The sequence below is a fragment of the Dreissena polymorpha genome, chromosome 3, assembly GCF_020536995.1.
Source record: "Dreissena polymorpha isolate Duluth1 chromosome 3, UMN_Dpol_1.0, whole genome shotgun sequence".
Classification (NCBI taxonomy): Eukaryota; Metazoa; Mollusca; class Bivalvia; order Myida; family Dreissenidae; genus Dreissena; species Dreissena polymorpha.
In genome coordinates this window covers 53414279-54567711 of record NC_068357.1, presented here as the reverse complement: position 1 = coordinate 54567711, position 1153433 = coordinate 53414279, and the positions used below count along the sequence as shown (strand labels likewise).

Genomic DNA, 1153433 nt, shown 5'->3' with positions numbered 1-1153433 from the left:
ACATGAAACAATACCAAACCAAATACCATTGCCGCTAAGTATAAAAATGTATAAATGGCTTACTACTTTATAAATTATGCAGATGTGTATACAGCTTAGTCTGTTGCCAATCACGTTGATTACATCATGCTTTTATGTGTATCACTATATTTTTCCTATTGTGTGTCATCTTATATCAAACATGTCAAATGAATGAATAAAATAAGGTCAATCAATTTCAAACTAAAGTGTGTATTTCTCGACCATTTTAAGAATATTAACTTTTTTAGTTCACAAGATGACTGTTTTTTTTAAATTCAAGGAATATGACAAGAATATTTAACAAAACTGTTTAAAAAATCACATGATCTAAAAATATATAAAAACCCACAGCTTACTGTTGCGCGGGTACTGGACTGATCCTCCAAGGTCCCAGAGGAGAGGTTACTAGGGAGCCCCATGAACTCTGACCCTGTGTATGACCCCACTGTGAACTCTGTGATACCCTGGGCTATGGCCCGCTGCTGGTCTTGTAAGTGCTGAACACGCGTCTTGGTCTGTAATCATTTCAATATTTTGAAAGAGCTGAACTAGCGTGTTTGTTTGATATCCTTGGAATATTTTGTAAGTGCTCAACATGCATGTGCAGTTTGCACAGGCTAATCAGAAAAACGCTTTCCCTTAAACTGGTTTTTCGATAATAAAAAAATCCTTTAAATAAAAAAACACCATGTTAACTGCACAGGCTTATCAGGGATGATACTTTCTGCTTTAATGGAATTTTTCAGGTAAAGTTAGTCTTTTGGAACCAAAAATCCAGTGAAAAGGTAAAGTGGAAGCCTGCTCAGGCTAATCTGGAATGACACTTTATGTGAATGTATTCAGCCCCATTTTCCAAGAGCGCGGCTCATTTAAATATTGTTTGCTTGTTCATTTCAATCTTTTGCCACAATCAACATAATTTAAGTCATATAACAGTAATCAGTTAACTTACACATTTCATTGGCAAACTGATTAACAATATCAAGTTCTTATGCCAGTAATAATTGTCTTACACCATTGGTAAAAGGATGTAGAAATAATTACATGACTAAATCCTAAACATGCAACGGATCCGTGCTGGGAATCGAGTTTTTGATCTGAGCTTTACCATCTCATCATTCCATTAACCCTTAACCAATTGGATACGTATTCTGGCGCATGTGTAGTCCCAAAGCAAATTAAGTTAATTAAAGACCTTTCTTACTATATTCAAGTTTTTAAGGCTTCATTCCTAACACTTAGTTACATATGAGCAGCAAACAGTATAAAACCTGAACAGACTATGAGTTACTCGCAGGCTGTTCTGGTTTTATGCTGTTTGCACATAGCCATTTTCACTTTGCTTATGGGTGGTAAAGGGTTAAACGTTACTACATACCTGGTTCACCTGCAGTGTGACATCTTTCTGAGACTTGGTCAGCAGCTCCAGCTGTGTTTTCCCGGACTCCACTTTCTGTTCCAGAGTGTTCTCCTCCTCTCGAAGCTTCTGTAGCTCTATGCGCAATTTGTTCAACTCCTCGTCTTGTTCCTGAAACCAGAAATACAAACAATATTTGGGAAAAGGGTTGGATTATTGGGCCTGTGAAAGTAGTAGCAAATGGCGGGGTGTCTGTAGAAACTTTCATTTAGTGACACAATTGTATAACAATCTTGTTGCTCAACAACTTTTTTATCAGAGTTCTGTAAAACTGGGCTTAATGCATGTGCGTAAAGTGTCGTCCAAGATTAGCCTGTGCAGTCCGCATAAGCTAATCAGGGACAACACTTTCTGTTTGATTTTTGTTTATAAATGTCTATAAGTCCCTGGTCTGTGCTCACTGCACAGGCTAATCAGGGAAGTCACTTTTAACACGTGCATTTTGCCCTGTGTTCCAAGAATGGGGCTCAAAGTTGAGGTGATTGCAGAAAATGTATTTCACACTCATGAAAGTATTAACTTTCCTGATCACTGGTGACTTTAACAGAATATTCTACCCAAACCAATAAATAACTTCATTTTTTGTCTTTAATCTAAAACAATAACAAACTTTGAACACATTGCAATTTGGAAACCTAAGTACAAGATATATACGTACAGTACTGGTATGTAAGGGTCAACATGAAGTATAAATGTTTTTTTTATACAAAAAATGCATGGATATCTTTTTAACTAATCATCAGCTTACCATTGCTGACTTCTGTTGATTCTGTAATTGACTTTTTATGTTATTTATCTGAAATATAGAAATTATTAATCATGTTATGTATTAAAAACACTAATTTAGCATATACAATTATTTTTTCAGAGAATAACAAATGGTAAAAGCAAATTATACAAAACAAGACTATTGCCAAGCAATATATGTCCCCTATTGGCTCCACCATTGTCAGAAATATATATTTGTTTTAATATGTTTCCATAGCAACCAGAATTTTTGACATAAGAACAAAATGAAATGACGTGCATAATGCCCTTGAGAAAAGTGTGACAGACACACGGACTCACAGACTGGTGTACTGACGAACACACAGAGCGCAAACCATAAGTCCCCTCCGGTGAAACCGGTAGGGGACAATAAAAGCTGTTTTGAAATACAACCATAAACTCTTGATGAAACAAACAACAATGGACATGAGTCATGCCAAAATGCGTCTAATGCAAGGCAAGTGTAGCTAAAACCCAGCCTAATTAGGAGCTACCCTATCCAAAAAAGCATTTTTGCTCAACTTTAGGACTGGTACCAGAACTGGTCAAATTGGGCAAAATTTCTTCGTATTCATCAAAATTGGGAAATTAATTAATAATGCTGAACACTTTATAAATATGTACTAATAGTAACTCGCATATTAACATCAAAGTGGTGAGGGTTTTCCTGCAAAAGCCAGTCTTTCCTATTTACATTTAACAATGAATTCATTCAATTAAAAACTCTTTTAATTAACTGAAGCTGGAGTGTATCAACTTTTACTGTCAAAATCGGGACTCAGGGCCTCAGGTTCAGCAAGACAACCTGTCTCTGACTAAACCAGGTCCCTAGGGTGTACTCTTCCACGATAAAATCGTGGCCAGTTATTAAAAGACTGATGATAGCAATCACTAATGATCTTCATGGAAATTGTGCAGTTCATGCTTAATACATGTATTGTCAAAACGTTTATTATGACACGTAAAGCATTTCAACACATTATTATTTAATAAATTACACACAGCTGTAAATGTTTTGTTGCATTCTCAAATTATCATAATTAAATTTTTAACCCGATACACACTTCCCAATTGTAATGTTAACGTGACGTTAATAAATTCTAGCTTCAAATAAACCGTGCTCATGTATTTGGTATTGATCCTTTGTCCCAATAAAAACGTGTTAACATTATGCTGCATCTTATAAACAACGTGACGTCATCCTCATGAAAAGCAGGTGTATATTGATTTTCGTATTAAAACTATGTAGCTAGAGTACTTTGAAATCTTTTAATTTCTGTTTAAAATTGTGTTGTTCATTTTTACAAAATTAAATCTCGAATGATTTGGATTGGACATTCCCTCTAAATTAATTTTGAATCAAACATGCTATATCTTTATCGTTACGGTCTTTTAGAGGGGTCATTATGAAAAGAGTTATTGAACTGCATACAATACTGATTAAACAGAAAATCCGGACCAAATAAGATTAAGTGTCGGGTGTTGTAAAAACACACTTAGCAGTTATACAGTGCTATTGAGTAGTTTGCGATGTTTGGACAAAAGGGATTAACATGTGCCCATGCATCTCTTTGCAGATTTAAGTGGGAATTTTTAATAGAATTGGGAATTTTTTATTTTAAAATTCCGAAAAAGAGTCTGATTGGAAATGGAGCCATTTTATGATACCAATTTTATATAGAGGACAAACTCAGGATAAGACCACCAAACGATGCATGACTTTATAGCGGACAGTTTATAGCTTGGTAGGAGCTAACCTGGCCACATATGGCCATACATGCCAGAATTTTTCAGGTCCAAATCGGGACTTTCCATAAAAAATTGTCGGGACATTTACCAAAAAGCGGGACACCTAAAACGATCAATAATTCCACCTTTTCTATAAACTCAACAGTCAGTATATTACTTACAAAAACTCTAAATTTCTGCCCAATCTTGACGATAAATATGTGTTCAGATTTCGTGAACACAGACGTTTTCTATTTTCCGGAAGTAAACACACTCCATAAATTAAAATGAGGGGTATCCCCATATGCCTCGATTTGACATCCAATTGGTACAGGGATATCCCCTTGAATATATGTAAATCGCGTGACACGATGTGAGTGCATCGAGCACTGTTCTTATTCAACCACTCGTAAATTGAATCTAAATTTAGATTGATGCAATATGTACAAACTATTTTCTGAAAATCAGTCGAAAACGAAAGGTAATTTGTGAGAAACATCAATGTATATTGGTCATCATTCAATTTGTTTGATGTACAAAATCGGTGTTTTGATACGATTTATAACCTTAGCTTGTATAATACACAGGATAAAAGTATCGTTGGACTTGATTGGGCCATGAAATAAAAACGCAGGTGGCGTTAATTTCTGTACTATACATCTTTCGATAGCAATTAGCGACCCCTATCATAAAAACACCATGGTGTGAATGCTGATTAAAATCAATAAGTTGCCAATAAATCTCTGATAAGGTGTCAAAAACAGCACTGGTGCACTCGAGTACGGTAGTAGAAGTGGGTTGTTAATTGGGGGCAATAAAGGGATTAGCGATGATAAGTTTTAGCCAGAAAGAGCTCGAAGAGCGAATTTTATTGGGAACTTATAGACCTTATATTGTTTTTTAACGAATGTCGGGACAAATCGTCTCATATCGGGACGCCGGGACAAAGGGCCAAAAAGCGGGACTGTCCCGCCGAGATCAGGACATCAGGCATGTATGCATATGGCATAAGACCCATTTTCACATGATGAGGGTCAATTATACAACTGAATTTTACCAGCCTCTGTTCTTCTTCACATTTCTGTTTTATTTCTCGTACACTGGTTTCCAAATTAATTTTCTGAAAAGAAAAGATATTTTAATGGTTATTTTATACATGCATTACGCTAAGGATTTGAAATGTAGGAAATGTATCATAGGAGAAGATCTCAGGTCTCAGGTCAAACTCAGTATATTATACTGCTGCATTCAAAACATCAGTTGGAAAGCTAGACATTTGTTTATTTGAGCAAGAGGGAAAATCTATGCCTGTTGTACAAAATGGACCCTACAGTATGCTATATGTTTTTGCATGGTTATAGAACTTGACCTCCATTTCAAGAGAACCAAAATAGCTGTTGTTGCAGTTTGTGTATAAACTAAGGGCAGTAACTCTGAATGGCCAGGCATGATTTGACTTATTAATTATCAAATTGGCATCATTTATGTCAATATACATTTCCAGAAAGTTTGGTGAAGATTTGATGGAAACTGTACGCTATACCCTTTTCCACTAAGAAGCAAAGTGAAAATGGCTATGTGCAAACAGCATAAAACCAGGACAGCCTGCGAGTCACTCACAGTTTGTTCAGGTTTTAGGCTGTTTGCTGCTCATCAGTATCTAAGGGTTGGAAAAGAAGCCTTAAAAATGTAAATCTTGTAAGAAGTCTTAAATTACGTCAAAATACGTATCTAAGTGGTAAAGGGTTAAAAGAGCAAAACACTGACACCCATTCATCAGCCAGCCATTACACCAAGGTAGTTTCCATTCAATAGACAGGTGTTTAAAAAGAAAAGATATGCTGAAAATATAATTCTTGATCTTCGTAACTTAAAATTGTAACAAAAAATAAATGCAACTGTTAATTTTTGTTAACTAACCTAAAAGGGCTTATTGACATGGTCCCCTGACAGAGCTCCAGATAAGGGTCGTATTTTCGTAATTACAAATTATTTTCAAGTCCGTTAGTATTTATATTAAAATCTTGTCGTACCATTAAGAATTAAAAAATCAAGTTACGAATATTATGTTTACATCGGTTCGTATCAATTTTTATTGAGTTCTTTTCGCGTATTAAAGATCTTTTCGGTGCTTATATAAAATGGTTATCGGGTTTGTTTAACAAAGCGCATTTTTTCCAATAAAAGCGGTGTGTACAGTCTATCTGTCAAAAAAACAATGGCGGTGCCCAGAGAGCGTCCTAAAAAACTGCAAAGCGTGCAAAACACACTTTTAACATATTGTAAGCAAAGTGAGCCGAAGTTGAATGTTAAGAAAGACATCATAGAAAAGATCTTATACAATGCTGTATGTTCAGTTGCCGAAACAGTCAGAAAAGCTTAAAAAAACTCGACATGACGGGTCCAAACTTAAACAAAAAAACATTGAACGAGTGGAAGGGACAATTCCCGTGGCCAATCTTTGAAAAGATTGAAGGGAAGACCCGTTTTAATTGTGAAATATGTAAAAATTCATCGAAGGCATGCAATCTAAGCACAGTTTGGGCATATGAAGGTATTTGAAAAATAAAATTGTATAATACTGAATAGACACTGTTGAACTCGTTTAAATTAAGTTGCTAGTATGTTTATTTTAATTTTTTGCATGAAAATAACCATTATTATTTATTTTTAGGTCATTTAGAAAAGTTAAGAATTACTTTCCAAAACTTAGTAGTAACGTTAAGAATAAAATTTCAGAGTTAAGAATTATTTTTGAAAATCTTGTAGTAACGTTAAGAATTTCACAAAACCTTATCTGGAGCTCTGCCTGACTTCCACAACACCACATCACAACCAACTCACCATTGATAGTAATGAATAGTTGCCTTACATCCCTGGTCAAATAGATTTAGGCAAGCGCAAGTAAATTTCAAAGGTTGATAGTCTGGCCAGGCAAATAGCTTTAAAGAAAAGCTTGCGACAGTTCCCTCTTTTTTGTTTGTTTGTTTTTAAAGCACAAAGATTGCGACTTATAAAAGTGCATAATGTATTTAGCCATGACAGCAAAGTTATATTATGGTGTGATTTTGCTTTGTTGAAAGTAGGTATCAGATACTTACAATGTGCACTTAGTTCTGGTCTCCTTACTCTTTTGCCGGGCAACAAAAGGACTTGATAGTTACCTGTCTATGCAAATTACTCTTAAAAGTTAGTTTATATTCTAACTCACCCTATCCTCAAGGTCATCTAATACTTTCTGGGCCTCTATCTTTTGTGACTCGAGCTGGTGTAGGGTGCCAGTAATGTTGTTCAGCTCCTTCTCCAACATCTGCACCTCAACTTGACACAGCCGGATGTCTGCCGTCTGCTGCTGCTGCTCCGCCTCCAGCTTCAGCTTCTCCCTGTAACCATGGTAACCATTTTTAAACAAATATTTTAATTGTAGCATTAAAATTGGCAATCAAATTAGAATTTTCCACCTACTGTGCTTTTTTGTTAAGAAGAGACCACCTCAACATGAAAAAAATACCATAAAAGATAAACGTTTTCACGCAGGTTACCTTCTGGGAAGACACTTTACGCACATGCAGTAAGCACAAATTTCCGAGAATACCACTCATTTGCAAACAGGGAGTATAATTGTGACATGAAAATAGTGAATCAGACTTGCTAAGGTGTTAAAATATGTGGTGGGTGGAAAAATATATAGTTTGAAATTTTAATATCATGTGATATTAGGCACACAATGTCAATATGGTATAAAGGCAAATAACTGCTCGTTTAGCATTTTCGCATGCGATAACAGAGTATGATTATACAAGGTATCACGTTATATTCCATATAATCAATTTATTATGCCACTTTCAACACAAATTGCTTTAACCCTTTCCCACTCAGAAGCAAAGTGAAAATGGCCATGTGCAAACAACATAAAACCAGAACAGCCTGCAAGTAACTCGCAGTCTGTTCAGGTTGTATGCTGTTTGCTACTCATTAGTATCTAAGGGTTGAGAATGAAGCCTTTAAAATTTGAATCTAGTTAGAAAGGTCTTTAATTAACAAGGGCTGTTTGTAAAACATGCATGCCCTCCATATGGGCTGTCAGTTGTAGTGGCAGCCATTGTGTGAATCCGTTTTCTGTCACTGTGACCTTGACCTTTGACCTATTGACCTGAAAATCAAAAGGGGTCATCTGCCAGTCATGATCAATGTACCTATGAAGTTTCATTATCCTAGGCCTAATTATTCTTGAGTTATCATCAGGAAACCATTTTACTATTTCAAGTCACTGTGGCCTTGACCTTTGACCTAGTGACCTGAAAATTGGTAGAGGTCATCTGCCAGTCATGATCAATGAACATATGAATTTTCATGATCCTAGGCATAAGCATTCTTGAGTTATCATCTGGAAACCATTTTACTGTTTCGAATCACTGTGACCTTGACAATTGACCTAGTGACCTGAAAATCAATAGGGGTCATCTGCCAGTCATGATCAATGTACTTATGAAGTTTCATGATCCAAGGCGTAAGTGTTCTTGAGTTATCATCCGGAAACCATTTTACTGGTTCGAGTCACAGTGACCTTGACCTTTGACCTAGTGAACTGAAAATCAATAGCTGTCATCTGCGAGTCATGATCAATGTACCTATGAAGTTTCATGATCCTAGGCGTAAGCGCTCTTGAGTTATCATCCGGAAACCATCTGGTGGACCGACGGACTGACCGACTGACGGACCTACCGACCGACATGAGCAAAACAATATACCCCCTCTTCTTCGAAGGGGGGCATAAAAAAGCTTTCTAAAGGACAACAAATTCCACAAAATTCATATCTAAGTGGTAAAGGGTTAAATCTCGGGCCTCAATAAATATAGTTTTCAAAGTTTAATGGGCAAGAATGTCTATTCACAACGCACAGAGAAAAACAACTATGTCACAGACATTGATTCTCTCACAATGCATGATTGGACACGGGGTAATCAACTTTATATTCTACAGTTGACTTAAGGACAAAACTGAACGCAGTCAAAATTAATTCCAAAAGGAGCATCTACACATTCAGCCTTGAAATTATTAGAAAATCCAACTAGCAGTAAGAGGAGTTGAACAAACACAATTTTAAAACTATAGAGCCATGCTCTGTGAAAAAGGGGTTAAATTAGTGTGCGTAAAGTCTCGTCCCAGATTAGCCTGTGCAGTCCGCACAGGCTAATCAGGGAGGACACTTTCCGCTATCATGATACTTTTCGTGTCAAGCAAGTCTCTTCTAAGCAAAAATCAAGTTTTTGCGGAAAGAGTCGTCGCTGATTACTCTGTGCAACACTTTACGCACATGCTTTTAACCCCTTTTTCACAGACAGCACTTTCTGCTTTCATGAAATTCTTCATTTAGATTTTTTCTAAAAGAAAATCCAGTGCATGCGGAAGGTGTGATTCCTGATGAGCCTGTGCCGACACTTTACGCAAATGCATTAAGCCCAGTTTTCCCAGAATGTGGCTTAAATTTGCCACTTAAAACTGATGCATCAGGGGATGTGATTTCAGACACTTTTGCTAACAAATGCGCTCTTGAATGAGAAATTATTAACCAAAACCACTTACAAACGTTACAAACCTGTACATTATATAAAATTAAACATTAAAAAAAGTGGCAATAATTTTTTTGAAATTCTGAGAACTTGTTTTTGCACTTATTTACATTTGATACAATTAGAATTGCAACAACCCTATTCCATGTTTTTGTATTGTGATTCAAACTATCAAAAACAGACCTCAACTTGTTGTTTATATGTAAATTGTCAAGAGATACAAGTAACTAGCAGAAGATAGTTTATTGCACCTACAGAATAATTGAGAAGGAAATATGGTCTATTATTATTATTAAATCATAGTTAGTTAATTTATTATTATTATGATTATTAGCTCACTGACCACAGAATAAAACACCTGGATATTGGCACCCAATAATGAAATAAAAGATATCTAACTTAATTGGGTTGATTATTTAACAGTTGAATGCTTATATCTCCTTGGTGTTGACTTGGAATTAAAAATTTATTAACAGCGTAAGGCAAGAAATTCAACAGCCAACCTGAACCATTGAACCAGTACAGGTTTATTGGGTTATTCATATTTTATTATTTTTTAGTGGCATCCATCTGTAACCTAAAGATGGGTTTTGTTGTACCATTGTGGAACCTAATAACTCTCGGCCCATGACTAGTGTATGAATTATTAAAGTATGATTGTCGGGCAAGTGCGGTAATTCGAGGTGATGGTGAAAAAATTAGATTAAAACATGACACCAATGGAGCCAGAAATCATCCGCACTGATCTAGCATCAATCTAGAATTAAACCCAAGAATTGGGCATTGAATAATGGTGAAGATAGCGGGCTGGTCACTTCTGAAATGGAGTTAATAAAATCTTACCAATCAAGTGTTTTAAATTGTTTTTTTGCATGACAGGTAAAATTGATTTTAGAGTGATTTTGATTGTATGGTGTTTATATGGATACTAATGAGTAAACTTCGCAGCCTTAAAGTGGTTAGGTAAAAAGCAAATTATTTCTCTGAAAAAAGTGCTTTTTTTCAATTGAGGAAAATACAAAAAAATAAAAAAAACTCAATGAAAATGGTCATTTCAGATATTGCAAAAAATTGCTAGTCAGAATACCTTAAGTTGTTCAACAAAAACTCAAAGTAGAGAGAACCTTATTTTGACTAATGTTGAATATCAGATGCAAATACAAATTACACTTTTAATTATTTGAGACTTTTTAAAAAAAAACTAAAAAGAAAAGAACCATCTGAAAACTAACAAACTGTGTCAATGTGCAAGTGATAACATGATAAGGGATGTGAGAAATACACAAGGGAAAAAGTCGTCAAACTTTATTGCAACAAATAAGAAAGCCACGTCCAGACACAAGCCGTTAGTCAAAGTCACCAAAGATGAAGGAAGTATTCAATTCCTCAGGGTTCAACTACGAGCTACCGGACACAAATGCTACATCTGTAAACTCGACAGGCATTATACTGGATGTATCTGACTCCACCAAAGTTAAGGTGAGACTGTTAATCCAGTTAATACACACATATATATATATATATATATATATATATATATATATATATATGCCACTCTCTGGTAAACCAAGCTTCATGCATGTGCATTAAGTGTTGTCTCAGATGAGTCTGTTCAGCCCCTGTAGCCTGTACAACACATTGGATTTTTATTTACCGGTAATCGTCCCTTTAAAATGATTATCTTTCCTTAATGAAATTCCAGTCTAAGCCCGGCGGACTCCACAGGCCTATCTGGGACAACACGTTACGCACACGCATTAAGTCCTGTTTGCTCAATGCAAGACTTATATTCTTTGTAATGTTATACTTCCTACACAAATTATAAAATTTGTATTGCCAAAAAAATTCCAATTACTACAACCCCTTTTCAACTGTTAGGTACAATGTGTAATGCTTTGTTGTTGGTTTATTTGTGTGTTTTTTTATAAACTCTTTAAAGAAAAAAAAAATTGCCAAACTAAAAGTAAAAATATTTTGTAAATGATCGGATACAGGGACAACACTTAAGCAAATGATTAACTTTATCGATCATAACTAAAATATGACACAAGTCAAGTTTATGAAATATGACTCAACCAGGATAACAGTTCATTGTGTTCAATCAAAGTCCATCAAAAAACTTTCTACAAGACTATTTTTGTGAGTATACAGCCTAAAAGTTACTTGTTTAATTTGTGGATGGTCTGCTGGAAAAGATATGGTAACTCAGACAAAGTCATAACAATATCGTTACTACCTCTTACAAAAATAAGAAATGACAAAAGTTTAATCGAGTATCAATAACTCAGATACTGGAACACATTGAAAAATTACCTCCACAACTCATGTAGATTTTCAAACATCAAATATCCCTTTCCCACTCAGAAGCAAAATGAAAATGGCTTTGTGAAAACAGCATAAAACCAGAACAGCCTGCGAGTGACTTGCAGTCTGTCTTACTCGCAGTCTGTTCACATTTTATGATGTTTGCTGCTCATCAGTATCTAAGGGTTTGAAATGAAGCCTTTAAAACTTGAATCTAGTAAGAAAGGTCTGCAATAAAATTTAACTTTCAAAGGGACTACAAATCCGTCAAAATACATATCTTAGTGGTAAATGGTTATAAGACTGTCTAAAAGGGGCAAATTGTTTGCGGTAAGCTTTGAACTGATTAAGGAATTTAAGCTAAAAATATTCCGTTACATATAAATAGATTTATCATACATCTAAATGCTATGATAGAAGGAAACTCTAGGTGTAATGTAAACTTGTGCTTTACAAGCCGTCCTGCCTTTACACTGCTTCTACATGTACATTGGCAGCCATCTTTTTTGCTTTGGTGAAACAAGAATTTAAGTTTGAGCAAAACCTACTGTGTGCTATTTGAGTGCGTAACAGGTAGAATGCTGATTTATTTTGAATTGAAGCAGATAGCAATATTTTGTCTTGTTACTCTGATTTTCCAAAGATATGTTGAGTACTATTTCACATGACGTAAGCGGAAAAAAATCAATAATAAATTTTGATATTACTACACAAGGGTGAGATTTATTTACTTTTACACTTAAACGCAAACATTTTGATTGTTTCAAAAAATGATTTTTTTATAAATATTGTAGGATAAATAGAAAACTATAATAGAAAAATATTTGTATTTGAATATGTATGTTGCTGACTTATAATCATTACTTGAATGGTTTAACATTTTTCACTTTTCAGTGCAATGGATGCCTCAATATCTTGAAAACTTTGGTAACTGAAACATTTCTGTAAACAACTTTGAAACTAAATTCTAACTGAATTTGTACTGAATGAGTCTTATGAAATATAAAATATATAAATGTTATATAGATAAAAATTAAACCCAAGACCTAATTGGCTTTTATTCAAGATTTTTCAAATATTTAAAGGTATTGTGCATTGTTACTGATAAAGGAGGATGTGTTGATAATCCTCAAATAACATTTTCAATATGATGTGAAGTTTCAACTATTATTCTCCTTCCGATGCTTTTATTTTCAGAGTCCATGTAGTGCACACTTTCCTGTATGAAATGCTCCAATTTTTAAAGGACAAAATTTGACTGACAATTCTGGAATACCACCCATGAATGCTAGTGTGTCTGATGCTATCTGAACAGAATAGATTCATAAAATAAAGGCACAAATGAGCATCATTCTGAGAATGTGGGATTAATGCATATGCATAAAATGTCATACCAGATAAGCCTGTGCAGTCCACACAGGCTTATCAGGTTAAAGACTCATTTATAAGACTCGCAAAGAATTTAGAGATACTTTTTATATGGATTAAATTCTTTGGAACGTCTCATCGGGGAAAAGTCAAAAATGTGTTGGAAACCAGAAAGTTTAAATTTTCATCAATTTGCGCAAAATTGCAAAATAACATTACCGACTCATTCAGTTTTAGTTCAGAAGTCCATTTTTACCTCAAATATCGTCAAATTGAAGTTAGAAAGGCATAAATTCTTCAGTCAAACTTCTGCTTAAATCGCAAAACAATCACTGACCTGTAGCCATGACATGAAACTGATTTAAATATGAACCAATCAGAAGAAGGTATTACGGTGTAACATGTACGCGTAATTTTATTTAACATGAGCATTTAACACCGACTTTAACCTAACTAGATTAAGTATGCTAATCTTTGTCGATTTAATAAGCATATGTTCAAAACAGATATGGTGCAGTTTCTATTCACTCTTCTTTGTTTCAGCAAGTTTTTATGCATGTCTTTTTCGCACCACTGTCTGTGTTGTTTTATGTACTTACATTCTACGTGACATAGGACGGTATACTGTATGATCTGTATCAATATTATTTATTTACAGTATAAAAATAAAAGATGTAATTTATTTCAGAACTTTGTAATTGTCACTTTAGAGAAAAAAAAACTATGCTAAATTAATCCAGAAAAGTATAATAACATCGGTTTTATTATGTAATGCTCTGCACCACAACAGACGAACGCAAACTGTATTTTATGCTGTTTATTCTTCCGCATTTTAACCAGATGCTTTACATCGAGGTCGTGTTATCGATTTATATCTACACAGCGAGCGAATCGAGAGATATTGAAAAATTGAATAGTAGTTGGATTTAAATTGATCAGGCGTGCAAAATTCAATGTGTCATTACATAATTTTTACAGAACATTTTCGAAAAATGAATTATCTACACAGGTATGTAAATATTATTGCAATCCGTTGATATCAAGTGTCTTATATCGGGCCTTGAATGTTGCGCACAAAATCCTTGCGCAACAATATAGACAAAGAAGGAAAAATTCCCACCATTAATCAAATGGTTCAGCCGTTGGACGCTACAAATATTACCAATATAAAAAGTAGCTTAATATTTGAGAGCGTCAACAAGTTGGACTAATCAGGTAAAACACTTTCGGCCTTAAATGGATTTTCATTTAGAAAATCCTCTTGTAACAAGAGGGCCTGAAAGGCCCAAAGTCGCTCACCTGCGATAACAAGATATTATTGGGAAAAATCTTCTGACTAAGTTTCATCGAGATCGGAAAATAAATGTGGCCTCTAGAGTGTTAACAAGATTTTACTATTGCCATATAAGGAAAAATGCCCGCCCCCTGGCAGCCATGTTTTTCAACCAATTGGCATCATTTTTGAACTCGTCCAAGATATTATAGGGATGAATCTTCTGACCAAGTTTCATGAAGATAGGACAGTAAACGTGGCCTCTAGAGTGTGAACAAGATTTTACTATAGCCATATAAGGAAAAATGCCCAGCCCCTTGGAAGCCATGTTTTTCAAGCAAACATAATTATTTTTTAAGTCATTCAAGATATCATTGAGACCAATCTTCTGATCAATTTTCACGAAGATTGGACAATCAATGTGGTCTCTAGAGTGTTAACAAGGTTTTACTATAGCCATATATAGCCATATAAGGAAAAATGCCCCACCCCTGGTGGCCATGTTTTTCAAGCAACCAAAACCATTTTCAAACTTATCCAAGATATCATTGGGATAAATCTTTTGACCAAGTTTCATGATGAGTGTTTTTCAAGCAAACGCTACCATTTTCGAACTCATCCACGATATCTATAAGACAAATCTTCTGACCAAGTTTCATGAAGATCGGAAAATAAATGTGGCCTCTAGAGTGTTAACAAGGTTTTACTATAGCCATATAAGGAAAAATGCCCCGCCCCCTAACAGCCATGTTTTTCAACCAACCGGCATCATATTCGAACTTGTCCAAGATATTATTGGGATAAATCATCTGACCAAGTTTCATGAAGATAGGACAATAATGTTGCCTCTAGAGTGTTAACAAGATTTTACTATAGCCATATAAGGAAAAAGGACCTTCCCCTTGGCAGCCATGTTTTTCAAGCAAGGATTACCATTTTTGAACTCATCCAAGATATCATTGGGGCAAATCTTCTGAGCATGCTTCGTGAAGATCGAAAAATAGATGTGGCCTCTAGAGTGTTAACAACGTTTTACTAAAGCCATATAAGGAAAAATGCACCGCCCCCTGGCGGCCATGTTTTTCAACCAACCCGCATCATTTTTGAACTCGTCCAAGATATTATTGGGATGAATCTTCTGACCAAGTTTCATGAAGGTCAGACAATAAATGTGGCCTCTAGAGTGTCAACAAGATTATACTATAGCCAAATATAGCCATATAAGGAAAAATGCCCCGCCCCTTGGCAGCCATGTTTTTCAAGCATTGAGACCAACCTTATGACTAAATTTCGTGAAGATTGGACATTAAATGTGGCCTCTAGGAGTTAACCAGGCAAATGTTGACACCGCACAACAGACGACACACGACGGACAAAAGGCGATCACAAAAGTTCACCATGAGCACGTTGTGCTCAGGCGAGCTACAACAATTCCATAAAAGCTGAAAGTGTCGCTTCTGACTAGCCCATGTGGACCACACAGACTAATATGGGGTGACACTTTATGCACAAGCATTAAGCCCAGTTTTCCCAGAGCTAGTCTCAAATAAAGACAAAAATTTTAACATCAGGATTTTCTGTTTGTCTTTATTAATATTACCCCTGCAAGGCCTGCATCTAACTAATGTTGTTTATTCTCCATAGAGCAATACCATTGACTACATATTTAAACGTTTGTTGTTTAAATCTCGATAGAACGGCACCATCGACTACTGGAGTTACAGCCTGATTTTCTTACTCACATGCATCAATTTGAGTTTTCCCAGAACAACATCAATTAATAAAATCCTGATTTTCTTAGTTTAATTTTTTGACATTGCCCCATGCACTTAAAGTTAGTTGTTTGATTCACCCCAGAGCGGCACCATCGACTACTGGAGTTACGGCCTCATTTCCTTCACGAGCACGAACATCTACCTCCTGATCTTCGTCTCCATCAGCATCTCCATCTTCATCATCACGAGCATTATCCGCCACCGCCATCAGAGGAACAAGGTAGTTAAGATTTTGTCGGGAATTTGAGGTTTGTTTTGAGTCATCATATCTTTTCAAGCAATAGATCCTCATCTTCAATAAGTAACACCATATACTTACAGCAATTTATTTTTTCCTAATTGGGAAAAGTACCAGTACCAGTCCATTTGGGAAAAATTTGCGCGAAAAACCCTGAAATTGGGAAAAATCGCGTGGTGAAGTTTTTACATTTTGAAAATTGGAGTATCTGACGTTTTGCTCCGAAATTCATTAAAAATTGATGCCGTTTTGCTCCGAAATTCATTAAAAATTGATAACTAAGTGTTGTCAAGTTGCCAATATTATATTTACATAGGTTCAAGCCATAGAGCTGCATAGGGAAACCAAATGTTGCATTTTTTTTATAAAAAAAAACAACATAATATAAAAAAAACCTTCAATTAGGAATTTTATGACAGCAATTGGAAATTTCGTCGTTTTTTTCCCAATTAGGAAAGTGCCGTTTTCCATTACTTTATAAAGAAGAAAAAAAATCTCTGACTTACAAAAAAATTAAAATACATTTACAGTGTAGTCTCAAATTTTATTTATTTCTTTGAATTTAAAGGATCAGCAGAAAGAGACAGAGTATCTACGATACTTCTACTCCGTAATGCCACACAGTCAGATCTACGGCAACTTGAGCAAGTTGTTCGAAAACGAGGAAAAGAGCATACCTAACAAGACGAGAAATAGAATGCTAATGGAAAGACAGCAGCAAAGTTTTGCGAGCAGAATTATGCATGCTATGTATAAGAGGTATCCGTACAACCCTTACGTGGTAAGAGAAATGGAAGATGAGGAGATGGACGAAGTTGAAATGGAAACAGTATTTGAGGAGATGGACGAAGTTGAAATGGAAACAGTATTTGAACTCGATGATGAGCTTGCTAAAACCAGAAGTAATTCGGAACTGCAAGTTCCAGAGAGGAAGAAGACTGTGCAGTGGTGCAAATACAGCTTTCAGAACATGTCAACTCCTATCTAACAGGGCCATAAAGTGGATTCTATTTGGTGGATAATGACGGGATAAACTTTTCAATTTATTAAAGGAATAGTGGTCTTCTGTTAATAAATGTGCTGCAAGAGCTGGTTTTACAACTGAGAGATTTGCATGTGAATGTATTATAATTCACTTGAAACAATCTATGCAAAGTGTATTTGGGCTTTTTAATAATATTTGACATTGTTTATATTGTAAATACTTTCTCAACGAATTAATTATGCACATTTAGATAAAACCAACAATATACTGAATTTGGTGTAGTGACTGAAAGCCAAACACAGTCTTGGTAGCATTATTGATGTTGTCTGTGTGAAAGCTCACCTTTTACACAACAAAACATACACACAGAAGTTCTTGCTTCAAAGCCATATGTTTTTCTTCCAAATTTATTTCATTCTATTTTTTTCATAAATTGCAAATTTGATGAACACGTATCTTAAATTGATAACATACTGAATGTATTACAATCTAGCAAATCCATACTTTCTGCTAATTTATAAAACTGCTATGAAGCATTTTAATACAGGGGTATTTCTGCTATGTAAAAAAGGCCATAAAACAGACCCGATCCCAAAGCAAACAGACCCTATCCCAAACCGAAATTTAAAAAAATGCCCAATTTCCACATTTAAAAAAAAAGAGTATCTTATGAGTTATGATTATTAGACTCTATATCTCAATTTTATTTTTTAAACAACCAACAAAATATACAGCCATAATTTATCAGATTTGTATCCAAAATGGCCAGGAAAAGACCTGTTGTGTCAATATTTGTTGATAAAATAATCCCAATTTGGTCCTTAATGTCGATAAAAACTTCCCAAATTTGCCACTTTTGTCGATTAAAAAATCCCAATTTGACCAGACTCCTTTTCCCGAAATGGCTGGAAAAAAACCTGTAATAAAACAATAATCAGACATTGTCTCCACCTGATCTTGCATCATTTTGTTGTTACTGGCACAAAGTATGGAGCAAAAGATGCACATTTTCATTCTGAAAAGCATTCAAGCCTCACTCTACGAAAAGGGGGTTTGATGCATGTGCGTAAAATGTCTTCCCAGATTAGCCTGTGCAGTCTGCACAGGCTTATCAGGAACGACACTTTCCGCTTTTATGATATTTTTCGTTTAAAGAAAGTCCCTTCTTAGCAAAAATCCAGTTAAGGCGGAAAGTGTTGTCACTAAATAAGGTTGTGTGGACTGCACAGGCTAATCTGGGATGACACTTTACGCATATGCTTTAAAGCCCCTGTTCACAGAGTGCAGCTCATTTATATTGGTTCATTTATATTACTTGCATCTTATTGTAAGCAATGAAGTTCCACACTGTTTAATGCCCACATTATGCAACAACAATAAAGCACCATTTCATTCAGAAGCCAGTTCATGTGATGCTTCATAGTTTTTACTTGCTTTTAACCCTTTACCACTTTGATAGGTATTTTGATGCACTTGTGGTCCCTTTGAAAGTTAAATTTATTTAAAGACCTAACTTACTTGATTCAAGTTTTAAAGGCTTCACTTTAAACCATAAGAAACGGATGAGCAGCAAACAGCATAAAACCTGAACAGACTGCGAGTTACTTGCAGGCTGTTTTGGTTTTATGCTGGTTGCAAAAGCCATTTTCACTTCGCTTCTGTTGGGGGGAAAGGGTTAACTGCTAATTACCTTTTCATACTTCAAAGTTTTGACTTGCTTAATAACTTCTAACGCTCCAAAAGTTTTTACTTGCTCAACCATTTCCCACTCAAAAGCAAAATAAAACAAGAAGTCACTCGCAGGCTGTTCAGGTTTATTGATGTTTGCTGCTTATCAGTATCTTAGGGTTGGAAATGAAGTCTTTAAAACTTTAAATCTATAATTTAACTCAATTTTCTTACATGTCAAAATGTGTTACTATGCTGCAAAGAGTTAATACCTGTTATTGCTAAAAAAAGTTCTGAGAAAACTGCATGTGCGTAGAGTGTCATCCCAGATTAGCCTGTGAAGTTCGCACAGGCTACTCAGGGACGACCCTCTCCGCCTAAACTTTATTTTCAGTAAAAAGGGACTTCCTTGAAACTAAAAATACCATAAAAGCGGAAAGTGTCGTCCCTGATTAGCCAGTGCAGACTGCACAGGCTAATCTGGGATGAAATTTTAGGCACATGCATTAAGCCCAGTTTTCTAAGAACAAGGCTCAAATTACCATATTTTGTTGATGTTATTTGCTGTCTTTGACAACAAATGTCTGTTAAACATAAACTAGATTGAAAGATAAATGGCTGCTTCAATTTACACAAAGTTATGCTTTGTCAATATGACAAAAGAATACATTCACACCTTTTATATACTTCATCAATATCAAAACAATAGGTGTACCAATACATATTGGAAAACGCTTTCAGCAATTTTTAATTATTCATAAGTAACAATAATTTTCATGAATAAAAACTAAAATGCATGCATGAGAAGTTGAAAATGTGCGACAGAGCTTGTTGAACAAACACTGAATTATTTACAGACCAGATAAAAGGAGTTATGTCATATATAACCCTTTCCCACTCAGAAGCAAATTGATAATGGCTATGTGCAAACAGCATAAAACCAGAACAGCCTGCGAGTTAACACATAAAAGAAGATAATTATTAATCCTTTACCACTCAGATACGTATTTTACACTGCGCAACTAAAGGAGAAGACTCCTCTATTGACACCAACATTGAATTGATTTAAATGGCCAGTTTTCAAAAACGTTCCCATTTGCCGACAATTGCCAATGGCAGCTGGAGCCCTGCCTATCACTTTTATATAAATTATTCTGCTTCAAGGACACAAGTTCAAATCTTTGAATAAAAATAAGAAAAATATCCCGAAATTCCTTCTTCTTCCCAAAAATGTCAAACATTTGCTTTTATAAAAATTTATCATCAATATTTTCCAGACCTTGCATTTAATAATACATGTGTCCTGTCTATAAATAGAAATGTTCAAGTGTTTAAGGCCAAATTTGACTTTTGACCTCTTCGAATGACTTTGAACTTTTCAGGAATGGAGACCAACGCACAACATTGTCTTATGGTAGTTTAAATTTGCTCAGACTTATTTCAAAATCCATCAGTATATGGCAAAGTAATTTCTTAGTCAGGAATTTCACACAGACATACAGATGATCATAAAGAATGCCAGAAGGACAGTGTAACTTCCATATGACATATTCTGCAAGGGGGGGGGGGGGTACAAATGAAAGTTGTTTGTATTTAGTGGCATGCATTTAGCATGCATTATGGAGAAAAAAATATTTTTTTATTAGGTGTCCTGTCATGCCCCTGTGACCTTGACCTTTGAACAGTTGGCCTCAAAGTTGACAAGGGTCTTCCTTTCCCTACTAAGTACGGTAACAGGCATTGAAATTTTGTTGATTAGAAGTCAAAGTGTTTTATAAAATATTGTGTGAATAGCAAATTGTTTACAGACCACTGACAGACCAAGAGATGCAAAGCTAAATAATAAGACTTCTATGAATGGGAGGCAGAATTACAAGCAGAGGCAGTGCAAATTTTGTAAGTGCATCCAACTTACATGCCCCAATGGCATAACTGATATGAGCCTTTCTCTAGAAAACAGGGCTTATTCAATGTGCATAAAACAAATTTTTAAAATAAAATTCATTTTAATTATTAAATACTTACCTGTTATCGTATGCTTATACTTTCCAAGGGGGAATAACTCATCCGGAATTTAAACTGGGAATCCGCCACCTCAATACCGTAATACAGGCCAGGTTAAACATAGTGAAATGCAACCTAGCCAAAAATCGGTAACCAATCCTCAATATTCTTTCAATATATATACAAAAATATTAATCGAATAGCGGGGTGGGAGGTGGGACTTACCGATAACAGCTAAGTATTTAATAATTAAAATGAATTTTATTTTAAAAATTTGTTTTAATGTCATAAATACTGACCTGTTATCGTATGCTGATTTTGCAGCTGCGGTTGGAAGGTTCGTATATATTTTCCCAACACAGTAGAACCCATAAACAGGGTTATCAGCAAATGATAGCAAAACCCTCAACAAGGGTTATCAAGTAATCTTCCTTAAAACGGTATTAATTATGACTTCTCGGACAGAGTAATATGTCTAAGTCGTACAGAAGACACTACCGTTAGTGAAACCACAACAAGCCCAAACATATACAAATTGTATTGTTGGCACTTCAGAAAACGAAGATAAAAAGATGACAAAGGTGGTCGGATTCCTCCAGAAAACAGCTTAGAGCACGTCAAAAAGTGGGGTGTGATTAATATATGCCCACAAAACAGACAGAGCTCTTAATTCATGCGGTCAGATCCTAAAAAGGAATGAATCCTTAGATAGGATAAGAGTAACTTTCCTTAGTCGAGGTCTAACCCCGAGAAATAGAAGCCGCAGACACATCTCCCCCCCCCTTTTTTGGGAAATAAAGAGTGTCTTTTGAGAACCTCGAATGGACTTCCGACTAACACTGCTGAGATAGAACTTCAAAGCTCTGATTGCCCATAGAAGTTTATCATCATCTTCATGACTACCAGTTTAAGAAAAACTTGGAAACTTGAAGGTAGAAGCCATATAGAGGACTTGATATTAAGCAAGGAATCGTGGCTGACCTAACAAATTGAAAACGACATTAGATCCAACTGGAATTGGTCGTATTCAACAGAAAAAGCATGAATTTCACTTCTCCGTATGGTAAAAGCCATAATAAGAAGGAAAACCGTCTTAAAATTATATTGGAACTATTAATAAGCCTGATGAAAAAGGTTCATAGGAAGCTCATTAAGCATCCCAACATGTAACACAAGTCAAAACCGCTTAAGAAGGTAAAGGAACGAAAAACATAGTGTTGACGTTCCATAGTTTGGATCAGTTCCAAAATATATGAAAGCATAATCTCTATCCTTTGATGAAGAAAAGAACAAATTTCTTATCATCAAGAAAAATATGAGTAAAACCTCTATGTATCTAGCAGAGTGATTAAGGTAATAACTATGCTCTGGAATACCCAGTCAAAAATGAATTTCTATAGAACCTTTATACAGTTCTGATGGAATTATCCTTGCACAAGTAACAAGGATTGAAAATCTAACAGAAAAACATTCTTCTGTAGAGATAACTAAAAGTAAATAATGGCCAGACATGTAGTGGCACATGTTTGGATCAGTAAAAATATGTCTCTCTGAGATATGATATTTGACCTGTGAAGAAGTTTCCTGAAAATAAGTGTACAGGAGACTTAAAAGGTCGTAGAACCATAATCCCATGGTTCATTAAGTATATTGCATGAAATTATGGCAAAAACTCAGTTATTGCAAAAACTCACCAAGAAGGCAAGATATTCCAGTTTATGTCAATGGACGAATGTATAACAATCGCACACCCTGCTGGATCGATCACTGTGAACTGCATTATTTACGTTGTTCAGCATACCGGTATATACTGCGATCTAAGATCACATAACGCTAATTACTAGCGTTTGATGATAAACAACATTCTTCGATATACTATGCAAACTCACTGCCGCGCATGCGCAATTACATTATTTGAACCCAACGGAAAAATAATACGAAAGAAAGAACTACAGGACAAAACATCCAACAGGCTGTTGAGACGACCTGGTATGAGTAAGACGATAGAGAAAATTTGTAGTTCTTGCAAAGAACGAATAAGTTCCTGATTTCCAGTTACAAGGAGTGATAATATGATCACCTCCGTGTCTGTAAGTAAACCACGACCGATGTGTGATAGTTGAAACCATCACAAAGGAATCGTGAAAATGTGTTGTAAATGAAAAACAGCTAAAAAGAATTTTCGCTTTTCAAGATGTAGATGTGCAGGTGATATTCATTAGGATACCACATAATTGAGAAAATCAAGATACCTTGTTCTATGTGATCGTCCATAACCTTCTCTGCTCACATCTGTATAAGATGTAAGGAAGGTTGTGGTAGAATAAACTATATTCTTGCCAAGATAATCTTCTAGTCTAGACACCACTGAATAGTGGTAAATAATGACAAAAAGATGGAAATCTGTGTCATTGAATAATCCCGAGATTAATACAATTAACTTAAAAATAAAGCTGAAACGGACGTAAGAAAAGATGTCTCAGCAGAAAGACCGGTGAACGGACCGGTAAATACCAACCGGTGACAGGAACCATTTGTCAAGGATGTGTGGGCAAAGAAACCACGGCAAGCCGAACTTTCCCACTCCAAACACACTTGAAAATTGGTAGAATAGGAGTGTGTTTAACACTTATAAGTTTATGACCTATCTACAGAATATAGCCTCTTCTTGAACCAATAACAGGCGCCTTTAAAATCCTGGATAATACAGGTTGTGAAGTCATTGATTTGCGAAGTACGGAAATATGATTGACAATGGTACCTCCGGAATCGGAGGTGTGATGGCAGAAAAAGGTGAAAACCCTAGGAGTAACCTTAAGGGGGTCCACGCTTGCCGGTAGAATGCATGGAAGTCTTAAATTCTGACTTAATTAATCCATTTACTTCAAGACTCCTAACCGGGACGAATTCCGAAAGGAATACGACCAGTTATAGGAAGACGGCCTGTTATGGCCAGAAGTGTAATAGAAGAATAACTTTAAGATGAGGTCCCTCCAGATCCTAGGATCTAAGATCTGAGTTCAATAGCTCCCAAGCCATCTACAAGACTGTAGCCGCTATGCGGTCAATCTGATAGGCAATCCTATGTATCAGAACTCTTGTTGATTCCAGTAGCTTGAAAATATGCACTGTCATAGGAGCAATAGAAAAGCAGAAGTCGATACAAAATGTCGTCTTGCTAATCCTGCTAGCGTCATTAATGTGTCCCAACTGTTCCGTGACACTGACTGCAAAGTCTGTAGCCGACAGGTAAAGGCGGTTAAAACAATTCATCCTTCGGGTCTCGAACATAAATTAAAAGAGGTCAAATAGTAATGTTCGACCTCAATGCTAGTCTCCGAGCCCACTTCAACCGATCTATCTGCAAGACCAGAAGTCTGCATGTAGCCGGTTGAGATAGAAGTACAAATAACAGATATAGCATGATTTGGTAACCGTCGCCAGTAGAACATCAGTATTGAAAAACACAAAAAGTCATGTAGATTGTTGAATCCATAAAATATAGTATTCAATACAATCATAGCCAGGGGTATACAACTAGGTAATGTAGACGATACCCGTGATACTAAAAATTGACTGATGAAAAGACTGTGGAATACCGGTAATTGGTAACTGGTGACCGAACCGGACCGGTCAATGACCGGTAACTGTAGCCAGGTGAACGGACCAGTCATAATATGACCGGTGACGTTACCAGTTAAAGACCGAAAAATGGTGGAATCCATATGGTCTGATATCAATGTCAAGCACTGCTCGGAAAAGAAGATCGTGCCAAAAATCCAATCCGATGGCGATGAGACATCACTTATTCTGACCGGTGATCAGTGATATGACCGATGAATGGTGACCGATGTCCGGTGATCGGGATCGGTATAATATAACTGCGTCAGAATGGAAATATCTGGTGCATAAGAATGACCATCCACGAAGTCATCTGATAATGTTAACCGGAAAACAACGGTAGATTATCAGTATTAATAGGCATAAGTGTCCTTGTAGTCGTAGTGGAGAAAAGAACAGCTTATCCCGAAGCCTGAAAGTTAAACGAACTAGTGTTCGCATACAACTACGGCTCGGTGACTGCAACATGTGTGGATGCCATAAGAAAAACCATCACACGTGGAATGGAGACATGATATTCCTAAAGGAATAAAATGGAGAACGTCGATATGACCAGTAGGTTCATAAACGCCTACGTGAGAAGTGGCGACATCCATATAATTGCGATGCCGAAATATTGTTCGGCTACGCTGGAAATATTGTCTTCTACAATATTGTCTCCGTGAGCATTGACGTGATCGCTTACGAGCGTTTCAACGCCGAGAACTGCTCAATGAAGGAGAGGTATGTTCGATAACTATCCTGTTGTGCTCAATGAAGTCCGCTGATGTCTACGTGAAGGTTGACGACGTCCTCGTTTCCTGCGATGTCGAGATCTGGATCGGCCGAGATGTGGATCGGCTGCGATGAGACCGAGATCTTCTAGAATAACGTCTCCGTGAGTGACGACGTGATCGCTTACGAGAGCCGCGACGATGAGAACTGCTCGACGAAGAAGAGCGTGTGCGATGTCTAATCCTTGATGAAGACGATGTATTCGACGACAAATAGGAGAATAATTCAATGAAGAAGACCGAGTTCTTCTTCTTGACCGGTGACTGGTGTTATCAGTGGCAGGCCTAACTGATGACTGTTGACCGGACCGGTGATCAATGACCGGACCGGTGACCGGACCGGACTGGTGACATGACCGGACCGGTGACATGACCGGTGACCGGACCGGTGATCAATGACCGGACCGGACCGGTGACGGTGAGATGACCGGTGACCGGACCGTCGACATGACCGGTGAACGGACCAGTGACCCGAACGGACCTGTGACCGGACCGGACCAGTGATCAATGACCGGACCGGACCGGTGACATGACCGGTGACCTGACCTGACCGGACTGGTGACATGACCGGTGACCGGACCAGTGACATGACCGGACCGGTGATCAATGACCGGACCGGACCGGTGACATGACCGGTGACCGGACCGGCCGGTCAGACGTCGATCAATGGTCCGTGATCAACGTCCCCGGTGACGTACCGGTCATATCATGACCAGTGTTGTCACCGGATAATGACCGTATGGCAGATGCCAAATGGTCCGGCATTGGTCGATGTCCTTGACCAATGCCATCGGGCAAAGACCAGCTGACGGGTGTCGCCATATGGTCTGATGTTGACCGACTGTCTAAGAGACTTAGCATAGTACGGTCGCCATCGTGCCCGATACCCGGTGACTGATACTGCAACTATCATCCATGATCTGCGAAGTCACCGGGTATTTATCCACTCTTGTTTCTGTGACCATCATGTAGTCGAATATATGAAAAACAAGAGCAAAGCATATTCAACCATAAACTGGTCACAGACCAGATTATCATACGGCACATAAAATCATTATTTGACCATAATGAAAATTATAATAATACTGCCGTAGATCGTAAATTAAACAAAAGTTTAATTCAAAACAGATGAAAAATAAAATGACGATCAATTAGATTGTCATACGGAACGTTAAAATCATTATTGCACACAATGGCAAATGATAAACAATCTGTCAATAGAAGAACACGCTTTGCACGATCTCGTAACACATTAGATGAACATGCTTTGCACATTCTAGCAATGTATTAGAAGAGAACGTTTTGCACGTGGTCGTTCGCGCCTGAAAACACCCAGCATGGTAGAAATAAACCATTGTTCGATAAAAACAAGCATGGCTTACCTTTTACAAATGAAACAAAATCCATTAAATCCACACAAATTAATCCGAATGAGAAATAAAAAGATAAATAACACAATTTATCTATTCAAAACCCCAATCAACCAAGTGAAAAACACTATTTTAATTCAGAGCCGTAAAAGACACGTATACACCTGGTTGATCCAGAAAGAATATTGAGGATTGGTAAGCGATTTTTGGCTAGGTTGCATTGAACTATGTTTAACCTGGCCTGTATTACGGTATTGAGGTGGCGGATTCCCAGTTTAAATTCCGGATGAGTTATTCCCCCTTGGAAAGTATAAGCATACGATAACAGGTCAGTATTTATGACATTAAAATGTTGTCGCGTATTAGCCTGTGTGGACATCAGAGACGGCAGTACAGCTAAAATGGATTTTCCCTAAGAAGACACTTCTTTTACATGAAAAATACCATAAAAGCTGAAAATGTCTTCACTTATTGAACAGGCTAATCTGGGACGATTCTTGACACACATGCATTAACCCTTTCCCACTCAGAAGCAAGTGAAAATGGCTATGTGCAAACAGCATAAACCAGAACAGCCTGTGCGAGTAACTTGCAGTCTGTTCAGGTTTATACTGTTTACTGCTCAGCAGTATCTTAAGATTGGAAATGAAGTCTTTAAAACTTGATTCTAGTAAGAAAGGTCTTACATTAAATATACCTTTCTGAGGGACTTCAAAGGCGTCAAAATACATATCTTAGTGGTATAGGGTTAATCCTCATTTTCACAAAAAGCATCTCAAATATTTATCATTGATTTTTTTTACATAGAACTCAAGCCGCAGAGGATGCCAACTCACCGTTTGATGTCGTCAATCTCTTTCTGTATGTTATCCAGCTCCTTGATTGCAGAGAAATCAGCCACATGTCCATAGGGTCCCGCACTGGTACCACCATCCTAGCAATCAATAAAACAATTGACATGACGCCTTATCAGTGATCGCTCCACCCACTTAATCACGTGGCTCAGCGGGAAGAAAACCTAGACAAGCTAACACCAAAATGGCTTCGTTGCCTATAGACTGCATATAGATTTACGCGATATTCCGAATGATTTTATGGACTTGTTTAACACCATATTACACTTGTCAAGGGGTTGATGCCATTTAGTTATTCTGCAAATGCAAAAAATATACGATTAAAAAGAAAATCGGCTATTTATAACGGGTAAATCGGTACATTAAACACGCTCTCAAACGCTTGCGCGCTTACCGAAATCGAACCCGTTATTACGTGTAATGGTTGTATTTGCAATAAATTAACACTTCACCGGTATTTACTCGTGTTATTAACAAAATTATTACTGAAACATTCCCCCTACCCGTGTATTTGACACGAAATAGAGCTTTATAACTGGGAATTCGGTGAAGTTTTACGCGCTTTCTGACGCCGGGTGGGTACCTCAATCCCACATGTTATTGCGTATAAAAGTGATATTAATCATATTAAACATTGCTTATGGGACATTTATCAATCACTATAATTTAAAGCGCAAAAACAACACAGTAAGTTTGGACATTGTCTGATATAAAATTAGCGTTTTACGAAATGGAATATGGTCAGACTATTATAAATTAATAAGGCTACCAATATCAGACGCTCGCGCAGGTACCGACTTCCCCGAAGTTACCGCATTTATTGGTTAACTAATATCAGTAATAATAACTCTTTTACAATAGCATTGATCGATACGTCTTTATTAAAATAATAACAAAATGGTTTTCACTTGTTTCTGACACACACAGAAACGCGATTTTTAACGGGAATTTCATAAAGTTACACGAATCGGGTACCAAAATTCTCAATTATTTTACATGCACACGTGACATAATACATACTTAATAATGCTTAGTTATTGCTTATATGACATTTCAAGTTTGTGAAATACATTTATGTTCTTTAAAGGGGATCTCGGTAATTCTTGAAGCTTCCACTCGCTCTTGTCAAGACCGCATTGCCGCGTTGGAAATGGTATAAATTAAATTCATCTAACTTATCTTTCTGGATACCAAATGTCAGAGTTGCATTAACCCTTTTACACCGTTTTTGCCATATTTCATTTCCGTTTTTTAATCCGAACAAAATAAATGAAACTCGTTTAAAAAATGAGATCTATTGCATTCGAGCTCCTAGTGTGGATTAAAAGCGTTTATTGGTGACACCTCATGAGTGCGAATGTGTAGATACCGTTAATAAGATAATATATCACATGTCACCTTCAAATAACATGTATGATGTCAATTAAGTGCATTACTATCAGAGTAATAAAACACAACATGAATTAGGCTTCATGCTGGGTTTTATTTCTCTTTAAGTAATGCAGATGAACCTCGCTTCTGACCTAGTAACTGATAAAACTATTTTAAAAAAGTGAAATATTATGTGATAATCAGATCGATAACATAAACTATTTAAATCTTCTAGTATATCCGATAAAAATATATTATAATTGTCTTTGACAGTGTTGACGTTCAGTTGTTCGTGGTGACGACCGCATGTATTTATACATCTCTTACACTTCTCAAGATCTCTTTTCGGCTTTGGAAACGATATAAATTAAATGTCACCAACTAATCTTTCAGGATATCGATTGTCCAAGTTACATAATCCCCATTGACACCGTTTAACCATTTTTAATCGTTTTTTTTAAGAGGAAAACAAAAGAAACTCGTTGGAATATAGGTGAACATAAACATGTAGCTTATCTAGAAAATGGCGGACAGGTCGTTGCTAACGAGTGCGCCCGATTAATCGATCGCTGATTGCTGGATCAATTCTAGTGGGCGGAGCGATCATAGATAAGGCGTCATGTCAATTACAGTCAGTCAACCAGTTTAGAATCACCCGGCAAAAAACTTTAATTCTTTTGACCACAATACTTTCTTTCGGGATTTAGTGTCAATGTGAGAAGAGGTAAAAATAAAGGGTAAAATTTATTTTGTATGATAACAGGTTAGGCCAGATGCATATACAGTTTTTTGTCAAAAATAGCCAATTAAAGTTCACCCTCCGGAAAATTATTAAAAATCACTCAACTTACAGAATTAGTTTTTCAAAACATTGTCATGGCATTTGTTTTCAATCAGCAAAAAGTTTATTTGAAAATAAACACATATGCACATTTCAAAATGTAACTAATTCAATCAGTTCCGGTTAACTTTTTGCCGCATTTATCCCCCCTGTAAGCATAATACAAAAGCTTTCTTGCTAATTGTTATTGGTAATTTATTCCTTTACCTTATGTATACCTTAGACACTTATCATTTTGTTTTTATTGGGGTATAATGGAAAATTAAAAACAAATTAATCGGAACTGCTGATTATTCGGAACTGGTTGACAAACTGTATCAATCACATGGTTTTGTGAGTGTTTTGCTGTTATTTATTACTTTTTCAAAAGGTACATGGCAGTCCAAACGAAAAAACAAGCAACCAAAAGAAAGCCATATCCACCACTGTGAACCATTTGACTTCAAATCTTGAGTTCAATCTTGACCTACAGCCAGTGTGAACATAAGTTTGCATATCCTCAAGTATTATTACTAAGCTTCAAACGTATAGCATTGTTTTCTAAGTTTTAATGGTCAGCCAGTGCCCAAAGGACAAAGGTGAGCTATATTCAACACTGTTATCTATTTGACCTTCAAGTGAAACCTTCACCTACGGCCAGTATCCAAATGAAAGTCGTATCCTCGACGGTGATCGTTTTGACCTTCTAATGAGACCTTCTAATTAATGACTTCTGAACAAGATGTTTATATCAATTTCCTGAACATTTGACCCAAGTTTCATGGCAATTGTTAAAAGATTTAGGAGAAATGGGGCACATACAAAAATGTTAGAGACATAAATAGAGTCTCAAATATATAACAGTAGTTTTATTATGTTTTTGTGTGCTGTTAATAATGTCTATTTTAATGTAATAAGGCAGTCTAAATCAAAGCCATATTCCCTACAGTACACCATTTGACTTCAAATGAGACCTTGAACTTCAGCCAGCATCCACATGAAAGCCACATCTTTTACAGTGATCTATCCCTTTCCCCCAAAAGAAGCAAAGTAAAAATGGCTTGTGCAATCAGCATAAAACCAGAACAGCCTGCGAGTAACTCGCAGTCTGTTGTGGTTTTATGCTGTTTGCTTGTCAGTAATTAAGCATTTAAAACTTGTATTTAGTAAGAAAGGTATATAATTAAACTCAACTTTCTAAGGGTCTACAAATACGTAAAACTATGTATCTAAGACTTAAAGGGCTATTTGACCTTCAAGTAAGACCTTAACCTACAGCCAGATGTATGATTCATGACTTCTGAACAAGAAATTCATCTCAATTTCCTTAACATTTGAGCCTAGTTTAATGAATGTTTGCAATGTTCTTGGACAAACCTTGCACATCAATTATACATAATCTTATATTAAAAGTAATGAATTGAGACGCAAAATATTATGGTGTTCAGTGGATAACGAAGCAGTGAAATACTCCAAAGTTTTGAAACACCTAAAACAATATGCATAAATAAAAGCTACAGCAAACACTGAAGCAAAATGCAAATACATATTCATCTGAATGAGACTGCAGTTTTTCAAAATGACTTTTTCATGGACACCTACATTCTTGGATTTCTCATTTTGAAAGAAAATGATAAATTTGTGGCGGTCATTTTCACAAAATTAACACAAATTTTTACCGAAACACCAAAGGTTGCCGTGTCCAGTGGTACAGCCCCAGGCCTCAGGCTGGGGGGCACGAGGTCAGGGGTCAACTGGGGGGGCGGGTCAATGCCCTTCATCTTCTGCTGTACCAGGTGCATGGCCAGGGCGAACTGCTCTGAAGTAAGTTTCCCCATCCCTTTCATGTCACACAGGCTCCTGTGGAAAAGCAAATATGTAAATGAGCCGCATTCTGAGAAAACTGGGGCGTAATGCATATGTGTAAAGTGTTTACCCAGAATAGCCTGCGCAGTCAGCACAGGCTTATAGGGGCTGACACTTTCCGCATTAAGTTGATTTCTGCTAAGTATACGTACATTACAATGTAAAAATTTCCTAATTAAGATTTAGAGGCAAACAATTTCAAATATTCAGTATGCAAAGGTTTGTGAAAGCCCTTTGTCTGTATAAGGCTGAGTTCAAGCTAAATGTTGTAAGTGAATGTTTCATTTATGTATCAAATTGAACCGCGTGAAGCACAAATATTCATAAGGTATACATGCTACTAATTATCATTCAGTTTTAGAAAGTAGAGTTATTATTTTACTTCAATAACCACAAATTATTAGATCTAACTAGACACAAGTTACTCCAGATTTTCATCCATGCTCTTTAAATTATGGAAAAAAACAAAAACACCGATCTCTTAATGATACATGTTGAAAGCAGCTGCATTTCCAACAGTCCCACTTTAAGCTGTAAGCATGTGGCTTAATTAATTTCCTCAACACAATGTGATCAGAAAATTTAAATGTCTGTAAACACATCCCAAACTTGGTAGGAGACCAACATCGACTGTTACATTCTAAATACCTAGCCTGAGGCCCTTGCGGGATCTGAGATTTTTTAATTATTTGGGAAATGCATATAGAGAAAACAAGTTACCCTCAAGTTGGCACAAATTTTGACCTCACGGAGCAAGTTTTGAACAAAATTGGTAAAAGATCACAATGTGATTTTATAGGCTACATAAACAACCTCTGAGCTTTGTGGTTTCAAAGATTTTTTTTAAGTTTTCACTACATACACATCAGGAAAACAAGTGACCACTAAGGTGGGGCCAATTTTAAAGTACTTGTTTTTACCAAATTTGGTAGAGGACCACAATACAATGCTACACACCAAATATTAAAATTCTGATATTGCATTTGCATATAAGAAGATTTTTAAAGTATTTTACTGTTTAAGTCTATATATATCATGTGACCCCTGGGGAATGATTTGAACACATTGGTAGAGCACAACTGGACAATGTTACAAACCAAATAGTATAGCCTAACCCTTGTGGTTAAAGAGAAGAGTTTTGGAATTTCATATCATCATCTTTTAGATCTGAGGACGTTTATATGTGATAGTCTAGAACTGTTTCACTACTTTGAAAGAGGGTCACCCAAGGATCATTTCTACAAAGTTTCTGTCCATGCTTTGAGGAGGAGAAAACATAAGATGTGTTAATGCACACATTGGACAACGAGATCATGGTATTGTTAAAACTCCCCATGACTATACTTAGGTGAGCAAAAAATAACATCAACCGTGATCCTTTTTACCTTCTAATGAGATCTTCTAATTAATGACCTCTGAACAAGATGTTTATATCAATTTCCTGAACATTTGACCCAAGTTTCATGTCAATTGTTTAAAGATTTAGGAGAAATGAGGCACAAACAAAAAATGTTAGAGACATAAGTAGAGCCTTAAATATATCACAGTAGTTTTATTATGTTTTTGTGTGCTGTTAATAATGTCTATGTTAATTTAATAAGGCAGTCAAAATCAAAGTCATATCCCCTACTGTACACCATTTGACTTCAAATCAGACCTTGAACTACAGCCAGCGTCCAAATGAAACCCATATCCCTTACAGTGATCTATTTGACCTGAACCTACAGCCAGATGTGTGATTCATGACTTCTGAACAAGAGGTTCATCTCAATTTCCTTAACATTTGTGAGCCTAGTTTAATGAAAATTGTTCAAAGGATAAAAGAGAACTGAGCCAAACGTGAACATATTGGAGACAGAAATTGAGCCTCAAATATTGTTTTAAATTTGATTTCTTTTACATATATTGAAGTTGTTTGCAATGTTCTTGGATAAACCTTGCATATCAATTTATACATAATCTTATATTAAAGTAATGTATTGGGACGCAAAACATTATGGTGTTAAGGACAGGAATAGCAGAGGAATACTCCAAACTTGCAGGCTCTTCTGGTTTAATGCTGATTGCAAAGCCATTGTCACTTTACTTCTGAGAGGAAAGAATTTACCCACCAAATATGAGCAAGGACGTTGTTATGCAGCCCGCTCTGAAGAAAGAGGTACTTAATCTTGATTATATTAAAATGTATGCATATTGACTTGTATACACAAATTATTTACACGTTTTCCACCCACCAAATATGAGCAAGGACATTGTTATGCAGGCCGCTCTGAAGGAATATGTCCCTGATCTCCTGTCCCGAGACATATCCATCCATGTCTAGGTCAGCCTTGCGGAACATGGCGTCGTAGTTCAGCTTGTCTGCTGGAGTTACTACCCAGGGGACACTCAGGCCCTGCAAAAATATCCATCTATGAGCATCACTTTGGGAAAACTAAGCGTTAAGTGTATTCCCAGATTAGCCTGAGCAAACAGCGCGTGCTTATCCAGGACATTAATTTACGCTTAAATGTTGTTGTTTTTTAAAGAAAATCCAGTCTAGGCGCAAAGTGTAGTACCTGATAAGCCTGTGTGACCGCACAATCTAATCTGAGATGACACTTTTCGCACATGCATTAAGACCCATTTTCCTAGAACGAGGCTCATATGTATGATTTAACAAGAAAGTAAACATGGCCATGCAGTTTGTCCCACCACCCAGGGAACATTCTGACCCTGTAGAATAGTGTCCATATATGTGTGTCTGAACACAAAGGTATTCAAACATCTTGCAAAAAGAAATAGATTTAGTGCCTGAATTTATTGTTTATGACTAATTTGCAAGATGAATGCTAGATGAATGCTAGATGAATGCTAGATGAATGCTAGATGAATGCTAGATGAATGCTAGATGAATGCTAAAAAGTCACTTCCTAGTTCAGCTTGTCTGCTGGATTCACCCCATCCAGGGAAAACTGAGAACCTGTCGATTGTCCATTATGTGAACAAAATATCCATAATGAATAAATTCAGGCATTAAAGACTGTTTCTGTTGTCAATCAGGTAATCACATATTATATTTTTTGTTTTTTATGAAATACTTTGAGAAGATGGTTGGTGATGAAGGACATCATTATATATCATAGAAAAAAAAGCCCATGTACAGATATAGATGTATTTTTGAAAAGATATTAAGGTATTTTAAAAAACTAAATCTTTATCTTTACATTGACTTTCATTTTAATATCAAAGGTAATTTTATACTTTTTCAACAAAATGCGAGCTAAACTAACATACAATCAATGCCAAACATTTGCAAAGAAGTTTTAAATCTGATTTTGCTGGAACACGTGGAGCAGGCTCAGAAGATGAAGGACTGCATGAATTTATGAACAAGAGGGCCATGATGGCCCTGAATCGCTCACCTGACTAACCTTGCTACATCAACTTAAATTCTATCAGACCCATATACAATCCCAAGAAAGATTTCATTAATTAATACATTCTGACAAAATTTCATTAAGATGTGATGAAAACTGTGACCTCTTTCATCTACACAAGGTTTTACTAGTATTGGCCTGGTGACCTAATTTTTGACCCCAGATGACCCATATACGATCCAAAAGCAGATATTATCAAGATAAACATTCTGACCATACTTCTTTAAGATCAAATGAAAACTATGACCTCTATTGTCTATACAAGGTTGTTCTATGATTTGACCTAGTGACCTTGTTTTTGACCCCAGATGACCCAAATACAATCCCAACCCAGATTTCATCAAGATAAACATTCTGACCAAATTTGATAAATATAGGATGAAAACTGTGACCTCTATTGTCTACACAAGGTTTTTCTATTATTTGACCTAGTGACCTAGTTTTTGACCTAGTGACCTAGTTTTTGACCCCAGATGACCCAAACACAATCCCAACCCAGATTTCATCAAGATAAACATTCTGACCAAATTTAATAAAGATTGGATGAAAACTGTGACCTCTACTGTCTTCACAAACAAATTGTTGACGGACGCACGCACACACGCACAACAGACGCCGGACATCACACGGTCACATAAGCTCACCATGTCACTTTGTGACAGGTGAGCTAAAAATGTGTTCATTTTTTTTTTAAAAGAATTTCTGGTGGAAATTTTTTGCAGTCATTTGTTCTCCAAATTTAATGCGCAAAAAACTCCAAAAAACTGGATATCTAATCTAATTTAATTACAGTTTTAATATAATCATAATAAAAATAATATTATTATTATTGATTTATTTTATTATTACTATTATTATTATTAATTTTCTTATTATTATAAACCTCCTACCCTCATGGCTGGGGAGTCAGACCTCTGTGTGGGTGGTTGTCCACCCATAACGGGCCCAATGTGGCTCGGCAGTACAGGCACAGCCCCCGCTAGAGGGGCCCCACCCTTCCTTTTAGAGGGGGGTATGAGCCCAGGGGTCAAGGCCATGGGAACGGGCTCCTTCGCCATGCCCTTGTGTACCAAATGCATTGCCTGAAAATTAAACGAGTCTCACTCATTGTATATAATTGAGCATCGCTAATTGCTAATATTTATTACTATTTATTGTGCAACCATATAAAATGCTCATGAACATAAATAACAGAGGGGGTAATCACGTGATAGACAAGATAGCGACGTTCATGCCGAGGCAGGTATTTTTAGAAGTTTTATATCATTTATTATTTGTATTTATTGTTTAAATGCCGCTCACTTTCCAGCCATATCAGCAAGAAAGTTACTGGTGTTTATTTCGTGTTTATTCGCGCTTTATCTCAACATTACTCGCTGCCAAATTGCTTAGCGGGATGACCTAATTAAAGCTCCACTAAGAAAATCTGCGTGGAGTAAAGTTGAGATATAAAGCGAAGTTTACTACAAACTAAATGCTAGTCACATGTTTACTGATATGGCTGGAAAGTGAGCATCATTTGAAAATTACACAAAAGTGATAAAGGGTATAAAATGGTGAAAACAACTGTCTCGGCATGGACGTCGCCATCTTGACTATCACTTGATTACCCCCTCTGAATAAGATCTCACACAAAATAGCTGGTTATTTTCCAACTTAAGTATTTATAGCGATTACTTAAACCATGTTTACATTTTAGCTTCACTCTGGGAAAATTGGGCTTACCGGTAATGCTGGTGCGTAAAGTGAAGTGCCAGATATTGAGATAAGCTTGTGCAGTCAATGCTGGTGCGTAAAGTGAAGTGCCAGATATTGAGATAAGCTTGTGTAGTCTGCACAGGCTAATAAGGCACAAAACCTTTTGCTTGTATGGTACCTTTGTTAGGTTGAAAGTTTTGTCCCTGATTAGCCTGCAAAGGCTAAACTGGAACAAAACTTAAGTGAATGCATTAAGCCCCATCTATTTGAGGTTGAGGCTAAAATGTATACATTGTCAAAGTATTTGCTATTTAACTCAATTTAAAAAATAACCAGCTTTTTTTTTAAATGAAGACATTTTATATGGTTACATAATCAAAACTAAAAATTGTATACAAGTAATCAATACACGTTTTGAGATTATTGTTATGCTTCACAAACACCTGAAAAATCTTATAAGGCCAAAGTGAGCAGCTTATAGCGGAATGTTATGCTTTACAAGTACATAATATTAAAGTCAACCCTTGACAAGAAAATAATATGAAGCATTCAGAGGTAATACAACTGAAGACATTTTTGATGGTTTCAATATTTCTCTCCATAACTAAAACAAGGCATGATGTTTAAATCTGTTTTGGACAAAATTACCTTTACCTTTGATTAAGGTGTGACACAGTATTACCACATAGTTAACATTTTTGGTGAACAGCAAACTTTAAACCATTGATTTATATGTATTTCCATGACCTTTGACACAGGGAAAAGGTCTCAACAAGGCCGAATCACATATGAAGTATCAAGCCAATCGGCCAATTGGTTGAAAAGTTATTTATCAGAAACAATATTCACACTTATTGTGACAGTGACCTTAACCTTTGACCTAGTGACCCCAATTTCAATAGGGGTCACCTACTGTCCAAGGCCAATGCACATAAGAAGTATCAAGCCAATCGGTCAATTCTTTGACCAGTTATTTATTGGAAACAATATAAATACTTATTGTTACAGTGACCTTGACTTTTGACCTAATGACCTCAATTTCAATAGGGGTCATTCACCGCCTTAGGCCAATGCACATGTGAAGTATTAAGCAAATCGGAAAATGTGTTGACGAGTTATTGATCCAAAACAAACTGGTCTTCCGACAAACAGACCAACCGACAGACAGACCGACCAACATCCAGCAAAACAATATACCCCCGCTTCTTTGAAGGGGGGCATATTACATGGAGTTCGGATAAGACGTTTTTTGGCCTATCTTTTTCTTTGATCTCAAAGTATGACATTGGCATTTGATTTAGTAAGACGTGTTTTACGCCTAAAATGCTCTCTCCTAATGTTGTTTATTTTTGAAGCTATTTAACAGGGGTGGCGAAATCTCAAAAAACTATACTTGTCCACGGACAACCATTTAGGAAATTTTACTTGCCCGTTGCTGAACTACACTTGTCCGTTAATGTTTATATAAATTATAAACGCATTTATTGATTAATGTTAAATAATGTGGAATATTTCAAAATGAGTATGATTTGCTTGTTTTGTTTATAATTGTATTTCAATGGTACATTCATTATAGCAGTATATTATAAACAATATAAAGACTTTCTCAAACTTTAAATCTTGCGCAGCTAGTGTTATTAAAACATGTGCTGAACATAAGTACATTGTAATCTTAACAAATTAAACTAGTCCAATATGTGGACCTCATCAGACTGAGGCTCCGCTACTGGTAGCAATTTGATTATATAAACTGGTAACCATTGAAAATCGGTTAGCCAAGTTTCTTGAAAAGTTCTGGTGCGTTTACTTAGAACATATCTTTTATCATAATCTTTCTTAGTTTTTTGGAAGGTGGGCTGCTCAAAGCTTCGGGTTTCTGCTCCGTTGTTGAAGATTAAAAAAAAAGTTTCAGCTTTACCATTAAAGTCGCCTTAAATAACAAGGTAGACTGTGTTTTGATTATCTTAGATTGATACTTTTTATTTCCGTCTGATTGTAAAAATAAAGAAACCAGTCTGTACACTGTCTAACAGTCGGGCCGAATGTTGAAAATGCGGCATGCTCCTGGTCTCATATAGAATAAGGGAGATCACTGCGCAGGAAAGTGCACGTATTTTAGCTTGATTACTCCGCAAATAGCACTGACAATGCAATCGCGTGTCAACATCCGGTTTTGTAAAACTTAATTACGGCTTTAATACAATGTATTTTTGTATACCTGGACGCGACTTTTAAAAAACTTGTTGTCCACGGACAACTTAATTGAAAAAAGTCAGTTGCCCAGACAAGCAAATGTACGACTCGGGCAACTCGGACATTTGATTTCGCCACCCCTGTTTAATAAATGACAAAATTGCAGTCTACACAAGCTGATTTATGGACATATTGGATCTTTGTGTGACCTTGACCTTTGAGGTTGGGAGACTTTTGTAAAACATGACATCCAGTTGTAAACAACGTGTAGTCTCATAATGGTGAACATTCGGTGTATGTCATTTTTAAATTTCACAATGAATTACAAAATAACATTCCTGCAAAGCTTGGAGGCACAAACACACACACATGCAGGCTGGACAAATATAAATTTCAACAGCAAGCTGAAACTTTGAGAGCCGTACCAGAGCAAACTCATCTCTATCTAGGTATCCATCCTTGTCGATATCACTGAGTTCCCAGATCCTGCCTAGTACGTCCACGGGCAGGTTTGACTTCATCAGCACCTGGACAATCAACAACAAGCTTAATGCATGTGCATAAAGTGTTGTCTTTGATAAGTCTGTGCATTCTGCACAGGCTTATCAGGGACAACACATTCCAATTTTACCAAAATTGAAGTACATCCACAAGGAGGTTTGACTTCCTCAGTACCTGGGAAAGCAAACAATAATCAAGGTCCAAGATAAACTATATGATAACAAAACTGTCCCAAGATAGTGCCCTTGACTATTCTTCTTATAATTATTACCATTATTAGAAATCTTCTTAATAGATATAAGCTTTGTCCTGGGAAAACTGGACTTAATGCATGTGCATAAAATGACCTCCCACATAAGCCTGTGCAGTCTGCTTAAACTGGATATTGGTAACACCTGCATTAAGACAAGTTATCCCAGAACGAGGCTCAAGGTTCCATATATCTTCTATGATAACAAAAGCTTTCCCAAGACACTGCTCTTGACTATTCTTCTGCTTTATAATATAAAGTACCAGTGTTTTCATCATTCAAAATCAGATACGCTAATCGGACCCATTTCCAATGGTAAAAAAGCATATATTTTTCCTAAATGGGAGCTAAAAAATCCGCCATGGAAGGTTTAAAAAAATATAAAAAAATTAAATCTCAATACTTTTTTCATCTCCCATCCATACCATATTAGTTCAATCTTAGTAAAATATACTACTGAAAAAACACGAATTTTGAGAACTCAATTTTGAAGCATTTTTTCGCCAAACATCAACAACACTTATTTCCCAATTTTAGTCAAAACACAGCACATTTTCCAATCCAAAGGGACCCGATGCCCAAAATGGTGGAATAACACATTGCGTACATTTTCTGTCTGTCATCTGATATCATGACCACAAATTCATACTTGAAGGTGAATATATGTAGTAGCTTTAGAGTATATGCAAGCTTGAAGCTGAAAATCAATTAAAACCATATAAAGATATTTGAATTTAAACTATTTACCCATTAATTTAGTTCAATTTAATAAAGTTTGAAAGCAAATTCAACCCACAAAATAATGAAACTCCAATAACCTTGATCCCAAAGACATGTGTGAAAATATTGTAAAAATGAAACTCCAGAAACATTATCAAGAGAGAATTTCTTATTAATCAACGCTTTTTTTTTATTTAAGTCACCTGACCTGTATTACCTATACTGTACAAGACAATACATAAAACATGAATGTAAATCATTGAGGGTTTAAACAATTAGAACCATTCCCCAAACATCACCATTGGCTCAGAATTAAACATTAATATACAAGGGAAAATACTAATTAACCTCAAACAATTGTTATTCAAATTGAAAAGCAATAAAAACAAGAGCTGTCAGAAGACAGCGCGCTCAACTTTTCGAGTGCTTGACAGTATAATTGGGAAATTGTTCATATTCAATAAGGTCAAGGTAATATAGTCATATTCTAACTGGAAGAGGACCATAATTGAAACATATTGATCGCTTATGTTTTAAAGAAGTGGTACATTAAAGACGATTCTGAGTTCAGGTATATTTTCCACAATCTATTCAACATTTGTAAAGACATAAAACAAACTAATAAGATTATATTTCGAGTTTGATAGCAATAGCTTGGGTGTGATGGTTTGACGGTCTTTCAAAAAAAAAATAATAATAATAAATATCTGTTTTTTATTTTACCATGTTTAAATTTTTTTTATCTTTTTGTGTGTGGGGATGGAGAGGGGAAATAATGTGGGTGTGTGGTCATTTATTAGATGATATTATTTAAAAAAGGGAGAAAAAAAAAATCGGAGGCGGGGGGGATTCTGGGGTGGGGCCTGGGGGATGGTTTGGGTGGAGTCCATTGTGGTATGTCAGTTAAGTGTTGTAAGTGTTGTAAGAGCTGTGTTCGGGAAACACAATGGCCCCTACTGCGCCGCTTTGAAGCCATATATTTGACCTTTCACCTTGAAGGATGACTTTGACCTTGACCTTTCACCACTCAAAATGTGCAGCTTTATGAGATACCCATGCATGCCAAATATCGAGTTGCTATCTTCAATATTGCAGAATTTGACCTTTGACCTTGACCTTTGACCTTGAAGGATGACCTTTACCTTTCACCACTCAATATGTGCAGCTCCATGAGATACGCATGCATGCCAAATATTGAGTTGCTATCTTCTATATTGCAAAATTTGACCTTTGACCTTGACCTTTGACCTTGACCTTTGCCCTTGAAGGATGACCTTAACCTTTCACCACTTAAGTTTTTTGTGCGTAAAGTTTTGTCTAAGACCAGGGACAACACTTTCCACTTTAACCATAATATAAGGTACGTCTACATGGAGGTTTGACTTCCTCAGTACCTGGGAAAGCAAACAATAATCAAGGTCCAAGATAAACTATATAATAACAAAACTGTCCCAAGATAGTGCCCTTGACTATTCTTCTTATAATTATTACCATTATTAGAAATCTAAATCTTCTTAATAGATATAAGCCTTGTTCTGGGAAAACTGCCCTTTATGTATGTGCATAAAGTGTCCTTCCAGATAAGTCTGCTTAAACTGGGTTTTGGTAAGAAGAAACTCCCATTATACAATAATTCAATAAGAGCAGAAAGTGTCGTCTGTGATAAGCCCTTGTGGACTAATCACACGGCTAATCAGGCTTATCAAGGATTACATTTAATACGCTTGCGTTAAGCTATGTTTTCCCAGAATGATGCTTCAGTAATTATCCCTTAACCCCTTAGATACTTATTTTTACGCATTTGAAGTCCCTTAGAAATTAAATTTAATTAAAGACCTTTCTTACTAGATTCATGATTCATTTCCAACCCTTAGATACTGATGAGCAGCAAACAGCATAAAACCTGAACAGACTGCAAGTGACTCCCAGGCTGTTCTGGTTTTATGCTGTTTAGTTTAAACCTATTTATTTTAGCTCGATTGCATCGAAAGCCTAAGGCTTATATAAACGCTCTCGAGTCCGTTTCCTGGGCCTAGAACCAGTACTTGGTGTCTTTGGGAGAGATCCAAAGAACGCTCCCACGGTGGGGATCGAACCCGTGACCTCCTGGTCCCTAGGCGGACACCATATCCATTACCCCACGGCGACCTATGCTGTTTGCATATAGCCATGCTTCTGAATGGACAAGGGGTAACCTTTACCACAGCATTATGCACACACTGTCACCTACATTTGGCTGACATTTGGGCAAGTAGTACAGCTCAGACTATTTGGTGAATAGTCAAGCTAAAAGTGAAAAATATGTTTTAAGGCTGGAATAACTTGCAAATATCAGGCCCAATATATGATGTTATTCTTTTCAATGTTACTTTGTTCACTCAAAACTCGTTTTTCGTTTAAGTCCGTCTTATTACAAGTGGATATTATAAGGAAACAAAAAAGCTCACCATGAGCACATTGTGAGCTTAAAAGTATTTGATGATTTGGCTTACATTTTTAATAGATGATAAATCTATTTCAATGTTAAGGGAAATATTTGTACTTTAAAATAAAAAAATCACCATTTTATAACGGGATCTTAATTTATAAATATGAGTCTCGCTCCGGAAAAAAGGGCTTAAAGCATGCGTGTTAAGTGACACTTTCAATCTTGACTAGACTTTTGTTGAAAAGAGATTTCCTTTAAATGAAAAAATACTTTATAGCGGAAAGTGTCGTCCCTGATTTGCATGTGCAGACTGTACTGGCTAATCTGAGACAACACTTTACACACATGCATTAAGCCCTGTTTTCCCATGTCCACTGATGATGTTACTGACCTCTCTCACACGGTCCCCGGCCAGGAGGTTGTTTACAGGTTTGAGACCGTCAAACACTTGATCATACTTGGATTTCTCTGTACTCTGAAGTAGGCATTAGTAAAGTGTTTGATGTCGCTAAATACAAATGAGCACTAAAAGGCATTGCAAGAAAAAAACGTAAACTAAAATACATTGTGATTCCAGTTACAAAAAAAGGAAGAGAAAACACACAGGTTTTCTTTTAATACAAGTGTGTCGCTCAACAGAAATATGTTAGTCTTGTTTAAAACTGAGCCTAATCATTTTCAAACTACGAGATATTATTATGACATTAGTTTTCACCCTTTCCCCCACAAGAAGCAAAGTGAAAATGGCGTTTGCAACCATCATACAACCAAAACAGCCTGTGAGTAACTCGCAGTCTGTTTTGGCTTTATGCTGTTTGCTTCTCATCAGTAACTAAGGATTAGAAATGAAGCCTTTAAACCTTGAATTTAGTAAGAAAGGTATTTAATTAAATGTTACTTTCTATGGATGTGTCAAAATACGTATCTAAGTGGTAAAGGGTTAATCAAGTGAAATGCTGATTGAGGAACAAATGGAAATTCCAGAGTATTTGCAACCTTTTTTAGAGACAAACAAGGAAAAGTGCCCTTCCCATTGATCCATATTTTTCTAATTAGTAAAATCCTGAGCCAAGAAAAATAATCATAGTTATGTGGCCAAGATTAGTGACTTACAAACAGACATTAGTTTGGTTAAATTCTACTATATACATACAAGATATGACTACCAGGTAATTATATCATAACAATGTACAACTATTAGAATAACTCTGGGAGCTGGTTTCCTTCCTAATTATAGGATTTTCTAATAAAAAAAAATCATGAGTTTTTACTTAAATCAGACCTTACAGTAGGATATATTTTATACTACTCACCCTTTTCTTTCGCAAGAAGGGGGCAAAAATGCCAGTAATAATGCTAAACGTCTCAATAATGAAGCCATAGACCTTATCCGCATGAGATATTAAACCTTTCCCAAATTTTAATGTGGTTGTTATGCCAAAGTATATGAAAATAAATTACAGATTTTTTTTTTCAAGTTTTAATGCCTTTATTTCAAACTCTAAGATACTTATTAGCAGCAAACGGCATAAAACCTGAACAGGTTGCGAGTAAGTTCAGTAACGCGCTGGCTGGTCTGGATCTATGCTGGTTGCATATAGCAATGTTCACTTTGCTTTTGAGTGGCAAAGGGATAAAAGCCAGTGTGCCTACCCCTATAAGCCATGGTACCCCAGCAGCTGCATCGCCTTCTGGTGCTATTTCAACTGGACCCTGCAATGAACATGATACAATTTGATTGAAAACATACATATGAGCCTCCTTCTGGGACAGTGGGGTTTAATGCATGTGCGTAAAGTGTTGTCCCAGATTAGCCTGTGCAGTCTGCACCAGCTTATCAGGGACGGCACATTCCGCCTTAAGTTGGATTTTCATTCAGAGGAGACTTCCTTAAAACAAAAATTTTCATAAAAGCAGAAAGTTTCTTCCCTGATAAGCCTGTGTGAACTACACAGGCTAATTTAGGACCACACTTAATGCACATGTGTGCATAAAACCCTGTTATCCAAGAGCCCAGCTCAATTTCATTTAAACAAGGGACAAAATTGTCACAAAACCAGGTTTTCATTGTGAAAAAAAATCTGATAAAGGGAGACAACTCAAACTGAACTTTTGAAATGAACAAACAAAATTAACCCCCTTTGTAAGTTTGTTTTAAAATAAATCTATTTTTAGTCGTGGCGACCTTGACATTGGAGATATTGACGTGATTCTTTCGTGCGACACACCGTCCCATGATGGTGAACAAATGTGCCAAATGATTTTAAAATCTCATAATGAATGACATAGTTATAGCCCAGACAAGCTCATTTATGGCTATTTTTTACCTTTGAACTCAAAGTGTGACCTTGACCTTGGAGATATTGACGTAATTTTTTCGCGCGACACACCGTCTAATGATGGTTAACAAATGTGCAAAATGATTTTAAAATCTCACAATGAACGACAAAGTTATGGCCCGGACAAGCTTGTTCCGCCCGCCCGCCAGCCCGCCAGCCAGCCCGCCCGCATTCGCCAATCTAATAACCAGTTTTTTCCTTCGGAAAACCTGGTTAATAATACATTCATTGACTTACTTCTTGCATAACTTTTTTGCTTTTACCTATACACAAAACATAGTACTTTCTTTCTGACATGAAAGAATTTTTCAGCACTAGAAATTTTCATAATTGGAATTTCAGATCAAAGTTCAAGAAACACAAATCTTATCGAGTAATGTTGCTGTTACTTAAACAAGAGCAAATAACTCTTAAAACTTTCATTATAAGACTTTTTCTGATTCAGTATGATGGAGCAACATCACGAAAACAAACATGCCAACAAAAATTATTGAGTATTGTTCAGGGAAAACTGGGCTTTATGCACATTTCATGAAGTGTCATCCCAGATAAGCCTGCGCAGTTTGCCCAGGCTAACCAGGGAAGACAGTTGCACTTTCCTATTTCATTGATTTTTTTTGTTTACAGTAGCTCTCTTCTAAATAAAAATCAAGTGTAGTCAAAAAGTGTCGTCCAAGATAATCCAGTGCAGGCTAATCAGGGACGACACTTTCAGCAGATGCATTGAACCCAGTTTATCCAGAGGGACGACACTTTCAGCAGATGCATTGAACCCAGTTTATCCAGAGGGACGACACTTTCAGCAGATGCATTGAACCCAGTTTATCCAGAGGGACGACACTTTCAGCAGATGCATTGAACCCAGTTTATCCAGAGGGACGACACTTTCAGCAGATGCATTGAACCCAGTTTATCCAGAGGGACGACACTTTCAGCAGATGCATTGAACCCAGTTTACCCAGAGGGACGACACTTTCAGCAGATGCATTGAACCCAGTTTACCCAGAGGGACGACACTTTCAGCAGATGCATTGAACCCAGTTTATCCAGAGGGACGACACTTTCAGCAGATGCATTGAACCCAGTTTACCCAGAGGGACGACACTTTCAGCAGATGCATTGAACCCAGGTTACCCAGAGGGACGACACTTTCAGCAGATGCATTGAACCCAGTTTATCCAGAGGGACGACACTTTCAGCAGATGCATTGAACCCAGTTTATCCAGAGTGTGGCACAATTTCACAGATATTTCTTTACCAAGTTAGGTTGTGGTGTCTCAGAGGTCAGTTTGTTGATGGCAGGATCAAGTCCGTTCTGGGCCATGGATATCAGCTTCAAGGCGACAAAAAATCCTGGTTTCTCCAAGTAGCCTTTCCCGCTCGGGTCTGATAGGTCCCAGATCTGTGTGAGGAGATAGGAAATGATCAGCAACTAACATAAATGGGTACAGTCTATGATTTATTATTTGAAGTACATATTTGTATGAGTTTTTTATATGTGAAACAATATGAAATGATAAGTAACTTACATAAATGAGTGCAGTCTATGGTTAATTATTTCAAGTACCTATTTGTATGGGTTGTTTTTATTGACACTATTATAGGCGTAACATATTTCTTGTATGTATGGGTCTCGCTCTGGGAAAACAGGGCTTAATGCATGCTCATCAAATTCCCACACAAACTAATCAGAGACAAAAATGTCTTGTTTAATTAAAGTTTTAGTTAAAAAGTCTCTTCTTAACAAAAATTTTATTTATGCATAAAGTGTTGTCCAAAATTAGCCCGTGCTGCATGTTATTAATACTAAATTAAACATGTGACCCCTGGGGTGTAACAGCTATGTTTCCCTGGGGCTTGATTTTAACAAACTTTGTCAAGGACCACTATGAAATGATACATAGCGATTTGAATTAATATTCGCTTATATCTCGACTTTTCTCCCTACAAATTTTCTAAGTAGGAGCTACAATTGTGAGATCCCCCTTATTTCGTAGCTAGTAAAATAGTGATATATAGCAAATACTAATATGAAATAAACGCTTATCACTTTCTTACTGATATGGCTGGAAAGTGAGTGTCATTTAAAACACAAACAAGCCAATTCATTGAATAAACATTCCGGCAAAAAATATATTTTGTGACAGAAAAACAGGACTGAGAGACGGACAACGCAAATTCTTTATCCCTCCGCCTTTCACAGGGGATAATAAAAGAAATAAAGGGTGTAAACAGAAAAAAAAACAAGAGATGTGTTTGTCAGAAACACAATGCCCCCTACTGCGCCGATTTTTTTTCTAATTTTTTGGCTATATCCTTAAAAAAAATATTTCTTCCCTAGTAAAAATGATCTGTCCCTTTAAAGCTTGTTACTTCACTTTAATATTTTTTTGACCTTTGACCTTGAAGGATGACCTTGACCTTTCACTACTCAAAATGCACAGCTCTATGAGATACACATGCCTGCCAAATATCAAGTTGCTATCTTCAATATTGCAAAGGTTATGGGCAATATTAAAGTTTTGAGACGGATGCACTGCTATATGCCACCCTACCGGGGGCATAAAAACAGTCTCGGCATGGATGTTGCCATCTTGACCGTCATGTGACTTTTGAGTTGATAAAATTATTTGACCTAGTTAATCAAATATAACAAGCAAATTCGTAGAATTGATATCCCCCGCAACATATGCTTTGTTTGAGGATGGGTGCAAATCGGACGGATGAACAAACTGACAGATTTTTTCAAGATACAAAGGGCCATAACTCTGGTTTTAGCAGATGGTGTACAATGCCATTTGGCGTGAATCATCCTCTTATGCATATATATATACTCATACGAAGTTTCAATAAAATACGCCAAAGCACTTCCAAGATATGGCTCCGGACACAAAAGTGACGGACGAACGGACAGCCGGACAGACAGCCGGACAACGCCAAAACAGTATCCCTCCACCTCTGGCGCGGGAAATATACTCATACCAAGTTTCAATGAAATCCGCCAAAGCACTTCCAAGATATGGCTCTGGACACAAAAGTGCCTATAGTAAAAAGCATTTTTTCAAGATACAAAGGGCCATAACTCTGTTTTTAACAGATGGTATACAATGCCATTTGGCGTGCATCATCCTCTTATGCATATATATACTCATACCAAGTTTCAATGAAATCCGCTAAAGCACTTCCAAGATATGGCTCCGGACACAAAAGTGCCTATAGATAAAAGCATTTTTTCAAGATACAAAGGGCCATAACTCTGTTTTTAACATATGGTGTACAATGCCATTTGGCGTGCATCATCCTCTTATGCATATATATATACTCAAACCAAGTTTCAATGAAATCCGCTAAAGCACTTCCAAGATATGGCTCCGGACACAAAAATGCCTATAGTAAAAAGCATTTTTTCAAGATATAAAGGGCCATTACTCTGTTTTTAACAGATGGTGTACAATGCCATAAGGCGTGCATCATCCTCTTATGCATATATATACTCATACCAAGTTTCAATGAAATCCGCCAAAGCACTTCCAAAATATGGCTCCGGACACAAAAGTGCCGGACGGACGGACGGACAGACGGACAACGCAAAAAACAATATCTTTCCGCCTCTGGCGGGGGATAACAAACCTCAAATTAATATGTTTGAAATCTATAAACAACTAAAACAAACTTTCAATCGCTCAAAATGGAATTGCCATATCCAGTAACTTTTGGGTGCAGATCAAATATTCACATCCTTCAGTATTTTAATATGTTCATCTTCTACAATAAGTTAAAAAATATATCAACAAGAGGGCCAAGATTGCCCTAGTTCACTCACCTGAGAGGAGTCGGTTCATTCAATCTTTACCTAATGTCAAACTTGACCTAGATATTGACCAGACAAACATCCTGGTCAAGTTTCATCATTATTGAACCAAAACTCTGGCGTAGGGAGTGTTTTTTTTTTTGTAAGATTTGAAATGGTGACCTATATTTTGAGTTGACCCCCCTCATCAAACTTTGCTTACAAGGATTTTGTATAATATAATGAAAATTTTGACAATCTAAGGGCAATTATTATGGCATTAATTATGTGATTTTGCTTATCATCAAACTTGACTGAGATTTTTCAGCAACTTTGATAAAGAATGCTTGAGAAATGCGAATGCTAGAGTGTTTACAAACCAATGTGGACGAATGGACAGCAGACAATGACCAATCCTAAAACCTCACCTGAGCAATCAGGTGAGCTAAAAAGTGTGTTTCACCGATCTGAGCCATTTTCCAACTTGCCCAAGAAATCAATAAAACCAATGTATTGACTAAGTTTCACGATGATTAGGCAAAATATGTGACTTCTGTAGTGTTCGATCACAAGGTTTCTCTCTATATATAGTCACATAAGGAAAACTACCCCACCCCCCTGACAGCCATGTTTATTGACCTATCGGGACCATTTGCAAACTCATCTGAGATATATATAAAACCAATCTTTTCACCAAGTTTCATGATGATTGGGCAAAAAATGTGACTTCTTGAGTGTTCACAAGCTTTTTTTTACTATAAAACAAGGGCTGTTTGTAAAACATGCATACCTCCCATATGGGCTGTCAGTTGTTGTGGCAGCCATTGTGTGAATAGGTTTTTTGGCACTGTGACCTTGACCTTTGACCTAGTGACCTGAGAGTCAATAGGGGTCATCTGCGAGTCATGATCAATGTACCTATGAAGTTTCATGATCCTAGGCGTAAGTGTTCTTGAGTTATCATCCGGAACCATTTTTCTAAGTTGAGTCACCTTGACCTTTGACCTAGCGACCTGAAAATCATTAGGGGTCATCTGCGAGTCATGATCAATGTACCTATGAAGTTTCATGATCCTAGGCATAAGTGTTCTTGAGTTATCATCCGGAAACCATTTTGCTATTTCGGGTCACCGTGACCATGACCTTTGACCTAGTGACCTGAAAATCAATAGGGGTCATCTGCCAGTCATTATCAATGTACCTATAAAGTTTCATGATCCTAGGCATAAGCGTTCTTGAGTTATCATCTGGAAACAATTTTACTATTTCGGGTCACCGTGACCTTTGACCAAGTGACCTGAAAATCAATAGGGGTCATCTGCGAGTCATGATCAATGTACCTATTTAGTTTCATTATCCTAGGCATAAGCGTTTTTGAAATATCATCAGGAAACCATTTTACTATTTTGGGTCACCGTGACCTTGACCTAGTGACCTAGTGACCTCAAAATCTATAGGGGTCATCTGCGTGTCATGATCAATGTACCTATGAAGTTTCATGATTCTAGGCATAAGCGTTCTTGAGTAATCATCCGGAAACCATTTTACTATTTCGGTTACACCGTGACCTTGACCTTTGACCTATTGACCTCAAAATCAATAGGGGTCATCTGCGAGTCATGATCAATGTACCTATGAAGTTTCATGATCCTAGGCCTAAGCGTTCTTGAGTTATCATCCGGAAACCATCTGGTGGATGGACATACGGACATACAGACTGACATGAGCAAAACAATATACCCCCTCTTCTTCGAAGGGGGGCATAAATATAAGAAAACTCCCCCCCCTCCCCCCGGCAGCCATGTTATTCAACTGACCGGAACCATTTTCCAACTCAACTCTTGTATCAAGGAAACAAATGTTCTGACCACATTTCATGAAAATTGGGCAAAACATGTGACTTCTAGAGTGTTCACATGTTTTCACTATATACATATAGAGAAAAATGCCCCGCCCACTGGCGGCCATGTTTTTTCACCGATCTGGACCATTTTTGAACTCGTCCGACATATCAATTAAACCAATGTTTTGATTAACTTTCATGATGATGGGCAAAAAATGGGGCTTATAAAGGTTTCTCTTTAGCCATTTAAGGAAAACTGCCCAGCCCACTGGCGGCCATGTTTTTCAACGGACCAGAACCACTTTTGAACTCAACCAACATATCATTAAGACAGACATTAAGACAAAGTTACATGAAGATTGGGCATTAAATGTGACTTCTACAGTGTTTACAAGCTTTTTCTCTTTTTTTTGACCTCGTGACCTAGTTTTTGACCCAGCATGACCCAGTTTCGAACTCGATTGAGATATCATTGGGACCAAGTTTCATGAAGATCTGACAATAAATGTGGCCTCTAGAGTGTTTACGAACAAATGTGAACGGACGGACAACGGACAAGGACCAGTCACAAAAGCTCAACTGAGCAAACAGGTGAGCTAAAAACAAGAGCTGTCACCATAGGATGACATATGCCCCCTATAAACGCTTTTATAGAAGTTATAGTAGTTCTGGCTACCATAACTTTAAATGTCGCTTTTTATGATTTTTGACAGGCGCGACTTTATAGTTATGGACCAACCCCCATTAGAAGTCAACCAGAAATTCCCAAAAAGTTGACAGTTAACAAAGATCTGCCCAAAACAGCTTTTAAATGCAGTTATTTGCCCAAATCAACCACTTGATCGGAAAGATTGACATTTTTCACATTTAACTGATATATTCTTTCACAAAATACTATCTTAAACATTTAAAATGTATCTATTCTGCTCTTACATATCGAGAAAAACAGCGATGTGACAGACTTTCTTGAAATGCGAATCTCCCGAGATTTCATGGGCATATGATGTTATTTCTATTTTTAGTAACATACCATGTGCTCAAGTGTTTTCAAATTCAGAATGACATTTTCCGGTATTTTAGATTATTCTGGCTTGTTTTGTAAACAAATTGTAGTGTAAATACAAACTCAAGATAAATAGTATTTACAACTACCTGATTCACACTGAAATCAGTCTTATAATCCACCAAAAGTAAGTTGTAAATCTCAAATAATAGATTTCAGAAAACGAAAGTAATGTTTACAATTTCAGCAAAAAATGTCAAGGTCGATCCGAAAGTATCCAAATTAAAACTCGTCATGTGACAAAGCAACAATGGCGTCAAAATTGTGAATTTCAGACTGATGAGAGTTATTTTCATCTATTGTAAGATGCATTTGAAACATTTGAACCTTAAAATATTCCCCGATGCAGCAATTTATATTCATTCACCAATATACATAGAAATGTATCCAAAAAAATGAGCTTTCTTTGATTTATAGCGTGACATAAATATGTTACGGCTTTGGTTGACTTTCGATATGGGGTTGGCTTCAGGTATGTCAATACTATATAAACTGTATGCTGAAGTTTCTTTAGCTAAAGTTATAGAATTTTTCGAAACCTAAACGCGAACCCTAAGTTCAAGGTCAAGGTCACAGGGGTTAATAATTTTGTGCGTATGAAAAGGCCTTGTCCATATACACCTGCATATTAAATATGAAGGTTATATCTCAAGGGACATAGAAGTTATGAGCATTTTTCGAAACCTAAACTTAGATTTCGAAACCTAAACGCGGACCCTAAGTTCAAGGTCAAGGTCACAAGGGTACAAAATTTTGTGCGTATGGAAAGGCCTTGTCCATATACACATGCATACCAAATATGAAGGTTATATCTCAAGGGACATAGAAGTGACGGAAAGACGGACAGACAGACAGGCGGACAGTCCGATCACTATATGCTCCCTTTGAGAGGGGGCATAAAAACATCCAACCTCGAAAAACAATTAACACATAAATGACACAACTACACGGTATTATTATGAAAACATTAATAATCAAAGGGGAGTAACGACTGTAAACTTAAATGCAATATTCAGAAGAGTTGTCTCACATGTTACATGACCTAAATTCATGCTAGTTTACAAACCTTTTTACTATATAAATATAAGGAAAACTGCCACCTCCCCCAGGCAACCATGTTTTTCAACGGACCGGAACCATTTTCAAACTTAACTCACATATCTAGGAAACAAACGTTCTGACAAAATTTCATGAAAATTGGGCCAAAAAAGTGACTTCTAGAGTGTTGACATGTTTTCACTATATACATATAGAGAAAAATGCTCCGCCCACTGGTGGCCATGTTTTTTCACCGATCTGGACCATTTTCGAACTCGTCTGAGATATCAATAAAACCAATGTTTTGACCAAATTTCATGATGATTGAGCAAAAATTGTGACTTCCAGAGTTTTTACAAGGTTTCTCTATAGCCAAATAAGGAAAACTGCCCCGCCCACTGGCGGCCATGTTTTTAAACGGACCGGAACCACTTTTGAACTCAAAGAACATATCATTAAGACAAACATTTTGACAAAGTTAGATGAAGATTGGGCATGAAATGTGATTTCTACAGTGTTTACAAGTTTTTTTCTTTTTTTTTAACCTAGTGACCTAGTTTTTGACCCGGCACGACCCAGTTTCGAACTCGACCGAGATTTCATTGAAACGAAGGTTTTGACCAATTTTCATGAAGATCGGACAATAAATGTGGCCTCTAGAATGTTTACGAACAAATGTTAACGGACGGACAGACGACAGACAAAGACCGGTCACAAAAGTTCACCTGAGCAATCAGGTGAGCTAAAAAGATATTTCATGATGGTTTGGATAGGATTATAAACATTCTAGCTGTCATTATAAATTAATAATCAACATAAACTATTTTATAATCATCGCTATGTATAACTCTTTGTGCAATAATTATTCTTATTTCAGGCAATTTAAATTGAAACCAGTTGTTATACAGGAGACATGCTATCTGCCCATGGTGAATGCTTATGTCATGTCATTCTTAAATTACATGTTAATTGCTTAATCAACTGTCAAAACAACCACCAACAAACATCTGCATTGACTCACATTCACCAAACCAAGATTGTGACAGCTATGTCTAGAAACCATTGTGACAGCTATGTCTTGCTATCATTGTGACAGCTATGTCGAGCTACCATTGTGACAGCTATGTCTTGCTACCATTGTGACAGCTATGTTGAGTTACCATTGTGACAGCTATGTCTTGCTATCATTGTCACAGTTATTTTTTAGCAACTATTATGACAGCTTTGTCTAGCTACCATTGTGGCAGCTATGTAGAGCTACAATTGTAACAGCTATGTAGAGCTACCATTGTGACAGCTATGTCTAGCTACCATTGTAACAGCTATGTCTAGCTACCATTGTCAGAGCTAAGTCTAGCTACAATTGTGACAGCTATGTTGAGCTACCATTTAAACAGCTATGTCTAGCTACCATTGTGACAGCTAAGTCTAGCAACAATTGTGACAGCTATGTTTAGCTGCCATTTTAACAGCTACGTCTCGCTTCCATTGTGACAGCTGTGTTTAGCTACCATTATAACAGCTATGTCTAGCTACCATTTTAACACCTAGGTTGAGCTACCATTGTGACAGCTATGTCTAGCTACCATTTTAACAGCTACGTCTAGCTACCATTTTAACAGTTATGTCTAGCTACCATTTTAACAGTTATGTCTAGCTACCATCGTGAGAGCTATGTGACAGCTGTGTCGAGCTACCATTGTTACAGCTATGTCAGACTACCATTGTGACAGATATGGTCTAGCAACCATTTGACAGCTATATCCAGCTATCCTTGTGACAGTTATGTCTTGCAACCATTTTGACAGCTATGTCTCGCTACCATTGTGAGAGCCATGTTGAACTACCATTGTTACAGCTATGTTGAGCTACCATTGTGACATATATGTTGAGGTACCATTGTGAGAGCCATGTCCAGCTACAATTGTTACAGTCATGTTGAGCTACCATTGTGAGAGCTATGTCTAGCTACCAATACGACAGCTATGTTAAGCTACCATTGTGACAGTTATGTAGAGCGAACTGCAAGTGGACTAAACAAGAGATGTGTTTGTCAGAAACACAATGCCCCCTAATGTGCCGCTTTTTTTTATCTTTGACCTTGAAGGATGACCTTGACCTTTCACCACTCAAAATGTGCAGTTCCATGAGATACACATGCATGCCAAATATGAAGTTGCTATGTTCAATATTTCAAAAGTTTTTGAAAAATTTTACTTTAATATTAAAGTTTTGGTGTTGTTGTTTTTTACCTTTGACCTTCAAGGATGACCTTGACCTTTCACCACTCAAAATGTGCAGCTCCATGAGATACACATGCATGCCAAATATGAAGTTGCTATGTTAAATATTTCAAAAGTTATTGCAAAACTTTACTGTAATATTAAAGTTTTGGGACAGAATGACAGACAGACAGGCCAAAAACAATATACCCCCGATCTATCGATCTGGGGGCATAAAAACAAACCACTCATAATTAAAAACAATGTATAACAGATACGTACTTGTGACAACACATTGTCTTTCAATCCAGATTTTTTCATAAAATTTGCAGCATCTAGGGCTCCTACGCTGCCAGTGTTATTAGGATCAGCCTATAAAATAATAATCATAAGTTATTTCTGTAAAGTCATTTATATTTGATTTGTCGGCACAAAATTTTAATATAAAGAAAACAACATTCTGTGGACACGTATATTTCTGATTTTGAAAAGGCAGATTTGTATTCATGAAATCAACAAAAATAAATGTCCCATGAATAATAATGTTTCAGATTTTATGATAACATTTTATAAAGCATTTCACTCTCCTGTAGTTTTTCATAATAATTATAAAACTATTGACTTTTAAAACAGGTCAACTCATTTACATTGCTAGGAATATTCTCAATGAGTGAAATATAACAATGATAGAATTAAAAGTTGTACATGGAATTTTTCCCAAGTAAAACATTCAACTTACATATTAAAATATCCACTTCTTACAATATCTTACTGTATTTGGTTTGTTGGGAAAATGTTGTGTTTTTTTCAATCAATTGTATTTGTTCAATGAAGTGTCACTGTCAGAATGTGCACTTACATTTAAATAATCATCAATACAATGTCAAATAAAGCATTTTACAACACCAGGATTGAACAACTTTTATCACGTGACCTCAAAAGTCAACGCCGGTTGAAGAAACAGCCTGTGATCTTGCACATTAAGGTAAGTTTTGTTGCTTTTTCATATGATTGTAATTTCAGTTTAAAACAAGAGCTGTCAGAGGACAGCGTGCTCAACTATTCAAGTGCTTGACAGTATAACATAAGCAATCATGGGAAAATTGTTCATATTCAATAATTAAATAGACGATCTTTCAAAAATAAAAAAATAAAATTTATTTTTGGGGGTGGGTAGGGGGGTGGGGGGGGGGTGAGAGGGGGGTATAATGTGAGGTGTGGAAATTTATTAGATGATGTTTAAAAAAAAATGGGGGGTACGGGGGTGGGGGTGAGAGGGGGTATAATGTGGGGTGTGGTCATTACTAAGATGATGTTTAAAAAAAAAGTTTTTTTTCAGGGGTGGGGGGGGGGAGGTAGGGGGGAGGTGAGAGGGGGGTATAATGTGGAGTGTGGTAATTTATTTGATGTTTAAAAAAAAAATTGGGGGGGGGTTGGGGGGGAGGGATTCTAGTAGGGGCGTGGGGTATTGTTTGGGTGGAATCCATTGTGCTATTCAGGTAAGTGTTGTTTTGTCAAAGTAATAATAAAATGTGATCATAAATAAAGAAGTAATGGCAATTTAAGCAAAATGTTCAATTATCTAAGTGTAAAAGGGGCCATAATTATGTCAAAATGCTTGATACAGTGGTCTGCTCTTGTTTATAGGTTGGGGTCATGTTGGCAAACAAGTATGCAACATATAAAAGCAATATGTCAAAGGGTATAGGAAATATTTGGGGTAGTACGCAAACTTTGACATAGATTTATCAATAATATGCATATTCTAAGTATAAAAGGTACAATAATTATTACAAAATGCTTGATAGAGTTGTCTGCTCTTGTTTATAGGTTGGGGTAATGTTGGTAAACAAGTATGCAAAATATAAAAGCAATATGTCAAGGGACAATGAAAATAAATGGGGTAGTACACAAAAGTTTAACATTTGCTGCATATTCTAAGTGGAAAAGGGGCCATAATTATGACAAAATACTTGATAGAGTTGTCTGCTCTTGTTTATAGGTTGGGGTCATGTTGGTAAACAAGTTTGCAAAATATGAAAGCAATATGTCAAGGGACAAAGAAAATATTTGGAGTAGAACGAAAACTTTAACATTTGCACGCAGACGCCCGGGTGAGTAGGATAGCTCCACTATATATATTTCATATATAATAGTCGCGCTAAAAAGCGATAGCCTATGACACAGTATACTAAATAAACTTTAATTTGATATGATTAGATTGCCTTTACTGTTTCCACTTTCCAAAAACACTTCGACACAAAATTCTGAAATGCTATGCAAACGCTTTTTGTGTATGTGGTGTTGATGATTTTCTTAAATAATATTGATTTAACAACTGAATTATTACAATTTTACTCTTCATTTCAATATGTTAAATAACATTTATGACAACAAGAGGGCCTGAAAGGCCCAAAGTCGCTCACCTGAGATAACAAGATATTATTGGGACAAATCTTCTGACCAAGTTTCACGAAGATCGGAAAATAAATGTGGCCTCTAGAGTGTTAACAAGGTTTTACTATAGCCATATAAGAAAAATGCCCTGCCCCCTGGCAGCCATGTTTTTCAACCAACCAGCATCATTTTTGAACTCATCCAAGATATTATCGGGATGAATCTTCTGACCAAGTTTCATGAAGATCGGACAGTAAATGTGGCCTCAATAGTGTTAACAAGATTTTACCATAGCCATATAAGGAAAAATGCCCCGCCCCTTGGAAGCCATGTTTTTCAAGCAAACATAATTATTTTTTAACTCATCCAAGATATCATTGAGACCAATCTTCTGACAACATTTCATGAAGATTGGACAATAAATGTGGCCTCTAGAGTGTTAACAATGTTTTACTATAGCCATATAGAGCCATATAAGGAAAAATGCCCCGCCCCTGGTGGCCATGTTTTTAAAGCAACCAACACCATTTTCGAACTCATCCAAGATATTAATGGGATGAATCTTCTGACCAAGTTTCATGAAGATCAGACAATAAATGTGGCCTCTAGAGTGTTAACAAGATTTTACTATAGCCATATATAGCCATATAAGGAAAAATGCCCCGCCCCTTGGCAGCCATGTTTTTCATCAACCGTAACCATTTTCAAACTCATCCAAGATATCATTGATTGATTGAAACCAATTTTCTGACCAAATTTCATGAAGATTGGACAATAAATGCTGCCTCTAGAGAGTGAACATGGCAAATGTTGACGTCGCACAACGGACAACGCACGACGGACAACGGACGACGGACAAAAGGCGATCACAAAAGCTCACCATGAGCACGTTGTGCTCAGGTGAGCTAAAAATTGCTCAGGTGAGCTAAAAATAGCGGTGAAATTTGAAAAAGATCTTATTATTTTATGTTGTTTTGTTTTGCAAACGCAGGTTGGTATTTCGTGTGCAATTGGAAATGGCAAACGCAGATTGCGAGTACATTAAAAGGATAATGAAACGCACACTGTACACATGTTTGGAAGTCTTCAAAATGATGTTAAGGTTAATAATACTAAAACATTAACTATACAGAACAATATGTGAATACGGAACTTCAATTGACGACATTTGAACAGAGCGGGATTATGCTAATCAACATATTTATCAGAAGCATGATTTCAACATTATCACATAACCATTCCTCGTTGATTTTTTTGTTCATGTTTGCTTGTCACCAAGGAAGTCTTGTAGGCGACACATCTAAACAGCAAGCAGTTAACGGTTGTCATCATTTTATACCGCATTATAATCTTATGCGTAGTCTCAAAGTAGCAGTATATTTCGTAGCGGTTGCTGCCTATATAAGGATTGGATGCAAAGCTCTGCCACAACAAAGCGTCATTTCTGTTGACTTTATACACAAGAATCCATAAATTTAACTAGTCTGAAATCGACATTTTAGGATTTATCATACAGATAATTGTTTTTATCCGTGATAAATGAAATTCTTACGAAAAATTGGCGGAGTTCTTTCTTTTCGTTTTCCACAAAACATCGTCTTCTTTCAAAGTTGATTTTTGTCCGTCAAAATACTAATGGAGTTATTTTTACAAAGATTGTGTTGCATACAATTGCATGCAATTCTTATGCCTTTTGGTGTTGTCATTCAAACTTTAAAAACATTTTAGAAATATATTTTAACAAATGGTAATTGTTTAATTACAGAAACATGACGCTCGTGTGTGAAATTTGTGGGAAGACATTCAAATTGGAGTCGGGGTTAAAGCTTCAAGATAAGCGCCAAAGAGGGACTGGACGATTTGCCTGTTGTGGAAAAATATTTTACACAGCACAGGCGTTCAAACAGACACAGGTGTGTATTTTTCAAGTACTACGCTAGGTTCTGTCGGTTTAAAAATCAAAATGCAATTCAACATAGGTCACTGTATTCTTAGCGAAAGTATGTTTTTGATAATCTTGTTACAAATCACTATTTGAAATGTTTTGTATAGTGTTTTTGAAATAAGCCGGCTTAAAAATAACAAATTATTACTAGTTTCGTGCATGTTGGTGTGATCATTATAGTGTATATTTTTTAACGACCATAACAGTCCAGATACAATTTCAATGCACATTGTCACTGAAAAATTGGAAATTACACGGCATAAATCCAGAATGTACGCGTACCGTTACTTCACGTATACGTAATTGGCCCATTACAAATATGTTTTAATGCTTATATTGGATTTTGTAATTCGGAAATACGCGTTTACACGCCATATCTGGAGCGCGTCTGATTGATCATTTTGTTTAGTTCCATATTATTATGGATACTATTCTGTGTATATCTTTCTGTATTAAATGATTATTCAACAGTTCCTTTTTTTTTATTAGATGCAGCATTCATGGTGTTGAAAAGTCATTCCCCTGTGAAAAATGCGGCAAAAGGTTTTCAACAAAAGATGACCTGAATCGTCAAGTCCGGAGGGAGGTAGCTGCAGTGCAATTTACCTGTTCAATTTGCAATGCAACACTCCGATATAAAATTGACATTTAGTCCCACCTTGACACCCACAATTGAGAGAAAAACTTTGCATGTGATATGTGTGAAAAAAGGTACAGGCTCCGCAGTAGTCTATCAAAGCACAGATCTGCAAAGCACCGGGCCAAGTCATCTGTTAAATGACGATGGTATTACCAAGAATTATTTTTTAACTCTCCTGGCATATTTCTAACCAATGTGCCGTGATTATTTTCTTGATTAGTGGTAATACAGACTGTAAAACAATTATATATAGTATTACGCATGATTTTGCATCCGAAACATTGTGTTATATATCGTCTATCTTGTGTTGTTTTGTTTGGTATTCCTGTTTTTTTTATGATTATTGTTGTTATATTTATTATTCTGATTTTAATTGATTATGATAATGGTTGATCTCATACAAATTAATGTGTTCATTAATGCTCATATGTGATTACTGTTGATCTCAACCAATTAATTGTGATTTACATGTATATTGATTTTCTGTGATTATTGTTTATCTTATTAAAATCATTGTAATTTATGTTGATTATCTTTGATTATTGTTGATCTCACCCAATCCTTTGGAATATACATTTGTAATCAGCGGATTTGTGTTTATCTAATTCGAATCAATATGCTTAAAATATATTTTCGATGAAGCATCTTTGTTTCATTGGAATTATTGTGCGAATTGTCAACAATTACATTTAAATCTGTACTACCTTCTCAAGTTGCACATAGACCAGTTTTATGTTTTGTGCATAAGTCATTCGTTTCTTTTAGAATTGTGGCTGTCGATCTGATTATTACGTGTTTTATTGCGATACCGGATATTCTTTGCAGCAATAAAACAATTAACCTGCAGATTTTTGGCCTATGCCACTATCTCAACCAACCTGCGTTTGTCATAATCCAGCTTCACAAAACTGTGTTTGCTCAACCAACCTGCGTTTGTATATTTTTGAAATAGCAAGAACTGATCAAATAAAATATTAAAACGACAATTTTTATCTCAAATACAATAAATAAACAAAACTAAGAATCATGTGCTCTCGTTTTTCAACCAATATGATTTATTCGTGAATCGAAAGTAAACAAATATAAAATCAAACTGCGTTTGCATTGAAAATCTAAATTTTATGTTGAAGTATTCTTAGAAACTGCAAAGCTTCGAAACAATTGCAATGCGTCTTAATATGCGAAAAGGTATGTAGCATGTCATAGGCTTTGTATTTTTTACATATTCTCTATAAAAAGATGAAATATACCTTACAGAGCGGGACTACTGATGCAATTGAACATCCTGCGATGACTTTTGTGGTCACGTGACAAAAGTTGTACATCCCTGGTGTACAATAGTATTTCAAAATAGCAAAATATGTTGATATAAAAGAAATTATGAATAAAGCTGTTCTCAAAAGGAAATTCAAATAAAACAGCCACATCATACCTGTCTGTAGTAAGCTTCAAAGACTGGACCATGCTTCCCTACAATCTGTAATGAAACATTCATGTCAAAAGCATAAATATTAATTTTAATCCAACACTGAGTGTAAGTGGGACTGAATAATTTACTAATACTGCCTTTTTTCTTTTTTTATACAAGGGTTTCGCTGTTGATCATAATTGTTGCAATTTGAAACAATTTATCGTAAGTGGCGACAATGTTTTCAAGGTGGTGAATTTCATTACTGACACCATCATTGTAGTCTGTGCTTATATTACAAGAAATTTGGTCTGGAACATAACTGGAGTTTATTAAGTCATCAGATTGCGTACAAACAAGCCACAAGGTCATTATTTGTTATCAGATCACTACCGTAATTACTCTATGTTTTCGGACACTCTAAGTTTTCGGACACCCCTTTTTTTAGCAAAAAAAAATATTTTTCATGACTTAATTTTCGGACACACGAGTTTTCGTCCATAATTAATGCCTCTAAGTTTTCGGACAGTATATTTTACAGCGTTATTTTACCAAATTTCTGTCCTGTTTTCGATATCTCATGACACTTCGATCAAGGGGTTTTACAACCAGATTGACATCTTAAAACATGGCAGGTGCATGCCTGAGGGCAACGGACCATTACATTTGCGTTATTGGGTAAATAACCTTGTAAGCTGGTATTAAACAATGGTTTCGCCCGATAGTATAATAAGCGTTATGACAATTACCATGGGTAGTGCCAATTAACAGTTCAATTATCTACCTAAATTGTACCAACCCTTCTCAGTAAAATAACTGTGACAAATACTAAACGCTTCAAAGTGTGGTGCACCCTAGTGCAAGTTTTACGAACAATGGAAGGAGTTAGACAACAATAATCGGAAATGACCAAACAAAGAATTCATAGTTTGCTTTTTTAATGCGTTAATTACAGGTTCATACTAGCAAGTATCGGTACATCGCATGCTCATCTTTGAACTCGTTGGTCAAAGTACAACCTTGCAGTAACTTTCTGTCAAATAAATAAAGCATTTAAAATTATTTAAAATGCAGTGCAAAAATATATAACTGTAATTTATACTATACGGCGTGGTATTTTACAAGCGCATGCTATTACCGGTAGTCGTTGATACACTTGACGCTTTTTTCGGATACTTAAATTTTCGACTTTAAGTTTTCGGACACCTGTATTTTGTGAATATTTTTTGTATCTAAGTTTTCGGACAAAAAAAAAATATATTATTTATAAGTGTCCGAAAACATAGAGCAATTACGGTACTTGCTCCTTTGTTCCAGATGAGCAGGGTTCGACATTAACTTTTTTTACAGCCAGACCATCGGACCAACTCCTCTTAAAATGTACTAGCCCTAATCTGATGTCTACTAGACCATAAATGACATAGCAAATTCACAGAATTGTGTCGTGTAACTGTTTAATCAGGTTTTATCAGAAAATACAACATGTATTTAGTGAACACAAGAAAGTTATTTTGATGCAGAGTAAAAAATAAAATAAAACTATTTAACAACATAAATTGTTCGTTGTAATTTCACTGTTTATCACCAGTTAAACAAATGATGTCTGTACAGCAGGTGACATTTATTAAACGTTATCAAATTCTGGCCTCCTTGACCGCTGTGCTCCACAGCTCCAATGCCCTTTTCCATCATAATCTGTGTCAGTTTTACCGTCGGATTCTTCTTTATTAACTTATTTGTCGGACGAAAATCCAATCTTGAACAAAGTCACTCTTTAAATTACATTCTCTTGTCTTCTACGCCAAGATGTTTACATTGACGATACCGATTTTCGATAGAAGTCGTAAAAACATGATGTAAAGTTCTACGACACTGCAGAAAATCAATAACTATTTTAATGCTGGAACCGAATTTTGAAGGTCTTTGAAAACAGTTTGGATCCACATGAGACGCCACAAAATGTGGCGTCTCATCTGGATCCAAACTGTTTGCTATTCTAATAGTATTCTTTGAAAAAAAAATGAAGAAAATGCTAATTTTAGAAATTCAGCAGACAACATTTTAGCAGACTACAAATTTACCAGCACGCAAAGGGTTAATATTCATGACAACTATACCAATGGAAACAAGCTATTTCTGCGGGATCTCTCCTTCGCGTCTAAAAATAGCGATGAATCATGTGAATGCTCCGCGTTTATTTATATACGCTAGTTTTGTTCTGATGTAAATAATGGATACAATAGTTCTTTTACACATTAAGAGAAAAAGGTTTTCGGTTAGTTATAGTTATATGAATCAGTATAGATTTTGTATGTACGACCAGTCGGACAAGCTAGCCCACAGTTTTACTAGCCCGACCACCGATCTTACTAGACAATGTCTGTCGGACGTGCCTTAGTGTCGAACCCTGATGAGAGTGATATCCTGTGAAAGATTATCTTTACCCTAACAGCATCTGTTTCAAGCTTGGTTGGTCACAAACACATTTAGTTAAAACCAAAATCAGAACTAGTAATTTTTAATCTTCTGGATTCATTGATAATGATTTGTTGAAAAATTGCGATTTTAAATTCAAAATTATTATGAAAATAAAAGAATAAAGCATAATTTTGTAATGTCAAAATGTGTTTTTCTTTAATTTCAAAACGAGGCTAAAATTCAGCATGGTAAAAATTATTTGTTTTTGGATTTGATTCCTGAACTTTAAAACACTGTCTTCTGAAAGGAAGCCAGTGTGCGAAATTCACACTAGCCTGAAGGGTTTTGGCTAGTGAAAATCCATTGGGGCAAGTGGGACTTAAAAAATTTAAACAGTTGGGCTGATAATAATTTTACTATTTATATATGGGTATAAGAATTTGGGCGATTCCATTAAAATCTGTATTTCGCACACTGGGTAGCATTTGTAAAATATAAATAAATTAAAATTGTATTTATTAATAATAATAATAGTTTTACTTAGTTTTTTAAACAAGTCTCTATTTAGTCTATACATAAGTAAACATAATATGCCCCAACCTTATTTCATTCAGGAAATTTATTGATGACATTTCTCAAGCTGAACTTGGAAAAGTGAGTTTCAAACAAAAAACATCAAATAACTTATTTATCAAATCGACCAGGAACTAACAATAAAGCAAAGTCTATAAATTTAAATAGCATAACATGGCACACTCATCACTTTGACATTGATAAATTCATTTTGTTTATGTTTAAAGTTAGCAAGAGAATAAATTATGAGGATTGTATGACTTCCGGTCGAAATTTATCAAGCTTACGTATCTATCGCATGGGCGTTCACGTTTTGGTGACGTTTTTGTGAGATACAATATATACTTTGATCATATGCAAAAGTCAAACCTTGCGTTTTTAATATTAAATTTAATTTGTGATAAAAAGTGTTTTGCAACCTGTGGGAGCGGTGGAAAAGACGCCATTTTGGATATTTGTGTTTTTAAAAATTTAATGTTTATGTAAAAAGCAAACCTAGAATATGTAGCTAAATGACCTTCTCAGGCGTACCTTCAACTGTGTGAGTCATGTAGACCTGAAAGAAAAACCGTGAACCCTCTGCGGACCAACAGCACAAACACAAAATGAATTAAGCAACGTAATTATTAAAATAATAATTTACAATACATTCTTATTACGGATAAATCCTCATGTCTGACTAAATAATCATGTATTAGCTAATTTCTAAGTCAAAACAAAATATAGGTAATATATTTTTACAATTTAAAGATTAGAGTAATATGATTATAGGTGCTACCTAATTTACGGGCAAAAGCTTTTTAAGTTTTTTTGATAACTATGTATTTTTAGCTCATCTATTTTTTGAAAAAAAAAATATGAGCTATTGTCATCACCTTGGCGTCTGCGTCGGTGTTGGCGTCCGGTTAAGTTTTGCGTTTAGGTCCACTTTTCTCAGAAAGTATCAATGCTATTGCATTCAAACTTGGTACACTTACTTACTATCATGAGGGGACTGGGCAGGCAAAGTTAGATAACTCTGGCGTGCATTTTACTGAATTATGTGCCCTTTTTATACTTAGAAAATTGAAAATTTTGGTTAAGTTTTGCGTTTAGGTCCACTTTTTTCAGAAAGTATCAATGCTATTGCATTCAAACTTGGTACACTTACTTACTATCATGAGGGGACTGGGCAGGCAAAGTTAGATAACTCTGGCGTGCATTTTGACAGAATTATGTGCACTTTTTATACTTAGAAAATTGAAAATTTTGGTTAAGTTTTGTGTTTAGGTCCATTTTATTCCTACAGTATCAAAGCTATTGCTTTCATACTTGCAACACTTACTAAATATCATAAGGGGACTGTGCAGGCAAAGTAATGTAACTCTGACTGGCATTTTGACAGAATTATGTGCCCTTTTTATACTTAGAAAATTGAAAATTTGGTTATGTTTTGTGTTTAGGTCCACTTTATTCCTACAGTATCAACACTTATTAACTATCGTAAGGGGACTGTGCAGGCAAAGTTATGTTACTCTGACTGGCATTTGGACGGAATTATGGGCCCTTTATACTTAGAAAATTGAAAATTTGGTTAAGTTTTGTGTTTTGGTCCACTTTACCCCTAAAGTATCATAGATATTGCTTTCATACTTGGAACACTCGCAAACTATCATAAGGGTACAGTAAAAGGACAAGTTGCATAACTCTGGATGTCATTTTTACGGAATTATGGCCCTTTTTTTACTTAGTAACTTTGAATATATGGTTAAATTTTGTGTTTCGATCCACTTTACTTCTTAAGTATCAAGGCTATTGCTTTCAAACTTCAAATACTTTCATGCTATCATGAGGTTACTGTACCTGGCAAGTTGAATTTTACCTTGACCTTTGAATGACCTTGACTCTCAAGGTCAAATTATTAAATTTTGCTAAAATTGCCATAACTTCTTTATTTATGATTAGATTTGATTGATACTTTGACAAAACTACTCTTACCTGACATACCACAATAGACTCCACCCAAACCATCGCCCGTGCCCCCCCTTCCCCCCCGAATCCCCCCTATTTTTTTTTAATATCATCTCACAACCACCACACCCTCACACTATACCCCCCACACCCCCCTCCCCAAATTATTTTTTTAAACGGTTAAAAAACAAAACTATTTATTTTGATTATTTTATGTTTGAAATACCGTCCAACCATCGCACCCAAGAATCCCCCCCACCCCCACTTTTTTTTAAGATCATCTCACAAATTACCACCACGCTCTCACACTATACCCCCCCCCACCTCACCCCCCCCCAATTTTTTTTTAAACGGTTAAAAAACACAAATATTTATTTTTATTATTTTATGTTTGAAATACCGTCCAACCATCGCACCCAAGAATCCCCCCCCCACCCCCCCACCCCCCCCCCTTCCCAATTTATTTTTTTCCCTTTTTTGGCATTTTTGGAAGATAATGTAATAAATGTCCACACCCCCACACAATGCACCCCTCTTCACTCCACCACTCCCTCCTTTGTGATTGAAAATGAGAGTCCCTTCACCATTAAATAGAAAATAGATGAGCGGTCTGCACCCGCAAGGCGGTGCTCTTGTTAATAAATATATTGACATGATTGTGTTCAAAATATTATAATTGTTGCAATAATTAAGTAATGCATCCAAAAAAATCAATCTTAAAACAAGTTACATGTTCCAAGCTTAAAGATCTAGCATCTTATATTTTTTGTTTTCTAGCCAACAGGAATTTATAGCTGGTTCGGTGGCTGTGGTATAGTAGATGGGATGTCTGCTAACTGGCTTAGTCACTGGGAGGTCTCTGTATCGATCTCTTAAGTGGGAGCATTCTTTAGATAACCCTAAAGACATACTATGGCGTACCATTTGGGTTGAAAGTCAAGAAGACCTACAAGTTAAAAAGAGAAATGTTCGTCAAAGTACAATAATTGTACGTCGCCATAAATATAAAATACACTTCGAAGTATATATTTGTACGTCAAAGTACAATTTGTACTTCAACATACATGTTTGTACTTCAACGTACACATTTTTTGAACAGCCAATCAAAACACTAGTCTCTTGAGCCGCTTTTCCTTCAGATTTATTCATAATAAATGTTTAAAATCTATTTTTTAATTGAGGACAAAATGAATAAAAATATCAGAATGGCAAAACAAAACACATAGAAGTTTCAAGTATTTAATGCATTGAAATAGATTATATACAAATTTGAAGAAGATTCAATTGTTACCTTTGTAAAATTAAAATTATTCAGCATATTGTGAGTATTTATTGATCATGCGGGGCGGAGTATCACGACCGTCCAGTGCATTACTGTGTAGGAAATTCCCAACGGTAACCAAACAGTTACCAAGCATTAACGGGATAAATAATGTATTATAACCTCTCCGTTGGTCGTATTTTGTGATAACCATAACTTGCATACATGTAAGTCAGAGGTTACACGCCAGGTCAATAAATACGCACAATATCTATGAGTTAGCGGTCGATAGTCGCATAATTTGGTATAAATTATAATAATAATAATGTTTAATAAATACGCACAATATCTATGAGTCAGCGGTCGATAGTCACATAATTTGGTATAAATAACAATAATACTTATGTTCAATGTCAAATATCTCTAAAAGCAACAGATGTAAGGTGTCTTCTGATTGGCTAACACTCAAGGGTCGGTGAAAACTGTACGTCGAAGTACATTTCTCGTTCTACCTAGTAGGTCTTGTAGACTTTCGACGTCATGGTACGTCATATAGACACCAAGTACTGGTCCTACCCAGGAACCAGTTTGTTTCATCAAATGTCTCAATTCAACTTGACAGCTTGCTAAAGCAGTTGCATTTAGCATACAGTACATGTGATGTGTCAAATCAATTTTGATTGACAAATTTGACAGGATTTTTTTAATCCAATAAGTTTTAGACTGCCAAATAACACACACTACGTATTGAAAGCCATACCTGGAGCTTTCGTCTGTATACCACTGACTTCATCAGAAGAATGATTTCTACTGTTGGGAAATGTTAACACCACTAATTGTCTTCTTATTTATTATCAATGTATAATTATGTGTAACAGCATAACAACATACTTGTTTCGCAATTAAAATATTTAATAAATACAGGTATCTTGCAGGTTTCTAATTTTCTTTCGCAAACTATTGTTGAATAGTTTAAATTGTGTCGCCACTAAAAAACTAGCCATTTTGTAGCAATTCTAAAATCACAGTCTAAACTGCATACACTTAGCTCTATAGTTTCAATTTGAATGCAAATATTAGAATGCATCATGTTATATCATCCATATTTTTTTATTTAAACATTCAAATAACACATAATACAATACATATATAAAAAGATATGTGGTATTGTGTGGATATACAAAACACTTCACATCATTTATTTGCACATTAAATAATAGTTACAAAATAAGTAAAACTCATCAACCTACATTTCAAGAATATTTACGTATATGAAATTACAAAGTGGTGTTATTGTATTACCTTTTACAAAATTAACACTGCTGGTTTTGCACTAGCCATAAAACATTTATCACGGATTAGCAAGTAACAACCAATTTATTAATTACACAATAGAACGGAAATCATATTAATTGCATTATGCATTTACTAAACAAGCTATTTGCTACTGTTTAGAATTACACTATCTTACTAAAAATGATCACAGGTACTTAGTGCTTTTACATACTTGTGGTAAGTTTTGTATTACTAGTTTGACAATAATCGGCAGACACTTGTCGATATACAGACAAAATTTGCATGGAAACTTTTCATATTTTTTCAGCATAATTGCCTTCAAATTGTTAATTTAACAACCTTTTGACATTGTTTGCACATCTGATCTTATTATACCATAGCTGATTTTTGTTTATAGATAGACATATATAGACTTTTCAAAGTTCTATAAAAGTTCACACATGTTCCATCCAAGTAAACAAACAGAACCAATAAAGATCACCACAGATAATAACTGTATTTATAGCTTGGAAATTTTGATAGTTCGGGAATCCCTCCTTTGTTGATTTCTGTAAACCAAAACTGTCAGTTTTGCTGGATAGAATGGCTTGTATAATGCCCAGCTCTTGCCTTGGCAGAACAGCTTCTAAAAACGGAAAACCAACAAATATCTTAAAATTTGATCAATAATGCAGACAATTTATAAATGTCTTGTTTTTTGTTGATTTCGAATCTGGAAGATTTTTTACGTAAGATTGTGGTACGAAAATTCCAACGGTATCGGAATTTGTGGTTTTAGGCCTAAACTATTTATAGTGATATGTAACCTTTCGGGATATCGGTAAAGTGCGAGCAGACGAGGTGTAAATACTTTAAAAATTAAAGCTAAACGACTAAAAAGTAAGATCTGAATATCTTAAAAATTGTGAATAAATGTATTTCTGGTGGATAACAACGACAACTTACCAGAATATTGCTCATGATCAAACGTAAAACTTCTTTCTGAGAGCGAATGGAAAATGCGTCACAAATTCTGATACATAAACAGTAGGGTGTCGTTATTGAAATACCGCGAGAATACTGGAAGAATAGAGATGCAAACTAAAGTTTTTAAAACAAATAATTTTTAAACAAGCGTTTGTGATTTGTCAGGATAATAATTACAATAAGATATCGAAAAGATCAAAGCAAATAAATTCGACAGAAATCTGAGATTCGGCAATATATTAAAGACGGGTTATGTTCCCCTAAATTGTGTTAGGTGAAGACTGTTACTATATGTAGTGAACCAGTCTTCGGCTTACACCCACTGAAGAAGAGCATTCAGGGGAGATAATTTAGTAATGACCTAATTCTGGAACGGTTGCGAAGAAAAACAAATAATGCGAGACTATTTAGTGCGATTCGCTACACAATTATGATGTGATTGATATAACTTTTTCTGAGGTATGTATTTACATGTGATTTAGCATATGTCAAAGTGTTTTTGATTTGTTCAAGTTCATAAATAGCATCGCGAAAATATATGTCGCGTGGCAAATTTTTTTGAGACATATCCATATGTGGTATTCTTATGTAATTTTATGTCTAAATTCCCATATGTATGAACGGTCAACACCCGCTTCGCGGGCTTTTGCCCGTATAATATAACCGGCCATCGCCTCAATTAATACTTCTCCGTTGTATTATTAAGATCGGATAGTGCAATACCAGAGACGGCATATTCAAGAGATCATTTGGGACTCATCATCATCATCATCATCATCATCATCATCATCATCATCATCATCATCATCATCATCATCATCATCATCATCATCAATCATCTTCATCATAATCATCAATCCCTGACAGGTCTGGCCGTTGGGGAGGTGGGGCAAATGAGTTACGACGATACTGAAATCCACCTCAAGGATTCTGGTATGTTGCATGCTTCTAAGAAAAAAAATCATCCACGAGAAGAGATCTCCTCTTTTCACATTGTCCATACACTTTTTCTTCTGACGGCCTCGACAGCGACCTCCCGCTAGCGTACCCTGGACAAAGTCTTTCACAGAGAGTCGTGCCTGGCGAGGTGCCCAAACCAAGCCAGCTTGCTTAGTTTGACGGTCGTCAATCGTGGCTCTTGTGAACCAACAAGTGTTGAAGTCATGTTCCGGACGTATTCGTTGTTCATGTGCTCCGGGTAGGACATGTGGAGTAGTCTTCGCTGACAACTGTGTTCAAATATCTGTATCATGCGTTCTGTGTCCAGGTGAAGTGTCCAGGTCTCGCAGCTGTACAATACAATGGAAACTACAAGGGACTTGGAGCTTGTTCATTAAATGTTCAGTCTAGCCATCGCTACGGTCACCAGGGTAATTCTTATCCAGACCTTAGCGGTACTGGTACCATCCTTGGAGAGGGTTGCTCTAAAGTATTTAAGGCTGGTCACTAATAAATACAGCTTCTCGCCGTTAACAGTGATGTATGCACTGGTGTTGGTCGTGCTGTTCACCATGATCTACGACTTCTCAGTGCTGGAAACAGTTCATCTAGTATGCTCCTGTTCTTTCATAGTCTGTTGGCGATGTCTTGAAATTCTCTGCTGTTGCCACACATGAGGTCAATGTCATCAACGAATCTTAAGCAGACGATGTTTCCGATAGAGATAGAGATGTTGCGGTAATGGAGAGTCTCCTGCATTATCTTCTCAAGGAAAAGGGTAAACTGGACGGGAGAGAGTAGACATCCTTAACAGATTTCCACTAATGTCATGAATAATCCCCGTCTGTCCATTTAGAAGTAATACGCTTATTGCGTTTCCTTAAAGGTTTTGGACGACTTGCACCAGCCATTCGTCAATGAAGTCCTCTCATAACGTGCTATTGGCCATCATAGCACACGTGATTGTAAGCTTTCTTAAAGTCGATGATGTTGTGAAAGAGCTCACGTTTGTGTTGCAATATAAAGAAGTGAAACTCCAGCTGCTGGAGCAGTATTGAATTTTCATTAAAAACAATTAGTTGGTCCTTTATTTAAGGCAAGTGACCGATTGCCCAAACAGTACAAAACAGCACAATACAGCACAATACAAACCAACATAAACACAAAATATGAATAAAGCTGGGGTCACCGCCTTGGAACGGTCAATGCAAAGCATTGGGGGTTTAAACCTGGTTATAGAGCGCTCAACCTCACACTTTGCCCAGCAATATTCATAATACATTTAAGTGTAAATAACATTTAACGTCATAGCATTGTAACTCAAATTAAACAATAATAAAAGGGAATTAAAACGCATTCAATTTAATTACTATTTAATTACTCAATTGCATTGAAGATACAAGAGTAACAGAATTACAACTTTTTGACGAACGATCAAATAAAACTATTAACAATTGTCAACTACATTCCTTCTTTATAGAAAAGATTTGAGAATATAGAATCATAGAGTTAATATCTCAGATAATCATCGCGCAAATACAGGAAGAAGCAGCAATAATGGGTGTAAAAATACCATATTACATAGCTTGGTTGTTTGTGTGACTGCTAAACAAATTAAAAATAATTAAATCGAACAAGAAACGCCTATCAAAGAGAAAATATAAATAAAATGGAACGTTATAAACCCAATGACCTATGCATGTAGATTACAACTGGGAAAGTCGGTCGTATGACGTCACAAAAATCCATAATGACATAATGACGTGAACAAATTCCAAGGGCAGTACTAAATAAAAATATTAATGGGGCTGTGCTACTAATAAAACAAATTTAGGTGATTTAATATATTAAGAAGCAAATGAATAAAAATGGTAATTCCATTAAAGCGACATTATTGGAATTAAACAGTATATAGGTGTTTTGACAACTGAAGACAGAAATGATTTGATGTTCGATTTGAGTCCAAATGTAGTTTACATGCAGATTTGTTCATACGACACAATGACACAATTTTATTCAACAGTGAAAAATGCCTATAATGTAGTATTCATGCAGATTTGTTCATACGACACAATGACACAATTTTATTCAACAGTGAAAAATGCCTATAATATCACTAATGATTCCAAATTTTAAGGGAAGAAAGATATAGTGAATCGAAAACCATCAAACACGTGTTTTTAAGTACATAAGCATCGTATCCTTTTGATAAAAACAAATTAATTAAATTGAAAAGTTTAATATGAACATTTGGTTTAACATATTTTAATTTGCGGACACGCTTCAAAACATCTCCGTAAAATGATGGATGGGAGATTCCATTATTTAAATGCCATTTTAAAGAAACATTATATTTTGAAATTAAATCACCATACTTAGAGTAAAATCTAGCAAATTTATTTCTTAGGTTATGATACAAAAAGATTTGTTTTAGCAATTTTTTAGTTAATATTAGATTACGATCATTAAAATCTTTAATACACGAACATGCTCTGGCATAACGTACCAACTGCGAAATGTAAATACCATAGGAAGGTCCTTTAGGGATGTTGCCATCTAGAAACGGAAAATTCACAATTTCAAAGTTAAAATCGTCCCGTTTGTCGTATAAACTAGTTTTGATCAAATTATTATTAATAGTTAAATGTAAGTCTAAATACGCAGCGTCTGTATTGGATATACACGATCTATTTAAGACTAGTTCTTTTGGGTAGATTTTGTGAATATATTGTTCAAATAATGGATTCTCTAAATTAAGTATGTCATCAATGTACCTACTAGTAAGGTTAAAACAATTAATCAAATCTACTTGCTTAGTTTTAGATAATTCTAACATAAATTTGCTTTCATAGTAAATTTCTAAGGTTTTTATTTTGAATGAAATTAAGGTCCCCAGTAATAACATGTCCAACTGGACCATATATATATTTAGAACTAGTACAGTCACATAATGTAGGACAATTTCTTATTACATTTATATCTTAGTAAATAGAATTATAATTAAAAACGATACTTCTTACAGGTTTACTATATTTGTAGCAAATAAGTGGTGATTCAGTATTGCGGAAATAAGGGGGAATCAACCGACGTACATTTTTATCATTGAATATTTTAGGAAGGTCAATTAAATCAAGACCTTTGTTACAAAACTCAATTTTGATACGATTTCTAGTTTTGTTAAGTACATTTTCAATAAAAGGTTTAAGATAGTAGTCAGTGAAAGATTCAATAATACAAGCACATTCATATAGAGGGTTAGATTGAAGTAAAGTAAGTTTACATTCCTTATCAATATGCGCCAACGAAGAAACAGAAAGAGAGCAAAGTGCACTTAGTAATTTATGTTTACCCCCATTTTGTAATACTGTGTAGCAATCATTTAAAGAAAGCAGACGTTTAAATTTACGCCTTAAGTTACCATTTTTCCTAATGCCATGTGAACGTTTATTTCTTAGACGTTTACTAAACAGAGAAAATGAATTAAACGATTTATTTTTAGAAATTGTTCCAACATATAGAATATTATCATTTAATCCAAGTGGGTAAGCTGATTGCAAACGTTTAATCCATTCAAATTCTGACATGCACCTTGCTTTTAATTGGCACTGACTTGAAGTACTATTATTAAAAATAAGTTGCTCCACAGGTTGAATTGAAATATTTGTTACGCTATGACCTGTTTTATTAAAGTGCTGGTAAATGAAGTTATAAATTTTATTGTTATTTTTAATTTTAAAAAAATGTTCCCTAAAACGTGTTTTAAGTGATCTACCCGTCTGCCCAACGTATTGCGCACCACAACAGGGTACGTTTCAAGTAATAACATAAACCACATGCATAGAATTTCATGAGACGTCGGATTTAATATTAACTGAAAATTTGCGGTTATTAACCGATGAAAGAATAAAAGAGGACATATTTAAAAACTTGCAACATAAACACTTCCTGGAGTTGCACTTATTTATTGTAGGATACCGATTACACGGAGCTAAATTACGCTGCGAACTAGAACCCAGCCGCATTGTACCTCCAATGAAAGATGTTCGAAGTAAACTTAATTTGACTGTAGGTTTAGAAAAAAAGTAATTGTCTATAATTTAACGGCAAATGAATACTACGTGTAATCGGAATTCTCAATGGTGAAAGAACAACTTTCGGGTTTTTTGTAATCAATCTGTCCATAGGTTATTTATTTGGCGAAACCACCAATCTTATAATCACATTAATACACATTGCAAGTAGCGATGTTGTTCCCTTTGTCTTCAACTTCATCGATGGATTAGCTCCAGTAGCTAACTTGTCGCATCCATCCTGGAGACTGGCAGTGGAGTCCGCGGACTTTGTTATTACGGGCCCGACCGATCCGACATGGTGTCCCGTTGTTTTGTTCTTGTCTTAGGGCAATCTTGGTCGTGCCTCTCCAATGGTAAGTATATTATTTTTAATATATTATAAATTATGTATATTTATAAGGAAGATAATAATTGTGTAGCACAAGTCAATGTATAACCTGCATTTTAATATAATATCCATTGGCTTTTTTGTGGTAATTCTGTCATTGACTCAATGTGCAATTACACAAGGCCGATGCAATATTTTTTATTTCCAATCTTAATCATTCGTTGCTACGATTCTCGTTGATCACTCAATACAAATGTTTTATTTTAATATAAATTTACTGACTACGCTTGCAGTTTCCAGGACAGTTTAGTTGGTTTAGTTTGTATACTGAAAAGTATGTAAATTGATATTAATTTAATTAAAATTTCATATTGCAACATTTTTGTTCTGTTTGTAAAAGTATTGCCATTGTCTTTGTATAGATTTTTTCATCAAGTGACAATATTGGTACGTCTACTATTTGAAACGGGAGACTTGAAGGTGAGTCTAGTATAAAGCATTATCAATATGGTTAGTTATAAAAATTACATTTAATATAATATTTTTTGTTAATGACTTAATAATTTGCAGTCAATTTACATCGTGACACAATAATCAAAGTTCTTAAAAAGTTAAAATTCAAAGACAATTAAAGCACGTTTAATTAGGTATAAAGTCCTTTGATTGTATCGGTGCGGTTATTAGTTCGACTGTTTCAATCCCTAATGCTTTGCAGTGACCGTTCCAAGAAAATGACCTCGGTTTTATTCTCTCTATTTTATCTTTGTCTACAGTAACAGTTTGATAAATGGCCAGTTTTCGAAAATGACGTCATGTTCTTATACGATTTATAACATCCTGGTGCAGCTGGATTGATTTGTGACGAAGCCATTAAAAACCTCTTTTAGGGTTTACGCATGTCCCCGTTGAAAAGTGAATTCGTCATATCAATGATATTTATTATATTGTCCACTGGTAACAACATATAAAACTAAACGCGCCTTAAATATTGGTAATGTTTACGTCATCGTACGCGTAACGCCGAAGGAATGGTTATAATCCTACATCTGTGATTTTTTTATGTGAATTTAATCAAAAGTAAGATTCTAGTTGAAACGAAAACGTGTTAATCAAGTTCATTTTAAATGTTTTTATATAAAATTTACATAATAATAATACAAATATCCATATGAATTGAACATTTCTGTCAACACATTTTCGTTTTACATTCAAACCATTAGATTGTACATTTCGTAGAAAAAAGTAGTTGTTGCGGATTCTAATAACTCTACCATATTATTAATAACATAATTATAAACAGCAACAAGAGAAAAATAAATTTTCGTTAAGATGACAAACCAGCGAAATGCTGCCTTGTTGTAATTGTTTCGTTTATCTAAAATGCTTTTGGCGTCATATGCCAAGCAAAAAAAGCACTCGATGTTTCAAAAATATAGGCTGCGAAGCAAACGGACACTGCGTGCGCAATACAATTATAAATGTTTGCATTTCACTTCAGGATTTTAAGGTGCGGTTAGTCCGACGAACATGGGACCAATTCGTTTTGGCTATATCGTTAATTTGTTTGATTTTCAATGTGCAATGAGTGTTTATTATAGTCAAACATTGACCGGTCTTTTTCCCGATGCTTTACACATTAAAGCACATGAATAACTTTTTAAAGTTAATCATGCGTCTTAAAGATGAGGTTCATAATGTGTCTACATAGATTTTTTGTGATGAAAGTGATTATCTAATGTAAGCAGTAAAACTTTTTTGAAGTGTTTGCTAAAAATGCATGTGTGACATCTTTCGTATTTGTTTTACGTGCCATACATTACCATCTTCATCGTTGTATTGTCACAGTGCGTTCGATATGTTTCCCTGTCAAATGATTATTCATATTTATATAAAAGGTAAATCGTCAATATATTGTGTTTATATTATATGGATTGTTTTACTGATTTTCTGTATTAGCGAGAGACAGCAACACCCATTAGTTTTTACTACCCGACACACACATCACAAGCATCATGAAAAAATTTGACCAGGGCTTTTACTTTTAAATGAGGTAATTAATCTGTATTACTGCTTTTAATTGAATTCTAAATGTTCTGTGTTGATGCTATAAGACGGATTGAAATAAAAAAAATTGGTACAGGCTCTTGTTTCAACGATTGCGTAATGATTGAAACAATGACTGCAATAAAATCTTTTACTCAGTTACATTTAAATAATTGGCATGGTATCAACAAAATACACCATTCACTGACAACTCAAACATGCTGGAACACTGCGTGTGTGTTTTACATTAAAACTGTGTGATGCACATTACATCGAGACATTAACTCAATAACCCACCTTCACAGGAAACTAATGTTAACAAATATAGTTTAGTTAACGGATTTTGACGCGGTTTATTTGTTTGCAATACCTGCTTTAAAGTCATGGATATATTGATTTGAATTTTGAACAAACGTTTAAAGCAAACAGTGCAACGCTACATTCGTCGTATGCTGTGTGCTGTTATTTGCTTTCGATAACTGTTTGAAACATATCGCATGCGAATTTGATAACACCCCAATACATTCTAAATATTAAGATGAAAAAGTCAATACGTATTTGTCTTACGCCATGATAAATTAATGAACAAACTAATCTATCAGTAACAAACTTCGGTATTCACCGATACGATATACAGTTTTCAAATAACGTTCTGTTCAATAGATCTTTTGCATAGGCTCTGAAACAAATGACTACTCGTGATATATAAAGAGATGAATTCTGCATAAGTAGTGCTGGCATTGCTCAGTCCTGTTTCTTAAGGGACGATATCAGTATCGGAGGAGGAGGATTACAATTTGCAAGCGAGACACGCGGGGAATCAAAAGGTAACCATGTTTGTTCTAACTACTTCTCAATTTCTCTGATGTTCAATTATACTATCCGATAAAAATATATTGTTTTATTGAATGATTAATAATCCCCGTATCCGTGTTTCACCGTAGCGGGCGAGCGGTTTGTCCTCTGTTCGTCTGTCCGTCTATCTGTGCGTCCTTACACAAAGTGGACATTTTGATGCAACTACTTATAAACTGTTAAGTCAGGATTATGCAAATCATTAATTAACGCCAAAGGGAAGGTTACAGTAACAAAAAGCATGTAATACTAATTGTAATAATTCACAAAGTACATAAGATATGACGACGAAGGTGGATATGTTTTAAACACATATACATAAAGGTTCGTAACCTGTCGGTCTGTAAAGCTATCACTCTTTTCGTCAGTTCGACCGTGTTCCCATCCGCAAAACGGAATAACATAAAAGTTGTGATATAATTACAAAATATATTGCTAACTATTTTATTAATATGGGGTTGGATGGTAGGTGAAATACCCATGTGTTAGTAAATAACATATAAAACCTTCTAATAATTTGTTTGTACGATCTTGTGCGACTTGTTTATGGTTTAAACCACAGCAGACGGCAATATTCAACCATTATATAAATGACCAAACAAATGTTTAAATAGTAATGTATAAAAATAATTTACGCAAAAACGATGATGAAAAATAATTCCGCTGTATATTATACATGTTAAACGATTGTAACTGCCTAAACTTGCGAAGTTAAAGATCAGAAAAGCGTCCAATATATATGCTCTAAATGATGTAGTGTTGTTATATCAATTTAAAACTGGCAATAATAGTTTTTAAATTTCCAATACATATATAATTTATACTCGATGTTTTACTCATTTAGTACATAAATAATGTGTTACATCGTATAGCACTGAAAATGATCTTTTAGAGACAAAACTAGAAGTAGAGGAATATATTGTGCTGCAATGGAGCAATATCTACTATATCTTTTATACAAAGTTCTGTTAACTATTTCATTAACATCTTCCATGTGACATTCTCACATCCTCACTAAACCATGTTGTATTTCATTTCTTTTTAAATAGATCTTTCTTCGAAATGATGTATATTTTGTATTAATTGAAACGCATGCTGTAAATGCATAAGTATGCTTATGACGATGAGCTGTTTAAGTCTTAAGTCAAAATAAACTATTCTGTTCGTTCTGTTAATATTACTTCATGTTGTTTTTTGTTCATGGCGCACGACTGTCTTGCAGATTGAAACTGTCAGAATAAACATCCTCAGTGTCATGTTACAAATAAAAAAATGTAATAACGAACGCCCACTCTTTATGGCAACGAGCACAACAAATGTGGTTTATTTAATATACCCCCTTGATGTGCGTTTCAGCGTTTCACATGCAAATGTTGTGGTTGCCAGGAATTCCATGTATTGCGAAGTTTACCACCCACAGTGGTGGCCTGCAAAAAAACACATTCATGCACATAAATAATAAATGATTAAGTAGGGCTCTCACATCGCTTAGATAAATGGAAGAAAGCTGATAACATATATTTAACTAACATCACTGTTTATACAGCTCATTAGAATTGCAATAGTGTCGGAATGTTCATTTTCAATCCGTCTTAAAGACAGTCAAGTGCTTACGTGAGTAATTATGCAATATTTACACGGAATCTACGCACTTTACATTTATAAACTGCTAGTCTTTGATATAATACGAAGTCTGTTACAATTTTAGCGGCAGTCAATATTTGTATACGGTTCAATATTATATTTGTTATCTTTTAAATCAATGATCGAATACCAAGAGCCATCATTAGATTTTAAGTGACTTTTATCATCTTTGAAGTGCATTTTACTTGGTGACAGAAAAATTTTCCCAATTTTATCATCTTTTTTATTTGATAAAGCACGAAAAATATATATTTTCAAGTACTCAACAAATTAATTTATATATAATTATCGGATTATCTGAACAACCATATATCACTTAACTAAAAGCCTTGTTTGGACCTTGATGACATTTTCTACACGTGTTTATGTCATAATGCTACAACATATCCAGGCAACGCATGTAGCAATATATTGTCAACTTCCTTATTTTTCAAACAAATGTAAGGTTATAGCGAGCGAGTTTTACGTTTGGTCGCATTTAATAATACATTGTTACCCATGTATCAAATAGCACAAAGTGTTGAAACAAAAATTAATAAGCTTTATAGATAATCATGACTTTTCATTATGCAGGGAAGGCTATGATTTTTTACGCATAATCTATGCACGAAAGTCGTCTATTTTTCATGCTAATAATGCGTTATAATCCTGACAGTTAAGTTCATACGGCGATGAAAGATAAAAAAAAACGTTTCGATTATTTAAAAAAATGCTTTATGCTGCAAGTGCCTGGAACCGTTCGTGTCTTAAATGCCACTATATTTTTATGTTACATTTGTCCGAAAATTGGGTTTAACTCCTATGAAATTCCTTACCTCTAGCTCTACCAAATTTAAAGCACGTATTATGGTAAAAAGTAAACTATTACAGGGCCTTTGTCAACTAAGAACTTTATTGTATTTATTTTTTATATGAAACAGCGATGGTTTGATAGAAGTAATACAGTTGCTATATAAAATTAGCTAAATATTAGTTGGTACTGACCGCATGACTAATTAGTATGTATAAGTAAAAAATAGCAATCAGCGATAAAAAAAACCTGTTGCTATCATATTTGGTAAAAAAATCACATACAAACTTTGGTTACATAAAAAACTTGTTATATCATATATTCTCACTTCGAAATGTAAACATAAAAAGGTCCGTACAATTTTGATCTTATTACCGGTATATTAAATTTAAAAAAAAATACTTTGAACCGATATTAAGTACCAGAATTTAAATATGATTTTAACGAAATTTCCCTCATTCATGCCCTTTTTGATGCAAAATACCATGTAAGTTTACGCAAGGAAAGCATTTTAAAATGTTATATTATCAATATAATTCTGATATTTTCAGCATGAAGGAATCTGCAACACATCGTAAAAGAACAAAATCTGAAGCCGACAGCCACAAAGGCGGTGAAATTAAGGACAGTCAGAAAACAAAAAGCGGTACACAGTCACAGCACAGCAGCCAACATGGCGGCCAACATGGCGGTGCCCATCACAAGGGAGACCACTCTCATAAGAGCGAAACTGCTCGACAAAGAAAGGTTAGCCGAGTTGAGCACGGTCACCATATGGAATACGACGGAGACCATCACCCATCCCACGGCTACCGCCAGCGAACAAACACGATGATGTCAAGGGAAGGTCACTCAACCCACCACGCAAGCGATAGGCGAAGTGTTGGCACAACGGAAGGAACGCCTGCTATAATTTACTACGAGAATACTTACAAACTGACGCCCGACTTTAAGATCCAAGAGAGTAAAATCAAAGACATTATCAAGAATGTTTTAGCGGAACAGATCACAGAAAAGAATTACGATGCAAGCCATTGTGGTTCCAAGTGCAAGTTGATAAGTGAAATCATGAAAGAACGAGTGAAGAAATTAGAGCTGCCGAGATTCAAAATAGTTTGTATGGCAACGATTGGTCAGCTGTTCGACCAGTCTATGTTGGTGACGTCACGATGTCTGTGGGACCAACGCTTTGATAACGTAGTAAGCGCAGAGCTGAGGAAGGGGGATATTGTTGCTGTTGGAATGGTGTTTGCCGTGTACGCCGAATAAAATACATATATTTTGCTATTAAAGACACTAAATATCCGCTGTGATTAAGAAATACGCAGTTGCAGCTTTTGAATATGCTTTTGCATACACCGCATGGCCTTGTATTGTTGTCAATAATAGTGTTAATTATTTCGTATGAGTAACATATCGGGGTGGTGTTTTGTTTATTAAATACTTGAATAAAACGGCAATTGTTTTGGCTGTACCTGTCGCAAGCTCTTATACACGATCAAGAACTTGTTCAAAGGAATGCCACATAAAATCATAATATAGAATGTAAATCAAAGTATCTGCATACTAGCAGATTTGCATATTTTGACAATTTTCAGGATAGCGGACAAAGATCACGTCTGTCCTGCCTTCTTTTTGACAAATATTAACCTGGTATAGTTCTTTATGCATGAATATTTTAAGATAGCGCTACCATGAAAGTTTCCTTATTGTAAGCGATTTAAAACGATATATGCGTATTTTTCAAAATATTTAGTTACAGCCTCAACAAACTACTGCAAAACATGCAAAAACAACGCCAAATGCAAATACTAGTAGAGGAAGCAACCCAAGCTTGTAATTTAAAATAATGTTACTCACATGGGCCTGATATACGTTGTCGAGCTTTAATATTTTTAGCAGTAATATTGTCTGCAAATAAAATTGCTCTAATTTTGCAAGTTTATGGAACGCAAGCTTACATTGAAACAATGGTTGAATGATCTATCCCAGGCAAAGGTTACAACACACGTACTAAATAGCTACGTCCTTTTAAATATACAATGATGATTAATTGAGATTTCGAATTGTGAGAAGAAAATCCCTCGCCTTCAACAAAATGTATGTTAAGTTTTTAAGATATCCTACCGACCACAGGCGGTATGTTTTGATGTTTAAGGTAGATAAACCTGTAATTCATTTCTCAAAAATCGCTTTAAATTGAAAGTTCTTAATTTCATCAATTTAATAGTTAACCAATCTTACATAAATGTTGCTTTATATTATTAATGCAGTAATAAATATTTTTAAATTAATTAAATAACGTTTATTTTAAATTTTAAGTTTTATCACATCAATATAACTTGGTTTGCCCGCCCCTAGCACGGAATACTGCTGAAATCATCCACGATTTTGCGGTCAGCAAGTTTTAAATGTGTTAGCACTAGTCCTTGCCAGGGGCCGGCATACCATATTGAAATTTGTACACAATTCAAATAAAATGGAAACTTTATTTCCAATGTTTTATTTTGTTCTACATTTTTTCAAATCTTACATTTCTAGATGTTAAATGAATAATAAAAATATTTTATATGAAGCGATTTTTGCGAATATTCATAATCGGGATTATAGCTCGTAACAGAGACGTAGATAACTGTTATCTAAGTCTCTGCTCGTAATCACCAACAATTCACATTTGTGGTCAGTAATATATCGTGAAAAGTAACTGACAGGGAAGATGGGTGATGAGTTTCCTACCATAATACGAAAATTTAATTAATTATTATTTCACACGTAAAATCCTTTGTGCGTTATAACTTTTTTAAGTGCATATAGTAGATATGCACCTAATCGCGCATCGAGTTAGGCGCTTTTAAATTTCAAATTTCTCAAAAGCAGCTTATGGTATACACTTGTTTGGACCATTTTATACAGAATTGCATTGAAATCATTTACGCAATACGCTCTGACACGTTTAGACATGTGCGTTGTAGTTCCCTTGTTCTACACGTGCATTTGGAAGTATGTAAATAGTATTAATTGTATTTTGCTTTTTTTATCGAAAACACATACTAGTTGTATATTTTATTAAAGCACACATATATGTTCAATTATTTGATCAAAAGCGTTGTCGTACAATTTGACGATGTCAGTGTGGTCGATATAAAAAAGCAGACATGATTGTTAAACACACATTTCACACATAACAACTACTTGCTCTGCGATCAAAATAAATCGACCCAACAATTATAAAACAATGTTCTTACAAGTTGCACATGCGTATTACGAAACGACCTTCTGGGCATTTGTGAATTTGGCGATCTACTACAAACATTCTGGTAGAACTTGTACCATACGATCATACGCTTCTTTTGCGTGCAGATGGTAGTCAAAGTGTAAACGCAAAAAGAAGTGATACGGCTGCGGTTCTAACGTTGTGCATACACTTATAGACTTTTCTATCACAACACTCACTTGTAGACGTTTCTAGCGCAACACTTTTCAAACTAGAATAGCTCAGTTATGAGTAAAGATCTTTATCTAAAATTTTGCATGTGAAAATTGGCTGCATTTTATGCAAGCAAGCGATGAAATCATTCATCCGTGACAATCGGACGCTTTAGCATGTCGGGTAGATAGCCTGCAACTTGCCAATGCGGGGTATTTGCGCGCCTCAATTTTCACACGAGCCATACTGTTTGCTTTTTTGATAAATGGTATGTTTTCCTTGTGTAAAATCCCACCTTAAATTATGAAATTGACATAAATTCATTATTACCAGTATATCGCGTTTCACTATTCAAACCCTACCCCGCGTGCCCAAGCGTTTGATCGTCAAGAATGAATGATTTTATTATAAGCTCGCGCGAAATATAATCAAGTGATCACGTGTAGAATTTTAAATAAAAGTCTTAACTCATAAATAAGATATTCAAGTTTGAAACGTGTTGCGTAAGAAAAGTCTCCAAGTGTAGTTGCATAACACATACAATACTTTTTTATGACGGAGTTCTTAATTAACTGTTTTTGTGGTTCATTTTAGAGTGGTATAGCTCATTAAGTGATAATTAATCGAATCGTGGAGCAATCCAAATAGCTTATTTTATGAGATTTTTTTAAGCTTATTTTTTTACAAACTCCGATAAAATATAATGTAGAAATAATGAGAAAAGACTGTTAAATTTTGCGTTAAAAAGTGCGATTGAGTTTCTACGAGCAAGATTAATGCACATTTTGGTTGATTAAAATTTATATAATTGCTAACATTTATAAATGTTTCATTTACACATCCTCTAAAATCGAGCATAACTATAAAACTTTTTGCTTATTTTATGTACAAGTCAAAATGTTGAAAATATTCATAAAACTAAATAACTTTTTGCGTGTGCATATTTCACAGTTTGTGAGGTCCTTCCGCGCCAGAGGCTTCATCATGGAGGAAACGTGGTGTGGCCAAGCACTGCTTCCTACATGAGGCAGCTGTGCTTTTAAGCGAGAGTTCAATGTCTATTGTTAATTCATAGCCATTTCTGCTAAGAAACAACTCATCGAAATTTGCATGTCTCCTTAGCGCAGTTTTGTTAACATTTCGATGAAAAAAATCTATCAATAAACAGTGTATTGATATATGTCTGGATCAAACGTTCAAGTCATAATGATATTCGCCTTACCCGTTCAAATGTTTAGTGAACGTTTACAAAATTTCAGAATTTGAAAATGAATGTGACAGTTCAAATATAAATGCGATAATAAATAGCAACTAAAGGTATATTTCAATTAGGTAATGAGACTGGCTGTGACGTTAAATCCCGCCAGTCAAATAAATCCGCAAGACAAAAGTGATGAGTATACGGTTGTTTTATCAGTAACGTGTAATAGATAGGCATTTATTGCTGATTATCTTACGATATCAGTTCTTTGCGCTGTCTGTTCGGTTCTGTTGTAATACCTCTAATGAGTATATCTTCAAAACGCATTATTAAGATAATTATCTTATACTGATCGCTTAAAGGCAATAATGAATAATAATCGAGAAAAATATGTGATTCGTTTACTACTGCAGCTGCCAGATGTACTGATAATGTAATAGTATAACTAGAATGTACATAGAAAGAATGTGTTGTTTGCCATTTTGGATACATTTACTTTCAAAACCAACGAACATAAGACACACATAAACCAGTTTTTTTTGCAGCGACATGAAGTTGAAGTATACGTTCTAGAATCTTATAATAAATAATAAGGTGTTCAGATTAATTGCTGGATTTAGTTTAACTATACACTTGCCTTGGACATTTATAACTTTCAGGCACACACAGTCTTGGTTAACAGGACCATCATGCTATTCGTCCATAAGAATAAGGCATATTTAAAGGATGCCAAAATGGAATCTGAAACATAAAATTTATGCATCAATCGTTGTCCTGAAATTTTAAACGAATAATGAAAATGTGTTATTTCACCCCGACCTACTACTGTACCACTAAAGAATCAAATTCGGCTGAAAACCCATCGAAAGACAATTACTTGAGTGCAAATACACCAAATATAATTTAGGTAACATATCCTACATTATCTGACAAAAAATACATTTTGATACATACTGTATTCACCGACGTTGATTATTTTCGTTATTGCGCAAGAAGAATAAATGTTTACGTTTAACCGGAAGTCATCAGTTGGTTATGCCGAAATGAATTATGGGTTACTGGAATTCAGGGTTGAAAAGGTGTCCAGTCATAACACCCTCTGGACGTTACACCCCTGGTCTTTTCACCCTCTAAGCATGGACATTACACCCACCAAGATATTGATTAGATTAGAAAGGTGTAATCAACTTATGAACCACTAATTGGATTTGTCATGTAAGATGACACTGATGAGATTAATGGTTGCTCAAATTATTTAATTGAGCAGCCATTATTTAAAACATTATTTTTTTTTTCACCAGAATGACTGTAACAATATGCATCTAAACATAAATACTTTTTTTCAAGAATATAGACAGAAAAAACTTGAAGAAATAAAAATAAAGATAAATAAAATAAATATTTAGAATAAACAAAACACAATCTTAATTCATATACATTTTTTTTTATTTCACCATAATGAAATAATAAGCATCTAAATCATAAATAATTTTTTCAAGAATATACAGACAGAAAAAACTTTGAAAACAAAATAAAATAATGATAAATAAAATAATTATTTAGAATAAACAAAACACAATCTTAATTCATATACATTTATTTTTATTTCATAAAGATGCAATATTCTTTAGAATTCATAAAATCAAACAACAACATCTTCAAATTAATTTTAATAATAATGGTGTGAACAAACTCCTTTAATTTTAGGTGTTATTATTACACTTTGATAATTAACAAATTATTTGAAAAGATCAAAGAACAATGTTTTTCACCCCCAAAAATTGTTATTTCCTAATTAACACTGCACATCAATAAGACAGACAAACAAACAATAAAAAACACTTGGACAGACCCCCATTGGACACCCATTAAAGCAGGAACATCATTAATCAAGTGAAGTGTGCCCCATGGTAGGTGTGATCACACCTTAGTAACCTTATCAATTATGTTTACATCTTGGTGGGTGTAATGTCCAGGCTTAGAGGGTGTAAAGACTAGGGGTGTAACGTCCAGGGGGTGTAACGACTGGAAATCGTTGAAAAAAGTCGTAAAAACTGATTTAGGTTTTTTTGTGTGAAAGGACGGGAATTAGTTTTATTCAAGAATCGTTATTTTTAGATGACATGTGATCTGTGGTAAACAAGAAGATGGCTGCAGAAGACGCTGCTATTCAACAATATGTTTTAAAAGTCGGATCCGTATTGGCCGTCGTTGGACTCCTATGGTATTATAGACGAATGATTCAACAAAAGCTGTTCGCATGGTTCATGAATAAAATCACGAAAAGGACCAATCGGGCATTCTACAAATACAAAAAAAAGGTTTTTGCTAGTGTACACAATTATCAACAAGCCAAAAACAGGGATCTCAGCATTCTAGAAGTTGGCGCTGGTTCGGCAGCCAATCTACAGTTCTTTCCAGTGAATACAGAACTGACGTGCCTAGATCCCAATACAAACTTCGTTGGATACATAAAAAGCAACTTGGAAAAATGTAATAAAGTTGTATCAGCGGAGATTGTGCAGGGTTATGCAGAAGATATGCCATTCAAAAGCGATACATTTGATGTTGTAGTCAGCACATTGGTTCTGTGCTCAGTCAAAGACGTGGAAAAGTCACTGAGGGAAATAAAACGCGTATTGAAACCAGTAAGTAGTTTACCTAGATCTAAGGTCTTTGTTAGTCCATATAAACGGACTGCCAGAGCTTTTGATATTTTTTGCTATGGCGGCTCTGGCAGTCCATATGCACCCCTTCATAAACATGGGTGCAGTTCAGCACAGAGAATCCGTGCGCTTCACTTAACAGATGTCGTTCGAGACAAATTGAGGAAAATAATGAATAAACTATATAAACATGTTAAATTTACCTGAATGGCAACCTACGGATGTTATCCTTTGCATGCACCCTATAAAAACACGACGATGTTTCAACACACTTTTCTCGCTGACATGTTCATGTTTAAATTTGAAACAGTGTATTCTGTATCGAATAACACATCGTTATCGACTTTGTAGGCTCCAACACATAACCCGACGTGCAAAATATTGGTGTATTGCGACCTAACCAATATTAGGTCATTTTTCCAATATGGCTGATACAGCTTACGAAAGCAAAACTAAGTCAATAAAAAGCAGTTTTTTATTGTTTTAATGGTACCATTCGTATGAGTTTGTGGTTTACACAGGTAAACGTTGATAAGATCTTGCAGTTTCAGTGTTCCTTAACCATAGCATTGTTGATTAAATTTTGCACCCATGGGCAAGAGCCGGCGCATTGCAACTATCAGCTAACCATTGGGTTATAAAGCTGAGAGTTTAATTATTGCAACTAAGGTTTTTGTATCCTAAATGAAAATTGTACATGTGCATGATTTAAGCAAATCTGCATTTACCAGTCGGGCAGTCATGCATAAAAGTGCATGATCATGCAAAAAATAATTCATGCATTAAAAACTTACAACAAATAATATAGTAGACATAGAACCAATCATAGTCTATATATTATATATCATATATGATTTTTGTGTGTGCCGGATCCCTATGGAACCAATAAGGCGTAAACTCAAAAATGGTTTGGTTTTTGGTAACCTGACAGACTATAGTTTAACTGCCGACTCAAGTTTTTGATGTGAGAAAATCAAGATCTGTTTTTTACAAAAACTTCATGCAACAGACAGTTGTGATTATTTTTTAAATTGCATATACTATAAACGGTAACCCCAATTTACTTTTATTATTAAATTAAGTGTCGTTCTGATTTTAGCACCATCCTTGCGCATTACAATCACACTGATTTAGTACAAACAAGAAATATCTTTAAAAAAGATATACAGCGTTCATTGTGGTTGTGGTTGATGAAAGATAAAGAGTAATATCAATGAGACAGCAAAGCCTTTTTCTGCGCAGTTCTTAGCAGCATCACATGCAAATCAATTACGCTGCCCCAGATTTCGTGACTTACTTCGCATTATTTAATAGATATTATTGACCATATATCTATAGATATAGAACAGAAATACACAAGAAGAATGGAAATTAAATGAAAATATACGAGTTGATGGCCACACACGAATCAACCGTACATATTTGAAATATTAATACGCGCGTTCTTTGAACAGACATGTTGTATTGGTTTTTCGGAATAGTTATTTGATTTGATTGTTAATAGTAACGTGAATCATCGCGCTCATGCTTAATAAATTGGTCGCTATGGTGGAATAATTCTTATCAAATTTATCAAAACTAGTACCTATCATGGAATTATTGAAAAAAATCCTTAATTGACACACCAAAATTATATCGCCGAATATCTGGAATAAAGATATTTCTGACCATGTTCACTGGGTTAACGTGATAGAGTTTATATAATGAGTCTTGTACTGACCGCGAACTGAACTTTATACCTTGCGAGATGGAATGCAATGCATTAAAGTGAGGTCACGATTCCACTGCTTTAACGAAGGTTTGTTTAAAGCTTTATACTTTTATACCTGGATACCTGGACTGTTGGGCCTAAATTTAGCTATGCTGTAGTGGCCCCTCTGATAAATGGTCTCTTCTTTAGAATCTCTCTCTGATAATTACTATTTTGTTAAAACTTCTCTAGAGTGCCCTTAGTAAATTTAATTGTTAATTTATCTTAAATTACAGACGGGTTAAACTTCTTAATGTTCCATTTGTCAGAATTTAGCGACGATTTAAATTGATTAACACTTGTGGCAGCTATTGTTGATTCTTCCAAACTGTTCCAGTAATGAATTGATCTTTGACTAAAGGTGTTGAGTCTTACATTACTTTTGGAATTCTTGCCTCTTAGTTTCAAGTGATGACCACGAAGATTATCCTCAGCCAGATCGAACAATTTTTCCCAGTTTAAATCATCCAGCTTATGTAAAGAATTGAAAATTTGGATCATATCCGCCCTGTCCCTTCTGTACTCAAGTGTGACAAGTCCCAACTTTCGAAGTCTCTGGTCGTATGGTAGATGTGCCACCAATGGCACTAGTTTAGTTGCTCTTCTTTGAACATCTTCAATTAACTTTATATGTTTTTTTAGGTGTGGGGACCAAACACAAGATCCGTATTCTAAGGTTGGCCTGATTAAAGCCTTATAAAGAGGCAGAAACATTTCTTCATCAAGACACTCAAAGGATCTATGTACTAAGCCAAGAGTTCGCTGTGCTTTATTCGTAATGTTTGTAATGTGTTGGTTAAATCTTAGCCGCTTGTCAAAAGTCACACCTAAATCTTTCTCATTTGTGACTGCTTCAATGGCTGTATAATTTCCGTCTGGGTCTCTCACGGAATAGCGAAAGTCACTATTTGAACTTCCAAGGTGAAAAACTTTGCATTTCTTTGCATTAAATGTTAATTTCCATTTATCACTCCAGTCACTTAAGTTGTCTAGGCCAGATTGAAGATTATAACACTCCTCATTTGTTGTTACTGGTGAAAAAAGCTTTGTGTCATCAGCAAAAATCTTAACAATTCCTGATACTATGTCAGGTAAGTCATTGATAAAACACAGAAAAAGTATCTGTCCGATTACACTGCCCTGAGGGACTCTGCTAACTACATCTGTCCATGATGATAAAGTAGATCCTATACAAACACACTACGTTCTTCTAGACAAGAAATCCCTAATCCAATTCAGGACTATTCCTCGAATACCCAACTTGTGTAATTTATGAATCAAATGCCCGTGTGAAACGCGATCAAAGGTTTTGGCAAAGTCCAGCTAAATGACGTCTATTGGTACACCTTTGTCTAAGGATTCTGTCCAATTATCAAGAATCTCTAATAACTGAATAGAGCATGACCTTCCTGATCTGAACCCGTATTGTGCGTCAGAAAATATCTTGTTGTCATTCATATGCTTAACGAGTTTATCCCGGACAAGACGTTCGCATAATTTACACACCACAGAAGTTAGGCTAACTGGGCAGTAGTTTGCTGGCTCTTTCTTACTTCCATTTTTAAAAATGGGAGAAACAATGGCTTTCCTCCAATCCTCGGGAATAACTCCTTCACTCAACGTCTGATTAAATAAAATTAATAGTGGTTTTACTAGTTCCTTCTTAGTTTCGTAGAGAACCTGAGGGTGAATAAAGTCCGGACCAGGTGATTTCTCTGGGTTAAGTGAATTCAAGGCTTTTAACACATCCTCCTCAGACAACAAAATATTCTCTAGTAAATTCCGATTTTCATGTTGAACAATATCAATATGGTCATTTCCTGCATTATCTGGTCCAACAAAGACACTGCTGAAGAAGCAATTTAATGTTTCTGCCATATCAAAATCTGTCTTAGCTTCAGTATTATCCTCCCTTACCAACACGCCAATGGAATCCTTTGTTTTTCTCTTAGAATTAACATATCGTCAAAAGGATTTGCTGCTCTTATTTACTTCATTTGCAATTTTTTTCTCATAACTTCTTTTGGAACGTTTCACAATATTAGCACATTCTTGTCTACACTCAGCATATTTCAAGTAACTATCATGTGAACGTGAAAACTCATATTTTTTCCAGGAGCTCCTTTTCTTGCTAATTGCTAATCTTGCAGTTCTATCCAACCACAATGGTGAATTCACTTGTTTTGAGTTTGACTTTTTCTCAGGAATAAACTTTGATGAGATTTCCAGCAAGGTTGACTTAAAAACAGCCCACATATCGTTAATATTCTTCTCATAAAATAAACAATCCCAATCTAACAAACTTAATTCTGTTTTCATGCCCTCGTAGTCCTCTTTAAAATACTGGCGTCTGACTAATTCCTCACCTAGTTCAGCAACATATAATTTCAAATTACAGCTAACTATAGAATGATCACTTTTCCCCAATGGCGGGTTTATTTCAATTGAATCTTCATCTACCATAGCTTCCTCATTAGTGAAAAGTAAATCAAGGCAACTTGGCAATTGTCCATCCCTAAAGCGTGTACTTCCTTTCACATGTTGAAACAGAAAATTATCCAAAAAACAGTCAAAGAATTTGTGTCCATCTGAACCAATAGCATAATCACATGTTGGTATTGACCTGTTTGTTTTCAGTGTTTGGAAAACGAATTAACATACCATATTTTGGTCAAAACGAATATAAGGATAGGGAACAACAATATTTATATGATCTAAAATATACATGTACGTGATCAAAGAATGCAATACGGTAGTAATAACTAAATATTTAAAAACAGCATTTAAGTACAAAAGCTATGGCGCTGACAATCTTCTAAATGTAAAGAGGCACACACAAACTGTATTGATGTCGTGAGTTGAGTGTTAAACTGTTCTATCCCTCAAGCCTTTTTATAAGAGATAAAGTAGATTTATGCTGAACACACATATAACATCATTACAAAGACATGGTCATGTTTCCAATGTTCTGGTGGTATGCTCAAATCAGCCAATTTAATAAATGAAGTGTATTCATTCGGATCCAGCCGCGGGAAATTTTATTTGAATTTTATTGGACACTTATAAAGGTCATGTAACATGTAAGGTGAAAATCTGGCTTAGACAGCTACGCCCAAAAAATAAAACTGACTCTCTGAACATCTTAGGCTTACTGTTGCTCGATTGGTTATTGTCGGCTCAGGAACTACTTACATGTAAATGTACAGCGGGTACTCTTATGTGTACTTAAATGATCCCCCGGGTACGGAAAATATACTGAAACGTACATGTATGAGCCTTACTATTACATCAGCACTGGCATTCTCAACCAGGCACTACAAGTCCATTAAGACCATGGAAGCTAGTCAAAATGGCGCCAGGTCAAAACGTCCCCTAGTCTAAACGGCCCAATTTTGGTCATGCAGCCCCAATATTGATATTTCTTTTTGGTCAAAACGGCTCCAATCTATAAATTATATGAAAGAACTCTGTACAATATTTTATTTTTATGCCCCCGGTAGGGTGGCATATAGCAGTTGAACTGTCCGTCAGTTAGTATGTCAGTATGTGTGTATGTCAGTATGTCAGTATGTGTGAATGTCAGTCTGTCCGACCGTCCAAAAAAACCTTTAACATTGACCATAACTTTTTCACTATTGAAGATAGCAACTTGATATTTGGCATGCATGTGTATCTCATGGAGCTTAACATTTTGAGTGGTGAAAGGTGAAGGTCCAGGGTTTTTTTTGGCCCGATTTTATAGCCGAAATTCGGCTATGTTCCCAATCCCAAAAAGTATACTTTTATTCCCAAAATGTGGCCAAAAATTCCCAATCTCCAATTTTTTGTTTTTTAGAAAGAAGTCTCTAATGCGTCTTTTATCTCAATTTTAATTCAATTACATCTAACAGAGTATTTTATGATTTTGTTCTTTTAATTTGAATGATTATAAAGAGTTATATCAAATTTAGTATTTCCCTAATCAGTGGACTTTTCGTGTGGAAAAAAAAGGCCAACGAATTTATTTTCCCAATTTCATGAAAATGCCGATAAAATTCCTAATTCCATAGCCATGGGCTATCTTCCCAAAAAGTGGGAAAAAAAACCTGAAGTTTGAAATCAAATTTTGTTAAATGAGTTTTTGAAAAAACAGGATTCCAAGCATATTTGCAGTATTTTGGTCATTCATTATTTGCAAAGACATTGTGGATCTGCAGGATAGTTAAATTAAATTTCACTTTATGTTATTCAACCACTAGGGACATAAATGTACACAATATTTTAGTTCTATGGTCAATTTAACTCTTGTCTAAAGAAAAAAAGTAATATAATTATTTAAAAACTACCTGTGAATCCGTTTATTTTAAGTCATTACCAGAAACAATCCTTTTTTTGTTTTGGCCTAGCCGAATCTTAGGAGCATCATGACACACAGTAAAAATAAAACAAAATTCAGTCTGGTCAGCCAAGATTTTTTTTTGGCCCGATTTTATAGCCGAAATTCGGCTATGTTCCCAATCCCAAAAAGCATACTTTTTTCCCAAAATGTGGCCAAAAATTCCCAAATAAAAATAATTTTTTTTTTTTTTTTTTTTTTTTTTTTTTTAGAAAGAAGTGTCTAATGCGTATTTTATCTCAATTTTATTTCAATTACAACTAACAAAGTATTATATGATTTTGTTCTTTTAATTTGAATGATTATAAAGAGTTATGTAGAATTTAGTATTTCCCTAATCAGTGGACTTTTCGTGTGGAAAAAAAAGGCTAATGAATTTATTTTCCCAATTTCATGAAAATGCCGATAAAATTCCCAATTCCAAAGCCATGGGCTATCTTCCCAAAAAGTGAAAAAAAAAACTTTCAGCTGGTTTATGTCACATTACACTAGTGTGTACATGTATTAGTAATACTAATAGTAATAAAAGTAATAATAATATTAGTAATAATATTAATAGTAATACTAATCGTAATAATAGTAATAGTAATACTAGTAATAATAGTAATACTAATAGTATTAATAGTAAAAGTAATATTAGTAATACTAATAGTAATAATAGTAATGCTGATAGTAATATTAGTAATACTTATAGTAATAAAAATACATGTAATATTTGGCACGCACAGGTGAAAATATTGCAGCAGCATTTGCATTTCGAATTTAGCTGGCTTCTTGTTAAGGGCGGAAACTGCAGCGAGTTGTTTCGTTTTGATAACAATATCTTAATGAAAACTCGCATTATTAGTCTTCAGAGTAGAAACTTTCACAGGTGTTTTTTTTTCGAAGTTCTGTACATTTTGGCCGTGTTGAAAAATGTTCTGATCTGTTTAAAAACATAGCAGCCATGTGGCTGTTGTCCTTACATTGCTATAGTGAAATCTTTTAACACGCTAAACATCACATCTTTGGCCAAAGCAGTAAGAAACTTGCTTAGAAAATTTGTTCTTGTAATGTTTTAGCAGATTTTGAAAATAGCTCTGAACTAGTAACTTACTAATACATGTAGATTAGTACTTTGCAGTTGTAACTGCATGAACATCTTGATCATTTTCATGATTGCTCTTTTTTAAAAGTTGAAGTATTTTATGTACACAGTATCTTCCAATGGATAAATCAGTAAAAATATAAAATACCAATTGTTTTGTAGTTCTTTAATGTATTAGGTGTATGCATTACAAACTATGCTATTCTGAGGTGTGGGCATTAGAAATGTCACTATTTTTAGGTCTGTTGTGGTATTCCAGAAACATCTTAAGTCATTTCTTAAATATTTTCACTTAAGTTCACAATAACAATGTTTTATAATTCTTTGTCACATAAGCAAACACGTGTGTTGTTGATTTTGCTTAAATAACTTTGTCATAATGATGTTATTTTAATATAAATCCTGATGCGAAACTACATGTATTGCAGTACAAACTGAAACACTTGAGAAAATTTCCCGATTTAAGGATGCTTCTGGAATACCACCCCAGTGCATAAGAAGCAGTGCTATATTTAAAAAAAGTGCTGTTGAGAATATGTTCTATGTATTTACAGGGAGGAATGTTTGTATTCTTGGAGCATGTGGCTGACCAACCAAAGACGTTTATCTGGTATTCACAAAGATTCATGAATCCACTGCACCGAACATTTGCGGACGGATGTGAAACAATGAGAAATACTGATCAGGTGATTGCAAATGCTGGTTTCAAGAAAGTAAACATTGACAATTTCAAGGCAAAAGGATTGCCATTTTGGTTAAGACCATGCATTGTTGGAACTGCAAGCAAGTTAGATCATTCAACTTGAGTGTTGCATTATGGTATATTCCATTAGTTTCCTGAGAGTTATGAAGTCTTTTAATGAAATTTTTTCCAAACAAGCATTTTTTATCTTTAAATTTTATGCATTTTCTTTTTAAGCAACCCTTTATATCGAAATGTAACACATGTTTAATTTTAGACAAGCATTTTAATTTATTTAGATTTTTAATTTTCTTTACTTTTATCATATATGTAAAAAAAGGATTTATTTTTAAGGCAAATTATATATTATAAATTACATTTTTAAGTTTTTAATGTGTGAACATTACATTTTAGTTTTGCTTTTTAAAAGTTATCTTTAAAAAAAACATTTAGGTATGAAGATTTTTAATGTAAATAGATTTTAAATTATTAAATGTTTACTTGATTTGTATTTGATGTCTATTTTAACTTTTCGTTATTCAATGTTATCATAATAGTTTTATTTAAGACATATTTATCATTGTAATTATTGAAAGTGTTTTTGTACATGTACAGAAATATTAATAATTTGTAAGATATTAAAGGGGCCTTTTCACGTTTGGGTAAATTGACAAAATTGAAAAAAGTTGTTTAAGATTCACAAATTTTCTTTGCAGTTATGATATTTGTGAGGAAACAGTTATACAGAACATTCATCATGCTCGAAAATAGCCATTATATGCATCTTTTGACAATTTAAAAACCCGAAAATTATAAGCGATGCAACGCGAAAATATTTAATAATTTGGAGAGTTCTGTTGTTGTCGTTATATTTTGTGGATTGCTTACATTAAGTATAAAATACATCTGTGATTGTATCCGGATGGATGGCCGAGTGGTCTAAGTGGTTGACTCTTTACTCCAGGACTCCAGCAGTCATTGGTTAGAGCCGATGAGGATTATCTTTTTTTTCTTTTTTTAATTTTATTCTTGACTTTTTTAATGGAGCTTTTTCTATCAAATGTTTACATTTGTCAAAATAAAGCATTTAATGACAAACTTCAAAACATGCAAAAAACTGTGAAAAAGCCCCTTGAATATATTTGTAAATTAATTTCCATTTAATAGCAAGTTTTGTCTGCATGTATTAAAAAGGGTTTACAAGTTTTTTTAGCTCCACTGGCAAAAGGCCAGCGAGGCTTATGTCATGGTCCTGTGTCCGTCATGTGTGCGTCAGTGCGTCCGTGCGTTAACTTTTTCTTTAAACATCTTCTCCTAAACTACTGGTCCAATTCTGATGAAATTTCTCAGGAATGTTCATGTGGTGAACCTCTTTCAAATTTGTTCAAATTATGCCCCTGGGGTCAAATTTGACCTTGCCCCGGGGGGTCATAAAATTGAAAATTTTCTTATATAAGGTCTATTTTGTGCAAACTTTATAAATCTTCTTGTCCATAATCACTGGGCCTAGGGCTACCAAATTTAGTATGTAGTGACATCTTATAGTCCTCTACCAAGTTTGTTCAAATTATGCCCCTGGGGTCAAATTTGACCCTGCCCTGGGGGGTCAAAAAATTGAAAATTTGCTTATATAAGGCCTATTTTGTGCAAACTTTAAAAATCTTCTTGTCCATAACCACAGACAATCCGAAACTCCGTCGGACCTACGGACATGTCCGACATAAAAAGTCAAGGGCCGATCGAAATTCTTAACTCGTCGGCCCGGAATGTCCGATAAAATATTTTCAGGTTTTTACAATGAAAATCAAGTTATTTATAGAACATCGGCGGACTTTGCCGAACATGAAATACCATTGTATTCGCCGATAAGTTAACCCGCTTTTGATTGGTTCAAAATCATCTCGGCGAAAATCGCCCGTGTTCGAAGCTGAATTTTTTTCCGGAATTAAACAAACAAGTAACGGTGGTTCCCTGCACTTTTGCGATGAGTAAATGGGGGAATGCGTAAAGCCGGGATCGATTCGTTTAACCTTCGTTCGACACGTTTTTTCGACCGAGTTAAGTTCGCGACTTTTTACAGAAGACCAAACAAGTGCTAGGCGTTACCTTTCAACAGAGACGCACGGAGTTCAACGGCAATTATTAATAATCAGGTGATTTAGTTTTCATTTTTCTTATTTTGTATATTGCATTTTATCCGTAATGTGGAAATTTTTAAATATTTCAAAACCTGAAAGTCCTAAAAGGCATGCAGACGACGATTTGCAAGCGCCCACTAGCAAGTGGAAAAAGTATGAGGATAAGCGCCCCCCTCGTAAATTTGTTGAATCGTGGAAGACAGGCAGACCATGGTTGTCATATAGTCCAGAAACTGGTAAAATGACATGCAAGGTCTGTCTGGATTATTATGGGGTGGGTGGGGGATCGAACCATGTTAACTTAAAAAATATGAACACATTTGTTACAGGTAGTACAAATCTTAAAATTGATCAGTGGCTGGTAAGTTCACTACATGGACTGAATAAACTGTTTTGCTAACAATATACTATTTATCTGAACTGACAAATGACTCTTTATTGAACTGCTGTTGGTAATTTGTTTCTTATTTTCTACCTCCAGACCACAGGTGGTTAGCGTGTGGCTATGCTATTAATTAGTGAAAACATCATTTTGAATGATAAATAATCATATTATAACGAAAAATTAACTTTTCTGAAAAAAAATATTTAACTATCAAATATATATATAACAAGGTATGCAACTCAAAATCAGCCCAAAACGGGGTGCATCGCTTTGAACAGCCATATCTTCATCAATTTTGCAGCGATTTTCACGATCTCGGTCTTATTCAACGCAGAAATGAATTTCCTTTCTGGAAATGTATATGTCTTGCAATATTTTTACAAATGTTGGGTCAACTTTTAAGAAATAACACGATACACAACACGCATGACCCAGTTGACAGTGATCATGTATTCTTTATGAATGAAATCTCCAGTTGTAAAGACACACCTCCGCATTGGACCAATGAAATCACTCGTATGTTTAAAATGTCAGTTAGTTGAAATGTATGTAAACAAAGGTTTCAAACGGCGCTGGACAGTTAGTTTTGATGCAGAATGTAACGACAAGAACGGTAATAATGTTTTTTCATACGTTTTATTGAATTATGGTATCGAACTACATGAACTTTATAGGGAAGTTGCCCTTTACTCCGTGAAGATTTCAGTCTTAAAGACAGCATGATCACTGTCAACTGGGTCATGCGTGTTGTGTATCGTGTTATTTCTTAAAAGTTGACCCAGCATTTGTAAAAATATTGCAAGACATATACATTTCCAGAAAGGAAATTCATTTCTGCGTTGAATAAGACCGAAATCGTGAAAATCGGTGCAAAATTGATGGAGATATTGCTGTTCAAAGCGATGCACCCCGTTTTGGGCTGATTTTGAGTTGCATACCTTGTTATATATATATTTGATAGTGAAATATTTTTTTTCAGAAAAGTTAATTTTTCGTTATAATATGATTATTTATCATTCAAAATGATGTTTTCACTAATTAATATCATAGCCACACGCTAACCACCTGTGCTCCAGACTGCCTCTATCAAACCTCGTGGAGGGAGAAGAATGAACTATTGTAGGTCCAAAAATGTCAGCATGATAAGTGATGAAACAGTGGAACATGTTGAGGATGAGGAAACAAGTACAGGTAGGATATCTGTTTGTAGTGATTTTATTGAATATTTCACATGTACTCATAATCATTACTTACCAGTCTTGCATTGACAAATTTATTTTATAATCCCTAAACAAATTTGTAGTACATTTTATCTTTTTTTTCCTCAGCACATACCACCACTAACGAGCCAGAGCCTGGGTTGATGATAGATGAGGATGATGAAGATGAAGCTGAGGACGATGACATACACCTTTTAAATAAATATGACACTGACAGTGATTATTGCAGCGACTTTCAGGCTGAGGAATTTAACATTGAAAGAATAATGTGCTTCTCCAAACAATATGATTTAGATTAACATGATAACATGATAATAAAAACACTGTGTCTGTATTTCTAACTGTTACTTTTTTGTCTCAGTTTTTAGCCGGATTTTTTTCGAAAAAATCTCGGCTTATAGATTGATGTTGTCGGGCGGGCGGGCGGGGTGGCGGAGTGCTCGAAAATGTTAAAGTTCTTATTTCATGGTATAACTTTGGTATGCTTGGACCTAGAGTCTTCAAACTTGACATGAAGGTTGGCCAGGATTAACAGATGACCACTGGTCATTTCAAGGTCATTCATTTGAAGGTCAAGGTCACTGTGACCTTCAATATAAAAAATGTTAAAGTTGTTATAACTTTGGTATGCTTGGACCTAGAGTCTTGAAACTTGACATGAAGGTTGGCCATAACTAGTTAGTAACCACTGGTCATTTCAAGGTCATTCATTTGAAGGTCAAGGTCACTGTGACCTTGAATGTAAAAATGTTAAAGTTCTTATTTCATGGTATAACTTTGGTATGCTTGGACCTAGAGTCTTCAAACTTGACATGAAGGTTGGCCAGGATTAACAGATGACCACTGGTCATTTCAAGGTCATTCATTTGAAGGTGAAGGTCACTGTGACCTTCAATATAAAAATGTTAAAGTTGTTATAACTTTGGTATGCTTGGACCTAGAGTCTTGAAACTTGACATGAAGGTTGGCCAGAACTAGTAAGTAACCACTGGACATTTCAAGGTCATTCATTTGAAGGTCAAGGTCACTGTGACCTTGAATGTAAAAATGTTAAAGTTGTTATAACTTTGGTATGCTTGGACCTAGAGTCTTGAAACTTGACATGAACGTTGGCCAGAACTAGTAAGTAACCACTGGACATTTCAAGGTCATTCATTTGAAGGTCAAGGTCACTGTGACCTTGAATGTAAAAATGTTAAAGTTCTTATTTCATGTTATAACTTTGGTATGCTTGTACCTAGAGTCTTCAAACTTGTAATAAAGATTGGCCAGTACTAGAAGATGACCACTGGTCATTTCAATGTCATTCATTTAAAGGTCAAGGTCACTGTGACCTTAAATGTTAAAATGTTAAAATTGTTATAACTTTGGTATGCTTGGACATAGAGTCTTCAAACTTGACATGAAGGTTTGCAAGCACACTTAGATGACCACTGGTCATTTCAAGGTCATTCATTCTAAGGTCAAGGTCACTGTGACCTTGAATGTAAAAATGTTAAAGTTCTTATAACTTTGGTAGGTAAAAATGTTAAAGTTCTTATTCCATGTTATAACTTTGGTATGCTTGTACCTAGAGTCTTCAAACTTGACATAAAGGTTGGCCAGTACTAGAAGATCACCACTGCTCATTTCAATGTCATTCATTTGAAGGTCAAGGTCACTGTGACCTTCAATGTTAAAATGTTAAAATTGTTATAACTTTGGTATGCTTGGACCTAGAATCTCAAACTTGACGTAAAGGTTTACATTTGATAATGAAATTGATGGAAACTTCAAACAATATGTTACTAATTTGCTAATAAAAAAATTGAGATCAAACTTGCCTAATTGTCAATGCAAGTTCATATTTGTGACCTTAAATGTTATTGTTGTTCATGTATATGCATGCATTCAAAACATAACACAAGGTTTGCTCATGCCTTGAAAAGTACTTACATTTCATTTTGACCTTTGAACAATATTTCAGTAATTTAAGTATTGCATTGACAAAAACACGAAAGGTACTTTCCTGTCATTTAAATCAAAAATCCGGCTTCAATGCGGTCATCTCCGACCGCGGAACTCTTGTTTATTAATTTTACTAATTTTCTTTGGTCTGACAGAATAACCTAAGGTCTGACAGAAAACTCTGACCAGTCAGACCAAATGTCTGACAGGAGGCTGTTGAGTTTCGGGAAGTCTGTAACCATTGGGCCTAGGGCTACCAAATTTGCTATGTAGTGACATTTATAGTCCTCTACCAAGTTTGTTCAAATTATGCCCTGGGGTCAAATTTGACCCTGCCCGGGGGGTTTAAAAAAATTGAAAATTTGCTTATATAAGGCCTATTTTGTGCAAACTTTAAAAATCTTCTTGTATTGAATAATTAGAATAGCAATTTTAAAAAAAGATACATTTGTGTTCTTTGTCTCTTTCCCTCCAAGTTTAGTTGTAAACAGAATGATTGGCTTCGTCCTGGAGGGCGGCGACTAGTATATAATGCATTTTTTTTGCTTATGGGAGGAGACGTTATTTTACGGATCAATTTAAATATTTTTATGCCCCCCTTCGAAGAAGAGGGGTATATTGCTTTGCTCATGTCGGTCTGTCGTAGGTCCGTCCACCAGGTGGTTTCCGGATGATAACTTAAGAACGCTTGGGCCTAGGATCATGAAACTTCATAGGTTCATTGATCATGACTCGCAGATGACCCCTATTGATTTTGAGGTCACTAGGTCAAAGGTCAAGGTGACCCGAAATAGTAAAATGGGTCCTGTCGGTAGGTCCGTCCACCAGGTGGTTTCCGGATAACTCAAAAACACTTGGGCCTAGGATCATGAAACTTCATAGGTACATTGATCATGACTCGAAGATGACCCCTATTGATTTTGAGGTCACTAGGTCAAAGGTCACGTTGACCCGAAATAGTAAAATGGTTTCCGGATGATAACTCAAGAACGCTTAGGCCTAGGATCATGAAACTTGATAGGTAGATTGATCATGACTCGCAGATGACCCCTATTGATTTTCAGGTCACTAGGTCAAATATCAAGGTCACAGTGACCCAAAATAGTAAAATGGTTTACGGATGATAACTCAAGAACGCGTCACTAGGTCAAAGGTCAAGGTCACAGTGACCCGAAATAGTAAAATGGTTTCCGGATGATAACTCAAGAACGCTTAGGCCTAGGATCATGAAACTTGATAGGTAGAATGATCATGACTCGCAGATGACCCCTATTGATTTTCAGGTCAAAGGTCAAGGTCACAGTGACCGAAATAGTAAAATGGTTTCCGGATGATAACTCAAGAACGCTTATGCCTAGGATCATGAAACTTCGTAGGTAGATTGATCATGGCTGGCAGATGACCCCTATTGATTTCAGGTCACTAGGTCAAAGGTCAAGGTCACTGTGACCCGAAATAGTAAAATGGTGTCCGGTTTGATAACTCAAGAACGCTTATGCCTAGGATCATGAAACTTCATAGGTACATTGATCATGACTCGCAGATGACCCCTTTTGATTTTCAGGTCACTAGGTCAAAGGTCAAGGTCATGATGACCCGAAATAGTAAAATGGTTTCCGTATGATAACTCAAGAACGCTTATGCCTAGGATCATGAAACTTCATTGATATATTAATCATGACTCGCAGTTGACCCCTATTGATTTTCAGGTCACTATATCAAAGGTCAAGGTCACGTTGACCTGAAATAGTAAAATGGTTTCCGGATGATAACTCAAGAACGCTTATGCCTAGGATCATGAAACTTCATAGGTACATTGATCATGACTCGCAGTTGACCCCTATTGATTTCAGGTCACTATATCAAAGGTCAAGGTCACGGTGACGTGAAATAGTAAAATGGTTTCCAGATGATAACTCAAGAACACTAATGGCTACGATCATGAAACTTCATATGTACATTGATCATGACTCGCAGATGACCCCTTTTGATTTTGAGGTCACTAGGTCAAAGGTCATGGTGACCCGAAATAGTAAAATGGTTTCCGGATGATAACTCAAAAACGCTTATGCCTAGGATCATGAAACTTCATAGGTACATTGATCATGACTCGCAGATGACCCCTATTGATTTTCAGGTCACTAGGTCAAAGGTCAAGGTCACGTTGACCCGAAATAGTAAAATGGTTTCCGGATGATAACTCAAGAACGCTTAGGCCTAGGATCATGAAACTTGATAGGTAGATTGATCATGACTCGCAGATGACTCCTATTGATTTTCAGGTCACTAGGTCAAAGATCAAGGTCACAGTGACCCAAAATATTAAAATGGTTTACGGATGATAACTCAAGAACGCGTCACTAGGTCAAAGGTCAAGGTCACAGTGACCCGAAATAGTAAAATGGTTTCCGGATGATAACTCAAGAACGCTTAGGCCTAGGATCATGAAACTTGATAGGTAGAATGATCATGACTCGCAGATGACCCCTATTGATTTTCAGGTCAAAGGTCAAGGTCACAGTGACCCGAAATAGTAAAATGGTTTCCCGGATGATAACTCAAGAACGCTTATGCTAGGATCATGAAACTTCGTAGGTAGATTGATCATGGCTGGCAGATGACCCCTATTGATTTTCAGGTCACTAGGTCAAAGGTCAAGGTCACTGTGACCCGAAATAGTAAAATGGTGTCCGGTTTATAACTTAAGAACGCTTATGCCTAGGAACATGAAACTTCATAGGTACATTGATCATGACTCGCAGATGACCCCTTTTGATTTTCAGGTCACTAGGTCAAAGGTCAAGGTCACGATGACCCGAAATAGTAAAATGGTTTCCGTATGATAACTCAAGAACGCTTTTGCCTAGGATCATGAAACTTCATTGATATATTAATCATGACGCGCAGTTGACCCCTATTGATTTTCAGGTCACTATATCAAAGGTCAAGGTCACGTTGACCTGAAATAGTAAAATGGTTTCTGGATGATAACTCAAGAACGCTTATGCCTAGGATCATGAAACTTCATAGGTACATTGATCATAACTCGCAGTTGACCCCTATTGATTTTCAGGTCACTATATCAAAGGTCAAGGTCACGGTGACCTGAAATAGTAAAATGGTTTCCGGATGATAACTCAAGAACACTAATGGCTACGATCATGAAACTTCATATGTACATTGATCATGACTGGCAGATGACCCCTATTGATTTTGAGGTCACAAGGTCAAAGGTCATGGTGACCCGAAATAGTAAAATGGTTTCCGGATGATAACTCAAAAACGCCTATGCCTAGGATCATGAAACTTCATAGGTACATTGATCATGAATCGCAGATGACCCCTATTGATTTTTCAGGTCACTAGGTCAAAGGTCAAGGTCACGGTGACCCGAAATAGTAAAATGGTTTCCGGATGATAACTCAAGAACGCTTATGCCTAGGATCATGAAACTTGATAGGTAGATTGATCATGACTCGCAGTTGACCCCTATTGATTTTCAGGTCACTATATCAAAGGTCAAGGTCACGGTGCCCTGAAATAGTAAAATGGTTTCCAGATGATAACTCAAGAACGCTTATGCCTAGGATCATGAAACTTCATAGGTACATTGATCATGACTCGCAGTTGACCCCTATTGATTTTCAGGTCACTATATCAAAGGTCAAGGTCACGGTGACCTGATATAGTAAAATGGTTTCCGGATGATAACTCAAGAACGCATAATGGCTACGATCATCAAACTTCATATGTACATTGATCATGACTCGCAGATGACCCCTATCGATTTTGAGGTCACTAGGTCAAAGGTCAAGGTCATGGTGACCCGAAATAGTAAAATGGTTTCCGGATGATAACTCAAGAACGCTTAGGGGCCTAGGATCATGAAACTTCATAGGTACATTGATCATGACTGGCAGATGACCCCTATCGATTTTGAGGTCACTAGGTCAAAGGTCAAGTTCACGGTGATCCGAAATAGTAAAATGGTTTCCGGATGATAACTCAAGAACGCTTATGGCTAGGATCATGAAACTTCATAGGTACATTGATCATGACTGGCAGATGACCCCTATTGATTTTCAGGTCATTAGGTCAAAGGTCAAGGTCAAAGTGACAAAAAACATATTCACACTATGGCTGTCACTACAAACGGAGAGCCCATATGGGGGCATGCATGTTTTACAAACAGCCCTTGTTGTTTTAAGAATATCTTGCATAGTGGTGATTTTTTGTGTAAATTAGTGTAAATAAGTACTACTGCATTTGTGCCTATTACATTTATTACAACATTTTTTGCCAATAATGCAAAGCTAATTGTTTTAATTAATAACTGATCCACAACTGATCACAGGGGAAAGATCACAGGGACTGGGCAAATACGCGAAACTTTCTGGTTTTGTATAAAAACAAATGATGTTTTACATAAAAAATTAACATAATCAAAATATATTTATTTTGTGATTTTTCTAATTTGCTTCTTAAGTGGAGAATCAATGTAGTACGATATTTGACGACCTATCGCGCAAGCAAGTTTATTGGCAGGCGTAGTGGTACAAAAACGTATAATGTATTAGTTTATTAATAGACATATAATAACGATCGCTATACACAACTTCACCAAATAGCAGTACATAAGTGAATGTCAGCCGGAAAAGCTCAGTTGGGAGAGCGTTAGACTTAAGTTGTTTATGCAACAGTCATCTAAAGGCCCCCCGGTTCAATCCCGGGTTCCGGCACGAACGGAACAGTTTGGCGGCTGACAATTTTTTCAGTCAGGTTAATAAATACAATAAAGCGTTATTTTTATGTAGACATTTTAAAATCCATTTTACTACAATTGGACATTTTTATTAAAATTAATGGATGCAACGTGGTGACAACGTTAATTAAAATTTCTTACCGGGTACATCACTTAAATATCTTATAAAATACACGTGTTTTTATATTAACAAATAAATGCAAACAACACATCTATTATCCATGTATTTTTAAGGTTGTCTATCATAGGCCTATCCCTACCAAATATAGAGCGCGAAGCGCGACACGTATGTCCTCTACCAAGTTTGTTCAAATTATGCCCCTGGGGTCAAATTTGACCCTGCCCTGGGGGGTCAAAAAATTGAAAATTTGCTTATATAAGGCCTATTTTGTGCAAACTTTAAAAATCTTCTTGTCCATAACCATTGGGCCTAGGGCTACCAAATTTGCTATGTAGTGACATCTTATAGTCCTCTACCAAGTTTGTTCAAATTATGCCATTGGGGTCAAATTTGACCCTGCCCCGGGGGGGTTAAAAAATTGAAAATTTGCTTATATAAGGCCTATTTTGTGCAAACTTTAAAAATCTTCTTGTCCATTAACCAATGGGCCTAGGGCTACCAAATTTGCTATGTAGTGACATCTTATAGTCCTCTACCAAGTTTGTTCAAATTATGTCCCTGGGGTCAAATTTGACCCTGCCCCGGGGGATTAAAAATTGAAAATTTGCTTATATAAGGCCTATTTTGTGCAAACTTTAAAAATCTTCTTGTCCATAACCATTGGGCCTAGGGCTACCAAATTTGCTATGTAGTGACTTCTTATAGTCCTCTACCAAGTCTGTTCAAATTATGCCCAAGGGGTTAAATTTGACCTTGCCCCGGGGGGTCAAAAAATTAAACATTTGTTATATAGGGCCTATTTTGTGCAAACTTTAAAAATCTTTTTGTCCATAACCATTGGGCCTAGGGCTACCAAATTTGCTATGAAGTGACATCTAATAGTCCTCTACCAAGTTTGTTCAAATTATGCCCCTTGGGTCAAATTTGACCCTGCCCTGGGGGGTCAAAAAATCGAAAATTTGCTTATGTAAGGCCTATTTTGTGCAAACTTTAAAAATCTTCTTGTCCATAAACGTATGGCATAGGGCTAGGGCTACCAAATTTGCTATGTAATGACATCTTATAGTCCTCTACCAAGTTTGTTCAAATTAAGCCCCTGGGATCAAATTTGACCGTTCCCCAGGGGTCACAAAATTGAACATATGCTTATATTGGGCCCATTTTGTGCAAACTATAAAAATCTTCTTGTCCATAACCATTGGGCCTATTTCTACCAAATTCGGTAGGTAGTGACATATAATAGTTCTCTACTTAGTTTGTTCAAATTATGCCCCTGGGAACAAATTTGACCTTGCCCCAGGAGTCACAAAAATGAACATATGCTTAAATAAGGCCTATTGTGTGCAGACTTTAAAAATCTTCTTGTTCTTAATTATAGAGCCTAGGGCTAATAAATTTGGTATGTAGTGATATCTTATAGTCCTCGACCAAATTTGTTCAAATTATTCCCCTGGGCTCAAATTTGACCCAGCCCCGGGGGTCACAAAACTGAACATATGACGTTTACCTGTGGAGATTACTGTGGCCGTTTGGCTGTGACCAACAACATCAACATCTTGTAAACATGAGATAAAACCCTGTCATTAAGGTCCATTTTAGGTCAGATGGTGACTGCTTACAAAGGCATTGAAGTAAGAACATGTGTTATGAATGTTTTTCTTACAAACTGAAAAAAGTCTGGTTTTATTTAAATATGTCAAAAGTGACCATATATCCGGATGAAAATATTTTGGATGACATGTTAATTTCATGTCTTTTTTGTAGAGTTTAAACCAGTTTAATGATATATTATTGATTTTAAAAACACAACTTCCATGAACATAATTATTTCAAGAAAAGTCAATATATGATACTGCACGGTAAACTCAAACTTTGTATCCAAGAGAAGGTGTTGAAATTAATGAAGTGCAATGTTCTTAACTATCGTATATGCTGCTTTTTAATAACTAATGATTCATTGTTCCATTTGTGAATCGTGACTCATGAATTGTGGATATGATTGTCAATTGCTCAACAATCCATATATATTTCTGACCATTTTATAATTTTCTTAATATCAGTTATGAAATGATCTTAGGAGTCAAATGTATTACTTAATTAAATACATTTATAAATATAAAGAAATAATCTTTAGATTATCATAATATTCTCAGGCCTGTTGGTCTTAGGGATGTGTGGTTTGATGAGCAATTTCTCCTTTTATCACAATTATTTCTACCTTACCTGATCATTTCCTTCATATTCCATTTTAATTTAATTAAAGTCTGCAACCTCTTTCAAATTGGGAAAGTCCAAAATGTGTAGTTTGGTAAAGGGTTAAGGCATTTTGATTCCTGTGGGTCTTGTGAATCTGTTTCAAATCAAATGCGTAGATTTGATCTTCAGCATCTAAAAATATGTGAAATAGAAAGAACGACAATATCTTTTGGAGAGATAAATGTACCTACGTTATAAGCAAAGGACCTGTGCAACAATTCCCGGGCTTTTAAGTCTGTTTAGTTAACACGGTAGTAACTTTTTCCATATATAAAAATGCTCCCCCTTCCAACTTTAAACCCCCAATGAGACGAGGGATAGAAAGAGAAAGTCACTTGCTTGAGTACATTTCAACCCATGCGCATTGCACGTTTTTTTCGCAAAGAAAAAACAGTGGAGCGATACAGGGCCATCATGGCCCTCTTGTTTTGTAATCCTCTATAAACAAAAAAACACATACTATTTGAATTTGTCTGGGTTGTAGACAACAGTGATTGGGGCATTGTCTGGTCTGGGGACTTGTCTGGGGATTGATAATAGCTGATAACAATAGTGACAGTTTTGGATAAATACTAGATGGGTAAAATCAATAGGGATTGTGCTGATCTGTTCTTGTTTTCAGTATGAAAGTATTAGTGAAACATCAAGAGAATAATGGCAAGTTGATTTAAGTGAGATTTAATTATTTGGTTGCATAACATTTTGGAGGCAGCCCTATAAGTTTGAACAATACAAAAACTAATATTTAATAATATATTAATTTTGTATGCAGTGCATTTGATATAATACCATTAGTTAAAATATATTTTCTATTTTGTTTAAGTTGCACATGTAATATGATGTATATATTTGATATCATCTTGTAATTATTATTGTGATTTTCAATGTAGATTTGCAAATTATTGTATGGGGGGAATATTTCAAGTTGTTAGTTATTATTGTTAGATTATTATTAGTTAATGAATATCATCCGGTGATTTTCAGTAAGTGATCATGCAAGCTGTAGACATGTCTCAAGGGACCAGTATATTTCTTACCTTAGAACATGTAAATATTACAGAGTCATTGTGATCATTTATATTTGAAGTAAAACCCAAATTGTTTCAATAAAAGAACGAAGTGTAGGTTATGTCCATGTAGGTGTACACGATCTCTTAGATATGCGATAGTTAAAACATTACTTAAAATCATATTGGTAAGAGGGAGCGCAGTGAAATAAATTCTTAGTTGATAAAGTTTTTTACTTTATTTGTTCTGACTTGCTTAGAACATAACCTACATTTTGATTGGTTGGGCATATATAGATTGCTTAAGAGAGTAAGATTTCCAAATATGGTAATTTTAACAACAGCTTGTAAGAAATCACTGTTAAAAACAACCAATCAAAAGCCAAAAGTAGCATGAGTTAAGTCCATGCCAACTTACGTTTAAGCTTTGCAAGTGAACGGGTGCAATCCTGATATTTTATTGCATTAATGTAGGTTATTTTGAATTATTTATGCATACGATACTCTTTCAAACAAAGGTTCCTGACACAGTTCAACCATCAGTAAATGTTGGACTTTTAAAAGCACAATTTAACCAGGTCGGTAAGATGGCAGGTTGCCTTTGTGTAGTGGTGATGGAGTCTGCCTAGCAACCGGGGGGTCAAGGGTTCGATCCCATCCATGTGAAGGTTCTTTAGATCTCATCACAAAGACACCAAGTAGTGGTTCTTTTCCCAGTAAACAGACTCCAGAGCATTTCAAATAAGCTTAAGGCTTTCTATGCAATCCAGCTAAAATAAATAGGTATAAGCTAAAATCTTACCAGTATCTTATGTGATACCATTGTTAAACTTTTAGTCATTTTATTTAGTAAATTTATTACAATCAATACAAATTCTTAGGTCATCAGATTTAAATAATAATTTTTGGTAAAAACATTGGAAGAGTGCAGCTGTGAGTTGTTGTTATAATATATTAATTTACACACGACATTGTATTATATGAAGTGGGGCTACAACAACAATCTAATTGAATAAACTGAGGGTTTTTTCAACAATGCACTTTAGGCAGTTTTATCTGTTGCATTTATTATTTTTGGCAAATTATAAAAAGATGCTTGCATACATGTATATTACTGCTACAGATAAATTGATTTTACCATAAACTGCATGCTTAAGTGGATTTTACTTTTAAATACTGCTAAAAAAATGAAACCTTGTCAATGTGTGAATGAACAAAGTTACAAAATAGAGAAAAATTTATTTTAAAAAATGTATTAAATGTAAATGTGTATAAAGTTCTTATTTGAGCTGACATATATGCCTTAAGTATTAATTACCATAAATTATTAGTATTCATGCCAATTGAGTCAATAAGAAGTGTTTTACTAAATTGCTGTTGTGTTATCTGGTAACTCATGAAACACATGCACATACGGAATATGGTTAAGTATGTATGTTTAAAGCAATATTTGGAGCTTGTTTTGCTATGAGTATTTACAAAGGTTAAGTGTTGTTGTTGCAAAATTATATAATGGTTACAAATCATTGTAAGAAATGATTTTGTGTATTCAATTTTTATTGCATTGTACTACCGGTGAATTGTATTGTGACTTGTTTAAGTAAAAACTCTCTTCAAGTAAAATCATATTTACAAAAATAGTGATTCCTTGTATTGAATAATTAGAATAGCAATTTTAAAAAAAGATACATTTGTGTTCTTTGTCTCTTTCCCTCCAAGTTTAGTTGTAAACAGAATGATTGGCTTCGTCCTGGAGGGCGGCGACTAGTATATAATGCATTTTTTTTTGCTTATGGGAGGAGACGTTATTTTACGGATCAATTTAAATATTTTTATGCCCCCCTTCGAAGAAGAGGGGGTATATTGCTTTGCTCATGTCGGTCTGTCGGTAGGTCCGTCCACCAGGTGGTTTCCGGATGATAACTTAAGAACGCTTGGGCCTAGGATCATGAAACTTCATAGGTTCATTGATCATGACTCGCAGATGACCCCTATTGATTTTGAGGTCACTAGGTCAAAGGTCAAGGTGACCCGAAATAGTAAAATGGGTCTGTCGGTAGGTCCGTCCACCAGGTGGTTTCCGGATAACTCAAAAACACTTGGGCCTAGGATCATGAAACTTCATAGGTACATTGATCATGACTCGAAGATGACCCCTATTGATTTTGAGGTCACTAGGTCAAAGGTCACGTTGACCCGAAATAGTAAAATGGTTTCCGGATGATAACTCAAGAACGCTTAGGCCTAGGATCATGAAACTTGATAGGTAGATTGATCATGACTCGCAGATGACCCCTATTGATTTTCAGGTCACTAGGTCAAATATCAAGGTCACAGTGACCCAAAATAGTAAAATGGTTTACGGATGATAACTCAAGAACGCGTCACTAGGTCAAAGGTCAAGGTCACAGTGACCCGAAATAGTAAAATGGTTTCCGGATGATAACTCAAGAACGCTTAGGCCTAGGATCATGAAACTTGATAGGTAGAATGATCATGACTCGCAGATGACCCCTATTGATTTTCAGGTCAAAGGTCAAGGTCACAGTGACCCGAAATAGTAAAATGGTTTCCGGATGATAACTCAAGAACGCTTATGCCTAGGATCATGAAACTTCGTAGGTAGATTGATCATGGCTGGCAGATGACCCCTATTGATTTTCAGGTCACTAGGTCAAAGGTCAAGGTCACTGTGACCCGAAATAGTAAAATGGTGTCCGGTTGATAACTCAAGAACGCTTATGCCTAGGATCATGAAACTTCATAGGTACATTGATCATGACTCGCAGATGACCCCTTTTGATTTTCAGGTCACTAGGTCAAAGGTCAAGGTCATGATGACCCGAAATAGTAAAATGGTTTCCGTATGATAACTCAAGAACGCTTATGCCTAGGATCATGAAACTTCATTGATATATTAATCATGACTCGCAGTTGACCCCTATTGATTTTCAGGTCACTATATCAAAGGTCAAGGTCACGTTGACCTGAAATAGTAAAATGGTTTCCGGATGATAACTCAAGAACGCTTATGCCTAGGATCATGAAACTTCATAGGTACATTGATCATGACTCGCAGTTGACCCCTATTGATTTTCAGGTCACTATATCAAAGGTCAAGGTCACGGTGACGTGAAATAGTAAAATGGTTTCCAGATGATAACTCAAGAACACTAATGGCTACGATCATGAAACTTCATATGTACATTGATCATGACTCGCAGATGACCCCTTTTGATTTTGAGGTCACTAGGTCAAAGGTCATGGTGACCCGAAATAGTAAAATGGTTTCCGGATGATAACTCAAAAACGCTTATGCCTAGGATCATGAAACTTCATAGGTACATTGATCATGACTCGCAGATGACCCCTATTGATTTTCAGGTCACTAGGTCAAAGGTCAAGGTCACGTTGACCCGAAATAGTAAAATGGTTTCCGGATGATAACTCAAGAACGCTTAGGCCTAGGATCATGAAACTTGATAGGTAGATTGATCATGACTCGCAGATGACTCCTATTGATTTTCAGGTCACTAGGTCAAAGATCAAGGTCACAGTGACCCAAAATATTAAAATGGTTTACGGATGATAACTCAAGAACGCGTCACTAGGTCAAAGGTCAAGGTCACAGTGACCCGAAATAGTAAAATGGTTTCCGGATGATAACTCAAGAACGCTTAGGCCTAGGATCATGAAACTTGATAGGTAGAATGATCATGACTCGCAGATGACCCCTATTGATTTTCAGGTCAAAGGTCAAGGTCACAGTGACCCGAAATAGTAAAATGGTTTCCGGATGATAACTCAAGAACGCTTATGCCTAGGATCATGAAACTTCGTAGGTAGATTGATCATGGCTGGCAGATGACCCCTATTGATTTTCAGGTCACTAGGTCAAAGGTCAAGGTCACTGTGACCCGAAATAGTAAAATGGTGTCCGGTTTATAACTTAAGAACGCTTATGCCTAGGAACATGAAACTTCATAGGTACATTGATCATGACTCGCAGATGACCCCTTTTGATTTTCAGGTCACTAGGTCAAAGGTCAAGGTCACGATGACCCGAAATAGTAAAATGGTTTCCGTATGATAACTCAAGAACGCTTTTGCCTAGGATCATGAAACTTCATTGATATATTAATCATGACGCGCAGTTGACCCCTATTGATTTTCAGGTCACTATATCAAAGGTCAAGGTCACGTTGACCTGAAATAGTAAAATGGTTTCTGGATGATAACTCAAGAACGCTTATGCCTAGGATCATGAAACTTCATAGGTACATTGATCATAACTCGCAGTTGACCCCTATTGATTTTCAGGTCACTATATCAAAGGTCAAGGTCACGGTGACCTGAAATAGTAAAATGGTTTCCGGATGATAACTCAAGAACACTAATGGCTACGATCATGAAACTTCATATGTACATTGATCATGACTGGCAGATGACCCCTATTGATTTTGAGGTCACAAGGTCAAAGGTCATGGTGACCCGAAATAGTAAAATGGTTTCCGGATGATAACTCAAAAACGCCTATGCCTAGGATCATGAAACTTCATAGGTACATTGATCATGAATCGCAGATGACCCCTATTGATTTTCAGGTCACTAGGTCAAAGGTCAAGGTCACGGTGACCCGAAATAGTAAAATGGTTTCCGGATGATAACTCAAGAACGCTTATGCCTAGGATCATGAAACTTGATAGGTAGATTGATCATGACTCGCAGTTGACCCCTATTGATTTTCAGGTCACTATATCAAAGGTCAAGGTCACGGTGCCCTGAAATAGTAAAATGGTTTCCAGATGATAACTCAAGAACGCTTATGCCTAGGATCATGAAACTTCATAGGTACATTGATCATGACTCGCAGTTGACCCCTATTGATTTTCAGGTCACTATATCAAAGGTCAAGGTCACGGTGACCTGATATAGTAAAATGGTTTCCGGATGATAACTCAAGAACGCTAATGGCTACGATCATCAAACTTCATATGTACATTGATCATGACTCGCAGATGACCCCTATCGATTTTGAGGTCACTAGGTCAAAGGTCAAGGTCATGGTGACCCGAAATAGTAAAATGGTTTCCGGATGATAACTCAAGAACGCTTAGGCCTAGGATCATGAAACTTCATAGGTACATTGATCATGACTGGCAGATGACCCCTATCGATTTTGAGGTCACTAGGTCAAAGGTCAAGTTCACGGTGATCCGAAATAGTAAAATGGTTTCCGGATGATAACTCAAGAACGCTTATGGCTAGGATCATGAAACTTCATAGGTACATTGATCATGACTGGCAGATGACCCCTATTGATTTTCAGGTCATTAGGTCAAAGGTCAAGGTCAAAGTGACAAAAAACATATTCACACTATGGCTGTCACTACAACGGAGAGCCCATATGGGGGCATGCATGTTTTACAAACAGCCCTTGTTGTTTTAAGAATATCTTGCATAGTGGTGATTTTTTGTGTAAATTAGTGTAAATAAGTACTGCATTTGTGCCTATTACATTTATTACAACATTTTTTGCCAATAATGCAAAGCTAATTGTTTTAATTAATAACTGATCCACAACTGATCACAGGGGAAAGATCACAGGGACTGGGCAAATACGCGAAACTTTCTGGTTTTGTATAAAAACAAATGATGTTTTACATAAAAAATTAACATAATCAAAATATATTTATTTTGTGATTTTTCTAATTTGCTTCTTAAGTGGAGAATCAATGTAGTACGATATTTGACGACCTATCGCGCAAGCAAGTTTATTGGCAGGCGTAGTGGTACAAAAACGTATAATGTATTAGTTTATTAATAGACATATAATAACGATCGCTATACACAACTTCACCAAATAGCAGTACATAAGTGAATGTCAGCCGGAAAAGCTCAGTTGGGAGAGCGTTAGACTTAAGTTGTTTATGCAACAGTCATCTAAAGGCCCCCCGGTTCAATCCCGGGTTCCGGCACGAACGGAACAGTTTGGCGGCTGACAATTTTTTCAGTCAGGTTAATAAATACAATAAAGCGTTATTTTTATGTAGACATTTTAAAATCCATTTTACTACAATTGGACATTTTTATTAAAATTAATGGATGCAACGTGGTGACAACGTTAATTAAAATTTCTTACCGGGTACATCACTTAAATATCTTATAAAAATACACGTGTTTTTATATTAACAAATAAATGCAAACAACACATCTATTATCCATGTATTTTTAAGGTTGTCTATCATAGGCCTATCCCTACCAAATATAGAGCGCGAAGCGCGACACGTATGTCCTCTACCAAGTTTGTTCAAATTATGCCCCTGGGGTCAAATTTGACCCTGCCCTGGGGGGTCAAAAAATTGAAAATTTGCTTATATAAGGCCTATTTTGTGCAAACTTTAAAAATCTTCTTGTCCATAACCATTGGGCCTAGGGCTACCAAATTTGCTATGTAGTGACATCTTATAGTCCTCTACCAAGTTTGTTCAAATTATGCCATTGGGGTCAAATTTGACCCTGCCCCGGGGGGGTTAAAAAATTGAAAATTTGCTTATATAAGGCCTATTTTGTGCAAACTTTAAAAATCTTCTTGTCCATTACCAATGGGCCTAGGGCTACCAAATTTGCTATGTAGTGACATCTTATAGTCCTCTACCAAGTTTGTTCAAATTATGTCCCTGGGGTCAAATTTGACCCTGCCCCGGGGGATTAAAAATTGAAAATTTGCTTATATAAGGCCTATTTTGTGCAAACTTTAAAAATCTTCTTGTCCATAACCATTGGGCCTAGGGCTACCAAATTTGCTATGTAGTGACTTCTTATAGTCCTCTACCAAGTCTGTTCAAATTATGCCCAAGGGGTTAAATTTGACCTTGCCCCGGGGGGTCAAAAAATTAAACATTTGTTATATAGGGCCTATTTTGTGCAAACTTTAAAAATCTTTTTTTCCATAACCATTGGGCCTAGGGCTACCAAATTTGCTATGAAGTGACATCTAATAGTCCTCTACCAAGTTTGTTCAAATTATGCCCCTTGGGTCAAATTTGACCCTGCCCTGGGGGGTCAAAAAATCGAAAATTTGCTTATGTAAGGCCTATTTTGTGCAAACTTTAAAAATCTTCTTGTCCATAAACGTATGGCATAGGGCTAGGGCTACCAAATTTGCTATGTAATGACATCTTATAGTCCTCTACCAAGTTTGTTCAAATTAAGCCCCTGGGATCAAATTTGACCGTTCCCCAGGGGTCACAAAATTGAACATATGCTTATATTGGGCCCATTTTGTGCAAACTATAAAAATCTTCTTGTCCATAACCATTGGGCCTATTTCTACCAAATTCGGTAGGTAGTGACATATAATAGTTCTCTACTTAGTTTGTTCAAATTATGCCCCTGGGAACAAATTTGACCTTGCCCCAGGAGTCACAAAAATGAACATATGCTTAAATAAGGCCTATTGTGTGCAGACTTTAAAAATCTTCTTGTTCTTAATTATAGAGCCTAGGGCTAATAAATTTGGTATGTAGTGATATCTTATAGTCCTCGACCAAATTTGTTCAAATTATTCCCCTGGGCTCAAATTTGACCCAGCCCCGGGGGTCACAAAACTGAACATATGACGTTTACCTGTGGAGATTACTGTGGCCGTTTGGCTGTGACCAACAACATCAACATCTTGTAAACATGAGATAAAACCCTGTCATTAAGGTCCATTTTAGGTCAGATGGTGACTGCTTACAAAGGCATTGAAGTAAGAACATGTGTTATGAATGTTTTTCTTACAAACTGAAAAAAGTCTGGTTTTATTTAAATATGTCAAAAGTGACCATATATCCGGATGAAAATATTTTGGATGACATGTTAATTTCATGTCTTTTTTGTAGAGTTTAAACCAGTTTAATGATATATTATTGATTTTAAAAACACAACTTCCATGAACATAATTATTTCAAGAAAAGTCAATATATGATACTGCACGGTAAACTCAAACTTTGTATCCAAGAGAAGGTGTTGAAATTAATGAAGTGCAATGTTCTTAACTATCGTATATGCTGCTTTTTAATAACTAATGATTCATTGTTCCATTTGTGAATCGTGACTCATGAATTGTGGATATGATTGTCAATTGCTCAACAATCCATATATATTTCTGACCATTTTATAATTTTCTTAATATCAGTTATGAAATGATCTTAGGAGTCAAATGTATTACTTAATTAAATACATTTATAAATATAAAGAAATAATCTTTAGATTATCATAATATTCTCAGGCCTGTTGGTCTTAGGGATGTGTGGTTTGATGAGCAATTTCTCCTTTTATCACAATTATTTCTACCTTACCTGATCATTTCCTTCATATTCCATTTTAATTTAATTGAGGTCTGCAACCTCTTTCAAATTGGGAAAGTCCAAAATGTGTAGTTTGGTAAAGGGTTAAGGCATTTTGATTCCTGTGGGTCTTGTGAATCTGTTTCAAATCAAATGCGTAGATTTGATCTTCAGCATCTAAAAATATGTGAAATAGAAAGAACGACAATATCTTTTGGAGAGATAAATGTACCTACGTTATAAGCAAAGGACCTGTGCAACAATTCCCGGGCTTTTAAGTCTGTTTAGTTAACACGGTAGTAACTTTTTCCATATATAAAAATGCTCCCCCTTCCAACTTTAAACCCCCAATGAGACGAGGGATAGAAAGAGAAAGTCACTTGCTTGAGTACATTTCAACCCATGCGCATTGCACGTTTTTTTCGCAAAGAAAAAACAGTGGAGCGATACAGGGCCATCATGGCCCTCTTGTTTTGTAATCCTCTATAAACAAAAAAACACATACTATTTGAATTTGTCTGGGTTGTAGACAAGAGTGATTGGGGCATTGTCTGGTCTGGGGACTTGTCTGGGGATTGATAATAGCTGATAACAATAGTGACAGTTTTGGATAAATACTAGATGGGTAAAATCAATAGGGATTGTGCTGATCTGTTCTTGTTTTCAGTATGAAAGTATTAGTGAAACATCAAGAGAATAATGGCAAGTTGATTTAAGTGAGATTTAATTATTTGGTTGCATAACATTTTGGAGGCAGCCCTACAAGTTTGAACAATACAAAAACTAATATTTAATAATATATTAATTTTGTATGCAGTGCATTTGATATAATACCATTAGTTAAAATATATTTTCTATTTTGTTTAAGTTGCACATGTAATATGATGTATATATTTGATATCATCTTGTAATTATTATTGTGATTTTCAATGTAGATTTGCAAATTATTGTATGGGGGGAATATTTCAAGTTGTTAGTTATTATTGTTAGATTATTATTAGTTAATGAATATCATCCGGTGATTTTCAGTAAGTGATCATGCAAGCTGTAGACATGTCTCAAGGGACCAGTATATTTCTTACCTTAGAACATGTAAATATTACAGAGTCATTGTGATCATTTATATTTGAAGTAAAACCCAAATTGTTTCAATAAAAGAACGAAGTGTAGGTTATGTCCATGTAGGTGTACACGATCTCTTAGATATGCGATAGTTAAAACATTACTTAAAATCATATTGGTAAGAGGGAGCGCAGTGAAATAAATTCTTAGTTGATAAAGTTTTTTACTTTATTTGTTCTGACTTGCTTAGAACATAACCTACATTTTGATTGGTTGGGCATATATAGATTGCTTAAGAGAGTAAGATTTCCAAATATGGTAATTTTAACAACAGCTTGTAAGAAATCACTGTTAAAAACAACCAATCAAAAGCCAAAAGTAGCATGAGTTAAGTCCATGCCAACTTACGTTTAAGCTTTGCAAGTGAACGGGTGCAATCCTGATATTTTATTGCATTAATGTAGGTTATTTTGAACTATTTATGCATACGATACTCTTTCAAACAAAGGTTCCTGACACAGTTCAACCATCAGTAAATGTTGGACTTTTAAAAGCACAATTTAACCAGGTCGGTAAGATGGCAGGTTGCCTTTGTGTAGTGGTGATGGAGTCTGCCTAGCAACCGGGGGGTCAAGGGTTCGATCCCATCCATGGGAAGGTTCTTTAGATCTCATCACAAAGACACCAAGTAGTGGTTCTTTTCCCAGTAAACAGACTCCAGAGCATTTCAAATAAGCTTAAGGCTTTCTATGCAATCCAGCTAAAATAAATAGGTATAAGCTAAAATCTTACCAGTATTTTATGTGATACCATTGTTAAACTTTTAGTCATTTTATTTAGTAAATTTATTACAATCAATACAAATTCTTAGGTCATCAGATTTAAATAATAATTTTTGGTAAAAACATTGGAAGAGTGCAGCTGTGAGTTGTTGTTATAATATATTAATTTACACACGACATTGTATTATATGAAGTGGGGCTACAACAACAATCTAATTGAATAAACTGAGGGTTTTTTCAACAATGCACTTTAGGCAGTTTTATCTGTTGCATTTATTATTTTTGGCAAATTATAAAAAGATGCTTGCATACATGTATATTACTGCTACAGATAAATTGATTTTACCATAAACTGCATGCTTAAGTGGATTTTACTTTTAAATACTGCTAAAAAAATGAAACCTTGTCAATGTGTGAATGAACAAAGTTACAAAATAGAGTAAAATTTATTTTAAAAAATGTATTAAATGTAAATGTGTATAAAGTTCTTATTTGAGCTGACATATATGCCTTAAGTATTAATTACCATAAATTATTAGTATTCATGCCAATTGAGTCAATAAGAAGTGTTTTACTAAATTGCTGTTGTGTTATCTGGTAACTCATGAAACACATGCACATACGGAATATGGTTAAGTATGTATGTTTAAAGCAATATTTGGAGCTTGTTTTGCTATGAGTATTTACAAAGGTTAAGTGTTGTTGTTGCAAAATTATATAATGGTTACAAATCATTGTAAGAAATGATTTTGTGTATTCAATTTTTATTGCATTGTACTACCGGTGAATTGTATTGTGACTTGTTTAAGTGAAAACTCTCTTCAAGTAAAATCATATTTACAAAAATAGTGATTCCTTGTATTGAATAATTAGAATAGCAATTTAAAAAAAAGATACATTTGTGTTCTTTGTCTCTTTCCCTCCAAGTTTAGTTGTAAACAGAATGATTGGCTTCGTCCTGGAGGGCGGCGACTAGTATGTAATGCATTTTTTTTTGCTTATGGGAGGAGACGTTATTTTACGGATCAATTTAAATATTTTTATGCCCCCCTTCGAAGAAGAGGGGGTATATTGCTTTGCTCATGTCGGTCTGTCGGTAGGTCCGTCCACCAGGTGGTTTCCGGATGATAACTCAAGAACGCTTGGGCCTAGGATCATGAAACTTCATACGTACATTGATCATGACTCGCAGATGACCCCTATTGATTTTGAGGTCACTAGGTCAAAGGTCAAGGTGACCCGAAATAGTAAAATGGGTCTGTCGGTAGGTCCGTCCACCAGGTGGTTTCCGGATAACTCAAAAACACTTGGGCCTAGGATCATGAAACTTCATAGGTACATTGATCATGACTCGAAGATGACCCCTATTGATTTTGAGGTCACTAGGTCAAAGGTCACGTTGACCCGAAATAGTAAAATGGTTTCCGTATGATAACTCAAGAACGCTTAGGCCTAGGATCATGAAACTTGATAGGTAGATTGATCATGACTCGCAGATGACCCCTATTGATTTTCAGGTCACTAGGTCAAATATCAAGGTCACAGTGACCCAAAATAGTAAAATGGTTTACGGATGATAACTCAAGAACGCGTCACTAGGTCAAAGGTCAAGGTCACAGTGACCCGAAATAGTAAAATGGTTTCCGGATAATAACTCAAGAACGCTTAGGCCTAGGATCATGAAACTTGATAGGTAGATTGATTATGACTCGCAGATGACCCCTATTGATTTTCAGGTCACTAGGTCAAATATCAAGGTCACAGTGACCCAAAATAGTAAAATGGTTTACGGATGATAACTCAAGAACGCGTCACTAGGTCAAAGGTCAATGTCACAGTGACCCGAAATAGTAAAATGGTTTCCGGATAATAACTCAAGAACGCTTAGGCCTAGGATCATGAAACTTGATAGGTAGAATGATCATGACTCGCAGATGACCCCTATTGATTTTCAGGTCAAAGGTCAAGGTCACAGTGACCCGAAATAGTAAAATGGTTTCCGGATGATAACTCAAGAACGCTTATGCCTAGGATCATGAAACTTCGTAGGTAGATTGATCATGGCTGGCAGATGACCCCTATTGATTTTCAGGTTACTAGGTCAAAGGTCAAGGTCACTGTGACCCGAAATAGTAAAATGGTGTCCGGTTGATAACTCATTAACGCTTATGCCTAGGATCATGAAACTTCAATAGGTACATTGATCATGACTCGCAGATGACCCCTTTTGATTTTCAGGTCACTAGGTCAAAGGTCAAGGTCACGATGACCCGAAATAGTAAAATGGTTTCCGTATGATAACTCAAGAACGCTTATGCCTAGGATCATGAAACTTCATTGATATATTAATCATGACTAGCAGTTGACCCCTATTGATTTTCAGGTCACTATATCAAAGGTCAAGGTCACGTTGACCTGAAATAGTAAAATGGTTTCCGGATGATAACTCAAGAACGCTTATGCCTAGGATCATGAAACTTCATAGGTACATTGATCATGACTCGCAGTTGACCCCTATTGATTTTCAGGTCACTATATCAAAGGTCAAGGTCACGGTGACCTGAAATAGTAAAATGGTTTCCAGATGATAACTCAAGAACACTAATGGCTACGATCATGAAACTTCATATGTACATTGATCATGACTCGCAGATGACCCCTATTGATTTTGAGGTCACTAGGTCAAAGGTCATGGTGACCCGAAATAGTAAAATGGTTTCCGGATGATAACTCAAAAACGCTTATGCCTAGGATCATGAAACTTCATAGGTACATTGATCATGACTCGCAGATGACCCCTATTGATTTTCAGGTCACTAGGTCAAAGGTCAAGGTCACGTTGACCCGAAATAGTAAAATGGTTTCCGGATGATAACTCAAGAACGCTTAGGCCTAGGATCATGAAACTTGATAGGTAGATTGATCATGACTCGCAGATGACCCCTATTGATTTTCAGGTCACTAGGTCAAAGATCAAGGTCACAGTGACCCAAAATAGTAAAATGGTTTACGGATGATAACTCAAGAACGCGTCACTAGGTCAAAGGTCAAGGTCACAGTGACCCGAAATAGTAAAATGGTTTCCGGATGATAACTCAAGAACGCTTAGGCCTAGGATCATGAAACTTGATAGGTAGAATGATCATGACTCGCAGATGACCCCTATTGATTTTCAGGTCAAAGGTCAAGGTCACAGTGACCCGAAATAGTAAAATGGTTTCCGGATGATAACTCAAGAACGCTTATGCCTAGGATCATGAAACTTCGTAGGTACATTGATCATGACTCGCAGATGACCCCTTTTGATTTTCAGGTCACTAGGTCAAAGGTCAAGGTCACGATGACCCGAAATAGTAAAATGGTTTCCGTATGATAACTCAAGAACGCTTTTGCCTAGGATCATGAAACTTCATTGATATATTAATCATGACTCGCAGTTGACCCCTATTGATTTTCAGGTCACTACATCAAAGGTCAAGGTCACGTTGACCTGAAATAGTAAAATGGTTTCTGGATGATAACTCAAGAACGCTTATGCCTAGGATCATGAAACTTCATAGGTACATTGATCATGACTCGCAGTTGACCCCTATTGATTTTCAGGTCACTATATCAAAGATCAAGGTCACGGTGACCTGAAATAGTAAAATGGTTTCCGGATGATAACTCAAGAACACTAATGGCTACGATCATGAAACTTCATATGTACATTGATCATGACTGGCAGATGACCCCTATTGATTTTGAGGTCACAAGGTCAAAGGTCATGGTGACCCGAAATAGTAAAATGGTTTCTGGATAACTCAAAAACGCTTATGCCTAGGATCATGAAACTTCATAGGTACATTGATCATGACTCGCAGATGACCCCTATTGATTTTCAGGTCACTAGGTCAAAGGTCAAGGTCACGGTGACCCGAAATAGTAAAATGGTTTCCGGATGATAACTCAAGAACGCTTATGCCTAGGATCATGAAACTTGATAGGTAGATTGATCATGACTCGCAGTTGACCCCTATTGATTTTCAGGTCACTATATCAAAGGTCAAGGTCACGGTGCCCTGAAATAGTAAAATGGTTTCCAGATGATAACTCAAGAACGCTTATGCCTAGGATCATGAAACTTCATAGGTACATTGATCATGACTCGCAGTTGACCCCTATTGATTTTCAGGTCACTATATCAAAGGTCAAGGTCACGGTGACCTGATATAGTAAAATGGTTTCCGGATGATAACTCAAGAACGCTAATGGCTACGATCATGAAACTTCATATGTACATTGATCATGACTCGCAGATGACCCCTATTGATTTTGAGGTCACTAGGTCAAAGGTCAAGGTCATGGTGACCCGAAATAGTAAAATGGTTTCCGGATGATAACTCAAGAACGCTTAGGCCTAGGATCATGAAACTTCATAGGTACATTGATCATGACTGGCAGATAACCCCTATCGATTTTGAGGTCACTAGGTCAAAGGTCAAGTTCACGGTGATCCGAAATAGTAAAATGGTTTCCGGATGATAACTCAAGAACACTTATGGCTAGGATCATGAAACTTCATAGGTACATTGATCATGACTGGCAGATGACCCCTATTGATTTTCAGGTCATTAGGTCAAAGGTCAAGGTAAAAGTGACAAAAAACATATTCACACTATGGCTGTCACTACAACGGAGAGCCCATATGGGGGGCATGCATGTTTTACAAACAGCCCTTGTTGTTTTAAGAATATCTTGCATAGTGGTGATTTTTTGTGTAAATTAGTGTAAATAAGTACTGCATTTGTGCCTATTACATTTATTACAACATTTTTTGCCAATAATGCAAAGCTAATTGTTTTAATTAATAACTGATCCACAACTGATCACAGGGGAAAGATCACAGGGACTGGGCAAATACGCGAAACTTTCTGGTTTTGTATAAAAACAAATGATGTTTTACATAAAAAATTAACATAATCAAAATATATTTATTTTGTGATTTTTCTAATTTGCTTCTTAAGTGGAGAATCAATGTAGTACGATATTTGACGACCTATCGCGCAAGCAAGTTTATTGGCAGGCGTAGTGGTACAAAAACGTATAATGTATTAGTTTATTAATAGACATATAATAACGATCGCTATACACAACTTCACCAAATAGCAGTACATAAGTGAATGTCAGCCGGAATAGCTCAGTTGGGAGAGCGTTAGACTTAAGTTGTTTATGCAACAGTCATCTAAAGGCCCCCCGGTTCAATCCCGGGTTCCGGCACGAACGGAACAGTTTGGCGGCTGACAATTTTTTCAGTCAGGTTAATAAATACAATAAAGCGTTATTTTTATGTAGACATTTTAAAATCCATTTTACTACAATTGGACATTTTTATTAAAATTAATGGATGCAACGTGGTGACAACGTTAATTAAAATTTCTTACCGGGTACATCACTTAAATATCTTATAAAAATACACGTGTTTTTATATTAACAAATAAATGCAAACAACACATCTATTATCCATGTATTTTTATGGTTGTCTATCATAGGCCTATCCCTACCAAATATAGAGCGCGAAGCGCGACACGTATTATTGATTGTAACAATGAGTTGCGATAAAGGAAGCAGCCGCTTATCAAGGAGGAGCTTTGTCCCAGCAACCCGTTTCCCTAGAGTCATGCACTCCTTGTAGTTTTTTTTTAAGAACCACATATAGAGCGCGAAGCGCAACATGTATTACTATCCAGGTGGTATGGGCCCTTTAGCATTATCCGACCATTACGCCCATAGTTATCTTCCTTAGAAGTTGAGAAATTTTGAAATCCTTGTTCGAAGTCCAAAATTTTCATCCGATTGTTCCCAAACTTTCACATGTTTTTTTTTATCAATGAGGACCCAACCCAAACTTTATATGATCAATATCGGTCCATAAGTCCAGAATTATGTCTCTTTGAATTTAAAAATAAGAGTGAAAAACTGCTTGGTTAGGTGATTCTGTCAACATTTTTCATCAGATTCTTTCCAAACTTACAGTGTCTTCATATCAATGAGCATTTTTACCTCATTTAAAATGAGAAACATCGGGGACAATAAGTCCAGAATTTTTTCTATTAAATTTGACAAAATGAACAATTTCCACTTGTTTAAAAGATTTCACAACTTTCGTCTGAATCTTTCCAAACTTGTTAAGTGTTTTTATATCAGTATTACTCGAACCCTATTGAAAATGATGAATATCGGAGCAATAAATCTATTATAATCTTTTACTGAATTTCAAAGTATTGTGAAATGCAGCTTCTTTATACAATTTACAGTTTTCCTTCAAATTTTTTTCAAACTTTTACATTGTTTTTATATCAATGAGTACTCAACCCCTATCGTAAATGAGCAACGTAAGAATAAGTTCAGAATCATCTCCCCTTGAAGTTGAAAAAAAATATGAAATTACGCTAACAAGATGAAGCAGATTTTTCAAAACCTACACAGTTCTGTTCCATTTATGAAAACTGCACACGGATGAGTAAAAAAGAAAACCAATGTAAATAAAATGAACTATGAAATATTTGGGGGTTACAACACAAAATCATAGATAATGGTTATTTGGGAGTTATAACACAACATCATAAATAATGGTTATTTGGGGATTATAGCACAAAATCATAGATAATGGTTATACCAGTATCTTTTTCTATTTTGTTTTAAATAATCGGCCAATATATTAATATTTACAGTAGAAAAAAAAAAGTTCCATGTAACTTCATTGAGTGCCTTTTACACTGAAATTCCCGACGCCCTTTGATGCTTTGCATCAATACTTATCTTGGCCATATATTTTAAGCATATTGGCATGTGCATTAACTTCTAAAGGCATGGCAGAACCCTTCTGTAATTGACCCCCCCCCCAAAAAAACAACACGGTAGTGCATAAGTCATTGGATCATGAGGGCCTGAATCGCTCTACTGGCTGGAATCAATAGGGCTCAAGCCCTTGATAGTATGAACAATCTGAGTAAGTTTTAAACTAACAGACCCAAAATGGGAAATTCATCGCATAAACAAGAAGAAACGTAAAATTTAAACTTCAAATGGCTCCTTTTCAACAATAAGTTGGGACAAATTTTCTTCACTCTCAATGGTATTCTGACCCTTGATGATATAAAACATCTGTTGAAGTTTCAAAAGGATAGAACTTTATATGTAAACAAACAAGAAATGTGTTTGTCGGAAACACTATGTCCCCTTCTGCGCCGCTTGGATTTTTTTTACCTTTGACCTTAAAGGATGACCTTGACCTTTCACCACTCAAAATGTGCAGCTCCATGAGATACACATGCATGCCAAATATGAAGTTGCTATCTTCAATATTGCAAAACTTATGGTAAATTTTTTTTCTCAAATTCAAGGGGAGATAATTCTGGACTTATAACTCCGATATTGCTCATTTTCAATAGGGTTTGACTCATCATTCAGATAAAGACACTGTGCAAGTTGGGAAATGATTGGATGAAAACTGTGGACTTAATTGCGTAAACAAGCCTTATTTCACAATTTTCTCAAATTCAAGGGAAGATAATTCTGGACTTTTTACTCTGATGTAACCCATTTTCAATAGGGTTTGAGTCCTCATTAATATCAACACACTGAACAAGTTTGAAAAGAATCGGATGAAAAATGTGGACTTTATCGGATAACACAAGAGAAAGTCTAACGCACACACACACAGACAGACGGACACCATGCCATCCCATAAGCTCTTCTGGCCTATGGCCTGTAGAGCTAAAAATGAGGGGTTGCATTTATTGTTAAATTGTTTACCGTATTTAAAATTAACAATTTTGTTAAGTACTCAAATATTTTTAGAATCCCAATAATAACAAATATTTTTTTCTTGAATTTTACCGGTTATACTGATAGTACTAATAATAATATATAATTAAAAGTAGTTGTTGATGAAGTAGTTGCAGTAGTATAGTAGTAGAAGTAGTACCGGTAAACAAATAATCATACAAATTAATTTGTTTTCCAAGTCTTGTATTGTATAACAATAGAAATATCATTTATTGCCACTGTAAAATGTCTAGCCCTTCCAGGACTTGCCTGCTCAGTGTTTTGAACTGCCAAAAAATGTCTAATATTTACATGTGATCTATTTTCTAATCTGACAAATATATTTTTTGTTATTTGCTGCAGTGTATTGATTATCAGCTAATTAGGTCTGCTAGACTGCTACCACAGCTGCAGTGCATTGATTATCAGCTAATTAGGGGTCCACTACACTGCTTCCTCCACAGCTGCAGTGTATTGATTATCAGCTAATTAGGGTCCGCTACACTGCTTCCACAGCTGCAGTGTATTGATTATCAGCTAATTAGGGTCCACTACACTGCTTCAACAGCTGCAGTGTATTGATGATCAGCTAATTAGGGTCCACTACACTGCTTCCCACAGCTGCAGGTGTATTGATTATCAGCTAATTAGGGTCCCGCTACACTGCTTCCAACAGCTGCAGTGTATTGATTATCAGCTGATTAGGGGTCCACTACACTGCTTCCACAGCTGCAGTGTATTGATTATCAGCTAATTAGGGTCCGCTACAACTGCTTCCCCACAGCTGCCAGTGTATTAATTATCAGCTTATTGGGTCCGCTACAACACACTGCTTCCACAGCTGCAGTGTATTGATTATAAGCTGATTAGGGTCCACTATACTGCTTCCCTCAGCTGCAGTGTATTGATTATCAGCTTATTGGGGTCCGCTACACTGCTTCCACAGCTGCAGTGTATTGATATCAGCTAATTAGGGCCCACTACACTGCTTCCACAGCTGCAGCTGTATTGATTATCAGCTAATTAGGGTCCGCTACACTGCTTCAACAGCTGCAGTGTATTGATTATCAGCTAATTAGGGTCCACTACACTGCTTCCACAGCTGCAGTGTATTGATTATCAGCTGATAGGGTCCCACTACACTGCTCCACAGCTGCAGTGTATTGATTATCAGCTAATTAGGGTCCACTATACTGCTTCCACAGCTGCAGTGTATTGATTATCAGCTTATCTGGGTCCACTACACTTCTTCCACAGCTGCAGTGTATTGATTATTAGCTTATTGGGGTCCACTACACTGCTTCCACAGCTGCAGTGTATTGATTATCAGCTGATTAGGGTCCCCTACACTGCTACCCACAGCTGCAGGCTGGGGTGGGGACGGTGGTGGGTAAAAAGATAAGGCCTTAAAAACAAGCCTTTTCGCTGATTTAGCGAGTCAAAGTAATTTGCTATTAAAGTAAAAGCTGTTTTAACAGAAAATTACATGTGCCTGATGTTACAAATATTATCCCTACCTCATATTGAAATACAGACATACTGCATCGATTGGCTGAAGTGACTTGACCATTTTTTTACAGCCATTTGAACCATACTTTAGAAAGCTTCAATTGTTTTGTTATTTGAGTCAGAACCTCAGAACCTCATTCACTTAGATATATAACGTCCTTCAATCTACTGGTCTATATGTGGGCCATGCATTGTTCACCTAGAGCTATAATTGATGGTGTATTTACCCTACATACTGCTCTGACACAGATGTAGAGCTAGGGTTTGACAATAAGTTGTGTTTATATATCTTAGAACATTGATGTCAAAGTGTGAACTTAACCTTTGACCCTCTCCCACTCAGAAGCAAATGGAAAATATATTTTTTATGTAATAAAATATCTTATGATTATAAAAACTTGCAATAACAAACAAAAACAATATTTATCACAGCTGCAAAAACATGTTTAAAAAAAAAGCTTACATGCAAAGGACTGGTTTGCAGATTTAAAAACTAATAATTTGCAAACTTTTCTTAATAATTTCAATATAACAAAACTTTAGAAACAGTGTTTTGGAAGAAAAATAAAAAATGCCTTTGAGTATTAAAGCTTTCAAAGTGTGTAAGGTTCACATTCATGTATAGGAATTATTTGGTTTTTCTTTGTTTACTGCTTACCTTTTTTTAAGCAGTTAGGTTTTAAACTTAGTTACTTGTTATGGTGTGTTGGCAAATGAAATGCCATAAGCAAGTCCCTTCAAATCAATTATACTGTGTAGATAAAAACACAAACAGTAACAACTTAATGTTTAAACTTACTCCTGTATGTTTTGTATAGACAGGAAAACTATTTCATCAACATGAATGAACACAGAATATAGAAACAATACAAAAATGTTAAGGACATAGTTGTTGACTCTTATTATGGCACATGTTTGTGTTAAGAGACTTCTTTACTTCATAAAATATTTCTGTATTGAGTTATTCTTTTCAAAATATTATGAAACCTCTTTTATCCATATTACTTCAACTAAAAGACAGAACAATTTTTATAATACAAATACATGTACATTGGAAACTAAACACAACAATAAATACTGTACAATTAAAATAACAAAAAATATACACTAAAACGTAGTGTTTTTTTTATAAAATGAAACAACAGACACAAAATAATACATTTCTCAAAACAAGAGCTGTCACCATAGGATGACTTATGCCCCCTATAAACGCTTGATAGAAGTAATGAGCTTTTTTCGAAACCTAAATGCAAATTTCAAAACCTAAACACGGACCCTAAGTTCAAGGTCACAGGGGTCAACATTTTTGTGCGTATGGAAAGGCCTTGTCCATATACACATGCATACCAAATATGAAGGTTATATCTCAAGGGACATAGAAGTAATGAGCATTTTTCGAAACCTAAACACAGATTTCGAAACCTAAACGCGGACCCTAAGTTTAACTTCAAGGTCACAGGGGTCAAAATGTTTGTGCGTATGGAAAGGCCTTGTCCATTTACACATGCATACCAAATATGAAGGTTATATCTCAAGGGATATAGAAGTTATGAGCATTTTATGAAACCTAAATGCAAAGTGTGACAGACAGACGGACGGACAGTCTGATCACTATATGCCCTCCTACCGGGGGCATAAAAAATACTGTGCAATTAAGATAAACAAAAAATATACACTAAAATCTAGTGTGTGTTTTTTTTTATAATGGAACAACAGACACAAAATAATACATTTCTCAAACAAGCATGCCTATTTTATTTCAAACATTTAAGTCCAACAAGAGCTTTTCGAATTCCAACCCACTATCCACCAGGGCCTGATAACTTTAAACTTTAATGTCCAGTTAAGTTAATTATCTGTTAAAACTTCAGACCACAATACAATAAATATTAAAAGGCAATATTTTCATTACACAAATACACAAATTTGTTGAACAAACAAATTTGTTTACAATAAGAACACAGCCAATTCTTAACAATTAAGTCAAATAAAAAAAAATTATCAAAAAATTAATGGCTATAAATATAACTGTCAGTTAAAATTTTGGGCAACTATACACCAGGTCTCATGGGTGACGTGGCATTTCCAACAGTTTGGACACAATCTGCTTAGGTAAAGGCAACTGCTGCAATTTTGTGCCAGGAACATGGCTCATAATTATCCACTTGCAAAGCCTGAAGAGGGATATATCGACAGGGAGTTGCCAAATCCTCGCCTTTCCATCGCTGGAAGCAGTCGCCAACTGTTCCCCAGTCGAGGAAAAAGACAGCCTCATGATGGAGGGAAAACTGGAATTTTTCACTGTAAGATCAGGCACATGGAAATTCATGTCAATTTGAAACACCATCTGTGCATCGTTAGTAGATAGCAAATAAATATTGAAGTCCCTTGTTCCCACGGCAATAGAAGTACCTTGCGGATGAAAAGCTAGAGAGTCAATATCGTCTTTTCCGAGGACTTCAGACTGAAGAAAAGTCTCTTTTGAGGAAACATTCAGAAAATACACTTTTCTGTCCTTGCAACCGACTGCTAGGATATCATGGCATGACCTTGGATCGTAATCAAACGTCCCAGACCAACTGGGGTATGCGTTAGCTGGAAGAATGTCGGCTGCGATATCTACAACAATTTCAAGATTCTTGCTAAGTACGAAAACGTATTCGATATTTGAGCACACTGTTATATATTCACTATCTGGTGACCACTTACACTCCACGTGTTCGTTGAAGCTATGACCTTTGAACCCCTGGATGTGGCGAGACAGCGGGAGATCGATATCGTGAAAGGTCAACCCCTTGTCCACTCTGGAAATGATAATTTCAAAGGATTTCGATACAGAAAGGAGTATAGCAAGGTACTTCCCGTTGGGTGAGAAGGCACAAAATTTGTAGTTGCAGTTACGAATATCTTTATGCTTTATGAAGACATCTTCATGGTTTGTTGTCTGAATCTTCACTGCCTCTGGTCCAATGTAGCCAACATACTCACCAGACAGATGCATCTGAATGTTGGGGAAGTTGGGCATACTGCTCTCTGGGAAAACAACAGCCGCTGGAAAATAAACAGCAGCCACTAGACAATAAACAGCAGCCACTAGTAAATAAACATCAGCCACTAGAAAATAAACAACAGCCACTCGTTTGGCATACTGGTTTCCGGGAAATCAACAGCCGCTGGAGAATAAACAACAGCCACTACACAATAAACAACAGCCACTTGAAAATAAACAACAGCAACTAGAAAATAAACTAGTGACCTCAAAATCAATAGGGGTCATCTGCTAGTCATGATCAATGTACCTATGAAGTTTCATGATCGTAGCCATTAGCGTTCTTGAGTTATCATCCGGAAACCATTTTACTATTTCAGGTCACCGTGACCTTGACCTTTGATATAGTGACCTGAAAATCAATAGGGGTCAACTGCGAGTCATGATCAATGTACCTATGAAGTTTCATGATCCTAGGCATAAGCGTTCTTGAGTTATCATCCGGAAACCATTTTACTATTTCGGGTCACCGTGACCTTGACCTTTGACCTAGTGACCTCAAAATCAATAGGGGTCATCTGCGAGTCATGATCAATGTACCTATGAAGTTTCATGATCCTAGGCCTAAGCATTCTTGAGTTATCATCGGGAAACTATTTTACTATTTCGGGTCACTGTGACCTTGACCTTTGACCTAGTGACCTGAAAATCGATAGGGGTCAACTGAAAGTCATGATCGATCTACCTATGAAGTTTCATGATCCTAGGCCTAAGCGTTCTTGAGTTATCATCCGGAAACCATTTTACTATTTTGGGTCACTGTGACCTCTACCTTTGACCTAGTGACCTCAAAATCAATAGGGGTCATCTGCAAGTCATGATCAATGTACCTATGAAGTTTCATGATCCTAGCCCCAAGCGTTCTTGAGTTATCATCCGGAAACCACCTGGTGGACGGACCGACCGACAGACCGACCGACAGACCGACATGTGCAAAGCAATATGGCCCCTCTTCTTTGAAGGGGGGCATAATAACATCCACTTGTTTGGCATACTGGTTTCCAGGGAAACAACAGCTGCTGGAAAATTAACAACAGCCACTAGAAAATAAACAACAGCCACTCATTGAGCATACTGGTCTCCAGGAAAACAACGGCCGCTGGAAAATAAACAACAGCCACTTGAAAATAAATAGCTGTCACTAGAACAAGAGATGTGTTAGTCAGAAACACAATGCCCCCTACTGCCCCGCTTTGATTTTTTATTTTTTTTTTATCATTTGGCAGGTACAGATAATCCCTTTAAAGCTTATTACTTCCCTTGGATTTGTTTTTTTTACCTTTGACCTTGAAGGATGACCTTAACCTTTCACCACTCAAAATGTGCAGCTCCATGAGATACACATGCATGCCAAATATGAAGTTGCTATCTTCAATATTGCAAAAGTTATGGCAAAATGTTAAAGTTGGAGCAAACAAACCAACAAACCAACCAACAGACAGGGCATAAACAATATATGCACTTTAGTGGAGGGGGACATAACTAGAGCTGTCAGAGGACAGCGTGCTCGACTATTCGAGTGCTTGACAGTTTAACGTAAGCCATCATGGGGAAATTGTTCATATTCAATAATTTATTAGACGATCTTTCAAAAATAAAAAAAAAGGAAACAATTTTTTTTTTGGGGGGGGGGGGGTTGAGAGGGGGTATAATGTAATGTGGGGTGGGGTCATTTATTAGAAAAATAAAAAAAAGGGGAAAAAAAATTGGGGGGGGGGGGTATAATGTGGGGTGGGGTAATTTATTAGATGGTGTTGAAAAAAAAATTGGGAGGGGGTTGGGGGGGGGTAGGGGGGTGAGAGGGGGGTATATTGTGGGGTGGGGTAATTTATTAGATGATGTTAAAAAAATTGGGGGGGAGGTTGGGGGGTAGGGGGTGAGAGGGGGGTATAATGTGGGGTGTGGTAATTTATTAGATGATGTTTAAAAAAAAAACAAGATTTCTTTGAGAAATACAATGCCCCCCAGTAAGCAAAATATGAAGTTGCTATGTAGTTTATCTGGGTTGCCACCCACCTGATGAAATAAAATTCCCTGACTTTTCACTGACTTGTCCTGACCAATAGACATGGTAGAATAAGTGGTGGTGGTGGTGGTGGTGGTGGTGGTGGTGGTGGTGGTGGTGGTGGTGGTGGTGGTGGTGGTGGTGGTGGTGGTGAGTAGTAGTAGTAGCAGCAGTAGCAGCAGCAGTATGAGATTTTGAATGAATTAAAGGGAGGCAAATCTGTAATAAAACGAACATGCATAAACCGTAGTTGTTTCCCTTGTTTGAACCATGCTAAATCCTTATAAATTTATAATGCCTATTTCCAGTAACTGTGACCTTCATCTGTGACCTTGACCTTTGACCTAGTGACCTCAAAATCAATAGGGGTCATCTGCGAGTCATGATCAATGTACCTATGAAGTTTCATGATCCTAGGCCCAAGTGTTCTTGAGTTATCATCCGGAAACCACCTGGTGGACCGACAGACTGACAGACATGTGCAAAGAAATATACCCCCTCTTCTTTGAAGGGGGGCATGAAAATTGGGGGTAGGGGGGAGGTTGTGGGGGGAGGGATTCTGGGTAGGGGCGTGGGGTATTGTTTGGGTGGAATCCATTGTGGTATTCAGGTAAGTGTTGTTTTGTCAAAGTAATAATTAAATAAAATGTGATAATAAATAAAGAAGTTATGGCAATTTAAGCAAAATGTTCAATTATCTAAATGTAAAAGGGGCCATAATTATGTCAAAATGCTTGATACAGTGGTCTGCTCTTGTTTATAGGTTGGGGTCATGTTGGTTAACAAGTATGCAAAATATAAAAGCAATATGTCAAAGAATATAGGAAATATTTGGGGTAGTACGCAAAGTTAAACATAGATTTATCAATAATATGCATATTCTAAGTATAAAAGGGGCAATAAATCTGTCAAAATGCTTGATACAGTTATATGCTCATGTTTATAGGTTGGGGTCATGATTGTTAACAAGTATGCAAAATATGAAAGCAATATGTCAAGGGACATTGAAAATATTTGGGGTAGTACGAAAACTTTAACATTTGCAAGAAACGGAACAGAAACGCCGACGCCGGGGTGAGTAGGATAGCTCCACTATATATATTTCATATATAATAGTCGAGCTAAAAATAACTGATTGATAAATTTCTACATAAATACAATAACATTGTGAATACTGGTACATGTCCAAGTATAAATTTAAACTATGGCTCAACAGCATTGAACAGAAATGTATTGCTGCATTCTTGGAAAACTGGACTAAATACATGATTGTTAAGTGCCTTCCAAGATTACCCTGTGCAATCTGCATAGGCTAATCAGGGACAACTATGTCCACCTTATTTGTATTTTCATTAAAAACAGATTTTTTTTTTAATCCATAGAAGCGGAGAGCGTTGTTCCTGATTAACCTGATCAGACTGCATAGACTAATCTAGGATGACAATTTTCACACATGCATTAATCCTAGTTGTTAAAGAGTAAGGTTCAAATAAATGAAAACAATGGCCCTATAGCATCGATCAGATACATTGAATAAAACTGAATTCCCATGTACAAGGCTGAGTAATAAAATTCTACATAAATTTAACAAAAACATGGATACTTGTACATGTTCTGGTATAAATGAAAATAGCTAAAAATAAAAATATTTGAATTCCCATACAGGCCTTCATGAGGTCCAGCTTCATGACTCTACCAGGGCGGACATGCTTGACAGAGTTCCATGCATGCATCGTCCGGGGATCGTATGCCCCGCCAGTCAGGAATAATGTGTTGTCATCGTTGGGCAGGAACTGAGCATCACACCACCAGTACACATTGTTGGGAGACACTTTAGTGTTTAGCCCTACACAAAGTTTGGCACACTTTTACATCATTTATAATCGTCGGCATGAATTTTTTATTTTTTGGGGAAACAAAAATTCACGGCTTGTTTATTTTGGAAAAAAAGAGGAATTTGCGTCATTTTCCCATGTGTTTTTGTGTCATATTTGTGGATCGGTCAACTCATAAAATCAACGCAAATTAACGTCCCAGGAATAATTATGATTTTACATGTCACTAGTTGTATCAGAATTTTATAAGGAAAATATACAGACTGATATATTCAAGGTGTTCTAAATAGAAAATGTTCTGTAATTCACTGAGTTATTTTCACTTACATTGAATACAATGCAGGGCTTGATAATAAACAACATGGGACTAAATCCAATTGTCTAGTCGGGCCCATATAAGCAAACCGATTCTTAGACTTACGCATAGAGAATAGACTTAGACTCAATTAAACAAGCAAATTCGTTGAATTGATATCCCCCCGCCAATATATTTCTCGACACAAAAAGTTGTCTGGATGGATGGACAATGCCAACGTGCATCATCCTCTTATCAATATATATACTCCTACCAAGTTTCAATGAAATCCGTAAAAGCACTACCAAGATATGGCTCCGGACACACACAAAAAGCATTGTTTCAAGATACAAAGGGCCATATCTCCTTTATTATCCGATGGCGAACAATGACATTTGGCATGCATCATCCTCTTATCCATATATACTCATACCAAGTTTCAATGAAATCAGCCAAAGCACTTCCAAGATATGGCTCCTGTCACAAAAAAGCCTTTTTTTCAAGATACACAGATGGTGTACAATGCCATTTGGCGTGCATCATCCTCTTATCCATATATATACTCATACCAAGTTTCAATGAAATCCACCAAAGCACTTCCAAGATATGGCTCCGGACACAAAAGTGCCGGACGGACAGACGGACAACGCCAAAACAATACCCCTTTATGGCGGGGGATAAAAACCATGGAGTTTGCATACAATCGTATATACAAGCTTAAAACAGTGCATATATCATCAAAATATCATTCTTAACTTTTTTTTTATTATTAATGTTAACTGCCATGCTAGATTTGACTTTTTGGAATTTTTAACACATCGCAGTTTAACGAATATTCTTCATTTTTAATAATCAGTTGGTGAATAGGGGCCTTGGCAATGTTACTAAAGTAAAAAATTTACGTATCGTCAAATGATTATTTGTTTTTAATAAATCAGTCCATTTATTTTTGTATGGCACATGTGCTTAAAGTACTGTTTGTACTTCACAATTAAATAAAAGTGTGTTAATACATTTGATAAGGGCAGTTTTTGAAACATATTGCTGTTCTTACCAAAATAAATTAATCATCAGGAAAGAACAGAGCTAATTTCTCAGCAATTAATAAATTACCCCAGACTTTAAGACAAATATAAAAGTCAATAAGGGAATCAGGGATAACACTTAAGCACATGCATTAATCCAAGTTTTTCCAAGAGCGAGACACAACTGAACTTAGAATGCAACACTAGTGCTCTCACTGAACTTACAACAATTCATCGGATATGTCATAGTCTCCAGGACTAAGTCGCCAGCAGGTTTGATGAGGTGGCTGGGGAACTTGCGGTGTTTTGTGTTGGGTATGCACCTCCCAACATCACCCTCAATGTGTGTGTGGAACTGAATCCGCATTGCCAGACCCATCTTGGAACAGCTGATGGTTCAAGTGCGATACATAACCTGAAATTTGATAAATATTTATGTCATAAAAGAAAATGAGCCTTGTTCTGGGGAAAACTGAGCTTAATGGATGTGCATAAATGTGTCTTGTTCTGATAAAACTGGGCATAATACATGTGCGTAAAGTGTCGTCCCAGATTAGCCTGTGCAGTCCGCACAGGCTAATCAGGGACGACACTTTCCGCCTAAACTTGATTTTCGGTAAGGAGGGACTTTCTTGAAACTAAAAATACCATAAAAGCGGAAAGTGTCGTCCCTGATTTGCCTGTGAGGACTGCACAGGCTTATCTGGGACGACACTTTACGCACATGAATTAAGCCCAGTTTTCTCAAAACAAGACATAAATTGTTGTCCCTGATTAGCCTGTGTGGTTTACACATGCTTATCTTGAACAACACTTCTTGCTGCATCCGTTTGTTGAACATTTATTTTCATTATAATTGATAACAGGTGTAAATGATGAGTACTTGATATAAAAAATTTTAATTGTTGGTTTGCTTGTAAAATATTGCTTTTGATAATGATTGAATAAAGGATATTAATTAAACAGCATTATTGCTTTACAATCTGTTGCCAATTTATGAAGTCATGTCAGTTGTGTACCAAATGTATAATTGTTTTAAATTATTTCTAAATGCAAAACAACTCACAGAAATGTTATTGACATTATTAATACAGTCAGCAAACTGTGGCAAAATATATAACAAGAGCACCGCATAATGGGTGCCACTCTCGGCTGCGGGTGCATTTTTTAAGAAATGAAAGCTTGTCAGAATTTCTGGGGGTTTTTTTTAGCGGTCACAGTGACCTTGACCTATGACCTAGTGATCCAAATATGGGTGTGGCGTGTAGAACTCATCAAGGTGCAGCTACGTACAAAGTTTCAAATTTGTAGGTGGAAGCATTTTGATTTTAGAGCCAATGTTCAAAACCTTAACAAAATGTTAAGGTTTTAGCACGACGCGGACGGCAGACATGACGACGGACACGACACGACGAGCTGGCTATGACAATACCTCGGGTTTACTCCGAAAATAGCCGAGCTAAAAATTATGTATATGGTTGTGTGTGTGTGTGTGTGGCAATTCTGTATTGTATTGTTAAGACATGTATATTCCTTATTGTTAACCATTTAAAGTTATCCAAATATATGAAATAGTAAAAAGTTTATAGTTTGCTTTATTTCAAAGCTGTCTTATATCACATTGACCACATACCTGAAGAAAAAGACAAAAGAAACATTTTTAAATGGAAATAACTTTAATAAAGACAATACAATACTGTAATAAACAACATCCCATAGCTATAAAGAGTATCAACCAAATATTTACAATGATTTATTCAAATTAAAAATTGGGCTGAAAAAGTCTGGTACTTTGGCCATATGAGCCTGAAATTTGGGCCCAATGAGCCTGAAACAAAGGAGGCCCAAAAATCTTGGTGCTGAAAGAGCAGACAACCGAACACCAGAGGTAAATATTATCTACATTACCAAGCAAGTCATTTTCCTTCTCTTTATTATTTATTGGCAAGATAATTATAGTAAACCGTTAAGTGTTAAATCTATGTAGAGAAGATCATTTAATGAATACCATGTCCAGGGGTGTAGATAACCTCCAAACATTGGGGAGTCGGTCCAGTTTCTGTACTGGGAACATAAAGGGGTTTGTTTGAGAGTGTTGTCCTCTCCCGTGGTTCCGAAAAAATTTACAATTACAATTAACATGGTGCGTTTTGGGGGAACTTTCATGTTGATATAAATGCTCGATCTTTGTCAACCCAGAAATATCAACAGTTATTTTTTCTTTCCAAAAACTTGTGCTAATTTAAACATAAAATAAAGTAAATGTTTGTGTATTTTAATGACAGGAAGACTGTAATAAATAACCACACGAAAATACACAACAAACAATCCAATATGACATAATTAGTAAAGAATATATCCACATTTCCGAGCACTATTAAAATACTGAGCTGTGATGAATAAATATGATTAAATTAAGTTAAATAAACAAAAATTAGGGCATAATTCATTTTTTAAAGTCCTAAGAACAATATCCACGCCAAATTATTTGTTGATTGAAGACACAATTTATCATGCACTGTTCGCGTATGTTAATGCCAAGTGTAGTAGTGTCACATTCTATGAAAACTTCCCAAATATAGTTAACCGCGAATCTTTCCCACTGACAAACTCATTGGCAACATCTAACAAGTCCATTGCGTCGGTAGCACACCTGTGCACGTGGAGCGTCATGAGGTGGGTGAGTCTCTCCTGTGTCATAGACGTCCGGAGGTACGTCTTCAGGCTTCTCAGGGCGGAGAAGGACCTTTGCTGGTGGCGTTGGTGGCGGACATTACCAGGACGTGGCGGGAGGACGCGCATCACCTCCGAGAAAGAGGCGAGATTCAGAAGGCAAGACGCGGAATGAATGTGAAAATGTCCGTGATGGTCTTGACCTCCTTGTCCCGTACGGCGACCTGGTACGTCTCCAGTTGAGTGGTGAGCGCCTACTCGTTAAAGTCGTCCCTGTAGAAGTCCAAAACGCTCTGCAGATGAGAGGGTAGTCTGTGACCACCACGGGCGCAGCACACCAGAAGGTCTTGGAGGGATCTGTATGTCTTCAGGGCTTTTTTTCCTTCTTTGGGACCTGCCGAAATACGGCCCTTTCCCCTCGGATTTTTTTCCCCTCAGCAGGTTAATTTTTCCCCCAACTTCCTTTTTTTCCCCCCCCCCCCCAAATGTTTTTTTTTTTTAAACTTTAAATTCATAAGTTAACCTGATCCGATGTAGAAAATACAAAATATTGCAAAATAAAATTATCTGTTGCCTTTAATTTGTTTTAAAAACAGCAAAATATGTTTAATTGATTATTTAAGACTTTCCTTATTTTCCCCAAAATCCGGCATTTCGCATGTTTTTTCCCCCAAAATCCTGCATTTCGCGCGATTTTTTCACCCTCAAAAAAGGACCAGGCCCTTTCCCCAAAATCAGATAAAAACCCCTGGTCTTGTAGCCTGGCTGAACGAATCTGTCCTTGATATACGCGATCACCAAATTGAATGCTTCGAAGTAGACCTTGCGGTACCAATCACGTGCTGTGGCTGGATACTCGTAGGCCCCAATCCCTACATCATAGCGTTTTGTCACCTTGCGTCGCCTGGGAACCACTGGCTCTCCTACGTCGACGTCATCGAGCTGGCTGTTGACGTCAACCAAAAACTTGTCAAAGGCATCGTCTGAGCGCTTGCTGGTCAATGTTTCCACTGTCATTGAAGCAACCCTCTGATGCGGACATGTCCTTCTATTGTAGGGTGCGGCTCAAGTTGTCTGTATGTCGCAGGATGATGTGACCCAGGTGGACACCAAAGAAGAGGTCGAAGCTCTCCATCTGGGACCGCACTGCCTACTATCCTGGAACGGATATCCAAGTCGTTGGTCTGCTCGTAGCAGGTGTCCCACAAGGTCTGTAACACAGTGTAGTTGTCAATGACACTTCGCAGGCTTGCTGCACGCACTGTCCATCTTGTGGGGCACAGTACACGAAACCCAGGGATATCGGGGCTCATCTCCTCCTTCAGGGTCTGTAAGGTACTGTCCCTCTTTGGTGAATACTTCATCAGTTTGGAGACTTCATGCACCGTATCCATGGTGTTGCGCAAGACCTTGCACTGACGTACACAGTCCCCAACAGCCAGATTGAGCGCATGTCCGTAGCAGTGCGTGACCACAGCTCGCATCTCCTTGGCTAAGATGTTGTTCGCCACACCACACTTCGCTCCGGTCATGTTGCTGGCCCCGTCATAACACTGCCCTCTGCACTGGCTCAAAGATAGGTTCATTCTTAGAAGAGTGTCTTCTATGACCGATGTCAGTGTAGTGGCGTCAATGGAATGTACTCGGTGAAACCCAACAAAGTCCTCGTGCACATTTAAGTCCTTGTCCACGTGTCTGAAGACTAACACCACTTGTTCTTGGTTGGACTTGTCTGTTGTCTCGTCAGCCATGATCGTGAAGAACTTGTTTGTCTTGATGTCGCTGGCCACTTTACCAAGGATGCACAGTGCCATGAGCTGGAGTACTTCATTCTGGATTTCAGGGGCGACAAACTTGTCCTGCTTCCGTTCCAGCCACCAAGGAGAGAGCCGTCCGTCTCCCCGTGGTGTTGTAGCAGCTGCATGAAGTTTCCTTCATCGTCAGTCATGCCCACGTTACGCAATGCCCTGGCGTGCGAGGAACCGTATGCTGCGTAGGATTTGCAGCAGCTGCTTCCGGTTCTAGGCCTTCTCCTTAGCATGCCCCACTTACAGCGTCTCTCCCACATCACGTGTAGTGGAAGGAAGTGTCACCAGTCGCTGGACCGCCTCCTTGTGGCAATCGCTGCTGTCGCGCTTCCGGAACTTCACGGGACCCTGTTTCCGGTTGGAGAAGCCGTCACTGATGAAGCTGCCGTCCACCTTCGTGTTGCCAATCTTGCCCATCTTCTTGGCAGCCATGCAGAGATGGCAGAACGCAAGGTCCCGGCTCTGAAAAGAATAACATTGTTAATGTAATAAATTGTGTGTTAAATATTAATCATAATAATAAGAAAACATTATTAAGCAACAATACAAGTAATATTTGAATGTTTTATTTTTTCTAAATTTCGTTTGTATTTAGATTGATGTTAGGTTCATAAAAGGTAAGAACAGTCGCAAATTAAAATTTAATAATAATATACATACCTCATCATAGTGGAGCCATGAGAACGAATCAAACCAACTAGATTTGAATGAACGGTGTTCTGGCTGTTTCTTCTCGAACGTACGCTTAGGAAAAGCGAAATTTCGAGGCTGATTAGGAATACTCATTTTGAAAATTACATGTATGATATTGTTTCAATGATTTCTAATCAAATAATAAAGGTTCTACTTAGAGAACAAACATATTTTCAATCAAACTAATGTTTTTCATGCATATATCTACTTTAAAGCGATCAATTAAAATTAAAGAAAAGCCTGTTCTTAATCAAAACACCGACAGTGCAATTACAGAAAAGAACAATAAAACAAATAACGCAATGACATTTCCCTGGGCCCCTGGTTTATGACAGCTAACAAGGGATATTGACACATCACTAATGGCTACCTCGGAGCAGACGGAGAGGGGACACATGGCTTCTGCACTGACGGCGCGTGATTACAAAAATACTGGTTTTGGGGAGGCGATTTTGGGGGATTTCACGTTTTATTTATATAACGACGACTAGCCGAAATATTGGGGAGGCGGCCGCCTCCCCTGCCTCCCCATTAACTACGCCCTAGCATGTCACATGAATGGTGAATGATAACTTCTGTTTTGTTCAATCCTGGGAGTGACATGGCTAAATGAAATAAGGCTTAGGGCTTGTTACACTATTATATAGTATTATCATATGAAGTATACTAGCTAAAGAAACTTCAGCGTACAGTTCATATAGTATTGACAGACCTGTTTAAAGTCGCGCCAGTCAAAAATCATAAAAAGCGACATTTAAAGTTATGGTAGCCAGAACTAGAAGTATACTATTAAGTTTTAGGAAAAGTATATTATCTAGCGTGAAAAACACAGTTGAGCTGAATGAAAACATATGATTTTCGGCGATTATTTTGAAAACTTTGTCTGCCCCAGTCATTGACAAAAGAAAAAGTTAAAACATCAATCAATTATTATGTAAAAACTATCTCGTTGAGTGACCCGAATCGACGCTGCCCTAATTCGACGCATTTTTGTTTTGCCTCTGTTTGATACATCAATCGTAACACTTCGTCCATCTCCGATTTCTCCGTAAAGAGTATTCCTTATGCAATAAAAAGCCGGTTGGATCCAGAGTGTTGATACATAAGCGACATCCGTTGACGTCATACAATAGCACATGGTAATCTACGCACAATTTACTATAGTTATTGTTTATTATGTGGAAAATAGCGGGTTAAAAGGTTAGATATGGTTGATCGGTTTGCAATTGATGGATTTTTATGTATTTTACATAATGCAAAACTTTTGAACACTTTACACCCAATTGTCTTTGTTAATAAGACCGTGGAATAATGCATCGGTTTCGTCTGCAAAAGTTCACTATTTCATTCATAAGTCACGTGACTGCCATTTGACAAAACATCGTATAAATAGATTTATTTTCACTATGAAAAAGGTGTACGCGTAAACTTTGATTTGAAGTCCGGATATGTTTTTGGTTTTTATGCTGTAATGCAATTTTAACTATATGTAGCAAGTGTTTATGTTGGTAATTGCATATTATGTTTATTACTAACTTTCATTTAATTAATTATAAGTGCAGGTTCCACAAAAGAAGTACAGGTTATATTCACATATTTTCCATGAACACAGCTTATGACAGGGTTGCTGACACAGACCCCTACTAAAATCACTGCAGAAGTATGACATCACACAATTAAAAATCTTAATTGATTTAATTAATTTCAGTTTCATATTACTTTTACAGCAATTACAAATTTAAGTACAACAACCATGAGTTAATATTTTATGCATTCAGTCTCCACAGGAGTGATTTTTACATTGAAATCATGTAACCAATCAGATGCGTCGTTTTAGGGCACTCTCAACAGATATGGCCGCCGTTACATAGACTTGGGTCATTTCGTTTTTCAACGAATTTTTGTTCATAACACAATCAATTGAATTTAAAATGTGTAAATAAAAGGTACACTGTGTAATGAAATAACAAAAATTATTACATAAATCCCTATATTGAGCAACAAAACTTCAACAAACTGCTTGTATGCGTCGAAATTGGGCACTCGAGGATAAAATGCTTTCCATAAATCTCATTACATTTATTAACTATATTTAATGGTTGACTTTTACTTTCATAATTTTAAAATGCTCTTCAATATTTTTTTATTAACACACAATATTTGTAAATTTTAGTTAAGGTAAGACGTTAAATTAAAATAATGTTTCACTTACCTTTTTCTCACCTGAAACCTATTAAAGGTAGGTTAGCTTTTAGGTAAGATTACACTAATCACTATGTATCCTTTTGCAATCGTGATACATCGTCTATCTCCGGACTCCTCCGTAAGATAGGCATTAAATCGTCTGCTGATCCAGGGTGATCCCTATGATGAAGGGATCAACGCACTCTGGACCCAAACGGCTTTTTATTGCATAAACCATGCAATCCACTCTTTACGGAGACTCCGGAGATGGACGAAGTGTTACGATTAGCAGCAGACGATTTATTCAATACGGACAATTCCGGAGATAATCGATGTTCCACGATTGATGAATGCATTGCATTTTATATTTCATTTTCTCTGTTAGACCGACTGCACCCATGCCTTTTGTGGTTAAATCCTGTATCATATGTGTGTGTGCAATATTTTGGTGCATTTCACTTGATTCTAATTAAGTTGCAAGGTAGACATTTGGGGTGCGTTTAAATTATAAATGAAGAACTGTACTTAATGCCTCCGTCACAAATTATCCGGTCGCCGGCCGATGTGTCCGATCTCAAGAGAGATCGGGAAGACTGGACACGTCGGAGCTGTCCGTCGTCCGATGAGTAACACTCATTAAGACATCTGTCAAACATAGAGACCGATCACCGTTCGATCAGCGGACGACTTGTTTTTCCGATCATCGGGCTGGCGCCTGGTCGATGATCGCACGGTCACCGGGTCAATTTTAGCATCGGGCGGCGTGCGGATTAATTTTAATTATCACTTAAAATTTTACCCGATGTCGGGCCCGGGAAGGAATCGAGTTGAGATCGAAAAAAATATCGGGCGATCAAACGCACGGTTATCGCCCGGCGATCGCCCGACATCGGATTCGTTGTACGTGTATCTTGACGAGCTCCGTCCGGCGTCCGTCAGTCATCGTTCGGAGGCGCTCCGGCAATCAGACGGTCACCGGCCGATGTATATGTCCCTGGGAAATACCTTGACTTTAGCCGATACACGTACAATGAATCCGATGTCGGGCGATCGCCGGGCGATAACCTAAATACCGAACACACTTCATTTCAGTAATGTTACGTTCCTGGTATACATGAAACATATTGGAACTACCAATGACACAGCGTCCACGAATTGTCATTGTATCGTGACAACATTCCTCCAACTACTGCAGTGTTGCGCTTGCAATATCTATTACTTTGGATGGCACCGAACGAACCAAATAGAGTTATTGAGTGCACGAAAATGATTTTGAAAAGAAACATATAAATACACTTATATACGTCAAACAAATGCTCATGATTACGATCATAATCTTTTCCGGAAAAGCTTACAAGGAATTCACAAGTGCTCGGGGTTCACATTCTCTCGTTTAAGTAATAAAAGCTCTGTATATAAATATAATGTAAAATTTCACCATGACTACACGGAGTCAAACGTTATTTACGGTTGAAGTAAAACTGGTTGCCGCTGTTTGATCCTCCACGGACGGTTCCAGGCGAGCCTATATTGGGAGGGGGGTCGTGCGGGCGGGCCTGGGGGACAGTGGGGTTATAGTACACTGACATCATAACAATGACGGTCATTCATTCATTCATTGAATTAGACCTACACACTGAAGAACCTCAAAACAAACACATCCATGTTTTTTTCCTTGTAAATTCGCGTGACTCACTAGCTAGTGTACTGCCCTCCATTTGGTATTTACGGTATACCACGATCGCACCATTCAAATGTTTGTTTGTTTATGTTTTGACTGTAAATAATCTTGTTATTATATAATTACACCTTGTAACAACATTGTCTTATATGAAAACGTGCTATTTGAGACGAATGCTAGTAACTACAGGGTTTTTTTTTACTAAGAAAGTGACGCCGATATTCGGCGTCTTCCCCTACCAGAATTTTTCCCCTCAAAATACAATTTTCCCCACCAAAAATATCATTTTTCACCAAAATATAATATTTTCTCTTAAAGAAATGTTTATTTTTCCTTTGGGCATTCGACAATTATCCAATTTGCACCATGTACAACGATCTTTCTCTCTCTCTCCAGACGAACACAAAAAATCTGAGAATCCCAGTTATTCTTAATATAGCTCTTAACTTACGTCATGTAAACTGGGCAACTAATCGTTATAATCATGTGACTATTTAACTGGATACCGGTCTTGCGCGAGAAGGGTGTTTCATCAATATAGACAATAAATTACCGGAAACCAGTCGAATTTTCATCCGGGCTATGTGCAAGCCAAGATATAAACGTGAAAACAGAAAAAAATGTCTCACAATTGGCGTTCTTACACAAACAAAATAAAACAATCGGACTCGGAAGATACTGAACGCATCGAGGCATTTTTTAAGAAAGAGTCATCGAAAACCGTTATAACCCAGCAGGATTCTGAGGTAATCAACATCGAACATTGTGAAAGTGAAAGTAGACAATCGGCAGTTGCCGCTCCTTTCCCTTCCAATACTGTAGCAGATCAAGATCGTCAACCCATTCATCATGAAATTGAAATCACAAAATTGACATCGTCACCCGGCCCCAGTACAGAAATATAGTTGAAAACATTTCCCATAATTAGATCTACACCTGCAACTTAATTAAGGACTTTGACTTTAATACGTGTTAAATGTGTTTAAGAAAAAAAAAGTACAGAGACAAGCCTCTTTTGATGAGTTATAGACATTGAAATGAACAGTTTTTATTTTTTCCCCTAATATGTCTCTTTCGCACTCTTTTTTCCCCTTTCACCCATCGTCCAGCGTCTTCCCCTTTCTCTAAAAAAAACCCCTGAACTATATAAGCAGATATCAATTCGCGTTGATGGTAAAAATACCGCTTATGTAAAAGATGTGTCTGCACGAATACCATGCGGACATGAAATGTTTTCGATACAAATCGTGCAGCAAATACAAGTAAGCCTGCTCGTCGAACGATCGCCACACGCCAATGGGTGTACACTTGGGGACTTTTCTAACGCATCACTTTTAAAACTTGAATATTTCAGGTATGAGTGAAGATATTGATTTACAATTGTACATACGATCATTTGACTAAATTCTATGCAAGCTCACGATAAAATCACTCATCCGTGACGATTAAACGCTTCAGCAGATTTCCAGTCCTTACACCCACTGGACGTTACACCCTCTAAGCCTGGACATTACACCTCCCAAGATGTAAACATAATTGATTAGGTTATTAAGGTGTGATCACACCTACCATGGGGCACACTTCACTTGATTAATGATGTTCCTGCTGTAATGTGTGTCCAATGGGGGTCTGTCCAAGTTTTTTTTATTGTTTGTTTGTCTGTCTTATTGATGTGCAGTTTTAATTAGGAAATAACAATTTTTTGGTGTGAAAAACATTGTTCTTTGATCTTTTCAAAAATTGGTTAATTGTTCATGGCAAAAGAATATCAAACCATCAAAGGTAACAAAGTTAATAAGACAAATACTCAATGCAAATTGTTTTTACTCATTGTCCCAATATATACCAAAACAATTTTAGAGAATATCATACTTTAGGTATACACTTTTACTATGTCAAAATGCCCCCAAAACAAAAATTTTGGTGTATTGATTCAAATTGTAAAAATAAACTGTTAATAGTTCTGATTTTGCTGTTTCATGTGATAATCGTGGATTATGGCGGCATATTAAATGTGGTGATACCGTTAAGTCATTTTCTTCTTCCTATTATAAACATTGTAGATCTATATAATTTGAGCTCCATGACATCATGCGATTTTGGACCTTCGGGCATTTTCCGTTGTTATCAAATGGTCTTGTAACTTATAAATAATTTAAAACACCAACTTGGTTTAAGCTTATTAGCTGCGCCATTCTTGACCAATTTATTTTTGTAAATACTCATTTATAAACTTTTACCTACACTTAAACAATATTTTTGTAGTTGGGCACATTTAAAAAAAATGGCTCATTTTTTAGAACTACTTAGAATTTTTCATTCTGGCTTAAATCTGGAATAGTTAAATTTCAGTTAATGTCTCTTAATGGTGTTTAAAATGTGTCCAATTATTTTTCTAAAAATATGCAAGAATGAACAAGTTATTGCAATAAATGTGGATAAATATGTCAGGAGTGTAAGAAAAAAAAGTGTGGCATGATAACTTTTTAGTATCATAATTTAAATAAGCTTGCTGACTTCTTTGAAAAAATGCATATTCTTTATTTATTTTATCAAAATTTAAAGCCAAAAATTGTTTCTTGTAAAGGTAAATACTACTACATGTTAAAAAAATATAAATAATATTGGCTCAGATCGAACCTCAGTTCAGGAACCTCGCGCAGCGTGCCAACACAGAACCTCTGAAGAAACTGATCAATTACATTGACTCAACCTGGATTCAGTCTTTGACCTTCCCAATACAGAGTTGGTGTATTTACGGGTTACACATCAGAACCAACAACGATGTGGAAGGATTTCACACACGTTTGAATGGCGTTTCTGGTGGTAGATCACTGACATTCTACAAACTTGTTCCTGCACTCAGAAAACAAGCACTGGAGGCTGAGTTGGACATTGACCAGCTGGTTGATAATGGTGTTGGCAGACGGAAAAGAAACCAGTATAGGGAATCTGACCGAAAGATTTTTGATGCCTGGGGTAAGTATGAGGCCAAAGAGCTCACTACATCGGGACTCTTGAGATTAGTGAGTAGGTTGTACGGTGCGGCTGAATATAAAGTCTAGAAATTGTATAGAATTGTAAAATTCAAAGTGAAATGGGATTTCTTGGCAATATTATTTTAGTTTTTTTAATCAATCATAATTTGTATTTTATTTCAAAGTTATTTCTGTCTGTATATTCCTGAAAAAAGTATAAATGTCATCAGTGTCATCTTACATGACAAATCCAATTAGTGGTTCATTAGTTGATTACACCTTTCTAATCTAATCAATATCTTGGGAGGTGTAACGTCCAGGCTTAGAGGGTGTAAAGACCAGGGGTGTAACGTCCAGGGGGTGTAACGACTGGACACCCTTTAGCACGTGGGGTAGGTGTGGTTCCATATATTTTCACATGGAAATGTTGAAACGCGATTTAATTCAAGTTTATTTCAATTTAATTATCGTAGGTGGGTTCTTAAACAAGGAAAACATAAAATTAACTTACAAAACAATATAACTGGTATGAATATTCAGGAGCGCAATCGCGCACTTTAGCGCAATCGCGCACTTTGCATTTTACAGGCTACCTTTCCCACTTGCTAAAGCTTCCGATCGTCACGGATGAATGATTTTATCGTTAGCTTACACATATTGTAGTCAAATGATCACATGTGCAATTTAAAATAAAAATATTTACTCGTTACTGAGATATTTAAGTTTTAAAAGTGTTGCGTTAGAAATATCACCAAGTGTAGTAAAAGGCGATATACATGTTATTCCAATTTAATTTCAATTTTGAAATTCTAGGTTTTTACACAAGAAAAACATAACATTAATTAAAGAAAAACCATATGAATATTTAGGAGCGAAACGGCTCAAACGGCATCTTGCCAGCCGGTCAGTTATTAAGACGTGCATGATGCGGCGTCTCATCAGGGTCTGCGCTGTTTGCTTAAAAGAATTTCTGTATGAAATATTCTAAATATAGAAATAAATATACTAGACATCCCTAATTTTAAATAAATTGATCCAATTTAGTAGAAATTGATCCAATTTAGAAGGATGGGAGAGTCCACTAGGCATAAATGGCTTAAAGGAATGTTTACTTACTGTGAAACCATTATTATTCGTCAGACATTAATTTTCGTTTTTTTCGTCCTTCGACCGATGGACAAATTCAAGATCCTAACGAACAATCATGTCACATATTTGAAACAAATAAGACTGAATTACCGTAGGCATGAGGCATTTAAATCCAGCGTAATCCACGCATATACACAGGGCTCGACATTAACACTCGCACACTCGCAAAATGCGAGTAAAAAAAGATTGCAAGGTAAGTTATAAGCCACTAGTATTTTTTGCAAGTAAAGAAATAGTGAAAAAAAACACAAGTTATATTGCTTAATGCGTTCGACGGCAAGAACGCTAAACCGTAGGTCAATTTTTTGAACGTCCGAATACACTCAAGTTAAATCCGGTTTTGACACAAAGGGATATACATTATACGGTGTACTGACAACTGACATTTCCTGTAAAACGCGAATGCAATAAGGCTGTATCGAATGCGTCGACTTCGTTTAGGTAGAAAAGTGTTGATTAGCGCTAATTGTTAACAACTTTATTACCCAGTGTGTGTATTGTGTTTTGAGGGGTGTTGCAGATTATACAGCCAACACGCGGCGAATCCGGATTAAAGACAATACTATTAAACGCAATTAAAATATGACGATGTGTGATCAACACCTGACTGAAATATAATCTGCGCTTTTATTACAAATTAATAAAGAACATATGGATTTGTGTTTGTTTTTTTGGTTTGGTTGGATCAAATATTTACGATGCAAAACGCTTGAAACTTTAATGAAATATGACCAAAATAATTTGCTTACGCTAATTATAACCCATAATGTTCGCACCTTCTCTAATTGGCGCCGATAAAGGTAAGATTGTTATCAGTTTGACCGTGAGTGTAATGGAAAAAACTAATTGGCAATTGGCTTCGTTGTTTAAAACACTAACGGTTATTCAGTCCCACTTATCCGCTAATCATAACAAAGAACGTGTCAATGACATAAAATAATAAGGGACAGTTACTATCACCTGAAATAACAGACTTGTAAATTGGCATATGACAAACAAGGCCCACCTCCTGCAAGTGACTACCAAATGTCACCCCTCTTTCCCCAGCACGATTTTTCGCAACCGCGTATTACATGTATTACAAACATTACAAACAAAGCGGACGCTTTTTTTTAACCAGAAATGGACGAATTTAAGTGCTGACGAAATAGTCATTTTTTTAAAGGACGAAATTTCGTGCTGACGAAAATAAATGGTTTACTAGTAGTTATCAATAAAAAACGAATAACACACGCTTTATGATCATTATTGGTGATTATCCATATGCGAACCGATATGTTTTATGTCAGGGGTATTATTTATTATTTTTTTTTATGACTCATTTTGCCAAACTGTAAACATTTCTTTAAAGGGATACAGACGACTTATAAATGTGTCACATTAATCAATATCATTTCAAACAACTTAAAGAGTTAGACAAATAGAAACGGGGTCCGTAGAAAGGTTTATTACCATTACTTTAATGCGAATAAGTTGTTTAACGATAATTTAAAAAAAAATCTGGTGGAACATGGCACACTAGCGTGCCGACTGGATGCGTGATGAAAATGGTACTGGTATGCAGTACCCAAAGCGTTGTTATGAATGGGCGACAAAGATCTGCTTGGTGTCAACTACGAATCTGTGATATTCTAGTGCCCTCCATTGCACCTACGTATGTAATACGTCTAAATGCACCGACGTTTGTAATGCGTCTAATAGCCCGCCATGATTGAGTACTCTAACCAACAATAGTCATGTCCACGCATGCGAATTTTAGATCAGCTGACGGTCTGGATATGCCAAACACTTTGTATTTTTGCGAAAATCTAAAAAATTATAGAGTACGTAGGTCGGACAAACTTTTTATTTTGCGTTAACTTTTTTACCATACACAACTCTTCCCCAATTTGAAAATGTTGTTCATCCAAAGACAGAAATCTCACAATTCGAGTTTCTAAATATCTATCTTCATATTAAAAAGCTTAATTTGCGATTTATCAAAACTAATTGAACACTCGACCTTACAATAAAGGTTAGGGTCGACAACAAAAAATAATGTCAGTCGGTTTAGGCATGTTAGATCTTTATGTGAGCATGGAACGACCACTCTGCTGGAAAAAAAACCCAGATAATATGTTGAGAGCTACCTTTGTGGACAGTCATATCTTTTCGCCTCAAACGCGCAGTTCGCAAAATAACTTTGCATAATGCGAGTGACGTGATTTTTATTTGGTATTACGGAAGTCTGTGCAGCCTGACCTTGAAAACATTATCAATCTGAACGCATCGGCCAGTGGGCTACACCACACCGTCGATCGCCGTTATGGCGGAATTGTCCGAGGAGTCCCGATTGAAACATCTCAACGCAATTATTACAATGTGAAAATAATCGCACGCCTAACTCGTGCCAGTCTTGGCGGGAAATCTCATCAAACATGTTAACTTCCTACTTGGACCCCGATATGAAAAGTGTTTACGGAGTCTAACGTTGTTTTCAAGGGAAGTACTATCCTATAACTAATCTTTCGAGATGTTTATGAATTAAAGAACGATTTATTTACTTAATTATCACTCTAATGCCCAGTAAAAGTAGATAAAGCAAATAATTGAATGCAAGTGGTTTCCTGTGTTAAATAGTTTCCTTTATTCGCTTCAAAATCTCCACATAAACGTTACATACATAATTTCCTATCAACTTGGATAAGTAGTCAAAGTAACTTTCTAATCAGTCAGACTTTTTTCATTGAATGTAATGCAGTGTAGTTCAGTATGATCATTCGGTGTAGTATAGTATGATCATGTGGTGTAGAACAGTATGATCATTCAAATATAGTCCAGTATGATCATGCGGTGTAGTTCAGTTTGATCATGTGGTATAGTTATGTGGTTATCTCCGCCATCTGTCCGTCCGTCCATCCGAAAACTTTAACATTGGCCATAAACTTTTGCTATATTGAAGATAGAAACTTGATATTTGGCATGCATGTTTATCTCATGGAGCTGCACATTTTGAGTGGTGAAGGTCACGGTCAAGGTCATCCTTCAAGGTCAGAGTTCAAAAAGACAAATCCAAGGGAAGTAATAAGCTTTAAAGGGAGATAATTTATATTTATCATTTGGCAGGTACAGATCATTTTTACAAGGGAAGTAACATTTTTAAAAGGGATATAATAAAATAAAATAAAAATCAAAGCGGCGCAGTAGGGGGCATTGTGTTTCTGACTAACACATCTCTTGTTTGTACATGGCATTGTCATGGGTGATTAGAGACCGTTTTTTTTTGTTAGGAAAAGATCTGCAAATTGATCACGTTGGTTTGCTAGTACGCTTGGACTGGGTTTGTAACACTTGAGCTTAAATGTTGAGTCATACAGGCAAGCTGGTCCAACAACTGATGAAAGCTAATGTTCAGCCCTGATCATTATGATGGTTCAGTGTAGTTTTGATGTTGGACTGTTTGGAGACCAATATCTCTAAACGTATAGCTTTTAAAGTTTACATTTTCCCGACCATACATTTACCCAGAAAAAAAATATTCATGGCAATTAAATCTTTAGGATCTTATTTCTTTTTTTTTTAGAGGTCAGTGGGTTTTTTAATTCATGTTATAGTATTTGTTAGCCAACAAACCCATAAAATTTGCCCAATGTTAGTAGAACCAAGTTTTTTAGCTCCACTGGCCAGTAGCCAGCGGGGCTTATGTCATGGTCCTGTGTCCGTCGTGCGTGCGTTAACTTTTCCTTAAAACATCTCCTTAACTACTGGTCCTATTCTGATGAAATTTCTCAGGAATGTTCCTGGGGTGAACCTCTTTCAAATTTGTTCAAATTATGCCCCTGGGGTCAAATTTGACCCTGCCTGGGGGTCACAAAAATGAAAATTTGCTTATATAAGGCCTATTTTGTTAAAACTTTCAAAATCTTCTCGTCCATAACCATTGGGCCTAGGGCTATCAAATTTGGTATGTAGAGACATCTTATAGTCTTCTACCAAATTTCTTCAAAGTATGCCCCTGTGGTCAAATTTGACTCTGCCCCGGGGGTCACAAAATTGAACATATGCTTATATTAGGCCTATTTTGTGAAAACTTTCAAAATTTTCTCGTCCATAACCATTGGGCCTAGGGCTATCAAATTTGGTATGTAGAGACATCTAATTGTCCTCTACCAAATTTCTTCAAATTATGCCCCTGGGGTCAAATTTGACCCTGCCCCGGGGGTCACAAAATTGAACATATGCTTATATAAGGCCTATTTTGTGAAAAAAAATAAAATCGTCCATAACCATTGGGCCTAGGGCTATCAAATTTGTTAGGTAGAGACATCAAATAGTCCTCTACCAAATTTCTTCAAATTATACTCCTGGGGTCAAATTCACCCTGCCCCAAGGGTCACAAAATTGAACATATGCTTATATAAGTCCTATTTTGTGAAAACTTTCAAAATTTTCTCGTCCATAACCATTGGGCCTAGGGCTATCAAATTTGGTATGTAGAGACATCTAATAGTCCTCTACCAAATTTCTTCAAATTATGCCCCTGGGGTCAAATTTGACCCTGCCCCAGGGGTCACAAAATTGAACATATGCTTATATAAGGCCTATTTTGTGAAAACAAGGTCTATCAAATTTGGTATGTTATCTTATAGTCCTCTACCAAATTTCTTCAAATTATGCCCCTGGGGTCAAATTTGACCCTGCCCCAGGGGTCACAAAATTGAACATATGCTTATATAAGGCCTATTTTGTGAAAACAAGGTCTATCAAATTTGGTATGTTATCTTATAGTCCTCTACCAAATTTCTTCAAATTATGCCCCTGGGGTCAAATTTGACCCTGCTCCGGAGGTAACAAAATTGAACATATGCTTATATTAGGCCTATTTTGTGAAAACTTTCAAAATTTTCTTGTCCATAACCATTGGGCCTAGGTCTATCAAATTTGGTATGTAGAGACATCTAAAAGTCCTCTACCAAATTTCTTCAAATTATGCCCCTGGGGTCAAATTTGACCCTGCCCCGGGGGTCACAAAATTGAACATATGCTTATATAAGGCCTATTTTGTGAAAACTCAAAATTTTCTTGTCCATAACCATTGGGTCTAGGTCTATCAAATTTGGTATGTAGAGACATCTAAAAGTCCTGTACCAAATTTCTTCAAATATGCCCCTGGGGTCAAATTTGACCCTGCCCCGGGGTCACAAAATTGAACATATACTTATATAAGGCCTATTTTGTGAAAACTTTCAAAATTGTCTTGTCCATAATCATTGGGCCTAGGGCTAATAAATTTGGTATGAAGAGACATCTAATAGTCCTATACCAAATTTCTTCAAATTATGCCCCTGGGGTCAAATTTGACCCTGCCCCGGGGTCACAAAATTGAACATATGCTAATGTAGGGTCTATTTTGTGAAAACTTAACAACACTTCTTGTCCATAACCATTGGACCTAGGGCTATCAAATTTGGTATGTAGTGACATCTTATAGTCCTTTACAAAGTTTTTTCAAATTATGCCCCTGGGGTCAAGTTTGACCCTGCCCCGAGGGTCACAAAATTGAACATATGCTTATATAAGGCCTATTTTGTGAAAACTTTCAAAATATTCTTGACCATAACTGTATGGCATAGGGCTACCAAATTTGGTATGTAGTGACATGTAATAGTTCTCGTCTTAGTTTGTTCAAATTATGCCCCTGGGGTCAAATTTTAAACTGCCAGGGGGTCACAAAATTGAATATATGCTTATAAAGTGCTTATTTTGTGAAAACTTTAAAAACTTCTTGTCCATAAACATTGGGCCTAGGGCTACCAAATTTGGTATGTAGTGACATCTTATAGTCCTCTACCAAGTTTGCTCAAATAATGCCCCTGGGGTCAAGTTTAACCCTGCCCAGAGGGTCACAAAATTGATAAAATGCTTATATTAGGCCTATTGTGTGAAAACTTAAAAAATCTTCTGTCCATAACTGTATGGCATAGGGCTACCATTTTTGGTATGTAGTGACGTGTAATAGTTCTCTTCTTAGTTTGTTCAAATTATGCCCCTGTGGTCAAATTTGAAACTGCCCCGGGGGTCACAAAATTGAATATATGCTTATAAAGGGCTTATTTTGTGAAAACTTTAAATCTTTTTTTCCATAACCATTGGGTCTAGGGCTACCAAATTTGGTATGTAGTGACATCTTATAGTCCTCTACCAAGTTTGTTCAAATTATGTCCCTGGGGTAAATTTGACCCTGCCCTGGGGGTCACAAAATTGAACATACTCTCATATAAGGATTATTTTGTGAAAACTTTAAAAAGCTTCTTGTCAATAAACATTGGGCCTAGGGCTACCAAATTTGGTATGTAGTGAAATCTTATAGTTCTCTACCAAGTTTGTTCAAATTATGCCCCTGGGGTCAAATTTGACCATGTCCAGGGGGGTCATAAAATTGAACATATGCTTATATAAGGTCTATTTTGTGAAAACTTCAAAAAAATTCTTGTCCATAACCATCCAGCCTAGGGCTATCAAATTTGGTATGTAGTAACATCTTATAGTCCTCTACCAAATTTGTTCAAATTTTATCCCTGGGGTCAAATTTGAACCTACCCCGGGGTCACAAAATTGAACATATGCTTATATAATGCCTTTTTTGTGAAAACTTTAAAAAAATCTTGTCCATAACCATTAGGCCTAGGGCTACACAATTTGGTATGAAGTGACATTGTATAGTCCTCCAATTAGTTTGTTCAAATTATGCCCCTAGAGTCAAATTTGACCCTGCCCTGGGGGCCACAAAATCGATTTTATGCTTATATAGTGCCTATTTTGATAATACTTTAAAAATCTTCTTGTCCTTAATCATAAGGCACAGGGGTACCAAATTTGGTATGTAGATACATCTAATAGTTCTCTACCAAGTTTGTTCAAATTATGCCATTGGGTCAAATTTGATCCTGCCCGGAGGGTCACAAAACTGAACATACGCTTATATGGGGCCTATTTTGTGAAGAACTTAAAATCTTCTTGTCAATAACCGTTGGGCCTAGGGCTACCAAATTTGGTATGTAGTGACATCTAATAAACCTCTACTAAATTTGTTCAAATACTGCCTCTTGGGTCAGCTTTGACCCTGCCCTGGGGGTCACAAAATTGAATAAACGCTTATAAAGCGCCTTTTTTGTAAAATCTTTAAAAATCTTCTTGTCGAAAACAATTCAGACTATGGCTACCAAATTTGGTATGCAGTAACATCTGTTAGTCCTCTACCAAGTTTGTTCAAATAATGCCCTTTGGGTCAAATTTGACCCTGACCCGTGGGTCACAAAATTGAACATTATATACGCTTATATCTTGCTTATTTTGTGAAAACTTTAAAAATATTCTTGTCCTTAACTCTAGGACCAAGGGCTACCATATTTTGTATGTACATGTAGTGAGATATAGTATTCCTCTACAAAGGTTGCTCAAGTTATGCCCCTGGGGTTAAATTTGACCAAGCCCAGGGGGTCAAAAAAGTGTACATGTGCTTAAATAGGGCCTATATTTAAGTATTTGCACATGCAGAGAATATTTGTTCCAGCCTTTTTTTTGACGATGCTGGAACAGCAGCGTCCAAGGTTTGATAACCAGTAAAAAAAATCTTCACAATGGCGCCCTATGTTAAAGACCGAGCCAGTCCGATTGAGATAACTCGATTTTTCAGTTACTTCCCTTGGCATTCGCCACTTCGTAGGAGATTGCTCGATGATTTTCATTGATAACATTCTCCTAGCAGAGTTGTCGTTCGTGTTGATAAAGGTAAATATTAATAGAACAGCATATCCTGGGGAAACAGATTCAATAAGTGTATCAGAACGTTAATTTCAAATTAGTAATTTTACATCCATTTTATTTTTATGGACCAATGAAACAACTATATATTTTCTCTATTTTGTTTGATATTTGTTCTCGATTTAGTAAATAAATTGCGAATAAAAACATGTAAAATTAACTTTTTACGTGATCACAAAACTAAAGAATGCGAATGATTTCGAACCTGCAAATTGTAAACGCTGCACTGCTGTGATATATATAGATAAAACAACATTTCTTTGCGTAATTGTCCGTCCCGTTAGCGCAGTGGTAAGGACGTTCGTTTTTTCACCTTTACGACACCGGTTCGATTCCTGCTCCCGGCGCAATGTTATATTTTGTAAATTTTGTGGTCACCATTCCTGACAGTTGTTTTTTTCCGGAAAATCTCACCCATCCCCCCCCGCAGCATTTGACCATATAAAAATTAAAAAGTATTTCAGTACAAAACAAATAGCTGGAAATTGCAGCTATCATTCAAAATTCGTCCCAACTTTCGTCAATCTAATCTTATTAGGTAGGAGTGCTGGACACACTCCGGGTCCCAACATTATGCAGCCTCAGCGCGGAGGTAACTCATTACCTTGGAAAAACACAAATACGTAACTCATTACATTGGAAAAACCTAAATACACACACTGGGTGCAGCCTAGGCGCTTATAGACTCAAACAAGGCAACAAACTCAAGTGCGGGCACAATCATTTAAAATTTACATATTGAATACGATATTCTAACAGAAATTACACAACCACCTAAGTGTACATACCATGTTTGCTATTTCGTTCGATTGTTAGATTTCAGCATATACATTATAAGGTCATTTCGCTATTAGTTAACTTATCCATATGTTCGTGGGCGAACTCGGATAGTCAAGTGCTCATACGATTGAGCTCACATGGTCCGGCTAAGTGCTCATACCTACTTTCGAGAATCATCACGAATGTATTGCCATACTTAATGAACAAGAATGTGACCCGCCTCCCAGTTTCGCTCAATGGGTCAAGTTACCCACGGGTACTACTTCCCCGTACCCCTAAACTTTTTTTCGTACCAAAAATGTTTCGTACGCAAATTTTTTTCGTACCACATTTTTTTTCGTACCCAAAATTTTCCTACCCAAATTTTTTATCGTACCCAAATGTTCGTATCAACATACACAATTGTGGTGATATAGATAAACTTAAATTGATGTTTTATATCCATCCTCTTCAAAAGCATCTTCACACCAGTACTGCCAGTAATTTGATTCAGCAGTGGAGTGATATAGGATCATCATGGCCCTCTTTTATACATTTTTAAATCCAAAGGACTCTAAAAAGAGTGAAAAAATACAACCGCACTGTGACTGGCTGGCAACCCATATTTGTTAGTTTGTCTCTCTACCCTGATAAAAAGTTGTGAAGCACACTGTTCATACATTTATCTTGCAATTTAAAAATACCGTACCAAAAATTACCACCATTAAGTACCACAAAGGACCACCATCATAAGATAATGTGTCGCTTGTAACAGTCTCTTCTGCCTACCTCATATGAACTGTGCTCTGTGAAAAGGGAGTTAAATGCATGTGCAGAAAGTAAACTTCGCTTTTATTGTGTTTTTATGCCCCCGGTAGGATGGCATAAAGCAGCTGAACTGTCCGTCAGTCTGTCTGTCTGTCTGTCTGTCCGAAAACTTTAACATTGGCCATAACTTTTGCAATATTGAAGATAGCAACTTGATATTTGGCATGCATGTGTATCTCACAAAGCTGCACATTTTAAGTGATGAAAGGTCAAGGTCATCCTTCAAGGTCAAAAGTAAAAAAATACAATCCAATGGAAGTATTAACCTTTAAAAGGGAGATCATTTCTAAACCTGCCAAATGATATATTGAAATTTTATTTCAAAGTGGCGCAATAGAGGGCATTGTGTTTCTGACAAACACATCTCTTGTTTGTTTAAAGTATCTTCTTAGCAAAAATCCAGTTTAGGCAGAAAGTGTCGTCTCTGATTAGCCTGTGGGGACTGCACAGGCAAATCTGGGACGACACTTAACGCACATGCGATGAACCCCTTTTTCATAGAGAGCGGCCCATATACTTTAAACAAGCAGCGATCCACTTATTTCTGTGTGGTTTGCCCTTGAACCTGGCCATAGTCATGGCAGCTATGCCTGTGACATTGTTGTGTGGCAGTAATTTTTTCACCATTTTGGGAATGGGGCCATGATTGGATTCAGAAAACTTGCATATTTTGGCTGAAATTGGGAAATTAGTGTTGATGTCTTTTTTCCTATAAATACTTTTAAAATATTAATTGAAATGATTTTCATAGACATACCAAGGTTTAATTTATAGACCTTTGGGAGATGATTTAAAGGTTGAGATTTTTTAATCTGAAAAATTGAACTGTCCGTCCGTCCGTTTGTCCGAAAACTTTAACATTGGCCATAACTATTGCAATATTGAAGATAGCAACTTGACATTTGGCATGCATTGTTGAAAGGTCAAGGTCATCCTTCAAGGTCAAAGGTCAAAAAAACGAATCCAAGGGAAGTTACATGCTTTAAAGAGAAATAATTTCAATTTATCATTTGGCAGGTACAAATCATTTTTACAAGGGAAGTAATGTTTTTAAAAGGATATAAAATAAAAAAAATTAATCAAAGCGGCCCAGTAGGGGGGAATTGTGTTTCTGATAAACACATCTCTTGTAATTTATATTATACTGTTTCAGTCCAGCACATTTTCCCTAAGTGCTCGAAATGTGCAATTCTTCAAAGGAAGTCTGAGAGTTTAACATGCCAAGAAACACGCTTGCAACTAAAGGCCCGGTCACATCGCCAGAACTTTGCTGGAGCGTTCCTTGAACGGCATGAAGAGGGGCCGAATTTCGACAATGCTCGTCACCGCGCACAAAATGGGGAAAAAGTCGAAAACACGGGTGTTGCCAAAGCGGTGCACCGCTGAAGCCAGCGTGGGTTTAGCGTTGGTTTAACGGTAGCGAGCGTTGGTTTAGCGGTGACGCAAGCGTTGATAGTCCGGCGTTCTGCGCATGCGCGCGTCGGCTCGGCGGGAGTTTAAAGTTGGTAAAGCGGCAAACCGCTTCTGACTACGGAACTGAACGGATCGCTGTGATAGACGTTCTGATAATTTTTGATAGAAGTCGATAGTTGAAGTTCATCATGCCACGTAGACAAAAGAAGTGGAAGGCTGAAGATGGAGAGACAGCAGCCTCCAAGAAGATCATTACTGAGCAGGCAGCTGAACCAATGGAGTCAGGTAAATAAAGGTAGCCCACTAGTTGTGTCAAGAAATATTCAACAACTGTGAAAAAAAACTGTTATGATTTTTACTTCAACATTTTTGATTTATAATTCATTTGTTATATTTTGCAGAGACCAGTAATGCCACACCAGAATCCACTGCTAGCACAGCCACTGTTAACACAGCCACTGCTGCAAAAGCCCAGGGCAGCGACAGCTATTGATGAAGGTAATCGCCAATAGAAATATTAAATACAGTGATGATAATAATAATTATAATAATAATAATAATAATAATAATAACCATAATTTTTCAATCACTTTGACATTGTTTATGTAATATTCATTTGTTATATTTTGAAGAGACCAGTAATGCCACACCAGAATCCACTGTTAGCACACCCACTGCTAACACAGCCACAGCCACTGCTACACAACCCAGGCAGGGGCAGCTGCTGATGAAGGTAATCACCAATGAAAATGTATGAAATGTAGTGATAACGATAATAATGATAATAATAATCTTACAATTACGTTGACCTTGCTTATTTATTATTCATTTGTTATTTTTTGCAGACTCTGATGACGAGCCCGAGAAGGCGCTGACACAGGACCAGCCTGACAATGAGATAATACCACCCGGTGATGACCAACATGAGGAGGGCCGTGCTACTGCTGGTGCTGAAGGTAATGATAATGTGATAATATGCAATGAAAAATCAATACAAATTGATCTAAATAATGAATGTTTCATTTATACATTTATTATTTCTATTCAACTGTTATATTTTTCAGACTCTGAACCGGACGATGGCCTCAAGGCCCTCCTGCTCTACAATGACACTCAGGAGCAACTCATCGAGTGGGTCCGGGAGCACGAACTTTTGTGGAGGAAGGGGGCCACCGATTACAAGGATACAAAGAAGAAGACGGAACTTTGGACCAGGAAGGCAAGAGAGCTGAACATTGAGGAGGGAGCTGAAGTTCTCAGGACATGGTGGAAGTCAGTCCGGAACCTCTACGCTAAGCTTATCTGCAAGAAGTCTTGCCAGGCTGCAGCGAACTTGACGGACAGAGAACTGTTTATCCAGAGGAACTGCGCCTGCCTGCACAAGGAGGTCAAGCCCAGGAAAGGCCAGCCACTTAGAAACATACTTCTCACACAGGAAACTTTAGCAAACCAGCCTCCAAAAGCCCAGCCCTCGGCGTCGACCAGCATCTCTCGCCAGCCTTCCCACGACGTCGAGGAACATGAAAAAGACGAGGGTTCCCTCTCACTCATTGAAACTTAAGCGGCACTCATGAGGTCCCAGGGCACCCCACCTCCACTAGCTCTCTCCTCCACCACCACCAGACCACGCCGTGCCGCCACCAGAGCCGAGCCTGAAGACGCCCCTGCGATGCTGGAGATGAGAGATAGTATGAAGGCTACCAACGCCCTCCTGGAGAGACTGGTTCAAGTCCAGGAGATCAGCCATGCATGACAGCCCTTCATCACGTACATGTCCCAGTTTCTCCAACAACTACATGAGGCCCAGTACCAGCTCACAGTAGAGAGAATGACAGCCATCCTCCACGAGATGCAGCGATCCATCCCCCACCCCATCCCTCCAGCTCAACCACCTCCAGCATCAGTACCTTTACCCACACTCACCTTCTTCCAGCAGCGGCCGCATTGCTACCAGCCCCAGACCCAGGCTATTTTTTAGAGTCTACCTCTTTGACTAAAATTATTAAAAAGACAGCTTACTACAGGCTTAACGACTTACAATACCCCATAGTACTGAAATCATTGAAAACAATAGAGCATTTGCTCCTTATTGGAGCAAATGTTTTATTTATTTCAATGGCTTCAGAAATTGAAATTTTTAGAGGTGCGGAAAGGCGCTACTGGGGCTAAATGGATTAAACAAAAAGTGCTTTTATTAATGTAATATGACATCAATAATGAATCGTATCACAAGTTACTTTATTATTAAATCTCATAACTTTCAAACAAACACAAGTACAATTTGTTCATTGCATGTCCAAAACCGGGGCACCATAAACGTTTGAGTTCCTTTAACAATGACAAATAACATTTACAACAAAGTAATCAATATATTACATGTATATGGACAATGCACAAGTGTATCCTCAGTGTTGTGCGCAGTGTTCAGTTGATAGCCACCATTCTTTCCTGCCAGTCCACTGATCCTGTAGGGGAGTTGCACCAATGCTTGAGTAGATTACGCTGCCTCTTCCTATGGAACGCCATTACTGACTTCATATGACTGTTGTCGTTGTTTGCAGTGCATTAATCATTATTTTCATTGGAATATACATTATGCTTTGTGCAATTTTCTTTACGTTGGGTACATTCGTCATTGTATGCAGTAGTTAAAGCATTACGAGAAGTAGTTAAAACATTATGTTCTGTCCAAACTTCTTGGCGTTCTGTACAATCAACATTATGTGTAGTAGTTTTATCATTATGCGTTGTGCAAACGTCTTTACGTTCGGTACATTCGTAACTACGTGCAGGAGTTACATCAGTATGTGCAGTAGTAACAACATTACGTGCTGTGCAAACTTCTTTCCGTTCTATACATTCGTCATGACTCGTAATGTGTAGTAGTTTTAGCATTATTCGCTGTGCAAACGTCTTTACGTTCGGTACATTCGTCATTACGTGCAGCAGTTACATCATTAAGTGCAGTAGTAACAACATTACGTGCTGTGCAAACTTCTTCCCGTTCGGTACATTCGTCACGAATTTACCGAACGTTAAGACGTTTGCACAGCGCATAACGATAAAACTAATACACATAATGACGAATGAACCGAACGGAAAGAAATTTGCACAGCACGTAATGTTGTTACTACTGCACATAATGATGTAACTGCTGCACTTAATGACGAATGTACCGAACGTAAAGACGTTTGCACAGCGCATAATGATAAAACTACAGAACATAATGTTGAATGTACCGAACGTAAAGAAATTTGCACAGCACGTCATGTTGTTACTACTGCACATAATGATGTAACTGCTGCACGTAATGACGAATGTACCGAACGTAAAGACGTTTGCACAGTGCATAATGATAAAACTACTACACATAATGACGAATGTACCGAACGGAAAGAAGTTTGCACCGCACGTAATGTTGTTACTACTGCACTTAATGATGTTACTGCTGCACGTAATGGCGAATGTACCGAACGTTAAGACGTTTGCACAGCGCATAATGATAAAAATACTACACATAATGTTTAATGTATAGAACGTCAAGAAGCTTGGACAGAACATGATGTTGTTACTACTTCGCGTAATGCTTTAACTGCTGCATACAATGACGAATGTACCGAACGTAAAGAAAATTGCACAAAACATAATGTATATTCCACTGAAAATAATGATTAATGTACTGCAAACATTCATATGAAGTCAGTAATGGCGTTCCATATCTTCCCATTACGCAAGGCTGTGTTTGGGCCTTGCACGACGAAAGTGTCCTCCAAGTTCCGTCCTTCTCTCCATGCCCCATGCTGCAGGTTGCCATCTGGTTGTGCACGGCCCAGAAGTATGTTCTGGAGCACTGGATAGCGGGTACGCATCAGGTTGTGGAGGATGCAGCAAGCTTCCACAATGGTTCTGACAGTTTCATGGTGATGTTGCATGGTGGTGAGCAGAATCTGGAACCTGTTGGCCAGGATGCCGAATGCGCTCTCCACGACCCGTCTTGCCCTGGACAGCCGATAGTTGAAGATGCGCTCTTCATGGATGAGCTTTCTGGTGTTGTACGGCTTCATGAGGTAGGTCCGCAGTGAGAAGGCGTCATTTCCGATGATGAAGTAAGGCACATTCTGATTGTCATTGGGTAGGGGGTCTGGCTGAGGAAAGGCATGAGTCCTGTTCTTGTCCAGCCCAAGATGGAGATCACTTTCATTGTAGATCTGACCGTCTGAGGATGAGCCATTGCCTGAGACGTCAATGTAGGTGAACTTGTAGTCAGCATCCACCATGGCAAACAGGATCACGCTGTAAAAGCCTTTGTAGTTGTAGAATTCTGAGCAAGAGTTAGGAGGAGCTTTACAGGCCACGTGCTTGCCATCAATGGCACCAACTGTGTGGGGAAAGTTCCATCTCTGGTACTATTTGTCAGCCAGGTCTTTCCATCCTTGTTCAGTTGTTGGGCAAAACAACAATTCAGCTGTGTACTCCTCAATGATGGCCTTTACCACCTCTCTAACCACCACACTGATGGTGTTGTGGGGAAACCTCCAGGCGTATTGCATGTTTCTGTAGGTGTTACCAGAGGCCAGGTGCCGTAGGGTGATTGCCACTTTGAGACCAGGTTCCAGGCTTGGTCGGTAATTGGTGTCTAGTTTGGTCAATCGGGGGGTCAGCCTCTGTACAACTTCATCAAACATGGCTGGTGGCATCCTCATAAAGTGATGGAAGGCTCGTGGATCCTCATTCCTCAGTTCCACCATCAGCTTGTGATACAGCCCATGTTCAGGCCTTCTCAGTATCCACTGTCTGACCCACACAACTATATCTATCCTTCTTCTCTCTCTTCTCCTTCTGTCAACAGCTTGTTGCAATCTGAGGAGGTTCTGATTCTGCTGCTGGACTAGTGCACCAATCACAACAAGTCTCACAGGATCCATGGTAGAACACTTTTACTGTAACTGAGCAAATTAAAATAAGGTCTGCACTTAACGGTAGCTCGATTTTAAATGGACTCCTGACTCATTTCTCCCCGTACTTGTAGACAAATTCTTGTCCCGCTCCAACCCCTCAATACCAACGCCAAACCAAAGTTCATCACTGCAATGGATCGCTACTTCAACGCCCGACACCGTTCCAGCAATTCCGTGTCCGTTCGAAAAACGCTTACAACCGCTCCACCAAACTTTGTGCAATGTTTAATCACCGCCCGGGCAAAGCTGGCGAAGCAGCGGTTGTCCTGCATTCAAGATTTCTGCGTTGGCCTTGCGGACCCAAACGTCCACGAACTTGCGTATAGCGGTGCCAAACTTTGACTGAGCGTTGTGGAACGGCCTGTCAATAAACTAACAATTAATAAAAAAACTGGTGTTTTAATTTTTCAGCCAAAAGTGATCTACCACATTTTATTGGAAGGCAATCAAAGGAAATGTTCTGTATAGAAGCAGGGGTTGGAAAGTTCTTTTGTGAGTTTTAAAACTGATAGGCATTAAGTGCGAGTACATTTTATAATCAAAATACTGACAGTACTGGTTTGACGATGCTTTTGAAGAGGATTCATATAAAAGAATCTATTTAAGTTGATCTACATCACTACAATTGTGTATGTTGTTACGAACATTTTGGGTATGAAAAAAATGGATACGAAAATTTTGGGTAAAAAAATTATGCGAAAACAATTTGGGTACGAAAACAGATTTGGTTACGAAAACAAAATTGGATAGGCAAACAAAATGGGTACGAAAATTTTTTGGGTACGAGCAAAAATTTGGGTACGAAAAAAAATTAGGTACGAAAAATGTTGGGTACGAAAAAAAATGGGGGTACGGGGAAGTAGTACCCGTGGGAGACTTGATCCATTCAGTGAAAGTGGGAGGCGAGTTACATTCTCGATCAAATATAACAATAAATATCTGTAAAAAGATATTGGACGTGTATTTTCTGTACCACTTATCTTTAAAAAAAACGTTCTGTTGCAGTAAAACGTTTGTGGGTTATAACATTACGTTTCAGCATATAAATTCAAAACTTGATATACTCTTTAATTACACCATGCTCTTTAATTTCACATGTATATCATACCAAACTTTATATTTCGTTGTTCCTAAGTTAATGATGCTATGTGTATGGACGTGATTTCACGTGCCCATGTGCATGAACATATCATTTTTCTCTTTTGATTGTTTTTTTCTCTAATTCAATAAGCTTAGGCATGTTTGTTCGTTAAGTACGGCAATACTTTCATGATTATTCCCGAAAGTAGGTTTGAGCACATAGTCGTAAGAGCACTTGAATACGTGAGTTCGCCCATGAATACATGGTAAGGTAAACTAAATTTCCGCGATATGACCTAATATGTGTTTAAAACAGCAAACAATATCAAACATAGTATGTGCACTGATGTGGCTCTGAAGTTTCTGTATGAAAAGTTTATTAAATATGCAAAATGAGAAAGCATTCAAGAGAGCGAGTTTCACAGATGTAACACGGCTATTATGCTGTTTATATACCATAGTCGCTACAACGTTTACAAATGGTAGGTTCGAAATAATTCGTTTTCTTTACACTCATGATCGCGTTGAAAGTTAATTATACATGTTTTAATTCGCAATTTATTTACTAAATCACGACAAATGTCAAATACAATACAGAAAATGCATAGTTGTTTTATTGATCTATAAACATATAATGGATTGAATATAACTGATTTAAAATTAACGTTTTCAAAACTAGTATTAAATCTTTTTCTCAGAATATGCTGTCATATTTTAAGCTGAGCTTCCTATACCTTTATCAATGATAATCAGCGAGGTATGCCGATTAGAAAAATCAAGCTATCTCAATCGGACTGGCTCGGTCTTTTACATAGGTCGCCATTGTGAAGAATTTTTTCATGGTATGATAACTTAGACGAGCTGCTTCGCAGCATCGTCAAAAACAATTAACTGCTTATTTTTCCCAAAGTCTGTACAAAGTTTGCTTTGAGACTTTATTTTTTTTATCATTCTTGAAATGAATAGGATTCAACACATTTCATTCTAAGAAATAGTACATTTTATTAATGAAAAGCAACACAAACACCTTTTGTTTTTTTTCAAAAAATAATTTAAAATGCTCATGATGTCATTATTCAAAGGTCAAATTTCATAAAAGATAGGCACTTCCGCAAAAATACAATGTCTTAGCCATTGTTTAAATATAATTTATTTTGATTTATATATAACAAAAGAAACTTTGTGAAGTTAAAAAAGTTGTTAGAAATAACTATTTTTGTGAAATTCAATTAAGTGTTCATTTCTACTGTAAGAGGTCTTTCACACCGTTATGCGCATCCGTTTTTCAAAAATTATTTAACAAAATTTTCCTCCCCTATGACTTCACCTTAATCACACCCCTGTATGTTGTATGTATTAAACATATAATTCTCTGATATTTTAGGATATGATCTGATATGTGAACCCATTCACAACTTATTTCAGCTCATTTGAAAATTACTGTGTAATTGTCCCCTACCGGTGAAACTGGAGGGGACTTATGTTTTGCTCTCCGTCTGTTTGTCTGTCAGTCCGTCACTCTTTTCTGGACCCTGTGATAACTTTTTAAGTTCTTCATATTTTTTCATGAAACTTGAAACATGGATAGATGGCAATATGGAGATTATGCACATCATTTAATTTTGTTCCTAGGTCAAGAATTCTGGCAGCTACACTTAATATTTGATGTATATTTTAACTATCTGACTTTTGTAAGTAACTATATACTTTCTTTGTTGAAGAATGAAACAAATATTGCTCTTCCTCCAAGTAGCTACACTTTATGTAATATGGTTTATAGTCTATTGGGACTCTGAAGTTTTTGTTTTTATTGCTCTAAAATGTGTCTTAATAAATTGTACTGTACCTGGTTGTAAATCATTTCCAAGATGGTTTAATTTGTGCAAAAGATGATTTGACCCTTGTTGTGCAAAAATGGATCTTATGCAAAATGCAGCCACAGCAGTCTGGTCATCCCTGCATGCCCAAAGGGGACAGCGTAGCACCTTGCCAGACTCACGATTGTGTAGGCTTGTCTTATGCTTCACTGGCAGCATATGTCATGACATCCATTTTTGCATGACGCAGGTCATACGGTGTTCAGGTTATGGTTGTTAAGTTTTGTATTTTTAATTGGGTACTATGTCTGCCTTTGTCCAACCAGGCAACATAGAGCATAATTTTATGAAGGTTTTGAAATATGTGAATTCTTGTTCATAAAAATAGAAAAAAATATTATTGCTTACCATTGGTTAACAATTACTGTTTGTTTTGTCCATGTGTTGTAAATACTGTATGTTTACAAAGATTTTAACAATATTTGGAGTATTTTTTTTAAGTTCAACATAATCGTTCATATTTTAAAATATTGCCGTGAAAGGTGAGGTTGGAGAATACTGTGGCACTTTTGTTCACTGCTTGTGTTCAAGAAATAGGTGTACTGTTGTCGGCTATTTAAAGTTTCTTTGAGTTATTCCATTCCTATTACATTCCTATTAATTGTCTTTACTTTGTGAGTTGCTCTGATGAAAGTTTTTATTATGTTATTGAATACAAAGCCTTTAACAAATATATGTAACACATTTGTTAGGCAGGGTTATATCCAGTCTGGAATAGATTTATCCATTTCAAACCTTGTGTTAATGTTTCAATTTTGAATTAATGTTCAACTATGAAACTTGCCATCTTTTATTTTTGTTGATTTAGGAATTTTCAAAGTGTATATAGAGTGTGTGTGTCATATACTCAGTATAACATAATATATTTATTCATCTTAACATTATATTCATATATATTAAACATCACGTTTTACTTGTTCCCATTCAGAAATACTTAAATGTTTGTGTACAACACATCTGTTTGGGTAGCAAACACTTTCATTATGATTTCCTTTGAGAGAAGTGGGGGTATATTGATTTGCACCTATCAGTAGGTCAGTCAGATTCAAATTGGTATGATGGATGCTTGGATGAAAAGAAAGATACCGATAATTTGTGAGTTCAAAGGTCAACGTAACAAGGAATTGTCACATTATATTTTGTTCTGGAATTTATATTAAGAATGCCTTGACTTAAGATCACACCAATTGGTACAGTGATTATTTCTGAGAAAGGGAATATTTAGAGGACATCAGCGAAGAGCTCAATGTCTCCATAAAACTTGTTGGCAGTATTTTAAAAATGCTTTGACATATGATCATGCAATTTGCTATAGTGGCTATATGGAAGCAACAGAAGACACATTCTTAGTTTGAAGTAACCAGGTCAAAGATAAAGGTCATATAAGCTTTATGAAGAAATTGGTTTCTTCATCATCATCTAAATTGATATGCTAGTTACTTTGAAGGAAAAGGTGACCCCTATTGAAATAGAGGTCAAAGGTCAAGGTCACAAGGGCTTGTATTAGCTGCACAATAGGTGCGAAATCTTTGACCTTGACTCATGCAGATTGCTTAAGTGGTTATTTGGATGAAAAGTAAGACACCTTTTAAGATTTAGTTCATCCAGTGAAAGGTCAAGGTCACAGGGGCTAACATCATGACATTGGTTTATGCAAAATGTTAAGAGAATTCTTAGGATAATACTAATTAGGATGATGGGGGAGCATACATATTTTATAAACATCTCTTAGTTCCAGTTCTCTTGTTTTCTCTTGATAGCCTTGCTATGGTAGACACAGACATCAGGTTGTCAGTGTAGTCTTGTTGAAATCCAGAAATGTGTCGTCAGTTTAGGGTTGATGTGCTGTCACTTGTGTGAGTGCATTCCAACCCTGCTGTTGGTACTTGTGATTGGGTGCTTTATCACCACAAAGGCTAAATTCATGATAATCAATTTCAATACTCTACTTTTTCTTATTTCTTGAAAATTTTAACGTTTTTACGTATTTCTTTTACAAATAAAGGAAAGTTGTGATTTTGATTTTTTGATTGCAGGATCTCTTTTCTTCCTCTTTCATGATTTATGCTTTCATTTGTGTTAAAAATGTTTACATTCGTATATGTTTGCATTCTAAAATTGATACTTGTTGGCGTGAAATATGTCAGAAATGTTTCCAATTGGTACTTCAATATTCTGTGCTTTAAGATCTTGTATTTGTTTATGTTTTCTGTTAATGAAGGTAATCTTAAAGGGAATACGCATAATGTTACTCTAATTTGTATTTGTATATTGTGTTGAGAATGTGTAGTGTATTTTTTTAAATGTATGTATTATCATAGTTACTTGTTTGGATTTTATTATAGTTTTTGTTTCTTCAAGTTTAATTAATATGTGATGACTGGATTTTAATTTTCTTACTTGAATGGGATTGTTCAGATAGACTTAAACATACAGTATGACATGTATGCAATATGTCTTATGCATAAAGTACATCCTTCACTAGATCTTGTTTCTTTTTATTTGGTCAATTTGTTCATTTCATGCTTGAATTTATTTCATAGTGTGATATTTAATAAATAACATATTCTTTCAGCTTTCAAGGGGCATATCAATGGTAGTTACCCTAAATATAAAACACCTCATTTAACTTTGCACATTTCCACTGCTTAGTATTTATAAATTTATATGCAAATTTATCTTTTTACAATCAATTTAAATAAAATTGTTAAAAAAACATACATTCAATATCCCACAAATATTAGGGCATTGTAGGGTAGTGAATTTGATGTTTACTTAGTCACGGGTTTGATCCTCTTGTGGAACGCTCTTTAGATCACGAAAGACACCTAGTACTGGTTCTACCCAGGAAGAGACATGAGAGCGTTTAATGAGCCTTAGGCTTTCAATACAATCAAGCTAAAATAAGTAGTTTTTTTACTGTAAAATATTTGTTCAATATACTTTGCTTGTGGAATTTGAACTTATGCCTACAAAAATCTAATCTAATTTTTATAGCACTTCAGAATCCCTTAAAATAGTGTGCACATGTATAGCGGTACTCAATGTGCATTTCATTCAATATGATTTTTCTACAATTATTGGTGCTAGGCATGGGGAAAGTGTCACTGGGAAAATATTATGTAAGTAAAAACATATTTTATTGGTCGTTTATAAAGTATAAGGCCTCTCTGTAAAGCAGCCATTCATTATTCATTCAATTATTAAAATAAAATACCGTATTATCCATTGATATGCCCCTAGAACACTTTTTAAGTATTTAATTGCAGTAAAATGTAATTTTTCATATATCATTCCTGGTACTCCTGATTTGTGTGATTCTTATTGGGTGCCGTATTAAGAGTTCATTGTTTGAATTGATTGATATACACAGTTGTCATTAAATTTCTATAATTATCTTTACTGTTTAACTATATTCTTGTGATAAAATACTTTATTTTTTAAGTATTAACTTTGTAAAATCATATATTTCTAATACATATCTTGTTATGGAAAATATCAAATGTCCATTCTGCATTCTCAGGTCTGCTCTTTTGACATTTCATTTTAATATTTTACCTTCGTGTAACTAACATAGTGTTACAAAGTTTAAAATGGTTTTACTGTTAACAAAATAACCAAAAAACTATGATTGTTTTAATTTATAGTGTAATTTGATTATACCAATTTAACATACATATTAAGTGTACATAACAAATATATATATTCTGATTAAAAAATCTATTTTGTCTGCCATATATTACATGTATTCATTTGTATTTTACTGTATGTATGCATGCATTGTTAGTCTGGTGTTGATTATCATGGTTTCTGCTTTGCTGTTTTCATGATTTTAATGACTCAGAAATATTTAATTTCATAACGTTTCAGCATTTTTGTCCCCTACCGGTTTCACCAGAGGGGACTTAAGGTTTGCGCTTTGTGTGTCTGTGAGTCTGTCTGTCTGTCTGTCACACTTTTCTGGATCCTGCGATAACTTTAAAAGTTCTTGTAACTTGCAACATGGATAGATGGCAATATGGACATTATGCACTCCGTTTCATTTTGTTCCTACGTCAAAAATTGTGGTTGCTATGCAACCAAAAAAAATAAAATCTGAAAATGGTGGAATTTCTGACAATGGTGGAGCCGGTAGGGGGCCATATTGCTTGACAATAGCCTTGTTATTGAAATGTTTGAAGATTCTTGCTACACAGAAGATTCAATCATTCTTTCCATATTCAGGAGTTTTTTCATTTTGTTGTGCATGCAAAAGTAATTTTGCCAAATGAACATTGCGAAAATAAATGTTTATAAATTTTTCTAAGATTCAAGAAAAAGGTATCACATTATGATTTCAAATTACAATTAATACATTTTTATTTTCCATATATTGCCAAGTGCCTATATTATAGAAATCATATTGATGAAATATGCAAAAAGAAAAATCTTAATTGCAAAACATATCAAGATGATATACATATTGTAGATTTAGCATATGTGTACGTATTTATATGATGGGTACCAGTTATACCTGACACCACTGTACTATAGTTTCCTATCAATATAAGTGGCTTTTCCAATATTATTAGACATAATCACAGTTTAACATAGGGTCCTGGAAAACCATCTCCATATGGGCTGAATCCTAGGAAAACTGGGCCTTATGCATTTGCATAGAGTATCGTCCCAGATTAGGCTGTGCAGTCTGGACAAGCTAATGAGGTTACCCTACCCGTCTAGACTTTGTTAGAGACTTTCTCAAAAATCGAAATTTCATTGAAGCTGAAAGTTGTGTCCCTCATTAGCCCGTGTGGACTGCACAGGCTACTCTGAGACACAACACTATGCACATACATTAAGCCCAGTTTTCATTAGTCACATTGACCATGTCTTGTCACAACCAAACTCTTGTAGGGCTCCTTAGGAGAGTCTTATGGACTGCTAAATGTGTTGTATTTAACTGAATTCCTTTATCCTTATCTTTCATATTTAATACTGCACTAAGAGTAATAGTCAGGAAAAAGTGATAACATTTGTTTCCTTATTTTACAATATCTTGACTTAATTATTTTTATAACAACACATAAGATGACTATTTCAGTGCATTATAAGAAGTTTAGTTGAGATCTCTCTAAGGAGCTTTACAACTCACAAATGAAACATTATGTGCACAGAAAAATTGTTATTCAATAAAGTGATTGCATAATCTCAAAAAAAAAAGAATTCTGGTTGCTATGGCAATAAATAAAAAATAATAATCTGACAATGGTGGAGTTACACCGGCAGGGGACAATATTGCTTGGCAATCTCTTGTTTATAATGTTAGAAATTAATGTTAAATAACTATTTAAGCTGTTCAAATTTAGCAAGTGTAGCTTATTCTATATAATGCACTTTTCAGTGATAACTGACACATATTTCACCAATTTAAATTATTTGAAATTTTACAGAGATGTTTTTATTATAGTATTGACTTAAAAATTAATGTTTAATATTTTTCAGGCAATAAACAGCGTTATTAAAGCCGTTCATAACTGGAGTGATCAGCCATGGAGATGGTCTCTTTGCATCATTTTTGGACATCTTGCAATTCTGACATGATCCCAATTTAACCATCAATGTCAGTCGGAAGACATTGGAAAACATTGCTGTAAGAAAGGTATGTTAGCAGGACCCTCGATCTGCATTTTTACAGCCGAATATTGGCCCCCCATTAAAAAGGTATACTTTTTCTCCCTATTAAAAAAAAAGAAAAAAATCACACGCAAAACCCGTAATGCTGAACAAATATTGTAAGTTTTGTTTAACCTCATTGATACGGCTGTAGATGGGAAATACATGTATTACGTTTTACGCAAATGCATGATTTTAACATCTACACTGTTTCTTGTTGATAAGATTTCTCATAAAGCAAATTCATACGAAAAAAAGCTTACTAAAAACGATTTCTTCATGCGAAACAAATTATATAATCTCTTCAAAAAAACTCCATTAGCCTTTTTTTTATTCGCGTAATAAATACCAAAAAGACACACAGGCATCTGCCGAAATAATTAAAGAAGATCTTCTTTTTAGAAAGAGTGCTGTATCGGAAGAAGAAGAAATTTTATTCCTCATTCTATATTTTAACAGTTTTAACAATTATTAATTTTGTTTCAGGGATTTTTACCTCCAGTGTTATATATCCAGCTATACAATTGCTCACGAGAAAACAAAAATAAATATGTTATGGCATTCTGTGAAGCTTTGGTTCGTTTGAACATCTTTAATGAGGTTAGACCATATTTTATTTTTTTAAATGTTTATATTTTTAGCTTAACTGAGCACAACGTGCTAATGGTGAGCTTTTGTGATCGCCTGTTGTCCATCGTCCGTTGTCCGTCGTGCGTAGTGCGATGTCAACATTTGCCTTGTTCACTCTCTAGAGGCCTCATTTATTGTCCAATCTTCAAGAAATTTGGTCAGAAGATTGGTTTCAATAATATCATGGATGAGTTCTAAAATGGTTACGTTTGCTTGGAAAAACATGGCTGCCAAGGGGCGGTGCATTTTTCCTTATATGGCTATATATGGCTATATATGGCTATAGCAAAATCTTGTTAACACTCTAGAGGCCACATTTATTGTCCGATCCTCATAAAACTTGGAAAGAAGATTCATCTCAATGATATCTTAGACGAGTTTGAAAATGATGTCCGTTGGTTGAAAAACATGGCCACCAGGGGGCGGGGCATTTTTCCTGATATGGCTATAGTAAAACCTTGTTAACACTCTAGAGACCACATTTATTTTCCGATCTTCATGAAACTTGCTCAGATGATTTGTCCCAATGATATCTTGGATGAGTTTTAAAATGGTAACCTTGGCTTGAAAAACATGGCTGCCAAGGGGCGGGGCATTTTTCCTTATATGGCTAAATATGGCTATAGCAAAATCTTGTTAACACTCTAGAGGCCACATTTATTGTCCGATCCTCATAAAACTTGGTCAGAAGATTCATCCCAATGATATCTTGGACGAGTTCGAAAATGATGTCCGTTGGTTGAAAAACATGGCCACCAGGGGGCGGGGTATTTTTCCTTATATGGCTAAAGTCAAACCTTGTTAACACTCTAGAGGCCACATTTATTTTCCGATCTTCATGAAACTTGCTCACAAGATTTGTCCCAATGATGTCTTGGATGAGTTCAAAAATGGTAGCCTTGGCTTGAAAAACATGGCTGCCAAGGGGCGGGGCATTTTTCCTTATATGGCTTTAGTAAAATCTTGTTAACTTTCTAGTTTGCTCAATCTTCATGAAATTTGGTCAGAACATTGGTTTCCTGTGTAGTAAAGTTTGGTTATATAATGTCAATATTATGTGACATTAACTGTGTTATGTAATTTTTCATAACAAATAATTTTCATAGTTAACATAACTGTTTTAAGCATTAACACTTATGATACGCCTTTCAACTAAGAGATAACTGAAAGAAAGACATTATGTACATGATTTTGCAGTATTTATGCAGTATTTATCTCCCTTGTTTAACCTGGTTCAGTAATCTATTTTTAGTTCTGCTCTGGAATTTGGGAAGATATTGATCATTAATCATGAACTGTTCTGAGGAAAAATTGACTACTCTGCCATTGATCTCTTCTAAACTGTATATAAGCTGTTTGGGCTGATTTAAACACCTTGATGCTTTCTTGAAAAGTTAACAGCTCTTTAAAAAGGTTGGAGTTTTGAAATAATTAAACTCTAAATTATTTTTAACACCAGCATCTAGACATTTTGGCATTATTTTCTAAATTATTCTTATTATTTAGATTATTTTTATTTGGCATTTTCTACATTAGAAAGACTCTATTCTATTTCAATAACTGTAGTAAATTTTTCTTATTATGCCATTTGATTCACTGAAGTTTCCTAATCTCCATAAATATTGTTCTTTAGATTAAATTAGACCCTATTTGTAAATTAGATTTTTGAAGCACTTTCTAGACTAACAGTAACTTATATTTATATCAGTTTTCTGTTGACAGATTTTGAACTTCTTTTTACATTCATTAAGGTATTTGCTGTATGTTGTTCATTTTTGTAACAATACTTAGATTCTTTAGACTCGGCTTGTACCTGTTCTTAATTTTCTGTCATTGTTCTTCATTTTCCGAGTTCTTGGAATAAAAATTAGTTATTTTTGTTAAAGCTGCCTTGGTTTTCACTTATAAATAAAGTCTTTGAGTGTATTTATGCGTCCCTGACTAAACGCTTTTAGTTAATTGAATTACAACCAGTCAGTATATTCATCCTGACCGGAAATAAGAGTTTGTCAAATAAATATTTCCGCATTACATAAGTGCTTACAAAGTTAAATATCGGTAAAAAACATGGCCGCTAGGGGGGGGGGTCTTTTTCCTTATATTTTTCATAGTAAAAAATCTTGTGAACACTCTACGTCACATGTTTTGCCTAATCATCATGAAATTTTGTCAAAACATTAGTTATGTGGATGTCTCGGACGAGTTTGAAAATGGTCGTGATCAGTGAAAAAACATGGCTGCCAGGGAGTGGGGCAATTTTCTTTATATGTATATAGTGACAACATGTGAACAGTCTAGAAGACACTTTTTTTCCCAATCTTCATGAAATTTGGACATATCTTGGAAGAGTTAAAAAAAGGTTCAAGTCTGTTAAAAAACATGGCCGTCAAGGGGCCATTTGTTGTTCATTCTTCATGATACTTGGTTAGAACATTTGTTCCATTGATATCTTGGGCTGCAAAGAACAGGTCATTTCTTTTTATCTCAGGTGAGCGACTTTGGGCCTTTCAGGCCCTCTTGTTATTTTTTCATATCACAACATCAATAAATCGTATTTTTTTTATTATGCCCCCCTTCGAAGAAGAGAGGTTAAATTGTTTTGCACATGTCGGTCTGTCCGTCCGTCGGTCGGTCTGTCGGTCCATCCACCAGATGGTTTCCGGATGATAACTCAAGAACGCTTAGGCCTAGGATCATGAAACTTCAAAGGTACATTGATCACGACTGGCAGATGACCCCTATTGATTGTCAGGTCACTAGGTCAGAGGTCAAGGTCACAGTGACTCAAAATAGTAAAATGGTTTCCGGATGAAACTCAAGAATGCTTATGCCTAGGATCATGAAAGTAAATAGGTACATTGATCATGACTAGCAAATGACACCTATTGATTTTCAGGTCACTAGGTCAAAGGTCAAGGTCACAGTGACTCGAAACAGTAAGTAAAATGGTCTCCGGCTGATAACTCAAGAATTATTACGCCTAGGATCATGAAACTTCATTAGTACAATGAACATGACTGGCAGATGACCCCTATTGATTTTCAGGTCACTAGGTCAAAGGTCAAGGTCACAGTGACTCGAAACTGTAAAATGGTTTCCGGATGATTACTCAAGAATGCTTACGCCTAGGATCATGAAACTTCATAGGTACATTGATAATGACTGACAGATGATTCCTATTGATTTTCAGTTCACTAGGTCAAAGGTCAAGGTCACAGTGACTCGAAATAGTAAAATGGTTTCCCGATGATAACTCAAGAACGCTTGCGCCTAGGATCATGAAATTTCATAGGTATATTGATCATAACTGGCAGATGACCCCTGTTCATTTTCAGGTCACTAGGTCAAGGGTCAAGGTCACAGTAACTCTAAACAGTAGAATGGTTTCCTGATGATAACTCAAGAATAATTAGGCCTAGGATCATGAACTTCATAGGTACACTGATCATGACTGGCAGATGACCCCTATTGATTTTCAGGTCACTAGGTCAAAGGTCAAGGTCACAGTGACAAAAAACTTATTTACACGATCCCATATGGGGGGCATGCATGTTTTACAAACAGCCCTTGTTTATGCAAGGAAATTAAAGGGTCTTGTTCAGGGATGTTGAAAGTTACAATTTTCCAACATTAAAGGGGCCTTTTTACAGATTTTGGCAAGTTTTGAAGTTTGTCATTAAATATAAACATTAAATTTTAAAAGCTCCAGTAAATAATCAAAAATAAAATTTAAAAAAGGAAAAAAAAAGTAGCCCGCAGCAGGGCTAGAACCAGTGACCCCGGAATCCTGAAGTAAAATCGCATTAGCCAACTGAGCTATCCTGCCAAGCATACATAAGTATTTTATAACTTTTATAAGCAATCTTCGTAGTTTCACAAATTTAAACGACAACAACAGAACTCTCCAAATTATTCAATCGTTTTGCGTTGCAACGCTTTATAATTTTTAGATTTTTAAATCGTCAAAAGATGCATTTAATGGCCGTATTAGACCATGGCAAATGTTCAGTAATACTGTTTCCTCACAAATGTCATAACTAAACCGAAAATTTGCGAATCTGAAACAACTTTTTACAATTTTGTCAATTTACCAAACCGTGAAAAGATCCCTTTAAGTCAAAGATGAAAGAGCATTCAATTAGGAGCAAAATACAAGAAATGACGAACACTCGTGCTGAAAATACAGCTTGGTTTATGAATAATTCTCATTTGCAAGAAATAAAATTATAAAGCATTGCAAACGCAAAACACTTGAATATTTTGAAACAATTCTGTTGTTTGAACCATTCAATAATCAATTATGTTGAAACATGGATTTCATACATAAAGTATAAGACATAGGCTAGATATGACAGTCAGGATGGCCAGGTGGTTAAGGCAAAATCCCTTTTATCCAAAGGTCACTTGTTTGTGCTGTGGAATCGAAAATTATATTTGATTTATTATAGGTCAGCTATGAAATGTGTAATAATGTGCACTTTTGTAACTTTAAGGCCCACATTTCATTCCTCTACGTAGGCCATACCAATGAAGACCTAGATTCGGCATTCAGCAAAATATCTGAAAAATTGCAAAAGAATGATGCGGAAACAATCCCAGATATAATTAATCTTGTCAGTGGCATGGAAAAGATTAATTATATTTTGGACGTTAAAAAATGGTTGCTTCAAGATATGAATTAAATTGTAGGAATCGGTGAACCTTTGCATTTTAAAATAAGTCGCAGTGGAAAGAACATTCTTGTACAGTTCAAAGGCCAACAGCACACTCAACGGAAAGTTCTTGGGGGAAGTACTGTTAAACCAAACTTCAATAAAATCAAAGAAAAAAAGATCTACTTTCGAAACTATTTTAAATATTAAAAACTTGTTTAATGAAAAAATAGTTTTGAATGGTGTGTTCAATTTTTGGACAAGATTGAAAAGAACCAGCAACGGAAGGATAAGTTTGGATGACACAGCTCCCCAGGCAACCAATGATACAAAAATGAAAATGAATGTGGATTGTCTGGATCCTATAACACATACCATGCCGGACAAAGAAACTTCAGAACCACAGGTTGGTTTCAAATTGTTTGTATGCCTCCACTTTATGAGACTATGATGGGCGTGATGAAGATTTGCCCTTGTCCTTCTGTCACTCCTTCCTTCTGTCCCAAGTTTTTCTGGCACGCTTAACTCATAAAAGTATTTGTGCTAGAGGAATGAAACTTTGCAACCATATTAACCATCATTGGAGCATACTAACCTACATATTTCTGTTTGGATAATAAGAGTTAAAATAGATTGATTTACCTTTCTTGTGTTGCCCATAACTCAAAAAGTATTGCTGACGTAGTGTGGAAACTTAACAAACATATTAACCAGCATGTGAACTTGTGAACCTCAATATTTTCATTCATAGTGGAGTGTGTGGGCCTCTTTGTTCAACAGACACATTTTTACTTTTTTGCAATACCTTCTTTTACATTTTAATGATAAGTAGTTGGGATAATTCTTATCATATGTTTCAAGAATTTTACAATCATTACCTTACTCGGATGCATGTATTTTTACATTATTGGCAATATTTGTAATGTTGGTTTCTGTGCTTTTAGACGTCATGTGAACGGATAAAAAAAATAAAATCGTCAAAGAAATTGGCTGTGAAAAAAAGCATTGGAAAAGGAGGATAGCCACGAAAAGGACATCAAAAGCTAAGGAATATTAAATTAGGTAAGTCCTGCAGTATGCTTCTATGCATAACTACGGTTGATTGTTTTGCTTATATTTCTTTTATCTCATTAGCTCATCTATTTTTTGAAAAAAAATTATGAGCTATTGTCATCACCTTGGCGTCGGCATCGGCGTCGGCGTCCGGGTAAGTTTTGCGTTTAGGTCCACTTTTCTCAGAAAGTATCAATGCTATTGCATTCAAACTTGGTACACTTACTAACTATCATGAGGGGACTGGGCAGGCAAAGTTAGATAACTCTGGCGTGCATTTTGACAGAATTATGTGCCCTTTTTTTACTTAGAAAATTGAAAATTTTTGTTAAGTTTTGTGTTTAGGTCCGTTTTATTCCTTAAGTATCAAAGCTATTGCTTTCATACTTGCAACACTTACTAACTATCATAAGGGAACTGTGCAGGCAAAGTTATGTAACTCTGACTGGCATTTTGACAGAATTATGTGCCCTTTTTATACTTAGAAAATTGAAAATTTGGTTAAGTTTTGTGTTTAGGTCCTCTTTATTTCTACAGTATCAAAGCTATTGCTTTCATACTTGCAACACTTATTAACTATCATAAGGGGACTGTGCAGGCAAAGTTATGTAACTTTGACTGGCATTTGGACGGAATTATGGGCCCTTTATACTTAGAAAATTGAAAATTTGGTTAAGTTTTGTGTTTTGGTCAACTTTACCCCTAAAGTATCATAGATATTGCTTTCATACTTGGAACACTCGCAAACTATCATAAGGGGACAGTAAAAGGACAAGTTGCAGAACTCTGGTTGTCATTTGTACGGAATTATGGCCCTTTTTTGACTTAGTAATATTGAATATATGGTTAAATTTTGTGTTTCGATCCACTTTACTTCTAAAGTATCAAGGCTATTGCTTTCAAACTTAAAATACTTTCATGCTATCATGAGGTTACTGTACCTGGTAAGTTGAATTTTACCTTGACCTTTGAATGACCTTGATTAGATTTGATTGATACTTTGACAAAACAACCCTTACCTGACATACCACAATAGACTCCACCCAAACCATCCCACACGCCATCCCCCCTCCCCCCCTGAATCCCCCCCCCATTTTTTTTTAAGATCATCTCACAAATGACCACACCCTCACACTATACCCCCCCCCCACCACCCCACACCCCCCAATTTTTTTTAAACGGTTAAAAAACACAAATATTTATTTTTATTATTTTATTTTTGAAATACCGTCCAACCATCGCATCCAAGAATCCCCACCCCCCCCCCCACCCCTCCCTCCATTTTTTTTGCATTTTTTTCGCATTTTTGGAAGATAATATAATAAATGACCACACCCCCACACTATACATCCCGCTTCACTCCACCCCTCCCTCCTTTGTGATTGAAATTGAGAGTCCCTTCACCTTTAAAAAGAAAATAGATGAGCGGTCTGCACCCGCAAGGCGGTGCTCTTGTTTAAATAATAAAGATCAATGTGTTATGCCCCCAAAGTCAGATACATAGTCTCAGCGTCTGTCTATGGTTTGGTGTATGCGTGGGAATATTCTATTTGTCCCAATTACCAGAAGATGTGTGTGGTGCAGTAACTTATTGAACCTAAATTAATGATGTTTTTCAAATGATTGAAAAATAAAGTAGAAGGCTTACTTCTGCCATTCAGCTTAGGCTTACTCTCTACATGATGACTATGTTTGTCAAGGTTACAATTCAAATGCAAATGTCATTAATGTATTTCTGCTTTTCAACTTTTTATGCCACCAGATCAAATGATCGGGGTATATTGTTTTTGGTCTGTCTGTCTGAATGTCTGTTTGTCTGCCCGTCATTGTATGTGTGTGTCTGTCCCAAAACTTTAACCTTTGCTCATAAAATGAAAAGTCTTGGTTCTATGTTCTTTAAACTTCATGCATCTCATTGAGATCTACAATCAAACATGGTTTGAGGTCTCTAGGTCAAAGGTCAAGGTCAATGTGACCTTTACATTCAAGATATAACCTTGTTTCTAAAATAGCTGCTGTGCGGCTTCAAAGCGCAGTAGGGGGCATTTTGTTCCACAAACACAGCTCTGGTTTAAACCTTTAATTGGGAATTATAGGTCCCATTTGGGAAAATATATACTGTTTTCCATTGAGAATAGGTCCCCTAACAGTCCACAAATTTGAACAAAAAAAACAACAGCGTAGGGTTTATTTTTAGTCGGGTTGTGACGTAGCTCTTTTAAAATATTCCACCAATGTTTTGCCAGTAATGACCATGTTTATAGACATTGTCGAAGTCTTGATCTGCTGGTAAGGACTGTATACCAATCAGTTCCCTTTTCATGATCTTTTATTGTTACAATTTTAGCAATTCTTTCATACATAGTTGAAGTATCAAGCATGCTGTAACATCCTGAACTGGATACATGCCATAGACCTTGTATTTGTTTGTCTTCTTCCATTCAAGGATATATAAACTTGGAATGAAATAAGCCTGTTTCAAAATAAATAAGTGCAGAGCCTGCAAGCTAATTGTGCTCATTTTGATCACCGTGCAGTCAGTGTGTGAGCTGTCCAAACACTGATGACACTATGTCACTGATAACATGTGATGATGGTTCAGGCACTTTGTTCTGATGTTGCATGTTTTCAGCAACTTCAGTTATTAAGATTGTAAAGTATCAATTATCCTTCTAAAAGTTTTGTAAAAATACTTGCTCAACGAGTTGCTAAATTCTCAGTGTAACATATTCATTCAAAATGGAATTGTGAATATGGAAAAATGAATAACTGGTCTTTAAATTTAATTATGAATTAAATTTAGCATTTAAATGCCAATACAAATATCAATGCACAAGTTATAGTTAAAGGAAAGCAAAATAATGTTAAACAAATAGTAATATTTTTGGTAATTCTATAAAATGAGTGTTGTTTCTTGGACTATGAAGCAAATCAAACTTTGTCCAAATTTTACTCGACTATTATATATGAAATATATATATATGGAGCTATCCTACTCATCCCGGCGTTAGCGTTCCCGTTAGCGTTAGCGTGCAAATGTTAAAGTTTGCGTACTACCCAAAATATTTTCTATGTCCTTTGACATTTTGCTTTTATATTTTGCATACTTCTTAACTCTTTGCATGCTGGGAAATTTGTCGTCTGCTAAAATGTCGTCTGCTGAATTTCTAAAATAAGCATTTTCTTCGATTTTGTTTCAAAGAATACTATCAGAATAGCACACAGTTTGGATCCTGATGAGACGCCACGTTCTGTGGCGTCTCATCTGGATCCAAACTGTTTGCAAAGGCCTTCAAAATTCGGTTCCAGCCCTTAAAGGGTTAACATGACCCCAATCTATAAACAAGAGCAAACAACTGTATCAAGCATTTTGACAGAATTATGGCCCTTTTATACTTAAAATATGCATATTATTGATGAATCTATGTTAAAGTTTGCGTACCACCTCAAATATTTTCTATGTCCTTTGACATATTTGCTTTCATATTTTGCATACTTCTATACCAACATGATCCCAATGTATAAACAAGAGCAGACAACAATATCAAGCATTTTGACAGAATTATGGTCTCTTTTATACTTAGATAATTGAACATTTTGCTTAAATTGCCATAACTTCTTTATTTACGATCACATTTGATTCATACTTTGACAAAACAACACTTACCTGACATACATTCCCAATTATTTTTTTGCCTATAAACACTTTAAAATTATTAATTAAAATGATTTGCATAAATGTACTAAGGTTTAATTTATAGAGCTTGATGGGCCTCCTGAACTTTAGGTTGAGATTTATTAATCTGAAAAAATAATTTCTATGCTCCCCCCAAAAATTGTTTGGGGGAGCATATAGTCGCCGCTTCGTCTGTCCGTTCGTCCGTCCTTTCACAATTTTTGTTCGGGCTGTTTCTCAGCAATTAATGACCGGAATTCAATCAAACTTCATGGGAAGCTTCACTACCAAGAGGAAATGTGCATATTATCAGCCGGTTCTGGTCGGATGATTTTTCACAGAGTTATGGCCCTTTGAATTTTTCCATTAACTGTACATATAGTGCAATTCTTGTCCGGGCTATTTCTCGGCAACTAATGACCGGAATTCAATGAAACTTTATAAGAAGCTTCACTACCAAAAGGAGATGTGCATATTATCAGCCAGTTTTGGTCGGATGATTTTTCACAGAGTTATGGCCCTTTGAAATGTTCCATTAACTGTACATAAAGTGCAATTCTTGTCCGGGCTATTTCTCAGCAACTAATGACTGGAATTCAATGAAACTTTATGGGAAGCTTCACTACCAAGAGGAGATGTGCATATTATCAGTTCTCCTTGGATGAGTTATGGCCCTTTAAAATTTTCCATTGTACATATAGTGCAATTTTTGTCCGAGCTATTTCTCAGCAACTTATTACGGGAATTCAATGAAACTTTATTGGAAGCTTCACTATAAACAGGGGATGTGCATATTATCAGCTGGTTATGGTCGGATGATTTTTCACCGAGTTATGGCCCTTTGAAATTTTCTATTAACTGTACATAAAGTGCAATTCTTGTCCGGGCTATTTCTCCCCAACTACTGACTGGAATTCAATGAAGCTTTATGGGAAGCATAACTACCTTGAGGAGATGCGCATGTTATTTGTGGGTTCTGGTTAGATGATTTATTTAGAGAGTTATGTCCCTTTTACATTTTTAAGTTGCTAAACCATCCATCGTATTATTTTGTCCAAAGTTATGCCCCTCAAAACTTTGGGTAGCATCATCCGTCTCCGACGATTTCTTGTTGTTTTTTAAACCTTCAATTGGGAATTTTGAGTCCCATTTGGGAAAAATATATACTTTTTTCAATTGGAAATAGGTCCGCTTACAGACCACAAATTTGAACACACAAAAAAACAGCGTAGGATTTCTTTTTAGTCGGGTTGTGGCGTAGCTCTTTTAAAATATTCCATTAATGTTTTGCCAGGAAAAGCCATGTTTAAAGACATTGTCGAAGTCTTGATCCGCTGGTAAGGACTGTATATACCAATCAGTTCTCTTTTCATGATCTTTTATTGTTACAATTTTAGCAATTCTTTCATACATAGTTGAAGTAAGCATGCTGTAACATCCTGAACTGGATACATGCAATAGACCTTGTATTTGTTTGTCTTCTTCCATTCAAGGTTAAATAAAACTTAGAATGAAATAAGCCTGGTTCAAAATAAATAAGTGCAGAGCTTGCAAGCTAATTGTACTAATTTTGATCACCGTGCAGTCGGTGTGTGAGCTGTCCAACAACTGATGACTCTATGTCACTGATAACATGTGATGGTAAAGCTTTTTGCTCTGATGTTGGATATTCTCAGTTATTTCAGTTATTAATTAAGATTGTTTAGTATCAATGGTCCTTCTAAAAGCAGCGTGCTAAATTCTCTGTTTAACAGATTTATGCAACAAAGAATTGTGAATATGGGAACATGAATAACTGGTCTTTAAATTTAATTATGAATTAAATTTAGCCATTTAATGCCAATACAAATGTCAATGCATAAGTTATAGTTAAAGGAAAGCAAAATAATTTAAACAAATAGTAATATTTTTGGTAATTCTGTAAAGTAAGTGTGGTTTCTTGGACTATGAAGCAAATCAAAGTTTGACAATTTGTTTTTATATCTATACAATTCCCATGTTTATCAAATGATTCATTCCACTTTACTGATTGTACTTAGATAACTTAATATTGTATTACACTGGTATAATGTATTGCCTATTAATAATTTTTCATGATATGCTTAAGCGTGTTTGCCATGATTAAATTCTAGGTGTTTTTGATGTTCCATGAGAAAAACCAAAAAAATGAGCAAACATACTTAATATAGATATTGCATGCATAGCTATTGAAAAGATTATACAAATTCAACATAAACTAGAAATGGCGCGGCAGAGGCCGATGCGTATTCCCACGCCGCATGTTTGACCCAGGGGCACCCCATGGTTGGTAATGGGTCCATGCATAGTTGAGATTGACCGTATTGTCATAAGAAAAGTTCAGTATCAATTAGAAGTGAATCAGTGTAGAAATGAAGAAATTATAGTAAAAGACAATTTTGGGTGGGTGTGGCCTTTCATGGGCGGGGCGCACCAGGGTTGGTAAAGGTGCCATACATAGTTGAGATTGACCGCATTGTCATAAGAGATGTTCAGTATTAATTTGAAGTAAATCGGTGTAGAAATGAAGAAATTATAGTAAAAGGCAATTTTGGGTGGGCGTGGCCTTTGTGGGCGGGGCGCCCCAGGGTTGGTTATCGCGCCATGCATAGTTGAGATTGACTGTATTGTCATAAAAGAGGTTCAGTATCAATTTGAAGTGAATCGGTGTAAAATGAAGATAATATAGTAAAAGGCAATTTTGGGTGGGCGTGGCCTATGTGGGCGGGGCGCCCCAGGGTTGGTTATGGGGCCATGCATAGTTGAGATTAACTGTATTGTCATAAGAGAGGTTCAGTATGAATTTGAAGTGAATCGGTGTAGAAATGAAGAAATTATAGTAAAAGGCAATTTTGCGTGGGCGTGGCCTATGTGGGTGTGGCCTATTATGGGCGGGGCGCCCCAGGGTTGGTAATGGGGCCATACATAGTTGAGATTGACCGTATGGTCATAAGAGAAGTTCAGTATCAATTAGAAGTGAATCGGTGTAGAAATGAAGAAATTATAGTAAAAGACAATTTTGGGTGGGTGTGGCCTATTATGGGCGGGGCGCCCCAGGGTGGGTAATGGGGCCTTACATAGTTGAGATTGACCGTATTTTCATAAGAGATGTTCAGTATCAATTTGAAGTAAATCGGTGTAGAAATGAAGAAAATATAGTAAAAGGCAATTTTGGGTGGGCGTGGCCTATGTGGGCGGGGCGCCCCAGGGCTGGTTATGGCGCCATGCATAGTTGAGATTGACCGTATTGTCATAAAAGAGGTTCAGTATCAATTTGAAGTGAATCTGTGTAGAAATGAAGAAATTATAGTTAAAGGCAATTTGGGTGGGCGTGGCCTATATGGACGGTGCTCCAGGATTGGTAATGGGGCCATGCATAGTTGAGATTAACTGTATTGTCAAAAGAGAGGTTCAGTATGAATTTGAAGTGAATCGGTGTAGAAATGAAGAAATTATAGTAAAAGGCAATTTTGCGTGGGCGTGGCCTATGTGGGCGTGGCCTATGTGGGTTGGACACCCCAGGGTTGGTAATGGGGCCATGCATAGCTGAGATTGACCGTATTGTCATAAGAGAGGTTCAGTATCAATTTGAAGTGAATCTGTGTAGAAATGAAGAAATTATAGTAAATGGCAATTTCGGTAGGCGTGGCCTATTTGGGCGGGATGCTCTAGGGTTGGTAATGGGGCCATGCATAGCTGAGATTGACCGTATTGTCATAAGAGAGGTTCAGTATCAATTTAAAGTGAATCGGTGTAGAAATGAAGAAATTATAGTAAAAGGCAATTTTAGGTGGGCGTGGCCTATTTGGCCGGGGCCCCCCAGGGTTGGTAATGGGGTCATGCATAGTTGAGATTGACCTTATTGTCATAAGAGAGGCTCAGTATCAATTAGAAGTGAATCGGTGCAGAAATGAAGAAGTTAATGTAAAATAACATTAAAAAAATGAGTGAAAATCTCTTACCCGGCCCCGCCCCAACCCCCATAACTTTTGACCCAGGGGTCAGATCAAAATACCGTCACTGTCACCGTCGCACATATGCTCATAGCTACCATGTATGTAAGTTTCAAGGTTCTTGTGCTAATAGTGTAGGAGGAGCAGGTGGCCAGGACAGACGGACGGACAGACGCACATCAATACAATATCCCCACTTTTTCTCCGAAAAACGTGGGGATAAAAATGGTGTTTTATTAATTAGTATTTGCATAAGCTTACATGCCATTTCTGTTTTGTAATTATGACACTATTGTGTATATGACTTATATAAATGTCAACTCTAATGAGTATTAACTTATGTTAATAACAACACAACACGTGCTTCTGCTAAGACGTTTAATATAGAAGTGCGGCATCAGAAAACAGGGTACAGGGTTAACGTTGGCGGGAACCGTAGTCTGTTTCACAATATAAATAGTGGTGGCTATAGTCTATTTCATAGTAGAACATTTCATAATAGAACATCTCCCTCTTTTTTCTAAAAAGCAAAACCAAAATATGATTATGTTGTTATAATACATTACATGTTTGTATAATACATATGGTATGATAATATCAAAACGTTGAAAATAAATCAAGAGTTTTCAACAAAATATTGACCAATTATAAATGTTAGTTTATAATCAAACTATGGATTCAAATGCCTTTCTTTTGTAAGAATTTAATTTTCTATATTTCCTCCATTCATTTCCTGCATATTTACGGTTGCCAATCACTAATCGTCCTGCCCGTGTTCTCGGGGATCTAGCTAGACTCCAATTTTTGGGAGAAGTCACTTCTCCCTCAGCTCTGGAGAGGGAGAAGTGAGGCAGATTTAGGGAGAAGTGGATCTTTTGCGATCACCAATGGACAATTGTGAACCATGATCCAGCGGTTTCACTGGCCCAAAAAAAGTTGTTGCCACTTTTTCGCAGTGTGAAAACTGTCTGTTATTCCAACCTTATTATTATGAACAATAATTTAGGACGATGATTAAAAGAAACCTGACTACATTACAGTAATGTCATTGACTGTATTATCACTTGAAAAAATATGGTAATACATTAAAAAACTATAAGTACCTTCATAAGTCATACCTTCATAAGTCTTAATAAGCTTTATTTGTATATAAATAACTTTTTTTATCTTGATAAACAACACAGACAGGGGCGTAGATAACCTCCAAACATTGGGGAGGCGGTCCAGTTTCTGTACGGGGAACATAAAGGGGTTCGTTTGAGAGGGTTGTCTTCTCCTGTGGTTCCGAAAAAATTTACATTTACAATAAATATGGTGCGCGATTTTTGTCTCACTCTCAGTTTGTTATGAAATCAGTTTGTCCAATGCCGCCGACGACGACCCAGAAATCGGAACAGTTATATTGTCTTTCCAAACACTCGTGCTAATTAAAACATAAAATAAAGTAAATGTTAATGTATTTTAATGACGGAGTTTAACAAGTGATATGAGGAATAATTACATTAACATTACATTAACTACACTAATATTGTATTACTGATGCACATGTTTAACACCTGAAATGGGAAATAACCACATGAAAATACACAACAACCAATACAATATGACATGATTAGTAAAGAATGTATCCACATTTCGAGCACTATTAAAATACTTAACCAGGATGAATAAATATTAAATTAAGTTAAATGAACAAAAATTTAGGCATAACTCATTTTGAGCTTGACTATTATATATAAAATATATATAGTGAAGCTGTCCTACTCACCCCGGCGTCGGCATTAGCGTTTGCGTTAGCGTTAGCAAGCAAATGTTAAAGTTTTCGTACTACCCCAAATATTTTCTTTGTCCCTTGACATATTGCTTTCATATTTTGCATACTTGTTTACCAACATGACCCCAACCTATAAACAAGAGCAGACAACTCTATCAAGCATTTTGTTATAATTATGGCCCCTTTTCCACTTAGAATATGCAGCAAATGTTAAAGTTTTCGTGCTACCCCATTTATTGTCCCCTACCGGTTTCACCGGAGGGGACCTATGGTTTGCGCTTTGTGAGTCTGTCACACTTTTCTGGATCCTGCAATAACTTTATAAGTCTTTCATATTTTTTCATGAAACTTGACACATGGATTGATGGCAATATTAACATTATGTACGTCATTTCATTTTGTTCCTACGTCAAAAATTCTGGTTGCTATGGCAACAAAGACTAGAAATACTGCTGAAAATGGTGGTTTTCTGGATCCTGTGATAACTTTAAAAGTTCTTAATATTTTTTCATAAAAAATGCAACATGGATAGATGGCAAATGGACATTATGCACGTCATTTCAATTTGTTCCTACGTCAAAAGTTGTGGTTGCTATGGTAACCAAAAAAAATCTAAAAATGGTGGAATTTCTGACAATGGTGGAGCCGGTAGGGGACCATATTGCTTGACAATAGCCTTGTTTTCATTGTCCCTTGACATATTGCCTTCATATTTTGCATACTTGTTTACCAACATCACTCCAACCTATAAACAAGAGAAGACAACTCTATCAAGCATTTTGTCATAATTAATGCCCCTTTTATACTTAGAATATGCATATTATTGATAAATCTATGTTAAGGTTTGCGTACTTCCCCAAATATTTCCTATATCCTTTGACATATTGCTTTTATATGTTGCATACTTGTTTACCAACATGACCCCAACCTATAAACAAGAGCAGACCACTGTATCAATCATTTTGACATAATTATGGCCCCTTTTACACTTAGATATTTGAACATTTTGCTAAAATTGCTAAACTTCTTTATTTATGATCACATTTTTTTATTACTTTGACAAATAACACTTACCTGAATACCACAATGGATTCCACCCAAACAATACCCCACGCCCCTACCCAGAATCCCTCCCCCCCAACCTCCCTCCCCCCCCCCCAATTTTTTTTAAACATCATCTTATAAATTACCCCACCCCACAATATACCCCCCCTCTCACCCCCCCCCCCTATCCCCCCCCCACCCAATTTATTTTTTAACTTTGAAAGATCGTCTAATAAATGACCACACCCCACATTATATTCCCCTCTCAACCCCCCCCCCCCCAAAAAAAAAAAATAAATAATAATTTTGTTTCCCTTTTTTTATTTTTGAAATATCATTGAATATGAACAATTTCCCTTATGATGGCTTACGTTATACTGTCAAGCACTCGAATAGGCGAGCGCGCTGTCCTCTGATAGCTCTTGTTAAAGTCCCTAGAAAAGATTAGGAATACTCATTTGAACATTAAACAATTACATATATGATTTTGTTTAATGATTTCTAATCAAATAATAAATGTAATACTCGGAGAACAAAAATATTTTCAATCAAATTAATGTTTTTCACGCGTATATTTACTCAAAATTGTTTTAAGTGGCAGTTACCTTTGGGTTAAAGCGATCAATTTAAATAAAAGAATAGCCTGTCCTTAATCAAAACACCGACAGTACAATCACGGAAAAGAACAAAACAACAATTTACGCAATGACATTTTCCCGGGCCCCTGGTTTATGACACCTAACAAGGGATATTGACACATCACTATTGGCAACCTTGGAGCAGACGGAGAGAGGACACATGGCTTCTGCACTTACGGAGCATGATTACAAAAATACTGGTTTTGGGCCGGCAATTTTTGGGGATTTTATGTTTTATTTATATAACGACAACTAGCAGAAATGTTGGGGAGGCGGCCGCCTCCCCTGCCTCCCCATTACCTACGCCCCTGACAGATAACAAAACTAATATAATAATGTTAACATCAATGTAACAGTATGCTGCATAAATGTTTCAAAATTAACTATTTAATTTTAAACATAGAATCACACCAATTTACATCATTTGAAAGGGGAAAAAGAAAACATTAAAAAATAAAGCATCTCACTTCATATTGTTAAACAGTTATATTTGGTCATTTGGACATGATATACATCAGCTTTGACAGCTTCTGTTGTTAAAACGTTTTCTGTAAGTGGTGGATGATTTCTAGGCTCAAATATATGAATGTTTTTCACGCATATTGCTTGACAGAAAGGCCCAGATAATTGCCAGCATCCATTCTAGTTGCCTGAAATATCATAACACATAATTTTACAAACTACCAACAACAAACCAACACATAAATGTCCCTATCTTTAAATGTCCGAATTTTTAACATATCCGAAATATAGTACAACGAGTGAATGGTATACTTTTTATTTCCGAAATTGTTGGTTTCTTAATCAAATTTTACCTTACCCAAAATATTATAATAATGAAACTATTGAACAGAAATGCTCACAAATTCCTGTTGAATCAAGATTTCATGTGTTTTTGTGGAGAAATTGTTTTTGTTAAATGCTTTTGCCAGGCCCGTGGTATTGACAGTCACTATTGATTAAATGGTAAATAAATAGCGGCACTAATAACCGTTATAATTTTTTTATCGTGGTGAGAGTTTGTCACAGTGTTACTTTATTTATTGCTCACTATTATAAAGGCGCCGTTCATCCGATAATAACCCCCATACAACTTGACAATAGCAGTAAAAACACCGTTTGTAACACTTACACGCTTCTGTGATTTCATTCTGCTTGGTCAAGAGATTCCTGCCAAATACCCGAATGACGAGCGCTGTGAATGGTTGCTTATCAATTTTCAATAGGTAAATTACTACGCCAGGGGCGGAGTTTCGTCGATTCGGTCAGTTGATTGACTTTTGCGCGTATTCGGTAATAAACAGAAGCCGCTGGGGATATGATAATTGCCAGATTTTAGGGCGAAGTGATATCGCTGGTGCTTTTGATCCGGGCAATTAAAGGGAAGCCACGGCGATACAATCGCCCAAATCGCCCAGTTGCTATCCTGTATCTGTGTTTATGAGTGGGTTATTTCGGGGATCTGGGATTGACACTTCAACTTGGGGGGTATTATGAGGGTGTTCATCAGGCTGTAAAACTAAGACGTCGAATGGCTCAATATCGCTGGTATTTTCGCGCGTTTTGTGTAACACTGACCTGTTTCTGCGATACGTGCCACCATCGGCAGTTTGAACTATGTACGAGCGGTCACTGTGAACTTTCATGACCCTTCCAATTTTCCAGATTTTTCCTAACTTAATACGAACGCTGTCATTAACTGATAATGGCGCTAACGTTCGCGATGTTTTGTCGAAGTTTGACTTTTGCTGTGCCTTAGATTTTTGCATTTGTGTGCGTAACTGTTTGTCATTGATTGCTGCAGGTTGCAGCGCTTTGTTTGTGATTGGTACAATTGATTTGGTTCGACGACCAAGTGCTAATTGACTAGGTGTGTAACCGCACTGTAACGGGGTATTGCGATATTCGAGTAGTGCTAAGTATACGTCGGCTTTCGTATTTAATGCTTGTTGCAGGTCACAATATACTAAAAGATTTTCTACACAAATTCAATGTGAAAGCAATAACTTTAACAAAAAATAAAGTCAAACTTTTGCGCATAGACATCCCCATAACCATACCTTTTCTTAAAGAGCATTCCAAGCCGCAATGATTTAAACAATAAAAAAGGGGGGTCATACGTTATGCAAGAAAGAACTCGACGCGAATCAGCGGTCACTGTTTTATGGCCATCTATTTGCCGGCTTCGTACCAGTTGAGAAGGGTTTCCCGCCATCTGTCAAAGTCTCATGTAGTCTCCAACCTTCAAGCAAAAGAGTGCATTTCTGTTAAACATCAATGTTTTCCCTACCACATGCACAAAGAAACATTCTAAAATAAAGCCATGGCAAGTGCCCCTACAGAGAATTGTGTCTTCTTATAAATGATGTTCATGTTTTTAGAGAGTATAGCATTGCACTCCAAAATATTTTAGTATATTGTAACCTAAAGGAGAAATTTATTCTGATTAAAATGTGTTTTTCTTGCATATTATTATCTTCCTATGCATATTGCAGCAAAATATTAGGTTTGGCTGGATTATCTGTCCATTTGGCCATTTTATATCATATTTTCACACGCGGGTGTTTTTGGTCCGAAGAAGGCAATTTTAGGCCTGTTAAAGCTTAAATGTCCCTTTAAGATTTAAAGTTGTTGTGTTCAATATATGCAACAAAATACCAAAACAAACCAAATGGACAGGCACGTGGGGCTTATGCGGGGTGGGGAAAGAATGAATTTGTTAGATATTTTCACTCAAAGCAATTTTGATAATGCCTTTTTTGTTCTTTTTTTTTTAAATCACCCCAAAAAATGTAAATTTCAAAGCAAAAAAAATCCAATTTCATCACAGACGATAAGCAAATTGGTGAAAATGAAAGATCAAAGATACTTTGAAGTGTAGAAATCCATAAGCTTCCAATAACTTGTTGTTTCGCACCAATAAAAGTGTAAAATCTTGAAAGCGCCTTGTTGCTCGGAGCCAATTTGTTTACCAGCTGCCAATTATATATTCTAGCATATAATGTCATGGGTGCCTTTAAACTGAAGAAGATGGTCAATATTCACTGCCAGCTCTCATTAAGAGGTTGAAGAGAATACAAAATTTCATATTTTGGGCACAAAATAAGTACTTTTGACTATTTTGATGGTGGCAATCTGGTCAAAATGGCGCTTCATAACCGAGCCAAAGACAAAAATGCTCATTTTTGGGGTTTAGAATGGAAGGAAAGGTTAAAATGAACAAGACACACACATGTAGGAAAGCATTATAAGCTTAGAAATGAGGTTTCATGTTGTAACAGGGGCAGAAAGGCAGTTCAGATCAATGCAAGCTTCCTGGAAGGGGTTTCTGGTACTTCTTTTGGGGACACAGCTTCCCGCAGAATTCTCAACACAACAAATATCATTGATCCATGTCACCTTTGTATGCAAAGACAAGCGAATAAGGTCAATACTTCCCTTAAATCACTGAATGAGAGAAGCATGTACCAAATAAAAAACAAAACTGGTTGCTGAAATGCCAAATTTTGGCAAAAAGATCCCTCTAAGGTAAATGATGAAGGGGACACTTGCTACAACAATCCTATGTTTAAGTCGGACGCCACATCCTTTCAAGCCGGGACCATGACTGTAAGCATATTGTGAGGAAACAATACCAAACACAAGCTAATTGTAGGGTTACAAGTAGCATATCAACTCAGATGTACTGCATACATGCTTAGGAGCAAGGATAAACCTGTTAAGTGCCAACTTCTGCTGCCAACAAAGCACGAGCTTTACGTGTCAGGACGCGGAGCTATCAATACAAACTGCACGGGGAATTGCACGACGGCAAGGATTTGAGTGACCACAAACCATATTATGACAGTATTTCACACCTTAAACATCATAACTATGCTTATTTGCTTGTGTACATGATAATAATTTAGTATTATTGCCTGTTTTGCCATCAACAACCCTTCTCCAGTTGCCCTCGGCTAAGTCCCAGACATTTCTCTACCTGAAAAGGTCAAAATACCCCCAAAAAAATAGGTATAAAATGAAAAAAGAAAATGCATTTATGTATTTTATGTGTATTTCTATGAATCATAGCAAGTGATAAAGTTTGTTACGTTCATGATTGAACTAAATATGAAAGCTGGCTCAGTTAAGCGTCTGCTGCACTGTCCAAACTGTAAAAATGTCCGCCATTTCATGTCGGTGAAATGGGGCTCTGTTTGAATGTTCATGCTTTACGCACAAGCTATTGTTGCGTTACTGGATCACGGAGTCCCTGGCGTTGAATTCTGACTTCATGTTGCACATTAACGCTACACGGTCAACCAAAATGCCTTTGAATTTAAGTCGGAAAGCAATTTAGCCCTTATTCAGCTATATAAGGGTGGGGGTCAACTTGAAAAACAACTATTCCAGGTCAAATAATCTGAATTCATGCATTTAATGCACTTATATTCTTCTCTTTTGCTAAGACATGACCAAAAATCAGCTTTCACAGTCATATTTTGCACTTGCAGATGATATTTCATTTTTACCTAAAGTTAGTTTAGGTCACAATATACTAAAAGATTTTCTACACAAATTCAATGTGAAAGCAATAACTTTAACAAAAAATAAAGTCAAACTTTTGCGCATAGACATCCCCATAACCATACCTTTTCTTAAAGAGCATTCCAAGCCGCAATGATTTAAACAATAAAAAAGGGGGGGTCATACGTTATGCAAGAAAGAACTCGACGCGAATCAGCGGTCACTGTTTTATGGCCATCTATTTGCCGGCTTCGTACCAGTTGAGAAGGGTTTCCCGCCATCTGTCAAAGTCTCATGTAGTCTCCAACCTTCAAGCAAAAGAGTGCATTTCTGTTAAACATCAATGTTTTCCCTACCACATGCACAAAGAAACATTCTAAAATAAAGCCATGGCAAGTGCCCCTACAGAGAATTGTGTCTTCTTATAAATGATGTTCATGTTTTTAGAGAGTATAGCATTGCACTCCAAAATATTTTAGTATATTGTAACCTAAAGGAGAAATTTATTCTGATTAAAATGTGTTTTTCTTGCATATTATTATCTTCCTATGCATATTGCAGCAAAATATTAGGTTTGGCTGGATTATCTGTCCATTTGGCCATTTTATATCATATTTTCACACGCGGGTGTTTTTGGTCCGAAGAAGGCAATTTTAGGCCTGTTAAAGCTTAAATGTCCCTTTAAGATTTAAAGTTGTTGTGTTCAATATATGCAACAAAATACCAAAACAAACCAAATGGACAGGCACGTGGGGCTTATGCGGGGTGGGGAAAGAATGAATTTGTTAGATATTTTCACTCAAAGCAATTTTGATAATGCCTTTTTTGTTCTTTTTTTTTTAAATCACCCCAAAAATGTAAATTTCAAAGCAAAAAAAATCCAATTTCATCACAGACGATAAGCAAATTGGTGAAAATGAAAGATCAAAGATACTTTGAAGTGTAGAAATCCATAAGCTTCCAATAACTTGTTGTTTCGCACCAATAAAAGTGTAAAATCTTGAAAGCGCCTTGTTGCTCGGAGCCAATTTGTTTACCAGCTGCCAATTATATATTCTAGCATATAATGTCATGGGTGCCTTTAAACTGAAGAAGATGGTCAATATTCACTGCCAGCTCTCATTAAGAGGTTGAAGAGAATACAAAATTTCATATTTTGGGCACAAAATAAGTACTTTTGACTATTTTGATGGTGGCAATCTGGTCAAAATGGCGCTTCATAACCGAGCCAAAGACAAAAATGCTCATTTTTGGGGTTTAGAATGGAAGGAAAGGTTAAAATGAACAAGACACACACATGTAGGAAAGCATTATAAGCTTAGAAATGAGGTTTCATGTTGTAACAGGGGCAGAAGAAAGGCAGTTCAGATCAATGCAAGCTTCCTGGAAGGGGTTTCTGGTACTTCTTTTGGGGACACAGCTTCCCGCAGAATTCTCAACACAACAAATATCATTGATCCATGTCACCTTTGTATGCAAAGACAAGCGAATAAGGTCAATACTTCCCTTAAATCACTGAATGAGAGAAGCATGTACCAAATAAAAAACAAAACTGGTTGCTGAAATGCCAAATTTTGGCAAAAAGATCCCTCTAAGGTAAATGATGAAGGGGACACTTGCTACAACAATCCTATGTTTAAGTCGGACGCCACATCCTTTCAAGCCGGGACCATGACTGTAAGCATATTGTGAGGAAACAATACCAAACACAAGCTAATTGTAGGGTTACAAGTAGCATATCAACTCAGATGTACTGCATACATGCTTAGGAGCAAGGATAAACCTGTTAAGTGCCAACTTCTGCTGCCAACAAAGCACGAGCTTTACGTGTCAGGACGCGGAGCTATCAATACAAACTGCACGGGGAATTGCACGACGGCAAGGATTTGAGTGACCACAAACCATATTATGACAGTATTTCACACCTTAAACATCATAACTATGCTTATTTGCTTGTGTACATGATAATAATTTAGTATTATTGCCTGTTTTGCCATCAACAACCCTTCTCCAGTTGCCCTCGGCTAAGTCCCAGACATTTCTCTACCTGAAAAGGTCAAAATACCCCCAAAAAAATAGGTATAAAATGAAAAAAGAAAATGCATTTATGTATTTTATGTGTATTTCTATGAATCATAGCAAGTGATAAAGTTTGTTACGTTCATGATTGAACTAAATATGAAAGCTGGCTCAGTTAAGCGTCTGCTGCACTGTCCAAACTGTAAAAATGTCCGCCATTTCATGTCGGTGAAATGGGGCTCTGTTTGAATGTTCATGCTTTACGCACAAGCTATTGTTGCGTTACTGGATCACGGAGTCCCTGGCGTTGAATTCTGACTTCATGTTGCACATTAACGCTACACGGTCAACCAAAATGCCTTTGAATTTAAGTCGGAAAGCAATTTAGCCCTTATTCAGCTATATAAGGGTGGGGGTCAACTTGAAAAACAACTATTCCAGGTCAAATAATCTGAATTCATGCATTTAATGCACTTATATTCTTCTCTTTTGCTAAGACATGACCAAAAATCAGCTTTCACAGTCATATTTTGCACTTGCAGATGATATTTCATTTTTACCTAAAGTTAGTTTAGGTCACAATATACTAAAAGATTTTCTACACAAATTCAATGTGAAAGCAATAACTTTAACAAAAAATAAAGTCAAACTTTTGCGCATAGACATCCCCATAACCATACCTTTTCTTAAAGAGCATTCCAAGCCGCAATGATTTAAACAATAAAAAAGGGGGGTCATACGTTATGCAAGAAAGAACTCGACGCGAATCAGCGGTCACTGTTTTATGGCCATCTATTTGCCGGCTTCGTACCAGTTGAGAAGGGTTTCCCGCCATCTGTCAAAGTCTCATGTAGTCTCCAACCTTCAAGCAAAAGAGTGCATTTCTGTTAAACATCAATGTTTTCCCTACCACATGCACAAAGAAACATTCTAAAATAAAGCCATGGCAAGTGCCCCTACAGAGAATTGTGTCTTCTTATAAATGATGTTCATGTTTTTAGAGAGTATAGCATTGCACTCCAAAATATTTTAGTATATTGTAACCTAAAGGAGAAATTTATTCTGATTAAAATGTGTTTTTCTTGCATATTATTATCTTCCTATGCATATTGCAGCAAAATATTAGGTTTGGCTGGATTATCTGTCCATTTGGCCATTTTATATCATATTTTCACACGCGGGTGTTTTTGGTCCGAAGAAGGCAATTTTAGGCCTGTTAAAGCTTAAATGTCCCTTTAAGATTTAAAGTTGTTGTGTTCAATATATGCAACAAAATACCAAAACAAACCAAATGGACAGGCACGTGGGGCTTATGCGGGGTGGGGAAAGAATGAATTTGTTAGATATTTTCACTCAAAGCAATTTTGATAATGCCTTTTTTGTTCTTTTTTTTTTAAATCACCCCAAAAATGTAAATTTCAAAGCAAAAAAAATCCAATTTCATCACAGACGATAAGCAAATTGGTGAAAATGAAAGATCAAAGATACTTTGAAGTGTAGAAATCCATAAGCTTCCAATAACTTGTTGTTTCGCACCAATAAAAGTGTAAAATCTTGAAAGCGCCTTGTTGCTCGGAGCCAATTTGTTTACCAGCTGCCAATTATATATTCTAGCATATAATGTCATGGGTGCCTTTAAACTGAAGAAGATGGTCAATATTCACTGCCAGCTCTCATTAAGAGGTTGAAGAGAATACAAAATTTCATATTTTGGGCACAAAATAAGTACTTTTGACTATTTTGATGGTGGCAATCTGGTCAAAATGGCGCTTCATAACCGAGCCAAAGACAAAAATGCTCATTTTTGGGGTTTAGAATGGAAGGAAAGGTTAAAATGAACAAGACACACACATGTAGGAAAGCATTATAAGCTTAGAAATGAGGTTTCATGTTGTAACAGGGGCAGAAAGGCAGTTCAGATCAATGCAAGCTTCCTGGAAGGGGTTTCTGGTACTTCTTTTGGGGACACAGCTTCCCGCAGAATTCTCAACACAACAAATATCATTGATCCATGTCACCTTTGTATGCAAAGACAAGCGAATAAGGTCAATACTTCCCTTAAATCACTGAATGAGAGAAGCATGTACCAAATAAAAAACAAAACTGGTTGCTGAAATGCCAAATTTTGGCAAAAAGATCCCTCTAAGGTAAATGATGAAGGGGACACTTGCTACAACAATCCTATGTTTAAGTCGGACGCCACATCCTTTCAAGCCGGGACCATGACTGTAAGCATATTGTGAGGAAACAATACCAAACACAAGCTAATTGTAGGGTTACAAGTAGCATATCAACTCAGATGTACTGCATACATGCTTAGGAGCAAGGATAAACCTGTTAAGTGCCAACTTCTGCTGCCAACAAAGCACGAGCTTTACGTGTCAGGACGCGGAGCTATCAATACAAACTGCACGGGGAATTGCACGACGGCAAGGATTTGAGTGACCACAAACCATATTATGACAGTATTTCACACCTTAAACATCATAACTATGCTTATTTGCTTGTGTACATGATAATAATTTAGTATTATTGCCTGTTTTGCCATCAACAACCCTTCTCCAGTTGCCCTCGGCTAAGTCCCAGACATTTCTCTACCTGAAAAGGTCAAAATACCCCCAAAAAAATAGGTATAAAATGAAAAAAGAAAATGCATTTATGTATTTTATGTGTATTTCTATGAATCATAGCAAGTGATAAAGTTTGTTACGTTCATGATTGAACTAAATATGAAAGCTGGCTCAGTTAAGCGTCTGCTGCACTGTCCAAACTGTAAAAATGTCCGCCATTTCATGTCGGTGAAATGGGGCTCTGTTTGAATGTTCATGCTTTACGCACAAGCTATTGTTGCGTTACTGGATCACGGAGTCCCTGGCGTTGAATTCTGACTTCATGTTGCACATTAACGCTACACGGTCAACCAAAATGCCTTTGAATTTAAGTCGGAAAGCAATTTAGCCCTTATTCAGCTATATAAGGGTGGGGGTCAACTTGAAAAACAACTATTCCAGGTCAAATAATCTGAATTCATGCATTTAATGCACTTATATTCTTCTCTTTTGCTAAGACATGACCAAAAATCAGCTTTCACAGTCATATTTTGCACTTGCAGATGATATTTCATTTTTACCTAAAGTTAGTTTAGGTCACAATATACTAAAAGATTTTCTACACAAATTCAATGTGAAAGCAATAACTTTAACAAAAAATAAAGTCAAACTTTTGCGCATAGACATCCCCATAACCATACCTTTTCTTAAAGAGCATTCCAAGCCGCAATGATTTAAACAATAAAAAAGGGGGGTCATACGTTATGCAAGAAAGAACTCGACGCGAATCAGCGGTCACTGTTTTATGGCCATCTATTTGCCGGCTTCGTACCAGTTGAGAAGGGTTTCCCGCCATCTGTCAAAGTCTCATGTAGTCTCCAACCTTCAAGCAAAAGAGTGCATTTCTGTTAAACATCAATGTTTTCCCTACCACATGCACAAAGAAACATTCTAAAATAAAGCCATGGCAAGTGCCCCTACAGAGAATTGTGTCTTCTTATAAATGATGTTCATGTTTTTAGAGAGTATAGCATTGCACTCCAAAATATTTTAGTATATTGTAACCTAAAGGAGAAATTTATTCTGATTAAAATGTGTTTTTCTTGCATATTATTATCTTCCTATGCATATTGCAGCAAAATATTAGGTTTGGCTGGATTATCTGTCCATTTGGCCATTTTATATCATATTTTCACACGCGGGTGTTTTTGGTCCGAAGAAGGCAATTTTAGGCCTGTTAAAGCTTAAATGTCCCTTTAAGATTTAAAGTTGTTGTGTTCAATATATGCAACAAAATACCAAAACAAACCAAATGGACAGGCACGTGGGGCTTATGCGGGGTGGGGAAAGAATGAATTTGTTAGATATTTTCACTCAAAGCAATTTTGATAATGCCTTTTTTGTTCTTTTTTTTTTAAATCACCCCAAAAATGTAAATTTCAAAGCAAAAAAAATCCAATTTCATCACAGACGATAAGCAAATTGGTGAAAATGAAAGATCAAAGATACTTTGAAGTGTAGAAATCCATAAGCTTCCAATAACTTGTTGTTTCGCACCAATAAAAGTGTAAAATCTTGAAAGCGCCTTGTTGCTCGGAGCCAATTTGTTTACCAGCTGCCAATTATATATTCTAGCATATAATGTCATGGGTGCCTTTAAACTGAAGAAGATGGTCAATATTCACTGCCAGCTCTCATTAAGAGGTTGAAGAGAATACAAAATTTCATATTTTGGGCACAAAATAAGTACTTTTGACTATTTTGATGGTGGCAATCTGGTCAAAATGGCGCTTCATAACCGAGCCAAAGACAAAAATGCTCATTTTTGGGGTTTAGAATGGAAGGAAAGGTTAAAATGAACAAGACACACACATGTAGGAAAGCATTATAAGCTTAGAAATGAGGTTTCATGTTGTAACAGGGGCAGAAAGGCAGTTCAGATCAATGCAAGCTTCCTGGAAGGGGTTTCTGGTACTTCTTTTGGGGACACAGCTTCCCGCAGAATTCTCAACACAACAAATATCATTGATCCATGTCACCTTTGTATGCAAAGACAAGCGAATAAGGTCAATACTTCCCTTAAATCACTGAATGAGAGAAGCATGTACCAAATAAAAAACAAAACTGGTTGCTGAAATGCCAAATTTTGGCAAAAAGATCCCTCTAAGGTAAATGATGAAGGGGACACTTGCTACAACAATCCTATGTTTAAGTCGGACGCCACATCCTTTCAAGCCGGGACCATGACTGTAAGCATATTGTGAGGAAACAATACCAAACACAAGCTAATTGTAGGGTTACAAGTAGCATATCAACTCAGATGTACTGCATACATGCTTAGGAGCAAGGATAAACCTGTTAAGTGCCAACTTCTGCTGCCAACAAAGCACGAGCTTTACGTGTCAGGACGCGGAGCTATCAATACAAACTGCACGGGGAATTGCACGACGGCAAGGATTTGAGTGACCACAAACCATATTATGACAGTATTTCACACCTTAAACATCATAACTATGCTTATTTGCTTGTGTACATGATAATAATTTAGTATTATTGCCTGTTTTGCCATCAACAACCCTTCTCCAGTTGCCCTCGGCTAAGTCCCAGACATTTCTCTACCTGAAAAGGTCAAAATACCCCCAAAAAAATAGGTATAAAATGAAAAAAGAAAATGCATTTATGTATTTTATGTGTATTTCTATGAATCATAGCAAGTGATAAAGTTTGTTACGTTCATGATTGAACTAAATATGAAAGCTGGCTCAGTTAAGCGTCTGCTGCACTGTCCAAACTGTAAAAATGTCCGCCATTTCATGTCGGTGAAATGGGGCTCTGTTTGAATGTTCATGCTTTACGCACAAGCTATTGTTGCGTTACTGGATCACGGAGTCCCTGGCGTTGAATTCTGACTTCATGTTGCACATTAACGCTACACGGTCAACCAAAATGCCTTTGAATTTAAGTCGGAAAGCAATTTAGCCCTTATTCAGCTATATAAGGGTGGGGGTCAACTTGAAAAACAACTATTCCAGGTCAAATAATCTGAATTCATGCATTTAATGCACTTATATTCTTCTCTTTTGCTAAGACATGACCAAAAATCAGCTTTCACAGTCATATTTTGCACTTGCAGATGATATTTCATTTTTACCTAAAGTTAGTTTAGGTCACAATATACTAAAAGATTTTCTACACAAATTCAATGTGAAAGCAATAACTTTAACAAAAAATAAAGTCAAACTTTTGCGCATAGACATCCCCATAACCATACCTTTTCTTAAAGAGCATTCCAAGCCGCAATGATTTAAACAATAAAAAAGGGGGGTCATACGTTATGCAAGAAAGAACTCGACGCGAATCAGCGGTCACTGTTTTATGGCCATCTATTTGCCGGCTTCGTACCAGTTGAGAAGGGTTTCCCGCCATCTGTCAAAGTCTCATGTAGTCTCCAACCTTCAAGCAAAAGAGTGCATTTCTGTTAAACATCAATGTTTTCCCTACCACATGCACAAAGAAACATTCTAAAATAAAGCCATGGCAAGTGCCCCTACAGAGAATTGTGTCTTCTTATAAATGATGTTCATGTTTTTAGAGAGTATAGCATTGCACTCCAAAATATTTTAGTATATTGTAACCTAAAGGAGAAATTTATTCTGATTAAAATGTGTTTTTCTTGCATATTATTATCTTCCTATGCATATTGCAGCAAAATATTAGGTTTGGCTGGATTATCTGTCCATTTGGCCATTTTATATCATATTTTCACACGCGGGTGTTTTTGGTCCGAAGAAGGCAATTTTAGGCCTGTTAAAGCTTAAATGTCCCTTTAAGATTTAAAGTTGTTGTGTTCAATATATGCAACAAAATACCAAAACAAACCAAATGGACAGGCACGTGGGGCTTATGCGGGGTGGGGAAAGAATGAATTTGTTAGATATTTTCACTCAAAGCAATTTTGATAATGCCTTTTTTGTTCTTTTTTTTTTAAATCACCCCAAAAATGTAAATTTCAAAGCAAAAAAAATCCAATTTCATCACAGACGATAAGCAAATTGGTGAAAATGAAAGATCAAAGATACTTTGAAGTGTAGAAATCCATAAGCTTCCAATAACTTGTTGTTTCGCACCAATAAAAGTGTAAAATCTTGAAAGCGCCTTGTTGCTCGGAGCCAATTTGTTTACCAGCTGCCAATTATATATTCTAGCATATAATGTCATGGGTGCCTTTAAACTGAAGAAGATGGTCAATATTCACTGCCAGCTCTCATTAAGAGGTTGAAGAGAATACAAAATTTCATATTTTGGGCACAAAATAAGTACTTTTGACTATTTTGATGGTGGCAATCTGGTCAAAATGGCGCTTCATAACCGAGCCAAAGACAAAAATGCTCATTTTTGGGGTTTAGAATGGAAGGAAAGGTTAAAATGAACAAGACACACACATGTAGGAAAGCATTATAAGCTTAGAAATGAGGTTTCATGTTGTAACAGGGGCAGAAAGGCAGTTCAGATCAATGCAAGCTTCCTGGAAGGGGTTTCTGGTACTTCTTTTGGGGACACAGCTTCCCGCAGAATTCTCAACACAACAAATATCATTGATCCATGTCACCTTTGTATGCAAAGACAAGCGAATAAGGTCAATACTTCCCTTAAATCACTGAATGAGAGAAGCATGTACCAAATAAAAAACAAAACTGGTTGCTGAAATGCCAAATTTTGGCAAAAAGATCCCTCTAAGGTAAATGATGAAGGGGACACTTGCTACAACAATCCTATGTTTAAGTCGGACGCCACATCCTTTCAAGCCGGGACCATGACTGTAAGCATATTGTGAGGAAACAATACCAAACACAAGCTAATTGTAGGGTTACAAGTAGCATATCAACTCAGATGTACTGCATACATGCTTAGGAGCAAGGATAAACCTGTTAAGTGCCAACTTCTGCTGCCAACAAAGCACGAGCTTTACGTGTCAGGACGCGGAGCTATCAATACAAACTGCACGGGGAATTGCACGACGGCAAGGATTTGAGTGACCACAAACCATATTATGACAGTATTTCACACCTTAAACATCATAACTATGCTTATTTGCTTGTGTACATGATAATAATTTAGTATTATTGCCTGTTTTGCCATCAACAACCCTTCTCCAGTTGCCCTCGGCTAAGTCCCAGACATTTCTCTACCTGAAAAGGTCAAAATACCCCCAAAAAAATAGGTATAAAATGAAAAAAGAAAATGCATTTATGTATTTTATGTGTATTTCTATGAATCATAGCAAGTGATAAAGTTTGTTACGTTCATGATTGAACTAAATATGAAAGCTGGCTCAGTTAAGCGTCTGCTGCACTGTCCAAACTGTAAAAATGTCCGCCATTTCATGTCGGTGAAATGGGGCTCTGTTTGAATGTTCATGCTTTACGCACAAGCTATTGTTGCGTTACTGGATCACGGAGTCCCTGGCGTTGAATTCTGACTTCATGTTGCACATTAACGCTACACGGTCAACCAAAATGCCTTTGAATTTAAGTCGGAAAGCAATTTAGCCCTTATTCAGCTATATAAGGGTGGGGGTCAACTTGAAAAACAACTATTCCAGGTCAAATAATCTGAATTCATGCATTTAATGCACTTATATTCTTCTCTTTTGCTAAGACATGACCAAAAATCAGCTTTCACAGTCATATTTTGCACTTGCAGATGATATTTCATTTTTACCTAAAGTTAGTTTAGGTCACAATATACTAAAAGATTTTCTACACAAATTCAATGTGAAAGCAATAACTTTAACAAAAAATAAAGTCAAACTTTTGCGCATAGACATCCCCATAACCATACCTTTTCTTAAAGAGCATTCCAAGCCGCAATGATTTAAACAATAAAAAAGGGGGGTCATACGTTATGCAAGAAAGAACTCGACGCGAATCAGCGGTCACTGTTTTATGGCCATCTATTTGCCGGCTTCGTACCAGTTGAGAAGGGTTTCCCGCCATCTGTCAAAGTCTCATGTAGTCTCCAACCTTCAAGCAAAAGAGTGCATTTCTGTTAAACATCAATGTTTTCCCTACCACATGCACAAAGAAACATTCTAAAATAAAGCCATGGCAAGTGCCCCTACAGAGAATTGTGTCTTCTTATAAATGATGTTCATGTTTTTAGAGAGTATAGCATTGCACTCCAAAATATTTTAGTATATTGTAACCTGCATCAGCTTTTTAGCTGTCCCTACTGTCTTTTCGGCCAAACCATTGCTTTGTGGATGACCTGGTGATGACGTTCTGTGTTCGAATGACGAATCCCCAAGAATCGGCGAATTTCTTAAATTCAGCGCACGAAAATTGAGGGCCATTGTCCGATATCAGGATATCGGGAATTGACATTCTTGACATGTGTTTTTGCAATTTCGTTATCACTGTATGTGATCGTGTGTTCGGTAAATAGTCAATTTCAAAGAACCTACTATAGTAGTCGACCGTTAACATGTATTCTTGTCCGTTAAAGTGGAACAGATCAGTGGCGATGTGTGACCTCTGAATATCAGACCATCTTCTGAGCTTAATTCGTCGCGGTGATTGAAATATTCCGCTATGTTTCGATCGCATTTGCTCGCAGATTCCGGCCAGCCATCGGTTATAGTCCGTTTTAATTTTGTCATTTGTTGGTCTTTCGTTATTTCGGTACGTATTATTTGAAGTCTGCGATCTGTGACGGGAATTTGTTGATATACCGTGTGCACGTGACTATCAAGACGTTCAATTATTTCGGGGCATGTGTCTGGCAACGCGTGTCTTGACAAGCAGTCACTGACAGGGATTTTTTTTGTCGGGTACGTGCTGTACATTGACCTGGTATTTGGACATTGCAAAAAGTATTCTTGATAGTCGCGGCGGTGCAGCAGCCAGTTGTTTTTTCATTATTGAAGAAATTGGCTTGTGATCGCAGTGAACGATTACTTCTCTACTGTACGTGAATTGGTTGGTGTGAAAATCGTTTCGGATCAATAACTCATCAACGAATTGACCGATTGGCTTGATACTACGCATGAAATTGGGGTCACAAGGTCAAAGGTTAGTGTGAAAATCATTTCCGATCAATAACTCGTCAACGAATTGACCGATTGGCTTGATACTTCACATTTGCATTGGCCTTGGACAGTAGATGATCCTTTTGAAACTAGGGTCGCTATGTTAAAAGTCAAGGTCACTATCACACTAAGTGTGAAAATAGTTTCTGATCAATAACTGGTCAACCAATTGACCGATTGGCTTGATACTGTCATGCCCTAGATAGTTCATGAAAACATGTGTTTATGTACATGTAAATTGTTCATTTTTATCGTTTATGTTTTGCATCTAAATGACTATGTCAACGTTATTTAATGCTTTTATTGGATGCTGTGTGGTAGCTAGAGCTGATACCTACCTTTTGCGCTTCTTTATTATTTGTAATATCCTTTTTAAATGTCTCACTGTATTAGCGTCTGTTAATATGGCAGTCATTTTGGATAAACATGAAGTTGATTTCCTGATGCTGACATAAGTGCCTTCTGGGTAGTTTACACTGACTACAGTATTTTGACAGTTTAGTCATACGAAATAATTTGATTAATACTCGTATTCCTTCTTAAAAATTGTTTAAAAAGGTAATAGTTTTCTTTATAAATTATTTATTTATTTAATCAATATGTATTTGCCTACTGTTTCATTGTAATATTGTCAGGAATATCGTTTTAAGACGAGTGACATTTACCGGGTCAAGAACGCTCAAATTCTATTGTGCGCTCTTGCGCGCTTTACTGAGCGTTGTTTGTGCGCTTTTTGTGCACATTTCATATGTGCGCTTTTATGTTATTATTGCACAACGTTACGTGTGCGCTTTTGGAGGATGCTTTACTGAGCGTTGTTTGTGCGCTTTTTGTGCACATTTCATATGTGCGCTTTTATGTTATTATTGCACAACGTTACGTGTGCGCTTTTGGAGGATATAAAAGGCACTGAAAATTCTCGTTCGAGGACTCTGAACTTTGTTTTCCTAGGTGTGAGACAAATTTCATTTTTCTTAGATAAGCATTTAAAATACAGTTTTAAATAAGACTAGCTATTAAAATTAAGACTGAATTTTACAAGTTGCATCTATCATCTTTTTAGGACATTATAAATCAGAGTGTGCAAATACTTAACATGATACAATATATTTTGCTGTATTGTAATGATAAGTGTCTAATAAATAAAATGTCTGTTAAGAAATATATAGATATATATTGAAAGTTGTTATTAATGTATTTGTTATGAATGAATAAATTCTGGAAATGTTTTAAATCTTGAGTTTATATCTGTTGACAATTTAAAAACAACTGAATAGGCAAAATGTTATTCTTAGTTTGCTGTTTATCAGAGTCCATTTTAGTTCTATGTTAAACTTGAACAAAAGTTTCAAGTTTGGAAAAATTGAAGAAAAATCACAGCTACCGCTCGGCTCGTGACAATACTTCACGTGTATTGGCCTTGGACCGTAGATGACCCATATTGAAGTGTGAAATCGATTCCGGTCAATAACTCGTAAAGTGATTCACCGATTGGCTGGATACTTCTCATATGCATTGGCATTGGACAGTAGATGACCCCTATTGAAATTGGGGTCACTAGGTGAAAGGTCATTGTCACTGGAACAATAAGTGGGAAGTGTTTCTGATCAATAACTCGCCAACGAATTGATCAATTTGCTTGATACTTCCCCCATGGGCATTGGCCTTGGACAGTAGATGACCCCTTTCGAAATCGGAGTCATTAGGTCAAATGTCAAGGTCACAATAAGTGAGAAAATTATTTTCGATCAATAACTCTTCAATGATTTGACAGATTGGCTTGATTCTTCACATGCGCATTGGCCTTGGACAGTAGATGACCCCTATTGAACTTGGGGTCACTAGTTCAAAGCCCTGTTTGGAGGGGCATATTTCTTCAACCGAGAAGCACTTTTTAGTATACTTTAACCTTTTCCTATACTAAATTTAAGGACATGAGCGGCAACTTATTTCTGCAACGATTAGAATTTGCTCTTACACCTGTTGCGCAATAGATGCATGCTTTTCGGATATTCAAATAAAATTTTAAAAACTAGATGGATATTAAAGAGAATAGCACCACTTGTGTTGGAAAGCCGCATAAAATGAGTAAACGATTTGTGTCCATTAAGCTGCAGAAAAGTAATCCACCAGTATCCCTGAGGCTATTGGCTTTAGCCAAATGGATTAACTACCACAAATCAGAAAAATGTCTCAGTCAGTCGAGTGTTTACCAAGGGGTTTAAATGTCCGGATGTTAGATGTTGGCAGGTGAAAAAGATGAGATATTTAACATAGGATTTTATAATTCTTACAATTTTCACTTAAAAAACTGTTTTTCGTTTATTTTCTTCAAAGAATTTTTCTAAGAACATAATCAATGATGACTTTTTTTTTAAGTATTTGAACACATGTTAGTACGGAAGGTGATATACAATACCTCTGGAACTTGTTTGTACATTTTATGTTTCACAAAAAACATGTGTTAAGTTCTTTATTTATTTGAAGTAAAACATTGTATGGTAATAAACATGATTGCAACATTGTTATTATCTGGTGCCTGACAACTTTGATTCACAAGAACATTTAACGTCATCTTATAATAGAACTGCTATGGTTACAAACAGTTCATGAACATTTTGTATCACTTATGAAAATAGTAAAGTAATAAACATGTAATTACTTAAGATTTTAAATTCATGTTCCATACAAAAAACATCATAAATCATAAAGATCATGAACATGTTTAAAGTAGCATATAGACCGCTATTATGTCATTATTTAAAAACCATTATGAGTGAAATGATATATGCATTCACAATACCAGAAACACCTGTTCTGTTTTTAAGGCATAAATTTGAATCCCAGTGAAGGCCAAATATTTTGTTGGTACTGCTCTTTTGTATTGCAATTGTATCAATAAAACAATTTAAATTAACCATATGAGTGAAACAAAGAACATTGTATTTAAATCCATATGCAGGTGAAGAACTGTTCATATGCCCCTTTGTACTGCTTTTGAAAAAAAAGTTTTAGTGATACTTGTGCCAGTAATGTTTTATTACTACACTTAATGCATCGTCATATTAACTTGTACAGGCTGTTATAATGCCATAAAAATGATCATGGTTTGCTATATAGACATATTTTAGAATGTACAATGTACTGTACAGATAAAACAGTATGTACAATAACTGGGTATTTGCATCTTCAAGTTTCAATTTCTACAGGTAGTAGTACTTGTTATATCTAAAACTTGTAGGCTGATAGGTAACAGTGTGCTCAACTATTTGAAGTATTTTGGATGGCTCATTTCTTTGAAAGTGGAGAGGAAAAAGAAGAACTTAAACACAAATATCAAAATAGATGGACTACTTCATCAGTAAATGAGGTATTTATATAAAATACTGCTCAGTCAAAATAAAAGAGATTGTCACCACGGTCAAGAGTTGATTACAAATACATTTCTGACAAGAAAATAACTAAATAGTTCTATATTATTTAAGTCTCAATTTTTCAAATCCTAGATGGCTGTCGGTAACATTCCAAACATATTGTCAATAATGCCCTGGATTTTTAAAAAAGTTGCAATGTGCTAATCTTTGACCTTTAGTGTGACCTTGACCTTAAGTGTTGGTGTTGTTTTTTTGCCAAATTGTACCTATGACCTTAGCTTTTAAGGTAGATAGAACATTTTCTAATGGTGAAAACTTTTGGCAAGTTATTTGAATTGCACAACTTAAGACACATTTACAGTTTGGAAAACCTGTTTTTGACAAAATTTGACTTAGACTTCGTAGTGTGACCCGTAGTGTGACCCGTAGTGTGACCTTGACATTTGATGCAGGGCGGCAGGTGTTACATGGGCAGTTTTCCACTTTTGTCATTTTTTTGCAAGCTATTTTGACATTGCATGATGAATGACAAAGTTACAATCCAGAGAAGCTGTTTCATGTCCACATTTGCCTTTTGACATCACAGTGCAACCTTGACATATGATGTAAGAAGGCAGTTGTTACACATGACAAGTCACCTTCTGATGGTGTTTTTTTTAAAAGTAATTAAAGATTGCACGATGAATGACAAAGTAACAGTCTGGACACACTCACACGCACACAAACATGCACTCAACCATTAAGACTCTAAAGCTTTTTGCAAGCTGAATGAACAAAATGGAACAAGATGTGTTTGTGAAACACAATGTCCCCCTATATGACGTTTGACCTTGACAGATGACCTTGACCTTGACCCTTCACCACTCAAAATGTGCAGCTCCATGAGATACACATGCATTTCAAATATAAAATTGCTAGCTTCAATATTGCAGAAGTGACATTACATGAGCAATTTTGACCCATATATTTGACCTTGAAGGATGACCTTGACCTTGACCTTTCACAACTCAAAATGTGCAGCTCCATGAGATACACATGCATGCCAAATATCAAGTTGCTATCTTCCAATATTGCAAAAGTATTCATAAAATAAGCAATTTGGGCCACATATATTTGACCTCTGACCTTGAAGGATGACCTTGACCTTTCACCACTCAAAATGTGCAGCTCCATGAGATACACATGCATGCCAAATATCAAGTTGCTATATTCAATATAGCAAAAGTTATTGCAAAATGTTAAAGTTGGCGCAAACAGACCAACAGACCAACCAACAGACAGGGCAAAAACAATATGTCCCCCACTACTATAGTGGGGGACATAAAAAGTTCAGACATGTGATGCTATGTTCCTATATAAATCTTTCAAAATGGGGTATATCTTTCTGTTGAACCTGAACATTTTTTTATTTGACAAATGACTGTTGCCTGAACTCTTCCATGGCAACCAAATAACCTTGAATTTTCTCACGATTGTCACGTATTCGTCCGCTAATTAATCGAGCCTCAATATAAAGTTACTTGTGTGAGTAAATTACTTGGTAAATGAGCAAAATCTGAATAAATAACAAAACAACAGCATTTGTTACAAAAACAACAAACACATATTTTGAGATAATTAAAACAAAACAAGAAACTACTTATTAGGAATGCATTAAAAAGCTAATACATATCAATCAACACATGTGTTCTGTAAAGGATATGCCAGTCAAAGTGCTACTTAATAAAACAACTTAGTCTGACAATACACTGGTTTAAAATCATAATTTAAATTATAACCTTAAATGTAGTCATAATCAACAGTAAAAACTACACAAACACAAAACACATTTTATTAAAGCAATTACATTCAAAAGTTTAAATAAATGCCAAAAAATATGTCTTACTTCAGTATTTACTTGTTGCATATTGTGAACACATTGCTTTCAATTAAATGGGAGGACCTAAGTTTGAAGGACTCTATTTTTTTACAGATTTAATATTCAAGACATTTAACATATAGAAAAGGTACACTATAATTCTGTCAGGCTTGGTGAACAGACAGGCCACAAATTCGCAGATTTAAAATTAATATTTTGTATGACTTGTTAACAATTAATTTTAGTATACAGTACAGAAATGTGTTCTCTAGTTTTATGGCATATCACACAATCAATCTGTCAACATTTTAATAATACTCAGAAAAATGCCTAATTAAAGGCATCTTTGACTTTCTTACATATGTGACAAACGAAAAATTGATGAATCACTGATTTGTTTCAATTTCCAAAGAAAATACATGCTGTGTTTTCTGAAATGTACATTAAATATTCAATGTGTGTTATGGATAATAAATCAACATAAATATTGATTGTGTTTTATAGATAACTCAATAACATTTAATCACTCAATAACATTAAATCACTCAATAAAATTCAATTATTCAATAACATTCAGTCACTCAATAACATTTAATTACATAATAACATTCAATTACTCAATAACATTCAAATATCAATAACATACAAACAGTAGTTTAGATTCTGCGACAGAAACAAGCAATATGCTGCTCATATATAGCATTAAGGAACAAATAAAGCATGTGATTCCATACATTCTTTTCATTATTGCAGATGTTTCATCAGTTTTTGAGGATATTATAGTTTTGTATGCCACATTATTTGTAATTTCATCATATTTTTGCAGGTTTATCAAATAAAACATCAGTAAATTTTTAGTTTGATAAGTTTAAGGGACACTGTATAAACATGACCCTGTAACTTAAGTCGGATCTTTAGTTATTGTTCTTATCAATTGCGGAATTTCATTCTTCACACTACTGACTTCACTCATTTGTTAATATTACCAACCACAAAGAATTTCATATTTAAGCTAACAAAAATTTCAGCTACCCTCTGAGAAAACAAGCTTAATTCATGCGCGTAAAGTGTTATCCCAGATTAGCCAGTGCAGTCTGCACAGGCTTATCAGAGATGACCTTTTCTGCTTTAAGTTTATTTTTTGCCTACAGGAGGTATCTTTTAAACAACAATCCAGTGAAGGCGGAAAGTGTTGTCCCTGATAAGCCTGTGCAGACTTCACCCGCTAAACAGGGACGACACTTTACGCACATGCATTAAGCCTGTTTTCCCAGAGCAGGACTCATTTCTATGCCTCAGCGATCATTAAGATCCGAATTCGGATGTGTCGTCCTCGATCTTCTTGAACTCATAATTGCCGCGCCCATCCAGCATCAGATAGTACTGAAACAACAACAACAAATATCAGCAATCAACATACTGGCGTATTATCTTCATTTATAATCTGTAGCTATCTTTATCTATAGCCTTTATTTATCTTAATCTAAAATCTTTATTTATCCTTATCTATAATCTTAATCTATAATTCCATATAATCTGTATCTATCTTTTTTCAACCTTAAATTGATCTTTATCTATAATTGGATCTATCTCTTTATACATCTGTATATATGGTTATCTATAATTTGTATATATTGTCACGAGCCGAGCGGTAGCTGTGATTTTACTTCAATTTCTTTAACTATTCCAAACTTGAAGCTTTTGTTCAAGTTTAACATGGAACTAAAATGGACTCTGATAAACAGTAAACTAAGAATAACATTTTGCCTATTCAGTTGTTTTAAAATTGTCAAAAAAATATACAAACTCAAGATTTATAACCTTTCTAAATTTTATTCATTCATAACGAATAAATAAAGAACAACTTTCAATATATATATTTCTTAACAGACGGATTAATTCTCAGACATTTACATTATAATACAGCAATATACACGTACATGTCAAGTATTTGCACTCTCTATTTTATAATGTCCTAAAAAGATGACAAATGCAGTTTAAATTATTTATAAAATTCAGTCTTAATTTTTAATAGCTAAGTCTTATTGAAAACTATATTTTAAATGCTTACTGTATATAAGAAAAATAAAATAGGTCTCACACCTAGGAAAACAAAGTTCAGAGTCCATGAATGAGAATTTTCAGTGCCTTTTATACTCTCCAAAAGCGCACACATAACGTTGTGCAATAATAACGTAAAAGCGCACATATGAATTGTGCACAAAAAGCGCACAAACAACGAGCAGTAAAGCGCGCAAGAGCGCACAATAAAATTTGAGCGTTCTTGACACGGTAAATGTCACTCATATTAAAATGATATTTCTGACGATATTACAATGAAGCAGTAGTCAAATACATATCAATTAAATCAATAAATCATTTATAAAGATGACTATTACCTTTTTAAACAATTTTTAAGAAGGAATATGAGTATTTAACAAAAGATATTGTATGACGAAACTGTCAAAATACTGTAGTCAGTGTAAACTACCCAGAAGGCACTTATGTCAGCATCAGGAAATCAACTTCCTGTTTATGCAAAAATGGCTGCCACATTAACAGACGCTTAAACAATGAGACTTTTAAAAAGGATATTACAAATAATAAAGAAGCGCAAAAGGTAGGCATCGGCTGTTATCAGCTCTAACTTCCACACAGCATCCAATAAAAGCATTAAATAACAGTGACATAGTCATTTAGATGCAAAACATAAACGGTAAAAATGAACAATGTACATGTACATAAACACATGTTTTCATAAACAATCTAGGGCATGACAATATCTTTATCTATAGCCTTTATTTATCTTAATCTAAAATCTTTTTTATCCTTTTCTTTAATTTAAATATTTCTTTACCTATAATCTGTATCTATATTTTACAACCTGCATCTATCTTTATTGATATTTGTATTAACCAATGTATATTTCTATCTTTATTTGTCTGTATATATCTTGTATCAATAATCTATCTTTATCTAAAGTTATCTTAAGCATTTAGTTATCGATCTAATTTTTTTATTTATCTTTATTGATAATATTAATTTATCTTTACCCATAGCCTTTATCTATCTTTTCGACCCGTATCTATCTTTATCTATAATTGTATTTATCTATCTGTATATATCTTTACACGCAGCTGACTTATCAAGCGTTTACTTCACTTGTCCTCAGCTGTGTTGATCACCACGGAAACCAATGTCTGCACTGTGCCAACAATGAGTTGCTAATAAACTGGTATATTAGACCCTGGTTGCTAGAAACGTTAATGGCCAGTTAAGCAAACAGCCCTTTATTTTTGGATCAAGTCATTTATGTGACTTAATTGTTAACCCTTTAATATATGTGTAAATTTTTACAATTTTATTTTCGCTCCAATAATTAGAAAATGTCTGATATTAACATAAAATTTATGTTATTTGGGTAAGAACTAAACAAACTGTTACCTTAACTGGCCGTTAAAGTTTTGAGACAGCAGGCCCTGGGAGAAGGGGTTACATAAACTTTAAAAGAATTATAAATCTAATCCTGAAAGAGCCGTTTCAAGCAATCCCCATGTATATCTCGTGATGATTCCACAGTGACTGTGAATGTGAACATACCTCAGAGGTGCCGGTATCTGGGCGGTGACGGGGGCATATTTACCTCATGGTGTTTCCAAAGAGACTTCCTATGCGAGACTGTGAACAGAGTGATGCCCAGCTCCCTGCTGTGCTGATAGATGTAACCCTCCACATCCATGCTCACTGCGCTTGTACACTCATCTAAGATCGCAAACTGAGGCTGGTGGTAGAACAGACGCGCCATCTGGTGGACCAGTTTAAATTTAAAATTAATGCAAGGAAGCAGAAGGTATCCGGACAAACGGCACCCGGAAAATCGGGACCAAGTGTTTTTTTGTATACGCTGACAGTCGGCACCCTGTAAATTTGTCGACCTGGACAATCGGCACCCGATTTAATTGTATACACGGACAAACGGCACCGGATTAAAGGCGATCGATAAAGCCCAACAATTTTCCAACCAATTAGCGGATAAGACTTATCAGTACAAAATGCGTTGACGGGATTTTCTTTCGCTACAAAATCAAATCAAGTCAAATGTCTTTATTGGTAAAAAAAACACCATTTACTGTTTTTTAGTCTTAGTCTTGGTCTCATATAGCGAGAAATACACTTTACATAAATTCATTGAAATATATTTTGTATCGAGGTTGACATTGAAAACCTGGTCAAAATCGGTTTTGAATAGATAAAATAATATATAAATGAGGCCTAAAAAAACATGTTTGTTTCAGGTAACCCGACCGACCGTGTCAGTTTCTCAACTGCAATTTTTGTATCCAAAAAAATATTCAAAAAATCGCGTTTTACACTATTCGGCCCCGATTTAGATCGCAAATGTATTGATTAAAATAATCACATTGAAAACTATGTATTACCGGTAATTATGGACCAAATCGGCTGAGTTGCATTCACACATGTTAATCTCTTTTGTCCAAACACTGCAGACAGCTGCAGTCTACACAATAGGTTAGTAGACGTGCTATGCGTGTTTTTATAACGCCCAACACTTAATCCAGTTCCGTCTAGATGTTCTCTTAAATCAGTATACAGTACAATTACTGTTTCAATAATTACTGAACTGAAATACCATAACGATAAAGATACGGCTTGTTTGATTTGAAATTAATTTAGAGGAAATATCAAATTATTCGCGATATAATTGCATTAAAAAATGTTAAAGAAACTTTTAACGGAAAACAACAGAATTCAATGTTCTCTGCGCTACAAAGTTTGTATCAAAAACTAAATACATGCACGATTTCCATGGGTATACCTCGCATTTGTAAACGTCCTGTTGACGGAATTTTGGGATCTGCAAATCTCGGATATTTCGGATATCCTTTGCAGCCCTAATTATTAGCAAAAGCATAGCCTTGCAGCTCAGTTTCCGTATGTGAAAGATGTATTTGCATTTGCTCTTACCTTCTCTCCTCTAAATTCTCCTCTATCCGCAATTGTGTTTGTTAAGGTTTGAATTAACGTGTTGAATCATGCATATTTATTAGGTCGTTTTTGTACTTTACCGTACTCGACCCCAAAATAAAAATCGCCATATCGTTGGTTTTCAACCGGATATCCTCAATAAAAACACGTTTTCTTACGATTCTGCCCATATATAGAGCTATGACCGGGGACATTAAATAGGGTGCTGTTTGTCCATGTATACAATTAAATCGGGTGCCGATTGTTGTGTGCCGATTGTCCGGGTCAACAAATTAACAGGGTGCCCATTGTCCGTGTATGCAAAAAAAACAACACTGGTTACCGATTGTCCGGGTGCCGTTTGTCCAACAATCTTCTGAATCGAAGCAGAAGTTTGGTGTACAATACCACATTTTCATGTATGTATGGTAATTTGGAAAACACAACAGTGAGAAAACTGGTCTTAATGCATGTGCATAAAGTGATCTCCCATATTAGCCTGTAACTTCAAGTCTATACAGCTTTAAAAACATGTTTGAACTTGTAAATCTATACAGCCTTGAATACAATTTTGAACTTAAAATGTTTATGGCCTTAAATACAAGCTTGAACTATACCTCCAAACAGCCTTTAATACAACTTTAAACTTCAAGTCCGTACAGCCTTTAATACAACGTTGAACTTCAAGTCTGTACAGCCTTTAATACAACTTTGAACTTCAAGTCGGTACAGCCCTTAAAACAACTTTAAACATCAAGCCCATACAGTCTTTAATACAACTTTAAACTTCAAGCCCATACAGCCTTTAATACAACGTTGAACTTCAAGTCTGTACAGCCTTTAATACAACTAAGAACTGCAAGCCCATACAGCCTTTATTACAACTTTGAATTTCAAGTCCGTACAGCCTTTAATACAACTTTAAACTTCAAGCCCATACAGCCTTTAATACAACTTTAAATTTCAAGTCTGTACAGCCTAAAATACAACTAAGAACTTCAAGCCCATACAGCCTTTATTACAACTTTGAATTTCAAGTCCGTACAGCCTTTAATACAACTTTAAACTTCAAGCCAATACAGCCTTTTATACAAATTTGAATTTCAAGCCAATACAGCCTTAAATACACGATTGAACTTTGAGTCCGTACAGCATTAAATACAAGTTTGACCTTTAAGTCAGTGACTATTCTCAAACACATGTTTGCTGCCGTACCGCAATCCTCTGTTTCTCTCCACCACTGAGCACATCCATCCAGTCCTGTACAGACTCCCAGCCCTTCTCTCGGTCCAGGATGTAACCCAGCTGTACCTTCTCCAGGATGTCTGCAAGCTCAGAGTCCTACAAGATGCAAGTGGTTATAGCTAATGAGACTCGTTCTGGGAAAACCAGGCTTAATGCATGTGAGTAAAGTGCCATCCCAGATTAGCCTGTGCAGACCACACATTGTAATCAGGAACGCCACTTTCCACCTTAACTGGACTTTGGTTAAGTTGACACTACCTTTAAACAAGGAAATCCCACTAAAGCGGAAAGTGTTGTCCCTGATTAGCCTGTGCTAATAGTAATATGATCTATACAGACCTTCACATTGCGTCGTTTCTGATCCTCCACGCTGTCAGGGTAGATAACCTGGTCTCGTAGGGTGCCCACAGTCATGTATGGTCGCTAGCACGAGAAAAAAGTTTGTATAGCACAAAAGTAACTCAAAGGCAAAGGGTGAGAATTGTTGATATCACACCCAGTTAAAGGGAACATGAAAATTGTTGACAGCATGTCAAGTAAATTATAAGAACCTTATATTTTGAAAATGAAATTTGTTCAAATAATGTCAAGGTACATCAAATGGTTTGTGTATTGTTTAAGGAACATTGTAATGTTCAAATAGCAACATGCACATATACGGATTATACAATAAGTCTATAAATTGTAAATAATATTTGTATGTATGAATAAGGAACACATAAAGTTCAATTGGGTACATGTACATATATGCTATGTCTGTACATGTTATTTCAACACACCTTGGCAGACAAATTTATTTTCTTTTAAGTATAACAACCTATGATAAGGAAGCACTTTAGAGAAATTATGTTCACCACTCCACATTATGCTAAACGGCATTTTATGGCAATGTTTGCTGTTCAAGTTTTCTTCTGACAATAGCTTTGGCATGCAAACTGTCGGAGCAAACTACAACATAATTTGTAACAAAAGAAGCTAAATTTCGTTTCAACAAGAGTTGTGTTTGTCAGAAACACAATGCCCCCTATTGTGCCGCTTTAAAATAAAATTTCAATATATAATTTGGCATGTTTAGAAATTATCTCCCTTTATTAGTTTATTAGCTTATTACTTCCCTTGGATTGTATTTTTTTACAATTGACCTTGAAGGATGACCTTAACCTTTCACCACTCAAAATGTGCAGCTCCATGAGATACGCATGCATGCCAAATATCAAGTTGCTATCTTCAATATCACAAAAGTTATGGCCAATGTTAAAGTTTTCGGACAGACGGGTGGACCGACTGAAAGACAGTTCAAATGCTATATGCCACCCTACTGGGGGCATAAAGAGGGTTAAAATTAACCATACAGAAGCCCTTTAGCCAAAATGTTTTTACCTGGCCACATAGTTTTAAAAACACAAGTTGAGGAAAATGTTTATAATTGAATGTCATTTACCTGAGGTACATAGAACAGGTTGCCTTTCTTGGGTTTTGTTAACGTTCCACCAAACAATGGCCATAGCTGAAATAGTGAAAAGAAAATGGACAACAGAAGACTAAACATTATTATATATCTTTGGAATACAATATAAGCTGCAGGCTAAAAATACAGTCTAAACATCCACCTGCCATTTTGTAGAATATGCAAACCCTACGACGTATTTACACATAATTTGCTCATGCTTTTCAGACAGGGTATTGCACAAATGTCCTTTAAATATTTCAAATTAAACAAATCAATCAAGTGTAACAAAATTTTAACATGGTCACCCATAAAACAGAAAGTTGCAAAACAGACATAAACGCACATGTTTAGTACAATGGTAATCACGCCAGTCTACCAGAAGAGTGAGTATCCAGCATACTAAAGGCTTACCAGTAATCAACTATTTTCATTCTCACCTTATGTTTTGTTTTTAAATTATTTAAGCCCATTACCTCTTTCCCGCATCAGAAGCAAAGTGAAAATGACTATGTGCAAACAGCATAAAACCAGAACAGCCTGCGAGTAACTCGCAGTCTGTTCAGGATTTATGCTATTTTCTGCTCATCAGTAACTAAGGGTTAGAAATGAAACCTTTAAAACTTGAATCTAGTAAGAAGGTCTTTAATTAAATTTAACTTTCTACGGGACTACAAATGTGTCAAAATACATATCTAAATGATAAAGGGTTAATAATGTATTGCAATGCATGCAAAGTTAATAGAGGTGCACAGTTATTTCACATGCTTCAACATAGAATTAGAGCAAGACGTTCCATATGACTACCCTGGCTGAACAAAAATCAAGTTTTTTTTTGAACGAGATAGACTTATATGTTAAACAATATAAAGTGAAATCTAACACATACCTTTGCATAAATTATCCTGTAATTACATTTTATAGAATGGTTGTTTTGAAAATCTGCTCAGTGTATTGATTTGAAAGTGAAACTGTAGTTCTTACAAACAAAATTAACAAGGAACTACATGTATTTAAATATCATACAGAACAAAGATACAGCTATAGTTATCTGTGAATCATAAACAAAACATTTAGTTTGACTGTTTTTTACCTCGCCAAGAATTCTGAACAATGAACTTTTTCCTGATCCATTGGGTCCACACACCAACACATTGACACCAGACTTCACCTAAAAACAGTAATTAACGTCAACGAATTGCAATATTTACCTGTACGCAACAATTGACACTTTCCAGTAAGCTCAGTAATTGTTTCAGTTTAAAGGTCACACATAAATGTGACCTACCAAGAGATTTTTTCTTCAACTAGTATTATTATTCTACATGTATGTTTGGTAAATATGTCTAAAGTATGTTTGTGACCAAATACAAAGAACAACATGATAGAAATTGTGCTTTTCTTGTTTTACGAGCTACAAAATACTAAAAAAATTAATTCTTTAAAATATTGAGAAAATTGACAGACCAATCTAACACCTAACAAGAGCACCGCATAACGGCTGCGAAAGCTTGTCAGAATTTTTTTTTTCTTCCTTAGAGGTCACAGTGACCTTGACATTTGACCTAGTGACCCAAAAATGGGTGTGGCGTGTAGAACTCATCAAGGTGCATCTACATATGAAGTTTCAAAGTTGTAGGTGGAAGCACTTTGATTTGAGAGCCTATGTTAAAGTTTTATATTAGAGGTCACAGTGACCTTGACCTTTGACCTAGTGACCCAAAAATGGGTGTGGCATGTAGAACTCATCAAGGTGCATCTACATATGAAGTTTCAAAGTTGTAGGTGGAAGCACTTTGACTTTAGAGCCTATGTTAAAGTTTTATATTAGAGGTCACAGTGACCTTGACCTTTGACTTAGTAACCCAAAAATGGGTGTAGCGTGTAGAACTCATCAAGGTGCATCTACATATGAAATTTCAAAGTTGTAGGCAGAAGCACTTTGATTTTAGAGCCAATGTTAAGGTTTTAGCACGACGCCTACAGCGGACGGCTGACGACGAGCTGGCAATGACAATAACTCGGGTTTTCTCCAAAAACAGCCGAGCTAAAAACTAACATATACCGTACCTCAAAATTAAGTTCTTTTACTAGAACATCACCGTTTGGAGTTACTAATGGCACCTTGTCAAATCTGAAACGGGTACATAATAATTATATGAGCTTTAGAATGTTGAAAATGGGTCTTATGCCATATGCGTCCAGCGACCCCTGGCAACTATATAGTCACACATGCTGTTGTGTCTTGTAAGTGGACAGGGTAGGTCCTGACCTTGACTTCGATTATGTGCAGGCTTATATGACGCTACAATGGCCGCATATGGCATAAGACCCTTATTTGCATGATGAAGGTCATATTATATCACATATATATTTCAATGGCAATATACTACTCGTATAATTTCTCTTTTTTTTTTCAGGGTAAAAAAATATCCATACTTGATAATATGGTCTTGGAACACCATTTTCCCACTTCCAGGCTTGAAATCAACTTTGGCTTTTTCGGAATCTGAAAATAAACATGTGACATGAGAAATTAAAACTTTTTTGAAAGAATTTGGCAATTTAACATGTTATATTGAAAATGTTAAGTTTACATCAGATCAAAACAGAACCTTAATACAATACAAGAGCAATTGTAACTGAACATTCATATTTGTACATGGTTATAGACTGCCAAAGTCATAACGCTTACTTGATGAAGAAGCCCTTTTATTGTTAATATACATTTTTTAATCAGATGAAAATCAGGGTATTTTATAGCATTCAAACTTGTGGGTCATGTACGACTCTTTTTATTTAAGATTTGCCAAAATACTGGGTCAAAACATTGTTTGTCATGCACACTAAATGTACCTTTATGATTTCGGTCCGTCACCATCGTCCTTTCATACTTCCCATTGTTGAGATCATCTAACACCGTCATCAGCTCTGTGATCCTCGCTGTGAACCTGCAAATCAGTCACATGTGACCCTAGGTCTAGTGAAACTGGTCTTAATCCATGTTTTTAAAGTGTTGTCATCCCAGATAAGCCTGTGCAGTTTGCACAGGCTAATCAGGGACAACACCTCGGCCTTAGATGGATTTTCTCTCAAAATAGAAGACTATGTTTAAATTAAAAGTATTATTAAGCACCTAGTGTCATCCCTGATTAGCCTGCGCAGACTGCACAGGCTTATCTGGGATTACACTTTACGCACATGCATAAAGCACAACTTTTCCAGAGCGAAGCTCTTACTATAAGAACAACTTCCATGAAACTATATTCCATACAATATTTACAACTTCCATGAAACTATATTCCATACAATATTTACAACTTCCATGAAACTATATTCCATACAATATTTACAACTTCCATGAAACTATATTCCATACAATATTTACAACTTCCATGAAACTATATTCCATGCAATATTTACAACTTCCATGAAACTATATTCCATACAATATTTACAACTTCCATGAAACTATATTCCATACAATATTTACAACTTCCATGAAACTATATTCCATACAATATTTACAACTTCCATGAAACTATATTCCATACAATATTTACAACTTCCATGAAACTATATTCCATACAATATTTACAACTTCCATGAAACTATATTCCATACAATATTTACAACTTCCATGAAACTATATTCCATACAATATTTACAACTTCCATGAAACTATATTCCATACAATATTGTAGGACGTGTTTGGAGATAATAAATTTTAATGAGTGTGTCTTATATCAAAACAATTACAACAGTTAAAATGTACTGTAACATTTTCTACTAATTTAACCTTCAAACTTCATTTAAACCTTTTGTTAGAGTATATTTATGGTTTTATAGAGTGAAATTCTATGTGAACGAGTGCCCTTTTGATCAAATCAATTCCAAATCTAACAATTCAACAATTTATTTAACATGATGCCCATGGTAAAATCTTAAGATAAGACGGCCAAGGTCCTAAGGCGCTCACCTAAGACCCCAAGGAACTAACCGTTTTGAGCAGGTAGTATTCACAAAATTTCACAATACACTAGAAAACTGCTCTTTCACCTGGCTGCCATGTTTTTAATCAACCAACTATCATTTTCGAACTGAGCCCATACATATTATATACGATTTTAATGTTGTTAGCAAGTTTCACACTAAGTGGGTAAAAATGTGGCTTATTGGCCGTCAAAAATTGCTTTATTTTAACACCATATGGAAAACTGCCCCGCCTTATGTCGACCATGTTTTCCAATTGAAAAGAACTAAATCTTATTCATCTGAGGAATAACTAAAACAAATGATCAGAGTTAGTTTCAATAAGATTACACAAACAAACGTGAATTATCGTTTTCACCAACTGTCTTTTTTTGGGACAAATATTTTGACCAAATTACATGAAGATTAGGCAACACATGTGGCTTCTAGAGTTTTTTCTTTAATTTACCTAGTGCTAACGTTTTTTTTCCCTACATGACCAAGTTTCAAACTCAGCAGAGATATCATTAGGACAAACGTTCTGACCAAGATTCATAAAGATTGGGCAATTAATGTGGCCTCAAGAATGTTCAAAGGCAAATATTGACAACGCACAACAGACAGAAGGCCATCACAAAAGCTGACCATGAGCACAAACATTGCTCAGGTGAGTTAAAAAGTCAACAACCTTAACAGGAACTGCATACATGTTCAGTACACAACATACGTTAATACACATGATTTGATCAGTGTCATATGATTGCCTTGCTTGGTAAAAAGATGTCTCAATATTATGATTGAAAACAATACTTAAACAGCTAATTCTCCCTCAATAAATAATTCAGTTTTAACAGAAAATCCACACGTTTGTAAATACGGTACAACGCTGCAAATAATCTGGTCATTTGATGCCCATACTTACCCAGATAATCTGGTCATTTCACGCCCTGCTAACACTATCCTGCCTATTGCCTCGGCCATACGTACCAACATCCTACCACTCTTGTAATAGTCCTGAAATGAAACATCGTGAACGGCTGTATTTCCCTAATCAGTGGACTGTTCGTGTGGAAAAAAAGGCTAATGAATTTATTTTCCCAATTTCATGAAAATGACAATAAAATTCCCAATTCCAAAGTCATGGGCTATCTTTCCTAAAAGTGGAAAAAAAAACCTGAAAGCAACAAATCATCCCTAAATCATTGACCATCACTCTGGGAAAAAGGGGCCTTATGCATGTGCATTAAGTTGTTTGAAGGAAGTCTCTTCATAGCAAAAATTCATTTTATGCAGCCTTCACTGGCTAATCTTTGACGGCACTTTACACATATGCATGAAACCCTATTGTCACAGAGAGAGGCTAGATTATATTGTTTCCTTCCTATGTTAGATCCCCCCCCCAAAAATTAAACAAATGAAAACTCAGATTAAACTCTGCCAATTGCATAATTATTATTTAAGACAAATAGCAATACATGCACACACAAATTAGATAATTTAACTTTTAATGTTTTGAAAGTATTTTAAAAGTTGTCAGAACATTATTATAGGATCTGCAAATTGCGTCCTCAATATAAATCATTAAAATCAATGAATTATAAATTAATTGACTTAATATAATTACATATTGACTCAATGTAAGGGTGGCTTGACATAATATATTGACAAATGCAATTCATATAATGACGTATTGACATAATATAAGGTCACATCGACATGATATATTCGTTCGCTGACTCGATATAAGGGTGGTTTGACATAAAATATTGACACAAGCACCCAATATAATGACATATTGACTTAATAGATTGACAAAGTGACTAAATATAGTTCTATTTGGACACAACAATGTTTATTTTGTACATATAAGACAGTCAAGGCTTTCCATAAATACCTGTAGTAGAAAAAGGGATGTGGAAGAGTAACACGTTTACATTTACCAGTGCATTAAGCAAATACCACCGTCAACAAATGGTCAAGCTGAATAGCTGGGACTATTCAAAAATAATTGAGCAAACAGATATATGTTGGAAAAGCAACAAAAGTGCCAAACTGTCACAAGATACGCCCGTTCGAAGGTTTTGGACACCATGCTCAATGCTTGAAATGCACTAAGTGACCTAGAGACCTAGTTATTGACCCGGCATGACCCATATATGAACCTAGATATCATTTAGATGTAAATTTGGTGAAGATCAGATCACAACTACTTCAATTAGAGAGCGGACACCATGCTAAATGCCTGAAATGCACTATGTGACCTCGTGACCTCGTTTTTGACCCAGCATGACCCATATTCAAACTTGACCTACATATCATCTAGACTAAACTTCTGACCAAATTAGGTGAAGATCAGATGAAAACTACTTCAATTAGAGAGTGGACACCATGCTAAATGCTTGAAATGCACTTAGTAACCTCGTGACATAGTTTTTGACCCTGCATGACCCATATTTGAACTTGACCTACAAATCATCTAGACTCAACTTCTGACAAAATTTGGTGAAGATTGAGTGAAAACTACTTCAATTAGAGAGCGGACACCATGCTTTATCCTTGAAATGCACTAAGTGACCCTGTGACCTAGTTTTTGACCCGGCATGACCCATATTCGAACTTGACCTAGATATTGTCTATACACAACTTTTGACCAAGTTTGGTGAAGATCGGATGAAAACTATTTGAATAAGAGAGCGGACACTGCAGTGGACGCTGCCCGCCACCCGCCCGCCAAGGGTGAAACTATAATACGTCCCGATTTTATAAACGGGCGTATAAAAATAATCTTGTTTCTAACATAACCAGAAACAAATTTGTACACTATCAACCTAGAACTTATTACGCAGGTTAAGAACTACTCTTTCCACTTGATTGCAGTTTTACACAAATTTTTTTTTATGTGTATCATGTTAAACAAGAGTGCCAAACTGTCACAAGATACGCTTGTTTGAAGGTTTTGAACACCTTGATAATTTTACCATGACCCATACTTGAACTTGACCTACATTTCATCTAGACACAACTTCTGACTAAATTTGGTGAAGATCAGATGAAAACTACTTCAATTCGAGAGCGGACACCATGCTTAATGCTTGAAATGCACTAAGTGACCTCGTGATCTAGTTTTTGACCCGGCATGACCCATATTTGAACATGACCTAGATATTGTCTAGACACAACTTCTGACCAAATTTGGTGAAGATTGGATGAAAACTACTTCAATTAGAAAGCGGACACCATGCTAAATGCTTGAAATGCACTAAGTGACCCTGTGACCTAGATTTTGACCCCGGCATAACCCATATTCGAACTTGACCTAGATATTGTATAGATAAAACTTCTGACCAAGTTTGGTGAAGATATGATGAACTATTTGAATTAGAGATCGGACACTGCTGTGGACGCTGTCCGCCCACCAACCGGCCCACCCGCCCGCCCACCGCCAAGGTGAAACTATAATACGTCTTGTTTTTTTTAAACGGGCGTATAAAAAGTAAATATACACTCTACACTGTACTAAATAAAAAGCCCTATTCATCAAAATCATTAGAATATTCAGTTCACATGTGTTAAATCATCGATATTCAGAATTTTCATATCTGGCTTAAAGTCATTTAAATAACATCATTCAATAGCAGAGTCCATAAATAAAGTAAGTCAATAACACATTTACCATGAATCTGGAAACTATTGACAAATGTCTGTGAATACATACACCAGGGGTGTGAATTTTGAACCACATCATGAAAGGAAAATGCCCTACCCATACAAGGTTCCACTAAACTCTTCATTTCCATACAGATCTAGTCAAGTTTATAACTATTTGTGTAATTAGTTTGACATTTAAGGGGATGTAATCCACTGAAAGGAGAAAAGATCACACCCCTGAAACACTTGGAAGGTAAATACAGAATAATTAGATTAAGGACATGAAATAAGCATACTATATCAAGGGTGTGATTTAAGAACCACCTCAGGGGAGGTAAATGCTCTACCCCCTTTACAGGTTTCAATTGAACTCTTCATTTATACATAGATCAAGCAAAGTTTATAACTAAATGTAAAACAAGAGCACCGTATAAGGGGTGCCACGCTCGGCTGCGGGTGCAGTTTTTAATAAATGAAAGATTGTCAGAATTTTTTTTTTTTTTTTAAAGATCACAGTGACCTTTACCTTTGACCTAGTGACCCAAAAATGGGTGTGGCATGTAGAACTCATCAAGGTGCACCTACATATGAAGTTTCAAAGTTGTAGGTTGAAGCACTTTGATTTTGGAACTAATTTTAAAAAACCTTGACACGACGAGCTGGCTATGACAATACCTTGGGTTTTCTCCGAAGCTTATAAGTTTGGCATTGAAAGGGAGGAAATCAGCTGAGAGGAGGAAGAAGCACACCCCTGCATAATAATATAAAGGCTTTCTATGCGAAGCCATGTGGGAATGAATTGTGTTTCTGATTACTTGCTATACAAATAGCCTGGCACTGATTCAACTACCTTCGGAATTACAGAAATACCTGCATCATTTCACTATGCGAAGTGTTTACATATTTAGTGCTATCAAAAAATGGACGACTCTCAACGAAGTAACCAACGACCGTAGCTATGTCTGAAACAATGAAACAAACACAAAATTTCATTTACCTCTAATCTTTGACTGTGGGAGCTTTCAACATACTTGGGGTTGGCCAAATTCAAAAATGGTCGACTAACGACCAAATAACCTATCACAGTTGCAAAATCTGAAACAGGGAATATTTTCATATTATCTGGAGGCGGTTTGAGCAACATATCTTAATGTTGTGAGATGCTTGATCCTAAAGTAAAATGTGAAAAAAATGCAAGCAACGCACAGAGCAGAGAACCTATATCTCATAAACACCCAAGTTCAGAACCTTGTAAATAATATAAGCCTTCATCAGGGAATACTGGGCTTAATGAATGTGTGTGAATGGTTGTCCCTTGTTAGCCTGTCCACTCCATAGGCGTATCAGAGACGACACTTTCTGCTTTTATAGAATTTAGAGAGTCCGTTCTTAGCAAAATCCCTTGTGGGCGGAAAGTTTTGTGGCTGATTAGCCTGTGTGGACTGCACTCGCATATCTGAGACCCACTTTACACACATGTATTAATCCCCTGTTTCCTAGAGTGAGGTTAAAATCTAGTTAATTTTCATGTGTCTAATTGTCTAATGACGAATACATGTTATGATAGCAAGACAATTCAAAAGCAACATTTTCTGCAAGGTATGTGAAAGCACTCACATTTGGCAATAATATTATCTACAAGTCCCATCTGTAGCCGGAAGAAGATGAAGTATCGCATGTGATTCACCTGAAATGAAACGGCATCAAAGGGTGCATTTGAACGCTGGTAGCATAGTGTTGAGCCAGTCTATGGGAATATTGGGCCTAATGCAAGTGTGGAGAGTATCATCCCCCATTAGCCTGTGCAGTGTGCGTAAGCTTGTCAGAGTCCATACTTTCCGCCTAGACTGGATTTTTGTTAAGAAGAGGTTCCATTAAATGAAAGAATCAAATGTGCGGACTTCTAATCTGGCTTATTTGGAAAGACACTTTACGCACATCCATTAAGATCCGTTAACCAAGAACAAGCTCAATCACATGTATAAATATAATATTATTTTTCAAAAAATCGTATAAAATAAAAGAGAAAATCCTAAGAGTAGAATATTTAGTTCACTGCATATTTAATTTTCACTCTTAATTTTACAATCACATACCCCTAACTAAAAGTATAATGAATTTATATTCAAGGATTACGCAAAATTTATGCAATCTTTTTATGTAAAAACTTTTTGATAAATAGATCTACATCAGCACCCAAAATAATTTGGCAAAAAAATAAAACATATACTACCACTTATTTCAACAAAATGTAACAAATAAGCAAGAGGGCCATGATGGCCCTGAATCGCTCACCTGACTTACCAAATACAATGCTAACCCAGTTTTTATCAAGATAAACATTCTGACCAAATTTCATAAAGATTGGATGGAAACTGTGACCTCTATTGTCTACACAAGGTTTTTCTAATATTTGACCTATTGACCTAGTTTTTGACCCCAGGTGACCCAAATACAATCCTAACACAGATTTCATCAAGATAAACATTCTTATCAAATTTTATAAAGATTGGATGAAAACTGTGACCTCTATTGTCTACACAAGGTTTTTCTATTATTTGACCTAGTGACCTAGTTTTTGACCCAAGATGACCCAAATACAATCCCAATCCAGATTTCATTAAGATAAACATTCTGACCAAATTTCATAAAAATTGGATGAAAACTGGGACCTCTATTGTCTATACAAGGTTTTTCTATTATTTCACCTAGTAACCTAGTTTTTGACCTAGTGACCTAGTTTGTGACCCCAGATGACCCAAATACAATCCCAACCCAGATTTCATCAAGATAAACGTTCTGACCAAATTTCATAAACATTGGATGAAAAACTGTGACCTCTACTGTCTACACAAACAAATTGTTGACGGTTTTTCTATTATTTGACCTAGTGACCTAGTTTTTTACCTCAGATAACCCAAATACAATCCCAACCCAGATTTCATCAAGATAAACATTCTGACCAAATTTCATAAAAAATTGGATGAAAACTGCAACCTCTATTGTCTACACAAGGTTTTTTCTATTATTTGACCTATTATGTGACATAGTTTTTGACCTAGTGACCTAGTTTTTGACCCCAGATGACCCAAATACAATCCAAACCCAAATTTCATCAAGATAAACATTCTGACCAAATTTCATAAAGATTGGATGAAAACTGTGACCTCTACTGTCTACTCAAACAAATTGTTGTCAGCACACGCACACACGCATGCACTCACATACGGACGCCGGACATCACACGATCACATAAGCTCACCATGTCACTTTGTGACAGATGAGATAAAAAGGCCTACAAAACAAAATAAACAACACTCACCAGTTTTTCAAATGTGGCAAATATAATGGTCTTCTCTTTCACATTTCCCTGGTAGAATGCAACCTCCTCACTGTTTGTGATGATCCGAGAATTCACGTATCGATACTCTCCTTCCAGCTTCTGTTCTGTTACTGTCAGTCGACCAATGGGACGTCGCAATCTTTAGTGTAATAAAATTGTTTTGAAAATTCCTCTGCAAAAGTATTTGTCTGATATTAAACAAACTTGTAACATAAATACAATGTCCAGGAAACTTTAAGCCATGCTCTGAAATCTAGCATTTAAACAAGAGATGTGTTTGTCACAAAAACAATGCCCCCAATTGCCCGGCTTTGAAGCCATATATTTGAAAGGATGGCATTGACCTTTCACCACTCAAAATGTGCAGCTCCATGAGATACACATGCATGCCAAATATTGAGTTGCTATCTTCAATATTGCAAAAGTTATTGCAAAACTTTAACCTTGGAGACAGAATGACAGACAGACAGGCCAAAAACAATATACCCCCGATCATTCGACCCGGGGGCATATAAATTGTTAAATTTTATGTTTAGTTATTTGCAATTCTTTTCACATAAACACTAAGTTTTTGATAAAGTTGCAAGTTAGAACGACAAGACTTTCATGAAGATGTGCAATCTTTTTTTGACAACAAAGACTCTAAATTTAAATTGCATATTAGACTGGCTCTGACAAAACTGGGCTAAACCTTGGGACGACACTTTCGGCTGGTAGTATATTTTTCGTTTAAGTCTTAAGGAAGTCTCTTCTAAAAAAAAATCCAGTTTACATTGAAAGTGTTGTCCCTAATCAGCCAGTTTACATTGAAAGTTTTGTCCCTAGTGTTGCCGGGCCGACTAGAAAGGCTAATCTGGGAAGACACTTAAAGTGCATGCATAAAGCCCAGTTTCCACAGACACTTAAAGTGCATGCATAAAGCCCAGTTCCCACAGACACTTAAAGTGCATGCATAAAGCCCAGTTTCCACAGACACTTAAAGTGCATGCATAAAGCCCAGTTTCCACAGACACTTGAAGTGCATGCATAAAGCCCAGTTTCCACAGACACTTAAAGTGCATGCATAAAGCCCAGATTCCACAGACACTTAAAGTGCATGCATAAAGCCCAGTTTCCACAGACACTTAAAGTGCATGCATAAAGCCCAGATTCCACAGACACTTAAAGTGCATGCATAAAGCCCAGTTTCCACAGACACTTAAAGTGCATGCATAAAGCCCAGATTCCACAGACACTTAAAGTGCATGCATAAAGCCCAGATTCCACAGACACTTAAAGTGCATGCATAAAGCCCAGTTTCCACAGACACTTAAAGTGCATGCATAAAGCTCAGTTTCCACAGACACTTAAAGTGCATGCATAAAGCTCAGTTTCCACAGACACTTAAAGTGCATGCATAAAGCCCAGTTTCCACAGACACTTAAAGTGCATGCATAAAGCCCAGTTTCCACAGACACTTAAAGTGCATGCATAAAGCCCAGTTTCCACAGAAGGAGACTTATATTCATACCTAGTTAAGACCATTCCAGAAAAAGCCAGGTATAACAGCATCACACCAGGGCCCTAAAAAACAACAGGAAATACGTGTTTATCTTGTATTGTACACAATGAACAACAAATTTACACTTAAACATAAAAAAAGAGAACCATAATGGCCCTTAAAAGCTCACCAGTTGTTAAATACACCAATAGTCAAAAACCTGTCCTGGTGACAAAGTTTTTGACCCCACTTGACCCAGAGTCAAACTTGGCCTAGATATTTCAAAATGAACATTCCGACCAAGTTTCATCAAGATTGAGTCATAAATGTGAGCTCTGATTGTAAGATTTGTCTAAGATTTGACCTGGTGACATAGTTTTTGGATAAACGTGACTCAGATTCAAACTAAAGGAGGTGTAATTGCCCTGAATTGATCAAGGTTCGCCAATTGTCAAAGACTACTTGGGGACCAACATTTTGGACTTTAGTGTCCCAGATTCAAACTCAGCCTAGATATTTTAAAAATAAACATTCTGATCAAGTTTCATCAAGATTAAGTCATGAATATGGCCTCCTAGAATTGAAACAAGGTATTCCTAAGATTTATCATGGTGACCTAAGTTTTTAGCGCAGTTGATGCATATAAAAAACTTGACCTACATGTTGTAAAGTTTAATATTCTGACCTAATTTCATCATGATTAGATGAAAATGCAAACTCTATACAATTATAACTAGGTAAATGTTGATAATGGACGACAAACAACACAAGATTTACCACAATAGTCACAATGAGCACTTTGAGCTTAGGTGAGCTGTAAAAAGATGCAACATGGCTGAACATTTTTTAACCAAAATGTTATCACAAAACAGCAGACACAACTTTCTAAAAATGCATTATGAATTATAAGAGCAGAATGAATAAAATTATTGCATCAACCTCCATCATTTTTGTGCACTGCTTTGATAAACTGTAAACTCTGACATCAACAAATATGAAAAACATCAATAAATGAATATTTCAATATGATTTCTCTCACCTGGGCACCAATTCCTTCAGTGAGTTTCACTGTGTATATCACAACATCCAGAATAGGCTGAAATTAACATGTTATCCATTTGCTGAATGTTGGGTAATTGTGTTTGTGGTTTAATTATAATAACTTGTTTATCAAAACAAAATACTGTATAGCATCATTTTGCCCTCTGCAAATAACCTACGCAGACGTTGCTTCTTTCAAACACTTTAACATACAAAAGCTGAATGCTTTTAAAGTTGCATAAATACTCAAAATCAACAAATATTCGCACAATATTTCATAAAACAAAGTGAACCCATAAAAACTCAATGTTCCTTATAGCAATAGCCAAAATTTCAGTGCTAGATGTGGTATGGTAACATAGATTAAACGAGATACAAAATGCTCGTTTTATTTTTTTTTTGGCACAATATATTCCATTTTAATTTCCCACAACGATATCTATTCAAACGACACATGAATGCTAACTTGGAACATGAACATGTGTTGAAAATATTGTCCTGCAAAAAACAAAAAAAGAGCATTTTGTTTCTTGTTAAATCTATGATACCAGACCACATCAAGCATTGAAATTCTGGCTCTTGCCATAAGGAACATTGATTTTGTATGTGTCAACTTTATTTTTATAAATATTGTACAAAATATTTGTTGATTGTAAGGGTTTATGGGCTTTTAAAAGGATATAGATGCTAGTATTAAAGAAGTTTTGAATATTAAATTTATGTGTGACATTTTAAAGACAGAAACAAGATGGCAACAGCATATCACAGTCTCTTTGAATGTGCATTTAAAGCCGACAGCAATGAACACTATATGCCCTTGGTTTAATTGCCATCAATAATAAATTTAAGGTTATGTTCATTCCATTAATAATAATACATGTACTTGCATAATATTTTATAAATTAAAATATTGTTTTCCTGGGGCATAGACACCATTAGATCCATAAACATACATTTTCAAGGGTTATGCAACAAGTTGTACAAATTGCTCTCAAATATGTGGAGTGCTCGGACTTTCCTACATATTAATATCTGTCATCCCTTTATGATGTTGCTAACCAACACAAAGCAACAACAGTTTGAGCCTTGTTCTGCAAAAACAGGGCATAATGCATGTGAATAAAGTGTCATCCCAGATAAGCCTCTGCAAATTTCAGCTTTTACAGATTTTTTGTCATGAAAGAAGTCTCTTATTAATGGAAATCCAGTCTAGGCAGAAAGTGTTGTCCCTGATGAGCCTGTGCAAACTGCACACACTTAATAAGAAATCACTTTATGCACATGCGTTTAGCCCAGTTTTACCAGATTAAGACACTGTGAAGTGTTTATATGTCACCTTGCTGAGGTTGGAGTAGAGTTCAGCCACTGTATCACAGAACTTGTCCACATCTGTTGTCAAAAGCTGGTCAGGATTGGAGATCCGGTTGTCAAGGTTACTCATCTTATAGTAGGTGAACCCCCTGCACAGACAGGACATTGTTGCAATTTTCATGAGTGTGATATAATAAATTAGACATAATGTGGGGATACTTTTTATACAATATTGTATGAATACATATACTTTCTAGAGGCACTTTTGACCCTCCGGTTAGCCCAATGGTTGGTTCACACACTTCTCACCTAGTTGACACAGGTTCAATTCCCGTTCCAAGGGCATGTGAGTTTGGTCAGTCCTTATACTGGAAAGGCAATGTTTCCTCCGGGTATTTTGGTTTCTCCCCACAGTACAAACCACTCCAAAATTAGACGCCTTTCATTAAAACTGAAATAGCTAGAAATTGCAGCTTTATTCAATATTTGTCCCAACTTTCGTGAGTCTAGTAAATTAATTCGGTAGGAATTCTGTCGAAATACACACACACAGTATAGGTGCTTTCCACAAAGATGATGCAATACTTACTGTAGATACTTTTCATACAGATGATGTGAGAGCCGGGTACGGAACCGAAGTTTCAACTCATTTAAGCCATACTGAAAAGAACAATTATCCACTAGCATTAATAATGAATTCAAGTAGTCATGAAATACATTTTAACATTTAATAAATTACAAGTGTTAATTGTTTCAAATATTCAGATGTGTTTTTGTTCATGCAAGTTTCATGAATTTAATGACACAGTACTGTAATTCAGATAATTGTCCTTTTTACCCAAGTTCCAAAGATAAAATATGAGCCTCATTCTGGGGAAACCAGGCTTGACGTATGTGTGTTAAGTATCATTCAAGATTAGCAGGTGCAGTCCCCACAGGCTAATCAGGGCTGACACTTTGTGCTTTTACGATGGGCCGACACTTTCAACTTTTACAGCATTATTTCGTTAAAAGGAAGTCACATTTTAGCCAAAATCCAGTTTAGGCAGAAAGTGTCTTCTCAGATAAGTCTGTGTTGACTGCAAAATGACTGAACAGGCTACTAGTCTGTGATGACTGGGAAATGACTGCACAGGCTAGTCTGTGATGACTGCGAAATGACTGCACAGGCTACTAGTCTGTGATGACTGCGAAATTACTGCACAGGCTAGTCTGTGATGACTGCAGAATGACTGCACAGGCTACTCTGTGATGACTGCAAAATGACTGAACAGGCTACTAGTCTGTGATGACTGCGAAATTACTGCACAGGCTAGTCTGTGATGACTGCAGAATGACTGCACAGGCTACTCTGTGATGACTGGGAAATGACTGCACAGGCTAGTCTGTGATGACTGCAAAATGACTGAACAGGCTACTAGTCTGTGATGACTGGGAAATGACTGCACAGGCTAGTCTGTGATGACTGCGAAATGACTGCACAGGCTACTAGTCTGTGATGACTGCGAAATTACTGCACAGGCTAGTCTGTGATGACTGCAAAATTACTGCACAGGCTAGTCTGTGATGACTGCAAAATTACTGCACAGGCTACTAGTCTGTGATGACTGCAAAATGACTGCACAGGCTAGTCTGTGGTGACTGCGAAATGACTGCACAGGCTACTAGTCTGTGATGACTGCAAAATTACTACACAGGCTACTAGTCTGTGATGACTGCAAAATGACTGCACAGGCTAGTCTGTGATGACTGCGAAATGACTGCACAGGCTACTCTGGGACGAGACTTGACGCACATTAAGTCATGTACTCCTACAGCAAGGCTCAAATATATACAAATATATTCAAGGCAATGGTTTTTAAAAGTATTCATGCTTTATATTCCATGTAAAGTAAATGTTGAGGAGCTATACCTGTGATATACATATATCTGATGACTGTAACTAATAATAGAGTCATTTTATTGTATTCCAGTTAAGAGTTTGAGTGAACATTTTAATTTGTGACCAATTGATTAAAAGGTCGGACAAGCACTTCCTTGGATTTACTTACCACTGTTTCAAACATGGTCTTACCTTCAATAGGTTGTTAACAACTGATATCTGAAAAAAACAAAAAAGCATGTATATGCTTTGTAAAAATGTTATAAAAAAAACATAATTTATTAATGCAATCAATAATATACTAAAGAAACACGTGACAAGCTTTTATAGAGAATTTTAGAGCATTTTAAATTACTTTCATTAAAATGAAAAGAGGATAAGTCAAAAATTTCATGCCAACAAAATAATCAGTTCACACACATTTGAAATATTGATGATTCAAATCTGTGAACTCTAAATAGTTCACACAACTTACAAAACACTGCAGTTGATATAACTATAAAAAACATAAACATACAAAACAGCACTTACAATCGGCATGGCCCACATAAATTTGAAGAGGTGCTTTTTGAAAAGTTCCACATTCCTCCCAATAATGGCACTGAAAAAAGTAAAACAGGCTAGACATATTATTTTTCAAAATAGAAATATCAATACCATCAACAAATACTGATAAATGAAAAGAGATTGCACTGTGGTTTCCTTACAGACAATTAGTGATTTGATCTCGTGATTACCAAGCTTAATCCAGGAAATTCATTCCAGACTGGTTAAGATTTACTAATATATGATGATAATGGAAAATAATTAAAGCAAGTAAATGTAACGTAACGAATATTTGGAGGTCTTTGTCTTGTTCTACTTTCATATTACTTTCTGCGATATTATCGTTTGTTATTGCATCATCAGTCGGTGTTGTTTGTGATGTTGTGTTATTAAATCAATTATTTGCTTATGATTAATATGCGTGGAGTCGATTACATTAATCTTGTATGTCCCTTGTTGTTCATTAATTTCGGAATTGATCCCATATTGTTTATCATTAATATCAATGTCCATGTCGTCTTGATCGCCATATAATTTTTTAATCTTAAGAGTTTGGTGGTTTACTTAGAAAGTCAGCAATAATATTACTTTTCCGTGAAAGATATTCAATTTTACAGTTATAACCCGCTATACTGAGCGCCCATAGTTGTATTTTTTTGTTTTGAATCTGCGATTCAAGAAGGTACATGTATTTGAGCGGTTTACGATCCTTCCGAATAATAAACTCTGCATTGTGCAGGTAGTGATGTAATTTATTTAAGCTGTAAAATATGCTATAACACTCTTTTTCTTTAGTACTATATTTGCATTGGGTGGGACTTAACCTGTGGTGATATGAAAAATATTGGCTTCTCATCTGCGTAATCCCGTTTCGTTATTTTCACACTTTGTGTTAAGCAATCACCGACACACTTATCGGAAGCGTCAGTGTATAAGATATACAGCTTACACGAATTCGGATACGAAAAATACGGTATTTGCGCTAGCGAATCTTTTAATTGCCTGAAGCTATCTTCACATTGTTTTGACCATACAAATGGGATATTCTTTCCTGTGAGATTAATTAGTGGTTTGACCATGTCGGAATATGAAGGGCAGAGCCTCATATAAAACCTGGTGGCGCCTAGTACCGATCTTATGTCTTTAACACACTGCGGTGGAGGGAATTGTCTAATTGCTTCAACTTTTATTGGATCCAAACTTATACTGAGTTCATCAATGTTAAAACCTAAATATTTAGTTTCTTGATGCAACAATTGACATTTAGATAATTTGAGTGAGATTGTGATTGCCGAGACGTAGTACGGTATTTGTGTGTGACAAGTGGGATTTTAAGCTAGGAGAAAAAATTAGGATATCATCTTGGTATGCTACTGCAAAATTTTCGCAACCCTTGAGTACTTTATTTGCTAATTCTTGGAAAATTGCCCCGCCCTGTTTCACACCGAAAGGTAAGACGTTGAATTCAAAAAGACCTCTGAATCCTCAAGCAAATGCTGTTTTTTCCTTATCTTCTTTTAAGGGAATTTGCCAATATCATGATATTAAATCTAAGCTAGTGAAATATTTACTTTTAGCTAAGAAAGCTAATATGTCATCAATAAAAGGTAATGGATAGGCAACTGATTTTGTAACCTTGTTCAATTGTCTAAAATCAACACAAAATCTTTTATCTCCTTTATTATCTTTATATGAATTAAGTTTATTTTTCTTTGTATCCACTATAATGATGCTAAAACTCCATGCACATCTAGAGGGTCTAATAATGTTCGCCTCTAACATTTCTACAATTGCAAGATTAAATAGAAAAACTTTTCTAAAACCGCAAACTGCATATAGACTTTTCGCAAAAACCAAAAGAAGCTGTATCCATTCCAATCAAATTTATCAATACACTGGAATAAACAATTCTTTTTTTGATAATGAACCCGGTTTAACAATTGTAAAAATATTTGTCTTGAAAATCAACAATACGCACAAAACCATTAGGCTTAGACGTGGTTGCACCATAGGCCAAATAAAGTTGATAACAGATATTATAGCATAAACCTTATCTATAATGCCCTCTGGCGGGGTGCAGAAACTTGGCAAAAGGAGGGCTTGAATGGTAGAAATCGTGTATTAACAAGGCGATTCACGTGCTGTTCAAGCCCTGTTATGTGTTTTTCATATCCATAAACTTGTCCACGCGCAGTTACTTCCCTTAGAACTTTGTGAACTCCAGCCTTCGACGACTTTCCACGCATTTATGGGGAACTGAATAAGCACCAGTTTCCTCATGCATTCAGGGGTAAAGGCAATGAATATTTCAATCAACTTTTCAAATTATACCATCAGCAATCTCTTGACAACAGCTTTATTTCATTGGCAACGTCAATGAAGTTAAGGTTATTTACTCAACACTTTAAAAAGACTATGCCGTAAATTTAAGTGTTTATGTACCTTCAACGTTCCTGTTGTATGCTTGAAATACTTCAGTGACAATATGTTGGCAGTATTTATTTTTTTTATTTAGTTGGAACGAAATAATTTAATAAGATTATAGACAAGAGGGCCATCAGGCCCTAAGGCGCTCACATGAAAGCCAAAGGAACTAGACTATTCTGAAAAAAATGCAAGCTGATTCATGAAGATTATTATGGACCAAAAAAGTGACTTTTAACATGTTTTTTTTTTATATTTGACCTTGTGACCTAGTTTTTGAGCTCATTTGACTCAGCTTCAATCTCTGGCAAAATTTCATTGGGACAAATGTTCTGACAAAGTTTCATGAAGATTGGCCGATAAATGTGGCTAATATAGTGTCAACAAGTTTTCACTAAAGCCATATAAGGACAAATGCCCCCCACCCTGGCGGCTATGTTTTTCAACAAACCATAACCATTTTCACACTCACTCAAGCTATTGTTAGAACAAATGTTCAGATCAAGTTTCATAAAGATTGGATAATAAATGTGACTTCTAGAGCGTTAACAAGGTTTTGTAGTAACAAGGTCTGTTTGTAAAACATGCATGCCCCCCATAAGGGCTGTCCGTTGTAGTGGCAGCCATTGTGTGAACACGTTTTTTGTCACTGTGACCTTGACCTTTGACCTAGTGACCTGAAAATCAATAGGGGTCATCTGCGAGTCACGATCAATGTACCTATGAAGTGTCATGATCCTAGGCAAAAGCGTTCTTGAGTTATCATCCGAAAATCATTTTACTATTTCGGGTCACCGTGACCTTGACCTTTGACCTTGTGACCATAAAATCAATAGGGGTCATCTGCGAGTCATGATCAATCTACCTATGAAGTTTCATGATCCTAGGCATATGCATTCTTGAGTTATCAACCGAAAACCATTTTACTATTTCGGGTCACCGTGACCTTGACCTTTGACCTAGTGACCTCAAAATCAATAGGGGTCATCTGTGAGTCATGATCAATCTACCCATGAAGTTTCATGATCCTAGGCATATGCGCTCTTGAGTTATCATCCGGAATCCATTTTACTATTTCGGGTCACCGTGACCTTGACCTTTGACCTTGTGACCTCAAAATCAATAGGGGTCATCTGCGAGCCATGATCAATCTACCCATGAAGTTTCATGATCCTAGGCGTATGCGTTATCATCCGGAAACCATTTTACTATTTCGGGTCACCGTGACCTTGACCTTTGACCTAGTGACCTCAAAATCAATAGGGGTCATCTGCAAGTCATGATCAATGTACCTATGAAGTTTCATGATCCTAGCCCCAAGCGTTCTTGAGTTATCATCCCGAAACCACCTGGTGGACGGACCGACCGACAGACCGACAGACCGACCGACAGACCGACCGACCGACATGTGCAAAGCAATATACCCCCTCTTCTTCGAAGGGGGGCATAAAAATAGTAGTAGTAGTAGTAGAAGTGGTAGTAGTAGTAGTAGTAGTAGTAGTAGTAGTAGTAGTAGTAGTAGTAGTAGTAGTAGTAGTAGAAGTAGAAGTAGTAGTAGTAGTAGTAGTAGTAGTAGTAGTAGTAGTAGTAGTAGTAGTAGTAGTAGTAGTAGAGTAGTAGTAGAAGTAGTAGTAGTAGTAGTAGTAGTAGTAGTAGTAGCAGTAGTAGTAGTAGTAGTAGAAGTAGCAGTAGAAGTAGTAGTAGTAGTAGTAGTAGTAGTAGTAGTTGTTGTAGTAGAAGTAGTAGAAGTAGAAGTAGTAGTAGTAGTAGGAGTAGTAGCAGCAGCAGCAGCAGCAGCAGCAGCAGTAGTAGTAGTAGTAGTATGCATTACAAAAATGCTGTTAGCCTTACATTTGGTAAAATTTAATTATATTACAAGGGAGGCAAATCTGTAACAATAAATTTAAACTTATTGCATTTGTTTCCCCTGTAGTGTATTACCTCCCCTGTCCTGCTTATATTTATATTAATCAACAAAATTAAACATTAACACAATATTTAATATACAAAATATACAAAAAATCTCATATTTTGATAATATTTTTACTGATCCACTGTATTTTACGAAAGGGATGATGTTTAATTGGACTGATAATTATAGATTTAGGATTAAAGACCAGTTGCTTCAGTAATATTGTTCAGAGTGTGCCCTGTTGGCCGCGTATGCATTCATGAATCATCATTAAAAAAACATTTTACTATTTCGAGTCACCGTGACCTTGACCTTTGACCTAGTGACCTCAAAATCAATAGGGGTCATCTGCGAGTCATGATCAATGTACCTATGAAGTTTCAAGATCCTTGGCCCAAGCGTTCTTGAGTTATCATCCGGAAACCACCTGGTGGACGGACGTACCAACACCTGGTGGATGTACCAACCTACCGACATGAGCAAAGCAATATACCCCCTCTTCTTCGAAGGGGGGCATAAAAAGCCATTTAAGGAAAAATGCCACGCCCCCTTGCAGCCACGTTTTTTAACGGATCTCAACCATTTTTCAACTTAGCCCAGATATTATTAGTTCAAATATTCTGACCAAGTTTCATGAGCATTGGACCACAAATGTGACTTCTAGAGTGTTAACAAGGTTTTACCATACAGTAAAGCCATATAAGGAAAACTGCCCCGCCCCATGGCGGCCATGTTTTTCATTCAACTGGAACCATTTTCGAACTCGTCCAAGATATTATTGGGACACATGTTTTGACCACGTTTCATGAAGATTGGACTAAAAATGTGACTTCTAGAGTGTTAACAAGGTTTTACTATAGCCATATAAGGAAAACTGCCACGCCCCCTGGCGGCCATGTTTTTCAACCAACCGGAACCATTTTCGAACTCGTCCAAGATATTATTGGCACACATGTTCTGACAAAGTTTCATGAAGATTGGACTAAAAATGTGACTTCTAGAGTGTTAACAAGGTTTGACTATAGCCATATAAGGAAAACTGCCACGCCCCCTGGCGGCCTTGTTTTTCAACCAACCGGAACCATTTTCGAACTCGTCCAAGATATTATTGGGACACATGTTCTGACAAAGTTTCATGAAGATTGGACTAAAAATGTGACTTCTAGAGTGTTAACAAGGTTTTACTATAGCCATATAAGGAAAACTGCCACGCCCCCTGGCGGCCATGTTTTTCAACCAACCGGAACCATTTTCGAACTCGTCCAAGATATTATTGGGACACATGTTCTGACAATGTTTCATGAATATCTGACAATAAATGTGACTTCTAGAGAGTTAACAAGGTTTGCTATATATATAAAACTACCACGTCCCCTGGTGGCCATGTTTTTCAATACCGGAACCATTTTCGAACTCGTCCAAGATATTATTGGGACACATGTTCTGAGTAAGTTTCATGAAGATTGGACAATAAATGTGGCCTCTAGAGTGTTAACAAGGTAAATGTTGACGACGCACAACGGACAAAAGGCGATCACAACAGCTCACCATAAGCACGTTGTGCTCAGGTGAGCTAATAAACATGTACGAAAGAAACATTTATGAAAACAATTATTTATTCTGATGATATATTTATCCGTCACGACCAGTTAATTCCAAAATAATTCCTCATTTCTTACTTTGCGGGGCTGCATTTCAAATTTGCATTAATCCACTGTTTAAACACATTTTAAATCGAAAACTGCCTATCCAAAGGTAAAGCCTCGTCATTTCTGATGATAACCGAGTGAGGCATATGTAAAACACAACCTTGAACTGTATGACGTCATTTGAAATAATCAGATTATTCTGTCGATGTCGAATGATCGAGACATATTATTTTCAATGTTATTTTAATTTATTTTGGTATGTGTGATTTGTTTATGCAATAATAGCAAAAATACATATTTCTCGGACATGATCTGCGGGCGCTCTCAAAATCCGTTCCTGCCCTCGTGCGCAGAAATGGATTTTTTAGCGCCCGCAGATGATCATGCCCTCGAAAACGTGTATTATCCCTATAATGACGTATGTTCCATAGAAGACATTGTCAAAAATAATCCATCAAAATCAGGTTTATCTGAAGAAGAAATTTTATCAGACTTACACGTAGATGAAAATCAAAAGAAAAATATTCTCCCTAAACTATTAAAGCATAAGACTCTTTTTGTAAGAAATAACCTAGAGTTAACTCAAACGTCATCCATAAAAGTAAATTTAGATACAGGAAATAAAGCTTCAATAAAACTCAAACCGTATTAAATGGTGCCGTGGTCAGGATTCGAACCCCCCAGGGGCCACTACTATGATCACGAGAAAGGAATCAGAGGCATGGAGAGTGTTTCACAAGTAGTCCAATCATTTGATGGGAACCCGAAAGAATGTAAAAATTGGATTAAAAACATAGAAAAATATGGGCTGCTTTCAAATTTACCGGAGATCAAATTATTGGCCTATCAATCAAGCAATGCGGACACACAACTAATTGTGTCGCGGGGCGGCCCTCGGCCGTTTCGTCGCATGTTTCTTGTAGTTCACAATATTGTACGGATATAGGAAAGTGTTTGTGTCAGAAATAAATCAACAAAAATAAATAGCTATTAAAACTGAAATGGACTTGTCTACCTGTATTGTGTTACAAGGAACTATGTCACACAAAGCCAATCTGCTAGATTTTGTGTTAAACTCGGCGCCTGTATTGTATGGAGCTCAGACAATAGTGCCGTACCCCAAACCACACAATTTCTTCTCAAATGTACATAGATCTCAAAAATGACCACGGGAGCATTAAAATCGCTGATATCCTTAACTTCTTGGACAATCCTCCTTCATGTGTTTTTTTTCACCATTTTGGGAATGGAAAAATTGCGGCATTTTGACTAAAATTTGGAAATTAGTGTTTATGTTGTTTTGCAAACAAATACTTCAAAATTGAGAATAAGTGTTTTTAATATTATATGTACTGAGGTTCAACTTATACAGCTGGATGGGAGATCGACTGAATGTTGAGATCTAAAACATTTTTTTTTAAACCTTCACTTGGGAATTTTAAGGTCTAATTAAGGAAAAATATAGACATTGGGATTTGGGCTCTTTACCGGCCCTGAATTAGATCGAAAGAAAGCACTGTTCTCATTCCCCAATCGTGATAAGTTATTTTAATTTCAATGATGAATGAAAAGGAAATAGTCAGAACAAGATGTTTATGGCCCAGATTTATCATTGACTTTGTGACTTTGATTTTTGAGGTAGCAATTTTTTTGCAAGTCATTTTAAGATTGAACTATGAACGACAAAGTTACAGTCCAGTCAAGGTAGGATTAATACATGTATACACTCAACAATTGTGACTGCAATATCAAGTTTTCAGCAAGGGGGCTCAAAAAAAGGTGTTTTAGTTGCTTTATGAAGATTTTTACACAGATTTATCAACGAGAATTTCTGGGGGATTCTTAGTCATTCATTCCACACATTATTTGACCATATGCCCATACTTCTGGAGTTTTGTGTGACTATTTTTTCTTTTAACATGGCATATTTTTACAAGTCAGGAGCTATAACTCCTACAAAATCGGTAAAAGGATCATTAATGTATTTGTTAGATGCACATATAAAACATCAATTAACTTTTTTGCATCACTTCAGTAAAATTGAATTGCGAGTTTAATGTCTGAATTATTTTTTTGCTTGTTTGCTCCATTTATTTCTAGTAGAAATCCTTTGACTAGGCATTCAACTTGGATCAGTATTCACAATACAATTCTTAGATTTAGGAATAAAGAATAGACTTAGACTCAATATAAATACCTCAGAGTTTGCATATATATATGGGCCTTGTTCTGAGAAAACTGGGCTTAATGCATGTGCGTAAAGTGTCGTCCCAGATTAGCCTGTGCAGTCCACACAGGCTAATCAGGGACAACACTTTCTATTTTTATGGTATTTTTAGTTTCAAGGAAGTCCCTCCTTACCAAAAATCAAGTTTAGGCGGAAAGTGTCGTCCCTGATTAGCCTGTGCGGACTGCACAGAGGAAACTCCGTGTTTAACGAGGTAACGATCAAGTTAACTTTGTTTGACTTCCTGATTTTTAAATAAAATAACATTTATTACAAGTACAGGCTAATCTGGGATGACACTTTACGCACATGCATTAAGCCCAGTTTTCTCAGAACAAGGCTCATATATATATACTGGCTCAAAAGGGTGCTTATATTATTAACATATTGTTTTAACAAATAATTATACAATTATAGGTGCTAACTGCCACACTTGACTTGAATTCAAGAAGTTTTAGTACATTCAAGTGTTAAGAATATTCTTTATTTTCAGACTGAAGTCTAAGAATCAGTTGGCATATACGAGCCTTGGATATGCCTTATAGTAAGAGTTACACATGAAAGACAAATAAGAATTACACTTGCTACATCATCATGTATCATGTTATTGCAAAAGGACATGTTTAAAGCAAAACATTGGATGAACATCTTTGACAACTCGGGGGTAACAATATTCTCACCTTTCGATTGCAGTACCATTCTGTATCATCCAGACATCTGCATAGGTGCGGGCAATGAGGGAGGCAGCCACTAAAGCCAGGTACCAAACCTGAAGTAGTTACGTTTGAAATACCTTAATCCATTCCCACTCAGATAAATTGCTATATGAAAACAGCACAAAACCAGAACATCCTGAAAATAACTCACAGTCTGTTCAGATTTTATGCTGTTTGCTTCTCATCAGTATCTTAGGGTTGGAAATGAAGATTTAAACAAATTAATCTATTAAAAAAGGTCTTTAATTCATTTTGATTTTCTAAGTGACTACATACTTGACAAAATGCGTATCTGAGTGGTGAATGTGTTTAACAACTTTAGTTACAACAACCTGTTTGATGTGAGGTTATCAAAAATACAGACAACAATAACTTTGCATTCTGCTATGAAGCACAATTAAGTCATGATGATTCACTCTATTCACCTAAAAATAATATGAGCAGCACTTTGGGAAAAGCGGGCATAATAGCTGTGCAGACTGCACAGGCTAATCTGGGAAACCACTGCACATGCATTAAGTTCTGTTTTTCCTGATTACTGATCATATGTTCTATTTGTGCTGACATTCTGTGAGGTACACGCTCATAGATACATGTATAAACTGGTTATCATGTTTGACGCAATCATAATCATAGGTTGCCATTGCGTAATGGATATGGTGTCTGACTGGTAACCGGGAGGTCACGGGTTCGATCCCCATGGTGGGAGCATTCTTGAGATACCCCCATAGACACCAAGTACTGGTTCTAGTTCCAGGAAACAAGACTCCAGGGCGTTTTACATAAGCCTAAGGCTTTGGATTCAATAAAGCTAAAATAAATAGGTTCTAACTAATCATAAAACAATCAATATGACAGAGCTCCAGATAAGCATCGTTTCATCATTATTACGATTTGTTTTTTTAAAAAAACGAAAAGAAAATCAAAATCCATCGTATCAAAACGAATTGAGACAGACGGATCCGAATTATGACCGGCAGTTTTATTGGAATTTCCGAGTTCTGCGCAGCGAAAGTTAAATGATAACGGGATTTCCAATATCGGATCCAAGAATTACTTGATTGTAACCAATAATATTCGCATTTCCGTTTCTGCTCTTCTATTAACAAAATTAAACATGGCGGCTGCAAAGCGTGGAAGAGTTCAAAAGAAACTTCATTCTGCGACAGGGTCAAGTATACTCAGTTTCATTTTGCAGCGAGAACAAAGTGCAAAGTCTATTGTTGGCAGTCTATAATCTTATAGTGTCAAAATGGTTGATGTGGTGGAATCGACGATCTCCAAACCCAAACATCGCGATATCACGCAAAAACAGATCTCAGCATGGAAAAATGACTTTCCCTGGTTACAGATTGAAGGCTCGGATGCCGATATTCATTTGAAATGTTCTTCTTGTATTAACACAATGTGGCGTCTGTCTGGGCTCGTGCAAAATTCAAAGAGACAACATAGTCAAGCACAACAAAAGTGCAGAACATAGAGAAACGGTAGATAAAACACTTTCGGCTACATCGTCCCATGTAGAAATCGATGATGATGAAGATGTAAGTGTAGATGAAGATGACAAGAAATTCACACTGTACTTTATGCAACATTGTTATTATATATTTTTCATTTGTTAGAAAAAAAAAAAATAATTGAAAATGATATTTTGGAAAAAAACTAATTGCGAAAAAAATCTTGTAGTGAAAACTAATTGACCCGAAACCTTATCTGGAGCTCTGAATTATGATAATAACTTACCTCTGGACACAGCCATGTTGGAACAAGTATTTTTAGTAACTTCACCATCCGTCTGCAACAAATTGCAAAATTGCAAAACTGCATGAAGCTAATGGGCAAAGAAATTATGCTTGATGCATTTGTAAGAAATAAGCTTTAATTTTAAAAATCGCAATCTGGTAATGATAATTTGTAATAACTGTCCTGAACAAGAGATGTGTTAGTCAGAAACACAATGCCCCCTATTACGCTGCTTTGAAATTTTTATTTTTTTTACCTTTGACCATGAAGGATGACCTTGACCTTGAACTTCAACCACTCAAAATGTGCAGCTTCATGAGAACGCCGCTTTGAAATTATTATATTTTGTTTACCTTTGACCTTGAAGAATGACCTTGTCCTTGAAGGATGACCCTGACCTTGAGCTTCCACCACTCAAAATGTGCAGCTTCATGAAAACGCCTCTTTGATTTATTTTTTTTACCTTTGACCTTGACCTTGAAGGATGACCTTGGCCTTGAACTTCCACCACTCAAAATGTGCAGCTTCATGAGAACGCCACTTTGAATTTTTTATTTTTTGACCTTTGACCTTGGAGGATGACCTTGACCTTGAAGAATGACCTTGAACTTCCACCACTCAAAATATGCAGCTTCATGAGAACGCCGCTTTGATTTTTTTTTTTTTTAACCTTTGACCTTTAAGGATGAGCTTGACCTTGAACTTCCACCACTCAAAATGTGCAGCTTCATGAGATACACATGCATGCCAAATATCAAGTTGCTATCTTCAATATTGAAAAAGTTATGGCCAATGTTAAAGTTTTCAGACGGACAGACGCCATATATTTGACATTTGACCTTGAAGGGTGACCTTGACCTTCACCTTTAACCACTCAAAATGTTCAGCTCCATGAGATACACATGCATGCCAAATATCAAGTTGCTATCTTCAATAGTGAAAAAGTTATGGCCAATGTTTAAGTTTTTTTGGACGGACGGACAGACTGACATACACACATACTGACATACTGACTGACGGACAGTTCAACTGCTATATGCCACCCTACCGGGGGCATAAAAAGTGGTTTATTTTTATTCAGTGTCTTACTACAGTATGTTTTAACACAAACAGAATATATTATGGCCAACTGTAGAAACTATTTCAATACCTTTTACCCTGTTATGGAAAACCAGTATGAAAAAGCGCCTTACTGAATGAAATTATTGTTCTTTATGCAATGGCATCAATAAATATAAACCTGGCTCTGTGAAAATCAGGCTTAACCCTTTCCCGATCAGAAGCAACGTGAAAATTGCTATTTGCAAACAGCATAAAACCAGAACAGCCTGCGAGTAACTCGTTTTATGCTCTTTGCTGCTCAGAAGTATCTTCGGGTTAAAAATGAAGCCTTTAAAACATGAATCTAGGAAGAAAGGTCTTTAACTAAATTGAACTTTCTAAGGAACTACAAATGCGTAAATATACGTATCTAGGTAGTAACGGCTTGATGCATGTGCGTAATGTGTTGTCACAGATTCACTCCACCCAGCCTATCCTGGGATGACACTCTCCGCTTTTATGGTATTTTTCGTTGGTAAGTAAGTTAGTAAGTCTCTTCTTAGTAAAATCCATTGAATGCTGCGCAGGCTAATCTGGGATGACATTTTATGCACATCCACAGTGATTTTTTTTGCTCAAATTTACAGCCGATTTTCGGCTGCTTCCCAATCCCAAAAATACACGTTTTTTCCCAAAAAAGCCCAACTTCCAAAAAAATTTTTTTTTTTTCTTTTTTTTTAGAAAGAAGTCTCATATAACTTAATTATAATTTCTTAAATCTAGGTCTCAACTTTATCTTTTAAACATCTTACAAAATATATAACTTGAATTTAGTCATTATTGTCCATAAATCATTCCCAAACTTGCCACTTTTATTGATTAAAAAAAATCCAAATTTGACCAGACTCATTTTCTAGGAAACTCCCTGAACATGCACTTAAAAACAATATCACTTCTGTTACTTATAATCCTATTTATAATGCTTTATTTTTGCCCAATTTCATGGTTTATCGCGCTATTTTTCCCAATTTCACGGTTTATCACGCTAATTTTCCCAATTCAAATGGCACAGGCTGTAACAAATTAAGCAAAAAAAAATCACTGATCCGTTAAGCTTTGTTTTCCCAGCGCAAGGCTCAAATGTTATAGGTACCACTGTAGGAAAGAACAGCTTGAAAACTCTGGATTTACTTCCATAATGAGAGCCATTTTATATCTTGACTGCCTTGTTTAGTGTACAGTGATTCTGATGTGGAATAAGCCAAAGACCAGATATTTAACTATCCCCTTGCCTTTCTGCACAACTGTTTCATTTTCATTGCCAAAACCCTATGAACTTTCAACATGTGATAGCTTAAGAATTTTATCACTCTATGAACTTTCAACATGTTATAGCTAAAATAGTTTTGTTGTCAGCCAAAAAGAATCATTATGTGTCTTGTTCTGTTAAAGCTGGTCATAATGCATGTGCCTGTGCAGTCCGCACAGGCTAATCAGGGATGACACTTTCCGCCTAAACTTGATTTTCAGTAAGGAGGGACTTCCTTGAAACTAAAAATACCATTAAAGCGGAAAGTGTCGTCCCTGATTAGCCTGTGCAGACTGCACAGGCTAATCTGGGACGACACTTTATACGCACATGAATTAAGCCCAGTTTTATCAGAACAAGACACATTATTATTGTAGTATTTTTTTCCTTAAGACAGCTCTAGTTAAGTTGTGTTAACCCTAGCTCATAATAAAAAGCCCCACATTTTTTATTTGTTACTTCTGTTCAGTTATTTTACGAAAAAATAAAATACAGTTTATCAGAAGTGTTTCATAACATTAAAATCATCAGCATGTTGAACCCCTTTTTCTTTGATCTAAGGAAGATCAAAGAGAATAAACAATATGTAAGGAAGGTAATTTCAAGAGGAGTTACTGTTAAAATTCAACTCTGAAACGTGCAAATGTATTACTTTTTGGAAAATAAGTAAACAATTTTTCTCCACTCAAGCTGAGATTTCACCACTTGCCATCAGTCGATGGGTTAATATCACAGACTGCTTTACACTTTTCAAAATGTTGTCGGAGTTCTATTATGTTGAACATTATTTTATTAGGACACTAAAACAGAACTTCAAAATAAACAAGAAATCAAGAGGTCAAAGCTGACAGTGAAAGGGGCAACAACATGCGGTCTTAATGTAGTAACTAATAAGGCTTACTACAACAATTTAGCCTTCAATTTTTTGCAAAAACCACACTTACCTGAAAAAGACCGCGTCCACTGCAGCTCTCTCCTTCTTCCCTTCAGACTACACAAAGACACAAGAGAAATTGAGCTTTATACATTTAAGAACAAAATTAAAAACATAAGAACATAACACAAGTTGTAGCCAAATAGAATTTTCTTTAGCCAATAAGGTCAATTTGTAGCCATTGGCTAATTTGGCAAATGGCAGAGTAAGCCATGATGTCTTATTAATGTTACGGATATTATATATTAATAAGGTCAGATAAACACCAACAGAAAAGTCGCGAAAAAGTGCCAACAACTTTTTGGGGGGCCAATGAAACCCCTGGATATATACCAAGGCAACAAACATCATACAAAATTTGGAAAAAATAGTTTAACCTGTACCGGTACATGAATACACAATACAAGTTATTCATATTACCAAGATTCGGCAAAAAAAATACTAAATTAAATTAACTATATTTCATGATTAAAAATATAGTTACTGCAGTAACATCTACATTAAAATTACAATAATTAAATACATGTACTGCTATCATACTTCATTATAACGTGACTGATTTCTACATACCTGGTGCACCACAACTTTGATCTCATTTTTTGTTCGTCTGCAAATAAATACAAAAATGATAGATTAAAATGAGCTTCATATTGCTGTTTCTGATAAAATTATGACTTGGCATGACAGGAAAAAGCGTGGTAAAGTTCACAACTAGCCAGCTGTCCATCAAATGAGTTGATCAACCATACAGAAAAACAGATATTGACACACCCCTTAGCAGCACTGTATCACCACCATTACGTCAGACAAACTTTACTTAATGAGTAGTAGTAATCCAAACAAGAGATGTGTTTGTCAGAAACACAATGTCCCCTATTGCGCCGTTTTGAAGCCATATATATGACCTTTGACCTTGAAGGATGACCTTGACCTTTCACCACTCAAAATGTGCAGCTCCATGAGATACACATGCATGCCAAATATCAAGTTGCTATCTTCAATAATGCAAAAGTTATTGCAAAACTTTAACCAAGGTTAAAGTTTTGGGACACACACAATGAATGAATGAATGAATGAATGAATGAATGAATGAATGAATGACAGGCCAAAAACAATATGCTCCTGATCTTTCGATACGGGGGCATAAAAACATTAAGGCCTTTTCCTGGCTATTTTGGGAAAAAATGCAATTTCAGGATTGGGAATATTTTTTTAGTTTCAAGTGAAATGTCCACTTATTTGGGAAAAACTTATTTAAGATAACTCTTATAATCATTCAATTTAGAAGATTTAAATTGTATAATTTATAATTATATTCTTTGTTAGATGTACTTGAAATAAATTTGCGATATAGCAATCATTATTAAACACTTACTTCTAAAATAAAAAAAATTGGATTCTTTAGGAATAAGTCTGTTTAACAGGCCTGACATGTCATTATCATTTCTTTTTACTTGCACCTGTGTGATTAAAATTACACAATATAATCAAGAACTATAATAAATGACAACATGTCACAAACAGAGATTCTGTATGAAATATTATCGAAATTTAGCTAATTTCTCAAGCAGTATTAAGCAGTCTCACTTCAAAGAAACGTATTATTTAAAGTTTAACATTATTGCAATTTGCTACTCTTTGTCTGCATTATTAATATTGTTCAAACATAATTGTTAACATACAAATACTGACAAGTGTATCAATCCCCTCTTGAATTTTAAGAATTGGCGGCGGACATATTATTCCACCCAGGCAAAGATATACCAACTGGAAAATTGTCACCATTTGCGCTGACAAAGCATCATTTTGGTTAATCGGACTAGACCAGTTAAAAAACTTTAAAACGGACCTATTGTCATAGTGATATTTTGAAACAGACGTCGAAGTTTTATAATCTCAAGGTTATGTGATTAGGTGGGTGTAGCAATCAGGTATTTTTGTAGTGGTAATTTGCAAAAGTCACAGCATCACATATTCAATGACTTATTGCAGTCTATTTACTGCAAAGTTGCCTAAATAAACATTTGAAATTTGAAATGAAATTTTGCAGACTACGGGGGGATATGATTGAAACGTACAAGATCTTGAATAATATCTATGACAAAAGAACAACAGCTGGAATTTTTACTCTGAACACACAAATAGAGGTCATCCATTGAAACTTTTAAAACACAGATGTGCAAGTGACATTCGCAAGAACTTTTTCTCCAGCCGCATTGTAAACATATGGAATAATCTACCAAGTGCTGTCGTCACAGCCAAGAACACGGATACATTTAAAAGACGCCTGGATAAACATTGGATCAACCACCCGATGATGTATTTGTATTGCCGGTGACATCTGGTGATACGCCCCCATGCAGAGTTGGTACCCGGCTTGCGATGTTTATGTGACGGGACCATGCTGCATGATGTGGAGCCAATCGGATGGACGCAGATGCCTGCTAGGATGACCATGCTCTCTTGCTACCCGGTCCGCGGACGTGTGCAGACGTGTTCCCTGAGGTAAGTATTGCCAGGATGATAGATGCCCTGAGGTAAGTATTTCCAGGAGGGTATATAAGTGTAAGCCTGTGACGTAAGTATTAGCCTGTGACTTAGTGTCTTGCCCTGGAGGTTTAGCCTGTGCGTGGGGTAGGTATTCCCAGGAGGATCGGTGGTGTGCAGCCAACGACGATAGCAGACGAGCGTTTCACTCGAAGAGTTTACTGCCGAGGACGACCGTGCCATCCTGACAAGGTTTACAGTCGATGCTCATGTGAGTGTATTAGTCAAGTGTCGTTGTTAGTAGTTGCCGTAATTGCAGGCAAAACCCACTGAAGAGCTAACCTTAATAAACACCACATATGATTATAAATGTGACTATAATGTAATAACCGGAAGCAAAACACTGAGACTATAAAATAGTGAGGACGAAGAAGAGGCCACTACAGAGGTTCCAAAGACCTGCGGTGGTAAACCACCTAAGGTAACCTAAGGTAAAATGTTTTTCATGATTTTGCAATGGCCACTACCCCACCCAATATTTTTAAATTGCTACTTAATTGTTTGATTCTCCGGTGATACGTACAGTTGCCTTTTAGAAACCCTGTTTCTGTGAATTAGGTATAATCCTACCACAACAGCGGTAGATATAGCTGTGTTTCGGGGAGTAAGTTTACTAAGAACCCCCATTTTGGATTTCTCGGTCAAAATGTGTATTGTGTTATAAGAAGCCTGTTTAAGGTTGCACGCAACTAAACATTTGACTACTTTTGCCTAGTTTGAACTTTCTCTGTGTTGTCGCCTTTTTCAGTAAGATAATTTGTGTAATTTCGTATGTTTATATTTGTTGCAGTCACGGACTCATGTAGATTTTGAGCATCTTCAAACTGAGATACTTTAGATAGTGTGATGTATCTAATGTCACACACGGGGCAGTACCTTAGCGACGGTGAAAACAATGCCCTAGATACGGTCGATTAACAACGCTGATTGAGCTATCTCTGCTGGCATTCCTATTTGGAAGTTGATAAGTTATTAAATGCGCTGTAATTGGTGTTTGAAATGTCTTTTGACTGTCATAAATGGTAAGATTGCACTTCGAAAGCCCAATATGACCATAAAATTAAAATATTTTGACTAAATGAAATATCCGTATAAATTACATACGGGATGTTGGAAAAATGACCCGACCAAATGGCCAATGTTCGAGTACGGCGACATTCATATCTTTCTCATTGAGACACTAGGTAAATAAGTTTATTCTCTAATAATGGGAGTATCATTGTAAATGTTGATGTAATTAATATTGTCGTTCTTTTAGAGTTCATTCATATTCGTACATTGTATATTTCTACTATGTCAATTCATAATAATAACGTGCAGGGCCGGATTTAGCTGTTTTGGGGCCCAAGGCTGCACACGTTACGGGGGCCCCCTTCCCTCTTGTCCCTTTCTCTATATTGAAATTCATACTTGGTACTCTCAAAACAAGTTAAACAATGTATAACTATTTTATGAACTGAACTTAACACACATGTTACATGTGACAGATTCCAGCCTATATGTTTTTTTCTACGACACTTCAGCTTGACAAAGTCATTCATCAGCTGTGAGAAGTCTAGTTCTCGGAGGACTTGACATTTAATAGACAGTAGCCCAAATGGTCTTCTTCAGATATTTTTTGCACGCGTGATACTGATGAAAATGACCTCCCACCTTGACAGTTTATAACTGGAATTGTTAAGTATATTCGAACAGCGATGGCAACGTTTGGAAAAATTGTCTGTAGTTGCAGACTTCCATCTAACTTAAGTAGTTCACTCATGTGGGTGATGGTTCTGTCCTTTTCCAATAGCATAGTAAATCAAAGCGAACTAAACGATCCAGATGTTATAATGACCATACGGACAAGTTGTTTAATAAATAGAGAAACTAATGATTCAGAGTGGATATACAACACAGAAAGAAAATTGAAAGCATAGTAAATCAAAACGAACAAAACGGTTACAATTGGATATGAATCGGGAAAACGGTAAAATGACACAAAGAACGTGTACTGCAATCCCGATAGAGTCGTTATGGCGTAATAAAGAAAGATATATATTGGGAAACTGGTCAGACGTTGGGGGCCTCCTAAAATCGGGGGCCCAAGGCTGCAGCCTTGTTAGCCTAGTGCTTAATCCGGCCCTGATAACGTGAAGCTGGAAAATTAGTAGGAAATTCTAGTACACCGACTGAAAGCCTAAGTTGTGTTATCAAAATCAAGCTTTATTTACTTTAAACTGATCTGATTTATAGTATTTCTTTTATTTTGGTGCATTATCCGTTTACATTGTGATTTACATGCCATTCATTATGACCCAAGATTGGTTTAATAAACGTGACTTACTTACTAATTGTCTATCGCTTTTACGTTTTTGATTAAATCAAATTAAAACAAATAAATAGATTAATATTTCAAAAAATAAAAAAAACGTCAACCTGTAAGTTAGCACTTTCTCAAATGGCAAATGCATTAGAGCTGTAAGTATATAGGAAGTCAATACTAAAACTGCAATACTCAGCCCTGTTATATATCACTTCTCGTCCCTGACATGTGTTGTATAAACCAGTTGATTGTTATGAGTATGAGTGACAGATATATAAGATTTTTAACACACACATCTATGTACATTTTTTTTTTTATTTACCCCCGTTGCTGTCAAACGTAATTTCTTGTTTTTATGATGTCGTTCGTTTGTTGCCGTAACATTTAATCTTAATACGGTCCGTAGGAGCGATTGTCCGGGATTCGGAATGACGTCGTTTGAATAAACCGATTCACGCTAGATACGTTACTTGTGTTTTACGTAAATTTTATAATTATTAAATGCTTTTTTTTATAAATTAGTCGGGCTAGTATCTTTACGGTGTACAATTTCAGATAATCTTAATTGGACATGACTTTTAATTTGTACAATATGTAACATATCTAATTTAAGCAACTGTTAATATAAGTATGTCGGCGTTAATTATTCAACCAAATGATTGCTTAATACACACATAAAGAGAAGAAGACATGGTGACATCATCAATCGTGTTTAATAGCGCTGTCATCTACCACCCAGTGTGGTTTATGACACCATGCTGTTAGTTAAGACTGGATAAGACGAGATAATCGGTTTATGCAGAACAAAGGGGCAATTAAACACCGGAATACAAAGGCTTACACGATTTTAATATTGATGCAAACAATCAAATAAAAAATATTGCATTTAATTTAATTAAATTTAAGGTATCAGCGTGTTTGTTTTCCCAGTTAAATACCTATATGGTTAATGTATATATATATATATATATATATATATATATATATATATATGTTGTATATTTGAAATTGATATAGTTATTGTTTGTTTTTAATCTAATCTGTTTCAGTAAAGTAGAACAATTTGTTTGCATGTTGAAAAAATCTCAATTTAATCGTTTAAATATATAAATAACGATCACGCTCTATTTCTCATTAACTGGTTCCTCGTTGAATATAACTGTTGACTCCGTTGACTATAATATACATAGAGAGTAGCGATAGATAAGGGGAGGTAACCAATCTATATTTCTCAATGCAAATAAAATAGCGCAGCGCTAAATATTCTTTTCACCGTCGTCAAGGGGCACGTAACTCTAACTGACGCAAGTGCCCGGATGTTGCGATATTATGAATACTTTACTGAAAATTGCTTAATTCTACCATAAGTCTTGTCTTTTACTACGTTTAAGTAAACAAAATTCTATAATGACCATGATATCAATTAATATTTCGCCATGGGTGTGAACCATAAACAAATTACAAAAAAATCTACACTTGTGAAGGCTTTTGAGACACTAAACTTTGTTGTTTGGTTCCTGGTCAAAAAGGAGAACGTTTTGGTTCTCTGCAAATGTAAGAATGGGGCGCTAAAATAAATCGGAAGTAAGCTCTCAAAATCGTGTTGTTTATAAGTAACTATTAAACAATATTACACAATTTCAGTGTTGTTGTTTTTTTAATTAAATAATAACTTTATCACAGTGTTACATATTATAGGTGTTACAAGAGTAATTTATTGTGAATGATTGCAATTCCAGTTTCGCTGTCACAGTTCTTCACATTTTCGAAAAAAATATTTCCAAACATTTGGCACATATTATATAAATAATAAAAGGATGCATGTATTATATTCAAATAAGGCAATAATGCTCTTTTAAAACATTTAAGGATTACATAAGCTTTCTTAAAAAATGGCTTATTTTTAATAACATGGAAAGACAGTGAGAGCCCTGTTCATCAACTTCAACATTTGGCTCTTACAAGAGGCGACCTCCATGTGGCAAGCACAGGGCAACATATTCATTATGTTGGCAAACTACCTCATGTATATATATTGAGAAATTGAGTGCTTTTCGGTGGTCTAAAATACTATTGCGTTTTATATTTAAACTGAAATCGTTTTTAATAAATAATGTCTACAATATTTTACAAGAAACTTTTTTTGATAGCATTAAACTTAATTGAAGATCTTACTTTGATTCCATTGTAAATCATCATTTATTATTACTATTATGTTATTTAAATAAAAGCACCAATTATTAAAAAAAAATAGTATTGAGTTATTTAAATCGTAAATTTACTTTCAATAGAGTTACATTTTAAATTCAATCTATATTTTTTTGGTTTGGTACCTAAAATTTCCTAAAAGAATTCATTTTAAAAAGTTCAGAGGTAGCTCATTCATGCCCCTTAATTCTTTACTGTAGGCATAGCATTAATTACTTAACTCAAAATTAATCCACAGTTTGCAAATATATGCCCCTGGTGTTATGGTATACCACCTCTATAAAAACCAATTAACCGAAACCTCCATGGCATTTACTATATAAATCTAATTTACCTAAGTTGTCATTTACCGAAACCTCCAGCAACTTCATGTTTGTGTTCTTTGTTTTCAAGTGAAAATAATGTTTGTACCTCTGGGCACAGTATCATGGCACACTAAGCTGAAGTAAACTTTCTAAAATATGTTCAGGAAAGAACTAAGTCTCACTAAAATTGTGCAGCCACCTGTTTTGTCAGCAGACCACTTGTCCTACAAGCCAGCGGCTCGTTGTTGGACTTCTGCACTGGCTGAGAGTTGTCCACTCTGTTTCTCATTCTTATATTGTCAACACGTTTCGAGATACTAAGTTCCAGAATTTTCTTTTAAAGGGATCTTTTCATGGTTTGGTAAATTGACAAAATTGAAAAAAGTTGTTTCAGATTTGCAAACTTTCGGTTTAGTTATGATATTTGTGAGGAAACAGTATAACTGAACGTTTGCCATGGTCTAATATAGCCATTATATGCATCTTTTGACGATTTAAAAACTAAAAATTATAAAGCGTTGCAACGCGAAACGATTGAATAATTTGGAGAGTTCTGTTGTTGTCGTTTAAATTTGTGAAAATACGAAGATTGCTTATATAACATATGAAATACGCTTCTTATGTTAGCTTTGCAGGATAGTACAGTTGGCTAATGCGTTTTTACTTCAGGATTCTGGGGGTCACTGGTTTGAGCCCTGCTGTGGGCTAATTTTTTTTAATTCTTTTTTTACTGGAGCTTTTAAAATTTAATGTTTACATTTATCAATATAAAGCATTTAATGACAAACTTCAAAACATGCCAAAATCTGTGAAAAGGCCCCTTTAAATAAAAATAATATGCCATATCAATGCCACCATAAACTACATTTTGATGTTTTCGATATATAGATGAGCAAGAGAAGACTTAGTCTGGAGCCTGGAAAGCGAGTTTTCCTACTGTCTTGCATTGATAAGGATCCAAGAAAGAATCTGTGCTCAATGATCAAACAGTTGAATGGGACTGTTTTGGTTTCTCAGGTATGTAGACTTACTGCATTTGAAATCAATTTTTCTTGCCTCAGACTTACAGCAACACTCTGGAGTCTTTATCTTAGTGAGAAAGACTTATTGACATTATGTTTTCATTTCGAAAGATATTGAGAATGCTCAGCTGAAATAATATATTGCTTTTAAATTTTTTACCAACCCTTCTTTCTCCGTGTCTTGACTTATCATATGTTACCTTTGAAAAACCACAACTTTTTCTCATTTTCACTCTAGAAGCCAACATTTGCTTTCAATTGTAATGAAACTTGGTCACAATTTTAAAAGACTTGTGACATTTTTATGTAGAAGCCGTATGTATTCCTCAGCCTTGATAAAAACTGGTCGGAATGATTATCTTAACAATAAGAAGGCCTTGAAACTGGGTCAAGTGGGGTCAAAAACTGGATCACCTGGTCAAGTCTTTGACAATTGCTAAGTTTGTTCAAATCAGGTGCCTGGGGTGAAAAATAAAACACGCTCAGGGGTCACATGATTTATAAAGACTATGGTCAAAACAGTTAATCTATCTGAAATCCCATATCAGTGGGTCAGAGGTACTATATTTGTAGAGCGACATTGTATGGTGGTTTTCTACTATGTTTGTTCAAATCATTACTCCACTCAAGTCAAAATAGGCCCCACTCTAGCTTGTTGCTTGCTGTTTTTTTTTATGAATAATTTGTTTATAGTAAAAACTTTTAATTTGTCCTACATCTGTCTGGTACCAAAGTCAGTCTATGTCACTAAAGTTGTTACACAAACTTCACATAATCTACAAAAAAAGGCTAGTTTTTACTTCTGTCAGGTTATCAACCTGTTTAAAAATGTTATTGCCTTTTGTTTAAAATTACATTATAAGAGCTTCAGTGTACCAACTTCTATATTTTGCATGTAATTCTTGTCAGACTTGTACAGAATAATCATGTCCAATGACTACAGCACATATCGTTAAGGTTTCATGATTCTGTTATTAGCTCATCTATTTTTTGACGGCGTCAGCGTCTGGTTAAGTTTTGCGTTTATGTCCACTTTCCTCATAAAGTATCAATGCTATTGCATTCAAACTTGGTACACTTACTTACTATCATGAGGGGACTGGGCAGGCAAAGTTAGATAACTCTTGCATGCATTTTGACAGAATTATGTGCCCTTTTTATACTTAGAAAATTGACAATTTTGGTTAAGTTTTGTGTTTAGGTCCATTTTATTCCTTAAGTATTAAAGCTATTGCTTTCATACTTGCAACACTTACTAACTATCATAAGGGGACTGTGCAGGCAAAGTTATGTAACTCTGACTGGCATTTTGACAGAATTATGTGCCCTTTTTATACTTAGAAAATTTGGTTAAGTTTTGTGTTTAGGTCCGCTTTATTCCTAAAGTATCAAAGCAATTGCTTTCATACTTGCAACACTTACTAACTATCATAAGGGGACTGTGCAGGCAAAGTTGTCATAAGGGAACTGTGCAGGCAAAGTGATGTAACACTGACTGGCATTTTGATGGAATTATGGGCCCTTTATTCTTAGAAAATTGAAAATTTGGCTAAGTTATGTGTTTTGGTCCACTTTACCCTTAAAGTATCATAGATATTGCTTTTATACTTGGAACACTCGCAAACTTTCATAAGGGGACAGTAAAGGACAAGTTGCATAACTCTGGTTGTCTTTTTTACGGAAGTATGGCCCTTTTTTGACTTAGTAACTTTAAATATATGGTTAAATTTTGTGTTAAGATCCACTTTACTTCTAAAGTATCAAGGCTATTGCTTTCAAACTTCAAATACTTTCATGCTATCATGAGGATACTGTACCTGACAAGTTTAATTTTACCTTGACCTTTGAATGACATTGACTCTCAAGGTCAAATTATTAAATTTTGCTAAAATTGCCATAACTTCTTTATTTATGATTAGATTTGATTGATACTTTGACAAAACAACTCTTACCTGACATACCACAATAGACTCCACCCAAACCATCCCCCCCCGCCCCCCGAATCCCCCCCCGCCATTTTTTTAAATTTAAATATCATTAATAAATGACCACCACACCCTCACACTATACTCCCCCCCCCCCAAAAAAATAAAATAATTGGTTGGTAAAATACACAAATATTTATTTATATTATTTTATTTTTGAAATACCGTCCAAGAATCCCCCTCCCCCCCTCCCCCCCCCCAAAAAAAAAATAGAATATTTTTTTTTTTTGCATTTTTGGGAAGATAATGTAATAAATTACCACACCCCCACACTATACATACCTCTCCACTCCACCCCTCCCTCCTTTGTGATTGAAATTGAGATAGGTCCCTTCACCTTTAAAAGAAAAATAGATGAGCGGTCTGCACCCGCAAGGCGGTGCTCTTGTTTTTAAGGAGTTATTACTCTCTGTTTTGGTTGTTTTAATTACATACAGAAGATTCTGTTCCAAATACCTCCTATATTTTGCATGCCATTTTCATATTTCATCTGTCATAAATATTCTTTCATCTAGTGATCTCGCCCCAGTGTTTTCCTTTCGCCTTCCCTGTAATGATCATTCTTTGACAAATGCAGAGAAACTAATGCTATTTTTCACCCCCCCCCCTCCTAAAAAATAGAGAACAGTACCCTTTTCATGTCATTTGTGAGATGAAAAAAGCTAGAATAAACTGCAAAAATTTCATATCTTGTTTAGGATTTCAGGTGTGACTGTACTCACGTCATCATTGGCAAGTTATCGAGGGGAGAGAAGTTTCTTGGAGCTCTGGCCAGTGGCAAGTGGGTGGTTCATCCAGACTACATTTGCGACTCACATAGGGCAGGAGATTTCTTGGATGAAGAGCAATACGAATGGTGTGGTGACAGGATTCTGGGCAAATATGAGGGTATGCTTATATATATTATTGAGCAGTGTTCTCGAAAATCTGGTCATTGATACATGTGCGTAAAGTGTCATCCTATATTAGCCTGTGCAGTCCACAGAGGCTAATCAGGGACAACATTTTCCTCTTTTATGGAATTTTTATGCCCCCGGTAGAGGGCAAATAGTGATCGGACTGTCCATCCGTCTGTCTGTCCGTCTTTCCGTCACATTTTGAGTTTAGGTTTCGAAAAATGCTCAAAACTTCTATGTCCCTTGAGATGTAACCTTCATATTTGGTATGCATGTGTATATGGACAAGGCCTTTCCATACGCACACAAATTTTGACCCCTGTGACCTTGACGTTGAACTTGGGGTTTGCGTTTAGGTTTTGAAATCTGTGTTTAGGTTTCGAAAAATGCTCATAACTTCTATGTCCCTTGAGATATAACCTTCATATTTGGTATGCATGTGTATATTGGACAAGGCCTTTCCACACGCACACAAATTTTGACCCCTGTGACCTTGACCTTGAACTTAGGGTCCGTGTTTACGTTTCGAAATCTGCATTTAGGTTTCGAAAAAAGCTCATTACTTCTATCAAGCGTTTATATGGGGCATAAGTCATCCTATGGTGACAGCTCTTGTTCTTGTAAATGAAAATGCAGTGAAGGCTGAAAGCAGTCCGCACTGGCTAATCTGGGATGACACTTAACGCACATGCATTAAGCCCAGTTTTCCCAGAACAAGGCTTAAATAGGTTGAGCTGTACTAATAACCCACTGGCAAAGGCTGATAACTCTGCAAGAGGCTGAGCATTTATCGTTCAAATCTAGCTGTAAACTGCAGTTGTGTTTACTAAACTTAATTTTACAGCTTTTTCAAACAGCCATCTTATATTGGGTCAAACATGAAACAATTTTAATTTCAAATAATTATATTTAAATCTACTTAAACTGTGATCTAAACATTCTTCATGTAGAAAACGGTTGTTAAATTATTATTTTTATGCTCCCCCAAAATTTATTTTGGGTGGAGCATATAGTTGCCGCTTCGTCTGTCCGTGTGTGTGTGTGTGTGCGTCCGTCTGTGCACAATTTTTGTCCGGGCTATTACTCAGCAACTAATGACCGGAATTCAATGAAACTTTATTGGAAGTTTCACTACCAAGAGGAGATGTGAATATTATCAGCGGGTTCTGGTCGGATGATTTTAAATAGAGTTATGGCCCTTTGAAATTTTCCATTAACTAGTGCAATTCTTGTCCGGGCTATTTCTCAGCAACTAATGACCGGAATTCAATGAAACTTTATGGGTAGCTTCACTACAAAAAGGATATGTGCATATTATCAGCGTGTTCTGGACGGATGATTTTTCACAGAGTTATGGCCCTTTGAAATTTTCCATTAACTGTACATATAGTGCAATTCTTGTCCGGGCTATTTCTCAGCAACTTATGACCGGAATTCAATGAAGCTCTATGGGAAGCTTAACTACATGTACCTTGAGGAGATGTGCATGTTATTTGTGGGGTCTGGTTACATGATTTATTTAGAGAGTTATGGCCATTTGAAATTTTTAAGTTGCTTAACAATCCATCGTATTATTTTGTCCAAAGTTATGCCCTTCAAGACGTTTCCTTTTATCTGAATATATAGTGCAATATTGTGACAAAAAAACTTTGGGGAGCATCACCCGTCTCCGACGGTTTCTTGTTTATGTGGCCAGTGTAAATAAAATTAGCAAAGATGTTCATTTATATTCAGTGAACGAGGAGATGGCGTTTGCTAGCAGGAGGTGGAGGTTTATGTTGGGTGCAGCCTTCTCGGGTTGGAAGGTCGCTGTTGTGGCAGGGCATGAACGGGCAACCATTATGAAAAGGTGAATAAGTCAGTTAATGTTTTTCCCAGGCCATTTTAGCGTGGCGAAAAGCCACGCCGCCCTCCAGGATCGCCACGCTGCCCTTTTCAAAGGCAAATTTCGCCATGCTCCCTTCTTTTCAAAGGCAAATTTCGCACGCGCCCTTATCGATAACATCTTTATTGCTTTACGATCTAACTTGGTCCGCAAAATCAGCGTCCTTGATTGTCTGTGACGCTCCGACTGTGCTTGATTTACTCGAGAGACGTGAACGTCTAATCGACTATATTATTTGAGCAGATTTAATCTATTACAGTGCTCGATTAATAGGTAGACTGCTCCAAAGCTGTGAATTAGTCATGCGTGAATAACCCCGTGTCAGTATCAATCGATAATGCAAGAGGCTATGTTATACCAAGCGCCCTTCTCGGTTGGCAATGTGTACTCCTCCACGATAAAATCGTTACTTCGGAGACTTTTGATGAAAAACTCGATGTTATTCTCATGGCAATTGTGCATTGCATGCATTAATCAGTTATATCAAAACATATTTTTACGCATAATTACATTTAAAAAAACAAACAAATTTATTCTTAGCGCTTTCGTCTTTACGATAATTAGATCTAATTATTGAAATAATTACTGAGACGTATACTAATTTAACAAAATGCGAATCGCGTATACGATTTAACGTTGCTATGCACACCTGTCGCTTACATCATTTGACATTTGAACAACATGGCGGACTATACAGAATTAAATTGCGACTCGGCAAAAATGGCAAATAACGTCGTAAACGATCGAATTAACGATGGAGATTATACATTAAGAAGGAATTAATGAAATGTCTGTGATAATCAACGATGCATAAAAATGTTTTAGATAACAACATTATTTATTTATTTGTAATCTACTTGGTGGATGTATGTCACGGAAACGAGTGTTTGCATATTGTTAGCGATTAATTTACTCGCAATGTTATTTTAAACATCTGGCAAGATTATTGTTAGAAAATGGGATAAGACAAACATGGTTTCATTTATATGTTAGTGGATCTGTGTATAATCAGATTCATATGCATATATTGCTTTATTATGTTTGTAGTGCTGTACAGTTTATTGAAACAGCATGAACTTAAATGTACATTGCAAGGTAAATATATTAATATAAATCATAGTAAGTTAAATACATCAATTGCCATTAAATGTGCTTGTTTATATGTTATTTTTTCCAAAATTCTGCTTCAGATGCGATTACATGTTGCCCCGTAATTCAGGTATTCAGGGAACGTTTTTGCCCTTTTTTGCCTAAACGGCGCGCTAAAATGCCCTTTTTGAAAGAAATGTGCCATGCCCCTTTGCCCTCCTGGGAAAAACACTATCAGTGTGTGTTTTATCCCAGACAAAAGACGCAGGTATATAGCATTGGCTTTGTCCATCCATCAGTCTGTCCGTTTGTCACAAAATTTTGAAATTGGTGGGTAATATCAATGCAGGGAATGTGCTTGTTTGGGTTAATATTTTAGGCCGAAATTCTGCCAGGTTCTCAATCTAAAGATGTTCTAAGTTCTATATTTTTATGACCCCCAGTTTATACTGGGGGAAATATTGTTTTTGCCCTGTCTGTTTGTTGATTTCTTAGTGTGCATCAAACTTTAACATTGGCCATAACTTTTGCAATATTGAAGATAGTGACTTGATATTTGGCATGTATGTGTATCTCACATTTTGAGTGGTGAAAAAGGTTAAGGTCATCTTTCAAGGTCAAAGGTCGAATATATGGTGAGGAGGGACATAGTGTTTCACAAACACATCTTGTTCCATTCTTTGTCAATGTGAAACTATTTGTTAGCGAAAAAGTCATTTTTTTTATTTCAGTCAAATGGCACCTTTTTTCCAAAATCATAATCAAAATGGTGCAAAAGTGAGTTCTTATTTTTTTAAAGTGCTAGACCAGTGTGTTAATTTTTGCCAAAATGCTACTGGCCCTGTAAGAGTTGTTATTGAAAATTCTAAATTGCTCTCAGGTAATTATCCCCCGCCAGAGGCGGAGGGATATTGTTTTGGCGTTGTCCGTCCGTCCTGCTGTTCGTCCATCCTTCCGTCCGTCCGGCACTTTTGTGTCCGGAGCCATATCTTGGAAGTGCTTTGGCGGATTTCATTGAAACTTCGTATGGGTATATATATGCATAAGAGGATGATGCTAGCCAAATGGCATTGTACACCATCTGTTAATAACAGAGTTATGGCCCTTTGTATCTTGAAAAAATGCTTTTTACTATAGGCACTTTTGTGTCCGGAGCCATATCTTGGAAGTGCTTTGGGGGATTAAATTGAAACTTGGTATAAGTATATATATGCATAAGAGGATGATGCACGCCGAATGGCATTGTATACAATCTGTTAAAAACTGAGTTATGGCCCTTTGTATCTTGAAAAAATGCTTTTAACTATAGGCACTTTTGTGTCCGGAGCCATATCTTGGAAGTGCTTTGGCGGATTTCATTGAAACTTGGTATGAGTATATATCCCGCTGCCAGAGGCGGAGGTATATTGTTTTGGCGTTGTCCGGCTGTCCGTCCGGCTGTCCGTCCGGCTGTCCGTCCGGCTGTCCATCTGTCTGTCACTTTTGTGTCCGGAGCCATATCTTGGAAGTGCTTTGGCGTATTTCATTGAAACTTCGTAAGAGTATATATATGGATAAGAGGATAATGCACGCCAAATGGCATTGTACACCATCTGTTAATAACGGAGTTATGGCCCTTTGTATCTTGGAAAAATGCTTGTTTGAGTGTCAAATATAATACTCTTGTGTCCAGAAGCATATAGGCGGGGGATATCAATTCAACGAATTTGCTTGTTTGTACTCAAAGTAAAAAAACATAATATTGTTAGCGTTAGAAAATCAAACATGTTTTGTGGTTTGCTTACAAGTACATCGAATTCATAATGCCTATGTTTGATATTTAACCCTTTCCCCATCAGAAGCAAAGTAAAAAAGGCTATTTGCAAACAGCATTAAACGAAAACAGCCTGTGAGTAACTCACAGTCTGTTCAGGTTTTATGCAACTTGTTGCTCATCAGTATTTTGAGTTGTTCTCTTGTTGTTTCTAAAGGCTTCTCCATGCTGGAGGTGCAGAACTGTTCAACATTCCTCTGCCTCTGAAGAAGCCAGAAAAGATTGCCGACATGGTTACATACGTGTTTGTAAGCGAGGCGCACAAAGGTGCTGTGGCCCCATTGGTCGACTACGGCGTCCTGTGCCTGAAGCCAGAGTATATCAGCGATTATCTAATAAAGGTGTGTTGTGTATGAACCATCCTCTGTGAAAACAGAGTGTAATGCATGTGCACAAAGTGTCGTTGCAGATAAGCCTGTGCAGTCTACAAAGGGTTACTCTTTCAGGGACAACGCTCTCCCTTTAAACTGGATTTTGCTAAGAAACTTCTTATGAAAGAAAAATACCATAAATGAGGAAGGTATTGTCCCTGATTAGCCTGTGCAGACTTCGCATGAAAAATACCATAAATGAGGAAGGTGTTGTCCCTGATTAGCCTGTGCAGACTTCACATGAAAAATACCATAAATGAGGAAGGTGTTGCCCCTGATTAGCCTGTGCAGACTTCACATGAAAAATACCATAAATGAGGAAGGTGTTGTCCCTGATTAGCCTGTGCAGACTTCACATGAAAAATACCATAAATGAGGAAGGTGTCGTCCCTGATTAGCCTGTGCAGACTTCACATGAAAAATACCATAAATGAGGAAGGTGTCGTCCCTGATTAGCCTGTGCAGACTTCACATGAAAAATACCATAAATGAGGAAGGTGAAGTCCCTGATTAGCCTGTGCAGATTTCACATTAAAAATACCATAAATGAGATAGGTGTTGTCCCTGATTAGCCTGTGCAGACTTCACATGCATTAAACATCTTTTCCCCAGAATGAGGCTCATATATAGAAAAAAATGTATATTTCTGGTACTATATTTCGGGTACTATATTTCTGGTACTATATTTCGGGTACTATATTTCTGGTACTATATTTCGGGTACTATATTTCTGGTACTATATTTTACGGGAGGGTTTAAATATCATAATGTCACATTGTGTTATTATTTTGTTATTTGTGATTTGCAAATGAACTCCTCCTGACATACTCTAATTGTATTTAATTGTATGTTAGCGTCATTTATAGCTCGAAGCTGTCAACATTTTCGGTTTATATTCTGTTGTAACTTCATTATATAATATTAGGGAACTGGCTTTCAAAATTTCGTTTTCATAAATGTTCATGAGACAACTCAAAACCAAATAAATTACTCTTCACTTTTAAGTACTCTCCATATAAAGTTAAGATAGTAACAATAAGTTGATCAGAAAAGGGTTAACATGACAAATGGGAACTGATAGCTGTGAAAGTTAAATATGACAAACTGATCACAGACTGTTTTTTTAATAAAGAGTTGTTTAATTGGTTGAATATATGGGCAGAATTGAACTTTGGATTAAGAGGGAGATTTAATCTAGATGGAGTATAACAGTAATACCAAACATGTCCAGTTACTTTTTACTGTGTTGTTTAGGACCCTGTGCCAGATGTTATGGAGTATGTGGTGACAGTGGACAACACCAACACTGCTGTCCAGGAGCATACCCCTAACCAATCTGAAGGTATAAAATTCTCCATAATTTGTGCAAACTGATAACCTTTACCAATATTAAGGTATGCAATTCTTCATGCTTCAATATATGTGTTTGCCAACTGACTTGCACTACTAGAGTGTTAAATATTGATATTAATATCAATGAAATATTAAAAACACCCATTGATTATAGGCCTGCTAAAAGTGGAGGTGGGGGACAACTGGAAATACCATTGTGGTCTGTTTGTTTGTTAATTGACACAAACTTGTCTAAATAAGTTTTCACACACTTTGCAACATACAATATTCAAACTTGTTGTACGCCAATGAAAGAACAGAAAATATGGTAACAGTTGAACACCTGCGTCGGGCAGTCGACGGGCGGTTTCTATTTTTCTTTTTCAATCCGTTCTTTATGAAATTTGGTGACAATGTTTGTGAGCACAAAATCTTGATAAAGTTCTATTATCTGCTTGATCACTTGAAGCAGCTTGAATTATACAAAAATTGGTCAGAAGAACCTTGTCCAACTTCAAGTACAGTCAATCGTGTATTAAGAGACCACTCAAGGGAGTTTCCAAAAGTGGTCTCTTCATAAAATGGTCTTTAAATAAAAAAGGCCAATCTGGAAGAATGCTTACTTATTGCATCCTTACACCATATAAACACAATATCATTAATGTCCTCATTCCCCGTCGTTTACCTCGCGCTTTTTTTCTTGATGCATTATTTTCCACGTCTTCAAGCACCTTTACGCTTAAAAATGTTCTGAATTTGAGTTTTTCCAACTCCAAACTCATTCCCGATTTTACGTGCACTTTTGCTCTTAGACAATTCCAATACCCGAATTTTCTCATTCAACGTTAACACTTGCCGTTTTAACATTTGAATTTATGCATGTACGCTTAAGGAAATCGGACTCGATTATGATACACAAAGCGCTGAAAAAATTAAAACACGTCAATTGGAAACAAACAGGCCTGATTGGAAAATTTATAAAGAAAATAACAATGTGATTGGCTAAGACATACTTTTTAGTATAATTACAATTTGTTAATGAACGGATTTCGACAGATGTTGCCGATTAATAGTTTATTTTCCGCACCTCTCAGGAAATGTTTGTCGCGTACAGTGCATTATTTCTGCACCTGTTATCTATACTCGAGAAAAATCGGTAAACAAGTTTGTCCATTGTAAACTATTTAAACGGTAGACTGTGCTTAATACGCTCCATTATTATTCAACTTAATAAATTGATACCAGTGCTCCAGCTAGGATTTGAAAAGGGCAGGGGGGCTTTTTTGTCAAAAAGGCACTTTCGACGCGCAGTATTTTGTGAAAAGGGCACTTTCGACGCGAAGTATTTTGTGAAAAGGGCACGTTCGAGCGCGCGGGTGTTTCTGGAATACTTCCTATTGCATGTTAATTTATATGTTATAAATAATTGTATTATTCCCATTATTATTAAACCATTCAAATATAATGTCTACAATGAGGATTAAACTAATTACAATGTAATAAAAGATTTATGAATTATCATATGTAAAAAAAATAAAAAATAAAAATATTTTTTATTTTTTTTGAGGGGGAGGGGGGGGGGGCAGGGCGAAGGTTCGGGGGGGGGGGGGGGGGGGGGGGGGGGGCAGGGCGGAGGTTCGGGAGCACTGTGATACGCAGTCTGCATCAATACCGGTTAGAACCGGTCAACGAGACAAAGCACAATCATAATGGCTGGTGTGAAAACAAAACAAAGGTGTAACAGTACATCTTATCGGCTTAGATAAACACTCAACAAGAATTTGTCCCTAAACGATCAATAGATTAACCACTTTTACCTCAGAGTGGTCGCTTAATTAAAGATTTGGACATCAAAATACACAAAAATCAGCGGTCGTTGGTCGCATAAGACAAAAGTCGCTTAATACAATATCAAAATATAGTGAAAAAGCTCGGTGGGATTTCAAAGTGGTCGCATAAAACAAAGGTCGCTTAATTCAAGTGGTGGCATCCACAAGATTGACTGTAAAATGATTCAATGGTATTATCAACTTAGAAATTTATTATTACAACTTGCTGCTAATACTGTAACAAGGTTTTGTTAAAGTTATCTTGTTTGCAAACGGACAATCAGACATGCACTAGTACTTTGTTAAGTATTGTTTCAGTTAAGTACTGGAAAACACTCATGTAATACTGATATTGGTTGGATCTTTTCTGATTTCAGATGATATCATTGAGCAATATTATATATTGGCAACACAGGTAGAAGATTTTGAGGTATGTTCACATCACATTGATTAGTGCACAATAATTAAAATGTAATAAAATATAATCAATTTCAATTTTAATAACAATTCTTCACAAGTTTTACAAATCTTACTGCATTTTGCAGATTTCTGTAAATTTAAATAAGCCCCGCTCTGGGAAATGCAGAGTGCACAAGCTAATATGGGCCGACACTTAAGGCACATGCATTAAGCCCTCTGTTCACTGAGTGAATGCAGAGTGCACAAGCTAATATGGGCTAACACTTAAGGCACATGCATTAAGCCCTCTGTTCACTGAGTGAATGCAGAGTGCACAAGCTAATATGGGCCAACACTTAAGGCACATGCATTAAGCCCTCTGTTCACTGAGTGAATGCAGAGTGCACAAGCTAATATGGGCCGACACTTAAGGCACATGCATTAAGCCCTCTGTTCACTGAGTGAATGCAGGGTGCACAAGCTAATATGGGCCGACACTTAAGACACATGCATTAAGACCTCTGTTTACTGAGTGAATGCAGAGTGCACAAGCTAATATGGGCCAATTCTTAAGGCACATGCATTAAGCCCTCTGTTCACTGAGTGAATGCAGAGTGCACAAGCTAATCTGGGCCAACACTTAAGGCACATGCATTAAGCCCTCTGTTCACTGAGTGAATGCAGAGTGCACAAGCTAATATGGGCCAACACTTAAGGCACATGCATTAAGCCCTCTGTTCACTGAGTGAATGCAGAGTGCACAAGCTAATCTGGGCCAACACTTAAGGCACATGCATTAAGCCCTCTGTTCACTGAGTGAATGCAGAGTGCACAAGCTAATATGGGCCGACACTTAAGGCACATGCATTAAGCCCTCTGTTCACTGAGTGAATGCAGAGTGCACACGCTAATATGGGCCAACACTTAAGACACATGCATTAAGCCCTCTGTTCACTGAGTGAATGCAGAGTGCACAAGCTAATATGGGCCAACACTTAAGGCACATGCATTAAGCCCTCTGTTCACTGAGTGAATGCAGAGTGCACAAGCTAATATGGGCCGACACTTAAGGCACATGCATTAAGCCCTCTGTTCACTGAGTGAATGCAGAGTGCACAAGCTAATATGGGCCGACACTTAAGGCACATGCATTAAGCCCTCTGTTCACTGAGTGAATGCAGAGTGCACAAGCTAATATGGGCCGACACTTAAGGCACATGCATTAAGCCCTCTGTTCACTGAGTAATTGCAGAGTGCACAAGCTAATATGGGTCGACACTTAAGACACATGCATTAAGCCCTCTGTTCACTGAGTGAATGCAGAGTGCACAAGCTAATATGGGTCGACACTTAAGGCACATGCATTAAGCCCTCTGTTCACTGAGTGAATGCAGAGTGCACAAGCTAATATGGGCCGACACTTAAGGCACATGCATTAAGCCCTCTGTTCACTGAGTGAATGCAGAGTGCACACGCTAATATAGGCCAACACTTAAGGCACATGCATTAAGCCCTCTGTTCACTGAGTGAATGCAGAGTGGACAAGCTAATATGGGCCAACACTTAAGGCACATGCATTAAGCCCTCTGTTCACTGAGTGAATGCAGAGTGCACAAGCTTATATGGGCCGACACTTAAGGCACATGCATTAAGCCCTCTGTTCACTGAGTGAATGCAGAGTGCACAAGCTAATATGGGCCGACACTTAAGGCACATGCATTAAGCCCTCTGTTCACTGAGTGAATGCAGAGTGCACAAGCTAATATGGGCCGACACTTAAGACACATGCATTAAGCCCTCTGTTCACTGAATGAATGCAGAGTGCACAAGCTAATATGGGCCGACACTTAAGGCACATGCATTAAGCCCTCTGTTCACTGAGTGAACGCAGAGTGCACAAGCTAATATGGGCCGACACTTATGACACATGCATTAAGCCCTCTGTTCACTGAGTGAATGCAGAGTGCACAAGCTAATATGGGCCGACATTTAAGGCACATGCATTAAGCCCTCTGTTCACTGAGTAAATGCAGAGTGCACAAGCTTATATGGGCCGACACTTAAGGCACATGCATTAAGCCGTCTGTTTACTGAGTGAATGCAGAGTGCACAAGCTAATATGGGCCGACACTTAAGGCACATGCATTAAGCCCTCTGTTCACTGAGTGAATGCAGAGTGCACAAGCTAATATGGGCCGACACTTAAGGCACATGCATTAAGCCCTCTGTTCACTGAGTGAATGCAGAGTGCACAAGCTAATATGGGCCGACACTTAAGGCACATGCATTAAGCCCTATGTTCACTGAGTGAATGCAGAGTGCACAAGCTTATATGGGCCGACACTTAAGGCACATGCATTAAGCCCTCTGTTCACTGAGTGAATGCAGAGTGCACAAGCTAATATGGGCCGACACTTAAGGCACATGCATTAAGCCCTCTGTTCACTGAGTGAATGCAGAGTGCACAAGCTAATATGGGCCGACACTTAAGGCACATGCATTAAGCCCTCTGTTCACTGAGTGAATGCAGAGTGCACAAGCTAATATGGGCCGACACTTAAGGCACATGCATTAAGCCCTCTGTTCACTGAGTAATTGCAGAGTGCACAAGCTAATATGGGCCGACACTTAAGACACATGCATTAAGCCCTCTGTTCACTGAGTGAATGCAGAGTGCACAAGCTTATATGGGCCGACACTTAAGGCACATGCATTAAGCCCTCTGTTCACTGAGTGAATGCAGAGTGCACAAGCTAATATGGGCCGACACTTAAGGCACATGCATTAAGCCCTCTGTTCACTGAGTGAATGCAGAGTGCACAAGCTAATATGGGCCGACACTTAAGGCACATGCATTAAGCCCTCTGTTCACTGAGTGAATGCAGAGTGCACAAGCTAATATGGGCCGACACTTAAGGCACATGCATTAAGCCCTCTGTTCACTGAGTGAATGCAGAGTGCACAAGCTAATATGGGCCGACACTTAAGGCACATGCATTAAGCCCTCTGTTCACTGAGTGAATGCAGAGTGCACAAGCTAATATGGGCCGACACTTAAGGCACATGCATTAAGCCCTCTGTTCACTGAGTGAATGCAGAGTGCACAAGCTAATATGGGCCGACACTTAAGGCACATGCATTAAGCCCTCTGTTCACTGAGTGAATGCAGAGTGCACAAGCTAATATGGGCCGACACTTAAGGCACATGCATTAAGCCCTCTGTTCACTGAGTGAATGCAGAGTGCACAAGCTAATATGGGCCGACACTTAAGGCACATGCATTAAGCCCTCTGTTCACTGAGTGAATGCAGAGTGCACAAGCTAATATGGGCCGACACTTAAGGCACATGCATTAAGCCCTCTGTTCACTGAGTGAATGCAGAGTGCACAAGCTAATATGGGCCGACACTTAAGGCACATGCATTAAGCCCTCTGTTCACTGAGTGAATGCAGAGTGCACAAGCTAATATGGGCCGACACTTAAGGCACATGCATTAAGCCCTCTGTTCACTGAGTGAATGCAGAGTGCACAAGCTAATATGGGCCGACACTTAAGGCACATGCATTAAGCCCTCTGTTCACTGAGTGAATGCAGAGTGCACAAGCTAATATGGGCCGACACTTAAGGCACATGCATTAAGCCCTCTGTTCACTGAGTGAATGCAGAGTGCACAAGCTAATATGGGCCGACACTTAAGGCACATGCATTAAGCCCTCTGTTCACTGAGTGAATGCAGAGTGCACAAGCTAATATGGGCCGACACTTAAGGCACATGCATTAAGCCCTCTGTTCACTGAGTGAATGCAGAGTGCACAAGCTAATATGGGCCGACACTTAAGGCACATGCATTAAGCCCTCTGTTCACTGAGTGAATGCAGAGTGCACAAGCTAATATGGGCCGACACTTAAGGCACATGCATTAAGCCCTCTGTTCACTGAGTGAATGCAGAGTGCACAAGCTAATATGGGCCGACACTTAAGGCACATGCATTAAGCCCTCTGTTCACTGAGTGAATGCAGAGTGCACAAGCTAATATGGGCCGACACTTAAGGCACATGCATTAAGCCCTCTGTTCACTGAGTGAATGCAGAGTGCACAAGCTAATATGGGCCGAACACTTAAGGCACATGCATTAAGCCCTCTGTTCACTGAGTGAATGCAGAGTGCACAAGCTAATATGGGCCGACACTTAAGGCACATGCATTAAGCCCTCTGTTCACTGAGTGAATGCAGAGTGCACAAGCTAATATGGGCCGACACTTAAGGCACATGCATTAAGCCCTCTGTTCACTGAGTGAATGCAGAGTGCACAAGCTAATATGGGCCGACACTTAAGGCACATGCATTAAGCCCTCTGTTCACTGAGTGAATGCAGAGTGCACAAGCTAATATGGGCCGACACTTAAGGCACATGCATTAAGCCCTCTGTTCACTGAGTGAATGCAGAGTGCACAAGCTAATATGGGCCGACACTTAAGGCACATGCATTAAGCCCTCTGTTCACTGAGTGAATGCAGAGTGCACAAGCTAATATGGGCCAACACTTAAGGCACATGCATTAAGCCCTCTGTTCACTGAGTGAATGCAGAGTGCACAAGCTAATATGGGCCGACACTTAAGGCACATGCATTAAGCCCTCTGTTCACTGAGTGAATGCAGAGTGCACAAGCTTATATGGGCCGACACTTAAGGCACATGCATTAAGCCCTCTGTTCACTGAGTGAATGCAGAGTGCACAAGCTAATATGGGCCGACACTTAAGGCACATGCATTAAGCCCTCTGTTCACTGAGTGAATGCAGAGTGCACAAGCTAATATGGGCCGACACTTAAGGCACATGCATTAAGCCCTCTGTTCACTGAGTGAATGCAGAGTGCACAAGCTAATATGGGCCGACACTTAAGGCACATGCATTAAGCCCTCTGTTCACTGAGTGAATGCAGAGTGCACAAGCTAATATGGGCCGACACTTAAGGCACATGCATTAAGCCCTCTGTTCACTGAGTGAATGCAGAGTGCACAAGCTAATATGGGCCGACACTTAAGGCACATGCATTAAGCCCTCTGTTCACTGAGTGAATGCAGAGTGCACAAGCTAATATGGGCCGACACTTAAGGCACATGCATTAAGCCCTCTGTTCACTGAGTGAATGCAGAGTGCACAAGCTAATATGGGCCGACACTTAAGGCACATGCATTAAGCCCTCTGTTCACTGAGTGAATGCAGAGTGCACAAGCTAATATGGGCCGACACTTAAGGCACATGCATTAAGCCCTCTGTTCACTGAGTGAATGCAGAGTGCACAAGCTAATATGGGCCGACACTTAAGGCACATGCATTAAGCCCTCTGTTCACTGAGTGAATGCAGAGTGCACAAGCTAATATGGGCCGACACTTAAGGCACATGCATTAAGCCCTCTGTTCACTGAGTGAATGCAGAGTGCACAAGCTAATATGGGCCGACACTTAAGGCACATGCATTAAGCCCTCTGTTCACTGAGTGAATGCAGAGTGCACAAGCTAATATGGGCCGACACTTAAGGCACATGCATTAAGCCCTCTGTTCACTGAGTGAATGCAGAGTGCACAAGCTAATATGGGCCGACACTTAAGGCACATGCATTAAGCCCTCTGTTCACTGAGTGAATGCAGAGTGCACAAGCTAATATGGGCCGACACTTAAGGCACATGCATTAAGCCCTCTGTTCACTGAGTGAATGCAGAGTGCACAAGCTATAATGGGCCGACACTTAAGGCACATGCATTAAGCCCTCTGTTCACTGAGTGAATGCAGAGTGCACAAGCTAATATGGGCCGACATTAAGGCACATGCATTAAGCCCTCTGTTCACTGAGTGAATGCAGAGTGCACAAGCTAATATGGGCCGACACTTAAGGCACATGCATTAAGCCGTCTGTTCACTGAGTGAATGCAGAGTGCACAAGCTAATATGGGCCGACACTTAAGGCACATGCATTAAGCCCTCTGTTCACTGAGTGAATGCAGAGTGCACGAGCTTATATGGGCCGACACTTAAGGCACATGCATTAAGCCCTCTGTTCACTGAGTGAATGCAGAGTGCACAAGCTAATATGGGCCGACATCTAAGGCACATGCATTAAGCCCTCTGTTCACTGAGTGAATGCAGAGTGCACAAGCTAATATGGGCCGACACTTAAGACACATGCATTAAGCCCTCTGTTCACTGAGTGAATGCAGAGTGCACAAGCTAATATGGGCCAACACTTAAGGCACATGCATTAAGCCCTCTGTTCACTGAGTGAATGCAGAGTGCACAAGCTAATATGGGCCAACACTTAAGGCACATGCATTAAGCCCTCTGTTCACTGAGTAATTGCAGAGTGCACAAGCTAATATGGGTCGACACTTAAGGCACATGCATTAAGCCCTCTGTTCACTGAGTGAATGCAGAGTGCACAAGCTAATATGGGCCGACACTTAAGGCACATGCATTAAGCCCTCTGTTCACTGAGTGAATGCAGAGTGCACAAGCTAATATGGGTCGACACTTAAGACACATGCATTAAGCCCTCTGTTCACTGAGTGAATGCAGAGCGCACAAGCTAATATGGGCCGACACTTAAGGCACATGCATTAAGCCCTCTGTTCACTGAGTGAATGCAGAGTGCACACGCTAATATGGGCGGACACTTAAGGCACATGCATTAAGCCCTCTGTTCACTGAGTGAATGCAGAGTGCACAAGCTTATATGGACCGACACTTAAGGCACATGCATTAAGCCCTCTGTTCACTGAGTGAATGCAGAGTGCACAAGCTAATATGGGCCGACACTTAAGGCACATGCATTAAGCCCTCTGTTCACTGAGTGAATGCAGAGTGCACAAGCTAATATGGGCCGACACTTAAGGCACATGCATTAAGCCCTCTGTTCACTGAGTGAATGCAGAGTGCACAAGATAATATGGGCTGACACTTAAGGCACATGCATTAAGCCCTCTGTTCACTGAGTGAATGCAGAGTGCACAAGCTTATATGGGCCAACACTTAAGGCACATGCATTAAGCCCTCTGTTCACTGAGTGAATGCAGTGTGCACAAGCTGATATGGGCCAACACTTAAGGCACATGCATTAAGCCCTCTGTTCACTGAGTGAATGCAGAGTGCACAAGCTAATATGGGCCGACACTTAAGGCACATGCATTAAGCCCTCTGTTCACTGAGTGAATGCAGAGTGCACAAGCTAATATGGGCCGACACTTAAGGCACATGCATTAAGCCCTCTGTTCACTGAGTGAATGCAGAGTGCACAAGCTAATATGGGCGGACACTTAAGGCACATGCATTAAGCCCTCTGTTCACTGAGTGAATGCAGAGTGCACAAGCTTATATGGGCCGACACTTAAGGCACATGCATTAAGCCCTCTGTTCACTGAGTGAATGCAGAGTGCACAAGCTAATATGGGCCGACACTTAAGGCACATGCATTAAGCCCTCTGTTCACTGAGTGAATGCAGAGTGCACAAGCTAATATGGGCGACACTTAAGGCACATGCATTAAGCCCTCTGTTCACTGAGTGAATGCAGAGTGCACAAGCTTATATGGGCCGACACTTAAGGCACATGCATTAAGCCCTCTGTTCACTGAGTGAATGCAGAGTGCACAAGCTAATATGGGCGGACACTTAAGGCACATGCATTAAGCCCTCTGTTCACTGAGTGAATGCAGAGTGCACAAGCTAATATGGGCCGACACTTAAGGCACATGCATTAAGCCCTCTGTTCACTGAGTGAATGCAGAGTGCACAAGCTAATATGGGCCGACACTTAAGGCACATGCATTAAGCCCTCTATTCACTGAGTGAATGCAGAGTGCACAAGCTAATATGGGCCGACACTTAAGGCACATGCATTAAGCCCTCTGTTCACTGAGTGAATGCAGAGTGCACAAGCTAATATGGGCGGACACTTAAGGCACATGCATTAAGCCCTCTGTTCACTGAGTGAATGCAGAGTGCACAAGCTAATATGGGCCGACACTTAAGGCACATGCATTAAGCCCTCTGTTCACTGAGTGAATGCAGAGTGCACAAGCTAATATGGGCCGACACTTAAGGCACATGCATTAAGCCCTCTGTTCACTGAGTGAATGCAGAGTGCACAAGCTAATATGGGCGGACACTTAAGGCACATGCATTAAGCCCTCTGTTCACTGAGTGAATGCAGAGTGCACAAGCTAATATGGGCCGACACTTAAGGCACATGCATTAAGCCCTCTGTTCACTGAGTGAATGCAGAGTGCACAAGCTAATATGGGCCGACACTTAAGGCACATGCATTAAGCCCTCTGTTCACTGAGTGAATGCAGAGTGCACAAGCTAATATGGGCCGACACTTAAGGCACATGCATTAAGCCCTCTGTTCACTGAGTGAATGCAGAGTGCACAAGCTAATATGGGCCGACACTTAAGGCACATGCATTAAGCCCTCTGTTCACTGAGTGAATGCAGAGTGCACAAGCTAATATGGGCCGACACTTAAGGCACATGCATTAAGCCCTCTGTTCACTGAGTGAATGCAGAGTGCACAAGCTAATATGGGCGGACACTTAAGGCACATGCATTAAGCCCTCTGTTCACTGAGTGAATGCAGAGTGCACAAGCTTATATGGGCCGACACTTAAGGCACATGCATTAAGCCCTCTGTTCACTGAGTGAATGCAGAGTGCACAAGCTAATATGGGCCGACACTTAAGGCACATGCATTAAGCCCTCTGTTCACTGAGTGAATGCAGAGTGCACAAGCTAATATGGGCCGACACTTAAGGCACATGCATTAAGCCCTCTGTTCACTGAGTGAATGCAGAGTGCACAAGCTAATATGGGCAGACACTTAAGGCACATGCATTAAGCCCTCTGTTCACTGAGTGAATGCAGAGTGCACAAGCTAATATGGGCCGACACTTAAGGCACATGCATTAAGCCCTCTGTTCACTGAGTGAATGCAGAGTGCACAAGCTAATATGGGCCGACACTTAAGGCACATGCATTAAGCCCTCTGTTCACTGAGTGAATGCAGAGTGCACAAGCTAATATGGGCCGACACTTAAGGCACATGCATTAAGCCCTCTGTTCACTGAGTGAATGCAGAGTGCACAAGCTTATATAGGGCCGACACTTAAGGCACATGCATTAAGCCCTCTGTTCACTGAGTGAATGCAGAGTGCACAAGCTAATATGGGCCGACACTTAAGGCACATGCATTAAGCCCTCTGTTCACTGAGTGAATGCAGAGTGCACAAGCTAATATAGGGCCGACACTTAAGGCACATGCATTAAGCCCTCTGTTCACTGAGTGAATGCAGAGTGCACAAGCTGATATGGGCCGATACTTAAGGCACATGCATTAAGCCCTCTGTTCACTGAGTGAATGCAGAGTGCACAAGCTAATATGGGCCGACACTTAAGGCACATGCATTAAGCCCTCTGTTCACTGAGTGAATGCAGAGTGCACAAGCTAATATGGGCCGACACTTAAGGCACATGCATTAAGCCCTCTGTTCACTGAGTGAATGCAGAGTGCACAAGCTAATATGGGCCGACACTAAAGGCACATGCATTAAGCCCTCTGTTCACTGAGTGAATGAAGAGTGCACAAGCTATATGGGCCGACACTTAAGGCACATGCATTAAGCCCTCTGTTCACTGAGTGAATGCAGAGTGCACAAGCTAATATGGGCCGACATTTAAGGCACATGCATTAAGCCCTCTGTTCACTGAGTGAATGCAGAGTGCACAAGCTTATATGGGCCGACACTTAAGGCACATGCATTAAGCCCGTCTGTTCACTGAGTGAATGCAGAGTGCACAAGCTAATATGGGCCGACACTTAAGGCACATGCATTAAGCCCTCTGTTCACTGAGTAATTGCAGAGTGCACAAGCTAATATGGGCCAACACTTAAGGCACATGCATTAAGCCCTCTGTTCACTGAGTGAATGCAGAGTGCACAAGCTTATATGGGCCGACACTTAAGGCACATGCATTAAGCCCTCTGTTCACTGAGTGAATGCAGAGTGCACGAGCTTATATGGGCCGACACTTAAGGCACATGCATTAAGCCCTCTGTTCACTGAGTGAATGCAGAGTGCACAAGCTAATATGGGCCGACACTTAAAGCACATGCATTAAGCCCTCTGTTCACTGAGTGAATGCAGAGTGCACAAGCTAATATGGGCCAACACTTAAGGCACATGCATTAAGCCCTCTGTTCACTGAGTGAATGCAGAGTGCACAAGCTAATATGGGCCGACACTTAAGGCACATGCATTAAGCCCTCTGTTCACTGAGTGAATGCAGAGTGCACAAGCTAATATGGGCCGACACTTAAGGCACATGCATTAAGCCCTCTGTTCACTGAGTGAATGCAGAGTGCACAAGCTAATATGGGCGGACACTTAAGGCACATGCATTAAGCCCTCTGTTCACTGAGTGAATGCAGAGTGCACAAGCTTATATGGGCCGACACTTAAGGCACATGCATTAAGCCCTCTGTTCACTGAGTGAATGCAGAGTGCACAAGCTAATATGGGCCAACACTTAAGGCACATGCATTAAGCCCTCTGTTCACTGAGTGAATGCAGAGTGCACAAGCTTATATGGGCCGACACTTAAGGCACATGCATTAAGCCCTCTGTTCACTGAGTGAATGCAGAGTGCACAAGCTAATATGGGCCGACACTTAAGGCACATGCATTAAGCCCTCTGTTCACTGAGTGAATGCAGAGTGCACAAGCTAATATGGGCTGTCACTTAAGGCACATGCATTAAGCCCTCTGTTCACTGAGTGAATGCAGAGTGCACACGCTAATATGGACAGAAACTTAAGGCACATGCATTAAGCCCTCTGTTCACTGAGTGAATGTAGAGTGCACAAGCTAATATGGGCCAACACTTAAGGCACATGCATTAAGCCCTCTGTTCACTGAGTGAATGCAGAGTGCACACGCTAATATGGGCCGAAACTTAAGGCACATGCATTAAGCCCTCTGTTCACTGAGTGAATGTAGAGTGCACAAGCTAATATGGGCCAACACTTAAGGCACATGCATTAAGCCCTCTGTTCACTGAGTGAATGCAGAGTGCACAAGCTTATATAGGCCGACACTTAAGGCACATGCATTAAGCCCTCTGTTCACTGAGTGAATGCAGAGTGCACAAGCTAATATGGGCCGACACTTAAGGCACATGCATTAAGCCCTCTGTTCACTGAGTGAATGCAGAGTGCACAAGCTAATATAGGCCGACACTTAAGGCACATGCATTAAGCCCTCTGTTCACTGAGTGAATGCAGAGTGCACAAGCTGATATGGGCCGATACTTAAGGCACATGCATTAAGCCCTCTGTTCACTGAGTGAATGCAGAGTGCACAAGCTAATATGGGCCGACACTTAAGGCACATGCATTAAGCCCTCTGTTCACTGAGTGAATGCAGAGTGCACAAGCTAATATGGGCCGACACTTAAGGCACATGCATTAAGCCCTCTGTTCACTGAGTGAATGCAGAGTGCACAAGCTAATATGGGCCGACACTAAAGGCACATGCATTAAGCCCTCTGTTCACTGAGTGAATGAAGAGTGCACAAGCTATAATGGGCCGACACTTAAGGCACATGCATTAAGCCCTCTGTTCACTGAGTGAATGCAGAGTGCACAAGCTAATATGGGCCGACATTTAAGGCACATGCATTAAGCCCTCTGTTCACTGAGTGAATGCAGAGTGCACAAGCTTATATGGGCCGACACTTAAGGCACATGCATTAAGCCGTCTGTTCACTGAGTGAATGCAGAGTGCACAAGCTAATATGGGCCGACACTTAAGTCACATGCATTAAGCTCTCTGTTCACTGAGTAATTGCAGAGTGCACAAGCTAATATGGGCCAACACTTAAGGCACATGCATTAAGCCCTCTGTTCACTGAGTGAATGCAGAGTGCACAAGCTTATATGGGCCGACACTTAAGGCACATGCATTAAGCCCTCTGTTCACTGAGTGAATGCAGAGTGCACGAGCTTATATGGGCCGACACTTAAGGCACATGCATTAAGCCCTCTGTTCACTGAGTGAATGCAGAGTGCACAAGCTAATATGGGCCGACACTTAAAGCACATGCATTAAGCCCTCTGTTCACTGAGTGAATGCAGAGTGCACAAGCTAATATGGGCCAACACTTAAGGCACATGCATTAAGCCCTCTGTTCACTGAGTGAATGCAGAGTGCACAAGCTAATATGGGCCGACACTTAAGGCACATGCATTAAGCCCTCTGTTCACTGAGTGAATGCAGAGTGCACAAGCTAATATGGGCCGACACTTAAGGCACATGCATTAAGCCCTCTGTTCACTGAGTGAATGCAGAGTGCACAAGCTAATATGGGCGGACACTTAAGGCACATGCATTAAGCCCTCTGTTCACTGAGTGAATGCAGAGTGCACAAGCTTATATGGGCCGACACTTAAGGCACATGCATTAAGCCCTCTGTTCACTGAGTGAATGCAGAGTGCACAAGCTAATATGGGCCAACACTTAAGGCACATGCATTAAGCCCTCTGTTCACTGAGTGAATGCAGAGTGCACAAGCTTATATGGGCCGACACTTAAGGCACATGCATTAAGCCCTCTGTTCACTGAGTGAGGCTCGTATATATTTATCTCATGACATTTGCAATCTAGTATATGTTGTTTTCTTTGCTTTAACTACAGGTATCACATCACCTATCGGGGTCTCTGCAAGATGTTAAAAGGGAACTAGCAAATGAAGGAGAACTGAGTTATTCTGATCGCCAAATATCAGTAGCATCGAGAGACTCGTTTTACAAAGCACAAACTACAGCTGTTGATGGTCCTGAAGAATCTCTGAATGTCACTGAAAACAAATCTAAAAATCTACTAGAAAAAGAAAGATCTCCACTCCGTCAGAGTTCAGAAACAGTTGAAGAAAAAGTTGAAGTAAAATCCTATTTTCCAGATTTTGAAGAAACTTCTGTTGTTGGAAAGAAAGGAAAAAGCTTGATTAAAAATAACAATTCTATGCAAAGGGAAAGAAAATTTTCTGATATTTCAAAGCAGAATTTCACAGACAAAATAGATGATATGGATATACCAGGCAGTAGTGTAAGTGATCATCATGTAGGTTTAATTGAAAATAGTTTTGATAGGCATTCATTTGATGACAATGTCAATTTACAGTCTAAACCAACAGAAAGTGTTCAACAAACAGTGAATGGTACAAGCAGTGTCATTGAATTAGAAACTTCTGTTGGCCACTTCAAAGCTTTTAAAAATGTTGAAAGTACAGGTACCTGTGGTGATTTGAATGTATCTGAACTGGTGAGGATTTCTAGAAACACAAGGACAGAGTGTAGTTTGTACCATAAGAATGTTGTAGAGGAATCTCAAACACCAAAAACTCATGTGCCAAATCAGTGTGAAGACCATGCTGGAGGTAACGTTTGTAACATATTTGAAATCTCAAAACAACTTACAGAATGTTCTGATAATGAATATCCTAACCGTGTTATAAAAGAGAATTTTAAACTAGAGTCAGTCAAGAAACAAGACATTGAACAAGAAAAACAGGACAATAAAGGAGAGGTACACAACAGTGGAAAAGACAAACATGAAATTGAAATGAACCTTTTAGGAAGATCTAAGGATATTAGTACAGCTACAGACGAAACAGAAGAGATTATAAATAGGGAAAAAGAGTCGCCTTCAAGTTCGCAGACACCAAAACGATCACCATTACAAATCAATAAATCAGCGATCATTAAACTGAAGGAACTGATTGATAAAAGTCCAAAGAAACATTCTGTAGCTATAGAATCCAAAACAGGTCATAGTAGAGTAAATGTCTCAGAGGAATCTTATGACTGTATAATCGACCAATCAGCAATCATAAAACTGAATGAATTGATTGAGAAAAGCCCAAAGAAACATCTTGTTCATAGTGCGTCTGAAACAGGTCAGGGCAGTGACACAAATTGTAATGTACATGTCTCTAAAACATCCAATAACTGCACAGTTGGTAAAGACACTGATAAAAATATAAAAATCAGTGATGAAAAGGTTAGTGCTGGAAAGATAGATGAAATGCATGAAGGCAGAAATGCTTGCATTATGTCAGCAAATGATTATTTAGTGGTTAATAGAAGTACAGAAGTAAACAGCATTGGTAAAAACAAGAAAGAAGAAAACAGTTTTGGTAAAAACAAGACAGAAGAAAACATTGTTGGTAAAAACAAGACAGAAGAAAACAGTTTTGGTGAAAACAAGACAGAAGAAAACAGTGTTGATAAAAACAGGACAGAAGAAAACAGTGTTGGTAAAAACAAGACAGAAGTAGACAGTTTAAGCAAACCAGATATTAATAAACTGGCTACGAGTGATAGTGGAGTATGTTTTGAAGACAGCAATAACCAAGGCAAGCAAAATCAGAGTAAAATGGAAACTTCTCTGCTGAAAGTTACTCAAGGCCTGTCCAAGGATTCAGCAAAAAAACAGAAGTCAATCACGGAAACAAACAGGCATCAGACACTGTCTAAAGGTATGTTTTCTCTCTGATTTACCTGGTTTGAATCTGACACACTGTCTAAAGGTATGTTTTCTATATGATTTACCTGTTGGTGCCAAAAAATGAAAGCAGGTTTTAATCAATAGTTAGTTATTTAGTTATTATGCTCCCCAAAAATGTATTTTGGGGGGAGCATATAGTCGCCGCTTCGTCTGTCCATGTGTGTGTCTGTCTGTCCGTCCGTGCACAATTTTTGTCTCAGAAACTTATGAACGGAATTCAATGAAACTTTATGGGAAGCTTCACTACCAAGAGGAGATGTGCATATTATCAGCGGGTTCTGGTCGGATGATTTTTCACAGAGTTATGGCCCTTTGAAATTTTCTATAAAAAAATTCTTGCCCCCCCAACTACTGTGCCCTCGAGACGTTTCCTTTTATCTGAATATAAAGTGCAATATTGTGACAAAAAAACCTTTGGGGAGCATCACCCGTCTCCGATGGTTTCTTGTTTATTAGCATGATACGGAGGTTTAGATTTAAATATATTTTTATGCTAAATGATACAAATTATATTCTGAATTATATTTGAGCTGCACTCTGCGAAAAATGGGCTTAATTCATGTGCATATAAAATTGTCCCAGATTAGCTGTTCAGTCCGGAGGGCTTATCAGGGACCACATTGTCCATCTTTATGGAATTGTTTTTGAAAGAGGTCTTTTCTGAACTGAAATCCAGTTCATGCCGAAAGTGTTGTCCCTGATCAGGCTGTATGGACTGTGCAGATTAATCTGGGTCGACACTTTAAGCAAATGCGCAGATTTCTATCATTGCATTTTTTGGGGTCATTTATGCAGCCCAATGAATTGTTCCTGTTGTTGATATAGAGGATAATTGATGGTCTTTTGTAGCTAGGTTATAAATTGTTATGCACCAGAGATAAGAAAAAAGTTTTTGCTCCTCCATCATTTGCATCTATGTTTAAAGGTTTAAGCTTCAGAATTTAGTGGGAATATTGATGCCTAATTAATGACTTAATTGTCCCCTCTGTGTGTCCGTCTGTCCATCAGTCTGTCACACTTTTCTGGATCCTGCGATAACTTTTGAAAGTTCTTCATATTTTTTCATGAAACTTGAAACATGGACACGTGGCAATATGAAGATTATGCACATCATTTCATTTTGTTGGTACGTCAAGAATTCTGGTTGCTATGGCAACATATAGACTAGAAATACTACTGAAAATGGTGGATCCTGCACACTTGTCTTGATCCTGCAAAAACTTTAAAAGTTCTTCATATTTTTTCATGAAACTTGAAACATGGATAGATGGCAATATGGACATTATGCACGTCATTTAATTTTCTTCCTACGTCAAAAATTCTGGTTGCTATGGCAACAAATATATATAAAAAAATATAAAAAAACTTCTGACACATATATTGCTTGGCAATAGTATTGTTTCATCAATATTGAGTTTTGCATCATTGCCAGTTCATTTTGCTTATTGTATTCAGGATCCATAAAAGGTTGTTAATTTCACTATTTGAAACAGTGAATTGCCTATTTGAAAACATTGATAGTTCCCTATCAACAACAAAAAGCATGTAACAAAATTCAAATGAAGTTTATGATGATTTGACACTGATTGTGATATTGTTATTTATAGCTATTATTGTAATATGCAAAAGTAGATTGATTAGATTGATACAAACCTCATTCCAATAATTATGTTCAAGTTACACAACTGAACAGTGCTGCAGTTAGGCCTAAATGGAAGGGGCCCCGCTGTGCCTTTCTGAGGCCCACCCTGCCCTTTTATTTATAAAACAAAAAGACATATGATTATTTTTTAATCTTTTATTACATTGTAATTAATTTATACCTCATTGTAGACATTTTATTTGCATGGTTTTTACAATAATGGGAACTAGAAATGGCACGGCAGAGGCCGACGCGTATCCCCATGCCGCATGTTTGACCCAGGGGCACCCCAGGGTTGGTAATGGGGCCATGCATCGTTGAGATTGACCGTATTGTCATAAGAGAAGTTCAGTATCAATTAGAAGTGAATCGGTGTAGAAATGAAGAAATTATAGTAAAAGGCAATTTTGGGTGGGCGTGGCCTATGTGGACGGGGCGCCCCAGGGTTGGTAATGGGGCCATGCATAGTTGAGATTGACTGTATTGTTATAAGAGAGGTTCAGTATCAATTTGAAGTGAATCAGTGTAGAAATAAGGAAATTATAGTTAAAGGCAATTTTGGGTGGGCGTGGCCTATGTGGGCGGGGGGCCCCAGGGTTGGTAATGGGGCCATGCATAGTTGAGATTGACTGTATTAACATAAGAGAGGTTCAGTATCAATTTGAAGACAATTGGTGTAGAAATGAAGAAATTATAGTAAAATAACCTTAAAAAATGAGTAAAAATCTCTGACCCGGCCCCACCCCAACCCCCATAACTTGACCCAGGGGTCAGATCAAAATTTCAAATAGTGCAGGGTGGCTCATATGCTCAAAGCTACCATGTGTGTAAGTTTCAAGGTTCTAGTGCTAATAGTGTAGGAGGAGAGAGTGGCCAGGACAGACGGACGGACGGCGGAGATAACCACAATATCCCCACGCTTTTCAAAAAGCGTGGGGATAAAGACAATTTTGAGTGGGTGTGGCCTATTATGGGCGGGGAGCCCCAGGGTTGGTAATGGGGACATTCATAGTTGAGATTGACCGCATTGTCATAAGAGATGTTCAGTATCAATTTGAAGTAAATCGGTGTAGAAATGAAGAAATTATAGTAAAAGGCAATTTTGGGTGGGCATGGCCTATGTGGCCGGGGCACCTCAGGGTTGGTAATGGGGCCATGCATAGTTGAGATTGACTGTATTGTCATAAAAGAGGTTCAGTATCAATTTGAAGTGAATCGGTGTAGAAATGAAGAAATTATAGTAAAAGGCAATTTTGGGTAGGCGTGGCCTATGTGGGCATGGCCTATGTGGGCGGGGCGCCCCAGGGTTGGTAATGGGGCCATGCATAGATGAGATTGACGGTATTGTCATAAGAGAGGTTCAGTATCAATTTGAAGTGAATCGGTGTAGAAATGAAGAAATTATAGTAAAAGGCAATTTTGGGTGGGCGTGGCCTATGTGGCCGGGGCGCCCCGGGGTTGGTAATGGGGCCATGCATAGTAGAGATTGACCGTATTGTCATAAGAGAGGCTCAGTATCGATATGAAGTAAATTGGTGCAGAAATGAAGAAGTTAATGTAAAATAACATAAAAAAATGAGTGAAAATCTCTGACCCGGCCCCGCCCCAACCCCTATAACTTTTGACCCAGAGGTCAGATCAAAATTCTGTCACTGCCACCGTCGCACATATGCTCATAGCTACCATGTATGTAAGTTTCAAGGTTCTAGTGCTAATAGTGTAGGAGGAGCAGGTGGCCAGGACGGACAGACAGACGCACATCACCACAATATCCCCACTTTTTCTCCGAAAAACGTGGGGATAATAATATATTCCAACAATTATTTATAACATTAAAAGTAATATGCAACAGGGAGCATTCCAATACGCCAGCGCTCTCGAAAGTGCCCTTTTGACAAAATACTGCGCGTTGAAAGTGCCCATTTGACAAAATAGCCCCCCCTGCCCAGGACTTTTCATCAGGAAATTGGGAAGAGGACCTAGCCTTTCAAATTGGGAATTTCATGCGCGATTACTGCTCATTTTTGGAAGGCCGTGTTTTAAAACGTTTTTGAAACGGGGTCATTTTCATTGTGCAGATGTATTAAAGACACATTGTGGTGCATTCTTAATCATATTAGAGCTCATTGCTTTCAATTTGGGAGATGCCCAATATGTCTAAGTAAAAAAAAAAATAAAAAAAATATTTTTGCAATTTGGGAAATTCCTCTATCAATTTTGGGAAAAAAAGACCTTATTTTCAATTATATAAGGGTGAAAAGCCCTGCTGCCCTTTTCAAATCCTAGCTGGAGCACTGTGAACTTTTTGTAACAGCTGCCTATGGTGTTTGTAAGAATGAAGATAGTAATAGTTGTGATTAAAATTAAGGGTTTTCCCGATTAGCCTGTGTGGACTGCGCAAGGGGTTTCCCAGAGCAAGGTCCAATTATGAAGATGATTATTTTTTATTATGTATAAAATGTTTATTTCAGGTAAGAATTCAACTGGAGTACCTATCACCAACTTTTTCAAACCGGTCGAAAAGAAAATGGAGGAATTTTGGATGTCTTGTGATGCAGTCAAGTCAGAATTTTCTAACACGTTCAGGGATGAAAGGGATAATGCCTCTGTCATTGCTGAAGACTTTTCCTCTGAAACCTTAGTGAATTCATCTCTAAATATTGGCGAAGAAATCAGCGTGATTTCAAAAAGTACAGACGAATGCAATAAAACCGTATTATCAGAGGCTCGAACAGTACCCATTCTTGCTGAAATGTCGGTCGATTGTAATTAGTGAAAACTATTCACTGCCCTGTTCTGACAGTTTACAGAGTGAGTTTGGTCTGCCTGATGGAAAGTCCATTAGCAGTGATGACACATTGTTAGAACAACCACAGCAGTCAAATAACATGACCCATAGACAATTAAGGAAGAGACACTTTGTGTCTACTGTTACAGATTCTGACAGACCAGATTTTACCCCTCGTAGGAAATCCATGGGATCATATGAAAAACTATCTAAACACACACAGGTATGTCTGATTTATGGCTTTGTATGATAATTAAACAATTGTGCGTGAATTTAAAAAATAGTCACATTTGGAATTTAGATTGTAGAATTTTGCAAATGGGGACAAAAATAATTTGATTTGAAGCCAACTCCATTATTGTTCTTATCAAGCTTTATGCTAAGATACCAAAATCATAATTACTTTTTTAAGCTCGACTATTATGTATGAAATATATATAGTGGAGCTATCCTACTCAACCCGGCGTCGGCGTTCCCCTTCCCGTGAGCATTGGAATGTTAAAGTTTGCGTACCACCTCAAATATTTTTTATGTCCCTTGACATATTGCTTTTATATTTTGCATACTTCTTTACCAACATGACCTTAATATATAAACAAGAGCAGACAAATGTAACAAGCATTTTGTAAGAATTATGGCCCTTTTTCCACTTAGAATATGCATATTATTGATAAATCTATGTTAAAGTTTGCGTACCACCTCAAATATTTTCAATGTCCCTTGACATATTGCTTTCATATTTTGCATACTTCTTTACCAACATGACCCCAATCTATAAACAAGAGCAGACAACTGTAACAAGCATTTTGTAAGAATTATGGCCTTTTTTCCATTTAGAATATGCATACTATTGATAAATCTATGTTGAAGTTTGCATACCACCTCAAATATTTTCTATGTACCTTGTCATATTGCTTTTATTTTTTGCATACTTCTTTACCAACATGGCCCCAATCTATCAAGCATTTTGTAAGAATTATGTTCCCTTTTTATACTTAGAAAATTGAAAATTTGGTTAGGTTTTGTGTTTTGTGTTAGGTTCACTTTATTCCTAAAGTATCAAGGCTATTGCTTTCAAACTTCAAATACTTTCTTACTATCATGAGGGTACTATACCTGGCAAGTTGAATTTTACCTTTATCTTTGAATGACCTTGACTCAAGGTCAAATAAATAAATTTTAATTTAATTGCCATAACTTCTTTATTTATGATCATATTTGATTCATACTTTGACAAAACAACACTTACCTGACATACCACAAGGGACTCTACCCAAACCATCCCCCAAGCCCCATCCCAAAATCCCCCCCCCCCCAAAAAAAAACACATAAAAATATTATTTTTTCCTTTTATTTTTATTTTTGTAAGATCGTCTATTAAATGATCACACACCCACATTATACCCCCAACCAAAAAGATTTTTTTTCTTTGAAACATGGTTAAAAAAACACAAATATTTATTTATTTTATGTTTGAAGGACCGTCCAACCATCCCACCCAAGCTATCACTATTTTATGTCTTTACAAATGTTCAATAGATTGTGGAAAATATACCTGAACTCAGAATCGTCCATAAAGTACAACGTCTTTAAAACATAAGGGATCAATATGTTTCAATTATGGTCCTGTTCCACTTAGAATATTACTATATTACCTTGACCTTATTGAATATGAACAATTTTCCCTTGATGGCTTATGTTATACTGTCAAGCACTCGAATAGTCGAGAGCGCTGTCCTCTGACAGCTCTTGTTTTAATTCCTCTGAAATACATGTATAATGGATAATTCAATAAAAATCCAAAACATGTAAATGAAAGTTTCACAAATGTTTCCAGCAGTGAACAATGTTTTGGTATCAGCTGGTGGCTCAATAGTACGAGCTGTGCTATCGGGTATTAAAAATTGACATGTTGAAACTGTTAAGTCGGCCTCTTTTACGTTCTTGTGAGCTCAAGGTGTGCTATTATGATCATGCTATGTCTGGTGTGGTGCCGCGTAATTCTGAGCTGGATAACACTCTAAAGGCCTAATTTTTCACCCAATCTTTATAAAACTTGGTTATAATTTTTATCTGGTCAATAAATTGGCAGGGTTTGAATCTGTGTCATTTGTGTTAATAAACTAGGTCACCAGGTCAAAACCAGAAACAAAAAATTAACCACTAATACTGTGAAACCATTTATTTTCGCCAGCACGAAATTTTGTCATTTTTATAAAAATGACATTTTTGTCAGCACTTAAATTTGCCAATTCCTGACTTTGAAAAAAATAAAAAATACTTCAGTCAATATCCGATTTGTTTGTAAAACATGTCCAAATATATCGCGGTTGCGATAAATCGTAGTGGGGAAAGAGGGAGGACAATTGAGAGTCACATGTCAATATACTAGTCTTTTGTTATCAGGTGATCAGTTATTTGCTCCCATTAGTGTATCATTATTATGATTAGCGGATTAGTGGTACCAAATAACCGTTAATGAGTGCTTGAAACTGTGAAGCCAGATGCCAATTGGTCTTATTCATTTATAACCATGGCCTATCTAATAACGATCTTACGTTTATCGGCGCAAATTAGAGCAGGTACGAAGATTATTGGTTCAAATTAGTGTTATCAAACTATTTGGTCAGTTTTCAATAAAGTTTCAAGAATTTTGCATCGTAAATATTTAATTTTTTAAGTACAATAATTTTCAGAAGTGTTAAATTAACAATGCATTATGGGACAGCGGTATTATAGAGCACAGTTCAGATTTAATTATAACAACCAATGGACGAGTGAGTTTAAATGAGATTGAATGCTATAGAATACAAAGCAATGTTTTATTGCGTCATACTCAGTCATTCGAAAAACGTGCTTTCCGGGGATTTCCTGAAAATCGTGCAAAAATAAAAGTGAATTTCTCTAAACAATTACCCTACGTTTGGATGGAACTAGTCGTCATGATTGCTAATTTCTCTGTACCTGTTACGTTTTTGTTGCTACAAGTAACAATGAATTGAAACATGTATCGTTAAACTTGTCAAAACTGTCAATGATTAAAAAGATTGATAGCCCATAAACGAAGCACAAGCTATTTTTACACCTGTATTGTAGTTCAACGCAAACAACCAAACACAAATCAATGTGTTCTTTATTTATTTGTAATCAATGCGGATAATGTATACAAGTCAGGTGTTGATCACACATCATCATCTTTTAATTTTGTTTATTGTCGTTGATCTGGATCCGCTGCGTGGAGGCTGTATAATCCGCAACAACACTGAAAAACACAATACACACAATGGGTAATAAAGTTGTTAACAATTAGCGCTAATCATTACTATTCTACCAAAACAAAGTCAACGCAGTCGATACAGCTGTACTGCACTCGCGATTAAAAGCAATGTTACGTATCAGTTTAGTACACTGTATAATCTACACCTTTTTGCGTCAAAACCGGATTAATCTTGATTACGAAATAGACAGAGTATGTATGCGTGGATTACGTTAGATTTTAGTGCCTTATGTCTTTGGTAATTCAGTCTTAATTTGTTCAAATATGGGACATAATTGTTTGTGAGAATCTTGTATTCATCAATCGGTCGACTGACGATATACACAAAAATTAATGCCTGACGATTAATAATGGTTTCACAGTAGGCCACATTTTTTACTCCATCTGGATGAAACTTGGTCAAAATGTTTATTACTGTGGACAATATCTTGGCTGAGTTTGAATGTGGGTCATATACGTCCAGAAACAAGGTCACCAGGTGGTTCCTTAGAAAAACCTTTTTTTCCATTCTAGAGGCCATTCTTATGCCTCAAACCTGAGTTCAAATCTGGGTCATGTGTATTTAAAACCTTGGTCTCCTGGTCAAATCTGTTAGTCTAGTTCTAGTCCCAAGAAACAGTCTTGATAGCATTTCAAATAAGCCCTGGTCTTTCTATGCAATCGAGCCAAAATTAATAGGATTAAACTAAATCTGTAAAAAACCGTGTTAATACCCTTCAATAATGAAAGCCTATGTAACATGTCATACATCTCTTATATATATGAATATAGGATTGACTCAGTTACTCCCCTTTGAGGCTTTGACTGCAAGGGTAATTAAGTTCAAAGATCAAATTGGGCCATAAAACGGCTTGTTTGGACTGTAACTTTGCAATTCATTATCCTATTTTAAGATAATTTACTTTAAAAGACAATCATAAGGTAATTGCATTAAATGTTTTACAACCTTCTCTCTTCCTCAAAGGTTAAGGTCACACTTCAGTGCTCCAGCTAGGCCTAAATTTGCCTTTTTTTTTTTTTTTAAACATATAATTCATCAATCTCTTATTACATTACAAGTAATTAATTAATTTCTCATTGTACACATTATATTTAAATGGTTCAATAATAATGGGAATAATATATTCTAGCAATTATTAATAACATATAAATCAACATGCAACAGGACAAAAAAGCCCCCCTCCCCTGCCCTTTTTAAATCCTAGCTGGAGCACTGACACTTAACGGTCGAATTTCCAGGTTGGCCATAAAACAGCTTGAACATTCCTTTTTTGGCCTTAACTTTGCTTGTTGCACTTCTTTTGCTACCTCAAAGATCAAATAGGCCATTAAATTTGGACTGTAACTTTGTCATTCATCATTCTGTTTTACGGTCACTTAACAACATGGGGATATTGTACTTCTGGTGTAACATCTGTCTCCCAACCTCAGAGATCAGGGTCAGACTGAGAGGTCAGAGGTCAAATTTCGCCGTGAAACAGCTGGTCCAGGCTGTAAATGTTTCATTCAATTATTTCTTGTGCAGGTCTATCAAATTGTTCTCATACTAAGTTTGCACCTTCTTTCAATTTAAGTCTTCATTAATATGTGTCCATTAAAATATAGGCCATCATAATGGCCTTCTTGTTTCGATTATACTGGCACTTAAAGTTGAGCCAAATTAAAATTGCTTCCATTAATTTTTATGCGAACGGTAGGGTGGCATATAGCATTTGAACTGTCTGTCCGTCCGTCCGTCCGAAAACTTTAACATTTGCCATAACTTTTGCAATATTGAAGATTGATACTTGGCATGCATGTGTATCTCATGAAGCTTCACATTTTGAGTGGTGAAAGGTCAAGGTCATCCTTCAAGGTCAAAGCTCCAAAAACAAAGTCCAAGGAAAGTAACAAGCTTTAAAGGGAGATCATTTCTATTTTATATCATTTGGCAGGTACAGATCAATTTCACAAGGGAAGTAATTTTTTTTTTTTAAGGATATATTTTTTTTCTTAATAAGGTCAAGGTCATCCTTCAAGGTCAAATGTCAAAAATACAATCCAAGAGAAGTAATAAGCTATAAAAGGGAGATAATTTCTAAACCTGCCAAATGATGTATTGAAATTTTATTTCAAAGCGGTGCAATAGGGGGCATTGTGTTTCTGACGAACACATCTCTTGTTCTAATATAAAAATTATTCATCAATCTTTGAAATGTAAAGTTCTTTATCATTCTTATGAATTTTAACTTCTTCTTCAATCCTTTGAATTTAAACTTCTTCATCAAACTTTGGATTTTAAACTTGTTCGTCAATCTTTCGAATTAAAACTTCTTCATCAATCTTTTGAATTAAACTTCTTCTTCAATCTTTGGAATTAAAACTTCTTTATCAATTTTTTAAATGTAAACCTTTTCATCAATCTTCATTTCATAGCAGGGCAACCAATCAAGAGAATTCCACAACCTCTGGTCAGACATTATACTGATGATCATTGAAGACGAGTTCTACCACTGTTCACTGACAGAGCTGAGTAACGCCCTGTCCTACCAGGACTACCCCCAGGCGGAGATACTGTTGCAAGTCATGGATGTTGTGCTGTTTGTAAGTAGCTTGTTTTCTTGTGGTTATTATCCACTGCCAAAAGCAGAGGGATATAGTGTTGGCATTGTCCGCCCGTCTCTCAGTTGGTCCGTACTTTAGTCTCTCACAAACTTTTTAGTTATGGCGTTGGATATCAATTCAACATATTTATGTGTTGAAGTTTGTTATAGGAGTATGAAATGTGTGTAATTAAGAGTTTATTTTAGTACAACTTAAGGGGAACATTAATTTTGTTGTTGTCTTAAAGTCGGAATTTTCAAGGAGCGGATTTATGGTGAGTCAGACCTAGTCTTCATACACATTTGAACATGCACAATATTTAATATTAACTCAATGAAAGGTTAACCTTTTTGTAAATCTCAAACAGTGAAGACAAGCCCATGCCTTCCAATTAATATATTTATATAATAATGCATGTTAAAATGGCCTTAATACAGTCTTTCTTTTTAAACTAAGAAATTCTATAACATAATTCAACTACAAGTTACAACATACAGTTGCAGGTTTTTTTCTTCATCTCAAGTTTGTTATTTTATTGTAAAATAACAGACTTATTTATTTTAGCCTCAATCTTGGAAAATGGGTCTTAATGTATGTGCGTTAAGTAAAGTCAGCACAGGTCAATCAGGGACAACACTTTCTGCATAAACTATTTTCCTCTAGAAGCGACTTCCTTTAAATAATAAATACGGTAAAAGCAGAAAGTGTCCTCCCTGATTAGCCTGTGCAGACTGCATAGTCTAAATTGTGACAGCACTTTATGCACGTGTATTAAGCCCCGTTTTCCCCGAGCGAAGCTACATTCACTTGTTTTTTTTTCCAAAGAAAACGGACTCAGAGCTCGAATCTAACCTGGCCCTCAGTGTGTTAGACAACGTGTTGACTCTCCACCCACCTGTCACAGTGGCAATGCAGAGACTGTATCTGGAGGCCCTGGTTGACCAAGAGTCCAAGAAATCCAACCTGCCTGTTAGCTATGAGTGGGCCTTTATTAGAGATGTTATCAGGTGGGTAATTCTTGTAATGTTGTCGTCTATTTTCACAAAGCACATGTTTATGAGACGCGCTCTGAGAAAAGGGGGTTAAATGCATGTACGTAAATAGTTCGTCCCAGATTACCTTGTGCAGTCCGCACAGGCTAATCAGGGAAGACACTTTCGGCTTTTATGACATTCTTCATTTAAAGAAAGTCTCTTCTGAGCAGAAATCCAGTTTAAGCTGAAAGTGTTGTCCCTGATTAGCCTGTGTGGACTGCACAGGCTAATTTGGGACAACACTTTACACAGGTGCATTAGACCCCGCTTTTGTCAGAGCACAACGACACATATCATATATCTGCATTAAACTAACCAGATGAGAATATTAGCACTTGCTTTTAAAGTTGTAGCCATAGTGACATGAATGGACATACAGTAAATCTTGTATTAAGAGACCACTAAAGGGAGTAACCAAAAGTGGTCTCTTAATAAAATGGTCTCTAAATTAAAAAGGCCATTTGAGATAAATGCGGACCTTTTATTATTTTAAATCCAGATGCAGGATTATCTCCTTTTGACACAATGATGTCAGCTTGTATAATCAAATGAATCTAAATATAAATAAATGAATAAAAGAAAGTTTTACTAAAAATTATTTGTTATCTCTAATTCTAAATACAAGGTAAATGGTTTGCACTGCAAATAATGGTTTTTTCTGACTCCAAACTCATTCGCGATAAATTTACATACACTTTTACTCTTCGACACTTCCAATACCCGAATTTTCTCATTTAACGTTAACGTTAACGCTTTCCGTTTTGACATTTTAATTTCTGCATTTAAGCTTATATATATATCTTTCTCGATTATGGTACATAGGGAAATAAATAAAACACCTCGATTGAAAACTAAATAAACAGACCTGATTGGAAAATTTACTAACACAAACTTATTAGCATAATAACAATTACCCCTACAATTTTTTAATTAACGGATTTCGACACATATTACAGATTAATAGTTTATTAGTTTATTTTTTACACCTCTCGAGTACACTGTGAAATGTTTGACGCGTAGGCGCATTGTTTCTGCAATAAAATCGGCGATCAAATTTGTCACTTAACGTCCCAGATAATTAACTCCGTAGACTGTTGGCAATACATCACTGTATTATTCAACACCACAAGTTGATACGCAGTCAGCATTATCACCGGTCAGAAGCGGTCATCGAGACAAAGGAAAATGGCTGGTGTGAAATCAAAACAAAGATGTAATCGATCATCTTATCGGCTTAGATAAACAATTAACACTGATTTGTACCTGAATGGTCAACAGATTTACCACTTTTACCGCAAAGTGGTCGCTTAATTCAAGACTTGGACATCAAAAATAACTAAAATCAGCGGTCGCTGGTCGCGTAAGACAAAAGTCGCTTAATACAATATGAAAATGTAGTAAAAACGCTCGGGCGGGATTCAAAGTGGTCGCATAAGACAAAGGATGCTTAATTCAAGTGGTCGCAAGTACAAGATTGGACTGTATATCATATGTCTACATCCAACCAGCCGACAAGAATGCAGTTAAGTAATAGATCAGTCTCTATTTAGTATATCGGCTACCAGGTGGTATGCTTGAATGACCTGTCTTGAATAACATGCCTTTCTTCTCCTTTTTTCCTCAGATAAGATTTTTGCATGCTATGAATGAAGAATCTTATTTATAGTATTGAACAATTAATGTCTGACGTATCCATGCTATAACTAATTTGCCTATAGCTGAAGTAAACATATCTTATCTGGGAGGGCACTTTACACACATGCATTATGCCCAGTTTTCCTATGACAAGGCTGAATTAATTTGAAGAACTGTTTGCCTAGCTCGTCTTGCCAAGTTTTGACTCTTTTGATGATGTTTTGTAGTGGAAGCCTCTTAGGAGACGAATTGTTTCGGAGGAAGAATGTCGGACTGCTGCGATTCCTCACCAAACTGCTGAAGACTAACGTCGACCATTTCACGTGAGTTGAACCCTTTGCTTATCAGATACATACTTTGATGCAATTAAGTCCCTAAGAAAATCAAATTCAATAGAGGACCTTTCTCACTAGATTAAAGTTTCATAGGCTTCATTTCCAACCCTGAGGTATTGACGGGGAGCAAACAGCATAAGAGTTACTCGCAGGCTTTTCTTGTTTGATGCTGTTCGCAAATGGGCATTTTCACATGCTTCTGAGCGGTTAAGGAAGGGTTTGTTTTATAGGCAAGCCATTTGTTTACAATTTTTGGATCAATTTAAAATATTTATTTCTGCCGTGTTTCATATTATACAATATGGTTAATTCTAAAATTTGCAGTCATTTTTCGATATCACTGGTATATTAAGTTAAGCACAATAAAACTTTAAACATTTGTTATGATGCTCACAATTAAGATATTTATGTGCAATTTGCACAGGCTAACTAGGGTACAACACTTTCTGTTTTTGGGGATTTTTTTTATGAAAGGTCCCTTTTAAAAGAACTCCAGTCTACTCATAAAGTGTCGTCCCTGATAAGCATATGAGGACTGCGCAGGCTTCTGTGGGATTGTACTTTACACGCATTCTTTTTGTTTAAACCTTTTTATTTTCACTCAATTGCATAGAAAGCTTAAGGCTTATTTGAAACGCTCTTGAGTTCATTTCCTGGGACAAGAACCAGTACTTGGTGTCTATAGGGGAGATCAAACATACACTCCCACAGTGAGGATCGAACCTGTGACCTCCCTATTGCTAGGCGGACACCATATCCACCTCGCCACGGCGACACACTCTTCAAGCCCAGTTCTCCCAGACTGAGGCTCATTTACTTAGATGCAGTGGTTCTTTTCACAATTTGGGAATGAGGCCGGGTCCATTGGGAAAAATCATGTCGTTTTGACTTAAATTGGGAAATTAGTTCTGTTGATTTTTTTTATTATAAGTAATTATGTTGAAAAAGAGAATACAAATGATTTTAATATTATATTTACTAAGGTTCAACTATTTTAGCTGGATTTGAGATGGAAAAAAAAGAAGTTTTTGTTTATTTTTTTTAGCTCACCTGAGCACAACTTGCTCATGGTGAACTTTTGTGATCGCTTTTTGCCCGTTGTGCGTTGAGCGGCGTCAACATTTGCCTTGTTAACTCTCTAGAGGCCACATTTAGTGTCCAATCTTCATGAAATTTGGTCAGAAGATTGGTTTCAATGATATCTTGGGTGAGTTCGAAAATGGTAATGTTTGCTTGAAAAACATGGCTTCCAAGGGGCGGGGCTTTATTCCAGTATATGTCTATAGTAAAATCTTGTTAACACTCTAGAGGCCACATTTATTGTCTGATCTTCATAAAACTTGGTCAGAAGATTCATCTCAATAATATCTTGGACGAGTTCGAAAATGTTGCCAGTTGGTTAAAAAAACATGGCCGCCAAGGGACGGGGCATTTTTCCTAATATGGCTATAGTAAAATCCTATTAACACTCTAGAGGCCACATTTATTTTCCGATCTTCATGAAACATGCTCAGAAGATTTGTCCCACTGATATCTTGGATAAGTTCAAAAAATGTTAACCTTTGCTTGAAAAACATGGCTGCCATCGGGCGGGGCATTTTTCCTAATATGGCTATATATGGCTGTAGTAAAATCTTGTTAACACTCTAGAGGCCACATTTATTTTCCAATCTTAATGAAACTTGGTCAGAAGATTCATCCCAATAACATCTTGGATGAGTTTGAAAATGATGCGGGTTGGTTGAAAAACAATGCCGCCAGAGGGCGGGGCATTTTTCCTTATATGGCTATAGTAAAACCTTGTTAACCCTCTAGAGGCCACATTTATTGTCCAATCTTGATGAAATATGGTCTTAAGATTTGTCTTAATGATATCTTGGATGAGTTCGAAAATGGTTACGTTTGCATGAAAAACATGGCTGCCAAGGGGCGGGGCATTTTTCCTTATATGGCTATATAAGGCTATAGTAAAATCTTGTTAACACTATAGAGGCCACATTTATAGTCCAATCTTCATGAAACTTGGATGAGTTAAAAAATGATGCCGGTTGGTTTAAAAACATGGCCACCACGGGGGCGGGGCTATTTTCCTTATATGGCTTTAGTAAAACCTTGTTAACACTCTAGAGGTCACATTTATTTTCCGATCATCATGAAACTTGGTCAGAAGATTTGTCCAAATGATATGTTGAATGAGTTCGAAATTGGTTTTGGTTGCTTTAAAAACATGGCCACCAGGGGCGGGGCATTTTTCCTTATATGGCTATATATGGCTATAGTAAAACCTAATTAACACTCTAGAGGCCACATTTAGTGTCCAATCTTCATGAAATTTGGTCAGAAGATTGGTCTCAATGATATCTTAGATGAGTTCTAAAATAATTATGTTTGCTTGAAAAAAATGGCTTCCAAGGGGCGGGGCATTTTTCCTTTTATGGCTATAGTAAAATCTTGTTAACACTCTAGATGCCACATTTATTGTCCGATCTTCATGAAACTTGGTCAGAAGATTCATCCCGATAATATCTTGGACAAGTTCAAAAATGATGCCGTGTGTTTGAAAAAACATGGCTGCCAGGGGGCGGGGCATTTTTTCCTTATATGGCTATAGTAAAACTTTGTTAACACTCTAGTGGCCACATTTATTTTCCGATCTTCGTGAAACTTGGTCAGAAGATTTGTCCTAATAATATCTTGTTATCTCAGGTGAGCGACTTTGGGCCTTTCAGGCCCTCTTGTTTTTATTTAAATTAGGAATTTTAAGGTCCCATTTGAGGAGAAAAAAAATCAATGGGAATGGGTCTCCCTACTGGACCCAAATTGGAACAAAACAAAACACTGAGATGTCACTTTACTCGGCCTCTTATTGTTACTCATCTAATGCTTTCCATTCCAGACCATCCAGTCTCAATGACCAACCACCAAAGCACATGCTGTTTAAAATATTTTGGCCAACGTCGTTCGTGACTTTCAATTCGCTATGTCGGGAACTGTTTGACTTTGTTCAGGAAATCTTGGAAGTTCTGGGCACCTGTCACACTGCATCAGAGAGGATCTGCCTGGTAAGGGGGATATTAAAACATGGCAGTTCTTTAACACCCCTGCCACTCTATCCATGTATGTCATTTAATTTTCTTTCAGCTTATTTCTTTCAATCACTTTATATTGTTACAAGTGAGTTTTTGTGAACCCTTAGCATTGTTTCCACAACTGGTATTTTTCGGAAATAATACTTATGTTTATCATTTACAGTCAAAACTGACCTAGAGGTCAACTGAGAATAATGTTCAAATGCAGACCATGTTCAGTCTGGATTCCCCACGACAAAAAAACTCTGTATTACACTTGACGGTCAATATATATCACTCCGAAAGTCATTTTTGATCTGAGAACAACGGTCACGAGTCAGTCGTTTCGAGTTGCAAAAAGTAAAAACACCAATTGTTGTTGCCTTTTTGTTCTAATGTTATAGCGTCTAGTAAAATCTTCAAATTTGGAATTATGGGCCTTCTTAATTTGCTGGGTTTTAATTGCACCAAATAATTTAAATATTTGTTTCTATGCCTTTGGGCTTGAAATGTTTAGTTTAAGTGCTAATTTTATAGATTGTAGATTATGCACTTTTGGAATGAAATTGACCCAATTGTCCAACCTTTGGGAAATTTTTATGCCCCCAAAGGAGTGCATATAGTGATAAGACCGTCCATCTGTCCGTCTGTCTGTCACACTTTGCATTTAGGTTTCGAAAAATGCTCATGACTTCTATGTCGCTTCAGATAGCAATTTCATATTTGGCATGCATGTGTCTATGAAAAAGGCCTTTCCATACACACACAAATTTTTACCCTTGTGACCTTGAACTTAGGGTCCGCGTTTAGGTTTCAAAATCTGCGTTTAGGTTTCGAAAAAAGCTCATAACTTCTTTCAAGCGTTTATAGGGGGCATAACTCATCCTATGGTGACAGCTCTTGTTCTAATGGCAATAGGGAATTTTGTAGTTTGTCCTCAAAGGAAAAAACCCTGATATTGCATTCTAAATTATTTCAGGGATTACATATAGAAATATCTTCAGACATAATTTTTCCAGGATGATTGTATTATCTCACTTATTTTAATGTTGTAATTGTAGTAAACATAATCATATGAGCCCTGCTCAAAAGTTATCTGAGATGTTAAATGCAAAGCGCTTGAAGCTGTATCCAAAACTACGCTTAACGATTGTTTAAATCAATTATGAATAATTTTATTTGATCATTCTCTTATGGCACCCATTCCATAAGATTGTAATCACTTTGGTCATAGCCAAACCAATATAACCATCCATCTACGCTAAAAATTGAGAACAGCCGTCAGTCAAGGAAAATAGCCAAAGTGACCCTTGTCAACAGGTGACCACTGTATTTTAATTGGTTTGTGCAATTGATTCCGAGCAATTTAAGAAGGTCCATAATTCCTAATCTGAAGATTTCATGAAGCGAATTTTCACAATTAGAGGTTTGTTCGCGCTTTTTTTCCAATTAAGCAAAAAAAAACACGGAATATTATACTCATAGAGACATTGAATAGAAGAGATTTTTTCTGAAGGGTTTGTGCCTTGGCTCCCTAATATTGAAAAATACCAAAATCCTGCTTAAGTGAAACTTTTTTTTTCTTGATCACACTTGCTTATCATATAAATTACTGCTGAAATTTGGTGTTTTGGTCCTTGAAATATTTGATATTGGACATCAAAATAAGCCATTTCCACTCAATTAAACCAACATTTTTTCTGCCTATACTGCTCTTTACTTCATGGTGTTGTTTGTCTGCTATTGTCATGACTAAGTTTTACAATTTGCCCTATTGCCTTCAGAAATTAGTCCAGCAGTATTTATCCTTTGGAAAACTTGATGAAAATGATTGGGCTCATCATTTTATTGATATGTTTGAGGATCAACTGAATTTCTAGATATGGCTGTTTTTAGCTCACCTGAGCACAATGTGCTCATGGTGAGCCTTTGTGATCGCCTTTTGTCCGTCGTGCATCGTCCGTCGTGCGTTATGCGGCGTCAACATTTGCCTTGTTAACACTCTAGAGGCCACATTTATTGTCCAATCTTCATGAAATTTGGTCAGAAGATTGGTCTCAATAATATCTTGGATGAGTTCGAAAAAGGTTACGTTTGCTTGAAAAACATGGCTGCTAAGGGGCAGGGCATTTTTCCTTATATGGCTATAGTAAAATCTTGTTAACACTCTAGAGGCCACATTTATTGTCCAATCTTCATGAAATTTGGTCAGAAGATTGGTCTCAATGATATCTTGGATGAGTTTGAAAATGGTTACGTTTGCTTGAAAAACATGGCTGCCAAGGGGCGGGCATTTTCTCATTTGGCTATATATGGCTATAGTGAAATCTTGTGAACACTCTAGAGGCCACATTTATTGTCCGATCTTCATGAAACTTGATAAGAATATTCATCCCAATATCTTGGACAAGTCCAAAAATGATGCCGGTTGGTTTAAAAATATGTCCACCTGGGGTCGGGGCATTTTTCCTTATAAGGCTATAGTAAAACCTTGTGAACACTCTAGAGGCCACATTTATTATCCAATCTTCATGAAACTTGGGCAGAATATTTGTCCCAATGATATCTTGTATGAGTTCGAAAATGGTTTCGGTTGCATCAAAAACATGGCCACCAGGGGGCGGGGCATTTTTCCTAATATGGCTATATATTGCTTTAGTAAAACCTTATTAACACTCTAGAGACCACATTTATTGTCCCATCATCATGAAATTTTGTCACAAGATTTGTACCAATAATATCTTGTTAAGTTCGAAAATGGTTCCAGTTGCTTGAAAAATCACCAGGGGGCGGGGCATTTTTATGCCCCCCTTCGAAGAAGAGGGGGTATATTGCTTTGCTCATGTCGGTCGGTCTGTCGGTCGGTCTGTCAGTCCGTCCACCAGGTGGTTGTCAGACGATAACTCTAGAACGCTTGGGCCTAGGATCATGAAACTTCATAGGTACATTGATCATGACTCGCAGATGACCCCTATTGATTTTGAGGTCACTAGGTCAAAGGTCAAGGTCACGGTGTCCAGAAATAGTAAAATGGTTTTTGAATGATAACTCAAGAACGCATACACCTAGGATCATGAAACTTCATGGGTAGATTGATCATGACTTGCAGATGACCCCTATTGATTTTGAGGTCACTAGGTCAAAGGTCAAGGTCACGGTGACCCGAAATAGTAAAATGGTTTCAGGATGATAACTCAAGAACGCATACGCCTAGGATCATGAAACTTCATGGGTAGATTGATCATGACTCGCAGATGACCCCTATTGATTTTGAGGTCACTAGGTCAAAGGTCAAGGTCACGGTGACCCGAAATAGTAAAATGGTTTCAGGATGATAACTCAAGAACGCATACGCCTAGGATCATGAAACTTCATGGGTAGATTGATCATGACTCGCAGATGACCCCTATTGATTTTGAGGTCACTAGGTCAAAGGTCAAGGTCACGGTGACACGAAATAGTTAAATGGTTTTCGGATGATAACTCAAGAACGCATACGCCTAGGATCATGAAACTTCATAGGTAGATTGATCATGACTTGCAGATGACCCCTATTGATTTTGAGGTCACAAGGTCAAAGGTCAAGGTCATGGTGACTCAAAATAGAAAAATGATTTTCGGATGATAACTCAAGAACGCTTTTGCCTAGGATCATGACACTTCATAGGTACATTGATCATGACCTGCAGATGACCCCTATTGATTTTCAGGTCACTAGGTCAAAGGTCAAGGTCACAGTGACAAAAATCGTATTCACACAATGGCTGCCACTACAACGGACAGCCCATATGGGGGGCATGCATGTTTTACAAACAGCCCTTGTTCTTTAAATCTCTTCATGAATCTTAATGCAACTTTGTCAGAATATTTGTTTAAATGATATCTTGGATGTGTATGAAAATGGTTCTGGTCTGTTCAAAAACATTGAAATTTGGTAAGAACATTTCGTTCTAATGACATCTTGGGCTGCACAGAACAGGTCAGTTCCTTTGAATCTTAGGTGAGCGACTATGTATATTTGTATGTTTATATACAAATTAGCTGTTTTAACAGTTGTCTTTCTTTGTCAAACAGTTTTTTATCAGCTTTAAATCAAAATTGAAATTTAATATTTTTTAAAACTCCTAAGTGGGGAAACCTGTTCAACAACGTTTCAGCTCACCATCACTTTTTATTAGATCTTCAACAGATTGGATAATCAAAAGATTTAGTTTTGACAAAATTCTTATGAGAATTTAATCACCACAAAATAGGGATGGGAAAAAATACTAAAATATTCAAGTACTCATTTTTATGCTCCCGGTAGGGTGGCATATAGCAGTTGAACTGTCCGTCAGTATGTCAGTCCGTCCGTCCGAAAAAAAAACTTTTTAACCCTAAAATATTGATGAACAGCAAACCGCATAAAACCTGAACAGACTACACATTTCTTGAAGGCTGTTTTTTTTTTAACTGGTTACATAAAGCCATGTTCACTTTGATTCTGAGTGGAAAAAGGTTAATCTCTTTAAAATATTGTTTCAGCGTCAAGTCCTTCAGGAAGTCTTGTTGCTGGTAGCTATGGTAACAGAGACATGCCGTCGTGACGAGAAAGTGACGGGCCTCAAGGCAATGTCGGCTGAGCGCACTAGGGAGTTCATCATTCAACTAGAAAACAGAACACGTGGTATACATGTAACTGGCTGGTCTTTCTGTTGTGCGTTGTTTTGAGATAACTTGGCTAAATGCATGTGCATAAAGTGTTGTCTAAGAATAGCCTGTGCAGTCTGCGCAGGCCTATCAGGTACAACACTTTCCCCCTGAACTTGATTTTTGTTTAGAATAGAATTCCTTGGAACAAAAAATTATTGCTGAAAGTGTTGACACTGATTAGCCTACGCACACTGCACAGGCTTATCTTTTGACACCTTATGCACATGCATTAAGCCCAGTTGTCCCATAACCAGGCTCTATAGATAGAATATCATTATATACCTGCTTAATGCTCCCCAAAAATACAAGTTGTATAAATCTGTTAAATACAACTGCACAGAAGTAATTCCTGCATTATGCTACTCGCTAGTTTTCCAATTCCGTATTACCATACTTGCCAGACTACTTTTAATGACGTCACTTTGAATGCAGAAAATTATAAGAGCATTCTTGGTTAATTATGAACGCTTAAATTCATTTGTTTTTAACTTAAAATATTCAAAGTTGTATATAATAAAAAGAATATTACCCAAGTCAATTGTTCCATGTGTTTGTATCAGTCTCATGGCTTGGGCTATTATGTATCACACTTGAGGCTGTGCCTCTCGTGAGATATGTCATCACACAAGCCACTCGACTAATACAATCACATGGAACAATTGACTAGCGTAATATTCCGTATGTAATTTTCTTTGTATGTAACCCATATGCATATCTTGCTTGCAAAGTTAATAAATTTTAACAAGATTAATAGGAAACAAGCAAATAAGTTGAATCAATATTCTTTGCCAAAAATGAATTTTGTGACGAACGGGCAGAGTTACCGATGGACAACGCAAATTCTATATCCCACTGCCTTTGGAGTTGGATAAAAAGTTCAAAAGCTAATTTCTTTGCGTGGTCTTATTTTTTTTGTTTTAATCTTTAAATTGTTAGCTTTTAGTTTAGAGATATTGTGTAACTCCTACTGATATTCAACTGCAAATATTTGTTTGTGGTCATTATATCAAGTGAATGACTGAAAAATGGACATTTACTATCAATGCAGACGAATACAAGAGTGGAGAACGCTTTCATGAGACTTCTCTGGTTTATCACACAAGAGTGTAGAATGCTTTCATGAGACTTCTCTGGTTTATCACACAAGAGTGTAGAACGCTTTCATGAGACTTCTCTGGTTTATCACAAAAGAGTGTAGAACGCTTTCATGAGACTTCTCTGGTTTATCACACAAGAGTGTAGAACGCTTTCATGAGACTTCTCTGGTTTATCACACAAGAGTGTAGAACGCTTTCATGAGACTTCTCTGGTTTATCACACAAGAGTGTAGAACGCCTTCATGAGACTTCTCTGGTTTATCACACAAGAGTGTAGAATGCCTTCATGAGACTTCTCTGGTTTATCACACAAGAGTGTAGAACGCTTTCATGAGACTTCTCTGGTTTATCACACAAGAGTGGAGAACGCTTTCATGAGACTTCTCTGGTTTATCACACAAGAGTGTAGAACGCTTTCATGAGACTTCTCTGGTTTATCACACAAGAGTGGAGAACGCTTTCATGAGACTTCTCTGGTTTATCACACAAGAGTGTAGAATGCTTTCATGAGACTTCTCTGGTTTATCACACAAGAGTGTAGAATGCTTTCATGAGACTTCTCTGGTTTATCACACAAGAGTGTAGAACGCTTTCATGAGACTTCTCTGGTTTATCACACAAGAGTGTAGAACGCTTTCATGAGACTTCTGTGGTTTATCACACAAGAGTGTAGAATGCTTTCATGAGACTTCTCTGGTTTATCACACAAGAGTGTAGAACGCTTTCATGAGACTTCTCTGGTTTATCACACAAGAGTGTAGAACGCTTTCATGAGACTTCTGTGGTTTATCACACAAGAGTGTAGAACGCTTTCATGAGACTTCTCTGGTTTATCACACAAGAGTGGAGAACGCTTTCATGAGACTTCTGTGGTTTATCACACAAGAGTGTAGAATGCTTTCATGAGACTTCTCTGGTTTATCACACAAGAGTGTAGAACGCTTTCATGAGACTTCTCTGGTTTATCACACAAGAGTGTAGAACGCTTTCATGAGACTTCTCTGGTTTATCACGTGCAAGTCTTAAGTTGAGTCTTGTTCTGGGAAAACTGGGCTCATTGCAAAAGCCTTATGTGTTGTCCCAGATAAGCTTGTGCTGTCAACACAGGCTAATAAGGGAAGACCCTAACGGCTTGTATGCATATTTTTCATCTAAAGGAAGTCTCTTATAATCAAATATCCAGTTAAGGCGGAAAGAGTCTTCCCATATAGCCTGCGCTGTCTGCTCTGGGACGACACTTTACGCACATGCATTTACCTCAGCTTTATCAAAACGAGGCTCATATAAGTATTCCGTTTCAGGGAGATGCAATACTGATACATTTCTGTTTGTGAGCTCACGATTACTGTTTCCATGGTTACAAGTGTGCTTCTGTAAACAAGTCCTGGACAGTCACACTTTGTACAACGACTATCTGGTGGCAGACAGACCGGAGAAGAAATTTGACCTTTCAGTAATTGTTAGTCAAATTTTTTTATTTGTTGTATTAAACTATTATTGATTATTAGTTTAAACTATTATTGATTATTAGTTAAATTCATGTAATTATAATTTTGATGTTATATTTCATGCGAACATAAACCTGGTTTTCATAATCTCTTTCAGCAGGATTTGCTTTTCAGTATTCATACACAATTTTGAATGTTCTAATAATTCATGGGTAAAATAAAACAATAACAGAATATGAATCTCCTTTAAAGGGGTACATAGAGATAATATATGACACTGTGTTATTCATATTAGAGTAAAAATATTTATCAATATAGATTTGAATGGATTCCTCCCTGTGTTCTGTTGATGAAAGTTAAGCCATTTTTAGCCATAACAGTCCCAGACCATATGGTGTTCTTGTAAAAAAAGATTCAATGTGTAATATTAGCTATACTCTGGGAAAACAGGGCTTAATGCATGTTTGTAAAGTGTCATCCCAGATAAGCCAGCAAGTCCACACATGCTAATCAGGGACCAAACTTTCTGCCTAAACTGGATTTATGTTTTGGAGACTTCCTATGTACCAAAAATGCCATACATGCAGAAAATGTTGCCCTGATAAGTCTTGGATGACACTTTGCACTTGCTTTAAGTCCTGTTTTTCCAGAACGTTGCTCAAATGTGGACTTTATTTTCCAGGTGACCCATTACATTTATCTCCTACCCAACATGATACAGGATGTAGGCAATGCAGTACAACCCAAGGCAAGCACAAGTCAGTCAAGGTAGTAGCTCTATATCTGGTTATACATGTAATACAAATGGAGCCTTGTGCAGGATAAAATGGTCTTAATGCATGTGCATAAAGTGTCCTCGAGATAAACCTGTGCAGAACACTCAGGCTAATCAGAGACAACACTCTGTCATAGACGACACTCTGTCATAGACGACACTCTGTCATAGACGACACTCTGTCATAGACGACACTCTGTCATAGAGACACTCTGTCATAGACTACACTCTGTCATAGACGACACTCTGTCATAGAGACGACACTCTGTCATAGAGACGACACTCTGTCATAGACGACACTCTGTCATAGACGACACTCTGTCATAGAGACGACACTCTGTCATAGACGACACTCTGTCATAGACGACACTCTGTCATAGACGACACTCTGTCATAGACGACACTCTGTCATAGATGACACTCTGTCATAGACGACACTCTGTCATAGAGACAACACTCTGTCATAGAGACGACACTTTGTCATAGACGACACTCTGTCATAGATGACACTCTGTCATAGACGACACTCTGTCATAGACGACACTCTGTCATAGACGACACTCTGTCATAGAGACGACACTCTGTCATAGAGACGACACTCTGTCACGACACTTTGTCATCTCTGATTAGCCTGAGTGTACCACACAGGGTATTTCACACAGGTAGGAAGTACCTTTTTAGGGAATATCCAGTTTAGGCAGAAAGTGTTGTCAGTGAATATTAAAGATCATTTGTATTTTACACTAGTTGTCATTAGATTGTTAATCAACATTCTTAAAAGTTGAGAACAAATATTGTAAATCGTGGGTTGACTGATCCATTAATTTAACAAAAACTCATAGGTTAATTACAGACTCAATTTTTTCTCTTTTTTTTTCATAAATCATAAATCAATGAAGTTACTTTATCTACACAAAGTCATTTTTTAACCACAAAATTGTTTGTCCATAAATTAAATTGATTTTACAGTTTAACATGTAACTTACAAAAGTAAAGCAATAACATTGGCTTTATAGGTAAGCATTTCCTTCAGTTTTGTCAAAATTTAAATATGGGCACTGGCACTGCAAAAATCTGACATTATTCTACCTGTCTGTTTGTCTGGATGTGAAACAAAAAAGCCTTTGAACCGCACTCTGTGAAAACAGGGCTTAATTCATGTGCCTAAAGTGTTGGCCTAGATTAGCCTTTACAGGTTGCACAGTCTAACAAGGGACAACACTTCCCGCTGTTATGGAATGTTCGATTAAGGAAAGTCTCTTCTTTTTAAAAATCCAGTCATGGCGGAAAGTGTGGTCCCTGATTAGCTCGTGCAAACTGCACAGGCTTATCTGAGACAACACTTTAGGCATATGCATTATGCCCCTTTTTCCCAGAGCAAGTGTCATTTAAATTGTAGCAGTATTGCTGACAAGATTCCCAACAAGCGGCAAATGGCAAAAAATAGCAAAGGAGAAAGTAAATTAATGAGGGCCTGCATACGAAATGACATAGAGAAAGTAAGGGAGCTCCTTGCAACACCAGGTAGGTAAATATTAAATTCTAGTTTTTATGTCATTGAGTAACAAAATGTTGTTGTGGTGTATTAGTGCGCCCATGTGAATCTGATGTTTAGACATACACACATACATGATACAAATAATATAAAATGTGTCATACACAAGCTGCTCAATAAGAAATATTCTTGTCTAATTATTTCCACTATTATCTAATTCCTTCCACTATTGTCTAATTCCTTCCACTGTTGTCTTTCTCGTTGAATGGCACAGTTAGCTGAGGGTTTGAGTGCTCACTGTATTACTTAAGTCATCAGATAGGATTAGCGAAATAAAGTGTATGCTGGGTAATTTGCCACTGTTATATGACACAAATACTGTTCAAAAGGCCAAAGAATATATTTTAAAAAACAACATGCAAAGGTATAAATGAGCATAGCTCTGAGGAAAGTGGGCTTCATGCATGTGTGAAAAGTGTTCTCTCAGATTAGCCTGTGCATTATGTACAGGCTAATCAGAGACAATATTTTTCGCTTTCATGGAACTTTTTGTTTAAAGTCTCTTCTTAGAAAAAATCTAGTTTAGGCAGAGAGTATTGTGTCTGATTAGCCTGTGTGGACTGCACAGGCTAATCTGGGATAACACTGTACATACATGCTATAACCCCATTTTTCCCAGGGCAAGGCTCTGATAATCTCACTGCTTTGTGCAATTTCAAGGTGTTGACGTAAATGCCACTGACCATGCAGGCTGGACAGCACTTCATGAGGCAGCTTTCCATGGACATGTAGATTGCATCAGGGAGCTACTGAAGTATGTTCCAGTGAAATCAGCGGCCACTGGAGGGCATGGAACCAATGGTATCTCAGCCCCCTCTTGTAACATTTTTGAGCTCACCTGTGCTAGATTGCTCAGTATTTATACGGCTAGTTTAGGTAACAGTCTGTTTACTTTAAACCCAAATAGGATTAATTTTTAAAGCAATGTTGTTATCAAACATTTTCGAATTATTCTTGCGAACAAATTTGTTTACAATTAAAGCATATATTAAAGTGTTAAAAATAAAGTCTCATAAATAACTGGATCCTATAATGAACAGCTTAACTGGCCAAGAATGTTTTGAGAAATCTGGTCTAAAGCTCTAAGTGCCGTTTTGGTTACTTATGTCCGGCATTTTGTAACCTGTAACGTGCTGCTTCAACTTTTATCTCGGTACCAGTGCAGTTGCAACTTTTCCAATCTTAATGAAACTTTGTCAGAATTTTCATTAGCTTACCTGAGCACATTTTGCTCCTGGGGAGCTTTAAAGATACTATGATATCTGTTGTATGTTAGTGCATAAGGTACGTGAGTTTACTGACTCCAGGTCCATAACCACATGACAGACTTTAACAAAACTGAACAGGAATGATCCTTGTGTGTAATTTTCAGAGTTTTTAAATTCCTTCCAGTCCATTGTACATTTAAAACTGAAAACAAAAATTGTCTCCTAAATTACAAGGGTCCGGCATTTAATGTAATGTAACATCATTTAGTGGTCCTCCACTAAGTTTGTACAAATCATGCCCCTTGGGTCAAAACTGACTTTGTCCAAAGGCTGACAAGATTTATAGAGAATAATATAGCAAAATAACTTTAAAATCTTCTCCAAAACAACAATACCAAGAGTTGTTATATTTGGGTTGAATCATTGTATTGTGCTCCTCTACCAAGATTGTTTGATTAATTTTGATGTCCCCCACCCACTATAGTGGGGGACATATTGTTTTTGCCCTGTCTGTTGGTTGGTTGGTCTGTTGGTTTGCGCCAACTTTAACATTTGCAATAACTTTTGCAATATTGAAGATAGCAACTTAATATTTGGCATGCATATGTATCTCATAGAGCTGCACATTTTGAGTGGTGAAAGGTCAAAGTCATCCTTCAAGGTCAAAGGTCAAAAAAATTAAATCAAAGCGGCGCAGAAGGGGACATAGTGTTTCTGACAAACACATTTCTTGTTTAGTTTTAACCTTTTTATTTAAGCTTAATTGCATTGAAAGCATAAGCCTTATTTGAAACACTCTCTAGTCCATTTCCTAGGTAGAACCAGTACTTGGTGTCTTTGGGTTAGATATAAAGAACACTCCCACATTGGGAATCAAACACATGACCTCCCGATGCTAAGCGGACACCATATCCACTATGCCACGCCAATCTCTTACCAAGTTTGTAAGAACTAACCATGCCCTTAAGCTACCTTGTTTCCCTTATATAAATGTTATCGACAAGAATGAAAATTAAGATTATTGTCACCATGAAGTAGCATTAATTGCATTCAGGTTTAATATTTGCTGTGTAACATTTTCTAAAGGTCCTCAATGAAGTTTGTTCTTATCATGCCCCTTGGGTCGAAATTGGCTACGCACGGGGGTCACATGATTTATATCAATTTATTTACAAAATGCTTACAAAATATTTTATCATACTGAAAGGGTCAGGTTTTAATATCTGGTGTGAAGCATTGTATGGTTTCCTTTACAAAGTTTGTTAAAATGAAGCTACAGTTTTCAAAATTGTTTTTGCCCTGGGGTTAACTTGTTCTCCGTATATGTATATGTGAAATCTTTAAAATCTCTTAGAAAACCGATGACCGAGAGATCTGGCATTTGCAATGTAACATCTTGGTCTTCTACCAAGTTTGTTTTATTAAAAAAAGAAACAAAAATGTGTTACTCAACTTTTGCACTTGCTTGAAATGGGCCATTGCAAGGATTTTGTCATCGTCAATGACTGTTCTAGTTTACATTGTGTTTTGCATATCACGAAAAATATTGCTGTTAGCAGAGTTTTGAGACAAAACAAGAATTTTGGAGCATTCATGTCCTACAAAGACATTTTCAATTGTTTAATAGTCACTTCTTTATGCCATCATCCAAAAACTTGTGCGTAAATGTAAACCTTAAGGGTTTTTTTTCCATGCCTATGGCCCAAGTACTTGTACAAACTGTGCTTGCGCCTTATCTGGACCTCTGCTCTGTATCAAAACGGTAAATATGAGCCGCTCTATGGGAAAATGGCTTAATGCATGTGCATCAAGTGTGGTCTTAAATGAGCTTGTGAAGTCTGCACTAACTCATCAGGGACGGCACTTTCTGCTTAAATGGAATGTGGTGTTTAATTTTTTCTAAACCAAAATCCAGTATAGGCCACAAGTGTGGTCCTAGATAAGCCTGTAGGGAATGCACAGCTAATCTATAACAACACTTTCTGCACATGCATTAAGCCTGTAGGGAATGCACAGCTAATCTGGGACAACACTATCCACACATGCATTAAGCCTGTAGGGAATGCACAGCTAATCTGGGACAACACTATCCACACATGCATTAAGCCTGTAGAGAATGCACAGCTAATCTGGGACAACACTTTCCACACATGCATTAAGCCTGTAGGGAATGCACAGCTAATCTGGGACAACACTATCCACACATGCATTAAGCCTGTAGGGAATGCACAGCTAATCTGGGACAACACTATCCACACATGCATTAAGCCTGTAGGAAATGCACAGCTAATCTGGGACAACACTTTCCACACATGCATTAAGCCTGTAGGGAATGCACAGCTAATCTGGGACAACACTATCCACACATGCATTAAGCCTGTAGGGAATGCACAGCTAATCTGGGACAACACTATCCACACATGCATTAAGCCTGTAGGGAATGCACAGCTAATCTGGGACAACACTTTCCACACATGCATTAAGCCTGTAGGGAATGCACAGCTAATCTGGGACAACACTTTCCACACATGCATTAAGCCTGTAGGGAATGCACAGCTAATCTGGGACAACACTTTCCACACATGCATTAAGCCTGTAGGGAATGCACAGCTAATCTGTGACAACACTTTCCACACATGCATTAAGCCTGTAGGGAATGCACATCTAATCTGGGACAACACTTTCCACACATGCATTAAGCCTGTAGGGAATGCACAGCTAATCTGGGACAACACTTTCCACACATGCATTAAGCCTGTAGGGAATGCACAGCTAATCTGGGACTACACTTTCCACACATGCATTAAGCCTGTAGGGAATGCACATCTAATCTGGGACAACACTTTCCACACATGCATTAAGCCTGTAGGGAATGCACATCTAATCTGGGACAACACTTTCCACACATGCATTAAGCCTGTAGGGAATGCACATCTAATCTGGGACAACACTTTCCACACATGCATTAAGCCTGTAGGGAATGCACAGCTAATCTGGGACAACACTATCCACACATGCATTAAGCCTGTAGGGAATGCACATCTAATCTGGGACAACACTTTCCACACATGCATTAAGCCTGTAGGGAATGCACAGCTAATCTGGGACAACACTTTCCACACATGCATTAAGCCTGTAGGGAATGCACAGCTAATCTGGGACAACACTTTCCACACATGCATTAAGCCCAGTTATCCCAGAATGATGCTCATATTGTTATGCATCAGTTGAATAAGAAAACAAATATAAGAACAAAACATTGTTCAATATGTTTTGTTACAACAGCGTTACAAAAGGTCGACCTGTTAGCGGTAAATGATGAAGGCATCACTCCGCTACACGATGCGGCGAGAAAGAACAAGGTGGAGGCTTGCCGTCTGCTACTGCAACACGGAGGAACCAAGCTGCTCAGGGCACTGAACATCTGGAAGCAGACGCCTTTACAGATTGCTCAAAGTAACCAGTCTTACGAAGTTGTATCGCTGTTGGAGACGTATCAGGGAGATGAGACTAACAGAGTTTCTATCAGGCCAGAAAGTAGGCAGTCATGTATCTTGTTTCTGGATGTAGTGTATAGTAATTATTATTCATAAGACATACATTTTCGTTGATTTTGTGGGTTAACCAATCCATGGTTTTTTACACAAACTTATCTTAAAATGACCGATGCAAATTCCTCTTTTTTTCCTGAGTTAGGAATCCATTAACTTACGTGTCCAGGAAAGTAAAAAAAACACTCAAAATGTCATGCAAACGAATATAAATGATTTTAAAGTTTCACATCTGTTTCACTTCCATGTATTCTGACACTGATGATCTTACGACATTAAAATGTATATTGTCTGCATTTGAACTAGTAAATGATATATCTGATTGCAGTTGAAAAACAACAAACTTAACATTTCAAATCATTGACATTTGTATTTTCAAGAAGATTGTGTAATTACACTAAAGTAACTACTGTAACATCTCAAACTTCTTAAAATTTGTTTTTCTAATACAAGGATTGAAAATGTTTGCAATTTCTTTCTAAATGAGAATATATATGGTAATTATTTAAAGCACATTTGCAGAAACATTTTGTTTTTAATGTATCTTGTGTTTTATTGCATTGCTTGATATGGTGACATTTATGATTACTTTATTAACAATTGCCTCCTTTTGAGTTTCTGTTTTCGCTGACAGTTATTAAGTGAATCCTAATGAAACTTTTTAGAGGCATGTTGTTAGCAGGAGTTAAGGTCAGTTTTAGGCAAACCAGACCTCTCCAATGAACAATTTTTTAAGGCCGCCTTTAAAAAAAATCTCAGCCCAATTGTTACCGTTTGTTGAAGAACTGGGCCACCAGGAGGCAGGGCAGTTTTCCTTATATAGCTATTGGGAAACCTGTTAACACTAGAATCACATGTATAGTCACATCTTCATGAAACTTTGTCAGAACATTTGTTCCTAGATGAAAGATTTAAAAAATAAATTGGGTCGCTTGAAATATAGTGACACCGGGAGGCAGGGGAGTTTTCCTTATATGGCTATTGTAAAACCTTGTTAACACAGTCACATTTACAGTCCAGTCCAATCTCAATCAAACTTGGCCAGAACATTTAATATTGACTCAGTTTGGAAATGGTGCTGATGATGATTATGATGATGATGATGATGATGATGATGATGATGATGATGATGATGATGATGATGATGATGATGTCACTGTTGTTTTAACAAATATTGCAAACTTAAACACCCTAATAAAGACATTGAGTATAAACAGGCCTTAACAACAGAGGTTTGGAAACCACAATGCCCTTTGCAAAATATATTTACGCTAATTGACAATTGTTATTAATCAGCAAACTGTAAATGCACGTAATTCTTAAAGGATAATGAGTGTTAATAAAACACAAAATAATTCAAATTCTGCACTAGCTTTAATTGGTCAGGGTGTGGAACAATAATTATGTGTAAATGGCATGAAGGTAAAATTACAACAGAGAAATATTGCAGTTCACCGACAAACATGTAAACAATGTCGGACAAGTTCGAAAATGGTCCAGATCGGTAAAAAAACATGGCCGCCACTGGGTGGGGCAATTTTTTTCTAAATGTATATAGTGAAAACATGTGAACACTCTAGAAGTCACATTTTTGGCCCAATTTGCATGAAATTTGGTCAGAACATTTATTTCCTTGATATGAGAGTTGAGTTAAAAAATAGTTCCGGTCAGATGAATAACATGGCTGGCGGGGGGGGGGGGGCAATTTTATTATATTTGTATAATAAAAAAAGCTTGTGAACACTCTAGAAATTTTTTGCCCAATCATCATGAAACTTGGTGAAAAGATTTGTTTTGATATATATCTCAGATGAGTTCACAAATGGTCCCAATTGGTCAAAAACCATGGCCGCCAGGGGGGGTATGGCAGTTTCCTTATGTGAATAGAGAGAAACCTTGTGATCGAACACTATAGAAGTCACATTTTTTGCCTAATCATCGTGCAACTTAGTCAATACATTGGTTTTATTGATTTCTTGGACAAGTTGGAAAATGGCTCAGATCGGTGAAACACACTTTTCAGCTCACCTGATTGCTCAGGTGAGGTTTTAGGATTGGTCTTTGTCCGCCGTCAGTCCGTCCTTATTTGGTTTGTAAACACTCTAGCATTCACACTTCTCAAGCATTCTTTATGAAAGTTGCTGAAAGATCTCAGTCAAGTTTGATAATGAGCAAAATCACATAATTAATGCCATGATTATTGCCCTTAGATTGTCCAAATGTTCATTATAATATACAAAATCCTTGTAAACACTCTAGAGGTCACAATTTTGTTTCAGATTTTACGAATCTTGGTCAAAATATTTATTTTTGTAAGCAAAGTTTGATGTTTGGTAAGGGGGGTCAACTCAAAATATAGGTCACCAGGTCAAATCTTACAAAAACAAAAACACTCCATACGCCAGAGTTTTGGTTCAATAATGATGAAACTTTACCAGGGTGTTTGTCTGAACACTATCTAGGTCAAGTTTGACGTTAGGTAAAGATTTAATGAACCGACTCCTCTCAGGTGAGTGAACTAGGGCCATCTTGGCCCTCTTGTTTACTTTGCTTCTTATAGGGGAATGGGTTAAAAGAAGATAAACTATTTCTTCTCAATTGCTTGAGTTTTTATGGAGACCTAGCTTAATAGTGCATTTGAAACAAGTTTCAACGAGGTCAATGTCACTGTTAGTTTAAAAAAAACAAAATGTTTTCCGCTCAATAAGTTGAATTAAGACGTAGGTTGTGTGTGTGTGTAGGCATCGGTGGCTTACATACAGACCTTGCTTGGTTTTGCACAATTATTGAATTTAAATTTGCAATTTGTAAACTTTGTTTTATGGCATTGAAATGTTTTTTAATGTATTCTATATCAGAATCAGCAGAAGCAATTTACAAAGGAACAGATCCCTTTGAAACGAGATACGAGGAGGCATTATGCGTGGACGGACGGAGAATTTATGCTGACAAGTGCAGCACTTTATTATACATTCAAGTTGTGACAGAGCTCATTGTTGCCAAGATTTGTTTGACAAACGAACTGAGCAGGACTAATAGGACAGTAAATCAGTGCAAACAGTGTCAACAAAGACGTGAATCTCTTAGTGAAATCTCTAATGGTAACAAATTGACAGACGTTGACAAAAACAAAAATCATGTAATGCAGGATACTGTCCCACCTCAGACAGACCAACAGAGATGTGAGACTTCATATGTGAGTGATGTGAGAAACCTTTCTAGTGAAGACAGTATTTTGCTTGAGAACGGGACTTCTACAAGTGGTTCACAAATGCAGGAAACATGTGACATGGATCACTTTGATGTGACGCACTTGGACATGTATGTTGAGCGATTTCGGAGGCATCTGTTGAGAATTTCCCAGCCTGAAGATACCAGGCTGATAGAGGAGAGTTTGTTTGAACTTAAAATGTTCAGTGAGAGTTTGAGATAGCTCAGTCAACATGATATTGTAGCAAGCTCAGTGAACATGATATTGAAGCGTTTAGATTGTATAAATAAAAAATCTGTGTATATGTGCTGGAAGGAGTAAGTTTATCAAAAACTAGTCACCTGTCAAAAAGGATAAAACATGGAGGTGTCATGTAGCAGTCTCACTGCCCGTCTATGCGTCTGTCCTGCTGTGCTGATGTCAGTCCAAAACTTCCTTTCACAGCCATTACTTTGCCAGACATTGATGGATTTGAAAAATGATTCGGCATTTTATGTTAGTCTTCATAAGACAACATGTTGCATGTAACACACATCTACCGACCTTAAAGGTCATGATCAAACATAAAAATCGAAGGTCACATTTGGCCATTAGAAAGCTTGAAAACTCACGTATTAGCTATAACTTTAACTTATATGAATGAATTTATAAATAACATGGCATAAATGTAAATCATTGTAAGGAAATGTGTTGTGTGTAAAACATGTCATCCTACCTTCTAGGTCAAAATCACACTTCATATCTAAATAGAAATTTGCGAATCTGAAACAACTTTTTTATATTTGGTCTATTTACCAAAACGTGAAAAGGCCCCTTTAAGCTGTTTAAGCCAATATTTTCATGCTCAAATATTAAGTAATGACAAATTGACTCCAAAATTTATTTTAGTTGAATATCATAATTAAATGTTCATGATACAGAATATAAAATGCGTACCTTTGTACTCAGCAGTCAAATTTATTCCTTAGATTAACTTCTGTGTAAAAAAATCAAAATTGGAAACAATTTAAAAATAAAATGCACAAACTATCATTTATCAAAATAATATCCGGCAAGTGACGTTAAACCGATAATATCCCAACTTCAAGGCTATAATGCCCTATTGCTGCCACATGGTACCTTTTTGCACAAAAGGGGCGATTATTATGTATATTGTCAGGGTCACTGTTCATTTTTATGCCCCCTTTCAAAGAAAAGGGGGTATATAGTTTTCGCACTGTCCGTCAGTCTGTCTGTCAGTCTGTCACACTTTTCGTGTCCGCTCTCTTATTCAAATAGTTTTCATCCGATCTTTACCAAACTTGGTCAGAAGTTGTATCTAGACAATATCTAGCTAGGTCAAGTTCGAATATGGGTCATGCCGGGTCAAAAACTAGGTCACAGGGTCACTTTGTGCATTTCAAGGATTTAGCATGGTGTCCGCTCTCTAATTGAAGTAGTTTTCATCTGATCTTTACCAAACTTGGTCAGAAGTTGTATGAAGACAATATCTAGGTCAAGTTTGAATATGGGTCATGTAGGGTCAAAAACTAGGTCACAGGGTCACTTAGTGCATTTCAAGGATTTAGCATGGTGTGCGCTTCTAGTTTCTGTGGCTTTCTGGTTTATTTTGATATTCTAAGACATTTTTATGCCCCCGAAGGAGGGCATATAGTGATCTGACTGTCCGTCACACTTTGCTTTGATTTAGAAAAATACTCATAACTTCTATGTCGCTTCAGATAGCAATTTCATATTTGGCATGCATGTGTATATGGACAAGGCCTTTCCATACGCACACAAATTTTGACCCCTGTGACCTTGACCTTGAACTTAGGGTATGCACTTAGGTTTCCAAATCTGCGTTTAGGTTTCGAAAAAATCTCATAACATCTACCAAGCGTTTATATAAGGCATGTGTCATCCTATGGTGACAGCTCTTGTTGAATATATTCTGTATCTTCATTTTCAAATTGTAAAAAATAATTGTAGTGTCAGAAAACTTTGACTCATTACAGAATATAATATGAATGTGCTCATGCTACATTGCAATTCTATGTTGACCATGCATGGTATTGCATGATATTATGACTTTTGTCTAGAGTCTGAGTGTATCTTTAGTGATACTATTTAATAAATAAAGTGTGATATTTGTTTGCATCATTGAACAAGAAATTATGTGTGATGAAAATAGAAATATTTGTGATTAGTATATTACTGTGGACCACATGAGACAAGTCATTTATATGCATGTTTATGGTTGTTGTTTTTTTTGGCAGCTAGTTTATTATCCCAAACCGAAGGCGAAGAAATACAGAATTGGCGTTGTCGGTCCGTTAGACCGTCTGTCACAAAACTTTTCAGGGCTATAACTCAGAAACTGTATAAGATATCAATGTTAAACTTCATGGTTACTAGTATAATATCAATTAGGAAAAGTGCCATGCACAAGAACCATAACCCTCCACTCTCTTAAATAATAGTTATTGCACTTTATTTTTTGTATGATGTAACTTTTCAGGGCTATATATCAAATACTATACAAGACTTCAACTTGAAACTTCATGGGTGTATTGATACCAATGAGGAGAAGTGCCATGCGTCAGAACCATAACCCTTCACTTTTTTATATAGGAGTTATTGCCCTTTGTTGTTTTTATATGATGTAACTTTTCAGGGCTATTACCCAGATATAATACAGGATTTTAACATGAAACTGTAAAAATCAATGGGAAGAACTTCCATGCACAAGAATCATAACCTTACACTTTCTTTAATAAGAAATATTGCCATTTGTTGTTTTTGTTCCCTACTGGTTTCACCGTAGGGGACTTATGGTTTGAGCTCTGTCTGTCTGTCAGTCTGGCAGTCAGTCACACTTTTCTGGATCCTGTGATAACTTTAAAAGTTCTTAATATATTTTCATGTAACTTTAAACATGGATAGATGGCAATATGGAGATTATTCACGTCATTTCATTTTGTTCCTACGTCAAGAATTCTGGTTGCTATGGCAACAAAAAGACTAGAAATACTGCTGAAATTGTGGTTTTCTGGATCCTGCGATAACTATAAGTTCTTCATATTTTTTCATGAAACTTGAAACATGGATAGATGGCAATATGGACATTATGCACATCATTTCATTTTGTTCCTACGTCAAAAATTCTGGTTGCTATGGCAACAGATATGAATAAAAAAAATGACAATGGTGGAATTTCTGACAATGGTGGAGCCGGTAGGGGACATATATTGCTTGGCAATGGTCTTGTTGTATGATGTAACTTTTCAGGGCTATATCTCAGATAAGCCACAAGATTTCAAAATGAAATTTCATGTGTGTATATATATCAATGAGGAGAATTAATGCAATACATATACAGAATACCCTACCCTTAATTATTTTTTTAGGATTATACCATATATCAAGAAATGTGCACACATCCATTAACAAAATTTGGTGGGCGGGGAGATCAATTCAACTGCTTTGCTTTTTGGTATATTATTATTGATTTCTTCTCATGTGTTGTTATTAATATTGTAATTTTAAGATCCTAACTGTTAGGTGATAATGGGACGCAGGCCCTCTGTTTTGAGCCAAATTGTGTGTATAGGCATTTTTGGGCAAATATTTTTTTATGCATTTGAAAAATACCGGCATTATATGTTCGTTTTTACAAACTGCGTTCAAGACAAAAAGTTTCAAAATGTGCTGAAAATAAAAACTTATTTTCCGCATTTGAAATGATTATTGTCAAGTACTTTCAGTATGTATATGTTCATGATTAATAAAGTAGCATTCGTTTGAACTCATATTATATAGCTCTATGTATTAAATCAAGAATGTTGGATTGAAGATGATTGTAATAATGAAGTAGATAGTATTATATTCTAGCATATTACAGTTGTATAATATTATATTTTAACATATTATATAATTCTGTGTATTTCATTGCTTGGTAAAACATAAATGTTATGATATACATTAACATAATTATACTTGTGTAATTGTAAAAAAAATTTGCATTGAACATAAATGCATCAGTCTTAAATAAAGCTTTCAGGCTAGATAAAAAAAACAATAACACATTATTTAAAATTAGTTTGTTTTTATGCATTCATTCTGTTGGGCTTTTCCTGTTGAACCTAACTTTGCAAGTATTGAATGGATTCAAATGAAACTTCATATACTAGTAGAGGGCAAGTAGAAAAGTGCAAAACTGCAGAGTACAGGAACCACAACTCTCTCATTATCATAGGATTTACATGGTTGTTTCCCTTTTGTGATGGTTTTTTGCAGAGCATAACTACTTTATATTGTGATAGTTATGCGTGATAAACGCATAACTTTTAGTATATTATTGATTGTAATGAAAATTAATTTATCAATTAAGTATGGGGGAATTTATGTTCCTCAATGGAACAAAAAATCTTATTTGTTTTCCACAACTTTGAAGGTCAAGAACACTCTTTGGGATCAAGATGATACCCCAGGGCCCTTGTAACTTGCAGTGACAGCTTTGATTTCTGTCTAGCTAGTCTTGTGTTCATGTTTTACAGCAGATTTCTTGTGTTCAGTTTTTACATGTACAGCATGTTTCTACTGTTAAGTTGATGTTTTTTGAAGTTGTTTGCATACTTGTTATTTTTGGAAATAAAGATTAACTGTATGCAGTCTACCTGAAGTAGGTGCTTTTGTTTTTATTTTTGAAACTTTGAAAATGTCATTTTATTATAATTTTGTAAGTGTTATATGATGAAGACAAGATGTTTTATTGTTTCTGAATGGCACATTATCGTTGCAGTTTTGTTAGTGTCACTGTTGCTAAAAATGATTAATAGTTTTTGCTCTATAACTTCAGTAAAGATGGAGCTATCGTGCTGAAATTGTGTCATTAAATAGTTTACAGGCTAGGAAGGAGTTGCACTTGGAGCAAGTGGGGTCACTGTAACTGAAAGTAAAAAAAGATTTTCCATGTAATTTTGTTTGAAGTGGTGGTTTACCTTCAGACCTAGGGTATTATTTCATTTGGAGCCAATTAGGTCAAGGTAATTGTTGCTAAAAATGATAAATAGCCACTCAATGACTTGAGAATGGACAGAGGCTTTTTGCTGTACTTTTGTGAACCCTATATGCAGAGTTATAATAAGAGTTAATTAAAGTCAACTAAATTAATTTGTAGAAAGTTTAAGATCTCGTTTCTTGGCATGGCCACATTTCTAGTTTAATTTATAAATGTGCAGTAATTAATTAAAATATACCATATTTCTACTACAGATATACATCTTCAAATATGTCTTTGTGGTCATAAAATCAGGTGACTGACAGAAAATTTACATCATACAAGCGACGTGGAAGAATATTCGATCATAATGTCTTGGGAAAGCTCTGGTTACATTTCAGTGTGAACAGTCTGGTTTAGATTACTTTATCTCTTAGGAACAGATCAATAGCCAGTTGTATAAATCTGGATTACTCTTATCCTGCTGATAAATTTTGGTTGTTTTGAATTTAAGGATATCTGTTTTTGGTGATCGATTTTGTAAACTAGGCCTAAGCATTCTTGAGTTATCATCCGGAAACCATTTTACTAGTTCGGGTCACCGTGACCTTGACCTTTGACCTAGTGACCTCAAAATCAATAAGGGTCATATGCGAGTCATGATCAATGTACCTATGAAGTTTAATGATCCTAGGCCCAAGCGTTCATGAGTTATCATCCAGAAACCACCTGGTGAACGGCAATATACCTTCTCTTCTTCGAAGGGGGGCATAAAAATAGATATACAAACAGGTGCAGGTTTTGACTAAGTTTTGGATAAGACTTAGCCAAGGTATTTGACTTTGGTTATCTTTATCCGAATTAGGTAATCTTTAGGATTGGTTAAAATTATATATATTTTTATACAATTGGATACTGGTTAATATTTTATTGAATGTATGTGTATAATATTATGAAATATGTTTGTTAAGAGTTGGAATGATGAAAGCTCTTGTGATTTTATTTTTAGCTTGCATTTCTTATCAATATAATCTTTTGAGAATTAATGCCAGACTTGTTTTGTTTTTGCTAAGAATAAGGAGTAATCTTTGTAAATTACAGGCTGTTTTAAATTTAGATTGCTAAGATGTGATCATGTTTCTGTCCAAAGAATATATTCATATATAATTTTCCAGAGTCTTTTTTAAGTTTATTTGATTTAAATTTAGAATACTAATAATTTATTATCACTTTAGGACACTTTCAATCGTTAACTACTGAACTTCTGAAAGAGAATGCTGTTCATTGAAATGAACTACACAAATTTTTCTATTGTCTCCTACCGGTGAAACTGGAGGGGACTTATGGTTTGCGCTCTGTCTGTCAGTCTGTCTGTCAGTCCGTCACACTTTTCTGGATCCTGTGATAACTTTGGAAGTTCTTCATATTTTTTTCATGAAACTTGAAACATGAACAGATGGCAATATGGAGATTATGTACGTCAATTCATTTTGTTCCTACGTCAAGAATTCTGGTTGCTATGGCAAACTATATAAAAAAAAATACTGACAATGGTGGTGTTTTACCCAGAGGGGACCATATTGCTTGGCAATCTCTTGTTTTTTTTTAAATGCTTGGTAAATGGTTCCCATGTACCCACTGATGAGGCACATCTATATATGAACTTCATACATAATATCCAATTTAAGATTAACCTGAAACAGCTTGTATGAAGTGTTGGTATCATCAACAGTGTTTCACTGTTTGGTTGATTTTAATACAACAAAAGATACGATCGAATTACAGACCATTTAAAAAATAGTGTTTGAAACATGTCTGTGCCAAATGATGTACAAGTTACGCTAAAAAAGCCAATGACTGATTATGAATATACTTTAATGAATATTCTTTAACAAGCACCTGTAAATCATTAATGTATAAGATACATTTTATGCTTACTAATTTGATGACAATCTATGAAAGCTTAATGATTGGATAAATGATTTAAATGGAGGCGAAGTGGCATTGTGATGACCACCATTTTGGGGTACATGAAAATATGAAAAGTTACATTTTTAGGCCGTCAACATTTTTGTACTTCTTAATTGACCTTGAGCAATGTTTGATCGCTCTTTGTCCGATGTGCGGGGTGTGGTGTCCGAGTTGTGACATTTGGTCAGAGACCATATGTAATGACCATCAAGAAATAAATTGATATTTAATGGAAAATCTTTAGTAGATATAGAGATGATGAGTTGTCCCATTCAACAGTTAAACTGAATTTTGAAGCATATAAAAGTGGCATAATTATGCTTAAGTGCAGGTCAGAGGTGTTGTGGACCTTGGTCATTGACCTCACACAATGACCCCAAATACATTTGTGGAGTTTCAATAGAATACCTGTAGTAGAAACAGTGATAAGGAGATGTTGAACATGAACCTTAACTAATTTTGAAAGTACATAAGGGGGGGGGGGGGGCATAATTCTGCTAAATTGCAGGTCAGAGTTATGGAACTACTACAGTGACCTATTACAATGACCCCAAACACATATGTAATTTTTTTAATTGAAAACCAGTAAGGAGAAACAGTGATATATAGAGAGTGCATTTTAACCTTCTCACCAGCATCAACATTTGTATGTGCAAAACATTGAAAATATGAATATTGTCAGAAATTTTGTATAAATTTTTGCTTTTTAAATAATTAATTGTAATAGAAAACAAGAAGTGTTTGAGAAACGCTATGCCCCCAAGTAGGTATCCTGGCGATGTGCAGCTCCACGAGATGCACATGCATTCCAAATATGAAGTTGCTATGTTCAATATTGCAAAAGTTATGTCAAATGTTTGACATGCTATGTACAATAGTTAAAAAGGTATAGGCATTTTTAAGTATATGACCTTGAAGGATGACCTTGACATGTCACCAATTAATATGTTCAGCTGTATGAGAAACACATGCATGTAAAATATAAAGTATCTGTATAAAGTGGTACCGACCTTTTGGCATATTTAAAATTAAAATTGACCTATGTAAATGACCTTTGACCTTTCATGATGACCTTGACAATAACATAGTACAAAATAAAATGTGCAACTCCATATGCATTTGAGAAGTCATTATGAAGTTATAGTGTATAGTAAATAAGCGATTTTTACCCATACATTTGACCTTGAAGGATGACCTTGACCTTTCACCACTCAAAATGTGCAGTTCCACGAGATACACATGCACGCCAAATATGAAGTTTCGATGTTCAATATTGCAAAAGATATGGCGAATGTTAAAGTTTAGTGATTTTGACCCGTATCTTTGACCTTGAAGGATGACCTTGACCTTTCACCACTCAAAATGTGCAGCTCCGTGAGATACACATGCATGCCAAATATCAAGTTGCTATCTTATCTTCAATATTTCAAAAGTTTTGGCAAAATGTTAAAGTTTGAACCAAACAAACCAACAGACAGGGCAAAAACAATGTCACCCGCTATAGTGGTGGGAGACATAAAAAAGGCAACTGCAAAAGCAATTTCAAAAGATTCAAACAGTAAAAAAAAAAAACAGCAATCATTTGTATACAACAACAACATTTATTAGCATATATGCAAGATACATTTCTTTTTTGCTACAAAATATTATGGTTCAAAGTTTAAAGATATATGATTGCAATGATAGAAGTTAAAAACACATTACATAGTCAGTAATATATTTGATATATTTACTAAATATATCTCATGTTCAATAATTCATTAGCGTTGTAAATATATTTTGCTATGTTTAAAGTTAATTTTTCATTGAATGTTTACACTCATAAGAAGTTTTGGGTCAGACAGAATGATGAAGTCATTCCTATATTGCCCTCCCATAACTACAAAGTACTTCCGGGCTGTTATATTTAGATTATGGCAAATACTTGAATATAATAATACACAAGTAAGTTATAACTTTAAAATCATTTCAACACTCTCTCATCTTAATATCCAACTATAATTAATAGGTCTAAAGATACCACAGAATTGCACAATGTAGTATGGTTACTTAACATTTATAAATGAAAATATCACAGAACACTTTTAGTGACAATATTTATTAAGCACTTTGTTCAAAATGTCTTCAGCTTTCCTGTTTATATATACCTTTCCCACTCAGAAGCAAAGTGACAATGTCTATATGCAAACAGCATAAAACCAGAACAGCATGCCAGTTACTCGGAATCTGTTCTGGTTTGAAGGGGTTTGCTGCTCATCAGTATTTAAGGGCTGAAAATGAAGTCTTTATTAAAACGTTAATCTACTTTCAAAAGTGTTATTACCAACAACCATAGCAGAATTTTAGTAAGCTATGACACAATCTTATTTTATTTGATTTTCTAAGGGACTTCAACTACATCAAAATGCGTATCTGAGCAGGAAAGGGTAAAATAGACATGTATGGCCCATGGTGGACCTAGACTCCTCATCTAGTTGTTTATTGACTTCATTAGCCCGAGGCATACTGAGTACGGAACTGTTCGAAGATGTACGGAGGAATGTGAGCGTCGACTCTCTGAAACAAGTCACAGCAAGGCTACAAACAACTCATATCCTAGGTTATGTACCACTCATAGTTATAAACAATGCATGTGAGGTTACAGACAACATATGTAATAGGTTATGTACAATCAAAGAAGAATTTTTGTAAGCAATAGCACAATGTGAAAAATATAACAACATTACATTTTTGCCCTTCCATAGCAGTGCATAAAATAAAGGAGTGCACCTCATAATGGGTGCCACGCTCAGCTGTGAAAGCTTGTCAGATTATATTTTTTTTAGAGGTCACAGTGACCTTGACCTTTGACCTTGTGACCCAAAATGGGTATGGCGTGTAGAACTCATCAAAGCGCATCTACATATGAAGTTTCAAAGTTGTAGGTGAAAGCACTTTGATTTTAGAGCCAATGTAAAGGTTTTAGCACAACGCCGGCGGACGACCAGCAGGCTATGACAATACCTCGGGTTTTCTCCGAAAAAAGCCTCGCTAAAAATGATTACAAACGAAATGAATTGCATGTATACAAGTAAAACACAAACATTAATCAACTGACCATATTGCTTTGGGAATATGGCTTGACACAAATAAAATGAGTCCTGTGCAGTCCGTGCAATCTAATCAGAAGCAATACTTTCTGCAGACTGCACAAGCTAATCTGGGACAACACTTGGCGCATATACATTAAGCCCCATTTTCCCCCAGTGTGGCTCAAATGTATTGAAAAATTCAAAGTTGTGCTAAAATATATTGAACATTTCAAAGTTGTGCTCAAATATATTGAACATTTCAAAGTTGGGCTCAAATATATTGAACATTTCAAAGTTGTGCTCAAATATATTGAACATTTCAAAGTTGTGCTCAAATATATTGAACATTTCAAAGTTGGGCTCAAATATATTGAACATTTCAAAGTTTGGCTTAAATATATATTTAACATTTCAAAGTTGGGCTCAAATGTATTGAACATTTCAAAGTTGGGCTCAAATTTATTGAACATTTCAAAGTTGGGCTCAAATTTATTAAACATTTCAAAGTTGGGCTCAAATGTTTTGAACATTTTAAAGTTGGGCTCAAATGTATCAAACATGTCAAATTGGGCTCACATTTATTTTACTTTTTTTTATATTTTTTATGCCCCCGGATCAAAAGATCGGGGGTATATTGTTTTTGGCCTGTCTGTCTGTCTGTCATTCATTGTGTGTGTCCCAAAACTTTAACATTGGTTAAAGTTTTGCAATAACTTTTGCATTATTGAAGATAGCAACTTGATATTTGGCATGCATGTGTATCTCATGGAGCTGCACATTGTGAGTGGTGAAAGGTCAATTTCAAGGTCATTCTTCAAGGTCAGAGGTCAAATAGATGGCTTCAAAGCGGCTCATTAGGGGGCATTGTGTTTCTGACAAACACATCTCTTGTTTTATTTCAAAGCTGGGCTTAAATGTATTGAACATTTTAAAGTTGGGCTAAAATGAATTGAACATTTTTAAGTTGGGCTCAAAATTGAACAGTTCAAAGTTGGGCTCAAATGAATTGAATATTTCAAAGCTGGGCTCAAATTTATTGAACATTTCAAAGTTGGGCTCAAATGTATTGAATATTTCAAACTTTGGCTCAAATGAATTGAATATTTCAAAGTTGGGCTCAATGTTTTGAACATTTCAAAGTTGGGCTCAAATGTATTTAATATTTCAAAGTTGGGCTCAAATGTATTGAATATTTCAAACTTCCGATCAAATGAATTGAATATTTCAAAGTTGGGCTCAATGTATTGAACATTTCAAAGTTGGGCTCAAATGTATTTAACATTATAAAAGTTGGGCTCAAATGTATTGAATATTTAAAAGTTGGTCTCAAATGTATTGAACATTTCAAAGTTGAAATCCAACATAAGTTATACCTTTCTGGATGTACCGGAGAAGTAGATGAACTCTTCTATGTAGACCAGCAGGTTCAGTATCTCCTGGGGCATATCTACAGTCTTCGTTCTATGGTCATGAAACAAAAAAGAGACAAGTTCTGTGGAAACTGAGCTATATGCATGTGCGTTAAATGTCATCCCAGAGACTCTTTAAATGAAACTTATCATTAAAGTGGGATGTGGCGTCCCTGATTAGACTTTGTGGACTGCACAGGCTAATCTGGAACGACACTTTACACACATGCATTAAACCCCCTCTTCACAGAGCACAGCCCAACTATTTTCATGACCAATCACACAATGTATAAGGCCTGGTTGCAGAAAACCCTTGGTCTTCAGATTTGTAGTCCTGTATTGCATAAATAAAGAGAAACTAATGTTTTCACCTGGTCAACCAAATGCCAGACTCGCATTTACATTTAGTTTACATGTATTTATTTAAGTTAGATTGCATCGAAAGCCTAAGGCTTATTTACTTAAACGCTCTTGAGTACTTGGCTTCTTTAGCGGAGATATAAATAACACTCCAACTGTGGGGATCAAACCTGTGACCTCCCTCGCTAGGCATACACCATATCCACACGCAATGGTGACCACTGACAAGACTCACATTTCCAAAGCAAAACAAATAACCCATCAATATCAATGTGGTGTTTTAATATTTGTGGTGTTGTTACCCTGGCATGGCGTCCACAAAAGACCTCACGTACTGCCCCATGTACGCAAGAAACTTCTCTGTATTGTCCACATGAAACTGCTTGAGTAGTGTGATACAGCCAATCACAAAGGGAGGTGCATCCAGGGGGTCTGCAGGTTTCTTGCATACCAGACCATCTGCAAAAATCCAGTTTATGCTTAAAGTTTCATCCCCGATTAGCCTGTGCATCACTTTATGCATATGCATTAAGCCTTGCATACCAGACCACCTGCAACAATACAGGACAAAATATGTGTACATGTGTGAGTGTCGTCTCACATTAGCCTGCGCAGTCTGCAGGCTAATCAGGTATGAAACTTTGCCTGAACTGGAATTTTGTTCAAAAGAGATTTCCTTTAAACAAAAAATCCATAAAGGAAAGTGTTGTAACTGATAAGCCTGTGGGACAACACTTTACACACATGCATTATAAGCCTGTGGGACAACACTTTACACACATGCATTATAAGCCTGTGGGACAACACTTTACACACATGTATTATCAGCCTGTGGGACAACACTTTACACACATGCATTATAAGCCTGTGGGACAACACTTTACACACAGGCATTATAAGCCTGTGGAACAACACTTTACACACATGCGTTATAAGTTCGGGGACAACACTTTACACACATGCATTATAAGCCTGTGGGACAACACTTTACACACATGCATTATAAGCTTGCGGGACAACACTATACACACATGCATTATAAGCCTGTGGGACAACACTTTACACACATGCATTATAAGCCTGTGGGACAACACTTTACACACATGCATTATAAGCCTGTGGGACAACACTTTACACACATGCATTATAAGCCTGTGGGACAACACTTTACACACATGCATTATAAGCCTCTGGGACAACACTTTACACACATGCATTATAAGCCTGTGGGACAACACTTTACACACATGCATTATAAGCCTGTGGGACAACACTTTACACACATGTATTATAAGCCTGTGGGACAACACTTTACACACATGCATTATAAGCCTGTGGGACAACACTTTACACACATGCATTATAAGCCTGTGGGACAACACTTTACACACATGCATTATAAGCCTGTGGGACAACACTTTACACACATGCATTATAAGCCTGTGGGACAACACTTTACACACATGCATTATAAGCCTGTGGGACAACACTTTACACACATGCATTATAAGCCTGTGGGACAACACTTTACACACATGCATTATAAGCCTGTGGGACAACACTTTACACACATGCATTAAACCCCATTTTCCCAGAAGGAGGCTCATATATAAATTAATACTGAGGAAAATTGCTACAATTAAAGCTTACAATAATATTTCAATGTTTGGGACGATTGAACTTTACAGGTACGTACAAAAATAATGGAAAAGCGTATGATTTTATCGTTGCTAAGCGCCCAACACCTAACGCAACACCTAATAATCCTTTTTATCCTATATATTTCCTTCGTATCGGGGGCTACCGCCCCCAAACCCCCGCTTTGTCGATATAGGTAAACAACTGCGTACCGGAAAAGTTCAATCTAGCTCAATGTTTTGTTTGAAGTAAACATTTTTGTTGTGTCTCTTAATGACGATACAAACTGTCAATAAAATGAAGAGGCATCAACTTTTCTGTAGAAAAAAAATCACTTAAGAGTCCTATATTTTTTTTGTATTGTTCACTTCTTTTCACTGGAACATTTCTCACCTATTTCTCTGTTGTTGTTTTTTTTTTAAGTAGGGATTGGCCTATTTGCCTTAGTATTGTGTTTTCTTCAGAGTTTCCTGTTTTCAAAAACAAGTGGACACTCTGTTTCAATGTGAAATGTATATAACATGGCATGCACATCAGGAAGCATTGCATTGGTTTGAAAACTTAAGGCTTACATACTTTATATAAAATAAACCTTTTTTTTATTTTTATTTGATCATACTTAAAGCAGACATGTACATGAGCCTTGCTCTGAAAAATGGGGTTCAATGCATGTGCAGTGTTGTCTCATATTAGCCTGTGCATAGTGTCGTCTCATATTAGCCTGTGTGTAGTGTTGTCTCATATTAGCCTGTGCATAGTGTCGTCTCATATAAGCCTGCGCATAGTGTTGTCTCATATTAGCCTGTGCATAGTGTCATCTCATATTAGCCTGTGCATAGTGTCGTCTCATATTAGCCTGTGCATAGTGTAATCTCATATTAGCCTGTGCATTGTGTAATCTCATATTAGCCTGTGCATAGTGTCATCTCATATTAGCCTGTGTGTAGTGTCGTCTCATATTAGCCTGTGCATAGTGTCATCTCATATTAGCCTGTGCATAGTGTCGTCTCATGTTAGCCTGTGTGTAGTGTCGTCTCATATTAGCCTGTGCATAGTGTCGTCTCATATTAGCCTGTGCATAGTGTCATCTCATATTAGCCTGTGCATTGTGTAATCTCATATTAGCCTGTGCATAGTGTCATCTCATATTAGCCTGTGCATAGTGTTGTCTCATATTAGCCTGTGCATAGTGTCATCTCATATTAGCCTGTGCATAGTGTCATCTCATATTAGCCTGTGCATAGTGTCGTCTCATATTAGCCTGTGCATAGTGCCGTCTCATATTAGCCTGTGCATAGTGTAATCTCATATCAGCCTGTGCATAGTGTTGTCTCATATTAGCCTGTGCATAGTGTAATCTCATATTAGCCTGTGCATAGTGTCGTCTCATATTAGCCTGTGCATAGTGTTATCTCATATTAGCCTGTGCATAGTGTCGTCTCATATTAGCCTGTGCATAGTGTCGTCTCATATTAGCCTGTGCATAGTGTCATCTCATATTAGCCTGTGCATAGTGTCATCTCATATTAGCCTGTGCATAGTGTCGTCTCATATTAGCCTGTGCATAGTGTCATCTCATATTAGCCTGTGCATAGTGTCGTCTCATATTAGCCTGTGCATAGTGTCGTCTCATATTAGCCTGCGCATAGTGTTGTCTCATATTAGCCTGTGCATAGTGTCATCTCATATTAGCCTGCGCATAGTGTTGTCTCATATTAGCCTGTGCATAGTGTCATCTCATATTAGCCTGTGCATAGTGTCGTCTCATATTAGCCTGTGCATAGTGTAATCTCATATTAGCCTGTGCATAGTGTAATCTCATATTAGCCGGTGCATAGTGTCATCTCATATTAGCCTGTGTGTAGTGTCGTCTCATATTAGCCTGTGCATAGTGTCATCTCATATTAGCCTGTGCATAGTGTCGTCTCATATTAGCCTGTGTGTAGTGTCGTCTCATATTAGCCTGTGCATAGTGTCGTCTCATATTAGCCTGTGCATAGTGTCATCTCATATTAGCCTGTGCATAGTGTCATCTCATATTAGCCTGTGCATAGTGTCATCTCATATTAGCCTGTGCATAGTGTCGTCTCATATTAGCCTGTGCATAGTGTCGTCTCATATTAGCCTGTGCATAGTGTCATCTCATATTAGCCTGTGCATAGTGTCGTCTCATATTAGCCTGTGCATAGTGTCGTCTCATATTAGCCTGTGCATAGTGTCATCTCATATTAGCCTGTGCATAGTGTCGTCTCATATTAGCCTGTGCATAGTGCCGTCTCATATTAGCCTGTGCATAGTGTAATCTCATATTAGCCTGTGCATAGTGTTGTCTCATATTAGCCTGTGCATAGTGTAATCTCATATTAGCCTGTGCATAGTGTCGTCTCATATTAGCCTGTGCATAGTGTCGTCTCATATTAGCCTGTGCATAGTGTCGTCTCATATTAGCCTGTGCATAGTGTCGTCTCATATTAGCCTGTGCATAGTGTCATCTCATATTAGCCTGTGCATAGTGTAATCTCATATTAGCCTGTGCATAGTGTAACCTCATATTAGCCTGAGCATAGCGTCGTCTCATATTAGCCTGTGCATAGTGTCATCTCATATTAGCCTGTGTATAGTGTTGTCTCATATTAGCCTGTGCATAGTGTCGTCTCATATAAGCCTGTGCATAGTGCCGTCTCATATTAGCCTGTGCTTAGTGTAATCTCATATTAGCCTGTGCATCGTGTTGTCTCATATTAGCCTGTGCATAGTGTAATCTCATATTAGCCTGTGCATAGTGTCTTCTCATATTAGCCTGTGCATAGTGTTATCTCATATTAGCCTGTGCATAGTGTCGTCTCATATTAGCCTGTGCATAGTGTCGTCTCATATTAGCCTGTGCATAGTGTCATCTCATATTAGCCTGTGCATAGTGTCATCTCATATTAGCCTGTGCATAGTGTCGTCTCATATTAGCCTGTGCATAGTGTCATCTCATATTAGCCTGTGCATAGTGTCATCTCATATTAGCCTGTGCATAGTGTCGTCTCATATTAGCCTGTGCATAGTGCCGTCTCATATTAGCCTGTGCATAGTGTAATCTCATATTAGCCTGTGCATAGTGTTGTCTCATATTAGCCTGTGCATAGTGTAATCTCATATTAGCCTGTGCATAGTGTCGTCTCATATTAGCCTGTGCATAGTGTTATCTCATATTAGCCTGTGCATAGTGTCGTCTCATATTAGCCTGTGCATAGTGTCGTCTCATATTAGCCTGTGCATAGTGTCATCTCATATTAGCCTGTGCATAGTGTAGTCTCATATTAGCCTGTGCATAGTGTCGTCTCATATTAGCCTGTGCATAGTGTAATCTCATATTAGCCTGTGCATAGTGTCGTCTCATATTAGCCTGTGCATAGTGTCGTCTCATATTAGCCTGAGCATAGTGTAATCTCATATTAGCCTGTGCATAGTGTCGTCTCATATTAGCCTGTGCGTAGTGTCATCTCATATTAGCCTGTGTATAGTGTTGTCTCATATTAGCCTGTGCATAGTGTCGTCTCATATAAGCCTGTGCATAGTGTCATCTTATATTAGCCTGTGCATAGTGTCGTCTCATATAAGCCTGTGCATAGTGTCATCTCATATTAGCCTGTGCATAGTGTCATCTCATATTAGCCTGTGCATAGTGTGATCTCATATTAGCCTGTGTATAGTGTCATCTCATATTAGCCTGTGTATAGTGTCTCCTCATATTAGCCTGTGCATAGTGTCATCTCATATTAGCCTGTGCATAGTGTCATCTCATATTAGCCTGTGCATAGTGTCATCTCATATTAGCCTGTGCATAGTGTCGTCTCATAAGCCTGTGCATAGTGTCGTCTCATATAAGCCTGTGCATAGTGTCGTCTCATATAAGCCTGTGCATAGTGTCATCTCATATTAGCCTGTGCATAGTGTCGTCTCATATTAGCCTGTGCATAGTGTCGTCTCATATTAGCCTGTGCATAGTGTCGTCTCATATTAGCCTGTGCATAGTGTCGTCTCATATTAGCCTGTGCATAGTGTCGTCTCATATTAGCCTGTGCATAGTGTCGTCTCATATTAGCCTGTGCATAGTGTAATCTCATATTAGCCTGTGCATAGTGTACTCTCATATTAGCCTGTGCATAGTGTCGTCTCATATTAGCCTGAGCATAGTGTAATCTCATATTAGCCTGTGCATAGTGTCGTCTCATATTAGCCTGTGCATAGTGTCATCTCATATTAGCCTGTGTATAGTGTTGTCTCATATTAGCCTGTGCATAGTGTCGTCTCATATAAGCCTGTGCATAGTGTCATCTTATATTAGCCTGTGCATAGTGTCGTCTCATATAAGCCTGTGCATAGTGTCATCTCATATTAGCCTGTGCATAGTGTCATCTCATATTAGCCTGTGCATAGTGTGATCTCATATTAGCCTGTGTATAGTGTCATCTCATATTAGCCTGTGTATAGTGTCTCCTCATATTAGCCTGTGCATAGTGTCATCTCATATTAGCCTGTGCATAGTGTCATCTCATATTAGCCTGTGCATAGTGTCATCTCATATTAGCCTGTGCATAGTGTCGTCTCATAAGCCTGTGCATAGTGTCGTCTCATATAAGCCTGTGCATAGTGTTGTCTCATATAAGCCTGTGCATAGTGTCATCTCATATTAGCCTGTGCATAGTGTCGTCTCATATTAGCCTGTGCATAGTGTCGTCTCATATTAGCCTGTGCATAGTGTCGTCTCATATTAGCCTGTGCATAGTGTCGTCTCATATTAGCCTGTGCATAGTGTCGTCTCATATTAGCCTGTGCAAAGTGTAATCTCATATTAGCCTGTGCATAGTGTACTCTCATATTAGCCTGTGCATAGTGTCATCTCATATTAGCCTGTGTATAGTGTTGTCTCATATTAGCCTGTGCATAGTGTCGTCTCATATAAGCCTGTGCATAGTGTCATCTTATATTAGCCTGTGCATAGTGTCGTCTCATATAAGCCTGTGCATAGTGTCGTCTCATATAAGCCTGTGCATAGTGTCATCTCATATTAGCCTGTGCATAGTGTCATCTCATATTAGCCTGTGCATAGTGTAATCTCATATTAGCCTGTGCATAGTGTCATCTCATATTAGCCTGTGCATAGTGTCATCTCATATTAGCCTGTGTATAGTGTCATCTCATATTAGCCTGTGTATAGTGTCTCCTCATATTAGCCTGTGCATAGTGTCATCTCATATTAGCCTGTGCATAGTGTCATCTCATATTAGCCTGTGCATAGTGTCATCTCATATTAGCCTGTGCATAGTGTCATCTCATATTAGCCTGTGCATAGTGTTGTCTCATATAAGTCGTCTCATATAAGCCTGTGCATAGTGTCATCTCATATTAGCCTGTGCATAGTGTCATCTCATATTAGCCTGTGCATAGTGTCATCTCATATAAGCCTGTGCATAGTGTCATCTCATATTAGCCTGTGCATAGTGTCATTCATATTAGCCTGTGCATAGTGTCGTCTCATATTAGCCTGTGCATAGTGTCATCTCATATAAGCCTGTGCATAGTGTCGGCTCATATTAGCCTGTGCATAGTGTCGACTCATATTAGCCTGTGCATAGTGTCGTCTTATATTAGCCTGTGCATAGTGTCATCTCATATTAGCCTGTGCATAGTGTTGTCTCATATTAGCCTGTGCATAGTGTCATCTCATATTAGCCTGTGCATAGTGTCATCTCATATTAGCCTGTGCATAGTGTCATCTCATATTAGCCTGTGCATAGTGTCATCTCATATTAGCCTGTGCATAGTGTCATCTCATATTAGCCTGTGCATAGTGTCATCTCATATTAGCCTGTGCATAGTGTCGTCTCATATTAGCCTGTGCATAGTGTCGTCTCATATTAGCCTGTGTAAAGTGTCGTCTCATATTAGCCTGTGCATAGTGTCATCTCATATTAGCCTGTGCAGTCTGCACAATAATCAGAAACAACACTTTCAGCTTGTATGGTATTTTCGTTTGGATGTGACACTTTAAACCAAAAATATTATAAAAGGAGAAAGCGTTGTTCCTCATTAGTCTGTGCTGACTGCACAGACTAATCTGGGACGACACCTTACACACATGCATTTAACCCCATTTTCCCAGGGCCAGACTCATATCCTTTCTGCACATGTACTTACTTATCTGCTTGCTGTAGGTGAGCTTGGAGATGTGTGAAATTACCAGCAGAAAAATGAAGAGTGGAAAGTTTGGCAGCGGCGGAGTTGTAATGTAAATCTGAAATACACACAAAATGTACTGAGAAGGTAAATAAAATGTCAGTTTATTTGATTAGGTAATATCTCTTATTACAAAATGGCTGTCAGTAAAAAGATAAATTACTAAATTGATCATATCAGAATTGAACACATTACATACATGCATTATGAATTATCTTTTATGGAAATATAGTGTGTTAAACTGCTTTAAATATGGAAAACATTGGACAGGCTGCCAAAATAAACTTGTTGAGGTTTTATCGAACATTATGTGGTTTTTCATATTGTAACACTGTATATGAAATAAGCAATTTTAAATCACATTAAATACAGTAAATGATGTACATGGCTTCATAAAGTGTCCCATTTTACATTTATTTCAATCACACAAAACAGTCAGTTATGCATTTGGTTTCATACAATGTCCCATTTTACATTAATTTCAACCACAAAAAAAACAACAGTTATGCATTTGGCTTCATACAGTGTCCAATTTTACATTAATTTAAACCACAAAAAACACAATCAGTTATGCATTTGTCTTCATAAAGTGTCCTATTTACCATGAAACCATATGCATTAAATGATAAGGGGTACCATTTTCTATTAACCATATTTCGATGTCATGCATGATTCAAACCTCTGTTTTGATACTTTATCTTTCACGTGTTTGTAAAATATGGCTTAATGCATACACATAAACCGTCCTCCCAGATAAGCCTGTGCAGTGCCTTTACTTTTTCTAAATTTACTAATTTTTCTTTAAAAGAGACTTTGTTTAAACAATTTGTTTTATTGAAGTGAAAAAGTGATCACTTATAAGTCTGTGCAGATTACAAGGACTAATCGGGGACAACACTTTACACATTTGCATTTAGCAGAGAAAGACGCATACATACACAGTAAACAATGAATTTGGTTTCATAAAGGAACCTCTGTTATATTTAACAGTATGCAATAAATGATTCAGGACACCTTTTTCTAATCTAATAAAATATGTCAATTATATAATGATTCAAATCTCTGTGATATATACCGGTACTTTACCTTAATTGAGAGGATTGTAACACTTTACCTTAATGAGAGGATTGTTATACTTTATCTTCATGAGAGCATTGTTATACTTTATCTTCATGAGAGGATTGTTATACTTTACCTTCATGAGAGGATTGTCATACTTTATCTTCATGAGAGGATTGTAATATTTTATCTTCATGAGAGGATTGTTATACTTTACCTCCATGAGAGGATTGTCATACTTTACCTTCATGAGAGGATTGTTATACTTTACCTCCATGAAACAATTGTTATACTTTACCTTCATGAGAGGATTTTTATACTTTACCTTCATGAGAGGATTGTTATAAATTACCTTTCATGAGAGGATTGTTATAAATTACCAATAATGAGAGGTTTGTTATACTTTATCTTCATAAGAGGATTGCTATACTTTACCTTAATGTAACGATTGTTATACTTTACCTTCATGAAAAGTTTGTTATAATTTACCTTCATAAGAGGATTGTTATACTTTACTTCCATGAAAGGTTTGTTATAATTTTCCTTCATAAGATGATTGTTATACACTACCTTCATGAGAGGATTGTTATACTTTATCTTCATAAGGGGATTGTTATATTTTACCTTCATGAGAGGATTGTTATATTTTACCTTTATGAGAGGATTGTTATACTTTACCTTCATTAGGGGATCATGGAAGCCCGAGGCCTCTAGGTACCCAGCAATTTCATACATTAGGGGGTTTTCCTCCTTAGGGTAGGGCTTCGTAGGGTCGGAGTAGTGGACCTCAATGTCTGCCAATAGGGCACTGTGGAAAAGGAACACTGACTAATTGGGACTAATTGAGACTAAGTTAAGATTACCAGTTAACTAATTGAGCTGTGTTCTGGGAAACCTGGGCTTAATGCATTTGCGTAAATTATCATCACAGATAAGCTTGTGCAGTCTACACTGGCTAGTCAGGGATGACATTTTCCATTATTATACCTCACTTTTATTCACAATGCTAAACTCCCATAGGCCATCGTGACATAGAAATACTGTAAGACCCAGCGGAAATAAATTTACTGTCCAAAATATACTGTATCCCGCTGCCATAGCAATCACGTGCTACCAGCGGGAAAAAAATTTACTGACAAAAAATACTGTATCCCGCTGCCTTAGCAATCACGTGCGGAATGTTCGAAACTTATACCTTATATTAACTTATTCGCGCATGCGCAGTACGCAGTTTTGCCTTTCCGTTGTATTTGGATAATTAAAATATCGATTGCAGCTGAAACTGTGCTGTAAAATAGATTAATGCCATTATTTAAGCTTTGACAGGAGTCATAAAAAAATTCAATTTAATATAAACGACACGCTTACCTAAATGGCAACTTTAATTCAATGCAAATAACAATAAAATTACAACGATATACACTTCCAGTGTCTGTTCTTAAGGTGTTATGCATGACAATCACTCAATCCGAAATACGTTTGGATTCATTCGATGCTTTAAACAAATATTTTACTGTTAAAAAAAACACCACTTCCATAGTGATGTCCCCAAATGTTTCGTCACCGAAATGACGTCACACGAGTACGTCATAAATTGCGTAATCAAGTGATGAAAATAAAATACGGAAAGCTGGTTCTGTAATATATTTTTTAGATATAATTTAGGACTAAGAAAATTGATGGGATAACTCGATTACTAAGTCTGTGCCAAATTAAACGAAGTTCATTTTGCCCGGCCCGAAAATCTGAACCATTCAACATATTAATGGTTGTTTATTGCTGAAATTAAATAGATCTACAATTATTGAATATTAAAATTGTTCCTGGTTCATATAAATTGTTCATGTTTGAATAGTTTGTTCGGTATAATAAAATAAATATTACATGTCTGACAGGGTGACAGTAAATTTGTCAACTTTCGGAAAAATACTGTCAACCTTGGCTTCGCCTCGGTTGACAGTATTTCCCTTAGTTGACAAATTTACTGTCACCCTGTCAGACATGTAATATTTATATACTGAAACTAGATTTTCCTTTAAAAGAGTCTATGATTAGACTATGTGGACTGCACAGGCTCATCTGGAACAACACTTAATGCACATGTATTAAACATTGTTTTCCCTCAATTAATTTAAACTAGATTGCATTGAAAGCCTTAGGTTGGTTGAGACACCCAAGGCTCCTTGGCAGAACCATCACTTGGTGTCTGTGGAGAAGGATGGGGATCGAACCCGTGACCTCCCGCTCAACTAGGTTATTTTAAATCTATTTGAGCCGTGCTCTGGGAAAAGGGGGTTAAATACATGTATGTAAAGTGTCATCCCAGATTAACATGTGCAGTGTGCGCTGGCTAATCAGGGACAACACTTTCTGCTTTATTGTGTTTTTGGTTTGCAGAAAGTCTCTTCTTAGCAAAAATCCAGTTTAGGCAGAAAGTGTTATCCCTGATTAGCCTTAGGGGACTGCACCGGCTAATCTGGGATGACACTTAACGCACATGCATTAAACCCCTTTTGACAGAGAACAGCTTATTTCTTTGAGCTTGCTTGCATGGAAAGCCTTGGGCTCATATGACTATAACCTGTACTTGGTGTCTATGAGTGAGATCTTAAGAATGCTCACACAATGGGGATCGAGCCCATGACCTCCTGGTGGCTAACGGACACCGTATCCACTACTCCACGGCGACCTCTGAACCATGTTAATTGCTTAGGTTGACAACATATCACAACAAAAAGGATGCCCCAACAACACATGTTTGGACTTTTTATAGTCCCTAGGGCACTAACCTAAGACTCAAAGAAACTTTTTTGAGCAAGAAATGATTCAATTAAGCCATAAAAGGAAAATGCTGCCACAGCCCAACAACCATATTTTTCAACAGAACAGACCCTTTTTCAAACTCGGCCAAGATACCATTACAGCAAATGGTCCGACTCTATGAAATGCGACATTTAGAATGTTCTAGGTTTCACTTTAGCCATATAAAGAAAACTTTAACACCACCTGTCAGTCATGTTTTTTAACGACTAGAACTATTTCTGTACTCAGCAAAGATATCATTAAAATAAATATTCTGAATAAGATTTTTTTTTTACATGTATTATGAAAAATAAGACTTCTAGAGTGTTGAGAATGTTTCACTATAGCCATATAAAGTAAACTGCCCCACCCCATGGCGGTAATAAAGTTAAACAGTTCAGACTTAATTTTGAACTCTGCATAGATATCATTTGTGACATTGTTATCAGAAAGTTTCATGGTGATAGGGCAAAATATTTCACTTCTAGTTTTCACATGGTTTCACTATTAAAGCACAATGTATAAGGACAAACTGCCTCTCCCCCTTGATGGCCATGCTTTCCCAATGACTGCTACTCTGCTGAGGTATATACCGCTAATTGGAACAATATTCTGAGCACTTGTCATTATAATAGGTCAAACAATGTGAGTTCTAAAGTGAAAGCTAATAACACATGATGAAATTAAATTCTGGACAAGACTGGACGCATTAACAAATTAACATTTGTGCATATCGATGATGAAGATGTATATTGTCTGCTGGGCTGTGCATGCATGTTGGGCATGCCAGAGAAGCTGTAGATAGGGAAATTGTTTTAGGAATGGTGGGCTTAAGAGTGGCACAAAAGTAACAACAATAAATAATATGGGCTCTGTGAAAATGGGGTTTAATGCGTGTGTGTGACGTCCAAGATAAGCTGGTGCAGTCCGCACAGGCTAATCAGGGACGACACTTTCCGCTTGTGTGATTTTTAATTTAAAGAAAGTATCTTCATAAAAAATCTAGTTAATGCAGAAAGTGTCGTCCATGATGAGTCTTGCAGACTGCAAAGGTTAATCAGGGACGACACTTTCTGCTTGTATCATATTTTTAATTATCCCCACGCTTTTTGAAAAAAAGGTGGGGATATTGTGGTTATCTCCGCCGTCCGTCCGTCTGTCTGTCTGTCCGTCCGTCCTGGCCACTATCTCCTCCTACACTAAAAGTTTTAGAACCTTGAAACTTACACACATGGTAGCTATGAGCATATGTGCGACCCTGCACTATTTGGAATTTTGATCTGACCCCTGGGTCAAAGTTATAGCGGTTGGGGTGGGGCCGCGTCAGAAATTATCACTCATTTTTTTAAGTTATTTTACATTTACTTCTTTATTTCTACACCGATTCACTTCAAATTGATACTGGACCTCTCTTATGACAATACGGTCAATCTCAACTATGCATGGCCCCATTCCCAACCCTGGGGCGCCCGCCCACATAGGCCACACCCACCAAAAATTTCCATTTACTATAATTTTTTCATTTCTACACGGATTCACTTCAAATTGATACTGAACTTTTGTTATGACATTAGGGTCAATCTCAACTATGCATGGCCCCAATCCCAACCCTGGGGCGCCCGCCCACATAGGCCACACCCACCAAAAAATTCCATTTACTATAATTTTTTCATTTCTACACGGATTCACTTCAAATTGATACTGAACTTCTCTTATGACATTAGGGTCAATCTCAACTATGCATGGCCCCATAACCAACCCTGGGGCCCCGCCCACATAGACCACACCCACCCAAAATTGCCTTTACTATAATTTCTTCATTTCTACACCGATTCACTTCAAATTGATATTGAACTTCTCTTATGACAATACAGTCAATCTCAACTATGCATGGCCCCATTACCAACCCTGGGGCGCCCCGCCCACATAGACCACACCCACCCAAAATTGCCTTTTACTATAATTTCTTCATTTCTACACCGATTCACTTCAAATTGATACTGAACCTCTCTTATGACAATACGGTCAATCTCAACTATGCATGGCCCCATTACCAACCCTGGGGCCCCGCCCACATAGACCACACCCGCCCAAAATTGCCTTTTACTATAATTTCTTCATTTCTACACCGATTCACTTCAAATTGATACTGAACTTCTCTTATGACAATACGGTCAATCTCAACTATGCATGGCACAATTACCAACCCTGGGGCGCCCTGCCCACATATGTCACACCCACCCAAAATTGCCTTTTACTATAACTTCTTCATTTCTACACCAATTCACTTCTAATTGATGATGAACTTCTCTTATGACAATACGGTCAATCTCAGCTATGCATGGCCCCATTACCAACCCTGGGGCACACCTAGGTCAAACATTCGGCGTGGGGATACGCGTCGGCCTCTGCCGCGCCATTTCTAGTTTAAAGAAAGTATCTTCTTGGAAAAATCCAGTTTAAGCGGAAAGTGTTGTCCCTGATTATGGTAGCCTGTGCAGACTGCACAAGCTAATCTGGGACAACACTTTATGCACATGCATTAAACCTACTTTTCACCTTTTCACAGAGCGAGGTTCATAGTTAGAATACTGAGCTAGTGAATATAAAATTATACACTTTATATTCCAACATGAAATTATATGAACTTAATGAATACTGACTTTAGAAATAGTTCTTGTTTATACAAATCTTACATATTTATATACAAATCTTACATATTTAGGTAAGAATGATAAAAAAACTTATGCTGGACACTTAAAAATCACAGTACAATTTAACCTTTAACCCTTAACCGCGTAGATATGTATTTTGAAGCATTTGTGGTCCCTCCAAAAATTAAATTTAATTAAGGGCCTTTCTTATCAGATTCAAGTTTTTAAGGCTTCATTTCCAATCCTTAGATACTGATGAGCAGCAAACATAATAAACCTGAACAGACTGCGAGTTACTGGCAGGCTGTTCTGGTTTTATGCGGTTTGCACATAGCCATTTTCACTTTGCTTCTAAGTGGGAAAGGCTCAAGTTACACAATACATATAATAGACATTGTCAGATATATAACAGACAATGTCAGTATTTTAAATGTTGCTAAGATAAAATATCACTACTAGGAAATGATAATATAGTTATATGCCAAGGAACCAACATTTACAAACAGCTTACGTGTTCATGGTCTGTAAGGCACACGCCAGATTGTTGGAGTCAAACTTGCACAACGTGTTCAGTTCATGAGCAATCTGTTTCCTTAGCAACTGCATCTGGCCAACCTTGGAAAATATGACAACCAGGGAATCTCTTAAGTTTTTAGTCTTTGAAAAACTCTTTTAAATCTCCTATTGCCACTGATAGATCAGCTTTCAATTATCCAGATTGCATGATGAAACCTATCTCTGGACAAGAGATTTGGTGTTCAACTTAACCCACTTCCTCTGATTAAACCCTTTACCACATAGATACATATTTTGACTGATTTGTAGTCCTATAGAAAGTTACATTTAATTAAATAACTTTCTTACTAAATTAAAGTTATAAAGGCTTTTTTTCGAACCCTAAATTTCTGATGAGCAGCAAACAGCATAAAACCTGAACAGACTGCGAGTAACTCGCAGGCTTTTCTGGTTTTATGCTGGTTGCAAAAGCGATTTTCACTTTGCTTCTTATGGGGGAAAGGGTTGAAGCTATCTTTAAAATGTCTAGCTGGGGAAAAAAGATCAGAATAGGATTGATTTACTTAAACAGCGTCCTAATAAAATGTCCAGTTATGTAATTTACGGGCCATTACTCTACCTCGTACAATTTGGTTGATATTGATAAAGGCTGAAATAAAATACCAGATTTTATCATTTATCAAGTTTGATGACATGTTTGTGAATGAGGCTTAATAAAAACTACAACAGCATATGTCTGATAATTCAATGTCAACTCAATGACGATAACTGGATTTGGTTGATTATTGAGATAGTATGCCAACAACAACATAACCCGGACATGTGAAGATGAGGAAAAACTGTTAGACTTGCTTAGCATAAATATATTTAAAAAAATGCCCATCCCAGGAATGTTATACTGTAGCAGTTACCCAATAAATCCTGCTGTTATTTTATTCATCATTTGATTTCATGCAGTTCGGTATATATCAGACAACAACTGTTGCAATGAACAGGCTATAAAGGTCACCTTAAGGAAATTAAAGGGCACCAGTTTCGCAGTACTTGTTGAAATTGGATGCATATTTATGCAAACAAAATTTTGCAGTAGCATTTTAAGAAAAGTTTTTGATCAAGTCAAACAGATCAAACAGATCATGTACCTTCAGCATGGTATCAAACAGATCATGTACCTTCAGCATGGTATCAAACAGATCATGTACCTTCAGCATGGTATCAAACAGATCATGTACCTTCAGCATGGTATCAAACAGATCATGTACCTTCAGCATGGTATCAAACAGATAATGTACCTTCAGCATGGTATCAAAGTATCCCGGCCAGAGTTTGGCTGTCTTTGTGACATACACACTGTACAGTTTCAGGGGTGCAGCTAAGAAAAACAGACACAACAAGAGATGTATTTGTTAGAAACACAATGCCCCCTACTGCGCCGCATTGAAATAAAATTTCTATTTATCATTTGGCAGTTATAGAAATCATCTCCCTTTAAAGGTTATTACTTCCCTTGAATTTTGTCCAATCCTACCGGGGTTGGGTGGTGGGGGGGGGTCTGACCATGTCAGACATTACTGACAACCAAGGCCTGTGGTTTATCAAAGAGATCATAGCCAGAGTTTTTTCTTTTTCATCATTTTTTGATCATGTATCTATGGACAGAAGTCCACAGGTATGTAATGAACATCAAACAAATTATAATTATATCATTTAAAAAAAAAACTTTAAAAAATTATAATTATATCATTTAAAAAAAAAACTTTTAAAAATCAATCCTTTGGGTTTTAAATAATCAAAATAATAAATCTGTACAGTAACTGTGAAAAGAACTTCAATTCTTGGTAAGGAAATATATAATATGAGATTTATAATTATATAAATTACTTCCCTTGAAAATAATTGTCTGTAACAAATCTCTATTTTTAGTAGCAAATAATTAAAAGCCACTACCGTGACTGTAGATTCAACACTCAAAATGTGCCGCTCCATGAGATACACATGCATACCAAATATATAAAGTGGCTATGTTCAATACTGAATAATTTTCTCCCTTTTTAAAGCTTATTACTTCCCTTAAATCTGTATTTTTTACTGTAGACCGTAAAGGATGACCTTGACCTTTTACCACAATATGTTTGTCAGAAACACAATGCCTCCTACTGCGCCGCTTTGATTTATTTAACAAAAATATATACATGGGCAGGTCAGATTACTATGTCCATTTAAAGCTTATTACTTCCCTTGACTTTGTTTTTTCGACCTTAGACCTTGAAGGATGATGTAAACCTTGAAATTTTACCACTCAAAATGTGCAGCTCCATGAGATACACATGCATGCCAATATCAAGGTGCTATCTTTAATATTGAACAAGGGCTGTTTGTAAAACATGCATGCCCCCCATATGGGCTGTCAGTTGTAGTGGCAGCCATTGTGTGAATACGTTTTTTGTCACTGTGACCTTGACAGTTGACCTAATGTAAGTTATCATCCGGAAACCATTGTACTATTTTGAGTAACTGTAACCTTGACCTTTGACCTAGTGACCTGAAAATCAATAGGGGTCATCTGCCAGTCATGATCAAGGTACCTATGAAGTTTCATGATCCTAGGCGTAAGCATTCTTGAGTTATCATCCGGAAACCATTTTACTATTTCGAGTCACTGTGACCTTGACCTTTGACCTTGTGACCTAACAAGAGCTGTCAGGGGGGTGGGGGTGAGAGGGGGGTATACTGTGTGGTGGGGTTATTTATGAGATGTTTAAAAAAAAAATGAGGGGGGGGGTGAGGGGGGTAGGGGGGAGTGAGAGGGGGGTATAATGTGGGTATGGTAATTTATAAGATGTTTAAAAAAAAATGGGGGGTGGGGGGTGAGAGTGGGGTATAATGTGGGGTGTTGTAATTTATTAGATGTTTAAAAAATAATAATATTGGGGAGGTGGGGGGGTAGGGGGGTGGGGGGGGGAGAGGGGTATAATGTGGGGTGTGGTAATTTAATAGATGTTTAAAATATTTTTATTTTATTTTTATTTTTTTTGGAGGGGGGGTGGGGGTAGGGGGAGTGAGAGGGAGGTATAATGTGGGGTGTGGTAATTTATTAGATGTTTAAAAAAAAAAAAAATTGGGGGGGTGGGTGGGGGTAGGGGGATGGGGGGTGAGAGGGGGGTATAATGTGGGGTGTGGTAATTTATTAGATGATGTTTAAAACAAGAGGGCCATGATGGCCCTGTATCGCTCCACTGTTTTTTTATGCGAAAAAAACGCGCAATTTGCATGGGTTGAAATGTACTCAAGCATGTGACTTTCTCTGTCTATCCCTCGTCCCATTGGGCACTTAAAGTTGGAAGGGTGAGCATTTTTATATATGGAAAAAGTTACTACCGTGTTAACTAAACAGACTAAAAAGCCCGGGAATTGTTTTTTTGAAGCACAGTCCCATTGCTCATAACGTAGGTACATTTATCTCTCCAAAAGATATTGTCGTTCTTTCTATTTCACATATTTTTAGATGCTGAAGATCAAATATACGCATTTGATTTGAAACAGATTCACAAGACCCGTAGGAATCAAAATGCCTTAACCCTTTACCAAACGACACATTTTGGACTTTCCCAATTTGAAAAAGGTTGCAGACGACAATTAAATTGTAATGGACTATTAAGGAAATAATCAGGTAGGGTAGAAATAATTGTTATAAAAGGAGAAATTGCTCATCTTGAGCAATTTCTCATTTTATCATAATTTTTTATAAAGTCGTCAGCTATAAACCCGTAAAATCCTGTTGGTGTTTGGTAAAGGGTTAATAATCTCTGGATCCTTCTTAGAGCCTTTCACACATTTATAACAAATACAATAGTAGCATCTTTCTTTGTAAAGAATCATCTCAAACAAGGGCTGTTTGTAAAACATGCATGCCCCCCCATATGGGCTGTCAGTTGTAGTGGCAGCCATGGAGTGAATACGTTTTTTGGCACTGTGACCTTGACCTTTGACCTAGTGACCTGAAAATCAATAGGGGTCCATCTGTGAGTCATGATTAATGTACCTATGAAGTTTCATGATCCTAGGCGTAAGCTTTCTTTAGTTATCATCCGGAAACCATTTTTTGTGTGAAGTCACCGTGACCTTGACCTTTGACCTAGTGACCTGAAAGTCAATAGGGGTCATCTGCGAGTCATGATAAATGTACCTATGAAGTTTCATGATCCTAGGCGTAAGTGTTCTTGAGTTATAATCCGGAAACCATTTTTCTAAGTTGAGTCACCGTGACCTTTGACCTAGTGACCTGAAAATCAATAGGGGTAATCTGCGAGTCATGATCCATGTACCTATGAAGTTTCATGATCCTAGGAATAAGCGTTCTTGAGTTATCATCCAGAAAACATTTTACTATTTCGGGTCACAGTGACCTTGACCTTTCACCTGAGAATCAATAGGGGTCATCTGCGAATCATGATCAATGCAACTATGAAGTTTCATGATCCTAGGCATAAAGCGTTCTTGAGTTATCATCCGGAAACCATTTTACTATTTCCGGTCACCGTGACCTTGACCTTTGACCTAGTGACCTGAAAATCAATAGGGTTCATCTGCGAGTCATGATTAATGTACCTATCAAGTTTCATGATCATAGGCATAAGCGTTCTTGAGTTATCATCCGGAAAACATTTTACTATTTCGGGTCACCGTGACCTTGACCTTTGACCTAGTGACTTCAAAATCAGCAGGGGTCATCTGCGAGTCATGATCAATGTACCTTTGAAGTGTCATGATCCTAGGCCTAAGCGTTCTTGAGTTATCATCCAGAAACCATCTGGTGGACGGACATACGCATGACGCACGGACCGACATGTGCAAAACAATAAACACCCTCTTCTTCGAAGAGGGGCATACATATAACTAACAACCCACACATCCCTTAGACCAACAGGCCTGAGAATATTATGATAACCTAAAGATTATTTCTTATATTTATAAATGTATTTAATTAAGTAATACATAGAGGATATTTGTTGGTTTCGGTAGCATATCGAATTTAATTCACGAGTGATCATAGAAATTTATATTTTCACGAGTGGCGTAGCCACGAGTGAAAATATTTTTTTCTATGATCACGAGTGAATTAAATTCGATATGCTACCGAAACCAACAAATTTTCTTTTTATTTTATGCTTATTTTTGTAGTTTTGTTAATTTTCCGAATTTGCCTCATTAAGTTTCCCCGTGGGGTGCCTCAATTTTTAGAACGCACAAAGAACTTACTACACAAGAAAATAGTTCACATCTGTAAAAAGTGTATTACTATTAAAATCAATGTTTTATTCAACATATATCTTTTTCATACTTTATACATTCAATATTATTACAAACAATAGTTTAATTTAAATTATTATGAAATTAATAGTGTTGCATATACTGGCGTAGTAATTTGTGTATTCAACTGATCTCAAAGTTACGAAAGTGCTCGCCATGTTGAACAACACTTTTACGACTTGCTGGATTAATAACACATAACTGGATTAAACTAGGAACGCAAACATATTTCAACAGTGTTTTTGTGCTAAATGGTTTCGATATCAATCACTGTCACTCTCTGCAATAAGACGGATTCGCTTGTAGTGTCGCTGTACAGGGGAATCTGCGGTTACCGCCGGTGTACGGGATGGAGATTGCCTCTGGTGATTGACTACGTTCTGTGTCTGGGAAAGGCCCATGTAAGATTCAGAGTTGTGAAAATTAAATGTTACATTGCCCTGGAAATGTGAGTTGACAAAAAATCCTCGGGCCATCGGAAAATCACTTGATGCAGGTGTGGCTGACGCAGTGGCAGTGGCTGTGCGGTTGTGCTTTTCAACTGACTGGTTTGAATGAGAAAGTATTTTTGAAATATTTTTTGACTGTTCCTTGTTCAAACTGCTGTAATTATTTAAGCTGTTAATATTTCTGTGCCCTGAAATCTGTATTATTTGATGAGCAGGAACATTCTCGTCATTCAGCTTCTGAATCAAGTGCTTTCTTGCACTGAAAAAAGTTTATTTCTATGGTAAAAATAAAATCGATATTCAACGGTACACATGACATATTACATAAGATATAAGTTGTAATTGTTTTGTGTGCTCTTGAAACACTTCAATAAATACATGGTGGTCTGTCAAGTACTGGATGTAATGGAACCGGAAAGTAGAGGAATAGTACTAGTCGAGTACAGGAGATTTTATGAATTAAAATTTTGAGTGTTGTAGCATGTAAATTGGACAAACAACACCTACTTAATAAATGGGAGGTAAGTGATTTTTATTATATATTTTAGTCTTGTTATGAAAGTAGTGTATATAATATGGGGTTTTGACCTGTATGGGGTGATTCTTGGCTCTTGAATACCAGCATCTGTTTTCATCTCGGTCATTATGCTGTATAGCTTGTTTATTCCCATGGCAGACTTCCTGAACCAGCATTGCTGTGTCTTGTTGCCAGGAGTTAAGAAGAAGGGGCTGTCTTCTGTCATCATGTCAACAGGGCGTTTGTCGGCATATAGCTTGTAGAGATGCACCGGATCTCTGTCAGGTTGTTCGGGAACTGCATATGCCCGTGGCTTGACTTTCCTATGAATAGTTAAAATGTGTGTTGCATTAAATGTTTTGTTTAAATTAAATACTATTCCAACAAAAGTGAAGTCTACTGTATATTAATAATACAAATAAGAATTATATTGTAAAAAAAGGTCTATAAATTCACTTGTGATAATAGAAAATATATATTTTCAATTGTGGCTTCGCCACTCGTAAAAATAATAATTTCTATGATCAATCGTGAAATAAAATCGATATTCTACCTTAACCAACACATATCCTCCATGTTTGTATTATTTTTACTAAAGAAAAATTCCATTTAAATATTTTATAAACAGTACCAGTTTTTATATAAATAAAAAATTATCAATTCAGATTTGTGTACAAATATATTAAAGTAGGAAAATCACCTTATATCCCTAGGATTTTCACCAGTACGGGTTTTTGTCTGACGCTCAGTGTCGAAGGTGATGAATTCTTCACCAGTTTCAAAATCGATTCCAAGGCTGACATCACCCCAGCATAGGGTGTGAATTTCCTTGCCGGTTCTCATCCCAAAATGGGTTGTACATATAAGCCACAGTGAGTGTAATAGAGCTCTTGGGCTTGATTCTCCCAGAGTTTTAGCTGCGTACATAGCTTCAATATGTTCATTTGTTAATGCCTGGGCTTGATGCGGTTTATTTCCATAACCTTCTTTTTTCAGAGCTTTTTGTTTACTTTTTAATACTTCCCTCACTTTGGCAAATTCAGGGTCATTTATCAAAGAGTGCTTGTAGTTCATGTGCCTTAAATGCCTGTCGATTGAGCTTAAAAATGCCCTCAAAGATGTGGGTTCATACTCTGATCCATCTTTTTTAGTCACACCCAACAAAAACTCGCAGACCAGAGGGTTCAATTCATGAGGAGGTATATTTTCAATATTTCTTGCCTCATTTTTGTGACTTTTTAGGAAAGTTTTGAAAAGTCTGATGTCATTGTCGGTTTTCTTTTTTGTATTTAAATTTTCGTTTTCAAGCAGAAAGCTATCCACACTTACAGATCTGAAATTCCTTGTTGGTGTTGATGTTGGGTTTTGTTCTTTTTCTTCCTGTGTTGATGCTGTTACCAGTGGATGTGGGGCTGATGTTGCTGCTCCTGCTGTTGGTGCTGCTGATGTTATTTCTTGTGATTTTGAAGCGCTGTCATCATCTTGTTCATTCATTTCATTAAAAAAGTCATCAAAGTCAAAGATATTTGAGAAAAGAAGATTTATTTCATTGTTTTCCAATTCATCCATTGTTGTTAAAGAGTTAAGCAGCAGACGAAATAATTATGTTTAAGGGAGGTAAATGTGTGTTTCAGGTTCAAGTAGACTAGTCTCCCTTGAATGAAAATTGCAATTGAGGCTCACCATGGGGTTATTGGGGAAGTAGTTCCAGTATCTAACTGAAACAGTGAAAAATAACGATATTTTTCACTGTTATGTTTCACTGTTTGAAACAGTGAAATACCACTTTTATTTCACTGATATTTCTCTATAAACCACCGGAAAGCATAAAATAAATATGACTTCTAAGATCAATTCATAACTTATATTAAGAAAATTATAAAATGATCAGAAATTTATATAGATCATTGAGCAATTGACAATCAAATCTCCACAATTCATGAGTCACAATTCACAAATGGAACAATGAATCATTAGTTATTAAAAAGCAGCATATAGACAGTTAAGAACATTGCACTTCATTAATTCCAACACCTTCTCTTGGATACAAAGTTTGAGTTTACAATGCAGAATCATATATTGACTTTTATGGAAATAATTATGTTCATGGAAGTTGTGTTTTAAAATCAATAAGATATTATTAAACTGGTTTAAACACTACAAAAAAGACATTAAATAAACATGACATCCGAAATTTTTTTATCCGGATATATGGTCACTTTCGACATATTTAAATAAATCCCGACTTTTTTCAGTTTATAAGAAAAACATTCAGAACACGTGTTCTTACTTCAATTCCTTTGTAAGCAGTCACCATCTGATCTAAAATGACACTAAATGACAGGGTTTTATCTCATGTTTACAAGATGTTGTTGTTGTTGTTGGTCACAGCCACACGGCCGCAGTAATCTCCCCTGGTAAACGTCATATGTTCAGTTTTGTGACCTCCCGGGACAGGGTCAAATTTGAGCCCTGGGGAATAATTTGAACAAATTTGGTAGAGAACTATTAGATATCACAACATACCAAATTTAGTAGCACTAGGCTCTATAATTAAGAACAAGATGTTTGAAGTTTGCACAAAATAGGCCTTATTTAAGCATATGTTCATTTTTGTGACCCCTGGGGCAAGGTCAAATTTGTTCCCAGGGGCATAATTTGAAAAAACAAAGTAGAGAACTATTAGATGTCACTACCTACCGAATTTGATAGAAATAGGCCCAATGGTTGTGGACAAAATTTTTTATAGTTTGCACAAAATGGGCCCAATATAAGCATATGTTCAATTTTGTGACCCCTGGGGAACGGTCAAATTTGATCCCAGGGGCTTAATTTGAACAAACTTGGTAGAGGACTATAAGATGTCATTACATACCAAATTTGGTAGCCCTATGCCATACGGTTATGGACTAGAAGATTTTTAAAGTTTGCACAAAATAGGACTTATATAAGCAAATTTTCGATTTTTTGACCCCCCCAGGGCGGGGTCAAATTTGACCCCAGGGGCATAATTTGAACAAATTTGGTAGAGGACTATTAGATGTCACTACATACAAAATTTGGTAGCCCTAGGCCTAATGGTTATGGACAAGAAGATTTTTAAAGTTTTCACAAAATAGGCCTTATATAAGCAAATTTTCAATTTTTTGACCCCCCCGGGGTAGGGTCAAATTTGATCCCAGGGGCTTAATTTGAACAAACTTGGTAGAGGACAATAAGATGTCACTACATACCAAATTTGGTAGCCCTTGGCCCAATGGTTATGGACAAGAAGATTTTTGAAGTTTTCACAAAATAGGCCTTATATAAGCAAATGTTCAATTTTTTGACCCCCGGGGCAGGGTCAAATGTGACCCCAGGGGCATAATTTGAACAAACTTGGTATAAGACTATAAGATGTCACTACATAGCAAATTTGGTAGACCTAAGCCCAATGGTTATGGTTAAAAAGATTTTTAAAGTTTGCACAAAATAGGCCTTATAAAAGCAAATTTTCAATTTTTTAACCCCTCGGGGCAGGTTCAAATATGACCCCAGGGGCATAGTTTAAACAAACTTGGTAGAAAACTATAAGATGTCACTACATAGCAAATTTGATAGCCCTAGGCCCAATGGTTATGGACAAGAAGATTTTTAAAGTTTGCACAAAGTAGGCCTTATATAAGCAAATTTTCAATTTTTTGACCCCCAGGGGCAAAGTCAAATTTGACCCCAGGGGCATCATTTGAACAAATTTGAAAGAGGTTCACCACAGGAACATTCCTGAGAAATTTCATCAGAATTGGACCAGTAATTTAGGAGAAGAAGATGTTTTAAGAAAAAGTTAACGCACGCACGGACGCACGCACGCACACACGACGGACACAGGACCATGACATAAGCCCCGCTGGCCTTTGGCCAGTGGAGCTAAAAAAAAATTGGGGTGGGGGGGGGGGGTCGAGGTTGGGGGGGAAGGGATTCTGGTAGGGGCGTGGGGTATTGTTTGGGTGGAATCCATTGTGGTATTCAGGTAAGTGTTGTTTTGTCAAAGTAATAATAAAATGTGATCATAAAAAATAACAAATGATCTCACACTGACATGACCAAAGATCCTCTATTTATTAAACATGAAATTTAAACTTATTGCATTTGTTTCCCCTGTATATAAGAAAGATATAATAGTGTATTACCTCCCCTGTCCTGCTTATATTTATATTAATCAACAAAATTAAACATTTACACAATATTTAATATACAAAATATACAAAAAAAAATCTCATATTCTGATAATATTTTTACTGATCCACTTTATTTTACTCAAATGATGATGTTTCATTGGACTGATAATTATAGATTTAGGATTACAGACCAGTTGCTTCAGTTATTTTGTTCAGAGTTCGCCCTGTTGGCCGCGTATGCGTTCTTGAGTTATCATCCAAAAACCATTTTACTATTTCGGGTCACCGTGACCTTGACCTTCAACCTAGTGACCTCAAAATCAATAGGGGTCATCTGCTAGTCATGATCAATGTACCTATGAAGTTTCATAATCCTAGGCCCAAGCGTTCTTGAGTTATCATCCAGAAACCACCTGGTGGACGGACCGACCGACAGACCGACCGACCGACATGTGCAAAGCAATATACCCTATCTTCTTCGAAGGGGGGCATAAACAGTTATGGCGAATGTTAAAGTTTTTCGGACGGACGGACAGACTGACATACTGACTGACGGACAGTTCAACTGCTATATGCCACCCTACCGGGGGCATAAAAACAACATGAAGTATTACTTGTTGTTTCTACCTCCTTCTATTTCTAATTCCAATATCTTAAAATAACCAATTAATTGAATAAACTTATTTTGAAAAAAATCAGAATATTTTTTTTGTTTTTGTATCATTTAAGTTTAAACCTACCGTAATTACTCTATATTTTCGGACACTCTAAGTTTTGGACAACCCCTTTTTAAGCAAAAATAATTATTTTTCGTGACTCTTAATTTTCGGACACACGAGTTTTCGTCCATAATTAATGTCTCTAAGTTTTCGGACAGTATATTTTACAGCGCTTTTTTAACAAATTTCGGTCCTGTTTTCGATATCTAATGACCCTTCGATCATGGGGTTTTACAACCAGATTAACATCATAAAACATGGCAGGTGCATGCCTGAGGGCAACGGACCATTACATACCGTATTTTACCATGCATAGCGCGCAGTTTTTTACCTTCAAATTTCAAAATAAAAATTCAGTGCGCGTAATACATTGACACAACGCTTTCCTGGTTGCTAAATTGCAAAAAATCCATTTCGTAATCGTAAATCTTCACAATTGCCGCCATTTTTGTTATTGCAAAAAAACTACACCCTATAATGTTATAGACTAAAGGGGCCGTTGTCGAAACAACAAATAGCGGGAAAGGTTAGGAATGAACGGGGTAGTAATTGTTTTGACAAAAATTAAAAGATGAAAAAAAAAATGTCTTTGTTGGTGTTTTCACACTTCTTCATTGATTGTTCATTAAAAAAAATCGAGGTATATCGATCCCTGTGCGCCGCGGTATTGTTTGTTAAAGTTTTCGTTGTCATGAAAACTCGTTGATTTACAACGCAAAACGTCTTATTTGAACTAAGGCTAATTATTTCAATAAGTATTTCTCAACTTCGCTTTTGCTTTATTTTGATAATTTAATCCAAAGTTTAATGTTAGCATTTCCGAAAATTTGCACTCCATGTGAATTGACAGTTTGACGTCATCAAAGGAAAGCCGCTTCCTGTCTGAAGCAATAAAGCGACAAGTTTCTCGCCGACAAAATTGGCTTCCTTTGTCTAGCAATCAACATGCCGAACCAATCGTGTGTTTGTTCCTCAATGGCAATCGTCCAATTAAATAATAGCACGTGCAAAGCTCCGCCTTCGAACCTTTTGCAAAGAACGGAGGTGGAGTTCAACGGTTAATTGAGCAAGTGTTTTACGTAAGTTGAGTTCCGATTTGCCGAAATTACTAGGCCCTAAGCATTGAAACGACGAATACATTTATCAATGATTTTCCGATCTCTGCATAAATATGCTACTGTGCGAGTATACTACGTAGGTTACAAACCAACAATAGAGATATAGACTCGTTTTATTTTCTTTCAATAGAGACAAGCAAATGATATTTGTCAAATGGCTTTACGCGGATAACGCCAACTGTATGGAATTGAGCGTTCGGGTGTATTGTTTGTCTTACTATAAATACTTATCAACTAGACGCAGTGAAGGCGCGAAATACCGGGTCAAACTGGATTTATTGGGGAGCATCTCTTAATGGGGAAATATTTAAGTCGATGAAAAATAAAATGGGATCCACGGACGATTTGCGTAAAATTGGACATTGAGATGTTGCGGGTCTGCAGAAGAAGATGTCATACGATGTTGTGAGCGGCAGGTAATGAAAATGTTACACTGTTCAAATGTGAGGAATAGGTAATAGTGGTTCGAATTTAACGCAAACATGCGCAGCGGAAATAAGGACATAACGGTGTTCTCGAGAGAATAATCTTAAAAATTGTCGAAAATATAGTGCTTTGCAACCCATGCTCCTGATCGTATAAACGCTCCCTACTTTAAAACAAAAAATTAAGCGCCCGAAAAACTCAGATTAAATGATTGCGCAATATAAGAATGGCGGCCATTTTCGGCCAAATTTTCAGGTTTTTGGTCTTGAATTCTTTTTTTTCTCCATTTTGGCTTTAAAAAATCGCATGCGCGTTATACATGGTAGCGCGCTATACATGGTAAAATACGGTATGCGTTATTGGGTAAATAACCTTGTAAACCGGTATTAAACAATGGTTTCGCCCGATAGCATAAGCTTTATGACAATTGCCAGGGGTAGTGCCAATTTACAGTTCCATTATCTACTGCAATGGTACAACCCCATCTCAGTAATATAACTGTGACAAATACTAAACGCTTCGAAGTGGGATGCACCCTATTGCAAGTTTCACGAACAATGGAAGGTGTTAGACAACAAATATCGGAAATGAACAAACAAAGAATTCATAGTTTGCTTTTGTATCGCGTTAATTACAGGTTAACACTAGCGTGTATCGGTACATCACATGCTCATCTTTGAACACGTTGGTCAAAGTACAACCTTGTAGTAACTTTCTGTCACATAAACAAAGCATTTAAGATAATTTAAAATGCAGTGCAAACATATATAACTGTAATTTATACTTTGCGGCATGGTATTTTACAAGCGCATGCTATTACCGGTTGTCGTTGATACAATTGACGCTATTTTCGGACACTTCAATTTTCGACTCTAAGTTTTCGGACACCTGTATTTTGTGAATATTTCTCGTATCTAAGTTTTCGGACACGAAAATAAATAATTATTTTTACGTGTCCGAAAACATAGAGTAATTACGGTACATTGTATTTATTTTAGCTCAAGTGTGACAAAAGCCTAATGCTGACTGATCACAGATCAAATAACGATACTCACGTATGATGCCTTCAACAGGTGCGAGGAGTTTCGCCAGCTCTTCGAACAGGTTTTGCCACGTTTTGTCCTTGGTACGGAACACATGCCTCTCTACAGACCGACTGAACGTCTGCAGCTCCTTCACGACCATGAAGCACAACAGACGGTCGAGGCCAGACAGACCAAACGTTCCTACTGCACGCTGGAAGGGTGTGGGATAGATAACTTCAAAATCCATTGCATTTGCCACGATTAGGAATGTATATTAGTTATTAAACAAGGCCTGTTTCTAAAACAGGCATGCCCCCCAAATGGGCTGTCAGTTGTAGTGGCAGCCATTGTGTGAATACGTTAGAAACCTGCCAGTCATGATCAATGTACCTATGAAGTTTCATGATCCTAGGCCTAAGCATTCTTCAGTTATCATCCGGAAACCATTTGATGGACGGACTGACCGACAGACCGACGGACCAACATGTGCAAAACAATATACCCCCTCTTCTTGAAAGGGGACATAAAAATATTTACTTGGTTACACATTTTAAAGCATAAAGAAATATATCTCATCACAAAAACGCAATTGCTTTGAGAAAATTTAATATCTGAGAAGAAACAGTACTTAGGACATGTATTTAAAAGTAAGGTAGTATAAGTGCAAGCCACCCTTTATTTATGTAACTCACTTGCACTTTGGAGAAGACAGTCTTGTTGACTATTTCTTGTCTGGTTTTTATATCAAACCACGCCTTCATTGAGTCGATATAAGAGGCACACCTAGGAAACACAGATAAAAAATTCCATTATTTGAGCCTCGTTTTGGGTAAACTTGATTTAATGCTTTTTGGTATAATGTCATCCCAGAATAGCCTGTGCAGTCTACACAGGCTAATCAGAGAACAAATTTCTGCTTTTATAGTATTTTCTGTTTATAGGATGTCTCTTTTAAACAAAAATTCAGTTTCAGTGAAGTCGTCCCTGATTAGCCTGTTTGGACTGAAAAGGATGATAAGGGACGACCCTTTTTGCATCTGCATTAAATCCAGTTTTCCCAGACAAGGCTCATTTCATTTTCAGCTTCAGTTTTCACTCATGCACCTGAATTTACAGTGAAATATGTTGAGTACCAAACTGTGCTCACAAACGCAAGGAGCAAAATTTGAACATCGGTTGCCTAGGTGAGAAGCGCGTGTACCAACCACTTTGCTTATCAGATAGCCCAAAGTAAGAATTCCTGAACAATTCATTTAAATGCAATCTAAAAATTTCCTTTTAATGCATATATATGCACATTCTTTAATTTTCAGAAATTACAAACTGTCACATACAATGTATATCTGCCAAGGGAGCATTTTCTTGAAAAAGTAAACAGTGAGAATTTCCTTTTATATTTCTTTTTTAACTTCTTAAAAAATTAACATAACTTTGAGACCTTGAAAATATTAGCAGTAGCATGTGAAGAAAATGATTCTGTGAAAGTGTGAAGAAAATTGCATCCAAAATATAGAAGGAGATAGCTTTTATATGCAATTTTAAACTAGAGTGTTAACAAGGTTTTACTATAGCCACATAACGAAAAATGCCCCGCCCCCTGGTGGCCATGTTTTTAACCAACTGGAACCATTTTTTAACTCGTCCAAGATGTCATTAGGACAAATCTTCTGACCAAGTTTAATGAAGATTGGAAATAAATATTGCCTCTAGAATATTGACGAAACACAACGGACAAAATGCGATCACAAAAGATCACCATGAGCACGTTATGCTCAGGTGAGGTAACAAGAGCTGTCAGAGGACAGCGCGCTCGACTATTCGAGTGCTTGACAGTATAACGTAAGCCATCATGGGGAAATTGTTCATATTCAATAATTTATTAGACGATCTTTCAAAAATAAAAAAGGAAAAAAAAAAAAATTGGGGGGGTAGGGGGGGTTGAGGAGGGGGGTAGGGGGGGTTGAGAGGGGTATAATGTGGGGTGTGGTCATTTATTAGATGATCTTTCAAAAATAAAAAAAGGAAAAAAAAAATTGGGGGGGGGGGGGGGGACAGAGAATCTTGGGTGGAGCGTGGGGTTTTGTTTGGGTGGAATCCATTGTGGTATTCAGGTAAGTGTTGTTTTGTCAAAGTATTAATAAAATCTGATCATAAATAAAGAAGTTATGGCAATTTAAGCAAAATGTTTAATTATCTAAGTATAAAAGGGGCCATTATTCTGTCAAAATGCTTGATATAGTTTTCTGCTCTTGTTTATAGATTGGGGTGATGTTGGTAAAGAAGTATGCAAAATATAAAAGCAATATGTCAAAGGACATAGGAAATATTTGGGGTAGTACTCAAACTTTAACATAGAATTATCAATAATATGCATATTCTAAGTATAAAAGGGGCAATAATTCTGTCAAAATGCTTGATACAGTTGTCTGCTCTTGTTTATAGGTTGGGGTCATGTTGGTTAACAAGTATGCAAAATATGAAAGCAATATGTCAAGGGACATTTGCACGCCAACGCTAACGCCGGGGTGAGTAGGATAGCTCCACTATATATATTTCATATATACTGTGAAACCATTTATTTTCGACAGCACAAAATTTCGTCATTTTTATAAAAATTACGATTTCGTCAGCACTTAAATTCGCCGATTTCTGATTTTGAATTTTTAAAAATGCGTCAGTCAATATCCGATTTGTGTGTAAAACATATTCGCGATCAATCGCAGTTGCGAAAAATCGTGGTACGAATGCGGGAACACACTTGAGAATCACTGCAGGAGCTGGGGACTGTTTGTCACATGCCAATTAACTAGTCTTTTGTTATCAAGGGAAAGTAATGGGCCCTCTTAATGTATGCCATTCACACGTTCATTGTTATGATTAGCGACAAGTGGGATCGAATAACCGTTAGCGAGTGTTTGTAACAACGAAGCCAATTGCCAATTAGTCTTAATCTATTGATCACACATCGTCATCTTTTCATTTGGTTTATTGTCTTTCATCGGCAATCGCTGCGTGATGGCTAATATGCAACACCCCTGAAAAACACAATGCACATAATGGGTAATAAAGTTATAAACAATAAGCGCTAATTCATTACCATTCTACATAAACGAAGTCAACGCATTAGATACAGCTGTACTGCACACGCGTTTTAAAGAAGTGTAACGTGTCAGTTAAGTACCTTGTGTAATCAACATCCCTTTGTGTCAAAACCGGATTAATCTTGATTACGAAACAGCAGTGAATGTGTGCATGGATTTTGTTGGAAATTAATGCCTCATGTCTACGGTAAAGTTTTAAAATATTGTTCAACTTACTGTTTGTTTTTGTTCAAACATAGAGCATGATTGTTCGTTAGGATCTTAAATTCGCTGATCGGTCGACTGACGAAATTTATGAAAATTAATGCCTGACGATTAATAATGGTTTCACAGTAATAGTCGAGCTAAAAAGCAATAACTCCTTAAAAATAACTAAATCATTAAAATGTTAAAGTATTTGCTCTTGGAGATAATTATTGGGTAAAATGTAGGAAGAGAAGCGTGTGACCGACAGACGCACGCATGCCTTGAACAGAGCAAGCACAACCACTTCAATATCCGTGCGCTTTTCTGAAGTGGATAATTAAACACCTTAAAGTAGATCCGCTCATATGTATATTAACAAATTTGAGCTCATACAATCATGTTTAAAAATATAAGAACCCCACAGCAGCATATTAAGTGTCACTGAGTCCAGGGACGTAACCCTACCTTGGATCGGTGATTCTAATAATCTCCCTTGCCAATCGACCAATGAAGTTCACGCTTTCATCGACGGGACGAAACCTTGGAATCGGGATGGCTATGGACTGGTAAAGACTTTCCCAGTCTTGGACCTATACAAGATTTGCATGGAAATATTGTGTGAACCATGCTTTTATTATAATTAAGTTGCCTTCTGCGAAAACTGTGCTTAATGCATGTGCATTAAGTGTCATCCCAGATTAACCTTTGCAGACTGCATCAGGGACAAGACTTTTCGCCTGAACTAGATTTTTCTTTAGAAGAGACTTCCTTAAAACAAAAAATTCCATAAAAGCAGAAAGTATCATCACTGATAAGTGTTCCCTGACTGCACAGAATAGTCTCTGATGATACTTTACACACATGCATTAAACCTTTGCATGCTGGGTAATTTGTCATCTGCTAAAATGTCGTCTGCTGAATTTCTAAAATTAGCATTTTCTTTGATATTTTTCAAAGAATACTATCAGAATAGCAAACAGTTTGGATCCAGATGAGACGCCACGTTCTGTGGCGTCTCATCTGGATCCAAACTGTTTGCAAAGGCCTTCAAAATTCAGTTCCAGCACTGTAAGAGTTAAGCAATGCTACACGGGACACTAAAATTAATGTCAACCACTACAATACATGCTTTGTTAATAGGAGGTTTTTCGGGTATATGTTTTTATTCATACATCTCTTCTTCGTAATGTGTATAGTACAGAGACAAAACTTTTTGTATTTAAAGAGAAAAATATAATATAGAATGTTAAACAAATCCAAATGCCACATGTATTTTATTTATCATCAAACATAAACAGTTTAATATTTTTAGACACCATTTTCATGACATTTGGTGGAGATAAAATTAAAACATGTTAGAGAAAACAATCTAGGTTCCAAACCATTTTTTTTCAATGAAAACGCATGAATTGTAGAAATAAACTCCCATTCAAATAAGCTTATCTAAATTTCAGCATTTCTGGAATAAAGGTTCAACGCATAGTTTTATGACATCATTTTGTTAATTTTCATGACGGTATTTGATGCCGTTGATGATATTCCGAATTTGTCTCATATTCGTATTCAAGAACACAAGCAGATTAAAAATAAATGTAGAAGGATTAATAGGATTCCTTTGAAGTGTTCATGTACTGAATTGTTTATATATACTTAAAAGTTCATGTACACCGCAAAAAACATGACCCAATAGCAAATACTTATTTCTGGAAATCCTTTGTTGGCTATATTTAGGTTTTCTTAGCCTCGCTAAATAAACTTACCTGCAATCAGCACTAACCTATTATTCTCTATACACCACAATATTCAAAGGAACACACAATAAATCAGTTGGCAGTCCAGCACCTAAGATACAGTAGGTGAGTACCTTTGTCCTTAAGAAAATATTGCCTACTTTTGTCCTAAGGAAGCTCAAGCCAACCTTTGTCCTAAGGAAACTATAGCCTATGTTTGTCGTAAGGAAGCTATTGCCTAACTTGTCCTAAGGAAGCTATTGCCTACTTTTGTCCTAAGGAAGCTATTGCCTAACCTGTCCTAAGGAAGCTATTGCCAAACTTATCCTATGGAAGCTATTGCCCAACTTGTCCTTAGGAAGCTATTGCCTTCTTTTGTCCTATGGAAGCTATAGCCTACATTTGTCTTAAGGAAGCTATTGCCTATGTTTGTCCTAAGGAAGATATAGCCTATGTTTGTCCTAAGGCAGCAAATGGCTTACTTGTCCTAAGGAAGCTATAGCCTATGTTTGTCCTAAGGCAGCTATTGCCTAACTTGTCCTAGTGATGCTATTGCCTACCTTTGTCCTAAGGAAGTTATTGCCTAACTTGTCCTAAGGATGCTATTGCCTACCTTTGTTATAAGGAAGCTATTGCCTAACTTGTCCTAAGGAAGCTATTGCCTATCTTTGTCCTAAGGAAGCTATTGCCTAACTTGTCCTAAGGAAGCTATTGCATACCTTTTTCCTAAGGAAGCTTTTGCCTAACTTGTCATAAGGAAGCTATTGCCTTCCTTTGTCCTAAGGAAGCTATTGCCTACTTTTGTCTTATGGATGCTATGGCATACCATTGTCCCAAGGAAGCTATTTCATTACTTGTCCTAAGAGAGCTGTTGCATACCTTTGTTCTAAGAAAGTTATTGCCAAACTTGTCCTAAGGAAGCTATTGCCTACCTTTGTCCTAAGGAAGCTATTGCCTACTTTTGTCCTATGGATGCTATTGCATACCTTTGTCCTAAGGAAGCTATTGCCATTTTTGTCCTAAGGAAGCTATTGCCTACTTTTGTCCTAAGGAGGCTGTTGCCTACTTTTGTCCTAAGAAGCCATAGCCTATGTTTGTCCTAATGAAGCTATTGCCTAACTTGTCATAAGGAAGCTATAGCCTATGTTGGTCATAAGGAAGCTATTGTCTAACTTGTCCTGAGGAAGCTTTTGCCTACCTTTGTCCTAAGAAAGCTATTTCCTTACTTGTCCTAATAAATCTATTGCCTACCTTTGTCCTAAAGAAGCTATTGACTAACATGTCCTAAGCAAGCTATTGCCTACATTTGTCATTGCCTACTTTTGTCTGTCCTACAGATGATATGGCATTCCTTTGTCCTAAGGAAGCTATTGCCTCACTTGTCCTAAGAGAGCTATTGCATACCTTCGTCCTAAGGAAGCTATTGCCCAATTTGTCCTAAGGAAACTATTGCCTACTTTTGTCCTACTGATGTTATGGCATAAATGGGTCCTAAGGAAGCTATTGCCTAACTTGTCCTAAGAGAGCTATTGCATACCTTTGTCCTAAGGAAGCTATTGCATTCCTGTTCCACATTGTAGTTGATGATACGGGACACCTCCTCCTGCCAGATCTTCAGCCCGTAGATGTTCACATAGTCCTGTATGTACTCAAACGATCGACGGAATCCCTCCATCTGTCCGCCAAGACTCTCCAACCTGGGAGTAAGCTCACTGGTCTGAAACATTTTATTTTGTTTGTTTATTTTTTGGAGGAGAACAAATATTTCAAAACGAGAAAAATATAGAAATTCCAAATTTGAATATTTGATTTTTTGTGTGCAAACAAACGTTTAAAGACCTCCATCTGTCCACCAAGACTTTCCAGCCTTGAACTTACTGGTCAGAAACAGTTTTATTTAAAATGCACTCTTGGAAAATGGTTTGAATGCATGTGCGTATAGTGCAATCTGCACAGGCTGTTCGGGGATGCCAATTTCTGTCTAAACTTAATTTTGGCTAAAAATAGGCTTCCTTTAAACAAACAATACAAAATAGACAATAAAAGCAGAAAGTATTATCCCTGATTAGCCTGTGCAGACTGTGCTTTTATTGAAAATGCCTGTGTACCCCTGCATTTGGGTTAGATTGCAAAGTTTTATCAAAGACATTGGTGTACCTTTGCCTTTGAGTATTTGCAGATTTTTTTAAAAAACAGTTAGGTACCTTTGCCGTTGCATTAAATAACAGAGTTTTATTAAATATGATTGTGTACCTTTGCCTTTGGGTTAAATTGCAGAGTGTTGTGCAGAGCTCTTGCCACCTGCTGTACCAGCTCCTTGCGTATGCCATCTTCCAACAGCTGCTTTGGGTCAATCTGGGAGAAATGAGTTGTTAAGCTAAAGCATGTATTTATTTTAGAAAAAACACTGCTTTAACTAAACACATTTTCTGATTAACATAATGCATATTCCACATAAAAAAGTATCTATATACAAAAGTAAAGAAATGTTACTGTAAAATATAAATGTCATGATCAAAATTTGTCACAACCAACAAATATATAAGGTAGTTGCATGTAAAAATCTTCATTCCAGGACTAAACAAAAATTGAGCTTTCATAAATCGACATCAGATGCTAGCCTTATTTTCTGCTCACCTTGATAATGCCCTGTAGAGTGGTTTCTGATATTAATAATCCCACTAGATATATAGTGGGTTCTCACCTTAATTATGCCCAATAGAGTGGTTTCTCACCTTGAAAATGCCCATTAAAGTGGCTTCTCACCTTGATAATTTCCATTAGTTGTTTCTAACCTTGAAAATGCCCATTAGAGTGGTTTCTCACCTTGATAATGCCAATAAGAGTGGTTTCTGACCTTGATAATGCCCATTAGAGTGCTCTCTCACCTTGATAATGCCCACTAGAGTGGTTTTCATCATGAGTATTCCCTCAGTGAACACAGATATGGAATGAGTGAGTTTCGCCACCTGCAGTAAAGAGTGTTCATTAAGACTGGCAAAGAAAATAAATGGTTAGCTTACCTTTTATTTAGAATGAAAGAAAAAGAGCACATTCACTTTTATTTACAATGATCTAAGGGCAACGAACCCCTCTAACATAATTCCATTAATCAAAGAATGTGCAGATTTTTCTCCTTATGAAATGTCTAGCCCAGTACTATACCTATTTTAAAACCGGACATTTCAAATAAAAAAATCAACTTTGCATAAACAGTGTTATATGGACAATTTTAAAAACAACAACAACAACATTGAATTCAGTAAAATAATGATGATTTTCTTTTTTTCTTTTTATCATTGTTTAGTTCCTATATAAAAGACAGATTGTGTTGACTTAAGAGTAAATCAAGTAAGTAAAATGTTGTTTGCATAGGCATTGCAGAGTATATTTAACTAAAACCCAGCGCTTTCAAGTACAAAAATCTTAAATGCATTCTTATATAATAAAAATTACTACATTAATATAGTATTTAATATTAACATAACTAACTTCCATATGATTCAGGTGTGATAAACAATGTCAATGTTAATGAAAATGGTTGTTAAACAGTATACATATGTGTCAAAGGTGAAGCTATTTGCAAAAGGCTGCCTTATGAACGCATTTTGCCATGCAATACAGAATATTAATGACCTATGATAACCATGCCAGTGTTGGGTGTACCAGAAAAAAAGCAAAATAAATTGTGCAAAAATGCATGGGTGAAAATGAACCGACCATCTAGCTTTTGAAATTGTTTGTTCTGCAAAACAAGTGAGAAACAAAAAATCAATAGCTTTGCCTTTGGAAGCAGTTAAAATAGTGTACTAAAAATGCACAGAAGTGACATTTCCAGATGAAATTGTCTATATGAAATACAATTAAATCAGTGTATGATCACGTTATATACTAAACTTCTTAGCAATATTTGTTTGTTCAAAACATTACACCCTTCATTGAAAACTGACTGATATACAGCAAATAGCTACAGGCTTATGTCAAATCTATTTATTCTAAAATACACATTAAACACTGAGCCTTGTTGTGGGAAAAGTGGACTTAATGCATGTGCCTAAAGTGTCATCCACATATTCTGCACAGGCTAATATGCAGTAAGTCTCTTCTAACTAAGACATGGCCCCGTGTTCACAAAACATTTTTTGCAATTGAAAATTGATTTTGCTTGTCATTGGAAATGGATTTCCATTGTAGTTTCCATTGTAGTTGATAGGCAAAACTGAACATCAATGTCACTTAAAATCAATTTTCGATTGCAAAAATCGTTTTGTGAACACAGGGCTGTAATGCACTTTTTAAAAGAAAATTCCAACCCCAGGTACCTGGTATCTCTCGTCTAGCTGTGCAAACTCTTTCATCTTGTCTTTCTCCAGCCTCGTGGGCACCTCCTTGATCTGTCCAGTCATCAGCGTGATGATCTTGGCCAGCTGACTGAACATGGTCTGGGGAATGATCTACAACAACAACAACATGGTCTGGGGAATGATCTACAATGAGATACATAGTTCATAATATTTAAGGTCATATATGTTCTCCAAAAAAAAATATGCTCATGGCAAAACTGCATTAACTTCAATAACTGAAAACACATTTGATCATCAAATTTGATTCTTAAACTTATCTTGGTTTAAAACAAGGTTAGCTTTGAATATATAACCAACTGAGACTATTGACTGCGAAAATTGTAACAGAATATTGATACAAAATTGTTGCTATAGAATACATGTGAGCCTTCCTCTGGGAAAATGGGGCTTAATGTATTTGCTTTTGAATTCCATTTAAAAGAGACTTCCTTCAACCTAATGTGGAAAGTGTTGTGCCAGAATAGCCTGTGCAGACTGTACAGGCTTATATGGAACGACATTTTATGTACATGCATTACACCCCTTTTTCTCTGAGAGAGGCTCATTTGCATTAACATAAACTCTCACATACCTGCAGCACTTTCCTCACATAGGACAAACTGGGATGAGACTTTATGCACATGCATTAAGCCCCATTTTCGCATAGGCATGATCATTTGTATCTACTCTCACATACCTGGAGCACTTTCCTCACATAGGCATGATCATTTGTATCTACTCTCACATACCTGGAGCACTTTCCTCACATAGGCATGATCATTTGTATCTACTCTCACATACCTGGAGCACTTTCCTCACAGAGGCATGATCATTTGTATCTACTCTCACATACCTGGAGCACTTTCCTCACAGAGGCATGATCATTTGTATCTACTCTCACATACCTGGAGCACTTTCCTCACAGAGGCATGATCATTTGTATCTACTCTCACATACCTGGAGCACTTTCCTCACAGAGGCATGATCATTTGTATCTACTCTCACATACCTGGAGCACTTTCCTCACAGAGGCATGATCATTTGTATCTACTCTCACATACATGGAGCACTTTCCTCACAGAGGCATGATCATTTGTATCTACTCTCACATACCTGGAGCACTTTCCTCACATAGGACACCAGCTCCCCTGAGTAGTACTGTGAGACGCTCATGAAGTCTGCACTCTGGGCCTGAGTGATACGTAGGCATGGCAACTCCAGAGCAGAGGACAACTGTAAACAAACATGTAACAAATTAACAATAAGTTTAATGGCACATAAGTCAGGACAGAGTGGATTACTGAGCAGAATACAACTTAAAACAAACCAGTAACATAGCAACAATACTTGAAGATCTAACCCACTGAAACTTACAACCAACTCTAGTTTATTTCAAACTTATATTTAGGCTTATTGAACACTCTCAAGACCATTTCCTGCGTAGAACCAGTGCTTGTTGCCTTTGGGGCCATTGAAAGAAAGCATGACCTCCCACTTGCTTGACTGATACCATATCCACTACTTCACTGTGACCTATACATCGGAAATTTAAGTTTAGTTTATATACACAAATTCTGTAACTACAGCTTTGTCAAAAACTCGCCTAATTGCACTTACCTGCTTTGTCAGTTACGTCCAAAGGTATATACCTCAGAAAAACATGGATAACTGGTGTTGAAAAATGTCCTGCATATCAAAACTTTGTGGTGATGTCGTTTTTTAAGTTTCAATCTAATCACTTGAGAAACGTGGATGTTGTTTCCTCCACAAAATTCTTACCTTTTGTTTCTGCCATGCCCATGTCTAAATTTGAGAGCACATTACTCAAGACAGTGTGGATATTTGGGTAATAAAAAAGTGTCTTGAATACCTACATTTCATTGTGATAACATACTTTACATTTTTATTCAATCGCTTGAAAAATCTGAAAATGGTTCTCTCCACAAACTTGTATTATTTTATGTACTGCTCAACCCTTTACCACTTAGATATGTACTTGACCCGTTTTAGTATAAAGAAAATCAAATAACATTTAAGACTATTCACACTAGATTGAAGTTTTAAAGCCGCTATTTCCCACTCTAAAATACTGATGAGCAGTAAACAGAAAAAACCTGAACAGATTGCAAGTTACTTGCAGGCTGTTGTGGTTTTAGGCTCATTTCGTATAGCCATTTTTCACTTTACTTCTGAGAAGGAAATTAAATTTTGAAAGGGGACTCAGCCAACCTACTTTTATGAAGGTTGCTCTCAGCCTTATGACTAGTTGTGGCTCTCGCATGATGCCCTTCTGCATGTTCTCAGTATAGCTGAAACACAGGGAATCTTATAAGCATGTAAAGATAAAACCACACATTAAGTTTTCTAAATAAGAGCATCGAAAAGTTGAAAGAAATTATTCATATATACATCCTCTCGCATTCATTATTAAAGAGCCATTTAAGTACCATTTTTGTAAGACTGTTTGCAGTTTAAATCAGTATTTCAGTCATATATTTGACCATCATTTTACGAACTCACACTTTTCCTGGGCGGCTGATTTACCAATCCCTGTAACTGACAACAAATAGTACCCTAGTTGATCAGAATGACAGTAGATAGAATTTCAGTACCAATACTCATACACAGTATCAGATCCAATACCCCCACACATTATCAGATCAAATACCCACACACATTATCAGATCCAATACCCACATACATTATAAGATCAAATACCCACACACATTATCAGACTCAATATCAACACATTATCAGATCCAATACCCACACATTATCAGATTCAATACCCACACACATTATCAGATACAATACCCACACATTGTCAGATTCAATACACACACATTATCTGATCCAATACCCACACATATTATCAGATTCAATACACACACATTATCAGATCCAATACCACACACATTATCAGATTCAATACACACACATTATCAGATCAAATAACAACACGCAATATCAGATCCAATACCCCCATACACATTATCGTATCCAATACCCACACACATTATCAGACCCAATACCAGTACACATAATCAGATCCAATACCCAAACACATTATCAGATCTAATACCCCCACACACATTATCAGATCCAATACAAACACACATTATCAGATCCAATACCACAACACATTATCAGATCCAATACCAAAACACATTATCAGATCCAATACCCACACTTTATCAGTTTCAATACCACAACACATTATCAGACCCAATACCAATATACATTATCAGATCCAATACCCACACACATTATCAGATCCAATACCAGTACACATAATCAGATCCAATACCCAAACACATTATCAGATCCTATACCCACACAAATGATCAGATCCAATATCCACACACATTATCAGATCCAATATCAACACACATTATCAGATTCAAAACAACACACATTTTCAGATCCAAAATCAACAAACATTATTAGATCGGGAATGTAACCAATGATTCTAAGATTTGTAGTCCAGCCCTACCAATTAAACATAAGCTGTAGATAGAAAAAGTGGATAAATTATGGAAACTGGAAAAAATGTCTCTTTAAAATTGAATTAGATTAACATATGATAATTTTCAACTATTTGTCATTGATTTGAAGTAGTTGTGAAGTTTAATCATGCATATCCTTCATTCAATGAAGCTGCTATTATGTATTTCATCAATTTAAAGATTTGTAAAAAACACATTTGTAATGTATCTTTAATTTCTGTGCAAAAGAGTAAAAAGCAGCTTTGAAACTATACCAGTTTCAGTTTTAAAACTTATTGCACAGTGTTTTCATCAGAGAAAAAGTTACTATAGAATATGTTTTCATCTCAATCTAAGAATAATTTTTGCCAAACAAGATGCAGGTGTTATCCAGGTTAAAAAAAATCCCGGACAACAATTGGCATTGAAACAAATAAAAACCTGTCAATGATTTCCCAAGCATACGATAGGTCGGCCACAATCTCAATGACGATTAGCACTTCCTCCTTGATGTTAATGGTGCGGATCATCTGGTGCAGGTACTTCCTGGTGTCTGCAAGGAACTGACGCACCTGCAGGTTGCTCTCCAGCTGGTGGAACTCTTGGACCTGGTATATGGATATAGAAAATAGGAAGTCTTGGACCCGGTATAAGGATATTGACAAGAGTTCCGCGGTCGGAGATGACCGCATTGAAGCCGGATTTTTGATTTAAATGACAGGAAAGTACCTTTCGTGTTTTTGTCAATGCAATACTTAAATTACTGAAATATTGTTCAAAGGTCAAAATGAAATGTAAGTACTTTTCAAGGCATGAGCAAACCTTGTGTTATGTTTTGAATGCATGCATATACATGAACAACAATAACATTTAAGGTCACAAATATGAACTTGAATTGACATTTAACATTTTTACCTACCAAAGTTATAAGAACTTTAACATTTTTACATTCAAGGTCACAGTGACCTTGACCTTAGAATGAATGACCTTGAAATGACCAGTGGTCATCTAAGTGTGCTTGCAAACCTTCATGTCAAGTTTGAAGACTCTATGTCCAAGCATACCAAAGTTATAACAATTTTAACATTTTAACATTTAAGGTCACAGTGACCTTGACCTTCAAATGAATGACATTGAAATGACCAGTGGTCATCTTCTAGTACTGGCCAATCTTTATTTCAAGTTTGAAGACTCTAGGTACAAGCATACCAAAGTTATAACATGAAATAAGAACTTTAACATTTTTACATTCAAGGTCACAGTGACCTTGACCTTCAAATGAATGACCTTGAAATGTCCAGTGGTTACTTACTAGTTCTGGCCAACCTTCATGTCAAGTTTCAAGACTCTAGGTCCAAGCATACCAAAGTTATAACAACTTTAACATTTTTACATTCAAGGTCACAGTGACCTTGACCTTCAAATGAATGACCTTGAAATGTCCAGTGGTTACTTACTAGTTCTGGCCAACCTTCATGTCAAGTTTCAAGACTCTAGGTCCAAGCATACCAAAGTTATAACAACTTTAACATTTTTATATTGAAGGTCACAGTGACCTTCACCTTCAAATGAATGACCTTGAAATGACCAGTGGTCATCTGTTAATCCTGGCCAACCTTCATGTCAAGTTTGAAGACTCTAGGTCCAAGCATACCAAAGTTATACCATGAAATAAGAACTTTAACATTTTTACATTCAAGGTCACAGTGACCTTGACCTTCAAATGAACGACCTTGAAATGACCAGTGGTTACTAACTAGTTATGGCCAACCTTCATGTCAAGTTTCAAGACTCTAGGTCCAAGCATACCAAAGTTATAACAACTTTAACATTTTTTATATTGAAGGTCACAGTGACCTTGACCTTCAAATGAATGACCTTGAAATGACCAGTGGTCATCTGTTAATCCTTGCCAACCTTCATGTCAAGTTTGAAGACTCTAGGTCCAAGCATACCAAAGTTATACCATGAAATAAGAACTTTAACATTTTCGAGAACGCCGCCACCCCGCCCGCCCGCCCGCCCGACAACATCAATCTATAAGCCGAGATTTTTTCGAAAAAAATCCGGCTAAAAATAGAAACTCTTGGACCTGGTATAAATTAACTTTCACTTTTACCCAATTTTAAGAAAAAAACGTTGTACATTATGCAATCAATCAAAAAATAAATTCACTTGTTGATTGGTCATCAAAATGAAATTAAAACAGTACCTGATACGCACATATTGGGTTATATGTTTTTGCATGTGTAATAGGGAATACCCATGTCCCAATGGGACATTCATAACATACAATTTTCAAAATAGATAAAAGAATCATATTCCAAAATTAACTTTAATGTTTACTTTTAAACAAGAGATGTGTTTGTTCAGAAACACAATGCCCCCTATTGCGCCGCTTTGAAGCTATATATTTGACCTTTGACCTTTCACCACTCAAAATGTGCAGCTCCATGAGAAGTAAGTAAGAGATTGAATGGAGAAATGAATTATTTTTTTTTACCTTTGACCTTGGAGGATGACGTTGACCTTGACCTTTCACCACTCAAAATGTGCAGCTCCACAAGATACACATGCATGCCAAATATGAAGTTGCTGTGTTCAATATTAAAATTTTAGGAAAGAAAAATACAATGATATTTGACCTTTGACCTTGAAGGATGACCTTGACCTTGACTTTTCACCACTCAAAATGAGCAGCTCCATGAGATACACTGAGACTGAATGGAGAAAAAAAAATAAAAAATTGACCTTTGACCTTTAAGGATGACCTTGACCTTGACCTTTCACCACTCAAAATGTGCAGCTCCACAAGATACACATGCATGCCAAATATGAAGTTGCTGTGTTGAATATTAAAAAGGTTATGATAAAACGTTAACGAAGGTTAAAGTTTTAGGAAAGAAAAATACAATGATATTTGACCTTTGACCTTGAAGGATGACCTTGACCTTGACTTTTCACCACTCAAAATGAGCAGCTCCATGAGATACACATGTATGGTAAATATCAAGTTGCTATGTTCAATATTGCAAAAGTTATCAAACTTTAACCAAGGTTAAAGTTTTGGGACAGACAGACGGACGGACGGACGAACGGACGGACAGGCGGACGGACGGACGGACGGACGGACGGACAGACAGACAGACAGACAGACAGACAGAGACAGACAGACAGACAGGACAAAAACAATATACCCCGATCTATCGATCCGGGGGCATAAAAATGGCTAACTTTTTATTAAATTCTAAATTAAAATTCTCATGAGCAGAATTTGATTTAAAAAATAAATGGTTTATAATAAGCATGGATTAAGCTCTGAAATAAAAGAACAGTTTTAGTTGTCATGATAAAGGATCAACTTTCTTGACAATTTTCACAAAACACTGACTCTTGGTTTTAAAAAACCATGGAATCTATGGGTATAGGAATCTTGTATATGAGAACTTTTGGACCTGGTGCATGGATGTTGAAAATTGGAAAACTTGGACCTGGTGTAGGGATATTGAGAAAAGGAAGTCTTGGACGTGGTAAAGGGATATTGAAAAAAGGAACTCTTGGACCTGGTATGAGGATATTGAAAATAGGACCACTTGGTCTTGATATATGGATACAGTAGATTTCGCTTAATTGAATAGCCCATTTGTCACGTCCGAATATTCAATTATCCGGAGTATTCAATTATACGGAATCAGTTATATTTTCAAATGTTTTCACTAACCGGGTGTAATCCTCCTGGAAATTGTGCTTTTCATGAATAATCAAAACATTGTTTCGACACTTAAAGCGTTTAAAAAAAGTTAATGTTGGAATTTAATATTGAATCCACTATAAATATAATATAAATGTTTTGTTGAATTCCCAAATGAGAATACAAATTTTGTAATCCAAAACACACTTTCTAGCTTTAAATAAAACGTCCACATGTATTTCCTTTGCCCCCAACAAAAAGCTAGCGAAAACTATGCAGCCATGTACAATGTCACGCCATACGGTGCGTGTAATGATTTTTCCTATTTTCATTTTATTGCTTACCCAACGCTTACGCTAGCAACATCTATTGCTCATGTATTGTCCTGGTAAAAAGCGCGCGAAAATTAGCGTGGGTGTATATACACTGTCAAAGGAAAACTTTGTAGCGAAGAGAATGCTGTATCTTTGACGCCATTCTCTTCCAGGTAGTTAAGTTTTGAAACAGGTAATGTACTGTGTACTGATTTACTGGAAAATCTGGTCAATACTGGATTTAATTTTGGGTATTGTGAAAACATGATGAGTAGTGTTAACAAATGTGTGCGTTTTCGATTGTTTGACATCATGTTTAGATATGATTTACTGCGACGCATTTGTCATACATGCCATACGTCGCGGATCGTCCGGGACAGTCCCGGAAATGCATACCCATAATATGTCAAATGTCCCGGATTTCAGTAAAACCTTTATGTTCCTTATCTTAGCATGCAAATCTGTACTTGCCACTCATATTGCGTCATCTCCAAAGCAATGCCTGTCCGATTAGGCAAAAACGCTACGTGTCAGAATCGATCAATTGACGGGGGGTCCTACTATCTTGTCGATTGTCTCGTAAGTCACAGTCAAACAAAAGGGGTTAATTCGTTGTGAATTGGCTTGCTCAAAATTGATGGCTGTGTAGTTTAAACGGATTACGCGATGCACATTCATGAATAAATCCAGTTTCACCCGGATTTTCGCGGTGTCAGATTAATTCACACTCATATTGCGACAAACAACACGCCTTTACGCTTAGCGCATACAATGTAAGTTGTAACAGTTTGACGTCATAGCTTACACATCGGCGCCACCCATGACAACGTCCGAATTCATCACCCGTGTTACACACAGTCCACGTTTTAAGTGTATACAGTGACTGAAAATTAAATCAGCACTGAACTATCTCATGTTTATACACATGTGCTCTTTTCAAACACGCAAAACACGTGGCTTGTATCTAGTAACGGATGTAGAAATGTTTAATTTGTCAATTGTTTAAGCAATTTTGCGATGTTAATTATAATTTATTCTTCTTGTTTAAGTAACATTTTTTTTGTGCATTGATCTTAAATGGATGTTAAATTTGTTTATTCCAGGTAAGTAACATAAGTAATTTAACTAATTGGATATCACGAAAAAAATGCAAACCAAAAATACATGTATGACTTCATATATGGCTATTTGTATACATGTCCAGGAAAATCGGCAAATGTCCCGGAAAATTTAGCACAATGTCCTGGAATCGGTTTGGAAATTTATGGCATGTATGGCATTTGTGTAGGTTTATAAACACGAACTGAGAATATAGTGTAACATATTGCAAACTGTAGAGCAAGATAGTCAACAATTTGTTTCTAATCAGCAACACACTCTTTAATTGTTTCTAAGCAACAACAAACTGTTGAAGTGTGTTACTCGACAGTTTGCATTCGAAAGTTTGCACCTGACTGCACACCGGAGACTCCAGTGTTTGCATTGTACTTGCTCGCATACTATACCTGTTAGTCACGTGACGCTTGACAGACGCTGCATACATAAATGGTGTGAAATGAAAACAAAGGCAGTCAATTGAGCGTGTCTGTCAAAATCGTCGATACGATGCGTATCCTTGGAGATTTATGACATTCTTTGATGGATTATAGTGTGGATTATAGTGTTCAATAGAAAATTGACTATTCAATTAACCGAAATACGCCGTATTTCCTATCAGAATATGTGGAGTTTTTACAACGGGAAGAAATGCAAATGGTTTGGTGTTTTCAATTTCTATTCAATTAACCAAATTATTCGATTATCCGATATTCAATTAAGTGGAATCTACTGTATTGAAAATTGGTACTAACGGACCTGGTTTTTGGATATTGAATATAAGAACTCTTGAACCTCATGGTAAAGGGGTTCATATTTCCAGGCATCATATTAAAAGAAACAAGAAACTGTCGGAGACGGGTGATGCTCCCCAAAGTTTTTTTTGTCACAATATTGCACTATATATTCAGATAAAAGGAAACGTCTTGAGGGGCATAACTTTGGACACAAAATAATACGATGGATGGTTTAGCAGCTTAAAAATTTCAAAGGGCCATAACTCTCTAAATAAATCATCTAACCAGAACCCACAAATAACATGCGCATCTCCTCAAGGTAGTTAAGCTTCCCATAAAGCTTCATTGTATTCCAGTCAGTAGTTGGTGAGAAATAACCCGGACAAGAATTGCACTATATGCACAGTTTATAGAAAATTTCAAAGGGCCATAACTCCGTGAAAATCATCCGACCATAACCGGCTGATAATATGCACATCTCCTGTTGGTAGTGAAGCTTCCAATAAAGTTTCATTGAATACCCGTAAAACGTTACTGAGAAATAGCTCGGAAAAGAATTGCACTGTATGTGCAATGGAAAATTTCAAAGGGCCATAACTCTGTAAACAAGACTATTGCCAAGCAATAAAAGTCCCCTACCGGCTCCACCATTGTCAGAAATTTCACCATTTTCAGAATTTTTGTTTTTTGTTTCCATAGCAACCACAATTTTTGACATAGGAACAAACTGAAATGACGTGCATAATATCCATATTGCAATCTATCCATGTTCCAAGTTTCATGAAAAAATATTAAGAACTTTTCAAGTTATCGCAGGATCTAGAAAAAAACAACATTTTCAGCACTATTTCTAGTCCATTTGTTGCCATAGCAACCACAATTTTTGACGTAGGAACAAAATGAAATGACGTGCATAATGTCCATATTGCCATCTATCTATGTTGCAAGTTTCATGAAAAAATATTAAGAACTTTTCAAGTTATCGCAGAATCCAGAAAAAAAACACCATTTTCAGCACTATTTCTAGTCTATTTGTTGCCAAAGCAGCCACAATTTTTGACGTAGGAACAAAATGAAATGACGTACATAATGTCCATATTGCCATCTATCCATGTTTCAAGTTTCATGAAAAAATATTAAGAACTTTTAAAGTTATCGCAGGATCCAGAAAAAACACAATTATCAGCACTATTTCTAGTCTATTTGTTGCCATAGCAACCACAATTTTTGACGTAGGAACAAAAAGAAATGACGTGCAAAATGTCCACATTGCCATCTATCCATGTTCCAAGTTTCATGAAAAAAAAAAAAGAACTTTAAAAGTTATCGCAGGATCCAGAAAAACCACCATTATCATCACTATTTCTAGTCTATTTGTTGCCATAGCAACCACAATTTTTGACGTAGGAACAAAATGAAATGGCGTGCATAATGTCCATATTGCCATCTATCCATGTTCCAAGTTTCATGAAAAAATACTCAGAACTTTTAAAGTTATCGCAGGATCCAGAAAAGTGTGACGGACGGACGGAGACAAAACAATGTAGGGGTGAAACTGGTAGGGGACTAAAAATCATCCGACGAGAACTGGCTGATAATATGCACATCTCCTCTTGGTAGTGAAGCTTACCATGAAGTTTCATTGAATTCCAGTCATTAGTTGCTGAGAAATAGCCCGGACAAGAATTGCACTATATGTACAAATAATGGATAATTTGAAAGGGTCATAACTCTGTGAAAAATCATCCGACCAGAACTGGCTGATTACGTGCACATCTCCTTTTGGTAGTTAAGCTTCCCATAAAGTTTCATTGAATTCCGGTCATTGGTTGCTGAGAAATAGCCTGGACACGAATTGCACTATAAGTACAGTTAATAGAAAATTTCAAAGGGCCATAACTCTGTGAAAAATCATCCGACCAGAACTGGCTGATAATATGCACATCTCCTCTTGGTAGTGAAGCTTCCCATAAAGTTTCATTAAATTCCAGTCACTAGTTTATGAAAAATAGCCCGGACAAAAATTGTGCACGGACGGACGGACACACGCACGGACAGACGAAGCGGCGACTATATGCTCCCCCCAATTTTTTTTGGAAGGAAGCATAAAAACCAGATATAAAATAAGTAACTCCCAGTCTGTTCTGGTTTTATGCTGTTTGCTTCTCATAAGTATCTTAGGGTTGGAATTGAAGCCTTTAAAACTTTAATTTAGTAAGAAAGGGTTTTAATTAAATTTAACTTTCTTAGGGACTACAAATGCGGCAAAATACGTATCCAAGTGGTAAAGGGTTAAATACATATCTAAGGGTTAAATACATATCTAAGTGGCAGGGCTTACTCTGCCATTCGCCAAATTAGCCAATGGCTACAAATTGAACTATTTGGCTAAAGAAAAATCTATTTGGCTACAACTTTTTCTTCATTAAAACTTAAAAATAGCCAAAAATAGAAGAATTTTTCCCTAAGAAGGTGAATTTGGCTAAAGAAATTTTTGAGTCAGGGGAAGCCCTGAGTGGTAAAGGGTTAAATACATATCTAAGTGGTAAAAGGTTAAATACATATCTAAGTGGTAAAGGGTAAGACATGTATTTAAGTGGTAAAGGGTTAAATACATATTTAAGTTGTAAAGGGTTGAATACATATCTAAGTGGTAACGGGTTAACATTCTAGCGGCCTCACCTCCTCTAGCGCCTGTATGAGCTGCACTATTTTACGCCCAGCAGACGTAGAGTCGTCATAGTTCAGGGAGTTGATCTGTTTAGCCATCTCTGCAAACCAGGCCTGCAGATTTTCTGAAAACCAGAACCAGCCTCATGTTAAATACAGTTGCAGTAAAACCAGAACCAGTCACATGTTAAATACGGTTGCAGTAAAACCAGAACCAGTCACATGTTAAATATGGTTTCAGTAAAACTAGAACCAGTCACATGTCAAATACGGTTGCAGTAAAACCAGAGCCAGTCACATGTTTAATATGCTTGCAGGAAAACCAGTAACATGTTAAGTTTCGTTGCAGTAAAACCAGAACCAGTCACATGTTAAATACGGTTGCAGTAAAACTAAAACCAGTCACATGTTAAATACGGTTGCAGGAAAATCAGAACCAGTCACATGTTAAATACGTTTGAATGAAAACCAGTCACATGTTAAATACAGTTGCAGTAAAACCAGAACCAGTCACATGTTTAATACGGTTGCAGTAAAACTAGAACAAGTCATGTGTTATATAAGGTTGCAGTAAAACTAGAACCAGTCACATGTTAAATACAGTTGCAGTAAAACTAGAACCAGTCACATGAGCCTCCGTCTGAGAAAACTTGGCTTAATCCATGTGTGTAAAGTGGCATCCAAGAAAAATCAGGGAAACATTTTCTGCTTTTCTGGATTTTTTTGTTTAAAGGAAGTATTTTCTTAATGAAAATATAGATTAGGCAGAGAGTGTTGTCCCTGATTAGCCTGGGTGGACTGCATAGGCTAATCTGGAATGACACTTTCCCACATGCATGAAGTCCAGTTTTCTCAGAACCAGGCTTGTAAAGTTGCGGGAATGAGCCAGTGGACAGGGTAACAAGTGCACCGCATAACTGGTGCCAACGCTCAGCTGCAGGTGCAGTTTTGAATAAATGAAAGCTTGTCAGATTTTTTTTTGATTTTTTTTTAGAGGTCGCAGTGAACTTGACCTAGTGACCCAAGTGTGGCATGTGGCGTGTAGAACTCATCAAAGTGCATCTACCGGCCGGCGGACAGCGGAAGACAAGCTGGCTATGACAATACCTCGGGTTTTCTCCAAAAACCCCTAGCTAAAAATCACGCGTTAATTATTGTAGTTTTTAACAAGCTACTGTTTAAAACATAACCTATATTATTTTGTGAATTTAGCATATTAATTGGTTAAGTGTATTAATTCAATAAAGTTTATTAAGGGCATTAAGTGTATTAAGGGTTCTTAGTGCATTATGAGAATTTTGTGAATAAAAAGAACAAAGTGTATCAAAGGGGCCATTTCACGTTTTGGTAAATTTATCAAATTAAAAAAGATTGTTTCAGATTCTCAAATTTTCGTTGTAGTTATATTTGTGAGGAAACAGTAATACTGAACATTTACCATGCTCTAAAATATTGATTAAACACATCTTTTGACGAGTTAAAAACCTGAAAATTATAAAGCGTTGCAATGTGAAATGATTAAATAATTTGGAGAGTTCCGTTGTTGTCGTTAAGTATATAATACAGGCCTTGAAGAATCCACTTAACCGCTCGCATATGCGAGTGAAGTTGACGGTCGGGCGAGTAAAGTTTGTTCAATACTCGACCGACCAGGCGAGTGCTGTTTTTCAAGTTGAGAAATATAAATTCAGTTCCAGAACTCCTGCCGCATTGATACAAATTGCGAACAATTTTTCAAATGAACAAAAAATAGGTTTAGTACACAAAGAAACTACACTTTCGTTTTGACTATGAAAAATTACGTCACGGGCACAGTAAAAATAATTCTCGAAATCGGCTGCGCTCTTTTCGTAGGTGTCAGTGCTCTTAGCTAATCAATTAAAAGTAAAAAAAAACAACAGTTAAATATATTGATCATTCCGTGAAGAATAAAATTTCATTTTAATGTAAATATCAATGAAAAAATAATACATAACTGGTTAATTATAATTCTTCTTATATTTAATTAAAAATAAACAGAAACAATAATTATTAATAAACAGAATAATTCGTGATCAGAAGCCTTAGCCAAAATTTACCAAATTGTAACCATTTGTTAATCAAGCGTGTGTTTCAGTAAAAGTTCGTCTGAAATATTAAAACTCGGCATAGAAAAAGGTTCTATTTTAAAATATCTGCAAGGTGGTGGAGACAGGGAACAGAAAGAAAGGTCATCAAAACAAGAAGCGCAAAGTATTGAGAAAATGAAACAGGTGCAGAAATCGTAAGGAAAGCAAATAAAATCCATCAGATAATGTATTTAATTTGTTTGCAGTTTAGTGTCACTATGTTACGTAGGTTAAAAAGGTTCTGGTTGATCACTATAAATATAGATATATATTTTTTTAAATGCAAGGCGAGTAAATTAAAGTGAAGGGCGAGTGGATTGTCAGGCCTACTGCTCTGCAGGGCGAGTGGCTCTGGAAAAATTCTTCAAGGCCTGTAATACATCACTCATTGTATGAGCATGGATGGCCGAGTGGTCTAAGTGGTAGACTTTTATTCCAGGGGTCAGTGGTTTGAACCCAGTTGAGGGTTACTTATTTTTTCTTTTAATTTTATTCTTGTTATTTTACTGGAGCTTTTTAGATCCAATGTTAACATTATCAAGGGAGTTAAGTGTATTAATGGAATTAAATGTATTAAAGGGATCTTTTCACGGTTTGGTAAATTGACAAAATTGAAAAAAGTTGTTTCAGATTCGCAAATTTTCGGTTTAGTTATGATATTTGTGAGGAAACAGTATTATTGAACATTTGCCATGGTCTAATATAGCCATTATATGCATCTTTTGACGATTTAAAAACCTAAAAATTATAAAGCGTTGCAACGTGAAACGATTGAATAATTTGGAGAGTTCTGTTGTTGTCGTTTAAATTTGTGAAACTACGAAGATTGCATAACGTATAAAATACGCATTTTATGTATGCTTGGCAGGATAGCTCAGTTGGCCAATGCGTTTTTACTTTAGGATTCCGGGGGTCACTGGTTCGAGCCCTACAGCGGGCTACTTATTTTTCCTTTTTAAAATTTTATTTTTGATTTTTTACTGGAGCTTTTAAATTTTTAATGTTTACATTTATCAATATAAAGCATTTAATGACAAACTTCAAAACATGCCAAAATCTGTGAAAAGGCCCCTTTAAGGGATTATTTGTAATTAGGAAATAATGGCACCCTTATACATAACATGTCTAACTACCAACTACAAAAAAGCTATTACACAGTATTTTGTTATCAACATATTAAAAGTGTTACATACATCAACTTGCTTGCAATTAAGAATTTGGGATTAACTTGGGAAAAACGGAACATTTGCATTACAAATTATGTTGTTTTGGCTCTAAATCAATATATTTTACATACTTAAAAGGTATAACATGCAAATTAAACTTCACTTAGACAGCAATTGCAAAAGACTAATAATTTCTTGGAAAAGTTTGTATATTAGGATGCTACAAATAAACTACAGCAGTTGCCCATCATCTGATCATCTGACCAACTTGAACCCAACTTAAACAGGCCTCAATGGTGTTGTGGATATGGTGTCTGCCTAGCGATTGGGAGGTCACTGGTTCGATCCCACTGTTGGAGCGTTCTTAAGATTTCCCCCATAGTCACCAAGTACTGATTCTAGTTCCAGGAAACAGACTTGAGAGTGTTTTAAATACGCCTTAGGCTTTCTATACAATCAAGTTAAAATAAATAGGTTTAAAAAAACTTGAACCCCACGTACCATTTTTCTCGACTCTCGTTAACGGTTTTGTTCCAGAGAATACATCCGACAGCTCCTGTATTCGCTCGCTACCTTCCTTTTTGTACGCCTCCCATTTCATTTGCTTGTCTGCCAACATCTGCTTGAACAGCTGTTTGAAAACAAGTCTACTGATATACGAACGTAATTGCCTGCAAACTGAAAAATATAAACTGGGCAATGACATTTATTTCGTTAATGGTATGCAGATTTTATAAACAGCTATGACATCCTTTAAAAAAAAATCTTTTTAACATTTACTGTAGAATTATTTTTTTCCATTATGGCTGTTACATGGGATATTATGAAGAACAAGAGATGTGTTTGTCAGAAACACAATGTCCCCTATTGCGCCGCTTTGAAGCCATATATTTGACCTTTGACCTTAAAGGATGACCTTGACCTTTCACCACTCAAAATGTGCAGCTCCATGAGATACACATGCATGCCAAATATCAAGTTGCTATCTTCAATATTGCAAAAGTTATGGCCTATGTTAAAGTTTTCGGACGGACGCACAGACTGACAGACAGACGGACAGACGGACAGTTCAACTGCTATATGCCACCCTACCGGGGCATAAAAAGTTGCAACCAAATACAATTTTATTTCGCCAAATTTTCTAATTAGTAACAATTTGCTTATTTTCTCATTAATATTCAAGTAAGCCTGGCGCAATACTTCTGGTTTTATGCTGGTTGCATATAGCCATTCCTACTTTGCATCTGAATGGGAAAGGGTTAATAAACCTCTTTTAACTTGAACTCAAACAGTGCAGTGTTCATACATATGTACCTCTTTAAACTTGAACTCAACAAGTGTAGTGTTCAGTACCTCTTTTAACTTAAACACAAACTGCGCAATGTTCACTTCTTTAAACTTAGACACAAACGGTGAAGTGTTAAACCTCTTTAAACTTAAACACAAACGATGCAGTGTTCATACCTCTTTTAACTTGAACTCAAACTGTGCAGTGTTCATTCCTTTTTTTAACTTGAACTCAAACTGTGATTGTTAATAACTCTTTTAACTTGAACTCAAACTGTGCAGTGTTCAGTGCCTCTTTTAACTTGAACTCAAACTGTGTGGTGTTCATACCTTTTTTTAACTTGAACTCAAACAGTGCAGTGTTCATACCTCTTTTAACTTTAACTCAAACTGTGCAATGTTCCTACCTATTTTAACTTGAACTTAAACCATGCAGTGTTCATACCTTTTTTAACTTGAACTCTAACGATGCAGTGTTCATACATTTATTAACTTGAACTCAAACTTTGCAGTGTTCATACCTCTTTTAACTTGAACTCAAATTGTGAAATGTTCATGCCTCTTTTAACTAGAACTCAAACTGTGCAGCGTTCATACCTATTTTAACTTGAACTCAAATAGTGCTGTGTTTATAGCTCTCTAAACTTCAACTCAAACTGTGCCATGTTCAGTACCTCTTTTAATTCCAACTCAAACTGTGCAGTGTTCATACCTCTTTTTACTAAAACTCAACCTGCGCAGTGTTCAGTTACTCTTTTAACTTGACCTCAAACGGTGCAGTGTTCAGTACCTCTTTCAATTTAAACTTAAACTGTGCACTGTTCATACTTCGTTGAACTTGAACTTAAACTGTGCAGTGTTCAGTACCTTTTACCTTGAATTCCAACTGTGCAGTGTTCATACCTCTTTTTACTTGAACTCAAACTGTGCAGTTTTCAGAATCTCTTTTAACTTGAACTCAAACTGTGTAGTGTTCATACCTCTTTAAACTTGAACTCCAACTGAGCAGTGTTCATACCTCTTTTAACTTGAACTCAAACTGCTCTATGTTCAGTACCTCTCTTAACTTGAACTCAAACTGTGCAGTGTTCAGTACCTCTTTTAACTTGAACTCAAATGGTACAGTGTTCATACCTCTTTTAACTTGAACTCACACTGTGCAGTGTTCAGTACCTCTTTTACTTAGATTCAAGCATTGCAGTGTTCAGTACCTTTTTTAATTTGAACTCAAACAGTGCAGTGTCCAGGACCTCTTTTAACTTGAAAATCAAACTGTGGAGGGTTTATACCTCTTTTAACTTGAACTCAAACTGTGCAGTGTTCAGTACCTCTTTTAACTTGAAAATCAAACTGTAGAGGGTTTATACCTCTTTTTACTTGAACTCAAACTGTGCAGTGTTCAGTACCTCTTTTAACTTGAACTCAAACTGTGAGTGTTCATACCTCTTTTTACTTGAACTCAAACTGTGCAGTGTTCAGTACCTCTTAAGTTGAACTCAAACTGTGAGTGTTCATACCTCTTTTAACTTGAACTCAAACTGCACAGTGTTCAGTACCTCTTTTTACTTGAACTCAAACTGTGCAGTGTTCAGTACCTCTTTTAACTTGAACTCAAACTGTGCAGTGTTCATACCTCTTTTAACTTAAACTCAAACTGTGAGTGTTCATACCTCTTTTTACTTGAACTCAAACTGTGCAGTGTACAGTACCTCTTTTAACTTGAACTCAAACTGTGAGTGTTCATACCTTTTTTAACTTGAACTCAAACTGCACAGTGTTCAGCACCTCTTTTTACTTGAACTCAAACTGTGCAGTGTTCAGTACCTCTTTTAACTTGAACTCAAACTGTATAGTGTTCATACCTCTTTTAACTTGAACTCAAACTGTGAGTGTTCATACATCTTTTTACTTGAACTCAAACTGTGCAGTGTTCAGTACCTCTTTTAACTTGAACTCAAACTGTGCAGTGTTCAGTACCTCTTTTAAGTTGAACTCAAACTGTGCAGTGTTCAGTACCTCTTTTAATTTGAACTTAAACTGTGCAGTGTTCATACCTTTTTTTACAAACCTTTTTTTAACTTAAACTCAAACTGTGAGTGTTCATACCTCTTTTTGCTTGAACTTAAACTGTACAGTGTGCAGTACCTTTTTCAACTTGAACTCAAACTGTGCAGTGTTCAGTACCTCTTTTAACTTGAACTCAAACTGTGAGTGTTCAGTACCTCTTTTAACTTGAACTCACACTGTGCAGTATTAATACCTCTTTTAATTTGAACTCAAACTGCGCGGTGTTCAGCAGTAGCTCAAACACGTGCAGGGGACTGTACTTGCTGTCAGTAAGCACCTGGTCTCGCAGCTGCTTGCAACGCTTGTTGGTCTCCGCACCTGGTGTGGAATACGTATAGATTGTTGTCATTAGTTACTGACTGGCGAGCATCTTCATCATTTCAAATAATTAAAACGTTGGCTGTGTTTTCAGGAACTGATTTTATTGTATAACATATGAGTGTGCTACATCCCTTGCCAGATGGCTCAGATTTAAATGAAAACTGCTTGTTCCAAATGGTTATGATATGTTTATGATTTCAAAAAAGTTTTATAAACTTGCAAAGTTATCCAAAGAGGTCGTTTTGGGAGGTTAAAATGTTTATGCAAATAAGCATTTGAGTATTGTTAATACTTTTAAAATGTACATTTCATATTATATTTAACAGAACCTCTTAACTCTTTCAGTGCGGGAACCGAATTTTGAAGGCCTTTGCAAACAGTTTGGATCCAGATGAGACGCCACAGAACGTGGCATCTCATCTGGATCCAAACTGTTTGCTATTCTGATAGTATTTTTTTTTTTAAATCGAAGAAATGCTAATTGTAGAAATTCAGCAGACGACATTTTAGCAGACGATAAATTTCCCAGCATGCAAAGGGTTAAAGACAGAGTGCAAGTGTGCAAAACAAGATTACTTTAGATAACTAGGGAGACTAAAAATGTCATATGCTTCACTATAATGTACAAGCAGCTTCCCTTGCTTTTATACTGCATTATTCATCAACACACAGAAACAGCACTAGAGTTGACAGCAGAAACAATTACGGCATGAATTTTATTCTCTATTGAAATTACCACACTTGATGAAATGTTTAAACCTGATGTGTAATGTTAACAAACATTTATACATTTACTTTTCATGAGTAAACTTAATGGAAATATAAGCAATTGTTACCCCTTGTAAATAGTTGTATTTAGTCAGAAAAGCGTAAGTGAATGCTTTATCACTGTAACCAGTTTATATTCATCAGGCAAGAAAATTCTAACTAGGTTAACATTTGTCATTGTTTTCTTCAAATATCACATCATTTGTATGTAAGATGAAGTGAAAGAAATATGTTGCTTAACAAAAGTGTTGCATAGTAATGGTGTCCATATTAGAAACCACCAGGATTAAAAACAACAAGAGATGTGTTTGTCAGTAACACAATGCCCCCGAATGCGCCACTTTTTTTTTTTTTAAACTTTGACCTTGAAGGATGACCTTGACCTTTCACCACTCAAAATATGCAGCTCCATGAGATAAACATGCAAGCCAAATATCAAGTTGTTATCATCAATATTGTAAAAGTTATGACCAAGGTAAAAGTTTTGTGACACATACAATGACAGACAGACAGACAGACAGGCCAACAATACACCCCCGATCATTCAATCTGGGGGCATAAAAATGGAGCAGATAACAGACGACCACAACAACACTACACAAAAAGAGTTATATAACCTCAAGGTTCTACTTGAAGTCACAAGGTAGATCCTCACTGTGGGAGCGCTCTTTAGATCTCTCCCCAAAGACACCAGTACTTTTTTCTACCAGGCATTTCAATAAGCCTTAGGTTTTTGATGCAATAAATCTAAAACTAGAGCTTTGTCACAGACGTGACGAATAACCCCACATGCCGCATTGACACATACTATTTGCATGTCGTCTTCACAAACAAGAGGGCCATGATGGCCCTGTATCGCTCCGCTGTTTTTTCTTTGCGAAAAAAACGTGTATTGCGCATGGGTTGAAATGTACTCAAGCATGTGACTTTCTCTTTCTATCCCTCGTCCCACTGGGCGCTTAAAGTTGGATGGGTGAGCATTTTTATATATGGAAAAAGTTACTACCGTGTTAACTAAACAGACAAAAAAGCCCGGAAATTGTTGCACAGATCCTTTGCTTATAACGTAGGTACATTTATCTCTCAAAAAGATATTGTCGTTCTTTCTATTTCACATATTTTTAGATGCTGAAGATCAAATCTACGCATTTGATTTGAAACAGATTCACAAGACCCATAGGAATCAAAATGCCTTAACCCTTTACCAAACAACACATTTTGGACTTTCCCAATTTGAAAGAGGTTGCAGACGTCAATTGAATTAAAATGGAATATGAAGGAAATGATCAGGTAGGGTAGAAATAATTGTGATAAAAGGAGAAATTGCTCATCAACCCACACATCCCTAAGACCAACAGGCCTGAGAATATTATGATCATCTAAAGATTATTTCTTTATATTTATAAATGTATTTAATTAAGTAATACATTTGACTTCTAAGATCATTTCATAACTGATATTAAGAAAATTATAAAATGGTCAGAAATATATATGGATTGTTGAGCAATTGACAATCATTTCAACAATTCATGATCAGTCACGATTCACAAATGGAACAATGAATAATAAGTTATTAAAAAGCAGCATATACGATAGTTAAGAACATTGCACTTCATTAATTTCAACACCTTCTCTTGGATACAAAGTTTGAGTTTACCGTGCAGTATCATATATTGACTTTCCTTGAAATAATTATGTTCATGGAAGTTGTGTTTTTAAAATCAATAATATATTATTAAACTGGTTTTAACACTACAAAAAAGACATGAAATTAACATGTCATCCAAAATATTTTCATCCGGATATATGGTCACTTTCGACATATTTAAATAAAACCCGACTTTTTTCAGTTTATAAGAAAAACATTCATAACACATGTTCTTACTTCAATGCCTTTGTATGCAGTCACCATCTGACCTAAAATGGCACTAAATGACAGGGTTTTATCTCATGTTTACAAGATGTTGATGTTGTTGTTGGTCACAGCCAAACGGCCGCAGTTATTTTCACTGGTAAACGTCAAATGTTCAGTTTTGTGACCCCCGGGGCCGGGTCAAATTTGAGCCCAGGGGAATAATTTGAACAAATTTGGTAGAGGACTATTAGATATCACTACATACCAAATTTAATAGCCCTAGGCTCTATAATTAAGAACAAGAAGATTTTTAAAGTTTGCACAAAATAGGCCTTATTTAAGCATATGTTCATTTTTGTGACCCCTGGGGCAAGGTCAAATTTGTTCCTAGGGGCATAATTTGAACAAACTAAGTAGAGAACTATTAGATGTCACTACCTACCGAATTTGGTAAAAATAGGCCCAATGGTTATGGACAAGAAGATTTTTATAGTTTGCACAAAATGGGCCCAATATAAGCATATGTTCAATTTTGTGACCCCTGGGGAACGGTCAAATTTGTTCCCAAGGGCTTAATTTGAACAAACTTGGAAGAGGACTATAAGATGTCATTACATACCAAATTTGGTAGCCCTATGCCATACGGTTATGGACAAGAAGATTTTTAAAGTTTGCACAAAATAGGCCATATATAAGCAAATTTTCGATTTTTTTACCCCCCAGGGCAGGGTCAAATTTGACCCCAGGGGCATAATTTGAACAAACTTGGTAGAACACTATTAGATGTCACTACATACCAAATTTGGTAGCCCAAGGCCCAATGGTTATGGACGAGAAGATTTTTAAAGTTTTCACAAAATAGGCCTTACATAAGCAAATGTTCAATTTTTTGACCCCCCGGGGCAGGGTCAAATTTGACCCCAGGGGCATAATTTGAACAAACTTGATGGAGGACTATAAGATGTCACTACATACAAAATTTGGTAGCCCTAGGCCCAATAGTTATGGACAAGAAGATTATTAAAGTTTGCACAAAATAGGCCTTATATAAGCAAATTTTCAATTTTTTAACCCCCCGGGGCATGGTCAAATTTGACCCCAGGGGCATAATTTGAAAAAACTTGGTAGAGGACTATAAGATGTCACTACATAGCAAATTTGGTAGCCCTAGGCCCAATGGTTATGGACAAGAAGATTTTTAAAGTTTGCACAAAATAGGCCTTATATAAGCAAATTTTCAATTTTTTAACCCCCCGGGGCAGGGTCAAATTTGACCCCAGGGGCATAATTTGAACAAACTTGGCAGAGGACTATAAGATGTCACTACATGGCATATTTGGTAGCCCTAGGCCCAATGGTTATGGACAAGAAGATTGTTAAAGTTTGCACAAAATAGGCATTATATAAGCAAATTTTCAATTTTTTAACCCCCTGGGGCAGGGTCAAATTTGACCCCAGGGGCATAATTTGAACATACTTGGTAGAGGACAATAAGATGTCACTACATACCAAATTTGGTAGCCCTATGCCATACGGTTATGGACAAGAAGATTTTTAAAGTTTGCACAAATAGGCCTTATATAAGCAAATTTTCAATGTTTTGACCCCCCGGGGCAGGGTAAAATTTAACCCCAGGAGCATAATTTGAACAAACTTGGTAGAGGACTATAAGATGTCACTACATAGCAAATTTGGTAGCCCTAGGCCCAATGGTTACGGACAAGAAGATTTTTAAAGTTTGCACAAAATAGGCCTTATATAAGCAAATTTCAATTTTTTGACCCACTGGGGCAGGGTCAAATTTGACCCCAGGGGCATAATTTGAAGAAACTTGGTAGAGGACTATAAGATGTCAATACATACCAAATTTGGTAGCCCTAGGCCTAATGGTTATGGACAAGAAGATTTATAAAGTTTGCACAAAATAGGCCTTTTATAAGCAAATTTTCAATTTTTTGACCCCCTGGGGCAGGGTCAAATTTGACCCCAGGGGCATAATTTGAACAAATTTGAAAGGGGTTCACCACATGAACATTCCTGAAAAATTTCATCAGATTTAGACCAGTAGTTTAGGAGAAGAAGATGTTTAAAGAAAAAGTTAACGCACGAACAGACGCACGCACGCACGGACGCACGCACACACGATGGACACAGGACCATGACATAAGCCCCGCTGGCCTTTGGCCAGTGGAGCTAAAAACAGCGGACACCATGCTCAATTTTTAAAACGCACTAAGTGACCCTTTGACCTAGTTTTTTACCCAGAAAGGCCCATGTTCTAACTTGGCCTTAAGATCATCTCCATAAAACTTCTGACCAAGTTTGGTAAAGATCGGATTTAAACTACTTGAATTAGAGAGCGGACACCATGCTGAATGTTAAAAAACGCACTCAGTGACCCGTGACCTAGTTTTAGGCCCGGAATGGCATATGTTCAAACTTGTCCTAGAGATCATTTAGATAAAACTTGTGACCAAGTTTGGTGAGGATTGGATGAAAACTACACTACAACGCCAATATATCGCGGTTGTTGGGATCCAAAGATCGCGAGCGCGATATATCCAGCGCTCGATATAATTCGAGAAATGTCTAACTAAATTGTATTGCGGCTAATTTGTCAAATTTCCCCAATGTTTTCATTTTATATACAGCGATGCTACATATTTTTATAGTAATAATTGCAAACCAATTCTACAATAAACATTTTTCATAACAACATACGTATCTGTATTTATCATAAAAACCAAAATGTAAATTATATTTTTCATTTTCTTGTACGATCGCTGGCGAAACAGTTCAAAACAAAAATTCTTGCCTTAAAAAAACGTCTAAAATATAATTGTGCATGGATTCGAATTTACCCTTATAAATAGTCCTAATGAAGGAACTGAAACAGCGTAACGGTAACGATACAGCGTGTTTGAATTATATTTTATTAAGAGGAAATGTCAATGCCACATAATTCGCGAGATACCGCGGTACTTTAGTTGAAATTTACAACGAAAATTTTAATGGAAATTAAATTATCTCAATGTTGTACCCGCTACGAAACTTTTATTTACAAATAAATACACCCACGCTAATTTTCGCGTGCTTTTTACAAGAACAAAGAAATTCATGACCAGTACCGAAATTAAACGATTTATATACCAGTAAACTGCCATTATTACCTTTGAAATGACACTAATTGGTTTTTTGTTTAGTGTTAAAAACAATCCCAGCCGTGTGTACACAACACTGTCACTTATCGACTGTTTTTCACGCTTCACTGCGTGCCATAGTAAGCCGCGACATATAGGGTGTTAATACTTGCTAGAACCGTTTTTTTGCTTAAGTTAGCGAATTCTCAGATTAAAACATGACATTTAGTGATCATGCTTGTCGGTTTTTTGGGAGCCATAGCCAAAGCGCGATATATTGGACAGCTCGATATAACGGTCCGCGATATATCGGCGTTGCAGTGTACTTGAATTAGAGAGCGGACAACATGGTGAGGTTTAAAACGCACTAAGATACCCTGTGACCTAGTTTTTGACCCGACATGACCAGTATTCAAACTTGACCTAGACATCATCTACATACAACTTCTGACCAAGTTTGGTGAAGATTGGATGAAAACTACTTGAATTAGAGAGCGGACAACATTGTGATGTTTAAAACGCACCCCGTGACCTTGTTTTTGACCCGGCATGACCCATATTCAAAGTTGCTCTTGACATTATCAAGATACAACTTCTGACCAATTTTGGTGAAGATTGGATAAAAACTACTTGAATTAGAGAGCGGACAACATGGTGAGGTTTAAAACACACTATAAGACCCCGTGACCTAGTTTTTGACCCGGCATGGCCCATGTTCGAACTTGACCCACACATCATCTAGTTACAACTTCTGACCAAGTGTGGTGAAAATCAGATTTAAACTACTTAAATAGAGAGCGGACACCATGCTCAATGTGATAAACGTACTAAGTGACCCTGTGACCTAGTTTATGATCTGGGATGGCCCAAGTTCGAACTTGGCCTTCAGATCATCTAGATAAAACTTCTGACCACGTTTGGTGAAGATCGGATGAAAACTACTTGAATAAGAGAGAGGACAACATGCTGAATGTTAAAAACGCACAAAGTGACCCACGTGACCTAGTTTTTGACCCGGCAAGGCACATGTTTGAACTTGGCCTTAAGATCATCTAGATACAACTTCTGACCAAGTTTGGTGAAGATCGGATGAAAACTACTTGAATTAGAGAGCTGACAACATGCTGAATGTTAAAAACGCACTAAGTGACCCCGTGACCTAGTTTTTGACCCGGCAAGGCCCATGTTTGAACTTTGCCTAGACATCATGTAGATACAACTTCTGACCAAGTTTGGTGAAGATCGGATGAATTAGAGAGCAGACACATAATACGGACCGACAGACAGACTGACAGACCGACCGAACGACGGACAGACAAGTTCACTCCTATATACCCCCCTAAACTTCGTTTGTGGGGGTATAAAAATGGTATTAAAATCTAAAACTTATGTAACCTAGGAAGGTAGAGAGTGAGTTGTGCAGCATGAGCCAGCACAGAGTCAGGCTATACTATAGACAATGTGTAATGTTACCTACTAGGGAAAACAGTGCAGGTTTACAGACAATGTGTAATGTTACCTACTGGGGGAGAGTGCGCAGGTGTGCAGCATGAGCCAGCGCAGGATTACGTTGGAGTCACGCATCACATTGAGCAGTTTTGGGATGCTGTCCAGTATAAATTCCTCGACCAGTACACCCTCCTTGAGGTACTTGTCAAGGACTGGCTGGAGCTTTGTAACCTTGGTAGCGTACTTCATCGACTGCAAATAGTTTTTGTTGTAAAATCACATTTAGCTTAAGCTCTGTGACTGCAATATTTATTTTTGGAAAACTTTCATTATGGAAATATTGTTTGTTGTAAGTTGCAATGGATGTAATATTGTTAGTTTGTTTCCCCTCTTGAATAATGTAGCTTAAGATATTTGAAGCTTTGTCACTTTCATAGTGGATAATAATACTTCATTGACTGTAAATATTGTTTGCTTATATTTGTATATTAAGAGCCTTGTTCTTGGGAAATGGACATGAACTTGAATTTAAAGGAGTAAAATGCAAATTTCAATATGATCTATAGGAGAAATCAAGATAAAATCCTTTATTAATGAGCCTCATTTTGGGAAAACTGGGCTCAATGCAAGGCTGTGCTGTCTGCACAGACAGACAGGCTCACACTTTCCTTTTAAACTGGATTTTCATTAAGGAGAGACCTCTTTTAACAAGAAATATTCCATAACAGCAGAAAGTGCCATCACTGATTACTTTTCTATTACTGATCACATATCTAGGACCACACTGTGCTCACATGCACTGATTACTTTTCTATTACTGATCACTTATCTAGGACTACACTGTGCTCACATGCACTGATTACTTTTCTATTACTGATCACTTATCTAGGACCACACTGTGCACATATGCACTGATTACTTTTCTATTACTGATCACTTATCTAGGAACACACTGTGCTCACATATCTAGGACCACACTGTGCTCACATATCTAGGACCACACTGTGCTCACATATCTAGGACCACACTGTGCTCACATATCTAGGACCGATCTGTGCTCACATATCTAGGACCACACTGTGCTCACATATCTAGGACCACACTGTGCTCACATCTATTACTGATCACATATCTAGGACCACACTGTGCTCACATATCTAGGACCACACTGTGCTCACATATCTAGGACCACACTGTGCTCACATATATAGGACCACACTGTGCTCACATATCTAGGACCGATCTGTGCTCACATATCTAGGACCACACTGTGCTCACATATCTAGGACCACACTGTGCTCACATCTATTACTGATCACATATCTAGGACCACACTGTGCTCACATATCTAGGACCACACTGTGCTCACATATCTAGGACCACACTGTGCTCACATATCTAGGACCACACTGTGCTCACATATCTTGGACCACACTGTGCTCACATATCTAGGACCACACTGTGCTCACATATCTAGGACCACACTGTGCTCACATATCTAGGACCACACTGTGCTCACATATCTAGGACCACACTGTGCTCACATCTATTACTGATCACATATCTAGGACCACACTGTGTTCACATATCTAGGACCACACTGTGCTCACATCTATTACTGATCACTTATCTAGGATGCTCATATGCATTAAGCCCAGTTTTCCCAGAATGTGGCTCATTTAATGTTTCACAGACCAGTTCCCGGACATTGCTGGTATCCAGGGTGTTGTTAAGGGCAGTCACTGCGGCCTTGTATGGGCTCCATGCATCCAGTAGGTTGACCGTTATCCCCATGTACACACTGACCACCTGTTAAAGCATATACATGTAGAGGAAAGTGTTGCTCATCAATCTCATGCACTTTCACTTCCAACCTCCCAACAGACTAACCTAAAATCATTATACCAAAGCTTTTTTGAAAGAGAGCATAGAAATTCTTTTTAAAAATTTTATACTGAAATAGGTATACTACATGTATATATTTTACAACGTAATGACTTTGTCATAACAATATTGCCAAAAAGTGTATAACATGCACAATTGTCAGGAAAGTATTTGTCTAAAATCTCACTAAAAGTGCATTACATACCCAATTATCAGGAAAGTGTTTGTCGACAATCTCCCGCATTTTTGCAGGCTGGTTGTGTAGTATCTCGGGTTCAAAGTACAGCAGGATGTAGAGCATGCTTGCCTGTGTGGCGAGAGCTGTGGACCGATGTTCAGGCAGGGGGTACGCTGATATCTGATTGTAGATATCGTCTGAACGCAGTCGCCCTATCACCATGTTGATAAACTCGGGGTCGATGGACACCCGACTAAAAGATAAGTTTCAAAATGGCTTTTTGAATACTTAAAGTGCTTAACTCTAAGATAATAAGAAATGTCTATACTTATTCATTTCACTGCTCTTTAAGTTAAGGGCATGTTTACATGTTTTAAATACTTTAAGATTTAATATAAATAGAAATATACATATTTGTGTCAATTCAGTCTTCATTGAGTTTAGTGCATGTTTACATGAAAATTATCATTTGAAAGGCACCTGTTTACATATTGGCAAACTTGAAAGTGACACTAAAATCCAAAAAGAAAGTTTACGTTATAACCAAACTCATGACACATATTTAATTCTTTCATATATATAATCTACAATCAAAATATTTAAATTATAAAGCTTTGAAAAATTATTTTTGTATAATATTTGGCAAAAATGTGTATTATATTATAGTTTGTGTGATCTTTTTTATGAGAACATTCATGTGGGAGTGTTGATTAGATCTCCCCACAAAGACAAGTACAGTCGAAACTGACCTAACGGCCACCTGAATTAACGGTCACCTGCAGACAGCGGTCAGTCTGGAATCCCCCCTACGAAAAACACTCTATATTACACTTGAATTGAACGGCCACCTCGCCATAACGGCCAACGGCCACTATATTCCACTCCGAAATGCATGTTTGACCTGAAATCAACGGTCACGCGTCAGTCGTCTCGAGTCGCGAAAACAGCACATCATTTATCTGTCTATTTTGCGGTTAAAGCGTCTGAAAGCGGTACTTGTCTTTGATATTATAAAAGCGGCCCGCTGAGAGTAAACAAATAATACGGTGTTGAGACGGTTTGTTTTCCGGGGATAATTGTGGGGGTATCTTCAAAAGAAAATATGTCAGAGTTAGTGACACGTTTAAAGTAATTATCACTAATTAAATGACCGCTAATTAGTACATGGTAATTTCAACGGTACAATTTCACCGTACTATCGGTTTATGACAGCGAATCCGCTTTTTAGACTTGTACGGACGTGGTGTCAACGGCACGTGACAAACTTTACTTACTGAATGAACGAGATGCATGAGTAAACAAATATACCAGCGTTGATAGTTATTGCTTTAGTTTAACAAGATGAAATTAAATCAATCTATAAGATATTACTCTGTATTATTCAATGTAAACACATAAGTTATTTCTGTTATTATGCTTAGTTAACGGCAATTAGCTTTTGTTTTACACTGTATGTAAATGACTGGGTGGGGTAACGACGTAGCAATACTACGAACTGACAAACCATCTTAACATTGTGATCCGAATTCAACGGTCACTTGTGGACAACAGTCACTTTGGCCATTTCCATTGACTGACCGCTGTTTTCAGGTTTGACTGTACTGTTTCTACCCATGAAATTGATTCCAGAGACTTTCAGTTAGCCTTATGTTTTTGTTTTAATAGACCTTAAATAAATAGGCATTAACAAGGATAAATATATCAAAATATATAAACATATATATTAAACAAGCCTTACGCAAAGAAGGATTCTGGGTAGTTTAGGGGTCTCTTTGGGGGCCCAGCATTCTGGAAACCCGTACTCCGCAGCAGTTTCAACACATCATCTATGTTCGAGTCTCCAGCTGAAGCCTTCTGAGCACTGAATTGAGAAACAGGATGACACAAGGTTGACAGGTTGAGAATAGAGAGCTTGACTAGCACTAGCAGACCTCTGGTTGACAATTTTGATCTACTTTTTTCCAAAATTTAGCCGCAGGGCTTTCCTCTGCATCTCATTTTTAACTTAAATTTACTCCCAAATTTTCATGTAAAATCAATAATAACAAGAAAGATGCTAAAAGTGTTTATAATTTAAACAATAAGACTAAAAAAAAGGTGCCTGGTTGAAATGCAGAGAATTTCCCAAGAATAACTTGCAATCCTCTGATTGACAATTTTTTCATATTTGGCAATACTGTTTTAAAAATTAAGCTTCAGGGCTTGCTTTTTTGAATTTGACAGTCAACTGTCAATGTAAATTATAATAAACAAAGAAGAAACAAACAAATTTGTTGAACTGACAATGATAGCCCACGCCAAAAAGATTTTTTTAATGGATGAGTGCAAATCCTTTGATATAGGGTATAATCATATAAAATAATTGTAAGTGAACGGTAATTTATTTTATGCATTGCAATTCTATTCATTGATATCTATACACCCATGAAGTTTCATGTGGAAATCTTGTAGAGTATCTGAGATATAACCTATCCATGAAGTTTATGTTGAAGTGTTGCATGATATCTGAGATATAACCTATCCATGAAGTTTATGTTGAAGTGTTGCATGATATCTGAGATATAGCCCTGAAACGTTTTGTGACAGAAGGACGGGCGGTCAAAGCCAATTTTATATCCCTACACATTCGGCGGGGGATAACTAGAATGTGTTGCATAAACTGCTGACCCAGGCATGTTTGTACACAGACAAATCCACTATTTATTTTACAGCAATCAACAAAGGTTAATCAGGGACCACACTTTCCGCATTTTTACTTCATTTTTGTTTAAAATAGACTTCCTCTAAACAAAAAATAGCGGAAACAGTCGTCCCTGAATAGCCTGACTGCGCAGGCTAATCAGGGAAGACACTTTACGCACATGCATTCAGCCAGTGTTCTCCAGAGAGAGGCTCACATCTTATTTCAATTAGTTAATCATGAGCAAAAATTATATTAGAAACACTGCACAATTTTGAAGACAAGTTTTAACACAGAATTCAATATCAATTTCCATGATGTAAAACAAAATGCTACACTATCACTTTCCCCCCACCCATAAGAAGCAAAGTGAAAATGGCTTTTGCAACCAGCATAAAACCAGAACAGCCTTCGAGTAACTCGCAGTCTGTTCAGTTTTTATGCTGTTTGCTGCTCATCAGTGTATAAGGGTTGGAAATGAAGCCTTTAAAAATTGAATCTAGTAAGAAAGGTATTTAATTAAAATTAACTATCTAAGGTACTACAAGTGGGTGAAAAATGTGTATCTAAGTGGTAAAAGGTTAACACAGTATTCAACACAAATTTCCATGATGTAAAACAAAATGCTGCACTAGACCTGTATCTGTAGTAGGAGACCATCATTCTCTCTCGGACAGTCCCGTCTATCTTCATGTCCAGGATTAGCAGCATGACTCCGTACAGGTACAACATCTCACACTGGAAGGATACAAGAGCTACCATGTTAGCTTAGTTTAAAACATTTTTATTATAGCTCAATTGCATCAAAACCCAAAGTTTATGGAAACATGAACAAGTCTGTTTCCTGGGTAGAACCAGTCCTTGATGCCTTTGAGGGATGTCTTTAGGAATGCTCACACAATAGGGATCAAACCTGTGACCTCCCTGTTGCTAGGCAGACACCATATCCACTACGGCAGGGCGACTTTAAGCTACCTTGTAATGTGTTCACTTGTAGGGTGTACCCCTCTCTTGGTCAACAACAACCTTTCTTTATGATGCACACCATGTAATGTGTTCACTTATAGGGTGTATCCCCCTCTCGTGGTCAACAACAACCTTTCTTTATGATGCACACCATGTAATGTGTTCACTTGTAGGGTGTACCCCTCTCTTGGTCAACAACAATCTTTCTTTATGATGCACATTTCGATAACAATCAGATTCAAACTACTCTGCTTATGACACATTAAATATGATTGAAATTACATTCTATGCATACACATCAGCAAGAATTTCAATTCCTCTTTAAATCTTGTTCTAGTAAAAAATATTCCTTTTACAACTTCATTCATCAAACAACTTTTTAAGTCTATATGTAATTTGAAATTCACATATTGTTAAACACTCCCCCTAAATTGACCATCTTGATTTTATATAGTCTAATGAAAGAGTTATTAATTGCAGAAAAAAATCAAATTGCTGTTTAACAATAATTCTGTGAAAATGGCAAAATTAAAAATCCACATTTCAAGATTTAAAATGAAGTTAATGAACTTTCAAATAGAACATTTACATAATGTCAACATGCCGCAATACCCTATAAACATTTGTCAAATGCAGATAAATGTAGTAACTTTAAACAGAAAGGGAGATTTAAGAACAATTGCAATTGCCCATTACAAATGAGTTGTGTTCTGGGAAAACTTGGCTTAATGCATGTATGTAAAGTGCTACATCCCAGATTAGCCTGTGCAGTTTTCCCTGAACAAGGCTAAAATCAGGAATATTCTTCTACAAAACTGGACTCAATCCTCTTAGACATAACAAAGTTGACCTCTTGAACAATTTACCATGAGCTGTTTTCCATCGTTGTTCAGAAGAACACTTTCCAAAGTTTGCTGAATGTAAACACCTTCATTGAGGTCTTCTAGGAACCTACAAATAACATTTTGATAAGATTGTATTTACATCATAATAAAATTGTAATAAGATTGTAATAACATTGTAATAACATTATAATAACATAGTAATAATATTGTCCTTATATTGTAATTACAAATCAACTGCAATTTCAAATATTGTATTCAAGAACCTAGCAATAACATTGTTATTTCAAACTAACTGCCATTTCCAATATTGTAATCATGAACCTATATCCATTTTCAACATTGTAATCATGAACTAACTGTCATTTCCAACATTGTTATCATGAACCTACTGCCATTGCCAACATTGTAATCATGAACCTACTGCAATTGCCAATATTGTAATCATGAACATACTGCCATTTCAAACATTGTAATCATGAACCTACTGCCAATGCCAACATTGTAATCATGAACCTACTGTCATTGCCAACATTGTAATCATGAACCTACTGCCATTTCCAGCATGGTAATTATGAACCTACTGCCATTGCCAACATTGGAATCATGAACCTACTGCCATTGTCAACATTGTAATAATGAACCTACTGCCATTGCCAACATTGTAATAATGAACCTACTGTCATTGTCAACATTGTAATCATGAACCTACTGCCATTGCCAACACTGTAATCATGAGCCTACTGCCATTTCCAGCATTGTAATTATGAACCCCAACATTGTAATCATGAAACTACTGCTATAGCCAACATTTTAATCATGAACCTACTGCCATTGCCAACATTGTAATTATGAACCTACTGTCATTGTCAACATTTTAATCATGAACCTACTGCCATTGCCAGCATTGTTATCATGAACCTGTCATTGCCAACATTGTAATCATGAACATACTGCCATTGACAACATTGTAATCATGAACCTATTGCCATTTCCAGCATTGTAATCATGAACCCACTGCCATTGCCAACATTGTAACCATAAACCTACTGCCATTGCCAACATTGTAATCATGAACCTACTGTCATTGCCAACATTGTAATCATGAACCTACTGACATTGCCAACATTGTAATCATGAACCTACTGCAATTGCCAACATTGTAATCATGAACCTACTGTAATTGCCAACATTGTAACCATGAACCTACTGCCATTGCCAACATTGTAATCATGAACCTACTGCCATTGCCAAAATTGTAATCATGAACCTACTGCCATTGCCAACATTGTAATCATGAACCTACTGCCATTTCAAACATTGTAATCATGAACCTTCTGTCATTGCCAACATTTTAATCATGAACCTACTGCCATTGCCAAAATTGTAATCATGAACCTACCGCCATTGCCAACATTGTAATCATGAACCTGGAAATAACATTGAAATAACAAACTAACTACCATTTTCAACATTCCAATCACAAACCTAGAAGTAACATTGTAATCATGAGCAAACTGGCATTTCCAACATTGTTACCATGAACCTTAGAAAGAACTGCCACTTCCAACAATAGCTTGTTACTTTGACGTTCAGAAAACCAAACTTTTCATAGGAAACTGATCAATATGCATAATAAAGCAGGTATTTTCTGGCTGCGTTTATAGCTGTTATTTGTTAACATTCCCGAAGAGAAAAAACCCTCTTTTTTCTCCAAAATCTCCAATCGCAGAATTCCCAGATTATAGTTTGACTTAAAGATGATTGGAAATAAAACTTTTACCTGGTAAGTGCAGAAATTAAGTTCTAAAGGTGTCATCTATGTTTTAGTTGGTAAAGATCATAGTCCCAAAATAGTGAAAGAAAGCTATGCAATTTGACACAAAGTACTTTAACTCTTTCAGGGTTCGACATTAACTTTTTTTACAGCCAGACCATCGGACCAGCTCCTCTTAAAATGTACTAGCCCGAATATGATGTCTACTAGACCATAAATGACATAACAAATAAACACAATTGTGTCGTGTAACTGTTTAATCAATTATTTATCAGTAAATAATTAGTGAACACAAGAAAGTCATTTTGATGCAAAGAGTAAAAAATAAAATAAAACTATTTAACAACATAAATTGTTTGTTATAATTTCACTGTTTATCACCAGTTAAATAAATGATGTCTGTACAGCAGGTGACATTTATTCAAGGTCATCAAATTCTGGCCTCCTTGACCGCTGTGCTCCATGCAACCACAGCTCTAAGGCCCTTTTTCCAGCATAATCTGTGTCAGTTTTACCGTCGGATTCTTCTTTATTAACTTATTTGTCGGATGAAAATCCAATCTTGAACAAAGCCATTCTTTAAATAACATTCTCTCGTCTGCTACGCCAAAATGTTTACATTGATGATACCGATTGTCAATAGAAGTCGTAAAAACATGATGTAAAGTTCTAAGACACTTCAGAAAATCATTAATATTCATAACAACTTAACCAATGGAAACAAGCAATTTCTGCGGGAAGCTCTCCTTCGCGTCTAAAAATAGCGATGAATCATGTGAATTCTCTGCGTCTATTTATATACGCTAGTTTTGTTCTGATGTAAATAACGGATACGAGAGTTATTTTACACATTAAGAGAAAAAGGTTTTCGGTTAGGTATAGTTATATGAATCAGTATAGATTTGTTATGTACGACCAGTCGGACAAGCTAGCCCACAGTTTTACTAGCCCGACCACCGATCTTACTAGACAATGTCTGTCGGACGTGCCTTAGTGTCGAACCCTGTCTTTACCACTAAGATATGTATTTTGACACATTTGTAGTCCCTTAGAAAGTTACATTTTATTAAAGACCTTTCTTACTAGATTCAAGTTTTAAAGGCTTTATTTCCAACCCAAATTTACTGATGAGCAGCAAACAGCATAAAACCTAAACAGACAGCGAGTTACTCGCAGGCTGTTCTGGTTTTATGTTGGTTGCAAAAGCCATTTTCACTTTGAAAAACAGGTATTCTCAATTTTCTCAAGCATTTGTTCACAAAATAACAACACTAATTTCCCAAATTTAGCCTAAATAACACAATTTTTCCCGATGCAAAGAGCGCCATTCCCAAGAATGGGAAAATCACTTATTTGGCAAAAGTATAGTAAAGTTCTCAAACCTGTTTAGGTCTGTCACATATTTGTGGACACAGGAGAAGGCCTGATAGAAGCGAGTCAGTATCTGGAGGTGATTCTCTCTGAACTCTTCATCGAGGTCCTGAAGCTCCTGGAAATGTTAGAAATGTTTGAGCCTTGTTCTGGGAAAATGGGGCCTAATGCATATGCGTAGAGTGTTTTCTCATATTAGCCTGTGCAGTCTGCCAATGCTAATCAGGGCCAACTCTTTCGGCTTTTGTTGTGTTTTATGTTTAAAGAAAGTTTTTCCTTAAGAAAAATCCAGTTTAGTTGGAAAGTGTTGTACCTGATTAGCCAGTGTGAACTGAACAGGCTTATCTGGGACGACAATTTACGCACATGGATTAAGCCACTTATTCCCAAAGTGCGTCGCATTTATATAACACATTTATAGAAATAAGCCATTTGACTAACAAGCCTAGTCATGTAATACTATTACTTGTGACCAAAAACCTGTAACAAGCCCACCTCTATGAAACCCCAAAAAAGCAAAGTTAAAATGGCTTTTGCAACCAGCATAAAATCCGAACAGCCTGCAAGTTACTCGCAGTCTGTTCAGGATTTATGCTGTTTGCTGTGCATCAGTTTCTTAGGTATGGAAATAAAGCCTGTGAAACTCTAGTTGTATACTAAGCAGATAAACCGTTATTAATACAAAATAGTTATTTAATATTTAATATTTTTTAATAATTGAAGTTAAGAGTGAAAAATAAACAACATTATTAACACAATCCAATGCAAAATAACACGCCTATGTGCGAAACAAGGCATACATTCAAAACTGGAGTTTAAAAACACAAGTTGGTGGAAAATAGAATTGTTAAAGTACAAATAAATAATTCGAACCAATAAGTTCATTGTTGTGAATTAAATAAACTGTATCAACAATTAAAAACAAGGCTTACACAATTACAAAAACATACTGGTTTAGACTAAATTTTTTGCTCAAAAAGATACATGCTTTTAAAATAGCTGAATTACCAAAACTTACTGGTTTAGACTCTATTTTGTGCTCAAATAGATCAGTGCTTTTAAAATAGCTGAAGTCTGAAATGAGTTCCCCGTATCTACTCAAGTCCAAGGGATTATCCAGGCGGAACACAGACGGTACAAAGTCTGACAGACGCAGCAGCTCCGCAATTATGGCATTCCCTCTCGAAGCCAGCCGCAAGGCATTCTGTCCGCATTGATTGTTTTCAGCCAAAAAGTCAGCCATAATTGTAGTGAAGTTGAGCTAGGTGTCCTGCCTCAAAATGTTCTTTAAAACAGACAAGTGTAATAAGCTGTTTGTCCAATGCCCTGTTTTGTGTTCAAAGTAAGCAGAACAGGCAAGAAGACATCTCATACATGCATTGTAAAAAAATATATTAAAAAACTATACTCACGGTCCAGGTAATAAACAAAACAAGAGCACGGCATAACGGGTGCAACGCTCGGCTGCGAAAGCTTGTCAGAATTTTTTTTATAATTTTTTTTTTTTAGAGGTCACAGTGACCTTGACCTTTGACCTAGTGACCCAAAATGGGTGTGGCGTGTAGAACTCATCAAGGTGCATGTACATTTGAAGTTTCAAAAATGTAGGTGGAAGCACTTTGATTTTAGAGCCAATGTTAAGGTTTTAGCACGACGCCGGCGGACGGCGGACAGCTGACGGCGGACGACGAGCAGGCTATGACAATGCCTCGGGTTTTCTCTGAAAACAGCCTCGCTAAAAATTATATTTGCTGCTGGAAAAACCTGGCTCAATGCATGTGTATAAAATATCATACCAGAGTAGCCTGTGAAGTCTGCACATACAAATCAGGGACGACACTTGTTGCATAAAATAGATAATCGCTGAGAAGAGACTTCCTTTAAATGAACAATACCATAAACGCTGAAGGTTTCATCTGTGATTTTTATCAGCTTGTAAACACTGCACAGTCTAATCTGGGATAACAATTTACACATATGCATTATAACCCATTTTGTCAGATCCAGGCTCATATGTATTACACATATATGCAAATAGTGAGCTGACTGGAGGTAGTGCAAAGTAGACTAACTTGATACACCGGATGCATGCCCTGATTCATAGAAAGCTTTCCCTGTTAAATTGTGCATAACAATACAGATACCAAATTTGTAAACAATGAATAAACAAACATATGAAAGCAAAAAAAACAGGACGACCAATACAATATTTCATTTTTTATTTCATTTATATTTCTTGTTCGTGTTTCTTGTATTTGTTTGAATTATGATCTTTAGCTGCTACACATCACATGGTATTGTTCTTCACAATGGTAGTTAGCAATAACCATGTTCAGATATAAGCATAGTGTTATCATCAAGTCAAGGAATAGCGTAATCAACAGCTCAAAGCATAGTGTAATCACCAGGTCAAGGCATACAGTACGCACAAAATAAAGGCATAGCATAATCACAAGGTAAAGGCATTTCATAGTCACCAGTAAATGCCGTCCAATCCCCGGGTCAATGCTTAGTGCAACCAACTGGTCAAGGGATAGTGTAATCACCAGGTCAAGGCATAATGTAATCACCAGGTCAAGGTATAGTGTAATAGCCAGGTCAATGCACAGTGTAATAACCAGGTCAAGGTATAGTGAAATAGCCAGGTCAAGTCATAGTGAAATAACCAGATCAAGGCACATTTATTACCAAATCAAGGTATGTTTAAATCACCAGATCAAGGTATACCGGTAGCGTAAGCAAAAGGTCAAAGCTAGTGTAATCACCAGGTCAAAGAATTATGTAACAGCGATTTTTTTCCATCTTTATAAATTACCGGTAAGCGGCACTTTCCCAATTACGAAAAAACTACAAATTTCCCAAATGCTGTCCAAAAAATTCCCAATTTAAGGTAAAAAAAATAAAAATAATTTATTTTTTTTTTGGAAAATGCAACACTTTTTGAGTTTCCCTATGCAGCTCTATGGTTTGAACCTAGGTAAATAAAATATTGACAGCTTGAAAACACTTAGTTATCAATTTTAAAGTATTTGGGAGCATAAAATTAAATACACCAATTTCCCAATTTGAGGGTTTCACGACTCGATTTTTCCCAACTCTCAGGCTTTCACGACTCAATTTTTCCCAATTGGACAAAAAAAAATCGCTGTGTTATCACCAAGTCAAGGTATAGTTTAATAACCAGATCAAGGCACAGTCTTTACTGTATTTAAATCACCAGATCAAGACATAATGTAAGCAAAAGGTCAATGCTAGAGTAATCACAAGGTCTAAAATATTTAATGCGCCATCAGTGCTCAAGGCAAGACAATCACAATCACAATCACCCAGTGAAGCACCACGTAACCACAGGCGCTCTATGGCAATTACTCAATGATCAATTATCCGTTATGACGCAATTGTTGTTACCCATTATAAATAGATCTTTTTTTAGAAACGTTTTTTCCGAAGATTTCTATTGATTTAGTATGTGTATGCATTATAATAAATAAAGGGTAACTAAAATTGCGTAGCAACAGATAGTCAGTGCTTCCCACAGGCCATTTAACAGTCCCTCGCCGGGGTGCTTGAAAGTCGAAATCAGAGTCCGCGGAGCGTTTGAAATTTTCTGATCAGTAAGTATTCTTCATACTGCAACTAGGCATTCTTAAGATCAAAGCGATATCGACTTCGCCGAAAATTGTTAGAGCCTATTAATGATCCTCTGTCAATTACGTCATGTATCTCTTTATCCACCTAAAGCCCGCCTTAAGGCGGATCGTCGTTGCAATGGAAAATTGATATTGGTCAATGAGAGCGCACGCTTTGAATGAGCGACAACACTCGTCGGCAGTAATACCTGCATTAAGATCATGCATACGACGAGTCTCAGCCACTTACTAAGAAGACTGATGGCAACCAGGTGTAATCCTCGAGAATATTGTGCATTTCATGCATAATATGGTCAAATAATTTATTTGACTCTTAATGGGCTTTAACAAATTATCGTTGAATTAATTATGCACAACTGTAAATGTTTCTGTCGATTCTCAAATGAGCATTATTAAATTTGTAATCCAAAACACGCTTCCGAATTTTAATGCTTACGTGACATTAACAAATTCTAGCATAAAATAAACAGTGCTTTATCCTTTGTCTCAATAAAAAGCACGCGAAAATTATGCAGACATGTACAACATTGCATGTAAAGTGTGGGTGTATTTTGTGATGTATAAAAAGGAGAACAACACATCAGGCGATTAACGCTTGTTCAGAGGAAAAAAAACATCCCGATTGGACATTTCATCACATCTATAAATTGTAACATATGCCAAAATTTATTTGATACTTAAGAAAAATGGCTAATGTTTGTGTTCCTTGAAATTCTTGAGCACTTTTATCATAAATATTTACCAGAGTTTGCTTTTTAAACTGGAATTTACTAGATTATCCGGTAATGTGTAGCGACGGGAAAAGTAATAAGAACTCCCCGCCCCCAAACAGCCCCGGGGCGTCTGAAAAAAATCCTGTGGAAAGCACTGATGGTCTATCATAATGAGTCATTGCCATCGAGCGCCTGTGCGTGTAACCACCATGTCAGGGCATAGTATAATCACTAAATTGAAATTTTTATAAACTATCAATAGATTAAGCGGCATTGTAAAACGGAACCTAAATGAAGTAAAATGTTTGCATTTCATTTTCAAGTGCCAATGCTTCATCATGACCCAGACTGAATCCCATGCCAATTGCAATTGCCAATAAATAACTTTAATATCATATTATAGACTAGAACATAAGCAAAATATTTTAATTTTGGTGGTTAATCACATATTTGCTAACCTTACATTTCAAAAGCCCATGCTTTTTATAACGATACAATAGTGTTCCTTTTTGTAGTTAAATTGTACATGTCATGTGTGTATTAGTGAGTTTACTCCCACCCGGAAGTGGTATTTTTATCATAAGAGTTACATCCCTTGCGTTGCAATGTTGATAGAGGGCGCTAATACAAAATGTCGGGTCCACTCGTGAATAATTTTGAAGTCCCTTCGTGGTATGTTTTATACGTGTTAGTGTTGGATTAATTATACGACATTGATTGCATTCAATTAATTTGAAGTTATTGCAATGGTTCTGATCACTTTTGCAGTTTTACTATCGTTATAATGTATCATAAGGCAGTATATGTCCAGCGATTCAATGTAAATGTGATGGGTGGGGTAAACTTATAAGTTTCAAAACAGCACGCTGTTTAAAATTTAATGAAGGGTTTCACTTGGCCGAAAAAACTTGTTTCCACCAAATTTCACTGAATGAAATAAGATGGAGCCAATATTTGACCATGATGGTTATATTTTGAATAACAATAGTTTATAATGGACACATTTCATGAGTAAACCATAGTCCATATAAACGGACTCCCAGAACCCTTGATAATTTTTGCTATGGCAGCTCTGGGAGAGTGGGAGTCCATATGCACTCCTTCATACACATGGGTGCAGTTCAGCGCACGTAATACATGCGCTTCACTAACAGAGTTACAGACGTCATTTGAGACAAATTGAGGAAAATAATGAATAAACTTCATAACCATGTTAAATTTACCTGATTGAAAACCTACGGGTGTTATCCCTTGCATGCATCCGATAAAAACACGACGATGTTTCAACACACTTTTTTCGCTGACATTGTTATGTTTAAATTTAAAACAGTGTATTCTGTATCGAATACCACATCATTATCGACTTTTTGGCTCCAACACATAACGCGACATACAAAATATTGGTGTAATGCAACCTGACCTATATTGGGTCAATTTTCCAATATGGCAGATACAGCGTACAAAACAAAACCTTAGTCAATACAAATAAATTATTTCTTGCTTTAATGGTACTATTTGGATGATTTTGTGGTTTAGATAGGTAAATATTTAAAAAGCTCTTGCAGTTTCAGTGTTCATTAAACTTTGAATTGTTGATAACATTTTGCACCCATGGACAAGAGAGAGCGCATTGCAACTCTCAGCCTAAGCTGAAAGTTGAATTATTGCAACTAGAGTAAATCAAAGCGCTGAATTTGTTCGCTGTTGTATAATCTTAGATGCAACTCAGTTTTCAAAATTATGTTATAGCTTTGTATATCGCAAGTTTGAAATGATCACAACCCATTCAATTTTATAAAGAGTGTGTCTTACAACGCAGGTCGAGATTTGTGTTGTTGTTTTTTAATCATTGATACAGCTAATCGGTGCACAGGCTAATCTTATTTGACATGCAATGAACACCAGAGAAGCAGTATAAAAGGGCCACAAACTCACAAAATGTCTACTTTTCAGTTGTACACTGGTGTGTAAACAGCAGAAAACAAAAATGATTATTTTCATAATATTTACGTTTGTATTTAATATTTTCCAATGAAATTTGGCATACATATCAGTGCTCCAGCCAGCTTTTCAAAATAGAGGGGAGCTTCCCCAAAAAGGGCACATTTCACGCGTATTTTTGGTAAATAGGGCATTTGGTTATAAATATACTAAAGTATATACTTTGGTTATACTATATACTTATTAATATATTAATTAAAACAAAAATCTATATTGACAAATTTTAAGTCTAAACAATGATCAATGTCACCATGAAGTAGCATCCAGTCTGGAGATTAAAATGAAACATTGTGATTGTTAATAATAGGATATATTTATTTCACAACACGTTATTTCAACTAATGTCAACAACGTTTTGTTAGGTCGCGAAAATGTATGACAATATCAACATTACATTTTACTTGCAGAGTGATAAATCCTCCTTCCAAACAAGTTCTTTATTTGTTGAAATAACAACTGTCTGCCCCTATTCATGTTAAAATTCATCATGATTGAGGACAGACAGTGTTTTAAAGTTCAGAAATAAAATCCAAACACAAATATGTTTTCCATGCCGTAATTTCAGACTAAAAATTTACAGCATATTCGCATTAAAACAAGATGATTAATTTTCAAATGCTAATAGGTATTTTGAATTAAAAATCACTATTTTTGCAAACAAAAAAAATATAGCCAAAGAATTCAGAAGTTTAAAAAAATCGATAGTGCTGAGTTTGATTTCATTTGAGTGTGATTGTGCCTAACCAAGCATGACCTTAGAGATAATCTTTCACCCATAATGCGTACAATTTTTCGGACTGTCGTTATAGGATACATTATTTTTCGTTGATTATAATTTATTTTCGAAGTTCTTTAAAGAAGAAATAGAGTGAAGAATACACATGGGGTGATACGGACGGTGTGGTTTATAATATTACGAATTGTATTCACCTGAAATTGCAATTGGAAAGACTATAAAAAATAACAAATAATAATTAACAAAGCATATGTTAAATGTTATATTTCAAACGTTAATATTTATCTGGTCTGAGCTCATGTTGTCTACTGCTTCATAAACATATGATGTTTGAAATACTTTAGTCTGTATAATATCATATATAGATTTACATAAAAATGGATTGAATATAGAGCTAGTAAAATTTTAGTTATTATCTGTTGTGTCTATTATAATTCTTGGTTAATTAGAACTGCTAGAAAAAATAAGATACACAAAAGAAATATAATTATGTGTACTACAGTGTAATACTTCAATAATGTGATACACATATGTGTGTTGTAACGCCCTGCACGCAAACCCTTGTGTCTGAGTCTCTCCACTTCTCCCTAAAGTCTCACTTCTCCCTAAATCAGTGTCCAGGGAGAAGTCACTTCTCCCTAAAATTTGAGCCCAGCGTGAGCCCTGTATAGTTAAAGGCAATTTTGGGTGGGTGTGGTCTATGTGGGCCGGGCGCCCCCAGGGTTGGTAATGGGGCCATGCATAGTTGAGATTGACCGTATTGTCATAAGAGAGGTTTAGTATCAATTTGAAATGAATCGGTGTAGAAATAAAGAACTTATAGTAAAAGGCAATTTTGGGTGGGCATGGTCTATGTGGGTGGGGCGCCCCAGGGTTGGTAATGGGGCCATGCATAGTTGAGATTGACCGTATTGTCATAAGAGATGTTCAGTATCAATTTGAAGTTAATCGGTGTAGAAATGAAGAAGTTAATGTAAAATAACATAAAACAAGAGTTGACAGAGGAGAGCACGCTCGACTATTTGAGTGCTTGACAGTATAACGTAAGCCATCATGGGGAAATTGTTCATATTCAATAATTTATTAGACGATCTTTCAAAAATAAAAAAAGGAAAAACTTTTTTGTTTGGGGGGGGGGGGGGTTGAGGCGGGGTATAATTGGGGGGTGGGAAAGGATTCTGGGTAGGGGCGTGGGGTATTGTTTGGGTGTAATCCATTGTGGTATTCAGGTAAGTGTTGTTTTGTCAAAATAATAATAAAATTTTATCATAAATAAAGAAGTTATGGCAATTTAAGCAAAATGTTCAATTATCTAAGTGTAAAAGGGGCCATAATTTTGTCAAAATGCTTGATACAGTTGTCTGCTCTTGTTTATAGGTTGGGGTCATGTTGGTAAAGAAGTATGCAAAATATTAAATATGTCAAAGGATATAGGAAATATTTGGGGTAGTACGCAAACTTTAACATAGATTTATCAATAATATGCATATTCTAAGTATAAAAGGGGCAATAATTCTGTCAAAATGCTTGATACAGTTGTCTGCCCTTGTTTATAGGTTGGGGTCATGATGGTTAACAAGTATGCAAAATATGAAAGCAATATGTCAATGGACATTGAAAATAGTTGGGGTAGTATGCAAACTTTAACATTTGCTGCATATTCTAAGTGGAATAGGGGCCATAATTATGACAAAGTGCTTGATAGAGTTGTCTGCTCTTGTTTATAGGTTGGGGTCATGTTGGTAAACAAGTATGCAAAATATGCAAGCAATTTGTCAAGGGACAAGGAAAATATTTGGGGTAGTACGAAAACTTAAACATTTGCATGCTAACGCAGATGCTGACGCCGACGCCGGGGTGAGTGGGATAGCTCCACCAGTGTTTTTTTTCACCATTTTGGGAATGGGGCCGGGTCCCTTTGGATTGGGAAAATTGCGGGGTTTTGACTAACATTGGGAAATTAGTGTTTTTGTTGTTTTGTTCACAAATTCTTCAAAATTGAGGATACAAGTATGTCAAGTATTATATTTACTAAGGTTGATCTTATATGGAAGGGAGACGAACAAAATATTTCATATCTAAAAAAAAAATTTTTTTTTTTTTGTTCCATTGGGAATTTTTAGCTTCCATTTGGGAAAAATATATACTTTTTTCAATTGGGAATGGGTCCGGTTTCCCGATTTTAAATGAAAAAAAACACTGTCCACTATATATATTTTATATATAATAGTCGAGCAAAAAATGAGTGAAAATCTCTGACCCGGCCCCACTCCAACCCCCATAACTTTTGACCTAGGGGTCAGACCAAAATTCCAAATAGTGCAGGGTCGCATATATGCTCATAGCTACCATGTGTGTAAGTTTCAAGGTTCTTGTGCTTATAGTGTAGGGGGAGATAGTGGCCATGACGGACAGACGGCAGGGATAACCACAATATCCCCACACGTTTCAAAAAGCAAGGGGATAACTATGCCCATTTCAACAAAACATTTACAGCTGTGTGTAATGAAATCCACAATAATTTGTTAAAATGCTTCAGGAGGATTACATTGAGGTGTACACCGTAGGGACCGATGAGTGTGGTAGAAAACAAAGCCAATGAACTGTCACAAAATCAAACACTAATGGCAATTGTGTCACTCGTCTGCATGATTTAACTGCAGGTCTTGACTGCCTACTAGCGCTGTCGCTCATGCAAAGCATGAGCTCTCATTGGCCAATACTGATTTTCCAATATATTGACACTCCGTCTTCAGGCAGGCTTTATTAGAGAAAAAGATACATGTTATTGACAGAGGGCAGAGGCTCTCAGAATATTTAGTTGTCAATATTGCTTTGAACTTAATAACGACTAGTTGCAGATAATTAACTAAACTGTAAATTTCAAGCATCCCGCTGACTCTGATTTTGAAAATTCAAGCGCGCAGGTGAGGGACCATTAAATGGCCTGTGCAAAGTACTGATTCACAATTCAAGATCGCTTTTACATATTTGGAAAGAAAATTTCAAAATAAGATAATAATTTTTATGTCTGCATTGGTATTTTGAATTAAATAGTTTTTATGCCCTCGATAGGGTGGCATGTAGCAGTTGAACTGTCTGTCAGTCAGTTTGTCCGTACGTCCATCCGTCCAAAAACTTTAACATTGGCCATAACTTTTGCAATATTGAAGATAGCAACTTGATATTTGGCATGCATGTGTGTCTCATGAAGCTGCACATTTTGAGTGGTGAAAGGTCAAGGTCATCCTTCAAGGTCAAAGGTCAAAAAACAAAATCCAAGGGAAGTAACAAGCTTTAAAGGGAGATAATTTCTATTTTATATAATTTGGCAGGTACAGATCATTTTCACAAGGGAAGTAGTAATTTTTTAAAGAATATAATCTATAACAAATTTTAAGGTCCAGGTCATCCTTCAAGGTCAAAAGTAAAAAATACAATCCAAGGGAAGTAATAAGCTATAATAGGGAGATAATTTCTAAACCTGCCAAATGATATTGAAATTTTATTTCAAAGCGGCGCAATAGGGGGCATTGTGTTTCTGACAAACACATCTCTTGTTATATATGCAGTGGTATTTTGACTTAAAAATCTATCTATTGCAAACAAAATCATTACCATTTGATTAAAAAATCAATACTGCTGATTTTTATTTCAATTTACATGTAGTCTGTTTGTGCTTATTTTTTATTTCAATCTAGTCTGTTTGTCACTGTGTCTTAAAAAACATGAAATAATTGCTGTGACATCAGAGATCATCTTTACAAACATTTCATAATCAGTGTGGGTTATATTGGCGCCAAAAGTAAATCAACCAGTCATCGTGTGTCTGTAAACATCCCACATATATCAAGAATATCAAAATAAAACAAGAACAAATGATAAGGAAATGTATAATAATGTGGTAGGTAGATTTATAATGCCTACACTGAGCTAAACATTGTTAAGAGGAACCAGGAGGGATCCTTGGATTCTAGCTTTAATACCCATTGAAGCTTGTGTTTTTTTCCACCTGGATGACAAAAAAATCCGCAAATAATAATGACAGGATTTGACATGTTTTCATTTCAGGGCAGGTAAACCCGCTCCAGGATTACATTTAGACGTCACAAAAGATGGAAAACTTATCCAGGTAAAGTATAATATATTAAAGCAGTGTTGTTGTTTTTTGTGTCAAATATATATTCGTCCCCATTTCCGATCTTAAAATGATATATTTTAACAAAATTACTGCCTATATTGAATTCCCAGTTGCAGGTGTTTTTTATGCCCCCCCGATTGAATGATTGGGGGTATATTGTTTATGGCCTGTCTGTCATTGTATGTGTCTGTCTGTCTGTCTGTCATTGTATGCAGGGATCATATTTCCCGCAACATCAATCGGTCCGGATATAAATGGGGAAAAGTATCCAAAAATGTGTATCCGAAATCATGACAAATTACGTTAAAATATATACCATTGATTTTGCCATTCATGAAGATGGGATAATACATGTACAAGTAAATTTCCCTTTGGCATTTTTTTTAAACGGAACGAGTTTTCTCAACTGGTTTTATCATTATTTCATTGTTGTTTCGTGTGCTGTTTTATCAGACTTTTTTCATCGTTGTCAATATTATTAATCTGTATAAGTCTATACCGATGTTTTAAATTGTTGTCGACTCGATAATATCTTACAAACATGCACTGAACCAAACAAATGTCTGTGCGTAGGTTGGCTACTGACAACAACAAACCAAATAATTAGAAATAATTTGTTGTCAAATAACCCACGTTCGATAGTTTAGATGCGTAGGGATTTAATCACGAGAGCGAAGCATTTGAAACCACGCATCTAATTTTCCGGTCGTGAGTTATTCAACAACAAAGTATAAAGTACACGAATTATTTCGATTCTAACACGGTTTTACTAAAGATTTATTCAATGTATATTATTTTTCTTGTATACTATTTTATGTGAAGTTCCGTCCATAAAAATAACTTTTGGCTGTTCTGTTGATCAGATCCGCGACTTACATTCATAATTATATTACCGGATTATTACGCTGGTGGAAAATGTATCGGCATGTTTTGTTTAGTTACAGCGCGTGCATTCAGACGCGTCCTCGGATGCGTCTTTAATCCGCTGTACACAAGCTTTTGATTCTTGGTCTGACGTGCAATAAACCGGTCCTGACCGGTTTAGAAACTGCAGCGAATGGTTTATCACACCTTATCGAGATAAGAATGTCATTAGGGTGTGTTAGCATGTACACTGTGTAATCGATTTCATGACATGGGAATTTAAATAGCAAACAGAATTGGACCGACTGTTTGGGATTTTCAATCGGTCTTTCATGACCCCAATCGGTCTAGGACAGACAAAACCGAAAAAAATATGATCCCTGATTGTATGTGTGCGTCTGTCCCAAAACTTTTAAACCTTGGTCATAACTTTTATAACGAAAGGATTCATAGTCGAAATAGATGCTTTGCGTATTTTCACTGCTACAGTATAATTACCACCTTTAGTTTTAAATTTGCCAGGTAAACAATATGAAATTGTAACTTGTTCTTCATAAAGTAAGTTAATTGTATGGCTAAAAATAATGTATTAAGCATTTAAAGAGTATTTGATATTTAAGGAATGCTTCTAGTAAAATCCTGTGTATATATACGGCTAAGTTCTGTGTAAGTGAAGGAGAAATGCTGATCGGTAATCTCTGTAGAGTTTGGAGGGAATTCGGAAACTTCGGTAGTTTCCGGATCGTGCCTTTCTGTTGGCTAGGTGGCGCTCTGTTCGCCAGTATATAAAGGCTTGCAAATAGACAAGTTAGGCAGTTCTCCGGTGTATGCGAGCGGATCAACATCTGAAGAAAAGGGACGTTACTCTAAAAGAACAGTTTTCTGGAGCATTTGGGTATTTACGTTGGCTGCAAGCTTTAAACGGTGCTGCCCGGGCTGCAGAGTTCCTGTTTCTTGGAGAGGGTTTTCAGAGTGTTGGATACTACGGACGTCGTACAAGGCAGTGACGGAAGCTTCACCTAAGGCCTTGGGGTGACGTGAGCCAGTGTCTTCGCGTAAGCCAGTAGCCTCACGGAGGCGTAACCAGTAGCTTCACGGAAGCCGGAGGATTCGTTGAAGGCATCAGTCCCCTCTTTGGTGGCATTGTATATATCTGAAGCGACTCGATTATTTTAAGTTCATAATCAGAAGGCAGGTAGCCTAAATTATAATTACATTGTTATTTTGTAATTGGCCTTCCGAGGGTTTCGGAAGGAACATCGGCATTGTGAGGCCGCGCACATAGCGCTCGGTGGCGGTCTCAGGTAGTCGGCGGCTCGCGCTTCTCCTATACTAACTAGAAATACCACTTTTGATAAAAAAATTAATACAAAAAGATGTTTTAGTTGTTTTTAATTTCAATAAGCATACTGTTTACGTTCTGTTCATATCTTCCTAACAATCTGTCATGTCATCATTTTTATAGGACAATATTTAATGTATTGTGTTTTATAATTTTGAAATGAAAACATTAATATTGTTTAAGACTAATAAACAAAACATACTGATTAAAAGTGATTTTTGTTGTAATTATTGGCATTTTATTTTACATGTGTAGCAAGTTTAGGTAAATCTTTACCTATGTATTTTTTTCAAACTACAATATATATACAATTAACATTTTTGTACCAAAAATGTGTTATAAGATAAAAGTTTCTCAATAAAAATAACTAAAAATATTTAATAACTCAAGTTTAAACATATGTGTGTCATAAAGCCACGACTTTTATATTTCTTGGTTTACAAAACCGCCGACCCTAATTTTTGGAAAATGGGAAAAAAAATAAAATCGGAAAATCGTCTTTTTTTTAAATATTTTATTCCCGACCGCACTGCAAAACGAGCGAAACGAGAGAAAAAACGATCCTGTTTGAGTACGGTTGCGAATAAAATCAAGTAAGTACAATCAACGATTGGTTCACATATATTGCAGAGTTCGGGATATTTTTCAATGTGACACATTATGTACCAGTCCTTTTATGGGCACTTCTCAAAATTTATTTCGGGTAAAAATTACAGACAATAAGAAAATCAGCGTCAGTAAAATGTCGACCCCCATCAAAATTTATTTCCGAGTCTGTGATGCAACTATATTGTTTAACATGTTAATTATATTAAACAAACCCGATATTTTAGTAGATAAAAAAGTATTTGATAATTAGTATAAATAAATCCTTTATTTACGATATATGTGTTTAGGAATTTTGTAAACACGTCCGCCATAGTTTATAGGAACTGTACAGAAAGTTTGGAAATCGGAACAAATCGGTATATCTCGGAAAATCATTGATAAATGTATTTGTCGTTTCAATGCTTAGGGCCGAGTAATTTCGGTAAATCGGAACTCAACTTGCGTAAAACACTAGCTCAATTAACTGTTAAACTCCGCCTCCGTTCTCTGCAAAAGATTCGAAGGCCGAGCTATACACATGCTTTTATTAAATTGGAGGATTGCAATTGAGAAACAAACACACGATTGGTTCGGCATGTTGATTGCTAGACAAAGGAAGCCAATTTTTTCGGCGCAAAATTTGTCGCTTTATTGCTTCCGACAGAAAGCGGCTTTCCTTTGATGACGTCAAACTGTCAATTCACACAGACTTCACATTTTCGAAAGACTTTAACTGACTCCTTGTTTACAATTCCAGTAAAAAAAGCACTTGCTAACATTAAACTTTGGATTAAATTATCAAAATAAAGCAAAAGCGAAGTTGACAAATATGATTAAATTAATTCGCGTCAGTTCAAATAAGACCTTTTGCGCTGTAAATCAACGAGTTTTTATGACAACAACAACTTTGACAAACATTACCGCGACGATGCATGGACCGATCTACCTCGATTTTTTTTCATGTACGATCTCATAAGTCGAGTAAGAGCAAACACATACCGGGTAATTTGTGTATGAGTAGTTTATCTTATATAAGATTTATGCAACGGGCATCGCATTGCGTAATGGTGCGCATCGAATTGTGGAAATGAAGCGCAGTTTTTCGTTTTAATGGGAGAAGAACGCATGTCATGTAATGGAGTGTTTAAAATTGCCTGATGTTACAAAAGGTGCTTTTAGGACTCATTTCATTTGAAGATATAGATGTGTTTCATTGCATAATTTTATTTTTTGTCTCTGTGTTAAGGTTATAAAAGATATGTTGTCTTTGTTCTGATGTTATTAGTATTAACTTTTTTTTCCAATGATGTTTTTGTTTTTTTTTTGTTTTTTTTCGACCGCCCAATGGACTATTTTCAAAATAATTTTTGTAAACCAATAAAAAAAAAGTCGTGGCCTAATTTTAAAAATAAGTGGGTGGCTGAAGCTAAAGTTATTGATAAAACAATCATAAGAAGGATAAACAGAAGTATGATTTTCCAATGGTTTATGCGCTAAATTTGAGATGTCTTTTCTAGCAGTTATATAAAGTGTTCCTGACCAAAATCAATGTTATATTACTTTCAAATCATTTATGTATTGGTATACAACAAGAAAAAGGTAGAATATTTGCAGAAAACATAAGAATTTTTTACGAAAACTTGTCTGCTGAAATTTACCGAGATGTTCCGGAAATGACTGATCATCGGTTTCCGAAAATAATACATGTGATGGTTTCTGAAATACAAAATGGATGTAACCAAAGATTTTGGTGTTATTGACTATTACTGGTTGATAAATGTATGATTTTGCTTCTTATTTGAAAAAGTGATGCTTTCAAGGCTGATAAACTTGAAATATGAAAGCTATTCGGTCGTTTGGCCTTTGTTTGTAAATACATCTGTATGATCGGTAATTTCCGTAACCAGTCGTAAAATTGTAGCAGACACAAGTTTTAATCACAATACTTCTGTTTTCCACTTATATTCGACCACTTTCTTGTTCAATACCAATACATAAATGATTTCAAAGCAATATTTTACTGATTTCAGCAAGGAACACCGTCTATAACTGCGAAAAAAAACATTCCGAACTTTTTGGTTTACGATTTTTATTTTCTAAATAGCTTGCATAGAGCATGGCATTGAATGTTCTGCAAGATAAATGTCTCTACTTTCTTGATTGGATGATTTCAGACTGTTTAATCCAATCAGAAAAGAGCTTTAAAACGTAATTTAGACCCATGTTAAGCGAGATAATAAAGAACCACTTTTTGGTTACTGCCGATTTGTGACATCACGAGTTGCCTCCCTTGTTGGTTCATGCTACATTAAGCAGTCTATGATAATACTATAGGCACATGCATTAAGCACCATTTTCCAGAGTGAACCTGGTGTATAACGGTATATATAAATATAAAATTGTAACTGAAGTGATGAACATGCACTATAGATATGGATTCACTCATGCAGGAGATTGCAGAGTGATATGCTGTTATAGTGCTATATTCAAACTGGTACAGAATGCACTTGGCCAAGATATGACCATGTTGTTTTTCCTTGCCAGGACACATATCTTTGAATGATTCATGTGCTGTTTTTCTGGAATTTCTATTTCAATAATATTTCTTTTTATATAAAAATCATAATTCAAGGCTCTCGCTGGGTTAAAGTTTTCTTTCTCCACCCATTTTTGCCATTTTAATTCAGTCCAACCCCTCTTAAGCAGCCAGTCAAGAGAAACGGCCAAATTGGCTGCTTAAGCGGGGTGGCCTCTTAAGAGGGGGTTGGGTCATAGGGAGTCTGGAGTTGATGATTGCATGGCCAACTGTTCAATTTTTGTATAAACAAAATGGTAAATATGTGTACATATACTAAACAATGTAAAGACTTAAAATAATTGTGTTTCTTCCTTTCTAAAATCAGCTATAAAACAAAATTTTCCTTCAAAAAAATAATATTCATCTTTCTAATCATCATCAATATCATCATCATCATCAGAATCAAGTCAATGAAAAAGAATCATTCTCATGATTCATTGTTTACACAATGCGCGTTGTATGGTCCCAATGCACTTAAGATGGGAACAGTTGTGAATCAGTTATGCGTGAATAACTCCCGTGTCACTATCAATCGATAATTTAATTGGTTTATTGCAGTTTTATGGCTTTGTAATACCAACCGCACGAATTGGTCCCGACAGTGATCTCCTCCACGATAAAATCGTGGACAGTTTCTTAAGAGACTGATTATAGCAACCGGGTGTAATCCTCCTGGCAATCGTGCTTTTCATGCATAAATTATAACATCATTTTTTCGCTGCGTAAAGGGTTTTATCAAAATTAATATATTGAAATAATTGTAAATATTAAAACAAATATTAATGCTTTGTTTAATTCCCAAATGAGAATACCGTAATAATTTGTAATCCGAAACACTCCCGATTGTTTTATGTCAACGAGACGTTTACAAATTCTAGCATCAAAAAAGTCCTCATATATTTCCTTTGTCCGGACAAAAGCGCATGAAAATTATGCACCAATGTACAATGTCACGTGAAAAGCGTGTATTGATTTTTTGATAAAAACTTTGTAGCACAGAGAACATGTAGATCAGTTGATTTCGGCTAAAAGTTTCGTTGTTCTTTTTAACTTTTAATTGGCCGATAATTGTCATAATGTGTGCTTGAAAAAGTATGATTCAACAACTACAAATAATAAACTTTAAATTAATGATCTCTTTTCCAGTAATAATAGGTGATATTCGCACATGCGGAAACAAAAAGATCAAACGGTCGCATATTGCTTTTAACCCGATAACCCGATAATCCGCCGCTAATTAATTGCAATTTGCAAACTGGCTGTCAAAATGTTTATCACACAACACGCTTCAGTACTACAGAGCCTAAACCGCAAACTGGAAGTAAGTATCGATTTTATCGCCGTTGCGTCTGTGTAATTTTGCCAATGTACATGACTGACTTACTCGCGCGAGACCACTCATATGGGGGAAATTTAACATTTGGGATGCAAAATAGCTTGCCGCTGGCCGGAGAAACGGTACCGCTTAAGAGGGGTGCATTATATAGTGTTTATCGACGGTCGGGGCACACATCAGCCGCCTACACGGGGCGACCGGCGATGAGGGGTGACCGGAAGTAGGGGTTGGACTGTATTTGTTTTGCCACTGTGTACTACCCCATTTATTTTCATTGTCCCTTGACATATTGCTTTCATATTTTGCATACTTGTGTACCAACATCACCCCAACCTATAAACAAGAGCAGACAACTCTATCAATCATTTTGTTATAATTATTGCCACTTTTATACTTAGAATATGCATATTATTGATAAATCTATGTTAAAGTTTGCGTACTACCCCAAATATTTCTTGTGTCCCTTGACATATTGCTTTCATATTTTGCATACTTGTTTACCAACATGACCCCAACCTATAAACAAGAGCAGACAACTGTATCAAGCATTTTGACAGAATTATTGCCCCTTTTATACTTAGAATATGAATATTATTGATAAATCTATTTTAAAGTTTGACAAAACAATACTTACCTGACATACCACAATGCACTCCACTCAAACCATCCCCCCCCCCCTCCCCAGAACCCCCCCCCCCCCCCAACACCCCCCCCCCCCCCCCAATTTTTTTTCATTATTTTTGAGAGATCATTTATTAACCAGGTTTTCCGAAGGAAAAAACTGGTTATTAGATTGGCGAATGCGGGCGGGCTGGCTGGCGGGCGGGCGGAACAAGCTTGTCCGGGCCATAACTTTGTCTTTCATTGTGAGATTTTAAAATCATTTGGCACATTTGTTAACCATCATTAGACGGTGTGTCGCGCGAAAAAAATACGTCAATATCTCCAAGGTCAAGGTCACACTTTGAGTTCAAAGGTAAAAAATAGCCATAAATGAGCTTGTCTGGGCTATAACTATGTCATTCATTATGAGATTTTAAAATCATTTGGCACATTTGTTCACCATCATGGGACGGTGTGTCGCACGACAGAATCACGTCAATATCTCCAATGTCAAGGTCGCCACGACTAAAAATAGATTTATTTTAAAACAAACTTACAAAGGGGGTTAATTTTGTTTGTTCATTTCAAAAGTTCAGTTTGAGTTGTCTCCCTTTATCAGATTTTTTTTCACAATGAAAACCTGGTTTTGTGACAATTTTGTCCCTTGTTATATTTGTTTTGCCACTGTGTACTACCCCATTTATTTTCATTGTCCCTTCACATATTGCTTTCATATTTTGCATACTTGTTTACCATCATGACCCCAACCTATAAACACGAGCAGACAACTGTATCAAGCATTTTGACAGAATTATGGCCACTTTTATACTTTGAATATGCATATTATTGATAAATCTATGTTAAAGTTTGCGTACTTCCCCAAATATTTCTTGTGTCCCTTGACATATTGCATTCATATTTTGCATACTTGTTTACCAACACGACCCCAACCTATAAACAGGAGCAGACAACAGTATCAAGCATTTTGACAGAATTATTGCCCCTTTTATACTTAGAATATGAATATTATTGATAAATCTATTTTAAAGTTTGACAAAACAATATAGATAAAGATCTGAACCTGCCAAATGATAAAAAAATTAAAGTAGGGGACATAGTGTTTCTTACAAACACATATCTTGTTCTTTAAGAAATTACATTATAATATGTTAAAGGTATTTATTTCTGCTTCAGAAACTGATGATCGATGAGAAGAAGTGCTATTTCTTTGGGCGTAACAAGCAGATGTGTGACTTCCAGATCGACCATGCTTCATGCTCCCGGGTGCACACAGCCCTGGTCTGGCATCGGCATCTCAACAGACCCTTCCTGATAGATCTGGGCAGTAGTAAGTCACTAAGTGGCCCTATTAGATGTGGGCAGATGTGTGTTCTTACTATCATTAGTCATTTATTTGGTCAAATACACAGCTGACACACTTCACTGTGTTTTTCAGGTAAATTGTGGAAAATATTGAGCTTCATTCACCTGTTTAAAATTATTTGTTACCTGATTGAAGATGTGGCCACCGTAGCCTCAACCAGTAAAGAACTCACACTGCATTATGCCTACCCGTTGACTTCTTAAATCTTGTGTGTCAGCTGTATGTAATGTCATATTGCAGTGCTCCAGCTTGAATTTGAAAAGGGCAGTGGGGGGGTGCTATTTTGTAAAATTGGTACTTTTGATGTGCAGTACATGTATTTTGTCAAAAGGGCACTTTTGAGCATGCGGTCATATCTGGAACATTCCCTGTTGCATAATAATTTTTTTGTTATTAATAATTACTAGAATATATTATTTCCATTATTATTATAACATGCAAATAAAATGCCTACAATGAGGAATAAATTAATTACAATGTAATAAGAGATTTATAAATTACCGGTATAATAAAAAAAAAAAAAAAAAAAAAAAATTAAGGGCAGGGCGTGGCTTCAGAAGGGCAAGGCGAGGCGCCCTACCATTTAGGCATAGCTGGAGCACTGTATTGTTATTATAAATAACCAAAATATTATTATAACATTCAAGTCTCGTTCTGGGAAAAATTGGCTTCCACCTTTACTGGATTTTCATTTAAAAGAGACTTCCTATAAACGATAAAAACAGTTAAAGCACTCTGCCCAGGCTTATCAGGAACGACACTTCGCACATGCATAAAGCCCAGTTTTCCCAGAATGCAGTTATAGTGTGAGAGAATGCATCAGAACAGGGACGGGGAAGTCACAAGTAACGATTCTCGGTCCTCACAAGTATGCTATAGTAAAAGACCGGTGTATCAGCAAGGCAGTCTGCTCAATGCTGTGCCTTGTTATAAGCTTGGTTGACAACACATGTATGACAATAACTTTGGAAAAACGGAGTTTACTGCATGTGCACTAATTATTGTCCCATATTATTCTGTGTAGTCCTCGTGCGCTAATCAAGTACTGCATCCCCCCCCCTTTTAAGCTCACCTGAGCACAACGTGCTCATGGTGAGTTTTTGTGATCGCCTTTTGTCTGTCGTGCGTCGTCAACATTTTGCCTTGTGAACACTAGAGGCCACATTTCAGGGCTGGCGCTAGGGGGCGACGTGAGCTTTCTTACGCCAAACGTCGCCTAAAATAAAAAAAATGTAGGTTAAAAGCGACTTCAAGTCTCCCTCTCATAGGTATTTGTTAACATCCGGTTTTCTCGATGTCAAAGTCTGACTCAATTTTCCAATACACACTGTCGCAGCCCAAAGCGTGTCGCAATTGAGCAACAGGTAATTTGAGGTAAACCCCGCCCCGATTCTCCCAACCTCCGAACTTATCTAATCGGCGATCGATATTGGTCAAGTCAGCATTCAAGTCACATGGTAGCTGCCCAATCAACATTGAGTTCGCTCACACATAATATTGGGTCATTCATGGAAATACACAGTTGATATTGTCGTCTGCCAACACTTCATGTATAGCGGCCGATGGCAAACGTCGTATTTAAAGATAAACAAATAAAAAGGAGGCTTACAATAAAAAAAATATTTCTAAGTTGATCACTTTACATTTCTACCGACTATCGATCTGAATTAACAAAAGGATGATGATTAAATAATTAGATCTATGTCGATGATGTTACAACTTTCTGCCAATTATTGTTTGAAATTAAAAGGTGATAATTTAGTTGTTTTTTACCCACAAACTATGCTATTGTAAAGCAATATGTCAATTAAATTGATTAAATTAATTACGTATTTGCTAGGTTTCCGATTTTCATTTTTTTGCTGTCAAACGATATGCACAATTTGTTTTATGTGCGTAACGCGAACAATTTTTCGGACTGTCGTTTTCGGATACATAATTTTTCGTCGATTATAATTTAATTTAATTTAATTTCTAAGTTCTTTAAAGAAGAAATAGAATGAAGAATACAGATGGGGTGATGGGGACGGTGTGGTTTATCATATTTCGAATTGTATTCACATTAAATTGCAATTGGAAAGACTGTAAAACATAACAAATAAAATTATTAAGAAAGCATATGCTAAATGTCATATTTCAAACATAAATATTTATCTGGTCTGACAGTTTTATAAAGCATATGTTATCTACTGCTTCATAAACATATTATCTTTGAAATACTTTAGTCTGTATAATATGATATTTACATCAAGATGGATTGAATATAGAGCTAGTAAAATTTTAGTTATTTATCTGTCGCGTCTATTATTACTTGGTTAACTACATGTAGAACTGCTGGAAAAGTTAAGATACACAAAAGAAATAAAATTATGTGTACTACTGTGGCATACTTCAATAATGTGATAAACCAGGGGGGGTTTTTGGCCCGATTTTATAGCCGAAATTCGGCTTTGTTCCCAATCCCAAAAAGTATACTTTTTTCCCAAAATGTGGCAAAAAAATTCCTATTTCAAAAAAAAAATAAAATAATAATTTTTTTTTTTTATTTAGAAAGAAGTCTTATGTATTTTATCTCCATTTTAATTCAATTACATCTAACAAAGTATTATATGATTTTGTTCTTTTAATTTGAATGATTATAAAGGGTTATATCAAATTTAGTATTTCCCTAATCAGTGGACTTTTCGTGTGGAAGAAAAGGCTAATGAATTTATTTTCCCAATTTCATGAAAATGCCGATAAAATTCCCAATTCCAAAGCCATGGGCTATCTTCCCAAAAAGTGGAAAAAAAAACCTGTAAACATATGTGTGTTGTAACGCCCTACATGCAAACCCTTGTGTCCGAGTCTCTCCACCTCTCCCTAGAGTCTCCTCACTTCTCCCTAAATCAGTGTCCAGGGAGAAGTCACTTCTCCCTAAAATTTGAGCCCAGCGTGAGCCCTGCATTTATTGTCTGATCTTATTGAAATTTGGTCAGAACATTTGTCCCATAGACTGAGTTCGAAACTGGGTCATGCTGAGTCAAAAACTAGGTCACTAGGTAAAAAAAAGAAAAACCTTGTGAACACTGTAGAAGTCACATTTGATGCCCAATCTTCATGTTACTTTGTCAAAATATTTGTCTAAATTTGTCTAAATGATATATTTTTTGAGTTCAAAAATGGTTCTGGTCCGTTGAAAAACATGGCCACCAGGGTGCGGGGCAGTATTCCTTATATGGCTATAGAGAAACCTTGTGAACATTCTAGAAGTCACAAATTTTGCGCAATCATCATGAATCATAGGTTTCATTGATATTTCGGACGAGTTCGAAAATGGTCCAGATTGGTGAAAAAACATGGCCGCCAGGGGGCGGGGCAATTTTCCTAATATGGCTATAGTAAAACCTTGTTAACACTTTAGAGGCCACATTTATTTCCAATTTTCATGAAATTTGGTCAGAAAATTGGTCTCAATGGTATCTTGGATAAGTTTGAAAATGGTTACGTTTGCTTGAAAAACATGGCTGCCAAGGGGCGGGGCATTTTTCCTTATATGGCTATATATGGCTATAGTAACATCTTGTTAACACTTGAGAGGCAACATTTATTGTCCGATCTTCATGAAACTTGGTCAGAAGATTCATCCCAATAATATCTTGGACAAGTTAAAAAATGATGCCGGTTGGTTGAAAAATATGGCCGCCAGGGGGCGGGGCATTTTTTTTTATATGGCTATAGTAAAACCTTGTTAACAATCTAGAGGCCACATTTATTTTCCGATCTTAATGAAACTTGGTCAGAAGATTTGTTCTTATGATATCTTGGATGAGTTCGAAAATGGTTTTGGTTGCTTAAAAAACATGGCCAACAGGGGGGAGGGGGGGGGGCATTTTTCCTAATATGGCTATATATCATGCTTTTATAAAACCTTGTTAACACTCTAGAGGACACATTTATTGTCCGATCATCATGAAACTTGGTCAGATGATTTGTCCCAATAATATCTTGGATGAGTGCATAAATGGTTCCGGTTGGTAGAAAAACATGGCCGCCAAGGGGGCGTGTCATTTTTCCTTATATAGATATAGTTAAACCTGTTAACACTCTAGAAGCCGTATTTATTGTACAATCATAATGAAACTTTGTCGGAAGATTTGTCCCAATTATATTTTGGACAAGTTCGAAAATGGTTCCAGTTGCTTGAAAAACATGGTCACCAGTGGGCGGGGCCTTTTTCCTTATATGGACTTATGAATCTTCATGAAACTTTGTCAGTATATTTGTTTAAATGGTATCTTGGATGTGTATGAAAATGGTTCTGGTCTGTTGAAAAACGTGGCTGCCAGAGTGTTCACTAGTCATGAAAGTTGGTAAGAACATTTTGTTCTAATGACATCTTTGGCTGCACAGAACAGGTCAGTTCCTTTAAATCTCAGTTGAGCAACTTTGGGCCTTCCAGTCTTCCAGTTTAGGTGGAAAGTGTCATCCCTGATGATCTTGTGCTGGCTGCACAGGCTAATCTGGGACGTCACTTTACACACACCGGTTTCCGATTACGAGGCTCTTATTGTTTGTAAATGAAACTTATCATCCAGTGATATACAGTACAGCCAACGCGGCACAAACATAATCCGCGGCTACGCCACGGCCAGAAATTTAGTATGCAGCAGCCGTGTTGAGTGTTCGCAACGACGCCGAGTCTGTTTTAACCTCGCGTACTTTCGTGGAGTAAATCCGCCGCATACGTATGCGGCTGATTGAGTGAAAAGATATACACCTACATGTACATATGTGTAGCATAGAAACCTAGATTTACACTACTTTCGTATGTATTATTTTCACGTTTTAATAAGCAATATGGCACGTAATGAGCTTTAACAAATTATCGTTGAATAAATTATGCACAATGTTAATGTTTTTCGTTAGATTCTGAAATGAGCTTTATTAAATTTGTAATCCGAAACAAGCTTCCGAATTTTAATGCTAATGCGACATTAACAAATTCAAGCGTCAAATGAACAGTGCTAAAATATCCATTGTCTCCATAAAAAGAGCGCGAAAATTATGCAGACATGTACAACCTCGCCTGGAAAGTTTGGGTGTATTTTGTGTTGTATAAAAACATGTACATCACGTCAGGCGATTTATGCGTGTTCAGTGGGAAAAAAAACGCCCCAATGGGACGTTATTTCATCACATCATTAAATAGTAACAAATGCCAAAATGTATTTGATACTTAAGAATAATTGCGAATGAGTGTGTGTCTTGAGCACTTTTATCGTAAATATTTACCAGAATTTGCTTTGAAACTGGAATATACGGGTTTATCGGGTAATGATTAGCGATATCAACTGTATAATATAAACAAAATGAAACTACTTTATATACGCATAGTCAAACAATAGTTATAATAAGCTGATAATTAACAAAACAACAATTAAGTGTTGGTTATTGATGTGGCTTCAAACTGCTAATTGTCTCAGCTAAAATATAATTGCAAAATCAACAAGCAATTATAAATCCTACACCTGCTGGAGTCTTGACAACTCATATGTGCCAAAACATAATTACGTGACATTGTTTATATGCTAATACATGTTGTCGTAAAAATTCAACCCAAAACAAATATGTTTGTTGATCGTTTAATATAAAGACAATAATCATACGGCGCAATAAACGCACACAAAGTAACTTAAAGTACTTTAGCCGATTCTAAAAATGACAATGGCAAAGGATTATTGGAATTTTATTAATACATGCCCGTGATAATCGTTTTTTGTTTTTATAAATTCAATTTTTTTATTTGCATTATTTTAAAATAATAATTATTTCTATCCGGATGACAGCAATTTCTTTAAACGGGAATGCAATCACTAAAAACAAAACACGTCATGCTTTTTTATTAGTTTATCTATTTTAAATCTGCGCACATTAAATTAATTATGATTTTAAATATTATTTTAATTGTTATTTTAAATTTCTTGGACTAACTAATCATTTGAAAAAGATTTTGATTTGAAGATGCGCATCCACTCGGCGTCATGTCGCAGATCGCGGCTTGCCTCGGCATGACTCGGTGGACAGATGCGAAGCTTGCGGCGAAATGCGACTTGCCGCCGCATACTGACGCGGCTTCAATGGCTGACTAGGCATCGACTCCTTGCGCCTTGCCGCCGCGGATCGCGAAATATGTTTGTTCCGCGTTGGCTGTACTGTAGATACAGATTTTTAATGGCCATGTTAGTACCATGGCATATGCATTCCATGTAGTGGCAATTTAATCAATTAACGTTATACAAAGATATCCATTGTCCATTGGGAAATGCTTTATGAATTGCCAGAATATATTTTAAATAAATTCAGTGAAAATATTTCACTCAAAATATAGTTATCAGGTCAGCAGTTCAGTTGTTAGAAAAGGTATAGTACAAATATTGTTTAAGTATATATTTATCAACTAAGCACATAAAAACGATTTAAAGCGTGTGCTTAAAGTGTCTTTCTTGGAAGGCCTGTGCACAGAAGACCTACACAGAAGTCAAATTAACAACTGATATATATATATATATATACATATATATATATATACATTCAGCCCACGGTACTTGGATTGGGCACATACGACTGGAGTCCAAGAAACCTCAGCAGGTCCCTATAGACAGCGAGATCCACTTTGGGGCCTCCACAAGGATGTACATCATCAGAGAGAGGCCCCAGATGGGGCAGAATGACGACCTTGATAAACAGGTTGATAAGGATGGGAATCTACAAGGGCTTCCGGAGAACGAGAATGAACTGGATGTAAGTATGCAAGGAGATGAAATGATAAAAACTGGGCTCAATTCATGTGTCTTCCCAGATAAGCCTGTGCTGTTTTCACTGGCTTATCAGGGATAGCAATTTCCAGCTTCACTGGATTTGTGTTTAGAAGAGAATTTTTATAAACAAAAAATTCCATACCAGCAAAAAGATTCTCCCTGAATAGCCTGTGCAATCTCAATAGCCTGTTTGGATTGTACAGGCTAATCTGGGATGGCAATTTATGCATAAGCATTAGGCCCAGTTTTTCCAGAAAGAGGCTGGAATGTGCTGTTTGTTGTAGAGGTATCGATATTGTCTCTTTTGCTCTTTATGGAGTAGATTATTAAATTATGCTGAACAATGATTGTATTTTAATTTATGGTTCATGGAAGCCATTTTTTTATACGCCCGTTAAAAGAGGGACGTATTTTAAGATAACCCTTGTCGGGCAGCGGCGGGCTGGCTGCATCCACAGCAGTGTCCGCTCTCTAATTCATATAGTTTTCATCCGATCTTCAACAAACTTGGTCAGAAGTTGTATCGATACAATATCTAGGTCAAGATCGAATATGGGTCATGCCGGGTCAAAAACTAGGTTACGGGGTCATTAAGTGCATTTCAAGGATTTAGCATGGTGTCTGCTCTCTAATTGAAGTAGTTATCATCCGATATTCACTAAATTTGGTCAGAAGTTGTGTCTCAATGATATCTAGGTCAAGATGAAATATGGGTCATGCAGGGTCAAAAACTAGGTCACGCGGTCACTTAGTGCATTTCAAGCATGTAGCATGGTGTCCACTTTCTTATGCTGAGAGTTTTCATCCGATCTTCACTCCGATCTTCACCAAACTTGGTCAGAAGTTGTATCTATACAATATCTAGGTCAAGATCGAATATGGGTCATGCCGGGTCAAAAACTAGGTCTTGGGGTTATTTAGTGCATTTAAAGTATTTAGCATGGTGTCCCCTCTCTAATTGAAGTAGTTTTCATCCAATCTTCACCAACTTTGGTTAGACGTTTTGTCTAAATGATATATAGGTCAAGTTCAAATATGGGTCATGCTGGGTCAAAAACTAGGTCACGGGGACACTTAGTGCATTTCAAGCATTTAGCATGGTGTCCGCTCTCTTACTGAAGTAGTTTTCATCCGATCTTCACCAATTTGGTCAGAAGTTGTGTCTAAATGATATCTAGGTCAAGTTCAAATATGGGTCATGCCGGGTCAAAAAATAGGTCACAGGGTCACTTAGTGCGTTTAAAACAATCATCATTGTGTCTTTTACCCTAGTCCATTAGTTGTAATATCATGCTACACTTATTTTGCCGGTTTTCATTGTCCAAAACCTTCAAACAGGCGGATCTTGTGACAGTTTGGGACTCTTGTTGGTTTAGTGCCCCCTTCGAAGAAGAGGGGGTATATTGTTTTGCACATGTCTGTCTGTCCACCGAATGGATTCCGGATGATAACTCAAGAACGCTTATGCCTAGGATCATGAAACTTCATAGGTATATTGATCATGACTCGCAGATGACCCCTATTGATTTTCAGGTCACTAGGTCAAAGGTCAAGGTCATGTGACTCGAACCAGTAAAATGGTTTCCGGATGATAACTCAAGAACGCTTATGCCTAGGATCATGAAACTTCATAGGTACATTGATCATGACTCGCAGATGACCTTTATTGATTTTCAGGTCACTAGGTCAAAGGTCAAGGTCATGGTGACTCAACTTAGAAAAATGGTTTCCGAATGATAACTTAAGAACGCTTACGCCTAGTATCATGAAACTTCATAGGTACATTGATCATGACTGGCAGATGACCCCTATAGATTTTGAGGTCACTAGGTCAAAGGTTAATGTCACGGTAACCCGAAATAGTAAAATGGTTTCTGGATGATAACTCAAGAACGCTTATGCCTAGAATCATGAAACTTCATAGGTACATTGATCGTGACTCGCAGATGATCCCTATTGATGTTGAGGTCACTAGGTCAAAGGTAAAGGTCACGGTGACCCAAAATAGAAAAATGGTTTCCTTATGATAACTCAAGAACGCTAATGCCTAGGGTTATGAAACTTCATAGGTATATTGATCATGACTTGCAGATGACCCCTATTGATTTTCAGGTCACTAGGTCAAGGTCATGGTGACTCGAACCAGTAAAATGGTTTCCGGATGAAAACTCAAGAACGCTTATGCCTAGGATCATGAAACTTCATAGGTACATTGATCATGACTAGCAGATGACCCCTATTGATTTTCAGGTCACTAGGTCAAAGGTCAAGGTCACAGTGACAGAAAACGTATTCACACAATGGCTGCCACTACAACTGATAGCCCATATGGGGGGCATGCATGTTTTACAAACAGCCCTTGTTAAACATGATTTGGAGTAAAAAAAATGTTATTCTCAAGGTTTTATGGATTTGAATAAACTTGGCTGAAATGTCATATGGTCATTGTGCAGGGTCAGTCATGAGTCAGTAATGCAAACTTATGGTCAAGACTCTTGCTTGCAGGTCAAATATTGGAGCCTCAATTTTGTGCCTGCTCTATATTTCCTTTGCCTGAAGGATTATGGTAATCACATTGGGGCAATTTGCGCTAGGCACTTGTGCCACCTCATGGTCAATGTCACTTGAAGGTCAAACGGGAGATTGATAAAGCCATCCTTTGGACTCCGACTGCCTTTTAAACATCTAGCAACTCATTAAAAAACATGTTTTTTATTCACCAATAAATGATTTAGTTTTGTAAATCACTTTAAGTAAGAATGTGAAACTTTTCTATTTGTTAGTTTTAGCATGTGTACACTGACCAAACAAAATTGTGGTTTCCTTTTTGTCTTCACCATCAATAATAAGTGTGAACATTTGATCTATGTCATGCGAAAATGGGTCCTATGCCGTATGCAGCCAGTGTAGCCATGCTCAACTTTATAGTGGACAGTATAGCTCCGGAACAGACTGCTTAATTGCGCACGCTGGTCCGGAGCTATATATGCCTCATGTGGCATAAGACCCATTGTTGCAAAACATAGGTCATTTATTTTGCCCAAGTGTAGGACTCTAGCTTTTAGAAATGAATTTATTTCAGTTAACACACACATTAAAAAAATATTACCGGTAAATTGTATGCTGTGTTGTTAACTGCCTAAAGTATGTGTTATGTGTATTGCTTAAACTTGTTGAAAAATCACAACTTTGTTTGTTGTTTTTTTTCAGAATCTTACAGAATTTAACACAGCACATAATCGTCGTAGCATGCCATTGAATGACATGAAAGATGTTGGGAATCAATTAAAGAGAAAACATAAAAACCTTCACATCTCCTTTAATGAAGACGAGGAGGTCATTAATCCAGGTAATGAAAGTGAACCTCTTCCCTTTTTAAAGCCAACTAAATACTCAAAATCATTGTATATTTCGTAAAACAAAGTTAACCCATAACAAATCAGTGTTATAGCAATAGCCAAAATTTCAACGCTAGATGTGGTCTAGATTTCACTAGATACAAAATTATCTAAATATTTTTTGTGTGACAATATATTCCATATGAATTTCCCACGATGATATCCAAACATTTACCAGTGAATGCAAAATTAGCTTTGGGCAGCTCATGAGAATTATGTTGTGCTTCCAAAGTTTTGTTATTGATATTCAGATATTGTCGCGAGAAATGCCCATGGAATATATGGCACATGGCATTTTGTATCTCGTGTAACCTATGTTACCATATTGCATCAAGTGTTCAGATTTTGGATATTTCTATAAGAAACACTGATTATCCCTCGCCATCGGCGGAGGGATATTGTTTTGGCCTTGTCAGTCCGTCCGTCTTTCCATCCGTCCGGAGCCATATCTTGGAAGTGCTTTGGCGGATTTCATTGAAACTTGGTTTAAGTATATATATGGATAAGAGGATGATGCACTTCAAATGGCAATGTATACCATCTGTTAATAAAGGAGTTATGGCCCTTTGTATCTTGAAAAAATGCTTTTTTGAATGTCAAATGTAACACTTTTGTGTCCAGAAGCATATTGGCGGGGGATATCAATTCAACGAATTTGCTTGTTTTTTTATGGGTTAACTTTATTTTAGCTGACATTTTGCCTTTTTTGTTGCAAAAATATTCAATTTTTAGTGAAATGACACACTTTTCATTCTGTATGCAAAGTCCATGTAATTCGTCAATAGCTTAATATACAAGTCACAGTGGTTTAGTTGATATGGTGTCCCCTAGCGATTGGGAGGTTACAGGTAGGGTCCCAATTGTGGGAGCGTTTTTTAGATTTCCCCCATAGGCACCAAGTACTCGTACTAGTCCCAGAAAACAGACTCGAGAGCTATTCAAATAAGCCTTAGGCTTTCTATGCAATCGAGCTAAAATAAATAGGTTTAAACTAAACTACAGGAAAGGGGCTCATGTCACTCCTGGCATTCTTTTGTAATGTGTATTTTAAATAAAGATCTTAAAAACTACAAACTGTCTTTCTTGCTAATTGTATGCATCTGTGAAGGCCAGACCTTCATCTTACAACAAATCTTTAGTTTGTTTTAATGTTTACCTCTCTGCAAGTTTTAGTTAAAAATCTTAGGCCCAGAAATCTACTGGTATTTCTTAAGAATGTGGATTTTAGAAAGCCAGATCTAATCATGATATGGTTTGTACAGAGCCTGTGTATGATAAGGATTACTATGAAAAACATTAAAATAATGTAAAACAATCCAGGGGTATTTGTTATATGAGCCTTGTTCCAGGCAAAAGGTCGTAAGACATGGCCGTTAATTGTCATCCCGGGATTAGCCTGTGCAGTCTCCACTGCATAATCAGGGACAATGCACTGGATAATCAGGGACAACACTTTCCTCACTAATATATTTTTGCTACTAAAAACCAAAAATTGTATAAAGGCGAAAAGTTTCATTTCTGATTAGATTAGCCTGTGTTGACTGCACAGGCTTATTTAGGATGACACTTTGCACATGCATTTTAAGCTTATTTTTCCCAGAACAAGGCTCATAGTATTATAATAATAATAAAGCAATGTCTGACAAATGTGCTGTGTTTATTTGCAGAGGACATTGATCCATCCATTGGGAAGTTTAGAAATATGGTGTCTACCCATGTAATAGCCACAAAGGTTTGTGTATGAGTGTTAGAACATGAGCTTCTGCTTGATTGGAATTATTTTAAGGATAGATTTGATTTAGTACGGTAATACATTGCTACTATCTATTAACATACAACAATCATGAACAATTACAAAAATAACCATAATTAAAGACATACTGGGCACATGTTCATACATGTAGTTCTAGTCCTGTTAAACATCTTTCATTGGTATTCTATAATAAAATGCTTCAGTTTTAACGTTCCTTACATATTTGTATTGTACAACATTAACCATGTTTTTTTAACCAGGTTTTCCGAAGGAAAAAACTGGTTATTAGATTGGCGAATGCGGGCGGGCTGGCTGGCTGGCGGGCGGGCGGAACAAGCTTGTCCGGGCCATAACTATGTTGTTCATTGTCATATTTTAAAACCATCATTGGACGGTGTGTCGCGCGAAATAATTACGTCGATATCTCCAAGGTCAAGGTCACACTTTGAGTTCAAAGGTCAAAATTGGCAATAAATGAGCTTGTCTGGGCCACTACTATGTCATTCATTGTGAGATTTTACAATTATTTGGCACATTTGTTCACCATCATGGGACGGTGTGTCGCACGAAAGAATCACGTCAATATCTCCAATGTCAAGGTCACCACAACTTAAAATAGATTTATTTTGAAACAAACTTACAAAGGGGGTTAATTTTGTTTGTTCATTTCAAAAGTTCAGTTTGAGTTGTCTCCCTTAATCAGATTTTTTTTCACAATGAAAACCTGGTTTTGTGACAATTTTGTCCCTTGTTTTTAACTTATTTTTTATTTGTAAACATTCAGATTTTGTTTTGTTATGTGATAAATTTCAAATAAATATCTATAAAAGTACCCATACATAATTTGCCCCTGCAATTCTTGTTCTAGGCTTGTGTACACCAACCTACTCTAACATATTATAAATTACACTACTTAGACACAAAAAAACAAGTCTTAGGAGTGTGTACACATGAAGGGTGCCAAGGTTGATTATGGCCCTCAACAAATTGTTCGAAATGAAGAATGACTAGGGCCATTGTGAAGTTAGAAGGACATAACAATTTCGATGATAATCTCTTGTTTAGAATCTTTGTTAAATACATATCTATTGGAAAAGGGTTAAATAAGTATCTAAGTGGTAAAGGGTTAAATATGTATCTAAGTGGTAAAGGGTTAAATACATATCTAAGTGGGAAAGGGTTAAATACGTATCTAAGTGGTAAAGGGTTAAATACATATCTATTAAGTGGTCAAGGGTTAACCTACATTTAACATTTTCTATACACTTTCAGAAGCAGAAACTGGAATCTGGACTACAACAAGGTTCAATGACAGACAACATCACAAAACGTTTACAAAGTTTCTCGTATGTGCACAGTTTAAGTGACCATCACCCAGGCGCAGGACTTACTGCTATGGGCTCCTTCAGCATGGCAGCAAAACTTGGCGTTCCTCTGCCGAACTTGGCACCGGACGTAGACGAAGAGTTTGTTGTGCCGACGATAAACGTGACACCCTCAGTGACGCTAAATGTGGAGGAGATTTCAAAAGAGCCAAAGAAAAAGAAATACGCAAAAGAAGCATGGCCTGGAAAGAAGCCTGCGCATGCATTGCTTATGTGATGGACTGTGTGTTTTTTTCTTGGGATTTTGTGTAACTCGAGAAAAAATGGCATCACCTGTGTTGTGTCGAAAACAATGGGTAGTGATGCTGGAAGATGTGAATGGATGTGCTGTTCATGTCATTTATCATGCTTTTGGTAAAATCTTTAATGTTGATTTTTAAGTGAAGTTCATCAAAATTTCAAATACCATGAGACATGCATAAATATGTTAAGTGTTAAGATTTTATCATGTGTAACTGTGTTTAAATATGAGAGAGAATCAAAGGTTTTTGTACATTGCAAGGTGAACCTTCAAGGGGATTTGAAATAATGTGTCATTTTTAAGGAGCGTTGTTTTATGTGAAAAGTTTCTTCTTTTCATTCTTTTAGACTTGGACTGTAGTTAATACATTGGATGTGATTTCACAGGTCCTTTCATCTGACATCCTTTTTTGAGTTTGAAGATTGCTCCACAAATGGTTCTTTAATGATGAAGTATTTTTGTGAAACCCGTACGTGGAATATGAGATTCCCCCAAGATTTGTTTCACAGCCCTGTCACATAAAAATAGAATTTAACAGAAAATATTGTAGTGCAGATTGGTGTGCAAACCAAGGCTGTTTTTCCACACCGGCACGTCTTTCGATGCCTCAGAATCTTGATGGGAGAGGCATATAGGAATATTTCAGTCTATGTATCTATCTTATCTCTGCTTTCTCTCTATTTCCCCACCAACAAAAATTACAGCTCCTTACATAGTTATTGCGATAACCATGTTCGCTTTCAACCGTTGACATGGCGTAGTCGTTATTCTGTCCACCTAGAGACTGTGAGGTCATCGTTTCGATTTACACTGTGGGAGTGTTCCTTAGATTTTTCACCAATAAAATCAAGTACTTTCTACCCAGGAAACAGACCAAAGAGTTTCAAAAACCTCAGGCTTTGGATATTATACCATAATCCATCCAATATTCAGGGATTTGAGTTATGTTCAGATGATGTTTTATCACAATTTTAAGTCTGTTTCAAGGATGTTTGTATGGGTATTAACAGTTTTTAAAATGACTACTTTACTTGACTATTGTACTTATTTAAATTCATGTTAAAATCCTTTGAACTGTTGGCATCAAAATTCATAGGTTTCCTCATTAAATATGGGCATACCAATATGCATGGTTGCTTGTCAAACTTTTGTCTTGAAGATGGTGTGATAAGGAATGATGTAAAGACATTGAGGGCACGTGCAAAGAAATGTACCCCCCCCCCCCCCCCCCCATTGTTCATAGGGGACATAATTACATAGTTGTTGTTTATGACCTTCCCCAGTGCATCAATATCTTCTGAGTTCAATTTAATCTTTTCCTAATGTGCTGCATTCTGGGAAAATGGGCTAAATGCGTCCCAAATAAGCTTTGCAAACTGCCCAGTCTATTCTGGCATGATACTTTTGGCAAATGCATTAAGCTAAGTTTTCTCACCTTAATTTAATATTGACCTTATAATGTTTCATTCTATCCTTTTATTACAGTTTAAGTTGAGTGTACCGTTTTAGCCTCAACTTTCTTTTTTTTCTTTTTTTTTGTGTTTCTACTTGATAGTTACTGCTTATGACAATGCCATATTCATCCCATTTCACTCAACCTTTGCTTTGACCTTGTTTTACAAATGGGCTGTCCAGAACAAGTGTTTTAGATTGTTAATATTTAACTTTATTTAAAAAGAATTGTTAATATTTAATGTCATTTGAAAAGCATATTTATGGATTTCATGCATACAGTTGCTTGCAATTTTCAGTTTTGAATACACAAGATGCCGATGATTTTAAATAAAATGTCAAATAATTCATTTACAGATGATTTTTAGTTCAGATATTGTGAATTAGTGTGCATTGAATTAGGGGGATGACACTGTCCTCTTTCATGTTTTTTGTTTTACCCTTTCCTACTCACAAGCAAATTGAAAATGGCTATGAGCAACCAGCAAAAAAACAGAATAGCCTGTGAGTAACTCGTAGTCTGTTCAGCTTTTATGCTGTTTGCTGCTCATCAGTATTTAAGGGTTGAAAATGAAGCCTTTAAAACTTGAATCTAGTAAGAAAGGTCGTTAATTAAATTGAACTTTCTATTGGACTACAAATGCTTCAAAATACATTTCTAAGTGTTCAAGGGTTATACAAGAAATATGTTGATATTCATACTACAGAGAAGTAGAAGAAAAGTTTATAGAGAAATGCAGCATTTTCTGACAGGATTGATATTCTTGAATTCTACTTTGTCAGCAGACTGTTTCTTGTTATCCTCCGCCATAGGCGGAGGGATATTGTTTTGGCGTTGTCCGTCCGTCTTTCCTTATGTCCGTCTTTCGGGAGCCATATCTTGGAAATGCTTTGGTGGATTTCATTTAAGAATTGAATAGCATTTTTCTGCATTTCATCGGTGTATGAACTGTCGGGAAAATTACGCCTAATTTGCATAAAAGCCGACGGCGTTTATGCATAAATTAAGTGTATTTTTCCAGACAGTTCATACACCGATGAAATGCAGAAAAATGCTATTCAATTCTTATAATTACAACACAAAAAGTCCTTTTTAATCTAGCGTATGAATCTATTTACAGTTTCGGTTTCATCTCCGTCAAATGGGTATATCGTTGAAGTTCGCGCAAAAAATATAACGTCATTTCGCTATTGACCAATAAAAAACAAAGCCATAAAGTTTCGTGCAAAACATAACGTCATCTGGAAACTTGTTTATGACCAGAAAGTAGCGCCATGAATATTCATGTTTAAATTTGCATACGAAGTGGGTTCATCGAAAAATGAAAAACCGGTCACATGAACAAATTATCCAATCAGAATGCAGCATTCATATGAAAGTGACAGAAGTTGTAATTATTGAAACTTGGTATGAGTATATGTATGGATAATAGGATGATGCACGCCAAATGTCATTGTACACCATCTGTTAATAAGGGAGTTATGGCCCTTTGTATCTTGAAAAAATGCTTTTTTGAGTATCAAATATAACAATTTTGTGTCCAGAAGCATATTGGCGGGGGATATCAATTCAGCGAATTTGCTTGTTTGTTTTTGATACTGGTACGCGTTTCATTTGTTCATGTTGCAGTAAATGCATGCATTTCAACGGCAGCTTTATCATGGTCAACTAAGTTGCCATAATAAATAAAATTAATGATTTTATTCTGGTTCTTTGTTTTTTTCCTTCAAATCATTCTATAACTGTTAAAATTAACGGGAATAAACATAAATTTAATAGGTAAGTAGATCTCATAGCTTTTTAGCTCACTCCAAAAATTGTGATCATCCTTTGTCCTGTGTCCCTCTTAGTGCATCGTCCATAGTGTGTGCAGTAAAACCTTGTTACGCTCTAGAAGTAACATCTGTGCCCGATCATTATGAAATTTACCCATAACATTTACTCTTATAATATGAGCACAGGCTAATCGGGGACAACACTCCGCCTAAAATGGATTTTTACAAAGAAGAGACTTTATGTAAACTAAAATTACCATAGAAGCAGAAAGTGTCGTCCCTGATTAGGCTGTGCAGACTGCATTGGCTTAACAGAGACGACACTTTACGCACATTAATCTAACCCCCTTTTTACAGTACAAGGCCCATATCTTTACTGAGTTTGTAAGTCTAGTTCATTAAAAAAAACGTGACAGCTGAGGGAGGAAGGGGTGATGCGTCTTTCTGTATACATCTACAGATACAAACTTCCTGTTCAGATCAGGTAAGTGCATTCTTGCAACATGTGAGCGTCTTTGGACCTTTGGCTCTCTTGTTCTTATTATCTATTAAAAAAATGGGGGGGGGGGGGAGGAAGTAAGCTGGGTGGATGGTGAGAAATCAAATAAACAAGGGACATAATTGCCACAAACCCAGGTTTAAAAAAATATATATTTATATAATAACTAGAGCTTTGTCACAGACGTGACGTATACCCGCATATGCTGCATCAACACAGAATATTTTGCATGCTGTCTGCACAAAACAAGAGAAGCTAATTTATTGCGATTTTTAGCTCGGCTGTTTTTCAGAGAAAACCCGAGGTATTGTCATAGCCAGCTCGTCGTCCGCCGTAGGCGTCCTGCTAAAACCTTAACATTGGCTCTCATATCAAAGTGCTTCCACCTACAACTTTGAAATTTCATATGTAGATGCACCTTGATAAGTTCTACACCCATAATTGGGTCACTAGGTCAAAGGTCAAGGTCACTGTGACCTCTAAAAAAAAAGTAAAAAAAAATCTGACAACATTTCGCAGCCGAGCGTGGCACCCGTTATGCGGTGCTCTTGTTAAGAATTATGCCATTATCATTTATGGCCATTTTGACCTTTGAACTCCTGAATTCTTTCGAATGACACGCCGTCCAATGACTGTGAACAAAATTAATGCACAGAGTCATTTTAAAATCTCAATGAATGACGTAGTTATGGCTCGGACAAGCTCCCTTTTTATGGCCATGTTTGACCTTTGAACTCAAAGTGTGACCTTTGAGATTTTGACAGAATTCTTTCGTGCGACACACCATCCAATGATGGTGAACAAATGTGCCAAATGATTTTAAAATCTCACTATGAATTACATAGTAATGGCCCGGACAAGCTCATTTATGGCCATTTTTTACCTTTGAACTCAGTGTGATCTTGACCTTGGAGATAGACATAAATCTTTTGCCCGACATACTGTCCAATGATGGTGAACAAGTGTGCCAAATGATTTTAAAATCTCACAATGAACAACAGTTATCGCCTGGACAAGCTCACTCATGGCCAATTTTTACCTTTGAACTCAATGTGTGACCTTGACCTTGGAGATATCGACGTTATTCTTTGGCACAACACACTGTTCAATGATAATGAACAAATGTGCCAAACGATTTTAAAATCTCACAATGAATGACATAGTTATGGCCTGGACAAGATCACTTATGGCCATTTTTGAACTCGCAGTTAGACCTTGACGTTGCAGATATCGACGTAATTCTTTTGCATGACACACCATCCGATGATGTTGAACAAATGTGCCAAATGATTTTAAAGTCTCACATTGAACGACATAGTTTTGGCTAGGACAAGCTCATTTATGGCCATATTTTACCTTTGAACTCAAAGTGTGACCTTGACCTTGGCGATATCGACGTCATTCTTTCGCATGCCACACCGCCCAATGATGTTGAACAAATGTGCCAAATGATTTTTAAAATCTCACGATGAACGACATAGTAATGGCTTGGACAAGCTCATTTATGACCATTTTTGACCTTTGAACTCAAAGTGTGGCCTTGACCTTGGAGATATTGACGTTATTCTTTTACAAGACACACCATCGAATGATGTTGAACAAATGTGCCAAATGATTTTAAAATCTCACCATGAATGACATAGTTATGGCCTGGACAAGCTAATTTATGGCCATTTTTGACCTTTGAACGCAAAGTGTGACCTTGACCTTGGAGATATCGACGTCCTTCTTTCGCGCGACACACCGTCCAATGATGGTGAACAAATGTACCAAATGATTTTAAAATCTCACAATGAACGACATAGTTATGGCCCGGACAAGCTCATTTTTGGCCATTTTTGACCTTTGAACTCAAAGTGTGACCTTGACCTTGGAGTTATCGACGTAATTCTTTTGAGTGACACAACGTCCAATGATGGTGAATAAATGTGCCAAATGATTTTAAAATCTCACAATGAACGACATATTTATGGCCTGGACAATCTTGTTCCGCCCGCCCGCCAGCATTCGCCAATCTAATAAGCATTTTTTTCCTTCGGAAAACCTCTAATAACCAGTTTTTTCCTTCGAAAAACCTGGTAAAAAAGACAATAAACTATGCTTTTAAATATGTTATCAACAAAGATAGCTTTTTAAACATTTTATGTAAATGCATGACCTTGTAACTGAATAATAATAAAGCAAGTCGAATCAATTCATGAACTGTCACTGATAGCAAGCAAAGCTTGTCAACTGTGTCTCTAAGATTTCTCCATTCGAGCAGTTGCCTGCAGTCGAGATGAAATTTCCTCAAATGTTTGGTGGAGTTTGGCCGGATTGTTGAAGAAATATGTGAACAGTTTCCTCTCTCTGGTGAGAAGTGGGTCAGCCTTCAAGACCTAAAAGTAAACATTCAAATTCCAAACATACTGTAATAACTCTCAGTTTTCAGACACTAATATTTTCGACACCCCCATTTTTAGCAAAAATTAATAATTTTTCGTTACTCTAGATTTTCAGTCATACAAGTTTTCGTCCTTCATTAATGACACTAAATTTTCTGACAGTTTATTTCATATTGCTATTGTTCCAAAATTCTGCTCTGTTACGCTTATCTGGTGACACTTTGATCATCATTTTTATAACTGGACTAAGGTAATAAAACCAGGCACACAAGTGGCGTAAGGCCATGGATAATTAAATTTGTGTTATTGGGTAAATAACCATTAATACCAGTAATAGACAATGGTTTCACCCAATAGCTTAAAGTGAAAAATACTGGTATATTAAAGTAATTGATTCTACACTGAGTTGCCTTTGATAAATGTCTTTCCCTGTCAAACTTAGACAATGGAACAAGTAACTCCCAATCTAACTACAAATTCCCTTTATCTCAATTACCAATAACCTCTTTTGAATACAAAATTAAGATTTCCAATGACCCGAATTATTTTTTTGCGCAATAGAAAAATAGCAGACGATTTGAAAGTTTTCTTGGCTTTAAAGTTGCGCGCAATCCGTGTTTTTCTATGGTACCTTTTTCTTGTGATCAATGTCCTTCACAAGGTCAAGAATGTTCTGTTCAAGGCGGGCGAGCATCTCACGCAGGCTAATCATGGCCTGCTGTATGGGTCGAGGGGTGAGGGGAGGGGGGCCACTTGACGTGCTAGACTCGGCATAGAGCAGGCTTTCACATTCTCTCACAGATGCCTCACTGAAAAACAATAACAAATATTTAAACTTAAATGAGCCTCATTTTGAGAAACTTGAGAAGGGCTTAATGCATGTGCTTAAAGTGTCAGCCCAGATTACTTAAATGAGACTTTTCTGAAAAAAAAGAGGACCAAGCACATGTGTATCAAGTGTTGTCCAAGATTAGCCTGCACAGTTTGCACAGGCTAATCAGGGACAAAACTTAATGCCTTAATTGTATTTTAATTTAAATGAAGTCCTTTTTAATACAAAAATCAAATTTTAGGCGGAAAGTGTCGCCCCTGAATAGCCTGTGCAGACTTCACAGGCTGATCTAGGATGACACTAAACACATGCATTAAACCTCATTTAATTTCTATCATGGTCTGCTGTAGGGGTCAAGGGGACGTGCTGCACTTGGCGTAGAGCAGGCTCTACGTTCTCTCACCTCTTTGTAAACATGGTCTCAAACTTGCTTTTTTGCTGATTAAACACTTCTTATAAACATAAAATAGAGAAGGTTTATGGCTGTTCTGGAGTGTTCACCAATGCCTCACTGGAAACCAGGTCAGAGTGGGTGTAAATTTGCTTGTGATGTATAATTAAATGCACAATATTTAAGTTTTCATAGAAGACTAGATACCTGTTGGACACGTGTAAAGCGTAAAGTTTGGCTTTTTGTTGAGCCTCGTTCTGGAAAAAAATCATGTGCATAAAGTCTGGTCCCAGATTAGCCTGTGAAATCATGTGCATAAAGTCTGGTCCCAGATTAGCCTGTGAAAGCATGTGCATAAAGTCTGGTCCCAGATTAGCCTGTGAAAGCATGTGCATAAAGTCTGGTCCCAGATTAGCCTGTGAAATCATGTGCATAAAGTCTGGTCCCAGATTAGCCTGTGAAATCATGTGCATAAAGTCTGGTCCCAGATTAGCCTGTAAAGCATGTGCATAAAGTCTGGTCCCAGATTAGCCTGTGAAAGCATGTGCATAAAGTCTGGTCCCAGATTAGCCTGTGAAATCATGTGCATAAAGTCTGGTCCCAGATTAGCCTGTGAAATCAGCACAGGTCAGGGACGGCACTAATGCTTTCATTGGTATTTTTTGTTAAAATGAAGTCCCTTCGTAGCAAAAATCCAGTTATAGCGGAGTGTTATCACTGATCAGCCTGTGCAAGCGGGGCATTTTCTTTCAATACTTCCCTTTTAACGATGAAGTAACGCTATATTGTGCCCATATTTTGTGCACTGAACAGTGAGCAGGGGTCATAGGCCTTGCACACAATAAATGTTGAACACAATCATTAACGTTTATCCTGCTGAATGTTTTTGATTAATAATTCAACATTTTCATAGGTTGAAGTACCCGGTAAGTTACATTCTGAACAAGTTTATATGGACACACATATACACGTAAGCTACAGGAAAAATATTTTGACCTCGTAACAAGATGCCTGAGTGTGTACTTGACAAATCGGGCAAATGATTGCCAACATAACAAGATGCCTCAATGTGTACTTGACAAATTGGGCAAATGATGGCCAACATAACAAGATGCCTCAATGTGTACTTGACAAATTGGGCAAATGATGGCCAACATAACAAGATGCCTCAATGTGTACTTGACAAATGGGGCAAATGATGGCCAACATAACAAGATGCCTCAATGTGTACTTGACAAATTGGGCAAATGATGGCCAACATAACAAGATGCCTCAATGTGTACTTGACAAATTGGGCAAATGATGGCCAACATAACAAGATGCCTCAATGTGTACTTGACAAATTGGACAAATGATGGCCAACATAACAAGATGCCTGAATGTGTACTTGACAAATTGGGCAAATGATGGCCAACATAACAAGATGATGCCTCAATGTGTACTTGACAAATTGGGCAAATGATGGCCAACATAACAAGATGCCTGAATGTGTACTTGACAAATTGGGCAAATGATGGCCAACATAACAAGATGCCTCAATGTGTACTTGACAAATTGGGCAAATGATGGCCAACATAACAAGATGCCTGAATGTGTACTTGACAAATTGGGCAAATGATTGCCAACATAACAAGATGCCTCAATGTGTACTTGACAAATTGGGCAAATGATGGCCAACATAACAAGATGCCTGAATGTGTACTTGACAAATTGGGCAAATGATGGCCAACATAACAAGATGCCTGAATGTGTACTTTACAAATTGGGCAAATGATGGCCAACATAACAAGATGCCTCAATGCGTACTTGACAAATTGGGCAAATGATGGCCAACATAACAAGATGCCTGAATGTGTACTTGACAAATTGGGCAAATGATGGCCAACATAACAAGATGCCTGAATGTGTACTTGACAAATTGGGCAAATGATGGCCAACAAAAAATATTAGCCGCCCTCTTGTTATATGGGCTGTAATTCATGTGCGTTATATGTCATTTAAGACTAGCCTCTGCAGTCTGCACATACTCATCAGTGACAATTCTTTCCGCAGAAACTGGATTTTTGCGAATAAAGGACTTCATGTAAACAAAAATAACGTAACAAGAGCACCGCCTTGCGGGTGCAGACCGCTCATCTATTTACTTTTTAAAGGTGAAGGGACTCTCATTTTCAATCACAAAGGAGGGAGGGGTGGAGTGAAGAGGGGTGCATTGTGTGGGGGTGTGGACATTTATTACATTTTCTTCCAAAAATACGAAAAAAAGGAAAAAAAAAATCGGGGGGGGGGGGGGGGAGGGTGGTGGGGGGGGGGGGGTGGGGGGGGATTGGGGGATTCTTGGGTGCGATGGTTGGACGGTATTTCAAACATAAAATAATGAAAATAAATATTTGTGTTTTTTAACCGTTTCAACAAAAAAAAAATGGGGGGGGGGTGCGGTGGGGGGGTATAGTATGAGGGTGTGGTGGTAATTTGTGAGATGATCTTAAAAAAAAAAAAAAAAAAAAAAAAAAATTAGAGGGGGGAGGATTCGGGTGGGGGGAGGGGGGGTGGGGGGGATTCTTGGGTGCGATGGTTGGACGGTATTTCAAACATAAAATAATCAAAATAAATAGTTTTGTTTTTTAACCGTTTAAAAAAAAAAAAATTGGGGAGGGGGTGGGGGGGGGGGGGGGGGTATAGTGTGAGGGTGTGGTGGTCATTTGTGAGATGATCTTAAAAAAAAAAAAAAAAAAAAAAAAAAAAAAAAAAAAGGGGGGGGGGGGGAAAGCATGGGCGATGGTTTGGGTGGAGTCTATTGTGGTATGTCAGGTAAGAGTAGTTTTGTCAAAGTATCAATCAAATCTAATCATAAATAAAGAAGTTATGGCAATTTTAGCAAAATTTAATAATTTGACCTTGAGAGTCAAGGTCATTCAAAGGTCAAGGTAAAATTCAACTTGCCAGGTACAGTAACCTCATGATAGCATGAAAGTATTTGAAGTTTGAAAGCAATAGCCTTGATACTTAAGAAGTAAAGTGGATCGAAACACAAAATTTAACCATTATATTCAAAGTTACTAAGTCAAAAAAGGGCCATAATTCCGTAAAAAATGTCATCCAGAGTTATGCAACTTGTCCTTTTACTGTACCCTTATGATAGTTTGCGAGTGTTCCAAGTATGAAAGCAATATCTATGATACTTTAGGGGTAAAGTGGACCAAAACACAAAACTTAACCAAACTTTCAATTTTCTAAGTATAAAGGGCCCATAATTCCGTCCAAATGCCAGTCAGAGTTACATAACTTTGCCTGCACAGTCCCCTTACGATAGTTAATAAGTGTTGCAAGTATGAAAGCAATAGCTTTGATACTGTAGGAATAAAGTGGACCTAAACACAAAACATAACCAAATTTTCAATTTTCTAAGTATAAAAAGGGCACATAATTCTGTCAAAATGCCAGTCAGAGTTACATTACTTTGCCTGCACAGTCCCCTTATGATAGTTAGTAAGTGTTGTAAGTATGAAAGCAATAGCTTTGATACTTAAGGAATAAAATGGACCTAAACACAAAACTTGACCAAAATTTTCAATTTTCTAAGTATAAAAAGGGCACATAATTCTGTCAAAATGCACGCCAGAGTTATCTAACTTTGCCTGCCTAGTCCCCTCATGATAGTAAGTAAGTGTACCAAGTTTGAATGCAATAGCATTGATACTTTCTGAAAAAAGTGGACCTAAACGCAAAACTTAACCAAAATTTTCAATTTTCTAAGTATAAAAAGGGCACATAATTCAGTCAAAATGCACGCCAGAGTTATCTAACTTTGCCTGCCCAGTCCCCTCATGATAGTAAGTAAGTGTACCAAGTTTGAATGCAATAGCATTGATACTTTCTGAGAAAAGTGGACCTAAACGCAAAACTTAACCGGACGCCGACGCCGACGCCAAGGTGATGACAATAGCTCATAATTTTTTTTCAAAAAATAGATGAGCTAAAAACAGAAAGTGTTGTCCCTGATAAGCCTGTGCTGATGGCACAGGCTAATTTGGGACAACACTATGAACATCCATAAAATACTGTTTTCCCAGAGTAACTCTCAAATAGAATTGGCCTATGGTTAGCTAGAATACACCAGTGCTAAAAAAAAGAACGCAGAGTTACCAATGCCTGGCCAAATGCCAGACAATGTCCGTTACAGCAGATTACGTGATCGATACTGGCGCTCTATGTTGAGTCCACAGTCCAATGGAGCAAGGCATGCCACATGTCATGATGTGCCTTAAAAGTCATCCCAGATAAGCCTGTGCAGCTTGCATAGGGATGACACTTAACCCTCTGATGGCATTTTTGGTTTTAGGAAAGCTTCAACTCGGCCAGACAGACAGGCTAACCTAGGACGACACTTTACGCACATAAAGTGCCATTCGCATAAAGCCTGGTTTTCTCAGAGGCTCACATATAATTTGCCTATTAAGTATGGAAAGCAAGAATACCCAAGTTCTAAAGAAAGAACAACAGTTGTTTCGATGCCATAAAATGTCCAATACTGCAGATGTATCTGATCCATGCTGTGGGTTATGAACTGCCGAATCTGGGACGACACTTTACGCACATGAATTAAGCATAGTTTCCCTAGAGCGAGGCTCAACTATACATCACCTGTTAACAACGGTCAGCTTTAATACGTATGTGAAAATATAGAACAAGAGTGGTTCAAATTCCAGACGATGTCCCTTACAGCAGATGTATGTGATCCATACTAGAACTGCTAGTTGACTCCATGCTGCGATAGAGCTGAGAATGCCTCTGTGTGGATAGTGCCCTCCCAGATTAGACTGTACAATCCACACAGGCTAATTAGTGACGATACTTTCTGATTTAATGTTTTTTTTGTTTCAAGGAAGTCTCGATGAAAGTGTTGTCCATTGTCGTAGGAAACGACGATTAATGCACATTTATAAGGCTGCACAGACTAATACGGGATGACACTTGACACACATACTGTAAATGTATAGAAATTCGTCAGTATGAAATTTGAAAAAAATTGAAAATGAAAAAAACAACTAATTGGTACATACGTAATTTCGTGGATTTCAATTTTTCGGGGAAGATTGACAGTCATAATAATTAAACTTTTCTTAAAACAACCAGAGTAATAACGAAGAATAATCTGCTAATGTGTGTTGACAGCAAGGCTTGTGATTAATGTGCACTGAAGCATGAAAGTGTTGCCGATAATTGTAAATAAGAGGGAATAAGCGGCGATCTTGTGGGTCCCCGCTCGCTAATTGCCATCAATGTTGTTTTGACAATATTTGCAATTCTCTGCTCAATCGGTCCCCTAGTAGTAACAATTGAGTAATAAGGTCCCCAAAATACAGGTGTGAAAACCGTTATGTCTCTTTTAACTTTAATTGGCACTAATTGACATATTTGATAAATCTGCAAACTGTTAATTTGACGACGTCACGTAAAAAGAGAACAATCATTGATGTACAGTTTAAATTCCGTGCTTGATTTAAAAAGTATTATTACCCAAACACTTATCAAGAAAACAACATATTGTATTATCTAGCATATCTCAATCAAATATCTCAGATAAACGAAAACAATAGAGAATGCTGGCAATGACATTTGGAAAGGACCTATTTCGGATTAAAAATGTAAACATAATAGTTGGTACTTGGAATTCGTGGTTCAGAGGAACAACGAAATCCACGAAAATTCGTACCACACGAAATTGAATGGTTTTACAGTATATTAGGCCATGTTTTCCCAGAGCAAGGCTCATATAAGTGGACTGTTAACAAATAGCTCAGTGCAAAAAAGGTGACCTTACAGCATGTGAATGTGATCCATACTGGCACTGCTTGTGAACTCAAGGCTGCGATGGAGCTGGGAATGTCTCTGTTGCAACTGGCCTGCATTCTCCACCAGTGAATTGTACGTCAGGAAGAGTTGTCTGCCCCCTGCAGCTTCCACACTGTCATCTGAACACAAAATAGAACAGAGATGATTTAGCATGGACACATTTTAATAAAAGACAATGACCTTCATGTGCGAAGGCAAATACAGCTACATGTATTTGCATGAATGAAATAACTGATAAACTTGTTTTGTAGTTTTTTGGGCATACTGTAAAATAATTATTATTGGTGGGACATGAATTTTGATTGATTTTGTGGGTTGACGGTTCACACAAACACTTTGGAAAATGACCCTCGCAAATTCTTAATTTTTATCCAAGGTAAAGCATGTAACTATTGTAGCTATATCTGCTGTCTATAAAGTATATGCAGTGTCATGCCCAAGTCATCATGTGTATGCAAAATGTGTATTCTTCTTTATAAGGTACCCTTAAAAAGCATTTTCCCAATCAAGAAAAAATTAAAAAATTCGCAATTGCCATCGGAAAAAAAATCAAAAGCAGGAAAAGTTGAGTCTATTTCATTCCAAAAAGGCATAATCTGCAAGTGAACAAATGATAATTGAAACCAAACATTTTAGGAAAAAATGCATGTAAAAGAATACTAAGATTATTTTTTGCAATTAAATACCAAGCATTTTAAAAGACCCATAGTTTTCAATCTGAGGAATTCACAACACAAATTTTCCTATTTTCAGAGTAGTTTGGGACAATTTTTCCCAAGTGGCGCAGTACCGATACTTTTCACAATTGGGAAAAAAGATGGCATGATATGGCATGATCAGGTAATTTATGGTTAAGACATCCAGTGAGTCATGTTACCCAACATATGGTAGAGTCTGGCGGTACTCTTGTCCCTCGAGTCGATAGTCTCCCGTTTATGCCGGGCTGGAGTAAGGGAGGTATCTGCCATCACGTGCTACAGGGAACATAATGGGAATACTGTGTCTCATTCTGGGAAAACTGGCCATAATGCATGTACATTAAGTGCCCTCCCTTTTTATTTATCTACCAGCGCTTCCGTTAGCTTTTAAAAGTTGGAAGTCCTGACTTCCAAGCCTAAAATTTTGGACGTCCCAGACATACATTTTGAATTTAAGAATTTTAATATACGTACATGTTCCAACTCTATCCATTACCCGATAATCCAGTATAATTACGATTAATATTTTCAAAACCAAAGTACGGCCAATATTGACGTCTGCAAATGTCCGCCATTTTACGCAAGTGCATATACAAATTGGATTGTGGGATGGGGGAACTCCCATTGAACATGCGTTAATCATTGACGCAATTTGAGAGCATAGAGCACTGGTTCATATTTAGTAATTACGACAAATCAACGACTGAATTTAAAATGTTACATGTACCTCCTTTCAGAAAAGTTTGCGTAGGTGAAAGCGAATTTCAAAATACAAAAGCGCGTCTTTCTTAAAATTTTACAGAGTACACTTCATTCCGAATAACAGTATAACTTGTCAGGTCATTCATGGCCATCATGCATGTAGACCAATATGTTTACATAGTTTGGCAATCTCAAAACACGTCATTAAACTACTTATTGCATTATGTGTTATGGCCGTTGATATAACAAAATACATGATTCAATTTTAGTATTTTCAAATGTGTATAATTAAACGTGTTATCCGAAATCATTTCCAGATTGTATTATTCACGGAGAGTTAGGAAAATTCTACCAACAAATAAACATTTCTCGTGTATTGCATGTACAGATGAAAATCATGGAAAAATTAGACTTCATGAACAACATCATGTCATTCTTCCTCGGGGAAAGCGTGGACTTGATTGATGAATAAAAACTTAGTAGCATAAAAACTTAGTAGCGCAGAGGTCGCTTATATGATTGTATACAGCTTCACGTGGGGTCGGCGTGTATTCGGCTGCCTGAGCACTGATTGGGGGATGCGCTTACCAAGAAGAATTTAATTGACAGCTGGAAAAATCAATATTGGCCACTCGCTCAGGAATTCATTGAGAACAGTACCTCTTAGGCGGCGTTAACAGTCTGAATAACCCGATTTACTGTTGACATGTGTATGTGATGTGTATTAGGAAATAGCGTACATGCGTATTATCGAAGGTCCATGGGACTTCCATTTGCATTATGGAAGTACGACTGCCGTTTTCGGGCATAATTTACGCCCGGACGTCCACTAACGCAAGTGCTGATCTACCCACTTTAAAGTATTTTTCATTTATAGGAAGTCTTTTCAAAATAGAAGTCAAGTCTAGGCATAAAGTGTCGTCCCTGATAAGCCTGTGCAGACTGCACAGGCTACTCTCAGACGACACTATTCCCAGGAGCATTAAGCCCAGTTTTTCCAGAACGCAGCGTAAATGATTCCAGGCCCTATGGCTTTGAACATTCTTCAGAAAATTAATTGTTCACGTAAATATGACAGCTAAAATGCAGCAAGAAAACACATTTAAAATTTTTTAGAGGATAATACATTTAAGCTCTAGTTTTTTGCAAATATGGAACATGCAAACTTTGTGAACAAAATAAAATGTAATTTTTTTGCATGTAAAGCACAAGAAAGACAAGAGGGCCATGATGGCCCTGAATCGCTCACCTGACTCATTAAGATCAGATGAAAACTATGACCTCTATTGTCTACACAATGTTTTTCTATGATTTGACCTAGTGACCTAGTTCCTGACTCTAGATGACCCAAATACAATCCCAATCCAGATTTCATCAAGATAAACATTCTGACCACAGTTCATAAATATTGGATGAAAACTGTGACCTCTATTGTCAACACAAGGTTTTTCTATTTATTTGACCTAGATTTTTACCCCAGATGACCCAAATACAATCCCACCCAGATTTCATCAAGAATTCTGACCAAATTTCATAAAGGTTGGATGAAAACTGTGATCTCTAATGTCTACACAAGGTTTTTCTATTATTTGACCTAGTGACCTAGTTTTTGACCCCAGATGACTCAAATAAAATCCCAACCCAGATTTCATCAAGATAAACATTCTGACCAAATTTCATAAAGATTGGATGAAAACTGTGACCTCTATTGTCTACAGAAGGTTGTTCTATTATTTGACCTAGTGACCTTGTTTTTGACCCCAGATGACCCAAATACAATCCCAAACCGGATTTCATCAAGATAAACATTTTGACCAAATTTCATCAAGATTGGATGCAAACTGTGACCTCTACTGTCTACACAAACAAATTGTTGACGGACGGACGCACGGACAAACGCAGGCACGCACAACGGACGCCGGACATCACACAATCACATAAGCTCACCGTGTCACTTCATGACAGGTGACCTAAAAATATGTGTCGGAGATAAACATGAACAGTTGTGGCTAAAATCCCATAGAAACAAGGGCTGTTTGTAAAACATGCATGCCCCCCTATATGGGCTATAAGTTGTAGTAGCAGCCATTGTGTGAATACGTTTTTTGTCACTGTGAATGGTGGTGGTGGTGGTGGTGGTGGTGGTGGTGGTGTAGTAGTAGTAGTAGTAGTAGTAGTAGTAGTAGTAGTAGTAGTAGTAGTGGTAGTAGTAGTAGTAGTAGTAGTAGTAGTAGTAGTAGTAGTAGTAGTAGAAGTAGTAGTAATAGTAGTAGTAATAGTAGTTGTAGTAGTAGTAGTAGTAGTAGTAGTAGTAGTAGTAGTAGTAGTAGTAGAAGTAGCAGTAGTGGTAGTAGTAGAAGTAGTAGTAGTAGTAGTAGTAGTAGTAGTAGTAGTAGTAGTAGTAGTAGTAGTAGTAGTGGTAGTAGTAGTAGTAGTAGTAGTAGTAGTGGTAAAAGTAGTAGTAGTAGTGGCAGTAGTAGTAGAAGTAGTAATAGTAGACGTGGTGGTGGTGGTGGTGGTGGTGGTGGTGGTGGTGGTAGTAGTAGTACTAGTAGTAGTAGTAGTAGTAGAAGTAGTAGTAGTAGTAGTAGTAGAAGTAGTAGTAGTAGTAGTAGTAGTAGTAGTAGTAGTAGTAGTAGAAGTAGTAGTAGTAGTAATAGTAGTAGTAGTAGTAGTAGTAGTAGTAGTAGTAGTAGTAGCAGTAGCAGTAGCAGTAGCCGATGCAGTAGCAGCATTACAAGACCAATACTTAAGAATGATCAAATGGGAAAAGGTAACCTAGCACTGGCAGTAAATATGGGGCTCATTTACAGGTCAGATTTGGAATCTCTGCTGTAAAATGAGATTTTGAATGAATTAAAGGGAGGCAAATCTGTAATAAAAAGAACATGCATAAACCGTAGTTGTTTCCCTTGTTTGAACCATGCTAAATCCTTACAAGTTTGGAAAGAATTGGATGAAAAATTTGGACTTCATTGCATAAACACCATTTTCTCAATTCAAGGGGATGTAATTCTGTACTTCATGGACCAATAATGCTCATTTTTTTGTAGGGTTCGTGTCCTCATTGATATAAAGACACTGTGCAAATTTGGAAAGGATCGGACAAAAAATGTGGAAGATTTTTGAAAGTTTTCACAAAATAGGCAAAAACGAATAAACATGCAAAGTTCAACGAGCTCCTGCGGCCATGTTTTTTGACGAATCAAATTTCTTTGAACAACTTTTTCAGGGGAGCCCTCAAAGGTCATCCCTGTGAAATTTTTTGAAAATCTGATGAGCGGTTTCTGACAAGAAGATTTTTTAAGGTTTTTACCATATATGGTCATGGCGGCCATCTTGGTTATGCGATCAAATTTTTTTTAACAATTCTTTTGTCCCATGACCTAGGGATGCTCCACATGAAATTTAGTTGAAATTGGCTCAATGGTTTAGTAGAAGAAGATGTTTACAAATTGTTTACAGACAGACAGACGGACGGACGGACGCCGGACGCTGAGTGATCACAATAGCTCACCTCGAGCTATCGCTCAGGTGAGCTAAAAACACAAAACTCATCTCCATACTAAAATCCTATAAACTCGGGTTTTGATGTTATCACTGAATATATTTTGTATGATTATCTAACATCCAATAGTCATTCAAACTGTAATCAATCATTACAATATTACTAGATTATAATTGAAGACAATTTGAGGGAAAGCCAAGTATTTGAAAACAAATATTACATAAGCCTTGCTCTGAGAAAATAGGTTGTTATGCATGTGCGTCAAGTACAGTCCCAGATTAGCCTGTGCAGTCTGCACATGCTCATCAGGAGAAAAACTTTCCTCTTTATTAAAAAGTCTTTGATAAAATATTTTGCTTAAAGGAGGTCTATCCTAAACAAAGTCCAGCCCGAGAAGAAAGTGTTTCCACTGATAAGCTTGTGTGACTGCACGGGCTAATCTGGGACACCACATTATGCACATGCATTAAGCCCCATTTTCCCAGAGCGAGGTTGAACTATGATATGCCCTACCAGTCTGGCCTCAAACTGTGTGAGGCTGAACTATGATATGCCCTACCAGTCTGGCCACAAACTGTGTGAGGCTGAACTATGATATGCACTACCAGTCTGGCCTCAAACTGTGTGAGGCTGAACTATGATATGCCCTACCAGTCTGGCCTCAAACTGTGTGAGGCTGAACTATGATATGCCCTACCAGTCTGGCCTCAAACTGTGTGAGGCTGAACTATGATATGCCCTACCAGTCTGGCCTCAAACTGTGTGAGGCTGAACTATGATATGCCCTACCAGTCTGGCCTCAAACTGTGTGAGGCTGAACTATGATATGCCCTACCAGTCTGGCCTCAAACTGTGTGAGGCTGAACTATGATATGCCCTACCAGTCTGGCCTCAAACTGTGTGAGGCTGAACTATGATATGCCCTACCAGTCTGGCCTCAAACTGTGTGAGGCTGAGCTATGATATGCCCTACCAGTCTGGCCTCAAACTGTGTGAGGCTGAACTATGATATGCCCTACCAGTCTGGCCTCAAACTGTGTGAGGCTGAGCTATGATATGCCCTACCAGTCTGGCCTCAAACTGTGTGAGGCTGAACTATGATATGCCCTACCAGTCTGGCCTCAAACTGTGTGAGGTGGTTTTGCAGCTGAGAGAACAGGCTCGTCAACAGATGATGGATTTCACGATGTTGTCTCAACTCCAACTCCAGTGCCATGGTAACAAACTCATTTCGAGACCTTTGCACAATCAGCTGGGTTATAACCTGAAATTCAAGAGACTTTACATGCTGACAATACTGTTATGGTGAAATACTCAACATCTTGTTCTATTAATAGCATTATTGTGCAGGCTGTATGTCTTGTGTATGCCTAAACATTTTTGGGTATAGCTTGTTTCATCTCCCTTTTTTACATCCAGTGCCTACCTAAAGTGACAGTCCATTCTTTTAGTCTATTGCCTGCCTCAACTCTGTTACTTTTTGTCTAGTACCTGCATAAACTCTGTTGCTTAAAGTCTATTACCTGCAAATACAGGTAATTGAAAAGTGTATGAGTAAAACGGTTAATCAAGTGTTGTATAATAATAGTGCTAATTATACACATTTGAGACTATTACAAGATAAATGTAGAGAAAGTTAAATGCCATTAGGTGCGACCATGCATGTCACTCAGCTCTCAGCTATTGTGGAAAAAATTGTGGCCAAATATGCTTTTTTTACCATGAAACATGAATGTATCTATTTTGAGGCAAAATTTCACGTCTTTAAACAATTGTGAAATGGAAAGACAGAAAAAGTACAGTAATCAGTCCAAATATGAGGTCAAGTGCCACCTTTTAAAGGGGCCTTTTCACAGATTTTGGCATTTTTTAACTTATTCATTAAATGCTTTATATCGATAAATGTAAACATTGGATCGTAAAAGCTCCAGTAAAAAATCAAGAATAAAATTAAAAAAAGGAAAAGAATATTGCCCGGACCAGGTTTCGAACCAGTGACCCCTGGAGTCCTGCCAGAGTCCTGAAGTAAAAACGCTTTAGCCTACTGAGCTATTCCGCCGAGTACATATACATGAAGTATTTTATACCTAATATAAGCAATCTTCGTAGTTTCACAAAATTTAACGACAAAAACAGAACTCTCCAAATTATTCAATCGTTTCGCGTTGCAACGCTTTATAATTTTTAGGTTTTTAAATCGTCAAAAGATGCATATAATGGCTATATAAGACCATGGTAAATGTTCAGTATTACTGTTTCCTCACAAATATCATAACTAAAACGAAAATTTGCGAATCTGAAACAACTTTTTTCAATTTTGTCAATTTACCAAAGCGTGAAAAGATCCCTTTAACGTACAAAGGCCCATCAGTATTCAACGCAGGCAATAATTGAGCCACACTCGGGGGAAACTGGGCTTAATGCATGTGAGTAAAGTTTTGTCCCATAGAAGTCTAGGCAGTCCTTATCAGGGACGACACTTTCTGCCTAAAGAAAAATCATTTAGAAGAGACTTCCTTTAAACAAAAAAATTCCATATGAAAAGTGCCATCCCTGATCAGCCTGTGCAGACTTCACAGGCTAATCTAGGACGACACTTTACGCACATGCATCAAACACCATTATCCCAGAGTGAGGCTCATTAATAATGATGTCATGAACCTTGTCCTGGTTGGCAGTGAAGTAATCCTGTCGCGCCAACTTCAGGTTGTAGTCTCCTGTGAGCACTCGTATCACCTTCGCCTCTCGACACTCCTGTATCAGAGTCGGGAAGTCGCCCTCGCCAAGGGCAGAGAACTCTTGTTGTACTGATTTCTGAGAAGCCCGGAGCTTGTCCAGCTGCTCTCTGAATGAAAGTTTCAGTCTTAATATCCACTTGAGCCTTGTTCTGGGAAAACTGGGCTTAATGCATTCATGTAAAGTGTTGTCCCTGCTTAGCCTGTCTACTTGCACAAAGTAAACAGGGACAAACTTTTCCGCTTATATGTTTTTTTTTGTCTAAAGTAAGAATCTTCATAGCAACAATCAAGTTGAGGTGGAAAGTGTCATCCCACATTAGCCAGTGCACATTGCACAGGCTAACTGGGACAACAAATGCATAAAGCCCGATTTTTGCAGAACAAGGCTCCTTTATGAACATTGCTTCATTAATATAGTCAAAAAACGATACAACAAATTGCAATACAAAGATGTGACTGGATACTACAAATTATGGTGCCACTCCAGTTGAATTTCCGTACATATATAACTTAAAAAAGACGTTATTGAATGAAATAGCTAAAGATTGAAAGATGCAATTATACGTATGTATTGTTCACTCCACTTGTTAAATTACCAATTAAAATCTGTCACGATAAAAACAAGGGACAAAATTGTCACAAAACCAGGTTTTCATTGTGAAAAAAAATCTGATAAAGGGAGAAAACTCAAACTGAACTTTTGAAATGAACAAACAAAATTAACCCCCTTTGTAAGATTGTTTTTAAAAAAAATATATTTTTAGTCGTGGCGACCTTGACATTGGAGATATTGACGTGATTCTTTCGTGCGACACACCGTCTCATGATGGTGAACAAATGTGCCAAATGATTTTAAAATCTAACAATGAATGACATAGTTATGGCCAGGACAAGCTCATTTATGGCCATTTTTGACCTTTGAACTCAAAGTGTGACCTTGACCTTGGAGATAGACGTAATTATTTCGCGCGACACACCGTCCAATGATGGTGAACAAATGTGCCAAATGATTTTAAAATCTGACAATGAACGACATAGTTATGGCCCAGACAAGCTTGTTCCGCCCGCCCGCCAGCCAGCCTGCCCGCATTCGCCAATCTAATACCAAGTTTTTTCCTTCGGAAAACCTGGTTAAAAAGAGGTTTGCAACTGTGACGTTTCACACCTTATGAAGAATGTGTTCTATCCTGATCGGTAATTTGTTTGAATGTGATAGCTGCTTGTCAATGAGGTTGTAAAATGACAAGCCTATTTATAGCCACTAACACTATAGTCTTATGAAAGCTGTTAACCCGTTACCACATAAATACAAACTTTGACACATGTGTAGTCCCTTAGAAAGTTAGATTTAATTTCTTACTATATTCCAGTTTTTAAGGCTTTATTTCCAACCCTTAGATACGGATAAGCCGCAAACAACATAAAACCTGAAGAGACAGCGAGTTACTTGAAGGCTGTTCTGGTTGTATGCTGTTAGCACATAGCCATTTTCACTTTGCTTCTGAAGGGGAAAGGGTTAATCATGAGAACTGAAGTATGTCTGTTTTTGACTGTATACTTGTTCATACAAAAAAAAGTAACATGTACATGTTGTTTTAACATCATTTTAAGACAGAAGTAAAAGTTACAAGAGCTTGTCACAGTAGTGCCAAATCCCAGCCGAAATGTGTTTGCTTGTATGCCAACATTTGTTTTAGAGAGTAGAATAATATTTGCAAAAACAATTAAAGGGAGATAATTCATTATGCTCCAGACAAAAATTTACTTTGAAATTAAATAAAGGGATCTAATTCAAACACTAAGGTAGATAGAGTTATGGTTCTTAGTCACTGCACTTTTCCTACTTGCCATCTGTTTAAGTTTGAAGTTTCAAGTAAATCCCTTCAGTAGATTTAGAGTTATGCTCCGGACACAAATTTACTTTTAAATTATATAAAAGGGGAGATAACTCAAAAACTAAGGTAAATAGAGTTATGGTTCTTGGTCACTGCACTTTTCCTAGTTGCCATATGTTTATATTTCAAGTAAATCCCTTTAGTAGATTTAGAGTTATGCTCCGGACAAAAGTTTACTTTAAAATTATATAAAAGGGGAGATAATTCAAAAACAAGGGACAAAATTGTCACAAAACCAGGTTTTCATTGTGAAAATAAAATCTGATAAAGGGAGAAAACTCAAACTGAACTTTTGAAATGAACAAAAAAAATTAACCCCCTTTGTAATTTTTTTTTTTTTAATCTATTTTTAGTCGTGGCGACCTTGACATTAGAGATATTGACGTGATTCTTTCGTGCGACACACCGTCCCATGATGGTGAACAAATGTGCCAAATGATTTTAAAATCTCACAATGAATGACATAGTTATGGCCAGGACAAGATGGCCAGGACAAGCTAATTTATGGCCATTTTTGACCTTTGAACTCAAAGTGTGACCTTGACCTTGGAGATATCGACGTAATTATTTCGCGCGACACACCGTCCAATGATGGTGAACAAATGTGCCAAATGATTTTAAAATCTGACAATGAACGACATAGTTATGGCCCGGACAAGCTTGTTCCGCCCGCCAGCCAGCCCGCCAGCCCGCCCGCATTCGCCAATCTAATAACCAGTATTTTCCTTCGGAAAACCTGGTTAACTAAGGTAGATAGAATTATGGTTCTTGGTCACTGCACTTCTCCAAGTTGCCATATGTTTATATTTCAAGTTTCAAGTAAATCCCTATAGTAAATTTAGAGTTATGCTCCGGACAAAATTTACTTTAAAGTTATATTAAAGGGGAGATAATTCAAAAATTAAGGTAGATAGAGTTATGGTTCTTAGTCACTGCACTTTTCCTACTTGCCATTTGTTTATATTTCAAGTTTCAAGTAAATCCTTTCAGTAGATTTAGAGTTATGCTCCGGACACAAATTTACTTTAAAATTATATAAAAGGGGAGATAATTCAAACACTTAGGTAGATAGAGTTGTGGTTCTTAGTCACTGCACTTCTCCTAATTGCTATCTGTTTATATTTAAAGTTTCAAGTAAATCCCTTCAGTAGATTTAGAGTTATGCTCCGGACAAAAATTTACTTTAAAATCATATAAAAGGAGAGATAATTCAAACACTAAGGTAGATAGAGTTGTGGTTCTTGGTCACTGCACTTGTCCTAGTTACCATCTGTTTATATTTCAAGTATAAAGTAAATCCCTTAAGTATATTTAGAGTTATGCTCCGGACAAAAATTTACTTTAAAGTTATATAAAAGGGGAGATAATTCAAAAACTAAGGAAGATAAGAGTTATGGTTCATGGTCACTGCACTTCTCCTAGTTGCCATCTGTTTATATTCTAAGTTTAAAGTAAATCCATTGATAGATTTGGAGTTATGCTACGGACAAAGTTTCATCTGGACGGACAGACAGACGGACGGACATCACGGACAGGACCAATTTAAATCCCCTCCGAAAAAAAATTTGGCGGGGATATAAAGAAAATCAAATTATAGTTTTTTAAACCATCGTTAAACCATTGACTTTCTAAAATGCAAAATATAAGAAACCAACATTTGTAAGAGATGAAAATCTCTTACAAGGCATTCTTGAAACAGTCTAAAGAATTCCCATGATGCTAAAGATCAAACACAACCTTAAACAAGAAATGCGTTTGTCAGAAACACTATGTCTCCTTCTGCACCCCTTTGATTTTTTTTTTTTACCTTTGACCTTGAAGGATGACCTTGATCTTTCACCAATCAAAATGTGCGGCTCCATGAGATACACATGCATGCCAAATATCAAGTTGGAATCTTCAATATTGCAAAAGTATTCATAAAATGAGCGATTTTGGCCACATTTACTTGAACTCTGACCTTGAAGAATGACCTTGACCTTTCACCACTCATAATGTGCGGCTCCATGAGATACACATGCATGCCAAATATCAAGTTGGTATCTTTAATATTGCCAAAGTATTCATAAAATGAGCGATTTTGGCCACATATATTTGACCTCTGACCTTGAAGAATGACCTTGACTTTGACCAGGGGTTCCGCTGTCGATCCCCATTGGCGCCAAATGGCGCTAAATTTTTTAATGTGGCTCCAAATTTTTTTAAGTGGCGAATTTCAAAAAATCGGTAAAATCCTATCCGAAAATGTACTGCGAGGCGAAAGCACGTGACCGAGCATTAGCGGCCAGCGTCTGTCAGTTGTAAATATTGATTTACGACGATGTAAGCGACCTACAGTGCAGAGTGCATAAGAAATCACCGAAGCGTGTAAGTGTTATAAACGGTGTTTTTACTGCTATTGTCAAGTTTTAACCGGATTAACGGCTCCTTTATGATATTGAGCAATAAGTTAAGTAACACGGGGACAAACTCTCACGACGATCAATAATTATAATGATTATTAGGGCCGCTATTTCTTTGTTAAAATCAAAACCATGGGGCTGGCAAAAGCATTTAATTTCTCCACATCAACAAATAAAAACTTGTTTCAACAGGTATTTGTGAGCATTTCTGTTTAATAGATTCATTATTGTAATGTTCTGGGAAGGATATAAATTGATTAAGATAACAACAATTTCTGAATTAAATATAAAACATTCACTCGATGTACTATATTTCAGATAAACATATTTTTTAAAGTGATAATATAGTCAATGACATTAATGTAGTAAGGTTTCTTAAAATGATTGTTCTTATTAATAAGGTGGAATAACCGACAGTATTCACGCCACAAAAAAGTGGCGACAACTTTTTTTGGGCCAGTGGAACCCCTGCTTTGACCTTTCACCACTCAAAATGTGCAGCTCCATGAGATACACATGCATGCCAAATATCAAGTTGCTATCTTGAATATTGAAAAAGTTATTGCAAATGTTAAAGTTGGAGCAAACAGACCAACATACAGACCAACAGACAGGGCAAAAACAATATGTCCCCTGGGTGGGGGACATAAAAACTCTTATAAATGCATCTCGCTATGGCAAAACACCTTCTAGGGTGGACATGTTTTGCTAAGGATAGCCTACTTGTCAACCACTGGAATTGACCTGGAAAGGGTAGTTTAGCTTTGTAAATGGGTACAAATTGAGCCAAGTTCTGGGAAAGCAGGGCTTAATGCATGTGGAACAAGAGTGCCAAACTGTCACAAGATACGCCCGTTTTAAGGCTTTGGACAACTTGATAACTTTACCATGACCCATATTTTAACTTGACCTTCATAATCATCTAGACACCACTTCTGACCAAAGTTGGTGAAGATTTGATGAAAACTACTAAAATTAGAAAGCGGACATCATGCTTAATGCTTGAAATGCACTAAGTGACCTCGTGACCTAGTTTTTAACCTGGCATGACCCATATTTGAACTTGACCTACATGTAGATATTGTCTAGACACAACTTCTGACCAAATTTGGTGAAGATCGGATGAAAACTATTTGAATTAGACAGCGGAAACTGCTGTGGACACCGCCCACCTGCCCGCCCGCTGCCAAGGTGAAACTATAATACGTCCCGTTTTTTTAAAACGGGCGTATAAAAATTGATTTTAGGTTGATGACAATGATAAACAGTTGCCTTTCTATAGTACCCATGCACAGTGAAAAACTCATGTACCTGTGGAAATCATGATTAGATTGAAGGAAAAATGAAACTTACCAATAAACATGTTTTTAAAAATAACTCGTTTCAAAAATCGCGAAAAAAATAAACCCGATGAAAATATCGCAAAATAAAACTGGATAAAAATATTGCATAAAAATATTGCATGTGTTAATCGGTTGCATGTCTCCAATCAGACCTGACTGATATATAATCTATATACTACCTCTGACCAAGTTTGGTGAATTCAACTTGAACTAGAGCTTTGTCACTGAATGTGACTTATACCCCCATACCACTTTGACGCAGGATAAAAAGTTGTTTAAAAGTTTCGGATGAATACAATTTGAATTAGAGTCCGGACAAAGTGGCGCCGTTGAAAATGCACTAATTGACCCTATGACCTAGTTCTTGACCCGACATGACCCATATTCGAACTTGACCTAGATATCAACTAGATGCAACTACTGACCAAGTTTGGTAAAGATCGGATGAATACAATTTGAATAAGAGTCCGGACAAAGTGGCGCTGTTGAAAATGGACTAATTGACCCTATGACCTAGTTTTTTACCTGGCATGACCCATATTCGAACTTGGCCTAGATATCAACTAGATGCAACTACTGACCAAGTTTGGTGAAGATAAGATTTATACAATTTGAATTAGAGTCCGGACAAAGTAAAATGCACTAATTGACCCTTTGACCTAGTTTTTGACCCAGCATGACCCATATTCGGACTTGACCTAGATATCAACTAGATGCAACTACTGACCAAGTTTGGTGAAGATCGGATGAATACAATTTGAATTAGAGTCCGGACAAAGTGGCGCCGTTGAAAATGCACTAATTGACCCTATGACCTAGTTTTTGACCCGGCATGACCCATATTCGAACTTGGCCTATATATCAACTAGATGCAACTGCTGACCAAGTTTGGTGAAGATCGGATGAATACAATTTGAAATAGAGTCCGGACAAAGTGGCCCCTTTGAAAATGCACTTATTGACCCTATGACCTAGTTTTTGACCCGGCATGACCCATATTCGAACTTGGCCTAGATATCAACTAGATGCAACTGCTGACCAAGTTTGGTGAAGATCGGATGAATACAATTTGAATTAGAGTCCGGACAAAGTGATGCCTTCCGCCCGCCGCCCGCCCGCCCGCCAAGGGGTTTCACATAATACGTCCCGTATTTTATACGGGCGTATAAAAAGTGTCGTCCCAGATTAGCAAAGTCTGCAAAGGCTAATCAACTGAAAAGGACAACTCTCACTTTTATGGATTTTTTGGTTTAAAGAAAGTTTTTTCTAAACAAAAATGCAGTCTAGGCGTATAGAATCATCCCTGATTATCCTGTGCAGACTGGGACAACACTTTCGGCACATGAAATAAGCCTCTGCAGACTGGGACGACACTTTAGGCACATGAATTAAGTCCTACTGTCCCAAGGCGTGGCTCATTTTTGGCCCAATTACAAACTTAAACTACCCTTTAAAGGCCATTTCATGCCCCAAAAAGCAAATAAAATTAATTTGTTTTGAAATGGACTATTATATGCAAAAACATTGCCACCTTGGAAAGCTTGTAATCTCTAACACTTATAAACAGCTTTAATTAATAGTGAATTAAAATGTACATCAACATGTACAACAAAGTAGCTTTAACTGCTGATTTTTTTTAAGGATATATTAAGAGGACTCATATATATTTCTATGGGCAAAATACTTCTTAAAACAAATATTTCAATTAAATATGAGGCCTGTCAAATGTTACAGACAACCAGACCATGAGGTTTGCTGGATAGATCAATAACTTTGAGGCTAACTCTGTGAGAGGGGCTTTAATGCATTTGCCTAAAGTTTCGTCCCAGATTGCACAGGCTAATGGGGAACGACGCTTTCCGCCTAAACTTGCTTGTTTTAAGGAATGGTGTTCCTTTAAACCAAAAATAAAAATAAAAGCCCACAGTGTTGCCCTTAACTAGCTTATTCACACTGCACAGGCTAATCTGGGACGAGTTATTATGCATATGCATCAAATCCCTTATCACAGAGTGTAGCTCATTTGTTTTGCCCTACTTGTTTTTCAGTCCCTCTGTACAGAATGTTCCACTGTCAAGTGCACTCAGTACCCCTTTAGCCGACTCCAGTTGACCCTTTAACCTCTGCATTTCACACGTGGCCTTGATTCTGTCTGACTCACTTTTTACAAACCTACAACACCAAGTATATGACAACACCAAGTATATGACAACACCAAGTATATGACAACACCAAGTATATGACAACACCAAGTATATGAATGCTTTATCTTAAACAAGTCAGACTCACTTTTCACAAACCTAGAACACAAAAGTACACAAGTTCTTTATCCCAAACAAAAAAAGGCATCTATAAAGCAAAATGTAAGTAGCATGGAATTCAATACTGAATCTTGATACGATACAATACATTGTGCAAGGGTATTATTGCTTCATCTCAAACAAAAGCCATTTATATGCTGTACAAGTGTGGAATGCAAAACACACTTAATCCTGAAAGGATAAAACGTACAAGTGGACCATAAGCACTATGTGTCTCACCTGAGACCTTGGAAAACTGAACTGTTGAAAGACACTTATGTGGTATTTCTGAAACCATTTCTGAACTTGGTATTTATGTATGTTATTTTGTATGACACATGAATTAACTAAACAGCATAAATGAATTGATTATAAATTCGACTTCACTCTTTCCATGGGTCAATACTATCTTTATAATGTAAATTAATTCCGATGTAACTTTTCCTCCATAAGTACTGAGTTGCACGTCTATATTTAGTTGCGACACTTGGCCAGTATTAACACGCACGCGTTTCCTGTGTGGATCTCGACTATGTTTCGCGCTCTTATTAAAACACGACTTATACATGGCATTCATGTATAGTGAGTGGTGCAGATGCGCCCGAAGGGCCTTAAACAGTATTATCACATGCCTCTAGACAATTTGTGTTATTCAGTTCGATAAATGGTAATATACTTGTACTGAAATTCAATTGTTACCGGATAAAATGTGTACGGCGATAACGTAAAATTACCCGTATTGTTTTCACTACGTAACTTATAACTAATATGACACCGGGGGGGCAGTTCTCCGCCCCTACAGATTTGATGGGGGGGCAGATATCCGCCTACTAAATTTTGACAGGGGGGCAGTTCTCCGCCCCTACCGATTTGATGGGGGGCACCTCTCCGCCACCTTTAAAATAAGGGGGCAGTTCTGGTTAAAACTGGATTATAAATGTCGGATTAAACAGAAATTAAGGTGGATGAAAAAAGGGTAAAATACAACTTTGAAACGGATTTTATCTCATCAAATTCTCAGATTTTAAAGCATGTTATTTAGAGATTATGCTCATCAGATTTTTGGGAGCCATAGCCCATTCGCGATATATTGGACAACGTGATATAACAGACTGTGATATATTGGAGTTGCAGTGTATCATTGAAACTAGTTACTCATTTTATTGAAAAACTAAAATTAATTTTAAAAAATAACATTCTTCATTATTTAAACAAATTGGGTAATAAAAGGGGATTTTTATTTAAATGGGTGGAAAAAAAACTGTTAAAAAGGGAAATTAGACAAAATTTCAGCCCTTCTTTTTTAAGTTCATTGAAAAAGCCTTAAATGATTGAGGCCTTACAGCAAAATGTAAATTGAAAACTAGGACAGTATCTACAATTAATTGAGTCTCAGGCTGAACATACATCATCTGAAACATGCCCAAGGACTTACTTTAGAAAGCAACAACAATTTCCCGTGTCTGGCATTTCTATAATATATGGCCCAGGAGCATTTTAGTCTCGCTCTGGGAACATGGGTTTTAATGCACGTGTGTTAAGTATTTTACCAGATTAGCCTGTTCTGTCTGAGCAGGCTAATCAGGGACAACAATTCCTGCTATGGTGGTATTTTACCTTTTAAAGAAGTCTTTGCCTAGCCAAAAATCCAGCTTAGGCCAAAAGGGTCTTCCTTGATTGGCCTGTGCAGACTTTACAGGCTGTCTGGGACGACACTTTACACACATACATTATGCCCTATTTCCCAAAGTACAACTTATTAAACCCTTTGCAACTGAAACAGCATCTTGAAGTAGTTGTAGTTCCTTAGAAAATCATATTTAAGTTAAAACTTTCTTAATAAATTCAGGTTTGAAAGGCTTCATTTCCAAACAAAAGTAATGATGAGCAGCAAACAGCATATAACCTGAAAAGTCTGCGAGTTACCGTAATTTCTCTAAGTTTTCAGATTTAGATATGGAAAAAATTCATAAATTTCAAGTGTCCAAAAATTAATAGACAATATTTATATTTCTGAAAATTTTAATTATATTGAAACATGAGGGCCAAGATGGCCCTAGTTCGCTCACCTTTTTTTACAAGGCCTTGTTCATTTCTTACCGGTAGTTGAAAATTCAGCACTCTAGAGCATATTAGATTGGTTCTCTTCTGTTTACTTTTGCAGTTTGAGCATATGATTAATATCGAGTACTGTCCATTTGCATGGGTTTTTTGCAATGCAAACATTTGCAAGTAATCCTAATTGTACATGTGTTTACAAGGTTTTTGTAAGATTTTGACCTAGAAATGTGGCCTCTAGAGTATTTACAAGGTTTCTCTATAGCCAAATAAGGAATACTGCCCCGCCCACTGGCGGCCATGTTTTTCAACAGACTGGAACCACTTTTGAACTCAACCAACATATCATCAAGACAAACATTTTGACAAAGTAACATGAAGATTGGGCATGAAATGTGACTTCTACAGTGTTTACAAGGTTTTTATTTTTTTTGACCTAGTGACCTTGTTTTAGACCCAGCATGACCCAGTTTCGAACTCAATCAAGGTATCATTGGGACAAATCTTCTGACCAAGTTTCATGAAGATGGGACAAGAAATATGGCCTTTTGAGTATTAACATGGTTTCTCTAGAGCCAAATAAGGAAAACTGCCCCGCCCACTGGCGCCCATGTTTGTCAACGGACCTGAACCACTTTTGAACTCAACCAACATATCATCAAGACAAACATTTTGACAAAGTTACATGAAGATTGGGCATGAAATGTGACTTCTACAGTGTTTACAAGGTTTTTATTTTTTTTGACCTAGTGACCTAGTTTTAGACCCAGCATGACCCAGTTTCGAACTTGATCGAGGTATCATTAGGACAAATCTTCTGACTAAGTTTCATGAAGATCGGACAAGAAATGTGGCCTCTAGAGTGTTTACAAGGTTTCTCTACAGCCAAATATGGAAAACTGCCCCGCCCACTGGAGGCCATGTTTTTCAACGGACCAGAACCACTTTTGAACTCAACCAACATATCATTAAGACAAACATTTTGACAAAGAAACATGAAGATTGGGCATTAAAATGTGACTTCTACAGTGTTTACAAGGTTTGACCCAGCATGACCCAGTTTCGAACTCTATCGAGGTATCATTGGGAAAAATCTTCTGTCCAAGTTTCATGAAGATCGGACAAGAAATGTGGCCTCTAGAGTGTTTATAAGGTTTCTCAATAGCCAAATAAGGAATACTGCCCCGCCCACTGGCGGCAATGGTTTTCAACGGACCGGAACCACTTTTGAACTCAACCAACATATCATTAAGACAAACATTTTGACAAAGTTACATGAAGATTGGACTTGAAATGTGACTTCTACAGTGTTTACAAGGTTTTTCTGTTTTTTTTTACCTAGTGACCTAGTTTTTGACCCAGCATGACCCAGTTTCGAACTCGATCGAGGTATCATTGGGACAAATCTCCTGACCAAGTTTCATGAAGATCGGACAAGAAATGTGGCCTCTAGAGTGTTTACAAACCAAATGTGCATGACGGACGGATGGACAGACAGACGACGGACAAAGACCGATCACAAAGCTCACCTGAGCAATCAGGTGAGCTAATAAAAGCAATAAAACAATGCACACGAGTGTTTCTACTTTGAAATAAATACAATTTCACAGCTTTGCTAACTCTTGCTTGAAATGATGCACAACAAAACAGAAAATCATTAATACCGATTACTTGATAGGAAGATATCATTAAAAATGTTCTTGAGTGAAGCAATTTTTCACCGATATACATGTTTTTTTCCATATTACGCAAAGTTTATGGTCCATTGCCCTCAGGCATGCCTATCCCAGGTTTTATGAACCTTATCCGTTTGTAAAAATCCGCGATCGCAGTTTCACAATATAAGCTAATACAGTGCCGAAATCTTGTAAAAAAGCGATGTAAAATATACCGAAAATATAGAGTCATTAATGATAGAGGCAAACGCCCATGTCCGAAAATTAAGAGTCACAAAAAGTAATTATTATGTCAAAAAAAAAGGGAATGTCTGTAAATTAAGAATGTCCGAAAACTTAGAGTAATTAAGGTCCTTGCAGACAGTTCTGGTTTATGCTGGTTGCATAAAGCCATTTTCACTTTTCTTCTGAGTGGAAACAAGAGCTGTCAGAGGACAGCGCGCTGGACTATTCCAGTGCTTTCCAGTATAACGTAAGCCATCATGGGGAAATTGTTCATATTAAATAATTTATTAGACGATATTTCAAAAATAAAAAAAGGAAAAAAATATTATTTTTTTTTGGGGGGGGGGAGTGGGGGGGGGGGGGTTGAGAGGGGGGTATAATGTGGGGTGTGGTCATTTATTAGATGATCTTTCAAAAATAAAAAAAGGAAAAAAATAAAAAATAACCAAAAATTTGGGGGGGGGGGGGGGTACGGGGGGATTTAGAGGGGGGAATAATGTGGGGTGTGGTAATTTATATGATGATCTTTCAAAAATAAAAATAAAGGAAAAAAACAATTTGAGGGGGGGGGGGAGGTGGGAGGGGGGGGAGCAGGGATTCTGGGTTTGGGCGTGGGGTATTGTTTGGGTGGAATCCATTGTGGTACTCAGGTAAATGTTGTTTTGTCAAATTATTAATAAAATCTGATCATAAATAAAGAAGTTATGGCAATTTAAGAAAAATGTTAAATTATTTAAGTATAAAAGGGGCCATAATTCTGTCAAAATGCTTGATACAATTGTCTGCTCTTGTTTATAGGTTGGGGTCATGTTGGTAAATAAGTATGCAAAATTTGAAAGCAATATGTCAAGGGACACAGGAAATATTTGGGGTAGTACGCAAACTTTAACATAGATTTATCAATAGTATGCATATTCTAAGTATAAAAGGTGTCATAAATCTATCAAAATGCTTGATACAGTGGTCTGCTCTTGTTTATAGGTTGGGGTCATGTTGGTGAACGAGTATGCAAAATATAAAAGCAATATGTCAAAGGACATAGGAAACGTTTGGGGTAGTACGCAAACTTTAACATAGATTTATCAATAATATGCATATTCTAAGTAAAAAAGGGGCAATAATTCTGTCAAAATGCTTGATACAGTTGTCTGCTCTTGTTTATAGGTTGGGGTCATGATTGTTAACAAGTACGCAAAATATGAAAGCAATATGTCAAGGGACAATGAAAATAATTGGGGTAGTATGCAAACTTTAACATTTTCACGCTCAGGAAAACGCCAACAGAAACGCGAACGCCGACGCCGGGGTGAGTAGGATAGCTCCACTATATATATTTCATATATAATAGTCGAGCTAAAAAGTTAAGCAACACTTACAGTTTCTGTAGCCTGGCGAGCTCCTTGCAGTCCTGTATGTTGACCTCGTTGCTCTCCCCCCGCACAAGCAGGCTGTCTGGGTCACTGACCTCGAGGATCTCAAACCTGGAGTCCTCGCCGCAACTGGCCATCTCAGCTATACCCTAGAAATGCACAGGCTGGTCTGGAGTTACGTTGGTTGGATATGACATGAGACCCATTTTCGTATATAATAAGAGCAGCTCGTCAAACAGCAAAGTGATTTGAGAACATTTTAACAACATGGAGAACAAGAGCTGTCAGAGGACAGCGCGCTCGACTATTCAAGTGCTTGACAGTATAACGTAAGCCATCATAGGGAAATTGTTCAAATTATTCAATAAGGTCAAGGTAATAGTTTAGGTATATTTTCCACAAACTATTGAACATTTTTATTTTATGCTTTCTGGTGGTTTATGGAGAAATATCAGTGAATTAAAACTGATAATTTCACTGTTTCAAACAATGAATATTATCAGTGAAAATTATCGATAATTTTCACTGTTAATGTTAAATGACGTCATTTTTTTGACGAAATGACGTCATTTTCCCAAGAAATTCTTTAGTTAAACTCTCAAACAATGTATATAAACTGTGAAAAAAAAGCATAAAATAAAAAGAAAATTTGTTGGGTTCGGTGGATAATCGATTTTAATTCACTCGTGATCATATAAAATATATATTTTCTATGATCACTCGTGAATTAAAATCGATAATCCACCGAATCCAACAAATATCCTCTATGTAAAGACATAAAACAAACTAATAAGATTTTAATTCAAGTTTGATAGCAATAGCTTGGGTGGGAAGTTTGGTAGGTCCTTCAAAAATAAAGTCAATAAATATTTGTTTTATTTTTTAACCATGTTTCAAAGAAAAAATATTATTTTTGGGTTGGGTAGGGGGGGAGGGGTTGAGAGGGGGATATAATGTGGGGTGTGGTCATTTATTAGACGATCTTTCAAAAATAAAAAAAGGAATTGTTTGGGTGGAATCCATTGTGGTATTCAGGTAAGTGTTGTTTTGTCAAAATATTACTAAAATCTGATCATAAATAAAGAAGTTATAGCAATTTAACTAAAATTTATTCTTTTGACCTTGAGAGTCAAGGTCATTCAAAGGTAAAGGTCAAATTGAACTTGCCAGGTACAGTACCCTCTTGATAGTAAGAAAATATAAGAAGTCTGAAAGCAATAGCTTTGATACTTTGGAAGTCAAATGGATCTAAACACCAAATTTAACAAAATATTCATTTACTAAGACAAAAAGGACCATAATTCTTAGAAAATGCTTGATACAGTTGTCTGCTCTTGTTTATAGATTGGGGTCATGTTGGTAAAGAAGTTTGCAAAATATGAAAGCACTATGTCAAGGGACATTGAAAATATTTGAGGTAGTACGTAAACTTTAACATAGATTTATCAATAACATGCATATTCTAAATGGAAAAAGGGCCATTATTCTTACAAAATGCTTGATACAGTTGTCTGCTCTTGTTTATAGATTGGGGTCATGTTGGTAAAGAAGTTTGCAAAATATGAAAGCAATATGTCAAGGGACATTGAAAATATTTGAGGTGGTACGCAAACTTTAACATAGATTTATCAATAGTATGCATATTCTAAGTGAAAAAAGGGCCATAATTCTTACAAAATGCCTGATACAGTTGTCTGCTCTTGTTTATAGGCTGGGGTCATGTTGGTAAAAAAGTATGCAAAATATGAAAGCAATATGTCAAGGGACATAAGAAATATTTGGGGTGGTATACACAAACTTTAATATTTGCACGCTCAAGCTCACGCCGATGCCAGGGTGAGTAGGATAGCTCCACTATATATATTTCATATATAATAGTCGAGCTAAAAAATGACCATGCACTTGGAACTTTTTGGGTCATATGAGATTTGAATCCGCCCCACAGCTCTCCATCTCAGCAATGCCCTATAATCATCTATAGTCACTTTCAAATGTTTTGCCAATATTGTATGCATATAACAAGAACGGCTTGTCAAAAAGCACAGGGATTTGAATGGGTTTTGAAAATCTATGAGTCAAATGAATATGTGCTTGAAAATGTTATGGGTCATATGAGTTTTGCAATAGTCAACAATCTCGCTCCTCCACCACAGCTAGCCATCTCAGTTATACCCACTAATGGTCCATATCATTTGTTCATGGTGACTTAACAAATGAGCCTCCAATGTTTTTGCCTCGTATTCAACTTAAACAAGAATTGGAGCCTTGCTCTGGGAGAATGGGGCTTAATGCATGTGCAACAAGTGTCGGCCCAGATTGGCCTGTGCAGTCCGCACAGGCTTATCAGGGAGTACTCTTTCTGTTTTAATTTAATCGTTTGTTTAAAACGTCACCAAAAATCCAGTTTAAGCTGAAAGTTTCGCCCAAGATTAGCCTGTGGAAACTGCACAGGCCAATCTGGGACAAACCTTTGCACACATGAATTAAGCCCAGTTTCATCAGAAGAGGGCTCATATCTGATATATATAGTAACCTGAAAAAACTGTTTCTTTGTAAAGGCTGTCAGCTGGCTGGTGTAAGACTCCTCTGCGCTGTAGTACTGCAGGACTGGTATCTGCGAGAAGAACATGGCAGGGGACGCAGTCTGGCAGGGGAGAGAATTGGGTTTGCCACTCACAAAGGATTTCAAAGGGAGACCACTAAGGGTGATGTTGAACGATGTGGATGCGTCGCCAGACTTGTTGGGCGCAGGCTCCTTGTAAAGCGCACTTAGGCTGCCCACCGACTTGCATATCTTGTCTATGCTGTCATTTAACTGAAATATTTTGGATGAGCCGTGTCATGCAAAAATAGGTATTATGACATACACTCACACACGCACACTCACACATGCAGTCTGGTCAAGAGCTACCATGTCCGCTTATAAGACCCAAAACCTCGAGTTTTTTTATATAAATGGACAGCGTAGCTCCTGACATGACTGTAAGATTGCGCAGGCTTGGCTTGAACTATGCTGGCTTCATATGGCATAGGACCCATTTTCACATGACAAGTGGTTACATAATGTGCACATGGAGCCATGCAAATACCTGCACATGTGGTTTGTTACTCAATCATTAGGTTTTTGTCATCAAAATGGTTTAAATGATGATCAATACTAGTAATGCCAGAGCATGAAAATCAGCGTGTCTAAAAAAAGTTTTGAAATATATATTCACATTTTATACCTGGTGCCATCCTAGTCCGAAATTCTAAAAATAATTTTGGCGCAGCCTGTAAATTGCGGGTCACAGTTACTGACCTTGGTCATCGACCTTTCATGATGATCCAAAGTTTCAATTGAATGTTGTAGTAACAACAGAGATATATACTTATTGCATGAAAACCTTAACTTGAATTTTAACTTTCAAGTAAACTTTTACCTGACATTTCTTAGTAAAATAGGGACGCAAATGTTGGTCAGTAACTTTTAAGATAGACATATATATTAAAGTGTTATTTCAATATCTATAGTAGACATAGGGAAATTTAAATGCTACGCACAAACACTAACCTGAAATTTGTAAGTTAAAAAAGTAGCATAATTATGCTACTTTGCAGGTCAGAGTTATGAAAATTGTTAAGCATAAAGAATTAAAGATATCACACACAATCTGGGCTTGCGCTGTCATTTCGAAAATTAGCCGATGGCTACAAATAAGCAAATTTGGCTCAAAAAAATTGTATTTGAGTACAGCTTTTTCTTCATAAAACCTCATAGAACCGCCATAATGATAATAATTACTATGTTTAAAGGCAATATTGGCAGAAGAACATTTTCAGCCAGGGGGAGCCCTCACAGGCTCACAAATGTGTAATATTGTAAATGAACATCTGTAGTAAAAGATACAATATGGTGATGTTGCTGACTTTAACAGCAACTATCCCCAGAAACTGATGTGCACATTTTGCTGAGTGGAATAGCTCAGATAATATTTGGTGCATAGTCAAACTTAAAACAGCAGCAACATCACCAATATCACAGTGATAATACCTGTGTGTTATGCGTGTGTGCCTGACTCAGCGCTGTTTTATACTCCTGTTCCACTTTACCCTTCACTTGACTAAGCTTCGACAGACGATGTGACATATTCATCTGGTGATTGCTGAAAAGAAAATATGTATTGTAACCAAATGATTGCACAATATTACCAAGTAAATTCATAATGGTATCAAGTGATAGGCCAATGTTAACAAGTGATTGCCAAATGATATCAAGTGATTGCGCAATGTTACCAAGTGATTGTGCAATGTTAGTAAGTAATTGCACAATGGCACCAAGCAATTGCCCAATGTTACCATGCAGGAGAGCGCAGTACATTAACAAGGAATTTGTCAATTAGACTATCAAGGCAGTTCTCAGATAATTAAAAAGTTATGTATATTGGTGGCATTTGGTGCATATACATTTTTTAATCAATAACCATGTTTATTCATCACACAAATATTTTTTCAAGAGGAAGACAATGCATTTTGTCATCACAACTTCAAGAAAGTAGTGTGCCCGAGATGAGGCGTGAGCCACATTTTTTTTAGGTTTTAAACATATACTTTCACTGACCAAAAATGCAACATAATACATTGTATTCATTATACAGAAAAAAGGCCACCTCAAAAGACAATAAACTTGTTTTGTAACAAAGTAAACAAGTATGGTTGAAAACAATGAATGCTCCCCTTACTTTCATAATAAAGTAAACAGGTATTAATAATAATTAATGACAATAATAGTATACTCTCACTCTTTCTTTAAAATGGAACTCCAACCCAATAACACTATAGTCACTAATGTACACTGGCTGAATATGAGAAAATCTATTATTAGCCTCGGTGACCTTGATGCAAGTGACCTCAAACCTCATCAAAAGGTATGGGTCCATGCAAGGTACACTACCTTGATGCCAAATATGTAAGAAATCAGTAAAATATTGAAGTCGCGATGAGAAACTGTAACAAAAGTGTGACGGAAGGAAGGAAGTAAGGAAGGACAATAGCCTCGGTGACCTTGACCCCAGTGACCTCATACCAAAAGTGTGACAGAAGGAAGGAAGTAAGGACAAACTGGCAACTAAATGCTCACCGAAAATTTTCAGGGAGCATATGCGCGGTGAACAGCCAAAACTGTTGTCCCAAGGTCTCAGGGATGAATTTAGAACTGTTGCCCGGGGACAACAGTTTTGACTGTTCACCGCGCATCCATGAAATAACTGTTTATTTCCTGATCAAGCACGAGCGGGCAACAGTTCAAACTATTGAATGGTCAAAAGTTAGAAATATTCACCAGTAACAGTTTAAAACATTGCAACACAGGGGTTTTCAGCCTTATATAACAAAGGCCTATTAAAGACCCCTTCCCAATTGAAAATTTCTTTAAAATCATGCAGTCTTCCCAAAAATCCTAACTTACACCAGCTTTTTTATTTCCCAAAGCAGTAATTTTAGCGAGAATTTTTCCCAAAATGAGCAATTTCTTCCCAAAATCCATAGGCTAGGGCCTTTTCCCAATGAATAGAGGAAAACACCTGCAACATTAATTTTTTGACAAGGAAATAGCAAAAAATAATTAATTATCATTTATGTAAGGCATCAGGTAATAATATCTCATAAGAGTCTGACTCAAATCAACATTCTTACTTCCTAATTGGGACAGTGAGGAGCATTGCGGGCAACATATCACGTCGTTCAATAAAATTTATATAGAATATTCAAGAATTGTGTTTGATATATAATACCAAGAGTGCCAAACTGTCACAAGATAAGCCCGTTTGAAGGTTTTGGACATTATCTAGACAAAACTTCTGACCAAATTTGGTGAAGATCAGAAAAAAACTACTTCAATTAGAGAGCAGACACCATGCTAAATACTTGAAATGAAAAGTGACGTCATGACCTAGTTTTTGACCCTGCATGACCCATATTCAACCGTGACCTAAATATCTTGTACACACAACTTCTGACCAACTTTGGTGAAGATCGGAAAAAACTACTTCAATTAAAGAGCAGACACAATGCTAAATGCTTGAAATGCACTAAGTGACCTCGTGGCCTAGTTTTTTACCCTGCATGACCCATATTTGTACTTGAACTAGATATTATTTAGACACAACTTCTTACCAAATTTGGTGAGGATCGGATGAAAACTACTTCAATTAGAGAGGGGACACCATGCTAAACCCTTGAAAAGCACTTGGTGACCCCATGACCTAGTTTTTGATCCGGCATAACCCATATTTGAACTTGACCTAGATATTGTCTAGATACAACTTCTGACCAAATTTGTTGAAGATAGGATGAAAACTACTTAAATTAGAGAGCAGACACCATGCTAAATCCTTGAAATGCACTTAGTTAACCCGTGACCTAGCTTTTGACCAGGCATGACCCATATTCGAACTTGACCCAGATATTGACTAGATGCAACCTCTGACCAAATTTGGTGAAGATCGGATGAAAACTTCTTCAGTTAGAGAGCGGAAACCATGCTTAATCCTTGAAATGCACTAGGTGACCCCGTGACCTAGTTTTTGACCAGGCATGACCCATATTCAATCTTGACCTAGATATTGTCTAGATACAACTTCTGACCAAGTTTGGTGAAGATCGGATGAAAACTATTTGAAACTGCTGTAGACGCCGACCGCCCGCCCGCCACCCACCAAGGGTGAAACTATAATATGTCCTGTTTTGAAAAACGGGCGTATAAAAATGGCTGTTGAACTGAAATAAGTTTATAAGAAAATGGGACAATTTGTGCTTAATTTTCTATTATAACACTATGATAATCGAAGTGTATAATGGCAATTGCCAATTTATACTTATGTAGGAACTTATGAGCAACAGCCATGTATTCAAAATGATTACTGTTGTATTGCTATGGCATTATCAATAATTCCACTGTACCTCAGTTGGTTTCTGCGTTTGGCCAGTCTTGTTTTCTGCTTCTGATAATGGCTTAGGCTGTTCTCTAACTGTTCAACTTCTTGTCTGGCAACAGTAATAGACAAATCAAATTTAAAAGAAAGCACGATAATAGAATGTGTCATATGCGACATGTCATTGAACGAACATAACACACTTTTTTAGCATGATTTTCTGTTCCAATTAAGTTTTGACAAAATATTATACCCTCGCACTGGGAAAACTGGACTTCATGCCTAATGCATGTGCCTAAAGTTTCATTCCAGATCGTCCATACTGCACACCAGGGATGACATTTTCCGCTTCTATGGAATTTGTTTATTAAAGGAGGTCTCTTTTAAACCAAAATCCTGTGTAGGGGGGAAAGTGATGTCCTGAATGGCCTGTGCAGTCTGTCTCATCAGCTTCTTTAGAATTGTTCATTTAAAGGAAGTCTCTTTTAAACCGAAATCCTGAGAAGGGTGGGGGGGTGTCATTCTGATTAGCCTGTGCAGGCTACATTAAGTCCAGTTTTCCCACAGCGCCGCTCATTTGATGATATTATTTGATTTCACCTACATAAATACATTTAAATCTATGTAAAATAAAAAACAAATATTTTAAACAAGACTTTCATTCTGTTGTTTTTTAATTCAGGTACCTGATATTTGTAAAGTTGAATCTGTTAAACAAGCTGTATGTTATTTATAATGAAAACTGTAATATTTTAGACAGTAAACAGTGCATAATATCATGAAGTATAACTTTCAATGACCAATGAAGTTATTTTTTAATTTAAACATTTTTATGTTAGCTCAATTTCATTGAAAGCCTTAGGCTGATCGAAACACTCTAAGAGTCGGTTTCCTTGGTAAAACCAGTCATTTGGTGTATTTGAGGGAAATCTAAAGAACGCTCTGATAGTGAAGATTGAACCAGTGACCTCCTGGTCGCTTTCAGGACTGTTTGCCACAGTGAGATTATTTTTTGGTCACAAGCTAAGACTGAATGGCATAATGTAGCACATACTTGAGTTGTTCCTCTGAAATCTCCTTATCACAGCTATAATCAAGGCTTGAAAGAGCTTCTTCCAGTTGTCTCCCTTTCAACACCACCCCACCTGACTGGGTGAGAGACTTGTAGCTGTAAAACAGAAAACAAGATATGTGTTTGTCAGAAACACTATGTCCCCTTTTGCGCCGCTTTGAAACTATATATTTGACCTTTGACCTTGAAGGATGACCTTGACCTTGACCTTTCACCACTCAAAATGTGCAGCTCCATGAGATACACATGCATGCCAAATATCAAGTTGCTATATTCAAAATAGCAAAAGTTATTGCAAAATGTTAAAGTTGGCGCAAACCAACAGCTCAAACCAACCAACAGACAGGGCAAAAACAATATGTCCCCCACTATAGTGGTGGGGGAAATAAAAACACACAAGAAATTGGCAAGTTGGATTTAGGGACTAGAGACAGGAGAATTTCCCATCAAATTTCATTGAAATGTTGGATGCCTTCCTTACAATAGCACTTTAAAATTAAACATATTTTTTTAAAGATTTCTTCACATAAATATTCATCAATACAGACATAATGCAGCTGAACATGAAAGCATATACACATGTTTATATGTTTGCCAAAAATATTATCAAAATATTGTCTAAACAAACTGAACGGCTCTTCAAGGATAACATGCTCCAAGACCAATACACAAAATGGCAAAAACTATATTTGGAGCTTAGTCTGGAAATCAGGGTTTAATGTATGTGCGTACAGTGTTGTCCCAGGGCCCGTATTCACCAAACAAATCTTAGAATTAAGTCTAAGAATAAAGAAAATTCTTTAAATTGGAATATTCATTAATTGCTTTAATTTTCACTCAAACTTGGTATTAACCACCTATATCTACAGCTTTATTCGCGTAGAACGTTTTTCAAATGAAATAATCACCAGTGGAAGCCTGTATAGATTCAAATGCTGGACCTATTTTTCTTGGTTCTAAGTATATTCTTTAATGTTAAATCTAAGAATTGGTTGGTGAATACGGGCCCAGATTAGCCTATGTAGTCTGTACAGGCTAATCAGCTCTGACACTTTTCGCCCAAAACTGAATTTTGGCTAAATAGAGACTTTCTGTAAACAAATAATACAATAAACGCGAAAAGTATTGTCCCTGATTAACCTGTGTGAACTGCACAGGCTTATCTGGGACAACACTTTACGCACATGAACCTACTCGTCCAGCTGTTTGGCGGTGAGCACGTTGGCGGCACTGAGGCTCTGACAGAACCAGTGTAGCATGGGAGCCACTTCCTGCTCCTCAAACATCCAGTCCAGGGCCTGCGAGTCAAGGGTTTCTGACCCAGGGAAGCCCAGGGACTTCAGGGTCGACAGAAGGTCTGCACCACTCATCTCTCCTGTAAATGTTATGAATTTGAAAACAACAAGGAATTCCACATAGGTGGTTTGAAATATTATACAGGCAAAAGCCCGCTGCGCAGGGGCATGCGTTGACTTCTATTTGTATCAGTTTTCTGATATACATATAGCCATACCCCTATCAGACTCAATTTTGTTCTACTCACATCATATATTTTTGTGATGCATTCATAGACCCCTTGAGCTACATAGACACTTCAACATATGCTATATCACTCGTATATGCATACCTCGAGGAAAAAATACGCTTAGAAAATCATTTTTGTAGCGCATTGCTCGGTATCTTCTTGCATTGTAGGTTTTTCACCACCAAAATAAGTTTTTTTGCTCTAATTTGATTTGCTTCCTGTTTTCTGTTTCCCAGTCTTATGGGAATAAGCCATCGTCCCACACTGGTTTACCACAAATCGCGATTCATTTTTTCAAACACAAATTTGGTAAATATAAACAACCGAAAATGTATAGCATGAATACCGTTTTTTTTTTAATTTATTTGTTTCAATATATTCTTGAGCTGAGATCATGTCATGTGGTATTGGTGTGTTGAGGGTGGATCCAAATGTGGGGTCCAAAAGGAGTGTGTGCGCATAAGGTCAGAACCTTTCTGGCCTCTGGTGCGAAGATATTGTTATGTTGTCTTGGTGCGTGGTGGGCAGTTCCGAAAGTTGGGTCTAGAAGGAGTGTGTACACATGAGGTCAAATTTTTCCGGCCTCTTGTTGAGAGATCTGACAGGCATGTTATGTGGACCCAGAGCGTAGTGTGGTGGGAACAGACCCAAATGTTCGGTCCTGGAGTGGAAGCATGTCTAGGCGAGGTGAAATGGATGACTATAAAGTGGGGAGGAATGTAGTAAAAATGACCGAATAGTCATTGGACAGTTTTGACCGATAGCTACATCAGCCGCAAAGAATGCCAGGATCCAGTGTACTATCTGGTCTCTGAACAACAAGTTCTGTTTTATCTGTTAACTTTATCTTCAGAGAAGAATCTGTGTGCATTCTGTCCAAGACACCTGTTGTGATGGAATCCACAACTGCAGGATTACATAGGTAACTCATTACAGGGTTAATTCACTACACTGGTCTAGTCTGAGCTATTTTAGTTTTGAAGTTATCATGAAGTGAGTAAAAGGAACAACTTACCTGCGCACCGGTCCCAAAGTAGGTCAGAACAGAACGGTCATAGTCATTTCGGTCAAAACACTACACTTTTAGCAAAATAAAATCATGTTAACATTGTCGTGTGAAAATAATTTCCCTCATCCACCAAATTTCTCCCAATTGTACAATTGTAAAAAAAAAACAGATTGGAGTACTGAACAAGGACAAGTATCAGATGCTAAAATGCAAACAGGGGAGCTAGTCAACTCGTACCTAAGTCAACTCGTACCTTCGGTCAACTCGTACCCGATTTGGTCAACTCGTATCCGATTTTTGGTCAACTCGTACCCCCACTAGTCAACTCGTACCCGAATTGGTCAACACGTACCCTCCTAAAAATTATTTATATATATCAAAGATGTGAAATATGTTCTTGTATATGATTTTGAAATGAATATAGATAAGGTTATAAAAAAAAATGTTTTTTTTTTCAAAAGTAGACAAGTTCATTATTTTTTCACACGTGTATAATTATAAAGGACGTGTTTGTCGGCGTTTTGTTTGATAAAATGTTGACTAATAACACCTTTATGACAACAGGACCGTCTGCGCTTTGTTAAACAATTAGTTTGTTGTGCATCTAAAATGACACGTGCGGTAGTTGTCGGCATTTTCTTTGATGAAATGTTTGATTGTAAACACCGCATGATGACTTAACCAATTAAAGGTATGATCCACTTTGAAGTTAAAGGAGTATGTTTTTCTCACTTTTTTATGAGTAAATCCAAAACCTAACCACCGTCTGTCGGATTATTTAATTTATTGTAATCTTGTCGATCCCTGCATAGGCAAATAAATTTAAAATTCATATAAACATCATTAAATCTCAATAAAAGCATCATCAATATTCAATTTACTAAACTGATCAACTTCCAATAATTCTCGCGTGTATTGCGCTGTGTGAAGTAGCAACTGGCCTTTATTGATCGTTGTCGATTAATTCATAGGCGCTCGATGTCAATGTTTATATTTATTTTTATTTTTTTATTATTATTATTTTGTTTTAAGTTACCGGTAGTTTATTATAATGCAAACACATACTAAATCAATAAAAATCTTCCGACAAAACGTCTGCTTAAAAAAAGTTCGACTATGTACTACGGGTAACTAAAAACAAAATAATAATTTATTTTTTTTTACATTGACATTGAGCGCCTATGGATTAATTAAGAGATTAAAGAGATAACGGTCTGTGTTAATTGATTTATTGAGTGTCGTATTAACCTAATATAGTTAACATTGAGAACAATTACGAAATCATATAGAAATTAGTTATGTAGAATATGATTATTAAGTTGAAACTATTATCCTAAAGAGTAAACTAAATATTGATGCATGCATAAATCATGTTCATAAAACAGAACTGTTATTTTTTTTTTTTTAGAAATTATCTTTAATATTATTATTAGCGTATGATTACGTAAATAAACATAAATTATGTAAATGAAACAGAGCGGTATATTTTAAATTTTGTAGAAATTGGCCTCAAGCAAAATGTTCAATTATAATAAATACATTAAGGTATAAGATTATTATTATTTAATTATATAAATATTAAAATGTTAAGCAAGGCAACTTAAAGGCCAATTTCGAAAATTATGTTAACGGTCTCCAAATGGAGAGATAAAACGTCAATTTATATTATAACCTTAGTCGATTTCGTCTGCCTTTTCAATTAAAAAGACCATTTATTGTATAAGCAAACCAAAATGACCGATATATATGATAAATTACGTCTTCGGTGATAGGTTTCTCTTCCGCAATTGACATATTAACACGACTAAATGTACGTTAGAGTAAGCGTATCTTTGCTTGATGTATTAATTCAATACATTATTTAATTAGAATTTCATACGGATGGATTTGAACGGATTTTGTAATATATTGTTGATTAACTTTTGGACTTGGATGTATTGGACTTTGAAACATTATGTAAAGAACTGAATAAAGAACACAGAACTATCAATAGAGTTATCTGTATACGAGTTATAACGCAACAATTGTATTACGTACTATATTTTAAGCAATTAAAGCCGTGTTGTCAGTGAAATTTGTCGATGTCATTGTTAGTTCATGAAATGTGTATATATCGTCCGCAGATTCCTTCTTTGTATTTCTTTACTATGTACAAGATGGAGAAATATTATTATATTTTACTGCTTCTTTGATGTTATGACAATAGTTTGTTTCTTATTTTCAGGGTGGCACCGACGCCTCAACCACAAGGCCAACGACAGCTGCCCTCCATTCTATCTACTGGCGAAGCTTTTGCACGATGAGGCCGTCACCGCTGTCAGAAACGCGGAGCTCGTTTCGGATATGAAACTCTGCCGATACCAGCGAGCAACATATGCGACTCTTCAGGGGAAGACTTTCGCCCTGTGGAAGAGCTACAGAGAGGGCAACCTCACCTCCACAGGTCTGCTGAAGGCGTTCAGCTGCCTGTACAAGCCATCAGTGAGTGTCAAAGACGCCGTCGAGTAATTGAACAATGTGTTGATCTGTGTGAACAAGTTTGTGGTCTTTGAAAACAAGTGTTGGTTCTGTTTCTGTTTTAAGTGTGAAACTTTGTTGCTGTACATAATCTATGTCGGTAGTTGTATTAATTTTAATAAAAGTTCTTGTGTTTAAAACATGTATGTAGTATTTGTATAAGATGGTTTGTTCGTTACCCTGTGTGAAATATATTGTTTTTTGTGTTAAATGTGAATGTAGTATATGTTATTTAAGTGTTTTATGAATGCCAAAATAAAAACACAAGAGACAATAACTTGCATTCTTTTTATTTTATGTTTAATACATGTATGTAGTCTTTGTATAAGATGGTTTGTTTGTTACCCTGTGTGAAATTTATTGTTTTTTTTGTGTTAAATGTGAATGTTGTATATGTTATTTAAGAGTTATAATTGCCAAAATAAAAGTACAAGAGACAATAACTTGCATTCTTTTTATTTTAATGTTCAAATTATTCAAATATTATGACCGTTGTTTCAAATTTACATGGAAATCTAATTATTTTATTGAAGAATGCTAAAACATCTAAATAATCATTAAATCCGTTTCTTTTACACAATAATCCTAATCTTTTTTAATTGATTGGTTAGTTGTGAGTATGGATTCAAAGGTGTTCTTCATTTTTACAAAGGTGCAGATTAAATCGATTTAGATATTAACGACCTGTGTCAAGTAATGTGTTAATCAATATTTAACAAAGGTGAAGATTAGGTAAATTACAATATTAACGACCCGTGTCACGTAGGTGTTAATAAGTATTTTAGGTGTTAATTAATTTATTAAATCATGGACTCAATTTTCAGACGAACCATAATTTGAGGCATATATATCAACAACAACAACAACATTTATTAACTAATACACAAGTGTAACGACATGAATGATAATTATTTTGCAATTTGGTAATATTTATAAAAATCATGCAATGGAAGAAGTTAACAAATATTTTACTGATTCATACCGTAAGATTTTTTCTTTTAACATCGATAATGATAGTTGTTAATAAATATATATTTTGAAAGATGAATGATTTCTATATATTTCTTAGATAATATAATTTTTTGTATATTGGACATATTAAACATACAAGTTTATTAGTCTATGCCAAAATATAACTTTATTTGGTCAACTCGTACCTGCAATTAACATAAAAAACATCTATTGCATGCAAACACCCATCGCAATTTGTTTCCATAAAGAACAAATATTAAAAAGGTACGAGTTGACCAATCTGAAAAATGACTAAAGTACGAGTTGACCAAATCGGGTACGAGTTGACTAGGGTACGAGTTGACTGGAAACCGCGAACAGGGTCGAAACGTCTGTGGGTCGAATCTGAGTGTTTTGTGCACGGATCAATTTGCATTTACCCCGCTACTAGTTAAGTTGGAAAATGTTGTGTGGTTACCTTATGTAGCATTAAATGGTAGAAATGGCATGAAATATAAACATACAAACCCCAAAATGTTTATAACAGCTTGATATTGTTATTGTTGAAATTTTGACAAGCGGCTGCAGGCATGATGACAGAAGCGTTTTGATTGGCTTTAGCTGAAAATGTAGCCAATCAAAAAATACAATACATAAATGCGGCAAAGTCGAATTGATCTGCAACTTGCAAGCAATGGCAGAAACGCGGAAGCAAATTTACATTTAATTGCACAATTGAGGGCGTTAAGGTATTTCAATGAACTAACTTAAAATGAACTAACATATGTGTTCATATTCCGCATATTTTACGTTCTGGTATCATTGTCATAACTGTTCGTTTGTAAACATCGCGAAAATATATGACAGTAAATGACAATTAACATGTCCGTTTGTTTTACAATTTAGGCTAGTATTCCACCTATCCCATAGGCGCTCGATAGGAATGTTTTTTTATATTTATTTTGGTTTAGTTACCCGTTGTTTATTATAATATGATAATAGGTGCTACCTTATTTACGAGCAAAAGCTTATTTGATGTTTGTTAAAGATAACACGGATAATATATGTCTGCACATTCAATTTCTTGACAAAACAATATGTAATTTAGCAAAGCAATAAAATATAATTTGTTTTCATCTTAAACAAGTTTATGAAGCTATGCTTTATGTATATGTGTAGAACAGTTGAATGTTATTGTTTACATTCGGGATTTTCCGCGCATGCGCACTGACTGGTTGGCAAAAACACTGGTTACAGTAACGTAAAACATGTATACATGTCTTTTGTTTAGTCAATAAAACGATAGAAAAATCAGAAATAAACATTAAAACTCTTAAATAATATTGCAAACATATAACATTTAGTACCAATAAATGTATATTCATAAATATAATTTCCTCTGTATAAAAATACGAATTAGTTATTACCGGCAGATTAAACGTGGTAGGAAGACTAAAAACTGGCAATCGCACAAAACAAAACATAAACTATTCTTTCGTATTCTTTATGATAGTAAGATTTTGATAAATTATATTTCAAAGATAATAACACATACATTAATCAGGGGTCTAGCTAGGTTCAAAATTTAGGGAGAAGTCACTTCTCCCAAAGGCCAAAATAGGGAGAAGTGGCAACTTTTCGGGGAGAAATGGTACTTGCATCCAGTGGTCAAGCTTAGCTCAAAATTTCGGTAGCTGTCACTTCTGTACAGTTGCGTCATAGGTCTTCATTTTACATGTATTTTGTGGCAAATTAAAGGAGAAGTATTTCCGTTCAGCTTTCAATCAACTCTTTACTTGTCTTATACCCCTCATTAAATGTGCCAATCATTAATAAAAAAAAACTCATATTTCACACTTTGGTGGACAACATTTACAAATACAAACACACACTCTCTTAAGTGTTCATTTTTGTTATTGATGTATTTAACTGAGTTTAAGTTATATATTTAACACTTAACATGCTATTTATGTGAAGACTGATAAGCTATTTCAATAATAGAGGCTGAAATGGGTGATGGAATTCAAAAGGCTGCATTTCATTTATAATAAGAGATGTCAAGTGTATGAAACCTTCATTTTTCTTATTTGTAATTGATTGTAAATTATTCTGGTAATTTTTATTATTTTTTTCCTGTACAGGTTTATCAAATAAAACTTCAAGTTTAACAAAACCAGTAATATTCATAATCTTCTTACTTCCTTGTAAATTTTAAGAAAATCAAGATTAAATCAAATTTATATTGTGCTACAATTTTTTAAAATAAAAATTCATTTAAAGTCTCATTTTACAGCACAGATTCCAAATCTTACCCATAAATGAGCCCTATATTTATTGCCAGTGTGCTAGGTTAACTCTTCCCATTTGATCATTCCTTTGTATTGTTTTAATGGGCCATTTAACTTTGCTGAAGTATAGTTATTGGTAGCCAGCACAAGGCAATTAATCAAGGCTTCACCTATGAACAATTTTAAGAACTCTAATAGCTCCCGACTGTGCATTTGAATGTTCAACTTTGCATAACCTGTAAATGGGGCAACTTCTGACTGAGAAATCTCCTGTGTCCAATCCTCAACATCAAATTGATTTTAATAGTCAATGTGTGGCACAAACAAATAATTAAAAGGTGGAGAAGTTATGTCGCCTTCATGAAATTAATTAGCGACATAAATATTCCCTTGGCGAGCAAATCGCCCACTTCGCCCACTAGCGAGACCCCTGTTAATTTGATTATAATTATAAGTGGTGTAGATTGTGATGTTGTTCATAAGCGAACGATAGTGTAAAAGGTGCATTTAATCAATTATAAAACGATGCCCTAAAAGCGGAATACATTACAATTTGTAAATATTGAAGTTATTTAATTTTCCATTGAATGAACTATCGTTTCGTTTCCATCAAATGACATTATCATAAAGTTTAGCATACATATGAAAAACAAAAACTGCATATTATGCAAATTGAACTGTCTTTGCGTGCACTCTCTTTACTGGCGATAAGGAGTGATAACAATCTAGCATTTTATGATAAATAAATCTATATATTAATTTATTTTACGCAAGTTTTTTTTACCCTTTTGTTGTTTGCTTGTTTTCATGATGTCGTTTCGTACACTACAGTAACGTACAATCATAACACGTAATAGCCGAGTTTACATTTGCCGGTACTCGTTAAATACGTTAATCAGGTAGCAGTGAACTTGCACAATATTTTTAATTTATAGTTATTTAACACTGTATTATTATGATTAAACTGGCTAATATATACACTAGTTACTGCTAATCCATTTGGGAAAAATATCTTCATTTTTTATATGCCCGTATAAAATACGGGACGTATTATGTGAAACCCCTTGGCGGGCGGGCGGGCGGCGGGCGGGCGGCGGGCGGAAGGCATCACTTTGTCCGGACTCTAATTCAAATTGTATTCATCCGATCTTCACCAAACTTGGTCAGCAGTTGCATCTAGTTGATATCTAGGCCAAGTTCGAATATGGGTCATGCCGGGTCAAAAACTAGGTCATAGGGTCAATAAGTGCATTTTCAAAGGGGCCACTTTGTCCGGACTCTATTTCAAATTGTATTCATCCGATCTTCACCAAACTTGGTCAGCAGTTGCATCTAGTTGATATATAGGCCAAGTTCGAATATGGGTCATGCCGGGTCAAAAACTAGGTCATAGGGTCAATTAGTGCATTTTCAACGGCGCCACTTTGTCCGGACTCTAATTCAAATTGTATTCATCCGATCTTCACCAAACTTGGTCAGTAGTTGCATCTAGTTGATATCTAGGTCAAGTCCGAATATGGGTCATGCTGGGTCAAAAACTAGGTCAAAGGGTCAATTAGTGCATTTTACTTTGTCCGGACTCTAATTTTATGTTGTGCCAGTCAATTATTTTGGGACGATTGAACTTTACCGGTACCTTAAAAAAGAATGGAAAAGCGTATAATTTTATCGTTGCTAAGCGCGCAACACCTAACACCTTTCGCAACACCTATAAATCCTTTTTATACGCCCGTTTCTAAAAACAGGACGTATTATAGTTTCACCCTTGGCGGTGGGCGGGCAGGCGGCTGGCGGCATCCACAGCAGTGTACGCTCTCTATTTCAAATAGTTTTCATCCGATCTTCACCAAACTTGGTCAGAAGTTGTATCTAGACAATATCTAGGTTAATTTCGGTTATGAGTCATGCGGGGTAAAAATCTAGGTCACGGGGTCACTTAGTGCATTTCAATGATTTAGCATGGTGTCCGCTCTCTAATTGAAGTTGTTTTTATCTGATCTTCACCAAACTTGGTCAGAAGTTGTATCTAGACAATATCTAAGTCAAGTTCGAATATGGATCATTCCGGGTCAAAAACTAGGTCACAGGTCACTTAGTGCATTTCAAGAATTGAGCATGGTGTCCGCTCTCTAATTGAAGTAGTTTTCATCCAATCTTCACAAAACTTGGTCTGAAGTTGTATCTAGACAATATCTAGGTCAAGTTCGAATATGGGCCATGCCGGGTCAAAAACTAGGTCACGGGGTCACTTAGTGTATTTCAAGGATTTAGCATGGTGTCCGCTCTCTAATTGAAGTTGTTTTCATCCGATCTTCACCAAATTTGGTCAGAAGTTGTGTCTAAATGATATCCAGGTCAAGTTTAAATATGGGTAATGCCGGGTCAAAAACAAGGTCATGAGGTCAATTAGTGCATTTCAAGCATTTAGCATCACCAAACTTGGTCAGAAGTTGTATCTAGACAATATCTAGGTCAAGTTCGAATATGGATCATTCTGGGTCAAAAACTAGGTCACAGGGTCACTTAGTGCATTTCAAGAATTGAGCATGGTGTCCGCTCTCTAATTGAAGTAGTTTTCATCCAATCTTCACAAAACTTGGTCTGAAGTTGTATCTAGACAATATCTAGGTCAAGTTCGAATATGGGTCATGCCGGGTCAAAAACTAGGTCACGGGGTCACTTAGTGTATTTCAAGGATTTAGCATGGTGTCCGCTCTCAAATTGAAGTAGTTTTCATCCGATCTTCACCAAATTTGGTCAGAAGTTGTGTCTACATGATACGTAGGTCAAGTTCAAATATGGGTCATGATAAAGTTATCAAGTTGTCCTAAACCTTCAAACGGGCGTATCTTGTGACAGTTTGGCACTCTTGTTTTAAATATGTTAACATATTTTATTAAAGCAACTGTTTCGTATTTTGGCTTTACAATTTTGCTTAATTGATCGCTCAATATGCAAAGAGATGACATGGAGGTAACATAAATGATGTTTAATGACCAGACTCTTGTATGCCACATGTGGTTAATGCAGGGACCCAAAATAGGTCCCTGGATTTGTGACACCATGTGTTCTTTGTAATTGTTTGGACAGTATCCGATCATAACGAGATAATCGGTTTATGATAAACAAAGGTGCAATAAAACACCGGGTTAAAAAGGCTGAAACAATGAGTGTCAAAATTGGTTTGAATAATAAAATAAAAACAATTACATTTATCAAGAAAGTTCATTTAATGTGTAACAAGGTAAGTTTTTACAGGCATAAATGTTCGAATAAGTTACTATATGTTGCATACTTAAAGTCCATCTATTTGCTTTTTGATAACATTCTTATTTGTGTTCATTAAATTTGATTAATTCTGAAAGAATTTCAATATCTGAGAATGTTAAATCTTAAAAATGGCCTCAAAGATGTGCCAAAAAGAGATTTTAATGGTAACCACATATACCGAGCTCGTATATTGTGTTCCACTCCCGAGTTCGTTTATATTAAAAACTAATTATAACAACAATATAATCGTTTCAAAAATGCATTTCCTTGCACGCTTATGTTTTATTCAGAAATAGTTAGTAAAATTATATTTGATATAGTGCACGAGTATAAATAAAAACGACGATTATTTCAACCTTCTCTATATGCGCTTATATGAATTTCACCTCTTTTTTCCAACCAGTGGGCGAAGTCTAATATTTGCAGGTGCGCGTGACGTCACTCGTCAACTGGTCTATAGTAACCCCTTGTACTGTTTTCAAACTCTTAAACATGTATTTCATTTTTGTTTACTTTTAAAAACAATGTTAGAATTAAAAAAAAAAAAAAAATCTCGCGAAACTATTTTATTGATGTTTTCCATATGCAGGGATGCCATTTATGTTTTAGGGCGCGATTATTTCTAAAACGATTTTATTTAACTTAAGCATAAAAAAGAAAGGTGCCGTACTTCATTATTTTGGTCCCATGCCTAAATCATTGACATCGTAAATGTATTCCCTGCATATGTAAATGAAAAACTTTTTGTACTTAATTAATGTTAATAAACATATAAATGCAACAATGCTTGCGGGAGTGTTTGCATCTATCTTGAAAGAAGTGCATAGACCTCATTCACTGCGCAAAATTACACAGACCAGAAATATCACCTTTGGCTTTGGACACAATACTCTTTGCATATCTTCCACACTGTTAGAGCTTATGTTATGAAATGTGGTAAACTTATTGTATTTTTCTGAATCCTCAGGTATTAACAGTTGGTAAAAACTATCGCTTATGGCATACACAGATTGAACATTACTAGGTTAGATTTAGATTTATGATGAAGACCCACATCATAAGCTTAACGCTAAATATACGAGTGTACCTGTCACTGTATGTGTGAGACAAAAAATAAACAACATACTTATTATTACGAATTTACTGTTATCAACAAGAATTCTTTTACCAGTAAATAATTTACCAAACCATATTTAAATAAAATATAATCAAATATTTTTCAACTGAATTTAATTACATTATTTCATTTATTTTCATTTCATTTAATTCATTTTCATGTTTTGAAAGTAAAGATATTCAGTCAATATGAAATGTGGCATTAAACATATAGACAGCAGCTGCGTATTGCATGTGAATGAGGCAGTTTCCACATGAATATGATTATAAAATAACAACCCGATTATTAAACTGCATGTACATCCCAATTGATTAAAGTAAAGTTTGTGTATGTTCAAGCTCATAAACAAAATAACACATTCAGTATGTTCATTTATACCTTTATCTTCTCGCCCTTGTTTCTGTGCACTCAACACATGTAGTATAACACACTGTTATGAGTTTGCATATATTCGGATAAGTTCCTACCAAGCGTTTGTTAGTTTAAAAACACACTCAGTCATGGCACTAAATGTCAATGAGTTGACTTCATCAAAGATGTAGAACCAAAAAAAATACTCCACTCATCCAGTACGCCTTCTATGAAGAAATAATAACAAGCAGTCATCAAATAAAATGAATACCTTATCCTACACTTTCGCTTCTTATATGGTCTTCAAAAAATTAATCAGAGACAGTTGACAAGACTAACTTCTGCTTTTCGCTTATTTGCAATTTTTTCAAAGTGTCAGCATAATGTGCAAAATAATAATGGTAATACACAACATGGGCTCAGGTGTGTCATATGAATTTTTAGGCAAGGATTATTAATTATAGGTATAAGTTCAAGTGTACAACACACTCTTTTGTAATAAAAATATTGCAAAGTGTGCTACTGGCACTGCATTATGCACATTTATATTTAAGCAAAAATTAACATTCATTTATATAATAAACAAGAAATCTGATACTTAAAAACCACTTAGTAGATATTGTTTAATGTACAATGTATTACTCAAAGTCATCATCACACAATTAGACAACACATTGACAATGGTCTCTAAACAGAGTGTGCTTTTTAATTGTGGCATACATTTTATGAAATAATACTAGTAATAGAAATACAGAAAAAAACGTCTAGAGCTGCCTGGGAACTATCATTTTTAATATCAACAATTCATTTGACATGCCTGATTGCAAATTGTTAATTTCACTATTCTTTCACATTGTTTTCACACCTGATATTTGTTATGCTGTATATTCTTTTTGCTTACAGACATACAGAGTCTCTTCACAATAATTGCAGTTTCTTTACAGTCCACTAACGTTGAACATTACAGAGTCACAATTGCTAATGTTTCAGTCCCGGTCAAGCTTTATAGGTCCAGAATTGCTTCGTTGTTGAGTACAAAGCATGTAGTCAGTTTTGCTCAGCAGAATTCTGCATGGAATGTGTGAAGTCCAGCATTTGACAGAGCAGCTTCTAAAAGAAAATCAAAGAGAATCCATAAAATGTACATATGAATTAGTCTATTTCCAATGTGTATGTAAGCACAGTTTGATTTTTTACAGTTTGAAACAGTTTGGTACGAAAATGATCGAGTATGAGTCGGAGATGCAAAATTGTTTACAATCACAACGTAACTTAATAGATCACAAAAGAAAGGGTATTTAGAATAATCACGTGGAATATACTCAAGAAATAACTCCAAAACTTAATAAAATGATAACTTTTATGTTCCATTAGTTTGACTGAATAATAATCATAATGACCTTAAATTTAAAATCGGCGAAATTTTGTATGTGCCAAAAAAAGTTCCCATGCTATCAAAGGTAATCTTTAGCAATATAATTATAGATTGATGTTTTATGTAACCAAACGCAATATTTTAATTGACTAATTACTTACCAATCGAGTGCATTCCATTAATTTATAAAATTTCAACAATGTAAACATCCACCAGAGTATGTCAGTGTATGGATGGATTTTTGTAATTTACTTCAATTTAAGGTAAGAATATGAATCATTTATTACTACTGGGGCTAATTAATTATTCTAAGACAGTCACTGACAGTGCCTTCCCCAGGCCATTTAAGCGCCCCTTGCCGGGGCGCTTGAATTTCGAAATCAGAGTCCCCGGGGCGCTTGAAATTTTCCGATCAGTGTATTCTTCAGTAAAAGAAAGTGGAGATTGTCCAAAAAAATCAAGGTTTCCCTATCAGTGTATCAATATTCCCTGTTTTAAAAGAGCACTCGGTACCTACTTTCACAAGTAATCGCCATAAACACTACATGGGGTAATGGATAATCCACTGATAAGAGAATAGCATGACGCGCGTATCGATTATTCTAACATTACACGGTCATTTAAATGCTGACAAGGATGTATCTGGTAACTTTCCAGTCGTCAAACTGTGAAGTTCATCGTCCAATCGGTTACGCGAATGCTTATGGGGGCGGGGTTAACTATCGACCATTATTTTTGATTGACGTCGGGCATGAAATAAGAGTTTATCGCAGCTTGATTAGCAAATAGTTGTACCATTTGAGTAATATAAAACCGGTAATTAGTACAGTGCACAACATTAAAGACGGTTTCGGGCATCATCATCACACCTTTTTACTGTAAACAAGTGTTACCTATGACTCATAATTAATACGAGAAATGAATTGCAAGTGGTAAACAATTCATTATTATAGCGGTTACAATTATGTGATAACAATTTATTTAATTCCAGAACATGTATATTTCAACATGTCCATTTATAGAACTGATTCACCTCGTTTTTTTTACATTTATTCGACACGTAATGCGCTTTAACAAATTTTCGTTGAATTAATTACGCACACTTGTAAATGTTTCGTCCGATAATCGATAGTTAGAAGACTGATGATGGCAACCGGCCGTGATCCTCGTGGACAACGTGAATTTCATGCATAATTCCGTCAAAACATTTATTCGACTCGTAAAGTGTGTAAACAAATTATCGTTGAATTTATTACGCAACGGTTAATATTTGTTGAAATCTCAAATGGGAATAATTAAATTTGTAATCCGAAACCCATTACCGTAAGTCGATGTTAACGCGTTTTTAATCCGAAACACACTTCCGAATGTAAATGTTACCGCAACGTTAAATATTTTTGCTTCAAATAAGCAGTGCAAATTTATTTTGTGTCGAATCTTTTTCTCAATTAAAAAGAGCGCGAAAATTATGCAGCATGTACAACGTCGCGTCTATTGCATACAAATGACGTGTATTGAGCGTTTTAACAAGCACACAACAGGTCAGGGGATTGACGCATATTCAGAGGCAATATTTCATCAAATCTATAAATAGTCACTTAAAAAATGTCAAGGTTTGTGTTAAAGAAATAACTGAAAGCTTTTATCGTAAATATTTACCAGAAAGAGATTGATAAAAACGGAATAAACGGGATTATCGGGTAATAAATAGAAACTTGAAAAATAGTAAGTATACAGTAATAGAGTTTGGTTGAAACGGATGTATTGGGGAATCGTTCGAGTCGGGATTTTACTATTTGTGCGGAAAAGTTTTAAAACAATTAAACAATAAAAAAAATATTTTTAAATGACTGGGGGATTTTTTTGAAGAGTCATAGTGCACCAAATGACGTCTTTTGACGCTGTTTTTCTTTGAGTTATAACGCACCACAGAACGTGAATTGACACGTTAAATTAAAAAAAAATCAACGTCCCGAGGGGACACCCCTCCCGAACCCACCCCCGGGGCGCCTGAACAAATTCCTGGGGAAGGCACTGGTCACTGACACACAATCTGGCATAAAATATAATCTATGGCAGGGTTATAGATGGGTATATTGGGTAATTTACCCCTGTTTTTGACAACAATAGGGTTTTTGTAAATTCAATAGAGTTTTAGCAAAAATATTCACCCCTACTTTTGAGCTTTATTGGGTTTTTCACCCCCGGTTGTTTTAACCCAATTGGGTAATGTAGGGAATGACATATATAATATAATAAAAATCTACAAAGGTTACTATATTATTAATACAAACAAAATTCAAAAAGGTACCTAAGGTACATTACAACAAACAATTACTGAATTTCTGATCAAAGTTCATGCATTTTTGCACTGAATAAGACCGAGTCCGTGAAAATCGCTGCACAATTGATGAAGTCATGGCTGTTCAAAGCAATGCGCCCTGTTTTTGGGTCATTTTGAGTTGAATACCTGGAAATTGAAAGTAGAAATCGGGCGAGTCTAGGAATAATTACAATAATACCACAAAGATTGATAACCGCTTGAAAGACTGCCTTCTTTTCTTCATAAGAAGACATATAAACTATCCGGTACATTTTTGTACGAAAACTAATCAGTCTAAAAAATACGCCCGGTGCTCGTAAGAATTGCGTTTCGTGACGCAAGGTTTTTTACGGGAATTACGTTATAACATTTCTATTTGCATTTTTGTACGCTTTATTTTGAATTTATTTACGTTTTTGGTTATTATAAGTGCGTAATAACATACATACGCTTGTTATCTATAGCCCTGCTATGGCAATATATTAGTCTAAATTCCCCCCCCCCCCCCCCCCCCCCCCCCGCCCAAGACATTTCCTCCCCAGACGTTTCCTCCCTAGATGTTTCACCCCCATTTTAGGGGTGAAACGTCCACATAATATGAACATGTATATTAGAAGTAGTTATTTGTAATAATGCCGGGATATGTGAAAAAAATAACTTTATCGATTAGTATTAAAATTCAGTGCATTTTATGTGTCTTAATAATTAATTAAAAACAAATATGTATTACACAGTAAGTTGAGTCTTAGTGAGTAAAAGCAAAGACCTATAGAATACATTTTATAGGTCTTTGGTAGCAATAACAATTGGAAAACTGTGATGTATCAATAGCTGACTTGTGTCTTTGCACTTTCTTCTTCAACATCAAATTCTTTAATTATCCAGTGGTGCCTTGTTTTAGTACCATTATAATGTCAAGTAGCCTTATTTAGGCCAATATTCTCTTTTTTGTTAGACATCACTACGTTTTCCAATTGTCCGACCCTATTTGTACAATGATTAGCAATGGCTAATTTGTTTGATTGTACAGACAATGTATGTTGTTATGCATGTAATGTATATCAAAGTCCCTTTTTAAGGCTTTTGTATAGTGGTCATATGCAATGTGTCAATTTTATGGATCTTAAAAGACATTTTTAAAGTACATTGTATATGCTGTGATTAAAATAATGCACTAAACTTGCTTCTTAATGCATTTAAATGTTAATGAAGGTAAGATGACTCTGCAGGGCTTAAATGTACCTTAATTACTCTATGTTTTCGGACACTGTAAGTTTTTGGACACCCCTTTTTTTAGCAAAAATAATTATTTTTTGTGACTCTTAATATCGGACACACGAGTTTTCGTCCATAATTAATGTCTCTAAGTTTTCGGACAGTATATTTTATAGCGCTATTTTACCAAATTTCGGTCCTGTTTTCGATATCTAATGACACTTCGATCAAGAGGTTTTACAACCAGATTAACATCATAAAACATGGCAGGTGCATGCCTGAGGGCAACAGACCATTACATTTGCGTTATTGGGTAAATAACCTTGTAAACCGGTATAAGACAATGGTAACGCCCGATAGCATAAGCGTTATGACCAGGGGTAGTGCCAATTAACAGTTCAATTATCTACCGCAATGGTACTACCCATTCTCAGTAAAATAACTGTGACAAATAATAAACGCTTCAAAGTGTGATACACCCTATTGCAAGTTTTACGAACAATGGAAGGTTTTCGACAACAACTATCGGAAATGAACAAACAAAGAATTCATTGCTTTTTTGTTGCATTAATTACAGGTTCATGCTAGCGAGTATCGTTTTTATACTTAGAAAATTGAAAATTTGGTTAAGAAAAAAGTTTACTTTTTGTCATAGGGAATATAGCCGAATTTCGGCTATAAAATCGGGCCAAAACAAAACCCTGTCTAGGATCATGAAACTTCATAGGTACATTGATCATGACTGGCAGATGACCCCTATTGATTTTCAGGTCACTAGGTGAAGGTCAAAGTCACAGTGACACGAAACAGTAAAATGGTTTCCGTGTGATACCTCAAGAATTCTTAGGCCTAGGGTCATGTTACTTCATAGGTACATTTATCATGACTTGCAGATGTCCCCTATTGATTGTCAGGTCACTAGGTCAAAGGTCAAGGTCACAGTGACAAAACACGTATTCACACAATGGCTGCCATTGCAACTGACAGCCCATATGGGGGGCATGCATGTTTTACAAACAGCCCTTGTTGTTTCCTTAAATTCCACAAATTCATTGAATAAAAAAGTGTGTTTGTTGTTGTTTTTTTGCTTTTAAATATTATTAATATCATTGAGTTAAATTATTTAAATATCAAGAAGTTTTTATTACATTTGCTATATATTATTATAATGAAATAATGTGCAAGGAAAGGTCAATTCTGTTTTAATTAGTCTAAATTAGTGATTAGTAAAAATAAAATATCAGTGACATCCAATAATTGGATAATTAACATAATTATGAATGCATGAACAAAAATGTTGACAGTTGCAAAGTTCATTTGCTTATTATATTAAACTGTTTCAAGGAAAAAGTTTTGAAATTAATTTGATTTTGATTTTACCATTTTTTCAATTCACCAATTGACCATATTTAATTGGATTAAAAACAACAAACAACTACAATTGCACAACCCTGCCCAGGTTTACTCAAACTGAAATAAGGTGTTAATTGTGTATTCAAAGCAGGTCTTGATTACACATTATTCTTGGTTGCATTTGTGTTCCCAAATCAGCAACATGTATAAGATGCTCAGTAGGATTTTGAGAATATTCCATTTATTCCACTAGTACACCAACATGCACTGACTAATGATTTACTAGGGGGGGGGGGCAGTTTTCTCATTATGACCCCCCCCCCCCTTTCAAAGAAGAGGGGGTATATTGTTTTGCTCATGTCGGTCCGTCTGTCCACGAGATGGTTTCCGGATGATAACTCAAGAGCTCTTATGCCAAGGATCATGAAACTTCATAGGTACATTGATCATGACCTGCAGATGACCCCTATTGATTTTCAGGTCACTAGGTCAAAGGTCAAGGTCATGATGACCCGAAATAGTAAAATGGTTTCCGGATGATAACTCAAGAACACTTATGCCTAGGCAGGGTTGTCATTATGATTGTAAACAAAGGATTATTTTGGAAAAGTAACCGATTCGGCCGGGGGTCAAGGCCTAGGCCCCCTTGTAGGTCCAGGGCAAGGCCCTGGTAAGGGGGTCAGGGGGCAAAGCCCCCCGACCGAAAACGAATTCTAGACACATTTTAGGGACAAAATACTGCTATTCTCAGAGCATAAAAAGTTAAAATGAGGTCTAAAAAGAATAGAAAATTTTAAGATTTTCACATGTTTAGTAAACTGTACAATGTAAAAACATATTATATTGATAGATCTTTGCATGTTCCAATTCTATCCATTACTCGATAATCCAGTATAATTACGATTTCTTTTTTTCAAAACCAAATAACGGCAAATATTGACGATGAATGTCGTTTGCCATTTAACGCACGTGCATATACAAATTGAATTGTGGGATTGGGGAATTCCCATTTAACATGCGTGAATCACGTGACGCGATTTGAGAGCATTGAAAATCGTTTATATTTAGTAATTACGACAAATCGACGACTAAACTGTTGCATGTACCTCCTTTCAGAAAAGTTTGCGAAAGTGAAATTATGAGAATAAAGACGCGCCTTCTTTTAAATTTTACCAAGAACTTTTCATTCCGGATTGTGATATAACTTGTCAGGTCATTCATGCATGCAGACCTATAAATATGCATAGTTTGGCAATCTCAAAACACGTTATTTACCTACTTATTACATTATGTGTTATGCCCATTTGTATAACAAAATACATTATTTAATTGAAGTATTTTCAAATGCGTATAATTAAATGTGTTATCCGAAATCATTTCCAGATTTCATTATTCACGGAAAATTAAGAAAATTCTAGCAACGGAGACACATTTCTCGTGTTTTTCATGCACAGATGAAAATCATGCCAAAATGAGACTTCATGTATAACATCACGTCATTCTTCATCGGGGAAAGCGTGGACTTAATATTTAGAATATTTAGATGCTAAATAACAACTTCGTTACGCAGAGGTCGCTAATATATTTTATTTTGGTAGAAAATCGAAGAGCATTTTTGAATATGTGGAAACCTTTTCTCTAAATAAAAAAACTAATTAATTACGCTCTACATTGCTACATTCGTTGAGATACGGTCAGTAATAATCTGTGTACAGCTATTTGATACAATTTCACGTGGGGTCGGCGTGTATTCGGCTGCCTGAGCGCTGATTGGTTGACGTGCTAACCAAGAAGAATTTGATTGACAGCTGGAAAAATTAATATTGGGCACTCGCTGAGAAATTCATTGAAAACAGTTGTTCTTAGGCAGAGTTAATGTACTGACTGAATGTGCGTCGCTCTACTATACCACGGTTATTCCTCGTCAATTATTGTCGGTTTGCGTGATCACAACTTCCGATAGCAATTTTAAAGATTCAGGAAAAACAACCGATTTTCTGGCGATTTTAACCGATGAATTCGATCGGTAATCGGTTAATAATGACAACCCTGCTAGGATCATGAAACTGCATAGATACATTGATCATGACTCACAGATAACCCATATTGATTGTCAGGTCACTAGGTCAAAGGTCAAGGTCACAATGACCCGAAATAGTAAAATGGTTTCCGCATGATAACTCAAGAACACTTAGGCCTAGGATCATGAAACTTCATAGGTACATTGATCATGACTTGTAGATGACCCCTATTGATTTTCAGGTCACTAGGTCAAAGGTCACGGTTACCCGAAATAGTAAAATGGTTTCCAGATGATAACTCAAGAACGCTTATGTCTAGGATCATGAAACTTCATAGGTACATTGATCATGACTCGAAGATGACCCCTATTGATTTTCAGGTCACTAGGTCAAAGGTCAAGGTGACCTAAAATAGTAAAATGGTTTCTGGATGATAACTCAAGAACGCTTAGGCCTAGGATCATGAAACTTCATAGGTACAATGATCATGACTCGCAGATGACCCCTATTGATTTTCAGGTCAAAGGTCAAGGTGACCTGAAATAGTAAAATGGTTTCTGGATGATAACTAAAGAACGCTTATGCCTAGGTTCATGAAACTTATTAGGTATATTGATCATGACTCGCAGATGACCCCTATTGATTATCAGGTCACTAGGTCAAAGGTCAAGGTCACAGTGCCAAAAAACGTATTCACATAATGGCTGTCAAGGTAACGGTGACCAGGGCTATAGATAATTTTTGGGTATATTGGGTTATTCACCCCCTGTTTTTGATAACGATAGGGTTTTTGTAAATTCAATAGAGTTTTAGCAAAAATGTTCACACCCTACTTTATAGCTTAATTGGGTTTTTCACCCCCGGGGTTTAACTCAATTGGGTAATTTAGGGAATGACATATTAAACAAAATAAAAATCTACTAAGGTTTCTATTTTATTTATACAAATGGAATTCAAAAAGGTACCTGTACATAACAACAAACAATTATTGAATTTCTTTTCAAAGTTTATTCATTCTGGCGTTGAATAAGATCGAGTTCGTGAAAATAGCTGTACAATAATATTGTTGCAGTTATGGCTGTTAAAAGCGATGCGCCCCGTTTTCGGGTCATTTTGAGTTGAATACCTTGAAAATGAAAGTAGAAATCGGACGGGTCTACGAATAATTACAATACTACCCCAAAGATTGATAACCGCTGGAAAGACTGTCTTCTTTTCGTCATAGGACGGCATATAAACTATGCGTTGCATTTGTACTGAAAATAAAAAGTATATAAAATACGCTCGGTGTTCGTAAGAATTGTGTTTCGTGACGCAAGGTTTTTTACGGGAATTACGTTATTAAATTTGTATTTGCGTTTTTGTACGCTTTATTTTGAATTTAATTACGTTTTTGGTTATTTTAATTGCGTAATAACGCAAGTACGCTTGTTATCTATAGCCCTGACGGTGACTCAACTTAGAAAAATGGTTTCCGGATGATAACTCAAGAATGCTTACGCTTAGGATCATGAAACTTCATAGGTACATAGATCATGACTTGCAGATGAAATAATGATGAAACTTGACCAGGATGTTTGTCTGGACAATATCTAGGTCAAGTTTGACATTTGGTAAAGATTGAATGAACCGACTCCTCTCAGGTGAGCGAACTAGGGCCATCTTGGCTGTCTTGTTCAACATTAAATCACATTTAGCGGGCAGTTTGCTTCTGATTTTCAAACCTGTAATCTATCAATTGTTAAGCCCCCTTTAATGAAGGCTGCACATAGCATCAGGGTTTTTTCTGCCTACTTTGGGAAAAGGAGTCTGACCAAATTGGGAATTTTTTATTGACAAAATTGCCCATTTTGGGAATTTTTGTTTCGTGAAACAAAAAAAATGAATTAATCATGCTTAAATAAGTCAGTGGTTTAACAATTTTCTTTATATAAACACATGCAAAACAAACGCCCAAACACAAGTTTACCGCAACATTTTTGGCCAAGCTAAAAAAGAGCCATGGGTATTTCATTTCATACTTTAATGTATTAAATGACGATTGAACTACAACTTTCTTACAAGGCTCTGAGCATTCAATTGCCGATTTTGTGATTGACGGCCCTGGCATAACTTCTGTTGCTGTTACATTTTGCTGCGTATCGTCCGAGCCTGTCTGTTCAAGGTTACTCGCGGCAGTAATTTTAGAAGATTCTGAGCGTTTCGAAAACATCGATGATATTGTTATACATCCTTTAGCGTCTATTTTTTGTGTTTAATGTAATATTTACTATTGTGCGAAGCCATGATTGAAATTAAGCGTCTACAGATATGGTATAGAATGTGTATTGTGCGGCTCTATATACTCTTGTATAATGCGGAACAGTTCGAACGTCATCGCTGAAAGTAAATGCATCCGGCAAATACACCAAAAAATCTGTGTCACTAAAGGCTTTATTACGTTGCGAATGAAGGGAAGACATTACGATTTTGGAAGATTTTATTTTTTGGAATTGGGAAAAATGCAATCAAAATTCGATTGGGAACGGGTCCGTTTGCTTTGGGAATGCCTCCGTTTTCCGGAGGCGCAGACAGTGCTGAAAACCCCCTGAGCATTCACACTGTCTGTATGTGCAAATCTTCCTGTCTCAGCCATAACTAAGCACATTGATTGATTGTGAAATAACTTTCCAAATAAGTCACATGTAACATCTGTCTTGCTACCTCAAAGGTCATGGCAACACTTTGCTTTGAAATTTATGACATTTGTGTCTCAGCCATCACTTTGCCAAATTTAAATTGCTTTTGAAATGACATTTCACAAATTACCACCATGACCTCAAAGTGTAGCCATGACTTTCTAGGGGCTTAAATATTGACATATATTCATGTCATTTGTTGTCAAAAAATTTCTCGATTTTTACAAACAAAACATGACAACGAAACCAGAGAGTTGAATGTATAAGACGACATGTAACGTGTAACACTCCTCTCCCTACTACAAAGGTTGAGGTCACACTTAACAACAGAGGGCTTTATGCTGATATATTGCCATAAAATGTAGACCAATGAAAATATCTACATGAAGCATCATCTTCTGATGTCTCATTTGATAATTTTGCAGATGACGTCAAAGTTCATTAACCCTTTAAACAAGAAGATTGGCCGGTAAGTATATCATTTAAAATGGTTTATAAGAAGTACAGTTTACATTAAATACATTAAGATGCATTTAATTAAAACGTTTATTTTTATTTTTCATGAACAATTACTGCAATGTGTTTAACTTAGATTATAATGCACTGTAGTTGAGGTTTGGAGCCCTGTACCAATGACGTTTCCATTCCAGGTTCTCTTTTAGTACATAGAATTACATCAGTTATAAATCCAGAAGAGCTTTTCAATTTTTTATGCTCCCCGAAATATTTTTGGTGGAGCATAATATTTATAGTTGCCAGTTTGTAGTTCCTTCCTTCCTTCCGTCACACTTTTGTTACAGTTTCTCATAGCACCTTCAATACTTTACCGATCTCTTTCATATTTGGCATGTAGGTACCTTGCATGGACCTCTACCTTTTGATGAGGTTTGAGGTCACTGGGGTCAAGGTCACCGAGGCTAATAATAGATTTTTCAGTCACACTTTTGTTACAATTTCTCATTGCACCTTCAATACTTTACAGATTTCTTTCATATTTGGCATGTACGTACCTTGCATGGACCGCTACCTTTTGATGAGGTTTGAGGTCACTGGGGTCAAGGCCACTGAGGCTAATTATATATTTTTTTAGGTGGTTATTAACACATAGATTGTCAAAGCACATCATCGGGGAGCATCAATCAGCTTCACTGATATTCTTGTTTTAATATAAAAAAAATGTTATTCTAATTGACGCTTTTAATAATATTGTTTTAACATTACATTTTCTAGGCGCACTGGTAAGAATCTGATTGCTGGAAAACATATTCGCAAGCAGGAGGATGGCTTTGAAAATTTTGATGACTACATGTCAGAATCTGGTAAAATATAAATTATTTTAAAAATATTTTAGTTGTCAAATTATGTTTAGCACTTCTTATGGTTAAGACCTTCATATGAAAAAGTGTTTGATAAGATCCACTTGATGTTGGTAAAACTGTCAAAGAATGGTTGAAATTACCAGGTATTTACAGTGCTCCAGCTAGGGTTTTAAAAGGGCAGGGGGGGGGGGGGCTTTTTTTTCAAAAGGGCACTTGTGACGCGCAGTTTTTTGTCAAAAGGGCACTTTCGAGGGCACGGGCGTTTCTGGAATGCTTCCTCTTGCATGTTTATTTATATGTTATAAATAATTGTTAGAATATAATATATACTATTATTCCCATATTTATTAAATAATTCAAATATAATGTCTACAATGAGGAATAAATTAATTACAATGTATTGTAACATGAGATTTATAAATCATCATATGTAAAAAAAATAAAAATAAAAATTGTTTTTTTTAAGGGCAGGGGGGCCCTGGGAAGGGCAGGGCGGAGGTTCGGGAGGGCAGGGCGGGGCGCCCTTCAATTCAATCTAGATTATTTGTCGGAACTTCAAATTGTGGATGATTTATTGTGTCGGATATAAAACTTTTAATGTACATGTATGGTTGCATGCACTGGGCATTTGATTTTATGATTAACAAGACACACACAAAACAAAAAGAGTAAGTGTCTGTAGAAAAAATATTGGTTTAATTGTTATCATTATTGTGCATAATTATTTTTAAGGGCTTGTTCACAGATTGTTCTATTTTGTGTAGTTTTTAGCTTACCTGAGCACTGAGCATAACGTGCTCATGGTGAGCGCTTGTGATCGCCTTTTGTCTGTCGTGCGTTGTGTGGCGTCAACATTTTCCATGTTAACTCTCTAGAGGCCACATTTATTGTCCAATCTTCATGAAAATTTGGTCAGAAGATTGGTCCCAATGATATCTTGGATGAGTTCGAAAATGGTAACGTTTGCTTGAAAAACATGGCTGTCAAGGGGCGGGGCATTTTTCCTTATATGGCTAGAGTAAAATCTTGTTAACACTCTAGAGGCCACATTTATTGTCTGATTTTCATGAAACTTGGTCAGAAGATTCATCCCAATAAAATCTTGGACGAGTTCGAAAATGATGCCGGTTGGTTGAAAAACATGGCCGCCAGGGGGCGGGGCATTTTTCCTTATATGGCTATAGTAAAACCTTGTTAACAATCTAGTTCAATTAAAACATGCAAATGATGGATTAAAAATTTCAAATTAAATAGCACCAGATTGTTTGAAAATAGAATTTAGGAAAGACAAAAACACAAAGAAACATTTTTCTTCAAAGTGGCTAAAACCAGTGTTCTTTGGATTAAAAGGCTGTCACCTTTACCACTTGGCCATCCAGATTTAGAATTTTTTGTAAGAGATCAGTTTGTTCTTTCACAATTTAATATAAACATCCGAAACTCTCTTAATAATTCAATGTATTTTGGTTTGTAATGCCTTATCATTTTATTGGTTTCAAATAAATGAAACAGTGATTCTCCTCCTTTCAGCTGATTTCCTCCTTTTCAATGTCACACAATTTTACAAACAGTTATAAACTTTTGCTGGATTTATGTTCAGATGAAAGGTTTAAGTGCACCACGCTATTGGGTAATGGAGGGGGGGGGGGGGGCTAGGGAATTTTCCTCCCCTGGGGTGATTCTTAAATCACACCCATGTTAAAATATATTATCAATATGAGTGTATGTCATAAGTGTTATTTTGGTCCTTGATGTACAAATTTTTATGCCCCGAAAAAGGGCATATAGTGATCGGACTGTCCGTCACACTTTGCGTTTAGGCTCATAACTTCTATGTCGCTTCAGATAGCAATTTTATATTTAGCATGCATGCGTATATGGACAAGGCCTTTCCATACGCACACAAATTTTGACCCCTGTGACCTTGACCTTGAACTTAGGGTCTGCGTTTAGGTTTCGAAATCTGCGTTTAGGTTTCGAAAAAAGCTCATGACTTCTATCAAGCGTTTTTATGGGGCATAAGTCATCCTATGGTGACAGCTCTTGTTTTTGTTGTTTTAAGTTGTTTTTTTAAGTTGGAACATTTTCATTTCGATAGTCTGTGAACAATTTTCATTGATTGCTAGATGCTGATGTTACACGTGAAGTAATGTCCCAAATTCAAGAGGAGACAGACTACCAGAGTTCACAAAGTTCTCAAGGAGACGGGAAGGAAAACGTATCAAGGAGTTTTCCTGGAAATCTTACTTCCATCACACAATCGTCTGAGTTTCTAGGGAGCCAGTCAACATTGTCACAACTTAGCCAGGTATTTACTTTAACATTTAATGTATTACAGTGTTTGTATTTGAAAACTTTGGGATATATTTTTCATAAGCCATAAATGTTAAAATTTGAAATCTATAGGTATGTTTGGAAGATGTCAGAGTAAATGTTTGGGGGTGGGGGGGCAAGAATTTTGTGTTACACACTGCAACACATCATAGGATAATGAAACAGAAAAGTTGTTATCATCTAAGATTTATAAATACACATTCATGTAACAAAAAAGTGGTATATTTACAGTGCTCCGACAAGGATAAGAACAGGGCAAGGTACTCTTTTGTTCGAAGGGCTCTTGAGTTATTATATCCCTTGGCATATTTTCAATATTGCATGTAAATATATTTCTTATTACATGTATTTTTATGAGAGGAATTGGTCTATGATTAATAAAATAATTTCTCTTTGAAGATTATGTTAATTTATTGGTTCATCACATAAAATTTATTTTTTGATACTGTGACAAGATAAAAAGGGCATTTTTGGGGTCTGAGTGGCAGGTTGGAACCTTGAAGTGACACGGCGATGTGCCGTGACATTAAGGCCAAGCTGTACCGCCACTATTTTTCAGATGCATCATAAAATATTTGCAGAAAACATGGAATATTTGCTTTGTTGAGTCAGTTAATGTATATAAGCCAAAAAGGGTCTGTTTATACATTTAGGCATGTTTATGTCGGCCATGTTCTGTTTTAGGTTTCAAAGATCAAGAACCAATCTAGATATGCTTGGTTACGAAGTAAGAATTCAGGAATAGGCAGGTCAGTGTTTTAAACTTCATGAACATGCTCAGATCATACTAGACTGCTCACGTTTGTTGTCATGTGAATCCATTCTAGAATAAGTTGTACATTTTATGAAAATTCTGTTGTAAATATCAATGTTTATAACTATGCATATATCTTGAGAAAACATACTTCTATTTTAAAGCATTTCAATCTGTGAGCAAATGATGCCTTTCTAATGCCTGTAAGCACACGAAGAAGGTTTATAGTTGTTCATTTATTTAAATGACAGACGGACAGGCAAAAATATTCTACCAAAGAAAGAAGTAAGAAAAGATGACAGAGGGTTTGAAAACTTTGATGACTACCTGTCTGAATCTGGTAAGAATTCAGGAGTATAAACATTAAGTTTTACCGTACTTTACCAGGTATTAAGCGCAACCATGTTTGATGAGCAACTGTTTTTTTAATGCCAAACATTGCGTCTATAATAGGGCTGTCACGATACGCCGTGAGCGTACCGCGGTATATCGTGGTACGGCAACACTGTATCGCGGTACGTACCGCGATATTTTACAGAATATGTATCTGTGAAGAAAACAGCAGAATAACAAGTTTTACAAACTTTATTAAACTCAATAATCAGAAAACACTGGTATCATAGTATGACTAGAAACTGTAAAAGAAACTGTAATAAACTTGATAGAAGTAGTCATTAATATTGTTATTCGCGTCTTTTTCTTAAATGTCCGCCATGTTGTTTACAATAGCTGTGACTACGATCTATGTAAATCGAACGCTTCAAGGGCATGTTTAAAATGCGGAGTCAGCAGGCCCAGTATTGAAAATCCGTAGCGTTCTGACTCTTCCTCGACTTATTCAGAATCTTAAGATAACATGATTCGGAAGTGCCATGCTTTGAACGATCGATATACTAAAGAAAGAAAATAAGAAATAGAATAAACATCTTTTGGATAATTATGAACTTATTTGCAAAGGAAATCTGTCCCAAATTCCCAAAAAGGTGCGGACCCATACATCGCCGTATTTTAAACGTGAAAGTTAAACATCTACCAGTGAAAGCACTTGCTTGACCTGGATATTAACGGATTATTTTTTTAGCCCTTTTGAATCGCTTCTACAGTTATCAAAACGATATCTATATCAAAATAATTATGTAATGTATTTATATCTGTGCTAATATAATAATATTAAAAAAACCGGTGCGGCAACGCCGTACCGCGGTGCGATTTTTTTCACGACATGCACCGCGATATACCGGTGAATCGTGACAGCCCTAGTCTATAATGAGTATATAAAGGATAGCACAATGAATATTTCACAAAATTAGCGCTTAAAATAATGATGTATCAATGTGTGAAATTGTCAAGTCTGGTATTAGCTCAAATTCACGTAATAGTGGGTAATGCATCAATACAAATTTTAATATGCCCCCAGTAGGGTGGCATATATAGTAGTTGAACTGTCTGTCAGTCCGTCCAAAAACTTTAACATTTGCCATAACATTTGCAATATTGAAGGTAGCAACTTGATATTTGACATGCATGTGTATGTCATGGAGCTTCACATTTTGAGTGGTGAAAGGTCAAGGTCATCCTTCAATGTCAAAGGTAAAAAAAACTAATCCAAGGGAAGTAACAAGCTTAAAAGGGAGATAATTTCTATGTACAGATCATTTTTACAAGGGAAGTAATATTTTTTATTATATCCCTTTAAAAAATATTACTTCCCTTGTAAAAATTATCTGTACCTGCCAAATGATAAAAAAAACATTAAATAAATCAAAGCGGCGCATAGGGGGCATAGTGTTTCTGACAAACACATCTCTTGTTTCAACTAAATTAATATGTAAATAGTTGAAAATCTAGTTTCTTGGCATGGTCACATTTCTTGTTTTAATTGCTACATTTCAGCTTTTAAGTTTACATACACTATAAAACTACTAGGGATATTAAACTTCAAATTTGTCTTCGTTTGATTATATCAGGGGACTGACAGAAAATGTACAATTTACTTTCAATGTGGGAGAATATTTGAGAGCGCTGTCTTGTTTGTTATTGAATGACACTTAAAACTGGCTCACTTATACAAAAAAAGACAACAAAATTGTTCATAATCATATAATCTGAATGCTATTAATTTCAACACTGGTCTCAGTAAAATTATAAAATGTGGCTTTTACAACTTTCGAACTTACAAACAATACAAGTTTTGTCTGTATCTTAAATGTTTTGTGAGGGCATAGATTTATGTTATAAATGATGTTGGTATTAAATGGACATACTATTTGCCTTGTGTCTAATGTTGTGTTTTTCCCACATACTTCCAGATGCGTCCAGCTTTTCTTCAAGACTCAGCATAGAGAGTGCAAACAAATTGAGGGATAAGCTTCATGTATGTGATGTTTGTGTGAACACTGATTCAGACCTTTTAAGAGATTTTTCATTAGTGAAACAAAAATATTCCCAAAGATGTAGTTATTTTGAACAGGTGCTATGTAAAGCGAATATATCAACTATTCATCAATAGCATATTTGAATAATTGAGTGGTAAAATCTGTGGTGAAATCTTCCAAATCTTTTATGGTGCTTTTGTTTATAAATATAGGCTTGTTTAAGAAAAACAATTTAGCTCTTTTAGTGCTGGAACCAAATTTTGAAGGCCTTTGCAAACAGTTTGGATCCAGATGAGATGCCACAAAACGTGGCGTCTCATCAGGATCCAAACTGTTTGCTATTCTGATTGAATTCAATGAAAAAAATTGAAAAAAATGCTAATTTTAGAAATTCAGCAGACAACATTTTAGCAGACGACAAATTTCCCAACATGCAAAAGGTTAACATGAAAAACATCAGTCTAAATAGTATTTATAGTCACTTTGCTACTTTAACTATTGTAAACTGTTGGTGTTCAAATACTCTTTTACCTGTTATAGAAGGTAGGTATTTGACAATATGTTAGTGCATCCTTTTCATCCACTGTTTTTAATCAGTGTTTGCTGGTACTGCGTATATGTGTGGAAGGTGTAAAGGACAGTAAAAAAGAATGATGTAAAAACAACAAGATTGAAGATTTAAAATCAATCACTAAAAACAAATTAAGTGTTTGTTAAATCAATAACTAGAAAACATATTAAGTGTTTTTGAAATCAATTGCTAAAAAACGAATTGATTGTTTGTTAAATTAGGCATTTCTTGGAATTCCATGGTTTTTCGTCTTTTCCTTGTAGTCCGGCAGAGAGTCTGAGTCTGGAAGAGGGTCAGTTGGTCTACTAGCATCACAGGACCAGCACAGTTCATCCCAGTCAGGTACAGGCTAAAATGTGCATCTGCATTGTGCTAAAATCTGCAAATGAGCCCCGTGGAAAAATGGTGTTTAATGCATGTGTGTCAAGTGTTGTCCCAGAGTATCCTGTGTTTAATGCATGTGTGTCAAGTGTTGTCCCAGAGTATCCTGTGTTTAATGCATGTGTGTCAAGTGTTGTCCCAGAGTATCCAGTGTTTAATGCATGTGTGTCAAGTGTTGTCCCAGAGTATCCTGTGTTTAATTCATGTGTGTCAAGTGTTGTCCCAGAGTATCCTGTGTTTAATGCATGTGTGTCAAGTGTTGTCCCAGAGTATCCTGTGTTTAATGCATGTGTGTCAAGTGTTGTCCTAGAGTATCCTGTGTTTAATGCATGTGTGTCAAGTGTTGTCCCAGAGTATCCTGTGTTTAATGCATCTGTGTCAAGTGTTGTCCCAGAGTATCCTGTGTTTAATTCATGTGCGTCAAGTGTTGTCCCAGAGTATCCTGTGTTTAATGCATCTGTGTCAAGTGTTGTCCCAGAGTATCCTGTGTTTAATTCATGTGCGTCAAGTGTTGTCCCAGAGTATCCTGTGCAGTCTGCTCATGCTAATCTGGGAGGACACTTAATGCTTAAACAGGATTGTTGTAAAAAGAGACTTCCTTAAAACAAAAACTACATTCAAGTCGGAAGTGTCATCCCTGAATCGCCTGTTCACACGGACTAATCTGGGAGGACTTTTTATGCGCATGCACTAAGTGCGGTTTTCACATAGGTAGGCTCAAAAACATAGCTGCGATACATAGTCTTAAGAAATAGTTCTTCTAAAATTTTATGAGAAATCCAATTGAATCATTTGTAACAAATGTGTTAAATATAAATTCATGTCGGAGATTTTTAGAATCTTGTTTTGAAAAGTCAAGGTATGAACGTTTTGAGTTTCTGTTTGAACAACTAATTAGTGACAGTGTTGTTGTTGCTGTTTTTCATCAAACGGGATTGCCACTTAACTTGAAAAGTCAGGGAAATTTGATATTTTTTCAAGGTCAGTGAAGTCAGGGAAATTTCAAAAATGGTCAGTAAAAAATGAAATTTCAGAAAAGTCAGGGAAAAATAAAATTTTGGGTCGATGAATAAGTTATTTAGTGGCTGTCGCAGTCTTCAGGTATCATTTGTTTTAGTAGATTCAACAGTATATTTAACCAGGTTTTCCGAAGGAAAAAACTGGTTATTAGATTGGCGAATGCGGGCGGGCTGGCTGGCTGGCGGGCTGGCGGAATAAGCTTGTCCGGGCCATAACTATGTCGTTCATTGTCAGATTTTAAAATCATTTGGCACATTTGTTCACCATCATTGGACGGTGTGTCGCGCGAAATAATTACGTCGATATCTCCAAGGTCAAGGTCACACTTTGAGTTCAAAGGTCAAAAATGGCCATAAATGAGCTTGTCCGACCCATAACTATGTCGTTCATCGTCAGATTTTAAAATCATTTGGCACATTTGTTCACCATCATTGGACGGTGTGTCGCGCGAAATAATTACATCGATATCTCCAAGGTCAAGGTCACACTTTGAGTTCAAAGGTCAAAAATGGCCATAAATGAGCTTGTCCTGGCCATAACTATGTCATTCATTGTGAGATTTTAAAATCATTTGGCACATTTGTTCACCATCATGGGACGGTGTGTCCCACGAAAGAATCACGTCAATATCTCCAATGTCAAGGTCGCCACGACTAAAAGTAGATTTAAAAAAAAAACTTACAAAGGGGGTTAATTTTTTTTGGTCATTTCAAAAGTTCAGTTTGAGTTTTCTCCCTTTATCAGATTTTTTTTTCACAATGAAAACCTGGTTTTGTGACAATTTTGTCCCTTGTTTTATTTGAAATGTTTTGACTATTTCTATGTACATAAAACATTAACATGTGTAAAGCATGTTCAAAAATGTAAATTTATCAATTTTTTTTATTTTTGATTATTTTTTTGTATCCTTGAAGGCTGAAAGACTTTGCAACCCTTGCCCCCAGAGCTGATTAATTCTGTATTTTATGCTTTGCATGATCATTAGAGATGACAGCATGAAAGAGCTATACTAACTTTGCTTATTTGTTTCAGTTATCAAGAAGACCTGCTTCTGCTCCTAACTGCATGATTTTCATTTATTAACCTACCATATATCACAGATCACAAATTGATTTTCTCTTCTAATTTCAGATTTACTGTAATGTACACATAGATAGACATATAATTACCAGCATGAGTAAACAGACTTTATTTAATGATTGTTGGCTCAAAGACCCTGAGTTTTCATCATGGGTTGGCAAAAACTCTAAAAATGAAAACAAAGCACAAGTAAAAGTAGTACTGCTTTGTTATTTGTTAAATATTTTATGTTAAAGAATAAAACAAACATTAAATGGGTGGATTTGGTCGGATTTGATCGGCTGTATGGGGAGGAGGAGGCCAAATATTTCGCGAAATTATTCAGTGAAAACCAAGATTCTGTCAGGGAAAAATCAGTGAAAAGTCAGGGAAATTTATTTCATCAGGTTGGTGGCAACCCTGTCAAATTGGGGCAAAATTCACCATCTCAAAAACTAAATATTTTTTCACATGACTGCCTGACATTTCCATTTAAAGCTAAACATAAAAATAAATACATGTACAACTGTCAGTTCATCTTCATTTTTAGCTCGGCTGTTTTCGGAGAAAACCCAAGCTATTGTCATAGCCAGCTCGTAGTCCGCCGTAGGCGTTGTGCTAAAACCTTTACATTGGCCATAACTTTTTAAATATTGAAGATATCAACTTGATATTTGGCATGCATGTGTATCTCATGGAGCTGCACATTTTTAGTGGTAAAATTTCAAGGTGAACATCATCCTTCAAGGTTTAGGGTAAAAAAAAACAAAGTCGAGGGAAGTAATAAGCTTTAAATGAACATAGTTATCTGACCTGCCCACATATATATTTTTGTTAAATAAATCAAAGCGGCGCAGTAAGCGGTATTGTGTTTCTGACAAACACATTGTGGTAAAAGGTCAACATCAAGATCATCCTTCAAGGTCTACGGTAAAAAAATACACATTTAAGGTAAGTAATAAGCTTTAAAGGGAGATAATTATTTAATATTGAACATAGCCACTTTATATATTTGGCATGCATGTGTATCTCATGGAGCTGCACATTTTGAGTGGTGAATCTACAGTCACGGTAGTGGCTTTTAATTATTTGCTACTAAAAATAGAGATTTGTTAGAGACAATTATTTTCAAGGGAAGTAATTTATATAATTATAAATCTCACATTATATATTTTCTTACCAACAATTGAAGTTCTTTTCACAGTTACTGTACAGATTTATTATTTTGATTATTTATAACTCAAATGATTGATTTGTCATAGTTTTTTTTTAAATGATATAATTATCATTTCTTTCATGTACTTAGTTGTTAATAGTAGTGTTCATTACATACCTGTGGACTTATGTCCATAGATACATGATAAACTCTGGCTATGATCTCTTTGATAAACCACAGGCCTTGGTTGTCAGTGATGTCTGACTTGGTCATTTTTGACTGTCTACAGACCCCCCCCCCCCTCCCCCGGTTGGATTGGACAAAATCCAAGGGAGGTAATAAGCTTTAAAGGGAGATGATTTCTATACCTGCCAAATGTTAATAGAAATTTATTTCAAAGTGGCGCAGTAGGGGGCATTTTGTTTCTGACGAACACATCTCTTGTTGGGTCACTAGGTCAAAGGTCAAGGTCACTGTGACCTCTAAACAAAAAATAAAAAAATATTCTGACAAGCTTTCGCAGCCGAGCGTGGCACCAGTTATGCGGTGCTCTTGTTAGCTTTTTGATACAGATTTTAGCAAATTTTATGTATACCCCCCACCAATTCTCAGTTTTATAGTAATTCTAAGTGAAAAAAAGTATTTCTCAAATTAAGTTAAAACATTTCCAAAATGGTGAGAAAAAAACTTTTGTGTGAGTGTTATTATTGTAATGTCAATATGACTTGTGTGTTGTATTATTGTTCATGCGCAAAATAAAGAAAAATCCTTTTGTTTGAAGGTGATGAAAATGTTCAGTCAGACATCCTCAAGTCTGGAAACACTGGGAAAAACATTGCTACAGGTAGCTCTGCAGATGATAAAGAGGATGGTGATGCATCGGTTGTTAATGTGACAAAGAGCAGGTCCAGTGATCTTCATAATCATACAGAAGTGACAGTAACAACCAGTAGACGTAACAGTACAATAAACACTACCAAACAGAGTGAAACAAGTGGACATTTGAGCAAATCAGTCTCTGCTGATAGAAACCCAATAAATGAAGATATAAGAAGGAATGGAGATGTAGCAAGAAATGGAAATGTTACAAGAAATGGAGATTTAACAAGAAATGGAGATCAAACAAGAAATGGAAATCTGAAAAGAAATGGAGATTTATCAAGAAATGGAGATCTTACAATTAGTGAGAAAAGACATACTGAGTGCTTTGGTGGTACAAATGAACAAAGTACAGAAGAAAATGATAGGGCAATTCAGAATATTGACACAAGTAAACATAATAAGGTTAATGAACATAAAACAGTTGTAAGTAGTTCAAGATTGCAAAGTGCAATTAGACCAGAAAATAGTAATCATAGTAGTAATGACAATGAATGTTCTCATTCTGAAAATGAAGAAGAATTAACACAAAATCATTTGACCCATTTAAGTGAGAAATTCCAAGAAAAACGATCATTTAGACGAAGTTTAAAGGAAAGTTCAAATAGCTATTACTCCAATAAAGAAGAAAGTGGTTCTGAACAAGAAAATGATTACACTGAAGAAACCATTTCTGCAGTAACAAGTCCCACTAAAAAATCAATGTCAATGTCTCACATTGTTAAAAAATCCTCTGCTTCAGGGTCTATCCCAATATCTGATTTATCTGAAAATAATGTAACAAAAAGTGACAAATTGCCAGGTAAGCAGCAGTTGTCTAGAAGTGGTTTAAATGCAAGTTCTAAGAAGGGCAATAAAGGCAAAAAAGAAAGTTCTTCTGAGGATGATATGGATCCTGATGCTATGCAACAAAGTCATACAAAAAACTCGAGTTCAAAATCTTCACCTTCAAGCTCTAGTTCACCATCTGATCGAAAGTCTGTGAGTAATTTATCAAAAACAGTGTATGATAAGTCACTCGAAATACAACAATCAAGAGGCAGTTTGAAAGGCACTTTTAATCAAGATAATTCAGAAGAGGAGGTGGATGATGATGAAGTGTCTGACTCTGTGCAAAAAAGACACATCAAAATCTCTAGTTCAAGACCAAGCACTAAATCAAAGTCAACACTTTCAAAGTCAAGTTCGAAATCAAAATCTGATGTCAAGAAAGGTAATGATGTAGACTCTGATGAAGAAGATGAAGATAAAAATAGTGAACACATAGAAAATGTTACTGAAGTTACCAGAAAAGCAAGTCCAAGAAAAAATAAATCAATGTCGTCTGGTTCAAAATCAACACTTTCATACTTAAGTTCAAAATCAAAATCTGATCTCACGAAAGATGTAGACTCTGATGAACAAGGAGATTATGGTGATGAAGATGAGGAACAAAATGCTGAGAATACAGAAATTTCCGCAGAAGTGACCAGAAAAACAAGTCCAACAAAAACAAAATCAAAGTCTTCTGGTTCAAAATCAACACTTTCAAACTTCAGTTTAAAATCAAAATCTGATGTCACAAAAGGTTTTGATGTAGATGCTGGTGAAGACAGGGATTCTTGTGAAGAAGATGAAGAACAAAATGATGAATACACTGTAAATGCTCCTGAAGTAACCAGAAAAACAAGTCAAAGAAAAACTCAATCAAAATCTTTAAAGAAACTTAAAAAAAGTGAGTCACGAACATCAAAATCTTCAATGAAGAGACTTAGTGATAAAAAAAGACAGACATTGGCTAAAGTTGTCCATGATAACAGTCAAGTGTTGAAAGGACAAACAGAAAGACTTGATGTATCAAAACGCAAGCAAAATATACCAAGGGTGGTGGATGAATGTAGTAGCACAACAGTAGCAGAGGCGGAAAATGGTGATGATCATGAAGAAAGTGAAAATGAAAGTGAAGAAGATGACAAGGAAGAAGAATTGGACAGTGGAAAAGAAATCCATGAAGGAACTGACTATGTTGACGCTCATTCAGCAGATTATACTGGTCTGTCCCTATCTCTAGCTGGTTCTCATATTGATATTGCCGGGAATCGGAGTGGAACAATTACCAAGCTGGCTGTGCCCGCGTCAGTTGTCAACTTTGATCGAACAAAGAAAAGGTGAGGGCTAATGTCAACATGTGCATGCATTTTATGGGATGCAGTTTCTTTATTCGATTTTGTTTACACCATTTTTTAACACATTGAAAGCCATGTGAACTTAATGATTAATTTTGTACATTCATACCTCCCAATCCAAGCATTTCAGACGGTAGGTTTTATCACAACTAATAATTTCATGGACTTGACAAAAAACATTTAGGAAAAAGCTATCCAATAGTGTGACCATTTCAAAGTAACTTGATAGCAGTTATTTCAAAAGATTCCTAACAGGTCTTTTAGACATTTAGCAATCATGGAAAAAATGTTTTCATGTAATTTTTAGCTCGGCTGTTTCCAAAGAAAACCTGAGGTATTGTCATAGCCAGCGTTGGCATCCCCTATGTGGTGCTCTTGTTTATTCGTACAAGTAAAATAAAAATGTTACACTTACTGTTTCAGGCTTTCCTATTCAGGGCTTGAAGCAAGTGAGGAATCATTGAAGATGAGGAAGAAGAGGTAAGTGTGAAGACCTGAATGTTGATCTGTTTCTTTGATTAATAAAAATCTTTCAGGGTAAATGTATTATGACTTGAAATCTTTGCAATATTAGTTTCTTTCAAGGTTTGTATTCTTCCCATTTTAGCTGTTTAACTGGTTTGAATGAAGAAAAAATGTAGCTAGTTGTAATTGCCTTACACCAAATATGAAAATATGTAGTGATTGGCTAATTTGTCAAATGATGCAGTATGCACTGAGTAAACAATTTAAAGGACGCCCAAATTCTCTTGAGTCTAGTAAGTAAATTAGGTTGAGGTGTTGGGACACATTCCAGATCTCATATAGTGCAGCTTCAAGCGCGAACGGACCTCATAAACTGTGAAATAAACATTACTGTTATACACATTTTATGTTTTCTTAATTTTAAGAGTGGATGATGCCAACTCTGAACTTCAAAGTACAGTGGTGCCATTAGAAAAAGAGAGAATTAATAAAACAGTTTCAGCTAAGCAAAATACTGTTATTGTGGCACAACCGTTTCAAATGGAAGAATCAGATTTTGATAGCCTTCCATTAAGAAAGAAATCAGTGGCATTGAATGATAAAGATAAAGACTACCTGTCTGACGATAGTATCATGATTGTAGATGATGTAAAAACATGGGGAAATAAAATGGATTTGAAATGTAAATCTGCTGGAAACAAAAGTAAATTATCAAGAAGCAAGTCTGGACAAAATAAGAACAATAATAGCTTGCAATTAAAATTGAAAGCTACAAAGTCAGAAACAAAATTGAAGAAAACTGGTCCCCAGAAAACAAAACGGCAGTCTTTGAATGGAGTTACAGGAAAAGATACTAGTACTGTAAAAACAACTAAATCAAAGTCTAGAAAACAAAGTGAGTCAGCAGCAGATCAAAAAAAGAATGAAACAAGTAAAGATGTATATGATATTGATAGTGTTGATGATTTTGATGCTAACAGTAGTGAAGGGGAAGACAACAAAAGACTTAGCAATACAACTTCAATCACGAAGAGAAAAAGTTCCAAAGGTTCAGATCAAAATGCAGAGGATGGTCAGGAAGATGAAATTGTGAAAGTGAAGTCCAAAGCAAGTCTAGATAATGTTATTGCTGCATTAGGAATAAGGAAGAGAAAATTAAGCTATAGTAAAACAGAAAGCATTGAAGAAGAACCGCCAGAACAGAGTCCTCAGCCTCAGAAAAGGAAATCTTCAGAGGAAGATGAAAATGAGCCTCAAGAGATAAAAAGTCCAAAGAAGCAAAGAATTGGAAAGAAAAACAAAGAGAAACCTACTGGAAAAGACATAAAAGGAAATGAAAAGGACACTGCACAGTCTAAAAAGGAAGCAACAAGTGCGGAAAATAAAGATGATAATAATATTAAACTACCCGCTGTGAAAAAAAAAGGTAAACAAAGTACTAAAACTAAGGGAAGGAAAAAAAGGACAGTGGACTCAATTGATGCTGAAAGTGAAAGGAACAGGGTAACGAGTAAAGGTACAAACAAGACACCACAGGCAAAAAAAATGATTTCAAATACTAAAAAGTTGAATGCAAGCGGAAGGAAACAGTCCTCATCAAGTGAAAATGAAGATACTGTAGTTAATAATGTTGTTCGGCTATCCAATTCAATTGAGAATACTCCAAATCAAGGATCTTTTGCTGCAGGTAAGAAATTTAATATTTGAATTCTCAAAGTTCACATTGCTTTAGGTTTTTATGCCCACTTTCAAAGAAGGCTGCATATGCTAGTAACACTTGCGTGCATAACTTTGCCATATACTAGTGCAATGACTTGTCGTGTTACAGTTGAAAATTATTGTCTCAGCCATAACTTTGTCATATACAATGTATTGATGGATTTTAAAATAACTTGGCTCAATGCAATCCATTACAGGACAATGTTGCGTGTGTAACTTTTGTCTCCCTTGTGACAAGGTCACTCTTAGAGTCCTAAGGTTAAATTAAGCCATGATACAGCTTGTTTGGATTGTATGGATTGTATTTTTGACATTTATCATGCTATTTAAGAAAACTTAACTCCAATGAGAACCCTGAGGAGTCTACTTAACATGTCAGGCATTTTCCTGGCCATTTTTGGAAAAAATGCAATTTGGGGATTAGGTGTTTTCACGAGAAAAGTCCACTGATTTGGGAAAAACTAATTTTACATACATCTTTATAATATTTCAAATTAGAAGAAAAAATAATATAATTATCCCCACGTTTTTCGGAGAAAAAGTGGGGATATTGTATTGATGTGCGTCTGTCCGTCCGTCCTGGCCACCTGCTCCTCCTACACTATTAGCACTAGAACCTTGAAACTTACATACATGGTAGCTATAAGCATATGTGCGACGGTGACAGTGACGGAATTTTGATCTGACTCCTGGGTCAAAAGTTATGGGGGTTGGGGCGGGTCAGAGATTTTCACTTATTTTTATGCCCCCTGGTATGGTGCATTGGCCATAACTTTTGCAATATTGATGATAGCAACTTGATATTTGGCATGCATGTGTATCTCATGGAGCTGCACATTTTGAGTGGTTAAAGGTTAAGGTCAAGGTCATCCTTCAAGGTCAAAGGTCAAAAAACAAATCCAAGGGAAGTAATAATCTTTAAAGGGAGGTAAGTAAATAACCTGCCAAATGATATATTAAAAAAAATCAAAGTGGTGCATAGAGTTACACAGTAGTGGCGCAGAGATGTATTTAGTATTCAATTGTTTGTGTTAACTCGTCTGTGAAATGGTTTAGCTCAATCTAATGTTTATACAAGGGATTATAAAATATTGGCGCAAAGGGACACCTGTATATGAGAGAAGAGATAGAATGCAGTCAAGCATAAAAAGCAAGAGAAACTCATGGAATATAGCCTCAAGAATCTATAAAAGGGCTGAAACTTTCAATTTGTGCAATTACAATTTTAGACTCATTACTGAAAATCTGTCAAAGTGTGTGGGAAAAATGTGAGAAACAATTTAAAGCAAGATGGACTTTGAACAGGCACATCAAAGACAGACATGAAATTCAACATATTCATTGTTGTGTACAAGATTGTGATAGAAAATTTCTGAGAAGCTACTATTTAGTAAACCATTTAACCTCAAAACATAACTTTTCCAAAACAGAAGCAAGAAGATTGGCTTTAAGAGAGCATGTTCAGTCATCGCATAAGTCATTCCAATTAAGTTGACATGTACATAATTGACTACAGTGAAGTTGATTTATTATTAGATTTGTTAGGAGAGAAGGATGAGGAGGAGAAATAAGGGTATAGATTTTCACTCATTTTTTAGGTTATTTTACATTTACTTCTTCATTTGTACATTGAATTACTTCAAATTTATACTGAACATCTCTTATGACAATACGGTCAATTTCAACTATGCATGGCCCCATTACCAACTCTGGGGCGCCCCTGTGTCAAACATGCGGCGTGGGGATACGCGTCGGCCTCTGCCGCGCCATTTCTAGTTTATTTATATCTTTGTTAGATGTAATTGAAAGAAAATTGTGATATAATAATCACGAGACACTTCTTTCTATTAAAAATAAATAATGAGGGGGGGGGGGATTTGGCTGGAAAAAATCAAATTGAGATATGTTTTTTATGCCCCCAGTAGGGTGGCATATAGAAGTCGCACTGGCTGTCTGTCCGTCACACTTTTGTGTTTAGGGTTCGAAAAATGCTCATAACTTCTATGTCCCTTCAGATGTAACCTTCATGTTAAGTATGCATGTGTATATGGACAAGGCCTTTCCATTCGCACACAAATTTTGATCGCCTTGACCTTGAACATAGGGTTCGCATTTAGGTTTCAAAATCTGCGTTTAGGTTTCGAAAAAGCATTTTTCAGGGGCATATGTCTTTTGATGGAGACAGCTCTTGTTTAAATTTCATTTTGAGAATGTAGCTTTCTTTAGATACTTCAGGAAAAGGCCTTCATAATGTAAAATCTGCCCCCCCCCCCCCCCCCCCCTACCTTAGAGGTCTAAGTAACACTTAGAGAACAAAAGTTCAAAATGGCCATAAAATATTGTATCTGAGCTGTACATGTAACTTAGTCATTAATATCGCAAGTTAGAAATACATGTACGTTCCATCAGGAGCTGAGTATTGCATGTATCGCGCATTTCATTACCTCAAAGGTCAGGCAGGGCCAAAAAACCCTTCTTTGCAAGGGGCCTCTTTTTCTTCCCCTTAATTAAGCAAAAAGGCCCTTTCCCCTACAGAAATTTCTTAAAAATCATGCATTTTTCTCTAAATTTCCAATCTACCTCAGTATTGTTCATCCCCCAAAGCCAGAAAATTGTGTCTTTTTTTCCATGAAAAAAAGGCTGTGGCCCTTTCCCCAAAGTTGGTGTTATGACCCTGTCAGGGTCACACTTAGAGGGCAGAAGTCACAATTGGCAATTAACAGCTTGTTTGTGACATAAGCAGAGTTTTGAGACAGAAGTGGAATATGGGGAGGGTGGAGCATCAGTTAATGATGACATTTTTAGACTACTGTCTTGGCATTAATGATATCCCATTGAAAACTGGTTTGTCGTCTGTACTACTATACATGTATATATGTTCCTGCAAAGCCCTTTAGCCAAATTTATTGCTGTTTGTTTCATTGGGTCCTGTTTTGTATTTGTACAGCAGCTACCAGTTTTGCCAGCGGTGTATCCTTCAGACATCGATCAAGACTGATAGAGGATGCTGGTTCCGGTTATGTCAGTAAGTGTTACTATTTATTTCAATGTTCATTCTATTCATAAGGTTTGGTATGCATTTATGTTCTGTTTTTCCATTCCCAATTACTCTAATTTTTTATGTGTTTATTTTAGGTTATTTTCAAGTAAAAAAATTGTCCGACCCCTAGCTTAGACCATGCGTCAAGGTTACTAACTTTTGCCCGACAGGAAAATGGAGTCACATTTGTATCTCATAAAAGCATGTTTACAACACCTTCTGGTGAAGCAAAAAGGGTCAAGGGCCACCTGCAAAGTGCTTTTTGTGGTTTCCTATTTATTATACTTAAGTTTTTGTCATTAAGACAAAGAATGGGGTGCATACGCTAGGTTTTGGAGAAAAATGATCTCTGCATGTTTATTTACTTGCCAAACCAAAACTGTAAGACTTGCAGTGGGTTTTTTTGCATTTTGTTGATATTTAAAAATGAGCAAGTCTCCCTGGTTAAAATGGACTGAATGCATGTGTATAAGGTGTCTGTGCAGTCTAATCATTGATGACACTTTCCCCCCAATATGGAATTTCGTTTAGCAGAGACATTCGTAAAAGCCTACAGTTTTGTCCCTGATTTGCCTTTTGAGAATGCACAGACTAAATCTGGGACTATACTTTACACACATGGGTTAATCACGGTTTTCTTAGAGCATGTTCAATCCCCACTGTATTCTTTAGATTTTCCCCATGGACAACCAAGTACTGGTTCTACCCAGGAAATGGACTTGATAGCATTTAAATAAGCATTAGGCTTTTGATGCAATCCAGGTAAAATAAATAGGTTTAACTAAATATTTTCTGCTACTCCAGGCACCATGTTCACTGACCAAGACCCAGCCCCTGTTGCTGGACTGACGCCCTGTATCAGCCGCCCCGGGGCCACAAGGAAGAGCAAGGGTCGCCGGGTCACCATCTGTCCCCAGGAGAGTACAGAACACCAGATCAGCCAGGTCTCCATGGCGACTGAGGAGCTACCCCGCATCAACCCCTTCAGGCACAGCATGGGCATGTCAGGTGAGACAGAGTTTCGCGACCCAAATTATTACAATTTTGAAAAGTTTGAGACTCAAATTTTTAAAATTTTAACAAGTTTGCGAGTCGTCTTTTCACAATTTTGAAAAGTCTGCAACTCATTTTCACTAATTGAAGGTCAAAGGGCCGCCTCACAAAAACAGGAAAAAGGCCCTGGCTGGTGCACACATGGTTAAAGCCTCCAGTCAGAGCCCTTGATTTGTTATTTTTGCTGTGAAAATTAGTGAAAGTGTGGCAGCTTTCCCAGTAAAAAGCAGTGATTTAAGATCTTATGCACAAACAAAATAACTCTGTGCTTCAGTATTTTGACACCTTAAATTTTAAAGACCAGGGTCATTTGACTAATGGTTTTCAAAATCTTTTGAAATCCCTGGGTGTGTTACAGCTTGCATTAACTCTCTTCCTTGTCTGGACTCCATGCAACAGTATATCTATAGGCTATATTTAAACAGCATAGAACCAAACAGCCTTTGAGTAACTCCCTGGCTGTTCAGATTCTATGCTGTTTGCTGCTCATCAGTATCTTCTAGGATTTGAAATGCAGCCTTTTAAACTTGAATCTAGTTAGAAAGGTCTTAAATTAAGTTAAATTTGTTCAAATTTGTATCTTAGTGGTAAAGGGTTATAAAATTGTAAATTGATTCAATGAACATTGACATGGTATGTCTTACAGCTTGCAACACCCCTCTACCTGGCCCAGACTCAACACCTCAGCATATATATGAGACAACCAGACGAGAGTCCGTGATGTCCAGCGCCTCAGACAGCGACTGCAGTATGATCATCAAAGATGTGTTGAGTAGGTCAATCACTTATGATCATAGTTGTGTTGAGGAGGTCAATTACTGATGATAAAAGATGTGTAGAGTAGGTCAATTTCTGATAATCAAAGATGTGTTGAGTAGGTCAAGTACTGATACTCAAAGATGTGTTGAGTAGGTGAATTTCTGGTAATCAAAGATGTGTTGAGTAGGTCAATTACTGATAATCAAAGATGTGTTGAGTAGGTCAATTACTGATAATCAAAGATGTGTTGAGCATTCTAATTACTTGAGTACATAGATTGCCTATTATTTTATTATGTCACCTATAGTAAGGGAAATATTGTTTTTCTCCTGTCTGTTGGTTTGTGTGCTTGTTTGTTTGTGTGTTTGCGTCAAACTTTAACATTTGCCATAACTTTTGCAATATTGAAGATCGCATCTTCATATTTGGCATGCATGTGTATCTCATGGAACTGCACATTTTGAGTGGTGAAAGGTCAAGGTCATCCTTCAAGGTCAAAGTTCAAATATATGGGTCAAAATCGCTTTTTAATGTACACTTGCAACATTGAAGATAGCAACTTGATATTTGGCATGCATGTGTATCTCATGGAGCTGCACATTTCGACTGGTGAAAGGATAAGGTCAAGGTTATCCTTCAAAGTCAAATATATGGGGACATAGTGTTTCACAAACACATCGCTTGTTTTAACCTATTATTTAAGCTCTATTTCGTCAGATGCCTAAGGCTTATTGAAACGCTCTCAAAGCTGTCTTATTGGTATAACCAGTACTTGGTGTCTTTGGGGTAGATCTAAAGAACGCTGCCACAGTGGGGATTGATCCCATAACCATCAAGTCACTAGACCGATTCCATATGAACTATGCCTTGGTTACCTAAGTAGTAATAATCCATGCCACTTGGAACTTGTTGACCATTATGGGCTTCACAAAGATGGTGTTTTTTTCAGCAAGTCAGTTTGAACAATTTTATGTTATTTTATGTTTTCAACAAAGTAGAAAAACCTGGTTTTATATTAGATTTTGGTGTGGAGAGCAAGTGGGTGGCGTCAAACAAGTGGTTTCTGGTCAATAGCCTTAAGTTTCAATATACCAATCTTGATGAAACTTTAGATACAGCTAGTTTTCATGAACACCTAGGTTGGGATTGTATTTGGTGTAGGCTTGCTCATGGTATTTAGTTACTTTTTTTAAATCACACGTTCTGCTCAATTACCTCAGCTTGGATGGAGATATTGCACTGAAATATTGTGTGTTGTCAGCTTTCTCAAAGACCAAGCTTGGGATGGGTTTTTATGTTTTTTCAGATCAAGGTCAAGGTAATTGTTACTAAAAAAAGGAAGGACCACATTGTGACATATGCTCAATAACTTTTTGGGGTTGTGGTATTGCTCAGAACTTTATGCCTCATGGTAAGGTGGCAAATAGCAGTCTGTCCATTTTTCTGTCTGGCCGTTTAGCATATCGTTAACTGATTTTTCTTCTCAACGCTTTCAGATTCCATGATAATTTGCAGTAAATTCAGATATATTTCAAGGTTCCATTATTTTTTGCAGTACATCCAGATCCTAACCCAGATGGTCTGCGTCGGTCTAGAAGGACTCGTCTGAAACCTATTGCCTGGTACAAAAATGAGCGTTATGTGTTGAAAAGGATTAATGATGATGGTAAGCTTTACATTTAACCGCAGTCATCAGTTTTTAAAATTGCATTATGGTTCTCTTCATCCTTTGAACACTGCCCCTGGTGTCAAAAGTGGCCACATCCAAACGACAGTTATTCCTTTCCCACTCAGATAACAAAGTGAAAATGGCTTTTGCAACCAGCATAAAACCAGAACGGATGTGAGTAACTCGCAGTCTGTTCAGGTTTTATGCTGTTTGCTGCTCATCAGTGACTAAGGGTTGGAAATAAAGCCTTTACAACTTGAATTTAGTGAGAAGGTCTTTAATTAAATTTTACTTTCTAAGTGACTACAAATGCATAAAATATGTATCTAAGTTGTAAAGGGTGATATTACTAAAACTTCCTACATATTACTACATGCGGCATCGGAAGGTGTTCATCACTGTTGTGACTACATATTACTACATGCGGCAATGGAAGGTGTTCATCACTGTTGTGACTACATATTATTACATGCGGCATCGGAAGGTGTTCATCACTATTGTGACAAGGTCTTGTATAAAATAGGATAAAACTGTTAATAGTGCACTTATAGTCAACTGAAATAAAGCATTTTGCATCAGAAAACCTGTTTCTTTTGCAGGACCAACTATAATTGGCGTAAAGCCTTCACTAGAAGTAAAATGGAACAAAATGGCGGAGGAAAAAAGGAAACGAAGAAAACTAAACTTTCTAAGTAAGTGTTATTGCTTTGAAAAGTAATGATCATGTTTAAAGTATTCTTTTTTAATTTTAGTTAATAAATATTGTGTTGATTTTAACAATAATTTGTTTTGTTCAGCTGTGTTGTTTTATTGAGGTTTAACAATACCATATATAAGCAAGTTTAAACTGTAAACAGGGGTGTGATTTTTCAGCGGATCTGGGTCGGGTTGTCCGGGGGTAATTTCCACGATTTGCGTATATTTGTTTTTAGCTCATCTATTTTTTTAAGAAAAAAAATGTGCTATTGTCATCACCTCGGCGTCTGTGTCGGAGTTGGCGTCCGGTTAAGTTTTGTGTTTAGGTCCACTTTTCTCATAAAGTATCAAAGCTATTGCATTCAAACTTGGTACACTTACTTACTATCATGAGGAGACTGGGCAGGCAAAGTTAGATAACTCTGGCGTGCATTTTGACAGAACTATGTGCCCTTTTGATACTTAGAAAATTGAAAATTTGGTTAAGTTTTGTGTTTAGGTCCATTTTACTCCTTAAGTATCAAAGTTATTGTTTTCATACTTGCAACACTTACTAACTATCATAAGGGGACTGTGCAGGCAAAGTTATGTAACTCTGACTGGCATTTTGACAGAATTATGTGCCCTTTTTATACTAAGAAAATTGAAAAATTGGTTAAGTTTTGTGTTTTGGTCCACTTTACTCCTAAAGTATCATCAGGGGTTTTTCTGCCTATTTTGGGAAAAGGAGTCTGACCAAATTGGGAATTTTTTATCGAGAAAATTGGCCATTTTGGAAATTTTTGCTTCAATGAAACAGCTCATTTGGGAAAAAATTGTGAATTTATCATGCTTAAATAATTCAGTGGTTTAACAAATAAATTTGTTTTTATTTGTTATTTTGTCTTCTTTATATAAACAGATGCAATATTGGGCATGTTCAACGTGTATTCAAGTACTGCAGTATTGTTTTTCAGTTACGGTTACACTCTGAGATAAGAACTGTACAGTCAAAACCTTAAAGCAGATATTTTTTACCAAAACAAACACTGGTTAGACACACAAGTTATAAGACACTTCATTCTTAAAACAAAACAAAAAAAAACATTTAATTTTTTTTTGGAAATTGGGAATTTGTTTTTTTAATTTCGGTTTCGTATCGGGTCTGTTTGCTTTGGGAGTGCCTCCGTTTTCCGGAGGCGCAGACAGTGCTGAAAAACCCCTGATCATAGATATTGCTTTCATACTTGGAACGCTCGTAAAATATCATAAGGGGACAGTACAGGACCAGTTGAATAACTCTGGTTGTCATTTTGACAGAATTATGGTCGTTTTACTTACTTAGTAACTTTGAATAACTTTGAATATACGGTTAAATTTTGTGTTTAGATCCACTTTCGTCCCCCCCCCACACCCCCACACCCCCACAACTATACACCCCTCTCCACCCCATCCCTCCCTCCTTTGTGATTGAAGTCTTGAGATAGGTCCCTTCACCTTTAAAAAGAAAAATAGATGAGCAGTCTGCATCCGCAACGCGGTGCTCTTGTTTAAAAAATGGGGCGACCAATTCTGCGGGCATATTTCATAAGCAGCCAGAAAAAATTTTGAACACTGTTACATTATTGACCTTATTTCGAATTAAAATACATTGAGCTCAAACGAAAGATTGCCGTCATCATTCACATGGATTGGAACACACATTGATTTTGATCACAATTGATACTGGTGACTTTGCATAACAATTAATATGTTAATTGTGAATTTATAAAGGTTTTCATAAATAAATCTTATTAATCAGATAAAGATAGTGTTTATTGAAATGTCTGTTTAAAGGTTTGTCATTGCGATATGCACGCTATTTCCGTAGTCAAAATCAGTCTATAGAATTATCCTCCCCTCAGACTTCACCTCAATCACACTCCTGCAGGGGCCCTGTTCTTGACTAGGTGATGAAAACCCAACATGGTCAAATGACAAATGTTGATACAGGTCCCTTAGAAATCAAAATCTTTCAAAAGTTCAAATAGACAATTATTTATGCAACAAAAAACATTATTTTAGTTAACAAATGTAAATACAATTATATAATTAACAAAATACCAAACATAAGTTAATTTTTGTTAGTTCGGAAGGCCACTAAAGGTAAGAGCAAGGACTTGAAGGATCGCAAGCTGTCAATTCATGGTCAACTACCGGTGGACGATGCAGAGTGCCTGGACTCCTCAAATACATGGATCAACTGTGTCAACCCTGCCACTGGGGACGAAGATGAAATAGGTGCGTCTGATTATAAACACTTACTAAACCTTTCCCACTCAGAGGCAAAGTTTAAATGGCTATGTGTAAACAGCATAAAACCAGAACAGTCTGTGAGTAACCAATATGCTATGTAGGGGCATCAATGACAGTGACACATTTCTAGTCGTTCATGATTTGTATAAAGCACCTAGCCTTCTGATTTGGTGAATAATATATAGAAAAAATAGGGAAAAGAAAACACATTTCTAAAGTAAATGTGAAATTTTGCGAAAACTGCATTGTTTAAAAAAAAATTCATTGATGAATGGGGGTCTATATTAGGCCTACTTAAGGAGGAAATAAGCTCTACTATCATCTGGTGTGCCTCATATGGGGTAAACTGGGCTAAATGCATGTGCCTAAAGTGTCATCTCAGATATTAAGCCAGTGCAGCGTACAGTCTCAGGGACAGCACTTTACAATGTTCTGGTATTTTTTTGTTTAAAGGAATTTCTTTTAAACAAAAATCCAGTCTAGGCAAAAATGTCATTCCTGATTAGCCCGTGTGGAATGCACAGGCTGATCTGTGAATAAACTTAAGACATGTGCCCAGTTTTCCCAGAACTAAGCACACATTTTTGTTAATTTGCATAATTTTAACAAACTCTTTTAGAAAGGTGATGTCTTTATTTATCCTACTTGCAGAAGAAAAAAGTCCTGCTAAAAGCTCACACATTTTTATGCCCCCCTTCGAAGAAGAGGGGGTATATTGCTTTGCTCATGTCGGTCGGTCGGTCGGTATGTCGGTCCGTCCACCAGGTGGTTGTCGGATGATAACTCAAGAACGCATTCGCCTAGGATCATGAAACTTCATAGGTAGATTGATCATGACTTGCAGATGACCCCTATTGATTTTGAGGTCACTAGGTCAAAGGTCAAGGTCACGGTGACCCGAAATAGTAAATTGGTTTCGGATGATAACTCAAGAACGCATACGCCTAGGATCATGAAACTTAATGGGTAGATTGATCATGACTTGCAGATGACCCCTATTGATTTTGAGGTCACTAGGTCAAAGGTCAAGGTCACGGTGACCCGAAATAGTAAAATGGTTTCCGGATGATAACTCAAGAATGCATACGCCTAGGATCATGAAACTTCATGGGTAGATTGATCATGACTTGCAGATGACCCCTATTGATTTTGAGGTCACTAGGTCAAAGGTCAAGGTCACGGTGACCCGAAATAGTAAAATGGTTTCCGGATGATAACTCAAGAATGCATACGCCTAGGATCATGAAACTTCATGGGTAGATTGATCATGACTCGCAGATGAACCCTTTTGATTTTGAGGTCACTAGGTCAAAGGTCAAGGTCACGGTGACCCGAAATAGTAAAATGGTTTCCGGATGATAACTCAAGAATGCATACGCCTAGGATCATGAAACTTCATGGGTAGATTGATCAAGACTCGCAGATGACCCCTATTGATTTTGAGGTCACTAGGTCAAAGGTCAAGGTCACGGTGACCCGAAATAGTAAAATGGTTTTCGGATGATAACTCAAGAACGCATATGCCTAGGATCATGAAACTTCATAGGTAGATTGACCATGACTCGCAGATGACCCCTATTGATTTTGAGGTCACAAGGTCAAAGGTCAAGGTCACGGTGACCCGAAATAGTAAAATGATTTTCGGATGATAACTCAAGAACGCTTTTGCCTAGGATCATGACACTTCATAGGTACATTGATCGTGACTCACAGATGACCCCTATTGATTTTCAGGTCACTAGTTTATTCTGTTTTCACACTGTCCAGTAAAGAGACTTACAAATTTAATTTTTGACACATGTTCATTCATAATGATGTATAAGCCTTTGTTTCTGTGCCAGTAAATACTATGTTTATGGAAATGACGTGAGAATTCAACATTTAAAAAACCAATGTAATATGATATGTAATATTATATGGCAACAGGACAGTTGTGATTTGCTGGGTCAATTCTATTTAGCTTGACCATCCAAGCGGTTGATAGCTTTGACAAACTGGTGGTCTGAAACATTGAGAAAATATCACGATTCACTGACAATAAATCAAACATGTAATTCTTGCTACGCAACTTGCATTTAATTTTGTCAATTCAAATTATACATAAAAATATAATTAATTTTTAATCTGCTTGTTAATTGAAAAACAGCAACACAGTTTGTATGTTTAAAACAATGTTAATACATAAATAGGATCAAGCATATTAAAATATCAACTTAGATTTAGTTTCCTTTACTGTACAGGATTTGTAAAGTTAGGTTAATATTTGTGTATTGAACAAAAATAACAACAGTGTAAAGAAAAGTTAATTTGGGGATGTTCTATCCAAACCCTGAGAGTTCAGATTTCCTCAAATGCCAAGCAATGATTGTAAATTTCAACCCACTCCTCTGGTTAGTTTTCAGAGGCACATATAATTAACTTTTGAGCTTAATGTCTCATTTGTACATGCATTACTGTATTAACTCCAAATCAACTAGTACAAGTGGTAGGCCAGTATTACATGGACTGGTGTTCACTGTTTACACAGTTTCACAACCCCATCTGATACTGGTCAGTATCTTGGCAAGTGGCCAAAGTTGGGAGTGGAATTAATGGTCTATTACATAACTGACTTCTGTGTGTGGTAAACACATGATACTGGTCATGTGGTCAAGTTGCACTTGTATACATTTGCCCAATACACAACACTAGCCTTGGCTATTTTTAATCAGATTGCATTGCTATCTATGGTGGTCATTGACTAGGGGAGTTAACTGCTATAAATAACATGTTTCATTACCATTAATAAATAAAACATTACAAATTGTGTGCACGTTTCACATATTGTCAAATAAGTCAAAATGTGTGAAAGGAATCCAAAAAATCAAAGACTCAATCATATAATGGATATAATTGACCAGTCGCCAAATGCGAGATCGCTCCGCCCACTAAGTTGTGTTTTCATAAAATGCTTTATCCATTACTCCGACAGTCTTTGTTTGTCGGACCATGTGGCCGCAATAAACGAAATCTGATTGATTATTTCGTGAGTTTGATTGACAGCTGGCAACTGGTCAATTGATTAGTATAGGTCCTGATTGGTTTTTGCACTATTAATTGGATACATTTCACAGGTCATTGACATACAGTGACAAAAACATATTCACACAATGGCTGTCACTACAACGGAGAGCCCATATGGGGGGCATGCATGTTTTACAAACAGCCCTTGTTTTCAGAGTGTATCGCCAAGGCAGTGGGTCAGTTCCAAGCAGTTGGTCCCAACCACAAGTCTCCTAAGAAGTCAGACCCATATCTGATAACACAGCAGCTACAGCACCACTGCATGTCCTCGGGGAAGATTGAGATCATGCCACTAGCCACTAAACCCGAGCATCTCAATGTGCAGGACTTTGTGGTGGGTAACCCAGCTTGGAATGTGGGCTGTTATAAATGTTGTAGGGCAGGGTGTGATTTCTCCTCCTTTCAGCTCCTTTTAACGAAACGTTCCATAAAAGCGTAAAGTGTCGTTCATGATAAGCCTGTGTGGAATGCAGAGGCTAATCTGGGACAACCCTTTAGGCATATGCATTGAGCACATTTTTTCAAGATTAAAGCTCATATGTTAATTGGCAAACTTGTGTTTTTATGTTTAATGGTTCATCATTTTGAATATCTGTAAATGCATAATCCTGTGGTTGTATTTTTTGTGATTAATTATTGAGAACATTACAATTATCTGTATATTGGCAAGCCTGTTTGTTATTTGCAGTGGTTCGACATTGAGTACATTAATATTATCTGTATATTGGCAAGCCTGTTTGTTATTAGCAGTGGTTTATCATTGAGGACATTAATATTATCTGTATATTGGCAAGCCTGTTTGTTATTTGCAGTGGTTCATCATTGAGTATGGCAAGGTGTTCGTGAAGATCCATCACACCGGCATGGTCTTGGAGACTGGAGACACCTTCATGGTGCCAGGAGGTAGGATGGGGTTTGTGGTGCCAGGAGGTAGGGTGGAGTTTGGAGACACCTTCATGGTGCCTTGAGGTAGGGCGGAGTTTGGAGACACCTTCATGGTGCCTTGAGGTAGGGCGGGGTTTGGAGACACCTTCATGGTGCCAGGAGGTAGGGCTGGGTTTGGAGACACCTTCATGGTGTCAGGAGGTAGGGTGGAGTTTGGAGACACCTTCATGGTGCCAGGAGGTAGGTTGGGGTTTGGAGACACCATCATGGTGCCAGGAGGTAGGGCTGGGTTTTGAGACACCTTTATGGTGCCAGGAGGTAGGGCGGAGTTTGGAGACACCTTCATGGTGCCAGGAGGAAGGGTGGGGTTTGGAGACACCTTCATGGTGCCAGGAGGTAGGGTTGGTTTGGAGACACCTTCATGGTGCCAGGGTGGAGTTTGGAGACCTCTTCATGGTGCCAGGAGGTAGAGCTTGGTTTGGAGACACTTTCATGGTGCCAGGAGGTAAGGCAGAGTTTGGAGTGCCAGGAGGTAGGGTGGGTTTTGTGGTGCCAGGAGGTAGGGCGGGGTTTGTGGTGCCAGGAGGTAGGGCAGGGTTTGTGGTGCCAGGAGGTAGGGCGGGTTTTGTGGTGCCAGGAGGTAGGGCGGGGTTTGTGGTGCCAGGAGGTAGGTTACGGTTTGGGCTTTGTCCCATTGATGGTTTATGCATGTGTTAAGTGGCATCCCAGATTAGCCTGTTCAGTCTGCACAGGCTAATCAGTGGCGATTTTTATGCCCCCGGTAGGGTGGCATATAGCAGTTGAACTGTCAGTCTGTCTGTGACTGTCAGTCTGTATGTGACTGTCTGTGCGTCCATCCGAAAACTTTAACATTGGCCATAACTTTTGCAATATTGAAGATAGCAACTTGATATTTGGCATGCATGTGTATCTCATGGAGCTGCACATTTTGAGTGGTGAAAGGTCAAGGTCATCCTTCAAGGTCAAAGGTCAAAAAACAAAATCCAAGGGAAGTAACAAGCTTTAAAGGGAGATAATTTCTATTTTATATCATTATCATTTGGCAGGTACAGATCATTTTCACAAGGGAAGTAATATTTTTTAAAGGGATACAATAAAAAAAAAAAATTAATTCAAAGCGGCGCAGTAGGGGTCATTGTACACATCTCTTGTTGTTTTCTGCTTTGATATTCTGTCTCCAAACTTTTGTATTCACTTCATTCTGTTATCATTTGTCAAAGTCTCTCTCTCTATACACTTTTGTAGTCATTTCATGCTGGCATTGTTAGTCCTATTTAGTTCTTTACACTTTTGTATTCATTTTATTAGCTCGGCTGTTTTCTGAGAAAACCCGAGGTATTGTCATTGCAAGCTGGGCGTCCGCCGTGCTAAAACCTTAACATTGGCTCTAAAATCTAAGTGCTTCCACCTACAACATTGAAACGTCATATGTAGCTGCACCTTGATGAGTTCTACACGCCACACCCATTTTTGGGTCACTTGGTCAAAGGTCAAGGTCACTGTGACCTCTAATATTCTTCTGACAAGCTTTCATTTATTCAAAACTGCACCTGCAGCCGAGCATTGGCACCCGCTATGCGGTGCTCTTGTTATATTATACATGTACCAGTAATTTGTCCCATTTTGCTCTTCTTACTTTTGCATACATTTCATTATGTTATAACTTTCTTTCCATTTTGCCCTTTTTACTTTTGTATTCATTTCATTTTGTAATATTTTGTATACTTTTTTCTGTTTATCAGTATCATAGGGTTGGTAATGAAACTTTTAAAACTTGAATATAGCGTGAAAGTTCTTTAATTTATTTTGATTTTCTGTTTAACTACATAAGTGTTTAAATTGGTATCTGAGAGGTAAAGGGTTACTATTATTACTTCCATAATGTTCATTTGTATTGGTAAAATCTGGATCACATGTTTCAGGGAACACATACAGCGTTCAGAACCTTCGTGAAGATACCGCAAGACTGGCGTACGTGGTGGGAAAGACAGTGAACAACCATGTAAACAGCCCTGTCCAGAAGACTTGCTGAGTCTGCTTCAACAATCATGTCGGAAAGGGATGAAATGAGACTTTAAGTGTTGCTTTAAGTGTGGTCCCAGATTAGCTTGTGCAGACCACAGTCCTGTTCAACAAACATGCTTAATAAGGAATATCCAGATTGTTCTAAAAATGCCAGAAAATGTATTGATATTCTTCTTCGTTTTGGATTGCTGGGAATTGTTTTGGGATTTTTTAGATATATATCCACAACACATGCTGTTTTGTTGAATATTAAAGCAATACCAGAAAATGATCTGGTGTTTTAATACCACCAAAAAATAGAGGCATTGCCATAACTTGCTCCTTACAGGTAATGGGTTTATATTGTTAAATAGGCATGACCATAAAATAACTGGCAATAATGTGTTGATCATGTTAAAATGATCTGGCTTGAAACGTCAATTATGGAATTCTGACGTTTTCGTATCTATTGATAAGAATATGTGTAACTATACAAAACTATTCCTTCTTTATCTTTTATTTAATAATTGTAATTGATTTTGTCAGGTCTAGCACAACTTTTTTTCATACTTTATTAAAATGGATTTGAAACTGAATTGAATGGTGCAATAAGGTATTTCTTTATATGGTGCGTTGATCATTTTTTGTAAATACATGAAAGAAACTGTATCTTATTAAATGTTCATATATTCATGTCTCTCTTACATTAAATGTTTGCTTAATATTTTTGTCTAATGTAAAAACACAGTTTAATTATTTCATAAATTAATTATGATTTATTTTCCTTACGTGTTCTTGTAAACAAGACAGTTGTTTTGTCCTAGATCAAAAATTGTTATTATGTTGGTAATTTATTTTGTTAGAAAACCTGAATGTTCAACTATACAAATAACTTGTTACTCATTAATTTAGTTCTAAATTATTAGCCTGAAATTCTCTGGCTGTATCAGTCACTAGTAATTTATTGTCCCCTACCAGTGAGGGGACTTTTGGTTTGCGCTCTGTGTGTCAGTCTGTCCGTCACACTTTTCTGGATCCTGAGATATCTTAAAAAATTCTTCATATTTTTTCATGAAACTTCAAATATGGACAGATTGCAATATGGAGATTATGCAAGTCATTTCATTTTGTTTCTACATGAAGAATTCGGGTTGCTATAGCAACAAATATATATATAAAAAATCCGGAAAATAGTGGAGTTTCACCGGTTGGGGACATCATTGCTTGACAATAGTCTCGTTTTATTATTTGTCTTCATAGAGATAAAAATTGCATAGGGCATTTCAATAGCAAGGCCTTAGCTACTACAGAAGTACGGCATAAAACAGTTGCACCTTCTGCCAGTGGGAGGTTGGTTATGGTGCTCCAAATATTGTTTCCACTCATTACCCAAATGCCATGGACGAGGTCACTACCACTTTGGACTATTACTGGTAATCCCCATGACCAGACCATGTGTTTCATGCAAATCCTATGCTCAATTTACAGTTCAAGTTGTAATGTCATGAATTTTTGTTAACCCTGCCTTGGGGGCATGTAACAAGCAATGTTTCTAATTGACATTGGACGTTTGTTTTTCCTATGTATGTTTTTGTTTTGTTTTCTTTGTATATACTGTATTTATTATAACATCATTTGTTGCCATCAAGAAGATCTTATTGATAAATTGTTGTATGAATAAACTTAAGGGAATTTTGAAGTTAAAATACTGAAAATTGTTGTTACAAAACTACCAATATTTCCCCAATACCAGTATGGGAAGTGGCCATTTGTGAAAAAAACACTTGCCAGATAAAAACCAGTGGGGCATCAAGAGTCGAGAAGTTTTTAGACCGATTACCATTAAGGATGACTTAAGGTTCAGTCTTTCATTTGTTGGTTGGTTTGTCGTTATCCCACGCCATTGGCGGAGGGATATTGTTTTGGCGTTGTCCGTCCGGAGCCATATCTTGGAAGCACTTTGGCGGATTTCATTGAAACATGGTATGAGTATATATATGGATAATGCACAGGAGGTATGGCCATTTTTATCTTGAAAAAATGCTTGTTTTGTTTGTCCGGAGTCATATTTTGGAAGTGCTTTGGCTGATTTCATTGAAACTTGGTAGGAGTATATATATGGATAGGAGGATGATCAACCGCAAATGGCATTGTACACCATTTGTTAATAATGGAGTTATGGCCCTTCGAATCTTGAAAAAATGCTTTTTGAGTGTCAAATAGAACACTACTGTGTCCAGAAGCATTTTGGGCAGGGGATATCAATTCAACGAATTTTCTTGTTATAATCATTTTCGTTGTCTTGAAATTCCGTGGGTGCGTAAAAATTGGGACATATGTGTTGGAACTTGATTTTTTTGTTTTTCAATTTTGTCAAAAACCTAAACATAGCATTTTCCATGTGGTTGTTTTAAATCGCCTTACGTACACTAAACATACACTAAAACAACATTGTTTAGATCACCCCCAGTGTCCATTTTTCATGGTCTTCAACATCACGAAAGCTGGGCCTCAAAAGCTTAGTGTAATATCAAATTTGCAGGATGATCTGTAAGTGCAACATACCAGGATTGCAACCAACAGTCAATTCAGTGATACTGTTATTGGTGCTATTTATGACCGTTTGAAACAACTCGAGCTCAGTGCATGACAATCATCAAGTAACAAACTTCAGTCTTTCAATTTAATCTGTTCGTCCAAAAAGAAAATATAGGATTATTAACAGTACAGCAAAGTTTATGTAAAAAAATTAAAAGGCTATCATTGAAATTGTATTGCTTTGATAAAAATTCACAAGGTAAAATAACATTTTCCAGTCCATATACCTGGATGTATCTTGCATGTTTAGTAAGGCATCTAAATGCTTGGACCTAAAAACAGCAGGTCGTTTTTTACGAGACTGTTGTTTGTTGCTTCTAGTAAGAAAAGGCGCACATTCAAATGTTTGTAATTGAATCAAAGTTGCATACAAAATAACCAATATATTGAAACCGGTTCCAAGCCCCTTCCCCCGCAAGTCACAACTTCTTGGATATATTTTGGTTCCAGACTTTTTTTTAAGTTTGTCTTCCCGGGGTAGCATACCCAAGAAAGTCGGGCGAGAAATAATAAAACTTGTTAAAATACAGTTAATCAAACCAAATATCATAAAAAATTGTTTATGATCTGAAGACGAGTCTATGGTAAACGGACGTATTTTGAAAATACCTGAGCGGCAGTAGGAAAATAATTGTCAGACGCATAACTGTTCTGCTAATTTGACCTTTGTTATGTCTTGTCCTCACTTCTATAGTAGAGATGAATGTTTAATAAACTAAATGCAGTGTCATCATGGTTGTCATGGGGAGTTATCTTAAAATAGCATGATGAATGACAAACATACAGTTCAAATAAAATGTTTAATGACCAAGTTTGATCTTAGTAGTTTGACCTTGACTTCAGAAGTAGGGTGGCAGGTGAGGTGATTAAAATAAAGAAATCGTTTAACCAACAACAACATTCACCATAGGATGTCGTTAATGAATTATTAATTAACAAAAGGGTGATATGTTGCGTCTTCAAGACACTGTGTATACATGTATAAGCCATTGAATATATATTTAAAAAAATAAAAAGATGCATTAAAAAGTTTTGCATCTTCATTTCAATTTCTGACCTAAATATCATGATAAACATGAACCATTTTACAAAATTATATATCCGTTATGAGTTTCAATTACATCATCAGTTTTGTCAGTAACATGTGCTTATAACAATATAAAAAAAGATATGTGTTTGTCAGAAACACTATGTCCCCTTTTGCGCCGCTTCAATGCTATATATTTGACCTTGAAGGATGACCTTGACCTTTCACCACTCAAAATGTGCAGCTCCATGAGATACATATGCATGCCAAAATATCAAGTTGCTATCTTCAATATTGCAAAAGTTATTGCAAATGTTAATGTTGGGGCAAACAAACACACAAACAAACAAACCAACAGACAGGGCAAAAACAATATGTCCCCCACTATAGTGGTGAGGACATAAAAAATCTGGCCAGATTAAGACATTAATGGCCATTACATTACATGATTTTTTTAAACAAACATGAAAACACCGCTGATTGCTCTTATCCTAGTTTATATGCCTGTCTCACAACCTCATCAGTTTTGTCAATAACACGGGCTTATAACAGACTTGCGATTAAAAATATTCTTGGCAGTTTTTTTTTATGTAAATGGCAAATATTCACATGCTTGTTTAACAAGCAAACAAACAGAAGTACATTAAAACATGCTAGTTTACCATTATCTTAGTTTATATGCGAGTCTCACAATGTAATCAATTTTGTCACTAACAGGCTTTTAACTAACAAATTAATATAACAAATTCTGGCCAGGTTGAGACGTTAATGGCTCATTTATAACATGATTTTTAAACAAGCCAACAAACAAGAGTACATGAATACAAGGTAGATTACCCTTCTCCTAGTTTATAATTTATATGCATGTCTCATCATGAGATCGAAGTACACATCAGAGTCGATGGACGCACTCACACCCGAATAGTAGTTCAGAAATTCGTCTTTCGTTATCTGAAAAAGTAAAACCATTAACACGTGTATTATACACTTAAGCAGATTTATGAATCGCAATCAGCATAATTTTGCTGCCAAAAAGATTAATAAAACAAGGGCTGTTTATAAAAAATGCATGCCCCCCATATGGGCTGTCAGTTGTACTGGCAGCCATTGTGTGAATAGGTTCTATGTCACTGTGACCTTGACCTTTGACCTAGTGACCTGAAAATCAAAAGGGGTCATCTGCCAGTCATAATCAATGTACCTATGAAATTTTATGATCCTAAGCCTAATTATTCTTGAGTTATCATCAGGAAACCATTTTATTGTTTCGAGTCACTGTGACCTTGACCTTTGACCTAGTGACTTGAAAATTATTAGGGGTCATCTGCCAGTCATGATCAATGTACCTATAAAGTTTCATGATCCTAGGCGTAAGCATTCTTGAGTTATCATCCGGAAACCATTTTACTGTTTTGAGTCACTGTGACCTTGACCTTTGACCTAGTGACCTGAAAATCAATAGGGGTCATCTGCCAGTCATTGTTCCTATGAAGTTTCATGATCCTAGGCGTAAGCATTCTTGAGTTATCCGGAAACCATTTTACTGTTTTGAGTCACTGTGACCTTGACCTAGTGACCTGAAATCTATAGGGATCATTTGCCAGTCATGATCAATGTACCTATGAAATTTCATGATCCTAGGCGTAAGCATTCTTGAGTTATCATCCAGAAACCACTTTACAATTTCGAGTCACTGTGACCTTGACCTAGTGACCTGAAAATCAATAGGGGTCATCTGCCAGTCATGATCAATGTACCTATGACGTTTCATGATCCTAGGGCTTAGCATTCTTGAGTTATCATCCGTAAACCATTTTACTATTTCCAGTCACTGTGACCTTGACCTTTGACCTAGTGACCTGAAAATCAATTGGGGTCATCTGCCAGTCATGATCAATGTACCTATGAAGTTTCATGATCCTAGGCCTAAGCGTTCTTGAGTTATCATCGGAAACCATCTGGTGGACCGACATGTGCAAAACAATATACCCCCTATTCTTTGAAGGGGGGCATAAATATGAAATTAACACGAATATGGTGGTTCAAAGTGTTCCCTTCAAAGGTGACATTGACCTTGAGAATGTTTGACTGACTCATGCCTTCTGCATATATTTACATCCTGATATTAAAATCAGCCAAAAGGTTAAGACAAACTTTTGACCTTCAAGTGCGACCTTGACCATGTGTTACTGACACATGTTGTCTGCACATGTGAAGGACCTTAACATTTTTATCCATGAAAATCCTTTAAAGGGTATGAGATATGGAGCAGACACAAAAACTATCACTAGCTTTCGACCTCACTTCAATGAATTTAATATTTGGAGCAAGTTTCATAAAAATCGGTCAGAGAAGTGGAGATACTTAGTTTAGTTGATTCAAAAAGCTTACACCTTTAATCTTGAAGTCTTCACCAGTTTCCACCCACGTGCCACAGCCAGGGCGCTTGAATTTCGGAATAAGAGTACCTGGGGCGCTTGACATTTTTTATCAGTGTATTTTTCAGTAACTTGAACTCTCGGCAATTATGCAAAGTTTGTGAACACCTGTCATCTCATTTATCAATTTGTTGCTAGGTTACATAGTTTCGGTATCATTATTTGGCAAATTTACCAGATCAATGAAGTTGGCAGTAACTAGATGCTTGCATTTTATATACAAAGATAGGCTTAAATATGTGACTTTGTTTTATTGACCAATCAAACCCAAAACATCCTATGCATTGTGTATAATAACACCAAACATTTGGATAAGCATGTGTCATCTTTCTAAACAATAATTGTATAGGTCAGTAAACATATCAAAGAAGCTCACACAATTAAATCCTGAAGATTATCTCGGAAAGGAGACTTGCTGGCAATATTGAAAATAACGATATTTATTTTCATAAGAATTGTTAAAATACTAATTAGAACCAACCATCATACACAGATGAAACAAACTTTAATTAATTTTGACCCTTTAAATACAAACAAATGTTTTCTTGGTTTATTTTCAAAACGAAAACTTTCACTTCCTACTTATTTTCAGAAAATGAGTTACCTGTTTGTTGCATTAAATCTAAATTTACATTCACATGTTGATTGGTCATTATAATAGAATACAAAGAATACACGATGCGCACATATCGCATTAGGTTATGCATGTTTATTAGAAATACATGTACCCCCATCCTGATTGGATTTCATTGAATCTTTGTATACCCCGGTAGTAAAATATGCCACAATTCATTTGATACTTTAGAAATGGCAAATGTTTGTGTTGATGAAACTCTTTAGCACTTTCATCCTCAATATATACCGGATTTTGCTTTTAACAGAAACAAGTCCTGATTTTACAAAATTATTGGGTAATGGTGAGAGCGGTAAAGTCTAAGTATGTCTTAGTAGATAGTCGGGCTTATATTGAATAGATGTATTGGGGAATCGAACTAGTCAGGATTCTACGTATCCATGCTCCATCCCTCCCTTACCCAACCCTAATGACCAGGGGCGTATGAAAAAAATAACTGGTCATCACTATGTCTTTAACTTTTTAGGGAAGTTTCATAAAAAAACTGTTAAATGGTAAAAGCTATATAAAGTAGGAGCAAATGTGTTCTTAACAGACAAACTGATGGACCAAAGGCATACAACCATTTGTCATATAAAATGAACTATTTGTATACAATTTAATTAGCAAAAATGTTTTATTTGTTACCTCATGAAAAAAAGGCAAGAAGAACGTGAATCATTAATTACGTTTTTCATTCAGACAAGTTATTTTTAGTTGCAGACAAGTAAATTTTAAAAGTATGGATTAGTAAATTGTTGTTGTTATTTCACACCACTGCATTTTTTACCTTTGTTACACAAAATTTTAAAATAATTTAATATTTGTATAAAAGGTAAAACATGTTTATGAATGTTGTAAAGTAAAGCAGCTGAAATTATTGTTTCTAGTCTACTCTAAAAAATGCACAACAAACTGAAAGCAAGTGCTGTTGCATGAATGTGCAACCATGACCATGGTGAAAAAAAGGACATTTGAATGTTTTGTGTAACAATGTCCAGAAGGAAGGGTGTATTTTCATGAAACTGTCCCAATGTTGCAACTAAGTCAACACACATTCACACTTTTGTTATTCTTGTACCAGGTTACAACAACATTTGTCACATTTCAAGTTGAGCACAAGAGTTGTTATCCAAGTCAAATTCAGTGGAGAATGTCACATGTATATTATTAACAACATTAAAGTTCAGTAAAATTAATAACAACCAATTATGTATACATAAATTTTATTACTATTGAATACATGTTTTTAAATATATCACCTATTCATGTGCATTGACGCACTGTACCGTAAAATATCCCTGAAAAATGCTTTAGATTTTTTGTTACAGGAAGCTAACTGAAATAATTTGATATCGATAATATTTAACTAAATATCAATGTTACTTTCAGATCTTTATCTAAGATTCCAATTAAGTAAACCCAGATGAATTTGTAAATTCATAATATACACAAACAATATTTTTTAAACGATGGAAAATATGAAGTCATCACTGAATATTCATAGCTTTAAAATGTGTTCAAACTAAAAATAGTTACATAAATGTACATAAATGCGTCAAATATGCATAACTATTTACAATGCTAATATGTTATATATAAAGAAACACCAAGAAGGAGTAAATACCCCCCTGAAATGGAAATGTAAAACACTGGTAAAACTATCAGAAATAACAAGAGCTTTGGAATACTGTAAAATCATTTATATTTATCGGCGTTAAATTTTATTATTTATCAAAAATGACCATTTCCTGGAATTCTGATTTCGGAAACAAAACTTGAGGAATCTGCATTGGTCGTTTTCCCATATCATCGTGTAAAATTTGTAGATTCGTCAACCCATAAAATCTTTGAATATTTATGTCAAACAAATAAAAATGATTTAACAGTAATTTGAAGCAAGATGTCAAACTTATGATGTAGAAAGTATAGATTTAACAATTGATCTAAATTACAATACATATCAATATATGTAATTGAAATAGATTTTTTTGCATCTATGAGTTCAACAATACATTTTGATGACATGAACACTTTTTCATAACACTTGATGATGCTGTGCTATTTAACAATGCTGCATATTTTCATTATATTATATCATAAATTCCTGTGTAAAGGCAATGAAAGAAACAAAATAACATAGTACAAATTAGCTCTTGATTACATCAAATTTCTCATATTATCACAATGAAACATCAACAGAACACATATTCTTTATTGGTTATCATAAATGCGTATCTGGCTGCAGTATTTAGAGTCTAACTTCTAACCTAAATCTTCGTTTACTAATGTTCAAATAGCCTACTTGCTGATGTTTGTCTCCCTACCTACCTCATAATAAAAATTGAAAAAAAATCAAATGTTTAGATTGTAAAATCTCTTTTCCTTAACAACTACAAACAAATGCATAACAAACGAAATTTAAAATCTTGATAACTTTATTTTATGCAAACTAAGATCAGTAAATGCTGTTCTGTGGTGAAACCATAACAAAACTTCCCCACAAAAAATCAAACTGAGGTAGGACTCAAGTCTTAATCTGAATATTCAGTTTTTGTTTGACATTAGTTTTTCAGTCGTTTCATAATTTGGCATCTAATGAGACTTCATCAAGACTGAAATAATTAAACAGGAGCTTGTCACAGTAGTGCCAAATCCCCTGCTGAAATGTGTTTGCTTGTATGACAACATTTGTTTTAGAGAGTAGAATAATATTTGTAAAAACAAATAAAGGGAGATAATTCATTATGCTCCGAACAAAAATTTACTTTGAAATTAAATAAAGGGATATAATTCAAACACTAAGGTAGATAGAGTTATGGTTCTTAGTCACTGCACTTCTCCTACATGCAATCTGTTGAAGTTTCAAGTAAATCCCATCAGTAGATTTAGAGTTATGCTCCGGACAAAAATTTACTTAAAAATTATATAAAAGGGGAGATAATTCAAAAACTAAGGTAGATAGAGTTATGGTTCTTGGTCACTGCACTTCTCCTAGTTGCCATATGTTTATATTTCAAGTTTCAAGTAAATCCCTTTCGTACATTTAGAGTTATGCTCCAAACAAAATTTACTTTAAAATTATATAAAAGTGGAGATAATTAAAAAACTAAGGTAGATAAAGTTATGGTTCTTTGTCACTGCACGTCTCCTAGTTGCCATATATTTATATTTCAAGTTTCAAGTAAATCCCTTCAGTAGATTTAGAGTTATGCTCCGGACAACAATTTACTTTAAAATTATATAAAAGGGAAGATAATTAAAAAAACTAAGGTAGATAGAGTTATGGTTCTTGGTCACTGCACTTCTCCTAGTTGCCATCTGTTTATATTTCGAGTTTCAAGTAAATCCCTTCAGTAGATTTAGAGTTATGCTCCGGACAAAAATGTACTTTAAAATTATAAAAAGGGGAGATAATTTAAAAACTAAGGTAGATAGAGTTTTGGTTCTTGGTCACTGCACTTCTCCTAGTTGCCATCTGTTTATATTTCAAGTAAATCCCTTTCAGTAGATTTAGAGTTATGCTCCGGACAAAAATTTACTTTAAAATCATATAAAATGGGAGATAATTCAAAAACTAAGGTAGATAGAGTTGTGGTTCTTGGTCACTGCACTTCTCCTAGTTGCCATCTGCTTATATTTCAATTTTCAAGTAAATCCCTTTAGTATATTAGAGCTATGCTCCGGACAAAAATTTACTTTAAAGTAAAATAAAAGGGGAGATAATTCAAAAACTAAGGTAGATAGAGTTATGGTTCTTGGTCACTGCACTTCTCCTAGTTGCCATCTGTTTATATTCTAAGTTTAAAGTAAATCCATTGAATAGATTTGGAGTTATGCTCCGGACAAAGTTTCAGCCGGCATACAGACGGACGGACAGACGGACAGGACCAACTACTATATCACCTCTGAAAAAATATTTGGCAGGGATAATAAATAAAAATATCTACAACAGTTAAACCTAACGCAAATTATACAAAGTAAATGGTTCATGAGCAATAGTTTTTAGCATTATAACTTCCATGCATTTCTCATCATCAGGTCAAAGTAGGCGTCACTGTCGATCGAAGCGCTAACACCGCTGTAGTAGTTGAGAAATTCGTCTTTGCTTACCTGAAATTGTGAAGAATAAACGTGCCTTTGAACACAACACACACATAGACCACCACCACCACTCTGTCCAGGCAACTCAGAACTCTGAGAAACTGTCATACTTGAAACACAAAAGGTTAAATTATCAATTATTTTAAAATGAAGGAGTTTTACATGGGAACTAGTCTTAGCGTGCATAAACTCATGTAAAAATACCAGGCATACTTCTGGCCATTATGGTCAAGTGCAAAAGTAAAGTTCAAAGAAGCAAAAATTATCACATTTTGATAAAATATTATATTAACTAGATTTTGACTAACAAGGCAAGGCAAATATAATATCTCAAGCGCTACATGATCTTTACACATGTAAATGCGACTATTTTACACGCACACAAAGGGAAGGAAGACATGCATTATGAAACATTCTTAACTTTTATTTTCAATGCACAGATTTCCATGAAAGAGACAAGAAAATATTGTCCACTTTAATATTGTAAATATAGTCATACTTTATCTAAAGCATCTATAAGATATGGATTATACATTTAAAATACCTTAAATTTGTCTCCAGAGAACAGATACTGTGCATACTTTTACTATCTTTACCTTTCTTTTAACTTTTTTTTTACACTTTTTTTACATGATTTATTAATTCCAGGTATCATTTTTGCTTTCAAAAATTGCAAAAATACTAAAAATGAACCATAACCTTACATTTTAACAATAGTCAGTGAAAAGGTGTCATACACATAATATGATGACCTGCTTAATACAAAAATGTGTCTTATGTTATATGCGACCAGAGCATTGGCAGTCTGGTGAGGAGTTGCGCTGTATGCTATAAAGATGCAAGGTCACTAGGCAGCTGTGTGCTATAAAGATGCAAGGTCACTAGGCTGCTGTATGCTATAAAGATGCAAGGTCACTAGGCTGCTGTAATGCATAGGCTGGTCTGAGGCTAGGCTGGCATCATATGGCATAAGGCATAGGCTGGTCTGAGGCTAGGCTGGCATCATATGGCATAAGGCACATGTTTGCTGTGATGCATAGGCTGGTCTGAGGCTAGGCTGGCATCATATGGCATAAGGCACATGTTTGCTGTGATGCATAGGCTGGTCTGAGGCTAGGCTGGCATCATATGGCATAAGGCACATGTTTGCATGACGCTTGTCACATATACTAGTACATGCAATCTCAATCTTATACCGTTAGAATATGTTTGATAACTAGCCTTCATGCAGTCATTCAAAACTTTCCATTACTGGGCAAGACAAAATAGGAAATACCAAAACATGCATTGGCTAAAGCAGTGGATGAGGTTACATATATCCCCATTCTATCAAATGCTTACTTTCACAGTATATTACAAAATTCAGGCCCTTTGAACAGAAATTCCAACAAGGGCTGTTTGTAAAACATGCATGCCCCCCATATGGGCTCTCCGTTGTAGTGAGAGCCATTGTGTGAATATGTTTTTTGTCACTGTGACCTTGACCTTTGACCTAGTGACCTGAAAATCAATAGGGGTCATCTGCCAGTCATGATCAATGTACCTATAAAGTTACATGATCCTAGCCATAAGCATTCTTGAGTTATCATCCGGACACCATTTTACTATTTCGGGTCACCATGACCTTGACCTTTGACCTAGTGACCTGAAAATCAATAGGGGTCATCTGCGAGTCATGATCATTCTACCTATCAAGTTTCATGATCCTAGGAATAAGCGATCTTCAGTTATCATCCGGAAACCATTTTACTATTTCGAGTCACTGTGACCTTGACCTTTGACCTAGTGACCTCAAAATCAATAGGGGTCATCTGCGAGTCCTGATCAATCTACCTATCAAGTTTCATGATCCTAGGCCTAAGCGTTCTTGAGTTATCATCCGGAAACCATTTTACTATTTCGGGTCACTGTGACCTTGACCTTTGACCTAGTGACCTCAAAATCAATAGGGGTCATCTGCGAGTCATGATCAATCTACCTATCAAGTTTCATGATCCTAGGCCTAAGTGTTCTTGAGTTATCATCCGGAAACCATTTTACTATTTCGGGTCACTGTGACCTTGACCTTTGACCTAGTGACCTGAAAATCAATAGGGTACATCTGCGAGTCATGATCAATCTACCTATCAAGTTTCATGATCCTAGGCCTAAGCGTTCTTGAGTTATCATCCGGAAACCATTTTACTATTTCGGGTCACCGTGACCTTAACCTTTGACCTAGTGACCTCGAAATCAATAGGGGTCATCTACGAGTCATGATCAATGTACCTATGAAGTTTCATGATCCTAGGCCCAAGCGTTCTTGAGTTATCGTCTGACAACCACCTGGTGGACGGACCGACCGACCGACAGACCGACCGACAGACCGACATATGCAAAGCAATATACCCCCTCTTCTTCGAAGGGGGGCATAAAAATAATGAGATGCTGTATATATAACAATTTCTACAATCCTTGTAAAGTATACTAAGACTGCAAAAAATACAAGAGATATTAAGAATTACAGTATGTATTATTTCAGAGAAGAATAAATAAAAAGACAAGGTAAAAATGTACATGTATTCATTTTAAGCAGAAAAATATTCAGAATATAAATCGATTGTGTTATTACCATACAAATATTCATGGTTACATCGTGAATGTACATTGTAATGTCATAAAAGCGAACCAAACTGGCCCTAGACTGCTCACCAGTTTTTTATCTCTCGGCCAGATGCGATTTGAACAATATTTGTAAAGGACCACAGTCTAATGTCATGCACCAAATATGAATGCTGTGTTTTTGTGGTTTCATAAAAGCATTTTTTACGATATCATGCCATAATTATATTTGATTATAAAACATTTCACACACAATCACACTACCTGACACTCTAGCTTTTTTAAGCTGAAGTGACCTAGTTGTGCAGTAAACTGAAACAATTTGAACAACTTTGAAAGAGGGAAACCCCAAGACAATGCCTATGAAGTTTTGTTTAAATCTGCCCAATCATTCAGGAGGAGCTGTTGTTTGAATGAAAAGTTTACCCACAATTCATTACATACATCTCACAACGGACAAAATGCAGTCCAAATAGCTTGCCCTTTGCATTGCACCAGTGAGCTAATAGAAAAGCAACTTTATATTTGCAAGAACCTGAAAAAAAGCTAGGAAGTGTGTTAGTTGTTGGAAGACTTTGATTTCCTAGAATGGACAATTACTATCAGTTGTATTTGCCATCATCCGGCATCAGGTTATATATCAGCCCACCGCTTTATCAAATTCATGAGCAGCTCTAGGGCTCTAGCTGTAATTTGTATGAGTATAGTTATGTAATTGCTCTGACATGTATGCATGGTGTAGTAATATAGTTTTCAATGTAAAACAAATCTACACCTACCTTCCCAGCCCATCATGAAATGGTGGGGAAGGGAAACTCATGTATGTATGGTGTAGTAATATAGTTTGCAATGTAAAACAAATCTACACCTACCTTCCCAGCCCATCATGAAATGGTGGGGAAGGGAAACTAACATGTTTTTTTATTATTGTCCTGATGTAAAGCATCTGCAAAATTCTATCAACAACTAAGTACCCTGTCATCAACTCTACAAACAATAACATCCTTGCATAATTTAAAAAATGGTATAATCCTGGCCATAGCTATTTAACAAGGGTCAAACACTAGCATTAAGTTTTTACTTATGTTTTAACCCTAGCATGAAAACACTTTTAACTACTTTTATTTTGTCAAGGACCAAAAAAGGCAATTAGTAAAATTAAATACAGTCCAACCTGTGAACAGCAGCCACTCAAGGGAAGTGGCCCTTAAGGCAGAGATGACTGCTTTAGTCAGATGACCATGGCAGATTGTCAATACACTAAAGGTGTTAGATTTTTATCAGGGGGGGGGGGAGGGAGGTGTTAGTAAAAACTTGCATGAGCTTGGCTGGATTTGGAAGTTTGGATTAATTACATCACAATTTAGTTTTCAGGTTATAAAGTTTATTTTCATTAATTGAAAGGGATTTGCAACAGCTGTAATATATACTAGCAATATACAAAGTCCACATCAATCACATGAAGCAACAAACTAGGATATGGCAGATTTTGAAACAGTGAGAGAAAAAATGTTTCTGTCGTTTTCTTTGGTTGTTACAAAATTAAATTAGTGAAAAAACATTGCCCTTTAATGTTAGTAAAAGGGTTGTTTGTTCTAAACACAGTATACTGACTTGCTTATTGTATAAAAAAAGAACAGAAATGTAAAGAATCTATAAAAATTATCTTGTGACCCTGACTTTTGAGATAGGGAGAAGATTCTTGATGGTTAACATTTGTGCAAATTAAATTGTTAAAATCCATTCAGACATGGCAAAGTTTTGGTTGAGACACGAGTTTTCAAATGTCGACTTTTGACCTCCAAGAGTGACCTGATTCTTTGATGTAGACAGACAGTATTTCATGCAACACTTGTATTATGATGTTATATTTTTGCCAATATATTAAAAACCTCCATCAATATATGGCAAAGCTTTATCTGGATTTCCAAGATGTTTGATGGCGAATTTTGATCTTTGACCTCTAAGTGTGACCTTAACCTTTGAGGTCAGGAGACATGTATTACATGTAACACATCTTCTTTTGATGTTTTATAAGTTATTTTAAATCCATCAATACATGGAGCTTTCTAAAAAAAGTTGGGCATAAAGCTATAAGATGTTGAAAGCATTACAAAAAAAGTCAATCCTTCCGATTGCCAAAGCAAGCCAACATTTCCCACTATCTTGAATAATAAGGCACTTAGCTTGAAATTGAAATATTAGTTGAAGTTTTAGAGAGACATACATGCAAGGGCAGGAAAAACAAACATATATAACGAAAATATACAATTTTGGTACCATTCGTTGACAAATCAAAACATGCCCAATCCCTTAATAAGCGCCTACATTTTCCAAGCATTTCTCATCATAAGGTCAAAATATGCATCACTATCGATGGATGCACTGACACCGGAATAATAGTTGAGAAATTCATCTTTTGTGACCTGAAATAACAATGCGTGGCATTTTTCATGGCAAACCCTAAACAAAACGTGCTATACAAAAATATAAACCACCAACCAAACTGCAAGAAATGTAATCATTAGTTTCATTCACATGTGTTCTAATAATTTTTTCTGTAATTTGCATCTTTACAAGAATTGTCATTTGCATCTTTACATAAACCTATGTTGCCTATGTGTATGCATTTTTCACTGCCATGGGCAGACTAGATACAATTCAAATCAAGAAGGAAACTAAGTTTAAAGCCAAATAAAAAATCAAATATCATAAATCTAACCATTTGAAAATACCAAGATATCATTGCTCACAAGGACACTTCTAGTCAAAAAAGGTAAACCAGAAACTAAAAAGAATGAGTCAATGTGATCAGGTTAACCCTTTACCACTTAGATACGTATTTTGAAGCATTTGTAGTCCCTTAAAAAGTTTAATTTAATTAAAGACTTTTCTTACTAGTTTCAAGTTTTAAAGACTTCATTTCTAACCCTTAGATACTGATGAGCAGCAAAAACAGCATGAAACCTGAACAGACTGCGAGTTACCGTACATGCAGGCTGTTCTGGTTTTATGCTGTTTGCACATATCCATTTTCACTTTGCTTCTGAGTGGGAAAGGGTTCAGGAAAACAAAATCCAAAACTTGCTTTGGTCACACAGAATGAACTGCTTCACTTTATAAGACATACTGAAAGGAACATAACACAGAAAAAGGGAAGAGGGTTTGAAGCGAAGTGAGTACAGAATAGAGACTTTGGAACAACACAAACATATATATCGGACAAAATTTAATGATATCAATGAATGCCAATAGTATGGTAAAGTAATACCCTTTTTTATTTGATAATTGTTTTAAAAAAATCTTCATAACCTCATTCACTTAACCAATACCTCAAGATAATGTATTTTTAGATTTCACCAAAATTGTGCAAAAGGTTGTTGTTGTTTTTAAATAATATTGATTAATATGATAATTTATAATAGCTTAAGTGACTTTCCTATGTTAAATTTCCATATTTTCAATACCAGCATAATTTTAATATGCCATGATATAGCAAAATAATTCATCCTGATTGGGCTTTAATTTTTATATACCTCTGGCAATGGGCTAAAATAGTTACAAAGGGTTTGCAAAAAATCTTATTAAAATGTATTAAAACTACCGTAATTACTCTATGTTTTCGGTCACTCTTAAGTTTTCAGACACCCCTTTTTTAGCAAAAATAATTATTTTCGTGACTTTTAATTTTCGGACACATGATTTCTCGTCCATAATTAATGTCTCTAAGTTTTCGGACAATATTTTACAGCACTATTTTACAAAATTTCGGTCCCGTTTTCGATATCTAATGACACTTCGATCATGGGGTTTTACAACCAGATTAACATCATGAAACATTGCAGGTGCATGCCTGAGGGCAACGGACCATTAAATTTGCAATATTGGGTAAATAACCTTGTAAACTGGTATTAAACAATGGTTTCGCTTGATAGCATAAGCGTTATGACAATTACAAGGGGTATAAGTTCCAATTAACAGTTCAATCATCTACCGTAATGGTACTACCCCTTCTCAGTAAAATAACTGTGACAAATACTAAACGCTTCAAAGTGTGATGCACCCTATTGCAAGTTTTACGAACAATGGAAGGTGTTAGACAACAACGGAAATGAACAAACAAGGGACAAAATTGTCACAAAACCAGGTTTTCATTGTGAAAAAAAATCTGATTAAGGGAGACAACTCAAACTGAACTTTTGAAATGAACAAACAAAATTAACCCCCTTTGTAAGTTTGTTTTAAAATAAATCTATTTTTAGTCGTGGCGACCTTGACATTGGAGATATTGACGTGATTCTTTCGTGCGACACACCGTCCCATGATGGTGAACAAATGTGCCAAATGATTTTAAAATCTCATAATGAATGACATAGTTATAGCCCAGAGAAGCTCATTTATGGCTATTTTTTACCTTTGAACTCAAAGTGTGACCTTGACCTTGGAGATATTGACGTAATTTTTTCGCGCGACACACCGTCTAATGATGGTTAACAAATGTGCTAAATGATTTTAAAATCTCACAATGAATGACAAAGTTATGGCCCGGACAAGCTTGTTCCTCCCGCCATCCAGCCCGCCAGCCAGCCCGCCAGCCAGCCAGCCAGCCAGCCAGCCAGCCAGCCAGCCAGCCAGCCAGCCAGCCAGCCCGCCCGCATTCGCCAATCTAATAACCAGTTTTTTCCTTCAGAAAACCTGGTTAACAAAGAATTCATAGTTTGCTTTTTTATTGCGTTAATTACAGGTTCATACTAGTGAGTATCGGCACATCACATGCTCATCTTTGAACTCTTTGGTCATTTAAGTACAACCTTGTAGTAACTTTCTGTCAAATAAATTAAGCATTTAAAATTATTAAAAAATCAGTGCAAACATATATAACTGTAATTTATACTATATGGCATGGTATTTTACAAGCACGTGCTATTACCGGTAGTCGCTGATACAATTGACGCCATTTTCGGACACTTCAATTTTTGACTCTTAAGTTTTCGGACACCTGTATTTTGTGAATATTTATCGTATCTAAGTTTTCGGACACGAAAAACAATAATTATTTTTAAGTGTCCGAAAACATAGAGTAATTACGGTAATCAAGGGGAGCTGGTTTTTATATAAATTCTGCATGTTCTACCGGTTTGTTATTTTACGTACTGCATGTTTCCTCAGTATAAACAATAAATATCAAAGTCATATTTAAGATTATAGCAAATATTGCCACCTTCTGGCTTTGTAGACAATCCTCTCCTTGGAGTGCAACATTAACTATACCCCTAAAGTGCCTATGCTATTTATATACATATAATAACATTGGTTATATATAATTGTTTCCTGGACACAATTAATATTTCAAGAGCAATTTTTAAATGAAAACATTATGTTAATGACAATTTGTTTCAAACTGGCAGATATTTAAAATGTAAAAAATTAAATAAAAACCAAATTATGATCATGCTACCATAGTAACAAAATCAATAATCATTCCTTCACATTATATGTGATATAAAAACCATGCTACCATGGTAACAAAATTGAATATCAATTCCTTCACAGTGTATTTGAAATTAAACCCTTTAATATCATAAAATCTGCATTGCTCCAATCATACAAAGTCATGCTGGAGATGAATTTGTCAGGGAATGTTTCAAGTCAGATTTCTATTCCCAGAAATTTATTGATCTGTAGTTTAAGGATCTATAATATTATTTATTTTCACATTTTACAGCACTTGGGCAAGAGCTACATTTAAATGTGAAAATGTTTATAAATGCAAACAACTGTCCAATACATTAAATCACTAAGATGATTAGGGAGCATAGATGCATCTATGCCAATAACATTCCATGCAGCGTCTTATTGATTCCTATCTCTAAGATTAAGTATCAATACATGTATATACTTCTTTACTTATGTCATGAAATATTGATAAATGGTGAATATGCACCATCATTTACCACAAATAAGTATACATTATGTAATTAATCAAAAGGTAGCATGACTTTTAAAAAGCCAAAATGCATTTTATTTGTTTTTGTGCATCTGAAATAAAGTCTATTGGCAAGAGCACCGCATAGCGGGTGCCAACGCGCGGCTGCGGGTGCAATTTTTAACAAAAAATTGTCGGAGATGGGTGATGCTCCCATGAAAAGTTATTTTGTCACATATTTTCACTATATAGTCAGATAAAAGGCAACGTCTAGAGGGGCATAACTTTGGACAAAATAATACAATGGATGGTTTAGCAACTTAAAATTTTTTAAGGGCCATAACTCTCTAAATAAATCATCTAACCAGAACCCACAAATCACATGCGCATCTCCTCAAGGTAGTTAAGCTTCCCATAAAGCTTCATTGAATTCCAGTCAGTAGTTGGGGAGAAATAGCCCGGACAAGAATTGCACTATATGTACAGTTTATAGAAAATTTCAAAGGTCCATAACTCTGTGAAAAATAATCCGACCATAACCAGCTGATAATATGCACATCTCCTGTTGGTAGTGAAGCTTCACATAAAGTTTCATTGAATTCCGGTCATTAGTTGCTGAGAAATAGCCCGGACAAGAATTGCACTATATGTACAGTTAATGGAAAATTTCAAAGGGTCATAACTCTGTGAAAAATCATCTGACTAGAACCCGCTGATAATATGCACATGTCCTCTTAGTAGTGAAGCTTCCCATAAAGCTTCATTGAATTCCGGTCATTAGTTAAGGAGAAATAGCCCAGACAAGAATTGCACTATATGTACAGTTAATGGAAAATTTCAAAGGGCCATAACTCTGTGAAAAATCATCCGACCAGAACCGGCTGATAATATGCACATTTGCTCTTGGTAGTGAACCTTCCCATAAAGTTTCATTGAATTCCGGTCATTAATTGCTGAGAAATAGCCCGGACAAAAATTGTGCACGGACGGACGGACACACGCACGGACGGACAAAGCGGCGACTATATGCTCCCCCAACAAATTTTGGGGGAGCATAATAAATGAAAGCTTGTCCGAAGGTTTTTTATGAATGTATATATATTTAAGGTCACCGTGACCTTAACCTTTGACTTACGATATATGAAGTTTCAAAGTTGTAGGGGGAAGCACTTTGATTTTAGAGCCAATGTTAAGGTTTTAGCACAACGCGGAAGGCGAACAAGCTGGCTATGACAATATCCCTGGTTTTCTCCGAAAACAGTCGAGCTAAAAAAATAAGTCTATCATTTTTGGATAACGTTTTTTTGGTATGTGATATTGTAAATTTAACAACAGGTAAAATGATATCATTCAGATTATTTTTGTTTATATATTTATACATGATTTCATATTTTGAAAATCATGCCACTCTTTCTATGTTAAACATGCTTTGTGATTATTGCATAATTATGTTGTTCGAATCTTCAATATCGGAGGAAATACAGAATATATATATATATATATATATATATATATATATATATATATATATATATATATATATATATATATATATATATATATATATATATATATATATATATATATATATATATATATTATCAACAAAATTGATGTTTGACTTTTTTCATCACTTTTTGGGAAACAATTAAAAATTAAAATTGACAATATCTAAGATGTGAAATCTGGCTTATAAAAGGATCTTTTTTATGCAAACTTGCTTATTTACATTATGAAAGAAAACAGCCTTTAAAACAACTCAAAATCAATTTAAATTATTTTAAGATAACACACAAAAAGACACATTTCACAAATACTAAAACAAAACAAACATTAATAATGAAAGAATAACATGGATGTTACAAGTGGACATACAGACAGAATTTAAGTATAGAAGTATCAAACAGGAACAAGTTTTTGAGATCTAGAAAATGTAAAGCAGAATATTTTATGAAAGGAAGATAATGGATGATAGATTATTTTCAATAATTGTACATCAGATATGAATGAATTATCTCGAATTGTTTTGCATCATTAACACAAAAGTGCCTCGAACATGTTCAGGTGCAAACTTCTATCACATCTATTATTGAGGGAATATTGATGAACTTGCACTTTTTATTAGTGGCTAAATTAGTTCTGCATTGAGCAACTGATGTAATGAATAATTCATACAAACACATTCAAGATACAATTTTGTATTGAATATACTTGTATCTACTCCTGATAATTATATTTTGATTACATAACAAGTCAAAAGTGTACGTGAATAAGTAAACATAACATATGTTGACAAGAAAACAACAAACATCGTGAATTGTGAGCTTGCATGGATACACATACATAATTCATCTAGCATTCCATGCAATGAAGCTTGTCATCAAAGAGTGGAAATACATCTCATATGTAACAGTTGGCCTTGTATATGGCTCTTATATATTTCAAGACCAACAGGTGTTCAGCCTGTAACATCCTTATATGTCTATAGTAAGATACAAAAGTTGCATGCTCCATACAGGTTCTATACAAATTAATTTATGTTTAGGCACATAATTTTAATAACAGCTTTTCTATGGTAATTAGTTCAACATCTCTTATGATAACCTCAATGTATGAAACATGTCCATGCGCAAATATAACTTGATTATTTAACTTTTTAAAACCATTTGAGATGTGGATAGGGTACAAAAGCCCCTTAATGAGAAATGAAAATTCTTATGCTGGGCCTTTCTGGCTACAACATCAGATCGAGTGCTCAACTTGTGTTAACAATCCAAAGCCCCTGTGACACATCAACACCCAAGTGAAACAAAATCATAAAATGATCATTTGACTTACACTGGAATGAAATGTGAACTTACATACATATAAATTCATCACTTATATTAATAAAACCATGCATATGTAATCATACCCTATGATCCTGTATGAATCAAAGTTGTGTATTATAAAATGTTAAAATATTTTTTATATATACTAAACTTCATAAATTCATGAGTTTACTTATATAATGCATAATGTACATTACTACTTTAGGAATCTTTTAATGCAATGTACAGTTAGCTCAAAAGAATGGTTCTGACATTGAGAAAGATGTTGAATTAAATTAATAACATCAGAACAATTTTGACAAACAAAACAAGCCTTTATACAGCAATCATGAACACCCAAAACCAACCCTGCACAAAAACACATTCAATTTGTTTTCAAAAAGTCAACTCTTAAAAAAAACACAAACAATAGAATGTTACATACCTTTCCATCTTTATCATTAGAATCAAAGGAATCCAGGAAGACACGCAGGCACTGTTCCTCTGTCCATTCACCGTTGAGATATTTCGGGTGCTTTTTGACATTATAAACTCCCTTCAGATCATCCACCGTGATATTTCCATCCCCTGATCTATCCAGTTTCATAAACGCCATATTGATCAGATTCTTCCGTGAGTCTGACATCGGGGGCTAGAATGATAAGGTGAAATTATTCACTCAGTATCAGTAACTAGTATGATAATGTGAAAATATTCAGTATCAGTAACTGATGTGATAACGTGAACATATTCAGTATCAGTAACTGTCATGATAACATGAACATATTCAGTATCAGTAACTGGCATGATAACATGAACATATTCAGTATCAGTAACTGGCATGATTACGTGAACAAATTCAGTATCAGTAACTGGCATGATAATGTGAACATATTCAGTATCAGTAAATGACATGATAACATGACCAATTTCAGTATCAGAAACTGGTATGATAATGTGACATATTCAGTATCAGTAACTGACATGATAACGTGAACATATTCAGTATCAGAAACTGACATGATAACGTGACCAATTTCAGTATCAGAAACTGGTATGATAATGTGACATATTCAGTATCAGTCACTGACATGATAACGTGAACATATTCAGTATCAGGGTATGATAATGTGAAATTATTCAGTATAAATCAGACAGACCCCAATATGGGAGCATTCCCCCATTCCTCAACAGTGTTTCAATAAGCCTTAGGTTTTCAATGCAATCAAGCTTAAATAAATAAGTTTTACCCTTTACTGCTCCGAAGAAAAGTGAAAATGGCTGTCTGCAAACAGCATAAAACCAGAATAGCTTGCGAGTCACTTGCAGACTGTTCAGGTTTAGTGCAGTTTGCTGCTCATCAGTATCTTAATGTTGGTAATGAAACTTTTATTTACTTGAACCAAGAAATAAAGGACTTTAATTTATTATAATTTTCTAAGAGACTACAAACAAGTGGTAAAGAGGGAATAGATTTAAACTAACAGTGTTTTTTTGTTCAAACTTGGGTCCTGTAGGGGGACACATTCCTGATGGAGAAGCATATATTTTTCCCAAATGAAACCTGAAAATTCCCAATTAAAGATTAAAAAAATTGTTTCAATAAGTCACAACATTTAATTTAAATCCAGCTCCATAATTAAAACCTTAGTAAATGTTATATTAATATCACTTTTATTCTCAATTAAAAGCATTTCTTAGCAAAAATGGAACAATACTAATTTCCCAAATTTAGTCAAAATGACGCGAATTTTCCCAATGCAAAGGGACCCAGCCCCATTCCCAAAATGGTGAGAAAAAAACACACTGACTAAAATAATCAAACACACAGCTTACTCTGAGTGCCTTCAGAAACTCGTCAAAGTCCAAACTGCCGCTGCCATCTTTGTCCAAACTATCAAACAGCTGCTTGATTATCGTGTCTTCCATGAGGATCCCGTAGTCATGGATACCTTTCTTGAATTCTTTTAAGTCTAAGGCTTTATTCTCGTCATCGTCCATAATTTTGAATGTTCTAAAAAATGGCACAACCAATTATTTTTATGTGCCTTGCTCTGTGAACATGGAGTTAAAGGCATGTGCGTAAAGTGTTGTCCAGTTTAGCCTGTGCAGTTCACACAGGCTAATCAGGGACACAATTTACGCTTAAACTGGATTTTTGTCAAGATGAGATTTTCTTCAAACAAAAAATATCATAAAAGCTGCACGAGTCATCCCTGATTAGCATGTGCGGATTGCTCAGCCTTATCTGCAACAACACTTTAAGCACAGGCATTAAACCCCCTTAAAGGGATCTTTTCACGCTTTGGTAAATTGACAAAATTGAAAAAAGTTGTTTCAGATTCGCAAATTTTCGTTTTAGTTATGATATTTGTGAGGAAATAGTAATACTGAACATTTACCATGGTCTAATATAGCCATTATATGCATCTTTTGACGATTTTAAAACCTAAAAATTATAAAGCGTTGCAACGCGAAACGATTTAATAATTTGGAGAGTTCTGTTTTTGTCGTTAAATTTTGTGAAACTACGAAGATTGCTTATATAAGGTATAAAATACATCTAGTATGTGTACTAGGCGGAATAGCTCAGTAGGCTAAAGCGTTTTTACTTCAGGACTCTGGCAGGACTCCAGGGGTCACTGGTTCGAAACCTGCTCTGGGCAATGTTCTTTTCCTTTTTTTAATTTTATTCTTGATTTTTTACTGGAGCTTTTACGATCCAATGTTTACATTTATCAATATAAAGCATTTAATGAATAAGTTAAAAAATGCCAAAATCTGTGAAAAGGCCCCTTTAACCCAGAGCATGGCTCATATAGGTCATAGGTCAACACATCAACCCTGATTAAAGTACTCTGAAGTATTTATAGACTAGAGCATTGTCATATTTCTTGAATGTGAGAAAATGTTTAATGCTCTTATTTTGATTTCGTATAAGGTTACAATGTATGCATGATAGCAGTATTTGCTGATTTATAGGAATGACATTCTAACATAATGATTTCATAGAAAAATGTATGCATCAATATACAAGTTCTTGATTTTAAAAAAATGATTTGTTACAAATGTACTCTTAATCACATTTTAGATCCTTTAAATACATACAACATATATACAACATTGCTAACATATAAAAGAGAGATTTTATTAAAGCACCATAAACATGCTGTTTTCTAGATCAATATGACATATGGTCGCATATTTGTGACAAGTTAACAATTGTTTTAATCAACTTAAAAAGCATCAATTACAACAAAGGGAAGACCAAGAAGTATTAATCCCACAAACTGTGAAAAAGCACGTCATTTCAGGTTAATAAGTCAATGCAAGTGTTAAAACATAAATTTTAAAATCACTATTTATGTTTCGTAGGATTTAAATGAATCACAAAACTTTCCAAAATTAATAAGGTGAAAATCCACTCTTGTCAAACATGCATAAAAGTTTCAGTCTCAGTGGATTGTACACAGTATTTCACAATTACTTATGAAAAAAAAATTAAAAGATTAACAAAAATGTAAAAGCAGCCACTCCTGGGTTAGTTTCATATTATAACTTGTGTATTATTAACATAGCATTTAGAACAGGTCCTTGTGATGTAGTGGATATGGTGTCTGTCAGCAAACGGGAGGTCACGGGTTTTTAGATCCCCACTGTGGGATCGTTCTTTATATTTCCCAAGAGACCCAAAGTACTGGTTCTAGGCCCAGGAAACTGAATCCAGAGCGTTTCAAATAAGCCTAAGGATTTCTATGCAATCAAGCTAAAATAAATAGGTTTAAACTTAAACAGGCTTCTCAAATCAGTAGTCCTACTGGTCCTGTGGTAGAGAGTAAGATTTGGCTTTTGAAGGTCTTGTGTTCAAATCCTCGGGAAGGAAATTGCTCATTTTGTATTCATGTTGTCCACTTGCTTAATTTTTATAATTATTTTAAACTCTTTCTGACTCTTTATAACGATTATAGTGTCCTTATTAAAAACAATTAACGATAGTTGTTCTTGAATGCTTTTAGCTTTAATGAGAACAGTAGGTAAAGCTAAAACCCAGTGATTCAAACTCAGCTGGGAGTTGGATTATTGCAACTACAATCAAGGAATGAAAACACAACAACATAAATTTGCTTATGCTGCAAGGATACTTGGTCTTCTTACAGAATTATTGGCATAAACCAATAATGACTAACTCTGCAAACAAGTGATAGAGTCCCAAATGTCATGCAGTGAAGGTATGCTTAAGGTAGATTAGCAATAGTTAAAAGCTAAGGAAAACCAACTTGGTGTTTTATATGTATGTAATTTTCAGTCAGTTTGATGCACATGTGCAAGCTTCCATCCCACCCTTCCCAATGTCTTTTATATTGCATTGATATATTTGTCTTGGTTAACACGCTACATGTCGGGAAAGCGGTACATTTTTCGAAAATCAACTTTTTCTATTAAAAGTTCTCAAAATAAATAAGCATTTGGACCAGCCCTGATCTCATGGTCAATCTGGACCTGTGCATTGTCCCATTACCAACTTTACCTCTAAGAAATTGTGTATAAAAATGTTTCATATTGAAATACATTTTTGATGAGATGTCGATTATATCAAAAACATGAAGAAACTTGCATCTATTTCCCTCACTTTGATATAGTAAACATGGTAAGGTTCTATTTATCTAAACATTAAATACATTGTAAACTCACCTGCCAAGACCTTTGATACCATTAGCTCCTCTTGCTAAGCATTTTAACCTCAGTATTTCCAGTGGATCTTGAGCTGACTTTAGCTTTTCTTTAGATTTCGCGATTAATTCTTGTTGCGTTCGCCCGGTTGCAGCCATTGTTTACACTGGAAACAGCAAGTTTTGTAGAAAGTCACACTTAAAAGCCGAACTTAACTTCGAGTAAACTTATGATGAATGAAGCGAGAATTTTTTCATGTTGTTTATTTTAAATTCAACTGTCGTGTGTCATTCCGCTTTTACAATGACAAAATATTATAACGCACACTTACCTTTTCGGAAGTGTTTATATATTGATTTCAAGCCACAACTTGTTACACACGCACCTGTCGATAATATCAGCCTCGTTTTCGTACAACGCCCACCTGGTTGCTAGTGGTAACGACGGATGAAAATAATAGACTGTATGCATTACAATTGGCCTTCACATAATGATTGTGTCTATTGATTTAAGGGAAACATAAAACTATTAATTTATTCAAAGCTAGATCTTAAACAGTTTTAAATTTACCATTTTACCCATTATATGTTTAACCGATGTGTCTTGGGGACAATAGAGGATCTACTGCATTACGACATTATCATACTGGTCAATGAAATGGACCACATTTCTAGACGAAACGGTCACTTATTAACAACTGGTTGTGGCAAAACATGAACATTTTATCAGTTTACGATACTAATTAAAATTAAAACAGTTGTTTTGTTCTTTTCCGCTATTAATTGCTTTTAAATAGTCACTTTGAGTGATCGGTTATGTTATTGATATTTTGTGTTATTTACTGGAGAATTTGAAAAAAAACATTGGCGGCTACAGCCCTGATTTTGTGTCGTTACATTTCTTAGTTCACAGCTCATAATCATTACAGCATTTAACATAACATAATTAAATCCTACATGTTAATTGTGAGATTTTGGGATACCGTGATGTCCGTTGTCCGTCAGTCAACTTTTTCGAACGGGTTCTAATTATAAACCGCTTCTCCAAATTTGATGAATTTTCAACGAATTTGTTTGAAGAGTTACATTTTATTTGGATTTCTGGTTGCCTTGGATAAAAAAATATATCGTTGGGAACCAATATCTCGATATGAAAATAATGGGGTACAGTGTTATACGGCCGGGTAATCTTCTTCCAAGGCTATTTAACATATATTTTCATACGTCGATAAACATTGTTGCAAAAGGATGGGGCTGGTATTCTTATATGTAAATACATAAACCTATTGAAAACTTTCCCGAAAACATAATTCACTGAGGTTTGGTATTAAACACCCTATTGTGGTCATATCTACTAATTTTGTTCCGATCATGCTACTGGGGTCAAAATGGGTCCGCTCTGGTCTGGAGGTAAGTTGTTTGCTTTTTAATTATATTGTGTAATATTCTGTCAAACTGAAGTGCTCCTGTACAATTTTTGTTCAAATTATGTCACCGGAATCAAAACTGGCCACGCCCCCAAAATAACATGGTTTATATACATTTCGATGGCAAAATTACTTAAAAAATCTTCTCTTTTGAAACCGCGAGTCCCATGCAGAGGTTTGGTATGAGGTTTGTAACACAAAACCACGTTAATTAAAACCCAAATGGTTCAAACCTGCATCTCACCGTGGGTTACTTGTTTTCCTTTCAAATTATGTATATAATAAAAACCCTAAAAGTGTTCTTCGAAACTATTATCATGATGGCTAAGTATTAATTACTCAGCATCATGTAGTCTAATAAAATTCGTTTATTCATGTTCCTGTTGTTGTTGTTCAAACTGGCCACACGCTTTGAGTCAAACGTTTACATGCAAAACCCCTTCTTTTTCAAATACGGCACCCGTGTGTAACACATGCAATTGTTACCTACTAGATTTGTTCAGATCATGACCCTGTGGTACAGACTGACCATCTCACAGAGGTCGTAGGATTTATATAGACTCATATAGCAAAGTAACCTTTTCAATCTGCATTAAATCGATTAGTCTCATATAACATCATAGACGGATTTAGATGGGAGCAGGGGTTTTGCTGAAGCAGTAAAAGATGTTTAAGCAACTTTATGTGGAATGGCGGCATATTGTCGTTATCGGGAATACATCGAGGAATGTTGTACAGCTGTTATCAGAGCTGTTATATTGACACAATCTATGGCCAATTTAAAATAACTGTAACTTCCGGTCTCGTCCGTCTGTCACAGATTTAAATGGCGAGTAATCAAATTGCAACTGTCAGAGCGAACTTGCTCAATAAATTTATCAGCATTTGAATCTTTTCTTCTCGGTATCTTTACATGTATAATTGCGTTTATAAGTGCATCATACAGATTATATAATTTAAACATTAATTATTCTCGAAGGCGTGGTTTCACTGGTACAGACTGGTGTGTTTGAATATTAATGTGCGGATTCGTTGAAACATAAGTTATGCATTTGAATATGAATTAATCTCGAATACGTTGTCTCTCTTAAGCAAATGATTGCATATTAATATTAATTAATTAATATTAATTATCTTCGTTGGCGTTGTCTCTCTTGAACATATTATTCTCATGAATATAAATTATCCTCGTGGGCGGTGTCTCTCTTGAACATAATATGCTCGTGAATATTAATTATCAGCGTAGGCATGGTCTCTTTCGAACATATTATTGCATATGAATATTAATTATTCTCGTGGGCGTGGTCTCGCTTGAACACGCCCTCGTCGAAAAGTTTCTGCCAGGCGGCACCGACAGGGTATTCGTAGTCACTCAGCGACTGGGCTTTCATCCCTACGAGGAAACCGGGCTCCTGCAATTGAACAAAATGCTCGATGACTTAAGATTTAAAAAAATATAATATGTTAAACGATAATTGAGCCTCGATTAAGGAAATGGGGATTTAGGCGTGTGCGAAAAATGTCATCACAGATTACTCTGTGCAGTCCGCACTGGCTAATCAGGGACGTCACTTTCCGCCTAAACTGGGTCTTGGCTAAAAATATAAAACCTTTGGAAGAAAAATACTATAAAAGTGAAAAGTATCTGATCAGCCTCTGAGGACTACACAGGCTAATCGAGAACGACACTTAACGCAGGTGCATTAAGCCCTGTTTTCCCAGAAAGAGGCTCATATACATTTTGCACCTTCAGTTGCTTACAACTCTATCAATTGAAGGGTTCGTTGATATGCTTGATATTTACAAACTAATGATATGACATCATTTTGGTCATAGGTAGTATTCTGACCGTATATAACGTACGCGGGCACGTATTTGTTGTTGATTTTTTAAAGGGGATATTGATATAAATTGAAACAAAGATGCAATTTACAAGCAATTTGGTCCCCTACCGGTGAAACTCCACCATTTTCGGCAAGATTTCTAGTCTATTTGTTGCCATAGCAACCCGAATTCTTGACGTAGGAACAAAATGAAATGACGTGCATAATCTCCATATTGCCATCTATCCATGTTTCAAGTTTCATGAAAAATATGAAGAATCTCTAAAGTTATCACAGGATCCACCATTTTCAGCAATATTTCTAGTCTATTTGTTGCCATATCCACCAGAATTCTTGACGTAGGAACACATTGAAATGTCGTGCATACTCTCCATATTTCAATATGCCCATGTTTCAAGTTTCATGAAAAAAGTATGAAGAACTTTTAAAGTTATCGCAGGAGAAAAGTGTGACAGACTCACAGACTCACGGACACACAGAGCGCAAACCATAAGTCCGCTCCGGTTTCACCGGTAGGAGACAAAAAATACATTTCTATGATTATCTCACATAATATTCGAGTTAAGATCTTCGAATTTAATAAGATGAAAATCTGCGCTACTATATATAAATTGTGCAACTTGCTACCACGTGTTTAGACAGTGTACCGGGTATATTCTTTAATATTAAGATTTTAACGTTGCACAAACATGTTACGCCACCTTAGAATAACACTTTTAAACATAAGATCTTGTGGAGGATTATGAACATATAAATAAAAGGTGAGGAATCATTAATATGACACTCGTTCTGGGGAAATGGACTTAATGCATATGCGTAGTGTGGTCCCGGATTAGCCTATGCAGTTCGCACAGGATAATCAGGGACGACACTTTTCTCTGAGACTGGATCTTCTTATAACAGAGACTTCCTTCAAACGAAAAAATCGATAAAATCAGAAAGTGTCATGCCTTATTAGCCTGCGCAGACTGCACAGGTTAATATAGAACGACACTTAACGCACATGCTTCCAGTCAATATAGAACGACACTTAACGCACACGCTTCCAGTCAATATAGAACGACACTCAACGCACATGCTTCCAGTCCAGTATTCCCAGAACTAGGCTCATATAAATGTATCAGTATCTAAATGTGTACCTTTTGCGGCATGTAATGGCCGTTGCGGACCACTACCGGGTCACACATGTGCTCGTGTAGGTGATCGGCAAACTCCGTCATGCGGTTCTCGAGCGTGCCGCAACACCGGATGTAGTCGAACATGGCGTAGTGTTGCACCAGCTCGCACAGACCGACACCTCCCGCGTGGGGGCACACGGGTACTGTGGGGGATAGACAGGTATACATTATTCGTACTTAAAGAGGCATTTATGGTCGCCTTGGAGTAGTGGATATTGTGTCAGCCTAGCGACCGAGAGGTTACGGGGTCGATCTCCATCGTGGCAGCGTTTTTCAGATCTGCATAAAAGGCACCGAGCACTGGTTCTAGCCAGGAAACGGACGCAAGAGCGCTTCAATAAGCCGTAGGCTTGCGATACAACCGAGCTTAAATAAATAGGTTTAAACCAGGTGACATTACCGTTCTAAATCATAATGCAGTACTAACATTTAAAACATTGTTTATTGATTAAAACAGCTCCATTAACAGTAAATAGTTTGAATGTGGAAATACCTTTCGAGTGAAATTAATGTTAATATAATTAAATATGTGGCTGCGTTTCGGTGAATACAAAGTGCTTCAAAAAAGTAAATACTAGTAGTATGAATGTGGAAATAACTTAAACATGTAATTTATACCAATATTCCAAAATGTCGTAGCACATCGGTTTACATGTTAATTTCTGATACAATTTGCAAAATAAGAAGTTCTACCTCCTTTAAATTGACTTCAGTATGTCTAGATAGGTAGCAAGATTATCACTTCTATGTAATGATTTTTTCCTCTTTTTTGGGATAGTGCTTTTATAGTGAACATATTTTCTAAATGCATTGTCATGGATTGTGTAATTACGTTTCAATTGTTCTATTGAAGAATTGCGTCAAGTAATTGGTTGATTGTCATCCACTTTTACATATCTGCCTAACTACTGGTACCTTCAATAGTTTTGGGTAACTCACTTGAAACAACATTTTAACCTAAAGGCAAAGGCGTGGGTTGATAATCTGTTTTGATGCTAGGCTCATCGTCATCCAACTTTCACATTTACCCAGCCCCTCCCCTCACTGGGATAAAATTCATCTGTTTACATTCGGAGCAGTATTAAGCCACGGCACATTGGCTTATTTCCCTCACAGGTACCCATTTATACTCCTGGGTGGAGAGAAGCTAGCGTGGGATTGATTTGTTGCCCATAAAAATTTCGTGGTATGAGCGGGATTCGAACCAGGGACTTTCTGATTCCTAGACCAGCATCTTACCAATAGACAATGGTCCCCTTATAATTACCGTTGAATTTCGTCGCCATGAGGATGACAGCGATCACTTCATTGACTCCCCCGAGCCTGCAAGCATCAATCTGACAGAACTGGAGTGCCCCCGCCTGCAGGAACTGCTTGAACATCACCCTGTTGTGACACATCTCCCCCGTAGCGACACCTATACCCAGCGGATTCAGCGCCTGAAGTATAAAGGACTTTTAAAAAAAACACATACAAAACTGGCCACGCCTTAATCCAGTGCGTTTAGCGGCTAGAGAATAAAGGAAGTCTAAAATAACTAAGTCACAAAGACTGCCGGCTGTCCGGTTGCAGTGGTTGTTACACGCGTTTCTCAACTAGGCGATCCGGGTTGAAATTCCGCACCCTACGCATGGGCATCGGACAGCTGGGATTTCCTCCTCGCACCACAATACCACACAAACATTGAATGCATTTCAGTAAAAATAAGATCTGGACATAGCGGGTTTATTTCGAAATGAGTCACATTTGAGTGAGTCTAGTGAGTAATTAGTAAGGTAGGATTGCTTGGCCACACTCCGGGTCCTCACAGGTAGGATTGCATGGCCACACTCCGGGTCCTCACAGGTAGAATTGCTTGGCCACACTCCGGGATTGCTTAGCCACACTCCGGGTCCTAAGTAAGGTAGGATTGCTTGGCCACACTACGGGTCCTCACTTAGTAAGGTAGGATTGCTTGGCCACACTCCGGGATTGCTTAGCCACACTCCGGGTCCTCAGTAAGGTAGGATTGCTTGGCCACACTCCGGGTCCTCACTTAGTAAGGTAGGATTGCTTGGCCACACTCCGGGTCCTCACTTAGTAAGGTAGGATTGCTTGGCCACACTCCGGGTCCTCACTTAGTAAGGTAGGATTGCTTGGCCACACTCCGGGTCCTCACTTAGTAAGTTAGGATTGCTTGGCCACACTCCGGGTCCTCACATAATTAGTAAGGTAGGATTGCTTGGCCACACTCCGGGTCCTCACTTAGTAAGGTAGGATTGCTTGGCCACACTCCGGGTCTTCACATAATGCGCATAAAGACCATAACAAGTTTAAAATACACGCGTACACATAGATCTCTTCTATAGTCACGCCTTCACGAGGATATTTCAGCGCCTGAACGGGTAATAATTATAGGCTATGTAATTTATAGTGGCCACGAATACAAAAAACATCTCTTAAATAGTTATGCGCAATCGTTAATCATAACCCTACTGTAGCCATGCGGAGCATACCAGTTAGAAATCGTGTATCATCGACTATCTCCGGAATCCTCCGTTGTACTTGTTTGCATTTTGTGTGAACAACTATGAAATTCATGATTAAACATTCTTTAGCCAAATTTACAGGAACATACAAAGCCTTAATGAACTTCGCATTACATGACCAGCGCATACCTTGGCAATGGCCGCATGTCCCAGAATGTCATCCGGGCTGGTGGGCTCCTCGATCCACAGTGGCTTGTACGGGGCGAGGGCCGTCATCCAGTCAATCGCTTGCTGGATACCCCACACTTGGTTAGCATCAACACACTGTAGGCAATATAAACAATAATTTGAGGTTAGTTAATGGAAAACTGTATTTTAAGCATGTGCGTTGAGTGTCATCCCAGATTAGCCTGAGCAGTACACAAAGGCTAATCTGGGCCGATGCTTTCCGCATACACTTGATTTTCGTTTAGACGACACTTTCTTACAACAAAAATTCCACAAAAGCGGAAAGTGTCGACCACGATTAGCCTGTGCTCACTGCACAGGCTAATCAGGGATGGCAGTTTACGCGCATGTATTAAGGCCAACCTTTGTCAGAACAAGGCTCATTTGTAAATTATCACATCAGCCGTCATAAAAAATTAAGCGATAGAGGAACCGATTTTGATTCCTATGAAAAATCTAGTATGGTACTTGAACAAATACACATATTGAGAGACACTTTATTGTTTTCTACCGAACTCAAAAGAAAATTGCCATACGTTTAAATGTGAATAAATATACTTATGAAGGAGAATACTCAAATTAATGTGTCCGTTATCAATAAACATTTATTAAAGTGTCGAAAATATTTCTACTGTTTTGGTAAGCGGATGTATTGGTGATTCAGCTGAGATTACATGTCCATAGCTTGCGTTAAATTGCCCGATTTTTTTTTATATACTAGTATTATTAAAAATAGACTGTTGTATCAATTCTGATCCATCTTAGTATTGTATTACAATGTCTTTTTACCGACGAACGGCGTTAGGTCAATATATGAAGATGACGTCATACTGATGAAGGCCAAGGCCGAAACATGTTGAGTATCAAGAAATTAAATTTAACAAAAGTAACGGGTGTTAACGTTACATATTATTTAATTTCCCATTGCAAATAAAAATAGTAAACGAATAATCTTCATTATAAAGTATTTAGACAACGAAAATAGAAAAGACGTGTTCCTACCCATATCCTGTCCGGACCGATCACCTTCCTAAATATTGCCGCCCGTCTGATGTCATCTTTTACGTCCTGTCCGACCTTCATCTTAAATCTGGATCATTAAATAAGCCTCGCTCTGGAAAAACTGGGACTAATGCTTGTGCGTAAACTATCATCCCAGATTATCATGTGCAGTCCGTAAAGTATCATCCCAGTTTATCATGTGCAGTCCGTAAAGTATCATCCCAGTTTATCATGTGCAGTCTGTAAAGTATCATCCCAGTTTATCATGTGCAGTCCGTAAAGTATCATCCCGGTTTATCATGTGCAGTCCGTAAAGTATCATCCCAGTTTATCATGTGCAGTCCGTAAACTATCATCCCAGATTATCATGTGCAGTCCGTAAAGTATCATCCCAGTTTATCATGTGCAGTCCGTAAACTATCATCCCAGATTATCATGTGCAGTCCGTAAAGTATCATCCCAGATTATCATGTGCAGTCCGTAAAGTATCATCCCAGTTTAACATGTGCAGTCCGTAAAGTATCATCCCAGTTTATCATGTGCAGTCCGTAAAGTATCATCCCAGTTTATCATGTGCAGTCCGTAAAGTATCATCCCAGTTTATCATGTGCAGTCCGTAAAGTATCATCCCAGTTTATCATGTGCAGTCCGTAAAGTATCATCCCAGTTTATCATGTGCAGTCCGTAAAGTATCATCCCAGATTATCATGTGCAGTCCAAACACGCTTATTAGGAACTTTCTACTGTTGTGGGCTTTTTCGTATAAAACAAGTCTTTTCTTAAGGAAAATACACTTAATGCGGAAAGTGTCGTCCATGATGAATATGTGTGTGTGGACTGCACAGGCTTATATGGGACGACACTTTTCGCATAAGTATAATGCACAGTTTTCTCAAAGCTAGCCTCAAATCATATTAAGTACATGAAATTTTGGTGATGAGTAAATGTTAAAAAAATGGAGATAGCTTCGTTCACTTTGGTTATTGAATGGCATATGATTGCACACATGTACGCAGTCTCCCAGTCCTTTCTTAATATCAGATATTAAATGTGTTATAATTGCGCACATATATACGAATGTACATTCGCTAAAAAAGGCTATATTTAATGTATCTACAGATAAACATCTTTATCAATATATCAACATAATCACAACTAGAGCGCCACAAATGCGACTAATACCCCCTCATAGTTTCGTCAATAATGTTAAAGGGATCTTTTCACGCTTTGGTAAATTGACAAAATTGAAAAAAGTTGTTTCAGATTCGCAAATTTTCGTTTTAGTTATGATATTTGTGAGAAAACAGTAATACTGAACATTTACCATGGACTAATATAGCCATTATATGCATCTTTTGACGATTTTAAAACCTAAAAATTATAAAGCGTTGCAACGCGAAACGATTGGATAATTTGGAGAGTTCTGTTTTTGTCGTTAAATTTTGTGAAACTACGAAGATTGCTTATATAAGGTATAAAATACGTCAAGTATGTCTACACGGCGGAATAGCTCAGTACACGGAGTGTATATTGACAGGAGATGAATCGAGTATTTGACCCTTACTGTAGTAAATTCAATCTTATGCAAAAATTATTCATCCGATTTTATTGGTTTATACGTTATCTTGTTGCTTATTAATTCCTCTTTCAAAAAAATATAACTTTTAGTATATTCCCGTTGTTATTAATGGATTTATAGCGAGTTAAACACAAGAAATACACATTTTATGTTTTACCACCGCGCGTTTTAACGTGTTGTGGCTATCGATCTTTTACGATTAGCGTACAGCGAAGTGCCGAGGTTATACATTTTGATGTACCCACTCACGTCTTTTGTTAAATTATAGTTTCATTTCTCGGCCGATTTTGACAAATTATATATCATTAGAAAGCTTACGTTACGTAGTAAACAGATATATCAATATATATTAAGTTTTTCTTCTGATTTCGACAGCCCGGCGAGTTATAACTTAAACTTTTGCAAATATCATACCGTTTTGGAGTTTTAGAATCTAGATTTACGGTTGACATGTTCGTACTTAATACCAATTTGTAGCGTTTATATTTGGAGTTCAGTTTTAAAAATTACATCTTGCTTAGGAGAATAGAATTCTGTATACGATAGAAAAAAAATTTGTTTAAAAACGAAAGTAATTAAGGAATGAAGGCGGGAAAATGTAGCGCGCGTTCCTAATGCACTGAACTGATGCTACGGTCTTGGCGATTATGCTTTTGTTTAGAAACCGGCCATTTAATTTCTTTTGCCATCTTATTATATTTTTTAGGGAATATATTGTAGTATTTTGTTCACGAAACATATCAATAAAGCTTATTATAAATGAATCTTAATAAATTAACGATTTCAGCTCTTGTTTATAACACAGAAAGGGTGTAAAATTTATGATGAAACAGCGTATATAGCGGACCCTCTCGATATTATTCGGCTTTGCATGCATACTTGAAATAAAATGGGTGTCAAAAACATTCATCGTTTGCTGTTTATTATCAACAAGGTAATTATGTATAATTATTTGAAATGTTATTTACCTTAAATTATCAATTTATTAAAGATTCTTGAAAATCACGGTCCGTGTTACGCGGGTCATTTCGTATTTTGACATCAGGGCATCATGTCCAACTATTGAAAATCAGATTTTTTTCACCGGGACGATGACGGCTTGGATTTAGACAGGCAGACAGATAGTTTATTCAGACTTAAACAACAGTACATCGTCTTCAACTCAAATATATAAATTATTTTAAGACGAATTGTTAGGTGATTACACATATAGCAGTGATGATTCTGAGAATGTTGCCATGTTTTTATCCGTGTAATCTAGAGTCCATGGTTTGAGCATTTTTATCGCGGTGTTCAATAAAAGATATCTCAATAATCTTGTTTATTGATAGATCTGTTGTTTTATTGCCCCTGTGTTCAGCACAAGCCAATTATCTCGTTATGATCAGATACTGTGCCGACCAATACTAAATAACACTATGGTGTCATACGCCACAGCAGGGACCTATACTTGTATATTGGTCCCTAACCACAGGTGGCAATGTCTGGTCAGTTTAAACTTTTTATGATACCTCCATGTCTTCTCGTGGTATTAGTGGTCATTTCTTGGAGTAATGTAACGCCAAATACTCAATTTTGCGTTTATAAGATATGTAGCGTATTGAAAACATTTATAGTCATCTGCCCATACAGATTGCCATAAACTAAATACTGTATAGATGTCAGCCAGCTAAATCACAATAATTATAAGTGCTTAATACCTATACATGTACATTTTAAACCTTTAAAAAATCTAATACTTAACATTTAACGTATTTAGCGGGTACCGGTAAAAAAACTCCGTCATTTCGTAGTCCTATAAAGAGTGTATGGTAGTGTACGGAACAACATAATTAAAAACAGCATTCTCATTTGACCACAACAGGGTTAAATAATCTTTCCGAAAAATACAAATAATACAGAGTTTTAATTTAGAATTCTATATATTTATAACTCTGTTAACTTATAAAGATATTTCAATATACATGCATAGACAGTTGACCGTGATTTTCAAGAATCTTTAAATAATTTTTATTAATTGATAATTTATGGTTAATAACCTTTCATATAATTTTACATAATTACCTTTTTGATAATAAACAACAAACGATGAATGTTTTGAAGTATGCAAAGCCGAAAAATATCAAGAGGGTCCGCTATACATTTGTATACGCTGTTTCATCATAAAATTAACACCCTTTCTGTGTTATAATCAAGAGATGAAATCGTAAATTTATTAAGCTTCATTAATACTTAGCTTTATGGATATGTCTCTAGAACAAAATATTTCAATATATTTCATAAAAATATAATAATCATGGCAAAGGCCGGTATCTAAACAAAAGCATAATCGCCAAGACCGTAACATCAGTTCAGTGCGTTAGGAACGCGCGCTACATTTTCCCGCCTTCATTCCTTAATTACTTTCGTTTTTAAACAATTTTTTTTCTATCGTATACAGAATTCTATTCTCCTTAGCAAGATGTTATTTTTAAAACTGAACTCCAAATATAAACGCTACAATTATGTATAAAGTACGAACATGTCAACCGTAAATCTAGATTCTAAAACTCCAAAACGGTATGTTATTTGCAAAAGTTAAAGTTATAACTCGCCGGGCTGCCGAAATCAGAAGAAAAACTTAATATATATTTATATATCTGAAAACTACGTTACGTAAGCTTTGTAATGATATATAATTTGTCAAAATCGGCCTAGAAATGAAACTATAATTTAACAAAATACGTGAGTGGGTACATCAAATTTATAACCTCGGCGCTTCGATAGAAGATCGATAGTTACGACACGGTCACGTGACTTAGACACAACAAGATATTTGGCGTAACGGTCCCGTTTCATATCCGTGTAATCTAGAGTCCGTGCTCAGTAGGCTAAAGCGTTTTTACTTCATGACTCTGGCAGGACTCCAGGGGTCACTGGTTCGAAACCTGCTCCGGGCAATGTTCTTTTCCTTTTTGTAATTTTATTCTTGATTTTTTACTGGAGCTTTTACGATCCAATGTTTACAATTATCAATATAAAGCATTTAATGAATAAGTTAAAAAATGCCAAAATCTGTGAAAAGGCCCCTTTAAAGAGCAATTAACTCAGAAATATGTGGGTCAGTGGGTATGAACAGTGTCTGTGCCATCTACACTTCATGATAATTCCATATTTTAAGTTTCAATGCAAACGCTTGAGTTATGTTCACGTCGTTCGCTATAAACATAATATAAGTCGTGCTCTGCGAAAAGGGGGTTTAATGCATGTGCGTAAAGTGTAATCCCGGATTAGCCTGCGCAATCCGCTTAAGCTAATCAGGGACAACACTTTCCGCCCAAACTGGATTTTTGCTTAGAAGATACTTTCTTTAAACAAAAATATCATAAAAGCGGAAAGTGTCGCCCTTCATTAACCTGTGCGAACTGCACAGGCTAATCTGGGACAACACTTAACGCACATACAATAAACCCCCTTTTCACAGAGCACGGCTCATATGTATTATTTATCCTACGGACTAAAGGGCCAAACGCAGAGTGGTTTATAAAATAACCCCCACATACTTCGTTATCGGGGATATATTGACCACAGTTTAAAATAAAAAAATACATGGAGTCAAAAGCAACACGTGTTCCGCGGTCAGAGACATATGCCCCCACCAAACAAGGCTTTGAAATAGTGACCCCAATTTAATAGGGGTCATCTACTGTCCAAGGCCAATGCGCATGTGAAGTTTAAGCCAATCGGTCAATTCGTTTATGAGTTTTTGATCGGAAACAATTTTCACACTTATTGTGACAATGACCTTGACCTTTGACCTAGTGACACCAATTTCGATAAGGGTCACTACTGTCCAAGGCTAATGCACATGTAAAGTATCAAGCTAATCGGTCAATTGGTTGACGCGTTATTGATTGGAAACGATTTTCACACTAAGTGTGATAATGACCTTGACCTTTGACCAAGTTAAACCAATTTCAAAAGGGGTCATCTAATGTCCTAAGCCAATGCACATGTTAAGTATCAAGCCAATCGGTCAATTGGTTGACGAGTTATTGATCGGAAACGATATTCAAACTTAGTGTGATAGTGACCTTGACCTTTGACCTAGTGACCTAAATTTAAAGAGGGGTCATCTACTGTCAAATGCCAAGGCACATTTTCAGAACCAAGCCAATCGGTCAATTCGTTTGCGAGTTATTGATCAGAAAAGAACTGGTCTACCGACATTCAGACTTTCTGAACAAAAGGGCTTAAGTGTCCTCCAAGATTAGCTAGTGAAGCCTTCATAGACTTATCAGGAACGACACTTTCCGCTTTAATGGAACTTTTCATTTAAAGGACGTCTCTTTTAAACGAAAATCTAGTTGAGGCGGAAAGTGTCGTCTCTGATTGGCCTGCGCGGACTGCACAGGCTAACATGTTACGACAATCTACCCACATGCATTAAGCCAAGTTTTCCCTGAACGAGTCTCATCAAATAACCTTACCTAGAGAAACCTTGGCTCATTGCCTCTGTTGCAAGCTGCAAGAGACGAGATAACTTGCATTAACACTATACAAGCTTTTCGATACGATATAGTTCAATTTATTTAAATACAAATAACTAAGTCTGGCAATTAGGTACTTATACCCATATACTTTAGTAAAAATCTGTTTCGTTTGTAGTTAAATTTTGCCTTCCGTGATAGTTAAATATTTTGGCGATTTTGACGACTTTCCTAATAGACATGACCTTTAAAAAACGCATGGTACACAAGTTTTAACATAACCATACACTCAGATCCCATTTATTTTTAATTTGTTAAATACAGCAAAGCTATAGACAATACCATCAATAACTGTTATGGTTATCAATACCTTGGTGATTTTCTCGTCACTATAACCCAGCCACCCACAAGACGTGGTATAAATGGGGTATCCAGTTTCTCGCATTTCTGCCTCTAAAATAATTTATTCGAAGCATTGGAACCAGAGGACAACTATGATCTCATTATGATACGTAATAATTGAGTCGTGAAACAGGGGTTTAATACATTTGCGTAAAAAGTCGTCTCAGATTAGCCTGTGCAGTCCGCACAGGCTAATTAGGGACAACACTTTCCGCCTAAATTGGATTTTTGCTTAGAAGATACTTTCTTTAAACAAAAAAATCCCAAAAGCGGAAAGTGTCGTCATTGATTAGCCTGTAAGAACTGCACAGTCTAATCTTGGGCAACACTTTACGCACATGCATTAAACGCATACATGTACATATATACATATTTACATATATACAATACATATTTGCAAAACCGGTCGCTAAGGACGCAAATATACATGTAATATATTTGATTGCCTTGACGGTTTGATCGTAGTTGCATTGGCACAAACATTCAAAAGATCGAAAGATTACAACACCACCGTTTAGTGTAGAAAGTACACGATACTAAGAAATTTTGGCTTTTCTATTAACAGGGTGCAGGATATAGTGACTTTGTGGGGTTCCCCCTTTTAACTTGTATGGATGTAAACGACGGTAAGTGGTGCTTTATTGTCTCCTATCGGTGAAATCGGAGGGGACTTGGTTTGCGCTCCGTGTGTCAGTCTTTCCGTCTGTCCGTCTGTCAGTCCGTCACACTTTTCTGGATCCTGCGATAACTTAAAAAGTTCTTCATATTTTTTAATGAAACTTGAAACATGGACAGATGGCATTATGGAGATTAAGCAAATCATTTCATTTTGTTCCTACGTCAAAAATTGTGGTTGCTATGGCAACAAATGTAAAAAAAACAACACTGACAATGGTGGAGTTTCACCGGTAGGGGACAATATGCTTGACAATCTCTTGTTTCAAATAACTTTTTAAAACTTTTTTTTCTTAAGAATTTCATCTAGTGCATACAAAACATATTGTTTATGCTGCTTATGGCAATGTGAAATACCGGTACATCAGAATAACTTTATTTAATAAGTATGTGTTCTTGTTCAAAATTCGTTTGTATTTGACGGATATGCTTCACGCAACGTGACATTTTGTCACCGATTACGGACGTATTCAATGATATATTCTTATACCTTAAGACTTCGACACAAAATGCAAGAAAGACTGTCTTTTATGCACTAAAGATTTTTGCAAATGTATTTCAATATCTGATATTCTCAAAAATAAAGTTCTAAACAGTGTCATTACATTCTGTCCAGCCAGTGTGTAAACCCGTGAAAACCCTTTTGACCCTGCACCCTGGCTGATCTATACATAGAAAACATGCCCAACATACAACTTCCAAATGTTGGACCGGACTGATAGGGAATGCAAAGAAAACTTACTGGCATCCAACCCAATAATATGTTAAGAATACAGAATTACGATAACGTACTACACTTATTTGTGTGCTTGTGTAAATTATAATAACCCTTCACGTGGTTGTGTTTATTACCAGTGTTGTAATTCACATCTCAAGAAAAAAACACAGTGGTGTTGTACAAATTTTGCAGTACGCCATAGTGTACACATACTAAATTAAGAATGCTCATATCGCAAGTGCAAACACAAATTACCTCTTGTTGCCTTTGTCGCATCCATTCCTTTGAGAATACCTGTAAAATATTCATAGATACATGCACCTCATATCAAATATCCAGTACTGTCGTCTCGTGTTAAATAAAACATTATAATTTTATTTTTTTAATGCTATTCTACGTCAAACAAAAAATGATACGCTTAGTTACAAACATAATAGAACTAAAAACCGGTACCCAAGGATGAAGAGTTTAACCGATCTTTAGTCATGCGTCCATGATGCAAGAATTTAAGACAATAATAGATTACCAGGGTGCAATAGCACGTGCCTTTGTTGAGTTCCCAATTAAACGTTAATGGATGTAAACACACCGTTAAGTGCTGCTTTTTGTCCCCTACCGGTTTCACCGGAGGGGACTTATGGTTTGCGCTCTGTGCGTCTGTCTGTGAGTCTGTCTGTGAGTCTGTCTGTCACACTTTTCTGGATCCTGCGATAACTTTAAAAGTTCTTAATATTTTTTTCATGAAACTTGCAACATGGATAGATGGCAATATGGACATTATGCACGTCATTTCATTTTGTTCCTACGTCAAAAATTGTGGTTGGTATGGCAACCAAAAAAATAATAATTCTGAAAATGGTGGAATTTCTGACAATGGTGGAGCCGGTAGGGGACCATATTGCTTGACAATAGCCTTGTTTCCAAATAACTTGTTTAAACATATTTTTTCTTAAGAATTTCAACTAGTGCATAAAATACAGATTTAAATGCTGCCTATGGCAATGTGAAAAACATCAGCATTACTTCATTTAATAAACCTGTGTTCTTGTTCAAAAATGCCACGTATAATGCACGATTATGCTTCACGCAACGTACATTTTTGTCACCGATTTCAGACGTCTTCAATTATTTATTATTGTATCTTGGGATATCGGCACAAACTGCAAGAAAAAAACTGTCTTTTATGCACTAAAGATTTTGCAAATGTACTTCAATAACTTGAGAAATTTGCAAAATAAAGTTTTTAACGGTGTGTTTACATTCTGTCCATCCCGTGGGTAAATCCCTGAAAACACATGGTTTGTATGAAAATTTCACATACATTGTGCAATAGAAACATGAACAAATCCTCATGATAAACGCAAACATATTGATAAAATTGGAATTGTAGGTCAATTTCAAGCAAGAAAATACAAACCTATTGCCTCCTCTTTGGTGAGAACATCTTCTCTGAAAATAACAGAGTTTCAGAAATAACTCCTAAATACACATCTCATTGCAAACAATAATGAAATTGCGAAAACAATAAATCATTTATTTAATAATTTGTATATGAAATAATTTATGATTTTGTAGAATTATTATACATTAAAAACTAAATCTGTGTTTATTTACGAGTCTTGAGATCCCGCTGTAAAACTCTTGCATTAATATGTCTGTACATATGAGCCTCTTTCTATGAAAATAGGGCTAAATGCATGTGCGTGAAGTGTCGTCCCACATTGGCATTCGCAGTCCAAACAGTCTAATAAAGTACGACAATTTCCGCTTTTATAGCATTTTAAGCTGAAAAGAAAAATCCAGTTCATGCGGAAATCGTCCTTCCTGATTAGCCTGTGCGCACTGCACAGGCTGATTTTGGACGACACTTTCCGCAAATGCAGTAATCCAAATTTCCCCAGAACGAGGCTAATAATTAATAGTTATGCCATCAATTTATGAAGAAACAAGTAGCAAGGCGTGAGATCCATAGTGACAAAAAAGTACTAACATGTAGCTAAAGTCAATGCAGTTGACCAGTTGTTCCGCGTCCTGCAGATAATAAAGCATAAAATAGTTTGATTTTACAGTGCAACAAACTAAAATCACCTTTCAAGTAGAGGAATGTAAATAAAAAATACAGTAATACATACAAGAACTAGAACTGTTTACCATGTCAACTAGTAGCTTCCAAAGAGGCTGAAATAAAACCGGAACAAAACAACGTAAATATTTCAAATGATGTGAATATACTTGAACTAAAATACTGATTTCAATAAGATTGCGAAATGAAGTTATGATAACACATTTCAGTCTTATTATTACAATATATTGCATATAACTCTAGAGCGTGTTTAAAACTTATTTTATTGACACGAGAATAATTTGCAGTTTAACCCATTCCCACTCAGAAGAAAAGTAAAAATGTCTATGTGCAAACAGCATAAAACCAGAACAGCCTGCGAGTCACTCGCAGTCTGTTCAGGTTTTATGTTGTTTGCTGCTCATCAGTATCTTAGTGTTTGAAATTGAAGCCTTTAAAACTTCTAGTAAGAAAGGTCTTTTATTAAATTAAACTTTTAAGGGACTACGCATGCGTGAAAATACGTATCTAAGTGGTAAAGGGTTGAGGTGTTAGCGGAAGATAACCCATGGCTTAAGCGAAGTACGTTAATGATGTAGATAAATTGATCGTAACGGGCTGAAATTTAAAGCAACCTTCCTGATTGTTTTTCTCAAAGTCACGTATTAATGGATCTACCCAAGAACAACATCTAAAAACATGTCTGTTTTTACACAAAACTTGATTTGGTTGACAGCAAAGTAAATAAGAAAACAGAGATGGACATATACATACAATTGTTTGACGGAGATGTCTGGTTAAAGCAACTGTTACTGTAAATGGTGTTTTAGGATCTCAGGCACATAATTAAAAGGTCATATACTAGTAATATATTGCCCATAAGCATAACCAGTGATCTATTTAATAAATAAGAACAATTTTATATTTATTAGTTTCAACAGCACTTTCCAAGCAGCAGGCAATACCTTTCCCTCGATCTTTGCCCACAGGTCCCATATCGCGTTCATGACGGCAGCAGTCGCCATGTGAGTGACACCCTTTTCCGGTCCGATCTGAAAACAATCCAATTAGTTCGACCAATTTTGCATTACTCGGCTTTCTCGGATTATTTTGTAAAGCAATCATTAACCGAAAAGCGGCATATAATATACATGGCATTGTTTTGATGTTAACGTCAACGCAACAAAAAAAGAGTTCAAAATGACAATTATATAAACAAGGCAGCTATACAGATGTGCGTGATCCTTTAGACTTTCAGAAAAGAAGAAACTTGTTTCCAGCAGTTGTATCAACATTTCATCGCGCAAAGTGTTGTCCGTGATAAGCCTGTGTAATCCGCACTGGCGAATAAAGGAAAACACTTTCCAGTTAAACCAAAACATAAACTAAAAAACAGTCTTATCTAAGAATAAAGTACACTTAACGCACATGAATTCAGCCCAGTTTTCAGAGAACGACGCTCATATAAAGTATCAATAGTCAGTTTACCCATCTGAACTGGTCATCGCACGTCACCTCGTGCCAGTACTGACCAAAGTTGTTGAAAATGGCGTCCAGTTTTCTCCCAACCACGTATTTCTTCATGATGTCGGCGGCGTAACACACTGTAAAAAGAACACTCAACATAAGGGGATGAACAGAATACAACCATCCTGTACAGACCAAACGGGCCACGCTATGGGAAAACAAGGGTTTAATGCGGGGTTTAGTGTATGTACTTAAAGTGTCGTCACAGATTTGCCTTTGCAGTAAAGATGAACAATTTCCGCGTGTATGGTATTATTTCGTCTAAATGCGGTATCGTCTTAGAAAAATCCAGTTTATACTTGACGTGTCGTCCCTGATAAGCAAGTGCGGACTCACGGGCTAATCTGGGACGAAACTTTACGCACATGCATTTAGCCCCGTTTTTCCAGAGCGCGGTTCACACGTAAGAACAATATGTGTTGTCAAAAGAACAGACGAAAACTGACGAATATGATCAACGAATCTTAATTTTTGTCTATGTGCATTTTTTCTGGTTGTTAATGAAGTGTTAACTTTTCTTCGCCATGATAAACCATTTATGCCAAGCGTCTAGAAAAAAATGCCTTTGCAAACAGCGTAGACCCAGATGAGACGCCGCATAATGCGCTGTTTGCTTATAGGAATTTCTGTAAGAAATATTCTAAATATATAAATACATATACTAAACATCCCTAATTTTGGAAATAAATTGATCCAATTTAAAGGATGGGAGAGTCAACTAGGCATAAATGGGTTAAAGTGTTAATTTGCCAAGATGCGAGCTCCTTATTCATCACTGAATGTCTGTTTCATACGTAACATTACCATACACGAAATACTAAGTCATAACACGAAAAATAAAAATATTTGTTTCCCCTTCCGACACATGCAAAATAGGGCTTAAAAGGTATGTACGAGTTTTTTGCGTTCACATTTCAACTTCGAGTATATATTGGAAAGAAGCTTAGTCATGGATAAAATTGAGAACAAACATAGTAAACATGTAAGAAGACACCAAGGCTGAGTTTGTGAAACACAATGCCCCCCCCCCCCCCCTCCGCATTTTGAAGCCGCACAGCAATCATATTCCAATTGAAAACGTCATGACTGATCTGAAAGTTTTTTGGAAAAAGAGTCCGGAAGTGATATTTTACAGAAAATTTCAAGGCCCGTTACTTCGCCAAAAAGAAATGGACCGGAACGAAACTCAAACTTCATCTGTAGGTCATGTAGGTAGACGCACACACCAAAAATCAGCTATATACCTGAAAGCGTTTAGAAAAAAAAGTCCGGAAAATGGAATGCCAGACGAACAGACGGAATGCTATATGTCATCCTACCGAGTGCACAAAAAGGAATTGATTTGCCTGTATGTAACCTTTACTAGGTGGTAAACACGCGCCGCCAGCCACGATTGAGACTTGTACACAACGCGTTCTGTTCGTTCTTTCTGAATCTCTGAATCTGATAAACAAACAAGTTTACCAACTCGGAATCCCCTACAGCTAAAAAAAACAACAATAACAACAGCAAACAAACATTTGGTTTTGCAATTTCGGTGGGTAGATCAGAAAGGGGAAACGCACATATTTATTTTTTTGGCCAACACATATTGTATGGAGCGGCTTACCGACATTACAACCACAACATATTTATTATACGCGGCAAGTACCAATGTGCGAAGTCCGCATTGTGCACTGAATGTCTGCTTTATACGAAACATACCCTAATCCAACTACTTGTTTTAAGACACGTGACAGGGGCGGCTTACCGACGTCAGTTCCTTTTCCCACAGTGAAGGTGTGCCCATGTCCGGTGAGAGGGCCGTCAGTCTCCAGTATGACATAGCAGCACGAGTAGTCCGGGGACTTGTGCTGATGATGATATTGGAAGGGCTTAATTCATCCTCGATCTTGGAAAACTGGGCTTAATGCATTAACGTAAAGTGCCATCCCAGATTAGCATGTGCAGTTCGCACAGGCTTATCAGGGAGGACACTTTCCGCATTACCAAGGTTTTCGCCAAGTAGAGATCTTAAGTATTTCAACAAAAAAGCGAAAAGTGTTGTCCCTGATTGCGGACTGAACAGGCATATATGAGAAAACACTTTTTGCCGTGCATGAAGTCCAGTTTTACCAGAACGAGACGCCGTTTAGTATGCTGTATAATACATATAAGTCAAAATTGATTGTTCTGTAGTAAAATGCTTACTTCGTCATACTGAAGTTTAAATGATATATTGAATTTGTTTTGTCGTAGAACAAATGAAAGGGTAAATTCAGTATATTGAAGAACACATAAAATTATGTCTTAATTGCGAAGCAGTTCATATCAAAGGCTGAACTAAATATTTGTTTAAACAAATAGACATGTAGCACGATAATTCCTGGTAATACCGGTATATACAAGGTGGAAATTCATTGTTAAAAATATGTTAACACGTTAAATACGTGGACGTGCCCGTAGATTTTGCCAAGGCCATTGTCTGCGATGAAAGAGCGGAGATTTCTTCGGTGAATGTAGCTTACATATGACAACCACAACAATATAACGAGAACATCGTCGGTTAAAAATCTGATTTACAAAAACGGACTATAAATGCCTAGCACTGATCGAACATGCTTATCAAGTTTTAACCATAACCAGTAATATCCACTTAGGATAATGGTAAATAGATAAAGAAAAATATTCACTGTTTTCCGATACATTTCGCCTCAAAAAGCTTTTTCAAAGTTTTTTTTTATACTTTTGTAAATACAAACTTACTGTATTTTCTTTAACTAACGCAACACAAGAAACCGTCGGAGACGGGTGATGCTCCCCAAAGATTTTTTTGTCACAATATTGCACTATATATTCAGATAAAAGGAAACGTCTTGAGGGGCATAACTTTGGACAAAATAATACCATGGATGGTTTAGCAACTTAAAAATTTCAAAGGGTCATAACTGTCTAAATAAATCATCTAACAAGAACCCACAAATAACATGCGCATCTCCTCAAGGTAGTTAAGCTTCCCATAAAGCTTCATTGAATTCCAGTCAGTAGTTGGGGAGAAATAGCCCGGACAAGAATTGCACTATATGTACAGTTAATGGAAAATTTCAAAGGGCCATAACTCTGTGAAAAATCATCCGACCAGAACCGGCTGATAATATGCACATGTCCTCTTGGTAGTGAAGCTTTCCATAAAGTTTCATTGAATTCCGGTCATTAGTTGCTGAGAAATAGCCCGGAAAAGAATTGCACTATATGTACAGTTAATGGAAAATTTAAAAGGGCCATAACTCTGTGAAAAATCATCCGACCAGAACCGGCTGATTATATGCACATCTCCTTTTGTTAGCAAAGCTTCCCATAAAGTTTCATTGAATTCCGGTCATTAGTTGCTGAGAAATAGCCCGAACAAGAATTGCACTATATGTACAGTTAATGGAAAATTTCAAAGGGCCATAACTCTGTGAAAAATCATCCGACCAGAACCGCTGATAATATGCACATCTCCTCTTGGTAGTGAAGCTTCCCATAAAGTTTCATTGAATTCCGGTCATTAGTTGCTGAGAAATAGCCCGGACAAAAATTGTGCACGGACGGACAGACAGACAAACACACGCACGGACAGACGAAGCGGCGACTATATGCTCCCCTAAAAATAAAGTTTGGGGGACCATAAAAATAATTACTTTAAAATTTCCGTAAATAGTTTTATTGTTTATCATTAGTGTTCGAACGTTACCATGGCATCCGAGCCGTCAAGCTGGATGGATGTCGGGTAGCGGATGTCCTTCACGTGCATTGCTGTGATCGTCGTCGGAAGCGACATGTCGGCAGTTCCGGGCAGTGGGTTTGGTATGATAGGAAACTGTCAAAACAATCACCACGCAGTGGGTATGATGTGATAGGAAACTGTCAAAACAATCACCACGCAATGGATATGATGTGATAAGAAACTGTCAAAACAATTACCACGCAGCGGGTATGATGTGATAGGAAACTGTCAAAACAATCACCACGCAGTGGGCATGATGTGATAGGAAACTGTCAAAACAATCACCACGCAGTAGGCATGATGTGATAGGAAACTGTCAAAACAATCACCACGCAGTGGGCATGATGTGATAGGAAACTGTCAAAACAATCACCGCGCAGTTGGTATGATGTGATAGGAAACTGTCAAAACAATGACCACGCAGTGGATATGATGTGACAGGAAACTGACAAAACAATGACCACGCAGTGGGTATGATGTGATAGGAAACTGTCAAAACAATCACCACGCAGTGAGCATGATGTGATAGGAAACTGTCAAAACAATGACCACGCAGTGGGTATGATGTGATACGAAACTGTCAAAGCAATCACCACGCAGTGGGCATGATGTGATACGAAACTGACAAAACAATGATTACGCAGTGGGTATGATGTGATTCGAAACTGTCAAAACAATCACCACGCAGTGGGCCTGATGTGATACAAAACTGTCAAAACAATCACCACGCAGTGGGTATGATGTGATAGGAAACTGTCAAAACAATCACCACGCAGTGGACATGATGTGATATTAAACTGTCAAAACAATCACCACGCAGTGGGCATGATATGATAGGAAACTGTCAAAACAATCACCACGCAGTGGGTATGATGTGATACGAAACTGTCAAAACAATCACCACGCAGTGGGCATGATGTGATACGAAACTTTCAAAACAATCACCAATCAGTGGGTATGATGTGATAGGAAACTGTTAAAACAATCACCACGCAGTAGGCATGATGTGATAATAAACTGTCAAAACAATCACCACGCAGTAGGCATGATGTGATATTAAACTGTCAAAACAATCACCACGCAGTGGATATGATGTGATACGAAACTGTCAAAACAAACACCACGCAGTGGGCATGATGTGATACGAAACTTTCAAAACAATCACCAATCAGTGGGTATGATGTGATAGGAAACTGTTAAAACAATCACCACGCAGTGGGCATGATGTAATAATACACTGTCAAAACAATCACCACGCAGTAGGCATGATGTGATATTAAACTGTCAAAACAATCACCACGCAGTGGGTATGATGTGATACGAAACTGTCAAAACAAACACCACGCAGTGGGCATGATATGATAGGAAACTGTCAAAACAATCACCACGCAGTGGGTATGATGTGATACGAAACTGTCAAAACAATCACCACGCAGTGGGCATGATGTGATACGAAACTTTCAAAACAATCACCAATCTGTGGGTATGATGTGATAGGAAACTGTTAAAACAATCACCACGCAGTGGGCATGATGTGATAATAAACTGTCAAAACAATCACCACGCAGTAGGCATGATGTGATATTAAACTGTCAAAACAATCACCACGCAGTGGGCATGATGTGATAGGAAACTGTCAAAACAATCACCACGCAGTGGGCATGATGTGATAGGAACTGTCAAAACAATCACCATGCAGTGGGTATGATGTGATACGAAACTGTCAAAACAAACACCACGCAGTGGGCATGATGTGATACGAAACTGTCAAAACAATCACCACGCAATGGGTATGATGTGGTACTATGATGGAAAGTCATTTTCTCAAGAGCATGACGCCAAAATTTTGTATTGATTTGTCGACTAAGGTCATGTCGACCAAATATTTTTTTTCAGGAAAAGTCGGAAACATTTACGTCGAGACTTTAACTTAATGTCGTTATGGAGAGTAAAATGAAAAGGGAAAAACCTACAAAACTATGACGAATTACCATGTTATTTCACAGTAAGTCGACATAAACTTATCCGGCATGACCATATTATTGGGATGTACCATATTCTATGACGGCATGATATGAAAAAGGTGTCATGGCGTAAAAAAACCTCATCGTGTCGACTGAATCTATAATGGCAAGTCATTTTCACAAGAGCATGACGCCAAATATTATGTTGATATGTCGACTTAGATCATGTCGACTCAATATTTTTTCGGGAAAAGCCGGAAACATTTACGTCGAGACTTTAACTTAATGTCGTTATGGAGAGTAAAATTAATTGGGAAAAAGCTACACAACTATTTCGACATGGCATGTTATTTCACAGTAAGACGATATAAATTAAATCGGCATGACCATATTATTGGGGTGTACCATATACGCTTCCGTACAAAACAATCATCAAGCAGTGGGTATGATGTGGTAGAAAACTGTCAAAATAATCATCACGCAGTGGGTATGATGCGATAGGAAACTGTCAAAATAATCATCACGCAGTGGGTATGATGCGATAGGAAACTGCCAAAATAAGCATCACGCAGTGGGTATGATGCGATAGGAAACTGCCAAAATAATCATCACGCAGTGGGTATGATGCGATAGGAAACTGCCAAAATAAGCATCACGCAGTGGGTATGATGCGATAGGAAACTGCCAAAATAAGCATCACGCAGTGGGTATGATGCGATAGGAAACTGCCAAAATAAGCATCACGCAGTGGGTATGATGCGATAGGAAACTGCCAAAATAATCATCACGCAGTGGGTATGATGCGATAGGAAACTGCCAAAATAAGCATCACGCAGTGGGTATGATGCGATAGGAAACTGCCAAAATAAGCATCACGCAGTGTCGTCCTTGATTAGCCTTTGCAGACTGCACTGGCTTATACTGGACGAAACTTTACGCACAAGCATTAAGCCCAGTTTTCTCAAAACGCAGCTCAAATGGTTCCCTCCACTTAGAATCTCAGTAAGCAAGCGCGTAAGAGTAGTGGCCGCATGAGCGGCGTCTCCGATGATTTGTGAGGCTCACAAACATATTTTCAACAAGAAATATCTTTAAAAAAGATATACGGCGTAAATAGTTTAATGAATGAGATCAAGGATAGCGAATGTCTTTTTCTGTGCAGTTCTTAGCTGCACCACACGCAGTATGGGATGTTACGGGGAGTTTTCGCGGCTTATTTTACATTATAACATATTGCTGGTCATAAACCTATAGATACAAAACAGAAAACCAAAAGAAGAATGGAAGTGAAATTTAAACATATGAGTCAACCGGCCACACGAGAAGTATCCGTATTTATAGGCGCGTTCTTCGAACAAACCTGTTTTAGTGGTTTGTCGGGCATTGCTATTTGATTCGATTATTAACAGTATCAATTATCAAAATAGTTAGTTAAAATGTGGTTACTGATTAATTATCTGCAACTCACCTTGCTACCAGTTGTTTATAAAAATATATTTTATATTCGATATTCTTACGTGACCCACCCAGTCCTGTAAGCTGAAATGATTCGTAAAACAATTTCGTGTCTTTGTGTCGTATGAACAAATCTGCACTAAAACTAAATTTAGGTTCAACTCGTAAACGCATGATCAGTTGTCAAACGAAAGTACGGTTGATATTCAAATGCATTATTTTTCTCTTTCTGGTATATTGTTTTAGTATGATGATGCTGCATTAATTAATATAAGTGTATATGAAGTAGAAACATCAAAAATAATCAACGGTTGCGATAGACACCTATAAACTGTTACATGCTCATAATATCACTTTAGTACATAAGGCAATATGGACGAATAATTATTGTTAAATTTATCAACAATAATATTTATCATTGTATTGTTGAAAACACATTAAGAATCTATTATTTACATACCATAATTATATTGCTGAATATCTTCATTTAACATATTTCTGGTCTAAAGAAAATTCCAGGTCACCTAGTTCACGGGTAGCGTCTTTATTATATAACGATTATTTTACTGGCCGCCAACTCCGGTGATGACCTGTATATAAACTCTGAATGTCCGCGAATTGACCCGATATACCTCGCGGGTTGAAATGCAATGCTTTAAAGTGAGGCCTCGCTTCCATTGCTCTTTATACTTTTACATGTTAACATGTTGACAGGAATAATGAAGTAAGTACTAAATATGAGAACATAGCCTTTTAAGTATAAACGCTCTTGCGCTGGTAATACTCTGAAAATAAAAGGTGTACGCAGAAACTGTATTGATGTCGAGAATTGAGTGTAAAACTGTTCTATCTATTAAGCCTTTTCATTCGAGATAAAATTGTTTCATACAGTAAAACAGTGTTACAAAGACGCGGATATGTTTCCAATGTTCTGGTGGTATACTCAAATCAGCCAATGGAATAAATGAAGTGTATTCATTCGTACCTAGCCGCGGGAAATTTTATTGGAATTTTATTGGACACTTACAAAGGTCAGGCTAAGGTGAAAAGCTGGCTTAAGACAGCTTACGCCGAAAAAGTATTACTATTCTACGAAGATTAATCTCTGTTCAGCAACTTAAAATAAAACAGGCGATCGGTTGTAATTAGATTGGAGCCGCGGCTTCACTAGACATAGCACAGGACCAAACATTTGTTTTAAATTACCTGTGAGACATAGGGCCACACTCTAATTTGTCAGCTCAATAAACCAGTACACGAAAATCGGTGTATTAAGTCGAATTTTACTTAACCCCCCACCCCAATCAAGTACGGTACAGGTAGCGCGAGGAAACTTCTTCCGCACCCTCCCCATCCGCGTCCCCAATGAGATTGAGCTTCCTACGCGCCTGGTATAATCACAAAGTTCAAAAATTAGTCCATGTATAATTTAGTCAGTTCAATAGTTGCTGAATTTCGTATCGATATCGTAAAAATTGCACATAGTGACCAACGGGTAACTGATCCTTGTGGATTCTCGATTATTTCCTGGTACCTAACCTCAATCACGAATTACAGATTATACCATGCAGTTGTTAAAGCCGTAATCACAAAATTGTGCTTTCTAATCAATGTTGTCTATACACACATGATGCATAACATTCATAAAATGACACAAACTTCATATCAGGAAGTTGGTAACATTTTACTACATTCGTTATACATGTACAGTAAACTAAATGAGTAAAGAAAGCATTTAACTTACATTCACTTACGCCACCTCCGAACGGAATAGATTCAAAGTCCGAATACAACTGCCCACATGCACGTATACATGTACTCATACAAAAGATAACTGTCATGTTTGTCAAGGCAGCTGGGCGTAGCATATGTACTTACTAGGCTGTATTGTTCGAAAATTGAATGAATATTACTGCTATGCTGCTTTTAAAGCTATCATCGTCATCATCATCATCACCACCACCATCACAACCCCAACCACCACCATCATCATCATCATTAGTAGTAGCTGTAGTAGTATTATAAGGGGAGTTACAGAATACCCCTCATAACATAGTATATCGATTAGCAAACTAGCTTAAGGTGCGCGGTACAAAGATTGCTAGCATGAGTGAGATGGTATCGGAACAAAAACATTTAATAGCCACGACCCATTTATACATCCGGCTATGGCTGTTCGGTTACTGCAGTGGTTGGTACATCTCGTTCCGGGTTCAACCCCCACTCCAGGCGTATGGGAGTCTAGTCGGTTTTCCTCCGTTTACCACAGAGCAAGAAAACACTAAAATTGACATTATTAAATTTACACTTATTAGAAAGTTAATAAGCTAAGGGTGTGGGTACTCATTCCGGGTCCTTATATGATTTAGCCACAGACGGGAAAGGGCCTCTTTTCGAAATAAATACAGTTTAATGGCTTTTTAATCTAATAAACCGCCACTGAATTATATCCGAACATGGACTTGAATATGTTATCTTAATACTTATCTGCACGATAGTATCGTGCCCTTTGTATAAACGAAACGGTTTTATCTTACTGAACGAGCCTTAAAGGGACTTTAACAGATGTTTGTATTTTGTAAAAATAATGTCATTTAATAAAGTTTATTAAGGAATCTGTAAGTTTTGAATCAATTTCGTTTTCGTATCTAGAATGCCAGATTGTTTTCGCGTATGTTTTGGTCAGTATTGGTTTGGGAATACATGTGTTTGTGCGTTATGCGTATTCACTCATTCCCGTATATATTGACGCACTATGCTAGTATATGTTTAATGTTTATACCACATGCGTATTGTATTTTTTCTCTGTTTCATTGACCTCTGGAAGATTTATTGTCCGTAGCAATATCAATATAAAAGTAAAAATAATATGTGTATATAGGTTTGCTGTTTATCAAGTCAATGTTTACCGTGTTGATCTCTAAATAAGTGTAAGACATTGTACTATGTATACATATTCAAGGGCGTAGCTAGCATTTGTTGAGCTGTATGCCCGGATATGATACATAAAAACGTGGGTTCCGGGGATCCTCCCCCTGAAAATTATTAAATCCTATAACGCCTGTGGTGAGATTTAAAGCATATCTAGATAAATTATAAGATAAGAAAATATAAGACTTTAGCCTGTTTTTCTTTGATATTTTACATTTTTATTTCAATGTCAGAGAACTAAATTTTGCTGTATTATCTTTATACCAGAGAACTAAATTATAAAACAATATGGAACAGAGAAACATTGAAAAAGTGTAACACTCCACTTATTCACAAGTCAAACAATGGGAATTCTATCTATCTATCTCATAGTACTGCCTCGTGCCTCTCGCGAGTATTATGGGTAGGGTGCGCGTTGGCTGTTAGTAAAGCAAAAGAGTAAAAGCTAAGAAAGATATCTTTCAGCAAATTAAGACTTTGTACAAAAAGAAGGATAGTGTTGTTAGGTGGTTAGGAGGTTAAAAAGTCATAAAGTATATTATTTTTCCAATAATACTGTCTGCATGTCTATAACGATTAACGGTACGTTTTTGTTCTTCATCAAGGGACCGAACCGACCTGGATTAAGTCAATGGATCGGGATACGGGGGGCAAGCGCTCCATTTTAAGTTACCGCGATCATAAACATCATTCGGAATGTTTCTTAAAAATCCAACGATAATCGATTATAACTTAATGTAGTGTTGAAAGGGAGACAAGTAGATCTACATGTACATCTATGTAAACTTGTAACAGCAAGTCACGTGAAAAGAATATTTACACATAGAAAGAAGTAGAGTTGATAATTGGAAGATATGCCCTTTGAACACGACCATGTGCAATCCATTGTTTGAGGATTATGTCAATATGAAATCAAGATTTCTAATACCTCTCCCCCTAAGGGTCGACATTTTAATGCGTTTTTCAAAGTTGAAGCATTTTTTTTTTCATGTTTCAAAAAAAGTTGTAGGCCCGGGCCTGCTATGCCTAATAGCAGCTACGCCCCTGATATTCTTATGCTTTTTGTTAACAGTTGTAAACTTGTGTCTCATTATATGTTCAGCTCTTCATGTATTTGGAGAAAATGCAAATGTATATATACTTTTCATGGTTGTTTTAACGGTATGTCTATAATCATACACGTTTTGATAAACAATTGATGACAGCTTGACATGCGAATGATCATGTTGTCGAACTGATTTCGGACGATGATCATCATTAAACGAACACATTTTGTTCAGTCATATATGTTATTTTGCTTGTTTGAATATGAAGTATGAAGCATGCATTAATTTTTGAACACACGTCACGTCTTCGACAACTGTTTATAACTGTACCACTTTAACTCTGATGAATGCGTTAATTTAGGTAAATAATTTTTCCAACTAAAACCCGAGGTTTGGTTTGCGAATATTGCGCAAATTACAGCGAAAATATTCAAGTTGTTGCAAAGAGGCTGTACGGTTAGCGCAACGTCTGTAACTCTAACTTTATTCGCCAAGCATTATACATTTGTTGTTCAATGATATAAAGTTTTTGAAGGTCACATAAAATAAAACCTTTTTTTAATAAACATATACCTATGATAATACGATAGCAACGAAACACACAGTCGTTAATAGTTTTAATACTTCAACAATACATACAGATACACATGTAAACAACGTTATATCTCAATATTGAACTTGAAAACGTTAGACGTGCAGCAGTTCTTTAAATTCCGTCATTGTTAAGCTAATTTGATTCTCCTTTCATATAATATTTCTGTCTTGTAATACATTTAACAAACACACATCTGATGCATGTCTCTAATGTTAATAGATGAATACTTACACAAAATAAAAATTATAATTGGACAATGCACTGTGAAAAGGGGGTTTCATGCAATCCGCACAGGCTAATCAGGGACTACACTTTCCCCTTTTATATTTTTCGTTTTAAGATATTCTCTTCTTAGCAAAAATCAAGTCTATGCGGAAAGGGTCGTCCCTGATTAGCCTGCGTGAACTACCTATACAGCTAATATGGGAAGACACTTCACACACATGCATGAGACCCCCGTTTAACAGAGCGTGGCGCAATTATAAACAAATAAGAGGCATGTCTCTGTGCAACGGGAACATGTAAATGAGAGGCATGTCGCTGTGCAACGGGAACATGTAAATGCACACTGTGTATATTGTAAACCTATGGGACCACATATTATGCGCCCTGAATCTTGACATTTTATGATTTATATAAATCAACCTGTCATTTTAACCTGATACTCTAAAGTGAATGACGGAAAGAATTTTTACATATGACCTGCGTCATGCGAAAATAGGTCTTATGCATTATGCGTCAAGCCTAACTACACACCAGCCTGCACATGGGTCCCACATGGGTCCAAGCTGCACAACCTAAATACTTAATGTGTTTTAATTGTGGTGCATCACAGTTATTGGAAGGCATAATCGGCGATGAGGAGTGTGTTTTTCATGATTTGTCATTTCATTCATTGCGTTTATTAGTAGGCAATTATATCTATTATGAGTGATATATAATTTGACATGTTTATTATCACATTCGGGTCACATTATGCAGAGTCTGTTTGTGTTGTCTGTACGCCAACGTGATCTCTAAACATCGCCCAATTGTCTGAAAAAGATAAATATTGTTGAAAAACAAGAGGGCCTGAAAGGCCCAAAGTCGCTCACCTGAAATAACAAGATATTATTCAGAGGGGGTAATGACGTGATAGTCAAGATGGCGACGTCCATATCGCGACACTTGTTTTTCGCCGGTTTATACCCTTTATTACTTTTGTTCAATTTTTAAACAACGCTCACTTTCCAGCCATATAAGTAAACATGTGATAAGCGTTTATTTTGTATTAAAACTCGCTAAATATCTCAACTTTACTCCACGCAAATTTTGTTAGTGGAGCTTTAAATAGGTCATCCCGCTAAAATATTTCGCACCGAGTAAAGTCGTGATAAAGAGCGAATATCAACACGACATAAACGCTAGTAACATTCTTGCTGATATGGCTGGAAAGTGAGCGGCATTTAAACGATAAATACAAGTAATAAAGGGTATAAAACGGTGAAAAATACCTGCCTCAGCAAGAATGTCGCCATCTTGACTATCACATGATTACCCCCTCTGTTATTGGGACAAATCTTCTGGCCAAGTTTCATGAAGATCGAAAAATAAATGTGGCCTCTAGAGTGTTAACAAGGTTTTACTATAGCCATATAAGGAAAAATGCCCCGCCCCCTGGCAGCCATGTTTTTCAACCAACTGGTATCATTTTTGAACTCGTCCAAGATATCGGGATGAATCTTCTGACCAAGTTTCATGAAGATCGGACAGTAAATGTGGCGTCTAGAGTGTTAACAAGATTTTACTATAGCCATATAATAAAAATTGCCCCGCCCCTTGGAAGCCATGTTTTTCAAGCAAACATAATAATTTTCAAACTCATCCAAGATATCATTGAGACCAATCCTCTGACCAAATTTGAGGAAGACTGGACAATAAATGTGGCCTCTAGAGTGTTAACAAGGTTTTACTGTAGCCATATATAGCCATATAAGGAAAAATGCCCCGCCCCCTGGTGGCCATGTTTTTAAAGCAACCAAAACCATTTTCGAACTCATCCAAGATATCATTGGGACAAATCTTCTGACCAATTTCATGATGATCGGAAATAAATGTGACCTCTAGAGTGTTAACAAATTTTTACTATAGCCATATAAGGAAAAATGCCCCGCCCAAGTCATGTTTATCATTTTTTTAATTCGTCCAAGATATTATTGGGATGAATCTTCTGACCAGGTTTCATGAAGATTGGACTATAAATGTGGCCTCTAGAGTGTTAACAAGATTTTTCTATAGCCATATAAGGAAAAATGCCCCGCCCCCTGGCGGCCATGTTTTTCAACCAACCGGCATCATTTTCGAACTCGTCCAAGACATTATTGGGATGAATCTTCTGACCAAGTTTCATGAAGATTGGACAATAAATGTGGCCTCTAGTGTGTTAACAAGATTTTACTATAGTCATAATTTATTATATAGCCATATAAGGAAAAATGCCCCGCCCCTTGCCAGCCATGTTTTTCAAGCAAAGGTTACCATTTTTGAACTCATCCAAGATATCATTGGGACAAATCTTCTGAGCAAGTTTCATGAAGATGGGAAAATAAATGTGGCCTCTAGAGTGTTAACAAGGTTTTACTATAGCCATATAAGGAAAAATGCCCAGCCCCCTGGCGGCCATGTTTTTCAACCAACCAGTATCATTGTCGAACTCATCCAAGATATTATTGGGTTGACTCTTCTGATCAAGTTTCATGAAGATGGGAAAATAAATGTGGCCTCTGGAGTGTTAACAAGATATTACTATAGCCATATAAGGAAAAATGCCCCGCCTCTTGGCAGCCATGTTTTTCAAGCAAATGTTTCCATTTTCGAACTCATCCAAGATATCATTGAGACCAATCTTCTGACAAAATTTCATGGGACAAAGATTGGACAACAAATGTGCCCTCTTGAGAGTTAACAAGACAAATGTTGACGCCGCACAACGGACAAAAGGCAATCACAAAAGCTCACCATGAGCACGTTGTGCTCAGGTGAGCTAATAAAAATTAAATTACTGGCATTCTATGATAGAAGCTGCAATCTTCCTTAACAAAATGGTAGCGCAATTAAATAGTATGTGTGTCAACTAATTAATTATTGTACTGTAATATAGATTTGGGCAACTTTTTTTCATAACACTATCTTACACTTTGTCACAACCCTTACTTACTTGTCGAGTATTTTGCGGTGTTATTATGCCGTCGTCAAGGAGACGTGAGCTAATATAGAATGCAGACATTTCAACAGAGTAGCGCTCAAGCAACTTTTTCCTCAGCTCATCTTTTTCAGAGACAGAAGTCTCCTTGTCATGAAATTTATCCTTCCAAATCAATTGAAAACAATAATTATTGCAATGGAATTTATATTACCAAATAAATTGACAACAATAATAGTTGTCATGGAATTTATCCTTCCAAATAAATTGACAACAATAATTATTGTAATGGATTTTATCTTACCAAATAGATTGACAACAATAATTTTAGTCATGGAATTTATCTTACCAAATAAATTGACAACAATAATTGTTGTCATGGAATTTATTTTACAAAATAAAGTGACCAACATAATTGTATCACACACCATTGGGGATGTGAAAGGAGTATAACACATGAAGTCAGAATGAACTTAAATGACACGGTCATGGGAAAATGGGCCTAAAGCCATATGTTGCAAGCCTAGCTGCGGACCAGTTTGCACAGTCGTTCAGTCTAGTCAGGAGGTATACTCTCTCCTATAAAGTCATGCACAGTTTCGTTGTCTCATAGGCTGAAGAGAAAGCTACCCTGTGTGCGTATGGCCCTAGACCCATTTTTGCAAGACGCGGGTCAAATATTACTTCAGATATATACACATGTTCCTCATTACAACAGGAAATGGTTGAAAATTGCATACATAAAAGAATACAAATATTATGTACTAGGCTATGTGAACATACAACCTGTCTGCCAGGATTGTTAAGAGCGTTGCCTACCTGAATAATGTTGTCTACTAGATGACTTTTATCCAGTATCCCCATAACAGCATTAGGCCAGGTAAACATAAAGTTTGGACTGCAAGATCGACCACACTGAAAACATAAACATATAAAAAAACTGTCGTACAACCATAACCAATGCATATTTATAACCTCTTTATTGTTGTTTTTTATCATGTTTAATCAGGATATTTTGCCATGTCAACATACATACATTTGCCATTAAAATTAGTTAAATTACCATATGAGCCTCTTTCTGGGAAAAAGCAGCTTAAAGCATGTGCCTTATGTGACATCCCAGATAAGCCTGTGCAATCCACACAGGGTGATCAGGGACACAACTTTCCGTTTATACGGAATTTTTTGTTTATAGAAAATCTCTTCTAAGCCAAAAACCAGTGAAGGCGCTTAATGTTGCCCTTATTAGTCTGTGTATCACATGCATCTAGCCAAGTTTTCACAGAATGAGTCTGATATAATTATACATTCAGCAAAAAAGAAGTTAATAATTTGGTGTAAATACATTTCCACTTACCATAAGGTAATTTGTCGTTCCTATACTATTTCCGACAACTATTGATATTTTTGGTACGCGAGCACAGCTAATGGCTGCCATCATTTTCGCATGGTCTCGGAGAATGTTTCCACCTTGCAACCCTTAACAACAAAGCAATACAGAACCCTGAATATTGCTGTTTTTAACATTTTCTCTTCTTTAACACAAAACATTGCAATGCTACAAAACCAGTTTTCAACCCTCTACTTATTAATTTTCTTCAATTGTGCAATTCTAAGCTCTGTATGCGCATAACAAAATATATATATACATATATATATATCTAGAAGTTGAGCATCAATTGTATATTTACTTTAAGCAATCATGGCTAACTTGTTGCAAATGTGATCACAAGTAAGGTATATATAAAAGCTACCAAAACACAATTTAAATACAGTACCTCCATCCGAATTCAAGCCATTGAGCTGAAACTGTGTTTCTACTTTTGTAAGCAGTGACCTTGACCTTGACTCAACTAGCCCCACAAACTACTACATACAGAATGTCAGTGCAATACCTCCATCCAAATAGAAGTCAATGAGCGGAAACCTGTATTTTTGTATTTCTAGTAACAGTGACTTTGACACGATTGACCCCGAGTACAATCAATCACTAGCTAGGTCTCCATGCAAGCTTGCTGTTTCAAATATTTCATCAAGCTTGGTCATTGCAAAGTTAAGTTGGTGACCTCCTGTTTAACCCTTTCCCCTATAAGAAGCAAAGTGAAAATGGCTTTTGCCACCAGCATAAAACCAGAACAGCCTGTGAGTAGCTCGCAACTCGCAGTCTGTTTAGGTTTTATGCTGTTAGCTGCTCATCAGTAACAAAGGGTTGGAAATTAGGCCTTTAAAACTTGAATTTAGTTAGATAGGTATTTAATTATATGTTACTTCCTAAAAGACTACAAACACATTAAAATACGTATCTAAGTGGTAAAGAGCATGAAAGACTATCCAACCATCAGCCCCAATCGGGAAAGTGACTTGAACATCTGCACTCCAAGGTGAGTGAGTATTTGAATATAATGGCTTAAAATACGTGGAAGAGTTTGTCCATAACGTATAACACTTTATAAGAACTGAGTAGCCGTCCGCCCTACCGATTTAACAACTGACATAGTGCCTCCGATATACACATTTTATGTAAATTGCACGGTCACTACATTCTATCATACAGTAGGAGTGTTTACTGATATCAGTTTAAAAAAGATAACAATGAAGTTCATGTATTAAAACATTAGGTGCTTATACTTATGCATTAACTTATCAATGGCTTTAAATACCTAATCAAGTAATCACAAATAATTACCGTAGTTTGGTTTATTAGTATTGTCTGTACTATTATGAAGAAAGACAAGAGGTATGTTTCTCTCTGAACACATGTTGACAAAGTGTGCCCCCTTTGCTGCAGCTGTGTCATTTAACTCCCCAGCGTTGGCAACGATACCCACCAAGTAACTGCAAACAAACATGTACAATAAGAAACTACAGTCAACATTACAATTTACACAAGTCATAATAATATTAGGGAACACAAGAATTTAACTGATTGAACATTACTGTTTCAAGTTTCCAATACATGGAAATAGTCATATCACAGTATGAGCAAGCTTTTGTGAAAAAAACAACAACAACAGTTATCTGCAATTGAAGCTGACCCATAAAAAAAATTCAAAATCACATACCATATCAAATGTAACTAGAAATGGCGTGGCAGAGGCCGACGCGTATACCCACGCCGCATGTTTGAACCAGGGGCGCCCCAGGCTGGTAATGGGGCCATGCATAGTTGAGATTGACCATATTGTCATAATAGAAGTTCAGTATCAATTAGAAGTGAATCGGTGTACACATGAAGAAGTTAAGTAAAAGGCAATTTTGGGTGGGTGTGTCCTATATGGGCGGGGTGCCCCAGGGTTGGTAATGGGGCTATGCATAGTTGAGATTGACCGTATTGTCATGCATAGTTGAGATTGACCGTATTGTCATAAGAGAATTTCAGTATCAATTTGAAGTGAATCGGTGTAGAAATGAAGAAATTATAGTAAAAGGCAATTTTGGGTGGGTGTGGTCTATGTGGGCGGGGTGCCCCAGGGTTGGTAATGGGGCCATGCATATTTGAGATTGACTGTATTGTCATAAGAGAGGTTCAGTATCAATCTGAAGTAAATTGGTGCAGAAATGAAGAAGTTAATGTAAAATAACATAAAAAAAAGAGTGAAAATCTCTGACCCGGCCCCGCCCCAACCTCCATAACTTTTGACCCAGGGGTAAGATCAAAATTCCAAATAGTGCAGGGTCGCACATATGCTCATAGCTACCATGTGTGTAAGTTTCAAGGTTCTAGTGCTTATAGTGTAGGAGGAGATAGTGGCCAGGACGGACAGACAGACGGACGGACGGCGGAGATAACCACAATATTCTCACGCTTTTCAAAAAGCGTTGGGATAATTATTTGACAAACAAGAGCTGTCTCCATAGGATGACATATGCCCGCGATAAATGCTTGGATAGAAGTTATGAGCATTTTTCGAAACCTAAACACATTTTTTGAAACCAAAACGCGGACCAAAGTTCAAGGTCAAGATCAAAGGGGTCAAAATTTGTATGCGAATGGAAAGGCCATGTCCATATAGACATGCATTCCAAATATGAATGTTACATCTGAAGTGACATAGAAGTTACGAGCAATTTTCGAAACCTAAACGCAAAGTGTGATGGACAGAGAGACAGACAGACGGACAGACTGAGAGAGCGATCACTATATGCCCTCCTTCTGGGGCATAAAAAGCACTAACATTTAGTGAATAAATTTGACCAGATTTGTTAGAACTGAGGTATCAGTGGGTCTTTCCAAAGTCGGATGCATATTAAAGCGTTTTAAAACATCCTTTTCCATTCGATTCTGTTCAGCTGAAATATTATTTTAATTTTGTTCATAACAAGAAAAAATAGAACTCTTCCTGTAAGACAGGATATCAAGTGACAAGCAAAGACCATCAGGTCGCACAATATTTTTGCTAAATGAATTATATTGTCAACTAATGATAGAATCTTTACAGACCAGCGATTTTTTTCCTAAAAGGCAATTACCCAATAGAGAAAAAATTACAAAATTCCCAGTTGCAGTCTGAAAAATTCCCAAAAAGAAGGAAAATTGTGTCAATGTTTACTAAAAGAACATAATCTGGAAGTGAACAAATTAAATGAGCACTAAACATAACAAGATATGTGTTTGTCAGAAACACTATGTCCCCTTTTGCGCTGCTTTGAAGCTATATATTTGACCTTTGACCTTGAAGGATGACCTTGACATTTCACCACTCAAAATGTGCAGCTCCATGAGATACACGTGCATGCCAAATATCAAGATGCTATCTTCAATATTGCAAAAGTATTAATTAAATGAACGATTTTGACCCATATATATGACTTTGACCTTGAAGGATGACCTTGACCTTTAACCACTCAAAATGTGCAGCTCAATGAGATACACATGCATGCCAACTATCAAGTTGCTATCTTGAGTATTGCAAAAGTTATTGCAAATGTTAACGTTGGGGCAAACAAACAAACACACAAAGCAACAAACAGGGCAAAAACAATATGTCCCCCACTATAGTGGTGGGGGACATAAAAATTTAAAGTAAATATGTGTGGAAAAGAATTATTCAATGGGTTTGTTCAATTAAGTACAAAGCAATTAAAACACGTAAAATTCCAATCTAAATATTTAAAGACACAAATGTGTCAAATTTCAGATTTGTTTTGCACTTTTTTCCCAATTGGTGCCATACCGATTCTTTTCCAATTGCTCAATAAAAATTGCTGGAGAAATTAAGAAGTTGTGCAACTCAAAAAACCCATTTCGTGGCCCGAGTTATGGCCCTTGATTGTAAAAATGCAAGCATGGGTCATGTATGCATTTTAATTTGAAAGGTGACCTTTATGGGATTCTATGGACAAGCATGGATCAGTAAATGACACATTTTTAAACAAGAGAAATATTTCCCTTCTGTAGTAACAATCAAATCCATTCAGGGAATATAATGTAGCTGAAAAACAAAACAATAAAAACATAGCACTATATTGCTTTATGCTTGCCCCATTTCACCCCTGCCATAAAAACTATTTAATGTTCATAAAAACTAAAAGGTTTAGGCTGAAAAACAAAACAAGAACAATTTGTAAAGCATGCATGCCCCCCTATATGGGCTATAAGTTGTAGTAGCAGCCATTGTGTGAATACGTTTTTTGTCACGGTGGTGGTGGTGGTGGTGGTGGTGGAAGTAGTGGTAGTAGTAGTAGTAGTAGTAGTAGTAGTAGTAGTAGTAGTAGTAGTAGTAGTAGTAGTAGTAGTAGTAATAGTAGTGTAGTAGTAGTGTAGTAGTAGTAGTAGTAGTAGTAGAAGTAGTAGTAGTAGTAGTAGTAGTAGTAGTAGTAGTAGTAGTAGTAGTAGTAGTAGTAGTAGTAGTAGTAGTAGTAGTAGTAGTAGTAGTGTAGTAGTAGTAGTATTAGTATTAGTAGTAGTAGTAGTAGTAGTAGTAGTAGTTGTAGCAGTAGTAGTAGTAGTAGAAGTAGTAGTAGTAGCAGTGGTAGTAGTAGTAGCAGTAGAAGTAGTAGTAGCAGTAGAAGTAGTAAGAGTAGTAGTAGCAGTAGCAGTAGCAGTAGTAGAGTAGTAGTAGTATCAGTAGTAGTAGTAGTAGTAGTAGTAGTAGTAGTAGTAGTAGTAGTAGTAGTAGTAGTAGTAGTAGAGTAGTAGTAGTAGTAGTAGTAGTAGTAGTAGTAGTAGTAGTAGTAGTAGTAGTAGTAGTAGTAGTAGTAATAGTAGTAGTAGTAGTAGTAGTAGTAGTAGTAGTAGTAGTAGAAGTAGTAGTAGTAGAAGTAGAAGTAGTAGTAGCAGCAGCAGCAGCAGCTGCAGTAGCAGCAGCAGCAGCAGCAGCAGCAGCAGCAGTAGTATGCATTACAAAAATGCAGTTAGCCTTACATTTGGTAAAATTTATATATATTACAAGGAAGGCAAATGCAGTAACAATAAATTTAAACTTATTGCATTTGTTTCCCCTATATATAACAAAGATATAATAGTGTACTACCTCCCCTGTCCTGCTTATATTTATATTAATCAACAAAATTAAACATTAACACAATATTTAATATACAAAATATACAAAAAATCTCATATTCTGATAATATTTTTTACTGATCCACTGTATTTTACTAAAAGGATGATGTTTCATTGGACTGATAATTATAGATTTAGGATTACAGACCAGTTGCTTCAGTAATATTGTTCAGAGTGTGCCATGTTGGGCTCGTATGCATTCTTGAGTTATCATTCAAAAACCATTTTACTATTTCGAGTCACCGTGACCTTGACCTTTGACCTAGTGACCTCAAAATCCATAGGGGTCATCTGCGAGTCATGATCAATGTACCTATGAAGTTTCATGATCCTAGGCCCAAGCATTCTTGAGTTATCGTATGACAACCACCTGGTGGACGGACGGACGGACGGACCGACTGACATGAGCAAAGCAATATACCCCCTCTTCTTCGAAGGGGGGCATAAAAACATAGCACTATATTGCTTTAAGCTTGCCCCATTTCAGCCCTGTCATAAAAACTATTTAATGTTCATAAAAACTAAAGGGTTTAGTCATACCCTTGTATATAGGCAAACCCTGTGACCAATGTTGAGGTTTAGTCATACCCTTGTATATAGGCAAACCCTGTGACCAATGTTGGGGTTTAGTCATACCCTTGTATATATGCAAACCCTGTGACCAATGTTTGGGTTTAGTCATACCCTTGTATATAGGCAAACCCTGTGAACAATGTTTGGGTTTAGTCATACCCTTGTATATAGGCAAACCCTGTGACCAATGTTGGGGTTTAGTCATACCATTGTATAAAGGCAAACCATGTGACCAATGTTGGGGTTTAGTCATACCCTTGTATATAGGCAAACCCTGTGACCAATGTTGATCCCCACAGGGTCTTGAACTCATTAAATCTGCTCCCATCCACCAGACGTGACAGCACCTGGAAAACATACAAGCCTCGTTCTGGAATAACTGGGCTATATGCATTTGCCAAAAGTGTCTTCCCAGATTAGCCTGTGCAGTCCAGACAGGCTAATCAGCGGAAACATGTTCCACTTTTATGGTATCTTTAGTTTAAAAGAAGTCTCTACTTTGCAGAATCCAGTTAATGTTGAAAGTAACATCGATGATAAGCCTGTGTGGACTAAACAGGCAAATTTTAGCTGACAATTTATGCACAGGCATTAAGTCCAGGTTTCACAAAACGTTCTCATACAGTTCAAGAGCTGTGTAAAAAATGTTCGCAACTGCTCTATTTCTTCTAGTTTTGGATGTTAATTATGATTTAGGGCTAGTGAAGTGTTTGGTACGCGCGCTTCTCAACTAGGTGACACAGATAATATCCCCCTTCAAAGCCCATGTGTGCTTGGTTTGTCATCACCATACCACACGTGCGGGGTTTTCTAAGAGTACTTTAGCTTTCCCCCACAGAACAAGATTATACCAAAATCTTTCTGTAAAAAGTAAATAGCTGGAAATTGCAAATATATTTCAAAATTTGTTCCAAACATTAGTGAGTCTAGTAACATAATTAGGTAGGAGCCCCAGTCACAGAAGGATGTCATAAACCTAAACACACACACATGTTATGTTGTATTTCAATGACATGAAATGTCGTGGAAAACCTGGATAAAAAGTAGTCTCTACTTAGAAAATATTGGGGACTATTTTCCTACTCAAGTTGAATATTTGATCCTTAAGCATCACTTGAGCCTCTCTCTGGCAAAATGGGCTTTAATGCACAGGCTTATCAGAGACAGCACTTTCTGCTTAGACTGGACTTTGGTTTACAATAGATGTCCTTTAAATAAATTCCTTAGCAGTGGCAAGTGTCATCCCTGATTAGCCTGTGCAGACTACATGGGCTAATCTGGAACGACACTTTACGCAAATGCATTGAGCCACGTTTTCACAGAATGAGGCTAAAATAACCAGCAATATCTACTCTTAACTCGCACCTTCCTTATATCCATATTCTGCTGCTCCAGTCTTGGGATGAGGCCAGGGATTTCTGCTGGATCAAACAGGGGCTCTTCAGGGGTACGCAATCGTCCTGGATGTGATGGGAGGTTCAGCCCCTCTATAATGTCACGCCCGGTTTGGAACGCCTCATGCTCATCAGCTGCAAAGTAGTCTGTGCACCCGCTAACACTGAAAACAAAAAGAGCTAATTTAGTACATATATATACATAGTGTAAGAAAGTATAAAGTCTACAGTAGAAAAAATGACAAAAGACCATAATGTTTTCAAAACTGGTCACACATTAACTAAAAGACTAAGAAAAAAACATTACAAGTTACTTGAAAACGATTTAACCAAACCATACCTGCAGTGAAGAGTTGCTCCTCCCAACTCCTCGGCACTGATTATCTCCCCTGTCGCTGCCTGCACCAATGGGGGGCCCCCCAGGAATATGGTTCCTATGCGATGCACCATAACCGCTTCATCTGCCATAGTGGGGATGTATGCACCTCCCGCAGTGCAACTGCCACAAACAACAGCCACCTGAAAAAAGTGAGGTTTGTTATTCTGATATTTTTACATCATTCACTTTTACTTAGCTAAGAGCAAAGACGTATGTCCAAACCTGGCTTATAAGCAAACAAATACCTCAAAATATGGCTTAAAGCAAAAAAATAACTCTAAACCTGGCTTAAAAGCAAAAACATATCTCCAAACCTGGTCATATCAAACAAATAACTCCAAACCAGAATGGAGTGACAGTACTCTTGAAATGGGGATATTCTGAAATGGAAATAGTTATTTTATTTAAAGTAGCAGTAACCTTTACCTTGATCCAAAAATACAATTCCAAGCTACATCTGCATGTCCAAGTCACATTACTGGTATTTAAGCAACGATACTCAAGTTATTGAGTGAAAACCACTTTTTTATTAAAAGAAACAGTGACCTTGACCCAAACTCCTCTTAAAAGAATCCACTATTAGGTATGCAAGTATGCTACCTACACCAAACATCTTAGCATAATTAATCCATCCAAACTCAACTTATTGAGACGAAACTGTTTTCAGTAATTACTACCTTAATACTGATAAGTAAAAATTGGCAATCATTTAATTAGAAATAATTATTGAAGTGTGACATACTCCATTATATTTGAGCCTCGCTCTGTGAAAAGGGGGTTTGATGCAGGTGCGTAAAGTGTTGTCCCAGATTAGCCTGTGCAGTCCACACAGGCTAATCAGGAAAGACACTTTCCGCCTTAACTAGTTTTTTCGCTGAGAAGACTCTTTCTTGAAATGGAAAATATCATAAAGGCAGAAAGTGTTGTCCCTGATAAGCCTGTGCAGACTGCACAGGCTCATTTAGGACGACACTTTACACACATGCATTAAATTTCCTATTCACAGAGCGCGGCCCATTTTATTTTTAACGTGTTCCCGTTATTATCACAGCATAAGAATCATTCTCAACACATAAGTATTTGTTTTCTCAAACTGGGCCGCAATTATAAATCAAAGGCAGTTACTGGAATCAGATTCTTTACCTGCATTATATGGAACAATATACCCAGTGTCGTCAGAGGCGCATGACAAACAGAATAGATGAATTTAATTAATAACATTTTGCACATCATAATGACAGCCAAAGTGAAATATAATTGCTGCTGGCCGCATCCTGCTGGTGACTGTTAAACTCTGGTGTAATAACAACTTATTTTTGTTCAGGGGGAGGGATCTTGTCTAACAGCTTAATACAGGTGACTGCTAGTTCAGGTAAGACTTTATATTTATCTAAAGTTTCATCAACATCAGTTTATGAAAACTTAAGTTATTGAGCATAAACCACTTACTAGAGAGCAGACATTACCTGTGGAACTATATTAATGTAAATATTTATCCGTAGGGCTACATTAATTTCAAATATTTTTTGTGGCACTAGATAGTTCTCACTATTTACCAATGGAGCTACATTATTCTGAATATTTACCTATGAACTACCTTATTCTCAATATTTACCTATGAACTTCATTATTCTTTATATTTACCTGTGGAACTATTTAAATACCAGGTAGTGTATTCCAAGGTAAACATAAATAATTAATTAGTATCATTGTTTAACAAATAGAATATTGTAGTCCAAAAGTTAATACTGAGAATACTTTAGTTCCACAAGTGAATATTGAAAGTGAGTATTCTCAGTGGTTTAACAATGACACTAATTAATTATTAATGTTTACTTTTGGAATTACATTACCTGTCTTATTGATATTTACTTGTGAAAATACCTGATTCTCTTTAATTACCTCTGAAACAACAAACCCATTTTATTCATATTTACCTGAGGAATTCCCATGGCCCCCATGACTGCTTCATTGTAGAAAGTCTGCCCACCAGGGTTAAAAATCTCTGCCTGTAGAGATAAATATAGTCTAATTTGACTACTGCTTTGTTAAACTTAAATAATACACAACATTAATTTGATATATATTCTGTATATTTGAAAAAGCAAGAACTAAATTCAAAGTTAAATCACAAAACAAAATTTCCCAGGTCGCCTTGGTGTAGTGAATATGGTGTCCGCTTCGCAAGGGGGAGGTCACTGCTTTCAATCTTCCCTTAAGACACAAAGTAGTAATTCTTAGTCCCAGGAAACAGACTCGAGAGCGTTTCAATAAGCCTTAGGCTTTCGATGCAATCGCGCTTAAATAAACAGGTTTAAACTACACAAACTGACATTAAAACAAAAACATATAATACAAAAGTTATAAAGTTTTGCTGCTTAGTGACTTCAATGGTTATTGTTATAGAAAATCAAATTCTATTTTTGCTTGTAACAAAATCTGTATCAAAACAGATGATTGTGCCGTTGTTTACATTACAGGCTATACTGCCTAAATTGTATACATATTCCTAGATCACCTGCAAATCCAATTACCAATTAATTTTTCAGACAACCCATATTTTCAGAAAATAATTTTATCACATTTTAGATTTGTCACAAATCATTTTCAAGGCATCAGCCACACACAAAAATGAAACAAGCATGTCTTATGATTTACATGATATATGAACTTTAATAATCACCAAATGACTAAATGTTAACAAGATAATTATTCAACTATGGTTTGCTCAGTTTGGGTATTTCTAAATCAATTAAATTTTGCCCTGGAAAATCAGGGCTAATGCATGTGTGTAAAGAGTAATATCAGATTAGCCTATGCAGTCCGCAGAGGATCAGAAGGGAAGCCACTTTCCTCTTTAATGGCTATTTTTCTTTTTAAAGAAGTCTGTTCTTAGCAAACATCCAGTTTAGGAGGAAAGAGCTGTGCCTATTAATTGTGTATGGACTTCACAGGCTCATCTGGGACAACACTTTACACACATGCATTAAGCAAAGTTTTCCCAATATGCAAAGATCTATTTATGACCTGCAATGGCAGGAAAGCCCCTCCCGAGTCCACTGCATACACACAGGGGAGTCTGTTTTCCAGGGCAATCTCCTGCGCCCGCAGCTGTTTCTTCAACGTGATTGGGTACACCGTCCCACCCTTCACTGTCCCATCGTTGGCAATGATCATACAGAACTTGTCGTAAATCTTCCCGATGCCTGAAGAAAGGATACTTTTTATTTACTCAGATTATTTAAAGACTAGTATATATATTGATAAATATGTAGCAGAAACAATTGAAGTGTCAATAGTGTAAGCCAAATTTTTGGAATGATAGGAAAGCAATTTACAGCAAAAGTTAACCGCGAATGTATACTCATAACTTTTATGAATTCCCAAAGTCGCAAAAATGTACATAGAATTTGATAATACATGTTTACTTTATATAGATCTAAATGAATTTCATTTTAGTTATCAGTAAAACCACCCATCACTGCCATTTACCAAAAAAAAACACATCTGAGTCACGTTCTGAGAAAACTGGGCATAATGCATGTGCGTAAAGTGTTGTCCCTGATTAGCCTGTGCAGACAGCTAATCTGGGACGACACTTTAAGCACATGCATTATGCCCAGTTTTCTTAGAACGCGACTAATTTATTTTATGATCATACAGTACTTGTCATGAATCTTCCATATGCCTGAAGAAGTGTGAAAGTTTCTGTCTTGGCTTTGTATTATCATTTAACCCATTACCACTTGGATTGATGCCTTTGTCACCCCTTTGAAAGTCCCTTTTTTGCTTGAGTCATGTTTTAAAGGCTTAATTACCAACCCTAAGATATTTATTAGCAGAAAACAGGATAAAACCTTAACAGACTGCGAGTAACTCATAGGCTGTTCAGGTTATATTTTGGTTTCATGCATCCATTTTGATTTGAGCAGAAAATGTTAAAGACAGAGATTTTTTTAGAACAACCCTGTAGAAAAGTGTCGAGAGCATACCGGGTAAGGTAAAATTTCTGATTTATTGGAAAACAAATTTTACAACAACAGTTAACAAGAGGGCCTGAAAGGCCCAAAGTCGCTCACCTGAGATAACAAGATATTATTGGGACAAATCTTCTGACCAAGTTTCACAAAGATCGGAAAATAAATGTGGCCTCTAGAGTGTTAACAAGGTTTTACTATAGCCATATAAGGAAAAATGCCCCGCCCCCTGGCAGCCATGTTTTTCAACCAACCGGCATCATTTTTAAACTCAACCAAGATATTATTGGGAGGAATTTTCTGACCAAGTTTCAAGAAGATCGGACAGTTAATGTGGCCTCTAGAGTGTTAACAAGATTTTAATATAGCCATATAAGGAAAAATGCCCCGCCCCTTGGAAGCCATTTTTTTTCAAGCAAACATAATTATTTTTGAACTCATCCAAGATATTATTTAGACCAATCTTTTGACCAAATTTCATGAAGATTGGACAATAAATGTGGCCTCTAGAGTGTTAACAAGATTTTACTTTAGCCATATATAGCCATATGAGGAAAAATGCCCTGCCCCTGGTGGCCATGTTTTTAAAGCAACCAAAACCATTTTTGAACACATCTAAGATATCATTGGGACAAAATCTTCTGACCAAGTTTCATGACGATCGGAAAATAAATGTGACCTCTAGAGTGTTAACAAGGTTTTACTATAGCCATATTAGGAAAATAGCCCCGCCCCTGTGGTGGCTATGTTTTTCAACCAACCAGCATCATTTTTTAACTCGTCCAAGATATTATTGGGATGAATCTTCTGACCGAGTTTCATGAAGATTGGACTATAAATGTGGCCTCTAGAGTGTTAACAAGATTTTACTATAGCCTTAGATAGCCATATAAGGAAAAATGCCCCACCCCTTGGCGGCCATGTTATTCAAGCAAACGTAACCATTTTCAAACTCATCCAAGATATCATTAGGACAAATCTTCTGACCATATTTCATCAAGATTGGTAAATAAGTGTGGCCTCTAGAGTTTTAACAAGGTTTTACTATAGCCATATAAGGTAAAATGCCCCACCCCCTGGCGGCCATGTTTTTCAACCAACTGGCATCATTTTCGAACTCGTCCAAGATATTATTGGGATGAATCTTCTGACCAAGTTTCATTAAGATTGGACAATAAATGTGGCCTCTAGAGTGTTAACAAGATTTTACTATAGCCATATATAGCCATATAAGGAAAAATGCCCCGCCCCTTGGCAGCCATGTTTTTCAAGCAAAGGTTACCATTTTTGAACTCATCAAAGATATCAGTGGGACAAATCTTCTGAGCAAGTTTCATGAAGATCGAAAAATAAATGTGGCCTCTAGAGTGTTAACAAGGTTTTACTATAGCCATATAAGGAAAAATGCCCCGCCCCCTGGCGGCCATGTTTTTAAACCAACCGGCATCATTTTCAAACTCGTCCAAGATATTATTGGGATGAATCTTCTGACCAAGTTTCATGAAGATCAGAAAATAAATGTGGCCTCTAAAGTGTTAACAAGATTTTACTATAGCCATATATATAGCCTATATGGAAAAATGCCCCGCTCCTTGGCAGCCATGTTTTTCAAGCAAACGTAACCATTTTCGAACTCATCCAAGATATCATTGAAACCAATCTTCTGACCAAATTTCATGAAGATTGGACAATAAATGTGGTCTCTAGAGAGTGAACAAGGCAAATGTTGACGTCGCACAACAGACAACGCACGACGGACAACAGATAATGCATGACGGACAAAAGGCGATCACAAAAGCTCACCATGAGCACGTTGTGCTCAGGTGAGCTAAAAATACAATCACAACTGTTAAAACACTTTTGAGGAATAAGATTTAACATCCTTTATTTCCAAAGTCGCAAAAAGTGTACAAAGAATTGATAATATACTTTTCTTATTTATTTTTTATCATTCCAATATAAACTATTTCAATAAACAAGAGGGCCTGAAAGGCCCAAAGTCGCTCACCTGAGATAAAAAGAAATGACCTGTTCTTTTCAGCCCAAGATATCAATGAAACACAATTATGTTCTAACCAAGTTTAAGAAGAATGAACAACAAATGGCCCCCTGGTGGCCATGTAATTTTTTAACAGACCTGAACCATTTTTGAACTCTTCCAAGATATGTCCAAATTTCATGAAGATAATGTGTCTTCTAGACTGTTCACATGTTTTCACTTTATACATATAAAGAAAACTGCCCCACCACCTGGTGCCCATGTTTTTCCACTTATCACGACCATTTTCAAATTCATCCGAGACATCCACATAGCCAATGTTTTGACGAAATTTCATGATGATTAGGCGAAAAATGTGACATCTAGAGTGTTGACAAGCTTTTTTACTATATAAATATAAGGAAAAAGACCCCCCTGACGGCCATGTTTTTTTACCGATCCAAACCATTTTCGAACTCAACTGTCGTATCCAGGTGTGGTATTGCGGTCTCGTTTGCTTACGCAAGTGAACCGGTCATCATTTTCGAACTTGTCCAGGATATTATTGGGATTAATCTTCTGACCAAATTTCATGAAGATTGGGCAATAAATGTGGTCTCTACAGTGTTAACAAGATTTTACTATAGCCATATAAGGAAAAATTTCCCGCCCCTTGGCAGCCATGTTTTTCAAGCAAACATAACCATTTTCGAGCTCATCCAAGATATCATTATGACCAATCTTCTGACCAAATTTCATGAAGATTGCACAATAAATGTGGCCTCTAGAGAGTGAACAAGGCAAATCTTGACGTCGCTGAAACGGAGGACGGACAACGGACAAAAGGCAATCACAAAAGCTTACCATGAGCATGTTGTGCTCAGGTGAGCTAAAAAAGCAGCGTACAATGCTCTAGGTATGACAATTGAATTTATTTTTTCAAATATCCTTATTGGCTTGGGATCATTTGGTGTGAATGCATACCTGAAACAATATAATGAAGGGAGATGAACATAGAGCCAGCTATGCTCCAGCATATATGCTAGGACTAGGAGCTTGGGGAATTCACTTTAATTACCAGTAATACCCTGCAATCCCCCCAGCCACTTTCCACAATAAAATCATTTCATAAAAAAACATACTTTAAATTGAGCAGCAACAGCTACCTGAACAATATAGAGAAATTCGGCCAGATTTTTATTTGTATCTTTCATAGAAGCTATGTGAATACTGCCTCCTCAAATTTCTATGTGTCTGAGAAAACTGGGCTTCATGCAAGTGCATAGAGTGTCATAACAGATTAACCTGTGAAGTCTGCACAGGTTAATCAGGCAAGACACATTTGTTTGAATGGAATTTTTTGTTTAATGGAAGTCTCTTCTAAACAAAAAACAGTCTAGGCCGAAAACGGCATCCCTAATTAGCCTGTGGGACTGCACAGGCTAATCTTTGATGACACTTTACGTTCATGCATCGAGCCCAGTTTCCAGAGCAAGATTTATTTGTTCACCAACCAGTTATAACCCCTGCCCTGGGCACATCCCCGTATTCCATGTTATGTCCTGCAATGGGAGACAACTCCAGGAATTCTGCATCATCGTCAACCAACAGCTTGATTCTTTCCCTTGCCAACAGCTTCTTGTGCTGTTTTGTGTGCCGCAGGATTGCCTTCTCTCCTCCACCTTAGACAAACTTGGTTGTGAAAGCCTTAGTACACAAACAAAGGATTTTATGTTTAAAGCTAAATCTTGAAAGGCTCTTTGTTGATAAAATAAACTTATGTTAAATTAAATTAAGTTATTTACCAGTTCAAATTTGCAGCTTAATGGAGATGAGGCCAGTGTTTGAAAGGCCCATCATTTTGTATTCAATAAGTAATGGCTTATTACTCCCATGCCTCTCTGTAGTGATGCAAATATACATCTTATAATAGCGAAGTAGCAAAAACTAATTGGATTATACAATATATCATTATATATGTTTTTTTATGTTGGATTGTTTTCTTCCCACTCCCATTATTTAATTATAAAACAAGAGGGCCATGATGGCCCTGAATCGCTCACCTGACTCATTAAGATCAGATGAAAACTATGACCTCTATTGTCTACACAATGTTTTTCTATGATTTGACCTAGTGACCTAGTTCCTGACTCTAGATGACCCAAATACAATCCCAATCCAGATTTCATCAAGATAAACATTCTGACCACAGTTCATAAATATTGGATGAAAACTGTGACCTCTATTGTCAACACAAGGTTTTTCTATTTATTTGACCTAGATTTTTACCCCAGATGACCCAAATACAATCCCACCCAGATTTCATCAAGAATTCTGACCAAATTTCATAAAGGTTGGATGAAAACTGTGATCTCTAATGTCTACACAAGGTTTTTCTATTATTTGACCTAGTGACCTTGTTTTTGACCCCAGATGACCCAAATACAATCCCAAACCGGATTACATCAAGATAAACATTTTGACCAAATTTCATCAAGATTGGATGCAAACTGTGACCTCTACTGTCTACACAAACAAATTGTTGACGGACGGACGCACGGACACACGCAGGCACGCACAACGGACGCCGGACATCACACGATCACATAAGCTCACCGTGTCACTTCATGACAGGTGACCTAAAAATATGTGTCGGAGATAAACATGAACAGTTGTGGTTGAAATCCCATAGAAACAAGGGCTGTTTGTAAAACATGCATGCCCCCCTATATGGGCTATAAGTTGTAGTAGCAGCCATTGTGTGAATACGTTTTTTGTCACGGTGGTGGTGGTGGTGGTGGTGGTGGAAGTAGTGGTAGTAGTAGTAGTAGTAGTAGTAGTAGTAGTAGTAGTAGTAGTAGTAGTAGTAGTAGTAGTAGTAATAGTAGTGTAGTAGTAGTGTAGTAGTAGTAGTAGTAGTAGTAGAAGTAGTAGTAGTAGTAGTAGTAGTAGTAGTAGTAGTAGTAGTAGTAGTAGTAGTAGTAGTAGTAGTAGTAGTAGTAGTAGTAGTGTAGTAGTAGTAGTAGTAGTAGTAGTAATAGTAGTTGTAGTAGTAGTAGTAGTAGTAGAAGTAGTAGTAGTAGTAGAAGTAGTAGTAGTAGTAGTAGTAGAAGTAGTAGTAGAAGTAGTAGTAGTAGTAGTAGTAGTAGTAGTAGTGGTAGTAGTAGTAGTAGTAGTAGTAGTAGTGGTAAAAGTAGTAGTAGTAGTGGCAGTAGTAGTAGAAGTAGTAACAGTAGACGTGGTGGTGGTGGTGGTGGTGGTGGTGGTGGCAGTAGTACTAGTAGTAGTAGAACTAGTAGTAGTAGTAGTAGTAGTAGTAGTAGTAGTAGTAGTAGTAGTAGTAGTAGTAGTAGTAGTAGTAGTAGTGGTAGTAGTAGTAGAAGTAGTAGTAGTAGTAGTAGTAGTAGTAGTAGTAGTAGTAGTAGTAGTAGTAGTAGTAGTAGTAGCAGTAGCAGTAGCAGTAGCAGTAGCAGCATTACAAGACCAATACTTAAGAATGATCAAATGGGAAAAGGTAACATAGCACCAGCAGTAAATATGGGGCTCATTTACAGGTCAGATTTGGAATCTCTGCTGTAAAATGAGATTTTGAATGAATTAAAGGGAGGCAAATCTGTAATAAAAAGAACATGCATAAACTGTAGTTGTTTCCCTTGTTTGAACCATGCTAAATCCTTACAAGTTTGGAAAGAATTGGATGAAAAATTTGGACTTTATTGCATAAACACCATTTTCTCAATTCAAGGGGAGGTAATTCTGTACTTCATGGACCAATAATGCTCATTTTTTGTAGGGTTCGTGTCCTCATTGATATAAAGACACTGTGCAAATTTGGAAAGGATCGGACAAAAAATGTGGAAGATTTTTGAAAGTTTTCACAAAATAGGCAAAAACGAATAAACATGCAAAGTTCAACGAGCTCCTGCGGCCATGTTTTTTGACGAATCAAATTTCTTTGAACAACTTTTTCAGGGGAGCCCTCAAAGGTCATCCCTGTGAAATTTTTTGAAAATCTGATGAGCGGTTTCTGACAAGAAGATTTTTTAAGGTTTTTACCATATATGGTCATGGCGGCCATCTTGGTTATGTGATCAAATTTTTTTTTAACAATTCTTTTGTCCCATGACCTAGGGATGCTCCACACGAAATTTAGTTGAAATTGGCTCAATGGTTTAGTAGAAGAAGATGTTTACAAATTGTTTACAGACGGACGGACGGACGGACGCCGGACGCTGAGTGATCACAATAGCTCACCTCGAGCTATCGCTCAGGTGAGCTAAAAATAAATACAATTATACATTTGACTGTTTTTTCATTCATTAAATATTCTTGATCACCTATATAAACAATCGAATTCATTGAATCAATATTCGCCACCAAAAATAAATTTTGTGACAGACGGACGGACAAACTGACGGACAACACCAATTCTATATGCCTCTGCTTTTGGCAGGGATTAATAATGTCTGGCACAATTCTCCCATAGATTACGTTAAAAAATAAAGGCTTGTGGCATGTAAGCTGATGAAGAATTTGTAAAGGCAGTTTGCAAAACTATCATGGACTCAACACATATCAATCTTTTTCATATCAAAACAAATCATCTTACCAAATATGTTAAATATTTAGACTTGTATATTCTTGGATACAGGTTTTTCTTGAAAATGTTTAATTATAAAACACTGTATTACACCACCAATACCTTAAAGATAATCTCTCCCCTCAATTTTGCATGTTTACGTTTTGGCATTTTAACACCAAACATAGACATTTTATGCAAATATAAGAGCCAGATAAGTTACTGGATAAAAAGAATTAACACAATTTGTACATTACCAGCCAGGGACTGTGCTAGAATTTCCTCATAATTTGCTGTCAAAGATTGTGTCGTTTCCACATTTTTTTGAAACTGGGAGTCAGAAGTATCCACGGTTCCATCTAGTACAGGGAAGGGCTTGACTCTCCTTTGCCGTACAGTGCTTGTGCATCTTGTCACAGTCAAATGTAGGCAGCGACAAAGGCAAGAAAGGTTTTGTGTTGGTCTTAAGGACCACAACAACCTTGGGTGGCGTAAATAGCCTGACATGTGTTGATGTGATGATCTGGAAATGAAAAATTTAAGATAAGGCTTTTTTATGACAACTTTTACAATGAACAGATGCTCATGAAATGAAAGACTATATTTTTCTTAAAATCAGTACTAATATGTTCATGTTTTTAATACATAATTTTATGCCTGTACAGGAATTATGAAAACACAAAATAAATTAGAATGCACTGGGTCTGAGAATATATACATATATGATTGTTGCGACATTCATTTTGCTCCCTGCCCATACCAAAACACCAAAGGAACCCATTTTTACATTAGTCAGCATTTTATTTTGTCAAAGTTGCTTGTCAGGCAGCAACATGATTTTAACTGCTATTATTTACTACTATGTCATGTACAGATCCTAATAGTAATAACTCAATTGGTGAACAGATGGGTCTAATATTTGCATTGAATATGAAAAATTTCCTGCAAAGGTCTAAATATGAAAACTATATTTTTAATTTGATTGACATAATAACAATAGAAACAAGAGCATCAATGCCACTTAAACTCTTAATTAGCTGTGCTCTGAAAAACAAATCAGGAATGTGTACAGGTTTTTTTTCTCCACTTTTTGGGAAGATAGCCCATGGCTTTGGAATTGGGAATTTTATCGGCATTTTCATGAAATTGGTAAAATAAATTCATTAGCCTTTTTTTCCACACGAAAAGTCCACTAATTAGGGAAATACTAAATTTGATATAACACTTTATAATCATTAAAATTAAAAGAACAAAATCATAAAATACTTTGTTAGATGTAATTGAATTAAAATTGAGATAAAATACACATAAGACACTTCTTTCTAAAAAAAATATTTTTTTTATTATTTTTTTTTTGAAATTGAGAATTTTTTGCCACATTTTGGGAAAAAAGTATACTTTTTGGGATTGGGAACATAGCGGAATTTCGGCTATAAAATCGGGCCAAAAAAAACCCTGGTGTAGATCATTGGGAATTTTAAAAGTGTCTTGAACATTTTAACGTCATGTTGAAGACATGCATGAACTTTCAATGAAATCACTTGAGAAATGTGGAAGTAGTTTGCACCTCAAGTTCCAAAAAATATGGCTTATTGAGTGTCTCAATGATAGAGTGTCCAATATCCCCCACTAAAACTTCATTTGCCGCTGTAAAATAATAATATGTTATCAATAATTCTGTTTGGGTAAGTTCAAAATAATGGGACATTATATAGCATGCCAGGGCCGTACCCAGGATTTTTTTACTGGGGGGGCCCAACCGGGGAGGGTTTGGGAAGGGTCCCCCCTCCCTATATATATACTTTTTTTAATTTGGCACTTTGCAAGGTGAATTTTAATGCTTATAAAAAACGTATTTTGTGCTATGAATTAATGGAATATAACAAGTAAATCAGCACATTTCGGAAGTCTTAAGCTTTAAAAATTGGTGCGAATTCACAACAATATCAAAAGCTTTAGATTTCCGAAACTTACAGGTTTAAACTGACTATTATCCACATAAACTCTCGTATTGCTTCCACCATTTTTTTCACAAATCAATAACGTCACAGGTTTTTTTAAATCTGATTTTTTGGGAAAGACCGTGCCATTTTTTAGGAAAAAAATTGCGCGAAACGCCTAATTTTTTGGGGAAATAATGAAAGTCTTAAAGAATCAATTTAACATATTTTACTGTTTTCAAACAAATTCAAGGAAAGAGATAATTTAGTTATACAATAGTTTTCTACACTGGATCAGGTTAACTTATATAATGAGATCGATTTGTTGTTTCAATTTTCATTTTTTTACCAATGAGCCAATAATAGGTTGATATTACTCAATTCTCGGTACTCAATTATTTTAAATACTGAATTCTGCCAAATTCTTATCTGTTGCTCGGCAAATTTATGAATCTGTTTTTCTTTTAATCAAGCATGTTAACTATCTCGTCGTAGTGTTTTTAGTGATTTCCTTTCAAAAATTATATATACTCAGTTTTAATACCTTTGTCAGTGTTTTTGTTCCGGTTCAAATTCAGGGCCCTATTCTCAATGCAAAAAGTATATATTGGGACCTAAAAATTCCCAATAAAAGGTTTCAAAAAAAATAATTAAACTTTAAGAAGGGAAAATACGTCTAGGGCCTTCTCAAAGAAGGAAAGAAACTTAAGTCGGCAATTATCAGACCATAGTCTACGAACTCCTGTAGCATTGCTTCCATACACGTATCAAAATACATGACATCAACCATCGTTAGATGAAGCATTCATGATCACAATGGGGGACTGATCGGGGATGTGTGTACAAGGCGATTAGAAAACATTGCCTGGAGGCTTATCTCGATTGGCGAGCGTTAATCCCCTTGTTTATCAGGGACAATAAAACATAGCTGCTCTTTTGTTTTGAGGCAAAGTGTACTGTGGGCCCTTGCACGAGAGAAAAAATTGCAGTGGGCCGATTATTAAAAAAAATCATAGTTCGACAGCCAGCTGGGGGGGCCCGGGCCCCTGGGCCCATGGCCTGGGTATGGGCCTGCATGCTAGAGTAAGTATCAAACACTGCATAAAAATTAAGTTAAGGCTTTGAAGCCGTGTTAAAATCTGTCAGAGAGACTGAAAAAATACCTCTGACAAACATGTGTGTGCTATCAATCCTATCATTCGCAATGTCTGACAAGAAAATGTGTTCACAAGTAAAAGTATGCATTGACACAACTCTGGCAATATTTCAATCTATAAATTGGGTAATGTGTAAGAAATTGCCAAAGCCTTCTTAGATTCCACAGGGTCTGCCTTTGTAACTTTAAGATACTTAAGAAACTTAAGAAATGTATCTGCTTGATTTAAAAAAATAAAAGGTTTTAGGGTAAGGACCCCTCTAACCCGGGTACCGCTCTAACCCCATACCAATTTCCCTGCAAACACATAAATAAACGTCAAACCATAATTGTACAATTGTTATTAAGAGAAACTATTGCATTGTCTTCCGGTTTTTATCGCTTGGCACTGGACCTTATGGAAGAATGTGTAACCATTAAGTACGACAGAGATCCGAATTCTTATTATATCCGAATAACTATATCTGAAGGTAAACGTTTATTTTGTTGCGAATCAAGTTTAGAGAATCAGTTTTATAAAATTTTCTTGTTAACAACAAGTAAAAATAAGTCAGGATTTATTTATATAGTTTAAAGTTATAAAATATTCTCCAGCGATGTATGGTGCAAATTATGTTGTTATTGGCGTCTTCTTTACGTTACACTTTTTGACCCCAACAGAGCCCCTACTAAACTCCTCAAGACATCAAGAGTTACCCAGCAAATTTTTACTAGGTACGACCGCTCATTCAGTGACAGGTTATTTGATCACAAACTGTTCGTAAACCTTGTTAAAACCAAACATTGTTTGGTTCTAAACACACATCCTATTTCTTAGTTAAATGTTTCTTGCCATTGAGTACAGAATTTACCTTCGATTTAAGTTAAATGTCTTGGTTATAAAAAGGATCAATGTTTGTCATGCAAGTCCATAGCTACGTAATTTCTTTTAAAACAAACTCCATGTTAAGAATCTTATACAGAAAAGAAAGCTTTTAACTATGCACACCAGAAAACGCTTGGTACTGTCTCTGATACAGTGTCTCTACAATACTGCAAGCTTAATTTGGTAGCTAGGTATAACCGGGCTACTTAAAAATAAACTTTGAACAGCTGATATATAGAATTAAATGATACGATTAAGTTTAAATATTGATAACGGGGTTTGTTTTGTAAAGAACAATTTTCATACATAGGTTGATTACCTGTTCCAAAAAGAGTAGAACAAATTATGCCCTGTCATGTCAATAGGGTTACATAATATTTTGGTGAAATTTTTAAACCTTAAACATTCATACGAATACCGGGGTAAATGAACTAATGAGGACCATTAGCCAAATAAAGATTGTTATAAACAATCCCTTTTTCAACTTACAACTTTTTGATACTTCACGTATCTTAAATCTTTTAATGTAATTCAATGTAAATACAAAGAATGTATTGTTATTAGTTAATGTTTACCCAGGAATTCAATTGCCTTGTGCTTAGGTGTTCAATGTAACCAGCTGCCGTTCACTATATAAAAGTGTCTTTAAGTTTGTGGGAACGAGTGGAGATCAGTTACCATATTTAAAAATAAGCCGCTCGTATGATCGAGAGAAATACATAATTGTGGATATCCGGATAGCGTAGTGGTTGTTGCACGTACTACTTATCGCAAACAGCACGTGTGAGCTTGGTTGTTGGCCCCACAATACCGGACAGTTGAGGGTTTCATGTTCAAACATTTAAAAGCTTCAGGTCAACTGTCATACAGTGGGATTAACCACCTACATCTCAAGACCCAGATCCAAATGTCATAAAAATAATTCTTATTATCCGGCGTATATATTTCAATAATTGTTAAAGTGCCATCAAGAACAAGTCAAATCCCCGGGTGGATGTTGGACATACATCGTAAATGATGTATATTTTAGTGTTTTTTATCCAGGTCTGCAAGTATTACAACTATGATATATTTTGACCTGGTGTTGCGAAGATAAACAAACATGTCTGACAAAAGTGACAGGTTGTTGCAAATCTAATAATATTGACTTCCTCTTTCGAAACTCATGAGATATGCTTAATTTGAGAGTCGATTTTTATGAGTTGAAATATCTACACTCTAATTTGCTTTTAAAATTTAAAAAGAGTTTACACAATTTTCCAATAAATCTGTTGGAAAGTAGTTATGTTTTGATTTGAAATGGATTCCTCTGTATTATTGGTTATATAAAACAAACACAAATACACCACTCAAAATGTGCAGCTCCATGAGATACACATGCATGCCAAATATCAAGTTTCTATCTTAATTATTGCAAAAGTTATCGCAAAACTTTAACTAAGGTTAAAGTTTTCGGACAGAATGACAGACCGACAGGCCAAATACAATATGCCCCCAATCATTCGATCCGGGGGCATAAAAATGACAACTGAACATAAACAAGTACCTATGGAATGCATTTTCTAATAAAAGGATCACAGTAATGTAAAAATATATAAAAGTATCCATACAAATTATAACATAAACCAGTACCTCTGGAATAAATTTGCTAAAGAAATGGAAAACAATACTAGATATCAAGTTACTTTCTTGGTTAATAACATAGTATGATAACATTTAACAATAATAGGATCACAATAAGGTAAAAATAATGTAATAAAAGTAATATTTGAAAAATGACCTTTCCTTTCTGCAAACGCAAGTCTTACGCGTATTGAATTCAAATATTTCATTGTTTCAAAAATTAAATAAAAGAAATAAATATAGCAACTGATAAAACATAAGCCATCTTTAAGACTCAAATATATGACACATTAAACAAACAACTTAGAAGAGAAGGATTTTTGGTCATGATATTGTATCCTCGACGGTCCTTTTTTTTTACCTTACAGCTAAGCTTTTTTTTTATAAATTTAATTTTATATGTTAAAAATGAAGATTAAAAATGCTCAACTTGAATCATAAGAATTTGCCATCACAATCACCCAGTTGTCAGAAGTAATGTCATGCATGAAAAAGTTCTTAAGTCATGATGTAAGATTGGTGGTATCATTTGAAGTAAAAATATGTTTTAAAAATCTTTATGATAACTATTATGAAAAGTATGGTATAATTCTTGAAAATCAGAATTGAAAACTTTTGTATTGTTATTATTTTCAATATTTAATGCAACCTCAGTGTTTACAACCGGACATGTTCATTCGATATTGTTTTATCAATACCTCGATAAATGTCAACCAAACTACACAACTAATTAAAAGTATAAATCTAAAATGATTCAACCTTCTTGTTTTGCTTATTCCTTCATCAAAGTTATAAAAGTGAACAGCTTGACAGGTAAATTAAACGAATATTGATCGTTTTCTTGTATTGAATCTTCTTCACTTTTGAAATAAAGTGTAATGCAATTTTGTTTTTTGCATGTGTTATGGTCTTTAACCCTCTAGAAACTTAAGTATAATGGTTCTTCTTCTGATACAGCACTTTTCTAAATAGAAGATTTTGTGCAGAATGTTACTTCACTGTATGCATGGACAATTTGTCACATGACCTCCAATCGTTATTTTAGGAATAACAATATTGCCAAACAAAACAGCAAGCAATATAAGCTTATAAGGGTTTAAGGGTGCCTCATAAGTTACAAGATACAAGATACAAGAATCTTTATTTAACGTCGGATGTGAATAACAATAAACATTAGCTCATGAGCTATTTCGCGATAAAACAATTGTATATATATACTAAGTGCATATTGAGCCGAAAGAAAGAAAGATTAAGCATATTATATAAGCATTTATACTACAAGGACGTATTTAGAGTTCATAATTTAAACATATGTTATACACTTATAAGTTGTACAAACAAAGCATTGCAGACCTATATTAAAATTTAAGATATTAAAACAAGTATAGCACACAATTCATGTTTAAAAGCATATACAAGCACATGCACAATAACTACATAGTACAACAAATAAATAGCACATATGTACACATATATACATGTTTATAACATTTTAAAAAAACACAAGAAGGGAGTTAAAAAAAAAAGCATATTTAATCACATTAAAAACATCTACATAGCACATAGATACACATATATACATGTTTATTTTTATTATTATTTTTTTAAACACACAAGAAACTCATATACACTATATACAAGGATGATAAACAAGGGGTTAACTGACAGATAAATAAATACCGTAATTACTCTATGTTTTCGGACACTTAAAAATAATAATTTTTTTTCGTGTCCGAAAACTTAGATACGAAAAATATTCACAATAGACAGACTGTCCGAAATTTTAGAGTCGAAAATTGAAGTGTTCGAAAATAGCGTAAATTGTATCAACGACTACCTGTAATAGCACGCGCTTGTAAAATACCATGCCATGTAGTATACATTACAGTTATATATGTTTGCAATAAATAATTTTAATGTTTTAAATAATTTTAAATGCTTAATTTATTTGAACGAAAATTACTTCAAGGTTGTACTTTGACCAACGAGTTTAGAGATGAGCATGTGATGTACCGATACTCGCTAGTATGAACCTGTAATTAACGCAATAAAAAAGCAAACTATGGATTCTTTGTTTGTTTATATCTGATAGTTGTTGTCTAATTGTTCGTAAAACTTGCAATAGGGTGCATCACACTTTGAAGCGTTTAGTGTTTGTCACAGTTATTTTACTGAAAAGGGGTAGTACAATTGCGGTAGATAATTGAACTTTTAATTGGCACTACCCCTGGTAATTGTCATAACGCTTATGCTGTCGGACGAAACCATTGTTTAATACCGGTTTACAAGGTCATTTACCAAATAACGCAAATGTAATGGGCCGTTGCCCTCAGACATAAACCTTCCATGTTTTTGTGATGTTCATCTGGTTGTAAAACCCCATGATCGAAGTGTCATTAAGTATCAAAAACAGGACCGAAATTCGTTTAAATAGTGCTGTAAAATATACTGTCCGAAAACTTAGAGACATTAATTATGGAAGAAAACTGGAGTGTCCGAAAATAAAGAGTCACGAAAAATAATTATGTTTGCTAAAAAAAGGGGTGTCCGAAAATTTAGAGTGTCCGAAAACATAGAGTAATTACGGTAATATAAGCAGAACAGCAAAAACAAGCAAGCAAGCAAAAAATGTGAGAAGCAGGTTACTCACACATGGCGCATTTACATTTTGAACCTGTCCAGGTGCGGATCACCCGTACAAAGTCTTTATATTTGTCCACTGTGCAAATATCCTCTGGGAGGCTGTTCAACAACTGTACAGCCTCAAAACGAAAGGAATTTTTGCCATACCTTGTTGTTCTTACTTGTGGTGTCTCAAGGATGTTTGAATATCTGAAATTATAGGTAGAGGATTTAACTTTAACCAAGGATTGAAGATATTCTGGGGAAAGATTGTGTATACATTTAAATGTTTCTGACGCAATGAGGCGTAACCTGTTTAAGTGAAGAGTAGTACTGTTAACCTTTTTTAGTAGTGTATCATAACTAGATTCATAGTCATTAAAAACAATTGACCAGTCGCCAAATACGAGATCGCTCCGCCCACTAAGTTGTGTTTTCATAAAACGCTTTATCCATTACTCCGACAGTCTTTGTTTGTCGGACCATGTGGCTGCAATAAACGAAATCTGATTGATTATTTCGTGAGTTTGATTGACAGCTGGCAACTGGTCTATTCTAAGGGCTCTGAACTGTATCTTTTCTAGGTTTTCTGTGTTGGATTTACTACAAAAATGCCATATAAGGGGACAAATATTAAAATTTGACCGGATAAAAGATTTAAAGATTATTAACCTAGTGCTTATATTCAGGAATTTGCTTAGTCTTTGGAGAACATTTAATCGTTTGGCTGCCTTTTTGCATACATTTGTAACCTGTGGATCAAAGTTTAATTGGTAATCAAGTTCCACTCCTAAGAGTTTTACTTTTTGTTCACATTTTATTTCATTTTGACTTATATTAAATGATTTAACTTCTATATAAGTCTTATTACCTACACATATTGCCTGGAATTTATCGGGGTTTGCCTGCATTTGGTTAATATTGAACCAGTGTATCAGGGATTTACTTTCTGATTCAATAGTTTCCTTAAAGGTATTTAAGTTGTTGTGACTGAAGGAAAGGGTATTTTTGTCTGCATAGTTATACAGGGTTGACTTATCTATAAAATAAAAAATATCATTGATAAAGATATTAAAGATCAACGGACCGAGTATAGAGCCTTGAGGCACTCCCTTCATGATTTCTTGCCATTTACTAGTACAATTGTTTATTTTAACCCTTTGAGACCTGTTTGATAGATAGTTTAACATTAATTTACATGCATGCTCGGTTAATCCATAGGCCTTGAGTTTTAGTACAATTAGATTGTGAGGTAAGCAATCGAACGCTTTAGACAGGTCCATTAAAACAGCTCCTACATAATTGTTTTCATCTAGGGCTTGTTTTCAATCTTCTACTAGTTTTAATAAAGTTGTTTGACATCCATAAGATGACCTGAATGCTGATAGATAAGAATGGAAAACATTATTATTAAAATGTTCAGTGAGTTGGTTGCTAATGATTTTTTCATATATCTTTGACATTGTGGGCAGGATGCTAACTGGTCAATAGTTTGTTTCACTGAAAGGATCTTCTTTTTTGTACATTGGTGTAACCTGCGCTTGCTTAAGTTTAGCGGGAAATTGACCTTTATTTATAATGGCGTTTGCTATATTTGTAAATGGGGTTTTGAGGCTATTTTGACCTGCTATTATAATTTTAGGAGTGATTGAGTCAACACCAGTGGCCTTTTTGGGGTTTAGATTTTTTATACATTCACTAATGCACTTTTCTGTAACCTTATTAAATTCGAAAGTCTTGACCTTAGTTTTACTGTTTATTGTATTAATGCTAGGGTGTTCTTCATTTACTGGGACTTTGTTTTCTATACCTATATTTTTAGCAATGTTGATGTAAAATGTGTTTAATTTTTCTGCTACCTGGTGTTGATCAGAAATCAGTGTATTATTTTCAGTGTTTTTAAGAATAATTTGACTGTCTGATTTCTGTGTTGACTTTTGGGATAAGAAGGGTTTTATAGTGGGCCAGAAGTCTTTGGATTTGGCTCCCCCATCACATCTTTCTTTGAAATAGACTGATATTGACTCTCGTTTTGACCTGGTTTTAAGATTCCTAAGTTTTTTGTACTGTAACCAGTTTTCGCTTGACTTATTTTCCTGATACTTATTTTTTGCTTTCCGGGTCTTGTATATAATTTTTCGGTATTGGGAGTTCATGTATGGTGGGGGGTGTTTCTTGGGGACCTTTTCTTTAATCGGAGCATGTTCATCAATAACCTGTTATAGCAAGTGTTCATGAGTCCAGTAAATATCATCTATATCATCAAATACACGGGAAATATGAAATGGGACATTTGATAGGTCTTCATTAAACTTGGTTTCATCAAAAAAAAATTAACTTCTGAATTTAACCCTTTTCCTTGATACTGCCTGACATTGTTCTCTTAAGGATGTTGCAATAAAATTATGACAGTCACTTAGGCCACAGTTAAAATTCACTGTATTACAGAAAAAGTTTTTGGCATTAGTTAAAACAACATCTATAAGGGTGGGGTCTTGATTTTTCATCATACACGTGGGGCCTTTTACCAGATTTTCCAAGTTAAAATTATCACAGATATTTAAAATAGTTTTACATTTATCTTTTTTCAACAAGTCAAAATTTAAGTCTCCTATACATATCAGGTGGTCGAAGGAAATACACATTTTATTAAGACATGTTGTTAAACATTGTTCAAAAACTGAATTTTGCATAGACGGTGGTTTATAAAGACCTAATATTCCCCACCTTCTTTTGTTTATTGATAGTTCATAGCACATGCACTCAAGGTCATTGCTTTCTAAGTCTTTTCGCTGTTTAAATGGTAAATCAGATCTAACAAAACACATAACCCCGCCCCCTCGGGCATTTCTATCTCTTCGTTCCATTTTATAGCCGTCTGCTAAGAAAAGATTATTATTAAAACTCTCATCTATTTTTGTTTCAGATACTATTAATAAATCTGTAAGATTGTCATCCAAAATTTGTTTTAAGTCATCAAATTTGTATCTTACACTATTTATGTTTAAGTGGCTAAAAATTGGTCTATTTTTGTTTTCATTTTTTAATTTCCTTAATGCATCAAAGATATCATATTTTTCATTTTCTGATGATTCTGTGCCAAATGAATTATCAGTAGTGTTACCATTCTGGTCTTCTGTAGATGGTGTTTCGGGTGTTAACATCCAGTCTTCTTCCGGGTCAGGTTCTGGAATATAACTGTCATTTAAGTTTTTGTAATTTTCACATGTAGTATCTGCTTCTGGGTTGAAGTCATTATGTAATACGATAGTGTTATTAGATGAAATTATTTGTTCAGAGTTTGATAGGACTATTGGTATTTTATTTCTGGTTTCGTCTTGGAGGGCAGTTTTGGTAGAAAGACAGCCCGGGCAATACCATGGGTCATCGGACTGTCCTTGTTTGAGGTACTCTTCCGGTGTGATATTTAGGCACTGTGATCTAATATGTGACCAAACATAAGTTAAATAAATATAAAATGATGATTAACGGCTGAATTATCAGTGTTTAAAAATTAATAATCCGCTTTTCTCCCATATTATTGTATTTAAATTAGGGAATGTCAACGAATATCCGAATATCCGAATAATAGGTCCCGCACCGAATATTCGAATTCTTTTTTCCGAATCAAATATTCAGAAGAATTTTTTTTAAGTCGAGTAATTTCAAAGACTTTGTATTCGTGAAATTTGCTTCAAACATTGTTAAAAAAAGTTGTTCCTCGTGTCATAGTGTTTATTTAGGTAGGTGCAATAATGCGTCGCTATGGTATTGACAGTATACCTGTCATAAACCCCGCTAATTTCCTACCTCTAGGAAACTTTAATTGACCAAAGACAGTCACTTTGTGTCAAAATTATGATAGGTGCAAATCGTGTTGGCAATTAAAACACCGACCAGCACTAGATCTAATGACTCGAATTACATTAAAACGATCAAAGATTAAATGAGTAAAGGAAAAGCCGACTTGGTGTTAAAAAACAAATAAGAACTTATGCAAAAGATTTTTGATTGACGTTAATCGCTTTCTCCAATAGAATTTTTTTTTTGCTCTAATTAAATTGAGAAAATGCGTATTGTATGGTAACAATCACGTTGTCCAATCAAAAAAGTTTTAAGCAAATAATTTGCTCAACCTCTAATGAGTATTTGCGTATCGTATGGTCCAAACTGTAAATAATTACTCAATATTCAATCAGGTACTTTACTTAAAGAAATGTGTTTGGTATTTCGCCCTCATTTTATTGCAAATATTATCATTGCTACACGAATAAAGTAAATCTCTGTCAAAAAAATGCACCGTTTAAGTTCAGCTAAAATAATTTCTAGATCTAACTGTTTTGTCATGTTATTGTTTTATCGTCATGTAAATATTATATTTCTGGTTCTATTGTTGATGTACAAAATAAAAAATTTAACAACAGTTTTTGTCATTCAATTTTAACAATAACATATAGCTATAAACAGTCTTAATATCAAAATATAAAGTCTATTCCTTTGTTATATCAAGCATTTAAACAAATATTCCCGAATATTTGATCAACAACTAATAAAAAATAATCAACAAAATCAACTTCCAATTAGCGACGGCAACGCTGTGTCAATATTTAGTAAATTGCGGTGAAAACAAAAGTAGAATTCATGAAGTAATGGTACCGTAAACCAAAGACCTAGAATTCTAGATCTTTGCGTAACAAAGTTGATTTTGTTGATTTTTTCCCAACAGATGTTAAGCGAATTTCCGAATATTGGTTCAGAAGGATGACCGAATATTCGAATACCAAAATTGTTATTTGTTGCCATCCCTAATTTAAATGTATACAATAATATAAGCATGTGAAAGTAAACTTTTACCATGCAAAATGAAAAAAATTAGCAAAAGAGATAAAAACAAGAGCTGACACCATAGGATGACTTATGCCCCCTATATACGCTTGATAGAAGTTATGAGTTTTTTTTCGAAACCTAAACACAGATTTCGAAACCTTAATGCGGGCCCTAAGTTCAAGGTCAAGGTCACAGGGGTCAAAATTTGTGTGTGTATGGAAAGGCCTTGTCCGTATACAGATGCATACCAAATCTGAAGGTTATATCTCAAGGGACATAGAAGTAATGAGCATTTTTCAAAACCTAAACGCAGATTTTGAAACCTAAATGCGGACCCTAACTTCAAGGTCAAGGTCACAGGGGTAAAAATTTATGTGCGTATGGAAAGGCCTTGTCCATATACACATGCATACCGAATATGAAGGTTATATCTCAAGGGACAAAGAAGTTATGAGCATTTTTCGAAACCTAAACGCAGATTTCGAAACCTAAACGCGGACCCTAAGTTCAAGGTCAAGGTCACAGGGGTAAAAATGTTTGTGCGTATGGAAAGGCCTTGTCCATATACACATGCATACCAAATATGAAGGTTATATCTCAAGGGACATAGAAGTTATGAGCATTTTTCGAAACCTCAACGCAGATTTCGAAACCTAAACGCGGACCCTAAGTTCAAGGTCAAGATCACAGGGGTAAAAATGTTTGTGCGTGTGGAATTTAGTCCTTGTCCATATACACATGCATACCAAATATGATGGTTATATCTCAAGGGACATAGAAGTTATGAGCATTTTTCGAAACCTAAACGCGGACCCTAAGTTCAAGGTCAAGGTCAGAGGGGTAAAAATGTGTGTGCGTATGGAAAGGTCTTGTCCATATACACATGCATACCAAATATGAAGGTTATATCTCAAGGGACATAGAAGTTATGAGCAACCTAAACGCAAAGTGTGACTGAAAGACAGACAGACAGACAGTCCGATCACTATATGCCACCTTTTCTATGAAAAGGGTGTATAAAAAGGGCATGATCAATGGACAGGCACGAATTGTGGATCTCTGACAATATTGAAGGTTTTCAGTAGAAAACAATGAATTGATTCACACTGTCTGCACTTTATGAAAATTTGAGAATTTTTTGCCCTCAAAATGTGTTTTAGCTTAAAATATTAGTGAAATTTACAATAACATATAGAAATAAGACTTATTCATTTCAATGGAAGAGTTTTCTTTTTTAAACAGCTTTAAACATTTTAGGATGTATTTCAAAAGTTTTTTTTAAATTATCATAAATTTGCCTGTCAAATAAATTGGTCCTTTTTTAAAATTAAGACATTATAATGTTCATTCGGTGTTTAAATTACAACTTACATCAGCCAGTAGACATAGATATGGATTAAAGAAGGAAACCATTTGCATTTGCTTTATGATCTTTCAAAATACATATAGTAATTTGATGACATAAACTTAATATAATTATTTGTTCAATGTTTAGTAATTTAAAAAAAATAGGACTTTGCACTTAACATTTGATTATTTTATTAAATAATTAAATAAAATGTTTAAACAAATATCTTGTTTTTTCTAGACCTGGGAGTGAAAAGCCCATCATTTTTTCCAGACCACATTTGTTAATTGAAAGAGAATTGGACAATTTAAAACGAGATAAGCCATGGGTAAGTTAAGTTATATAAATTATATTAATGAAATTAGCTGAAGCACAAACATACCGATGCACGTCAGAAGCAGAAAATAGTTTTGTAAATAGAAATCTTCTAGCCAAACTAATTGTTTTAGGGCATAAGTTTATATGTAATAATTAATAAAATAACTTTGGAATTCAAATCATATCATGTCTATTTTGGTATTTATTTTATAAATATATAGCATCTGGTCATTTTGAATCTCAAGATTTGATATGCAGTGTTCCATTTCAATTTCAGGGCATAGAAGCACATCCACTGACAAATGAAAATATTTTTGAATGGGTTGCAAAAATTAAAGGATTAAAAAAGACAGTTTGGGAAGGTATGTTGCTATTCAAGGTTCATCATCATATGGCATATTTTTTTATATACACTTGTAACTTAGATGACTTCAGAATTTTCTACAGACAATGTCATATTTCAAATATAACCAATGCTTTGCTTCAATACATGCAGAACTGCCTAAATATAATTAAAATAAATACAAATATGTAAAACAATAAAATAAAAAATGTATAGTATATTTTAGGTTCTTATTTATTCAAAAAGAGACAGCAGTACAGAGTTTAGGCAGTATGAATACTCTTTGACTGGAGATGTAAATCTATTGCAGATTCATTTTAGTAAACATAGATGTATTAGAAATTGGTTGGCTTGAATTCGGGATGGCTCAAACTTTTTTTGTCAGTTCTTGCGAGTTTTATCAGATTTTATCTGTATGTATTATTGCTATATTTTCTCTTGACCTTTTTTTGAACAGGTGGCACATTCACACTTTACTTGAAATTTGATGAGAACTTTAATCTTCGACCACCTGAAGTTTGCTTCCATACGATCCCATTTCATCCAAATGGTAAGTGCAAACTGTATAAAGAAATATGATCACATTTGAAAACCTTACCAGTTTTAATTTATTTTAATTAGTATTAATGACCATTTCAGAAGGCATTGTCATTGTTCTGACCTTTCAGAACAAAAACATCCTTCAGTTTATCTGATATGATGTTTACTCTTAGTATGTACTTCATCAAATAAATTGTTAACATTTTTTAAACGAATTTACCATGATTTAACCCTTTACCACTTAGATACGTATTTGTATGCATTTGTTGTCCCTTAGAAAGTTAAATTTAATTTACCGGTAAGACCTTTCTAACTTAATTCAAATTTTAAAGGCTTCATTTTCAACCCTTTGATACTGATAAGCAGCAAACAGTATAAAACCTGAACAGTCTGCCAGTAACTTTATGCTGTTTGCACATAGCCATTTTCAGTTTGCTTCTGAGTGAGAAAGGGTTAAAAACTAGTTTCATGTACAAAAACTTATGTATGTATCATACGTTTAGATAAGTGGTTTCATTTCACCCTCCTTTAAATGCTGATTTATATGCATCCCAGCATCCTACCCTCATTGATTTAAAGGGGGGTATACTTTTTACTTTTACTTTTAACATAGGTCCTGTCTGTCCGTTGACACACAGAAACTTCTCCTACACAGAACACTTTAAAATTAACAATATTCCAACTGACATGCATTGAAGTTGTTTATGTGCATTTTAATCTATATTTACATTATACTTAAGTAGTCACCTTTGTTTATAACATACTTGTATATAAGCTTTGTACTCCACTGATATACCTTTGTACTCCACTGATATATCTTTGCAAAAAAACTAACTAATGATCAGTATATCAATATGTAATTTACAATTTTAATCAAGAGAGCTGTTTGATGTAAACAATTTGCAACTTTTGTACAGTGTTGGACTATATTTTATGCTTTTTTGATATTACCGGTTTTAACTATTGTATTTATAACTACTGTGGGTAAAATAATGTTGAATTATTGAAAAATTTGGATTTTCTGTTTCAACTTTTCAGTGGATATGATCACTGGACGTCCATCTCTAGACTTTTTGGATGACTTCTCCAAATGGAAGGAAACTGACACTGTTTCCAAAATACTAGTCACAATTCAGGTACATCTACAAAGGACCTGAAATATATTTTGAATCGGAATTTTCATTTACATTTGACATTTTCATTTTACACTTTCATTTACATTTAACAGAGTCCATTTATCAGTATTTGCTAAAAATAGCAATGCTGTAAAATTTCTTTTCCATACATCTCCAGTTTCTCACAGGGATTTGTCTACTGATATCACAGATCATGCACATCTACCAATTTTTGAAATAAAACTGCAATAATTAGATATCTTATATAATATGACATTTAATATTGTAAAACCAGGGCTCCTGGCTCAAAATTGCTGTTACAAAGCAAACGTTGTGAAATAACACGAGGTATGGGGTTTTATGAAGACAAAGCTGTAGTAAAATATTTTTTTCTTAAGTCAAATTGGCCAATTTGAAGTCATTGGTGATTAGGAAAATGGAACAGTAAGCCTTGTAAACCTTATTGCTATACAGAGAAGATTTCTGTCATGTGACATGACATGCTGATCGATCTTAGTTCAATAGAGATATTTTCTGTCATACTACATGTCATGATGATTTACCGTTGTGCGATGAATATATGAGCTTCACTGTGAGAAAGCCAGTATAATCCCGGACTAGCCCGTGCAGTCTGCAAAGGCTAATCTGGGACGACACCTTCTGCTTTTATGAAATTTTTCATTTAAAGACAGTCTCTTCTAAATGAAAATCCAGTTAAGGTGGGAAGGGTCGTCCCTGCACAGACTGCACAGGCTAATCTAAAATGATACTTTAGGCATATGCATTAAGTAAGGTTTTCTCAGAGCGAGGCTAATAAAGTTTCTGTCATATGACATAACATGCTGATTGATCTGTGTGCAATAAAGATATTTTATGTCATACTGGTTGTCATGCTGATTAACCATGGTGTGATAAAGATACATTTTCTATCATATGACAGGACATGTTGGCCAACCCAGATCTGGGGAAGGCTGTAAATGTTGAGGCAGCGGAGATGATCATGAGGTCCCCGCACACATTCAGACAGATGGTGCTAGACTGTGTGGTCGCCAGTCAGAGAGTGGAGGAGTCATACCAGAGTGTAGACCCAGCAAAATACAGTAGGCAGAGAAAGATTGAGCCACATTATGCAAAAACTGTACTAAATGCACATGCCTTAAGTGTCATCCTGGATTAGCCTGTGCAGTCCGCACTGGCTAATCAAGGACAACACTTTCCATTTAAACTAGATTTTCATTTAAACGAGACTTCTTTTCAACAAATAAGAATCAATAAAAGTGGAAATTGTTGTCCCTGATAAGCCTGTGCAGACTGCATAAGCTAAATAGGGATGACACTTTTACCCACAGGCTTTTAGCCCAGTTTTCACAGAATGCGGCTCAATAGCATTTTTTGTTTGTAAAGTCTTGGTGTCTGTTTTGCTAATTTTAGATATAAATTTTGCTTTATTTACCTGAAAAAAGATTTGCCATGTATTTATATTTTCCTTCTTATATTTTGAAAAGTCAGAACAAATCTGACTTAATTTGTGTGACTTTTGCCATCAATTTTTCATCAGATTTTATTAATGATCTTAGTATCAGATGCCATCAATAATAAAGATCGATTTTTATTTTTAAAGCCCTGTAATCATTTAATTAACCTCATCAATTTTATATAACCCAAATTAATACTTTAAAACTAAAAATGACATTTTAACATTCTGATAAATGTTACAGTTTACACACTGCCACCATATTCATTGATTATTTCTGGTTGCAGTAACACAGACCCCTCACTCAGATTTTGAGTCCCGTGTACGGTTTAAAATTCCCGATGGAGAGAAGTCTGGAAGGAAGACCTACTCTTCTAAGCCCCCTTCAAAGGTTGCAAAACTTTCCTTTGAAGACTATCACATCACATGGAGCGGAATAGCAACCTCCAAGGCGAGATCAGATTTGAAAAATCCATGTCAGTATTACTTTGTGTTTGTGTGGTTTCACATTAATTGAGCTGCAAAGTCACTTTCAGCCTAAACTTGAAAATTCCTTTAAAGCAAAATTCCATAAAAGCTAGAAGTGTTGTCCCAGATTAACCTGTGTGGACTTCATAGGCTAATCTGTGATGAAACTTTACGCACATGGGTTAAGCCCAGTTTTTCCAAAATGTTGCTAATTTGATCGCACTCTGAATGTTTTAATCCAGTTTTGACCATATTTGTTGAAAACTTGAGTAGGCATAGAATACAAGCCATATGCAACAATAATGCCACATAAAATCTTAAATCTTCCAGAAATTGTATTTTAAGGCTTTTTACTCTCAAAGTTAAAGTGTCAGATAAGTTTTAAATAGGGATGCAAGAGGTTAACCGGTTAACCTACCGAAACGACCAGTTAACCGGTTACATTTTTGGGAAAAGGTTAACCTGGAAAAAATATTTGATTACGTTTTTTTTCATGGAATAATTCATTCAATTTTACCTTTTTTGTGTGACATACTGCCAACTTGCGCTGGCGACTAGTTAGAACAACATACCGCACCATCGACGGTAATAAATAACGTGTCAACAATCAAAGTAATAAAGCAATTAATCAATACCTTTGTGATAACAAATAGGCGGTACATTTTGATAACTGACACTATTGTTTTTTTGACTCTCTAAAATTTAACTAGCGAACTGCGGTGAGTGGGAGCTATTAGCGAAGACGTAATTGACACGTTTATTGAACTCGCGATAAAAAACAGTTGAGACATTGGACGGCTTATTTTGATGTTTTGTTTACAAATATCCAACACTGATTGTTCGCGAAAATACCGTGTGTATAAGTAACAATTTTATCAAGAATTGCATTCGTACATAAAATCTTGACGAGTTAACGTCCTTTTGTTTATCAAAAATTAATATCATTATGATAATTTAGATCAAATGATTCCACCATAACCGTCCGATGAAAGTGTTATTTAACAAAGCAATTATTGACTTATTAAATAATTAATCATCAATTCAACATATTTACAAAATAAAACTTTTAAATTTAGTTTTTGTGTAATTGCTTAAAATTTGCGCGCTATGGTACGTTATCAAACATACATAACTATCAGTATTTGAAATCATTATACTTAGTTACTTCACTATTAAATAAATGTACTGACTATATTAACATTCAACTTACATATCGTGCAAAATTTATTTAATTTGCATTCGTGTCCGTTATTTAACCCACATCTTTTAATTGTATAATGAAAATCAAACGATACTACTTCGGCTACAAATGCTGAAATGCAAACAACAAAATATGCAAGAATCGAATAAAAAGAGATGCGGATTTGTTGAACACATATGACCCACTTTACGTTGAATAGAAAGGGAAATAAATGTTTCTATATTAAGCCCATTTGAGTTTCAAAAATTAAAACAGAATGAACAAAGGAACACACCATTGTTGTGGGCGATACAACGTGAATGTAAAATAAGCGGCCCAACCAAAAATAAGTTAATAACACGTGAAAATGAACATTGTGTAGTTCTTCAATTTTTTACTCCTATGCATTTACGAAGGAAAAATAAATAAAATATATAGCATACATTTACAAAATTATTAAAAAATTGTACAATACATTTTATTACGAAACTGGCATGCTATCAATGCAAGCGATTTCAAATTTGAAATAACTTTTGTTTCTACAGAGCGGTTCGAGCGGTATGAACTTTTTTACGAACTCTAAATCAGTTTCAATTCTTAAGGCGTATCGGTTAACCGGTAAATAACCAGTTACTGGAAAAGGTTAAACAGTTAATGATTTTTGTAACCTCTTGCATCCCTAGTTTTAAACTATCTTTGTTTACTCAATTGCATCAAAAGCCATTGGGCTTATCAAGTAATTCTTTAGTCCATGACTTCAGGAGAACCAGTTGTCATTGGAAATATCTTGAGAATGCTCTTGAAATGCCAATCAAGCCCAAACCTTGCCACAAGGCAAACATACCAACCCTTACACCTATATCACCTTGTACAATAAACCCAAAACTTGTAATACGATCTTTACCAAAACCTTCTGAATGCCTTAACCATTTCCTGCACTGATATGCATTTTAATGCAAGTTTTGACCCTAAAAAATCAAATTAAATTTAAGACCTTTCTTATTAGATTCTAGTTTTAAAGCCTTCATTTCCAATCCTAAGAGATTAGCAGCAAAAAGCATAAAACCTGAACAGACTGCGAGCAGTCAAGTGCAATACTGTATTTTATCTCAAGGGGTATAGGCAAGTTAAAAGAACATTTCATGCTCAAATGAACTGCATTTTGTGAAAACTGGGCTTAAGGCATGTTTGTAAAGTGTTGTCCCAGATTAGCCTGTGCAATCCACAAACGCTATACAGAGACAATACTTTCTGCCTAAACTGGATTTTTGTTAATACTTCCTTAAAACAACAAATTCAAAAAAAGCAGAAAGTGTTGTCCCTTTTAAGACTGTGTGGACTGCACAGGCTAATCTGGGATGAAACTTTATGCGCATTCTTAAGCCATGTTTTCCCTGAATTCGGTTCAGATAATATCTACTTTAAGTTTAATACGGCAATTTACCTACTTCGACATAAGCCAGTTTAAAACACAGCTCACGCTAAAATAATGACTGTATGTTTCAGTACTGGAAGCGATTAAAGAGAACCCAGCGCTGCAGAAGGCGCACCTTGGATTGCCCCAGGAAGAGATTGAGGAACAGATGAAACGCCAGCTGGAGGAGTGAGTACTAAAAGGGAGATAATTAATCCAAAATGAAGAGTAAGTAATAAAGGGAGATAATTGAATTAAAGAGAGCCTCACACTGGAAAAACTGGGGTAAAACATGTAGATAAAACAGCAACTTGTACCTAAAGATAATATGAGCTGTGTTCTAGGAAAACTGTGCTTAATGCATATAAGTTGTTGTCCCAGATTAGCCTGTACAGCCTGCACAGGCTAATCAGGTACAACATTTTCCACTTATTTTTTGTTTGAAGAAAGTCTCTTCTAAACGAAAATTCAGTTTAGGCTGGAAGTGTTGTACCTGATTAGCCTGTATGGACGCCACAGGCTGATCTCAGATGACACTACGCATATGTATTATTTTTCACAGAACAAGGCTCATTATATAACACATTGTGCATTGTATATACTTGATAGAGGAAATGTAAACAAATGGAAGATTTCATAAAAAGTTATCTAAAGAGAAGTGTGTTCAGTGTTTTGCAATTTCTGACATGAGATAGTAATGTATAAACAAAATTCAGTAAAAACGAGTCAAAAGAGGTGAAAGTCTTACTATTTTAGAAATAACAGTTAAATTTAAAGCGATCTGAAGATGTTCTACTTTTTTTAACCACGAGATTTTAATAAATGTCTATTCTGTAAAAAGCAATCAAAAGAGGTGTACATTTTACTATTTAAGAAATTAGATTTATATTTAAAGCGAACTAAAGATTTTTTAACTATTTCAGACATGAGATTTTAATGTATGGACGATTTCGGAACAAGCCGTCCATGGAGGAAGAGAAAGCTATCAAGATGGCCCGTCTGAATAAGATGAAGAAAATATACCTGCCCCCACGAATATCACCAAGTTTGTAAATATATATATTGAATTATATAGTTAGTGGAATAGTTGTGTGCAAGTATACATATTCGGTAAATTGATATATTTTGTAAAAATCGGCTAATCAGGGAATACAAACCAAGCTTACTCATTTAAGAACAATTCAATACATATATATGAGTCTAGCTGAGGGAAAACAGAGATTATTTCATGAGCATAAAGTGTCATCTCTGATCAGCCTGTACAAACTGCACAGGCTTATCTGGGATGACACTTTCTGCCTGAACTGGATATTCACTTAGATGAGACATCCTTCAAACAAATAATGCCATGAAATTGGCAAGTGTCATGTCTAATTAGCCTGCAAAAAACTGGTACGACACTCTAATCCCATGCATTAAGCCCAGTTTTCCCCAAGCACGTCTCATGTACAATAATGTGGTATTTTTGTTTCACCGGAGGGGACTTATGGTGTGCGCTCTGTGTGTCTGTCAGTCTGTCTGTCACACTTTTCTGGATCCTGCAATAACTTTAAGAGTTCTTAATATTTCTTCATAAAACTTGAAACATGGATAGATGGCAATAAGGACATTATGCATGTCATCTCATTTTGTTCCAACGTCAAAAATTCTGGTTGCTATGGCAACAAATATAAACAAATATTTCTGACAAATGTGGAGCCGATATGAGACATATATTGCTTGGCAATAGTCTTGTTATTACATAGCATAATTCAGTTTTTAGGACCTCAACCAAATAAAATAAAATTCTATCATGCATATCTAGCAAATATCATCCTGTATAAGATTCACATTGTTACTTAATATGTCATTTAGCATTGACCTCTTTGCAACTATACATAACATGCTTATTTCATCAAAGGACAATAACCAAAAGAATTGCTTTTCCAACAAAAAATACAACATAAAATATATATTGACTAAAATCTTCCCACAAGATTCTATTGTAAACTTCCATTTGACCCAATGATGCAGCTATCAATGTCTTCTCCATGGAGCAGAGTTGCTGATACTAGTAGGATTTAGACTTCTAGCCATTACCCAGAGGCAGGATTGGACAGTCTGAATTTGCGGTGGGTTATAGACAGGATTTTGATCCTGTTGATGTAGACAGACCTTTTCATTTCGTAGGCAAGAAACATATCCCCATTAGGGAACTCAGACCAAATATTGCTAAGCTCGGTATAAGAAACCAGACCCCCCCCCCCCTCACCGTGGAGTATTGGATGTGGATATGGTGTCCAACAAGCCACAGGGAGGTTACAGGTTCCATCCTCACTGTTGGAGCTTTCTTTATACATGTATCTCCACCAAAGACAACAAGTACTGATTCAACCTATGAAACAGGCACCAGAGCATTTCAATAAGCCGTCTTTTGATGCAATCGATCTAAAATAAATAGGTTCAAACTAAACTATCCACTGCATACTTCAGCGAACTTCCACACTCCGGAGACAGTGCCCCCTCCCCCCTCCAGTAAGGGGAAAGATGAGCCGTGGGAGAAAGAAGTGGACGATTTAGTTGCCTGGTCCTCCAAACTAGACGCTAATGCATTGGAAACGTGATGCTCTCCATACCGTTTTTTGTTGAAAAATTATTAACAAAATTGTTATCTCCTGAAATGATAATGTTTGAATGGCATATGAGCCTTGTACTGGGACAACTGGGCTTCATTCATGTGCGTAAATTGCCATCCTAGGTTAGCCTGTGCAGTTAGCTTAGGCTAATCAGGGACAATTATTTCCGCTTTAATTGGATTGTCATTTAGAAGAGACTTTGATAAATCAGAAAACTCAATAAAATAGAAAATGTTTTTCCAGATTAGCCTGCAGACTGCACAGGCTAATCTGGGACAACACTTTTCGCACTTGCATTAAGCCCAGTTTTCTCATATACTTACCTTATCTATGTATACAAGTGGGCAAATTTGTGTTGCATGCAACAACCATTTCGCTAGCTCAAAGGTCAAGGATACATAAAAAATATAAATATTTTTTTTTTCATGTTCCTTATGTAATGATAGATGTAAAATGAGTCTGGCTATGTAAAAAGGGGTTTTATGCCTAAAGTGTTGTCCTAGAATAGCCTGTAATGACGACACTTTCCGCCTAAATTGGATTTTTGTCAAGTAGTCTTTCTTTAAACAAAAAATTAAATAAAAGTGGAAAGTGTCCTTGAATAGCTTGTGCGGACTGCACACGCTAATCTAGGACAACATTTTACGCAAACGCATTAAACCCCCTTTTAACAGAGCATGGCCTAAAAAGATGTTGGTGTCAGCCCCTATTTGGCAAAAATGAGCAGCATATTTAGACAATATGACATTGTGGCTTGCTTATAAGTCACACAGTCAGAATAAGATATTAGGCATTATGTACAACAAAATTTAATAAGGTACATATCTTGTATTTGCCTTAATCATTATCTTGACTAATGTCGGTATTTATTGTTTACTAATTGAGTTGCATTATGAGAAAACTGGGCTGTGAGTGAAGTGTCATCTCTGGTTATCCTGTGAAGCCTTTAATAAGTAATAATACAATTATTATTATAAATTAATAATAAAAGCCAGTTTACTCACAGCAGAGCTCATTTGACTATGTATAGAAAGTTTTTTAATTATTCATGGATAATGTGTATCCTGTATAAACATCACATATTGAAATTTGTATTTGCATTAAGGGATTTATTGAGGTCATTTTTTTTTCCTGAATTAAGGAAACCTAGCATACATGAATGTTAAAGGCTCTATAAAGGTGAAGATCCGTAATTATTTACCGATTTTTAAATATTTTTTCATATTTTATTAATAAAGGTTATCAAAAAACAATGTATATAAGCTATTGGACATTACAATAAAAAAAAAAGCAAAACAACTTGTTTTGAGCTCAAAATAAATTTCATTAAGTGTCCTCCAAGTCAATTGTGTTTACAAACAATCAGTTTATTGACATCGCTGTTAACTCGGAAAAGAGAAAGTGAAAGTGACTCAGGTCACCAAAAATATAACAATGATTTTTAACGTTTTCCGGTATCACCCTCAAAGTAGGTCTCTTCTAAATGGTTAACGTTTGTAGTGATCTAATAAGTTACTTTCTGCTGGTTTAAAGTTGTTTAAAATAGAATTAAAATTGAATTTTCTTTCGGCTATTTTTAGCACATGTCACCGCTCTGAGGTGACACATCACGTTAGTTGCAAAAATGTAAACATTTCTTCCAATTATGAAAAAGGGTTTATCTTCCATAATTCTTGACAACGTTGTACCTAAGCTGTTTTATTAGCAGTTTTTATGCAAGAATAACTGAAATCCGGTAAAAATCAGACCAGTTGATATGCATAATAATTGGATTTGTCACCTTTATAGAGCCTTTAACGATATCCACCATCTAACACTTGTGAAGTGATTCTAAAACAATTATGCTTATATTTGTATTATATATTTATTACATGTATTTAATTGTACATAAATTTTGTTAATTTGCAGTAATAAAATTGATTCTTATTTAATCACTGTTTTGCAAACTTTTTTTACATGGTTTTGAAATGAATGTTAACATTCATGTATTGTTCTTGTTGTAATAAATTTTATGAAAAATACATGAATTTATAATTATTTTATATTTTTCAAATTAATGACAACATATCTCAATGAATGTCTTTCATGTAAATGGGTTTCTCCTGTAATGTTCAATTGAATTTAGATCTTAAAAGTATGCTTAGCGTGCTATTATTCCTCTTCAAAAGCACTAAGATTTCAAATATATTTTGCTATACTCATAGACCTATCTAAAAGTATATTTTTATTTATTTATGCCATGAAATACAACAAAGAGTTTAATTGGGAATACACAAGTGTATTATATTTGTAATCATTTCATCAACACTTGGATTTTAGAAATAAACCAACAAAAACAAGAACATTTTTTCAATATGCACCAAAAATCATATAAAACAATTATTGACTAAAATTTATGACATTCTTGACAATAAGCCTTTACTGACACACACATATTAGTGACGCTCTGTGAAAAACATTATTTACCCTTTACCACTTAGATAGTATTTTAACGCATGTGTAGTCTCTTAGAAAGTTGAATTTAATTTAAGACCTTTATTACTTGATTCGAGTTTTTAAGGCTTCATTCCAACCCTTAGATACTGGTTAGCAGCAAACTGCATAAAACCTGAACAGACTGCCGGTTTGCACATAGCCATTTTCACTTTGCTTCTTAGAGGGAAAGGGTTAATGTAATGTAAAGTGTTGTTCCAGATTAGCCTCTGCTTTTTTCGCAGGCTAATCAAGGACAGTTCTTTCCATTTTTATGGAAATATTGTTAAAAAAGTATCTTCTAAATGCAAATCCAATTCTCCTGTAGGCAGAAAGTGTCGTCCCTGATTAGCCTGTGAAGTCTGCTTGTGGACAACACTTCACTAACATGTTTTTCACACAGCGTGGCTAACATTTATTCAATAACGGCAAACAATTTTCTTCTGACACTCATATATTTTTTAATTGTTCTCTTCATGATTAATACATAATCCTTTCACAAAAGTATAATATTCTAACTATTTGTGATGGTTCACAAACATTGATGGTGTAACAATTTATAACATATTAAAATATTCTGCAACATAAGGTTGCAACAGTATGATGAGCATACATTCATTATCAAGTCTTGTACACCAACAATCAAACAACAGTCAACATTTAAAAAATCACAGCAATTGGTGTGCCAAAGTTGCAATAAATAATGGCAACAAAAAAAAGCAACTGGTCCATACAAATGATCTGCCTACAACAAACACAATCTCCATGAAGAGTTGTCATTCCATGCTCTCACGAACAATCTCTGTGATCACAAGAGAATGTTATGAAAAGTAGTATCATTTTTTTATTTTTTTTAAATAGTGTATTACCGTTACTTAAGGTTCATAATAATTTTTTTTTACCTTAATTAATAAAATTTATAATAACACAGGAAAAATTATTGCACCATGTGGTTCGGCTATCATCACATGGTTGATAATTACGGCAGTGATTTGATCCAGCTATGCTGATTCTAGTTAAAACTCTGCTCGGAGGATGCACCATTCAATTTCAATCCATATAATTATTCTAAACTACATTCATCTGAACTATTTGTTACACCTAGACCACCCAAAAGCACATTGCAGGAAAATGGCAACTTTTGAGAAGGAAATGCGTTAATGAACCCATAACAGACTAGCGTCTGAAACATTATACAAACACATATGTCAAGGAAAACTAGGGTCTTAATTCATCAGATGAACAAGCAAATTCGTTGAATTGATATCCCCTGCCAATATGCTTCTGGACACGCAAGTGTTATATTTGACACTCAAAAAAGCATTTTTTTAAGATACAAGGGGCCATAACTCCGTTATTAACAGATGATGTACAATGCCATTTGGAGTGCATCATCCTTTTATCCATATATGTACTCATACCAAGTTTCAATGAAATCCACCAAAGCACTTCCAAGATATGGCTCCGGACGGACGGAAAGACGGACGGGCGGACAACACCAAAACAATATCCCTGCGCATATGGTGGGGGATAATTTTGTAATTTTGTAAGGCAATTCTGGAGCACCAGGACTTCTATCCTGCTATATTCAACATATATTCCTATTTTCATGGAAAATGAGTGCATATGTTCAATAAATGATCTTTTTTCATGATATTAATATGGATTCCGGGTTTCAGTTCCTTTCATTGTCCTATTTTCATGGTAAATCTAAGTCTCATTATAAGAATGATCCATTTTCATGGAAAATCTGGGTTATAACTGATCTCATCTAGCTGGGTAATGACCTGTTTTGAAAGGAAAATCTAAAGCCCAATGCAGCTACTACCTTACTAACCTACAATGGGAGCAACTCCAGTCCTTTTGTTGACAGGATCTCCTAGTTTCATGGCAAATCAGTGTCTCTGTTAAATGTTTGACATATTTTTAGATCACAATGGGGCTCACTTGAAATCAACATTTGAATAATTCAGAAGCGTTTGTGAAAACTGGGCTAAATAAATGTGCATAAAGTGTTTTCCCAGAATAATCTGCCCAGTCTGCATAGGCTAATTAGAGATGGCAATTTCCACTTTCATGGAATTTTCTATCAAGGAAGTTTCTCCTTAACAAAAATCCAGTTTAGACAGAAAGTTTGTCTGCACAGGCTAATAAAAGATGACACTTTAGGCACATGAATTAAGCCCAGTTTTTCCAGACCGCTTCTCAACTGTGCTAATATTTCACGGCAAGTCTGGTGCTCCTGCGGCCACAATCTGCCTGGAGAGCCACTCCAGCTCTGTTTAACGGCAAGTCTGGTGCTCCTGCGGCCACAATCTGCCTGGAGAGCCACTCCAGCCCTGTTTCATGGCAAGTCTGGTGCTCCTGCGGCCACAATCTGCCTGGAGAGCCACTCCAGGCCCTCCTGCAGGCCCATGCCAGTGTTGGCGTCACACGCCTGTATATGCCAACTGCGGTTACAGCAGAGCTTGAACAGGCCAAACTGCTCCGTCAGCTCCTCTAGGGACAAACACGGCTGAAGGTCCTGAAAACAATGAGAAAACTGTAAAAATGCACGTGGGTAACATGTTGTTCCAGATTAGCCTGTGCTGATCAATGACGCCACTTTTTCGTCTAGATTTGATTTTCATTTAAAGATACGTCCTTTAAAGGAAAAATACCATAAAAGCAGAAAGTGTAGATTACACAGGCTTATCTTGGAAAACACTTTATGCAATGCATTTAACCCACGTTACCCAGCACAGGCCTAAATGTGCTTTAAAATTAAAAATGATGAGGCAATGGTGTTTCCTTATCATAAATTTTAAACAAGTACAGAGCTTGAACTTTTCATTAAAACTTTAACATAACCAGCCATAGCTCTGATAGTTCTTACCTGATCTGGACTATAATTTGCTTGTTTTGTGACTAAATAATCATAAAAGTGAAATTTTGAGCCTTTTTAACACACTAAAAAAATGATTTTATTCCCATAAACTAAGGGTTATAACTGTGTATTTGTGAACTTTCATGCAAAACAAAGATAATTTTTCCATCCTTGAATGCTCACCCTATAACTACTGATGCTCAATTGGTTGTTTGTAGGCTCAGGTACTACTAACAAGTAACCAGGGTACTCTTAAGTATACAAAATGTACTACAATGTACCATGGGTACAAAAATTACGGTTAATAGAGGCAATCGGCCATACTCCATTGTATATTTTCCATACCCCGGGTAACGGTACTCTTAAGTATACCTGAGCCGACAATGACCAATGGAGCCCCACTGACCTGTTTATTGGCAAAGATGAGCAAGGAGGCATCCTTTAACTCTTTCTCCTGTACAAGCTTGACCAGGGCATTGTGCGCCTCCTTGAGTCTGTCCTTGTGGTGGCTGTCTATCACAAATATCACAGCTGCAAGCAAACAACTACCAAATTTCAAATAATTATAAATAAAGATGTTTAAAGTTTAAATGAAATCCCTCAATATAAAGAAGTGAATATCCAGTTGCTCCAGCAGTATTGCATTCCTAGTATACACATGTTTGTGGTCCTTTATTTATGGCAAGTGACCAATTGCCAAAACAGTATGGCACAATACGCACAACATACACACATAGTAGAATAAAGCTTGGGACACCTCCTTGTAACAGTCAATGCTAAGCACTTTTAAACCAGTTTTAGAATGCTCAACCTCACACTTGGCCCACAAATATTCATGATACATATAAGTGCAAATAAAATTAAACCTCATAGCATTGCAACTCAAGTTACACCTCAAACCATTCCGTAGAAACTAGCTTGCCAAAGAATTGAGTCGCAATCTGAGAAAACTGGGCTTAATGCATGTGTGTAAAGTGTCATCCCATATAAGCCTGTGCAGTCTGCACAGGCTAATCAGGGACGAAACTTTCCCCCTAAATTTTGATTTTCTGTAAGGAGGGACTTCCTTGAAACTAAAAATGCAATAAAAGCGGAAAGTGTTGTCCCTGATTAGCCTGTGCAGACTGCACAGGCTAATCTGGGACAACACTTTACGCACATGCATGAAGCCCAGTTTTCTCAGAACATGACACAATTTTAATCTAGCACAGACATTGATGCTGGGAGAGTAGAACATCTTGCCTATTCTTCAAAATGCCGCACTAAAAGAATTGAACCAAACACTTTCTAGCTCTTATACATGTCCCACCTAAACTTTCACGCTCCTTTTATCTTCTCAGGTCATTTAGAAGCCCCTTATAGGGTATGTATCTCCATTTTTTGAAATCACACACTATAACTCGTAATAAATAGCCATATTTTAACAAGTTGAACAAGTGCTAAAGCAACCTTTATGCATATATTTACCTTGAGTGTTGAAGTAGTAATGTTTCCAAAGCGGTCGTATTTTGTGTTGGCCTCCTACATCCCATATTGTCAATTTCACATTCTTATATTCTACTGTTTCCACATTGAAACCTGAAAAACACAAAACGCAATATTGTTCAAGGGCTTATGATACAAACTATTGTCCTATAAATATTGTGTTATAGAAATGTGCTAGAAATTAACAGATTAAATAAACATTAACTAAATATTTTATTGTTTGCTTTCATTGCACCATTTATTCATTACTTTAGGAAAGAATAATCAATGTGAAGGGAAAATCAATGATATGTGCAGCAATAAATACCTATAGTAGGAATGGTTGTTATGAACTCGTTATTCTTCATCTTAAAGAGCAGACTGGTTTTCCCCGACCCGTCGAGACCAAGGATGACCACTCTCATCTCAATCTTTGGCCCGATATGAACACGATTGTCCTGAAAATAAACAAGGAAACTAAACAAGCTAAGAATTATTTTTTCTAATTTACTTGCATGGGAAAACTGAGCTTAATGCACGTGCTTAAATGGTCATCCCAGATAAGCCTGTGCAGTCTACACAGGCTAATCTGGATTGATACTTTCTGGCTAACCTGCATTTTCATTTAATGGAGACTCCCTTTAAACGTATAGTCCCATAAAGGCGAAAGTGTCTTGCCTAACTAGCCTGTCCTGACTGCATAGGCAAATCTGGGACGACACTTTATGCACATGCACTAAACCTAATTTTCCTTGTACAAAGCTCACGTAAGCTTGCACAATCCCCCGTAAATCAATTATTTTGGCTTTGGGGGGCAATAACCATAATTATTAGTTACACTGCTAGTAACTGATGGTGTATGGGATATACACCCTAAGTAAAGTCATAACATAAGAGAGCAAAGCTCAAGTATGGTATAAAAGTACTGAGGGTGTATATCACATACACCATCATTTACTTACTGTGTAACGATTATATCTCAACTGACTACTCGATTAATCGGGTAGTATGGAAATTACTCAGGGTGTATGGAAAATACACCATGGTCATGTGACCGCTCTAAGCCAATCAGATTAGGTCATTTTTGTAGGAGGTGGGATATATCAACTTGATAACAATCAAATACATCACTAACACAAACACACACACAATGAGCCTTGTTCGTGGAACACTGGACTTAATGCATGTGTGTACAGTTTTGTCACAGATCAGCCTCTGCAGTCCACACAGTCATATCTGAGACAACACTTTCCACTTTGAAGGAATGATTTTCTCTTCTCAACAAAAATCCAGTTTAAGCGGCAAGTGCTGTCCCTGATTAGCCTGTTTAGACTGGGACGACACTTTACAAACATGCTCTTAGCCCAGGATTCCCGCAACCGGGCTTCAATATACCTTTGTGAATGTGATCGGGATGAGGGGTTCAAGGTTGATGTGCTCCTGAAGGTCGGAGAACTGTTGTTGTTGTTTCTGAACCGTATCCAGTAGAGTGCCTACCTCCTGTTTTGCCAATAGAACCTTGGTGTCATCCTAAACAACAGTAACAAAGTCACCTTAGTTTCACTGTATACAACAACTACAAAGTTTAGTATAAAAACTATATACTTTTGACAAGCTGGGTAATATTATGGCAGCATCCACCTTAAAGAGGTTTCTTTTTTTTTTTTAAAGATATTGATCATTATGTCCATCATTTGTCACTTAATACATTTTATGTTCATAAGGTAAAAGATATTTCCAGTAAACACATGACATTAATCGTCATTTATTTCAATATTATACTATCTTGATTGTTTCCTTTGTCTTAAAGCCACACAACTCATTTGGCGTATGTAAATTTAAGTATTAATAAGAAAAATATTTTATCTCTGCAAATAAACATAAATCTAGTGGTAACAAGGTAGAAATCCATCTTTTTTGCACTTTAAAACTTAAAAATAATCGCGTTTGTCGAAATGTACGTTAACGTCTAAAATCCTACTTTCGGTTTTAAAAGCGGTACCGTTTTAAAAATATTAAATTACTTGCTAACTTGGCTATAGATTTAATTTTATATATGCCAATTAGAATATATCTGGTGGTTACAACGTAAAAATCCGTCTTTTTTGCACTTTAAAACTTAAAAATAATCATGTTTGTCGAATACTTATTGCAAACAATTTGCATTGGTTAATATTTTAGTAACAAAATTATGATTAGATAATCATGGATTTAAAATATTGATATAGCAATCAAAGTGATTGGCCATTTGAAGGGGACGCAACTCGGTTTGCCTCGTGACGCTGTCTGCTGAACTGTGAATAGCACGCAAATTGAGTTGGACAATAGATAAAACACCGTGTATTAATTATCTTGCAAACTGCCTCAGCAGGTACCTCCTGTGTGTCAATCATCAACTAGTTAATTGATGGCAGCTGTTATCCAAATGATGTATGATACATGTAACACTTAACCAAAATGTTTTTAAGATTCTTCAACGAAAAATCAAATATTCAAATCAGAATTTTAAAATTAGAATATTTGGCCAATGTTCGAATATTTGGTTATTCATTCCCAACCCTACATTCACCCCTTCCCACTCAAAAGCAAAGTGAAAATGGCTATGTGCAAACAGCATAAAACCAGAACAGCCTGTGCATAACTCGCAGTCTGTTCAGGTTTTATGATGTTTGCTGCTCATCAGTATCTAAGGGTTGGAAATGAAACCTTTAAAACTTGGAAATAGTAAGAAAGGTCTTTAATCTGAGAAGTAAAAGATCAATAGAAAACACAGTCTGCAACTACTCAAAGATCAATAGAAAACACAGTCTGCAACTACTCAAAGATCAATAGAAAACACAGTCTGCAACTACTCACACAAGATCAATAGAAAACACAGTCTGCAACTACTCAAAGATCAATAGAAAACACAGTCTGCAACTACTCAAAGATCAATAGAAAACACAGTCTGCAACTACTCACACAAGATCAATAGAAAACACAGTCTGCAACTACTCAAAGATCAATAGAAAACACAGTCTGCAACTACTCAAAGATCAATAGAAAACACAGTCTGCAACTACTCACACAAGATCAATAGAAAACACAGTCTGCAACTACTCAAAGATCAATAGAAAACACAGTCTGCAACTACTCACACAAGATCAATAGAAAACACAGTCTGCAGCTACTCACACTCTGTAGGGTTGTCTCACACTGGTGACACACAGCCGATATCTGGGACAGCAGCATGGCCATGTCTTCCTGTTGTTGTTGTAGCATGCACAGCTTCTCACGAATGTGAGTGTCCACAGTTGTCAAGGCGACCACCTCCTGACGATTGAGAGTCTCTCTGAGCTCGTGGAAATAGTTCCGAACTTTCATGCGAGCTTCTTCTATGGTTCCAGGAACCTTTAATATCAGTACAAGTAGTTTACATTTGTACATATTAACCCTTTCCACCATAAGAAGCAAAGTGAAAATGGCTTGTGCAACCAGCATAAAACCAGAACAGCCTGCAAGTAATCCAAATTTTTAATCTAATATTTATACCGGTATGTAATGTAAGACATATAAGTAGTGAGTGTACCATACTTTGACTGATATACATTTGAAAACCTGGAGAAACAGCTTAAATTATATGTTTAGAATTAATTATGCAACAAGTATTTTATGCCATATCAAGCCAACGTGGCTCATGATGAGGTATAGGCATTTAATATAAGATATAATAATTGCCTGGTCAGGCTTTGTCCACTGTATCACAGTTATCAACCACTGCACACTTAACAAATCTGTGATGTTACAATAAAGCAACACTTATATTTAAATAAAATTTAATTTTCTTGAAAACACAAGAACAACAACAGATATACAAAATATGTAAGCCTCTAGATAATTGTTCCTGGTTAATGAGGAATGGCTGATTTACTCCAGAGAAACTGTCAGTTGTTATGTACAAAAAATAAACTTCATAAATCCTCAAACAATTATTCATGCATCAAATTAAAGTGACTATAAGCATTAAAATAAGTTGCTTCCTGCAATATTGTTCATACTTCAAAATCATATTTCTGGACTGCTTTAACATTATTACACAAATGTTGAAGATCTTTGTCAACCATAGATTATTGGCTTTATGCATGTGTGTCAAGTAGTGTCCCATATTAGCCTGTGCAGTCCACAAGGCTTATCAGGGACAACACTCTCTACTTGTACAGAATACATAGTTTACAGGAGGTCACATCTATATGAAAATCCAGTGAGTGCTGAAAGTATTGTCCCTGCAAACTGTGCAGGTTATTCCGGTGTAGCGGTCCATTTTTTCCCCAGGCGATTTTTCCCCGGAAAAGATGGCCCAGGCCAATCTCCCCCTTGGCCAAATTTCCCCCCTACTTAAAGAATTAATTGCAACATGTCCCTCTGCCATGTTTTCACCCCTCAGCCAATCTTTCCCCCCTCCCTTCTTAAGAATTTATTGCAAAATGACTCTCTGCCATTTTTTCTACCCTTGGCCAATTTTCCCCCCTACTTAAAGAATTGATTGAAACATGACTCTTGGCCATTTATTCTCCCCTCAGCCAATTTACCCCCCCCCCCCTACTAAGGAATTTATGGCAACACGACTCTCTGCCATTTTTTCTCCCTTCATCCAATGCCCTCCCCCATACTTAAAAATTAATTTTAACATGACTCTGTAATTTATTCTCCCCTCTGCCAATTTTTCCCCCCTACTTAAAGAATAAATGGCAACATGACTCTTGGCTGAAAAGTGAAGAATCAATGTAAAAGATAAGTAAAATAAAAGATAAGGGGGTGGAGGCAGTTTTAGCAACTCTCAATCAAATTCTGTTATTCCATGGTAGGGGGGAAAAACTGGCCAGAGGGGAAAAAACTGGCCGAACAGTGATCAATGTACCTAGGCCAAAGCGTTCTTGAGTTATCATCTGGAAACCACCTGGTGGACGGACCGACAGACCGACTGACCGACATGTGCAAAGCAATATACCACCTCTTCTTCGAAGGAGGGCATAATATATGTAAAAGTTAAGTAAAATAAAAGATAAGAGTGTGGAGGCAGTTTTAGCAACTATCAATCACATTCTGTTGTAACAGTAGGGGAAAAAATGGCCGAACATTTAAAAAATAAATGCAAAAGAGAAGTAAAATAAACAATAAGGGGGTGGAGGCAGTTTAAGCAACTCTCAATCAAGTTCTGTTGCTAAAACTACATTTACATGGTATGGGGGGGGGAAACTGGGTAGGGGGGAAAAAATAGACGAAAAGTGAAGAATAAATGTAAAACAGAAGTAAAATAAAAGATAAGGGGATAGAGGTAGTTTTAGCAACTCTCTATCAAATTCTGTTGTTAAAACTACTTTTACAAGGTAGGGGGGGGGGGGGTAACTGGCCAGGGGGGAAAAGCTGGCCAAAAGGTGAATAATAAAAGTAAAAGATAATTAAAATAAAAGATAAGGGAGTAGAGGAAGTTTTAGCAACTCTCAATCAAATTCTGTTGTTAAAACTACTTTTACAAGGTAAGGGGGGAAAAGCTGGCCAGGGGGGAAAAACTGGCCGAAAGGTGTAGACGGAAAGATAGATTAAATGAAAAATCGGGGGGGGGGAGGGGGGGGGAAGAAGAATTGGACTAGGGGGGGGTAGGATTGGACTAGTCCATTTTTTCCGTGTTCAAGGGGGGAAAAATGTCCTGTGACACCGGGAAATACTTAATGCATATGCATTAAGCCTAGTTTTCTCAGTACTAGGTTTATTTCAAATTAATAAACACATTAACAAACAAATCACTGATCAGTATTATTCCCTCAAAGTTAACCATACCTGATGGGTTGCGCTGCTGTTATCGTTGTTCTGTACCACCGTATAGCCCCCCTCCATGTGTTGAATGGTGGAGCTGATCTTGCGTATGGCATCGCTCACCTCCTCCCCAAACCCCCTCACGTGGCCCATGGCGTTGTGGATCGAGGTGCGAAGCTTCTCCGCCTCCGTCTCCAATAAGGTGTGCTGAAAATTTACCAGGGCCTGAATTCACCAATCAATTCTTTGACTTAAGTCTAAAAATAAATAATTTTCTTAAACGTTTAGGGTTTGTAAGATTAATTATGATCAAATTGAAATGGAATTAAACGATTCAAAATAAACAATTATTCATTTTTTATTTAGAAGAAATTAAAAGTAATTATGTTAATTGTATTAGTAACTTGAATATATTCACATGCTTAATATATTTTTATTTTTTTTATAGTAACAATAATATTGCATGTGCTTTTTAAGCATAACACTATTCATTTAACAATTACTAAGTTAAAATACAATATAAGATATTATTTAGAAATTATTAGATGTTTTGAGTAATGACTAGAGTTTTGTAACAATTAACTTGTTACAGCACATGCATTTAACCCACTTTTCCCAGCACAAGCCTCATTTTATGGCATAAAAGTCTTGTCACAAATGACTCCTTGTGATTAACATGCCTCCTTAGTCCTTGCAAATACAGAACATAAGTGGTCAAAGTGTCGTCCCAGATTTGCCTGTGCAGTATGCAAAGTGTCGTCCCAGAGTTTCCTGTGCAGTATGCAAAGGCTTATCAGTGACAACACTTTCTGCTTAAATGGTATCTTTATGTTAAAACACAATACCTTGTGGTTGACATGCCTTCCATAGTCCTTGCAGATATAGCACATCAGTGGGTTGGTCTTGCAATCCTCCTCAGTGCACGCAAATTCCACAAAGTGCATCGGGTGGTAAGAACATTTCGGGTTCTCCCTGGGCTTCTCCGAGATTGGTACCCGGCGGTGTTTGTTCAGCGTGCGCGTGTTGTGGATGGTGTCCGAGCAGTCAAGGCACAGGTGTGTCTCGCAGGTGATGCAGTACACGACGGCTGTGTGGTCCTCCGACTCATCACATGGTATGGCAAACTGAAATCAAACAACACTAGTACGTGGTTACTTTAATTAATTGGAAAGGATACAGTGTTGTCTTATTCACAGATAGTAGTTGTTGAAAATGTAAATGTTAAATGTTATTTTTAAGAAACAAAATACCATTAAAGTGGAAAAGTGTTGCCCTTATTAGCCTGAGCAGACTGCACAGGCTAGTATGGGAAGACACAGGCTAGTATGGGAAGACACAGGCTAGTATGGCAAGACACAGGCTAGTATGGGAAGACACAGGCTAGTATGGGAAGACACAGGCTAGTATGGGAAGACACAGGCTAGTATGGGAAGACACAGGCTAGTATGGGAAGACACAGGCTAGTATGGGAAGACACAGGCTAGTATGGGAAGACACTTTACCTAGGAAAACTGGGCTTATTGGATAAGCGTAAATTGTCATCGCAGTTTAGACTGTGCATTCCACACAGGCTAATCAGAGATGATAATTTCCACTTTTAAGGTATTCATCGTTTAAAGGAAGTCTCTTCTAAAAAAAAACTCCAGTATAAGACAGAAAGTGTTGTCCCTGATTAGCCTGATCTGAGATGATACTTTACGCACATGCATTAATCCCAGTATTCCCAGAACTGGGCTAGAATGTACCTGTTTTTCCTTGGCAAGGGATTCCTCGTTGAAGCTAGAGGGACGAGTACAGGTCTGTGGAGAGAACTGGAGTTTCTCAAGAAGCTCCAGCAACGCAAAGTTCTTCTTCAAGCCCCAAATACCAGAATGACCTGCAGACATTTTTTTTACAGATATAACCCTGATCCTTTCACTATAAAAATTCCATGAAAGCTCTGGTAAAAGAAATATAAAAATTGCTATCAAAACATTTAGGACTTTAAATCAGAGACTGGATATGGGCTACACATGTTAGCATACAATTTTGAAGTTGGGTTTTAGGCAACAAAAAGGGGGTCCTTCCAATATTCAGGGAAACATTATTTATTATGCAGACAACTTAGATATTTCACCTTTACTCAGCCATTGTCTTACAAGGCCACAAGATCTGGAAGCACCAAACTTGCGTATACATGAAATTAAATGAATAAATATACATGTAATAGAAACTACTGGTGAAAGAAACAAGAGATGTGTTCGTCAGAAACACAATGCCCCCTAAGGCCGCTTTGAAATAAAAAAATAAACATTTTTTTTACCTTTGACCTTGACGGATTACCTTGACCTTGAACTTCCACCACTCAAAATGTGCAGCTTCATGAGAACGCCACTTTGAATTTTTTTTTTTTTACCTTTGACCTTGAAAATGACCTTGATCTTGAACTTCCACAACTCACAATGTGCAGCTTTATGAGAATGCCGCTTTGAATTATTTTATTTTTTTACCTTTTTTGACCTTGAAGGATACCCTTGACCTTGAAGGATGACCTTGACCTTGAACTTCCACCACTCACAATGGGCAGCTTCATGAGATCGCCGCTTTGAAGTGTTTTTTTTTGGACCTTTGACCTTGAAGGATGACCTTGACTTTGAAGGATGACCTTGACCTTGAACTTCCACCACTCACAATGTTCAGCTTCATGAGAACGCCGCTTTGAAAAAAATAAAATGTGTTGACCTTTGACCTTGAAGGATGACCTTGACCTTGTAGGATGACCTTGACCTTGAACTTCCACCACTCACAATGTGCACCTTCATGAGAACGCCGCTTTGAAATATATTTTTTTTACCTTTGACCTTGAAGGATGACCTTGACCTTGAAGGATGACCTTGATCTTGAACTTCCACCACTCACAATGTGCAGCTTCATGAGAACGCTGCTTTGAATTTTTTTTGTTGTTGACCTTGAAGCATGACCTTGAACTTCCACCACTCACAATGTGCAGCTTCATGAGAACGCCACTTTGATTTTTTTTTTACCTTTGACCTTGAAGGATGACCTTAACCTTGAAGAATTACCTTGACCTTGAACTTCCACCACTCAAAATGTGCAGCTTCATGAGATACACATGCATGTCAAATATCAAGTTGTTATCTTCAATATTGAAAAAGTTATGGCCAATATTAAAGTTTTCAGACGGACAGACGCCATATATTTGACATTTAACCTTGAAGAATGACCTTGACCTTCACCTTTCACCACTCAAAATGTTCAGCTCCATGAGATACACATGCATGCCAAATATCAAGTTGCTATCTTCAATAGTGAAAACGTTATGGCCAATGTTAAAGTTTTTGGACGGACGGACAGACGCCATATATTTGACATTTGACCTTAAAGGATGACATTGACCTTCACCGTTCACCATTAAAAATGTGCAGCTCTGTGAGATGCACATGCATGCCAAATATGTAGTTGCTATCTTCAATATTGAAAAAGTTATGGCCAATGTTAAAGTTTTTTTACGGACAGACGCCATATATTTTACCTTGAAGGATGACCTTGACCTTTCACCACTCAAAATGTTCAGCTCCATGAGATACACATGCATGCCAAATATCAAGTTGCTATCTTCAATAGTGAAAAAGCTATGGCCAATGTTAAAGTTTTTGGACGGACGGACAGACGCCATATATTAGACATTTGACCTTGAAGGATGACCTTGACCTTTACCTTTCACCACTCAAAATGTGCAGCTCTGTGAGATGCACATGCATGCCAAATATCAAGTTTCTATCTTCAATAATGCAAAAGTTATGGCCAACGTTAAAGTTTTTTTCGGACGGACGGACAGACACTGACTGACGGACAGTTCAACTGCTATATACCACCCTACTGGGGGCAAAAAAATTGAAAAATGTTTCTTACAATTAATCTATAATACATAAGATCTAGAGATTTTCATGGCTAAAAATAGATCAACATTAATTAACAAAACACAGAAACAATTAATTTAAAATATAAACTGACAAATTTATAAATTTAATATAAATAGCAGAGTACCATGTATGATATACATGTAACCCTTTTTACAGTTTTTTTCAACTGCAGAATTTTGGGAAAAACAATCATAATTCAACAGTAACTGTAGTTTAACAAAAAATTTAATAATGCATTAAATACCAGAATGTTTAACTTCTCATTACCCAAATCAGGCAAACTGTAAGGGTTTACCAGCACTGAGCAAGTGAACAGTTGCAGTAAAGTGCTGCATACATTATCAACAAGTTTCTAAAACAATTTAAATGATTAACCCTTTGCATGCTGGGAAATTTTTCGTCTGCTAAATTTCTAAAATTAGCATTTTCTTCGATTTTTTTCAAAGAATACTATCAGAATAACAAACAGTTTGGATCTTGATGAGACGCCACGTTCTGTGGCGTCTCATCTGGATCCAAACGGTTTGCAAAGGCCTTAAAAATTCGGTTCCAGCACTGAAAGAGTTAAGTCTGTGTGACCTGAACAGTGTTTTTCCACCATATTGAGAATGAGCTTTGTTTTGACAACATATTGGGAAAATGGTGTGGCGTTTTTTGCTTGTTTAAAATTAATTTTAATTGAAAATGAAAGTGTTTTCAATAAGAGAATGAAAGTGTTTTCAATAAGAGAATGAAAGTGATTTCAATAAGAGAATGAAAGTGTTTTAAATATGAGAATGAAAGTGTTTTCAATATGTGAATGAAAGTGTTTTAGATATGAGAATGAAAGTGTTTTAACTTGAGAATGAACGTGTTTTCAATATGAGAATGAAAGTGTTTTCAATATGAGAATGAAAATGTTTTCAATAAGAGAATGAAAGTGTTTTTAACTTGAGAATGAAAGTGTTTTCAATATGAGAATGAAAGTGTTTTAACTTGAGAATGAAAGTGTTTTCAATATGAGAATGAAAGTGTATCCAATATGAGAATGACAGTGTTTTCAATATGAGAATGAAAGTGTTTTCAATATGAGAATAAAAGTGTTTACAATAAGAGAATGAAAGTGTTTTTAACTTGAGAATGAAAGTGTTTTCAATATGAGAATGAGAGTGTTTTTAACTTGAGAATGAAAGTGTTTTCAATATGAGAATGAACGTGTTTTCAATATGAGAATGAACGTGTTTTTAATATGAGAATGAAAGTGTTTTCAATATGAGAATGAAAGTGTTTTCAATATGAGAATGAAAGTGTTTTCAATAAGAGAATGAAAGTGTTTTTAACTTGAGAATGAAAGTGTTTTCAATATGAGAATGAGAGTGTTTTTAACTTGAGAATGAAAGTGTTTTCAATATGAGAATGAACGTGTTTTCAATATGAGAATGAACGTGTTTTTAATATGAGAATGAAAGTGTTTTCAATATGAGAATGAAAGTGTTTTCAATATGAGAATGAAAGTGTATTCAATATGAGAATGAAAGTGTTTTTAACTTGAGAATGAATGTGTTTTCAATATGAGAATGAACGTGTTTTCAATATGAGAATGAAAGTGTTTTCAATATGAGAATGAAAGTGTTTTCAATATGAGAATGAAAGTGTTTTCAATATGAGAATGAAAGTGTTTCCAATATGAGAATGACAGTGTTTTCAATATGAGAATGAAAGTGTTTTCAATATGAGAATGAAAGTGTTTTCAATAAAAGAATGAAAGTATTTTTAACTTGAGAATGAAAGTGTTTTTAATATGAGAATGAGAGTGTTTTTAACTTGAGAATGAAAGTGTTTTCAATATGAGAATGAACGTGTTTTCAATATGAGAATGAGTGTGTTTTATATGAGAATGAAAGTGTTTTCAATATGAGAATGAAAGTGTTTTCTATATGAGAATGAAAGTGTTTTCAATATGAGAATGAAAGTGTTTTCAATATGAAAATGAAAGTGTTTTTAATATAAGAATAAAAGTGCTTTCAATATGAGAATGAAAATGTTTTCAATATGAGAATGAAAGTGTTTTCAACATGAATATGAAAGTGTTTTCAACATGAATATGAAAGGGTTTTTAACATGAATATGAAAGGGTTTTTAACTTGAGAATGAAAGTGTTTTTAACTTGAGAATGAAAGTGTTTTCAATATGAGAATGAAAGGGTTTTCAATATGAGAATGAAAGTGTTATGAACTTGAGAATGAAAGTGTTTTCAATATGAGAATGAAAGTATTTTTAACTTGAGAATGAAAGTGTTTTCAATATGAGAATGAACGTGTTTTCAATATGAGAATGAACATGTTTTTAATAAGAGAATGAAAGTGTTTTCAATATGAGAATGAAAGTGTTTTCAATATGAGAATGAAAGTGTTTTCAATATGAGAATGAAAGTGTTTTCAATATGAGAATGGAAGTGTTTTCAATAAGAGAATGATAGTGTTTTCAATATGAGAATGAAAGTGTTTTCAATAAGAGAATGAAAGTGTTTTTAATAAGAGAATGAAAGTGTTTTCAATATGAGAATGAAAGTGTTTTCAATATGAGAATGGAAGTGTTTTCAATATAGGGAATTTTAGGCAGTCATATGGGAAAAAAAGTAATACTTATTTTTAGATTGGTAGTGGGGCCCAATAAAGGCCCCAAGATTGATCATAAAGAACCAATGCTTGAAACAAACCAATGTCAGTTGGCTGTCGATCAAATGGGCACAGTATGACCCGTCCATGCACTGTGAGGCGACTGACACAGTAGTGGCAGACTGTGTGTCCACAGATCAGCAGTCTCGGCACTTTATCACCCTGCAGGCTAAACACTTCGTCACAAACTCGGCATTCAAGGATTGTCTGAAAATCAGCATTTAGCAAGATGCAAGTTTCTGTCTGTTATGGTAACCACCAACCCAGCTCACATGCCCCCTTTGCCACATATGGCATATCACCAATTTTCGCATGACATTGCTAAATTATGGGTCAAGTAAACTGTTGTCATAACATAAGTTTATGAAATAACTCTGATATAAGTTAGCAGTGAGAAGTGGATCAGAACTCCCAACAAACAAGAGATGTGTTCGTGAGAAACACAATGCCCCCTATTGCGCCTCTTTGAAATTAAAGTTTTTTTGTTGTTTTTTTTACCTTTGACCTTGAAGGATGACCTTGACCTTGAACATCCTCCACTCAAAATGTGCAGCTTCATGAGAACGCCGCTTTGAAAACAATATTTTTTTTTGTTGGACCTTTGACCTCGAAGGATGACCTTGACCTTGAACTTCCACCACTCAAAATGTGCAGCTTCATGAGATACACATGCATGCCAAATATCAAAATTCTATCTTCAATAATGCAAAAGTTATGGCCAACATTAAAGTTTTTTTCCGGACGGACGGACAGACTGACATAACACTGACATACTGACTGACGGACAGTTCAACTGCTATATGCCACCCTACAGGGGGCATCAAAATTGTAGTGAGCAGCCATTAAATCATTGTAAGTGCTTCTAAGCCTACATAACAAGGCAGTTCTAGTTACAGCTATATGCAACGCCAAGATTCTTTTGAAATTCAAGTGTTGATCTTGATTTTTAGCCAAGGTGATTGATTCATGACTTCTAGATATCTTATGAATAACACTTACTTAACAATGACAAGGATATGCTTGATTGGTTTGTTTCGTTGATTTTGTTTGCTGTTTTTATGCCCCCGGTAGGCTGGCATATAGCAGTTGAACTGTCCGTCAGTGTGTCAGTCAGTATGTCAGTAAGTGTGTATGTCAGTCTGTCCGTCCGTCCAAAAACTTTAATGGTCATAACTTTTTCAATATTGAAGATAGCAACTTCATATTTGGCATGCATGTGCATCTCACGGAGCTGCTCATTTTGAGTGGTAAAAGGTGAAGGTCAAGGTCATTCTTCAAGGTCAAATTTCTAATATATGGCGTCTGTCCGTCCGTCCAAAAACTTTAACATTGGACATAACTTTTTCAATATTGAAGATAGCAACTTGATATTTGGCATGCATGTGCATCTCATGGAGCTGAACATTTTGAGTGGTGAAAGATGAAGGTGAAGGTCATTCTTCAAGGTCAAATGTCAAATATATGGCGCCTGTCCATCCGAAAACTTTAACATTGGCCATAACTTTTTCAATATTGAAGATAGTAACTTGATATTTGGCATGCATATGCATGTCTCAGAGCTGCACATTTTGAGTGGTGAAAGGTGAAGGTGAAGGTCATCCTTCAAGGTCAAATGTCTAATATATGACGTCTGTCTGTCCGTCCAAAAACTTTAACATTGGCCATTACTTTTTCGCTATTGAAGATAGCAATGTGATATTTGGCATGCATGTGTATCTCATGGAGCTGAACATTTTGAGTGGTGAAAGGTGAAGGTCAAGGTCATCCTTCAAGGTCAAATGTCAAATATATGGCGTCTGTCCGTCCAAAACTTTAACATTGGCCATAACTTTTTCAATATTGAAGATAGCAACTTGATATTTCGCATGCATGTGTATCTCATGAAGCTGCACATTTTGAAAGGTGAAAGGTAAAGGTCAAGGTCATCCTTCAAGGTCAAAGGTAAAAAAAAAATTAAAAAAAATATCAAAGCGGCGTTCTCATGAAGCCGCACATTTTGAGTGGTCGAAGTTCAAGGTCAAGGTCATCCTTAAAGGTCAAAGGTAAAAAAATAAAAATAAAATTTTCAAAGCAGCGTTCTCATGAAGCTGCACATTTTGAGTGGTGGAAGTTCAAGGTCAAGGTCATTCTTCAAGGTAAAAGGTCAAAATTTTTTTTTTTAATTTCAAAGCGGTGCAATAGGGGACATTGTGTTTCTGACGAACACATCTCTTGTTACTTCTATATTTTAGTCATATAATGGCAAATGGGAGCTCAAATATTTGACCTTAAAATACAACCCAGATCTTTAGCTAGCAAGACAGACACATGCTTTCTGCACATCATCTAAATTAGTGAGTGACAGACTGACGGACTGATAGAAGGACCAAAGGCATTCCTACAATCTTCCATCCATGGTGGGGACTTTATAAACTAGAACATACGATATGACACTGTGCTAACAATGTTCCAAACACTAAATAAACAACTAAATACATACAACAATCAAAACACTCAAATACATGTATGCATAATTAAATGGATTCTAATTAAAAAACAAACAAGTAATCAAACCAAGGAAATGAACGCTCATTCTTGGAAAATTAGCACCCTAACAATAAATCATTTGGGAGATGGTTGATGTTGAGGATTTATATTTCTGGTAATTATTTTGTTGTGAAAAATGACATAATAAATAATGTTCTTAAAGTTTTGAGTGACATTATAAATAATTGATAAACATTATAAATAATACATTTTTTTTATAAACTTTTGATCTTTATTAACCGTTTTACATAATAATGATGATGTACATGACACATTTTTTCCTAACAAAGCAAGAGGTCATAAACAGGAATGATATTAAGCTGTATTTAATTTTGCAATTTCTAGTTAATTTCTAAACAGCTTACCTGAAGAAAGTGTTCCTTTAATATAGGTACTCATAGCTTTTGCATTATTTAAATAAAAACATTGTGTTTCAACATGCACATTGAATATTCCACAGGGGTCACTGATTCATCATAAAAAAGGTTCATCAAACACAACCCCAAATACATTTACTGCTGCAATAAGAAAACTTATCTATTAAAGGAAGCATAAGGCCAAAAAAAAAGGTCTGGTTCTGGTCTCCTTGGAAAAAAAAACAGGGTCTGTAAGTAGTTTTTTTTTACGGGTACTAGTGTGACGATTTTGGCCGGTATTTAATCCTTTAGGTTCATTATTCTTTGAGTACATTCATATTGTTTACATCAAAACAAAAGTACGTTTCCCATTGGCAAATCGTTAACTTTTTGGTAAGTTCCACGCACACGTATGTGCATTTAAGATTGCTCATTGTATTTTCATGTACATAATTTAATTATTTAATAATACAAGTCGGTTACAAACATGCACAATATGTTTTTGCAGGATATAGTAGTAGTATAATACAGTTACTGCTTGAAACGGTAGGGTTGTGTTTTCAAGAAATAGTAGGGTTGTGTCTTTAACAAGATGGTCACGTGAACCATTAGTATATAAAGCGCTGCTATGCTGGGAGCAGGCAGTCTGCGTTCGATTGCCGATCAGAGCACATCGTTAAATAGGTTGCATTTATTAGAGACCTTATACCATTGGAATTATCTGGGACTTTGGATGCCTTTTGAGTAGAAGTGACCCACGCAACTTTGCGCATTACACCATAGCTTGCTGGGTAGCTTCAATAGAGACTCAAACCTTTGTCTGGGTCACAGGTTTTTATTGGTGATATAAGACGGTGCACGAGTCTGGTCTCGTAGGTCAGCCTGAGTCTGTCAAGCTACTGATTGTCGCTTGTACAACACTGACCGATTGTCTTCCTTGCATAACACAGAGGGGGGACATTGATTGTCTTCCTTGCGTAACGCAGAGGGGAGACACTGCAGACTCTTTGGTATAAGTGCAAGTTGACCCAAGTCAACCCGAGTAGACCCAAGTCAACCCAAGTCGACCCAAGTCAACCCAAGTCAATCCAAGACACCCCAAGTCGACCCAAGTCAACCCGAGTCGACCCAAGTCAACCCGAGTCAACCCAAGTCAACCCGAGTCGACCCAAGTCAACCCGAGTCGACCCAAGTCAACCCAAGACACCCTAGGCGACCCAAGTGATCAAAGCAATCCAATTCGCACAGGGCATACAGAACCGGCTTGTATATCAAATCATACGGCTAAGGAAAGCCCGAGGAAAAGCCATTATATATATATATCTCGAAGGAACGGTAGACACGTTACACTAGAATGGAAGGCTACTAAAGCTTATATTAAGAAATACATGTTTATATATGCTTTGTTTGCATGATATTACATCTTATATGAACAAAAATGAACAATTCTTTTTTTGGCGACCCCAATAAAAAGTTGAGCCTTGAGGGTCGTCGCCGATTCGGGAGACACGGTCGGGCGACCCGAAACTGACCTATTTTGTTGGCCTAATCAGTTTGAGCAAAAATGGGTACACATTTAATTAATGATAGCTTATTTTATATCTTATTTGCAATAACCCTTTGGGTCAACAAAACTGGTTCATAAGTGATACGATACAATGAATAATTTTAACTGAACTTGTAGAGTGTGAACCAATGAATAAGTGAATGGCAGTAGCATAAAATATCCGTCAAGGCCCATAAAAAACAAAATGTCATATGGATGGCAATAGAAAATACAAAATACGTTTTCCTGAAATAATACTATGAATTACATTTTCATTTTTCCTAGTGCTGTATGGGAGTAGATGACTATTATTGCATACACTTCCACATCCAGCCATGTTTACATTATGAAAAGTCTGCTTGATTGGTATTCTTACATCTTCGTAGTTATGCACTGTAAAGTGTTACGTTGGTAGGTTGTATATTTAAATATGATTAAAAAATTTCTTCAAAACCAATATTTACAAAAGTTATGACGAACAAGATATTCTAATAGATTTGCCTTATGATCAATTCTACTCGATTACTATTGTCATGGTTCTTCATTCGGTACCCCTCGCAGATTATCGTAATCGGACTCGGGAGAAATACGGGTTGAAAGTAGCCCGCCCACGTGATACCATTCTAAGAATGTTACAACAACAAAAACAATAACAACGATGGCGTCCATAATTCCTGTAGAGTTTGTACTTGCTCTGGCTTCAGAGCATAGAAAATCCCCATTTTTATCTTTGCAAAATGTAAACAACCCGCAAAACCGGCCATGTTTGTTTTTACTATGTAATTTTGATTCGCGTAGGCCCGCGTAGGTAGACCACAATACCGCTTCCGAAATGTGTATTCATACTATCTCCTTCGAGGTACTTATCCGATGTTTGACGGAAAGGGCCGAGAATGTGCGATTGATGGTTCTTCTACAATTAATACGCATCTGACATTCGGTACCCCTCGCAGATTATCATAATCGGACTCGGGAGAAATACGGGTTGAAAGTAGTCCGCCCACGTGATACCATTCTAAGAATGTTACAACAACAAAAACAATAACAATGATGGCGTCCATAATTCCTGTAGAGTTTGTACTTGCTCTGGCTTCAGAGCATAGAAAATCCCCATTTTCATCTTTGCAAAATGTAAACAACTCGCAAAACCGGCCATGTTGGTTTTTACTCATTCGGTACCCCTCGCAGATTATCATAATCGGACTCGGGAGAAATACGGGTTGAAAGTAGTCCGCCCTCGTGATACCATTCTAAGAATGTTACAACAACAAAAACAATAACAACGATGGCGTCCATAATTCCTGTAGAGTTTGTACTTGCTCTGGCTTCAGAGCATAGAAAATTCCCATTTTCATCTTTGCAAAATGTAAACAACTCGCAAAACCGGCCATGTTTGTTTTTACTATGTAATTTTGATTCGCGTAGGCCCTCGTAGGTAGACCGCAATACCGCTTCCGAAATGTGTATTCATACTATCTCCTTCGAGGTACTTATCCGATGTTTGACGGAAAGGGCCGAGAATGTGCGATTGGGTTTTTACTATGTAATTTTGATTCGCGTAGGCCCGCGTAGGTAGACCGCAATACCGCTTCCGAAATGTGTATTCATACTATCTCCTTCGAGGTACTTATCCGATGTTTGACGGAAAGGGCCGAGAATGTGCGATTGACGCATCTGATATAAATTTACTAAAGCTGAGAACCAGTATAAGTTCTATAGGCCAGGGCCGGTATTCATAAAGCACCTAAGGTGAAAATTACCTAAGGTTACAAATATTTTCCTTAGTTTTATGCGTTTTTTCCCTTAACTTTGCGAAATTCCCTAAGTTTGTATTCATAAAAATCTTAACCTTAGGAAAATCCTTAGGACTGTTATTTTTCCCTTAAAAGTTAAGGTTCGTACATAGCTGCCTTAACTTCTCGACTAAATCCTTAAATATGGCGACAAAACAGACGATATTTTCATTTTACAACAATTTCTGCGTTTAATTTTCATAAAAAGGTATGTATTTTTTACTTTTGTTGTTCGGTGTTTAAGACTACTGTTATATCGGGTTATGGATGTTTCGGTAAATGACCAGTTCGGTAAATTGATTTATAGAGTAAAAGTCGTGGATGTTTCGGTAAATTGATTTTATATAGGAGGTATACCTACAACGAGGTGTTAATGACACCTATTATCGGCTTACAATAACATTAGGGGCATTTATTTGCAAACTGTGGATTAATTTTGATGTACATTAATTGAGTTGTTTGGTACTAATTAAATTATCTGTTTAAATGTACGATGTTTGCAAAGTGTTATTATTAATTATCCAGGCTTGCAACCTATTAAATTTCTAATCGATGGAGGTAAATTATATATTAAGGTCATGATCGTTTTGTATTTTATATATGTTTTTAAACATTTAGTTGATAAATACCTTAATTAAAGCAGTTAAAAAAATATAATAATGTGGCTCTTACAAGAGGTGGCCTCCACGTGGCAAGAGCTGGGCAACATATTCATTATGTTGGCAAACTACCTCATGTTTATGTAATGGTTAATTTTCGGTGGTTTAAAATAATAAGATCAAATATGTTTGTTTCGTATGTAAATAAATTTCTCGCTTTTTTTTCCTACAAACAGTTCTGCACATAAGGTATTATTCTTAAAATAATCTTGATATTTATGTTTAGATCGTGAACATGCTTTAACACTGGTGGCCGAGTTTTTACATACACGACCAGTAACTTTCAAACTGTGAAATAAACAAACGTTTTCCTTCTTTAATCATGTTTACCAAAAAATACTGGTGGTGACATCAAAGGATGTTTATTTGTGGTAAAAATAACATTATTATGTAATTAGGTAATTATAAAATTATCATGGTCATTGTCAAATAAGAAATCAATGAGAGGATGAAGAGAAAATTTTCGCGGGTTATCGAGTAATTATGGTAAGTGTTGTTGCTCAAATGTTAAAGTATGTATATAGGCAGATGATTTCTTTTACTGTATCATACAATCATGGCTGAACATCCATGTATTTACTGCAATATTGAGGTCACTTCTCGTGCGCACGCTATTGCATGTGATTCATGTGGAAGATGGAGTCACCGTAGACACACCGGTAAGTCTTAGTAATTTCTTAGTGATAATATAGATACATTAAAATTGTGAATTGTGTTGTCGCCTGTAATGTCGTGATTTAAAACTGATCATAAGTAATGCCTTAATTAACGTAAATTAACAGATAATGGTTGTAAATATAAAAATCATATTATGTTATAACTTTGCTTTATTTATTTTTAGAAATTACCCATCAGCAGTACATGCAACTGCGCAGTGGTGAGGTACAGATAGAGTGGTTCTGTAATGGTTGCAGGAACGTCGACGAACCACCACCACCACTTGAAATCCCGGTATCGCCACTCAGAAATCTTGCACAAGAAGATCTAAGACATGGGGGTAACACTACCATACCAGATGTGTCATTCGACCTAGCCCAAGAGTACGAACGACCAACACCAGTGGTAGACACGTCTTTACCTGATGACCTTGAGCTGAACGACGAAATCCCCGCCGACGACGCCGTAATTACGTATGAGATTGTGGAGTCCGGGACTAAGCGAGGTGCGGCGAAACTGATCAGTTCGGATGGATATTCTTACACGAAGGGGGTATGTATTTTACGTTTCATTAAAATGAATTACATACATTGATAATTCGTTACACGCATGTTGAATTCACTGAAATAAATATTACACATGATTTGTTTTATCATTTTAGGTAACGTCCGGAGAGAGACAATTCTGGCGATGCTCGGTGCGAAACAAGACAGTAAAATGTCCGGCATCCGTGAAACAGTACCGCGACATGTTCACATCGGGTGTAGCAGGACACGTTCATCCACAAGATCCTGGTGCTACAAAAAAGATGAAAATAGCTAAGAAGGTACGATTGTTTGGCTATTTTATTATTGAAGTGTAATTTATTTTGCAAAATCTAACTTATAATCTTATCTAGCTTATAATATGGATATTGTCTTATAACTTATTTTATTAAATCTATTTTACTTTGAAGTGTATTTTATTTTGAACAATATAATTTATAATTATAGATAACTTACGTTATATTTGTTTCAGGTGAAGGAACTGGCGCGAGAACGTGTCTTTGAGCCAGCCGCCGTAATCGTGGAACGTGTCATGAAGGATATGGTGGCACCAAACGATGTCAGCCTACCCAAACCAGCAAATCTAGTTCGTGTTGTCAACCACCACAGACGTCTCCGTCCCGATGATCCTAAAGACTTAGCGTTTGAGGTAAGTAGGCGTCCGGTTATATCAACATTACTGTATTGCGCTACCTCTCCTTACATATCATTTAATAGTTAAATTATTTAATTATTAAACTTTTGTTGCAATAATAATGTAATAGAACCCAAAATATTTATTTTTTTATTTCAGCTTGACAGAAACTTCATCGGAGAAGACTTCATAGTGGACGACCTTGTTCTGGACGGTGCTCGACACATCGTCTTCGGAACGCAGCGCCAGCTGGATCTACTACGACAGGCAAAGATGTGGTATATGGATGGCACCTTCAAGGTGGTAAAGCAGCCGTTTTACCAGCTACACTCTATCCACACATTTGTGAAGAAGGGGGAAGATGAGAAGCAGGTGCCACTGGCGTACGCTCTGATGTCGAGGCGAAGTAAAGATGATTACGTTCAGGTATTGTGTTATATTATAACCGAATGTATAACCGAATGTAGTAATATTATTTGTAATAATAATAATAAGAAGAATTATAATATCATGATGATGATGATGATGATTATTATTATTATACAACAACAACAACAATTCGCAAAAATTTAATGTAGTAATGTTTGTTAATAATATAAATTAAACTAAATAATATTTACGTTCTTATTTTTCAGGTTTTCAGGAGTCTACGTCGCAGACTGGGGGATCTCTCTGTAGAGTGGATTATGTTAGACTTTGAAGCTGGTAAGTCATAAAAAGGTTATGAAAACGACTAAATTGATTTGAGTAATTTACTTTTGTAGCAATAACATAAATAATACATGTTTGATTACTATTAATTTCTATGTATTTTCTATTTTCAGCAACTTGGCAGGCGATAAGAGAGGTTTTTCCTGATGCCGTGATACGGGGATGCGTCTTCCACTTTACACAGCGGATATACAGGAAGATCACCACAGAGGGACTGAGTACCGCGTATCAGCAACATGGTGACAAGTTCGAGTTCTTCAGGAAAATTATGTCCCTTCCTTATCTACCAGTTGAACAGATTGAACCGGCATTCAACAGGCTGATGGAGGTAGCTGAAGGAGTCGGGGGTCCCGTACTGCGGGTATGCGAGTACATTTCCCGTACATGGATCCACGGCAGTGTATGGCGACCCCTCAATTGGTGCGTGTTTAGAGAGGAGGTGCGAACGAACAACGACTTGGAAGGTAACTATAATACAATTAGCATTATTAATTTATAAGTATGAAACAATTCACATTGTATATTTTTCGTATATTAATCTTATACTTTCATATCATACTATAACGGTAATAAGCATTTGTTTCATAATAATGTTATTAAAAACTGATAAAAAAATGACATAATCTTGTTATTAAGTACAAACATGTTTTTATTATAATTACAGGATGGCATAGACGCATCAACGCACGAGCGTGTTCAGCCAACCTCGGGCTTTACAAGTTGGCCAACCTTCTCAGAGAGGAATCTGAGACTGTTGATCTTCATATACGGCTGGTGAGCCAGCACCTTCTCACGAAGATCAGGCGGAAGAAGTATGTTACGATACACGGCAGACTGCATCAAGCATGGGATGACTACGAAGAAGAGAAGCTGACAACAACTGAACTTCTGAGGATCATCAGCCACATCAATGCCCTCGGACCATCCACAGCGGTCCACCACATGCTCGACGACGACGAGGCTTGAAAGATGAACGACTGATATGGTTGAAATGTAACATTAAATTGAACAGTGTCGTACATGTATCTAATTTGTATTAGAAAATCTGAATGATAAAAATGTGTTATAAAAATGTAAAAATATTGTAGTGCGTCAAAAATGTATCTAATTAATATGTGCTTACTCCCTCATTTTTTTTAAATGACATGAAATATTCAAATATATATATATAGTATCCAAGGTTTAGTTGTTGCTTATTTATATTATATGGTAAATAAAACGGATTACAAAGTAGATCAGTTATTATTTATTTATTGAACCGATTTGTTAGGGCAAAAAATGATATCAGTTATTTTGGCCGTAAAACCCATTGTTCCAGTACAGTAGTCAGGTGCCAGTGTATTAATTTGATAAGATAATGATCATCACGGAAGCTTGCTATTACACAGTGTATTCATTCGGCTGGCGTTGTGTTATATGTCAATTTTATCAGTTTTCAAGTATGTGTATCTCTTCGCTTAACTCAACGTTCAATGACACGCGCACTTAACATAATTATAAAACATAACGCGTATCATTATATTACTTTTTATTAATTACGTACACGTTTTAAATTTTATATATTGTTTTTTTGTGTGTTTTTCGCAACCAGAAAGAAATAATAAAACATATAAATAAATATAAAATTCAACATGAAACCTTTATTCTTTAATCATAAAAAACTTTTTAAAATAGCATTAAACGTAATTGCAGAGCTTACATTTATTCCGCCATAAATCATTATTTCTTATTTTTACTATTATGTTATAATTTTGTTAATTAAATAAAAGCACCAATTTAAAAACCAAACAACAGTATTGCGTTATTTAAATCGTAAAATTAACTAAATTCTTTACCTTAGGCATGGCATTAATTACTCAACTCAAAAGTAATCCACAGTTTGCAAATAAATGCCCCCAATGTTATTGTAAGCCGATAATAGGTGTCATTAACACCTCGTTGTAGGTATACCTCCTATATAAAATCAATTTACCGAAACATCCACGACTTTTACTCTATAAATCAATTTACCGAACTGGTCATTTACCGAAACATCCAGCACCCGTTATATCACTCACAATCGGTATTTACGCATACCGGAACTTCATAACAAATATGGCGGATCAAAATATACGCCAACTTATTTGATCAAATGTCTGTGTTTGTTTGGTTCAAACGATGTCTGGGTGTATGATAACGTGAACCATTCTTTTGTTTGTGAAATAAGTCATCAAAAGATTCGGTTTGCTTTTCGTACATCCGGACTGTTCACCATTTAAAATCGAACTAGAAGTTGACGTCGAAGAATGAGATAATTTTTAATTTTGTGTTTGGGCAGCGTTGGAACTGGATTAATAAAAATCATTATCCAGTGGAAATCCCATCTGTCCGATATATTGACCCATGGTCCTGGGAGCATGAATCTTACTTGTGTCAACCTTGATGATTAGTGTCAACTGGCCAGCCTTTATTGTTATATTAGTTTCATCAAACAGGTACTGTTTATCTATAGTAATCTATGTTTAGTTTTACATGACAACATCTGCTGAATTGTAAACCATTTTATTGCAGAATGCCAAGAAGAAACTTCCGTGAACGTGTAGATGTTTTAGATAAATTAAATAACACTGAATTAATTGAAAGATACAGATTTGACAGAGATGGAATTTTATTTTTAAACCAGCAGCTTGAGCACATTATATCTCCCACAACTCAAAGAAATCACAGTCTCAACAGCATTGAAAAAATATTATTAACACTGCGCTATTTTGCCTCATCAAGCATACAACTTAATGACGGTGACATCCATGCCGTAAGTCAACCAACAGTCTCTCGGTCGATTACTGCAGTAATCGATGCCCTGACACTGCCTGAAATTGTGAGGCAATATATTTGTCTGCCCACAACTTTATGGGATGTCAGACAACAGAAAACGGACTTTTTTAATGTTGCTGGCTTTCCCAACGTTATTGGGGTTGTAGATGGAACACATATCCAGATACAGGCACCAACAGTTGATGAACCACAATATGTCAATAGAATGGGGTACCACTCCATTAACACACAGGTAAACTGTATATGCCATGCTCCTAGAAAGACTGCTTTCATATAAACAGTGTATATTATAGTATAATATAATACATTACATTGTGCGTGTTTTCTACTTTAGTCAGTCCACACATTGGCTGCATTACATGAGGACCACTTATTATATATATCACATCTATTTGTCATTGTAGCTTGATTGGTCATTGTTGGATGGGTAAGTATTAACTTGCATGTACCTCGGGTACTCACTTAAGTATACGTACATGTACCTCGGGTTCAGTAAATATACTTAAACGTACCCAGTCAATATTATACTGTACCCGAGTTGTATTTCCCCCTAAAACAGATGTAGTAAAACGTGCTATCGATTACAGTTAAACGATATTCAATTGTTCATCTTAAGCAAACTTCTATTTAAAAAAACTGCATCAACATGCCTTTTGAGTATTAGTTCCGATAATATAGAGGCCATTAAACAGAAAGTTGACATAAATGACAACACAATTAATTAAAAAAATAGTCGACAACCACCAATTTAGCGTTAAAATTCCAGGATAAATTTTAGTATATTTACAATACCGGGGTACTATGTTAGTTTACTTAAGAGTACCCGGGTACATGTGAGAAGTACCCAAGCCGACAATGACCAAAAGAGCGTCATTGTATGTAGTTGCTTATAAAAAAATATTTACATAGACGTGCATACATGAACTACAGTAACATACTTGCATATCACTTGGACTTCAATATTGATATGTATTTTTTGTGAATGTTGAGCTTAAAAAAATACAAACATATTTTAATTTGTTAGAAAAATCATTCATCGCTGGTGTAGTTTAAATTCTCAACTAAAAAATATAATTTATAGATGTTTGGGTCATATAAAAATAATTTATTGAAAGGTTAAACTCCTCAAACTTCAATTTGTCCATTATTTATTAACGCCCTGCCAATAGTAATAAATGATATACATATTTAATTCGAAAATTATTTTTCAATGACAATTGACTTTGTGTACATTTATACACATTACTGTTTCTTTTGACAGATCATTTTTGATGCTAGCTACCATATTAGAGATATTGTTCCAAGATGGCCAGGTTCGGTTCATGATGCCCGAATCCTTCGTAACAGTGGAGTGTACCAGTTCATGGAGGACAACATTGAGCAAGAAAGACACCAATACTTGCTGGGGGATTCGGGCTACCCCTGTAAACGCTGGCTTTTGACCCCATTTTTACGGCCTGATGGTGAACATCAACTTAACTTCAACATGTATGAACCAAATTACAAATTTTTGGATAACATGGCTATAAAAATATATCTGTTGGTCGATAAAGATATTCGAAAATATTGCATACAATGCACATGACTAACTTTTAACCCAGTAGTACTTATTGGTAATATAAACTTTATGTTATTTCTTGTTATAATTCAGTGCTCATAAACGAACCAGGTCTGTGGTGGAGAGAGGGATAGGGCAGCTGAAACGAAGATGGGGTGTGCTTCATGGGGAGATAAGAATGCAGCCACTCAAAGCATGCAAGTATGTTCAGTTTGGAAACGGTCAGATCCATGGTGTTTTTAACAACTAACTGTGCCACCAACTTTAAACACCCTTTATTGTATGAAGTTAAAATGCACAGTAAATTGATCTCAAATAGTTAATTATAAGCATGTCATTTCATGATTTTTAAAGAATTACATGTTTTACAGCACCCATTGGACAAAAAAGTAGAAGCTGCTTGTTTAAATAGAACACTTTCATCAAATTTGACAAATTTACTTTGCTCTTTCTCTATGCATACACACCAGATTCTGAACTGAACTACAGTTATTATTATTAAAAGTAGTAGCATAAGTATTATTTGCATTATATTTTAACAAATACAAGTACTATAAGTTACACAGTACAATAATTCATAAAAACTTCTCTGTATTCAACAATAACCTAGTAATCCCTTTGTATGCATGTATTTTTAAACCAAAATATCACCACATGTTGATTTAGAAACAAAATGTGTCACTGTGTTACCATATGTTCATGTTTCAAATATATAAATTGTTAAAATAGTCAACATTAACATGAAATGAATTAGAACAATATATACCCTGACAAATTGTGTAAAATACTGGCTCCAATAACTAAAAATTTAAATTAAATTTCAGGATCATTTTGTGTTGTGGTGTATTGCACAATATCTGCAAAACTAGGAACATTCAAATGGATGAAGTGAACATTGAAGAACTGCCAGACCAACCAGAACATTATGCTGGGCTTGAAGATGGTCTTCACTACAGGAATGTTATTGCAAACACATTTTTCTAAACTGTTGCTTTTATACCTCTAGTATGCCAGTATATATATATATATATATATATATATATATATATATATATATATATATATATATATATATATATATATATATATATATATATATATATTACAAATACTAAACATGCATCTGTAAGTTTATATAAAGGTATGTATTGGAGAAACACAAAAACTTAACTTGTATATGGAAATGATAATCATTTTCATATACAAGTTTTTGTGTTTCTCCAATACATACTTTTATATAAACTTACAGATGCATGTTTAGTATGTGTAATATAAATATACTGGCATACTAGAGGCATAAAAGCAACAGTTTAGAAAAATGTGTTTGCAATAAAACACAAAAAACTTGTATATGGAAATGATTATCATTTCCATATAAAAGTGTTTGTGTTTCTCCAATACATAATTAATCATCATTGATATATATTAACAATAAATTGTTGATGCAATAATAAATGTTACTGTTCATACATATACTCTAGTGTGAATAGTGTGGTAAATATACATGAAAACAAAGGTTTAACTTCTTTCAACAAAGCAAACTTGCATACTTAATTTAAATAATTATTTTAGCATTTGTGACATTTCAAACTTACTGCCTACAATTAGTCCAAATATCATAAAAAACATAAAGTTGATAAAGTTCATGAACAGGAATAAAACAAATAATAGAATTATATTATGTGTATTTTATCAAAAATTAAATTATAATTTTGTTATGAAGATAAAGTATAGTTATATTTAAGAATAACTAACCTTAAATATAACTATACTTTATCTTCATAACAAAATAATAATGTAATTTTTGATAAAATACACATAATATAATTATATTATTTGCTTTATTCTTCGCCAAGTCGCGCCAACTGGGCCTTGTACAGTCTAATTTGTAGTTCCATCTTTCTCTTCTTCAGAACATTCAGTTCGTTCAGACTACAATGACTGCAACTAAAAGGATACATTGTATTTTAAATATGGTTTTTTAATTATTTAATTTTAATTTCATTCTCAAAAATAAAGTTGATATTTTTAAATGGCTTCTTTTTTGTTATAATGAAACATTGTAAATATTGATAGCACTACATGTTCAATCATTCATATTTTGCACATGCATATGCTATCTAGATCAATGTGTAGAATAATTTATTATATTTTAAAATACATTCATTTAAATCAATAACTACTATAAAAGAGACATGGTTCCGAGATGGCTGGGTTCAGTGCATGACGCACGAGTCCTCCGAAATGTAAATAATGTATATGGGTTTTACCTCAGTGACCTATTTAATGTGTCAACATGATATTAAAGGGACTTCTTTATAAAAATGGGTGTCTAATCCTTTTTTTTGTCTGATTTTGTTTAAAAATAATGTATGTTGTGTCTCATTTAGTTGAGGAGACATTGTAAAACTGTTTATAATGTTAGACACTATCTTATATTCAGTATATTACAATACTTTAACCTATTGAAAATATAAAGACAATTTACAGGTAATAAGTTGTGTAACTTTGAAAGTATTATACCATGTGGTAGCTGGTTTGACTGCAGAAACAGCATGTTCCCCATTTGTATCGAGTCTGTAAAAGTCAATTGGCTTTTTTTTAATTAGTTTGTGATATTCAATAAGTTTTTGAGTTTGTGATATTCAATAAGTGTTTGAAACACACTGAACGAAAATTTAAATAAATTTAAGTTGTATTCTCATTAATACATGTATATCCAGCCCAAGAGTATACCTTCTTTTCACAGCTCTGTTGTCACATTGTTGTGGCGGTGCAGGTGATGGTGGTTCAACTGTTGTTGCTTGACTGTAATATATATTTTGTTTGCCAATGACCATTCTATATGCTTGCATTTTCTTTTAAACAATGCTAAGTACAAATTAGATAGAATTATGAATATATTGTACTTATTGTTTGTATGCAACAAATACAAAATATATTTTAAAATGGAACAACAAAAGAGTAATTGTAATTTTGGTGTTTTATATTTGTGCAATCACAATTTGAATTTCTTTTATGGTTCTAATTATTGATCATTACTAGTAGTTGAAATAGAAAGCCAAGCTTTTGGAATGGGGCATTATTGTAAGTTTGTGTTTTAATACTTGTATTATGTTGTTAAGATACTTTTGCAATATTGGTTGTGTTCATGCTATTGGCCTTTTATTGCATTTTACTCCATAGTTTGCGATATTTTTAAATTATAAAAAATTGTCAAAGTACCTTATGTGTGTTTAAAAGAATAGATTTATGCCAGTTTTGTGTATTGGTTTGTACCTGAATGGTGTAAAAGGTTGTAATACATTCCATAACAATGAATATTAAATTACCTTGTGTCTGTCAACTGGATAAAGGTTGTATCCAGGGTGAATGGGGCAACGCCTTGCACAGCCGCACTCTCCTTTCCAACAACTGCCATGACGGACTCAGTTATAATATCATATTTTGACTGGAAGGGAGCACTTCCTGTAATGTGTCAATATAAATGTAGGTTATGTACAGGCAGGAAAATTAAGTTCTAATCTATTATTGCTGCTTTGAGAGAAGCTTTTTGGACTTGCATTTACATTCTGAACTTCCATTTTCACATTGACATCATATACAGGTAATTTATTGCAATTTTTAATTTTTGAAAGCATTTTAAAATGTCATGTGGGGTGTATAGTATAAATATAAGTTTTTATTAAAGAATAAATAATATTAATGGTGTTACTACAAACATATTGGGGAAAAAAAATTAAGTTTCACCAGTCAAACTTAGCAGGCGCTGGTGATCATTATATATCCCCCTGTGCTTGGAGACATTGTTTTCCCATTTTTTTTCAAGCTGGTCTGCTGTGCGATGTGGACCAGTGGTATTTGCAGAGAACATTTCTGCAATTTCAGCCCACATCTCATTCTTGGTTACCCTGGAAATCTCTGCATAAACAATAATAAAATGCTATAGCCAAGTAAAATGCCACATGACTTTTTGAGAGTACATAAATGTGCTCATGTATTTTTAGCTCGGCTGTTTTCGGAGAAAATCCAATGTATTGTCATAACCAGCTTGCTGTATTGTGTCGTCCGCGTCGTGCTAAAACCTTAAAATTTTGTTAAACATTTGAACATTGGTTCTAAAATGAAAGTGCTTCCATCTACAACATTGAAACTTCATATGTAGCTGCACCTTGATGATTTCTACACGCCACATCCATATTTGGGTCACTAGGTCAAAGGTCACATGTCACTGTGACCTCTTAAAAAAAAATTCTGACAATCTTTCATTTATTCAAAACTGCACCTGCAGCCGAACGTTGGCATCCTTTATGCGGTTCTCTTGTTATGTTAACATGACAACATTTTCAGTAATGAAGTAACAAATAGTATTTCACCTTGTAATTGACATCCACATTTGAAAATACAACTTGCATGGATGTAATACGTATTCGTGTTGGAACATGTATTCATTTTATAATTGAACTTTTTTTTTTAATATTTAGCAAATTCTTTTTAACAGAATAAGGCAATGAAACAATAATTACCATTTTAATTTAATTCTAAAACATTTTCAAATATATTTAAGAATATACCTAAATATTTGTTTCCCAATATGTATATATGAACAAAGGAGAATTATGATTAAAACAAATCATTATAAATTACTCACTGCTGGTAAACCTATGGATATTGTACTTGTGACGCGAAAGGCCCGTGTCTTTATATTCCTCGCCCATAAGCTGAGAAAGGAGAGAGTTTTCTTGCATAGAAAAATTAGGCGATCTCTGCTTTGCCATCTCAGCCATGATTATCGTCTGCGTTTACTTCCGGGTTTTTCCAATTGTGTACATGCTTATTGTTGTTGAAAACAAGGTCGACGAGAAAAGTATGTTATCGATACAGAAATAATGTGGCAACTGTTTCGATACATACCGAATCCGTAAACCTCACATATATATATCCTTTTTGTATCAATTACCCACCATTAACACTAGTAAAACCCGTTCAATTTGATTACAACGTATTCCGCCAAACAATTGTCTGCCATTTTGCGACCTAATTATAGATTCGGTGAAGCGGTTACTAAAATAGTACGAATCGTCGCACAGACGAAATCGGATAATTTTGCCTTAGTTTTTAAGTTGAAATCTTACCTAAGTATTAACCTAAGGTTCTTTATGAATACGAAAGTTAAGGAAATCCTTACCTTAGGAAAATAGTTTGATAACTAAGGAAATTTCTTCCTTAAACCTTAGGTGCTTTATGAATACCGGCCCAGTTCATTGTTATTGTTTTGATTCCCGATTTTCGCGCATGCGCAATGCACTGGTAGTCAAAAGCATCGCTTGCAGCTAACGCAAAGCATATGGATAACGAGACTTGTTTAGTCAATAAATCGAAAAGAAACTAAAAAACAACACCTAAATAGTATTTTAAAAATATCATGTTTAGTGCCAAAAGAATGCATTAACACATTTATTTGCATTTTAAAAAAACGCGTCATTAGCATAAAAGTAATAAAGATTGTCTGAAGACTGAACGACAGAAAATTCGACGCAACAAAGAGCTCTATGCATTAGCCGTATAATTATTTGCAGAAAAGCTTCAATAAAAATAATGATACATCTAATAATAAAATTATAATTATCAATTGCATGCGTAAACTAGAATAATAAAAATTAGTGATAGCTAGAATGTGTCAGTGTTTCATTGAAAATAAACGTACTACAAAGCCCTATTAAAAGCGAAGTTCATGACGGTATTTACATGTGATTTTAATTTGGATGGGTGTTGTTCAGAGAATGACTTGAGGAATATTAACATTCAACTGAAAAACACAACCTCACATGATGTTAATTGAACTGTGTATTCATGTATTTTGTAAACTCGTTACTAGTGATCGAGTATGAGTGACAACTATCTAACATTTAACAAACACGCACAAACACACACACACAACATAATATATATACATATATAATATAATATATACACATTGTTTCATTATTATTTACCCACATTGATGTCAAACGTAATTTCTTGTTTTTATGATGTATTTCGTGCATTGCCGTAACATTACATCTTCATACGGAATGACTTATTTATAATTAACCGATGACCGATGACCGCTAAATACGTTAAATATTTTTTATTTACATTTTATAATTCATAAATACTTTATTTTTTATAAATAAAACGGGCTTGTATCTTTACCGTGTTCAATTTCCGATTATCTATAGACTTCAAATTTGTACAATAATTGTGTAACATATCTAATTTAAGCAACTGTTAAGTATGTCGGTGGTAAATTTATTCAACCAAATGCCTAGTTACTTAATACTACCAGAATGAAGACATGGTGGCATCATCAATTGCGTTTAATGACCAGATTGTCATCTGCCACCTAGTGTGATTTATGACACCATCCCAGCAAACAATCTATATGGGACCCATATGGGTCCCATGTGGGCACCTATATGGGCCCCATGTGGGCTGCCAACATGGGACCCAGATGGGAAGTGCAACCGGGCTCCACATGGGTCCCATCTGGGCTGCCCCATGAAAGTATATGGGGCAGCCCAGATAGGACCCATGTGGAGCCCGGTTGCACTACCCATCTGGGTCCCATGTTGGCAGCCCACATGGGGCCCATATAGGTGCCCACATGGGACCCATATAGGTCCAACATGGGCATCCCTTTTACTCAATATGGGCTACATACAGGCAGCCCTTTTACTCAATATGGGCTACATAAGAGTAGCCCTTTTTCTCAATATGGGCTACATACGGGCAGTATTGTTCTAAATATGGGCTACAAACTGGTAGCATTGTATTCAATATGGGTACACAGAGCCTGTAAAATTGTGGACAACACATTAATGGAAATTCAGGTTATGTTAGAAATAATATGTAGGTTGCAAACATGAAATACTGTGTTCAAATTGAACATCAGACAAAAGATTCTTGTACATGTACTTCCAATTTCATTTTTTTAAATGTTTTATCTATTTCTTCTTGCTGGAACAGAGCGATATCAAAATGTTCAAGCGCTAAATATCATTATCCTGCAAGCAATACAAGGTTTTTGTTAAAAGACTTAAAAATTTATTAAAGTACTCTCAACTTTTATTCACATAAATTATTACACACATATACATGGATACATACATACATAGCAGGAGGATCCCACGTTAACTATTCTACCAGAGAATTCTAAAATAATATGGTGATTCCTAACTTTTTGAATGTAACATCAGCAAAAATATTTTACATGAAGTTGCTAACGAAAACATGTTTCTATCTAATGTTCTATCCGCATGGAGTAATGTTACTCATAATCTATAAACCCAAACCAACAGTAAAACTATTTCATGGAACAATAAAGACTTCAAGCAATAAGACGTTTTTCTATAACATTATATATGTTGACCAGTTATACAACTATAGAATTAAGGACTTCTATTATTTTGATATTTAATATATAATACATATACAGAATACCTTCAAGTATTTTCCTGATGTACTACACATTACTCAAAAGCATACCCATGCATATTAAATCTTTAACCAATACAAATAACACACCATGTACTCAAAGAACATTTGTAGAAAACATCAGAGCTCCAGATAAGGGCCGTACAGACGTAAATACGGCCTTTTCATGAAGGCTTACGCATTTATTTTTATGAACTGGACGTACAATTACGACTTTAATATCCCTTTTACGCATTTACGAAAAAAATCTGGCCGTACTGATACGTCGGTGTCAGCGCGGCATATTTGTTGGTCTCTAACCTAACGGCCTCTTTCATTAATTTAAATTACCGAAAAGTTGTAGACTGGGTTCCAGTATTATTATCTATTCTGTGGCGTGATTTCCGGTAACTTGTAAGCCCGTCAAAAACAATATGTCTGCGAGCATGGAAGGCCGGCTTAACCGAAAGCGGTTCAAATAAACACTTTGTTGTCATATAATGGCTACATACGGTCGTCTAACCATTCTGACATTCAATCTGTAAGCCCAGTTGAAGTGTTTGCTTGAGCGTTTAACTGTAATAGTTGGCAAAGTCTATGCCAACTTTGACAGTTGACTGCTTAAGCAATGATTCTTTTGAGATGAGACAGTGACATTGGTGTTCATTTACTTAGCTTACAAGTTGGCTTGTGTTTTCTTGTCAAGCAAAATAAAGTTATAGTATTTAGTCATGAGTTTTAATGTGTAGTTGTATTTGCATCATAATTCAGAATGGAAAACCTAATAAAGTAACTGTTTAAGAAGCAAAATATATTTATTATAATTGCTGCAAATGTTTCTGTAAAGTAAGGTATACACCCATCAATATCCAAGAACACGGGTAGTACAGTACTACCTGTATTTTTGGATATGGTAGTACAGGTACTAATTGATTTTCAGCGTTACTCCTTTTCTTTCTGTCAGTGGCAATACCGTTACTAATTTCACAAATCCTTATCTAGAGCTTTGAAACATACTTGCAAGACTAAACAAAATATTTTATAAACTAGAAATTAAAAACCCTGCAAAAAAATCCAAAACTCAAATAAATGGCAAATCCTTTTTCGAGAACAAGTCCATATTATTATCTTTGATATCTTCATACATTCTAGTGTTTTTCGTAATTGCACATGATATATATATATATATGTCTTTTAAAACCTTCAAAAACTGGAATGCTGTTTCTTCTTTTGCAAAGGAATATATACCATTTCATTTCCAGATAAAAAAAATTGTATGCTTTCTTAGAAGATGAGCCTTAAAGGAATGGTTTAGGATCAATGAAGAAAGAACTGTCAATTACATTGACAACATTGCTTAATATATTTGATAAAAAAGCTTGAACTATGCAGCAGTCCTAGAAAAGATGGATCGTAGCTTCATCACCAAGATGCTCTTCAAACTCATCCATTTGCTCAAATGTTCCAATTGGAAGACTGATGTTCTCTGGCAGTTGCATTGGCTTGTCATCAGTAGCTGACCTAGCCAAGAGCCGCTGCAGCATCCGCTTCATTTCCCTGTTCTCGTCTCTGATTGTTTCCAACACCGTTAAAATCTGTGTAACTGCATCTGAAGACAGAGTAAAAAAGAACTGTACCTAAAATTATGTTGACAATAATATAAATCACAGCTGGGTCTTATATAATTATATCGGATGTGTGCCGATATAACGGCGGTGGGCCCGATTTGTCCCAACAGCTGTTGTACGGCTAGGGCTGATTATAGCAACTTGCACCTATATGCCTGTCAACGTCAATTTGTTTCTTTTATTAGTAGAAGTATGTATTATTATAGATCACTAAATGACTGTGTATTTTATTTATTTTTTCAGTTGGATTATCTGTTTACATCATTTATTTATGTAATTAACTATCATTTAATAAGCAGTAATTCCAAAAATGAAATTATTTTAAGTTAAAGTTTCAAGCACAAAAATTAGTTACTTTGTCCTATAAACTGGGAAGGCTCTTCAGCTGGACTTAATGGGAGTGACCGGCCTCTGTCATGCACTGCTGGACATTCCTTGTAAAGACGATGTTGGCAAACCAGGTGGTGGTGAATATTTTATTTTCTGAAATAAATTTGTACAATAAACATTACGAAATTAATTATTTCCTAATACACAGACTTCTTAAATATTCTGCAAATATGTGTTTAAATAATCATTAAAATTTGTCCACAGGCAGACAACCTTGGCTTGCGTGCAAGTAATCAAAGACCTATAAAAGACATTATATTATAATATACGTTTCAATTAATATTATCAATGTATGAGATATGCAAGATTCTCATGCATTAGCATGATTACTAATTTAGTGTTTCATTTTGTCAGACATGCGCCTGTCTGCTATAAATAGTTTGTATTGAATTTTAGGCAGAATCAAGTTGAATTAAGCAGTTTAACTAAGAGATTGATCTATGGCGATAAACGAACGTTACGACTTACGTCGCGAAAATACATGACAAAGGCAAAGCGATGAAGAAATCTAATAATATGCAATTTAAATTATTAAACACACAGGCATTCATTGAAGTAACAGATAAATAAATAATGCGTGATCAGCAATATATATCTGATTTCAAAAGAAATATATAATTACGTGTATAATATCACAATTTAACAACTTACCGTTTCGAGTGTTTTTGTTTTGAATGTTTTCGCGAGGCGGAATTAACATCTGCGCATGCGCATATTATTTAAATACTTTATTTTTCTGCGCGATTATTCAAATTGAAATTATCTCTTGAAAATAACTTCATATTAATCATAGTAGCTATATACATTATTTAAAACAAAGCCATATCAAAAACAGAATTTTCAAAAAAAATGTGCGCCCGATAGCTGATTTTGTCCTTTGTTGGGCGGCCCAAATGGGACCCGTATGGGACCCATAAGGGCTGCATATTATTTGCTTATGCATTCATTTTATATTTTTGGGTAAAATATTAGCAGTTGAGATTAAGTTTGTCATACATATGTTTTAAGAAATTAGTTTTTAATCAAATAAAAGTTTATATCTTTTTCCTGATAGCGCAATAATATGGGACCTATATGGGACCCTTAAGGGCATTCCCATATGGGCTAACCCATATAGGTCCCAAATGACTCCCATTTGGGCTTACCCATATGGGTTTGCCCAGAAACAGCCCGGTAGCTGATTTTGTCCTTTGTTGGGCGGCCCAAATGGGACCCATATGGGACCTATATGGACTGCATATTATTTGCTTATCCATTGATTTTCTATTTTTGGGTAAAATATTAGCAGCTTAGATCAAGTTAGTCCAGCATAAGTTTTAAGAAATGAGTTTTTAATCAAATAAATTCAAGTTTACATCTTTTTCATGATAGCGCAATAATATGGGACCTATATGGGACCCTTATCGCCATTCCCACATGGGCAGGCCTATATAGCTCCCAAATGACTCCCATATGGGACCCGTATGGGACCCATATGGGCCGCATATTATTTGCTTATGCATTGATTTTCTATTTTTGGGTAGAATATTAGCAGTTTAGATCAAGTTAGTCCTACATACGTTTTAAGAAATGAGTTTTTAATCAAAGAAATACAAGTTTACATATTTTTCCCGATAGCGCAATAATATGGGACCTATATGGGACCCTTGTGGGCATTCCCATATGGGCTAGCCCATATTGGACCCAAATGACTCCCATATGGGCTTACCCATATGGGTTTGCCCAGAAACAGCCCATATGGGACCCATATGTGCATGTTTGCTGGGATGTTGTTAGTTAGGTCTGGACAATATCTGATCAAAACGAGATAATCGGATTAGGCAGAACAAAGGGGCAATTAAACACCGGCTTAAACGATTTTAAGATTGATGCAAACAATCAAATGAAAACTATTGCATTTAATTTAATTAAATGTTTATTTAATGTGTCAACATGTTAGTTTTCCCGGACCAGGGTAAAGGTCCCTGCCCAGACAAATACCATTATGGTTAATTTGTAAATGTTTTTTATTTGGATTTGATCTATTTATTCATTGTGTTCAATCTTAGTTGTTTCAGTAACGTAGAACAACTTGTTGGCATGTTGAAAAATAAAATCTAAATATAATCGTTTAAATTTAATCGATCACGATCTATTTCTCCCCATTGATTGTATCTTTCTTTTGACTACCAATATAGCCCGGATGTAAACACGCAGGTACGCGTGACGTCACGCGTGAACTGGTCTATCGAACAGTCATGTGATATTTCAAAATGGTGGACGGATGTTGTTTTGGTTTTGGTTTTGAGTGATGACCATATTTTGTTTCGTTTGTGCATTTATTTTCACACAATGGCAGAGTATCTTGAAAAAGATACTTCCCCAAAGAGGAGACCCGATGATGTCCAATCGCTTGATTCATGGAGCGATATAATTCCAGACTCCCCAAACTCGGATGAAGTGAAAACGAAACAAAAACATCACGAGATGTTATTGAACCCGTCTAAACTAGCGACGATTACAGAACCACCGGAATGTAGGAGGACGCATGTTAAGTTAAATAAATCACCATCAACTAGTGACACAGGAAGATATGGCGGTTCGAAATTCTTTATGGTACCTGACAACATAAGTGAAGAAAGAACAACTTCTCCCCTGAAGATGAAACAGACAAAACATGCACATATATCATTTGATAATGACATAAATCATCATGTAACTGGGAGTTTAATTTTTACAGATTCAAAATCAGAAGGGAACCTACCAGATCTTGTGAAAAAAGAATCAAGTCAGTGTTATGACTGTGAAAATCAGCCAAGAAGTTTGGAGCCATCATTTGGTTCCTCTTCCACATTTTTAAAATCTCCACAAAAACAGTCACATTTACATAATGTGTTAAACAATAGACAGCGGACTAGTCACAATGACTTAGATAGCAGTGATATTGATCAGGCTGATAAAATGAAAAATAAATTGATGTCAGTTTGGAATAATGTAAAATATGGTATGTATTATATATCTTGTATAATTGTTGCAGTTTTACATATTAATATTTTTACAACATCAATCGGGGATTTCAATAGACTTTAAAAACCAGGAGTCAATGACCCCTGGACTGAAATTTTGAGGAGTCAAATTAAAAAATGCAGGGGTCAATTTTGAAGCGCGTTAATTGTGTTTTTGTCTGTATTATTCAATTTTTTAGATAAAAATATGCTCTAAGAGTAACATAATATCTTAAAAAGTTATATTGCTTTATTAAATAACAATACCATGATAAAAAACACAACATATTTTAATGAATTGGTACATTAAAATCTACTTCCTTTTAAAACATTTAAGTCTTTTAACACATTTAAGTAATTTAAGATATGTACCAGTAGCACCTTTTCATCACATATTTATTGTAATTATATTATCATCATCGCTATGATAGCTTTTCTATCAAAACACAATCAAAATGCATGGAACATCTAGTATACATGTATCTATTACTGTTTATCCGAATACTACACATGTCCGAAATATGTTAGTATAAAAAATGAACTGTGAATCCAGTTTATATAAGATGGGTGTTACTCGTATTAATCGGTGGATTAAAACAAAACTCGCTGGACTTACTAGTGGATCTACGTAATTAATAGACCTTTGATCAATTTTGTTTTTTTCTTTAATTACTTTTGCCGACTTACTTTAACCGTGCCGTCTGCAAGTCTGCAAAAAAAACCTGCAATTATCGGATGGTCAATCAATTATCACGGTATCGCTGCTGCTAATCACCCAGTTAGTGCGCACGCACTATTTAGAAGGTGACATGTGTATTGGAGGAGATGAGATAAGATAATCAACGCCCGGGGTATTCCCTCGATTATAGACCGAGTTTCAAATACTGAAACATTAATTTCAATTAGGAGCACAGTGGGTTTTATTACCATGGAACTCGAGATGTTAACTGACTGACGCACAGGTCAAATTTTCGATGCGTCAAAATGACGCACGGCAGAAAAAGGGTTGCGTCAAAAACGAGTCATTTTTAATTTTCTCGCGTCAAAACGCAGGATTCTGCGTCTATTGAAATCCCTGATCAATGTATATGAATATGATTAAAATATTTGTTAATTAAATAAACTTGTAAAACACTTATTTTTTATTTTGGAATTTCCTCGTATGTTTTAATTTTGTATACACCAAATTATTCAAAAAATGATAAAGCATGCACTCTTTTTTTGCAAACTTTAAAAAACTTTGCACACAAAAGACAAAACTCACATAATCTAGAATATACATAATCATTGTAATATATTTTCAATATTGTATATATGTTTACAGTTGCCAGTACAATTTTGTCATTCAAGTTCATTCTCTTTTATCAGTATTAATACTTCAATATGGCATGATCATAATAAAAAATGTATTCCTCATACATTGGTATGCATTATTTTAGTATTTATTTCTGTTTGTTTGTTTCACGTGTGTTATTGCCCTTTGAAATAACTCACAGATTGATTAAAATATTGCTTTTTATTTGCAGGGTGGACTTTAAAGACACAGACAAACTTCCAAAAAGACAGTCCAATTTTTTTGTTGGGAAGTTGTTACACAAGAAGACCTGATGGTAGTATATTTAGTAGTTTAGTCTATTTTTATTTGAGTAGCCTTCTTTTGTGTTAATATTTGTCCACTTAAAAGATAGATTGACTTTTGAAATTGAATGAAAACATTTTCAAAACAAGTGAGATATTTAATTTAAATTGTTGTCTGTGCAACAAAATAAAGGCACATTTATAATTGAAATAATTTACATTAATAACATTAATCTGTATAAACATATCAGGTCAGGTTTTTTTCTGCTATGTAAAAAAGGCCATAAAATGGACCTGATCTCAAAGCAAATAGACCCAATCCCAAACCAAAATTGTTAAAAAAAATCCCAATTAAAAAAAATAAATATATATAGAAAGAATTGGCAAGTGATGATTTCAGAACATCTAACAAAGTATATAATTATAATTTGTGTGCTTTTTTCCTAAATGGCCAGGAAAAGGCCTGATGTGACAATATTTGTTGAAAAAACAAAATCCCATTTTTTAGATGAAAAAATCCCAAATTTGCCATTTTATTGATTTAAATAATCCCAATTAGACCAGACTCCTTACCCCAAAATAACTAGAAGAACCCTTGCAGGTATTTCCTAAGTTAAGTAACAGGTAAATTATTGGAAGTCGTCCTCCTAGAAAACTTGCTTTTTTATATTGATCTGATCAATCCTAAATTTTTGGAAAAAATTAAATTTTTCTTATGATTTTGATATTAATCTTAATACTAATAGATTAATAAACACCAATGTACAGTTTTAAAGTAAATATTTTCAAAATTATTAGCAGGTACCATACACAACACATGTAGCAAATTTTGTAATAGATTTACCTAAATTAATGTTTTATCAGAACAAAATCTAAAATGCAAATGTTTTTAACTAGAAAACAATAACTATTTAATAGATTTTTATGCCCCAGGATCAATAGATCGTGGGTATATTGTTTTTGGCCAGCCTGCCTGCCTGCCTGCCTGCCTGCGGGGCATTTTTCTCTATATGTATATAGTGAAAACATGTGAACACTCTATAGGTCACATTTTTGGCCCAATTTTCATAAAATTTGGTCAAAACGTTAGCCTTAATGAATAATGATACACATGTATGTTGGTTGAGTTCAAAAGTGGTTCCGGTTCGTTGAATAACATGGCCGTCAGTTGGCGGGGCAGTTTTCCTTATTTGGCTATAGAGAAACCTTGTAAACACTCTAGAAGTCACAATTTTTGCCCAATCATCATGAAAGTTGGTTAAAACATTGGTTTTATTGATATCTCGGATGAGATTGAAAATGGTCCAGATCGGTGAAAAAACATTGCCGCCAGTGGGCGGGTCATTTTTCTCGATATGTATATAGTGAAAACATGTGAACACTCTAGAAGTCACATTTTTGGCCCAATTTTCATGAAATTTGGGCAGAACATTTGTTTCCTGGATACGAGAGTTGAGTTCGAAAATGGTTCCGGTCAGTTGAATAACATGGCTGCTGGGGGGGGGGCAGTTTTCTTATATTTATATAGTAAAAAAGGCTTGTGAACACTCTAGAAGTCACATTATTTGCCCAATCATCATGAAACTTGGTGAAAAGATTTGTTTTGTACATATATCTCAAATGAGTTCGCAAATGGTCCCGATCGGTCAAAAACATGGCCGCCAGGGGGGGTGGGGCAGTTAACCTTATGTGACTAAAGAAAAACCTTGTGATCGAAAACACTAAAGAAGTCACTTTTTTTGCCTAATCATCGTGAAACTTAGTTAATACATTGGTTTTATTGGTTTCTCGGACAAGTTGGAAAATGGCTCAGATCGATGAAACACAGTGTTTAGCTCACCTGATTGCTCAGGTGAGGTTTTAGGATTGGTCTTTGTCCGCCGTCCGTCCGTCCACATTTGGTTTGCAAACAAGCATTCACATTTCTCAACCATTCTTTATCAAAGTTGCTGAAAGATCTCAGTCAATTTTGATAATGCGCAAAATCACATATTAATGCCATAATTATTGCCCTTAGATTGTCCAAATTTTCATTATATTATACAAAATCCTTGTAAACACTCTAGAGGTCACAATTTTGTTTCAGATTTTATGAATCTTGGTCATAATATTTATTTTTGTAAGCAAAGTTTGATGTTTGGTTAGGGGGGTCAAATCAAAATAAAGGTACATGTAACCTGGTCAAATCTTACATAAACAAAAACACTCTATGCGCCAGAGTTTTGGTTCAATATAAATGACAAAACTTGACCCGGATCATGATGTTTGTCTGGGCAATATCTAGGTAAAGTTTGACATTTGGTAAAGATTGAATGAACCGACTCCTCTCTCAGGTGAGCGAACTAGGGCCATCTTGGCCCTCTTGTAATATTGAACACAGCAACTTCATATTTGGCATGCACGTGTATCTCGTGGAGCTGCACATTTTGAGTGGTGAAAGGTCAAGGTCATAAATTTTCATAACTTTGTATGCCCCTGGATCGAATGATTGGGGGCATATTGTTTTTGGCCTGTCTGTTTGTCATTCCGTCATTCTGTCATTCTGTCTCAAAATTTTAACCTTACAGTAAAGTTTTGCAATAACTTTTGAAATATTGAACATAGCAACTTGATATTTGACATGCATGTGTATCTCATGGAGCTGCACATTTTGAGTGGTGAAAGGTCAATGTCAAGGTCATCCTTAAAGGTCAAAGGTAAAAAAAGCAGCAGCGCATTAGGGGGCATTGTGTTTCTGACAAACACATCTCTTGTTGTTATTATTTTGACAAGAAACTGAAGTTTAATCAGCAATCTTTTATAATTTCCAACATTAAGCGGTTGCCAAATCTATTTAAATAGACTAAACTATAAGAGAGAAGGGCTGAGAAGTGTATACTTTTTCAAAGGTAAGGGAAAATTATTTTAATGTCAATTAACTCAGTATTAGTTTTTATTTTTCTGTTGTGTATACCAAGAGCAATTTTCTGGGTCCAATTAAAATGTAGATTTGAGAATTTTCCTGGAATGCTATCCTGATCTTGCAATCCATGGGCTTTGAAGTGCAAAACAGTTCTTCAGCCAAATTGTCTGTGTGTTACATGTATAATAAGGTTTATTTCTTCTTAAAAAACAAGAAATTTTTGTAGTCAAAACACAATTTCCTAATCTTAACAAGTATTTATTTTTCCCAAATGACCGCCGAAAACTACCAATAATATTGAAAAAAAGTCCAACATGTATAATAAGAATTTAAAATGACAGTTTGTCTCCACATCCAACTCTTTGAAATAAACTGTAAAAAATTTAATTAAAAAAATACTTTAACCAATCCAAAGAGCCCCGACCCAATTCCCAAAGTGGTGTAAAAACACTGCCAGATAATAATTGTAAGCATAATCACTTGATAATTTGAGGCATTACACACTAGAAGTGATAAAAATAAGCAAGCCGCCCATCATTTTTCATACATTTTGACATTATAACAAAAGATCCTATTATTACTGAGAAAAGTTTGGTAGTAATTAAATTAAAACTTTGGTTCATGAAAGCTCTGATTGATCCCTACTAATGTGTGATGGTTTTAGCCTTGCCTTGGAAATTGGGGCTTAATGCACATTCATAAAGTGTTGCTTCAGATTAGCCTATGGAGTCTGCACTGGGTAATCAGGGACAACACTTTTGGCATAAACTTGATTTTCTTTAAGAGGAGACTTTCTTTAAATGAAAAAAAAACATAAAAGAGGAAAGTGTCATTTCTGATTAGCCTGTGTGGACTGCACAGGTTAATATGGGACGACACTTTACGCTCATGCATTAAGCACAGTTTTACTAGAACAAGGCTTAATTATTCCAACACTTCTGTTCATGAAAGCCCTGTGTCATCCCTGCTGGCTGTGTCATCCCTGCTGTCTATGTCATCTCTGCAGTATGTGTCATCTCTGCTACATGTATCTGTGTCATCCCTGCTGTCTGTGTCATCCCTGCTGTCTATGTCATCCTTGCTGTCTGTGTCATCTTTGCTGTTTGTAGTAATTTTTTTTGCTAAAAATTACCGCTGACTTTCGGCCGCTTCTCAATGGCAAAAATCAAGGTTGTGTAGCGTAATTACATATTGTTCGTGGAGACCACACAGTAACAACCAGAGTTCATTTATGTTTTTATCGAGATTTATTTCTGTTGAATATTTCATAACACAACGCTTGCTAATGTTCATGAAATATAATTTTACAGCGCGGCGGCCAACATGGCCGCCACGGCGGCCAACATGGCCGCCACATCAAGAAGACGTGACAAATCTCAAAGTTCCTTTCAGATCTACCCGCAGACTGCCACTATTAACTAAAACACTGCATTTTATCCCCAGGTTAATTTACATAAAATTTACTTGTAATTTCCATTGGTCACCAAGGTCCGGGCTTTTTACGGATTGGTTAAATTGCACCTTGGGAATTGATAGCCCAAACTGTTCGAGTTCTTTTACATGCATATAGAATATTCTATAACCTCATTACTCGATGTGACATAAAAATTTATGTTGTGCTTGCCTGTGAATGCCTGTGAATTATTTTATATGGGCTGTACAAATAAGATTTTCTGTAGACCCCTTTTATGTGTACTGTTACAAAGATAATATGAGGTAATAACAATCCTATATGTCAATAGGTTGACCTGTTCCGTTAATCAAATGTCTTCCAGTTATATAATCCCTCAATTTCCTAATCTTAACATATTGTATTTAACTTTTCAATTTATTTACCCCACACTATATCATGTTTACTTGCTTATTGACAAACCTTCCAATATTTTAACTAGTCTTTACATGCACAAGATGAACTCTCAAATAGTTTGACCACTTTAAACTTTTAACTTCTGCTTACGTATAAGATAGAAATATTGATGTAAATAACCTTTTAACATTTTTTTACATATTAGTAATTATAACAGTTACTAATCAATTACTCAAACATATTATTAAAATATTTTCTTATTATTAAATCTATCTGTACTTAAATTTCTATCATAAGAATAAACAATATGCGTATGCTGTTATGTCACAGTTTTTCCCTAAAAGCTGACCAAAATTTCCCAAAAAAAGCCCTTTTTTTGTCCCCTACCGGTTTCACCAGAGGGGACTTATGGTTTGCGCTCTGTGTGTCTGCCCGTCTGTCTGTCTGTGAGTCTGTCTGTCACACTTTTCTGGATCCTGCGATAACTTTAAAAGTTCTTAATATTTTTTCATGAAACTTGAAACATGGATAGATGGCAATATGGACATTATGCACGTCATTTTATATTGTCCCTAGGTCAAAAATTCTGGTTGCTATGGCAACAAATAGACTAGAAATACTGCTGAAAATGGTGGTTTTGTGGATCCTGCGATAACTTTAAAAGTTCTTAATTTTTTTTTTTCATGAAACTCGCAACATGGATAGATGGCAACATGGACATTATGCACGTCATTTCATTTTGTTCCTATGTCAAAAATTGTGGTTGCTTTGGCAACCAAAAAAAAAAAATTCTGAAAATGGTGGAATTTCTGACACATTTTGGAGCCGGTAGGGGGCCATATTGCTTGACAATAAACTTGGGGTTTTTTTGGGTTTTTTTAAAGAAAGAAGTTTCTTTTGCCTTATTATTTCTTAACTCTAGATCTCAACTATTTAATTAAACATCCTGCAAAATATATAACTTAAATTTAGTCCTTTTTGTCAATAAAAATTCCCAAATTTGCAACTTTTATCAATTAAAACAATCCCAATTTGACCAGACTTTTTTTCCCAAGATGGCTAGAAAAAACTCTGAACATGCACTTTTAAACAATGTTAATTCTGTTACTATAATCATATTTATAATGCTTCATTTTTCCCTATTTCATGGTTTATCATGCTATTTCCCCCAATTTCATGGTTTATGGCGCTAATTTTCCCAATTCAAATCGCACAGGCTGTAACAAATAAGAGCAAAAAAATCACTTGTTTGTGTCATCCTTGCTGTCTGTGTCATCCCCTCTGTCTGTGTCATCCCTTCTGTCTGTGTCATCCCTGCTGTCTTTGTCATCCCTGCTATCTGTGTCATCCCTGATGTCTGTGTCATCCCTGCTGTCTGTGTCATCCCTTCTGTCTGTGTCATCCCTTCTTTCTGTGTCATCTCTGCTGTCTGTGTCATCGCTGCTGTCTGTGTCATCACTGCTGTCTGTGTCATCTCTGCTGTCTGTGTCATCTCTGCTGTATGTGTCATCTCTGCTGTACATGTATGTGTCATCCATTCTCCCTGTGTCATCACTGCTGTCTGTGTCATCACTGTTGACTGTGTCATCACTGTTGTCTGTGTCGTCACTGCTGTCTGTGTCATCTCTGCTGTCTGTGTCATCCCTTCTGTCTGTGTCATCCCTTCTGTATGTGTCATTACTGCTGTCTGTGTTATCCCCTCTGACTATGTCAGAGGTGTCAATTTTCAGGATTATTCCTGAATTCAGGATTTAAGCCCTCAAGGAAAACTTTTGATATTGGTATAAATCAGAGGATTGTTTTGGTTATTTTAAGCATTCTTGTCACAAAATGTCACTCTTAAACACAAATTATTGACCTTTGGCATATTGTTTACAAAGGAAACATAATTTAATGTATCATTAAAACTCTTTTGACTCTGGTCCCCAAATTCTAGGATGATTTTCAGGATTTAAGATTTCGGTAAATTGACACCCCTGTATGTCATCCTTCTATCTGTCTGTGTCATCCCTGCTGTCTGTGTCATCCCTTCTGACTGTGTTATCTCTGCTGTCTCTGTGATCCCTGTTGTCTGTGTTATCTCTGCTGTCTCTGTGATCCCTGCTATCTGTGTCATCCCTGCTTATATGTGGAATGATTCTCTTTCAGATGCCGATCAGGAGCCAGGTGAGATAGTACAGGAGCCCCACTGCATGGAGCTGTTCAAGCTAGACTTCCAGAGTCGCCTGTGGTTCACGTACAGGCGGGGCTTCATGCCCCTTTGTGACACCAAGTTCACCACAGACTGTGGATGGGGATGCATGCTACGGAGCAGTCAGATGATGCTGGCGCAGGCTTTTGTTACTCACTTTTTAGGCAGAGGTATGATCTTTGTTGTTTTTAGTGATTTGTGTTATTCATAAAATTTCAGATCAACCCTTTCCCCCATAAAAAGCAAAGTGAAAATGGCTATGTGCAACCAGCATAAAACCAGAACAGCCTGCAAGTAACTCAAGTTCTTTTCAGGTTTTATGCTGTTTGCTGCTCATCAGTATCTAAGGGTTGGAAATGAAGCCTTTATAACTTGAATTTAGTAATAAAGGTATTGAATTAAATTTAACTTTCTATGGGACTACAAATGTGTCAAAATACGTACCATATAATCTAAGTGGTAAAGAGTTAATAGGTATGTTAGGCTTACCAGAAGCCAAAATAGCCATTGTCTACTAAAATCTGAAATAGGCTACTAAAAAAATCAAATTAGCTACTAACATTTCTTAAAATATCTGAGGAATCACGAACATAATTAAGTCAATATTTATACCCCCATTACTGGTAATGGGGGCTATATAGGAGTCACTTTGTCGGTCTGTTGGTCGGTCTGTCGGTCTGTCCAGAAATTTAATCCGATCTTCACCAAACTTGGTCACAAGTTGTATCTAGATGATGTCTAGGTCAAGTTTGAATATGGGTCATGCCAGGTCAAAAACTAGGTCACGGGGTCACTTAGTGTGTTTTAAACCAAAAGTTTGTCCGGACCATAACTATGTCATTTATCGTTAGATTTTAAAATGACTTGGAACATTTGTACACCATCATGGGACGGTGTGTCATGTGAAAAAAGTACGTTGATATCTCCAATGTCAAGGTCACACTTGGAGTTTAAAGGTCAAATGCTTGTCCGGGCCATAACTTTGTCATTTATGGTGAGATTTTAAAATCATTTGTAAAATTTGTTCACCATCATTAGACGGTGTGTCCCGCGAAAGAATTACATCGATATCTCCAAGGTCAAGGTCACACTTTGAGTTCAAAGATCATAAAATAGCTTGTCCGGGCCATAACTATGTCATTCATTGTTAGATTTTAAAATCAATTGGCACATTTGTTCACCATCATTGGACGGTGTGTTGCGCGAAAGAATTACGTCAATATCTTCAAGGTCAAGGTCACACTTAAAGTTCAAAGGTCAAAAATTGCCATAAATGAGCTTTTCCGGGCCATAACTTTGCTGTTCATTGTGAGAATTAAAAATCATTTGGCACATTTGTTCACCATTATTGGACAGTGTGTCGTGCGAAAGAATTACGTCGATATCTCCAAGGTCAAGGTCACACTTTGAGTTCAAAGGTCAAAAATGGCCATAAATGAGCTTGTCCTGGCCATAACTATGTCGTTTATTGTGATATTTTAAAATCATTTGGCACATTTGTTCACCATCATTGGACGGTGTGTCGCACGAAAGAATTACGTCAATATCTCCAAGGTCAAAGTCACACTTTGAGTTCAAAGGTCAAAATGGCTATAAATGATAATGGCTTAATAATTCTTAAAAATTGCCATAAATTAGATTCTCTTGTTTTGTGAAGACAGCATGAAAAATAGTCTGTGTCAATGCGGCACGTGGGGGTATACGTCACGTCTGTGACAAAGCGCTAGTCTGAATCAACTTATATGTATTATGTTGATTGTTAATAATTCAGATCAATAGTTAAAGTAATGAAATTGGTTTGTCTAGAGAGTCATTCTGTAGGTCTATCAATAATTAGTCATCTACATGTATTGTCTTGGCCAAAACAGTAAAACTTAGATAGAGTGCTTTTAAACGAAGTCTGAATAAATATTTGCTAGTATACAATTTTATTATCCCCACGCTTTTTGAAAAGTGTGGGGATATTGTGGTTACATGTATCTCCGCCGTCCGTCTGTCTCTCCGTCCTGGCCACTATCTCCTTCTACACTATTAGCACTAGAACCTTGAAACTTACACACATGGTAGCTATGAGCATTTGTGCGACCCTGAACAATTTGGAATTTTGATCTGACCTCTGGGTCAAAAGTAATGGGGGTTGGGGTGGGGCTGAGTCAGAGATTTTTACTCATTTTTTTATTTTATTTTACTATAATTTCTACACCAATTGTCTTCAAATTGACACTGAACCTCTCTTATGACAATACGGTCAATCTCAACTATGCATGGCCCCATTACCAACCCAGGGGCGCCCCGCCCATATAGGACACGCCCACCCAAAATTGCCTTTTACTATAATTTCTTCATTTCTACACCGATTCACTTCAAATTGATACTGAACTTATCTTATGACAATACGGTCAATCTCAGCTATGCATGGCCCCATTACCAACCCTGGGGCACCCCGCCCACATAGGCCACGCCCACCCAAAATTGCCTTTTACTATAATTTCTTCATTTCTTCACCGATACACTTAAATTGATAATGAACCTCTTTTATGACAATACAGTCAATCTCAACTATGCATGGCCCCATTACCAACCCTGGGGCGCCCTGCCCACATAGGCCACGCCCACCCTAAATTGCCTTTTACTATAATTTCTTCATTTCTACACCGATTTACTTTAAATTGAAACTGAACTTCTCTTATGACAATACGATCAATCTCAACTATGCATGGCACCATTACCAACCCTGGGGCGCCCCTGGGTCAAACATGCGGAGTGGGGATACGCGTCGGCCTCTGCCATTTCTAGTTTGTGATAACATGGTATTTTTACTGACACTTGTACATTTAAAAAACCAAAGATAAACAAAACAAAGTTAAAGAAAACAAAAACAAACTGCCTTTTACAAAGTACAAAATAAGCACAAACAAACAAACTACTATTGGCAATGTAAAAAAATGTAAACACAGTACATACTACCACAGACAAACAATGTACAAACAAATTAACAAAACACTTTTGATATGTCAGATTGGAGAGTTCATCATCAGACCAAGGATCAGGAGACATTCTATCGCACAATCATCCAGTGGTTTGGGGATTCCCCAAGCGACCAGTGTCCGTTCTCCATTCATCGTCTCGCAGAAATCGGGAAATCTTTTGGCAAGCAGCCTGGAGAGTGGTACGGGCCCTCGTCTGTGGCGTACATTCTAAGGTGACTCATTTGTTGGATTTAAAAACAATTTTTATATGAGCAGCGTTCTGGGAAAACATGAAAATGGGCATAAACCCATTTATGCCCAGTGGACTCTCCCATCCTTCTAAATTGGATCAATGTATTTCCAAAATTAAGGATGTCTAGTATACCTGGTAGTTATTTCTATATTTAGAAAAATTCTTACAGAAATTCCTTTAAACAAACAGCGCAGACCCTGATGAGACGCCGCATCATGCGGTGTCTCATCTGGGTCTACGCTGTTTGCAATGTCTTTTTTTCAGGACGCTAGGCATAAATGGGTTAATGCATGTGCACAAAGTGATTCCCAGATTAGCCTGTGCAGTCCACACTGGCTAATCAGGAACCACACTTTCCACATAAACTTAATTTTGGCTAAACAATACTTCATTCAAACCAAAAATGCCATAAAAGCAGAAAGTGTTGTCTCTTATTAGATGCTGCAGACTGCATAAGCTAATCTGGGACGCTACTTTGTACACATGCATTAATCATGGTTTTAAAGAAGCTTGACTCATATATATCATTATAGTCTTTTAGTTTGAGACTTTCAGTCGAACCTTAAATTTGTATTACTTGCACTATTTGTTATTGCCGTTGATGAAACCGGGACGAGGTTTGTAATTTATCAGTGCAGATAAGGTGTATGAATACAAACTTACTTTTTGCAAATGGCGTCATTTCATCACTTCTAAATCATGAAGAAATAAATATGATTGGTAAATAATTAATACTGTAGTTTTGCTTGTCTAAGTTTAATTCTTTTATACACCATTGTCCTGCATTTAAACTGAGGCATGCAAATCATTTCTCATAACTATTTACTATGATATAATTTGGACTTGATTGAACAATTGCAGGGATGCCCTTCATAAAGCCGCCATGTCACAACCAGTTCTAAAACAAGTGTGCATGTACGTCGCCCAGGACTGCACAGGTAGGCAGATTTTATACTCACTCCTCTGCAGAAAAAAGGGACTGTGTTGAAGTACAGAATAATGTACCTTTGAATAACTGCAGTTAAAATTAATGCTGGAAAGTTTGTCATATGAGCATGAACAAAGATTAGGATGGAATTGATTTCAAAGAGATCATGGTTGATTTATTGATGATGGATACAGGACTCAGTTTATTAAAGTTTCATAAAACTACTCAAATTTGGCAGTTTTGGTGAAAACATTAGCAAATATAAGCAAACACACTTAAGTGTCAATGTTGTGTTATTATTGTATTTGAATTAATTAAATTAGTAAAGTATCGGTCAATTTCTGGTTCGAAGTTAATCTCACTTCTCTTGTACATGTATTATATATGTATGTATATCTGAGATTTGGATGGAGATATTGCAATTACATGGTTTGCATACTGATAATTTGAAATAGAAACATAGCAAACATGTGATCTCTGTTCTATTTCTTCAGCTTGAATTGACAAAATTTGATTAAACTTAGGATATAACAAGCCTGCATTGAAACAGAGCTGTGGTTTGATACGAGTCAGTTAAAAGTAAAGGTCACTGTTACAAAAAATAGAAAAATGGCAAATGCCATATCGTTGCTTTATCTTTTGTATTTTTTCAAATGTTTGCTTCAGTAAACAGGCAAAGTAATACAAGTCATGTATTATTCAGAATTATGCATTGCAAATAAACAATGTATTTTGCTTTTTTTGACATTTTTACAGTTTACGAAGGTGATATCGAACTTTTGTGCAGTACGCGACACAGGAACCTAACGACTTCCAGTGAATCCTCGCCAGGTGTTCAAAGTCGGAACGGCGAATCAAGCTCACAATTTGACTTTAAAAACAAACCCTGGAGCCGATCTGTGATAATCCTAATTCCCGTCAGACTGGGTGGGGAGCACTTTAATCCAGTGTACGCGGAGTGTGTTAAAAATCTCATGGCCCAGGAATGCTGCCTAGGGCTGATTGGAGGGAAGCCAAAACATTCCCTGTACTTCATTGGCTGGCAAGGTATTTATAAGCTCATTTTAGGGCAAAGTGGATATGGTGTCTGCCTGGTTACCATGAGGTCATGGGTTCGATCCCCACTGTGCATTCTTAACATCTACCCTATAGACTTCAAGTACTGGTTCTAATCCTGGAAAAACGGACTTGAGAGTGTTTAGAATAAGTCTTAGACGTTCAATGCAATCAAGCTAAAATAAATAGGTTAACCTAACTAAACTAAGCTCTTTTTAGTGTTGAAAAAATAACAGAAAACATGAACGCTACATGTATGTTGTCCATTTTAAAAATTCAGATTATGCACATCAATCAGTTTGAATATTAATTTTGCCATTTAAATTTAGAGTAACATGGCCTAAAAATTGTTGAGTTTTGTTGTTTCATGATGATTATGAAGATGATTATGAAGATGATGATGATGATGATGATGATGATGATGATGATGATGATGATGATGATGATGATGATGATGATGGTGATGATGATGATTCGTTTGGTTCAAATGAATTCATTTGAGTGCAAATGTGTCATCAGCGTCTTTTTACAAAATTTAAAGGGTCCTTTTCACAGATTTTTGCATGTTTTTGAAGTGTGTCATTAAATGCTTTATATTGATAACTGTAAGCATTGGAAATAAAAAGCTCCAGTAAAATATTGAGTATAAAATTTAAAAAAGAAATTAAAGTAACCCTGAACTGGACTCGAACCATTGACCCCTGGAGTCCTGGAGTAAAAGTATATACTGATTAGACCACTAGGCCATCCGCGCTCACGCTTTGTACAAAGTATGTTATACTGTATATAAGCAATCCTCGTAGTTTCACAAAATATAACGACAACAACAGAACTCTCAAAATTATTAAATTGTATCGCGTTGCAGCGCTTTATAAATTTCAGGTTTTTAAATCGTCAAAATATGCATATAATGGCTATTTTAGAGCTTGGTAAATTTTCAGTATTACTGTTTCCTCACAAATATCATAACTAAAACGAAAATTTGCGAATCTGAAACAACTTGTTTCAATTTTGTCAATTTACCAAAACGTGAAAAGATCCCTTTAAGTATGTTCCTGGATAGAAATAGTACTCGCTATGTTTTGAGAATGATAATTGGAGTCATGTTTTTTTAAAACTGAGGTAATGCATTTCATAAAGTGTTTCCCTACATTAGCCTTTGCAGGTTGCACAGGATAAGCAGGGGCAAAACTAGTCACTTTAACTGAATTTTTGTTAAAACAAAAAAAACGATAAAAGCAAACAAATGACATCCCTGATTAGCCAGTGCAGACTGCACAGGCAAATGTGAGACAATATTTTATGTACATGCATTTAGCTCAGTTTTTCCAGAGCGCTGCTTATTTAAATGTAGCTCTAGGAGCATTTTAAGATATTATGGATTCAGTGATTATTAGTTTAAAAAAGGAAGCACATATTGGTATATGAATACTTGGGACCAAGCAAATGCTTCAAGACCTCCTGCACATGAGCCTCTTTATGGGAACATTGGGTTTAATGCATATGTGTAAAGTGTCGACCCAGAGACCCAGATTAGCTTGTGCAGTCTGCACAGGCTAATCAGGGACAATACTTAATTACTTTATACTTTTGTGGTATTTTTTAGTTGTAAAGAAGTCTCTACTTAGCAGTAATCCAGTTTAGGTGCAAAGTGTTCTCCCTGATTAGCCTTTGTGGAATGCAGACGACACTTAACTCTTTCAGTGCTGGAACCGAATTTTGAAGGCCTTTGCAAACAGTTTGGATCCAGATGAGACGCCACAGAACGTGGCGTCTCATCAGGATCGAACTGTTTGCTATTCTGATAGTATTCTTTGAAAAAAATCGAAGAAAATGTTAATTTTAGAAATTCAGCAGACGACATTTTAGCAGATGACAAATTTCCCAGCATGCAAAGGGTAAATGCACATGCATTAGACTCCGTTTTCATAGAGCAAGGCTCAAATGTCAAACAGAGAATCAGAGCAAGCTGGCTTAAGATGCATCAGTGTCTGGCTGTTGGGCTTATAATTAGTTCATTCTTGTTTATCAGTTGTATGGCATGCACTTTAAACATTTAAACCACTGCAGTTTGCCTTTAAAACAAGACACAAAATAGTTTAAACCTTTACCACTCTCTTACAGTCTCTTATAAAATAAATGTAATTAATGTTATGTTTTACTTAGTTCAAGTTTTGAAAGCTTCATTTCCAAACTTAAGATACTGATGAGCACTGCAGAGATCAGCATAAAACCTGAACAAACTGCGAGCTACTGCTGGCTGCCCTTTGCATTTGAGCAGGCAGGGGTTAAAGTTGCAAAGTTATATTTGCAGATGACAAGCTGATCCACTTAGATCCCCACTTCTGCCAGGACTATGTGGATATGCTGAAAAGAGGCTTCAAAATTGAGGTATCCTGTTACAATGTCAGATTTTCTGTTTACTTATTGATTTTCATACATTAATTTATTAATTGAATTTAATAGTAATAAGCTTTGCTAAACTTACTTAAGCCAAATTCATTTCTGAGCACTGGGACTTATTGCATCCATGTTCAAGAAAAAAGCCTAAAAGAAACATTCAAATTTGGTGCAATTGGGTATTTATTGTAATGGATAAGTTAAGAAATGTTATGTTGGAACACTTATTCATTTTGGAACTACTTTATTGGAACACTGCACTACTTTATTGGAATGATGCACTTCTTTATTGGAGCACAGTACTTTATTGGAACACTACTTTATTTGAGCACTACTTTATTTGAGCACACTACTTAATTGGGACACTCTTTGTTGAAGCGCTATTTAATTGAAGCACACTTCTTTATTGGAACACTATTTGAGCACACTACTTAATTGGGACACTTTTTGTTGAAGCGCTATTTTATTGAAGCACACTTCTTTATTGGAACACTACTGGACAATTAATGCACATGCATTAAGCCCCGTTTTCCCAGAGTGAGGCTCATATGGTACAATTCTGTACAATTACAGTCATATCACTGTTTCTATGGTACAATTCTGTACAATTACAGTCATATCACTGTTTCTATGGTACAATTCTGTACAATTACAGTCATATCACTGTTTCTATGGTACAATTCTGTACAATTACAGTCATATCACTGTTTCTATGGTACAATTCTGTACAATTACAGTCATATCACTGTTTCTATGGTACAATTCTGTACAATTACAGTCATATCACTGTTTCTATGGTACAATTCTGTACAATTACAGTCATATCACTGTTTCTCTGGTACAATTCTGTACAATTACAGTCATATCACTGTTTCTATGGTACAATTCTGTACAATTACAGTCATATCACTGTTTCTATGGTACAATTCTATACAATTACACTCATATCACTGTTTCTATGGTACAATTCTGTACACTTACAGTCATATCACTGTTTCTATGGTACAATTCTGTACAATTACAGTCATATCACTGTTTCTATGGTACAATTCTGTACAATTACAGTCATATCACTGTTTCTATGGTACAATTCTGTACAATTACAGTCATATGACTGTTTCTATGGTACAATTCTGTACAATTACAGTCATATCACTGTTTCTATGGTACAATTCTGTACAATTACAGTCATATCACTGTTTCTATGGTACAATTCTGTACAATTACAGTCATATCACTGTTTCTATGGTACAATTCTGTACAATTACAGTCATATCACTGTTTCTATGGTACAATTCTGTACGATTACAGTCATATCACAGTTTCTATGGTACAATTCTGTACAATTACAGTCATATCACTGTTTCTATGGTACAATTCTGTACAATTACAGTCATATCACTGTTTCTATGGTACAATTCTGTACAATTACAGTCATATCACTGTTTCTATGGTACAATTCTATACAATTACAGTCATATCACTGTTTCTATGGTACAATTCTGTACAATTACAGTCATATCACTGTTTCACGCCGCGTAAGATCTCCCTGAGAAAGATTGACCCTAGCGCCACTGTGGGGTTCTACTGTCGCACTCGAGAGGAGTTCCACAAGTTTAAACAGTACACTCAGCAGGTACATAGTGCTGGTTTTTGCTTACCTTAGCAATGGAGCTTTAGCTTTTCAATAAAATAAAATATTTAATAAGAATGTACATGAATATTTTCTCCTGAGTAATCAGAGGTATTAGTACACAAAAGATTGATGATAACAATTAACAAAACATTATTGCACATAATTTGGCATGTAAAGTGTATTTAATTTTGAAAGAGATCAATTTGAAGCATTTCAAATTTTATTTTTATTAGCATAATTTTGACAGATTTTCTACAAAGTATTGTATGAATACAGACAGCACAATTTATTATAAAACAACATGAGTTGTGTTCTGAGAAAACTGGGCATAATGCATGTGCGTTAAGTGTCATCCCAGATTAGCCTGTGCAGTTCACACAGGCTAATCAGGGACAACACTTTCCGCATACATTGGATTTTTGCTAAGAAGAGACTTCATTTAAACGAAAAATATCTTAAAAGCGGAAAGTGTCATCCCTGATTAGCCTGTGCAGACTGCACAGGCTAATCTGGGATGACACTTTACGCACAAGCATTATGCCCAGTTTTCTCAGAACACGACTCATATAGATATTCATAGAGACAGTTGTATCTGATACACATGTAGTTGGTTTTTGACTAAAAGCCTGCAATGATTATCATAAAGCAATGCACCTGAAAGTATTCATCTTGTTTCTCTTGCCCAAATAAAATACGGTATGTAAAAAAGATTTTTTTTGTTTAAAAGATTAAAACTATTTTGACTGTTCATGTGTGCTATAGGAGGAAATACTAGGTTAATACATACAATATATGTATCAATTTGATTGGTTTAAATTCATATATTTATATTTGTTGTAGATGGTGGCCCCCAATAAATTTGGTGCAGTGTATCCTATGTTCGTTTTCAATGAGGGCAAAGGTTCGGACCTGGATATAAATGACATGAGCTTAAGTATGGAGAAATCTGTGAGAATACGGAGAGTGGTCCTTGACAAATATGGCCGTGTACGGTCGTCAACAGTGGATTCTGAGGAGTTTGTTGTTTTGTGATAGATGGAAGATTGATATCAATGACGACAGTGGACTCCGAGAAGATGTTGTATTGTGATAGATAGAAGATTGATATCTATGATAGTATGAACTGTATAAATGATGCAAAGCTGTTTTTAGGCATATGTTATATAAGGCAAGAGTTATATTAGAACACATTTGCTACTCTGTTTTCTTAACTGTATATTGCTCTATTTGGTATTAGTGATGTGATCAGGCCCCCTACCATTGAATTTAATATTTTCATCTTATTACAAGTAAGTTATGTTTAAATATCAATCCATGTTTTATAAGCTGGACTTTTGACAAAATGGTAGCTATTTAATTTACTCCAGTGGCAGTGCCAGCTTTGGTGTCTGAGCTAGGTTTTGGATCAGTTAGTATTTCAGGAATAGCTTTAGAGATTTTATTGAAACTAATAACACGTATTTCCAATATTAAAATTATCCAACCACCAAGGTTTTGGAACTCTGGTTTGATATGTTTTAAAATAAGGGGCAATTTTACACTTAGAAAATCGTATATGTTCAAAACCGGCATATTTTTTTGACAGCTAGTTTTCCTAGAAATGCCTTGAAGGATATTATTCAAACTTATAAAATTTGTTCCTGATATTTGATTGACTCCGTAGGCCTTGTTTGGCAACTGTAGTTTGAAATATGTCATAATTAAGGGCCCTTTTACAATTTTGAAATTTTGCATATCAACTGTACAAACAGTTTACAGCTAATCAAACTTAGATACTGCCATCAAACTTCATATGTGGATACCTTGTATCATGCGCGCCCCCCCCCCCCCCCCTCCTTCCTGTGATTGGGTATGGGAAGGATGAAGTCAAGGTCACTGTATACTTAACAATAAATAAATTGATTCCCCTGAATTTCTTTATAAAAAAAAATGAGTTATTTTAAATATACTTCATATTAAGTGTGTGGAGTCAAGGTCAATTTGAGTAGATATTGACAAATGTTTCTTAACAACCTACAATTTGAACCGTACATGTATACATGGATTCCCTATATTCAGGGATTGAACATGGAATCAAGGTCAAGGTCTATGTTACTTCATACAGAAAAAAAGGTTTGGGCTTAACATCTTGAGAACAAATTCAGTGTTGGTGATGCAAGCATATATACATTGTACACTAACTTTATTTTTGTTTGCATACAGGGCATATTGGGTCAAGTTCACTGTTGGTAAATGTAGAAAAATGGTTGCCACTCAAAATCAAGCTTTATTTGTTTAGTATGATATTTTGCAATTACAAACATACTTTATGCCTAAAAGAACTAAACTTCTACATGTATAAACAAAATTCAGTGAACACTCCACCACTTAGCAACTTATTTTGACACATTTGTAGTCCCTCAGACTATGTTCAAGTGTTAAAGGCTTCATTTTCAATCCCATGTATACTGATGAGCAGCAAACAGCATTAAACCTGAACAGACTGTGAGTTACTCGCAGGCTGTTCTGGTTCTATGCTGTTTGCACATAGACATTTTCTCTTTGCTCCTGAGTGGGAAAGGGTTAAGAAAAAAGTGCCAAAGACTCTGACAATAACAAGAAAAGGCAAGCAGGTTTTCCTTCTATAGCTCTTGTAACAGAAGATGTTTATTTTATCAAGATGTTGGGGATCCGTGACAAAAAAACAAGGTCTCACTCTGGACAAAGTTACTGGTAGGAAGTTTTGAAAATTGTAGATCATAATGTGCCTGATGTGGTGTTTTTATGCCCCTTATTTAAGGTTCATTAATTTCGTTAAGGCATAACTTTAACTTGTTGAAATTCATGTATGGTTGATAAGAGACTACCCTTATGCACTCACACAAGCTAATGATATTAATTGTATTTTTTTGGGAGTGCGGGGGTTGTTTGGCAGATATGTATTTTATTGCAACGTAAAACATGGACATAAGGGCAAGCCCTGCTATTTAAATTTTTAAAATAAACCTTTTTTTGCCCCTTTGAATGTTTGATAAAAATCTAAGTACATTTGTATTAAAACGAAATGAATATAATTTCTTTACAAAAATGCAATTTATTGTTTGTTTGAGTTCAGAATATCAGTCGGATACTTAAGAATATTATGATTGCCAATAAATACCATACTTGTGTCATACATACATGTATCATGAAAATTGAAGATTTATTTAAGACACGCTGTGGGAAAACAGGGCTTAATGATTGTGTGTAAAGTAACGGCCCAGAAAAGCCTGTGCAGTGCACACGGCTAATTAGGGACGACTTTTTTCAGCAGTTATGGAATTTTTCATTTACAGCAAGTTTGTTGTGAACAAAAATCTGTTCTAGTCGGAAAGTGTCATCCCTGATTAGCCTATGCGAACTGCACAAGCTAATATGGGACAACACTTTACGGCCATGCATTAACTGCACAAGCTAATATGGGACAACACTTTACGGCAATGCATTAACTGCACAAGCTAATATGGGACAACACTTTACGGCCATGCATTAACTGCACAAGCTAATATGGGACAACACTTTATGGCCATGCATTAAACTGCACAAGCTAATATGGGACAACACTTTACGGCCATGAATTAAACTGCGCAAGCTAATATGGGACAACACTTTACGGCCATGCATTAACTGCACAAGCTAATATGGGACAACACTTTATGGCCATGCATTAAACTGCACAAGCTAATATGGGACAACACTTTACGGCCATGAATTAAACTGCACAAGCTAATATGGGACAACACTTTACGGCCATGCATTAAACTGCGCAAGCTAATATGGGACAACACTTTACGGCAATGCATTAACTGCACAAGCTAATATGGGACAACACTTTACGGCCATGCATTAAACTGCACAAGCTTATATGGGACAACACTTTACGGCCATGCATTAAACTAGGTTTTATCAGAACAAGGATGACATGTTTGTTTGTCTTTTCATTTAAATTGCAGAAGCAGGGTGATCATTACTTATTCTTTCTTGATCTACTGATAAGCAATACAAATCGTAATCATTAACATTAATAATTCATAAAGAGGTTCCACATCTAAGTCCAAGAACAATTATCAAATCTTTTAAAAATCAAAATTGTATTAGAATAATCATCATTCATCAGATAATTAAGAGTTTTTCTTCTGTCGTGTGCTTCAAGAACCCGGACGTGCACTCTCGTGGTTACATCGCTACCATTAGACATCACGACTAATGTTTCATAACTGATGATCAATCTTAAATGGAAAAGCATTTCTTCATTGTGCATGCATCATCGCATGTATTTTAAATGTGTTTTTAGAAACTTGTATAAAATAACCACCGATAGTTGTATTTTTTTTATATTTTATTTAATACTTATAGTCAGAAAATGTAAACTTTCATTCCTTTCTGACTAGCACACGCCTTTTTGTGAAAAGATTGTATACACCACACATTCATTTTTATTTATTATTGTTATGCTGAAAATATTTGTTTGAAGCAGTAAATGTTACATATTTTATTATGCGAGAAAATCGCTTCACATGCGTACCTTGACATGACAATAAATTCTAAATGGACATCCTGTTAAACTTCGTATTTCGTTTAAACCTATTTATTTAAGCTCAATTGCATCGAACGCCTCAGGCTCTTTGAAAAGCTCTTGAGTCCATTTCCTGGGCCTAGAACCAGTACTTGGTGTCTTTGGGTTAGATATGAAGAACGCTCGTACAGTGGGGATCGAACCCGTGACCTCCCGGTCGCTAGGCGGACACCATATCCATTGCATCACGGCGACGTTTTAAAGTACATGTACATGTGTATGCAACTAGTAGGATGCCTAATTGCTCACGATACATCACTGTAACATTAAACTTTTGTAGGTCAACAATGAAGAAAAAAATTTAAGGGGACGTCCAACATAAGAACCCAATTGAAATATCTAGCCTACTGGTTGCTGGATTCTAAAGATACTTTTTCAGAGCACAAACCGGGAATATTTTCAGCACATTAGCGTTAACTGGCATTGAGTGCGCATGAAGAACAACTATCCTCGCGACTGTGAATGTACATCCTGCGACGAATGTGTCCAAAATATAAGTTTGAGGTGTACCAGGGTGCAGGATCAACAATTTTTACACACGGGCTGGATGTTAACACACCGTTAAGAACTTTATTTTTGCAAATATCTCAAGTCATTGAAATACATTTGCAAAACTTGTTAGTGCATAAAGTACAGTTTTTTTTGCCGTTTGTGCTGATATCTTAGGATTTAAGAATAAATAACTGAATACACTTAAAATCGGTGCCAAAATTTAACGTTTTTTGCTTCATAACCGTCTACATGAATGCTGTATACATAGAATATTTGGCCAAGAAACAGGCTTATTAAATAAGTAATTCTGATGTATTTCATATTGCAATAAGCAGCATAAAAACTGTCTTAATGCACTACATGTAGTTGAAATTCTTATGACAAATTGCATTAAAAAGATATTTGAAATAAAGCACCACTTACCCTTGTGTTTACATACATTAGAATTTAATTGTGAACCCCACAAAGTCACGTGACCCTGCACTCTGTGTACTGGCTACGGTAGTTGTAGTACATCTTGTATCAACACAGGATTTAGAAGAAAACAAAAAATCCTCCTTTTTCTAAACACACACAGGCATGCACCTACACGATCAAACACACACACACACACACACACACACACACACACACACACACGCACGCACACAAACATTGTATAAATTTGTTTAGAATTTAATAATGGGTATAGAAATCAATATATCCTGCATCACTATTAAACATATATAATTTTCTTTGTTTGAGTAAACGAATTAAAAGAAAATTGATTTCCCTTTACATAACGTATAGTCCAATCAGTGGCGTTGTAGAAGGGATTAAGCAGAAGTAAATTGATTGAAAATCATTCAGCTTTGGACGGTCGACAAGATCGGTTTGAAATTTGGATTGGAACAATGTATGATTGTTTGTTTTCATACAATGATTTATACATGCATGTCTTATTCAGAGTTTTCAGTATTAAATGAATTTATAGTGAGTGTGATATATACATAAGTGATACATGTTGTGTATATACTTTATGTGGGTACATGTACAGCAATTTCACCAAGGGCTAAATACAAATAACAATTTGAATTGTTTGAATTGAAAAGTGTGTTTGTTATTATTATCAGACTAGGAGAGGGTTTATGGGAAATACAGTACACACCATTTTTCTGTCTATGAATCAATCTGTTAAGTACTGAACTAAGTTTAAATAACGCCAATAAATAATTATGTACATCACCACATATATATCTGACACGGGCAAGCGAGTAAAAAAGGAATTAATAAACAAAAGAGTGTACTCGTGCTTCAATTAACTAGCAAAGATGTATACATTTAATGTTATTTTTATTTAATTTTAATTAAATTTAACAGGTATCGGTTCAGTTGTAAGAACGTTTACATATCATCATAAGACCGAAAATATTAACTTATTTAAATTTCAGAATACGGTCGGGTTTATAACGACGGCAATAGCCTGTTGGTAATGTTTTGTTAATTTTTGTATTTTAACATCGCATACTTTAAACATGAATTACATTTCGAAGGCACAAACCTGTTTTTCTGGGGTTCATGCAAATTCACTAACGTGGTTGCAAATAATGCATAGTTGGTTAATTAAATAATATCAGACATATTATGAAGATCTTTATCAAACTTTATTTAAATTGAATAACAAAAGTGCGAAATAATTTGTTTCGATTTAGTCTTTGATCTTCTGAATGCAACATAATCGTCTTAATACTACACGGATTCTTTTTAGGAGTTGCCATCCTTCTTTGTAAAGCCACTATTGGTGTCTTCTTTAAATGGCTGCAGCTTCTTTTCATCAGAGCGGTTCTTGTCATCACCCAGTAGCATGCAATCCTCAAGCCCATTGTCATCATCATTGAAGCCCATGTCATCAGTGATGCCAGTGCCATCATCATTGCAGCCCGTGCCATCAGTGCAGCCATTTTTATCAGTGAGGCTCTTGTCATGATTGCAGCCCTTGTCATGATAGCAGCCTTTGTCATTTGTGCAGCCCGTGTCATCTGCGCAGTCCGTGATATCTGTGCATTCCTTGTCATCTGCACAGCCTTTGTCATCTGCGCAGCCTTTGTCATCTTCACAGCCCGCGTCATCTGTGCATCCTTTGTCATCTGTGCAACACTTGTCATCTGCCCAGCATTTCTTATTTGTGCAGCCTTTGTCATATGCACAGCCCTTGTCATTTGTGCATCCATTGTCATCTGCCCAGCCTTTGTCATCCGCGCAGCCTTTGTGATATGCGCACCCCGTGTCATCTGTGCATCCCTTGTCATCTTCGCAGCCCTTGTCTTCTGCGCAGCCTTTGTCATCTGCGCAGTCTTTGTCATCTGCGCAGCATTTGTAATCTGCGCAACCCATGCTATCTGTGCATCCCTTGTCATCTGCGCAGCCCTTGTCATCTGCACAGCCTTTGTCATCTGCGCAGCCCTTTTCATCTGTGCAGCCTTTGTCATCTGCGCAGCACGTGTCATCAGAGCATCCCTTGTCACCTGCACAGCCTTTGTCATCTGCGCAGCCCTTCTCATCAGCGCAGCCTTTGTCATATGCGCAGCCCGTGTCATCTGCACAGCCCTTGTCATCTGCGCAGCCTTTGTAATCTGCGCATCCCTTGTCATCAGTGCATACCTTGTCATCTGCGCAGCCTTTGTCATCTGTGCTGCCTTTGTCATCTGCGCAGCCCTTGTCATCTGTGCAGCCCTTGTCATCTGCGCAGCCTTTGTCATCTGTGCAGCGTTTGTAATCTGCACAACCCATGTCATCTGCGCAGCCCTTGTCATCTACGCAGCCCGTGTCATCAGTGCATCCCTTGTTATCTGTGAAACTCCTGTCATCTGCGCAGCCTTTGTCATCTGCGCAGGCCGTGTCATTCGTGCATCCCTTGTCATCTGCGCAGCCCGTGTTATCTGTGCTGCCCTTGTCATCAATGCAGCCTTTGTCATCTGTGCAGCCCGTGTCATCATCCGTACAGCCCTTATCATTATTATTACAGCCCTTTTCATCATTGCAGCCCTTGTCATCTGCGCAGCCCTTGTCACCTGTGCAGCGCTTGTCATCTATGCTGCTTTTGGCATCATCATTGCGGCCCTTATCATCTGTGGGGCCCTTGCAATCAATGCAGCCCTTTTCATCTCTGCTGCCTTTGTCATCAGCAGTGCAGCCCTTATCATCTTCATTGAAGCCCGTGTCATCGGTGCATTCTTTGTCATTAGTGCAGGCCTTTTCATCAGTGCATCCTTTGTCATTGATGCAGCCCTTGTAATCAGGGTAGCCCTTGTTTTCAATGTTGCCCTTGTCATCTGTGAAGTCCTTATCATCATCATTGCAGCCCTTGTCATCAATACAGACCTTGTCATCTCTGCAGGTCTTGTCATCTTGGCGGCTGTTGGCATCATCATTGCAGCCCTTGTCATCTGCGGAGCCATTACCATCAATGCAGCCCTTGTTAACTGTGCTGCTCTTGACACCATCAGTGCAGCCCTTGCCATAAATGCAGCCATTGTCATCTGTGCAGCCCTTTCTGTTCTGTTCTTCTCTGTTCTGTTCTAAGAAATCAAGAGTTTGTTTCAATATGTGTGACAAACGACATGAAACTTGACGATTAGACGTCGCTTTATGATTTAATAACTAAGCATTTGAACTCTCCATTTGTTGTTGTCGACTCGGCACTTTTAAAAGTACCTCTGGTTCTACTTCAATGAAAACCGTGTATGGAAAATACGTTTAAACTTTAAAAGCACCGGCCATACTCCGTGGTACTTTTAAGTATATTTTCCATACACTGGGTTCTTTGTAGAATATTTATGAGAATCCGTGTAGTTTTTAAGTAATACCTATGTCGACACTGAGCAATCGAGCCATGATAATTCGAGATAGGACCGGGTTTGAAATAGCGGTAAAAAGGAATACCTGAGTTCGACTTCTACATTATTTTTATGCCCCTGGATCAAAAGATCGGGGGTATATTGTTTTTGGCCTGTCTGTCTGTCATTCCGTCATTCCGTCATTCTGTCATTCTGTCATTCTGTCATCAAATCTTTAACCTTACATTAAAGTTTTGCAATAACTTTTGAAATATCGAACATAGCAACTTGATATTTGGCATGCATGTGTATCTCATGGAGCTGCACATTTTGAGTGGTGAAAGGTCAAGATCATCCTTCGAGGTCAAAGGTAAAAAAAGCGGTTCATTAGGGGTCATTGTGTTTCTGACAAACACATCTCTTTTTTCTAATTAACTAACGAAAGAACAAATTGGGAACGCAATACTTCGAAATAATCAGAAATTCGAATGAATATAAGCTGAAGTTATAAGTTTTTAACAAACGGGTAGTAAACCGTTACTTCCCATTCTGAATATTATCTGGTAAGGAGGACACGAACAAAGTTGCAACAGTCGAATACTATTTAGAATTAAGAACCTAAGATGATTTTCGGCGCCTCATCGAGACATGAAATAAGGATATTTATTTTAAAAATACAAGATATATATCTTTTATAATAAAAAAATATAATGATATCAAATGAACATCGATTAAGACGATAAATTTGTATTGAATTTAATCAAAGATCTACGATAAAACGTACGTCTTATTCTGCGACGCGGCCTGGCGCATAGAAATCCTTCTTTTGCAGCCCCTTCGAGTACGTAGTTCTGCACTCGTCGTCGTACTATTGGGTACATCACATTGCATGATATCCCTGCTTCGTGAAGTTCGACTGCAAGTTTCGCAATCATGGGCATGATCACGTCGTTCATGAAAGCTGGATAGCCCCCTTGGGATACGAAATACCTTCCAACTGGGGTAAGCTGGAATAAATTGCGCGTCTCTTGATTCAATGCGATGTCGTACATTTGAGTTTATTTAAATATTTCACGATGTGTCGCTGCGTCTGTTCTCTTTTATTGCTAGATGCGTTTCTAACGGCAGTAACGTCAATGACGTCGTGGCGTTGCAAAATCGTCCAATCGTACATAAGCTTACATAATTACCGTGGTCCGTTTGGAGTTTTCTGTAAATATTATTTAAGCCAATTGATAGGACATTCATATTACCAAACGTTATCGCGGATACACGGGTAGAGCGTTGATAATTCTCATCTCAGTGAATATATCAGAACCATGTTCAAGTTGAATAAAATGATTCTCTGTTTGGCCAGCACGGTAATTTAAATGTCCGTATATTATGTTTTAACATGGTGCGGAATTATTCCCATCAGAAACTATGATACTGTTGCAATCGCGTCGTATCAAAAATGCTTTGTTTTAGCAAGATATTGTCGGAAAAATGTATGTGCCTTTTGTTAAGTCCACAATAGTGTTGATTGTTCAAGTAATAATCCATTTTCGCACAAAAAACAATTTCTCCACTTTCAAAATGGCTGCAGATTTTTTTACTTCATGTGTATAAATACCAGACGTTAAAATTAATGTAGTTTATCATTGAAAACGTTCAAAAATATTAATAATAACCTCATTTATGCAATATAAGATGTTTTAGAGTTCTTGCATCTCGTTTTTACATGTTAACCATTAATTCGTACTGGTTCATACAGACCTTTTTGATACGCTGGCTGAATAAGGATCACGACAGATTTCATAATTGTATTGATATAAATATTGACATGTTTAAAGTCGTTTTTATTTTCTATATGTAAAGTTTAACTTCTTTTGTGTGTGTAGATATATCGAGTTTTTCCGCAACGTTTTGGAGCATGCGAGCTTGGTTTGTGGTCTTCATAAAGGACAGGTGGGTTCGCCCCCTTCCACCTACCCCGATACTGCGGTACCAGACAAAACATATGATTTAAGGATTTCCAATCTTTGGAATTAAAACATCTCTGAATTGCCTATGCCCTCCGCCCGTAATATATGACTGTTTCAGTCACAGCAAGGAAATAATTTTTCGTGCTACGGAACGGGTTTTAAACATTTTATTTAGTAATTGTTGCGAAAAACTGAAATAATTTAGTGGTCAATGTGTCTGTGTTGCAAATAAGTCGAAGATTTTTTTAAGAGAAATGTAGTCTTGCTCGGATTAACAAAACACGGACATGTTTTAATCAAATTCAAAATTTAATTTAATGTTTATTAGTAACTTGTTATCACGTTGTTGGGAGCTTCTTCTTGCGATGTTCAAAATCGAAGAAGTATTGAACGCCACACGCCAGCGTTGCTTTCATACGCACTTAGAATAACATGATTAAATGTATACCATATCCGACGTTGGTTTACATTATTTACATCACAATTGTGACTCGTCGCTCCTCAGCGTTGCTACGATGCTGATTTTAAGTTTTATAGAATAAACAAGAAATATGTTTAAAAAAGACATTTGGCGTATATCCCGACTTTGAAATAAAATTGGAAAAAGACCATTTCTAAATAATTAAACTGAAACAAAAGGTGTGGGGTTTTATTTCACTTGTCAGTCGCATATTCACATGTGTTATTAAGAAGTGTTTGTAAATAAATATTCTACTACGACAGACCACATCATACGTGTCCTCACAAGTCCTATAATGAGTTCATTTCTTCGCAACCGAAACATATGGTATGTTAATATTAGATTTTTCATAAGACTGATTCAAATCACAATGTCAGAGTCGCGTCATGCGAAAATGGGTCTTATGGCGTTTCGTACAGCGTATCTCGAGCCCGGCATGGGGAAATGCACAGTCTGGTAAGGAGCTACGCTGTCCGTTATAAAATCACACGAGATGTAAATTGAACATCTAAGCACAATACTTTCCGATATAAAATAGAAGTCAAACTGTGTTATTTATAGCACTCTGGTAAATTTCGGCAGCCTGTTTAGACTTTCAGGAAATATTTCTAGACGAGCTGACGGAGTACGGCTAATATTTGTGGTTAGATATTTAAACGGTTTCCTTGTTATCATGACACAACACTATTTCGGTACGTTTGTTTCCTCACCGTGAAAGCAATACTGTGTTATTAGCGTTTATCGAGAGTCCATTATGTATTCCCTTGACGATTTAGTGACCGAGTACTGGTCCTGAATATTTTAAAGCGTAATTGTAAGTGGGCCAAAGGCAAAAATTATGTCTATGTGTCGTATGAACATGCAGACAAAAGTCCGGAATTCTTTTTACTAAACAGTGTTACATTCTATATGATGTTCACCGACGCAGTGATGTGGCAAAAGTTTTGATGGATTTCTCTCGAATCAGCCAATGAAATATCCGAATTTATTCGGGTCTGCCGGCGTTAAAGTCATTTAAGGTGAAAAGCTGAATTAAACAGCTACGCCGACAACATAGGATTATGTCAACTTTCCCTTTACGCGCGTATATGAATTCCACCACTTTTGGCAAAACAGTGGACGGAGTCTCAACGTGCAGGTGTGTTTTATAATCCATCTTTCGTTGATTTATAAGCAATAATGATTTAGTATAAGAAAATCTACCATTGACAAGTTAATTGTTAAACAAAAACAATCAAAAACAAATCAATACGTTCTTTATTAGTTTGTAATAAATGCGCACAATCTATTTCAATCAGGTGCTGATCACACATCGTCATCTTTTAATTTCGTTTATTGTTTTTCTCCGGATCCGCCTCGTGATGGCTGTATAATCTGCAACACCCCTTAAACACAAAATACACACACTGGGTAATACAATTGTTAACAATTAGTGCTACTTACCACTATTCTCCATAAACGAAGTCAACGCATTCGATACAGCTTTACTGCATTCGCGTTTTACAGCAATTTTACGTGTCAGTTAAGTACAATGTATAATGTACACCCCCTTTGTGACAAAACTCGGAATTATCTTGATTATGAAACATAAACAGTTTGTATGCGTGGATAACTTTGCATTTTAATGTCTCATGCCAACAGTATTCAGTGGTAATTTTGTTTAAAAATTGGATATAATTAGAAGTTTGAATCTTAAATTCGTCAATCGGTCCACTGACGAAATAGACGAAAATTGATGTCTGACGAATAAAAATGGTTTCATAGAACACGTGCCAAATATCAGTGCATGCCAGCAACTGTATGGACTATAACACATCTTTTCGAAGAACACATGCGTCTAAATAACACATATGTACACACGCACACAGACGCGAACGCACACGCACTAGTATCCCTTTTGGATAAAAAACTTAAGGCGCCGCAATATGTTCCCCAATTAAAAATACAACTGTCAGCCATAACTGTTTTTGAATATCAAAATTAGAACACTAAATGTTGATTGCAGTATATGTATATTTTGAGAAAGTACAAAGGAAAGACTTTTTTGAACTTGAAATTGGGGGTGTTGGTGACAGCATGGCTTGAAGGGATGAATTCTATCCAAAAAAAGAATACCAGCCCCAGATCATTGAAATGGCTTCACAATCTATATGGGAAGGAATACAAGTAAAATATGAACCATTTATCTAAATATTTGACGTGACTATTGTTAGTTTTGAGCTATTGTTATCGCAATTTATCTTCATAAAACTTAGTCAGCACATTTTTCCAAATGTTTTTGTTTTTGCTGTGTTCGAGTCTGGGTCGATTGATGTAAAAAAATTGGTCCCTGTGTCAACCTATAGAGAAAGCTAACCGTCTAGAGGTTCTGTTTACATGACTTATGTCAAATCATGAACAATTTATCAAGAATTGGAAATGCATAAAACTTTTTAACACAAATTGGTCAACACAATGCTTAAAATGTAATGTATGTTTGTTTGATTTTTCTAATTGTTAAATGTTTCAATCAATTTTTCTTTCTTTTGAATATTTTGAAGTGCATGTTTTTGAATATTTCCACTAAGAAAAATTAAGACCACGATTTCATTCATGGCGTCGTTCAAGAGTTTTTCTTGACCGACATCACATATTTGCTCTCAATGTTAACACCAAGTTAACTCCTCAATTGACCTCAGGGTTAACATCCTGACTGAAGCTCTAGGATTTACTCCAGACTGGGTTTCTGCTGTTTCATTCCTGACCGGAATTCTACGTTTACGTCCTGATAGGTGCTGAATACTACATTCTTGACCAGTGTTACATTTTGGTCGCCAGGTCTACTCTACAGTTTTATGAGTAGAGTTTCAATATTTCCAAACTTTTACCAATCCCCTTAGTCCATCTGAATTGTTGAATTGGACCTTGCATGCCAATATCACAACATCTGTGTAAATAGCAAACGCAGTGAATGATGCATTTTTATTTATGAAAGGGACATAGTCTAAAATAAAGTACTAAAGTGCTTGAAACGCTCGAAAATGTGATAATGTTATTAGAATTATTCATTTCGATGTATGGCTGGACCTCGAATGAAATCAAATAATCATGTGTTTTGTATTCTGATTACGAGTATTTGTTGAGCAGCTGTATTTCTTTACAATATTATACTGACTGACGCTTCAGACTTAATAAATAACATCATTTGACCAACGCAAAAGACTCAATCCCAGTTAACATGGACAATTGATGTCGCCAACCCTAGTTGAATAATTGTAATGTATCATGTTGCTTTACGAACTGAACAGTATCTAATTACAGTAAATTGGTATATGCAGTGTTAATTTCCGGTAAAGGTTGATTCCCAAGCACAGAAATTCATAAAATAATACTGTGTTGATAACGGATAGCAACTAAAAACGGCCTGTCGCCAGATGCTATTCTACAACTGTTATCGTATTTAAGACATACTAAAACACATTAATTAAAAACGTTTAGGCTGTTAAATTTACGAACGCACATGCCACCATCCAGGTTACCAATTACAAAATGATATAAAAAGTTTTTTTTAGAAAATTTGCCTTTAAAATATTTGTCTTCAAATTGAATAAATCTACGGGACAAAAGATCTTAAACCAATTTATTAATTATATACGTGCATAATTTCTTTTATTACGCTTGTAAATGGTCCTTTGTTCATGCACACATTGATAAAAAATCAACTTTATTTAACTGACATAGACGCAGTAATTAAACAGCTGTGTCAAAAGTGGAAATCCAAGCGTAATTTCTATTCGGTAACGTACGGGACGTTGAAAAATTGATCTATAAAACACTGAACATATTTAGTTTAAGGCAGATTGATGTATTAGCGTCGTTGTCAGCAATATGGAACAGTCATCTAATGTACGAAATCTTCAAAAAGAAAAGATAGAACTTGCTACTCAACAGATTTGTGTTGAGACAACATATTTTTGTAACATACGAGCAATAACATACGGGACAGTTAAACGTTAGAATTTCACAAATAATGTTATTTTCTTTCCGACAATTAGCCACTTTGAGTTAATTTTAGCTCTTACAACTTACCCGGATGAAAACAAAAGTTAGAACGCGCCATTTTAGCAAATTTTCATAAGTAACGACATTGGTAAAAATAAAGGAAAACGTGGTCATCAGAAAGGTAAGCATTTAATTGTCTTTTTATATAGTGGCTTAAACAATCAATGTATTATTTTAAAGAAGAATGTATTATCAAAAAACTATGGGTGAATTTAAAGCTATTATCGTATAAAATTACACATGTTTTGAATCAGTAAAGCATGTCCCGTATGCTACCTTAATACGTCCTGTATGTTATTCTTGAAACCCTTACAAGATGTACATTGAAATACAGCATTTATTTTATGAATTAATAAGTCGTTAGCCCATATTTATGAAAAATGAGTTAAATACTATTTTATAAACACAATAATATATGCTTCCTGTTGTTTTTTTTGTAAATGCGTAAGTTTTTAAAATTACCATTTTGTTCAGTAAAAGAATAATTTAGTTTAAGATTTAATAAACATGTTCAAATGTCTGTTTAGTAGGCAATACATACTGAGATTAAGAATATATTATTTTCTATTATACCAGAAATACGATCTAAAATTTAGCTGAGTCTCCATGATTAATTGTGTTAGATATAATGATAGATGTATGTCTGTCCCGTATGTTATACAGTATTGTCCCGTATGTTATTTAAATGAAGCGCATTGTTTACACCTGTGTGTACTTAATAGAACTGAGTTTTATTGAATAATATTGTGTTAATAAATGCATGAATATATCATTTTAGAATGGCTAAATCTAAAGCACAGCGCATGCGCGAATATCGTCAAAAGAAAAAAGAGCAGCTTGGTGACAGCTGGTTAAAGGCAGAAAGAGAACGAGTGAGGGGATACTTTGTTTCAATCGCAGATTTGGACGATGAAGCACGAGAAAGAAAAAGAGAACGCAATAAAATAAGGCAGGCCAGATTCAGAAATAAAAGAAGAGTGGACAAAGCAAATGAAGCAAGTGTTGCCAATGTAAACAATATGAGCAATGACATACAACAGCCTTCAACCAGTGAAAATGTTGTTTCCAGCTCATCTGATTCCGTATGGACAGTAAAAATGCCATTTGTGGTTAGGGAAAAGGTATCAATTCGTGGCAGAAAAAGATCATCGAGAGCCTTAGCGAAATCTTACAGAACTATTGAGACATTGCAGGATAGAAATGAAGAATTAAAAAGAAAGCTTAAAAGTGCTCAGAAACGACTTCAGCGTTATGAAAATCGTGTAAGCAGCGCCAACACACCAAAAAGCAAAAGTGACAATCTCTTGAAACGATCTGGAATCAACCCAAAAGATGTTCCTGAGGTAAGAAAGAAACTGATATTAGGAGAATGTTTGTCAGAAGAAATAAAATCAGCAAAGAATGCTCAAGAGGGAAATTCTGCCAAAGCTCAAATTGTTCATAGAGTAGCTTCAGGAAAGGTCATTAAGAAGTACAGGATGAAAAGCACACTAGAAAAGGTTACTAACTTAAACAGAAGGAGGAACATAAAGAACAAGAATGTGTTGCCAATTAAACGGAAAAGACTTGACGACCTCAGGAAGAGAGTGAATGATAAGATACAAACATTTTTAGAACGAGATGATAATTCCAGACAGTTTCCAGGAAAAGGAGATGCAGTAAAGGCAGGCAATAAGAGGATACAAAAAAGAGTGCTAAATGATTACATGTACAATTTGCACTTAAAGTTCAATGCAGAATCAGATATAAAAGTTTCCCGGACAACATTCTATAAAGCACGACCGAAGTACGTTAGTCTGGTGAATTTTACATCAAGAAGTGTTTGTCTGTGTTCCAAACACCAGAATTTCTGCTTTTTACTTCGATCAATGAAATGCTTGAATGTAACAAGCTGTACAAATATAGATAAATTTGTAGAATTATACCAAGATAGCCCAGCCGTGCTAAATGAAATGCTTGATAAGATACCAGAGGGCGAGGAAGTTAAGTTTCAACAATGGGAACGTGTTAAGCTGCAGAATGGAAAAGAAAAACAGCGTGTTGTCGAAGTTAAAACCTCAAAAGCAGATTTTGTTGAAATGATGCTGGAGACATTTCACGACTTTAAAAATCATATTCAAAGAGTGAAACAGCAATACGCCGCAGTAAGTAAAATGAAGGAATGTCTACCTAAGGATCAAGTCTTAATACAAATGGACTTTTCTGAAAATTACAGCTGCAGCACACTCGAAGAAATACAGTCAGCCTACTGGAATAGTAGCATGGTTACTCTTCACCCTGCCGTTAGTTATTATCGAGGTGAATTTGATGAGTTAAAACATACAAGTTACGTTCATGTGTCCGAGGTCCTTAATCACAATGCCTCGATGGTGATATGTATCATAAACAGTCTCATAAACATAGTGAAGGCAATTATCCCAAACGTGACCTCAGTTCATTTTTGGACTGATTCACCTTCTTCACAATGCAGAAACAAGACCATATTTGACCTGGTGAGCCGATTCAGAGTTGAGTATGGGGTAAAGGCATCGTGGCATTATTTTGAAAGTGGACATGGTAAAGGCCCGTGTGACGGCGTCGGTGGCACTACAAAACGAAATGCAGACAATGCAGTGAAACAGGGTAAAGTTCTCATACAAGATGCTTCCGATTTTTATGCCTGGGCAACTCAGAATGAACAAGGTATTCGCTACGAGTTTGTAACAGAAGAAGATTACAACTTGACTAAGATAAACGTCGACAAAAGAAACAGCAAAATAAAACCAGTAAAGGGATGTATGAAAATTCATGAAGTTGTTGGGACATACGATGGAACAATAGCAGTCAGAAATACCTCGTGTGCTTGTAGTAACTGCTTCGATGGGTCATTCAATATAAAATCACCTTGTACGTGGGAAGAGCATAGAATTGAATTAAAAGGGCAAGCAGGTAAAGGCATAAAGTTGTCAGATTCTAATGAGAAGCCCAATCAGTCGTGTAAGCCAGCAACAGTGGACAGCGTACACATAGTACACGAAGTAATTAATGAGAACATTGAAGTGAGTGTAAACTCTAGTAAAAGTCAAGAGGATATACCTTCAAAGCATAATGACATGACAAGCGAAAGGGCACCGTTTGATATGGCAGCAGAAATAGATGGCCAAAACAGACAAAACGATTTTGATATTGAAGTGAATAAACTTGTTGTTGCAAAATATGATGACATGTGTTATATTGGAAAGGTAATTGAAGTCTGCGATAAAGACAATACGGTCCACATAACTTTCATGAGTGAGTGTGGCAAGAGCAAAGGAAAATACAAATGGCCTATAGTTGAAGACAAAGTATGGTTGAAAAAAGGTGATGTCGTTCGATTGATCCATAACCCTATACCAACAAGTAAAACTGGGCGAATGTTTACCTTTGAGCAAGACATTCTTCAGATGCTTTCTAATTAATGTTGGCGACTGTGCTTCCGTTGCAGCAAGTTGTATATTGAACATTAAGCGGGATAACTTACGTGACAGAACTTTCTTTTTGTACTTTTAGGATCTATCACAACATACGAAGGACAGTCTACCAAGTCTACAAAACTTTAATATTGATTAGCATTTTGCATTAAAACATTTCATTTTGTATTACATTTCCAGGTAGGAAATATTAATGATTTATATTTTTTCAATTTGTTTAATCGCCATGCGGAAAATATATAGAAATAAATTTCGATAAATATATTTTAAAGAAAAAAATATATACATAATTGTTGTTTCGAAATGGTAACATGGTTTACGAAGTTTAATTGCAAATGTTAATACTGATGTGGTTATAGATAACAAGTAATCACACATTTACACTGTTGTAACCAACGGGACGAACACATGTCATTTACGGGACATCTGAATTTTATGAACCAACTTGTGTAATCCTGTAGTTACCGATTTGAATTTTGTGCCAATGTTTCTCAATAACGTTTATATAAAAATGCTTAGGTGTTGAACTTGTAAAAATTGTGTGTTCATTGTTTTATTTAAAACGGAAATGACCGCATTTGAAAAAAATAAATAAATAGTTTTCTTTGGGTCGTATTGACTTGTTCGTTATATATATATATCGTACGCCTGTGGTGACAATACCATTTAATTCTATGTCTAATAGGTCTTACTGTAAGTTTTACACCAATGTGGTATGACTGTTACTTCATATACATCCCCTGACTTCGTGCATTTGCTCCTACACCCTTAATTGAATACATAGTCGTATTTAATTAACTGTACTCAACATGAAGTGCCCTATTAAAAAAAATATAAATACGTAAGTGGTAAAATTTCAAATGCTGGTTATTAACACCTTACTTGATAAAATAAGGTAACTTCCATGACATTTTATTGAGATAAAAAAAATAACATTTTTTTTATGCTGATAGTCTACGTTTACTGGGAATGAGTCAAAAAGAACACCATCACCTGCACGTTGTTAATTAAGTTTCCGTTCAAATAGGAAGCTTACCTCAGACCATGTCTGGATAATTTCACAGTGTGGTATCGATGTTCTTTGAGCTACCTTGGACGCTAAAAAGACTACGAAACCTTAATGCTTTATACTGTATATCGAAGCTCCTTACCAGACTGCGCGATTGCACATGCTGGTCTTGATTGCATGCACGCTGGCCGCATATGACATAAAACCCATTTTCACAAGACGCGGCTCGTACGGACACGGCGTCGGCCATGCGCTATACACGGTGCCTATACCACGTGACTTTTTAAGATCTGTGTATAGCTCGGAAACGTGTACATGTATCGAACAAAATTGATTGGATTCGTATATTCGTATTTGATGTTTATTTCAATTAACAAAATGTAAAATACAAAAAAATGACATTATTTATGTACATCATGATCAAATATCATATAAAAGTCAAATTGTCAAACATACCCTAGTAAAACAACACTCTGGATGATATCTCTGTCTCCAAAAAATAACAAACTCTAACATAGACTATTTAGTCATAACAATAAAATCTAGTAACTTACACAACACATATACACATGTTCTTTGTATATGGTCTGTTCTATGCGTAAATAAGTTTTGTTAACTAATTATAATCTAATTCAATATACGTGGTATGGAATGCTTACTGTGTAATGTAAGTGTTTTGTGTTTTGACACAGTTTTGTGAAAGTCAAAACATTAATGTTAAGGTGCATGTATATTCCTTAGCCGTGCACGTTGACAAAAATGCATATGTATACACAATTGTGTAGGTTATATACTGCAGAATGTAGCTATGCACACATTGAAAGCAATATCAAAACTTCGGTAGAGCTAGAGTATAGTGGCAAAATATTAAATTTCAAAGCTACACTCATATATATTATATGATATGTATGTTATGCATGGCTGAAATAAATAATACAAATTAATAATTATCTAGACACTGACGAATAAATACATGCATGCTATCTTATGCTTCTTTGATATTTATGATAAAAAAGAAACCTTGCTTTGATGTACTACTATTGAAACAAAACATATTTGCTAGGTTAAGTTCACCTATGACTATATATAGCTAAAATGATTGGTCGCTAACTTGTTTATTTTTATCGCCATTCAATTGGAATGTAAAGAGTTTAATTTTTATTCGATATTTTAAGGCCTGGGTCAAGTGTGAGGTTGAGATTCTTAAAATCGGTTATAACCCCAAAGTCTTGCATTGACCGTTCCAATGCGATGACCCCAGTTGTGTGTATGTGTGTTTGTTTCTTGTTAACGGGTGTCATGTAAAATACTTTTGTTTTATACATTGTAGTTGGGCAAATTGTTCCTTGTCAAATGAGCCGTGCTCTGTGAAAGGAGGTTTAATGCACGTGCGTAAAGTGTCGTCCCCAAATAAGGGACGACACTTTCCGCCCAAACTTAATTTTTACTAAAAAAGACTTTCTTTAAACGAAAAATATCATTAAAGCGGAAAGTGCCCAAATAAAGAACAGCATTGTATAATAAGGTTTTATGTCCAGCTGACGCAGCTGAATGTTCACATTAATTATATTTTAAAATAAAAAAATCTTGAATAAGACGTGTTATTTGTCAATATTGGCCCTCGCATGTAAGATAACACTTCGAAAAAAGTAAGCCACGTTCCGCCTGCTTTTTCCCAGAACATTTATAATATTATAAAAATATTGCATTTTATGTTTGTAAACTAAGCTCGAATAAAAAGATCATAACATTATGATACTTTCAATGGGTCGCCCTATTCGGAAACCGCCACAAATACAGGGCTTTATGGCTTTATCCTGCTTTAGTAATGGTCTTATAGATGCCGCTTTCCGCAAGAGAAAGGCCCCTTCCTCCAGGAGATTGTCTTTAAAAGGATGCAGTTTTCTCCAAATGTCAAGCTTACGTTGGTGAAATTTCATCCCGTTTTTCAGTTTTGTAAATATTTTTTGCCCCAAAATGGAAGGCCAGACCCTTCCCCCAAATCAATAGAAACTCCCTGATATAACGAAGTTAAAAACCAACGATCCGCATCTGTTTTCTACTGTTCATGCACTTGTTCAGTTTTTGTTTGGATCACCTGTTAACAGTTTAATAGGATTACAAGCAATGAACGATTTAATGCAGGGCGAAGAATGTCAAACTATTTAACTATGAAAAGCTGACAACAACCATGTTCATAAACATGTTTAAACATCTAAATGTCTAATTCGTTTCTTTATTTGGAACCAGGTCTGTTTTCACAACCACATATGCTTTTCATCGTCACTAATGACGTCATCAATCCAAACAATGTTGATTCTGCACATTCTGCTTCTGCAGTCAGTCGGAATCTAATCTGAATTTCTACTTAGTGAACGAATCACTTGCACGTGCAGATCTGACAGAGGCGCCTTTGACAATCACGCACGTACTATATAAGTCATTAGACGTTTATATGTAAATTTGTATTCAATTCAATTCTTTTTATCCGACGATTGACTCCTGTTCCCATAAACCAAGACAACGTAAGCCCTGTCTATTTAAAGCTATTCCCACGCAGATAATTGCGGACATTTTAACTGATCTCAATGTGCTCGGTGGCGTCGCTGATGCCACTCTGACTATCCTCGCCATCGACGCCACCGGTAACAATGTACTCCCCCTCATGTCGTCTCACTTGGCTTCCGTCCGTATTGTCATCGTCCGCGTCGCCGGAACTGTCGGCCGGCAGATCGCCCTCTTCCGAGATGTCATCTGGCTTCTCGGAGTCCGTGGAGGTCTCGTCGTCGAGATGTTCCCCATACTGGATAAGGCTGTGGCGCCGCTGGGAGCTATCTATGCGCAGCTCCTTCTCCACATCTTCCCGCGACTTCTCCGCCAGCTGTTTCCACTTCTTCATGTTCGCTCTAGAACAGTACAAAACATAATAGATACTTTTTACTAATGCATATAAAGATAATCGTCATTAACATACATGTACAATAACAACATTTAAATGCAAAGTACGCCGTTTCGAAAAAAAGATCGATTCAGCTTAACAGGAAAGAAACGCCATACTTTTCATAAATTAAGAGAAGGATCTTGCACTGTAACGCGATGCTCAATATTTACTACTGGTATTATATTTAAGAGGTAAAATGTTGCCTATAACAAATATATGTTTATATAATAATATATGAACGGCGACATGCAAAAACGCTGTATGCAGCCAGCGTAGTTCAATATTCGTGCAGTCTGTTGAGGGCTACGCGGTACGCTATAAAGACATGCAATGATGCGTGATCTCCTTGCAATGATGCGTGATCTCCTTGCAATGATGCGTGATCTCCTTGCAATGATGCGTGATCTCCTTAGGGTAAATTTGTAGCTCTTTAACAGACTGCGCGGATGTTGAGACTGGGCTTGAGCTTCGCCGGGCGCATATGGCATAAGACCCATTTTCGCATGAAGCGAGTCTTCTAGGAAAGAGCTTTATAACGCAATGACAAATATACAGGGTCATTGAGGCATTATATAGGCGTTATATACACGACTGAAATCCTCCACACCGTTATGTGTCCAATCAGCCGGCTTTCGATTTGTTCCGCTAAATGTCTGAGACCTGACTTGTTTGTCACTACTAAAATAGCGGACAATATTGAATAACTTAGTCAAGCGGCAAATCTTGTTACATATGACCAATATAAATAACTAGAGATGAGCCGTAATAGCGGACAATATTGAGTAACTTAGTCAAGTGGCAAATCTTGCTAAATCTGGCGAATTTACAGAACCCGAGATGAGCCTTACGTTATACATAAAATGGTTGACTATCTAACTATATACGTACACTGCCCCTTCTTTCATCGGCCTGGTTTCCGGCAGTATTTGTACCATTAAATCGTAGCAAGGCAAGCAAATACCGACGAGGAAGCCAACCTACGGGGAACCGGATTGAATTGTTAAAAAAGAAACAGCACAAGCAATAAGGTAGTGTTATAGTATAATATATATAAGACCTTTATCACGCTCATTATCTTTATGTTTATGTTATAAATAATTATATTTTACTTTGAAAAAAAAAATCTAAGTAAAAATTATCTTGTATAGTATATTTAGTTTTTGAATTATAAAGCGGAAAGTAAAGAAAACTTTGTTTATGTCATAGCATGTTATAATGTTCTTGACATTGGTTAACAATTTGATAGATGAAGTAGCTAGTTTTAGGGCTAGCGTAATACACACTTAAATGTTTAGTATATATAAATAAATGTATACATAAGTCAGCAGTTGACTTTTATTTTCACACTTAACTATTCATACTTAAAACATACCTCTAGCTGAGGTAATTCGTGTTTCTTTTCTCGATCCATCATCGGCATAGGAGTCAGGCCCTTTTCCTTCTCCTCGTCTCCCTATAGGATGTCAAATCATACTATGAACCTAGATCTGGGAAAACGGGGCTTAATTCATGTACGTACAGTGTCATCCATGATTAGCCTGTGCAGCCCACACCGGCTAATCAGGTAAAACCCTTTCCGCTTGTATGGAATATTAAAGCTTACGTTTAGTTAAGGTGGCATGTGTCGTCTCTGATTTACCTGTGCGGATTGCGGATCGCGCAGGCTAATCCGAGACGACACATTACGCACGTGCATTAAGCCCCGTTTTCCCAAAGCAAGGCTCAATTATTTCTTCTTAATTGCCAATTATTGCGCATATCACACACATTCATTACTGTTATTATTTTACCACACGTGGCCATAGGAATTCAATTGGCTTTTTTGAAACATCGGTTTATTTTTGACATAATGATCGATGATTTAAATATTTTTCTCTATCAATATTTTCTGTCCTTTAACCCATTAATGCCTAGTGGACTCTCCCATCCTTCTAAATTGGATCAATTTATTTCCAAAATTAGGGATGTCTTGTATATTTATTTCTATATTTAGAATATTTCTTACAGAAATTCCTTTAAGCAAACAGCGCAGACCCAGATGAGACGCCGCACTACGCTGTTTGCCAATGCCTTTTTTCTGGACGCTAGGCATAAATGGGTTAAACACTTCGATATATACGTGAACATTGTTTTGACATTTTTATAAAAGAACCAAAGTAATACAACCTGCAATGTTTTAAAATTAATTGTTTCTGGACGCTAGGCATAAATGGGTTAAATACTTCGATATATACGTGAACATTGTTTTGACATTCTTATAAAAGAACCAAAGTAATACAACCTGCAATGTTTTAAAATTAATTGTTGTCGCTTATAAAATGAAGATAAACATAGATTTGTACAAATGTAAAAAATCTTTGTAGCACTATGCGTTTCCAAACATATCATGATTTTACCTCATGCCATATTCAACGTCACAAAGATTATGTAAAGACTGCAAAGTTATGTAAATCTGTGCTGTGCTTGTGCAAAACATGTGGTGACCAAACTATAAACATGTAGAATTAGGCCGTGCTCCGTGAAAAATGGGTTTAATGCAAGTGTGTTAAGTGTCGTCCCAAATTAGCCAGTGCAGTTCGCACATGCTAAGCAGGAAGACACGTTCCGCTTTTAAGATTTTTTTCGTTTTTAAAAAGAAAGTATCTTCTTATCAAAAATCCAATTTAGGCGGAAATTGTAGTCCGCACAGGCTAATGTAGTCCGCCTAGGCTAATGTAGTCCGCACAGGCTAATGTAGTCCGCATAGGCTAATGTAGTCCGCACAGGCTAATGTAGTCCGCACAGGCTAATAGTCCGCACAGGCTTATCGTGGACGACATTTTACACATTTGATTTAAACCTCTTTTCACAGAGCACGGTCCAATTAGATTTTACAATTGCACGATGAGTTTCCACCGCTGCCGTGAAGTAAAACATGCCTCGCAAATATTTCGTTTAACCCCATTTTGAAAACCAGAAATTTACATAATTTAACGCTAAAATAAACCAACGATATTAATGTTATTGTATTCGATGACGTTTTATATTTCTGGAATACAAGCTACAGCGATAAATTTAATGAGCCCGGATATTTATAAAATCTCTTTAATTTTGTATCTCTTTCAATGCCGTAAAATCAAGAATTTGTGTTAAGGTTTGGCAAGCACTTTCAGAGCTTCCATGTATTTCTCGTCAATATTTATGAAAAATCATCCCACAAGATAAAATAAAAAATACATGCACAATACTGAAATTTGATTTTACGATCAAAGAACATAGTGACTGGTTGGTTAGTAAAATATGTACAATACCGAGTGTTAAGTACTATGAAAAAATATGCCTACAGACTAATATATACACTGTATTGATCGTTTCTCTTGTTGAACAGTAAGCATGCAATATCGATAAATTTGCCATGATGCAAAATCTAGCCAAGAGGGTAAACAAGACCACATCCACTAAGTATAAAATATATAAAATTTTAGCACAATCATACTTGTGTACGTTTAGTTCATTAAGACACGCGCTTACTAATAGGCTTTTGTATACGCTCTATTGTTTACCTATTTGTCTATACATGGCTCAAACAATTTAATAAACATGCACAATTATTTAATTCGTGATTAAAATCGGACAATTGCGCAAGGCCTGACTTTGTGTACGTGAATATCGTTAAGCGACGTTGTTGTTATAAGTGTTGCCAATGTTGACGGGCGTGTTGGTATACCTGTTGCCAGAACTCCTCCATGATGACAAACACAAGGTCAAACTGTGTGGACCAGGGTTTGTACATAGCACAAAGGTCACAGCCTGTCATGGTTAGACTCATTACAAGCGTTCTGCGGGAATGAAACAAACGCACAGACGAGTCATGACACAGAACAAGCATTCGACACATTCGGCGATACGATTGGCATGGACATACAAACACGTAAGGTACCAGCAACTAAACCATCTAGTCCAGTGTGCACATTTTTTCACAATTGAACTAGCTTCCGAAGATATTCTGACACAAAGGACGGTAATTTTTTAATAAAGAAAAACGACATGGGCAATTTTAGAACGCAAATTCTTCGTTACAAAATAAAATCAGTATCAATTTTAAAATAACGCTTGTAGAGAGTTTAGAGAAAAATAAATAAAAAAGTTAAAACTACTTGTCAATATATTGAATATATACATATGGGTCGTGCTCTGTAAAAAGGGGGTGTAATGCATGTGCGTAAATTGTCATCCCAGATTAGCCTGTGCAGTTTGCACAGGCTAATCAGGGATGACATTCCACCTACAGTGCATTTTCACCAAGAAGAGACTTTCTTATAACGAAAAATACCATTAAAGAGCAATTGTCGTCCCTGCTTAGCCTGTGCGAACTGCACAGGCTAATCTGGGATGACAATTTACGCACATGCATTAAACCCCTTTTTCACAGAGCACAGCCCATATGTTTCTGTTAAGTTACTGAATGGTTAGCAATAAAGGTTACTCGCTCGTGTACCATATGTGTTAACATGCGTATAAGAAATAATATCTCCTTTTCTTGTCGAGTTTTCCACCACGAATCTAGCACGAGACAGAGATAGACACCAAACATAGCTCAGACCACTACACCCAACGTGCTTTCACTATAAAACAAATGAACCTCCCTTTGGGAATACGGGATTAAATGCATGTGTCCGCATACGCCAATCAGGAACGACACTATCCGCCTTAACTGGATTTCCACTAATAAGATACTTCCTTTATACGAAATTTACAACCAAAAGCGGAAAGTGTCGTCCATGACCGTGCTGTGCGGACTGCACAGGCTAATTTGGGACAACCCTTTACGCACATGCATTAACCCGGTTAACCCAGAGCGAGGTTCAAATACATAACAATCTGTGTCTAAAATAGAACGATATTAATATGGGTCGTGCTCTGTGACAAGCGGGCTTAATGCATATGCGTAAAGTGTCGTCCCAGATTAGCATGTGCAGTCCGCACATGCCAATCAAGTACGTCATTTTCCGCCTAAGCCGGATTTTTGCTATGAAGATACTATCTTTACACGAAAAATATCTAAAAAGCGAAACGTTTTGTCCCTGATTAGCCTGCTCGGACTGCACATGTTAATCTGGGACGACACTCTATGCAATTGCATTAAACCCCCTTTTTACAGAGCATTGGCCATATTTTAAAGAATACGATACTTATAGAAATTTAAGGTCCATGAAACAGGAACTTGATCTTTAGCCACAGATTGCTTATATTCAACCCATCTGCGCAAACTTTTAGAAATATCATTCATTTATTTCCGGGAAACTTACCATGAAAAAATATTACTAAAATATTTAATCACTGTAAACGGCATCTTCCGCAAATGGGCTATACACGTGCACAATTAATAGTGGGTACATAAAGCTACAGTTAAGTCGTGCATGCGTGCCTTTTTTTAAACTGACGTTTCGCAAGAGCAAATTTTGCACTGCCAATAAACGTCAAAACGTTCAACGATCGCAATAATTGTTCAAGAACAATAACGAAAATCATATATATTTATATTTAACAACAACAACAATACGTTTTAGTAGTTTGATCATTCTTCGTTTAAAACTCTAATTCATAACAACTCTTACTACGGCAGATGTCCACTTAAGTAATTGCCCTGATTATTTAATATCTTTTACATTCACTGTAATATCCGTTGTTATACAATACATGATTGTATAAAGTAGTAAACAAATGATATTTCTTGTTTTGTTATGCGACAAGATAAGTCCCTTATCCGAACAAATGCATGCGTAGCCAAGCCGAGCAGCGTGCGTTGAGGATAGATGAACATACTACAAGTAAGGGTTAGAAACAACAACAACACTTGGTACAAGACGGGTATGATCTGTTGATGAGTCCATGGGGATTCTACCTGCTGATAAAACTCCTCAAATATATACTTGACGGTGTCGAGCTGCATTTTCCAGGGTTTGGCGGAGGCCACCAAGTCACACCCTGTCATGACTATTGCGTGAACCAGCCGCCTGAAGGTGGGGGAGACAGAACAGGTTTAGGGCTATGACAAGTTAAGAGTATGTGTACCTTTGAGGAATATCTACGCAAATAAGACGGGATCGGAAAATTTATTTCGTTTCATTCTGGGAAAACGTTGCTAAATGCATGTGCGTTAAATGTCTTCTCAGATAAGTCTGTTCAGTCCACACAGGCTAATCAGGGACGAAACTTTCCGTCGAAACTGGATTTTCGCTAGAAAGAAACTTCCTTGTAATGACAAATACCATAAAAGCGGGAAGTGTCGTCTCTGATAAGTCTGTGCGGATTACACAGGCTAATCTGAAACAACACTTTACGAACACGAATTTGACAAGTTTTCCCGGAACGATTAATTTTAAAAACGAGTATATAAGATTTTAATGATTTTCGCAATCTTAAACTATATGACTTTGGTCGAAGCATTTTCAAAAGAATTTATGGTACCGTAATTACATAGAATGATGTTTACTTCAAAGTGGCGTATGAACGAATCTGAACAGATAAATGGGGATTTCAAAACATTGTTCATGTCTTTTCTACATTCATCAGTTTTCGATTGTACAAACGAAAATTATTTGTTATTGTATAGAACAATAAATTCGTTGATCTTATGGAATGCTTCTGTGAACTTGTATTTTAGTATTTTCTTCATCAAAATATATCTGTTTGAAACAAAATCTTATGCACTCGCTTTACGCTGCTGTTACTGAAGCCAATGGGGCATAAAATGATGGAATGTTATTTTTAAAAGAAATATTTTGCCAATCATCTAAATAAAGGATTGTGATAAACAAATAAAACACACGCATCTAATTGATAAACGATTAAAAGACTATGCATGTTTGGATATTTGTGAATAACCACGAACGTTATTCAAACGAAAAATAAACTCGAATTTCCTGGGCATCGATGTTTCTAAAATCTTATATATGAGCCGTGCTCTGTGAAAATGGGGTTTCATGCATGTGCGTAAAGTGGCCCAGATCAGGGACGACACTTTCCGCCTAAACTTAATTTTAGCTAAGCTTTAAACGAAAAATATCATTAGAGTGGAAAGTGTCGTCCCTTAATAGCCTGTGCGGACTACACATGCTTAATTTTGACGACCATTTACGCACATGCATTAACCCCCGTTGCACAGAGCGCGACTTAATTATTATTGATTGATATTCTAAAACTGATGAAGTTAAAATCAAAACACCGATCTCCAGCAGTGGTCGAACAAGAAATGTCACAAACCACGTAAATATTACGTTCACAGTTGGGAAAACAAAATATTTGTCTACGAACATGGTTAAGAATTTGCTATTCGCACGACATGTCAAAATTAGTAAATGATAAGGTCCCAACGAACAGACTATCGACGAATTTAACATGGGCGAAATAACGCGAATTTTGAGTTGCAGGAGGTATGCCACAAGAAGATAACGTGGTTTGTCACAAAAATGTGGATTAATCGTAACTAGGAAAAAGGTATTGTGCTGTAGAACCACACGTGATCAAGAAATTGGGCAAACCATACTCTACGTATATGAGGCGCGCTCAGTGAAAATGGTGTTTAACGCATTTGCATAGAGTGTCGTCACTTACTAGCCTGTGCAGTACGCACAGGCTAATTAGGGACGACACTTTCCGCCTTAACTGGATTTTTGCTAAGAACATACCTTCTTTAACACTTTACGCACATGCATTAAACCTCCTTTTCACAGAGAACACCCATACGTTTTAGGGTATGTCCAGTATAAATTGGCCTGTAAAGACGCGGCTAATCGTGATTGAACTGACAAGAAAATGAGATAACGGAGCAATGCATATCGATATAAAATCAGATGTTCAATAATTACACTAATTATTTAATAATGACACTGCTGTTTTAAATGCAGATTTTGATACCATGTTCCATGAACAATAGTAATATGCTTTACAAATATAGTAAATGCACACACATAAATTATATATTATACAACGAAAATCTCATGCTTTTAATGCAACCGCTCATTATTTTTTTATGTGTATATGCTTAAGCAAAGAACCGACATAACAAACCATTTTCTCGACACTGATAATACCAATCATGCTTTAAAGATGTCTGTCAAACAATACCTCAAGACAAGTCTTACTCAGATCAATAGAGAGTTCATGTCTTTGAAATAATAAAACTCTACCTGTGATCATCGTCCTGCCATTGTAACTCGCTCTTGTCGGCAATGTCCTTTAACTTTGCTTTGTTGCCAAAGAACAATGCCAAGTCCGTCGCCAAGATGCAGTTCCTAATGTCACTCAGCATCTAGGAGAAGCCATGGGGCAGTTAATATGATACTAACATAAGGCCGCTGCCAAATGTGCAATAAATACAGTTCCATGCTGAAGGTTAACTAGAGCAATCGTGTTTGTGTCGGTGTGGATGCTGCTGAGTTTGCCAATTTTAAACACAGGTGTGGATGCTGCTGAGTTTGCCAATTTTAGACACAGGTAAAAGACAGAGTATCTTCATAACACTAAATAATAGTCAGATCCTAAAATTCAAATGGCGTTATTTCGTTATGTATAACAAGAAGAATATCGAGAATTTTTCTATTCATTTGAATCTATTGATATTGGAAATATAAAACTCAAGAAACATCCTGAAGATATACATTATTACTCAAGTCCGACAAGGAAAACAAAGAATATAATTATTTGTTACATAGTTAAAACATGGCCGAGTGTGCTTCATTTACTCACCTTTTTGTAATCCTCCGATGACAGATGTTTGAAAATATTATGGCCTTCATTCTGTAAGAAATCCCAACACATATAAATATTCTCTATCAACATGCACTATATATTTATTACATAAGTCGTGCGACCAAACTACTTAGTCCGTGAGTAAGCAAAATCAACTTTAAAACAGAATGAACATTAACTCAAAAAACGATTTTGAAATAAGTACACCTAAATTTTTCGCCAATGGTGCAAAAAAGTACCATGTTCCTTGTAATTTCAATGTAACATGGTACCTTTTTGCTCCAATGGGGTGTAATAAGCCAGTGGTTAAAGTCTCTTTAGAGGCGTTATACATTATACATAAACATGCACATAATATGCCTCTAACCTGGTTAAAGTCTCATTGAAGGGGTGATATTATGTACATAAAAATGCAAATATTATACCTGTAACATTGTTAAAGTCTGATTGAAGGGGTGATATTATGTACATAACATTCACATAATATACCTGTAACATGGTTAAAGTCTGGTTGAAGGGGTGATATTATGTACATAAACATTCACATAATATACCTGTAATGTGGCAAAAATCTCGTTGAAGTGGTGATCTAATGAACATGCAGTAGCATATAATATGCCAACAACATAGTTACATACTTGTTGAAGTGTTGCTAATATGCTTATTCAATTTGACATAATATACCTGTAATATGGTGACAGTCTGGTTGAAGTGGTGATGCTCCATGGTAGACGTGGAGTATATGGCGGCTAGCGGGGAGGCACTCTTCACCATGAACGCGTTCGTCTTGCCTCGATGGTCTAGGTCATGGCACAGACAAGCCACGAACAGGGCAAGGCACTGTTAATGGGGATAACGGCGTGAAAACAAAAGTTATATTTATTGCAAAAAAGCGTGAGAAACCTTTGAAGAAATACAAATCATATGCTTGACAATTATAGGTCGAGAACAAAGCAAGATACTGGGTAACTTTGGAAACGATTTAGTTTTAATCCTTCCTTTATTTAAAGGGGCCTTTTCACCGATTTTGGCATGTTTTGAAGTTTGTCATTAAACGCTTTATATTGATAAATGTAAACATAAAATTTTAAAAGCTGCAGTAAAAAATCAAAAATCAAAATTATAAAAGGAAAAAAAAAGTAGCCCTCAGCAGGGCTCGAACCAGTGACCCCCGGAATCCTGAAGTAAAAACGCAGAAGCCAACTGAGCTATCCTGCCAAGCATACATAAGATGCGTATTGTATACGTTATAAAAGCAATCTTCGTAGTTTTACAAATTTAAACGACAACAGAACTCTCAAAATTATTCAATCGTTTCGCGTTGCAACGCTTTATAATTTTTAGGTTTTTAAATCGTCAAAAGATGCATATAATGGTTATATTAGACCATGGCAAATGTTCAGTAATACTGTTTCCTCACAAATATCATAACTAAACCGAAAATTTGCGAATCAAAAACAACTTTTTTCAATTTTGTAAATTTACCAAACCGTGAAAAGATCCCTTTTAATAAGCTGAATTGTACAAAGGGCTTAAGGCTTACTGAAGTCCTACTAGACACACTGAAGTCCTACTAGACACACTGAAGTCCTACTAGACACACTGAAGTCCTACTAGACACACTGAAGTCTTACTAGACACACTAAAGTCCTACTAGACACACTGAAGTCCTACTAGACACACTGAAGTCCTACTAGACACACTGAGGTCCTACTAGACACATTGAAGTCCTACTAGACACACTAAAGTCCTACTAGACACACTGAAGTTCTACTAGACACACTGAAGTCCTACTAGACACACTGAAGTTCTACTAGACACACTAAAGTCTTACTAGACACACTGAAGTCCTACTAGACACAGTGAAGTCCTACTAGACACACTGAAGTTTTACTAGACACACTGAAGTCTTACTAGACACACTGAAGTCCTACTAGACACACACTGAAGTCCTACTAGACACACACTGAAGTCCTACTAGACACAGTTAAGTCTTACTGAACCTTATACATTTTGTATCTTTGTTTATAAAAAGAGTGGTATTTAAATGCAAATCTTAGCGTATAACTTCATACCTCTTGCGCGGTGAACTGATGTTTTGTCGTCCTGACCACGGTGAACATGGCGTGCGCTACGGAGAAGGCATGGTCCCAGTTGTGGTACGGCACGTTACGGTAGTTCTTCCGTACCGTTAATGTGAACCTGATCAAACTGTCCATATCATACCTGTAAATATATAAATGGCCAATACTCATTAAGATCCTTAGTCGCTTTACCAAAATATAATTCTTTTACCCTTTCATAATGCTTATTTTTATTCTTTTTTAATACTTGTTGTGTATTAATTATTGTATTAGAAAACGTTCCTTGCATTTTGGTTTAAAAAACGCATACAAGAACACGGTGTTTTAAATAAGATTTTGAATGCTGAATTAATTTAATATAAATTCGATTTTTAATTGTTAAAAGTTTGTGAATGATTAGGGCATTCATTTAAAATGTTTCTGTCTTTGTGATGCATTTACATATATACGTCCGTTTATCGTAATATACGTAATTGAACTATAGATATAACTATGGATAAGAAGAGCACTCATCATTAGTGAAATCAGGATGCCGAAAGACAAGCAAGCAACTTAAAACAATCTACCATAAAAACTAAAGAGCGAAAGTTCGAAAACAAGAATGGCAACCGACATGCTTACACGATTCTCTTTTTTTCTGAGACAGAAATGCATGTCGTGGGCCGTGCTCTGTGAAAATGGGTTTCAATGCATGTGCGTAAAGTGTCGTCCCAGATTAGCCTGTGCAGTCCGTACAGGCTAATCATGGACAACACTTGTTACTGTTCGCTTCAAGAAAGTCTCTTCTTAGACAAAAATAAGTTTAGGCGGAAAGAGTCGTCCCTGATTAGCCTGTGTGGACTCTACAGGCTAATCTGGGACGACACTTAACGCACATGCATTAAACCCCCTTTACACAGAGCGCGGCTCTGTTAAATTGAAGTTGTAAGCTACAGAGTACACACTATTTCGCCACACAGTTAGTTGTTTGTTTGCTTAAAGATCAAAATAAAAAGGGTAAATAAATCGGCCAAAACTTTTTCATGAACTTTTTAAAACAGTATACTTTAATAAATATTTTATTTGACAGTAATATACACAATCTCTTTTCAACAGATGTTTCTTAATATGTGAAAGCTTATATTAAATGTATGAAACATGAACGAAAATTAATCCTGAAATACCCTAATGATTACAATCTGCATCAATAATTATTGGCAGCCGGTGAGTAAAAATAAATCAGTTTCAAAACAAACATACAAGTATTAACTGCAAGCTGTAGTTGGAAAATGAGAAATGGTAATTGGGTAGGTCACAGTTGCTATACTACCTAAAGCCACTCGTATTGCATACAGACATGCTCGACGTTGAAATATAGACTGGTAATCATTAATAGTTTGCTTATATTTTTTTATTGTAATGGTGTTTTATTATTATCAGATTTACACGAGCTTCAAATTAATCTTCCCAAAGATAACTTTTGGCATTCACAATTGCTTTCTGCAGTTTGTTACAATATTCTGACAAATGTTTGCACTCAGATTGTTATTTATTTTCACCATGGGTACAAATCCTAATTTGTTTCTTTACTTTTGATATATTCGAGAACATTCACATCTTACGAGGTTGTAGCCTCTTTAAATCTGACACATGGCTTTCAACAGCATAAGGGCTGCATGTTAATTCATTTATATGATCCAAACTTGAATAAAGTTTTCAGAGTCTGAGTCTTTTGGAACTGGCAGCATAGCTAAGTATACGACAACACAGTATATATTTCCAAACAACGTTAAATTCCAATTCATGAGAATAAGTCCATACATCGTTATATATCTGCTAATATACACGAGAAACAACATTTCTAGCTATATTTCAGCGTTTATATAGCTGTATACACTACTGAACGAGGAAACATAATGCTTTTCCAATGAATATAGATACATACGCGTGAGAATAGTTCCGACTGCAAATATGTAACGTTTACAATACGGTTTTAATTCGTAAACAACCACAAATCACAAACCACTCCGTAAAGCAATTAACAAGTTACATTTGGTAAAAAATAATTAATTACTTTGAATCATTTTCATCAATCTATAATCCTCAATACTCGCATAATTGATAAATGTACATACTATTGATCTACATGTATATATATTTGGCAAAAATATCAATTATATATATATATATATATATATATATATATATATATATATATATATATATATATATATATATATATATATTTATATATAAGAAGTACAAAGCAATACTATACGTAAGTGGTGTACACATATATCTATGCGCTTTTGAGAACAAAATAGTTTTCGTTTCACTATGTTATTGTTAGTTTAAACATAATGTAAATAATATATGAAACTGCTATACATGTATACCTATTTAAAAATTGATTTATTAAAATTTTATTTATTTATTCAAATTAATTTGAAAATAAAAAATAGATGTGTTTGAACATACATACATTAATTACAAATAATAAAAAACACTCGTTACTGATAAGTATGAATAAACAAATAATAATACATTTTTATATCCTACAAGAAGTTGATAACCGAACTATGGCAAGATACTATTTAATCGATGTACTTAAAATCTCCGATCATACGATATTTGTACCCAATTAAATACATGGACCGTATAGTTAAGAAACTAAAAATATATGAAAATCCACAACCAAGTGTCTGATACTAGGCTCGGTACATTGCCGTTCAACCATTATACATAGGATCTACTTACTTAACATATATGCAAATCTTTAATAATTAGACTCAACTGTGTATTAAGATGAAATAAATATTTGTTTGCAAGAAACGCATATTTTAATGACAGTTTTGTTGAATTCTCAACTACACGAACAATTCATTTTTACAAATGCATGCAAACTGGAAGTTTTTTTTTCGCACATACATATGGTCTATGTAATGATTTAGGTTTGATAGTAAAATGTCAGTTCTAAATTTATATATCCTTATTATTTGTGAAGAAAACATAAATCACCAAAGAGTGACAGAAAATAATAACATATACCCCGCTACATTATAATTGTGAATTTATCCCATTTTCACCGCGACATTGACGGTATAACACGTTGTGGAATATACTTGCTTGTATTCAACACTGTGGAATATACCTGTCGCGTGCACGGACTACTTTTTAAATGACGTCATGCGATATGCGCTAAAATTAGGTCGATATTGTTTGGTTCATTGATCGAATTTTAAGGTCACCCATTAGAAGAAAATGTGCATATTTTGCAGAAAAATATATATATGACACATTCACCAAAAGAAATGTTGAAATAAAATAACAAATTACACGATTTTTGTTTTGTTAATGTTTTGTATATATTTACTTTACCACTGAATGATTTTTCATAAGAAACAAAGTCGACAAAACTTAAGCTTCAAAATTATACGACCTTCAACCTTTAAATCAAGTCATATGTTATAATTTTTCGCCATCCGTTTAATGAATCAGCTGATTGATGGCGTCATAAAATGACATACTTATTGCGTCATTTTCCCCATTTTTTTTGACGATTTATTATAAACGCGACTTATTTCACATGTTTTCTACATGTACTGTATGTCGACATATCTGAATTGTCAATTGATCACATTTGACTAATTTCGTGTAATGTGCATTGTTTATAACCAAAGCATATAGATCTACTTTTGACATTTAACTTAAATATTAAGAATGTACAACAAGCCATACACATATCGCACAGTTCATGAATAATCTGCTATGTTTGCTTTCCTATTTAATTCACGTTAAGCATAGAGCTGTGTAAAGTATAAGATGGTAAAAATAGCACCACACTGGAATTGGGAACGTCCCATTTTGTGCACGGGTATTTTCTACTCATTTATCTGTTGTGTACTGGAATGTTTTCCATTCTTTGTGTATTTATATATTAAATTATTTTTTCGTACAATTAGGGCAGTTACCATAGATAAATAAAACATTGTGCAAGTTTAAACATAATTATGTTTGTATGCAGAAATCTGCAAATGCAACCGAGTTTACCAACGGCTATTATTAGATAAACTGCTCCGGTTCATTTGAACAGCAGTAATGTAGAGTACATGACGTAGCGTGTGACGAAGAAGAAAGTTTATCGCGTTCATAAACTCATTTGAATTTATGAAGTGATAGAATGGCATAAGGGTCTTTATTTAAGTATGCTAAAATAATTATTAAAGACCCTAGATGCAAACTCGTCAATTATTGAGTTAAATGGATAATAGATGGATTTTAAAGGATAATTAAAGGTAAGATACTAGTTCTTACGTGTTTTGATTTTTGTTTGTACTTGTGTCGTTCCCTGTTCTCGGGGAAATGATTTTAACATGGGCGCCATTGATGCATCGGATCACACACGGCATACCCATAACATTATATAAAAAACACGTTCTGCGCGTCCTTAAATTCGTCGTCCGAAGTCGGAAAACGTATTGCCCTGTATATTTTGTCAAATAAAGTGTCAGTCGCTGCAATGGTCTGTTTACTCGTCAAAATTGTCAAGGTCGTCGATAGCTAAAGAACCTTCAGCGTACAGTTTATTTAGTATTGACAGAGCTGTACAAAGTCGCGCCAGTCAAAAATCATAAAAAGCGACATTTAAAGTTATGGTTGCCAGAACTAGGTCGTCGATGGTGAACATGTATGTTGACATCGACAGCATTTTGTCAGGAGCAATCGCCGCCATATTGGATTTTGATCATTTTCTTTCGAAAATAAAATGAATTATAGAAAAGTAAAATCATCTTTTCGCGGTCGTAATGTATTAAAATTCGCATACTGCGTAAAATTGAATGTAAGCATATGATGATATTTTTACTTGTTTTACAGTTTGTGTGTGAATTTTTTAAAGACTATTTTGCGTACCAGAACAAATACATGTATATCACTACGCATGGTTACATTTGTTAGATTTTAAGCGCTTTTATGACTGAATTAAAATTACTGTTAAGGTTATTAGATCTATTTATGTTAAATGTCACGTTGAAAAAATCAAATGGGATAAATAGAATACTAGGATTAGCGTTGAATACAGAGAAGTTTATGTTGCTCGGCTCGAACACCGAAAGCGCTCGCCAAGGCTCGCGCTTCCGGCGTTCTAAGCCTCGCAACATAAACTTCTCTGTATTCAACGCTAACCTAGTATTCTCTATATATTTAGATCTTATATTTCTTTACTTTATACGCGACGCTTAATTATTTTTTTCATTTATGGATGGTTAATAAAAGTTCAGTATTTATTCCATCTTTCTAGAAAACATTGATGTTAATAGACTAATATATGTATTTGTTGCTAACAACAATGCAACGTAAGTCACTGCTCCACTTTATAGTACCTTTTCTCATTTTCTTTCGCACTGCAATGATAAGGTAGCAGATTGTGTTATATTAGTTTTATATATTACGTCTCCCTTATTGCCCATATGAAATTCCTATGTAGTAAATAAGATTTATTTAAAGTTACATACATATGTATTGTATCATAACAACATTTGTTTAGTTGTGTTAATAGAATTAAAGTTATTTAAAATACGCCAGGAATGATGAAAGATAATACAACTCATAGACGGAATCTTTTCTCTGCATACAAATATTTGTTAATATCAGTATTACATAAATAAACGAAATACTGACTGTTACATAAAATCAGAGAATGGCTTGTGCTCGAACTAAACACGTGCAAGAGCTAAGAAATACTTTCTCCCAAAAGGCAAAATATGTAAGTATGCATTGCTTCTAACGTGCAAAATAATAAAAAAAGCTGCACAATGAAATCGGAAACAAAACGATGTTAGTAAACGTTGATGAATTTTTATATATAGCTAGTCAATTAAATTCCCATTCATATTTAAGTAACACCGGACTTTCTATTAAGCTGGTCATATAACTAATGTCCTTTTTTAAAACTTCATACAAAATTATTGAGATGACCGCTTGTCAATGAATTTAAGTACCGACGGACATGCACATGCACTAGGCCAAGTTTACCATGAACAAGGCTCTACAAATGTGAAACGTTAAATGTCTTAGGGCATACCTATTGATACTTCGGAAGAGGTCTCGGAACATGTAGAGAACGTAAGTTGGCTTCTCCATCGCAGTGACGGCCCATGGCGAAAAGTGGTAACTACAAAATGCAAAAAGAGATAACATATTTTTCAGAATATTCGACCAAAATACATGGTTTTACCATCATGTATCAAGTCACCAAAAAATGAAATTGATAACTGACTTTTCAGTTTCACTAAAAACCTCAACATTTTGCTTGTGTCTTTTTTATTTAATGATGCGCTTTTTTATTTAATTAGCCGTGCTTTTTTAAGCATAAGCTGTGCCATTATGATGGTAGGTGTGCCTGTATAATGAGTCAAGTCTGAAAGCAGTCCTCACTTGTTTAACTTTCACCCATGAAGGCGTACTAATATACGGCTACTATACTTTGGGGCAATACATTCCATGGCCATGATTTTATTTAACACATATGGTAGTGGAAAAATCGTAATGATACATCATTATCATCAAAATAATTGCATTATATTATAAAAACGAATCACGAAAGAATTAGCCTAAGTTACTATGATGAAAATAATACATTCTGGAATTGAAAGGACGATTTGAAACTTGTTCTTGAAAAACAGGGCTTCGTGCATGTGCGCAAAGTGTTCTGCAAGATTAGCATGTGCAGTCGCGAAAAACTTATCAGGGATGAAACTTTCCGTCTAAACTTGATTTTCGCATAGAAGAGACATCTTTCAAATAACAAATACCATAAAAGCGACAAATGTACTCCCTGATTAGCTTATGCCGACTCCACAGGCTAAGACGATATTTTACGCACGTGCAATAAGCCCAGTTTTCCCAGACCGCGGCTTATTCAATGTATCATAATGCAACTAAAAAGAACCGCTGAACTATAAGCAGTTCTCAGACTAATCAATATGAAAAGCTGAAGCCAAATAGTTTATCAAGAATCACGAGGGATCAATGTATCAAGACAATGTCATCTTATTCAAACTAATAGATGCATCAACACTACGCATTAGCGCAATCGATAGAAAATATTACTTAAAACAGAAACATAGCGTATGCACATTTAAGTTCCTAATTTTATAGTTAATATTTTCTTAAAATGAGCCGTGCTCTGTGAAAGAGGTTCAATGCATGTGCGCACAGGCTTATCAGGGACGACACATTCCGCTTAATGATATTTTTCGTTTACAGAGTCTGTTCTTAGCAAAAATCCAGTTTAGGCGGAAAGTGTCGTCCTTGATTAGCCTGTGAATGCACAGGCTAATCTGGGATTACACTTTCCGCACATGCATTAAACCCCCTTTTCACAGAGCGCGGTACAAATATATTTTGGGATCCAACCTAGCAATAAATTGATTGAGATCACTGCCAGACGCTTGCTATCATGTTTTGTATGTCTGTTGTGTATTTTGGTGCCATGTCTATACAAGTGTCGCTTTTTAAATGTTCGGCAATTTGTTCCTTGCAATAATTAAAGGACCATAATTTATAATTATGTTTTTGCTGCTGAAGTTTGTATACCCTACCAATCGGTTGCAACTTTAACAATGCAAGTTGGGCTGTTTTTCTTATATTTATAAGGTAATACTGCAAAACGATAAAGTGAAGGCCTATTTTTTATTCGAAAAACATATCTTTGCAGTTTATAAACGTCTTTTTACGTCTTTTACAACTGGCCGTTTTAAAGAAAACGTCATAACACACTATCTAACACACGGGCACACTAATTGTGTAATGATGTACATTACCTCAAGCACGGGCACACTTACTGTGTAATGTTTTTATAACCTCTGTCACGGGAACACTTAGTTTGTAATGCTTTGTGTAACTCGGACACGGGTTGAGTGACGGTTTGTGTTACCTCAGGAACAGGCACTTTCTTTGTAATGTTTTGTATAACCTTTAAGGACGGGAACACATACTTCGTGATGTTTTGCATAACCGCGGGAGCGCCACTTACTGTCTTTTGTTTTGCATAACCTAAGCTACGGCCACACTAACTGTGCAATCTTTGTATATATTCGGGTACGGGCACACTTACTGTGTAATATTTTGCATAACCTCGGGCACGAGCACACTTTCTGTGTAATATTTAGCATAACCTCGGGCACGAGCACACTTACTGTGTAATATTTTGCATAACCTCGGGAACGAGCACACTTACTGTGTCATATTTTACATAACCTTGAGCACGAGCAAACTTACTGTGCAAAATTTTGTATAACCTCGGCACGAGTACACTAACTGTGAAAATATTTTGAATAACCTTGGGCACGAGCACACTTTCTGTGAAATATTTTGCATAACCTCGGGAACGAGCACACTTTCTGTGAAATATTTTTCATAACCTCGGACACGAGCACACTTACTGTTCAATATTTTGCATAACCTCGGACACGACCACACTTACGGTGTAATATTTTGTTTAACCTTGGGCACGGGCACACATACTGTGTAATGTTTTGTATAACCTCGGGCACGAGCACACTTACTGTGTGATGTTTTGAATAACATCGGGCACGAGCACACTTGCTTTGTAATATTTTGCACAACCTAGGGCACAAGCACACTTGATGTGTAATGTTTTGAATAACCTCGGGCACGAGAACACTTTCTATATAATGTTCTGAATAACCTCGGTCAAGGGCACACTTACTGTGTAATGTTTTATTTAACCTCGGGCACGAGCACACTTACTGTGTTATGTTTTATATAACCTCGGGCACGAGCACACTTCCTGTGTAATGTTTTGAATAATATCGGACACAAGCACACTTACCGTGTAATATTTTGTATAATCTCGGGCACGAACACACATAATGTATGATGTTTTGAATGAACGATGATACGGGCACATTAACTATGTAATCGTTGTATATATTCGGGTACGCGTACACAGTTGTTTCGTATATCGTCGGGAACGGACCAACTTACTGTACACTGGTTTGTATACCCTAAGATACAGCACAATTGATGTGTAACGTTTAGTATATACTGGGGTAATCTTTTAATTTAACCTCTGGCACGGGCACCTCTAACGTCAATCATGACTTACTGAGTAATGCTTTGTATAACCTCGGACACGGACACACTTACTGGGTAATGTTTTGTATAACCTCGGGTACGAGCACACTTGCTGTGTAATGTTTTGTATAACATCGGGCACGAGTACACTTAATGTGTAATGTTTTGTATAACCTCGGACACGGACACACTTACTGTGTAATGTTTTGTATAACCTCGGGCACGGGCGAACTTACTGTGCAATGTTTTGTATAACCTCGGGCAGTGGCAAACTTACTGTGTTATGTTTTGTATAACCTCGGGCACGGACACACTTACTGTGTTATGTTTTGCATAACCTCGGGCACGAGAACACTTATTTTGTAATGTTTTGTATAACCTCGGGCAAGGGCACACTTACTGTTTAATGTTTTGTATAACCTCCGGCACGGGTACACTTACTATGTAATGTTTTGTATAACCTCGGGCTCGGGCACACTTACTGTGCAATCTTTTGAATAACCTCGGGCAGTGGCACACTTACTGTGTAATGTTTTGTATAACCTCGGACACGGGCACACTTACTGTGTAATGTTTTGTATAACCTAGGGCACGGGCACACTTACTGTGTAATGTTTTGTATAACCTCGGGCACGGGCACACTTACTGTGTAATGTTTTGTAAACCTCGGGCACGGGCACACTTGCTGTGAAATGTTTTGTATAACCTCGGGCACGGGCACACTTACTGTGTAATGTTTGTATAACCTCGGGCACGGGCACACTTACTGTGTAATGTTTTGTATAACCTCGGGCACGGGCACCTCCTTTACGGATTGGAACTCCTCCTCTGAACTTTGGCTGTGGTATGAGAGTACTTCCAAGGCCACGCGGTATTTCTGTTCTGACCTCCGTATCTTTTCATACAGCTGAAAAAAGACGTAATTAAATAAAATCAAATAAATGCAAACATACAAATTGGTAATTGTATTTCAGATAACAGCTTTCATGAATTAAAAAAGTAATTTCTAATAAGAAGGCAAAAGTAATTCTAATGAAAGGTTCCCCACCGAGATTAGCATCTTAAAAAAGGATGAATAACCATTACGCCCTATACATCACATTCTGTCTGGACTGAATTCTTACGTCAATTAATCAAATCGATTGAAACATATGAAATAAACCACATGTTATTGCGATCTTCAAATGGTCTCAAATTGTCCGTGCGATTACAATTAAGTCCTTACAATATTGGGATTTTTGTGTGACGCCGGTTGCCTATCAACCTCGTTCAGGAACATTAAAAGAACACGGTGCTTTTAAACAAAAGAAGATCCATTAAAACGATTTTTCGGCATAAATGGTCAATAAAAAAGAAACCAATAGTTACAATAGTAACATTAAAGTCCATTTGTCGTAAATAACTAGGTTCAATACGACATCTTTTAAATTTTAAGCATGTGATATAAACGTAATATATTCCGACTAAATCGTATATAAATTTGCATCATGGCAATTGTGGAAAAGTGTATTTTTAAACATTGCTAGTAGAAAGAGGTATAATTTAATGCTATAAATTATTATTAATAAGAATATTCATATTGTTAAATTGTTTTAAGTGAAAATTTTAAAAACATACGTCATGTTCTTTAGATAAAGTAATGTTTAAAAGGCTTATCGCGTGTATTAGGAAGATAATTAAGATTTTGAATGACGCTCTGAATACCTAAACTATAACGACCATACATATATACACAACTAAATACGTTAATCAGATCTGACAAGTAAAGACAGAAAGATAATTAGCAACCTATAACATTCAAATGTTTAGAATGATGTCTTATTGAATTGCTGACTAGCCAAAAGAATCCCATAGATGCTAAATGAAAGTGAAAGTCAATGAAACACGTCACTGCATTTGCTGCAATATCGTATTTATAGGAAGATCACAGTTCACTGTTGTTTGGATAATGTGTGTGACATACGTACCTTAGCATGATGCAATGCCAGGCCGCAGTATATGGCGAATGTCTCAAACGATTCCTCGTCAGATTTTGTGAATGTGCCTTGCAACTTATTAACCATCTGTACAACTCCGATGATACTGTAAACGAAAAATAAACATTCTTTCCGAACAAATAAACATATTGTCTATGTTAAATATCGTGTCCTTAAAGCGAGATTATACGACTTTGTCAAATATTTATAAATTTATATAAAATGAGTAAAAAACTTATTATACATATATTTCAATTAAAATAAAAGTTACAAAGATCATGTTTCGAAAAATGCGAACTAAGCCAGATATTTAATTCTGAAATCGAATATGTCTGTACAGTCGAATTCGCCAGCATGTATATCATGCATGTACGATGTGAATCTAAATTAGTTTTAGTGCAGATTCGTTCATAAGACACAGAGACACAATTTTGTTTTAGAGATCATTTTAATTTCCTGCAACGATATCATACGACACAAGAACACTTACTACGATCCTAATAAAAAGACGAATGCTTCGGTTATTGTAGGAAAATATGTACGTAATATCTTTGTCACAATCGGCTCGGGGCGCTAATTTGTATTGGCTGCATTTGATGAAATTCGTCTTCAAGGTATAGTTTTTCTTGCCTATTTTGTGTTAATATTGTAACATATTTTAATCAATATATTACAATTTAACACATATAAAAATTTTAATTTCGCTTTAATATTGCGTTAGATGCAAAATGACGAGAGACATTTATTTTTTACATGAGGTTTACCAGGTGAGTAATATTTATAAAGGAAACAATACTTACTGTATTGTAATAAAATTATTTTAGCATCGCTCTGTAATAACGGGGTTTTATGCATGTGCGTAAAGTGTCGTCCCAGATAAGCTTATGCAGTCCGCACAAGCTTATCAGGGACGAAACTCTCACCAATAACAAGATTTTCGCTAAGAAAAGGCTTCATTGAAACGAAAAATACCATACAGGCGGAAAATATCGTCTTTGATTTGTCTGTGTGGCTAATTTGATAAGACACTTAATGCACGTGCATTAAGCCTAATTTTCAGGAAACGATGCTCATATTAACAGCCTTGTATTTTAAGTATTTAAACATGTAACTACCTGCCGCGTATATAGATGGGCATACACAATATAGACTTTGTTCTATAACCAGTCTGCATATCCACCTCTCTGAAAACGACACAAACATGGCTATTTTAACATAATTTAATTGAAGGGTATTGTTATATTACACATATTTACTGATATTTAAAAAGAGGTTTCTAATGGATTTTTGTTTTGATAACATATGCATGTGATACTATGCAATTTGAACAAATTAAACGATTTGTTTATAATACATTTAATAACGGGTTGTTTAAGAATATACGTAATGATTCTAAAATCTAGATTTATCTTGAACATACAAGCTGATAAAATTATGCCTATGTACATTTACTTATATATAAATCGCCTTAAAACTATTGTCCGGCTTTTATGTATTCCGAAAACCTTGGAAAAACAATTGTCTAACAATAACATGTTAAAAGAGTTTTTATGTAAACAATCAAGGGAAAAAATTAAGCTATACAAATTGGGAACCGTTTTACCTGTTGAACCGTCGGTCCGTGTATGCGTCCGGAATATTCAGGATCTCCCCCGTGGAAGCCACGTGACCCGCAACACCCTTATCCATTGGAAACCTGAGAAATTGGGGTATCCTGTTACTATTTATAACTGACCAATCAACAGCCATAACAACGCCTGCGATAACTTTCAAACATTACGTTGCGTCTTTTTTCACATTTAATATATGTATAAAAAGACAAACACAATATATATTTAGTTTCAAAATAATAGTAAGCATGTTCAAAATTAAAAAAGAGCCTTATCTGCAAAAACATTAGATGATTGTTCAATCGTTAATTAACTGTATTGACCAACCGACAATCACCATTAACTGTAACAAACGTTATGTGCTGTTCTTAAAAATATTGAATGTGTAACGATTAACAACATTGTACATACTATTAAAAAATAAGTGCAATAACTCAAGAATAATTAAACATGTGTCGTATATTTAATGCATATGAGTTTACAAAAAGATTTAAAAAAAAATAAGATAAAAAGGACGCACTAAGAATGGGGATCAATTTAACTAGCAATATAAAACATGCACAAGAAGAAATGCCCCGAAGTCTCTTTTCCATAAATGCATAAAAATGAAATTATGCAGACGGAATCTCATTGAAATCAAAATTTTTAAAAGACTTTAAGTCCTTTGCTTTTACAATATTTGAAAAGTAACAATAGAAAAATACGTGTCCGAAATAGTATGTCTTCTTGTGACAGATTTTGTTCTGGTTAAAATATGAAAGGAATAAAGTTATAAATACAATACATAATAATATATAATACCATTATAATATAACTATCCATAATGATAAAAGGTAACATTGCTATCAAACGGAATAATATGTAATATATCGACAATAATATTAAAAAAAATCGTGAGATCATTAGATTAGAAATATACGGACAGGAAGCAAACCTTATTTCTTTGCTGGGCAAGTTTTCATTCACTCGTCCTGTATCAAATATTCGTGCGTAAAGTTCATTGGTGTTCGTGTCCACCAAAAATAAAGAGGCACGGTCAGCATTCACGAGCTTTTTGGCGTAGTTCTGTGGAAAAAAAGCAAGAATCCTGAAAATTAACGCTTCCGAGAACACTTTGGTTTGGCAGCTGAACCTTTGTCAGCGAATGATTGTATTTCCGCCTCACCAATCAGTCCCTACATAATTCTCCCGAAGTTTTCCTGCCGTCGTATTGGCAAGGTCGATACACCATTAATTTCCTTTGGCATTTCTTAAGTCACCGCATTAGTGATCACATTCCGTAGTTCGACATGTACATTCATAAAAACGTAGGTATAACGCGCCAACATTTTGGGGACACTTATGAACTTTCTTATAATAAACGCCTCTCTTGAATTCATATATACACTTTATATGCGCGCACACGTTTCAAGAGTGTAATCCACAATTTTATTATTTAATGTGGATATATTTATTATATTTTATATATTTTTCCAATCGAGTACACATACATAAATATTGATGTTATTTTAAAGATTTTATGCTTAAAGGTCACGGTAAGATGCTTGTTATGAAGCTTAACCCATTTATGCCTAGTGGACTCTCCCATCCTAGTGGACTCTCCCACCATTCTTAATTGGGTAAATTTCTTTAACAAATTAGGGATGTCTAGTATATTAATTTCTATACTTAGAATATTTCTTACAGAAATTCCTTTAAGCAAACGGCGCAGACCATGATGAGACGCCGCATCATGCGGCGTCTCATCTGAGTCTACGTTGCTGGTCAATGCCTTTTTTTAAACGCTAGACATAAATGGGTTAATTTTTATAAGTTGGACGTTGCAGTTAGTTATAGTTTGCATTTAATTTACGAAAATGGTCAATAACCATACAGATGAGTATTTTATACTATATATAATATACTATATATACTATATTTACGCATGCACATGCAGTAAAACGTCTGATTTCATTGCAAATGTAAATACAAAGCAGTTATACAATAGCAACGGCAATACATCAAATATAATCATTGATGCCATCATCAAAGTCTTCATTGATGACAACCAGTGGTATAAACATAACAATATGACCACCTTATGAACTGTATAATGACGTAATTTGGTTTTCCAAAAATTGAACAAAACAGAAACAAATGCTGGGATAAATATAATACAAGGACAGTGGCGAATACAGATACGTTTATTTGCTTGGCAGTTACACAAAAACTACTCGCATTTGTTACGGTTTTTATAAACTTCGCAAAAAAAACGTATCTGTATTCATCACAAACCGAGCATTCTATATGAGTATCTGCTGTGCACACCTTTAGAAGGAGACAATATGTCGACATCTCTTGTATTAAATAACTTAGGCATGTTGTTGGTATATTTGTATTGCAAATTATTCATCAGATCGAACTCATTTAGTAAAAATGAGATTTCAAGTAAAGACAATTTAAACAAATGTAGTTATTAAATTGTGTCGTGCTTTTAAGGATATTGAAAAGCTTTCAGCAGACCTCAGCATATTTAATATTACCAGATACGCTGTAATAAATTATCATACATTCTTAATAATTGGAAAGCTGTGCGCATAATAGTATTGCCAGAAGTCATTCTTGTAAGCATAATAAAGCGCTGTGTAAGAACACGGCACAAACGATACAACATTTGATACAAGGCCTTAGCAAACAGCGTATACCCAGATGAGACGCCGCATTATGCGGCGTCTCATCAGGGTCTGCGCTGTTTGCTTAAAGGAATTTCTGTAAATATAATACAACCACAATTTCAACCTGAACAACTTCAATTCCCTTTGTCATTGTTAACGAATGAATAGAACATATGCGTATGTACAAAACGAAAAGTAAGCGAACCACTAAATAGGCGTCAAACGAGAGCTAATAGTGGACTTTTCTGGCTTGCGTAAGGGATGCAATAAACATGGACCTTATCTCTCTTCTTGCCGGATGAGCACATAATCCATTTTCGGATATTTCCTCGTCTATTTGTACGTCAAAAATGCGTGCATAAAGTTCCCTGGTGCATATATCAAGTAGGAAAAGCGAGGCACGATCTGCGTCGACGAGTATCTGTGCGAAGTGCTAGCATCAGAGGTAGCAAAGCATTCTTTTGTTACAAAAATATTGAACGTCAGTTTTGTTCATTCGATCAAAAATGCACGTTTTGCAATAAATGTGTAAAATACTATCCCAGTAAAATGATGTGATCGAATGAGCTTTTCAAATGATGCATTTTGCACAGGACAGGACATTTGTTAAGCATTTTTACAATCAGTCTTTTTCTCGGACTAATGTTGTTACAACTACTACTACTACTACTTCTGCTACTACTACTACTTCTACTACTACTACTACTACTACTACTACTACTACTACTACTACTACTACTACTACTACAACTACTACTACTACTACTACTACTACTACTACTACTACTACTACTTCTGCTAATACCACTACTTCTACTACTACTACTACTACTACTTCTACTACTACTACTACTACTACTACTACTACTACTACTACTACTTCTACTACTACTACTACTACTTCTACTACTACTACTACTACTACTACTACTACAACTACTACTACTTCTACTACTACTACTACTACTTCTACTACTACTACTACTACTACTACTACTTCTACAGCTACTACTACTTCTACTACTACTACTACTACTACTACTACTACTACTACTACTACTACTACTACTACTACTACTACTACTACTACAGTCTACTTCTACTACTACTACAGTCTACTACTTCAAATTATAAGTTAATTTCCATTTTATTATATCCCTTTCATGCATAAGTCAATATTGTTTCAGTACCGTGTCATCAATGATTTTCATTTCTTCGTTATTTAATTTCAAGGTAAGCATCTGACGTAAAGGAAATGCGATGCGTCTGTCAACGTATGACGTATTGTACAGAAACACAAAGAAATGCGGTTAAATAAATATTTACATGACAACCGTTATTGCGATGATGACGCGACAATAGACTTACCATTATTTTCATTATCACCGTATCCATACTGACGATATCTTGGAATATTGATCTGAAATCGGAAAACAATGCAGAAATAATCAGGTGGATCGTGCAATGCTCACGTAATAAGTTGACATTTGCCCATTCATATTGTTCTGCAATAAGTGAGCATTTCTATGAAATAAATTTCACGCTGATAAAATTGTTTGGAATGCGTTCAATGGTTCAACGGAGCAATTAACACATTCAGATATGGACATGCTTCAAATTTTCACGGATTCCGAAACAATAATTATTAAAATTGGAATTCATCAGCAGAAATGTTTGGGGTTTATTTCGTCTTTTGTCATAACAGACGAACACAAAATACGGAAACACTAGACATTGGATTACGTAAAGATGTTTAAAAGCCACCCACAAACATTTAAATCATTTTGACATGCACATTTCTAGGATTCCAACGTATTCGGATGTAAGGTTATCCGCGAACCTCCATGCAATCTAAGTGTATCGACTATAGTGTGTACATTTTATTCGTACTAGGTCCCAAACACATGACTTAATTATACAAGTTAAACGTTTGAATGCAACAAATATACTCTATTGTTCCAAAAAAATTACATTAACTTTTTGACTAACGAGTTAAATGTTTTTTAAACGTCATTTATTTATATCGGGTTTGTTCTCAGAAAAATAAGTATAGATCGTTCATTGACGTCGGTCACTATTGTTCAATAATTATCACGTTATAAAACATGTGCTTGTATTCCCACACCCGAGTGATATGTGATGGGGAACAACTTAATCTGTTTCATATGGACTACATTCAATCAATAATAATCCAATATAGTGTTAATGATTGCATACGTTTGTGCTTACAGATGCAAAATACCACAAACAACCAGAAAATATGTCCAGCAGATATTTGCATGAAATCTAAAAAAAAAGTCTTACAAAACGGCAAGGCGTGAACAGAAATCAAAACAACAGATGGGCATTCAATGAATGCTGCTATTGTTTCTACAAAAGTATAGGGACGTCATTAAACAGCATGGTCCATGGCAATAAAATGACACAATTCCATTTGTTGGTTGACGTTACTTATAAGCAAGGATAGTTTCTAATACAGCAACCATTCGGATTTTCCTTAAAGGTTTTTTTATGGAGGTTAATAGTGTTGTAATTCCCAAGAGCAAGCTGACACATTGCAGATTGTTAATGGGTACATTTCCGTATCATGCCGACATGTGTCACCTGTTTTCGCGTTAAAGCTATAATCGTACATCTTTCGCAGAGTTTAGCTACGATATTTTTCATCATGAAAGGTCAAACGATGCATTTATAATAAAAACCAGCGATAACGCTCTCAGTACACAAGTAATGAAATAAATAACCAAACCAAAATCTATCGATTTTTTTTATATATGTTTCCATGTTCGATGACTTCGTTTGGAAGGTAAGTTCTGTGACTCACATATTTAAAGCCATAAATCTGGTAAACTTACTTAGTAACTGCGAGCAGGAATTCATAAATCGGGTAAACTTACTTAGTAACTGCGAGCAGGAATTCATAAATCTGGTAAACTTACTTAGTAACTGCGAGCAGGAATTCGTAAATCTGGTAAACTTACTTAGTAACTGCGAGCAGGAATTCATAAATCTGGTAAACTTACTAAGTAACTGCGAGCAGGAATTCATAAATCTGGTAAACTTACTTAGTAACTGCGAGCAGGAATTCATAAATCTGGTAAACTTACTTAGTAACTGCGAGCAGGAATTCATTTAGTTTTCGTTGTCTCGTCATACAGTTGTACATCTGTCAAAATACAATCAAAACAATTTTCATGTTTATTTTATAAATTAAGATAAATTATTGAAGATATTCAATAATCACTTATATAATGTATATTGATCAATCGTGTCCTTATTGACGAGAAAATCTAGTATACACTATTCTGCTGCGATTCATTGATTGATAAATTAATTTAAAAATGCTATGTACATTATCAAGTTCAAAGATAGCAGTGCGACACACACATCAACTATTTAACCCATTTATGCCGAGTTGACTCTCCCCTCCTTCTAAATTGGATCAATTTATTTCCAAAATTAGGGAAGTCTAGTATATTTATTTATATTTTTAGAATATTTCTTACAGAAATTCCTTAAAGCAAACAGCGTAGACACAGATGAGACGCCGCATCATGCGGCGTCTCATCTGGGTCTAGGCTGATTGCCAAGGCCTTTTCTAGACGCTAGGCATAAATGGGTTAATAAATATGAGTTATGTAGGAAAGGTCAAATTAAATTAACGGCTCATCTATATTATCATAAAGAACATAAGTTAAAGTGGCTCGAAACATGTGATTTTTTGTATCAATTAAACTGATAGTTTTCATTATTATATAAAAATCACAATATCAACATAAAAAACTAACTCAAATCAAAAGGTATCACGTGTAAATGGTGTTCAGTTAAAATTGTGTTTTTTTCACGGAATATGCAAGCAGCTATCGAAATTTCACTTATAGACGCTATGTGTTTATACCGTCATATAAGACACATAAAAATAATTGATTAAGTGTTAAACATTTTTAAATGAATTACTCTTAAAATGTATGTAATTTGAAAACATTATGCTTTAAATGTGTGTATAAAACTATTTTTTTTAAAACAATGTTGCAAAACCATATTAATATCTTTGCATTGCATTCTCATATATTTTTCATTATTTTAATTTCGAACTAATTTATCGTAAATATGTACACGTTTTAAAGAGCGAATTCCTGTGAACACAACCCATGGCAATTATCTATATTGAACCAGAATGGCAACGCAAACACTCCTTTCTATTAACTTAATAAAACTCGTAAGTTGTATGCATGCATGCATTTAAAGAACTACACTAAACATAATAATAAATAAATTAGCCGTGCTCTGTGAAAAGGGGGTTTAATGCATGTGCGTAAAGTGTCGTCCAAGATTAGCCTCTGCAGTCCACACAAGCTAATCAGGGACGACACTGTCCGCCTAAACTGGATTTTTGCTAAGAAAGGCTTTCTATAATAAAAAAATCGTACAAGCGGAAAGTGTCGTCCCTGATTAGCCTTTGCGGAGTGCACAAACTAATGTGGGGCGACACTTTTCGCACATGCATTAAACCTCTTTTCCACAGAGAGAGGCTAAAATAATATTATGTTGTTCTCAATACCATGATAATTACATTAAACTGGTCTACAACTGGTTTTTAACAACTGATCCAGACCTATCTTACATATATTTTCAAAATTTCACATTAGTTACTGAATCAGAGTAGATGCATGTTTTTACTTACGTGCACGTATCCATAAATCATTTTAAATAAATTCACAGTTATCGGTAAAACGTGCAAAAATCCAAACGCCATTACCGCTTTTAAAGCTTCTAATGATATCCGCTAGATAAATATATATAAAGCATGTTACTCCAGACAAGATATGAAATAACAAGAGAAGCATACGATTGTTTTCACAGATATCAAGTTCACGGCATCGATTACCTTTAATACTAAACAAGTATCGCGACTGATACAGGAAAAAGGCAAAGATCCAACTGTCTCCAATACAAAGCCCATGCATGAAATAAGAAGACACTGGTAGTTGTGGTTGTATAACGACGATAGGTAGTTGTGACGTCAAATCACTAATCTATTTCCTACTGGGTTCTGAAGTCCTTATGTTCTACATCACTGGAAATCACGTTTTATTAGAGCCAGTCGGGGGCATGATACGAATGACGACGTTAGATTGTTTATGTTCGGTTTTGCACCGCATCTAAGCTACATATGTTATTATAGCGTTCTTTTTAATCTTTTTTTCTATGGGGTTATATTATAATACCGCCAATTAACTTTAATCATTGTTAAAACCGTAAGCACTTTGTTGCTTTAAGACAAATATATGTATTTACGTGTATCATTATTTGATCATCTCTATAGCTGTGTTGATACTGTAGAATAAACTAAAAAGGCAATCATTAAATTCAGTTAATGTACAAAATGTTGCGCACATCTTAAAGATTTATTCATAAAAATGATTATTTATAAGAATATGGACGTACATCTATATAAGAGAGATTAAAATATGAACGGATAGCTTGAAAACACGATGAATCTATTGAAAAATAATAAGTATTCGAAGATCCTCAATACGCGAGTATTAGACTTTGGCCACAAGCTCTTCTGTCTGCGAACAATAAGACTTTGACAGATGTCACAGATGTCATCTGTCACTAAAGAAAAAAGACAGCACTTTTTCCATGCGAGGATGCAAATTGGATCCAATAAAGCTTATTAAAACACACCACTAGCAGTGACGTCGCAAAATCGATAAATAATAAAATACGCTCACCTGGTAACAAAAGAGCATGCAATAGAAACGGTTGCTTAGAAGCGTTCACACTGACGTTAATAAGGTAGGATCGATTCAATACACAGGTCTATGTTTTCCAAGGCATGACTTAATTGAAGTGGGTATCTTTGAAACGCAATATGTACATATGCATGTATGTTCGTCTTTTTTAATAACTTAAACTTTGTTCACACAAACTGACAATAACATTGCGTGTAATCTGCACGTGGAATGCATTTACATGTGTGAATGTTTACTGATGGTTACCTTTATAATATAGTTAACCATATATTATAATGCGGTCTATATGAGCCTTGTTCTGAGAAAACTGGGCTTAATGCATGTGCGTAAAGTGTCGACCCAGATTGTTCAGTCCGCACAGGCTAATCAGGGACGAAACTTTCCGCTTTTATGGTATTTTAGTTTCAAGAAAGTCCCTTCTTACCAAAAATCAAGTTTAGGCGGAAAGTGTCGTCCCTGATTAGCCTGTGCGGACTGCACAGTTCTGGGATGACACTTTACGCACATGCATTAAGCCCAGTTTTCTCAGAACAAGGCTCATATTGATAAGCGTATACAAATAAAAGGAACGTACATATGTGTGCGATTTATTTCATCAATGAGTTAAGATTGAAAGCGTGTATAAACGATTGTTTCAAAGCGATTTACATGCATGTTACAATCTCGTTTTTTGTCCAAATAATTTTACATAGTAAGATATACAACAAAAATATATTATGAATACAATACCATATAAAATAGATAAAAAGATACATATAACCTCTATCTTTTAGACAGGGAATTGTTTGATGTAAGTTCAATCAGATTTAAATTACATATTGATATATCCCGTATTGTTACTCGTGTTCTTGCTAACGGAAAGCTGGTCGAAGCGTGTCCCACCAATGGACTACTGCAAAAACGGTAGAGCTTATTTTATGTCCTTAAAACGAAAGAAAAAAAATGGTCGTACACGAATCGAATAAAACATCGTTTTAAAGGCTAAAAACCAACATAATACTTCGAATAATATTACGACAGAGGATTCACACAAGTTTACAAACCATGTACATATAAAAACAATAGAGATACTTCCACATTACGTTCATTTAATAAAAATAGTATAACAGCATGCGGGTAAATACCTCTGCGTAGTGTACGGTAAGACATCCCCACATTAAAATGGACACCGCTCTCTTGAAAAATACAAAAGTAACAGTTGTAAGTAATTCTTAGGCAAACTATTTGATCGATAAGCAGTCAATGTCTTTTGACGGAGTTTTTTTGCCAAGAAAGTCATGAACGCAGCGCGTGAGCTCGCGTGCACGTTTTTCGAACAATATGCTTCCATATAGAAGGTGCAGCAAGGAAGTGAAGGAATCCACAACAGCAACGACGAACAACAAATTTATTATCGACTTTAGCATCGTTGTTAGTGTTATAAACGCCCCTGTACTGGTGGTAGTTTGTGCATCTGGGTTAAAAACAAACAAGCACAGATTATGCAGATGAGCCAGCCAGATTGTGAGCAGTCGCGTTTAATTATGGATATGTTTTATCGTTCATTGAAATAAGACAGTGATAATGTATAATGGTTTGGATTGTGGGTTTAGAAATTGAAGGCAAAGTTAGTGAGAAAAACATGCATTTACAAATATACCGCATCCACATAATGAAATTATACGATACTTTATATGTATATATGTATACATGGTTTTCGAACATGCACGTGTTTAACCCGTTTATTGATGACATTATATTACGATGTACTCAATTTGGCTCAAAACCAGTACTGAAACAAATATGTTAAGTATTACTGTGGTTAAATGTATTTCTGCAAAAATATCAGTACTAAGTAAATGTTTGGGAGAATATCAGAACAGAACAGAACAGAACAGAACTTTATTACGGCTTGTACATAGTACATCGTCTGTCTTAGCCATGTTATATTATACATTTCAAAAGATCACGTGAAAAGAAAAGAGTCCTTTAAACCGTTGAAAAATTAGTTTTGTGTAAGTATAGAAAGAAACCCAGATTCTGTTCTCAGCAAGTGAATAGGAGATAATAGTGACTGTAGCTTTAAATATTCGATGATTTTAATTCTTGTATAGACCACATTCTAGAAAGACTAATGGATATTATGTTATTTATAATGAAAATTAGTCGTTTTCATCAATCAAATATATAAGCAGGAACAAGCAAAATAATATGTGTCTTGTTCTGAGAAAACTCGGCTTAATTCATGTGCGTAAAGTGTCGTCCCAGATTAGCCTGTGCAGTCCGCACAGGCTAATCAGGGACGACACTTTCCGCTTTAATGGTATTTTTACTTTCAAGGAAGTCCCTCCTTCACGAAAATCAAGTTAAGGCGGAAAGTGTCGTCCCTGATTAGCCTGTGCGGACGGCACAGGACTAATCTGGGACGACACTTTACGCACATGTATTATGCCCAGTTTTATCAGAACAAGACACATATCAAAATGCAATCTCGAATCGTACTTGATATTGTACTTTAATGAACATGTCGAGTTGAAATTAAATTGTTCCCGCTACACATCCTTCTATACATGCACATCAAATCAACGTATCCCTTGACATGTTGTTCTATAGGATATTAACGTATCGGCAATGAAGCTGTGATTTAGGCGCTATAAAGCTATTTTAGACACAGTTCCACAGTTTTGGGTCGTGAAAAATAATTATCGGAAATTTAAGTTTTTCCACCTTATTATTCATGTATTGATCATATTAATGATTAACAATAACTTTATTATTAGGTATTCTTTTGGCTCCTTTTTATAAGCCATACTTTAAGTATTCTTTCAACAACGAACAGCTTTTTTTTCACACAAACAAATAGCTATCAGAAGTACTTATATTTTTGCTCTAAAAGCCAATGCACATAAAAGTTTTCAAAACCAAAAACCGTGTAAATCATTTGAGGATTCTAGAGACAGTCAGCTATTATGGACGCTAGCGTCATTCGTATTACCTCCACATATTCAACACAAACATCGGCCCACATGATCATAGAAATCGCCACCTACAACAGTCAGGAGTCACATACATACGAGGCTCGCTCTCGGAAAACGGGGCTTAATACATGTGCGTAAAGTGTCGTCCCAGATTAGTCTATGCAGTCCGCACAGGACGAAATTTCGCACCTATACTAAATTTACGCTAAGAGGAGACTGCCTGTAAACGAAAAATACCGTGCCTGATTAGCCTGTAAGGACTACACAGGCTTATCTTGGGCGACACTTTACGAACAAGCATTTAGCCCCGTTTTCCCAGAGCGAGGCTCATTTACAATATCAAAGCAATGTATGCAAACACAAACGTCATTTGAAAACCAGTTCGGTCCATCTGAACACTTAAAGCAAATTGTACTGATGGTACAGCTTGGCTTTCAAAGGACTAGATCCGGACAAATGGTACGTGTACATGCAAAACACAACATGATTTACCCAAATAACATGATAAGGGAAATAAATTAATGAAGTGAATTGTTTCATGTTAAATGCGACGTCACAACACATAAAATAAATATGTAATAATGAGTACAGCTTAATAGATAATCGTAGCCCAAAGATGTGTCATGTACGTTTGCGGGCATTTAAGGCATTTAATTGAGTCGCGTTCTGAGAAAACTGGGCATTATGCATGTGCGTAAAGTGTCATCCCAGATTAGCCTGTGCAGTCCGCACAGGCTAATCAGGGACGACACTTTCCGCCTTAATTGGATTTTTGCTAAAAAGATACTTCATTTAAACGAAAAATGTCATAAAAGCGGAAAGTGTCGTCCCTGATAAGCCTGTGTGGACTGCAAAGGCTAATCTGGGACGACACTTTACGCACACGCATTATGCCCAGTTTACTCAAAACACGACTCAATGGATGCATTACGAATACTGTTGGAGTAATTTGGGTATAATACATATTACAGTCTTAAAATAATTGCAAACCCGTTATATATCCTTCAATAATAAGGAAACATTGGTCTTTATCATTGATTCATTTTGTAAACAATCAATTAAAGCTAATGGCTCATATCCATTCATGAACTGCCAACGTAATTTGCTTGTACAAAAACGTCTTTATTTACATTTCTTTATGAACATTTGACAGTCAGATTTACTGCCTTCAATAATTATGTTTTATTCCAATAAATTCCGTGCACACATTGCCTTTAATTTGCTCAAGGTATTTGCCCTTACCTCTTCGTCATCGAGGGTAAATATTCCACCGCCCACATTCCGGTAGAGTTCAATAACACCTGAAAGGGTTGGACATAAATAAGAACACTGGAACATTACTAGGACGCAAAATCGATATATGTGTCTTGTTCTGAGAAAACTGGTCATAATGCATGTGCGTAAAGTGTCGTCCCAGATTAGCATGTGCAGTCCGCACAGGCTAATCAAGGATGACACTTTCCGCTTTTATGAAATTTTTCGTTTAAATGAGGTCTCATCTTCGCAAAAATCCAATTTAGGCGGAAAGTGTCGTCCCTGATTAGCCTGTACGGACTGCACTGGCTTATCTGGGACGACACTTTACGCACATGCATTATGACCAGTTTTCTCAAACCACGACTCATATATACACGCAATAGCAGAACCTTCACTGATCGTAATTATGTACATAATTGTACACCCATCGTCTGATACACCAACATCCGGTTTACAAAGTATATATACCGGTATTATGATAGCCAACAACAACAACAAACAACAGCAACTTATGTGATAATATGCATTATTATTAATTTTGAAAGGTATGTCTCTGGTAAACTGTAAGAAAACAACCACATTGCACACAGTAATGGATACTGCTTAATGAAAATCTCCACACTTTCCTTAAAGGTTTATTTGTATCTTCTGACAAATGGTATCAACTTACGTGTATGGCATATGAACACAAGCCAAAATAGCATACCAACTTGTTAATCAAGATCAATAGAGTTAATTAATTACGCTCAATCGGTTGTTGTCTGCTCAGACACTACCTTAATATAATATAATGTACCCCAGGTACGAAAAGTGCGCTTAAAGACACCCGGCCATACGTTTTAGTAAATATTCCGTACCCTAGGTAAGCTGGTACTGTACATCATTCTAAAGAGTACCCAGGTTCTTTTAAGTAATATCTGAGCCGAAAATGTTCAATCGAGTATAAATAACATCTTAAGATAAAATGATAAACTTCGCCATACCCAATTTCACATGTGAGTGTCTATTTTTTTGCAAAATGACATATGAATACGCACCACGATATGATAAATACGATGGGAAATACACAATGGTGTTATGTTTGCTTTGATTGTTTTTTTATATATTTATTTGTATTTGAATCATAAAGCGACCGCGAATTGACGAGCTACACTATTAAACGTTAAACATATTCCAACAAAATCAATCACACATATTTAGACCAGTCATTCCCAGCTGACCATATGTTGTTGAAGGTAGTGGGAGCAAGTCCGGAGAAGTTATCGTATTCCAACATGCGTATTTATGAGCGATTTACCGTAGGAGCGTAAATTTGCTCGTCAGAGTTTATTTCGTTTTGCTTGATCTTTTATCTTTAAAACATGAACGGAATCTCTGCCGAGGCAGCAAAAAGAACTTTTCTAATTAATTGAGTAACATCTTTAACTTCAAGTGCGCGTAACTTGAAAAATTACTTCTTCAATGTATTTTTTTTTACTTTCAAACTATTGATAACAAGACTATTGCCAAGCAATATATGTCCCGTACCGGCTCCATCATTGTCCGATTATAAATAAATAAATAAATAAATAAATAAATAAATAAATAAATAAATAAATATATATATAGCCATATCAACAATAATTTTTTACGTAGGAATAAAATGAAACGACGTGCATAATGTCCATTAAGCCATCTGTCAATGTTTCAAGTGTCATGAAAAAATATGAAGAACTTTTAAAGTTATCGCAGGATCCAGAAAAGTGTGACAGACTCACAGACTCACGGACTGACGGACTCACAGAGCGCAAACCATAAGTCCCCTTCGGTGAAGCCGGTAGGGGACAACAAGCGGAAGGAAATGTACAAAATGAGACGAGGATATTTCTCAATTATTATTATCTATCTATTATCTATCTGGGACGAGTATTATCTAGTCTTTGCATGGCAAATGAACACATGTAAGTCATTCACGAATTGACCAGGAGATTTGACAAGAATGGGCAAATGAACCTGATTGTGGATGTGGATAGGAAATACGTTAACTCATTTATGCCTAGCGTCTAAAAAAAGGCATTGACAAACAGCGTAGACCCATGGTCTGCGCTGTTTGCTTAAAGGAATTTCTGTAAGAAATATAATAAATATAGAAATAAATATACTAGACATCCCTAATTTTGAAAATAAATTGATCCTATTTGGAAGGATGGGAGAGTGCACTAGGCATAAATGGGTTAACTGTCTTCAGGATTGGGACAAAGGGGAAAAGCCTACTCAATCACTGTCAAATTCAATCAGTACAAAGGTGTCCTGTCAACGCAACAGAAGAAAAGCTCACCACGAGTTTTGTGATTTATTTTGAAGCAGTCAGCGCATCAAATGTGTATAATTCGATTAAGCTCTGCAATTGACAGGCAATTTTACAACGTAACACGTTTTATTACATAATAACAGACCGGACTCTCCTCCCTCGCGAGTATGTGTCAATAGCAGACTTTAAGAAATTCTGTATGAGAATATAAGTATTGGTATTTACAAGCTCGTTATTAATGACTCTTGAATTTCAATTACCCTGCGAAAGGTCAATACAGCGGACAAGTAGCTACCCTCAAAACCAAAGCGGCACCATGAACGAGTGTCACACCACTAGCTACACACGCCCGGGGTCACATGTTCGTGTCTACGTGACCAATCCTAGTAACACTCACTAGTCTTCACCAGGACACACCCAATAGTGTTGCAATGTACTGCGCTTCACACCGTTATCTAAACGACTCGCGGATGCTCCGTGAACGGAGTTTCCAGAATAAGTATCAAAGTGCGTTTCATAACCCAGACTAACGCAACTAACTGGTCCTCAGGCGACTTACGACTAACAATTGGCCTGCAGGCGACACACTGACACAACTAACAACTTGCCTGCAGCGACACACAACTAAAAGTGGTCTGCATTAATATAACAGTTATTCGGATAACATTCTTTAAAGTAGCACACACAGACACTTAAAACCATGTTCCTACCTATTAAGGTGCCGTCCCCTTTGATGATTGGCAGCCCCATGACCGACTGACACTTCTCCCCTCCCACCGCCAGTCCGTCAGGAAACCGATCATCCTGAAGGCGCATGCGTACAAAGTTATAAGTCCCATTCTGGGAAAACTGGGCTAAATACATATGCGTTATGTGTCGCCCCAGATAAGCCTTTTTATCCCACTTTTACAGCGAAATCGGTTGATTAAAGCCCCGTTGATTAAATTTCATCTATAATCAACGGCAAGGCTATAATCAATGGCACGAAATGACGTCATCAACTGCCGAACCGGGACTACTTTTTCCCACGCACCTCGTCACCTGTATTTGCCAAGTGCATCAATAATAAAAGCAATCTCAAATGTGTGTCATTCTTAATGACCTTAAATCAAAGGAAAGTAGCAAAAAACGAGTTTTTTGTCATTTATTGTCATTAAAACCTAGTATTAGGTAAATTTAACACTATGCAAATAGGTTCTGTTGTTGTTGCTCCCCTTTGAAGAAGTCAGTTCGAGTTGCTCCCCTTTGACCGTAGAAAACAATCGTCTGGACCAAGAAATCCTGTGTTCATTTACAAGCTGTACTCGGATATGCGTCCATCTGATTTTTCTTCAAAGCATCTTTTCTACCTGGCAATACGCACAAATGACACTGCATCCCGGTGATTCTTGAGTCAACAATTGGGTGTCAACAAGTTAGGTCAGATGCTGAAGGCCATGGCAAAAGACGCCGGCTTTCTCAAGCACAAGAGAATAACGAACCACTCAGTTCGCAAATTCCTGGTCCAAAAACTTCGAAATGCAAACATTCCACCCACTGAAACCATGGCCATAACAGGGCACAAAAATGTCCAGTCCATAACCAATTATTCCAACATATCTGTTGAACAGCAGCAAAAGTGATCATTCTTGCTCAGTCCAGTAAATGTAACAATCCAACAGATTCCTCTTGTTCACCTTCATGCACCGAAACTATGGCCGAAATGCAGCCTAGACAACCACTGTCTACCTTCGAACAAGTTGATCTTGATGTTCGCCCCACCCAGTCACTTCACCAGCAAATGTCTTTCTCTAGTTCGAACAACTTTGCCTCACAATTCTTTGGTGCCACTTTCAACATTCAAATTGTTAAAGTATATAATTAGCTTAAATCCAAATAATCTTTGTTATTTCGTCACGAATAACCACATATTATAACAAAGAAGCAAATATTGTGCACCTCGTGATCGACTCGATAGTTTGATATTGAAAGTGAATTGTGTGTGGTGTTAGGCTACGTTGTAAACAAATGTAGTTCCTTGTATATAACAACTTAATGTCATATTGATATCATAAAACTTAAAGATTTGCAATTCAATATGATTAAAATTGTAATTAATAACGCTCGACACTTTGTTACAGAACGATATTTTGATTAAAAAAATGATTATTTGATCAGCGGTTATTTTTGGAACGCGGAGTAATACACTGACCTTGGTTACACTACAGTCATTATCAAAGTACGACAAACACTCATGAAAACTTATTTTGTTTAAATAAAAAAAGTTAACTGAATAAAAAGTGGGATAAATAGAATAATAGGTTAGTGTTGATTATAGATCAGGTTTATCATGCTCGGCACGAAAACGAAAAAGCACTCGCCAAGGCTCGTGCTTTTTGTTTTCTAAGCCTCGCATGATAAACCTGATCTATAATCAACACTAACCTATTATTCTCTATGCAGTCTGCACATGCTAATCTATGACGACCTTTTCCCCCTTAACTGGATTTTCGTCGCTGATTAGCCTATGCAGACTGCACAGGCTAATTTGGAACGAAACTTTACGCACACGCATAAAGTCAATTTTTCCCAATCGAGGTTCATTTGATAATATACAAAACATATACTGGTTAAGAATAATGAGGTTTTGATTTGGGTGATTATAAAAGATACAGGATCAGCCTGTTTTCACTGTTAATGCTGCTGCGGAAGATGATGCCATTACTGATTATGAAGAGGCGTTCGATGATTATAATAAGTTCATAATGTTATAGTTGCAGAATTATGTACTACGTTTTGAATAATAATTATCTATATTAATTAAGACAATGTAAATGTAAGTAATGGATATTTCACCAGAGAAAATGCATTATATTGCATGTTATAATCGCCGCGTTTACACTATATAACGACGTAACTTTCCTAAGGCAAGTTTAGCTCACATAAGATGTTTATCATGTTAATTAATTCAAACACCTGGGAAAGTTGTAGAGGGAACTTGTAGAATAATAACTTTCTTGATTAAGCCATACAAATTATCGGAATAATAATAACATTTCTGTTATGCCTACCGCGAGAATGTCGCCCGTCCGTACAGTCTCAGCGGTGCACATGACGTATCCCGCCAAAGTGGTCGACAATCGCCCACCACCGACACACGACGATGTCATCTCATTCCTGCGAACACCATGCAAACCGTGAAGAAAAAACAACTCTTCACAAATTGGAAAACATTTGAGCATTTGAATGAGCGCACTCGTGTTTTGCATTTTCGTGACTTAATATACATATAACAGGACTGTTCGTCATGTATTTTGTATCACATTAAGTGAAATCTCACGAAAATGACTTCTGCAATCTATTTAATTCCGAAAAAGAGGACACTGGTGCTTTAATAATACTGTATAATGATCAATGATTTTCAGCTTATATATCCATCACAATAATCTTGATAACGATATTTGTTCAAGGGACTTCACTGTAAGGATTTTGCATTTTTAGCTTACAGAGTTGAGTTAACTATAATCCACAATAAAAATTGGCGAACACCAATACACGTTACTTAAGTTTATCAATGTATTGTATTAATTCCTGCATTGGAACCAAATACTTACAGTGAAAAGTAAAGGATCGCATTCGAGTTTGTAGAATCGCTATGAGGTGATACAACTTGAAAAGTATTTTGTATTGCATCTTAACGCTTTAAGTAAACATTTTTAACATTTTTTGTAGCATTTATATATATGTCATGCTCTGTGAAAAGGGATTTAATCCATGTGCGTAAAGTGTCGTCCCATATTAGCCTGCGCAATCCACACAGGCTAATCAGGGACGACATTTTCCGCCTGAACTGGATTTTTACCAAGAAGAGACTTGCTTTTAACAGAAAATAAAAAATAAAGCAGAAATGTCGCCCCTGATTAGCCTGTGCTGATTGCACAGGCTTATCTGGGACGGCACATTACGCACATGCATTTAACCCCTTCTTTACAGAGCACGGCACATATGCTTATAGAGTTTTAAATGGAGATGAGGCAAATAGCAGGTACTTGTTTGTATATTTCTGGTAGAACAGCTGCTGTGAGCTGTCGATGAGGTAGAGGTTATGGCCCTCCGCGGAGGTGGCTGAAACAACAACAACATGACGTGGAATGACTCTGTAATTATAAGACAGATTTAGCATAGTTTACCTGCATGCGTAAAGTGTCGTCCCGCATAAGCCTGTGCAATTCTCACATGCTTATCAGGGAAGACAATTCTCACATGCTTATCAGGGAAAACAATTTGCGCCTGCTTATCAGAGACAACAATTTCCGCCTAAACTGGATTGTGGCTGAGAAGAGTCTTGCGGTGAATGGAAACTACCATACTTGCGGAAAGTGTCGTCCCAGATTAGCCTATGCGGCCTGCACAGGCTAATCTGTGACGACTAATTACGCATGTTAAAGTTCTAAACGTCATATACATGTTGTTAACATTTCTTTTAGATTAACGTGATGAAAGTTTATATATTGCCACAAATCCTAAGTTTAGTGTTGTATTGGACAAGAAATAAAATGCCATCGCATAACCGAGTAATGTAAACAGCAGTAATGTATTGGTAAAAATGTATATCTTTATGGGTCAATAACAGGTTAACATCATTAATAAATCAAAGAAGACTGATTATTATAATAACGACAATTTAATAAAGTAAACACAAAATCACAATGCTTTTGGTGTTTTAAGTCACACATACTATTTTAAACGATAATCTCGGGAGTTCATAACCCATTTATGCCTAGCGTCCTGAAAAAAGGACATTGCAAGCAGCATAGACCCAGATGAGACGCCGCATAATGCGGCGTCTCATCAGGGTCTACACTGTTTGCTTAAACGAAATTCTGTAAGAAATATTCTAAAAATAGAAATAAATATACCAGACATCCCTAATTTTGAAAATAACTTGATCCAATTTAGAAGGATGGGAGAGTCCACTAGGCATAAATGGGTTAAGGACGTTTTTCGTATATTTACAACGTGTAATTGAACAAAGACAATTTTCAAACGTCTGTAACTCACCCGTTGAGATGCACTTCGCGAGCTCAGCGAGAACTTGTGATTTATTGGCGAGATTATGTATTTCTCTTGTCAACTCTTGTAGTAAGCCCCATTTTTTGGAATGAAGGGATGCCTGTGGCGGATAAAGGTATTGTAAGCCAACTTACACATAAATATGAGCCGTGCTCTGTGAAAAGGGGATTAAATGCATGTGCGTTAAGTGTCGTCCCAGATTAGCCTGTGCAGTCCGCACCGGCTGATCAGGGACAACACTTTCTGCCTAAACTGGAATTTTTGCTAAGAAGATACTTTTTTAAACAGAAACATAACATGAAAACGGAAAGTTTCGTGCCTGATCAGTCTGTGCGGACTGCACACGCAAATCTGGGACGATACTTTACGCACATGCATTAAACCCCTATTAAACGGCTCATAAGCTTAGTCATTATGATTCTTTTTCTTGGAATGCAATGATGCAGGTAGCTTTAATTTGTATGCAAATTCAATTGATTAATCTAAACAGATTTATATATAAGTAAATGATACTAAGTGCAGTCGAGCCGCATTGAACGGTAATTGATATTATGCCATAGGTGGCTAACGTAGCTAAATACCAAACTGCATATGGACACCGGCTGGTCAGGAGCTACCATGCCCGCTGCAAAGTCACGCACGGTTTTGTATTCTCATTACCGGACTAAGGACTCGTTATCCGAGTATACGGATGTATTAGGTATATATTGAGCCAGTCTGCTCGGATATTGAATAGGACCCATTTTGACGACCCGGTCCAATTAATATCGAAGTAATTGTGACCGACTTTTTAAAAGCAATTAATTTAATCGAGAGACTTTTGTAAGCAAGATGACTAAGCGTGTGTCAAGGACGTATCAAATTACAGTGGCGAGCTGTCTACATTTTACAGTAGAAACACAGACGGACTTAAGTAAGTAACTAGCTAAATCACATGGCCCATTTAATTTAAAGCGACTTAACTCGAAACGTGACCAACTTGGGGCTATCACTTAACTATGGATGACGATATCAAGTTCGGTAAGCCTTTTATTGAGGACACAGCGTATATGCAAGGACAGTATTGTTCAAACGAGTAACATGTCGACAATTAATAAATTATTTAGATAGAATATTTCATTCAACTTACCTTCCACTTCGATAGAGACGCTTTCCTATCAGGTATGATTTCGCCTGCAAAAGTATTAATATAACGTGAAACAACGACATCATCAAGTGTTGGACTTTGAATAAAATACTTTTATTTTTGGAGGTAATATTTATGTAAAACATTTGACGGGTGATCTTTTTTAACTTTCGAAAGAGTTGCAATGTCACATAGACAAAATATTGGGCGCATAGTAGAACGTGTAAACGCACTTTGGTCACCACATTACAACCGTGTAAGGTTGCTTAATTCTCTGCATTATTATATGCCAATAACTGATCTTAATCCCTGTGGGTAGGTATCGATTATGAAAACATAGAACTCTTACTTGGCGGTAAATGAACCGTATAAACCTCCTATACAATGGGTCAAAGAAAAGACAATGAACCTGGGTGCATACAACTTGACAAAGAAATGTAATAGTATAATCGATGGTATTTGTTGACCCGCGTTATGCGAACATGTGTCTTATGTCATATGCGACCAGCTCAATCGCGCAGTCTTGTAAGGAGCTACGTGTCCGCTATAAAACCATGCAAAGCTTCGTGGTCTCAAAAAGGACAGGGTAGCTCCTAGACTAGACTGCGCGGATTTGTTGGTTGGTCTGGAGCTACGCTGGTCGCATATAGCATATTACCCAATTTCACATAACGCGGCTCAGTATATAATTATTACAGGTTAACGTCGATACTTTATCGTCCTTGCATACTGGTTCACCGGATCAGTCTTTGTGGATGCATTATACATGGTATACAATAATTTGAAATACTAATTACACTATTTTATTTATCTGTACATGATAGAGGTTAAATGCTTCATTTGCTTTGACGTCATTAAGGTGTACTTAAGATGTTTGTACTTGATGCTTTTATGAAACACGGTTTAATCAAGTCATGCGACCTCACTTCATTATATTATTTGTTAAAATACAATGTGCTTACGGTTGCCCGTGGTTTGTAATCAGTGCAATAATTTTACGGAGGGTTAAGGTTCATAGTTTAACATGATATTAAGAATTACGCTATGGGCAACTCAACGACACTACTACGTTTCAAATATCGGTTCGAATATGGGTCGCGTTCTGAGAAAACTGGGCTTAATGCATGTGCGGAAAGTTTCGTCCCTGATTAGCCTGTGCAGTCCGCACAGGCTAATCATGGACGACACATTCCACCTTAATTGGATTTTTGCTAAGAAGAGACTGTCATTAAAGCGGAAAGTGTCGTCCATGATTAGCATGTGCGGAATGCACAGGCTTATTTGGGACGACACTTTACGCACATGCATTAAGCCGACTTTTCTCAGAACGCGACTCATATTTCTAATACATACAGTCAGTTGTGCTTGATTGGTCATTGGCGACTCAGTTACTACTTAAAAGTACCAGCGGTACCCTTAAGTATACTTCAATACTTAAAAAACGCTAAAAGGCAAACGACCGTACTCAGGGGTACGTTTAAGTCTATTTTCGGCAGAGGTAAATAGTAGCATAGTTAAGAGTATTTTGTACATAAGTACATGAGCCGACAATGACCAATCGAGCCTCAGTGATGGAATGTCATAGGAATTGATATGCATACAACCCGTAGAGGCTTTTTTTACACGTATCAACTATTTTGTATAGCCTTGATATATTTCGCTTTTTTAATTGGTTCATACTTCAGGGAATCACGAGTTATGCCATTTAAAATTAAGAAGAAAAAATATGTACCTGCATGCATGTACTGTATTGGTCGTTGTCGGCTCAATTACTACTTAAAAGTACCCGGATGCTCTGAAGTATACTACAATTTTCCCCGGGTACGCTTGAAGACGGTCTGCCATACTCCTGGGTACGTTTTAGTATACTTTCCGTACTTCCCCCGGTAAATTGTATGATAGTTACAGGTATTGTTTAACTAGTACCTGAGCCGATAATAGCCAATCGACCTATGATTGGTCGAGATATGTGTCGACCGTGTCAGCAAAACATTTATTATATGTCCGCTCCTGGCCACATTACCTTCTTACAAAAGCCACAGGTATATGTGTTGCTTGTTGTCATCATGTACACTATTAACCCATGTATGCCCTGTGGACTCTTCCATCCTTCAAAATTGGATAAATTTATTTCCAAACTTAGGGATTTCTAGTATACTTATTTCTATATTTAGAATATTTCTTTCAGAAATTAGTTAAAGCAAACAGCGCAGACCCTGATGAGACGCCGCATCATGCGGCGTCTCATCTGGGTCTACGATGTTTGCCAAGGCCTTTTTTCTAGACGATAGGCATAAATGGGCTATTATATGTGTTAAGAAGTTACATGTATACTTTATTTATATAACTCCATGTGACGTAATTGTGTATATTGCCAAAATATTGACATTTTACTCACGCGACCGATGTGGTATTATATGTGTGTGTCATTTCTGTAAACTAAACGTCACAAAATTTGCGAGTAACTCTTACATTAGTAACCTTTAAAAGTGCATATATATTCAAGCGCCGTTTTGATGACACAAAAGTATTCTTACTTGCATCGATTTAAACAGGACCAATAACGTCCCTCTAAACTATATATATTTGTTGTTATGTATCTTGCAAACCACATACATAAACACTACCGAACATTAATAACGCACAAAATCAAAGCATGTACTTTATGCTATTATCGTGTATTGTATGCAATTAGCGTGTTGTTTTTTCTATAAACGTGTATTTTATGCTATGACAGGTACATGAATAAGGTGAATCGAGATGTATTAATTGTATACGAAAAAAACCCTGCTGTATATGACCCTCGGTCGTGGAGAACATGGTAAAATGAATGCACTCCGCACAGGCTAATCAGTGATGTCACTCACCGCTTTTATTGTTTTTATTGTTTGCATGGACTTTCTTCTAAAAGAAAATCCATTTACGGCTTAAAGTGTTGTCCTTGGTTAGTCTGTGCGGACTACACAGGCTAATCTATGACGACACTTTACGCACATCAATTAAACTCCGTTTTCCCATATGGAGGTTTTTATACACTAACTCACCATTTAGGTTTTCGCCGTGTCGTTGGCGTCTGACTTGCTCTTTCCAAGCGCTCCAACGATGCAGACGTTCCTGATTCACGTGCGTTATGACGTAATTCTCGAGAAAGTCGGGATTCTCGTTGAGGTATTGGATTACTACTTCCGGGTTGATATCTGAAAATAAAAACGATTGCTCTTCAGTCGATCGCCACATCGCTGCGTTTCACTTAAGGCGTGTAAGCCTAAATTATTTTACACTTGGACAGAATGCCCGAATTTCATTTTTTTTTGTAAAATTGACCTGTTTATGGGCGTTAATTATTTAATCAATCACACAAACAGCCCACAACAAGTTAGTATGAACGTATACAATATTAATCTAAGGTCAACGTGCATGATGACATAAATATATGATTTTGTACAAAGCAACCAAAAGATTACATTGCATTGTTTGTGAGCTAGAACTAACAGTGTCCTACTTAAACACAGTGTTTCAACGGCAATTCACGTGACCTTCTGGCAGAAACATAGTTGTAAACATTCATTATTTTGAGCCCGATTTCATGTAGAGACATTCAATATAGGATTCAAGATTTCAAGATTTTATTTACAGCATTTCCAGAAGACCAATGGTCCATGTGGACACATTTAAGTACATGTATAATGACAAAAGTAATAGACATAAAAATGATTATAATAAACAAACACATGAGAATCATGAGTAAGCGAGGTTACACAACGCTTTAAATAAAAATTACATAAGTAGTGTTAATAAATACATTGCAGCAGGCAATATATATATATATATATATATATATATATATATATATATATATATATACCGTAATTATAATATTTAAGAGGCGTACTCATATACTTATCAATACATATTGTAATATAAGAGGTCGCTAAATGTACGGTTCCATGAGCTTATATTCTGATTTTCATTATAATGAATATAAGTATTCAAGCAATCGGGCACTTAAAGTTAACCAGGTATTGAAATGTGTCAATGTAGTTCGGTGTCACAATGGATTTTCGGCAGTGATAGTACGCGTCACGACCGGCTTTAATATTAACTCACACATAAGCTTCGTTAACCATATACTAGTATCAGATTCTTAACAAACGTCTTAAACTTTGCTGTAGACAATCACTGACTTCCTACGGACCAAACGGAACACTTAAGGCGTTCGTCGAAAAAGCCCCGAAAAATAAAAATATCCATGCATAAGAATTATTCCCATGCATTCGGGTCATTCGCATATAAGCATTTATTACTGGTAAATAAATGGAACTGAGCGTTAATAAAACAATACAATCTTTTTGACTAATATACACTTTTTTGACTTTGTCTCTAGACAAGTATAATAATTCAATTACTAAAGTAATTCTACTCTAGTACCTCATTTAATTAGGCGTGAGCGTTTACCAACATTTTATTGCATACAGATCAGTATCGGAGTCAAAGCATAATGTTTCTTAATGTTATTGCACTCAACACGTGCAGTATTGCGCCTGTTGGTAATTAAAGTAGCACACGATGCACATTTATTAGAAATACGATCCAATTTTTAAAATTGCGACGCTTTACAGTGCAATTTGTTCTGTAAAGCAAAATGTAAATTGCGAAAAGGACGTCTTGTTAATTTAAGCTAAAAATTTAGAAGTACATGTATTACTTTAAATAACATTATTAAAACCGTCCTAAGTAAAGAAACAACTTTCTGTTCTCAATAAGTTTTAAAGTTTTACCGATTCAGTGACGACCGCTTAAAAAGGAATTAGCACACCGCTGATAAATCCGCTTATTGAATGGATGTTGTATTTAACAGCGAGCATTTATTTCACAGTATTACACCGATCGTTAGATGCGTATTTGGGCTATAGAACGCGGAAATTAACTGACGTCAATCTTAACCCTTTTCCACTTAGATACGTATGTTTACGCATTTGTAGTCCATAAGAAAGATACATTTATTTAAAGACATTTCTTACTAGATTCAAGTTGTAAAGGCTTTATTTCCAACCCTTAGATACTGATGAGCAGCAAACAGCATAAATCCTGAACATATTGCGAGTTACTCGCAGCCTGTTCTGGTTATATACTGTTTGCACCTAGCCATTTAGGTTAAGTAATGAGAGCAGTAGGCACGAGAATGTGACAAAGTTGTATAAAATATATAAAATATATATTTATAATTCGAAGTTATCGATAAGCAAATATACTTTTTCAATAATGTTGCATGACTATTCTACTGCAAATAAACGTTTGAGTGGTAAAGAAAATACAAATCATGATAACGCTTAAAGAACACCCATTTTGTAGAACGACATTCGATTTTTAACGCAATTAAATTGATGTAAGACTTTTTTTTTCAGTACTTTACCTATACTGAACCGCTACACAGTCAATTAAAGGGATCTTTTCACGCTTTGGTAAATTGACAAAATTGAAAAAAGTTGTTTCAGATTCGTAAGTTTTCGTTTTAGTTATGATATTTGTGAGGAAACAGTAATACTGAACATTAACCATGCTCTAATATAGCCATCATATGCATCTTTTGACTATTTTAAAACCTACAAATTATAAAGCGTTGCAACGCGAAACGATTGAATAATTTGGAGAGTTCTGTTTTTGTCGTTAAATTTTGTGAAACTACGAATATTGCTTATATAAGGTATAAAATACGTCAAGATTGTGTACTCGGCGGAATAGCTCAGTAGGTTAAAGCGTTTTTACTTCAGGACTCTGGCAGGACTCCAGGGGTCACTGGTTCGAAACCTGCTTGGACAATGTTCTTTTCCTTTTTTTATTTTTTTTCTTGATTTTTTACTGGAGCCTTTATGATCCAATGTTTACATTTATCAATATAAAGCATTTAATGAATAAGTTAAAAAAATGCCAAAATCTGTGAAAAGGCCCCTTTAAGGCAAGTAAATACGATTTTTTTCCCCTAAAAAACAGTGACAACATGTGCATATAAATAGACATTTCCATAAAAACAAGTGGCATGAAAACATCTACAGTTTATAATAATGTATTATATCACGGTGCGTTCATATCAAAAAGGTCGTAACCGCGTAGAGAAAGAGGCGAACCATGGCAATGGTATGCAATAGGACATAATTGGGTTTTTGACACTAAATTCCAGTAATAATACATAACGTGTCATCTCCCGCATAAGAAACAACGAATGCCTGTATCAGATAATACATATATTTAACCAAACCATCTATTGCGTCATAGAGTACGCACTAGGCCGTGATACATAATTAGCAGACGTACATACGTCGCTCCGCTTTTATAATTTACCAAGGTTGTTCGCCTCGGTTTTGTTTCATTTCATCATACCTCAGAAAGTTACGACTCTGATGCTCTGGCCAGTATATAATACTTGAGTACTTCAATAACTGAAATTTATTACTATTTAACTTGAATTTCGATGCTATGATGCTAAGTTCTATGTATTTCTGTGTTTAAATAAAAATTATGGGCCTAGTGTGAAGTTTGGAGGTCCTTTAAACCAGTTACCCGCCCATCCCCCTCCACCAACCCCCCACCCCCCAGTGCTTTTGCATAGAATGTTCCAAAGTGGTGATTCAATGTTTGTTCATGTTTGTGCGCGTGTGTGTGTATATGCAAGTGTGCTTCGTACAGTGCACGTGCTTTCTATCTCACTGCTTGGAAATTGGTTTCTTGCAATTAACCCATATATGCCTAGTGGACTCTTCCATTCTTCTAAATTGGATAAATTTATTTTCAAAATTAGGGCTGTCAAGTACATTTATTTCTATATTTAGAATATTTATTACCGAAATTCATTGAAGCCAACCGCGCAGACCCCGATGAGACAACGCATCATGCGGCGTCTCATCTGGGTCTACGCTGTTTGCCAATGTCTTTTATCTAGACGCTAGGCATAAATGGGTTAATAATGGAACGCATTGCATAACAAGGATTTTCTCTCCTGCTTGTGCAGCTGAAGTTTCACTGTATATGTATACATGTATTTATGTAATAACTCACATATAATTTACTTTAGCAATATACGAACACGATTATTGGACTAAGAGCATTTTTTAAAGTATCATTCCCTGTGCGGACTGCACAGGCTAATGTGTGACGACACTGTTCAACTGGAGTGGATTTTCATAGAGAAGAGACCTCCTTAGGGGGCCTTTTCACGTTTTGGTAAATTAACAAAATACAAAAAATGTTTCAGCTTCGCAAATTTTCGTTGTAGTTATGATATTGTGAGGAAACAGTAATATTGAACATTAACCATGCGCTTAAATATCTATTTTATGCATCTGTTGACAATTTAAAAACCTGAAAATTGTAAAGCGTTGCAAAGCGAAACGATTGAATAGTTTGGAGAGTTCTTTTTTTGTCGTTATATTTTGTGACACTAAGACGATTGCTTATATAAAGTATAAAATATATCACTCTTTGTATGAGTACTGGTGGCCGAGTGGTCTAAGCGATAGACTTTTACTCAAGGGGTCAGTGGTTCGAGCAAAGTAGAGGGTCACTTTTTTTTCTTTCTTTAATTTTATACTTGTTTTTTCCTGGCGCTTTTTAGATCCAATGTTTACATTTATAAATATAAAGCATTTAAGAAATAATTCGTGTACGTTATAGTTTGTTGTCGAATAACCCACGGCCGGAAGTTTAGATGCGTAGGGATTAAATCACGAGTGCGAAGCACGAGTGATTTGAAACCACGCATCTAAACTTCCGGCCGTGGGTTATTCGACCACAAACTATAACGTACACGAATTATTTCGATTCTAACACGATTTTTACTAAAGATTTATAGAATGTATCTTATTTTTCTTGCATACTATTTTATGTGAAGCTCCGCCCATAAAAATAGCTTTCGGCTGTTCTGTCGATCAGATATCCGCCCTCAATAACAGCCAAACTGGATGGAAAAAACCCATTTCATTTCTCACGTTTAGTTCACTAAGAACAACAACTTGCGTAAACTAACATGTTTTCATTGTACTCTTTAAATTAACGCAAGAGTGTTGAATCTACAAGACAACAACTCCGATTCGAACTTCAGCCATTTCAGTATCGAAGCAGCAGACGAACACCGTGGGAAATTGGGTCAAGTTTACGCATTTCTGTTCATAGCGTAGTATTTTGTCACGTGACTTTCATTCATAAAATACCGGATTATTACGCTGGTGGAAAATGTATCGGCATGTTTTGTTTAGCTACAGCGCGTGCTTTCAGTGTATAAGCTCCGCCCATAAGTTATTGCAGAATAACCCACGCTTGATTTCCTTCTTTGTCTATAGAAAACAAGTCACGTGCCGTGTTAGAATTAATGACAAACTTCAACATGCCAAGTTCTGTGAAAAAAGTCCCTTTAATACGAACACATCCACAAAAGCGGAAAGTGTCGCCCCTGACTAGCCTAATGCTAATGTGGGACAATACTTCACACGCATGCGTTAAGCCCTGTTTTCCAAAGCGCGGCTCATTAAATGTTAATCAGTCATGATATTGTTTTCGACATCAAAAGTAACATTCGCCTTTTTGCTGATGACACTTCTCTATACATTATTATCGATGATCCAATCATCTCAAATACAATATTACAAAGTGATATCAACACAATATCTAAATGGGCTTTAGATTGGCAGGTATTATTTAATCCCTCAAAATATGAATCCCTAACATTCTCCAGAAAGCAACATCCAAATCCATGTACTTTTACAATGATGTCTAAACAAATACCAGAGGTCGGTTCCCACAAACATCTAGGGGTTTTCCTCTCTAAAGACTGCAAATGGAACAGCCATATTAAATACATAACAGAAAAAGCATGGAATCGAATTAATATTATGTGAAAACTAAGGTTTAAACTTGATCGGAAATCTCTTGAAATAATTTACATATCGTTTATTCGACCTCTTATCGAATATTCAAATGTGAAATGGGACAATTGCACCCAAGCGGAAAAAAACGAAATTGATAAAATTCAAAATGAAGCAGCGCGAGTCGCTTGTGGATCGTCTTAACTAGTGTCATTAACTGACTTGCATAAGGAAATTGACTAGGGAACCGCTTCAGGACCGCCGTGACAAACATAAATTAACATTATTCTACAAAATGCAAAATTCCACTTACCCCACAGTATTTGACCGACCTTGTACCCTAACATGTTGGATCTGTTGCTAGGTATAATCTTCGCAATGCTAATGACTTACGTACTTCCGAATCTAGAACAACCCTTTACCTCAATTCATTCGTACCCGCAGTCACTCGAAAATGGAATAACCTACCAGATGATGCATTTAAATCTAAACTTAACAGGAATAAAGTTATAACACCATCGTACTATTACATAGGTAAACGTCATTCTCAAGTCATTCACACGCGTTTAAAGACCAAATCCAGTTCCCTTAATGAGCACCTTTACGCAAATATTATTGATTCTCCTCTTTGTCGCTGTGGAGATATTGAGTCTAACGTCCACTTCTTCTTCCTATGTTCATATTATAGCGTAATACGGACAAAGTTAATGAACGATGTCTTAGGAATTATAAGTCCTGTAGACCTTGATACGCTCCTCTTTGGCAATACATCCCTAATCGATGATGATAACTCTACTATCTTTCTTTGTGTCCAACAATACATCACCGAATCTAAGCGTTTCTCATTACAATCCGATCCCGACTCGACGTTGCATTTATTTGCCTTTGACCCACAATCAAAATCCTTCATCCTACCTTGATCACCTAACTTATTTAAATGTTTATATCCCGTCTTGTTACTACTGGCATATATCATGAAATGTGTAGTCTTTAAACACTGCCCCCTCCATGTGTATATATTAAATCTAAGGAGAGGAACTATACAAGAATTTGCTTCTTTCCTTTCAATCCTTTTCTGCTTATATTGTGTAACATTTGTATATATTGTACATGCCATAAGAAATAAATATGTTTAAACTAATCAGTCAACTCATTATATACAAAGATCCACTGGTCAACTAAAAATACAAAGATCCACTGGTCAACGCAATACACACAGATCCACAAGTCAACTCAATGCACAAAGATCGACAGGTCACCTCAATACACAAAGATCTTCAGGTCAAATCAAAACACAAAGATCCGCTGGTCAACTCAATAAACACAGATCTACAGGACAAATCAATACACAAAGATCAACTGGTCAACTTAAAACAAAAAGATCTACATGTTCACTAAATACACAAAAATCTACAGGTCAACTCAATACACAAAGATCCACTGGTCAAGTCAATACACAAAGATCCATTGGTCAACTCAATACATAAAGATCCACTGGTCAACTTAATACACTAAGATCCACTGGTCAACTCAATACACAAAGATTCACTGGTCAACTCAATACACAAAGATCCACTGGTCAACTCAATACACAAAGATCTAAAGGGCAACTCAATATACAAAGATCCACTGGTAAAGATCAACTAGCCAACTCAATCCACAACGATCAACTGGTCAACTCAATACACAACGATCTACTGGTCAACTCAATACACAAAGATCCACTGGTCAACTCAATACACAAAGATCAACTGGTCAACTCAATACACAAAGATCTACAGGTCAACTCAATACACAAAGATCTACAGGTCAACTCAATACAAAAAGATCCACTGGTCAATTCTATACATAAAGATCTACTGGTCAACTCAATACACACATATCCGCTGGTAAACTCAGTACACAAAAGTCCACTGGTCAACTCAATACACAAAGATCCACTGGTCAACTCCATACACAACGATCTACAGGTCAACTCAATACAAAAAGATCCACTGGTCAACTCAATACACAAAGGTCCACTGGTCAACTCAATACACAAAGATCCACTGGTCAACTCGATACACAAAGTCCACTGGTCAACTCAATACACAACGATCTACAGGTCAACTCAATACAAAATGATCCACTGGTCAACTCAATACACAAAGATCCACTAGTCAACTCAATACACAAAGATCCACTGGTCAACTCGATACACAGAGATCCGCTGGTCAACTCAATACACAACGATCAACAGGTCAACTCAATACAAAAAGATCCACTGGTCAACTCGATACACAGAGATCCACTGGTCAACTCAATACACAACGATCTACAGGCCAACTCAATACAAAAAGATCCACTGGTCAACTCAATACACAAAGATCCACTGGTCAACTCAATACACAAAGATCCACTGGTCAACTCAATACACAAAGGTCCACTAGTCAACTCAATACACAAAGATCTACTGGTCAAGTTCTGACCAGTTGCAGAACCACAGAACGTTCAATACTCTTGCTTGTTAAAGGTTGCTTCATTTGTTTATTCAATCAAATCGATTGTTATTATTTACATTTAATTAAATACCTCAGAAATATAATATTATACGATAAGGCAACTAAAAATGAACGTATGTTTTTTTTTCAATTAACAATACTTAATAACTTACAATTAGTACAACTCCTCCCATTACTTTGCTCCGTCCTGGCGCGTTTAGAAGTACCTGGCCCTTCCATCTCATTAATATCCATCTCCATTTGCAAGCATGCAACACGGGCTTAAATCCGCGATAAATATGCTAGCATCTCAATATAAACACTAATCCAGACATCTCAAGTCTCAAAATAGTTTTAAAACCCTTAAATACACGTAGGCCTACGTCTGTTGACAGATTGCATTTTCTATAGCGCAGACATATACATATATAAGTATAGCGTTACGGCGGTAGTAAATTACCGTAGTATCAAAACTGTTTCTGTTATTTTCAAAGTCACGATGACATATTTGTATAAACTCAACATTTCGTTAAATAGACTACAACAGATTGTTCATATTTATACTTTTCACAACGCGGTCAAGATACGACCTGATTTGCAACTATCACTGTAACCGTAAAGCAGAAGTGTTTGTATTTGTATTGTATTTTATATTTACGCGAAGAACAAAGATTAAATTGCACGACAGTACGGAGATAGAAATATGTACAAAAATTATGCACGACAGTACTGACGGAGATAGAAACAAATGTATTAACCCATCCTTCTAAATTGGATCAATTTATTGCCAAAATTAGGGATGTCTAGTATATTTATTTCTATATTTAGAATATTTCTTACAGAAATTTCTTTAAGCAAACAACGTAGACCCAGACGAGAAGCCGCATGATGCGGCGTCTCATCTGGGTCTACGATGTTTGCCAAGGCCTTTTTTCTAGACGCTAGAAAAAATGTATTAAAATTATATAGAACAAGAAAATTATATTTGTACAGCCAGATCTTTAATGTTGACAAATGTGCTAAGAATAATGCATTTTGAATATACAGTCCGCTCTGAGTATATTCTCGATCTTGAAGATGAATTAACAATATTTTTGGTTTGTTTAATAATCAGTTAACCTTCGACTGGAATAATGACAATTTTGATAAATATGTTAACACTGTTTTGCTCGTTCAGTTCCATTTTAATTCACATTCCGAGAACTAAACGAGTGATTGCCTCAAGTGTTTGTATAAATCCATGTTGATACATTTACCACTTACGAATAATGAAACACAGATATGACTTTATTGGTTTCTTTAATTTCCCTTTCAAACTATAAATTCACCCATTCAAATACTTGTCCCCTTCATCAGTCTGACATTTAAACTACTTTTTATATCGTCTTATTCCCGATGGATACATCCAAACACTGTGAATAAGATTCATCGATACAATGTTTGGGTTAAATGCATTTCAAGACTCATACACATGTATTGCTGTCACAATATTGAGACATCACGTCAGTCAGTCTGTCTTTCGTTACGTAATACCTCTATAACTTGCTTAAAATCTTCCCTTTATGTGTCGCACAATAGGCGATTTCGTCACATTGTGTTCGCAAATATTTAGTTAAATTCAATAGAAACAGCATCAAAAGCAACGTGTTTAGCGCAATCGATGCAGATATAATATTTCCGTATTTCAAAACAAATAAACTTTTAGTTGCAAGGAAATAAAATATCAAATCCGAACGCTTAATCACTGGCTAACCGAAGTAAAAAAAACCCCAATAAATAAACGTAATTCAAATGGTCTGTATACACGATTTCTATAACACAATTAATGCTTAAAACGTGTTCGATATCTATTGACAAGTTAAGACCTCGAATTTCAAGTGCGAGTCAAATACAATGCATTTTATACTGAATAAAATTGGCACGCTTTTAAAAATGCAGGTAATGACCGATTATACATTTTTCTAAACCGGTTACCGTTTAATCTAATTAAAAAATGACGTTGTTTAATTAACAATACTGTCAACAAAACATATTGAAGAATAAACAAGTACATTTAAAAAAGATCATGTCACTGCGTCCTTTTTTAGAATCTCAAAACGTTTTGGTTAAATAAGAGGGGCGTACACAATAGAACACGTACACAAAGATTAAGTAGGAAAGAAAAGTAAATCAATAGACGAACTTAAATTTACGAAAAATGAATACAATATTTTGTACGCAGAGTACGTCCGATTATGTTTTGAATAAAGTTCATTAGAGCTGACCTCAGTAAATCAATTTTTAACATGCTGTCTTAGACAGAAGTGGAAACAATCGTAGGCAATATTGATATTTCTACAGGACATATGTGCAATAAATATATGGGAAGGAAGCCACAATTCTCAACACCAAATGCTCTGTTTTTGGCATGTACTCGTATTGGAAAACATGAAAAGTAGTGTTTTCAATAGTTAATGCATTCCGTGAAAATTGTCTTGTGCGAACAAGAATCTAGACAAACGTAATTACATTTGCAGTATTTTATGGAGCATTAAATAGGTAACGGAAAAGTAATAAAATAAAAACACTATATACCAAAATACCAAAAACAAATATAAATTGATATAGATACCAAACAAAGAAAATCAAAAACCATTTTAAATCTAATTAGATTTCGATCTTCAAACCAATTTTGAACGGTTTCAAAGTTCACTCTTATTCTTATCGTGTGCCACTTTACTTACACCTCTGACATTGTTGGGTGTTTTATCGGTATTTTCAAGTTAGAGCTCATATTTCTTTACAGAAGTGATCCGCTTGAATTTCAAAGGAAATGTTTTGTTCTTAAATTTGGACTATTTTACCTCGAACTCTTGCGAATTAATCGATATAAGTAATGACTAGACATTGCACATTCTAAAAATCTAGATAAAGTAAGGACTAGAAATTGCACACTCTAAAAATCTAGATAAAGTAAGGACTAGACATGCACACTCTAAAAATCTATATAAAGTAAGGACTAGAAATTACACATTCAAACAATCTAGATAATGTAAGGACTAGACATTGCACACTCTAAAAATCTTGATTAAGTAAGGACTAGAAATTGCACACTCTAAAAATCTAGATAAAGAAAGGACTAGACATTACACACTCTAAAAATCATGATAAGGAAAGGACTAGAAATTACACCCTCTAAAATCTAGATAAAGTAAGGACTAGACATAGCACACTCTCAAATCTTGAAAAAGTAAGGACTAGCAATTCCACACTCCACAAATCAAGATAAAGTAAGGACTAGACATTGCACACTCTTAATTAAACATTTACATTTAATACTCAGAATAACTTTCGGATATGTACATGCTGTGATGGAGGACATCTCGGGATGTATTCTATTATTTTAGTGTTGTCTTTTACACGGCACACAATCTAATAAGGAAATGTATTTCTCATAAAAAATAAATAATCTCAAACATGCGTACATTTTCACAACGTATGTTATTCAATGAAAAGTTTAATGCAAATAAAAAAAATCAAATCGATTTGCGAAACATTTTCATTTCATCTGTAAAAAAATTGTTAATAGTTAAAAAAATATGCTTTTTTACAATATTAATTAAGTATTTAGAATAAAATAACTTTAGTAATTTAAAACAATGCCTTGTGTTCTATGTATTTTCAATAATGTAAGCTAAACTTTAATATAAGATCTACGCATGCGTATCCACATAATCGAAAGTGGACATATTGTCATCTCTTTTTGCTTGTTATTGCTAAAAAAGTCTTGAGACGTTTTACCATTAGTCTTGAGTTTAATGAAACTGCAAACTTGTGAACTTGAAATTCGGGTTGTTTGTCAAGTATAAAACTCAACTATGGTCGACAGGGAAGCGGACAACGACAACGAGCGAGGCATGGTATTGTAATGCGCATGGGGGGGGGGGGGGTTAGAGGGTTAGGGTAAGGGTTATGGTTAGGTTTAGGGGTCGGGTTAGCCTTTACCCATACCTTAACCCTAACCCGACCCCTAACACTACCCCTTACCTAACCATAACCCAGGGTTATCTTCCCTATACCATGCCTCGCTCGTTGTAATTGTCCTCTTCCCCACCACTTCTGAAAACACACATAAAGCATGATTTCATTACCACTTACATTTATCATTTCACTGATGAAATCCTATGGTACACGGCCGGCGTAATGATGCTATGTTTACGTATAATTAGAACGAATGGATATTGCTACAGTAATACAATGGTTGTACACAAGTAACTGGTGTTATAAGGCTGTAATATTTACGTGCAATTCTGGTGCAATTGTCGTTCAATTATAGCGAAACACTTATTAGAGGAAGTGTCGAACATTTCTAGTACATTTAGATTGTAATTGCTTAGGCTACGTGCATTTTTTTGTGAAATACAATAGCACTTTGTAGTAAAATATATGTGCATCGCTGATGTAGAACGCAAGTTTATTCTAGTATCATTCGTTTGGAATGCTTGTGTGTTTCTGGCACTCGCACACTTCTAGATCCGTTATATCACATAGAGAAATTCTAATGCATTTCAGTCTTTGTTACCAGCTCGAGAAGAGCCGAATTGTGTATATCTACATAAAACGTGACTACGGATGTCGGATTTCCGTTTGCAGGTTGAACATGTAGGGCTATGGGGCCAATGTCCTAACGTATCGAAAATATTGTCCGCTGTCTCGAAGAAACGAAAGAAACAAATTATCGCAATGAATATTATCATTTACAAGATAACTGTTCCCGTCAGTTTTTGTTAAAATTACACTTTACTATCATACTATGTAATAACAGAACACTAAAAAAAATTTTACCGTTACTTTTGGAATGGGCGACTTCTTTTGCAAAGTTTCAACCTACTAAACTTAAGAGTAGTTACTGTATTTGTTTAATTGCGGCCATGCATGTAAGATTAATGTTAATTGCTACACAAACACATTGTTTAAACCAGAAAACACAGTTCACCGAAGTCAAAGAAAACCCACCAGTTAATAGTAGTGAACTATGTTGACATATGCTATCAGTGAAACAGTTGTGTGTGACCTATATAAGACCTCCTGGGGAGGTAGCAATGACGTCATAGTCGACTGATATGTTTACACAGTGCGATAATGACCGCGATAAACAGTGATGAAATTTTAATAAAATGCTTAAACTTGTTTGGTTTGAGCGTTTTTATAATCAGCGCCATGTTTGCTAATCTATTTAACACATAGAAGTCACATTAATAATGTTCATTAGCAATAAGCAAAAGTAAATAGCGTATGGCATAACGTTAAGTTAAGTGCTTTTAAAAGCCCTGGCAGAACCGTAGACTCTACACTTTTTCATGTGTACACTGGATGAAATTAAATAAATCGTAATAATGGAAAAACATCTCAAAACGGTTCTTCATTTGAAATTACTCTTAAACCATTCAATATTTTTAATGACTCCACGGGTATTGTTTGAGATGGTGAACCAATTTACGTTGATAAATATTAGGTTGGCATTTCGAGGTCATTAACGTTTGTTCAAATAATATTTTATAACACGTTTTGTTAAATCCAATCACGTTCAAATTGATGTTGAAAAGAAACAGAACTCAGAAACGTAAGGACACGAATATAATACAAGTAAAAAACAAACAATGATAAATATTAACAAACATATAATTATTTAAATTATAAGCACATGTCATCTATTGAACTAGGTTTTGGCTTAGATCTATTGATAAACCGCGTTTCGAGCAAATACACGAAATATTTAGTAGTCATAACAAAAATGTCCTACTTTTAAACAATTCGATGCAGTTTTAGCCTCGATTAAAGTGTACGGATTTTATTGACCTTTTTTTAGTAGCCTTTACTCATAAACTGAATATTTGTTTTCAAAAGACTTATACCTTATTAGCATATGCGGACTGCACATGCAAATCTGGGACGATACTTAACGCACATGCATTAAAAAGGTGTTCTCAAAACGCGGCTCAAATTTATTTCTTACAAAAACATATGTTAGCAACACAGAATTACCTTTTTAAAGGAGCCAATTAATTAATGTCGGTGACAGCGACTTATTATGATTATAATAATACCATGAGCCAAATATAGAATCGTCATCATGGTTATTTCTTGTTTATAACTTAACTAAAATATAACTTTTTTTTTGTCAATGCGGCTTGGCAAAAATTGTTTCGCGCCTAAGAAGAAATACTTTTGATCGGATATATTGGTATTAGTCAGGTCAATATACACTTTGACCCCCCCCCAAAAAAAAATTGCTACAAAAGGTATTTTCACTGACTCTGTTAGGGTAGCACGTACTTTATAACATATAAAAAGTTTACCGAAATAGGACGAAATTGTTTTTTTTTCAAGATGGCCGCCACGATGGCCGCCAAAACCTATTTATGATCATAACTATAACTATCCACTCAAATTTGATGTTTTTGGTGTCTATACCCAGGTTTCGGGGACCAAAGAACACTTTAAGATCATCAGACATAGTGTAAGTTTATTATGAAACACATAAATCCAACATGGCCTCCAAAAATAGCCACCGCCACAATGAGAAGGATCACAAGTCCATAACATTTGACTCAAATGTGATGTTTTTTATGTACAACGTCATAGTTTATGAGACAAAAAAACTTTGATTGAATTGTTGATATTACTTAGCAGTTGATTCATCATTAAATCCAATTAATGACATTCAACTGACCACTATCACTTGATACACAATCTGTATCCTCTCCGATATAGGTTGTGGGGCTATAGACAGGATCACTCCAATGTTGCTTAAACACTATCAACGTCTGCATCCCCTGGTGACACAAGGACATAACATTCCCTTTTAGTCAGAGCTGTGCTGATCAGAGCAATCATGCCTGCCTTGTTTTTGTCACGAGAAGCAAAGTCTTCATTTTTGCATGATCATTCTGCTCTTTGTTGAAACTCATACTCGGGATGACGATTTGGTCCTCGTCTCTGGTGTGTGATATCTTTGATATAAGGACCGTCTTCGTAACCATCGACCACCGCTGTTGCTTCTGCACATGACTCGGCTATTGCGTTGGGTGTGCCGCTCTTTTTTATGGTAAACGATGAAGCAAAGAGCCATCACCAAGCACAAAACAGTCTGATTCAGTAAAAGAGTTCATAACAGCCACACTTGATACGTTCACAGCTTGATCTCTAATTGAATGAATGATTTGAGGTTTGTCTGCTTTATGACGTATGTTTTTGGCTTCAAAGATGGCAGAAGGATTGGGACCTATTTCATACGAAAATATGTAATCAAGGAAAAAGATCTCCAGACTTTGACACTACCAGGAAACGCTTAAACAGAAGGGCAGGATAAATAGCACGGTCTTTAGCAATCTTATGATCTTGTTCCCAACCTCCTGAAATGCATGAACAATCACATCTTATCCAGCCACTATCCAAATGACAATGTTTTTCGAAGAGGATCAGCTGAGTAAGGTCGAGCAGGTTGTAATCTGTGTCTGCATTTTGTCGAGATCAGAAGCATCTCTTTTTATGCGCACCTCAGTTGAGTCTTTGTGTTGTGGACTTGTAGTATAGGCCAGTTCTGAGAAATCGTGCATCGTATTGTTGTACTCGGATGTTACAGGTGCAGAAAGGGCCCAGCGATTTTGCATTGCCTCCTTGTACCCACTGCAGCAACTGAGACAACCTGTGTTTATAAGAGACCTCATCTGAATGCGTTTCATATTGGCTGCTCATTGGCTAAAGATAGTTATAAGCAGATCGCAGGTAAGTGAAGTACCCAGATGCAGCAAAGACGGAAAGACAATTGGATACTGCCTGCAAAGGCATCATCCAACAACCAGTACCACCTGCCTTGATCAACATCCTTGCCTTGCTTACCATAAGGTGATAATTCAGCAATAATTGGCTTGTCTTTGTGGTTTGGGCAAGTTCATGTTTCTTCCTCTCTGTTGCAGTCTCGAGTTTGATCTAAATGTCAGAACATGAAACATCTGCGTCGCCTCGCTCATAAGAATGGAAGAGTACAACTCCTCTGCCTAAACAAGCAATATCTGAATCTGGGGGTCTTCCTGATATGAGCTTGCTGTGAAGGCACTTGTCAACACGAACATACCCCAGCAAAGCCGTCTGAAAAGATTTCCCTGCCATAATGTGCACAATGGTATTTTCCCCATAAACAGTTTCAAGTATGTTTTAGACCGGTTCCTTCAATGATAAATCCTATGGGCTCTAGCAAGTTCATGAGTGAATGAAAACACCCTAACATTGGAACAATACTTTTCAGGCAACTACTTTGTGGCACATCAATGAGGATTTCAGCAGCCTCTAAATAAAAGGGTTTGTCAAATGTTAACATGGTGGGAAGGTTGTGCTTCATGGCAAGGTTACAAACAGAGTCTAATGTTGACATAATGCACGACTTATCCCCAGAATACAAATGATTGTAGGCAAGAATTTGACTGACGACTGCCCAGGGTACTGGCTTTCCAGCGGCAAAATCTGCATCATTTCCTGTCAATGAAGCTGAAGAAGACTTCTCACAAAATATCGACCCTCTTGTCATAATCCAATAATCGCGTCAGGTCCTAAAATACTACCTCAGTACAAGCATGCCTTAACAACCGGTACTCCACGATAGGAAATGTCTAATTTCAAGTGTTCAGCTCTGCGGCCTGTTTTTGTTTTCGGAATCAGAAAATTCGTCCGCGATGGGGGTGGGGGGAAGAGATGTTTACATCTATATCGCTGCCCAGGATTTCAGGTTCCACAAAATCCGCTGCATTCGACACTTACCTTCGGACGTTGTAGATGATTGATTTGAACAGCAAGTGAACGAACTGCTTCAATAATAGCATGACCAAATGTCGCAACCTTGCGCCTTGTATCTTTTCCATAGAATAACCAAATGACATCTGAGCGGGAATCACATGCCTCTAAAACAAGTTGGTCAGCACGTACCCAGCCAAAATGCAATGTGTTCAATTTAACCTTACAACCACAGAGTTTGCAGTCTTTATGGCTTTCAAAACCTCCACTTGATTGCCTTGTGGTTCTCTTTTGTACATAACTAAAACATTTACTTTTCTTTGCATAATAACTTTTAATGTTTTTATCACTTGTGTACTGCTGAAGACATTTTACTGTTCTTAAGCGCCAGCCTCAGTTACAAGATAATACTTCCGCTTCACACTAGCTTCATTTATTCCCTTCAATCCCTTCCACTGAATAGCACCCCAGTTATTCTTTGAAATCTCATTCACTTCCTTGCATATTGGACACAAATCTTGCCTGGATGTGTCTGCACTCATTATTTAACCATTTATGACAAAAAGAGACAATAATAACTTAATTAATGCTCTGATTTGAAATGCTGCAATAAACACAGAAAGGGCCTACTATAATGGCATTGTTGACGCAACCATAAAAAACAAGCATGAGGCAGTGTTTAGCACCCGCAGGTCTGATTTGTTTGTACATGTATAACGATGTTCTGGCTTTATATTTTGTTGTTTATGATGCTTGAGCTTCATTAACAGAATACAAGGTTTTACTAGGGATAACTATTTAAAACAAAACATGAAAATCTATTTATTATAAAATTGCGAAAAAGAATAACACGTTTGAGTCAATAGTTATGCACATGCGGTCATTGTATTAGCGGTCATATGGACACCATGTTGGATTTCTTTGTAACGTAATATACTTACGTAATTTTTTATAAGCTTAATGTGTTATTTTCCCCACAAAACCTAAGTTTAGACACCAAAATCATGACATTTGAGTGGATACTCACATAGTTATCATCACTAATAGGTTTTGGCGGTCAAATTGGACGCCATCTTGAAAAAAAACTTTCCGGTGGTCCGTTTTTGGTAAATTTTTGATATGTTATTCAGGACATTCTACCCAACCAGGATCAGTTAAAATACATTTTGTAGCAATTTTTGGGGGTTGAGTGGTATTTTTTCATATATTGACCCGACTATATGTGACTTCCAAATGTGGAATTCGTATTACTTCTTCACATAGAGTTGTGTCGGTCGTTTTTGAAACACACACGCTTGAATCAACCGACTTTGCAATCAATACTTGAGATTTAACTTGTTAATGCCACTTTAGCACAACGCTTATCAAAGTCCCAAAATGAAAACCGATCGAAAATAAGAACGGCGCATTAACAGTCATTCGATTTTTAAATAAGCCAATTTCGCTGTTCAAACAGTGTTTAACGTCTTATAAATCTTCGCAAATAATGCGACACAAATTTTAAAATGAACGGACCAGTAAGGCAATTTAATTTTAAGTAAGACGCAATTAATAAAATTAACATATAAAAGAAAGAAAAACTCTACATTTACCAGTTCATGTATATTGGTATGTCAATCAAAGATAGTAATAATGATATTGAATACTGCTCCCTCTATTCCAACACTCGTTTCCTTTGTCTTCTAAGTTCTAATACAGAACATGATATGGGCAACGTTCTTTAAACAAAGCGCTTATGTCATTGTAGTTGCTCGAGGCTAATAGAGTCGCGTTCTGAGAAAACTAGGCTTAATGCATATGAGTAAAGTGTCGTCCCAGATTAGCCTGTGCAGTCCGCACAGGCTAATCAGGGACGATTCTTTTCGCCTAAATTGGATTTTTGCTAAGAAGAGACTTCATTTAAACGAAAAATGTCATAAAATCAATCCTTTCTTAAACAGTATACTTAGAATGGAAATAAATGGACAATACACGACGGCACTGAAATAAAAATAACACACATACTATATTACAGTGATATTACAGTCCTACGTTGCGTAAGGTCTATGAGCAGCCCAATACAGTCGACTTCATAGAAGGATACAATATAATAGATAAATATTGGTATCCTACATATTGATCACGATTTGACCTCAATGTGTTAATTATTATATCTCGCAATGTCAAGTTTAAAATATTGCTTCAATTTATTTATGTTTATTTATGTGGATAGATTGTCGACAAACAAGACTACACCAGCTAATAGGGAGTGTGTCTTAAGTGTTGGTGATGTATCGCCCAAGATGGTAACATATAGTAAAACAATACATTTTGACAATCTCAAAAGACGATCAAATGTATCCTGCGATCGCATATATCAAAAGTTTAAACTTCGTAAGATTTTAACAAAGGAATTAAATATGTTTTCAACTGCAAAATGTACAAGTGTCATTGGTGTGTGCATACTAGTCGTACAAAAAGCGTATGCAATAATGACGCAGTGATTCGGGACTAGTCAGGTCAATATAATAACGACCTGATCTACTTTTATATGCATGGCAAATACGAGCATGAGTCCAACTGTAGACATTCGATTAAAGTTTGAAAAATATATATGGGCCGTGCTCTGTAAAAAAGGAGGGTTTAATGCATGTGCGTAAAGTGTGCAGTCCGCATAGCCTATTCAGGGACGACACTTTCCGCTTTTATCAAAATTTTCGTTTCAAGTAAGTTTCTTCCTAGAAAAAAAATCCTGTTTAGGCGGAAAGTGTCATCCCAGAATCTGGGACGACACTTAACTCACATGCATTAAACTACATTTTCACAGGGCACGGCTCATATATGAATACGACCAATAATTGAAATCGTCGTAATCACTTAGCCTGTCAATAAAGCTCTTCGTAAAATAAGCAAGCCATATTTTTTGTCTATGATGTTCCACGATGCACACAATATTGGCAATTCGTAGTAAATCGTTCACCAAATACATGCGATAAAAAAAAACGATACAATTTATATTCGTAGCCCATCGTAGCGAGCTGTTTGTCCAAAACGTAGAACAATAATAGTAGCATCGTACCTTAATCGTGGTTATGGGAAATTTTTGGACATTCCTGACTATAACTGATACAATGGCAATAATATAACAAAACTGTAATGCGTTATCGTAATCTTACGTTTGGCTACGATCATGGTTTATGATTTTATGCTGCCCTTCAGTACATAGTACATATAAAAAATGGCATTTTTTCTATTCAATGTGTCTTAATTAAACGCAACAAAAAATCTTTATCCACACATAATTCGTACATATCAATAAATAACTTTGTTAATTGATATAAGTGTAATTTTCATTCTCGTATGATGCACATGAGAAAGTATTACACAAAGAGCTTTGAATCTGTTTTCAAATATTTACATAACAACAATTCTATACAGATAAACGTCAATTGAATTGACGTCACACTCATATCATGTATCTTGTAGCCCAGTGACCAAGTTTTATGTACAAGTAACCCCAATATTGATTGCCGAAACACAATGAAGCGAAATTTTAGTTTGTTTATAGACGGTGGTTTTAAGTTTGCGACACTCGATTAAAGTTTTCTCATGTATTTCAATTCTAAAATGTTTGTCTGTTGCTTTTCGTGTTTCCTCGTATATTTTTTTTATATAACTTGGAACTCGCTTAATTATTGTTAAATAAAACATAAGCAACCTGCATATATATATATATTTCATAAATATAACGTGATCTATCTAACTATTGTGTTTGTTAGTAGAACAGAAACATATTTAAGACAGCATGTTTATAATCAATTGACCTCGCACAACCTATACAAAAGTAGTTCATATCATTTTTATGTTAACCAACTTATGTGACAGCGACAAGCGAACACAAAATTGAATTTTGTGTGAACGTGCTTTGCAAAAAAGCAAATATAGTTTCTTTATTATTTGCCAATCCAGTGTGAGCACAATTTAAACGTAAATAAGTTAAAGCCAACATGTGCACATCTTCTGGTTAACAAACCTATGGGAATATGCACATCTGAGGGCGATGCGGCCAAGATTTGATCCGGTTCAAGGTTAAAATAGCATGTATTATCGGCATTCAGGTTGAGCCAAAATATCTGAAATCTTCGATTGAAGATTTTTGGCAAAAACAAACCCCAAGTAAATGGGTACATCAGATAAATAGTGTGATTTACAGTGCGATTAATCACGAATAACCGAATGAAAATCCATATTTCATACTTACAGCACAATTGTCAGTTTAACAAATGACGGAATAAATCGTAACCCGACTGAAATACGCTTTGAAACAGAAATGTAGGACACATGCAGTCGACTTGTATATTGTATTTGTTTTTGGTATTATTTCAAATGACTGAAAAGAATTACACTTTGAAGAAAGGCTTTTTTATTTGAATGCCAGGGTGAACAAACTGAGAAAAACAATGAAATTAACATACATACATTTAAAACTTGTGCCGGAACTACAAATCAATTAGTTTGTTTTAGTGAAATAGAATGCTGTCTTGTTCTGAGAAAATTTGGCATGATGCATGTGCGTAACGTGGCGTCCCAGATTAGCCTGTGCAGTAGACACAGGCTAATCAGGGACGACACTTTCTGCTTAAACAAGATTTCTGATTACAAGGGTCTTCCTTTAAACGAAAAGTACCATTAAAGCGGAAAGTGTCGTCCCTGATTAGCCTTTGCGGACTGCACAGGCTAATCTGGGACGACACTTTACGCACATGCATTATGCCCAGTTTTCTCAGAACACGACTCAATGGTAAAACACATTCAATGTGCTGCCTTCAGTCATATGTAGGGAACCAAGCGACTGCGAAAGTCAGTTTTTGTTGTTGATTATTCGACGCTTATTTGTATTTGGGCTTAATAGACAAATCTGTTTTTGGCCAGAAAACACGTTACATTAAACAACTTATAATATAAATAAAATATTAGCCTAATCTTGATGCTAAAAGCATATGGCCTAAGTTTGTTCAAATATCCTAGCATTCTTTATTAATCTTGATGCTAAAAGCCCATGGCCTGAGTTTGTTCAAATATCTTAGCATTCTTTATTAATCTTGATGCTAAAAGCCCATGACCTGAGTTTGTTCAAATATCCTAGCATTCTTTATTTCAATTGTTATGTGTTATAAACACTGTTTCCTAAGTAAAATAATATTTATTTATCAGTTTGTATTGATATTCGACCCTTTCGTTGAGTTTGTTTATTTGCTTATATAGGTAAATTGTGTGTATACTAGTATAACATTGTTGTATTATTCAGATTAAGAATTTCTTGTTGTTTTTTCAGTAATTAACCACACATGCACATCTGTACTATAAATAAAAGCATGAAATAATTGATATTATAGACTTTGTAACTGGCGTCTTGTAGAAGACTGCACACTTTAAGAAGCAAGGGAAACCTTGTATTATTGGATCAATCTATGTCGAGAACAAATCCAGACAACAACAATAACAACGGCAACGAAGACGACGACGGCGGCGGCAGCAACAATAAAACACTTGCACCATGAACTTGAATAAAATGAAAAACTTGTAGAATCTAAATAGATATTGTATGAACATGTGTTTCCCATGATAACGAGTGTCTTTATAATTTCTATGATCAATTCCACCATTGAATGGGCTACACTTCAGCCCAGACCCCACATAGTGTTAGCGATATTGTCTCTGATGATATAAGAATCAGCGTGTTTGTACAATATTATCATCAGGAGAGAGAGATATCATAAAATAAAATATACGGGCATTCAAACTTAAGATAAACACGGAAAATCAAACATGAGATATCAGCTGAGAGACTCGATACTTTAGTCCCTTTACTGACACTTGCAAAAGAAAGCATAACCGCAAACTTGCCCATTGCTTGCAAATATACACAAACAAGTCTATTTTCCGCAGTAATGAATTCCGACTTAAGAAATTACTACAATACTTTATCATTTACAATTTACTACATGGGTTTAATTCAACGCGGCACTTCAGCGAAATCATTTGCAACAAATCTTAGCGAGTCGTATACGATGTTTTTCTTTTCTTTTTTTAACACCGCAATGACGTTTAATGAACATTCTTTTGTCTTTTGAAACCTGTTTGTGTCAGTTGAGAGATATAAAGCGTAGATGTGTCAAGGATACATGACAATACAGTTTTGATATCGGTTGGGGGATATCAAACTAAGACGTATCAATCAACCATAGCTTGGTAGGTCGTGTCAATTAGAACATAGTTGTGATATCGGTTGGGAAATACTTTGGTAGGTTGTGTCAATTAGAACATAGTTGTGATATCGTTTGGGAAATATAGTGTTTAGTCGTATCAATGGCCCTAATGTTGTTTTGGAAGGCGTGTAAATGACAACAAAGTTATGGGGTCGTTCGGGAGATATTAAGCTAAAACTTGTATTTTAAGCATACTCGTAAGATCGATTTGGTTATGATATCGCTAGGGAGTTATCGAGCTTAGACGTTTTGAGATATTGCTTTAAGGGTATAAATCTTAAATGTGTCTATGACAACTTAGTTTTGATGTCAGTACGGAGATAAAAAAAGCTTAGACGCATTTATGACAATTTAGAGGTATAAAGCAAACATGTGGCGCTGGCAACTTGGAGTCCAACGTATGTACTCGAGTGTATACTGGTTTATTCAAAACAGACATAAGTGTGGATATTAAACTGAAAGAACGTAAAAACATACATGTTAAAGTGACTTACCGCCCATTGTGTCTAATAATCCGCCGTATTATTATAAGTATTGGTAATATCCTATTAAAGTGGCCGCATACATTTTAACAGTTTATTTTCATCGTACCAATTTAGATAGACTTTCTTCTCAATGGCGAAACATATAAGTATATTTTTGTCATCATCTGATTTTTAATAGTCCACATGAGCCGTTTGGTTTCAAGGCTTACTATAACCTTATTCAGTTCATTTGACTACACATTCTTGTGTAAATATTTTCTTTTTCGATCAATTGAATATTGACATAAACATTATCCACGGTGTTAATCGCACTAGCACGGTCCGAGTTTCAAAACTTATCAAAGCGGGTCCTTAAGCTTTGTTTTAAATCGGCAAATTTAGAAGACGGCCTTTTAGTTTTCTAGCGTTTCACAGATAAATACATGCTTCATTATCACTTTCGTCTCCCGTATAAAAACATAAATCCTAAGTTCATGATTTCAAAGCGAGGTCAGATATATAACTCCAGAAGATTTCGATTTCAATACAAGATTGATAACGTCTAATCTGCGAGATGAGTACGATTTTCTGCTACAATTCACTGCGTTAAACGTTTTCAAACGGTCGCCTTTTCTTGTAGAGAAATAAATTGACGGTAGATAATTCGCTAGAACCATTCATTATCGAATTTATTGAAAATTATCAAAAGATATTTAGAACGTATAAATCACGTATATTGCCAACTTAGGTATCGATAATCCAGCCGAAATCTTATTCGCAATCGCTCAAATGGAAGAAAATAAACTGCCACATTTCAAAGACCCCCATGACTCCAAATGCTAAAATTTGAAGGTATACGTTTATTCGTTCGCAAATGCCTATGTAAAGTGTTCAATTCGGTTAAAAGCCTTGATCGATAATTGGAAAATTTCACTGCAGTCGATAAACAGAGGTTAACAAAGGAGGCGTACCGCAATGTAAATAGTACACCGTTTATGCAATACCATTTGGGTCCTTTGATATTCATTCACCATGCGTTGGGTTAAGTAAATTGCGTCCAAATCGTACTTGTTGATATTACTAGAATTGAATAAAACACTTCTGATTGCTTAAAAATATTATGAATTTTATTGCAAGCATATCAAGATAACATGGAGAGCATTTTCTGTACATATGTTTTCAAATAATACAAACGTATGTACAGCAGAAGAACATTTAGGCACTGTGCTTCCCGAGTACATGAAAATTCCTACCCTTCTTAACTGAAGTAAAACAACCTGCTATTATAATGAATTGATCCATATAAAAACAAGTTTGTGATCTTGATTTGAATCAATATAAATTGCGAATCTACGTTAAGACCTAGCGTTCGAGGTGTCAAGATGCCTTGTTATTCTGGTAACAATCTGAATATAATATCGCATCAGCCATGTCACTGTGAAATGACCAGCGATCACGTTAAAGCACAATAAATTAGTTGCTAACGTATTCTTACACAACCTGTATAATTTCTCGTTCACGTAATGCTAGAGCGAACAGAATCTCAGCTTCCGAAAAGCATGCGAGAGAATGTAAATGGTGGGCATGTACAGGCCAATATATAACAAACCTTGTGTGACTTTATGGTAGACAGGGTAACGCCTAACTAGACAGTGCAATTGCGCCGGCTGGTCTGAAGCCAGTTTGTCAGTATGGCATAACGACCCTTTTTTTCATGACGCGATTTATATATAGAACAAACTTGGGGCGTAATGTTACCCATTTTACGTGAAGGAAAATACATTTTATGTATTATGCCCAGCCGTATTTATCACATTAGCGAAGCGTTGTACAAAATAATAACTTTCGCATGTTTCGTGTAATTGTATTATTGTGTTTTTGTAATTAAATTCCGGCGCATATTTACCTGAGTAGAGTAAAAATGTTACATTCATAGAGAGAGCGACCAAATGTCCCAATCGAGAAACTCAAATGATTTCGTTAGACTTCTATAATCAATAATTTGATCCGTTTAAACTTTAAAACTTGACGTTCATATTGTAATCCTTTTTATACATCTTTGTGGACAAACCCCTTTTACATTGTGGACTGCAATTAAATAAATGTAACAAAACATATGAGCCTCGGCCTGAAAACACGGGTTTACTGCATGTGCGTAGAGTGTGACTGCCGACACAGATTAGCCTGTGCAGTCCGCACAGGCTAATCAGGGACAGCACTTTCCGCCTATAGGGTATTCTTTGTAATCAGAAAGTCTCTTCTGATCAATAATCAAGTTTAGGCGGAAAGTGTCGTCCCTAATAAGCCTGTGTGGACTGCACAGGCTTATCTAGGACGACACTTTACGCACATGCAGTAAACCCTCAGAGTTCGACGCATATGTATTCGCTCTATGTCACGAATTAAGGTCGTGCGACATTGACACGCCTGGTAAACCAACTTATGAATCCCCAATAGGGTTACGCTTAAAATCATAAGTTGTACTTCCGGGGATACTTAAATTGACAGGAAAATTGCCAAATTGGAGCCTCAAGAGGTGAGTCGTTTTGATTTTTCACATAAATGTTCTACTTGGAGACCTTTTATCCAAAAAAGCTCAATGCTATTCGACCGCGCACACATTATTTATGGTAAATTTGTACTGAATATAGATTATTCTTTTGAATCCGTCCCGAAATCGCTTTTCTTGTGCTGACCTAGATAGACACCGTGATTAGCTTTTCGCATTTTCATCAAAATTCTTACTCGAAACAGTCGGACATTGTATCCATTTTGTCATATTTTGAACAGTTCACATTGCCAGAGACATAAGGATCTTCTCCTTTGTCGAAAATCGTTTTGGAACGGCCACAATTCACCAAAATCTAATAGGGATACATTAAGTGGTATTAGGATACATACGTTGTATTCTTAGTCAACATATCTCTCGCTCGTGTAAATTACTTTGGGGGTCGAGTCCGGGGGTCGAGTTATATTGCTGTTCAAAAAGAAATGACGGTTATTAGGTCTACTCGTATATTCTGATACTGTCTTACAATTGTGGTCTTACAATTTTGAAAAGTTACTTCCCTTGTAAGTAAAGTTGCCTCTCATAGCGAATGTTTCATGATGCAGGGCCTCGACAAATTTTATCGGAAGTCTGAGGCCCGATGTCTTTCTCATGTGTTGGTAAATTTCTCCACTAATCCTAGATTGGATGTGGTATCCGCCTATCGATAGGTGGGTTGCTGGTTTCATGTCCACACATGGAGAGTTCTCATGATCTCTTTCATAGACACCAAGTAATGGTTCTTCTCAGTAAACAGACTTGAGAATGTCTTAATAAGTCTAAGGCTGTCATTGTAAAGTAGCTAACATGAATAGGTTTAAACAAAGGTATCTCAAGTTGTAGAGCTTCAGCTGGTGGCTCAAGGTACATGGTCTAAATACCAGGTCTTTCTATTTTAAACTCAGTAAGCATTATCAATAGAGCTGCAACGATTCACCAACAGCTCGATTAAATTTCGATTTCAGACACTCCGATATCAATTTTTTCGATTCGATTCATCTTCAAACCTAGTTTTATTATATATGCACTCTTCTGCCTCAAAATAAACATTTCTGTTAAAAAGTGTCGCATACCTAGATAGCTTGGGCATTTGTCAAATTTAGTGTTTGTTTGATATAGTTTGGTTGGTTCAACAGTGTTTTAAAAACTGTTGAAAGTGTGTAAAATTAATATTTGTAAGTAATATTTTGCAAGAAACTGCCAATTGTCTTTCAAACTATGTCAATATTTCAATAAAACACATAGAAAAGAATAGCAAATTAGGACTCAATTTTAATATAAAAAATCTTCTGACAAGAAGATTGTGTTGAATACACAATAATATAAAATTAAATTAATAAACATAAGAACATCTGGAATCAGTGGGGTGATAGTACTATCACTATTATACTTATATCCAAAACCGCTACAAGCATGTCTACCATTTAGCCGTGACAGCATCACCTGTTACCTGTAGGACAAAGCACATTCTCTAATAAAGTTAAAAAATTCCCAACAGAAACAGAACTACTTTTCTGGCTGGCGACTTGAGTAGTTGCACTTGTGCTACCTCTTAGTCTTGCTAAATCAACGTAATGTTTGCATCCGTGAAGCACAGTTTACACTTTGCTTTGTCGGGAGGGCTACCATCCCGAAACCCAAAATACTGCAACACTTTTGATTTTAGCTTCTTAGGCGCATCTGATAATTTCAATTTGTCGGCCACAACTTGTTCAGCCATTTTGATGCTTTTTCCGAAAGTAGACCGTTACGCGCTTATTGATTGGATGACTAAAGTAATAAGCAGCAAATCGCGCGCGTCGTAATTACAGGTAAAGAAAAAACCTACACCTTCCCGTATCAAATAGTCAGAATACAGCGAGCTTTACGTTTCTAAGTATATATATATGTCTATATGTTAAAGAATCGAATCGAATTTGGTAGGTTTAGTATCGTAATCGAATCGACGCATTTCGAACCGATTTTCGATGCATCGGATCGAATCTTTGCAGCTCTAATTATCAATTGATTGGGGTTATTGTGTAGAACTTTCAATAATTGCTCATAATAAGTACAAACGGATAAATTAATTTTTGTTTTGTAACTGTGCTTTCAGAAAATGGTGGGCAAGAGAAAACGTAAAGCCTGTGACCATTGCGGAAAGGTGTTTTCGAAGGCATACATCTTGCGCCACATCAAAAGATGCCATAAGATGGAGGAAATGTCCACCTTGAGAATTGAGTGAAGGGGCAAATGTCCACCTTGAGAATTTGAGTGAAGGGGCAAATGTCTACCTTGAGAATTTGAGTGAAGGGGCAAATGTCTACCTTGAGAATTTGAGTGACGGGGCAGATGTCCACCTTAAGAATTTGTGTGAAGGGGCAGATGTCCACCTTAAGAATTTGTGTGAAGGGGCAGATGTCCGTTTAGTCCTGATTTCATGAAGGGGCAGATGTCCGAAGGGGCAAATGTCCGTACACCATAACTATGTGTTGTTTTGTAAAAAACACTTCGAAACTTTATGTACACATGTGCTTTTATGATAGGATTCATAAGTTGGTTTACCGGCAGTGTTTTTTATGGCAATTTCGGGGCCGATATTCGGCCCCATTCCCCTAAAAAAAGAGTATATATTTTTCCCCCATTTTGTAAAAAAAATTCCCTCCAGAAGTAAAAATAATTTTTTTTATTTTATTTTTTTTTATAGAAAAAACTTTCTCATAATCATGATAAATATATCTCAAATTTATTTCATAAACAACTAACAAAGTATATAACTATAATTTATATTATTTTGAATTATTTTAAAGAGTTGTATTAAATAGTTTTTCCCAAATCAGTGGACTTTTCACATTAATTGCATTTTTCTTCCAAAATGGCCAAGAAAAGGCCTGATGTATCTATATTGTGTCAATATTTGTTGATAAAATCATTCCAATTTGGTCCATTTTATTGATAAAAAATGATCAACTTTGCCATTTTATCGATTTAAAAGATCCTAATTAGACCCAAAATGGCTAAGAAAACTGAGACTGTGCATGAAGGCTGAAATGTCTGAAACTAATGTTGAAACTATCATTGATATATATATTTTAATTTTAAGAAAAAGGACAAAGACATTCAGCTGTGAATATTATATTCATACAAACATGTGTATTAATATAATAAATATCATTACATATAAACAAGTGAATTTTTAATTTTCCCCTTTTCCTCAAAAACGACGCATTTTTTCCCCTTTGGACGGGCCCCGCCACCATTCCCCTATTAGTGAAAAAAAAACACTGAGTCCGGGAGTATATACGATAATTATCAAACAATGACCCATTTCAAGCACTGACCTTTTCGAGCTTACACAGTTGTCTGATTGCAAATAAATCACCACAACAAAAAGGATTCAAAACAAAATTTAACCGCGTTTTTTATGGGGAAAACGTGCATATTTGAGAAAATGTTCTTCATTATACTTCAAGGCTTAAACATGTAACGTATTTAACGTTTGGCAACACGCGCCATTTTCATGTAACTTAAACACTTCACATGTTCTCATATACAATAGCAAACATTATGAATACATAAACAAACCTATTTCTAAAGTTCCTGCCATGTGTTGTGTTATTAAATCCAAATTTACAAGTCACTGGAATTGTTCATCTTAAAAATCCAAAGTATTAAATACTAAAGAAAGAAGAATTAAAACAGATTATGTGTGGGTATTGCAGACATTTACACGTCTAAAACCGTCTTTTATCTGAAGTAATTGAGTAATTTAATCCAGCTAAAACATGTAAACAATGACTGGGATAATGTATGTACATGCAATTTTACACAATGGTTAACCAAATCGATCACAATCAAAGTGGGTTAAAAATTAACTCGCGTAATTAAATGCCAAGGTAACACACTCACGCGACCTTGCGGATCCAATCGATGAATAAAACAAAACCAACATTGTTGTTTAGTTTTTCCCATCCATCCGATGTCGAAAGAAGACTGACCACAACTAAAGGCTACACAATCGAGAATAAATCAAAGATCCATCCAAAATTAGCTGTTTTCGCAATTTAAATATACACTTTCGCGTAGAAATTGAATAATACACACACACACACACAATGGAGATTATACTATTTTTATATGTGTTAAATTGTAATATATTGATAAAAATATGTTACAATAAAACACAATAGGCAATAAAAAATTATACATTAAATACGAATTTCATAAGATGCAGCAAAGAAAAATTAGCGCCTCCAGCCGATTTTGACGAAGATATTTCGTACATATTTTCCTCCAATAACCGAAGCGATCGTCTTTTTATTAGGATCGGAGTTAGTGTTCGTGTGTCGTATGATTAGATATCGGTGCAGAAAATTAAAATGATCCGTAAAACTTAATTTAGATTCACATCGTACATGCATGATATACATGCCGGCGAATTCGAAGGTACAGACATTTTCGATTTCAGATTTAATTATCTGGCTTATTTCGCATTTTCGACACATGTTCTTCTTAACTTAAAGCGGGTATATACGATTTTTTATATGTGTTTAATTGTAATATATTGATAAAATATGTTACAATAACACAAAATAGGCAAGAAAAATTATACATTAAAGCCGAATTTCATAAAATGGAGCAAAGACAAATTAGCGCCCCGAGCCGATAGTGACGTACATATTTTCCTACAATAACCGAAGCATTCGTCTTTGTGTTAGGATCGGAGATAGTGTTCGTGTGTCGTATGAATAGTTATCGTTGCAGGAATTCAAATAAACCGTTAAACTAAGTTTAGATGCACATCGTACATGTATGGTATACATGCTGGCGAATTCGGCTGTACAGCCGTTTTCAATTTCAGAATTAAATATCTGGCTTATTTCGCATTTTTCGACACATGTTCTTCTTAACTTTTATTTTAATTTATATTGAACTATATATATAATAAGTTTTTTACACAGTTTATATAAATTCATAAATATTTGACAAAATCGTATATACCCGCTTTAATTTTTTTTGTGTGATATATGTATAATAAGTGTTTTACACATTTTATATAAATTCATAAATACTTGATAAAATCTTATAATCTCCCTTTAACGACCATCATAGTACTTTGTCAGTGTACATATATAAACAGGCTTAGTAAATTTATCAAACAACTAAAGTAATGTGTCTTATCGAATCTACGTATGAAACTGCTTTAATAATGTCTGTTTTCAACTTTATATTAACACAATTGGCTTGATAATGTTTTGTAATGTTTCATCATTTTAAATTGTATTCTTTCGTTATAAATAAAATTTAGCTGACCTAACCCCATGCTATGAAAAACATATCTCGTTCGTTTAAAAACAGCTTCTTTGAAGTATATTTAGAATATAGAATAAGCACAGAATGAAACATTACACATGACATTAACATGGTCATTATGGGATCTACAATTGTAAATGTATTTATTTGGCGACGCAATCGAATGCGGAGATCTTTAAGGAATTTTAATTTTGATTTCTCCCTAAAGGGAAATATTGTATTTTTTATTTCATCGAAAGAATAGGACTTATTAAAATGCTATTGAGTACGTCTCCTTGGTGTCTTTGAAGGAGATCGAAAGAACACTCCCACATTGGCGATCGAACTCGTGACCACGCTCCCACATTGGCGATCGAACCCGTGACAACGCTCCCACATTTGGCGATCCCTTAACCTCTCCCTACGCTACCATATCCACTTGACCACAGCGACCCGAGTGCGAGTTGATGCCGTTTAGCGCCAATCATATATTGACGGAAATTATTTAGCTACATGTGTTCACATGCATATAAATATTGACACATTAAAATTGTTTCCAATTTATTTTTTAATATTGAAAGATTAAACATTAAAGTCACTATCACGCTCACCAATACATACGGCTACTGTATTATGCTATATAAAAACATTCGACAACAAGTAGTACCATACGATGGTTAATTACAAAAGGAAGACCCTAAAAACAAGTAACATTGATGTAAAAACGTTATATTACAAGCATTCGGCAAGTTTTAAGCATCTAAATATCTAAATATCGTTCCACGATGTAATCTACTTTCGCTTTCGAGTCAGGACCGGATTCATTCGGGTTGCGTTCATTTGCATAATTTATACAAGCCATTTTCGCATTCGCTAAGTTCCAGTTACCCAGAATTCATTTTGATTTCACAGAATGATTATTCATGAGAGCTACGTCATGCTTCCGACGCTTACCGTATCCAATCTCGTGTTCGCCCGTAAATGTTCGGATATTTCACGGGAGATATAAAAGGAATTATTTGTGGCCACAAAAAAAAAAAAACCAGCATTTTGTATCTCGTTAAATCAATTCTACCAGACAACATCTAACGTTGAAATTTTGCATTTTGCTAAAAGGAACATTGATTTTTTTTATGGGTTAGCTTTATTTAACGAAATATTCGATATTTTTGAGCGTGATTGTTACTTTAAGCCACATTTCTGTATCAAAACAAATTCATTTCTTCAAGTTCATCTGGTCAAAAATGTTACGTGAATTTCGGCATATCATAATCCAATGTCACATACTGTCAATATCTGTCATGGCCACCCGCTTTAGCAATAACTGCCATGCATCTTCGTCTCATGCTGCCAATAAGGTCACGTATGACTCCTAGAGGGATCCTAGCCCACCCTCTCTGAAGGGCCCGCTCAAGGTCGTTTACGTTGTCGACGTCATGACGTATACGTACTCTTCGACCTAATGTGGGACACATGTGTTCAATTGGAGAAAGGTCTGGAGATCTGGCAGGCCAATCCAGTGTTACAATATGGTTTTGTTGTAATACAGCCCGTGTATGACGTGCAGTATGAGGACGGGCATTATCCTGTCAAAATATGCGGGCGTGTCCTTGGCGTATGAAAGGTACGACAACAGGTCTGGTGATCTCGTCGCAATATCGAACGGATATGAGTGTCCCGGGGACGTGAACAAGATCTGTTCTTGACTGGTGACTGATGCCACCCCACATCATAACACTGCCACCTCCGTATCTGTCGTGTTCCTTAAACCGTTCGTAAATGTATTTATTTGGCGACGCAATCGAATGCGGAGATCTTTAAGGAATTTTAATTTTGATTTCTCCCTAAAGGGAAATATTGTATTTTTTATTTTATCGAAAGAATAGGACTTATTAAAATGCTATTGAGTACGTCTCCTTGGTGTCTTTGAAGGAGATCGAAAGAACGCTCTCACATTGGCGATCGAACTCGTGACCACGCTCCCACATTGGCCATCGAACCCGTGACAACGCTCCCACATTTGGCGATCCCTTAACCTCTCCCTACGCTACCATATCCACTTGACCACAGCGACCCGAGTGCGAGTTGATGGACGTTTAGCGCCAATCATACACTGACGGAAATTATTTAGCTACATGTGTTCACATGCATATAAATATTGACACATTAAAATTGTTTCCAATTTATTTTTTAATATTGAAAGATTAAAGCCACATTTCTGTATCAAAACAAATTCATTTCTTCAAGTTCATCTGGTCAAAAATGTTACGTGAATTTCGGCATATCATAATCCAATGTCACATACTGTCAATATCTGTTATGGCCACCCGCTTTAGCAATAACTGCCATGCATCTTCGTCTCATGCTGCCAATAAGGTCACGTATGACTCCTAGAGGGATCCTAGCCCACCCTCTCTGAAGGGCCCGCTCAAGGTCGTTTACGTTGTCGACGTCATGACGTATACGTACTCTTCGACCTAATGTGGGACACTTGTGTTCAATTGGAGAAAGGTCTGGAGATCTGGCAGGCCAATCCAGTGTTACAATATGGTTTTGTTGTAATACAGCCCGTGTATGACGTGCAGTATGAGGACGGGCATTATCCTGTCAAAATATGCGGGCGTGTCCTTGGCGTATGACAGGTACGACAACAGGTCTGGTGATCTCGTCGCAATATCGAACGGATATGAGTGTCCCGGGGACGTGAACAAGATCTGTTTTTGACTGGTGACTGATGCCACCCCACATCATAACACTGCCACCTCCGTATCTGTCGTGTTCCTTAAACCGTTCGCCACGACGCCGCCAAACCCTCACTCTTCCATCGGCAAAATCAACGGTGAATCTCGATTCGCCTGTGAATAAAACATCGTTCCAGTCGGCACGTGTCCATCGCTGATAAAGTATCGTCCAGTTAAGCCTTTCCTGGCATTGGCGTTGTGACAACGGCACCCCAACGTAGGGTCTGCAGGCACGATCGTCCCTGTAGTGTTGTACAGCCTAGCGGCAATCTTACCACTCATCCAAAATCGATGACGCCTCGATGACGTCACGATGTAATTGTTTTCACGTTGGGTGGTCTTTTTAGGCCTACCGGAACGAGGTCGGTCTTTAGCACTTCCAGTTTGCTGATACCGTGTCCTTAGGCGACTTGCAGTACATCTATGGACACCAAAGTGATTGGCGACGTCATTTACGGGCATGCCAGCAACAAGCATTCCAAGCGCTTGTTGACGTCTTTCCAACGTCAGTCCTCGAATACGTCCCATTTGGAATATCGATTTTTTATACGGCTTTCTTTATGTCACTCCTTTTCCAATCTACACATTCAAATCGTTTTTGTTTTTACAAAGCATAAATCGCTGTGCACGTGCACGACGTGGTTTTGTGTTTTTCCGCCCGTATGCTTTCAAGGAACAGTATTACAAACGAAAACATATTGAACAGATTTAATGATCAACACCCCAACGGAATGCAAAGATAAACAAAGCCCAAGGTCATTTGATATTTCTTATACCGTAACATTAACCATGTAGCTAAACTTTTTTTCCGTCAGTATAATTGAAATGTACACGAAAAGGACGCGATATGATATAAAGCCTGTTTAGCTTATTTAAAGGGGCCTTTTTCACAGATTTTGGCACGTATTGAAGTTTTTTCATTTAATGCTTTATATTGATAAATGTAAACACTGGATCTAAAAAGCTCCATTAAAAAAGCAAGAATACAATAAAAAAAGAAGAAAACAGTAACCCTCAACAGGGATCGAAACACTGACCACTGGAGTTCTGTAGTAAATCTACCACTTAGACCACTCGGCCATCCGTGCTCATGCAATGAAGAATGTATTTTATACTTTATATAAGCAATCCTCGTAGTTTGACAAAATATAACGACAACAACAGACCTCTCCAAAATATTCAATCGTTTCGCGTTGCAACGCTTTATAATTTTCAGGTGTTTAAATCGTCAAAAGATGCATATAATGGCTATTTTAGAGCATGGTTAATGGTCAGCATTACTGTTTTCTCACAAATATCACAACTAAAACGAAAAATTGCGAATCTGAAACAATTTTTTATTTTTTTTGTCAATTTACCAAAACGCGAAAAGACCCCTTTAAACTAACTCACGAAAATGAAGTGATATGATTTGCAGCCTGTTACGCTTTAAAACAAAAAACTCAACAATCGAGAATTTGCATTTCCGTTAAGCTTTCGATAAAAATCATTATTCTTGTAAAGACAATAACATTTTTACACATACATTTTTTGAGTTTACTTTAAACATATCCAAAACAATCCCTACCTAATACACGGATTTAACACTTTTTTCATTTTTGGTGCCTCACACGTTTTTCTCGATTACATTTCCGTGTCAGATGCCTGAAATCTATTGCTGTATTCACTCCGACGTTTGAGCCATTGCTCATACTTAACCGAGTTTTATCCCATTTTCACCGCGACATTGACGGTATAACACGTTGTGGAATATACTTGCTTGTATTCAACACTGTAGAATATACCTGTCGCGTGCACGGACTACTTTTTAAATGACGTCATGCGATATGCGCTAAAATTAGGCTGATATTGTTTGGTTCATTGATCGAATTTTAAGGTCACCCATTAGAAGAAAATGTGCATCTTTTGCAGAAAAATATATATATGACATAGTCACCAAAAGAACTGTTGAAATAAAATATAAAATTACACGATATTTGTTTTGTTATTTTTTATTTATATTTACTTTACCACTGAATGATTTTTCATAAGAAACAAAGTCGACAAAACTTAAGCTTCAAAATTATACGACCTTCAACCTTTAAATCTAGTCATATGACATAATTTTTCGCCATCCGTATAATGAATCAGCTGATTGATGGCGTCATAAAATGACATACTTATTGCGTCATTTTCCCCATTTTTTTAACGATTTATTATAAACGCGACAAATTTCACATGTTTTCTACATGTACTGTATGTTGACATATCTGACTTGTCAATTGATCACATTTTCCTTATTTCGTGTAATGTGCACTGTTTATAACCAAAGCATATACTTTTGACATTTAACTTAAATATTAAGAATGTACAACAAGCCATACACATATCGCACAGTTCATGAATAATCTGCTATGTTTGCTTTCCTATTTAATTCACGTTAGGCATAGAGCTGTGTAAAGTATAAGATGGTAAAAATAGCACCACACTGGAATTGGGAACGTCCCATTTTGTACACGGGTATTTTCTACTCATTTATCTGTTGTGTACTGGAATGTTTTCCATTCTTTGTGTATTTATATATTAAATTATTTTTTCGTACAATAAGGGCATTTACCATAGATAAATAAAACATTGTGCAAGTTTAAACATAATTATGTTTGTATGCAGAAATCTGCAAATGCAGACGAGTTTACCAACGGCTATTATTATATAAACTGCTCCGGTTCATTTGAACAGCAGTAATGTAGAGTACATGACGTAGCGTGTGACGAAGAAGAAAGTTTATCGCGTTCATAAACTCATTTGAATTTATAAAGTGATAGAATGGCATAAGGGTCTTTATTTAAGTATGCTAAAATCGTCAATTATTGAGTTAAATGGATAATAGATGGATTTTAAAGGATAATTAAAGGTAAGATACTAGTTCTTACGTGTTTTGATTTTTGTTTGTACTTGTGTCGTTCCCTTTCTCGGAGAAATGATTTTAACATGGGCTCCATTGATGCATCGGATCACACTCGGCATACCCATAACATTATATAAAAAACACGTTCTGCGCGTCCTTAAATTCGTCGTCCGAAGTCGGAAAACTTATTGCCCTGTATATTTTGTCAAATAAAGTGTCAGTCGCTGCAATGGTCTGTTTACTCGTCAAAATTGCCAAGGTCGTCGATAGCTAAAGAAACTTCAGCGTACAGTTTATTTAGTATTGACAGAGCTGTACAAAGTCGCGCCAGTCAAAAATCATAAAAAGCGACATTTAAAGTTATGGTAGCCAGAACTAGGTCGTCGATGGTGTACATGTATGTTGACATCGACAGCATTTTGTCAGGAGCAATCGCCGCCATATTGGATTTTGATCATTTTCTTTCGAAAATAAAATGAATTATAGTAAAGTAAAATCATCTTTTCGCGGTCGTAATGTATTAAAATTCGCATACTGCGTAAAATTGAATGTAGGCATATGGTGATATTTGTACTTGTTTTACAGTTTGTGTGTGAATTTTTTAAAGACTATTTTGCGTACCAGAACAAATACATGTATATCACTACGCATGGTTACATTTGTTAGATTTTAAGCGCTTTTATGACTGAATTAAAATTATTGTTAAGGTTATTAGATCTATTTATGTTAAATGTCACGTTGAAAAAATCAAATGGGATAAATAGAATACTAGGATTAGCGTTGAATACAGAGAAGTTTATGTTGCTCGGCTCGAACACCGAAAGCGCTCGCCAAGGCTCGCGCTTCCGGCGTTCTAAGCCTCGCAACATAAACTTCTCTGTATTCAACGCTAACCTAGTATTCTCTATTTTGTACACGGGTATTTTCTACTCATTTATCTGTTGTGTACTGGCATGTTTTCCATTCATTGTGTATTTATATATTAAATTATTTTCTCGTACAATAAGGGCATTTACCGTAGATAAATAAAACATTGTGCAAGTTTAAACATAATTATGTTTGTATGCAGAAATCTGCAAATGCAACCGAGTTACCCAACGGCTATTATTAGATAAACTGCTCCGGTTCATTTGAACAGCAGTAATGTAGAGTACATGACGTAGCGTGTGACGAAGAAGAAAGTTTATCGCGTTCATAAACTCATTTGAATAAAGTGATAGAATGGCATAAGGGTCTTTATTTAACTATGCTAAAATAATTATTAAAGACCCTAGATGCAAAATCGTCAATTATTGAGTTAAATGGATTATTAGATGGATTTTAAAGGATAATTAAAGGTAAGATACTAGTTCTTACGTGTTTTGATTTTTGTTTGTACTTTTGTCGTTCCCTGTTCTCGGAGAAATGATTTTAACATGGGCGCCATTGATGCATCGGATCACACACGGCATACCCATAACATAATATAAAAAACACGTTCTGCGCGTCCTTAAATTCGTCGTCCGAAGTCGGAAAACGTATTGCCCTGTATATTTTGTCAAATAAAGTGTCAGTCGCTGCAATTGTCTGTTTACTCGTCAAAATTGTCAAGGTCTTTGATAGCTAAAGAAACTTCAGCGTACAGTTTATTTAGTATTGACAGACCTGTACAAAGTCGCGCCAGTCAAAAATCATAAAAAGCGACATTTAAATTTATGGTAGCCAGAACTAGGTCGTCGATGGTGTACATGTATGTTGACATCGACAGCATTTTGTCAGGAGCAATCGCCGCCATATTGGATTTTGATCATTTTCTTTCGAAAATAAAATGAATTATAGTAAAGTAAAATCTTCTTTTCGCGGTCGTAATGTGTTAAAATTCGCATACTGCGTAAAATTGAATGTAGGAATATGGTGATATTTTTACTTGTTTTACAGTTTGTGTGTGAATTCTTTAAAGACTATTTTGCGTACCAGAACAAATACATGTATATCACTACGCATGGTTACATTTGTTAGATTTTAAGCGCTTTTATGACTGAATTAAAATTATTGTTAAGGTTATTAGATCTATTTATGTTAAATGTAACGTTGAAAAAATCAAATGGGATAAATAGAATACTAGGATTAGCGTTGAATACAGAGAAGTTTATGTTGCTCGGCTCGAACACCGAAAGCGCTCGCCAAGGCTCGCGCTTCCGGCGTTCTAAGCCTCGCAACATAAACTTCTTAGTATTCAACGCTAACCTAGTATTCTCTATGTATTTACTATGAGCAAACTTTAGCTACCCTATTAGGTGTTAACAGTGGATAATATACCCTTTATTTTAAAATACAACCATTATTGTTAACAAGTAGTTGTACTTTCTTCCTTAAAATGAATGAATTTTAAATACAATAGTCGACCAGTCACTTACGATACCACAGCATTTATTACATTTGACTTTTTGTAAACTTCGCATCAAAGGCTTTTATGTATCTCTCCAGACTACATCTCACAATCGTATATGTGGACGGACAGACAGTGAGACATGTGGTATGACATTTGTAGACTCCGTCTGTTTATTATACGAGAATGCGCTCGTACTCGTACACAGGTACGAATTGTTTGTATTTCTTGCAAGTTGGTCAAACACGATGGCATCGCGAATCATCATCATCATCATCTAAACCATCATCATCGTCATTATCATCATCATCATCATCATCATCATCGTCGTCGTCGTCGTCGTCGTCGTCGTCATCATCATCATCATAATCACCATCATCATCATCATCATTATCATTACCACCATCATCATCATTACCACCATCATCATCATCGTCATCATCATCATCACCACTACCACCACCGCCGCCAACTACACCACCACAACCCCCACCACCACCACCAACACAACTACCACCACCACCACCGCCGCAGCGGCCACCACCTGCACCACCATAATCATCATCATCATCATTATCATCACCACCACCACAACCATCATCATCATCATCATCGTCATCATAATCCTCTCCATCATCGGCATCGTCAACATCGTAATAATCTTCATCATCAATTTCACAATCGTAATCAAAATGTGTAGTTGTATAAGTAGCAGTAATAATAAAATAGCAGCAACACCATTAGTACTTGAAATATACAGTAGCTTAAGATTTCTTGTTTAGTGACTCTACACAATTTTGTCCTTAAAGGACGAGTCATTCTATAGCGATTCTCATTGTTTCGCCGCTATCTGTCATCGGATCTAATTGCAACGCTCTAGTGTGGTGACCGAATTATTGTGTCGCTCTATTCAACGTAGATGTAGTTGATACATGCGTCTTATTACGTTGTGCAAGTAAACAAAGACTTTTCAGACGGGACATACGTAATCGTGAGTATATGACATTGGACGATTTAGATTATGACCTTGATATCTGTTTGTTTGCGTTTACAATTCTGGAATTCGACCTGATATGAGCCGCGTCATGCAAAAATAGGTCGTAATGACATATGCGACCAGCGTAGCTTTTGACCAAGCTTGGCATTCGCCCAGTCTGGTCAGGAGAGAAACTGTCCGCGTATTCCTAGCAGAGTAGCTCATGACAATACTGTGCGATTCCACAGCCTTATCCGAAGAAACGATTGCCGCATTTTGTATAAGACCCATTTTCAAATAACAAGGCTTCCTTGTAGGTCACCCTTTGGACATTGTGCTTTTCATTTTCCGTGAAGTAAAAAGCATTATATATAAAATGCCAAGTCGTATTTATATAATAAGCGAAGCGTAATGACAACACATATTGTTATTACACATTTCGTGTTATTGTTTTAAAGCAGGTCTTCGGGCGATGCTAAATCATAGCGGAATGGCGTAAACCATAAACTAAAGGGTAACGTCCGTGACGTCGCTTACGAACACTTGTAAAATTTGATCAATGTTAAAAATGTTAACTGTAGTAACCATGGCAACAAAAGATAATGTCCATTATAGCAGCAATATTTAAATTGAAGAAATGCACATTTTTTCTTAACGCCACTCAAGTAAACAGAAATCTGTTTTAACGACTCAAAAATGTAACTGAAAAGATTAAAGGAACTTCATTTACAATCACAAACATTCACCACTTAACATTCACAATTATTAACAACACACAAAAATATAGAAGTTAACATGTAAGTAGCACTCTGAGAAAACAGGGCCTTATGCATGTGCGTAAAATGCCGTCCCAGATTAGCCTGTGAAGTCCGATTAACACTTTCCGCCTGCCCTTTATTTTCGTTAATAAGTAATATCCTTTAAAAAAAATCCATAAAATCGGAAAGCGTCGTCTGTAATAAGCATGGGCTGACTGCTCTGGCTAATATTGGACGACACTTTACGTGCATGCGTTAAGTCCGTTTTTTTAGAACGCGGCTCATATATGTTTGTACGTGCTAACAAGCAATTTCAAATGTTGCTTATCTATAATTATGCAACACGCGTTAGACAATAACATACGTAAGACAACACAATTTTTTTAACCAAGTCGAATTTTGAAATGAATTGGTTCCGCTAGCATTAGTGGTGATTGATCTATCGGTGGTAACGCGATATTTTCTTCCTGAAATCCACCCATATTATACTGGGAATGGTGCGAGTAAGAGCAGCAACTGTGAAATCACACGTATCCGCGGATTTGGTGCACATCAGCGCCGGTTTTCAACACATTTTATATTGCATTCGGATTAAAAAAAACAGTTGAAAAGACTATAAGGAAGGTTGGTATTTTACGGAGGCTAGAACCAGCAACCGTGCTCTTCGAGCAGGTGGGCCATCACTAGAGCGCGAAACCACGACGATAAGTTGACAAAGGACGGTCACCTTATCTTAAACAAATGTGTCAGCAACCGTAATATACATGTATATACATGTGACATTAAAGATACCCTGTATGTTTTAGAGGCAGTAGATAGCGGTCAATAACAGTTCGTGTTGTTGGTGGTTCACACCTTGCAGGAAGTTAATTTACAAGACTGGTGGCAGCTGATAATGAATCATACATCATACGACAAAGGATTGAGTATACCGGTAGTCATCACGTTGCAAATTAAACAAAATCAATAAAATAAGAGCTGATACAGAACGTTTAACAAATATTGATATTTTTTGTTTTACAAAACAGTAATCTACTCTGCGTTTACATTTTTCGAATAGTTATACATCTTTGTTTGATTGAGCAGTCTTGTACATTTATGTTGACAAACTTGTTTCGCTTTATTTCTATTGAAAACCTATTTAATCGTTACGTGTATCAGCAACAACACTTGAATACGAACACAGTTGTTGTTAACCCATTTATGCCGAGTGGACTCTCCCATCCTTCTGAATTGGATCAAGTTATTTCCAAAATTAGGGATGTCTAGTAAATTTATTTCTATATTTAGAATATTTCTTACAGAAATTTCTTTAAGCAAACAGCGCAGACCCAGATGAGACGCCGCATTATGCGGCGTCTCATCTGGGTCTACGCTGTTTGCAATGTCCTTTTTTTAGGACGCTAGGCATAAATGGGTTAATGACATTCCACAATCCATCAATAACAACAAACAATTTTCAAGTTGGACACGATTTAACCGTGAGTTAGACTTGGAATAACCGAAATCATCCTTTCATTACAGGTTTATCTTCAGTATGAATTGGCCGCTTTTGCAAGCAAACGTCTTGCTAAACTTCACATACAAATGTGTTGCTAACGACCGTTCCTTATCATTTAATGAAAAATTAGAAAAGGTAAGAAAGAAATTTTCAGAAGGTAAAACAAAATGGGATTTTAAAAAATCGTCTTAGTTTTAATGTTGCATTTTAAAGCGTCACCATATTTTTGTAAAAACATGAAGCTCGGAATAAGCCGAAGGTCGTGTTCGTAGTGACGCCATGTTCGGACACTGCTGCTAATCAGCGTTAAATAAAAATTGTGTTTCTTTGACATTAATTTTTATAGTTGATTTTTTATAGTTATAGTCTTATTTTATACCACTTACAACATGCAGCCAAACAGTAAATAACAGACCATCAAGCGTGTGTGTAAAACCGATCTATTTTGGAACAGTCTTAAAAGGTGTAAATATATTCCCGCTCTCACTTTACTTTCTATTGATTCACTAACATTTTTCTCTTATACTACGATTTTTTTAATTTCACAAATAGTTCATAGTCCATATTTTACTAATAAATAACCAAATTATCGATACACATCACATACAACATCATAATTGGTAGATATATAGAGAATAATAGGTAACTATCATATCTATGTGAAATGGAGCCGCGTTCTGAGAAAACTGGGCATAATGCATGTGCGTGCAGTGTCGTCCCAGATTAGCCTGTGCAGTCCGCACAAGCTTATCAGGGACGACACTTTCCGCTTTTATGAATTTTTTCGTTTAAATGAAGTCTCTTCTTAGCAAAAATCCAATTAAGGCGGAAAGTGTCGTCCCTGATTAGCCTGTGCGGACTGCACAGGCTTATCTGGGACGACACTTTACGCACATGCATTATGCCCAGTTTTCATAGAACGCGACTCATTTTTTTTCTTAAGACTTATATATTACACAACTATAGGGCAATAACCCATTTTTCTGTTCATCATACGTCTTAACCTTTTTTTTCTAAGAAATAGTTAAAAATAATCGAAAAATAATAGGAAGCTGCATTTTTATCGGGATGAACATGTTTTAAGACGTTTGACGTGTTAATCATCGCGTCATAAGCATGAGGTCTAAAAAATATTACATCTTGGTAGCATTTTTTTTTGTTTTATTGAATCTTGTTCTTTTTCACATAAAATGATGACCCTATATCTGATGCGAGTAATATTACATCTCACGTACATCTTAACATTGACCCATATAAACCATGATGGCGTGATGTAAAATATATATCATGCACCTTTATAGCAGACAGATACACTTTGAACAGTTTCATTCCAGGAATAGTAAGGATCTGGTATCCGGATAATGTCAGAGGGGCTTATCTCCACTAACCTGACATGTTCCGGTATGTACTGGACGACAGACGAGACGTGTTATGATGACGTAACGATGACAAGGACATTGATGACGTCACTTGGGTCGACACTCTGAAGCCTTTTACGGAGAGAATGTCATGGTGATTATTTCTCGATGACAACTCGTCTGAAATTATAATATGCACATGTGGAATATTGTTCTTTTTATTATTTTTTATTTAAATATATATATTGGAAAACGTGACATTTGAATTATCTTTTTAAGGTTGAACTTGTGGATGGGTTTTTATCAAATAACATACCCTTTTTCCCATGAAATATAATCATTACGAATATTTTTATCTTACACATGTGTTTTAATACATTTTAAGCGTTTTCATAGGTTTATTTTGTTCGATTGACCAATCGCATTTTTTTATTTTGCTGAAATGACGTTGCAACGTCAAATGACGTCAAGAAATGTAAACAACATTCGGGATTTATAATAATAATAATAATAATAATAATAATAATAATAATAAAATAAAAAATAAATAAATAATAATAATAATAATAATAATAAAAAGCTTTATTTACAGAAGGTTACACATAAAGACAATGACACAGTATATACATATTATGCAGATGAATCAATACTTTTTTACAATGTGGCCTTCTTAAAATAACATACACAAATATGCAGGTCTATAACAAGTAAAACATTCAAACAATATTTTCTTACACCAATACATAACACACATTTTACCTTTTAGACAGACACACATGAAATATAATTGATTAGAAAACAACAACAACACATGACATATTATTGATTAGAAAATAAATGTGCTTTATATTGCCTTTTAAAAGCAGAGATAGAGCATGCCATTCTTATTCTAATCGGTATACTGTTCCAAATCTCCATGCTATGGTATGAAAAAGCTCGTTTCTTATAACCTGTTTTCGCTTTGGTATTAACAATATCGTTATGGGTGGCAGATCTTAAGTCATATTTTTGATTTTGAGAAAAAGTTATAATATTATTTAAATATTCTGGAGTCTGATTGTTGACACATTTATATATCAAGATTGCCGTGTGGTATTTACATCTATTATTAAACGAGAGCCAATTAAGCTGTTAAAACAATTCATTGGATGGTTTTCTATTTGGCTTTTGTTAATTTGTAGAATGACTTTCGCTGCGCGTTTTTGTAAAATATTCACTTTTGTTAAATTGGTTTTATTGGCGTTGCCCCAGATCGTACAACAGTAATCAAAACAGGTTAGAATAAATGAATTATGAAATATTTTCTTCATATCAAAAGTGAGATAATTTGATATCTTTTTTAGTAGAGTTATTTTACTGCTTATTTTAGAGCATGTTTCACGCCGGGTATGCAAATACTTCGTTGACGGATGGCACTTCACTAACAGAGAACAACAAACGCCACGCGCGAGAGGTAAGTTCCTCTGTTTTATTTAAAGTTATATCCTAAAGATTAGTTTTTAAGACAAGACACATGGCCGAGTTGATAAATGGTGTATCCTTTTGTATTGGGAATACACGATTTCACGGAAGAATGGTACAGTTTTGCGCCAATAATAGAAAATTCGATCGGAAAACAGCATAAACTGGATGAACAGTAAACATTTTAACAAAATAAAACTACTTAGAATTATTGCAAGAAATTGTTTGCTATTCCAGCAGGTAGAGTAATCACTGAGCTTCAACTACTGAAATTTTGATAGTATTCAATGAAATATAAACAAAGATAGTGCATGTTGTAATAGGTGGCATACATAAAGTTGCAGGCACTTTGTTTACCGATAAAGGGCACTTCAGATTACGGAGACTTTTAACAAAGCGGGCACTCTAATAACTGAGTATTATCTTCTACCTTAAATGCATTTATTTATAGTATGGCTATTCATACGAAACATTTTGAAAATATATTTTTCAAAAATCACATTACTATTAATTCATACTATGTTTATTATAATTGCAATTTTCAAATAAGATAATATTTATTATTAAATAAATGTGTACATAATGAACTTGTTTTTTTATTGGTAACTTGAGATTCAGAGAAATGAAAATACAACGGATAATGCGGATCAACACAATCATGTTTAATTTTACTTATAGCAGGGCTCTAGATAACGGTAGTGAAGGGGTCTTTATGAGGCATATACACATTTGTTCTTCATAAAATCCTATGTCGGTTGTGCTTATTTGAATCGCATCATCAAGACGATACTTATGCGAAGCAACAAAATTAAAAAGAGAATGGTAAAACTCCCTTAATTTTGAGCCCTGCGTATAGGGAGCACTTTCCTTTACGCAACGCTAACGTTTGCTCGAAGTGCGATTCACCTGACCCTAAATCACTGTATTGGTTGAGTTTAAAGAAACACGGGTAAAATTAAATCGTAAAAATAACTGATTCTGGAAAAAAAGGAATGCGTACATAAAATGTTTAAATGTCGTATTATGGAGTCAGTACTTAGTATACCCCCACAAACGAAGTTTAGGGTGCTATATAGGATAGAACTTGTCTGTCTGTCGGTCTGTCGGTCGGTCGGTCCGTATTAAGTGTCCGCTCTCTCGGTTTTCATCCGATCTAGGATAGAACTTGTTTGTTTGTCGGTCTGTCGGTCGGTCGGTCCGTATTAAGTGTCCGCTCTCTCGGTTTTCATCCGATCTTCACAAAACTTGATCAGAAGTGGTATCTAGATGATGTCTATGCCAATAGAATTTCGGACCTGCATCGCTGCTGATATTAATCTCTGAGAGGCAGTTTAAGCAGAGTGATTATTCATGACATGCTATCTAATATATAAGTAAATAGCCTTAGTACCTTCATTTGGACATAAAGATAAATGCTTTAGATCAACCGTTTAGAACGTAATTTAAAATATATGGTCATATAGATTTTACTCATTAGACATATCCAATTTGTTTAACATTTCTCTTTCACATTTATACCAAATCATAATCATATTTCAAAGGGATAAGAACATGCTTCGGTAATTCGTTTTTTATTTGCGTACATACATTTTTATTTATTGCCTGCTTACTTAACAGTATTCCACAGCGAATTCTGCATTTTTGATTCACAAAAAAACGAGTGTGTTATATCTGGAAAAAAGTGTCTAGATGTCGGGAAACGAAGTGCCATTGTTTTTTAGATGATCGGTAAACGAAGTGCAGATGAAAAATGTGCATGCGACTCTTAAAACATTTGAATTTTCTCAAATACATTAGTAAACTAAAATGTAACATGTTGTAACATTACTTGATATATTGATCTTTTATTTCGAATAGTAAGCACGTTCTTGATTTATTTCCAAGTATGTTTATTTTGTTGAAATATGTACTGATCATTCAATTCATGCTGATTATCGATGGAATTTTATCGTTTTTTTTAATAATTCACCGATTTTCCGCGAATTTCTTTCTTCGCAACACGAAGTGCTATACCATTTATCACCCAAACAATGTTCCGTGTCTAAAAACCAAATAAACAGAACATAAATACAAAAAAGCTGAAGAACTCACCTCTCGCGCGTGGCTTTTGTTGTTCTCTGTTAGTGAAGTGCCATCCGTCAACGAAGTATTCGCATACCCGGCGTGGTTTTATCAATGTGTACTTTATATTGCAGATGTTTGACAATATAAAGTCCTAAAATGTTATGGCTAGTGACATTTTCAATCGCAATATTATCTATTTTTAGATCGAGGTTGGTATTCTTTATTTTTGTCATTATCATTATGTTTGCGTAAATATTTATTTAATTTGCTCAATTAAAAGCATGTGATAAAAAGATCTGGCACTCGTTGTCATTTCAAACTATATTTTATTACACTCGTTCAGGAAATTCGTTAGTAAAGTCGCCAAAGGATCGCTTTCTAACAAAATTCGTTTAATAAAATATGGTATGATATGACAACTCGTGCCAGATCATATATATATATATATAACCAAATTAATTAAATTGTACAAGTGCTTTGACATTATTACAACAATATCAACCCTTTAATTTTTCAACAGAAATGTTAAACGCATTCTCCTAAATGCGATTTCTTTCGTTCCATTCACATAAAACCGTAGTTATAAACAAAAAGAACACGAGAGAGGGGTTATACCGCTGTCTTCAATCACAGGGCAGGGACGTCGGAAGCAAAGTGACATTGGGGCGGCGGAGGGGGTGGGTATGGGAGGGGGAATCGCCCTCCCGTTGGTGGGGGTCCGGGGCCTCCCCCTGAATTTTTTTCAAATTGTAGCATCAATCTGGTGCGTTTTTATGCCTGATACCAGACATTATACACGTCTATTGCAGGCATATTCTGAATGACAAAAGTTGTGACAGACAGACAGACGATGGAGAAGTGATCTCTATATGTCGCAGTTTGTATTTTGTAGCAGGCGACACAACAATAGGGATCATGTGGGTTGAAAGAATATATATTTTATTTATTCCAGTCTCATCCATATACACATATTTACAGATACATGTATACAGCAATTCTATAAGAATTATAAGAGACTATAAAACATTAAAACTTACTAAAACACACATCATAACAGTTGAAAGTAAGATTATGCTAAGAAACATAGCCAGTGTTCAACAATCTAGCAGAGCATCTTGAAATCTTTAGATATATTGGTTTGATAAAACCGCAACAACAAATTTATAGTATAGCTAATAAAAATATAACAGTAACACTAAAACTTGTTATTTTAAACAAGTATGTCAAGTCAATTTATACCATCTATTTTAAATATAGAAATCAAACAGTGGCCATGTTTTATATACATGTAAAATATATATTTACAGTAAAAATCTTATCATTATTAAAATATCTACCCACTAAATATTTTACTATATAACGTGTTATTTCTCAGTTTCAATATATCACAGCAGGTTTTTGATAGGACCCTAACAATGTCTAGGTGAGTAAACATGAATACAAATTTAGCATTATCATTCATGTCTTGAAAACCAGATTCTACGTTTCGTATTTGATTATATAAAGGACATACAAGTAAACATGCATTTCCGTCTCTACTAAGTCCTTACAAAAAGGACATGTTCTTTTAGACACTGGTAAGTTAATGTAACGACCTGTTTCAATTCTAAGTGGTGCTACACCACATCTAAATTTAGACAATGCAGACCTATGACAGAATGGCATTTGTAGCTTACAATAAAGCTCCGTATCATAACTTTTCTTAAATAATCTATATGTTCTAAGTTTATTATGGTTTGAGACATTAACACCCGAGTCTCTATTCAAATCAGTTTGCAACTGAGCAATATGACTATTTATTAGTGCTGTACATTCATCATTGAACATCTTATTTTTATCAAAAGGTAGCATTAAATACATATTCAAATCCATAGAACATAGCTTATCTTTTACAATGAAAAGCCAATTTTTACATCTAGCATTCCCTTTATCTACTGACCAGTTAAATATTTTCTTATTTGTCCTACTATCATTATACAATAAACATCTATGCCAATGGTTAAAAACAGACTTCCACTGATCTATAATAATTGGTTTCCAACCCATATCACCTTGCACCGCAACATTGGGTGTATATTTACCAGTACCAAGGTAGAACCTCACAGCTCTTTGGTGAATAGCATTTATACATGAAAAGGTTCGAACACCCTACACGGACGAAGCATATGTAATTACTGGTACAACACAAGAATTGTATAGCTTTGTATATACATCATAGGGTAGACAACCGAATTATTTGTACTTAGCAATTAGTAGCCCTAAGGAACGACCAGCACACTGAGAATGTTTTTCGAGATTTTTTTCCCGAAATTCCGTTTTGGAAATTTGAAGTTCGTTGGTTGGTTTGGAGTAGACATATTAAAATGACACAAAAAGTGGGTAAAAACCACTAAATAATTTTTTTTTTGAATAAACGATATAATTTTAGTTATTATAATTAATTCAGGTATCTTGAGGTATATTTAATTTTGTGATAATAAAGGACTATTGGATATCGGCACATTTGTTTCATGTCATACTTTCCTTTATATTAATAAAAGAAGCAAAGGCTTAGATCATACCGACAATTAAAGATTCCCAGGTTTATTTACTCAATAATCAAGTGATTATCGTTATAAAACAGAACAGAACAGAACTGACAGTTTATTAAGACTTATACAAATGTACATCGTCTAAATACACAAAATATAATACAAAATATTGTCACGTGTCTATATATTACAACGTATGAGTTATTACAATATACAAAATGTAATATAACAATTTGAGACAAAGTATATTTAACAAAGAAGAACGACTTCAGTTTTCGCTGGCAATATTATTTGTGATTGAATGCCTTACGGCCAGAGCTTCCTTCATATATTTACACAAATTTATAATTTCAATTTTACAAGTTGAGTTCAATAAAGTATGGAACTTAAAAACTGATGGATTCACATAGTAAACAATTTTTATATATTTTTGTCTTAATTGCTGGAAACATGGACATTTACATATAAAGTGGAATACATCCTCTATGTCCCTTTGATCACAACATTGACACTATCTTTCATTACGGGGAATATTATTACGTGCGTATCTTCCAGTTTGAATTCTCAAAGGGTGGGCAGAAGCCCTTAGTTTAACAAAGTATGTACGCAAACTTTTTGGCAGTAAATCTAAGTAAGTTTCGTATTCAAGAGTTGTTTTGAATATTCTATTCATATCTAAAACAGAAATATCGTTCATATTGCCAAACCATTCTTGTTTAAAAGCATCTACAATTCTACATTTTAATTCACATAAAAACGACTTTGCATTAATCATACTTGCATTTTTGAATATATATGAAAATCCATAATCATTTAATAACTTTTTCACATTCGAAACCCAATTTTATACCCTTTATCACAATCATTTATCTCCTGGTTATACACAGTTTTTATGATAATATTTTCACTATTAACAACTTTAAGCCAATATTTTACAATACGAACATATCTATTTACATACTGTGGGTGTCTACCTAATTCACCATATACCGTTGCATTACATGTATTGCTTTTACTATTTAACAACCTTTTACAAAATTTTAAGTGGATGCGTTCAATATCTTTGAATTTATTAAAACCCCATATCTCTGATGCATAATTTAAAATAGAGCCAACAAAGGCATCAAACAATTGACGCAATATTCTAGGTTTTAGATCATACTGTTTGCATTTATAAAGCAAAGTATTCATAGCCTTAAGGGCTTTACCTACTAACTGCTCCTGGTTTAATATAAAACTACCAGTATAATTAATAACAGTACCCAAATAGTTAAAATTATCAACGACTTCTATAGTTTCCCCATCATATGTCCATGTCTCATCTCGGCGAATTCTACCCCTTTTCCGAAAAAACATTATTTTTGTTTTGCTAGTATTAACATTAAGTCCCCATGAGTTACAATAAAGGTAAAGGTTGTCTAAATGAGATTGTATTTCTTCGGGTGATTTACCCAAAATCGCCATATCGTCTGCAAACAACATTAAATTTAAATTATATCTTCTATATTTAAACCAGAATGGACACCATCTTGTAAAAAAAGTTCTAAGTCCTCGACAAACAATGAAAATAGAATAGGAGACATTACCTCCCCTTGCCGTAGACCAACGGCGTAGCTAAAGTATTCAGAGTATGTCGAGCATGCTTTTACACACGATTTGACATTTTCATACATATTTTTAATAATTCGTAATATTTTGCCTTGTATACCGGATTTGTACATTTTTAGCCATAATGCATTGCGATATATGCTATCAAAACATTTAAGCATATCAACGTAAACAACATACAGACGCTTATTTTCATTTAAAAAATGTTGTACAACTGACATAAGAATATATATGGCATCAACGGTTGAACAACCTTTTCTAAATCCGAATTGTGCATCCGAAATTTTAGCATTTTTTTCGCAAAATAATTCAATGCGTTTGTTTAAAATAGTTGTAAATAGCTTAGAAAAACAGCTAACAAGGGTTATTCCTCTATAATTATTCACATCGTCCTCGGGGCCTTTTTTATGCAATGGTATAATTATACCCTCTGTCCACTTTTCAGGAAAATAGCCCGAGGTTAAAATACTATTAAAAACATCACACAAATGACTGGATAAGATATCAATGCACTAAATAAAGTATTCGTTTAAAATACAGTCACCACCAGACGCTTTATTACGCTTCAAGTGTTTACATGCATTTAATACCTCATTTACCGTTATTAGTTGGTCAAATTCTGGAAAAGTACAATTTTCAAAGTCAAAGTCATTGTTCGAACAAAAAAATTCTGCCTGTGCATTATGATTGTCCGAATTAGTATTACTTAAATTTAAAAAAAATCTTTAAATACATCTAATGGAATTTTATTGCAATTACTTTTATTTTTTTATTTTAAAATTTTCCAAAAATCTTTCGGCTTTTTACTTTTCAAACTTTCAATTTCTGCCATTTTACGCTGATATACACTATTTTTCTTTTTCATAATTAATTTCTTATAAATACTTTTTTTTCGCACAACACTTTTCTATTTAAATCGGTCATGTTAAGGTTAAAATATTTTAAAGCGTCATGATTTCGGGCAGTAATACATTCGTTGTCAAACCAATCTGCAATGCTTTAAACTACTGTCAGTATTGAATGAAGGTTTATTACTGTACTTGTACGATTTAGAGAATAGCTCATCCGCTTCACTGCGAATTGTGGCTGTGAATTTATCTATAATGGAGTTAATTGACACGTGGCTCGAATTATCAATACTTATAACAATATCATTAAAAATAGGAAGTTTCGAAATAATTCTTGAGCGAAATTCATCTCTACGCGAACTGTCCCATTTATATTTGACATCGGTGAATGTCTCGTAACTAGGTAGACAATTATTACCAAACAATGAAAAGTGCAACGGAGCATGATCACTCCACTCGTTATATTCGCCAACAGTAAATTGTGATATCAATGGAAAGTTGCATTCATTGGTCAATAAGTAGTCAATGACAGATGAACCGTTACTTGAAAAGAATGTTTGTTTACAACTATCACCTATTCTTCCATTGACAATACGTAAAGTGGTTGATTTACATAAATCGAGCAATTTAATCCCATGATTATTGTGTATTGTATCAATAGAGGCCCTAACTGAGGAGTGGTCTGGTATATAGTCAAAATCGTCAAGTACAGTATTAATTGAGTCATATACAATAAAATCACATTTATTACTGATTCTACTATTCAGATTTCCTGTAACAAAGACACTTCCAAGTTCAGAATAATATGAAACATCATTTTCCAAAATATCAAAAAGATCCACGTTTATGGTATTATAAACTGGAGAATCTTCTCCCCATACATAGCTTCCACATACAGACATATCATTAGCAGTATTAAAACAATCATGTATAAGTTTTAACCAAATAATAGTGTCGTGATGGTTACGAACAATTTCGATGCCATCTTTCAGATGGCCTTTAAAATAAATAACAATTCCACCGCTGCATCGCCGTGCATTCCTGTGTTGAAATTTTCTAAAAAAGTTAAAAGATTGATAGCCATTGATTGTAATGTTACTAGAAGCTTTGGTCCATGATTCAAATAAGAAACCTATATCAGAAGAACATAAAATATTTACAAACTCAGCACTAGATTTTTTACATTCACTCAGTCCATGTACATTTCATGATAGTATGGATATCTCACTGCCTTCGTGCCCCTACGCTCGCCACGCGTTTCCGTCGATGTAAAGAGTATAGAATACCAGGTACGCACGCTTACCCTGTCGCCTTGCCTCCTTCATCTTAGGCACTTATTTACGCCGTTTTTCGATGACGTCCTGTGGAAATTGTTCGAACACACGGTGCACAGTCCCATCTAACTCTTTCCAGCACTTTCGAACGCTCTCTCTGTCCTTGAAATATGTAAATTTTGCCACTATATTTCTGACCTTGCCAGAAATTGGTGAACCCGGTGAACGGTGCACCCTTTCGAACTTTATGGAGTCCGCAACGTCACGAGCTACCTTACAGGCGTCATGGAGGTGCTGGCGAATCCTCTTCTCTGTTGTTTCCGGTGGCTCACTTCCATTCGAATTGTCCTCCGATACCCCCGTGAATATTAGATTATTGCGCATCGACTGCGACTGGAGGTATGTTACGTTGTCACGCAGGGTATCCCTCTGTTTCTCCAGCTCCTGTACCCGCTCCGACAGCTGCGCCGCGTGGATGTCCGCCCCGTCCACCTTGTCCTCAATACGTGTAACGCGCTCGTCTTCCATCCTTACTCGATCTTCTAGAGCAACCCAAAGTTTATTCAAATCTTTCTCCATGTTACAAGAAACTCATGTGGATATGATGCTTACCGAATCTGATATGGCCTGATTTAAAGGTTGTATGCATTTTAAGTTACTGCCTATAATGATTTATTTGGAGATACCAGTCTTAATTTCATCACAGTTATACATTATATAACAAGAAAAAGGCACGTAACATTACAGATTGCATGTTGTAAGTCGTTGCTTAGTATTATTCTTGAAACATGAATGTAAACAATCTTAAGTTATTATTTCAGTCAAGTCTTATTATATTATAATACATTGAGCTTAACAAGAGTTATTATGTACAAGTTTACAAAATGCAACTAAATCTACCGATAAATTATTCAGCAGTAACATAGTTTATGCAATTCTAACAACAACCATTGTATTTTCGGTATTCGTATAATAAAAATGATGTTGAATAAATAAAAAGTACGTCGACGAAGATTTTGCTAAAAGTCGGTATGCGTTCTTGGGCATCACATTTACTTAAGAGTTCATTATACACCAAAATTTAGATCAACTTATCAATTTCAAATACACCCTGAATACCACGATTATGTTGAAGATTGCAGGAATCGATGGACAATTTCGTGCAGAAAACTCCAAGAACTCTATCAGGAGATATATTCTTGTTACTATTCTATTCTTTTAAAACAAATTGTTACTATTCTATTCTTTTAAAACAAACAACAAATAAAACCATCAATTGATTAAAAACTGAGCGAAACATATCCTAACTCTATTATCATTCTAACATTGCCGTGAACAATGCTTTTATTAATGGTGCTACGAATGTTCTCTATCGAGTTAAGTTTTAAAGGGCCATTTTCACGTTTTGGTAAATCGATAAAATTGAAATATTGTTTCAGTTTAAAAAATTCGGTTTTAGTTGTGGTATATGCGAGGAATCAGTAATACGGGATATGTACCATGCTCTGAAAGATCAATTATATGCATCTTTTAACGATTTAAAAGCCTCAATATTTTAAAGCGTTACAGACGCGAACAGATTCAATAATTTTGTTAGTTTTGCTGTTATCATTATTTTTTGTGACATTACAAGAATTGATAATAAACAAGAGGGTCAAAATGGCCCAAGTTTGCTCACCTGAGAGGAGTAATTTCATTCAATCTTTGTCAAAAATATTACCTAGTGATCAAGTGTTTGAACCAGATAAGTCAGATACGATTATTACTTTGATTTGCGTCAAGAGTTATTATGTACAAGTTTACAAAATGCAACTAAATCTACCGATAAATTATTCAGCAGTAACATAGTTTATGCAATTCTAACAACAACCATTGTATTCTCGGTATTCGTATAATAAAAATGATGTTGAATAAATAAAAAGTACGTCGACGAAGATTTTGCTAAAAGTCGGTATGCGTTCTTGGGCATCACATTAACTTAAGAGTTCATTATACACCAAAATTTAGATCAACTTATCAATTTCAAATACACCCTGAATACCACGATTATGTTGAAGATTGCAGGAATCGATGGACAATTTCATGCAGAAAACTCCAAAACAAAATCAGGAGATATATTCTTGTTACTATTCTATTCTTTTAAAACAAACAACAAATAAAACCATCAATTGATTAAAAACTGAGCGAAACATATCCTAACTCTATTATCATTCTAACATTGCCGTGAACAATGCTTTTATTAATGGTGCTACGAATGTTCTCTATCGAGTTAAGTTTTAAAGGGCCATTTTCACGTTTTGGTAAATCGATAAAATTGAAATATTGTTTCAGTTTGAAAATTTCGGTTTTAGTTGTGGTATATGCGAGGAATCAGTAATACGGGATATGTACCATGCTCTGAAAGATCAATTATATGCATCTTTTAACGATTTAAAAGCCTCAATATTTTAAAGCGTTACAGACGAGAACAGATTCAATAATTTTGTTAGTTTTGCTGTTATCATTATTTTTTGTGACATTACGAGAATTGATAATAAACAAGAGGGTCAAAATGGCCCAAGTTCGCTCACCTGAGAGGAGTAATTTCATTCAATCTTTGTCAAAAATATTACCTAGTGATCAAGTGTTTGAACCAGATAAGTCAGATACGATTATTACTTTGATTTGCATCAAGAAAATCATTCTCTTAAAATATTCAAGTATTATGTGAACAAGCTATGCCCCCCAATATTGCTATCTTCAATTTTGCAAAAGTGATGGCCAATTTAAGTTTGACGCAAACCAACCAACAAATTTGACCTTGAAGGATTACCTTGACATTTCACCATTCAAAATGTGTAGCTCCATGATAAATATATGCATGCCAAATATCAAGTTGCTATCGTCAACGCCCCCTGGTGGCCATGTTTTTTCACCGATCTGGACCATTGTCAAACTCGTCCGATATATCAATAAAACCAATGTTTTGACCAAGTTTCATGATGATTGGGCAAAAATTGTGACTTCTAGAGTGTTCACAAGCTTTCTCTAAAGCCAAATAAGGAAAACTGCCCCGCCAACTGGCTGCCCTGTTTTTCAACGGAACGAAACCATTTTTGAACTCAACCAACATATAATTAAGACAAAATTTTTACGTGAAGATTGGGCATGAAATGTGACTTCTATGTAGTGTTTACAAGGTTTTTCTTTTTTTTTGCCTTAGTGACCTAGTTTTTGACCCAGCATGACCCAGTTTCAAACTCGATCGAGGTATCATTGGGACAAATCTTATGACCAAGTGTCATGAAGATCGGACAAGAAATGTGGCCTCTAGAGTGTTTACAAGCCAAATGTTAACGGACGGACGGACGACGGACAAAGACCGATCCTAAAAGCTCAGCTGAGCAATCGAATGAGCTAAAAGTAATCAATTATTGTATGAGTACGATCTGCCCAGTGGTTTAAGTGCCAGACTTTAACTCCAAGGGTCAGTGGTTCGAGCCCAAGTATGGGTTACTTAAAAACATATTCTTGTTTTTACTGGAGCTTATTATTATAATAATATTATAATAATGTATAAATGCTATTCTACTCTCCGCGTTACGTACTTCGTGTCAATTATATTAATAATTCCAGGTGCAATCAGTCAGACAACTAGATACGCTAAATGACGCTATTTAGTGAACGGCGAAATTAACATCGCACATAGAATTGCCATGACGTTGTTGTAACCAATGATTTCAAAATTCAATTAGAAGTTGTCATGACAACTAATATACATGGACAAAATATAATCCCAGCCTCATCAGATTTGAATTGTGTACATCGAAACGATGTTTGTTTAAATTTAGCTAAATGGCGAATAAAAAACCCCGATGAAACATAACTTACTCACTAAATATAAATATACCGATACGTTTCTTAAATATATATTTTGATAAAAATTAACTTCATGATTTCATAAAAAATATTGTATCCACTTAATTAAACAAATATTTAACTAAAAGAAATGGTACTTTTACTCCTAATCTCCCCGTATTCTATCAACATATGACGTGTTCATTTATGAACTACAACATTCATTAATTAATATTTGGCACATGAACCATGAACAATGCACTAAATATGTGTATGATGTAGGGAGAATCAGTGCCCGTAACCGTGGTGATTTCTCTTGAAGCCATCAATCATTAAAGTGACATCATGGGCATTTTTCACTTTTGAATTGAGCTGATAAGAATTAACAGGTCAAACGAGTTAGATAAAATGTGGTAACTGACCAATTATCTGCAACTCATTTTGCTACCAGTTGTTAAAAAAATATATATATATTATATTCGATATTTTATATGACTATCCCAGTCCTCCAAGCCGAGCGGAACTGTCTTTTTATCGGAGTAAGTGTTCGCGTGTCGTATGAATAGATATCGCTGCAGGAAACTAAAATGATTCGTAAAACAAAATTGTGTCTTTGTGTCGTATGAACGAATCTGCACTTAAACTAAACTTAGATTCACATCGCACATCGAATCATTTCTGTCGTCAGTTATCAAAACGAAAGTACGCTTGATATTCAAATGCATTATTTTTCTCTTTCCGGTATATTGTTTAAGCATTTTGATGCTGCATTAACAAATATAAGTGTATATGAAGTGAAAGCATAAAAAATAAACAACGGTTGCGATAGAAACCTATAAACATAGCATATACTGTTAGATGCGCCTAATGCCACTTTAAATGAAGGTTCATTTGAATACCTTTAAAGCGAGATTATACTATTTTGATATGTGTTGAATTGTACTATATTGATACAAATATGTTATAATAACACACAATATGCAAGAAAAAAATGATACATTTAAGACGCATTTCATAAAATGCAGCAAATACAAATTAGCGCCGCGAGCCGATTGTGACGAAGATAATTCGTACATATTTTCCTACAATAACCGATGCATTCGTCTTTTTAGTAAATGTTCGTGTGTCGTATGAATCGATATCGCTGCAGGAATTTCAAATGAACCGTTAAACTAAATTTAGATTCACATCGTACATGCATGATATACATGCTGGCGAATTCGGCTGTACAGCCTTTTTCGATTTCAGAATTAAATATCTGGCTTATTTCGCATTTTTCGACACATGTTCTTCTTAACTTTTATTTTAGTTTATATTAAAATATATGCATAATAAGTTTTTTGCACATTTTATATTAATTCATAAATATTTGACAAGATCGTATATACCCACTTTAAACCATTTATGCCTAACGTCTAGAAAAAAGGCCTTGGCAAACAGCGTATACCCAGATGAGACGCCGCATAATGCGGCGTCTCATCTGGGTCTGCGCTGTTTGCTTAAAGGATTTTCTGTAAGAAATATTCTAAATATAGAAATAAATATACTAGACATCCCTAATTTTGGAAATAAAATGATCCAATTCAGGCCCGTACCCAGGCACTGGGCCCAGGGGCCCGGGCCCCTCCCCCAGCTGGCTGTTGTGTTATGATTTTTTTAATAATGGGCCTATTGCATTTATTTCTCTCATGAAAGGGCCCACAGTACACTTCTCCGCAATACAAATGCGCAGATGTGATGTATTGCCCCTGATACACAAGGGTATTAGCGCTAATTTACTCGCCTGTGGACATGAGCCCCTAGGCTATGTTTTCTTATCACCTTGTACACACATCCCCGATCTGTCAATTACCCGTTGTGCTCAATTCTTCATCTATCGATGGTTGGTGTAACATATCTTTTGATTGGCCAAGAAAAGAGAAACAGCCAATGGATGGAATCCGAACTGATACAGAAGGTCGTAGGTCTGAGAATGACTGACGTGAATAATTGTGAAAACAATTCAAACCTCCTCTAGAGTCATACTTTATGATACATTTCTGTGAAAAATGTGTTGTAAATGATAAACATTTAATTATGAATTTTCTTTGAAACTTAAGACGATGTTTAAATTCAAAGAGAAAATACTATTAGGTTTTATGTCAGTTACTGACATATGACCATAATAGTAGTTTTTTCTTTGAAATCAAACCTCCTCTAGAGTCATACTTTATGTTACATTTCTTAATAAAGGTTTTTTGATTTTCAAAGGTTGCTTTTCCTTGTTCATAAAGCATTATACATTATCGAAATCTAAAGCTTTATACATTAGTGTTAATTTCACACCAATGGTTAAAGCTTTAGATTTCAGAATGGTGCTAATTTACTTGTTATATACCATAAATGTATAGCACAAAATAAGGTTTTATACGCATTAAAATTCACCTTGAACAGTGCATAATAAAAAATCTATTTAGGAGGGGCAACCCCTCCCGCACCCTCCCCGTTCGGGCCCCCCAGTCAAAATTTCCTGGGTACAGCCCTGCAATTTAGAAGGATGGGAGAGTCCACTAGGCATAAATGGGTTAAACATTGCAGAGTTAGGCTCAAACCAGGAAACGGTCCATAGAAAAAAGGAAGGACATTAACTTCAAAAATACAGGACAGTTGTGCTTCTTGTACTCCGCATTACCTCTTGAAGACCTCTATCAATGTACAATGTGTTTATTTTAATACATTGTACCTGCAATATTTTTGATATGCTTAAAAGGGAATTAACTAAAGGGCAATGACTGTTTAACTCTTGAACTTAAAGTTATGTTTCTTAACCTCTCCACTTCCCATAAGTTATTTGAATCCATACTTAAGTTACATTTGCATCATTTAATACTTCCCGAGAAATAATCCGAACGAGTAACCCGACACAAAATATTTTCCTAGAAAAAGAAAGACAGCGACAAATACACATGTAATTATACAGGAATTTAGACGTGGCGCCTCAGTTTCATTGATATCTGCTAGACATTCACGACTTATGCATGTTACTTTATAATCTGAAGATATATAAAATTTCTGTCCATAATATTTACAAAGGAAGCGGACACGAAAAGGTCATATGGATTCATTGACCAACCGGAACCGGTTAGTTCTTAATACTCTTTATTTTGGCTAATAAAACAAAAACATGATTGCCTTTTCTTTTCAACTACATTAAATTGCATGTTAAATTCATACTCGCCATGGGTATGTTTCGTAGTCTTTACACTGTTTGTGAATCTATGTTTAAATTTTTCTTTTAAAAACATTACCTTAACAACTGAATACTGATTTTTTTATTATTAAATATTATTTATTTGATCACACTATTTTCTGGATTATGTACTCTGTACTGATCTCGAATAAAACGCTTGTCTTGTCTGTGTAGGAAATTACATTGAATCGTATATTTCACGCGCATGTCGCGAACATATAATCTCTTTTGAGACACGGTGAAGACTGTGACTGGGCTAAAACTAAGTATGCGTGCATACTGTGAAGTCCGCACAGGCTAATAAGGGATGACACTTTCCGCTTCTGGAATATTTGTCGTTTTAAGAAATTCTCTTCTTAGAAAAAAATCAAGTTAAGGCGGAAAGTGTCGTCTCTGATTAGCCTGTGCGGACGGCACCGGCTAATCTCGGACGACACTTTACGCGTATGCATTAACCCCCTTTTTCACAGAGCATGGTACATATAAAAACAATCGAGTTCAGTTTTACAGTCGGTAACCTTAACGTACACTATTTCTGAGCACGCTCTGCATTAACATGCCATATGAAATTCGATGTTTCATCTTCACCATTAACATTATAAGCTTATCATAACGCGAAAATGCCGTTCTTTTACCGCGTGGCGTAGATTGCAGCACTTACATGGCTAATTCCAGGCACAATTAGTCGGTGAACTAAGGACGACGCTATAAGGTGAACAATTTTAATAATATCGCTAATATAACTAATTTCAATGACGTTATGGTAACGTCTGATTTATAAGTGAATTCAGACGTTGTCATGACAACTTATATACCTGAAAATAATATAATCTAAGCCTTTCAATATTTGAATCGTTTATTGAACAACGCGTCTTCAGGATCAATACTTGTTTTAATTCAACGAAAACAAAAACGCAATCGGAAGAGCTTTGATTTAGTAAAAGTATCTGTATTAAAGATACAGAAATAGCGATTTAAATACAATACACCGTTAGTATCATAAAATCATGATAATAATTTGTTACCTATCTTATATTGAGGCGGCTGAATATTATATGAGAGTTTGACAAGGCTACCTAGTTTTTAGACGAAAATGACCCAGATAAAAACTCGAACTAATTTGTAAAGATAAACATTCAGTTGCTGGACGCAAGACATTGAAAAACGAACTAATATGAGATATTTTTAAAGATAAAAATTCAGACGAGATTTCATCAAGATTGAGTCATATTTGTGGCGTCTAGAGTGGTGACAATGTTTTTTCTAAGGTTTTATCTTATGCCTTAGTGTTTGGACGCAGGGGGTACATATTCAAAAGCGGCCTTGATATTGTGAAGATAAACATCATGGCAAAGTGTCTTTCAAACTGAATTATAAACGTAGCTCTAGATTGATAATGGTAATAAGATGTTTTCAATGTTTTACCTGGTAACCAAGGTTTTCGACAACATATTTTAATCAGCCTCGATTTTGTCAAGGTAAACATTATGAAGAAGTTTTATAAAATTAGAATCATAAATGCGGCTTTTAGAGAGTAACAAAATTCTTCTAAGATTTAAACCTATGGCCTGTTGAACAGAAATAGTCATTCACGTGGCTTCTAGATTGAACGATTGTTTTCCAACGATTGTTTGACATTTTTACCCAGTATTTGGACGCACGTTATTCAGATTAAAAATCAGCCTTTATATTGCATAGAAAAACTTTCTGAACAAGTTGAACCAAGCTTGGACAACACATGTTTTCCATAGAAAGGGAACGAGCTGAAAGTTAACGACACATGCTCAGGCTTCCTTACGTAAACACGCCGAAAGGCTTATAATTTAGTATCAACTGAAGCATTGAGGCTTTATATTTGTTTGAATTATCAAACAGTGATGAAACCTCCAAGTTTGGATACCATGTGGAAGACACAGACGACTCCTGGCTCTACAGGTAGACATATATGTATTGTGGAATGTTATTTAGAACATTTTCTGTGATTTTATTCGAATATTTACGTCGAGGATATTGATTTGTTGAAGTGTGTTCAAAAGCATTATTTATAAACAATACAGTCTAATATTCACTTATATATGTGTCGTGTTCTGAGAAAACAGGGCATAATGCATGTACGTAAAGTGTCGTCCCAGATTAGCCTGTGCAGTCCGCACAAGCTAATCAAGGACGACACTTTCCGCGTTTATGACATTTTTCGTTTAAATGAAGTCTCTTCTTAGCAAAAAAACACTTAAGACGGAAAGTGTCGTTCCTGATTAGCCTGTGCGGACTGCACAGGCTAATCTGGGACGACATTTTACGCACAGGCATTATGCCTAGTTTTCTCAGAACGCGACTCATATGATCTCCTACTGGATGCACAAACGCGGAGTGATTTTTAAGTTCAGAACTAATAATTGCAGTATGCGTTTGACTCCATAAAACCATTCATAGACAAATACAAATTGTTTTCGTGTCCGCTGCCTATTTTCAAATCCCTTGACGGATTTCATTTGACTTACAATTATAATTTGAGATTATGTTTTGCTGTACCACATGCCATTGTTACAGGTGCTTAACATTTGTCATCACGATTATCATGCACATTATTGTTTTGCATAGTCTTACATCTTATTTGTTTTTTTTGCACTCGTGTTTTTGTTTGACAGATTTGTTTATACTTAAATTGGTTATATGTTATATTGCATGATTCCCTGTCTTGGCCACATCTTTTTAGTATATAAGTTCTTTGCCAAAGGCTGCATGTCAGATTGCCAATAAACTATTGCATTGAATTGAATTATTAAATTTTAATATCATAAAAAAAAACAACATTTATCATTAAATAACTCCTCATTGCAATTAAAATTTACCAGCGTAAAATTGCATGTTGTGTGCGTCATAATTGTGGAGTAAGCCTGGTCTTGTTAAAATTTCTAAACTATTCTGCTGTCCATAAATAGAAAAAAAATCACTTTTGGAATTTCGTCTATTCGTCAAGGATACAGATCCATCTGTGTTAGTAAATATATGAGCCGTGCACTGTGAAAATGGGATTTAATGCACGTGCGTAAAGTTTCGTCTCAGATTAGTCCGACCAGGCTTATCAGGGACGACACTTTCCGCGTTTATGATATTTTTCGTTTAAAGAAAGTTTCTTCTTAGCAAAAATCTAGTTTAGGCGAAAAGTGTCGCCCTGAATAGCATTTGTGGACTTCATAGGCTAATTTCGGACGACACTTTACGCACATGCATTAAACCCTCATTCCACAAAGCACAGATCGTATGAATGTAGAAGGCGTATTAAATCACTCATGGCACGCGTTTTTGTTTGAAAGTTAAGTTAAAAACAGCCACGTGAAAGTTTTCTTACTTGGCCCTTCAATTGTTAAAAAAAATATTTTCTTGTCAGAACAAAATATATTGACAACTGAAGAATTAAATATGGATAAAATCAAACGATGTAGCGAAACGCATAAATGACGTAAATGTAGTTTAAACACTTGTTTGAAACCAAAGTAGGCATTGATCAAGGAATAAAATTAAAACAGGTTAAAGTACCCATCATTTTCGAGTGGTACATAAAACGGAGATCTTGATGCAAACGCTTTGGTGCACATATTATCTGAATTCTTTTAAAAAGGAATTTTAACGAAGTGTTCTTATGTTATGTGACGTCACCAGCGTTTGCATGCATGATACCGAATCGCTTTTAATAGTACAAATGTCAAAACGTTTCTTCTTAACTCTTTCAGTGCTGGAACCGAATTTTGAAGGCCTTTGCAAAAAGCTCGGATCCAGATGAGACGCCACAGAACGTGGCGTCTCATCAGGATCCAAACTGTTTGCTATTCTGATAGTATTCTTTGAAAAAAACGAAGAAAATGCTAATTTTAGAAATTCAGCAGGTGACATTTTAGCAGACGACAAATTTCCCAGCATGCAAAGGGTTAAGTATGGTATTATTGTTATCAGAACTTTTCCAAACGCTGTCCCCACTTTAGAATCGGGGTATAATGTGTGTGGTGGTGTTCGATTGACATTTTACATTTTTGCATGATTACTGCTTACATCATATAAGTTTTTCAAGATAAAACACGAAATAATGAAATAAAAAATCACTTATATAAGTAATGAAAAATAATAACAAAATAATACAAGGAACAAAAGAAATTATAAAGGAATTCAAATAATAAAGAAATAAAAAAGCAAAAATGAAATAATAAATATATAATTTGAGATACGTTGAATTCCCTGACTGCACCAATGTCATGGGTTTGAGTTTCGAATTAGTTTTTTGATTTGTTCATAATCATACAAATGGTGCCCTAGAAAGCCTTCCGACGAATCATTCTTTAGATTTTAATTCTTACAGCTGAGATAATTGCACTTAATTTACGATTTAATTTGCGAAAAAAGTAGAATATGAAAGAAAGGAAATAAACAAAATACGACGCAAGAGACAAAGCTAATGGTCGTGGAATATAAACATTTGTAACTGGTTCTGAGAAAACTGGGCTTATTTCATGTGCGTAAAGTGTCGTCCCAGATTAGCCAGTGCAGTCCGCACAGGCTAATCAGGGAAAACAGTTTCCGCTTTAATGGTATTTTTAGTTTCAAGGAAGTCCCTCCTTACCGAAAATCAAGTTGAGGCGGAAAGTGTCGTCCCTGATCAGCCTGTGCGGACTACACAGGCTAATCTGGGACGACACTTTACGCACATGCATTATGACCAGTTTTCACAGAACAAGACACATTAAATAGTAAGCAAATAAGATGGATAACGACTCAAGTGTGCAAGCTTTACTTTACTTATTTCTTGTTTTACTCTAATGTCCAATGTTTATTTATTACGTAATATTTATATAAATAAATATTACTGGAGAAACACAAACATGATTAAGTTAATTTACCTCTTACAGACAGACATTGACAAATGTACAAGATCTATCAATTTTTGTTTTTCAGGCTTTAAATTTGACAGCTGACATTAATTATCAATAGTTTGTCTTCATCTACTTACATTTTTTATCTATTTAATATAAAAATACAAAAAAACGATAAAATGTATACGCATTTTGTATTAAGACTTTCATCGAGGTTCATGTTGTATACACATTTTGTATTAAGACTTTCATCTATGTTCATGTTGTATACACATTTTTGTATTAAGACTTTCTTCTAGGTACTGTTAAACATTATGGACGTCATTGACCATCTGTGTATTGATTTTGTTGTATTATGTGCCTACTCACGGGCATTAGGCCTAATGATTTTTTTTAAATAAGCTATAAACTTAATCATATAACGTTATAAAACATATTCACTTAAATTAAAAGAAAGAAACCCGTTACCCTTTTAACAGATCATACTTTATTATCATTTTACCCCAGCCCATATTTTTAACGGAATGCAAACACAAACTGTTATGTGTACTTCATCCGCATTTAACGGTATGTACCATACAGAACACGCACACACTGAAATTTTTAATTCAGCCTCTATGTTCACCAATTAAAATTGTCGAAAGCTCTGATTTGTACAGAAAACTATAATTTAACTACAGCCTATGCAATTTAGCATTACGATTGCACTAACAATATCTGATGGCTAACTTATTGAGAACACTTGCGACACGTAGTTTGCTCCCCTCCCAGAAACATGTTTAGCACGACGTTGGGAAAACAACAAATATTGTTCAAAACGTTATTTTTCCTGGGTTTAACCATACAGTACTAACAGTTCATTATCGAGAGGTACAGAATTCGCAGCTATATTTATGTACACAAAACTATGTTTTTGACATTGTTTTTGAGGATAACACGTGTACGAAGTTGTTTTCTCATTCACGATTATTTTTCTCGCATCTTCGTGTGTGGGTTTTCTAAGAACTTCATTAGCTCGCTAATTTAAACAACGGGATTTATTTGAAATGAATATGAGCCGTGCTGTGACAAGGAGGCTTAATGCATGTGCATAAATTGTCCGCCCAGGATCATCAGTGACAACACATTCCGCCTTAACTGGATTTGTACAGAGACTTTCTTTAAACGAAACAAAATCATCAAAGCGGAAACTGTTGGCCCTGTCCCGGGATGAAACTTTACGCACATGCATTAGACCACCTTTCACAGAGCACGGCCAGTATTTGTTAAAAGTTAACGTAAGAGGTAAGCTTTTTTAAACTCGCTTTGAAATGTCTTTTATATATATATTTTTTTTATGAACATAACTCGCATTTGTGATGTCTAGAAGCCCCGTGAATAAATAGTAAAACCTACAAGTTTTGACGATGTAAATTTTATAGTTTTGTTTGATTGTAATGTTGCACGTATTTTGTAGGGCTGACGAAAGAAATGGAATTACCAATAATTTAATACCGGGTATAACATAACGAAACCCCGTACATGCAACCGTTGGCCATTGAACATAAACTTTTTCAAGTGGAACGTGACAAAAGAAGATCCCATTAACAACAACGCCAGCTCACAGATACAAAACAATGAAATACGGTAAAAGGGTTTTAGTTTTAAGTACTTTCTTTTCATACTTTACCACGTACAGATGTTTAACACTGGGCCGATGCCAAAATGTCACACTTCAGACAGATTAAAGTCTAATTCTTCTTCAATTTACAAGAGTTTGACATAATTTCACAGATACACTGTGGTACAAAGTTCATGCGAATCGTATATGCACTAATGACGACGCCTTCATGATTGTATGCATTCTGTTATTTGTCAATTTGACATGGTCTGAAATATAATGAATTGAAATGTCCCGCCCGATATTCCCTAAATATATGCACGATTAAAGACAATTGTTTAACCTTATATTATATTTGTTTTCTTTATGTGCTACCCTAGTAGAGCTCGATTGGTCATTGTCGGCTCGGGTACTACTTACATGTACTCCGGGTACACTTAAGTATACTTAATATACCCCGGGTACGGAAATATACTTAAACGTACCCGGCCAATTCAGACTGTACCCGAGTTTTATTGCCGCCAAAATTCGATGTCGTAAAACGCGCAACGGAATGCGAAACAAATTTCTCTTTGAACCAAACCTGCCTTAACATGCTTTTTGTAGTATGAGTTTCTATTATAAAGAGGATATATTACATAATATTGACATAAATATTACCATAATTAATTTGAAAAAAATATCCGTCAACGACCAATCTAGCGTTATAATTGGCGGGGTACGTTTTAGTATATTTACCGTACCCTGGGTACATTTACGTATGCATAAGAGTACCCGGGGTACATTTAAGTAGTACCCGAGTCAACAAGGACTTATCAAGCCCTAGAAGACCGTTATGAAGTGTCAATTGAATCAAATGTGTTTTAAGTATAACTTCTTTTAATGTCTTTAAAATATTTTTATATACTTTAAATACTTAAAAAAAGTTTCTTTTGCAAAAGTCAATAAAAATGAGCCTCGCTCTGTGAAATGGGGGTTTAATGCATGTGCGTAAAGTTTCGTCCCAGATTAGGCTATTCAGGGACGAAACTTTCCGACTAAACTGGATTTTTGCTAAGAGGAGACTTTCTTAAAACAGAAAATATCATACAATGTGTCGTCCATAATTAGAATGTGCGGACTGCACAGGCTTATCTGGGACGACACTTTACGCACATCCATTGAACCCCTTTTTCACAGACCACGACCCGAAAAAATATCCTTACCTACCAACCATAATTTAAGTAATGTTACCGGAAATAAACTATAACGGTCTGAAGCGTAGGTCATTTCCATTACGCTAGACAAACAGCCCCCAAGCCCTAAAAATATTCATATGCGTAAAGTGCTATCCCGAATAAACAAGTGAAGACTGTACAGACATATCGGGGGACGACACTTTCCGCCTAAACTGGATTTTCGTTTAAAAAAGACTTCCTTTTAACGAAAAGAATCCATTGGAGCGTAAAGTATCGTCCGTGATAAGTCAGTGCGGACGACACAGGCTAATCTGAGATGACACTTAAGGCACATGCTTTAAGACCGGTTTTCCCTCAGCGTGGCTCATTTATTACAGCCTTATCACAAGCACTTACCGGCAGGTGTGAAGACCGGAGGCGCGTTACCGTGGGGTTTCGGAGAGGCGCCTTGTTTCACGCTTCCCGGAAGTGGGGGAAGTCGCCGATGTTTCATCTGCCGGGTCGGGCTTGACATGAGACCCGGAAACTACCAGTCCGTTGCAAGTTTTTTAAAGGCAAATCAGTTCCAAACTGTTTGCAGCTCACGCACGATCAAACGACATTTTTTGCAACTGTCATCTGTTACAAATTTTCACAACTGAACATACTTATCCATTTATTTGAGTTTATCACCGTTACTGAATAATTATTCTGAGTATGTATAGTTTATAATCAAAATACCGATATGGAGCAAACGGATGTAAATGAAACTTATTCTTGGAATGAAAACACCTTAAAAACACAAAAGCATTGATAAACATTTCACTTTGTTATGTATATCGTACTTATTTTAAATCTCCCAACAAAATATATCTATTTTAAAGGTCGAAGCATTAACAATTTAACAATAATGTTCAGCATCTATCCATTTGGCATTAACAAAACCTTCCAAAAGTCGATATTTATCAATATCAATACCAATAGTTCTGCTCACTGCTAGGTCATAACAGCAGTTGACACGTCTTTATAATCTATGAGCATGTTACCATGACAACCAATCAGGTAGCACTGAACATATCCGCTTGATATCACAGCCATACGGAGCACAACATTCTGCCTATACGTAACTCCAGCGCTCCTGGTTTTGCATCGATATTTAGACGTTACATCACTCGACACTCATTCCACAGTGAATGCTACGTCACGTCGGTATTGGATTTATTACTTCAGCAAGACAAATATTATTCATATGCGTGAGTATCCCTTTAAAAACAGTCACACAAACACCATTTCATGATTCTATCGAGGCACCTAGGAACATCACGATGACAAGATAAACGTTTCTTGCTCATAAAATATCGTTGAAATCAGCATTAACGTTAGCCTTTAATTCCTGCTCTGTTATCGTCGTTCGGCCCTGTCACACCTGGGAAGATAAATAATGTGATTAAAGCATTAACATCCGTTTTTGATTCGGCCGGTTGTAGAACTAGCGGACTTAAACATCCTTTAATACATGTACAGCAAAATGTATACCCACAAACTAGGCTAATTCTAAATGTATGCGCTGTACACAGTAAATGGTAAAAAATTATGGTTTAACATAAATATAAGTACTGTATACAAGAATAAGACTGTCATCGGCTTTTAAAACACTAGTAAGGTACGGGCCACTAAGCAGGTGCGGTATTCACTGTTTGCCTTAATCCAGATTAGTTATTTACATATAACATGTATCCAGTTGCATATTTATCAATGGTCGTTGACTTGTAAATAATGGCAAGAGATTGCGGTTAATAAATTTTCCTTAATACGTCGAAAGTGAAACTGATGTATTATAGTGAATGGTTTAATGCTTTAATCACATGGACATTCTGACATTTTCTGCACGTGTGATCAAGACACAGAAAACCTTTTTTTATTCACATTACAAGTGAGTAAAACCGACTTAAAATGTAATAAAATGAAGTAAATTCTTGGAATTCATTGGAATCGCATAGTAGATATAGAACAGATATGAACATTCTGGATGATACATATAACATTAAAAGTGACCTCGACCATCGGCCAACTGTGATGACTATGCATTCTACACATCGTGACAATGACCTTAACATTTGAACCAAGTTTCATGGCATCTATACATGGTTTAAGAATGTGTCTCAGCTTTTAGGCACTGCGGTTGGTTGCTTCTGTGTACACAGAGGGCAATGTAGTACCGCCCCTTGTTATGAACACACCTACGGTCTTCAAAATCAATTTGCGTTTGCGTTTTGGTCAATTCCACAGTGCGTTAGATTATTACAGTTTTATTTAGTTTAACGAAACGCATCATCATTGTTGGTTCTGTAAATCAACTTAATTAAAATCATCAGCATTTTATAAACATGTTCAAAAGTGAAACGTTTTAAAGTTCGAACATATGTATAATTATATCATTCGTTACAATATATAGGCAGACGTTTTCTGATATCCGTTAAAAGAATAACATGAATGTTTCCTCGTTGAACACGGAATGTTTCCTCGTTGAACACGGAATGTTTCCTCGTTGAACATGTGTCAAAGGAAAATCTGGATTGTTCAACTCCTAGTAGGCTATTAAGACCACAGAAGGTTTACATGGTCATACTTCACTTGACTATTTGTTAAGAATGGACTAATCCATCATGTAGTAACGGGTCACTCTGACTCAAGTATAATAATTCCGCTAGAAAACGTTTTGAAGTTGTATAAACACTTCTTAATAACACACTTTCATAGGTATGTGATGAATAAATACAAACATAATTAAATGGACAAATGCAAACAGTAATACTTAAATATACCAAAGTACGACGTTTTCTTTATCGGAGAGTACCATATGCTCATTCAGGTTTATATGCATCCACACATGTAGGGTAATCTACATGTAAGTATAGTATCCGTTTAACATAGCCTTTACGAAGACACACTAAACAATACATGTATGTGTATATAAAACATTAAAACACGCACTTAAACTACAATTTTACATGAGGACTTGTCGCATTGCGTACAAACACTCAACCCTTTGCATGCTGGGAAATTTGTCGTCTGCTAAAATGTCGTCTGCTGAATTTCTTAAATTAGCCATTTCTTCGATTTTTTTCAAAGAATACTATCAGAATAGCAAATAGTTTGGATCCTGATGAGACGCCACGTTTTGTGGCGTCTCATCTGGATCCAAACTGTTTGCAAAGGCCTTCAAAATTCGGTTCCAGCGCTTAAAGGGTTAACATGTCCGTCCTTACTATAACCACCTCTTTAATAAAGGATGTTCTGTTGGTGTTTGCTTATGGCCCTATACCACTACGAAAACAAGCCCTAGATTCGCTACGATTTCTCAAATTTATTGAATCGGGAAGACTCGTGACAGTCTGCGATTCAGTTACAACAGTGGTACGATTGAGTTACGACGAATCGTGGGGTTCGGTTGAAGTCTTGCGAATAGGGTCGCGACTTCACTACGATGTGTAAGAATCTACTGCGACTATACAACGAACGATGCAGATCGGTCACGACTGAGCTAGGACCTCACCGAACGCACCCATGAACTCGGCGCCAATATCTACTGATATTGATTCTAACACGGCACGCTACTTGTTTTCTATAGACAAAGAAGAAAATAAAGTGTGGGTTTAAATTATGGGCGGAGCTTAATGTTTTGAAAATAGTTCCGAATAAATAAAGAAAATATTGCAGTAAAATACACGTGCTTAAATCCCGCTCTTAAAGAAATGAAAAAAATGTAGCACGTATATAAATGTACTGAAACAACAAATTGTATATTTGGTGATAAGTGGCATGACCACGCCTGCTAAGAATTTGTTTGTTAAGAAACGTAATTAAGAAAATATTTAAAGCATGTCAGCTTTTCAGAAGAATTAACACATGTGACGTCATTAAGTTTCTATGAGTGTTGTTCTCAATGAAAGTGACGTAATTTGCAAAATATTTATGAATGAAAACGACGTCAAATGATTGTACAATTCAATGACGTCACTAAATAGTGAACTTTGTACTAAGAAGGGCGGAGTATTGAAAAATATAGTTCACGTCCAAAAGCTTGAAGCAAATCGATCAGAATCGTGTAAGAATAGAAATAATATTTGTCTATGATGGCTTGTTGTCGAATAACCCACAGTATGGAGAATAGATTCGTGTTATCAAAGCACTCGTGCTCCGCATTCGTGATTTAATTCCTACGCATCTATACTCCTTACTGTGGGTTATTCTACAACAAAACATGATGGAAAAATATTATTTCTTTATGATTCTTTACAAAATCGTAACTGTTTCGTAACTAAATCGCGAGAATCTTTGCTTGCTCGCAACTCAATCGGGGTGAACTCTTGAGAGTCTTGACAAAGTCGTAAATGATTCGTAGACAGATCATGTGATCACCGATTTCCCGATTGAGTCACGAATTACCTAAGATTCCATTACGACGCCCAAGAACGCACTACGACACTGTTACGAGTCAACTGCGATTAAATCCAGTCTTGGAGGTCTTGGTCAAATTTTAAACACGTTTAAAAACTGGCCGCAATTTTAAGGGAGCTCTGGCTCGCCCGCGACTAGCTACGAATGAGTTAGGACCTTCGCCGATTGAGTTACGAATGTCCCCGACCTCAAAATATTGGAAATCGGGACAAATCGTGGGGAATCGGGTCGTAGTGGAATACCCCTATTAGCATAAACGTGCACACATTTAATTGAGAAGGTTTAATTACTATATTATGCGATTTATGAAGATTAAGGTAATCTACTACTACTACTGCTACTGCTAGTGCTACTGCTACTGCTACTGCTACTGCTAGTGCTACTGCTACTGCTACTGCTACTACTACTACTACTACTACTACTACTACTACTACTACTACTACTACTACTACTACTTCTACTACTACTACTACAACTACTACTACTACTACTACTACTACTACTACTACTACTACTACTACTACTACTACTTATACTTATAATACTACTACTACCACCACCACCACCACCACCACTACTACTACTACCACTACTTCTAAAAAACAATTTGCCGAAATCACAACTAATAATTTGGATAAGTTGTTAATAAATCACGATTTTAAAATGATGCGGTCAATAATGCATAATACGAATCAACACCGCCTATGATTAAATAATATCATTTTTTGTCATTTAAAAAAACCATCTCAACGGGAAACAAACTATTTATAGACGAGAGCAATCAACGTCCTTTTAATTACAAGACGTACTTTTGAGAAGCAGTTCATGTTCGTTTCCACCATGAACGTCCGTGCTAATTTGCTGCAAAATAGTGCTCCTTTATTAAGAGAGATGTTCTGAGCTTGAATATGGGCCGTGCTCTGTGAAAAAGGGGTTAAAGGCTAATCAGGGAAGACACTTTCCGCTTTTATGATATTTTTTGTTTAATGAAATTCTCTTCTTAGCAAAAATCACGTTGCGGCGAAAAGTGACGTCACTGATTAGCCTTTTGCGGTCTGCACAGGCTAATCTGGGACGACACTCTACGCACATGCATTAAAACCCCTTTTCACAGAGAACGGTCTATATTGTTTGTTTAAATAGCCAATTACGTTGTTCTCAACCTTTTTATGTCGTTTTTCGATGTTTGGTAAGACGAGCGTGCATAAACCGGCGAAGACGGATGATCTAATTTATTGCAGTACTTGAGAGCATGCGCTTCATGAATATTTCATCTTGAACGAAAGTTATTAAATATCAAACAGCTCTTTACAAGTCATGTTTCGTTCTCGTTCAATATTGATATTGCATACATAATGTACGGCGATAGTTTCAATGACGCTGGTGTTACATACGAAGCTCGTTTATTCATCTCACTTTATAATTACAAACACACATCCCACCTCTCTATTCATCAATGAGTAGAGCTAAGACTTATTAAGATATTTGATCGCTCTCAAAGGGATTAAAAAGTGAATGTAAAAAGGTAATTCAATATGTTTCAATATAGAATGGACAAAATAAACCGTTAAAGCCTTCTATTCTTGGACGAAACTAAAATTTGTCCTTTAGATGTTGCATGGCAATTATGTGCGTGAAACAAGCGCATCTGACCTTGACCTATGATGCGTTGACATAAACAATCGATATACTTTTCCTTTTATTCCGGGAATACCTTACACAACGTTTGATGGCAGTTTGTCTAAGCCTTCTCTATATATCATGCGAAACCAACATGTTTTATGGAAAAACCGTTTATATGTATGTACAAGCCTTTATTATCTTGGTCAATGACCCGTTAATGCCAAAGTTTGCAGTTGTTTCATTCCCTTTAAACAAATGTACCGATGTAAATGACCGAAGGTCAAATTGTTCTTTTGATATTGAATGGAAACAAATTTCATGTGAATGAAAATTGTACTAATTTACCATTGACATGTTGACACTAAAATCAACGGACGTCTTCTATCACTCCCAAGAAACCAGTATTCCAATTAAAATAATCTTTATTCATTCCATTTTCTATGTATTGTGCGGAAACATATGGACCGTGCTTTGTTAAAATGGGGTTTTACGGCATGTGCGTAAAGTGTCGTCTAATATAAGCCTGTGCAGTCTGCACAGGCTAATCTGGGACGACACTTTACGCACTTGCACCATGCATGAAACCCCCTCTTCACAGATGACGGCTCATATAGTGTTATAAATACAAGTTTAACAAACCCATCATCCGACCGACGAACATGTTCATAAAACCTTAAGCTTTAAAAAGGACATATTGATATTAATAACACGCCTCAATGCCTCGCTGTTGTGTAGAGAGTATGGTGTCCGCATAGCAACCGGGAGGTAACAGGTTCGGTCCCCATTGTGGGGGCGTTCGTTCGATCTTCCCCCAAAACACCTAGTTCTGGTTCTTAGTCCCAGGAAACGGACTCGAGAGCGTTTCAATAAACCTTTGGCTGTTGATGCAATCTAGCTTAAATATTTTTTTTACTGAACTAAACTAAGACCTCACTAGCTGTTAAGTTATTATTCATTAAGCTCATAATCAATATAAATCGAGACGTTGGAATTGTCGAGCAATGTTTTCACGCTAACAACTTCATTAACCTTAGTATGCGAGTGTAAAGAGAACATTTAACATTTACTATACACTATGGAACGTCTCGCATGTCACCTGTTGACCTTTGATGTATCGGATGTTTCATTGAAATGATGTGGGTTTACATCACATGATATGTGTTTTTAATATGTGTTTGTTTGTGATGGAATGCTGTGTGTTTTTGATGGTGAGCTGTGTGTTTGTAATGGAATGTTGTGTGTTTGTAATGGTATGCTGTATGTTTGTGATAGTAAGCTGTGTGTTTGTGATGGTATGCTGTGGGTTTCATTGAAATTATATGGGTTTAAATAATATGCTATGTGCTTATAATAGTATGCTATGTGCTTGCCATAGTATGGTGTGTGTATGTGATGGTATGCTGTGTGTTTGCGATGGTAGTCTGTATGTTGTCATGACATGCTGTGTTTTTTCATGGTATGCTGTGTGTTTGTCATGGTATGCTGTGTGTTTGTTGTACATGATGTCCTTTTTATTCGCTCTGATGTAAGTTGGCGTTATTTTCATTCAAAACACTCGGTTCTTGTCAAAGAGCTAATGGTTACGTCAGACGTAAATCAGTACGTCCGTATTTCCAACTGCCAGTGCGTCTGTGTCTTTGTCTGTGTTTCTATCTATGCACAGCACAGAATTCCATGACAAACACATAGCATACCAGGACAAATACACATAATACCTTTACAAACACACAACATACCATCACGAACACACAATATACCATCACAAACACACGGCATACTATTGCAAGCACACATCATTCTATTATAAGATCTCATCATTTGATTTAAAACCACATCATTTCAATTAAACACACCGAATACCACGACAAACACACAGCATACCATGACAAACACACAGCCGATTATGGCAAACACACAGTATATCATCACAAACACACAGCATATCATCACAAACCTTAAGCATACTATTAAAAGAACAGATCATATGATTTAAACCCACATCATTTCAATAAAACATCCTATATATCAAAAGTACAAGGGTTTGAAAGAGAAGCTAGCCAGGAGGATATTTAAATCAAAGCGCTGAAGACAATGAAGTTGTTCGCTATTGCATATTCTTAGACGCAACTCATTTTCAAAATTATGTTATAGCTTTTCATATCGCCAGTTTGAGATAAACACAACCCATTCAAATTTATAAAAAGATTATATCTGAAAACACAAGTCAAGATGTGTGTGCACTGTTTATCCTCATCTTTATTTTATATAGTAAACTTAGACAAAATAACAACAATGTGCCTCTTTTTTCGCATTTGGTTGCTGAACTGGCAGCCATCTTTAGAATTTTGGTTTCCTTGCTAAAGAATAACAAGCCTGGAATCATGTAGATGTTGTGTTATGCGTATCTGATACTTTGTTAATTTTCTTTCAATAATTGAGCAACGATTTTGCCCACATGACATATTTTTAATGCATCATGTGTTGTTGTGAGCCGGAATTGAATAATTTCATAGGCCTAATTGATCAACAGTGGCCAATATGTATTATATGTTTAATTGGATTGAGTTGTTTCAAGTTTTGAAACATCTAGTTGCTCTGCTTTTTAGCCAAACTGTAACCAACTTTTGAAATTTAGTTTCCTGTGCTTAAATCTACTGGCCCTAGGCTAACAGGCAACCACTAAACCTGTTAGTTATTCATGATGTAAGATCTGACAGTGTATTGAACTCATTCAATGTGAAAGTCTGGAGACATTAAAGGGACCTTTTCACGTTTTGGTACATTGACAAAATTTAACGATATAATAATTTGGAGAGTTCTGTTGTTGTCATTATAATTTTTCATCCTACGAGGATTGCTTATATAAAGTATAAACTACACCTTTCATTGTATGAACACGGATGGCCGAGTGGCCTAAACGATAGACTTTTATCCCAGGGGTCAGTGGTTCGAGCCCAGTAAGGGGTAACTTTTTTGTTTCTTTAATTTTATTCTTTTTTTTATGGAGTTTTTAAGATTATGTGTTTACATTTATCAACATTAAGCATTAAATGACAAACTGAGAATAGGTCCCTGTCAGATGTTTTCTAAAAAATGCCACAAGGTAAAAATTTAGAACTCATTGATTGTTTATTTGATTTGAAACTGAGGTTACTTTGAAGCTATTATTACTTTTATCGTTTTTTTTTCCAAATCATTTGTAGGAAAGATAATTTAAGCTTCATTTTGGGAAAACAGAGCTTAATGCATATGCATTTATTGTCATCCCAGTACCAGAAACTCTCTTCAAATGCAAAACACCATTAATTCAAAAAGTGTTGTCCTTGCTTAGCGTGTGCGCATTGCACAGGCTAATCAGTGTGCACAGGCTTATCTGGGACACCACTTATTTGACATGTATTGAGCCCCGTTTTCCCTGAAAGCAGCCATTATGTACATATTTTAATTACATTCTGGCCAATGTCGTCGCACAAGCTGTTAAACACTATTGATTACATACACACACTCACTCTCTGCAGTGTACCTGTGGTGAAGTATAAACAGGCAGATGCGGTGGTTATTGTTCTTAGCGTAGTAAAGAGCAGGCCGACTTTCAACGCCCACTACTAACCATGGTTGTCCGCAAGCGAACAACTAAAAAGTGTGTAGCACGGGACTCATAACCTTTGCGAGGCAGATATTTAATTGTAATAGATGGTTTCCCCGACCTCGTTTTTGCATATTTTTTTTTTACTTAAAATACTTGCAAACAATTGCAAAGCCAAAACCCAAAATCAAAGAATCTGAATGTAGTGTTGGGTAATATTTAATTAAACGTGTTATTTATTTTTTAATAAAATGTGTATATTTAGTACAATTTTAACAAGATATCCAACAGAAAACGTAAATCTGTCAAGTCCTTCATCAGATTTTGCGAATATCAACTGTTCCACTCACAAAAATAAACAACAGGACATACCTTGAATTCCTCAAAACTACAAAGTACTCACATTTCATCTTCTTGAACTAAGACAATTTGAAAATGCAATAACGTCATTATTTTAGCACCCTATCACGTTATAAGTTCCAAACAATGTCATAAAGCAATAAATAGCTTTCGTAACGGCACGCGATGAGAATTGTAGCTTATTTGTTGGGATATAACATGGTCATGTGCACTGGTCTGTGCGTAAAATATCTAATATAAAAATAGATTTACGTGCTTTTCACGATTTCGATTAATAAGGCAAAACGTTTAAGTAGCTGTATTGGTAACATATAATTTGACAATTCTGTTTATACAGATGTGTTATGTACTTAAGGCTGTTGTACAATAAAATAACGCTTTATATATATATATATAATTGTATTTCTATATCTTTTTTTGATTGCTATAATGAATCAATTTAAGTTAATGTATGTATTGTCGGACGTTTAAAAAAAAACAACTTATTATTGTGAATATAATGTTATGAAATGATCTTTCAGATGATCTGACCAAATTGTCAAGGCGAAAATTCAATTGTTATTAAATTATTTATTACACTACGATTGTAAGAAGAAAGAAAACCATCCACGTGACATTGAAATAAAATTGACGATTTTGCGTATTTCAAGTTGTTAAATACTATTTGAACAATTTAGTTAAAACGATTTATGATATATAAATAGATGAAAGTAATTGAATTATACATTCGCGTTCAATTCTTCATTTAAAAGTAGAAAACATTGCATGAAACTTACATAAAATAACAGTTAATATTCCTAATTGTTTTCACAACTTCACAGGACTTCGCAGCGTATCAAAATTATTAGGTCGCAATAGCAGCATATCAAACGCAAATTTCCATGCCCATTTTACCAATGCTTCTGTAGTGTGATATACAGTAGAAATATTAATATTTATTTAAGATATTGCCCGACTAATCCTCCTACAATACTTTGTTTAACATCGCATAAGAATACGTGACGTCAGAGCTAGTGTCATTATGTTAAATAAATATGTAGAAAATAGTGCAAGTGTATGAACAAGTAACTGATTTTATGTTGTTAATCGGTATACAAACACGTATTCGGAGTTCTGATGCGAGAAGATGAAACGTGAAAGGGATTATATTGATCTTGAGTAGTTAACCAACAAGGTCATGAACAACTAAGTGTTGGTTATTTGCCACTGAACAGCTCTTACAGTAATTATTAACTGCTCAATTTCTGTAAAATATTTAATTGAATGAAATCATATCCAAACATGCAGCATTTAGCACCAGGACCTAACGATTCGTAGGTTATCTGCTTGTTTAAAAAATGAATATTGTTTTGTTTATCTACATAAACTTCAGTCGGAGATCTTAGCGAGTTTCATGTCGAGGTTAAAACTAATATGCATAGTTAAGTCTATGTCGTAGAACAATTAGTTTGTGTATATTACGACAGAACAAAGATGCATAATGTATATTTAGGTTATATGTTTTTTGTTGTTTTTCATGAATATGCATAGGATATTTTTGTTTTAGAAGTACGTGCAAAGAAGCGCTGATTATTAAAGTTTTTAACCAGCGACCACTATTGTCAAAATTATCCGTTCAATGTTGTCAATACGAAACTATGCAGCTATTATTATGATATGATTTCACAGGAGAAAGCAAGCGAATACACAAGTTGGTGTATTATGTGATTTCCTAAACGCAAATTGTAAATTATTAATTCTTGATACAGACACAATTAAGGTTTGATCAAGTTAAGATAAAGCAGTTTTGGAACAAAGCAAAATAAATGCATTCTCTCAATTTTTAATAACATAACAGCAATGAGCGTTAATCATACTTTGGAAAGTTTATCAGTAGCTCCTGGTTCTCCTATTTTACAATGACCAAGAACTACACCATCTGATATTTATCGCATTATATCCACTGGAATCTAGCTGGGTATTGAAAAGACGAATCAATAGCCATTTAACATGATACAGAGAGAGTATTTTAAACACACGACTGTCTATTCGTTTGAGTACCAAGAAAGTTTATATATTGTTTTATTGGATAAAAAAGTCCGCTGCTTATTTTTGACATTAATACTTGTCGATTTTTTTTATATCTTGGGATGTGTTCATACGTTTTATGAATATACACAAATGAGGTCCGCAGCAACTTTAAACGCAGCCGTCTCGACAAAGTCATGATATCAATAAGATGTTGAGGCTATATCAGCACATGCAGATACATTTAACAGGTTTCGAGCAGAATGAACATGTTATTGCAAGTGATCAAAGTGTCATGGCATAGTATGATTGCATTAAAATGGTGGATACGCAGGGGCACACGTTAGTTATACCGTATCATCACACCGTTACAATCATTTAAAGAAATGATTTGTTTTATATATATGTCAACTAAAAGAAAGTTGTATACTGTTGTTATTACAATAAGATTAATTAGCGTAACAGTGTTTACCTGGAGCACTTGCACTTTTATAAACAGCCCAGTCAAAATCCAATTTCCTGTGCAGGCATTAAACCGTTCTGTTTGATTTGTGCCAACATCCACAATCACTTATTAAGAAGTTAAATGTTTGTCGATTTGATTTTAATTCGTCTTCAAAAATGATGCAATCGCATAACTGCACTGTCAACATAACTATTTAAAACAATTTGTTGACACGATCGTACATATTATTACTTTAAATAGACAATCACTTTTCAATGTATCTTGTATTCGTCTCTTCTGATAATATTTAGGTTAAGACTAACTTGTATTGAACTTGTACTAACATCATATTTTCGCAATACTTTAGAGAATACGAATATAACTAATCGAATGAAAGTTGCTACATATTCAACCCCTGCTTACTAGTCCAGTTTCACTTTTGTTCAAAATTGATATTGCTTTCATTATGTACATCGATAGTTGTATTGACACTGGCTTTACATACGAAGCTTTTGTGTTGAATAGCCGTCATTGTAAATACATCAATGAATCCTACCTTACCGTTCATGAATCAATAGAGAAGAGATTGATTGAGTTATACGGCTGCTGTACAGGTTATTTTTACGATAAGAGAAGAATACACCATTAAAGTTGCCGTTTTGCAAGTTTTTAAAGGATGAACTTCATGAAAATATCCACACTTATTAACGATTTTTAAAAATCTGAAAATTATAAAGCGTTGCAACGATTGAATAATTTGGAGAGTTCTGTTGTTATCGTTTATATATTGTGACAATACAATAATTGCTTATATAAAGTATAAAATACATCAGGTTTTTAAATTGTCAAAAGATTAATATACTGGATACTTTAGAGCATGGCAATTGTTCAGTATGCCTGTTTTATAATAAATATCATAACTACTTCACTTGACTATTTGTTAAGAATGGACTAATCCATCATGTAGTAACGGGTCACTCTGACTCAAGTATAATAATTCCGCTAGAAAACGTTTTGAAGTTGTATAAACACTTCTTAATAACACACTTTCATAGGTATGTGATGAATAAATACAAACATAATTAAATGGACAAATGCAAACAGTAATACTTAAATATACCAAAGTACGACGTTTTCTTTATCGGAGAGTACCATATGCTCATTCAGGTTTATATGCATCCACACATGTAGGGTAATCTACATGTAAGTATAGTATCCGTTTAACATAGCCTTTACGAAGACACACTAAACAATACATGTATGTGTATATAAAACATTAAAACACGCACTTAAACTACAATTTTACATGAGGACTTGTCGCATTGCGTACAAACACTCAACCCTTTGCATGCTGGGAAATTTGTCGTCTGCTAAAATGTCGTCTGCTGAATTTCTTAAATTAGCCATTTCTTCGATTTTTTTCAAAGAATACTATCAGAATAGCAAATAGTTTGGATCCTGATGAGACGCCACGTTTTGTGGCGTCTCATCTGGATCCAAACTGTTTGAAAAGGCCTTCAAAATTCGGTTCCAGCGCTTAAAGGGTTAACATGTCCGTACTTACTATAACCACCTCTTTAATAAAGGATGTTCTGTTGGTGTTTGCTTATGGCCCTATACCACTACGAAAACAAGCCCTTGATTCGCTACGATTTCTCAAATTTATTGAATCGGGAAGACTCGTGACAGTCTGCGATTCAGTTACAACAGTGGTACGATTGAGTTACGACGAATCGTGGGGTTCGGTTGAAGTCTTGCGAATAGGGTCGCGACTTCACTACGATGTGTAAGAATCTACTGCGACTATACAACGAACGATGCAGATCGGTCACGACTGAGCTAGGACCTCACCGAACGCACCCATGAATTCGGCGCCAATATCTACTGATATTGATTCTAACACGGCACGCGACTTGTTTTCTATAGACAAAGAAGAAAATAAAGTGTGGGCTTAAATTATGGGCGGAGCTTTATGTTTCGAAAATAGTTCCGAATAAATAAAGAAAATATTGCAGTAAAATACACGTGCTTAAATCCCGCTCTTAAAGAAATGAAAAAAATGTAGCACGTATATAAATGTACTGAAACAACAAATTGTATATTTGGTGATAAGTGGCATGACCACGCCTGCTAAGAATTTGTTTTTTAAGAAACGTAATTAAGAAAATATTTAAAGCATGTCAGCTTTTCAGAAGAATTAACACATGTGACGTCATTAAGTTTCTATGAGTGTTGTTCTCAATGAAAGTGACGTAATTTGCAAAATATTTATGAATGAAAACGACGTCAAATGATTGTACAATTCAATGACGTCACTAAATAGTGAACTTTGTACAAAGAAGGGCGGAGTATTGAAAAATATAGTTCACGTCCAAAAGCTTGAAGCAAATCGATCAGAATCGTGTAAGAATAGAAATAATATTTGTCTATGATGGCTTGTTGTCGAATAACCCACAGTATGGAGAATAGATTCGTGTTATCAAAGCACTCGTGCTCCGCATTCGTGATTTAATTCCTACGCATCTATACTCCTTACTGTGGGTTATTCTACAACAAAACATGATGGAAAAATATTATTTCTTTATCATTCTTTACAAAATCGTAACTGTTTCGTAACTAAATCGCGAGAATCTTAGCTTGCTCGCAACTCAATCGGGGTGAACTCTTAAGAGTCTTGACAAAGTCGTAAATGATTCGTAGACAGATCATGTGATCACCGATTTCCCGATTGAGTCACGAATTACCTAAGATTCCATTACGACGCCCAAGAACGCAATACGACACTGTTACGAGTCAACTGCGATTAAATCCAGTCTTGGAGGTCTTGGCCAAATTTTAAACACGTTTAAAAACTGGCCGCAATTTTAAGGGAGCTCTGGCTCGCCCGCGACTAGCTACGAATGAGTTAGGACCTTAGCCGATTGAGTTACGAATGTCCCCGACCTCAAAATATTGGAAATCGGGACAAATCGTGGGGAATCGGGTCGTAGTGGAATACCCCTATTAGCAGAAACGTGCACACATTTAATTGAGAAGGTTTAATTACTATATTATGCGATTTATGCGGATTAAGGTAATCTACTACTACTACTGCTACTGCTAGTGCTACTGCTACTGCTAGTGCTACTGCTACTGCTACTGCTACTACTACTACTACTACTACTACTACTACTACTACTACTACTACTACTACTACTACTACTACTACTACTACTACTACTACTACTACTTCTACTACTACTACTACAACAACTACTACTACTACTACTATTACTACTACTACTACTACTTATACTTATAATACTACTACTACCACCACCACCACCACCACTACTACTACTACCACTACTTCTAAAAAAACAATTTGCCGAAATCACAACTAATAATTTGGATAAGTTGTTAATAAATCACGATTTTAAAATGATGCGGTCAATAATGCATAATACGAATCAACACCGCCTATGATTAAATAATATCATGTTTTGTCATTTAAAAAACCATCTCAACGGGAAACAAACTATTTATAGACGAGAGCAATCAACGGCCTTTTAATTACAAGACGTACTTTTGAGAAGCAGTTCATGTTCGTTTCCACCATGAACGTCCGTGCTAATTAGCTGCAAAATAGTGCTCCTTTATTAAGAGAGATGTTCTGAGCTTGAATATGGGCCGTGCTCTGTGAAAAAGGGGGTTAAAGGCTAATCAGGGAAGACACTTTCCGCTTTTATGATATTTTTTGTTTAAAGAAATTCTCTTCTTAGCAAAAATCATGTTGCGGCGAAAAGTGACGTCACTGATTAGCCTTTTGCGGTCTGCACAGGCTAATCTGGGACGACACTCTACGCACATGCATTAAAACCCCTTTTCACAGAGAACGGTCTATATTGTTTGTTTAAATAGCCAATTACGTTGTTCTCAACCTTTTTATGTCGTTTTTCGATGTTTGGTAAGACGAGCGTGCATTAAACCGGCGAAGACGGATGATCTAATTTATTGCAGTACTTGAGAGCATGCGCTTCATGAATATTTCATCTTGAACGAAAGTTATTAAATATCAAACAGCTCTTTACAAGTCATGTTTCGTTCTCGTTCAATATTGATATTGCATACATAATGTACGGCGATAGTTTCAATGACGCTGGTGTTACATACGTAGCTCGTTTATTCATCTCACTTTATAATTACAAACACACATCCCACCTCTCTATTCATCAATAGGTAGAGCTAAGACTTATTAAGATATTTGAGCGCTCTCAAAGGGATTAAAAAGTGAATGTAAAAAGGTAATTCAATATGTTTCAATATAGAATGGACAAAATAAACCGTTAAAGCCTTCTATTCTTGGACGAAACTAAAATTTGTCCTTTAGATGTTGCATGGCAATTATGTGCGTGAAACAAGCGCATCTGACCTTGACCTATGATGCGTTGACATAAACAATCGATATACTTTTCCTTTTATTCCGGGAATACCTTACACAACGTTTGATGGCAGTTTGTCTAAGCCTTCTCTATATATCATGCGAAACCAACATGTTTTATGGAAAAACCGTTTATATGTATGTACAAGCCTTTATTATCTTGGTCAATGACCCGTTAATGCCGAAGTTTGCAGTTGTTTCATTCCCTTTAAACAAATGTACCGATGTAAATGACCGAAGGTCAAATTGTTCTTTTGATATTGAATGGAAACTAATTTCATGTGAATGAAAATTGTACTAATTTACCATTGACATGTTGACACTAAAATCAACGGACGTCTTCTATCACTCCCAAAAAACCAGTATTCCAATTAAAATAATTTTTATTCATTCCATTTTCTATGTATTGTGCGGAAACATATGGACCATGCTTTGTTAAAATGGGGTTTTACGGCATGTGCGTAAAGTGTCGTCTAATATTAGCCTGTGCAGTCTGCACAGGCTAATCTGGGACGACACTTTACGCACTTGCACCATGCATGAAACCCCCTCTTCACAGATGACGGCTCATATAGTGTTATAAATATAAGTTTAACAAACCCATCATCCGACCGACGAACACATAAAACCTTAAGCTTTAAAAAGGACATATTGATATTAATAACACGCCTCAATGCCTCGCTGTGGTGTAGAGGGTATGGTGTCCGCACAGGTTCGGTCCCCATTGTGGGGGCGTTCGTTCGATCTTCCCCCAAAACACCTAGTACTGGTTCTTAGTCCCAGGAAACGGACTCGAGAGCGTTTCAATAAACCTTTGGCTGTTGATGCAATCGAGCTTAAATATTTTTTTTACTGAACTAAACTAAGACCTCACTAGCTGTTAAGTTATTATTCATTAAGCTCATAATCAATATAAATCGAGACGTTGGAATTGTCGAGCAATGTTTTCACGCTAACAACTTCATTAACCTTAGTATGCGAGTGTAAAGAGAACATTTAACATTTACTATACACTATGGAACGTCTCGCATGTCACCTGTTGACTTTTGATGTATCGGATGTTTCATTGAAATGATGTGGGTTTACATCACATGATATGTGTTTTTAATATGTGTTTGTTTGTGATGGAATGCTGTGTGTTTTTGATGGTAAGCTGTGTGTTTGTAATGGAATGTTGTGTGTTTGTAATGGTATGCTGTATGTTTGTGATAGTAAGCTGTGTGTTTGTGATGGTATGCTGTGGGTTTCATTGAAATTATATGGGTTTAAATAATATGCTATGTGCTTATAATAGTATGCTATGTGCTTGCCATAGTATGGTGTGTGTATGTGATGGTATGCTGTGTGTTTGCGATGGTAGTCTGTATGTTGTCATGACACGCTGTGTTTTTTCATGGTATGCTGTGTGTTTGTTATGGTATGCTGTGTGTTTGTTGTACATGATGTCCTTTTTATTCGCTCTGATGTAAGTTGGCGTTATTTTCATTCAAAACACTCGGTTCTTGTCAAAGAGCTAATGGTTACGTCAGACGTAAATCCGTACGTCCGTATTTCCAACTGCCAGTGCGTCTGTGTCTTTGTCTGTGTTTCTATCTATGCACAGCACAGAATTCCATGACAAACACATAGCATACCAGGACAAATACACATAATACCTTTACAAACACACAAAATACCATCACGAACACACAATATACCATCACAAACACACGGCATACTATTGCAAGCACACATCATTCTATTATAAGATCTCATCATATGATTTAAAACCACATCATTTCAATTAAACACACCGAATACCACGACAAACACACAACATACCATGACAAACACACAGCCGATTATGGCAAACACACAGTATATCATCACAAACACACAGTATATCATCACAAACACACAGCATATCATCACAAACCTTAAGCATACTATTAAAAGAACAGATCATATGATTTAAACCCACATCATTTCAATAAAACATCCGATATATCAAAAGTACAAGGGTTTGAAAGAGAAGCTAGCCAGTAGGATATTTAAATAAAAGCGCTGAAGACAGTGAAGTTGTCCGCTATTGCATATTCTTAGACGCAACTCATTTTCAAAATTATGTTATAGCTTTTCATATCGCCAGTTTGAAATAAACACAACCCATTCAAATTTATAAAAAGATTATATCTGAAAACACAAGTCAAGATGTGTGTGCACTGTTTATCCTCATCTTTATTTTATATAGTAAACTTAGACAAAATAACAACAATGTGCCTCTTTTTTCGCATTTGGTTGCTGCACTGGCAGCCATCTTTAGAATTTTGGTTTCCTTGCTAAAGAATAACAAGCCTGGAATCATGTAGATGTTGTGTTATGCGTATCTGATACTTTGTTAATTTTCTTTCAATAATTGAGCAACGATTTTGCCCACATGACATATTTTTAATGCATCATGTGTTGTTGTGAGCCGGAATTGAATAATTTCATAGGCCTAATTGATCAACAGTGGCCAATATGTATTATATGTTTAATTGGATTGAGTTGTTTCAAGCTTTGAAACATCTAGTTGCTCTGCTTTTTAGCCAAACTGTAACCAACTTTTGAAATTTAGTTTCCTGTGCTTAAATCTTCTGGCCCTAGGCTAACAGGCAACCACTAAACCTGTTAGTTATTCATGATGTAAGATCTGACAGTGTATTGAACTCATTCAATGTGAAAGTCTGGAGACATTAAAGGGACCTTTTCACGTTTTGGTATATTGACAAAATTTAACGATATAATAATTTGGAGAGTTCTGTTGTTGTCATTATAATTTTTCATCCTACGAGGATTGCTTATATAAAGTATAAACTACACCTTTCATTGTATGAACACGGATGGCCGAGTGGCCTAAACGATAGACTTTTATCCCAGGGGTCAGTGGTTCGAGCCCAGTAAGGGGTAACTTTTTTGTTTCTTTAATTTTATTCTTTTTTTATGGAGTTTTTAAGATTATGTGTTTACATTTATCAACATTAAGCATTAAATGACAAACTGAGAATAGGTCCCTGTCAGATGTTTTCTAAAAAATGCCACAAGGTAAAAATTTAGAACTCATTGATTGTTTATTTGATTTGAAACTGAGGTTACTTTGAAGCTATTATTACTTTTATCGTTTTTTTTCCAAATCATTTGTAGGAAAGATAATTTAAGCTTCATTTTGGGAAAACAGAGCTTAATGCATATGCATTTATTGTCATCCCAGTACCAGAAACTCTCTTCAAATGCAAAACACCATTAATTCAAAAAGTGTTGTCCTTGCTTAGCGTGTGCGCATTGCACAGGCTAATCAGTGTGCACAGGCTTATCTGGGACACCACTTATTTGACATGTATTAAGCCCCGTTTTCCCTGAAAGCAGCCATTATGTACATATTTTAATTACATACTGGCCAATGTCGTCGCACAAGCTGTTAAACACTATTGATTACATACACACACTCACTCTCTGCAGTGTACCTGTGGTGAAGTATAAACAGGCAGATGCGGTGGTTATTGTTCTTAGCGTAGTAAAGAGCAGGCCGACTTTCAACGCCCACTACTAACCATGGTTGTCCGCAAGCGAACAACTAAAAAGTGTGTAGCACGGGACTCATAACCTTTGCGAGGCAGATATTTAATTGTAATAGATGGTTTCCCCGACCTCGTTTTTGCATATTTTTTTTTTACTTAAAATACTTGCAAACAATTGCAAAGCCAAAACCCAAAATCAAAGAATCTGAATGTAGTGTTGGGTAATATTTAATTAAACGTGTTATTTATTTTTTAATAAAATGTGTATATTTAGTACAATTTTAACAAGATATCCAACAGAAAACGTAAATCTGTCAAGTCCTTCATCAGATTTTGCGAATATCAACTGTTCCACTCACAAAAATAAACAACAGGACATACCTTGAATTCCTCAAAACAACAAAGTACTCACATTTCGTCTTCTTGAACTAAGACAATTTGAAAATGCAATAACGTCATTATTTTAGCACCCTATCACGTTATAAGTTCCAAACAATGTCATAAAGCAATAAATAGCTTTCGTAACGGCACGCGATGAGAATTGTAGCTTATTTGTTGGGATATAACATGGTCATGTGCACTGGTCTGTGCGTAAAATATCTAATATAAAAATAGATTTACGTGCTTTTCACGATTTCGATTAATAAGGCAAAACGTTTAAGTAGCTGTATTGGTAACATATAATTTGACAATTCTGTTTATACAGATGTGTTATGTACTTAAGGCTGTTGTACAATAAAATAACGCTTTATATATATATAATTGTATTTCTATATCTTTTTTTTGATTGCTATAATGAATCAATTTAAGTTAATGTATGTATTGTCGGACGTTTTAACAAAAACAACTTATTATTGTGAATATAATATTATGAAATGATCTTTCAGATGATCTGACCAAATTGTCAAGGCGAAAATTCAATTGTTATTAAATTATTTATTACACTACGATTGTAAGAAGAAAGAAAACCATCCACGTGACATTGAAATAAAATTGACGATTTTGCGTATTTCAATTTGTTAAATACTATTTGAACAATTTAGTTAAAACGATTTATGATATATAAATAGATGAAAGTAATTGAATTATACATTCGCGTTCAATTCTTCATTTAAAAGTAGAAAACATTGCATGAAACTTACATAAATTAACAGTTAATATTCCTAATTGTTTTCACAACTTCACAGGACTTCGCAGCGTATCAAAATTATTAGGTCGCAATAGCAGCATATCAAACGCAAATTTCCATGACCATTTTACCAATGCTTCTGTAGTGTGATATACAGTAGAAATATTAATATTTATTTAAGATATTGCCCGACTAATCCTCCTACAATACTTTGTTTAACATCGCATAAGAATACGTGACGTCAGAGCTAGTGTCATTATGTTAAATAAATATGTAGAAAATAGTGCAAGTGTATGAACAAGTAACTGATTTTATGTTGTTAATCGGTATACAAACACGTATTCGGAGTTCTGATGCGAGAAGATGAAACGTGAAAGGGATTATATTGATCTTGAGTAGTTAACCAACAAGGTCATGAACAACTAAGTGTTGGTTATTTGCCACTGAACAGCTCTTACAGTAATTATTAACTGCTCAATTTCTGTAAAATATTTAATTGAATGAAATCATATCCAAACATGCAGCATTTAGCACCAGGACCTAACGATTCGTAGGTTATCTGCTTGTTTAAAAAATGAATATTGTTTTGTTTATCTACATAAACTTCAGTCGGAGATCTTAGCGAGTTTCATGTCGAGGTTAAAACTAATATGCATAGTTAAGTCTATGTCGTAGAACAATTAGTTTGTGTATATTACGACAGAACAAAGATGCATAATGTATATTTAGGTTATATGTTTTTTGTTGTTTTTCATGAATATGCATAGGATATTTTTGTTTTAGAAGTACGTGCAAAGAAGCGCTGATTATTAAAGTTTTTAACCAGCGACCACTATTGTCAAAATTATCCGTTCAATGTTGTCAATACGAAACTATGCAGCTATTATTATGATATGATTTCACAGGAGAAAGCAAGCGAATACACAAGTTGGTGTATTATGTGATTTCCTAAACGCAAATTGTAAATTATTAATTCTTGATACAGACACAATTAAGGTTTGATCAAGTTAAGATAAAGCAGTTTTGGAACAAAGCAAAATAAATGCATTCTCTCAATTTTTAATAACATAACAGCAATGAGCGTTAATCATACTTTGGAAAGTTTATCAGTAGCTCCTGGTTCTCCTATTTTACAATGACCAAGAACTACACCATCTGATATTTATCGCATTATATCCACTGGAATCTAGCTGGGTATTGAAAAGACGAATCAATAGCCATTTAACATGATACAGAGAGAGTATTTTAAACACACGACTGTCTATTCGTTTGAGTACCAAGAAAGTTTATATATTGTTTTATTGGATAAAAAAGTCCGCTGCTTATTTTTGACATTAATACTTGTCGATTTTTTTTATATCTTGGGATGTGTTCATACGTTTTATGAATATACACTTATAAAAAATATATTGTATGATAACACTAATAATGCAGCAAAGATATCTGGGTTTACATACATCAGTTAAAGCTTTAATTTATTTATTATTGTGACGTCGCTGTTTAACTTTGCAATCATAATGGAATACGAATACACATGGCCTTTTAGAATACTCTTTCAATGTTAGCCTTTCCACATATTTTATGGACATTGGTCACTGTTTGTAGCAGACTGATTATTTTACCGTTTATTATTCGTTTATTTGTATTGCATTTAACCATATTTGTTTGTGAGTGACACATTTTGGGTGTAATGGATCATCTCTCGTGCACAATTATGTTTGCTTTTTCCCAGTAAACAACTACGTGAGACATATGCCGTATTGTAAATACATTGCGACCAAACCGACCATAGGTTCATATGACATGCAGAGAATGCTTTGAGCAATCAAAAGTCTCTATGAAGATAAGAGAATATCGTGTTATTAAGCTGTTCAAAAGACTGGTTTTATTCGAAACATTTACTTAATTATTGAACGCATTGTTTTGTTTGAAAGCAGATATGCCATTTGACTGATGTAAATAGATTGTTATTAATGAGAATAAACGTCTGCCGACCGAGCACAATAATTAACACCCTGAATAAATCTTTGCACTTATTTGTATCTATAGACAATATTATTATAAACGCTTTTATTTCTCAAAATTAGCTGTTTTCATTTGTACAACGTGACTGTTCAATTTTCTAACGTAATGAACGCCCGTGCGTACACTATGTAATGTATTTGACGTTTGGAGCTAAACAAAATGAGGTCCGCAGCAACTTTAAACGCAGCCGTCTCGACAAAGTCATAATATCAATAAGATGTTGAGGCTATATCAGCACATGCAGATACATTTAACAGGTTTCGAGCAGAATGAACATGTTATTGCAAGTGATCAAAGTGTCATGGCATAGTATGATTGCATTAAAATGGTGGATACGCAGGGGCACACGTTAGTTATACCGTATCATCACACCGTTACAATCATTTAAAGAAATGATTTGTTTTATATATATGTCAACTAAAAGAAAGTTGTATACTGTTGTTATTACAATAAGATTAATTAGCGTAACAGTGTTTACCTGGAGCACTTGCACTTTTATAAACAGCCCAGTCAAAATCCAATTTCCTGTGCAGGCATTAAACCGTTCTGTTTGATTTGTGCCAACATCCACAATCACTTATTAAGAAGTTAAATGTTTGTCGATTTGATTTTAATTCGTCTTCAAAAATGATGCAATCGCATAACTGCACTGTCAACATAACTATTTAAAACAATTTGTTGACACGATCGTACATATTATTACTTTAAATAGACAATCACTTTTCAATGTATCTTGTATTCGTCTCTTCTGATAATATTTAGGTTAAGACTAACTTGTATTGAACTTGTACTAACATCATATTTTCGCAATACTTTAGAGAATACGAATATAACTAATCGAATGAAAGTTGCTACATATTCAACCCCTGCTTACTAGTCCAGTTTCACTTTTGTTCAAAATTGATATTGCTTTCATTATGTACATCGATAGTTGTATTGACACTGGCTTTACATACGAAGCTTTTGTGTTGAATAGCCGTCATTGTAAATACATCAATGAATCCTACCTTACCGTTCATGAATCAATAGAGAAGAGATTGATTGAGTTATACGGCTGCTGTACAGGTTATTTTTACGATAAGAGAAGAATACACCATTAAAGTTGCCGTTTTGCAAGTTTTTAAAGGATGAACTTCATGAAAATATCCACACTTATTAACGATTTTTAAAAATCTGAAAATTATAAAGCGTTGCAACGATTGAATAATTTGGAGAGTTCTGTTGTTATCGTTTATATATTGTGACAATACAATAATTGCTTATATAAAGTATAAAATACATCAGGTTTTTAAATTGTCAAAAGATTAATATACTGGATACTTTAGAGCATGGCAATTGTTCAGTATGCCTGTTTTATAATAAATATCATAACTACAACGAACATTTGCGAATCTAAACACTTATTTTTAATTTGTCAATTTACCAAATAGTTAACTTAAAAGGTCCCATTAACATCGTTCATATGGCATATTTTATGATAGATTAATGAAAATTATATTTTAATGTCCATTAGAACTGAAATATCATTTACAATATACAATCATCTATTGACTGTGGTATGGTGCTTTACGTTAAACATTTACCAAGTCATCGACAGTGTCACATCCATAATAATAATAATCCTCATCATAACCAACATCATCATCATAACCATCATTAGCATGATCATATAAATAAAAAACAACTAGAGCTTTGTCACAGACAAAAACAGCGGAGACCATGCTAAATGTTGAAAACGCACTAAGTTACCCCGTGACCTAGTTATCGACCCGGCATGGCCAATGTTCGAACTTGACCTGCACATCATCTAGATTCTGACTTCTGACCAAGTGTGGTGAAAATCGGATGAAAACTGCTTGAATAAGTGAGCGGACACAATGCTGAATGTGTAAAACGTACTAAGTGACCCCGTGACCTAGTTTTTGATCTGGTGTGGTCCATGTTCGAACTTGGCCTTAAATCATCTACTAGTAGATAAAACTTCTGACCAAGTTTGGTGAAGATCGGATGAAAACTACTTGACTTAGAGAGCGGACATTATGCTGAATGTTAAAACATGCACGAAGTGACCCCGTGACATAGTTTTTGGCCCGGCATGGCCCATGTTCAAACTTGGCGCAGAGATCATGTAGATAAAACTTATGACCAAGTTTGGTGAAGATTTGGATGAAAACAACTTGAATTAGAGAGCGGACAACATGCTGCAGGTTAAAACGCACTAAGTAAGCCCGTGACCTAGTTTTTGCTCCGGCATGACCCATATTCAAACTGGACCTAAACATCATCTAGATACAATTTCTGACCAAGTTTGGTGAAGATCGGATGAAAACTACTTGTATTAGAGAGCGGACACCATGCTCAATGTTTAAAACGCACTTAGTGACCCCGTGGCCTAGTTCTTGACCTGCCGTGACCCACGTTTGAACGTGGCCTTGAAATCATGTAGATACAACTTCTGACCAAGATTGGTAAAACTCGCATTAAAACTACTTGAATTAGAGAGCGGACAGTTAATACGGACCGACGGACCGACAGACCGACAGACAGACCGACAGACAAGCTCACTCCTATATACCCCACTAAACTTTGTTTGAGGGGGTATAACAACATCATCATCAACAACACCAACACCAATTTCATGATCTTTACCATTATCGCTGCTCTTTATCTGGGCCACGATAACAATTAGAAGTGGCAGAGGCCGACGTGTATCCACACGCCGCATAGATTTTATATTTAAAGGCATTTTTGAGTGGGCAAGGCCTATGTTGGTAGGGCCCCGGGGTGGGTTATGTGGACATGAATTGTCGAGATAGACCGTGTTGTCATAAACGATGTTCAGTATTACTTGGAAGTCAATTAGTGAATAAATGAAGAAGTTATGTAAAAACAAGATTTGGGTAGGAAAAAAAATTGGGTCCGAATATTTAGGGTACGAAAAATTATGCCAAAAAAATTGGGGTACGAAAAAAAATTTGGTTAAGAAAAACAAATTGGGTACGGTACAAAATTTGGGTACGAAACAAAATTTGGGAAGGAAAAAAATGGGTACACAATTTTTTAAGGTACGAAACAAAATTTGGGTACGAACAAAAATTTGGATACGAAAAAAATGAGTAGGAACAAACTTGGGCACGAACAAATGATGCAAAAAATAATAATTTGGGTACAAATAAAAATTGGGTACGAAAAAAAATTTGGTTTCAAAGAAAAATTTGGGTACGAAAACAATTTGGGTATGAAAAAAATTAGGGTACGCAAAAATTTGGGTACCAAACAAAATATGTGTACGAACAAAAAATGGGTACGAAAAAAACGTTGGTAGGAAAAAATGTGGGTAGAAAAACAAAATTAATAGGAAAAAATATTATGGTACGAATTTTTTTTTGGTACGAGCACACATTTTGGTACGAACATTTTTGGGTACGAACAAAATTGGAACAACACACATTTGGGTACGAAAAAAAATTGATTTGGGACGAACAAATTAAGGTACGAACAAAATGGGTACGAAACAAGGGTACGAAACAAAATTGGGATAGGAAAAAATTTGGGTACGAAACAAAAATTTGGGTTCGAAAAAAATTTGGGTACGAGGAAAATAATTAGGAACGAAACAATTTGGGAACGAAATTTTTTTGGGGTACAAGGAAGAAGTACCCGTTGACCTCTCGATAAATTTGAAAGAGGAGGGGAACCAAGCTGCCTTTCTGTTATCAATGGCCCTTGGTAGGATAATGTGGTCATTGATGGTCGAGATAGATCGTGTTTTCATAAGAGATGTTCAGTATTAATTTGAAGTCAATTGGTGAATAAATGAAGAAGTATGTTAAAACAAAATAATGGGTGGGCGTGGTCGGCCACTATCTCCACCTACACTATCAGCACTAGAACCTTAAACTTACAAACATGGTAGCTATGAGCATATGTGCGACGGTGCATTATTCGGAATTTTGATCTGACCCCTGGGTCAAAAGTTAGTATCATGTGCGTCGCATGTTGTTAGTAAAATGAGTTTTTTACCCATTTTACCATTTATGTACCTATAACTTTTGACTCAGGGGTCAGAGAAAAATTCCGTCGCCGTCACCGTCGCACATATATACTCATAGCTACCATGTGTGTAAGTTTCAAGGTTCTAGTGCTAATAGTGTAGGAGATTATAGGGGCCAAAAGGACGGACAGAAAGATTGAGACCAATACAATATCCCCACGCTTTTAAAAGCGTGGATATAACAATACTCCTCCTCATCAGTATCTTGCAGTAAGCCTTATCATCCCACTGACATCGTCATAAACAACGAAATATCGAAAGTAAGTGAACAAAACAAACGCAATCGTATAAACGCCTGGCAAAAAGCCCGTCCAATTAACACTATGTAGAACAAGCAACTCGCAATCTGTTAATAACAGCAGTAAACAACTTTGAATGTAATTCCCATGATTTATTTAAAGAAATATATGTAGACAATGTGCCTGTACACAGACGGAAACTGTATGAAAATTTTCATATGTTTACGCGTGTACATATAGAAATGTACACAAACATTCACCATGTTTACTCATTTGAGCTCATTTGATTATACTTACACTCAGCTACACAATCCAAATTATACAATGTTATTCGTCGATTTGTATCAAAAGTTGCGATGACTTTGCATTTGTTTTAGAATGATGACACATTAAGGGTGAAAAAATACAATATAAACATCTATTGAATAAATGCTTTTGATACCTGCCGACATCCAAGTCTCATTTACATTTAACATAATATCCAGATGTGTAAAAATTACAATACTGGCAGAGTTTAAAATTCTGATATATTTAATCGTTCCAATATGTTGGCAATGTAAAACAATTTACGCACAAAGTAAAGATTTTGTTATAGTGGACGTTACAAACAATTCAAACTGACGGTATTCGGTACCGTGATATATAAAATGTATGTACCTACTTTCTGTAGAAGACATATGGTTTTAGAAAACACCATTCAAAACAGTAACACAAATCCGAAAAATTAACATAAGTAACGAACAAAAACTTCAATAAAACAACAATTACAAATAATTCAAAACAGAGATTTTTCAACAAAGCACTTTCGCATAGAATTTCCAAACTGTACAGGTATCTAACCTAACAGTAACAGTTCCTATAAGTAATGCAACTTTTTGATAAAAAAAGTGCATGCTTTTACACTTCGGCGAACATTACCAAATGTATATTTATTTATTTTTTGGAAATACTAGTAATGATTTACACAAATGTAGAAAAAACAAAATATTTTATGCATTTAACAAAATAGACATACGAAAATGTCTGCACGCATTGCATATTTAACAGTTCGTTGAAATAAATTTTACGTTAACGACTGTGTCTTTCCCCATTGACCATGCATACAATTGCCGTTTGAATATTGGCTCGTTTAGCGGACAAGCGCTACATATATAAATGTTTGAAACAAACGACCCACTATTTTCACATTTTTCAAGCCCAATGTGTTCATACCAAAGTTATGCAGTCGAGTTTTATATTATGCTAAAGGTATTGCAAATATTACAAAAGATTGTATACTTAGTTTAACTATACACATGTCAAATGTAAACCACAAACTTTCACATATTGGGAATCTATTGTGATAAAAAATCGTTTATTCACTGGATTTCAAAGTACAGTGGAACTTAAAATATGATTTATTCATTTACATCAACACACTTATCTAAAATCAAATAATAACAATGTTTATTAACATTCATTACTTGTTCATAACTTGCAGCATAACACAGGAAATAATGAACGTTAAAAAAACGACTTCATCTACAAGTTAATCGTACCTCATGTTCTAATGGACCAACCATCTCAACAGGATGCTAACATTTTATCAATAAGGAAAATCAATAGCCCCTTAATTAGAACATGAACATTCCATAGGCAGTTTGCAATAACACTCTGCAACAAAACACGCTCTTGTGTTGGATTGTTATAGTACCACGAGCGCTTTTTGTTTTTTCTTTGCTGCAAAATGGCATCGTAAGGTTACAAAGATGTACAGGTCAAAACACGTTCAAACGGAGCGATTTTAAACATTTATATATGTTGGCAATACTTTTAATTAGACTATGCACATGGTGTAAAATGTTTTAGAGTGGAAATCCCGACATACTCCAAAACAAAATGGATGAAACGTTAGAAGCAACTGCAGGAGAGAAATAGAGAATGCTATGTTAGTGTGATTGTATACTTTAATTTATCCCACGAATGAAGAAAGGTTAACTAGGCGAGGCTTGCCGAGCCTTGTAAGCCTTGTAAACCTTTCTGAGACGAGTTGGATATTTTTAAGTACACAATCACACTTACATAGTATTCTATTTATCCTACAAAATAATTCATCATACCTCCACGTCCCAATTTTAAAGAAATAATGAAAAAAATGCTAAAAAGCTTCAGTTTTACCGGGAAAGAATACGACTTTTGTCGTTTGACGTGTTAATAATGAGGTCATGAGCCCGCGCGCTTAATATTTAAAAAAAAATGTTTGAGTTGCATTTTGTGTTTAAAATATATTACATCTTGGTATCAAATTGTTTGTTTTGTTAAATCTGATTGGATTTCAATAAAAATGAATATTTTATAGTTGATTCCGAATAATTGACCTTCCTCCACAGGTGTGGGATAAACATAGGTGTGGGATAAACCTTATCTTTTCTGTATGGGTCCTATTATGTTTTATAAAATCATTTAGCTGTAGGATAAATCTCCTGACTATAATATGCGGACAAATTGCCAAATAGTGAGAATCGAAACTCTTGTACTAACCAAGATAAACACGTGGATAATAAGCGTGAAGACATAAATACATAATGGGCTTCCCATTTCACTATTTGCCCAGAGTTATAAATTTAACATACACACGTTCATACATAATTACATCACCGAATAAAAATTCAGATTTTATTTTAATAAAATACTGTACTTTTCAATTTAATTACCATTTAGTTTAAACATACTAATTTCTTTTTGCAAATACAGTGTACATCAATTATGAACAATACAATTATTTAAGAAAAGTATTGAAACGAAAGAAATAATCATGATATAGTTTCTCTCCTTGTAGTAGTATTCACGCAATAAATGGGTGTGCTTTGAGACATGTTTACATTGAATAAGAAGAAATTAGAACTATACATAATATATATGATCAAGTCAATTTATCAAAAGGTTTAATCATGTTTAAAGAACCATAACGATATGTCCTATTCGGAGCTTTTTGATGTTACGTTAGGAGTTAAACAGGGTCAGCCATTATCACCTTTATTATTAATTTTATTCATAAATGACATAACGATTGTATTGATATTAATAATTTATCTGAAAAAGATATACGCTTATTATCGATATTTATGTTGTTATTTTCTGATGATATTGCATTATTGACCACAAATCCAGAAAGTTTCAATTGCAATTAAATTCTATCTATCAATATTCCTGTAAATGGGGATTAAAAATAAATACTTACAAAACTAAAATTTGCATTTTTGAAAAGAGGAAAAGTAATTGTTCGTATAGCTGGACTATTAATCGTCAGGCTATTGAGACTGTTGATGAAGTTCGCTACCTGGGCATAAAACTACACTACACTGGTAACATATCAAGAGCAATAAAAGCATTGAATGAACAAGCCTTACAAGCTTATTATCATTTGTCGACCATTTATAGTAAAGTGAAGCTAAATACTAAAACAAAACTTTCCCTATTTGACTCCCTAGTGGTTCCAATTATTTTATATGCATCTGAAATTTGGGGAATTTACAACATTGACGAAGTCGATAAACTTCATTTTAAATTCTGTAAATCTATTCTTGGTGTACGCTCACATACTTCTAATGCCGCTGTTTTAGGCGAACTAGGTCGTTTTCCTCTCTCTATTATATGCAAACAGCGTGTCCTTAGTTATTGGATTAAAATTGAGCCAAACCCCGAATCCCTCATGCACACTGTTTATAACGAACAATGCAATCTTTACAATGATCTAATTAGGAACAATAATAGTAAAAGTACAACCCTGTGGTGTGCATTTGTTAAACGACAATTAGAACAACTAGGAAACGGAATGTTTTTCAATAATTTAAATAACAATGTTAATAATTCTCATGAAATACTCCAGAGATTAAAAGATCAATATATCCAAAATTGGCACGATACAATTTATAACCAACCGAAATTAGAGTACTATAGACTGTTTAAGACTGAATTCGCCTATGAAAAATATTTAGACTGCATTAATAGTAAAAATCATAAACAACAATTATCAAGATTTAGACTTAGCGCCCATAAATTAGAAATAGAGACGAGTAGATATAATAACATACCCAGAGATGAACGCAAATGTAAACTTTGTAATTAAATAACTGTTGAGTCCGAATATCACTTCTTTCTAACTTGCCCAATATATGAAGATCTACGAACACAGTATTCTATCCGAACAAACTGGCCAAATCTTGACTCAAGTAATTAACAATGTTGCCAGATTCCTTACCGACGCCATGAAACCACGTGAGGAAAAATTAGAAGTATTTGCCGCTTCTCATTAAATATTGTATAAATCCCTTTAAATATTGCCTATGTTCTTCTTGTTTATTATGAGTTGTTTCCAATATACACACGTTTGTACATGATGTTTGAAATGTTTCATTGTAGTATATGTTTATTTACTTGACTGTACTTGTAATGTATTGATGCACTTTAACTATATTGTGTTTATTTGTTTGTAAATGGTCAAAGGCGTTTTGCCGATTTTCCAATAAAAAACTTGAAACTTGAAACTATGAAAAGTTAAGAAAAAGAAATTTGATGATGAAAGGTGATTGGTCACGCAAGGACTAAAACATTGATGATGAAAGGTGATAAGTCCTGCGTGGACTATAACAGTTGTCCTTTCACTACTTAATGCTTGAAAGTTGACCAAAAGACCGGACCCGTAACGTTCTGAGGCACGATGAAAATAAAACCAAAACTCGTACCAAATACATATCGTCAAATTCACACCACTTTTCAACGTATCTTAATTATTAGGTCGCACGGAGGTCCCAACAACAATTCGCAAAATGAACATTATAAATGCAAAATTCAATACCAATATCAATGTATTTTGCTATACAGTATAAATATAAATATTTACGTTAAATACCGCCAGAATAATATTCTAACAATACTATGTGAAATATAACACAATACTATTTGACGTAAACGCAAGTGGTACAATATTAAATGACTATTCGGGAAAACAGTATGAATAATACAAATAGTTATCGATGTTTATCGGTATATTTACACAGACTCCGAGTTTGCATGGGCAAAAGATGAACCATAAAAGGAATTACATTGATATTGAGTAATTAAACGAAAAAAATCAACATCGATAGTGATTTTGCATTTACAACTCTAATTCTAATAAATCATCGCTATATCCAGTAAAATTCTTTATTGAATGCAAGCATATATAAATATGCAGCGCTTTAATTCATGACATACTTTCGCGTTGTTAATTGGTTGTTTCAAAACGATCTGAATTGTCTTTGCCTTTATAAAAATTGAGAGATATGTATCAGCGAGTTTTCATCAAATTAAACAAAAATATGGATTGTTAAGTCAGCAGTGTCAGTTATATGTTTTTGTTGTAGTCTTATTGTTTCTTCCATATCAGCCAATGAACTTCCCTACTTAACTCCTCTGCATTTAATTCTAATTTTGAAACTTAATATTGTAATTTAGTCCCTTTGCATATGCTAATAAAGACCCTAGCTGATAATTATTGCACGTTACAGTCACACACGAAAAACAATTTACATTTTGTATTTGCATGTTTGAAATTTATGAAAAAAAATTGTTTATAAAAGATTGACCTTATTTAATCAGGTATTGAAAATGGACTTAACGGCTGTGCATGCAAACACTTGACGTGATTAAAATTACATCTATAGAAACAATCAATACGACCCTTAACCCTTTCCCACTTAGAAGGAACGTGAAAGTAGCTATGTGCAAACAACATAAAACCAGAACAGCCCGCGAGTTAATCGCAGCTGTTCATGATTTATGCTGTATGCTGCTCACCATTATCTAAAGTTTGAAGGTGAAGCCTACTTGAATCTAGTTAGAAAGGACTTAAATCAAATATAACTTTCTAAGGGACTACAAATGCGTGAACATACATATCTAAGTGGTAAAGGGTTAAATACGTATCGAAGTAGTAAAGGGTTAAATACGTATCTAAGTGGTTAAGGGTTAAATACGTATCTTAGTGGTGAAGGGTTAAATAATGATGTGTCATTTGTGTTGCTATGGCAATTCACGTACACATCGCAATAAGTAGGATTAACAACGCTATAATGCGATGTCTGCGAACAATATAAAAAAGTGAAACTCCAGCTGCTGGAGCAGTATTGAATTTTCATTAAAAACAATTAGTTGGTCCTTTATTTAAGGCACGTGACCGATTGCCCAAACAGTATAAAACAGCACAATACAAACCAACATAAACACAAAGCAGCATTTGTCCCATTCTTATTATTATCATCTGTACTTGCCATCATGGCAATCATCATTAAAATCAAAATCAAAATATCATTTTAATCATCTTCATTATCAACAACAACCTTGAGATTGTTTTTCTATGATCAGTCACGACATTAACATCCGCAGCATCATTATCAGCATCATTACATGTATCATTACAATCATCATTAGCATCATAGTCACCATTATGATGCAGGAAAATTAATCATACCTATATTATACTTATATTAACTTTATCTTCACAACTATCTTCACTTCCATCATCATATCATCTTCACCATCATAATCACCATGACCATAATCATCATCATTATCATAAAGGACATTACCATTGTGTGACATATTTATTATAATAATTGTCCGTAGTGCCCAACGGAAATGCGGAAAAGCAATAAGTCACAATATCATATGTTGTTGTGTAACAGTATGTGCAAAATAGCAATCATTATATCAATTTGACCTGCGATAATAATTTCCACAGTCGCCAATCCAACAGTGCCAATAGCAGACTATGTAGGTATGCATGTCGTCATCTGTCAATATTGTTCATACTTATAAACGAGTTTGTATACCCATTGATTAAAAAACAACAACAAATTGTAAATAATACGCTCTGGAGGAAAAAAAACTACAGATATATTTAATTATGTTTGGAAGACATCTCTTGTAGCGAAAAAACTTTATATGAAGACACTAGTCTATGACAAATACAAACACAAATATTCTCCAATTCTACAATAACAAAACGGTTATGTGCGTAAATCACATTCTAGAAAGTGTATTGATGGCTCATATTTTCTCTTATTTGCAGTCAACAACCAAGGACATCGTGATAAATTTTTAATCTTACCAGATTTTCTTATGGATAAACCCTATCCACAGGAAACTTAATAGTTATTGATGAGGCGAATCAAAAGCAATTCAACTGGAAAAAGTACTCGTGAGAGCGTTTTCAATAAAACTGTGAAAGAAAACACGCTCTGATGTTTATTCCTTTTAATATGCATGATTTTATTTCTGAGCAGCACAAGCGCGCTTCTCATTATTGACTTGAACACGTGGCTTGAAATGTGTTACATCTTGGATTTTTTAACACATTTGATTAAGGAATAGTAACATAATATATTGTATAATCGGACTAGTAATGCAGACAAATTCAAGCTTAATTACATAATGTAAGATACGTCTTCGAGTTTGCAAGTTTAGCAACCATAATTTTGTCATAAACCAAATGACATTGGGAATTGCTATGTTCGCATTTCCTTACCTTAACATGACATTGTCATTGAAAGTGACAATTTAGGTACGTCTTAATTATTTCGCAATTTTTTATTCTTGCAAATCCGGTAAACAATGCTGTTACGAACATGAGGTGGAATTTATTACACTGCGGCCATTTAACATGAGGAGAAATGCATTTGGAATGTATTCTTCCCTTAGTAAATCAGACAATATATGGGCGGGTTTTAAATCATACAATTTGTTTAAATATTAAAATTTCGATTTTTTCATTATTATTGTTTTAACTAGAAAGCGTTGTAATCGGTTGATATAAAAGAGCTTGCAATTATTGATAAGTATAAACGTCTTCCGATCGCATTCAATAATTAAAATGAATAATATCTTTAGTAATAGGCACCTATATACATATTTTATTATCAAACTGCTGCAGTCATTGACGACTTTTCAATACTCCAATGCATTAAATGCGCCTGCGTACAATGTATAACGTAGCTGACAATTCAATGTGAAACGATCATTTCCGCGTAACTATCACTAACAATGTCGATAGAATTTACATGATGTTGAAACTAGACCGATGTGAGGTCTGCAAAAACAAATAATGTTAGTCCAAATTTTAAATATGCTTTCTATAATTTTTTCATTATCATCTGAATTCGTATTTTCTCAAGAAACACAACATAATTAAAAAAAGGGAACGCTCGTCGCAGTACTTATTGGCAGGATTAATGCAAAAAGACGTAAACACTATAATAAGCAAAAAAGAGTATTTAACAGCGTCGTGAACAATACTTACATGTGTTTGTAGTCATACACAGCTGACATAATAACACTTGATACGTCACGTTAAATATATTACCGGTATATCAGGTTTGTACTCCAACGCATATTTCATTTACAGTACACTAATATTCCGATACGTCAATAAACAATTGCTTTACTCCTTAACATAGACATAAAGTCATTATTTTACTATTTTCGTCAATTTTCGTTAAGTTTTTGTAATAAAAGTCGCATGTCATTGCGTTATGATGATGGACAAGATGGTCAACATCTTGGTACCAAAATTTTTGTTATATTTCTCGAAAACATTTTTTTAATATCAACATAAAATTGATAGAAAAGAGAAAAGTTAAGTTTAATTAAGTTATTATTACAATAATGATATTTATGTACAATTGATTTACCTTCCATTAGTAGTATTGTTGTCAACAGCTATGTCAAATAATCCAATCAACTTTCCTTTGCACATATTGAACATTCCTGTTTGAATCGAACCAGCATCCACAAGCTCAGAAAGATTAATATCCTGCGAGATTATCGTATATCGTCTGCCAAAAATGTTGTAGATCACTTCACTTTCACTTTCGAATAAATATTTTTAACCATTTGATAACGAGTTATTTTTTATCGTTGATATCATTCGTTGTAAAAGCCAAAAGCTGTGTTTTCGATAAATCTTTCATTTGTCTTTCATGTGTCTCTATATTGATAATATTAATGTAAAGACTCACTTGTTTCAAACCGGTTATGACGAAGATTCGATTTATTGCAGTACTTCAGAGAATACGATTGACGTATTTTTCTACTTGAAGGAAAGTTGTTTCATATACAACAGCTGCTGATTACTCCAGTTTCATACTTGTTTAGTATTGATAGTGCATTCATAATGTACCGAGATAGTTGTATTGACACTGGCGTTACATACGCAGCCCATGTTTTAAATAGCTCTCATTTGTAAATATACTCATACATCCTACTTAATCGTTCATGAATCGATAGAGAAAAAGCCGAGTCAATGATGTGGCTTCTTTATAGGTAATATTTAAGATACAGAGCATTTCCGAATATTTTTTTAACACTCTTAATGTTTTATGTTGTTTTGTTAGCACAAAATTTTAGTCGAGTTTTGATTAGAGATTTGTACCAGACACAAACACGGAAGCTCAGTTATTTCAACTGGACGTTTGATATTGACGTTGGCTGGAACTTTTGCACTGTATATTCACGTGTATAATTTTGCTTTAAATATTTAACCTGCAGCATTTAATATATTATATATTATGATTCATTAACAATTTTGCTATCAGCATTTGATATATAACACATTAACTTTCATTTAACCTCGGTTTGAATCCATTTACTTAATTTTTAATAGATTCGTCATGACATGTTGTATGGTCCACACATATTTTGAGGAATAATTCGCTCATGAGCCCGACACGTGCATAAGCCTTGTGTCTTTCTCGACAGGACCTAAGCCACTTATCAATTGATGTCTGAACACTATTACCGAAGTCTTAAATAAATAAAGTTTATAAAGTAATTAAAGCAATCATGCTAACACGGAAAAATCACAAGTTTAATATTGGACATAAGTTACAAGCAATACCTAAAAAAAGATATTCGGCGAATATCCCGACTTTTAAATAAAGTTAGAAAAATGACGCTTGTATAAGTTATTAACTTTAAAAGTTTTTTAAAGAGAGCACATCATTGCCTCAAATGACTGTTAACAAATTTATTTATCCGTCATCAAAACATATTGTATGTTGATATTTGATAAAAACGCAGTTTTCAACACATTAAATTAACACTGTTACACACTAAACTATTTCGGTGGTTTTGATGTCATTTATTTCTTTCCCTAAACTATCTGTGTTTTGATATCTTGAAAGCAATACTGTGTTATCAACATAAGACGTTTATTAATAGTACATTCCGTCTGCCCCTGATGATTTACTGTCCAGCACTGACCCTGAGATTCTAGGGCTATTGGAAATGGAACTTGAAACTGAATCCATGTTTTGTGTTAAAAAGGCAGAGTATACCGCATTTCTCTACACTTAACAGTGTTCATCATAGACTACAAAGACGCTGTGATGTTGCTAACGTTCCGGGGGATTATATATTCAAATCAGCCAATGGAATTAATAAAGTGTTTTCATTTGGGTCTGATGACGTTACGTAAAGGTCATCTAAGGTGAAAAGCTGGGTTAAATAGCTACGCCGAAAAGTACCTTTCATTTCTTTTTCTTATTATTTTTTTAGGGTTAATTTCTATCAATAATACAAATGAAAACGGAAAACCGCATGAAATAATAAACCCGGTCATCAAAAACTCAAATGTATACAAATGTTGTATGTTTTGTACATTTGTATATGCATTTTTGTTTGAATAAATATGTTTAAACAAAAAACTCGAATCATTCTAAGGGTAAACAGTATATGTTTATAAAATGCTGACCTACTTAAACAAGGTTAACAAGTATGTAATGTGGACTTAACCGTTGTACTTGTACTTATGTAAATAATATACTAACAAACCATAACAATGGCTATTTGAGAGGATGACGAATCTGTGTTTGCCTAGGCGAAACATACACAAATATTAATGTCAAAACAACATCATAATCATCATTATAATCATCATCGATTTTATCTTAATAACAAGCACCACAACAAACTCAACCATCATCATCGTCAGCAGAAGAACCAATATAAAAGCATCCACATTATCGTTAACTATAACCATACTTATCCGTAAACACTATGTCCGTTCTTTTCATAGAAGACACATGGTTTAAGATAAACATCATCCAAAACAATGACAAATATATCCTTCAACAGAATGGACGAGAAAACAACAAAACAAGAGCAATAACAACAGCAAGCAATCAACGCACAAGTTGATATAAACGGCACATTTGGAGTACGTTCACACTGGAATCTAGCTCTAAATTGACATATCCAATCAACTTAAGAAATTGAACAATCGGCATACACGAAGGCATGTTTATTCACTGTGAAATATATAAAACAATGATTATGAGTCCTAGTTATATATTAAAGCCATGAAGAAGCAATATTAATGTTTATGCACTGTTTGATTCAGACATTTTTCATCTATTGCATATTTCACAATTGATTTGCAACAAGAATTAATAAACGATCGTTTTTCCGAATCATCCATGCATACAATTGCAAAATGAATAAGGTTTAGCGGTGCGACCAAGCGTTGAATTTACATGTTTACACGACGATGCTTAACAACAGAATACAAACAGACCTACTTCATTAGGTTGTTCAAATATCATTTGTTCATTTATGATTGAACAACGATACATCCTTACAATTTTTAATAAAATATCGTGGCCTTCCTTAAATTCCTTAATACTGCAGAAAATGTACAGATATGAAATTAAAAAAAAATATGTGCATTTCATGCTCTTGAATAGCAATAATTAGAAAATGCAATTGCGTAATCAACGGAAAATGTCATTTAAGAATCCCTGAAATGTTTGTTTCTCTTTCGCATTAACGACATGCGATGAGCATTTTATCGTAGTTGTTTAAGGATAATATCGCTAGGTGTGTTTACATATGGGGAAAGTATCTATTTTTATTGATTGATGTGCTTTCACAATATTGATTCATAAGAAAAAAAATTTAGTATCTATAAGGAATTCATATATTTTTACAATATGAAAACAGTGTTTATGCACCAAACGCTTTTTTACAATAAAGATAACGATTAATTGTATATTTAAATATATGCTTTTTGCTAAGCTATCAGGCACATTAGATGTTTAAATATCATATTAGAATAAACATAATTGTATAAAAGGATCTTTTAAAAGATCTGATCCCAACGAGAAAACGACCCTTAAATTCGCATTATACAATTGATAATAATAAGTTTTGAAGAAATAAGGAGGAACTCGACCAAAATTGTACTCAAATTAAGTAATATATTTTTTCACTTGTTTAATGTTATTTACCCTTTTTAAGATGTGTTTATGAAGAGTACATAGAAAAATTAAATACAATGATGTATGCGCGTTCAAATTTTCATTCAACAGAGTGAACAATAAACTAAACTTACTTTTACAATAACAGTAAATACATGTACCGGTATTCCTAATTGTTTTCACAACTTCACAACAATTCACAATGCAACAAAATAATTAGATCGCAATTGCAACACAAACATCATAAAAGGATATTTCCATGACCATACCAATGCTTTTGTATTGTGTTATACAGTAGAAATATTAATATTTATTTGAGATATTGCCCGATTAAATTTCCTACAATACTCAGTTCAAAGTTGCTAAGATTATGTGACGTAAGAGCTAGTATCATTATATCAAATACATATTCAGAACAGTTAACGAATTTATGAAAAATAAAGATACTTATCGTTTTTTTAATCGGCATATATACACATATTTCAAGTTCTGATTCGAGATTTGGGATGATGAAACATGAAATGCGTACTATTGATATTAAGTGGTTTACCAACACTGTCAAAAACGACATTTATCTTTTAACAGCTCTTATGTAAATGATAAATTGCTTTTTTTGCTATAACATATTTTTTGACTAAAATGGTATATAAACATGCAGTGATTAATTCCAGGACATACTTTTGCGTATTTTTTGATATGTTGAAAAAGTAGTATTGTTTTTTTGTCTTCAAGTATTTAACTGTCAGAGATACAAGCGAGTTCCATGTGGAATTTAAACATAATAGGCAAAGTTATATGAAATATTTATCATTTAATGCGCAGTTTGGCGAATTTCAATATCACATAAGTTTCGAATCACACGCATGCATAACTGTCCTTTAGAACAATTTATTTGTGTATGCTACAACAAAAACGTATACAAATGTATATTGATGTTATGAGTTATAAGTTATTTTTCATAAAATCCTCATGTTACATTTTTTAGCAGCATGTGCAAATAAGTGATGATTAAAAAGTGTTAAACATGCAACAACAATTTTGCTAATGGATAAACTCCCTTCACAGGCAACAGACTAGGTATTGATGGAGTAAATCTAAAGCCTTTTAGCTGGATATAATACCGTTAAGTGTTTGCGATGTGTACAAAACACGCGCTGATTTTTATTCGTTTAAATACCATGAACGCATGCATTTCTATGCTACAAAAGCCCGCTGCTTGCCGTTTAATTTAACACTTGCTCGAATATGTTTTTTTGGGGGGGGGGGGGGGTATTAACACCTTTAAGTGAAACATAGTTATATAACAGCATGTGCAATGAAACTAATAATCCATTCATGATGTTCGGATTTACAGAACAAACATAGCTTTATTAAAACATTTCGTTGACGCCATTTTTTTGTTTTGCAAACATAATTGTGTACTAATACATTCATACCCATGACCTAGAAAAATGTTTTGTTATTTGTTAGTCTTTCACAGATTTCAGTAACACATTCAATGTTTTTATTCGATCACGATGATGTTTTGTTTATACAACTGTTGCAAATACAGGTTTGTATTCATACAAAGTGCTGGGTTATTGGACATCTTGTTTTAACAGCAATAATGGTATTTAGCTGATGTTAACGAAACAGAATTGTTGGGTATAAACATCGCCCGATCTAGCCCATTAATTAATGTTCTTAATTCTAGGAAAATATCTGTATCAATATTGTTTGTCATTTTAAACATATGTATACTATCCATTTTTAGTCATTCAAAGAACATAAACGTCAACCGAGCTCAACCAGGATAACCATTCTATTGCGTTTGATCAAAGTCAAATTCCATTGTGTTATTGAACGGACAAGCAATAAAAACGTTTACAGTATGTTCTGTTATATTGAGTTAATGAAATTGTTTTAATATGTTAATAAAAGATATGTAGCTCAAAAGGTTTCTGTTTAATAAAACAATCATTATAAACATACAATTCACGCTTAATTGGTTTTAATTAACCTTTCAAACGCAGTTATATTTTCATTCATGTTTTAATCGTTCTGGCATCCACAGTCTCAGAAGAAGTTTAATGGTTCGATAATTTATCTAAAATATTCTGTGAAAATAGTGTAAAATAGTGTAATCGCAAGACTTCGATATCGAAATTAATATTTAGGATCATCCGATAACACGTTAGTTTTTTATGATTGTTAAGTTTAAAAAGAAAATGACGCTATTTTCAATACATTTTTTATTTGTCCCTCTTGATAATAAACAGGTATTTATTGATATGCTCTATACCGTTGCTATTGTGTATCTCTGACATAAATTTGAGATATTAACCAGACAAACAACAAATGTAGCTACTAGTATAATGTTTATTCGAATTTATTTCTAATTTAGTTCATTGAACCAATTGTTGGTGAAATGTTAAATTTCTTGGCGATAAATATAAGTTAATTTGTTTCTACTGAAGGTTGCAGAACATGCACATTAACATATGATTGTATGACGATGCGTAAACTGTTTTCACCTTTTTTTTTAGAAGACACACCGTTTTCGAACAAAATCTTTCAAAACAGTGGAAATTATGCGAGTCCTTTAACGCAACCAACGAAAGAAAAACAAAAACAAAATAACAACGATAACAACAACAAGACACCAACAAACGAATGGAAACAAACAATGAACATTCGAGCGGCGTTCCTACACTTAATTGGTATCTAGCTTTTAAGTAACCGCTCCAATCCACGTATGAAACTGTACGATTGGCATATTCTAAAGCATGTTTTAGATTGCGAAATACAAACATCATTTAATGCTTATATACAAACCAAAGCACAAGTTCAGTAACTTTTTGAGTCACGATGAAATGAAACTAAATCCAGCATCAACTACATTTCGTCTTGATTAAAAGTATCTGGTCGAGCTCTTCAAAGAGCTCTTACATACAAAAATGATATCCTTTCGAAACTCATTTTATATAAAATAAACTAACCTTTGACGTATTGACATTAAAATTATTAAAATGTCATAAGTAACCAAGATAACGAATACTGTTAAGAACTATTCAATTAAAGACATTCTCTTATTCTTTAAGACATTCATGGAATGATTGAAAACGAAAAATGTATTGCTAGCTCATATTTTTATATGTTTAATACTATAAGTGTTGCTTATCATTAAAACACACATTTGGCTCGATCTGGTTTGTTTATATCGTGTGATTTGTACAAACTTGTAATTACTAAATACTTATGTAAAACTAGTATAATGATAATTATTCTATATTAACGATACCTTCATGAACAGATCATATTTTTAAGCTTTATTCCACAATATGTTGGTGACGTCGTTCTTTAATGTGTGAAAACACAATATTATATTAAGACTGGTAGATTTGTTAAATGCTCCAGTTGTTACCCTTTCATACAATCCAATGACATTTTCACCGTTTGCATTAGAAATAATATTTTATCGTTTGATATTTATGTATTTTTATTGCTTTTAACCATATTTGTTTGAGAGTGACATTCCGCGCACTTTGGATAATCCCTCGTACATAATAAGTTATGCAAAATAAACAACAATTCCATTAATATGTTGCGGAATATTACACAGCGATCATAGTTTTATTTGAAATGTACAGTAATAGCAAGTGTGTAAGCTGTCTGGTGTAAAAAAGATGGTAGTTGGTGTGTATAAACATACTTATAAAATTCGAGCCTTATATTAAATGCAAATAGTTCCTTTCATAGACACGTGTCATCATTTAATAATTATATATACTTGTATACATGCACAACGTGCGTTCACTTCTTTCAGTATTTGGCGATCTGAGTTTCAATGATCATTTCCTCGTCAATTTAAAAATTATCAATAGAGAAAAAATGCAAGAACCTTTAAATTGTTGAAACGGCACCTTTTGCAGATTTGAAAACAAAATGTTTAATAAAAAATGCCCATATTTCAATATTCTTTAAATAATGTTTTTCATATTCTCGTAATCCGCATTTTCTCGAGAAACAAAATTCTTAACAGACATAACGTGATTAAAATTATTTAAAAGCTCGCGTTGTTTCGAAATGTTGTAATGACTAAGGACATGGATAATAAAGCAGCAAAAAATAAAATAGGTTCATTATAAAAATATTATATTAGCGTTGTGTAAAATGCTTTGACATATTTAAACCCTCACACAGTTGAAATAATCACATTTGACTCTCATTTTGATAAGTTTTGTATGGTCTGACAGCTTCGTACGAGCACACATATATCAGCGTTCTGTATACAATGCTATTTAATAATAGAATACTTTAATACTCCGATTCACAAACGCTTGAGTTGTTTACAATAGAAAGCATTCAATAGTTCACTGTTAAGTACAATGTTCGTAAATTGTATAAGTTGAAGCCAGCATGGCAATCATGATCATGCGAGTAGCAAATGATCAAATTCTCAAAACATATTTTACTTGCATTCAGATGGTGGGCAATCAGTAAAACGAGTTGACACTGTATAATTTGTTATATTAACATGAAACAATGTTTAACTAAATCTTTATTTTAAGAGATATAATAAACAAAAGCTCAGTTGAATATAAATATATTTACAATTATGTTATTAATGTAAGATTGGGTTACCTGTCACACGAAGTAATATTTTCAACAGGTTTTTCAAAACTCGAATTCACCTTCCTGTGTATATGTTAAGCATTCCGGTTTGAATGAAGCCACGTCCAGCATTTAATAGGCTCATAAGTTAAATTCTCTGCGGTTTGATCTGCATTTGTTTGCAAAACGCTCTGAGTGCGTCTGTCGAAATAAATATGTATAACTATCTGTCCGCAAGTAAGTTTTCGATTGTTCACGTCCTTAGTTTACAAAGAAAATGGCGTTGTTTTCAATACATCAAGTATGTATCTATTGTGATACTATTTAAGTTAACACTCTCTTGTATTTAATTGGTAAGGACCAATATCCTTATTGTTTCATTACATGAGAGCATGCACTTGACGTATATGGCTACTTGAATGAAAGTTGTTGCATATCTAACAGCTGCACGCTAGTCCAGTTTCAATCTTGTTCAATATTGATATTGCATTCATAATGAATCGCGATAGTTGTATTGACACTGGCGTTTAATACCTAGCTCTTGTATTGAATTTATCTCTTTTGTGAATGCACACATACATCCTACTTAACCGTAAATGAATAAATAGAGGAGAGACTGAGGTATACATGTTCTTTAGAGATAATTTGTACAATGAAATATAAGTACGCCAAAACAGTAATCTTTTTACTTTGCATTTTTTTCAGATATATATATATATATATATATATATATATATATATATATATATATATATATATATATATATATATAACAGTAGTTCATATGAATAAGATTAATAAGATTTTTTCTTCTGATATATTTTCAACAGTTAAAATGTTTGTTATAGTAAATTCTTGAAACGTTCGTTATAATCAAGCTAATTATCGATATAACTGTTCCAACAAACCAATAGTTGCTTAGTAACGTACAGATGATCCATTCGAAAACATCGTTCTATTGAGACAAGGGTATTGACAAGAGACTATTTTCCAGATATTGATAAGTTTTCATTAACAATAAAATACCGTTATTAACAAAATGTTTGTTAGACATCAATAAAACCTGCAGTCAGATGTTTTAATATGCTGTCTCCGCTACATCTAATTTTAAAATAGTGAATGTAAATACCGTATATGTAACGAACCCTATTAGATTCGTGCACCATTAATATAACGCTTAATGTATACAACGTTATTAATACATATATTTCTTATAAACAGTTTAAACAAGTTTAAATACAAATTTTGTTTTCAACGTAGTATATCCGAAAAACAGCCTAGAATGGAAAAAAGGAATACAAATATACGTTGACTTTAAGGAATAGTTCACCCCCGTTAAGAATCACACTAAATGCTTAATATGAACGTTTAATTATTTACTAAGATGTTTACAGGAAATAACACAAATAGCCAATATAAGTTACGTGATACATATTGAAAAACGTAAACAGTTTACCTGCACCGGCGTGAGATAAACTTTGTTATGGTTGTTTGTTTATAGCAAGACACAAAACAAATGTGCTGCGTACGACACACAAATGCACAACACACACACACACAAACATGAATCAAACCTTAGGATGGACAATCTGAGGCAAGCACTAGTTTTATGGAGCACTAAATATCACAAATACCCCTTAGAGTATCATAAACATGCATTTATTGAACTCTAATTTTCATAGCAACACATAATAAATTAAATATGAGCGAAATATATTGCATTTTTAAGTACCATTCACATCTCAATAGTGTTAAGCAAATCAACTCAACAAATTTATTATTCTTTGAGGCATAAGCCCTTAAGACTATTTTATATCAAGTTCGATATTTGAATACATTTTATATAAACTTTAGCGATGAATTACATTGTACTATATGAATCTTTATATTAATTAGTGAATATAAATATTAAACAATCAGTGCACATGGCCTTTTCTTGATAAGATTGTTTTCAAGATAATAAGATCGCTAAGAGCTATGGAATTCATAACAACACATAATAACACAAGCAATATAAACAAGATTGTCCTTTATCAATTAATTTGTTTTATTTTGATGTATCATACAATTGCAAAACTATGTCTTTAAATATTGCTTCATAAGTCTTCATTGTCTATAATGATGAATGTGACATTATTCTGCGCCTAAGCTTACTCCCAGCAATTATTTATTTAATCTTTCTACAATTATCTACAATTCTAACACGGCAAGCGACTTGTTTTCAATAGACAAAGAAGGAAATCAAGTATGGTTTATTTTGCAATAAATTATGGGCGGAGCTTTATGTTTCAAAAATAGTTCCGAATAAATGAAGAAAATATTGCAGTAAAATACACGTGCTAAAACTCGCTCTAAAAGAAATGTAATAAATGTAGCATGTATATAAATGCAATGAAACAACAAATTGTATATTTGGTGATAAGTGGCATAACCACGCCTGCAAAGAATGTTATTTGTTAAAGCGGGTATATACGATTTTTTATATGTGTTTAATTGTAATATATTGATAAAATATGTAACAATAACACAAAATAGGCAAGAAAAATTATACATTAAAGCAGAATTTCATAAAATGCAGCAAAGACAAATTAGCGCCCCGAGCCGATAGTGACGTACATATTTTCCTACAATAAACGAAGCATTCGTCTTTGTATTAGGATCGGAGATAGTGTTCGTGTGTCGTATGAATAGATATCGTTGCATGAATTCAAATAAACCGTTAAACTAAGTTTAGATGCACATCGTACATGTATGGTATACATGCTGGCGAATTCGGCTGTACAGCCGTTTTCAATTTCAGAATTAAATATCTGGCTTATTTCGCATTTTTCGACATATGTTCTTCTTAACTTTTATTTTAATTTATATTGAAATATATATATAATAAGTTTTTTACACAGTTTATATAAATTCATAAATATTTGACAAAATCGTATATACCCGCTTTAAGAAACGCAATTAAGAAAACTTTTATAGCATGTCAGCTTTTCAGTTACATCAATAAAAGTGACGTCATTTAGTTTCTACGGTTGTTGTTCTCAATGAAAGTGACGTAATTTGCAAAATATTCATGAATGAAAACGACGTAATATGTTTTTACAATTCAATGACGTCACTAAATAGTAAACTTTGTACTAAAAAGTGCGGAGTATTGAAAAATATAGTTCACGTCTAAAAGCTTGAACCAAATCAATCAGAATCGTGTTAGAATCGAAATAATATTTTTTATGATGATTTGTTGTCGAATAACCCACAGTAAGGAGTATAGATGCTTGTCATCAAATCACTCGTGCTTCGCACTCGTGATTTAATTCGTACGCATCTATACTTCTAACTGTGGGTTATTCGACAACAAACCATGATAGAAAAATAATAATTCTTAATTAATGCTCGATTGATATTCATTAATAAGCCAATAAACAACGATTTGGAGTGTTTATGTGTAGGTGCATTAGGACTGAACTTCTGATGATGAATACCAACTTGATGAACAATTGCGCGATACACGACATAATTTTTTTCAACGACAATTAAACATGTGAAGAATAGTTAGCTTTTTACGTCATCTGCAAAGTGTTTGCACATAGTATATCTTAGTGCGATATAATGATTCTAAGTAGATAAAAGGCACAGCAGGGAGGTAAGTTTTCACGATGTAAGATTGAGTTACGTTCATCAAACATGTAGTAAAGCTAGCGGTAATGCATTACTACAAACATGCACTACACCACGACATACTTTAGTTGACAAAAATGAACAAAACACTTGTCATAACAAAACAACAAACACGGTACAACACGGTAAAACAACAGCCATCACACCATTGGACGAACGTCAAAAGTAAAGATGATGCCATGAAGTAAAACTATAGTTAGACACATTTCACAAAGACCTTTGATCTATATCACAAGTATCCAAACTTTTAATAATTCAATTGTTCTGAAGGACAAACCGTCTCCAAAGGTAACTAACATTGGTTGGATGCGGCCAATCAAAAGTCTTTAAAAGAAAATTAGCCTTCGAGTCGCAGTTTGCAATATTGGTCTTTACCTTAAGAGGTATAGTATAATAACTTAATACTTTATATGCAAACATGTTAGTTAATTAATGGTAAGTTCATAGAACAATCATTATCTTGTATAAATACCGAAATAAAATGCCCAAATTTGTAATCAACCTGTATCACGTTGATATGCAATGCCTTTAACAACGAAGGTTCGATTTGAGCTGACAAATAAATCGCGTTTACCAAAAAGTGGAAAATACCAATTATGCTATGGATGTATGTATGCTTTTGAGGAAATGTTTTGAGGCAAATTGTCATAGGCGTTTTGCATCTGCTTATTATGAATACTTAAACGGGTGTCATTTTTAACAGTATTAAATTTTGCTCTATGACAAATATAGTTAGACAATGTATTTAAAGAAAACGAAAATGCCGTTTTAAAGGAGGATGTATTCTGGGTATGAGAATGATTTGTTAATACATTCCAAAATCAATATGTTTATATTATCATGTACTTTATTGATTCGTTTCTAAATGTAAGAGAAATAACTCCGTCATACTCACTGCTTATGACAGATAAAGAGTTGCTTCGCGCTCATTACATTACAAAGAGATTCAGATTTATTTACACGTATATATTTTGCTTGTATTTTACGATTAAGCATGAATTCGTAATGTATACATTTTCTACAAAACTTATATGCTAGTTATCAATGTACCAAGTTACACTCAATTACATCTGTATTATGATTTAGTTTTCTGAAATTATATGTCTGTCTCACAACCGTCAACCCGATTGACGAAAATAGAAAAGTTCTAAAATACCGTATTTTTTCACAATTATTAGTTTATATGATTAAAATATCACGACTGGTATATTACATTTCTTGAAAAAAGTTCATATTTTCAGTCTATTCGGAAATCGAAAGTACATCGCGAAAATAAGTGACATAACGATAAACACACTATAAATAACGCAAGTAGATATATCATTTAATATATTAAATATATACAATTCACTACGCAAGCACAATTTGCATTCCTGGGTTTACCACGTGACGATAATGATCAATCTACTTGCGTTATTTATAGTTAACTGGTACCTGGTACACATACCCAGTAAAATTTTAACCGAATGGACTGAAAATATGAATCATTTACTTGTTTTCAAGTAATGTAATATACCAGTCGTGATATTTTAATCAATAAAAACTAATAATTGTAAAAAAAGTACGGAATTTTAAAACTTTTCCTTTTTTCGTCAATCTGGTTGACGGTCCCTTTAAGATGTGCTCTAAGAAGAGACAGAAAAGTATATAATAGTGCAGCTAACCTACTATTTTCTTAAGTCCCGTGTTAAATTATAAACGTTTTTATTATTATTTCTATATATGTGTGCACATGTCATCTTAATAAAATATTTACTTATAAGTGTTGTTAAATCTCAAAGTATTTTTATAGCCCTTCGAAGAAAACGGAATATAGCAGTCGCACCCACTGTTTGTGCGTTCGTCTTCAAGTTTCTGTCAAAGCTGCAACGTTGCCATACTGTATACAGTATAAACAGTATATACATACAGTATGTTGGTGGATTTTAAAAGAACTTGATACATATGTAAACTATGATTGCTCTGGCGTTGTTGCCCGTATCTCGAGCCCGAAAGTCAAGGCACAATTTAGAGGTCAAGTTCAAAATTTACCTTAAAACAGTTTGTCCAGATTGCTACTGTTTTCATTATTTAGTTTGTATTTAAACTTACTGCAAATAATAACCATGCAGAAAAGTTCAAAGTCACACTTATGCCTCGTCACACTGTCACGAATCAGAGCTGCGAATGGGCTACGATTCAATCGGCTACGATTGACTACGAAATTGTCAAGATTCGTAAGCCGCTACGATTTCAGTACGGAGCACAACGATATGAGTACGGATTTCGACGAATCTACCATCAAAATGTTGGAAAACGAACAAGGAAAGGTACGGACTGCTACTGATTGACGCGATTTAGTACGGAGCGCCACGAATCGGTACGATCAAACTACGAAAACGCTACGGTCTGGTACGAGTTAGTACGATGCTACGCGATTCAGTACGATCTAACTACGGATCCGCTACGGTCTAGTACGGGTAAGTACGAACTAGAACGGTCGGCTACGAAGCAGTGGAAATTGCAACGGACTGGTACGAACAGGAAGGAACGAACTACGATTGAACATTTGCGCCCACAGCCTCTTGTATTGTCATACACAAAATGCCCCCCAAAAAGAGAACATGAAAGCGGCAGCAACAGCGCGTAACAGAAATAAGGTACTTTATATCATTTTATCCTGCCACTGAACAGATCCAATAGTGTTGGAGTAGTGTTTCAAGTAGAGCCTCGATCTCTTGTTTTGCACGGATAGTGGCAAGATTTCCACCTCTTTGAACCTGCAAATTATCCATGTGAAACCCATCTCTCCATTCCCCTGTAATGACTTCGTGGGCATCGACTTCTTGGTCCAATTTAATGTTCTGATCTCAAGGATATCTTACCCTCATTATATTGTGAAGGCAAACGCATCCGAGAACTATCGATTCAACCGTGTCTGGTCTTTGTGGCAGAATAGACATTAAGCATCGGAATCGCTGAGTGAGAATAACAAAAGCATTCTCCACAACTCTCATGGCTCTAGACAGGCGATAGTGAAAAAACGCTCGTCCTTCTCAAGGTCTCGTCATGAGAATGGCTTCATGAGTCATGTCCTCATGGCAAATGCATCATCTGCGATGATATAGTATCCTATTGGTCTGTCGTCACCTGGCAGAGGTGTTGCTTCTGGCATGCCAATCAACCCCCTTTCGATTGCCAACTTGAGGTCGCTTTGATTCCAGATTTGTGCGTCGGAACATCCTCCTTGCGATCCAATATTAACCTATATGAATTGGTAATCGGCGTCTACCAGAGCCATCAGCACAACAGAATGGTAACCTTTATAGTTATAGTATAATGAAACACTGTTCTTGGGACATCGTATGGCTACATGCCTTCCATCTAGAGCTCCAATGGCGTGTTGAAATTGCCTTTTAGCCGCGAACTGATCGGCTATGGCCTTCCACTCCTCAGGCTCAGTAGGAGTCTGGATAACATCCCCAGCATATGCTGAAACTATGGCCTCACAAACGTCCCGTACAATACTACATATCGTATAGTGTGTTACACGAAACCCATCAATGTACGGTAACTGTCCCCTGTGGCCAAGAACATTAAGGTAATTGCCAAATTCAAATTTGGATTGATGGACTGTCTGAACCAGGTGTGGTTCTTCGTGATACTGGGACCAACGACATGTAGAAGCTCACGGAACATATAAGGCCAGATTCTGGTGAAGTTTCTAAAAGCAGCCGGATATTCAGCCATCAGTTCGGCCATCAAAGTCTCGTATTGGCCGAGAGCGGGTCGTCTTAAAAACCAGTCTCTTATCCACTACCTCCTTTTTTTCTCTGACCTGATAAAGTATGTAATTATTGATGTACAAATGTAGATTAAGCTTAGGAAAGTATGATTTATTTTGTATTTTATTATGTCGGCTATTAATTTAACAATTATTAAATCACGTAAAAGTAAGAGCAATATTCAAAAGGCAGACACTTACCTGCAAATAAAAAAATGTATTACTAGTAAGTTAATTTTTTTAATATTTTCAAAATACGTAACCTTTAGCACAAAGCTATACTAGTTATACGATATTGAATCATTATTACCTCTGTGCATAGCGTCAAGCAGCTCGACTACGGCCTCTGCATTTTGTGCCATATCAATATCCAAGTGAAATAAATTTATCGCAAACGCAATTTGCTGGCGGTTCATGATTGTGAACTCAACAAATGCAATAACGGTTGCTTTATAATTTCAATGATGTATTTCAGTAGAAATATATTGTAGTGGACCGTACATGTCCGTCCTGCTTCGTGCTTAAATGTAGTACATCGTACAAGATCGTGCAAATTACTGCCTATCCGTAGTACAACGTACTAGAACCGTGGCTTTCCGTAGTATATCCGTGAAGTAATCGTAGCTAATCCGTAGAAGTCCTTAAAAATCTTTTGGCCCACGAAAAGGTACGGACGACTACGATGTCGTTACGAACCAGTAAGGATCAGTACGGTTTAGTACGGACTGCTACGGATACGCTACGGCCGATAAATTCGTAGCAATTATTTGAACATGTTCAAAATTTGTCAAGAGTCGCTACGGACAACCAAAAACTACTACGACTGATCACGGATCAAGTACGGAGAGACACGGACAAGTAAGCATAGCAACGGACTGTGCCGAAAAGTATTCGTAGCTCGTTTGTAGCTCTTATTCGTGACAGTGTGACCGAGGCATCAGAGGTTAAAAGTTATTCGGCCATAAATAGGATGTTGATTGAGAGAACATGGAACATTAATAATTATAATGCTCAGCTCTGCATATGTTTGTCGGTTAGTAGTTTAGTTTAAACATATTTTATTTCAAGAACAATCATATTATATACAAAGTATGCATACATAGTTACATTGATTTACATGTTCTGAAAATGGATAAGAACGAAAGACCAAGTCTTGTATAGTTCTTCTCCGTACATATTGTTTGCAGGATTGTAACTTTACGATTCAGTGGGTGGTTATAGTGTTTAGTAAACATACAATAAGACCTTTTAAACAAAAGAAGGAAACTTGTAATATAGAAGGAAAAATAAAAATAAAGGAAACATTTTGTAATACAATTATAAGAAGCGAAACAAGACATTAGGACCAGGATCGGACGAAAGAAGCTAATCAAAAGTATCGATATAGTGTGGAACACAGATGTTTGAACAAATGCTTTTTGTTAGTTTTGATTGTATTTTAATTTGATGTTTTTGATGTGACAGATAACTAGATATCAAAGCGTTTACTTTGCTTAATATACTCATGAACTGCATCAACAAAACGAGTGTTTTTCTCAAAGTCAATACTTTCATCTCCATACAATAATGTGTTAAGAGATGTAGGTGCCAAAGGGGCAATTGTATTGATTAGAACTTCACGTTGTTGCCTGAAACGGTCGCATTCTAGAAAACAATGATATACGGTTTCGATAGATCCACAACTGCATAGGGGTGACTGAACAATATTGCACATATAAAGGTCTTGATTTAATGAACTACAACGAGTTCTGAGTCTAGTATGGAGCATTTGTTGGCGTCTTTCACCATACTAGTACAGTGAATTAGATTTAACAGTATCGCTAGAAAGGAGCATTTTAAACGAGTGAAGAGAATCAGCAATACGTGTTTCTAGTGGGAGATTGTTCCATTCTGTTATTGCAGAGGGTACGAACGAGTTTGAGTATGAGTAAGTGCGAGCTGTCACATTTCTAATGTTTGCTCCATTACGTAATGGATACGAGCTATTGCTTTGGACTGTGGCAGGAACTAAAGATATAAGGTACGCTGGTGAAAGGTTTTTAGTAATTTTGTACATGAGTATAAGTTTATGATTTCGGCGCCTTTCATTTAGTTTCTCCCACCCTACTTCTTTATATAGCTCGTTTATGGACACAAGTTTGGTACAGCCGGATACAATTCGCGCAGCTTCAGTTTGAATTTTTTCTAAATCGTCTTTTTCAAATTGGCAGCAATTATCAAATACAACATCTGAATATTCAAGTATGGGTCTTATAAATGAGCAGTATATGACTTCTAACGCTTTCCTGTCAAGAGTATGTTTAAGTCGACGCATAATATTTATACGAGTCCATGCTTTGTCCTTTATATGTGCAATATGTTCGTGCCATGAGCAGTCATTAGTCAAGTGGAGTCCTAAGTGTTTATGAACACAAACTTCAGGGAAAGTTACGTTTTGCATTGTAAGAGGTGGGTGAATTGGCTTGTTTAATTTTCGAGATATGATGAGGGATTCTGATTTAGACGGAATAATGTTACTAGCCATTGTTGTGCCCACGTATTTATTCGGCCAATATCAGCTTGCTTTAAGGTTGCTGTTTGATCAGGAGAATTGACAATCATATACAGGCGTGTGTCGTCTGCAAAGAGATTAACACATGAGTGGATGTTCGACACAATGTCATTTATGTATATTTAAAACATAAGCGGTCCAAGAATAGATCCTTGTGGGACACCGGCAGATATATTTGCGAATCTTGATTCAACCCCTGGAAGAACCACTTTCTGTTTTCTGTCAGACAGATAGTTTGATATCCATTTTAACAAGTCCCCTCGTATGCCAACGCAGTGAAGTTTGTGTAGAAGTCCCTTGTGCCAAACCTTGTCGAAAGCCTTACTTATATCAAAGAAGACAACTCTAACTTCGAGGCCATTGTCCAGGGCTTTACAAAATTTGTCATAGATGTAAGTTAATTGATTTACGGCAGAGTCCCCTGGGATGAAACCAGACTGGGATTGGGTGAAGAAAGATTTTCCATGTAAAAAGTTAAAAATGTGCTTGTAGAGTATCCTCTCAAAAACCTTTTCAAGAGTATTTAACAGAGATATAGGTCGATAGTTAGATAGCAAAGATGGATCACCTTTTTTAAATACTGCACATACATTTGCTTTTTTCCAAATTTCTGGCATTTCAAATTCGATTGTCAATTCCATCAGGACCTGAGGCTTTCCCCAATTTCGAATTCTTAAAGGCGTCTAATACTTCATTTGGCGTTATAGTAATATAGTTTAATGTATGTACACACGGGTTATACTTGATGGAAGTTCATGATTATTATCGTTAATATGTGATTGAGATGCAAAGTATTTATTAAGCATATTGGCCTTATCTGTTTCATCATTGATAAGATCGTTTGTTCTATCGTCACGTAGTGATAATATTGTTTTATGTTCTTGGGGAGAAATAAAATTTCGCAATAGTTTCCACCAATCTTTTGACTTGACATTAGATGATTTTAATTTGTTGCTAAGGTTTTCAAAATATTGTGTTTTGGCATCTCGGACGAGAGAAACAACTTGATTACGAACAGTTCAAAAGTGTTCCCAATGAGTACAGGAGTTTGAAATTTTGGCTTTGTGATACAACCGTTTTCGTTTACGTATTGTTGACTTAATCACATGATTCATCCACGGGGCATCACCTGTTCTAATACAAACAATTTTATTCGGAATAGACTTTATAGCAGCATCATATATAGCGTGCGTGACATTTTGTGTATATATATTAATATCCTCATCTACTAGCTGTTCCCATTGTATGCCTGCGATTAATGTTCGCAATTTATCATAGTTACCTTGGTCATAACGCCATATATGTCTATTAAATGTTTTGCGCACTGGTTTATTGTGTTTAACGATACCAAAAACTGGACAGTGAAAACGTATGTTTTGGTTAAGAAACGGTTCGCCAGTACCAGATAAAATGATTGAAACGGGATTACTAACGAATATGAGGTCGATGACAGATGCTGAATGTTCTGTGAAATGCGTTGTGTCATTAATGATCTGTTTTAGATTGTTTTGGGAACATAGTCCGTCAATTTTTCGCCTTGAAAGTAACGCGTTTGCATTTAAATTAAAATCACCAGTAATAATGATATCGTGTATGCCAGTGTCAGCCGCTAATCCAAAAGAAGTTTCTATTAAGTTCATGTATGACGTATCGAAGTTTGGTGGGCGGTAGACTACTCCAAATAATATTTGTTTTTTATTGCATAATTTTATTTCAATCCATATACATTCAAGTCCGTTTGGTTCAAGATCATGTCTTCGTGTGTATGTAAGTGTTAGTAGTTTGACCGGTCCTAGCCTAATTTTATACGCGAGATATTTAGAACGCCTTTACATAATACTGTGCAAATGCCTATAATGGTTACTTGAGGGATGAGGTAACAATTTTGAGAACAATACGTACAAGATCAAGGTCACGCACGCTTGTACTACGGAATAATGTACTTTCAATAATAAGTTTAAGAACCGTTAATATCCATACTACAATCTCTAAAGTAGATTATTAATTATGATAAAACACAGACGACTTCTATCTGGTTATATTACAGTATGTCCATAATTTTACTCATTTTTGTAATAATTTAAACAAGTGCAGAAAAATATGCATTATAAATCGAATGATAGTCCATTGCAAACGGGAAATAAATATCTTTATCCTAAAGTGTCAATAACAGTGTATTTTTGAACAAAATGCAGCCCCAAATCACAACTTCTTATGAAATATTTACATTTCGTTAAACTAAGTACATCATTAAGTGTGTGCACTGCTATTTAGTTGTGCTGCCAGATTAACTGTTGTTGTGTCCGGTTTAATTTTGTTTTTTACAGATTGAGAACAATTTTAATTCATGTGTGTTCCCTTATATTTTTGAGGCCGGTTTAACTTGTGGCCGGGATAACTTGCCTTAACATTCCTGAATCCAAGCATCTACACATAGCAGCAGAAAATATATGGTTATAAAACGTTTTGTTTAATTATCGAATTTTCCACTTCTGAAAGGTTTTTGTTGCAGTCATTATCCCAAAATTAACTTTCTTCTTTGATTTCAAACTTTGATGAATATATTTTTCTAATTATTTGTTAAGTTAGTTTACGATGTCGATATTCCTGATATGGTCTTCTGTGGTATTTTATGTTTCTAACACGATAAGATGTAACGCTTTAGATAACACTTTCAAATTTCAGACAGCAGTGTCCAATGATGTTAATAATGGTTGCACAATTTAGTGAATTGTTAAAATTGTATGTCCTTTCTGTTGTCCTTTTCATTTTGACCTTTAAAAAATTTATTAAAAAAGCAAACATTGATAGATGGTTGTTAGACAGAAGGAAATACTATAAAATTATACTTTTCTTATATATTATATATTTAGAGATGTTCACCTTAGTAATTTTCTCTTTTGCTGTTTAGCTTAATTCATTTTTTTCTTTCATAACTAAATACATGGCTGTTAGGCCCTTAAAACCAAATATTAATTGATTTTTATGTAAGAAACTTTGATGCAGTGTGAAGTCAATATCATTTACAACTCTGCATGATTTCTGTATATTTCCACGTGTATACCCTATTTCGGTCCATTTCTCAAGTATATATATATATAGAGAGAGAGGTAACGACCGAAAACGGTGTAATGTCACAATAATTTTCATTTTACAACTATATATTCCTTGCGTTAAAAATCTATTTGAGTTTCCAAAAAAATGTTTGATTGATTTAAGCGTTTAATCACGTATGGAGTTAAAAGTTGACAATATGGCTTATTTTTGTTTATTTTAAACACACACACGCACGCACAAACGCACGCATATACGAACGCACGCATAAACGCATATACACACGCACACATACTTGTAAACCTCCCATTCGGGGTAATGTGTTCTAAACCTACCAACCGGGGGCCACCATTTCCATATACATGTACTTTAGAAAGCTGAAAGCGACAAAGAACAGACAAGTTTCGAACCCAAAACACAAATTGGACATAGAAATTATGATAAAGAGGGTAATAAATCAACGAAAATTGTACATGCACACTTGGGAATTCTGTGCGTACCAACTGCGGAACTGCAATGTGTGCCAACTGCGAAACGGTGTATACCAACAGGGGAACTAAGTGCGTACCAACTGTGGAACTTCAATGTGTACCAACAGGGGAATGGTGTATACCAACAGGGGTACTTAGTGCGAACCAACTGTGGAACTTCAATGTTTACAAACAGAGGAACGGTGTATACCAACAGGGGTACTATGTGTGTACCATCTGTGGAACTTCAATGTGCGCCAACAGGGGGATTGTGTTAACCAAAGGAGGAACTTACGCGCGCAACCACTGTGGAACTTCAATAACTGCCAACGGGGAACTTGCGTTTAACAATAGGGGTAGTTGTGTTAAAATTAACAAAATATATGAAAAAGATTTTAATTAAATATGAATATAATATAACCGTATATACTTGGCTTATTTGTTTTAAACTTATATTTTTCACATCAAAGACAAAAAAGTAACATAACAAAAATCAAACAATACATTCATGAATTTATAAGCTATAAGCCCACTACAAGCATCCACTTGCTGCATTATAACATAACAATCATGGTGCAATTAATTAAAAAAGGAATAAAATACGTTCATAAAGCTAAAAATTAATGTTTAGAATTTTTGAGGTCACTTAATGGTATATATTTATATACTTCAAATATTTATGCCCCCACTTGAGGTGAGCATTTAGATTTGCCCCTGTCTGTCGGTTTGAATATATCATTTGAATATTTGATAAATGTAATACCTTTATGAATATAAAAAGACATTGTATTTATGGATGAAAAATGAATACTTGACGTGTTCCCTTTTGTGAATTCTGTGCGCAGGTTAGCATTAGTACAGAGGGTGATTAAAAGGCAAAAGGTGCATACAGAGCTAGAAAAGAGGAAATGATGAAAAATAAACAACAACTCAACACCACATGTACAATGTTAATCATTTGGTCAGTGTTTAAACAATCATGGGTGCATTAACTGACCCTTTTTCACCCTGAAATCAGTCGACTTGTATAAAAACACAAAAAAAACCTAAACCTACCTACCCTGAGTACCCTCCTACATTTTTCTGGCCATGTTCCCTGAACCAAGACATGTTTTGGCCTAACACAACGTAATATTATAACAAAAGTGACAATACATTAGTATAAAACTTGGTAGAAGAATTGCAATTTGTCTGGTTATCACGCCTGCTTATCCGTCCACAAAAAACGAAATACTGCAAAATCATTATAATTCGTTGTTGCTGTTTGATTTGAATTCGTCTGTTGACCGATCCAATTCTTCATTGTTTGTCAAAGTTAGACACCCACAAATATACGTGTTCATGTAAAGGGTTAAAAAAACACGCAAAATTTCATGATGACTGATGTCAATAATTTTACAGCTCGAACGGTTCATAAGATGACAGGATTCTGCATGGTAATTAGTTTCAAGAGATCAAATGTCAGCGACTGTTACTTAAACAAACCCTCTAAACACTTCTATTACTAGACTCGTCAATGTTATATAAAGATTCAATCATGAAACACGGCATACCAATAAAAAGCAATGTCAAATTAATGCGCAACCGGTTTACCAAAGATCTAATCTCTGGTAGAGATTTAAAACAAATATTTATTCTGTTTTAACATTATGGGGATTTAAATCGATTATGAAACTTCACACTCGTTCGGAAAAAGAGAAATAAGAAGGCAATGCAAGCTCGTCTGAGCTGCGTTCTGGTACAATGTGCTGAATGCGTGCGCGTACAGTGTCAACCCAGATTAGCATGTACGGATCTTTGTCTTCTGATGTAGATGTATAGTAGTCCAAATGGAAATCAGAGTTTAGCTCTTCGTGCAATAGCCCGATTCTGATTGTAATACAGATCATTGTTTTGTTAATGCAGACGAGTCCAGTCTTAGTTACAATAATGATATATCTGTTTTAGAAGTTAAGATTGCTATTAATTGCGCTAAGAAGGGTTAAGCAAATGGTATAGATGAAATTACTACAGAAGCTTTGCAAAATAATACATCGGTTATGTTTTTACACTCTCTGTTTAATACTTGCTTTAGTAATAGCACTGTGCCGTCTATACGGGGAAAATGCGTAATTAATTATATTCAAAAGTCATTTTCTTTGGATCCTATAGACCCTTTATCATATAGAGGTGTATATTTGTATTGTTCTGCTTATAAACTGTATTGTTCTATTTTAAACGAAAGATTAAGAAAGTGAAGCCGAATATAATGATATTATTATTGATGAGCAAATTGGGTTTCGAAGAAAAAGAAGTACTCTTGACCATATTTCTACATTAACAAGTATATTTAATACTAGAAAGAAGAAAAGGCAATCTACTTTTTGTAGTTTTATTGACTTGGAAAAAGCTTATGATTACATAAATCGTGATATGCTCTTGACGAAAATGTTTAATATATTTTGTAAAAGGAAAAAATATGAATGTACAATCCTTATATACATAATATATCTTCTTTTGTTAGAGTTAATATGTAAAATACTGAATGGTTTCCTATTAAATCTGGTTTAAGACAGGGGTGTATTCTATCTCCTCTGTTATTTAACGTGTATATCAATGATCTTGCTTTATATTTGAAAGCTTTAGATATAGATGTATAATGTATTGATATGAACAACGTTGAATTCTATGTATGCGGATGATATTGTGTTTATAGCAGAGAATGAACATGATTTACAGCTTTTGTTAAATGCATTGAATGACTGGTGTAATATTAATGATATGTACTTAAATTGTCTTAGAGTGCAAGCCGTGCACTTGGTCTGTTAATTGCAAAATGCAAATCAGTTGGTGGACTTCCATTTAATGTTTTACACACCTATACAATAGTTCTGTTTGACAAATTATTAGTTATGGAGTTGCCATTTGGGGCTACCGTTCTTATTCGTGTATCATAGCCGTTCAATATCGAGCGATGAGGTTCTTTTTGGGCGTCGGAACATATACTCTCAACATTGCAGTCTCGGGTGAAATGGGATGGGTACCTCCAGAAATTAGGCAATGGAAATCCATTTCTTTGTATTGGGCACGTCTATCAACAATGCATGATTTTAGATTGAATAAGCGTATTGCACTCTGGACTAAGTCTTTAGCTGGAGGTCTTGTAGAAATTGGTATTATATTGTCACTGATATGATTAATACAAATGGATTACAACAATACATACATATCGAGTCGGCTTTACCGAAACATGCCCTATTGAATGGAATAATGAATGGTATATTTGATAAATTTAAGATTGGTATCAATCTCTAAATAGTGCCACGTGTCCTTCCGGTCGAGGCAGAAATAAGATGCGTACTTATCGCCTATTTTAAGACGATTTTAGTACGGAATCTTATTGTCAGCATATAATGTCTCGGGCTGCATTTAGTAAATTCCGTTGTGGTGTAGCGCATCTGCGAATAGCAACCGGGCGATACGAGCGGCTGGACGTACCTCGTAGACCGGAAGTGCCCCTTTTGCGATAATGTTGAGGATAATAGCCTGTTATTCTTGATTGTTATTTGTATCATGACTTCAGACATATATTATTTGACAAAGCTGTAAGTGTTAATACTGACTTTCTACCTATGTTCAAAACAATCAATTAGTTTTTCTCTTCACGACCCCATTAATGATAATAATTTGTGCCAAAACCTGTAATGATATTTTAAAACGTCGTCTTTTATATACTTGTAAATAATGTCTTTTCGTTGTTTTTAAGTAACAATAATGTATTTTAGAGTTGCTAATCAGGTAATCTACGATCTGATCGGGGTGATACTCGATTTTCTAAACAATTTCTGAATTGCGTAATAGTGCTCGTATTTGAACTGAATATTTTAATTGAATTATTTTAACGATGTTTAAAAAAAGAAATAGCAGCAACCTCTTAGGTTTATAATGTAATATAGAGCTAATTTGTACAGAATTGGAACTGTAGTCATTTTATACATGTAAACATATGGGTTACACACAATTGTCTATTGTATATATATATATATATACACACACAAACATATATATATATATTTGAATGTTTATATTGTTGTATTGTATGTAATTGAGAATATAATAAATAATAAATATATGTAAAGCCAGACTGTATGGTTCATGCGGACGGACTAAAGAGACTGCCTTTAAATGAAAACTACAATAAAACCGGAAATGTCTCCGATCAATATATGCGGACTATGCAGACTAATATGTGAAGACACTCTAAGCACATGAATTAAGCCATCTCGAGATAGAGGCTGATATATTTTATTCAACACCGTTGTTTTACAAGAGCTATGTTCCACCGACCACCGACTTTGGATCGACAGTAGTAAAAGCTAACGCCGTGAATGTCATCGTTTCATTGAAACCAAATTACATGGTCCACTATAATTCACTTATTACATCCACTGTAAAATGATATATGTTAGTCCTGCGAAAAGTATTATACATGTAATCGATCCCAATTTGCAACTGTGGATTTGGTGATTACAATGTTGCCACATTGCTAGACGATTTATGGTCGTATTATATGTGTGGGCCATTATTGTTTAGGCTATTAGTCTGTTACTTAAAATAAAAGACAAGCACACTTTTTTTTCTCGATAATATTTCTAAGTTGTATTATATACATTGTATGTATTTTATAAAAATGAATATCATTCTTGGAATAATATGCTTAATGCATGTGCATGCCAGATTTCCCTGTGTATAGTGTGACTAAACAGGCTAATCTAGGGCGACGCTTTACTCACATGCAATAATGCAATAAACCCAGTTTTCCAAAAACAAGGTTAAAATACCATTCGAAACATCAACGTCACAAAGTATAACCGTTACAGATAAATTCGTTGTTTGTTTAGCTCACAATACAAACCTTATACACATGTATACGTATGAATGTACATAAAGGTGTTAGTCTTGCATTTGATGTTCTACTTTGCATGTATCAATATAAAGATGAACTCTGTCATATGATCGTACTTGTGTGTGACTTTCTTCTGGTTTTAATGTAATGTCCAAGTTTTTTAAGAGCGTTAAACATTGATGTATTTGATGTTTATGTGTTCAAAATACATAAAACTTTCTTTAAAAAATAAAACACTTGCTTGTTTTGATATTTAACTTAAAAAGGCAGATTAAAAATAATGTAAGGTTATAATGATCAGCCCACAAGAATCGTTGATAAATTTAAGACTCCGGTGGAGATTGAGTCTTTAAGAAATCTTGAATCCAATCCTCACTTTTCAAGCGTTCGAAAAAAACCTTAATTTTTTGGCTACGTGTTAGGTCTTTAACCATATTGAAACCCACAATACTTTTAACATTTCACATTCTAACGCGGTGTACCCATGTATCATATTTGAAAATAAGACTACTGTTCGTTTCGATTGTTAAAGAAGTCTTTTCCTAATAAGTGAATATTAATGTATTAACTACGAGGTTTTCTATTCCTTAGACTGGTTTAAACCACTACCTCTTTGTATGGTCAGTTTACAGAATGTCGCCCATGTTTTAATCATACTTTATCCGTAATGTCGTATATGTGTTTTATTGTTCCTATGGAGTGTATGAGCTGCTTCCCATTTAACTTAATCTGAGAGTTTCATAGCAAGCTTCGGATGAGCTAACAAGCTAAGCTGTGTAGTCTGCATAAGCAAATCTGAGACGACAATTTCCGCTTTGATGGTATTTATCGGTTTAAAGTAGTCTCTTCTTAGCGGCATTCAGTTTAAGCAGAACGTTTTGTCCCTTCACTTCATGGACATACATGAAACGCGGTTTTGTCTTAACGAGGCTCTAAAACAGAACAAAGTCGATAAACATTTAAAAAAAAGAAATTACACCAAAAGAGAAAAAAAACAACGTTTACCTGCTCAATATGATCTATTTGCTATGTATATTAACGCTAATACGTACATATTGTGTCACGCTAGGTTACGCTATTTGTGGCACACTTTTTGCGAATAGAAATAACTGAGTTCAACAACTATTGAATAGGTTTGTTAATGTCATTGTCGTCGATATTGGTGTTCAAAAAATTATCTTGTTATTGAATCGAAACTATTTTTTATTTAAAGGATCGTAAACTTCAGAAAATACTCTATTCGTAGCAACTACTTTAACCGTAGCAAACCGTTTTTAAAACACCAACGGGATATATCGTTCCTAAGAACTCATCGAATTATCAACAGGCATATATGCGCTTTTAATTTAAATACGTTAAAATAAGTGCGCTAGCGAAATAACTGCGAAAGAAACAGATAAAAAAATGTGGTTAAAAAAACTTAACTTAAGGATGTACGAAAAGAGGGTCGTTGCAGAACAAAAAAAAACAATGTTAAATATTTATAAATTCAATGATTAATGTTATCTTCAATTTACTGTCAAATGATCCAAATCATTATGACACTGGTATCGGAGTGTGATTTTGCTTGATCAGAACAAAATTGTTTACCTCTTAGTTAAATCGATTTGCACCTCGCTTTTCATTTTTACTTTAATCCCAGGGTGTAAATCAATTTAAAAATAAATTACTACCGTATGCATTAACGTCCATCGGAATAGGACGGAATACGAACACTGTGATGAGGTTTCAATTCGTGCAATGTAATAACTGCTATGAATTGTTTAGTTGTTATTCAAGTCACTATCAAAACATTTACCGAGAGTAGAGCGCACTGCAATTTATCTTTATCCTACACTGCACATAGTTGAAAAAATGGACAAACAAAGACTTAACGATGAAACACATCATTTAACGTTAAATATGATTAAATGATCGATCGCTTTTTCTGTTTATTGTTCATTACCGTTGTCAATATGACATTGTTAATATAAGGTAATGCAGTTATATCGATCAGTATAATATATAGTTCAAATAAATGAATCGATTACAACTTGGCTGCGTCGATCTAAATTGAATTAACATTGAATATCAAAGTTGCAGAACAAACCAATTTGAAAAATAAAATAACAACAGAAAAATCATATAAGATCAAATCGCAAGGAAATATTCCCATGTAAGGTCTGTTGTATATAACACATATTCCGAGTCATATTTGAATGAAATAATATCCAAACACAAACCGAATGCCGGGAATTTAAAATGAAAATCGTCAGTGATTACTTGAACTTTTAACTGGATACCGAATTCCATAAAAAAACATATAAGAGTAATAATATTGCTTTTTCTGATTTTTCATATATATTTTTTCATCTTTGGCAGTTTTTTCACCTGGGTTAAGTCTGCTAATGTGTTTCACAGAGACGTTCTGAGGCAGTGAAACTAATAAACTAATTATATGGTCATGTATCTGTTATATAATTGCTATGCAGTCAAATGTGTTCTTCTCATTTCAAGTGATTATTGCTGATCTTAGCGTGGGATAAGTTATGCAGTTACCCCACGTGACTCCATCTTCAATCAGTTACTATGTCTTGTGGCGTCTTGTATGTATAATCTTGTATTTTAAAAGACAATGCATCTTGAATTTTGGAGACTGAATATAAGGTATTGCTACAATACAACTTGACATGCGTAGCTTAATTTACATTCAAGCAATCAAGAATGTTCTTTCTTAAATGATCTTTAATGATCGCGCGCATTGCTTGAGCCGTACTATATTTTTAATATCATCATTAAATTTAAACCGTGACATAATTGCTCCTCGTTTGACAATTAGTTTTAACTTCGTCAACTTAAGCGCTTGAATACAGGTAAATATGAAGGGAAATCAATTATCGTAAATTCAATCTTATTTGCATCAACATCGCATTAACTTCCCGTACTTCGTAATTTATAAGTCCAATTCCGCATTTGATATATAAATAAACCTTGCTGTTGTTGTGAAAGGACACACAAAGCCTTAAAGAAAAATTTCATTGCGGATATAGTATTAACGTTTTATTACCCTATTACGCTAGATGAAATCATAATTGAATGTATTGAATGAAAATTGATACGGAATCGCCCAAATAAGAACTTTGTTTCGTTTAACAGAATATATAAAATGCAAAAAAAGCAAAACGAAACTCAAACGTAAACACAACAGGCTTTAAATCAATAGGTTAAAAAGGCGCAGAGTTTACATCAGGCTTAAAAGCGCGTTAACCGCAAGTATGCAGTACAAGTAAATGTTAATTAAATACAATTGACATTCCAATAAAGTACAGATACACGAGTAATGCACCGCATGACTTGTAAAAAATGAATCTGAATGACTGAGACTATATGAATAGTATATGACTCTACAGCATTATTATACTAATTGAAATATCGATTCACTGATATGACACCAACTTGGTAAATTGAAGAGTATTGGGAATGCTAAAAAAAAACACAACATTATATAGTACACCAATCGTAGAGGTCCTTATGGATATGCCACTTGAAAAATCAAAATGGCAGCATTTTTTCAAGATGGCCGCCAATACTCTGTTTTTAGCAAGAAGTACTAGTACGGTCAATATATGAAATAATACCTTAATCCACCAAAAAATTGCTAAAAGGGTATTTTAACTGGTTCTGGTAGGGTAGAAGGTCTTTTGACACATATCAAAAGTTTACCACAATCGGACCTCCGGATTTTTTTTCAAGATGGCCGCCTTTTACCTATTAATGATCATAACTATGAAACTATATAATCAAATTTGATGAATGTGTTGTCTATACCTAAGTTATAAGGGGCAAAGAACACATAAAGATCATCAGACATTGTTTAAGTTTACAATAGTACACACAAATCCAACATGGCGTCCAAAATGGCCGCCAAGATGGCCATCAAAACCTATAAATGAATATGACTATGTAAATATCCACTCAAATTTGATTATTTTGTAGGCTATACATAGGTCTAAAGGGGCAAAAACACATTAAAATCATCATACATTGTTTAAGTTTATTATATTACACACAAATCCAACATGGCGTCCAAAATGGCTGCCAAAATGGCCACCAAAACATATTAATGGTCATAACTATCTAACTATCCACTCAAATTTGATGAATTTGGTGTCTATACCTAGGTTTCAAGGGGCAAAGAACACATAAAGATCGTCAGACATTGTTTAAGTTTACAATTGTACACACAAATCCAAAATGGTGTCTAAAATGGCCGCCAAACCCTATTAATGATCATAACTATGTAAATATTCACTCAAATTTGATTATTTTGGTTGCTATACATAGGTTTCAAGGGGCAAAGAGCACATTAGAGATCATCAGACATAGTTTAAGTTTATTATATTAAACACAAATCCATCATGGCGTCCAAAATGGCCTCCAATATGGCCACCTGAATCTATTAATGATCATACTTTTGTAACTTTCACAATTAATGATTTTGGTGTCTATACCGAAGTTTCGAGGGTCAAAGATCACATTGAGATTGTCAGGCATAGTTTAAGTGTATTATGTTACACTGAAATCTCACATGGCGTCAAACGACACAATACGAAGGACCACAAGTCCATTTCTTTTGACGTGATGCTTGTTATGTGAAACTTCATAGTTTGGACCTGCCGTGATTTTTGGATTTTGACAAGAGGATTGATATTTTTCAGCGTCAGGCAACACTGAATTTGCAGGGAATGATGCGTATCTTGAATCAGAAAATACAGTACTCAGGGCTGCAATTGTCATTCAATTTCGTGCCCATGCTTAATATGTACAATGGGGACAAAGCGTGCATTCTGTCAACATAAGCCTTTGTTTGCAACCTTGCCACAACCTTCACACCATTGTTGTAACGTTTGACCAACCCTTTAATTGGAAGGCTGCCGAAATCGTTACTGATGCGCCACAAAGTAGTTTAAAGTGTTGATTAAAATTTGGGATGTTTCATAAACGTATGAGCTTGCAGGGGGGGGGGGGGGGCAAAGGATCCCTCATAGCAGAAACCGCTCTCAAAAACATACTTGTGGCAGTCTATAGAGAAAATGCGCAAATTGTGCACATTGTGACACGAAAAATTGTCCAGAGGGCTTCACGGGACCATCTTCTTGTTGAAAAAGGCATACACAGCCAGCTTACAGCCGAAATGACACAGGAAGCATAAAGCATATCGTACTGAGTGTTGGCTGATGCATTAGCAGGCAGTGCCCGATTTGCTATCCATCTTTGATGCAAATAAGCGACCTAGAGGAAACGCACCCAGACGTTTATCAAAAGTTCGGTATTGGTTTTCACGTTGTTCGTAGGAGCCATCAATGCTATGCTGGGCTAGGACGTGATCTTGTCATTGAGCAAACATTGATGATGTGTTTATAGAGCACATGTGGTCTTACTCGCGGCAGTGAAATTGCCGAGTAAATGCAACCCCCTTGGACCCTATCTGCACCATCCGAGCACAACAGTGGGATGCAGGATTTCACAGATCTGACCTATACTTCAATTCCACAACACAAAGATTCAACTGAGGCGTGCATCAAAGGGGATTCTTTTGATCTAGAGAAAATGCAGACACAGATTACAACCTGCTCTACATACACAGCTAACCCTACTCTGAGAAACATGGTCAATAAGATAGTGGCTGGGTCAGATGTGAATGTTCATGCAGTTGAGGCGTTTGGGAAAACGATCATAAGAGATATCATATGAAACTCGGTCTTTGCTTATAAATTCACGAGAAAATACAGAGCCAAAGCTCTTGAGAATAGCTTGGCTGTTAAGATCGCTTCTGACCGTGCTTTTTATCCTGCTCTTCTGTTCCAGCGTTTTCTGGTGGTGCAAAAATCTGGAGATCCTTCCCTTGCAGTCGTATCGTCTTTTGAACTGAGCTTCCTTCCTGCTGCCTTTTTTGAAACCAAGAACATACTGTGTACAGCAGATAAGCCTAAGATCGCTCAAGCAAGTTGAGAGTATGCTATAGACAAATCATGTGAGGCTGAGATGAACTGTATTCATGAAACAGATGCATGATGGTGGCACTTTGCTGAATCCTTGACCATGGAGAAGGGCGACTTATATAACGCAATAGCCGAGTCTTATGTAGATTCATAGAAAATGCATTACGTACAAGCGACAGTGGGATTCGATGGCTACGAAGACGGTAATAATAACAAAGACAACACGCAACGGAGACGATGAAACAAACGTGAATCATATTGTGAGTTTAGGCAAAGAAAGAAAATGCTCATGTACAAAAGAAAGATTTTTTGTCTCGTGACAGAAACACGGCCGGCATGATTGCTCTGATCAGCACAACTCTGCCTTAAATGGGATGCTATATTGTTCTGTCTTCAGCGGATGCAGACGTTGAAATTGTTAAAGAAACAGTATAACGATCCCGTCGTAGCACCACACAGTTGTAGGGCGAGGATACAGATTTGCTCATCTAGATCCTGCATTACTCCGAAAGGGACAATAAGACTAGCTACTTCTGCTTTGATGTAAATAAATTGTCAAAGGAACACAAAGTGTATTATATTAATCTTTTGGAAGAACTCATGCTTATTCAGGCTGTAATTAATATTCAATGATTTTCAGCAACGGTAAACAATGAAGTCTACAGAAGTTAGTAAAACCTGATCCTATTTTGAAGTCATGTGCTAGTTCATTCTCTCTTCCAAAAGTCATAAATTGGAGTTTATGATTATTCAACTGCTTAATGATGATGTCTCTTAAACTATGGCGTTTTACATAACAACCATAACTTTTAAGTAACAAGTTATGGACCTGTAGTCCTTTGTATTGTGTTAATGGCCATTTTGGTCGCCGTGTTGGATGTTTGTGTAACATAATTAGCTTACATTTTGTATGATGATATAAATGTGATATTTATGTGTTCTTTTCTCCCTGAAACCTGGGTATGGACACCAAATAAATCAAATTTGAGTGGACAGTTACATAGTCATATTTTATTATCATAAATAGGTTTTGACCGCCATCTTGGCGGCCATTTTGGATTTGCGTGATATATAATAAACTTATAAAAAATGACGTTAATGTGTTCTTTGCCCACTGAAACCTTTCTATAGGCACCAAAATGTAGATCTAAAATTGAGTGGAAAGTAACATAGTTATGATCATTAATTTGTTTTGGCGGCCATCTTGGCAGCCATTTTTGACACCATGTTGAATTTCTGTTTGACATTATTAACTTACACTTTGTCTGACGAAATAAATGTGTTATTTGCCCCCTGAAACCTGGGTATAGGCACCAAATTCATCAAATTTGAGTGGATAGTTACATAGCTATGATCATAAATAGGTTTTCGCGGCCATCTTGGCGGCCATTTTTGAAGTCATGTTGGATTTGTGTGTACTATATTAAACTTAAACAATGTCTGAATTTAAATTCAAACTAGTCAAATTGTTGTGTACGAAATTAAAATCAAGTAATATTCACAGCAGTAAAACCTTTCAGAGAATTTGTTTCTTTTTTTTCATTTTTCAATCCTGACGGCGGCCATCTTGAAAACGGACGCCATTTTGAAATTTTGTAGTGGCTAACGTGCTTTATCAAATCTTTAGTGACTGAAGAGTATATGTGCTAAATTTGGTGCTTGCATCACAAACTGAACGATTTCTTGATATATAGACTTAATCTGCTGAGCTATAGTGTAATCCCGTAAAAGAAAGTGTACATTTGGTGTGACTAATAATTTAATATCTGTAAATTATGCATGTCAATACATGTATTTCATAACTCATGTGTAATAATATCACTTTATCGAAAACAGATATGTTTGATAGGGTCTACCCGCTGGGCTGGTATCGCAAACCGGGCAAATCTCGTCAGCGCGACATGCGTCTGATGTCATCACTTACGTAAGTTTACAATACAAAATAATGGTACCGGTTTTCTTTTGCTTTGCCTCTTACTTTACCTAGGGTATGCTTCTTCCTGTTCTGACCTTTCTGTTTGTTCACATAACATTTTGCTCGTTATAAGTCCGAAATATTACCCACCCGTATTATCCGTCTTAAGATAAATGCTGCCGTGTCTAAACTTAAACTTCACATACTATTTGTCATTCCTAGGAAACCGATACAACTCACGAACTCTGCTGCATTGCAAAAGGGAGGTAATCTAATTGTTATTCATTGAATAGATCTATTTCTCCTCACCCCTCTATAGACCCGTAAAATAATCGAGTCATCTCGGTTAAAATTCACAACACAGTCCCTCAAATTATCTTATATAGTAATTGTTCTTTCATAACAAGCCTTGCCTCTTCACACGCATAAACACCCACACACATAACTAACACAATATTCAACGTCTCCAGGGGAGACTGCCCATGACGTTCTAAGCAAAGACAACATAATTGCATTTATAATTATTTTTATCACCCTTACTTTCTGCTAATTTCATAGAAACCGTCCCTTCATAAATATCTCTAATCAGACCACCTGTCATGTTGTTGGCACGTGATTTAAAGCGATGCCCTATGTAAACCTATATATAGTACGCGCATTTCAACTTTTGATTTGTTTGCATGTCGGATTTTCTTGTTATTGCGTTTGTCTTTCTTCTTATACTCTTTCTCTATAAGCACAAACCAGTTTGCTAGAATTTAAAAAAAAATATGTCAAGAATCGATATGTAAATATGATTGAAACAGGAAAATAAATGCATTACTACCCTTGTGCGCGTTATTCTACTATCGATGATTTTTGCCTTCGGTATCATAAGATTTAAAAACATTAATGAAACGTACGCGTTCTATTAGGAGACTAATATGTCTCACGCTCTGGTACATAGAAAGAAGAAAACTCAAAGAAAAATAAGAATTGATCTAAACATTATATTCCCTCGGACCCCTGAACAGCTAGTCATCACGGCCCAAATACAGAAACATAGTCCCTCCTCATATGGGTAGTGCTCTATCAAAATGAGTCTGGCTCATAAACAAGCAACCACACAAAGTGACAACTAAAACACAATTCGACTCACGCAGAGGCTGTTTATAAGTGTTTAAGCAAAGGCAATGGACAAATAATACTAATTATTTATCCGATAAGCTTTCCGCTCATTTTCTAGAAACCCGTGCCTTCAAAAATCTGTATTCAGACGCATCTTAATCGTTGTCCAAACGGTATATAAAGAGATTACATAAAACATACTTTATATGTTTGTATATAACAAGCTCAAGGACACTATTGATGTGTTTGTGTACATGTCTGGTTTTCATGTATTTCCCTTTGTCTCTCTTCTAATGATCTTTAAACAGTTCGCTAGTGTTTTGTTTACATGGCCAAATAATACTCAAATACGACTGAAATAGGAAAATACATTTAACATTGACTCGCATTATTGTACTTACGATAAGTGTTGCCTTCGCTATCATTAGCCATACAAACATAAACCTATAATGTGCACCCTCTCAATAAACCTCACGACCAAGTTGCGAAAATAGAAGAAAACTGTCGCTCAAAGAATACCAACAAATAGACCTCGAAATCGTCATCAATCTGACCCTTTCATAAACTATTCACCTCGGTCTGAATACACGAACACAGCCCCTTTACGTATATCATATAAAACATGCTCTTTGCTCTTTTAAAACAAGTCTTGCCTATTCAACATCAAACATTCAACCTGACAACATACAAAACGTACAACACCAGCAAAGAGTGTCCATTTGATCATGAGCACAGACAAAGGAACAAGTCAACAGAGTGAAAACTCATATTCTTCCCCTTATGTTTTTTCGTATAATTTTCCATACTCCGTGCTTTGATAAGTTTTTGTTTCGTCACACGAGTGTTATATGCTCTCTCACTGCACATAGTTACTGTTTACTCACTCTCGATACTTAAAAAAACTAATTGACATGTCTTCCGTGAATGAAGTTCAACGGGGGTGCAGTGTATCGGTGCTCTACACCGAGCACTTAAAAGAACCAAGAGGAACTTCTTGAATCTGGACCTGCATTCACCGAACAGTGCCCAAACTTGGGTCTAAGAATAAAGAATCTTCTTTAAAATGAAATATTGGAAGCATTGGAATAATCCTCGGACGAGGATTTGTTTATGTTATACAGTTTAACCGAATGGTTGGCGCATGAGATGTAACGGTTTAAAGTAGATTAGCATTTAACGTTTGAAAATCAACTGATTCGCATGATTGGTATTATGAATAAATGGGTATTCTCGTTTGTTCCTGTCGTTCCAGTTCTTGTACAGGGATACATCCGGGACATCAACAACAACTCATTGGATGGCGCTGTATTGAATATCGAAGTCGAAGCATGGTAACCAGTACTTCCGACTCCTTTTTATTTGGTATCTATATCGAATATATTCCTTAAGACGCACGTGTACCCATAAATCACAAGTGTGCGTTTATTGTTCAGGGGAGACAAAGCATGGATAAATGTCGTCGAACACATTTAAAAGAAGTGTAACGTTTTAAAGTGCGTCAGTGGATATGGTGTCCGTCTAGCGACTGAGAGGTCACGGGCTCTCTGAGAGCGGTCAAAAGATCTCTCCCGAGTACACCATGGAAATGGACTCAAAGCGTTTCAATTAGCCGTTCGATGCAATAGAGCTTAGATTTTAAGCTTTAAACCGAACACATGTAGATCTACCGTAGTATATTTCTTCAATATATATTTTGTTTCATAACGAGTTACTGTCCATAGAGATGCTGTTGTTACTTATATATGCAAGTAACACGTACTTTGTTAATTCTTTTTGGTCAGGTACAAGAATCTAACCGGGAGGAAACATTTAATAGTCTCGGCGAGCGTCGGCTCGCGCGTCGACATCACTGCGAACAAAGCAAACTGAAATTTAAGATCACAAACCCGACCCAACGAACAACGCACTGATATGGACGTCATCTTTCTCAACTATAACAACGGTTTATGTGTTATCGAGTGATCTAATGAACTAAAACTGTTGATAGAAACATGTTATAATCTTATAGGCGATTGCTTACTTTTTGAAATCATTATATTTAGTAAATTTTGGAAAAAAAAATACATGAGGTTTGATGCATGAATCTTAAAACATTAAACCCGAGAAAACAACTCGTTACCTTAACCAGAAAACATCTCGTATAGTTATAGCACTGTAAACGATGTTACGTGCGGTCTCGATAATTGGTTTTACAGAATACAACACGCTCATTTAAGTGATGCATCCACCATATTGTTGCACATTTGCAAACGAATACTTGTTACTCTTATAATATTGTGATTCATGTGCTTTAAGTGTCATCTTTGATTAGCCAGTGTAATTTGCAAAGGCATTATCAAGTCTAGACGTAAAGTGGCATCCAGGCGGAAAATATCATAGCGATGTTATACAACCCATCGAATTAGCAATAGTATTTAACAAAACGACACGTCGCAACTACACAAGCAAGTGACACCGCGAGGGAACACAATTGATCAATAAAGCGTCCGAGAACAACAAAAACCAAGAGCCACTACACTGCTACGCAACCAGTTGACACAACGTGGAGATACTACCAAGGAACCCAGCGACATTACGCAACCAAGAGACAGACGTGATGCAAACACCGCACCGAAACACAATCACAAATCTCCGAGTTGTCAAACAATCAAACGACTCCGCGCCAGAACACATCAAAGAGAAACTGTAATGTTCCGTAACCAACTGAAAAACGCCGATAAACAACCAAGAGCAACGTTACACAACCTAGAGACATAGCAACGTTACACAACCAAGTGACAGCGGGCATTAAAAAAAACTAATGAACAAAGCGCAATTACATTACCAAGTGGTTATGCGGCGCAATGACTGAATACTACCGATTGACAGAGAGGGGTAAACAAAGAAGTCACACAGCGACGCAACACATTCAAGTGACACGTGACAAAAAACTAAAGAAGTGACACAGAGGCATAAACAACGATGTCATTCAGCAACGTTACATAACCAAGCGTTACTGCACATACAATCAAGAGACAAGGTGACGTTACACAACACAGCGACGTGAAGGATCTCGATCAAGCGACGACGCTAAGATATGCAACCAAGTGACGAAGCGACAATAGAAAACTAATCTACAACACGATGTTACACTTAAAAATAAAAAAATTCATTCCGAAATTTTCACGGAAATAAGTAAAAACATAGTTCGTTATCACACATGCAATTTAGTCACACAATACACAAGTTCCAAGTTGTAATGTTGATAAACCGGGTCATATATTCCGTTTATCCATTGAAAGCGGAGCAAGATCACAAGTCCCAGTAGCTGTTCACTTACAAATACATGTATCTCCATACCCTTTTTATCCGATATTAACACGAATTAAGGTATATAGGGGAACCTTATATAGTATTATATATAAATACGTCATTTATTTAACGTCTCATTTAAGGAAATATATAGCAAAATTAATTGCGAGGTATACACAATTTCAATTTCAGACGTGATTGTAGTTTTCGATATAAGATCTTATTGTGACATTTGATTGCATTACCTCCCCTACACCCCATCATAGTAATAAAGGGTGCCTAGAACGCGGGTCTGTATACAGACCCCGTTACCCCGTTTTTAATATTGACCGCTTATGTATAGTCTTAAAACTACCGAGACCGCGTAACTGGCACTATGTATTAGTATATATATATATATAATCTTATATATATATATATATATATATATATATATATATAATCTTTTTTGTCTCCAGAGCATGATTAAAAAAACTAAAGTATTCGTCGAAACCTGGTGGTCGTTCCTACGTACAATACGTACTACGTACTATACGTGGACTTCAAAAAGGCCTTTGATTCATTGGTTCACTTCAAGTTTTTTGCCAGCTTATATGCCACAGGTATGAACGGCAAGATTCTAATTGTCTTGCAATCGATGTACGCTAATTTACGCGCACATATCAAAGTGTCCGGAAATATCATTACGCAACCGTTCCGCTGTAACATCGGTACCAGGCAGGGTGATTTAAGCTCACCGATAATATTTTTATAATATTTTAATACTTTAGTAAGCTACCTACGGGATCATTGTAGACATGAAATATTTATAACAAATGATATACCAGATATTTATTGTTTGATGTACGCTGATGACGCTTATTACGCGGACACAGCATATAACCTTCAGTTACATTTAAACGCTGTTGCGAATCCCTGAAATATGATAAACTTGAAGACTATAGTAAAGCATTTCACTGAAAAAGGTTTCATTCCACTAAGAAACGGCCGAAAAAGTTGCAAAAACAGTCGATTTTGATTTGTGTCATGTTCTTTCTTGGTTTGAATGACATTTTCTTTTTATTGCATAAATCAATTCCGCTTAGAATGGCTTTTACGAAAGGTATGGTTATGGGGGTCTCTATGTGTAAATGTTGCATTTATTTTCGCTTATAGTTGTCGCTTTTACATTGAATTATATAGGGAAACTATTTAGTATATTATGACCTAAATCGAATAAATGCCAATTAATTAGGTGTGAAATGCCTTTCAGGGACCAGCACATATCCTCGAGTTATCGAAAATCGCATGTTTGAGTTATTGAGGGTATTTTTATATAAAAATTAAAGGAAAATGTTAGGGACTTCCTTAAATGCTCGAGTAAGGCAATAAGATTTAATAGTTAATTGTCATAGTATCGTAGTATCGGCCGTCCGCATTGTATCTTTACTTTTTCGATTCCATGTGAAAAAAATCTAAGGAGGCTTATGTTTTTTAATTGTAAGAAGTTTTAATTTATTAACCGATTATTAATGACAATTACGCCGATTGTTTTCATAATTTCCGGTTTTTATGAAAAAGAAGGTCATGTTTACTACATGGCGATACCTTGATTTTTAAAATAACGTTAGGGATAACTGTGTTACTTTGGTTATAGTTTCTAAGTAAGTTTTTCCAATGTATTATAAGCATCTTATTTGAGAATATTATTCAGAAAGACCGATAGTATTGGGAACTTAATACATCCTACCCATAACTACAGGGCACTAAGTCTAACCAGTATTTTGTCAATCCATTAACGATTTACATGCAGTTTTTGTTATTGTGTCCAAGAATACTCATTTAACTATATATTTACATATAAAACATGTGTGTTTAAAAATCTTTTTAAAGACAAAAGTATTTAGATCTATGGATAACGTGGACTGATACTACGGATTCAAATTAAACATAATAATAATAATACGCTCTTTTTCAGTCTTTGTTTCGACCATTCCTGATCATTATACCAGTAACGTTGTGTAGTTTCTGTTGCTTCTTATAGAATATCAACTGAAATCACATTTCTTCAGACTTAGTCGTTTGTACTATACACGTTTCAGGTAAATCGGTCAGTCCGTTTTATTATCAGTTCCATTATAACTCGTATGAAAACAACGTGTTTTCAGCTGTAATTTATTATGGCCGAACAAGAATCACTTATTGGAACATTCACATAAAATGTGTGGAAGATAAGAGAACGGCTACATGATCTAGACATGACCTAGACACAGGTTAAAACATCATTTGACTACATTATCTTATCAGGAACGTTAAAGTTCAAAATATTAAATTCAGTTGCCAGTAGGGACTAGATGGTTCGTGACGTATCTTAAGCAGTTGTTTTGTGTGAATTAACTGCTTACGGCTCAGGTCCTCGCGATACTTGATGCTCTATGCTCTATAAGAAATAAAAGCCATCGAAATAAAACCTCAAGGCAGTCATATTTTGGTCGACAATAACCTGCTGATTGAACTGCTTGGGAGAATGGAAGATAAGGATCAACGACAGGGAAAAATAATAGATAATTTGCGCAATGATATTGAACAAATTAAATTTGAAAACCAACAATTGAAGGAATTATTTTCAAAGTGCGAGGTTGCGATTCAGTCGTTGCGAACTACTATTTACGATTCTGAATATAAAACGAAAATGGATGAAACCAATGTCAGTGATTTTGAATATCCCAACGCCATATCGTTCGCTGAAAATATGAAGTATAGTATGGACATGTCAAATGTTCGCGACAATGCGACAAAACAATTGCCGTTAACCAACCGTCTGATTAAACGCAGCGCAAATAGACCAACAATAACAGGTTTTAATTAAATTTGTTTGTCTACTTCTTATACTATGACTTTGACTTGTACGAATATATAGCTTTGACTACTTCGTCTACTACTTCTACTACTACTACTACTACTTCTACTACTACTACTACTACTACTACTACTACTACTACTACTACTACTACTACTACTACTACTACTACTACTACTACTACTACTACTACTACTACTACTACTACTACTACTACTACTACTACTACTACTACTACTACTACTGCTACTTCTACTACAACGACTACTACTACTACTACTACTACTACTACTACTACTACTACTACTACTACTACTACTACTACTACTACTACTACTACTACTACTACTACTACTACTACTACTACTACTACTACTACTACTACTACTACTTCTACTACTACTACAACTACTACTACTACTACTACTACTGCTACTACTACTACTACTACTACTACTACTGCTACTTCTACTACTTCTACTTCTACTACTACTACTACTACTACTACTACTACTACTACTACTACTACTACTACTACTACTACTACTACTACTACTACTACTACTACTACTACTACCGCTACTACTTCTTCTACTACTACTACTACTACTACTACTACTACTACTACTACTACTACTACTACTACTACTACTTCTACTACTACTACTACTACTACTACTATTACTACTACTACTACTACTACTACTACTACTACTACTACTACTACTACTACTACTACTACTACTACTTCTACTACTACTACTACTTCTACTACTACTACTACTACTACTACTACTACAACTACTACTACTTCTACTACTACTACTACTACTACTACTACTACTACTACTACTACTACTACTACTACTACTACTACTACTACTACTACTACTACTACTACTACTACTACTACTACTACTACTACTACTACTACTACTACTACTACTACTACTACTACTACTACTACTACTGCTACTTCTACTACTACTACTACTCCTACTTATACTACAACAACTGCGACTTATTCTTATACTGATTTAACTATTATAAGTACTTCTATTTAAGGTCGTGATTCAAAGATTCATACAGTTGGGACCCGCCATGCAGGGACTGATTTGGTTGCATTCTTTGCTACTCTAAGCATCCACGCCACGAATCTTGGAGTTGGCCAAAATGTGAAGTTTGATAACATCATTACTAACGTTGGCTCGGCATATAATCAGCATGTCGGAGCTTTCGCTGCTCCGGTGTCGGGTGTGTACGTGTTCATGTCAACACTTCTGTCCTATCCTGGGCACAATGAGCATTTCAAGCTGGTCCGCAATGGAAATATTATTTGTTATATGTTTGTTGGCGGACTCGGTGGTGGCGCAACTTACGATACCAGCGCCGGCAGCTTTGTTTTGTTTCTCAACAAAGGCGATGTTATCGCCGTACAAAATGTGGACCCTGGGGAGAACCTCTATGGGGACAGTTACTCGTACTTCTCCGGGTTTCTTCTGAAAGAGTTTGAGCAAGATCCATCTATTGTTGGCTAAACATCGTGTATTTTCACAATGTCCCAACTAGCCGACCAGAAACACATACTTATATTAAACCAAAATTAAAATACTGTTTTGTTTTTCGTTGTTTTTATATGACTCGTTCAACACAAAGGTTTAAAAACAAAGTGCAATCCCCTGTCTGCAGTAGTATTGACTTTTTTCTAGACAAAGGTGACGTTAGTGTCACACGTGTGGATTTTGGCTATACAATTAATGGAGTTAAATATTATATAGGTTCCTTTTTAAAGAAACATAGAAAGGCATTCATTGATTTTACAAATATCATGTACATGCACGCAGCAGAAAAATGATTATCAGAAACATAATGCATATCGTTTTAACGTTTTTGTTATAAACATCGGATTAAAGTTGTCAACTTATTTGTTATAAAAATTGGATTGGATTGGCTCCGCCTCTCGTGTGATACGTCATCACACAAGCCACTCGAGTGATACAAACTCTTGAAACAATTGACTAGCGTAATATTCCGTATATATCACACCTTGAAATTCCTTCTAAAGGTATTATGATATTATGTTCGATGTTGAATTATGTGGCATAGTAAATTGCTAAAAGACCAAACAGCGTCATATATTGGCTATAATGTGGATACATGATTAATGATATGCTTGAAATAAACATGTGGCAACAACTGATATGACAAAAGGGGAGTAACTGACGTATTTATCACATTTTGTTACGTACAGTTATCTCCAAGACGTAATATAAGCTCTGAATTAACAATAACCTGTACAGACGACATTTAAATTAGGACGCCATATCACAATGGGGACGAACTATCAAAATGAGGACGTCGTATCCATAAGAAATGCTGCAAAGGCATTAAAAAAAGAATAAAGACATTATTTTACGTTTTACGAAAATTATTGCAGCATATTTACTGAACTTTCCACATTTCTGTATATTCATGTTGTTAATATAAACAGATGCAGAAATAAGGACGGATTATGCAACCAAAGGCTAATATTTGTGTTTGAAAATAAACACAAGGCGATAAGTTCAACGCAATGACACTTTGTTTAACGTTGGTCGTGCGTGTTTAAGCATTCTTATACGTCATTTCAAGTTTTTGTTATTTATTTGCATATTTCCTATTGTCATGGAATACGGACTCGAAATTGATGTTCGAGGAACATTATAATAAATGATAAATGATCTAACATTCCTAGTTTAAAATCTTATTTTCCACCATTGTTCGTTATTAGTTCAATACAAACGTCACACGTATGAATCTAACCAATGATAAATCGATAGTAATTTAGTATATATATTTAGATATAAATGCCTCATATATGTGGTTCCAGTGGCGCAACGGATATGGTAGCGACCTGGAGGCCACGATTAAGATCCCCACTATGTAAGCGTTCTCCCGATCCCCCCCCAAAGACACCAAAATTGGTTCTACTAAGTAAAAACACTCAATAGCGCTACAATTAGCGTTAGGCTTTCGATCTAAAATACAAGACTTAAACTTTAAACCTAATGCATGCATTCAGGAATGCAAATCGGACTTGGAATATAGAACATATAAACACACACGTGTTGTTGTCTCCCCTCAAGAGACCAGAAAAAAATACCAATATCTAGTCACAATGATAACGAAATAATTAGTCATGAACGATTATAAATACATTATCAAAAATGACGCAAGACGAAGAGTACAAAGTTTGAGCATCGAAATTGTCTCTGATGTATCATTGATGAAAATAGTGAAAGTTTAGTTTCAACGCACACATTTTCAGTTCTGGCTTCATTTGCATGCGTACACGTTTGAACAAATTAATATGGCATTCCAAGGCTGCAATTCAGATTTTTTGTGTTGCACAAATTTACTGAAAAAAATCGTGCGTATATACAACTATCATCAACAGCATGAAGTTCATAATTTTAAACTAAAGCAATGATCGAAATAGTTCACATTGATCAGTTTGTAATTCTCACCTACCCATTGATATTTAGAATCAAATAGTTTCTAAAATAGTTCAATTGCGCATTTGATAGTCGAAAGTGGGTACTGCGACTATTAACTTACGTACATAATAATCTATAATAATGATTAATAGGGCGATCAAATGTGAACATGATATGATTTGCATATTTTGTTTAAACATTAATTTCTGTTCATGTTCGATGTTAATTGAAATAGGGTTTAACTAACTTTAATTATATCACAAAATTATCAATGCATTGTACAGCAGTCATTGATAACATGATATTGCAGAATTAGACAAAATGTAAACGTAATGTTATTATAAGTACATGATACACCCCAGGAAACACGATACCTTGCGAGCAGTGTAATACCATTGGAGCAGTGCTCGTTATTTTAGAATGAACTAACAGAAACAGTACACTAAGGGTAAGTAAATTGGAATACAAATAATTTCAAAGTCCAATTTTAAACAACTGTGTATTAACATTGATAACAAAGGTGACAAATGTTCTTAAAAATTAGCGAAATGTGACTCCCTGAAGTAGAAGATCAGGCCAAATGGGCCATGTTCAGGCATTGTGGGGAGAAACACTGCTTTAATTTGCAAGCCACTACTATAATTAGAGGATTTATACACACACATGATCATAAATAAGTTAGAACAATTTTTTCACCGAAGCATGTTATAACCACCAAATATTAGGCATGTCCGTGGTACCTCAAAGATGCGTGTACTAAATTATACTGTATATTTATCTGCATTTCCAACACTCAAATAACCGAGTTGGTGTCAGATCAGAGCGTCAACGTTAGCGTCATATACTGTTCCTATAGTCTCAGGCATTCAGTTTCATTTTTACAAGTCATGTTGTGCATTATTCGTGTATCTGTACCTTTCTTGGAATTTCAATTGCATTTAGTTAACGCGCTTTTAAGCCTGATGACAAACTCTTCGCGTGTGTTCGCTCTATCGCTATTTATTTAAAGCCTCTTGAGTTTACGTGTGAATTTTTTCATTTGATATGTTCTTTTTAATCAAACAAAGTATTCTGGCGATTCCGTATTTATTATTTTTTGTCACTTAAATGAATTATGATTTCATATAACGTAATACGATAATAAAACGTGAATTTAATATCCGTAATGGAATTTTTCTATAAGGCTTTGTGTGTCCTTTAACAATAGCAGCAAGGTATATCTATATATCAAATGCCAAATTGGTGTTATAAATTACGAAGAAAGGGAAGTTAATGCGATGTTTATGCAAATCAGATTTAATGTACGATAATGGATTTTAATTCATATTTACCTGTATTCAAGCCGTTAAGTTCACGACGTTTGAACTGATTGTCAAAAGAGGAGCAATTATGTCACCGTTTATAATGTAAATGATGATTTAAATATTATATTACGGCTAAAGCAATGCGCGAGATCATAAAAGAAAGAACATTCTTTAACGTTTAAATTTAAATTAAGCTACGCTGCATTAGATATTTTTAAATGTCAAGTTGTATAATAGCAATACCTTTTATTCAGTCTACATTTTAAATGTTCCCATATCTTATATGAAAGGGCATTTTAAAAAAAACATGTATAACATACTACTTTAATGTGTACTGGTATTTTAAAAAATAGGTTTCAACACATATTAGTTTTGCTTAAGTAGGGACTATTAAATGGATATTTTATCGTAAATTGTAAAATGAAAAATGTTAAGAAATATCGAAATTCAAGATTCATTATCATATTAAATATAAGAATATACACACAAGACGCCACAAAACAAAGTAGATTATTAAAGCTGGAGTCTTGAGTGGTTTCACTGCATAACTTATCCCACGCTTAACTCAGCAATAATCACTTAAAATGGGACGAACACATTTGACTCCATAGTAATTATATCAGAAATACTAATCAAATGATCATTTTGCTGGTTTCATTGCTATTGGTTTGGAACGGCTATGAAAAACACATAAGGGGCTTAAGCCGAGTGAAAGACCTGCCAAAATTAAAAAAAATATCAAAATTTCAGAAAAAGCAATAGCATTACTCTTATATGGTGTTTTATGGACTTCGGTATCCATTAAAAGGGTCAAATAATCAGTGACGATCTTATATTTAATTTAAGACATTCTCAGAAGATGTTGTACCTATAAAATACATTTAACTGACCTTAAATAGAAATATTACCCGTCGATTTGCCCTATAAGATGTTACTTTTATTGTTTTTTTTTCTCAAATAGGGTTGCTTTGCAACGTTGATAAATGTTTGAAAGGGTTAAAAACATTTGGAAATGTAGGTTTCAAACCAATTACGTACATCCCATTCACTATTTATATTTATTTATACAATAATTGACAAACGCCAGCTTTAATGCAAATGGATTATATTTAATTCAATGTTAACTTAAAATCTAAACAGCTGCAAATCGATTCAATCAATTTAACTATATACTATTCAAATCGACAAACCTTTATCATCCTATATTAACAATATTATATTGACCACGATTGTGAAAAAACGAAAATACATTGTATAAAAAGGTAATTGGCTCCAAATATAAATATACAAGCATTGTTAGCATTATCAATAGCAAATAAACAGATACAATTTATCGCCTATACAGTTAATCCAGCTTTGTTTGGAGGTACTCTTTTATTTCATATTGGCAACTTTAAAGAAAAATTATTTCATGCAAAATCACAATCTTATAGCAATTTCGTGTTACTCATACATGTATTACAAGCCTGAGTCCATCCATATTAAAATATAAATATGATTTTTCACCTCAGTAAAGCTATAGAAGATCATTCAAAATCTTATTCAAGTTTCAATGAATTTATTTACGAAGTTAAATGTTTATACTTTTTGAAACAAATCAGTACGCGCCCGCAGTGTCATATTGACCTCTATTGGGATTTGTATTGAAAACATTTTGAGAATAAATGCAAATATTTTTTTGTATGAAAACAAATGCTTTATTGATTGTTAATAAATAGATCAATGCGATCAACCATTTAATCTTATTTAACTCAAAATGATATGTTTGGTCGTTAATGCTTAATCCATTTAAAAAAACAAACTTTTGGCAGTGAATGCGGAAAATTAATTTCAATGTACTCTACCCACGATAAATGTTTTGATATTGACTTCAATTACTACAGCTAAACAATTTATAGCAGTTATTATAGTGCACGTTATAAATCTTCATTACATTGTTCGTATTCCGTTGTATTCCAATGGAATAAAAAACGTTAATGCATATGGTAATTATTTATTTTTTAAATTGATTTACACCCTGAGATCTGAATGGAAATCAAAAAGCACGGTGCAAATTGATTTAACTACGAAATTAACAATATTGTTCTGATCAGGCAATATCAAACACTGATACCAGTGTCATAATGATCGTAACTTTGAAAAATTGAAAGTAGATTGAAGATAACGTTGATTAATACATTTATAAGTATTTAACGTTGATCTTTAGTTCTCACACGCTCTACGTGAACATCATTACGTTAAGTTTTGTTAACCATACAGTGTATCTGTTTCTTGCACAATTTTAACATTAGCACACATATTTTAACATTAGCACACATATTTTAACGCATTTAAAATTAATTCGCACATATACCTGGTAATAATGCAAGGAGTCTTTAAAAAAGATATGGCCGATGAGTTCCCAAAATCGGTATGCGACGGTTAAAGTAGTTGCTACGAATAGATTCGTGTTTTTTGTATTTTACTACCCCTTTCATACAAAATAGATACGATTCAATAAAAATATTATTTAACTTAACACTTACAGCAACGACAATAACAACAACAACAAAACTAATTCAATAAATTTTGACTTCTGCTATTTCTATTCGAAAAACGTGCGCCACAAATAACGTAACCTAACTTGACACCACATGTACCTAGTTTAGTTAATATTTATAGTATATGGATAACATTGGGGACATAAACGTTTTTCTCTCGTTTCGTATAATTCCAATTCTTAATGTTTGCAGACTGCGTTCCGTTTATGAGAAACCGCTCTTACTGCATATGCGTAAAATGAAGGGACGAATCGTTCAGCCTTTACTGGATTCTAGGAAATATTACCTTTGAACGATACCATCATAGAGGAAAGAGTGGTCCAAGATTAGCTTTTGTGGACTGCGCAACTGAGCTGGATTGCATCGATAGATTGTTTTGACACTCGTACATTAAGTTAAATCGGTAGAAGCTAATCGTTAGATAGGAAAAACAATCAAACAATAATACGACATTACGCATAAAGCAGTATTAAAATTGGGTTATAGATTGTAAACGGCCCATACAAAGAGGTGGGGGTCTACACCAGTCTAACGGCATGCACAAACTCACAGCTGTAACAACCAGACTCACTTATAAGAAAAAGTACTTTTTGACATAATAAAAACACAAACCGGTCAAAATGCCGAACGTGAACTGCAAAAAGTACTATGGGCTTAAATCGGTTTAAAGGCATGCGAAGCACAACATGTAGCTAATAATTAAGGTTTCTTTTGAACGCCTCGAAAGTGAGGATGCGACTCAAGATTTCTGAGAGACTCAATCTCCGCCCAAGGATTTAATTTGGCAGCGAAATTAGCGGGGCATATTATTATAAACAAATAGTATTGTTTAGATGCATAGTTTATGTATAGTAAACAGAGACATATCAAAAACATCTATGTTTAACGCTCTTCAAAAACATCGACATTAAATTAAAACCAGAAACAAGTTCCACACAAATACCATCACATGACATAGTTCATCTTTATATTGATGCATACACAGAAGTTCATAAAACACACGACTAACACAGTTATGTACATCCGTACGTACACTTGTATAAGGTTCCCATTGTAAGCTGAACAACCAACATACTTATCTGTAACGGTTATACTTTGACTTTGTGATAACACGACTTATAAAATCACGCCATATTTAGCCTCGTTCTTGGAAAACTTGACTTCATGCATGTGAGTTAAGTATCGTCCCAGATTAGCCGGTTTAGTCACATAATACACAGGGTAATCTGGGACGCACATGCATTAAGCATAGTTGCACAGAACGATATTAATTTTATTAAATACATAAAAGTTTTCATAATGAACTCTAGAAATACGATCGAGAAAGAAATACGTTTCTGCAAGAATTTTATTATAAATAACCGACTAATGGCCTTACCACTAATGACCAACACATATAATACGAGCATACATCGTCTAGCAATGTAGCAAAGTTTGTGATCACCTGTATCCATAGTTGCCAATTGATATCGATTACATGTATCATACTAGTTGGTAGTTGCACGACAAGCAAATATCATTTCACAGCGAATGCAAACAATGGAATTATAGTTTTCCATGTACTTTGGATTCAACGAAACCGTGATATTAACGACGTTAGTTTCCCTACTATTGATCAATAATTGGTGGTCGATGGAACTCGGCTCGCATAGAAACACCGGTGTTTTAATAATGAAATAAGCCTCTCTTTGAATAAAGCTTAAAGGGGCCTTTTCACAGATTTTGGCATGTTTTGAAGTTTGTCATTAAATGCTTCATATTGATAAATGTAAACATTGGATCTAAAACGCTCCAGTAAAAAATCAAGAATAAAATTTAAAAAAGGAAAAAAAAGTAGCACGCAGCAGGGCTCGAACCAGTGACCGCCGGAGTCCTGGAGTTAAAACCAATTAAACCGCTCGGCCATCCTGCCAAGTATCTATAAAAGACGTATTTTAAACTTTATATAAGCAATCTTCGTAGGTTCACAAAATTAAACGACAACAACGGAACTCTCCAAATTATTCAATCGTTTCGCGTTGCAACGCTTTATAATTTTCAGGTTTTTAAATCGTCAAAAGATGCATATAATGGCTATATTAGACCATGGTAAATGTTCAGTATTACTGTTTCCTCACAAATATTATAACTAAAACGAAAATTTGCGAATCTGAAAGAACTTTTTTCAATTTTGTTAATTTACCAAAACGTGAAAAGATCCCTTTAATGCTTGTGCTTAAAATGTCTTCCCATATTAGTCTGTGCAATCCGCATAATTATGCTGATCGGGGAGAAAACGTTCCGCTTTTATGGTTGTTTTTATTTAAAGAATGTCTCTTCTTAGCGAACATCAGATGTCGGCGGAAAGTGTTGTCCCTAAATAGCCTGCTTATCACAGGCTAATCAGGGACTTCACTTTACGCACACGCATTTAGCCCAGTTTCCACAGAGCGCGACTCATGACTATATATATTACGTATTTGCAATAAACACACTAAAACAATAATTTGAAGACATTAAATAAGAAAACAAAAACGTACCCATGAATGTTGTATTACAGTCATGTTGCTAAATGAACCTCTTTCCAGATCGATGATCAAATAAATAGTAGCCTGGTCTTTATGTTTATCATAGAAACGTTCACTTTGTATGTCATGCATTACATCGAATGAATTTCTATGGATTATAGACATTGATATCAGTTTACTCAGAAAGATGATTATTGGAACATACATAAATTATGATAGGACTCTGTTTTGTAAAATCCTTTTTAACAAGTACAATCCTTGTACTGATAATAACTGCTTTGAAAATATTTCAAGCACACAATGAGACATCTTCCAGTGAAAATCCCTTTGATATTAGCCGCGTTCTGTGTTAACTTAGTCTTAATTTATGTGCAAGAAACTTTCGCCAGAGATAAGTGCGTCCGAAAAGTCCGCAAAGGCTAATCGGGGACGTCTTACCTGGATTTCCGTTTAGAAGAACTTTAGTTTCAACGAAAAATTCTCTGAAAGCGGAAAGTTTCATCCAAGATTAGCTCCACATGCTTAATTGGGCTGACACTGTACGCGCATGTTTTAAGGTCATTTTTTCCACAGCGCATCTAAAACAAACTTAAATTGCCTTCTTATTTTTATTGTTTTCGAACAAGTGCGATGTTTCATAATCGAATCAAATTGTTTTGTTGAAGCAGTACTAATATGTGTTTGTAATCTTCACCAGAGGTTTGATCTCCGGTTTATAAACGTTGCGCATGAATCTTAAACTGTACTTCATGGGCATTCCCAGTTTCCTTATTGCAACTTTTTATATATTTTACGAGTCGAGTAATACAGTGTTTCGTAACAGTCACTGACATTTGATCTATTGAGAAAAAAATGGCCATGCATCATCTAATGCACATTCGAGCTTCTATAGAAATTATTTACCTCCGTCGTCATGCAATTTGGTGTGTTGTTTACAACTTGTTTGTGGACACGAACAATTGTGGGTTTCTGACTTTGGAAAAAATGCGGAATTTGCGTCGGTCATAATCCGATGTGTTTGTTTTGAAAGCTTAGTTTGGACAATCGACGAATTCCAAAAAACAACAACGAATAATAATTATTTTAATATAGTTCGGTTTTTGTGGACGGACTGGCAGGTGGACGAATGACTAGACAACTTGCACTTCTCACACAAAGTTTTATCATAATGTATTGTGTGTTTTTTAGTTATAATATCAGGTTGTGTTATATATAAAAGTGACCGCACAGTTGAGTCCTGATAAGGAGGCGCATAATGTTCAAATAGCTTTTTTATACATTCATCAAACTCAGTCCATGTATTTTAGTAATTGTTCAAATTGTTGATGTTTATGGCAATCGGACGGACAAACTTCACTGATTCATAGACGGGCAAAGGGCCCGGTGGATCTTTTGTCAAGTTGGTGAAAAAAATATACGGGACTTTTTTTAAACGAAACGTCAAAACTGTAAACCGGTGCATAAATTTGTCTTGTTGGAAGTCAGTTACGATAGTCATAAACTATTTAGAGAGTGTTAGAAATACAATGCTGCAAGACACGTTTGGAACAATATATATATAAGTCTGGAGAAATATATGACGATATAAATAGGTTTCATGTTAAAAATATATATAGTGAACATGTAATGATTGTTCTGCGTTGCAAAACATGTCAATTGTAAATATATTCACAGTATACAGTACAAGTTGATAAAATCGTACAGTAAACATGTTATCTACATGGATGTCGTCGTAAGAATAAATGCGATGTAATCCAATCAAAATTACAATTTAATAAAATAATGTACTATCTCATTTTTACCTTAACATTTAAAATAAACTTTAATTAATCCTAATTAACATAGTTTTAATTTATTTCAATTAACACAATTTTACATAGTTATTTTATAATATTAGAAACGCTTAATTTTGTGTAAGGAATTGTGCAGTTTATTTTCTGATAACAATATATCAAATGGATAACAGTTTTACGCACTGCGTTGAGCCCCGGTTTCCCAAAGCACTACTCATTTTGCAAGCACATTTTCAATTTTGAAGTTCACATCATTCATTCATTCATTTATGAAGTTATAGAAATATTTAATACATAAACAAATAATAAATATAAAATAGAATCAATAAACAAATGAACAAAAAGAAAAATAACAGAAAACAAATATTTCTCTATCGGAATTAATGTTTCACTCCGGAGTTTTACCTTGGTGCACTTTTACTATGAATGAACCAAAAACAAACGTAACACAAGTCGGACATAGAATAGTAATACATTCCAAACCCAAATTCATTTCCACGTTGGGAACGTTGGAAAGTAGTGCGGATAATCGGGAAAATTACGTGACTAAGGGTCAACGGTTTTGATCCAAATATATATAAAGTAGTACGTGAGTAAACGTACCATGTGAGACCACGTGGGATCACGTGAGATACGCATTTGGAAATGCTTGATCAAAATTCCAAGAAATTGACTTCGAAATAATATATAGGCAGACTGGCCAGAGCGTTCTGATACCATTTTCAGGTACTTAAGCAATTGTTCGCTACTTTCATTCATTTTAACTAAATTCAATATAAGGTATTTAGGAAAATTATTTAACGGCACAATGTCCGAATAAAATATAGGAATTATGTATTTATGATTGTCGCTATTTTATAAGTATTATACTAGCAAAGATACTAGTACTGTTTTCTCTTGAATTAATAATTTCTATGTTTTATGATTTGATATAACAATGTTAATGTTTGAAAAATGTTAATGCTTGAAAAACAAGAATAGTATTTTGTATGATTTATTAATTTAGAATGATTATCAATATCGTTGCATATATGTATGTATATATTTTCAGAGAATAAACTGGGCTGTTTTACTCGACTTAGTTACGTCACTCATGCATCAAATAGTATCAGCGCTTAACGTGACAGAAATCAATGTATATATTTGTGTAATAAACTGTCTGTTTGTCTGTCTGTCTGTCTGTTTTAACTCTCACTGAACTAGGAATATGGAAGAAATAATGTTTGTAAAGAATAAAGAATATGATTTAAGACCGATAAGAACGGACAGAACTATTAATTATAAAGAATTTACTTATTTGTCATACGACAATTTATAAATATACCGTTACATACAATGTACAACGAATTAAATGGACAATACTATTGCGCAAACAAATTATAGGAAACCACAGTACAACAGCCTCTCTCATACAGGTTTAAGTGAAATATTTAAACACACTATAACAGCCTCTCTCATACAGGTTTAAGTGAAATATTTAAACACAGTATAACAGCCTCTCTCATACAGGTTTAAGTGAAATATTAAAATGCGATTAATTTAGAAGCAAAATAAGAATAGTACATCTAAAATATTGAATAATATAAATGAACAGAAAGAACATATTTCAATAATGACATATAACCACGAGTAATGTTTACAATAGTATAAGTTCACGTGCGTTTGGCACCACTTGATTTCGATTTGGGTGTAAGATGATTACCATTTGAAAATGGCCAATGCCCATGTTTCATGAAATATTCCTTCCTCAGTTTATGATGTTGCGTCATTACATTTGTTAACTTGTCAGTTTGCACCGACTGCTTGTTTTCGTTCGAGTGTGTATCATCTCGGTGGTTGGACTCCAAGAAACATGGCGAACTGTGGCGTCTGCCTTGTGGGCGCGAAACGCGCGTTTCAAAAATACCATCATTATTATCATCATCACCGTCGCTTTCGTTCAGTTCTTGAATATTGTTTAATCCATTAAATCCAAAATGTTCAATAGAGGAAGCTTTCTGTTTTGGCGCGTGGTTCGGTTCGTTCGCATACAGTTCCTCAAGTGCTTTCTGGTAATCTCCTGAACCTTCCGGAATAGCCCTAATAAACCCGAGTAAGGGCTGCGTAGGCGTATTAGGCAGAGAAAAACGTCGTTGATTCCTTGGAACTACTTTTTTGCCGTGTAAGGACATATTTGCTTGTATTAAAATTAAAACTTGTGTACTGCGTTTTCAACTGAATCAGTTCTGTATCAATCCGTGAAAATAGCATGCGTCTTATACTAGGGTGGGATTCAAATACATCTGAAAATGTTTAAATTATGCACACCATTATAAAATCCATAAGAAGCACAATATGTGATATATTAACCATGAAAAGTACTTATCCGTGTTTATTAATAGTTCAACCACGTGGATGTTTATGATCAATTCTGTTCCTGGGTAATCCGAATGACATCTGTATTCAATTCTGGACGAAAAATTAATTGCCACGAATTGCCACACAATTACAATTGCCTTATATTCCATAAAAATCAACACATTTTGACCGAAAACGAATGCTACCACTTAACGTGTATTTCGCTATATTCTTCCGTTTTGGACAACACTTAGTTTATTCTGTTATTAAGACCAACTAAGTATGCACAAGCATTATGTATATTAACCCGTTGTCGAGACGAATGTAAGTCAGTTATATTTCACAGATATAAAGGGAAATTTGAATGCTCTTCAATAACGAATCGAATGTACATACCACATTAAACGTCGTTAGCGAAATAACTGAACACCGTCTCGATTAAGCAATTCACAGTTTACCACCAACAGAGTCTAAAGGCCAATTGATGTTTAAAATATTCGAGAGACGATAAGCACATTGTTTTGTATTGGATTCTGAAAACAAGCTATAGCATTTACAATAATTCATTCAATTGCCAATAATTGAACGCACATCAACCACTGAGTTTGATTTTCAAACAGGCAAATGCGGTATAATCGATAGTAATTTTACAAAGAGATTTGTTTACAGGTTATTAGGTTTCCAGCAATTGAATTGCGGCGTAACACAGATGTGATTACAAGTAAAGTGTTACCACAAACAAAATGTACTTTGGTTACGTAAGAGTTTAAACAGTTTACGGGCTAGATATGGAAGTGTTTAGGATCTGCCCAAAGAAAATTATTGAGTTATTTAATGTATATTCAAACCGTCATACTCAAATTTTGGTACCTAATAAATTATATTTTTGTCTGGTATTAATTTGAATGCTCTTTAACAAAATGCAGGTAGATTGTAGAGTAACTTTCGTTGTTTTCCAGATATGGCGTGGTAATTGACATCTGTTTAAATGTTGATATGGTGCCTATGCACATCATGTAGGTGCTCGCCTTAATCTTGGAATGTAAAATGCGTTTTTTTAATTTTCAAGACATTTTTTTTTTACTTCTAAAATACAGTAAATAGCAGTGTGAACGACATGAGATTTATTTTACTTTTGAAAAAAGAGGAACGTGTTCAATCTTTTCTGTAGTTATGACTGTCATTTAATTTAACTATATTATTAACCATATTGTTTAGAATACTATTAAGAAATTAGGATAACAAGAATACAAATAAAGTTTCTGACGCGGTATTCAGACTTAAAACTTTTCTTTCGCGTATTTGGAGGCCTTTTTTGTTTTGATGTTAAACAAAGTTGTGAAGTTTTATGCGCAAAAGTAAAATACATTGTATTTGCCTTTTTCTATTATTCATTTTTATATCGAAGATAGTATATTAATTTTAGATTTTTTTTAATTGTGGTTTTGATGAAACATATACATCTTAATAGATGTTAAGGCAAGCATTTCGAACGCGAACTGGAAACAATTACGATTGGTAACTACTTTGACGAAATAACCCAGAAATCGACAAGCTTATGATGAGTCAAAGAATACATGCTTAACCAACAATTTAACGGTTTCGAATACCTACAACTAATTGCTCTTTGTGTGTGTAAAAGAACATCGTATTGAACTTCGCAAAATCTACAAGACTATCAATCAAATGTCTTTTCGTTCACATCAGTAGCAACTCCTTTCATAAAAATGCTGTAGTTCGGGTCGAAATTATACAAGTAAAATATCATCCACGAAAATTGTTGAAAATTAGCGTTGTATTATGCAATCGATATTTTTTTTAATAGACAGAACACATACGTGTTACCGCTTACGTTAAACACCAAAAGGACTGGTTTCCAAAGCTTACAATCGCTTGGCAACCATTTTAACGGAAATAAATTCAAACTGCCTTTATCTAAGCATCGTTCTTGGGCTAAGTAAATCTTGTAGAATCCGCACTGGCTTATCAAGGACACTTTCCGCTTTTTAAAGGAGAATTTCGTTTAAAGGAGTTTTCTTCTAAACGAAAATCCAGTTTAGGCGGAAACTGTCGTCAATAATTAACCTGAGCGGACTGCACAAGCTAATCTGGGACGACACTTTCCGCACATGCATTATGCCCAGTTTTCACAGAACGAGGCCTTTACCAAGATATTGACAATTTGGTAGTTTGAAAACTCTTATGCGTGAATAAAAGTGATGCACCGGTCTTATATAACCAACTGCAACGAACTCCTTAATATTACTGAGGGCATCCATTTTATGTTTTCATTAACTGAACAAATAAATATATTGAACAGTCATGCACCAAAATATCAAATGCATGTTAAATGCATGTTTCGGTGGTTTAAGTTTTTAATTGCATTGTTTATTTATAAAGGTTATAGAGGTTAATTCGGTTAATGGTAATTCATACATTCCGATTAATTTGTCACCCGGCTTAGGTGTTCACAATTCACAATAAAAACCTTCAGTATAAACTTCAAAGACCGAGTTTTGGCATTGGTTCACATTACTATTCAATTAAATGGTATCACACTCTTTAAAACGTATTGAAATGATGGATTATTTTATTTCACAACGGATATGATACAGAATTTTCATGAACGATACATCTTATATATTTAAACTAAAATGTGGTACTCATTCCCTCCCATATACACTGTGTCTAGGCTTTGAAAATAATTCTGACAAACCTACGACAACATCTTGAACAATACATGCACTATAATTTGTGAAAATTGTGTCTGATCGAGAACATCTCGATGAATAAATAAGCCGCGTTCTGTGAAAACAGGTCTTAATGAATGTGCGTAAAGTGTTGTCCCAGATGGGCATGTGCAGTCCGCTTTGGTAGATTTTTTTCGTTTAAAGGAAGTTTCATCTGAATTGCTATTTATTCTAAGCGGAAAATGTCGTCCCTTTTAAGCCTTTATGGACTACACAGTTTTATCTGTGACTTGACTTGATGCACATCGATTGAGACCTATCTTCCCATAGCGATGCTAAAATCAAAACACTTCCAAAGGATAATATGTTACCGTATCTACAGTGCAAATCTGGGCACGTATTCACAAAGCCTCTATCTGAAATATTGAATTAAGCTGTAGTTCGGGGATACTTTCAAACAAAATTGTCTATGTCGATGCTTTATGCTAACATAATGATACGAAATAGCAAAATGTAACTGCTTGAGTCAGGCAATTAAACGAATTAAGGCCCAAACAGAAAGAAGGCAGAAAATGGATTATTTAAATAAATGTATGACATTTCCTACAGCTTTTTTTTAGGAGCAGTGTGAATACGCGCCAAGAGCATTCCAGATCGGGACACTTGAAAGAGTCACATACATGTACTGAATGCTCGATTGCAGTCGACCATAGATCAGCGTATCAACATACGGTCACGCAAATACATATTTTCTTTGATTTTAATCACCAATTAAGAGAAACACGACGATCAGTTTCGCATGGTCGATTCAGTTGTGCGTTCGTTCGTTCGATCACACGACCATTGGTGCCTATGAAACCTATATAATCATCCTCTGGTAAAACTGGGCTTAATGCATGTGCGTAAAGTGACATACCACTTTTAAAGCCAGTGCAGTCCTTACAGCCTAATCAGCGACATAATTTTTTAAACTGGATCTTTAAGAAGAGAGCTCCTTTAAACAAAACGTTCCATAACAGCAAAGAGGGTTGTTCCTTGTTAGCACATATTAATATATGGCGACACTTTACGCACACGCATTAAGCCTAGTTTTCCCAGAACGAAGAACATTTAAGCAATATACAGGCATCGTGCACAACTTGCACAATGAAACATTATTATTAATAGCTCAAAAGCCTTGTCTTGTAAACTTTTGATATCATGTCTTTCATCAATATCATCATCATCGTCATCCTTGTCATAATCAACTTCAGCATTGCCCTTCGCCACCAGTACTTACCGTTTCGGAAGTTCTTCTTATAAACTTATAAGAAATAAAAGGTAATTACGCGGATTCAGGGGTTTCACTGACCAAGAAAAAGTTGTCGCCACTTTTTCGCGGCGTGAAAACTGTCGGTTATTCCAACCTTATTTCATAAGAACAATCATTTAAAGAAACCTTACTACATTAATGTCATTGACTATATTATCACTTTAAAAAGTATGTTTTACATATAAAAAAAAATTAAGACCTTCAAAAGTCATACCTTCATAAGTCTTAATAAGCTTTATTTGTATATAAATAACATTTTTTTCAACTTGATAAACAACACTGATAACCAAAGTAATACTGTTAACTTCAATGTATTAAACAGCATGCTGCCTAAATGTTAAAAAAATAATTATTTAAACATAGAATCACACCAATGTACATCATTTGAAAGAGAAAAAGAAATATAAAACATCAGAAAATAAATCATCTCGCTTCAAATTGTTAAACAGTTATATTTGGTCATTTGGACATGATATATACATCAGCTTCTGTTGTAAACACGTTTTCTGTTAGTGGTGGATGATTTACAGGTTCAATTCAATGAATGTTTTTCACGCCTATTTCCTGACAGAAAGGCCCAGATAATTGCCACCAGCCAATCTAGTTGCCTGAAAGAACATAAAACATATTTTTACAAACAACGAACCAACACATACATGTCCCTTTCTTTAAATGTCTGAATTTAAACATATCCGAAATATAGAACATCGAGTGAATTATATACTTTTTATTTCAGAAATTGTTGGTATCTTAATCAAATTATATCCATCCCAGGACATTAAAACTATGAAACTATTAAACAGAAACGCTCACAAATACTTTGTTGAAACAAGTTTTTATTTGTTTTGTGGAGAAATTAAATGCATTTGCCAGCCCCATGGTTTTGATTAAAGAAATAGCGGCCCTAATAATTATTTTAAGTAGTGATCGTCGTGACAGTTTGTCCCCGTGTTACTAAATGTATTGCTCAATATCATAAAGGAGCCGTTAATCAGATAATAACCCCCATCAAAGGGATAATACACGTTTTCGAGGGCATGATCATCTGCGGGCGCTCGAAAAATCCGTTCCTGCCCGAGAGCGCCCGCAGATGATCATGTCCGAGAAAATGTGTATTTTCGCTATTATTGTATAAAAAAAATCACACATACCAAAATAAATTAAAATAACATTGAAAAAAATATGTTTTGTTCATTCGACATCGACAAAATAATTCGATTATTTCAATACAGTTCAGTGTTGTGTTTTACATATGCCTCACTCGGTCATCATCCGAAATGACGAGGCTTTACCTTCGGATAGGCAGTTTTCGATTAAAAATGTGTTTAAACAGTGGATTAATGCAAAGTTGAAATGCAGCCGCGCAAAGTTAGAAATGAGGAATTATTTTGGAATTTACAACAGGAACGTTGAAGGTATATAAACACTTACATTTACAGCATAGTCTTTTGAATGTGTTGAGTAAATAACCTTAACTTCATTGACGTTTCCAATAAAATAAAGCTCTTGTCAAGAGAGTGCAGATGGTATAATTTGAAAAGTGGATTAAAATAGTCATTATCCCTGCATGCATGAGGAAACTGGTGCTTATTCCGTTCCCCATTTATGCTTGGAAAGTCGTCGAAGGTTGGAGAAGGGAAGTAACTGCGCGTGGACCAGATTATGGATATGAAAAACACATAACAGGGCTTGAACGGCACGTGAATCGTCTTGTTAATACACGATTTCTCCCGTTCAAGCCCTCCTTTTGCCAAGTTTCTGCACCCCGCCAGAGGGCATTATAGATAGAGTTTATGCAATAATAGCAGTAAAAACACAGTTTGTAACACTTACACGCTTCAGTGATTTCAATATACATGTTCTCCCTGCACTGTAAATCGCTTACATCGTCGAAAATCAATATTTACAACTGACAGACGCTGACGCTAATGCTCGTTAGCGTGCTTTCGATTCGCAGTACATTTTTGGATAGAATTTTACCGATTTTTTTGCAATTCGCCACTTACAAGATTTGAGCCACTTTTAAAAAATTAGCGGCGTTGGCGCCAATGACGATCGACAGCGAAACTCCTGGGATTCAAATGGTCAATCAATACGAAATGGTTCTATAAATTAAGGGTTCCCGGAGGATCACCCAGCTTGAAAGAACTGGTGACCCTCGCCAAAATCTGGGGGCCTCGGGTCCCCGGACCACCGTTAGTGTCGCGGCCTGCATTATTTTCAAAAATGAGTTATTATTTAGCCGAAATATGATGTTCTATCAACTGTAAATAATGTTTCATACTGCAAGATTTGTACTGCAAGGAATGCAAATAAATTTATCACAGCTCAGGCTCTGTTGATAAATGTGCTAAATCGGCTCTAAGTATTTGTTCCAATGGTTATTATTATCTTCACATTTATATAGCTCTCTCTGTTTATTATATATCCAAAACATGTTATTGCTGTTTCTCCTTAAATAATACACTTAAACTGTGAATAAGAGATGAACAAAATAATATGTGCAAAAGTTTACACCATTTTATTTTGACAATACTGTGAGTCTTTTACGCAATTATTAAAATAAAATACTATTTAAAATATACAAGTACAAAGTTCAAAAGTTGTGTTCTATATGTAATTAATCTTGCGAGTAAAATATATACAGTCAGCAGAGTAATTCTACTAGAACAATTTAAATCCTTGCTACATGTGCTATTTAATTCTTTATATGGCTTTCACTTAAGAAAATGTTCAATGAAGTAAATCTAGGTTTCTAGGTATATTGTGTCTTTTACCTCAATATTTTGTTGGGGCTAATGTGAAGCCAATGGACATGATACAAATCCTACGAAGATTACCGCCATACAATGTCACATACAAAATAATTATCACCTAACCCATGCGTTTTGAGAGAATAATATTGTTTACCTCTTTATTATATAAGTAAATATTAAGCATGTGAAACAAGGACGGGTTATTTTTAACTCCAAATGTTTGATTTGATCACACCTAGAAGAAGAAAACACTAACATGTTACACACCAAATATTGAAACCCTGACCCTTGCGGTGTCTGTGTTTTTAGGGATTATCAAAGACATAAATCTATATAAATCAGTTGACCCCTGAAGCGCAAACAGTTTTGACCACGGAGACATGCTTTGAGGAACCTTAGCAAAGAACCACTATATGGTTAGCATGCAACGCAACAAACCAAAGGGCCTTGCGGTTTCAGAGAATGATTATATTATTTATATTGATAAGCAAAACAGAAACCCCTAGGGAGGGCAAATTTTCTGCATGATTTGAACAAACTTCAAAGAGAACCTCATAACGATGTTACACACCAAATATTGTAGTCATGCCTCGTGTTCACTTTACATATATAAACACTATAACTCTCTCTGAATATAAAATGAAATGCAGCACATGTTTTTATAAGTCTATAACTCACGGTTTCTTAAATGAAATATTCACATTTTATGTACTAGAACTTTCACTACACAAAGTTTGGATCAAGATCAATTGAAGCGCAGTCTGATCAGGATCCAAAGTGTTCGCTTAACATCTTTAGAAGTACTGACTGAATGACAAATATGTTGAACAGTTTGGATCCTGTTCAGACTGCTCTTTTGGATCCAAAATGGTCGCAATCGCCCTAAGGTCCAATTTCCTGTTATGTGGCTCATTTTTTCTCATGATTGATACAAATTATCATGATATAAAGCAAGTCTGTTGTATATTAAATAGTATTTTTGATTGTGCATATTCCACCCATGGATAAAAGGTACAAAGTTGGTTGTTATTTAAAGCTATTAAACAATTTAAAAAGTTTTCAATTCTTTTTTATTTAAGTCAAATGCATGCTATATTTGTTATAAACATACATATGATTAACACTCAACAAAAGTTTAACGATCACTATAAAACACTTCACACCTGGCGTAATTAATTGAAGCAATATAGTATAATACATGCGAAAGGTGCTTTTACATATACATATATATAAAAATATGTTTACTTTATTATAAAAAGCTTCTACAACAGTGTAATAAGATATATAAAACACTTAAAGGTTAATGCAAGTATACATAAAGTTAAATTGGCTTAATTTTAAATTAAAAAAAAAATCGGTTTAGACAGTTTTATTATTTTTTTTTTTGGTTGACTGCTCACTTTTCATGATTTTATTTTTATTTTTATTTATCCCCCCCCCGACTCAATTTTTTTGAAAAATTTCCCGTAAAAATAAAATAAAAAAAGCTGGCCTTATATTCACAGTTCTCAATTTATAAAAAGTTGGACATGAGTTCACCAATTACTACAGGTATATTATAGTAAACCTCAGAAATGCTTTATAATCGCTAAAACCGAAAACGACTAAATAGAACAAGAAATATCTTTTTAAAATGTAGTCGGCGTAAACGCTGATTTTAAAATAAAGTTTGCATGTTACTTTTCTAAATAAGTAAATAAAATGAAAACAAAAGTTTAACTATTGTGTTTTTTCACTTATAAGTTGCATATTCACCACATGAAATGTGTGTTGTCAGTGACAAACCACACATTAGTGTAAGAAGATAAAAAATATACTACAGGGGTGCACATCATATGTGTCTTCACATGCCTTATTATGAGTATATTTTTTCACTATCGAAATACATCGTATGTTAATGTTTGATTTAAACGCAGTTTTCTTTCGACACATTTAAATCACACTTTCATAGCCGCGTCATGCGAAAATGGGTCTTTTGCGTTTCGACCAGCGTTTCTTAAACTCAACACGTGCATTTGCGCAGTCTGGTCAGAGGCTATGCTGTTCGCTATAAAATCACTCAATACGTTATGGTCTCATTATGTATCCCCTGACCAGACTGAGAGATGAGCATGCTGAGTGGGCTAAATATATATGATGGGTGCATATGGAATAAGATCCACTTTCGCATGACGAGGGTCATTAAACACATTTTAGCACAATGCTTATCGATACAAAATTGAATTCAAAATAGCAAACTTGAAAATAATGGCTGCCAATCCAGGCGTTCAGGAACGATTTCCAGACGTGCTGAAGGAGCACGGCAAACATTGTGGTTGGATAATTAAACGATTTTCTTCTTATCGTGACACTATACTATTTTGGTAAAGATTGTTTTCTCATCTTGAACGCAAAACTGAAATTCTGCGAAATAGATTTTAACGCGTAATTGTAACTGGGCCACAATTTTTGTCGTTTGAACATTCAGAGAGTAGTCCGGAATTCCTTACACTGAACAGTGCTACATCCTTTGCGCTGAGCACAGACACAGTGATGTATCTGTTACTTATGTCCTATGTTGTCTGGCGGTTTAGTGCTGCACATCGGGGATAATACTATAGTATTTATATCCTACTATTTTACCGGTACATTGTCTTAGTTTATCGTGTGTTTCTTTGCTGTACAATTTATGTTAACCTGACAGTTTTAGGCGGCAAGCAAACGTTTCACCTATTAACAAGGCTGTTTATTAAGGCCAGTATTTGTTGGATATATCTCCTGTGTTGTATAACAGTTTGAGGCCGCAGATACATGGTTTTACTACATGATTGCTTACTCCTTTAAGTGTGCATTTTCTTCATTTTCTTATTTTACTTTTGTTGTTTTTCTGTAAAAGTTATGTTTCCCTGACAGTTTAAGGCTGCGGGTAGTCTTTCACCTTTTATTTACTAGTGCTTGTACTTGATACTAATATTTGTTTGTTGTTTTCTGTCTGAACGTTTAAGGTCGCAGCTCCAAATTTACATATAGGTCTAAGTCACTTTTGTTGACAATTATGTTGTGCAGTTCTTATTTACACTGATTTTTTTCCCGGCGGTGTTTTTTTTGATGAAGCATACACTTGTAATTAAGTGATGCTTATTCTAGTGATCGTTGAACACCAATCCTATTGTTTTCAATTAATTAACTTCACTCTGTTCTATTATTTGTTATTAATTAGCAAATGGAGGATTTAAGCCTAAGGCCTCTTTACAAATCAAAGCTTTTAATGCTTATTTGTCCTTAATTTTCACATTACCTGACCTTAATCGTAAGGCTACGTTTATATCCATTCTGGGGCGACTACCCCCTTTTCGAATTGCGGTCCTCTCCCGTACTTCATGGGCGGCGGGGTTCCCGTTCCGGTCCCCTTTGTGGCGTGTTTTTACCACCCATTATGGCTTTCTGGAAAGAATCTGTTCTATTTATATCTTTTTATGGCATTTTATAATAAATGCCCGTTTTCAATCAACAATATTGTGTTTGTTCTTTCCTTCAAGTCATCCGAGTCCGTCCGGTCTATGACCTTTTCATTACTACCGAGGACAATACATAACAGACAAACATAATGTCCGCTGTTGAAAAATGTTTACGAAAACCCTCTTGATGCTTGTCAATAAGGTATAGTATTTCAAGATACTTTTTTCTCAACGTATGATTAAAATTTAAGTGAATAATTTACTCATACAGCTCAATAAAGTGATTGGTCTGTGGTAAGTAGGATCGTTTTCAGAACCTTTATTTTTAAAAATAGGATTTATTAGCCCTAGAGTCAAATTGCTAGATACAATACCAGAGTTAAATACTAACTTTAACATATACATATTAAATAATTGGAAAGGATGCTTTAATGTGTTCGTTCAAAATATTATCAATGCCGCATGCTTTGTTATTTTTTAACATATTTATACAATGTTCGATTTCTTCGCATGTTATCTCCGCATTAAGTAAATCGTTATTATATACGGTAGTTCTGTGTGATTCATCGCTAGTGAAATCAAAGACAGTGTCGCCATTTACAGTTTTAAAATGCTGTTCCAGCAACGCAATATTTGCTTTAACCGTATTGCGTTTTTTGCTTGAAATAGTTTTTCAGAAAACTCTGGAGTTTTTTTATTCAAGAATTTAATTTTTTTAGCATTTTCCTTTTTGAATGTGTTATAACATCGACTAATGGTTTTCTTGTATATTTTACTTGTGCTTTTTAGATTAAGACGATGCGCTTCAGATTTCTTCTTTCAGATTTCAGATTTCTTATTCTTATATAAATATTTGGCACGGTGAAAATTTGTCCTGGCTTCTTTACAATTTCGGTCATACCATTCTGGCTCGTTGCTTTATTTAAATTTATTTATTTTTTCATGAGTGCCAAAGCTGATTTTACAGCTGTTTTGATACAGAGAATCAATATTGGAGACTACATGGTCTATGTCAATTAGTATCCGCGTTTTCAAAAGCTTCGAGATCCCGCATGATGTCATTGACATTTAAAGTACTAATATTTTCAACAAATGCATTACATTGATCATGATCCAAAAAATTCACGTTTTCATTGTTATTATTATTATTATTATTATTATTAGTGTTGTTATTATTATTATAATCATTATTATTTTTATTATATGCTCGGCTGTTTTCGGAGAAAACCAGAGGTATTGTCATAGCCAGCTCGTCGTGTCGTGTCGTGTCGTCCGCCGTAGGCGTCGTGCTAAAACCCTTACCATTGGCTCTAAAATCAAAGTGCTTCCACCTAAAACTATAAAACTTCATATGTAGATGCACCTTGATGAGTTCTACACGCCACACCCATTATTGGGTCACTAGGTCAAAGGTCAAGGTGACTGTGACCTCTAAAAAAAATTCTGACAAGCTTTCATTTATTCAAAATTGCACCCGCAGCCGAGCGTTGGCACCCGTTATGCGTTGCTCTTGTTACTATTATTATTATTATTATTATTATGATTATAATAATAATAATAATAATAATAATAATAATAATAATAATAATAATAATAATAATAATAATTATTATTATTATCATTATCATTATTATTATTATTATTATTATTATTATTATTATTATTATTATTATTATCATCATCATCATCATCATCATCATATTTGTCATCAGTATTGTTATTAGCATTATAGTAATTATTAACACCATCGACATTTGTATCAGCAACAATACAATTTTCACGAACACCAACATTATCACAATCATTTATACATATACATGTATTGGTAACAGTGACATTATTCCTGTTCAGACAATTTGGAAATTCGAGCAGCATAGTAACGGGATTGTGCACATCTCAAAGATGTGCACACTAAAATTGAGAGGCAGTTTTGCAAATCAGTCTGCTTAAACTACGCTAGGAACGACAACTGCAGCTAGTAACGATAACCTATGCCTGTTTATACTTAACCACTGGTACACTGTAGCAGACAGCCTTTATAAGGTTAAAGAGCCTGTTCAACGATATTGGCCAGTCTAGTGTTTATAACTGCTTTTGCGACGACATTTGCCAGTTTATCATTGAAGTCTGTACACATTTAAAAGACTGTAATGTTGGCAAAATTGTTGCTCAATAATTTAAAGCAAATAGATACAGTTTTAGATACACATAACACAACATGTACATGATTATAGGCTTGTTATTTTTTTTAGCAAGGAACCACAATTATAAAGATGGTTGCCAGTGCAGCAACCAATTGTGTAAAAAGCGACATATTGTTGTTATTTTGTCTAAATTATCTCTATAACATAAATATGAGGATAAACAGTGCACACACATCTCGACCTGTGCTTAAAGACACACTCTTTATAAATTTGATTGGGTTGTGTTCATTTCAAACTTGCGATATAAAAAGCTAGAACATAATTTTGAAAACTGAAGTGCGTATAAGATTATGCAATAGCAAACAACTTCATTGACTTCAGCGCTTTGATTTGTTAAATGTTTAGACAGTTTAAACCACAGTACAAATTTACTGCTTGTCTAAATAACTGTGACATATTTGCAGATTTGCAGACAGCGAGACATATTACGCCTGATTTACGTACAGATTTTTTTTTCTGTTTTTAAAATGCATTTTAAACCCATCTTATGCTAAATCATCATAATCGTCGTTTTAAGTTTCCTGTAAACCAATAAATTCGTAATTGCATAAAAATGAACAAAACTCTGGACAAAGCTGTTTCGATCTCAGTCCGCAAACGTTCAACGAGAGAAATTTAAATCCTCTCACACACCGACAAACTGATCCGTGTTTATAGTTGTGTTAAGTTAATCGGTTCTCATTCTGTGCGTCCTATTGCACAGTTGTGTTAAACTGAGAACGTTGTGTGATTCTTGTCTCGGGTTGCTCGAGGATCTCGGGCATTTGTGCAAGGGCGGTGGAAGGCGTTGAATCGCTATCTTGTTCCCGAGGCCTTTTCAGTTCTGTTTCGTACAGAGAGGATCGGGGCGAGCGTTCAATCAGGGGCCTGCGCCTTTTCGGCGTATCTTCTTGGTCAATGTTCAATACTTCGTACCTATTTTTACCTCGGAAATCGATGGGAACTTTCGTTTGTTGTTTCCATGGCGCGTAAGATATTTATATTTATATTATTTCATAATTGGAAAAAAAAATCGTCTTTGACGTTCGTCTATTTCTGGCGGAAACTGTTTATTAATATAACAGCCTGACTTCTTTTGATTTAGTAGAATACCCGCTCTTCGAATCTTTTCACTTTCATTGTAGTTTTCAAATTTTGCTACTATCGGACGAGGTAGAGTTTAGAATTTGAACCACCGGTGATACGATGGACACGTGCAAACGTAATGTTATTGATATGTATGTCATCATTCTTGTTCATACTTTTATCGTTTTCTAATTTTTCTGTAAGAAAGCGTTGAAGAGTAGTTTCACAAGAGTCGTGTAGCTCCGTATTCCCTATGCTTTCTGGCACCCCAGCGAAGACAAGGTTACCTCTGATGCTACGCAACCGTAGGTCAGTTATATTGTCCTGGATCTGTGTGTTTATATTCTCGAATGTTGCCATTTGCTGTTCTATTTTATTTGTTTTAAATGTGAGTTCAGATCGTGTTTTTGATGAATTTATTTTATGTGAATGGGAATCGTCCGCAATATTACTCAGTTACTGACAACTTGCTTCTTTTTCGCTCAGACGTGAGTTTATGGATGCATTAGCTGAAATAATTCGCGTTCAAAATAAAGCTCAACGCTGAAACTCCGGTCTGTAAAAACCATTACGAAAAATAAATACAATACTATTATGGGAATTACAGTATTTACAAGTCTATACATCTAAAATCTACATGTAATTTGAAAAATATGAACTTAGAGCAAAAACATTACCTGTATTTCATTCAAATCATAGACGTGGAACGATCATTTTCTTAAAGGAAACCATTTTGGCATTTTGTATCGAATAAATTAGTTACAGTGTGATCGATGATCTGTATCATAGCTATTTCGTACCTATTACTTTTGGGTTATTTCCTTATTGTTGATTCTAATAGTTTGAGTTATAATAGTTATAATTCTTCTTTTGCTTCTTCTGCTTCTTATGATTATTATTTTCAATTTCATTTCTTTTTGTTTTGCGCATATTGCGCACTTAATTTTTTTGTTCGAGCTCAGTTATAAACATACTTGAATTTAACCTCCAGTTCGATAGCAATGTTAGATGTCGAGCTCACATTCATCAAGGGAGATAACATAAACCTTTAATATGTATACAAACTATACAAGGATTTATATTGGATGAAACAAACTCGAAATATAGTTTATTAACAGGTAAATTTCTATATTTTTTGCTCAATATATTCTATTTAGGCAACGTTCTATCATAATAGTCACAAATATGTGTGTTTTTAAATTCAGGAGTGATGCGACCGAACTTCGTGTCGGAACTCTCGCTACTAAAAAGATAGAGTGGAATATTGACGCCGAGAGTCTGCCAAAGCAAAGATCATCAAAAGACTCTATGGCGGCAATTAATATTGACTAATGGATGCATCATGTCCACGCAAGGCAACCACATCAGCTTTTACATGGGATAGTTCGTTTTGTATTATGTAAAGTTTGGACATATGCTTCTCAATGGACTGGAGACGAGTATCCAATCGTTCTATCAGTGAAATCAAAGCGCCAGTGTCATGCTGGTTTGTGCGCGCTTAAGGATTACCCTGCGTGTACGGCAGGTATGTGGGTGGGGGAAAAACTGGCGGCCCCTGAGAGCTTTGAAGCGTTGAGCTATTTTGCTGATGGATCGCATGCGAAACGTACATGTTAGTATGGTTCGGTCGCTGTAGTTAATGTGCATGGTACGTATACATTTGTTCCGTCCCAAAATTTTTATTGTTGTGCAATTTTGGAGTTGATATTGCAAGTTCGTGTTTTTCATTGGAACACTAACCTGTGGGGTGCTTGAATGTCTAGTACTTACTTTACTAAGAACGCTGCATTCACTGCATTTGACAATGGCGTGTTCATGTGAGATCCCGTCACCGATTAACTGATACTTCCCGCATGTTTCTCCTTTTTCTTGTTGTTATTTTGTTTCTTCTTGGCTCTGTCCTTGTTTTGATTTTTTGACATTTTCGATTTGTTTTTTTTATCCGTTTATGAATTACTGTATCTGGACACACTCAATAGCACTTGTGTCACTTAAAATAGCAAAATTGTATTGGATTAAAGCACTCTTAATATTCAATAAATTTTAAATGAACTCGTTCGTTTTTTTGCGTCCGCCATCTTAGCTCCTTCCGGTTAAATTTAATGTCTTATGACAATGAACACTATAATTGCAGGTGATAAATTGCTGTTGATGTGAAACACACTCTATGCATAAGGCAGGTGACTGTTAAACTCAGGTGTAATAAATACTGTTTTTGTCAGACCGGGGGATTTTTCTAAACTGACTGCTTATGCGAGGTGACAGCTAAACTCAAATGAATGCTAAGTCATGTTGGACTAAAATTATTATGACTTATACTTTAAGAGATAAAAATCTAACTTAGAGCTTATTTTTGACGAGTATCCTTGACCTATAGACAGTAATTTCACAATGTGGTTTTGTTAAATTATCTGTTTTGGTGTAATAGTTCTCAAATTGACGCAAGTAATTGTTGAACCTGATTATGTTATACTTCAGCTTGTGTGTATTCATTCGTTTTGTAACTGTTTCCTTTTAAAGATCAGCGATTGGAGTTATCTTTTGTCATTCGGCACAAATTACATGTAATGTTAAAAGTTTGTGTATTCAACTTCTTTCACGCGTCTTAAGTGATTTAATTTAAACTTAAAATGTGTCTTTTCCATCAAGTTAATTGCCTTGTCTGACAAATCAATGAATGGGTATTTTTACGTTTGTGACAAAGCCATCGTTTTATAATAAGGTTCATTTCAAAGCTCAACATTCCAGGCGGAGTTAATAAGACGAGACAACCTAGCTAACGGTGGATGAGAGACGTTCCTGTAATATGAAGACCCTGAGCAGGATATTCTGATTGGTCTGTTGAGGCTGTGTAAATGTTCGGAGGACACATTCCGCCCCGAACTGAAGGACGGTGTGTCTATCATAAGAGAGTTGCACGTGTATGGCAGCGTGGTGCCTGTACATGCACGAGATCTCACAAAATTCCAACATCAGGTTGGTTACTAAGGGCTGGACATTTTTGTTGTTCATTAAACAATTCACAGTTATAGATTATTTGTTATTGTCCCCTACCGGTTTCACTGGAGGGGACTTATGGTTTGCGCTCTGTTCGTCAGTCTGTCTGTCAGTCTCTCAGTCTGTCAGTCAGTCACACTTATCTGGATCCTGTGATGACTCTATAAGTTCTTCATATTTGTTCATGAAACTTAAAATATTGACAGATGGCAATATTGAGATAATGCACGTTATTTCATTTTGTTCCTACGTCAATAATTCTGGTTGCTATGGCAACAAATTAATTATTATCTTTTTAATCTGACTATGGTGGAGCCGGTAGGGAACATATATTGCTTGGCAAAAGTCTTGTTTATGTCTGTTGTTTTACTAGTTTTGTTTTTCTGCACTTAAGATAAACATTTTTGAGAATTTTATGAAAAATCTATCAGCCTGATATTTCAGCGGAGGACAGCCTTCTTAAAATCAACAAATTGTAGAGTAAAGGCTTTTATTTTCATACAATGGAAACCTATTCACAATGTTTATATTATATAGAATGTCAGTCCAAAGTTTATGAGTTAGAGGACCTGGGGGCTTAATAGGCTTGCAGGGATTAGTGGTGAAAGTATTTATATGATAATTCTCACCTCTATCTCTGATTCAAGTTGCTCTGTTGTCAGTCACATTCATAATTATTAACACGTTGGTACTGGGAGGCTGCTTATGGTGACACAGCTTGTCAAGGAAGTCACTGCGGGGAATCACGTGATCACAAAAGTACATTGGTCGCACACAATTGCGGAACAAGCTCTCGCTTAATGACGAAAATCATGGTATTTTCATATTTTATAATATCAAAATAAATGATAACTATGCGCAAAGTACCCGCTAAGTCGCGTTATGTACTCTGGTATTTGTCGTTTTTCTTAGATTTCTGTACTTTTCTCAAACATTCAGGAACAATAAACAATGAAAATTGTACATCGTCTGAACATACTTTATTTTGACGTGTTTGCTATTCAAGACGACAAACAACAAAATAAATACAACTATTTTGCTTGATAACAATGCTTAAAATATTTCGTACAAGGTTTTGCACGTTTTTTAAGCTTTTTTTTAGATCTGTGGCGAAGAATTTGGAAAATAGTACATCGTCTGAACGTTTTTTGTTTGAGTACATCGTCTAAACGGTTTTGAGTACATCATCTGAACTGCTTTTGTTTTTACTTTTAATGCGATGTTTATCATAATAAAATTGTAATAACATCTGTGATCAGCCAATGATTTTATTTATGTCGCTAGTATTCTTTAAATGTAACTACAAAAATTAATAGACAAAGAAATCCTTCATGCCCATCTGTGAATGTGTGTTTATTCAATGTGTTAAAAATGTATTTGCTGTTATATAGTCAACTATATGCTATTATATCTTTAAATTTCAGAACTGAGATCAGATTGTACTACACAAGGTCCAAGAAGACTTCACCATCTATGCCAACAGCAAATCGAATCCGGTAATGTTCCCTCTACCTATCGATGGGCAAATTAATTAAGCCATCAATATGAAGTGGACAAATTACACTTGATTGCTTTTGATTGTTTCATATTGAGAAATAAACAACAGTGAACGGAATGAAACAAGCTTCAGTAAGGGCAATTTTATAACTGCACTACAATAACCACGAATATTTGTGCTAAGGTACAGCTGGCTTGGTTTTGACACGTCACCAGGTACAAATCTCTGTGCAAGACTGTTCTCCAGGGCACGTTAGAGGGAGGTCGACGCCGAGGCCGTCAAAAGAAATGCTGGATGGATAATGTAAGAGTGGACATCCCTTTCCATGGATGAATTACTCTAAGCAGCACACAACAGACTTGACTGTAGGAGGATTTCTGTATTATTGCATAAACTCTATCTATAATGCCCTCTGGTGGGGTGCAGAAACTTGGCAAAATGAGGGCTTGAACGGAAGAAATCGTGCATTAACAAGGCGATTAACGTGCCGTTCAAGCCCAGTTATGTGTTTTTCATATCCATAATCTGGTCCACACGCAGTTACTTCCCTTCTTTAGCCTTCGACGACTTTCCAAGCATAAATGGGGAACTGAATAAGCACCAGTTTCCTCATGCATGCCGGGATAATGGCAATGCCTATTTCAATCCACTTATCAACTTATACCATCTGCACTCTCTTGACAACAGCTTTATTGTATTGGCAACGTCAATGAAGTTAAGGTTATTTACTCAACACTTTCAAAAGACTATGCTGTAAATTTAAGTGATTATGTACCTTCAACAATCCTGCTGTAAATTCCAAAATAATTCCTCATTTCTAAATTTGCGCGGCTGCATTTCAACGTTGCATTAATCCACTGTTTAAACACATTTTAAATCGTAAACTGCCTATCCGAAGGTAAAGCCTCGTCATTTCGGATGATGACCGAGTGAGGCATATGTAAAACACAACCTTGAACTGTATTGAAATAATCGATTTTTTTGTCGATGTTGAATGAACAAAACATTGTTTTCAATGTTATTTTAATTTATTTTGGTATGTGTGATTTGTTTATGCGAAAATACACATTTTCTCGGACATAATCATCTGCGGGCGCTCTCGAAATCCGTTCCTGCCCTCGTGCTGCGCACTCGGGCAGGAACGGATTTTTCGAGCGCCCGCAGATGATCATGCCCTCGAAAACGTGTATTATCCCTATATTTTTGTCCCTCATTCCCCCCCCCCCCCCCCAACAGCCGAAGCGGTCAAGGGATTGATGAGAAATTATCACCGTGATATGACTTTAATAAATCTTGAGAATGACTGTGATAAAGAATTTATTTAAACTAACAGTCATATTTTTGAATTTGTGAACATGCCAATCTATGTCTTTACCTCTCTGACTATGACATAACCAACATAAAGTACTGGAAATTTAGTTTAGTGCAAATAAAAATTACATTTGTTTGATAAAACATATAACGCTAGGTTTGTTATTTTTAGCTCACCTGACCACAAGGTGCCCATGGTGTGCTTTTAGGATCACCATTTGTCCTTCATGCGTCGTCAACATTTTTCCTTGATAACACTCTAAAGGTAACATTTATTGCTTGATTGTCGTGAAACTTGGTAAGAAAAGTTGTCACAATGATATCAGTGTCGTGTTCGAAACTGTTTCACATCAGGTCAAAACTTAGGTCACTTGGTCAATATAAAGAAAAAGATTGTTTACACTAGAATTTACATTAATAGTTCAATCTTCTTGAAACTTTGTCAAAACGTATGTCGTAATGATATATCAGCTTTCTTTGAAAATAGTTCAGCTTCGTTGAAAAAGATGGCCGCCAGGGGGCATATTTGCTCACATGGCTATAGTAAAACCTTTTTATGCTCCCCGAAATAAAATTTCGGTGGAGCATATAGTTGCCAGTTTTTCCTTCCGTAATTCCGTTTGTCACACTTTTGTTACAGTTTCTCATAGCGCCTTCACTATTTTACCGATCTATTTCATATTTGGCATGTAGGTACCTTGCATGGACCTCTACCTTTTGATGAGGTTTGATGTCACTGGGTTCAAGGTCAATATCACCGAGGCTAATAATAGATTTTCCATCACACTTTTGTTACAGTTTCTCATAGCGCCTTCAATACTTTACCGATCTTTTCCATATTTGGCATGTAGGTACCTTGCATAGACCTCTACCTTTTGATGCGATTTGAGGTCACTGGGTTCAAGGTCAAGGTCATCGAGGCTAATAATAGATTTCCATCACACTTTTGTTACAGTTTCTCATAGCGCCTTCAATACTTTACTGATCTCTTTCATATTTGGCATGTAGGTACTCGCATAGACCTTTCTCTTTTGATGCGGTTTGAGGTCACTGGGGTCAAGGTGAAGGTCACCGAGGCTAATAATAGTTTTTTATGTGGTTATTAACACATAGATTGACAAATCGCATCATCGGGGAGAATCCATCTGTTTCACTGATATTCTTGTTAACACTATAGAAGTCACATGTATAATTTAATCTTCATGAAACTTGGTCCGAACAATTGTTGTTATGATACCTCGGCTGAATTCGAAAATTGTTACGGTCCGTTGAAAAACATGGCCACTAGGGAACAGGGAAGTCTACCTTGTATCGCTATAGCAAAACCTTGTTAACGCTATCGTTTATAAAAAAACTCTTGCTGCACTGATGTTGTCTATTGGAACTTGTATCTGACAATGTAGAAAATACCCTAAGCACTAGTTTTTATGCACCACATGCTGAAGTGTACAAATGCATCAACAGCAGTATATTCTGATAGTAAGGCATTCATGTACCGGGTACAATAGATATAAAATATATAATAGATATAAAAGTCCTCAAAATGCTTTAATCCAGTAAATTCCTCTTGAAGCATCATTACTTGTGTAAAGTGTATTTGCTGTTTTTGTTAATGTCTTATATCTGCACCCCCCCTGCCACCATCAAATTGGGCACATGTCCGGTAGAAATTATTTTCTCAGTTATTTCACTATTCGAGTCAAAAAAATATTTTACTTTCTGCGTGTGGCCACTTCTGATCCCAGTCAAGATTACATAGCACATACATGTATTCGAGGGCTTCTATATGATGTTTCATATAAAATATGACATAATGACTTCTTTATTAACATTAAATCTTATTTCATGACATAACATTAACATAATTTGTATTTGGCATAAAATAGCACAAAGCATTCTTAAAACATTCGGAAAGTCTATAACAATTCATAAAATTGGTATTAAAAGGAGGTGGTAGAATCTGAGAAGAATTTATATATGAGATGTAGATATACAACTATTTCATATCTTAGAAACATTAGTGCAAACTATTTTATGAATATGTATCTCGTTAAATTGTCTGCTTATGTTGTAGTATTCTCATTGTTTTGAGATTCACACAATATCGATTCCACTTAACTGTTCGCTTTTCGTTTTGACTGATCCATTATTAATGTTCAGAAGATAATCTGATTCAGTAGCGTCATGAATGCCACGGCATATTTTTTCACAAGATGGCTGCTGCTCAAAAAGAGCTCTTGCAGAAATGCCTTTCTTTGCTCGCTCTTTGGGTGGAGATACTTTATACACTGGTGAACGAAATGGTGACTTAATGGGCGTTAGCACAGGTGTAATTTGTTGCAGATAAACTCCAGAGTGACATGCAGTTGTCGAAATGCATGTTGGTGTAAGTAATTGTATTGTTTGCAATGTTTTCAAGCGCGTTCTCTTTAAACGATGAAGCAATCGCCTTGACTTTTTGCGCATTCTGAAATAACCCCCCCCCAGCTATATGTAACATACATCTAATTATATCAACTTATTTGATGACATCAATATTTTATCTTCACAAAAATAATTTTATATCGATTACCACATATATGTAATTCAGACTAAGATTAACATTTAATATAATATACTACATATATTATTGAAGCTTGACAAAAATCACCGCAAGCTCAGAGCTGCCACTGTTTCGAGCCGAGCATTATATTTTCAATAAGCACTCACATGTGCCAAGTATGTAAAAAGAAACGTTAAGTTCAGTTTAGTTTTACTGCAAGGTACATTTGGTCTTTATAAATATAAATATTTGAAAAGCCAAGGATCTTTCGTCCAATTGACATACGTTGTATTACCTTATTGTCATGCCTTTATATATATATATAACCAAGTTATTGCACACATAAAGTTTTTAATGTCATTGTGATAATTTTTCTTGTTTAGTAGAAGTTCTCTTCAATACCTTTGTTAACACGCTAAACTAGTGCAGTGTTACCTTGCAAGCTTAGGTATCAGCCAATCATTGTATATTTCAAAGTCATGTGAAATGTTTATCCAATCAGAATGCTCCCAAATTCTTTCCAGTAATATTTCGGCGTGTGCAGTTATACCGCCAAGCTTACGCTTCAAAAACAATATTTTCTATTATTCTGGATTATATTAGAAGGTGAAGCATTATGCTTTCAAGCTAAGCCTTCTTTAGTTATTAGTAATTCGTTTCATTTAATCGGCGGCGACCTTGCTCTACGGTGGATTTTAAGACCATAATTCATGCACATTCTTTTCTGGGAAACAAAGAAACCCACGCGCAATCTAGTGACGTCATCGCGTGATCAAACATGGCTGCGCCCAGCGCTCTAAAAGTACAGCTGTTTGGTCATTCGTTTGTGAGGCATCTAAAGGATTTCATCCGGGATGACAACACTCTACGTTTGACTTAAATCTACAGAGACACCCGTTAGTTCAATACTCTGGATTCTCCGGCGCTCGTGTCGACACACTTCACGATCGTTTTACCGTTATTTCTGACTTCAAACCGGAAATCGTTGTGCTGATTATTGGCACTAACGACATTTATGGCTCGTCGTGTTCAATAATCTCTGTGGCAAATAAAATTGAAAACCTGGTGAGAACACTTTTATTTGAATTAAATGTACGTTATGTAACTGTGTTGCAATGTTTACATCGCAGCGCACCGCAAGTCTCTTCAAAATACCCAGTTGACACGATGTGGTTCAATAACAGGGTGGACAGTCTAAATTTCCTACTTTCTGAACGTTTGAAATTGGTGTCAGACAGCCGAGCTTGCCTGTGGCGTTTAAAAGGGTTTTGGTCAATTTCTTCCAAAGAAAGAAACTTTGCCAAAGATGGATGCCACCTATCCAGCCGGGGACAACACCAGCTGTATAGAAACATCAGAGCAGCAGTGGTCGCCGCCACGAAACGCATCCTCCGCAGCTGAGCTCATAGCTTACAGATATGTATTTCTATTAAATGTTTGTCGAGCTTAAGCTTGCTCTCTATGATTTTGAGTTAGCAAGCTCAGATTTATTATATTTTAATAAATGACTTCGTTGGTAGCATCATGCCACATACACGCTAGTTATTTACTAGCCCGTCATACTATTTTATAGAGGCCCGATTTAGATTGACAAACTATTTGTTTACTTTTGCTTGTTTATTTCACTGGCCTCATGCTTATTATTATTTTATCAAGGCATGATTTAGTTAACAGCCTCATGCTTTGTATTATATTTATGCGTGATTTAGTTACCAGCCTCACGCTTATTATTATTTAATCTAGGCAGGATTTATTTACCAGCCTCATGCACTAGATTTTATTTATGCGTGATTTATTTACCAGCCTCACGCTTAATTTTTTATATTTCTAAAGGCATGATTTAGTTACCAGCCACATGCTGTATATTTATGCGTAATCTAGTTACCAGCCTCACGCTTATTATTATTTATATAATAAAGGCATGATTTAGTAACCAGCCTCATGCCATATATTTATGCGTGATTTAGTTACCAGCCTCACGCTTATTTATTAACTAAAGGCATGATTTAGTTACCAGCCTCACGCTTATTATTATTTATAAACTACCAGCATTTTTGTTTATTTACCAGCCTAATGCTTTTTATTTGAGCGTGATATAGTTACCAGCCTCATGCTTTGTTCATTGTTTTATTTTATTCATACAGGATTCAGTTGTCAGCAACTTACTCTATAATTGTGTGTTTTAACAAAAAGCCTAAGGCTTATTATTGTTTATTTTACCTAGGCACGATTTACTTGCCAGCCTTATGCCATATCTTTATGCGTGATTTAGTTACTAGCCTTACGCTTACCAATATTATATTTGCTCATGAATTATTTGTCATTAGCCATTTTAATTATGGGACTATCAGTCTATCGCTTCTTTTGTCGTTTTTATTATTTTAACTTAATGGGGATATTCAATTGTCCTTTTATGGGGATATTTAGTTGTCTAGTTTAGACACGAACAATATTGTAATCCTTTTTCAGAAAGTTTAATCATAACCATGGTTGTATGGCATTATACACAACAAATCCAACAATCATCACTTGGACAAGTATATTATAAAGAATATATTTGAATGTCTAGTTTTATAATAACATGTCAATTGATTTTCAGATCATGAGACGAGGCCTGCTAAGAAAAATAAAAGAGCAGCAACAACAACATCATGCAGTTGCTGTGAACAACAGACCAAGAAATCACGCTCCACACCTGCCGGCCCTCCTACACCAATACGCCTGGCTGTTCCATCACAAGAAACGGGGACATCTGGTCCATCCAATGCCCACAACAATAACACAGTCCAGGGTGGTGAGGTTTATCCTATTCCAGTGCATCCCAATGAAGTTGTTTTGCCTATCCAACAACCCCAGCAACAGAAACCATTAAACTTCGCATGGGCCTTCTTCCGGATACTGGTATGCTATATGCAGAACCAGTCAGCACTCCAATAATTTCGCAAATTAAACAGTCATTGTGCAAGGACATTTGGAAAGGCAAATACATTGATCTCTCATCTCCCTTTCCAGTCAATTCTGCATCTCAACCTTCTAACTTCACTCTACAATTCGGTTAACATGCCAATATTTCAATTCAGCCTTCAACACGCTCTGCAAAAATCACTTCCATTGAGGTTTGGTCGTCTGCGTTCATTTGCTACATATCCGTTAGGTCATACAATTATCCTGGGGAAACACAACAACTCCTTAAATATATGGAGATAGTCCGGGATTTGGCTACTCGCCGTCCAGGACCGGCTTTTCAATATTATGACAGTCAATTTCGTTTGTTACGAGCTTCTGTTCCTTTGCCTTGGGACAGAACACACACTGAATTCTGGCTGATGGCCAGCACACAAAGCACAAATACTCAGTCCTTTCGTCCCTCAAGACACGCCACTCAAAGCAGATCGTTCCCCGCAAACCGTCAAAAACGTTTCCTGGATAATACCTGTTGGAATTTTAACAAACCAACCCACTGTCTACGCATCAGCTGCCCCCACCCCCATATCTGTGGTTTCTGCCTTCAGCTGCTCATTTTCCAGCAAGGAGCAAGCCTCCCAGTCCCTCTCTGGCAAGAAAAAAACTTCCAGTTCCGGTCCAAAGCCACCCATGAAATTATAATTTGGTCACACCTGTAAGGTTAAACAGTTAATCCCATTTCTTTCAGGATATATAGGGTCAAGTTACATTGTGGAAGGTTTCACGACGGGTTTCAAATTAGGATTTTAAGGACACCGAAAAGCTTGCACCTCACCAAATTTAAAATCGTGTGCTGATTTCCCTCAACTGGTATCTCAAAAAATACAAAACGATTTTTCAGCTTGACGTATAGAGGGCCCTTTGGATTTTTCACCATTAAATAACCTGCACGTAATCCCAATAGGTTTAATCCCCAAAAAAATCACCGGAGCAATACCGCTTAATTCATCACCTCAGTCACCCTAAAGGTGATTCTATCAATGACTTCATTGACCCCACCCTTTCCACCGTAGATTATTCATCATTTGATGATGCAGTAGAGCTTCTTTCCAACCTGGGCCCCGGTACACTATTTAGCAAAACTGACATTGATTAAGCGTTTCGTCTAATCCCTATTCACCCATCAGATTACCACCTGTTAGGTTTCAAATTTCAAAGAATATTTTATTTTGATAAATGTCTCCCTATGGGAACACCATCATCTTGTTCTATTTTTGAACGGTTTAGCACTGCTCTCCACTATGCATCAGAAAAATTTCTGGATATTCGACATATGGTACATATTCTTGATGATTTTCTGTTCCTAGGTCCCGCTGACTCGCTAATTTGTCAAACACATTTACAAAAGTTTCTTGACTTTTGCAGCCTGATTGGGTTCCCATTAAGTGAGAGAAAAAACCGAATATGCTACACCTATTATTACTTTCATGGGTTTAGAATTAGACTTACTTAAAATGGAAGCACGTCTTCCGCAGGACAAACTCTTAAAACTTTGGGAGCTTCTCAAGAAAACCTCTTAGTCCCGGAAGGTCAAGCTTAAAGAACTACAATCCCTCCTAGGTCTACTAAACTTTTGCTGTCAGATGGTAACACCAGGTCGCAGTTTTCTACGTCGCCTTACAGACCTTACCAAAAAGGTCACAAATCTTTACCACCATATAACTTTGAACAAAGAAAGCCGAAAAGATCTGCATGCATGGCAGCTTTTTACAGATCGTTTTAATGGAAAAAACCTTCTTCTAAAGCGCCGTTGGTTAACCTCCGACACACTACACCTTCATACAGATGCATCTGGCTCAATTTGTTTTGGTGCAGTATTTAAACAGCATTTGTTTTCTTGTAGATGATTGGTTACCATTTGATATCACTTTTAAAGAACTATTCCCAATTGTTGGGGTCACGAATTACAAGAAAAATGTATTATTCTTCACACAGATAATGCTGCTTTAGTACATATAATAAACCGCCAAACCTGCAAAATACCTAACATTATGCATCTCGTACGTCGCCTAGATTTGACAAGCATGAAATTTAACATTCTACTCAATGCTGAACATATTCCTGGTAAACGTAACATATTACCTTACCTACTCTCTCGTTCACAGATCGAAAAAGTTCAAGCTTCAGCTCCGCAAATGGACAAGGTTCCAACTGCAATTCCGGATCATCTTTTACTGCTCAACTGAACTTGCAGGTTTACAATCTTTTGGACTCGTCTCTTGCCCCATCCACTAGGCCAAGTTACCAAAATGCACTGCAGCATTACAAGAATTTCCATTCAAATTACTATCCTCAACAACCGCTCTGGCCGACAACTACAAAACAACTAGCTCAGTTAATTGTAGTATGTAATACACGTCAGTTAAAGGCATCCACGATTATCTCGTATATTTCAGCCATTGCCTGTGTTCACAAACGTAATGGCTTTCCAAACCCCTCAGATTCATTTGTCATCAAGAAATTGCTGCACAGCATCCGTCGCCACAAACACTTTGATAGGCGTCGTCCTTTCACACCAAACCATCTTCAGCTGCGATTGTCCAATCTTCGTGTCTTGGTTGCAGACAAATACACCCAAGTTCTCATACAAACTATGTTTTTGTTTGCCTTCTATGGGTTGTTTAGATAAGGCGAATTAGCAACTTCCTCTATGGGTTTCATGAATTTTATTCAAAGACAGAACGTAACCTTTACATACAACGGTTCAATAGTTTCTGGAATATCAGTCTCGGTCAATATCTACAAGCATTCACAAGGCCGCTGTGCCACAATCCCACTATCCCGTCAGGCCTGCAAACAGTTGTGCCCTATCTAGTGACGTCATCGCGTGATAAAACATGGCTGCGCCCAGCGCTCTAAAAGTACAGCTGTTTGGTCATTCGTTTGTGAGGCACCTAAAGGATTTTATCCGCGATGACAACACTCCATGTTTTGACTTAAATCTACAGAGACACCCGTTAGTTCAATACTCTGGATTCTCCGGCGCTCGTGTCGACACACTACACGATCGTTTTACCGTTATTTCTGACTTCGAACCGGAAATCGTTGGGCTGATTATTGGCACTAACGCCATTTATGACTCGTCGTGTTCAATAATCTCTGTGGCAAATAAAATTGAAGACCTGGTGAGAACACTTTTATTTGAATTAAATGTACGTTATGAAACTGTGTTGCAATGTTTACATCGCAGCGCACCGCAAGCCTCTTCAAAATACCCAGTTGACACGATGTGGTTCAATAACAGGGTGGACAGTCTAAATTTCCTACTTTCTGAACGTTTGAAATTGGTGTCAGACAGCCGAGCTTGCCTGTGGCGTTTAAAAGGGTTTTGGTCAATTTCTTCCAAAGAAAGAAACTTTGCCAAAGATGGATGCCACCTATCCAGCCGGGGACAACACCAGCTGTATAGAAACATCAGAGCAGCAGTGGTCGCCGCCACGAAACGCATCCTCCGCAGCTGAGCTCATAGCTTACAGATATGTATTCCTATTCAATGTTTGTCGAGCTTAAGCTTGCTCTCTATGATTTTGAGTTAGCAAGCTCAGATTTATTATATTTTAATAAATTACTTCGTTGGCAGCAACATGCCACATACACGCTAGTTATTTACTAGCCCGTCATACTATTTTATAGAGGCCTGATTTAGATTGACAAACTATTTGTTTACTTTTGCTTGTTTATTTCACTGGCCTCGTGCTTATTATTATTTTATTAAGGCATGATTTAGTTAACAGCCTCATGCTTTGTATTATATTTATTCGTGATTTAGTTACCAGTCTCACGCTTATTATTATTTAATCTAGGCAGGATTTATTTACCAGCCTCATGCACTAGATTTTATTTATGCGTGATTTATTTACCAGCCTCACGCTTATTATTTTATATTCCTAAAGGCATGATTTAGTTACCAGCCTCACGCTTATTATTATTTATATAATAAAGGCATGATTTAGTAACCAGCCTCATGCCATATATTTATGCGTGATTTAGTTACCAGCCTCACGCTTATTTATTAACTAAAGGCATGATTTAGTTACCAGCCTCATGCCTTATATGTATGCGTGATTTAGTTACCAGCCTCACGCTTATTATTATTTATAAACTACCAGCATTTTTGTTTATTTACCAGCCTAATGCTTTCTATTTGAGCGTGATTTAGTTACCAGCCTCATGCTTTGTTCACTGTTTTATTTTATTCATACAGGATTCAGTTGTCAGCAACTTACTCTATAACTGTGTGTTTTAACAAAAAGCCTAAGGCTTATTATTGTTTATTTTACCTAGGCACGATTTACTTTTCAGCCTTATGCCGTATCTTTATGCGTGATTTAGTTACTAGCCTCACGCTTACCAATTCTATATTTGCTCATGAATTATTTGTCATTAGCAATTTTAATTATGGGACTATCAGTCCAACGCTTCTTTTGTCGTTTTTATTATTTTAACTTAATGGGGATATTCAATTGTCCTTTTATGGGGATGTTTAGTTGTCTAGTTTAGACACAAAAAATATTTTAATCTCCTTTCAGAAAGTTTAATCATAACCATGGTTGTATGGCATTATACACAACAAATCCAACAATCATCACTTGGGCAGGTATAGTTTATAGAATATATTTGAATGTCTAGTTTTATAATAACATGTCAATTGATTTTCAGATCATGAGATGAGGCCTGCTAAGAAAAATAAAAGAGCAGCAACAACAACATCATGCAGTTGCTGTGAACAACAGACCAAGAAATCACGCTCCACACCTGCCGGCCCTCCTACACCAATACGCCTGGCTGTTCCATCAAAAGAAACGGGGACATCTGGTCCATCCAATGCCCTCAACAATAACACAGTCCAGGGTGGTGAGGTTAATCCTGTTCCAGTGCATCCCAATGAAGTTGTTTTGCCTATCCAACAACCCCAGCAACAGATACCATTAAACTTCGCATGGGCCTTCTTCCGGATACTGGTATGCTATATGCAGAACCAGTCAGCACTCCAATAATTTCGCAAATTAAACAGTCATTGTGCAAGGACATTTGGAAAGGCAAATACATAGATCTCTCATCTCTCCTTGCAGTGAATTCTGCATCTCAACCTTCTAACTTCACTCTACAATTCGATTAACATGCCAATATTTCAATTCAGCCTTCAACACGCTCTGCAAAAATCACTTCCATTGAGGTTTGGACGTCTGCGTTCATTCGCTACATATCCGTTAGGTCATACAAGTATCCTGGGGAAACAAAACAACTCCTTAAATATATGGAGATAGTCCGGGATCTGATTACTCGCCGTCCAGGACCGGCTTTTCAATATTATGACAGTCAATTTTGTTTGTTACGAGCTCCTGTTCCTTTGCCTTGGGACAGAATACACACTGATTTCTGGCTGATGGCCAGCACAAAAAGCACAAATACTCAGTCCTTTCGTCCTTCAAGACACGCCACTCAAAGCAGATCGTTCCCCGCAAACCGTCAAAAACGTTTCCTGGATATTACCTGTTGGAATTTTAACAAACCAAACCAATGTCTACGCATCAGCTGCCCCCACCCCCATGTCTGTGGTTTCTGCCGGGGACCCCACACTGCCTTCAGCTGCTCATTCTCCAGCAAGTAGCAAGCCTCCCAGTCCCTATTTGGCAAGAAAAACCCTTCCAGTTCCGGTCCAAAGCCACCGAAGAAATAATAATTTGGTCACACCTGTAAAAGTCAACCAGTTAATCCCATTTCTTTCAGGATAAATATGGTCCAGTTACATTGTGGAAGGTTTCACGACGGGTTTCAAATTAGGATTTTAAGCACCCCGAAAAGCTTGCACCTCACCAAATTTAATATCGTGTGCTGATTTCCCTCAAGTGGTATCTCAAAAAAATACAAAACGATTTTTCAGCTTGACGTATAGAGGGCCCTTTGGATTTTCCACCATTCAATGACCTGCACGTAATCCCAATAGGTTTAGTCCCCAAAAAATCACCGGAGCAATACCGCTTAATTCATCACCTCAGTTACCCTAAAGGTGATTCTATCAATGACTTCATTGACCCCACCCTTTCCACCGTAATTTATTCATCATTTGATGATGCAGTAGAGCTACTTTTAAACCTGGGCCCCGGTACACCTTTTTAGCAAAACTGACATTGATTAAGCGTTTCGTCTAATCCCTATTCACCCATCAGATTACCACCTGTTAGGTTTCAAATTTCAAAGAATATTTTATTTTGATAAATGTCTCCCTATGGGAGCATCATCATCCTGTTCTTTTTTTGAACGGTTTAGCACTGCTCTCCACTATGCATCAGAAAAATTTCTGGATATTCGACATATGGTACATATTCTTGGTGATTTTCTGTTCCTAGGTCCCGCTGACTCGCCAATTTGTCAAACACATTTACAAATGTTTCTTGACTTTTGCAGCCTGATTGGGTTCCCATTAAGTGAGAAAAAACCGAATATGCTACACCTATTATTACTTTCTTGGGTTTAGAATTAGACTCACTTAAAATGGAAGCACGTCTTCCGCAGGACAAACTCTTAAAACTTCGGGAGCTTCTCAAGAAAACCTCTAAGTCCCGGAAGGTCAAGCTTAAAGAATAACAATCCCTCCTAGGTCTACTAAACTTTTGCTGCCAGGTGGTAACACCAGGTCGCAGTTTTCTACGTCGCCTTACAGACCTTACCAAAAAGGTCACAAATCCTAACCACCATATAACTTTGAACAAAGAAAGCCGAAAAGATCTGCATGCATGGCAGCTTTTTACAGATCGTTTTAATGGAAAAAACCTTCTTCATAAGCGCCGTTGGTTAACCTCCGACACACTAGACCTTCATACAAATGCATCTGGCTCAATTTGTTTTGGTGCAGTATTTAAACAGCATTTGTTTTCTTGTACATGGTAAGATGATTGGTTACCATTTGATATCACTTTTAAAGAACTATTCCCAATTGTTTTGGCAATTGAGATCTGGGGTCACGAATTACAAGAAAAGTGTATTATTCTTCACACAGATAATGCTGCTTTAGTACATATAATAAACCGCCAAACCTGCAAAATACCTAACATTATGCATCTCGTACGTCGCCTAGTTTTGACAAGCATGAAATTTAACATTCTACTCAATGCTGAACATATTCCTGGTAAACGTAACATATTACCTTACCTACTCTCTCGTTCACAGATCGAAAAAGTTCAAGCTTCAGCTCCGCTAATGGACAAGGTTCCAACTTCAATTCCGGATCATCTTCTACTGCTCAACTGAACTTGCAGGCTTACAATCTGTTGGACTCGTCTCTTGCCCCATCCACTAGGCCAAGTTACCAAAATGCACTGCAGCATTACAAAAATGTCCATTCAAATTACTAGCCTCAACAACCGCTCTGGCCGACTACTACAGAACAACTAGCTCAGTTTATTGCAGTATGTAATGCACGTCAGTTAAAGGCATCCACGATTATCTCGTATATTTCAGCCATTGCCTATGTTCACAAACTTAATGGCTTTCCAAACCCCTCAGATTCATTTGTCATCAAGAAATTGCTGCACAGCATCCGTCGCAACAAACACTTTGATAGGCGTCGTCCTTTCACACCAAACCATCTTCATTTGCGATTGTCCAATCTTCGTGTCTTGGTTGCAGACAAATACACCCAAGTTCTCATACAAACTATGTTTTTGTTTGCCTTCTACAGGTTGTTTAGATAAGGCGAATAAGCAACTTCCTCTATGGGTTTCATGAATGTTATTCAAAGACAGAACGTAACCTTTACATACAACGGTTCAAAAGTTTCTGGAATATCAGTCTCGGTCAATATCTACAAGCATTCACAAGGCCGCTGTGCCACAATCCCACTATCCCGTCAGGCATGCAAACAGTTGTGCCCTATCCGGGTGGTATTACGGTTTCTGCGTATAGCCCCACAATACCCTGGTCCACTTTTCCGTTTCGTAAACGGCGAGGCCATTTCAACTACATTATTCCGAGCACTGTTACACAGATGTGTAGTTGCATCAAACCTTGATCCCAAACTTTTTACAGCTCACTCTTTTCGTATTGGGGGGCGCAACTCACGCACATAGCAACCACATGTCTCCATCATAAATTCAGCAACTGGGTCGATGGAAATCACAAGCATACCTTAAATATATACGACCCCAGTCTCTCCCCATATAGGTCCTATATTGAACTTATACAGCAACTCTCTGGACATTAGGCAACCATACCAAAAACTGGGAGCTGACGGTTTAAGGCAGCAGCTCTCGTTTTTCTTTTCCTCATTTCACAAGCTCATATGCGAGTTGACGGTTTAAGGCAGCAACTCCTAGTATTTATTTTACTTATTACAGTGCACGCTCAATGCTGACGGTTTAAAGCAGCAGCGTTTGGCGATATATTTCACCATATTTCTTCCCTTTAATGTACAACCATATGAGCTGACGGTGTAAGGCAGCAGCTCTAATGGTCGCCATGTTGTCTTTGTACATTAGCAGATTTGACATTTTATGCTGCAGCTAGCAGCTCTCTTCTGTGTATACATGTAAAAATAGCAATTTGTGTTCATGTTACATTAGTATGCAATGTTTATTTTTACATTCTTTTTGCCAGTTAATGTTATTTTACTCATAGTTTATATGCTTGTCATTGTCCGATTTCAATGGGCGGTGGGAAACCATTGTTACCCTTCAGTGGGTAATCATTGTTTACCCTTGTGGCGGATCTCTATCGCCCATTCTGTACATTACTTGTATGTTAACATTTACCAATATGTTTTGTTTTTATATGAATGTACATATTTTATTCACTATTGTGTTTGTATTACATTCATTGTTCTAGGGCATCCAGTTTTAAATGCCCTCACTTTTATGGCATTCGTAATAAATGTCCTTTTTCAATCTCAATACTGTGTTGGTTGTTTACTTCATGCCATACTAGTTTCAATCGGACCTATATGACTCGCATTTAAGGAACAATACATGAAACCAAGTTTATGCACACATAAAGTTTTTTTTTTATGTCATTGTGATAATTTTTCTTGTTTTGTAGAAGTTCTCTTCAATACCTTTGTTAACACGCTAAACTAGTGCAGTGTTACCTTGCACGCTTAAGTATCAGCGAATCATTGTATATTTTAAAGTCATGTGGTATGTTTATCCAATCAGAATGCTCCCAAATTCTTTCCAGTAATATTTCGGCGTGTGCAGCTACACCGCCAAGCTTACGCTTCCTAACCACCACCTCCCCAACCTTCGCCACTTATCATTTTATTATGTATTTTTACAGGCGATTCTCTCGCCCATTATGGCATTCGGTACATAACGTGTATGTTTACACTTACTATGTTTTGTTTGATATGAATGTACAGGCGGTTCTATATCGCTCATTATGGTATTCTGTACATTACTTGTATAATTACATTTACCAATATGTTTTGTTTTTATATGAATGTACATATTTTATTCACTATTGTGTTTGTATAACATTCATTGTTCTAGGGCATCCAGTTTTAAATGCCCTCACATTTATGGCATTTGTAATAAATGCCCTTTTTCAATCTTAATACGGTGTTGGTTGTTTACTTCATGCCATACTAGTTTCAATCGGACCTATATATATAACAACCTGTTTCGAGCGTGACTTGTATTTAATTTAATAAATTTTATTAAATAAAATTAAACACTATGTAAACATGTAAAATAACACAGGATTTTGTGTTTTCTGATCATAGAACAGAACGTTATTTGGACGAAAAATCGCTTGGTTGATCACAGATGTTATTACTATTTTATTATGATAAACATCGCATTAAAAGTAAAAAACAGAAGCAGTTCAGATGATGTGCTCAAAACCGTTCAGACGATGTACGCAAACAAAAAACGTTCAGACGATGTACTATTTTTCAAATTCCTAGCCACAAATCTAAATAAGCTTAAACAACGTGCAAAACCTTGTACAAAATATTCTATGCATGTTATCAAGCAAAAAATGTTGTATTTATTTCGTTGTTTGTCGTCTTGAATAGCAAACACGTCAAAATAAAGTATGTTCAGACGATGTACAATTTTCATTGTTCATTGTTCCTGAATGTTTGAGAAAAGTACAGAAATCTAAGAAAAGCGACAATTACCAGAGTACATAAGGCGACTAAGCGGGTACTCTGCGCATAGTTATCATTTATTTTGATATTATAAAATATGAGAATATCTTGATTTTCGTCATTAAGCGAGAGCTTGTTCCGCCATTTTGTGCGTACGTTGTACTTTTGTGATCACGTGATTCCCCGCAGTGGAAGTGTGAGTTGATGAACTTACCACGGTCATATGACTTAAAATAGTTAAATAAGGCTTATAATTTAGACAAACACTATTACAATAATATGGCGGAAAATCACAATGATACGTTATCAATTCAGGGCTTTGGGATGTTGCTGCTGGAGGAAGCAGAGAGAATAGCCAGGGAGGAGCATGGTTCACATAAAATAGCTGTCATATCAGGTATAAGGGAAAGTCACGTTTGATATTCATATTGTCCTTTTTGCCATTATAAAGGAAGGCATGTTAATCAAAGAAGCCAAAAGACTTTCAGTTACCAAGAGACAAAACAGACTGAAATAGACCTTTGCAGGGATTTATATTAATACCCTTTTATTTTAAATAATTTTATTCAGATCGAACTGAAAAATGTATTTTTTGCCCTTAAATTGATTTATATGAGGAACAAATAAACATGACCTTAGACCATATGTATTTGAATACAAACTATAGTGACCTAAAATTGTCGATTTGTTTATATTCATGTGACAAAAATATGACACAATTAGGTAACAGGAAAAACTTGTTAGTTCCAAGGGATAAATTGTGATCAGAATATTGTCTCTTTTTGATCACTATGTACAGTTGACCTGAGTGACAAAAAGTAATCATAGCAAACAGGAAATACTTGAGTTGAGATGCATCGTAGAGAACTGTTAATACCGATTTTTAAAAGCATCATGGAAAACAGGTAAACTTAGTTTACAGGATGGCTAATACTTATGTTTAAAAGGTATCATAGCAAAATGATAACATTCAAGGTCAAATTTTATCATAGCAAACTTTAATAACTTGAGCTTGGTACACCTGATCGCATTATAAGATCGTTGTTTCTGTTTGACTTTACCCATTTACAATTTTAGAATTCATTCATCTCTAAGGATCTCAGTGCAGAAGATGCAATTGCAAACTGCTGTTATATTTAGATTTTCGTTTGATTACTGCATATATAGATTATAGCTGTTGATTTGGAAAATTGCTGGGAGTGAACTTTTTTGGGTGTTGCCAGGTTATTGTTCTACAATAATTTGCACCTTTATAATCGTTTTTCAGGGGTTGGCAACAGAAAATGTCAAAATCCTTGTAAACTGGCTCCAGATTTACTGCAGTTTGAGTTAAAATCTTACTTGTCACTGGAACCATAAAACATTTTATTTTTTTTTATTCAATATAATAATACAATGTATACATGTATATGATCATACAACATAGTGATTGTGCAAAGCAATAAATTCAGACACGTTATACAAGATATGCTAATATATATATTTTTTTAAAGAGAAAAGAAAAGAACAACTGAAGAATAGTTATGAAAAATGATGAGTTGTATTAAGTCGGAAGAAAGCATACTGGACTTGTGTGTTTTGTTGAACATTCACAATGATCTTATAAGATTGAAAAAAAATATATATATATTTTAGAAAGATAAACTAACATTAGAGTGAAATGTATATAAGTGGACAAACATTATCAGAATTTAATCCGATTCCATTTTTGTTCAAAGATTTGTAATCTGTCATTACTGAGGGCTATTTCTTTCTCAATCTGGATTTTTAGTTTAAGACTATGGACAAAACAATTAAAATTTGGTACTTGTTTTTTGTACTTCATAATAAAGATAAAATATTTCATCATTATAAGAATAAAATTCACAATATTATTACAGTCTATTGATTTCAATGAGTTAATTCCGAAACTTTCATTTAAGAAAGATAGTTTAACGTTTAGTTGCTGTTGTTCAAGTAAAGATGCTAATTGATTCCAAATAGGCTGGATGTGTTTGCACTCCCAAAAAAGATGTTCTATAGTTTCGATGTTTTCACTGCAGAAATCACACAGATTTGAATTAGATAATTTGCATTTAAAGAGATATTTGTTTGTAGCTATAATTCTATGGATGTATTTATATTGAAAATTTCTCAGTGTGCTTTCAACAGTTGCTTTATATGGCATGGTAAATATGTGTTTCCAATTAAGTTCATGTTCCCCGAAAAGGACTTGCCATTTATTTTGGGTTTTGGAGTTTTCTGTAGGGTTTTTAATTTGTAGTGTGTACAATATTTTATTTGTTTTGTTTTTTCTTCCAAGTATGTTTTCTACGAATTTTGTTTGAGTACATGGTGTATTATTTGTATTGATTTCAGATTTAATATGTATGGGTATGCTTTTGATTAGTGTGTAATACTTCAGGTAATTATTTGAAGGTATTCCTTATATGTAGCATATATCATCAAAAGAGTAAAAATCCTTAATTCTGAAGTCATATAATTGGTCGACATATTTAATGCTTCGTTCAAACCAATCTTTATAGAAAAACGTCTTATTGTTTGAAGTTATGTCTTTATTGTTTCATAAAACAGTTTTACTGCTGGTTTTGGTTTCTAGTTTATGAGTGACATCACTCCATGCTGATAGAACATCAGACAGAAATATGTTTTCGTTTGCAATTTCATGTAAGATAGTATTGCTGATGTTACATTCAAAGAGTAAGGAGTCACCATATTTTTTTAGGATTTTCTGGTAGAATAATTTCCATTTACTCGTATTGGTATTATCTAGGTATCTTTTAACCCAGCTGCATTTGATTGCCTTCAAGAATGAGTCAATGTTCGTTAATTGGATACCTCCATTTTCTACGGATTGAATTAACTGAGTTCGTTTTATTTATCAGGCTAACCGTCCCATATGAAATTAAATATTGCTGATTTTATATCGTTAATAACATCATTTGGTGGATTTGGGAGAACTGTTAATACATAAATTAATTTAGGAAGTGCAAACGTTTTCAATACTGTGTTTTTTCCGATTAGTGTAAGTTTACGGTGATGCCATGATTTTAAGCAGTTTTTAAAATTCTGTAATTTAGGAAGTATGTTTTTAAGAACTGTATCATTTTCATTATTTGTGAAAGTAATTCCTAACGTTGTGGCTTCATCGGATGTCCAATTAAATTTCATTTTTTTTTTATATTGGACATTACTTTGTTTTAATTTACCTACTCGTAGCACAGTACATTTACTTTTGTTTAGTTTAAGACCCGATGTCATTCCGTAAAGGGTTAACGACTCTATTAGGTTATGGAAAGAATCGTAATTGTCGTTTAAAAAATAAGTTGCATCGTCAGCAAATAGGGACTGTTTGATTTCTTCGTCAGGTTCTAGTGATATGCCTTTTATGTGTTTATTTGATTGAATGTGATGTGATAGATACTCGATGCAAATAATAAATAGCGATGATGAGAGTGGACATCCTTGTCAAACCCCTCGTTCGATGTTAAAACTGTTTGAAAAGAAGCCATTGTTAATGATTATACTGTTAATATCGGTATAGAATAGTTTGACCCATTGAATGAGACTTTCACCAAAGTTCATATTTTCTAAGCAAGAGAACATAAATGAGTGATCAAGCGAATCGAATGCCTTTTCAAAGTCTGCAAAGAATATTAGACCAGGATTATTTGAATTGTTAAAATAGTTTATGCATTCTTGGATAAGACGAACGTTTTCACCAATGTAACGTCCTTTTATGAAACCAGATTGAGATTTTGAAATGATTGATGGTAATATTTTTTTAAATTCTGTTTGCTAAACTTTTAGTTGCAATTTTATAATCATTGTTTAGTAAACTAATTGGGCGCCAGTTCGATAAGGATTCTATGTTTTTTCCAGGTTTTGGAATGAGTGATATTATACCTTGTTTTTGAAGCGTAGTTAAGTTTTCATTATTATATGAATAGTTTAGTGAATTAATTAAATGTGTTTTGATATCATTATTAAATTAGTAAACACCTGAGCTATGTGGAATTTGCAATAAGCATCTTCATCAGTGCTGACTATGTGTAAAAAATATATATCAGAATTCTCTGAAAGAACAGTTCCCACAGCAGAAGTGTTATTTATATGGACTCAACAGGCACATATGGCTCTTTTTCTGAAACGTTTTGAACTGTGTAGGGATGAGAGTTGTAACTTTGTTTGGGCGATAAAATAAAGAACACAAAATACACTTGTTTACCTTAAACTGATGTTTAATCCATTTATGAAGTATCATCATTGTAAAAAAACAATCAACATTATGTGGAATGATAGGGAAATAAGTACCTTTAATTTTAACCTGAATATACAAGTACACAGCTATCACATAATTCTTGGACCAAAAATACTACATGTATACACATTATTCATGAAGCCATTATTGATTTACAATGAAGACTGGCAATGCAACTTTAAAGCCAAATTCATTTTTACCCATAGATCCAAACTGTTACCTTTCACAAAGTCAGATCTCTGTTACCGTAAACTCCTTTTAGCCTTTAACATATGATAATCTTAAATCAAGAGGATCAAGATATCAAGAGGAACTAGAGCTTGTCACAGTGGTAACAGTGCCTCCAATGCATCATGTAATATGTAGTAAGTACTGGTAGTAATAATCATATAAAGGATCATTGGGCTTGGACAGCTGTAATTCTAGGTGCATTATTTACACAAAGTGTGTAGAGAACTACATACCTAATATGAAACAGTTTGCCTTGTGGTTGCAGAGCTAAATATTTGCATTTGTTTTAATTATTTGGGTGGGATTTCGACCGAAGGGTCATGGGTTGACAAAACTAAGTTATTTTAAGTTGAACAGGTAGCATTATTTCTGTAATGCTTGACACAAGATGGTAAAAATGGCACGCTCATATATCAAGAGGAATGATCCACATACCGTAAAGACAAGTATGGAAATGTGTTGTAAAGCTTTTCTAATAAAATGTGTGTCTACAGACATACAGTCGTCCATGGAGATTCCAGTAAATGCCCTTTTACTTTGTATCGACGCTATATAAACCATCTGTAAATATATCAGGGGTGTGATTTTTCCTCCTTTCAGCTGATTTCCTCCCTTTGAATATCAAACTTATTTTACAATAAGTTATGAACTTTGCCGAATCTATAAACAAATGAAGAGTTTAATTTAAATATGTAAGATGGATGGGGGTATTTTCATTCCCTGAGGAGGTCCTTAACAACAACAACCCTGTATATAAAAACATTTTTTTTTACAGTTTTTGACTTCAACCTATTATATGAAACCATATTATAACAATCTAGTTTACCAGAAAAAAGCATTCACGTATCAATCAACAAAGCTGTTTTGTAGGCATTGATTGTGAAATACAATAATATATATACATATCATAACAATAAGCAGAGGTTGCTATCTGTTACCACATTGAATCTTTATTTACACAAGACATTTTCTATTCATGTTTTAACATAACCTGTGCACTATATTTTATACATACATATTAATAAAAAGCAGATGCACGTTTAATGCCAAAATATAAATATATAGGATATAGTCTGAAACTTTTACACATATAAAGTTGTGATCAGATTCATATCATGTATTATAAATAATATAGAAGTGATAAATAATACATATTGAGAGAGATTATATATAGAGTTTTAAAACACGTGAGTTAGATTTACCGAAAAACTACGTTTCCATTAGAGTTATGAGAACAGCCATAGACTATTGGTACTGATCCGTTCTAGTAGAGTGAAGAAAAACTTAAAATACCTAATATACAGACAAGTTAACAAAGTCTCCTTTAAAAATAATGCATTTTTATAACATTACAGAAAACAATGGAATTTTGATTAACAGAGATTGTCTCAAAAAGCCTTTGGGGTTTAAATTTCAAACATGTGGAACTTACAAATAACCAGTACACTTAACAAATCAAACTGAATAATTGGACTGATAAAAAGAAATTTTACATAAATGGATACGTACTCATTTTATCACTTTACCAGGCATTGATATTGAAATCTAATTATCAAATAAAAACAATAACATTGATATTGAAAATATACAATAAATTGTTCCCGAACTAGAAGGCTTATCATTATCTGAAAGACTTTCAAACTTAATTTTGCCACTTAAGGACACAGCCTTAATATATGACATAATTTAAGTGTTTCAATACCGGTAGTTTATACATACATGATATTAATATGGGCGACTCCTTCAAAATGTCTGGAAACAGTTTAATTCGAAAACATAGGTTGACACTGAAAACTACCTGTAAATCAAAGAACTGTACTGATTTGAACTTGTTCAGCTTAAGAACCTTTTCTAACTAGGATATTATTCTCACATGACATTACTGATTTTGATAGACAAATTTAATGGAAGGTTATGTATTCCGTAATGAGGATGTCTGCTGTCCCATCTGTTTGATTCTAGTGGTACTCATCGCTCCATTAGTTGAAATGTTAAAGATGTTTCCTTGTTAAGCTACCTGTGTAGTGTTACAAGAAGAATAGGAGGCACAACGACACATGCAGCCACACCAATCTTTGCTGCATAACTGGACCATTTGGATTGAACAAAGCTGGTTTTCTCTTTAACGTTGTCCGTGTTTTTACTTGTGCATACATTGGCATGATCCACATATGTTGTTTCCTTGATAAACAACCGTCCGTTTTCATGAGCTTTCATTTCTTCATGGCCGCAGGGCTGTTTGCCTGATTGTTCTGGACCAAAATAATCGCATGTTGGGTCATGCACACTTTCCTGAAAAATAAAACCTTTACCATTTAAAATGTGGATGGAAAAGTTCTCATACTTTCCAAGTCTAATATATTTCCAAATATCATCGTTGATATACTCACAATGAAAAAAAAAAAGAACTTTGTTATAATATGTATACCAAAATGTATAAGATTAAATGTATTCAAATGAACAAAATATGTTTGCCAGTAACCTTTGTAAAATCTCCTGTGTCACTATCTTCCTTCACCCCAGTATCATTAAGTATGCAAGTTTCCTCTCTTTTCTTGGCAGCAAAAACCGGACAGGAATCATTCTTGCCTAAAGCGGAGATCATATGATCATCATCCGCGTTGTTGATTACGTCTTGTGAAGGTGCAACATCAAATTAAACACCATTATTAAACAAAACTGCAATTTATTTACCTTAGTTACATAAAATATTATATATGTATTTATATTCTTATCACATTTTTTATTATATTGTTTTGCAGACTATGTGCATAATTTGTATTTTGTAATATGTGTTCTAATCAGATTAATAATACTGTTGTCAAAGTTTCTGATATATACATATTGTATATAATGCTGCTACTTATCACTTGAGGGTTCGCCGTTCCGATTATCGCATGGATGCATTTCTTCTTCATCCTCGACGTCGCTAGCATTACCTTCTTGAACCATGTTCTGATCTCCATTTTGGTTCGTATATTTTTATGACCTAGAGAAACAACAACATTTATTATAATGAAATAAATTTATAAATATCAGGTAGGAGGACTGTCCCAAAATATTGTAAACGTGGAATGTTAAAAAGAAAAACTCTTACCGTTTTATTATAGTTTTGGTTGTGGACAACAGGTGACAATCCGACTGTTGCTTGCCTGTTTATTTTTGCAGAGTCATGTACGCCAATAATTGGTTCATGATTACATGGGTCTCTTCCGCTTTCTGTTTCTTGTGATGAAGTTTCATTGCAAAAGGCGCTTAATAATGGGATTGGACCTGTAAATTCAAAAGTTAGCAATGTCATGATTGCATTCATTATTATAAAACATGCTTTACCCTTTTTATGGCTTAAATGCTATCCGTATGCTATTAGATGGTACTTTTAAGCACAACAGAAGAGAAAATATGTATGATTGTGTTCAAAACATTAATGTTTTTTATGCAATTGACGGTGGCTTTACCATGTATTGTGCTTGTTTGATATCGCGATATTAATTTCTACAGTTTTAAAAAATTTAAAAGCTTTACACCCAAAACAAGCATATATACACGTACAACGAAATAAAATTTGCACGCACCTATTGGTTCATTTTCAGTCAAGTAAGCTGCACATAAAACACCATCACCTTGTTTGTTCACGTACTCATTTTGATTGACATCAGTGGGGGTTTGTGGTCGCATGTGTTCAGCGATGTTATCGGAACAGGGCGTTGACTGATATCCTGCCTCAGTCCACGAACCAATTGAATTGGAGTTTAACCGTGTTCCAAACTGTGGTATTAACGCCGCTTCGCGCATTGCATCAGTCATACAGGTTTGGCCGTCATACTGACCTCCGACTGATTGGGGCAGTTCATGTTCAAGTGTATTAACTATTTTGCGTTGTGTTTGGTTTTCTCCACCATTAGCTACTAATGAACCATCAGATATCGATCTGTCGCTTTCTTCAAACGATTGCAGGGTCAGTGACCGATATAACCAGTCATCAGTTGTCATCGCTTCGTTTACCTGACCTGAAATACCATTTTATTCAAATTCTCATTCATAAAATTCAGTGAATATTAAGAGTCATTTTGTTTCTTTTTGACAAAAGTATGTTTAAAGTCCATATGTTAGTACTAATTTGCTCTGTTTTGTTGCATTCAATGGTAATTATAAAATCATTCCATGCACAATTACTCACACATTCATACACTTACACTTGCACGCACATACATGCAACATATATTACCTATTCCTCGCTGCTTCTTTATTTTAGTTTTGAAGTTTGATTCAAGGTGGTCAGTAGTCTGATCGGGATACTGACTGGGAGGACTGTGTCGACTAACTTCACAAGTAATGTTGCGCATGGTTCCTGCTTTGTGGTGATCTGCATTTGTACTGTTTCAGTAGTACCACGTTCATCGCCTTGTGCATCGCTAAATGAGGGGAGATTTGTCGAATTCGACCATTTTGGAATTGGTAAGGACATCGCCATGTCACAGTGTAATGTGCTTATTGTGGAAACACTGGGTCCCGAGTCATGCTGGTGGGTCCATTCAGTTTCAGTTACTTTCTGACCAAAGCATTCAAAAGCAGTCAGGGGAATGGAGTTCATACGGGTTAAGTTTTCGTTACTAAGGTCCATTTTTTCCGTATTGTTAAATGGTTTGCTGGTTTGGATATCTGTCGAGTCATTATTTGTTTCCGGATGCGATGCAGATATGTTTGTCGCTTCGTTCTGCAGGATTTGTAATTTAGCATCGGCATTCTTTCTGATGTGAATTATTGACTCAATCAAACATGTAACTTGTTTGAAATAGTGCTCATCATTAATGTAATAATTCAATCCTAAAAGTGCATTCATGTCTAGTGGGATTTTAAATGTTTCATTGCTTTTTTTCTGTGAGGACTCGTCTCACGCACCACTGCTTGTCAGGATTATTAATTGCTTCATTTAAACAAACTTCCTTGGCAAATTCAAGCCACTTATCATTTACGAATTCTTCTGTAAGGTAGATTAAAACATATATGCTTCTGTTCATAGCATCACACAGTTGTCCGATTTTTCTGTTATTTAAAGCGAAAAATTCACTTTCATCGTACAAAAAGGCGAGGACCTTTTCCCCATCTTGCAGCTGAATATCATTGACAAGGTGGTCTTTGAATTCTGCAGCACTTTGTCTATCGTTTTCGTGGTATAAAATAATATAAAACATCTATATACTCTACTTTCCGTTTGGGTGGCATGTTTTCATCAACACGATATTCGTTGGGAGAACATATGAAAGGGATCGTTCTGTTGAATGCCCAATATCTTTTGTAATTCCAGTTCCACGCTGACAGGAGTTGTTTTCTAAATGACAAGACAAGTTAATGAGATAGACATGTATACACAATTGTTATTTGTTTTGAGCATTTGTTTGTTAGCCACATTTTACGAACTATCACTATGAATGAAACCATTTGAGCGATATGTAAATGTGTACTTCACAAGTATAAAACCTAAATAATGTGATTTTGATTAACGTCAGTGTTTCAATTTAAAACTTATAAACCAGATTTAGCAACGTGGCACTGATACAACACCTCTAATATAAAACCAATACGTATTCGTTCTATTTAAGACTTTTTGACACTAATTGCCGTTGGTTCCAGCACTATTTGGGTTAAGTTGACTACGACGCATGTTTAATAGTTTGCCTTTGCTGTCCTTTCAACTCTGGCTCCTGGTAGTGCAATATCACAAACTTAAGTGTTTTATCTCGAAAAATAGAATTTATTGATTAATGTTGCAATGTTTATGTACTTAAACGATTTACAACTGTCCCACTTAGTTTACAAATCCGTTACCGTTATTCATAAAAGATGTTTGTTTCAACGTATAAATGACATAATCGCAGTTCTGATATTTTTGGTTCCATGTAAATTGTTGTATGTTCTAGTTCGAATATGTTTAACACAAGGTCTACTTATTCAGCGCACTTCATATTGTCAGTATTTGATGGCACAACCCAACTTTCGAGATGACGTGTTTGTAAAATTCATTCCAGATTATACACGACAAGATTTGTATTTAATGCACATTGTCTATGTGTAGTGTTTTGAAAAATGGCTTTTTTTCAGATCAGATCGGTTAATCGTAGGCGATGCATAAAATTCAAGCTTATAGTACAATAAATAACAAGCAGTATATTGCAGTTTAGTTATAAATAATGCTCACGCTACTGCTTGTAGTCAATGACACCTGCCAAAAGCGTTATATTTGGAATGTATACATGTACATGCATGTTTAAAAACGTATTCTGGTCTGATACAAATGATGCCTTCATGGTGTGGTGGGTACTTTCAGTTTAGTTTCTAAGGATGTTAGGTAAGCGCCCATTAGCATATGTAGCCTTCTTGTCATTCATTTATTTTATTATTTTTATTCCACGATGCAAGTGTTAACATTTTGTTGAGAAATATATATTTATTGTTGACCGGTATCTAATTTCTTTGAACAATGCTCGGCAACAAGTAACATATGTATCATATAAATTTATGTATTGTCCTAATTAGTAGTGAAAAGGTATTAGGCCGGACGGACTTGTATGTCATATAGGAAAGAACAAACACTAGATGACTGTAGACGTGGCCGTCTTTTTGCGTGTACTTTTTCGCTTCATCTGGAAAACATAATGAACCTAAAGAACAGAAAATTTATTAGCCTGACCTGATAAATACATCCGACATACATGTAAATATGTAAGTCAGCTTAAACTGATAACTATAATCAGATCTAGAATTAGATAATGTATGTGATGTGAATAACTCAGATCAGGTATAAACATAGTTCCTTCGTAGTGAACTATCACCTCAATATTGGACTAAACGGAAAACTAAAATCAGGCATAATATAGGAAATTATAAACTGGGCCTGAACGGAATAACTAAATTCAGGCACAAACATAGTTCTTTTGTAGTGAACTAAAACACCAATATTAGCCTGAACTGTATAACTAAAATCAGGCGTAATATAGAAAAATATAAACTGGGCCTGAACGGAATAACTAAAATCAGGCACAAACATAGTTCTTACGTAGAGAACTATAACATCAATATAAGCCTGAACTGAATTACTAAAATCAGGCATAATATTGGAAAATATAAACTTGGCCTGAACTGAATAACTAAAATCAGGCACAAACATAGTTCTTACGTAGAGAACTATAACATCAATATTAGCCTCAACTGAATAACTAAAATCAGGCATAATATTGGAAATATACAACATTGCCTGAACTGAATATGTTCAATAACTAAAATCAGGCAAAAACATAATTCCTTCATAAAGAACTATAACATCAATAGAAGCCCGAACTGCATAACTTAACTAAGCCTAATATCGAATTACACAAACGATAGCCTGAACTGAAATACTAAAATCTAGCAGCAATAAAACATCTGACTGAATGACTGAAATCAGGCATGAAATTGATCATGTAAACGTAAAGCCTGAACAGATAATTAAATTCCGGTATAAACAAAGGCCCAAAGTCGCTCACCTGAGATAATAAGATATTATTGGGACAAATCTTCTGACCAAGTTTCATGAAGATCGGAAAATAAATGTGGCCTCTAGAGTGTTAACAAGGTTTTACTATAGCCATATAAGGAAAAATGCCCGGCCCCCTGGCGGCCATGTTTTCAACCAACCCGCATCATTTTTCGAACTCTTCCAATATATTATTGGGATAAATCTTCTGACCATATTTCATGAAGATTGGAGAATAAATGTGGCCTCTAAAGTGTTAACAAGATTTTACTAAAGCCATATATAGCCATATAAGGAAAAATGCCCCGCCCCTTGGCAGCCATTATTTTTTCAAGCAAAGGTTACCATTTTTGAACCCCTCCAAGATATCATTAGGACAAATATTCTGAGCAAGTTTCATGAAGATCGGACAATAAATGTGGCCTCTAGAGTGTAAACAAGGTTTTACTATATCCATATAGGGGAAAACGCCCCGCCCACTGGCGGCCATGTTTTTCAACCAACCGGCATCATTTTCGAACTTGTCCAAGGTATTATTGGGATGAATCTTCTGACCAAGTTTCATGAAGATCAGACAATAAATGTGGCCTCTAGAGTGTTAACAATATTTTACTATAGCCATATATAGCCATATAAGGAAAAATGCCCCGCCCCTTGGCAGCCATGTTTTTCAAGCAAATGTAACCATTTTCAAATTCATCCGTCATATCCAGAAAACACATGTTCTGACCAAATTTAATGAAGATTGGACCAAAAATGTGACTTCTAGAGTGTTCACATGTTTTCAATATATACATATGACCAAGTTTCATGAAGATCAGACAATAAATGTGGCCTCTAGAGTGTTAACAATATTTTACTATAGCCATATATAGCCATATAAGGAAAAATGCCCCGCCCCTTGGCAGCCATGTTTTTCAAGCAAATGTGACTTCTAGAGTGTTCACATGTTTTCAATATATACATATGACCAAGTTTCATGAAGATCAGACAATAAATGTGGCGTCTAGAGTGTTAACAATATTTTACTATAGCCATTGTATAGCCATATAAGGAAAAATGCCCCCCCCCTTGGCAGCCATGTTTTTCAAGCAAATGTAACCATTTTCAAACTCATCCGTCATATCCAGAAAACACATGTTCTGACCAAATTTAATGAAGATTGGAGCAAAAATGTGACTTCTAGAGTGTTCACATGTTTTCAATATATGCATATAGAGGAAACTGCCCCGCCCCCTGGCGCCATGTTTTTTCACCGATCTGGACCATTTTCAAACTCGTCCGAGATATCAATGAAACCAATGTTTTGACCATGTTTCGTGATGATTGGGCGACATTTGTGACTTCTAGAGCGTTCATAAGGCTTCTCTATAGCCATATAAGGAATACTTTCATGAAGATTGGGCATCAAATGTGACTTCTACAGTGTTCACAATGTTGTTTTTTTTTACCTAGTGACCTAGTTTTTGACCCAGCATGACCCAGTTTCGAACTCAGTCGAGGTATTAACGGGACAAATGTTCTGACCAATTTTTATGAAGATCGGAAATAAATGTGGCCTCTGGAGTGTTCACAAGGCAAAATGTTGACGACGGACGACTGACGACGGACGACGGACAAAAAGCGATCACAAAAGCTCACCATAAGCACGCTGTGCTCAGGTGAGCTAAACATGTCAAAGTCCAACCGGACACATGACTAAAGACAGGCCTATTTTTAAAATGAATAAAAGAGGTGGGCAGGGGTCGAATGAAAAATAACATAACTGTATTTAGATAGAAACCATTTCAGACGGAAATGATATTTAAAGCCGTCATGTTGTAGAGAAAAAAATATTCTCAGTCTAAATTAATAACTAAAAGTGACAAAAATGTGACACTGATATAGAGCTGGCCTGAACCTACTAAATCAGGCAGCTTTAATAAAACAAGCCCGACAAGATAAGGCAAAATGTGATACAAATCCGATTGATTGTTTAAGGGCAGCGACCACTGCCGCCCGTATGTGATTGAAGAATCTATGTTGGCCGCGAGGTGACAAGTGACAGCCGTCATCTGCAAAGTTCATGCGGGTACATTCTGGTGACCAAAAACCCTTCAAACGCCACAGGTATGCTCGGCCAAGGGGCGCAGAATTTAGCCAGTCGATGAGAAGACTGTTCATTTCGTCAACCCTGTAGTTGAACTATGTCTATGTATATCAATGTCAACTGGATAACGAGTTTGACAAGTAGAAGCATGTCTATGAAGGGTTTGCATTACAATAACTTGTGGAATTCCATGAACAAAAAGTAAAGTGTCCACAAGATCACGTATCGCCGAAGCAACAGAGAGTGGCGATTGGTTCGGGTTGTAAATATCGTTTGTTCCAACCACTAAGACCACAATGTCTGGGTTGAAATACAGGATGTAATCTAAGTTGTTTCGAAGATGGTCGACTGTAGCGCTTGAGAAACCCGAGTATTGTATCATCGGACTACCCGTTACGCCCAAATCGTAACGTAGTGACGGATCATGACGAATGAAATCTTTCAACCTCTTCACAAACGAGTGTCCAAAGATATACACTTTCTTGGAGATGGGCGCCGCCATCTGTATTCTGTATTTATTGTCTTAACAGCCCTTATGGGCCAACCGTGACAAGCACGTCAGAGTGTTAATGTTTAGTTCGCGACACAATTTTGCTTCGTCACCTTTCTACTTATATCAGACTTATAAGTGCACCACGGATGTAGCCTTGTTTTTAATGACGTTTCCTATTTGTAAGTGTCTATATCTTTCCGTATGTAAAGTAAATAAAAGTCTTCTACAGTGAAACTCAACACTCTGAAGCCTCAGTGTCTCTGTTTTTGTTAATTTACCCCTGCGCCTTAAACCAGAACAGTCTATGACTGTGTGTACTTTCTCGTCGGTGGTGAATGAGTCCCAAGGATTTGGCATCAGTCTCTCGATTTCGTAACAAATGTCGGCTATAATACGGTAGGTTTACGTATTTCTGACGTCAATGAACAGTTCAGAACAAAATGACTAAATGTTTCTGGAGCTTCGTTACACAGAAGATAGGTGGGATCGACGCTATTTTGGTTGAACGACGCTCGATTACTTTGGAGTATGTCGGTGCCACTCATAAATTTCAGCTTCATTAATAGTCTGTTTGCATCATAAGACGAGCTTGAAGGTCGTTGAAGTAGTGGGTGTGGTTTTCCTGGAGTTACTGATTTCAGGTTTAGGTTTTTAAGACTTTTCATATGTTGTGCTTGGTCTAGAAAGTTGTAATACCACCATAAACTGACCAATTTACTTACTGTGTGTTTCCATTTTTCTTTCTTTACAGGTGTTTTTGCATCATAAGACGAGCTTGAAGGTAGTTGAAGTAGTGGGTGTGGTTTTCCTGGAGTAACTGATTTCAAGTTTAGGTTTTTAAGACTTGTCATATGTTGTGCTTGGTCTAGAAAGTTGTTATACCACCATAAACTGACCGATTTACTAACTGTTTGTTTCCATTGTTCTTTCTTTACAGGTGTTTTCAGTAGATCTTCTGCTTCACCAAGTTTGTACCACCAAAATAGACGTTTCACTTCAATGAACCAGCTATTACTTTTTTCGTTCTTAACTGTCAATTGTCTCTCTGCCAACCTACGCTCTACTGCATTTTCATTTTGATGACATACATTTTTAAAGAGTACTTATGCTTTTTTATGGATTTGTGCTTCTACTGGTAAAAGTCCACTTTACAAATATATGGCAATATTAGAGGTGTTTGTAGGTAACATAAATAGTTGTTTTAAAAGTATCTTTTGAAAAAGTTCAAGTCTGTCCATTAGAGTTTTACGCAGAAGAATAATTTCCAGACCATAGTCCAATACTGGTGATACAAAGGTTTTAAAAAGATGTAAAGTAGTAGGATTATCGAGTCCCGCTGCACCCTGCAGTCTAGCTGACATAAAGTTATATGCTGTGCGCCTCGCGTTCTGGATATTATGATCCACATTGGTTTCCGCTGTGGAGTTCATGGTTTCGGATCTTTTAAGACCAAGATGAGTGCTGACTTCGGAGTTTACCATAGTTTACCATCTGTTTACCATAAATTTCAAAATATTCATATGTTTTTGATTTACAGTTATTTGGATATACTTTGAGAGCTTCTGTTTTATTTGGTTGGAGTAGATATCTCTCACAACTGGCGAAATCTTCTGCCATGCGTATCAAAGTTGCTGTTTCGTTACTTTTGGTAGAGTTTATAGTTACATCGTCCGCGCAGGCACTTGCATAACAACGTATTTCACTAATACCACAACCACTGTCTGTGAGTTCCATACGTTTCAGCAATGGGTTGATATACACTGTGTACATATCTGTGCTGAGAATACCTCCTTGACGCACTCCTTGTAGTACGCTAATTGGATCAGAACGTATCCCTGCACACTTTACAACGCTAGTCGCTTCTGAATGAATACTGTCTATAATTGACCAGATTTTATCATTTACTCCTGAGTGGTATATTCGACGAAGTAGGTGGTGGTGATCACACCACCAACTACGTAGAAAGCTGTCCCTTTGCATATACAAATATCAGATCTACTGCTTCTCCACTATCTTTGAAGTTTCTCATTATTTCTTCCACGATAAGTACTGCATGAAGTGGGGAAGTGTTCGCTGTAAACCTTCTTTGGTAAACGCTTTGATGTTTCTCCAACACTGATGACAGTTTCTAATAGTTTCTCTATCACTGGTAGAACTGTGATTCCTCTATAGTTTGTTGCTTCTGAGCTACAACCTTTGTTTTTGAACACCGGCGTTAAAAATCCAACTTTCAAACATTTGGGTACTTCATCAATTTTCAGTATAGCATTTAATATTTCAAGGAATGCATGACAAACAGTTATTCCACCGTTCAAGATACTTTCAATAGTGAGACCATATATTTACCCTTATTCATATTGTTAACTGCTTTCTCTAATTCTTCAAATGTAACCGGATCGACATCTTTTTCACGCACTATATCATTAATATGTTTAAATTCAATTTCATTATTTTGGTTATGGTCAATGTCAAAGTTACTGTTAATCGAGTGTTCCGCAAGTTTCTGGAAATAAACTTTGAATAAACTTTGAAACCGTTCACTACCTCCTCCACACCTGAATATTTCTCTTCATCAACGCACAGATTGTCAACCATAAATGTCTTATTTATTCTTTGTTTGTTAATTAATTTGTGAAAAAGTTTTGTATCACTAGTTCTAGATTTCAATAAATTCTATCTGTCTTGAGCCAATCACCTCGTTTGCTCGCAACGATAAGAACTGCAAAATGACTTTTTTGCTTGTCTCAGAGACATAAAAAAAAACATTATCAATTTCTCTGCGTTTCCCCTGTGATGATCACAACTTAAATGCTGCTCTCAAATTCTTAAGTTCATTTTCATTTTTTTCAGTCCAAACTTTCAATTTAGGTTTAGAGTTAATAGGTTTCACTTTTCTTGCCTGGTCTTCAATAGATTCCTTTATTATCGACATTATTTTCATTGAGTAGTTTTCAATCTGTTCCACAGTGTCTTACTCTGAAGGATCGAGTAATAAAATACGACGTCTAAGTTTTTCAGAGTAGAGATCTGTATCCACCTTGTTCCAATTTGTCTTAAGTATATGTATGGAACGATCTTTAATTTGTCGCTTTCGTTTGAGTTGTGTCGCCACAGAAATTTGCACAGGATGGTGGTCCGAGATGTTAACGTCTATGCTGTTTAAAACTACTTTTTGTGTATTTGTCCTTTTCAGGGGTTTTTACCAAGAAATAATCAATCTCCGTACACTCAACACTTTGTGAGTTTGTGAAGGTTTTCCCCGAATTGTCATATTGTAGGTTAAAATCAGAGATAAGTTCTTTCAAGTACGCTGTTCTCCCTAACACAGGCGCTTGTGTGGATAAGTCTTTATTCATGTCTCCTCCATGATGATTTCATGCGATTAGCTGTATTTTACAATAATTTCTCTGAGCTGGTCCGTACATTCTTGGAATTCTATTTCTGACTGATGAGTGTTTCTAGAAGGCATATATACTGATACTACTACTAATCTATTATCTTCTGTACCTATTTCGACACACTGTATTCTCTGGTTACCCTCGTTCAATTTGGTGACAAGATGATCCATGTCCTTTTTCCACAGGATGGCGACACCTCCATAACCTCTGGGTACTTGTACTGGAGAGATAGGGATGTATAAATCGACTCCCTTAGCCGCAAAACACAAATTTTGACCTATTTAATTTAATTTAATTTATATATGTTACATTGAAAAAGCCATGTCTCCTGAAGTAGTAAAAAATACATTAATTTGAAATAAAATTCAAATTTAATGAATGAGTTAACCTTACCAGTCATACTTTGTTTACATATAGGATAATACTTCCGTGTTTCGGTCAGACTCGCTCAAACGCTTGCGAATTTACGACATAAATACGGTAGCAAGCGTCTGCTTGATCAAGATCGGCGTGAATACGCATGCGCCAATCAGTTTTACTTTCCCCAGTGAAAACTCAAAATCTCTCTAAAAACAGAAATAAGCAAGGGGAGGTGGAGGGTAATATTGTGACTGGTAAGTTTAACTCATTCATAAAATTTGAATTTGATTTCAAATTTATGAATTTCATTTCATTCGTTAAACTTACCAGTCATACTTTGTTTACATATAGGATAGATTTCAAAGCAGTATTCTCACCCATTTGGAGGTGTCACTGCTAATTTCTGTGTACCGGTAGTCATGTTTTCTTAACTACCACTACTATCCATGAATGTCCTTGTTGGATATGCTGTATCAAACTATCCATAAAATATCCATTCAAAAATTTCCCTAAATATATACACTTTTACACTCTTCACTTCCTGTGAAAAATCATAACATGCGACTCGCTAAAAGTTTCTCAACAAATTTCACTTTCCAATGTCTAAAACGTTCACCTTTTGACTACAGTCTCTACGGTAGAACTTAATGAAAGTGTTCTCTTTACTCCAGTCTGCAGGCTGCATAATTGAATCTAAAGAGGCTCCCTTAAAAAGAGCAAAAGAGGAACCAATGGCTCTGGTACTTTGAGCATTAATCTTTACATCATTGTCCCCGAGAGCAAATATCAAAGTTTGCACAATCCAACTGGCAATTGTCTATGCTGATACTTGTTTATGCGGTTCATTCAAAGATAGAACAAGTCTGCTTTCATCCTCTCCTGATACAGTTTTCCTAAACTGTTTAGTTTCCTTCAAATAATAGTAAACACACTTTTTTGGGTCAAGTTTCTTATTCTCACTTAATGAAGAAAAAAACACTGTGGCTCCATAATGTGACGGTCTATTCTGCTTGGCTAAACCATGACGAATGAAAGTAATACCTTTTCTTTGAATATTTACAGGCCCTTCACCTATCCTAAGCGACTGTAGATCACTGCACCTCCTGAAAGATGTAATTGCAAACAAAACACTGTCTTGAAAGTAAGAAACTTAAGATGTATTGATGCAATAGGTTCAAAAGTTTTGTTTGCAATGTGTCTAAAACCTTAATCAAATCCCATTCAGGCACCAGTCTAACTACTGGAGGTCTAGAATTAAATATCCTCTTTAACAACTGGATAATATGAAGATGTTGCCCTACTTTAAATTTATCTACAGGAGGAACAACTGCTGTTAACATTGACCTGTATCCATTTATGGTTCTATATTGTAAACCTTTTTCATACAAATCAGTCAAAAACTTGGCAATTTGTACTTAAGAGGCAGAATAGGTATTAATTTTCCGCAAACTACACCAGCTATTGTACATTCTGAATTTACTGGAATAGTCCTTTTGTGTACCCTTTCTCCATGCAGCTGTGAGAAGGGTTCTAGTGTTTTTAGAAAAGCCAATCTTTCTGAACTGCTTGTCGACAGCATCCATGCTGTCAAATTTAACATTTCTACATTTGATGGTTTATGTTTGTTTTAGGTTGTACCAGTACATTTGGAATCTTTGGTAGCTTTCTTGGAGGTGCTACCAGTAAATTCGGAATGTCTGTGTACCAATGTATTCTCTGCCACTGTGGCGCTATGAGAATTATCTGACAATGGAATTGCAACATATGTCTCAGAATTCGTGGAATTAGACATACTGGAGGGGGGTATGCATAGGCAAACATCCCCTCCCACGAAATGCTTAGTGCATCTGTTGCATATGCTTGATTAGTTGGAAACCGTGAACAAAATATTTGAGTTTGTTTGTTTTGTTCCGAGGCAAATAGGTCCATTAGAGGAAAACCCCAAATTTGAAATTTTTTGTTCACAATCATTGAATTCCGAGACCACTCTGTTGGTTGAATCCTGACTCGACTCAACTGATCTGCTAATAAATTGTTTTTCCCCGCAGTGTGCACTGCTCTCAGCACAATATTGTTCTTTATTGCTAAATTCCAAAGTCTCCAAACTTGAATGCACAACTGACTGGACCTGGTACCTCCTTCTTTGTTTATGTACTGTACCACTGTTGTATTGTTTGATTTGATCAACACCGTTTTCTTTTGAATTCGATTAAGAAAATGGGTGAATGTCAAGATAACTGCTTCCATTTCTAAAGAATTCATGTGCCAATTCCTCTGATCTGGAGACCATGAACCCTGTATGCATGCATTGTTCATGTGTCCTCCGTATATTGTCTTTGATGCATCTGTGGTTATTGTTATCTCCGAAGGGGGCTGAACTAACAATCGACCCTTTAAAGTGTTGACTAATTTTGACACCAAACTAGATGTGATTTTAGGTGTCGAGTAAATGGGATGTTCATGCTCAATGAATCCTGAGACGGTTTCCAAAAACTGAGTAGGTGTAACTGAATGGGTCTCATGTAGAGACGAGCATTGGGAATTAACTCTAGGCACGATGCCATTAACCCAAGAAGATGAAGAAAATCTCTTGCTTTGACATGACCTGTTAACATTTGATTGATTGCGTACTGAATCTTTAATATCCTGTCTTGTGTCGGAAATATACGACCCTGAATGAAATTGAATAAGGCCCCTATGTACACAATCTCCTTCTGAGGTTACAAATTGGATTTTTCCAGGTTGACAATGAAACCTAGTGATATAAGAAGATTCAGACATGTGTCCCTGTTTGCCAACAACATTTTTCTGGACTGATTTAATGCCATCCAATCGTCCAGATACACCGCCAATCGACGATTTAAGATTCTCAAATAGGCTGCTACTGTTGCTACTATTTTGGTAAACACCCTGGTAGCTACTGACGGTCCAAAACGCATTACTTTCCACTGGTAACAACGGCCTTGAAAAGCAAATCTTAGAAATTTCCTGTGTTTCGGAATTATTGGCACATGAAGATATGCATCGCTTAAATCTATTAAAATTGCAGAATCATTCGTTTTTTCCATGTTTATAACCTTTGCTAATGTGTCCATTTTGAAGTGTTTCTTTATCAGATACCAGTTGAGTGGCCTCAAATTTATTACTGGTCTCATTGTTCCATCCTTTTTTGGGACTAGGAAAAAGGTACTGTAAAAACCTTGATTTTGATGATGAACAGGAACCAATTTTATAGCATCTTTTTCTAAAAGACATGAAATTTATTTTGTAATAAAATGTACATTTTTTGGAGGAACTACTGCCCGTTTTATTCCTGAAAATGTGGGAATTTCTCTGAACTCCAGAGAATATCCCTTTCTTATTATGTCTAACACCCATTTGTCGGTTATTATTTCTTCCCATTTTGGTAGAAAATATTTGAGGCGACCCCCTACCGGTATCTAATGATTTAGAGACAATCTGAGGCTTACCATGTCATTGCTTTTTGGGGATCCGAAAGGATGGAGTTACAGAAACTTCCTTCTCTTTTGGTCCCTGACTGCGAGGTACTGAAAAAGACTGCTTCTGCCTATTCTCTTTATTTGGCAGAGTATGACAGCTGATAGTTTGGTCTAGGTCGCCCCGACTGATTGTACTGAAGTCTTGGCTTATTGTAGGCGGACCTAACTGTATCATAAGCATTTGAGACAAATTTTCTCTTAGGTGTATCAAAGAATTCTGGCATGAGATTATTCAACTGATCTTTCTGTTCTTTCCTGCTCTTAAGCTTAGGGTGTAATCCAGAACCAAACACACCCTCTGAGGATAAAGGTAAATACATAACTTTAGAATAAATGTCTTTCAAAGTGCTTAAACCGGTATCAGTAACAGCCGCTTTGCGTCTTACCAAATGATGAAATGCACCTGCTCTACCGGCTTGATCCAACGCTTTGTTGGACATGTCAAACAAATTACGTACAGTTTGTACAGCTTTATTAATGTATGTTTCCTCAGATTTCAAAATTGACAATAAGTATCCCAATCCCTGTTGCATGTAGCATGTTGCAACAATGTTTAAACGAGACGCCAACTGATCTTGAAAACTAAGGGTCTCAATAGACTTCAAAGGCTGAGTGCAAAATTGCCTATTCTTTCCCCAGCTTTTTGTCATTTTATTGTCATGACGTTTCTGCAACATAGGTTGTAATAAATCGTCCAAACAGGGAACATCTAACATGGACTTGCTCTGCTCATGTACAGGAAAGCATACTCTATACTCGTTCTTGTAAGCAGACATTCTGTCAGGAGTGTCAGTTCTCCAAGAATGTGACAGTATGGAAATCTGGTACTCATCTAGTACTAAACCTGTCCCCTCCTCCTTTTTTGAGTTCTCAGAGCCAAACAATTCTGACAGCATGTTGCGTGTTTCAGGGTTTGTATACTGTTTAAACTGACTGTCAGTAGAAAAAACAGAAAGATCAGAATGAACTGAGATGCTTTCCTCACAAAGACCGAGCAAATCTCGTCTTTCTTGATCCCGAGGATGAAGAGACAAAATATCATCAGAAACAGTATCATTGTAACACCATTATTCAAACTTTTCATTTGACGGGGTCTACTCACCGAAACGGTATCACCGGAAACAGCTCTCAGCTGGGTCGAACCCACTGTTGGCTGTTTATTTGCACTATTCAGCGAGGCCGAACCCCCTGATAAGTATGCATTTTCACAGTTTCTAGTGACGGTAGAATTTTTTCAATATTGGAATCAAACTTTGCTTGCATATCCGAAATTCTCTTATCCAAATCACAAACATTCGGTTTCGAATAAGCACGTGTTTTCGAAACTGACGAAGTAGATAATAGGTGTGAAATTGCCATGTTACTGTGAATTACTATCATCCACCACATGGAGCGACGCTTCCGCCATAGTTTAATACTAAAAACCACTTATAAACTTTACAAAATAAGTCCAAAAATTCTTACAAATTGTAAGACTAAAAAGCACGTCGGACCGTTTTCACGCTGAAATTAAAACTGATTGGCGCATGCATATTCACGCCGATCTTGATATCGCAGACGCTTGCTACCGTATTTATGTCGTAAATTCGCAAGCGTTTGAGCGAGTCTGACCGAAACACGGAAGTATTAAAAGATATCATATTGTTTATGCAGCTGTCACTTCTATACCTGGTTAAATTATGATTTGTTGGCAATTAACTATTTGTACTCTGTTTAATTCATAGTCTTTCTTTCTGGAGAGATCCAATAGTTCGCAGCTGTTTTCATGTCTATTATTCACAGTATCCATAGTGGAGTTCTTGCTTTCAGGTTCGTCTGATTTCTCAAGTTTAATCTGAGTTGTAATGTAAGGTACCTTAACGGATGCCTTAACGCTAGTCTTACTTGATTCCCTTTGCGACTGTGTCTTGCATATGGGTCGACCCTGGATTGTAGCATACACCTGGTCCCTGGGGACTGCCACGTACCCTTCTGGGATAATGATGTCGCTATGCAGTCTGTTCTCGCTTTTCCTTTGATGTGGTGCTCTGTGATGTCCCTTTTCGACACGATCTACAATAGTATTATTTACATTCTGCGCATATCTATTTCTAATATTATTAATTCCAGTGACACGCTCGGCAGAATCTCTCTCTTAAAATGGTTCATTATTCTGTACATGTGATGTTCTTGTTTCATTATCAGTAATTACTGTGGGGGACACACCCATATTTAAATCCAGATTTTCGAATTGCTTGTCAATCTGTTTTAAAATGAAGTAAGTGACTTTACTATGAATAGAGTCCACGAGCCTTTCATTCTCTGTCAAAACTGTGTTAGAACACTTATTTGTATTTGATGGTTCGGTCGGTGCTGTCTATTTAAGAGTTTCAATTTGGTTCGCTAAGAATTGAATTTTATCAAGTAATGTTTTGTTAAGTTTATCAAGTTCTTTAGTTATGACTTCAAGTTTCTTAATATGACTTTCTAATTTTGGCCTATACTTTGCTGCTTCGCTAATTTCTTTTCCCCTTATTTTTAAATCGGTTTCTAATTGTTTGAACTTGTGTTCTCTTTGTTTCAAACCTTGAGCTGCCTTCAGTTGTTCGCCCTGATAAGTATCTGGAGCTGTTGCAGTTACAGGTTGGGTTCCTACATCGTTTACTTGTTCCGCCCTATCCCCTTGGGACGCTGCCTCTAGCTGTTGGGTTGTTCCTAGACATGTGATACAGGTAACTTTAAGATTCAACGAGTCATAATCCACACATTCATGGTGACAAATTGCTTGACATATGTCACAACACTTTTCATTCGATGAAATTGTTTGGCTGCAGACAGAACAGGTTTCAGATATTTCTGGGGTTTCATTTCTATTTGATTCTTCCTGTACGAGTACTTTCACACTACCCTTCAATGCAAACCTTGGTCTTAAAGGGATTACTAACAATTGCTGATCTGTTACTGTGTTTGTGTCATTACCTGTTTTCCGGGTACCGTTAGTGTTTGTCTTTGAATTATTTGTAGAATTAACAGAATTCTCAATGTTTACCTGTGGCTCTATATGTCTAATACACACCACACAAGTAAAGGCAGTCTCCTGGGGTTGGTTCATACGGTTTTTCAATTCTTCTTCACTCACACCACCACGTTTCAGGCAGTTATAATGAATCCAATGACTTTTCCCTGTATGGTTCTTGGAACATTCAACACCATTTTTTACATTTATTTTACATTTGATACACGGCCATTTTTCTTTAACTTTGTCTGTCGTTACGGTGTTGTCTACACTTTTTTGAATGGATAATCTAGACTTACTTGTAGTGTTCAGGTTAACACGACCTGCTGGTTTATTTCTCTCATCGCACTTTCAATCCTTTCCGCCAACTGCTTGTTAGTACTGGCAACGTCCACTGGTCTGCCATCCACTCGAACCTGCTGAACCAACCCCCGAACCTGTTTCAAATGCTCGTCTATAAACAAGGATACATTTTTTCCATTCATCAGAAATCTACTACGTGTGTTATAGATATTCAGCGTATAACTAGTATGCCTAATGGCGTACATGACAATGTTCTTTCCAGATCTATTATAGGTTGTATCATTGGTAGTTTCATTTTTGAACCCTGGTTCGTTTCCATAGAAGTATAATGAGACAGTTTTCAAAGGCTCAAAAGTAATTAGGTCAGCTGTTATGACAAGACCTCCTCCAGTTACTTCACATTTAATACTTTTGAGTGCGATTTGCGGCTTCTAACATTTTTGCTAAATTACCGTTCACCGTAAGGTTGTATTCAGTGGACCTTTGTATGTTGCCCGGTGTCTGACCTCCATGGGAGTTGCTGGGAGACTGCAGCCTCTTACCAATCGCAGACCTTGAGCCAGTTGTCCTTTTCCTCTGGACTGTACTCACCAGCTGCGCCATGCTTGCCATATCAGCAGACGAGATCTCCACTACAGAATTCTGCACACAGTAAGCTAAGAAAAAGCTTAGACAGAGATAGAGGTAAAAATGAGTCATTAAGTGTTGAGCATAAATAATTTTAAATACAAGCCTGCCTTTCCTTAAAAGTCACTTTTAAGTTTAAAACCAGATAAAACTTTTCTAAAATAAATATTTACAGTAACAGCTGTAAAATCGCACGTTCTCCTTTGCTTGCTTTGCAAAGTTTTATAAAAAAATAACGAACAGTCTAGACTTTGAGACTAACCACGTAACGGTTTATGTTCAAGGTTAAAAGTTTAAAAGTTCCGTAAAAACTGCCAGATTTTTCTTAAAACATTTGATTTATTTCTACATCCCTATAATCAATCGTTCGTTTCAAGGCTACATCCACTTTCCTATTCAAAATGTCTATTTTTGTTCAATAATTTTCCATTTTTTCAAGATGGCTGCCGGGCCTCGCCGCCCGCGACACACCAAGAAAGTCTTATTTTGCACTTTACCACAACGTTACCACTCGTCGCTTAATTAGAACACTGACTTAAAACGTAAAACAGTTTATAAATGATGTTGGCGGCAATAAAAATTGCCCCAAAGTCAACAAAACTTATTAAAATTCAAAAAAACTTCTCCCACGCCCACTCTCAAGAGAGATCACTCATCATCTTGGATCCCGTCGCGGGAGAGTTCGAGGCAAAGCTCACGAGATCTTAATTAGCTGTACACAAATGAACAAAGGTTGTTCCTTTAATACGTAAAAACACAAATAATGTATGACACCGTGTAAAGAAATGTAATCCGTCTAAAACACAACATAAGACTGCGTCATATGGTGTAAAAATAAAACGTTAACATTATAATGTTATTAATTAGCTGAATTCATATTGGCTTTGTTATTGGGCTGAAGACAGCCGTATTGGCCTGAGGCCGCAGGCCGAATGACAATACGGCTGTCTTCAGCTCAATAACAAAGCCAATATGAATTCAACTAATTAATGACAATTTCATTAATTAACTTTATAATATTATTCAGCAGGAAAAGCTTGAATGTCACTTTCGAAACACAGGTTTTGCAATATAAAATAAATTAAGTATGAAGTTTTGGAAAATAGTTAAATTTCTGTTCTATACAACTTTTACCCTGTTTATAGTCCCATCCAAAATGCTTTGGAAATGTCATGTACACCAATTTACCTTTTGGGCCATTGATCTTTTTACAGGTACGTAAAAAAAGGAAAAGCGTATAATTGTATCGTTGCTAAGCGCCCAACACCAACACAATAACTAACAGTAAGTTGATGTCTTTGTATGTTTGTATGTACATGACTTTGTATGTAAAGCCATGATAATATTTTAGAAAATGACACACTGATACATGATGTACATGACTTTGTATGTTTATATGTACATGACTTTGTATGTTAAGCAATGATAGTATTTTAGAAACGACCCACTGATACATGATGAACATGACTTTGTATGTTTGTATGTACATGACTTTGTATGTTAAGCCATGATAATATTTTAGAAAATGACATAATGATACATGATGTACATGACTGTGTATGTTTGAATGTACATGACTTTGTATGTTAAGCCATGATTATATTTTAGAAAATGACACACTGATATCATGCTTGTTTTTAAGTTAATATAACAAATGAATAGATATACATTTAATAAAACATAGATAAAATGAGATTTTTTTGTTGTTTGTTTTTGTCTTCAGTACCGTTGTGCGGAAAAGCCCGCGTCTGTTTTGGCTATTTTTTTAAAAAAAACAATTATGGCTATTATTTTCTGAAGGCAAGAGTGAGCACTGAGTAATAATCCTGTTTATCCTATATATTTCTTTAGTATCGGGGGCTTTCGACCCGAAATCCAAGCTTTGTCGATAGTGTTTAACAACTGCGTACCGGTAAAGTTCAATCTAGCCAACCTTTTACGAGATATCTTGTTAATTTAAAACGGAAATTGAATATTGTTGCAAGAGGAAACAAATGTCCCATGCATTCAATTTTAGAAGAATAATTATAATTTCATTAATATTGTAATTTGACGGCGATATTACTGATAACGCATAGAAACAATAGCATTTAAAATAAGTACATCTGGACCACATCTTGTCCTCGTGTAAGGAAGCGCTTGCCCAGGGGAGATATCGCTGGAGACATGACCAGGTACTCTGAGAGTAGCTGATACACTTGAGAGACACAAGAAGAAGGCGCGAGTACATGCAGGGGCAAAGCAAATCAACCTTGTACCAGCAGGGACAGTAATGAAGGGTACAAAAGGAAGGACATTCGAGTATCCTAGACGGCACAAATGACTGGGAACTACGGGCAGATCTTAGAAAACAGCTGCAGTTTTCAGACATTGTCCACACTATCCTACGTCCAGACATTGTGATGGTCTCTTAAAAGACAAAGAAGATCATTTTGGTAGAGCTGACTGTACCGTGGGAAGAAAGATGTACTCAGGCACATGAGAGAAAGAAGGCCAAGTACGAAGATGTCGTCCAGGAATGTAGAGAGGCCGGTTGGAGAGCATGGAACTACCCGATTGAAGTGGGATGCAGAGGGTTTCCTGCACCATCGCTGGGAAAGATGTTCCAGGATATGGGAATAGTGGGACAGGCGAGAAAGCTGGCCATTAAGAAGGTATCACAGGCAGCAGAAAGAGGCTCCAGCTGGCTGTGGCTAAGGAGGAACGCCAGTAGCTGGAAGTCATCCACTAATGGGTAGTATCTGATCAGCACTGCCGCCCGCCACTAAGAGCTTGTCCTAGGTTTAAAAGGGCGAAACAAGCATTGACAAGTGGTACCTCGCTGACGACATTAGTGGAAAGCAGTTTATCTGTATTTTACAACAAATGACGACAGATGCTTTCTAGACATAACTTTAGCAGGAACACAATTTGAAAGGTCGCGAAATCATGTAAAATTTACCTGAATAACATTCCAGCCAGACTGGATCCACTACCGTTGTTTTTAATACAACTCAGAAAGACAATAAGCATTGAAAACTTACTTATTGCCATTAGGAATTGCATTTGTAATGTGTAAATCCTCCATGATTTCGAATTAGTTTTACTTTGGGCGCTCATTGTAGGTCACATAACCCCAAACCGGAACTCCTGTTTTTAGGGTTACATGCAGTAAGTTTGATACTTAGCACACATTGTTGAGTGCATGCTGCCTAGGATTTGTAAAATACATTGCAAATGGTTAGTTTTGGTATCAACTTGAAGGTATATTTGTAAGCAATAAGAAAATAAGCCATTTTTGTGCTCTACTTTTTGTGTTGATAGTTCCCGGCTTTGAAAGTAGGTCATACTATTTGAGCCCAAATGGTTGTCTGCACAACTGTCAAAACCGGTTTGCCTATTCTAAGGTAAATATTTTGAGTTAGCACACATAGAATTTAATGACATGCATTTTTTTCAAAAGATTATGCATTTATCTTTCCAATGATGGGTGATGATATAGTGGGTATGCGCTTGATCATGGTAAAAATTGATATCGAACTTCAACTATTTTATATGTAATATAGAAGGAAATTAATTGCGCATGCGTAACCTGTAGTTATTTTTGTACGCTCAAATATTGAACCTTACTGTTGTGGTTACACTACACTATTGTTATTGTCAAAAAAGGGAGCTGAATATACAAGGGGCTGGGTGCTTAAAGTATATTTTTAAGATTTAAATTTTGCACCAAAACTAAGCATACAACTTCAAAATGGCGTCCAAATTGTCGAAAGTTTAGAATCTCATATAAGGCCGAGTTTTTCCTGGTTTCTGATTGGCTGAATCTCGTATTGGCCGACCTTTTCCGTATTGGCCGTGTTTTTTCCATATTGGCCGCCTTTTTCTCGTATAAGGCGAGTTTCGAACTTTATTGGCGAGGCTCAACTTGTATTGGGCGAACAAATTGAACACATTCTCGTCTAATATTATAAAGTTAATTAATAATACCGCTGAAAAGCGTAATTGTTAAAATTTAGTGTCGATAATAACGACGCAACTGTGAAGAAGGAATTCCAAAACCAGTATGGCTAGGATCGATTTTCATTAGTACAAGAGCTCACGTGATTCTATAAAGATATGATTGGATAATTTAAACGTTTGGGTTACACCCCAGTAATTAAAAGCGTACAATGACATAAAACTTTTTATGTGTGCATATTTTTTTTCAACCTAATGTCGTTAAGTATAATTTCCAATAAGGGGATTCCCCGTAATGTATAAAAGTTATTGTGGGTTTTCCCATTTCCAAAATTAGCCAACGATATAATTTCATTTTTCTGTGTTTTTCAACAAGATAATGTTATTCAAAACATTACAATCATATGCCACTATGATTGTTTGGTTTTAATCTTTCCACAAATAATTAATATACATTTTAATATACGTTTTTAAAAACCGTTATTTAACTATTTGTTTGATACATTTATTGGCTATTCAACTTTAGATTATTCCAAAGTTAAAATCCATTTAATCGTCAAAAATAGAGAATCGTGTAAGTATAAATAAATAATAGTTTAACGATAAGTAATAAAATTATTAAAATCTACAAGAAAATAGGCACCCTTACCTAAGCAATCACCTAATACAGAATGGAGTTTACAACAAATATTCCACTACGTTTCTTCCACAATGATGTCTTCGTTAAAAATAAGACTTGCTTATTCATGAAGCGCGTGCACTGTCCTATGTTGACAAAGATCATCCAATAACGATTAGTTTATATATATATATATATATGTGTGACAATCGATAAGATTGAGTGCAAGGATAGACATTAGTGGTTGTTTGTCTAACCCTGGCGAGTACATATTATGCCTTATGGCAAAGTCTTTTTTAATGCGTTTTAATCGTGTTTTTTTGATCGCTTTTAATTTCTCGGCTCTATTAATCAACTTAAGCATGCACGTGCTTAATCCCAGGCACGCCCCTGGACTTAACGTGGTCAGAGGGATATCATGCGTTTTACTAGTATATAGGCCTATTCCACTTTTTGCAAAATCAAATAATTGTGTGTACAGGTCTCAATTCCAAGGCTAATGTGTCAAACTGTGTCACTTCTCAATGACGTTACACCTCTATGAATAGCATGAAATCTATTTCTTGTTTCGGAACGTTTTTATTGGTAAAAAAGTCTGCAAGCGACAATTTGATTGGTTTTATTCAGCTGGTAATTGGAGCCGAATTCGACATTACATAATTAAACATAAACATATTCTTTTCCGTTCTCGTGTTGCAAATGCAAAAACATAATTATAACGTTTTAAAACAACCTAATTCATTCTATCAAAAACAAAGAAGATCTAGAAATGCTTCGTGTAAATGATGATTTTTGTAAGACACGAAATTAAGTGAAGCTTAAGAAGATTACATATTTTGATTTGTTTCTTTAAGTGTGCAATGATGATCGCGCGAATATTGCGTTGCGCAGAGCAGTCATGACTGAAGTAGGTTCCCAGAGTGACACAGAAAATTATAAGGAGGTTGACATTCAAGTTCACGATCACCAGTTACAACAATCCTCAGTTACTTTCAATCAACATAACGGATGTCTTTGTTTAATTGCTTCAAGCGTTATAGTCTTGAGCAGCAGACATCGACTCGTCAGCCTGGTGGCTGTGTCAGGGTTTCCTCGTTACTATGTAGAAAGTTCGGCTTGCTGAAGAATTTAAGAGTTATTGGTCGTTATCGTTTTTTTTTTCAAATTCATTATGTTTATATTTATGTAAAAATATTTTGTAAAATGGCCCTATATTCTCGAAACTCGTAATGAAAAAATAATGTTGAAGCAAGTTTTGTTGAAAGATAATTTGGTTGTGTATTCCGTAGCGCGTTTCACAACATCGTATTTTCTGTGGGAATAAAACTCGGGTACAGTCTATATTTGCCGGGTACGTCTTAGTATATTTTCCGTAATCGGAGTACATTTACGTATACTTAAGAGTACCCGGGGTACATTTAAGTAAGACCCGAGCAGAAAATGACCAATCGAGCGTGACATCTGTCGGTTGTTATTTACTGTCTGCGTAGTCATAGTCATAATCACGTGATAGTCACGATGGAGACATCCATGCCGAGACAGGTATTTTTTCGCCGTTGTATAACCTTTATTTTTTAAATGCCGCTCAATTTCCAGCCATATCAGCAAAAAAGTGATTACCGGTAGCATTTATTTCATATTAATATTGGCTCTATATCTCGACTTTACTCATTACGAAATTTCTTAGCGCGATCACATAATAACAGCGCCCGCTAAGAAAATTCGAAGCGAGTAAAGTCGATATATAAAGCAAATATCAATACGAAATAAACGCTGGCTGGAAAGTAAGCGGCATTTACAAATTTAACAAAAGAAATAAAACGTATATAAAAAACGGCGAAAAATACATGTTTTGAAAGGGACGTCGAACGCTTGACTTTCTTTTGATCGTCACGTGATTACCCCCTCTGGTAGAATGTTTATCATATAACAACCAGTAATACATCTATACAAATGTGTCTGCACGACTACAGAGTAAGTGAAGTAATAATATTTAGAAAAAAAACGAGTATATGACAATATGAATACCACGGATTAGTTATGTTCATGTCTTTAAGGGATTTACCATAATTGTGCTTTTGTCATATTAAAGCTAACACTTAACTTTTCATCTTCACGAAAACAAGAATACCAAATACAGTCTCGCTCTCTTACACTCCGGTTCATTACATTACGTGTTTGTTGAGGCACGAACGACAACTCTGCTAGGAGAATGATACAGTCTTATGTATAACACAGTCTAATGTCAGTGACAATCCACTCATTTAATTGTATTTGTTGTTTGACATTATTTGCATTCCAAATAGCCGGCACGTTGGCAACCTTATTCTATAAAAGTATGCTACCAGCAGTAAGCACGATGACACAAACTAGCATTCCAAACTTTCTTAGACGTTTACCATAGTCGATATTTTCAAGAGCAACGACACTATTCAAGTTTCCGGTGTCGCATACGTAGCTTTGGTCTTGCACTGGTGTTATCGTTTCAAAATGCTTTTTACTGCTCGGATTCACATGCTCTGCTCGAATGGCAAATCTGCGCAAGTGTTCACTTTGTTCGCTTGCTCCATCCTCACAATTCTGACAATAAAACCATATCAATATATATCAATAATAATAATATAAAAATATACATATCTGAAACCAATTATCTTTTTTATTTTCGAATTCTAACTAAACATGTATAAATGTTGACATACTTTAAACCAAACCAAGTATATATATCTTGCTATTTTTAGACCACAAAGATATCGGTATTCCATTCACCTGTGTTGTATCTTCTGTTTGTAGGTTACAATCTTCTTTCACTGAAGTATCAATAAAACTGCTATCTCTCACTGCTCTGTTAGCATCAGCTTCATCCTTACATACGTTGTCCGTAAAGAGTTGTGCATCCGAAGCCGGGACTGATTTTAAAGAGGAATTCATATGGTCGTCATCAGCGTCATGGATTTTGTCTAGTCCAACCTCTAATTCCCTGTATAAGTTGAAAACATATAAGTCTTGTTAACTTAATAGCAGCATTCCTATTTGAATATTCTTAGCAAAAGATGTTGACTAACACTGTGCAATAATTGTATTTTAAAGATAATAAAGATCGGATTGATAATGCTGTTCATTAACGATATCCTCTCAATGCAAAACCATATTGAACAGTGAACCGACTACGTGTCTTGTCCTAAAAAAAATGAATTAAATGTTGTTACCTTTTACTTAGGAGTTCGCCGTTTCGATTATCACTTTGATGCATTTCTTCTTCAGTGACTTCATGTGTCTGTGATTCTTTGTAATTGCTGTTACATTCATCGTCACTATCATTAGCTTCTAGTATCATATTCTGATCTCCGATTTGAATGTTTGTTGCTCTGTGTATGTTGATGACCTACAGAAACAACAACACCAATAATAATGAAATAAGTATGGTAATTTCAGGTACGACATCCCAAAATATTGGCAACCGGATTGTTAATTGAAAACTGCTCTTACAGTTTTATGATAGTGGACAATAGGTGACGATCCTTCTGCTGCCTGTCTGTTGATTTTCTCAGATTCATGTACGCAATAAATTGGTTCATGTCTGCGTGGGTGTCTTTCATTTTCTGTATTATGTAATTCAGGTCCAATTTCAAAGTCGCTTAGTAATGGTAGTGCACCTGTACATTATAAAAAAGTTGAAATATATGGGTTGAATTAATAACAAATACGCATGCTAGCAACATTTAATGAACTCAAAATGTTAAGAGTACTCTAAACGATTATGCATTTTGATCAATATAAAATAAGGATTTCTTGATTATGTGCTACACATGAATATTATATTCCGATTTACGTTGACCTAGCATGATACATAAATGTACAACGAAATGTATCTCGAACGTATCTATGTTGCCGTTATTAATCAATAAGTTAGCTGAACATTAAACGCAATTACCTTGTATGTTCAAGTATTCGTTCTGATTGACATCAGTTGTTTGTGGTAGCACGTTTTCAGCGATGTTATCTGGACAGGGTTTTGATTGATTTCCTGAACCCGAATACGAGCCAATATCACCGGAGTGCAATAGTGTTTCAAACTGTGGTATTAACGCCGCTTCCCGCGCTGCATCATTTGTATAAGTTTGACCGCAATACTGACCTCCAACTGATCGGGACTGTTCATGTCCAAGTGTGTTCACTATAAGGCTTTGTGTTTGATTTTCTCCACCATTTGCTGTCCCTAAACAAACGGAGATCGATCTTCCGCTTTCATCAAACGATATCATGGTAAGTGGCTGATACAAACTGTCATCAGTCTTCATCGTTTCCCTTTTCTTGCCTGAAAGACCGTTACACTCAAATTAAACTTTAACGCGATAGTATACATACAATAAAGTAAACAGCACGGACTCGTCTTTTCCTTTTTATATGACAATATTCTGTTTTAAGTCCATATTTTAGTACACATGAACAACGTTTATTTCTCTCTTTGCGTAAACACATCAAATCAGTCCATGCATATTCGCTAATAAATCCACACACTTAAACTCGCATTTACATGCAATCTATATTACCTTTATTTCGCTGGTCCTTAAATTCGGATTTAGAGTGTGGCTCAAAATGTTCAGCTGCTTGATCGGAATACCGACTTGGAGGGCTGTGTGGACGAACTTCATCAGTAAAGTCATTCATGTTTCCTGCCTCGAGATGATATGCATCTGCATTTGTTCGCTTCTGCTCAGCAGTACTGCGCCCATAGCTTTGCTTATCACAAATTGTTGGAAGATTTGTCGAATCCGACCTCTTTGGCATTGGTGAAGACATTGCCATGTCACAATGTAAAGTGCTTATTGTGGAAACACGGAGTTCCGAATTATTATGTTCAGTCCATTCAGTTTCAGGTTCGTTCTTACCAAAGCATTCATTAACATTTGGAGGAGTGTCGGTCAGAAGGGTGAGGTCTTCGTTACTATAGCACATTTTGTCTTGAGTCTTACATGGTTTGCTGGATTTGAAATCTGACAATTCATTATTTGTTTCGGAATACGATGCAGATGTGGTTTTTTCTTGGTTTGATATCCATACTTTCTGCATGTTTATTAACTTAACATCGGCTTTCTTTCTGCTTTGAATCCGTGACTCAATCAAACATGTTACTTGTTTTAAATAGTACTGATCCTTATTGTAATAATTCAATCCGTTAAGTATGTTGAGTCCTGTAGGGATTTTAAATGTTCCATTGCGTTTTTCAGTGAAGACTGGAACAACGCACCACTGCTTGTCAGGATTTTCAATGGCTTCCATTAAAAAAACTTCGCTGGTAAACTCCATCCACTTATCCTTTACGAATTCTTTTGTAAGGTAGATGAAAACGTATGTGCTTCTGTTCATTGCATCACTCAGTTGCCCAATTTTTCTGTTATTTAAAGCAATTAGTTCACCTTCATCGTACAAAAGAGCACGAACCTTTTCCCTATGTTTCAGCTGAATATCATTGACAAGGTGGTCTCTGAATTCTGCAGCATTCTGTTGATCATTTTCGTGGTACAGAATTAAAACATCTATATACGCTACTTTCAGTTCCGGTGGCATGGAGTCCCAGACGTGCTTATCAACATGACGTTCGTTGAAAGAACACACGCTGAGAGAGCTTTCTGCTGAATGCACAATTTCTTTTGAATTTCCAGCTCCAGACTGACACGAGTCATTACCTAAAAGGCATGATGGGTAATTGAGACATGCACACATATAAGATATTCTTAACTATTTTGAGCATTCCGTTGTAAGCCAAATTTTACGAATTATCACGAATTATAAAAAACGGAATTACATGTACATGTACAACTGACAGTTTAAACTCAAAATATATGTCTTTGGTTAAAGTCATTGTCGTTATTTATAAACAATATTTCAAATTTAGCAAAATGGCATAGACACAAATCCTTTAACATAAAACCTTGTCGATACGTGTTAGTTTCTAGATAAGTCTTTTTGACACCAGCTACTTGCATTTTGTGGCAGCATACGTTTGGTTGGGTTGATCAGGAAGCATTTTCAACCGTTTGCCTTAGCTGTCCTCCCAGCTTTGGTTTCTGAAAGACAGGTATCACGACAAGTTTCTTCTCTAATAATGGAAGCTTTTTATTAATGTTACAATTGCAGTATTTTAATGATGTTTGTTTGTGTCACAACTGACTTAGTAAGTCTTCCAATGATGAAATAAAAGTCGATATTTATAAGACATTTATGTCAATTTATTAAGGACATACTTGCAGTTCTGATATTTGAGGTTCACTGTAAATCATTTTATGGGCTAGACCGATGCGGATGTTATTTAAAACGAGGTTTACTTATTCAGCGCACTTCATTATTATGCGGCCATATCAAGCACGACAAGATCTTAATGTAATGTAAATTGACCGTGTGTGTAGTGTTTTAACAAATGTCAATTACTCCACTATGTTTCGGAGAGCCTTAATTGTTTTTTCTGTATTCAATTCTTTTAGGAATTCATTCTTGCATGCCTTCAAATTGTTCTGGTCTGTTACAAAACTGTCTTCATGTGGTGGGTGGTCAGTTTCCTTATATTGCTACATGGACACTCTAGATGTCCCAGGTTTTTTGTACAGTCATCATGCAACTTACTTAAAACGTTTGTTCTTGTAATATCTCGTTCGGCTAAATTTTATAGGGTTCCGACCGTTGAAAGACATGGAGGCCAGGGGTGGTTCCGTTTTTTAAAATACGACTATAGTCCTCGTGATCAATCTAAAAGTAACAGTTCTGCCCCGCTATGAGCCAACGAAATCTCGAAAATTGTTCTGGTCTGTTTGTCAGGTGTGGATGCAATTTTTCTTAAATGACTTTAGAGAAACGTTGTCTACACTCTAGAATACACATGATAGCACAACCTTCATGGAACTTGCTAAAACATCTTTTCCTATGATATCTTGGCTTTATTTTTTTTTAATGGTTCCGGGTCCATTGCAAAAAATGGCCGCAATGGATTGCGTTAGTTTTCCTAAAGTGAAAGCTGGTAGACCCAACACTTGCTTCGATCAGTTTAGTTTCTTAGGTGCTCGGTGAGCACCCATTGCATTGGTGGCCCTCTTGTCTTTCATTATCACATGACGCAATTTTTTTTTTAACTTTTGGTTGGGGAATATGCCTGATATTTTTTATAAATCGAATTTCGGAGAAAACAACAAAAAACGAGTTACATGCACCATACATGTATATACATTAGTTTAACCAAGCATTTGCCTACATACGTGTACAAATAATTGTCTTATAACCTGGCTAAGGTCGTATTAAAGTAATATCATATAGTAAACAATAAAAAACAAACATTCGACATTTCCATGTTTCCAATTATGGGATCCCAACTAACGTATTGAATGTGGGGTTTTCCAACTCTCCTTATAAAAAAACAACGATATAATGTCATATTTACAGTATGTATCTTTGAACGAGAAAAAGTTATTTTACACATAACAATCATATGCCACTGTGTACGTTTTCAATCTAACCACAAATAATTAATATATTCTCTTATATCAAATTAATGTTTTTCAACTCTTTGTTTGATACATTTATTGCCCATTTATACTTTCGATTATTTTGAAGTTAAAAATCAATTTAATCCGTAGCATGAACAAAAAATAAATATGCGTGAAGTTTAAATGAACCATATTGTTATGATAAATAATACTTTTAATTAAATATGCCAAAAAATAGACATATCATGTATTTATAATCTTACCTAAGTGATATATTTCACCCTACTCCCTAGCTATGGAGTTTTCAATGGCAATTCCATTGCGTCACTTCCACAATGAAGTCAGCGTTAAAAATAAGTATTGCGAACTGCTGTTTTTTGTGTGAGTTTTGTTTACAAGCTTTACTAGTAACAGGTCGGTGGGGGGCCTTTGATCTATATCCAATAGTAGCGTAGCCAATCACTGGCTTCCATATGTTGTTAATACCGTGTCACGGTTTTCAAGCTCAATTTATCATATGTTTATGACTTGCACACTTTTGTTCACGCACTTGATATGTCTACAGACAGATAACTTAACTAAACTATAGCATATTTCACTGTCAGACGTATCGGATTACTGACACGAGCCACAAGGATATCTCGCTGTTTCACCTTGGATTATCTACGGAAATGTTCAACGCATCAAGTGGAGTCTTATCCAGATGACATTGATGCGTCTTTTGTTTACGAGTTCGTTCAGTTAAAAATCATCTTAGAAGCGTACCAAGACAAACAATCACCCACGTGAGTGAAATGCTGAAGTTAGATGGAGGTCAACTACAGAACACTTTTCCAAACGTTGCCATCGCTTCACGAATATACTTAATAATTCCAGTTTATAACTGTCAAGGTGAGAGGTCATTTTCAACATTATAACGCGTTAAATACTATATGAGGAACACCATGAGTCAGGAAAGGTTGACAACATTGGGGCTACTGTCTATTGAATGTCAAGTCAAAAACAAGACTTCACAAAGCTGGTCCATGACTTTGGCCAGCTGAAGTGTCTCGTAAGAGACTTATTGGCTGGAATCTGTTACATGTAACGTGTGTGTTAAGTTCAGTTAATAAAATAGTTATACATTATTTAACTTGTTTTGCTATACCGGTATATATATATATATATATATATATATATATATATATATATATATATATATATATATATATATATATATATATATATATATATATATATATATATATATATATATATATATATATATCGTTACAACATATAGAATGGGACCTGAGGGAAGGGTTCCCTTAACATGTTGCGCCTTGGGCCCTAAAACAGCTTAATCCGGCTCGGAAGATATGTACGCACAATCGCACACCTATTATGTATCCATCATAGTAATTATAACCATGTTTTGTTGTTTATTTTAGCAAGTCAACATTAAGATACATTTTAAGGCTACTTGCATTTACATTTCTTAACATAATTCATTTGATATTGTTAATATACAAGTACTACACGTTCAATAACAAACACGTCCAGATGGCTTTATAATCATTTGCACGCGACCCATATGTAAGAGTTCAAGTAGCTTCACAACAAATTAAATATATACAATAGGCAGAGCATATGCGTTGAAATATGCAGGCGCCTGAAAAGTGCGTGCAAATTTTCTCATACAATGCGGGGTCAGAAGTGATATTTTGCATCTTTATCCATAATCAAGTTTATGTTATTAGTTGTTCGCTTGCATAAATAACTGTCATCAATCTCCATGCAGAGTTGTCGTTCCATGCCTTCACATACAATAACTGCCATTAATCTCCACGCAGAGTTGTCGTTCCATGCCTTCACATACAATAACTGACATCAATCTCCACGCAGAGTTGTCGTTCCATGCCCTCACATGCAATAACTGCCATCAATCTACACGCAGAGTTGGCGTCCCATGCCCTCACATACAATAACTGCCATCAATCTCCACGCAGTATTGTCATTCCATGCCCTCACATACAATAACTACCACCAATCTCCACGCAGAGTTGTCGTTCCATGCCCTCACATACAATAACTGCCATCACAGGTGGTTAGCGTGTGGCTATGATATTATTTAGTGAAAACATTTAAGTAATAACCGAGCCTTAACAATGACCAATCGAGCGTTACATTGGTTGTTGCATAGTAAGAGGGGGTAATCATGTGATAGTGAAGATGGCGACATCCATGCCGAGACAGGTATTTTCGCCGTTTTATAACCTTTATTATTTTTTTAAACGCTACTCAATTTCCAGCCATGTCAGCAAGAGAGTGATAAGCGTTTATTTCATATTAATATTCGCTATATATATCGACTTTACTCGCTTCGAAATTTCGAAGCGAGTAATGTCGAGATATAAAGCGAATATTAATACGAAATAAACGCTTTCTTACTTATATGGCTGGTAATTTACCGGCATTTACACATTTAACAAAAGAAATAAAGGGTATAAAAAACGGCGAAAAAGACATGTTACGGCACGGACGTCGCCAGTTTGACTTTTTTCTGATCGTCACGTGATTACCCCCTCTGGTAGAATGTTTATCATACAACAACAAGGTGCCTGTACCACGTGACTGTTTAGGCTATGTGTGGGACTATCGGTTGTCAACAAAGTATCGCTTTAGGTAACGTTTTTGATATTTTATTCATTAATTCAAAACCATTAAAAAAAACAAAGACGAGTGCCTGGTCATTGTCAAAATACACAAATTTGTTAAGTTTGCGCAAAATTAATTACGTATTTTTTTTTCCAAAAGTGCAACCGCGTGTTCGGAAACACATGAAGTGTAATGCTATGTGTGGTATATTTATTTATTCAATCAACAGAAACGTTCATTATAATATTGTCGAAGATTAAAAAATAGGGCGGACATTGTAATTTTTCACCGAGAAGCTACATGCATTGTATATTTGCGCAAATACATCTTATTCGGAGTGTGTGTATTAAAATGCAATAATGCTATGTGTGGGACACATTTTTGAAATGCTATGTGTGGTATACAAACTAAACTAGAGAATCGAAAGATTGACATAAACGTCAATAATATTTTAAGTCTTTCTAAATAACAAAAATGGTCAATAAAACATTGTTGGTACTGTTTTGCGCGCCTAAAATATGATAATCACGACGTTCATGTTACTCAAAATTATCATGAATGTCGATAATTTATATTCATATTTTGTTTACTTGTAGAATGCCATTTGTTTGCGAACAGTGTGGTAGAGAGGTCAAAACACAGTCGGGGATCTACAAACACAAAGCCACCCACGCACGGACAGGAAAATATTTCTGTTGCGGCAAACCTTATCTTGTGAGTTTCCATAAAATTGATTGTTGCAAAATTTTGAATTTTCAGTGAATTGTTACTGCCAACTAATGCACTTGTTTAATACACAAAATCGTAAGGATTGTTTGTGCAAAGTGTCATGTGAATATAATTGTAACAAAACTACAAAAAGTAAGTTTTACAGTTTATTTCATCTGTATTTTGTTCTTTTCAGGGAGACTAAAGTATTTTTGGAAGCACCTTGAAGAGACGTACTGATATATTGATCAATGAAAAGTTGTCATAGAAAGTAAATGTTCACAAGTTTAAAAGACTGTTTGTTTTTATTACCAGATGGTGCCAGTATTGCAGTGAAAGAAATCAATCAAAGTAAACATTAAATAACAATTTGACAATTCAACAAATTTAACAACATTTAATGTTTATTACTTGGTGCAGTAGCAACAAGATCTTTCAGCCCCCTTTCATGACCGGGGCAAATGAGTATTATCATGAAACATCTTCAGTTATTCAGATTTCATTTGAAATTGAGTTCATGAAGTATTAAAAAAATTCAATATGTTTGTTGGTATAATAAACCCCCAAGTCAAGAAATTTTGGCGATGATAATTTGTTACGTGTTAATTGGAGCATGTATATGTTTGTGAAGCAATATTAGCAAATTCATAAATTGACTGATTACAATTACTTTGTGAATACTGATGTACTTTATGTATTTGGTGTTTTAATTTCTATTGTAACATGTGCATGCTGGTTATAAAGTAATGTTATTTTAATGCAGTGTTTATTTTGATATACTTAAGATATTCATACGGGGATGAAATGGGAAACTTAATAGACGACAAACAAGCATCATAGGGTTTATATTGTTATTTGTTATGAAACAACTGTTTTATTAACATACATAATCAGATTTTATATTCATCAAATCAATTTCAGTAATAACATAGATACAAACCCCATATATATACACACATATTAATACAAACACTTTGTTTTGATTATGCCAAAATACATATCAAATGGTATGTTTACATAGTAAGTTGAAAATGCTTTCCGTGAACATCACAGAATGAAGCTGCGTCCCTGTCTCTGTCACTGTGTTTTAGATAATTAACTTGCCGCATAACACCTTCCGTGTGGTTTGATGGTGTTCCTGTAATTCTTACACAGCTTCGCACCTTAAAAGCGTTACAAATCCTTCGACTTATCCTTGTCAAGTCTGAAAAACAACAGAAGTAAAACCCATTTCAAAGCAAGTGTTTTTACTTTCTGTATCATTCATTTACAACAAAAACTGGACCAAATTTAATAATCTGGCAGAAATATCAATCGTGATATTTATTTTAAGACAATAAGTAAAAAAAAGAAAATATTATATTTCAACATAACATGTTTGTTAAAAAAGACAATTGATTGGATATAAATTATACAGTGTGTTTTATTTAAAATGTATGTTCAGTTAAACAAAAATTGTTTAAACATTACACCATTACTTCAGTATTCCATCATGTAACATTTGTTTAATTTGATATATTTTCAGTACAGACTGATCAAGATTCTTACAAAACTGTGTTCAGATTAAATGCACTACTTACGGGCAAATTCTTGTATACCACACATAGCATTCCAAAAATGTGTCCCACACATAGCATTATTACATTTTAATACACACATTCCGAATCAGATGTATTTGCGCAAACATACATTGTATGTAGCTTCTCTATGAAGAATTACAATGCCCGCCCTATTTTTTAAGCCTTCGACAATGTTATAATTAACGTTTTTGTTGATTGAATAAAAAATATACCACACATAGCATTTCACTTCGTGTGTTTTCAAACACGCCGTTGCACTTTTCGGAAAATATACGTAATTAATTGTGCGCAAACTTAACAAAGTTGTGTATTTTGACAATGACCGGGCACTCGTCTTTGTTTTTTTGTAAATGGTTTTGAATTAATGAAGAAATTATCAAAAACGTTACCTGAAGCGATACTTTGTTGACAACCAATAGTCCCACACATAGCCGAAAAAATCACGTGGTACTGGCAACTTGAACAAATCTAGTAATAAATCTATACACATTTGTCTGCACGACTCGAAGTAAGTGAAGTAATAAAATTAAACAAAACGACTATATTACAATATGAATACCGCGGACTGGTAATGTACATGTTTTCAAAAGATTAGCCGAATAAGTATGCTTTTGATATACTAAAGCTCACAATTAACTCTTCATCTTCACGAAAACAAGAATACACAATACAGTCTATGTATATACAAAATAGTCTATGCATAACACAATCAAATGTCAGTGACAATCCACTCATTTAATTGTTTTTGTTGTTTGACATTATTTGCATTCCAAATAGCCGGCACGTTGGCAACCTTATTCTATAAAAGTATGCTACCAGCAGTAAGCACGATGACACAAACTAGCATTCCAAACTTTCTTAGACGTTTACCATAGTCGATATTTTTAAGAGCAACGACACTATTCAAGTTTCCGGTGTCGCATACGTAGCTTTGGTCTTGCACTGGTGTTATCGTTTCAAAATGCTTTTTACTGCTCGGATTCACATGCTCTGCTCGAATGGCAAATCTGCGCAAGTGTTCACTTTGTTCGCTTGCTCCATCCTGACAATTCTGACAATAAAACCATATCAATATATATCAATAATAATAATATAAATATATATATATATGAAACCAATTATCTTTTTTATTTTCGAATTCTAACTAAACATGTATAAATGTTGACATACTTTAAACCAAACCAAGTATATATATCTTGTTATCTTTAGACCACAAAGATATCGGTATTCCATTCACCTGTGTTGTATCTTCTGTGTGTAGGTTACAATCTTCTTTCACTGAAGTATCAATAAAACTGCTACCTCTCACTGCTCTGTTAGCATCAGCTTCATCCTTACATACGTTGTCCGTAAAGAGTTGTGCATCCAAAGCCGGGACAGTTTTTAAAGAGGAATTCATATGGTCGTCATCAGCGTCATGGATTTTGTCTAGTCCAACCTCTAATTCCCTGTATAAGTTGAAAACATATAAGTCTTGTTAACTTAATAATAGCATTCCTATTTGAATATTCTTAGCAAAAGATGTTGAATAACACTGTGCGATAATTGTATTTTAAAGATAATAAAGATCGGATTGATAATGCTGTTGATTAACGATATCCTCTCAATGCAAAATAATATTGAACAGTGAACCGACTACGTGTCTTGTCCTCAAAAAAATGAATTAAATGTTACCTTTTATTTAGGAGTTCGCCGTTTCGATTATCACTTTGATGCATTTCTTCTTCAGTGACTTCATGTTTCTGTGATTCTTTGTAATTGCTGTTACATTCATCGTCGCTATCATTAGCTTCTAGTATCTTATTCTGATCTCCGATTTGAATGTTTGTTGCTCTGTGTATGTTGATGACCTACAAAAACGACAACACCAATAATAATGAAATAAGTATGGTAATATCAGGTACGACATCCTAAAATATTGGCAACCGGATTGTTAATTGAAAAAAGCTCTTACAGTTTTATGATAGTGGACAATAGGTGACGATCCTCCTGCTGCCTGTCTGTTGATTTTCTCAGATTCATGTACGCAATAAATTGGTTCATGTCTGCGTGGGTGTCTATCATTTTCTGTATTATGTAATTCAGGTCCAATTTCAAAGTCGCTTAGTAATGGTAGTGCATCTGTACATTATAAAAAAGTTAAAACATCAGGGTTGAATTAATAACAAATAAGCATGCTCGTAACATTTAATGAACTCAAAATGTTATGAGTACTCTAAACGATTATGCTTTTTGATCAATATAAAATATGGATTTCTTGATTATGTGCTACACATGAATATTATATTCCGATTTACGTAGACCTAGCATGATACATAAATGTACAACGAAATGTATCTCGAACGTATCTATGTTGCCGTTATTAATCAATAAGTAAGCTGCACATTAAACGCAATTACCTTGTTTGTTCAAGTATTCGTTCTGATTGACATCAGTAGTTGTTTGTGGTAGCAAGTTTTCAGCGACGTTATCTGGACAGGGTTTTGATTGATTTCCTGACCCCGAATACGAGCCAATATCATCGGAGTGCAACAGTGTTTCAAACTGTGGTATTAACGCCGCTTCCCGCGCTGCATCATTTGTATAAGTTTTACCGCAATACTGACCTCCAACTGATCGGGACTGTTCATGTCCAAGTGTGTTCACTATATGGCTTTGTGTTTGATTTTCTCCACCATTTGCTGTCCCTAAACAAACGGAGATCGATCTTCCGCTTTCATCAAACGATATCATGGTAAGTGGCTGATACAAACTGTCATCAGTCTTCATCGTTTCCCTTTTCTTGCCTGAAAGACCGTTAAACTCAAATTAAACTTTAACACACTAGTATACATACTATAAAGTAAACAGCATGGACTCGTCATTTCCTTTTTATATGACAACATTCTGTTTTAAGTCCATATTTTAGTACATATGAACAACGTTTATTTCTCTCTTTGCGTAAACACATCTAATCAGTCCATGCATAATCGCTAATAAATCCACACACTTAAACTCGCATTTACATGCAATCTATATTACCTTTCTTTCGCTGGTCCTTAAATTCGGATTTAGAGTGTGGCTCAAAATGTTCAGCTGCTTGATCGAAATACCGACTTGGAGGACTGTGTGGACTAACTTCATCAGTAAAGTCATTCATGTTTCCTGCCTCGAGATGATCTGCATCTGCATATGTTCGCTTCTGCTCAGCTGCACTGCGCCCATAGCTTTGCTTATCACAAATTGTTGGAAGATTTGTCGAATCTGACCTCTTTGGCATTGGTGAAGACATTGCCATGTCACAATGTAAAGTGCTTATTGAGGAAACACGGAGTTCCGAATTATTATGTTCGGTCCATTCAGTTTCAGGTTCGTTCTTACCAAAGCATTCATTAACATTTGGAGGAGCGTCGGTCAGAAGGGTGAGGTCTTCGTTACTAAAGCACATTTTGTCTTGAGTCTTACATGGTTTGCTGAATTTGAAATCTGACAATTCATTATTTGTTTCGGAATACGATGCAGATGTGTTTTTTTCTTGGTTTGATATCCATACTTTCTGCATGTTTATTAATTTAACATCGGCATTCTTTCTGCTTTGAATCCGTGACTCAATCAAACATGTTACTTGTTTTAAATAGTACTGGTCCTTATTATAATAATTCAATCCGTTTAGTATGTTGAGTCCTGTAGGGATTTTAAATGTTCCATTGCGTTTTTCAGTGAAGACTGGAACAACGCACCACTGCTTGTCAGGATTTTCAATGGCTTCCATTAAACAAACTTCGCTGGTAAACTCCATCCACTTATCCTTTACGAATTCTTTTGTAAGGTAGATGAAAACGTATGTGCTTCTGTTAATTGCATCACTCAGTTGCCCAATTTTTCTGATATTTAAAGCAATTAGTTCACCTTCATCGTACAAAAGAGCACGAACCTTTTCCCTATCTTTCAGCTGAATATCATTGACAAGGTGGTCTCTGAAATCGGCAGCACTTTGTCTATCGTTTTCGTGGTATAGAATAAGAACGTCTATATTAGCTACTTTCAGCTCCAATGGCATGGTGTCCAAGACGTATTTATCAACACGACATGCATTGAAAGAGCATGCGCTGAGAGAGCTTTCAGGTAAATTACCGATTTCATTTGTAATGACATCTCCAAACTGACGCGAGTGATTATCTAAAAAACAGGATAAGCTAATAAGACATACACGCATACACACACATTGTTTTGTATTTTGAGCATTTCTTTGTCTGCCTTATTTTACGGAATATCAATATCAATGTTACAACAAAAATGACATCTGCGTGTATATCTAATAAATGCACTTATACATGTGTAATTAAACTCAAACTATGTGATTTTGGTGAAAGTCTGTGGTTTTCTTTAAAAATAATCACGCATTTTAGTAAATATTGCACGATGCAACTCATATAAATAAACAAGATGGCCAAGATGGCCCTAGTTCGCTCACCTTTTTTACAAGGCCTTGTTCATTGCTTGGTTGAAAATTCAGTACTCTAGAGCATATTAGATTGGTTCCCTTCTGTTTACTTTTGCGGTGTGAGCATATGAATTATTCTGATTGAGTACTGCCCATTTGCATGGGTTTTTACAATGCAAATATTTGCAAGTAATGCTAACTCTACATGTGTTTACAAGGTTTTTGTAAGATTTGAACCTCGTGACCAAGATTTTGACCCCACATGACCAAATGTCAAACTTTGCCTAGATATTATCAAGAAAAACATCCTAGTCAAGTATCTTCATTATTGGACCAAAACTATGGCCTCTAGTGTGTTTACAAGGTTTATGTAAGATAAGACCCATGACCTAGATTTTGTCCCCACATTACCATACGTCGAACTTCCTAGATATTGTCCAGACAAACATCCTTGTCAAGTTTCATCATTATTGATCCAAAACTCTGGCTTATGGAGTGTTTACAATGTTTTTGTAAGATTTGACCTGCTGACCTTTAGTTTGACCCCGCATGACCAAACATCACACTTTGCTTACAAAAATAAATATTATGACCAAGATTCATAAAATCTGAAATAAACTTGTGACCTCTAGAGTGTTGACAATGATTTTTTTAATAATATACTGACAATTTTGACAATCTCAGGGCAATAATTCTGGCATTTATTATGCGAGTTTGCTCATTACTTGACTGAGATCTTGTTCCCATATAGCTTCTCACCATTTTTGATAAAGAATGCTTGAGAAATGTGAATGCTAGAGTGTTTACTAACCAAATGTGGACGGACGGACAGACGTCGGACAAAGACCGATCCTAGAACCTCACCTGAGCAATATGGTGAGCTAAAAGGTGTGTTTTTCTCACCGATCTGAGCCATTGTCCAACTTGTCCGAGATATCAATAAAACTAATGTCTTTACTAAGTTTCATGATGATTAGACAAAAAATGTGACTTCTAGTGTGTTCACAAGGTTTCTCTATAGTCATAAAAGGAAAACTTCCCCACCCCCTGGCGGCCATGTTTTTAGACCGATCTGGACCATTTTCGAACTAATGAGATAATAAAAATAACCAATATTTTCACCAAATTTCATGATGATTGGGCAAAAAATGTGACTTCTAGAGTGTTCACAAGCTTTTTTACTTTATTAATATAAGGAAAATGTGCCACCCTCCTTGCAGCCATGTTTTTCAACGGACCGGAACCATTTTCGAAGTCAATTCTCGTATCTAGGAAACAAATGTTCTGACCAATTTCTTGAAAATTGGGCAATTATGTGACTTCCAGAGTGTTCACATGTTTTTACAATATACATAAAGAGAAAACTGCCCCACCCACTGGCGGCCATGTTTTTTTACCAATCTGGAGCATTTTCGAGTTAGTCCGAGATATCAATAAAACAAATGTTTGACCAAGTTTCATGATGATTGGGCAAAAAATGTGACTTCTTGACTGTTCACAAGCCTTTTATACTATATAAATATTACGAAAACTGCCCCGTCCCCCAGGCAGCCATGTTTTTCAACGGACCGGAACCATTTTCGAACTTAACTCACGTTTCTATAAAACAAATGTTCTGACCAAATTTCATGAAGATTGGACCAAAAATGTGACTTTTAGAGTTTTCACATGTTTTCCCTATATACATATAGAGAAAACTGCCCCTCCTGATGGCCATGTATTTTCACCGATCTGGGTCATTTTCAAACTCGTCCGAGATATCAATAAAACCAATGGTTTGACCAAGTTTCAAGATGAACGGACAAAAATGTTGACTTGTAGAGTGTTCACAAGGTTTCTCTATAGCCAAATATGGAAAACTGCCCCGCCCACTGGCGGCCATGTTTTTCAACGGACCGGAACTACTTTTGAACTCAACCAACATATCATTAAGACAAACATTTTGATAAAGTTACATGAAGATTGGGCATGAAATGTGACTTCTACAGTGTGTACAATGTTTTTGTTTTTTTTAAACCTAGTGACCTAGTTTTTGACCCAGCATGACCCAGTTTCGAACTCGATCGAGGTATTATTGTGACAAATCCTCTGACCATGAAGATCGGACAAGAAATGTGGCCTCTAGAGTGTTAACAATGTTTCTCTATAGCCAAATAAGAAAAACTACCCCGCCCACTGGCGGACATGTTTTTCAACAAACCGGTCCCACTTTTGAACTCAACCAACATATCATTAAGACAAACATTTTGACAATGTTACACGAAGATTGGGCATGAAATGTGACTCTCACAGTGTTGACAATGTTTTTCTTTTTTTGACCTAGTGACCTAGTTTTTGAATCAGCATGACCCAGTTTCAAACTCGATCGTTGTATCATTGGGACAAAGTTTCATGAAGATCGAACAAGAAATGTGGCCTCTAGAGTGTTTACAAGGTTTCTCTATAGCCAAATAAGGAAAACTGCCCCGCCCACTGGCGGCCATGTTTTTCAACGGAATGGAACAACTTTTGAACTCAACAAACATATCGTAAAGACAAACATTTTGACAAAGTAACATTAAGATTGGGCATGAAATGTGACTTCTACAGTGTTTACAATGTTTTTCTTTTTTTTACCTAGTGAACTAGTTTTTAACCCAGCATGACCCAGTTTCGAACTTGGTCGAGGCATCATTGGGACAAATCTTTTGACCAAGTTTCATGAAGATCGGACAAGAAATGTGACCTCTAGAGTGTTTACAAACCAAATGTGGACGACGGACGGACGTACGACGGACAAAGACCGATCACAAAAGCTCACCTGAGCAATCAGGTGAGCTAAAAAGCTGTGGGTACATATTCATTTCTATTTGAGACTTTTTGACATTATCTACTTGCCTTTGGTGTTTGTATACGTTTGGTTGGGTTGATTAGAAGGCATGTCCAACAGTTTTCTTAAGCTGCCCCCTCAACTCCGGTTTCTGGAAATGTGGGATAACAACCTATTATATCATCTCAAATAATTGACGCTGTTGATCAATGTTACAACATTTCAGTAATTCGATGGTGTTGTTTGATTTACAGCTGTCCCGTTTAGTCTACCAATGAGATTCCGATATTCATCAAAGACATTTGTTTGAATGTATTAATGACATTATCGCAGATTTTATATTTTCATTTGATTGTAAACTATTGCACGTGCTAGATTAGTCTAGTTCAATAAAGATTTGTTAAACACGAGTTCTACTCATTAAACGCACTTAATATTGACATTATTCGATGAAAGACCTCAATTTTCGAGATCACGTGTTTGAAAAATTCAGCCCAGATTATACGCGACAAGATTGGTAATGCACATAGTCTGTATGAGAGTGCTATTATGTTTTGAAAAATGTGAATAACTCGATCATATATTACGGAGAGTCCTCATCGCTATGCTTTTTTTCAATTACAATGATCAGATCGTTTAATCGTAGACGAGACATAATATTCAAGCTTATCGTGCAATAAGTAACACGCAATATATTGCAGTTTGGTTATAACTTATGCTCACGCTACCACTTAAAGTGAACAAGACCTGCTAACAGCGTTAAATTTGGAATGTATACATGCATACAATGTATAAAACGTTTTCTGGTCTGATACAAATATTGCCTTCATGGGGTGCTGGGCACTTTCTTTATAAGGCAATACGGAAACATGGTGGACGCTCTAGATGTCCTGGTTGTTTAACCCAATCATCATTAAACTTGCTTAGAACGTTTGTTCTTATGATATACCATTCGGCTAAGTTTATAATGGTACCGAGCCGTTGCAAAACATGGATGTCGTGGATGGGGCCGTTTTCTTTACAAGACAATATCCTTATGATCATTGTAGAAGTCAAAGTTTTGCTCTAAATTAATCTGATCCAACGAAATCTCGACTGATCCAAAATGGTCTGTTTGTCATTGGTGGTGGGGGTTGGGAATGTTAAACTTTTACTAAACTATAGAAGCCACATAATCTTCAAAAAAATCTTGATAATAACATATATGCCTATGATATATCGTCTCTGAATAAAACTGGTTCTGACCAGTTGAAAACTGAATGTTGAAGTTTTCATAAAAGGAAAGCATGTGAACACTATACCTGATTCAATCAGTTTCGTTTTTAGGGTTCGTTTTTAGATCTAATGTGAGCGCCCATTGGCATGTGTAGCCTTCTTGTCTTTATTTCGTTCAAAAACTTCGTGTCCATACCAGTTCCAAGCATCGTTTCATAAGCTAGCTTAATGTTGTTTCAACGTCATGTCGTTAAGTACGGTTTTTCCAATAACGGTATTACTCCTAACGAGTAACGTATTAAAATGTTTGTGGGTTTTTCTAACTGGCATGAATAAGCCAACGATAAAATTTCAGCTTTTGTGTCTTTCAACGCGATAATGTTATTCTAAACATTACAATCATATGTCATTATGAGTATTTGGTTTCAATCTTACCACATATAATTAATAAATATCACCTTTTTAAGGACTGTTTTTTAACTCTTTGTGTGATACATGAATTGTCCATTCAACTTTCGATTTCAAAGTTAAAATCAATTTAATCGTTAAAAAAGAGAATCGTCAAGTTAAACTTAATAATATTGTAATTATAAGTCATAATATTAATATTAATAAAATTTACAATGAAATAGATAAAAATGTATTGTAAAACCTTACCTAAGCAATCACCTAAAACATAATGGAATTCACAACAGAAATTCCACTAAGTCACTTCCACAATGATGTCAGCGTTAAAAATAAGATTTACTGATTCGTATAACGCGTGCACTGTCCTATGTTTACAATTAAAGATCTCCCAATACTGACTAGCCTTGGCGCGGGCTTGGGCGAGTCATTTCAAAAATTGGTAGTCCGACAGGGAAACAAGCTTTATTTTAGAAAAGCTTGAACCCACAGCTGATCACTTTTTTCTAAGATTTAATATTCATGCTTATAAAAAGGGTTGGGTAATAAAAGGTTTAAATACTATATTTCCGTCAGTTACACTAGTAGTATGCTTGTTTTATGCTATATGGTGGATGCTGAAATAGTAATGGTTCGGGATATGTTGGTAAAAAGTGCAGTCGCAAACAGCTTAGCATATGCGTTTAAATATGTGCAGGTATTTGAAAAGTGTTTGCAAATTGTCTAAAACATTCTGAGTGAGAAGTGTCAGTATATTATTATTTGGTCGCGTTAGCGGACAGCTAAATTTACAGAGCATATTTTGCAAATCAGCGTGTGTGTTGTTGTAGTTTATTTACAGGTCGTTCCCGCGTCTTCACGACTACATTTGGTATCGACCTGCCCCTGTGATGTTTCAGGGGGGACAATCTCCAGATAAATTCTTGTCTGGACGCCTCCGTCAAGGGAGTGCAAGCACCGCTCTGCCTTTATGGCCCCTCTCGCTGTCACCGGCTGTCGTCTTCATCCCCGAGACGGTTTCCCCAGCGCGTTGAGCGCACTAGGTACCGCCGCCCCGGGGTCCCTCTTTAAAGCCACACCCTCGATGTTCATGGGTTCCCTCCCGAAGGAGCCCCGAGTCCGTCCCGTATGTCCTTCCACTGGTGGTCCTGCTGTCCCGCCGTACCCGTCCCTCTACAGACGGGACCTCTGGACCGGTACGAACAGGCGAGCTCTCGACGATAAACAGCGGGTTGGTCAGATCCGCTGCATCCTGGAGAAGACAGCAGTCTCAGCAGTGAAGAAGACGTCCGGCTCGAGGGTGACGGACTCAGCTGGATTTGCTGAGCCATCCGCAGAAGATCAAACCGTGAGAATCAATCTTCTGCAGGCGGCTCCTGGCCTCGGTCGCGACGAGCACGCTCCAGCTGCTGACCGAGTTTTGCAAATCAGTATGTGCTTAGAAGCCTTAAGTACGGTAAGAACCACAACTCACTCTGCAAGGGACGATTACCGCTGCCTGTCTGCAGCAGACCATTCTATACATAGATGGTGACGTCACTACGTTATTGTCAGTAAGACCGGTGTGTACACAATGGCAGCAGACGACAAATGATTCTGCTCTATCAGTGAGTTTATATACCAGCTTGTAAGTCGACATTGGCAAGTCTAGTGTTTATCATTAAAATCTGTACATATTGGCTGCTTTCAGGGAAAACGGGGCTTAATGCACGTCAAATAAGATTAGCCTGTGCACTCTGATTAGCCTGTGCAATGCGCACAAGCTAATCAAGGACGACAACAGCGAACAACTTCAGCGCCTTCAGCGCTTTGATTTTACTTAATAGTATTGTCATGTAGTGTACTACCGACTACAGGGGCATGCATGGACGTATTGTGAGTATACTTACCATGGCTAAGGACCAGGACGAAGGCTTGTCCCCTACACCCTTTAAAAGTTCCAAATGGAACGTCGTATATACATTTTGGAGGATAATTTACACCTAGATCTGCGTGTAAATAAAATTATTGTTTAAACTGAACGACAATACCGGTGAATTATACTGTAATAATGTCATTCGGTCACAACAGATTGATTTTTGTATAATAATGATAACGATGGTTTGACTTATGGCAAGGTCTTTTAATGCGTTTTTATCGGTTTTAATTTTTCGACATTTCGATTCTACTGTAATATTTCGACTTAAGCATGCACGTGCGTAAGCCCAGGCTCGTACATGGACTCAACGAGGTCGGACGGATATCATTCGTTTTACAAGTATGTACCCCACAATTTGCATATCAAATGGCTGTGTGCACAGACTAATGTGTCGAAATGCCACTTTTCAATGATGATAACGTTGTAACCTGAGTAACGTCTGAGTAAAGAAGGCAGGCGTTACCAAAATGTTAAAACAACTTTCTACATGTAGAATTACCATCGCTCCAAGAACGGCGTAATATCAACCACCTCGTGATGCTCTACAAAGTGGCCGAGGGGCTGGTGCCAGCTATACAAGCAAGGGCTAAAAGACATATTAAGGCAAAACGATATAGTAACTGTTTAACATCAAATATACTAGACAAACAAGTGATTAATAAAGATATAGGCTTTGTGATTCAAAACACAAATAGTACACAAGTAAAAAACTAATTCTTCGTGAAAACCATCATAAAGTGGAACCATCTGGATAGTAGAGTGGTTCATGCAGAGACAGTTGAGGGCCTATGGTCTGTCCTTCATTTTGCCTAAGCGCGCTCCCCGGTGTGTCACGCCGTAACTGGCCCTTCACCGTACCGTACCAACCGGAAGTAGAAGGCACTGACGTCACACCTCTATGAATAGAATGAAATCTATTTCCTGCTTCGGAACGTTTTAATTGGGGGAGGTATAAAACCCGGAAATATCCGGAAAACCCGGAAATCTTTAAGGTAAAACCCGGAACCGATATAAATGGTTATAACTGCATTATTATTCGTCCGATATTAATTATAATGGTACCGTTGAAAAGAAGATCCTCTACAGATTCTAACCATATCAAAATATTTTATGGCAGGGTCGTAGTCGGTCTGTAAATCGCGGACAAAGTCGGCCTGTTTTGACTTTTTTTTTAACACACGCAAATGCCGTAAAGAAAACCCGGAACCGATATAAATGGTTATAACTTCATTATTATTCGTCCGATATTAATTATAATGGTACCGTTGTAAAGAAGATCCTCTACAGATTCTAACCATATCAAAATATTTTATGTCAGGGTCGTATTCGGCCTGTAAATCGCGGACAAGTCGGCCTGTTTTTACGTTTTTTTTACACACGCAAATGCCGTAAAGAAAACCCGGAACCGATATAAATGGTTATTACTGCATTATTATTCGTCCGATATTAATTATAATGGTACCGTTGTAAAGAAGATCCTCTACAGTTTCTAACCATGTCAAAATATTTTATGGCAGGGTCGTAGTCGGCCTGTAAATCGCGGACAACGTCGGCCTGTTTTAACGGTTTTTTTACACATGCAAATGCCGTAAAGAAAACCCGGAACCGATATAAATGGTTATAAATGCATTATTATTCGTCCGATATTAATTATAATGGTACCGTTGTAAAGAAGATCCTCCACAGTTTCTAATTATATATAAAATAGTTTATGGCAGGGTCAGAGTCGGCCTGTAAATCGCGGACAAAGTCGGCCTGTTTTAACGGTTTTTTACACACGCAAATGCCGTAAAGAAAACCCTGAAAAGGAAAAAGGGGTTATTTACATTATTATTAATTCGATATTAATTATAATGGTACCGTTGCAAAGAAGAACCTCCACAGTTTCTAACCATGTTAAAATATTTTATGGCAGGGTCAGTGCCAACCTGTAAATCGCGGTCAAAGTTGACCGAAAAATACCGTTTTGTTTTTGTACACAAAACAATGCCTTGAGGAAAACACGGAAAAGCTATAAGGGACTATAAAAGCATCCTTTTTCTAACCGACCATACATTTTTGGTACCGTTGTTATGGTTTTCTTCCACTGTTTCTAAATATGTAAAAAAAAAATTGTGAGAAAGCATAATATGAAATAAGGCGATGCATCAAAGCGAGCTCAATTAATCTGTAATAGAAGAAACCACGGACTCTAGAAGACAAGATACAATATACGCACCTTGAAGAAACTAACACACAACTTATATACAGATAATATTTTAATTAAATCATTAAAGGCACTTCCTAGCAGAAGAATCTGGAGTTCGTAAAGACTGTTATAAAAATAACGAAATGAACTCTCAATTATTACTTTAATCAGCAATTCAACAACAAACGGGCCATATTAAAGGGTGTCATATGACCTAATGAACTGAACTGTTAGCCCAAAACCCCGCCCAAAACAGCTTGTCATACTATCCGTTGCCAGCCTTGCAACCACAATTTACCTACGAAGGTCAGATCGGGATTCGAACCCGAAACCACCCATTAGCCATCTAAATAAGATATGATTCCGGCCTGGGTTGCTCTTCCAATTAAGCTATTCTGACCTTTTGAAAAATATATGGGTAAACTGCAATTCTGTTGAATAACATGATTAACATGCTTAGAAACACTTTTCCAAAGAATTACATGTACATTTCATTGAAATTGTTTTATGATTTAGAACGGTATATTGTCAGTTCAAAAGGTCACACGAGGCAATGTTTGAAAGGCCCACAAAAGCTTCCGTTTGTAAAATAGTGATAAATTGCCGACTGTGTAGTTCAGATAAACCCTTATTTTGCACAAATCTGGAAGAAAAATATCAGGATCGAAAACCAACTGCAGATAAGAGCATCAGAACAGTCCTTGTAACTAAATTACTTCATTTTTTAAAGCCCACAAAAGCTGCTGTTTGTAAAATAGATAAAATCACCTCATGTCGGCACACATCTGAAGTATATATGGTTCGACTACCAACTGCGGATAAGACAGACAGACAGACAGACAGACAGACAGACAGTTTATTCAGACTTATACACAAGTACATCGTCTTCATACTTAAGTTTACATATTATTTTCTGTCACGTAACTAGGTATAACAAATAAACATTACATAACATAAATATACATTTAGGAATACAAATACAAATCAACTATCAAAGCGGTAATGAAACTTATGGAACAGTATTATTCAGAATCGTATTTCTTATAACAAGCGCTTCTTTTATATATTTACATACATTGTAAATTACTGATTTGTCACATGAAAGTAATAAATTGTGGAATTTATATACAGATGGGTTTTCATAATAAATACGGCCTATAAATTTTTTCCTTAAATCAGAATAACAGCGGCATATACAAATAAAATGGTACTCATCTTCTAAATCCAAGTCATTGCAACATAAACAATAACGTTCATTACGTGGTATGTTATTTTGGGCGTATCTGCCAGTTTGAATTCTCAAAGGATGTGCAGAGACTCTTAGTCTTACAAAAAATAATCGCAGACGTCTAGGAAGTAAGTCTAAATATGTTTCATATTCCAAACAGCTTTTAAAAACTTTATACATATCTAATACAGTACTATTATTCATTTTACCGTACCACTCTTGTTTAAAATTGTCAACAAGTCTACATTTAAACTCGCTAATAAAACTATTAACTTGAACAACGTTTGGATTTTCAAATACATAACCAAATCCAAAATTATTTAACATGCTCTTGACATTTGAGACCCAGTTCGTATAACCTTTATTACAATCGTTCAAGGTTTGTTTGTACACATTTTGCATTATGATATTTTCATTTCTCAAAATTTTAAACCAATATTTAATAATTTTAACAAATCTGTTTATATACAATGGATATCTACCTAATTCTCCATAAACAGCAACATTAAATGTATTTATTTTTACCTGCAGCAAGCGTTTGCAAAATTTTAAATGTATACGTTCTATATCATCTGACTTCGTGAAACCCCACACTTCTGAGGCATAATTTAATATAGAACCCACAAAAGAGTCAAATAACTGGCAAAATATTTTCGGTTTTATGTCAAATTCATTGCATTTAAACAATAATGTATTCAATGCTTTAAGGGCTTTACCAACCAAATGTTCTTGGTTTAATTTAAAGCTTCCAGTATAATTCAGCACCGTGCCTAAATAGTTAAAGTTATCAACAACTTCGATATAATTACCATTGTATGACCATTTTTCATTTTCTTTTAGTCCCCCTCTTTTCCGAAAAAACATTATTTTAGTTTTTGCAGTGTTAACATTTAGCCCCCAAGCATTGCAGTATACATACAATTTATCTAAATGTGATTGGACCTCAGCAGGTGACTTGCCTAAAATAGCCATGTCATCGGCAAAAAGTAATAAAATCAACACAATATCATCTATACTCAAACCAGAGTTAATGCTATCTTGTAAGTAAAGTTCAAGATCTTCGACAAATAAAGAAAACAAGATCGGCGACATTACCTCCCCTTGCCTCAGTCCAACCGCATAGCTAAAATAATCTGAATAAGATGAACATGATTTAACACGTGACTTAACATTCGCATACATATCCTTCACTATTCTAAGCAATTTACCTTGTATACCAGACTTAAACATTTTCAACCATAATGCATTGCGGTAAATACTATCAAAACATTTTAACATATCGACGTAAATAACATACAAACGTTTATTTTCATTCAAATAATTTTGGACAATTGACATCAGAATAAAAATAGCATCAACAGTTGAATAACCTTTTCTAAATCCGAACTGCGCATCCGAAATATTAGTGTTTTCATTGCAAAAAGTTTCAATGCGTTTATTTAAAATCGTGGTAAATAATTTTGAGAAACAGCTAACTAAGGTAATCCCTCTATAGTTATTTACATCATTAACTGAACCTTTTTTATGCAAAGGGATTATAACCCCTTCTGTCCATTTATCTGGGAAAAAGCCCGATACAAAAATACCGTTAAACACATCGCATAAATGGGCAGATAAAATATCACTACATTCAAGAAAATATTCATTCAACATACAATCACTACCCGATGATTTATTACGTTTTAAATGTTTAATCGCATTACGAACTTCCTCAACAGATATAGGCAAGTCAAGTTCAGGAAATGAAGAATTTTCTAAGTTAAAATCATTATTTAAGCAGAAATCCTCTGCTTCAATATTACAAACATCTGGTATATTACTACTTAGGTTTTCAAAAAACTTTGTAAGAGCAACTAAACAGTCCGGGGCTATTGCACTTTACCGGTACGCACTATAACCCAAGCCCTTGTAATTAGTGTTAAGTTGCGCAAATTTCGGAATCCATGATGGCAGCGTACCGGTAAAGTGCAATATAGCCAACATAAATAAGGAGTTAAAGCGGGACTGCATGATTTGTGTCAAATATGTTAATCAGCAATTAAACAACAAACAGGCCATATTAAACGGTTTCATGTGACCTGACGAACTGATGAACTGAACGGTTAGCCCAAAACCCCGCCCAAAACAAATTGTCACACTATCAGTTTCCAGCCTTGCAACCACAAGTTTACCTACGAAGTTCAGATCGGGATTCGAACCCGAACCCACCCATGAGCCATCTAATGATACCGGCCTGGGTTGCTATACCAATTAAGCTATCTGACATTTTGAAAAATATGTAGGTAAACTGCAATTCTGTATAATAGCATGAATGACTTGCTCAGCAAAAGTTTACAGTTATTCGGACATTCCCGCTCATAGCAAAACACAACTGACTAACATAAAATCCTTTTCTTTAAATTTATAAATCTTTAATCGAAACATCTTCATTCCTTTTCATAAGATAATGTTTTATTAATTTTGCATTGCCTTCTGCGCTTTAATTTTAAATTAGGAGATTTGTGACGTATATCGTGTGTGGTCATTTCAGTGACGAAAAAAACTAGTTTAACCTCAAAATATTTAACATACAGTCCACACAGGCTAAACAGGGTCGACGCTTTTCGCTGTTATGACATTTTTCGTTTGAATGAAGTCTCTTCTTAGCAAAAATACATTTAAGGCGGAAAGTGTCGTCCCTCATAAGCCTGTGCGAACTGCACAGGCTAATCTGGGACGACACTGTACGCACATGCATTATGCCCAGTTTTCTCAGAATACGACACATAGTTTAAACACATTTTCGATAGAATTAGCGACGACATGAACGTGGTTTGTTTTTAACAGTAAATTATTTATTCAGAGCATCCTCAAATGCAAAACGTATTAAGGATTGTTTGTTTGTCATGCATTATTGAAAACTTCGATAAGAATAAAAAAGAGCATATGTGGTTTAAAAAACATTTCGATAAATTGAAAGAGAGCATAATGTGGATGTGCATTTCGTTTGACTCTCTGGATTTTAATGACAAGTCGGACGTGGCATTTTATTTAACAGTAAAATATTTTTTAAAACATCGAACGAGACCAAAACGCATTTTGGATTTTGTGTTTGTCATGCATACTAGAAAACTTCCATAGGAATAAAATAACTCGCTTCTACGTGATCGCGGTTTTGTAAAAATTTGGTCAGAATGGTTAGCGTTCGAAACAAACGTTATCAATAACGGTGTGGTTTAAATAAAATTTCGAAAAAGTGACGGAAGTACAAAAATGGTTGTGCATATCATTGTAAATATACCTTTAGACTTTTTTTCGTTGTTTATTCTGAGTCCAATGCAATCAATGAAGATTTGTACAGGAAACTTATTGAATTATCTGTCTATTTGTAAATCAAGTATGAAATTTATCAAACCCATGTTGATACTTTAAATACTTTCAAATATATATGCATTTAAATACAAGCAAAGTTCTGATTTCAATACACATATCTATACTTAGATTCTCAAAACCATACCCATTTCAGTAATTTTAGTCGAAAAACTCACCCCGTATTTTCGGCACATCCCTATATACCCGTATACAGGAAGTTACCCCCCCCCCCTCCTTCCGGGGCTGGATGTCGAAGGCATAAATTTCATTTTATTGTACGAGATATATTAATTTGTTATAATGGAAATGACACTTCAAAAGTAACTGTACTGGAGGATATCATTACATTATATCTAAATAGATATTACTTTGATTATAATACTTATACTACTAAATGCTGATTGAGCAAATACGAAGTAAACAGATCATAATTTCAACAAAAGTCATAATCTTGATGCAATTTATATTTTTATGAACGTGTTTACACGAGCATTAATTTGTACCGCGCGCTTTCGGTAAATCTAGTAACCGTTTAAAGATATATAAATATATTTACGTAAAACAATGACACTGCGAAAAGATGCACTAACGCGCATAATATAAAATGGTTTAAGAAATCAAGTATCACCTTTGACCAGGTCGGAAATTAACTCATTAGCAATGGTTACCCACGCTTATTTAAAACTAACATTCCCCATAATTTACTTTAAGAACTCACACTATCAGTTATGGTTATAAACTTACATTTTGGTTATATCTATACGAACACACAAATATGAATTTCCTTACTAGCTTCACACATTTGGCAGATACAATCACCGAAAAACACTCCATTTCTCGGTCGCCAATTTCTCTCTCTCTCTCTCTCTCTCTCTCTGTCTCCCTCCCTCCCTCCCTCCCTTTTACTTATATAACTATATATATATATATATATATATATATATATATATATATATATATATTGTTTCATCTTAAACTTGCAAGCATCTTAAAAAAGGAGTTTAGTTGATACTAATGTTAAATGCAAGATACGTTAACAATCTCATATTTTTTGCAGTTATTTCAGCTTGTGGTCTTGTTTACAGTAGACGTTTAAAACGATTTTACTACTAGCGAAAGGCATGTCAGTCATTCGTTGATTTTTTGTTCTAAAAAGTGCTTTCTGCAAGGCGTGCTCATACTTTTGTAAGATACGCTAAAAAGAAGTACAATTCCTTTTACCAAAATATGAATCATTTTCTGCACACATGAAATGCAAATTATTTCATTGTGAATGAGATACTAATAGACTGATGTAATGACAGCGATGAATTGAAAGAATCTGTTTGTCTTACATGTACACTATACATGAAAGGAAGGTATCATTGATCTCGTTTATTTTATATATATTATTATGAAAAATTATTCCGTTAAAGGCATAGTCAAACGGAAAAACTTTTCATGGTTATTATAATGTATCATTCCTTCACTAAAATGAATGATATATCTTTGGATAGTTGTCAATTGTGTGGTTTAAATTTGAAATGTCATAATATGTAACGTCTCTTACAGAGTATATTATATATACGATATGAAAATGTCCCTTTAATTGACAATGGGCGATTTGACACCATTGAGTTAATGATGTTAGCACAGATGACATAATAGTTTCAGATTTTAATTCGCACCTTTCGCTTAACTCAACGTTCAATGGCACGCGCACTTATTATTGCAACTAATGCAAGCTATAATTAATATGTGAATACTTTCTAAAACACCACTATCCTGCGAAAATGGATCTTATTTAATTGTGATTTCCTCTTCTGTTGTCCGTCGACTTTAAGAATAATGTGTCAGTAATAAAAGTATTGTACAGATTCACATGCTTTTTAATAAATGAAAGATGCAAATGTGTCCAATTCATCTTTTTCAGTGCGCTTAATGTATCTTCTTTATCTGTGACTACGTGCTTATTTTTTCGAAGAAATGAAAGATTCAAATGTGTCTTATTGATATAATACTACATGCTATACTGCCAGGGTCATGCGAAAATGGGATCTTATTTCATAATATCCAACTTCACACTTTATTAGCGCCGTCTTTATTAAGGCTATGTCTATTTAAAGAACAGATTACGGGGCGCCCAGATTACAGTGAAGTTTATACTGAACAGAACAGAACAATACTTTATTTCTCCCAGGTATACATAGATACAACATGGGGAACATATAATATACATGTTACAAAATACATATCATGTTTCCGGTTCAAGTGTGGTACATTTTGTTGTATGGGGGAAGTCATATAAACAATGTGAATCAATTTGCAGCTTTTATATATAGATGCTTTGATATTTTATCGTATTAATTCTTAATACGGTAAAGATGGAATAAGCATGTTTACAAATGGAACGTTTGTAATAATAGTAAGACATGTAGTAGTCATCACAACAACGGCGAGATAATAATAATAATAATAATAATATATATATAATAATAATAATAATAGGAATGATGATAATAATAATAATAATAATAATAATAATAATAATAATAATAATAACAATAATAATAATAATACGAAGAAGAAGAAGAATCAACATCAATGTCATAATCATAATAATCATAATTATAATAATGGCACAATTACAAGTGACAAAAAGCATCAGGATAAGGAATGATTTTCGCGATCATTAATCAAGCACATATTTATCAGTGTTACAGTGTAGGTTGCTCTCGAGACAATTATCAGGCGTTTAATTTTGTGTTTTCAAAGTAAACTCTTTATAAGAAAAAGCTATTTTTAACAAATATGAGTATAGATATGCTATGTATTGTATATAAGAGTAAATACATCTCGCAGTTAAACATCGTGGTATGATAATATAAGCGACAGGTGGTTACGCCGCTGCGCTTTTTACATACGGGTCTTTGCGATTTCCAGTCGTTACACCCCCTGGACGTTACACCCCTAGTCATTACACCCTCTAAGCCTGGACATTACACCCACCAAGATGTAAACATAATTATTGTATTTATCATTATTTTATTTTGTTTTCAAAGTTTTTTCTGTCGTTATTATTTATGATTTAGATGCATATTATTACATTATGGTGAAATAAAAATAAATGTATATGAATTAAGATTGTGTTTTGTTTATTCTAAATATTTATTTTATTTATCTTTATTTTTATTTCTGTCTGTATATTCTTGAAAAAAAAGTATTTATTATTTAGATGCATATTGTTACAGTCATTCTGGTGAAATAAAAATTAATGTTTTAAATGATGGCTGCTCAATTAAATAATTTGAGCAACCATTAATCTCATCAGTGTCATCTTACATGACAAATCCAATTAGTGGTTCATAAGTTGATTACACCTTTCTAATCTAATCAATATCTTGGTGGGTGTAATGTCCAGGCTTAGAGGGTGTAATGACCAGGGGTGTAACGTCCAGGGGGTGTAATGACTGGACACCGTCTTTGCGACCTCGTTTGAGACCGTGTGCAGTTAGAATTGTACATTGCCTCGTGTGAAGATTATCGGTTATGGCAGGCGCGTGTGTTCTACAGAGTTCAAGTGCACAGTTAATTGGATACTGCTCGAGAGATTAAGGTAGGGCATTTTAGAGTTGAGAAGTAAATGCTATTACAAAGTACATACATAAGGGTTATAGGTGTTCGATAGAAGTGAATTGTTAAAAAGCATAGTAAGTGAGAGTTGAGGCATTGGCGTTTGTTGTTGTTGTTTAAGAAATAAGTGTTCGACCTTTACAGCCTAGTCTAATGCCTGGTATATTTCTTCATTATTATTTTGGTAAATCTCGAAAGCTGTTTCATTTCTGCTATTGATGTCGGCGTAATGATTTCATTAAACGTCATGTGCCTTTCTATTAGGTTTCCCATATATCGATGCCGTTCGTTATAAAAATAAGGGCATGTCATTAAAAAGTGTTTTTCAGTAGCTATTTCGTTTGTGTGACATAGGTTGCAAAGGCGTGCATGGAATGGCGTGCCTTCATAGCGGCCTGTTTCTACAGGAAGAAAGTGATTGGCAGTACGGAATTTGAAGATATTTTGGGACTCATCCGGGTGAATTTTAATCAGGTATGGCTCAAACTCATGGTTTCTTTTAAAACTGCTGTATATGCGCCCTTTGTTGCTTATTTGTAATTCAGCATTCCACGATTGCTTAAATTGATCAATAAGTGTTTGTTTGATTTGTATGTGGATGTTGTTTTGTGTAATTTGTGTTTGGTTTTGCCAGATGTCTGGTCTTCCAACAGATGTTAGGATTTCTTTTATCTTATGTATCCATTTGAAGTTTAGATTTGGTTGTGAAAGCATGTATTTATAAATAAGAAGAGATATTTTGCTTTCTTTGCCTGTGATGAGTCTATTCCAGAAAGAGATCATTTTTGTGTTTACATTAATGCTTAAAGGATAGCGACCTAGTTCACCATATAGAAAGTTGATTGGTGTGGATCGACGGGCTTTAGTTATTTTTCTCATAAAATCTGTGTGAACTTGTTCCAATATTTCTAGGTTTTCATATCCAAATATTTCTGAGCCATAAGTAAGAATAGGTAGGACAGTATGATCAAAAAGTTTAATAGCTAGGTCAATGGGTAGATTTGCATTGTTAACACGATTCCAGAGTAGGTGCATGGCTTTTGAGGCTTGTTCTTTAACATGTTTGCGCGCATTTAAAAAAGAACCATTACTTGAGAATGTAACGCCAAGATAATGATAAGTGCTTGTAATTTCAAGTTGATTATTGCCACATTTAAAATTAAAACTTCTTGTTTGTCTTGCACCGAAAATTACAACTTTTGTTTTTGCAATATTTACATTGAGGTACCAGTTTTTGCAATAATTATGAAATGTGTTGAGACTGTTTTGCAGGTCAGATGCACTATTCGCGACAATGACGGTGTCATCTGCATACAACAGGACCAGAAGCTTAAGCCACGATATTGCAGTATCTGGGTTGATAAGTTCAACCCCAACGGATCCATTTATATGCAGGTATGAGTGAAGGTCATTTAAGAAAAGTGAGAATAGGACTGGGGATAGATTTTCTCCTTGTCTGACACCTATTTCTGATAAGAAGTACTGGGAGCATTCTCCATTAAAGGGAATTGCATGATTTTATGTTTCTGTACATGTTTGAAAGGACTCGAAAAAAGTTACCATTAATTTGTGTGCCCAGTAATTTGTGCCAGAGACCAGCTCTCCGAACTTTATCGAATGCCTGAGAAAAATCGATGAAGGCGCAGAAGAGTTTTTGTTTGCGTTTTTTAAGAATCTCTATTAATGCATGGAGGGTAAAGATATGGTCTGCACAAGAGTAACCCTTACGGAAGCCAGCTTGATTTTCTTCTAATAGATTGTTTAATTCAAGAAAAGTGTTAAGTCTTTGGTTTAGGACTGAGGTAAATAGTTTACCCATACAGCTAAGGAGTGTTATGGGCCTATAATTGCTTGGTTCACCTGGACTCCCTTTGTTTTTAAATATAGGGATGATAGTGCCTTCGAGCCATGATAGTGGGATAATCCCTGTTTGTAATACACAGTTAAACAATTTTATGTAAAATGGGAGCAGGAGGTCTTTTGTTGATTTTATATATTCATTTAATATATGGTCAGAAGGGCTAGGGGCTTTTGAGTTTTGTAGTTTAAGTATACATCGGCTTATTTCTTCCTGGCTTATTTCCATATTTAAGACATCATTTGTGTCAGGTATATGTTGTATATCATTGTTGAAACGATTATCTTCGATTGCATTTGTATTTATTTCTTTGAAGTGTTTGTAAAAGGATTCTATTGGTGGAGAGCTTGTTTCTTTTGTTTTTGGTTTGAGACTCCTAAGGAACTTCCAATATTTTTTCGGGTTTTTATCATTAATTGCACGTAATTTAGCACTGGCGCATAATTTATCTCTATTTACATAAAATTTGATTGTCCTTTTATAATGATTGCTGGCATGTTTCAAAGATAATTTATTATCTGGATTTTTAATAGAATTGTACTTTGATTTTGCTTCATGGTATTGTTTCCTTGCTTGGTGACATTTTGGGCCAAACCACGATTTATTGTTGGGGTAATTGCTTTTATAATTTGGTTTTTGGTTTGTGAATGTTTCTGAGCAGGCGTTTTCGAATATTGTTTGCAATTCATGTGTGATATAGTCCAATGTTTCCTGTGACTGTGGGTATGTATTAAGGCTGAGATGTAATTCCTCTAATTGTTGTTTATTTATGTTGACTATAAATTGGTCTTTTTGATCTTGTTGCCAGGCAGGGCGGTTAGTATTTTGTTTATTTAATGTTTTTTTACTTTCAGGTTGTACAGCAGAGATGTCCCATGATAGCACATTGTGACCATCTGAAAATAAAGGGTCAGTTTCTATAATTTCAAAATCTGTGATGAAGTTAAAGCACTCGGCACTTGCCAATACATAATCAATGACGGATTTGTCCCTGAAAGTAAAAGCACCAGTTATTTCATCTTTAAATAGTCTGCTTTATGATAAACATATTATTGTTTTTACACATATCGAGTAGTAAGAAACCATGAGTGTTTGTACGTTTGTCTTGAGAATTTCTAATGAGAGGGATAGAGAGGTTTTCAAGTATAGTATGCTTGTACAGGTCGTTTTCGAGTTCTATGTCTATTCCGAAAAGTTCATTAGTATGGTGATCAGGAAGAATGAAGTCTTTTAGTGTCCCTACTCTACTATTGGCATCTCCAGCTATAAAGACATATTTATTGTTATTACAATATGAGGATAGTTCGTCCTCAAGTATGGAATGAGTGATGTATTGGACGTCATCATTGATGACGTTCATTCGAACGAATGATAAAGGGGGCTAAGTTCCGTTAAGCTGAGGCAAATCACTGCGATTTGGGTCTCTTGAAAACTGGCCGAACACGTTTGCTGAAATTTGACATGTATATGGACAAGAATGCGATCTACCTGTTGGCGTAGGCGTTATACCTGGGAAAAATCAAGTTTTCGAGTATTTTGTGTTGAAATATTTTTATGGGAAACGGCACGCGCGCATGACGTCATGAAAAGCGCTTAGGCTAGCTTCCATCTTGTTAATAAACAAAGAAACAAAGTTACGCGTTATTAATTCAATAAAAGTTAGGCGTTTAATCGATAAACAAAGACGTAATAATTGTGTTTGAATATCAATCGGAAGTACACAAGTGTGTTTTTTTAATAAACATCACATAAATCAATGTGTTATTCAACGTATTGTGAATTTGTGTGCTACGAGTTGAAGAAAGGTTTACGCGGCTAGGCTTTCCGAGATAAATGTAAGTACACACTGGTATTAGAATGGTATTCTATTTATCCGATAATATCTATTACATTATTAGGGTTTAATATTTTATTATTAAATCAATAAATAAACGTGAGCAGCAAATCAATTAATTTCGTTTGCAGTAGAAACCGAAAGACGGAAAGTAAACAAACCAACCATCAAAATGGCTGACGACATAGCAACGTAGGAATGAACGCTCACAAAATATTTACAAAATAAGATCATCATAAATGATGTAAAGTGAACGCTAGTTAGCTATTTTGTAGATAAGTATACGATCCAACGAAAAAACAATAAAATTTGACATAAAAAAACACCAGTGGATATGGAAATCATCGGCGTTTGAAATAGCAGACGGCGTCGACCAATGGCTGCCAATACAGGTTCGAAAAGAACGCTCGAAAGTATTAACAAAATAACATAGATGATGTAAAGTGAACGCTAATTCGCTGTTTTGTAGATAAGTATACGATCTATTGAAAAACCATAACATTTGACACAAAAACACCCGTGGATATGGAAATTTTCAGCGTAACGAAATAGCAGACATCACACGGCGTCTCATCTGGGTCTACGCTGTTTGCCAAGGCCGATAATATAATGAATGGAAATGCACAAACTCAGTAACTGGCAAGCATATATGCATTAGTAGGTTGTTTCGTGATTATTCAGAAACGACTACATAATTCTTTTGGTTCTGCCAGTGCAACTTAACAGAAATAAGTATAAAAAGTTTCTACACCTGACAACAATGTGCCAACTTAATACAAGGTAAGTTGTTTACATTATTTAAAATATTGCAAGCTTACAGTACTCAACAATAAACAGCTGGTACAATGTAATGTCATCGTTTTAATTTTAATAAGCCCGTGGTTAATTACCCTTTTTAATGTTATGGATCAATGCATCTCTAACACCTTCAATTGACTTGTTCATGAAAAATATACACCCTCAGTGCATGCTATCCCATACACCATCAATCACTTACTAAGGCTCAAATGGTCATTCTCGGCTCGGGTACTACTTACCGGTACATGTACCCCGGGTACTCTTAACTTTACTTATATGTTCCCCGGGTACGGTAAATAAACTTAAACATAACCGCAAATATTATATTGTATCCGAGTTGTATATCCGCCAAAAATCCAATGTCGTTAAACATGCTACCGATAACGTAAAACAATATTGTTTACCTTAAACAACCTTCTCTTTTAAAAAATCTGCATCAACATGCTTTTTAGTTTGAGTGTTGAGAGGACGCCGTAGGAATAAGCAAGTAATCAAGAATACGTCTCTGTTTCTGCTTTTATTTCCTTCATGTATAATGACGATAAGGATTGACGACTAACATCGACAACAATGATCACAAGCATTTACGACTAACACTGACAACAAGCATTGGCGACTAGATGTAACATTGACGATTCTCTACAATAAATGAAATTAACAGTAATAAATGAATAATAAGATTATAGTACAACAGATATGCTTTTCAAAGTATAATATAATAGCATACACTCATTAGAATAAGAGGTTTCATAAATAACAATTTGAAACATTTTCAATAAATATCGAAATATCTTAAACAATATTTATTACACAGCATTAATTAATTGTTAAAACATAATATAAATACCGAATATGGTGTTCCCCATTTAACGGACCTTGGTAACCAAATAATGTTTCTTTTAAAAAATCTATGACGGTAAAAAGTGAACGTGCGATGTCGCGGAAAATATTATACTTGACGACGTCATACAATGACGTGACTTTAAACAATTTAAGATTTAAAATTAAATCACCTTATTGATTTTAACAATGAGTTTTGATAATATAAATGCCATTTAACAGAAAATTTACATAAATGTAAACATAATTAATTTTTACAAAATAGCCGACAACAACCGATTTAGTTAGAAAATTCCCGCGTACGTTTTAGTATATTTACCGTACACAGGGTACGAGCCTTACTAACTGTATTATTATTATATCTCACCAACTACAAGGTACCTTTACCTTGTTGTGTTTATCAACCTGGAATTTATGTAAAATCCGGCTAATTAGTAACAGATGTGATACACTGAGATAAAGATATTGCCTTAGTCCTTATGTATTTGAGGCTGTTTCCATAAATAATTAAGAAGTAACTTTTTACAGCTTTAAAGATTTTTTTAAAAATAAATAACTCAGAAAAAAGTTTATCAATTACAGAATAATTATTGATTTTATATAAAATGGCTCCTTTGTAATGTTTAAATGCTACAATTTTCAATCGACCAGTAATGACCAGTATTGACCGGTTTTAACCAGGTATTGACCGCCGGCCCGGTCAATACTCAATTGACCGGTCAATATGCCAACCCTGCATTGAAGCCTAATATGCATTTATCTATTATTATTTGGGCACAAATAATTTTACCGTGTGAAGACCCTACATAAAAATGCTGATTTTTTTCTTACTTGGTACCTGGCGACACACATTTTCAAGTCTATTTCATTAAATTTGGCATAGATATTTATAAAATTGGCATCGTATGAACCAGTAGTCATAGTATAAGCAACATTGAAGCCTAATATGCATTCATCTATTATTAATTGGGCACAAATAATTTTACTGTGTGAAGACCCTACATAAAAATGCTGATTTTTTTCTTACCTGGTACCTGGCGACACACATTTTCAAGTCTTTTTCATTAAATTTGGCATAGATATTTTAAAAAATGGCATCGTATGAACCAGTAGTCATAGTATAAGCAACATTGAAGCCTAATATGCATTCATCTACATGTATTATTATTTGGGCACAAACAATTTTACCGTGTGAAGATCCTACATAAAAATGCTGATTTTTTCTTATTTGGTACCTGGCGACACACATTTTCAAGTCTATTTCATTAAATTTGGCATAGATATTTATAAAACTGGCATCGTATGAACCAGTAGTCATAGTATAAGCAACATTGAAGCCTAATATGCATTCATCTATTATTATTTGGGCACAAATAATTTTACCGTGTGAAGACCCTACATAAAAATGCTGATTTTTTCTTACTTGGTACCTGGCGACACACATTTTTAAGTCTATTTCATTAAATTTGGCATAGATATTTTTAAAAATGGCATTGTATGAACCAGTAGTCATAGTATAAGCAACATTGAAGCCTAATATGCATTCATCTGTTATTATTTTTGGCACAAATAATTTTACCATGTGAAGACCCTACATAAAAATGCTGATTTTTTTCTTACTTGGTACCTGGCGACACACATTTTTAATTCTATTTCATTAAATTTGGCATAGATATTTTTAAAAATGGCATTGTATGAACATATCGTCATAGTATAAGCAACATTGAAGCCTAATATGCATTCATCTATTATTATTTGGAAACAAATAATTTTACCGTGTGAAGACCCTACATAAAAATGCGGATTTTTTTCTTACTTGGTACCTGTCGAATCACATTTTCAAGTCTATTTCATTAAATTTGGCATAGATATTTATAAAAATGGTATCGTATGAACCATTAGTCATAGTATAAGCAACATTGAAGCCTAATATGCATTCATCTATTCTTATTTGGGCACAAATAATTTTACTGTGTGAAGACCCTACATAAAAATGCTGATTTTTTTCTTACTTGGTACCTGGCTACACACATTTTCAAGTTTATTTCATTAAATTTGGCATAGATATTTATAAAATTGGCATCGTATGAACCAGTAGTCATAGTATAAGCAACATTGAAGCCTAATATGCATTCATCTATTATTACTTGGGCACAAATAATTTTACTGTGTGAAGACCCTATATAAAAATGCTGATTTTTTTCTTATTTGGTACCTGGCGACACACATTTTCAAGTCTATTTCATTAAATTTGGCATAGATATTTATAAAAATGGCATCGTATGAACCAGTAGTCATAGTATAAGCAACATTGAAGCCTAATATGCATTCATCTATTATTATTTGTGCACAAATAATTTAACCGTGTGAAGAACCTAGATAAAAATGCTGATTTTTTTCTTAGTTGGTACCTGGCGACACACATTTTCATGTCTATTTCATTAAATTTGGCATAGATATTTATAAAAATGGCATCGTATGAACCAGTAGTCATAGTATAAGCAACATTGAAGCCTAATATGCATTCATCTATTATTATTTTGGGCACAAATAATTTTACCGTGTGATGACCCTACATAAAAATGCTGATTTTTTTCGTACTTGGTATCTTGCGACACACATTTTCAAGTCTTTTTCATTAAATTTGGCATATACATGTATATTAATAAAAATGACATTGTATGAAAATGTCGTCCTAGTATAAGCAGAGAAGCATAATACGCATTCATCCATTATAATTTGGGCTCATACAATTTTACCGTGTTAGCACCATATATCAAGTTGCAGATTTTTTAAATATTCGCCACATACCCAAAGGCATTTTCATTAATATCTCAGAAAAATAGACCTATATATTAATACACATGGCATCTAAAGAACATTTTATCATAGTTAAACATGGTTTCAAGCCAACCTGGAAATCAGGGAAAACCTGGAAAAAGACTTTCACTTTCACTAACGCCCAGTACAAATATATGGACAGAATGATTTTTTCACTTACCGGTATGTGGGTGTATGTTGGCTCCACTTCACAAGATACAGTCATTGTAGTTTAATTGAAAAACGCATCTTACAATGTGAGATGAGTTCTGGGTTCAATATAAAGAAGTGAAACTCCAGCTGCTGGAGCAGTATTGAATTTTTATTAAAAACAATTAGTTGGTCCTTTATTTAAGGCAAGTGACCGATTGCCCAAACAGTACAAAACAGCACAATACAGCACAATACAAACCAACATAAACACAAAATATGAATAAAGCTGGGGTCACCGCCTTGGAACGGTCAATGCAAAGCATTGGGGGTTTAAACCTGGTTATAGAGCGCTCAACCTCACACTTGGCCCAGCAATATTCATAATACATTTAAGTGTAAATAAAATTTAACGTCATAGCATTGTAACTCAAATTAAACAATAATAAAAGGGAATTAAAACGCATTCAATTTAATTACTATTTAATTACTCAATTGCATTGAAGATACAAGAGTAACAGAATTACAACTTTTTGACGAACGATCAAATTAAACTATTAACAATTGTCAACTACATTCCTTCTTTATAGAAAAGATTTGAGAATGTAGAATCATAGAGTTAATATCTCAGATAATCATCGCGCAAATACAGGAAGAAGCAGCAATAATGGGTGTAAAAATTCCATATTACATAGCTTGGTTGTTTATGTGACTGCTAAACAAATTAAAAATAATTAAATCAAACAAGAAACGCCTATCAGAGAGAAAATATAAATAAAATGGAATGGAATGCAAGCCCCAGCAGTGCCCTATCATGTGTGATATACAGAGCCATTATGATTAAATATACACAGTTATCTTTTTAAACAATACAATTAAATATAAGAAATAATGTTAAAGGGGCATTGCTGCTTAGCCATTTTTGGGATTGTATTGTGATTTTTTGCCAAATTTGACACTGAATAACAGGGTTTATATACATCCCAAGCATAAATGCTTCTAAATTTGTAAAAAAAAACAAGTCGAAGTGTGCAGAATATTAAAAATTTGCAACTTTATGATGTCTAAAGGTCATTAAATGCCACTCAAAGTTTACATTTTTTGTACAAAATGACCCATTTTGTGCTGTCCATTATTGGTTAATGTTTTACGCTGTCAGGTCCAAAAACGCTCATTCTGTAGCTTGTTTGGACTATAATCTATAATGTGGCCAAGTTTCAGCAGATTCGACCCAGTGGTTCTGATTTTATACGCCGTGCCTAGCTTTATTAGTCCACTACCGGTTTCACCGGAGGGGATTTATGGTTTGTGCTCTGTGTGTCCGTCAGTCAGTCAGTCAGTCAGTCAGTCTGTCACACTTTTCTGAATCCTGCAATAACTTTAAAAGTTCTTAATACTTTTTCATGAAACTTGAAACATGGATAGATGGCAATAAGGTTTCACAGTGTTTTGCATTTATATATGCAGTCAATTGCATATTTGAAGATTTATATTGTTTTGCATTTATATATGCAGTCATTTGCATATTTGAAGATTTTATAGTAATAGTTTTATAGTTATTTGACCATTTGAATATTTGTTTAATAATATATGTCATTTGTATATTTGTTTATTGTTGTAGGGTTTCATGATCTTGTACAGCTACACTTGATGTCTGTTTTCTTGTCAATCTCTGGCAATATGATATTTAGGGGTAACACAATCTTAGTTGTAAATGCAATATTATACAACATATTTACATCACTTATTGTTAAGAGAATCATCAAATACCTTTCCAATATTTCCAATATAAGCAACAATGCTTGTTAAAGATTATTGCATCAACATTACATCTTTCTACAGTTTTGCTGTAACACCTTTTCAATGTTCCAATATTGTCAACAATGCATGTAAAAGATTATAACATAACATAAATTAAGTCACAAACAAATTATTCATGTTGAGATCTTAAATGACAGCCTGTTATTGGCATCTTAATCAAAGCTCCCTTTTGATGTTACAACATACTTTGTTGTCATTACCTAATTGTGGGTCAGAGCAAATCTAAACCAAATGTGACCATAACAACAGCAGATGGCAACCAACTCCTATATAAGCCAAACGCAGAATGGATTCAATACCTCTGCTCTATTGCCATCTTGCTGTGTGTTTGTGTCAATAAAGTTCTACAGTTAATGTTGCTCTGACTTACAGTCTTTCATTATCCTGCGCACTTGGGGAAACAACGTGAAAGTAACAAATTGGTCACTCATAAGAAAGAGCACACGCTAACCGGACGTGTGACAGTGGTGGAGAAGCTAACGATCCCATGAAGAGGACCCCATCAGTGCCAGGACCATATCTACTCAGATCCTTGACGAAGGCAACAGAGGACCAGACCACAGCTAGGACCGCCGACATCCGACTCAGATCCTTGACGAAGGCAGCAGAGGGGCAGACCACAGCTGGGACCACCGACAGCGGACCAACAACAGCCGTCCACAGCCGGGGCCAGTCGCTGCCTTCCAAAGACAGAGAGGCAAGACCAGCAGATCAAGTCCAGACCAGGGAGCAGACAAGACACCCAACCATGTCTACAGAACAAGGTAGGCCCCTATTTACCGTTGAAGCTATAGGAAAGTTCGATCCGTCCCTTAATGATGCCCAATGTTGGCTTGATAGGTACATTTACTTTGGCAAATTATCCAAAACAGCGCCTGAAATAATGGCAAAATTATTTGGAATGTTTTTGGCAATGGGTACAGCTTTCAATTGGTTCATTTCATTACCTGAGGAAGTCATTTCAGATTTTGAGGAGCTCAGTTCAAAATTTTTGCAACGATTTAGTAAAAAGCAAGACTCAATACAGATCACAACAGACATTTTTCACATGAAACAAAAACCACACCAATCAGTTAGGGAATACATCTATGAAGTTCAGACTAAAGCTCAATCAGTTAATTTGCCTGCAGCTACAACCTTAAGTGCGATAAATGGTGGTCTTTTATCACACATAAGGGCTGATCTCAGACGAAACCCCCCAGCTAATTTGGAGGAACTTTTGATAAGTGCAGAGCAGTCTGAGAGTGCATATGCCATTCATCCCCCTTCAGCTAACTTTTCTGAGGCAACCTTCACTGAAATTTTTAAAAATGCTTTAGGTGGAGTAAATATGTTGGATTTAAAACAAAAAGTCGATAATTTGGTGCATAGACAAACAATACACTCAGTCAACTCTGTTAACACACCCACAAACAACAACAACAACACTAACTTCAGGCACTCACATTCAAAGCCACGTACATTCAACACAAGCAATTTTTCTAAACAAAACTTAAAATGCAGAGCTTGTGGACGCTCACGTGATCATGATTTTTCAACTTGCTTTGCCAAATCAAAGACTTGTTATTTCTGTGGAAAGGAGGGTCATATCCAAAAGGCTTGTTTCTCCTTTAAAAAAGCAAATAACCAATAGGAATTGTCGCCTAAACTTGGTAAAAGAGGGAACCAAGTAAAAAGGCCAGATTTGAAAAGACATTCTAAAAAGAACAAATTTAAGAAACCAAAATCTTCATTTAAAAATTTCAAATCCGGTAAATCAAATGTGCCATCAATTAGCAATGTTTCCACAAAAACTAATCTTAAGTCAAATTTTGTAGAAGTTTCTATTGCAAATCAAAAATCAAAAGCATTAGTTGATACAGGATCTAGTCTGTCTTGCATTCATCAATCCCTCTTATCTAAAATTGACTCAGATTTTCAAAATTTAAAACCAAGTCAACATACACATGTCATGGGTGTTAGTGGACATTTGCTTAGAGTTAAAGGAACTGTAACACTTAACTTAAAAATTGGTGAGAATAACTTTCCACAAACCTTTCATGTTTTTGATAATATTCAACACCCATTGATAATTGGAATAGATTTTCTGACAAAATACAAATGTAAAATAGATTTTGAAACACTACAGTTTGAGAGCTCAATCAATTGCATTTCTATAAATGTTGCCACTGCAATTCCTTTAGGATTGGCTAGGGTAAAAAAGACCATTGTACTAAAACCCTATTCACAATCCCTAGTACCGATCAGGTTGTCAAAAATGAGTCATAATGAGGTTGCTATTTTGGAAGAAGTCCCATCTCTCCGTCATAAAAATGTGGCACTTGGTAGGACTATTGTTCGTTCTGAACAGGGGGAGGCTTGTTGTTTACTCATGAACCCGTTGCCTTTTGAAGTATGTATTAAGTTAAACACTGTTGTTGGCAAGTTGTCCCCTATTCACGAACATTCCATCAAGGCCCTTGATGAAGAAGACAAGACTGGCTCTTCAAAACTACAAGGTAAGTGCCCAAATGTGAACTCAATCTCAGAGGTGAAAGTAGCCGAGATTTTAGATGATCTTGGAATCACTATTGATAGCCCGCTTTTAACTGCGGATCAAAAAGCAAAATTACAAAATTTTATAGCAAACAATCGCGATATGTTTGCAAAAGACACCTCTGAGTTGGGTTGCACAAACCTTCATTTCCACAGCATTGACACGGGAGATGCTCCACCGCAAAGACAACCTCCATATCGAGCCTCACCAACAGCCAAGAAGGAAATTGAAGCCCAGGTAAGTGACATGCTTGCGAACGACATTATCGAACCATCAGACTCCATGTGGGCTGCACCTGTCATTCTTTGTAAAAAGCGTGACAACACATACAGGTTTGCAATAGATTTTCGTAGGCTTAATGCTGTCACTAAGCCTATCAATTTTCCTTTACCCAAATTTGATGATGTTGTTGACTCAGTAGCGGAGCAAAATTCAAAAATCTTTACTGTTTTGGATCTAAAGAGTGGGTTTCATCAAATTCCTTTGGACCCACAAACTAGACACAAAACAGCTTTCGTGACGCATGATGGCAACTATCAGTTCAAACGTCTGCCATATGGGTTACGAAATGCCCCTATTTGTTTTCAAAATGTGATGACACAGGTTCTTCGAGGCATCAATTTTAAATTTGCTCTGGTCTATGTTGATGACATCATGGTTCACTCTGCTAATTTTGACGAGCACTTGAACCACCTCAGCACCATCTTCCAACGCTTGCGGGAGGCGAACTTAAAGCTCCAACCAAAAAAATGTAAGTTTGCTACAGACCGTGTGGAGTATCTAGGCCACTTCTTTACCAGCCAGGGTATAGAGGTGAACCCAAGTAAGATTGAAAGTGTTAAATCCTTTCCCCAACCGAAAACACTGAAAAATGTCAGAGAATTCTTGGGTCTGTGCAATTATTACAGAAAATTCATTGCAAAATTTGCAGAAATTGCTGCACCTTTGAATAACCTGTTGAAACAGGACACAGAATTTGTTTGGAGTGAACAATGTGAGTCTTCCTTTAATACTTTGAAGGAAAAACTCACCACTGCACCAGTCCTAGTTTTCCCTGACATGGCTAAGCCCTTTACACTGTCTACTGATGCTTCTGATTACGCAGTAGGCTTTGTATTGGGTCAACTGGACGACCAAGGAAGAGAAAGGGTGATTGCTTACGGAGGACGCTCTTTGAGAGGTAGTGAGAACAAATGGAGCATTCATGAAAAGGAATGCCTAGCTCTCATCGAGGCCATCCGTCAATTCCACCCATACCTTGCGAACTCACAGTTCACTGTGTTCACAGACAATATGGGTATGAAATATATCCAAAGTCTGAAAGATCTTAACGGTCGAAAAGGACGTTGGGCATTAAAACTCCAGGGTTACACTTTCAACATAGTCCACAAAGCAGGTACAAAGAATGCTAACGCAGATGCCTTGAGCCGAAGGAGCTACGAGCCGACTCCCAAGGTAGGTGAAAATCAATCTGCACTCTCACCAGATAACTGTGCTGCACAAGTGACTTTCGTGTATTCCATACCAGATGAAGTTCCCTTACTCTCAGCTTTGGACATAGCTGATGAGGCAGAAGAGGTAAGTGCCATTGATTGGCATGATATTGCTACTGAAAGGATCAATATATCGCAAGAACAATGGAAATGTCCAGACTTGCAACCATTGTTGAACGTAATGGTTCACAATGTGCTGCCAAATGATGTTGTTAAACAGCGAAAATACTTGATCATGTCAGAGCAATACATTATCAAAAATAACATTCTGTATCACATATGTGAGCCACAAAGGAAGAAACAACAAAAACGAGGGGAGCCTTTCACACAGTTGGTAGTTCCTAAATCTTTGCGAGAAGATGTGATTAAGGCATACCACGAGGGACATGCTCATCTAGGTTTTGATAAGACCTATTTTGCCATCCGTTCAAAGTATTACTGGGAAGGTATGTATACTGACATTGAAAATCATGTTCGTACGTGCAATACTTGCCAGCAATCAAAGCGGTCTTATGCTAACAACAGGCCACCTCTTTGTCCCTTGCCAGTGCCTGAACATACTTTTTCACGAGTTCATGTGGATGTTCTAGGTCCGTTACCACTCTCTCAGAATAAATTTAAGTACATCTTAGTGGTGGTAGATGCTTTTTCAAACTGGTGTGAAGCCTTTCCTCTTTGTACTCAGGAAGCTACTGAAATTTCAAAAATTTTGTTTGAAGAAATCTTTTGCCGTTATGGTGCACCTGATGTCATTGTCAGTGACAGGGGAACCAATTTTTTGTCCAAGCTTGTTACAGCTATCTGTGAAAAATTCCAAGTAACTAGGCACCATACTTCTTCATTTCATCCACAGACCAACAGCACTGTTGAACGTGTTAATGGTACACTTGGCCAGGCTTTGCGTTCTCTTTGTAATGACAATCAAGACAATTGGTCTCAATTTATTCCTGCTGTGATGATGGCTTTCCGCAATTCAGTATCTGCCACTACTGGTTTCACACCATACCAGATTTTATTTGGCAGACACATGCGTCTTCCAATAGACACTGCTCTCATTCCAAAAGAAAACTTGCCTGTAAATGTTAAAACACATGTGGATCATTTAAATGAACAGATAAAGATTGTTGAGGGCATAGTCACAGCAAACAAACTAGGTGCACAAATAAAACAAAAACTTCACCATGACAAAACTTGCAAGGAACCAAAGTTCACGTTAGGTCAACAAGTTTTGGTGAAACAGGAAAATGTTAAACAAGGGTTGTCTAAGAAACTTTCACCCAAGTTCCTAGGACCGTACGAAATAGTTCAATTAGGGCCAAATTATACCTACAAATTAAAATCACTTGAAACTGGCAATACTTTAAAGTCACTTGTTAATGCTCAACGATTAAAACCATTCCATGCAAGCAACCAATCACAGGCAGAAGCAACAACTCAGGATGACACTAGTGATATGCCAACTGATAACATCTCACAACAACAAAAAGTTGAAAAAATTGTTAAACATTCTTATCAGAATGGCTTGCATTACTACAGAGTTAAATGGCTTGGCCTTGAACCTAAGTTCAATACTTGGGTGTTCGCTGATTCTGTCCCTGAGGACATGCGACAGGCTTTTCATGACAGGTTTACTGGGAGCAACCGCAGACGAAAACGTTTGCAAGTTTTCCGCAGAAAAGATTAAACTTCTGCTTATTCTGCCATTTCTTATAGGTACCTTCTGTTCTTTGTATGTTAATTACATTTTCAAGTTCATTGCAGCATACTGGCATTGCTTCCATTTGATAATATAAGCTTAAAATGTCCTATATATGGCATACCTTTTTAGTACATTATTAAACCTCAACCTGAGTTTGTCTTTACAGTGGGTTAATTTTAAAGTAATGACTAATAATCATGAATAAAGTGCTAAGAACTAAGTGCACGGTTCTACAACCCATTCTAGAGACAATTACTCTAAAGTAGGCTTAATTTTGTACTTGCAGGACTTACCCTGCTCTTCCTACTGTCATGGACAAGGCTTTCGAATGGAGCGACAGTTGTGCAAAGATTAAATTATGGGACCATTTTTCATTCGCAAGGAAAGTTACATGCTTCGGCAGAGCATTGGTCCCATACCTATGTTCTACAACTGGAATACCCTGACTTTAACAATTTACAGTTTTCAACCTGTGATTGTAAGGACACGTTTGACACATTACATAGTATGTACAATGAGTCACAAGCTTATGTCAACAACATTTTCTCAACTATAAACTCATTGATACCTGATCATGAACCAACCATAAATAGAAAACGCCGATCGCTCCTCCCATTCATAGGTAAAATTGGGAAGGGACTATTTGGTTTAGCAACATCTGATGATGTTGAAACTGTTGCATCAAGAGTGAATCAACTGATAAGAAACAACTACAATATGCAACAAGGATTTGCTCATGACTCAAAACTTTTACACTCATTTATGCTGCACTCAGATGCAAGATTTTCAAATATTGTTAAGGGAATCCAAAATAATCATGATCAAATTGTCGCACTCAGTTCAGATTTAACTGATAATTTTCTAAAATTTCAGCAGGTTCAATCCAAAGTTACTCATGTTTTAACAAATATTTTAAAGTTTTCTAACATGCTCAAGGAATCTTATGGATCTCTTCTTGACGGAATCATTAGTCTTACTCAAGGTAAAATTTCTACAAAGATTATTCCATACAAATTTTGGAAGACAGTCTTTACAACATCAGTAAACAACTTCATACAAAACAGTACAAGCTAACTTCCACCGACCCACTATTTTACTATGAAAATGCTAAATTTTCCTTTTTCAAATCTAACAAAACAATGTACATAACAGTCCAATTCCCAATTGTGCATACCAACATGATTCTTGACCTCTACAAAGTACTTGTTTTCCCTGTACCACTAAACTCTTCCTCTACTCATGCCACCCAAATTACTAACCTACCTCCATTTATTGCCATTTCAAAGGATGGTAATAATTATAAATATGTTGAACTATCCACTGACAATATCAATGCCTGCCTTCGCTTTTCCCATGCACTTTACTGTTCATCCCATTTACCCCTTAATATTCAACCCCTCAATAGTTGTCCAGTCTCTCTTTTCACAGGAAATAAATCTAACATTAATGCAAACTGCAACTTTGGATATTTTTCTAATCGTATTACACCAGCAGTGACCCAGTTAAATGAAACCCATTTTCTAGTGTTTAATACCTCAGACATAACACTTGATTGTCCTGACCGTACTACTAATGTTTCAGGATGCCACTTCTGTATCATTACTGTCCCATGCAACTGTTCCATTTCAACTGTCTCATCCTTTATCCCACCAAGGCTTTCTTACTGTCATCACCACTCTATTCCTGTCACTGTCCTGCACCCTGTTAACCTTGCTCTACTTCAACAGTTCTTCAATGAGGAGGCTTTAGCAATCATTGAGGCCCATGATGCATTTGAATCCCCACTCAACATTACCATTCCTTCTTTCAATATGTTTCAGCATAATTTCAGTACATTCCTTGCCACAGAAAAAATTGAAACCTTAAACCTTAAGAAAATGGCTGAGGCAGCTAAAAAGGACCAAGAAATATACAGTTCTCTAGCAGAACCCATTCTTGCCCTAAAAGACTATGACATTGATGAAATAACCCCTTCTTTCATTTATCAATAGTGTCATCCACCTTGTCCATCCTCTGCCTTCCAGGGATAATCTACTTGTACTTTAAATACCGTAGATTAGCATCATTGCTAGCACTAACGCACATCACTCATCCAGCACAAGCTGCAAACCTGCCAAGTTTCATTTACACTACACAAGCACCAATGACAACAACCACCACTTTAGCTCCTCTACACAACATGACAACAACAACTTACTCGCCTTTGCTTATGTTTGCTGCCATTCTCTTTGTGTTTGCCACATACAGATTTCTAAAATACTGTTTCAATTCTAGATTCTCTAGCACTCTGATCCTGGAAATCACTGATGGTACGAATGTTGCACAAATCCCTTGTCTTCAACTACCACCATGCATTCAACACTTAGAATTCTCAGGAGATAATTGTCTTCCTTCTGTTCAAGTAAAAATTTCCATCACCTCCACACTCATTTTGGACTTTGGCGATTTTAAAATATTGAACAAATTCGACAACTGCACTCTTTCCCTCAATCCTAAAATCATGATTACTCCACTTCAAGCATACAAGGTAAACCGCCTCACTAAACACAAATTCTCCATGTACCTTTGGATCAACCAAAATGGCATTTGCATTCCAGTTAATGTAAAGTACTCTTCAAAGGATCCTCCTATTACTACAAATTTATACCCTGAGATCAGTACAGCTTTGCTGCAACATTAAGTCTCAACTTCATGATGGTACTACAACAATCACCATACGTATACACCTACAATCACTTTTTTTTACATTCTTATGTGTTCCGTTTGCCAACAACATTCTTTTCTTTGGACATGTAAAACTTACTTTCAAGTTTGTTTTAAACGGTTCGAACTTCCCAAATGAGCACTAATGGGGCCTACCAACATTGTACAGTGTATACATTTGTTCACAAATGACTTTTAAAGACATGTTGTAATTTCTTGTATTTGCTGTTTCATGTTTTTCTCATGTTTTTGTATATATCACTCATCTACATCATGACCGTCATTGTTATTGTTCATTGAAAATTGTTTCCCCGTATGTTTTTAATTTTTTACAATGCAGGAGCATTGGTTTCACAGCGCAGGGGAAGATTTCACAGTGTTTTGCATTTATATATGCAGTCAATTGCATATTTGAAGATTTTATATTGTTTTGCATTTATATATGCAGTCATTTGCATATTTGAAGATTTTATAGTAATAGTTTTATAGTTATTTGACCATTTGAATATTTGTTTAATAATATATGTCATTTGTATATTTGTTTATTGTTGTAGGGTTTCATGATCTTGTACAGCTACACTTGATGTCTGTTTTCTTGTCAATCTCTGGCAATATGATATTTAGGGGTAACACAATCTTAGTTGTAAATGCAATATTATACAACATATTTACATCACTTATTGTTAAGAGAATCATCAAATACCTTTCCAATATTTCCAATATAAGCAACAATGCTTGTTAAAGATTATTGCATCAACATTACATCTTTCTACAGTTTTGCTGTAACACCTTTTCAATGTTCCAATATTGTCAACAATGCATGTAAAAGATTATAACATAACATAAATTAAGTCACAAACAAATTATTCATGTTGAGATCTTAAATGACAGCCTGTTATTGGCATCTTAATCAAAGCTCCCTTTTGATGTTACAACATACTTTGTTGTCATTACCTAATTGTGGGTCAGAGCAAATCTAAACCAAATGTGACCATAACAACAGCAGATGGCAACCAACTCCTATATAAGCCAAACGCAGAATGGATTCAATACCTCTGCTCTATTGCCATCTTGCTGTGTGTTTGTGTCAATAAAGTTCTACAGTTAATGTTGCTCTGACTTACAGTCTTTCATTATCCTGCGCACTTGGGGAAACAACGTGAAAGTAACAAATTGGTCACTCATAAGAAAGAGCACACGCTAACCGAACGTGTGACAAAGGACATTATGCACGTGATTTCATTTTGTTCCTATGTCAAAAATTCTTGTTTCTATGGCAATAAATAAAAACATAAAATAAATTCTGACAATGGTGGAGCCGGTAGGGGACAAATTTGCTTGACAATAGTCTTGTTGAGTATTACTCACTGACTTATGCATATGCGCTCGGCTGTTTTCGGAGAATACCTGAGGTATTGTCATAGCCAGCTCATCGTGTCGTATCGTTTCTTTTCGCCGTCCGGCGTCCGCCATGCTAAAACCTTAACATTGACCCATTGTACCCACAATTTTCGTACCCACATATTTTTTCGTAACCAAAATGTTAGTACCCACATTTGTTTAGTACCCAAAATTTGTGTTCCCACATTTTCTTACCCAAAATTTTCGAACCCACATTTTTTTAGTTCCCACTCATTCCATCCCGCGAAACCCTTAAGGTGTCGCAACCCTAGTAATCTGTGGAATTTGGTAGAACATTTACATGTTGGGAAATATGGAATGAGTGATGTATTGGACGTCATCATTGATGACGTTCAATCGAACGAATGATAAAGGGGGCTAAGTTTCGTTAAGCTGAGGCAAATCACTGCGATTTGAGTTTCTTGAAAACTGGCCGAACACGTTTGCTAAAATTTGACATGTATATGGACCAGAATGCGATCTACCTGTTGGCGTAGGCGTTATACCTGGCAAAAATCAAGTTTTCGAGTATTTTGTGTTTAAATACTTTTATGGGAAAGGGCACGCGCACAGATAAACATTGTGACGTCACTTCACAAACAGCGTTAGACATCCGCCATCTTGTAACGCGACAAAGAAACTCAGTGTTATTAATTCAATAAACACAGAAAATATGATTGTGTTTAATTATCATTAATACAAATGTCTATATTTTGTGCAGCGGATGTTTATTCAGACGGATACGACAGAATTATGTAAGTATCATTGTGTACTTTACAGTAGATTTTACCACGGAAGAAATTTATTATATCTCACTCAGTCACTGACAAAATGAGCTTGACACATAAACAACAACCGGATCGGATTTACATCCACATAATATTGTGCGAATCCGATGCAATTCAAATTACTAATGTTTGATAACGTTTGATGAATTCGTTATATCAATATGCATTAACTTTCAAGGGGAATAATTATAATTGAAATGCGCGATTCAATGACAGTGTTATATTGGGATAATTAGTCGTTTAGCCGTAACAGATAAGTATTTAGTTTGTTGTGTTTCATTTTCAACATAGTTTTACCGTTTTTTCCTTAAAGTAAAACAGTTCAGTCGTCATTATATCTTGAATTTTAAAAATTGAAATACATGTCGGATATTTCATATTTTCGGACGTTGCTATGTAAGCTAGTTGTCAACATAATTATTAAGATACATATTTACCTTTTACCATACAGTTGTGCAGCTGTTGTCTACTTAATGACGCGCTGTTTATTGTCTATAATGTTTTTCTGCCCGTGATGATAATAAGTCTTTAAATCAACAAACCCCAGCAATGTCAATGGTCTGTCAACATTAGAAAAATATTAGCTAAAGAAACTTCAGCGTACAATTTATATGGTATTGACATACCTGTACTCTGAAGCCAACTCTGTATCGAAAGTCAACCAGAGTCGTAACATATTTATGTCACGCTATAAATCAAAGAATACTCATTTTCTTGGATACATTTCTACATATATTGGTGAATGAATATAAATTACTGCATCGAGGAATATTTTAAGGTTTAAATGTTTCAAATGCATCTAACAATAGATGAAAATAACTCTCATCAGTCTGAAATTCACAATTTTGAAGCCATTGTCGCTTTGTCCAAGACTAGTTTTCATTTGGATACTGTCGGATCATCCTTGACATCTTTTGCTGATATTGTAAACATTACCTTTGTTTTCTGAAATCTATTATTTGTGATTAACAACATACGTCTGGTGGATTATAAAACTGTCTTTAACGGATTTCAGTGTGAATCGGGTAGTTTTAAATATTTACTTTGAGTTTGTATTTACACTACAATTTGTTAACAACACAAGCCAGAATATTCTAAAATACCGGGAAATGTCATTCTGAATTTGAAAACACTTGAGCACATGGTATACAAATATACAAATACAAATTTTATTTCAAGTCAGTTTGTACATAACAAGTAGTACATTAACATCTACATTTTCACAACAATAACACGTATACTGAAAGCGCTTGGACAAAGCGGAAAGAATCCGGGTATTTCCGACCAGGGTATTTCCGGGACAGATTTACTCAATATGCAAAGGAAAAATATGATATGCCTAATCGACAATTTCAATTGGGTTTCGGAACGCATGGTTTTATTTTTTATGCGTAATCGGCAATTTTACATTGGGTATTTACACAAATGCGCACCTAATCTGTAGCTCTTTTACAGTAATCTGTGAAACAACGTCATTAATAAAACAAAAAAATATGTTTGACCACAACGGTGGCTAATAATGTTTAGGAAAAATTACAAACAATATAGATTTATCTATAACATAACATGTTAGAATTTTATCATGCATTTATAATCACTCATAATGAGATTTCAATATACAGTTACCTGCATAGACAGTTTTTTTAAGCCAGTGCCTTTTGAATTCAGAAAATAAGCAAGATAAACCATAAAATTGGGAAAAATAGATAGTAAACCATAAAATGGAGAAAAATGAGGCATTATTAATATGATTATAAATAACAGAATCACAATAATATTGTTTTTAAGTGCATGATTTAGTGCATTTTTAAATTTATATTATAAAATGCTGCTTGAATTTCTTTTTACCTTTCATATGTAAAAAAAGAAATATCATCTGCTAGTGCAAAATATGACTGGTCATTTCGTAGCAAAAGAGAAGAAAATAAGTGCATTAAATTTTTATCTGGAATAGTTGTATTTTAAATCGATCCTCCACCCTATTATGGCCGAATAAGGGCTAAATTACTTTCCAACTTGAAATGAAAAGGCATATTGGTTGATCGTGTAGCGTTTATGTGCAAAATTTGAGGGCCAATTGATAAAGCTTGTTGATGCCAAAACAGGTAATAATAATAATTTATTATCAGGTACATGTACACAAGCAAATAAGTATATTTAACCCTTTCAGTGCGGGAACCGAATTTTAAAGGCCTTTGAAAACAGTTTGGATCCAGATGAGACGCCACACAACGTGGCGTCTCATCAGGATCCAAACTGTTTGCTATTCTGATAGTATTCTTTGAAAAAAAATCGAAGAAAATGCTAATTTTAGAAATTCAGCAGACGACATTTTAGCAGACGACAAATTTCCCAGCATGCAAAGGGTTAAGATGCTTAAGGTGTGGAAGACTCATAATCAGGTTTGGTGTCCCTCAAACCCTAAGCGTCTTGTTATTTCTTATGCAGTTTGTATAGATAGTGCCACATCCTGACACGTAAAGCTTGTGCTTTGTTGGCAGCGTTAGTTGGCTGTTAACAGGTTCATTGTGGTTATCTCCACCATCAGTCTGTCCGTCTGTCCTAGCCACTATCTCTTACACCATAAGCACTAGAACCTTGAAACTTAAACACATGGTAGCTATGAGCATTATGTGCGACCCTGCACTATTTGGAATTTTGATCTGACCCCTGGGTCAAAAGTTATAGGGGTTGGGGTGGGGACGGGTCAGAGATTTTCACTCATTTTTAGCTCGACTATTATATATGAAATATATATAATGGAGCTATCCTGATCACGTCGGCGTTACCGTTAGCGTGCACATGTTAACGTTTGTGTACTACCCCAAATATTTTCTTTTCACTTTAACAAATTATTTATATATTTTTTTATGCCCCCCCCCCCCTTCGAAGAAGAGGGGGTATATTGCTTTGCACATGTCGGTCTGTCGATTGGTCGGTCCGTCCACCAGGTGGTTTCCGGATGATAACTCAAGAACGCTTAGGCCTAGGATCATGAAACTTCATAGGTACATTGATCATGACTCGCAGATGACCCCTATTGATTTATAGGTCACTAGGTCGAAGGTCAAGATCACTGTGACCCGAAATAGTAAAATGGTTTCCGGATGATAATTCAAGAACGTTTATGCCTAGGATCATGAAACTTGAAAGGTAGATTGATCATGGCTCGCAGATGACCCCTATAGATTTTCAGGTCACTAGGTCAAAGATTAAGGTCAGGGTAACCCGAAATAGTAAAATGGTTTCCGGATGATAATTCAATAACGCTTATGCCTAGGATCATGAAACTTGATAGGTACATTGATCATGACTCGCAGATGACCCCGATTGATTTTGAGGTCACTTGTTCATACATGTACTTCTTTACCAACATGACCCTAATCTATAAACAAGAGCAGACAACTGTATCAAGCATTTTGACGGAATTATTGCCCCTTTTATACTTAGAATATGCATATTATTGATAAATCTATGTTAAAGTTTGCATACCACCTCAAATATTTTCTTTGTCCTTTGACATATTGCTTTCATATTTTGCATACTTCATAACCAACATGATCCCAATCTATAAACAAGAGCAGACAACTGTATCAAGCATTTTGACAGAATTATTGCCCTTTTATACTTGGAATATTAATATATAATTGGTAAATCTATGTTTAAATTTGCATACCACCTCAAATATGTTCTATGTCCTTTGACATATTGCTTTCATATTTTGCATACTTCTTGACCAACATGATCCCAATCTATAAACAAGAACAGACAACTGTATCAAGCATTTGACAGAATTATTGCCCCTTTTATACTTAGATAATTGAACATTTTGCTTAAATTGCCATAACTTCTTTATTTATGATCACATTTGATTCATACTTTGACAAAGCAACACTTACCTGACATACCACAATGCACTGCACCCAAACTATCCCCCATGCCCCCCCCCCAATTTTTTTTTTATAATTATTTTTGAAAGTTCATCTTTTAAATTACCACCAACCCACATAAACCCCCCGCTCTCCATGATGGCTTACAGTAACCTGTCAAGCACTCAAAATCTCTTATGACAATACGGTCAATCTCAACCATGCATGGCCGCATTACCAACCCTTGGGGCGCCCCCTGGGTCAAACATGCAGCGTGGGAATACGCGTCGGCCTCTGCCGCACCATTTTTCACCAATTGACTTCAAATTAATACTTAAGATTTCTTATGACAACACAGTCTATCTTGACCATCCATGTTCACATTACCCACCCCAGGGCCCCGCCCACTATGATGGTAAAGATCCCAAGCTATTTCAGCATAATTAAAATCCAAGCCATTTTTGTGGTCAAGACCCGAGCTTTCTCACCATAATTAAAATCCAGGCCAGTTTGGTGGCAGAGACCCCGAGCTATTTCAGCATAATTAAAATCCAAGTCAGTTTAGTGGTCAAGATCCTGGACTATTTCGGTATAATTAAAATCCAAGCCAGTTTGGTGGTCAAGACCCCGAGCTTTTTTAGCATAATAAAAATCCAAGTCAGTTTAGTGTTCAAGATCCTGAACTTTTTCGGTATAATTAAAATCCAGGCCAGTTTAGTGGTCAAGACCCCAAGCTTTTTCAGCATAATTAAAATCCTAGCCAGTTTCGTGGGGGAGACCCTGAGCTATTTCAGCATATTTAAAATCAAAGTCAGGTATAATTCGGTATAATTAAAATCAAGGCCAGTTTGGTGGTCAAGAACCCGAGCTTTTTCAGCATAATTTAAACCATAGCCAGTTTCATCGCCGAGACCTCGAGCTATTTCCGCATATTTAAAATCCAAGTCAGTTTAATGGTCAAGATCCTGGACTATTTCGGTATAATTAAAATCCAAGCCAGTTTGGTGGTCAAGATCCCGAGCTTTTTTAGCATAATAAAAATCCAAGCCAGTTTAGTGTTCAAGATCCTGAACTTTTTCGGTATAATTAAAAACCAGGCCAGTTTGGTGGTCAAGACCCCAAGCTTTTTCAGCATAATTAAAATCCTAGCCAGTTTCGTGGGGGAGACCCTGAGCTATTTCAGCATATTTAAAATCAAAGTCAGGTATAATTCGGTATAATTAAAATCAAGGCCAGTTTGGTGGTCAAGAACCCGAGCTTTTTCAGCATAATTTAAACCATAGCCAGTTTCATCGCCGAGACCTCGAGCTTTTTCCGCATATTTAAAATCCAAGCCAGTTTGGTGGTAAAGATCCTGAACTATTTTGGCATAATTAAAATCCAAGCCAGTTTGGTGGTCAAGATCCTGAGCTATTTCAGCATAATTCAAATGCAAGCCAGTGTGGTGGTCAAGAACCCAAACAATGAGCATAATTCAAATCCAAGCCAGTTTGGTGGTAAAGATCCCGAGCTATTTCAGCATAATTAAAATCCAAGCCAGTTTGGTGATCAAGACCCCTAGCTTTTTCAGCATAATAAAAATCCAAGCCAGGTTGGTGGTCAAGATCCTGAGCTATTTCAGCATAATTTAATTCTAAGCCAGTTTGGTGGTCATGACCCCGAGTTATTTCAGTGCCCACTCATTCCATCCCGCGAAACCCTTAAGGTGTCGCAACTCTAGTATGGAATGAGTGATGTATTGGACGTCATCATTGATGACGTTCAATTGAACGAATGATAAAGGGGGCTAAGTTTCGTTAAGCTGGCGAGAATCACTGCGATTTGGGAGTCTTGAAAACTGGCCCAGCACTGTGCCTGAAATTTGACATGTATATGGACAAGAATGCGATCTACCTGTTGGCGTAGGCGTTATACCTGGCAAAAATCAAGTTTTCGAGTATTTTGTGTTTAAACTTTTTTTGTGGGAACGGGCACGCGCTCAAATAAACATTGTGACGTCACTTCACAAACAGCGCTAGAGATCCGCCATCTTGTAACGCGACAAAGAAACTCAGTGTCATTAATTCAATAAACACAGAAAAATATGATTGTGTTTTATAATCATTAATACAAATGTCTATATTTTGTGCAGCGGATGTTTATTAAGACAGATACGGCAGAATTATGTAAGTATCTTTGTGTACTTTACAGTAGATTTGATAGTGGTAAACAACTGCGTACCGGTAAAGTTCAATCTAGCCGATTTTACTACGCAAGAAATTTAAGTATCTCGCTGGCAAAATGAGCTTGACACATCAACAACAACCGGATCCGATTTACATCCACATAATATTGTGGGAATCCGATGCAATGCAAATTACTCATGTTTGATAACGTTTGATGAATTCGTTATATCAATATGCATTTACTTTCAAGGGGAATTATACAGGGCTAGCGCTGGCCAAAAAAATGTTTGAGCCACCCAGATGTAGGGGTGTCCGGGGCATGCCCCCCCCCCCCCCCGGAGATTTTGTGGATCCTAGATTGTCTGTGGTGCGTCTTGGGCCTATAACAATTTATACTATAGATTTTTCATATTTCTTTTAATGACAACAAGCACATGTCACATATTATAATATACATCACATCACAATTTTCATAGTAATAAAGATATTTTAATACAGCGCATTTTTAACAACATGGTGAATGGCATGTAAAATACAAGCATACATTTCATTCACAAAATACATTGTTTTGCTGCTTTACTGCTTGCTGGCATCGACGGCATGAGTGTGATCTGAAAAAAAAAATACATAGTCAATCTGCATATATACATATAGTTAGACTATAGCATTTCAAAGTAATTTCAAATTAAAATTCCTCTCATCTTCAAAATCTTACCTTTAGACTTTGCATGTTTCGTCACCGAGTCTTTTTTCAGGATATTGCAACCTACAGTGAACGTGTTGGAATTCTGCACCTTAATGCATAGGTCACAGTACATTGATTTTGATTCATTCTCAAAGCGAAGCCAATTATTATCAACTTTCCATGACTCTTGGAATGCTCTAGTTTTTGTGTTTTAATTATTTTGTTTGTTTGTTCAGACTCATTTTCGTCCAAAGGACGCTTTAAGGTTAAAGAAGTCATGTTAGCGACTGTACGGACAAAGTGGTATCTTCAGTTTATATAGTAGACGACACGAATTAGTCTTCCTATGCGTTACAAATTCGTAACTTTAATTAAATTTTAATTGCAATTAAACCGCGCGTGTTTTTCACGTTTTCCTTTGATTAAAATACGCCGCTGTTAGTTATCATAGTGTGTGAGTAAATCGATCAAATTATTAATGAACACCTTTTCATTTCAATAGAAAATCGGCAGAAAGTTGTAACATCAACGACATAGAACTAATTATTTAATTATCACTCTTTAATTTGGATCGATAGTCAGCTTGGAAACAATTAATTTATTGTCACGCTTATTTTCATTTTTAATCTTATAATACGACATTTGCGACCATCCGCTATTTTGTTTGCAGACGACAATATTAACTGTGTATTCATAGCTCCAACCATTTTTACGTTTCATTCAACAACGTCATTTCATGTGTAAGCCAGCTCAGTTTTGATTGGCCAGCTACCATGTGCACTTCAATAACAATAAGGTCAAGCGATGTCTCGATACAGGTGCAGACCGGTTTTCGTTCACTGTTCAAATTGCGAATACTTTCATTGAAACAAAGAGAAAAATATAGAAAACCAGTTTCGGGTTAAAATGGCGGCTGTTTTCAATGAAATTTTACGAGATTTTAGCATTTTCGCAAATCGGATTTTTCTTGAGCCAAATTCTCAATATTTTCGCAAATGGCTCAAGTGGCGAACGACAGCGCGAGCCCTGGAATAATTTTAAATTGAAATGTGCGATTCAATGACACTGTTATATTGGGATAATAAGTCGTTTAGCCGTTATCATGATAAGTATATTGTTTGTTGTGTTTCATTTTCATTAAAAACATACTTTTACTGTTTTTTCCTTAAAGTAAAACAGTTCAGTAGTCATTATATCTTGAATTTTAAATATTGAAATAGATGTCGGATTATTCATATTTTCGGACGTTGCTACGTAAGCTAGTTGTCAACATAATTATTAATATACTGATTTACCTTTTACGCATACAGTTATGCAACTGTTGTCTACGTAATGATACGCTGTTTAATGTCTATAATGTCTTCCTGCCCCTGATGATAATAAGTATTTATCTCAACAAACCCCAGCAATGTCAATGGTCTGTCAACATAAGAAAAATATTAGCTAAAGAAACTTCAGCGTACAATTTATATAGCAGTGTCCGACAAATCCATTTTTTCATCGGGCTACTGAAATGTTCCAGCTGACGCCCGCCGGGCTACTATAAATCTATAAGAGCGGTAGCCCGTTTTATTGACAGACATACGTAGAATAAACACGCTGACCATGTGTTTCTACACCGTGTCTTGTTTATAATCCGATAACAAAGTGCAATCAATTATCTTATCAGTCACCGATCACTTGCGGTAATGTTGTAAACAGTAAGAGTGAATTTTAATCATTCAATCAGAATCAACATTTGTCGTCTGCTAATAATATAATGAGAGCCGGTTGGATAGTTGGCGCACATGATGCAACATCATTTCGCAGTTTGGAATTCTTTGTTAACCGCAACAATGAGTAAGAGCGACTACGTTTTTTATGTCGTTAAATATCCAAGGATGCAGAACATTAAATAAATCAAAACAATAGCGGATTCTTCAAAACGGTAATGAAACCGAAAATGAATATTAATAACAACGCGGTTAACACCTGCTAATTAGTTTGCATTGTCAATTAATAATTGGATTGATCGACTGTTAATCAATAATCCCATATATGCCCAATTTAATTTTTTTTAAACCAAATTATGGGAGGGTAATGTAGACGATGAGAGTCATAAACACAAACGTTTGAAATTTTCTCAAGTGTAATTTGAATTTCGGCATATGATTCTATTTAAAGATATGATGAAATAAGCTCCCAATCAGGACCGTTCAATTGCAACTTGCGTAAATCACCTGCGACGGTTTGCACACGTTGTGTACAGCTATTTTAGGTTACAAAATTCTATATTTAATAAATGAATTTCTTTGTCCAGACAGGGACCTATACAAACGTATAGGCCCCTGGTCCAGATAAAAAGCGCGCACAAATTGGCATGGGTGTATTTATTTGTAAATAAAAATTTCGTAGTGGGTACATCATTGAGATCATTTAATTTCCATTAAAAGTTTCGTTGTGAATTTCAACTAAAGTACCGGGGTATCTCGCGAATTATTTGGCATTGACATTTCCTCTTCATAAAATATAATGTAAACACGCATTATCGTTACCGTTACACTGTATCAGTTCCTTCATTATTGAAACAATTATTGTATTGTATACTGACTGCACACTAGTGTCGTAACATACGGATGCAATACGTAAATTCGGACAGAACTTAAAGTCGGACACAAGTAAACAAATGATTTAATACTCTTGATTTCTTGAAACTCGGTATTTGTTGTTAAAAAGAGCAATTGCATTGATTAACACCATACGAGTCAGTCGTATTGATCATCTAAACGCTTTATTTACGTTTCCAACTTAATGTGCTGTCCGAATTTAAGTACACATACATGTGCACATACATGTAATATCTACATGTAGTATATGATTTTCTTTGGTACATTTACATTTAAGTACACGGTGCCTGTACTGTAACATTAATTAACGATATTGACTGTGTACATCAGACTACTTGCTGTATTATGTATATGTATGTATACATATTATGTATATATGTAAATGAAGAAATAAAATAAAGATGAAAACCTGCATCTTATCATTTTGTAGGAAAATTATATGGGCTACCAAATATTTTTATTGGTAGCCCAGTGGGCTCCCTGAAAAATAAGAAATTTGTCGGACACTGATATAGTATTGACATACCTGTATGATGAAGCCAACCCCGTATCGAAAGTCAACCAGAGTCGTAACATATTTATGTCACGCTATAAATCAAAGAATACTCATTTTCTTGGATACATTTCTACATATATTGGTGAATGAATATAAATTACTGCACCGAGGAATATTTTAAGGTTCAAATGTTTCAAATGCATCTTACAATAGATGAAAATAACTCTCATCAGTCTGAAATTCACAATTTTGACGCCATTGTCGCTTTGTCCAAGACTAGTTTTAATTTGGATACTTTCGAACGACCTTGACATTTTTTGCTGAAATTGTAAACATTACTTTCGTTTTCTGAAATCTATTATTTGTGATTAACAACAAGTCTGGTGGATTATAAAAATGATTTCAGTGTGAATCGGGTAGTTTTAAATATTTACTTTGAGTTTGTATTTACACTACAATTTGTTCACAAAACAAGCCAGAATATTCTAAAATACCGGGAAATGTCATTCTGAATTTGAAAACACTTGAGCACATGGTATGTTACTAAAAGTAGAAATACCATCATATGACCGTGAAATCTCGGGAGATTCGCATTTCAAGAAAGTCTGTCACATCGCTGTTTTTCTCGATATGAAAGAGCAGAATAGATAAATTTTAAATGTTTAAGATAGTATTTTGTGAAAGAATGTATCAGTTAAATGTGAAAAATGTCAATCTTTCCAATCAAGTGATTGATATGGGCCAATAACTGCATTTAAAAGCTGTTTTGGACCGGTCTTTGTTAACTGTCGACTTTCGGCATTTTCTGGTTGACTTTCCTAATGGGGTTGGTCCATAACTATAAAGTCGCGCCAGTCAAAAATCATAAAAAGCGACATTTAAAGTTATGGTAGCCAGAATTAGAAAAATATGTACAACTGAGCAATCAATCATGACACTCTGATGCCTCATGTTAGTGCAGTGATTTTTCCACCAGATTCTCACCAAGGTGATCCCGGTTGATTTCACCACAATTGAATATATGTCAGTACACAAATAAATTATACAGCAGGTAATGACAATCGATAAATGTCTTAGTTTTAATTTAATTGTTTGCACAAATTTGGACACTCTTTGTGTCTGAGATATGTTGGGTTAAATGACTTTACAACAAAACATACATCTCTGAATCTGCGATACATTACAGTTAAAGTTTAACACATGTAAAATACCAGTATTCAGATCTGAAAATATCCTAAAAAACTCGTATGGTATGAAGTACATATATCTTGTGACGTATTTTCATTTTAAATCTTGAATTTAATGACGACTTGAATTTAATGAAGACAAGTCGGACATGCAGTTAAATATTTTTATACGTATATCGTGTGACATAATTTCATTTAAACTCTAGATTTTAACGACATTAGTCTGACGCGTGCGGCGTTATTTTATTTTACAGTAAAACAAAAATTAAGTAGACTATCAAAAAAATACAAAAAGTGTACTTGTAAATAAAAACTCCTTCATTCCGTATAAAGATTGTACGTTACAGCAGAGCTCCAGATAACTTTTCTGAGTAATTGGGTTAATACCCACTACTTTTGAGTTCAATTGGGTATTTTCATATTCAATTGGGTACAAAAAAGTCGGTACCCCACTACCGGGTACTTTAATTGACAATTGGGTACCTTTGTTTTAAAATTGGGTATGTTCATTGTCTTAAATTCTCACCTGCTTACCTGAATAAGCTGGTTGTAGTTCCACTCTTAATTGATTAGTTTCAGAGATTTTGTGTCATTATGTAGATGTATCCATAATATACAGTCTTGATTAAAAAAAAAAGTTCAACGATTTTTTCCACCAGTTTTCTTACAATGTAAGCACTGACAGCGATTGCCTCCGACATAATATCGTCAAGAATTAGTTTCACTATATTTTCCGCTTCTGATTTTGTGTTGCCTGCGGTTAAATATCTTAAAATTGAGTTTCTTTGTGCCTAGGATACGATGTTTTCATTTTTAAGGCCTCACGATTTCGACATTTTCACAACAATAACACGTAGTCACAAAGACACTTTTTTCCGTACATATTATTGTGCTGAAGGTTATGCAGAAAGCGCTTGGACAAAGCGGAAAGAATCCGGGTATTTCGGACCAGGGTATTTCCGGGACAAATTTACTCGTTATGCAAAGGAAAAATATGATATGCGTAATCGGCAATTTCAATGGGGTTTCGGAACGCATAGTTTTATTTTTCTATGCGTAATCAGCAATTTTACATTGGGTATTTGCACAAATGCCCACCTTATCTGTAGCTCTGTTACAGTAATCTGTGAAACAACGTCATTAATAAAACAAAAAAATGTTTGACCACAACGGTGGCTAATAATGTTTACGAAAAAATACAAACAATATAGATTTATCTATTACATAACATGTTAGAATTTTATCATGCATTTGTAATCACTTATAAAGAGATTTCAATATACAGTTACATGCATTGACATTTTTTTTTAAGCCAGTGCCTTTTGAATTCAGAAAATAATCAAGATAAACCATAAAATTGGGAAAAATAGATAGTAAACCATAAACTTGAGAAAAATGAGGCATTATTAATATGATTATAAATAACAGAATTACAATAATATTGTTTGGAAGTGCATGATTGAGTGCATTTTAAAATTTATATTATAAAATGCTGCTTGAATTTCTTTTTACCTTTCATATGTAAAAAAAGAAATATCATCTGCTAGTGCAAAATATGACTTGGAAAGCTGGTTTATGGTCATTTCGTAGCAAAAGAGAAGAAAATAAGTGCATTAAATAAATGAATTCATATTTTTGTATCTGGAATAGTTGTATTTCAAATAGATCCTCCACCCTATTATGGCCGAATAAGGGCTAAATTGCTTTCCGACTTGAAATGAAAAGGCATATTGGTTGATCGTGTAGCGTTTATGTGCAAAATTTGAGGGCCAATTGATAAAGCTTGTTGATGCCAAAACAGGTAATAATAATAATTTATTATCAGGTACATGTACACAAGCAAATAAGTATATTTAACCCTTTCAGTGCGTGAACCGAATTTTAAAGGCCTTTGAAAACAGTTTGGATCCAGATGAGACGCCACAGAACGTGGCGTCTCATCAGGATCCAAACTGTTTGCTATTCTGATAGTATTCTTTGAATTTTTTTTTAAGAAAATGCTTATTTTAGAAATTCAGCAGACGACATTTTAGCAGACGACAAATTTCCCAGCATGCAAAGGGTTATTAAGATGCTTAAGGTGTGGAAGACTCATAATCAGGTTTGGTGTCCCTCAAACCCTAAGCGTCTTGTAATTCCTTATGCAGTTTGTATAGATAGTGCCGCATCCTGACACGTAAAGCTTGTGCTTTGTTGGCAGCGTTAGTTGGCTGTTAACAGGTTCATTGTGGTTATCTCCACCATCAGTCTGTCCGTCTGTCCTAGCCACTATCTCCTACACCATAAGCACTAGAACCTTGCAACTTAAACACATGGTAGCTATGAGCATTATGTGCGACCCTGCACTATTTGGAATTTTGATCTGACCCCTGGGTCAAAAGTTAAAGGGGATGGGGTGGAGACGGGTCAGAGATTTTCACTCATTTTTAGCTTGACTAATATATATGAAATATATATAATGGAGCTATCCTGATCACGTCGGCGTTACCGTTAGTGTGCACATGTTAAAGTTTGTGTACTACCCCATATATTTTCTTTGTCCTTTAACAAATTACTTTTATACTTTGCATACATGTACTTCTTTACCAACATGACCCTTATCTATAAACAAGAGCAGACAACTGTATCAAGCATTTTGACAGAATTATTGCCCCTTTTATACTTAGAATATGCATATTATTGATGAATCTATGTTAAAGTTTGCATACCACCTCAAATATTTTCTATGTCCTTTGCCATATTGCTTTGACTTATTGTTTTCATATTTTGCATACTTCATTACCAACATGATCCCAATCTATAAACAAGAGCAGACAACTGTATCAAGCATTTTGACAGAATTATTAACCTTTTATACTAAGAATATGCATATTATTGATAAATCTATGTTAAAGTTTGCATACCACCTCAAATATTTTCTATGTCCTTTGCCATATTGCTTTCATATTTTGCATACTTCTTTACCAACATGATCCCAATCTATAAACAAGAGCAGAAAACTGTATCAAGCATTTGACAGAATTATTGCCCCTTTTATACTTAGATAATTGAACATTTTGCTTAAATTGCCATAACTTCTTTATTTATGATCACATTTGATTCATACTTTGACAAAACAACACTAACCTGACATACCACAATGCACTGCACCCAAACTATCCCCCATGCCCCACCCCACAATCCCCCCCCCCAAAATTTTATTTTTATAATTATTTTTGAAACTTCATCTTTTAAATTACCACCAACCCACATAAACCACCCGTCTCCATGATGGCTTACATTAACCTGTCAAGCACTCGAAATCTCTTAAGACAATAGTTACGGTCAATCTCAACCATGCATGGCCGCATTACCAACCCTGGGGCGCCCCCTGGGTCAAACATGCGGCATGGGAATACGCGACGGCCTCTGCCGCACCATTTTTCACCAATTGACTTCAAATTAATACTAAAGATTTCTTATGACAACACAGTGTCTCGACCATCCATGTTCACATTACCCACCCCAGGGCCCCGCCCACTTTGGTGGTAAAGATCCCAAGCTATTTCAGCATAATTAAAATCCAAGCCATTTTTGTGGTCAAGACCCGAGCTTTCTCACCATAATTAAAATCCAAGCCAGTTTGGTGGCAGAGACCCCGAGCTATTTCAATATAATTAAAATCCAAGTCAGGTTAGTGGTCAAGATCCTGAACTATTTCGGTATAATTAAAATCCAAGCCAGTTTGGAGGTCAATTTTTGTGGTAAAGACCCCGAGCTTTTTCAGCATAATTTAAACCATAGCCAGTTTCATCGCCGAGACCTCGAGCTATTTCCGCATATTTAAAATCCAAGTCAGTTTAATGGTCAAGATCCTGGACTATTTCGGTATAATTAAAATCCAAGCCAGTTTGGTGGTCAAGACCCCGAGCTTTTTTAGCATAAATAAAATCCAAGTCAGGTTAGTGGTCAAGATCCTGAACTATTTCGGTATAATTAAAATCCAAGCCAGTTTGGAGGTCAATTTTTGTGGTAAAGACCCCGAGCTTTCTAACCATAATTAAAATCCAAGCCAGTTTGGTGGCGGAGACCCCAAGCTATTTCAGCATAATAAAAATCCAAGTCAGTTAAGTGGTCAAGATCCTGAACTAATTCGGTATAATTAAAATCCAGGCCAGTTTGGTGATCAAGACCCCAAGCTTTTTCAGCATAATTAAAATCCTAGCCAGTTTCGTGGGGGAGACCCTGAGCTGTTTCAGCATATTTAAAATCCAAGTCAGTTTAGTGGTCAAGATCCTGAACTATTTCGGTATTATTAAAATCAAGGCCAGTTTGGTGGTCAAGAACCCGAGCTTTTTCAGCATAATTAAAATCCTAGCCAGTTTCATGGCCGAGACCTCGAGCTATTTCCGCATATTTAAAATCCAAGCCAGTTTGGTGGTGAAGATCCTGAACTATTTCGGCATAATTAAAATCAAAGCCAGTTTGATGGTCAAGATCCTGAGCTATTTCAGCATAATTAAAATGCAAGCCAGTTTGGTGGTCAAGAACCTGAACTATGAGCATAATTCAAATCCAAGCCAGTTTGGTGGTAAAGATCCCGAGCTTTTTCAGCATAATAAAAATCCAAGCCAGGTTGGTGGTCAAGATCCTGGGCTATTTCAGCATAATTTAATTCTAAGCCAGTTTGGTGGTCATGACCCCGAGTTATTTCAGCATAATTAAAATCCAAGCCGTTTTGGTGGTCAAGACCCCAAGCTATTTTAGCATATATTTTTTTGGCATAATTTTTTCTTACCCAATTGTTTTCGTACACACATTTTTTTCGTACCCATTTCTTTCTGTTTTTTGACAGAATAATGCCCCCTTTTATAGTTAGAAAATTGAAAATTTGGGTAAATTTTGTGTTCAGGTCTACTCTTATCCTATTTGTGTTAAGGTCTACTCATATCCTAAAGTATCAAAGCTATATCGTCTACTTAATGTTATAAGTCATGTAACTGACATTTTTGAACATTTTATTTCTTTCCCATTTTTGTTTTATTTATTAAGGTGACATACATCAACTGTTTAAAAATATTAAGTCTACCTTTTTGGTAAAAATAATGTTTTTACCAAATTTTCAAAATTGACATTACGGACACATGTCATTTGCTGAATGAAAAAGTAGCATAACTGACATTTAGTTAAATTTTCAGGAGAAGGAAAAACTTCTTTATTGAAATAAAATAGGGATACTTACAGAGTGAAACAAACACATGGGATATTTTCAGATTTGAATACTGGTATTTTACGCATCTTTAGGCAGTTCTGTGTACCAAGGATAAATACAATATTTAAACATTCATGTACAATGCACAATACTAAAAACCTGAATTGTAACTGTAATGTATTTCAGATTCAGAGATGTCTGTGTTGTTTCTAAGGTCATGTGAAAAATTAAGTTTACATGTTTATAGGTTTAAAATTGCAAATTGTCCTCTTACTTGCCCTTGTATTTCAAGATAGAATACTTTCCTTCCCAGAGGAAAGAGATCTGGGTTTGAATCCCAGTGGGGGCTTCAGAGGATGATTCATTTTAAGAAAAATGAATATATTTGCTTTACTTTGTCTCTAACTTAACCAAATAACTCTGACAATGCCTTTACAAGTATGCAGTTTTTGATAATTCAATTATGCAAGAAACATGTATAATTTTAGGGTAGACTTAGACAGCAAACTAAGAATTGGCATCCATTTTAGTTTTTTAAGTCAATACAACAATTAATGCATATAGGAACACATATTTAAATTAAAAATGCAACAATCAGAGGACATAATCAATTATATAGTAAATGACTACTTTAAATATTTTTAGCACTGTTTGTTTTTCAGAGATTTGTGAATATGACGTTTTATGTTCTTCCCATTGAACTAATGCAATATGTGCTTTGGAACTGGAATCATATAGTGTTGGAAAGCTGATGTTTCACGTCCAGAGGGTCCTTGCTTCCGGAAAGCTGAAAATTGTATATGATCTCCCCACTCATTCCATCCCGCGAAACCCTTAAGGTGTCGCAAGTCTAGTACTATCACTTACATAAACGCCAATGCCTCCAGATTTTCTCTTATATTCTTTAGAACGGTGCTTATGAAAGAATGTAAAATTTGGAATATCCAGAATGTCTGTTTCGTTAGCATGGGTTTCAGAGGCACAAAATACATCATAATGTTGTATAAAGTTTTGGAATTCAGGTATAAGTAGCCTTTTCTTTAGGCCACTAACGTTTAAGCAACCTCACTTAATTTTTCTGTTTTTCAGGTTTGTGGCACAATGTCTTCCCCCGGGGGCCTAGCGAGCTCTCCCCGGGTTAGGCGTGTTTCTGGATCCAGGTGTGTCCCAGGGGCGCTGTATCATCGGTTGAGGCTGCGATGAGCTAATCTGTTGGGCCGTTTCCTGATGGCGGTGTGGGATTTCCCTACGAGGTGCGTGTGGGCGAGGATTCCTCCTCCTGGAAGGCGATGGCGACAGTTGTTTCCGCGGGGTCCTGTGCTCAAGAACAGGGGATTGATTTCGCTGGCTACGATCCTGCGATACAGCTTTGTTTGAGTTGACGGACTGGGCACGAGGAACTCGTGATATTGCTGGCTGTGTATTTGGTTTATTTACATTGCTAGCTGAGGCATACTGTGTGTTTGTAAATAAAAGTTTGTGACTTGTTACACGGCTGCCTTGCATGATAGTATCCCAGTTGGGAAAGGCATCGGCGACAACGCGTCCATCTTGGATTATTTTGGCAGGGTATACGATGCTCACCTTACTGTTCGGGTGTTCTTGCCGTAAGCGCTTGTACTGGGGCCATAATATCTTACGTGCATCGACAATCTCGCGTGGGAAGTCTCTGTTTATGTGGAAATGTGTGCCACGGAGCTTTCTGGCGTTCGACAGGATGAATTCAGTGTCACGAAAGTCTAAGCAGTAAATAATGATTGGTCTTGAGGAGCCGTGCCGGAATTTTCCTAGCCTGTGACATCGAGGGATAGGAGGACATGGGTCGATCTCGAGCTTCTCTCTTAGGAAAGTCGATATTTTGTGAAAGCAATTTTCGTCCCTCTCTTCCGGGATGCCACTTATAAGGAGGTTATTTCGGCGGCATCTAGATTGGAGGTCTACTGACTTATATTCAAGAAGCTTAATTCGCCGATCATGGTCAGACATTGTTGTTTCTATTGAATTAACTTTGATTTGTAAGTTCAGGCAACTGTCAACTTTACTAGATACGCCTTTCATTTCCTGGAATAACATAGATAGCTTATTATCAAGGGAGAGATTCTCGTAGTCCGACAGTGTTTTAGACAGTTCGTACTCACTGTTGCTGCCTGTGTTCGCTCGATGTCGCTTTTTCTCCCTTGCGGCCGTTGACCACGATCCGCCATTTTGACTGAGAGTCTCATTGTCCAGCACATTAAAGTCATTATTAGTGACGAATTGCGATAGATCGTCCGAGTTTTGTTGCTCCATGTTGTGAAAATTCTTTAACTTATAGTCTAGCACAGTTACATACCAAAATTAAATGTTAATAACATTATTTTTCGTTGTTTTTTTAATTTCTCACACTGCTTGAAAAAAAAAACACGGTTAACCGCGCACTCGACCGGAAGGAATATTGTTAAAGAAATTGTTATATTTTAGCGAGTAATTCTTAGTCGTACTAATGTGCAACAATGATGTGGGTCCACTCTCGTTGTTTATTTTAAATGTACATAACCATTTGGCAATAAATGACATCAGGTATTTTCAGTAGATCCAATTTGTTCATAACAGTAGCAAGGTGCCTGAGATAGAGCTGATAAATAGGGATAACCACAGCGGGTGGCTAATACACAGTGTAGACTTCCCCTGTTTTATTATTGGAATTGTTTTTTATCTGATTGGAATTTATGAAGTGTATTAATTCGGGTCTGTTGGCGATCATTTTATGTGCAAAACTGTGTTTGTTACATAATTTCAATCGTTATGCTTTTAAACACAATTTCATGAAACCATTTAATTAAATACATTGGCGCGTTGGTACAGGAATTATAAATCAAGCTGAGTGGTATCAGTTTTTAAATCGCATAACTCGCTTGAATCAACGTTCAATGTCACGCACGCTTAACAAAATTATAAGAACATCATGTGATTCATTATATTTGTTTAAAAAAAGTATGTACACATATTATATGTAATACATTGTTATATTTTGTTATTGTTTGTAATCAACAAGAAAAAAAAACATTATCATATATAAAGCGCTTTACCTTTGCAAAATTCTACATTACATAAAGAAGTATCGTATTTGTTAAAGTGAACATGCTTGACATATTTATAATGCATTATTTGTAGTACAAACGGAATTTGACCTTTAACATTATGCAATCCACATTTTTTAGCGTCGTATTGTAACAGTAGCAGACAACAGGCATCAGGTTAATAAGAATAACTGATGTATTTATTGAACGTGAATAACATCACCAAGTAACATGTTTTGAAATTACAAATAATAGTATAACATTATTCATCTATCAATGGTCATTAAAAGGTATGTTTAAAAGCAAAAAATATCAAAATGTTTGCCGAAATAAACAACTGTGTTGTGTTTGTGTCACGCTCTAATTGGTGGTATTTAAGTCGGTCCATACAATCACCGAAAAGCACCGAAAAGCACTTAATTTCTCTCTATATATATGCAATATATCGTTTCTAGCGTGTGTTAACGGGTTTAATTAGTTATAAATGGTTATATGATTGTATGTCTATACTCCATTTTGCCCAAATTGGATAAATATCGGCAATATACCGACCGAAAAGCACTTCATGTGAAGACCGAAAAGCACTCAATTTCTCGCTGTATAAATGAAAAATTGCGTTTCTATTATGTGTAAACGGATTAAATTAGTTATAAATGGTTATATTTCATGCATATTTATACTACCTTTTGTTTATTATGAGGTATTAATGCCCAAAATTGGATAAATATCGGCAATATACCGACCGAAAAGCACTTCATGTGAAGAACGAAAAGCACTCAATTTCTCGCTATCTATATATATATATGAAAAATTGCGTTCCTATAAACGGATTTAAATTAAATAAAAGTTAAGAAAAACATGTGTGGACAAATACCAAATAAGCCAGATACTTCATTCTGAAATCGTAAATGCTGTACAGATTAAAACTTTAATTTACGGATCATTGTAATTTCCTGCATCGATATCTTTTCATACGACACACGAACACTAACACCGATCTTAATTAAGCAGACAAATGCTTCTGTTATTCACAAATTCAAACGAGCCGCACTTTTATAAAGGATAATAATTGCATATACACTTATATTTGCAAATGCAGCAGCATCTTACTAAAACAAATCCCAGAAAAAATTGAATATCAACCAACAGAACCGACAGAAATGATTCGATGTACGATGTGAATCAAAATTTAGTTTAAGTAATACGACACAAAGAAACTTTTTTAGTTTACGGATCATTTCGGCTTAGAGGACTGAGACAGTCATGTAAAATATCGAATATAATATATATGATTTATAAACAACTGGTAGCAAGTTATAAATATATCGGCAATATACCAACCGAAAAGCACTTCATGCTGTTTATCATCTTATACGTAAATTGGTGTATATGTTTTAAGTATTTCTAATTGACGTGAAACTCTTAAATAGAAATGAAACTCTTAAATAGAAATTGCAGCATGACTTTTAGTTAATGTGTTTTGTATTAATGATAGCGATTTTAATCGTTCCATTAAAACCATTTATTGCGCGAGCATCGAGACACTTTTGAGTTAATGATGTTAGCACAATTCAAGCTGACATAATAGTATCAGTTTTTATACGCCCGTATAAAATACGGGACGTATTATGTGAAACCCCTTGGCGGGCGGGCGGGCGGCGGGCGGAAGGCGGGCGGCGGGCGGAAGGCATCACTTTGTCCGGACTCTAATTCAAATTGTATTCATCCGATCTTCACCAAACTTGGTCAGCAGTTGCATCTAGTTGATATCTAGGCCAAGTTCGAATATGGGTCATGCCGGGTCAAAAACTAGGTCATAGGGTCAATAAGTGCATTTTCAAAGGGGCCACTTTGTCCGGACTCTATTTCAAATTGTATTCATCCGATCTTCACCAAACTTGGTCAGCAGTTGCATCTAGTTGATATATAGGCCAAGTTCGAATATGGGTCATGCCGGGTCAAAAACTAGGTCATAGGGTCAATTAGTGCATTTTCAACGGCGCCACTTTGTCCGGACTCTAATTCAAATTGTATTCATCCGATCTTCACCAAACTTGGTCAGTAGTTGCATCTAGTTGATATCTAGGTCAAGTCCGAATATGGGTCATGCTGGGTCAAAAACTAGGTCAAAGGGTCAATTAGTGCATTTTACTTTGTCCGGACTCTAATTTTATGTTGTGCCAGTCAATTATTTTGGGACGATTGAACTTTACCGGTACCTTAAAAAAGAATGGAAAAGCGTATAATTTTATCGTTGCTAAGCGCGCAACACCTAACACCTTTCGCAACACCTATAAATCCTTTTTATACGCCCGTTTCTAAAAACAGGACGTATTATAGTTTCACCCTTGGCGGTGGGCGGGCAGGCGGCTGGCGGCATCCACAGCAGTGTACGCTCTCTATTTCAAATAGTTTTCATCCGATCTTCACCAAACTTGGTCAGAAGTTGTATCTAGACAATATCTAGGTTAAGTTCGGTTATGAGTCATGCGGGGTAAAAATCTAGGTCACGGGGTCACTTAGTGCATTTCAATGATTTAGCATGGTGTCCGCTCTCTAATTGAAGTTGTTTTTATCTGATCTTCACCAAACTTGGTCAGAAGTTGTATCTAGACAATATCTAGGTCAAGTTCGAATATGGATCATTCCGGGTCAAAAACTAGGTCACAGGTCACTTAGTGCATTTCAAGAATTGAGCATGGTGTCCGCTCTCTAATTGAAGTAGTTTTCATCCAATCTTCACAAAACTTGGTCTGAAGTTGTATCTAGACAATATCTAGGTCAAGTTCGAATATGGGCCATGCCGGGTCAAAAACTAGGTCACGGGGTCACTTAGTGTATTTCAAGGATTTAGCATGGTGTCCGCTCTCTAATTGAAGTTGTTTTCATCCGATCTTCACCAAATTTGGTCAGAAGTTGTGTCTAAATGATATCCAGGTCAAGTTTAAATATGGGTAATGCCGGGTCAAAAACAAGGTCATGAGGTCAATTAGTGCATTTCAAGCATTTAGCATCACCAAACTTGGTCAGAAGTTGTATCTAGACAATATCTAGGTCAAGTTCGAATATGGATCATTCTGGGTCAAAAACTAGGTCACAGGGTCACTTAGTGCATTTCAAGAATTGAGCATGGTGTCCGCTCTCTAATTGAAGTAGTTTTCATCCAATCTTCACAAAACTTGGTCTGAAGTTGTATCTAGACAATATCTAGGTCAAGTTCGAATATGGGTCATGCCGGGTCAAAAACTAGGTCACGGGGTCACTTAGTGTATTTCAAGGATTTAGCATGGTGTCCGCTCTCAAATTGAAGTAGTTTTCATCCGATCTTCACCAAATTTGGTCAGAAGTTGTGTCTACATGATACGTAGGTCAAGTTCAAATATGGGTCATGATAAAGTTATCAAGTTGTCCTAAACCTTCAAACGGGCGTATCTTGTGACAGTTTGGCACTCTTGTTAATTATGTGTAATTTCATTCGCACCTCTCGCTTAACTCAACGTTCAAAGGCACGCGCACTTTCACACTTTATTAGCGCCGTCTTTAATCTGTTCTATCTCTATTTAACGAACAGATTAATGTGAACTTAATTAACACAATTGTTTAAACTAATGCAAGCTAGAATTAATATATGACTACTTGGTATACAATCAGTATCAGTCGAAAATGGATCTTATTTAATTGTGGTTCCTTCTTTGAACTTATGCTGTCCGCCGACATTTAGAATAGGTAGTGTCTGTAATAAATGTATTGCTTCAGATTCACATGTTTGTTTTTTTAAGATATGAAAGATGCAAATGTGTCTTACTTATATTGTTTTCTGGTCTTTAAGCTGTCTTATATATGTGACTACGTGCTATTCTTTGGAGAAATGAAAGATTCAAATGTGTCTTATTTATATTTTATCCATGTATCATGTGTATTCAGTGTCATGCGAAAATAGATCTTATTTCGTAATTTCCACCTTCACACTTTATTAGCGCCGTCTTTAAATAGTTAAGTAAAATAATTAATTTAATATAATGTGCAACGGTGAGGTGGATCAATTCTCGTTGTTAATTTAAAGTACACACCACTTCAGCAATAAATGAAATCAGTTATTTTGGCTGTAAATCCAATTTTTTCAGTACAGTAGCCATGTTCCTGTGTATTGAGCTGATAAGATCACCACAGCAAGTTGCTAATACACAGTGTAGACTTCCCCTGTTTTATTATAGTATTTGTTTTTAACCTGCTTGGAATAAATGACGTGTATTCATTCGGGTCTGATGGCGTTATGTTAAAGGTCATTTAATGCGAAAAGCGGGTTTTCTGACATAATTTTTCAATCATTTAAATTAAAAAAATAAATAATGAAACAATGAACATATATATGTAATTTAATTCGCAACTCTCGCTTAACTCAACGTTCAATGGGACGTGCATAGTTCTTTTTATAGATTATGTACAAATATAACATGCTATACATTGTTTTGTTTATTTACTCAAGAAGTACCAGAAAGAAACATTGTTATGTATAAAGCGCTTTACTTTTGCAAAATTCTACATTAAATAAAGAAATATCGTATTCTTTGTTAAGCGTACGTGCTTGATATATATTCATAAAATAGCATTTTTTTTAAACAATCGGACTTTACCCTTTAATTTGATGCAAATGAAAAGAAGAACTGCCTTGTTTATTTTTTAACTTAATTCAATATTTAACGAAGTCATTATTGACTAAATTAATATGTACATTTTTCAATCCATTAAAATCGGCCCTTATAGTTCACTTTCATGTATATATAGAATAATTGAGTGCCTTTCGGTGTTTCTGTGCTGGCGCGATAGTGCTTTTCGGTGGCAAATAAAAATACTATTGTGCTTTATCTTTAAACTTAAATCAATATTTAACGAAGACATTAATGACTTAATTAACACGAACATGTTTTCAATCCATTATAAATTTCACTTATAGCTTACTTTTAAGTAAATATGAAGAAATTGAGTGCTTTTCGGTGATTCTGTGCTGTCGCGGGAGTGCTTTTCGGTCTTCACATGAAGTGCTTTTCGGTCGGTATATTGTCGATATTTATCCAATTTTGGGCATGAATACATCATAATAAACACAAGGTAGTGTAACTATGCATGAAATATAACCATTTATAACTAATTTAGTCCGTTTACACACAATAGCAACGCAAGTGTTCATATATATAGCGAGAAATTAAAGGGGCCTTTTCACAGATTTTGGCATTTTTTTAACTTATTCATTGAATGCTTTATATTGTTAAATGTAAACATTGGATCATAAAAGCTCCAGTAAAATATCAAGAAAAAAATTAAAAAAAGGAAAAGAACATTGTCCGGAGCAGGTTTCGAACCAGTGACCCCTGGAGTCCTGCCAGAGTCCTGAAGTAAAAACGCTTCAGCCTACTGAGCTATTCCGCCGAGTACACATTTGTACGTATTTTATACCTTATATAAGCAATCTTCGTAGTTTCACAAAATTTAACGACAAAAACAGAACTCTCCAAATTATTCAATCGTTTCGCGTTGCAACGCTTTATAATTTTTAGGTTTTAAAATCGTCAAAAGATGCATATAATGGCTATATTAGAGCATGGTTAATGTTCAGTATTACTGTTTCCTCACAAATATCATAACTAAAACGAAAACTTACGAATCTGAAACAACTTTTTTCAATTTTGTCAATTTACCAAAGCGTGAAAAGATCCCTTTAAGTGCTTTTCGGTCTTCACATGAAGTGCTTTTCGGTCGTAGGAATAGGTCCATTGTTTACATTACAATGGTATCAAATAATGTATGGTCGGTTGGGAAAGTGATGATTTTATAACCACTTTCACCTTTTCCGGGTAGTCCTAAAGGCATTTGCGCGTGTAAAAAACGTTAAAATAGGCCGACTTTTACCGCGATTTACAGGCTGAATCTGAACCTGCCTTAAAATATTTTTACATGGATAGAAACTGTGGAGGTTCTCCTGTGCAACAATACCATTATAATAAATATCGAGTCAATAATACCGTTTTTATAACCCCGTTTACCTTTTCCGGGTTTTCCTTAAGGCATTTGCGTGCAGGGTTTTTTTTGGCCCGAGTTTATAGCCAAAATTTGGCTATGTTCCCAATCCCAAAAAGTATACTTTTTTCCCAAAATGTGGCAAAAAATTCCCAATTGCCAAAAAAAAAAAAATTTTTTTTATTTTTTTTAGAAAAAAGTCTTATGTGTATTTTATCTCAATTTTAATTCAATTACATCTAACAAAGTATTATATGATTTTTTCTTTTAATTTGAATGATTATAAAGAGTTAAATCAAATTTAGTATTTCCCTAATTAGTGGACTTTTCGTGTGGAAAAAAAGGCTAATGAAAATAATCCCAATGTCATGAAAATGCCGTTAAAATTCCAAATTCCAAAGCCATGGGCTATCTTCCCAAAAAGTGGAAAAAAAACCCTGGCGCGTGTAAAAAATCCCGTTAAAACAGGCTGACTTTGACCGCGATTTACAGGCGGACTCTGACCCTGCCATAAAATATTTTGACATGGTTAATAACTGTGGAGTATTTTCTTTACAACGGTACCATTATATTTAATATCGGACGAATAATAATGCATTTAAAACCATTTTTGGTTTGATGCTTCGCCTTATTTCATATTATGCTTTCTCACAATATTTTTTTACATATTTAGAAACAGTGGAAGAATACCATAACGACGGTACCAAAAATGTATGGTCGGTTGGAAAAAGGATGCTTTTATAACCCCTTTTAGCTTTTCCGTGTTTTCCTCAAGACATTGTTCTGTGTAAAAAAACACGGTATTTTTCTGTCAACTTTTACCGCGATTTACAGGTTGACACTGTCCCTGCCATAAAATATTTTAACATCATTAGAAACTGGGAAGGTCCTTCTTTGCAACGGTACCATTATAATTAATATCGGACGAATAATAATGTTTTTATAACCCCTTTTACCTTTTCCGGGTTTTCTTTACGGCATTTGCGTGTGTAAAAAAACCGTAAAAACAAGCCGACTTTGTCCGCGATTTACAAGCCGGCTCTGACCCTGCCATAAACAATTTAATATATTATTAGAAACTGTGGAGGATCTTCTTTACAACGGTACCATTATAATTAATATCAGACGAATAATAATGTTTTTATAACCCCTTTTACCTTTTCCGGGTTTTCTTTACGGCATTTGCGTGTGTAAAAAAAACCGTTAAAACAGGCCAACTTTGTCCGCGATTTACAAGCCGACTACGACCCTGCCATAAAATATTTTGACATGGTTAGAAACTGTAGAGGATTTTCTTTACAACGGTACCATTATAATTAATATCGGACGAATAATAATGCATTTATTACCATTTATATCGGTTCCGGGTTTTCTTTACGGCATTTGCGTGTGTAAAAAAAACGTTAAAACAGCCCAACTTTGTCCGCGATTTACAGGCCGACTACGACCCTGCCATAAAATATTTTGACATGGTTAGAGACTGTAGAGGATCTTCTTTACAACGGTACCATTATAATTAATATCGGACAAATAATAATGCATTTATAACCATTTATATCGGTTCCGGGTTTTCTTTACGGCATTTGCGTGTGTAAAAAAAACGTTAAAACGTTAAAACTTTGTCCGCGATTTACAGGCCGACTACGACCCTACCATAAAATATTTTGATATGGTTAGAATCTGTAGAGGATCTTCTTTACAACGGTATCATTATAATTAATATCGGACGAATAATAATGCAGTTATAACCATTTATATCGGTTCCGGGTTTTCTTTTCGGCATTTGCGTGTGTAAAAAAACGTTAAAACAGGCCGACTTTGTCCGCGATTTACAGGCCAACTACGACCCTGCCATAAAATATTTTGATATGGTTAGAATCTGTAGAGGATCTTCTTTACAACGGTACCATTATAATTAATATCGGACAAATAATAATGAAGTTATAACCATTTATATCGGTTCCGGGTTTTCTTTACGGCATTTGCGTGTGTAAAAAAAAACGTTAAAACAGGCCGACTTTGTCCGCGATTTACAGACCGACTACGACCCTGCCATAAAATATTTTGATATGGTTAGAATCTGTAGAGGATCTTCTTTACAACGGTACCATTATAATTATAATTAATATCGGACGAATAGTAATCCAGTTATAACCATTTATATCGGTTCCGGGTTTTACCTAAAAGATTTCCGGGTTTTCCGGATATTTCCGGGTTTTATACCTGCCCTTTTAATTGGTCAACTAATCTGCAAGCGACAATTTGATTGGTTGTATTTAGCTTGTAATTGGAGCCGAATTTGACATTACAAAAAGGTAAACAAATCGACTTCTTTAACATTTTAAACATTAACATCGTCATTGATGTCCACATATTGCTAATGCAAAACAGAATGATAAATGTCTGAAAACACTCGTTCTATCAAAAACAAAGAAGATCTACCAATTAACGTGTAAATATAGATTTTTGTTGAGCACGAAATTATATGACACTTAAGTTAACAAATGTTGATTTTATTTATTATGTGAACCATGAACGGTGCATACATATTTGCTAAATTCGCAGATAATTGCGCGTATATTGCGTTTTTATATATGGTAACGTTTCAAACTGAAAGAACAATACAAACCTTGAAACACTTCGTAAATTTGTTTCAGAATTTCAAGACTGAATCAAGTGTCAGGAGTCATTTAGCACTTGCAGAGCAGTCATGACTGAATTAGGTTCCCGGTGGGACACAGAAAATCCTTGTCAGGATAGCCCCGTGTACTGTGTTCCAAGCTGTGACATTGAAATGGTGAAGAACAGCCTTGGAAAACTTCTACAACACATTGCCAACGATTTGGCTCTTAAAGGTTGAACTTGATCTGAACAAAAGAACTTTATTTGTTCTAGTTACCACTCTACTTTTTGCATGTTTTTCTCAAACAGTAGTAATTTCCAGCTGTTCTTGATCTGGATGGGTACGTCGAAGAAACCAATTCTGGCTTTAACTGTTTTAAAATATTTTATTGTAGTTGCCACTTGTCCAATTTAGTCAGATATTTAAATATACATTTTTATTATTTTTATAAAGAAACTTACGTTTGTCTTCAAAAAAGTAAATTCACTTTTTGACAAATACTATATAATGTTAAAATTGGTTGTCTCAAAATCATGGGGGACTGGAATCTAGAATATTAAGTTTCTTTGTAAAGTTTTCACATTATTAAAAATCTTTTTGTAATAAATGCACACTTTTTGCATATTTACTAAAAATTGTAAACATTTAAAGTGATAAATAAACAGCAGCGGTTTTAAAGACTCAATTTAACAGGAGGTCTGCCTAGCGCCCGGGTGGTCATGGGTTCGATCCCCACTGTGGCGCGTTCTTAAGATTTCCCCCAAAGACACCAACTTGGTAAAAGTACTGGTTCCAGGCCCAGGAAACGGACTCTAGAGCGTTTCAATAAGCCTGAGGCTTTCGATGCAATTGAGCTAAAATAAATAGGTTTAAACTAACAGGAGGTCAACATTCAGGTTCATGATTATCAGTTACAAGATTTCCTAAATCCTCAGTTACCTTCACTCAATAAAGGATGTCTTTTTTTTTTAGATGCTTCAAGCTTTATAGTGTTGAGCAGCAGACATCGACTCGTCAGCCTGGTAGCTGTGTCAGGGTTTTCACAGTACTGTGTGACACTGTGTAGACAGTTCGGCTTGCTGAAGAATGAAAGAGTCACGCTGCTGTCACCCATGGATCAGATGATTGCAATTCAGCTGTGTCTTGCAGAGAAGAATAAACAGGTTGATCATGTTTATAATGAACTACCTGTCGTGAATAAGATTTCAATACAAATGCAGGAAGCATGTGAATAACTTTGGATAATGATATCCTGGTGCTGACAGTAATTTGGTCTTTTAAAAATTCAATATTATTTTTTTTTAATGTTGCGCTCTTAAATTTGTGGATCGGTGTACCAACAAATTTAACGGAAATTAATGTTCTGTGAGTAAGTTTTTTGTTGAATTGTATGCAAAACATATGATAATATGATCTTGTAATAAATATATATTGGATACATACTTTTTCTACTGCAGGAAACTGGTGACTTTGATGTTGAAGTCAGTGTTGTCATACAGGCCTCAAAGGACATTGTCAACTCAAAACTGATGAGTAATTATGACATCACTTCCTGTACTCAGGAGTCTGGGATATGTGACCTGTACAAGAAATTCCTCGAAGACAGCAATGCAGTTGATACCTGCGATGTTTTTAATATCTTAAAGGTATATGAGTATATATATTTATAAACATGCAGTGGCCACAATGATGTATTGGTTAATATGGTATCCACCTTGAGACCAGGAGGCCTGTGTTCAATGCCCACTCAGCAAGCATTCTTTAGATCTTTCCTAAAACACTAAGTACTGAATCATTGCACAAAATTCAAGAGTGTCTCTAAGACTTATAAGCTTATAGTTTTTGCTGCAACTGAACTAAAATAAGTGATAATCTTATCTAATAAGCATACAGATAACCATGGCTGTACTGTTTTTGACATGAAAACAACTTAGAAATAAAAAAATATTTTAGTTATTTAACATAAGTGTGCAAAAGTGAGTTTGAAAATACATCTAGTTCTCGGTAACACGTAATTCTGCGTATTTGTATGCATACTTGTAACGCCAAGGTCAGCATTAAAATAATGGTTATACTCTACAGCACAATTATTTGATTTTGCTAAACAAAGAACGCTTTGCCCAACATAACACAAGTTTGCAACCTTTTGTCAATTATTGATAAAATTAATGCAGCCAACCACTCAGCCAATGGGAATGCAAATAAATTTAACGTAATTAATACAATGTTCATCAAGCCCTTATCTTATGATGGTAGTTAACAGAAGTTGCAATACTTCAAATTGTTATTGATGAAAGTGAAAGTAAAGTCAATTCTTATACTGGTTTGCATAATTTGTGTAAGAATTTTTTTCAGATGAAAAAAGGATGTTGTTTGTTTGTTTTCATGAGATGAAAGTCATATTTGTTTTTACTTTCAATAGTTATCAATCGAAAGTTTGATTAGGAAGATAAGACTGTATTGGAAGTATTTTTTAGGGTAAGGCCTGGGTAGCATGCAGTTTTCATGCAAGATATTTTGGGATGCTTACCAGTATTTTTTAAGGAAAGAATCCTGGACTTCTTGTTCTGATAGTCTAGCACAAATTCTGAAAGAAGCTATAGAAGATATGAAAACAATCTTCTCACAGCAATTTGTTTTTTCTTGTGTAAAACTATTATCCTTGAAGAATTGTATTTGATGACATTTGTCCAAATGCTATGAAAGATTGCAATAATTACTTCAATCAACACTTTCATAGTGTTAAAACATTTACTGTAAAGGCATGTTTTTGGTTCAAGCAATTATCCCATTTCTTGTTCCCAATATTTAGGCGGCCATTGCTGAGAAGCCATCACTAATGTCTCAGATGCTCAAACAGCCTCTGGTTGTTCTAGACTGCCCTACATCGGACGTTGATGTATGTATGCATTATTGTATTTTAATAACATGATCAGAAAGGAAAACATCTTGGATGGACCATTTTGCTATGCATTACTAGTAACAAATATCATATGTTTATTGCGTACAGGCTTGTGTGGGGTTTTCACTGCTTGAAAATGTTCATAAATAATTTTGACCATACCTTGTTAAAAGTGTGATAATATTTCTAGATATAAAATATTTGAAATCCTGGGTATCCAGATTGAATTTTCCAAATCGAGATATTCAAAGTGGTGGTCATAGAAAACTTTGATAAATTTAAAGTTTGCATGTTCAAGAAGCATTTCATTGCTGATGCACTGAATTGACTACTATTTGAAATCAATGTGAAAAAACAAGATAAAAAACAAATAAAGTTACAGTTGGCATTAACAGAATAACAAATTTCAGAGAGCTATGTTGCAATACTTCTGCCAAGACAGGCCCGTCAAGATTGTTTCTGCAGAGGTCGCCCTGGAGTCTGAGGAAATCCTGTCTGTTACCATAGAAACTGGTTGCCTGGATACCGTATTGACAGGAAATGATGTCAAGAGCACTGTGAAAAAACCGCCATCAGTTACAGATGTAAGTCTGACGCATTAAAAAAGTAAAGTAAAATGTTTATTTTTAAATAAGGCTCAATAAATTGGGTGCACAAACAGTAATTTAATGATAGCACAGTCAAGTTGAATTCCCCAGAGAAGGATAATGGTATTATCAGTGAAATTGACAGATACGTAACAATAAACTGCTTGGTATTAATCCTGTAATTGAACCGTAAGACAAGACCCGCAAACCATGCTGAACAATCAGTAGCCATGAAACCATTCTAGTATTATGCACACTAAATTACAGTAGCTTATTAGTCCCCTACCGGTTTCACCGGAAGGGACTTATGGTTTTGTCTCCGTCCGTCAGTCACACTTTTCTGGATCCTGCGATAACTTTTAAAGTTTTTAATATTTTTTTCATGAAACTTGGAACATGGATAGATGGCAATATGGACATTATGCACATCATTTCATTTCGTTGCAACGTCAAAAATTCTGGTTGATATGGCAACAAATAGTCTAGAAATACTGCTGAAATGGTGGTTTTCTGGATCCTGCAATTACTTTTAAAGTTCTTAATATTTTTTCATGAAACTTGAAAAATGGATAGATGGCAATATGGACATTATGCACGTCATTTCATTTTGTTCCTAAATAAAAAAATTTGGTTGGTATGGCAACAAATATATTAAAAAAAGTCTGGAATTTCTGACAATGGTGGAGCCAGTAGGGGACTTATATTGCTTGACAATAGTCTTGTTTATTCTCATTTATATTGCATATCCCTCATATTTATAATATTGTCCCAGGGCAGATGTATACATTTACACAACAATAGCATTAAATGTTTTGCTGTAAATGTTTCTGTGTTGAAGATAAAATGTACACTATTTACTCTTTGCGCTATTTCGTTTTTTAAACCTTACTAAACTCTTATACAAAAATTCAGGTACATGTATAAATAAAAGTTTAAAAAGTATGCATTCCATGCTATCCACTCCAATGATGTGACATTGTATAATTATTTCTGCTCTTTTATTGCAAACCATGTACATGTGCAATTCAATTCTCAATCAGCACTTCTGTTGTCTTCATGTCATTATTTATATTCCGTTTAGCATTTTGTATTTCACTCTTATAAATGCTTTGATATGATGCTATTTCAAGTTAATTGCATGGAGCTAGGTAATAAAGCAATATAAAGGAATCTTTTAATATTGAAAGGTGAAGTGAAAATAGAATCTATGGGTCTATCAATCAAATACTCTAATACATGTATATTGGCATAAGCAAAAAATATATGAAGGATTTTTTCCTATCCTGAATTTAAACATAATAATCTAATTGGGCAATTTTCACATTTGTTCACATTAAAATAATCCATTGAAAAAGTATTTTTGTATAAAAAAATATACTACAATCTTTTATTCACAGATTTTCTATAAAAAAAATCCTGATAAATACTGATAAATTAAAGATTACAATTTAATACCATCTTATTGTTTTAAGTGCATATTTAAGTGTTGTCAGAATTGAATTTTACTATTTCCTGCTCGTACCCGTTACAAAGTTCTCCATTGCAGGCCTATGTGCGCACCATCTACCTGTCCTACCTGGAGCTTCTGGTGAATTCCCGCTCAGAGCTGGCCATGTCCCGAGTGTTCAATGTTCCAGAAAGGGAGCTCACTCATGCAGCATTTACTGACCTCAAGCACCTTGCTAGAGAGAAAAACATGACCATGTATCAGGTAGTTGCAGAACATGACCATGTATCAGGTAGTTGAAGAACATGACCATGTATCAGGTAGTTGAAGAACATGACCATGTATCAGGTAGTTGCAAAACATGACCATGTATCAGGTAGTAGCAGAACATGACTATGTATCAGGTAGTGAATAACATGACAATGAATCAGGTAGTTAATAACATGACCATGTATCAGGTAGTAAAAAACATGACCATGTATCAGGTAGTGAAATACATGACCATGTATCAGGTAGTGAAAAACATGACTATGTATCAGGTAGTGAAAAACATGACCATGTAACAGGTAGTGAAATACATGACCATGTATCAGGTAGTGAAATACATGACCATGTATCAGGTAGTGAAAAACATGACCATGTATCAGGAAGTGAATAACATGACCATGTGTCAGGTAGTGAAATACATGACCATGTATCAGGTAGTGAAAAACATGACCATGTATCAGGAAGTGAATAACATGACCATGTGTCAGGTAGTGAAATACATGACCATGTATCAGGTAGTGAAAAACATGACCATGTATCAGGTAGTGAAAACCATAACCATGTATCAGGTAGTGAAAAACATGACCATGTATCAGGTAGTGGCAAACATGACCATGTATCAGGTAGTGTACACCATGATAATGTATCAGGTAGTGAATGACATGACCATGGATCAGGTAGTGGATAACATGACCATGTATCAGGTAGTGAATAACATGACCATGTATCAGGTAGTGAAATAAATGACCATGTATTAGGTAGTGAAAAACATGACCATGTATCAGGTAGTGACAAACATAACCATCTATCAGGTAGTGAAAAAAATGACCATGTATCAGGTAGTGAATAACATGACCATGGATCAGGTAGTGAATAGCATGACCATGTATCAGGTAGTGAAAAACATGACCATGTATCAGGTAGTGAAAAACATGACCATGTATCAGGTAGTGAAAAACATGACCATGTAACAGATAGTGAATTACATGACCATGTATCAGGTAGTGAATCACATGACCATGTATCAGGTAGTGAAAAACATAACCATGGATCAGTTACTAGTTAAAACATGACCATGGGTCAGTTACTAGTTAAAACATGACCATGTATCAGGTAGTGAATAACATGACCATGGATCAGGTAGTGAAAAACATGACCATGTATCAAGTATTAACAAACAAGGCCATGTATCAGGTAGTGAAAAACATGGCCATGTATCAGGTAGTGAAAAACATGACCATGTATCAGGTAGTGAAAAACATGACCATGTATCAGGTAGTGAAAAATATGACCATGTATCAGGAATTGAAAAACATGACCATGTATCAGGTATTTAAAAACATGACCATGTATCAGGTAGTGAAAAACTTGACCATGTATCAGGTAGTGAATAACATGACCATGTGTCAGGTAGTGAAATACATGACCATGTATCAGGTAGTGAAAAACATGACAATGTATCAGGTAGTGAAAACCATAACCATGTATCAGGTAGTGAAAAACATGACCATGTATCAGGTAGTGAACAACATGACCATGTATCAGGTAGTGAAAGACATGACCATGGATCAGCTAGTGGATAACATGACCATGTATCAGGTAGTGAATAACATTACCATGTATCAGGTAGTGAAATACATGACCATGTATCAGGTAGTGAAAAACATGACCATGTATCAGGTAGTGACAAACATGACCATGTATCAGGTAGTGAAAAACATGACAATTTATCAGGTAGTGAATAACATGACCATGGATCAGGTAGTGAATAACATGACCATTTATCAGGTAGTGAAAAACATGACCATGTATCAGGTAGTGAAAAACATGACCATGTATCAGGTAGTGAAAAACATGACCATGTAACAGATAGTGAAAAACATGACCATGTATCAGGTAGTGAATCACATAACCATGTATTATTTAGTGAATAACATGACCATGGGTCAGGTACTAGTTAAAACATGACCATGTATCAGGTAATAAATAACATGACCATGTATCAGGTAGTGAAAAACATATCCATGGGTCAGTTACTAGTTAAAACATGACCATGGGTCAGTTACTAGTTAAAACATGACCATGTATCAGGTAGTGAATAACATGACCATGGATCAGGTAGTGAAAAACATGACCATGTATCAGGTACAGTCCACTCTCGTTATCTCGACATCGGATATCTCGATATTCTCGATATGTCGAAGTAAGCTCAATGTCCCATTTTTTTCCTTCTTTATCTATATAAATAAACATCGCTTATCTCGATTTTCGTTATGTCGAATAATTCGATATGTCAATATAAAATTTTGTCCCGAGTCCCGATTTAACATGTATTTACTGTGGTTTATCTCGAAGTGCGAATAACTTTCCCAGTGTCGGCAAAAGGTGAGAAACTTTTTCTTTGATACTTCACCGTCCCGCTTCGCCCGGCTGCTCCCGATACTGTGCGGTAGGAATTTGATCCGTTAATTGCATCATTGATCACACGTGTGTAATGTCATTAGCCATTACCACTTGATTAAGGCCTGTCACTTTTAAGTGTCTCTTTAACATCAATTAACTGCAATTAATACACAGCTTGCTGAAAGGCTGAAAGACTAATTGTTTTTACAAACAACATTCCAACATGCATTGAGTTATATTTTTGCGTATATACACCGTCGTTTACTCGACAGTATAGAATTATAGAATTAGAATTATAACTGCATGTGTTCATGCAATTCTGTAATACTTAAAACGTCATTTTAAGCATTTAAATAGCAAAATTAATCGTGCCTCGTAAAACGCGTATATATCAGGAAGAGAGTATTATGCCACACGGTGACGGCTTTAGTTAGATCACTTAGCAGGTATTAAGATGTTAAAAACAAGGTAAATTTTCGTCTCATTTTTTCTTTGAAAACGCCTTATCGGATATCTCGAACTCTCGTTATCTCGATATTTTTTCTTGTTCCCGCCGACTTCGAGATAACGAGAGTGGACTGTATTAACAAACAAGGCCATGTATCAGGTAGTGAAAAACATGACCATGTATCAGGAAGTGAAAAACATGACCATGTATCAGGTAGTGAAAAACATGGCCAAATATCAGGTAGTGAAAAATATGACCATGTATAAGGTAGTGAAAAACATGACCATGTATCAGGTAGTGAAAAACATGACAATGTATCAGGTAGTGAATAACATGATCATGTATCAGGTAGTGAAAAACATGACCATGTATCAGGTAGTGAATAACATGACAATGTATCAGGTAGTGAATAACATGACTTTGTTTCAGGTAGTGAAAACATGACCATGTATCAGGTAGTGAAAAATATGACCATGTATCAGGTAGTGAATTACATGACCATGTATCAGGTAGTGAATAACATGACCATGTATCAGGTAGTGAATGACATGACTATGTATTGGGTAGTGAAAACATGACCATGTATCAGGTAGTGAAAAATATGACCATGTATCAGGTAGTGAAGAACATGACCATGTTTCAGGTAGTGAAAACATGACCCTGTATCAGGTAGTGAAAACATGACCATGTATCAGGTAGTGAAAAACATTACTATGTATCAGGTAGTGAAACATTGACCATGTATCAGGTACAAATGTAGTTAAAACATGACCATGTATAAGGCAGTGCCCCAGATAATTATTTGGGAAATAGGGTTTTCACCCATTGAATTTGAAAAATAAGGTGATTTCATTTTTGAAAAAGGGTGAAATGAGTAAAAAAAATTCATACCTTAAAATCATTGCTGCTGTATTTCTGTTGAAGCTGCACACTTCAATAAAACAAAAACTATCATGATTTACTTTGATAAACTGATGTTTGGTAACATCTTCAATCCTTGAAACTGTCCATAATATAAACTTTAAAAATTCTAGAATTTCACCGATCAACTGATATTTTCGACCTCTCTTTTAGACATTTTTATTTTGCAGCTTAATAGAAACTTAAAGTAGACACTTTACAAATACATGCACAATGAATGACAAATTAATTCAGATTGAAAACGCATGAGTTTCATCGTAAATAATTTGGTCAGACACTTTATAACTATAATATCTAGTCCGCAGAGCGTTTGAATGTTTTCCTGCTCAGTCATTTAGGCGCTTTCTGAATGAAAGCGTCGCCGTGTGACAATAATAATTCCAAAGAGAAAAAGCCGAAAATGAGCAAAGCATTTTCGATCGAAACTATTGTATCATACACATCAAATTTTACAAATTTGCGTTAAAGTCAAATTGGTTGCGTTTTCAATACGCATGATATTTTATTTCTTTGCGTTTCAAACATTATAATAGGGTGAAAGACAGAATACGCAGCTTATCTGGGGCACTGATAAGGTAGTGAAAAACATGACTATGTATCAGGTAGTTAAAACATGACCATGTATCAGGTAGTGAAAAACATGACTATGTATCAGGTAGTTAAAACATGACCATGTATCAGGTAGTGAATAACATGACCATGTATCAGGTAGTAAAAATCATTACCATGGATCAGGTAGTGAAAACATGACCATGGATCAGGTAGTGAAAAACATGACCATGTATCAGGTAGTAAAAATCATAACCATGGATCAGGTAGTTAAAACATGACCGTGGATCAGGTAGTGAAAAACAATTATTTTATCCTCTACCTGTACAAATAATGGTCTGAATTCACTAAGTTTCTTATGTAAGTTCAAGACTAATGCACATATTATATATTTATTAAATGATGATACAAATTTATATATTTTCACATAATCAATAGTGCTTTGGAAACATTTTAACTGAACTTACAGTAGGACCTGCCTCCAGCCTAGTGGGCTGGGTTGATCTGTTCAATGATTGGAGGTGGGAAGGTAAATACTACTTCCACTGGGTTGATCTGTTCAATGATTGGAGATGGGGAGGTAAATACTACTTCCACTGAGTTGATCTGTTCAATGATTGGAGGTGGGGAGGTAAATACTACTTCCACTGGGTTGATCTGTTCAATGATTGGAGGTTGGGAGGTAAATACTACTTCCACTGGGTTGATCTGTTCAATGATTGGAGATTGGGAGGTAAATACTACTTCCACTGAGTTGATCTGTTCAATAATTGGAGGTGGGGAGGTAAATACTACTTCCACTGGGTTGATCTGTTCAATGATTGGAGGTGGGGAGGTAAATACTACTTCCAGTGTAGTTTGTGCACATCTGATTTTGCAGATATCAGTGGTCTTGATAAAACATGATGTACATAGGCTTTGTAAAGGGCTTGAAAACGAAGGTTTTATTTTAGAAACAATCTTGGGTGCTTGGAAATGCTTATTTTCAACCATAAACTTAAAAATGCCTAGAAAGGGTTAGAAATCTAATGAATTTGAATACAAAAGTTCTTCAAATTAAAAATCCGAAAACCAAGATTCTGAACATCCTATGCCATTTCCAAGATTGATATAAAGCTAGATAGGTTGTAATGTAGTGTTTTAATTGATTTCTCAAGTAGCAGACTCCTGTGTTGCTTTAAGTACTGGCAAATCCTTGTTATTTATAACAGTGTTATTTGAATTTAAAGCTGAATTTATTCTGCCTTATGTTTGATTTTATTGTTGCGTAATATTGTAGACTAGGATATCTAGGTTGAATTGATTTTTAGGAGTCTGAGTACTTCCAATTTTAGCTCTTCTGTTAATTTTTTATAGTTACATGTAATTGGGCAAATTTTAACACATTAATGACACTCAATTTGTTTACATGTTGCTGCAGTAAATCAATCCATGTAGACTTGATGATGTACTCATAATCCAAAACTACAACAGCACTTATTTTTATTCAAATACCTCATTTTGGAAAATGATCATTACAATTTGTTTATGCCCCCAGATCAAATGATCGGGGGTATATTGTTTTTGGCCTTTCTGTCTGTCTGTCTGTCCATTGTATGTGTGTGTCTGTCCCAAAACTTTAAGGTTTAAGGCAATATTGAAGATAGCAACTTGATATTTGGCTTGCATGCGTATCTCATGGAGCTGCACATTTTGAGTGGTGAAAGGTCAAGGTCAACCTTCAAGGTCAAAGGTCATTTTTTTCTAAAATAGCTGCTGTGCGGCTTCAAAGCGCATAAGGGGGCATTGTGTTTCACAAACAAAAACACAGCTATTTTTTTACTTTGCATATAAGAAAAAACGATTACTAACAGTTTGTTACCTTTTCCTCAGACTGCCACCTCGTACATTATGAAAATCAGGCTGGGAGGCAAGGGTTACGCCCCTGACCTCCAGAACTCCCTGGGGGCCGCTGTGAAGGGGGTGGGTGACTTTGTGAGCCTTATGCAACGCATGGAGACAGTGCTGGAAGAGGACCTAGATATCAGGTACGAGATATCAAACATATATGCCTTGCTCTGGGAAAACAGGGCTTAATGCAAATGTGTTAGGTGTCATCCCAGATTGGCCTGTGCAGTTCATAATAATAATAACAGTAAACATTTTATAAAGAGCAATAAAATGCAACATAAAAGCCTAATGGCTTGAAAAGTTCTAGCTCTCACACTTGATTTTCGTCCAGAAATAAAAAAACTTATTTGAAAGCAATAATGCTTATACTCAAATTTGGCAGATGTTATTGAATTTTCTGTGGCAAACTTGCAAATTATGTCATAGTACTGAAAACAGTTCTTAAAAATGAGGACTAAATTGTCGCCTGGGTAAAGGGGATATGGTGTATGCCTAGCCACCAGGAGTTCATGGGCTCGATCACCACAGTGCGTTCTTTAGATCTTCCACAATGACACAAAGTAGTGATTCTATCTTGGAAAAGGACTCAACAGCAGTTAAAAAGCCTAAGGATTTCGATGCAACTGAGCTGAAATAAATAGGTTTAAACTAATGTATTTTCTGCAGTCTATATAAACTGCCTTATTTCTCTCCGCCAGGTCGGCGTGTCGTAGGGTGGTGAGCATCCTCCGGCGTGAGATGGTGAAGTGTAGGGACAGCAAGATCAGGCAGTCCAGTGTGGACAGTGTGTCAGAACAGCTCCACGAGCAGATAGCAAGCATCATTGACACTCTGGACAACCAGATTGTGGACACACCTGGAAAGGTACTAATATGAGTCACTGTCTGTGAAAACTGGGTTTAATGCATGTGCTTAATGTGTCATCCCAGATTAGCCTGTGCAGTTGACACAGGCTATTAAGGGATGACACTTAACGCTTTTATGGAATTTTGGGTTTAAAGGAAGTCCCTTGTAATCAAAAATCATGTAATGGCGGAAAGTGTCATCTCAGGTTAGCCTTTGCTGACTGCACAATCTGGGAAAGTGTCATCTCAGGTTAGCCTTTGCTGACTGCACAATCTGGGAAAGTGTCATCTCAGGTTACCCTTTGCTGACTGCACAATCTGGGAAAGTGTCATCTCAGGTTAGCCTTTGCTGACTGCACAATCTGGGAAAGTGTCATCTCAGGTTAGCCTTTGCTGACTGCACAATCTGGGAAAGTGTCATCTCAAGTTAGCCTTTGCTGACTGCACAATCTGGGAAGGTGTCATCTCAGGTTAGCCTTTGCTGACTGCACAATCTGGGAAAGTGTCAACTCAGGTTAGCCTTTGCTGACTGCACAATCTGGGAAAGTGTCATCTCAGGTTAGCCTTTGCTGACTGCACAATCTGGGAAAGTGTCATCTCAGGTTGGCCTTTGCTGACTGCACAATCTGGGAAAGTGTCATCTCAGGTTAGCCTTTGCTGACTGCACAATCTGGGAAAGTGTCATCTCAGGTTAGCCTTTGCTGACTGCACAATCTGGGAAGACCCATCATGCACATGACTCTGGGAAGACACTTTATGCAAATTTGTTTCAGAACAAGGCTCCTATTTGATTCTTGGTGCATATACAAGTGTTCATGATTGTGTGTGGGTACAACTGGAAAGTTGCTAAGTAATCATGATTTACATATTGTCACATATAAAAAGGAAGTAGAGCAAGTATTTTGACTGGAAAAAATAGTTTTGTTTGCTGATTCAAATCTTTTGCTTCAGTTGACGCTTGGAAAAGTAGTCTTTTGTGCTATTTAAAGTAGTTTTGCTTGTTGTCATATGAAAGAATAAACTAATGAGTGCTTGTTGACACACAGACACACAAGGATTTGATTTGCTTTTGTCTCACAAAAAATGTTGTCAGATTTGAATGTTGGATTATAAAGAAAAAGTCTTAAAGTGTTGTTTAAAAAATTATTATTCGTACATTAACAAGAAGTGTTTTTGTTTCCTGTCTCTCCTGAAAATTAGTTATGTTTGCTTATTGACACACTGATGAGTATTTCTTTTGCTTGTTGTCGTACATGAAAAGGAAGTCACTGTTTGCTTGTCAAAAGCTTTTGCTTATTTTTACACCTGGCAAGGAAGCATGTTTTGGTACATAACAAGTAGTCTTTTGCTTATTGTCAGCAAATGAAAAAAACTCATTTTAGCTGATTGCTTGAAATCTCTTGCATGTTGCCATTTCTGAAAAATATTCCAGTTTGCTTGTTTACACATGGAACAGTTATGTACTAGTCCTCTTGCTAGTTGTCACGTCATTAAAAGTAATACTTGATTATCAACTTATCATGCAAACAAGCTGGTTGCTAGTTAACACACATATAATAATACTGCCTAATACGCTTCAATACCTGAATCAGACATAAGATGAAGCACAACTACAAACAGAACGACATGTACTTTATTTGATGAAATTTAAAATTTGATTTTTCTTTCAAGGGAGCTTAATCAGTAATAATAATTGATGTGTTGAATATGGATGGCCTCCCTTTTACCATGAAATGTAACATTGAAACATTTGGCGTGTTCAGAAATCAGAAATTCATCATAGTTTGGTGACAAATTTAAGGCTGTTGCAGACAAATTTAAGGCTATAGCAGAATAAAATTATTGTTTAATAATGAAAGTGTTAGTAACACATTATAATGAACGTTAAGACAATGCCATTATAAACTATTTAATTATTTAACCAGAAATAAAGAAGTAGATCTATGGGATGATTTTTGAGTGAAAATCATTTTTAAAGGTTATTAATTCATAATGTTTTATGAACATACTTTGATGCAATAAATAACATGTCAATATTTTTTCAGCCGACATATTGAGTTCAATAGCCAGGAATTTTGATTCTTATGATGTATTTGGAAGGGAAAGTAGTGTTTACAAAAAAATTAATATAAGGGATGTAAATGGTTCCCTATCCCAATGTCAAAAAGTCTGTATTTTTCACAAATGACTGCCTATAATTATACCCCCACTAAACGAAGTTAAGGGGGGTATATAGGAGTGAGCTTCTCTGTCGGTCGGTCCGTGTCCGCTCTCTAATTCAAGTAGTTTTCATCCGATCTTCACCAAACTTGGTCAGAAGTTGTATCTAGATGATGTCTAGGCCAAGTTCAAACATGAGTCATGGCAGGTCAAAATCTATGTCGCTGGGTCACTCAGTGCGTTTTAAACATTGAGCATGGTGTCCGCTCTCTAATTCAAGTCAGAAGTTGTATCTAGATGATGTCTATGTCAAGTTCGAATATGGGTCATGCAGGGTCAAAAAAAAAAGATTCTAAAAAAAGAAATTAGGTCAAATTTGATCATTTTATTCATTTCCATAATTAGCTCTATAAATATAATATTGAAAACACTTATTTTCAATTTTAAAGTATTTGTTAGCAAACACCAATTTCCCAACTTTTGTCAAGAGAAAGCATTTTTTTCCAAATCCAAAAGGACCAAGCCCCATTCCCCAAAATGAAGAAAAAACCTCTGAAAATACCTGGGTACAAAGCCCACTTAAGAGAGCTTTCTCAGGTACTTCAACTAGACCCAATAGAGTAAGGTTTCTTCTAAGGTCTCTAGAGTATCTCTTCAACCTAAGTCTATTGATGCTAAAGTAGAATTATAAAATGACAACCATTTATGCATGAAAGAGACATAATTTAGTCTCAAATAGAATACATTTTGCGGGCTGTCAGTAAAAATATTGTTCCTTCATATTGTGCTCAAAAGCTGGTTGTTTTTCTTTTTAGACGGCCTCTAATGGAGGATCCCTGACCAGCAGACGGGCAAGAAAGGCACTGCGGAGGCTGCTGGATAAACTGGCGACAGTGAACGAAGACATGTGCACACTGGACCATCTCACAGACATTTACTCCAGTCAGCGCACTCCCCTGAGATTCCCCTCCGTGATGTCCCAGTTCAGGTAAATTGAACCCTTTCCCACTCAGAAGCAAAGCGAAAATGGCTACGTGCAAACAGCATAAAACCAGAACAGCCTGTGAGTAACTCGCAGTCTGATCAGGTTTTATGCTGTTTGCTGCTCATCAGTATATAAGGGTTGGAAATGAAGCTTTTAAAACTTTAATTTGGTTAGAAAGGTCTTTAATTAAATAAAACTCTCTAAGGGACTACAAATGAGTCAAAATAGGTATCTAAGTGGTAAAGGGTTAACTTTCAGTGTAACATTTAATAGTTGTGAACAAAGTATTAGGGTGGCTTTATAGTTGTTACAGAGTATTTACAGCTCCATGGTTAGTCATGAAACCATATACACCTGAAAGTCATAGTTAATGTTCTTGGTTAAAAAATTCATTGAAACTTGATAATTTGGAATTTAACTTATAAACTGGAATTTTCAAACTTTAACAGATAGTAAATACTTGAAAAGGTGTTCTTTAAAATTCATGGGTGTGCATACAAATAACCAAATCAAGATTTTAATGATATTAAGACATTTTATGCACACTGTTGAATGCAATGTTATCCTATTTCTCATGTCAGTAGTTATGTGAAAATCATAGAATTTTTGTGTCAACAGTTAATATGCACCAGCAATTAGTTGACACACATACTGAACAAATAGCCTCAGAACAGAATTTTTTCATGTGGCCCACTGTAAAATGATGCATCACCGAGCTTGTTTCCCGCCCTAAAAGCATGTTCTTAATGTGTGTGGTCCAAGGCTGGTTGCAGTTTTATTTAAAAAAAATCAAAGTTCTAGACAGAGGCATCCGTGTGTATTTAATACAGCATTTTTAATCTGTGCAGCAAAATCCACTGCTAAAAATATTAATTGAAATATCATGTTCATCTTTCATAAAATTTCATACTTTTTGTGAAATGATTCAATTAAATGTGACTGTCATGTGGCTTTCCAAGAACTGTCTGCAGGAAAAGAAGTGTTCTTACTTGTTAAATGTAGCGGGATAATTAGAAAATTAGAAAAGTAATTGCAAATAATTGATGAAGTTAGCCAAGTTAGCCAAAAAAACATTTGCCTTAGCGTAGGTTTAAACAAGGTTTCATATAATAACTGCCAGGTGACTGAAGGTAAAACGAAGTTTCTTAAGTTTCACATAATAGTTGCCTCTGAGCTATGGGGTAAACGTGATGCACCTGAAATTTCATACAGTAGCTACCAATTGAACTAGGTGAAAACTTTATAAAATGGAAGTTTTATATAAGAGCTACCACATAATCTAGGTTTAGACTTCATGAAATGGAAGTTTTATATAAGAGCTACCATGTAATCTAGGTGTAAACTTCATCAAATGGATGTTTAATATAAGAGCTACCACGTAACCTAGGTGTAAACTTCATAAAATGGAAGTTTTATATAAGAGCTACCAGGTAATCTAGGTGTAAAATTCATCGAATGGAAGTTTTACATAAGAGCTATCACATAAAGTAGGTGTAAAATTTATGAAATGGAAGTTTTAGATAAAGGTGAGTGAAGGTGTAAACTGGATATTCATGAACTTTCATTTTACAGTTGCCAGGTGTGCAAAGGTTTCTTCAGTCCCTCTTGCAATGCACTGATTAAGCCAAACCCATTTGATGGATGATAGCAGCATTTGTGGTCAAATTTAACCTTAGATGCAGCCATAAATTGCTTCTAATTATGTATGTTGTGACTTTTATTGGGCTGATTAATACATTATTTGTTTTACTTAAGTACATGTATGATCATTTTCATTGGTGGACCAAATAAATAATGATAATTTTTTATTTAATGTTTTTTAATTTGCATTTAATGTTACGTTGTCAATTATAATTTTAAAGCAAAATTAATAATAAACAATTTTTTATAGAATTATGATAAACTTAACATTTTCTTCAATACACGTATCACATCAAAGATGTCATGATAATAACTGATATTTCATGCTTGTCAAAGTATATGACGTTTTCCCTTTGCTCGCACATTTTGAGTAGGTTGTATTGTATTATTTGTTAAAATTAGAGATGATTTTGCTTCATGCTATGGCTTCAAACTGTTTAATATGAAATAACAGATAACACAATTTATAATTTATAGTTTGGCTGAGTACACTTTTCTCCAGGCTATAAACTATGGAATAAAATATGAGCTGGTTCGGGACTGTAGGCTGAATGTCTTAACCCTTATAGCGCTGGAACTGAATTTTAAAGGCCTTTGCAAACAGTTTGGATCCTGATCAGACACCACAAAACGTGGCGTCTGATCAGGATCCAAACTGTTTGCTATTCTGATAGTGGTCTTTGAAGAAAATGATAATTTTAGAAATTCAGCAGACGACAAATATCCCAACATGCAAAGGGTTAATATAACACGAACAAAAAGCAAATATGGCCCTACATGCTGCTTTCAAATGACCAAGAATTAAACAGGGACATTCACCAGACAAATCACTAATATAAACATCTTTAACAAATAAAGACCAAACACAAACTAAGACAAACATCTTGAATATAAATTTTGCTGCTGATCATTTTCCATTGGGATGTGCAATGGTATGTACCTTTACAAAATCAAGCAATCATCAAATGCCATTTTAGGAAGTGCTTCTGAAAGCTGAATCATATTCTAATATATTATTGGCGAGGCTGTTTTCGGAGAGAACCCGAGCTATTGTCATATCCAGCTCGCCGTCCGCCGTAGGTGTTGTGCTAAAACCTTAACGTTGTCTCTAAAATCAAAGTGCTTCCACCTGCAACTTTGAAACTTCATATGAACATGCACCTTGAAGAGTTCTACACGCCACACCCATTTTTGGGTCACTAGGTCAAAGGTCAAGGTCACTGTGACCCTAAAAAACCCCCACCTAATATCAAACTTTAACATTCGCTCTAAAATCAAAGTGCTTCCACCTACAACTTTGAAACTTCATATGTAGATGCACCTTCATGAGTTCTACATGCCACACCCATTTTTAGGTCACTAGGTCAAAGGTCAAGGTCACTGTGACCTCTAATATAAAACTTTAACATAAGCCTTAACATTCGCTCTAAAATCAAAGTGCTTCCACCTACAACTTTGAAACTTCATTTGTAGATGCACCTTGATGAGTTCTACATGACACACCCATTTTGGGTCACTAGGTCAAAGGTCAAGGTCACAATGACCTTGACCTCCAAAAAAAATAAATTCTGACAAGCTTTCGCAGCCGAGCGTGGCACCCGTTATGCGGTGCTCTTGTTGATACTGTAAAATTATGTTTGTGTGTTAAAAAAAGAGGTTTGATTCATTTTACAAAATTTGGTTAAATGTAACTTATAATAAGATGCATTTCATATTATGCCATTAATTTTGCATTGAAATAACATTCACATTTTAGCAATCAATGAAATTTTTAACTTGTTTGTATAATTGAGTGTTTTAAATTGTTCATTTTGAGATATTCATAAATTTGAATAATTGATATTTATAAATTACATTAAAATAGCTGCAGAAACTTTTTTTGCATTCATTGATAAATTTCAGGTGTTTTTTCACTGCAAATACCAAACCATGGCATGAATTATTTGAAAACAAATGGAAACCATTTGTCCCTTTTGTTATTAAACTTATTTTCTACAATAAAAAATAAATGACATGCATGCACATCTTTAGTGGAGTTAACATTTACGCCCGATTACTGTGTCATAAGATGTCCATTATTTCTTGACGCAGTTTACAGCCTTGCAAATGAGGCCTTTTTCCCTCACAGGCACGCATTTATACACCAGTATGGAGAAGAGCAATTTGTGGGCGCCCAAAAAGTCCATGGTCCTGCTTAGGTTTGAACCAGTGATCCTGATCCTAATTCTCGCATCCTTCCACTGGACAGCTATTCCCACAGATTAGCCCATTTTTTATATCTAAGTATTATGTATATTTTACTTTTTCCTGGCAGTTAAGGGCATATAGAAGTAACACTGTCTGTCTATTGGTGAGTGGAGTGTTTTGTGTGGGTGAATGTGAGTCTGGCTGTGTTTTTATTCCATGTCCATTATTTGTGTCTGCTCTGAAAATTATACATCCTTGCGAGGATTTGAAAATATTTTTTGGATGATTATTCCCCATGCTCAGAGACAATATTTGGTGAAGAGCTTCCATGTTTCTGGTCCAATGTCAAGGTCACCTTTGAATATCAATTGTCATAATTTTTAGTTTCCTCTGTAGCGTTAACAATCCTGGAAGGATTTCAATATTACTTCAGATTATTATTCACCATGACGAGACTATAACTCCCCTGCTCCTAGCTTAAAGGTCAAAGTCGCAATTCAAGGTCGTAGTTCATGCATTATGTTTCTAATATATTTTTTTAAATGCCTGGAAGTATATAACTTCTTACGTTCCATGACCAGATGATTTTTGGCGCAGGCAAATCCCATCCTCCTCTGTGAAAGTTTATGGTCACAATTCAAGTTCAAAGTGCTTTATCTTTAGATTCTTCTGTATGACTATTAAATACCTTGGAGGATGTAATAGAATCTATGTAATTTTGGATTATGCCCCATGACCAGACAATTTGTTGCTACAAATCACATGTTTCTGTTTGAAAGAAAGGTCACAATCAAAGTTCAAATGTAATAAGTTTGAGTTTTCATTCTCTTTTTTTCCTGTTATTATTTCTATAATCACTATAAGATGTGATATGTTTCATTCTTATGCTCCTTGGAGAAAGGTCAAGGTCAGAAGGTCACAATTGAATGTCAGATGTTATGAATTATAAATTTGTTAATTTCTGCTTTAGAATTTTAAAGATTACATTTTGTATTGTTTATAGTTAATGAAGTGCCTCCACGAGAATAAATATCAGGGATGTAAGTCACACTTTGTTTAATTGCTTAATCAAGAATTTTCACTGAAGATTTATTGTTGGTTATGGATCCATTTTTTGCCTGACTATTATATATGAAATATATATAGTGGAGCTATATGTTTAAGTTTTCGTACTACCCCATTGATTTTCATTGCCCCTTGACATATTGCTTTCATATTTTGCATACTTGTTAACCAACATCACCCCAACCTATAAACAAGAGCAGACAACTCTTATCAAGCATTTGTCATAATTATTGCCCCTTTTATACTTAGATTTATCAATATTTGCGTACTACCCCAAATATTTCCTATATCCTTTGACATATTGCTTTTATATGTTGCATACTTATTTACCAACATCACCCCAACCTATTAACAAGAGCAGACCACTGTATCAAGCATTTTGACATAATTATGGCCCCTTTTACACTTAGATAATTGAACATTTTGCTTAAATTGCCATAACTTCTTTATTTATGATCACATTTTATTATTACTTTGACGAAACAATACTTACCTGAATACCACAACGGATTCCACCCAAACAATACCCCACGCCCAAACCCCCCCCCCCCCAATTTTTTTTTTAAACAACATCTAATAAATAACCACACCCCACATTATACCCCCCTCTCACCCCCCCCTACCACCCCCCCCAATTTTTTTTCTTTTTTAAACATCATCTTATAAATTACCACACTCCACATTATACCCCCCTCTCACTCCCCCCTTCCCCCCTTAGCCCCCCCCCCAAAAAAAGATTTTTTTTTTCCTTTTTCTAATGATTTCCTTTTTCTTCGTCTGACCACACCCCACATTATACCCCCTCTCAACCCCCCACCCCCCGAAATTTTTTTTTTTTCCTTTTTTTATTTTTGAAAGATCGTCTAATAAATTATTGAATATGAAAAATATCCCATGATGGCTTACGTTATACTGTCAAGCACTCGAATAGTCGAGCGCGCTGTCTTCTGACAGCTCTTGAAAATCCCTAGTGAATCAATTTGAATGTGTTCATGACCTTTCTGCAGTTGCTAATGAACTGCATTGTAAACTTAGGTTGCTATGCAGCTGTACTTTCTATAACCTGTATTGATAGGTAAACAAGCATTTACATCTGAGATAAAAACGTTTTTATGCCCCTGGATCGAATGATTGGGGGTATATTGTTTTTGGCCTGTCTGTCATTGTATGTGTGTGTCACTGTGTGTGTGTGTCCCAAAACTTTTAACAAAACTTTAACTTTGGTCATAACTTTTGCAATATTGAAGATAGCAACTTCATATTTGGCATGCATGTGTATCTCACAGAGCTGCACATTTTGAGTGGTGAAAGGTCAAGGTCATCCTTCAAGGTCAAAGGTAAAAAAAACAAAAGCAGCGCATAAGGGGGCATTGTGTTTCTGACAAACACATCTCTTGTTTTACGTAGCAAAACAAATGGATAAACATTTTAAAATTGATTTAAATGTTACAAAGAGTGATTGTTTTGCTGTAATACTGTGAATTCCAACCAATAACTTATTTAGAGAGTATGAAAGTTTTGCAAATAATTAATAAAACATCTCAAGCACATGTTCACACAAAATTAAAATTTAGTTCTATGTATTTTCCATCATACAATTCGTAAAAGCTCACTGGTCAGTTGCGAGTTGACACCTGTGGACTCCATGTGCAAACAGACAGACAGTGACACACAGTGACACAGAGACACATAGTGACACACAGCGACACTCAACAACACACAGTGAGACACAGTGACACACAGTGACACTCAGCGACACTCAGCGACACACAGTGACACACAGTGACATAGAGACACATAGTGACACACAGTGACACATGGACATATAGTGACACACAGTGACACAGAGACACATAGTGACACACAGTGATGCAGAGACACATAGTGACACACAGCAACACTCAACGACACACAGTGAGACACCGCGAGACTCAGCGACACACAGTGACACACAACAACACACAGTGACACACAGCAACACACAGTGACACACAGTGGCACACAGTGACACACAACAACACACAGTGACAGACAGACCAAGTTTTGCAAAGAGCTTGCCACTTCTTAATAAATTGTACCAAAGTACACAACATTGTTGTTTAACCATGTATGTTGAAGAGATTACACCATTGGGCTGTTATAGATGATTATTGTGGCAGTAAAAGTTAAAATTGCTTTGATGACAAATGCAACACTTTTGGTTTGGCCCAAGAAATACATGTAAGTTACAATGAAATCATACTATGAATGAATCATGGTTTTGGTTACTGTTTTGTTTCTATTTTTGTACAGGAAGGACAATAAACTTGATGTGGTTTGCCTGAACAGTCATTTACTATAATTAGAAAATCTGACCCAGCATTTATATTTGTTCAACATCATTTGTGACGTTTCATTTAAATCAGCCAATCAAATCTTAGACCTTGTAATACTTGGGCAAAAGCATCCAAAATTAGTATTTTAATTAAGATTTTAATAATAAATTAAGTAATTGACATAATTAAATTGTGGTTTTTTCTGTCAATTGTGAATAGAATCATTGTGTGTAAATAACCTTGAGTAGCTTCATTGTGGTTTTTTTTAAAATTTATTATGAAAATTACCATAGACAAATACTCTGAGCAATGAAAATGCTGATATATTAAAGTTATTTCAATGGTCATTAAAATACTCAATCATAGTAACAAAATATGCATCTTTTATTTTTTTACATTTTGTGTAGCTCATTGTGGTAGATTGCTGTCTGTCATCATGTTTTCTCAACAATAGACTTCCAATGATGTCTTGTACAACTTGTGGCAGATTTTCATTTAACTTCACAGGAACGAATCTTGGGAGACCCCAAAAGTTTTTTTTTTTTTTGGAACAGGCAATTTTTGTGTGCAAAAAGTACAATTATTCAGGAATAATTTACTTCATAAAACTCTTTATAAAAATGAAAATTATAAGAATTCTACTTTCTGTTATTAAACTCAACAATTTGATACACTTCTTTGAGGCACAATTGTCATATGTTTGCTCTTTGACATTTAGTTTTGTGCATTATTATTTAACTTTGGATGTCAAAACCAATTTAATTCAGCAATTAAAAAAAATGTTCATTTGTTATTTATAATGGAATTAAAATAACGGTAGCCATATGTTTTGAGTCTGACATTTGGTGAATGAAGACGAAATAAATGTTGCCAAAATGTGCAGACTAAAATGCTGTTATGAATAAAAAATAAATGAATTAAAACAAAAAATGGATAATTAATGTCGTTATCATACATCTTAAATCATATTAGAAATATCAAAGGTAATAAGGAGTGAACACAGCCAAGATGTGTGCTAATTTAAACAGTTCACGCCTCAGAATAGATTGGTATTCACTCAGAATGTCGGTAGTTCATTAATTTTCATTGCCATCCGCTGTCACGTGAGCTACAGCTGCCATGTCGGGAACAATCTTTTTTCAAGAGCAAAAACCGTTTAACCCTTTACCACTTAGATACATAATTAGAAGCGTTTGTCGTCCCTTGGAAAGTTAAATTTAGTTAAAGACCTTTCTTACTAGATTCAAGCTTTAAAGGCTTCATTTCCTACCCTAGAAACTGATGAGCAGAAAACAGCATAAAACCTGAACAGACTGCGAGTCACTCGCAGGTTGTTTTGGTTTTATGCTGTTTGCAGTTTGCACATAGCCTTTTTTATGCCCCTGGATCGAATGATCGGGGGTATATTGTTTTTTACCTGTCTGTCTGTCTGTCTGTCTGCATTGTATGTGTATGTCTGTCATAAAACTTTAACATTGGTCATAACTTTTGTAATATTGAAGATAGCAACTTGATAGTTGGCATGCATGTGCATCTCATGGAGCTGCACATTTTGAGTGGTGAAAGGTCAAGGTCATCCTTCAAGGTCAAAAGTCAAATATATGGCTTCAAAGCGGCACAGTAGGGGGCATTGTGTTTCACAAACACAATTCATGTTCACTTTGCCTCTGAGTGGGAAAGGGTTAAGGTTGAACAAGTAGTGTTTATAACTGGCATGATTTCAGCCCTTTTTCACCTCTTGGGTATGGACCACTTACTTACATTTTCTAGGAAAGTAGAATTGTTCTTGGGATTTGGAGATAAATTATTGCAGGACAAACAAACCTGGTGTAAAATTAATTAACCTGCATGATGCTAAAGATGTTTTTTAAGGAGAAAATACAATTAACATGGATGTGTTTACATTATATAATAAATCAGTAAATCCAGGGTTATAATAAGTTGCTTTTGATTCAGGTATTATTTTGACAGTTTTTCAATTTATCAAATATTTTCAGAATTTAAATTGTATTTCAAAATAAATTTCTCTGTTTCAAAATCATTTGGAGCAACCAAATAGACATCTCTGCTATTTATTCAGATTCTTTGATATTCCTATTTGTTTTCTGACATATGATTACCGTAGGTTTCCACGTATAGCGCGCTCCCGTGTATAGCGCGCAGGCTGTTTTTAAATGCAAAAAGAAAAAATATTTAAAGACAATAAAATCACCAAATCGGACAGAAAATGGCCGCAATTTTACTATTGCACAATCCAATAATCCGGGGCATTGGAAAGCTTAATTAAGCATTCAAAATAGGAAGCGTCATTACGATTAGGAGCATGGGTTGCATAGCACTATACTTTTCTGACAATTTTGTAATTTTCTAGCAAAAGATTAACAGTCCATGTGCATTTCGTGAAAAACGTGAGAAAATAAGAATTAGTGTACATCATGTGATTTTTCCTCGGGGAAAGCATGGGCATTACCGGTAAATTTGAATGTCGCATGGGAGAAGGGATACAGTTGTTGAGTACACCACTGTTGAACGTTCAATATTTATACACACAAAATGCAATTGCATACCTTCATGTTCTCAAGTGTCAATTAGTGTCTCAAATGTCAATTAGCGTCTTAACAAGTTGTGGCACATATTACTCAATAACATCTGCCAATTACGAAGTGCAAAATGACCCCCTTTCACACCTACCGTTACCCGCAAAAAAGACCTCGTTCGCACCTATCCTTTCCTGCTTTCGGGAATGTCGACAACAATCCCCATAGGAATTCATCAATAAAGAAGTGTAAAAACACAAACAAAGAAATGTCCGCAAGTTTATTCAAACAAATTTATTTTTGACCAAAACTTCTTCTTCCGCGTTCATATCTACCAGTAGCGATTTCTTGTTGTTTCGACAATGGCCCTTAGTCTGTACGATTATAGGGTGGTAGTTTTCTGGAAAAAAACATGGCGGCCATTTTGATTATTTAGGATTACACAACATATTTTTTACCAATTTAGCAGCCAGGATAGCGTTGTATCAATGTATAGCGCGCACCAGCTTTTTAATTTGAATTTTGGAGGTAAAACACTGCGCGCTATACGTGGAAACCTACGGTAGTTAAAAAATGCATAAGCTACTGTTTAAACAATTGTCTTTTAATTGCCTTTGTGGATGTTTCAGGTCACCAATGGAAGACTTGTCAGAAACCAGTCCCTCAAGCCGGTTTAACCAGTCCTTGTCCCAGCGGGTACTGAACAGGTCAATAAAGAAACAGGTAGAGCTTGATTCTTCAGTTTGTTTATGTGTTTAATTGTCCTTAATGTTATCATGGACCATTTTAATTCCAATTTTGAAGAGATCTTAAACATTGAATTTGAAAGTTGCCGAATGAGGTCTTCAATTATTTTTTTCCAGCAATTTATTGACATGTAGTTAGATCCTTTTTCAAAATCAAATAAACAAGGAATGTAAAGTTCATATATAAAAGTAGCTACCAAGGCTTCCTGTGGTGTAAAGTTCACTTTAGCCATCACAAGAGCAAAAATCTTCTTGATTCTGCCTTTTTGTATGGGTTTTAAAATTTTAGAAGACAAAGCTGTAGACAAATAAAAATTTGTCTAGCCAAATTGGGTAATTTTGAAAAGGTAGATATATCCCAGCATTTTTTTCTTAAAGTTTGCACCTCATAAACCACCATTTTTAACCAGGTTTTCCGAAGGAAAAAACTGGTTATTAGATTGGCGAATGCGGGCGGGCGGGCTGGCTGGCGGGCTGGCGGGCGGGCGGGCGGAACAAGCTTGTCCGGGCCATAAAAATTGTCGTTCATTGTGAGATTTTAAAATCATTTGGCACATTTGTTAACCATCATTAGACGGTGTGTCGCGCGAAAAAATTACGTCAATATCTCCAAGGTCAAGGTCACACTTTGAGTTCAAAGGTAAAAAATAGCCATAAATGAGCTTGTCTGGGCTATAAATATGTCATTCATTATGAGATTTTAAAATCATTTGGCACATTTGTTCACCATCATGGGACGGTGTGTCGCACGAAAGAATCACGTCAATATCTCCAATGTCAAGGTCGCCACGACTAAAAATAGATTTATTTTAAAACAAACTTACAAAGGGGGTTAATTTTGTTTGTTCATTTCAAAAGTTCAGTTTGAGTTGTCTCCCTTTATCAGATTTTTTTTCACAATGAAAACCTGGTTTTGTGACAATTTTGTCCCTTGTTTTTAATGAACCAATGTCTTCCCTTTTTATGAGCGAGGAATGAATAACATCGTTAGTTGACCCCATGGGACAATATTCTGCTGCAACATTAACATGTTTTCAGTCAACACGAACACATGCTATGATTTTCGTTCCTAAGCAAACATCTAGCAGGGCCTGTAGTCACCAACCAATTTTGAAACTTAAAAAAATAATATTTTGAATACTGTTAAGCTTTATAACTATTTCAAAGTGAAGTGTACCATACATTATTACACCTTTTATAACAAATTTCTTTATTTAACCCTATCCCACTCAGAGCCAAAGTGAAAATGTCTATGTGCAAACAGCATAAAACCAGAACAGCCTGCAAGTTACTCGCAGTCTGTTCAGGTTTTATGCTGTTTGCTGCTCATCAGTATTTAAGGGCTCTAAATGAAGCATTTAAAACTTGAATCTAGTAAGAAACGTCTTTAATAAACTTGTACTTTCTAAGGGACTGCAAATGTGTGAAAAAAACATATTTAAGTGGTAAAGGGTTAAAACAATTTTATAATGACATACGCATCATTTTAAACCTAAATATATTCAAGCTCTGAAGAATATTTTCTTGGTCTTTAGTCTATTATTTATTCTAAAGTCTAAGAATTGGTTCACAAATTATGGGCTCTGAAGTACGATGTCCTGTATTTATGCCAGTAAACTGATCATTTTTCTGCAGACACCAGTCTATGATGTTGATTTCTCTGCAGACTCAAGTCTATGCATGTTAATTTCTCTGCAGACACAAGTCTATGATGTTCATTTCTCTGCAGACACCAGTCTATGATGTTGATTTCTCTGCAGACACCAGTCTATGCATCTTAATTTCTCTGCAGACACCAGTCTATGATGTTCATTTCTCTGCAGACCCAAGTCTATGCATGTTAATTTCTCTGCAGACCTTAGTCTATCATGTTGATTTATCTGCAGAAACCAGTCTGTGATGTTCATTTCTCTGCAGATACCAGTTTTTGATGTTCATTTCTCTGCAGACCCAAGTCTATGATGTTCATTTCTCTGCAGACCCAAGTCTATGATGTTCATTGCTCTGCAGACCTTAGTCTATCATGTTGATTTATCTGCAGAAACCAGTCTGTGATGTTCATTTCTCTGCAGATACCAGTTTTTGATGTTCATTTCTCTGCAGACCCAAGTCTATGATGTTCATTTCTCTGCAGACCTTAGTCTATGATGTTCATTTCTCTGCAGACCCAAGTCTATGATGTTCATTTCTCTGCAGACCCAAGTCTATGATGTTCATTGCTCTGCAGACACCAGTCTATGATGTTCATTTCTCTGCAGACCCCAGTCTATGATGTTCATTTCTCTGCAGACCCCAGTCTATGATGTTCATTTCTCTGCAGACCCCAGTCTATGATGTTCATTTCTCTGCAGACCTTAGTCTATGATGTTCATTTCTCTGCAGACACCAGTCTATGATGTTCATTTCTCTGCAGACCCAAGTCTATGATGTTCATTTCTCTGCAGACTCAAGTCTATGATGTTCATTTCTCTGCAGACCCAAGTCTATGATGTTCATTTTTCTGCAGACCCAAGTCTATGATGTTCATTTCTCTGCAGACTCAAGTCTATGATGTTCATTTCTCTGCAGACCCCAGTCTATGATGTTCATTTCTCTGCAGACCCCAGTCTATGATGTTCATTTCTCTGCAGACCCCAGTCTATGATGTTCATTTCTCTGCAGACTCAAGTCTATGATGTTCATTTCTCTGCAGACCCAAGTCTATGATGTTAATTTCTCTGCAGACCCAAGTCTATGATGTTCATTGCTCTGCAGACTCATGTCTATGCATCTTAATTTCTCTGCAGACCCCAGTCTATGATGTTCATTTCTCTGCAGACACCGGTCTACGCCAAGCGATACAAGTCTAATTGTGACTGGGCTGAGCCACTGCACAGTGTGGATTTGGTGAAGAATGATGATGTGTTCTCTCCCTCCGCAGTCTTTGTGCTGCCAAGGTTTGTAGGATTTGCTTTAAACGTCAAATGAAGAAAATAATTGCTGTTTGTATGGGCCCAATCTGTAAAGGGATGAGCCTAGCGACAGCAACTGCACAAGAAAGGTTGTATGGTTAAGGGCACTAAGGATTCTTTGCAAGTTTGTTTGTTTGTAAATCCCCCCTCTCAAAAAGAGAAGAAATTTAAGGGGTCAGCTCATACTACAGTAAAAACTGACCTAACAGTCACTTGAGAATAATGGTCCATTGCAGACAACTGTCAGTCTTGATTCCCCCCGACGAAAATCACTCTATATTATACTAGAGAGTAATTTTCAATCGTCCATAATGGCCAACGGACAGTATATTTCACTCCAAAAGTCATGTTTGAACTTATACACATGTCAGTCTTTTCGAGTCGTGAAAAGTAAAAAAACAAAGCATTATTTGTGTCTCTTTTTTTCGGGTAAAGAATCTGATAGCGGTCACTGCCTTTGATATGATAAAAGCGGCCCACTGCAAGAAAACTGATAAGGGTGTTGATAAGGTTTGTTTTACGGGGATAATTATGGGGGGTATCTTCAAAAGAAAACATGTCCGAGTTTGTGATTATTGCTTATTAAATGACTGCTAATTAGTACATTGTACTTACAATCTTGAGTATGAATATATTAGATTGTTCCGAGTGAGAATGAATGTGTGTGGTTTTAAGTTTTTTGCGCGATGTGTTATTTTATTTTTAACGATGCTGCGAAGCAGCTTGTCTTAAGTTATCATACCATGAAAAAATTCTTCACAATCAATGGCGACCTATATAAAAGACCGAGCCAGTCAGATTGAGATAGCTCGATTTTTCTAATCGGCATACCTCGCTGGTTTTCATTGATAAAGGTAAAGGAAGCTCAGCTATAAATAGGACAGCATATTCTGAGAAAAAGATATAATAATAGTTTGAAAACGTTAATTTTAAATCAGTAATATTCAATCCATTATATGTTTATAGATCAATGAAACAACTATGCATTTTCTGTTTTGTATTTGACATTTGTTGTGATTCTGTTAATAAATTGCGAATGAAAACGTGTATTATTAACAACATAATTCGTTTTCTTTACACTCATGATCGCCATGAGTGTAAAGAAAACGAGTTATTTCGAACCTGCCATTTGTAAATGATAAAGCGAGTATGGTATATAAACAGCATAATAGCCGTGCAACATTTATGAAACTTGCTCTTTGCGTGCTCTCTCATTTTGTATATTTAATACACTTTTCAAACAGAAATTACAGAGCAACATCAGTGCACACACTATGTTTGATAATTCATTCGTTTGTTGGATATTGTTTTCTGTTTTAAACACATATTAGGTCATATAGCGGAGATTAAGTTAACCTAACCATGTGTTCATGGGCGAACTCACGAATTCAAGTCGTATTCGACTATGTGCTCATACCTACTTTCGGGAATCATCATGAAATTATTGCTGTTTTTAACGAACAAACATGCCTAAGCTTATTGCATTAGAGAAAAAACAATAATCAAAGAGAAAAATTATATGTTCATGCACATGGGCATGTGAAATCACGTCTGTACACATAACATCATTAAAGGAAACAAAGAAATATAAAGTTTGGTTCGATATACATGTGAAATTAAAGAGCATTGTGTAATTAAAGAGCATGTCAAGTTTTGAATATATCTGCTACGTAGCGTACTGTTATAACCCACAAACGTTTTACTGTAACAGAATGTTTTTTCAAGATAAGTGGTACAGAAAGTACACGTCAAATATCTTTTTAAATATATTTCTTGTTATATTTGATCGAGAATGTAACCCGCCTCCCAGTTTCGCTGAATGGGTCAAGTTCCGCACGGGTATACTTCCCCCGTACCCCCAAATTTTTTTTGTACCCAATTTTTTTTCGTACCCAATTTTTTTTCGTAACCAAATTTGTTTTGTACCCAATTTTTTTGGGGCATAATTTTTGTACCCAAAATTTTCATACCCATTTTTTTTCGTACCCAAAATTTTCGTACCCACACACACAATTGTGGTGATGTAGATAAACTCAAATTGATGCTTTTATATCCATCCTCTTCAAAAGCATCATCACACCAGTAGTCAGTACTTTGATTATTGATGTGGTTGTTTTTTGTGAATGATGTGCTATTTTTATAAAGAATGAATGAATGTCTGTTTGTGTTTTGTATGAGGTTGTTTGAATGAAAATGCTGTTTGTGTGATGTTTGCATACGAATCTGGTCAACAGTCTCACGAGCCTTAAGAAACAATTGATGGAGGAATATTTGCCTTAATTACACATACTGCAGCACTAGAAATTTGAGCACTATGTTCATGTGCCAAAATAAACACGTCAAGCATTTTTAGTTTTAGATTAACATTTTGGATGCAGAAACTTTAACCAACACATGCATGCAGTTGGAGTCAAAGTTTGCTAGACTTTCAATTTAAACCTCTATGGAAAAGTGTCTAATCATCATCATCATCATCATCAATCTGACCAGTTTGGCAGATTGGGGGTAAAATGAGGGGCGACGATACAGAAATCCTCCTCCAGTCAGGTCTTTTTTGTGCTGCTGAAAGTAATTCATTCATGTGAAGGGATGTCCACTCTTACATTATCCATCCAGATTTTCTTCTGACAGCGTCGATGTTGACCTCCCTCTAGCGTGCTCGGGAGAACAGTCTTGCACAGAGAGTTTCCAAACCAAGCCAACGATCGTCCTTTAATGGCTGCCAGTAAGGGCTCTTGAGGACCAACAAGAGTTGCAGTCATGTTCCAGACGTACTTGTTGATCCATGTTGGTCATGTGCTCCGTACAGGAGATGCAGGACAGTCTTCAGAGACATTTATGATCAAATGCCTGTATCCTACATTCTGTGTCAGCCTGAAGCGTCCAGGTCTCACAGACGTAGAGTAGGATGGAGACTACAAGGGACTTGTAGAGCCTGTACTTGGTGGGGAAGCTGATGGAACTGATTGTTCATAACCTGCTCAGTCTGGCCATTGCTGTTGTCGCCATGGCAATTCTTATTCGGACCTCAGCAGTACTAGTACCATCTTTATACAGGGTTGCGCTCATGTCTGCACTTGTGTTGGTTGTGCTGTTCACCATGATCTTTGACTTCTCTGCGCTGACCTCCATCCCGTATGCTCTTGCTCTTTCATAATAGTCTGTTGAAGAGATCATGAAGTTCACTGCTGGTGCCACCCATGAAGTCAATGTCATCAGCAAATCTCAAGTTTGAGATGGGTCTTCCACCGATTGAGATAGAGGCGTGGTTGTCATTGAGAGTCTCCTGCAATATCTTCTCAAGGAAAATGTTGAACAGGACAGGAGAGAGCAGACATTCCAGACGGACACCCATTGATGTCCTTAAGAAGTCTCCTTGCTAAAGTACTGCACTGCTGGCGTTTCCGTAGAGTTGACTTGGATGACTTGCACTAGCTATTTGTCAATGTTAAATCCTCTCATAACATGCCATAAGCCATCATGCCACACGCAGTTGAAAGCTTTATTAAAGTCAATTAAGTCGCGGAAGAGGTCAAGTTGGTGTTGAAGGTGTTTCTCAATGATGATTTTGCAGTTGAAGAGCTGTTCCATTATGTTCTCTGCCCAGCTCAAAATCCTGCCTGCTCTTGGACCAGCAGTTCCTTGGCCTTAGTTTTGAATTGATTAAGGATGATGCGTAGTTCTCATACATAACAAGATGTGTTAGTGAAACACAATGTCCCCCTATATGACGTTTGACCTTGAAGGATGACCTTGACCTTGACCCTTCACCACTCAAAATGTGCAGCTCCATGAGATACACATGCATTTCAAATATAAAATTGCTAGCTTCAATATTGCAGAAGTGACATTACATGAGCAATTTTGACCCATATATTTGACCTTGAAGGATGACCTTGACCTTGACCTTTCACCACTCAAAATGTGCAGCTCCATGAGATACACATGCATGCCAAATATCAAGTTGCTATCTTCAATATTGCAAAAGTATTCATAAAATAAGCGATTTGGGCCACATATACATGTATTTGACCTCTGACCTTGAAGGATGACCTTGACCTTTCACCACTCAAAATGTGCAGCTCCATGAGATACACATGCATGCCAAATATCAAGTTGCTTTCTTCAATATTGCAAAAGTATTCATAAAATAAGCGATTTGGGCCACATATATTTGACCTCTCACCTTGAAGGATGACCTTGACCTTGACCTTTCACCACTCAAAATGTGCGGCTCCATGAGATACACATGCATGCCAAATATCAAGTTGCTTTCTTCAATATTGCAAAAGTATTCATAAAATAAGCGATTTGGGCCACATATATTTGACCTCTCACCTTGAAGGATGACCTTGACCTTGACCTTTCACCACTCAAAATGTGCGGCTCCATGAGATACACATGCATGCCAAATATCAAGTTGCTATCTTCAATATTGCACAAGTATTCATAAAATGAGCGATTTTTTGCCACATATATTTGACCACTGACCTTGAAGGATGACCTTTACCTTTCACCACTCAAAATGTGCAGCTCCATGAGATACACATGCATGCCAAATATCAAGTTGCTATATTCAATATAGCAAAAGTTTTTGCAAAATGTTAAAGTTGGCGCAAACAGACCAACCAACCAACCAACCAACAGACCAACCAACCAACCAACAGACAGGGCAAAAACAATATGTCCCCCACTACTATAGTGGGGGACATAAAAATGAAAATTTACGAATATTCAAAATTTCTAGTTTCCACCACATACATGTTCCTTGGCCATTAGATGTTCAAGCCAATATGTCTGACAAGGCATCTAATGTCTCATTTATTAGACTTATTCACTATGAAGGCAGTTGAAGTCAGCTAGTGTCTCAGGAATGGAAACGTAATATTCCTCATTACAATTGATTGCTGGTGTAGTGAAAATCACTGTTACTGAAAATGGACATTTTATTATACCTCCTTAAACAAAGTTAGGCGGGTATATAGGAGTGAGCTTGTCTGTCGGTCGGTTTGTCTGTCGGTCGGTCTGTCTGTCGGTCCGTATTAAGGGTCTGCTCTCTAATTCAAGTTGTTTTCATCAGATCTTCACCAAATTTGGTCAGATGTTGTATCTGGATGATGTCTAGGTCAAGTTTGAATATGGGTCATACCGGGTCCAAAACTAGGTCACGGGGTCACTTGGTGTGTGTTAAACATTCAGCATGGTGTCCACTCTCTTATTCAAGTAGTTTTCATCCGAGCTTCACCACACTTGGTCAGAAGTTGTATCTAGATAATGTGAAAGTTTGAACATGGGCCCTGCCGGGTCAAAAACTAGGTCACGAGGTCACTTAGTGCATTTTAAACATTGAGCATGGTGTCCGCTGTTTTATGTGAAGACAACATGCAAAATATTCTGTGTCAATGTGGTATGTGGGGGTATTCGTCATGTCTGTGACAGAGCTCTAGTTGTGGCATAATTTATCAATGAGGATTAAGGATTGTGATCTTATAAACATTGTACAACAACTGATTTTTGTTTGCACATTTGTGGGGCATATTAAGTCAAGGTCAACAGTTAAGGTCAGTGATAATAAATATAGAAAAATGATGTCTGCTCAAAATCAAGATTTATGTGTTTTATAGGACATTTTGAAAATAATAAAAGCTATAATAAATTCATAGCTAAAATAACTTACCTACTATACAAACCGTTTAGTATAGAAAACACAAAAACAGAAAATAAAGAGTGCTTTCCTTTGACAGCTCTTTTAAGGTTATTGTACATGATCTGTACCACGACTCGTGCAATTAAGTTTTATTATTATGAAAGAAGTGACAAATTTAATTAAGTTTATGATTTTGCTTGTTAACTTTATTGCTATTAAATGTGAATTTATTTTAATTTTACGAGGTGATGCCATTACAGTAAAAATTTGTTATTTACAGTTTGTTATGAAAATTATTATATATATTAATTATCTTATCACTTTAGCCATGAGTTTGTTTTAAAGATTTCAACTTTTTATTTCAGGTATTTTTTTTATTTTTTTTCAAATCGGGTCCGGTAGGGAAACCCATAGCCAAAAGTGTTTATTTTTCCCAAATGGGATCTGAAAATTGCCAATTAAAGGTTTCCAAAAAAGAATATTTTTAAAAATAAATCTTAACATGTCAATTATCTCTTAATCCAAATTGAACCTTTGAAAATGTAATATTGAAATCACTTTTATAATCAATTTTTAGCTCGACTATTATATATGAAATATATATAGTGGAGCTATCCTACTCACCCCGGCGTCGGCGTTTCCGTTCCGTTTGTTGCAAATGTTAAACTACCTCAATTATTTTCAATGTCCCTTGACATATTGCTTTCATATTTTGCATACTTGTTTACCAACATGACCCTAACCTATAAACAAGAGCAGACAACTCTATCAAGCATTTTGTCATAATTATGGTCCCTTTTCCACTTAGAATATGCAGCAAATGTTAAAGTTTTTGTACTACCCCATTTATTTTCATTGTCCCTTGACATATTGCTTTCATATTTTGCATACTTGTTTACCAACATCACCCCAACCTATAAACAAGAGCAGACAACTCTATCAAGCATTTTGTCATAACTATTGCCCCTTTTACACTTAGATAATTGAACATTTTGCTTAAATTTCCATAACTTCTTTATTTATGATCACATTTTATTATTACTTTGACAAAACAACACTTAACTGAATACCACAATGGATTCCACCCAAACAATACCCCACGCCCCTACCCAGAATCCCTTCCCCCCCAACCTCTAACCCCCCCCCCCAATTTTTTTTAAACATCATCTGATAAATTACCATACCCCACATTATACCCCCCTCTCACCCCCCCTCCTCCCCCCACCCCCCCCCCAATTTTATTTTTTAGCTCATCTATTTTTTGAAAAAAAATTATGAGCTATTGTCATCACCTTGGCGTCGGTGTTGGCGTTGGCGTCGGCGTCCGGTTAAGTTTTGCGTTTAGGTCCACTTTTCTCAGAAAGTATCAATGCTATTTCATTCAAACTTGGTACACTTACTTACTATCATGAGGGGACTGGGCAGGCAAAGTTAGATAACTCTGGCGTGCAATTTGACAGAATTATGTGCCCTTTTTATACTTAAAAAATTGAAAATTTTGGTTAAGTTTTGCGTTTAGTTCCACTTTTCTCAGTAAGTATCAATGCTATTGCATTAAAACTTGGTACACTTACTTACTATCATGAGGGGACTGGGCAGGCAAAGTTAGATAACTCTGGCATGCATTTTGACAGAATTATGTGCCCTTTTTATACTTAGAAAATTGACAATTTTGGTTAAGTTTTGTGTTTAGGTCTTTTTTATTCCTTAAGCATCAAAGCTATTGCTTTCATACTTGCAACACTTACTAACTATCATAAGGGGACTGTGCAGGCAAAGTAATGTAACTCTGACTGGCATTTTGACAGAATTATGTGCCCTTTTTATACTTAGAAAATTGAATATTTGATTAAGTTTTGTGTTTAGGTCCACTTTATTCCTACAGTATCAAAGCTATTGCTTTCATACTTGCAAGATTTATGAACTATCATAAGGGGAAGGTGCAGGCAAAGTTATGTAACTCTGACTGGCATTTGGACGGAATTATGGGCCCTTTATACTTAGAAAATTGAAAATTTGGTTAAGATTTATGTTTTGGTCCACTTTACCCCTAAAGTATCATAGATATTGCTTTCATACTTGGAACACTCACAAACTATCATAAGGGTACAGTAAAAGGACAAGTTGCATAACTCTGGTTGTCATTGTTACGGAATTATGGCCCTTTTTTGACTTAGTAACTTTTAATATATGGTTAAATTTTGTGTTTCGATCCACTCGAAGTATCAAGGCTATTGCTTTCAAACTTCAAATACTTACATGCTATCATGAGGTTACTGTACCTGGCAACTTGAATTTTACTTTGACCTTTGAATGACCTTGACTCTCAAGGTCAAATTATTAAATTTTGCTAAAATTGCCATAACTTCTTTATTTATGATTAGATTTGATTGATACTTTGATGAAACTACTCTTACCTGACATACCACAATAGACTTCACCCAAACCATCCCCCGTGCCCTCCCCCCCCCCCTCCCCCCTCCCCCCCCCCCCCTAATTTTTTATTTTTTTTTATTTTTTTTAAGATCATCTCACAAATGACCACCACACCCTCACACTATACCCCCACCCCACCCCACCCCCCACCCCACCCCCCCCCAATTTTTTTTTTTTGATTTTTTTTTTTTTTTTTTTTTTTTTTTAAGATCATCTCACAAATTATCACCACACCCTCACACTATACCCCCCCCCCCATTTTTTTTTTTAAACGGTTATGTTTGAAATACCGCCCAACCATCGCACCCAAACCCCCCCCCCACCCCCCCCCCCCCCGATTTTTTTTTTTTTTTTTTTTTCGCTTTTTGGAAGATAATGTAATAAATGTCCACAACCCCACACTATACACCCCTCTTCACTCCACTCCTCCCTTCTTTGTGATTGAAAATGCGAGTCCCTTCACCTTTAAAAAGAAAATAGATGAGCGGTCTGCACCCGCAAGGCGGTGCTCTTGTATTTTTTTAAACATCAACTTATAAATTACCACACCCCACATTATACCCCCCTCACACCCCCCTACCCCCACCCCCCCCCCCCAAAAAAAAAAAGAAAAAAGAAAGATTGTCTAATAAATTATTGAATATGAACAATTTCCCCATGATGGCTTATGTTATACTGTCAAGCACTTGAATAGTCGAGCGCGCCGTCCTCTGACAGCTCTTGTTAAGTATTTGTAAGCATAAAATCAACAACATTAATTTCCCAATTTGAGGCAAATGTACGTGATATTTCCCAATACAAAGGGACCCGGCCCCATTTCCAAAATGGTGAAAAAAACACTGATGATGGTAGTTTACTGGCAGAAGATGTAAAGGATGCTTCTAAAATATGGACAAAAGCGTGAACATTTATTGGACATTTGTTTTTTTTATAAAAGTTATTTTATCAGGATATTAATGGTTTTCATAATTTAAATCCAGATTTTTACGCCACAAGGCAGGTGTTGTTATATCAGTCCTTAATTATTTGCCTGCAAACATAGCTTATAAAATGGTGTTGTATTAATTTATAAGTCACAACTTTAAAGAAAATTCTAATTTTAGGTCCGTCAAATGTGAAAGGTGATACTATTTATGTGTTATTTATTTAAAATCAGAATCTTTTCCCAATAAAATCAATTTAAATGATGTTAAAGATTTAATGATATAAAACTTACAAAAAAGTTTATTATCAATTAAAGTGTTTTCCTTCCAAGCAAAAGGTCAAAGTTGTGAGCCTTTTAAGGTCATATTTTTAATGACTTGTTACATGCCCTATAGCTACTTGAATGAGAGGTTGAAAGCTGTATTATCTCATGGGGCATGCATGTTCTGACAGGGTGGGTTGCCTGCCTAGCAATTAGTTAACCCTTACAGTGCTGGAACCGAATTTTGAAGGCCTTTGCAAACAGTTTGGATCCAGATGAGACGCCACAGAACATGGCGTCTCATCAGGATCCAAACTGTTTGCTATTCTGATAATATTCTTTGAAAAAAATCGAAGAAAATGCTAATTTTAGAAATTCAGCAGACGACATTTTAGCAGACAACAAATTTCCCAGCATGCAAAGGGTTAACCTTTTCCGCCTTAAGAAGCAAAGTGAAAATGGCTATGTGCAACCAGCTTGAAACCAGAACAGCCTGCGAGTAACTCGCAGTATGTTCAGGTTTTATGCTGTTTGCTGCTCACTGATATCTAAGGGTTGGAAATAAAGCCTTTAAAACATGAATTTAGTAATAAAGATATTTAAATAAATTAGAATTTCTATGGGACTACAAATGTGTCAAAATATGTATCTAAGTGGTATAGGTTTAAATTGAGAATTCGTATTGTCTTGCTGCTTAATGTCTGAAATGTAGAATTGAAATAAAAAAATACAAATGTTCATTGTAAAAAGTGTTGCATTAGTCCTCACTGGCTGGTATATAATCTTAAGGGTTAAAAAAAAGTGTCATTGACATATATTATATTTTACTGTTTGTTCTTTTGTATATTACTGTTTTATGTACAACATTTTAATTTGCTTAATTTGTGGAATATGATGTGAAGTCTACATCAACTTGTCGACTTTTATTGCTCTGTTTCAAGGATTTAAATGACAAGCATATAACATTTACTGCAACATGGTATGTTATTTCATCGTTAAAGGGGCTATAAATAGCTACTAATGTACTTAAACAGATGGTTAATGTCAAGATAACCTAAAACATATTAAAACAAAAAAAAAGAAAAAGTAACTTGATGACTCATAATAGGAGCCGTATAAGTAGAACTGCCAAAAAATTAAACCTATAAAGGGCCCCATGCACTGTAATTGAAATGAAAAGGGACCTTTTCACAGGTTTTGGAATGTATTGATGTTTGTCATTAAATGCTTTATATTGATAAATGTTAACTAAGGATGTAAAAAGCTCCAGTAAAAAAAAAACAAGAATAAAATTAAAGATAGAAAAAAAGTAACCCTCAACTGGGCTCGAACCACTGACCCCTGGAGTAAAAGTCTAACACTTAGACCGATCGACCATGCGTTCTCATGGAGTAAATGATGTAATTTATACTTTATAAAAACATTTCTTGTAGTGTCACAAAATATTAAGACAACAGCAGAACTCTCCAAATTATTCAATTGTTTCGCGATGCAAGGCTTAATAATTTTCAAGTTTTTAAATAGTCAATAGATGCATATAATGGATAATTAGTTCAGTATTACTATTTCCTCAGAAATATAACTACAACAAAAATTTGCGAATCTGAAACATTTTTTTCAATTTTTGTAAATTTACCAAAACGTGAAAATTATAAGTTCCTTTTAATTTTATGAATAGGATACAATTAACGTTCAATTTTTGCCACAGTTTCTTACTTTGTTTTAGTTGATAATGTATTTCATTTTGATTTGAATACTGGTCTACCAAGGAGGGATTCTGTTGCGTTTTTATGTTTCTGTGGTTGGCATTGAAAGTGCTTAGGAGAAATTAGAACTGTTGGTTGGAGAATTATAATTGAAATAAGGAAATGTTCAAATGCCAATCAAAGCGTCCTAAACATCGTTTGTTAATAACATTTCCATTTTAAAAGTCCTTTGAGCATTAATAGTTTTTTAGCAATTGCAAAAAGAAACCAAAATGCAAAAGTAATTAGGTGCATTGGTTTATAGCTGTACTTTTAAGTTTTGTAAGGACCTTGACGTAAAATAACAGTAATTTAGGCGTTTCTTATTTATCATCAAGGGCATATGGCTTTTATTAACATATATAAACTATTTGGAGGATTGTTAATGGATATTTTAATAATTTATTTCCTTTTACCTTATGCAAACATGATGAATTATGCCATAACTATTGTGTCAGATATTTGCAACAAATTAACCTATTAACCAATAAAAACTTAACCTATACCTTAGTTATTTAAAAACAGTATTTCTGTTTTAATATGAAGTTTATTATTTATGTAAAATTAACAAAAGACACACTTTTGGGGATGTTTTTATTTCATCAGACTAAAGGAAACATTAGTGTGATTATAACCCATGGTACATAGTCACTGTCTGTCTGTCCACAAGCAAAACATTGTCCTAGGGCATACTCCTACAATTTTCAGTAATCACAATTTTCAAACTGGCAGATATTGTTTCTTATTAATATATGAAGTAATGCGTATGAAATTTGTATCGTCCTATGTTTAACAATACAAAAGTTTAACAATGTCACTGACGTGAGGTCACTTTACTCTCACTACTATGGATTCAATCATCACTCTCGGTGATGAATCTTTAAAGTGAGAAGTCATGCAGCTGTTATGTAACAGTTATACTACTGTTCTACCAAGGTGCTTGCTTAAAATTCAAGTTACTTGCAAACACAAGTTGCAAGTAATTTGAATTTTGACCTGTAATTGACGGGTTACTTTTTTGGTACAATGAAACTGCACTGGAATTGCAAGTCTGTTCCATGATTATTTATGGAGACCATATGGGGTTCTGAAAAAAAATCACTAATTATAAAAAAACAACATGTCTGTATCCTTACATTTAAAACAATGTATATTTATGCCCCCCTTCGAAGAAGAGGGGGTATATTGCTTTGCTCATGTCGGTCGGTCGGTCCGTCCACCAGGTGGTTGTCAGACGATAACTCAAGAACGCTTGGGCCTAGGATCATGAAACTTCATAGGTACATTGATCATGACTTGCAGATGACCCCTATTGATTTTGAGGTCACTAGGTCAAAGGTCAAGGTCACGGTGACCCGAAATAGTAAAATGGTTTCCGGATGATAACTCAAGAACGCATACGCCTAGGATCATGAAACTTCATGGGTAGATTGATCATGACTCGCAGATGACCCTTAATAATTTTGAGGTCACTAGGTCAGAGGTCAAGGTCACGGTGATCCGAAATAGTAAAATGATTTTCGGATGATAATTCAAGAACGCATATGCCTAGGATCATGAAACTTTATAGGTAGATTGATCATGACTCGCAGATGACCCCTATTGATTTTCAGGTCACAAGGTCAAAGGTCAAGGTCACGGTGACCCGAAATAGTAAAATGATTTTCAGATGATAACTCAAGAACGCTTTTGCCTAGGATCATGACACTTCATAGGTACATTGATCGTGACTTGCAGATGACCCCTATTGATTTTCAGGTCAGTAGGTCAAAGGTCAAGGTCACAGTGACAAAAGTCGTATTCACACAATGGCTGCCAGTACAACGGACAGCCCATATGGGGGGCATGCATGTTTTACAAACAGCCCTTGTTAAGTTTGATATTTTCCTTTACAGGTGTTGTCACCAAAGCTTTCCCGCATGTAACACCGGTAATGATCCGGGAAAAACTAAGGGATGTGGTAAAGCCGTCCAGAGCCAACAAAAAAACTTGAATTTACGTGTAACTGAAATGTAAACATTAAATATTTAGGATGAATTTATATTTAGTCTTTTTATATATATATATATATATATATTTTTGATCTTATTTTGAGAGTAGGGTTACTTTTGTCATGATATAGTCAGTTGCGGATAATTGCCATTCTTTTTTTAGTCAGTCTTTTTTGAGAAGGACGGGGTCAAGGGCGGGCAGAATTAATAAACAACATTTTTCGAGAGTCAAGACGCCCACACCCAGACAGTTCCCGATGATGTCCATGGACAGCATGGACTTTGTCCATCAGCAGGGTGGACATTGTCCATGGACAGCATGGACAATGACCATGGACAGCATGGACAATGTCCATGGACAGCATGGACAATGACCATGGACAGCATGGACAATGACCATGGACAGCATGGGCAATGACCATGGACAGCATGGACAATTGCTATAAGTTTGCATCATGGACATTGTCCATGGATATAATATTCCATCCATGGACAAGTGTTTCAATACTCCATGGACAATGTCCATGCTCAAATCCATGGAAAGCCGTGGACAATCTGTAGCCGGGTATGCTGCTTTGTTAACTTTCTGAATGATGACTATTGTTTCTATAGACTTTGTTAGCAAAAATATATATTTCCTCAGTACTATGTTTCATCAAATTATGAACCTAGGGTTATAAAACTAGCCACACCCAAGGGTTCAAATCATTTACATAGACTTCAATAGCAAAAACACCTTAACAAATATTTTCTTCTGAATCTTGGTTTGAAGGTTTAATATTTCTTATGTATAACGTTGTATTGTCGTTTTGTACAATTTACGTTTTAAAACGTCCTTGGGATCAAAACTGGCCAAGCCACAGGGTCCTCATTTTGATTTTTACAACAAGCTACATATTACTAATTGCGGCATGGTTTAGTTTTTGTCACTTTTTTATGAGTTCTAGTTGATAGTTTATTAAAAAAATAAGTGTTTTTACAACTTATACTTAGTATTGGATGGTACAATAATTATATTGATATGACCCATGCTAAAATAACATATTAACCCTTCACCACTTAGATATGTATTATGATGCATTTGTGATCCCTTACAAAGTTAAATTTAATTAAATACCTTTCTTACTAGATTCAAGTTTTAAAGGCTTCATTTCCAACCCTTAGTTACTGATGAGCAGCATACAGCATAAAACCTGAACAGAATGCGAGTTACTTGCAGGCTGTTCTGGTTTTACGCTGGTTGCAAAAGCCATTTTCACTTTGCTTCTTATGGGGGTAAGGGTTACAGTCTTTTCTTACTATATTCAAGTTTAAAAGGCTTCATTTCCAACCCTTAGATACCGATGAGCAGCAAACAGCATAAAACCTGAACAGACTGCGAGTTGCCCTGTTCTGGTTTTATTCTGTTTGCACATAGCCATTTTCACTTTGCTTCTCAGTGGGAAAGGGTTAAACAACATATGTATGTACATGGATGATTATATTGTTTTTAGAAACATTTTATATAATGTGATTGATTGAGGGAAAATGTTTATTTCCTTATGATGGTTTAAAAATAAACTTGAGATAAAAGGACACATAAATCAAAGCATTCCTTATCAATTGATTGAAACAAATTATTTGCTAAAAGTCAGTTACAGGGCAGTTAATTCATAATTGTTAAGGCAGACACAAACTTAATTGTTTGTTATCCCTCGTGTGGCGTATGCATATGGCATTGCACAGTCTTTTGACCAATTTTAATACATTTTTATGTACAAGCAAACCTCAGACAAATATTGCAAGACTTCGCCGCTTGTCCTTTTATAACCAAATTAAAGTGATGTATGAACTTTGTTTTGAAGAGATTTTACAAAAACTATAGGACATGTTGATACACTTAAAATAAGCAAACTCTGTTTACCTGTTAAGGAACATGAGTGCTGTTTATTAAATGCAAGTTGAACTGTAATTTTATTTAGACTTTAACAGACCTGTTTATGAAATCATGCTTGTTGTTTCAAATTCAGATGTGTGGTTTAGAAAGGTCAGTGTTTGTCCAGTTCTGATTGGAGGCTAGATGATGTACTGTAATTACTTTACTGTATAGTTCACGTATTAGTCATTGGGGGACTATTGATTGATGACTTGCTAATAAACATAACCTTTGGCAGTTCCTGTTTTGTGGTTAGTTCTTAGTATATCAATTATTTTTAAACATGTGTAGTCCAACATTTATGAACAATACCAAAAGGTGAACTATTGGCACAATGCATGACGAGGAGTAAATGTCGAGTTGATTTATATGTAGAAGGTATATTGTCTGCCTACATTCGCTCAATTGACTCCTGCCAAAGTAATGATATTTTAATATAAACATATGCAAATATTGTTCTTTAGCTTAGTGAAAAGGGGTCCACTATTAGGTGCTTATTTATTAATCATCTGTTTAATTTGTAACACCTACCAATATATGCATATGAGTTGGTGAATTTTTAATGTCTGTTTTAGACAATATTTTCTATTAATTAAACATTTATTTACAAAGAAGATGCAAATAGTGGATGACTTGCACCTTTCTTGCCCAATCAGATAATTGAATATAATAGCAATATGAATGGCTTGGTTGTGTGGTAATAAATTTAAAGAGCCATATAGACAGTACTTTGTGAAACACTTGAGTTAAAACATTAAATTTGATTTACTAATTAGCTCACCTGAGCACAAAGTCAGTATTTGCATGTATGGTATATTTATGTTTGATCTGTTGCAAAAACATGGCTGGGATCGTGCTGACAGTTTTTCTTACATGGCTTGCTTGAGAACTTGTGAGTACTCTCGAATCGCCATTTTTGTGCATTTTTAGCTCACCTGAGCACAATGTGCTCATGGTGAGCTTTTGTGATCGCCTTTTGTCCGTCATCCATCGTGCTTCGTCCGTCGTGCGCCGACAACATTTGCCTTGTGAACACTCTAGAGGCCACATTTATTGTCTGATCTTCATGAAATTTGGTCAGAACATTTGTCCCATTGATACCTCGACTGAGTTCGAAACTGGGTCATGCTGGGTCAAAAACTAGGTCACTAGGTCAAAAAAAAGAAAAACCTTGTGAACACTGTAGAAGTCACATTTGATGCCCAATCTTCATGTAACTTTGTCAAAATGTTTGTCTAAATGATATGTTTGTTGTATCAAAAAATGGTTCTGGTCCGTTGAAAAACATGGCCGCCAGGGGGCGGGGCAGTATTCCTTATATGGCTATAGAGAAACCTTGTGAACACTCTAGAAGTCACAATTTTTGCCCAATCATCATGAAACTTAGTCAAAACAATGGTTTCATTGATATCTCGGACGAGTATAAAAACGGTCCAGATCAGTGAAAAATTATGGCCGCCAGGGGGCGGGGCAGTTTTCCTTATATTGCTATAGTAAAACCTTGTTAACACTCTAGAGGCCACATTTATTGTCCACTCTTCATGAAATTTGGTCAGAAGATTGGTCTGTATGATTTCTTGGATGAGTTTGAAAATGGTTACATTTGCTTCAAAATGTGGCTGCCAAGGGGCGGGGCATTTTTCCTTATATGGCTATATATGGCTATAGGAAAACCTTGTGAACACTCTAGAGGCCACATTTATTGTCTGATCTTCATGAAAGATGGTCAGAAGATTTGTCCCAATGATATCTTGGATGAGTCTGAAAATGGTTCCTGTTGGTTGAAAAACATGGCCGCCAAGGTGGCGGGGCATTTTTCCTTATATAGCTATAGTAAAACTTGTTAACACCCTATAGAAGCCACATTTATTGTCCGATCATCATGAAACTTGGTCATAAGATTTGTCCCAATTATATCTTGGACATGAATGAAAATGGTTCCAGTTGCTTGAAAAACATGGCTTCTGGGGGGCGGGGCATTTTTCCTTATATGGCTTCATGAATCTTCATGAAACTTTGTCAGAATATTTGTTTAAATGATATCTTGGATGTGTATGAAAATGGTTCTGGTCTGTTGAAAAACGTGGCTGCCAGATTGTTCACTAGTAATGAAAGTTGATAAGAATATTTTGTTCAAATGGCATCTTGGGCTGTACAGAACATGTCAGTTCCTTTCCTCTCAGGTGAGCGACTTTGGGCCTTTCAGTCCCTCTTGTTATGTCCCCTGCCATTATAGTGGGGGGACATATTGTTTTTGCCCTGTCTGTTGGTTTGTTGCTTTGTTTGTTGGTTTGTTTGTGCAAACATTAACATTTGCCATAACTTTTGCAATATTGAAGATAGCAACTTCATATTTGGCATGCATGTGTACCTCATGGAGCTGCACATTTTGTATGGTAAAACGTCAAGTCAAGGTCATCCTTCAAGGTCAAAGGTCAAATATATGGGTCAAAAATGCTCATTTAATGTCTACTTTTGCAATATTGAAGATTGCAACTTCATATTTGGCATGCATGTGTATCTCATGGAGCTTCACATTTTGAGTGGTTAAAGATCAAGGTCATCCTTCAAGGTCAAAGGTCAAATATATGGAGACATAGTGTTTCACAAATACATCTCTTGTTTTTATGAAACTTGCTCCAAATGTTGTTGTTTTTTCAATTACAGTATATTTTGGCACAGTTTGAAAATGGATTTGGTCAATTGAAACAAAAGCAGAGGATGGAGCTGTTCTGTTTAAATTTATTCTTTGGAACCTATTTTGAAGTCATACTTTATGCCCAGTCAGTATTAAACATGATCAGAACATTTGTTCTAATGATTACACATCACAAACAATGCTCAAACAGTTAATTTCCTCCAATCTCAGGTTAGGGTCCAAGGGCCTTTTGCTCTCTTGTTTGAGGATTTTTGCTTATGATTGCAAAATTTAAAAACAATATTATAAAACAAGTATTAGTAGTATTGTTGTTTGTGGAAAAATGGTTCTATTAAAGTCAAATTTACATCAAAAACAGTATTTTTTAAATACTGTATAATTAACTTCTTTTCATTTCATTGTGTACAATTGCCTGTTATTATTGACAATATGAAATACATTTAATTACAAAATGATACCAGGACATTTTTTTTTTACAAAATTACACATTTTTATCATATGTTATACTTTCCAGTGTAATGTGATCATTATGATATTCTTATAATTATATAATGTTTATATATATATAATGACTACTCGTATGTGTTTTGCATCATAAATATGAGTTACGTTCCAAGTTGCATTGGGGAAAAAACTGCTGTATTTTTAGACAAACCTGAAGCACAATACACAAGTACAGCATGTGATGTATTCATGAAAGTAAAATTGTTGTTTACAATAATATTTTCGGTTATTATTTCAAGTTAGGATCAAGAGGAGTATAATAAATGGAATATTACAGGGAGTTGAATCCGGCTTGTTGATTGTTTGAAAACACATTCCACTCACCCTGTGGGCGAATGGAAAATATAATCACACAATCAACTTAACCCTTTACCACTTAGACACGTATTTTTACGCATTTGTAGTCCCTTAGAAAGTTTAATTTAATAAAATACCTTTCTTACTAGATTCAAGTTGTAAAGGCTTCATTTCCAACCCTTAGATACTGATGAGCAGCAAACAGCATAAAACCTGAACAGACTGCGAGTTACTCGCAGGCTGTTCTGGTTTTATGCAGTTTGCACATGGCCATTTTCACTTTGTTTCTGAGAGGGAAAGTGTTAAGGCAATCCAACCCACCGGAACACGACAGTCATATAATATTGCTGATATATCATTGGCAATATTTTCTTTGGCTGACCAATCCATACAATTATTTGTGAAAAGTGGCAACAAAAATGTCACATGACATTACACCAGTTATACAGTAATTTAACGCTTAGAATTAGGCAGCATGTTTTTGTTAACTTTGTTGTAAATGTGTCCTTGAAAAGGTGTTTTTGTATTGTATATTTGTTTTTATACTAAAAAATATTTTGGAAAAACACATGAATAGTATGGTCTGATGAAGTACCTTTAAATTAACAAACTTTAATGCTGTACTGTGGTTAGTTTGTAAAAATGATGCTTACATTTTGTAACTATGATTAATTTAATTGATTATATCTAATGAAAATTCAATGTATACAATCTTTTAAAAGTAAATATTAATTTGCATATTCATTTTGTGAATAATTTATTCATATCATTGAATTACAATTTCTTATTTGAGTCATTGGGAATTGTTGAACTTTGTATTTTAATTTAAAAAACTTAACATTTTATAATTAATGGAAATGTACTCATTGAAATTGTCATTAATAACAATATTAACCTAAATGTCTATTTTGTTGGAAACCTCTTAAATCTGTGCATTAAAAACTCGCTTTATAGTGGGATGATTTTTTTAGCTTTTTTTTATTTTAAGTATGATCGGATTTTGTCATCAACAAATTGATGCTGACCTTCACTGTTACGTTATTTAAAGTAATTGTTGCTATGTTGTGATCCTTAAACATATTGTGTGTGAATGATAAACAATGAATTTGAAACATATCAAATATAATTTTATTATATATCAAATATATTATTAGTGGGACATGTATAACAACTCATTTTTTCATGATTTTTATATTTTATTGAACATGTTCTTTGCTGAAAATTATAGAAATTATTTGTATGCAATCTCGGATTCTTAATCGTCAGTTGAATTGTTTTTCCAAGGGTGTTAACACCCACAGAGCTTGAGTTCTCAATATGGGAAGTGTGAAAAGGTCTATTAAATTTAATTAATGTATTCCTTAAACAACTTGTTTCATTTATTCTTGTACTCTAAATAAGGCCAGAAAAGCTTGCTTGAAACAGTCAATTGCTAGTGGATACTTTGAGGCCTGAAAATGTCTAAATTTGGTTTTATTTCACAACTTGGATCAGAGACACTGGTTTGAGTATTAAATTACTTCATACTCAACCGTATGATTAACACTGACAATCTACTTTTTAATCATTAACAAAGCCTTAAACCTTAATAAAATTTTGCATCCTGATGGGCTTTTGGTATTACTAGTGTTGTGATTTGCCACGTCTTTTGACTTTTAGAAAATGCGGTACAACTTATGTGGTATACATGTATACATAAAACAATCAATATAAATGAAATCCAACCAATAACTGCAGCTGTAAATTGATTTGAATTTTTGTAGAGGCTTTGATAAAACAAAGTAAAATAACATAAAACAAAGTAAAATAACATAAAACAAAGGTAAAATAACATATAACAAAAGTAAAATAACATAAAACAAAGGTAAAATAACATAAAACAAAGTAAAATAACATAAAACAAAGGTAAAAATAACATATAACAAAAGTAAAATAACATAAAACAAAGGTAAAATAACATAAAACAAAGTAAAATAACATAAAACAAAGGTAAAATAACATAAAACTAAGTAAAATAACATAAAACAAAGGTAAAATAACATAAAACAAAGGTAAAATAACATAAAACAAAGTAAAATAACATAAAACAAAGGTAAAATAACATAAAACAAAGTAAAATAACATAAAACAAAGGTAAAATAACATAAAACAAAGGTAAAAGAACATAAAACAAAGGTAAAATAACATATAACAAAAGTAAAATAACATAAAACAAAGGTAAAATAACATAAAACAGAGTAAAATAACATAAAACAAAGTAAAATAACATAAAACAAAGGTAAAATAACATAAAACAAAGTAAAATAACATAAAACAAAGTAAAATGACATAAAACAAAGGTAAAATAACATATAACAAAAGTAAAATAACAGCACATCATCTATCTTATAAGCTCTCTTTATTGATTTTTTTTCTGGTAGAAAAAATGTTGATTCATAATGGCAAAAAAGGTAAAAAAAAATGGACTGGGAATTATCATTTACCAGTAACAACTTTGTTTTATATAGAAAAAAAAACGCTGAACAGCTGTAGATATGTTTAGCTTTGCCAACTGATATTAAATATCAAAGTACTGACAGTACTGGTGTGACGATGCTTTTGAGAGGATGGATATAAAAGCATCAAGTTAAGTTTATCTACATCACCACAATCACCACAATTGTGTATGTTGGTATGAAAAAAAAATTTGGTACAAAAATTTAGCGAACAAAATTTGGGTATGGAAACAAATTTGGGTACGAAAAAATATTTGGGAACCAAAAAATTGGGACCGAATTTTTTTTGGGTACGAACAAAAAATTGGGGATGAAAAAAAAAATTGGGTACGAAAAATTTTAGGTACGGAAAAAAAATTGGTGGAACGGGAAAGTAGTACCTGTGGGGAACTTGACCCACACTCGCACATTTTCGGCCCTTTCCGTCAAACATCAGATAAGTTCCTCGAAGGCAATAGTGTATGCCAAATATCAAGTTGCTATGTTCAATATTAAAAAAGTTATGGCCATTAAAGTTTTCGGACTGATGGACAGACTGACACACTGACTGACTGACTGACAGTTTAACTGATATAGGCCATCCTACCGGGAGCATAAAAAAGCAATGGCGATATTTTTCTCAGCCACATAATTGTTAATAGTTTGATATCACAAAATAAAAGTGAAAGTAGAACTGTCAAAAATGACAACCTGTCAACGTGTTGTTTTTGCTGGCACGAGAGGGCGATTACACTCAATGTGTTCACATTTTGACCATAGGCTTTGTCAATGACCTTTATAGTATGTGTAGCTTTGATATTATTTATTGCTATCATGTAACTGCATGATTGTGTATATGTTTACAATACACAAAGCATAAATAATGATATAAATATACTGATTTAGCTTATAATAATCTGAGAACTATAGCCAGGTCAATTAAGGACTTAAAATACAATTTTGTGTCCTGATTTCATGAAGAAATTACCATGCATGTCCTAGATTTCAAATTCAAGGCCCTGGTGTGACACATTGGTAGCATTACCGTTAAACTGTTACCAGGCTTATGAAATTAGTTTTTATTGAACTATCTAAGGAAATCCAAATCAGGCACTGATTTTTCTTGTTTTAATACAGTCATAGAACAGTTGTGGCCTCTGGGTAATGACCAATTTTTGCTTACTTGTCACACCCTTAAAACTTTCCACACGTCTATAATAGCAAATCTGGATTTAGGTGATCTTCAATGGTACATTTAAACTTTAGCTCTGTTACAAGAGTGCTGGTAAAGTCCAGTCACATATTTAAATCTAGGCCATGTCAAAATCAAAGTGTCAAAGACAAATGAAAGATGCGTTCATTAATTATTGTCCAGTTGTTTACTACTGCTGTAAGTTTTTATATAATTGACTGATGAACATCATGCGAGAGAAAATTCACATTATCATTGTATATCAGGTTTAGCAACCTTTTAGATAACAAAGTATGCTAGTTTTCAATGTCGCTTCTGGGGATCGAACCCGTAGGGCTTTTAGGAAGATTCTGAAATTTTCGATCCCTCGAGAGCAACCAAACCAAAAATTTAGTCAAATATTGCCGACTCGGTTTTTTGAGTCGGTTCATGACGGATAATGGAGCTTGATTGGTCATTGCCGGCTCTGGTACTACTTACATGTACCCCGGGTACTCTTAAGTATATTTACATGTACCCTGGGTACTCTAAGTATACTTACATGTACCCCAGGTACGGTAAATAAACGTAATTGTACTCGGTCCATATTAGACTGTACCCGAGTTGTATTCGCGCCCAAAATCCGATGTCGTAAAACGCGCAACCGATTATCTTAAACACTTCTCTTTAAAAAAACACTGCATCAACATGCTTTTTGAGTATGTGTTCCGATAATATAGAGGCCATTCTTCAGAAAATTGACATAAATGTGTATATATAATTATTACAAAAAAATAGTCGACAACGACTGATTTAGGGTTAAATTTCACGGGTACATTTTAGTATATTTACCGTACCCGGGATACATGTAAGTATACTTAAGAGTACCCGGGGTACATGTACGTAGTACCCGAGCCGACAATGAACAATCGAGCGATACTGGAAGGTGCAACATCTCTCACACCCCCTAGCATCGCCTTTAGCAGTATTCAATTCTCAACAGGAAAGTGCTGGAGTCATTGATCCTGAGGGACAAGAAAAACAATTGATTAATGTTCGAAATAAATAATTTGATTAATGACAATTCTGTTATTCGAGCCAGGTCACAGGAAAAGCGCAGTCAAATCAGTATCCAATTAAATTATTTGTTATTGTCAGAAAAACGCTTTTAAGCAAACAGCTTTCAAGCGACTGCTGGCTGATCTAGATCCAAACTGACCACAATCGCCTTAACCCTTTGCATGCTGGGAAATTTGTCGTCTGCTAAAATTTTGTCTGCTGAATTTGTAAAATAAGCATTTTCTTCATTTTTTTTTTCAAAGAATACTATCAGAATAGCAAACAGTTTGGATCCAGATGAGACGCCACGTTCTGTGGCGTCTCATCTGGAACCAAACTGTTTGCAAAGGCCTTAAAATTCGGTCACGCACTGAAAGGGTTAATGTCTCTTTTACTGTGACACAGTTCATTTAACTTTAAAATGATAAAAAGTACTAACACTAAGAAAGAGTACTAACCAGTAAAAGTTTGAAATCAATGTTGAATCTCAGGACAGCTTGCTGATCTGCAAATCCCCGATGAAATGTTGATATCGGGTATCATAGTCATTCAATAAGTCGCAAAATGCTCGAATACAATTTATAAAGCACAATGTGACTTATATTGATAACTAAAAATACCAGTAATCAGTATGCCAGTTTTGCCGTGTCAAGCTGTTACGATCCAGAGACCAGAAAGTCCTTCATTCACATCGAGTATATATCCTTCGAATTCCAACTATTGTTGTCATAAGCGGAGATTTAGTGAATAAATAATTCATATATCCTAAATGACAGCTTCTAAATAGCGAAACAAGCCAATGTATGCAGTAAGAAAGTTTTTAATCGAAACTCTCATTAAGGCGGCCATTGTTGAATGTTGAAACACGAACGACAACTCTGCTAGGAGAATGTTATCAATGCTAGGATCCTACGCAGTGGCGTATGCCCAAGGGAAGTAACTGAAAAATCGAGTTATCTCAATCGGACTGGCTCGGTCTTTTACATAGATGGCCATTGTGAAATTTTTTTAAGGTGATTATCAAACCTTGGACACTGCTGTTCCAGCATCGTCAATAATCATGTGATGAAACAAACTTTGCTTTTATTTATATCTTGTTTCATGGTATGATAACTTTTGATTTATTGTTTTAAGGGCATTGAACTAGTAAATACAATTTGAATTAATAAAAAAATTAAACATTATGATACATTTAATGTTGATATATTGCCTTCGAAACAAGCCAATGTATGCAGTAAGAAAGTTTTTAATCGAAACTCTCATTAAGGCAGCCATTGTTGAATGTTGAAACACGAACGACAACTCTGCTAGGAGAATGTTATCAATGCTAGGATCCTACGCAGTGGCGTATGCCCAAGGGAAGTAACTGAAAAATCTAGTTATCTCAATCAGACTGTCTCGGTCTTTTACATAGATGGCCATTGTGAAATTTTTTTAGGTGATTATCAAACCTTGGACGCTGCTGTTCCAGCATCGTCAATAATCATGTGATGAAACAAACTTTGCTTTTATTTATATTTTGTTTCATGGTATGATAACTTTTGATTTATTGTTTTAAGGGCATTGAACTAGTAAATACAATTTGAATTAATAAAAAAATTAAACATTATGATACATTTAATGTTGATATATTGCCTTCAAAACAGTGAAATATTCATTCTAAATGGAGGATCATTCATCACACACCTGTTTAAGATTACATGAAATTCTCTGTCATATTTTTTGCATATACCGGTACATACGCAATTATGTGATAACATTTTCTGTTATAATAAATGATGTACTTTTTACACAGCTACTTGTCATTTGAGGCGCAAATATTAAAATTGCATTGACTATAACATCCTACATTAATTTGCACAAAAATAATGATCTGGGAGAGCAGAAATTTTCATTTCTACAGTGCATGTAATGCACACTGCATGGGTGTGATTTTACCTCCTATGAGCTGATTTTCTCCCTTTCAATGTCAAAATAAGTTTAAAAATAGGTATTAACTTTTTCTGGAGCTATATTCAAACAAAGAGTTAAGTTGAATTGTGCAAGGGGGTGGGGGGTATTTTTATGCCCCCGAAGGAGGGTATATAGTGATTAGACTGTCCGTCTGTCTGTCCGCCACACTTTGCGTTTAGGTTTCGAAAAATGCTCATAAATTCTATGTCGCTTCAGATAGCAATTTCATATTTGGCATGCATGTGTATATGGACAAGGCCTTTCCATACGCACACAAATTTTGACCCCTGTTACCTTGACCTTGAAGTTAGGGTCCGCGCTTAGGTTTCGAAATCTGCATTTAGATTTCGAAAAAAGCTCATAACTTTATCAAGTGTTTATGGGGGGTATAAGTCATTCTATGGTGACAGCTCTTCTTCTTACCTGAGGTGGTTTTTAAATCACACCCCTGAAACTTGAAAAGCTGGTTATGAACAATTAGCATTTATACCATCTAAAGTGGTATGTTCTATACTTGTCATTTGTCTAACATTAAATACTTAAGGTGTGGAATAAAAAGAAAAAAAACAACAACATAAATTATAAGGATCCGTGTTCATGTCACATAATACACCATTGATAGTCCATTATAGCAAAAATCTATAGCTATCTATCATTGAAATTATGCTAATTTGTGTGTGTTTTCTTTCAGTAAAACAATTATGCATGCTGGCACCAAGTTCAGTTCTGGGGAAGCAGCAAAGGCCTTAGAAGAAATGCTGCAAAAGGAGGAGAGTGCTGATAAGCCCTCCTCTGTCAAACGTCTGTCTGACGTGACCAACTCTGACATGCCTTTCACGGACACAGATTCTGATCATGCTAAACCAGTCAAACAGAAGAAAGCAGGTTCAAAGAATCAGTCTGAAGCAGTACAAGAAAACCAGACAAAGAAGAGGGCGCTTGCCTGTGATAACCAGTCAGGTCAGCCTGAGAAGAAAAAAAAGGGTGACCAGTCTAAGTCTTGTAGACGTAAACTACTTCCCCAGGTCAAGGGCCAGCAGCAATTGACCAATTTTTTTAGGGTTTAGCAAATTTAGTTGATCTAGATACAATATGTAGTTCCATGAAGTTGAGTGTCATACAATCGTATCAGGTGTAGTAGTGTTATCCAGGTGCAGCTCTCTTAACTCTTGAGTATAATAAACGGATGTTAGGTAAAGTCGTTTTCTAATGATGCAACGCGTATTTTGTTGCCATACATGCAGTGTTTGTATTTTAGACCATGTCCCAATGTTTTTTTCATAATAAGTGAATATCATAGAACCATTTGCATAGAAACAGATAAGAGCAGAAATTTAGGAAGAGGAATTTGCCAAATTTTCAAGCAGGCCTCAGCTTACATTTGCAAATTACAATTTCAAAATTAATTGTCATAATTAAATTTTCAAACAACGCTTGTGGCTATGAAAGATATTTCTTTTATGAATAAATCAATTTAAATTTATATTACAAAACATTTGTTGAAATGGGAAATTAGGGAATATTACTTTTAAATGCCATTAAATTACACTGTTATGTTCCAACTTCCACAACCAAAATGGCCCAGTGTTAAAGTGTTTTATTTGCTTCTGAAGGTCCCTTATTTGAACTGGCAATGGAGTTTTTTTAATTCCAATATTATGACTCTTTAATTAAATACATTTATAAAATTAAAAATTAACCAAATACTTTGTATGTAAACAAGTCCCTTTGTACATGTATGTATGGATAAATGTGTAGCTTGGAAGAAGCTGATTAATAATTAAATAGGTGAATATTTGCAGTAGTTATATATTCACGTATATTAGCTCAAGGGCGGGGGAATCAAAATTAGACCTCCATGAAAATAAGTGATTTCACAGTTCAGTTTTTTTATTAAAGATTAACGTTACAATCAATGTGATTCTTTTGTTCTTTAAATTACACTTTAAAATATATTGAATGATACTAAAGAAAACGCAATGTACAGATACTATGAATGAGGCCTTATTTAGAATGGGTGAGGACGAGGTAACTGTTTTGAAAATAAAGATAAATATTTTCCATTCTTTACTTGAGAATGGAATTTTCCTCTAGTCTTTTGGTTTTTGTATAGGGTACAAATGATTTGTTTTTAGTTTTGTTTTTAGAGTGTAATAAAAGTGGATTGTTCTGTCCTCAAGAGCTCTTGTTGTTCACGAATATGTAAAATAACAAAATAAATCACAATAGATCATTCGCTTTTTGCCCATATCTTTTCCAAATACTTGTCTTAGTTTTGTTACAAGGCCAAGTGGAGGTTTATTTTTTGCTCATGTGACAGCGCATGTTTCAATTTATGTCAGTATGCCTGTTGTAAGATAAATAGATGATTACATATCTCTTTGATAGCATGCATTATAAAGCTTCAAAACAGACATCACAATATATGGATCCTCTTTAGCTTTTATCTAAGTTTACGTAACCAATACTTGCTTGCTTGTTTGCATAATAGATTTATGTATAAATAAATATTTTTGGTTTGTTTAATCGATTGCATTTTGGACCATCTTTTAAGCATCTATTAAGCATTTTTAGGTATTTTATATTTTTTATGTCTCCCAGTATATACTGGGAGACATATTGTTTTTGCCCTGTCTGTTGGTTTGTTGGTTTGCATCAAACTTTAACATTTGCCATAACTTTTGCAATACTGAAGATTGCAACTGGATATTTGGCATGCATGTGAATCTCATGGAGCAGCACATTTTGAGTGGTGAAAGGTCAAAGTCATCCTTCAAGGTCAAAGATCAAATATATGGGGAGGGGACATAGTGTTTCACAAACACATCTTGTTTTATTTTAAAACAGGTACACCATTATTGATGACACACTTACTATTTTCTGTGTGATAATAAAACACAACATTGTATTATTATGAACTATTAGACATATGCAGACTTATTATTTTTTGTAATATTTAATGACTGGCTGAATTGAAATGAAAAATAATGTGAAAAACACCATTTATCATACTCAATCTTGAAACTTGTTATATAATATTAATAATATAATGATTGCTGTCTTAATTTAAAAAGTTGAACTGAAAACATGACAGGAACCTCTATGGCAATATATATTGCAATAAATATGTAAATTGTGAGCTAATATTGCGCTAATTATTCGCGCCTTTTGATTATATCGTTTATTGCTATAAAGAAGCTCTTTTATTATGCTTTAAAACTGCCACTGTTTAAAATGTATTTGCATTAAGCAATATTTCTTTTCTTTAATTAAAACTTTGTCTATCATACCTTTTTTTGTATAATTCCCTTCTTATTAACATCTAATTGTGCTGGTTCTTTAGATAATGATGCATACAAATTGTACATACATCATAAGTACTATGATGCTTTGATATGTAAAGAATAACAAGTTACTGCCCTATTGTTTGCATAATTCTGTGTGAATCATTAACATTTTTTTTAAATTTGTGCCAAGCCTGACATATTGCAAAATAATATATAATATAGCAGTAACCTGTTGTTTTTTGTGTTTATCGTACCTCTGCTGCCCCATTCTTAAAAAAATTATAAAATATAATGGCTGCAACTCTGCATTTAAGCGATAAATACACTGTTTAATGACATTTGATGTGTTAATTTTTATGTCTTGAGCACTTGCTTATAATAGTTTTAAATTACATATTTTGCTGTTTTTGTCGCTTTTTATGTCTCAAATGTAACACATCTTGGTATTGATTGTTTTTACTATTTTGACTGTGTTTGGTATAAACTTTTACTGTTATAAATATCTACTGACCTGAAAGAAAAATTATATCCGGGATCTTGTATCAGGTCGATATAAGCGTAATGGTATGATGAATATGATTCTTTATTAGTCCCCTACTGGTTTCACTGGAGGGGACTTATGGTTTGCACTCCGTCTGTCAGTCTGTCAGTCAGTCAGTCAGTCAGTCTGTCTGTCTGTCTGTCTGTCACACTTTTCTGGATCTTGCGATAACTTTAAAAGTTCTTAATGTTATTCATGAAACTTGGAATATGGATAGATGTCAATATGGACATTATGCACGTCATTTCATTTCGTTCTTACGTCAAAAATTCTGGTTGCTATGGCAACAAATAGACTAGAAATACTGCTGAAATGGTGGTTTTCTGGATCCTGCGATAACTTTTAAAGTTCTTAATATTTTTTCATATAACTTGAAACATATATAGATGGTAATATGGACATTATGCACGTCATTTCATTTTGTTCCTACATCAAAAATTCTGGTTGCTATGGCAACAAATATATAAAAAAATAATCTAAAAATGGTGGAATTTCTGACAATGGTGGAGCCGGTAGGGGACTTATATTGCTTGACAATAATCTTGTTTAATTTATTGTTTTATTATTTCAATACATTCAAGAAAGGTGTTGGTTGAGTTGGTGGTTTTGTATTTAAATAAGACAGTTTAAACATAATAATACATATTCTTTGTTAGATGGTTAAGAATTATTAGTAAATTGTATATCAAACTGTAATAATTAATTATTTTATTTTATTTATTATGCCCTTTTACAATAGAATGAAATAAACATGTGTTGTGTTTTAATCATTTCGAAATCATCTGCAAAATGAGTGAATAAGAATTTTCATGAAACACAAAAGGATAATAATATCTGATCAAACAGGGCTAAAATACTTAGCGGAAAACACTTCATGTCTTCTACCCTAATTTGTTAGCCAGATAGGTCTACGTTTGTAATGCTAAATAAAATAAAACCTATGTGAAAACCTCTTCATCTTCTAACGACTTGAAATCTGTGGCGACAGTGTGGGCTTCACTTGTTTACCAAATCTTGCACAAGATAATTGGAATGATATTAATAAAACAAATCCTCACAAGTGTCTTGTTGCTAGTTCAAAAAAAATGCTGCTCATATTCGTTCACTTTCTACTTGACAAAGAGCTAATGCAAACCAATTGGCACATACGGTACAAAGTGAATGTTGTTATGCTCATCATAAATCATGATTGAATCTCAGACGCTGCTAAATGTCATGCAATTATTCATTTATAACTTTTTGTTTTCCCTGTCCTGTTTTGATCCTAAAAGCATGACACCTTTTCATGCAAAGGTATTTCAGTTCAGCCATATTTAAACTCTCATATGAATAGTATGTTTTGCTTAAGTCATCTTCAGACATTGTCATTTGTAAAAATAATGTTTTATTGTTTTAATTCATCACACGCTCTTCCTTTGCACCAATGTACTAAAAAAAGGACTGTACCGAAGCCCCCTTTTGTGTTTATTATGCTCCCTCAAAAAAATTTGGGGGGAGCATATAGTCGCCACTTTGTCTGTCCGTCCGTCCGTTTTTTTCCGGGCTATTTCTCAGCAATTAATGACCGGAATTCAATAAAACGTTATGGGAAGCTTCACTACCAAGAGGAGATGTGCATATAATCAGCCGGTTCTGGTCGGATGATTTTTCACAGAGTTATGGCCCTTTGAAATGTTCCATTTACTAAACATATAGTGCAATTCTTGTATGGGCTATTTCTCAGCAACTAATAACCTGAATTCAATTAAACTTTATGGGAAGCTTCACTACCAAGAGCATATGTGCATATTATCAGCCGGTTCTCATCGGATGATTTTTCACAGAGTTTTGGCCCTTTGAAATTTTCTATAAAAAAATTCTTGTCCCCCCCAACTACTGTGCCCTCAAGACGTTTCCTTTTATCTGAATATATAGTGCAATATTGTGACAAAATACACTTTGGGGAGCATCACCCGTCTCTGACGGTTTCTTCTTTAAACAAACTGTAATGGGCCTCAATAGATGCATAGCTATAACAGTTTGTGTATGCCAATAAATCTCACGCTTGTCTGTTATAGGGCATTGTATTGGGTTATTTACTTGTGCTTATAGCACTGATTTACTTAATTGACTCCTGAACAATCTCTCACTTAATAACCAGGTTTAAAAATACTGAATATTAGGCTTGCGAGAAGGCGTCTATAACTTAAGTTGGCATTGACCAATTTTTTAAAAGAAATTAGGGATATAGCAATCTTGCATGCATGCCTTACTTAGAGTGGCATTTGGGGCATGTTTTGCTAAGGCTTCTTTTAATAAATATAGAGACGATTTCCATTCAATATGTACATTTGGATGGAGATATTCTACTTAAATGTTTTGTGTAGGTAGCATACATGTAGACTTAGTTTGGGATTCAATTTGTGACCAATTGGGTAAAGATCAAATTCACTGCTTTTTTAATATAAGTTTCACAGTGGATTGATCTTACTGAGTACATAATCATGAAGTAAGATATTTGGGCTTCGACGATATTTGTCAGAATTATGGTCCTTGGTCTGTATAAAATATATGTTTGATATGCCTACGTAGCAACCTGTGTTGGTGTTGTAAGGGCATCTTTGTGAGGCATTTCTAGTTCTGTATTCACAATTTTCAGACATAGCATAAATATCTAGTAAATTATGTATGAGGAGAGACATCCACTCTTTCACATGTTTTTTCTTCTGACGCGACCTTTCTTAAGTGTGCACGTGAGCACTGTCTTTCACAGAGTGTCGTTCCTGTTGACGTGTCCTCACCAAGCCAGGTTTTCGTCTATTGACGGTCGCCAGTATATAAAGGGCTCCTATTGGCAAACAAGTGTTGAAGTCATGTTTAAGACGTATTCGTTGGTCTTTTCCTCCACGTAGGAGATGTGGAGCAGTCTTTGAAGGTACTTGTGTTCAAAGGCCTGTATCCTGCATTCTGTGTCCGCTCGAAGCGCCCAGGTATTACAACCGTATAGAAAGATTGAGTCTATGAGGGACTAGTAGAATCTGTACTTGGTGGGGAAACTGATGGAGCTGCTTAATACCCCAAAACCTGCTCAGCTTGATTATTGCTATTCCCACCTCATTGGTACTGGTTCCATTCTTAGTAAGTGTTGCTCCCAAGTACGTGAAGTTGGTCTTGTCTCCCGGCTTCTCGTTGTTCATGGCGATGTCTGCACTGGTTTTGGTATTGCTGTTCACCATGATCTTTGACTTCTCTGTGCTGACCTCCATCCCGTATGCTCTTGCTCTTTCCAGTAGGCTCTGGAGAGGTTGGTAAGTGCTTGGAGTCCACTGCTGGTGTCATCCATTATGTCAAAGCTTTCTTAAATCCGATGAAACCGAGGAAGAGCTTACGTCGGTGTTTGAAGTGTTTCTCAATTATACGCTGCTGTTGAAGATCCGCCCATTTTGAATCCAGCCTGCTCTTTCGCCAGCAGTTCATTTGCATTACTCTTCAAGCATTTGAGAATGATGCGTATGACTGATGATGAGGTATTTTTGCACATCTTGAAGTTGCCCATTTTCGGTATGGGATGACCTGAGACTAGGTTCCATTCTGCCTCTTTTCCTTCCAGATCTTTTTGAATATTGCCGGCAGTAGTTGCCTCGTCTTCTTGCTGAATCAGCTCGGTAGGGACGCAGCTCGCTGTCCACTCCCGAATATTTTCCTGCCTTAAGACTGCGCACTGCCTTCTCCCACCTGTGCCTAAATAATGGACAGACTTTCGTCAGCTTCTGGTCTGTGATCGTTACGAATGCCACTTGGGTCTGGTTGAAGCGGGAAGTTATAGAGGTAATTGCATCATTCAGTCCACCTGTTCGGGACTGCGGCACTCTCGGTTAGGAGAATGGTCTTCGAGAGGTTCTCGAGGATACTGTAGGCCTTCTTAACGCTTCCTTTGGTAATATCTTTGTCAATTTTGCAACAGTACTACACCACCCACTCCTCCTTTGCCTTATTCATCTCCTTCCTCATCTCCTTCTCATATATGTTAATATTGAACATATATAGCAAGCGAAATGACTATTGTTAAAATTGGAACATAAAATAAATACGCACTGGTTCACGGCCTTCGACTGAATTTACTTTTAGTTTTCCAACTTTAACATTTTACATAAACAATTAAGGTCGAATTGCATTGCGATAATGAATAACGGTAAATGATTCATAAACCACCAAAAAGAAAAACATCATTAGAAAATAACAAATGAGTCATGCTTATGAAGAATACATGGTACTGCTCAGACCATTTATTAAATTGACGAATGCATATTCAGATTGCATAGTAGCGTCAGTTCTGGGCAAATGTTAACAATAAATAATCGTTTTATATTTTATTATTATTGAACACTGTGAGTGTAATGTCTCAAAGCATATGAGCATAAATTAATTTAATGGAATGCTAATCATAACTGGCGACAATTGATTGGTATAAATGCCCATTGGTGTTTTTGTAACAATTATTCTGAGTTAGAATATTATAAAGGTAAGGGCCGAGAAAATCGTATGGCATAGTTCATAATCTAACACTGATACTGCATTCATGCTATGTATTCTGGGCCGCTGGACTTTGTTTACAAAATAAACGTTGTTTTCTTCAAAACACTGGGTGCTTAAACATAGTTAACTGCATAGCCTAACTTACACGAAGACTTTAATTTACTTTAAAGTGTACTTGTTAATAAAATGCCTGAAATACGAAAAACAGATCAATTATTTTAGTGGTGGAGATAACATTTTTCGAATCTTCATTGACATTAATTTCTTCACAAAAGCAAACACTACTGCGGCGAAAAAATTGATTAAAGTATAAACATATCTCAATGAAGCATTGAAAACGATTAACTTACACAATATCAGTGCATCCTGCGTCCGAAGCTGTATTTTATCTTTTGGAACGTACGAATTTGGCAGTCACATTACCAATAGCTTTTTTTTAAAGTGAACGGTCAATATGTGGATGAGCATAACGCCACTTAACTATGAAATAAGTTGGCCGGTTTCTGATGTTTTCTTTGAAACTGTCGATATTGACTCACACGGGTTATCTACGAAGAGTCATAATTTTATATACATATATAGTGGTATAATCGAACTGATGCGACGCCTTTTTAACCAGGAATCCTCTGATTTAAATTCCCGTTGAAACAATATAGGTGTTCCTTTTTGTCTAAGAATGATTTGAAGTTTAGTTATTTTGCGGCCATGTTTTAAATTTTCAAAGCCTTGAATGGTATTAACACAAACATACAAAGATCTAGCAACAAGTATCGTTAATAGGCTTCTTTGGGGGGAAAGTGCACAAACACGAAAATGTAATTAATTATCTGTTGTTAATTTAAGCCTGTTATATTTCCGAGAAAACACAAAAGTCAAACAAAGCAAAAGGTGGACGTCAAGCAAATGCACATGTCATCTTGCATTAGTGTTTTTGTATAGCAAAATTGCCAAGCTGTCGTGCCCAACGTTGCGTCATATCACTTTTTCACCCTCCCCCACACGAAATATTCGTATGGTTTTGTTTTCTTGTCAGAATACCTGTCAGTTCATATCCTTGCATTTTAATTGTATGATAATAGTCATCAAAGTCGGGGCTTACATTCCTTACATGATTTAGAAAATGGCTTTTTATTTTTTTATTTCACGAACGTCTATTTGTGTATACGTAGTTTGTGTAAGAAAGGAATAACATTTTTTCAGCATTTCATCGGCATATGAACTGTCAGGAAAAAGCCTAATTTGCATTTACAGGCTATTCACCGATGATATCCAGAAAAATGATATTCCGTTCTTATAATTATTACGCAATCTGCATAAAATCTGCAATTATTAAATATAAGAGCCAAAGCGGAAATTTATTTGCCGGCGTATTAATCTCGTTTCACTTCCGGGCACATCGATCGGCACAACATTAATGCTCGCACAAACTAATGATGTCATTTCACTATGTTTTATTTCCATTTTCCTAATGTATAAGTATGGCATACAGTGTTGGAATGATATCCCACCTGCTCCATCGAAGATATTTCAGACGAATTCATTTTGTCTGTTATGGCTCTGATTACCGTTATGTAAGGGTTTGTATTTGATGGGTTTGACATAGATGGGCAGAAAAATTCCTAGATGGTATGTCTAAATCAGCCCAACCACTACCCGAGCTGTCAGTGTCTGACTCAGATACATGTGTGCTTTCCTTCTCTGCGTTCTCCACTTGTTCTTGCTCAGGGGACTTTTCTTTTCATGGAACTTTGCCTATTATTCTGTTTTTAAGAGCAATTGTTGTTTTTTTTACCTGTGTCTGATGTATTTTCCCCATTTAAATATACTGCTTTATGAATTCATTGAGGTTTTAAGTTTGTTTACTTTTAGATTTACATGTGTTAAGCCAATTAACAAATTGTAATGTTAACACCGGCAGCGCAAGTTTTAACTAGTACTTTTTTCAAGAACAAAAACAAACATTAATAATACACCTATCTAAATAAGTTTATAAATAGAGTAAACTAAGTTTTAAGGCAGTTTGGTTTTCATTTAAGCTCGTTTTAACCATAATCCATGCTTACCCCGAAGATATTTCAAAGAACATTATTTTCTAATTATTTCTTACTTGTTGACCGAGTAATTGTTTTGTGGCATAACTAATTAAATAACTTATTAGTCGAATTTCTATATACAGAAGCGTTTTTAAGAAGGTATATTTACAGAACCTATAATTCGGGCTCAGAAAGAAAACTGCATTAGTAAGAACGATTGTTTGTTTAAGTAAATAATTATTGGGTTTAAAGTTTATGTATTTATTAAGCTGATTAAACTTTTGTGTGGGCTTGTTAGGCAATTAGCTTAGCATACATTTCATTATATTGATTTTGTTCTAAATATATGACTAACACTACTTCATAAACATTTGCAGGAAACACATACTTGTTATTCTTAGTTAGTTTCATACGACACACGACAATAAATAGGACGTGCCACTGATCATAACTAGTAATGTGTCAAAGACACTGGTGCCCCCCCCCCCATCCCAAAACATTAAAACCCCATGCACACTCTTAAAATAAAGTCCAATGACCACTTTTCTTAAACGCAACTGTATATGATAATGTTTTTGTCGTAGTTAATATTCTCAAATAACATAATTGCATTGAGAACATTTTGAGTGTTTCCCCAAACTCTTTACAAAATGTATAATTCCGAAATAATTTTTTTTAGCAATATACACATGTATTGAATAATTTGTTAGTTTGTAGTTACTGCAATATATTACAAAAACGTAAATTAAAAGCAAGAAATACATCAGTTATGTTTTCTATTTAATTAATAAGAACCAAATGCCCTATGTAGCTGTCGTTACAAAACAGTCTAAGATCTGACATCTCGTCACAAATACATGGGGGACGCCCATAGAGCGACATAATGCTGTACTTTGATGGAAATTAATTTTTTTTTTCTAAAAAAGTAAATTATACACATCCTAAAAAAGTAAATTTGACACATGCTAAAACAATAATTATATTTGTTGTTGACTCGATCGGCTACCTTTTATGGACGGCGTTTTATAAAGCGCCTTTTCAAAATCTTCGAAATCTTTCTAAAAAACATATCTTAAAGACGCCACAGATTTGTAAAGATTTAATGATGCATTTAAAAAATTATTTAAATGACATGGAATTTACCAGCTACCTGTTTATTCACTGCAATAAGTTTAAGTATGAATACACGCTAAACGTATTAGTTATTTTTACAGCGCAAAACATAGTTTCCATTTGGTGAACATTTTTGTGCAGTGAATGCTAATGAAAACATGGATCTCTACTTGAGATTTGCAACTATTTTTGTTTGTTTAGAAAATTGGCAAAAAACATGTTGCCATTAAACATATAAATCATACAAATTTGTTATTCTGTATAAAAAGTAAACATACAAGACAAGTGCATAGATAAAAAAGCGCATGTTTAAATTGTAAAATGCTTTGAACTTTTAACTTGAATTACCATAATAACGTCGCGATTTAAATACGCAACGACAGACGTAACTTAGTGGCGCCACACATTTGCAATACTATATATATTGATATATTATGTAGTTTGAAGTTATGACATGAAGTTGTCACCTTTTGAACCTGAAATATCTAACATTATGATAATTGTGGCTGTACGAAGATTCCCGAAAGTTTTAGAATGAAATCGATGCAGACAGTTTAATAATTGTATTGTCATTTTGATTAATTGTACACAAGGTCGCATATTGCAGGTTTCTTTATACTTTATTTAAGTGCACTGTTTTATATAGCTTTTGAATTGCACTTACTTGTTGCTGATGTTGTTTGTCTGTTCGTTTTAAGTCTTTAATCTTTGTGCAAATTATAATAAAATATGTTAGAATTATTTATTGAGCGAACTGCTTATCAGATTTCACAAAAATGCATAACGCTATTCATGAACCATATTTAAGCAATGATATTAATTTTAGCTATAAGATCAGAACAAATATTGTTAAGATATTGTTTTTATAAGATTTAATTGTTTTCGTGTATAAGGAAAATAACCACAAATATTTGTTTGTCTTACATAAGAGTAAAATTACAGTTGGACAGTTTTTATTGACTACATATTCTTAGTTTAACTTATCGACTGACGACATTTTGTTGAAATTATGTCGTCAATAAGAAAATACATAATTTATTGTTAAGTTTATACAAAACATTTAGGCTTTTGCCTTAAAAACAAAAAAGACAGGGAAAAAAAACAACAAAAAACAAACAAACATCAACACACAACCGAATCTCGTTGTCATTTCAAACTATAGTTAAATTGATTCGTCGAGGGCATTTTTAGTAACATTATCAATAGCTCACCAAATACGTTTTTGCATATAATCTTTCATAACAAACTGTCAACTAGTGTTGACTCCTATATTTCTAAGAAGTAAATGAATGCACGTTAAATATCAATACTTGTTATCGGTATATTTTGTCAATTTGTTAATTTTTATTATACATCGAATTACAATTATAAACGCTGAGGGATACACATTTGGCATTATTTTTATTTCAACAAAACAATTCTAATGTAAACCTCCTTCCTAGCTATAATTTATGACACATTAACATATGGCAGGCACTTAATTTTGCCCTCCCACACTAGGATGGTTTTTATAAAATGAAAGGAACATGGTATTTGAAATTGCAACTGCAATATTCCAATAAGGTTAAAGGCATTACATTAAAAGGTAGAAGCGTACACCATGAACAGTTGTTACTGTTGCTTCAAGTAGCAGTATTGTACAAGTAAATATATTAAATATGTGTTACATACAGCAGTATTGTATTAGTTAATATAAAACATATTTGTAATTTCCATGAAAACAGAAATGCCACTATCAAAGAAAGACGTACAAACGCCAACAGCGACTGATATTCGATCGTTAACGCGTTTATAGTTTATCATTGTTGAAGCTTAAAATGCAATGTTCAAACGGATTAAAAAGTCATGAACACTGATAACGGCGATAATTTTAATTGTAAATGAATACTCCACTACGTTGACAAGAAATAAACATAAAATAAATCTTTCTAAAATAAACAAGCTACTTGTATGAGACACGACACTAAATAAGCTTCTTTTCGTAAGATTTTATTATATGTCTCTTTAAATAATTCAATACTAATTCTTTAATTATAAAAATATAAGTCCAAGCCCAGTGTGTGCCGGCATTGCTGGTTACTATAATGTCATTGTGTCCGAAAGGGAAGTTTTTCTATGAAGTTGACCAAACATTCAAACAGAAACTATTGGACAATATAAATTGTTGAACACTATAAATAGTCATCAATATATATGTGCACAAAAAGCACATTTGTGTCAAATTCATATTACTTATTAAACGAACCTTTTGTATTAGTATCTTATGACTAAATTCTAATAATGGTGATGTCTTGTTTAAGATAAGAAATTGTGGAATACATGTATGTCTATCATTTGAGTATATGCGAGCGTTATTGAAATAAAGCAGCGGATGATAAGTGCGCATGCATAGATGTCAAAGGAGACCATGTTATCTATGCCATTTAGTGTATTGTCGAATACCGTCCTCTATGATGCTTTTAAAACCTCTCAAACGGCGGTCTGCACTCTGTCGCCTATAGCAAACACGCAACCGTACGAAGTTGTACCAAATTCAGCAGAGAACCGTTCGTTTCAACGTGTTTGTTCGTGTTGGTTTGATTCTAGAACAGAATCTTAAAATTGAATGTGTGACGCAACGCAAAGAAGTTGCTAATGTGTTGTTGCTGTTGTCAGTACAATTATTCGTCCCCTTGTACTTGATAATGTAATTCAAACAAAATGCCTACAAGGGCAAACATCATATATATTGTACATCATCACGTGCCTCATTTATCACGTTTGAATGTATAATTTAATTTCATAATTCAGTTATCTGGTTGGATTTCTTTCTGTCATAAAGACATTTTGATAGTAAAAACACAAAGAGTGTAAGACTGCAAACAAAATATTACCAATAATGGGAATCTGGTACATCGTAACTTGTCTCATTAATCACGTTTGAATCAGATGCTCTAAAGCGTCCTCTTATGATTAATTAATGTGCTTGTATTTTGTTTCTGCCCTTGAGACAATATGGTCGAAAAAACTCAAAGTGTTTACCGTTGCTTAGATCTTTCACTTCGATTCCAGACGTAAACATTTTGTTTTAGAAAGCTATCATTTTTATAATTAAATATATATCTATCCAAACGCTACCAGTTTGAGCCATATACATTTTCATTTATCTATCATACTTTCATATCTTCAAAACATATGCGGGCGTTTAAAAAAACGCTTTAAATAGTAACTGCTAAGAAATATGAAGACTCAATACTATTTATGGCCCTTTGCATTTTATAATGAGACTATTTTGCTTTCACATTGTTTTTTTTCTTCTGTGTAATGCAAACAGAAAAGTACATGTATTATACTGGTTAAACAGTAAAATTGTTTTTCGTTACCTATTTTTATTATATGATATGTTCTTGGGCGATACACATTGTTGTTTCGTAATGGCGGTCATTTTACGAGATTCTTAACAAAAAAGGAACACAAATACAAAACTTCAATAATCCATGTAAAAACTCTATGGTATTTTTTACAGCACATTTCCGCTTTTGATAGCACCACCCATTTCAATGTTCCTTGCTAGTGATAATGCCCATATTCAAATGAAAATAA

At 35.9% G+C, this 1153433-nt stretch overlaps 32 protein-coding genes, 11 long non-coding RNA genes and 3 other non-coding genes across 104 annotated transcripts in view; 24 read left to right on the top strand and 22 right to left on the bottom strand.

The window, feature by feature from the left end:
* LOC127874199 (epidermal growth factor receptor substrate 15-like 1) overlaps positions 1–86468 on the bottom strand; it is a 105071-nt gene extending 18603 nt beyond the window's left edge. For 11 of the 12 annotated variants that reach the window (XR_008046696.1, XM_052418410.1, XM_052418412.1 and 8 more), the window contains exons 1-16: positions 65103–65161; positions 61717–61761; positions 55585–55674; positions 46605–46748; positions 44661–44720; positions 43399–43482; positions 39534–39635; positions 36108–36299; positions 34033–34193; positions 31612–31792; positions 27724–27821; positions 7146–7317; positions 4992–5054; positions 2187–2234; positions 1400–1549; positions 378–536 (exon numbers count right to left, since the gene is read on the bottom strand). Coding sequence is in view for 11 of the 12 variants with exons in the window: in XM_052418410.1 (XP_052274370.1) it covers positions 378–536; positions 1400–1549; positions 2187–2234; positions 4992–5054; positions 7146–7317; positions 27724–27821; positions 31612–31792; positions 34033–34193; positions 36108–36299; positions 39534–39635; positions 43399–43482; positions 44661–44720; positions 46605–46748; positions 55585–55674; positions 61717–61761; positions 65103–65129 (1776 nt within the window). In the remaining variant the exon portion in view is untranslated. Of the gene's footprint in view, positions 1–377; positions 537–1399; positions 1550–2186; positions 2235–4991; positions 5055–7145; positions 7318–27723; positions 27822–31611; positions 31793–34032; positions 34194–36107; positions 36300–39533; positions 39636–43398; positions 43483–44660; positions 44721–46604; positions 46749–55584; positions 55675–61716; positions 61762–65102; positions 65162–86410 lie in introns of those variants that run through there. The other variant, XM_052418413.1, reaches the window with a different exon arrangement.
* On the top strand, positions 12297–18928 carry LOC127874224 (uncharacterized). Of its 2 annotated transcripts, none has more exons than XR_008046717.1 (3): positions 12297–12385; positions 16311–16448; positions 17035–18928. It is a non-coding gene; the product is annotated as an uncharacterized LOC127874224 (long non-coding RNA). The 2 variants fall into 2 exon arrangements; XR_008046716.1 differs by lacking the exon at positions 12297–12385 and adding an exon at positions 12391–12528.
* LOC127874213 (dynein light chain Tctex-type 5-A-like) lies at positions 77847–82293 on the top strand. Of its 2 annotated transcripts, none has more exons than XM_052418444.1 (2): positions 77847–78366; positions 81380–82293. In XM_052418444.1, exon 2 carries the CDS (start codon positions 81381–81383, stop codon positions 82095–82097), a length of 717 nt encoding a protein of 238 aa, XP_052274404.1. In that variant the 5' UTR covers positions 77847–78366; position 81380; the 3' UTR covers positions 82098–82293. The 2 variants fall into 2 exon arrangements, with proteins under 2 accessions (XP_052274404.1, XP_052274405.1); XM_052418445.1 differs by lacking the exon at positions 77847–78366 and adding an exon at positions 79897–80008.
* A 1041-nt stretch (positions 86469–87509) lies between the features above and the next one.
* Positions 87510–96888, top strand: LOC127874212 (putative methyltransferase-like protein 7A). Its single transcript, XM_052418443.1, has 2 exons — positions 87510–88104; positions 95889–96888. The coding sequence occupies exons 1-2, from the start codon at positions 87604–87606 to the stop codon at positions 96138–96140; spliced, it is 753 nt and encodes a 250-aa protein (XP_052274403.1). The 5' UTR covers positions 87510–87603; the 3' UTR covers positions 96141–96888.
* An 805-nt stretch (positions 96889–97693) lies between these two features.
* On the top strand, positions 97694–100093 carry LOC127874218 (uncharacterized). Its single transcript, XR_008046699.1, has 3 exons — positions 97694–98169; positions 99616–99730; positions 99868–100093. It is a non-coding gene; the product is annotated as an uncharacterized LOC127874218 (long non-coding RNA).
* A 3600-nt stretch (positions 100094–103693) lies between these two features.
* LOC127874227 (uncharacterized) lies at positions 103694–105358 on the top strand. Its single transcript, XR_008046719.1, has 3 exons — positions 103694–103864; positions 105086–105166; positions 105312–105358. It is a non-coding gene; the product is annotated as an uncharacterized LOC127874227 (long non-coding RNA).
* A 996-nt stretch (positions 105359–106354) lies between these two features.
* On the top strand, positions 106355–106445 carry Trnal-uaa (transfer RNA leucine (anticodon UAA)). Its single transcript is given in 2 exon segments — positions 106355–106391; positions 106409–106445. It is a non-coding gene; the product is annotated as a tRNA-Leu (tRNA).
* Positions 106446–111651: 5206 nt separating this feature from the next.
* On the top strand, positions 111652–124555 carry LOC127874220 (uncharacterized). Its single transcript, XR_008046700.1, has 5 exons — positions 111652–112169; positions 112244–112683; positions 122289–122994; positions 123069–123299; positions 123871–124555. It is a non-coding gene; the product is annotated as an uncharacterized LOC127874220 (long non-coding RNA).
* Trnal-uaa (transfer RNA leucine (anticodon UAA)) lies at positions 115740–115830 on the top strand. The gene is given in 2 exon segments: positions 115740–115776; positions 115794–115830. It is a non-coding gene; the product is annotated as a tRNA-Leu (tRNA).
* Positions 124556–125197: 642 nt separating the features above from the next.
* Trnal-uaa (transfer RNA leucine (anticodon UAA)) lies at positions 125198–125288 on the top strand. The gene is given in 2 exon segments: positions 125198–125234; positions 125252–125288. It is a non-coding gene; the product is annotated as a tRNA-Leu (tRNA).
* A 4834-nt stretch (positions 125289–130122) lies between these two features.
* On the bottom strand, positions 130123–151000 carry LOC127874206 (uncharacterized). 5 transcript variants are annotated; one of them, XM_052418434.1, is made up of 4 exons: positions 150813–151000; positions 137782–137971; positions 136065–136247; positions 130123–132398 (listed from the first exon to the last, which is right to left on the bottom strand). In XM_052418434.1, exons 2-4 carry the CDS (start codon positions 137933–137935, stop codon positions 131413–131415), a joined length of 1323 nt encoding a protein of 440 aa, XP_052274394.1. In that variant the 5' UTR covers positions 137936–137971; positions 150813–151000; the 3' UTR covers positions 130123–131412. The 5 variants fall into 5 exon arrangements, with proteins under 5 accessions (XP_052274394.1, XP_052274392.1, XP_052274393.1 ...); XM_052418432.1 differs by lacking the exon at positions 150813–151000 and adding an exon at positions 144943–145085; XM_052418433.1 differs by lacking the exon at positions 150813–151000 and adding an exon at positions 143689–143814.
* LOC127872237 (52 kDa repressor of the inhibitor of the protein kinase-like) lies at positions 141243–142043 on the bottom strand. The gene has a single exon (XM_052415568.1). It carries the CDS (start codon positions 142041–142043, stop codon positions 141243–141245), a length of 801 nt encoding a protein of 266 aa, XP_052271528.1.
* An 11017-nt stretch (positions 151001–162017) lies between the features above and the next one.
* Positions 162018–164097, top strand: LOC127872236 (uncharacterized). The gene is made up of 4 exons (XM_052415567.1): positions 162018–162023; positions 162237–162258; positions 162371–162481; positions 162590–164097. Exons 1-4 carry the CDS (start codon positions 162018–162020, stop codon positions 163084–163086), a joined length of 636 nt encoding a protein of 211 aa, XP_052271527.1. The 3' UTR covers positions 163087–164097.
* A 30420-nt stretch (positions 164098–194517) lies between these two features.
* LOC127874222 (uncharacterized) lies at positions 194518–207778 on the bottom strand. Of its 12 annotated transcripts, none has more exons than XR_008046706.1 (6): positions 207509–207778; positions 204939–205060; positions 202369–202490; positions 199799–199920; positions 197226–197347; positions 194518–194775 (listed from the first exon to the last, which is right to left on the bottom strand). It is a non-coding gene; the product is annotated as an uncharacterized LOC127874222 (long non-coding RNA). The 12 variants fall into 12 exon arrangements; XR_008046709.1 differs by having other exon boundaries at positions 205010–205060; XR_008046713.1 differs by having other exon boundaries at positions 202440–202490; positions 205010–205060.
* A 3380-nt stretch (positions 207779–211158) lies between these two features.
* LOC127874203 (ATP-binding cassette sub-family D member 3-like) lies at positions 211159–255998 on the bottom strand. Of its 2 annotated transcripts, none has more exons than XM_052418426.1 (24): positions 255853–255998; positions 253353–253389; positions 252793–252839; positions 249499–249550; positions 247720–247808; positions 238813–238882; positions 238474–238500; positions 236989–237059; positions 236425–236548; positions 235087–235143; positions 234078–234130; positions 232547–232706; positions 230842–230911; positions 230222–230319; positions 226499–226590; positions 224461–224555; positions 224044–224113; positions 223675–223738; positions 222698–222775; positions 221599–221664; positions 220497–220580; positions 220128–220253; positions 217570–217731; positions 211159–215309 (listed from the first exon to the last, which is right to left on the bottom strand). In XM_052418426.1, the coding sequence occupies exons 1-24, from the start codon at positions 255954–255956 to the stop codon at positions 215232–215234; spliced, it is 1974 nt and encodes a 657-aa protein (XP_052274386.1). In that variant the 5' UTR covers positions 255957–255998; the 3' UTR covers positions 211159–215231. The 2 variants fall into 2 exon arrangements, with proteins under 2 accessions (XP_052274386.1, XP_052274387.1); XM_052418427.1 differs by lacking the exon at positions 230222–230319 and adding an exon at positions 230095–230186.
* A 5037-nt stretch (positions 255999–261035) lies between these two features.
* On the top strand, positions 261036–325933 carry LOC127872235 (uncharacterized). Its single transcript, XM_052415566.1, has 20 exons — positions 261036–261164; positions 263853–264042; positions 265785–265899; positions 268995–269178; positions 270463–270550; positions 272747–272799; positions 285515–285760; positions 286238–286405; positions 291752–292039; positions 297509–297676; positions 298502–298683; positions 300573–300668; positions 303577–303742; positions 308273–308414; positions 310839–310996; positions 311668–311753; positions 313160–313284; positions 313976–314116; positions 317809–318060; positions 320933–325933. The coding sequence occupies exons 1-20, from the start codon at positions 261036–261038 to the stop codon at positions 321505–321507; spliced, it is 3552 nt and encodes a 1183-aa protein (XP_052271526.1). The 3' UTR covers positions 321508–325933.
* A 3882-nt stretch (positions 325934–329815) lies between these two features.
* LOC127874198 (WASH complex subunit 5-like) lies at positions 329816–411866 on the bottom strand. Of its 3 annotated transcripts, none has more exons than XM_052418408.1 (29): positions 411733–411866; positions 407925–408191; positions 406918–407024; positions 403783–403867; positions 402588–402688; positions 401009–401131; positions 399298–399523; positions 398904–399017; positions 397283–397460; positions 389869–389993; positions 386823–386952; positions 383060–383172; positions 374982–375148; positions 373289–373364; positions 372169–372288; positions 371035–371166; positions 369601–369681; positions 368966–369067; positions 368250–368429; positions 365448–365572; positions 362388–362478; positions 361726–361906; positions 349267–349346; positions 347970–348073; positions 342681–342810; positions 340905–341001; positions 333380–333536; positions 332682–332769; positions 329816–330793 (listed from the first exon to the last, which is right to left on the bottom strand). In XM_052418408.1, the coding sequence occupies exons 2-29, from the start codon at positions 408147–408149 to the stop codon at positions 330728–330730; spliced, it is 3504 nt and encodes a 1167-aa protein (XP_052274368.1). In that variant the 5' UTR covers positions 408150–408191; positions 411733–411866; the 3' UTR covers positions 329816–330727. The 3 variants fall into 3 exon arrangements, with proteins under 3 accessions (XP_052274368.1, XP_052274367.1, XP_052274369.1); XM_052418407.1 differs by having other exon boundaries at positions 411728–411853; XM_052418409.1 differs by lacking the exons at positions 407925–408191; positions 411733–411866 and adding an exon at positions 407857–407861.
* On the bottom strand, positions 353270–356083 carry LOC127874208 (uncharacterized protein KIAA1958-like). The gene is made up of 2 exons (XM_052418438.1): positions 354951–356083; positions 353270–354573 (listed from the first exon to the last, which is right to left on the bottom strand). Exons 1-2 carry the CDS (start codon positions 355817–355819, stop codon positions 354237–354239), a joined length of 1206 nt encoding a protein of 401 aa, XP_052274398.1. The 5' UTR covers positions 355820–356083; the 3' UTR covers positions 353270–354236.
* On the top strand, positions 411862–443575 carry LOC127874209 (nuclear inhibitor of protein phosphatase 1-like). The gene is made up of 7 exons (XM_052418439.1): positions 411862–411941; positions 418078–418138; positions 426653–426806; positions 433420–433625; positions 436853–436991; positions 438708–438772; positions 440066–443575. Exons 1-7 carry the CDS (start codon positions 411901–411903, stop codon positions 440393–440395), a joined length of 996 nt encoding a protein of 331 aa, XP_052274399.1. The 5' UTR covers positions 411862–411900; the 3' UTR covers positions 440396–443575.
* A 2696-nt stretch (positions 443576–446271) lies between these two features.
* On the bottom strand, positions 446272–489163 carry LOC127874204 (HAUS augmin-like complex subunit 3). The gene is made up of 14 exons (XM_052418428.1): positions 489038–489163; positions 483702–483882; positions 482490–482603; positions 481464–481547; positions 478558–478669; positions 477058–477339; positions 474531–474673; positions 468933–469067; positions 461179–461362; positions 459629–459781; positions 454487–454583; positions 453578–453728; positions 447162–447339; positions 446272–446524 (listed from the first exon to the last, which is right to left on the bottom strand). Exons 2-14 carry the CDS (start codon positions 483875–483877, stop codon positions 446387–446389), a joined length of 1947 nt encoding a protein of 648 aa, XP_052274388.1. The 5' UTR covers positions 483878–483882; positions 489038–489163; the 3' UTR covers positions 446272–446386.
* LOC127874228 (uncharacterized) lies at positions 454584–457272 on the bottom strand. The gene is made up of 2 exons (XR_008046720.1): positions 456757–457272; positions 454584–456611 (listed from the first exon to the last, which is right to left on the bottom strand). It is a non-coding gene; the product is annotated as an uncharacterized LOC127874228 (long non-coding RNA).
* LOC127874197 (uncharacterized) lies at positions 489139–539880 on the top strand. The gene is made up of 20 exons (XM_052418406.1): positions 489139–489258; positions 506926–506969; positions 507731–507819; positions 509946–510127; positions 510838–510902; positions 511159–511247; positions 513217–513281; positions 514117–514195; positions 518251–520495; positions 520937–520993; positions 521404–522665; positions 525645–525722; positions 526542–526745; positions 527437–527562; positions 529105–529215; positions 529818–529910; positions 532021–532173; positions 535407–535585; positions 536064–536154; positions 538080–539880. Exons 2-20 carry the CDS (start codon positions 506926–506928, stop codon positions 538187–538189), a joined length of 5322 nt encoding a protein of 1773 aa, XP_052274366.1. The 5' UTR covers positions 489139–489258; the 3' UTR covers positions 538190–539880.
* A 7377-nt stretch (positions 539881–547257) lies between these two features.
* On the bottom strand, positions 547258–567083 carry LOC127874215 (calcyphosin-like protein). Of its 4 annotated transcripts, none has more exons than XM_052418446.1 (6): positions 565281–567083; positions 564971–565115; positions 562115–562292; positions 560724–560930; positions 553823–553968; positions 547258–548950 (listed from the first exon to the last, which is right to left on the bottom strand). In XM_052418446.1, the coding sequence occupies exons 2-5, from the start codon at positions 565105–565107 to the stop codon at positions 553867–553869; spliced, it is 624 nt and encodes a 207-aa protein (XP_052274406.1). In that variant the 5' UTR covers positions 565108–565115; positions 565281–567083; the 3' UTR covers positions 547258–548950; positions 553823–553866. The 4 variants fall into 4 exon arrangements, with proteins under 4 accessions (XP_052274406.1, XP_052274409.1, XP_052274407.1 ...); XM_052418449.1 differs by having other exon boundaries at positions 553871–553968; XM_052418447.1 differs by lacking the exon at positions 553823–553968.
* Positions 567084–567233: 150 nt separating this feature from the next.
* Positions 567234–593542, bottom strand: LOC127874205 (mitochondrial enolase superfamily member 1-like). 3 transcript variants are annotated; one of them, XM_052418430.1, is made up of 16 exons: positions 593439–593542; positions 588243–588368; positions 586278–586380; positions 584489–584604; positions 583966–584052; positions 583090–583116; positions 582929–582969; positions 582356–582387; positions 581194–581232; positions 579514–579596; positions 579144–579178; positions 573096–573183; positions 572055–572189; positions 570665–570836; positions 569359–569540; positions 567234–567787 (listed from the first exon to the last, which is right to left on the bottom strand). In XM_052418430.1, exons 2-16 carry the CDS (start codon positions 588327–588329, stop codon positions 567659–567661), a joined length of 1356 nt encoding a protein of 451 aa, XP_052274390.1. In that variant the 5' UTR covers positions 588330–588368; positions 593439–593542; the 3' UTR covers positions 567234–567658. The 3 variants fall into 3 exon arrangements, with proteins under 3 accessions (XP_052274390.1, XP_052274391.1, XP_052274389.1); XM_052418431.1 differs by having other exon boundaries at positions 588243–588412; positions 593439–593517; XM_052418429.1 differs by lacking the exon at positions 593439–593542 and adding an exon at positions 592155–592269.
* A 2733-nt stretch (positions 593543–596275) lies between these two features.
* Positions 596276–630588, bottom strand: LOC127874186 (methylcrotonoyl-CoA carboxylase beta chain, mitochondrial-like). 12 transcript variants are annotated; one of them, XM_052418378.1, is made up of 15 exons: positions 630414–630438; positions 630160–630222; positions 627218–627245; positions 619087–619352; positions 615765–615932; positions 611323–611501; positions 610233–610304; positions 608257–608435; positions 607888–608080; positions 606778–606869; positions 602134–602282; positions 600805–600926; positions 600267–600362; positions 599463–599612; positions 596276–597301 (listed from the first exon to the last, which is right to left on the bottom strand). In XM_052418378.1, the coding sequence occupies exons 1-15, from the start codon at positions 630421–630423 to the stop codon at positions 597224–597226; spliced, it is 1845 nt and encodes a 614-aa protein (XP_052274338.1). In that variant the 5' UTR covers positions 630424–630438; the 3' UTR covers positions 596276–597223. The 12 variants fall into 12 exon arrangements, with proteins under 12 accessions (XP_052274338.1, XP_052274341.1, XP_052274348.1 ...); XM_052418381.1 differs by having other exon boundaries at positions 627204–627245; positions 630160–630588; XM_052418388.1 differs by lacking the exons at positions 627218–627245; positions 630160–630222; positions 630414–630438 and adding an exon at positions 627079–627099.
* LOC127874190 (ubiquitin-conjugating enzyme E2 U-like) lies at positions 623840–644698 on the top strand. 2 transcript variants are annotated; one of them, XM_052418398.1, is made up of 10 exons: positions 623840–623912; positions 633451–633538; positions 633806–633890; positions 634329–634421; positions 635450–635547; positions 636467–636626; positions 637288–637476; positions 640155–640251; positions 640986–641107; positions 642535–644698. In XM_052418398.1, exons 1-10 carry the CDS (start codon positions 623893–623895, stop codon positions 642663–642665), a joined length of 1083 nt encoding a protein of 360 aa, XP_052274358.1. In that variant the 5' UTR covers positions 623840–623892; the 3' UTR covers positions 642666–644698. The 2 variants fall into 2 exon arrangements, with proteins under 2 accessions (XP_052274358.1, XP_052274359.1); XM_052418399.1 differs by having other exon boundaries at positions 640986–641111.
* A 190-nt stretch (positions 644699–644888) lies between these two features.
* On the bottom strand, positions 644889–688010 carry LOC127874189 (E3 ubiquitin-protein ligase TRIM23-like). Of its 2 annotated transcripts, none has more exons than XM_052418396.1 (11): positions 687868–688010; positions 661894–662059; positions 657018–657148; positions 656118–656396; positions 655297–655479; positions 652654–652869; positions 650875–651009; positions 649808–649937; positions 649483–649593; positions 648422–648546; positions 644889–647673 (listed from the first exon to the last, which is right to left on the bottom strand). In XM_052418396.1, the coding sequence occupies exons 1-11, from the start codon at positions 687955–687957 to the stop codon at positions 647494–647496; spliced, it is 1746 nt and encodes a 581-aa protein (XP_052274356.1). In that variant the 5' UTR covers positions 687958–688010; the 3' UTR covers positions 644889–647493. The 2 variants fall into 2 exon arrangements, with proteins under 2 accessions (XP_052274356.1, XP_052274357.1); XM_052418397.1 differs by lacking the exon at positions 687868–688010 and adding an exon at positions 666549–666776.
* Positions 668004–676687, top strand: LOC127874191 (putative nuclease HARBI1). Its single transcript, XM_052418400.1, has 5 exons — positions 668004–668281; positions 673830–674325; positions 675355–675581; positions 675745–675852; positions 676476–676687. The coding sequence occupies exons 2-5, from the start codon at positions 673831–673833 to the stop codon at positions 676633–676635; spliced, it is 990 nt and encodes a 329-aa protein (XP_052274360.1). The 5' UTR covers positions 668004–668281; position 673830; the 3' UTR covers positions 676636–676687.
* On the top strand, positions 668744–672512 carry LOC127874188 (uncharacterized). Of its 4 annotated transcripts, XM_052418391.1 has the most exons (8): positions 668744–669391; positions 669574–669941; positions 670051–670215; positions 670407–670583; positions 670728–670994; positions 671204–671273; positions 671393–671743; positions 671944–672512. In XM_052418391.1, exons 1-8 carry the CDS (start codon positions 669289–669291, stop codon positions 672243–672245), a joined length of 1803 nt encoding a protein of 600 aa, XP_052274351.1. In that variant the 5' UTR covers positions 668744–669288; the 3' UTR covers positions 672246–672512. The 4 variants fall into 4 exon arrangements, with proteins under 4 accessions (XP_052274351.1, XP_052274353.1, XP_052274352.1 ...); XM_052418393.1 differs by lacking the exon at positions 670051–670215 and having other exon boundaries at positions 670413–670583; XM_052418392.1 differs by lacking the exon at positions 670051–670215.
* Positions 671126–672082, bottom strand: LOC127874195 (uncharacterized). Its single transcript, XR_008046692.1, has 2 exons — positions 671942–672082; positions 671126–671747 (listed from the first exon to the last, which is right to left on the bottom strand). It is a non-coding gene; the product is annotated as an uncharacterized LOC127874195 (long non-coding RNA).
* Positions 676917–680792, bottom strand: LOC127874192 (uncharacterized). The gene is made up of 6 exons (XM_052418401.1): positions 680303–680792; positions 679402–679572; positions 678984–679119; positions 678388–678459; positions 678175–678228; positions 676917–677598 (listed from the first exon to the last, which is right to left on the bottom strand). The coding sequence occupies exons 1-6, from the start codon at positions 680436–680438 to the stop codon at positions 677493–677495; spliced, it is 675 nt and encodes a 224-aa protein (XP_052274361.1). The 5' UTR covers positions 680439–680792; the 3' UTR covers positions 676917–677492.
* LOC127874194 (uncharacterized) lies at positions 682725–685849 on the bottom strand. Its single transcript, XR_008046691.1, has 3 exons — positions 685776–685849; positions 685090–685217; positions 682725–684715 (listed from the first exon to the last, which is right to left on the bottom strand). It is a non-coding gene; the product is annotated as an uncharacterized LOC127874194 (long non-coding RNA).
* Positions 688011–696521: 8511 nt separating the features above from the next.
* LOC127872234 (cysteine protease ATG4D-like) lies at positions 696522–701235 on the top strand. The gene is made up of 4 exons (XM_052415565.1): positions 696522–696756; positions 699605–699788; positions 700670–700746; positions 701231–701235. Exons 1-4 carry the CDS (start codon positions 696522–696524, stop codon positions 701233–701235), a joined length of 501 nt encoding a protein of 166 aa, XP_052271525.1.
* On the top strand, positions 701215–710399 carry LOC127874193 (cysteine protease ATG4D-like). Of its 2 annotated transcripts, none has more exons than XM_052418403.1 (5): positions 701215–701315; positions 701493–701783; positions 704107–704183; positions 705709–705828; positions 706669–710399. In XM_052418403.1, the coding sequence occupies exons 2-5, from the start codon at positions 701711–701713 to the stop codon at positions 706858–706860; spliced, it is 462 nt and encodes a 153-aa protein (XP_052274363.1). In that variant the 5' UTR covers positions 701215–701315; positions 701493–701710; the 3' UTR covers positions 706861–710399. The 2 variants fall into 2 exon arrangements, with proteins under 2 accessions (XP_052274363.1, XP_052274362.1); XM_052418402.1 differs by having other exon boundaries at positions 701223–701321.
* Positions 710400–712535: 2136 nt separating this feature from the next.
* LOC127873272 (prestalk protein-like) lies at positions 712536–715846 on the bottom strand. The gene is made up of 2 exons (XM_052417051.1): positions 715514–715846; positions 712536–714471 (listed from the first exon to the last, which is right to left on the bottom strand). The coding sequence occupies exons 1-2, from the start codon at positions 715779–715781 to the stop codon at positions 712658–712660; spliced, it is 2082 nt and encodes a 693-aa protein (XP_052273011.1). The 5' UTR covers positions 715782–715846; the 3' UTR covers positions 712536–712657.
* Positions 715847–721257: 5411 nt separating this feature from the next.
* Positions 721258–725613, top strand: LOC127873640 (uncharacterized). Its single transcript, XM_052417528.1, has 2 exons — positions 721258–721315; positions 721973–725613. The coding sequence occupies exon 2, from the start codon at positions 721974–721976 to the stop codon at positions 724629–724631; it is 2658 nt and encodes an 885-aa protein (XP_052273488.1). The 5' UTR covers positions 721258–721315; position 721973; the 3' UTR covers positions 724632–725613.
* A 386-nt stretch (positions 725614–725999) lies between these two features.
* Positions 726000–889784, bottom strand: LOC127874185 (probable 3',5'-cyclic phosphodiesterase pde-5). 2 transcript variants are annotated; one of them, XM_052418376.1, is made up of 29 exons: positions 889648–889784; positions 845285–846293; positions 820424–820573; positions 776214–776366; positions 773173–773216; positions 772032–772143; positions 771020–771095; positions 770042–770147; positions 767702–767795; positions 764687–764745; positions 763462–763512; positions 761612–761662; positions 757836–757894; positions 756097–756148; positions 753009–753139; positions 752068–752160; positions 751580–751648; positions 750456–750570; positions 749256–749395; positions 745472–745561; positions 741335–741352; positions 739402–739552; positions 738011–738166; positions 737324–737374; positions 736765–736886; positions 734478–734589; positions 729966–730046; positions 729482–729570; positions 726000–728558 (listed from the first exon to the last, which is right to left on the bottom strand). In XM_052418376.1, the coding sequence occupies exons 2-29, from the start codon at positions 845400–845402 to the stop codon at positions 728228–728230; spliced, it is 2874 nt and encodes a 957-aa protein (XP_052274336.1). In that variant the 5' UTR covers positions 845403–846293; positions 889648–889784; the 3' UTR covers positions 726000–728227. The 2 variants fall into 2 exon arrangements, with proteins under 2 accessions (XP_052274336.1, XP_052274337.1); XM_052418377.1 differs by lacking the exon at positions 741335–741352.
* A 32829-nt stretch (positions 889785–922613) lies between these two features.
* Positions 922614–924759, top strand: LOC127874601 (uncharacterized). Its single transcript, XM_052419002.1, has 2 exons — positions 922614–923146; positions 924214–924759. Exons 1-2 carry the CDS (start codon positions 922816–922818, stop codon positions 924684–924686), a joined length of 804 nt encoding a protein of 267 aa, XP_052274962.1. The 5' UTR covers positions 922614–922815; the 3' UTR covers positions 924687–924759.
* Positions 924760–978670: 53911 nt separating this feature from the next.
* LOC127872233 (uncharacterized) lies at positions 978671–981138 on the bottom strand. The gene is made up of 4 exons (XM_052415564.1): positions 980686–981138; positions 980033–980467; positions 979555–979730; positions 978671–978709 (listed from the first exon to the last, which is right to left on the bottom strand). The coding sequence occupies exons 1-4, from the start codon at positions 980801–980803 to the stop codon at positions 978671–978673; spliced, it is 768 nt and encodes a 255-aa protein (XP_052271524.1). The 5' UTR covers positions 980804–981138.
* Positions 981139–997709: 16571 nt separating this feature from the next.
* On the top strand, positions 997710–1000473 carry LOC127872232 (uncharacterized). Its single transcript, XM_052415561.1, has 3 exons — positions 997710–997759; positions 999587–999647; positions 1000153–1000473. Exons 1-3 carry the CDS (start codon positions 997710–997712, stop codon positions 1000471–1000473), a joined length of 432 nt encoding a protein of 143 aa, XP_052271521.1.
* A 3795-nt stretch (positions 1000474–1004268) lies between these two features.
* On the bottom strand, positions 1004269–1010201 carry LOC127874181 (uncharacterized). Its single transcript, XM_052418375.1, has 8 exons — positions 1010032–1010201; positions 1008279–1008361; positions 1006844–1007980; positions 1006225–1006608; positions 1005780–1005946; positions 1005500–1005675; positions 1005060–1005270; positions 1004269–1004873 (listed from the first exon to the last, which is right to left on the bottom strand). The coding sequence occupies exons 2-8, from the start codon at positions 1008319–1008321 to the stop codon at positions 1004622–1004624; spliced, it is 2370 nt and encodes a 789-aa protein (XP_052274335.1). The 5' UTR covers positions 1008322–1008361; positions 1010032–1010201; the 3' UTR covers positions 1004269–1004621.
* A 132-nt stretch (positions 1010202–1010333) lies between these two features.
* Positions 1010334–1013448, top strand: LOC127874182 (uncharacterized). Its single transcript, XR_008046686.1, has 3 exons — positions 1010334–1010659; positions 1013002–1013119; positions 1013310–1013448. It is a non-coding gene; the product is annotated as an uncharacterized LOC127874182 (long non-coding RNA).
* Positions 1011177–1023941, bottom strand: LOC127874179 (uncharacterized). 3 transcript variants are annotated; one of them, XR_008046685.1, is made up of 9 exons: positions 1023798–1023941; positions 1021994–1022076; positions 1017715–1018851; positions 1017093–1017479; positions 1016648–1016814; positions 1016368–1016543; positions 1015931–1016141; positions 1015083–1015744; positions 1011177–1014317 (listed from the first exon to the last, which is right to left on the bottom strand). XR_008046685.1 is itself a non-coding variant. In XM_052418373.1 (8 exons), the coding sequence occupies exons 2-8, from the start codon at positions 1022034–1022036 to the stop codon at positions 1015493–1015495; spliced, it is 2373 nt and encodes a 790-aa protein (XP_052274333.1). In that variant the 5' UTR covers positions 1022037–1022076; positions 1023798–1023941; the 3' UTR covers positions 1011177–1015492. The 3 variants fall into 3 exon arrangements, 2 of the variants coding, with proteins under 2 accessions (XP_052274333.1, XP_052274334.1); XM_052418373.1 differs by having other exon boundaries at positions 1011177–1015744; XM_052418374.1 differs by lacking the exon at positions 1023798–1023941 and adding an exon at positions 1023227–1023567 and having other exon boundaries at positions 1011177–1015744.
* Positions 1023942–1074634: 50693 nt separating this feature from the next.
* On the top strand, positions 1074635–1142957 carry LOC127874166 (PCNA-interacting partner-like). Of its 3 annotated transcripts, none has more exons than XM_052418363.1 (13): positions 1074635–1074759; positions 1084514–1084711; positions 1085452–1085642; positions 1085937–1086125; positions 1087292–1087378; positions 1087792–1087965; positions 1089515–1089679; positions 1095876–1096030; positions 1096592–1096757; positions 1099714–1099886; positions 1110258–1110351; positions 1113192–1113310; positions 1139054–1142957. In XM_052418363.1, exons 2-13 carry the CDS (start codon positions 1084567–1084569, stop codon positions 1139427–1139429), a joined length of 2034 nt encoding a protein of 677 aa, XP_052274323.1. In that variant the 5' UTR covers positions 1074635–1074759; positions 1084514–1084566; the 3' UTR covers positions 1139430–1142957. The 3 variants fall into 3 exon arrangements, with proteins under 3 accessions (XP_052274323.1, XP_052274325.1, XP_052274324.1); XM_052418365.1 differs by lacking the exon at positions 1139054–1142957 and adding an exon at positions 1126235–1126382; XM_052418364.1 differs by lacking the exon at positions 1074635–1074759 and adding an exon at positions 1084094–1084171.
* LOC127874177 (uncharacterized) lies at positions 1089504–1096595 on the bottom strand. Its single transcript, XR_008046683.1, has 3 exons — positions 1095865–1096595; positions 1093425–1093464; positions 1089504–1089650 (listed from the first exon to the last, which is right to left on the bottom strand). It is a non-coding gene; the product is annotated as an uncharacterized LOC127874177 (long non-coding RNA).
* On the top strand, positions 1096936–1097457 carry LOC127874176 (uncharacterized). The gene is made up of 4 exons (XR_008046682.1): positions 1096936–1097032; positions 1097077–1097152; positions 1097197–1097340; positions 1097385–1097457. It is a non-coding gene; the product is annotated as an uncharacterized LOC127874176 (long non-coding RNA).
* Positions 1142958–1153433: the final 10476 nt, after the last annotated feature.

What these genes read in the sequence shown, in the direction of transcription:
- LOC127874213 (XM_052418444.1), top strand. Translation starts at nt 81,381, where the DNA reads ATGAAGGAATCTGCAACACATCGTAAAAGAACAAAATCTGAAGCCGAC.
- LOC127874212 (XM_052418443.1), top strand. Translation starts at nt 87,604, where the DNA reads ATGGCTGCAGAAGACGCTGCTATTCAACAATATGTTTTAAAAGTCGGA. An exon ending in TAAAACGCGTATTGAAACCA is followed by an intron (nt 88,105 to 95,888) that starts GTAAGTAGTTTA and finishes ATGTATTTACAG; the next exon opens with GGAGGAATGTTTGTATTCTT.
- LOC127874206 (XM_052418434.1), bottom strand. Translation starts at nt 137,935, where the DNA reads ATGGGTCTGGCAATGCGGATTCAGTTCCACACACACATTGAGGGTGAT. An exon ending in GACATATCCGATGAATTGTT is followed by an intron (nt 136,248 to 137,781) that starts GTAAGTTCAGTG and finishes AACTTTGTGTAG; the next exon opens with GGCTAAACACTAAAGTGTCT. An exon ending in GCTGGACCTCATGAAGGCCT is followed by an intron (nt 132,399 to 136,064) that starts GTATGGGAATTC and finishes TTTATTTTCCAG; the next exon opens with CGGCTGTTGTTTTCCCAGAG.
- LOC127872237 (XM_052415568.1), bottom strand. Translation starts at nt 142,043, where the DNA reads ATGGCACTGTGCATCCTTGGTAAAGTGGCCAGCGACATCAAGACAAAC.
- LOC127872236 (XM_052415567.1), top strand. An exon ending in AGGGGCAGCTGCTGATGAAG is followed by an intron (nt 162,259 to 162,370) that starts GTAATCACCAAT and finishes TATTTTTTGCAG; the next exon opens with ACTCTGATGACGAGCCCGAG. An exon ending in TGCTACTGCTGGTGCTGAAG is followed by an intron (nt 162,482 to 162,589) that starts GTAATGATAATG and finishes TATATTTTTCAG; the next exon opens with ACTCTGAACCGGACGATGGC.
- LOC127874203 (XM_052418426.1), bottom strand. Translation starts at nt 255,956, where the DNA reads ATGGGGGTTCTTAGTAAACTTACTCCCCGAAACACAGCTATATCTACC. An exon ending in AATGGTACTGCAATCGAAAG is followed by an intron (nt 238,883 to 247,719) that starts GTGAGAATATTG and finishes TACTTTTTTCAG; the next exon opens with TGCCATTATTGGGAGGAATG. An exon ending in CTGTATGAAAAGTATCTACA is followed by an intron (nt 236,549 to 236,988) that starts GTAAGTATTGCA and finishes CTGTCTGTGCAG; the next exon opens with GGGGTTCACCTACTATAAGA.
- LOC127872235 (XM_052415566.1), top strand. Translation starts at nt 261,036, where the DNA reads ATGAGCAAGAGAAGACTTAGTCTGGAGCCTGGAAAGCGAGTTTTCCTA. An exon ending in AACTATCTAAACACACACAG is followed by an intron (nt 292,040 to 297,508) that starts GTATGTCTGATT and finishes TTCATTTCATAG; the next exon opens with CAGGGCAACCAATCAAGAGA. An exon ending in AGTTTCTATCAGGCCAGAAA is followed by an intron (nt 318,061 to 320,932) that starts GTAGGCAGTCAT and finishes ATTCTATATCAG; the next exon opens with AATCAGCAGAAGCAATTTAC.
- LOC127874208 (XM_052418438.1), bottom strand. Translation starts at nt 355,819, where the DNA reads ATGGATGAATTGGAAAACAATGAAATAAATCTTCTTTTCTCAAATATC. An exon ending in GAAAATCCTAGGGATATAAG is followed by an intron (nt 354,574 to 354,950) that starts GTGATTTTCCTA and finishes AACTATTCATAG; the next exon opens with GAAAGTCAAGCCACGGGCAT.
- LOC127874198 (XM_052418408.1), bottom strand. Translation starts at nt 408,149, where the DNA reads ATGGCTGACTTTTTGGCTGAAAACAATCAATGCGGACAGAATGCCTTG. An exon ending in CACCTGCGCACTCTCCCCCA is followed by an intron (nt 389,994 to 397,282) that starts GTAGGTAACATT and finishes ATTCCACACCAG; the next exon opens with GTGCGGAGACCAACAAGCGT. An exon ending in AGCTAGACGAGAGATACCAG is followed by an intron (nt 369,682 to 371,034) that starts GTACCTGGGGTT and finishes TCTTTACTGCAG; the next exon opens with GTGGCGAAACTCACTCATTC.
- LOC127874209 (XM_052418439.1), top strand. Translation starts at nt 411,901, where the DNA reads ATGTCGGGTCCACTCGTGAATAATTTTGAAGTCCCTTCGTG. An exon ending in CCTGATAGATCTGGGCAGTA is followed by an intron (nt 426,807 to 433,419) that starts GTAAGTCACTAA and finishes ATATACATTCAG; the next exon opens with CCCACGGTACTTGGATTGGG. An exon ending in CCCATGTAATAGCCACAAAG is followed by an intron (nt 438,773 to 440,065) that starts GTTTGTGTATGA and finishes ATACACTTTCAG; the next exon opens with AAGCAGAAACTGGAATCTGG.
- LOC127874204 (XM_052418428.1), bottom strand. Translation starts at nt 483,877, where the DNA reads ATGAGTGGTGCAGACCTTCTGTCGACCCTGAAGTCCCTGGGCTTCCCT. An exon ending in ACCGCCAAACAGCTGGACGA is followed by an intron (nt 482,604 to 483,701) that starts GTAGGTTCATGT and finishes TCTGTTTTACAG; the next exon opens with CTACAAGTCTCTCACCCAGT. An exon ending in ATTTCAGAGGAACAACTCAA is followed by an intron (nt 481,548 to 482,489) that starts GTATGTGCTACA and finishes TACTGTTGCCAG; the next exon opens with ACAAGAAGTTGAACAGTTAG.
- LOC127874197 (XM_052418406.1), top strand. Translation starts at nt 506,926, where the DNA reads ATGACGTCAAAGTTCATTAACCCTTTAAACAAGAAGATTGGCCG. An exon ending in TTAAACAAGAAGATTGGCCG is followed by an intron (nt 506,970 to 507,730) that starts GTAAGTATATCA and finishes TACATTTTCTAG; the next exon opens with GCGCACTGGTAAGAATCTGA. An exon ending in AAGAATTCAGGAATAGGCAG is followed by an intron (nt 510,903 to 511,158) that starts GTCAGTGTTTTA and finishes TTTAAATGACAG; the next exon opens with ACGGACAGGCAAAAATATTC.
- LOC127874215 (XM_052418446.1), bottom strand. Translation starts at nt 565,107, where the DNA reads ATGGCTGCAACCGGGCGAACGCAACAAGAATTAATCGCGAAATCTAAA. An exon ending in AGTTTCTGAAGGCACTCAGA is followed by an intron (nt 560,931 to 562,114) that starts GTAAGCTGTGTG and finishes TTATCATTCTAG; the next exon opens with CCCCCGATGTCAGACTCACG. An exon ending in CTAATGATAAAGATGGAAAG is followed by an intron (nt 553,969 to 560,723) that starts GTATGTAACATT and finishes TTGTTATTTCAG; the next exon opens with GTCACAAAAGATGAATTTCT.
- LOC127874205 (XM_052418429.1), bottom strand. Translation starts at nt 592,181, where the DNA reads ATGAAGATATTCAGCAATATAATTATG. An exon ending in TATTCAGCAATATAATTATG is followed by an intron (nt 588,369 to 592,154) that starts GTATGTAAATAA and finishes TTGTTTTGACAG; the next exon opens with TTTCCTATCATACCAAACCC. An exon ending in GGGCAAAGATCGAGGGAAAG is followed by an intron (nt 583,117 to 583,965) that starts GTATTGCCTGCT and finishes GTTTTATTTCAG; the next exon opens with CCTCTTTGGAAGCTACTAGT.
- LOC127874190 (XM_052418398.1), top strand. Translation starts at nt 623,893, where the DNA reads ATGTCTGACAAAAGTGACAG. An exon ending in AAATACTAGTCACAATTCAG is followed by an intron (nt 635,548 to 636,466) that starts GTACATCTACAA and finishes ATCATATGACAG; the next exon opens with GACATGTTGGCCAACCCAGA. An exon ending in ATCAGATTTGAAAAATCCAT is followed by an intron (nt 637,477 to 640,154) that starts GTCAGTATTACT and finishes TGTATGTTTCAG; the next exon opens with TACTGGAAGCGATTAAAGAG.
- LOC127874186 (XM_052418378.1), bottom strand. An exon ending in ACATCCTTGAGACACCACAA is followed by an intron (nt 619,353 to 627,217) that starts GTAAGAACAACA and finishes TTTCATTTCCAG; the next exon opens with ATCATCACATCAACACATGT. An exon ending in CAGGGCAGGGGTTATAACTG is followed by an intron (nt 611,502 to 615,764) that starts GTTGGTGAACAA and finishes TCCTTTCTTCAG; the next exon opens with GCATCGGGAAGATTTACGAC.
- LOC127874188 (XM_052418391.1), top strand. Translation starts at nt 669,289, where the DNA reads ATGGCTGAACATCCATGTATTTACTGCAATATTGAGGTCACTTCTCGT. An exon ending in GATATTCTTACACGAAGGGG is followed by an intron (nt 669,942 to 670,050) that starts GTATGTATTTTA and finishes TTATCATTTTAG; the next exon opens with GTAACGTCCGGAGAGAGACA. An exon ending in TATGTTAGACTTTGAAGCTG is followed by an intron (nt 671,274 to 671,392) that starts GTAAGTCATAAA and finishes TTCTATTTTCAG; the next exon opens with CAACTTGGCAGGCGATAAGA.
- LOC127874191 (XM_052418400.1), top strand. Translation starts at nt 673,831, where the DNA reads ATGCCAAGAAGAAACTTCCGTGAACGTGTAGATGTTTTAGATAAATTA. An exon ending in ACCACTCCATTAACACACAG is followed by an intron (nt 674,326 to 675,354) that starts GTAAACTGTATA and finishes TTCTTTTGACAG; the next exon opens with ATCATTTTTGATGCTAGCTA. An exon ending in CAGCCACTCAAAGCATGCAA is followed by an intron (nt 675,853 to 676,475) that starts GTATGTTCAGTT and finishes ATTAAATTTCAG; the next exon opens with GATCATTTTGTGTTGTGGTG.
- LOC127874192 (XM_052418401.1), bottom strand. Translation starts at nt 680,438, where the DNA reads ATGGCTGAGATGGCAAAGCAGAGATCGCCTAATTTTTCTATGCAAGAA. An exon ending in TATCCATAGGTTTACCAGCA is followed by an intron (nt 679,573 to 680,302) that starts GTGAGTAATTTA and finishes TTGTTTATGCAG; the next exon opens with AGATTTCCAGGGTAACCAAG. An exon ending in AACAGAGCTGTGAAAAGAAG is followed by an intron (nt 678,229 to 678,387) that starts GTATACTCTTGG and finishes TGACTTTTACAG; the next exon opens with ACTCGATACAAATGGGGAAC.
- LOC127874189 (XM_052418396.1), bottom strand. Translation starts at nt 687,957, where the DNA reads ATGTGGAAGAGGAACCAAATGATGGCTCCAAACTTCTTGGCTGATTTT. An exon ending in TCGACAGCCAACTGACATTG is followed by an intron (nt 657,149 to 661,893) that starts GTTTGTTTCAAG and finishes AAATGTCTGCAG; the next exon opens with GTCATTCTGGTATTTGGGGC. An exon ending in GTGAGACAACCCTACAGAGT is followed by an intron (nt 651,010 to 652,653) that starts GTGAGTAGCTGC and finishes ACTGTTGTTTAG; the next exon opens with GATGACACCAAGGTTCTATT.
- LOC127872234 (XM_052415565.1), top strand. Translation starts at nt 696,522, where the DNA reads ATGTGGAATGATTCTCTTTCAGATGCCGATCAGGAGCCAGGTGAGATA. An exon ending in TACTCACTTTTTAGGCAGAG is followed by an intron (nt 696,757 to 699,604) that starts GTATGATCTTTG and finishes TTGATATGTCAG; the next exon opens with ATTGGAGAGTTCATCATCAG. An exon ending in TCTGTGGCGTACATTCTAAG is followed by an intron (nt 699,789 to 700,669) that starts GTGACTCATTTG and finishes GAACAATTGCAG; the next exon opens with GGATGCCCTTCATAAAGCCG.
- LOC127874193 (XM_052418403.1), top strand. Translation starts at nt 701,711, where the DNA reads ATGGCCCAGGAATGCTGCCTAGGGCTGATTGGAGGGAAGCCAAAACAT. An exon ending in AAAGAGGCTTCAAAATTGAG is followed by an intron (nt 704,184 to 705,708) that starts GTATCCTGTTAC and finishes GTACAATTACAG; the next exon opens with TCATATCACTGTTTCACGCC. An exon ending in TTAAACAGTACACTCAGCAG is followed by an intron (nt 705,829 to 706,668) that starts GTACATAGTGCT and finishes TATTTGTTGTAG; the next exon opens with ATGGTGGCCCCCAATAAATT.
- LOC127873272 (XM_052417051.1), bottom strand. Translation starts at nt 715,781, where the DNA reads ATGTACGACATCGCATTGAATCAAGAGACGCGCAATTTATTCCAGCTT. An exon ending in GCCGCGTCGCAGAATAAGAC is followed by an intron (nt 714,472 to 715,513) that starts GTACGTTTTATC and finishes TTGATTTCTTAG; the next exon opens with AACAGAACAGAGAAGAACAG.
- LOC127873640 (XM_052417528.1), top strand. Translation starts at nt 721,974, where the DNA reads ATGGCTAAATCTAAAGCACAGCGCATGCGCGAATATCGTCAAAAGAAA.
- LOC127874185 (XM_052418376.1), bottom strand. Translation starts at nt 845,402, where the DNA reads ATGTCAAGCCCGACCCGGCAGATGAAACATCGGCGACTTCCCCCACTT. An exon ending in CCCATCTATATACGCGGCAG is followed by an intron (nt 750,571 to 751,579) that starts GTAGTTACATGT and finishes TTTCGTTTACAG; the next exon opens with TATCATCGGAGTTGTACAGA. An exon ending in AGACTGTCACCATATTACAG is followed by an intron (nt 737,375 to 738,010) that starts GTATATTATGTC and finishes GATTTCTTACAG; the next exon opens with AATGAAGGCCATAATATTTT.
- LOC127874601 (XM_052419002.1), top strand. Translation starts at nt 922,816, where the DNA reads ATGGAAGATAAGGATCAACGACAGGGAAAAATAATAGATAATTTGCGC. An exon ending in AAATAGACCAACAATAACAG is followed by an intron (nt 923,147 to 924,213) that starts GTTTTAATTAAA and finishes CTTCTATTTAAG; the next exon opens with GTCGTGATTCAAAGATTCAT.
- LOC127872233 (XM_052415564.1), bottom strand. Translation starts at nt 980,803, where the DNA reads ATGCGCAACATTACTTGTGAAGTTAGTCGACACAGTCCTCCCAGTCAG. An exon ending in AAAGAAGCAGCGAGGAATAG is followed by an intron (nt 980,468 to 980,685) that starts GTAATATATGTT and finishes ATGGTATTTCAG; the next exon opens with GTCAGGTAAACGAAGCGATG. An exon ending in ACCAAAACTATAATAAAACG is followed by an intron (nt 978,710 to 979,554) that starts GTAAGAGTTTTT and finishes ATTTTGGTCCAG; the next exon opens with AACAATCAGGCAAACAGCCC.
- LOC127872232 (XM_052415561.1), top strand. Translation starts at nt 997,710, where the DNA reads ATGCTTGCCATATCAGCAGACGAGATCTCCACTACAGAATTCTGCACA. An exon ending in ACTACAGAATTCTGCACACA is followed by an intron (nt 997,760 to 999,586) that starts GTAAGCTAAGAA and finishes ATATTTCTTTAG; the next exon opens with TATCGGGGGCTTTCGACCCG. An exon ending in TGTTTAACAACTGCGTACCG is followed by an intron (nt 999,648 to 1,000,152) that starts GTAAAGTTCAAT and finishes GTCTCTTAAAAG; the next exon opens with ACAAAGAAGATCATTTTGGT.
- LOC127874181 (XM_052418375.1), bottom strand. Translation starts at nt 1,008,321, where the DNA reads ATGCTTCCTGATCAACCCAACCAAACGTATGCTGCCACAAAAT. An exon ending in CGAATACTTGAACATACAAG is followed by an intron (nt 1,005,947 to 1,006,224) that starts GTAATTGCGTTT and finishes TATAATGTACAG; the next exon opens with GTGCACTACCATTACTAAGC. An exon ending in GGCGAACTCCTAAGTAAAAG is followed by an intron (nt 1,005,271 to 1,005,499) that starts GTAACAACATTT and finishes CAACTTATACAG; the next exon opens with GGAATTAGAGGTTGGACTAG.
- LOC127874179 (XM_052418373.1), bottom strand. Translation starts at nt 1,022,036, where the DNA reads ATGCCTTCTAATCAACCCAACCAAACGTATACAAACACCAAAG. An exon ending in TTGTCCACTATCATAAAACT is followed by an intron (nt 1,016,544 to 1,016,647) that starts GTAAGAGCTTTT and finishes TCGTTTTTGTAG; the next exon opens with GTCATCAACATACACAGAGC. An exon ending in GGCGAACTCCTAAATAAAAG is followed by an intron (nt 1,016,142 to 1,016,367) that starts GTAACATTTAAT and finishes CAACTTATACAG; the next exon opens with GGAATTAGAGGTTGGACTAG.
- LOC127874166 (XM_052418363.1), top strand. Translation starts at nt 1,084,567, where the DNA reads ATGACTGAATTAGGTTCCCGGTGGGACACAGAAAATCCTTGTCAGGAT. An exon ending in AAAACATGACCATGTATCAG is followed by an intron (nt 1,089,680 to 1,095,875) that starts GTAGTTGCAGAA and finishes CCTTTTCCTCAG; the next exon opens with ACTGCCACCTCGTACATTAT. An exon ending in GAAGAGGACCTAGATATCAG is followed by an intron (nt 1,096,031 to 1,096,591) that starts GTACGAGATATC and finishes TCTCTCCGCCAG; the next exon opens with GTCGGCGTGTCGTAGGGTGG.